At 32.0% G+C, this 1,042,152-nt stretch overlaps 10 protein-coding genes and 3 long non-coding RNA genes across 90 annotated transcripts; 7 read left to right on the forward strand and 6 right to left on the reverse strand.

The window, feature by feature from the left end:
• The first annotated feature begins 29,103 nt into the window (after positions 1 to 29,103).
• On the forward strand, positions 29,104 to 35,864 carry LOC142332551 (uncharacterized). The gene is made up of 3 exons (XR_012758324.1): positions 29,104 to 29,223; positions 32,140 to 32,169; positions 35,836 to 35,864. It is a non-coding gene; the product is annotated as an uncharacterized LOC142332551 (long non-coding RNA).
• A 29,116-nt stretch (positions 35,865 to 64,980) lies between these two features.
• On the forward strand, positions 64,981 to 103,292 carry LOC142332144 (uncharacterized). The gene is made up of 9 exons (XM_075378406.1): positions 64,981 to 65,121; positions 68,684 to 69,469; positions 80,780 to 80,896; positions 85,067 to 85,096; positions 88,879 to 88,923; positions 91,127 to 91,216; positions 93,143 to 93,305; positions 100,316 to 100,445; positions 103,037 to 103,292. The coding sequence occupies exons 1-9, from the start codon at positions 65,051 to 65,053 to the stop codon at positions 103,072 to 103,074; spliced, it is 1,470 nt and encodes a 489-aa protein (XP_075234521.1). The 5' UTR covers positions 64,981 to 65,050; the 3' UTR covers positions 103,075 to 103,292.
• A 36,344-nt stretch (positions 103,293 to 139,636) lies between these two features.
• On the forward strand, positions 139,637 to 289,641 carry LOC142332560 (uncharacterized). Of its 16 annotated transcripts, XM_075379025.1 has the most exons (44): positions 139,637 to 139,764; positions 150,711 to 150,767; positions 156,058 to 156,114; positions 167,206 to 167,340; positions 169,019 to 169,153; positions 170,834 to 170,968; positions 172,647 to 172,781; positions 174,459 to 174,593; positions 176,271 to 176,405; positions 178,084 to 178,218; positions 179,896 to 180,030; positions 181,708 to 181,842; positions 183,524 to 183,658; positions 185,339 to 185,473; positions 187,154 to 187,288; positions 188,965 to 189,099; positions 190,778 to 190,912; positions 192,590 to 192,724; positions 194,402 to 194,536; positions 196,215 to 196,349; positions 198,028 to 198,162; positions 199,842 to 199,976; positions 203,988 to 204,122; positions 214,799 to 214,843; positions 228,969 to 229,079; positions 233,723 to 233,833; positions 236,698 to 236,808; positions 239,672 to 239,782; positions 242,650 to 242,760; positions 245,625 to 245,735; positions 248,601 to 248,711; positions 251,578 to 251,688; positions 254,555 to 254,665; positions 257,532 to 257,642; positions 260,509 to 260,619; positions 263,485 to 263,595; positions 266,463 to 266,573; positions 269,440 to 269,550; positions 272,263 to 272,373; positions 275,290 to 275,400; positions 278,317 to 278,427; positions 282,231 to 282,341; positions 284,462 to 284,560; positions 289,391 to 289,641. In XM_075379025.1, the coding sequence occupies exons 1-43, from the start codon at positions 139,721 to 139,723 to the stop codon at positions 284,496 to 284,498; spliced, it is 4,938 nt and encodes a 1,645-aa protein (XP_075235140.1). In that variant the 5' UTR covers positions 139,637 to 139,720; the 3' UTR covers positions 284,499 to 284,560; positions 289,391 to 289,641. The 16 variants fall into 16 exon arrangements, with proteins under 16 accessions (XP_075235140.1, XP_075235143.1, XP_075235142.1 ...); XM_075379028.1 differs by lacking the exon at positions 272,263 to 272,373; XM_075379027.1 differs by lacking the exon at positions 233,723 to 233,833.
• Positions 289,642 to 295,173: 5,532 nt separating this feature from the next.
• Positions 295,174 to 399,366, forward strand: LOC142332632 (uncharacterized). 46 transcript variants are annotated; one of them, XM_075379190.1, is made up of 51 exons: positions 295,174 to 295,311; positions 296,686 to 296,820; positions 305,905 to 306,027; positions 311,009 to 311,119; positions 313,552 to 313,674; positions 314,542 to 314,649; positions 315,086 to 315,208; positions 317,745 to 317,867; positions 319,774 to 319,896; positions 320,872 to 320,994; positions 325,379 to 325,501; positions 326,572 to 326,682; positions 327,078 to 327,200; positions 329,046 to 329,168; positions 330,226 to 330,336; positions 330,731 to 330,853; positions 332,807 to 332,929; positions 334,764 to 334,886; positions 335,956 to 336,078; positions 341,883 to 342,005; positions 343,074 to 343,196; positions 345,179 to 345,301; positions 346,375 to 346,485; positions 346,907 to 347,029; positions 351,650 to 351,772; positions 352,868 to 352,978; positions 353,402 to 353,524; positions 355,146 to 355,268; positions 357,266 to 357,388; positions 358,486 to 358,596; positions 359,020 to 359,142; positions 361,022 to 361,144; positions 362,211 to 362,333; positions 364,286 to 364,408; positions 365,184 to 365,294; positions 365,717 to 365,839; positions 367,458 to 367,580; positions 369,555 to 369,677; positions 370,773 to 370,883; positions 371,306 to 371,428; positions 377,043 to 377,159; positions 378,226 to 378,348; positions 379,915 to 380,037; positions 382,031 to 382,153; positions 383,252 to 383,362; positions 383,770 to 383,892; positions 385,414 to 385,536; positions 386,633 to 386,743; positions 387,166 to 387,288; positions 391,360 to 391,482; positions 398,782 to 399,366. In XM_075379190.1, exons 1-51 carry the CDS (start codon positions 295,268 to 295,270, stop codon positions 398,840 to 398,842), a joined length of 6,003 nt encoding a protein of 2,000 aa, XP_075235305.1. In that variant the 5' UTR covers positions 295,174 to 295,267; the 3' UTR covers positions 398,843 to 399,366. The 46 variants fall into 46 exon arrangements, with proteins under 46 accessions (XP_075235305.1, XP_075235307.1, XP_075235309.1 ...); XM_075379192.1 differs by having other exon boundaries at positions 386,654 to 386,743; XM_075379194.1 differs by having other exon boundaries at positions 383,273 to 383,362.
• Positions 388,170 to 554,353, reverse strand: LOC142332637 (uncharacterized). Of its 11 annotated transcripts, none has more exons than XM_075379254.1 (11): positions 554,195 to 554,353; positions 545,403 to 545,555; positions 538,233 to 538,334; positions 536,231 to 536,350; positions 532,131 to 532,229; positions 529,106 to 529,204; positions 523,730 to 523,828; positions 411,569 to 411,685; positions 408,519 to 408,599; positions 404,897 to 405,013; positions 388,170 to 388,224 (listed from the first exon to the last, which is right to left on the reverse strand). In XM_075379254.1, exons 1-11 carry the CDS (start codon positions 554,236 to 554,238, stop codon positions 388,185 to 388,187), a joined length of 1,071 nt encoding a protein of 356 aa, XP_075235369.1. In that variant the 5' UTR covers positions 554,239 to 554,353; the 3' UTR covers positions 388,170 to 388,184. The 11 variants fall into 11 exon arrangements, with proteins under 11 accessions (XP_075235369.1, XP_075235372.1, XP_075235370.1 ...); XM_075379255.1 differs by lacking the exon at positions 388,170 to 388,224 and adding an exon at positions 391,439 to 391,472; XM_075379256.1 differs by lacking the exon at positions 388,170 to 388,224 and adding an exon at positions 397,920 to 397,944.
• LOC142332639 (uncharacterized) lies at positions 415,390 to 428,484 on the reverse strand. The gene is made up of 3 exons (XR_012758358.1): positions 428,398 to 428,484; positions 421,133 to 421,285; positions 415,390 to 415,478 (listed from the first exon to the last, which is right to left on the reverse strand). It is a non-coding gene; the product is annotated as an uncharacterized LOC142332639 (long non-coding RNA).
• On the forward strand, positions 433,103 to 756,192 carry LOC142332634 (uncharacterized). 6 transcript variants are annotated; one of them, XM_075379240.1, is made up of 28 exons: positions 433,105 to 433,259; positions 437,121 to 437,261; positions 443,300 to 443,422; positions 447,284 to 447,406; positions 564,821 to 564,943; positions 580,906 to 581,028; positions 582,731 to 582,841; positions 587,039 to 587,161; positions 604,311 to 604,433; positions 606,469 to 606,591; positions 610,422 to 610,544; positions 612,581 to 612,703; positions 616,533 to 616,655; positions 618,714 to 618,836; positions 622,667 to 622,789; positions 624,583 to 624,693; positions 629,399 to 629,521; positions 705,955 to 706,077; positions 710,693 to 710,797; positions 712,605 to 712,721; positions 716,524 to 716,655; positions 720,731 to 720,862; positions 727,529 to 727,630; positions 737,617 to 737,703; positions 744,324 to 744,401; positions 748,561 to 748,599; positions 752,596 to 752,731; positions 755,950 to 756,192. In XM_075379240.1, the coding sequence occupies exons 1-28, from the start codon at positions 433,216 to 433,218 to the stop codon at positions 756,103 to 756,105; spliced, it is 3,213 nt and encodes a 1,070-aa protein (XP_075235355.1). In that variant the 5' UTR covers positions 433,105 to 433,215; the 3' UTR covers positions 756,106 to 756,192. The 6 variants fall into 6 exon arrangements, with proteins under 6 accessions (XP_075235358.1, XP_075235360.1, XP_075235355.1 ...); XM_075379241.1 differs by lacking the exon at positions 712,605 to 712,721; XM_075379242.1 differs by lacking the exon at positions 437,121 to 437,261 and having other exon boundaries at positions 433,201 to 433,259.
• LOC142332638 (uncharacterized) lies at positions 665,338 to 684,683 on the reverse strand. Its single transcript, XR_012758357.1, has 3 exons — positions 684,505 to 684,683; positions 677,961 to 678,106; positions 665,338 to 665,839 (listed from the first exon to the last, which is right to left on the reverse strand). It is a non-coding gene; the product is annotated as an uncharacterized LOC142332638 (long non-coding RNA).
• A 6,986-nt stretch (positions 756,193 to 763,178) lies between the features above and the next one.
• LOC142332411 (uncharacterized) lies at positions 763,179 to 791,081 on the forward strand. 2 transcript variants are annotated; one of them, XM_075378851.1, is made up of 9 exons: positions 763,179 to 763,330; positions 766,630 to 766,716; positions 769,398 to 769,796; positions 774,780 to 774,878; positions 774,986 to 775,066; positions 779,608 to 779,685; positions 781,959 to 782,000; positions 785,556 to 785,712; positions 790,821 to 791,081. In XM_075378851.1, the coding sequence occupies exons 1-9, from the start codon at positions 763,269 to 763,271 to the stop codon at positions 790,974 to 790,976; spliced, it is 1,161 nt and encodes a 386-aa protein (XP_075234966.1). In that variant the 5' UTR covers positions 763,179 to 763,268; the 3' UTR covers positions 790,977 to 791,081. The 2 variants fall into 2 exon arrangements, with proteins under 2 accessions (XP_075234966.1, XP_075234967.1); XM_075378852.1 differs by lacking the exon at positions 774,986 to 775,066.
• A 2,385-nt stretch (positions 791,082 to 793,466) lies between these two features.
• LOC142332483 (uncharacterized) lies at positions 793,467 to 839,187 on the reverse strand. The gene is made up of 20 exons (XM_075378933.1): positions 839,022 to 839,187; positions 838,603 to 838,833; positions 837,273 to 837,521; positions 836,141 to 836,383; positions 834,770 to 835,006; positions 834,361 to 834,591; positions 833,042 to 833,290; positions 831,911 to 832,153; positions 828,816 to 829,052; positions 828,013 to 828,243; positions 822,409 to 822,630; positions 817,607 to 817,837; positions 814,177 to 814,416; positions 811,414 to 811,665; positions 810,281 to 810,520; positions 806,131 to 806,382; positions 800,309 to 800,548; positions 797,889 to 798,128; positions 796,086 to 796,213; positions 793,467 to 793,572 (listed from the first exon to the last, which is right to left on the reverse strand). The coding sequence occupies exons 1-19, from the start codon at positions 839,165 to 839,167 to the stop codon at positions 796,147 to 796,149; spliced, it is 4,281 nt and encodes a 1,426-aa protein (XP_075235048.1). The 5' UTR covers positions 839,168 to 839,187; the 3' UTR covers positions 793,467 to 793,572; positions 796,086 to 796,146.
• A 6,544-nt stretch (positions 839,188 to 845,731) lies between these two features.
• Positions 845,732 to 847,639, reverse strand: LOC142332484 (uncharacterized). Its single transcript, XM_075378934.1, has 3 exons — positions 847,474 to 847,639; positions 847,055 to 847,285; positions 845,732 to 845,984 (listed from the first exon to the last, which is right to left on the reverse strand). The coding sequence occupies exons 1-3, from the start codon at positions 847,617 to 847,619 to the stop codon at positions 845,732 to 845,734; spliced, it is 630 nt and encodes a 209-aa protein (XP_075235049.1). The 5' UTR covers positions 847,620 to 847,639.
• A 77,709-nt stretch (positions 847,640 to 925,348) lies between these two features.
• On the reverse strand, positions 925,349 to 951,185 carry LOC142332256 (uncharacterized). 2 transcript variants are annotated; one of them, XM_075378573.1, is made up of 8 exons: positions 951,080 to 951,185; positions 948,316 to 948,426; positions 943,472 to 943,618; positions 938,139 to 938,198; positions 933,547 to 933,621; positions 929,729 to 930,040; positions 926,800 to 926,931; positions 925,349 to 925,494 (listed from the first exon to the last, which is right to left on the reverse strand). In XM_075378573.1, the coding sequence occupies exons 1-7, from the start codon at positions 951,121 to 951,123 to the stop codon at positions 926,850 to 926,852; spliced, it is 831 nt and encodes a 276-aa protein (XP_075234688.1). In that variant the 5' UTR covers positions 951,124 to 951,185; the 3' UTR covers positions 925,349 to 925,494; positions 926,800 to 926,849. The 2 variants fall into 2 exon arrangements, with proteins under 2 accessions (XP_075234688.1, XP_075234689.1); XM_075378574.1 differs by lacking the exon at positions 938,139 to 938,198.
• A 17,984-nt stretch (positions 951,186 to 969,169) lies between these two features.
• LOC142332485 (nose resistant to fluoxetine protein 6-like) lies at positions 969,170 to 1,035,965 on the forward strand. The gene is made up of 16 exons (XM_075378935.1): positions 969,170 to 969,227; positions 973,159 to 973,365; positions 981,892 to 982,061; positions 985,633 to 985,841; positions 987,167 to 987,175; positions 988,029 to 988,094; positions 993,330 to 993,337; positions 995,663 to 995,856; positions 997,759 to 997,919; positions 1,009,960 to 1,010,128; positions 1,012,226 to 1,012,416; positions 1,015,163 to 1,015,295; positions 1,020,385 to 1,020,574; positions 1,030,586 to 1,030,728; positions 1,034,557 to 1,034,665; positions 1,035,799 to 1,035,965. The coding sequence occupies exons 1-16, from the start codon at positions 969,170 to 969,172 to the stop codon at positions 1,035,963 to 1,035,965; spliced, it is 2,184 nt and encodes a 727-aa protein (XP_075235050.1).
• The last annotated feature ends 6,187 nt before the right edge of the window (positions 1,035,966 to 1,042,152 follow it).

Here is a 1,042,152-nt window from a genome sequence, read left to right on the forward strand (position 1 = left end):
GCTGACTTCTAAATTTTGTTTTAGGAATACAAACGTGCATATTTTTCACACAATTAATTGTTTTACAAGGTAGTTTTACTCTTATATACATTTGTTCTTATTATTTTTTGCAAACACTATCATAATGTACGAAATATTTACGTAGGAAGGAAGTAAACATACTTTGAACTTTCCCTTTAGTTACACGTAAAACTAAATATTTTTTATTTCCAACCGTTTACAGCCATGTAGATCTTGTCCAACAGATCTTTTTATTGAAAATGTTCAATATTTGTATCGGTATATTTATTTCTGAAAGAGTATTATTCATATATTTTCAATTTACCTATAAAACGCTTAAGATTGAAATATAGAAACGTTCAACTATATTATACGTTAAGATTATGTATTTTAATGCTTATTAATAATTTTTAATTTTTACAGGGAGTTTCTACCAATAGTACAAGACCAAATAAACAAAATTCCAATTAAGCGGCCCATACTTTATCGTAAAACAAGACGTGCTGCACGTTTTCCGTATCCAAATTTCCAGGAAACAAATTCAGGAGTTCCAATCAGTGGGGACCAAGACTCACACAGTCAACCGACATCATCACAATCGAAATCTGAAAGCCTGTCTCCATCAAATGCTGTCGATTCTTCAGTAGATAAAATTGAATCGTTAGCATCCAGTGGAGGAGACTCGAGTGGAAAAGAAACAAAAGTAAAAGAAACAACCGGTAATACAGAAACGCATCCAACTTCTGAAAGTACAAATGAAACATCTAATCCATCTGCTGCAGTCGACAATCAAACACCATTAGTTGAGTCAGCTCACCGTAACTTAGAATCTAATAATATATCAGGCGATAATAATCAAAACACAAAGATTAATTCCGATTACAAATCTAATGAAAACTTAGAATTAAGCCAACCGGTATCCAAACCGCTTGAACCCATTGAGTCAGAGGCGGTAAATTCCGGTATTGTGAACAGTAATAATTCACAACCTGGTGAGATAGTAACCCAGGCAACCCAATAATAGAACCCCAATAAACCCTGCAATAGATTTCCGATGTATAGTAATCGGGGACTAGTCGAAAAGAACCAAGGCCGTAAGACTTAATCCTAAAATAGCAGTTAGTTGAATTACTAATTCCTACTATTAATAATTAAACTAAAATCTTTTCGAATATTTTCTATGAAAAATTAATTATATCGATTTTTAAAGAAATTAAAAATGTTGAAAAGGGTACATTTCGGAGAAATTTGTTACGCAAAAATGTCATACTATCAAATCTCATCAAAGAAATCGGATAAAGTAATTTTTAATATGTAATAAAATACATATTCTTACACATCCACTTCGTCGGAAGTGATCAGATACACTAAATATCAAGCAAAATCTATTCTTTAAAATTGTGAAGTTATTAAGATAGTTATAGAATTCTCATAAAAATTTTGACAAAACCCTTAATATGTAACTAGTAAATTTTAAAGAAATTACCTTTAGAACAGTTTGTAATCTCGTATCAGTTTTTAGAAGTGACTGAATAAAGAATGACCTTTCCTGTGGGAGAGTAACTAAACACCTCTGGTCAACTCTTTCGCATCCAATTCATTACTTAAATTGGCAATCGTCACTACACTCCTATACTTTTATTTTGGTGCTTTATATGATTTCATATCAGGAGGAACACGAATATATTTAAGGATATTAATAATTAATACAAAACGTTCTTTCTTTAGTATACTAACGCTATGAGTTTTCTATGCGGCGTTAAAAGACAATTCTTATAAATATAATTAAAAGATTAAAATTTTATTTAGTTTTTCATATATTAATCAGGTAAACGTTCGGAATCATTATTCTCAGAAGTTTTATTGAAAACATTACTTAAAAAAAATGTTTTATCATAAACGTTTTCATTTTAGCCATGAAAATTAACTTATCTGATATCACAGGAATAATAATACTAAATTAGATATGTATAATTAAAAATATACGTATATATACATGTTACGTTAAATTTGATTAATCTGGAGATTATGAGTAATTACTAGTGAATTTGATTAATCATCTCCATGTTGGAGAATTTAATAGATATATAGCAATTTATTAAATATACCGGTCATATTTTAAATATTAAAATAACACAACTCGACTCCAAGCAGTAATTACTGAATTTATTACTTAAATAGTCAAAACATTACCCTTAATTAGTCGAGGTTAGCGAGCGTAGGTTTTGTTGATTCCGTGTACGGACTAATCGTACTTTTTTGTTGTTGTGTTTAACCTCCGAGACCACCGTTAGGTATTGCTTCAGAGGATGAGATGAATGATTTGTAGCGTGTATGAAAATGCCTTATCTGACCGGGATTCGATCCCGGGACCTCCGGATGAAAAGCTGAGACGCTACCAATCGCGCCACAGAGGCCGGCCTATCTACATAACCTAAAAAAAAACAAAACATAACTTTCGCTCGCTTCGCTAACCTCGTTTAATTAACGTTAATTTACGAATTATATTATGTTACGGGCAATATAAGCCGATTATACATATTAACCTCACTTATGCATAATCATCGGATTAATTAAATTTACCGTAATATATATATTTATTTAAACGAAAATTTGTTAATATAAATGTTTTAAAAACGTAGAAGATGTTATTTACAGAAATAAAAAAAAATGTAGCCCAAAAAATATTTTATGTCAACAATATTATTTAAAAAAAGAATTAATACATTTCAAAAAAATTAAATAAACAAATTAAGGTAAATAATACCAAAATATCTGACAGATATTTAAGATGAATAAAATAAAATTAGCATTTTAGTGTAATTTTTAGTAGATCCACCACGATGTTACGTTAGATAAAATTCATGAAGATAACGCAAAAAAAATATTTCGTTTTTGATTATTACAAACATCGTGATAACGAAACATCATAATTAATAACGAAATAAAGTATATCTTTTGCTTTATCATCACATGAATTTTATCTAAATTGTAAATTTCTTATAAAACTTAAAAAATACAAGAAAGTTTTTAGATTCTGTATAGTAATATTTTTTTCATCTTTTTTTTTAACCAGTATTTTTAAAATATTTTATTTAATTTTATCATGTAGATTTATACGTTTATAAGATTCAAGTTGATTGTGTAAAAATAGGTTTTTTTTATTTTATGTTTTTTATAGAAGATTGATGTTATACCGATAATATTTCTCTGCTAAGTTTCGATTGAATACAATTCATACGTACATAAACACTAATATATTTATTTTAATAGGATATTTGTGATTAAATAATTATAATTTAGTGATTCACACCAGAAATTAAAACATCAATATTTGTCATTTAATATATGTCATTTAACTTTTTTTCGAAAAATAGTGTGGAAAAATATAATAATAATTATTCCAGTTAGGCATAGAGAGCAGCACTTAAGCAGCTGATGAGACACTATTTGAGTAAATATGATTATAACAAAAATTTATACTATAAATTTTTGTATCATTGGAGAGACTGATGGAGACCGTTTAACTGTAATTGGTATATTAAATATTTCATTTATCTACTCCCGTTCTTATCTGAAAATATGAGAAAACGTTTATTTAGCTTTTATTATGATTGGATAATGCTTTTTAAAACTCGGGGATGGTGTGACTTGTCACTATGACTACGACCTATAATGGTAGGGCTCCTAAAGAGGATTACATTTTCTCGTAGTAGAATATAGTCTTTAACTGGGAACAGTATGTAATACTTTTAAACTATACTAACTGATATTTGTTTTTTTTTTGGCATTACAATCATTATTTCAGATAAACCTTTTAAAAAAATATTTGGAAATCAGATATATTTTTAAAATCATTATTTCCAATAAAAAATTGCACGGTATATCGCTTAATTTGATCTACTCATGTTATTGAATAAAAAAAAAACCTTTTCTTTTGAAATACTTGAAATTATAAATTTTTTTTTGACAAGGGAATATTTATTTATTAATTATAATTATATATCATATGAATATTGTACAACTTTATGAAAATATTTAAAACATACATTTTCATTACGTTAAAAAATCCACGTTTAAAATATTTGAAGATACATTTTGAAATTACCTTAATTCAAAAGACACGTGAAACAAAATGTTTGTACAAAGTTGATTTGTCCAAATTAGAATACATATCAATCCCAAAAATAAAGTGATAAATGTTGAACACTTTTAAGTGTAATTTTTTCATAACTTTCCTAAGAAATTTGTTAACGCTTTATTTTTTTTATGAACGAAAATAAATTAAGTTTTTAAGTCATTTAGTTTACGGTTATGATATACAACAAATTAATCTTCTGTTATGAATTAGTAACCTATTAGGAATATAAGTTTGTTCGTTGTTTCGTATAAAAAACAAATGACACCACTAGATGTTTTGTGCATTGAAATTCACAACCGCTTATTCACATACCGTTATTATCATCATTAAGAAAACAATTTTTTTAAAAATATAATATTGATGAAACTGATTTTAAGAAGTCTCCATTTAAAGTCAATTTTCTCATACCCAAAATATTAGTACTTCATCTGATTCAGCAAGAGAAGTGAAATTGATAATATCGGGTTATATTTAAGCTATCTTCGTAATATTCGTAATTAGAATAAAAAAATATTCAAATGAAATTAAAAAAAAGAAAACTTTTAAACTAAATCTGCATATCCATTATTAAATCATCGTCATCAGTAGTTATTACGGGTTTACTTAAAGGTTTGCAATATCCTTAAATTATATATATATATATATATATATATATTTTAATGAGTAAACTAGAATCTTAACCAAGATGTATTGACAGAAGTTTTATATACAAATGTAATGCTCTGTGTATGACTGTATGCAATAATTATATAAAAAGTGAACGGTTTAATTTCTATCAAGATGAAGCGTTTTAGAATGGAAAACGATCTTCTGTATTTTTCATAATATAATGAATTAATAAGCACTTTTGAGAATGAAACTAAATTTTTTTTTTTGTCTAGCATCTTATGGATTAGTTACAATGTAAATATTTAAATACATTTTTATAATAAAACAATTAAATTTCTAGAAATAATTAGAAATTTTTTAATTTAAAAAAAACATTATTGAAATATTTATAATAATAATAATAATAATAATAATAAAAAAAAAAAAAATAATAATAATAATAATAATAATAATAATAATAAAATATGTTACTTTATTTAGAAATTTAAAATTATTCTTTAAAACACACATTTCGTCTTACGTTATTAATAACAGAAATAAAGAATTAATATTCAGTTTGTTTTAAAATTATTTTATTAACATTTTTATCCATCCAAAATTCTAGGTTTCTATTTCTTTGAAATAAACATTGGTTGGAAGTTTTCTTTGTTTCCAATAGATAAGATACGATATCTGCAAGAGAAGGAGCAAGATGGACACCTGAAACTGAAAGATATTGAGAAGAAACGGGATGCAATCATGTCTGACTCAACTCAAATGAGGAGGCGAGGCTCTCCGATAATAATTTTCCGACCGTCCAGCAGAACACAGAAGAGCAGCGAAAACCTCAGGAAGTGAGGTGTAGGATACCGGACCGAAGAGCGAAGGGAGGGCAGACAGCCCTCTGCAGAGCTGGCGTTCGTTCGTGCTTGCATGAATGGGCGACAGTGATGATGCACGGGGACTCTGAACACTCTGAGTTCGAAGGCACGTCCTGGGGCCGACTAATGCTTAACTGCGGTTTCCGGCCTCGGGAGGAGGGGGCTAGTGAGGTGGTGGTTTAGTCGGTAAGACGCAGGCTAGATACGCCGTAACATCTGCGGAAGCTGTTAGCGAGCCCGACCGACATTTTGTCCGTAAATGGGATTACTCTTCTAACCAGAGGAAAAAAAAGATAAGATACGATAAAGCTGTTGACTTGTTTATGTTAAGGGCACCACTTGGTTTGGTTCGACACGTATACGTGCGATCTCAATATCCTCAAAAGATATTTTCAAATAGTTTTTTTATTAAAAATTTTATTTTTTATCTATATTTTTAACATTACTTTTATATTTTCATCTGTAATTTTAATTTATTTTATTTTTTATTTTATAGCAATGTACTATAAAATTTTATTAATTTTAATTTTTTTTCAAAATATTTTGGAACATCTGATGTGTAAAATAATATGTTAAAATATTTTCTAAAGGCAAGAAACGTGTCATAAAAATTTCAAATGTGTAGCTTTCATAGAAGCTATGAAAATGGGATTTAAGTAGAAAAAAACTTGATTTTTGGAAAACAAGGAAAGACGCGATTGCATTAATTATTTATCTTGTTTTAATAATTCCCTTGTGAATATGAAGAATATTCTGGGTCTTCTTCTTAATCATAAATATCTTCTTCCCTTTTCCTAGCTATATCGGCTAGGAAAAGGGAAGTTTTTGTTTTATTTTATCAGGAAGAATTTTAAAATGTTTGTCGCTTTGGTTTACCCGATCAGAATCCAATCATTCCGTTGTATCAACATGTTTGTTCCGGGGTTTAACTTTAGCTTCCTTATCATTCTACACTTAGCATTATTATCTACATTAAAATTATTTACGTTTCATACACTCCAAATTTTAGTGTATTTATGCCCAAAATGTACTTTTAGGAATAACAGTCCACACCGAATTATTGATATTCATTAGGATTTTGTGTTTTGCGCAAACTACACTTTTCTAACAAACTATTGTTTGTTAGGAAAATGTTTCTGTCAAACAACTGAAAAAAAATTAATAAAAATATTTCGAGTTATCTGATTAACATGACACGATAACCAACTTAATTTGATACGATAACCAACGGATTTTGAAATTTAAGGTAGACTAACAATCTAAAATTCGATTTTTGGGCGGATTTTACTTGCAGTGGTGCCCTTAAAGGTATTTGTTTGCTATTTGTTGAACTGTTATCTGTTTATTTTTCATTTTAATATTTTAATGCAGTATAAAAAGATGTAAAAATTTAATATTAAATTTTGTTCACTATTGCGTCAATAATTCTTAACTTGCGGGTCTGGATGGCACGGGCAATTTATCATTGCCTTCTCGTCCGAAAAGTAGGCATTTCCGTGGACAGACTGAGCCAAACTTAATTTAATTCTCTTTCTTACTGTCTCTCGGGAATTATTTGTTACGTTCTAATTAACAATGTAACATGGTCTTTTAAACTGTTTTCAAAATTCTTATCTTTCGTTCCAAATATGCAAATGTGAACAGAGGCATTGTATTCTTTTTCAAAAATCGTATTTTTAAATCGGTATTATAGCATTGGCCTAAAATGGTCTTTCTTATTTAATTTGGGAGAAGCGTCTTGTCGTGTACTATATCGTTTAAGAACTTTTGACGTCCATTAACATTTAAACAAAGCCCACCGGGTTGGTCTAGTGGTGAACGCGTCTTCCCACATCAGCTGATTTGGAAGTAGAGATTTCAACGTCCAAGTCCTGGTAAAGTCAAACACTTTTATACGGATTCGGAAACTAGATCGTGGATACCGGTGTTCTTTGATGATTGGGTTTCAATTAACCACACATCTCAGGAACGTTCGACCTGAGACTACACTTCATTTACACTCATACAATCATCCTCATTCATTCTCTGAAGTAATACCTGAACTGTAATTCCCGGAGGCTAAACAGAAAAAAGAAAAAAAACATTTAAACAAGGAAATATTTTAAGTATAAATAAAATTCTTTTTTGGGTCGCGAAATTTGTGGCCTTACATAAATAGGTGGACAATAGTTTACAAAATAACTTCCCTGGAATATTGATTATTTCTGATATTTTAAAATTTTTACAAAAGCCTACTTAATAAAATAAAAAGTCAGATATACTGATTCATTCTGAATTTTTTTTATAATCTTGAAGTCCTTTTCATCGAATGAATCGCAAAACTATACTTGATGTTTGTTTCCAATGTATTTTTCTATGTTTTAGAATAACATGAAGAGGTCTCATATCTACACATTTTCGATACAGTTTTATGGTGTTATTCTTGATAGTCTTCTGTCAATCGAGTTTGATTTATTGGATTTCCTGCAGTAGACGCTCCGATTTTTAAAAACCCCATCCTGTTCTATAATAATTTTTGTTAGGTGTGGGGATATCTCTACCAAACCCCATTTACCCCCGCACAGGTGATAGTATCGGGCTCTCACCTAGTAAAACACCTACATCTTGCTAAATAATAAACGACCAACGCCTAATTATGCCAAAAACGTGCAAACGTCTCCTTCACGTGCAGGCTGTCTTACTATCTTATTTCCAATAGAAAGAAAACATGCTTTCACACTACGGGTTTAGGAGTCTACAAAAACATGTTATTCTTTATGACACTGCATATGTCCCAAAGTTTGTAGTGAAGATTACATTTCATTACAGTAAACTAAATCCTCGTAATAGGTTAAGGTACGTTCAAATTCACACTGCTGTAACGGGAATCAAATGCTTTATTAATGTGAAAAATTCCATCCTTTCAGTCGGATGCTAGAATTTCTGCTTGATTCTTGGTTAAATGTAGGTCACAAATGACATCATTTAATTCTGACTGATTAATTATGTTTTAATATTTGTGTATCTTAAAAATCTTCGTCTCTCCTTTGTTTATCATCTGATAAATCTGCACAACCAACAGCTTTATCTTCGACTAATTGTCATGATTTGGTGGTAGTGGAATTGAAGACTGATTACTATGAGGCACTGGTCTTACAGCAGAGAATATCAGGATGTTTAATCTGATATCCGGTCAGGTTACGACTAGATATCATCAGTATGTCTAGTTTTAGCTGTTATTCCTGATATTTTTATTTTACAGAAATCGCAGTCCGTGAAGTAATTCTTATGTTCTTTCCATCCAAACTATTGGAATTGCAAATATCATGTGATAAGACCCATTCGACAACCGGTCAAAGGCGTTATACATGAATTGCAGCAAATATGAGGAGCCCAGAACCTATCCTAATCACCTATATTTTACGTCCAAAATATAGCTCATATGATTTTTTTTATAATTGGAGTTATATTCTGCGATAGTTTTATTTCTGCTGCGAGACTTTAATTTTACCTTTCGAAAAATGTATCAGAAACTGCCTAGATGGTTAATGCAAATGCGTGACGTTCTCATCAAAAGGTTCTCTGCAGTACACTCACAAGCGAGCATTCCAAAAATTTAAACACTTTATAGACACATTAATGCAGTACATACACTGACTTTATAAGGGAAAATAAAATCAATGATTTATAGGAAAAGTAGCTGAACCGCTAAATCTTACACACACCAGAGCACGCACTTATTTGATGTACTTCCGATTTTTCTTAGTCGGCAAGATAAATTATTTATTGTTTGCAGTATTACATGTAGCATTCAATACAAGACGATATTCATATATGCTGCGCAGTAATGTATGATAAAATTACATATAAAAATGATATGACACGAATTATAGGTGTGCCATTTATTTGCAATTTTCATGCACATGTGCTTGCTGAAAAGTAGGAAGAGCAATTAGAAAAACAAGCCAACAGGGAAATTCTGACTTAATATTCGGAATCAGCATTCAAAAATACATACGTTTAAGCAAATATTTTTCCGTATAATACAATCACTGTTGACTACTGTAGGTAGCGTACCCCAGTGTAACAATTTGTAAGCATGCTGAAGAGCTGAATGGTTCGCTTAAAAAATTTCTAATAAAAGTTTAAGTTTTGTACTACTTCTTACAATAAGATAGTGAATGAAAAGTCATTTATTTCATTTTTTATAAACTAGTTTATAGCTTATGGATCATTTTATTAGTTATTAAAAATTAAGTAATAAATCGTTTTAAACGTTTTATTAATAATGTTAAATATATTTAAAGATATTTTAATAAATAATTATTTCAATTTTTATTTAAATTTTATCTGTTCAAATAAATTTTAAAGTATTTGGTAGAAATATATTTATTCAATAAAAAATATTAAAAACTAAAATAATTGTTAATTGATAAATTAGTAAAAAATACGTTCCAAGTAACAACTGGGTAACAGATTAACCAGATGTTACTTGTAACATCTGTTAAATTAATAGAAAAATTAAAATAATTTTTTATTAATAGTTAAAATAAATTATAAGTAACAGATATTACAGGTGTACATATAATTGACAATGTATACATAACGCAAAAAAATAATATTTACTATTTACATATCATTTAAAAAAAAAAAATAAATAAATAAGTACTACTTATACAAATTCAAACATAAAATCATAAATAAACATTAAACATATTACCTTAAAGATATATTATTCATCATATCTGTTTGAATTACACACATTTGAAAATTATGATTTTTTGAAAATGATTAATTATTATGAGTCACGTTTTTGAAATTAATTTATCTCAAAACATGTTTCTTGAACATCTCTGTAGAATAAATTTAAAAAAAAGAAATACAAACAACTTAAATGGAAAATTTAAATGTAGCTAAATAAAACCAAAAAGAATTATAAGTAAAAATATAATTTCTTTCTAGTAAACATTAAAAATTATTCATGTAAATATAAACAACTCATAATGATTTAGTCACAACCAAGAACCTTATTCAGTATTGAGAAAACACGATCTTTATCCCAGAAAAATCCATAAATTTTTTCTTCAAATTGAAGTAAATATTTTAAAATATACTACTACATGTATATCTGTAAAGAGAGAATTTACAAATATTAAAAGAATTATTGAAATCGAAATATTTTCTTAATAGGTGAACATTTTTATTAACCTAAAATTTTAAAAAAGATCATCAGTATGCAACTATAATATAGTTAGAAATTATAAAAAATATAAGACAACTAAAAAAAAAAAAAAAAAATTAAAAAGCTACGAAATACTAATGAAAAAATCTGTTGTGGACACAACATGACTTCCTTGAACGCCTTTTAAATTACATATACACATTTTTTACTGCACTTTATTTAAACTTATTTCTTGTGAAAGTGAGATACAATCTTCCAATTCTTTAATAAAGTGGATAGTTATACAATTGCTGAAATATTAGCTTTTATCAACATCAAATAAATTATACAATTATTAATTCAACAATCTTACCTGTAATATTAGGAAAGAGTAAAAAGTCCTTTTATTACTCGTATTACTAGATCAGCATTATTCGTAAATTCGTGAGTTGCTGATTAACAAAGGTTTCAGATTTCTGGTGTGTCGTATAAATAAAAGTTAATAATAATTCAGCTATTCCGTTTACTGAACTCCTGTATACCGGTTACAAATGTTAATTTAGACCTTACGGTGTAAAATATTCAGTTTTTATTATTGGATTATTTGGTGAATAATCAAAAATGAGAAAGAAACAATCATAGAGAAAAAAGAAAGATTACATGAAGAAATATATCTCAAAAAAAAAACGACAAGAAGTTGATATGAAAAGGATGAGAATGTTAAGAACGAGAGAGGAATAAAAATATTAAGAGATGATAGATATAACGAGGATGAAAATGTTGAAACCAAAGAAAGAATAAAAAGGAAGAAAAATGTTTCAAACCCAAAAATAAAAAAAATAAACCGGAAGAAAATATTGCAAAAAGAAATAATAAAAACATTAAGAGAAGTTGATAAATATAAAGAAAAAGAAAATGTTAAAGTAAAAAAAAAAAGAATAAAAAGATTAAAAGAAGATGATAAATATAAAGAGAGAGAGAGAATATTTGAAAACTACTAGAAAACGTGTGCAAAAATTAAAATTAGAATAATTATTTCAAACCAAAGAACGATTAAATGATTGACAGCAAAAAACAACTAATGAAATGACGTCACTTCTGACTTAGGAGAATATTATCCGACAATATCAGAAGAGTAATAAACTAAAAGAGAAGAATTTTTTGCGATTTATTAAAGACCGGGTATGTGTGCCTCAGTGTGTATGTTTTCTTGTGAGCGTCTTTTTTTCAGTCACTCTGTAGTTTTTAATATAGATAAAATTAAACAGAAAATCCAGAATAATTTACTAAAATTAAACAGAAATTAAACTAGAAAATCCAAAAATAATACTATTAAATTACAATTATACTAAATTATAATTTTCAAATAATATTAAATAATCTGGTGTTTCACGAAATCTATTACATATACGAACATGTATAATGTCTGTTAAATTACATAATCACATTTTTAGAAGTACATAAAATTTTATTTCACTAATAACTTCAGATTTTTTTTTCTTTTATTGTTATTATTGAATAATTATATAGTTTAAAACTTTTTTGCAATCACGGGTTAATAATAATTATTACTAAATCAATACATTAAAATTAAAAAAAAAGAAGGAGATTAAACTCGATTCGAACCGATGTTCCTTATGTTGTAAAATCCAAATATTTCATTAACTAAACTTTTATTTGGCTACAATTCTGGAACCAATGAATATAAGTACCACTTATGATATACATTTGAATAGCTCTCAATAAGGGCTTATTACTGCAGTTAAGAAAAAGTACAAAATCCAGATTGTTTTTGGATTTTGGCCTTTTTTGGTTTAGTCGATTGGAATCAAAAGGGGAGGTGCACAAATAGATGTTATAACAGTACTAAATCCAAAATCAAACATCCTACGGCTAATAGTTTTTGAGTTATGCGAGATACGTACATCCATAAAGTACGTACAGACGTCACGCAGAATTTAATGGAAGTTGATACAGGGATGGTCAAAGTGGATATCACAATACTTCCTTTACTTCGTACAAGGAAGTAAAAAGAAACGGAATAAAAGATGTTAAAGATCCTGAAAAAAAAAATCAGAGTGGTTTAGAACATTTATTACTTGTAAAACGATAAATAAAATAATAACCTCGACAAATCTAAAAAAAAAAAAATATATATATATCAAGTCGCAAAAAAAGTAAAATAATATAAATACAATAATCGAAATGTGAAAATGCGAGTATAAAGGGCTCAAAAAAATTTAGTTACGTATATTCAGTTTCAGATAATATTTAAATCGAATACAGTCCCTATGAAGAGGATACTATGCATGCATAGATTTTGTGTGGTCTATAAGGATTTGCTAGGGGCTGTACACGTCACATGCAACTAAATTCATCCGAATTCATCTTTACGATCACCTTTGACTTCATTCATTCACATATAACCGCAGTATGAAATCGATGATTGTAGGCCCCACGTTTGCCAAAATGATGAAAAGACAGTACCCAAATGTTACACGAATTTATAGAACAAGATTTAATACTCTTCACCCAACGGTATTTCAGTTGAGTCCACCCCAAACTCAGAATGCATTTTCCAACGATTCGTTAATCACCCTAGCAGATTCAATTGAAGCTCAGTACTGACTGCAACGGATTCCTAGGTCTCGGTGAAGGTCGGTGAGGGTAGTTCCGCCGAGGAAGTGGTACGGATCAGAATAAGTTGCGGTGTTCCACAGGGTAAAGTATGGGGCCAACATTGTGGAATATCGTTTATGACAAGCCCTGTTTGTCATGCTTCCACTGCGACAGCCATGATCGGAAATCAAGGATGCTTTAACCGAGAAATTAGCCCAATATTCCTTGTTGTAGAGGGAAAGTGTTTTATTGGGTAGTCTTGCAAGGGATAGTCTATACAACCGTGGTATTGACACTCATATGTTTATAAAAGAATTCCCCAACAACTACGGAACAAAAATCCTGAGCGGATCGTGATATTGCTTAGCTGTGGGTACGGCAAAATTCTATCCTGGTATTGTCACTCGACTCGGTAAACTCACTGTTCAAAGTGAAACTATTCCATCAATGTGCGATCGGACAGGGAAACTAAACTACTAAAGGACCAGATCCAGGCCTTGGCCTACGCTTTGTAGTACTCAATTCTAGATAAAGAGTGGTAAACATTTCTACAAATTCTAATATCGTTGTTAGTTTGACATTTTTTCCTGTTCTGTCTCATCAGAAGCAAACAATTCTTAGTCGCAGGTTAAATTTCAATCGCAAACGATAAACATGTAATGAACATTTTTTTCTGTTCTGTATAAAAAACAAAAAAAAACGTATCCTCCACGAGTCAAAAAATTTAATGATTTCTTATAACCCAACCAATGTAAAAACAGTTTGTTCTAAGAGTAAGGATATTTCAATATTTTATTAAAATTAAAGTTTAAGTATTACTTCATTATTACAAAATATGAGTAAGTAAAAATTAATTACAAATATTCCTGCTTTATAATTTTTTCCATAGTTTGTATGCAGCTTATTTTGATTGGGCGTATGTTAACTGTTATTAAAATAAAATAAAGGAACTTTAACAGAATGAAAAAAATCAGTGTATGACAAGCCCTGTCCGTTCTCCCTATGTGACCGAGAAGTTAGCTCAATATTCCTTGTTGTAGAGGGGAAAGTGTTTTATTGGGTAGACTTTTATTAAAAATAAAACAACTGTAACAGAATGAAAAACAATTAATAAAACAAAAAATAAAAAGATTTTTACCATTTAGGTATAATTTATTTAATAGGTGTAGATTTTTCAGTTACATTCTACTAAATACTTTACTTTCATTGATTTTAATATTTTTACTTCCTTGTACGAAGTAAAGGAAGTATTATGATTGCAAAACGATTTGGTTTTCAGAATTCAATGGAAATATCCATTTTGATTATCCCTGAATCCATTTTGACTAGTTTCGGCGTGACGTCTGTACGTACATATGTACGTACCTCGCATAATTCAAAAACGATCAGCCGTAGTATGATAAAATTTTGGATTTAGGACTGTTGTAACATCTAGCTGTGCACGTCCTATTTTGATTCCAATCGAATGAACCAAAAGTGTCCAAAAAAGCGCAAAATCCAAAAAAAATTGGATTTTGTACTTTTTCTTATCTGTAGTAATAACCCCTCATTGAGAGCTTTTCAATGATATAGGTGGTACTTATTTTCATTGGTTCCAGAGTTATAGCAAAATTAAATTTAATGAAATATTTTGATCTATAAAGAATCTATTTGTACATCGGTTCGAATCAGATTTCATCTCCTTTTTTATTTTTTTACATTTTTTTAAAATTAAATATATTGATTTATTAATTTATTAACCCGTGATTGTAAATAAACTTTTAGAGTAAATAATTATTCAATAATAACAATAAAACAAAAAAAGAAAAAAAATCAGAAGTTATTTGTGAAATAAGATTTTATTTACTTTTAAAAAAGAGTATATGTAATTTACATATGTGTATATATAAGAGTTGCTAACACCTGATAGTAATTTAATGTTAATTGAAAATTATAATTTAAAATCGTATTATTTTCCGAATTTGTAGTTTAATTTTGTTTAATTTTTCTGGAATTTTTGTATAATTTTATCTACTTTAAAGTTAACTACAAAGTGACTGAAAAATAGACCCTCACAAGAACAACATATACGCTGAGGCACACATGCTTGCTCTTTAATACACCGAAAAAAATTCTTATCTTTTAGTTCTTTGAATAATTGTATGATATTTGAATTATCTGATATTGTCGGACAATATTCTCCCTAAATCGGAGTTGATCATCGTTTCGTTTATTTTTTTTTTGTTGCCAATCATTTAATCGCTTTTTGGTTTGATATAATTCTTCTGATCTTAATTTGATTTTAAATTTTCTCTCGCTTTATATTCATCATCCTCTCTTAATTTTATTATTCTTTTTTTGTTTGCAACATTTTCTTCCTGTTTATTTATTTTTTGATTTGCAACGTTTATTTTAATAGTCGTACAAGGAAGTCACGTGGTTCCACATCCGATTTTTTACTTTATAATTCCCTACCGCGTTAGCTAAATTAGTATCCAAATGTTTTTAAGAAAATATTTTTTTTTTTCATTTGGTTCCGATAACCGTGAAAGCTATTGAATCAGCCATTACGAAATTTTAAATGTATCTTTCTTGTAAATTCCAGAACTTTTACTACAGAACATACCACACTAATTTACTATTACATAAATAAAAGAAACGTTAAAATAAATATCCTTGAACTTCTTTCGCTAAATTTAATGACATTGGTTATACTAATATCGACTTATTTAGGCACCTTTTATGTGATTTTCTAAATTAACTTCCATTCCTTATAACAGATAAATTTATATTATTATCGTAATATACGTAAAAACAAAGTAGTTTGATAATAAAATTAGAGGAAATGATAACTGTTTACATATATAACCAAGTTTGATTGTTTGATGAATTTCGATATCAATATCGACTTCTTCAGAACATTACTACGCGTTCAGTAAATTTAATATCCTTGTCTAATCTGATCTTTATTTTTATTTTTTTTCCACCTCCACTGGGTTGGTCCTGCAGTCAAGCATGTGGAATAACTCAACCCAAAGGAGTGTCCTCCGACTGTAACGGGCCTTCCAACCCGCCGGCAGTATGTCCGGCGCAGCAGGTAGGCCCGCCGGTTCTGGATTTTTTATTTTCTTCATGTGATTTGTAGAACTTATTCTCACGCGAGATAAGTATCACTCTGTAAATTTTTATATCCTGAACATATGTATTAACATGTCCTCAACATATGTAATTTTTTGACAACTTATGTTTTATCAAACATTTCTTAGATAAGTCTAGACAGTAGAATATTCTATTTTTTAAATGACGTCATTTAGAGTAAAAGAGATAAGAGAAGGAACAACAGCAACAGCCCAGACATAATTGCTAAAATCTATTTCAAATTTTTTAAGTTTTATACGCATATGAGTATAGCGCTAGCGAAGCTGGGACGGGAATTTTATATATTTGTAAGTTACTTTAATTATCTTGTGTTTTAATTCAATAAAAATTCATGAAAAATTCTTGAAATAATTTACATGAAGATTAGTTATTTATATTTTACGATTAATTGCGAAATCCGAGATGCTGATATTAGTTTTACTATGTTAACTTTTCCAGTTTAGCCAGTTAGTCGGGCCGTTCTTTTTTATATTCGCTAACTAGCATAAGTGTCTATTCCTGACGTGATTTATAAAATGCACTTTATTGCACCGATTAGGATAAAATCCATATTTATAGTTTATCATTAGAAAAGTTTTAGCATATCTTATTGCATGGTGTATGGAAGTAATTTGTTGAATTATAAACCCGATTACAACGTTACCAGAAATCGTTAAACCAGCTAGTCGGTAAAAGAAACAAAAATATTCCCAATATATACAACATTTGTAATAATAATATTGAGTATAAAATTATTGATGTGAGAATTACTTTCAATTTTGTTTCTAACTAAATTAATGTATAACTAAGTGATGCCTAGTGAGTAGGGGAATTATCAATAACCGGCTAAAGCACAGTAACAGTTAATGATGGATGATAATGGATTTTAAATGTATGATAAATTCCAGAATTCGAATTTGCAACTACTTAATACAAGACCGAGACAATAATAATAGATTGCCATGGAGATCAGCAGTGATGTAAATAAAAAATGTATATATATATATATTACGCTATTTAAACATGGATAGTATGAAATAAAAATGAAACATTTTCAAATGTAAAGCCCCGACGGGAAGTCTTATTCTTTAAGACTTTGGGGGTTGGCGTCCCCACGGCCTTAGCCTCTGCAGCTTTTCTTGCCACTACACACAGAGTTGCAGTACAATTTACACTATACACTTATATTATATTAAGAACACTACACAAATCACAAAATATACCCTTAATCAACTACATAACAACGTCCAACACTATTTCTTCTTACATTTACACTCGATGGTGTTGCGACACTTTACGAAACGCAACCGTAACCAAAGGTATAAACTATTGTGCTGATGGGTGGATGGCTCTACGTAGTGAGTCTCGAACGATGTCTTCTGGGGAACTGGGCAAACCCAGTTGTATTTTGCTCCCAGTTGCTAAAGTAGACCGTTATATCACCGGTACTCGTGGTAACTGTATGTCTGTCCAATAAATCTTGTTCAGTGGTTGTTGGTCCACTTGAAAAAAACAACAAAAACCCCGAGAGTTTGAAAAGTCGTCGACCAAGGTTGTCAGGCGAAGATCTATCGAACGATAAAGAAACGAGAAATGCAGCTGAAAGTACCAGATTATTTAACATCCGTTTCCTTGTCTTGAAATGTAACCAAGAACGTAAATCCTTGGCGAATGTTTTCGCATTTCTAATAAAGATGTGTGTTGTAGCAACTTTTGGCTCTCCAAAGTCCATTAAAAAACTATTGAAAAATCACTCAACATGAAGAATCCAGTACAACCCGGTGTTAGTTTTGTGCAAGCTCTTTCCAACAAATACAGAAAGAGAAAGAGTGCTCATCGTGCAAGGAACTGACCACATTGATCAAAGCTTGTCGGACCAGGTAAAAGCCTTCACTCTGTTCATAATCACCTACCTCTATAGGTAGATAATGATGAACAGAATCGGAAGCTGTTACCCGTTAGGTCTATAAGGAGGACGAAGTATTAGAGAAGCCACATAACTCTCTAAATTCCAGCAAGGGAGTGATCTTTTGCAGAGGCTTAGCGGATGTTGAAGTATTAGAGATCTTGGAAGAGTTATCACCAGTCTCTCACTTCTGTGCAGATCATAAAGAAGGAAAATGGTGTTGATGTGCCAACGTCCTGAGTTACCTTTTCTGCTCCAACTGTTCCTGAGAGAATTAGAATTGGCTACCTCTCTGTCCGTGTGAAACCATATGAACCTAACCCGAGACGCATTTTTCAGTGTCAGGGTTTTAGTTACAACAAAATTAGTTGCACTAAGGAGAATGTTTGTGCGCATTGTAGCTATACAGGATAGCGAATTCACAGAAACTGAAAAGCATATCAACTGCAAGGGTTCACATTCAGCGGGATCTCGAGAATGACCTGTTTATAAGGAGTAGCAAGCTACATTAAGAATTCTTATTGAGCAAAAAGTAACCCATCCTGTGGCTCGTCCAGAATATAAAATTTCACTCAAAATGAGGAATCCAGTACAACCCGGTGTTAGTTTTGTACAAGCTCTCCCCAATAAAGTACAAAAAGAGAACAATTGCGCATTGTGGAAGGAGCTGATCACGTTGGTGAAAGGTTTTTCGTGTCAGGTAAAAGATCTCACTTCTGCTACTGCACAGTTGGGTGCAGGTAAGAAGAAAGATATTTTTAGTAGAAAGGCCGAAAGTGGTTCAACAAAAACCACTTCAGTCACTACACCACTCAATAAAATCTCCGCTGCACCAACAACACAGCAAACTACAATGGAGTCGTCTTGAGTTTCTCAGGCTTTAAACTCACCACCACCATCTCGAGGTCTCTTTGAGGATATGCAGACAGATGTAGTGTCTGAAGAAACACATCACTTTCTAAAATTATAAACAGCAAAAAAAGAAACACAGTATAGTATTTGACAAATAATCTGCACGTAGTTCTTGTGTATAACAGGAAAACAGGAAAAGAGTATTTATGGCTACAAATATTATTAATTGGAAAGTTTGCGGTCTCCGATCTCACCGTGAGGATATTGAAATCTTAATAACGGAAGAAAATCCTTTAGTACTGTGTCTAGACACAGTACTAAACAGCAGAAGTGAGTCTAGTCACTTCCGCTCCCAGGATGATGTGTCCTTTCACGAATACATTTGTGTACAACTACCAAACTGAAGGTAGAGGACGAAAAGGTGTGGCTGGTTTCTTGAGGGAAATCAGGCTCACTCAGATATCTGACGTAGTATACGGATGCATCTTTTTGTTCCCGATGCGACCGCCAACTAACATTGTACCACATTGTTGTGGATTGTATCTGTTATGCGGCATTGCGCTGTAAGTTTAATCTCGGAGCTAACATGCGAACTATTCTAGGGTATAATAAAATATTATCTTATGTTTTACAGTTTGTTAGGACCGTCCGTTTAAATACAGAGAATGTGAATTACATTAGTGAGTTTCCACTATTCATACCAATTGCTTTAAAGCAGATAATCATTTTATAACTTGAATTGTGATGTATAATTAACATTGTTATCTTTTTTTACTACAATACATATGTCGTGTACGGACGATGATAAGGCGGAAGCGTTTTTCGCCCAGAAAAAATGAAATGTAAGGAAAATCTTGAAAAATATCTTATATAATTTTATTATAGATAAGCGTTTAAAAGAATCTTGTAGTGTTCAACCTTGAATCTGACATTTGCTGATGATCATCTAATGGTAAATAGGATAGTAAAAATCCGAATATTCTGTACAAGGAATTTTGCATCATCTACAGTGCCCAGAATAAACCTTGGAAACTTTAATGAACTATACATAGTGGACTGTTTCTGAGTCGGAACATGAAAATCGCCTAAACGATGAATTACGGTGACTACTACAAATGTAGAAGGTAGATTGGCAATTGATAATTTTTGTTTTTCAAAGAGAAGTGCCGGAGGATCAATTGAGCATGAGTGGTCGATTGTGTATCGATTGAAGTACTGAGGCAATTTGATAAACATTTTATATTTTAAATCCTTCTTGAGCTGGAAAGGGAGTTTGCCTAACCTTTATTAAGACATCAGTGACTATAGAATTATGTCTAGATTGGGATTCGAGTTTTCTTGAAATCTGATATGAATATCCTTGAGATACTAGTAGCAACGGGAAAAATATTTACCAAATCGCTTTAGCAAATACAGAAAGAAGGAAAATATTTGGAAATTTTGAGTTGTGGCTATTAAGTAGAGCAGAGAAAATAAGATGAAGTGACAAAAAAAGTGAGAAGTGAGGATGTACTAAGAGGAATAGGAGTGGAAAGGAAGAATTTGAAAACAATAAGGGAGAGGAAGGCCCTATGATATATTTTAAGAAGAGACTATACACAGCTTAGGATACTTGAAGGGAAAATAGAAAAGAAAAACGAGGGAAGGTTAGAATTGAAGTAAGATAGGAATGACAACGGACAAAAGCAAGAAAAAAGTTATTGGCAAATGAAAAGAGAAACTCAGGATCGAGAAAAGTGAAAAAAACTGTCAGCTGAAACCTGCAGCAAAACATTGCCACCAATAAGAAGAAAAGAGTGAAGGCAAGCTGTTTTTTTAGAATCAGAAGGTGAACGGGTTTAAATCTCGGTATGTTTTGAATTTTTCCTTATATTTCATTATTTGATATATATATATATATATATATATAGAGAGAGAGAGAGAGAGTTATGAGCATATTAAATTAATAAATAGAATTCATTAGTACTTTTATTTTCTCTAGTATTATTTAATTGCAAAAATAGTTTCTGTAATATTGTATATATATATATATATATATATTATGACTGGGCTGGAGTGTCCCACAGGAGATTCTGGAGTTTGGTAGAATGGTCTGACAGTCAACCAAACAACGGTATGAAAAAAAAATCATTAATAATTAATCTGTATCAAGTATATTTTAGTGTATAAATGTATGTATAAAGCTGTCATTGAATACATATAAATCATACCGTGATCAGAATTAATGATTTGTTTTATTTACATAATTCAAATTAAATAAATTGTTATGATTAGAAATAATTTTATAAGCTAATTATTGAAATATTTAAATATCATTCGAAAATAATTAATTATCATATTTTTCAATTTATATATTTTTATCCGAATCGACTATAAAAAGGGTGTATATTAAGTAATATTTAACACATAGAACTTATTTTATTATTTTTATGATTTTTGATAAGATCAACCAATATGTCATGTTATTTTCGGTTGAATTTTATTTTGTTCTTATTAACTGGATTTTGTTTGTACGTAAATTTATATTTGTTTTTGGAAAGTAATTTTATTATTATTTTTATGATACAAATCGGATTAAATATTTAAATGCTTAATTTAAATATTAATCGTATATTAGTTAATACAGTAATAAATAAATATATGCAAATTGATATATACAGGTATTAGTTAGAAGAAAACTTCTATAAAAACAAAATATTTATGTCAACAATAATTAATATATAAAAATTTAAGAAATAAGAAGGTATATAGCCAATCAGGGTTGGCTTCACTCGCCCCTTCCGTCTAGCCACTGGGTTTATTATCCTCATGCCTGTGAGAATAGTACTGATAACTAAAACAGTTATTCGGTTCAGTTTATAACAGCTATCGCTATATTGTAATTCCTTCTGAGTAACAGTTTGGTCATCACAGGACTCATAGTTCTGAAGTAAGCGTGTTACAAAATTTTAAAATATCTTTGCGGGTTCCAATCTTAAAAATAGTTTTTATAGTTGGTTACCAGTCTTTCACACGAGTAAAAGATAATTTGCACCGCAAAAACACCACAAAGAGGTAACCGTATTATGTTTCTCATTTTTAAAAAATATTTTAAATTCTTTTTGCGAACAAGATATACTAACGAATTGAATTCTATAAAATATTTACAGCATAACTTAAGTGGGAACAGCAGGCACTTGAAATTGCAGAATAAATTTAAAATACTGCAATTAGTCTCCGAATTCAATTTTACAAATTTTTTGACCGTATAAAAGTTGAATATTTGCAAAGAACATAATCTGATTATTACCGCAAGCAATTAAAACGGTGTTTATACGGTTATTGAAACGGTGAAAAGTTTTTTAACGGTAATAGTATTACGTTATATCCAGTTATAAAAGAAATTCTGTTAATTCAAACGTAGTTTTTGAGGGAAATAGTAACAGATTTACAGTAACTACAAAAATTATGTATATATGTATAATATAAATTGAACATATCTCAATTAAAACGATTAATAAAATTATTCCTTGGAAAGGAAATTATTTACTGAAGAATACGTTTAGCGTTAAAAATCATAAACTGAATTTAAAATAGTATTTGAATTTTATGTTAGCGAGGGTTTTATTGGACGAGTAATAAGAAGAATTTAGAAAAAAAAAATCTTAGTAAATAATTTTAAAAGTAAGTATAAAATATAATAAGCCCGCCGGGTTGGTCTAATAGTGAAATCGCCATCGCAAATCAGCTGATTTCGAAGTCGAAAGTTCTAAGGTTCAAATTCTAATCGAAGCAGTTAATTTTATACGAATTTGAATACTAGTTCGTGGATAACGGAGTTCTTTGCCGGTTGGGTTTTAATTAACCGCATCTCAGAAACGGTCGAGCTGTGACTGTACAAGAATGTAAATGAATACACTTCATTTACATTCATACATGTCTTTCTCCAGCTTACGGTGGTTCCGGAAAAATGTATAAAATATAAATTTTATATTACGTCTGAAAGGAGGTCTAGTATGAACTATATAGTAAATTATATGTTACAACTTTATTTATTTATTGAACATCACGGGTCCCTAGTAACTGTTGAATTAAAAAACTTTCAGTAGCTATAAATTAGAACATACAGACACAAAGAAAATAATAGTTTAATTAAGATGGTGAAATTAATTGCAATAGTTTTTTAAAATATTTTATTCTATTGAAAATTAAACCGCTCGGGAGATGTTAGGTAATTTTATAAGAATCAAAATTTTATTCGAAATGCAATCGAAGAAACAAATTCTGATTAGTAGAAATATTTCATTTAAAAAATATTCATCATCTTTCCACTATTGATAACGTAACGTATTTATTATTTTTATAACGATAAAAGTAGATTATAAAAAATTACTTTCCTCTACCGAGTAAAAACTACGAATAGATCGTTTCCCGATAGAATTATGGGTATCAATTTTTTTCTTGCGTATATCTTGTTCCTGTAAGAGGGAATAATCAGAAAGAATTTCTCTGAGAATAATGATGTTAGGGTAACATCATTATCCCAGTGTTAGGGTAACAGATAAAGGTTTCGTTTGTAAATTTATAGATCTCTTGAATTTCGATACGCTCGAAGTATTGATATTAAATTTTTAAAATTCAACAACTTAAAGTGATAGATATAAAATTAATAAATAATTTAATTAAAGGGTGTTCTTGTAAACCGCTTACAAAGGATGTAAACCTAATTTAAGGTTGTGAGCCGCTTGACAAATGTTTAATAACAGAATAAGTGATGATAATTAAAGTCGAAAACCTTAGAATATATTTTCATTAATTAAAAAACGAATCGATTTTAATGAAAATATGAATAGTTTTAAATACTAAAAAAATTATTTTTCTATTACTTTTCGAGAGCTGTGCTGCAAGAAGGTAAGTGTGATAATCAGTCAAAAAAAGGGGTGTGTGTTTCTTCCATTTCTCAACTTTTATGACAAATGGATGGACCCCCCTCAAAAAGAAAGTGTGGAGCGTAATGATTTATTTTATTTTTCCACCGTAGCCCCGGGCCGGATCCACAACAACACAAAGCACAGCCCAGGAGGTTGTCTACTCAAACGGGCCTCCCCATTCGCCGGCCGTAAGTCTAATCCGACAGGTTAGCCTGCCGGTTAGATCTGTGTAGGGCACTCATACCGGGTCTCGATCTTTTTTGCGAAGGGATGAGAGAGTCCCAGTGTCTCATCACTCGCAGGGGTAATGGTTGTACGTAGATATGTATACTTAATAACTTTTGACTGGATAAACTGTTTTTTTATAAAATCGGCACGGAGATTCGTGTGTATTTGTATATTGCTAAACGTCTAAGGTCAATATCTCAAAAGCGTGGGGTAGATAGTTTCTTTAGGGTCAATTTTCACAAAATTTTTGTAATTCCACTTTACATTAAGCTCCAGTACATGCCTACATGCTTATCTTACCTTTTTTAAACATTTTTCCCGGTGCCCGAAAATTCCCTCTTAGCCAAAAATTAAAAAAAAAATATAACTTTTAATTTATCACATATACTTAATAGAATATTTTAAAATATTTAAAGTAGTATTCAAAGTAGTAGTGCAAGTGATGGCTTGAAAAAATCGTTTGGGAATAGCCTGTGGGAGGAAGCAGATAAAAATGTAATGATATCTATTATTTTAATTGCGAAAGGTTTTTTGTTTTATTTAAAATTTTAATATTATTAAAAGCTTAGTTAACCTACATTTAATGAAAATATTACAGTAAAATTTCATCTTAACTCACCTTCACCACAAAAAAGGAAATTTTACGTAACTTTTTATTAGTTGTACATTTGTCAGTGATTTTTTTTTAGTTTTTCCATTGAAAATAGTAAACGTAAAAGTCAAGAAATTTTCTTGAAATGATTTTGCAGGTAGGGGTGCAGAAAAATAAAAAATAACGAATCTTCATTGATTTTTTAGTATATTTATTATACATATAATGATAATTTTACAGTAAAACTTCATCATAAATTACTTCCTCTAAATAAAAGAAATCATAGGTAAATTTTGTAAATTACCATTCAAATTTTTCCAGTATGTACGAATAAATAATCGATGTCAGGAAAGTATTACACCTTTTTTTCAGATTTTTCAAGGTAAGTATTAATATGAATAATAATAATATAATTATTATTATTTATTTAAGGTAATAATTAATTACGACTAATCTTTTATTCTATACAATATTTATTGATAATTGTAGCGTTATATTTTTAAATAAGTTTTCTACTCTCCGTTATTCCAAAAGATTAGAAAATATTTACCGTTATAACTATTAATTCTATGTATATTTAAACAAATGAAGATTTTTTAATTCATAAAATGTATAATTTTTTCAGTTTCACCGTAAATAGCACCAACGGGATTACACCGACTGATGATTTAAACGATCCTCAAATGAAAAGATACATGCATGACCGTGGACTAAAAAAAAGAAATGAAATTTCCGAAAACCAGGCAAGAATAAGCCAATTAGTTTTTAACGGCGCTTATGAACCACCGGTCCCTCCTAATGTAGCATTTGCTCAATTGAATAGCCCATATTTTACGGATCCACATCAACATCTAGCAAATCAAAATGTAAATTTTGGGAGAGCAAGTAGTGATCTAGAACAACCTTTACCTCATTATCATGATTACATTAAAGAAGTGCCCTTCCTTACAATGAAAATTTGGCAAAAATATCTTGCGGCTACTTTTAAAACATATGTTCACGAGGTTCCGGAAGACACGTAAGTTTACAAAACAAGTCGGTGAATATTTTTTCTAATTTTAATGTTTTTATTCACCTAATTTTTTGGGTTTTTCGTTTAACTGATTCATCTTCTCCGACTCAATGTTTCGTTTAATTATTTATTTTCCTAGAGATTTTTTTTCTTTTTCTCATTTTTGTTTATTTTTTCTTCTGATTTTATTTAATTTATTTTTAATTTTTAATTTTCATAAAATGATAGGTAAACCTCGGACCGTTTCACCGTATAGAATGATTAAGTGATGTTTTAAAACTATCATTGGTGTACTATTCTTTATTTCTTTAATGGATTTTTATCTTTTGTTTGTATGTTAAATAATTACATATTTTATATTATGAGATAGTAAAATGTAAACGTAAATGTAATGTAAAGTAAAATGTTGTTATTTTAATTAGCGTAAAGAATTTATACTCATATTATACTAGTAATATAGAATAATCCAACCAAATTTTATTTTCTTACTTATGATATAAATTTTATTCTAATATATAAAAAAACAAATAATAAACAGGGTCTAAAATACTGAGATCCCAAGTATAATAAATTGGAATTGAAAATATTATACGTAAAATTATAAATCATTAAAATATGTTTCCTTCACTTAAGAATGACGACAACAGATCTAAAAAGCGTGATTAAAGGAAGAGCAGAACTCGAAAGCGCTCACACATTAAAATTCTATAAACTATCTTAGTAAATAAAACATGTTGAAGAGTTAAACTTTCAAATATTAACTAGATATTATTCTTTAAAAAAAACTTTGATGACAAAGCCGAGTGGCCCAAAAAAAAAAATTACTTGGGGGCAATATTGTGTGGGGAGGGAGGGGGGGGCGATCGGATTTAAAAAATATCGATTTAAACATTTGTTTGTGATGACTTTATTGAACGAACATTTTTCAGTGGAAATTTTTGATTTCATCCCTTTAATGCAATAAATAAAGAAGTGTTCTTTATTTTTTTTTTGGGTAAGGGAGCAGAAAAATTAAAGAAATATCGATGTTTTAAACTTTTTTCATTTATCAGTACTTTTCCACTGTATCTCTATAAACTACCAATTCCAGGAAAGTGGAAGAGTTTGTCGTAATTTTTTTATGATAAATATATATTTATTTATCATTTAAATATGTTCTAGCCTTTTCTGTTTTCCCTTGAAAATAAAAAAAAAAAATACTGATAATTATATATTTGGCACCTACATTCGTATATTTATTAATTTTTGTGTTATTTGAGTGATATTATTGAACTAAAATAATCTCAAAATAAGAAATAATGATACGATTCTCATTATATACATTATTTCAGCCCGTTCTATTATGTGCTGCAGATAATAGAGCGGTTTCTTGTAGTATCGGTAATACATAATGCAATAGCCTATCGAAATTTGTATCGTCCTGAGTTCGACTCAGTTACAATAATCTTTTTGGTCTGTTAATAAAATATGACGTAATCATTAGGAGTATTGTAAACGTAACCCACCGGGTTGGTCTATTGGAAAACACGTCATCGCAAATCACCTAATTTCAAAGTGGAGCGTGTTAAAGTTCAAATCCTAGTGTAGGCAGTAACTATTATACGGATTTGAATACTAGATCGAGGATACCGGTTTTCTTTGGAAGTTGAGTTTCAATTAACAGCACATCTTCGGAACGGTCGACTTTTTTTTTCTTTTAGTCTCCGGAATCAACGTCAAGATTACTTCAGAGGATGGTATGTATGAGTGTAGATGATGTGTATGTAGTCTTGTACATTCTCAGGTCGACAATTTCTGAGATATATGGTTAATTGAAACCCGACCACAGAAAAACACCGGTATATACGATCTAGCATTCAATTCCGTACAAAAGTAACTGTCTCTACAACTCTCGATTTGGAAATCAGCTGATTTGCAAAAACGCGTTCACCACTAGACTAACCCGGTGGGTTAGGAATGATCGAGACTGTACAAGGCTACACTTTATTTACATTCATACTGAAGTAATACATTAAGGTGGTTCCGGTGGCTAAAGAAAACAAGTAGTGCTTTAATTTTGTGATTAGTGTAGATGATATGAGAAATTATTATTAAGAAGAAAGGAATTGAACTTATTAGTTAATAAGTAGTATAACAGTAACGGGTAAAACATAAGTTTCTCCTTAAGAAATGATAAGCGGAGCAGTTACAGAAAGGCTATTTTAGAAATTGGTCTCAGGAAGGGAACTTGGTTGTAGAACAATAGATTATCGTTTGACTCATCCATTTATTACTGAAAAAAGAATATACTATTCTTTCCTACAAAATCTTTCTCAAAAAATTTATGGATAAGTGGTAACACTACAACCTGTTGAAATAAAAATATTTACGATAAGTGTGAGGAGATAAATTTTTACGAAATCTGACAGTAACAGGTGATCCCAATTTAGTAGTAAAACTAGATGAATCCTGTTCGTAAACGCAGGACTAATGTTGTTACGATTTACACGCCATAATGAATCTACAGATCTTGTTGTTTAATAAAAGAGTGTAAAATATCATTTACGATTAAGTTTTAACAGGCACAACAATCTTCGAAGATATGTTGGCCTAATATCACGACGTAAAAATATTACTGGTTTAAAATTTTTATACATCGTTAATCACTCGATAGATTTTGTGTATCTGCAAACTGAAATCACCCTCAACTTGTAGACTAGATGAGGATTTGTATCAAACGATGGAAAAATATTAACACAGAAAACAGGAATGTGATTGACATCTATTTAACGTTACCCTAGAAGCGATATTTTAAACAGTTTATTGACAAAAATTACGGTGGTATTTTCAATATAATAATATTCAACACTGCTAATAACAGACAAATTAATAGTAATTACGAAAAGGTAGTATTAAAATACTTCATACTATTTAATCACATCATCATGAGTTTATTGTATTATAATATCTGTACAAATATTAGTAAATTAAAAATAAAACTCTATAGGTGTGCTTTTTAAGTATTCGCATTTTAGTAAAAAATTTTAAAAGTAATACTGGGACCTTTTTTTTGGTAGGGGGTTAGAATGAAAATTTCATGTGTCGTCTGTATAAATTTTTTAACAGAGTTTTAATTTTCAGAATATATGTTAAAGAAGTTTATGACGAAATAGAGAAATTAATTGATTTTACGGCAAATATTCAGGATAAAGGAATGAAAGAAGCTTTAAAAGATTTTTTTAAAGTGGCACTTTTCGTGTAAGTATAGTTTTCATCAATAAGAGTCAATGAAATGATAGCTAATCGATTAAAAATGTTTAAATTTTACTTATCCTTAGAAAGCTATTTTCAAATTTAGTTATTAAATTTATTGTATAGCTGTTAACAGTGTAACAGTTAGTTTTTTAATGATATTTATAATGGTTATTAAAGTGTTAACAAATAATAATTATAATTATTAATAAATATAAATAAATAATTACTAAATGTAATTAATGGGGTATTATTTTTCAAGCGGATACATTTCTTAACTTTCATTTTCTGAATTACTGGTTTTTTTTGTCTTCAGTAATTTGACTGGTTTGATGCTGCTGTCAAAGATTCCCTATCTAGTGCTAGTCATTTCATTTCGGTATACCCCTACATCCTACATCCCTAACAATTTTTTTTTCTTTTATTTCTTTCACTTTTACAGAATTAATAATTAATGGAGTAATCCTAATACTAATTATAATATTACTTAACTTAATTTAACATACTTAATTTAACATTGTTTTATAATACAATTTAATATTTGTTACTTAACTTAACTTAATTATACTTAATTTATATTATTTATAAAAGATGAAAGATTAGGTGTCTACAAGGGTCTTGCCCGTTTTGTGGCACCAACCCTTTTCTATTAATCATTTTAGTTAGAGTAAGGGGAAAAGTAAACGGTTTTATCTTATATAGGAGGATTAGTTTTAGTTCAATTCATAATTTACTCTGGTGGAAACTCATCTTTTCTGCAGTTAAGTATAGAGAAGATCAATCGTCGTCAAATATTTATGTCTACTAATAAACCTTTCATCCACTGCTACTCGTTAAGTTATATATGTAAAAAATCTATTACTACGTTAAGACCAATAGTATAAAGCATTATAATTAATTATATATGTAATCATAAACCATGTAATTACATGGAACGTACTTTCAGTCATCAATATTAATTAGCCATCGTCTTAGTAGCTTTAAGAAAGTGTTTAGGTTCCTGCTGGTCTTTATATGATTAGGAAGTATGTTATACAATCTGGGAGCATAACTTGAAAATAACTTCATATAACTCGTTTTATTTGCTCTGGGGACATACACATTCCTTTTACTTCTAAGTTCGTACTCGGTTATCGTACTATCTCTATGACCGCTTCTGATAAAGAAAATTTTCATTACTTTATAAACATATAAATAACGTAGCGGTAATATAGACAATTCCCTAAATATTGGCAAAGAATGATCCGTAGTTCTCTTTTTCTTTATCATTCTAACGAATCTTTTTTGGATTTTAATTATTTGTTTTTCATATTCCAAACGTTGCATGCCTGCACAATTTGTTCCTTCTACCTGTTCCTCCAATATTAAAGCGACTATTTCAAGATGCCTTAATATGTGGCCTATAAGTCTATCTCTTCTTTTAACTATATTTTTCCATAACCTTGTCTACATTAATTTACCGCAACACCTCTTCATTCGTCACTTTATCCACCCGTCTTTTCCTGACGTTTAAATTTATTTTTTGATGTAAACAAGTTATATTTTTGACTGAAGGCTCTTTTCGTCTGTGCTAATGCAATTAAACATTACAGACAGAAAAAAAATTCTGTCGTCGTAGTAATTATATTTCAACCTGTCTAATATAATAGCTATATGGCTGTTTACAAGTAATTAATCTAATATTTTGTAATATTTGTAATCTAATATTTATTACAATATTTTTCTTCTCCAGATTTTCCCATTTTTTATCGAGAAATTAAAATAAAATAAAATTTTATTGTTATTTCTTTTTAACCCTTTAAATTAATAATTTCAAAAAATTATTTTCTTACTGTGCACTCACACCAAAGGAAAAATATTTTTAAAAATGTACATCAATTTATCTCAATAGCTTTGTCGGGCATTGATTATGAATTACTCACATGTTCTTTTATGTATATCTGCGTAGAATTTCACGCTTTCGTAAAGGTTTATATTCAAAATTTGATTGGAAGTTTTAAATACCAATCAATCCATCAATATGTATATAATAATCAATCCATATTTGGTCTTTATAGTTTAATGGATATTTATTTGAAAATTTATAAATAATATTACAAGCATTTTTAAAAACTTGCCTTATACTTTTTAGACATATTTTTATACAAATTAATGTCATACATTGCATGAGTTTAATTAGTAGGTTAATTTGGATTTTCAAAACCCCCTGCATAGCCGTTTTACAGACTTTGCAATTTTTTACACCCGCACCAATAACCCCCGTACTTGCAAAAGTAATGGTGGAATATGGTATTGTCACCCGACCTTAACTGCGCCAAATTTCATCAATAGGCCATGTCAGGAAGTATGTTAAATTAAGGATGCAAGATTTGAGGACAAAGTTTTAAAAAAAATTGAAAATACATTATGAGCTAAAATAAAGCAAGTAAAAATAATTATTATTGAATTACGTATTTATTCCTTGAAAGATGGATGATATGAAAAAACTACTGGTCTAAATGTTTTCAAACTGGGGGACAAAAATGAGGAAAATTAATTTTTAGAATATTAATTTACAGTAAATGTATATATTTTTTAGATTATTTTATACCGAGCTAAAAGGTAGAAATAGTAAAAGGTAGGTTTTTGAAAATTAATTTTAACTAATATTTGGTATAGGTTTACAGAAGAATTCTAGAATTCGTATTCTTAGAATTCTAGAATTCTTCTCAAATTAAGAGACGACAAAACGTTTTTTCATTGTTTTACTTAGCTAGTTCATTTAAATTGTAATTTTTTGGGGAAAAATATAATACGGTTTGTGTAATTGGAACAGAATAAATTATAATCTACATGTGCGTGTATATGGCCGTTCACTTGAGAATATAAAAATAAAACCGTTTTTGAATACCAAATAATTAATAATTTAACCTTATTTTTCAGGTATCCAAGCATACCTGATACTACTGGATTGTAAGTAAAAGTTGCTCATTTATTTATTATATTGATTTTTTTTTTACCCCCAATGGATTGTTAGTTAGGGTGTAAGTACCTCTGTTTTCTTGACCTTTTTAAATAAATGTTGGTATTACTTTCGATTGCGTGGTAAGAGTGTGAGGGTAAATGTGATCTTTTTTTACGTTTCTGGCATGAAGATTACGAAAAAACCACTTATTTAAAATGGGATTTCCTTATATGTATATATATTTTATAAAAAATGACATAAAACTATCAAATAATTTTTTTAAAACAAATTTACTTTGTGAATTGCAAATTGAATGAAGCAGTAAGTAGTAATTCTAGTTAATACTAAATCCTAGTAAATGTTCAGTAAAAAACTAGTTAGTTAATTAAGTTTACCAACTAGTAAATTGCTCCTGCATATGCTCTTTCTTCTCCGGTTATAAATATAAATTCGCATGTAACCGATTTTGAATTCAGTCGATGCCGTTCCAGGCGAGCCAGTTTCGTGTCGCTTTTAATTTAGATGGAATAATTTTAATTTCGTTTAATTTAGTGTTCACTATTCTCCATTCATTACTTCACACGGTTTTGAGTGTCATGTAAGACGGTTTTTAACGTCTGCCACTCGAATAGGAATCATGTCTGTCTTGTGGAAAAATGTTGCCATTCTGGCAACTTTGTCTGAGTTTTCATTTACTGAGATACCAGCATGCTCTGGAATCAATACAAATCTACATCGCTCTCCGACGGACATGCTCAGTGTTCTTGTTCGGAATAGCAGTAAATGCGTTTAAAATATCGGAATATGTAAGCACTCTTCTTCCCAGAAATTTTCTACGTAGTGAAGAGCTTGCTGTATTGCATTGAACGCTACTGTGTAAACAATTGATCTATCTTGAAGTTTTCACGAAAGAGCTTCTCCTGTTGATCATCCAACACCGTATTAAGTTTCGAAACAGCAGTAAAATCTTTCATATATTTCTCAAAGGTAATGAATATTCTCGAAAATACCTGTTGATAAGTGCTGGTTTCTATTTTATTTTTCCATAAGAGAGATGTAATTTTGTGCTTATAGATGTCAAAGGCTACGGTGGTATTTTTCTTGTAGAAATTGTAAATGTATCCGGCAAAGAAATTTCTAGTTTTATTTTTAACTCGCTGTTAATATACTGTAATCTAGATACCGTATTCCGGCTGGTCTAGAATAGGTAGAGGGTGTTCATATAAAGCAGCCAAAGGATTATTTTTAATTGTTTCAATAGTTTATATGAATATGAAAGTCCCATATATTTGCTGCATATCTTAATATTAAGATCTCTCTTCTATTATGTATGGGATTGTGCCGGCTTCAGACGATAAACTAATCACTAATCGTTAAAGTTACTATTGTTATTTATTAATGTTGTTTTACCTGAAATATTTTTATTATTAAACGATTTGCTGATAAATTTAATATTATATCTCTTTATATTTGCAATGTTTTTTATAGATTCCAATTTTTGTTAATAATAATAAAATACTTGATAAATAAGAGAATACGATATAAGCAAATATAAAAATAAGTAGACTTATTAATAAGCAAATTGAATATGATATGTTGTACAATGTTTAAATTAATAGACCTTCTGAATGATTTATAATTTGATAAATTCTATTCGTTATCTTTCCATTATAGATGTAAATAATTTTAAATATGAAACTAGTAAATACATACTAAGATTTTAAAACAATTTTTTACTGTATGTTTTTAGACATACAGTTTAAAATTAAATATATTGTACTCTCAAAGCGCTACAGATAGATGAATATTCTTACCTTTTATTGAACTGTATCTGCTGTAGTTAAATAATTCAAAAAATAAATAAATATATACACAGAGTGTTTCTAAAATGGTGGGCTGGCTGTACTTTTTCGGTTTAGTAAAACTAAACAAAAAATAAACTTAGTAAAAATGGCAATTTCTTCCTCGTTCACCACCTGTCTGCCATTTTTTTATTTTTATACAAAACTTTATATCTCCAGTTCAGGTAGAGGAATCACACTAATATTTAATAATCGTCTTTGTAATAATGTTTTAAAATGATAAAAAATCTGGACTTAAATACCTTCGCAAATTACAAAATGGCGGCCATGTTTATTTTTTAATCCGTTATATATCCGTAAGTATAAGTTTTATTAAAATTTGTTATTGCTAAAATATTAAGACTTTTATTTTGAATAAAATAAAATATTATTTTTTTTAAAATCGGTTACCAAATAACCGAGTTATGGCAGAAAATGATGTATAATTTTGTGCCTGTTTTTATGTCATCCACTCTAAATTCACTGATAAACATAATTTTTGTTTCCTAACATGCGATACATGATATTAATTTGATTTTTTGTGCTGAGAATCTTTCTACCACCCACCATCTTTGAAAAATATTTTAATTTTAATTTTAATTAAAGAATATTTTTCATTTCTCAACGTATAGTTATTATTTTAAGCTCCAACATTGTATTTTGTTACTGAATCCATTTTGACTAGTTTTGGTGTGAATAATTTTTATATAAAAAAAAAAAAATGGAGAACGAACGCCATTTTTCCTAATGATACTTTTTGTTTAGTTTTCCAAGTAGAATCAGAAACGGTATAACCAGTCCACCATTTTAGAAAGATACTGTATATGATTATGTATAAAATATCTTTTGGCTGGAAATCACAAAAATTTTAATATCTCCATATCAAAATTTCATTGAAATTTTGATATGCTGTAGTAGTGTTATTAAAGTTGTGCTTGTGAAAATTTTATGAACATTAAATGGGTCGTTCTTGAGTTTCGCTTAATGTAATGTCGGAAAATTTGAGCGCGGCAACTTAGAAGTGTGGTTCGTTACGATGCTGCATGTTAGAACGTTGACGTTTCTTTATCTGCGGCATCTATTGTTACCGATGTTATTGTCGGCGTTTTCAGGTTGCATTACCGACTTTGAGGTCATATTGTCTGGGTACGTGTTTGAGAGGGTGTAAGGAACAACATAAAATAACGAATAATCAGTCTTCTTGTGTAGAACTGCACAGGTTCTTTTTATTATTAAATATTTAAAATGTCTTATAATTAAACATAATAGTAGTTGATTTTTATAACTGAAAGTACTATGTATTCTGCTTTTACCAAATGATTGTTTTATAACCAAAACAAAAGAAACAAATTTACGTGACTTTTTCTACAAAAAAATATTCGCTTTAATTTCACATTTCCCGTTCAGATTGTTTCAGAAAAGAATGGATTTTTTGATTTTAACTAATTTATAATTTATTTATTAAGATTATGTTGTTTATTATTAAGAATAATTTATAAATGGTTTCTCTGAAAGTAGTGATATTTAATAAAAATATCTTCCTGAGTTGAAGAAAATGATGTTATCGCTTTTAGGGTTGTTTTGATATTTCATCGAATTAGAATGGCGAGGTGTAAATTTTTCTCTTCTTAATGAATAAGGCAATTACATAATAAACAATCCTCTTCTCTTTTTGTAGATGTTGTAGCACGAGAGCCTTGTCATTTATTAAACTTAAACTTAAGGATTTATTTCACGTGCGTCCTACAATCGTTCGATTATGGCATAATATTATTATATGTTTTGAGCTATTCAACCGAATTATTTAACGTTTTTTTTTTTAATTTTTTCCAGCCAGGAATTTAATACCGACGTTCTACGATTAGCTGACGAAAACGAGTAAGTAGGTGAATTCTTTAACTTTTTGTTTTTAATTCTAATTTTACAATAATAATTTTTGTACCTACCCTACTCAATGTGTATGCTGAAGTATTAGTATTTACGGAATTAATTAGGAATCCGAGCAGCAGTAGCAGTTTTATGAACCTCTCAATACATTCTCCCTCACTAATGACTGGAAAAGTAAAACATATGTACCGCTCCTTAAAAAGAATCTTATCTTCGTATAAAGCTCCATTCATCGTAATTCCAAGTAAATAACTTGACTCAAGTTTTATATGTCATATTTTTATAAAATAATGTTCGAAGTGAGGGCCCTGCGCAGCGATACATTCGCTATTGTCTGAAGTCGTCGAGTGATCACAATGAGAACCAGCTGACGAAAAACATAGTTGTTTGTTAATGTAGTGGATTTATTGTTAAATTTTCAGCTTCAATTCATTGATATTGTGAGAATTTGATTCACAAACACAATCCTTCAAAAAAATCATGAAGAAAATACTCGTAAATAGTTAAATCTCGGAAACGCGGAGGCGTTTCGCCTTTTTCGCCTTTTCGCCTTCTATTCACTTTTCGTTCTTCTGTAAAAGCCGCATAAAGCTTAATGAATTATTAGATGGGTGGCAAGTTGCTCCATTCTGGAAAAAGTTGAACTTTTTCACGATCTGTTAACCGAGATCTTAGAATTCTTCGAAAATTGTAGAGTACTCTTTATTATTGACGACGGTCCGCTCAAAAAATATATGCCCCGATATACGATTACATTATACATAGATTTTCTCATCACGAAGTATACACTGTAATATGCGATGACGATTTTTAGTCATCAAATACCCGATATGGAATTAATATCCTTTAATATATGAAGCCATAACCCACCGGGTTGGTCTAGTGGTGAACGCGTCTTCCCAAATTAGCTGATTTGGAAGTCGAGAGTTCCAGCGTTCAAATCCTAGTAAAGCCAGTTATTTTTACACGGATTTGAATACTAGATCGTGGATACCGGTGTTCTTTGGTGGTTGGGTTTTCAATTAACCAAGCATCTCAAGAATGGTCGAACTGAGAATGTACAAGACTACACTTCATTTACACTCATACATCCTCATTCTCATTCATCCTCTGAAGAATTATCTAAACGGTAGTTACCGGAGGCAAGAAAGAAAGAAAGAAAGAAAGAAAGAAAGAAAGAAAGAATACATGAAGCCATACCTCTTTTTTACGAAATACAGTATCGGATATATTTTTCCATCGACAATGTTTTTGAGAAACATATCGCAATAATTATTTAATTTCGCTTTGTCTGCTCTTTTAAATTTTCTAACTGAAATTAGTCGATAGGTTTAAATCTAAATCACGAAGAATCATGAACAAAATGAATATTTGACTCCAGTTTGATCTGATTACATAAATATAAAGTTTTTTAGACTGCAGAAATTTTTTTTATTATCTACGACCTCTGGAGCCTTGAAGTAAAGTTGCATATTTCGTTTTACGTTTGAAATCCATCCCGGTATACACCATTTTCTAACCAAATTGTGAATTTTGCTCTTTGCCAAGATACTGGAATTTTGAAATTTTTTCCGCGGTTTTAGGTATTCTTGGAAGGATCCAAAATACATAATATTCTATTATAGCAACTTTTTCTTCGATCGAATTAGGTATTTTAGAAAAACGAAATTTTAATGAATGAAAATATACTCCATTGAAGTTAACTACTGAAATAATAGACGAGAACAGTAACGTATACAATTAATATTAGCGCTGTAATAGCAACATCGGTAGTAGCGTTAAAGCTAACCTCAAATAAACACAGTTCGAGCTAGTTCTATTCTTCGTTTTATGGTGCTTCCCCGGTATTAGATAATGGTTTTTTTTTTGTGCTGTATAATAATAATGTATACGCGTACGTAGTATTGAAAATTTTTGCTGCTAATTTCACTTTCTCGCTCACAGTACTTTCATTGTGACAATTCACGATGGGAGAGACGGTATATTCTTTCGAATTTTATCAAAAATAACATTAACTTCTAAATGAATTCATTCTTTCAATCATTGATTTGTGTACATTCTGGTAAAATGAATACGCAAATTTTAAAAAGTCTCCTAGGATACCTTACTAGTTTCTTACAAATTTTTAATCCTTTTTTATACCTTATTATGCACGAAAAGAATTTTTTGTTCAAAAGTCAAATATGTGTAGTCAATGGAATTGATGATATGGTAACTGTAAATATCGTATATAAAAAAACATTTGATTCAAATTAGGGGAAATTGACTCAAAGAAACGTGTTGTTGGAATGTTGTGTGAAAGTTTTTTCCAGCTTCCAACTATAAATATATTACATTAGTTTTTATAAATTTATATAAGAAAAGATTTATTTATTTTTCTAATTTATTATTATTATCCTTCGTACTTCTTTTACAGTATAGTTTATCAACCTCTTCTCGTGAATAATATCAATATAATAAATGGGAATGTAAAATTTCCAGAGGGACATCAGCATATTACTATATAGTAAGTTTTTATATATCCAATTTTAGTTTTTTTTTTAACGAAGAATGTTTTTTAAAAAACAATTCTATTTATTTTACATTAGTATATTGTACAAATTATATCCATTCTCGAAAAAACTACTTTTCTTATTTAACTACTAGTTAGCTACGCACAACAATTCCGTTTCAGTAGTTAATGATTTTGGAATTGTTTATATTCTAAATTTTATTCCTTTTATTATAATGATAATGATCGTAGTAAAGCCCGTAGAGCTTTAGGATTAATACTGCTTATTTCTAGACATTACGTATATCAGTGAAATTGTTTTATAATAGAAACATTTATCAGCTAATATCTTGAATATAAAATCAATATTGGGAAGAATGAACATGTTGGAAACACTATAATAAAATTATCCAGGATAAACAGCGATTTCATTTCAAATTTAACATATTTCATAAAGTTTATATGGAAGTTACAAGAATGTACTTAAAATTTTATTTTTCTATGGACATCTTTATAATAAATTTACAAAACGACACCGTTTGGTGTTTATCAATCACTTATTATATTGATAGTATTTTAACTACAATCTATTAAACAAACATCCCCGTTCAAAGATATACTGCTGGAGGGATATAGTTCCAAAAAAGATCTAACTGTTGACACCCGAAATAGAATTTAAACGGTAACTGTTTATGGGTTGATTTTTGTTTAGCACAGTAGCTAAAATGTAATAATATTTGTTTTTAACAAACAGTAACCTATTATATATATATATATAATCTTCTATTCTTAAACTGAGTTGTGTTTCGAAAAAAGCAAAGGTATAATACAAAGAACCTGTTGTAAAGATTAACGCATCAGAATTGTATGATGTAACCGTTCAACTGCGTTCTTGTTTATTATAAATAGAAGTAGGAAATGAATAAAAAATAAATAATATTAATTTTTATTATAATTTATACTATTATTTACTTTAATTGTATACATAATATTTACATTTTTCAGCTGTAAACCAATTAACATAGTTGCAAATGCATATAACAGTGTAATTCCTACTCCTATGATATTGAAATTTTTGAAACTTGTGGATATAAAACTTGATCAAATAGAACACCCTTTACATATTGCTAAAAAAGGTTACATCTGTAACGATGAGTACAACGACGTGGTAAGGAGATTAAATTTTTTCTATAATATTAGTAAGATTACATGAAAATTGCATCAAGTAAAATATCAATAAATCAGATCTAAAACAAAACTGATAATTTCTTACAATAATTTCCCAGGAATTATATGTCCATCAATCATCAGCGATAAAGAACATATATTATACTTATATAATATATATATATATACTTTATATTATATTTCAAGGCTTGGTTTTTTAATTATTGGTTTGCTAAGCATTTCTCCCACCACTACCCTATTCGGTCGCCTTGAAGCATAAGACCGAACGTCTGTGCCACAAACGGCTATTGAGCCACGAAACAGTTTAGCGACCAGTGTCCTAACTAGCTCCTAAAGCTAACCTAAAAGCGTGAGCGGAATAAACGTGGTACCATACACCACTCGCTTGCGTGTAAAATGGGTAGGCGCACCCCGTCAACTACTAAAACATATATGACTATCAATAATTAAATTTATTTTGTCAAAGACAGCAATTCGCTGCCACGCCTAGGCCGCTGAATGCCAGCAAGTACTGTTCACAATTAAAGCGCTTAGAGCCTTAATCTGGGGGGTAGCCAGCCATATCACTCGGTTAGCTTACTACAGCAGCAAGGTAGAAGTCTTTTTCCTTATGTAAATTACGGATGTCGGTTGAAAAAAGCAACCGAATTAGTCAGGGTTTACAGAGACAGGACCTTAAAAAGTAACTTATATCACAATCTGAATTCAATGAATCGTTTTTCTACAACGAAAAGAAAAAAAATATCAGGCAGGTTTTAGTGATTCTTTTTTACAGATAAAAAGCAATTTAAAAAAATAGTATATACAGAAAGGGTTAAAGCAGTTGTTTCCCAATGCTATATTCAAATTGATTATCGTACAAGATGTATTTTACGATGTCAATCAGATTAAAAATTTATAATAACTTTCAAAACGATAAATAGAAGAGTAAAATGTATCACTTAACAGCGTTATTTTACGTCAAACATAAAATACTGTGTTTTTCGACCCTATTTCTTTTGTATTTAAACCCTTATTTTTCTGAAAATACTCCTCTGGAACCTAATACTTTTCCCAAAATCCCAAAACCACCATCAGCGTAAAATTTTATTCATAGATTTATATATATATTTCACTTTCTTGTGGACCGATAACTGCCGTAATTTTACACCAATCACTTTAAAATTGTTTCTTAAGTTAACTCGTCCCAAAATCTGGGTCGATTTAGTTAACGGTTGTAGAAGTCCCAAAGACAATTGGGGGCGTTCAGGTGGTCTAGGAAAGCGATGACTGATTCAAAAAGAGGTTTGTCTGATTTTTTAAACTATAATTAAATGCCTACTACAATAGTATGAAAAATTAAAGGTCACCTATATTTTATGATGAAAAATGATTGTATTCAAACTATTTTAACTTTGTAACCAAAAGGCTTAGAGAGACGAATAAAAAAAGAATTAAAGCTTGAATACTCTACTTTTTGACAGTATACTTCAGATGTCAAAAATCATCAAATTAAAAAAATAAATAATCAGTGAGAAGAAAAGTTTTAAAAATCTGAAAGTTTTTCTTTGTGTTTGATCGAGTGCATGGGGTAAACGACATTAAAAGCTTAAGACTTTAGCTTTAATTTTGTTTTTTTTTATGTCTCTCTACGATTTTTCTGAACCGAAATATTCCACTTTAAAGAGAAAATGCCACTTTTACTTTTTAATGCTGCATATCTTCCGATCTAAGCAACGTATTGATACATATAAATATGGTAATTAAAGAGTTTTGATTTAGCTTTAATGACAAATTGTGAGGTCTTTAATGTAGCGTTACCGTTTTTGGTTTATGTTCATTTTGTACCAAGATACTGAAATTTTTAAAGATTAAAACTGCAAAATGCATCAACGGCTCACAGTTTAACCCAAAATCTTGTAAACTGAAAGTTTCAACTCAGAAATAGGACATGCCACGTTTAAAAACAATAACAGCAATTGCGGTTTTTAAGAGTGCATCTTAAAAACAACAGTTGCAACTATTATTTATAAAAAAAAGTAAGTTTAAAAATTTTGGGAGCGCTAGAAAATTCTTAATCCTCAAAGCGGGCGATAATATATAAATATATATATCACCTGTATATCGGGCAACATGCAACTGTCGCGTTAATTCTATAAGCAGCATTACCATTATATTTGATTTGTTATTAATCCACATGCGAACCCCACCGTAAACCAGAGTATGGTGTAATGTCTAACAACTTATATTGTTGAAAAACGTATGATTTTGAAATTGGTACGTTAACACTACTGGCTTGAAAAAAGTAAACAAAAATTTGTTTTAAACTAAAAAAATGGTAATTTGAGTACATATTGTTTTAGAATTTTAATATTGTTGTATTCATAGGACAAAGAATCTTGCTTTATGTCCTATGAATTGCAACTACACGATTAAAAAGGAATGTATGTGACATTTTATTTTGTGTGTATATTTTATATATAATTATTGAAAAATTATTGTAAAAACTTTAAAATTTAAAGTATTTGATTATTTTTTTGATTATTGTTTTTCAATTATTTTTTTTTTATAATAAAATTGATTTTTTACTCTATTCGTAAATATGTTGATACAATTTTTTTTTTATCTGGTATCTAAAGAGGCTATTCTACTGCGTTACGTCTACCACTGCTGGGGAAAAACAGTGCATTAAATCAAGTGATTTTACAAAAACGGTGTAACAGATTTCGGCCAGTATTTCATACGTCAGGCGCATTTAAAGCACCTGGGGTGGAAGAGTCAAGAGTTGTGGTCTTATTTCGAGAAATGATGCTAAACGAAGCAACTTATGGAGTAAACACTTAAGTTTACGTAAACTTAAGTTGAAGTAAATTGTGGAGTAAGCAACTTATGAAACGGGCAAACACTTCATTCTTATCACAGATACCTACAATCTTTACGATTATGGCCTTTAGCAGATGTACAATATTCATTAAATTACAGTTAGACTTAATCGTACTGTAAATACTTTGATACTAAAGCTAAAAAAAATTATTCATTGATAAAAAAATTGAAATTTTTTAAATGTTTTTATTAATAAAAAATTATAATTGATTTGTTTCGGTGACATTTTTATGCGTTTCATCCGGCGTAAATTCGAATTAAATAAAAAACACAAACCAAAAATGTGCTTAGTTTCAAAAGTTAAATACTTAGTTTTCCTTTTGTATTATTTAAATAAAAACCCTTAGTAAATTAGAAAAAATTTCTAAACTTTGTGGTAAAATTTATCACTATTCCTATCATAATGTATATGTATGTTTTAATCTTTTTTTTTTTTTTTTAGCCGCTATTTAAAACATTCGAGATAATAAAGACAATAGCTCATTTTAATAATCCTATTTCACACCTGCAATATTCAGACACTTTTGTATATTATCAAACTTATCATGCTCTTCACAGAACTATATTAACAGGTAAGTATATCCAATACTTGATATCTGTTAGAATATTAAAATATTATGTGGAAGTTTAAAAGAGAAATGGAAAGAGAAAACCTTGAATTCAAGCTGCCTTACTTTTTAAATATTTTAGTATATGTTTATTTTAAAATTACTTTTGTTTTTATTGTATTTAGCTTAAATTATCAAATGTAGCGAACTTTTACGGTACATTTCGAAAATAAAAAAAAATGCCTTCAAGAAAAATAAGATTAGCCTTTCTGATTAGTCACAGGCTGCTGATAAAATTAAAGTACCCTGGTCAACTGAAATAACTGCGTGAAGTGCGTGATTCTCGGTTAGGTGCTGACCAAAAGTGCTAACCGAAACTCTGCTGCAACAAAGTTTCAGTTAAATTCTTCACGAATTCGTACTGATGTCATTATATAGCTACCATTGTCACAAAAAAGAAAGAAGTGGACTATATTGTACAGATTTAACTATAATATACAGATTAAATACGCCGATCACAAACATATTTGCGGCAAGACAGAAGTGTGTTCGTATTGTCAAGCCCAAAAATAGAAAAGTGAACCAAAAGGAATATCTTGTGCTTCAGGAAAGGTTCACTTACCTCCAATTCAAATACCGCCGAAGGTTTTTGAAGCAATTTCGAATGGAAACTACCCAATCAAAGGGAAAGTGTCGTTGGGAAAATCCCATTAAACAACTTATTGTGTATAATATAGTCAGAATGGCAGCACAAATAAACTCTTATCGTTAGGCAGTCGAACGCTGCAGCATTTTTTGTTCTCCCAATCTCCTTGAGTTCACCAGGTACCTCTTCCAAAGAGAAACATCGAATGGGTAAACTCAGACGGATAGAGCTATTCAAAACATTAAAAACTTCTCCCTCGCCTGATTTTGCTCATCATGTCGCTGGAACGAAGTGTCAAGATGTCTAACAAACAGCTTGGCTTTCTCGATATCACTAGAAGCCCATACATTGGGAGTCCGTAAATCATTAAATGAGAGGAGGGAGCGCCTGCATATCTACGCAACTTTCCATAACGAATAATCGTTTTTTTTTTTAGAGGAGACATATTTTCAATTAATTCCCTGAAAAAATTCGTTTTTGATGTTCCTCAGCAATCCTTACCTCTAAACAGCCCTTGTTCAGGGCTGCCTTGTACTCCGGCCTCCTTTAGCATTGCCATCTCTTTCTGACCCTTCTATTGTTAGAGATCAGGTTCAACACTACCCTCACGTAGTCCCTTCCTGCTATATCAGCCGCTTTTCAATAGGGATGGGGTGCTTAGCAGCCTCTCTCATTGTTAAGTTTATGTATCTCTTGGCTTCGTCGATAGTTTAGTGGAATAGCCTAAGGCAACTACCGCTATCAAGTCTACCGCTACCCAGTCACAATAAGACAATATTCGTTTTTTTGGTGTGCAAGATAGAGAAATTTATCTTACATATAATCATTGTACTGAAGTCAAGAATTATAGGAAACCGGTCAGACGTTGAGTTGCAAATATTCTGCACTTCGGTATAAAACGATTAAATGTTCAAGCTTATATAAAAATCCAGCAAGTCGAGTAGCTCTGAGCGATCCGTAGTCCAATAAATGGATTCAAGCCCGATGAAAATATTGAACTGTAATCTCTCGCGTTCCAAATAAAACCTGAATAGAATCTACACTATCGAGCCTGTTAAAGTATTCACAAAAATTGAATCTCAACAGAGGTCGCTTGAAAAAAAGAATCTCAACAGAGGTCGCTTGAATGTGAGTTGTCCGGAAAGAATATGTATTATCCTATCTCTTATCAAAATAGTACAACACCCACATGACCCGCCCTACCATCAGGATGGATAGTCGCATACATTTTGATTCCTCAGATATACAGAAAATTTTGATCCGTAAAGTGGAATTCTTAGATGAAGACAACTCCGGTGTTTTCCGAGTAAATTAGACTTTTTTTATATTTTGTACCGGTGCGCCGGTGTAAAATACCGTTGATGTAGGTTTTAAGTAGTTCTTCATTGACAGATATTAGAAATGACTGTTGTAAGGAGTCCGATCAGATTTCCGATTTGCTTCACCAGGAATTCGATGTTAGCGGTTAGTTTTTAAGTTTATCGCAAGTCGAATCGTCACGGATGTTACCTCTTATTGGTTAAGCAAACGACCCGGAATGAATGTTGGAGCGATTATTAAATTGTTTATCCGAACTTCTATACAGATTCATCATTCTGGCCTAGTGATGGAAAATCTTCTTGTGCACGGTCAACTGACCTACCTTAAAAATCCAGGGATCTTTGAGAATAAATGTTTAGAGAAATGCTCTTTCTTTACCTATCCTTTCTCTCGAGAATCACTTTATACAGTTAAGTCAACAGCTGTTTTAACTCTTTTTTAATTTGCTGAGTGATCCGAATGGCAAAGAGCACATGTTGCTGGCGTGCTACTTCCTTCTTTTGGCAATCGATTATCCTTTGAAGCCTGCGAATTTAACCCACCTGTATGGTCTTTAGTATGACCATACTGTTGTTAGCGGTGCCAACAGTCGGTGAAGTTATGTGTTGAAATATTCCATACATCTTCTACGTATGAAGTGTTAAAGATACATGACTGACACCATTACTCCTGTAGACATATCAATCGGTTAAAAATTTTCATTAATTACATACTTTACTGGAGACGCCAGTTTTTACACAAAAGATATTCTTCTTAAAGTTATTTATGTATTACTATTAGGAAATAAGTTTATTAAAAAAAATGTTTTTCTTAATTTAATATTCTGTTTTTAATTAAAAAAACTATTTTTCCAGATTTAGCACGGATTAAAATTTGGATAAAAGATGCTTAAAAAAAGTCACTGTTTTGTATTTTTGGCATTATTAAGTCAAATTATTCAATTCACAATTTTTGTTTTGCTGAGAATCTTGTATTTAATTCAGTGAAAAAATATTATCCACTTTAATTAATTTATTTTTTTTAATATACTTAATGGAATTAATGTAACATACAATGTATTATTAAATGTAAATTATTAATGTAAATTATTAAATAAATAATTATTTTGTTGTATTTTTTCTATAAAAAATAAGTGCTTTAACAGAAAATTTTCATTATTCTTTTTTGTTTTAATTTTTTTACGCATTACAGGAAGTTTTTTTTATAGAATATTTGAATACTTAATTATGTTATAGGTATCCAATCTATATAGATTTTCAGAAATGATTTTATATTATGGTCTCAAAGCCATCCCTGCATTATTTTTAATAATTTACATAAATTATGGTTGAAAATCTAATATGTAGGATGACAAAAGACCAAGCAACACTAGTAATCGGCTCATCTTGGAAAGATTTCTTAGTTTTGCAATCGAAAACACGCGATACTTTTATTGTTATTATATTTATTTTATCTTGTTAATATATCCTGAATTTTATCGTAATTGGAAAAAATGAACATAGATAATATTGTCGTTAAATAAAAACAAATATTTTCTTTATATTTTCATATCGAAAAATTAAAAAAAAATTGATGACTTGAATTGAAGACTGTAATCAACGTAAATAAAATGCTTTATTTTAGCAAGAAATATAAGCGTATTCTTGTTTATAAAGTCAAAGGTTTGTCTGTTTGCTTGCTCTCGCATCATGCGAGAACCACTCGATCGATGCCTTTAGATTTTCAGGATAAATACAAGTTATCCAGGCAAGGTTTCTATAAAGGCGAATACTTATTATTTACCAGTATTATTCTCATAACCATGAGGGTAACGAACTCTGTGGGAATCCACAGGGCGGAGCTCTCTAGCTAGATGGAGATGACGATAGAAGCGACCTTTGGAGACCTGGGGTGGACCACGTGGTCGCGATGAGCCGCTGAGTCCGCTCCGTGTTTCTCCTGCTCCGAGACTACTCGTTCTGATTTACGTTTATAAAATACCTAAAACATAAATTCACTTTAAAATTAATTTTAAATTAATGTAAAGTACTATAACGATATATGCGTTTTTAGTTCATGAAACCTATTTTCCCATTTTCAGAATTCGCAAATGAAAATTAATTCAGTTATCAATTTAATAATTCACTTAAAAAACAAGCCAATTATTACATAGCATTTTTTATATTATTTCTAAATTGTAATAATTAAAATATTTTATTTCAATATACGTTAAATAGATTTATTATGGGAAATAATTCCCATAAATATAGAAAAAAAATTAATATGCGAAATAGTGAAAATCTAGTATATATTGATGAATAGAATTAAATATTCTATCCATCAATTAGTTAGTTTTGAATATCTGGATACGGGCATATTTGGTGTAATGGATGCGTCAACTTCTTCAATCCTGTGAATAAAATCTACCATATTAGTAGGTAGCTGAGACACATAAACAACAGCCTTTAAACAATCACAAAGGAAAAATCATTTGAAGTCTGATCGGGTAATCTTAGAGGACAGCAAACAAGCTCTCTGTCATTGGGTCCATGCTGACGGATGTAACGATCAGGGAAAATTATCAATCGATCCCGAACTAAGTTATGCCAGTATGTTTATGATACAATCTCGTTAAGGATGGTTTTAATTAGCAAAAAGTTAAATCATATTGTTTCACAGTATTACTTTATTTCTCAATTCCTTACTGTAATACAGTAAAAAAATACAATTTTCAAAGTGGTTTTTTTTTTTTTACTTTTAAGACCATAATGGATCACTTTAGTTCATTTTTTTGGGCAAGTTCTTTCTTTTCTTGCTGATTTGTTGTTTTTCAGCTTTTCTTTTTTGCCAGTTCTAATTTCTAAGGGTTTCAGATCTTCTTGCCCTTTCTTGTTCAGAGTACACCCGGCTTATTGTTTTCTTGGGTTTTGATAGGAATGTTGTTTCTTTAATTTTTAATTTCCTATAGTTTCCGGTATTCGTTTTTAGGTTTTCACGGGTTATGTCTAATTCCTCCATGTCTTTCTGTACTTCGTATAACCAGTTATATCAAATTATACCGAACCTTTTTCAAGTTTTTTGTTGATTTTCGTGACATAGTGGTAATGTCTTGGCATTCATCCTGGGGTCCCGTTTTTGAATCCCAGTCAGTCATGGCATTTATCATAAGCTGAGAATTTTAATATTCTGATGTACACACTTTTCAAAGCTTCTGTGGTGAATTAATTCATCTACAAGCAAGATACACAAGTTTTTTAACATCTGAAAAATTTACAGCAAAATGAAATTCTGCTTCAGATTTCAGAAAGAGGATAACTAACACAGTTCTGATTTGAAAGGCTTATATTTTAAACAAAAAGTTCACACTATGCGTTTAAAATTAATTTTATATCCTGGAAAGTCTGGTAATCTACATAATTACATTTATAATCCAAAGTAGGATACAGTCCATGAATCTAATAAAACTTATTATTATTATGTTATTATAATTATACCAGTCCAACCTCCGTGATGGAGTGGTAGCACCTCGGCCTATCATCCAGAGTTTCCTGGTACGGCATGGCATTTTTTGCATACCACAAAATCCATTATTATCCATTAGTAACTGTAAGTGGTTGTAGACATGTTGTTATTATTACTTATAAAAATAATATTCTAAGTATTTTAAAAAGGCATTTATCAACAAAAGTAAATTAATTGTTTTGACTGATGATAAACAGAAACTGATTTACAATCAATAATACTTTTTTCCCCACTCTTTTTCAATAATTATTCTTCCTATGTTTTCTGTCCCACCCATACAAGAAGCAACAAAAATGTATATAGGCAAGTTGTAAACCAAGTAGCAGTGGTGTCACTTTCAGGTCTCCACAAATATGCCTTAAACGTTTCTCATACTGCGTCATATGAAATACAAATTTCCTATTTTAATATGACTCCTTCATGTTAGCTATAACATAAAGTATTGAGGGATTGATTGTTGATTATATTTCAATATGAAGAAGAACGACTTTCAAGCTACGCTTTGAGGAGTCTATAAACACCCCATTCATCAGGATGGTGTTTATGTCCCAAAACATGTAGTGAAGATTCCACATCATTATAGAAAACTAAATTCTCATATTGGATTAAGAAACTTTTAAATTCATACTCCTATAGTTGAAATCAGTTGCTTTAATACTATGTTTTAAAAAATCCCAACCATTCAGTTTAGATGCAAGAATATCTGCTAAATTTTTGAATAAATTTAGGTTACAAACAGGATCGTTTAATTCTGAATGATTAATTGTTTTTTTAGAATTTGTATTTTCCAGAAGTCTGGGTCACTCCTTTGTTCATAATCTGATAAATCTGCACAACCTTCAACAACCACAGCTTCATGTTCATCTGATTCCCTTGTTGGGGTAATACTGGAATTGGAAACGACTACTGTGAGACACTTGTCTTATAGTAGCGAGAATATCAGAATATTTAACAGTATTTCTAGTCTTAGCTGTTATCCCTGATATTTTCGTTACACAGAAATCACAGTCTGTGAAGTTACTCTTCGGTTCTTTCAAAACCATTAGAATTGCAAATGTCATGTGATAAGATGCATTCAATCAAGCAGTCAGGAGTGTTACATGTTAATTGCAGGAAATATGAGAAGCCAAGAACTGGCCCTACTTTAAATCCAAAATATATCTCTTATGATTTCTTTATAATTAAAGCTATATTTCTCTTCTGAGACTTTAATGTTCACTCACCAAAAAGGTAGCAGAATCTGTCTGGATGATTAATGCACCTGCAAGAAATCTTTATTAAATAGTTCACTGCAATACAGTCACAAGCCCATGTTACATAACTTTGAACACTTTATAGATACATTAAAGCAGTATATACACTGACTGAACAGGGAAAAGTAAAATAAAAAATTTATAGGAAAAGTAGCTGCACCACTAAATGTTTAACATACCAGAGCTCGTAAATGATTAATGCATTTCACATTTTTCTTACCCACCGTGATAAATTTATTTATTGTTTAAAATATTACATCTAGCATTCAATCACCAAAACAAAATTCATATACACCCCAATGCGTGACAAAATTACATTAAATATAAAATGACACGAATCACTTGCAATGTTTTTAATAATTGTTAAATAATAATAAGAAAAACAATAATAATAATAATAGTTCAATTCAATTCAGTTTATTTCTTGCATACAAATATCACTGACAAGCAGTGATGTGACAGTAGATCTTTCTAATATATGCTAATTGAGAGATGAAAATATATAATTTTATAAATTAAATTAACAAAATAATATCTATAATTAGAGAAATCATTTTTCCTTCTTTCCTTCCTTCCTTTTTTTTAAGTTTTAAGCTCAAGTTTTTCTTTTTCCCTTTCCTTTCTTCTTTCTACCTTTTTTCCGTTTTATATAATTTTAACAAAGAAATTCACCCAAGAAAACATTGTTACATGTTATACAAAATTTCAAAATAAATGACATTAATTTAAAGACAGCTCTTTAAATCTTAATCAAGAATATACATAACATTCATACACAACAGCTTAACCTAAAACCCACCGGGTTGGTGTAATGGTGAACACATCTTTGCAAATCACCTGATTGCAAAGTAGAGAGTTCTAAGATTCAAATCCTTGTTAAGTTACTTTTATACGAATTTAAATACTAGATCATGGATTCCGGTGTTCTTTGGTGGTTGAGTTTCAATTAACCACACATCTCAGAAACGGTCAACCTTAGACTGTACAAGATTACACTTCATTTACGCTCATACATATCATCCACATTCATCCTCTGAAGTAATCCTAACGGCAGTTCCGGAGGCTAAACAGAAAAAGTAAAACCTCACATAATAAAACAACAAACAATAATGACAGCAAATACATCTAATTTGAATGAAATAGATTGTACTGTAAATATTGAAACAATAATGATAATTTTCATTTAAACATTTAATTATGCCATGTGATACGTTGAATTTTCATGTATAATACCTATTCAAACTATCAAGTTACTATTACTCTGTAATATTTTCTTTAACATTTCAGTATTATATGGGGTCTATTTTATTTTCTGTAACAGGAAATGTTCACTTTCCCTTTATAGGATGTAGAATACAATGCAATTAAAATTGTGTAGTAATTCATGAATTAATACATACGTAGGCCTAATTAAATTGATTTTGTGATACTCATTCTGTGCTGGGCTATTTTATGGTGTTGGTCCTGTGTAAATGAATATTTTAGTCTGATGTGCTAGAAAAATGTTAATCTTGTTAGCTATCACTTATTGTCTACTATTTTGGAGGGTATCCAATGTTGTATTGTGCCATTTCTTTGAATCTATTAAGATTTTAAAAGAAAATAATTATTTAATTTGGCAGCCATTTGATTTTTATTTTGGAGTGTGTATAATTCAACAGGCAATTATTTATTAATTCTGAAGTCCTATAACCAGGAAATGATTTACGATAGCTATTATATGCTTGAACCTGATATACTGCCTATTTTTTTTAATTACACCCTACATCAAGCTGTCTCCTGTATTGTATCTTAAAATAGTTTTTTCTAGATAAATCAGAATACATAGCTAAATACTGAAAATTCACAATACCTAATTGTTATTGTTAAGGGAATATTTCGAAACATTATTTTTATGATTCTACTTAACACACTCTTCAATCGTTTAAAAATGTATTCTAGAAATAAATAATAAATGCATATATCATAAACAAACAACCATTGAACAATAGAAAAATAAATAATTCTATTAGTACTACAAGCTGTATTAGGTCATTTTCCTACATTTGAATATCGCTAATCTTAACTTATTGATAAGGAATTCTTTATGAGTATTGTACTTCATATTAAAATCTAAGACAAGTTCTAAATGTATAATACTACTAACAGACAGCATTTGGCACTTACAGTTATTTTGTTGTAATAGCATTCTTTGTCATGGCAGAGCAAACTGAGATTTTCAAGGTGAATCATTTGTAGGATTTCTAAAGACTATAAGTTTAGTTTTTTGCCCAATCAATTTTATAGAGTTGTTTCAGTAATATCTTAATTCAAATCATTTTCTACTGTCTCCAAACTTTAGTGGTACTGTTATGTGTGAAGTAACTTATGCTGTCTCTGCATATTGTAATAATCTGCTTTTTATTTTTAACTGTGCCAAGTCAGTATCATTAATGGTAAACAGAATCGGTGAGATAATAGTCCCCTGAATCAAACCACATGTTCGGTTATAGTTACTGCGTGAAATATTCCCTATACTTATACACAGTTTTTTTTTATCTTTAAAATAATTAACAAAAAAAATCAAGCAGCTTACTCCTAATATCTATTTGAATTAATTTTCTAATCATAATTTACGAAGTCAAAGGCTCTTGTCAAATCATTAGCCACTGCTGTTACACACTTATTGTCATTTAAAGCCTTACTAATATCACTAGTAAGTATTTTTAATAAATCTGATGTTGATTTCTTTGGCATAAACCCAAATGCTCCTTATTAACATTATCATGTTGTAATAAATAATTCTTTAATCGATCACAAACATAGTGTTCTACTAATTTAATTAATTCAGAAATTGAACCCATCAGTCTATATAAATGCTTATCCCCTTCTTAAAAATAGGTTTGAGATTGGTTTTTTAAATCAAGTGGTATTATCCCTGAATCAAAAATTATCTTTATCAGATGAATAAGAATAGGATTTAAGTACACACTGTTAATTTTTAATTACTTTGGTCTTATATTATCAGGAGCACACAGATATCTACCATTTATCTTATTCAGAGCCACACAAAATAATTCCTCATCGACGATGTATAGTCTTAAGAAACATATTCGTACTTTCACCTATCCGATCTTTACCTTTAATCATGACTTTATTCAAATCAAAGGTTGTCCCTATCATCTGTTGATTTATTTCAACAACGCATTTTTAAAAATTGTAAATACGTATATTCTAGTACTCCCCGCACTTTTTTTCGGAATTGGAGAGAAAAAATAAGGGTGCGGGGCTTACTTGAAACATAGCCTTTAGCCAGGATAATTTATGTAAAGTAAACGTTTTCTTAGCACTACCTAAATTATCAATCGCATAGATATGGTTACATTAGGCTTTCGGTTATCGATACCGGATGCCGCTTATACAGAATACATCCTTAATAATTAACATCCTGTTCATATTATCGGTAGGAACGAAGTTACGGTATTTTTATAAAACCGATTCATTCTGTATAGGCTGCATCCGGTTCTAATGTCACTACAGTTACCCATCGTCGTCTTGTCTATTCGCCAGTCATTGTACTGTTTGTGTATGTGGACGGTTATGTGCATTTTATCTGCTTAGATTCTCTTGTAAAGTTGAATACGGTGATTTATTTTAATTACGGCATTGAAATGAGTACAAAAGGACAGCGTCTACGATCTTTTACGGTAAATGAAAAACTGCGACTGCGCGTTATAGAAGAGGCTGAAAAAATTGGAAATCGGGCGGCAGGAAGAAAATTTGACGTAGATAAAATCTTCATTCGAGACTGGCGTAAGAATAAACGACTTCTGGTGAAAGGCACTGGTAATAAAAGGGCTTTTTGTGGCTTAAAACCAAAATACACAGACATAGAAAAAAAATTGTATGACTTTGTTATGGAAAAAAGAAAAACGGTTATGCTGTCACGACAGAAATGTGTCGATCATATGCTCTTGAAATCGCTAAATCGTTGAATAAAGTTGATTTTAAAGCAAGCTGTGGATGGATAACACGATTTTTTGCACGAAATGATTTGTCAATAAGACGAAACCCGACCATTTCTCAACGACTTCCAAACGCTTATGAACAAAAAATATTACATTTTCACAAATACGTAATAAATCTTAGAAAAGATAAAGGCTATTTGCCTTCTCAAATAGGAAACGCTGATCAGATCTCCGTATATTTTGAAATGCCATTTGGCAAAACCGTAAACAAAAAAGGTGAAAAAAGTCTTGCGATTCGCGCTGGTGGTAATGAAAAAGAAAGGTGTAGTGTTATGCTTTGAGTTACTTCTGATGGATCAAAATTACCTCCGTATATTTTTTTTTTAAAGAAAAACTCTTCCTACCGTACAGGTAAATGGAGTTATTACCAGAGCACAGGAATCAGGTTGGATGGACGTAACCTTAATTTTTGATCGGATCAGATGTGTATGGCGAAAGCGATCAGGAGATTTACTTACAAAATAAATACCGGTATGCTAGTAATGTATAGTTATCGGGGGCATACGATTGATAAAGTGAAAGAAATTTTAAAAAAGGGTATAACAGACCAAGTAATAATTCCAGGCGGATTGACATCTCTATTGCAACCACTAGATGTCTACATAATAAACCGTTCAAATATGCATTAAAATAACTGTTCAGTAAATGGATTGCTGATGAAAATTTCTTTCTCACGCCTACAGGAAAAATCAAACGCCCAGATTACAACCGGATTTGTGTTTGGATAAAAGGTGGTTGGGAAGGTATTTCCACGGAATTAGTAAGGAAAAGTTTAAAAAAATGCGAAATATCTAATGAACTTGATGGTAGTGAAGACGATCACCTTTGGCAAAGTGACGTGGAGACTACCGGTAACTCTTCTACAGACATTGACAGTGACAGTGATTAATTAAAAATAAAATCCCTAACTAAAAAGTGTATTGAAATGATCCTTTTCAACATGATACTTTCTTTTTCGTTTTACTGGCCTACTGATTCTGAACTAAACTAGTACTTACGGTAATTAATTATTAATTGTATATTCGTATTTACGTATTTTTTATCATATCTGTTGCACTTTACAATACCGGTATATACTCGATTTTTTTTAAAGATTTTCAGTCCGAAAAATCGAGGTGCGGGGCTTATTTGGTGGCGCGGGGGTGACTCGAATAAATACGGCAAACTGATCTGCTATATGTTGAATCTCCATTTCCTTATCTATTTTTACATTATTTTTTATTGTATCTAAGATTGTTGGCCTTTTCTTGTTGGTAATGATTTCATTTATTAAATCCCAGCATCTCTTTGAATCCTATTCATTATCCAAGAAAAAATTGTAGTAAAAATCGAACTTTAGATAAATTATTCTTACACTTCTTTAATTTCTTCCATAAGCTATTTTTATTTTCTACTAAAAGTTTTATTTCATTATTGAACAACAGTTTATCTCTCTTGTTGATTCTTATTTTAACCTTAAAATGTTCAATTAAACTTATTATTTTATTGAACTTATTTGCGATACAGTTATAAATTCTGTGAGGATCATTAATGTCCAGAATAGGCCATAGACTTTTTTCATGCTAATAAATTTTTTAATTTCTACCTTATTCTCTATATTAACAATCTCTTTAAAATGTACAATAATACCTATCCAATAATGATCTGCTAAGTTATCCTCTACAATAAATGAATTATAACTCTTTTCCTTCAGCCTAACATTTATATAATCTATGCTTGATTAAACCAATACATTATGACAGTATTCTACTCTATTGGGCTTAATAATAGTGTTTGAAATCTCATGAGTATAAATAACACAATCTGCTAAGCCATATGAATTCGATTGACAACAAATGTTAATATCTCCTATAAAGATAACATTTTTGGAATATTTAATTTTATCTGAAGCCAAAATATCTTTAATTGTAAATTAAACTGATGTAACATTCAAATTAAGGTACCTATAACATGCCAACAATATAAAAGATTATTTTTCAAATATGATATTCAGAACCAATATTTCCACATGTAGGTGTAAAAATCTCGAAATCAATTTTAGTAATACTAAGATAAGACTTATAAAATGTTAATAAACTACCACCATTGCCTGAAGGCCTACAATAGTAAGTAATCTGAAATTCATCAATATCATCCAATTTTACTTCAGCCTGAGAGACGCTAATCACTGACAAAATAATATTAGTATTAATATTATATATTATATAATAATATTATATAATATATTATATAATATTAATATTATATATTAGTCAAATGTTTGTACATGAAATATAAAAAGATCCCAATATTTTTTTAGGCTTCTGATATTAATATCCATTACAAAACTATGATTTTTAAATTTATTTCTTCTTATGAATGTGTTGACAGTACTCCACTCAGAAAAACTTATAAAATTCCCATCACTATTGAAAATTGAATAAGATCAATTAGATCTATTAGAATTAGATCAATTTTTAAACAAATTTATATTATTTGGATTAAATAACTAACAGTTAATGTAATTTGTATGTGTCATCGATAAGACGTGGAGTTCCCCTTCATATTCCTATACAAACTTAGTAAGCAATTTTAACCGATGCTATGGCCTTACTCATATTATCTTTCTTAACCCAAATTTTACTGCCATTTAACCAAATAGATTTGTATTCATTTTTGTTTTTAAAAATTTTAGCTCTCTTTATCAGATCAGAAAAATGTGGTATTATATGGTTGTTAAAATACACTCACCGCTCCTGATACTTACTGCTCAAAAGATTTAATTTAGGTTTACATTTTAGTGACTTACAAACTACTATGTCTCTTATTGTTATGGAACCATATTAAACCAAAATCGGAGGTGTCTTCCCTTTTGATGATAATCGATGAGCTGTGATTTTCTCTCTTTTAATGGCTATTTTCACAGTACCCCAAAACTTGCAGACTATTGCTGCCACATCTTCATCCTCTGTAGGAAGAATTCTATTTATTTTTTTTTATTAATAAAAGAAACGGATTATTAGTTAATATTTAGCAGTACAAAAAAGGATTCTTTATTTAGCATGAAAGAGCCGTTGCACAAGGTTTCATCTATGACTTTCTCTTTCTACAACCAGTCCGTTGTCAATTAATTTGCAGATTTTTTAATTTATTTACTATAATTATTATTTATTTAATTTCGTTAATTAAAGAAAGGGATTTTTTATTTAGGGTAAGAAAGTCGTTTGTGTCCAGCTACCAGGCGGATCACGAGGTCCGCTCTACGTCAATAGTAACAGCTGGGCTGGAAACTAACACAAATTCACACGAACACACATAAGACTAAAGGAACAAGACCGCGTCGCTAAGCCAACTTCCTCTTATCAACAAAGCTGGCGTTAAACATTATATTTCTATTAGAAACTATTAACTTCTACATCTTTTTGTTTCTGTTTTTTCTCCTAAACCATCCTAAGGGAATACTCCAGAGGATCAATGAGGATGATATGTATGAATGTAAATGAGGTGTATCTTGTATAGTCTCAGGTTGACCATTCCTGATATGTGTGGTTAATTGAAACCCATCCACCAAAGAATACCGGTATTTACTACTTGGTACTCAAATCCTTATAAAAGTAACTTCTTTTACTAGGATTTGAATCTTAGAACTCTCAACTTCGAAATCAGTTGATTTGCGATTACGAGTTCACTACTAGACCAATCCGGTGGGTTAAATTTTATATCTACTCGCTCCTTAAACCTATTTTAAATAGAAAAATACCAAAATGTTCAGACAAAATATTCTCTTAAAATATTTCTGTTAAATTCTTAATATTGTCACAAACATGAGGATATGAATGCGTCTATGGTCCTGGGGGCACGGCTAGACGGTCCAACAAGCGAAGCGAGCCTGACTGGCTACCTTCTTGTTATATGTAGTGAATAGATATTCATTTATTTATATTTTTAAAAACAAATTGCTAAGCTCAGGATCACTTTATATTTTTAAATAAAAATTAAGAAGTTATCCATTTTGAACATTTCATTAATAGTACGAGTATAAACTCTAAAGATATCGTATCATATTTCTCACAATTCTTGTTTAAATTTTATCTGTTCAAATAAATTAAAAGTTCGAGGGTTATTTTTTTTTCAAGGTCCGATCGGTCACGAAATTAAAACCACAGCGAAAATAAAAATATTTTTATTTGTAACGAGTATATGTTTGGTTAACGAGTATGATTGGTTAAAAAACAACGAATACGATTGGTTGAAATTTCGTGCCTGATAATGATAAGAATTACTCTCACCTTATGATTGGTTAAAAAACAAAGAATACAATTGGTTGGAATTTTGTGCCCGATAATGATAAGAATAATGAGGGTTATTTTTTTTCAACGTCTGATCGGTCACGATATTAATCCACAGTGAAACAAAAAGTTTTTTATTTGTAACAAGTACTTATATAGTTACTCTATTTCTCTACATAGTCACCACTCCAATTTAGACATTTGTCGTAGCGTGGTACCAACTTTCCAATACCCTCGTCATAGAACGGAGCCGCCTGTGTTTTCAACCATGTTTCTACGCTGGTCTGTAGCTCGATATCTGAGCCAAAATGTTGTCCTCCTAGCCAGCGTTTCATGTGAGCAAAGAGGTGAAAATCGGATGCAGCCAATTTCGGGCTGTATGGTGGGTGAATAAGAATAATCGGAGAGGAATGTTGTCATCAGGCATTGTCTTTCTCCATGACAATCGTCAGCCGGACATTGCAGCTGTAACAAAGAAGCTCCTGCAGCATTTTCGTTAGGAATTGTTACCCACCATACAGCCCGGACTTGGCTCCATCCGATTTTTACCTCTTTGATCACTTGAAACGCTGGCTAGAAGGACAACATTTTGGCACAGACATCGAGTTGCAGACCAGCGTAGAAACATGGCTGAAAACGCAGGCGACTCCGTTCTATGATGAGGGTATTGGAAAGTTGGTACACGCTACGACAAATTTCTAAATCGGAGTGGCGACTATGTAGAAAAATAGCGTCACTATGTAAGTACTTGTTACAAATAAAAGATTTCTTATTTTCTCTGTGGTTTTAATTTCGTGACCGATCGGACGTTGAAATACAAATAACCCTCGTATTTCATAGGACTTCATTTAATAAAAAGTATTTAAAAAAGTAAAATAAATGTTTATTTATAAAATATTGCAAAATAAATTAAACTCTGTAATCTGCAACCGGTGAACGAATAATTGACAATTTATACATGACGAACAAAAATAATATTTACATATCATTTTTTATTAAAGAATAAACATCTAAAATAAGTACTACTTATACAAACTCATCCATTAAACATATTACCTTAAAGATTTATTATTCATCATATCTGGGTGAATTACAAAGTTGAAAATTATAATTTTACAGCGATTAATAATTATGAGTCACATTTGTTAAAATAATTAAACTCAACATCTGTTTCTTGAACATCCAGTGGAATAAATTAAAAAAATAATATAAACAAACTTATATAGAAAATTTTAATGAAGTTAAATAAAAGCAAAATGAATTATTAATAAAAATATAATTTTTTTCTAGTAAATTACAAAATTATTCGTGTAATTAATAAATAAAATTTTAACTCATGATTCACTCAAAACTTTTATTAATTTTTGAGAAAAAACGATCTTAACCCAGATTAATCCATAAATTTTTGCTTCAAATTGAAGTTAATATTTTTAAATATACTATTTCAAATATATCTTTGTAGCGAGACTATAAAAATAATAAAATAATTAATGAAAAACAATAGTTGAACAATTAATGAGATAGCTATCAATTTAAAAAGTGAGCAAGAAAGATAACTTATTAGAATATAAATACAACGGATAAATAATATAATTTAAGATTATGAAAAAATATAATAGGTAAAAAATAACTTCAAAAAAAAAAAGTATCTGGGTGGATTAGAACATTAATTAATAGTAAAAACTATTAATAAAAAAATAATTATGACAAATCTAAAAACAGAAAAGAAAATTTTTCATTTGGAAAAAAAAAATTGTATAAAACGAATAGTGTAAAGAGCTCAAAAAAAAAAATAATTTCAGCTATTTATATTCAGTTTCAGATAAGAGTTGATTATATATAAGTCTATGTTTGTGGCTAAAAATTTCCAAAATTACACAATCATCATTGAAATTTAGATATACTGTAGCAGGTTATCTGTAGTTGTGCGTGTAAAAATTTGACAAAGACTGGTTGAGCCATTCTGTAGTTACGCACAATTGAAGGTCGAAAAAAATTGAGGTTATGTTGAATGTTTAGTGATATATTTTTCTTATGCCCTTATGCATTAAATCACAGCGGTGAGGGAGTTCAACCTTGATGCTTGTGTACAGCGTATACTGGTTAATCGAATTTATGTTGTGCGTTTTACTCTGAAAGTTAGTGCCTTTCTGAGTGCGAAATAGTGAGGTTATCTAAAATAAAAATTCGGTCTTCTTGCGCAGAACTCGTGTTTTTTTATATCATATTTTTTATACTTTAATTAAAAAGTATCGATTTTTTTATTTATTTTTTTAATGAAGCAAAACCTATCGTAAAGGAACAAATATGCAAACAGATGAAGTAAATAAATATGATATTAATCACACCCACACACACACACACACACACACACACGCGCGCGCGCGCACACACACACACACGCGCGCGCGCACACACACACACACACACACACACAGGAACGGAAAGCAAGGATAGCGGGAGATATGATGTGTCTTTCGTTTTTCGAGCGAGTCATTATTTATTTAGCGAGAATATAGATTTTTGTGTTTTATTTATTGACGGAGTTGTTATCTCCGTTACGGTCTTGGTCCAGTGAGAAATTAATGACCGGGGCTGATCGTGGGAGACTACGCGCATATGAACTTCGTTCTCCCGGCGAGATTCTCCTTCAGTCCGTCTCCTGAAGTCCTTTCGTTTCTAGCGCCTTTCGGCCTAACAGAAACACACGCCCTCCTTGGGTCCTAATATTTGGAGGAAGCAATACGTTCCCCTTTTTGGAGGGAGTCGAATGAACTGGCTATGATATAATTGTAAGATTATGTTCCAGCCATATTAAAGTTACAAAATGGTTTCATATTTCATCAGAACATAAAGATAATAGATGGTTGAAACAAGTTCCGTCTCAACATCACGGACTGGAGTCCGGAACAGAGCCCAGCAGAGATGCGTCCTGAAGGGCAGCCATAGCAGAAGCGGATGAAGAGCTTCTACACAACCTCTCCTTTTTAAAACTTACAAGTAGAGTAAAATAACCCAGCAATTGCAACTCCTCCGGAGTAGGGGTCGCATTGCTCCCTTCTTATAGTTAGTGCCCCGTTGTGGCGTATTCCTGCTAGCCTATGAAGCGTTAGCACCGAAAGGACTTCAGTAGACGGTCTGAAGGGGAATTACGTCGGGAGGACAGGCTTCATAAGCCTAGCCTTCCGCGGTCGGCCCATAAAAATGGGTTCGATAACGCTGGTTCAACAACGGATTGGAATGCAACTAAATCCGTCTTAAAATCACAAAATAATAAACAAAACTTAAAAAATTAGACCCACGATATAAAATAACCCTAAAAAAAAAACAAGCCCGATTAGAATCATCCAGCAGCAAGGGACTCTGTCCAGGTTCTGCGATAAGTAGGGGGAAATAAACTCCCGCCAACTTTGCATTCCATTCCATTCCGAAACTAGTTCGTATATACATAATTACAAGATTACTACTTTATGATGTGCTTCAAATCTTTGTCCTCCACATTCATCGCATACCATTCTAGAAATGTTCAAAATGCTTTCCCCCTACTTATTTAAAATCTATTGTATCAGGTAAATAAGAGAGAAAATACTAATTTTAAAATTAATATTTTGTTAAGTAAAGTAAATAAAATTTGACCTAGACATTAAATTTTCTTTTTACTCTTTGTTTACCCCGCTCCCCAAGCCAAACCCGTAATTAAGCATAAATACAGCACCGGGGGGTGTCATCGCCTTAAACTACTTCGGCATAACTCTCGATCCCTTCGGGGTCCCCCTACCGGGACTCCGGTCTTTACGCCTTGCCTTTAATGAGGAACCAACAGAGGGATCCCCACATCGAGACTACGGTAATATTACGGGGCACCGGGACCCGGTGCCCCGTATTCCAACCACAGCAGCTCCGCTCTTACTCTGGCACATTACTCTGCAGGCCACTATCCAATCCGCACCCGGTCATCGTGTAGCAACTTATCCGCCAGAATGGATTAGCCATTTAATTTAGAGTAATGCTGCAAATTATTAGTTTTTTGAACTATTTTTATTAGTGTTATTTATTATTGTTTATGCCATTTATTCCAACATTGACTGTTTAACGTTTGTTAATGGATGTAATTCTGAAGGTAATAAAAAATAAATACGTTGCAACGGGTACCACATTTTTTTATTGCCGCGTTTTTGTGTTTTTAAAATTTGATCTCTTATAACACAAAAACGAAGGAATTTTTCAATAAACAGATTTTACTATAGTTTTTCTCGTAAACGTTACATTAAATTCAATTGGCTGCTCCAATTACACCAATTCCTTTTTATAACCATTAAATAGCGTGCCTGCCTATTCTTGACGTTATTTATATGTAACTTCTATTTATTGTGCACAATTATATATCAATCAGAATAAAATATTTACTTATAGTTTATTATTAGGAAAGTTTTATCTTATTATGTAGTGTTTAGAGATAACCTGTCGAATTACAAACTCCATAACAATGCTACAACAAATCGTTAAACTAGCCCGTAATCGGTAAACAAAATAATATAAAACTCCAATAAATACATTTGTAATAATATTGAGTATAAAATTATTAACGTGAGAATTACTTTCAATTTTTTTTCAAAGTGAATTAATATACAACTGATCATTTTAGTGGAATCTACTGGGTAGGCGGATTCATATCCGGTAAAAAATATTGAATATTTATTTATTTATTTATAATATTCATTAACTATCGACTTAAGCACAATAACAGTTAATGATGGATGATAATGAATGTGAGAAAAATATCATGCCCGAACATGATTCAAATCCGGAATCTCTAGATAAAAGATAGAAACACTACTTGTTTGGCATGAAGATCATGTAAATAAAAAATTTATATATACATAAAAAATAAAATTAATAAAAAAGATTTAACTGTATTTTTCTATGAATTATAGAATTTTACGCTATTGAAACATCGATAATAAGAAACAAATTTTATATGTAAAGAAAATTTTGAAAAATATCTTATATAACTTTGTTAGAGGAAGCATTTGATAGAATCTTGTAGTGTTCAACATGGGATCCGGTTAAAATTAAGTTATAGCGATCATTTTATTTTATCAATCACTTAATGCAAAATCGGATTGAAAAAATCCAAACATACGGAACTTGGAGCTTTGAATCATCTAGAGTGCCCACGATAAAAATGAGAAATCTCTCTCTCTATATATATATATATATATATATATTGTGGGTAAACCTTGGAAACATATATTTTACAGTTTCTGGAGTGGGAACATGAAAACCGCCTAAAAGAAGAATTAAGGCTACTACTACAAATGTAGAAGATAGATTGGGATTCAATCGTTTTTGTTTTTCAAAAACAACCGCAGAAGTATCAATTGCGTATGATTTATAGTACAAATGATTACAATCATATAAAAAGAAAATCCAGGTCGATGAGCCGCATACTGAGACATTTTATCTAAGTTATTAACTTCAGTAGTAGAGTTTTACAAGCAGAAGCTACAACTTTGAATCTCATAAACCTTTGGAATTTTTCATTATAAAAAAGATTTTACGTTGATAATACCAAAGCAGAATGACAGACGGTAGATGTTAGAGATGTTTAGATCCTGATCGATGTAGTATGAGCAGAACACGGGAATTTTAATAAAATTTTTATGTTTTACATTTTTCTTGATTTAGAAAGGCAATTCGTCTAAGCATCATCAAGACATCTGCTACTTCCGAATTCTGTCTAGATTGGGGTCCTAATTTCCTTAAAATCTGATACGAGTTTCCTTGAAATACCAGTTGCATTGAGAAAGAGATTTGCCAAATCTCTTTGTCGAAAATAGAAAGAAGGAAAATATTTTGAAAGTTTTGAGATGTGGCAATGGTGGAGAGCGGAGAAAATAAGATGAAGTGACAAAGTGAGAAATGGGGATGTACTAAGAAGAATAAGAGAGGAAAGGAAAATTTCGAAAAAAATAAGGGAAAGGAAGGCATCATGGATAGGACACATTTTCACAAAAGATTGTGCACAGTTTAGGTTATTAGAAGGGAAAGTAGAAGATGAAAACGAGGAAAGGGTACACGAAAAATAGGAATGAACGGACATAAGAAAGGAATTAATTTATTGCTTAATGTAAAGAGAAGCTCAGGATGAAGAAAAAACTGTCCGGTTAAAAACCTTTAGGAAGAAAAATCCACCAAGAAAGAAAAAGTAGGAATCATTTTTTTAGTCAGAAAGTAACAGGTTTAAACCTCGGAAAGGTTTAAATTTTTCCGCATATTTCATTATTTGATCATACGTATGTATCAAGTTACGAGCAAATCAAATTAATAAATCGAAATTAGGCAGTCAGTGGAAAAAACATTTATGTTATACAATTATTTATTTGTAAAACTATTTTCAGTAATAGATGTTTTTAGAAATACATACTAAGCAGGTTTTTGATGAAAACCATTAAACAATGACTTTCTTTTTTGCTCAGAGTTTGAAAAAAAATCATATTTTAAAATAAATCCTTTTCATGTTTTTATTGTTACTATTTTTTCTTCCTTCTTAAACAATTATATAATTCAACTTTATTTTAATTTTTTGAAAATTTTTATAGAATAATTTATAAACAATTTATTCTAAAGAATGGACTTCAATAGAATATTTTCCGCGGTTTTCTGGAGTGTATATATAGACTGGAGTGTTCAGCAGAAGACAGGAGTCCGGTAGAATGGTCTAATATTCTACTGTACAATGGTATGAAAAAAAATCATTAATTAAAGATCTATATTATATATATTTATTGCATAAATATATATATATATATAGACCCGTGATTGAATATATATATAAATCATACCGTGATGAGAATTAATGTTGTTTTTTTTTAATTTAAATTAATCGAATTAAACTCATGTGATTAGAAATAATTTTTAAATTAAATTATTGAAATATTATTCGAAAATAATTAATTATTATATCTTTAAATTTATATATTTTAATCCAAACTGATTATAAAAAGGCTGTGTGTTGAGTAATATTTAACAGATTAACAACACATAAATATTATTTTATTATTTTTATGTTTCTTGATGAGTTCATCAAATATGTCAAGTTATTGTTGCTTAAATTTTTTTATGTTCTTATTAGCTGGATTTATTTTGTACGTAAATTTATATTTATTTTTCAGAAATTAATATTGTTATTATTATTATTATTATATCAAACTGGTTAAATATTTAATTGCTTAATTTAAATATAAATCATACATAATACAATAAAATATAATGAAATGTAAATTAATATAAATAATTACTAGATAGAAGATAACTTTTATAAATACAAAATATTTATGTACAATCATAACTCATATATTAAAAATTAAGAAATATGAAGATTACCAGCCAGTCATGGTTCGATATTCTCGCCCCTCCATTGTAGCCACTGCGTTCATTATCCTCATGCTTGTGAGAATAATAATGATAAATAAAAATTGAAGCCTGTTAAATTTGTAGAAACTATCACTAATGTAATTTCTTCAGACCAATAAATTTTTCACCAAGGGCCTCAAAATTCTGAAGTTAGCGGGTTTCAGGATTCTTGGCCCCAATCTTAGAAACGGTAGTTACAGCTGGTTACCAGTCTTTCGTACGAGTAAAAAGTATTTTGCACCAAACAAACACCAGGAAGAGGTGACCGTATTTCATTTCTCATTTTATTTAATATTTTTAACTTTTTCTTTGTGAAACAATTTCTGAACAAAATATTCAAAAGAATGGACGTATAAATCATATGTAGCTTTTCTTTTTGGAGTATATGTACACATTGTTCCTAAAAGAGACTCTGGACAGCCCGCATGACTCTCCAAATGGAGACTAGCTACTTGAAGGATTTGCCGTTGTGTCTTTCTTATTGTCATCTAAAAAGTAATTTTATGTGGAAACATGAGACGCTTGAAAGTAAAGAACAAGTCTAAAGAAATTTCTGTCGTACATCATCGCACTTCAAAGATACTCTTTTAGATAATTAAATAAGATATCGAAAAAGAATTAATCTCATATACTGCAAACGGTTGGGTACGGGCAAGGAACGTAATCTGGTTATTAACCCGAGCCATTAAAAGGGCCACCACATTGAAACGGTAAAATTCTTGTAAAGGTGTTAGTCCTATGTTATTTTCAGGTATAAAAGAAATCTGTTATTTTCAACGTAGGTTTTGAGTAGAAGAGTAACTGACTCACAGAAACTACTCTATACGTATATATAAGATATACGTATCTTATTCCTTGAAATAAGGAAATTATAATTTACTGGGGAATTAAGATATTGTTTAAATCATAAATTGATTTTTTGCTAGAAATTAAATATTATTGTAGCGAGCGTTTTATTTTAATAAGAAGAATTAAGAAACAAAAAACTGTGTAAATATTTTTTGTAATAGTATCTATGTTTAAAATATCAATTTTATGCTATCAATACATAGATCTCGGCTTTCAGTAGAAAGTAAATTATTAATTTACAAATTCGTTTTGAAGCCTGTTTGGACTTACGGGTTCGAATTGTGTGGTACAGCATGCAACTTCAGTATTGACATACTTGAACTCTTCCAAACATAACACTGCGGAAAATGCTCAACATAACCTGGTATATAAGCAATAGCCTTATACGGTTGCGAACCGTTCGGCAGGAAATCTCTCTGGCCAGCCTACGGTATCAAAATCGTTTGGACCGGCACCCGAATTATCTGGCGGTCAATATGTCAGGAAACACGATCAGTAATTTTTCAAGATTGCTGAGGAACAATATTCTTGGTTTGCCTTATCGCTTCAATTAGATGACTTTATGGTCTGGCCGTACGGAGTGCACATCTAATCCATTATTAAGTCAGAAGCTGCTGGGTCTTTGGCATCTCAATATTAATTCAAATACATCTTATTTACTTATTGTTCTATGAACAGATTGTAAAGTCGCTGCGTCGTTAAATAAAAAAAAAAAAAAAATTAATACTGGTATTGTTTAATATTTAGAATAGGACTGAGTTGGTTTTAAGTTTTATATCTAAATTAAGAAACCAGTTATAAACAATTTATTACGTATGTTAACAAATAATAATACTTTAATGAAATTTCAGTAACATAAAAAATAAAGATGAAAAATTCAGTACACTGTAATCATTGATTTATGAATATATTGAATTATTTTACCATATGCCAGTTTGAAAAATTTACTTTTAAGTTTTGAATGAAATCTAAAAAATTTCGTTAAAAAAGCAGTTTAAAATGACAGGGTAAAAATGTACATCTATATATTAAAAAACATTTTGTAAAACTACAAAACAATTAGTTTTTCTGCCATTACTTGTAACTAATTTAGTTAAAAACGTTTGTATGACAGTACATGTTCGTATGTACATGAACGTACGTACCAACGCCACAGAGGCCGCCAAGTGTCTTGGCGACCTCTGTGGCGCGAGTGGTAGCGTCTGGGCCTTTCATTCGGAGGTCCCGGGTTCAGGCATGGCATTTTTACACACGCTGCAAATCATTCATCTTATCTTCTGAAGCAATAACTAAAAGGTAAGCCCAGAGGTTAGAAAAATAAAACAAGTGTTTTGGCGTGTTTGAAACTTAATTACTTTTGACTATATAATCCAATTTTGATAAACGTGGCACAGAAACCCGTGTGTATGTTGAACTGCATATTTTTAAAAGACCGGGGGTCAATATCTCAAGGAGGTGGGATAAATAGTTTCTCTGGGGACAATTTTCATTATATTTTACGAATTTAACTCCACTTTATATTAATTAAGTTCAGTACATACCTGCACGCGCACCTTAAAATTTTTAAAATATATTGCCCCAAAATTCTGCCTTCCCCAAAAATTGAATAACTTTATCTTTTTATTTATCGCAGATTTTCAACCGAATTTTTATACTATATTTCAAGGCGTAGTAGGACTGCAAGAGATTTGAAAAAAAATATTTTGGGGCAAAATTGTGGGTGGAGAACAGATTGAAGTGTAATTAAATTGATTTAAAAAAATTTTTTTTTGGTTTTTTAAACTTTTAATATTATTAAAAATTAATTTATTATATATTATGTATTTAACTTACCCCCACTCACAAAAATGAAATTTTGTGTAAATTTTTATCGTTTGTTCATTTTTCAATGGAATGTTTTTTTAAGTTTTCCCATTTTACATATAAACGTAAAAGTAAAAAAAAATTGTTTGAATGATTTTGATGTTGAGGAAGTTTAAGAGATAAAAAAAAAAACAATTTTTTAAATATTTTTGGTTTATCTAAATATATAATGATAATTTTACGATAAAATTTGTTCCCCCCTAAAAAAAAAGAAATACAGGTATTTTTTTTCATGTGTTATATAATAATAAATAATAAGTAATAAATAGTGTATAAAGTAATATTAATGTTATATAAGTAATAAATAATCAATGCTCGGAAAGTACTACACACTGTTATAAGCTTTTTAAGGCAATTAATTACAACTTTAATGTTTTATTCTTTACCATACTTACTGATAATTAGAGAGTTATATTTTCAAAGATATTTTCTATTTACCTTTACTTACTTTACTTTTTGTCAAGATAAGTGATTACTTTTTGTTTCTTTTTTTTAAAAAACATTGTTATTACGCGCGCGCGCGTGTGTATTTAAAAAATGAAGTTGTTTTTTTTTTAATTCATAAAATTTATCTTTTTTCAGTAACATCGTAAATGGCACCACCGTGGTTAATGGACCTAATAATATAATATTGCCTAATAATCAATTGGACTGTCACGCGATTGATCGTAGATTACTGCAAATGAAATCCGTGGAAGAAAACGAGGCTATTTTAACACGGGTTATTATAATCCATCACAGGTTTAATCCAATGATCATTAAAGGAGACAGAACTCAATGGGTTGTTCATAACCCACCCGTTATGAAACCAAATCAAAATCTACCAAATCAAAGTCAAAATTCTGGGACAGCAACAGGAAGTGAATTAGAACAGCAACCTATACCTCAATCTCATAATGTAATTAAAGAAGAGCCATCCACTACAATGAATAATAGTAAAAATAATCATGATGTAATTAAAGAAGAGCCATCCACTACAATGAATAATAGTAAAAATAATCATGATGTAATTAAAGAAGAGCCATCCACTACAACGATTAATAGTCATGATAATCATCATGTAATTAAAGAAGTGCCATCCACTACAATGAATAATAGTAAAAATAATCATCATGTAATTAAAGAAGTGCCATCCACTACAATGAATAATAGTAAAAATAATCATCATGTAGTTAAAGAAGTGCCATCCACTACAATGAATAATAGTCCGGATAATCATTATCTAATTAAAGAAGTGCCATCCACTATAACGAATAATTGTCCTGATTTTAATGAACTAATTAAAGAAGTTCCCTTTACAATGGATATCTGGAAAAAAGTTTTTGTAGCTTCCTTTAAATTATATATACATAATGTTCTGGAAGACAAGTAAGTTTATACAAAATACCAGTGAATATTTTTTAATTCCAATTTTTTTATTCACCTAATTTTTTGGGGTTTTTTGTTTTGCTGATTCATCTTCTTTGACTCAATGTTTCGTTTAATTATTTATTTTCCTACAAATCTTTTTTTCTTTTTACCTTTATGCTCCTAATTCACGTTTTTGTTTATTCTTTTCTTCTCATTTTATTTAATTTTCCGTTTTTATAAAATGATAGGTAACATAAACCTCGGACCGTTTCACCGTATAGAATGATTTCTGTTTTAATACTATCACGTCATTGGTGTATTGGTTTTTTGTTTCTTAAATGGATTTTTATCTTTTTTTTTGTATCTTAAAGGATTACATATTTTATGTTATGACATCTTATATATAAAATGTTGTTTTAATTAGATAATTAATTTATACTCATATTATTCTCGTAATATTGAATAATCCAACCAAATTGTATTTTATTGCATATGATAAAATTTTATTTTAATAAATGAAAAAAAAATTAATAAAAAAGGTCTTAAAATACTGAGAGCCCAAGTACAATGATTTGGAATTGAAAATAATATATGTAAACTTATAAATATTATGTGTTATGACAGATAAAAATATATATTAACTAGCGTACCCCGTCGCGACTTCGCCCAAAATATAGATATAGCTTCACTCGCAATACTTTTTTAATAGCAAACTTATTTTTTTATAAATAAAAAATATTTAATCTACAATCTTATATTTCGATTTTCATTAAATCCTGATAAAACGGTAAATAAAAATTATTTAAAAAAATACTGAATAAACGATAAACAACGAATTGTTGTCCAAAATTTAAAAGAAAACAAAAAAAGGAAGATAAGAAAATCGAACGATATTTGTTAGACCGATCCATTTTATGAATGAATTAAAATACTACATTCTAAAAGTCCAATAAAGATAAACAAAAAAATTATTACAATCCCAAAACTAGCATCCCCATCGCGGATCCGCCCAAGCTGTATGGTTACTTGCGTTTCCCGTCACGATCAGAGGGTCATGGCTCGCTTCGCTCTCCCTTACCGTTTTCTCCCGTTTCTCTTTCCCTTACTGCCCTTTCCCCTTTCTCGTCCCCATTTCACTTTTCCCCTTCCTCTTTCCTCTTTTTTATTTTTTACCTTTCCATTTCCTTTTCCCGTTTTTCCTTTTTTTCTTTTTTCTTTTTTCCATTTTCTCCTTATTCCCTTTTTACCCTCTTCCCTTTTACCTTTTTTCCCTTTCTCCTTTCTTAACCGGTTTTCGATGAATTTCGGTATAGGTTAATTCTGCCGCTAAGCAGAAATCACGGTAAAATTCTTTGTTATTTCTAATTTAAAAACATAGCCTTTTCCGGACACATGTTTATTAAGAACTGTTTTCATTATTTTAAACAGAGAAAAACAGCTGTAAAATTTAACGTCATTCTTCTTGAGCACTCAAACACCCATTCTGTCGCTTTGCGCACGCACACGATGCATTAGTATTACTTATTTGGCAGATGTAATGAATTACTTCATTTCCATGCCTTTAATCTCAACCAATTTTTTTGCATCTGAAATTTTTAATTATTTGCTTTACATAGTCTAATTTTTTAATTGCATTTTATTTATTTATTTTAAATTTAATTTAATATTATTTAATTTAATTTTAATTAAATTTATTTAATCTCCTTCCTCTTCCCCCACTTCCCTTTCCCCCTTACCACCTTTCCACCCTCTTTCTTCTTTTCTTCTTTCTTTTTCTCTTTTTCCTTTCCATTTCCTTTTCCCGTTTTTCCCTTTTGCTTTTATCCATTTTCCCCTTCTTCCCTTTTACCTTTTTCGGTTTTTCCAATTTCCCTTTTCCGATTTTTCCCTTTCACCCTTCTTCCCCGCGTATAAATCGGCCCAGTAGTTTTTTAGTCTATAGCCGACACACATATCGGAAACATTGCAATGGAATCGTAAAATATTTAACATAGCGTATGTTGATTTTATGTCCAACAGATGCGCTGTTAACAAGAAATTTAGTTTATCGATTTGAACCCTTGAAAATAAAAATTTCGTAAAATCCTTTCTTAGTGCACGCCTACATAAAGATACGAAGGTACCCTGAAAATTTCAAGTCTCTACTTATAATAGTTTTGGCTGTACGTTGATTATGAGTCAGTGAATCAGTTAGGACATTCTCTTTTATGTAAGAGATGTATGTTTTCTTCATTTAAGAATGAGGACAACACAGTGAGGATAAAATTTAAAAGCGTGATTAAAGGTATAACAGAACTGGAAAGCGTCTAGACGCTGGAAAGCGCCTAGGATTATTTAAAACCTAAAAAATATTTTAATAAAAAAAAAAAAATATGACGTCATTGAGAAAATATAATAGTGGACTGTTTTGGCAATAAAAATGTTGTGAATTTTTTTAATCCGTGTTTCTTGGTCAAAACATATACATAATATATACAAATACAGAATTGGAGTAGAGTAGGTGGCGAAGATATTGAAGAAGAACGCAATTGAGAGAACAAGGAATTTAGTAAAACTCAAAAGGAGATTTTTACAGGATAATTTAGAGGATTTGAAAATTCGGCGCGTTCAAAACTTGAAAAAGAAATTAAGGATTATGAAAAGGCCCATTATAATGGAAACCTGGGACTAAAGAGCTGTTAAGTGGTTTAAAATATTAATAGGGTACTGTTGAAAATATATACTCGTATATTCAATTTTTTTTTTTACGAAAGTTTAATATTTTAATTTCCTGGAATCAGCTCTACACCTATGCTGTAAGAAGGAAAATATGATAAGTCAAAATATGGGGTATGGTTTTTTCCCATTACTCAATTTTTTATGAAAAAGGATTCCCTAAATACAAAAAAAGTGGGAGTAATGTTCGAACGTACGTATATACGTGCATTGGCGTATTTGAATCTTAATCATTTTTGATTGAATTGATGATTTTAATGAAATTTGGCACAGAGAATCGAGTAAATTTGTTGGTAAAAATCTGGGCCGATATATTTAGCGGGATGTGGTAGAGAGTTTCTTTATGGACAATTTTCTGAACATTTTTTAAAGATACCACGCTCTATATTTATTTTAACATGTACGCATACATTGACATGCGTACATCTTTATCTGACTATTTAAAATAAAATTTTTCCCAAATTCTCCTCTTTCCAAAAAATTGAATAAAGGTATCCTTTTTATTTTGTTGCATACTTTTTAAGCGATTCTTTTTGTTTTTCTAAGCATAGTAGTAGCGTCAATGCCCCAACAAAAAATACTTCGGAGGCAATACTGGGTATGGGGGTACCATTTAGTATTAATAAATTTCGATTTATTTCTTTTTTTAGGGTAACTTTATAATGGTTGAACATTTTTCAGTGGAAGGTTTTTTTTTTTAGTTTGGTTCATTTATTACAGTAAACGCAAATAAATCAAAAGGTTTTTATGGAAGGTGATTTTGAGTGTGAAGGAGCAGAAAAAAGTTTAAAAAAATATAGATTTTTTGAACTCTTAAACATTTTTCATGTATCAATATTTTTTCATTATATATAAATAAATTACCATTACTAGGAAAGTGTAACGGTTTAACAGTTTTGGTGTTAGTTTATTTTTTTTACGATGAATGTATATTAATTGTATATTATTGATAGTATAAAATATCGCTAGTCTTTTTTTTACTGCTCACAAATAGAAAATTCTTGATAATTTTATATTCTGTTACTTACATTTGTATATTTATTATTTTTTGTGAAATTTCAGTTGCACCTTTAAACAGAAACGACTTTACATTAAGAAATAATGTTAGGATTCTCATTCCAGTTTATTTTCTCAATCCATTTTATTGTTGGCTACAGATACTAGGGCGGTTAATCGTCTTATCGGTAGTACATAATGCAATGGGTCGAAATTTGTATTGTCCGGAGTTCTACTCGATAATAAGGATTTTTTTTAGATTTGTTAGTACAGATATAACGAATTGATGCTTTAAACATGGGAAGACAAAGATCGTGTCCTCACTCTTCTGATGAACGATCTGCTTTCAGATGATACTGAGGTTGGTGAAACCTTGTATCATCGATGTGTTCGCAAAGAAGTCGTAGGTTTTCGCTCTGAGAATTTATCTTCTGAGGTTACTAAGGCGAAAGTCCGCCAGGTAATTTGTAGCCTGGCTAGGAATAAAGCCTCCAGATATGATGGTAGCACAATGTACCTCCTTGTTAGCACCTTGCTGTTGATTCTTGGCCCTTTGACTAAGGTTTGTATACGATGCTTGCAGGTGGATACTTTCCAGGGTGTTGGAAAATAGTGTGTTGAAATTGCTTTTCAAAACTGGCGACAAGGATCCCACTATAAGTTCTTCTTACAGTCCTCTGATGCTCTTGCCTGTAACAGGTATGGTTTTTGAGAAGGTCTTGTACCTTCGCATTAATTCTAGGTTGGATTCTAACCATATGATGATGGACGATCAGTACGGTTTTCGCCCTGGCAAGGACACAGAGGACGCAATACTTAGAGTAATGGATCAGGCTTTGTCCAGCGAGTGCAAATATATATACTTGGCGTGTTTCTGGACACATCCGGGGCCTTTAATAACTTGTGGTGGCTCTTTGCTTTGCTTCAACTTCAGCAGGATTGGTGCTTGCTAAATGAGATTAGAACTCTCTCGAGCTACTTCAGCAATAGAACCGTCGTCCTTCGTAACGGCGGCTCGAAAGTAGGAAAGACCCTGTTCAACGGTTGTCTACAGGGCAGTGTTCTAGGTCCACTCATCTGGGTCGTTGAGTTCGATTCTCTCATACGATTGCGGATGCCCAGTGGCTGCCGCATCGTGGCTTACGCCGACGATAGGTTGCTGCTGGACGAAAGCAACTCGCGTTCCGAGATAGAGCTCAAAGCGACACAGGCATGTAAAGATCTCAGATTGTGGAGTCTTCATCATAATATGGTTTTCAGTGCGGAGAAACTATGATGTTAATTAAAGGTCGTCTAGCCGCGACCCGTCACCCGCGGGTTGTGATGGATGGCCTTCCGATTAGGTATGTTACCTTTCAGAAGTATCTGGGTGTTATCCTTGATGAGAGGCTTAAATTCAAGGAGCACCTTCAGTTTGTTGCAAAGAAGGCCACCGATGCCTTCTTTGGTGTCCGTAGAGTCATTCATCCCGATTGGGGATTGAATTATCGTACCATGCGTATTTTTTTACAAAGGTGTTTGTGAGGACATTATGTTGTACGCTGCGCCTGTCTGGGCTCATCGTCTACAATTCTAATGTTATAGGGATATTCTTTTGGAAGCCCAGCGTCTTCTGTTGTTAACTGTTGTCGATGGCTACAGAACTGTCTCGAGAAAGCCAGTCTCTGTAATCGCCGGCATTAAATCCCTTTACATTCTAGCTACGGAACATAGCAAGCGGTACATCTCCAAGAAGGAAAGCCTTCTTACTTCAGGGCGTATGCGAGAAATTGAACACCAAAGTTTTGACTCTGGCAAGCTAGGAGGGTAGATTCTTCTGCAGGTCGATACACGCATGGTATCTTTCCAAATTTTAGAGAGCTGCGAGCAATTAGTTGGGTTTCCCCTATCGGTATACAGTTCATTTCCTTTCTGAACATGGTGCGCTTTCTTTGACGGAGCGCTCAGACGTCATTTTTGTGTCGGAACCTCCTTATGATCTTACTTCTGGAACAGGATGGCTAGTGGATACGACAACGACAGCAGCTATTGGTTTTTCGGTGTCTGGGATCCCTATAATTAGCAGTGGCAGCAGTGACGGTTTTATATGGGCTGACCTCGGTGAAATCGTGGTAATTTCTTGCTACAATTCTCCAAATGCGGGAATAGATAATTTTGTAGTATTCCTAGAAAATCTTGCAGGAGAAGTTATGAGGCATAGAGGTCGTAAAGTCTTAATCGCTGGAGACTTTAACGCCAAAAGTCCCGAATTTGCGAGAACTGTAAACAGTCTAAGAGGGCGTCACCTGAGTGAGTATGTTAATACACTAGGGCTGACGTGTATAAACGATGAAGATATGACGTTCCGTAGACGAATGTCGTGTTCGGCAATAGATTTAGCCTTTACAACGAGTACTGATATTAACGACTTCTTTGATTGGAGGATTATTAATAAAGAGAGTTTATCGGACCATCTATTTATAGCATTTGAGTCCCGATTCAGGGAAATTCGTGTAATGTCGGGAAGGCTGATCGTCTCCAAAAAAGGATGATTACGGTTTAGGGACAGAATAATCCTAAGACTTGCTGGCGATATGTCCCCCCGAAGACTTTGTGGAACAAGTTCAAGAGGAATGCGGAAAAGCGGGGGTCTTAGTTTATCCCCGAAGGCAGCAACATGCTTACTGGTGGTCGCCTGATTTGGAAAAACTACGGAAGGCAGCATGGAAAGCAAGAAGAGCCTACCAAAGATCGGGTAGGCAGAATGTTAGATTAAGGGATGCTGCGCGTGAGGTATACGTGGAAGCAAGGAATGCATATAATGCATTAATTAAAAGGGCTAAAGCCAGTTGCTGGAAGCGACTGTGTCAAGATATAGATGCTGATCCATGGGGCAGGGGTTTTAAAATTGTTACCAACAAGTTAGGGAAGAGATAACCTGCCTTAACAGACGATAAGATCCATCGTGTTGTTAAGGAATTATTTCCTCAGCAAGCGGATCCTATTCGGGAAGAGATTGTGGATAATAACTTTGAACTTCTTGACGCTAGTGAGCTATTAATGGCGGTGAAAAGACTGAAGCTACATAAGGGACTCGGGCCAGATGGCATTCCAGCCGAGATAATCAGAATATTAGCAGAGAGGATGCCTGCAGAGCTTCTTAATATCATGAATAAGATCCTGAGAGATGGTTGTATTCCAATGCAATGGAAAGAGTCCAGGTTGGCCCTTATCAAGAAACCGGGGACCGATGACTTACAAGTAGCATATAGACCTATATGCATGATCAATAACATCTGCAAACTCCTAGAGAGATTGTTGGAATTGCGGCTGAAAAATGCGATTGAAGAACATGGTGGCCTTTCTAACGCACAATTTGGTTTCCGTAAGGGGCGTTCTACGGTGGGTGCTGTTAAGACAGTTATGCGTCTGGTGGACGAAGCGGCATCGGGTACTTGGCGCACCAGGAAGATACCAATTGTGATATTGCTTGATGTGAGCAATGCTTTTAATTCGCTGAAATGGGATGCGATCCTACAAGCGTTGAGAGATAAGGATATTCCTGGATACCTAAGAAGAATTATTCAGAATTACCTGCAGGATAGGTTTGTTGTTTGTCACCAGGGTAGATCCTGCTTCCGCTTCAAAGTGACGTGTGGAGTGCCTCAAGGCTCTGTCTTGGGGCCACTCCTTTGGAATCTGGTCTATGACGGAATTCTCGGGCTGAGTTATCCTCTGGGTGTTTTCCCAGTGGCTTTTGCTGACGACCTGGCCTTGGTTGTTACTGGAAAAACTGAAGTAGAGGTATCGGAGCAGGCAAACGTAGCGATACGAATGGCAGAAGTCTGGATGTCCACTAAAGGCTTAAAACTTTCGCATGGTAAAACAAAATACGTAGTCATGACAGGTCGTAGGAGAATATCTGACATCCTTATCCGAGTAGGGGGTAATCTTGTCCAGCAATAGACTTCAGCCAAATATTTAGGGATCTGGCTTGACAAGAGGAGGAGTTTTACGGCACACGTGAATGAAATACGTAAACGAGCTGAATGCACGGCCAAAAATCTTAGCAGATTACTCGGTAATATGACAGGATCCAGAACTGCGAAGCGTAAGATTTACGCTCACGTAGTTAATTCCATCTTACTTTACGGTATACAAGTCTGAGAAAGAGCTCTGCGTGCAGACAAGAACAGAAGAGCCCTTGAAGGAATTCAACGGCGCATGGGCTTAAGAGTGATATGCGCATATTCTTCAGTCTCCACCGAGGCAGTACTCGTAATTGCAGGAGTTCCTCCGCTTAAACAACTGGCGGAGATGCGAGTGAATATAGCACGTGGACAACCTTCTAAAGAAGCATATGAATAGATGCTGCGTAATTGGCAACATCGTTGGGATGTAGCCAACACGGGACGATGGAAACATCGTTTGATATCTTTGATCCGACCATGGATAGAAAGGAAGTTCGGGGACATAAATTACTGGATAACGCAATTTTTTACAGGGCATGGGTCGTTCAGGTCCTATTTATGTGCAAGACTAAGGGTAGAACTGTCCTTACTGTGGGGCATATGATTCCCCTGAACATGTAGTATTTGAATGTAACCGTTGGACTGAAAGCAGGCAATTCTGTGTAAGACGTATAGGGCCATTATCTACGGAGAATGTGGTGGATAAAATGCTACTTAACGAGGATAACTTTAATGTGATCTCGTGGTTTATAACCGCAGTTATAAAGAAGAAAGATGAGGAAGCTCGTCAAGAAGAAACCGCTCGCTGATGACGGCTTGTCGTAGGTGGAATTTCCGTTTGTCAATATTTGAGAGAATGGGCAATATTGAGATATAGCTTTGAGTGTGGTTTACACACAAAAAAATAAATAAATAAAAAATATGTATAAAAAGGTATTAATGTACTGAAAACTTACAAGAGGAAATTGTTTGTTGTTGAGGGGAAGCTGATGATGGAGTTCTGGTTTGTAGGTTTTATCGGATAAGTGGTGAAGGAACTTATAGATTCTTAAACTTTGTGTTTCTTATATTAGAAGTTTATAAAAATTTGTTAAAAGATACTGAAAACTGTCATAAGGTAACTGTTTGTTGTTGACGGGTAATTTAAGGTGGTGCTCTTGCTCGATTGTGATGACGGACAGCCGAAGGTGGAGCTCATGCTCGTTCGTGCTTGCGTGGATGGGCAGAGAGGTGAAGAAACCTGAGGACTCCGTGGCTTAAGTTTTAAACTAATTGGTTGGGTTGGTATGATATCATATAAAAAAAAAGAGAGAGATTAAAGAATAGGGGTGACTGTTGCTGAGAGAACAAGGGTGATGGACTCTCAGTAATCAGTGTATGATGAACATCTATAAAAGAAATAAAAGAGCTAACCGGTGAACTGACCTGCCGTGCCGGACATACAGCCGGCGGGCGGGGAGGCGAGCTAGAGTAAAGGACACTCCTCTGGCGGGAGTCAAACTTGATTGTAGGTCCGTTCCAGAGGAGTGGGTGGTAATATACATAAAAAAAAAAAAAAGACTTGTGCCCGAACTGTCGATGAGTCGATGACATCACGGAACATGTCCTTTATGTCTGTCCCCGGCACGAGGCTGAGCGTACCAGAGTTGTTAACGAACTCGAGAGAGTGGATTCATTCTTTGATCTGCGGGTCAATTGGAAGTCTCGTAGAGACTGGACTATTGTGGCTGGCTTTCTCCGTTCGTCACCCTGAGCAGAGCGACTAAAGGGGTATAGTAGAGTAGTACCCCGAGTGGTTAGGGACCGCCTGGGCAGTTTGATTGGCCGGAGGTAGGCGCAGAGGCATCGAGCCACGGTTAGATAGTATTAATGGAGATTATTTTTGATTGTTTAGCTGTCGGCGGAACGGCGCACTGCCGAGGGCATGGGATATCATGCAGCCGTGAGGTGTAGCGGCATCTCGACGATGGTTGAAAGGAAGTAAATGTCACGCGGGACACTGCGATGTAGCTGAGTGGGAGTAGGAAGTCTCCCTTAGCCTCTCCCTTAAGCCTCTCTCTTATAGACCAGACCGGAGTCCGTAAATTAACCAAAGTCTGGACTATGAACTAAAGTTGAGTTCGTTAAGGGAATTAGGACTAAATTTCGTTGTTGCGAACAACATTTTTTAGCGGTATGTTGTTAAATTTACCTCAAATCTCGAGATATTTACTAGAAATTGGCTCAATAAAAGTAGAACAAGGCGTGGGGTTCGGGCTTCCGCGAACTCGGCTAGCTAGTTTAGAGGGAAACGATGCAGGACATTCAAGATGTCCTGATGAGGCCTATAACGAAGGAAAAAGCCGAGTTCATAAATCACCGATGCAAATGTCTACCGACGCATTTACATCGGTAGCATCCAACGAGGCCAGGCTTATTATTATGAGACGTAAAAAGTCAGAGGGCAAAAGACGACTCCCGTTAAAGCCCATAAGGGCTATGAACGTGGGGGGTTGGTGTGGCAACCGGAAGCGTCACAAGGCGGGTGTCTTCCCCTACGGGGTTGGAATGTAAACATGGGATTAGTGTAGGTAGTAAGGAGAAGTTGACGTTAAATAGTAAGAAGTTGATTTTAATTCGTTTAAAAGGAGTATTACAGTAACGGGTAATATATGTTTATCTTTCTCCGTAAGAAGATAAATACAAGCGGTACGGAAAAGACGATTGCAGAAATTCGTCTAAGAAAGGAAATTTGTTGCGGAATAATATATTTTCGATTGAATTACTAATTTGATCCATTTATTCTTAGAAAAAAGTATACTATACTTTCACGTAACGTTTTTCTGTAAACAGTTATGGATTACTGGTAATGTTAAAACCTATTAAAAAATATTTGCTGTAAGTTTACGGAAATAGATTTTTACAAAATCCGACAGCAAGAGGTGATCCCAACGTAATGGTAAAAGTAGATAAATCCTGTTCATAAACGTAAGATTATGTTGGTAGGATTTACACTCCGTAGAGGTGTTTTACAGCTTATGTCGCTAAATAAAAGAGAATTGATTTTAATTAGCCTAAAAACGTATATTTTCTACTTTGCTAAACACCATTTACATTTAAGAGTTAGACTAGGCACAACAATCGTAAAATATAAGTTAGCCCAATATCAAAGAGTAAAAAATACTTCTGGTATGAAATTCAGTATATCATAAATCATTTCGATAATATTGTAAATGCGCAAGCAGAAATCACCCTCACCTTGTAAAGTGGATGTGGATTTCTATCAAAAGACAAAAAAAAAACACAGTTAACAGGAATTTGACTGACATCTACATAACGTTACACAACAAGTGATCTTTTTAAACAGTTTATTGACAAATATTAAGGTGATATTTTCAATACAACAATATTAATTACAGAACAATTAATAATAACCACGATAAAATATCTCTTAATGAAAGTCATATTAATTAATCAGATCTTGTGATGTTTATATTGTTATATCCGTAAAAATATTTGTAAATTAAAAATAAAACCTCATAGGTTAGCTATTAAATTAAGAAATAGCCGTTTTGTAATAACAATATAAAACAGTATTCTTAGGACTGTTTTATTTTGATCGAGGGGTAAGAAAAAAAAAATTCATATGTATTCTATACGTACGTTTTAACACCATTTTAATTTTCAGGAGAGTGGTTAAAGAAGTTTTTGACGGATTAGAGAGAATAATTGATACTGAAGCAGGTATTAAGGATAAACAACTGAAAGAAGCTTTAATAGATTTTTTTAGAGCGGCAATTTTCATGTAAGTATAGTTTTCAACAATAACAATACAATAAAAAAATAACTAATCGATTAAAAATATTTAAATTTACGTTTCCTTTGAAAGATATTTTCAAATTCATTATGAAAAACGATTACACAGCTGTTAATCGTGTAATGGTTAGTTTTGATGTGATTTAATTCTTTATTAAAGTGTTTACAAATAATATTTATAATTATTAAATATAAATAAATAATTACTAGGTGTGTGGTCTTATTTCTCACGCGCACACATTTCTTTACTTTTATTTTCTGAATGACTAATATCATATTTTGTAAATTATTTACGGGTTATGTAATATTAAATTCTTAATAAAAGATTTAAAAAAAGTAAAATAATAAAGTAAAAAGGGAAAATAGAGTAGGATGAAGAATTTTTTTTTAATCTTTTTTAACCACACAGGGGCAACCGGTAATTTTTTCTGTTATTGCAGTAATTATATTTTAACCTGTCATATCTTATATTTATATCGCCTGATGCGTACTAGTAATTGCAGACTGTCCATTACGTTTGTACTAATTACGTTATTTTCTCTTCTCCAATTTTTCTCGCTTTTAAATGCTTCCAGCCTTTATTTCTGTTTATTTTCCTTATATTCAGGTTTCACATCCACATTAATGTGGATGTGAAAACTTTGATTTTGTTCATTTCTATTTTGATCATAGTATTTAGCAACTGTTTCTTTCTTATAAATGCTTCCTTAATTACAATACAGCCCCGTTTTAACGCAGCTCGATATTCCGCGGATACGGATATAACGCGAATTATAATCTGTCCCCCAAAAAATTCTGAATATCTGAAAAAATAAAGTAGGATGAAGAACTTTTTTTTTCAACTTTTTTAACCACACAGGGGCAACCGATAATCGCCTAGAAGACGCTGCTTCGGTCGGCCCTGAGTGACGTGGCTGTAGAAAACCCCACCCTAGTGCATGCAGTTAAAGCCGCTGCCCTGCCCATCGGGTCCCCTCCTGGTTCATTGAGATATCGTGACAACTCTATCCAGTTGCCCCGTTGTCTCTCTTCAGAAGGGCTGACCTTCTAGTCCCTATATCCTAATCAGATTCCGGGTATGCACCCCACGCATACCCCTTCCGAATCAGACCCCCACATCACATACGTTGAGGGTCCTTAATGCGTCATTGGAGCGCCCCAATCCAACTACTTTTGTATGTGGATAGACTAGAAACGCCCTTAGCAATAAAGCTATCTCCCTTATCCCTACACGTGTATCTGGACACCTCCTCCCATTGTCATTGACCTCGGAGCATATTGCTCACCGTGTTTTCTGGCGTCAGCCAGAAAGATGTAGAAGCCAGGATAAAAAACTAACTTGTTTCTATGTACGTACACATAATACTGTTTTGGCTTTTTCCATTTACCTTATTAAATGGTATTATTAAAATCAAGCAATAATAGTATTAAAAAAACTTTTATTGGTTGTTATTTTGTTTATTCTTTTAAATTGATCCCTTTTGTGATTTAAAATTTACTTCTCGAAATTACGCGGTTAGCCTACATCGGGATGTCACGTAAGTCCCCCGATAATCGCGTTATAGCGGGGTTACATTGTATTAAAGTTTCTGTTTTCACTTGGATTCCATTTATGAAATATTCCATTATATAGTACAGTTTTACTTGTTTCTTCTTCTTACTTTTATACCGACATTCGTTGGTTTATTGTTTTCTATTATTTTAACTTTGTTTTTCCTAATATAAATTTTCATTCCGTTTTTCATCATTGTTTTTAGTTTACAGAAGGGATAATTAGATAAGAAATAAACGGGTGGCATTGCGCATTAATAATAGGTGTAATCGAAACATTTTAGAAAAAGGTATTTATTAAATTTAAAAATAAAAAAGGCTATCGAATATTTTATTTCATATTTTTATTCATAATGACGTTTTTTGCACCATTATAGATAAAGAAAATTTCTCTATTATCTAATTCCTATTAATTACATTAAAAAAAATTCCTTTCTACTAAATGTTTTTTGTTACCAGTTTCACAGTAATCTTTAGTGGTAGCCTATATTGATATCCTTTATATTTATAATATAGAGTGAACATAAATTATTCAGCGAAATTTTGGGGGTTAATAAAAAATGAATATAGCAACGTAGAGCACGTTCATTTTTTCAAATATTAATGTAGAACAAACATTAGTTAAAGCAGTATCAAATATTAGTAACTAATGATCTTCATTGAATAGATTTGCGTGATTTAATGACAGTGTGATCGTCTGTTGGGCAATAGCTACCGTGTAGGAGAAAGCAGTTCTGGTTTCATTAAAGCGTATCTGTTATTACTGTTCGTGGACGTTTCGTTCAGTTTACGGCCGTGATTCTTCTAATAAAGACTCTATTAAATGTTGGTAGCAACAGTTTAAGGATGCAAGTGTAGTTCAGAAAAAGGTGCTAGCAGACCTTCCATCTCCAAGGAAGTTGTGGATTGAGTAACTTTTCAGAGAAACCCAGGTAAATCGATTCGTCATGGGAATATTGCAAGCGACATTTGTAAAGTTTCTACACGTGCGCCTAAAACTTCACGCATACATAATTCAATCGGTGCATGCGATTGAAAATAACGATAAATCACGCCGTTACAGTTTTTCCTAGGATATTCTTGATTTTAGGTAAAGTAATTTTCATAGATGAAGCTATGGGTTTGGCCACGTTAACTGTCATAGTTGTCGGATTTGGAGTAGTGAGAACTCTCATGCCGTTCCATAAACATAACGTGATAGCCGAAAATTAACTGTGCGTTATGCAATGATGTCATCTCTCTTGATTACTTTTTTGATAGCTTTTGAAAGACAAGATACAAGCAACAATGGTTGTCAACATCAATGAATCAAAAAGGAGAATCGAAGTCGTAATTTCTGAAATAAATCGAGATATACTTCTCGGTGTGGCGTGAAATTGGATATTGTCTAGGCATTTTACGCGCCACAAAATGTGCTCATGTGGAATTGTTTAAAGTTAGTAAATGTTGTAAACAATCTGTTTGAAACGACCTGTTCAACAGTAAAATATGCATATAAGTGCATTCTTTGTTATTTTTGATTAACACCTAAATTTCGTTGAATAATTTTAATCACTCTGTGTAACAAAAGCCTTTTAAAGTCTATACTCTGGTCTCTACCATTCTTCTAGCAGACCTTACATATCTTAAATCATAATTAATGTATTAACAAATCAATTAATATACCTTGAGAAAGAGGGTACATTATATATATATATATATATATATATATATATATATATATATATATATAATTTTTTTTTTATTACTCCCAAACTTACCGGTCGCCACCTTACACCCAATTCCCCAGAGATCCTTGTTCAGATCGTTACAAAGTTTCCTTAAATTAGGTCGTCATTATCCTTTTAAATCAGGAATTTGGAAAAATCTTTCCTTAGAGTTAACTCACACCGCAAGAAAAAATTGTAAAAATGTTCATCAATTTATCTTTAATGGTTTTTGCTGGGCGTTGATTATGAATCACTCATGACATGTTCTTTTATATATGTTTGCTCAGAATTTCACGCTTACGTAAAGGACTGTACTCAAAGTCGGATTCGTATTTTTAAATACCAATCAATCTATAATTGATCTTTAGAGTTATAAAGAATATTTATTTATTAAAACTGTCTGTAACCCTTTGTTTTAATTTATAAAATATCGTTATTACTAAATAACTTATTTATGCCTTAAAAGATGCACGATATCAAATAATAATGGGTCTAAATGTTCTTGAACTGTGATACAAAAATGAGGAAAAATTTATTTACAGAAGATTAATAATAAACTTATCTATTTTTTGAAATTTATTTAAGATTATTTTATACGGTGATAAAAGGCAAATAGGTAGTAAAGAGAGGGTTTTATTATTGAAGATAAATTTTGCTATCTGTTGGTTTAGGTTCACAGAAAAATGCTAAGGGTATAACTAAAGTCACGATAAAACTTTCATTATTTTCCTTAGCTGGTTCATTTTAATTGTAATTCATTATGAAAAATACGGCTAGTTTAATAGAAACAGAATAAATTATAATCCCACGTGTGCGTGTATAGGGTCGTGCACTTAAGGATAAAAAAATTCAAACGTTTCTTAATAGCAATTAATTAATTATTTACCCTTATTTTTCAGGTATCTAAACGTACCTGATACTTCAGGATTGTAAGTAACTTGCTCATTTATTTAGTACATTAATTGATTTTATTTTAACTCCGATGGCTTTTTGATAGGGTGAATGTATTTCTTTTTTACCGACGTTTTGAGGAAAATTGTCATATTACTTTCAGTTGGATGTATGAGGTTTGAGGGTCAGACTGAGCTTTGTCAACGTGTTTAGGTATGAGAAGTACAAAAATAACGCTTACTTAAAATGGGTCTTTTTCTATATATATTATTTTATCAAACATTATTACATAATGTAATATATCAAATAAATTATTTAAAAACTATTTTCAAAAAATTTACTATGTGAATTGCAAATTGAATTACTTAGTAATTTGAATTACTATCAAGTAAATAATAGTTCTTAATTCTAGTAAACACTAAACACTAGTTTATAGTTAGTAAGTGTAAGTTACTGTTCGCCCACAACGAGAATAGCGATCTAAAGAACACAGTATGAGTAAGCTACTGTTGTGCGTCTGAGAGAGACAGACATTACATAGGTGTATGTGACAGAGACCGATTGACGAAGGGGATCCTGCTTCCCTCCTAATGCCTCATACCGCAACTCTGTTCTCGTGCAGGCTAAACAGTACTATGTGAATTTCTGTTATGTGAAACATGTTTATATTGTAGATTATTCATTTATATACATAATGTTTTTCTGTTTTCCGTAGGGGGCGGAAAAAGCTCTGCTAGTCGCCGCCAGGCCCACTCTGACGGCAAGTTCAGGGCTCTCACCCGTTAAAAAACCTCCCCCACTAATCGCGCAGGGGCCGGAACTAATCCGTATGGTATGCAAACAGTCCCTGCGCGATCACCCGGGCGATCTTATTGCCGACTTGGACTAGCCCAGGCAGCGTCCCCGAGGAGCCATTGACAGACAACGACTATAGAGAGCCCCCGCCGCCCAAACTCTCGCGGCAGTCCGCCCACAACTTTCGGCAACGGCTATTCTACCTCCGATTGATTACCTTCTTCCGGCTTGCCTTCTTTTTTCATCTACTGCCTTAGATCTAAGTATGGCAGTTACCGCAGTTGCTATTCTACTCCAGGAAACCCTGTCTTTTAACATTACGCTGACGATTTTATCTGAAATTACTCGACCTTGCTCCTCCAGTACATCGGTCCTTAGCCCCTCCATCTTATACACGAGAATATTACAGGAATCAGCGGTGTCCCGCTCACCATAGTCATTGCAGGTCCCTGAATTGCTCCTGTTCATTCTATGTAAATAGTCTCGAAAGCATCCATGTCTAGAGAAGAACTAGGTGAGCTCATGACTGATGTTCCATGCTTCCTCTCCATGCAGCTCCTCACATCGCGGATGAACCTTTGTATCCATCTTCCTGTAGTTACCTCCTCCCATCCAGGCTCTGAACATCGCGTCAACAGCCGTTTTCAAAAAAACGAAAAATAAACAAAGACTTTTTTAATATTATCAAAAGTTTTATACTGTCAAATAATTAAACATAGTAGTAGTTGCTTTTTCTTACTGAAAGTTCCATGTGTTCAGGTTTTATCAGGTGATTATTTTATAATTAAAATAGAATATCATATCATAATCAAAGATTTATGTACTGTTCATTACCTTACGTAAATTTGTTTAAATGATAAGAAAAGTATTTAAAAAAATAATAATAATACACATCTCGAATTACAACACGTGATTGATTTTATTTTTTAAATTTTAAATTAAGTAGAGAGAGAATAAAACTTGTGCACAGTCCTGAGTAAGAGGATTCATTTATCGTTTCCGACCCCCTTTCTATTTTTAGTCAGAAACGCACTGATTTTCCGAGAATAACTCTTTACATACGTTTGATTAACCCCTAAACCTTAACCAAAAGTATCAATTTTCAACTTATTCAACACTGACTAATTTTATGAGCTCTTGGGATTAAATACACCACTACACAGTCAACATAATCTCAAATTTCTATCGACATTAAATTAAACGTATCCCAAAAACGACTCTTTCCATTTTCATCAAAATTTTACATGTATAACTTCAGATAAAACTACAGCATATCTAAATTTCAATTAAATTGATGAAGTAGTTTTGGAGTTTTTCCAGTTACAAAATTTTATACGTAAGTCTATATATATATCCTCGTAAAATCCCATTTTAAAGAAGTGGTATTTTCGAACTCCTAAAACCTGGAAACGTAAACAAAGTTCATTTCATCCCCTCTCTCACCATGCGTATGAAAGTAATACCGTACTTTCCTTCGAAAAATCAAAAAGACTCGTTAACTGTATCTTGACTATTATTAAAATTAATTTTTAAAACGTATCAATAGGGGTATTAATTTTTTTAATTTTTGCTTATGTATTAACTTGAATGAGTATCAAAATTTTATTAAATAATACGAAACAAAGGATGACCAGAATCGCTTTGATAATTAGGTATTTACTCGTTTTACAGAACTGCAACACTAACTGATAAAAATAAAAAAAGTTTAAATTTCTTGATCGACCAATATGTGAAATCTTAGTAGAATTGTTAATATAAAATAAAAAAAATTGATTATTTGTTTTCAATTCGAATAATATTAGATTGTTTACTCGTTTTAACAATTTTATTTATTTATTTTATATTTCGTAAAACAAAGTTTCAAGGAAACATAACAAGAAATACAAGCCATTTAAAGTTATATTTCTTACACAGTTACAAGAAATCTCAACAAAAGAGGGATCTTGAAGTAGGCTTGCAATAGAAGTGACTGTTTCTAATTAACTATTTCACTGAGCCAAATATGCTGTCATATATCACTCTGCTAAGCCCTTTAAAATAAGCTGGTAATGTTGAAAATGGCAGTGTAACAAAATAAAACAATTCTACTTGTACCGAAGCTGATTTAAATTTTTTAGGATGACTAGATAAAATTAACGATAATTAAATTTACGTTTAAAAATTTATTAATACCCGCGGTAATCCTTTTTGCTCTGTTTAACTGTCAATCTTATTAGTTAATCATAGGTGAAAGAGAGCATGAATCGCTAAAATAATGTTGGGTTTTTATCTGCGTATTTCTTGAAAAATCTAGAATAAATGAGAGAATAAGAAAACCCATAACTTCTTTCACATCTTTTGTTTTTTATTGACTTCAGTAAGGATATCATTCTTTGAGATATCTCATAGTAAAATTACACAGAATTTTTTAATTAAACTCGGCATCAGAATAACAAATAGTACAACCGGTAATAAACTTGTGACGTCCGGTACATTCGTCTCGGTAGAAATGAATTTTTGCGTCTCTTTCTACAAAAGCCAATCGCTTTAATTTATTACTCAACCGTTCAAATTTACAATTTGAATTAATAGGTTGAGAAGTTACATTGTTTCATAACAGAATGGAGCCTTTGCTTTAAACTAATTTCGAATATATTTATTAAGGCTGTGTTGCAGATGACATACCTATGATAATGGAGTTAATAATTTATACGTGATTTCGCTGAAAATACGGTTATTAAATACATAAAACAGTCTGAGTTAAAGAAACTAAAGTTTTATGACGTTGACATTTCATGGAATTAGAATGCTGATTTGTAGATTTTTTCTGGTTTTTGAATAAGGAAGTTTAGAAAATCAATTCATTTCTCTTTTTGAAGATGTTTTAGCTTAAGAGGTTTATCATTATTAAAAGTAAAATTAAGGATTTATTTCATTTGCGGTACTTACAACCGTTCGATTGTAGCATAATAGAAAATGTATTATTATATTTGTACGTTTAAATTATTCGACGATATTCTTTATTGTTTATTGAAATTTTTTCTAGCAAGGAATTTAATATCGACGTACTACAATTTGCTGACGAAAAAGAGTAAGTAGGCAACATCTTTTATTCTTTGTTTTTAAAATTAAATTTACAATAATACTTGTACCCACCCTATTTATTATATGTGCTGAACACTGGTTAAAGTGAAAAATCTGTAAAATAATTTTTAGTTATTACAATTATGCAATTAATTAGAATTCCTAGCACTGGTAACAATGTTACGAACCTCTCAATAAACTTACTCGCTGATGACTCGAAAAGTAAAACGTATGTAACGCTCAAAAACAAAAAAAAATATGTTCGTATAAAGCTCCGCTCATCGTAATTCCAAATAAACAACCCTGACGCAATTCTTATTTTTTAAATTTTTACAATGATGTTTGAAAAAAGTGCCGTGCACGGCGATTCATATTTGATATCTAGTTATCACATTAAGATCGACCTGACGCAAAAGTGGTTGTCCGTTTAGGTTATCTTGTTAAATTTTCAACTTCAATACACTGATAGTGTGGGGATTTGATTCATAGACACAATTTTTCAAATAGTTCTGAAAACTAAAAATATTCGCAACCAATCAAATCTAGCGCGAAGCATTCTAACACCACCTTCTATTGATACTTTATTTTTCTGTAAAAGCCGCATGAATCTTAATGAATTATTTGATGTGCGGCATGTTTCTCCAAGCTGGAAGAAGTTTTTTTCACGATCTGTTAATTGAAACTAGAATTCTTCAAAAATTTTATGGTATACTTCATTATTGACGGTCCGTTCAAAAAATATTGGTCCCAATATACGATTACACAGATTTTCTCTTCGTGTAGTGGATGATAAAACTTCCGGTGAAGATTTTTATTCATCCAATACTGTTGTGCAAATTGATATCCTCGAATGAGATGAAATCATGTTACATAATCATCTTACATAAGATACTTCATCGGATCTATCTGTCCATGGACAATTATTTTGAGAAGCTTACCGCAATAATTAAGATATTTTAGTTTGTTTGTTCTTTTAATTTGTTACACAGAAGTTACACGATAATTTAAAGTCCAAATCGTAAAGAATTTTAAGCAAAATGAAAATTTGACACCATTTTGTTGTCATAATTTACGTATAGATTTTTTCAGACTGCAGAAATGTTTCTTTTATTATCGATGGCCTTCGGAGCATTAACGGAAGGTCGCACATTTCGTTTTCCGTTTGTAAACTACCCCTAAGTACACCATTATTTAAGCAAATTGTGAATTCTATTCTTTGCCAGGATACTGGAATTTAGAAATTTTTCCAGGAATATTTGACGCATTTCTTGGAAGGATCCAAAATGCAAATGAGATTCTATTACAGCAATCTTTACTTTGATCGAATTAGATATTTAAAAAAACGCAATTGCAAAGAATGAAAGTATAGTCCACTGAACCAAGAACAGTTAACTGTTGAAATAATAGGCGAAAGCACTACATGACGTGTACCGCTGACAGTATCCTGTTGTGATGAACATCTATAGAACCCGTCATCCACTACGGGCCGACCTGCCTTGCCGGACGTAAAGTAGGTGGGCGGGAAAGCCCATTAGAGTTAAAGGACACTCTTCTGGGCTGAGTTATACTTAGCTGTGGGTCCGGATCAGGGAAGGGGGAAAAATAAAAAAAAAGGCGAAAGGAATAAAATATGCAATCGCTGTAGTAGCAACATCGGTAAGAGTGTTAAAGGTAACACTCAAATAACCTCAGTTCGAACCAGTTCTATTCTTCATTTTGAAGTTGCTCCCTCGGTATTAGTTAACGTATTTTTTTTTTGTTATGTAATAATTAAGTACACGTAGTATTCACATTTTTTTCTGTTCATTTCACTTCTTTGCTCGGTAATTTCATTGTGATATTTCGTGATGGATATTTGATTTCTGCAGCATGCTGGTACGCTGAATACGTGAGTTTTCAAACGTCTCCTGTGAAGCCTTACTAGGTTCTTAGAAAGTTTGAAACTTTTTCAAACCGTACGTACGAAAAACAATTTTATTCAAAAGTCAAATACGTGTAGTCAGTGGAATTTAGGATAAGTTTACTGCGAATAACATATATGAAAAATACTTTTGACAAAAAGCAATAGCTATGAAACTTGATGTATAAGTGAAAGTTTTCTCCGGCTTTCCGCAATAGTTATAAATTACGTTAATTTTTAAAAATTTATATGAGAATAGTATTTCTTATTTTTTAAAATTACTATTATTCTCTTTCCCCCTTTTTTACAGGCAAAGTTATGAAAAATATAGCATCGATACTGTCAAAATAATAAATGAGAATACAATATTTTCAAAAGAACAAAAGCATATTGTAATATAGTAAGTTTTATATATATATATATATTCTCTCTCTCTCACTCTCTCTCTCTCTGTGTGTTTGTGATTGTGTTAAGTTTAATGCATTCGTTTAAAAACTTGATCACAAATTTAGTGTGTTCAAAAATTTGTTTTTCCCTAATATAAATTTTGCTGAACTGCTAGATCAGTTTAACGGACACTGAAGAATTGAATGTTTGTGATCACAGTAATTAAAACTTTCTCTTTTACCACTAGCAATCTTCAGATATACGAATTTATAAATAAAAAATTATAATTTTCTAAGCGTTATAAAACTGAAATGTAGAGAAACAATTTTTGTCTATCGTACTCCTCAATACGTCGGGAAATAGAATATATAATAAGCAACAAAGGTTGAGATAAATGCTTATTAATATTACCTTATCTTACTAATATCTAAAAATGTTGTCAAAAAACTCCCTCTATTGGATGGGAAAATTTTTTTCCACTTTCATCTTTCGACCTCTCTTGTACCCAAATGTTTTGTAAATAACACCCTGTTATTCGCTTATTTTACTGATACAATTTAATTACCGGTAAGACTGTTTCCCTTACCGATTTATAACCTTTACTATTTCAGTAACTGTATTGGTAGTATAACTAACTTTTCTTGAAAAATTAACGTTTCTTATTTCAACTTCAAGATAGCTACGCGTAATAATTCCGTTTCATTAGTTATTGATATTGAAATTGTTTATATTCTAAATTGTATTTCTTTTATTATAGTGATAATGATCTTAGTAAAGCCCGTAGAGAATTAGGTTTAATACTGTTGATTTCTAGACATCCCCTAATTAGTTCAGTTCTATTAAGGAAACAATAGTCAGAAGATATTTAGAATAAAACAACATTATTTGGAGTAATGAACGTGATTTCACTAATGTACTAAAGTTGTACTGAATAGACAGCAGTTACGTTTCAAATTTAACATATTTTAAAAAGTTGACAAGATTGAAAAGTTGACCTGCTTAATACTTAGAAGAATGTATTTGAAATGTTATTTCACTGTAAATATCTTTATAATAAATTTACCAAACGCATTTCGATTTGTGTCTGTAACTCTCTTGTTATATTGATAGTATTTAACTACCATATATTTAACGATAATACCCGTACAAAGATGTACTTCTGGAGGGGTAAAGTTCCAGAAAATCTAACTTTTAACAGGGGAAATGAAATTTAAAATGGTACTGTTTACGGGCTTATTTATTTTTCAAACTATAGTTTTTTTTTTCTTTGAACACCCCCAAGGCAAGCGGTCCTCGCCGTTAAGCAAAACACAGTCACCTCGGAGTGTCGTGGCAGCAGTTTCTGTCCACCCTAGCTAGCCCCCTTTTGGGGCTTTCCCACTAGGGTGTCCCCGACTTCACCAGGACACACCGACATTCCGGATAGCCGCTATGCCCTTCTGCTAAGGAGCTACCCATCCTGTTCCTAATCTAACAGCTCCAGATGTAAGTTTCGCACATCCTTCACTTCGCGACCCACTCGTACCTTGAGGGTTCTTTATGCCATCATCGGGAGTCACGACCCTTCTACTCTTGAATGTGGGCGGACCCGAACACCCTAGGCAAAAAGACTACCTCCCTGGTCCAGGACGTCGCCACGCTTCGACTCTTTTCAAACTATAGTTAAAATCTAGTAACATTCGTTTAGCAAACAGAAACCTAGTTTATATACTCTTCTGTTGTTAAGCTGAGTTCGTTAGTTTCCTGTAACGGCAAAAGTATAATTAAAATACCTATTGTACAGTTTGTCCTGTCAAAATTTGATCCTGTAACCGTTCAATTGCGTTCTTGCTTTATTATAAGTGGAAGTAGGAGATAAATAAAAAATAATAGTTATTATTATTGTTATTATTTCTACTATTTTTACATCGGTTGTTTACTTCATATTTATATTTTTCAGCTGTAAACCAAAAAAGATAGATGTAAATGAAACTTTTATTAAGGTTCCTTGGTACATAGTAAGTAAATTTATGCAAGCGAATCACATAAGCCGTGAAGATGTAGCATATCCCCTACCCGTTGCCAAGAAAGGTTATTATTGTCAGGATCTGGAAAACGATGCGGTAAGTAGATTAAATGTTTTTACGTAATATTAATAAGAATTCACGACAACTGCATCATGTAAAAATCAATAAAACAAACCTTAAAACAAAACTGATAATTTCATATAGTAATTTCTCAGGAATTATACGATCATCATTGCTCACCTCTAAAGGCATAATAGTATGCTTTATAGTGGTCAAGGCATATTGAGACAGGACCTTAAAAAGTAACTTATACTACAATCTCAATTTAATTAATCGTTTGGAAACGAAGAGTTTCCAAACCTGTTTATACGAACTTTCTTGTTTATTTTCATCAATTGAATATCTGCTGTAAGTTATACATACTTTGTGAATCACTCTGTAGAACGATCAATTACCCTGTATGAAGTAGCTTAATTCAATTCCCGACACAAGGTTTAAAAAAAAATATTTATATAACCCCGTTCGGGATCTAGAGTCAGCTTATTTAAATAATTTAAATAAAATGAATTAATAATCATCATTAATTATGATAAGGTTAGTGTTTTTACATTTTGATCGTTTAAACAGTAACTGTTATTTATTATTTGACATAAATTATTAAATAGGTAAATTTCACACGCCAAGAACTTGCAGCGAATAAAAATGTAAAAGTACAGAATTTACGGAATTTTCAGTCTATAAGTACTTGTTTGTTGGAAACCGAACGTGGTAATCCTACCAAAGGTTTAATCGTCAACTTTTTGGAGTCCACATGTGAACCCAACGATAAACGAGAATATGATAAAATGTCTAACAACCTCATCGAAAAAATAGTGTAGAAAAAACGTATAATTTTGAAATCGGTACATAACTTGAAAAAAATAAAAATAATACTAGTCGATACAAAATTTGTATCGAACATGTTACACAACTTTTATCACTGTAATTTGGTGTTGAATTTTCTTGTTTTTATTTGGTGCAACATGGTTTCTGCAAAGGTTCGTAAATGTTCAAATCCGTACAATTTTTGTTATATCTGAGATAAATTTACGCCTAAATCCTACAGAAAAACTATATCTAAATTGATAAAAACAGCTTATAAATATTGTTTTGATTGTGCATTCGGGTATCAAGATAAAATCTTAGCGCTTCTTGTTACATGCATATCGACTCAGTAATTCTTACTGATCGGTTGAAGGGGAAACGACAAGCTTTAACATTTGCTGTACCGATGGTTTGGGGTGAACCTAAGGACCACTTCACCGACTGCTACATTTTATTACAAATATATTTTGATTTTTATTCAAAAATAGAAAGTTCGTAAAATTTTCAGATGTATTCTCAGCACTAAAGCCGGTACCGTACAGAAAGGAATCACCTAAACCTGTACCACTACCTAATTCAACATTGCTAGAAGAAAAATCTGAAAATGAAGCAGATGATGCAGAGGATGTTGAGGAATTTTTTTTCTGTATGTTATGAGAAATTTCCTAATTTAATTCAAGAACGTGAACTTTATAATTTAACTTTTGCGATTTAAAGTTATCAAAGCAACAAGCTTAACGTTTGGGATCTAGACTGCAGCAGTGGAATCTTTTAGCGGAAAAAACAAAAAATTCTACGATTAGAACACGAAATAAAACTCTTTCAATATATTTTACTACAAAAATTCATAGTGCGTTTATACTGATATCGATGGCTTGATGAAAGAGCTAGGAATTCAGCATATTTGTGAATAACAGTATCTTTTTATTGATTCTTTTAAAGTTAACATGAAAGTAGTTTTATACATAATAGTAACAAATAGCCACCTATTCCATTAGCTCATGCAATCGACATGAAAGTGTTATATGAAATTACGGAATCAATATTAGAAGCGATAAAATACAAAGAACATATGTGGTAATTATGCAGTGATCTGAAAGTTGTTCCGTTACTTCTTGTTTTACGAGATATTGTTGTTTTCGTTGTCTTCATAGTATAGTCATGATAGTCATGATACAAAAAGTCATTACCAAGTAAAGAGCTCGCCATTGCGGCAGAATTTTTGTCGCTGTTGAAACAAATTTAAAGCATTTATCATTAATTGAGAATGGTAAATCATACTGCCGCCACTTCACATAAAAATCGGACAATAAAAAAATTTTGAAAATGCCATGCTGACCGGGATTCAAACACGGTACTTAGCGTCTCGGCCTTTCATCCAGAAGTCTCAGGTTTGAATCTCGGTCAGGTATGTAATTTTCAGACGCTAAAAATTATTCATCTCATCCTTTGAAGCAATACTTAACGGTGGTCCCGGAGGTTAAAAAAAAGGTACGGACAAAGATGTACCAGGATTTAATCGATTAAAAATAAGTTTTCATAGTGATGGTAAGGTGAAGGAGGGTGTTTTTTTATCGGTTTATAAATGTAGAAACAGCTTAATGATTCAACTTTTAACGATTAAAAAATTGAATGTGAACTACCTGCATGGCATTCATTCAAGGACGTTATTGGTGGTAGGCAACAGAAAAGATGAAAAATATGTTTTTTATTTTAATAAGCTGTTAGAAAACTACAAATGTTTAGAATCTAGGATGTCATTAAAAATGCATTTCCTTCACTCTCACATTAACTTTTGTCGCGAAAATTTGGACTCTGTCAGTGATGAGCAAGGGGATCGTTTCCATTAGGATATTCTGACTATGAAGCATCGGTAGCAAGGAAGTTGGGATCCTGGAAGATGGGTGACTAGTATTGATTTTGTTCAGAGAAACTGATCAAATATCGAACAAGCGAAAACGTTTGTCAACATATTTTAAAAATTGATGGTAAGACAATTCCAGTGATTTAAACCCTCCTATTATTGCAAAAAACATTTTCAATGGTTTGGATTTTTAGAAACTGTTTTTTAAAAAATTATATTAATGAACATTAGTTTACTTGTGTTTAAATAAATAAAAATGTAGTTGATTTAATCGAATTGTTTCGTTCCACTTGTGCCGTCGGGTTCTGCTACCTAGCGAGGGCTAGGAGTCTCCGACAAGCTTGGTCAGGCGATCTGATCACGCGATATCCTACGTCATAATACTACAAGGAGTGGTCATTATGATGTAGCGATCTTTTATTCATTCGGCGCTCGAATTTGATCCAGAGCGGTTGTATGCACTTTTAGTCCCGATGGATATGTTCGGATGAACGCTTAGTTTATTAGTACAAGTTATATGTTTTATGTTTAATTAGACGTGTAAAGTTATGAATTAATTATTCAATTACACGTTGCCGCAATGTAAAGACGACACGTAATTAAATAACAATTCAATAAGCAACAAGGCGTTATTTCAATTCATCATCTATAAAAATACAGTTCAACCTCGCTCTAAAATCTACCAAAACGTGTTAACGGTCTTCAGGCGAGGTCGTTTGTAACTCGAATTTTAAATGAATAAACAAAAGTAATATATATTTTTTAAATATTGATTTCACAGTGATTATGCATTTATCGGTAAATAAATCGTATATATATTTTTTAACCGCTCTAGAGCACCGGTAACCACGTGGAAGACGTTACTTCGGTCGGTCCAAAGTGACGTGGATGAAGACTAGTTCCGCTTTGTGCAGATTGAAGCTGATCTTCCGATAGGGTCCCTCTTGGATCATTGAGACATCACGACATCTCTCCCCGTTGCCATGGTGACTCTCCCCAAGAGGGCTACACTTCCATTCCCTCTCAACTAGTCTGGGTCCGGATATACACCCCACGCATATCCCTTCTGAATCGCGTGCCCACTTCACAAACCTCCGTGATCCTCAATGCGTCATCCTGATCCAACCATCTGCTGGACCCGGAACGTGTTCACGGTTCGACCCCCTGGCGACAAAATCTTTTTCGCCAGTCCCCCCGAAATTTTTTTCAAATTCGCATTAGTGGAGTTTGACATCCACACAGTATAGTTTTATTAGCTCCAGTCGATCGAAGATATACGTCATTGCCCTCCAATGAGATGAGGTATAGCACCTCACTTAAATGTGTAGCAAGATTTATTTACCAACACTTCAGTATACGTACAACCAAGTCACTTAACATTACAAAACGGATGAAATACAATTATTAGATACATTAAATTTATTATTCATATTTACAGTAATACAGCCCTATTAGTAATGCTACAACACATGTAGTAATGAGTTTGCACCATAAATGGTGTATACCAACATACGTAGCACAATAGATCAATATAATAACAGTACAATGTAATGATGATACAAATAATAATAAAACATCATCAACATTAATAAACAATGCTAGGTACCTAGACCAGCCCGAACAGTAAATCCTAATTACTCGCCAAAAAGCACAATACAACTTATATGAAACATAATAATACATCATAAAAAGTTAATAAACAAGACAAAATACAATAAATGACATATTTATTACAATATATAGTGTAGGGGCCCTCGTCCCTGATTCATACGTCTGCGCCTACCCATTTCAGACTGTAAGCTTCATCTCGTCAGGATGCAACAGTACAACATTTATGCATAATATAAACAGCAACAAATTCCAATAAGCGTATGACAAAGAGTAATTATACAAAAGATCAGTAACAAAATAGACAGGATCCTTAAAACTACAACAAATCAAAGAACGCATAGATAGATATATTACCCAATCTTACACTAAACATAACAATAACGCATTTTACATGATAGAAATTTTTTTTTGTTGCGTTGTATAATTTTTGTTTTCAGCTAAAAAATGGTAATTAAATATATACTTTTTAACATTTTAATATTATTGTATTCATAACACAAAGAATTTAGCTTTATGTCCTGATAAAAGCATTTACATGATTAAAAATAAAGAAAAAATCTAAAAAAATAAATTTTATAATATTTTTCTTATATAATCACTTTAACATGTGTTGTTCCGTAAACATATAATTATAATATATATAAATTATTACTTATTAAAAATTTCCTACAGAAAACTTTAAATGCAAAGTATTTGACAACTTTTTTTTCATAATAAAATTTATTTATTTACTGTATCCATAAATATGTTACATAATTTTGAAAAATCTATTGTAATTTTTTTTCTAGCTGGGTTTTAAAAAATTATTTTCTTCTCTATTACATCTACAACTGCTGGGCGAAAACAGTGCACACAATGTGAACTGTATTTACAGAACGGTGTGACAGATTCAGACTCCGTCAAATATCTAGGAGTGTGGCTAGACAAACGAAGAGCATTCTCAGTCCAGGCCATGGAAACCGCAGCAAAAGCTGAACGACTGGTAAAGGCATTACACAGGCTGCTTAGTAACTTCTCTGATCCAAGCTCATCTCGCAGGAGGATATATACTCATTTCATACACTCAGTAGTCCTCTACGGAATCAAGGTCTGGGATACAGGCAGATCATGGAAGAGGTCCAATGGAGACTAGCCCTCTGGATCGCGTCTGCCTACTCCTCAGTCTCAACAGAGGCTGCCCTGATTGTTGCTGGACTTCCCCCTCACTATCTGTTGGCGGTGATACGGTGTGACATCATTAGGGGATGAAAAAAATAACTGCTCGGGCGGATATGATACGATACTGGCAGAGGAGGTGAGATCTTTCATCAACGGGGCGTTGTACCCACCGGTTAATGAAACAGGTTGCACCATGGATTGACCGCAAATTTGGCCAACTTATCTTGACCACATATTTAGCCAAATCTGGCTAACCCAATTCTTAACGGAGCATGGTGACTTCAGGTCTTTTCGGGAGGTCTATCACTTCCTATTACCTATATTGTGAAGACTATAAATCACCTGAACATGTTGTGTTCTGGTGTCGACGGCAGATGGTCGAAAGAGGCATCTGCGAACACCTAACTGGACCCCTCGATGTAGACATGTTTGAACCGACAATACTATCTGGAGTTGACAAATTCAGGGCTGTGTCAGAATATACAACAACGATACCTACAGCACGAAGGCAGGGAAGACAAGATAGCAAGGGGGTGATGGACAGCCTCCTGTGGATTCGTCGTTCGTCTGGGCTTGCCGGGATGGGTGGCGACGATGAGACACGGGGACTCCGTCGCCCTCGAGCTGTTAATACCGAGACCCGGCTGGGGCCCTTTGGGAGACCCGGTTAGAGGCAGGCAGCTGTTAAAAGACCAAGACCCGATGTGGGCCAAAACCCATATACTATTTTTTTTATGTTTTTTTTATAAAAAAACTTCTTTTATAAATAGTTTTTTACTCACAATGGAAGCAAGGCATCAAGACCGATTTCCGACCCCAAGGAAAGGGTTCAGGAACGACATAGTCGGGTTTGGATACCTTTCCCTAGGGGTTAGAGGCAGGCGCTGAAATGATCTGTTAGAGTGGACATTCCCCTGGGCTGTGCTATGCTTCACGGTAAATCAAGCTCAGCGGGGTAGGGAAACAAGCTAAAAAAAAAAATCACTTCATCCTTATTATTCACTACAGATCACATAAAATCTTTACGATTAAGGCATTTAGCAGATGTACCTACAGAATTACAGTTAGGCTTAATCGTACTGTAAATACTTTAATTCTTAACATTTTTTCATTAATAAAAAAATTACGAAAATTTTTTTCTTTTATTTATAAAACGATAACATAAAAAAACATTTAATGTTAAATTTTTATTCAAAAAATATAAAAATTTTCCCGAAATAAAACAATATTTCGGGATTATTTTATGTTTTTTACACAGCGCAAATTCGAGTTAAAAAAAAAAATGAATTTAGTTTCATAAGCCAGTTTTGTTGAAAAGTATTGTATTATTTAAATAAAACCTATCACTAAAATAAAATCATTTAATTGCTTCTTCTAAAATTAAACAGGAAGTCAAACAATTTCATCCTTCATTTTTACCGAAATTGGAAGTATTATTTAAATAAAAAAAATTATATTAAAATTATGAAGCATTTTATTAAATTTTAAACTAATTAGCTAAAATTAATCTTATTTTTATTACTTATTTTTCTTTTATAATCTTTTTTGTAATTTTATTTGAATATTATTATTTTATATATAATAATGCAATAATTTTTTTTTTTTTTAGCCAAGATTTAAATCATTCGAGTTAGTGAAAATAATAATTAACTTTTATGATTATAATTTATTATACCAACTTGGAGAAAAGTTTATATATTTTCAAACTTATTATAATTTTACCAGAACTAAAATTGAAGGTAAGTATATAAAAATATTTAAGCTATGTTAGAATATTAAAACATTTTGTAGAAGTTTAAGAGAGGCTAGTTATTTTACTAATTGTAACAGTTCATTTAAAATAAAATTAAAATATTTTCTATGGGTATGGGTCCCTGCCCATTGTGGCATCCTCGGGAACGAACGGGCCGATGAGGCTGCCAAGCCTCATTGCGAGCTCAGTAGAATAGATTCTGGTTGCCGAGTCCTCCCACGGCATTACACAACATCCGGAAAATGTAATCGAGAAACCTCCATCTTCGAGCAACAGAAGACACAAAGTCATCTTAACTCGGGCTAAGGATTGGACACAACAGCCTTACCCACGCTTAGCTACTTGGCTGTCCTCAGATCTGTGAGGCTTGCAAGGCCAAATGGTCCGTGTACTACCTGCTCGTTGATTGCCCAGTCTTTGGAAAAAACTTAGACCTGGGTTTGGATATGAAATTTCTATTAAACCAGAACGAACGTATAAAACGTCTGTTGCAGTTTCTCTCCTACAGTGGAATGAAGAATACGATTTAGCGATTTTTGTCGATTTATGTATTTTATTTTGTATTTATTGTTGTCACTTGTCTAAGTTTGTTATTTATCCGACAAAACTTAGACCTGGGTTTGGATATGAAATTTCTATTAAACCAGAACGAACGTATAAAACGTCTGTTGCGGTTTCTCTCCTACAGTGGAATGAAGAATACGATTTAGCGATTTTTGTCGATTTATGTATTTTATTTTGTATTTATTGTTGTCACTTGTCTAAGTTTGTTATTTATTGTTCCTATTTCTTTATTGTTTATTTTTTCTGTTTTATATAATACTTCATGGTAGTGTTATTGTAGTCGCTAATGACTCTAATCGTTGATGGGACTACAAATAAAAGCATTAAAAAAATAATAAAAAAAAAGAAATAAATATTTTCTTTTATAAATATTATGTTACACTAAAGACTAATGTTTAGTAACACTAAATATAAATTCCTTAATTTTTTCCATAACCATTTAAAAATAACATAATTATGTGGTCTAAAGATTCGAAAGGATCTTAGATTTACTTTCATTCCATGAAATTCCACTAATGCTGTCAACGATTTTATCCCTGATAAAATCGTTTCTCTGATAAATTTTGCTTCGGTTAACTTTCCTGAAAAGTAATTGGCGGAGAATAGTTCACACACGCCGTTTCTCAGTTGTTATCCGGACCGGCTTGAAGCCATTCCATATCAACGGGCTAAGTTATTTAGCTCAAGGTTAGATCAATTTAAAAAAAATAACTCGTTCTTAAAAATGAGTCACAAACAAGAAGGTATATTTTTTATTATGCAGTACTGATAATAAATATTCTTACTTCGACACTGAAATAAAATTAAAAATAAATTTCATTGAAAATAACCACTAGAAATAACTAGAAACAAATGACCGCTGGAAAATATGAAATTTTTTTCATTTCTGCTTCAAATTAATTAATATCTGATCGTTTGACTAAATAAAACCGTTGTAATGGAAAGATATTGTAATTCTTAATTCTTAATTCTTGTAGGATATTTTATTAAAAATCCATTTATCCCCTTATTAACAATAATATTTTACTAAGAAGAGGAGAAATGTAAATAACCTAATCAATTTAATAGATTTGTTTTACAACAGAATATGATTTAATTGAAACTTAATTATATCAATTGTTATAAAATTTCGAATAGAATAAATCGTAATATTCTCTTTGTAAAAACAATAGTCAGTCAATTAATTATTACTGTATCTCCCTGTCTCCTACAGCTATTTAATTGTTTTAATAAAATAATGTTAGTAAAGGTTTCTCGTAGAGTTCGTTTGATAAATTTCTCTATTCCGACTTAATATTAATTTATAATATTTACTGTAAACGCATCTCTTGCAACGGAAAGAAGATAACTGAGAAATATCACTAGAAGCGAATTCTGTTTTCTTTACGTTTCCATATCTTTCTTTCTTTTTCCCGTTTAGCCTCCGGTAATTACCGTTCACATAATACTTCAGAGAATGAATGAGGATGATATATACGAGTGTAAATGAAGATTATTAGTCTTGTACAATCTCAGTTCGACCATTCCTGAGATGTGTGGTTAATTGAAACCCGACCACCAAAGAACACCGGTATCCACGATCTAGCATTCAAATCCGTGCAAAAATAACTATCTTTACTAGAAGTCGAGACTTCAAAATCAACTGATTTGGGAAGACGCGTTCTCCACTAGACCAACCCGGTGGGTTTAATACATTTTTATATCAATAGTAGCTAAGTTTACTCTTCCATTTGAAAATGAAGTTATGTGTTGAAATATTCCATATCTTTATCTTCTACGTATGAGGTGATACAGATGACAGGGATTTACATAATTACACCTGTACACGTATGTATCGGTCCAAAAGTTTCAATACTTACATACCTTATTTGTGATGTCAGTTTTACACGGAAGATATTGTAGTTAAAGTTATTTCTTTATTACTTTTAGGTAAAAAGTTTAGTTAATAAAATATTTTTCTTCTTTCATATTCTGTATTTTATTTTAAAAAATAAATAAAATTATTTTTTTCAGATTTACACCGGATTCGAATTTTTATCAAAGATGCTTAAACATCTTTTTTTTTGTTTTTCGGTGTTATTTAAATATTCTAATAACTAGTTTTGTTTTGCTGAGAATGTTGGATTTAATCGACTGTTAATGTACAATTCATTTAGCTTTTTTTTAATTTATTTTAACGCTATTAATATAAAATATAATGTACTATTATAATTATTAAATAAATAATTTTTTTGTTGTATTTTTTTCAATAAAAAATAAGTTTTTAATTATAAAATTTTCATTCCTTTGTTATGTTGTTTTAATTTTTTTAAGCATTATAGGAAGTGTTAATATACAATTTATATATATTTAATCATTTTATTGGCATCCAATGTATATAGATCTATAAAAATGATTTTATATTATGGTTCAAAAGTCATTCCCGTATTATTTTTAATAATTTATATAAATTATGTTTAAAAATCAAATATTCAGGATGACAACAGACAATGCAACAAAACTAATCGGTTCATTTTGTGAAGATTTCTCAGTTTTACGATCGAAAACACTATATACATTTATTATTATTATTTTACTTTGTTAATATATCTCAAATTTTATCATAATCGGAAAAACTGAATATAGATAATATTGTCATTAAATAAACATATTCTTTTTCATTTCACTTCGAGAAATTAAAAAAAAAATTGATGACTTGAATAGAATATGTAAAATATGTTGAATCAACATAAAATAAAATGCCTTATTTTATCAAGATACATAAGAATCTTCTTATTCATAAAGCCGAACGTTTGCCTGTTTGTTCTGGCATCACGCGAATCACTTAATCGATGCTTTCTAATTTGCTGGTGAATTTCTGTAAAGGTGAATACTTTTATGATTATTTCTCACAACCATGAGGGTAACGAACTTTGAGGTGATCCAAAAGATAAACTTGTTAGTGATTATTAAAACACCGAAAACAGAACATAACAAGGGTGTAAAGGCCCTCGCCATTTAACTTCAAACAGAACAATCATAACAAAACATTAAGAAATACATATAAAAATTATCATATTAATAAAAAATTAAAAATAATGTTACGCAAAAATTAAAATATTCATCCATTCATTCAAATTTGTCAAGGCATATAAACGAGCTTCATTTTAATGCCTATCGCATTCCTCTCATCCTCTGAAGCAATACGGTGGTCCCGAAAGTTAAAAAAAAAAGAAAAAACAAATAGAGATTTTCCCTTAGGCCATCTCTTTTTGTTCCTCTTCTCTATCTTTCTGAAGGCCTCGATATCAAATTCTGAAGTATCTGAGGCCTCTGAGATCGATCCTTCAGTTCCTCCGGTGGAAGTCGTGGAGGATCTCCTACTGACGGAATCAGACGACACCGGCTCCTGCGGCGTGGTGAGAAGTACGTCACAGTCCAAACTGGATCCACTCACCGCTACAAGACGTTCGGGTTCCGAAATCCTTGCCCTCTCTGCTAAAGGAGGCCTCTGAGATTTTGGAGGCTCCATTTTTCTTGTTTCTAAATCTTCTTTTCTAAGATTTTCACCACTAATTTTTCACTTCCCTGCACAGGGATTTTAGTAATTTTGACTTAATAAATAATTAGCAATGTTACTATAGTTTACATGGCTTGATCAAGTGATATTATTTACTAAAATTATCACAATATTTAATTATATGTTTTTGGTCTTAAATTATTTAATACACAATCTTTGAAAGCAGACCATTCTGTAAGAAATTTTTAAAATATTTCCCCTCAGCGTGGCATTGCGCTTACCTTAAGTAATTACCGTTTATAACTTGTATTATTTTTCTTAGTATACGTATAGATTCGTCCGTTATACACATGTTCAATTCGTTGTTTATGTTTTTTTTTTTTTACATTATATTTTAAGCAACCCTAAAAAAAAATCTACAGAAGAGAGATGTGTACGAAAGTTTTTGTCAAACATTTTCCTGGATATTTGATAACATCCGATCGGGAAACAAGTTGCAATAAGCATCGCCTAATAGATTTTCATCTAAAATAAAAGGCCATAAAATACGATTACCAACGATTCCGCCCAAATGTTTACTTTATCATGCATTATTTAAAAATTTTATAAATTAAAGTTCCACTTACAAATAATTTTCAAATAAATTTCCAAGTACTTTCGGAGTTGCTACTTCATGATCAGGGATTTCTTGTAAGATGTTAATTCAAAATTCATATGTCATAAGTATAATTATATTTAAATTAAATGTTAATTTAGATAAAAATCGTAAATATAGACAGATAATAGTTGTAAACATCTTACGGACATGACGTTACAGTGTTATTGACGTATCAGTTACTTTTTATTTTTTGACGACCGAATATTATGAACGTAACAATTTTAATTTAAATATAATTATACATATGACATATAATTTTGAATTAAAGTTTTATAATAATTAAAGTTTATAAGAACTTCGAAATTTATTTGAAAACCGTTGGTAAGTGAAACTTTAATTTTTACAATTGTATTAATGCTTAGAAAATTAAAACTATTTAAAAACCCTCTGACATCCATTTGGGATTATGTTATACTATAGTATCAAAAATTCATTTACTATTTACATGGTCATTTATTATAAAAGTAGTTCATCGATAAATATTTTTTTTTTGTCTTCAGTCATTTGACTGGTTTGATGCAGCTCTCCAAGATTCCCTATCTAGCGCTAGTCGTTCCATTTCAGTATACCCTCTACATCCTACATCCCTAACAATTTGTTTTACATATTCCAAACGTGGCCTGCCTACACAATTTTTCCCTTCTACCTGTCCTTCCAATATTAAAGCGACTATTCCAGGATGCCTTAGTATGTGGCCTATAAGTATGTCTCTTCTTTTAAGTATATTTTTCCAAATGCTTCTTTCTTCATCTATTTGCCGCAATACCTCTTCATTTGTCACTTTATCCAACCATCTGATTTTTAACATTCTCCTATAGCACCGCATTTCAAAAGCTTTTAATCTTTTGCTCAGATACTCGGATTGTCCAAGTTTCACTTCCATATAAAGTGACACTCCAAATATATACTTTCAAAAATCTTTTCCTGACATTTAAATTAATTTTTGATGTAAACAAATTATATTTCTTACTGAAGGCTCGTTTTGCCTGTGCTATTCGGCATTTTATATCGCTCCTGTTTCGTCCATCTTTAGTACTTCTACTTCCCAAATAACAAAATTCTTCTACCTCCATAATCTTTTCTCCTCCTATTTTCACATTCAGCGGTCCATCTTCGTTATTTCTTCTACATTTCATTACTTTTGTTTTGTTCTTGTTTATTTTCATGCGATAGTTCTTGCGTAGGACTTCATCTATGCCGTTCATTGTTTCTTCTAAATCCTGTTTTCTCTGGGCTAGAATTACTATATCATCAGCAAATCGTAGCATCTTTATCTTTTCACCTTGTACTGTTATTCCGAATCTAAATTGTTCTTTAACATCATTAACTGCTAGTCCCATGTAAAGATTAAAAAGTAACGGAGATAGGGAACATCCTTGTCGGTCTCCCTTTCTTATTACGGCTTCTTTCTTATGTTCTTTAATTATTACTGTTGCTGTTTGGTTCCTGTACATGTTAGCAATTGTTCTTCTATCTCTGTATTTGAACCCTAATTTTTTTTAAATGTTGAAAATTTTATTCCAGTCTACGTTATCGAATGCCTTTTCTAGATCAATAAACGCCAAGTATGTTGGTTTGTTTTTCTTTAATCTTCCTTCTACTATTAATCTGAGGCCTAAAATTGCTTCCTTTGTCCCTATACTTTTCCAGAAACCAAATTGGTCTTCTCCTAACAGTTCCTCCACTCTCCTCTCAATTCTTCTGTATAGAATTCTAGTTAAGGTTTTTGATGCATGACTAGTTAAACTAATTGTTCTGTATTCTTCACATTTATCTGCCCCTGCTTTCTTTGGTATCATGACTATAACACTTTTTTTGAAGTCTGACGGAAATTCCCCTTTTTCATAAATATTATTACACACCAGTTTGTATAATCTATCAATCGCTTCCTCACCTGCACTGCCCAGTAATTCTACAGGTATTCCATCTCTTCCAGGAGCCTTTTTGCCATTTAAATCTTTTACTCTCTTAAATTCAGATCTCAGTATTGTTTCTCCCATTTAATCCTCCTCAACTTCCTCTTCTTCCTCTATAACACCATTTTCTAATTCACTTCCTCCGTAAAACTCCTCAATATATTCCACCCATCTAACCCATCTATCGACTTTACCTTTCGTATTATATATTGTTGTACCATCTTTGTTTAACAGATTATTAGATTTTAATTTATGTACCCCAAAATTTTCCTTAACTTTCTTGTATGCTCCGTCTATTTTACCAATGTTCATTTCTCTTTCCACTTCTGAACACTTTTCTTTAATCCACTCTTCTTTCGCCAGTTTGCACTTCCTGTTTATAGCATTTCTTAATTGCCGATAGTTCCTTTTACTTTCTTCATCACTATCATTCTTATATTTTCTACGTTCATCCATCAGCTGCAATATATCGTCTGAAATCCAAGGTTTTCTACCAATTCTCTTTATTCCGCCTATGTTTGCTTCTGCTGATTTAAGAATTTCCTTTTTAACATTTTCCCATTCTTCTTCTACATTTTCTACCTTATCTTTTTTACTCAGACCTCTTGCGATGTCCTCCTCAAAAATCTGCTTTACCTCCTCTTCCTCAAGCTTCTCTAAATTCCACCGATTCATCTGACACCTTTTCTTCAGGTTTTTTAACCCCAATCTACATTTCATTATCACCAAATTATGGTCGCTATCAATGTCTGCTCCAGGGTAAGTTTTGCAGTCAACGAGTTGATTTCTAAATCTTTGCTTAACCATGATATAATCTATCTGATAAATATTATTAAATAAATATTATTAATAACTGATAAATATTATTAAATTTAAAAAAAAATTGTTAAGTCTCTTTTTTTGTATTTTATTACCAAATAACAGGACACGATATTAAAATTTTCTTTTGAAAGTTTTTACTTAAGATATAGCTTAAAGTATATATATATAGCTTAGTATATTGTTTTTAAGAATTCTATTAACTGAAAAATAATAGTCCTATATCAGATAACATTTTTTCCTATCGTTGAATAATCTTATTTTGAATTCTTATTTTTTTTTAATTATTATTATTATAACGACATAGCAACTTTACTATCTGTTCAGCAAGATAATTGAGCAATAACTAAATAAGATCTATATTTGGACTAACATTACGTAGTCGCAGACCCAGCAGCTGGTGACTTGATGATAACAACGAAATGAAATAGTCTGATTATAAAGTCACCTAATTGAAACGATAAGGCATACCAAGAAAATTGGTCCTTAGAAATCTTGAAAAATCACTGATCGTGTATCCAATAAATTGACTGCCAAATAATTCGGGTGCCGATCCAAACGATTTTGATACCGTAGGCTGACCAGAGAGATTTTCTGCCGAACGGTTCGCAACTTAAGATCATTATATATGAGGCTGTTGCTTATATACCAGGGTATGTTCAGCATTTTTCGCAATGTTTTGTCTGGTAGCGTTCAAGTATGTCAGTACTGAAGCTGCATGCTGCACCCCACAATTCAAGCCCGTAAGTACATTGAGGCTTCAAAAATGATTTATAAATCAATAATTCACATTCTTCTGAAAAACGTGATCTGTGGCTTATCAGCCAGTACATGTTTTTAAACTTGAGATCCAACTGTTTCCGTTTAGATTAAATATGTTTAGATTGGTTCTTACTAAGCGTCTAAAAACAATGATGTAAAACATCTAATGATTTTGAATCCTTAGTGGAAGTTTATTTTATCCTAGTAAGGGCAGTTACTTTTATACAGATTTGAATACTAGATCACTAGATCATGGATACTCATGATTTTTGTTGGGTTTAAATTAACCAGACATCTCAGGTGGTTTAAAAGGATGCTATAAACTGATAGAGGAGGACCGCGAGGAGGACAACGGAGATGTCGGTTGAGAGCAGCGATGGGCGCCAGCCTTCGGGAGCGGGTGACGGGGGTGCCTCGGCATTGTCGTCACCAATGACTTCCGCGGGACGCGTTCCTGTTGTCTGAGCCCTGCGTAACTGTGGTATATGTATTCTGAGCTGTATATATTATTGATTGTAAATGTTGAGTGTAAATGGTGTCTGCATGTGTTATGTAGTGTATATATATATATATATATATATATATATATATCTTTGTAAATAGAGTGTGAATGAAAGGCGTAAATATTTGTATGAATGTGAGGTGTGCCCGTGACGCGCTTGGTGCTGAGGTTATGCCATCGACCGCAATTCCAGCATCTCGTTGCGTGAGGGAGTGGTTTTTTAGTGGTCCCCACTGCAGTAGGCGGTGAACCCCACACCCCCAGTATGTACGGGCTAGTGGGCGTTTGGTTGAGGCAAATTTTCCCACTTCTAACGTAAGAAAAAAAGAAAGAAAGAAAAAAGACATCTCAGGAATGGTCGACCTGAGATTGTACAAGACTACAACACTTCATTTACATTCAGACATATCATCCTCATTCGTCCTCTGAAGTAATACCTTACGGGGTTCCGAAGGTTAAACAGAAAAAGAGAACTTATGTTCTCTTATGGTGCAAGGACAACTACTTACAGTACCTGTTTCTTCATATCGTTGTACTTATTTGATTGCTTATAACTCATAAACCAAGCTATTTTTAATCGAGAAACGATTTTTCAGTACCGTTTATATTGTAAAATTTTTCGTTAAAATCTTGTATTATATATCCGATTTCCTATTTAAAAAAAAAAAAAAAAATCATTCAATTTAGCGTGTCCACAAAAATTATGACGGATAACATTATTCAAATAAGACATAAATTATCAATTTTACAACTGTATTGATTTTCACTTGTTTCTACCTTCTAGTATACCTTAATTTTTAAATATGAAATCGTTTCCGAACTTTAATATTCTGTGTGTGTGTGTGAATATACATATATATATATGTGGTGTCTAAACAATTTCGTGATCAGAATAAATTAACTTTTTTTTATCTAAATAGAAATAATTTTGTATATTAATTGTTATAATATTCAATTGGTATTCGAACATAATTAATTATTCCATTTTTTAATTTACATATTTCTATTCAATTCATTTATAAGTAGCGTATATGTTGAATAGTATTTAATGGAAAAATACATTTAAGTTTTTTTTATTATTTTTATGTTTCTTGATGACTTCACCAAAATGACATCTAAGTTAAGATTAAATCTTTTTTCGCTGATATTAGGAGGACTATCCTTGTACGTAAATTTATATTATATTTTAGAATTGATTTTATTAGTTATACGTAAACGATATGATATTTTTAACTTTTTCTTTAAATAATTAAATTCAATGTGGTTAAACATTGAATTTAATTTACACGTAAATCTTACATTAGTTAATAAAGTAATATATAATGGAATGTAAATTATTATGAGTAATGACTGAAAGAAGATAACTTTTAAGATTACAAAATATGGAACAGTATTAAAATGCGTATTAAAATTAAAAATATATTTGTGAATTTTTTTATTTTTTAATTTTTCATTGGAATTAAAAAATTAATACTAGAAAATTACGTTAGCATTAAAATCCTAAATTGTTTTTTATGTTAATACTTCAAATCCATTTTAGAGAGCATTAAAAAAAAAAAATAAAAGATTATATAAAAAAATAATTATAATTTTAGAAGTATGTATGTATAAAAAAATGAATTTGATTCTTTAAACAACGGATTCAATCTGTTTCTTTAAAAAATTTAAACGGTAGCAAAATAAACATTTTTATACAAAATTTAATAACTTGAAAATAAAGTTGAAAAATCAAGAGCATAATATTATAAAGATTTAAATTGTGTTACTACATGTAAACCAATTTTTTTTTTAATCCAAGATAAAATTTAGAAAACTATGCGAGAGGAATCATAATAATAAGCTAAAGATTTAATTATATCTTATGTATAAAAAAAACGGGATGAGAACTTATTTTCAGTACATGTTGGCATTATACTGAACGGATCTAACTGATTTTTTTTCTATTCTGCTCGGAATGAACCTCATATACATCATCAAGCATCATCGGACCCCAAACTTCAGTTTCCTCTTAGAATTCCTCAAAAATCCTAATTTACTACTTAATTGAGCAACTTTCCGCGCTTATTATGCACATGAAAATTACTTTTAAGGTCTATGGATGCTTAATGACATATCTACAGGAAATTCCGAGCAGAAAAAATTAAAATCAGCTTTATCGGTCTAGTAGAACGTCTTGACCGACTGGAAATTGATTTTTTAGTACGCTTTTTTCTGTGTTAACAAAGGAAAGAAAGAAATAAGGGGAGAGAGACGTGCTGTAAATAGAAGAAGTTTCTAGCTATTTTTTTAAAAACATGGATTACTTTATCTTAATAATATTGTAGAGGAGCAAGGGTTCATTAGAGTTTTAGCCAATGTTTTAAAATATATTAAATTATTTTGTAATAATAACGGTGCGGAACAGCAAGGGGCCACTAGTATTAATTTTATAAAAATTTGTAAAATAAAATTTGGATTCAATTGGAAATTAAACCAATTGTAAAATTATATTATTTTTTTTAACAAATATTATTATAAAAATAATTCGAAAAAACTTTCAAGCAACGTTTTCGAATCTTAATTCGATTCGTAGGCTTGCAGTACAATAAAATCCGGTAAGTTGAAAATATTCCAATGAAAAAGATATTATCAAATTACTCCTTCAGTATACAGAGAATTTCGTATAGAATAATTCATTGTAAAGATATAATGATTTTACTACATTGCAGTTGAAACCATAATCTGTAGATAATTGATAATATAAAATATTTATATATAAAACCGTAAAAATAGAGGATAAAAAAGATTTTCTCCTATTGGATAGAGATTATATATATATATATATATATATATATATATATATATATATATTTCTTTTCTCGTTTGAAGTACATATCTGCAGCCGTTACTTCTATAACTTTTTGTGCCTGTAAGAGATACTAGTCAGAGTTGACATATCTAAGAGAATAATGGTATTAATTATAAGCCATTCCCAATGATAATTATGGTTTAGATTTCACTTATAGAGTTATACTAAATTTATTTTAGTGGTTTTAACGTGCTGATATGATTGGCTCAGTCTGATACCTGTGACATGTGACAAAGGATTTCTAGTATACGTTTACGATGGAGCAGATAAAGTTACTTTTTCTGAGAGTAATGATATTAATACTGCACCCACTCCCTGTACGTAATAGAATCAAGATTATATCAGATCTAAATGTTACTTGATTTTACCCGACATTATAATTTTTCAGCATATTTTAGGGCTTATTTTTAGAGCAATTTATATTTATTAATTTTTATTTAAAAAAATTGTAATTTTTATTAATTAGACCATTTCTATATATATGTGGCAATAATCACCGAATATTTAAAAACACGGGTATATCGACCCAAAAAAGGAAGTAAAAACGAAAAAAATGGAGACAGACGTTTATTAAATTTCATACGGGCTGAATCATATTTATTCATAAAATACAGCTTCAAGTTATTAAAAAAAAATAATAATAAATTATAAACAAACAAATCGTATACATAATAATGCATAACATTGGTTATGTGTAATAAATAAATAAGATATTATCTAAATTTAATTTTTTAAATATTTCAATGAATAAAACATATTTCTATTATACTTACGCCTGGCAGTAAGATAAATAATTGATGGTCGTGATTGTATAATAATCATAATTCTTCATTTATGAGAAGATTTTTGTGGCAAAATTCATGTAAAATATTTCGTGTTGCACTCTTTAATAAAGTTTAATATTTTTTAAACATAAAATTTCAAAAATGTAATAATTTTTTAAAGTTAAAACGTAAGAAAATTTTCTAATTTTTAGCTGTTATAAACAACCCACTTTTAAAATAATAGAATCTGATCATTCAAAAAAAAATTTATTAGTATAACTAGCAGACTTGGAATAGTAATAAATCTAGCAATAGCTTAGATTTATTTATTTATTTGAGTATACATATCTATATATATATATATATATATATATATATATATATATAGATTAAATGAATAAAATTGAAAGTTTCATAAAACATAAAAAAATGAACATTACGGAAGTTCAGAAAATTTAACCTTTCCTTTTACTTTTTCTCCCTTTCCCCTTTTCCAGTTACCCCATTTATTTTCCCCCTTTCACCAATTTCCTTTTTACCCATTTTCATTTTTACCACATTCCCTTCCCATTCCCCTTTCCATATTTCCCCTTGCCCTTTCTACCCCTTTCTATCCCTTACCATTATTTCCCCATTTCTTTCCCCTGTTGCCTTTCCCCTATGTCCACCCTCTTCCTTTTCACCATTTTACCGATTTAATTTTTCTCCTTTCCCCTTTAAATTTCTTTTTACAGATTTTCGTTTTCCCCTTTTTTATTTTTTTCATATTCCCCTTCTTTCCTTTTACCTTTATCGATTTTTCCATTTTCCAATTTTTCCCTTTCTCCCTTTTTCCCCACGCGTAAATCGGTCTAGTAGGTTTTAGTAGGTATTAGTAGGTTTTAGTAGGTTTATAGCGGGCACACATATCGAAAACACTGAAATGGAATCGTAAAATATTTAGTATAGCGTGAGTTGCTTTTACGTCCAACAGACAGCTCTGTTTTTAAAAAAAAAAACATGTTCTTACCTGTCACAGGTGTGTCATCTTAGGTATATAAATAGTAGGTATACAAAAATACGCTCGTATTCGAATGCAACGTTTTGTCAAAATTTCAAAGCAATCGGTAAATAACTTTCGGAGATTTAAGATATTTGAACAAACGAACATTTACATTTTTATTTGTACAGATATTCTTTAAAGAAATCTCTAATGGAACTTTAGTCAATTATGTCCGTCTTAACAAAGTTAGAAAAATCCTTGATGTATAAAAATTATATACTTCGTAATTTTTATCTAATTGATTGTAACTTTCCTTTTAAAATGTTGTATTTTATAAAATTTGTTATGTTTGCAAATTTAAAATTGAATAAAAATCTTTTAACAACTACTATCATGAAATCATACGTTACACTCGTGTCTGTATGTGTTTTTTGTATCTGTGATACAAAATTTAGTGTTAAGATTAATCTAGTTGTCATAGTATGTTTTTTTTAATATTACTGAAAGCGAAACAGTAACCTTCTTAATTAAGAATTTAAATATCTTTACTTATGATTACAGATATATTTTTGTGTTAAAATATTTTCTGTCATTTGATGTATTTTTGATTCTGTTCGTATTTTATGTAGCATTCATCCATAAATTTCTACGTTACCTTTTCTCACTTGATTTATTGCATTGCATTTTTCACTGATATTTTTAACCGATTGTGTTTTAATAAAGTGAAGTTATATGTATAACAATTTTAGTAAACACTAGGTGTAGTTTTAAACTCTCTATGATTATTATTTTTGTTATCTATATACTATTACTTTTTTTTGTTTGGTGAGACGGAGGAACTCCATTAACGGGCGAAGTGTCGGACTCGCTAATAGGTTCCGCAAGATGTTATTAAAAGTGCGTATGTGTGCCTGCACCCTACTGACTAAACCTCCTGTCTCACCAACTTTTCTCCTGTGGCCGGATCCGAAATTAAGCATTACACTGCCCCGGGAGATACCTTAGAGCTCGGGGGATTCAGAGTCTCCGTGCATCATCACCATCGTCCATCCACGCAAGTGCGGACGCACGACAGCCTCGCAGGGAGCTTATACTGAGTATTACATTAAACAGACTGTACGCATGTTTACCATTATTTAAAAATAATACATAAAAACAATACTCAGAAAAATATTTCGTTTAACAAATCAATTCAAGAACACATTATGAAGATATTTACTAAAATATGGAGATTAATAATCAAACTAAATTTGACAAATTAATAAAATATCTTAATAATTAAAGATATTGTTTAAAATTATCTTTAATAACTAATATATAATCCAATTATACAAATAAGGTGGTTCTTTTTTAAAATGAGAATACTTAAATAATTTTCTTAGAGAAGAAAGTTAATAATAAATAATTAACTTCGAAATAATAACAAAATCTTAGAAAAATATTTTTGTTAATTAAAAACTTTAATTATTTAATTGTACTATTAGTAATTTTAAATTGGAATAGCATTTTTTTATGTTTTTAAATTATGTAAATGATATTTATACGATTATATTTTTAATAACGAATTTTCTGCCGTGCACTACGGCGTAGAGGTCACAAAAAAAATTGTATTGTTTTTTATTATTATACTTAAATGAATTTCGAATTTGTTTTTATTAATAATATTACATTATTTTTCAGTACTGTTGTAAATAGCACGTTAACGAGTGCCGGACAGACAAGTATTTCTGATACGCTTGGAGATAAGGGTAATGCTTGGACTCCGAAAGAAATAACAAATCAACAGAGGGAAAATATTTTAAATACAAACAATGTTGATCCAAATCAATCATTTTATAGAGGTAACGATAACACATGGAACCGTAGCACATCCTTTACAAATGCAAATCAAAATGTAGGAAATTTAATAGTTCAGTCAAATGAAAATCAAAATGTTGGCACAATTGCAAATAATAATCCACAACAAAATGATCTAGAAAAGGAAACTTTACCTCATTATCATGATATAATTAAAGAAGTGCCTTTTAATACAATGGGTAATTGGCAAAAATATATTGCAGCTGCCTTTAAATTATATGTACATCAAGTTTTGAAAAACAAGTAAGTTTATAAAAAAATTTATTAATGTATAAAAAAAGATTATGTTCTACTTAATTTAATTTGTTTTAATTTTTTCTTTTATTATGTACTTTTTCTTGTTGATTCATCTTCTTTAGCTTCCTGTTTATTTATTAATTTTCATCTATATCTCTTTTTTTTAACTACTCTCTTTATTTTTATTATTTTATTCCTTTCTTCTGATTTTATTATGTGTTTATCTTTATTTTTTTCTTGTTTACCAAAAATCTTAGTCAAATAAACATTACATTATTTCTCTTAATAGAATATTTTATGTTTTTAAAGCGATAGCTTCATAAATATTTCTATACTTTTGTTTTTTGATAATACATAAAACGAAGATTTACGAATTATTGATTGTTACTTGTATTTTTCATTTATATAGAAAAACAATTTATTTCTATATTTTTTATTTGGAAATCTGATTATATTATTTAGATTATGAACTTTAATCTGACATTAAAATTTAAAAATAAAGAATAAAAAAATACGTTGGAATTGAGAAAAAAACACGAAATTAAATACAACACGATCCTGTTTAAACCCAAATCAAAATAACGGGGATTGAAAGTTATTTCCAAAAATAAACTGTAATTAAATATAAAAAAAATTGTTTTTCTTTTTAGTAGGTACGTAGAAACGCATTTTAACTAAGTATACATATTTATTAATAAATTGTGCAGAATAAATAAATAAGTTAATACATTTAATTCTTTAAAATTGCACGTAGTTGTAAAAATATATGAACGCCAAGCAGTCAATAATAACTGCTGCTTTTTCAAATAATCATCTTAAATCTAAGTGTTAATTCATATACACTCAGATGCGTTGTGTTAATCCAGTAATGTTTTCTAATAAAGTAATACTATATATTATTTTACGGTATCTTAAACCGATACCGGCCACTACAGTACTGTATTTCCAGTTAGGGTACAAGAGAAAATATTTATCATAATTACAATATCGTAGTTTACAGTTCCGCAAAAAATAATGTAAAAATGAAATCCAACTATAAAAATTTAAATACTGTGCATACACAGCTACAAAATGTAAGTACATATTCAGCAGTGTATAGTTACTTCTCTATATTTCAGTTTTCTCACAATACTTTAATTCTTAACTGTAAGATTCGGAAATACTTTAATTTGTCACAATCTTAACCCAACTGGCGTTAGCTTTTTTCGTTTATCGCTTTATTTTTAAAATAAGGCGGATGTAACAATTATCAACGAATGGCCGCGTTTTAACGAGGTCGTATTGTATTTACAAAATGACGATGACAAAAAAAAATCTGTAATTTTTTTAAGATGAAATTGAAAGTAGTCAAGTGTTTATAGGTCTGGAATTTTTTCTCAACTATAAATAAAAGATTCAACAGAAAAATAATATATACGTGATATAAATCTGATAAAATCATGGTAATTTTATCTAAAATTGGTGTTGGTATTATCTTGCAGCGGATTAATACTATATTTTTTTTATTATTACAAAATATCATAAATTATACATTATATTATACAAAAAACATGAATCATTTATCATTATCGATCTCATCACACGATTGCTCATCTTGGATTGTCATCTTGGTCATCTTGATGGGAGCTGAGTTATTCCAACTATTGCCTGAACATGTCCACATGTAGCGTTGTAAAAAAGACCAACTTATTATTATTCATTTAAAATTTTTATTATTTGCTTAGTTTTACATTTTCATAATTAAACATATAATATAAAATAATTTGCAACGAAGCTCACACACACACACACACAGAGAGAGAGAGAGAGAGAGAGAGACACACACACACACACACACACACACACACACTGGACTATTGTACCTTTTAATTAAGAAGCAGTGTTAGAAAAAAATCTTATAATAAAGTGAGATTTTTTTTTGGGGAGGGTAGGAAAAAATTTACAAAAATCACGTGTACTTTACAACATATTTTTATCAACGTTTTTATTTTCAGAGGAGATGTTAAAGAAATTATGGACGAAATTGAAGAAATAATTGATATTAAAGCAGATATTGAGGATAATGAATTGAAAGAAGCTTTAATCGATTTTTTTAAAGCGGCATTTTTCACGTATGTATGAATTTTCAACCATAAAAGTGCCATGTATGTGTGTATGTAAGATGGTGCAAATGATATTCACAAATTCACGTATTTTTGAAAAGCAACTAATTTGGTATTTAATCTTATTTTTCAGATTTCCTAATATACCTGATACTTCAGGATTGTAAGTAACTGTTCATGTATTTATTAAATAAATTGTATTTGTTTTTTTTTTACACCGACGACTTTTTAAAAAAAATTTTAAACAATTTAAAAAAAATATAATTGATATATCTTTTCTTGACAGAGTGTTTTTTTTATTAAAATGTTATATAATTAAAAAAAGTATTAATTGATTTTTCTTTTTGAAAGTGCAACATGTTCTATTTTTATGAGTGATTGTTTTATAATAAAAATATTAGAGGAGTTTTCATTCGCTTGTAGAATTAGAACATTGATTGACTAAATGTCAAATTTATTAACTGATCAAAAAGGTTCAGTTAAATCTGAAATCTTATTTCGTAGAATTATTGAAATTTCAAAATAAATAAATATAATTAATAGTTTGCAACAATAATAATATTAGACTGTTATCTTTTTTTGACACGTTTCGCAACTACAAATTTTTCAAACATTTTAGAAAAGAAACTTTTTTTTATTATAACGACACAGCAACTTTACAATTTATTCAGCAAGATAATTAAATAATATGTAAATAAGATCTATATTTGAACGAACATTAAGTAGTCATAGACCCAGAGGCTGGTGACAACGATAAAAACGAAATGAAATAGAAGAGCACTCCGTACGGCCAGACCATAAAGTCATCTAATTGAAGCGATAAGGCAAACTAAGAATATTGTTACTCGGCAATCTTGAAAAATCACTGATCGTGTTATCTAACAAATTGACCGCCAGATAATTCGGGTACCGGTCCAAACGATTTTGATACCGTAGGCCGATAAGAGAGATTTCCTGCCGAACGGTTCACAACTTAAGATCATTATATATGAGGCTGTTGCTTATATACCAGGGTATGTTTAGCATTTTTCGCATAGTTTGTCTGGTAGCGTTTAAGTATGTCAATACTGAACCTGCATGCAGTTTCCCCACAATTCAAACCCGTAATTCTAAACAGGCTTCAAAACTGATTTATAAATCAATAATTCACATTCTACTGAAAAACGAAATCTATTTTCTATCAGCCATTGCAGGGTTTTAAACCTGAGATCCAACTGTTTCCGCTTATATTTGATATATTTCGCGCAAGTAAGTCGTCGGTCAAGATGAAAATCCAAATATTTACAGTCCTGAGATCTTGGAATCGCATCATTGAAGAGAGAAACAGGAGAACAGTGTTGCTTACGAAGGGTGACGTGCTTTGATTTCTTTTCGTTTATTTTTATTTTCCAACACGTGAGCCACGATTCAAGGAGAGGGATATAATTTTAAATAAAACGAGACGCAGTAACCGGATCCTCGTGGACAGCAAGAATTCCAGTATCGTCAGCAAACGTTTCAACTGTAATATCTTCCGTAATTGGTAAGTCATCCGTAAACAGAACATACAAGATGGGTCCTAGAACGCTTCCTTGAGGTACCAGGAACAAACTAAATTTGGTACCAGGTACCAAAAGAAACTAAATATGGAAAAGATAAATGATAACTAAATGCCGAATAGCACAAGCTAAACGAGCCTTCAGTAAGAAATATAAGTTGTTTACATCAAAAATTAATTTAAATGTCAGGAAAAGATTTTTGAAAGTGTATGTTTGGAGTGTCGCTTTATATGGAAGTGAAACTTGGACAATCGGAGTATCTGAGAAGAAAAGCTTAGAAGCTTTTGAAATGTGGTGCTATAGGAGAATGTTAAAAATCAGATGGGTGGATAAAGTGACAAATGAGGAGGTATTGCGGCAAATAGATGAAGAAAGAAGCATTTGGAAAAATATAGTTAAAAGAAGAGACAGACTTATAGGCCACATACTAAGGCATCCTGGAATAGTCGCTTTAATTTTGGAAGGACAGGTAGAAGGGAAAAATTGTGAAGGCAGGCCACGTTTGGAATATGTAAAACAAATTGTTAGGGATGTAGGATGTAGAGGGTATACTGAAATGAAACGACTAGCACTAGATAGGGAATCTTGGAGAGCTGCATCAAACCAGTCAAATGACTGAAGACAAAAAAAAAAAAAAATGATAACTTAGAAACAGAAATTATTAAAACTTTAATAACAATTCAACAGTAAAACCAGTTTGAATTTAATTATAAAATATATAAAACGATGAATCGATGAGGTAACCCATTATCAGCAATACCAAGCGCTGATAAACCATTATCAGTGAGTTATTTTCTTCCATATTCTGTAGGAATATGGAAGAAGATAAAATACCAGGTATCATGAAAAAATAAAAATGTTTTGATTACATTAGTACGTGGATGACTCTTTATTGGTATTTAAAAAATAAATAAATAATAAGAAATAAAAGATTCTGTGGAAGAAATGAACAAATTCTACCGTAATAATACTAAATATACGATGGAAAAATAGAAAGAAAAAACTATTAATTTTCTAGATCTAACAATAAAAAGAAATAATAATAATCTAGATTTTGAAATATAGAAAAGAAACCTTTGCAGATAATATCATAGCTTACGATTCGAATCACTCAGTGGAATATAAATTAGCGGTTTTTAAAAACATGGTATATGTACTACATAAATTACTATTAAAGAAACCAGCATATAAAAAATAATTAAATTTTATTATTCAAATAGCAAAAAATAACGGGGATAATAAAGAAATGATCTGAAAAACTATTAAAAATAGAAATAAATTAAAAGAAATTTAAACAGCAAACGATCAAGAAACCTTTAAATGGAGTAAATTAACATTTACTGGTAAAGAAATTTACACGATTAAACAATGTTTAATAAATATAATATAAAAATTGCTGTAAATACAAGTAGTACACTAAAAGTGACTTTTAATAGCCAATAAAAGGAAAAGATATGTACTCGTACAACAGTAATGGTATAAACAAAATAGAACGTAAATGCTATGAAAATTAAAATTAAGGTTTAACCAACACATGAGATTTTTCAAAAATAAAATAAAAAATTCTAATTATCCAACGCATTTAATAAAATAACGACGACATACCCTAATGAAAATGGAAGAATCAACGAAATTAATTCACAAATATGTTAAAGGAAGAAAAATGAACATTTTAGAAAATCTAGAAATCTTTAAATTATAAAGTAACCGCTTGGATAAATGAATAGCTCAATAATCAATCCTTTTCGAGCTCAGATCCGTCTTGCTCAGATTTTGAAAGTAAATTAATGCCTTAAGAGCTTCAAGAAAACGAGGCGTAATTAATAGATGATTGCTCTGAGAGTAGTTATATTTTTCTGTAGTTCTCCCTAAGTAAAGAAAATTAAAATTATCACTGTTAACATTGCACCAGTATTACATTGAATTGGCATGCTGATGTGTAACATTTTTTTACTATTGAATAAGGATATGGTAGAGAAATCACTTTATTCCAGGTTTTGAGATGCTTTTTATTATGAAATATAAAATTTAGAATTTGTTTCATGTGTAGAACCATAAAACCGTTCGACCATGGCAAAATTAATAAAAAAATATATATAAATCTATTAATTCAAATTACACGATGAAATACTTTATTTTTTAATAATCTTTTTTTCTAGCATGGAATTTAATCAAGATGTATTACGTTTAGCTGACGAAAATGAGTAAGTTCAGCAATTTATTTATTTTTTTGAATTTTTAAGATTAATTGTACAACAATAACAGATAATAATTGTTCATGAATTTTTACCCACTTCATGTAGTGTATATGCTGAAAACCGACAAAATAATATTTATAAAAAATTATTGTTACCACTGTTAATTAATCTCGATCACTGAAAACTAGATAAGTAAATAGTATAGAACCGTTCATTCAAAATAAAGATTAAAAATTTGTTTGTACTACATATATTTTGGACGGGATTTATCGGAGGCTTAACCAATTATACTCAAAAGTATAGGAAAAAATGAAGATCAAACCTCCTGAGGACTCTTCTTCTTCACATACCTCCATATTATGAAAAACGAGAAGCAAAGACAAGAAAAGGAAAGATTTAACCAATTTCTCTTCAAAATATTTTCCTAGAGATTTGTGTAATTTTCCCACCATTGGGATCATTTACAAGTATCCCTGAAGTAAAACTTTTCAAATCCTAACTTTATTCCTTTTTTTCTCTGAATAAAATAGAGTTTTAACTCCTATTTTGCACTACAGTCAAATGAGTATGTGTTTTGTCGTATTTTTTTCGTGTTCATTTATATAGATACGAGTACATGAGAAGTATAATGTATGTTTTTAATGTGTATTAGTTAGCTCTCCCATTCTGTCTCTGTAAAATAGAGTTAACATTTTCCTTATAATTAATACTTTAATTTTAATTTTAAATTACTTACTTTATAATTACATATTGTATTTTACAAAATTGAATTTCTATTTTTTATTAAAGGATGAAATAAAATATAGTTTCGAAATTTGCTCGAAGATAGTGAAATATTTTTTGGCTTTTTTGTATTATCAATCAATATTATTTTTCCATTTCCGTCTAGGGCTATAGCTAAAGAAGGAAAAGTATTATAATCGGTCCAATTTGGTCACATACGGTTTTCACTGGGCGTTTTGACACCTAAGGAACGCAAAAACCAAAACCCGGATTAAAATTTTTCGGATGTTCGTATGTAGGTGTGTGTGTTTTAATCACCTAACACCTTCATAACTATTGGACCGATTTTGACCAAAACTGGTCAGATTACTTCTATAAATGTGGCATTGATTCCATTAAATTTTCAACTTAAAAGGACAAGTGAATGAGGATGTAGAGCAAGATCACTCTCAGTATCTCAAAATTTCGCCTAATTAAGGTCATATTTTTCTTAGGCATATTTGTTAACAATTAAAAAATAATATTTGCAAAAAAAAGATTTTTTGCAAAACCGCACCTCTTCACCAAAAAATGCTCTAAATAAACTAGTGGCTAAGTGGGGTGGATATGTGGGTATACTGCGTCAATAGTATCCCTTATCACTACAAGGAGCGCTAGTGTAGCACTAACTTACTGCTGCTGTAGTCGTTTGCTACGTTCTGACTTCACAGTTGAGAGGTAGAATTAAATAAATGAATAATATTTTAAGTGTAAAAAAATATTTAAAGTTGCCGCTGGTACCGCCACACCCGCGCGAATGAAATAAGGTAAGCACGCCCGCTTTAGTTTATTATCATTGAATTAAAAAAAAAAAAAAAATAATATATTTAAATAAAATTATATTTTAAGTTAAGTTGTGATTGTAAGCCGTACTTACAGTCGGCTATTTACAGTCTACCTGTTTCATTGTCGGTACGTTTTTGTGTATTCAAACTAAAAACATTACAGTGAGTTGCAGGTCGACAGTAATTATATTTCTTCATGTGATAAGATAATATAAGTTTACGATAAATACCTTATTTGTAAGATTTTCTTAACTCAGAAAATGATTATAATAATAATAACTTAGAGTTACATATAAGATCTTCCCGTTTTTCACAATGTTTTTGGTTTAGATAATACTCATATATTTAGACATTTATAGGAGATTACATTTACTGATTTTTCTTAATTACTATTATTATTAATTTTTTAAATAATTTTTTTTTTTTTTTAACAGCCAAGTTAATAATCCAAGTAAGGTAAATTTTATAAACATCATAAGTGAGAAAATCAAATTACCAGAAGGACAGGACCATATTAACGTATTGTAAGTTTTTTATATATATAGTGTGTATTTGTATCTAAATAATTAATATTAATTTATACTTGGATATTTAATTAATAAAGGACATGTGTATATGAGTAGAGAACTGTAATATAACTATTTGAGTGAAATGATAACATACTTGTATACTAAGAAAAAAAAAAACATTTAATTAACCAGAAATGTTTAGACATATTTAAACCTAATCTTGAACTGCTACCGTATCCATTTGTTGCAGGAAGAGTTACCGTATCTGATTTGTAATCATTTTGATAACCATTTCGAATCGGTCTATCAGTAATTTTGGTAATTCTTCTGTTGTTAATAATTTTTGACTATCGTCATATCAAAATTTTCTTTTCCAGTTTTCCTATCTCTTGCATGACTTATACTATTAATCACCTGAATTTAATGTCCGAGGTTGTACCAGATGAAATTTCATGTTTTGTAATCAAGAGTGTAAAATAAGCCATTTATCCGATCCTTCCGTGTTTAACTGGATCTGCAGTTCTTATTCTTCCCAAAATAATGGAAAAAATTCAGTAATTTCAAAACCTGGTACACGTGATTTTCTTCTTATTTCACTCCATTTAGGACTTTTTGAAAAAAATATTCTAATACGTCTATATTTCAGATAAGATCTATCTCAAAATTACCCCGATTTCTGGGTAGCTTCATGAGGGGATGTTTAACATCAACATCAGTTTGCTTTATTACTATGGAAGGGATCAAAAATTAAGGTCGGATGGAGGAATTCGTTCCAATTTTGAAAAAGAATGTAATAAAATGCCTTACTAAATACTTAAGACTTACTGGGAAAATAAGGAAAACGAATAAGAATAGGGGAAAATACAACGAAGCCCATATCTGGCCATTTCGGATGACTAGTTTGCTAGCATAGGAAAAATCGATTCAAAAAGTAAAAGATGTAAAACAGGTAGATGAGTGAAAAAACCAACCGAGACCCAGCTACTGGGGCAGAGTCCGGGAATGGCATAGCCAGGCCCGGTGTCCCTGGCCTTACCGTTTAGAGGCAGAGGCAAAATGAAAATAAGGAAAAGATCCGGAACCGGTGAGCCGACTTGCCATGCCGGTAGGCGGGGAGGCTCGTTAGAGTCGCAAGGACACTCCCCTGGGCTGAGTAATACTTAATTGTTGAGCCGGCTCAGGGCAGCAAAAGGACAAACACAAAACAAAAGGTGACTGAGAGAGCAGATCTACAGATATTCTTTGAAAAATCATTAATATAATGCCCAGCATCTAAAATTGTTACAAAACTAATATTAGCACAAAATACGAGAATGTTGAAGTGGTGTCTAGTTTCAAATATATATGGGAAAAAATAAAATACAACAGTACGGATAGAGCGGCAATAAAAGAGAGAAGAAAAAAAGATCGGGTAAATTGTATTTCCTGACCAAAGATATCTACAACAAAAGAACCTATCATAAAAGCCAAAACTAGGCATAATGAAACAGTGGTGGAACCAGTATTAATACGCGGAAGTGAATCTTTACAGCTTATCAATCTAGAACCGTTAAAGAATATAAAGAGAACATCCCGAACCGTGCTAGGCTGCAAGATATATTAGAAAGACACAGAATGAAATCCAACCAAGAACTGCTTGAAGAAATAGAGGATATCGAAAAAGCGATAAGAAGTATACTGAGATTCCTAGGTCTTGTGTATAAAATGGGTGACAGAGATTAAATATAGAAATATTCATTAAACTCTGGGAACAAATGAACAACCGTGGATAACTATAATGAATTAAAAAGAAAATGTCATAACATAGGAATCCAAAATCAAGTAATGAACGGTAGAAAAATATTGAGACAAAAAAGTGAACAAAATTGAGTTTGAAACAATGACCAAGGAAATTATTACAACAAAGTGAAATGGTCGGAAGAGAGAAAGACAAACATTGGTTTAGTCCATAGTTAGTCGAACTATAAAAACAAAATGGCTCATCATCTATCACCTTCTCAGTAGAACAGGTTCTCTAGGTTTTAGAGTCCGTATTAATGATTGGATTTCAACTTGTTTGAGTTGCATAAAGTTTTCATTTGGAGGATTTGTGTATTACTTCTGACATTATTTTCTGTTACTACTAGAGCACTAAATCTAAAGCCTCTACTTTTTATCATCTTTATAGATGACACAAAGTACATAAATAATAGTTGCTTACAAATCTTTGTGGATCATATAATAATAATCTTCTATGGCAAAGTTAATAAAACATCTGATCATTTATCTAAGCGATTAAAACTTTAGTGGATAGACTTTGGTCTATAATTATCTGCTTAAGTCTTAATTATATGCTGCCTAACATTCAAAAGTCATAGAAAGTAGTATTTTCTCGAAAAACGAGGAATCTTATTTCAAATAAATGGTAAAAATACCCATAAAAAATTTTAATTCAGTTGTTAAAGATATTAGAGTGTGTTGTGTAACAGTATAACTTGAATGTCACTCTAAGTTGTATTTCTTCGATAATACTGGAAATATTTTATTAAAGCCTCTTAGAGATTGCAGTTTAATAATATTGATTTCTAGGCATCAGGTAATATTAGTACAATTCTTGTGTTATAAAAAAGCTTGTCAAGAGTTGTTTACAACATAACTTTATTTAGATTAGTGAGAGCGTATACATCACTTTATTAAAGTTATACAGAGTAAATCTCTAAACGGTTACATTTCATACTTAACATCTTTCAAAATGTCGACAAGGTTTTCGTTGAAAAATAAAGTTCTTTTTCTAAGCAGAAGAATGTATTTCACATGTTATTTTTCATAAATATCTGATTGTAAATTCAATCTACCACACCCATTCCGTTTGGTGTTTGTCATCTAGTTATTTTTTGTTGTTGTAAAAACACAGTAAATTTAGAATATATTCAGCAAGATAATCGAACAATAAGTATATAAAATCTATTTGAACTAACATTAAGTAGTCACAGACCCAGCAGCTGGTGACTTAACGATAACAATGAAATGAAATAGAAGAGCACTCCGTACAGTCAGACCATAAAGTCACCTAATTGAAACGATAAGGCAAACCAAGAATATTGTTCCTCAGCAATCTTGCATCTCAGTAAATCACTGATCGTACTATCGATAAATTGATCTCATAATAATTCGGGCGCCGATCCAAACGATTTTGATACCGTAGACTGACCAGAGAGATTTCCTGCCGAACGGTTTTCAACTAAAAATCATTATATATGAAACTATTGCTTATATACCAGGGGATGTTTAGCTTTTTTTACAGTGTTTTTGTCTGGTAGTATATCAATACTGGAATTGCATGCTGTACCCCACAATTCAAGCCCGTAAGTCCATTGAGGCTTCAAAACTGACTTATAAATCAATAATTTATTTTCTACTGAAAGCCGAGATCTATCTTCTATCAGCCATTACATGTTTTTAAACTTGAGATCCAACTGTTTCCGCTTAGAAGTGATATGTTTCGCCCAAGTAAGTCGTCGGTCAAGATTAAAACCTAAATATTTATAGTCCTGAGATGTCGGAACCGGAACATCGAAGATAGAAACAGGAGGACAGTGTTCCTTACGAAGGTGACGTGCTTTGACTTTGTTTCGTTTATCTTTATTTTCCAACATGTAAGCCAGGATTTGAGGAGAGTGATATAATCTTGAATAATACGAGACGCAGTAGCCGGACCTTCGTGGACAGTAATAATTTCAGTATCGTCAGTAAACGTTATAACTGTGGTATCTACCGTAATTGGCAAGAAGTTGTTATATTGAATATTTTCTTATCTGTTTAACAATCATGCCCGTTATAAAATGTACTTTTGAAGGGAATAGTTCTACAATGATATGTAACTGTTTTCTGGTAAAATAAAATATAAAAAGAATTTCTTTAAATCAAAACTATTTTCGGGATGATTTCTTTCTCTAATTAAAGTTGAAATCCGACAATAATCGTTTAGAAAACAAACACCCGTTTGTATAGTTTTTTAATAATCTGAATTCCTGGAGTTTGCACAACGCAAAGGTATTACACAAAGACTACTACTATATGTTTTAATGCCTCAAAAGTTTGTCTTGTAATCGATCGTTGCCTGATTTATTCTAGATCATTCAGATGCATTTTACAATAGGTGGAAGCAGGAGATGAATAAAATTTAATAATAATAATTATTCTTATTATTTCTGTTACTTTTGTTGTTTTACTTTTTTGTATTTACTTTTTTTTCAGCTGCAAACCAACTTCCTCAGTTACGGTTGAAAGTGATACTGTAATTCCTAATACTATGATTAAAAACTTTATGGATTTTAACGAAATCTTTCTTGATGAATTAGAAAAGCCTTTGCATGCTGTTAAGAAAGGTTACTATTGCCAAGATGAATACAACGATATGGTAAGTAAATTAAAGTTTTTTACATCGTGTTAATCAGATTACATGGGAATTTACGAGTATAAGGTAAAATAAACTTTCAATCATCACCACGGAAGGAGATGGGATAACGCTTGCCACTAAAGGATAAGGTTCGTATTGTTCAACATATCGTGTGATAGGACCTGTATAGGATTTTTTAAAACGAAAAGTTCAGCTGGATTAAGATTTATTTTTCTGATAAAAAGGGTTTAAACAGTTTTTATTGAGTGCGTAATTAAAATTTTTGAATAATATAATAATTGAAAATGAATACAATTAAATTTCATTTCCAAAGTCAGTTTTTTGGACAAGATTAGTTGTATATCATGTTTGTTTTTAGAAAAAATTACAGTAAAATAAAATTTCATACCTTCGTGTAAAATTAAATATGAAATAAAATAATTCCTCCCTCGATTTTTACAGAAATTATGAAGCGATTTATTAAATTTTAGTGGTAAATGGGGAACCAATTTATGAAACTAACTCCTTACAATATTTACGAGTGTTTTTAGATAAAAGTGGAAAATTTACTGACATCATCAGTAGCTGTAAGAAGGCAGAGACAACGGCTAAATCACTTAACGCAATACTAACATCAAAAAGTGCTCCAACGGCATCTAAGAGAAAGCTAGTAGTATCAACGGTGACCTCTATTTTATACGCAGCATCAGTGTGGGGAAAGCCTTACGAGTCAAAAGGAACCTATCACGTGTTAATAGTGTCCGCAGAAGAGCCCTGATAAGAGTAGTTTCTGTCTACCGACGGTTTCGTACGAAGCATTATGCGTTATTGCCTCGGTCACGCCAATCGACTTGCAAGTGCATGAAAGGGTAGACATAGCACAAGGCCTGACTAAGCAAGATGTCAGAGCAAGATTGACTATCGAATGGAAGAACAGGTGGTGAGCAAGAGGGGTGGCACAGTGGACCAACAGGAACATACTTGATTTAGAAGCGAGGAACGGAAGGAAATTTGGAGATGTGAACTATTACACGATTTTAGTGGGACACGGTAATTTTCAGGATTACCTACATAAAATTGGTAAACGAGAGTCATAGACATGTATATTTCGTGAGGAGGAAGACTCTGTGGAACACATAGTCTTCAGATGTCGACGATGGGATACACTGCGGAATAGGGCTGGAATTGATCAGTGTACTCCAGACGACCTGGTTGACTTCATATTAAACAATGATGAAGATCAATAAAGGAGAGTAGATGCATACGCTAAGGAAGTGCTAAAAAGTAAGGATCAAGAGAAGCGTAACCTGAGCTATTAACGTAGGGTAGTTAGGACAGCCCTAGAGGCGAAGGCTGGCATGCCTAGGTTTGACAATATCAACGAATTTCTGGGGACTCCGGGGATAGTAGGCTAAACACTAAGAGAAAAGACCTGGCTCCATGTTTGGCGGCAGAATTGTCCGGACACGACAGTAAAAAGGCACACAAAAGATTCCTCAAAAGAGCTGACCGGTGAGCCGACTTACCATCCGGTAGGTGGAAAGGCTCATTAGAGTAACCAGACACTCCTTCAGGTGGTGTTATATCTGCCAGTTTGGTCCGACCTGAAGGAGTAGAGGAAAAAAATGGCGGCGAGAAATGGCGACTGGACGTGCAGATTCATACCCACATTGGAGCCGTGGCTGGGAAGAGGACTTGGAGAGATTTGATATTATGTCACACAATTCCTCTCTGGTCACGGCGAATTTGGGGAATATTTCTACCGATTTGGTGGAAGAATGTTCCAGAATTGTATAATTGCGGGCTGCAGGAAATCCCCTACCATATCTTCTTTGAATGTCCTTGGTGGGATGGGGCCAAGTTAAATTTTAATCTCTAATGGGTGACACCTGAAACCGCTGTCCCGTACATACTGAAGGATTTAAGAGGATGGCTAAACATGGGGAAGCTGATTCCATGCATCCTAAAGAGGAATGAAAAGAATCACAGAGAATTGGAGGCAAACTGAAACCCGGATGGAAGACGTGGGGAGGAAGGACAGGCACCTGCTGAGCTGCTGTTCATCCGTGCTTGCACGGGTGGGCAGCAGTGAGGAGGCACAGGAACCCCTCCAATTCCCGGGTCAAAAAAAAAATTGGAAAAACGACCGAGTCCTGTGGATGGGGTGGGTTCCCGGGAAGGGTATAGCTGGGTCCGGTTACCCCAGTGTCTGAAGTTAGAAGCAGGCAAATTAAAATAAGATCTAGAACCGGCGGGCCGATCTGCCATGCCAGATCTATTGCCGGCAGGCGAGGAGACCCATTAGAGTCGCAAGTATACGCCCTTGGACTGAATCATGTTTGACGCAGGTGTATAGGGGAAAAAAAGAAAAAAGTCTGTTAATTTATTACCTATTTTGAGTTTTATTATTTTTATCCTATTGTATTTGATTATTTATTTACTCATTCTAATCGCAATCTTTTTTACTATCCTTATTTATGAGATATATGTGTTATATTAATTATATACATTCATTTTTTTAGCCAAGATTTAAAACATTCCAATTATTAAAAATAACAATTAATTTTTATAAAGAAGACACACAGGAACAATATCCAGAAACGTTTGTGTATTTTCAAACTTATCATTCGCAAAGAAGAACTATACTTAACGGTAAGTATAAAAATATTTAGGCTATGTTATATAATTAAAAACACTGTGTGGATGTTTAAAAGATTAAGAACTAGATATGTTAATCGTTGTAACAGTCTATTTAAAATAAAAATTAAATGATTTTTTTTATAAAAACGATATTTCAATATAGAAGAATTTAAAAAAAATACTTAAGAAATACTTAATTTTCTAAATATCTTTTTATATACATAATTATGTGCTAAAATAATTTTCTTTAATTTCTGAATTGTGATTTATTCTATGGTAATCTTACTACTACGTAAAGAAATATGATTTTTTCCCATGTATTCCCATAACCGCGAAAGCTAGTGAATCAACCTTTCTTTTGGCCCCTGTACCACACCAAATCAAATCTCACCAATCTCGGTACTAGATGAATTATAAAAATAAAAAATAAACTAGAAAGAAATCCTTTACTATCCTAGTAAAGGCAGTTACTTTTATACAGATTTGAATACTAGAGCGTGAATACCGGTGTTTTATGGTGGCTGGGTTTCAATTAACTACACATCTCAGAAATGGTCGAACTGAGACTGTACAAGACTGCACTTCATTTACACTCATACATATCATCCTCATTCATCCTCTGAAGTAATAACTTACGGTGATTCCGAAGCTAATAAGAAAAAAGAGAAATCTACTAAATTTAATGTCATTGATTATATCGATAGATATTTTCTATGTCGACTTTTATTGTTTATATTGATCATTGTCTATGTGAATATCGATCCATTAGAAACTTATTATTTGTAATAAAACATATTAAAGAAAAATGATAGATATTATCAATATGTGTCATTTCTATTATGCATATGGCTTGTTCGAGAATGTAATATAGCAAATTTTACTCTTTTTTTATATACGTTACGTGCAGATGAAATGGTCCATAGCTTTGTCATGCATATAAGAAGATACCGACATATGATTCACATACAAGTATAGACGTACATCTTTTTTTCTTTTTTCTTATACATATTTTCCCAACTCCTCTGGAACGGATCTACAATCAAGTTTGACTCGAACCAGAGGAGTGTCCTTTACTCTAGCTCGCCTTCCCACCCGCCGGCTGTATGTCCGGCACGGCAGGTCAGCTCACCTGTTAGCTCTTTTATTTCTTTTATAGATTTTCATCATACACTGATTACTGAGAGTCCACGACCCTTGTTCTCTCAGCAACAGCCACCCCTATTCTTTAATCTCTCTCTTTTTTTATATGATATCATACCAACCCAATCAACTAGTTTAAAGCATAAGCCACGTAGTCCTCAGGTTTCTTCACCTCTCTGCCCATCCACCCAAACACGAACGAGCATGAGCTCCACCTTCGGCTGTCCGTCATCACAATCGAGCAAGAGCACCACCTTAAATTACCCGTCAACCACAAACGGTTACCTTATGACAGTTTTCAGTTTCTTCTTGACGAGCTTCCTGATCTTTCTTCTTTATAACTGCGGTTATGAACAACGAGATCACATTAAAGCTATCCTCGTTAAGTAGCATTTTATCCACCACATTCTCCGTAGATAATAGCCCTATATGATAGACGTACATCTAGATTTAAAATATTTAACGCTTACATATATTATTTGTAAATCCAGTAAATAATTAGCCGAGTTATCTACCAAAGATATCTAGCCGAGTGAGGACCACGAAAAGCAATATTTTGCATTAATTTCTCTTTCTTCTTTACGTTTTCATTCCTGATCTTCCAATAGTTCTTCATTCTTTAGCTTTGTTTTTACCTTCTCTTTTCTGACCAGACGTTAATTTCTTTTGATTTCTTTTACCAACTCTTGGATCCCTTTTTTGAATTTTGCGTCAGTTTTCTGAACGTTGTTCTACCTTGTACTATTTCTTCAAAAATTCTCATTTCTTTACGTTGTTTGTAAACCACTAAGATCTAAGCATTTCCATTATTTTTTTGTTGTTGTGAATGTAGTTAAAGATTTTTTTTTTTGTGAATCTATTATCATTCATTTTCATAAGGTAGCTGAAAAATTTGGCTCGTCTTTTCCTTATGGAATGCAATATTTTATCAGTTTCATTGTATTCCTTCTTTTATAGATTTCATAGCGTACCTATTTCTTCTGATTTGTATTTGTTTTTACCTAGTATTATTGGTCCTTAGATATTTCTTAAGATTTTACTTTCATTTTTTCTACTAAATTTGTTTCACCTGATTTAAAACTGAAGATGTATTTTGATGCCTATAGGCTTTCTGGTTTGATTATCGTATTATAATGGTTTGTATTAATCTTGGTTTTTATTAAAATATTATTTTTGTTTCTTTGTAGTCTAGTTCAGTTTGTCCTTGCTCCAGTTCAATCAGTTTCTTTATGTAACCCATTTTTTTTGAATTTTTTCTCTAAAATACGGTTCTTCATCTATTTTATTTTTCTATAATTTGTATTTAGGGATTTGGGAGAATTTTTAACATTAGTGATGAATTTTGTCTTCTTGAAGGAACTTTTGTCCTACTTTTGCTGTGATTTCTTTTATGTCGTTTATTTCTAGTGCTGCCATTTAGATTCTCCGAAAAAAATTACAGTATTATCGGCAAAGGCCGTACAGTTAATTTTCCAATTCCTTTCAATCTTGGACCCAATTTTTTTAAGTTTACGTTAGAATTCTTTTCATCTTTTCTCATTTTCTGATTACGTTCACAACGACGTAGTTAAAAAAAAAACTGAGGATAAACCATCTGCTTCTCTTACTCCTGTTTACATTTCGGATTCTTCTGAAACTTCTATAAATCTTTCTTTCGATCTTGAATTTGTGTCTGTTTATTTATTTTATTTGTTTTGGGATCCACACCAAATTCTTCTAGGATGTTAAATAAGGAAGTTCTATAAATTTATATGCTATTTTGAAATTACAAAGACATCGTTTTTATACTATACTCTTTTAAAGTTCTGAAAACATTTTTGCACATTTTCCCTGTATTATGAATTATTTCCTTTATTTTCTATTAACGTATCCTTCCGTTTCTGAATCCCCTTGATATTATCCCAGTTGTTCGTCTACGATTGGTTCCATTCTATTTAGAACGGCTTTGGTATGACACAACTAAGACGGGAATCCATCAATATTTAATTCTATTTTATTTCCTTTTCTGTGTACTTATTGTACGCATCTCTGCAAACTTGTGAATTTTTATTAGTTGTCTATCTATATATTTATTCTAGAATCTTCTTTTAGTTGTTTTCCTAATTCTTTCCATGATTCTGTTATGATAAAGTGATCACCGAGTGCCTTATTCTTTTCTTTCTTTCTATATTCTTTCTTTCTTATTCTTATTCTTTCTAGATGATTTCGGCTATTTCTATTTCATTTTGTGGTTGGAAATTTTCGGATTGTGATTTTACATTTTCTGAAATGGAATTTTGCAAATATCTTTTTATTAAGGCCTAACTCTCAATATGATCTTTGAAGAAAAGACTGGGTGGGGGCTTAGTATTTGGTAATCTTTCCGTGAATGCTTTGTAGAAATTTCTTGTGTAGTGTTTTATCATTTACTCTTCAATTTTTTCAAGTTGATTTTTCTTATATTTCTTTCAGTTTTTCTGATAATTTTAGATATTTATTGATGGATTCTAAATCTTACATAGTTTTAGTTTGTTTTTTTTTAAGAGTAAATTTTATTATAATCTTTCATTTTATCATTCTGTAGGCCGTTTACTTCCATTTTCTTTTAATCGAAACTATTACTAAATTATGTTTTCTATTTCTTTTTAGAGGGCAGATTTTTTTATGTTATTACAGACGGTTTAATTTTCAGTTCCTTCCAACTTTTGACTTTACTGTTTGTTACTTTTTCTTTGAAATTGGAATTATTTTTTAGGTTATTTCTGAAATTTTCAAAGTCAAATCTGATTCTTTTAGTTGAGCTTTTACTAACTCTTTTATTTGGAGAAAATCATATTGTTGTATGATCGTATCCAGTTTCGATTTTGCTCTCTTTTTCACTTAGAAATTTTAGATTACTTTCTGATCTTTAAAATAAGTTGCTACATAATGGATTTGGAACTCTCCTAAATTTGGTTGGGGACATAAAAATTTTTAAATGAAATGAAATTAATTTCAGATTTAATGCTAAACATAGTTCGATTAGTCTTATCACATTTTTGTTTGTTTTTTTATGGGCTGGGAATTTTTGTACGTTTTTCTTGTGTAATTTTTCTTTGCCCATTTGTTAAAATTTAGTAAAAGTTAGATTTGGACTTTTGGTAATTTATGAATTTTGTTTTTCTAACAATTGCCGAAACTCTTTCACCTTAGGTTTCTTTTATTATCTTCCTTAATTGGAGTTTGGGCGTAGATTAATGTATAATTTTTATTTTTATATATTATTGTTGGGATAAGTTTTCGAAGAGTGAATAGATATTATTGAACGAATCTAATACTTTCTTATTAACTATAAAACCTGTTTGAAATGTGACATATTTTTCATTATTTTTTTCCCAATTTCCCCTTTGAAAATTTTATAATTTTCTGAGTCTATTTTTCTTCTCTTAAAATTGTTTCTTGGAGTGTGAGTATTAAAGTTTTTGGTCGTTAATAATTTTGATTAGTAATTTGAACTTTCCGATTTTTAACAGGAAGTTTACGTTGAATGTTCAAAAAAGATATTTGCGGTTTTTTCTTAATTTTGACGGTGGGTTTCTAGAAAAGGACTACGATTCATAGCTTTTGCACTCATTTCTTTTGCATAGTGGAATCTCATTTCGAATTATCACCTGGAATAATACTTTTTCCGAAAGTCTCCATCGTACTTATTTCTTACTTAAAATTGGTTTCGGGAAAGACGATTCTTTCCGGGGTTAAAACTAGGGTTGTGAACGTAAAAGTTTTCTCCTCTTTTCTTTATGTTGACGATTTAAAAATTCTCAACCAATCCAGGGTTACCTCCTATCCAGAAAACGCATATTCAGACCTAATCAATTGTTTCCGGAAAATATATCTACGACTGTATTTTTGGACAACAGACTAGTCCCAGTTAATAAATTTACTTTAAAAAAAATGTATTTCTTAAGATAATATTGGTATTTTATTCCGTTATTAATTAAGTTTTTTTTTCAGATTTGCCACGGCTTAAAATTTGGTTGAAAGATGGTTAAAGAAAACATCTGAGTCGGTTTTTTTCTTCACGGGGGTTGTTACTAAATTGAAATATTTCATTCATAAATATTGTTTTTGGTGGGAAAAGTGTACTTAATTAATTTGCTTTATTTCCTTTAATAGGATTAATATTAAAATATTATTTTTATTAATAAAAACATTTTGTTGTATTTTTTCCAATAAAAATAAATGCTTTAGTTTTTGTTCAGCGCTTCTGTCATTATATTTTAATTTGTTTAACAGAACATTTTTAAAGAATATATAAATGTTGAATTATTTTGTAAGTATCCAATCTGTATAGATCTACAGCACAAATTTTACATTACGATTAAACTAATATTACCGGACTACTCTTCATTATTTATATAAATTACTGTCAAAAATTTAATATGGTGGATGACACTGGAAATAGAAAGTCGATCAACAAAAATACCATGGAATTAATCATATTGTTCAATTCATTTTGTAACAATTTCTGAATTTTATGATAGAAAACACACGATATATTTACTACTGTTTATTATATTTCGAATTTTATCGAAATTGGAAAAATAAACATAGAAAATGTCAGTAATTTTTTTTCTATCTGTTAACATTTACAATAAGTACTTCATAGGGAACCTTAGCTAAATTTGATTAATGAAAATCATGTGAAGAAAGGACCCCGACGAAACCCCTCATTAAAGCATAAAAAGATTTAACACCTCATATATAGAAAAAGCACAAGTATAAGTTATCCTAGTAAAGTTCCAGTACTTAACATGGCACTAGAAATAAATTACAGGTAGTAAAGAATAAAAAAATAAAAATAAACGATGTCACCAGCATCAATATATGAAAACAACACGAACAATAAAACAAATATTCGTCGGTAAGTAGAAATAGTTATAATTTGTAGATTATCAAAGTAACGTTCAGTAAACAGTGGCAGACTCATTCCTTGATCTTATTCCTAGGTTCCTTTTCCCGGTCAAGCTTCTGGTTACTCTCTCAGGTATAGGACATGGAAACGTTTTAGTCGCCTGATGTCATCGTTGTTGTCCAATAGACTTACTGCCAGATAATTTACATGTATACTCTGTATATATACTCTGTTTATACCACGCGATAAATTTTTGAATCTGTTCGTGAATTTTTTTGAATTCTCTTGTCATTAAATAAGATAAATAAAAATCTTTATTACTTCACTTCAAGTAATTAAAAAAAAACAATGGTAAATTAAAGAATCTAATTTAACCAGAAAAAAGAAACATATATAAATACGTAAATCATAAATTCACTTTCAAAGTATTATTAACCATATATGCTAATTTAATATATACAAATTATTTTCCACTTTTCTAAATCCCCAAATAAAAATAAAAATTATACAAGTCATCACATAACATTTCTTCTAATTTGTAGATTGTATTAATTAAAATATTTTATTTCAACATACGTTAGATTGGTTTACCGTGGAAAAAACTGCAATAAATTTTGAAAAACAAATTAGTGTATGAAATAACGAAAATCAGGAATAAATTTGTAGGTAATTTATTCATTGGTATTCATTAATATGAATACCAATGAATAAAAAGATTATTTTAAAACTTCCTATGACTGTGTTATATGTGCCTAAAATTTGAAAGCAAATAACTTTTAATGTTATTAACATACTACTGATATGTGTTGTTAAATAAGCAGTTTTTTGTAATGACAACTATTATTTTCACATAACTTATAATACTCCGTAAATAAAACTTCACAGATTTGTAGATTCATAATTATTTCTTTTCCTTATTTATTAATTTATTTTTCATTCATTGAGTTGGGGAATTGTCATTAAAATTGAGGAATGTTCACCAAAATATCATTTACAAAGTACCGAGTGATTAAAATGAAATGTAAACATTCGATAGCTTATTAAAAATTTGTTTTTTAAGACTTGAGATGATTGCTTACATGATTATATAGAACAATTTTTCAAAATTTTATATATAATTGCACCGTTTTTAACATGACAGATATCAACACGGTAGTCGAATTCGTCCCAAACGTACAAGCACACGCCGGTCAACGGTAGTAACAGCATTTGTGATGCGTTGTTTTAATACATCAATATCCACAGGAAGGGGTGTTATAAAACCTTTGTCTTTGAAATAATCGGTATAATAAAAGTAGCGTTGTTTATTTTTCCAGAATTGAATGTTCCACAAATTTTAATGATAAAATAACTGTTTAACATAATAAATAATGAAAATTGAACTTGCCTGTAGCACACAAAAATTAGCTAGAGACGAACTCGTGAATGAAGGTAAATGAATACATACAGTAATCCTGGTCGTAGTCCGCAGTGGTGTATCAGAAATGCAGGGGTTAGACGTGGTTTAGAGGTTGAGCAGGACGTGGCGTCTCAAAAATGTAGCAACGAGTTTGGAGTGATTCTGCATTGATGAAAATGTAATCAGCAGCTCGAAAAGATTCGGCTTCGATAGAATTGGCAGTACGTAGTGATTGAAACACTTTCGACAGAGACGTAATATAGTGAATTTGAAGAATAACTTAACAAAGGAACGAGGCTGGACGAACATAGAAAACTGTGAAATCACGAAAACTGACGAGAAGAACTGGAGAATATTTTGACAGAGAAATACCGCAACGTTTATGAAGACGAAGAAAGTATTAACATTATACGAGCGAATGTGAACATCGAAGCCTGGTCCTCCAAGTCTGGAGGACCAGAATCCGCACAGCGTGAAAGTCAGGACTAGAAAGAACAAAGCTGGCGTGGTGAGAAGTAGGGGAGGCGAACAAAGCAATGAACAGAAGAGTGTGTGTGTGTTGACAACAAGAGTAGTGTCTAAGTGTTAGTATGAGAACGATTAGAGAAAACGTGTGGAATTCGGGAACGAAGACATAACAAAAATAATTTACAAGCAAGCAGACCACTAAAGAATTACGTAAGATTGATAAAATAAATTTCTGAATACGCAAGTTGAAGAAATGACATCAGGGCAGACAAAGAGAAATAGACTTCTAGGAACTATGACAATATTGAAATTGGTTGAAAATAAAAAACACTTAAGAATAATATTTATATATATTAAGACTAAACAACAATAAATAATGCGAAATATGATGATGCAACAGTCAGTCAAGCTGGAGCCTGAGAGAAATTATATCGAAAACAAACCCAAACAACCTATTTAAAAATACACGTAGATAAGCCTTACAAAATGCAAAAATAAAATTACCAAGCCTGTAAACTACAAGACTCGACCATAACCTTGAATTCATTGGAATAAAACGACTTTACGCAAACGGCGTAAACACCTATGCTTTCTGGATGTCTGTTGAAAATATAGATCATGTTAAATGAATAAACGTGTTCTACGTTTTATCTAAACGTAGAGCACGTTTATGATTTTTTTTTCTCAAATAAACGTTGGATAATTTTAGAATGTTTTTTGTTCTTGAAAATAGATTAAAACAATTGTCCTTGAAAAAAAAAGTTATTTTTGTTCTAAATCTTATAATAAATGAGAAATAATAATATAACTTTTTTCCTTATCACAAATTTTATAAATAATGGAAAATGTACTTAAAAATATTATGTTTCAGACTTAACTGTGATATGTATAAAAACCTTAAGAAAAAATTACGTGATCTGTATTAAATTGAATCATTAAAAAATTTATATAAATAATAACAGTTGAATTAATTATTAGTTGAATTAAGAAATAGCAATTTTAATAGAATTTATGAAAAAGATAATTTTCAATGTTTCCCTGTAATTCTGGTTTAAACAGATATGATTCCTCAATATAAAATAATTTTATATATTTCAATTACTTTGTAAGTATTACTTATTCCTATGTAAAAATTGTAATTTTAAATATGGCTTTAATGGAATTTAAATTGTTTTCTCTTCATTAATTCTTTAACTTTTGAATGTGTTTGTTAATTATTAAATAAGGTATCATCTATTTATTCTAAACGATTTTTTCTTAATGTATTTTTTAACCATCTAGCGGTCACCGTTCTCGATATACTAGCGCGAGCGAAATTCGCCCCCACAGAATTGCAGGAGCAAAATATATCATATAAAGTAATTTTTTAACAATAAACAGCAATCTTTACCGACACTATTTTCTAGGTTAATGATTTTTAATGCATATAAATTAGGTGTTGAAAATTTTCACATATGTTATCCATACTCAATAAACATATTTAAACATATTTTATATAGATTAAGAAAAAAATTAGATGAATTCATTAATGGGATATCTTTTTTCTTAATATATATAAAATTTGTTTTAAAGATTTACACATAATATTATGCAGTATAAGATTTTTGAATGTAAGTGTCACGTGCACACGTTATAATGAAAAAATATAAATTATAAACATGAAATACATTTTTGATGTACTCATTTTTTTATCTAGTATTCTAGATAAATAAACATTCACTAAATAAATTTTATGGATGTTTTTAATTTATAATTATATTAATAAATATATATATTAATAATAATAATAAAATTTAGTGAATTAACTATAAGTAGATTATTAGGAATTGTAAATGTAAAAAAATAATTTTTATTCTTTCGAATATCCTGAGTGGTGTATAAAATATATGCTTTATCTACCGCGTTGCGTGTACTATGCCTATATATATATATATATATATATATATATATATATATATATATATATATATATATATATATATATTTATAGAAGTATAATTTATTGCATTCTTTTTGGAATGTACTAATGTACTGTATTGCATGTATTTAGAATTTTAGGATGTACAATATACATAGTGCTGGTCTTCGTTAGTTCTTTAAAATGTAAGAGATGGCGTTAACTGAAATGAGATTATTTGAATAGAGTTAAAAATTATTAAGTAGGTACTTAATTAATTTAAATAAATTATTACTGCTAAAAATAATTATTTTATCAATTTAAACTAATTTTTAATTGTTAAAAATTATTTCAACTCTAAATTAGCTAAATAAAACCAACAATTTTTAAAAAGAACTATATTAAACTATTTTAAAGTACGCAGTCACACATCAGCGCCACATGTTGTATTTTGTGAGAACTAACCCATTTAAATTATATATAGCTCTAGTGTCTCGTGACGATTTTTAATTTTGAGTCAGCTCTTTTTTTTCCCATGCAAAAGTCTATCCCAAAATCTCCGCATAACTTGCCTAAAGAAGTTTTCACTTCAAAAACTCCAACATTTTTTACCAAGAATGAATCAAATCTTATAAAACATTATTTTTATAACATCAAAAAATGTAATATTTTTTCCATTATTTTAGTGACTGGTACTGCGGTTATCATACTGTTTTTTCTTCCTTTTAATTATGTAGACGTGAATTTAGATTCTACTTAAAAGTTGATTTTGATTTAAGTTACAACTTTTAATTTAGTATAAAATTAATAGTCACAATTGAAACCTAAATCTCTTTTCAATCTCATTCTAAATACGTGTCCACCTAATTAAAAAAACTACTTCTAGTATTATAATTAAACATTAGAACGAAATCTCAGGACCAATTGCTGAAACCACTGCAAAAACAACTAACAGCTTTTTGAAATAATTTTTGTAAAAATGTATTATACTAAAATTTCATTTATTTTGAATATTTTAAACTTTGAATTTTAATATTAATATCGCCGAAGGTCATTGAAAAAATCTTACGTAGCGTACCTTTTTAACCAATTTTGAATCTTCTCTCTACAAAACGCATGAATAAAATAAAATTATGTTTTATAGAAATATTAATAATTTTATTTTTTAATAATATTTAGTGGCACAGGATCATGTATTGTTTTCGATAAGTTACGTCAGCCAAAACAGATTTTTTCTGAATTATTTTATTATATACAGTAAAAGTACAAACGGGAGATCTTATCACTCAATTGTGTCCAATTTTGGAGATGAAGATTCAAAATTGATAATATCAACTTCTTCTCTATTTTCTTGTTTAGAACAGTGAACACTTCCAAAAATGTCAGTTAACTTTTATCTTATTCTGTTCATAAGTAGATAGAAAAATATTCTAAATTGGATAAAATTTAAAATATTTGTTGCTATGCTCATTGAACTTCAACGAAATCCATAATCTCTCCATCATTTCCTAGCAATTCATTACTTTATATTTCGATTTCCACAGACTATGGTTAAATAAATAAATTTGAAATGCTATGTTGTAATAATATAAAGCTTTTAATTATTTCTACTATTATAGAGTGTAGTTTATTTCAAATTATATTATGTACAAATTTCTAAGACTTTTATAATATTAAGGTGCTGTTGTATATATATATATATATATATATATATATATATATATGATCAATAAGAAGATGTAATTTTTATATTTTAATTTCCCGGTGAATGTTGTAAGGAAAACCTACATTACAGATGAAAGTATGGTGATCATGTCAAAAATAGGATATAGAATTTTTTTGAAAATATTTACGTTTTAGGGTCAATTAGTTAAATATAAAAATTAATTTTAGATAAAAAACATATGGATGTATCTATCAGCGTTCGTGTGCACGTATGTTTGTCGCTCTGCTTTTGTCCTTACAATCTCAGGATTGATATATACTGATATAGCAGAATATCTTCAAACTTTCCATTTGATAAACTTCAACAAAACTGTAAACTCATTGTCAAACGGACTTTTTCATAGAAAACTCCTAGTTTAGGAGTACTTCTAAATTAAAAAAAAAACTTCTGGTTAAATAATGATTGATCTGTTTTGTTGTGTTTTCTTATTTAACATTTTGAATTTTAAAACAAATTTAATGGTTATTAAAATTTCATATTGTAAACATCGTTGAGAAGTTTATTTGTAGATGATGTGCATAGAATTTGTATACCGTAAATTTATGTCTTTGATTCTTATCTACTGTTTTCATATAGTGATTTTGTTGTATTTAATGTCTAAATAGCGGGTCTCTTATCTTTTTGTGAATGCGCACAAGTAATCTTGTGTAATTTTTATTTCCCCAAAGAATATTGCTCGAATATTGAAGGAGAAAGTATGGCAGTATAAAAAGGGAAGGTATGAAAGTGGAAAGCAAACCATGTCAAAAAGGGAGTATCATACTTTGTTTTACAATTTTTTCCTTTTAGGGTCCAACTAGTTCATCTAGACCAAAAAGGTGTGTGTGTGTGTGTTTGCGCGAGCGTGTGCACTGCTTTTAGCCTTTTCTCAAGATTAACCAAACCGAATTTCATCAAATTTGGCTCAAAAATTACTTATAAAAACGACTTTATAATTACTTATAAATTGGGCAATGATCATATTAATTTTTTTTTTTTTTTAAGTTAAGGAGGTAGAAAAATGTTAGTGAAAACTTTATTAATGTAAATTTTTTACATACTGTGCATACGTATAAAATCCCAAAAATATTTTTTTCAAATATCAACCCCTTCAATTAATATGATTTTTACATGTACTAGCTTCCCGTCGCAGCTTCGCCCGCGCTATATGATTATTTATGATTTCCGTAGCGGTCAATTTTTTTATTTTAGGTTTATTTGTCAAGTAACCGGAGTCAGATGTAGCCAGTCACACATTCAGTAACGGTGCCACTGGCAGTGGTGGTTGAGCCGCCGAGCTGTATACCTTCGCACCCCCCCCCCCCAAAAAAAAAAAACGGAGTTAAGAAAACCCAAAACTTGTTAAATATTTATCTGAAGAATATTTTCAAACCCAAATCTACTGAATATCTCGTTTACTGCCGTAGGGATTGGGAAAATTTACAATCATTGTTCAAACATTTTCTCCTTTCAAGGTCGAATTTAAAAAAATCTAGAAATTGGTTTATTGAAATAGATATTAAACTCACCAAAAATCTGATTGATTTCTTCATTTGTTACAGAGAAATTAAAAAAATAACAGGATTTGAAAACAAAAATCAATTTTAACCTTTGAAACTAAGAATGAAACAAAAAACCGAGGAATTGGATTTAGATGTTCATAATCAATCAGTTCAAACCCAGCTCAAAAAGTGATAGACACTCACTGTTTATAATTCATTAAAGTTTGTGCTTCAACTGACAAATCTTCACTATTACATTATATATATATATATATATATATATATATATATATATATATATATATATATATATATATCTAAAACCTTCTCAGTTATGCCAAGATATACAGGTAAAATTTAGTAGCGATAGACCGGGTACTTTTTTTATTTATCCCGAACAAAAAAAAAAAACCCCTCTTTCTCTTTATATAATAGTATAGATTAGTTAATTTAATTTTATTATAATGTAATAATCAATCGATTGTTAAAACTGAATTGTAATTCAGTTAAAACCCTGTTCACAATTCATTAACGTTTTTACTTCAACCGGCACACCTTTTTACTTCATATATTTACATACATATACTTTTTACCGAGATGAAATATATCCAAAAACCTTCTTAGTTATGCCAAGAAACATAGGAAAAATTTATTAACGATAGATTCCGTAGTTTTTTTATTTATCCCGAAGAAAAGTAACCCTCTTCCTCTTTTTTAATAGTATAAATTTGTTGTTCTTTTGTTCTATCTAACTTTGGTTTAAATATTAAAATTAAAATTTAAGTTTATACTTCATATATAGAGCAATCGAGAAATGTCTAAAATATTTAAAAATTGTAAACTCCTTTAAATGCAGAAAAGTTTTTTGCTTTATTTTTGTTCTTTAAATTAGATTCGTTAAATTTATTATATGTTCTTTAAATTTATTCGTTAAATTAGAGAAAAATTGTCTTAAAAGTAGATTTGTTAACCTTAATCTGTTAATGAATATTTTAAAATTTATTCCCCTCCTCCAAAAAATATATATATATATATATATATATATATATATATATATATATGTATATATATATTCTGTGTTTGGATTTTTGGCTTTAAATCTATTAATTTTAATTATTAGCCGGGAGAGTCAAACAATACTTTACCAGATTTTTATTATGAATAAGATCAAAAATTATATTCTGTTTTTTCCTTAAAGTCAAAATAACATAAAAAATAATTGTAAATACCATTGGTTTTGTTTTAAAGTTTAATAAGTTCATCAAAATTATATTAAAAGTGATATTTCTTAAGTAAATAAAAATAAAAAAATCAATCAACACGTGGTACATTTATTAAACAAATTTGTATAACAGTCGTAGAAAATTAAATGACGTTGAAATAAAAAATGCATTTAGTAGTGAATTGTAATTCTAAACAACTATTATTAAAAAAAAACTACTCCTTTTGTTTGAAATATATTAAAATATTGCCATTATATAATTTCTTTCCCTCATTATAATCAGGTTATAATTACAATTCTATTTTAATATTTCTTTTTAATATAAAACTTATACAATTTTTGCTTCGCTAACTTAAAAAATTTAAAGTACTTAATAATAATATTTTATTAGGTATATAAATATAAAAAACTTAAAATTAACAATTTATAACGGTAAACTTATAATTCAAATGTTTTTACATTTAATTTCCAGATTTCTATGTAACTAATAACCACTCATTCTCAGAAGTTAAGTTATATTTATATTGAAAACAATAAATTTTATAACTTATTATAAAATTTATAATATTATAATAAACCTTTTACAAGTTGCCGACACGGGGGTCGGCAACTTGGCCGACCCCCGTGTCTGGGGTCGGCCAACTTGCCGCCCCACAGTAGGCGCCTGTAACCGGTGCCGATCCATGCCCGTCGTCATCGGCGGCTTCGGTGGTCTCCGATACGGAGACCAGAAGCCTTACAGGCGACGACCTTCTCTGCAAACACGATGCTGTTCGTAGAATGGAGAAGAAAAGAAAAAAAGGATGGCCGAAGGGAAAACCTAGGCTATAATATTATTTAAAATCAGCGAGTCGATAATACAATGGAACATTGTATTCGATATATTTCGGCGAGATCAACCGCCAAATGTAAGAGTTAGAGGTGGAGTAGCTATATTAACATCGACTAGAGCTACCACCGAAGCGGTTGTTCTAAACACAAACCTACAAGCGGTCGCCGTTAGAATGAAGCGTCCACTTCAGATCACTGTCTGCAGCATATACTTGCTGAATTTTGATTGGAATAAGGATGACATAGCAAGATTAATTTTTGAGCTTCCCCCACCTGTTTTACTGGTGGGTGACTTCAACGCTCATAATTCTCTTTGGGGATCGGATCGAATAGATCCCCGCGGAAGAGAACTGGAAGGGTTCCTGATGAATTCAGAACTTATTATTTTAAACGACGGATCAGGAACCTTTTTCAATGCCAGAGATGGATCGACGTCCTGTATAGATCTTGCACTTATAAGCGGATCGATAGCACCGAGGTACAGCTTCCATGTATTAGACGATCTGCATGGAAGCGATCATTTCCCGGTGCAAATTGTAACTGATGTTACAAGAACAATATATCCCATCCCTAAAAGATGGGTATTTCAAAAGGCAGACTGGACGAGCTTCACAGCTAGAACGATACTCCCTGAAACAACTGGAGTTATAGGAGACGATGTCGACGCCATAACAAATGCAATAATTGAGTCGGCATCGAGATATATTCCCAAAACATCTGGGAAACTTACGAAGAAACACGTTCCATGGTGGAACGATAAAATAAGTGAAGCTATTAAAATAAAGAAAAGAGCGTATAACGCCTTCAAGAAGCGTCCTAGCATAGAAAATCTTGTTCCCTTTAAAAAACACAGAGTGTATTCAAAAGGTCATATGATTGACTCGAAAAAACGATCCTGGCAGCAATACGTGTCATCCATCGACAGAACCACTACTGCATCAGATGTTTGGAGGAAAGTGAAGGCGATTTGTGGGCGTAAAAATTTTGCTCCCATAACTAGCCTTCAAGATGAAGATGGAATTAAGGATACTCCAAACGAAATAGCAGAGCTATTGTCCAATCACTTCGAGAAGGCCAGCAAAACGGCCAACTACGAGGAAGGTTTTCGAACCAAAAAAGAAGAACTCGAAGGTCTACTAAATTTTAGAACTGAGTATAATTACTCATATAATGTACCATTTAAAATGGAAGAATTCGTGAAAGCGTTGGAAAAAGCAGGTAACACAGCTGCTGGTCCGGATGAAATCCATTATAATATGACCAGGCAGCTGAATACCACTGCAAAACGCAGATTATTAGAACTTCATAATCAAATATTATTTGAAAAAATGATTAATAATCGACTCGTCTGGGTTTTGGAAAAAGAAAACCTGATATCACCGTATCAAGCAGGTTTTCGGCAATACCATTCTACCACTGATCAAATGATCAGCTTAGAGGACATCATGTATAACAGCTTCATTAAAAGGAAACATTGTGTCGGAGTCTTCTTTGATCTTCAGAAGGCTTTCGTTATGACCTGGTGTCGTGGTATAATGCTCCAGATACATGAATGGGGCATTCGTGGCAATCTGCCTATACTGCTCAGCAACTATATGAATGACCGTACCTTCCAAGTACGCGTCAAAAATGAATATTCATGTGAAAGAATCTTGGAAAATGGCATACCGCAGGGTTCGCCATTGAGCGGTACCTTGTTTACCATTGCCATTAATAAATTGATATTAGCCATTCCAGCAGAAATCAGCAAAAGCGTCTATGTTGACGATCTGGCAACTTTGTTTGCCAGCAACAAGACTGCTATGGTTAGGTACAAATTGCAACGAGCGATCAATGCTCTAAATGAAGTTGCAAGGAATAACGGATTCCAATTCTCACCAGAAAAAACGTGCTGTGTACACTTTTGTAGGAAGAGAATTCCTCATCAAAGTCCTGCGTTGACAATTGATGATAATCCAATACAATATAAAGACAGCGTAAGATATTTAGGACTAGTATTGGATAAATCCCTTACATGGGGATTACAATTACAGGACCTAAGTGATAGATGCAAAAGAGCTCTAAACATTATAAAATGTTTATCGAACTTAAATTGGGGCTCAGACAAAGAGACATTATTGAGATTGTATAAAGCATTGGTTCAATCTAAACTAGACTACGGATGTATCGTATATTCATCCGCTAGAAAGTCGCACTTAAGAAAGTTAGACGTAGTTCATAATAGCAGAATAAGATATGCAACAGGCGCTTTCCGCACAAGTCCGGCGGCTAGTCTGATGTCTGAAGCCGGAATAATGCCACTACATTATAGAAGAGAGATCCTTTCAGGAGAAGGAGAAGGAGAAGGAGAAGGAGAAGGAGAAGGAGAAGGAAGAAGAACATATCAGAATTTATACTGATGGTTCTAAAACCGAACATGGTGTTGGATGCTCAATATATGTAAATGGAGAAGCCCACTTTTGGAAACTGCCAGATGTGGCCAGTGTCTACACGGCAGAACTCACTGCAATTCAGCAAGCTCTTCGCTACACTGAACACTATTGCGAAGAGAGAGTGTTAATATGTTCCGATTCTTTAAGTGCACTTGTCGCAATTCGGAACAAGAACATTAAACCCACCGGATTGGTCTATTGGTTAACGCGTCTTCCCTAATCAGCTGATTTGGAAGTCCTTTTTCAATTCCTATTAATTTCCTTTTTCAATTGGAAGAATTTTCAATTCCTAGTAAAGCCAGATATTTTTACATGGATTTTAATACTAGGTCGTGGATACCGGTGTTTTTGGTGGCTGGGTTTCAATTAACCACACATCTCAGGAATGGTCGAACTGAGAATGTACAAGACTAACACTTCATTTACACTCATACATATCATCCTCATTCATCCTCTGAAGAATTATCTAAGCGGTAGTTACCGGAAGCTAAACAGGAAAAAGAAAGAAAGAAAGGAACAAGAACATTAAGTATGTCCTAATTGCAAACATCCTGTCCATTTTATACGTTCTAAAACAACGAGGACAGCGATGTGTATTTGTATGGACTCCGGGGCATGCTGGTAAGACAAGTAATGAAATCGCAGGCGAAGCTGCCAGAAAGGCAACAGTCTGCGATGATTTGGATGAATATCCTGTAAGAGTGGCAGATGTTAAAAACCGTCTAACAAACATAGTAAGAAACAAGTGGAACGCTGAATGGAGGAGTTTAAATACAAAATTGAACTCAGTAAAAACTTCTCCTTATAAATGGAAAAGCGACTTTAAGTTGACTCGCCGTGAACAAGTAGCGGTGACCAGACTTAGAATCGGTCACACGCGATTAACAAATTTATATATGTTAACCGGCGAAGTGAGACCAATGTGCGGTGTTTGTAATAAAACACTGACAATCAAGCATCTTATAGAAGAGTGTACCATATATGAGGACCTCAGAAAGAGGTTCCGTCTTAGAAATAATATTACTGCTGATCTGGATAATGGAAATGAAGAAAATTTAGTTGCATTTTTACACGCCAGTGGACTTCTTGAAAGTCTATAAAATGAAAGTTTAAAGCTGTGATAAAAGAATCTCTAAGAGGTAGTCTTATATATATATATATATATATATATATATATATATAAAGAAAAAATGGTATTGATAAGTTGAAATTTTAATTTCATGGTCTTTTGAGAACCTTATCTCAAATTTTAATATTGGGGCCCTCTACACCCCGTAAGTGTTTGTGATTGTCCTTGTCTTTTATGTCTTAATGTTTATTGTGAAGTTTGTGTTTTTAAATAAAATGTAAGGGCCCTTTACACCCTTACATATGACGATCCTGATGGAGATAATAATTTCTTTTAAAGAATGTGACGAGGGCTAATGACCATAGCAGTCGATGCCCATAAAAATAAAAAAATACAAAAAAAAACAATAAATTTTATAAGCATTGCAAGAAAAATTTAACTTGATAAATAAAAAAAAAAAATAAATAATCTTTAAGTATCTCAATAAATGGGAGTAAAGTTTTACAAATGACCTGATAAAGGTAAACCGGTCTAGTATTTTGTCCTGTAGGAAGAGCTGTCCTGTAATAGAGCTTTAAAAAATTTAGTAAACATATAATATAAAATAGATTATCTCTAATTTGATTATCTATATTACCTGATTTTTTTCGTCACGTAGATATTTATCGACGACGAAAGAAATAATTTCATTCACCTGATTTTTTCCTATTATATTTTTTTGTGTTTTTGTTTTAAATATTAATGAAATAGATTATGAACTGATAACGAGTTACATACTTCAGTGTAAAATAGAAAATTAAAATTCAGTATTTTTTTGAATGATAATGTTTTAAATATGTATTTAGTTAAAAAAACTGATAAATAATTAAATTCCATTGATTACGAAATGGTCCGCAAATTATTTAATAAAGTCGTGTGAGTCGTATTAAGGAAAGTTATATTTTATTTGCGAAAGAAAATTCATAATATTACCAACTGAAGTATAAAATAGAAATTTTGGAAAATTATTCACGGAACAAATAAATATTTGAGTGTTAATAAATTTATTAAAATAATTGGGAAATTTGAAGGAACAAATAATATGAAACGATTTTCTATAAAATATTGCCATTAAAAATTATCACTTTTTAATCTTCTTAGATGCAGCTTATGAAGAGGTGGATAAAAAATGTTATGTTTGTAAGTATATATATATGTGTGTGTGTGTGTGTGTGTGTGTGCTCGAAGGATGTATTTTTATTTATTAATGAGTAAGTAAAAGAGTAATATGACAAAGAAAGATAGCGGGAGAGAGTGAGTGAAGTGAGTAAGGAACGGAAACGTTTTCTGTAAAAATAATATAGTAAAAGGATTTTTAAAATATAATGATTTATTGTTACGTATTTCATTTCAGATTATACAATTTCTATCCAAATTATGGTGGCATTGCAAATAATGTCTATTCTCACAGGTAAGAAGTTTAGTTATCTTATTATCTAGAAGCTATTATTGTTTGAAAAAGCAATAGTAAACGGATAATAATCCTTACAAGTATATGATGTCAAAATGATCTTGGCCTTAGTAAAATATTATTAATATGACTGAAACATTCTTTTAATAAATAAATAAATATATTTATATTTTTTTGTCACATTCTGTGCTTTATATCGGCGGGCGCATAAGGTGTTAGGGGGCTGCAGTCCACATACGCATCTACACATGCGCCTCTCATCCAGCCTTTCGCTGCTGAGCGCGCAACATCCCACCATATGTTGGTGCTACATAAAGAGCATTGCAAAAAAGTGAAAATACTAAGGTAAGTTTGTAGTCTGAATTCCTATTTTCCCTCTAGATTCGAGTTTTATGACGGTTGACGTAAATCGTCGCCATGGATCTGAAATCTTTTCAAAATATAACGTTTGAAAAATTTCAAAATCCCTTTTATTCTATTTCACCTTTTTGAATTGCGTAAGAGCGAGTTAATGCCATCGGGAACCAGTGATTATTACGACGTTTTTCACCGAGGAGTGTTTCAAATAACTAATAACTATTTTTCTTGAGAGCTACAATTATGCTACTGCCAGCACATGCGCTTCCTCCGGCGAAGGAAGTGAATTGCATCCTTCTACAACTAGGGCCCCCAAGAGGAGTATTTCTGCTGGCCCGGAAGGCTTTTACTGAAAAGACGTTAGGGAATGGAATGAAGGGGAAAACTCGCAGGGAGAACAAGGCGCTCACGCGGCTTGTCTCCCAAAGTCAGCACCGGTGAATACGCAACCGGTCTAAAGGATCGGATCACCATAAAATTATTAACCGCTCGATAAAATAAAGACAAGCAGGAAGAGACTATTGCCCAGTTTCTGTGATTAGTAGGGATTTAAATAAATCTCCCGCTGTTCTTGAGTTCCGTTCCGTACAGAAAGCATTGATTTCCGGACCACCACCAAGAGAAGTAGAAGAAGGAAGAAGTCCCGTGCCCGGCCTAAAGTAGGATCTCACAGCGAATGCCAACATCCTCGCCGAAGTAGCAATTTTCTTTCTCTCTTTTTCTGTTTAGCCTCCCGAACCACCGTAAAGTATTACTTCAGCGGATGAATGAGAAACACATCTCTGAATGTAAATGAACTATAGTCTCGTACAGTCTCAGGTCAACCATTCCTGAGATGTGTAGTTTGGGGTTGAAACCCAACCACCAGAGAACACCGGTATGCAAGATCTAGTTTTCAAATCCATATAAACTACCTTTTAATAAAGGCAAAAGGCAGTAACTGCCTTTTAATAAAAGCAAATCCTAATGGATAATAATGGTGAAATCCTAATGGATTTGACCTTAGAACTCTCGATTTCGAAATCAACTGATTTCCTAAAAGACACGTTCATCACTAAACCATCCTGGTGTATTCGAAACAGTAGGCCATTTTTTTCCTGTTTAGCCTCAGGGTATCACCATCAGGTATTACTTCAGGAGATGAATGAGGATGATATGTATGAGTGTAAGTAAACTGTAGTCTTGTACAGTCTCAGGTCGACTATTTCTAAGATGTGTGGTTAATTGAAACCCAACTACCAAAGAACACCGGTATCCACGATCTAATATTCAAATCCGTATAAACGTTAACTGCCTTTACTAGGAATTGAACGTTGGAACTCTCGACTTCGAAATCAGCTGATTTGCGATGACAAGTTCACCACTACAGCAACCCGGTAGGTTTGAAGCAGCAGGCTTGCCCGACACGAAGCCCACTAGCTCCAGAAGGGATGCAGTGAAGACGGAATCGGACGAACACCGGGCAAGCACCACTGGGGCGAATCGTCTGAGTGGAGAATGACCGTCAACGATTCAACATTACAGGGTTTTGGGACTCCACTGTCTCGTTGTAATTGGGACCCAATTGCCGTTGAGAGGAAGCTCGATCCGATTCCAATGGACATGCCGCAATTCCCCGACTCTAACGCGTAGACATCGCCGGAGACCAGCGACCGGATTCATAAGTCCTCATAAACACAAACTACACAACCCCTCTTTTCAGTGCCACCTCTACAGAACCCCAAACAGTCCTATTCATTGCTACAAGGTCGTTTTTAAGGTGTCTCGTATCGTCTGAGCATTTCGGCGACATTATATAGCTTTATTGTCACCGAATATATTAATCTATTATAATAGATTAATTTATTTAATTGTAGGTTATATTACATAGATGTGCTATAAAATAATCCAATCCATAATCATTGATTAAGATTCAATTCTTAAGACTTAAATTCTTTAGAATTTCAGAATGTACTGTTTTCAACATCAAATTAACCGCTTAATTTAATTTCCAGTTAGTATCAAGACAACATTAGGGTTTAAACTTTAAAGGTAAAAACCTTTAAGGTTTTTACCTTAAAGTAATCAAAATATAGATGATGGAAAAATACAACATTAGTGACACTTATTTTACCACCTCATTTTAAAACTCTAGTGCAGAATTTTCCAATCTGGGAGTCCCGGAATTAGCCTACAACTTTACAGAAAGCATTTTGAAATCATTTTATGAAATCAATTATGAAATCATTTTATGAGATAAAGAATCATTTGTTGTAACCACTTTACTTAAATTAAAGTACAAATATAGAGAAAATAAATTGATAAGATGGTTGCGTTTGTTATTCAGTTAAGAGTTTTTCCATACGTGGATCTATGTAGAAACATAGAAAAGAAAATAGTTTTCAAATGAAAAATAAGATTCTTACATTTAGTTTATAGTGCAACCACAACCGAAAAACCTTTTTCACAGAGGTAAAATATGGTGAAAGGGATTCATATTTTCAATGCTTCTGTGACTAAATTTCAGTATTTACTTCGACGACCTAGCCAAAACATATCTAAATCTTCAGATGTTAATTGTAGTTGTAACATTTTATCGGCAGAAATTTGGATGAGTTGTTGTGAATCTCAGCTGGTAAATTCTCTAGAAGTCATTTGCTAAATTGTCTGATCGCTAACATCGGCAGCCTTGTCATCGATTTGCCTTATACTGTGTTGTTAGAAAACGGAATTTTTTTCATTCTTTTTTTCTTCTTTCACGCCTATTAAAAAGCACTAACCACATCAATTGCAGAGGAGAGTTTGAAGTTTCCTGTGATTGTACGAGGTTTGGACATGTTAGCTACTCTTAATGCTACAAGATAGGACATTTCAAGTTTATTTTTATCAGTACGGCTTGATTAATAAATAGAAGCTTGTTGATTTCTCAAAGTTTTCTTTCAAAAAATTCGACGGGTTTGATTTTACGATCCGAAAGTTTAGTTTCAAACTGTCGAATTAATTTTGATGGCTTCATGCTTTCATGGGAGAGGACTTGAAAGTAAAGAATGCATTGTGGGTTTCCATCTAATGAGGTAACACCATAATTTAAATAACTGTCATTGTACAATCATGTCTTTATACCAATAGATTCACTGGATTAAATGGCCCATTTCGTTTTTTTACAAATTTATTCATTTTGCATAAGAATTTAAAAAAAACAGTTACACTGTTTATCACACTAAAAAAAACCAAAATCTCAGTTATTATCGTTTTCAATAAAACTACGCTTTTAAAACCTTAAATAAAAGCACCAGACGCACGCTCCAAATTCGAAATTAAAATTAAATTCCTCTCTGTAATCTCATACGCCTCTTTTATACTGCGGTGACCACACTTAGAATCGGTCATACGCGATTAACAAATTTATATATGTTAACCGGCAAAGTGAGACCAATGTGCGGTGTTTGTAATAAAACACTGACAATCAAGCATCTAATAGAAGAGTGTACCATATATGAGGACCTCAGAAAGAGGTTCCGTCTTAGAAATAATATTAGTGCTGATCTGGATAATGGAAATGAAGAAAATTTAGTTGCATTTTTACACGCCAGTGGACTTCTTGAAAGTCTATAAAATGAAAGTTTAAAGCTGTGATAAAACAATCTCTAAGAGGTAGTCTTATATATATATATATATAAAGAAAAAATGGTATTGATTAGTTGAAATTTTAATTTCATGGTCTTTTGAGAACCTTATCTCAAATTTTAATATTTTGGCCCTCTACACCCCGTAAGTGTTTGTGATTGTCCTTATCTTTTATGTCTTAATGTTCATTGTGAAGTTTGTGTTTTTAAATAAAATGTAAGGGCCCTTTACACCCTTACATATGACGATCCGGATGGAGATAATAATTTCTTTTAAAAAATGTGACGAGGGCTAATGACCATAGCAGTCGATGCCCATAAAAATAAAAAAATACAAAAAAAAACAATAAATTTTATAAGCATTGCAAGAAAAATTTAACTCGATAAATAAAAAAATAAAAAATAAATAATCTTTAAGTATCTCAATAAATGGGAGTAATGTTTTACAAATGACCTGATAAAGGTAAACCACCGGTCTAGTGTTTTGTCCTGTAGGAAGAGCTGTCCTGTAATAGAGCTTTAAAAAATTTAGTAAACATATAATATAAAATAGATTATCTCTAATTTGATTATCTATATTACCTGATTCTTTTCGTCACGTAGATATTTATCGACGACGAAAGAAATAATTTCATTCACCTGATTTTTTCCTATTATATTTTTTTGTGTTTTTGTTTTAAATATTAATGAAATAGATTATGAACTGATAACGAGTTACATACTTCAGTGTAAAATAGAAAAAATAAAATTCAGTATTTTTTTTGAATGATAATGTTTTAAATATGTATTTAGTTAAAAAAACTGATAAATAATTTAATTCCATTGATTACGAAATGGTCCGTAAATTATTTAATAAAGTCGTGTGAGTCGTATTAAGGAAAGTTATATTTTATTTGCGAAAGAAAATTCATAATATTACCAACTGAAGTATAAAATAGAAATTATGGAAAATTATTCACGGAACAAATAAATATTTGAGTGTTAATAAATTTATTAAAATAATTGGGAAATTTGAAGGAACAAATAATATGTAACGATTTTCTATAAAATATTGCCATTAAAAATTATCACTTTTTAATCTTCTTAGATGCAGGTTATGAAGAGGTGGATAAAAAATGTTATGTTTGTAAGTATATATATATGTGTGTGTGTGTGCTCGAAGGATGTATTTTTATTTATTAATGAGTAAGTGAAAGAGTAATATGACAAAGAAAGATAGCGGGAGAGAGTGAGTGAAGTGAGTAAGGAACGGAAACGTTTTCTGTAAAAATAATATAGTAAAAGGATTTTTAAAATATAATGATTTATTGTTACGTATTTCATTTCAGATTATACAATTTCTATCAAAATTATGGTGGCATTGCAAATAATGTCTATTCGCACAGGTAAGAAGTTTAGTTATCTTATCTAGAAGCTATTATTGTTTGAAAAAGCAATAGTAAACGGATAATAATCCTTACAAGTAAATGATGTCAAAATGATCTTGGCCTTAGTTAAAATATTATTAATATGACTGAAACATTCTTTTAATAAATAAATAAATATATTTATATTTTTTTGTCACATTCTGTGCTTTATATCGGCGGGCGCATAAGGTGTTAGGGGGCTGCAGTCCACATACGCATCTACACATGCGCCTCTCATCCAGCCTTTCGCTGCTCAGCGCGCAACATCCCACCATATGTTGGTGCTACAAAAAGAGCATTGCAAAAAGGTGAATATACTAAGGTAAGTTTGTAGTCTGAATTCCTATTTTCCCTCTAGATTCGAGTTTTATGACGGTTGACGTAAATCGTCGCCATGGATCTGAAATCTTTTCAAAATATAACGTTTGAAAAATTTCAAAATCCCTTTTATTCTATTTCACCTTTTTGAATTGCGTAAGAGCGAGTTAATGCCATCGGGAACCAGTGATTATTACGACGTTTTTCACCGAGGAGTGTTTCAAATAACTAATAACTATTTTTCTTTTAGAGCTACAATTACGCTACTGAAAGCACATGCGCTTCCTCCGGCGAAGGAAGTGAATTGCATTCTTCTACAACTAGGGCCCCCAAGAGGAGTATTTCTGCTGGCCCGGAAGGCTTTTACTGAAAAGACGTCAGGGGATGGAATGAAGGGGAAAACTCGCAGGGAGAACAAGGCGCTCACGCGGCTTGTCTCCCAAAGTCAGCACCGGTGAATACGCAACCGGTCTAAAGGATCGGATCACCATTAAATTATTAACCGCTCGATAAAATAAAGACAAGCAGGAAGAGACTATTGCCCAGTTTCTGTGATTAGTAGGGATTTAAATAAATCTCCCGCTGTTCTTGAGTTCCGTTCCGTACAGAAAGCATTGATTTCCGGACCACCACCAAGAGAAGTAGAAGAAGGAAGAAGTCCCGTGCCCGGCCTAAAGTAGGATCTCACAGCGAATGCCAACATCCTCGCCGAAGTAGCAATTTTCTTTCTCTCTTTTTCTGTTTAGCCTCCCGAACCACCGTAAGATATTGCTTCAGCGGATGAATGAGAAACACATCTTTGAATGTAAATGAACTATAGTCTCGTACAGTCTCAGGTCAACCATTCCTGAGATGTGTAGTTTGGGGTTGAAACCCAACCACCAGAGAACACCGGTATGCAAGATCTAGTTATCAAATCCATATAAACTACCTTTTAATAAAGGCAAAAGGCAGTAACTGCCTTTTAATAAAAGCAAATCCTAATGGATAATAATGGTGAAATCCTAATGGATTTGAACCTTAGAACTCTCGATTTCGAAATCAACTGATTTGCGAAGACACGTTCATCACTACACCATCCTGGTGTATTCGAAACAGTAGGCCATTTTTTTCCTGTTTAGCCTCAGGGTATCACCATCAGGTATTACTGTAGGAGATGAATGAGGATGATATGTATGAGTGTAAGTAAACTGTAGTCTTGTACAGTCTCAGGTCGACTATTTCTAAGATGTGTGGTTAATTGAAACCCAACTACCAAAGAACACCGGTATCCACGATCTAATATTCAAATCCGTATAAACGTTAACTGCCTTTACTAGGAATTGAACGTTGGAACTCTCGACTTCGAAATCAGCTGATTTGCGATGACAAGTTCACCACTACAGCAACCCGGTAGGTTTGAAGCAGCAGGCTTGCCCGACACGAAGCCCACTAGCTCCAGAAGGGATGCAGTGAATACGGAATCGGACGAACACCGGGCAAGCACCACTGGGGCGAATTGTCTGAGTGGAGAATGACCGTCAACGATTCAACATTACAGGGTTTTGGGACTCCACTGTCATGTTGTAATTGGGACCCAATTGCCGTTGAGAGGAAGCTCGATCCGATTCCAATGGACATGCCGCAATTCCCCGACTCTAACGCGTCGACATCGCCGGAGACCAGCGACCGGATTCATAAGTCCTCATAAACACAAACTACACAACCCCTCTTTTCAGTGCCACCTCTACAGAACCCCAAACAGTCCTATTCATTGCTACAAGGTCGTTTTTAAGGTGTCTCGTATCGTCTGAGCATTTCGGCGACATTATATAGCTTTATTGTCACCGAATATATTAATCTATTATAATAGATTAATTTATTTAATTGTAGGTTATATTACATAGATGTGCCATAAAATAATCCAATCCATAATCATTGATTAAGATTCAATTCTTAAGACTTAAATTCTTTAGAATTTCAGAATGTACTGTTTTCAACATCAAATTAACCCCTTAATTTAATTTCCAGTTAGTATCAAGACAACATTAGGGTTTAAACTTTAAAGGTAAAAACCTTTAAGGTTTTTACCTTAATGTAATCAAAATATAGATGATGGAAAAATACAACATTAGTGACACTTATTTTACCACCTCATTTTAAAACTCTAGTGCAGAATTTTCCAATCTGGGAGTCCCGGAATTAGCCTACAACTTTACAGAAAGCATTTTGAAATCATTTTATGAAATCAATTATGAAATCATTTTATGAGATAAAGAATCATTTGTTGTAACCACTTTACTTAAATTAAAGTACAAATATAGAGAAAATAAATTAATAAGATGGTTGCGTTTGTTATTCAGTTAAGAGTTTTTCCATACGTGGATCTATGTAGAAACATAGAAAAGAAAATAGTTTTCAAATGAAAAATAAGATTCCTACTTTTAGTTTATAGTGCAATCACAACCGAAAAACCTTTTTCACAGAGGTAAAATATGGTGAAAGCGATTCATATTTTCAATGCTTCTGTGACTAAATTTCAGTATTTACTTCGACGACCTAGCCAAAACATATCTAAATCTTCAGATGTTAATTGTAGTTGTAACATTTTATCGGCAGAAATTTGGATGAGCTGTTGCGAATCTCAGCTGGTAAATTCTCTAGAACTCATTTGCTAAATTGTCTGATCGCTAACATCGGCAGCCTTGTCATCGATTTGCCTTATACCGTGTTGTTAGAAAACGGAATTTTTTTCATTCTTTTTTTCTTCTTTGACGCCTATTAAAAAGCACTAACCACATCAATTGCAGAACAGAGTTTGAAGTTTCCTGTGATTGTACGAGGTTTGGACATGTTAGCTACTCTTAATGCTACAAGATAGGACATTTCAAGTTTATTTTTATCAGTACGGCTTGATTAATAAATAGAAGCTTGTTGATTTCTCAAAGTTTTCTTTCAAAAAATTCGACGGGTTTGATTTTACGATCCGAAAGTTTAGTTTCAAACTGTCGAATTAATTTTGATGGCTTCATGCTTTCATGGGAGAGGACTTGAAAGTAAAGAATGCATTGTGGGTTTCCATCTAATGAGGTAACACCATAATTTAAATAACTGTCATTGTACAATCATGTCTTTATACCAATAGATTCACTGGATTAAATGGCCCATTTCGTTTTTCTACAAATTTATTCATTTTGCATAAGAATTTAAAAAAAACAGTTACACTGTTTATCACACTAAAAAAAACCAAAATCTCAGTTATTATCGTTTTCAATAAAACTACGCTTTTAAAACCTTAAATAAAAGCACCAGACGCACGCTTCAAATTCGAAATTAAAATTAAATTCTTCTCTGTAATCTCATACGCCTCTTTTATACTGCTGAAAGCACAACACGTTCAAACGTATGTATGCATGTTCGAACATGACGCTCTTACAGAGAATATTATGTAAGAAGACAAATTACAAAAAGGACGTACAAATCGAGTTGGAACCAATAAATTGTTCATGTTTGCAGACTTCATACATGCATCTTCATACCCGTCACTATAAACGCAATTAAATAAGTATAATTATTATACAACTGACCGAAAGATACACGACGCTGTAGCAGCTGTTATTGGGGCGGCAGACGGCTTCCGGGTGATGTCCATACGTCCCGCTTATGGAGAAACAAAAACGTCACGGTTATTACAACGCACCGCATAGCTAAACGTATGACGGAGGGGAGGATCAAAATCGGATGAGTTCATTGCAGGGCGGTCATCAGGAAGGATGAAAACAGATTTATCGATGCTAGGGCGTGGGGCATGTTTCGGCGACCTGTGCGAGAACCGACAGGTCACAGTTCTGTTACAACTGCGGGAGGCCGGGTCAGCGGGCTCCCGCAGTTTTATCTTTAACTTCTTTGGTTTACTGGGAGAATGAGAATGCATCCAGTGTTTGGATTGTTCTTTTGTTACTTCAGTTTCGAAATGGACCCATGTCTCGTCCGTCCCATGTGACAATTTTGATCAAAAAATCTTCTCCTTAATTTTGGTAGCGCTGGAGAAACGTTATGGAGGTGTCCATTCTCATTTTTTTGTGATGGTCGGACAGCATCTTGGAAACCCATCTCGCACACAGTTTGCGGTACTGAAGTCTCTCACTCACAATGTTGTAGAGAGCTGACCTTAAAATTTCCGGAAACGAATCACTCAATAGAGAAATTGTGAATCGACGATTTTCTCGACTTGCCTCATCCACTCGCTCAACGAGATCATCGGTTGACACTCGCTTCCTTCCCTGACCATCATGAATATCTGTACGTCCTGCTTTAAAGTTCCTGCACCATTGTCGCACTTTGCTGTCACTCACTGAAGTTTCACCTTACACATTACTTATTCGTCGATGAATTTTAGCTACATTACACCCCTCAGCCTGAAAAAATCGAATTACTTCACGCTTGGCGGAAGATTCTATTGTTGTAGACATGTTTACGAGCTAGCTGCGTGTTCAGAACTAAACGACGTGATGCGGCGTAAGGCCATACGCCGCATCTAGTATGACGAAGACGCTGCGCAACACATATACGCAAAGGTTAATCCGATTTTTGCGCGGGTTTTTATTTCGCGACCGATCGGACCTTGAAAATAAAATAACCCTCGTATAAGTTTTCTTAAAAGTTTTTTCTGTATTTTTTACCCACTTAACGAAGCTATGACAAACATAAAATACTGTATTTTTCGTCCTCCACTTTTTTGTTTTTAGCCAAGTTTTCTCCAAAATTACTTAAAATGCAGTTCTGTGATTTATCTTTATTTTAATTTTCCAGGTTAGGTCAAATATAAAACCCCTAAAAGTACCCTTTAATTTGTGTCCTAAGAATGTCTTCCTTAATTTTATGGAAGGTGTAGAAATCAGGGCGAAATCTTTCGCCAGCCGATACTGTCTAATGAAGCGTTGACAAAACTATGTTTGTATGAACTGTCTTCTTTATTTTTACTAGTAGAGCACGTCCTGAAAATTTGTTACAAACTTCATGAATCACTGTATATAATTCTATTATATTCTTAATTAAATTTTGTCTTTTTGAAATATATATAAAAAGCTAATAATCTCCGTGACTAACTGAACGTTAAACGTTTTTACATTTGCATTAAAAAAGCTGTATCATGGTTATGAATCATGCTTGTCACAATGAGTTACACAACGAGGTACCTATAGAACATACTTATAACATCTAACATGTATCTTATAATATTATAATATGTGTACATGTTAAACAGTAATATGTTATTGAAAAAGGAGTCGAATGATTGTCTATTCCCTTTCTACTAAAAATATTCTTATTATATAAAATAACAAGACATTTGGAAATACTATTTAGAAAAAAATTAATTTTTTATTGATCTAATAAACTTAAAAGTTAAGGAGAGGTGAAAAAGGGAGACGGTTTAATGGTGGATGAAATACTGGGTGCATGAGAGACTAATAGGGGAAGTGTAAAAATAATTTTTTATTCTTAATCGCAAGAACAGAAAACTTTGAATATAATTGATTCTTCCATAGATACCACATAAAAAAATATAAATTAATTATAAATCACTTGCAAAAGTGAATAAATGATTTAGTTATAAAATTTTATTACTAACAACACGTTTTTCTGTTACACTAAATAAAAAAAAAATATATATATATATATATATATATATATATATATAATAAATAATGTAATGAGAAGGTTGTAGTTGCTCATTTAAATTTTATAAATAAAATACAGTTTAAATGAGAAAATCGTACAATTTTTGAATACTTAAAACAATATTTCATTTCGTTTTAAAATCCAATGATGTTTATCACCAAATGAAATACAGAATTCTGTAGAAAAGAAAGTGTGGTTCAACGTTCCATATTAAAATGATTCGTTATCAAATAAGATTATAGTTTAATAAAAAGTTAGAATACATTTAAAACAAAAAATTAAACAATTCATGCACTACTTCATTTTTACAAAAAATATCAATTTGAATTTTGTTAATTGTTTAATTGGTTTACAAAATATACCCGCGTCTATTAAAAAATATCAAAGAGCAAGAGTATGATTTTTTTTTTTTTGTTGATTGTGGGCGAAAAACGCTTCGGCGTTATCATCGCCCGGTAGTTATTATTAAAAGTGCAATATAACTCCGAAATAAGAAGCTATACAAGGTGCAAATTAAATATTAATCATATAATAAAAATTTACTAAAACAAGCCAAGAAGGCAAAGAAAACCCAAAACTAATATCACAGACAAAGTTGATAAAACATTAAAGATAAAATAATAGAATAAAGAAAGTATAAAAACTCTGATGGGTTGTGCAAAACTCCCCACCCTGGATAGTAAAATTAAACTAAAAAATCAAATCGAAAATAAAGGTTAAAATTATTAAAAAACACTCCTTAAAACATATATAAGTCTATTAAATCCTTTACAGTAACCCAGTACTATGCAAAAAGAGAAACATTCGCTCCAAAACCCTGCCATCATTGCCCAAGACATCACGAATGCTGCTGGGTATATTAAACATGCTGCTGGTATATTATATAAACATATATGTAAGAATAAAAATAATTGACCCAAAAATACGTTGTTTTATGAAAACTAGAATATAATTAAAAAGTACTAAAAATAAATATACAATTATAAATATAATAATATATTCCCTAAGAAGAAACGATCAGGAAATTACAATTTTTCGATGTTTTTTTTTCGTTGATATTTATTGTAATAAATAATAAGTTTTAAATTAAGATAACGTTTCAGATTGCAATTTATTTTTTTGATAAAACGAGTTAATTAAAGTTTAACCTTAATAAAGTGTTAAATGTTAAATAAAGTGTTCGCAATATGGCGAAGAAGAGGAAAAAAAGATGGCCGACAGGAAAACCTAGGACATAATTTAATTTAAAATTAGCGAGTCGATAGTACAGTGGAACAACAATGGATGTTTTTCAAACATCCATGAGCTCCAACGCTTGGTACATGATGTAGACCCGATTTGTATATGTCTGCAAGAAACGCATTTCCGCCGAAATGAAAATTTTAAACTAAAAGGATTCGATATATTTCGGCGAGATCAACCGCCAAATGTAAGAGTTAGAGGTGGAGAAGCTATATTAACATCGACGAGAGCTACCACCGAAGCGGTTGTTCTAAACACAAACCTTTAAGGATACTCCAAACGAAATAGCAGAGCTATTGTCCAATCACTTCGAGAAGGCCAGCAAAACGGCCAACTACGAGGAAGGTTTTCGAACCAAAAAAGAAGAACTCGAAGGTCTACTAAATTTTAGAACTGAGTATAATTACTCATATAATGTACAATTTAAAATGGAAGAATTCGCGAAAGCGTTGGAAAAAGCAGGTAACACAGCTGCTGGTCCGGATGAAATCCATGATAATATGATCAGGCAGCTGAATACCACTGCAAATCGTAGATTATTAGAAATTTATAATCAAATATTGCGGGATGGAACGTACCCACAGCAGTGGAAAAAACCTCATGTTGTTCCAGTACCAAAGAAAAATAAAAATTTAACAGACCCCAATAGCTATCGCCCTATTTCTTTGACGTGTGCTATGGGAAAAATACTGAAAAAAATTATTAATAATCGACTCGTCTGGATTTTGGAAAGAGAAAACCTGATATCACCGTATCAAGCAGGTTTTGGGCAATACCATTCCACCACCGATCAAATGATCAACTTAGAGAATACTATATATAAAAGCTTCATTAAAAGGAAACATTGTGTCGGAGTCTTCTTTGATCTTCAGAAGGCTTTCGATATGACCTGGCGTCGTGGTATAATGCTCCAGATACATGAATGGGGCATTCGTGGCAATCTGCCTATACTGCTAAGCAACTATATGAATGACCGTACCTTCCAAGTACGCGTCAAAAATGAATATTCATGTGAAAGAATCTTGGAAAATGGCATACCACAGGCTTCGCCGTTGAGCGGTACCTTGTTTACCATTGCCATTAATAAATTGATATTAGCCATTCCAGTAGAAATCAGCAAAAGCGTCTAAGTTGATGATCTGGCAATTATGTATGCCAGCAACAAGACTGCTATGGTGAGGAAATTGCAACGAGCGATCAATGCTCTAAATGAAGTTGCAAGAAATAACGGATTCCAATTCTCACCAGAAAAAACGTGCTGTGTACACATTTGTAGGAAAGGAATTCCTCATCATAGTCCTGCATTGACAATTGATGATAATCCAATACAATATAAAGACAGCGTAATATATTTAGGACTAGTATTGGATAAATCACTTACACGGAGATTACATATACAGGACTTGAGTGATAGATGCAAAAGAGCCCTAAACATTATAAAATGTTTATCGAACATAAATTGGGGCTCAGAAAAAGAGACATTATTGAGATTGTATAAAGGATTGGTTCAATCTAAACTAGACTACGGATGTATCGTATATTCATCCGCTAGAAAGTCGCACTTAAGAAAGTTAGACGTAGTTCATAATAGCGGAATGAGATATGCATCAGGCGCATTCCGCACAAGTCCGGCGGCTAGTCTGATGTCTGAAGCCGGAATAATGCCACTGCATTATAGAAGAGAGATCCTTTTGTTAAGATATGCAGCAAATGTATGGGCTTTCCCTGCTCATATAAATAATAAATTGTTTATGAATCATCCTATGGCTGCAGTATATGAACATCGTGCTACCTATTCCAGACCAGCCGGAATTAGGTACCACGAATTAAGAAGAAAATACGAAATTGCTATACCAGACACACTAGCAATTTCTACTAGAGAAATACCGCCATGGCTCTTGCCAGCGGTAAATACAAGTTTGGATCTCTCTGAAGTAGAAATAAAAAAGAAACCAGCAGTGATCATCCAACAGAAATTTTTGGCAACCGTCAGTAGTTACGAAGAACATATCAGAATTTATACTGACGGTTCTAAAACCGAACATGGTGTTGGATGCTCAATATATGTAAATGGAGGAGCCCACTTTTGGAAACTGCCAGATGTGGCCAGTGTCTACACGGCAGGACTCACTGCAATTCAGCAAGCTCTTCGCTACACTGAACACTATTGCGAAGAGAGAGTGTTAATATGTTCCGATTCTTTAAGTGCACTTGTCGCAATTCGGAACAAGAACATTAAGGATGTCCTAATTGCAAACATCCTGTCCATTTTATACGTTCTAAAACAACGAGGACAGCGATGCGTATTTGGATGGACTCCGGGGCATGCTGGTATTACAGGTAACGAAATCGCAGTCGAAGCCACCAGAAAGGCAACAGTCTGCGATGATTTAAATGCATTTCCTGTAAGAGTGGCAGATGTTAAAAACCGTCTAACATACATAGTAAGAAACAAGTGGAATACTGAATGGAGGAGTTTAAATACAAAATTAAACTCAGTAAAAAGTTCTCCTTATAAATGGAAAAGCGACTTTAAGTTGACTCGCCGTGAACAAGTAGCGGTGACCAGACATAGAATCGGTCAGACGCGATTAGCAAATTTATATATGTTAACCGGCGAAGTAAGACCAATGTGCGGTGTTTGTAATAAAACACTGACAATCAAGCATCCAATAGAAGGGTGTACCATATATGAGGACCTCAGAAAGAGGTTCTGTCTAAAAAATGACATTACTGCTGATCCGGATAATGGAAATGAAGAAAATATACATGCATTTTTACACGCCAGTGGACGACTTAAAAGTCTATAAAATGAAAGTTTAAAGCTGTGACAAAAGAATCTCTAAGCGGTAGTTTATATATATATATAAAGAAAGAAATGATATTAATAAGTTTAATTTTAATTTTAATTTCATGGTCTTTTGAGAACCTTATCTCAAATTTTAATATTGAGGCCCTTTACACCCAGTAAGTGTTTGTGATTGTCCTTGTCTTTTATGTCTTAATGTTTATTGTGAAGTTTGTATTTTTAAATAAAATGTAAGGGCCCTTTACACCCTTACATATGACGATCCTGATGGAGATAATAATTTCTTTTAAAGAATGTGACGAGGGCTAATCACCTTAGCAGTCAATGCCCATAAAAATTCTGAAAAAAATAAATAAATAAGCGTTTCTTTGATTTAATTTTAAAAGTGGTTTTTATTTGAGTTACAACTCAAGTATTTGACTTCCACTTTCGAACTAGCAAATATGCAACTATGATAGATCAGGATCCAACGTAGGATCAGGTTGGTTAATATTCCGTACCTAGGCATTTGCTTATTGCTTTTCAGAAAAATACTTGTATAGCTATTACATAAAGTGTTTTAGATTTCTAATTGAAGAAAAATAATAAAACCACAAGAAGACAATTCATAATTAATTGAGGGAACACGTGTCTTTTATCTACACATTAGGAGACACTATGATACGTCATCTACATCAAACAAAGGTAAACTTCAAATGGTCTCTGACATGCAGCTGTGTTATTTGAAAATGCACGCTCTCCTTCTTAATTTTCTTTAGGATGAATCGTTAGATTGCAAAAACCTTTTGGGAATTTTAAAATTATGATTTTAAGTTTTGTTAATTTTCACGTGTGTTTTGTAGAAAATATAAGATATATATTTATATCTGATTACCAATAGATAAACGTACCAAAAAAAATTGAATTATCTATCGTCGTTTAATTTGTGTTCTTTAATATTCTAATATTAAAAAACCAGTAGTAAAATAAGGTTATTTTTATTTGCATCATGGTTACACCAAAACCGTAAGAGACGTAAAATACTTATTATTTTTTTACAGTAAAACAGGTATAAAGAAAATCAACGTTAACTGGTACAGACAACCTGCGGTTGATGAAATAAAAAGTAATAATTTCCAACTCAATGGAAATCGCCCGATTCAAGAATCGAGTAGCCTGAAGAATAATGATGATAAGTAAGCAAAAATATGTATTAAAAATCTTGCTTGTTGATAAATTTAAGGAATAACAAATTTTTTTGTTTTATGTTAACTTACTTTAACTTTATATTTTTATGAGTATTACATGAAATAAATTATAAAAATGGGGTTGAGGTTTCTTTTTTTGTAGTTATCAATTTTGGAAATAATTTTACTGCGTTAACGTTTCTTTCTTTTCACGCACATAATTCCTATGTTACATGGCTGATAAAGATACAATGATTTTAAATGAAATTTCTGGGAAAGTTACATTTCGAACAACACCGTGTAGAATACGTCGACTAGCATGTAGATAATTTAAACATTTTTTTTTTTTCGAAACAGTAAATTTTACATTTCTCAAAAATATTAATTTAGTATTTGAACAAAAATCAATTTTTTTTTATAGTGACGTGATAAATCGGCAAATTTAAATTTTATGAAAACAAGAAAATACACACCATTTAAAATAAAAATTAATAAATAAAATCAATATTTTAGTGTTTCTGCTTCAATGATGGAAATGAAATAAATAAAAATAAAAATGATCATTTAACTATTCTCAATAAAATGAAATCGGCTGATGAACATTGCGTAATAATGTAATAGCTTTTAATTCATTCTGAAAGTTTTACATATTACGGACGTTTGTAATGTCGTATGAACTGTGTAAGGATGGTCGATAAACATGTTTTTCTATTAGTCTTTGATAGAAACTGCATGGTACGCCATTGAAATAATTCCTTTCTTAATTACCACATTGCAATAAGGTGACTACGTGTGGAATGATAATGGTACAGGTAATGCAGTTGAATATGAAGTACGGTTTCCTAATGCAGGAAATAAATTCGAAGACGGCTTCCCTAAACTTTCGCGAACGAACTAAATGATTACACTTATATAAATAATACTATTGTTATTGCAGGGCCCAATTTATGGTAGGATATGATAGAATAATAAATTTATTTAAATCATCTCCTCTTAAGAGGAAAAAAATAACCATACGTATTTTTCAGTTTTTTAATTCTGTTTTTTGCAGACATATTGTTTTATGACAAATGTAGGAAATGATGATTAAACTGATGAAAAATTATGATCATTTATGATTTTTGTTAAGGGTGAATATTAACATTTATTTAACATTACTGCTTATTCCTCTTCAGAAAAATACTTGTATAGCTATTACAGAAAGTGTTATACATTTCTAATTGAAGAAAAATAATAAAACCACAGTAAGCCAATTCATAATTAATTGAGGAAACACGTGTCTTTTATCTAGACATTAGGAGACACTATGATACGTCATCTACATCAAACAATGTTAAACTTCAAATGGTCTCTGACATACAGCTGTGTTATTTGAAAATGCACGCTCTCCTTCGTAATTTTCTTTGGGATGAATCATTATATTGCAAAAACCTTTGGAATTTTTAAAATTATAATTTAAAGTTTTGTTAATTTTCACGTGTGTTTTGAAGAAAATATAAGATATATATTTATATCTGATTACCAAAAGATAAACGTACCAAAAAAAATTGAATTATCTATCGTCGATTACTTTGTGTTCTTTAATATTCTAGTATTAAAAAACCAGTAGTAAAATAAGGTTATTTTTATTTGTATCATGGTTACACCAAAACCGTCAGAGACGTAAAATACTTTTTTTTTTTTGCAGTAACACAGGTACAAAAAAAATCAACGTTAACTGGAACAGACAACCTGCGGTTGAAGAAATAAAAAGTAATAATTTCCAACTTAATGGAAATCGCCCGATTCAAGAATCGAGTAGCCCGAAGAATAATGATGATAAGTAAGCAAAAATATATATTAAAAATCTTGCTTGTTGATAAATTTAAGGAATAACAATTTTTTTTGTTTTATGTTGACTTACTTTTACTTTATATTTTTATGAGTATTACATGAAATAATGTATAAAAATGGGGTTGACGTTTCTTTTTTTGTAGTTATCAATTTTGGAAATAATTTTACTGCGTTAACTTTTCTTTCTTTTCACGCACATAATTCCTATGTTACATGGCTGATAAAGATACAATGATTTAAAATGAAATTTCTAGGAAAGTTACTTTTCGAACAAAACCGTGTAGAATACGTCGACTAGCATGTAGATAATTTAAACATATTTTTTTTTTCGAAACAGTAAATTTTACATTTCTCAAAAATATTAATTTAGTATTTGAACAAAAATCAATTTTTTTTTATAGTGACGTGATAAATCGGCAAATTTAAATTTTATGAAAACAAGAAAATACACACCATTTAAAATAAAAATTAATAAATAAAATCAATATTTTAGTGTTTCTGCTTCAATGATGGAAATGAAATAAATAAAAATAAAAATGATCATTTAACTATTCTCAATAAAATGAAATCGGCTGATGAACATTGCGTAATAATGTAATAGCTTTTAATTCATTCTGAAAGTTTTACATATTACGGACGTTTGTAATGTCGTATGAACTGTGTAAGGATGGTCGATAAACATGTTTTTCTATTAGTCTTTGATAGAAACTGCATGGTACGCCATTGAAATAATTCCTTTCTTAATTACCACATTGCAATAAGGTGACTACGTGTGGAATGATAATGGTACAGGTAATGCAGTTGAATATGAAGTACGGTTTCCTAATGCAGGAAATAAATTCGAAGACGGCTTCCCTAAACTTTCGCGAACGAACTAAATGATTACACTTATATAAATAATACTATTGTTATTGCAGGGCCCAATTTATGGTAGTATATGATAGAATAATAAATTTATTTAAATCATATCCTCTTAAGAGGAAAAAAATAACCATACGTATTATTCAGTGTTTTTAATTCTGTTTTTTGTAGACATATTGTTTTATGACAAATGTAGGAAATGATGATTAAACTGATGAAAAATTATGATCATTTATGATTTTTGTTAAGGGTGAATATTAAAATTTATTTAACATTACTGCTTATTCCTCTTCAGAAAAATACTTGTATAGCTATTACAGAAAGTGTTATACATTTCTAATTGAAGAAAAATAATAAAACTACAGTAATCCAATTCATAATTAATTGAGGAAACGCGTGTCTTTTATCTAGACATTAGGAGACACTATGATACGTCATCTACATCAAACAATCTTAAACTTCAAATGGTCTCTGACATACAGCTGTGTTATTTGAAAATGCACGCTCTCCTTCCTAATTTTCATTAGGATGAATCGTTATATTGCAAAAACCTTTTGGAATTTTTAAAATTATAATTTGAGGTTTTGTTAATTTTCACGTGTGTTTTGTAGAAAATATAAGATATATATTTATATCTGATTACCAAAAGATAAACGTACCAAAAAAAATTGAATTATCTATCGTCGATTACTTTGTGTTCTTTAATATTCTAGTATTAAAAAACCAGTAGTAAAATAAGGTTATTTTTATTTGTATCATGGTTACACCAAAACCGTTAGAGACGTAAAGTACTTCTTTTTTTTTGCAGTAACACAGGTACAAAAAAAATCAACGTTAACTGGAACAGACACCCTGCGGTTGAAGAAATAAAAAGTAATAATTTCCAACTTAATGGAAATCGCCCGATTCAAGAATCGAGTAGCCCGAAGAATAATGATGATAAGTAAGCAAAAATATATATTAAAAATCTTGCTTGTTGATAAATTTAAGGAATAACAATTTTTTTTGTTTAATGTTGACTTACTTTTACTTTATATTTTTATGAGTATTACATGAAATAATGTATAAAAATGGGGTTGACGTTACTTTTTTTGTAGTTATCAATTTTGGAAATAATTTTACTGCGTTAACTTTTCTTTCTTTTCACGCACATAATTCCTATGTTACATGGCTGATAAAGATACAATGATTTAAAATGAAATTTCTAGGAAAGTTACTTTTCGAACAAAACCGTGTAGAATACGTCGACTAGCATGTAGATAATTTAAACATTTTTTTTTTTTCGAAACAGTAAATTTTACATTTCTCAAAAATATTCATTTAGTATTTGAACAAAAATCAATTTTTTTTTATAGTGACGTGATAAATCGGCAAATTTAAATTTTATGAAAACAAGAAAATACACACCATTTAAAATAAAAATTAATAAATAAAATCAATATTTTAGTGTTTCTGCTTCAATGATGGAAATGAAATAAATAAAAATAAAAATGATCATTTAACCATTCTCAATAAAATGAAATCGGCTGATGAACATTGCGTAATAATGTAATAGCGTTTAATTCATTCTGTAAGTTTTACATATTACTGACATTTGTAATGTCGTATGAACTGTGTAAGGAGGGTCGATTGTCATGTCTTTCTATTAGTCTTTGATATAAACTGCATGGTACGCGATTGAAATAATTCCTTTCTTAATTACCACATTGCAATAAGGAGACTACGTGTGGAATGATAATGGTACAGGTAATGCAGTTGAATATGAAGTACGGTTTCCTAATGCAGGAAATAAATTCGAAGACGGCTTCCCTAAACTTTCGCGAACGAACTAAATGATTACACTTATATAAATAATACTATTGTTATTGCAGGGCCCAATTTATGGTAGGATATGATAGAATAATAAATTTATTTAAATCATCTCCTCTTAAGAGGAAAAAAATAACCATACGTATTTTTCAGTTTTTTAATTCTGTTTTTTGCAGACATATTGTTTTATGACAAATGTAGGAAATGATGATTAAACTGATGAAAAATTATGATCATTTATGATTTTTGTTAAGGGTGAATATTAACATTTATTTAACATTACTGCTTATTCCTCTTCAGAAAAATACTTGTATAGCTATTACAGAAAGTGTTATACATTTCTAATTGAAGAAAAATAATAAAACCACAGTAAGCCAATTCATAATTAATTGAGGAAACACGTGTCTTTTATCTAGACATTAGGAGACACTATGATACGTCATCTACATCAAACAATGTTAAACTTCAAATGGTCTCTGACATACAGCTGTGTTATTTGAAAATGCACGCTCTCCTTCGTAATTTTCTTTGGGATGAATCATTATATTGCAAAAACCTTTGGAATTTTTAAAATTATAATTTAAAGTTTTGTTAATTTTCACGTGTGTTTTGAAGAAAATATAAGATATATATTTATATCTGATTACCAAAAGATAAACGTACCAAAAAAAATTGAATTATCTATCGTCGATTACTTTGTGTTCTTTAATATTCTAGTATTAAAAAACCAGTAGTAAAATAAGGTTATTTTTATTTGTATCATGGTTACACCAAAACCGTCAGAGACGTAAAATACTTTTTTTTTTTTGCAGTAACACAGGTACAAAAAAAATCAACGTTAACTGGAACAGACAACCTGCGGTTGAAGAAATAAAAAGTAATAATTTCCAACTCAATGGAAATCGCCCGATTCAAGAATCGAGTAGCCTGAAGAATAATGATGATAAGTAAGCAAAAATATATATTAAAAATCTTGCTTGTTGATAAATTTAACGAATAACAATTTCTTTTATTTTATGTTAACTTAATTTTACTTTATATTTTTTTGAGTATTACATGAAATAAATTATAAAAATGGGGTTGAGGTTTCTTTTTTTGTAGTTATCAATTTTGGAAATTATTTTTACTGCGTTAACTTTTCATTCTTTTCACGCACATAATTCCTATGTTACATGGCTGATAAAGATACAATGATTTTAAATGAAATTTCTAGCAAAGTTACATTTCGAACAAAACCGTGTAGAATACGTCGACTAGCATGTAGATAATTTAAACAATTTTTTTTTCGAAACAGTAAATTTTACATTTCTCAAAAATATTAATTTAGTATTTGAACAAAAATCAATTTTTTTTTATAGTGACGTGATCAATCGGCAAATTTAAATTTTATGAAAACAAGAAAATACACACCATTTAAAATAAAAATTAATAAATAAAATCAATATTTTAGTGTTTCCGCTTCAATGATGGAAATGAAATAAATAAAAATAAAAATGATCATTTAACCATTCTCAATAAAATGAAATCGGCTGATGAACATTGCGTAATAATGTAATAGCGTTTAATTCATTCTGTAAGTTTTACATATTACTGACATTTGTAATGTCGTATGAACTGTGTAAGGAGGGTCGATAGTCATGTCTTTCTATTAGTCTTTGATATAAACTGCATGGTACGCGATTGAAATAATTCCTTTCTTAATTACCACATTGCAATAAGGAGACTACGTGTGGAATGATAATGGTACAGGTAATGCAGTTGAATATGAAGTACGGTTTCCTAATGCAGGAAATAAATTCGAAGACGGCTTCCCTAAACTTTCGCGAACGAACTAAATGATTACACTTATATAAATAATACTATTGTTATTGCAGGGCCCAATTTATGGTAGGATATGATAGAATAATAAATTTATTTAAATCATCTCCTCTTAAGAGGAAAAAAATAACCATACGTATTTTTCAGTTTTTTAATTCTGTTTTTTGCAGACATATTGTTTTATGACAAATGTAGGAAATGATGATTAAACTGATGAAAAATTATGATCATTTATGATTTTTGTTAAGGGTGAATATTAACATTTATTTAACATTACTGCTTATTCCTCTTCAGAAAAATACTTGTATAGCTATTACAGAAAGTGTTATACATTTCTAATTGAAGAAAAATAATAAAACCACAGTAAGCCAATTCATAATTAATTGAGGAAACACGTGTCTTTTATCTAGACATTAGGAGACACTATGATACGTCATCTACATCAAACAATGTTAAACTTCAAATGGTCTCTGACATACAGCTGTGTTATTTGAAAATGCACGCTCTCCTTCGTAATTTTCTTTGGGATGAATCATTATATTGCAAAAACCTTTGGAATTTTTAAAATTATAATTTAAAGTTTTGTTAATTTTCACGTGTGTTTTGAAGAAAATATAAGATATATATTTATATCTGATTACCAAAAGATAAACGTACCAAAAAAAATTGAATTATCTATCGTCGATTACTTTGTGTTCTTTAATATTCTAGTATTAAAAAACCAGTAGTAAAATAAGGTTATTTTTATTTGTATCATGGTTACACCAAAACCGTCAGAGACGTAAAATACTTTTTTTTTTTTGCAGTAACACAGGTACAAAAAAAATCAACGTTAACTGGAACAGACAACCTGCGGTTGAAGAAATAAAAAGTAATAATTTCCAACTTAATGGAAATCGCCCGATTCAAGAATCGAGTAGCCCGAAGAATAATGATGATAAGTAAGCAAAAATATATATTAAAAATCTTGCTTGTTGATAAATTTAAGGAATAACAATTTTTTTTGTTTTATGTTGACTTACTTTTACTTTATATTTTTATGAGTATTACATGAAATAATGTATAAAAATGGGGTTGAGGTTTCTTTTTTTGTAGTTATCAATTTTGGAAATTATTTTTACTGCGTTAACTTTTCATTCTTTTCACGCACATAATTCCTATGTTACATGGCTGATAAAGATACAATGATTTTAAATGAAATTTCTAGCAAAGTTACATTTCGAACAAAACCGTGTAGAATACGTCGACTAGCATGTAGATAATTTAAACAATTTTTTTTTCGAAACAGTAAATTTTACATTTCTCAAAAATATTAATTTAGTATTTGAACAAAAATCAATTTTTTTTTATAGTGACGTGATCAATCGGCAAATTTAAATTTTATGAAAACAAGAAAATACACACCATTTAAAATAAAAATTAATAAATAAAATCAATATTTTAGTGTTTCCGCTTCAATGATGGAAATGAAATAAATAAAAATAAAAATGATCATTTAACCATTCTCAATAAAATGAAATCGGCTGATGAACATTGCGTAATAATGTAATAGCGTTTAATTCATTCTGTAAGTTTTACATATTACTGACATTTGTAATGTCGTATGAACTGTGTAAGGAGGGTCGATAGTCATGTCTTTCTATTAGTCTTTGATATAAACTGCATGGTACGCGATTGAAATAATTCCTTTCTTAATTACCACATTGCAATAAGGAGACTACGTGTGGAATGATAATGGTACAGGTAATGCAGTTGAATATGAAGTACGGTTTCCTAATGCAGGAAATAAATTCGAAGACGGCTTCCCTAAACTTTCGCGAACGAACTAAATGATTACACTTATATAAATAATACTATTGTTATTGCAGGGCCCAATTTATGGTAGGATATGATAGAATAATAAATTTATTTAAATCATCTCCTCTTAAGAGGAAAAAAATAACCATACGTATTTTTCAGTTTTTTAATTCTGTTTTTTGCAGACATATTGTTTTATGACAAATGTAGGAAATGATGATTAAACTGATGAAAAATTATGATCATTTATGATTTTTGTTAAGGGTGAATATTAACATTTATTTAACATTACTGCTTATTCCTCTTCAGAAAAATACTTGTATAGCTATTACAGAAAGTGTTATACATTTCTAATTGAAGAAAAATAATAAAACCACAGTAAGCCAATTCATAATTAATTGAGGAAACACGTGTCTTTTATCTAGACATTAGGAGACACTATGATACGTCATCTACATCAAACAATGTTAAACTTCAAATGGTCTCTGACATACAGCTGTGTTATTTGAAAATGCACGCTCTCCTTCGTAATTTTCTTTGGGATGAATCATTATATTGCAAAAACCTTTGGAATTTTTAAAATTATAATTTAAAGTTTTGTTAATTTTCACGTGTGTTTTGAAGAAAATATAAGATATATATTTATATCTGATTACCAAAAGATAAACGTACCAAAAAAAATTGAATTATCTATCGTCGATTACTTTGTGTTCTTTAATATTCTAGTATTAAAAAACCAGTAGTAAAATAAGGTTATTTTTATTTGTATCATGGTTACACCAAAACCGTCAGAGACGTAAAATACTTTTTTTTTTTTGCAGTAACACAGGTACAAAAAAAATCAACGTTAACTGGAACAGACAACCTGCGGTTGAAGAAATAAAAAGTAATAATTTCCAACTTAATGGAAATCGCCCGATTCAAGAATCGAGTAGCCCGAAGAATAATGATGATAAGTAAGCAAAAATATATATTAAAAATCTTGCTTGTTGATAAATTTAAGGAATAACAATTTTTTTTGTTTTATGTTGACTTACTTTTACTTTATATTTTTATGAGTATTACATGAAATAATGTATAAAAATGGGGTTGACGTTTCTTTTTTTGTAGTTATCAATTTTGGAAATTATTTTACTGCGTTAACTTTTCTTTCTTTTCACGCACATAATTCCTATGTTACATGGCTGATAAAGATACAATGATTTAAAATGAAATTTCTAGGAAAGTTACTTTTCGAACAAAACCGTGTAGAATACGTCGACTAGCATGTAGATAATTTAAACATATTTTTTTTTTCGAAACAGTAAATTTTACATTTCTCAAAAATATTAATTTAGTATTTGAACAAAAATCAATTTTTTTTTATAGTGACGTGATAAATCGGCAAATTTAAATTTTATGAAAACAAGAAAATACACACCATTTAAAATAAAAATTAATAAATAAAATCAATATTTTAGTGTTTCTGCTTCAATGATGGAAATGAAATAAATAAAAATAAAAATGATCATTTAACTATTCTCAATAAAATGAAATCGGCTGATGAACATTGCGTAATAATGTAATAGCTTTTAATTCATTCTGAAAGTTTTACATATTACGGACGTTTGTAATGTCGTATGAACTGTGTAAGGATGGTCGATAAACATGTTTTTCTATTAGTCTTTGATAGAAACTGCATGGTACGCCATTGAAATAATTCCTTTCTTAATTACCACATTGCAATAAGGAGACTACGTGTGGAATGATAATGGTACAGGTAATGCAGTTGAATATGAAGTACGGTTTCCTAATGCAGGAAATAAATTCGAAGACGGCTTCCCTAAACTTTCGCGAACGAACTAAATGATTACACTTATATAAATAATACTATTGTTATTGCAGGGCCCAATTTATGGTAGGATATGATAGAATAATAAATTTATTTAAATCATCTCCTCTTAAGAGGAAAAAAATAACCATACGTATTTTTCAGTTTTTTAATTCTGTTTTTTGCAGACATATTGTTTTATGACAAATGTAGGAAATGATGATTAAACTGATGAAAAATTATGATCATTTATGATTTTTGTTAAGGGTGAATATTAACATTTATTTAACATTACTGCTTATTCCTCTTCAGAAAAATACTTGTATAGCTATTACAGAAAGTGTTATACATTTCTAATTGAAGAAAAATAATAAAACCACAGTAAGCCAATTCATAATTAATTGAGGAAACACGTGTCTTTTATCTAGACATTAGGAGACACTATGATACGTCATCTACATCAAACAATGTTAAACTTCAAATGGTCTCTGACATACAGCTGTGTTATTTGAAAATGCACGCTCTCCTTCGTAATTTTCTTTGGGATGAATCATTATATTGCAAAAACCTTTGGAATTTTTAAAATTATAATTTAAAGTTTTGTTAATTTTCACGTGTGTTTTGAAGAAAATATAAGATATATATTTATATCTGATTACCAAAAGATAAACGTACCAAAAAAAATTGAATTATCTATCGTCGATTACTTTGTGTTCTTTAATATTCTAGTATTAAAAAACCAGTAGTAAAATAAGGTTATTTTTATTTGTATCATGGTTACACCAAAACCGTCAGAGACGTAAAATACTTTTTTTTTTTTGCAGTAACACAGGTACAAAAAAAATCAACGTTAACTGGAACAGACAACCTGCGGTTGAAGAAATAAAAAGTAATAATTTCCAACTCAATGGAAATCGCCCGATTCAAGAATCGAGTAGCCTGAAGAATAATGATGATAAGTAAGCAAAAATATATATTAAAAATCTTGCTTGTTGATAAATTTAACGAATAACAATTTCTTTTATTTTATGTTAACTTAATTTTACTTTATATTTTTTTGAGTATTACATGAAATAAATTATAAAAATGGGGTTGAGGTTTCTTTTTTTGTAGTTATCAATTTTGGAAATTATTTTTACTGCGTTAACTTTTCATTCTTTTCACGCACATAATTCCTATGTTACATGGCTGATAAAGATACAATGATTTTAAATGAAATTTCTAGCAAAGTTACATTTCGAACAAAACCGTGTAGAATACGTCGACTAGCATGTAGATAATTTAAACAATTTTTTTTTCGAAACAGTAAATTTTACATTTCTCAAAAATATTAATTTAGTATTTGAACAAAAATCAATTTTTTTTTATAGTGACGTGATCAATCGGCAAATTTAAATTTTATGAAAACAAGAAAATACACACCATTTAAAATAAAAATTAATAAATAAAATCAATATTTTAGTGTTTCCGCTTCAATGATGGAAATGAAATAAATAAAAATAAAAATGATCATTTAACCATTCTCAATAAAATGAAATCGGCTGATGAACATTGCGTAATAATGTAATAGCGTTTAATTCATTCTGTAAGTTTTACATATTACTGACATTTGTAATGTCGTATGAACTGTGTAAGGAGGGTCGATAGTCATGTCTTTCTATTAGTCTTTGATATAAACTGCATGGTACGCGATTGAAATAATTCCTTTCTTAATTACCACATTGCAATAAGGAGACTACGTGTGGAATGATAATGGTACAGGTAATGCAGTTGAATATGAAGTACGGTTTCCTAATGCAGGAAATAAATTCGAAGACGGCTTCCCTAAACTTTCGCGAACGAACTAAATGATTACACTTATATAAATAATACTATTGTTATTGCAGGGCCCAATTTATGGTAGGATATGATAGAATAATAAATTTATTTAAATCATCTCCTCTTAAGAGGAAAAAAATAACCATACGTATTTTTCAGTTTTTTAATTCTGTTTTTTGCAGACATATTGTTTTATGACAAATGTAGGAAATGATGATTAAACTGATGAAAAATTATGATCATTTATGATTTTTGTTAAGGGTGAATATTAACATTTATTTAACATTACTGCTTATTCCTCTTCAGAAAAATACTTGTATAGCTATTACAGAAAGTGTTATACATTTCTAATTGAAGAAAAATAATAAAACCACAGTAAGCCAATTCATAATTAATTGAGGAAACACGTGTCTTTTATCTAGACATTAGGAGACACTATGATACGTCATCTACATCAAACAATGTTAAACTTCAAATGGTCTCTGACATACAGCTGTGTTATTTGAAAATGCACGCTCTCCTTCGTAATTTTCTTTGGGATGAATCATTATATTGCAAAAACCTTTGGAATTTTTAAAATTATAATTTAAAGTTTTGTTAATTTTCACGTGTGTTTTGAAGAAAATATAAGATATATATTTATATCTGATTACCAAAAGATAAACGTACCAAAAAAAATTGAATTATCTATCGTCGATTACTTTGTGTTCTTTAATATTCTAGTATTAAAAAACCAGTAGTAAAATAAGGTTATTTTTATTTGTATCATGGTTACACCAAAACCGTCAGAGACGTAAAATACTTTTTTTTTTTTGCAGTAACACAGGTACAAAAAAAATCAACGTTAACTGGAACAGACAACCTGCGGTTGAAGAAATAAAAAGTAATAATTTCCAACTTAATGGAAATCGCCCGATTCAAGAATCGAGTAGCCCGAAGAATAATGATGATAAGTAAGCAAAAATATATATTAAAAATCTTGCTTGTTGATAAATTTAAGGAATAACAATTTTTTTTGTTTTATGTTGACTTACTTTTACTTTATATTTTTATGAGTATTACATGAAATAATGTATAAAAATGGGGTTGAGGTTTCTTTTTTTGTAGTTATCAATTTTGGAAATTATTTTTACTGCGTTAACTTTTCATTCTTTTCACGCACATAATTCCTATGTTACATGGCTGATAAAGATACAATGATTTTAAATGAAATTTCTAGCAAAGTTACATTTCGAACAAAACCGTGTAGAATACGTCGACTAGCATGTAGATAATTTAAACAATTTTTTTTTCGAAACAGTAAATTTTACATTTCTCAAAAATATTAATTTAGTATTTGAACAAAAATCAATTTTTTTTTATAGTGACGTGATCAATCGGCAAATTTAAATTTTATGAAAACAAGAAAATACACACCATTTAAAATAAAAATTAATAAATAAAATCAATATTTTAGTGTTTCCGCTTCAATGATGGAAATGAAATAAATAAAAATAAAAATGATCATTTAACCATTCTCAATAAAATGAAATCGGCTGATGAACATTGCGTAATAATGTAATAGCGTTTAATTCATTCTGTAAGTTTTACATATTACTGACATTTGTAATGTCGTATGAACTGTGTAAGGAGGGTCGATAGTCATGTCTTTCTATTAGTCTTTGATATAAACTGCATGGTACGCGATTGAAATAATTCCTTTCTTAATTACCACATTGCAATAAGGAGACTACGTGTGGAATGATAATGGTACAGGTAATGCAGTTGAATATGAAGTACGGTTTCCTAATGCAGGAAATAAATTCGAAGACGGCTTCCCTAAACTTTCGCGAACGAACTAAATGATTACACTTATATAAATAATACTATTGTTATTGCAGGGCCCAATTTATGGTAGGATATGATAGAATAATAAATTTATTTAAATCATCTCCTCTTAAGAGGAAAAAAATAACCATACGTATTTTTCAGTTTTTTAATTCTGTTTTTTGCAGACATATTGTTTTATGACAAATGTAGGAAATGATGATTAAACTGATGAAAAATTATGATCATTTATGATTTTTGTTAAGGGTGAATATTAACATTTATTTAACATTACTGCTTATTCCTCTTCAGAAAAATACTTGTATAGCTATTACAGAAAGTGTTATACATTTCTAATTGAAGAAAAATAATAAAACCACAGTAAGCCAATTCATAATTAATTGAGGAAACACGTGTCTTTTATCTAGACATTAGGAGACACTATGATACGTCATCTACATCAAACAATGTTAAACTTCAAATGGTCTCTGACATACAGCTGTGTTATTTGAAAATGCACGCTCTCCTTCGTAATTTTCTTTGGGATGAATCATTATATTGCAAAAACCTTTGGAATTTTTAAAATTATAATTTAAAGTTTTGTTAATTTTCACGTGTGTTTTGAAGAAAATATAAGATATATATTTATATCTGATTACCAAAAGATAAACGTACCAAAAAAAATTGAATTATCTATCGTCGATTACTTTGTGTTCTTTAATATTCTAGTATTAAAAAACCAGTAGTAAAATAAGGTTATTTTTATTTGTATCATGGTTACACCAAAACCGTCAGAGACGTAAAATACTTTTTTTTTTTTGCAGTAACACAGGTACAAAAAAAATCAACGTTAACTGGAACAGACAACCTGCGGTTGAAGAAATAAAAAGTAATAATTTCCAACTTAATGGAAATCGCCCGATTCAAGAATCGAGTAGCCCGAAGAATAATGATGATAAGTAAGCAAAAATATATATTAAAAATCTTGCTTGTTGATAAATTTAAGGAATAACAATTTTTTTTGTTTTATGTTGACTTACTTTTACTTTATATTTTTATGAGTATTACATGAAATAATGTATAAAAATGGGGTTGACGTTTCTTTTTTTGTAGTTATCAATTTTGGAAATTATTTTACTGCGTTAACTTTTCTTTCTTTTCACGCACATAATTCCTATGTTACATGGCTGATAAAGATACAATGATTTAAAATGAAATTTCTAGGAAAGTTACTTTTCGAACAAAACCGTGTAGAATACGTCGACTAGCATGTAGATAATTTAAACATATTTTTTTTTTCGAAACAGTAAATTTTACATTTCTCAAAAATATTAATTTAGTATTTGAACAAAAATCAATTTTTTTTTATAGTGACGTGATAAATCGGCAAATTTAAATTTTATGAAAACAAGAAAATACACACCATTTAAAATAAAAATTAATAAATAAAATCAATATTTTAGTGTTTCTGCTTCAATGATGGAAATGAAATAAATAAAAATAAAAATGATCATTTAACTATTCTCAATAAAATGAAATCGGCTGATGAACATTGCGTAATAATGTAATAGCTTTTAATTCATTCTGAAAGTTTTACATATTACGGACGTTTGTAATGTCGTATGAACTGTGTAAGGATGGTCGATAAACATGTTTTTCTATTAGTCTTTGATAGAAACTGCATGGTACGCCATTGAAATAATTCCTTTCTTAATTACCACATTGCAATAAGGTGACTACGTGTGGAATGATAATGGTACAGGTAATGCAGTTGAATATGAAGTACGGTTTCCTAATGCAGGAAATAAATTCGAAGACGGCTTCCCTAAACTTTCGCGAACGAACTAAATGATTACACTAATATAAATAATACTATTGTTATTGCAGGGCCCAATTTATGGTAGTATATGATAGAATAATAAATTTATTTAAATCATATCCTCTTAAGAGGAAAAAAATAACCATACGTATTATTCAGTGTTTTTAATTCTGTTTTTTGTAGACATATTGTTTTATGACAAATGTAGGAAATGATGATTAAACTGATGAAAAATTATGATCATTTATGATTTTTGTTAAGGGTGAATATTAAAATTTATTTAACATTACTGCTTATTCCTCTTCAGAAAAATACTTGTATAGCTATTACAGAAAGTGTTATACATTTCTAATTGAAGAAAAATAATAAAACTACAGTAATCCAATTCATAATTATTTGAGGAAACGCGTGTCTTTTATCTAGACATTAGGAGACACTATGATACGTCATCTACATCAAACAATGTTAAACTTCAAATGGTCTCTGACATACAGCTGTGTTATTTGAAAATGCACGCTCTCCTTCCTAATTTTCTTTAGGATAAATCGTTATATTGCAAAAACCTTTTGGAATTTTTAAAATTATAATTTGAGGTTTTGTTAATTTTCACGTGTGTTTTGTAGAAAATATAAGATATATATTTATATCTGATTACCAAAAGATAAACGTACCAAAAAAAATTGAATTATCTATCGTCGATTACTTTGTGTTCTTTAATATTCTAGTATTAAAAAACCAGTAGTAAAATAAGGTTATTTTTATTTGTATCATGGTTACACCAAAATTGTAAGAGACGTAAAATACTTATTATTTTTTTGCAGTAACACAGGTGTAAAGAAAATCAACGTTAACTGGAACAGAAAACCTGCGGTTGAAGAAATAAAAAGTAATAATTTCCAACTCAATGGAAATCGCCCGATTCAAGAATCGAGTAGCCTGAAGAATAATGATGATAAGTAAGCAAAAATATATATTAAAAATCTTGCTTGTTGATAAATTTAAGGAATAACAATTTTTTTTGTTTAATGTTGACTTACTTTTACTTTATATTTTTATGAGTATTACATGAAATAATGTATAAAAATGGGGTTGACGTTTCTTTTTTTGTAGTTATCAATTTTGGAAATAATTTTACTGCGTTAACTTTTCTTTCTTTTCATGCACATAATTCCTATGTTACATGGCTGATAAAGATACAATGATTTAAAATGAAATTTCTAGGAAAGTTACTTTTCGAACAAAACCGTGTAGAATACGTCGACTAGCATGTAGATAATTTAAACATTTTTTTTTTTCGAAACAGTAAATTTTACATTTCTCAAAAATATTAATTTAGTATTTGAACAAAAATCAATTTTTTTTTATAGTGACGTGATCAATCGGCAAATTTAAATTTTATGAAAACAAGAAAATACACACCATTTAAAATAAAAATTAATAAATAAAATCAATATTTTAGTGTTTCTGCTTCAATGATGGAAATGAAATAAATAAAAATAAAAATGATCATTTAACTATTCTCAATAAAATGAAATCGGCTGATGAACATTGCGTAATAATGTAATAGCTTTTAATTCATTCTGAAAGTTTTACATATTACGGACGTTTGTAATGTCGTATGAACTGTGTAAGGATGGTCGATAAACATGTTTTTCTATTAGTCTTTGATAGAAACTGCATGGTACGCCATTGAAATAATTCCTTTCTTAATTACCACATTGCAATAAGGTGACTACGTGTGGAATGATAATGGTACAGGTAATGCAGTTGAATATGAAGTACGGTTTCCTAATGCAGGAAATAAATTCGAAGACGGCTTCCCTAAACTTTCGCGAACGAACTAAATGATTACACTAATATAAATAATACTATTGTTATTGCAGGGCCCAATTTATGGTAGTATATGATAGAATAATAAATTTATTTAAATCATATCCTCTTAAGAGGAAAAAAATAACCATACGTATTATTCAGTGTTTTTAATTCTGTTTTTTGTAGACATATTGTTTTATGACAAATGTAGGAAATGATGATTAAACTGATGAAAAATTATGATCATTTATGATTTTTGTTAAGGGTGAATATTAAAATTTATTTAACATTACTGCTTATTCCTCTTCAGAAAAATACTTGTATAGCTATTACAGAAAGTGTTATACATTTCTAATTGAAGAAAAATAATAAAACTACAGTAATCCAATTCATAATTATTTGAGGAAACGCGTGTCTTTTATCTAGACATTAGGAGACACTATGATACGTCATCTACATCAAACAATGTTAAACTTCAAATGGTCTCTGACATACAGCTGTGTTATTTGAAAATGCACGCTCTCCTTCCTAATTTTCTTTAGGATAAATCGTTATATTGCAAAAACCTTTTGGAATTTTTAAAATTATAATTTGAGGTTTTGTTAATTTTCACGTGTGTTTTGTAGAAAATATAAGATATATATTTATATCTGATTACCAAAAGATAAACGTACCAAAAAAAATTGAATTATCTATCGTCGATTACTTTGTGTTCTTTAATATTCTAGTATTAAAAAACCAGTAGTAAAATAAGGTTATTTTTATTTGTATCATGGTTACACCAAAATTGTAAGAGACGTAAAATACTTATTATTTTTTTGCAGTAACACAGGTGTAAAGAAAATCAACGTTAACTGGAACAGAAAACCTGCGGTTGAAGAAATAAAAAGTAATAATTTCCAACTCAATGGAAATCGCCCGATTCAAGAATCGAGTAGCCTGAAGAATAATGATGATAAGTAAGCAAAAATATATATTAAAAATCTTGCTTGTTGATAAATTTAAGGAATAACAATTTTTTTTGTTTAATGTTGACTTACTTTTACTTTATATTTTTATGAGTATTACATGAAATAATGTATAAAAATGGGGTTGACGTTTCTTTTTTTGTAGTTATCAATTTTGGAAATAATTTTACTGCGTTAACTTTTCTTTCTTTTCATGCACATAATTCCTATGTTACATGGCTGATAAAGATACAATGATTTAAAATGAAATTTCTAGGAAAGTTACTTTTCGAACAAAACCGTGTAGAATACGTCGACTAGCATGTAGATAATTTAAACATTTTTTTTTTTCGAAACAGTAAATTTTACATTTCTCAAAAATATTAATTTAGTATTTGAACAAAAATCAATTTTTTTTTATAGTGACGTGATCAATCGGCAAATTTAAATTTTATGAAAACAAGAAAATACACACCATTTAAAATAAAAATTAATAAATAAAATCAATATTTTAGTGTTTCTGCTTCAATGATGGAAATGAAATAAATAAAAATAAAAATGATCATTTAACCATTCTCAATAAAATGAAATCGGCTGATGAACATTGCGTAATAATGTAATAGCTTTTAATTCATTCTGAAAGTTTTACATATTACTGACATTTGTAATGTCGTATGAACTGTGTAAGGAGGGTCGATAGTCATGTCTTTCTATTAGTCTTTGATATAAACTGCATGGTACGCCATTGAAATAATTCCTTTCTTAATTACCACATTGCAATAAGGAGACTACGTGTGGAATGATAATTGTACAGGTAATGCAGTTGAATATGAAGTACGGTTTCCTAATGCAGGAAATAAATTCGAAGACGGCTTCCCTAAACTTTCGCGAACGAACTATATGATTACACTTATATAAATAATACTATTGTTATTGCAGGGCCCAATTTATGGTAGTATATGATAGAATAATAAATTTATTTAAATCATATCCTCTTAAGAGGAAAAAAATAACCATACGTATTATTCAGTGTTTTTAATTCTGTTTTTTGTAGACATATTGTTTTATGACAAATGTAGGAAATGATGATTAAACTGATGAAAAATTATGATCATTTATGATTTTTGTTAAGGGTGAATATTAAAATTTATTTAACATTACTGCTTATTCCTCTTCAGAAAAATACTTGTATAGCTATTACAGAAAGTGTTATACATTTCTAATTGAAGAAAAATAATAAAACTACAGTAATCCAATTCATAATTAATTGAGGAAACGCGTGTCTTTTATCTAGACATTAGGAGACACTATGATACGTCATCTACATCAAACAATGTTAAACTTCAAATGGTCTCTGACATACAGCTGTGTTATTTGAAAATGCACGCTCTCCTTCCTAATTTTCTTTAGGATGAATCGTTATATTGCAAAAACCTTTTGGAATTTTTAAAATTATAATTTGAGGTTTTGTTAATTTTCACGTGTGTTTTGTAGAAAATATAAGATATATATTTATATCTGATTACCAAAAGATAAACGTACCAAAAAAAATTGAATTATCTATCGTCGATTACTTTGTGTTCTTTAATATTCTAGTATTAAAAAACCAGTAGTAAAATAAGGTTATTTTTATTTGTATCATGGTTACACCAAAACCGTCAGAGACGTAAAATACTTATTATTTTTTTGCAGTAACACAGGTGTAAAGAAAATCAACGTTAACTGGAACAGACAACCTGCGGTTGAAGAAATAAAAATTAATAATTTCCAACTCAATGGAAATCGCCCGATTCAAGAATCGAGTAGCCTGAAGAATAATGATGATAAGTAAGCAAAAATATATATTAAAAATCTTGCTTGTTGATAAATTTAAGGAATAACAATTTCTTTTATTTTATGTTAACTTAATTTTACTTTATATTTTTTTGAGTATTACATGAAATAAATTATAAAAATGGGGTTGAGGTTTCTTTTTTTGTAGTTATCAATTTTGGAAATTATTTTTACTGCGTTAACTTTTCATTCTTTTCACGCACATAATTCCTATGTTACATGGCTGATAAAGATACAATGATTTTAAATGAAATTTCTAGCAAAGTTACATTTCGAACAAAACCGTGAGGAATACGTCGACTAGCATGTAGATAATTTAAACAATTTTTTTTTCGAAACAGTAAATTTTACATTTCTCAAAAATATTAATTTAGTATTTGAACAAAAATCAATTTTTTTTATAGTGACGTGATCAATCGGCAAATTTAAATTTTATGAAAACAAGAAAATACACACCATTTAAAATAAAAATTAATAAATAAAATCAATATTTTAGTGTTTCCGCTTCAATGATGGAAATGAAATAAATAAAAATAAAAATGATCATTTAACCATTCTCAATAAAATGAAATCGCCTGATGGACATTGCGTAATAATGTAATAGCGTTTAATTCATTCTGTAAGTTTTACATATTACGGACATTGGTAATGTCGTATGAACTGTGTAAGGATGGTCGATAAACATGTTTTTCTATTAGTCTTTGATAGAAACTGCATGGTACGCCATTGAAATAATTCCTTTCTTAATTACCACATTGCAATAAGGTGACTACGTGTGGAATGATAATGCTACAGGTAATGCAGTTGAATATGAAGTACGGTTTCCTAATGCAGGAAATAAATTCGAAGACGGCTTCCCTAAACTTTCGCGAACGAACTAAATGATTGCACTTATATAAATAATACTATTGTTATTGCAGGGCACAATTTATGGTAGGATATGATAGAATAATAAATTTATTTAAATCATCTCCTCTTAAGAGGAAAAAAATAACCATACGTATTTTTCAGTTTTTTAATTCTGTTTTTTGCAGACATATTGTTTTATGACAAATGTAGGAAATGATGATTAAACTGATGAAAAATTATGATCATTTATGATTTTTGTTAAGGGTGAATATTAACATTTATTTAACATTACTGCTTATTCCTCTTCAGAAAAATACTTGTATAGCTATTACAGAAAGTGTTATACATTTCTAATTGAAGAAAAATAATAAAACCACAGTAAGCCAATTCATAATTAATTGAGGAAGCATGTGTCTTTTATCTAGACATTAGGAGACACTATGATACGTCATCTACATCAAACAATGTTAAACTTCAAATGGTCTCTGACATACAGCTGTGTTATTTGAAAATGCACGCTCTCCTTCCTAATTTTCTTTAGGATGAATCATTATATTGCAAAAACCTTTGGAATTTTTAAAATTATAATTTAAAGTTTTGTTAATTTTCACGTGTGTTTTGAAGAAAATATAAGATATATATTTATATCTGATTACCAAAAGATAAACGTACCAAAAAAAATTGAATTATCTATCGTCGATTACTTTGTGTTCTTTAATATTCTAGTATTAAAAAACCAGTAGTAAAATAAGGTTATTTTTATTTGTATCATGGTTACACCAAAACCGTCAGAGACGTAAAATACTTTTTTTTTTTTGCAGTAACACAGGTACAAAAAAAATCAACGTTAACTGGAACAGACAACCTGCGGTTGAAGAAATAAAAAGTAATAATTTCCAACTTAATGGAAATCGCCCGATTCAAGAATCGAGTAGCCCGAAGAATAATGATGATAAGTAAGCAAAAATATATATTAAAAATCTTGCTTGTTGATAAATTAAGGGAATAACAATTTTTTTTGTTTAAAGTTGACTTACTTTTACTTTATATTTTTATGAGTATTACATGAAATAATGTATAAAAATGGGGTTGACGTTTCTTTTTTTGTAGTTATCAATTTTGGAAATAATTTTACTGCGTTAACTTTTCTTTCTTTTCACGCACATAATTCCTATGTTACATGGCTGATAAAGATACAATGATTTAAAATGAAATTTCTAGGAAAGTTACTTTTCGAACAAAACCGTGTAGAATACGTCGACTAGCATGTAGATAATTTAAACATTTTTTTTTTTTCGAAACAGTAAATTTTACATTTCTCAAAAATATTAATTTAGTATTTGAACAAAAATCAATTTTTTTTTATAGTGACGTGATAAATCGGCAAATTTAAATTTTATGAAAACAAGAAAATACACACCATTTAAAATAAAAATTAATAAATAAAATCAATATTTTAGTGTTTCCGCTTCAATGATGGAAATGAAATAAATAAAAATAAAAATGATCATTTAACCATTCTCAATAAAATGAAATCGCCTGATGGACATTGCGTAATAATGTAATAGCGTTTAATTCATTCTGTAAGTTTTACATATTACGGACATTGGTAATGTCGTATGAACTGTGTAAGGATGGTCGATAAACATGTTTTTCTATTAGTCTTTGATAGAAACTGCATGGTACGCCATTGAAATAATTCCTTTCTTAATTACCACATTGCAATAAGGTGACTACGTGTGGAATGATAATGCTACAGGTAATGCAGTTGAATATGAAGTACGGTTTCCTAATGCAGGAAATAAATTCGAAGACGGCTTCCCTAAACTTTCGCGAACGAACTAAATGATTGCACTTATATAAATAATACTATTGTTATTGCAGGGCACAATTTATGGTAGGATATGATAGAATAATAAATTTATTTAAATCATCTCCTCTTAAGAGGAAAAAAATAACCATACGTATTTTTCAGTTTTTTAATTCTGTTTTTTGCAGACATATTGTTTTATGACAAATGTAGGAAATGATGATTAAACTGATGAAAAATTATGATCATTTATGATTTTTGTTAAGGGTGAATATTAACATTTATTTAACATTACTGCTTATTCCTCTTCAGAAAAATACTTGTATAGCTATTACAGAAAGTGTTATACATTTCTAATTGAAGAAAAATAATAAAACCACAGTAAGCCAATTCATAATTAATTGAGGAAGCACGTGTCTTTTATCTAGACATTAGGAGACACTATGATACGTCATCTACATCAAACAATGTTAAACTTCAAATGGTCTCTGACATACAGCTGTGTTATTTGAAAATGCACGCTCTCCTTCCTAATTTTCTTTAGGATGAATCATTATATTGCAAAAACCTTTGGAATTTTTAAAATTATAATTTAAAGTTTTGTTAATTTTCACGTGTGTTTTGAAGAAAATATAAGATATATATTTATATCTGATTACCAAAAGATAAACGTACCAAAAAAAATTGAATTATCTATCGTCGATTACTTTGTGTTCTTTAATATTCTAGTATTAAAAAACCAGTAGTAAAATAAGGTTATTTTTATTTGTATCATGGTTACACCAAAACCGTCAGAGACGTAAAATACTTTTTTTTTTTTGCAGTAACACAGGTACAAAAAAAATCAACGTTAACTGGAACAGACAACCTGCGGTTGAAGAAATAAAAAGTAATAATTTCCAACTTAATGGAAATCGCCCGATTCAAGAATCGAGTAGCCCGAAGAATAATGATGATAAGTAAGCAAAAATATATATTAAAAATCTTGCTTGTTGATAAATTTAAGGAATAACAATTTTTTTTGTTTTATGTTGACTTACTTTTACTTTATATTTTTATGAGTATTACATGAAATAATGTAAAAAATGGGGTTGACGTTTCTTTTTTTGTAGTTATCAATTTTGGAAATAATTTTACTGCGTTAACTTTTCTTTCTTTTCACGCACATAATTCCTATGTTACATGGCTGATAAAGATACAATGATTTAAAATGAAATTTCTAGGAAAGTTACTTTTCGAACAAAACCGTGTAGAATACGTCGACTAGCATGTAGATAATTTAAACATTTTTTTTTTTTCGAAACAGTAAATTTTACATTTCTCAAAAATATTAATTTAGTATTTGAACAAAAATCAATTTTTTTTTATAGTGACGTGATAAATCGGCAAATTTAAATTTTATGAAAACAAGAAAATACACACCATTTAAAATAAAAATTAATAAATAAAATCAATATTTTAGTGTTTCCGCTTCAATGATGGAAATGAAATAAATAAAAATAAAAATGATCATTTAACCATTCTCAATAAAATGAAATCGCCTGATGGACATTGCGTAATAATGTAATAGCGTTTAATTCATTCTGTAAGTTTTACATATTACGGACATTGGTAATGTCGTATGAACTGTGTAAGGATGGTCGATAAACATGTTTTTCTATTAGTCTTTGATAGAAACTGCATGGTACGCCATTGAAATAATTCCTTTCTTAATTACCACATTGCAATAAGGTGACTACGTGTGGAATGATAATGCTACAGGTAATGCAGTTGAATATGAAGTACGGTTTCCTAATGCAGGAAATAAATTCGAAGACGGCTTCCCTAAACTTTCGCGAACGAACTAAATGATTGCACTTATATAAATAATACTATTGTTATTGCAGGGCACAATTTATGGTAGGATATGATAGAATAATAAATTTATTTAAATCATCTCCTCTTAAGAGGAAAAAAATAACCATACGTATTTTTCAGTTTTTTAATTCTGTTTTTTGCAGACATATTGTTTTATGACAAATGTAGGAAATGATGATTAAACTGATGAAAAATTATGATCATTTATGATTTTTGTTAAGGGTGAATATTAACATTTATTTAACATTACTGCTTATTCCTCTTCAGAAAAATACTTGTATAGCTATTACAGAAAGTGTTATACATTTCTAATTGAAGAAAAATAATAAAACCACAGTAAGCCAATTCATAATTAATTGAGGAAGCACGTGTCTTTTATCTAGACATTAGGAGACACTATGATACGTCATCTACATCAAACAATGTTAAACTTCAAATGGTCTCTGACATACAGCTGTGTTATTTGAAAATGCACGCTCTCCTTCCTAATTTTCTTTAGGATGAATCATTATATTGCAAAAACCTTTGGAATTTTTAAAATTATAATTTAAAGTTTTGTTAATTTTCACGTGTGTTTTGAAGAAAATATAAGATATATATTTATATCTGATTACCAAAAGATAAACGTACCAAAAAAAATTGAATTATCTATCGTCGATTACTTTGTGTTCTTTAATATTCTAGTATTAAAAAACCAGTAGTAAAATAAGGTTATTTTTATTTGTATCATGGTTACACCAAAACCGTCAGAGACGTAAAATACTTTTTTTTTTTTGCAGTAACACAGGTACAAAAAAAATCAACGTTAACTGGAACAGACAACCTGCGGTTGAAGAAATAAAAAGTAATAATTTCCAACTTAATGGAAATCGCCCGATTCAAGAATCGAGTAGCCCGAAGAATAATGATGATAAGTAAGCAAAAATATATATTAAAAATCTTGCTTGTTGATAAATTTAAGGAATAACAATTTTTTTTGTTTTATGTTGACTTACTTTTACTTTATATTTTTATGAGTATTACATGAAATAATGTATAAAAATGGGGTTGACGTTTCTTTTTTTGTAGTTATCAATTTTGGAAATAATTTTACTGCGTTAACTTTTCTTTCTTTTCACGCACATAATTCCTATGTTACATGGCTGATAAAGATACAATGATTTAAAATGAAATTTCTAGGAAAGTTACTTTTCGAACAAAACCGTGTAGAATACGTCGACTAGCATGTAGATAATTTAAACATTTTTTTTTTTTCGAAACAGTAAATTTTACATTTCTCAAAAATATTAATTTAGTATTTGAACAAAAATCAATTTTTTTTTATAGTGACGTGATAAATCGGCAAATTTAAATTTTATGAAAACAAGAAAATACACACCATTTAAAATAAAAATTAATAAATAAAATCAATATTTTAGTGTTTCCGCTTCAATGATGGAAATGAAATAAATAAAAATAAAAATGATCATTTAACCATTCTCAATAAAATGAAATCGCCTGATGGACATTGCGTAATAATGTAATAGCGTTTAATTCATTCTGTAAGTTTTACATATTACGTACATTGGTAATGTCATATGAACTGTGTAAGGATGGTCGATAAACATGTTTTTCTATTAGTCTTTGATAGAAACTGCATGGTACGCCATTGAAATAATTCCTTTCTTAATTACCACATTGCAATAAGGTGACTACGTGTGGAATGATAATGCTACAGGTAATGCAGTTGAATATGAAGTACGGTTTCCTAATGCAGGAAATAAATTCGAAGACGGCTTCCCTAAACTTTCGCGAACGAACTAAATGATTGCACTTATATAAATAATACTATTGTTATTGCAGGGCACAATTTATGGTAGGATATGATAGAATAATAAATTTATTTAAATCATCTCCTCTTAAGAGGAAAAAAATAACCATACGTATTTTTCAGTTTTTTAATTCTGTTTTTTGCAGACATATTGTTTTATGACAAATGTAGGAAATGATGATTAAACTGATGAAAAATTATGATCATTTATGATTTTTGTTAAGGGTGAATATTAACATTTATTTAACATTACTGCTTATTCCTCTTCAGAAAAATACTTGTATAGCTATTACAGAAAGTGTTATACATTTCTAATTGAAGAAAAATAATAAAACCACAGTAAGCCAATTCATAATTAATTGAGGAAGCACGTGTCTTTTATCTAGACATTAGGAGACACTATGATACGTCATCTACATCAAACAATGTTAAACTTCAAATGGTCTCTGACATACAGCTGTGTTATTTGAAAATGCACGCTCTCCTTCCTAATTTTCTTTAGGATGAATCATTATATTGCAAAAACCTTTGGAATTTTTAAAATTATAATTTAAAGTTTTGTTAATTTTCACGTGTGTTTTGAAGAAAATATAAGATATATATTTATATCTGATTACCAAAAGATAAACGTACCAAAAAAAATTGAATTATCTATCGTCGATTACTTTGTGTTCTTTAATATTCTAGTATTAAAAAACCAGTAGTAAAATAAGGTTATTTTTATTTGTATCATGGTTACACCAAAACCGTCAGAGACGTAAAATACTTTTTTTTTTTGCAGTAACACAGGTACAAAAAAAATCAACGTTAACTGGAACAGACAACCTGCGGTTGAAGAAATAAAAAGTAATAATTTCCAACTTAATGGAAATCGCCCGATTCAAGAATCGAGTAGCCCGAAGAATAATGATGATAAGTAAGCAAAAATATATATTAAAAATCTTGCTTGTTGATAAATTAAGGGAATAACAATTTTTTTTGTTTAAAGTTGACTTACTTTTACTTTATATTTTTATGAGTATTACATGAAATAATGTATAAAAATGGGGTTGAAGTTTCTTTTTTTGTAGTTATCAATTTTGGAAATAATTTTACTGCGTTAACTTTTCTTTCTTTTCACGCACATAATTCCTATGTTACATGGCTGATAAAGATACAATGATTTAAAATGAAATTTCTAGGAAAGTTACTTTTCGAACAAAACCGTGTAGAATACGTCGACTAGCATGTAGATAATTTAAACATTTTTTTTTTTTCGAAACAGTAAATTTTACATTTCTCAAAAATATTAATTTAGTATTTGAACAAAAATCAATTTTTTTTTATAGTGACGTGATAAATCGGCAAATTTAAATTTTATGAAAACAAGAAAATACACACCATTTAAAATCAAAATTAATAAATAAAATCAATATTTTAGTGTTTCCGCTTCAATGATGGAAATGAAATAAATAAAAATAAAAATGATCATTTAACCATTCTCAATAAAATGAAATCGCCTGATGGACATTGCGTAATAATGTAATAGCGTTTAATTCATTCTGTAAGTTTTACATATTACGGACATTGGTAATGTCGTATGAACTGTGTAAGGATGGTCGATAAACATGTTTTTCTATTAGTCTTTGATAGAAACTGCATGGTACGCCATTGAAATAATTCCTTTCTTAATTACCACATTGCAATAAGGTGACTACGTGTGGAATGATAATGCTACAGGTAATGCAGTTGAATATGAAGTACGGTTTCCTAATGCAGGAAATAAATTCGAAGACGGCTTCCCTAAACTTTCGCGAACGAACTAAATGATTGCACTTATATAAATAATACTATTGTTATTGCAGGGCACAATTTATGGTAGGATATGATAGAATAATAAATTTATTTAAATCATCTCCTCTTAAGAGGAAAAAAATAACCATACGTATTTTTCAGTTTTTTAATTCTGTTTTTTGCAGACATATTGTTTTATGACAAATGTAGGAAATGATGATTAAACTGATGAAAAATTATGATCATTTATGATTTTTGTTAAGGGTGAATATTAACATTTATTTAACATTACTGCTTATTCCTCTTCAGAAAAATACTTGTATAGCTATTACAGAAAGTGTTATACATTTCTAATTGAAGAAAAATAATAAAACCACAGTAAGCCAATTCATAATTAATTGAGGAAGCACGTGTCTTTTATCTAGACATTAGGAGACACTATGATACGTCATCTACATCAAACAATGTTAAACTTCAAATGGTCTCTGACATACAGCTGTGTTATTTGAAAATGCACGCTCTCCTTCCTAATTTTCTTTAGGATGAATCATTATATTGCAAAAACCTTTGGAATTTTTAAAATTATAATTTAAAGTTTTGTTAATTTTCACGTGTGTTTTGAAGAAAATATAAGATATATATTTATATCTGATTACCAAAAGATAAACGTACCAAAAAAAATTGAATTATCTATCGTCGATTACTTTGTGTTCTTTAATATTCTAGTATTAAAAAACCAGTAGTAAAATAAGGTTATTTTTATTTGTATCATGGTTACACCAAAACCGTCAGAGACGTAAAATACTTTTTTTTTTTTGCAGTAACACAGGTACAAAAAAAATCAACGTTAACTGGAACAGACAACCTGCGGTTGAAGAAATAAAAAGTAATAATTTCCAACTTAATGGAAATCGCCCGATTCAAGAATCGAGTAGCCCGAAGAATAATGATGATAAGTAAGCAAAAATATATATTAAAAATCTTGCTTGTTGATAAATTTAAGGAATAACAATTTTTTTTGTTTTATGTTGACTTACTTTTACTTTATATTTTTATGAGTATTACATGAAATAATGTAAAAAATGGGGTTGACGTTTCTTTTTTTGTAGTTATCAATTTTGGAAATAATTTTACTGCGTTAACTTTTCTTTCTTTTCACGCACATAATTCCTATGTTACATGGCTGATAAAGATACAATGATTTAAAATGAAATTTCTAGGAAAGTTACTTTTCGAACAAAACCGTGTAGAATACGTCGACTAGCATGTAGATAATTTAAACATTTTTTTTTTTTCGAAACAGTAAATTTTACATTTCTCAAAAATATTAATTTAGTATTTGAACAAAAATCAATTTTTTTTTATAGTGACGTGATAAATCGGCAAATTTAAATTTTATGAAAACAAGAAAATACACACCATTTAAAATAAAAATTAATAAATAAAATCAATATTTTAGTGTTTCCGCTTCAATGATGGAAATGAAATAAATAAAAATAAAAATGATCATTTAACCATTCTCAATAAAATGAAATCGCCTGATGGACATTGCGTAATAATGTAATAGCGTTTAATTCATTCTGTAAGTTTTACATATTACGGACATTGGTAATGTCGTATGAACTGTGTAAGGATGGTCGATAAACATGTTTTTCTATTAGTCTTTGATAGAAACTGCATGGTACGCCATTGAAATAATTCCTTTCTTAATTACCACATTGCAATAAGGTGACTACGTGTGGAATGATAATGCTACAGGTAATGCAGTTGAATATGAAGTACGGTTTCCTAATGCAGGAAATAAATTCGAAGACGGCTTCCCTAAACTTTCGCGAACGAACTAAATGATTACACTTATATAAATAATACTATTGTTATTGCAGGGCACAATTTATGGTAGGATATGATAGAATAATAAATTTATTTAAATCATCTCCTCTTAAGAGGAAAAAAATAACCATACGTATTTTTCAGTTTTTTAATTCTGTTTTTTGCAGACATATTGTTTTATGACAAATGTAGGAAATGATGATTAAACTGATGAAAAATTATGATCATTTATGATTTTTGTTAAGGGTGAATATTAACATTTATTTAACATTACTGCTTATTCCTCTTCAGAAAAATACTTGTATAGCTATTACAGAAAGTGTTATACATTTCTAATTGAAGAAAAATAATAAAACCACAGTAAGCCAATTCATAATTAATTGAGGAAGCACGTGTCTTTTATCTAGACATTAGGAGACACTATGATACGTCATCTACATCAAACAATGTTAAACTTCAAATGGTCTCTGACATACAGCTGTGTTATTTGAAAATGCACGCTCTCCTTCCTAATTTTCTTTAGGATGAATCATTATATTGCAAAAACCTTTGGAATTTTTAAAATTATAATTTAAAGTTTTGTTAATTTTCACGTGTGTTTTGAAGAAAATATAAGATATATATTTATATCTGATTACCAAAAGATAAACGTACCAAAAAAAATTGAATTATCTATCGTCGATTACTTTGTGTTCTTTAATATTCTAGTATTAAAAAACCAGTAGTAAAATAAGGTTATTTTTATTTGTATCATGGTTACACCAAAATTGTAAGAGACGTAAAATACTTATTATTTTTTTGCAGTAACACAGGTGTAAAGAAAATCAACGTTAACTGGAACAGACAACCTGCGGTTGAAGAAATAAAAAGTAATAATTTCCAACTCAATGGAAATCGCCCGATTCAAGAATCGAGTAGCCTGAAGAATAATGATGATAAGTAAGCAAAAATATATATTAAAAATCTTGCTTGTTGATAAATTTAAGGAATAACAATTTTTTTTGTTTAATGTTGACTTACTTTTACTTTATATTTTTATGAGTATTACATGAAATAATGTATAAAAATGGGGTTGACGTTTCTTTTTTTGTAGTTATCAATTTTGGAAATAATTTTACTGCGTTAACTTTTCTTTCTTTTCACGCACATAATTCCTATGTTACATGGCTGATAAAGATACAATGATTTAAAATGAAATTTCTAGGAAAGTTACTTTTCGAACAAAACCGTGTAGAATACGTCGACTAGCATGTAGATAATTTAAACATTTTTTTTTTTTCGAAACAGTAAATTTTACATTTCTCAAAAATATTAATTTAGTATTTGAACAAAAATCAATTTTTTTTTATAGTGACGTGATAAATCGGCAAATTTAAATTTTATGAAAACAAGAAAATACACACCATTTAAAATAAAAATTAATAAATAAAATCAATATTTTAGTGTTTCCGCTTCAATGATGGAAATGAAATAAATAAAAATAAAAATGATCATTTAACCATTCTCAATAAAATGAAATCGCCTGATGGACATTGCGTAATAATGTAATAGCGTTTAATTCATTCTGTAAGTTTTACATATTACGGACATTGGTAATGTCGTATGAACTGTGTAAGGATGGTCGATAAACATGTTTTTCTATTAGTCTTTGATAGAAACTGCATGGTACGCCATTGAAATAATTCCTTTCTTAATTACCACATTGCAATAAGGTGACTACGTGTGGAATGATAATGCTACAGGTAATGCAGTTGAATATGAAGTACGGTTTCCTAATGCAGGAAATAAATTCGAAGACGGCTTCCCTAAACTTTCGCGAACGAACTAAATGATTACACTTATATAAATAATACTATTGTTATTGCAGGGCACAATTTATGGTAGGATATGATAGAATAATAAATTTATTTAAATCATCTCCTCTTAAGAGGAAAAAAATAACCATACGTATTTTTCAGTTTTTTAATTCTGTTTTTTGCAGACATATTGTTTTATGACAAATGTAGGAAATGATGATTAAACTGATGAAAAATTATGATCATTTATGATTTTTGTTAAGGGTGAATATTAACATTTATTTAACATTACTGCTTATTCCTCTTCAGAAAAATACTTGTATAGCTATTACAGAAAGTGTTATACATTTCTAATTGAAGAAAAATAATAAAACCACAGTAAGCCAATTCATAATTAATTGAGGAAGCACGTGTCTTTTATCTAGACATTAGGAGACACTATGATACGTCATCTACATCAAACAATGTTAAACTTCAAATGGTCTCTGACATACAGCTGTGTTATTTGAAAATTCACGCTCTCCTTCCTAATTTTCTTTAGGATGAATCATTATATTGCAAAAACCTTTGGAATTTTTAAAATTATAATTTAAAGTTTTGTTAATTTTCACGTGTGTTTTGAAGAAAATATAAGATATATATTTATATCTGATTACCAAAAGATAAACGTACCAAAAAAAATTGAATTATCTATCGTCGATTACTTTGTGTTCTTTAATATTCTAGTATTAAAAAACCAGTAGTAAAATAAGGTTATTTTTATTTGTATCATGGTTACACCAAAATTGTAAGAGACGTAAAATACTTATTATTTTTTTGCAGTAACACAGGTGTAAAGAAAATCAACGTTAACTGGAACAGACAACCTGCGGTTGAAGAAATAAAAAGTAATAATTTCCAACTCAATGGAAATCGCCCGATTCAAGAATCGAGTAGCCTGAAGAATAATGATGATAAGTAAGCAAAAATATATATTAAAAATCTTGCTTGTTGATAAATTTAAGGAATAACAATTTTTTTTGTTTAATGTTGACTTACTTTTACTTTATATTTTTATGAGTATTACATGAAATAATGTATAAAAATGGGGTTGACGTTTCTTTTTTTGTAGTTATCAATTTTGGAAATAATTTTACTGCGTTAACTTTTCTTTCTTTTCACGCACATAATTCCTATGTTACATGGCTGATAAAGATACAATGATTTAAAATGAAATTTCTAGGAAAGTTACTTTTCGAACAAAACCGTGTAGAATACGTCGACTAGCATGTAGATAATTTAAACATTTTTTTTTTTCGAAACAGTAAATTTTACATTTCTCAAAAATATTAATTTAGTATTTGAACAAAAATCAATTTTTTTTTATAGTGACGTGATAAATCGGCAAATTTAAATTTTATGAAAACAAGAAAATACACACCATTTAAAATCAAAATTAATAAATAAAATCAATATTTTAGTGTTTCTGCTTCAATGATGGAAATGAAATAAATAAAAATAAAAATGATCATTTAACCATTCTCAATAAAATGAAATCGGCTGATGAACATTGCGTAATAATGAAAAAGTGTACATTTCACCATCAAATACATTTCTTACATGGCTGGTTTTAATCGAAATTTTTTATAAAAAATTCATTCCGGAGAAAACGATGTAGAAAACGTCTACTAAAACGTAGTAAACAATAAATGTTTTTTCATAAGAGTACATTTTTACATATCTAAAACACTGTTATGTCATATTTGAACAAAATTCAAATTTTTTTTTAGTGACGTGTACTATGTAGAAAACCAAATTATAAAATAACATCCGCGATTTAAAAAAAAAATAATAAAATCATTTAAATTGTGATTCTTCATCATTTATCGAAATACTATAAATAAAAATGAAAATTATTATTTCAAAGTTCGCAATAAAAAGAAATCTGCTGACGAACAAAGCGTAATAATGTAATAGTGTTTAATTCACTCTGTAATTTTTTCATATTACCTAAATTTGAGAATGTCGTATATACTGTGTATGGAGGGTCGTTATCCATGTTTTTCTAATCTTTTTTGATTGAAATTACATTAAATTTTATTTTTATTACAACATAGAAATAAGCGGACAAGGAATTATATTTTTTGTGTGGATTGGTAATGGTGCAGCATATGCAGTTGAATATGAAATACGTATTCCTATACAGGAAATCGGATTGGAAGACGGTTTCCCCGAATTTTAGTGAACGAATAAAATGATTAAATACAATAACAAATATATAAATATTGCTATTGTTGTAACAGTGCGCAGTTAATGGTAGGATGTGACACAATTAAAATAGTGTTTGAATTTAGATTCGAAACATGTTTTAATCGTCAGTAAATCTTTAATAAATATCAACATATCTGTCATCAATTAAAACTGGTAAACCTGACAACTGTATTATAGATTACTTTTCCTTGGTAAATGCAGTTATTAGAAATAATAATTTTTTGATATTCATCTGTATTTCAACTAATTTATTTATTTGAAGTAGAAGTAGTTTAATCGAGATATTTGATTGTTGTAGGATCAGGTTGGTTAATATTCCGTACGTAGACATTGGAGGAGCACTGGCATTGCGCCAAGGTTAAATTGGTGTTGTTTGTGGTTCTATTTAAAGCGCTCGATGGTGGGGGAGGCCGCGCTGCGTGGTTATGGTAACCCGTGCGACAGGGGGCGTGGCTTCAATTCCGCCGGTGGCGTTCCTGATTGGGATTGGCTAATGCTGCGCGAGATTCCATGAAGGGGTCGTTGGGGGTACGAGGTTTTTTCCTGATCCAGCTCGTACCGGATGAGGTTATGATCTCGTTTTTATGTGATTTATGTTGGTCAACAGGTTCGGGTGTAGGTCTGAATTTCTATGTTACGTAGAACATAATTATGATTCGTACGAAGTGTAGCAGTGATTTTAATTTCAACTCCTTTGTTTACTGAGGCATTCACAGTAACGATGTTTGCTGTCAAATCTTGACTAGGAGCGCGATTTGCGATTTCGCGGTTTTAACCGACTAGTTTGTAGGAATCATGTTAATTTGTATGTGAAGGTGACCGTTTGAGACCTATGTGAAGGCAAAATTGGAATTGTATTTTTACGATGCAAATATCTTCCCGAGGCATTAACATCTTTGGCATCCCGAGCAGGCTGGCTGAATACTGGGAGTTGTCATCAGATAGAGGGTCTAAAGCCGACCTCCGGTAACGTTCCTCATAGCTCGGAACGGATATATTGGTGAGGCCTATGGGGTTGGGTAGCATTCAAATTGTCTTAATCAATTGCACAAATAGTTAATTAAAATAATTAAAATTAATAATCGTATATGATTTTTGTTACGGGTAATTATGAACATTCATTTAATATTTCTACTTATTGTTAAGAAGAAAGAACGCGGCGTAGCTGTTACATAAATTGAGTTACATATGTAATTGAAAAATAAATTACAACAATAAGTCAATACATAATTATTTGAGGAAACACGTGCCTCTTATTTACTCGTTAGAAGACACTACGAAATGTCATCTTCATCAAATATTCTTAAACAACAAATGGCCGCTGACATACAGATATACGAGTACATACGTAGTTTATTGAAACTGCACGCCCACCTTGATATTTTCATTGGGATGAGTTGGTATTTTTCAGCATTCGATTGGAATTTTGTAATTCTTATTTAATTATAAGTTGGTTTTATAGTGTGTTTTGTAGAATATATAAGAAAAGGATATATCTGAATACCAAAAAAAAACACTCCGAAAGATATTGAATTATATATTTTTACTATTACTATATTCTAATACTATAAATGAAAATAAAAATTATTATTTCAACGTTCCCAATAAAATGAAATCTGCTGACGAACAATGCCTAATAATGTAATAGCGTTTAATTCATTCTGTAAGTTTTACATATTACGTACATTTGTAATGTCGTATGAACTGTGTAAGGAGGGTCGATAGCCATGTTTTTCTATTAGTCTTTGATAGAAACTGCATGGTACGCCATTGAAATAATTCCTTTCTTAATTACCACATTGCAATAAGGTGACTACGTGTGGAATGATAATGCCACAGGTAATGCAGTTGAATATGAATTACGGTTTCCTAATGCAGGAAATAAATTCGAAGACGGCTTCCCTAAACTTTCGCGAACGAATAAAATGATTACACTTATATAAATAATACTATTGTTATTGCTGGGCCCAATTTATGGTAGGATATGATAGAATAATAAATTTATTTAAATCATCTCCTCTTAAGAGGAAAAAAATTATCATACTTATATTTCAGTGTTTTTAATTCTGTTTTTTGTAGACATATTGTTTTATGACAAATGTAGGAAATGATGATTAAACTGATGAAAAATTATGATCATTTATGATTTTTGTTAAGGGTGAATATTAACATTTATTTAACATTACTGCTTATTGTTCTTCAGTAAAATACTTGTATACCTATTACAGAAAGTGTTATACATTTCTAATTGAAGAAAAATAATAAAACCACAGTAAGCCAATTCATAATTAATTGAGGAAACACGTGTCTTTTATCTAGATATTAGGAGACACTATGATATGTCATCTACAACAAACAATGTTATACTTCAAATGATCTCTGACATACAGCTGTGTTATTTGAAAATGCACGCTCTCCTTCATAATTTTCTTTAGGATGAATCGTTATATTGCAAAAACCTTTTGGAATTTTTAAAATTATAATTTAAGGTTTTGTTAATTTTCACGTGTGTTTTGTAGAAAATATAAGATATATATTTATATCTGATTACCAAAAGATAAACGTACCAAAAAAAATTGAATTATCTATCGTCGATTACTTTGTGTTCTTTAATATTCTAATATTAAAAAACCAGTAGTACAATAAGGTTATTTTTATTTGTATCATGGTTACACCAAAACCGTAAGAGACGTAAAATACTTATTATTTTTTTTGCAGTAACACAGGCAAAAAGAAAATCAAAGTTAACTGGAAAAGACAACCTGCGGTTGAAGAAATAAAAAGTAATAATTTACAACTCAATGGAAATCGCCCGATTCAAGAATCGAGTAGCCTGAAGAATAATGATGATAAGTAAGCAAAAATATATATTAAAAATCTTGCTTGTTGATAAATTTAAGGAATAACAAATTTTTTTGTTTTATTGTTAACTTTCTTTTTCTTTATATTTTTATGAGTATTACATGAAATAAATTATAAAAATGGGGTTGAGGTTTCTTTTTTTGTAGTTATCAATTTTGGAAATAATTTTACTGCGTTAACTTTTCTTTCTTTTCACGTACATAATTCCTATGTTACATGGCTGATAAAGATACAATGATTTTAAATGAAATTTCTAGGAAAGTTACATTTCGAACAAAACCGTGTAGAATACGTCGACTAGCATGTAGATAATTTAAACAATTTTTTTTTTCGAAACAGTAAATTTTACATTTCTCAAAAATATTAATTTAGTATTTGAACAAAAATCAATTTTTTTTTATAGTGACGTGATCAATCGGCAAAATTAAATTTTATGAAAACAAGAAAATACACACCATTTAACATAAAAATTAATACATAAAATCAATATTTTAGTGTTTCTGCTTCAATGATGGAAATGAAATAAATAAAAATAAAAATGATCATGCCCTGAGGTAGATATTCTCCACGTCCGGAACACAACATCTACGTTCCACGTCCAGGGCGGCAACAGCTGTACTCAAGTACATTACATATAGCTGGCTAACGGGGTTCTCAGTGTTGTTTCTCGTATATGCTTTTTTCGGTCGATTAACAGCTATAGGCCGAATTACAGGACTGGACTTTACGGCCACCTGCAGATACGACATTATTAACGATTACGGAAATGGATTAATACCGCCTTTAGAGCTGGCGATGTGGCGGCCACGGTCAAGGTTATTTGCAGGTGTAACGGTGACCTTTCGTCGTCCACATGTCCCCCGCGATGGCAAGCATGTAGTTAATGTGCCCATGTTCGGAGCATGGGAGCCCTAAAAGCTTCGGTGTGTAGGGGCCTGGAGTCAGTGCAGTGACTGCGCATCCGCTCTCTGCCAGGACATATGCCGGTTCCACCGAAGTACCGGAAAGGACCTCCAGGGTTGGTAGCCCTGGAGTGGGGGTGTACCCCGGCGGCTAGCCTTACTACGGAAGGGATTATTTGTTCATGGAAACTGAACAATTAAACGTGGCAGAGGGTTCACGCAAACACCTTCGTTTAGAACCGGCTGTTTCGCCTGAAGCGATACGCCGAAAGAGTACGGAAATTAAGAGGAGTGAGATTGAGGCTAGGAAAAGCTTGCAGAAAGCTTTTTTCAAGAGCAGCATCCCAAAACCTAAATATTTGGTTATTACGAAGGAAGAAGGTAATTTCTCGAGGGTGAGGCCTTTCCTCATCGCTCGAGAAATAAACAAATGTGCTGGAGGCCCTGTTAAAGAAAGAAGAAAAACTTTTACGGGACTTCATGTAGAGACTGTTAATGATATACAGTCTCAGAAGATTCTAGGACTGAAGAAAATTGGAGAGCTAGCTGTACGTGTTGATCCCCACGGCACGCTCTACATCTCAAGGGGTGTTGTGGTCTGTCGGGATCTTTTAAATTGTTCGGAGCAAGAGATTTTTGGAAATTATCTTTGGCAATAAAGCCAAAGATATTAGTACAGCCTCCTGAAGATAAAACACAGAAAGTTGCTCTTACTCTCAAGAAAACGGACGCCAAACCAGAATGTCAGGTCCGTCTCAGTGAGATTCTTGATGAAAAGAAAAAGGTGACTCCTACAGAGACTGTTATGGAGGCTCCAAAGCATCCAGCAACTGAGTTGGCCTCTAAACCCCAGAGGCCACAAAAAATCACACAGGGGGGGCGAGTGTCCCCCCTCCCACAGGCGGTGACCGGTGCTATTCCCGTGTCGGGGAGTGGCCAGGTTGCCGCCTCTCAATCGGCGCCTGAAACCGGCGCCGATCCATGTCCGTCGTCGTCGGCGGCTTCGGTGGTCTCCGACACGGAGACCGGAAACCTTACAGGCGAAACATTTCCGAAAAATAAATTACAACAATAAGTCAATACATAATTATTTGACGGAACACGTGCCTCTTATTTACTCGTTAGAAGACACTACGAAATGTCATCTTCATCAAATATTCTTAAACAACAAATGGCCTCTGACATACAGATATACGAGTACATACGTAGTTTATTGAAACTGCACGCCCACCTTGATATTTTCATTGGGATGAGTTGGTAGTTTTCAGTATTCGATTGGAATTTTGTAATTCTTTTTTAATTATTTGTTGGTTTTATAGTGTGTTTTGTAGAAGATATAAGAAAAAGGATATATCTGAATACCAAAAAAAAACATTCCGAAAGATATTGAATTATATATTTTTACTATTACTATATTCTAATACTATAAATGAAAATAAAAATTATTATTTCAACGTTCGCAATATAATGAAATCTGCTGAGGAACAATGCCTAATAATGTAATAGTGTTTAATTCATTCTGTAACTTTTACATATTACGTACATTTGTAATGTCGTATGAACTGTGTAAGGAGGGTCGATAGCCATGTTTTTCTATTAGTCTTTGATAGAAACTGCATGGTACGCCATTGAAATAATTCCTTTCTTAATTACCACATTGCAATAAGGTGACTACGTGTGGAATGATAATGGTACAGGTAATGCAGTTGAATATGAAGTACGGTTTCCTAATGCAGGAAATAAATTCGAAGACGGCTTCCATAAACTTTCGCGAACGAACTAAATGATTACACTTATATAAATAATACTATTGTTATTGCAAGGCCCAATTTATGGTAGGATATGATAGAATAATAAATTTATTTAAATCATCTCCTCTTAAGAGGAAAAAAATAACCATACTTATATTTCAGTGTTTTTAATTTTGTTTTTTGTAGACATATTGTTTTGTGACAAATGTAGGAAATGATCATTAAACTGATGAAAAATTATGATCATTTATGATTATTGTTAAGGGTGAATATTAAAATTTATTTAACATTACTGCTTATTGCTCTTCAGTAAAATACTTGTATAGCTATTACAGAAAGTGTCATATGTCATCTACATCAAACAATGTTAATCTTCAAATGGTCTCTGACATACAGATGTGTTATTTGAAAATGCACGCTCTCCTTCATAATTTTTGTTTAGGATGAATCGTTATATTGCAATAACCTTTTGCAATTTTTGTAATATATTTTAAAGGGTTTGTTAATTTTCACGTGTGTTTTGTAGAAATTACGTAGTCTAGAAATGCCAGTTCTGGGACAAGTTCACAAAGGTCACTGACATCACCACTTTTTTTTGCATCACGTGATAACCGCGTGATATTTGGGGGGGGGATCACGTGATATTTTTTTTTAATTTTATTTACACGTGCTTGCTGACTTTGCATTAACCTTGTTTACTAATTTGAAAGTCAGCTGATAATGCATTTGCGTCAATGCATTGTTATTTTCAAAGTTATCGCAATGATAATGATAACCGATGTATATAAATACCGCTAAAATTTTAACGGATTCATACCAAGTTTTTCTATATTGTGACTGTGTTATGTTATTCGGTATTATATTTTTATCATCATCTATCTTCATTTAATGAGGCAAGTAAAACTTATTTAAAATTAATTAAATATTTAATTTTAAAATTATAAAATAAGCTTTCAGCACTTTAAATATTAAATTATAAAATAAAAATAATAAGCTTCCAGTACTTTAAATATTTTTGTATGTTACATTATTTTTTCAGACAATATTTAAATGAAAAATAATTCTTTTCCAGTCTATGTATTTTAAATAAATTGTTATTTTACATTCCAGTTTAAAATATATAGTAATGTAATTGTTTTCTTTGCAGATTAAATTAAATTATTAATTCAAATTGATATAATAAATAGTAATATATTACATATTACAATAACTTGTTCTACATTGGATTAAATATTTTATTTGAATGGTGAGTTTATTTTAAATATTAGTTATTTAAAAATATTTTTAGTACTACTTATTTTAAATGAAAAATAATTCTGTTCCAGTCTAAATTATAAATAAATTGTTATTTTACATTCCAGTTTAAAATAAATAGTAATGTAATTGTTTTATCAGCCTTCGGGCAATCAGCCACTAAATAATACGCAGCCAATGTTAGTGTAACTTTTTACCACTTAGTTTTTTTATACTTGATAGCTGCTTACAGTTTAAAGTATTTAAGCGACCAGGTAGATTTGATAGTCTAAACAGATGATTGTGAAGAACGTCGCACCATACGTTCACGCTAAATCGATGTTGAACATTGCTTTCCACCGGTTCATGAGAATTTACTTTTGCACATATATGCTCATTGCATAAGTTGTTCACCCATCTCGTGTGAAATTTCCATCGTCGGTAATCAAAATATACTTATCGATTTGTCGATCTGTATTCTACCAGTTGGAGAACTCTAACCGAAGAGGACCGTCTCATGGATGTAGATGTAGAACTGGCTGTTTAAAAAAGGGTAAAATTTGTTTTGATTGTCTTCCAACCCACTGAATGTCAAACTTCACTCCGCTTAAAGACGTGCACCATCGTCTTTATTATGTTGAACTGCATCGACAGTAATTTTACAAATAACAGCGTCATGTTAGACAAATCGTTCGTGGTGGTAAGAATACTAGGTAGAGAACCTGTTTCCCGAAGATTGAGAAAAGTCGAGGTAATTGTATTGGAATCTGTAATATTGATATTTGGAATACGTATTTCATATTCTACTGCAGCTGATGTATTACTATTACCTAAAATGATCCGCTGTTGTTAATAAATACGGCATTACTTCAATAGCACACTGATCACGTTCAGAATAAAATTCACAAAGAACTTTTGCTTCGTCAGCACAGTTCACAATACCCGATACACTTAATGTACCTTACAGGTACAATGTGGTTTAAACATTAATAGATATTGCTAAATAATACCGATCAATTGTTATATTACTTTCAAATTTGGAGTAATTATTTTTCAAACAATTAATTTCATGTTTCATTAGTAAGAAAATTATTCAAGTTATTTTTTTTTTTACAATTGTTGTGTTATTTTCATTTTTATTTTTTTAATTTTTAACGGTAAATATTTTAGAAAAGTTTCCTCCCCGCCAAAAATTTTTTGGTTTTTATTTACTTAATGTAAACAAAAACTGTACAAAAAGAGTACGTTTTTAATATACGTACTCTTCTGACTAATGTAGTAATGCATTTCTAACTAGAATAAGAAATTTTCTTATTTTTCTTTGTTTTATTTTACAATTAAAATTTCTGCAAGTTGTGTTTTATTGTGTTGTTGTGTTTTAATATTGTCCATCAACCAGTAAAAACATAGTTTTTTCATCAACTTACTTAATTTCACCTCAAAATTCTCAAAAACTATTGCAAACATGGTTCTGAAACAACTTTCATTCTATTTTTCAGGTTATATAATATAAGAAATCACTGATAGTTTCCATAATTAGCGTTTGAAAAATTGCAGTAATACCTTATTTTTCTAGGGTTGCTGAAAGCCCAGTGAAATTATTTCAGTAGCTGTAACCAGCACGAAATATTTTTGAACGTTTGTTTACATCCTTTTCTCATTACTTTCACGAGTGGAATTGGTTATGATAGTCCCGGGAGAATGTCGTGATACATTCTGTACATTGAAAATATACAATCAAGTTGTACGTTGGAATATGTATTATAATTTGATTAGTAATTAACACATCCTTTTATTTATTCATTCATTTTTTCTCCTCTACTCTTTTTTACATAATTTCATAGCTAAGTTATATTTTCATCCAATAAAATTTCTTTTTTCAACTTGGTCGTTAATTATACGTTAAAAAGACGATTAACATTATTTAAGTTTCTAATATATCCAGTTGAAACACAATTTGTTGTTACAGATCCTTTTAAAGGTGAGAAGAAATATGTACTCTCGGTAAGAAACCTGTTTGAGAGACAGAAACATATAATTTTAATTGCATTAAATGAATAAAAAAAAAGTAAATAAATAACTTACAGGCACTGTGCTGTCTATGACAAAAGTAACGTATTAAACTAACGGTTATATATTTAAGTATTTTGTTTCAGGTTAAATGATTTCTCCAGGAGGTGACTCGCCTCAGCCGGTCACATCCTGATGGGAGACCGGGTTACTGACGGACGGGTTGTACAGCGGCTGGGGCGTGGGCGATGTGTGGCATGAAGAGCCACCGGACTAGGGGTGTGTGTCATCACGATGAGGATCTCTGAGAGTCATCAGGAGGAAGTGACGGATAGCTCACTCCGAAGCCACTGTTCGTCCGTACTTGCGCGGGTGGGTGGTGGTGATGAAGCACGAGAACTCAAACACCCTCTCGGTAGTCTCGGCGGGGCTGATCCTAATAGGGTGTTCCCGATAGAGGCACTGGCGTAAAGACCTAGTCCCGGTTTCTGGGTTGGGGCCTAGGAACGACATAGTCGGATCTGTTTACCCTACTCTGGGAGTTAGAGGCAGGCACGAAGGAAAGAACCAGCTGGTGGGCCGACCTGTCGGTTGTAGCCGGTAGGCAGGGAGGCCTGTTTGAATATATGGACAGTCCTGGGCTGTGTTATGCTTAATTGCAAAGATCCGGCCCAGGGGTGAAAGAAAAAAAAAATCCCCCAAAAAACAAGTATATTATTATTATTCGCATCAGAATAAATTTTGTTTTTATCATAAAAGCTTGGATAATGATGTTAGGAATAAGAATAACAAGACGTTATTAATTTCAAATTAATATACATTCGGTTGGAAATTTACAATATTACTTATTTTAAGAACACTACTTAAATACATTCCTAAAAATAAAAATAACTATACATAATTAATTACTCGGGGAAAAAATAAAAATATTTAATTTCCTAAATAAATTTTCGTCTACATTTTTCTTTTTTTGCATTTTTCTGATGACCACTTAACATTTGGTTCTACAACAGATACAACACAATTTAAAAATTCTGCTTTGATTATATATTTATTTTTATTTCATTTATTTTATTTCAAAATTAATAAATTTTAAATACATCCAATTTGATTGGATAAAATATACATATTTTATGCAATGAAATTATTTTGATTTATAAAAGGTTTATAAGTAAATTTAATTTATCCCTGTTCCTTTAAGAAAGTATTCAACAAATTCTACATTTTTATAAATTAATTTGATTTTTTTTTGAATTTATTTTAGCAGTAAAATTGACTTTGATAAAAAATAAATCAGTGTAGGTAGTAAAATAAAAAGGTTGGATGATGTAAGAAGGCCATCTGAAGCAAAATTATTCAAGCCACAAAAGCTTCAGTGTAAAAAACTTTCTATTTACAACAAATAAAAATTAAATAATTAAATATGAAATTAATAAAAAAAAAAGAAAAAAATCCTTTTCGGAGGAAGGGGGAGGTAGGTTTCACCGGTGCTTAGTAGGGGATAAAAAAGATTTCCACCTTAAAGTTAAGAAAAAACTTCAAATTTACTCAATACGACAATGGCTGCAAGTGAAAAAATATTTCACATGTTTAGCATATGACAAGCCCCATCTTCTTACAATTCCAGCAATATTTTGGTCGTCCATTGCCGTAAAGGGTTGATCGTATCAAAAATTGTATCAGACGAAAGTTTTAGGTAATTTTTAGAGGACTAACGACCACTTTAAACCGATTCGATACTGTGCATATTAAGAGAGGTATGATTTTTTTGTCTTCGAAACCACATTTTTTCCACTCCTTGGGTCAGTAGTTAGTGATATTAAAAAACCTTATTTAGATACGTTTTAGGCCCTTATCCAAAGAATAGTAGGAACTTTAAACGAATTCGATATTTTACTTATTAAGAAAGTTATAGCAATATTTTGTTTTTTCGAACCCCCCCCCCCACCATTGCGCGATTTTGCCCATTAATGAAGTCGAACAGAAATTTGGGTCGTTATATTTTACGTATCAATTTGAAAGTGATTGGGGCAAAATTACGGCAGTTATCGTGTCTACAAGTGAAATATATATATATTTCACTTTATAAACTTTTCTAATAAACTTTTGAACTGACGGTGGTTTTCGGGTCTGAAGGATGTGAAACGCGAAAATATTTAGAAATTTTCTGGAAGTCGAATCATGGTACCCATTACAATAGGTAGATTTTTTATGAAATCTACCAAAAAAAGCAATCTGTATTGAATGTAGCTGTTTGTTTAAGGAAACAAAGGGAATAGGAAAAAAATTAGAAGATTATGAAATGTGAAAGTAAAAGAGGATTTTGAAAATTTTCTTGGTAAAGTTGGAAATTAAGAGTTCTTAAGAGAATTAGGCTTGTTGTGAAATTTGGAGCAGAATCTTGTATAACGACGAATGAAGTTGGTTGGGACTAATAGAATCTGGTTTTGGTTGGCCTTTCGTTCATTGCACTGTTTAATTTTTTCAATACTTTGTGGCTTTTTTATTTTAATTTTTTTAATACTTTAATATTTAGTCAAGTAGTAAATTCATCTAGTTATACACAATAAAAATAGATAAAATAATATTTTTGTTGCCATCCGATGAGTGGATCTCCGCAATTACGTAACCGATTTTCTAAATTTACGTAGATTTTTTTCTTATTCTGTTTACGTAATTATAGTTTAATTAAATATCTGAAATTTTTCATTCTTTGTAATCTTACTCTAAAAAAATTAAAAAGATATTGATTCATCAAATCTGAGTCTTGAATGTAAGCCTTTAAACTTTCTCCAAAAATAATACGTTTTTGTAAATGCGGTGGAGGGCTTACATCTACCAAACACTATTAATTTGAATTAAGATTTCATTTTTTTAATTTTTTTTTTTTTTTTTGTCTTCAGTCATTTGACTGGTTTGATGCAGCTCTCCAAGATTCCCTATCTAGTGCTAGTCGTTTCATTTCAGTATACCCTCTACATCCTACATCCCCAACAATTTGTTTTACATACTCCAAATATTTTTAAATTTAAGAAACTTAATAATTTTCCATTACTCAAATCCTTAACTACATTACAAAGCCATACAGAATGATTCAACATAAATAAAATGAATGCAAAATTTTTATTGTTAGACACGAATCTGAAGCTTTTTTTGAATAAATAATTGATTAAATAGATGATTTAACGTTTTTGTAAAAAAACAATTACATTTAATGAGTTACGTGATCTGTATTAAATATTATAATAATTTATTCTCCTAAAACACTATATATAAAGAGAACGAGATTCAATTTTTTGTTACTTTAGATATTTCATAATTTCTGTAGTTTTTCAACTGATTCTAATATAACTAATTATGATTTATCAGTTAAATATAATTTTATTAATTTCAGTAGTTACGTAAGTATTATTTATCGATTTCAAATTTGTACCTTTGAGATTCGTTTACTGTATTTAAAATCTCTTATTGCTTTGGGTAATACCATAGATCCTCCATATTACTTTTATCTGGCATTCTAAATAGATCTTTATTTTGTATATTAATCATTAATCATTTTCCTTTGATTTTCTTATCTTTATTCCATTTTTATTACCAATGTTAGTTGTATAAAAATCGAATTTTTTATAAATTCATCTTAATACTTTAACCAAAATTTATATTTTAAGAAGTGTAATAATTTCATTGCGGCAATGATAAATGTTTAAAATTTATTTTATTTTATTTTTACTAGGACAGAAACATTTTAAGATATATTAAAAAATAGATAAAGGAAAAAATAATATTAAACAAATTATTTTTACAATTTTTTTTTCTTAAAGTTTTAGGGGCTACGACTGCTATGGTCATTAGCCTCTTCCACACCAATAATAAAAAGTTGATTATTATTATTGGCAATAAGAAAAACCAGGGCGAGAGATGTTCTGATTGAACTTGGGAGCGCTACGAGAGAAATAGACCTTCAATGCTGCCATGAAGGTTGTACTCTGAGAAGGTTCCGTAGTCTGCAATCTGGAACCGAGGAAGGCTCTGAAAATCCGGGATCAAGATCGCGTCACAGAGAAGGAGGTTGTGGAAGCAGCACCGGGAAGAGATCTCAGAGAAACAGGAGACTGCCGGGTTAGCGTTATCAATGCCAGGGGGCAGACTAACAATAGTAGACATTGGAGAGAAGGCTGCTGCCAGTCTACTCAGTCAATCAATGATAAAGATCGGCTGGGTGTACTGCCATATATTACCATATTAGGACTAGGATACAGGTCCCACCACGTTTTAGGTGTCAGATATGGGCATCAGGCTCGTGGATGTAAGGGCGCTCACAGGAGCCGGCTCTGCCATAAGTGAGGTATAGGGGAGCACAAAAGTTTTAAATTATTTACTGTATATTTTCTTTGCCTAATTTAGTGTAGTCTTACATTTTAAAATATTAAATTATTCCTTCATTTTTTTTTTTTCAACACCTTAGATTTGTGTTACCCATAGTTACAGTCTTTCTTGTCTGTCTAATATTTTGTACAATATTATAAAGTATCGAACGAATCAATGTAATTACGTAAGTATCAAGCGTTATTTTATCAAGGTGAGAATTTTTATTACTAGATTAAGAGAGCTGGTAAAAAGAGAGGATATATCTTTAGAGAAATCTCATTAGTAGCTAGTGTTTTTTCATTTATTTATCTCTACGTGTGAGTGAACGTTGAGTGAAAGAGGCATATTCCAGCAAGAGTGAGGTAAAAAAAATGGTGAATTATTTTTGTTTATTTTGTTCCAGATTATCTCTTTTGAATTATGGCTACAGTCTACCTATGGGCAAAACGTAAGTTTTTTCTTTCCTTAAACATGTAGTTATTTAGTTTTGCTACTCAAAATTAATCGGCATTTACCATTATAATTTTTAAACACTTAATTATAATAAGTACACCTAGATAATTCTTAATATGTACATTACGGATAAACTTAATTTGGTTGTTAAATAGTGAAATCGTTTTAACCTACTAGAGGAGAATATATCACATATAGTTTTATTTGCTGAACTTTATAATTTCGAGGAAAATGTTATTTGACGAAAATTCTATACTTCAGTGTATGGTTTATGATTCTGAATACTTACCTTAATACCTTTAAAATATCTGTAACAGTTATGTTAAAGGAGGAAGTGTAGTGATCGTGGCAAAAATGGGGTATCAGGTTATTTTGAAAATAATTACGTTTAGAACAAAAAAATAATGTAAGTGCGTATCATATATGTACGTATAAATGAACGTGTTGATTGTTTGAAGTTGAATGATTATAGACGAATATGTATTAAGTTTATGCTTTATTTATTTGATTGAATACATTTGATATTGAAACATTTTGACTGAATTTTGATAGTTTTACTTGTAATTGTAATAACGCATTGAATATATTGAGTAGTATTATGTTAATGAATTGAATAGAATAGAATGAATACGTTGAGTGTAACTGTATAACTCAATTACTACATGTTATGTCTTGTCTACAATAGAGTCAGCTAAGCGGCAGAAAAAGAATTACAATTAAAACTGCCATTACAATATTTTTGAATGTAAACAAATGTGATATGAAACTTAACATAATGCCCGCCAAAATCGGCAGATTTTAATATAAACTATTGAATATAAACTATATAATGTGATATAATGTAATGTAATATAATATAAATATGATACGATTTTGAACAAAACATAATTGACAATACAAATATTAGGTAGTATCATAACACTTAAGATATACATAAGTAATAAGTATAACAATATGAATACATATAAAAAGAACATTGAATAAAAACTTAACATTTTAATTAATTATCTGATAAGGGTAGCAGACAATTTATGTATTGGTCTACGAAATAAACCATTACATGTACGAATGTCAACAACTAAATTATCAGAACCCATGAAAGCATGAGTAGCAATTCCAGATTTCCAAAATAATGGAGAAGTATTGTCATCACAAATTAAAACTAAATCGCCCTCACACAGATTTATATTAGGAAAACGGCATTTATTGCGTTGTTGAAGGTGATGTAAATAATCTTTAGACCATCTTTTCCAAATAACTTCAATAAATTTCTGTAATAATTGCCACCTACCTAAGCGATTTTCTGGAATTTCAGAAAAGTCTGGTTCAGGAAATGAAGTAAGAGGGGAACCGATTAAAAAATGGCCAGGAGTAAGAGGTTCAGTATCTTTAGGGTCATTAGAAATAGCAAAAAGTGGGCCAGAATTAAGACATGCTTCGATTTGAGTTAAAATTGTATAAAATTCCTCGAAGGTAAGAATGGTTAGTCCAACGACACCGCGTAGATGAAATTTAACACTCTTGATTCCGCTTTCCCACAAGCTACCAAAGTGGTGCGAGGAAGGGGGAATAAATGACCATTTGAAATTTTGAGAATTTGAGAAATATTGAATAGCCGAATTGAAGTCCTTTGATTTAAATAATTGAAACAATTCATAAGAAGTGTTCCTAGCACAACGAAAGTTAGTAGCGTTATCTGAATACATTTGATTACAAATACCCCTGCGAGCAATAAATCATCTTAAGGCAGCATGAAGGATTCAGTTAAATCTGAAACAAGTTCTAAATGAATAGCCTTAGTAACTAAGCAAATAAAAAGTGCAATATAGGCCTTTGAAAGAATTTTAGATTTCTGCCCGCCATGGCGAATCATAATAGGGCCACCCATAGTCAATAGCGCAACTACAAAAGGCTCGTGAAAGGGTGATTCTAGAAGAGGGTAATTGATCAAGTTGCTGAGATTGATTGGTTATCAGCATTAAAACGAAAACATTTTAGGCATTTCCTAACTATAGAACAAATAGCTACTTTTTGCATTCACAATCCAAAATCTTTGACTAACAGAACTGTGAGTTAATTGGAGTCCAGCATGTAAAAGAAGTAAATGTTCACTGTGGATAATTAACCTTGTTATGTTTGCATGAGGATGTAGTATTAATTGATTTTTATTGAAAGACAAATTAGAATGTTCCAGTCTACCTCCTACACGAAGTAAACCTTTATAGTCTAAAAATGGATCTAGCGAACTGAGTTTACTTTGTTTCGAAATGAAACGTTGGTTATGAAGATCATTAATTTCAGATTTAAAATATGCTAACAGATTGATGAATGAAAAATTCGAGGGTGAATTTAATTCATTTAAAAATAATGCATCAAATTTTCTATTGTTAGTAGACTTATGCTTAATATTTTGAATGAATCAAACTAAGTGAAGACACGAATTAGTTTAAACAGCGATGAGTATTTCTCAGTATAATCAGTAATATTAGAGGTCAAAAGAGATACTTGAACAGTTTGACGTTTTTCAACAAGGCATTGAGGATCAACGTTTGTTTCAGTAGAATTAAAGTTAAAGTGATGATTAGTTGGCCAACAGAAAGAATCTTGCAAAAGCCAGCTTGGGCCATGCCACCATTATACAAAATTAATTAATTTTTTCCGGAAGACATCCCCAAGAGAGTATATCGGCAGGATTCGAAGATGATTCAATATGATGCCACTTAGCATTAAAAGTCAACTGTTGAATTTCTGAAACTCAATTGGCTACAAACACCTTGAATCCAATGTGACCATTGACCATGAATCCAATGGAGTGCAATCATGGAATCAGAATATAAATGAATTTCATTGATTCTTTCATTTAAAGCTAATGTAACTTGATTAAGTAAATGTGATAAGAGTAAACAAGCACAGAGTTCAAGTCTTGGAAGAGTCATTTGTTTTAAAGGGGCAACTCTTGATTTGGAACACAAATTACATGAAACTTTATCATTACAGTAAGTAATTCTAACATATATACAACATCCGAAACCCTTAAGAGATGCATCTGGAAATCCATGGAGTTGAAAGGATTTGATGCTACTATTAGTGTTTAACTTTACACATCTGTCAACATTTATAGAACTAACTAACTTAATTGATTTGTATAAAATTTGCCACTGCGATAGTAAATTATTGGGTAAAGTATCATCCCAATTGTACTTGACTAGCCAAAGGCTTTGCATAAAGTGTTTGCATAAAAATATAATGGGTCCAATAAGACCTAATGGATCATAGATACGAGAAATAATTGATAAAATATGCCTTTTAGTGAATATTTTAACTTCCTTTTGATTGACTTTGAAGTCAATCAAAAGTACTTTAAGTTATTATTCCATAATATACCTAAAGTACGTATGTTTTCATTTTTATTTAATGATATAGGTGTGTTTAATGGTACAGTATCATCAGTGGAGAAAACATTTTGACAATTGGAAAACCACTTATGAAGGGGAAAGCCATACTGTTTTAATAAGTTACATACATCAGTTTTTAACTGCTTAATTTCATGTACACTATCAGGCTCCTGAAATAAGGTCATCAACATAATCATTTAATATGGCTATGCAGGCATTAGGAAATTGATCGTTATTGTCATTGGCAACTAAACAATGAGTAGCTAAAAATGAGGCACTAGTTGTACCATAAGTTACTGTTCTTAAGGCAAAATGCTTTAAGTCTTGTTCAGGGTTTTCACGCCACAGTATTCTTTGCAAATTACTGTCCTTCTGAGTAACTAGAATCTGTTTGTACATTTTTGTGATATCAGATGTGATGACATAATTATGGACTCTAAATCTTAAAATTATTGAAAATAAGTCTTGTTGGACTGTAGGTCCTATCATTAGTGTATCATTTAGAGAGACTATTGTTGGATTTGGCTGAGCTGTCAAACACAACTCTTAGGTTGGTTGTTAAGCTTGTTTCCTTGAAAACAGCGTGATAAGGTAGATAAAAAACTTCTGACTCAGGTATCAAATCCTTTGAATTAAGTTCAGACATATGACCTAGGTTTATATATTCATTAATAAAATTAGAGTATCCCTTCTTAAAACTAGGGTCTTGAATAAGTTTACGTTCTAAAGACAAAAATCCATTTTTGGTGTTATTAAGAGAATCACCAAGTTTGATGTTCTGATTTGCGAGGTAATGTAACCATAAATCTACTCTATCCTTATTTCTAACAGTATTTTCTATGAAATTCCTTTCACATATTGAGTTATCATGAGAGGTTTGTTTGAGTAAAATAGGTTCTTCTACCTCCCAGAATTTTTCTATCTGTGATGAAAGAAGTTTATTGTCATTATGAATGAAAAAGGAAGAAACTGAATTGTTGCATAACATTTAAAGGAAGGTTTCCAGCTAATATATATCCTAGTCTTGTTTCTTGTATCAAAGGAAAATGCTGGTTACGTACAAATTTAGTAAGGTTTAGGAAGTACTGTTTACCTAAAAGGACATCAATATTTGAAGAAATGTTAAAGTTTGGGTCCGCAAGAAATAAGTTCAGGTAAATTAAGATGAGATGAACAAAATGATTCACCAGGAAGATTGTCAGTTAGATTATGTAATACAACACAACCCACCGGGTTGGTCTAGTGGTGAACGCGTCTTCCCAAATCAGCTGATTTGGAAGCCGAGAGTTCCAGCGTTCAAGTCCTAGTAAAGCCAGTTATTTTTACGCGGATTTGAATACTAGATCGTGGATACCGGTGTTCTTTGGTGGTTGGGTTTAAATTAACCACACATCTCAGGAATGGTCGAACTTAGAATGTTACAAGACTACACTTCATTTGAACTTATACATATCATCCTCATTCATCCTCTGAAGAATTATCTAAACGGTAGTTACCGGAGGCTAAACAGGAAAAAGAAAGAAAAAGGTAATACAACACAAACAATGTCTAATGTAAAGTTTTCATAGAGAGAGTATAGTTTTAACTGAACACTGTAATTTGATTGACATAAAGAGTTATTAATTGTTTAATAACTGAATTAAATAACTTGAATTATTAATTGGCTTGACTGCCTGAATCAAGCAACACTCTACATGTCTGATAATCTCCATGTTTGTCCACAGTATTGCACACAGCAGTAGACAAAACATTTTTGTTTTGCTTGTAATTTTAATGCACAATAAGTATTGTTTTCAGGCTTAGAGCTAGATTTATTAATTTCCTCTGTATGGATTAAGGAATGATGCTTTTTGGAACATGTTTTACATACATGCTTATTCATACAAATTAACATAGTGACCTGTTCGAAAACAATTAAAGCAACACTTATATTGGACTAAAAATACCTTGCGTTCATCTACTGTTAAATCAAGAAATTTTTTACATGTATATAAATAATGATCGGATTTACCCATAGTACATTAAAATTGAATAATTTTTGAATTTGCATGATAACTAACAAAATTTCTTCTGTAAATTTTATTTGTATTGTTATATTTTCCTTGACCTTTAAAGGGTTTATACTCAAGTTTAGCTGCAACATTTTCAAGTATTTGTCTTCTATTATTAAGAAACTCAACAAAGTTTTTGAAATTAGGAAAGTTTTCATTAGAAAGTCTTTCTTTCCAATTTTTGCAAGTATTTTTGTCTAAAGAACATTAACATTATGCAATTACTAGCATTTGATGCTAGTAATTGCATAACAATGAGCTCATAAGGATTTACAGGTAAATTCATTGCCTCCAATGAATTAATTTTATTAATATAATGATATAAATTATCTGCAGATTCCTTTTCAATGAAACAAATTTTTTAAATATTTTCAGTAAGATGAACAGAGATTATGTATTTATTATCATATCTTTTTTTAACGAGATTTAAGGTGACTGAATAATTTTCCCTTGTAATTGGTAAGTCTTTGATGATATTAAGGGCCTCATCCCTTAAAGATGACTAAGTAGTGTAATTTTTGAATATCGGATAGGTCATTTCTAGAATGAATTAAGTCATTAAATGTATTAAAGTAATACTGCCAGTCAAGTAAATTTCCACTAAAACATGGCAATTTAATTGGCTGTAAGAATTGCATTTGAATTGGTTTCATATCGGTAGGATCTGATTTATCAGGAGGTTTTGTAGACATTTTATCTAAAAAAGATTTTAATTTACATTCTATGTTACATAGATTATCTTCAGTTTGTATTCTGTATTCTCATCAACAGCTTCCAACTGAGACTGAATGACATCATATTTAACTTGTAATTCTAACAAATTTCTTAATTTTATTTGTAAAGAATGTGTTTCATTGTTTGTGGGGTTAAAATTATCAACAAAGGTATTGATTCGTGTGATTGATGCTTTAATTATACCAAGTTATTTGAAAAGTTCCTTGCTATTAGTCTGCTAAGTCTTACTGTTGAGTGTCTCCTGTTCAGTCATTTTGAATTAAATTACATTAAGGTAAATATTAATAATAAGAAATTAGATATAATAATAAGAATAGTAAAATTAATTAATAGGTTACGACTATGATGAATATTGATTCTCGTAGCTCCGTATAGATTGTCGTATACTCGGCGAACTAATTTAACAACGATTCCACTATTGCTTACACTTTTGTAGTTAAATTTCACTGTGTATAATGTTTGTACGCATTACAGATTTGAAATAGCTTGTATGACTATACGAATGAATGTCTATACGAATTAAGTCAATGTTGAAACTTACAGTTTAAAATTAAAACGTCGAATCCATACGTTGCTGAAGTTCAAATCCGGATAGGAGGACCAAATAAATATGTTGATTGTTTGAAGTTGAATGATTATAGACGAATATGTATTAAGTTTATGCTTTATTTATTTGATTGAATACATTTGATATTGAAACATTTTGACTGAATTTTGATAGTTTTACTTGTAATTGTAATAACGCATTGAATATATTGAGTAGTATTATGTTAATGAATTGAATAGAATAGAATGAATACGTTGAGTGTAACTGTATAACTGAATTACTACATGTTATGTCTTGTCTACAATAGAGTCAGCTAAGCGGCAGAAAAAGAATTACGACAATTAAAACTGCCATTACAATATTTTTGAATGTAAACAAATATGATATAAAACTCAACAGAACGTATTTAATGTACGTGTATTCATATATAATTATCTGTGTGTATAGTACTAATTTTGGCGTTACGAGTATATCTCAGGATTAACCAAACCGATTTACTTAAAATTTGGCTCAAATATTTTTATATATGTGGCAATGATAATATTATTATTTATTTTTTTCAAGGAGGATATCACGAATAAACCAATTTTAATTTTCATCGGCAGGATTTTAGGGAAATTTTATTAGATCATATTTGTTGCCGGCAAGAAGCAACAAATATGTTGCTTCTTGCAACAATATTTACAATAATACATATATTATTGTATATGTATATATAATAATATATACATATACAATAATTGAAAAGATTTCGGAAACATCACCTGAAACAAACTGATCCATTTACGTTTGCACGCCAGCGTAGTATTAAATACCATCAGAGACTGGAAAATCACGTCACCACTTTGCAATTAATCTACTCGATAACAGCAGGGACGTCCGACGGTTGAATCGTTTCCATGTACTTGACTTAGGGACTACTGCATGACAGTCTGAAATTTGACAAAATCTAATAGTATTGTTTTTATTTGTTTTGTGTTTTTATTTTTATTCTTTATTATTAATATTTGGTTTCTGTGGGCTATGAGGTGTTGAGATAATATTTTAAGATGTATTTATAGACTTTAAGATTACTTGCAACAATTTTTGTGAATTACTTATCTTGGGATTTCCTTAGGAATCCCCTTAACACGTGCTTTTTGTCAAGAGACTTACTTACGGCTCTACTTGGGGAAACGATTGTAATTATAATTGTTGAACAAAACAAAAACAAAAAACTGATCATCAACCGCTCTTAAAGTTGAAATACATCATTTTCTTTTTGCTCTATCTCCCTTAGGTTTCAATATTCTTTTTACATTTTTTTGAAAGTATATACTTCATATGTAGAGCAAGACCTAAAATGTGAACAAGTTTATTTTTTAATTTTCTTTTATTTAAACTTTATTTAAGAAAGGTTCTTAAAAATTAATTAAAAAAGAAAAATGCTTATTTTTAGAAAAAAATATTGAATTCACTCTGCACCTCTAAAAATATATATTCTTTTTTTTTTTGCTCTAACTCGGTTATTAATAATTTTTTTTTTAGTTTTTTCCATCATATAAAGAGCTATTGAAACTTAAGTATCTTTGGCATCGATATTATTTTCCGAACCTAATATGAAAAACAATTTTTTAACTACTTTCTTAATAGTTATACTTTATTTTTTCAATATGTTTAAACGATTTATTTTAAATTAATCTTTTTGTTAAATGAAATTGAGAGCCTTAATGTTTGAATTAGTAAAAATTTTAATTTTTTTTCAAGTCAAGCAATACTTTACCAGATTTTTATAAGAATACTGGAATTTATGATGAACCAACAAAAAGCTAATTAATGGATAAACAATCATTTATTCGTGGAAAAACTTTGGTACTTACAGAAAAACAATTAATAAAAAATAACTGATAGCTTATTGTACAGCAGAATTGTAGATATTAAAAAACGAACAAGAGGATAGACAGTCCTATTTTTCTCATTAAAAAGTAGGAAAAAATCCTTGGAGAAAGAATTATATTCAATATTATATATTTGACTGAAGAATTACTGAACCGTAGAAGTCTACAAAGAACTTGTAAGAGCTTGTACGTGGCAAAGTGAAAATTTAAATTTGTGGTGTAATAAAAATTCATGCATGACTCGGGGATCTCAACGACGGACTTCGAGATTAACGGCACAGAGATCGACAAAATTTGTGGTAGTTTAGTAAAAATTTTGAAAATTATAAATAATACAAAAAGGAAATAAGTTTATCCACATTAATCAACGCTGTGAGAAACCCTAAATTGATTCAAGTGAGAGATATTACAAAACTAAAAAATCCCTTTCGGCACGCCGGAAAGCAGAGGTAGATTTCACAGGTGCTAAGTAGGGGATAAAAAAAATTTCCACATTAAAGTTAAGAAAAACTTAAAATTTACTCAATACGACAACGGTTGCATGTAAAAAAAGTTTTACGTGTTTAGCGTACGACAAGCCCCATCTTCTTACAATAATTTGGTCATCCCTTGCCATAAGAGTTGGCCACATCAAAAATTGTTTCAGACAAACGTTTTAAATAATGTTTAGAGGACTAACGATCACTTTAAACGATACTATGCCTATTAAGGAGGTATCATTTCATTGTCTTCGAAACCTAATTTTTTCCATCCCTAGGCCAATGGTTGGTGATATGAAAAAAATTTAGCTAGGTAAGTTTTTAGGACCTTATCCAGAGAATAATAGGTACTTAAAATTAATTCAATATTTTACTTAATAAGAAAGTTATAGTGATATTTTTTTTTTCAAAAAAAGCCTCCCGTTTCCATCCCCATGGTCCGATTTTGCCCATTGTCACTTTGAAAGTGATTATTATAGTATAATTATTTTTCTGTAGCTTCATTTTTAAGTTACTTAGGGTTTCAACAATAATGCTTTACAATACACCGTAAAATTATTATTTGAACAATACGTTTTTTGGAAGGGTTACGAACGTAATAAAAGTCACCCTTTTTATGTTTTTACTTTGTAGTAAAGGATGAAGGATGAAAAACAGAAATTTGAAACTTCAGCTTGGTTCAGTTAAATGTTTTCTTGTTAATTCCTTATCTTTTCTTTACCGCTTATTACCCCAGTGTGACTCCAGCTGGTTCATTTAATGATTCCGTTTGATCCCACATTTATGTAGCAGGGTACCCGTTAAGTTTATTATTGTTTTCATCTGGACTTATCGGAACACTGCAGAAAATATATAAATATATCTTCATTATGCAATACTTACCTCTTTAATATAATGTTAATATAAGTATGGTAAGAAGATAGAAAAAGTTGTACAATATAAGAACCTGTAATGCGATCTAATAAAATCAGTGGAACACTTGACATGTCTTCAGTTAAAAACTGTTGTTAGTATGCGCATGCAAGTGTGCAAAAATATTGTTAGAGTGAAACGTGTTCCGTACCGAAAATTACGTCGTGCCTAGCTTAGAGGAATATCTCTCCGATTCCTTTTCTTATATGGTGTATGTTACTCTCCCCCATTGACTAGTCAGTAATTAGCGGAACACTTTCTTTTAAAAATCCTCAACGTCATCACCCCGAAGTTTTAAACCAAACCCGCAATAAAACTATTCATATTAGTTTTTTCGAATAAGTATTGGAATTAACTGAATATTTTTTTTTGAATATTCTTTATTATTCAAATAATAATAATAATGAACAAATAATAATAATGAAACATCATTATCTATGAATCTGTATTGTAAAAGTGATTTCTGAAATGTTTATTTGAGTGCTTGCTGTTTTCTATAATATATTACAGAATTATCTCTAGTGAAATTAAACAGTGGGTTCAAAAATTGACTGTCATGTACCTGTCATCACCTCTCATTCACCAGTACAAATATATGTAACATCAACTGAGCGTGAATTTGCAAGATACTAATTATAAGTCTACTAATGTTGTACGTTAGTAATAAGCATTTTAGTACAATAAGTATTAAAATGCTTATTACTAATGTGCAATCAAGAATAAATTAATCTGTTACTAAAAAATATTGCAATAATATTTATACAACAAAATGTAAATTAAAAAAAAGGTCGGTTATACGGATTAATATTCTCCAAGACTTTGTATTATCCTTCACTTATAGCATTGCATCATTTTATTATTACATAGTCGTGATTCCATATCACATACACCAGGCCGAAATGAAATCATCAAATACGCACTCGTGGGAATTAAATTTAGTCAAAAAATTAACCATCAGCATTTTGTTTGGTTTTCTGAAGTATATCGTCCAGTACAGGAAACAATGTTACTAAAAATGAAAGTAATGGTGAAGCAAATTCTCCACATTCGATGAATCAAAATACACTACACAGAAGGGAAAATCACCTGAAAATTGTAAACGTACTTCAGTTTACTTTTTATATTAATTATTGTAATATTGGTAAATTATAAAATATAATTAAATAAATATTTTGATTGTACACAATCATTACTGGAAAGAAAATAATGAATACTGTCAAACGGAAAAATTGATAGAACCACCATCAAAATTTTCTGCTTGAGTTGCTTAACAGTTATGCAAAAGTGTCTTTAGTAAAGATAAGATCCTAATAATAATTTTAATATCTCATACTGATAATTGGAAAAATACGTAAGTTAAAGATTCTAATTTTGGCATAATACAACGGATACATATAAATTATAGCAATAAACATAAAGAATATTCCTTTTATGAACATAAAGTGAAATATTCCTTCAAAAAAAGGGATAAAAAAACTGCCGAATAAGAATTATAAATATTTACTAAAATTAAAGTCCGCGCGATAACTTTATCAAACTATTATGACAACTTGCAGGAATATTTTTACTTCTAAGATGTATATCAACCCAATTCAAATGGTCCCGTTGCACTTTATTGTCTGTTTTTCTTTTGTTATTTTTTTTAAACACACCCCCAAGTCAACCGGTCCCCCCCCCCGGTCAGGTATAACTCGGTAGCCTCAGGGCGTGGTGGCAGCAGCCTGCCCCCTATCTTGCCCAACCGAGAAGCCACCCACTGGGGTCCTCCCTGGATGAAAAGGATGCCCCGAATCACTCTTTTCGGCAGCCAAGACCCCCGTCTTCGTTCCTATCCTGCCAGGCTACAGGCATGTATTGCGCATGCCCTTAATATGATGAATTTATTGTTGCTACGATAAAGAATTGTTGCTGCAATCGTGTTTAGAATAATAAACACCAGCGTTTAATAGTTGAAAACAAAAAAAAAATCATTTGAATTAATCGTAATCGTGTTAAATCATATTAATGAATACAAATTGGATACAAAGGAGTTTTATGTAAAATTCCTTTTAAATAAAATGGCAACAAAAAAGGAGAAGTTTAATTTGTATACATCTGCATTCCATAATCAGGTTACACATTTTATATCAATAAATATATTGTAATAAGATGGGACAGATTTTAAAATTATTTCTTAAAAAATTCATTCTACTTCTACTTTTGAATTTATTAAATTTGAGGGTAAATTGCTTCGTTACGTTATTATCTTTATCAAATATTTATTATATATTAAAACTGTGTTGTTTAAAGGTAAATAAACATGGACAATAATCATATGCGCATCCTGTAAATTAACTGTTTCGATATAAATCTCATGTATATGGTGAACAGTAAAAAGGTTTCAATCGTAGAGCCAAATTTATCTTTCGAATTTTTGGGTTTAATATATAAATTATTGACAGAATGTTTGGTTTACAAATGAAATAAACAGAAAGTAAAATAAAAACATCCCTTTTTCTTACTAAAAAAGGGTGCGATATATATCATCATAGGAACTACGATACAGGTTTGAAAAATCACACGTCACGTTGCCGGCAAACATTTGAGAAAATGTAACTAACATTTACGTTCTTGAATATGAAACTGTATCGGTTATATTAAATGGAAGCAGGTATTATATTTATTATCTTGTATAAATTTTCATTATCTTGTGCAGTTTTCCAAATACGTATATCTTCTTTTGTAAGCTACTCGAAAGAATAACAGGTTTTTTACATTTGTAAAAAGGATGGTGGTTCCAGCTCTATCTGACTTAAGATAATCTTTACATTGAACCTGAAATTTTTAAGTAATCTATTATAATAAATAATTTACAGTGAGTAATAATTTTATAACTTAAGAATAATTTGTAAAAAGGATTTTCTTTTTTTGTACATCGAAGATTTTGTAAATTAGAAAATAAGTAAATTTCATTACAATCAAGTTACAGGGAGTGTTCCTTGAAAATACCTTAATTAAATATGTTATAGACATCAACAGTAAATCAATTATAGCAAAGAATCGAAAATTACCACATAAAAGGAATAGTAGTACATAGCAAAACTAATGATGATAATCATAATAAAAACACTTTAATGACGCACAACTTAAGAATAGAGGCCTCGTGTCATGAGTAAGACAAGATTGTATACATGTACCCGTTTCAACCGTCTCACACCTTTAGGTTAACAGCTAAACAGCTTTTTAATTTACATGGATGTTAAGTGTTATTTTGAACTTAATTGTAAATCGATCAACTTCATTTCAAATTATTAAAAAAGAAATTTATTTGTAGCAAGTAATTTATTATAATAATTGTGATAAATGCAAGATAGGATTGTAACTTATACTAATATTTTTATTTATTTTTAACATTTATTTATCAATACGAATTTTATTCTGCGGCAGTTAAGGTATATTACCGCACATTCATATTGTGTAACATAATTTAAATTACACCAATTTTTAGTAAGAAAATATAAAAAAATATGTTTGTGGAACTTTTTAAATGATGTTTTCTTAATTCGAACTTGTTTTCTTAATTTTAAAAATAATGATTCAAGAATTTAAACAAAAATTTTTACCTTTTTTTTGTTTTGCGTTGGGGGAGGGAAAATCTGCGATCAGACGCACAGTGGTCCGTACCGCTGGGTGTGTGTGTGGTTTCCCGCGTAAGGCGGGAAACCCACTAAAAACCTTCCCCATCGCACATCTTAGTGGCAGAACCATCTAGTGAGGTACACATCGTCACCATGCGCGCCTACGGGTCTTCGGGTGTAGTCCTTCCTGAAGGGAAGTTAGTGATGCATCTCTCGTTTGAGAAAATCACATAACATTTTTGTTTTTTAATATAAACCTGTATTTGTTATATAAGATGGCAGCAGTATTATATGAATTATTTTGTATTGAAAAGGATAAGTCAGTTATATTGCAATAATAATATGTATAGTATAGTTTTTCATTTTTTGCATTCTTGCTGTATTCTGTAAAAAAATGAGATTTTCTACAAACATAATAATAGTAATCTGAAAAATTTAACTCGTTTTACTTTAATTATAAGTTTTCATGAATTATCTCGAATTAAACGTTTTCTTTGTGTTTTTCAGTACTAGAAATGTGTATTATAGAGATGATGAGCCCATTGATTTACTTGCAAATCTAAATAAGAACTCTGGCAATTCTCAAATTAATCAAAAATTCGGAAAGAACATAGAAGAGTAAGGAATATATCATTTATATATTTATTTTTGTTTTGTTTTCCATTTGTTTTGATAATTTATATAATATATCCAATATTTTTGCTTTACATTAGTTTCCGTATTTGAATGACGAAAAAACAAGCTAGCATATTATGTAATCATAATCGACTTTTAGAACGATCAAAATAACTCATTTAGAGGGGAAAAATTGTCAACTGGATATTTATAAGTGGAAATGGTGTTATAATAAACTTAAAAAAAAAAAATAAACGGGTGAGCGGGTGTGGTTCAGGGTTTAAAAGGGGTGAAAATGGTATTATTGCGATTCCGGGAATAATTGACGTCAAAAACATTTCTCCTTATTTAAGGCACAGAAAGGTGTACTTTCACCAAGTTTCGTCAAAATTAAATTATTTTTGCGGAAATTAAAAATAAAAAAAGAAGGTTTTTCGGATATTTCTCGGAAATTTTGAGTTTAAGTTAAAAGGTAACCTTAAAAAGAAGTTGTAGATTTTTGCATCATTTTGTTATGGAAACGTTTTTTAATTTCAACCCTCCAACCCATCACCTCTCCACCACACTAACGCTCACGCATTACTTTATTTTTATGTTTATTATAACCCATTCACCATTTTCTCATTTAAAGGTCCAAGTAACAATTTTTTTTTCTCTAAGTGAAATTTGGTATGACTATTTGTATCAACATATATTCTAAGAAGTGTGGTATTAAGAAAAGAAGTTAGTGATAAGCATTAAAAGACAGCAAATTCATCGCATAATATAAATAAATGTATATATATTATTATCATATTTCGTAACTAATAGTAATCCTCATCCGAATTCCGGTGTTATTGAATACATCAAATCACTGAATACATACGCTATCAATGGACGTTTAATTTACACGGAAAAGGAGCTATCATTCGTAAAATTTATTTCACGATTTATACTTATTTTCTGAAATTCTCTACCTAGTACAAGTAACAATAATAGGGATAAAGAAAATAATGGTGAAGCATCCTTAACTCGATCAGACGATGAAAAGAAAGACACTTCACACAAGGAAAATCCAACAAGACCGTAAGCATATCAGGAACAGAATTTGATTACCAAGAGTGAGTAAGCACTAAACCACTCAAATTACAGATACAATGAAGAAGTTAAAGACGATTGTAATAGATTCATTCCTAAAATTAACCGAAACTGCGGAAGCGCGCACACATCCGTTTCACTAAATTTGACAACAGAGTTCATGACTGAGAATGCTTCAGTTAATGAACCGGTTATAAATCAAATCAGTGCTACACACATACCAATCAAAACTATTTTTTAAGCAAAATAGAATTTCAGACCGCCATCCCATAATTCGAACATATTAAGTCAGCTAACAAGGGAAACGAACAATCATTTCGGTCCGCGGTGAAGCCTGGAAAAAACCCGGTCCAATCATGTAGTCTCGCGCGGCATTACTAAGTTACATTCAGGAACCGCCAACAGCAGGAATAATCCAACCCACCGGCCGCACGGGTAATCATACCACCGCCGGGCGGTACCCCCTTTAGTGCAACCCGTAAATCGAATAAAAATCGTTAACAATATAACCGTTGCACGATGGAAATGCGCCTACCTCCAATCAATCCAATGCCTATGACGGAACTCTAGCCTGCCGGTATTCTACGTATGTAAAATACCTCGATAATTATCGCTCAATACATTTCGCAGTTCAACGCACTCTCAGTGCCGATTTCCCCAAAAAGGACATCACGGACGACACCTGGTGTCCGTTTTAGACCGCAGCCCTTCCACTAGAGTAAATTCCTATTCCACAGGTGGGGACACACTACTAGAAACACGCTCATTCGTAATAACAAACATCTAGAATATGTGAGGGAATTTTTCACCAAAATTTCCCTGTATTAAACAGCTGAGGAAAAAATAAATAAAAACTTTGTCTATGCCAATAGCAAAAAAATTGTTCGACTTGGTATCTGCTACAAGCCCAGCATAAAGAGGTAATATGAATATAAATCAGCATTATATCCAAGATAATGCACAATAGCAACCGTATTCTATACTTACAAAAATTAAATAAAAACACGGAAAACAAATAAATTAACAACAAACCACTAGGAATGCGATAAAATTAAATTAATTAAAAACTGTCAAAAACAATAAATTGATAATAAATATCCGGATTAGCTTTTATGGAACCTACCCGAAACGGTACAATCCAACAAATAGCAAAAAAAATGCCAAAAAAACTAAAAAAAAACACATATAGCACAAAACCACTAATAAAACTCATAAAAAATTTAATGAACAAAAATCGGTAAACGAAAACCACAATCGTATGACAAAAACGGAACTCGATCAAAACGTTTTCACTCCAATAGATTTGTTTTTGTAATTTATAAAATTCTACTATACTTTTGTTTTAACGTATTAACTTTATTTAAGTAACGTAAAAAATTAGCTAGTACGTAAGGTAAAATCTCATTGATATATTTTTAATAATGGCTTTAGTACAATAGAAAAAAGATAGTGATAAGCATTAATGCACTGCAATTTAGGTTCTAAATATTAATAAATATAAATTAACTATTGTCCTACATTTATTTCACTGACACGAAACGTCCTGATCTAAATTCAATAAAACACGTGGCATTGAATTTATCAAACACGATTTTAATGGGAATTTAAACGGTATGGAAAATGAAATATCATTCTTAAAATTTAATACACGATTTATTGCTTGTTTTTTAAAAATTCGTTTCCTAGTACAAGTAACAATAATTGGGATAAAGGAAATAATGATGAAGCATCCTTAAAACGATCAGACGTTGGAGCGAAATACACATCACAGACGAAAAATCCACTATCAAAACTGTAATCATATCTCCTTTTATTGTTTTATAGTAAGTGTAAAATGGAATAATGAGAAGAAAAAAATCCATTTGCAAAACCGACCCTTTGACAATTTGTTTATATTTATTATTTATCATATCTTCAAATTGTAAAACTTTTGGGTCCTTTTTTAGAACATATTTTTTTAGAACGAATCCTTTTCTATTTCCTGAAAGCGTACAATAATAGACCACCATCCATTCCATCAGTTTTTCAACTAGAGAAAAACCGGTGAAAAATTGCCTAGATAATATCATCTCCCCTCCTGGAACAAGTAATCTCCATTGATATTTTGAGATCATGGACATTATTTTGTTTAACAATTCCTTTTTTTCTATATAAACAATTATATTACACTTATATCCTGATGGCAGACCAGTTTGAAAATTTTATCCCGCACTTACGAAGTTTTGGTAATATATTGTGAAAAAATAAGCCGTGCTCTACAAGGAATCATAAACTCATCAATTATTAATTCATACTTTGGCTATGTAACTGTTCGGAAATTAAGTAGTAATATATACGTTGCAATCTAAAAAATCCTACTAACACCATACTCATTTTTATTGTTGGTATTACTCAAGTGGTTCATGTAAACTATAACCATGGCATTAGATATGCAAGAGATTATGTCATTTCGTTGACATAAGTATCGGTCATTTATATAACGATTATTAAAGTTAATACATTCAAACATTGACTAGCGTTACGGTTACTTTAGTAAGAACAAAATTCAATGTATCGTCACATAGAAAAAACATGGTAAAAAAATGATATTCTATTTATTTAGCAGGGTCGGTTCTCACGTACTGGTTATGATTGAAACATGTTGAAAGAATTTATTTAATTAATGGTAAAAGAACAATAAGACATTGTCATTGTAGTTTTCTCCTCATTGGATTCTCCTGTACGAGAGTTAAGTGACAAACTTCAATCCCTTAAATGGTTTCGTTATAATCGCGTTGCTTTCCTGTGTTGTGAGAAGAAACTTCATCGGGAGTTGCACAGCCAGTTTTGCAGATTATCAGATTAGCAGTTGAACAGGTGGTCTGAAAGAAAATAGTAACACACGGCTAAATAGCTAATGTAATGGATTCAAAGGGATTTATGGAATTACTTTTAAATAGACTGAATATATGTTTCACAATACAAACCGTAAGTCACAAAGTAACTGTTGATACAAGCAGGCTATTTCAATGTAAGGATTTTATATCATGATGATGATAATAACCTATAGATTTCCAGCATAACCGCAATTCGACCCACTAAAATAAATTATGTTTTAATCATTTTTAATCAGTAAACGAAAACTAAAAATAATCTAAAACTAAGGAATTGTTGCAAAAAAAAATAAATAATAACAATTTTGTTCAGTAGAGAATATTAAAATAAATGTAAATAAAATAGCTTTAATTTTCCTATAATTGTTTGAAAATTTTCGTGTACTATATCTCATTCATCCAACACTCTTAGAAATAGTTGATAGGACTTTTATTGTTGCATAAAACACTTTATCTCTTATTTAAGGTGGCAGCATCATTGCATTGATTGTTATGTACTGCTAATATTATGTCTATTATGATGCAGAAATAAAATGTTAAATAGTTATTTTCATTACACGTTAATACTGTATATTTTAAAGAAATAGATATTCTAAGTTCGTATTAATTCGTTACGTGAAAATTTTTATTCGTTTAACTTAATTAGAAATTTATAATAATTTATCTACAAATTACATTTTTTCTTTCTTTTTTCAGTCAAAACACGTTTGAGTCAAACAATCGTACAAGCATAGATTCCCTTGAAAATCAAGATGGGAACGAGACCAGATATCCAATTAGATCAAAAACAGGATTGAATAAAACAGGGTAAGGAATAATTCAATTATATTTGTTTGTAATGGATAAATTTTTCGTATTTTCTTCTTTTTTTTTTTGATTTGGTCTTTTCCCTTTGTATATATCACAAGCGAACATACATCCAAGAATTATGAGAGCTCTCGTGCATTTTATCCTCTCAAACTTTCATCAGACAGCCGGGACGCTGTCAATTGTAGAGGACAAACGAGTTCCAGACCATATCGAAGGTGCAATATAAAAGCTGCCCACACAGACTGGACGGGAATGTCTTAAGCATAAATTAATCACAAGAGGGAAGACTATGATTCTTTTCGGGGCGCCGTTCCTGGAGCAAGGGTCCATAAGTATGCCTACGTGGATTGCAGTACGAACAATTATCCATCGTTGAGTAGTCCTTAAGGCGACGCTTATCAGCCACAACATTTAAGTCCTGTTCTCTAATGTAAAGAACATCGAATTTTCCCGCTTGGTGCCCTATATTTCAACATCAGTAACATCGTTCCTCTGACATTATGTTTCACCATAAGATGGAGTCGATGAGAATACATCGAAAAATATCTGACTAACTAAGAGTCTTTTTCAACCTTCGCAAGAATTCTAACCCTTAGGTAAATGCGTCAAGGTCTTTAATGGGTAATTGTACCCGCCGTGACCGTGATGCCTTCAATATTGACCAGTGTTAGTTTGCATAACATGGTAGTCACATCATCTGTGTTTTGACCATTATGTGAATGCCCTCTCACTGACCTCCCAGCGCCAGCAGATGTTCACCTTATTCTTCAACAACGGGTATCAAACCGTTCTGATAATCAGTAATGGTTGTAGCCTCATTTTCTTTTTCGTCTGGCCTCGACTCCCATTACCCCAAAACGAAGTCCCATCAAAAGAAGCTTAGTGGATATTCTCCGGTTCAGACAAGTTTTAACGTAAAACCACAATTTTCTGTGCTGCCTTCAAAAACATGCTTTAGGATTTGGTACCAAAGCTAACCTTTTAAAAGGTAACAATAAAAGTCCTATCAACTATTTCTAAGAGTGTTGGATAAATGAGATATAATACACGAAAATTTTCAAACAATTATAGGAAAATTAAAGCTATTTTATTTACATTTATTTTAATATTCTCTACTGAACAAAATTGTTATTATTTTTTTTTTTTGCAACTATTCTTTAGTTTTAGATTATTTTTAGTTTTCGTTTACCGATTGAAAATGATTAAAAGATAAATTATTTTAGTATTTTATTGCAATTGTCGAGTGTAGTTCTTCCAGGATATTACAAAACCTTTTAACTATTAACTCAAATCCCCACATTTCTAAGAAACAAAAATTGATTTCCAAGTGTGAGTAAGCACTGAACCACTCAAATTACAGACACGATGAAGAAGTCAATGACGATTGTAATAAATAAATTTTTTACTCCACGCTAACTAACAGGTCTCTCCAATCACAACCCACTCACTAACAACATGAACGGAATTCTCAACCGCAGTATGCTTCTTCTGATTGTCCACCGCCGATGTAGTAGCCGCAACTTTCTTTTCTATGATTTCCCGAAAGCTGAGCACTCAGTCTTATAATCATTACATCCTACCGTTAAATGGGGCTCAATAACACTTCCAATTAAATCAATATCGCTCACCCAACTGTATAGAAGAAGACACGCTGTTGTAATGTTACTGGTTGCTATACCACCTCCCAACGATTCAAAAATATAGATGCTATACCGATAGTCGTCTTTAGGAGATTTTCTAATTTCATTAATAATTATATAATATTGTATATATAATGATTATTAAAACTAATACGTGCAAACATAGATAAGCGATACGGTTACATTCATTGTCACAAAAATTCAGAGTATCGTCCCATCAAATTATGGTAAAATGATAAATAGACTTTATTTAACAGCCTCTGTTCTCCTGTACTGGTGGTGAAAATGGCATATTTTGAAAGAATTTACTTTTAAATGAAAGGAAATAGAGAAATCAGACCTTGCCATTTTATCCCCAGACGCTTTTCTTTACGTGAATTAAGAGAATAACATGAACCTATTACATGTTTTCCTGATTATTGCGTAGCTTTTCTGTGTTGCAAGAAGTACACTCATCGGGAGATGTGTAGACAGTTTTGTAGCTCAGCAGATTGACAGTTGATCGGTTGCTCTGACTATTAATTGTAACATTCGGCTGAATACCAAATGAAATGGATTCAAAGGAATTTACGGGATTACTTTTTACTAGACTAAATATTTGTTTCACACTTACAATATTATGTGTTGGTCACAAAGTATGTTTTGATACAAGGCAATTTCAATGTATGGATTTTATATCTTGATGTTGATAATAACCTTAAGATTTTCAGCCTCAGCGCAATTCACCAAATAAAATAATTTATGTTTTAATAATTTTTAATCAGTAAACGAAAACTAAATATAATCTAAAACTAAGGAATTGTTGCAAAAAAAAATAAATAATAACAATTTTGATCAGTAGAGAATATTAAAATAAATGTAAATAAAATCGGTTCCATTTTGCTATAATTGTTTGAAAATTTTCGTATAATATATCTCATTTACCTAAAACTCTTAGAAGTAGTTGACAGGACTTTTATTATTGCATATAATACTTTATCTGTTAGTAAAGGTGGCAGCATTATTGTATTGATTATTATGTCCTGCTAATATTATGTGTATTAAGATGCAGAAATAAAATGTTAAATAGTTATTTTCATTACACGTTAATACTGTATATTTTAAAGAAATAGATATTCTAAGTTCTTATTAATTCGTTAGGTGAAAATTTTTATTCGTTTAACTTAATTAGAAATTTATAATAATTTATCTACAAATTTAATTTTTTCTTTCTTTTTTCAGGCAAAACACGTTTGAGTCAAATAATCGTGCAGGCATAGATTCCCTTGAAAATCAAGATGGGAACGAGACCAGATATCCAATTAGATCAAAAACAGGATTGAATAAAACAGGGTAAGGAATAATTCAATTATATTTGTTTGTAATGGATAAATTTTTCGTATTTTCTTCTTTTTTTTTTTGATTTGGTCTTTTCCCTTTGTATATATCACAAGCGAACATACATCCAAGAATTATGAGAGCTCTCGTGCATTTTATCCTCTCAAACTTTCATCAGACAGCCGGGACGCTGTCAATTGTAGAGGACAAACGAGTTCCAGACCATATCGAAGGTGGAATATAAAAGCTGCCCACACAGACTGGACGGGAATGTCTTAAGCATAAATTAATCACAAGAGGGAAGACTATGATTCTTTTCGGGGCGCCGTTCCTGGAGCAAGGGTCCATAAGTATGCCTACGTGGATTGCAGTACGAACAATTATCCATCGTTGAGTAGTCCTTAAGGCGACGCTTATCAGCCACAACATTTAAGTCCTGTTCTCTAATGTAAAGAACATCGAATTTTCCCGCTTGGTGCCCTATATTTCAACATCAGTAACATCGTTCCTCTGACATTATGTTTCACCATAAGATGGAGTCGATGAGAATACATCGAAAAATATCTGACTAACTAAGAGTCTTTTTCAACCTTCGCAAGAATTCTAACCCTTAGGTAAATGCGTCAAGGTCTTTAATGGGTAATTGTACCCGCCGTGACCGTGATGCCTTCAATATTGACCAGTGTTAGTTTGCATAACATGGTAGTCACATCATCTGTGTTTTGACCATTATGTGAATGCCCTCTCACTGACCTCCCAGCGCCAGCAGATGTTCACCTTATTCTTCAACAACGGGTATCGAACCGTTCTGATAATCAGTAATGGTTGTAGCCTCATTTTCTTTTTCGTCTGGCCTCGACTCCCATTACCCCAAAACGAAGTCCCATCAAAAGAAGCTTAGTGGATATTCTCCGGTTCAGACAAGTTTTAACGTAAAACCACAATTTTCTGTGCTGCCTTCAAAAACATGCTTTAGGATTTGGTACCAAAGCTAACCTTTTAAAAGGTAACAATAAAAGTCCTATCAACTATTTCTAAGAGTGTTGGATAAATGAGATATAATACACGAAACTTTTCAAACAATTATAGGAAAATTAAAGCTATTTTATTTACATTTATTTTAATATTCTCTACTGAACAAAATTGTTATTATTTTTTTTTTGCAACTATTCTTTAGTTTTAGATTATTTTTAGTTTTCGTTTACCGATTGAAAATGATTAAAAGATAAATTATTTTAGTGTTTTATTGCAATTGTCGAGTGTAGTTCTTCCAGGATATTACAAAACCTTTTAACTATTAACTCAAATCCCCACATTTCTAAGAAACAAAAATTGATTTCCAAGTGTGAGTAAGCACTGAACCACTCAAATTACAGACACGATGAAGAAGTCAATGACGATTGTAATAAATAAATTTTTTACTCCACGCTAACTAACACGTCTCTCCAATCACAGCCCACTCACTAACAACATGAACGGAATTCTCAACCGCATTATGCTTCTTCTGATTGTCCACCGCCGACGTAGTAACCGCAACTTTCTTTTCTATGATTTCCCGAAAACTCAGCACTCAGTCTAATAATCATTACATCCTACCGTTAAATGGGGCTCAATAACACTTCCAATTAAATCAATATCGCTCACCCAACTGTATAGAAGAAGACACGCTGTTGTAATGTTACTGGTTGCTATACCACCTCCCAACGATTCAAAAATATAGATGCTATACCGATAGTCGTCTTTAGGAGATTTTCTAATTTCATTAATAATTATATAATATTGTATATATAATGATTATTAAAACTAATACGTGCAAACATAGATAAGCGATACGGTTACATTCATTGTCACAAAAATTCAGAGTATCGTCCCATCAAATTATGGTAAAATGATAAATAGACTTTATTTAACAGCCTCTGTTCTCCTGTACTGGTGGTGAAAATGGCATATTTTGAAAGAATTTACTTTTAAATGAAAGGAAATAGAGAAATCAGACCTTGCCATTTTATCCCCATACGCTTTTCTTTACGTGAATTAAGAGAATAACATGAACCTCTTACATGTTTTCCTGATTATTGCGTAGCTTTTCTGTGTTGCAAGAAGTACACTCATCGGGAGATGTGTAGCCAGTTTTGTAGCTCAGCAGATTGACAGTTGATCGGTTGCTCTGACTATTAATTGTAACATTCGGCTGAATACCAAATGAAATGGATTCAAAGGAATTTACGGGATTACTTTTTACTAGACTAAATATTTGTTTCACACTTACAATATTATGTGTTGGTCACAAAGTATGTTTTGATACAAGGCAATTTCAATGTATGGATTTTATATCTTGATGTTGATAATAACCTTAAGATTTTCAGCCTCAGCGCAATTCACCAAATAAAATAATTTATGTTTTAATAATTTTTGATCAGTAAACGAAAACTAAATATAATCTAAAACTAAGGAATTGTTGCAAAAAAAAAATAAATAATAACAATTTTGATCAGTAGAGAATATTAAAATAAATGTAAATAATATAGCTTCCATTTTGCTATAATTGTTTGAAAATTTTCGTATAATATATCTCATTTACCTAAAACTCTTAGAAATAGTTGATAGGACTTTTATTATTGCATATAATACTTTATCTGTTAGTAAAGGTGGCAGCATTATTGTATTGATTATTATGTCCTGCTAATATTATGTGTATTAAGATGCAGAAATAAAATGTTAAATAGTTATTTTCATTACACGTTAATACTGTATATTTTAAAGAAATAGATATTCTAAGTTCGTATTAATTCGTTAGGTGAAAATTTTTATTCGTTTAACTTAATTAGAAATTTATAATAATTTATCTACAAATTAAATTTTTTCTTTCTTTTTTCAGGCAAAACACGTTTGAGTTAAATAATCGTACAGGCATAGATTCCCTTGAAAATCAAGATGGGAACGAGACCAGATATCCAATTAGATCAAAAACAGGATTGAATAAAACAGGGTAAGGAATAATTCAATTATATTTGTTTGTAATGGATAAATTTTTCGTATTTTCTTCTTTTTTTTTTTTTGATTTGGTCTTTTCCCTTTGTATATATCACAAGCGAACATACATCCAAGAATTATGAGAGCTCTCGTGCATTTTATCCTCTCAAACTTTCATCAGACAGCCGGGACGCTGTCAATTGTAGAGGACAAACGAGTTCCAGACCATATCGAAGGTGGAATATAAAAGCTGCCCACACAGACTGGACGGGAATGTCTTAAGCATAAATTAATCACAAGAGGGAAGACTATGATTCTTTTCGGGGCGCCGTTCCTGGAGCAAGGGTCCATAAGTATGCCTACGTGGATTGCAGTACGAACAATTATCCATCGTTGAGTAGTCCTTAAGGCGACGCTTATCAGCCACAACATTTAAGTCCTGTTCTCTAATGTAAAGAACATCGAATTTTCCCGCTTGGTGCCCTATATTTCAACATCAGTAACATCGTTCCTCTGACATTATGTTTCATCATAAGATGGAGTCGATGAGAATACATCGAAAAATATCTGACTAACTAAGAGTCTTTTTCAACCTTCGCAAGAATTCTAACCCTTAGGTAAATGCGTCAAGGTCTTTAATGGGTAATTGTACCCGCCGTGACCGTGATGCCTTCAATATTGACCAGTGTTAGTTTGCATAACATGGTAGTCACATCATCTGTGTTTTGACCATTATGTGAATGCCCTCTCACTGACCTCCCAGCGCCAGCAGATGTTCACCTTATTCTTCAACAACGGGTATCGAACCGTTCTGATAATCAGTAATGGTTGTAGCCTCATTTTCTTTTTCGTCTGGCCTCCACTCCCATTACCCCAAAACGAAGTCCCATCAAAAGAAGCTTAGTGGCTATTCTCCGGTGCAGACATGTTTTAACGTAAAACCACAATTTTCTGTGCTGCCTTCAAAAACATGCTTTAGGATTTGGTACCAAAGCTAACCTTTTAAAAGGTAACAATAAAAGTCCTATCAACTATTTCTAAGAGTGTTGGATAAATGAGATATAATACACGAAAATTTTCAAACAATTATAGGAAAATTAAAGCTATTTTATTTACATTTATTTTAATATTCTCTACTGAACAAAATTGTTATTATTTTTTTTTTTTGCAACTATTCTTTAGTTTTAGATTATTTTTAGTTTTCGTTTACCGATTGAAAATGATTAAAAGATAAATTATTTTAGTATTTTATTGCAATTGTCGAGTGTAGTTCTTCCAGGATATTACAAAACCTTTTAACTATTAACTCAAATCCACACATTTCTAAGAAACAGAAATTGATTTCCAAGTGTGAGTAAGCACTGAACCTCTGAAATTACAGACACGATGAGCAAGTCAATGACGACTGTAATAAGTACATGTTTTACTCCACGCTAACTAACAGGTCTCTCCAATCACAGCCCACTCACTAACAACATGAACGGAATTCTCAACCGCATTATGCTTCTTCTGATTGTCCACCGCCGATGTAGTAGCCGCAACTTTCTTTTCTATGATTTCCCGAAAGCTGAGCACTCAGTCTTATAATCATTACATCCTACCGTTAAATAGGGCTCAATAACACTTCCAATTAAATCAATATCGCTCACCCCAACTGTATAGAAGAAGACACGCTGTTGTAATGTTACTGGTTGCTATACCACCTCCCAACGATTCAAAAATATAGATGCTATACCGATAGTCGTCTTTAGGAGATTTTCTAATTTCATTAATAATTATATAATATTGTATATATAATGATTATTAAAACTAATACGTGCAAACATAGATAAGCGATACGGTTACATTCATTGTCACAAAAATTCAGAGTATCGTCCCATCAAATTATGGTAAAATGATAAATAGACTTTATTTAACAGCCTCTGTTCTCCTGTACTGGTGGTGAAAATGGCATATTTTGAAAGAATTTACTTTTAAATGAAAGGAAATAGAGAAATCAGACCTTGCCATTTTATCCCCATACGCTTTTCTTTACGTGAATTAAGAGAATAACATGAACCTCTTACATGTTTTCCTGATTATTGCGTAGCTTTTCTGTGTTGCAAGAAGTACACTCATCGGGAGATGTGTAGCCAGTTTTGTAGCTCAGCAGATTGGCAGTTGATCGGTTGCTCTGACTATTAATTGTAACATTCGGCTGAATACCAAATGAAATGGATTCAAAGGAATTTACGGGATTACTTTTTACTAGACTAAATATTTGTTTCACACTTACAATATTATGTGTTGGTCACAAAGTATGTTTTGATACAAGGCAATTTCAATGTATGGATTTTATATCTTGATGTTGATAATAACCTTAAGATTTTCAGCCTCAGCGCAATTCACCAAATAAAATAATTTATGTTTTAATAATTTTTGATCAGTAAACGAAAACTAAATATAATCTAAAACTAAGGAATTGTTGCAAAAAAAAATAAATAATAACAATTTTGATCAGTAGAGAATATTAAAATAAATGTAAATAAAATAGCTTCCATTTTGCTATAATTGTTTGAAAATTTTCGTATAATATATCTCATTTACCTAAAACTCTTAGAAATAGTTGATAGGACTTTTATTATTGCATATAATACTTTATCTGTTAGTAAAGGTGGCAGCATTATTGTATTGATTATTATGTCCTGCTAATTTTATGTGTATTAAGATGCAGAAATAAAATGTTAAATAGTTATTTTCATTACACGTTAATACTGTATATTTTAAAGAAATAGATATTCTAAGTTCGTATTAATTCGTTAGGTGAAAATTTTTATTCGTTTAACTTAATTAGAAATTTATAATAATTTATCTACAAATTAAATTTTTTCTTTCTTTTTTCAGGCAAAACACGTTTGAGTTAAGTAATCGTACAGGCATAGATTCCCTTGAAAATCAAGATGGGAACGAGACCAGATATCCAATTAGATCAAAAACAGGATTGAATAAAACAGGGTAAGGAATAATTCAATTATATTTGTTTGTAATGGATAAATTTTTCGTATTTTCTTCTTTTTTTTTTTTTGATTTGGTCTTTTCCCTTTGTATATATCACAAGCGAACATACATCCAAGAATTATGAGAGCTCTCGTGCATTTTATCCTCTCCAACTTTCATCAGACAGCCGGGACCCTGTCAATTGTAGAGGACAAACGAGTTCCAGACCATATCGAAGGTGGAATATAAAATCTGCCCACACAGACTGGACGGGAATGTCTTAAGCATAAATTAATCACAAGAGGGAAGACTATGATTCTTTTCGGGGCGCCGTTCCTGGAGCAAGGGTCCATAAGTATGCCTACGTGGATTGCAGTACGAACAATTATCCATCGTTGAGTAGTCCTTAAGGCGACGCTTATCAGCCACAACATTTAAGTCCTGTTCTCTAATGTAAAGAACATCGAATTTTCCCGCTTGGTGCCCTATATTTCAACATCAGTAACATCGTTCCTCTGACATTATGTTTCACCATAAGATGGAGTCGATGAGAATACATCGAAAAATATCTGACTAACTAAGAGTCTTTTTCAACCTTCGCAAGAATTCTAACCCTTAGGTAAATGCGTCAAGGTCTTTAATGGGTAATTGTACCCGCCGTGACCGTGATGCCTTCAATATTGACCAGTGTTAGTTTGCATAACATGGTAGTCACATCATCTGTGTTTTGACCATTATGTGAATGCCCTCTCACTGACCTCCCAGCGCCAGCAGATGTTCACCTTATTCTTCAACAACGGGTATCGAACCGTTCTGATAATCAGTAATGGTTGTAGCCTCATTTTCTTTTTCGTCTGGCCTCGACTCCCATTACCCCAAAACGAAGTCCCATCAAAAGAAGCTTAGTGGATATTCTCCGGTTCAGACAAGTTTTAACGTAAAACCACAATTTTCTGTGCTGCCTTCAAAAACATGCTTTAGGATTTGGTACCAAAGCTAACCTTTTAAAAGGTAACAATAAAAGTCCTATCAACTATTTCTAAGAGTGTTGGATAAATGAGATATAATACACGAAACTTTTCAAACAATTATAGGAAAATTAAAGCTATTTTATTTACATTTATTTTAATATTCTCTACTGAACAAAATTGTTATTATTTTTTTTTTGCAACTATTCTTTAGTTTTAGATTATTTTTAGTTTTCGTTTACCGATTGAAAATGATTAAAAGATAAATTATTTTAGTGTTTTATTGCAATTGTCGAGTGTAGTTCTTCCAGGATATTACAAAACCTTTTAACTATTAACTCAAATCCCCACATTTCTAAGAAACAAAAATTGATTTCCAAGTGTGAGTAAGCACTGAACCACTCAAATTACAGACACGATGAAGAAGTCAATGACGATTGTAATAAATAAATTTTTTACTCCACGCTAACTAACACGTCTCTCCAATCACAGCCCACTCACTAACAACATGAACGGAATTCTCAACCGCATTATGCTTCTTCTGATTGTCCACCGCCGACGTAGTAACCGCAACTTTCTTTTCTATGATTTCCCGAAAACTCAGCACTCAGTCTAATAATCATTACATCCTACCGTTAAATGGGGCTCAATAACACTTCCAATTAAATCAATATCGCTCACCCAACTGTATAGAAGAAGACACGCTGTTGTAATGTTACTGGTTGCTATACCACCTCCCAACGATTCAAAAATATAGATGCTATACCGATAGTCGTCTTTAGGAGATTTTCTAATTTCATTAATAATTATATAATATTGTATATATAATGATTATTAAAACTAATACGTGCAAACATAGATAAGCGATACGGTTACATTCATTGTCACAAAAATTCAGAGTATCGTCCCATCAAATTATGGTAAAATGATAAATAGACTTTATTTAACAGCCTCTGTTCTCCTGTACTGGTGGTGAAAATGGCATATTTTGAAAGAATTTACTTTTAAATGAAAGGAAATAGAGAAATCAGACCTTGCCATTTTATCCCCATACGCTTTTCTTTACGTGAATTAAGAGAATAACATGAACCTCTTACATGTTTTCCTGATTATTGCGTAGCTTTTCTGTGTTGCAAGAAGTACACTCATCGGGAGACGTGTAGCCAGTTTTGTAGCTCAGCAGATTGACAGTTGATCGGTTGCTCTGACTATTAATTGTAACATTCGGCTGAATACCAAATGAAATGGATTCAAAGGAATTTACGGGATTACTTTTTACTAGACTAAATATTTGTTTAAAACATACAGTATTATCTGTTGGTCACAAAGTATATTTTGATACAAGGCAATTTCAATGTATGGATTTTATATCTTGATGTTGATAATAACCTTAAGATTTTCAGCCTCAGCGCAATTCACCAAATAAAATAATTTATGTTTTAATAATTTTTAATCAGTAAACGAAAACTAAATATAATCTAAAACTAAGGAATTGTTGCAAAAAAAAATAAATAATAACAATTTTGATCAGTAGAGAATATTAAAATAAATGTAAATAAAATCGGTTCCATTTTGCTATAATTGTTTGAAAATTTTCGTATAATATATCTCATTTACCTAAAACTCTTAGAAGTAGTTGACAGGACTTTTATTATTGCATATAATACTTTATCTGTTAGTAAAGGTGGCAGCATTATTGTATTGATTATTATGTCCTGCTAATATTATGTGTATTAAGATGCAGAAATAAAATGTTAAATAGTTATTTTCATTACACGTTAATACTGTATATTTTAAAGAAATAGATATTCTAAGTTCGTATTAATTCGTTAGGTGAAAATTTTTATTCGTTTAACTTAATTAGAAATTTATAATAATTTATCTACAAATTAATTTTTTTCTTTCTTTTTTCAGGCAAAACACGTTTGAGTCAAATAATCGTACAGGCATAGATTCCCTTGAAAATCAAGATGGGAACGAGACCAGATATCCAATTAGATCAAAAACAGGATTGAATAAAACAGGGTAAGGAATAATTCAATTATATTTGTTTGTAATGGATAAATTTTTCGTATTTTCTTCTTTTTTTTTTTTGATTTGGTCTTTTCCCTTTGTATATATCACAAGCGAACATACATCCAAGAATTATGAGAGCTCTCGTGCATTTTATCCTCTCAAACTTTCATCAGACAGCCGGGACGCTGTCAATTGTAGAGGACAAACGAGTTCCAGACCATATCGAAGGTGGAATATAAAAGCTGCCCACACAGACTGGACGGGAATGTCTTAAGCATAAATTAATCACAAGAGGGAAGACTATGATTCTTTTCGGGGCGCCGTTCCTGGAGCAAGGGTCCATAAGTATGCCTACGTGGATTGCAGTACGAACAATTATCCATCGTTGAGTAGTCCTTAAGGCGACGCTTATCAGCCACAACATTTAAGTCCTGTTCTCTAATGTAAAGAACATCGAATTTTCCCGCTTGGTGCCCTATATTTCAACATCAGTAACATCGTTCCTCTGACATTATGTTTCACCATAAGATGGAGTCGATGAGAATACATCGAAAAATATCTGACTAACTAAGATTCTTTTTCAACCTTCGCAAGAATTCTAACCCTTAGGTAAATGCGTCAAGGTCTTTAATGGGTAATTGTACCCGCCGTGACCGTGATGCCTTCAATATTGACCAGTGTTAGTTTGCATAACATGGTAGTCACATCATCTGTGTTTTGACCATTATGTGAATGCCCTCTCACTGACCTCCCAGCGCCAGCAGATGTTCACCTTATTCTTCAACAACGGGTATCGAACCGTTCTGATAATCAGTAATGGTTGTAGCCTCATTTTCTTTTTCGTCTGGCCTCGACTCCCATTACCCCAAAACGAAGTCCCATCAAAAGAAGCTTAGTGGATATTCTCCGGTTCAGACAAGTTTTAACGTAAAACCACAATTTTCTGTGCTGCCTTCAAAAACATGCTTTAGGATTTGGTACCAAAGCTAACCTTTTAAAAGGTAACAATAAAAGTCCTATCAACTATTTCTAAGAGTGTTGGATAAATGAGATATAATACACGAAACTTTTCAAACAATTATAGGAAAATTAAAGCTATTTTATTTACATTTATTTTAATATTCTCTACTGAACAAAATTGTTATTATTTTTTTTTTGCAACTATTCTTTAGTTTTAGATTATTTTTAGTTTTCGTTTACCGATTGAAAATGATTAAAAGATAAATTATTTTAGTGTTTTATTGCAATTGTCGAGTGTAGTTCTTCCAGGATATTACAAAACCTTTTAACTATTAACTCAAATCCCCACATTTCTAAGAAACAAAAATTGATTTCCAAGTGTGAGTAAGCACTGAACCACTCAAATTACAGACACGATGAAGAAGTCAATGACGATTGTAATAAATAAATTTTTTACTCCACGCTAACTAACACGTCTCTCCAATCACAGCCCACTCACTAACAACATGAACGGAATTCTCAACCGCATTATGCTTCTTCTGATTGTCCACCGCCGACGTAGTAACCGCAACTTTCTTTTCTATGATTTCCCGAAAACTCAGCACTCAGTCTAATAATCATTACATCCTACCGTTAAATGGGGCTCAATAACACTTCCAATTAAATCAATATCGCTCACCCAACTGTATAGAAGAAGACACGCTGTTGTAATGTTACTGGTTGCTATACCACCTCCCAACGATTCAAAAATATAGATGCTATACCGATAGTCGTCTTTAGGAGATTTTCTAATTTCATTAATAATTATATAATATTGTATATATAATGATTATTAAAACTAATACGTGCAAACATAGATAAGCGATACGGTTACATTCATTGTCACAAAAATTCAGAGTATCGTCCCATCAAATTATGGTAAAATGATAAATAGACTTTATTTAACAGCCTCTGTTCTCCTGTACTGGTGGTGAAAATGGCATATTTTGAAAGAATTTACTTTTAAATGAAAGGAAATAGAGAAATCAGACCTTGCCATTTTATCCCCATACGCTTTTCTTTACGTGAATTAAGAGAATAACATGAACCTCTTACATGTTTTCCTGATTATTGCGTAGCTTTTCTGTGTTGCAAGAAGTACACTCATCGGGAGATGTGTAGCCAGTTTTGTAGCTCAGCAGATTGACAGTTGATCGGTTGCTCTGACTATTAATTGTAACATTCGGCTGAATACCAAATGAAATGGATTCAAAGGAATTTACGGGATTACTTTTTACTAGACTAAATATTTGTTTCACACTTACAATATTATGTGTTGGTCACAAAGTATGTTTTGATACAAGGCAATTTCAATGTATGGATTTTATATCTTGATGTTGATAATAACCTTAAGATTTTCAGCCTCAGCGCAATTCACCAAATAAAATAATTTATGTTTTAATAATTTTTAATCAGTAAACGAAAACTAAATATAATCTAAAACTAAGGAATTGTTGCAAAAAAAAAAATAAATAATAACAATTTTGATCAGTAGAGAATATTAAAATAAATGTAAATAAAATCGGTTCCATTTTGCTATAATTGTTTGAAAATTTTCGTATAATATATCTCATTTACCTAAAACTCTTAGAAGTAGTTGACAGGACTTTTATTATTGCATATAATACTTTATCTGTTAGTAAAGGTGGCAGCATTATTGTATTGATTATTATGTCCTGCTAATATTATGTGTATTAAGATGCAGAAATAAAATGTTAAATAGATATTTTCATTACACGTTAATACTGTATATTTTAAAGAAATAGATATTCTAAGTTCATATTAATTCGTTAGGTGAAAATTTTTATTCGTTTAACTTAATTAGAAATTTATAATAATTTATCTACAAATTTAATTTTTTCTTTCTTTTTTCAGGCAAAACACGTTTGAGTTAAATAATCGTACAGGCATAGATTCCCTTGAAAATCAAGATGGGAACGAGACCAGATATCCAATTAGATCAAAAACAGGATTGAATAAAACAGGGTAAGGAATAATTCAATTATATTTGTTTGTAATGGATAAATTTTTCGTATTTTCTTCTTTTTTTTTTTTTGATTTGGTCTTTTCCCTTTGTATATATCACAAGCGAACATACATCCAAGAATTATGAGAGCTCTCGTGCATTTTATCCTCTCAAACTTTCATCAGACAGCCGGGACGCTGTCAATTGTAGAGGACAAACGAGTTCCAGACCATATCGAAGGTGGAATATAAAAGCTGCCCACACAGACTGGACGGGAATGTCTTAAGCATAAATTAATCACAAGAGGGAAGACTATGATTCTTTTCGGGGCGCCGTTCCTGGAGCAAGGGTCCATAAGTATGCCTACGTGGATTGCAGTACGAACAATTATCCATCGTTGAGTAGTCCTTAAGGCGACGCTTATCAGCCACAACATTTAAGTCCTGTTCTCTAATGTAAAGAACATCGAATTTTCCCGCTTGGTGCCCTATATTTCAACATCAGTAACATCGTTCCTCTGACATTATGTTTCACCATAAGATGGAGTCGATGAGAATACATCGAAAAATATCTGACTAACTAAGAGTCTTTTTCAACCTTCGCAAGAATTCTAACCCTTAGGTAAATGCGTCAAGGTCTTTAATGGGTAATTGTACCCGCCGTGACCGTGATGCCTTCAATATTGACCAGTGTTAGTTTGCATAACATGGTAGTCACATCATCTGTGTTTTGACCATTATGTGAATGCCCTCTCACTGACCTCCCAGCGCCAGCAGATGTTCACCTTATTCTTCAACAACGGGTATCGAACCGTTCTGATAATCAGTAATGGTTGTAGCCTCATTTTCTTTTTCGTCTGGCCTCGACTCCCATTACCCCAAAACGAAGTCCCATCAAAAGAAGCTTAGTGGATATTCTCCGGTTCAGACAAGTTTTAACGTAAAACCACAATTTTCTGTGCTGCCTTCAAAAACATGCTTTAGGATTTGGTACCAAAGCTAACCTTTTAAAAGGTAACAATAAAAGTCCTATCAACTATTTCTAAGAGTGTTGGATAAATGAGATATAATACACGAAACTTTTCAAACAATTATAGGAAAATTAAAGCTATTTTATTTACATTTATTTTAATATTCTCTACTGAACAAAATTGTTATTATTTTTTTTTTGCAACTATTCTTTAGTTTTAGATTATTTTTAGTTTTCGTTTACCGATTGAAAATGATTAAAAGATAAATTATTTTAGTGTTTTATTGCAATTGTCGAGTGTAGTTCTTCCAGGATATTACAAAACCTTTTAACTATTAACTCAAATCCCCACATTTCTAAGAAACAAAAATTGATTTCCAAGTGTGAGTAAGCACTGAACCACTCAAATTACAGACACGATGAAGAAGTCAATGACGATTGTAATAAATAAATTTTTTACTCCACGCTAACTAACACGTCTCTCCAATCACAGCCCACTCACTAACAACATGAACGGAATTCTCAACCGCATTATGCTTCTTCTGATTGTCCACCGCCGACGTAGTAACCGCAACTTTCTTTTCTATGATTTCCCGAAAACTCAGCACTCAGTCTAATAATCATTACATCCTACCGTTAAATGGGGCTCAATAACACTTCCAATTAAATCAATATCGCTCACCCAACTGTATAGAAGAAGACACGCTGTTGTAATGTTACTGGTTGCTATACCACCTCCCAACGATTCAAAAATATAGATGCTATACCGATAGTCGTCTTTAGGAGATTTTCTAATTTCATTAATAATTATATAATATTGTATATATAATGATTATTAAAACTAATACGTGCAAACATAGATAAGCGATACGGTTACATTCATTGTCACAAAAATTCAGAGTATCGTCCCATCAAATTATGGTAAAATGATAAATAGACTTTATTTAACAGCCTCTGTTCTCCTGTACTGGTGGTGAAAATGGCATATTTTGAAAGAATTTACTTTTAAATGAAAGGAAATAGAGAAATCAGACCTTGCCATTTTATCCCCATACGCTTTTCTTTACGTGAATTAAGAGAATAACATGAACCTCTTACATGTTTTCCTGATTATTGCGTAGCTTTTCTGTGTTGCAAGAAGTACACTCATCGGGAGATGTGTAGCCAGTTTTGTAGCTCAGCAGATTGACAGTTGATCGGTTGCTCTGACTATTAATTGTAACATTCGGCTGAATACCAAATGAAATGGATTCAAAGGAATTTACGGGATTACTTTTTACTAGACTAAATATTTGTTTCACACTTACAATATTATGTGTTGGTCACAAAGTATGTTTTGATACAAGGCAATTTCAATGTATGGATTTTATATCTTGATGTTGATAATAACCTTAAGATTTTCAGCCTCAGCGCAATTCACCAAATAAAATAATTTATGTTTTAATAATTTTTAATCAGTAAACGAAAACTAAATATAATCTAAAACTAAGGAATTGTTGCAAAAAAAAAAATAAATAATAACAATTTTGATCAGTAGAGAATATTAAAATAAATGTAAATAAAATCGGTTCCATTTTGCTATAATTGTTTGAAAATTTTCGTATAATATATCTCATTTACCTAAAACTCTTAGAAGTAGTTGACAGGACTTTTATTATTGCATATAATACTTTATCTGTTAGTAAAGGTGGCAGCATTATTGTATTGATTATTATGTCCTGCTAATATTATGTGTATTAAGATGCAGAAATAAAATGTTAAATAGATATTTTCATTACACGTTAATACTGTATATTTTAAAGAAATAGATATTCTAAGTTCGTATTAATTCGTTAGGTGAAAATTTTTATTCGTTTAACTTAATTAGAAATTTATAATAATTTATCTACAAATTTAATTTTTTCTTTCTTTTTTCAGGCAAAACACGTTTGAGTTAAATAATCGTACAGGCATAGATTCCCTTGAAAATCAAGATGGGAACGAGACCAGATATCCAATTAGATCAAAAACAGGATTGAATAAAACAGGGTAAGGAATAATTCAATTATATTTGTTTGTAATGGATAAATTTTTCGTATTTTCTTCTTTTTTTTTTTTTGATTTGGTCTTTTCCCTTTGTATATATCACAAGCGAACATACATCCAAGAATTATGAGAGCTCTCGTGCATTTTATCCTCTCAAACTTTCATCAGACAGCCGGGACGCTGTCAATTGTAGAGGACAAACGAGTTCCAGACCATATCGAAGGTGGAATATAAAAGCTGCCCACACAGACTGGACGGGAATGTCTTAAGCATAAATTAATCACAAGAGGGAAGACTATGATTCTTTTCGGGGCGCCGTTCCTGGAGCAAGGGTCCATAAGTATGCCTACGTGGATTGCAGTACGAACAATTATCCATCGTTGAGTAGTCCTTAAGGCGACGCTTATCAGCCACAACATTTAAGTCCTGTTCTCTAATGTAAAGAACATCGAATTTTCCCGCTTGGTGCCCTATATTTCAACATCAGTAACATCGTTCCTCTGACATTATGTTTCACCATAAGATGGAGTCGATGAGAATACATCGAAAAATATCTGACTAACTAAGAGTCTTTTTCAACCTTCGCAAGAATTCTAACCCTTAGGTAAATGCGTCAAGGTCTTTAATGGGTAATTGTACCCGCCGTGACCGTGATGCCTTCAATATTGACCAGTGTTAGTTTGCATAACATGGTAGTCACATCATCTGTGTTTTGACCATTATGTGAATGCCCTCTCACTGACCTCCCAGCGCCAGCAGATGTTCACCTTATTCTTCAACAACGGGTATCGAACCGTTCTGATAATCAGTAATGGTTGTAGCCTCATTTTCTTTTTCGTCTGGCCTCCACTCCCATTACCCCAAAACGAAGTCCCATCAAAAGAAGCTTAGTGGATATTCTCCGGTTCAGACAAGTTTTAACGTAAAACCACAATTTTCTGTGCTGCCTTCAAAAACATGCTTTAGGATTTGGTACCAAAGCTAACCTTTTAAAAGGTAACAATAAAAGTCCTATCAACTATTTCTAAGAGTGTTGGATAAATGAGATATAATACACGAAACTTTTCAAACAATTATAGGAAAATTAAAGCTATTTTATTTACATTTATTTTAATATTCTCTACTGAACAAAATTGTTATTATTTTTTTTTTGCAACTATTCTTTAGTTTTAGATTATTTTTAGTTTTCGTTTACCGATTGAAAATGATTAAAAGATAAATTATTTTAGTGTTTTATTGCAATTGTCGAGTGTAGTTCTTCCAGGATATTACAAAACCTTTTAACTATTAACTCAAATCCCCACATTTCTAAGAAACAAAAATTGATTTCCAAGTGTGAGTAAGCACTGAACCACTCAAATTACAGACACGATGAAGAAGTCAATGACGATTGTAATAAATAAATTTTTTACTCCACGCTAACTAACACGTCTCTCCAATCACAGCCCACTCACTAACAACATGAACGGAATTCTCAACCGCATTATGCTTCTTCTGATTGTCCACCGCCGACGTAGTAACCGCAACTTTCTTTTCTATGATTTCCCGAAAACTCAGCACTCAGTCTAATAATCATTACATCCTACCGTTAAATGGGGCTCAATAACACTTCCAATTAAATCAATATCGCTCACCCAACTGTATAGAAGAAGACACGCTGTTGTAATGTTACTGGTTGCTATACCACCTCCCAACGATTCAAAAATATAGATGCTATACCGATAGTCGTCTTTAGGAGATTTTCTAATTTCATTAATAATTATATAATATTGTATATATAATGATTATTAAAACTAATACGTGCAAACATAGATAAGCGATACGGTTACATTCATTGTCACAAAAATTCAGAGTATCGTCCCATCAAATTATGGTAAAATGATAAATAGACTTTATTTAACAGCCTCTGTTCTCCTGTACTGGTGGTGAAAATGGCATATTTTGAAAGAATTTACTTTTAAATGAAAGGAAATAGAGAAATCAGACCTTGCCATTTTATCCCCATACGCTTTTCTTTACGTGAATTAAGAGAATAACATGAACCTCTTACATGTTTTCCTGATTATTGCGTAGCTTTTCTGTGTTGCAAGAAGTACACTCATCGGGAGATGTGTAGCCAGTTTTGTAGCTCAGCAGATTGACAGTTGATCGGTTGCTCTGACTATTAATTGTAACATTCGGCTGAATACCAAATGAAATGGATTCAAAGGAATTTACGGGATTACTTTTTACTAGACTAAATATTTGTTTCACACTTACAATATTATGTGTTGGTCACAAAGTATGTTTTGATACAAGGCAATTTCAATGTATGGATTTTATATCTTGATGTTGATAATAACCTTAAGATTTTCAGCCTCAGCGCAATTCACCAAATAAAATAATTTATGTTTTAATAATTTTTAATCAGTAAACGAAAACTAAATATAATCTAAAACTAAGGAATTGTTGCAAAAAAAAAAATAAATAATAACAATTTTGATCAGTAGAGAATATTAAAATAAATGTAAATAAAATCGGTTCCATTTTGCTATAATTGTTTGAAAATTTTCGTATAATATATCTCATTTACCTAAAACTCTTAGAAGTAGTTGACAGGACTTTTATTATTGCATATAATACTTTATCTGTTAGTAAAGGTGGCAGCATTATTGTATTGATTATTATGTCCTGCTAATATTATGTGTATTAAGATGCAGAAATAAAATGTTAAATAGATATTTTCATTACACGTTAATACTGTATATTTTAAAGAAATAGATATTCTAAGTTCGTATTAATTCGTTAGGTGAAAATTTTTATTCGTTTAACTTAATTAGAAATTTATAATAATTTATCTACAAATTTAATTTTTTCTTTCTTTTTTCAGGCAAAACACGTTTGAGTTAAATAATCGTACAGGCATAGATTCCCTTGAAAATCAAGATGGGAACGAGACCAGATATCCAATTAGATCAAAAACAGGATTGAATAAAACAGGGTAAGGAATAATTCAATTATATTTGTTTGTAATGGATAAATTTTTCGTATTTTCTTCTTTTTTTTTTTTTGATTTGGTCTTTTCCCTTTGTATATATCACAAGCGAACATACATCCAAGAATTATGAGAGCTCTCGTGCATTTTATCCTCTCAAACTTTCATCAGACAGCCGGGACGCTGTCAATTGTAGAGGACAAACGAGTTCCAGACCATATCGAAGGTGGAATATAAAAGCTGCCCACACAGACTGGACGGGAATGTCTTAAGCATAAATTAATCACAAGAGGGAAGATATGATTCTTTTCGGGGCGCCGTTCCTGGAGCAAGGGTCCATAAGTATGCCTACGTGGATTGCAGTACGAACAATTATCCATCGTTGAGTAGTCCTTAAGGCGACGCTTATCAGCCACAACATTTAAGTCCTGTTCTCTAATGTAAAGAACATCGAATTTTCCCGCTTGGTGCCCTATATTTCAACATCAGTAACATCGTTCCTCTGACATTATGTTTCACCATAAGATGGAGTCGATGAGAATACATCGAAAAATATCTGACTAACTAAGAGTCTTTTTCAACCTTCGCAAGAATTCTAACCCTTAGGTAAATGCGTCAAGGTCTTTAATGGGTAATTGTACCCGCCGTGACCGTGATGCCTTCAATATTGACCAGTGTTAGTTTGCATAACATGGTAGTCACATCATCTGTGTTTTGACCATTATGTGAATGCCCTCTCACTGACCTCCCAGCGCCAGCAGATGTTCACCTTATTCTTCAACAACGGGTATCGAACCGTTCTGATAATCAGTAATGGTTGTAGCCTCATTTTCTTTTTCGTCTGGCCTCGACTCCCATTACCCCAAAACGAAGTCCCATCAAAAGAAGCTTAGTGGATATTCTCCGGTTCAGACAAGTTTTAACGTAAAACCACAATTTTCTGTGCTGCCTTCAAAAACATGCTTTAGGATTTGGTACCAAAGCTAACCTTTTAAAAGGTAACAATAAAAGTCCTATCAACTATTTCTAAGAGTGTTGGATAAATGAGATATAATACACGAAACTTTTCAAACAATTATAGGAAAATTAAAGCTATTTTATTTACATTTATTTTAATATTCTCTACTGAACAAAATTGTTATTATTTTTTTTTTGCAACTATTCTTTAGTTTTAGATTATTTTTAGTTTTCGTTTACCGATTGAAAATGATTAAAAGATAAATTATTTTAGTGTTTTATTGCAATTGTCGAGTGTAGTTCTTCCAGGATATTACAAAACCTTTTAACTATTAACTCAAATCCCCACATTTCTAAGAAACAAAAATTGATTTCCAAGTGTGAGTAAGCACTGAACCACTCAAATTACAGACACGATGAAGAAGTCAATGACGATTGTAATAAATAAATTTTTTACTCCACGCTAACTAACACGTCTCTCCAATCACAGCCCACTCACTAACAACATGAACGGAATTCTCAACCGCATTATGCTTCTTCTGATTGTCCACCGCCGACGTAGTAACCGCAACTTTCTTTTCTATGATTTCCCGAAAACTCAGCACTCAGTCTAATAATCATTACATCCTACCGTTAAATGGGGCTCAATAACACTTCCAATTAAATCAATATCGCTCACCCAACTGTATAGAAGAAGACACGCTGTTGTAATGTTACTGGTTGCTATACCACCTCCCAACGATTCAAAAATATAGATGCTATACCGATAGTCGTCTTTAGGAGATTTTCTAATTTCATTAATAATTATATAATATTGTATATATAATGATTATTAAAACTAATATGTGCAAACATAGATAAGCGATACGGTTACATTCATTGTCACAAAAATTCAGAGTATCGTCCCATCAAATTATGGTAAAATGATAAATAGACTTTATTTAACAGCCTCTGTTCTCCTGTACTGGTGGTGAAAATGGCATATTTTGAAAGAATTTACTTTTAAATGAAAGGAAATAGAGAAATCAGACCTTGCCATTTTATCCCCATACGCTTTTCTTTACGTGAATTAAGAGAATAACATGAACCTCTTACATGTTTTCCTGATTATTGCGTAGCTTTTCTGTGTTGCAAGAAGTACACTCATCGGGAGATGTGTAGCCAGTTTTGTAGCTCAGCAGATTGACAGTTGATCGGTTGCTCTGACTATTAATTGTAACATTCGGCTGAATACCAAATGAAATGGATTCAAAGGAATTTACGGGATTACTTTTTACTAGACTAAATATTTGTTTCACACTTACAATATTATGTGTTGGTCACAAAGTATGTTTTGATACAAGGCAATTTCAATGTATGGATTTTATATCTTGATGTTGATAATAACCTTAAGATTTTCAGCCTCAGCGCAATTCACCAAATAAAATAATTTATGTTTTAATAATTTTTAATCAGTAAACGAAAACTAAATATAATCTAAAACTAAGGAATTGTTGCAAAAAAAAAAAATAAATAATAACAATTTTGATCAGTAGAGAATATTAAAATAAATGTAAATAAAATCGGTTCCATTTTGCTATAATTGTTTGAAAATTTTCGTATAATATATCTCATTTACCTAAAACTCTTAGAAGTAGTTGACAGGACTTTTATTATTGCATATAATACTTTATCTGTTAGTAAAGGTGGCAGCATTATTGTATTGATTATTATGTCCTGCTAATATTATGTGTATTAAGATGCAGAAATAAAATGTTAAATAGATATTTTCATTACACGTTAATACTGTATATTTTAAAGAAATAGATATTCTAAGTTCGTATTAATTCGTTAGGTGAAAATTTTTATTCGTTTAACTTAATTAGAAATTTATAATAATTTATCTACAAATTTAATTTTTTCTTTCTTTTTTCAGGCAAAACACGTTTGAGTTAAATAATCGTACAGGCATAGATTCCCTTGAAAATCAAGATGGGAACGAGACCAGATATCCAATTAGATCAAAAACAGGATTGAATAAAACAGGGTAAGGAATAATTCAATTATATTTGTTTGTAATGGATAAATTTTTCGTATTTTCTTCTTTTTTTTTTTTTGATTTGGTCTTTTCCCTTTGTATATATCACAAGCGAACATACATCCAAGAATTATGAGAGCTCTCGTGCATTTTATCCTCTCAAACTTTCATCAGACAGCCGGGACGCTGTCAATTGTAGAGGACAAACGAGTTCCAGACCATATCGAAGGTGGAATATAAAAGCTGCCCACACAGACTGGACGGGAATGTCTTAAGCATAAATTAATCACAAGAGGGAAGACTATGATTCTTTTCGGGGCGCCGTTCCTGGAGCAAGGGTCCATAAGTATGCCTACGTGGATTGCAGTACGAACAATTATCCATCGTTGAGTAGTCCTTAAGGCGACGCTTATCAGCCACAACATTTAAGTCCTGTTCTCTAATGTAAAGAACATCGAATTTTCCCGCTTGGTGCCCTATATTTCAACATCAGTAACATCGTTCCTCTGACATTATGTTTCACCATAAGATGGAGTCGATGAGAATACATCGAAAAATATCTGACTAACTAAGAGTCTTTTTCAACCTTCGCAAGAATTCTAACCCTTAGGTAAATGCGTCAAGGTCTTTAATGGGTAATTGTACCCGCCGTGACCGTGATGCCTTCAATATTGACCAGTGTTAGTTTGCATAACATGGTAGTCACATCATCTGTGTTTTGACCATTATGTGAATGCCCTCTCACTGACCTCCCAGCGCCAGCAGATGTTCACCTTATTCTTCAACAACGGGTATCGAACCGTTCTGATAATCAGTAATGGTTGTAGCCTCATTTTCTTTTTCGTCTGGCCTCGACTCCCATTACCCCAAAACGAAGTCCCATCAAAAGAAGCTTAGTGGATATTCTCCGGTTCAGACAAGTTTTAACGTAAAACCACAATTTTCTGTGCTGCCTTCAAAAACATGCTTTAGGATTTGGTACCAAAGCTAACCTTTTAAAAGGTAACAATAAAAGTCCTATCAACTATTTCTAAGAGTGTTGGATAAATGAGATATAATACACGAAACTTTTCAAACAATTATAGGAAAATTAAAGCTATTTTATTTACATTTATTTTAATATTCTCTACTGAACAAAATTGTTATTATTTTTTTTTTGCAACTATTCTTTAGTTTTAGATTATTTTTAGTTTTCGTTTACCGATTGAAAATGATTAAAAGATAAATTATTTTAGTGTTTTATTGCAATTGTCGAGTGTAGTTCTTCCAGGATATTACAAAACCTTTTAACTATTAACTCAAATCCCCACATTTCTAAGAAACAAAAATTGATTTCCAAGTGTGAGTAAGCACTGAACCACTCAAATTACAGACACGATGAAGAAGTCAATGACGATTGTAATAAATAAATTTTTTACTCCACGCTAACTAACACGTCTCTCCAATCACAGCCCACTCACTAACAACATGAACGGAATTCTCAACCGCATTATGCTTCTTCTGATTGTCCACCGCCGACGTAGTAACCGCAACTTTCTTTTCTATGATTTCCCGAAAACTCAGCACTCAGTTTAATAATCATTACATCCTACCGTTAAATGGGGCTCAATAACACTTCCAATTAAATCAATATCGCTCACCCAACTGTATAGAAGAAGACACGCTGTTGTAATGTTACTGGTTGCTATACCACCTCCCAACGATTCAAAAATATAGATGCTATACCGATAGTCGTCTTTAGGAGATTTTCTAATTTCATTAATAATTATATAATATTGTATATATAATGATTATTAAAACTAATACGTGCAAACATAGATAAGCGATACGGTTACATTCATTGTCACAAAAATTCAGAGTATCGTCCCATCAAATTATGGTAAAATGATAAATAGACTTTATTTAACAGCCTCTGTTCTCCTGTACTGGTGGTGAAAATGGCATATTTTGAAAGAATTTACTTTTAAATGAAAGGAAATAGAGAAATCAGACCTTGCCATTTTATCCCCATACGCTTTTCTTTACGTGAATTAAGAGAATAACATGAACCTCTTACATGTTTTCCTGATTATTGCGTAGCTTTTCTGTGTTGCAAGAAGTACACTCATCGGGAGATGTGTAGCCAGTTTTGTAGCTCAGCAGATTGACAGTTGATCGGTTGCTCTGACTATTAATTGTAACATTCGGCTGAATACCAAATGAAATGGATTCAAAGGAATTTACGGGATTACTTTTTACTAGACTAAATATTTGTTTCACACTTACAATATTATGTGTTGGTCACAAAGTATGTTTTGATACAAGGCAATTTCAATGTATGGATTTTATATCTTGATGTTGATAATAACCTTAAGATTTTCAGCCTCAGCGCAATTCACCAAATAAAATAATTTATGTTTTAATAATTTTTAATCAGTAAACGAAAACTAAATATAATCTAAAACTAAGGAATTGTTGCAAAAAAAAAAATAAATAATAACAATTTTGATCAGTAGAGAATATTAAAATAAATGTAAATAAAATCGGTTCCATTTTGCTATAATTGTTTGAAAATTTTCGTATAATATATCTCATTTACCTAAAACTCTTAGAAGTAGTTGACAGGACTTTTATTATTGCATATAATACTTTATCTGTTAGTAAAGGTGGCAGCATTATTGTATTGATTATTATGTCCTGCTAATATTATGTGTATTAAGATGCAGAAATAAAATGTTAAATAGATATTTTCATTACACGTTAATACTGTATATTTTAAAGAAATAGATATTCTAAGTTCGTATTAATTCGTTAGGTGAAAATTTTTATTCGTTTAACTTAATTAGAAATTTATAATAATTTATCTACAAATTTAATTTTTTCTTTCTTTTTTCAGGCAAAACACGTTTGAGTTAAATAATCGTACAGGCATAGATTCCCTTGAAAATCAAGATGGGAACGAGACCAGATATCCAATTAGATCAAAAACAGGATTGAATAAAACAGGGTAAGGAATAATTCAATTATATTTGTTTGTAATGGATAAATTTTTCGTATTTTCTTCTTTTTTTTTTTTGATTTGGTCTTTTCCCTTTGTATATATCACAAGCGAACATACATCCAAGAATTATGAGAGCTCTCGTGCATTTTATCCTCTCAAACTTTCATCAGACAGCCGGGACGCTGTCAATTGTAGAGGACAAACGAGTTCCAGACCATATCGAAGGTGGAATATAAAAGCTGCCCACACAGACTGGACGGGAATGTCTTAAGCATAAATTAATCACAAGAGGGAAGACTATGATTCTTTTCGGGGCGCCGTTCCTGGAGCAAGGGTCCATAAGTATGCCTACGTGGATTGCAGTACGAACAATTATCCATCGTTGAGTAGTCCTTAAGGCGACGCTTATCAGCCACAACATTTAAGTCCTGTTCTCTAATGTAAAGAACATCGAATTTTCCCGCTTGGTGCCCTATATTTCAACATCAGTAACATCGTTCCTCTGACATTATGTTTCACCATAAGATGGAGTCGATGAGAATACATCGAAAAATATCTGACTAACTAAGAGTCTTTTTCAACCTTCGCAAGAATTCTAACCCTTAGGTAAATGCGTCAAGGTCTTTAATGGGTAATTGTACCCGCCGTGACCGTGATGCCTTCAATATTGACCAGTGTTAGTTTGCATAACATGGTAGTCACATCATCTGTGTTTTGACCATTATGTGAATGCCCTCTCACTGACCTCCCAGCGCCAGCAGATGTTCACCTTATTCTTCAACAACGGGTATCGAACCGTTCTGATAATCAGTAATGGTTGTAGCCTCATTTTCTTTTTCGTCTGGCCTCGACTCCCATTACCCCAAAACGAAGTCCCATCAAAAGAAGCTTAGTGGATATTCTCCGGTTCAGACAAGTTTTAACGTAAAACCACAATTTTCTGTGCTGCCTTCAAAAACATGCTTTAGGATTTGGTACCAAAGCTAACCTTTTAAAAGGTAACAATAAAAGTCCTATCAACTATTTCTAAGAGTGTTGGATAAATGAGATATAATACACGAAAATTTTCAAACAATTATAGGAAAATTAAAGCTATTTTATTTACATTTATTTTAATATTCTCTACTGAACAAAATTGTTATTATTTTTTTTTTGCAACTATTCTTTAGTTTTAGATTATTTTTAGTTTTCGTTTACCGATTGAAAATGATTAAAAGATAAATTATTTTAGTGTTTTATTGCAATTGTCGAGTGTAGTTCTTCCAGGATATTACAAAACCTTTTAACTATTAACTCAAATCCCCACATTTCTAAGAAACAAAAATTGATTTCCAAGTGTGAGTAAGCACTGAACCACTCAAATTACAGACACGATGAAGAAGTCAATGACGATTGTAATAAATAAATTTTTTACTCCACGCTAACTAACACGTCTCTCCAATCACAGCCCACTCACTAACAACATGAACGGAATTCTCAACCGCATTATGCTTCTTCTGATTGTCCACCGCCGACGTAGTAACCGCAACTTTCTTTTCTATGATTTCCCGAAAACTCAGCACTCAGTCTAATAATCATTACATCCTACCGTTAAATGGGGCTCAATAACACTTCCAATTAAATCAATATCGCTCACCCAACTGTATAGAAGAAGACACGCTGTTGTAATGTTACTGGTTGCTATACCACCTCCCAACGATTCAAAAATATAGATGCTATACCGATAGTCGTCTTTAGGAGATTTTCTAATTTCATTAATAATTATATAATATTGTATATATAATGATTATTAAAACTAATACGTGCAAACATAGATAAGCGATACGGTTACATTCATTGTCACAAAAATTCAGAGTATCGTCCCATCAAATTATGGTAAAATGATAAATAGACTTTATTTAACAGCCTCTGTTCTCCTGTACTGGTGGTGAAAATGGCATATTTTGAAAGAATTTACTTTTAAATGAAAGGAAATAGAGAAATCAGACCTTGCCATTTTATCCCCATACGCTTTTCTTTACGTGAATTAAGAGAATAACATGAACCTCTTACATGTTTTCCTGATTATTGCGTAGCTTTTCTGTGTTGCAAGAAGTACACTCATCGGGAGATGTGTAGCCAGTTTTGTAGCTCAGCAGATTGACAGTTGATCGGTTGCTCTGACTATTAATTGTAACATTCGGCTGAATACCAAATGAAATGGATTCAAAGGAATTTACGGGATTACTTTTTACTAGACTAAATATTTGTTTCACACTTACAATATTATGTGTTGGTCACAAAGTATGTTTTGATACAAGGCAATTTCAATGTATGGATTTTATATCTTGATGTTGATAATAACCTTAAGATTTTCAGCCTCAGCGCAATTCACCAAATAAAATAATTTATGTTTTAATAATTTTTAATCAGTAAACGAAAACTAAATATAATCTAAAACTAAGGAATTGTTGCAAAAAAAAAAATAAATAATAACAATTTTGATCAGTAGAGAATATTAAAATAAATGTAAATAAAATCGGTTCCATTTTGCTATAATTGTTTGAAAATTTTCGTATAATATATCTCATTTACCTAAAACTCTTAGAAGTAGTTGACAGGACTTTTATTATTGCATATAATACTTTATCTGTTAGTAAAGGTGGCAGCATTATTGTATTGATTATTATGTCCTGCTAATATTATGTGTATTAAGATGCAGAAATAAAATGTTAAATAGATATTTTCATTACACGTTAATACTGTATATTTTAAAGAAATAGATATTCTAAGTTCGTATTAATTCGTTAGGTGAAAATTTTTATTCGTTTAACTTAATTAGAAATTTATAATAATTTATCTACAAATTTAATTTTTTCTTTCTTTTTTCAGGCAAAACACGTTTGAGTTAAATAATCGTACAGGCATAGATTCCCTTGAAAATCAAGATGGGAACGAGACCAGATATCCAATTAGATCAAAAACAGGATTGAATAAAACAGGGTAAGGAATAATTCAATTATATTTGTTTGTAATGGATAAATTTTTCGTATTTTCTTCTTTTTTTTTTTTGATTTGGTCTTTTCCCTTTGTATATATCACAAGCGAACATACATCCAAGAATTATGAGAGCTCTCGTGCATTTTATCCTCTCAAACTTTCATCAGACAGCCGGGACGCTGTCAATTGTAGAGGACAAACGAGTTCCAGACCATATCGAAGGTGGAATATAAAAGCTGCCCACACAGACTGGACGGGAATGTCTTAAGCATAAATTAATCACAAGAGGGAAGACTATGATTCTTTTCGGGGCGCCGTTCCTGGAGCAAGGGTCCATAAGTATGCCTACGTGGATTGCAGTACGAACAATTATCCATCGTTGAGTAGTCCTTAAGGCGACGCTTATCAGCCACAACATTTAAGTCCTGTTCTCTAATGTAAAGAACATCGAATTTTCCCGCTTGGTGCCCTATATTTCAACATCAGTAACATCGTTCCTCTGACATTATGTTTCACCATAAGATGGAGTCGATGAGAATACATCGAAAAATATCTGACTAACTAAGAGTCTTTTTCAACCTTCGCAAGAATTCTAACCCTTAGGTAAATGCGTCAAGGTCTTTAATGGGTAATTGTACCCGCCGTGACCGTGATGCCTTCAATATTGACCAGTGTTAGTTTGCATTACATGGTAGTCACATCATCTGTGTTTTGACCATTATGTGAATGCCCTCTCACTGACCTCCCAGCGCCAGCAGATGTTCACCTTATTCTTCAACAACGGGTATCGAACCGTTCTGATAATCAGTAATGGTTGTAGCCTCATTTTCTTTTTCGTCTGGCCTCCACTCCCATTACCCCAAAACGAAGTCCCATCAAAAGTAGCTTAGTGGATATTCTCCGGTTCAGACAAGTTTTAACGTAAAACCACAATTTTCTGTGCTGCCTTCAAAAACATGCTTTAGGATTTGGTACCAAAGCTAACCTTTTAAAAGGTAACAATAAAAGTCCTATCAACTATTTCTAAGAGTGTTGGATAAATGAGATATAATACACGAAAATTTTCAAACAATTATAGGAAAATTAAAGCTATTTTATTTACATTTATTTTAATATTCTCTACTGAACAAAATTGTTATTATTTTTTTTTTTTGCAACTATTCTTTAGTTTTAGATTATTTTTAGTTTTCGTTTACCGATTGAAAATGATTAAAAGATAAATTATTTTAGTATTTTATTGCAATTGTCGAGTGTAGTTCTTCCAGGATATTACAAAACCTTTTAACTATTAACTCAAATCCCCACATTTCTAAGAAACAAAAATTGATTTCCAAGTGTGAGTAAGCACTGAACCACTCAAATTACAGACACGATGAAGAAGTCAATGACGATTGTAATAAATAAATTTTTTACTCCACGCTAACTAACACGTCTCTCCAATCACAGCCCACTCACTAACAACATGAACGGAATTCTCAACCGCATTATGCTTCTTCTGATTGTCCACCGCCGACGTAGTAACCGCAACTTTCTTTTCTATGATTTCCCGAAAACTCAGCACTCAGTTTAATAATCATTACATCCTACCGTTAAATGGGGCTCAATAACACTTCCAATTAAATCAATATCGCTCACCCAACTGTATAGAAGAAGACACGCTGTTGTAATGTTACTGGTTGCTATACCACCTCCCAACGATTCAAAAATATAGATGCTATACCGATAGTCGTCTTTAGGAGATTTTCTAATTTCATTAATAATTATATAATATTGTATATATAATGATTATTAAAACTAATACGTGCAAACATAGATAAGCGATACGGTTACATTCATTGTCACAAAAATTCAGAGTATCGTCCCATCAAATTATGGTAAAATGATAAATAGACTTTATTTAACAGCCTCTGTTCTCCTGTACTGGTGGTGAAAATGGCATATTTTGAAAGAATTTACTTTTAAATGAAAGGAAATAGAGAAATCAGACCTTGCCATTTTATCCCCATACGCTTTTCTTTACGTGAATTAAGAGAATAACATGAACCTCTTACATGTTTTCCTGATTATTGCGTAGCTTTTCTGTGTTGCAAGAAGTACACTCATCGGGAGATGTGTAGCCAGTTTTGTAGCTCAGCAGATTGACAGTTGATCGGTTGCTCTGACTATTAATTGTAACATTCGGCTGAATACCAAATGAAATGGATTCAAAGGAATTTACGGGATTACTTTTTACTAGACTAAATATTTGTTTCACACTTACAATATTATGTGTTGGTCACAAAGTATGTTTTGATACAAGGCAATTTCAATGTATGGATTTTATATCTTGATGTTGATAATAACCTTAAGATTTTCAGCCTCAGCGCAATTCACCAAATAAAATAATTTATGTTTTAATAATTTTTAATCAGTAAACGAAAACTAAATATAATCTAAAACTAAGGAATTGTTGCAAAAAAAAAAATAAATAATAACAATTTTGATCAGTAGAGAATATTAAAATAAATGTAAATAAAATCGGTTCCATTTTGCTATAATTGTTTGAAAATTTTCGTATAATATATCTCATTTACCTAAAACTCTTAGAAGTAGTTGACAGGACTTTTATTATTGCATATAATACTTTATCTGTTAGTAAAGGTGGCAGCATTATTGTATTGATTATTATGTCCTGCTAATATTATGTGTATTAAGATGCAGAAATAAAATGTTAAATAGATATTTTCATTACACGTTAATACTGTATATTTTAAAGAAATAGATATTCTAAGTTCGTATTAATTCGTTAGGTGAAAATTTTTATTCGTTTAACTTAATTAGAAATTTATAATAATTTATCTACAAATTTAATTTTTTCTTTCTTTTTTCAGGCAAAACACGTTTGAGTTAAATAATCGTACAGGCATAGATTCCCTTGAAAATCAAGATGGGAACGAGACCAGATATCCAATTAGATCAAAAACAGGATTGAATAAAACAGGGTAAGGAATAATTCAATTATATTTGTTTGTAATGGATAAATTTTTCGTATTTTCTTCTTTTTTTTTTTTTGATTTGGTCTTTTCCCTTTGTATATATCACAAGCGAACATACATCCAAGAATTATGAGAGCTCTCGTGCATTTTATCCTCTCAAACTTTCATCAGACAGCCGGGACGCTGTCAATTGTAGAGGACAAACGAGTTCCAGACCATATCGAAGGTGGAATATAAAAGCTGCCCACACAGACTGGACGGGAATGTCTTAAGCATAAATTAATCGCAAGAGGGAAGACTATGATTCTTTTCGGGGCGCCGTTCCTGGAGCAAGGGTCCATAAGTATGCCTACGTGGATTGCAGTACGAACAATTATCCATCGTTGAGTAGTCCTTAAGGCGACGCTTATCAGCCACAACATTTAAGTCCTGTTCTCTAATGTAAAGAACATCGAATTTTCCCGCTTGGTGCCCTATATTTCAACATCAGTAACATCGTTCCTCTGACATTATGTTTCACCATAAGATGGAGTCGATGAGAATACATCGAAAAATATCTGACTAACTAAGAGTCTTTTTCAACCTTCGCAAGAATTCTAACCCTTAGGTAAATGCGTCAAGGTCTTTAATGGGTAATTGTACCCGCCGTGACCGTGATGCCTTCAATATTGACCAGTGTTAGTTTGCATTACATGGTAGTCACATCATCTGTGTTTTGACCATTATGTGAATGCCCTCTCACTGACCTCCCAGCGCCAGCAGATGTTCACCTTATTCTTCAACAACGGGTATCGAACCGTTCTGATAATCAGTAATGGTTGTAGCCTGATTTTCTTTTTCGTCTGGCCTCGACTCCCATTACCCCAAAACGAAGTCCCATCAAAAGAAGCTTAGTGGATATTCTCCGGTTCAGACAAGTTTTAACGTAAAACCACAATTTTCTGTGCTGCCTTCAAAAACATGCTTTAGGATTTGGTACCAAAGCTAACCTTTTAAAAGGTAACAATAAAAGTCCTATCAACTATTTCTAAGAGTGTTGGATAAATGAGATATAATACACGAAAATTTTCAAACAATTATAGGAAAATTAAAGCTATTTTATTTACATTTATTTTAATATTCTCTACTGAACAAAATTGTTATTATTTTTTTTTTTTGCAACTATTCTTTAGTTTTAGATTATTTTTAGTTTTCGTTTACCGATTGAAAATGATTAAAAGATAAATTATTTTAGTATTTTATTGCAATTGTCGAGTGTAGTTCTTCCAGGATATTACAAAACCTTTTAACTATTAACTCAAATCCCCACATTTCTAAGAAACAAAAATTGATTTCCAAGTGTGAGTAAGCACTGAACCACTCAAATTACAGACACGATGAAGAAGTCAATGACGATTGTAATAAATAAATTTTTTACTCCACGCTAACTAACACGTCTCTCCAATCACAGCCCACTCACTAACAACATGAACGGAATTCTCAACCGCATTATGCTTCTTCTGATTGTCCACCGCCGACGTAGTAACCGCAACTTTCTTTTCTATGATTTCCCGAAAACTCAGCACTCAGTCTAATAATCATTACATCCTACCGTTAAATGGGGCTCAATAACACTTCCAATTAAATCAATATCGCTCACCCAACTGTATAGAAGAAGACACGCTGTTGTAATGTTACTGGTTGCTATACCACCTCCCAACGATTAAAAAATATAGATGCTATACCGATAGTCGTCTTTAGGAGATTTTCTAATTTCATTAATAATTATATAATATTGTATATATAATGATTATTAAAACTAATACGTGCAAACATAGATAAGCGATCCGGTTACATTCATTGTCACAAAAATTCAGAGTATCGTCCCATCAAAATATGGTAAAAAGATAAATAGACTTTATTTAACAGCCTCTGTTCTCCTGTACTGGTGGTCAAAATGGCATATTTTGAAAGAATTTACTTTAAAATGAAAGGAAATAGAGAAATCAGACCTTGCCATTTTATCCCCATACGCTTTTCTTTACGTGAATTAAGAGAATAACATGAACCTCTTACATGTTTTCCTGATTATTGCGTAGCTATTCTGTGTTGCAAGAAGTACACTCATCGGGAGATGGGTAGCCAGTTTTGTAGGTCAGCAGATTGTCAGTTGATCGGTTGCTCTGACTATTAATTGTAACATTCGGCTGAATACCAAATGAAATGGATTCAAAGGAATTTACGGGATTACTTTTTACTAGACTAAATATTTGTTTCAAACATACAGTATTATCTGTTGGTCACAAAGTATATTTTGATACAAGGCAATTTCAATGTATGGATTTTATATCTTGATGTTGATAATAACCTTAAGATTTTCAGCCTCAGCGCAATTCACCAAATAAAATAATTTATGTTTTAATAATTTTTAATCAGTAAACGAAAACTAAATATAATCTAAAACTAAGGAATTGTTGCAAAAAAAAATAAATAATAACAATTTTGATCAGTAGAGAATATTAAAATAAATGTAAATAAAATCGGTTCCATTTTGCTATAATTGTTTGAAAATTTTCGTATAATATATCTCATTTACCTAAAACTCTTAGAAGTAGTTGACAGGACTTTTATTATTGCATATAATACTTTATCTGTTAGTAAAGGTGGCAGCATTATTGTATTGATTATTATGTCGTGCTAATATTATGTGTATTAAGATGCAGAAATAAAATGTTAAATAGTTATTTTCATTACACGTTAATACTGTATATTTTAAAGAAATAGATATTCTAAGTTCGTATTAATTCGTTAGATGAAAATTTTTATTCGTTTAACTTAATTAGAAATTTATAATAATTTATCTACAAATTAAATTTTTTCTTTCTTTTTTCAGGCAAAACACGTTTGAGTCAAATAATCGTACAGGCATAGATTCCCTTGAAAATCAAGATGGGAACGAGACCAGATATCCAATTAGATCAAAAACAGGATTGAATAAAACAGGGTAAGGAATAATTCAATTATATTTGTTTGTAATGGATAAATTTTTCGTATTTTCTTCTTTTTTTTTTGATTTGGTCTTTTCCCTTTGTATATATCACAAGCGAACATATATCCAAGAATTATGAGAGCTCTCGTGCATTTTATCCTCTCAAACTTTCATCAGACAGCCGGGACGCTGTCAATTGTAGAGGACAAACGAGTTCCAGACCATATCGAAGGTGGAATATATGAGCTGCCCACACAGACTGGACGGGAATGTCTTAAGCATAAATTAATCACAAGAGAGAAGACTATGATTCTTTTCGGGGCGCCGTTCCTGGAGCAAGGGTCCATAAGTATGCCTACGTGGATTGCAGTACGAACAATTATCCATCGTTGAGTAGTCCTTAAGGCGACGCTTATCAGCCACAACATTTAAGTCCTGTTCTCTAATGTAAAGAACATCGAATTTTCCCGCTTGGTGCCCTATATTTCAACATCAGTAACATCGTTCCTCTGACATTATGTTTCACCATAAGATGGAGTCGATGAGAATACATCGAAAAATATCTGACTAACTAAGAGTCTTTTTCAACCTTCGCAAGAATTCTAACCCTTAGGTAAATGCGTCCAGGTCTTTAATGGGTAATTGTACCCGCCGTGACCGTGATGCCTTCAATATTGACCAGTGTTAGTTTGCATAACATGGTAGTCACATCATCTGTGTTTTGACCGTTATGTGAATGCCCTCTCACTGACCTCCCAGCGCCAGCAGATTTCACCTTATTCTTAAACAACGGGTATCGAACCGTTCTGATAATCAGTAATGGTTGTAGCCTCATTTTCTTTTTCGTCTGGCCTCGACTCCCATTACCCCAAAACGAAGTCCCATCAAAAGAACCTTAGTGGATATTCTCCGGTTCAGACAAGTTTTGACGTAAAACCACAGTTTTCTGTGCTGCCTTCAATAACATGCTTTAGGATTTGGTACCAAAGCTAACCTTTTAAAAGGTAACAATAAAAGTCCTATCAACTATTTCTAAGAGTGTTGGATAAATGATATATAATACACGAAAATTTTCAAACAATTATAGGAAAATTAAAGCTATTTTATTTACATTTATTTTAATATACTCTACTGAACAAAATTGTTATTATTTTTTTTTTGCAACTATTCTTTAGTTTTAGATTATTTTTAGTTTTCGTTTACCGATTGAAAATGATTAAAAGATAAATTATTTTAATATTTTATTGCAATTGTCGAGTGTAGTTCTTCCAGGATATTACAAAACCTTTTAACTATTAACTCAAATCCACACATTTCTAAGAAACAGAAATTGATTTCCAAGTGTGAGTAAGCACTGAACCACTCAAATTACAGACACGATGAAGAAGTCAATGACGATTGTAATAAATACATTTTTTATTCCACGCTAACTAACAGGTCTCTCCAATCACAGCCCACTCACTAACAACATGAACGGAATTCTCAACCGCAGTATGCTTCTTCTGATTGTCCGCCGCCGACGTAGTAACCGCAACTTTCTTTTCTATGATTTCCCGAAAGCTGAGCACTCAGTCTTATAATCATTACATCCTACCGTTAAATAGGGCTCAATAACACTTCCAATTAAATCAATATCGCTCACCCCAACTGTATAGAAGAAGACACGCTGTTGTAATGTTACTGGTTGCTATACCACCTCCCAACGATTCAAAAATATAGATGCTATACCGATAGTCGTCTTTAGGAGATTTTCTAATTTCATTAATAATTATATAATATTGTATATATAATGATTATTAAAACTAATACGTGCAAACATAGATAAGCGATACGGTTACATTCATTGTCACAAAAATTCAGAGTATCGTCCCATCAAAATATGGTAAAAAGATAAATAGACTTTATTTAACAGCCTCTGTTCTCCTGTACTGGTGGTCAAAATGGCATATTTTGAAAGAATTAACTTTTAAATGAAAGGAAATAGAGAAATCAGACCTTGCCATTTTATCCCCATACGCTTTTCTTTACGTGAATTAAGAGAATAACATGAAACTCTTACATGTTTTCCTGATTATTGCGTAGCTTTTCTGTGTTGCAAGAAGTACATTCATCGGGAGATGGGTAGCCAGTTTTGTAGGTCATCAGATTGGCAGTTGATCGGGTGCTCTGACTATCAATTGTAATTCTCGGCTGAATATCAAATGGAATGGATTCAAAGGAATTTACGGGATTACTTTTTACTAGACTAAATATTTGTTTCACACTTACAATATTATGTGTTGGTCACAAAGTATGTTTTGATACAAGGAATTTCAATGTATGGAAAAATAACAATTTTGTTCAGTAGAGAATATTAAAATAAATGTAAATAAAATAGCTTTCATTTTGCTATAATTGTTTGAAAACTTTCGTATAATATATCTCATTTACCTAAAACTCTTAGAAATAGTTGATAGGACTTTTATTATTGCATATAATACTTTATCTGTTAGTAAAGGTGGCAGCATTATTGTATTGATTATTATGTCCTGCTAATATTATGTGTATTAAGATGCAGAAATAAAATGTTAAATAGTTATTTTCATTACACGTTAACACTGCATATTTTAAACAAATACATATTCTACGTTCGTATTAATTCGTTACGTGAAAACGTTTACTCTTTTAACTTGATTATGAATTTATAATAATTTATCTAAAAATTAAATGTTTTCTTTGTTTTTTCAGTAACTACAGGTTTGATTCAAATGATAGTACAGGCAAAGATACCAGTGCAAACCACGAAGCCAACTATAATACATTTCCCATTGATCCAAAAATAGGCGTGAAAAAAACAGGGTAAGGAATAAGTCATATGAATTTGTATGTAATGGATAATTTTTTTTTTATTGGGTCTATACTATTCTCCATATTGGAATCCGACATACATCCAATAATAAAAATAGCTGCAGTATCTGCCAACGCCTCAAACTTCCACCAGACAGCCGGACGGGGTCAATTGTAGAGCGGCAAAACAGTTCCCGATCATTTCGATGGTGGAATATTTAAGCGGCCCACACAAACTTGACAGGGCTGTCTTAAGCCTAAATTAATCACAAGAGGGTACTCTATGATTCTTTTCAGGGCGCCATACCTGGAGCAAAGGTCCATGCGTATGCCTATGTGGATTGCAGTACGAACAATTATCCATCGTTGAGTGGTCTTTACCGGGATTCTTATAAGCCCCAAAAATTAGGTCCCGCTCTCTAATGTAAAGATCACCAAATATCAGCGCTTGGTTCCCTATACCTCAACATCAGTAACATCGTTCTTCGTTTCACATAATGTTTTACCATAAGATAGAGTATATGATAATACATCGAAAGTTAAAAATTACCTTTAGAAACTTGTTCATCATTCGCAACAAATCCAACTTTTAGGTAAATGCGTCAACGTCGTTAATGGGTAACTGTACCCGCCGTGACCATGTTTCCTGCAATATTGACCAATATTTGTTTGCATAACATAGTATCCACATCATCTGTGTTTTCACCAACATGTGAATGTCCTCTCACTGACATCCGAGCGCGAGCATGATGTTCACCTCAATCGCCAACAACGTGTGGCAACAACCGTTCTGATACTCAGTAAATGGTTGTTGGCACACAGTCTTTTTCGCCTGTGGCTGACTCCAAACACGAAGTCCCATCGAAAGAAGCTTAGTGGATATTCTCTGGTTCAAGAATTCATTCAACTCATGCACGTATGACCATAAATTTCGCAGAGGCTTTCAATAACAGGCTTCAGGATTTGTTGCAAACGATAACGTTTTGAAATCCAAAAAGTGTGAGACCAACATTACATCACTATATTTAGAATCGTCTGATAGGATTCGATTTTAGTGCCGCAAAAGCCAGATTCTTGGTTCGAACACTACCATAAATACAATGCCCGAAAATTTCCAGACCCTTCATGCGAATCCGTACCAACCGCAGCCTCTCTTTAACATCTATGAATCAGTCCAAAATTACGATATCTGAGCAGGGTCCACCATCTATGCTAGACTATCGGCACCGGCGTCGTTCACAAGAAATGAAGCAGCTATTATTACACGCAAGGGCTATCGATTAGAAATTATTGGAAAAGGATATCCATCATATACCTTCTCGTCCAGTATAGTTGAATGCACCATGCGAAGGAATAATCGCTAAGTATAGCCACAGTTATCCATCTGAACGGCCCCATATTCAATCACCTTCTGCGTTTTCGTGGCCAACCTCAAAGATTGTACTGGCGTCCTCGTAAAAGTCGAGTGTAGTTCTTCCAGGATGTTATAAAACCTTTTAAATATTAACTCAAACTATATATTTCTAAAGAACATTTTTTGATTTCGAAGTGTGAGTAACCACTCAAATTTCAGACACGATGAGGAAGTCAATGACGATTGTAATAAATACATTTTTTACTCCACGCAAACTAACAGGTCTCTCCAATCACAGCCCACTCACTAACAACATGAACGGAATTCTCAACTGCAGTATGCTTCTTCTGATTGTCCACCGCCGACGTAGTAATCGCAACTTTCTTTTCTATGATTTCCCGAAAGCTGAGCACTCAGTCTTATAATCATTCCATCCTACCGTTAAATGGGGCTCAATAACACATCCAATTAAATCAATATCGCTCACCCCAACTGTATAGAAGAAGACACGCTGTTGTAATGTTACTGGTTGCTATACCACCTCCCAACGATTCAAAAATATAGATGCTATACCGATAGTCGTCTTTAGGAGATTTTTTCTAATTTCATTAACAATTATATAATATTGTATATATAATGATTATTAAAACTAATACGTGCAAACATAGATAAGCGATACGGTTACATTCATTGTCACAAAAATTCAGCGTATCGTCCCATCAAAATATGGTAAAAAGATAAATAGACTTTATTTAACAGCCTCTGTTCTCCTGTACTGGTGGTCAAAATGGCATATTTTGAAAGAATTTACTTTTAAATGAAAGGAAATAGAGAAATCAGACCTTGCCATTTTATCCCCATACGCTTTTCTTTACGTGAATTAAGAGAATAACATGAACCTCTTACATGTTTTCCTGATTATTGCGTTGATTTTCTGTGTTGCAAGAAGTACATTCATCGGGAGATGGGTAGCCAGTTTTGTAGGTCATCAGATTGGCAGTTGATCGGGTGCTCTGACTATCAATTGTAATTCTCGGCTGAATATCAAATGGAATGGATTCAAAGGAATTTACGGGATTACTTTTTACTAGACTAAATATTTGTTTCACACTTACAATATTATGTGTTGGTCACAAAGTATGTTTTGATACAAGGAATTTCAATGTATGGAAAAATAACAATTTTGTTCAGTAGAGAATATTAAAATAAATGTAAATAAAATAACGTTCATTTTGCTATAATTGTTTGAAAACTTTCGTATAATATATCTCAATTACCTAAAACTCTTAGAAATAGTTGATAGGACTTTTATTATTGCATATAATACTTTATCTGTTAGTAAAGGTGGCAGCATTATTGTATTGATTATTATGTCCTGCTAATATTATGTGTATTAAGATGCAGAAATAAAATGTTAAATAGTTATTTTCATTACACGTTAACACTGCATATTTTAAACAAATACATATTCTACGTTCGTATTAATTCGTTACGTGAAAACGTTTACTCTTTTAACTTGATTATGAATTTATAATAATTTATCTAAAAATTAAATGTTTTCTTTGTTTTTTCAGTAACTACAGGTTTGATTCAAATGATAGTACAGGCAAAGATACCAGTGCAAACCACGAAGCCAACTATAATAATTTTCCCATTGATCCAAAAATAGGCGTGAAAAAAACAGGGTAAGGAATAAGTCATATGAATTTGTATGTAATGGATAATTTTTTTTTTATTGGGTCTATACTATTCTCCATATTGGAATCCGACATACCTCCAATAATAAAAATAGCTGCAGTATCTGCCAACGCCTCAAACTTCCACCAGACAGCCGGACGGGGTCAATTGTAGAGCGGCAAAACAGTTCCCGATCATTTCGATGGTGGAATATTTAAGCGGCCCTTACAAACTTGACAGGGCTGTCTTAAGCCTAAATTAATCACAAGAGGGTACTCTATGATTCTTTTCAGGGCGCCATACCTGGATCAAGGGTCCATGCGTAAGCCTATGTGGATTGCAGTACGAACAATTATCCATCGTTGAGTAGTCTTTACCGGGATTCTTATAAGCCCCAAAAATTCGGTCCCGGTCTCTAATGTAAAGATCACCAAATATCAGCGCTTGGTTCCCTATACCTAAACATCAGTAACATCGTTCTTCGTTTCACATAATGTTTTACCATAAGATGGAGTATATGATAATACATCGAAGGTTAAAAATTACCTTTAGAATCTTGTTCATCATTCGCAACAAATCCAACTTTTACGTAAATGCGTCAACGTCGTTAATGGGTAACTGTACCCGCCGTGACCATGTTTCCTGCAATATTGACCAATATTTGTTTGCATAACATAGTATCCACATCATCTGTGTTTTCACCAACATGTGAATGTCCTCTCACTGACATCCGAGCGCGAGCATGATGTTCACCTCAATCGCCAACAACGTGTGGCAACAACCGTTCTGATACTCAGTAAATGGTTGTTGGCACACAGTCTTTTTCGCCTGTGGCTGACTCCAAACACGAAGTCCCATCAAAAGAAGCTTAGTGGATATTCTCTGGTTCAAGAATTCATTCAACTCATGCACGTATGACCATAAATTTCGCAGAGGCTTTCAATAACAGGCTTCAGGATTTGTTGCAAACGATAACGTTTTGAAATCCAAAAAGTGTGAGACCAACATTACATCACTATATTTAGAATCGTCTGATAGGATTCGATTTTAGTGCCGCAAAAGCCAGATTCTTGGTTCGAACACTACCATAAATACAATGCCCGAAAATTTCCAGACCCTTCATGCGAATCCGTACCAACCGCAGCCTCTCTTTAACATCTATGAATCAGTCCAAAATTACGATATCTGAGCAGGGTCCACCATCTATGCTAGACTATCGGCACCGGCGTCGTTCACAAGAAATGAAGCAGCTATTATTACACGCAAGGGCTATCGATTAGAAATTATTGGAAAAGGATATCCATCATATACCTTCTCGTCCAGTATAGTTGAATGCACCATGCGAAGGAATAATCGCTAAGTATAGCCACAGTTATCCATCTGAACGGCCCCATATTCAATCACCTTCTGCGTTTTCGTGGCCAACCTCAAAGATTGTACTGGCGTCCTCGTAAAAGTCGAGTGTAGTTCTTCCAGGATGTTATAAAACCTTTTAAATATTAACTCAAACTATATATTTCTAAAGAACATTTTTTGATTTCGAAGTGTGAGTAACCACTCAAATTTCAGACACGATGAGGAAGTCAATGACGATTGTAATAAATACATTTTTTACTCCACGCAAACTAACAGGTCTCTCCAATCACAGCCCACTCACTAACAACATGAACGGAATTCTCAACTGCAGTATGCTTCTTCTGATTGTCCACCGCCGACGTAGTAATCGCAACTTTCTTTTCTATGATTTCCCGAAAGCTGAGCACTCAGTCTTATAATCATTCCATCCTACCGTTAAATGGGGCTCAATAACACATCCAATTAAATCAATATCGCTCACCCCAACTGTATAGAAGAAGACACGCTGTTGTAATGTTACTGGTTGCTATACCACCTCCCAACGATTCAAAAATATAGATGCTATACCGATAGTCGTCTTTAGGAGATTTTTTCTAATTTCATTAACAATTATATAATATTGTATATATAATGATTATTAAAACTAATACGTGCAAACATAGATAAGCGATACGGTTACATTCATTGTCACAAAAATTCAGCGTATCGTCCCATCAAAATATGGTAAAAAGATAAATAGACTTTATTTAACAGCCTCTGTTCTCCTGTACTGGTGGTCAAAATGGCATATTTTGAAAGAATTTACTTTTAAATGAAAGGAAATAGAGAAATCAGACCTTGCCATTTTATCCCCATACGCTTTTCTTTACGTGAATTAAGAGAATAACATGAACCTCTTACATGTTTTCCTGATTATTGCGTTGATTTTCTGTGTTGCAAGAAGTACATTCATCGGGAGATGGGTAGCCAGTTTTGTAGGTCATCAGATTGGCAGTTGATCGGGTGCTCTGACTATCAATTGTAATTCTCGGCTGAATATCAAATGGAATGGATTCAAAGGAATTTACGGGATTACTTTTTACTAGACTAAATATTTGTTTCACACTTACAATATTATGTGTTGGTCACAAAGTATGTTTTGATACAAGGAATTTCAATGTATGGAAAAATAACAATTTTGTTCAGTAGAGAATATTAAAATAAATGTAAATAAAATAGCTTTCATTTTGCTATAATTGTTTGAAAACTTTCGTATAATATATCTCAATTACCTAAAACTCTTAGAAATAGTTGATAGGACTTTTATTATTGCATATAATACTTTATCTGTTAGTAAAGGTGGCAGCATTATTGTATTGATTATTATGTCCTGCTAATATTATGTGTATTAAGATGCAGAAATAAAATGTTAAATAGTTATTTTCATTACACGTTAGCACTGCATATTTTAAACAAATACATATTCTACGTTCGTATTAATTCGTTACGTGAAAACGTTTACTCTTTTAACTTGATTATGAATTTATAATAATTTATCTAAAAATTAAATGTTTTCTTTGTTTTTTCAGTAACTACAGGTTTGATTCAAATGATAGTACAGGCAAAGATACCAGTGCAAACCACGAAGCCAACTATAATAATTTTCCCATTGATCCAAAAATAGGCGTGAAAAAAACAGGGTAAGGAATAAGTCATATGAATTTGTATGTAATGGATAATTTTTTTTTTTATTGGGTCTATACTATTCTCCATATTGGAATCCGACATACCTCCAATAATAAAAATAGCTGCAGTATCTGCCAACGCCTCAAACTTCCACCAGACAGCCGGACGGGGTCAATTGTAGAGCGGCAAAACAGTTCCCGATCATTTCGATGGTGGAATATTTAAGCGGCCCTTACAAACTTGACAGGGCTGTCTTAAGCCTAAATTAATCACAAGAGGGTACTCTATGATTCTTTTCAGGGCGCCATACCTGGATCAAGGGTCCATGCGTAAGCCTATGTGGATTGCAGTACGAACAATTATCCATCGTTGAGTAGTCTTTACCGGGATTCTTATAAGCCCCAAAAATTCGGTCCCGGTCTCTAATGTAAAGATCACCAAATATCAGCGCTTGGTTCCCTATACCTAAACATCAGTAACATCGTTCTTCGTTTCACATAATGTTTTACCATAAGATGGAGTATATGATAATACATCGAAGGTTAAAAATTACCTTTAGAATCTTGTTCATCATTCGCAACAAATCCAACTTTTACGTAAATGCGTCAACGTCGTTAATGGGTAACTGTACCCGCCGTGACCATGTTTCCTGCAATATTGACCAATATTTGTTTGCATAACATAGTATCCACATCATCTGTGTTTTCACCAACATGTGAATGTCCTCTCACTGAGATCCGAGCGCGAGCATGATGTTCACCTCAATCGCCAACAACGTGTGGCAACAACCGTTCTGATACTCAGTAAATGGTTGTTGGCACACAGTCTTTTTCGCCTGTGGCTGACTCCAAACACGAAGTCCCATCAAAAGAAGCTTAGTGGATATTCTCTGGTTCAAGAATTCATTCAACTCATGCACGTATGACCATAAATTTCGCAGAGGCTTTCAATAACAGGCTTCAGGATTTGTTGCAAACGATAACGTTTTGAAATCCAAAAAGTGTGAGACCAACATTACATCACTATATTTAGAATCGTCTGATAGGATTCGATTTTAGTGCCGCAAAAGCCAGATTCTTGGTTCGAACACTACCATAAATACAATGTCCGAAAATTTCCAGACCCTTCATGCGAATCCGTACCAACCGCAGCCTCTCTTTAACATCTATGAATCAGTCCAAAATTACGATATCTGAGCAGGGTCCACCATCTATGCTAGACTATCGGCACCGGCGTCGTTCACAAGAAATGAAGCAGCTATTATTACACGCAAGGGCTATCGATTAGAAATTATTGGAAAAGGATATCCATCATATACCTTCTTGTCTAGTATAATTGAATGCACCATGCGAAGGAATAATCGCTAAGTATAGCCACAGTTATCCATCTGAACGGCCCCATATTCAATCACCTTCTGCGTTTTCGTGGCCAACCTCAAAGATTGTACTGGCGTCCTCGTAAACGTCGATGGAATGGAATGCAAAGTTGGCAGGAGTCTATTACTCCCTACTTTATCGCAGAACCTGGACAGAGTCCGTTGCTGCTGGATCTTTCTAATCGGGCTTGTTTTTAAATGGGTTATTTTTTAATCTCGGATCTAATTTTTCAAGTTTTGTCTATTATTATTTTAGTGAATTTAAGACGGATTTAATTGCATTCCAATCCGTTGTTAAACCAGCGTTATCGAACCCATTTCATGGGCCGACCGCGGAAGGCTAGGCTTATAAAGCCTGTCCTCCCGACCTAATTCCCCTTCAGACCGTCCACTGAAGTCCTTTCGGTGCTAACTCTTTAATAGGCTAGCAGGATACGCCACAACGGGGCACTAGCTATAAGGAGGGAGCAATGTGTCCCCTTTTCCGGAGGAGTCGCAATTGCTGGGTTATTTTATCTTACTGTAAGTTTAACTTACAGATGGTGATACCTATTCGCGATCGCGGTTTTGGGGCGGCGATTTTCTGGAAAGAAGTAAACAGTAATTATTCTTTCCACGTAATTATTAACCTTCAGACACGCGTGTGTCTGAGAAGGGGTTGGGGGGACCGCGTGGCCGCAGTGAAGAAACCATTTGTTTTTCTGGTGGCTGTTGGCATCTGCAACAAAAGAAGCAGAACACACACACGAGAAAAAAAAAAAAAAAAATTTAATTTTTACTTTCCTTTCGACTGGCAGGATGGTAAACGTCGAGTGTAGTTCTTCCAGGATGTTATAAAACCTTATAAATATAAACTCAAACTATACATTTCTAAAGACTATTTATTGATTTCCAAGTGTGAGTAAGCACTGAACCACTCAAATTTCAGACACGATGAGGAAGTCAATGACGATTTTAATAAATATATTTTGTACTCCACGCTAACTAACAGGTCTCTCCAATCACAGCCCACTCACTAACAACATGAACGGAATTCTCAACCGCAGTATGCTTCTTCTGATTTTCCACCGCCGACGTAGTAATCGCAACTTTCTTTTCTATGATTTCCCGAAAGCTGAGCACTCAGTCTTATAATCATTACATCCTACCGTTAAATGGGGCTCAATAACACTTCCAATTAAATCAATATCGCTCACCCCAACTGTATAGAAGAAGACACGCTGTTGTAATGTTACTGGTTGCTATACCACCTCCCAACGATTCAAAAATATAGATGCTATACCGATAGTCGTCTTTAGGAGATTTTCTAATTTCATTAATAATTATATAATATTGTATATATAATGATTATTAAAACTAATACGTGCAAACATAGATAAGCGATCCGGTTACATTCATTGTGACAAAAATTCAGAGTATCGTCCCATCAAAATATGGTAAAAAGATAAATAGACTTTATTTTAACAGCCTCTGTTCTCCTGTACTGGTGGTCAAAATGGCATATTTTGAAAGAATTTACTTTTAAATGAAAGGAAATAGAGAAATCAGACCTTGCCATTTTATCCCCATACGCTTTTCTTTGCGTGAATTAAGAGAATAACATGAACCTCTTACATGTTTTCCTGATTATTGCGTAGCTTTTCCGTGTTGCAAGAAGTACATTCATCGGGAGATGGGTAGCTAGTTTTGTAGGTCATCAGATTGGCAGTTGATCGGGTGCTCTGACTATTAATTGTAACATTCGGCTGAATACCAAATGAAACGGATTCAAAGGAATTTACGGGATTACTTTTTACTAGACTAAATATTTGTTTCTCACTTACAATATTATGTGTTGGTCACAAAGTATGTTTTGATACAAGGCAATTTCAATGTATGGATTTTATATCTTGATGTTCATAATAACCTTAAGATTTTCAGCCTCAGCGCAATTCACCAACTAAAATAATTTATGTTTTAATCATTTAACGAATGATTAAAACAATCAGTAAACGAAAACCAAAAATAATCTAAAACTAAAGAATAGTTGCAAAAAAAAAAAAATAACAATTTTGTTCAGTAGAGAATATTAAAATAAATGTAAATAAAATAGCATTAATTTTCCTATAATTGTTTGAAAATTTTCGTGTTCTATATCTCATTCATCCAACACTCTTAGAAATAGTTGATAAGACTTTTATTGTTGCATATAACACTTTATCTCTTATTTAAGGTGGCAGCATCATTGCATTGATTGTTATGTACTCCTAACATTATGTCTATTATGATGCAGAAATAAAATGTTAAATAGTTATTTTCATTACACGTTAATACTGTATATTTTAAAGAAATAGATATTCTAAGTTCGTATTAATTCGTTACGTGAAAATTTTTATTCGTTCAACTTAATTAGAAATTTATAATAATTTATCTACAAATTACATTTTTTCTTTCTTTTTTCAGTCAAAACACGTTTGAGTCAAATAATCGTACAGGCATAGATTCCCTTGCAAATCAAGATGGGAACGAGACCAGATATCCAATTAGATCAAAAACAGGATTGAATAAAACAGGGTAAGGAATACTTCAATTATATTTGTTTGTAATGGATAAATTTTTCGTATTTTCTTCTTTTTTTTTTTTTTGATTTGGTCTTTTCCCTTTGTATATATCAGAAGCGAACATACATCCAAGAATTATGAGAGCTCTCGTGCATTTTATCCTCTCAAACATTCATCAGACAGCCGGGAATCTGTCAATTGTAGAGGATAAACGAGTTCCAGACCATATCGAAGGTGGAATATATAAGCTTCCCACACAGACTGGACGGGAATGTCTTAAGCATAAATTAATCACAAGAGGGAAGACTATGATTCTTTTCGGGGCGCCGTTCCTGGAGCAAGGGTCCATACGTATGCCTACGTGGATTGCAGTACGAACAATTATCCATCGTTGAGTAGTCCTTAACGCGACGCTTGTCAGCCCCAACGTTTAAGTCCTGTTCTCTAATGAAAATGATTAAAAGATAAATTATTTTAGTATTTTATTGCAATTGTCGAGTGTAGTTCTTCCAGGATATTACAAAACCTTTTAACTATTAACTCAAATCCACACATTTCTAAGAAACAGAAATTGATTTCCAAGTGTGAGTAAGCACTGAACCACTCAAATTACAGACACGATGAAGAAGTCAATGACGATTGTAATAAATACATTTTTTACTCCACCCCAAACTACACGTCTCTCCCGTCACAGTCAACTCACCAACAACATGAACGGATTCAACCGCAGTTGGCTTTTTCTGATCGTCCACCGCTGACGCAGTAGCCGCAATATTCTTTTTAATGATTTCCTGATGCTGGACACCCAATTGTTTAAACATTACATTACCTACCGTTAAATGGGGCTAAATGCCACTTCCAATTAAATCAATATCGCTTATCCCAACCCTATAGTAGGTGACACACTACTTGTGATGTTACTGGTTGCTATACCACCTGCCACCGATTCAAAAATGTAGATGCTATACCGAAAGTCGTTTTTAAAAGATTTTCTCAAATCATTGGCATTAGTATCGGTCAGTATATAATGGTTATTAACGGAATACATTCTAACTTTGATTAGCGATACGGTTACATTCAGTATCAACAAAATTCAGAATATTTTCACTTAAAAACCTAGTAAACAGAAAAATTTAGTTTCTTTAACACCCTCAATTCTCCCGTACTGGTCATCATAATGCAACATGTTGAAAGAATTTACTTTTTAATAAAAGGTAAGAGGACAATCAGACCCTGCAGTTTTATTTTTATTCGATTCTTCTTCACTAGAGTTAAGTGTAAAACATGAATCACGTTGAATCATGTTGAAACATGAATCATGTTTTTTTGATAATTGCGTTGCTTTTCTGTGTTTGATTAGTATCTTCATCGGCAGATGTGTAGCCAGTTTTGCAGGTCATCACTTTAGTAGTTGGACGGATGGTCTTGGGTTAATGTTATTACACTGCTAAATACCTAATGTAACAACTTAAGAGGAACGCCGTTAATTTATATAGACTGAATATTTTCCTTATAGATTCAATATTATCCGTAGGTAACAAAGAGCTTTTCATACAACCAAGCAACGTAAGGATTTTATATCTTTACGATGATAATAATCTTAAGATTTCCTCATCAGCGCAATTCACCAACTAAAATAATTTATCTTTTAATGATTTTTAATCAGTAGAATAAACAAAAATAATCGAGAGACCAATCAAACGAGGGTATATTTGAAAAATAAAATAAGAATAACAATTTTGGTCTTTAACGAAAAATAAAATGTATATAAAAAAAAATAGCTTCAAGTTTGCTATAATTGTTTGAAAATTTATGTGTAATATATCTCATTTAATGCAAACGGCTTAGAAATTGCTGATAGGACGTTTATTGATTCATGTAAAATTCTATTTGTTATAAAACGCGGCAGCATTAACCCATTGATTATTCTGTACTGCTAACATTTTGTCTATTATGATGCAGAAATAAAATGTTAAATAGTTATTTTCATTACACGTTAATACTGTATATTTTAAAGAAATAGATATTCTAAGTTCGTATTAATTCGTTACGTGAAAATTTTTATTCGTTCAACTTAATTAGAAATTTATAATAAATTATCTACGAATTAAATGTTTTGTTTGTTTTTTTCAGTCAAACCACGTTTGATCGAGACATAGCAATCGTATAGATTCCCCTGAAAATCAGGAAGAAAAGGTGAATTAATCCATATGTAGGAGTGAAACAAGCAGTGTAAGGAATATGTCATTTATTTTTGTATGTTATGGATTAGTTTTTTTTTTTTTTTTGATTGCATCTATCCTCTTCTCCATATCGGAATCGGACATACATCTAAGCATTAGAATAGCTCCAGTGGGTGCCATCGCTCCAAACTGCCACCAGACAGCCGGGAAGCGGTCTATTTTACAGCGTCAAAGGGTTACCCCCCCCCCCCATATCAATGGTGGAATATTTAAGCGGTCCACAAGACCACACGGGGCTTTCTTAACCCTAAACTAATCACAAGAGGGATGACTCTGATTCCTTTATGGCGCCTTTCCTTTAACATCGGTCCAAGTATATGCCTACGGGCTTTGCAGTACGAACAATTATGCACCGTTGAGTAGTCCTTACCGGGACGCTTTTCAGGTCCACTATTTAAGACGCGCTTCCGTATGTAAACAACGCCGAATTTCCCCGCCTTGTGCCCTATATCTCAACATCAAAACATCGTTCTTCGTCTGATCTTTTGTTTCGCCATATGACGGACTCAAGGAGAATACATCGAAAAATATCTGAGTAACTAAGATTCTTGTTTATCCTTCGCAACAAATCGACCTGTTAGGTAAAAGCGTCAACGACGTTAATGGGTAAATGTATCCGCCGTGACCATGGTGCCTTCAATATTGTCAAATATTTGTTTGCATAACAAATTAGCCACATCATCTTTGTCTTCGTTCAGTATGTGAATGTCCAGTTTTGTCCACTGGTTGCCTGCGTCCATACGAAATTTCTTGGATGCAAAGTGTTGCCACTGTTCTCCATCTGAACCGCTTTCGATTCCGGCATCACCGGCGTTTGTGTAGCCACCGTTAAATTTTCTATTGTTATATAATATATGAAATGAAACCTTTAACCCAATTATATAGCACTATCCATTTCTAAGGTATAGTCTACAATTGCCTTCTTCGTTTTAGTGGAGTATGCACTAAATTACGCAGGTTAGAGACACAGTGAAGAAGTCAACGAAGATTTGAAAGATACACTCCTTACTCCTCGCCAACGTATCTGTCTCTCTCGTCACAGCCGATCCACCAGCAACATTACCTGCCTTCCCGGTTGGACTAGCCACAGTCCACAGTTGCCGGACTAGCCACAGTTCCCGGTTGGATCCTCCACAGTCGGAGGAGTAGTCGCAATTTGCGTTTTGATGATTTTCGCGATGATGTGCACCCAATTCTATGAACATTAAAAGATATCGTTAAAGTGGGCTCAATGTCATATCCAATTAAATCAATATAGCTCATCCCAACCTTGTATGATAAGACACACAGCTTGTGATGTTAGTCGTCCCTATACCACCACCCATCGTTCCGAGCCTTGAGATGTTATACCGGTAGTCGTTTATAGTCTGGTTAGCTGAATATATCTCATATTCATCAGCCATTTCTCGGTAAGAATGCCTCTTATGAAAATTTCTAGGCAGACATTTGCATCAGCATAATACAAATAAAATTTGTTACCTTCACGTAGGCCTCAATCGGACATCATCACATACAACCTAACATGATTCCCTCAAAAATTTACCGATACTGCAGAAGCGCAGTCCAAGCGCCTACTGTAAACTTGCAAACTCTGTTTGTGTCTTCTTATACCTCACATAAGGAACAAGTTGTAACTCAAATGTGGATACACTCGTACCAATGAAATCTACGTTTTATACAAAAGAGAACGTCAGATCGACACCTCATAATTTTACCATATTAGGTCATCTAACATGGGGTATATACCTTCATTCCGGTCCGCGTAATAGTCGGGGACATAACCAATCATGGAGACAGTACCATATCGCAGCTCGACGCACTCTGTGCCGCTGTCCCCCAAAAGGACATTACGGACGATACCTGGTGTCCTACTAGACCGCCGACTTTCCACAAGTGTAATTCCCTCTTCCATAGGAGGGGGCCATACTACTAGGATCACTCTCAGTCGTAATTACAAACAACCAGTACTTGTGAGGTAATTTTTCACCAAAACTCCCCGTATCTAACAGCTTAGGGATTAATAAATAAAAACCTTTCTATGCCAATACTAGAATTGTTCGACTTGGAAACTGCTACAAGCCGGGTTTGAAGATTTCCCTTGAAATCCCTATTTTTGTCCATTCTAAAACGACGTCCATAAAATAGCATTCTTATCTTCATATTTACTTTTGATATTCTCTCTAGCTTTTTTTTAAATTTATTTCTTGGATCTTATCTTGAAATTGATCTTATTGTAATATTTTGGGCCGAATATTTTTCGTGCAATACATCATCCTATTATTTAAAGTTTACATTTTAATATTTTCTACTGTAATTCAGGATGTCTGCTACGTAGTGCGCTTCAGGAAGAATTACATTAGAATAGAGCTGGAGAAAATAAAGTACTTCCCAGAATAAATACTTTTTATTATAAGTATACTTAGTTAGGTTGTATGCCATACCTATTGTTTCAAATCTAGTTTTCCTTGCTGTGATTTTCAATGCATGCATCAACGCGTTTTCTTACATTGTATGCGACCTTTTTCAGTGTAGCAGCAGCGATACTAGATATACAGTTGTCAACATTTTGTTTAAGTTCATCAAGTGTATGCGGTTAGTTTGAGTACACATCTTTACAAAGCCACACAAATAAAAATCGAGTGGACTCAGGTCCGGTGAATGAGGAAGCCATAGGCTACGAGAAAATATTCAATTATCGAAGAGATCGCGAAGAAATTACATAATACTGTCCGCCGTGTGCACGTCGCTCCATCTTGTTGCAACCAGCGATCACGTTAATTAGCATGTAACAAAGCTATAAAATGCATGATTATTTCTTGATACCGTCCAGCTGCGATGGTCTCCGAAAAAAATATTGGCCCGTCAATTCTCCGATGAGATATACCACACCACACCCCAGTTTTTTGGGAATGTAATGCCTGCTGATGGAACACACGTGGGTTCTCTGAAGACCATATTGTGTAATTTTGACTGTTAACATACCCGCTAATTTTAAATCAAGCTTCATCGCTGAAAAATGTTTGTATAATACAGATATGTCATTTCGAATGAAACTTCTAAACCACCAACAATAATGTATTCCTTTCTCCTTAACTATTTCTTGGAATCTATGACTTATTTTAATCTGGTACGAATGTAATTTTAGAACTTTAGTAGCCTTATGAACACTTCCGTAAGATAGCTCAATTTGGTTAGAAAGCTTTCGAAGATTATTTTTCAGAGAACGAAGATGTGTTTCATTTATCGTCTGCAGACTGTCGTCAGTTAAAACACTTGGACGGCCGGTACGCTTACGGTCATGCACTACCTGTATCCCGAAAACGATTAAATAAACAACATATAGTGGATTTGTTTGGCACACTAGCAGTTGAAAAAGAATTTAAAAAAATCTTCTTCATAATTTGCGTACTATTTCGATTCGCTGTAACTCACAACAATAAATACACGTTGTTCATGCGTAAAATACATTACTACTCGGATTAAACAAACTGCTTCGTGCCACACCGACGTTTTCCCGGAGGCGTGATGTAGCTACCATACACTATTCTATTACACAAAGAATTTCCCTTATTGAAGAAAATTTCCTTAATTAATTTTATAATTAATCTTTAGTATTTTTAATTATCTCTCATAACTACAATGAAAAAAATTCTGTTTGACGACTTTACGTTCATTATATATATATATGGTAGTCTACTTTACAATATTATTATTTATTATTAAATTTAAAAAAAATTTACGTACAGAACAAAACCTTTTTCAACTAAATAATATTTTTTTTAAAAATGATGAAAGATGTATGCTTTTATTGGAATGATTCATCTCATTAATAAAATATTCAGTGGTATATGGAAAACAATTAGACAAACTACGGAAGATCAACCATCACTTCTAATGTCTTCTACTCTTTTTGAGGCTGAATTCAAAATAACCTTCCTTCTTAATAAAGAATTTTTCCTGTTTTATTTTTTATTTTTTAATGGGATATGATATTTATTTTAGTTATCGCAATAAAAATAAATAAATTTTCTTTCGTCATTAAATTTCAATATTATTTTTCATTTATTATTTTAACTAATGTAAAATGATAAAAATTGAAAAGTGTCACAAGTAAATTATTATATATTTTGATCTGAAAATCTGTAAATTTTTATGCCTCATTTATAATGAACATTATAATTTTAATTTAATATTGATGATTATATGCTTACTTATTTATACTTATTTATTTTATTTCATTAATAAAAGAGAGGAATTTAGTTAATATTTAACAGTAAAAAAAGTTATTTTTTATTTAGTGGAAGAGAGTCGTTTGTGCGCACCGACCGGCGCATCACGCAGTCCGCTTTTTTACAAATCAATTGCTCCGCTCTGCGCCAATAGCAGCAGTTAGACTGGCAACTAACAACGTCAAACGAACACGCATAATACTAAACGAACAAGACGGCATCCCCAAGCCAACTCAATGTTATCAATTTGGCTACGTTAAACATTATATTTCTATTATATTAAATTCAATATCTACTTAAACTTTAAACCTATTTTAAATATAAAAACACCAAAATGTTCAGAAACGTATTCTCTACACACTAATATTTCTTTACTTAATATATTTCCGTAAAATACTTAAATTGTCACTAAAATGAGGTTACGAACGCGTCGAAGGTCCGACAAGTAAATCAAACCTGACTTTCTAGTTCATTAAAATAAAACAAGTTACGCGTAATAATTTCTTTTTTATTTTAAGAAAAAGGTCTATTTTTGTAAATTAATTTTTACTTATTTTTTCTATATTAAATTTTGTTTTAATACTTTCCAGATGATGCCTTAACAGTTGGATATAAGTACGGATTTCATTTAAGATAATTTGTTTAATTAAATTATATATTTTATTTCAAATTTAATGAAATTAACATTTATAAATTCTTCAAATTTGTGTGCTTTATATTGTGTGTTTATCTTTGTTTTATTTATTTTATTTCACGGTTAATAAATTTTAAACTCGTATAAACAGATTATATCAATTTATTATATTTATCTTATTTAATAAAGTTATTTTCATTATATAAATGTTTTGTATGTAAATTTACGTTATTTCAACCTTTAGAAATTATTCAAAAAATTTTGTATTACAAAAGATGAATTTGAATTTTTTGGGAGTAATTCTAGCACTAATTTTGACTTAGACGATACATTTTGGTATGGTTTATTAGTATTTAAATACCCAGTCACATATTTCAAACAAAACTTTTGTCAGAGATGAAAGAGGGAATTTTAAGCAACAATTTAATTTTTTTTATTTTTTATTTTTTTTATGGCTGGTACATAGCAGGTACTATATATATGGTTGAACAATTTTTTTGTAAGTCCAATCACCTTAGATCCTCGTCACCAGATGATCCTCGTCATTAAACACCTGGTGGAAAAAAGGACCAAAAGAAAAATAGTAATTGAAAAAAAAAAGTACAAAAAGACCAAAATTCAAATTCAAATCAATTAGTCACGTCATCTGAATTTGATTGGTTGAGATGTCATTCTTCATTATTTTTTGTTCTTAGTTAATGGGTAAAACTTTAATCTTTCATACCAATCTCATTCATACAACTGAATTTTGGTCTTCCTTTAGAGATTTTACCTTCCTTACATTACAAAATTAACTTTTTATAGTTTTGTGTTTGTATTTGTTGCTGCTAATCATGTTTTTTTTCTTTTCTTTTATATTTTTGGTGGTACTATTTTTGTACTGGATTCTTTATTTGGCTCTTCTGATTTTATTTTCTCTGAATTTGAATTTTGGTCTTTTTGAACTTTTTCTTTTGAATTACTATTTTCCTTTTGGTCCTTTTTTCCACCAGGTGTTTGATGACGAGGATCATCAACCTGATCGTCAGGAGAAGTAGCAGGAATGAAGTTTCGTTGTGTTATAGGCGTTTTTTGTCCTTGAAGTGATTGTTGCTCTGTAGATAATGAACGTAATTGACCAGGACGAATGGAGTTTTCCGAATTTGAAACTGGTGCATTATATATCATCTGTTTTAAAAGTTGTAAATCAAGCATCAATTTGTTTTTGTCGCTCAGCACGTTTTGATAAAATTATTTTATATCCTTTTCAACATCCTGAGCGTCACTGTGTATTCTCTTAAAAACATCATTTTCATTTTTTCTGCAAACATGTAATAATAACACACACACACACACACACATATATATATATATATATATATATATATATGAATATTACGAAAAATGAATTTGAATATTGCTACTACTAATCTAACATCAGATTTTCAATAATCAAATGTAATATGCAATAATTTCTATGAGAGGATCATCAAATTTTATTAATAATATTTTATCATTATATATCATAATGAAAATACACTGTATGATATATTATAACCCCAACGTGTCTGTGTAGTGGTTAAATTCGTCTTCGTAATTCAGGTGATTTCAAAGTCGAGAGTTTTCAGATTCAAATCCCAATAAAGGTAATTCGTTTGGTTGAATTATATAAAATAAAAAAAATTGGTAGTATTTTAATTATTTTTATTAATTGCTTACAATAACATAAATCTCCTATTCTATCGATATTTATGACTTTAAGAAATGCGTTTGAAAAGTGTGATTAGTCAAAATATGTAATTCTGAGAAAATTTATATACATTATTAAAAGTTTTTTAGAATAATTATTTTAGCAATAAAAACCAACAAACGCTTCATTATTGGAATTAATGTTAAAAGATTTAACTAGATATTTATTCTATAAGCTGATTTTTGAAATCATGTTATGTGCTCATAACCCCCTAACCACATTTTTAAATATCTTCCTACAAATTCCATGAATTAGTGATTATTATTATTTGATTATTATCGTCAAAACGATAAAATTGATAAGGAATACATAATTATTTATTTATTAATTCTACAAGAACATGAAAAAAAATTTACGCAAAAGTTATTACATAAAACTTTTATCCAAGAAAATCACATTACAGGCTTATTCTATTTCTTTAAAATTTTATTATTAAAAACGTTATCAAATGACCTTCATACATTTTGCAATTTTATAAAAATCGATCTGTTAACATATTATATTAAAATATAATTTTTGTTTTGTTAATCTATAATGAAATACATATTTAAAATTATTTGAAATCAAACTATTATATCACCTCCAGCTCCTAGCAGCTGGGTGATATTTTGCGATTTTGTTGTTGTTCATCTATCATTGCATCTATGAATCTCCATAGGGAGGGATGGTGAACAGTCATCAACTTCTGAAATTTATTATGCCATCATTCGAAGTAGTCTTTGTTCTCTGTTGGCCACTTATTAGGAGGTCATACACGTTCCACATTTCGACAAGGAATCTTGCGTTCTCAGCTCTTCGTCAGCCTCGAGCTCGTCTTTCTCTTACATATACCCGTCGACGTATTCCACCAGACCGTCCAGATCCTCTGAAATTATTTCAACAATGAAAAATTTGTCGAGCTGCGTTAATATTTGCTATTATGCTCGAAATCCATTACGATAATTTCAGGATACTTTCTTCGCGAGTTGTACCCACAAGACGTTCGTACAGCAGTCGATACGTGTCCTCCGTTTTCCACGGAGTCAGAGCGTATACAAATGGGAAAACGTGCCCTCGGAAAATGCCGTATAATATACATAATTGCATGAATTGATGAGACGCCGTCTTAAAAATATTGTCCGCGAACATTATCGGGCTAGCAGAGAGAAGTCTCAGGTTAACCGTTGTGGTAAAAATAAGTATTCTGTTCTCATCTTCTGGTCCGGAATCGTACAAAAGTAACCTCTCTCCAGTACGAGAAACACGGTATTCATCGGAAATGTCAATTTCTTGCAATGAAGCGGGATTGGCACGTCGGCCTCTATTTTTATTTTGATTAATCTATCGTTGCAACGTATTCCTTTCAGGTAACAACAAAAGCAGTTCTTCTTCATGTACGTCTCGTAAAGTTAACCTCATAATCTGTGCTGGTGGTTGATGTTAATTTCTTTCTGCGCGGTGATTTCAATTGTTCCTTACCTTCCTTACTTACCCTTGCACACATGTGCCATGCTGATGATCGTACCGTCCTTCTGTACTTTTTTCTTCTTCTCCCCCGGACCGGATTCTGCAGTTAAGTAGTACACATCCCAGGGGAGGGTCCTTTACTCTAATGTTATGTGGAGTTATTGAAATGTAACATTCGTTTATTTTTTATTAGAATAAATTATTCTCTTCCATACGAAGAAATTAAGTGGTCTTCCCATCCTAGATAATAATATTTTAATCCCTCCCTTATTGTAATAGATCCCTCTATTCATACATAACTCATCTTATCTGTAGATAATTATATGTCTTCATAGAAGCCGATTGTTATTTCCTGTGTATTGAAACCTTTACGATGCACTTATTTAAACAAAATAAAATATTAGATAAATTAAATACTAAGGCCTCATTCAGTAAAAGATACGTAGATGACATTCTAATATGTGCACGTGAACATGATAATGATTTAATATTAAAAGAATTTAACCTACTTAATGAAAATACGTAATTTTCAAAGGAAGTAGAGATTAACAATAATATAAACGTTTTGGATTTAACAATAACTCATTTTAAAAATAAAATATCAACAAAATGATATAAAAACCAACATCTTCAGGCAGACACCTAAATTTCCTATCAACACAACCAATATCACATCAAAAATCAGTAGTCAAGAATCTTGCAAAAACAGTAATAAAATTTACAAACCCCGAAGATAAACCAGTATATATAAGAAAAACAAAAATTTACTAAGAAATAATAATTTTCCGGAAAATATCATAAATAAAATATATAAAAACACAATTCACGAACACTATAATAATATAATAATATTATAATAGCCAACCAAATATAATATATTAATAATAGCCAACCATCCGAATAAGAATGAGAATTATGTTGCATTATTATATGTCGCAGATCTGTCAGAAAAGATAAAAAAATTGCTACAAAAGGATTTTGCAATAGCCAATCAAAATGACAACAGTCGAAATAGTAACTTTTCTAAATTAAAATCGCCGATAGAAAAAATCAACAAGCTAACATAGTATACATAACAAAAGAAGCGAAATTAAAAAGTATCAATAACGCGATACCGCCAAGAATCTACGGTCTAATAAAATTACATAAAAATGTTCCTATGGGAGCTATAGTAAATTGCATGCACAAAGTCCGACGTGCAAGCTATCAAAATTTTTGGTTAAAATATTACAACAAATAATCGAAAAAAATAAATACATCAAAGATTCATGGGAATTCCACACGTTTATTAATAAGCAAATAATACCCACACACCACAAATTAATTTCTTGGATGTAATTTTATTATATACCAGCATTCCGAAAAAAATATTAATTGAAGCAATAGAAAGCAAATGGAGTGAAATTGAAAAAAATAATTAAAATTAAAAAAACAAAATTTTTAAAACGTATATATATATATATATATATATATATATATTATATTAGAACGTATATTCATAGATAATACGGATTTTAAATTAAAAAATAAATTATACGAACAACGCCATAGTTTAGCGTTGAAGTCATCTGTCACAGCCTGCTTAGCAAACCTTACTACGGAATTATTTAGAAAATAAAGTATTGCATAAATTAAATGAAAATGAAATCGAAATGATATCAAAATGATATCGCCTAGCAATGTGGGAAAGCAATGTTTTAGTTTTCAATGAAGGTAACAATGTCTGCCTTGATATTGTAACTCACAGTAGACTGAAAACAGACCTAAATCTATGTGGACTAAAAGAAAGTGTACCAAAACTAATGGTGGATAAAAATACCAGTGGAGGTTAAATAAATGGACAAACGAAACAGTGGACACTGGATTTTTGTGAACCTCGGTGTAATTGGACCTTACAGTGTTGACCAAACGTCTGCTAATCAAGTTCTTACGTATAAAAAAATATTTTTATTCACTTCGTGGTTGTAAAAAATAAACTACGAACTAATGAATAATCAATAAAAAGTAAAAGACAATCAAAGAAATAAGAATAGATTCGTATGTACACTCGTATATGTAAGCTAAAAAAATCCGTCAGTGTGACGATAGTCACATAAAATTTTAACATATTTTAATTTAAAAAACATATTTTGCGTTTTAAATAATCGATACTACTTTAGAAAAAGCAATTTATAAGATCCTTTTAATTACAATATTCCTTTAGTTTTAATACATATAGGCCAGTTAGAAAACGTTTTTATTTATTATTATTATTTTTATTTATTTTAATATTTAATCGCTCATAATTTTATTATTCTTTGTCTGTTTTCTAATAAACAAGCAAATAATAAATATTAACACCTGTGTTTTTCAGTTATATATTCAGAATTTGTTGCATCAAAAGTCATATAGAAGGATTAAACAGAAATAAAATTAATTCAAAATTTTTGTTATTAGACACGAGTCTGAAAGGTTTTTGAATGAATAATAGATTAACTGAATGACTTAACGTTTTTTATAAAGAAAACAATTTTATTTAACGAATTACGTGATCTTTATTAAATATTATAATATATTCTCCTAAAACACTACATATAAAGAAAGCATGATTAAATTTTTATTACTTTAGATTTTTAATAATTTCTGAGTATTTTTCAACCGATTCAAGTATAATTGATTATGATTTATCAGTTAAATATAATTTTATCGATTCCAGTAGTTATGTAAGTATTACTTAATGATTTAAAATTTATAATTTTGAGCATCGTGTATTTTATTTAAAATCTCTTATTGCTGTGAGATAATCGCATTGACCCTCCACATTACCTTTATCCTACATTCTAAATTAAATCTTTATTATGTATGTTAATCATTTTCCTTCGATTTTCTTATCTTTATCACATTTCTATAATCAATTTTAGTAATATAAAAATTCATCTTCATTCTTTAACCAAAATTAAAATTTTAAGTGTAATAATTTCATGAGGAATGTTATGTTTTTTAATTTATTTTATTTTTACCTGGATAGAAAATTTTTAAGATATTATTAAAAAATTAGATAAAAAAATATTAAAAATTTCTTTTATACAAATATTTTTTTTTTAAGTTTTAGCGCATCGAATGCTACGGTAATTACACACACCCCTTCCACATAAAAAAAAGTTATTATTATTGGCAATAAGGAAAACCAGGACGAGAGATGTTCTGATTGAATTCGGGAGCGCTACGAGAGACAAACAGACTTTCAATTCTGCCCTAAAGGCTAGAATTGAAGGTGCCGTAGTCTGCAATATGGAACCGCGGGAGGCCCTGGAAATCCGGGATCTAGATTGCGTCACAGAGAAGGAGGTTGTGGAAGCAGCACCGGGAAGAGATCTCAGAGATACAGGAGACTGCCGGGTTAGCGTTATCAATGCCAGGGGGCAGTGTAACAATAGTAGACATTAGAGAGAAGGCTGCTGCCAGTCTACTCAGTCAATCAATGATAAAGATCGGCTGGGTGTACTGCCATATATTACCACATTAGGCTAGGATACAGGTCCCTCTGCGTTTTAGGTATCATAGATATGGGCATCTGGCTCGTGGATGTAAGGGTGCTTACAGGAGCCGGCTCTGCCATAAGTAAAGAGTAGGGGAACAAAAAAGTTTTAAATTATTTGCCGTACATTTTCTTTACCTAAGTTAGTGTAGTCTTACATTTTAAAATATCAAATTATTCCTTCATTTTTTTTTATTTTATTAAACTCTTGTTACTTTTTCACAGGTTAGTTTTGTGTTACCCATAGTTATACGCTTTCTTGTCTGTCTAATATTTCGTACAATATTACAAATTACCGAACGTATCAATGTAATTGATACGTTCGGTAATTTGTAATGTAAGTATGAAGCGTTATTTTATCAAAGTGAGAATTTGTATTATTTGCTTAAGACATCTGGTAAAAAAAAGAGGCTATCTTTAGAGAGATCTTATTATTAGCTAGTTTTTTTTCATTTTTTCATCTCTGTGTATGTATGAATGAACGTAGAGCTAAATAAGTATATTCCAGCAAGAGTATGGTAGAAAAGATAGTTAAATATCTTTGATTAATTTCTTCCAGATTAACTCTTTTGAATTATAGCTACAATCTACCTACGACCCAAGACAAAATACAGCCAATAAAAAATCCTACACCGTCTTTACCAATAAAGGAAAATACACCATTATCAGAGAAAAAAAAGACTGATTCAACAAAGTAAGTTTTTTCTTTCCTTAAATATGTAGTTATTATTTAATTTTGTTACTAAAAAATTAATCAGCATTTACTATTATAATTTGTAAACACTTAATTATAATAAGTACACCTAGATAATTCTTAATATGTACATTACGGATAAACTTAATTTGGTTGTTAAATAGTGAAATCGTTTTAACCTACTAGAGGAGAATATATCACATATCGTTTTATTTGCTGAACTTTATCATTTCGAGGAAAATGGTATTTGACTAACATTTTATACTCATTGTGTGGTTTCTGATTCTGAATACTTACCTTAATACCTTTAACATAGCTATAAGAGCTATGTTAAAGGAGAAAGTGTAGTGATCGTGCCAAAAATCGGGTTTCAGGTTTTTTGAAAATAATTACGTTTAGAACAAAAAAAATAATGTAAGTGCGTTCCACATTATATGTACGTATAAATGAACGTATTTAATGTACGTGTATTCATATATAATTACCTATGCATATCTTATTGATTTTGGCGTTACGAGTATATCTCAGGATTAACCGAACCGATTTACTTCAAATTTGTCCAAATATTTTTATATATGTGGCAATGATTATATTATTATTTATTTTTTGTCAAGGAGGATATCACGAATAAACCAATTTTGATTTTCATCGGCAGGATTTTAGGGAAATTTTTTTTTTTTTATCTTCAGTCATTTGACTGGTTTGATGCAGCTCTCCAAGATTCCCTATCTAGTGTTAGTCGTTTCATTTCATTATACCCTCTACATCCTACATCCGTAACAATTTGTTTTACATATTCCAAACGTGGCCTCCCTAAACAATTTTTTCCTTCTACCTGTCCTTCCAATATTAAAGCGACTATTCCAGGATGCCTTAGTATGTCTATGCCTATAAGTCTGTCTCTTCTTTTAACTATATTTTTCCAAATGCTTCTTTCTTCATCTATTTGCCGCAATACCTCTTCATTTGTCACTTTATCCACCCATCTGATTTTTAACATTCTCCTATAGCACCGCATTTCAAAAGCTTCTAATCTTTTCTTCTCAGATACTCCGATCGTCCAAGATTCACTTCCATATAAAGCGACACTCCAAACACACATTCAAAAATCTTTTCCTGACATTTAAATTAATTTTTGATGTAAACAAATTATATTTCTTACTGAAAGCTTGTTTAGCTTGTGCTATTCAGCATTTTATATCGCTCCTGCTTCGTCCATCTTTAGTAATTCTACTTCCCAAATAACAAAATTCTTCTACCTCCATAATCTTTTCTCCTCATATTTTCACATTCAGTGGTCCATCTTTGTTATTTCTACTACATTTCATTACTTTTGTTTTGTTCTTGTTTATTTAATGCGATAGTTCTTGCGTAGGATTTCGTCTATGCCGTTCATTGTTTCTTTTAAATCCTTTTTAATCTCGGCTAAAATGACTATATCATCAGCAAATAGTAGCATCTTTATGTTTTCACCTTGTACTGTTACTCGGAATATAAATTGTTCTTTAACATCATTAACTGCTAGTTCCATGTAAAGATTAAAAAGTAACGGAGATAGGGAACATCCTTGTCGGACTCCCTTTCTTATTACGGCTTATTTCTTATGTTCTTCAATTGTTACTGTTGCTGTTTGGTTCCTATACATTTTAGCAATTGTTCTTCTATCTCTGTATTTGAACCCTAATTTTTTTAAAAAGCTGAACATTTTATTCTAGTCTACGTTATCGAATGCCTTTTCTAGGTCTATAAACGCCAAGTATGTTGGTTTTTTTTTCTTTAATCTTCCTTCTACTATTAATCTGAGGCCTAAATTTGCTTCCCTTGTCCCTATACTTTTCCTGAAACCAAATTGGTCTTCTCCTAACACTTCTTCCACTCTCCTCTCAATTCTTCTGAAAATTTTATAAAGGGAAATTTTATTAAAACATATTTGTTACCTACAAGTAAATATATATACATATACAATAATCGAAAAAGTTTTTCAAACATCATCTGAAACTAACTGACCCATTTACGGCTTCACGGTAGCGCATTGTTAAATACCAGCAGAGACAGGAAAATCACGTCACCACTTTGCAATTATCTACTCGATAACAGCAGGAACGTCCGACGGTTGAAACGTCTCCATGTACTCAACTCAGGGTCTACTGCATGAGAGTTTGAAATTTTACGACGCCAAATCTAATAGTATTTTTTAATATTTTTATTTTTTTGCGCTTTTATTTTTATTCTTTAAATTAATGTTTGGTTTCTGTGAGCTATGAGGTGTTGAGATTAATATTTTTAAGATTTATGACTGAACATTTTTTGTGAATTACTTATCTTGGGAGTTCCTTAGGAACTCCCATTATCACATGCTTTTTGCCAAATACTTACTGACGGCTCTACTTGGGGAAACGATTGTAATTATACTTGATTTTGTAATTAATTTTCTGTTGTAAAACAACAGAAAATAAAAAACAGATCATCAACCACTCTGAAAAATTGTAATACATCATTTTCTTTTTTCTCTATTTTCCTTAGGTTTCAATATTGTTTTTACATTTTTTTGAAAGTATATACTTCATATGTAGAGCCAGACTTAAAATGCGAAAAAGTTTTTTTTTTAATTTTCTTTTATTTATTAGTCGCTTTTTAATGTTTAAGCAAACTGGTTAACATTAATTAAAAAAGATAAAGGAATATTTTTATAAACAAATTTTTAATTTACTCTGCAGTTCTAAAAATATATTTTTTTTTTATGGTGTCAATTATTATTTAATTTTTTTTTCCTATTTTTCATCATATAAATAGCTATTGAAACTAAAGTATCTTTGGCACCGATATTTTTTTTTCAGAACATAATACGAAAAGCAATTTTTTCGCTCTTTTCTTAATGGTTATACTTAATATTTTTTAACAATTTATTTTAAATTCATGAATTTAAACAATAATTAATTAGAATTCATGAATTCTAATTAATGAATAGACAATCATTTATTGGTGAAGGATACCTACAAAAAAATTACAAAAAATGAAAGTTTAATGCTCTTGATAACAGCTTATTTGTACAGCATAATTGCAGTTTTAAGAATAAACAAGAGGTTAGACAGTCTTATGTTTCCCATGAAAAAGTAGGAAAAAATCATTGGAGAAAGAATTATTTTCAGTATTATATACTTGACTGATGAATTAATTAACCAAAGAAATTTACAAAGAAGCTTGTACTTGGCAGTGTGAAAATTTAAATTTGTGGTGTAATAAAAATTCATGCACTAAGAACCTCTGCTGTAGTGTATATCAAGAGATATTGGAGAGGAAGCGTAGCCGAAAGGCGAATTGGAATTCGCAACTTGCTCCGTGAATCGAACCCGCTAGACGCAAGGTGGTCGGCCCAGCGCTTGATGATAAGAACTTCCCTTCGTTGAGTCGTGGGGTGCCGAGGACAGTCAGCGCGGAGCCTGAATCTCTCCGTAAAACGTATGCTACGGTAGCTGGGCGTGCTAGTGAGGGCAGTGTGGACAACCTGGACAAGCTTTCATCAAATATAGTCTTCCTAATTCAACAGATTTGGAGTCTGATAGCATTGCTCACCCAGGTGCTCTCCATAATCTGTTGATGTCTAGATTTTTACGAATCGCTTCATGGAACGTTTCCGGCCTACTTTCTAGACGTGAGGAGCTAGGAGTTATGGGATTTTCAAATTCCCTGGACGTCATTTTGATATCGGAAACGCACTTTACTGACCGGAATTACCTCAGGCTTCACGGTTATTCTGTGTATGTGATGAATCACCCAGATGGGAGGGCTCATGGAGGAACCGCGATTCTGCTTCGGAGTTCTCTGCAGCAGCATCAACTTCCGGCCTTTTGCACCGACCAGATTCAGGCAATCATGGTTAAAGTTACAAACTGGTTGGGGCCTATTAGGCTGTTCGCTGTGTACTGCTCTCCACGGCATATTGTAACTTATGAGTTGTTTTTTTATTTCTTTGCCACTCTGGGTTCTAGATTTATTGCTGGAGGAGCCTGGAACGCGAAAGACCCATTGTGGGGTACCCGGTTGACTGCAGCAGGGGTAGATCGCTGAAGAGATGTGTTCAAAATCATCGTTCCGACCCAACGATGCTGAGGGCCCCGGTGATATGGATGTTAACGACTTCCTTGAGAGCCCGATGCCAATCAGTTTCACGATTAAACCAATCTCTGCAAGGGAGATACTGAAATTAGTCAACCAAGGAAGACGATTAAGGAAGGCCTCAGGCTTTGACTTAGTGACGCAAAAAGTGCTTGTCATGCTACCCCTTAAAGGCATCGAGTACATAAGGAATTTTTTTAACGCTGTTCTGCGGACGTCTTACTTCTCAGCGGAATGGAAGGTGTCACTGGTAGCGATGATTTTGAAGCCAGGGAAGCCTGAACAGGAAGTTTCTGCTTACAGAGCAATTACAGACAATGGTTCCCTAACGGGGACCATCGTCAACAACGTGCGCGCTGAGCGTCTTCGGATCTGCCGGCGTGCCCGTAATGAATATGTTCACGCCATCAAAGAAGCCAAAATCAAGTTTTGGAAAGACTCCATGCTCGAGTTGCAGCGCGATCCTTGGCAGTTCGCAAAGACGTGTTACAGGCCAAAGCCATTGCACGTGTTGTCTAGTGTCAGGTGTGGGTTAGGTGGTCGTGACCACACTGTAACATCTGTGGCGACTTACCGGGCGTTCCTGGATACTCTGTTTCCAAATGCTCCGGAGGGTGAAGCGGAAATCGGCGTTAGGGCGGGTGAAACACCGTTCCCTGACGTTCGGACCGTGGAACCCGAAGATATAGACCGAGTGGTTTCTCCAATGGCATTGAAGAAGGCACCGGGGATTGACCAACTTGACCCGGATATTTTTCACAATCTATTGTCTGTAATAAGGGAGCTACTGGGCAGACTATTCACGGGATGCCTAAGCTGGGGCTGCTTTCCGGTTTGCTGGAAGGTGGTCTTGGTGAGGGTACTCCTGAACCCTGGAAAGGATCCTGTTGAGGTCAGCAGTTATCGACCCATCAGCCTCTTGCCGGTTCTCGGCAAGTTGCTTGAAAGGGTGGTTGTGGAAAGGCTCGAGGAAAGCATCGATATGAGCTGTTTTTTAAATCGAGGCCAATATGGTTTCATTAAAGGGGTTGGCACCGAAGATTGCATCTTAAATGCTTTTGCCGAGGTGGAAAGCCGCTGACTGCAAATATGTTTTGGCTATTTTTATTGATATAGAGGCAGCATTTCCTTCCTTGTGTTGAAGTTCTGTCCAGGCCGTGGTAAGAGACTATTTGTCTAACTGTACGGCTCTGTTTAAAGATGCGCACCTAGTTGTGGAAAAGTCCGTCACCAGGGGAAGCCCGCAGGGTTCCGTTCTCGGCCCCCTACTGTGGAACCTGGTGTTTGATGGATTTCTGGGGTTGACATTCCCAGAAGGGGTCACGGCCCAGGCTTTCGCCGATGACTGTCTCCTTTTAGTTCGTGGCAATTCACGACCGCAGCTAGAAAGTAGAGCGCAGGCAGATTTGTCAACCACCAAGGGCTGGATGGACATTCAAAATTTAAAGATTATTGTGCCCAAGACGAAGTATCTGCTTCTGAAGGGTGCAGAAAAATTATCATGCAGTCGAAACCCCCATATTAAATATAAAGGCTGTGTAATCAGCCGAGTGAGGGTTCATAACTACCTAGGTGTTTTGTTTGATGATAAGTTGCTTTTTAGTAACCACATAAAGCAAGTTGCGGCGGACGCTGTCTGTGATGCACAAGCTTAGGAGGATTGCTCGGAAGGATTACGGGCTGTCGGGCCGCCAAATGTACTTGGTGTACCGAGACGTTTTCGAAAGTATGATCGCATACGCAGCGCCAGTTTGGGCGCATAGATTGGAAAGAAATAGAGCACTGCTTCAAAATTTAAGGAGTGCCCAGAGCAGAGCCATGATAGTATGCACTGGTGTATTTAAAACAACCTCCTACGAGGCTACTACTGTATTGGGAAAGGCTCTCCCAATCGATTTAGTGGTGAAAGTTCGAGCAGTCATGTGGAAGTTGCGAAGAGGTCGGGAGGCCGAGGCATTAGGGATGCGGTTTCGAGCTGGGCCAGAACCGGAGCGGAACGGTGATCACAATGCACTGGAACAAAATTTTCGTACAGTTGTCCATCTCCCGTCTGCGGAAGAGGCTATGGAGCCTCGCGATGGAGACTTGACAGCTTGAATGGCACACCACGACTAAGGGAAGATCCTTGTATAGTTTTATTCAGGATCTGGGGGGATGGTAAGCCTCGAGTTCGTTTTTAAGGGCGTCGGGTGCCCGGGTGCTCACCAACCATGTAAACCTGAACCAATATCTGTTTCGGTTTCGCCTGGTGACTGATGAGTTGTGTGTCTGCGGGGAGGTCCAGTCGAATGTGCATATGATGTTCGACTGCTCTGCTCTTGGGGGGGGGGGGGGCAGAGATCGAGCCACCCTGGTACTTAGGCGTCGGGGGGAAACTTGGCCGCTCACAAACGGCGAGTCAATGTGGCGAGAGCCGCATTGTCGGACCGTGTGGGAGTTCCTCGATGAGGTTGCTATGTTCAACCGTCATCGTTAATTTTAAGGGTTGTGTAATGTAATAATGACTCCTAAGCTCTGTTGTAGGAATCCTTCCTTGAGATAATGACTGGCCACCAGCCAAACTAGCTCCAAGCGCTGTTAAATGGTGGACAGGTACTAGCTGACATACAGCGACCGTGGTGTGGCAGCCTAAATTGCTGCCTTTTAGATATAAGAACTTCAATAGTTTTAATTGTAACAAGGGGTGCCCCTCCCCGATTTAGTATTATTGTTGACAAGTGAGCGACTGGGACACTTAAGCGAGTGCTGTACGGCACCCTGCTTAATTCGCTCACGCAAGTTTTTTTTCCCCCTTCTCCACCAGACCGGTTATCCAATTAAGTATGCTCGGTCTGGGAGAGTGTCCTTATACTGTAAGAGGTCCTTCCCGCCCACCGACTATAATTCCGGCACGGCAGGTCGGCCCCCCCGATCGGATCTTTTGTTACTTTAATTATTTGCCTGCCTCAAATCCCCAGATACGAAGCAAGGTCCAGCAAAGCTGTCCCCAGCCCACCCCAGGGACCGGGTCTCGGTCTTTCTTATGACTGCCTCAAACCTCGCAGCCGGGGAGCCAGCCCCGGCTATGCCGTTATGGACCGCAACTACGAGGCCGGGTCTCGGTTTAAACTTTATTATTCCCCATAATTCCGGTGTCCTATGCCGTTGAAGTGACAAATTGCTAGTATCCTCTTCTTCTACCTTCCTCTTCTTTCTCCTTCATGACAGTGTAGGTGAACGTTTCAAATTTCCTCCAATTTTCATCAGAAGATAGCAGAAATCGGGCGAGTTGCTCCGGCTCCACGTCCGATATTCCAGCTCGTAATCTCACATCATACCGGTTAACACATCTGAAGATGGTGTGTTCAGGCGTAACCTCGTATTCACAATACATGCATTTGGGGCTACTTCTCAAGCCAAATCGGAAGAAATACGCCTGGAAATTTCCTTGGCCCGAGAACAATTGTGTGATTTAGTATCTGGTTTGTCCGTGATTCCGATTCACCCATTGTCTTAAACTTGGAAAAAGGCGTTTGGTCCACAGGGCGCCCAGATGTTGATCCCATCTTTCCTGCCATTTATCCATTATCTGGTCCTTTGCTTGCAATTTCTCCATACCTTGGAAACGCAACCATCTTTCTAGCACCCTAAGTTCAATGGGTGGATCAGAGGCAAGAACACATGCCGCTTCATACGATATGGTACGGTATCCACTTGTTACTCTGATCAAGGCACGTCTATGAATTCCCTGAAGTCGCCTGATCTAGCAATATGTATAGCCTTATACAATATCGGTGCTGCATACAGTAATATAGACGTGCAAGCAGAAGCTATGACTCTTCTTCTGGAGGCTCTAGGAGCAGTCTTGCCAGATAATATTCCAGATAAAGCCTTTAACGACTTTTCTGCCGCACTACATCTGTCAGCTATATGCGGACTGAAGCTCAGGGATTTATCAAGGATGACTCCAAGGTACTTCGTTTGTGCAACTCGACGTATAGGATGATTGCCCACTTTCAAGTCTAAGTTTCTGATGTGCCTTTTGCCTGTTAGAGAAATGTATTCACATTTTCTACAGATAGTTTCAGGCCTTGTTCGCCCAACCAGGCGTGAATCAACTCCAGGACTCTATTGCTACTAGTCTCTATTTCGATCTCAGTTTTTGCTGCAATTAGTATAACCAAGTCTTCAGCATATGCTATAATTTCAACTCCATCTGGTAAATTCTGCCTCAAAACATCGTCAAAGGCTATTAACCACAGCAAGGGGCCCAGGACAGACCCCTGCGGTACACCACCAAAAATTTGATGTCTCAAGCTTCCCTCCAAGGTGTTAACAGTGCACCATCTGTTGTTCAGATAACCGCTAAATCGCTAAGCGGGTGCTGTACGGCACCCTGCTTAATTCGCTCACGCAAGTTAGGTAGCTCATTAGGAGCAGATAGGATCGAGGTCGCTACGCAATACCGTTTTTTAGAGGCACAGTAGCCGTTTTCTGGCACAGAACATTTAGTCTATGCTCTAGGGCGACCGAATGGGGTGGTGGTAGTAGAAATGCTAGCTAACCAATATTACCCTACTGATTACAGACCAATTAGCCTGTTACCGGTCTTATCTAAATTGTTTGAGAAGCTACTGCTTCTCAAACAATTGTATTGAAAATGTATTAAAATGCTTATTACTAATATGCAATCAAGAATAAGTTAATCTGTTACTACAAAATATTGCAATAATATTTATACAACAAAATGTAAATTAAAAAAAAAAAAAAATCGGTTATACGGATTAATATTTTCCAGTTTGAGTGCTAAATTTATAAGTATAAAGACTTTGTATTATCCTTCACTTACACCCTTGCATTACATCATTTTATTGCATTGCCGTGATTCCATATCACATAAACCAGGCCGAAATGAAATCATCAAATACACACTCGTGGGAATTAAATTTAGGTGCAAAATTAACCATCAGCATTTTGTTTGGTTTGCAGAGGTATATCGTCTAGTACAGGAAACAATGTCACTAAAAATGAAAGTAATGGTGAAGCAAATTCTCCACGAATATTTGATGAATCGAAATACATTCCACAGAAGGAAAAATCACCTGAAAAAATGTAAGCATACGTCAATTTTATTTTATATTACGTGTAATATTGGTAAATTAAAACATATAATTAAATAAATATTTTGATAGTACGCAATCATTATTGCAAACGTAAAGAAAATAATGAATACTGTCAAACGAAAAAAATTGATAGAATTTTCATCCACCAAACGTAGATGCATAAACATTATGCAAAGTGTTTTTAATAAAGTTAAGATCCCACTCATAATCGTAATATTCTATATTGACAATTGGAAAAATAGGTAACTTAAAGATCACAATTTTGACGTAATAGAACGGACACGTAAATCATAGCAATAAACATAAACAATAGTAAATGAAGCCCTGAGGTAGATAATCACCACGTCCGGAACACAACATCTACGTTCCACGTCCAGGGCGGCAACAGCTGTACCTTCGTACATTACATATAGCTGGCTAACGGGGTTCCGAGTAAATTCCTCGGTTATGCCTTGTTAAGTTTGACCTGGTTCCAACTTCACTAAACGGACTGGATTTTTGGCTACCTGCAGGAAATGGAATAACAAACGATTTTGGAAATGGATTCATACCACTCTTAGAGCTGGCGATGTGGCGGCCAGGGTCAATGTTATTGCAGGTGTAACGGAGACCCTTCCGTTGTCCACATGCCCTCTACGATGGCAAGCATGTAGAAATGGTGCCTATGAATGTCGGTGCATGAGAGCTCTGAAAGCTTCGGTGAGAAGGAGCCTGGAGTCAGTGCAGAGACTGCGCATCCGCTCTCTGCCAGGACATATGGCGGTTCCACCGGAGTACCGGATCAGACCTCCAAGGTTAGTAGCCCTGGAGTGGGGGTGTACCCCGGCGGCTAGCCTTGCTACAGAAGGGATCAATGTTCATGAATATTCCTGAACAAAATAACGTGGCAGAGGGTTCACGTAAACACCCTCGTTTAGAACCGGCCGTTTCACCTGAGGCGAAACGCCGAAAGAGTGCAGAAACCAGAAGGATTGAGATTGAGGCTAGGAAAAGCTTGCAGAAAGCTTTTTTCAAGAGCAGCATTCCAAAACCTAAGTATTTGTTTATCACTAAGGAAGAAGGTAATTTCTCGAAGGTGAGTCCTTTCCTCATCGCTCGAGAAAAAACAAATGTGCTGGAGGCCCTGTTAAAGAAATAAGAAAAACTTTCACGGGACTTCATGTAGAGACTATTAATGATATACAGTCTCAGAAGATTCCAGGACTGAAGAAAATTGGAGAACTAGCTGTACGTGTTGATCCCCACGGCACGATCAACACCTCAAGGGGTGTTGTCGTCTGTCGGGATCTTTTAAATTGTTCGGAGAAAGAGATTTAGAGGAACTGGCAGCACAAGGAGTAATAGAGTGCCGTCGATTGAACATGAGAAGGAACGGTGAGGTCTTAAACTCAGCTTCTCATGTCCTCACTTTCAACCGGCCTACTTTGCCGGAAAAGATAAGAGCACTGATTCACCATTTGGATGTGCGGGCATTTGTCCCACAGTCAATGAGGTGCTTTAAGTGCCAACGCTTTGGCCACACCGCTCTTAGATGCGAAAGACCGCAAATATGCGTGTGCGGTGAAGAGGTGCATGAGGGAGAGCCGTGTAAAGAGCCTCCTGCATGTATCAACTGTAAAGGAGCGCATTCTTGTAGATCAAGGAATTGTCCTGTCTACAAAGATGAAGTTGCTGTGCAGGAAGTAAAAACCCTGCAAAAGGTCAGCTACTTCGATGCAAAGAAGATAGATAACGCCCGTAAGCCTAGAGCAACAACAACCTAAGCACAGGCTGCGGCTGCCGCTCCTGTCCCTGCTCCAGTTGCTGTCGATGAAGGTCAACTCATCAGTAAACTTGCTCCAACCTTGGCTAATATGATCGAAAGAATTATTGACAATAAAATGAAACCTTTCAATGGTAAAGATCCTATAAAGCCAAAGATATTAGAACAGCCTCCTCCTGAAGATAAATCACCGAAAGCTGCTCCTGTTCTGAAGAAAACGGACGCCAAAGCAGAATGCCAAGGCCGACTCAGTGGATTCTTGATGACAAGGAAAAAGTGATACCTACAGAGACTGTTATGGGGGCTCCCAAGCCTCCTGTAACTGAAGTGGCCTCTAAGCTTCAGAGGCCACAAAAAAATCACACAAGGGGGGCGAGTGTCCCCTCTCCCACAGGCGGTGACCGGTGCGACCCCGTGTTGGGGAGCGGCAAGGTTGTCGCCCCGCAATCGGCCACTGTAACCGGTGCCGATCCATGCCCGTCGTCGTCGGCGGCTTCGGTGGTCTCCAATACGGAGACCAGAAGCCTTACAGGCGACGACCTTCTCTGCAAACAGGATGCTGTTCGTAGGATGGAGAAGAAAAGAAAAAAAGGATGGCCGAAAGGAAAACCCAGAAAATAATTTAATTAAAAATTAGCGAGTGGATTGTACAATGGAACATCCATGAGCTCCAACGCTTGGTACATGACGTAGACCCGATTTGTAGTTGTCTGCAAGAAACGCATTTCCGCCGAAATGAAAATTTTAAATTAAAAGGATTCGATATATTTCGGCGAGATCAACCGACAAATGTAAGAGTTACAGGTGGAGAAGCTATATTAACATCGACTAGAGCTACCACCGAAGCGGTTGTTCTAAACACAAACCTTCAAGCGGTCGCCGTTAGAATGAAGCGTCCGCTTCAGATTGAAAAGGCAGACTGGACGAGCTTCACAGCTAGAACGATACTCCCAGAAACAACTGGAGTTATCGAAGACGATGTCGACGCCATAGCAAATGCAATAATTGAGTCGGCATCGAGATATATTTCCAAAACATTTGGGAAACGTACGAAGAAACGCGTTCCATGGTGGAACGGTGAAATAAGTGAAGCTATAAAAAGAAAGAATTGGGCGTATAACGCCTTTAAGAAGCGTCCTAGTATAGAAAATCTTGTTGCCTTTAAGAAATACAGGGCGTATGCAAAACGTCTTATGATAGACTCGAAAAAACGATCCTGGCAGCTATACGTGTCATCCATTGACAAAACTACTACTGCATCAGATGTTTGGAGGAAAGTGAAGGCGATTTGTGGGCGTAATGATTTTGCTCCCATAACTAGCCTTCAAGATGAAGATGCAATAAAAGTCATTCCATATGAAATTCCACAGTTGTTATCCAATCACTTCGAAAAGGCCAGCAGAACGGCCAACTACGAAGAAGATTTACGTACTAAAAAAGAACAACTTGAAGGTCTACTAAACTTCAGAACTGAGTATAATTACTCATATAATGTACCTTTTAAAATGGAAGAATTCGCGAAAGCGTTGGAAAAATCAGGTAACACAGCTGCTGGTCTGTTACACCTGTTAATATCTTTGACCGTGGCCGCCACATCGCCAGCTCTAAAGGCGGTATTAATCCATTTCCATAATCGTTAAGAATTTCGTATCTGCAGGTGGCCGCAAAGTCCAGTCCTGTAATTCGGCCTATAGATGAAAATCGGCCGAAAAAAGCATATCCGAGAAACAACACTCGGAACCCCGTTAGCCAGCTATATGTAATGTACTTGAGTACAGTTGTTGCCACCCTGGACGTGGAACGTAGATGTTGTGTTCCGGACGTGGGGAATATCTACCTCAGGGCACGTGGATGTTAATTCTTATTTTGTATTTAGTTGTAAATCGATCGACTTTATTTAAAATTTATAAAAAAATAAATTTATTTTTAACAAGTAATTTATTGTTATAATTTTGATAAATGAAAGATAGGATGATAATTTATACTAAAATTTATATTTATTTATCAATACGAATTTTATTTTGTAACGTCGTATAAATTACACCAATTTTAATTAAGAAAAAGGAAAAAAACGTATGTTTGCGTAACTTTTTAAATGATATGTTCTTAATTTGAACTTGTTTTATTCATTATAAAAATAAATCTTTATTTTTGCGTTGGAGGAGTAAAAATCTGCTGCCAGATGTGTGGGGTTTCCTCGTAAGGCGAGGACCCACTAAAAACCCTCCCCATCAGTGTGGTGAGGCGGAACCACCTAGTGCAGTACACATCGCCACCACGCATGCCTACAGGTACTCCGGGTGTGGTCCTTCGGCAAGAGCTTCCGGCGTCCCCCCGGAGGCACCCAACGGCGACGATCCTCTTGGACCCCCGAGGGCTGGCCTTCCACCACCACTCCGGAACTGCACACTACCTTATTCTCTTCCTTCTTCTTGTAATTACACGAAAAGAACTCTTGAAGAACTCCCGAAAACCTGTCCCAACCTAGGCTCGAGCCTATCCTACCCTCCATTAACTCCTCAGGTGAAACCGCCTTATCAAAGGGTCGCTCCAAAGCCCAACTTATACATCTGAGAAAAGTATGTTCTACGTTGTCCTCGTCATCACAGTAGCGATATAAAGGTGAGCCACGCCTGCCATTGGCATGGATATAGACCTCGAACGATCCTCGAGTCGTAAACCACTGGATCATACAGAAGTGTACCTCCCCATGTCTCCTGTCGATCTAGATGTTGAGCCTCAATATCAACCTGAAGGTCCATCTAAAAATAAATAAACATAAAATTAAACAGAATAAACAGATAAAATAAACAGAAATAAAAAGACTTCATTATCTCACGAAACGAGAATGCAATATATGAAAATATATTTTGCCTTACAAACTGCCAGAGTGGTTTGTGAAGTTAGTGATATCTCTCGATGGAGAAAATACACGTAACATTTTTATTTTTTGATATAAACCTGTATCTTTTATGTAAGATGGCAGCAGTACTACATTCATTATTTTATATTGAAAAGATTAAGTCAATTATATTGCAGTAAATAATACGTAAATTTCTTTTCATTTTTGCATTCCTGCTGTATTTTTAAAAAAATAGATTTTGTACAAACATAATAATACGTAATCTGAAAAATTTAACTCATTTTACTTTAATTATAAGTTTTTCATGAATTATCTGCAATTAAATGTTTTCTTTGTGTTTTTCAGTACTAGAAATGTGTATTATAGAGATGATGAGCCAATTGATTTACTTGCAGATCTAGGAAAGAAGACTGGTAATTCTCCAGTTAGTCAAAAATTTGGAAAGAAAAGAGAAGAGTAAGGAATATATAATTTATTTATTATTTTTTTGTTTTTCATTTGTTTTGATAATTTATAAAATACAGCCAATATTTTTGCTTTACATTAGTTTCTGCATTTCAATGATAAAAAAAACGAGCTCGCATATTATGTAATCATAATTAAATTTAGATCGATCGAAATAACTCGTTTAATTGAAAAAAATTGGGAAAAAATTGTCTAGTCTTTTATTAGTGAAAATGGTAAGGGGGCTAATAATAAACGTAAAAAAATAAATGCGTGAGGGTGGTGTTGGAGAGTTGATTTGCGTAGTTGAAAAGGGTAAAAAAAGTTTAAAAAAAAATGTATTATTGCGATTTCAAGTGAAAGTTGATGAAAAAAATGTGTGGTTATTTAAGGCTCAGGAAGGTATATTTTCAACAAGTTTCGTCAACATTAAATTATTTTTGCGGAAATGAAAAATAAAAAACGAAAAAAAGATTTTTCGCATTTTTCACGGAAATTTTGAGGTTATGTTAAAAAGTGAATTCTACAAAAGTTGTAGGTTTTTGTATGATCTACAACTTTTGTGTCAGAAAAACTTTTGTATTTCAACCCCCAACATTCCGACTTCCATTCATCGCTAACGTACAAAGCTCCCACGTCAGAGACGACCCACCAACAACCTGACCAGACTTCCTAGCCACACTAAGCTTCTTCTGCTCCACCACCTTCGGCGAAGAGAGCCGCAACTTACGTTTTGATGATTTTCCGATGATGGACCACCAATTCTATTAAAAATACCTATCGGTGGAGGGGGCTCAATTTCACTTCCAATAAATTCAATATAGCTCATCCAAACCCAGGGTGGGAAGACACCCAATTGTGACGTTACCGGTCGCGCCAAACCACTCCCTCAATTCCGAGCTCGGAGTGGCTATACAGGTCGTCTTTAGACCCTCTAACTTATTACATCACACAGTCATCGACCATGCCTCGGTCGAAATTTCACCGAAGTAAATGCCTCGGCAGAAATTTGCACCAGTAAAATACAATTCAAATTTTTTGCCTTCACGTAGGCCTCAAACGAACATGTTTAATCCAATCTAACATGATTCCCTTAAACGAACCGAGACTACGGAAGCGCGGACCCTGCACCTAGTCTAAATTTGCAACACCGTTCGTGACTACACCCAATAATTCAAAAGAATTATGTCACACACAAGGGGAACGTAACTTCATATCGGTGCGCGCAGGAGCCGGGGACAAACCCCGCACCACCAATCATGGAGTCTCGCGCGGCATTACAAAATCACAATCAGGAACCGCCACCGACGGGACAAAGCCACGACTTTGGTCGCACGGGCCACCATACTTCGGCAGCGTGACCACTCCCGCCAGTGGGAGGCACAAATCAAATTCCAAACGATACCAATATAACCGTGGAACGACCCAATGCGCCTAATCCCAACCAATCCAATGCCTCTGTCGAAACCCCAGCCACCCGTAATCGTACCATGATCAAACAATTTGAATCAAAATCGGTCAATTCAATTACGTAGATCGACGCACTATCAGTGACGCTGTCCCCCAAAAGAAACTCAGGGACGACACCTGGCGTCTGCAAGATCACGGTCAGTCATAATTGCAAACAACTAAGATGTGTGATGGAATTTTTCATCAGATTTTTCCCGTATCAAAAAACCGACAGAAAAAAATAAAACATTTTCTAAGGCAACAACAGAATTGTTTCACTTAGAAACTGCTACATGCCGCACATAAGCAAGTATTATAAATATAAATCAGCTTTATAACTAAGATAAATAACCGTAGCAACCGTATGCTGCCCTTACAAATATTAAATAAAAACACGGTAAATAATTGAATAAAAAAAATAACAATAGCCAAGTAACACAAAACCCCCAAAAAACTAACAAATAGCATAAAAGTACTAACTAAACAACTAAAATTGTAAACGAACCACAAAAATCGACGAAAGGAGAATGGTATGTACAAAAACGGAGCTGAAATAAAACTCGTCGCTCTCTCAGATCATGCACAGGTAGTTCTTACGATTTGTTTATGTAATTTATAAAATTCAAGCATATATTTGTTTTATCTTAGTGACTGTATTTTATTAATGTAGAATATTAGCGAACATTAAGGTAATTTTTATTTGAGACTTTTATAATAGTGAACTTAGCAACATCATATTTTCTATCAATTGTATTATTAAGAAAAAAGTCAGTGATAAGCAATAATAAACTACAATTTCAGTGCTTAATATAAATAAATAAAGATTTATTATTATCCTACATTTATTTCATAGGTACAAACTGTCTTTCTCTGAATTCAGTAAAAAAGGGTGACATTGAATTACATCAAACACGTTATCAATAGGCATATAATTTACATGGGAAAGAAATTATCATTAATAAAATTTAACACAGGATTTATTGCATGTTTTTCAGAAATTTGTTACCTACTACAAGTGACAATTATACGGATAATGATAAAAACGGTGCATCATACTCACCACGGTCAGACGATGGAACGAAGGACACATCACACATGGCCAATCTACCAATAAGCTTGTAATATTTTGATTCATTATAATTTGATTTATTATAATAACTACAGAAATCTAAAGAAAATAAGGACGGTATGAATTGAATCATTGATGGCACAAAGGTTACCCATCAAAATTTAGATTCAGATTAGCAGCTGAAGTGGAGGTCTGACAATAACTGTTACACACGGTTGAATATCAAATGTAGTGGGTTCAGAGGAATTTACGGGATTATTTTTTACTAGAGTAGATGTTACCTTTACAGATTCAATATTATCCTTATATAACAATGAAGTCGGTGACCCAATCGGGCTATTTTCAACTTCAGGTTTTCATATCTTGATGATGATAATAAATGTATGATTTCCATCATCAGCGCACTTTGAAAATAATGTATTTTAATCATTTTTATTCAGTAAAATGAAAAGAAAAAAATCGAAAAAAGTAATGAAACGAACGTAAAAAAAAGTCGCAATAAAAAAAAGACTTTGGTCAGTAAAGAGAAGTAAAATATATATAAATATAATGCCTTAAAATTTGCTACAATTATTTGAGAATTTACGGGACGCACCTTTCGTTTTATGCAGACGCTGGACAAATTGCGGCTAGTATTTTTATTCTTGCATGTAAACCTGTATCGGTTATAGAAGGTGCAGCATTCTTCCATTGTTTATTGTGTATTAAAATGATTAAGTCCATTATCATGCAGTAATAATTAGTAGAGTAGTATTTTATTTTTCATTTTTTCCTGCTGTATAATTTGCTGAATTATTTACAAAAAATATACATTTTCTAAGATAATACTATTACGTTACGGGAAATATTTAAATCATTTACTTCAATATAAGATTTTAATATATTAACTAGATACTATTTTCATTGAATTTTTCAGTATTACAAAGATGTTTTCTAGAGATGATGGCATTGATTTCCCAGAAAATGAAGAAAAGAAGACTAGTAATTCTCCAATTAATCAAAAATCAGGAAACAAACAAGCAAAGTAAGAAATATATCATTTATATTTGCGATCTTTTTTTTTTTTAATTTATACAATTCAGCCATATATTTTATTCTATTTTGTTTTAATGACTATTATTTTACGATGAAGAAAATTAGATAGCATAATATGTACTTTGACTGTTATAGTTTTGTAATAATGAACTTAGCAGCATCATATTTTCTACAGAGTATTATTAAGAAAAAAAGTCAATAATATGCAATAATAAACTACAATTAAAGTGCTAAATATAAATAAATAGAGATTTATTTTTATCCTTCATTTATTTCATAGATACAAACTTCCTTTCTCTGAATTTAATAAAAAAGGTGACATTGAATTACGTTATCAAATACGTTATCAAAAGGCATTTAATTTATATGCAAAAAGAAATTATCATTCGTAAAATTTAATAAAAGATTTATTGTTTGTTTTTCAGAAATTTGTTACCTACTACAAGTGACAATTATACGGATAATGATAAAAAGGGTGAATCATACTCACCACAATCAGACGATAGAACGAAATACACTTCACAAAAGGACAATCCACCAACAACATTGTAAGCATATCTCCTTATATTGTTATATCTTAAATGCAAAATACGTTAATTGGAAGAAATATGAAATAAATACTTTGATTTATTATAATCATTACTGAAATCAAAAGAAAATAAGGATGATATGAATTGAATCATTGATGGCACGAAGGTTACCCATCAAAATTTTACTCTAAAGTTGTATAAACGTTATGCAATTTCTACGTATCACGTTCACTACGGATCGGTACACCTGTAAATCGAAGTGATGAATTTATAAACGTCGCTTCGGGACACTAATATGCCACTGCGTACATCGATGAAGGGAATGATTTGATTGTTTTAAATCTTTTTCACTTGTTGCCGTCTCATAATATTGATACCAGCTTCAGAGTTTTGGTTGTAGGGAATTATTATCTGTCTATTTCTGTTACAGGTATTCATTGTGACCTCTGAAAAAGTAGTAGCGTAGTAATAGGCATGTCATCAAATTAATAAAAAAATTGCTTTTTAAATCATTTATTTTTATCATATTTTAGTGAGTCTGTTTATTTATAACAATAACAAACATAGAACATCATTCTAATATAACTCGTGAAACATAATTATAGAATTAGAAAAAAATAAAATCTTGTATAAAAAGTAAATCTTAAATTTCACTATATAATTGAATTTTCCTTTGTTAGGGTAAACCGTTTCACAAATTAAATAACAGATTCTTTTTACATTTTACATTATATACATTGCATAAAATCTGAAAATATTTTTAGACGATTATTTTACAAGAACTAAATCGTAATCGAACTACTACTTACGCAAAATAAGGGTACTTCACAATTGGAGTGTAATGTAAGACCCTACTTCCGGGGCGGGATCCCTTTGGGGTTCCCCATTAGATGTGTGTCATCAAGATTGGAGGAACGGTGTTGGGATATTCATAGATTCCCTCATTAGAGGCATGTCGAATAATTAATGACCGAGTCGCATCTACTTTGTGGGGGAATGTTAATTCCTTCCGAGAAAGTTCGAGACGATGGCACTCCGTGGATTTGTGTAAATGTGTAAACGCTTAGTGATGTGTTCGGGTCCAAAGCACGGATAAACTACAAGAAAAAAAAGAAGCGAAAACAAAATTATTCAAATAAATAGTGAATCGTATAAAAGCTACAGCAAAGCATAAATATATAATTTGTTTTCAATATTGTAACATAGAATTTAATGTTGCTTATTCGTGTATATATGTTCCTAAAATAGAGAGATATACTGAGTGATTTAAAATCATAAAAACCTGGACATTTTATCTAGACACTGTGCGGACAACGTAGCAGCCGTTGTAACATCGAGTCTCCATGCTTCATCCAACATTGTTATACAATTTTTAAAACATTGTCGGAACGTTACGTTTGTGAAGTGCTCGTATTTGTCCAGATGATTTCTGTAAACGATGGAATTTTTTTCATGTTGATACAGAATTTGATACAATTTTAGAGACGGAGAAGCTGCTCAATACTGGCTCCGTGATGAGAAGTCAACTGAGAAAAAATGATTAAACGTACACCCAATACCCACTTGGAACTTACCGGTTTTGTAATAAAAATATTTTTAGAATGTATGGTTAGAAAAGAAATATGCATAAAGTAAAATAAAAACGCTTCGTATTCTCAGTAAATTTATACTAATATATTACCTTACAAACTGCTAGAATAGTTTAAGAAGGTTCTTGCCGTTCTTCTCGTGTGTTGCAAATGATTCAGAAAATGCGCTTAACGTTTTCTTTCTTTGATATATAACCTGAATCGGTTATATAAAATGACAGCCGTTTTAAATTGATTAACTTGTACTGAAAATTGTAAGTATATTACATGACAGAAATAATATATAAAATCGATTTTTTTTGCATCGCTATTGTATTGAAAAATTAATACAAATATATTTTTTTTACAAACATACTAATTTGTCAGCTGAAAAAGTTAAAACGTTTTACTTTATAAGTGTTTTCATGAATAACCCCAAGTTAAATGTTTTGTTTGTATATTTCAGTACTGGAAATTTACATGGTAAAAATGAGGATCCCAATAATGCCTCTGCAAATCAAGAAAACAAGTCTAATAATTTTCCAATTAATCAATATTTAGAGAGGAAACAACTACTATAAGGAATATACTATCTATTTTTTGTTTTTGATTATTTTAATAAATTATAAAAGACAGTTATATTTTGTTACGGTATTTTAATGGTGAAGAATACTAACACACTATGTAATCTGTCTGTGATTGTTTCTTAATACTGAACTTAGGACCAACATATCTTCCACCGGTTGTATTACTAAGAAAAAGTCAGTAAAAGCATTGATAAATTGCAATTTAAGTGCTCAATATAAATAAATGTAGATTTATTATTATCCTTCATTTATTTCGTTGCTACAAAATGTAGCAACTCTGAATAAAATAAAAGAAGTGTCTTTGGATTCAACAAATACGATTTTAATGTTCATTTTATATAAATGAAAAATGAACTATCATTCGTAAATTTTATACACGATTTATTGTTTATTTTTCAGAAATTCGTTGCCTAGTAAGAGTGACAATAATACGGATAATGAAAATAATGGTAAATCATATTCACCACGACCAGCCGATGGAGCAAATTACCCTTCACAGAAAGAAAATCCACCATCAAAATTGTAAGCATATTTCTTTTATCCATAGTGTAAAATGGTTTAATTAGAAGAAGAAAAAAAATCCATTTAACAAGCTGTCCATTTGTCGGTTTTTTATATTTATTATTTTTTATATCCTCATATTCTACAACTTTAAAATGTAACTTTTTTTAAAAGGAATCCTTTTCTATTTTCTGCAACCGCGCAACAAAAGACCAACAACGACAACATCACATTACATTACAACGACATTTTACATTATATACATTGCATCAAATCTGAAAATATTTTTATTTTCAAAAACTAAATCATAATCGAACTATTACTTAAGCAAAATAATGGTACTTTACAATAGGAGGGTAAAGTAAGACCGTAATCCCGATGCGGGATCTTTATGTGGTTCCCCTTTTGAAGCGTTGCGTCAAGACCGGACTCCCGGTGTTGGGACCTCCATGAATCCCCACATTAAAGGCACGGCGAATGAATAATTACCGAGTCCCGGCTACCTGGGTAGGGGAACGTTAGAGATACATTGATGCGATGGCATCCCCTGGAGTTGTGTATTTGTGTAAATGCTAAGTTGCATATCTGGGTCCAAAGAAATAATAAACTACAACGAGAAAAAAGAAGCAGAAAACAAAATAATTCAAATAAAATTAAATCGGATAAAAGCTAGAGCAAACCATAAATATATACTTTGTTTTCAATATTATGGCATTTTGTAATTTACAGATAAATTTAAACAAAATCAATTAAATTAGTATAGAATTTAAAATGCTTATTCGTGTATATATGTTCATAAAATACAGGAATATACTGAGTGAAGTTTAATCATAAAAATCTGAACATTTTAGTGTATTTTATTAAAACATTGTAAACAGAATTGCCGTTTATCTAGACACTGCATGTAGAACGTAGCAACTCTTTCTGATATCGAGTCTGCATGCGTCATCCCACAAACTAATGAAACGAACGTATAAAAAGTCGCAATAAAAAAAATAAACACTTTGTTCAGTCATGAAAAATTAAATATAAATAAATCTAATACCTTAAAATTTGGTACAATTGTTTGAGAATTTACGTGATGCATCTCGTTTTATGAAAAATTGCGCTTAGTATTTTTATTCTTGCATATAAACCTGTATCGGTTATAAAAGGTGCAGCATTATACCGTTGTTTATTGTATATTGAAATGATTATGTCCATTATGATGCAGCAATAACATAAATTTTTAATTTTTTCATTTTTTTACTGCTGTGTAATTTGCAGAACTTTATCTACATAAAAATAGATTTTCTAAAATCATACTTCCTTATAAGATATTAATAAATTATCTAAAAATTAAATATTTTCATTGTATTTTTTAGTACTACAATTATACATTATGGACATTATTATCCCATTGTTTACCCTGCAAATCTAGAAAAGCAGACTAGTCGTTTTCCAATTAAACAAAATTTAGGAAGGAAACAGCACAGTATACAATATATCATTTATATTTGCTTTCGCTTTGTTTTTCTAATTTACATAATTCAGCCATACTCTTTCTTTTTTTTTTCTTTTAATGACTGAATTTTAACGATTAACAAAGCATTAGATAGCATATCATGATATAGCTATTAAAAAATATATTTTAATAGTTAACTTAGCAACAACATATTATATTCTACTAATTATATTATTAAGAAAAAAATTCTGTGATAAGCAATAATGAATTACAATTTATATGCTTAATACTATAAATATGTATATAGATTTATTATTATCCTTCATTTATATCATAGGTACAAACTGTCTTTCTCTGAATTCAATAAAAAAGGAGACATTTAAATATATCAAATACGTTATCAATAAGCATTTAATATACATGGAAAAGAAAAAAATTATCATTCATAAAATTTAATACAGGATTGAAATGTTTATTTTTCAGAAATTTGTTACCTAGTACAAATGACAATTATACGGATAATGAAAAAAATGGTGCATCATACTCACCACGATCAGACGATAGAACGAAATACACTTCACAAAAGGACAGTCCACCAAATAGATTGTAAGCATATCTCCTTATATTGTTTTATCATACATGTAAAATGTGTTAATTAGAAGTAAAATGAAATAAATACTTTAATTTATTACAATCGCTACTGAAATCTAAAGAAAATGAAGGATGGTATCAATGAAATAATTCATGGCAGAAACCCGTCAATAATTAAGTCTAGAGTTGCGCAAAAGTTATGCAATTTGTAATTTTCACGTTCACCATGGAACGGCATACGTGTGAGCCGAGCAACGAATTTGTATAAGTTGCTTCGGAACATTAGTGTGCCGCTGTTCAGTTTGTTTCATAGGTGTTTAGGCACATCGATGTAGAGTATGACTATTATCTTGATTTTTTCACTGCTTTTTGTCTCATAATAATACTACAGGTTTGGTTGTGCCAGTTGAAGAGGGCTATTCGTGTCCGTTTGTTACAGGCATTCATTCTGATTTCCGAACGAGTAGTAGTGTAAGAATAGGCACGATTTCAAATTAACAAACAAATTGCTTTTAAATTAATTTTTTTTTTTTTTTTACTATATTTTAGCGAATACGTTAATTTATCGCAAAAATTAAATGGGAATGAAGTGTATACAAATATATACTATCTTACATACTTCTAAAATGATTTGAAAAGATACGTGAAGCATTTTTATTTGCATGAAAATAAACGCCTGTTAAAAAATGAGCCTCACATTTTTATTGTTAGATGTAAACTTGTACATGTTTTACATGTTTGAGTAGGATTAAATTAATTATAATCAAAAATCAGTGATAAGCATGATGGACTGCAATTTTATTGCTAAATTTAAATAAATATAAATTTATTATTAATGTTTATTTATTTTATAGCAAATAATATCATGTTCAGAATTCAGTAATAATATGGCATAGAAATCATCAATTAAACTGCCAATAGTATTGACAGAGATACACTATGAACGATTTTTCGTAAAATTAAATACGCGATTTATTGCTTTGTTTTCAGGGATCCCTTCCGTAGTACAGCGGAAAATAATACAGATAATAAAAATAATCTGAAATCCAATTCACTACCAATAATACATGTACCAAGAATCGCTTCACAGACGGAAAATCCACATACAAAATTGTAAGCATGATTTGTATATTGTTTTTTTATTGTTAAAGGGGTTGATTAGAAAAAAAAATGAAATAAATACTTTGGCTGGATACTATCACTAATAATACCAAAAAAATAGAGATTTTCATCTACTGCATTGATTGCACAAAGAGTAACCATCAAAGTTTTTAACTTGCATAAGCTTTTATTCACGTTTACTTAATACAAAATGATATGAGGATATCTACATTTGCGCAAGTGCAAAAATTTCTTAATTCAGGCTTTAGGATGGGGGTCAACTAAGAAAAAACCAGCTTCAAACGTAGAGCCTAATCCCACTTATAAATTATAGGTTTTTTTCATAAAAATACTATCAGAACATATGGTTTGTTATGATATAAACGTAAAACAAAAAAAAAATCATGTTTTCCTATTAAATGCAGCGTATACAAATATATATTATCTTACAACCTTCTAAAATGATTTTAAAAGATAAGTGAAGCATTTTTCGTTGGATGAAAATATACGCCTGTTTAAAAATGAGCCTAACAAAACTTGCATAAGCTTTATTCACGTTTACTTAATACAAAATGATATGATGGTAACTAAAAAAAAATTAGTATGGTTACAGGTTGCTAAAGTTTTATTTTTGCTATTTAAGTCAACCTATTTACATTATCCCAGTGAAATTTTTATCGGCCGATTTACCTCCTTTTTTTTGTTTTCAGTCATTTGACTGGTTTGATGCAGTTTTCAAGATTCCGTATCAAGGGGCTGTTATTTCATTTCGGTATATCCCCTACATCCTACATACCTAACAATTTGTTTTACATATTCCAAACGTTGCCTGCCTGCACAATTTTTCTCGTCTACTTTCCCATCAGTCTCAAAGCGACTATTCTAGGGTGCATAATATGTAGCCTATAAAGCTGGTTCTTCGTTTAACTATAGTTTCCAATAGGCTTTCTTCATCAATTTGCCACAACCCCTCATCATTGGTCAATTTATCTACCCACCTGATTTTTAAAACATTCTCGTATAACACCACATTTATATCATAATAAAAAAGAATGAATAAGTTAATTTAAAAATACATTGTAAAGTTACTAGTAATCATATAGTTATAGGAACAGCTGATTTACATTAGGTTTTAATATCTTTTGGCTATTGTTTTACGTGAGACATAGACTTCTCGTGATATGAGTGTTTGTGGTGCGTTACAAAAATGAGTGATACTAATTATAAGGAACGTTGGGAAACAGGTTTCGTGTTAAATTCGGTAAGCATGCTACTGAAAACTTTTCAAAATTCAAAAGGTCGTATGGATTATTAGTGACGGGCACATGTTTTCAAGATAGCCGGGGATCAGTTGCGAACGATACATGCACTGAAAGACCGTTAATGCGAAACGTGACTACAATGTTGAGCGAATCAGAGATTTGATACGGTACGACAGGCGATCAACTATCAGAATTATTGCAAAACTATTGAATTTTAACCGGATCACATCCATCACGTTTTGACAAATGAATTGGATATGGAATAAGATTGTGCAGAATTAGTCCAAAAAAACTTGAACAGAAGTTGAACAGAAAAACAACAGGGAGCAAACGTTACGCGATTCCTGGATGAATTGAAACCGATGCTGATTTTGAACAAAAATGTTATTACTGGTGATGAATCTTGAATATTTGAGTACGAGACAGAAAGAAAACACCACAGCAAGAAGTGGCACACTTCAAACTCGCCACCTTCCAAAAAAGCAAAAATGAGCCAATAAAAAATTAAAAACATGTTAATTTTTCAAAAATAACACTTTTTCAAAATCGAAAGTGCGTATGGATTATTAGTCACAAGCCCCTTTTTTCAGATAGCCTGGAATCAGTAGCGAACGATCCAAGCTCTGTGACACCTTTACCGCCAAAACGTGACTACAATGTCGTGCGAAACAGACTTGATGTGGTAGGACCGGCGATTTACCGTCCGAATGATAGCAGGACAACTGAATTTTAACCGAAACACATTCATCAAATTTTTACAAATGATATGGATATGAAAAAGGATTGTGCAAAATTAGTCCAAAAAACGTCACTGTTGAACAGAAAAAAAAAACAGGCTGCAAGTGTGTAGCGATCTTCTTGTTCACATTGATATGAAACTGATCTTGATTTTCTAAAAAAATGTTATTACTGGTGACGAATCTTGAATACTTGAGTACGACACGGAATCAAATCACCAGAGCAAGGAGTGGCACACGTCAACCTTCCACCATCCAAAAAAGCAAAAATGAGCAAATAAAAAATTAAAACCATGTTAATTTGTATCTTCTATATTATTCGTATTTTCCATAAGGATTTATTGTTATAACAAAAAATTGGTAAATACATGCACACTGTTTGGTTTTGTTTTTAATATTCTAAGATTAATGTACAATGAAAAAAAAAAAAAAAAACTGTTAAGGGGTTTATGTGTGACAGATTACTAATAACGAAGATTGCACTACTAATTTGCCAACCAAATTAAATTTTAAATAAAGGCTCTAACATGTATTAATATTATCCAATCTAAGTTCTTAAATTGAAAACAGTGGTTCGGAAATGTTTCATTAACTACATAGAAACAAAACCTCCCTTTTTCTCTATCAAACCGACCTGCCAGCATTCAAATAATTAGAAACACTAAATAGACAATTAGTTAAAGCTCAAAATGAACTTTCTTCATAAAACTTCATACACATTATGTTTCCACGAATGCGTAAAGCAGTTTTAAGTTAATTCAACTGGTTTGGTATTTGACTTGTTTTCATCTAAATTTTAACACTATTTCGATCTAATGAATATTTCAATTATAAATAATAAATTTTTTATACACTGCAATTTATGCATTCTATTCAACGTACATATATATATGCTCAGTTGATTTTTATTTATGACTTTTTTATTGATTATTTATTAAGATTTAACTCTGTATTATTTCATGTGTATAATGTTTAAAAAAAAGATAATAAAATAAAAAAAAGAAGAAGAACAAAACGTAAACATGTTACATTCACTCGGCTCCTGAAGATTCACTCGGCTCCTTTGGGATGCACTCGGCGCCTGACGATTTAGCGGCTCTTCACAGTTCACACAGCTCCTTTCGGATGCACTCGGCTTCTATCGCCATCACTCGGCTCTTTACAGTTCACTCGGCTCCACCTATACTATATAAGCCGGCTCTCCACTAGACTCAGGCAGCCTCTCGTTGAGTGTTTTTCTCCCTCGCATTGTCATCTGGCAGTCTCTCTCAGTCTCTCTGATCAGTCTCTGTCAGTGTCTCTTTCAGTCTCTCTCTGATCACAGTCTGTCTCTGACGATCAGTCTCTCTCAGCTTCTCTCTGATCACAGTCACTCTCTCGTCTAGCCTATTCTTAATCTATCATTTGAAGACTTATATTGTTCAGTCAAGATTTACACATCGTACAGTGTATACAAGTACATACATTAAATTATATATATTTTTCAACAATTTGTTAAGCTGTCTTTGTGAACATATTTAATTTTTTGTTTCGAACGTTTAATGATTTTATATGTTTTCTTGTTAAAAAGTGTATGTTTCAATTAAATCTGAAAGTATCTTTTGTTATGGTATAATACCTACGAATCTTTGTTGTGTGAACTCGGCGAACATTCTTTATGTTTAATACTTATGAAGCTATGTTGTATGTCAAAAATCCTTCAAACATTATGTTTGTGATTCTTCCCCTCTATAAAGGTATGATAAAATATTAAATTCAAAGGATTTATGTAGACATATATAAAATCCACAATTGTAAGATTGTATTTTGTGCAAGTGAATATCAAGATGTTAATGCTTTTCATTCTACAGTAATCGTCCGTTAAACTCTCTGTTATGATAATCCAGATTACATCCTGCGTAAGTGCATATCAAGATATTAATGTTTTTCATTCTAAACTAATCGTCTGTTGAACTTTCTATTATGATAGTCCAGATTACATTCTGTGCCAGTGAGTATCAAGATATCGTATTTCATTAACAAAAAACAGTAATCGTCTACTAAATAATAAGGTAATCCTCTGTTAATCAGTAAGATATTCTTATTATACTCTGTATTGTTATTATATTCTGTCTGTAAGTAAAAGAAATATTTAACGTAACAAGTTTACCTATAATTTACTTAACGATTGTTATATATAAATATCGCATAAGGAGATTTTGTGAAAAACATTTGTTTTTAACAAAGCAATTATGTAATAATGTATTTATGCATTTTTTCGTTTTTATGAATATGGTTATATAATTCTGTTTTTCATACAGCTAAAAATTAAGCCCAATTTTCTTTTGGCAAAAACGAGATATGTGTAATTTTATTTTTGTCACTTTCCCGAACAAATTTTTCTTTTTTGGTTTTCAGAGATACATTGACTAATACAACAAAAACTTTTACTGGTAATGAAGATAATAATAAATCTTACTCACCAGGATCATCTGATGAACCAAAATACAATTCACAGACAGAAAGTCCACGTGCAAACCGGTAAGCATATCTTTGCTTACTTTTTATACTATATATAATATGGGTAAACAAGAAAGTAATATTAAAAAAATTGTTTAAATCCGTACAATTAGAGATGAATGGTGAAGAAAATTACGCATACAGTCAAACATATCATATATAAATTACAAAACTGTCATCTGTCACTAATATATTATTTGTTATCGTTATTATGCCATTTTAGAATTAAAATAAACTGAATTAATTTATAATTTAAAATTGCTTATTCATGTAAATATATTATTAAAATAAAGGAAAATAATCGATAAATCAAAGTCACAAAAACCAGGAGAATTTACTATATTTTATTAAACCACTGCAAACAAACCTGCGATTTATCTGGACACTCCATGTAGAAGCTAGCAACTGTTTTTGAGATGGAGTCTGCATGCATCATTCCATACTGTTCATACAATCTTTTATAATAACAATGTCGGTACCCTTTATGATCTGTTCTTATTTATGAAGATGATTTCTTATAAACCGATCGACTTTTTTCTTGTTGATACAGGACTTCAAATTTTTGAACTGAAAAAGCTACTTAACACAGGCTTTGTAAATTATAGGTTTTTTTTCATAAAAATACTATCAGAACGTATGGTTTGTTATGAAATAAACGCAAAGTAAAATAAAAATGCTTTGTTTTGTTATTAAATGGGAATGCAATGTATACCAATATATATTGTCTTACAGCTTCTAAAATGATTTGAAATGATACGTGAAGCATTTTTAGTTGTATGAAAATAATCGCCTGTTGAAAAATGAGCCCCACATTTTTATTGTTCGATGTAAACTTGTATATGTTGTCAAAGATTGAGTAGAATCAAATTGATTATTTTGAACTTAAAAGTGTACGTCTATTACGTTGCAGTAATAATGTTGTTTATAGAATTTTCATCATGTTTTAAATACGGTCATTCCGTTCTTTTTAAAGGAATTAGATTTTTTCCAATTGTAGTATTACAATATCAAAAAAAAATAATAGATTTTGGTATTACCTTTATTTTTTCATGTATTATATTTAATTGAAATCATTTCTTTGTGATTTTCAGTACTTTACATTTGTATTATAGGGTTGATGATTCCATAAATTCCCTTAAAAATAAAGAAAAGAAGGCTAGTAATTTTCCAATAAATGAAGAATTAAGAACGACAGAATCACGGTAAGTAATATATATACATTTTTATGTTTTTCATTCGTTTTGATATTTTATAAAATATAGCACATTTTTTATTTAATTTGATCCACTGTATTTTAATGATTAATCAAAATGATATACTTCGTACTTTTTCGGTGATAGTTAATTGCACGAACATATTTTCTACCAATTGTATTTTCTAGAAAAAAAAATTCAGTGATTAGCAATTCAGGATTGCAATTTAATTGCTGAATTTATATAATTATTAATTATTTATTATTCTTCATTTATTTTATAGCAATACAATATCCTGTTTCGAATTCAATAAAAAATATGACAAGGAAATCATCAACTAAGCTGTCAATGGTATTCACAAGTTTTTGTAATATTAAATACTCGATTTTTTGCTTTGTTTTCAGGGATCCCTTGCGTAGTGCAGGTGATAATAATACGGATAATAAAAATAATGAAAAATCCAATTCACAACAAAAAATACATGAACCAAGAAGCAGTTCACAGACGGAAATTCCACCTAAGAAATTGTAAGCATGATTTCGTTAACTACATAGAAACAAAACCTCCCTTTTTCTCTATCAAACCGACCTGCCAGCATTCAAATAATTAGAAACTTTAAATAGACAATTAGTTAAAGCTCAAAATGAACTTTCTTCATAAAACTTCATACACATTATGTTTCCACGAATGCGTAAAGCAGTTTTAAGTTAATTCAACTGGTTTGGTATTTGACTTGTTTTCATCTAAATTTTAACACTATTTCGATCTAATGAATATTTCAATTATAAATAATAAATTTTTTATACACTGCAATTTATGCATTCTATTAAACGTACATATATATATGCTCAGTTGATTTTTATTTATGACTTTTTTATTGATTATTTATTAAGATTTAACTCTGTATTATTTCATGTGTATAATGTTTAAAAAAAAGATAATAAAATAAAAAAAAGAAGAAGAACAAAACGTAAACATGTTACATTCACTCGGCTCCTGATGACTCACTCGGCTCCTGAAGATTCACTCGGCTCCTTTGGGATGCACTCGGCGCCTGACGATTTAGCGGCTCTTCACAGTTCACACAGCTCCTTTCGGATGCACTCGGCTTCTATCGCCATCACTCGGCTCTTTACAGTTCACTCGGCAACACCTATACTATATAAGCCGGCTCTCCACTAGACTCAGGCAGCCTCCCGTTGAGTGTTTTTCTCCCTCGCATTGTCATCTGGCAGTCTCTCTCAGTCCCTCTGATCACAGTCTCTGACAGTGTCTCTCTCAGTCTCTCTCTGATCACAGTCTGTCTCTGACCATCAGTCTCTCTCAGCTTCTCTCTGATCACAGTCACTCTCTCGTCTAGCCTATTCTTAATCTATCATTTGAAGACTTATATTGTTCAGTCAAGATTTACACATCGTACAGTGTATACAAATACATACATTAAATTATATATATTTTTCAACAATTTGTTAAGCTGTCTTTGTGAACATATTTAATTTTTTGTTTCGAACGTTTAATGATTTTATATGTTTTCTTGTTAAAAAGTGTATGTTTCAATTAAATCTGAAAGTATCTTTTGTTATGGTATAATACCTACGAATCTTTGTTGTGTGAACTCGGCGAACATTCTTTATGTTTAATACTTATGAAGCTATGTTGTATGTCAAAAATCCTTCAAACATTATGTTTGTGATTCTTCCCCTCTATAAAGGTATGATAAAATATTAAATTCAAAGGATTTATGTAGACATATATAAAATCCACAATTGTAAGATTGTATTTTGTGCAAGTGAATATCAAGATGTTAATGCTTTTCATTCTACAGTAATCGTCCGTTAAACTCTCTGTTATGATAATCCAGATTACATCCTGCGTAAGTGCATATCAAGATATTAATGTTTTTCATTCTAAACTAATCGTCTGTTGAACTTTCTATTATGATAGTCCAGATTACATTCTGTGCCAGTGAGTATCAAGATATCGTATTTCATTAACAAAAAACAGTAATCGTCTACTAAATAATAAGGTAATCCTCTGTTAATCAGTAAGATATTCTTATTATACTCTGTATTGGTATTATATTCTGTCTGTAAGTAAAAATAATATTTAACGTAACAAGTTTACCTATAATTTACTTAACGATTGTTATATATAAATATCGCATAAGGAGATTTTGTGCAAAACATTTGTTTTTAACAAAGCAATTATGTAATAATGTATTTATGCATTTTTTCGTTTTTATGAATATGGTTATATAATTCTGTTTTTCATACAGCTAAAAATTAAGACCAATTTTCTTTTGGCAAAAACGAGCTATGTGTAATTTTATTTTTGTCACTTTCCCGAACAAATTTTTCTTTTTTGGTTTTCAGAGATACATTGTCAGATAAAATAAAAAATGCTACTGGTAATGAAGATAATAATAAATCTTACTCACCAGGATCATCTGATGAACCAAAATACAATTCACAGACAGAAAGTCCACGTGCAAACCGGTAAGCATATCTTTGTTTACTTTTTATACTATATATAATATGGGTAAACAAGAAAGTAATATTAAAAAAATTGTTTAAATCCGTACAATTAGAGATGAATGGTGAAGAAAATTACGCATACAGTCAAACATATCATATATAAATTACAAAACAGTCATCTGTCACTAATATATTATTTGTTATCGTTATTATGCCATTTTAGAATTAAAATAAACTGAATTAATTTATAATTTAAAATTGCTTATTCATGTAAATATATTATTAAAATAAAGGAAAATAATCGATAAATCAAAGTCACAAAAACCAGGAGAATTTACTATATTTTATTAAACCTCTGCAAGCAAAACTGCGATTTATCTGGACACTCCATGTAGAAGCTAGCAACTGTTTTTGAGATGGAGTCTGCATGCATCATTCCATACTGTTCATACAAACTTTAATAACAATGCCGGTACCCTTTATGATCTGGTCTTATTTATGAATATGATTTCTTATAAACCGATCGACTTTTTTCTTGTTGATACAGGACTTCAAATTTTTGAACTGAAAAAGCTACTTAACACAGGCTTTGTAAATTATAGGTTTTTTTTCATAAAAATACTATCAGAACGTATGGTTTGTTACGCAAAGTAAAATAAAAATGCTTTGTTTTGTTATTAAATGGGAATGCAATGTATACCAATATATATTGTCTTACAGCTTCTAAAATGATTTGAAATGATACGTGAAGCATTTTTAGTTGTATGAAAATAAACGCGTGTTGAAAAATGAGCCCCACATTTTTATTGTTCGATGTAAACTTGTACGTGTTGTCAAAGATTGAGTAGAATTAAATTGATTATTTTGAACTGAAAAGTGTACGTCTATTACGTTGCAGTAATAATATTGTTTATAGAATTTTCATCATGTTTTAAATACGGTCATTCCGTACTTTTTAAAGGAATTAGATTTTTTCCAATTGTAGTATTACAATATCAAAAAAAATAATAGATTTTGGTATTACCTTTATTTTTTCATGTATTATATTTAATTGAAATCATTTCTTTGTGATTTTCAGTACTTTACATTTGTATTATAGGGTTGATGATTCCATAAATTCCCTTAAAAATAAAGAAAAGAAGGCTAGTAATTTTCCAATAAATGAAGAATTAAGAACCACAGAAACACGGTAAGTAATATATATACATTTTTATGTTTTTCATTCGTTTTGATATTTTATAAAATATAGCACATTTTTTATTTAATTTGATCCACTGTATTTTAATGATTAATCAAAATAATATACTTCGTACTTTTTCGGTGATAGTTAATTGCACAAACATATTTTCTACCAATTGTATTTTCTAGAAAAAAAAATTCAGTGATTAGCAATTCAGGATTGCAATTTAATTGCTGAATTTATATAATTATAAATTATTTATTATTCTTCATTTATCTTATAGCAATACAATATCCTGTTTCGAATTCAATAAAAAATATGACAAGGAAATCATCAACTAAGCTGTCAATGGTATTCCAAGTTTTTGTAATATTAAATACTCGATTTTTTGCTTTGTTTTCAGGGATCCCTTGCGTAGTGCAGGTGATAATAATACGGATAATAAAAATAATGAAAAATCCAATTCACAACAAAAAATACATGAACCAAGAAGCAGTTCACAGACGGAAAATCCACCTAAGAAATTGTAAGCATGATTTCGTATTATGTTTTTTTATTGTTAAAGGGCTTGCTTTGAAAAAAAAATGAAATAAATACTTTGGCTGGATACTATCACTTCTAATACAAAAAATAGAGATTGTCATCTACTGAGATACGCATTGATTGCACAACTTCTAACCTTTGGAAATTTTTACTTGCTTAAGCTTTGTACACGTTTACTTAATACAAAATGATGTGATGATATCGGCCTTTTAAACATGCCATATTGGAGATTGGATATTTAACACAGTAAAGACTGTAATCCTTTCACATATATAAGCGAAACTGATGTGATATTGATTTATATTATAGAAATAGTAGTAGCTAAGAATTTCTCAAAAAAAAGTTGCACTTGTAACCAAATATTTAATAAGTATTAAAAATTGACTAAAATTAATGCGGGTAAGATAACTATATATAAAATTAATATCGGGACACGTTGCTAAAGTTTTATTATTGCTTTTTAATTCCACCCATTGACTTGATGCGGTAGGACCGGCGATTAACTGTCAGAATGATTGCAAGACAATTTAATTTTAACTGGAACACATTCATCAAATTTTTACAAATGATAGGGATATGAAATGGTTTGTGCAAAATTAGTCCAAAAAAATGTCACTGTTGAACAGAAAAAAAACAGGCTGCAAGTGTGTAGCGATCTTCTTGTTCTCATTGATATGAAACGAAAGCGAATACGTTAATTTATCGCAAAAATGAAACATAGAACGTCATAGTAACAAAACTCATAAAACATAGTTATGGAATAAGATAAAAATTAATATCATTGGAAAAAAAAATTAATAATTAATTACGCTATATAATTAAATTGTCCCATGTTGTGGTAAACTGTTTCACTCATTAATTTAACAGAATGTTGTTATTTTTTATATTATATAAAACGCATGAAATCTGTAAATATATAGTTTTTATGCACGAAGGTAATAATAAAATATTATTTCTAAAATCAAATAATAAAATTAAGCAATGAATCAAATGAAAACAAGAGAAACCACTAATATATAATTTGTTATAATTATTATGCCATTTTAGAATTTAAACAAAAAACTGAATTAATGAATAATTTAAAATTGTTTATTCGTGTAAATATATTAATAAAATATATACAGGAAAATAATCGGTGAATCAAAGCCACAAAAACCGGGACATTTTAGGATATTTTATTAAATCATTGCAAACAGAACTGCGATTTATCTGGACACTGCATGTAGAACCTAGCAACTCTTTTTGAGATGGAGTCTGCATTCTTAATCTCATACTGTTCATACAATCTTTTATAACAATACCAGTACCATTTATGATCTGCTCGTATTTATCAATATGATTTCTTAAAAACCGATGGACTTTTTTCTTGTTGATATACGACTTCGTAAAATTTTTTAAGTGCAAAAATTATTTAATACAGGCTTTGTAAATTATAGGTGTTTTTCATAAAAATACTATCAGAACGTATGGTTTGTTATGAAATAAACTCAAAGTCTAATAAAAATCATTTGATTTCATATTAAATGGGAATGAAGTGTATACAAATATATACTATCTTACATACTTCTAAAATGATTTGAAATGATACGTGAAGCATTTTTATTTGCATGAAAATAAACGCCTGTTAAAAAATGAGCCTCACATTTTTATTTTTAGATGTAAACTTGTACATGTTTTACATGTTTGAGTAGGATTAAATTAATTATAATCAAAAATCAGTGATAAGCATGATGGACTGCAATTTTATTGCTGAATTTAAATAAATATAAATTTATTATTAATCTTTATTTATTTTATAGCAAAAAAATATCATGTTAAGAATTCAGTAATAATATGGCATAGAAATCATCAATTAAACTGCCAATAGTATTAACAGAGATACACTATGAACGATTTATCGTAAAATTAAATACGCGATTTATTGCTTTGTTTTCAGGGATCCCTTCCGTAGTACAGCGGAAAATAATACAGATAATAAAAATAATCTGAAATCCAATTCACTACCAATAATACATGTACCAAGAATCGCTTCACAGACGGAAAATCCACATACAAAATTGTAAGCATGGTTTGTATATTGTTTTTTTATTGTTAAAGGGGTTGATTAGAAAAAAAATGAAATAAATACTTTGGCTGGATACTATCACTACTAATTCCAAAAAAATAGAGATTTTCATCTACTGCATTGATTGCACAAAGAGTAACCATCAAAGTTTTTAACTTGCATAAGCTTTTATTCACGTTTACTTAATACAAAATCATATGTGGATATCTACATTTTTAACGTTCCTTATTTGCGATTGGAAATTTGGCACAGTAATGACCGTAATTTTTTCACTTATATAAGGGAAACAGATACATTATCGATTAATATAATACAAATAGTAGTAGATTATAATTTCTCCAAAAATATTACACTTGAAACCAAATGTTTTAGAAGAATTTACAAATTTACTAACATTAATGCGTGTATGATAACTATATAAAAAATGAATATCGGTACACGTTGCTAAAGTTTTATTTTTCCTATTTATGTCAACACATTTACATTATTCCGGTGAAAATTTCATCGGTCCATTTACTTTTTTTTTGTTGTCAGTTATTTGGTTGATTTGGTGCAGCATTCCAAGAATCTCTATCTAGTGCCAGTCCATTTCATTCCGGTATATCCCTCACATGCTACAATCCTAACAGTTTGTTTTACATATTCCAAACTTTGCCTACCTTCACATTTTTTCCCATTTACCTTCCTTCCAGTATCAAAGTGACTATTCTAGGATGCCTTAATATGTAGCCTATAAGTATGTTTCTTCGTTTAATTATATTTTTCTTTATGCTTTCTTCATCAATTTGCCGCAACCCCTGTTCATTGGTCACTTTATCTACCCACCTGATTTTTAACGTTCTCTTATAACACCACATTTATGTTTAAAAAAAATGAATACGTTGTTTTAAATAATGTTTTTATAGAAAATATTTTTGTGTTTAATATCTCAGTTTTCATAAAAGAATCAGATATTTTGTAAATGTTTTAATGTATTGCTATACATATCAGCTAAAGTGACAACACTGTAAAGTTACTAGTAAACATATGGTTATATGAACAGCTAATTTATATAAGTAACTGTCAGAATGATTGCCGAAGAATTGAATTTTAACCGTACCACAGTCCATCAAATTTTGATAAATGTATTGGATACGAAAACATTTTGTACAAAATTATTCCAAGCAAACTTTACTGTTCATCAGACACATAACAGGGTGCAAGTGTGCAGCGATTTTTGGGTGAATTGAGACGGATACTGATTTTCAAAAAAAAATGTTATTACTGGTGACGAATCTTGAATACTTGAGTACGACACGAAAACAAAACACCAGTGCAAGGAGTGGCACACTTCAACCTACTACCATCCAAAAAAGCAAAAATGAACAAATAAAAAAAATAAAAACATGTTAATTTGTTTCTTCCATATTAATCGCATTTTCCATAAGGAGGTTATGTTATAACTTAAAGTTGGTAATTACATGTACATTGTTTTGTTTTGATTTTTAATATTTTATGATTAGTGTATAAAAAAATAAACTGATATTTGGTTTTAGTGACAGTTTGTTAATAACGAAGATTTTACTACTAGTTTGTGTACTAATTTAAATATAAAATAAAGGCTGTAATATGCGTTAATATTCTCCAATCTAAGTTCTTAAATTTAATAATAAAATAAGAATTTTGGTAATGCTTCCATAACTATCTAAAAAGAAAACCTCCCGTTTTCACTATCATACGGACCTGCCAGCATTCAAATAATTAGAAACACTCTAAATTGACATTTAGTTAAAGCTCAAAATTAACTTTCTTCATAAGACGTCATTCACATATTTTTTTTGATTTTCAGAGATACATTGACTAATACCATAAAACGTTTTACTGGTAAAGAAGATAGTAATAAATCGTATTCGCCAGGATCTTCTGATGAACCAAAATACACTGCACAGGAAGAAAATCCGCGTGCAAACCGGTAAGCATATCTCAGTTTACTTTTTACACCATATAAGTAATATGGGTAAACAAGACAGTAATATTAAATAAATAGTTAAATTCCGTACAATTAGTGATGAAAGGTAAAAAAAAATTACCCATATGGTCAAACATATCAGAGATTAATGACACAACTGTATCTGTCAGTATATTATTTATCATAATTATCACATTTTAGTATAAAAACAAAAAACCTGAATTAAAATTCTTTATTCCCAAAATATATTATTAAAATAGAGGAAAATAATCGTTGGATCAAAGCCAGAATAACCAGGGCATTTTAGTGTATTTTATTAAATCATTGCAAACGGTACTGCGATTTATCTGGGCACTAATAGTAAAACCTAGCAACTCTTTTTGAGATAGAGTTTGCATAATTCATTCCATATTGTTCATACAATCGTTTATAATAACAATGCCGGTACCCTTTATGATCTGGTCTTATTTATGAATATGATTTCTTATAAACCGATAGACTTTTTTCTTGTTGATACAGGACTTCGAATTTTTGAACTGAAAAGGCTACTTAACACAGGTTTTGTAAATAATAGGTTTTTTCATAAAAATACTATCAGAACGTATGGTTTGTTATGAAATAAACTCAAAGTCAAATAAAAATGGGAATAAAAATGGGAAAAATGGGAAAGAAGTGTATACAAATATATACTATCTCACAAACTTCTAAAATGATTTGAAAAGATAAGTGAAGCATTTTTAGTTGCATGAAAATAAACGCCTGTTAAAAAATGAGCCTAACATTTTTATTGTTAGATGTAAACTTGTACGTGTTTTACAAGTTTGAATAGAATCAGATTGATTATAATCAAAATTCAGTGATAAGCATGATGGACCGCAATTTTGTTGCTGAATTTAAATAAATATAAATTTATTATTAACCATTATTTATTTTATAGCAATATATCTTCTGCAGAATTCAATAAAAAGTACGGCATGGAAATCATCAATTAAGTTCCCAATGTTATTAGCAGAGATACAAACTGAAATATTGTTCCTTAAATTTAATATACGATCTATTGCTTTGTTTTCAGGGATCCCTTGCGTAGTACAGCGGAATATAATACAGATAATAAAAATAATGTGAAATCCAATTCACTACCAATAATACAAGTACCAAGAATCGGTACACAGACGGAAAATCCACCTACAAAATTGTAAGCATGATTTCGTTAATTGTTTTTTTATTGTTAAAGGGGTTGATTAGAAAAAAAATTAAATAAATACTTGGGCTGGATACTATCACTACTAATTCCAAAAAAATAGAGATTGTCATCTACTGAGATATGCATTGATTGCACAAAGAGTAACCATCAAAGTTTTTAACTTGAATAAGCTTTTATTCACGTTTACTTAATACAAAATGATATGAGGATTTCTACATTTTTAACGTTCCTTATTTGAGATTGGAAATTTGGCACAGTAATGACCGTAATTTTTTCACTTATATAAGGGAAACAGATACATTATCGATTAATATAATACAAATAGTAGTAGATTATAATTTCTCCAAAAATATTACACTTGAAACCAAATGTATTAGAAGAATTTACAAATTTACTAACATTAATGCGTGTATGATAACTATATAACAAATGAATATCGGTACACGTTGCTATAGTTTTATTTTTGCTATTTATGTCAACACATTTACATTATCCCGGTGAAAATTTCATCGGTCCCTTTACTTTTTTTTTTGTTGTCAGTTATTTGGTTGATTTGGTGCAGCATTCCAAGAATCCCTATCTAGTGCCAGTCCATTTCATTCCGATATATTCCTCACATGCTACAACCCTAACAGTTTGTTTTACATATTCCAAACGTTGCCTGCCTTTACAATTTTTCCCATCTACCTTCCTTCCAGTATCAAAGTGGCTATTCTAGGATGCCTTAATATGTAGCCTATAAGTATGTTTCTTCGTTTAATTATATTTTTCTTTATGCTTTCTTCATCAATTTGCCGCAACCCCTGTTCATTGGTCACTTTATCTACCCACCTGATTTTTAACGTTCTCTTATAACACCACATTTATATTTATAAAAAATGAATACGTTATTTTAAATAATGTTTTTATAGAAAATATTTTTGTGTTTAATATCTCAGTTTTCATAAAAGAATCAGGTATTTTGTAAATGTTTTAATGTATTGCTATACATATCAGCTAAAGTGGCAACACTGTAAAGTTACTAGTAAACATATGGTTATATGAACAGCTAATTTATATAAGTAACTGTCAGAATGATTGCCGAAGAATTGATTTTTAACCGTACCACAGTCCATCAAATTTTGATAAATGTATTGGATACGAAAACATTTTGTACAAAATTATTCCAAGCAAACTTCACTGTTCATCAGAAACATAACAGGGTGCAAGTGTGCAGCGATTTTTGGGTGAATTGAGACGGATACTGATTTTCTAAAAAAAAATGTTATTACTGGTGACGAATCTTGAATACTTGAGTACGACACGAAAACAAAACACCAGTGCAAGGAGTGGCACACTTCAACCTACTACCATCCAAAAAAGCAAAAATGAACAAATAAAAAAAATAAAAACATGTTAATTTGTTTCTTCCATATTAATCGCATTTTCCATAAGGAGGTTATGTTATAACTTAAAGTTGGTAATTACATGTACATTGTTTTGTTTTGATTTTTAATATTTTATGATTAGTGTACAAAAAAATAAACTGATATTTGGTTTTAGTGACAGTTTGTTAATAACCAAGATTTCAATACTAGTTTGTGTACTAATTTAAATATAAAATAAAGGCTGTAATATGCGTTAATATTCTCCAATCTATGTTCTTGGAATGGAATGCAAAGTTGGCAGGAGTCTATTACTCCCTACTTTATCGCAGAACCTGGACAGAGTCCCTTGCTGCTGGATCATTCTAATCGGGCTTGTTTTTTAAAAGGGTTATTTTTTTTTTAATCTCGGATCTAATTTTTCAAGTTTTGTCTATTATTATTTTAGTGAATTTAAGACGGATTTAATTGCATTCCAATCCGTTGTTAAACCAGCGTTATCGAACCCATTTCATGGGCCGACCGCGGAAGGCTAGGCTTATAAAGCCTGTCCTCCCGACGTAATTCCCCTTCAGACCGTCCACTGAAGTCCTTTCGGTGCTAACTCTTTAATAGGCTAGCAGGAATACGCCACAAAGGGGCACTAGCTATAAGGAGGGAGCAATGCGTCCCCTTTTCCGGAGGAGTCGCAATTGCTGGGATATTTTGTCTTACTGTAGGTTTTTTTTTTTATTTAGACCGCGTTTTTGTTTTATGCGCGACTTACCGTGTTTGACGTCTTCAAACTATATAACTCGCGAAAACTTTTCACTCGCGACCCCGGAAACGCGTCTGACGCACTATTCCGTTTATGGTTCATGCGATATGGAGGCCCCTAAGCCTGGTTTGTCGATTTTCGGCTACCGCACCGCACCATCACGGTGGTTCGTCCAGTACGGCGTGAGGCCGCTTCCTTACAACTGTCGGAGTTGGGTCCTCTCGGCAGATGTCCCGAAGATGACTGTGTTCGGACACAGCCGCTCTCCCGAACAGTCTGCGCGCCTGCGCCACCCCCACCTCGGACACGGATTGAAATCTCGCATCAGATCGGAGAGTGGCGTTCCTGACGAACCACGGAGCTCCAAAGATCGTCCGCAACGCGATGTTTTGGACGGCCTCGATCTTCTTTTGAAGCGAGGAGCTCAACACTGCCCCCCATGCCGGGTAAGCATATGTTAGAATCGGCAGTACGTACAGCCGAAAAATGAGGAGCTTAGTTGCCAGTGGGTACGGGCTGGCACTGTTCAGCACTGGGTATAGCGAGGCTCTGGCGGCCTTAGCCCTCCGGGTCGCATAATTTACATGTTCGCCGAAGGTAAGCCGCCTGTCCAACACCACCCCCAGGTACTTAACTGTTTTCTCAAAAGGGATTTTCTCCCCTGAGATTTCCAGCTCTCTGGTCGGTTTTCGTGTCTTGCATGTGAACATCACGGCCACCGATTTTTCACCGTTGACCCTGATTCTCCACATGTCGAGCCACGGTTCCACTAAGTCCAGTTGCCTTTGGAGCCTCCGGACCGCGTAATCCACATTTGCGGATTCGTAGAAATATGCCGTGTCGTCTGCGTAAAGGGCCGTTTTGACCCCTTCCGACAGCGGCATATCGTTCACGTACAAAGTGTACAAGAACGGGGAAAGTACTGCTCCTTGGGGAACCCCAGCGGCTATTTCTCTGGTAGAGGAAATCGTTTCCCCTACGCGCACGACAAAATGTCGGTCTAGCAGATATGACCGCATCAGTCTGACATAGCGGTACGGGATCGCCGATCGCGCTAGCTTATAAAGCAGCCCGCTATGCCAAACTTTGTCAAAGGCCTTGGCCACATCCAGAAAAACGGCTGCAGTCACCCGTTTCCTGTTCAGGCCTCCGACAAGGTCGTCTATTATTTTTACCAGTTGGAGGGTGGTTGAGTGACCCTCCCTGAACCCAAATTGCTCGGGCCGCACTTCTCCCTCCATGTATCGCCTCAGTTTTTCGAGAAAAATCCTCTCGAACAACTTAGACAATACCGGTAACAGGGAGATTGGCCTATAATTCCGTGGGAAAAGTAAACTTTTCCCCGGTTTGGGTAAACATACGACTTTGGCCGTTTTCCAACAATTCGGGAAATATCCAACGTACAAAATGGACGTGAATATCAACGAAATTGCTGTAATCACGGAGGCCGGTATGTTCCGGAATGCACGGGCGCTGATCCCGTCGACACCCGGGGCCTTGTCGGGGCTTGTGGCCTTAATGGCTGCGGAAACTTCCGCTTCAGTGACTTGGTCAATCTCTAGAGGGGCGTCCTCCACCTGTGAGAAATAATCTACAAGAAAGGATTCCACCTCGGTTGTGTGCTCGTCGTTCGGGGTGGGAGGGGGGTTTGGAGTGAACTGCTCCTCCAAGGTATCGGCGAATACCTCGGCCCTCTCCGCCTCCGAGTATGCAAGAAAACCTCGCTGCCTCACAACCGGATGGCGAGGCTTCTTCCCTTCTCGCAGTCTCCTGTTCAACCTGAACACCGAGGAGATGTCGTCAGAGACCGAGGCGAGGTATTCGTTCCACGAATCCTCTCGATGGCTTGTCAGCAGTTGTTTTACCCTGTCCGTTTGATTATAAAAGGCCCGCTTATCAGCGGGGGACAGGGTGATTCTATATCTCCTCCTCAGTCGTCGTTTCTCCGTTATGGCTTCGGAGATATGAGGAGGGAGGTCGTTTCGAACAACTGCTCGAGTTTTGGCCGATGAGCTGCCTGCCAGGGCCTCGGTCATTGATGACGTGACGCGCCCGACAGTGTCGTCGATTTCCTCCGGGGTGTTCAGGAGCTCAGGATTTACCGGCCTGTACTCCCGCTGGAGGGTCGCGTAGAACCTTTTCCAGTTGACTGACCTTCGGGGTATAGGCGGAGGATCTCGGCCACCCCCTGCCTGACCTAGTTCCAACAGGACAGGGGAATTGTCCGAGCTGAGGTCTTCTACCGTTTCAATCATGAATGGGAGGGTACCCCCTTCATGACTGCGATATCCAGCACGTCAGGCCTAGATCTGCCTGAGCGATGCAGGAACGTGGGCACCTCAGGGCCTGCGACGACCAAGCGGCGGGCTCTCGCCCTTTCGTACAGCAATCTGCCATTCGGATTTGTCAGAATGCTGTTCCATGACACGTGTTTGGCATTGAAGTCGCCCATGAGTATTACGGGCCCATCCCAATTTTCCAGCACGGCATCCAGATCTGCGCCGGTTACCGCGTCGTTCGGCTTGCTATAAGCCAAAACCAGCCGATACACCGTGCCCAGATGCTCCACATGCACACACGTTTGCTCCATCACGTTTGTATGAAGAACAACGCGCGTATGCATGTGGCGTCTGTGGACTAAAACCGCAGTTCCACCAGAGGTGCGAGATCCGGGTCGAACTGGCCTATCCGTCCTATATGTAAAATAGTTCCGAAGGGTCAGTTGCTTGTTTGGGTTCAAGCACGTCTCAGACAACAGTATCACGTCTATCAGTAGATCCTCGGCCAGACGGCATAGTTCCTCCGTTCGGCCTACTACTGAGTTGGCGTTCCACTGCAAGAGTCTGAGGGTGGGCCTAACCATACCTGGACAGTACAGCCATGAGGCACTCTATTAAGGACTGAATACAGTCCTTGAGAGATTTTGCCTGGAGCAGGCGTAGCAAAACCATCATGATATCTGGCAGGATATCCTTCACTGTCATCTGCGACAGGAAGTCCATGCCAGTGGTCTCCAACGGGGTAGCCGGTTTCGGATTGCCGCTGGGGGTGCCTTTTGGCGCGGCCGCCCTTTTGGTGGGGCGCGGGGCCACAGGGGCCGCGGTGTTTTTAACAGCCTGCTTGGCCTTCCCAGCCGGGGCCGGCTTTGCCTTTCCCGTCGAGGAAGGCTTGGCCTTCTTCGCGGGGGCCGGCTTTGTCGCCGCCTTTTGTTTCACCACCTTCTTGGTGGTTGCCGCCGGTTTTGGCTTGGCGGGTGTTGGGGAGGGTACCTCCCCTTTTTTCACGACCGCTTTGGCCACGGGTGCCGGCACATCCGGTTTGGGGACTGTTTTTCCCCCACCGGCAACACGGGCCCAGCTGCGGCCGTCCAAAGTCGCGGGCTTTTTAAGTCCCTTGACTTTGTTTGTCTGCTCCTTATAATAGGGGCAGCCCCTGTAATTGGCCGGATGTGGCCCCTTACAGTTGACGCATGATCTAAGTTCTTAAATTTAATAATAAAATAAGAATTTTGGTAGTGCTTCCATAACTATCTAAAAAGAAAACCTCCCGTTTTCACTATCATACGGACCTGCCAGCATTCAAATAATTAGAAACACTCTAAATTGACATTTAGTTAAAGCTCAAAATTAACTTTCTTCATAAGACGTCATTCACATATTTTTTTTGATTTTCAGAGATACATTGACTAATACCATAAAACGTTTTACTGGTAAAGAAGATAGTAATAAATCGTATTCGCCAGGATCTTCTGATGAACCAAAATACACTGCACAGGAAGAAAATCCGCGTGCAAACCGGTAAGCATATCTCAGTTTACTTTTTACACCATATAAGTAATATGGGTAAACAAGACAGTAATATTAAATAAATAGTTAAATTCCGTACAATTAGTGATGAAAGGTAAAAAAAAATTACCCATATGGTCAAACATATCAGAGATTAATGACACAACTGTATCTGTCAGTATATTATTTATCATAATTATCACATTTTAGTATAAAAACAAAAAACCTGAATTAAAATTCTTTATTCCCAAAATATATTATTAAAATAGAGGAAAATAATCGTTGGATCAAAGCCAGAATAACCAGGGCATTTTAGTGTATTTTATTAAATCATTGCAAACGGTACTGCGATTTATCTGGGCACTAATAGTAAAACCTAGCAACTCTTTTTGAGATAGAGTTTGCATAATTCATTCCATATTGTTCATACAATCGTTTATAATAACAATGCCGGTACCCTTTATGATCTGGTCTTATTTATGAATATGATTTCTTATAAACCGATCGACTATTTTGTTGTTGATACAGGACTTCGAATTTTTGAACTGAAAAGGCTACTTAACACAGGTTTTGTAAATAATAGGTTTTTTCATAAAAATACTATCAGAACGTATGGTTTGTTATGAAATAAACTCAAAGTCAAATAAAAATCCTTTGATTTCTTATTAAATGGGAAAAAAGTGTATACAAATATATACTATCTTACATACTTCTAAAATGATTTGAAAAGATACGTGAAGCATTTTTAGTTGCATGAAAATAAACGCCTGTTAAAAAATGAGCCTAACATTTTTATTGTTAGATGTAAACGTCTACGTGTTTAACAACTTTGAATAGAATCAGATTGATTATAATCAAAATTCAGTGATAAGCATGATGGACCGCAATTTTGTTACTGAATTTAAATAAATATAAATTTATTATTAACCATTATTTATTTTATAGCAATATATCTTCTTCAGAAATCAATAAAAAGTACGGCATGGAAATCATCAATTAAGTTCCCAATGTTATTAGCAGAGATACAAACTGAAATATTGTTCCTTAAATTTAATACACGATCTATTGCTTTGTTTTCAGGGATCCCTTGCGTAGTACAGCGGAATATAATACAGATAATAAAAATAATGTGAAATCCAATTCACTACCAATAATACATGTACCAAGAATCGATTCACCGACGGAAAATCCACCTACAAAATTGTAAGCATGATTTCGTATATTGTTTTTTTATTGTTAAAGAGGTTAATTAGAAAAAAATGAAATAAATACTTTGGCTGGATACTATCACTACTAATACCAAAAAAATAGAGATTGTCATCTACTGAGATATGCATTGATTGCACAAAGAGTAACCATCAAAGTTTTTAACTTGAATAAGCTTTTATTCACGTTTACTTAATACAAAATGATATGAAGATATCTACATTTTTAACGTTCCTTATTTGAGATTGGAAATTTGACACAGTAAAGACCGTAATTTTTTCACTTATATAAAGAAACAGATATCGTATCGATTTATATTATCCAAATAGTAGTAGCTAATATTTTCTCAAAAAAATTACACTTGGAACAAAATATTTTAGAAGAATTTACAAATTTTCTAACATTAATGCGTCTAAGATAGCTATATAAAAAATGAATATCGGTACACGTTGCTAAAGTTTTATTTTTGCTAAATATGCCAACCCATTTACATTACGCTGGTGAAATTTTCATCGGCCGGTTTACCTCTGTTTTTTTTTTGTTTTCAGTTATTTGACTGGTTTGCTTCAGGTTTCCAAGAATCCCTATCTATGGCCGGTCAATTTCATTTCGTTACGTCCCCTACATACTACATCCCTAAAAATTAGTTGTACGATGCTTGCTAGCACATTTTTCCCCACCTACCTTCCCAACAGAATGAAAGTGACTATTCTATGATGGCTTAATATGTAGCCCATAAGTCTCTTTCTTCCATTAATTATATTTTGCCGTATGCTTTCTTCAAAAATTTTCCGCAACCCCTTTTCATTGGTCACTTTATCCACCCACCTAATTTTTAACGTTCTCCTATAACACCACATTTATTTTATAATAAAAAAAATGAATACGTTGTTTTAAAAATATATGTTTTAAGCAATTTTTTTTGTTTTTATTATTTCAGGTTTCATAAAAGTTGAGGTATTTTGTAGATATCTTAAAGTATTGCTGTATAAATTAGCCAATGTGGCAAAGTTACTAGTAAACATATAGTTATATGAACAGCTGATTTACATTAGATAAATAATATCTTTAGTCATTTGTTGTTAGTGAGACATAGGCTTCACGTGAAACTAGTTTTGGTTGTGCGTTACACCAATGAGTGAGACTAATTATGAGCAACGTTTTGCAAATAAGTTTCTTGTTAATTCCGGTGAGAATGCCACCGAAACCTTTTAATAATTGATGAGAACGTATGGATTATTAGGCACGAGCCCAACTTTTTCAGATAGTCGGGAATCAGTTGTGAACGATATAAGGTCTGTATGACCGTTAACACAAAAACGTGACTACAATGTTGAGCAAATCAGAGACTTGATACGGTACGACCGGCGATCAACTGTCAGAATGATTGCAGTACAAATGAATTTTAACTGTATTCCAATAAATCAAATTATGACAAATGAATTGGATACGAAAAGGTTTTGTGCAAAAATTGTTCAAGAAAACTTCACTGTTGATCAGAAAAACAACAGGGTTCAAATGTACCGCGACTTCCTGGGTGAATTGAAACTTATACTGATTTTCTAAAAAAATGCTATTACTGGTGATGAATCTTCAATATATGAATACGACACAGAAACAACACACCACAACAAGAAGTGGCACATTTCAAACTCGCCACCTTCCAAAAAGGCACAAATGAGCAAATAAAAAATTAACACCATGCTAATTTGTTTCTTCGATGTTAATCGCATTTTTCATAAGGATTTATTGTTATAACATAAAATTTGTAAATCTGAGTACACTGTTTTGTTCTGTTTATTAATATTCTGAAGATTAATATACAACCAGAAATAAACTGTTTATGTGTGACAGTTTCTCCATCATACGGACCTGCCAGCAGTCAAATAATTAGAAACACTCTAAATAGGATTTAGTTGAAACTCAAAATGAACTTTCTTCTTAAAACTTCATACAATTTTATCCTTTTTGGTTTTCAGAGATACATTGTCTAATACAAAAAAAAATGTTACTGGTAATGAAGATAATAATAAATCGCATTCACCAAGATCATCTAACGAACCAAAATACACTGCACAGGAAGAACATCCACGTGCAAATCGGTAAGCATATTTCAATTTACTTTTTACACCATATATGTAATATGGGTAAACAATCAAGTAATATTAATTAAATAGTTTAATTCCGTACAATTAGTGATGAAAGGTAAAAAAAATTACGGATAGAGTCAAACATATCATATATAAATTACAAAACTGTCATCTGTCACTAATATATTATTTGTTATCATTATTATCCCGTTTTAGAATTAAACCAACAAAACTGAATTAATGTATAATTCAAACTTGTTGCTTCACAAAATATATTATTATAATAGATGATAATAATCGGTGAATCAAAGGCACAACCACCTGGATATTTTAGTATATTTTATTAAAGCACTGCAAACTTCATGTAGAACCTAGCAACTCTTTTTAAGACGGAGTCTGCATGCTTCATTCCATACTGTTCATACAATCTTTTATAACAATGCCGGTACCCTTTATGATCTGTTTGTATTTATCAAGCTGATTTCTTAAAATTCGATGGACTTTTTTCTTGTTGATACAGGACTTCATATAATTTTTGAAGGGAAAAGCTTCTAACAAAGGCTTTGAGATGGGGTCTACTGAGAAAAAACCAGCTTGAAACGTAGAGCCAATCCCGTTTGTAAATTATAGGTTTTTTCATAAAAATATTATCAGAACTTATGGTTTCTTATGAAATAAACGCAAAGTAAAATAAAAATCGTTGATTTCTTATTAAATGGGAATGCAGTGTATATAAATATATACTATCTTACAAACTTCTAAAATGATTTAGAAAGATACGTGAAGCATTTTTGGTTGCATGAAAAATGAGCGCACATATTTATTGTATGATATAATCTTGTACGTGTTGTACGAGTTTGAGTAGAATTATATTGATTATTATGAAGTGTAAAGTGTTCGTCTATTACGTTGCAGTAATAATATGTGTTATGGAATTTTCGTCACAGTTTATGCCGAATTTTTTAAAGGAAATACACTTTATACAAATATAGTATTACAATATCAAAAAAATAACAGATATTATTATTATCTTTATGTTTTTCATGTATTATGTTTAATACCAATGGTTTCTTTGTACTTTTCAGTACTTTAAATATGTGTTACAGAGTTGATGATTCCTTATATTCTCCTGAAAATAAAGAAAGGAAGTCTAGTAATTTTCCTATTAATCAAACATTAAGAACGACAGAAACACAGTAAGTAATATATATATTTTTTTGTTTTTCAATCGTCTTCATAATTTATTAAATATAGCTCATTTTTTATTTAATTTCATCTACTGAATTTTTATGATGAATCAAAATAATATACTACGTAATTTTTAGATGAAAGTTAATTGTGGACTTTGCAAGAACATATTTTCTACATATTGTATATTCCAGAAAAAAAAATTAATTGAAAATTCTGCATGATGGACTGCCGTTTATTGCTGAATCTAAATTGAAATAAATTTACTATTATCCTTCATTTATATTATTGCAATATAATGTCTTCTTCAGAATTCAATAAAAAGTACGGCATGGAAATCATCAATTAAGTTCCAAATGTTATTAGCAGAGATACAAAATGAAATATTGTTCCTTAAATTTAATACACGATCTATTGCTTTGTTTTCAGGGAACCCTTGCGTAGTACAGCAGATAATAATACTGATAATAAAAATAATGGGAAATCCGATTCAATACAAACAATACATGTACCAACAATCGATTCATGGCTGCGAAATCTACCTACAAAATTGTAAGTATTTTTTCACAATTGGTTTTTTTTTTTTACGTATAAAATCGGTCGATTAGAAAAAGTGTGATAAATAATTTGTCTGGATCAATCACCACTAATATTGAAAAAAGAGCGAATGTCATCAATTGAGATAATTATTGGTTGCACAAAGTTCATTCATCGAAATTTTCCCTAGAATTGAAGAAGATTTATTTACGTTTCTTTAATACATAATGATATGATGATATCTACATTTTTAACGTTCCATATTTATGATTGTAAATTTGGGAGAGTAAAGACCGTAATTTTTTCACTTACATAAAAGAAACATATATCATATCGATTTATATTATAGAAATAGTTGTAACTAATAATTTGCCAACCCTTTTACATTATCCTAGTGAAATTTTCATCAGCCGGTTTACCTCTATTTTTTTTTTGTTTTCAGTTATTTGATTGGTTTGATGCAGCTTGCCAAGAATCCCTATCTCTTGCCAGTCCATTTCATTTCATTCGGTACATACCCTACATCCTACATCCCTAAAAATTTGTTTTACATATTCCAACCTTCATCTGCCTCATCTACCTTCCCCCAGTATGAAAGAGAATATTCTAGGATGCCTTAATATGTAACCTTTATGTCTCTTTCTTCGATTAACTTTATTTTTCCATCTGCTTTGTTAAGCAATTTGCCGCAACCCCTCTTCATTGGTCGCTTTATCTACCCACCTGATTTTAACGTTTTCCTTTATCACTACATTTATTTTATAATAAAAAAATGAATACGTTGTTTTAAAAAAATACTTTTGAAGAAAATATTTTTGTTTTTATTATTTCAGTTTTCATAAAAGAGTCAGGTATTTTGTAGATATCTTGAAGTATTGCTATACAAATCAGCCAAACTGGCAACACTCTAAATTTACTCGTAAACATATAGTTATATGAACAGCTGATTTACATTAGGTATTAATATGTTTAGTATATTGTTGTCCGTTAGACATAGACTTCAACTAGTTTTCGTTGTGCGTTACACCAATGAGTGAGACTAATTATGACCAACGTTTTGCAAATAAGTTTCGTATTAATTTCGGTGAGAGTGCCACCGAAACCTTTTAAAAATTGATGAGAACGTATGGATTATTATAAAAAAATGTTATTACTGGTGATGAATCTTGAATATATGAATACGACACAGAAACAAAACACCACAAGCCCTGAAAGATTCGGTGTGTAGGGGCCTGGAGTCAGTGCAGAGACTGCGCATCCGCTCTCTGCCAGGACATATGCCGGTTCCACCGGAGTACCGGAATGGACCTCCAGGGTTGGTAGCCCTGGAGTGGGGGTGTACCCCGGCGGCTAGCCTTACTACAGAAGGGATTATTTGTTCAGGGAAACTGAACAATTAAACGTGACAGAGGGTTCACGCAAACACCCTCGTTTAGAACCGGCTGTTTCGCCTGAGGCGAAACGCCGAAAGAGTACGGAGATTAAGAGGATTGAGATTGAGGCTAGGAAAAGGTTGCAGAAAGCTTTTTTCAAGAGCTGCATCCCAAAACCTAAGTATTTGGTTATTTCGAAGGAAGAAGGTAATTTCTCGAGGGTGGGTCCTTTCCTCATCGCTCGAGAAATAAACAAATGTGCTGGAGGCCCTGTTAAAGAAATAAGAAAAGCTTTCGCGGGACTTCATGTAGAGACTGTTAATGATATACAGTCTCAGAACATTCTAGGAATGAAGAAAATTAGAGAATTAGCTGTACGTGTTGATCCCCACGGCACGCTCAACACCTCAAGGGGTGTTGTGGTCTGTCGGGATCTTCTTAACTGTACGGAGCAGGAAATTGTAGAAGAATTAGCGCCGCAAGGAGTATTGGAATGTCGGAGGTTGAACATGAAAAGGAATGGCGAAGTCCTTCCTTCTGCATCCCATGTTCTTACATTTAACCGGCCTACTTTACCGGAGAAGATAAGAGCGGGCATACATCGGTTGGATGTGCGGGCATTTGTCCCGCAACCAATGCGATGTTTTAAATGCAACGCTTTGGACACACCGCTGTTACGTGTGAGAGGCCGCAAATATGCGTGTGGGGTGATGCAGTTCATGAAGGAGAGCCGTGTAAGGAGCCTTCTACCTGTATAAACTGCAGAGGACAGCATTCCTGTAGATCCAGGAACTGTCCTGTTTACAAAGACGAAGTAGCTGTGCATGAAGTAAAAACCCTGCAAAAAGTCAGCTACTATGAAGCAAAAAAATATCGTAAACGCCCGCAGACCTAGAGCAACAACAACATATGCTCATGCTGCGACTGCTGTTTCTGCTCCTGCTCCAGTTGATGTTGATGGGAGTGTAATCATCAACAAACTCGCACCTACCATGGCTGGCTTAATTGAGAGGATAATCGAAAACAAAATGAAGCCTCTAAGAACTAAAGAACCTGATAAGCCAAGAATAATTGTACATCCTCCTGAAGACACATCTGTAAAAGAAAAAGTCGCTCCAACACAGAAGAAAACGGACACTAAACCTGATATCCAAGTCCGTCTTAGCGAGATTTTAGTTGAAGATAAGAAAGTGACAGCTACAGAGTCTGTTATGGTGGCTCCCAAGCCTCCTGTAACTGAAGTGGCCTCTAAGCCTCAGAGGCCACAAAAAATTTCACAGGGGGGACGAGTGTCCCCCCTTCCACTGGCGGTGACTGGTGCGCCCCCCGTGTCGGGGAGCGGCCAGGTTGCCGCCTCTCAATCGGCGCCTGAAACCGGCGCCGATCCATGTCCGTCGTCGTCGGCGGCTTCGGTGGTCTCCAATTCGGAGACCAGAAGCTTCACGGGCGACGACCGTCTCCACGAACACGATGCTGTTCGTAAGACGGAGAAAAAAAGGTTAAAAGGGTGGCCGAAAGGCAAACCCAGACGATAATATAATTTAAAATCAGCGAGTCGATAGTACAATGGAACATCAATGGATGTTTTTCAAACATCCATGAGCTCCAAAGCTTGGTACATGATGTAAACCCGATTTGTATATGGCTGCAAGAAACGCATTTCCGCCGAAATGAAAATTTTAAATTAAAAGGATTCGATATATTTCGGCGAGATCAACCGCCAAATGTAAGATTTAGAGGTGGAGTAGCCATATTATCATCGACCAGAGCTAACACCGAAGCGGTTGTTCTAAACACAAACCTGCAAGCGGTCACCGTTAGAATGAAGCGTCCGCTTCAGGTCACTCTCTGCAACATGTACATGCCGTATTTTGATTGGAATATGGATGACATAGCAAGACTAATTTCTGAGCTTCCCCCACCTGCTTTACTGGTGGGTGACTTTAATGCTCATAATTCTCTCTGGGGATCAGATCGAGTAGATCCCCGCGGAAGAGAACTGGAAGGGTTCCTGATGAATTCAGAACTTATTATTTTAAACGACGGATCAGGAACCTTTTTCAATGCCAGAGATGGATCGACGTCCTGTATAGATCTTGCACTTATAAGCGGATCGATAGCACCGAGGTACAGCTTCCATGTCATAGACGATCTGCATGGAAGCGATCATTTCCCGGTGCAAATTGTATCTGATGTTACAAGAAAAACATATTCCATCTCTAAAAGATGGTTATTTGATAAGGCAGACTGGACGAGCTTCACAGCTAGAACGATACTCCCAGAAACAAATGGAGTTATCGGAGACGATGTCGACGCCATAACAAATGCAATAATTCAGTCGGCATCGAGATATATTCCCAAAACATCTGGGAAACTTACAAAGAAACCCGTTCCATGGTGGAACGATGAAATAAGTGAAGCTATAAAAAGAAAGAAAAGGGCGTATAACGCCTTAAAGAAGCGTCCTAGTATAGAAAATCTTGTTGCCTTTAAGAAATACAAGGCGTATGCAAAACGTCTTATGATAGATTCGAAAAAACGATCCTGGCAGCAATACGTGTCATCCATCGACAAAACTACTACTGCATCAGATGTTTGGAGGAAAGTGAAGGCGATTTGTGGGCGTAATGATTTTGCTCCCGTAACTAGCCTTCAAGATGAAGATGAAATAAAAGATACTCCATATGAAATTGCAGAGCTGTTATCCAATCACTTCGAAAAGGCCAGCAAAACGGCCAACTACGAGGAAGGTTTTCGAACCAATTGGGGCCCTTTACACCCCATAAGTGTTTTGTGATTGTCCTTGTCTTTATGTCTTAAATGTTTTGTGTAGTTTGTGCTTTTAAATAAAATGTAAGGGCCCTTACACCCTTACATATGACGATCCAGATGGTGATAGTAGTATCTTTTAAAGATTGTGCGAGGGCTAATGACCTTAGCAGTCGATGCTCATAAAAATACAGAAAAAAAAAACCAAAAACACCATACTAATTTATTTCTTCGATTTTAATCGCATTTTCCATAAGGATTTATTGTTATAACATAAAATTTGTAAATCTGAGTACACTGTTTTGTTCTGTTTATTAAGATTCTTAAGATTAATGTACAACCAAAAATAAACTGTTTATGTGTGACGGTTTCTCCATCATACGGACCTGCCAGCAGTCAAATAATTAGAAACACTCTAAATAGGATTTAGTTGAAACTCAAAATGAACTTTCTTCTTAAAACTTCATACAATTTTATCCTTTTTGGTTTTCAGAGATACATTGTCTAATACAAAAAAAAATGTTACTGGTAATGAAGATAATAATAAATCGCATTCACCAAGATCATCTAACGAACCAAAATACACTGCACAGGAAGAAAATCCACGTGCAAACCGGTAAGCATATCTCAGTTTACTTTTTACACCATATATGTAATATGGGTAAACAAGAAAGTAATATTAATTAAACAGTTTAATTCCGTACATTTAGTGATGAAAGGTAAATAAAATTACGGATAGAGTCAAACATATCAGAGATTAATGACATAACTGTTATCTGTCACTAATATATTATTTGTTATCATTATTATCCCGTTTTAGAATTAAACCAACAAAACTGAATTAATGTATAATTCAAACTTGTTCCTTCGCAAAATATATTATTATAATAGAGGATAATAATCGGTGAATCAAAGGCACAACCACCTGGATATTTTAATATATTTTATAATATCACTGCAAACAGAACTGCGATTTATCTGGGCACTTCATGTAGAACCTAGCAACTCTTTTTGAGATGGAGTCTGCATGCTTCATTCCATACTGTTCATACAATCTTTTATAACAATGCCGGTACCCTTTATGATCTGTTTGTATTTATCAAGCTGATTTCTTAAAATTCGATGGACTTTTTCTTGTTGATACAGGACTTCATATAATTTTTGAAGGGAAAAGTTTCTAACAAAGGCTTTGAGATGGGGTCTACTGAGAAAAAACCAGCTTAAAACGTAGAGCCAATCCCGTTTGTAAATTATAGGTTTTTTCATAAAAATATTATCAGAACTTATGGTTTCTTATGAAATAAACGCAAAGTAAAATAAAAATCTTTGATTTCTTATTAAATGGGAATGCAGTGTATACAAATATATACTATCTTACTAACTTCTAAAATGATTTAGAAAGATACGGGAAGCATTTTGCGTTGCATGAAAAATGAGCGCACATATTTATTGTATGATATAATCTTGTACGTGTTGTACGAGTTTGAGTAGAATTATATTGATTATTATGAAGTGAAAAGTGTTGGTCTATTACGTTGTAGTAATAATATGTGGTATGGAATTTTCGTCACAGTTTATGCCGAATTTTTTAAAGGAAATACACTTTATACAAATATAGTATTACAATATCAAAAAAATAACAGATATTATTATTATCTTTATGTTTTTCATGTATTATGTTTAATACCAATGATTTCTTTGTACTTTTCAGTACTTTAAATATGTGTTACAGAGTTGATGATTCCTTATATTCTCCTGAAAATAAAGAAAGGAAGTCTAGTAATTTTCCTATTAATCAAACATTAAGAACGACAGAAACACAGTAAGTAATATATATATTTTTTTGTTTTTCAATCGTCTTGATAATTTATTAAATATAGCCCATTTTTTATTCATTTTCATCTACTGAATTTTTATGATGAATCAAAATAATATACTACGTAATTTTTAGATGATAGTTAATTGTGGACTTTGCACGAACATATTTTCTACATATTGTATTTTCAAGAAAAACAAATTTAGAGAAAATTCAGCATGAATGGACTGCCGTTTTATTGCTGAATTTAAATAGAAATAAATTTATTATTATCCTTCATTTATATTATTGCAATATAATGTCTTCTTCAGAATTCAATAAAAAGTACGGCATGGAAATCATCAATTAAGTTCCCAATGTTATTAGCAGTGATACAAAATTAAATATTGTTCCTTAAATTTAATACACGATCTATTGCTTTGTTTTCAGGGATCTCTTGCGTAGTACAGCGGAAAATAATACAGATAATAAAAATAATGTGAAATCCAATTCACTACCAATAATACATGTACCAAGAATCGGTTCACAGACGGAAAATCCACCTACAAAATTGTATGAATGATTTCGTATATTGTTTTTTTGTTGTTAAAGGGGTTGATTAGGGGTTGATTTTGTTGTTAAAGGGGTTGAATAAAAATACTATCACTAGGATATCAATATACTAATAAATAAAATGTCTGGATACTATCACTACTAATACCAAAAAAATAGAGATTGTCATCTACTGATATATGCATTGATTGCACAAAGAGTAACCATCAAAGTTTTTAACTATCATAAACTTTTATTCACGTTTACTTAATACAAAATGATATGACGATATCTACATTTTTAACGTTCCTTATTTGCGATTGGAAATTTGGCACAGTAATGACCGTAATTTTTTCACTTACATAAAGGAAACAGATATATTATCGATTAATATTATACAAATAGTAGTAGATTATAATTTCTCCAAAAATATTACACTTGAAACCAAATCTTTTAGAAGAATTTACAAATTTACTAACATTAATGCGTGTAAGATAACTATATAAAAAATGATTATCGGTACACGTTGCTTAAGTTTTATTTTTGCTATTTATATCAACACATTTACATTATCCCGGTGAAAATTTCATCGGTCCGTTTACTTTTTTTTTGTTGTCAGTTATTTGGTTGATTTGGCATTCCAAGAATCCCTATCTAGAGCCAGTCCATTTCATTCAGGTATATCCCTCACATGCTACAACCCTAACAGTTTTTTTTACATATTCCAAACGTTGCCTGCCGTCACATTTTTTCCCATCTACCTTCCTTCCAGTATCAAAGTGACTATTCTAGGATGCCTTAATATGTAGCCTATAAGTATGTTTCTTCGTTTAATTATATTTTTCTTTATGCTTTCTTCATCAATTTGCCGCAACCCCTGTTCATTGGTCACTTTATCTACCCACCTGATTTTTAACGTTCTCTTATAACACCACATTTATGTTTAAAAAAAATGAATACGTTGTTTTAAAAAAAATATTTTTATAGAAAAAATATTTTTGTGTTTAATATCTCAGTTTTCATAAAAGAATCAGGTATTTTGTAAATGTTTTAATGTATTGCTATACATATCAGCTAAAGTGGCAACACTGTAAAGTTACTAGTAAACATATGGTTATATGAACAGCTAATTTATATAAGTAACTGTCAGAATGATTGCAGAAGAATTGAATTTTAACTGTACCACAGTCCTTCAAATTTTGATAAATGTATTGGATACGAAAACATTTTGTACAAAATTATTCCAAGCAAACTTCACTGTTCATCAGAAACATAACAGGGTGCAAGTGTGCAGCGATTTTTGGGTGAATTGAGACGGATACTGATTTTCTAAAAAAAAATGTTATTACTGGTGACGAATCTTGAATACTTGAGTACGACACGAAAACAAAACACCAGTGCAAGGATTGGCACACTTCAACCTACTACCATCCAAAAAAGCAAAAATGAACAAATAAAAAAATAAAACCATGTTAATTTGTTTCTTCGATGTTAATCGCATTTTCCATAAGGAGGTTATGTAAAAGGTAAAATTGGTAATTACATGTACACTGGTTTGTTATGCTGCCATAGGTATTAACAAAGATACACTATGAACTATTTTTCGTAAAATTTAATACACGATTTATTGCTTTGTTTTCAGGGATCCCTTGCGTAGTACAGCGGAAAATAATACAGATAATAAAAGTAATGGGAAATCAAATTCACTACAAACAATACATGTACCAAGAATCAGTTCATGGCTGCAAAATCTACCTACAAAATTGTAAATATTTTTTCATAGATTGTTTTTTTTTTTTACGCATGAAATCGGTTGATAAGAAAAAGTGTAATAAATAATTTGTGTGGATCAACCACCACAAATAATGAAAAAAAAAGAGAATGTCATCAATTGAGATAAGTATTGATTGCACAAAGTTTATTCATCGAATTTTTCCCTGGACTTGCATAAGCTTTATTTACGTTTATTTAATACATAATGATTTGATGATATCTAAATTTTTAACGTTCCATATTTGAGATTGGAAATTTGGGAGAGTAAAGAGCGTAATTTTTTCACTTATATAAAGAAACAGATATCGTATCGATTTATATTATCCAAATAGTAGTAGCTAATATTTTCTCAAAAAATTACACTTGTAACCAAATATTTTAGAAGAATTTACAAATTTTCTAACATTTTTGGGTCTAAGATAACTATATAAAAAATCAATATCGGTACACGTTGCTAAAGTTTTATTTTTGCTAAATATGCCAACCCATTTACATTACCCTGGTGAAATTTTCATCGGCCGGTTTACCTCTGTTTTTTTTTTGTTTTCAGTTATTTGACTGGTTTGATACAGGTTTCCAAGAATCCCTATATATGGCCGGTCCATTTCATTTCGTTACGTCCCCTACATACTACATCCCTAAAAATTAGTTGTACGATGCCTGCTAGCACATTTTTCCCCACCTACCTTCCCACCAGAATGAAAGTGACTATTCTATGATGCCTTAATATGTAGCCCATAAGTCTCTTTCTTCCATTAATTATATTTTGCCGTATGCTTTCTTAAAAATTTTCCGCAACCCCTTTTCATTGGTCACTAATTTTTTTTTTCATTGGCCCACCTAATTTTTAACGTTCTCCTATAACACCACATTTATTTTATAATAAAAAAAATGAATACGTTGTTTTAAAAATATATTTTTTAAGCAATTTTTTTTGTTTTTATTATTTCAGGTTTCATAAAAGTTGAGGTATTTTGTAAATATCTTAAAGTATTGCTGTATAAATCAGCCAATGTGGCAAAGTTACTAGTAAACATATAGTTATATGAACAGCTGATTTACATTACATAATTAATATCTTTAGTCATTTGTTGTTAGTGAGACATAGGCTTCTCGTGAAGCTAGTTTTGGTTGTGCGTTACACCAATGAGTGAGACTATTTATGAGCAACGTTTTGCAAATAAGTTTCGTGTTAATTTCGGTGAGAATGCCACCGAAACCTTTTAAAAATTGATGAGAACGTATGGATTATTAGGCACGAGCCCAACTTTTTCAGATAGTCGGGAATCAGTGTTGAACGAAATAAGGTCTGTATGACCGTTAACGCAAAAACGTGACTACAATGTTGAGCAAATCAGAGACTTGATACGGTACGACCGGCGATCAACTGTCAGAATGATTGCTGTACAAATGAATTTTAACTGTATTCCAATAAATCAAATTATGACAAATGAATTGGATACGAAAAGGTTTTGTGAAAAAATTGTTCAAGAAAACTTCACTGTAGATCAGAAAAACAACAGGGTTCAAATGTACCGCGACTTCCTGGGTGAATTGAAACTTATACTGATTTTCTAAAAAAATGCTATTACTGGTGATGAATCTTCAATATATGAATACGACACAGAAACAACACACCACAACAAGGAGTGGCACATTTCAAACTCGCCACCTTCCAAAAAAGCAAAAATGAGCAAATAAAAAATTAACACCATGCTAATTTGTTTCTTCGATGTTAATCGCATTTTCCATAAGGATTTATTGTTATAACATAAAATTTGTAAATCTGAGTACACTGTTTTGTTCTGTTTATTAATATACTTAAGATTAATGTACAACCAAAAATAAACTGTTTATGTGTGACGGTTTCTCCATCATACGGACCTGCCAGCAGTCAAATAATTAGAAACTCTAAATAGGATTTAGTTGAAACTCAAAATGAACTTTCTTCTTAAAACTTCATACAATTTTATCCTTTTTGGTTTTCAGAGATACATTGTCTAATACAAAAAAAAATGTTACTGGTAATGAAGATAATAATAAATCGCATTCACCAAGATCATCTAACGAACCAAAATACACTGCACAGGAAGAAAATCCACGTGCAAACCGGTAAGCATATCTCAGTTTACTTTTTACACCATATATGTAATATGGGTAAACAAGAAAGTAATATTAATTAAATAGTTTAATTCCGTACATTTAGTGATGAAAGGTAAAAAAAATTACGGATAGAGTCAAACATATCAGAGATTAATGACATATCTGTTATCTGTCACTAATATATTATTTGTTATCATTATTTTCCCGTTTTAGAATTAAACCAACAAAACTGCATTAATGTATAATTCAAACTTGTTGCTTCGCAAAATATATTATTATAATAGAGGAAAATAATCGGTGAATCAAAGGCACAAACACCTGGATATTTTAGTATATTTTATTAAAGCACTGCAAACAGAACTGCGATTTATCTGGGCACTTCATGTAGAACCTAGCAACTCTTTTTGAGATGGAGTCTGCATGCTTCATTCCATACTGTTCATACAATCTTTTATAACAATGCCGGTACCCTTTATGATCTGTTTGTATTTATCAAGCTGATTTCTTAAAATTCGATGGACTTTTTTCTTGTTGATACAGGACTTCATATAATTTTTTGAAGGGAAAAGCTTCTAACAAAGGCTTTGAGATGGGGTCTACTGAGAAAAAACCAGCTTGAAACGTAGAGCCAATCCCGTTTGTAAATTATAGGTTTTTTCATAAAAATATTATCAGAACTTATGGTTTCTTATGAAATAAACGCAAAGTAAAATAAAAATCTTTGATTTCTTATTAAATGGGAATGCAGTGTATACAAATATATACTATCTTACAAACTTCTAAAATGATTTAGAAAGATACGTGAAGCATTTTGCGTTGCATGAAAAATGAGCGCACATATTTATTGTATGATATAATCTTGTACGTGTTGTACGAGTTTGAGTAGAATTATATTGATTATTATGAAGTGAAAAGTGTTCGTCTATTACGTTGTAGTAATAATATGTGTTATGGAATTATCGTCACAGTTTATGCCGAATTTTTTAAAGGAAATACACTTTATACAAATATAGTATTACAATTTCAAAAAAATAACAGACATTATTATTATCTTTATGTTTTTCATGTATTATGTTTAATACCAATGATTTCTTTGTACTTTTCAGTACTTTAAATATGTGTTACAGAGTTGATGATTCCTTATATTCTCCTGAAAATAAAGAAAGGAAGTCTAGTAATTTTCCTATTAATCAAACATTAAGAACGACAGAAACACAGTAAGTAATATATATATTTTTTTGTTTTTCAATCGTCTTGATAATTTATTAAATATAGCCCATTTTTTATTTATTTTCATCTACTGAATTTTTATGATGAATCAAAATAATATGCTACGTAATTTTTAGATGATAGTTAATTGTGGACTTTGCACGAACATATTTTCTACATATTGTATTTTCAAGAAAAAAAAATTCAGTGAAAATTCAGCATGAATGGACTGCCGTTTTATTGCTGAATTTAAATAGAAATAAATTTATTATTATCCTTCATTTATATTATTGCAATATAATGTCTTCTTCAGAATTCAATAAAAAGTACGGCATGGAAATCATCAATTAAGTTCCCAATGTTATTAGCAGAGATACAAACTGAAATATTGTTCCTTAAATTTAATACACGATCTATTGCTTTGTTTTCAGGGATCCCTTGCGTAGTACAGCGGAATATAATACAGATAATAAAAATAATGTGAAATCCAATTCACTACCAATAATACATGTACCAAGAATCGGTTCACAGACGGAAAATCCACCTACAAAATTGTAAGCATGATTTCGTGTATTGTTTTTTTACTTTTAAAGGGGTTGATTAGAAAAATAATGAAATAAATATACTATCACTAGGATATAAATACACTAATAAATAAAATGTCTGGATACTATCACTACTAATACCAAAAAAATAGAGATTGTCATCTACTGAGATATGCATTGATTGCACAAAGAGTAACCATCAAAGTTTTTAACTTGCATAAGCTTTTATTCACGTTTACTTAATACAAAATCATATGAGGATATCTACATTTTTAACGTTCCTTATTTGCGATTGGAAATTTGGCACAGTAATGACCGTAATTTTTTCACTTATATAAGGGAAACAGATATATTATCGATTAATATAATACAAATAGTAGTAGATTATAGTTTCTCCAAAAATATTACACTTGAAACCAATTCTTTTAGAAGAATTTACAAATTTACTAACATTAATGCGTGTAAGATAACTATATAAAAAATCAATATCGGTACACGTTGCTAAAGTTTTATTTTTCCTATTTATGTCAACACATTTACATTACCTGGTGAAAATTTCATCGGTCCCTTTACTTTTTTTTTTTGTTGTCAGTTATTTGGTTGATTTGGTGCAGCATTCCAAGAATCCCATCAAGTGCCAGTCCATTTCATTCCGGTATATCCCTCACATGCTACAACCCTAACAGTTTGTTTTACATATTCCAAACGTTGCCTGCCTTCACATTTTTCCCCATCTACCTTCCTTCCAGTATCAAAGTGGCTATTCTAGGATGCCTTAATATGTAGCCTATAAGTATGTTTCTTCGTTTAATTATATTTTTCTTTATGCTTTCTTCATCAATTTGTCGCAGCCCCTGTTCATTGGTCACTTTATCTACCCACCTGATTTTTAACGTTTTCTTATAACACCACATTTATGTTTAAAAAAAATGAATACGTTGTTTTAAAAAAAATATTTTTATAGAAAAAATATTTTTGTGTTTAATATCTCAGTTTTCATAAAAGAATCAGGTATTTTGTAAATGTTTTAATGTATTGGTATACATATCAGCTAAAGTGACAACACTGTAAAGTTACTAGTAAACATATGGTTATATGAACAGCTAATTTATATAAGTAACTGTCAGAATGATTGCCGAAGAATTGAATTTTAACCGTACCACAGTCCATCAAATTTTGATAAATGTATTGGATACGAAAACATTTTGTACAAAATTATTCCAAGCAACTTCACTGTTCATCAGAAACACAACAGGGTGCAACTGTGCAGCGATATTTGGGTGAATTGAGACTGATACTGATTTTCTAAAAAAAATGTTATTACTGGTGACGAATCTTGAATACTTGAGTACGACACGAAAACAAAACACCAGTGCAAGGAGTGGCACACTTCAACCTACTACCATCCAAAAAAGCAAAAATGAACAAATAAAAAAATAAAACCATGTTAATTTGTTTCTTCGATATTAATCGCATTTTCCATAAGGAGGTTATGTTATAACTTAAAGTTGGTAATTACATGTACATTGTTTTGTTTTGATTTTTAATATTTTATGATTAGTGTACAAAAAAATAAACTGATATTTGGTTTTAGTGACAGTTTGTTAATAACGAAGATTTCACTACTAGTTTGTGTACTAATTTAAATATAAAATAAAGGCTGTAATATGCGTTAATATTCTCCAATCTAAGTTCTTAAATTTAATAATAAAATAAGAATTTTGGTAATGCTTCCATAACTATCTAAAAAGAAAACCTCCCGTTTTCACTATCATACGGACCTGCCAGCATTCAAATAATTAGAAACACTCTAAATTGACATTTAGTTAAAGCTCAAAATTAACTTTCTTCATAAGACGTCATTCACATATTTTTTTTTGATTTTCAGAGATACATTGACTAATACCATAAAACGTTTTACTGGTAATGAAGATAGTAATAAATCGTATTCGCCAGGATCTTCTGATGAACCAAAATACACTTCACAGAGAGAAAATCCACGTGCAAACCGGTAAGCATATCTCAGTTTACTTTTTATACTATATATAATCTAGGTAAACAAGACAGTAATATTAAATAAATAGTTAAATTCCGTACAATTAGTGATGAAAGGTAAAAAAAAATTACCCATATGGTCAAACATATCAGAGATTAATGACACAACTGTATCTGTCAGTATATTATTTATCATAATTATCATATTTTAGTATAAAAACAAAAAACCTGAATTAAAATTCTTTATTCCCAAAATATATTATTAAAATAGAGGAAATAATCGTTGGATCAAAGCCAGAATAACCAGGGCATTTTAGTGTATTTTATTAAATCATTGCAAACAGTACTGCGATTTATCTGGGCACTAATAGTAAAACCTAGCAACTCTTTTTGAGATAGAGTTTGCATACTTCATTCCATATTGTTCATACAATCGTTTATAATAACAATGCCGGTACCCTTTATGATCTGGTCTTATTTATGAATATGATTTCTTATAAACCGATCGACTTTTTTCTTGTTGATACAGGACTTCGAATTTTTGAACTGAAAAGGCTACTTAACACAGGTTTTGTAAATAATAGGTTTTTTCATAAAAATACTATCAGAACGTATGGTTTGTTATGAAATAAACTCAAAGTCAAATAAAAATGGGAATAAAAATGGGAAAAATGGGAAAGAAGTGTATACAAATATATACTATCTTACAAACTTCTAAAATGATTTGAAAAGATACGTGAAGCATTTTTAGTTGCATGAAAATAAACGCCTGTTAAAAAATGAGCCTCACATTTTTATTGTTAGATGTAAACTTGTACGTGTTTAACAACTTTGAATAGAATCAGATTGATTATAATCAAAATTCAGTGATAAGCATGATGGACCGCAATTTTGTTGCTGAATTTAAATAAATATAAATTTATTATTAACCATTATTTATTTTATAGCAATATATCTTCTTCAGAATTCAATAAAAAGTACGGCATGGAAATCATCAATTAAGTTCCCAATGTTATTAGCAGAGATACAAACTGAAATATTGTTCCTTAAATTTAATACACAATCTATTGCTTTGTTTTCAGGGATCCCTTGCGTAGTACAGCGGAATATAATACAGATATTAAAAATTATGTGAAATCCAATTCACTACCAGTAATACATGTACCAAGAATCGGTTCACAGACGGAAAATCCACCTACAAAATTGTAAGCATGATTTCGTATATTGTTTTTTTATTGTTAAAGGGGTTGATTAGAAAAAAAATGAAATAAATACTTTGGCTGAATACTATCACTACTAATACCAAAAAAATAGAGATTGTCATCTACTGAGATATGCATTGATTGCACAAAGAGTAACCATCAAAGTTTTTAACTTGAATAAGCTTTTATTCACGTTTACTTAATACAAAATGATATGAGGATATCTACATTTTTAACGTTCCTTATTTGAGATTTGAAATTTGACACAGTAAAGACCGTAATTTTTTCACTTATATAAAGGAAACAGATATGTTTTCGATTAATATTATACAAATAGTAGTAGATTTGAAACCAAATGTTTTAGAAGAGTTTACAAATTTGCTCACATTAATGCGTCTAAGATAGCTATATAAAAAATGAATATCGGTACACGTTGCTAAAGTTTTATTTTTCCTATTTATGTCAACACATTTACATTACCTGGTGAAAATTTCATCGGTCCGTTTACTTTTTTTTTTTTGTTTTAAGTTATTTGACTGGTTTGATTCAGGTTTCCAAGAATCCTTATCTATGGCCGGTCCATTTCATTTCGTTACGTCCCCTACATACTACATCCCTAAAAATTAGTTGTACGATGCCTGCTAGCACATTTTTCCCCACCAACCTTCCCAACAGAATGAAAGTGACTATTCTATGATGCCTTAATATGTAGCCCATAAGTCTCTTTCTTCCATTAATTATATTTTGCCGTATGCTTTCTTCGCAAATTTTCCGCAACCCCTTTTCATTGGTCACTTTATCCACCCACCTAATTTCTAACGTTCTCCTACAACACCACATTTATTTTATAATAAAAAAATGAATACGTTGTTTTAAAAATATATTTTTTTAAGAAATTATTTTTGTTTTTATTATTTCAGGTTTCATAAGACTTGAGGTATTTTGTAGATATCTTAAAGTATTGCTGTATAAATCAGCCAATGTGGCAAAGTTACTAATAAACATATAGTTATATGAACAGCTGATTTACAATAGATAAATAATATCTTTAGTCATTTGTTGTACGTGTGACATAGGCTTCTCGTGAAACTAGTTTTCGTTGTGCGTTACACCAATGAGTGAGACTAATTATGAGCAACGTATTGCAAATAAGTTTCTAGTTAATTTCGGTGAGAATGCCACCGAAACCTGTTAAAAATTGATGAGAACGTATGGATTATTAGGCACGAGCCCAACTTTTTCAGATAGTCGGGAATCAGTTATGAACGATATAAGGTCTGTATGACCGTTAACACAAAAACGTGACTACAATGTTGAGCAAATCAGAGACTTGATACGGTACGACCGGCGATCAACTGTCAGAATGATTGCAGTACAATTAAATTTTAACCTTATTCCAATAAATAAAATATTGACAAATGAATTGGATACGAAAAAATTTTGTGCAAAAATTGTCCAAGAAAACTTCACTGTTGATCAGAAAACAACAGGGTGCAAATGTGCCGCGACTTCCTGGGTGAATTGAAACTTATACTGATTTTATAAAAAAATGTTATTACTGGTGATGAATCTTGAATATATGAATACGACTCAGAAACAATACACCACAACAAGGAGTGGCACATTTCAAACTCGCCACCTTCCAAAAAAGCAAAAATGAGCAAATAAAAATTATCACCATGCTAATTTGTTTCTTCGAAGTTAATCGCATTTTCCATAAGGATTTATTGTTATAACATAAAATTTGAAAATCTGAGTACACTGTTTTTCTGTTTATTAATATTCTTAAGATTAATGTACAACCAAAAATAAACTGTTTATGTGAGACGGTTTCTCCATCATACGGACCTGCCAGCAATCAAATAATTAGAAACACTCTAAATAGGATTTAGTTGAAACTCAAAATGAACTTTCTTCTTAAAACTTCATACAATTTTATCCTTTTTGGTTTTCAGAGATACATTGTCTAATACAAAAAAAAATGTTACTGGTAATGAAGATAATAATAAATCGCATTCACCAAGATCATCTAACGAACCAAAATACACTGCACAGGAAGAAAATCCACGTGCAAACCGGTAAGCATATCTCAGTTTACTTTTTACACCATATATGTAATATGGGTAAACAAGAAAGTAATATTAATTAAATAGTTTAATTCCGTACATTTAGTGATGAAAGGTAAAAACAATTACGGATAGAGTCAAACATATCAGAGATTAATGACATAACTGTTTTCTGTCACTAATATATTATTTGTTATCATTATTATCCCGTTTTAGAATTAAACCAACAAAACTGAATTAATGTATAATTCAAACTTGTTTCTTCTCAAAATATATTATTATAATAGAGGAAAATAATCGGTGAATCAAAGGCACAAACACCTGGATATTTTAGTATATTTTATTAAAGCACTGCAAACAGAACTGCGATTTATCTGGGCACTTCATGTAGAACCTAGTAACTCTTTTTGAGATGGAGTCTGCATGCTTCATTCCATACTGTTCATACAATCTTTTATAACAATGCCGGTACCCTTTATGATCTGTTTGTATTTATCAAGCTGATTTCTTAAAATTCGATGGACTTTTTTCTTGTTGATACAGGACTTCATATAATTTTTGATTATATTGAATTATATTTATTTATGAAGTGAAAAGTGTTCGTCTATTACGTTGTAGTAATATTATGTGTTATGGAATTTTCGTCACAGTTTATGCCGAATTTTTTAAAGGAAAACACTTTTTACAAATATAGTATTACAATATCAAAAAAATAACAGATATTATTATAATCTTTATGTTTTTCATGTATTATGTTTAATACCAATGATTTCTTTGTACTTTTCAGTACTTTAAATATGTGTTACAGAGGTGATGATTCCTTATATTCTCCGGAAAATAAAGAAAGGAAGTCTAGTAATTTTCCTACTAATCAAACATTAAGAACGACAGAAACACAGTAAGTAATATATATATTTTTTTGTTTTTCAATCGTCTTGATAATTTATTAAATATAGCCCATTTTTTATTTATTTTCATCAACTGAATTTTTATGATGAATCAAAATAATATACTGCGTAATTTTTAGATGATAGTTAATTGTGGAATTTGCACGAACATATTTTCTACATATTGTATTTTCAAGAAAAAAAAATTCAGTGAAAATTCAGCATGATTGACTGCCGTTTTATTGCTGAATTTAAATAGAAATAAATTTATTATTATCCTTCATTTATATTATTGCAATATAATGTCTTCTTCAGAATTCAATAAAAAGTACGCCATGGAAATCATCAATTAAGTTCCCAATGTTATTAGCAGAGATACAAAATGAAATATTGTTCCTTAAATTTAATACACGATCTATTGCTTTGTTTTCAGGGATCCCTTGCGTAGTACAGCGGAATATAATACAGATAATAAAAATAATGTGAAATCCAATTCACTACCAATAATACATGTACCAAGAATCGGTTCACAGACGGAAAATCCACCTACAAAATTGTAAGCATGATTTCGTATATTGTTTTTTTATTGTTAAAGGGGTTGATTAGGGGTTGATTTTGTTGTTAAAGGGGTTGAATAAAAATACTATCACTAGGATATAAATATACTAATAAATAAAATGTCTGGATACTATCACTACTAATACCAAAAAAATAGAGATTGTCATCTACTGATATATGCATTGATTGCACAAAGAGTAACCATCAAAGTTTTTAACTTGCATAAGCTTTTATTCACGTTTACTTAATACAAAATGATATGACGATATCTACATTTTTAACGTTCCTTATTTTCGATTGGAAATTTGGCACAGTAATGAACGTAATTTTTTCACTTATATAAAGGAAACAGATATATTATCGATTAATATTATACAAATAGTAGTAGATTATAATTTCTCCAAAAATATTACACTTGAAACCAAATCTTTTAGAAGAATTTACAAATTTACTAACATTAATGCGTGTAAGATAACTATATAAAAAATGATTATCGGTACACGTTGCTAAAGTTTTATTTTTGCTATTTATGTCAACACATTTACATTATCCCGGTGAAAATTTCATCGGTCCGTTTACTTTTTTTTTGTTGTCAGTTATTTGGTTGATTTGGTGCAGCATTCCAAGAATCTCTATCTAGTGCCAGTCCATTTCATTCCGGTATATCCCTCACATGCTACAATCCTAACAGTTTGTTTTACATATTCCAAACTTTGCCTACCTTCACATTTTTTCCCATTTACCTTCCTTCCAGTATCAAAGTGACTATTCTAGGATGCCTTAATATGTAGCCTATAAGTATGTTTCTTCGTTTAATTATATTTTTCTTTATGCTTTCTTCATCAATTTGCCGCAACCCCTGTTCATTGGTGACTTTATCTACCCACCTGATTTTTAACGTTCTCTTATAACACCACATTTATGTTTAAAAAAAATGAATACGTTGTTTTAAAAAAAATATTTTTATAGAAAAATTATTTTTGTGTTTAATATCTCAGTTTTCATAAAAGAATCAGGTATTTTGTAGATGTTTTAATGTATTGCTATACATATCAGCTGAAGTGGCAACACTGTAAAGTTACTAGTAAACATATGGTTATATGAACAGCTAATTTATATAAGTAACTGTCAGAATGATTGCAGAAGAATTGAATTTTAACTGTACCACAGTCCTTCAAATTTTGATAAATGAATTGGATACGAAAATATTTTGTACAAAATTCGTCCAAGCAAACTTCATTGTTCATCAGACACATAACAGGGTGCAAGTGTGCAGTGATTTTTGGGTGAATTTAGACTGATACTGCTTTTCTAAAAATACGTTATTACTGGTGACGAATCTTGAAAACTTGAGTAATACACGAAAAAAAACACCAGAGCAAGGATTGGCACACCATATCCATATCCAAAAAAGCAAAAATGAGCAAGTACTAAATTAAAACCATGTTAATTTGTTTCTTCGATGTTAATCGCATTTTCCATAATGAGGTTATGTAAAAGGTAAAATTGGTAATTACATGTACACTGGTTTGTTATGCTGCCATAGGTATTAACATAGATACACTATGAACTATTTTTCGTAAAATTTAATACACGATTTATTGCTTTGTTTTCAGGGATCCCTTGCGTAGTACAGCGGAAAATAATACAGATAATAAAAGTAAAGGGAAATCAAATTCACTACAAACAATACATGTACCAAGAATCAGTTCATGGCTGCAAAATCTACCTCCAAAATTGTAAATATTTTTTCATAGATTGTTTTTTTTTTTACGCATGAAATCGGTTGATAAGAAAAAGTGTAATAAATAATTTGTGTGGATCAACCACCACAAATAATGAAAAAAAAGAGAATGTCATCAATTGAGATAAGTATTGATTGCACAAAGTTTATTCATCGAATTTTTCCCTGGACTTGCATTAGCTTTATTTACGTTTATTTAATATATAATGATTTGATGATATCTAAATTTTTAACGTTCTATATTTGAGATTGGAAATTTGGGAGAGTAAAGAGCGTAATTTTTTCACTTATATAAAGAAACAGATATCGTATCGATTTATATTATCCAAATAGTAGTAGCTAATATTTTCTCAAAAAAATTACACTTGAGACCAAATATTTTAGAAGAATTTACAAATTTTCTAACATTAATGGGTCTAAGATAGCTATATAAAAAATGAATAGCGGTACACGTTGCTAAAGTTTTATTTTTGCTAAATATGCCAACCCATTTACATTACCCTGGTGAAATTTTCATCGGCCGGTTTACCTCTGTTTTTTTTTGTTTTCAGTTATTTGACTGGTTTGATTCAGGTTTCCAAGAATCCCTATCTATGGCCGGTCCATTTCATTTCGTTACGTCCCCTACATACTACATCCCTACCAATTAGTTGTACGATGCCTGCAAGCACATTTTTCCCCACCTACCTTCCCACCAGAATGAAAGTGACTATTCTATGATGCCTTAATATGTAGCCCATAAGTCTCTTCCTTCCATTAATTATATTTTGCCGTATGCTTTCTTCAAAAATTTTCCGCATCCCCTTTTCATTGGTCACTTTATCCACCCACCTAATTTTTAACGTTCTCCTATAACACCACATTTATTTTATAATAAAAAAAATGAATACGTTGTTTTAAAAATATATTTTTTAAGCAATTTTTTTTGTTTTTATTATTTCAGGTTTCATAAAAGTTGAGGTATTTTGTAGATGTCTTAAAGTATTGCTGTATAAATCAGCCAATGTGGCAAAGTTACTAGTAAACATATAGTTATATGAACAGCTGATTTACATTAGATAAATAATATCTTTAGTCATTTGTTGTACGTGAGACATAGGCTTCTCGTGAAACTAGTTTTCGTTGTGCGTTAAAACAATGAGGCAGACTAATTATGAGCAACGTTGTGCGAATAGGTTTCGTGTTAATTTCGGTGAGAATGCCACCGAAACCTTTTAAAAATTGATGACAACGGATGGATTATTAGGCACGAGCCCAACTTTTTCAGATAGTCGGGAATCAGTTGTGAACGATATAAGGTCTGTATGACCGTTAACGCAAAAACGTGACTACAATGTTGAGCGAATCATAGACTTGATACGGTACGACCGGCGATCAACAGTCAGAATGATTGCAGTACAATTAAATTTTAACCTTATTCCAATAAATCAAATATTGACAAATGAATTGGATACGAAAATATTTTGTGCAAAAATTGTCCAAGAAAACTTCACTGTTGATCAGAAAACAACACGGTGCAAATGTGCCGCGACTTCCTGGGTGAATTGAAACTTATACTGATTTTATAAAAAAATGTTATTACTGGTGATGAATCTTGAATATATGAATACGACACAGAAACAAAACACCACAACAAGGATTGGCACACTTCAAACTCGCCACCTTCCAAAAAAGCAAAAATGAGCGAATAAAAAATTAACACCATGTTAATTTGTTTCTTCGATGTTAATCGCATTTTCCATAAGGATTTATTGTTATAACATAAAATTTGTAAATCTGAGTACACTGTTTTGTTCTGTTTATTAATATACGTAAGATTAATGTACAACCAAAAATAAACTATTTATGTGTGACGGTTTCTCCATCATACGGACTTGCCAGCAGTCAAATAATTAGAAACACTCTAAATAGGATTTAGTTGAACTTTCTTCTTAAAACTTTATACAATTTTATCCTTTTTGGTTTTCAGAGATACATTGTCTAATACAAAAAAAAATGTTACTGGTAACGAAGATAATAATAAATCGCATTCACCAAGATCATCTAACGAACCAAAATACACTGCACAGGAAGAAAATCCACGTGCAAATCGGTAAGCATATCTCAGTTTACTTTTTACACCATATATGTAATATGGGTAAACAAGAAAGTAATATTAATTAAACAATTTAATTCCGTACATTTAGTGATGAAAGGTAAAAAAAATTACGGATAGAGTCAAAATATCAGAGATTAATGACATATCTGTTATCTGTCACTAATATATTATTTGTTATCATTATTATCCCGTTTTAGAATTAAACCAACAAAACTGAATTAATGTATAATTCAAACTTGTTGCTTCGCAAAATATATTATTATAATAGAGGATAATAATCGGTGAATCAAAGGCACAACCACCTGGATATTTTAGTATATTTTATTATATCACTGCAAACAGAACTGCGATTTATCTGGGCACTTCATGTAGAACCTAGCAACTCTTTTTGAGATGGAGTCTGCATGCTTCATTCCATACTGTTCATACAATCTTTTATAACAATGCCGGTACCCTTTATGATCTGTTTGTATTTATCAAGCTGATTTCTTAAAATTCGATGGACTTTTTTCTTGTTGATGCAGGACTTCATATAATTTTTGAAGGGAAAAGTTTCTAACAAAGGCTTTGAGATGGGGTCTACTGAGAAAAAACCAGCTTGAAACGTAGAGCCAATCCCGTTTGTAAATTATAGGTTTTTTCATAAAAATATTATCAGAACTTATGGTTTCTTATGAAATAAACGCAAAGTAAAATAAAAATCTTTGATTTCTTATTTAATGGGAATGCAGTGTATACAAATATATACTATCTTACAAACTTCTAAAATGATTTAGAAAGATACGTGAAGCATTTTGCGTTGCATGAAAAATGAGCGCACATATTTATTGTATGATATAATCTTGTACGTGTTGTACGAGTTTGAGTAGAATTATATTGATTATTATGAAGTGAAAAGTGTTGGTCTATTACGTTGTAGTAATAATATGTGTTATGGAAATTTCGCCACAGTTTATCCCGAATTTTTTAAAGGAAATACACTTTATACAAATATAGTATTACAATATCAAAAAAATAACAGATATTATTATTATCTTTATGTTTTTCATGTATTATGTTTAATAACAATGATTTCTTTGTACTTTTCAGTACTTTAAATATGTGTTACAGAGTTGATGATTCCTTATATTCTCCTGAAAATAAAGAAAGGAAGTCTAGTAATTTTCCTATTAATCAAACATTAAGAACGACAGAAACACAGTATGTAATATATATATTTTTTTGTTTTTCAATCGTCTTGATAATTTATTAAATATAGCCCATTTTTTATTTATTTTCATCTACTGAATTTTTATGATGAATCAAAATAATATACTACGTAATTTTTAGATGAAAGTTAATTGTGGACTTTGCATGAACATATTTTCTACATATTGTATATTCAAGAAAAAAAAATTAAGTGAAAATTCAGCATGATGGACTGCCATTTTATTTCTGAATTTAAATAGAAATAAATTTATTATTATCCTTCATTTATATTATTGCAATATAATGTCTTCTTCAGAATTCAATAAAAAGTACGGCATGGAAATCATCAATTAAGTTCCCAATGTTATTAGCAGATATACAAACTGAAATATTGTTCCTTAAATTTAATACACGATCTATTGCTTTGTTTTCAGGGATCCCTTGCGTAGTACAGCGGAATATAATACAGATAATAAAAATAATGTGAAATCCAATTCACTACCAATAATACATGTACCAAGAATCGGTTCACAGACGAAAAATCCACCTACAAAATTGTAAGCATGATTTCGTATATTGTTTTTTTATTGTTAAAGGGGTTGATTAGAAAAAAAATGAAATAAATACTTTGGCTGGATACTATAAAGATGGCTGGATATAAAGAAACAGATATCGTATCGATTTATATTATCCAAATAGTAGTAGCTAATATTTTCTCAAAAAAATTACACTTGAAACCAAATATATTAGAAGAATTTACAAATTTACTAACATTAATGGGTCTAAGATAACTACATAAAAATTGAATATCGGTACACGTTGCTAAAGTTTTATTTTTCCTATTTATGTCAACACATTTACATTACCTGGTGAAAATTTCATCGGTCCGTTTACTTTTTTTTTTTGTTGTCAGTTATTTGGTTGATTTGGTGCAGCATTCCAAGAATCCCTATCTAGTGCCAGTCCATTTCATTCCGGTATATCCCTCACATGATATAACCCTAACAGTTTGTTTTCCATATTCCAAACGTTGCCTGCCTTCACATTTTTTCCCATCTACCTTCCTTCCAGTATCAAAGTGACTATTCTAGGATGCCTTAATATGTAGCCTATAAGTATGTTTCTTTGTTTAATTATATTTTTCTTTATACTTCCTTCATCAATTTGCCGCAACCCCTGTTCATTGGTCACTTTATCAACCCACCTGATTTTTAACGTTCTCTTATAACACCACATTTATGTTTAAAAAAAATGAATACGTTATTTTAAATAATGTTTTTATAGAAAATATTTTTGTGTTTAATATCTCAGTTTTCATAAAAGAATCAGGTATTTTGTAGATGTTTTAATGTATTGCTATACATATCAGCTAAAGTGGCAACACTGTAAAGTTACTAGTAAACATATGGTTATATGAACAGCTAATTTATATAAGTAACTGTCAGAATGATTGCCGAAGAATTGATTTTTAACCGTACCACAGTCCATCAAATTTTGATAAATGTATTGGATACGAAAACATTTTGTACAAAATTATTCCAAGCAAACTTCACTGTTCATCAGAAACATAACAGGGTGCAAGTGTGCAGCGATTTTTGGGTCAATTGAGACGGATACTGATTTTCTAAAAAAAATGTTATTACTGGTGACGAATCTTGAATACTTGAGTACGACACGAAAACAAAACACCAGTGCAAGGAGTGGCACACTTCAACCTACTACCATCCAAAAAAGCAAAAATGAACAAATAAAAAAATAAAACCATGTTAATTTGTTTCTTCGATATTAATCGCATTTTCCATAAGGAGGTTATGTTATAACTTAAAGTTGGTTATTACATGTACATTGTTTTGTTTTGATTTTTAATATTTTATGTTTAGTGTACAAAAAAATAAACTGATATTTGGTTTTAGTGACAGTTTGTTAATAACGAAGATTTCAATACTAGTTTGTGTACTAATTTAAATATAAAAAAAAGGCTGTAATATGCGTTAATATTCTCCAATCTAAGTTCTTGGAATGGAATGCAAAGTTGGCAGGAGTCTATTACTCCCTACTTTATCGCAGAACCTGGACAGAGTCCCTTGCTGCTGGATCATTCTAATCGGGCTTGTTTTTTAAAAGGGTTATTTTTTTTTTAATCTCGGATCTAATTTTTCAAGTTTTGTCTATTATTATTTTAGTGAATTTAAGACGGATTTAATTGCATTCCAATCCGTTGTTAAACCAGCGTTATCGAACCCATTTCATGGGCCGACCGCGGAAGGCTAGGCTTATAAAGCCTGTCCTCCCGACGTAATTCCCCTTCAGACCGTCCACTGAAGTCCTTTCGGTGCTAACTCTTTAATAGGCTAGCAGGAATACGCCACAACGGGGCACTAGCTATAAGGAGGGAGCAATGCGTCCCCTTTTCCGGAGGAGTCGCAATTGCTGGGATATTTTGTCTTACTGTAAGTTTTTTTTTTAAATTTAGACCGCGTTTTTGTTTTATGCGCGACTTACCGTGTTTGACGTCTTCAAACTATATAACTCGCGAAAACTTTTCACTCGCGACCCCGTAAACGCGTCTGACGCACTATTCCGTTTATGGCTCATGCGATATGGAGGCCCCTAAGCCTGGTTTGTCGATTTTCGGCTACCGCACCGCACCATCACGGTGGTTCGTCCAGTACGGCGTGAGGCCGCTTCCTTACAACTGTCGGAGTTGGGTCCTCTCGGCAGATGTCCCGAAGATGACTGTGTTCGGACACAGCCGCTCTCACGAACAGTCTGCGCGCCTGCGCCACCCCCACCTCGGACACGGATTGAAATCTCGCATCAGATCGGAGAGTGGCGTTCCTGACGAACCACGGAGCTCCAAAGATCGTCCGCAACGCGATGTTTTGGACGGCCTCGATCTTCTTTTGAAGCGAGGAGCTCAACACTGCCCCCCATGCCGGGTAAGCATATGTTAGAATCGGCAGTACGTACAGCCGAAAAATGAGGAGCTTAGTTGCCAGTGGGTACGGGCTGGCACTGTTCAGCACTGGGTATAGCGAGGCTCTGGCGGCCTTAGCCCTCCGGGTCGCATAATTTACATGTTCGCCGAAGGTAAGCCGCCTGTCCAACACCACCCCCAGGTACTTAACTGTTTTCTCAAAAGGGATTTTCTCCCCTGAGATTTCCAGCTCTCTGGTCGGTTTTCGTGTCTTGCATGTGAACATCACGGCCACCGATTTTTCACCGTTGACCCTGATTCTCCACATGTCGAGCCACGGTTCCACTAAGTCCAGCTGCTTTTGGAGCCTCCGGACCGCGTAATCCACATTTGCGGATTCGTAGAAATATGCCGTGTCGTCTGCGTAAAGGGCCGTTTTGACCCCTTCCGACAGCGGCATATCGTTCACGTACAAAGTGTACAAGAACGGGGAAAGTACTGCTCCTTGGGGAACCCCAGCGGCTATTTCTCTGGTAGAGGAAATCGTTTCCCCTACGCGCACGACAAAATGTCGGTCTAGCAGATATGACCGCATCAGTCTGACATAGCGGTAAGGGATCGCCGATCGCGCTAGCTTATAAAGCAGCCCGCTATGCCAAACTTTGTCAAAGGCCTTGGGCCACATCCAGAAAAACGGCTGCAGTCACCCGTTTCCTGTTCAGGCCTCCGACAAGGTCGTCTATTATTTTTACCAGTTGGAGGGTGGTTGAGTGACCCTCCCTGAACCCAAATTGCTCGGGCCGCACTTCTCCCTCCATGTATCGCCTCAGTTTTTCGAGAAAAATCCTCTCGAACAACTTAGACAATACCGGTAACAGGGAGATTGGCCTATAATTCCGTGGGGAAAGTAAACTTTTCCCCGGTTTGGGTAAAAATACGACTTTGGCCGTTTTCCAACAATTCGGGAAATATCCAACGTACAAAATGGACGTGAATATCACCGAAATTGCTGTAATCACGGAGGCCGGTATGTTCCGGAATGCACGGGCGCTGATCCCGTCGACACCCGGGGCCTTGTCGGGGCTTGTGGCCTTAATGGCTGCGGAAACTTCCGCTTCAGTTACTTGGTCAATCTCTAGAGGGGCGTCCTCCACCTGTGAGAAATAATCTACAAGAAAGGATTCCACCTCGGTTGTGTGCTCGTCGTTCGGGGAGGGAGGGGGGTTTGGAGTGAACTGCTCCTCCAAGGTATCGGCGAATACCTCGGCCCTCTCCGCCTCCGAGTATGCAAGAAAACCTCGCTGCCTCACAACCGGATGGCGAGGCTTCTTCCCTTCTCGCAGTCTCCTGTTCAACCTGAACACCGAGGAGATGTCGTCAGAGACCGAGGCGAGGTATTCGTTCCACGAATCCTCTCGATGGCTTGTCAGCAGTTGTTTTACCCTGTCCGTTTGATTATAAAAGGCCCGCTTATCAGCGGGGGACAGGGTGATTCGATATCTCCTCCTCAGTCGTCGTTTCTCCGTTATGGCTTCGGAGATATGAGGAGGGAGGTCGTTTCGAACAACTGCTCGAGTTTTGGCCGATGAGCTGCCTGCCAGGGCCTCGGTCATTGACGACGTGACGCGCCCGACAGTGTCGTCGATTTCCTCCGGGGTGTTCAGGAGCTCAGGATTTACCGGCCTGTACTCCCGCTGGAGGGTCTCGTAGAACCTTTTCCAGTTGACTGACCTTCGGGGTATAGGCGGAGGATCTCGGCCACCCCCTGCCTGACCTAGTTCCAACAGGACAGGGGAATGGTCCGAGCTGAGGTCTTCTACCGTTTCAATCATGAATGGGAGGGTACCCCCCTTCATGACTGCGATATCCAGCACGTCAGGCCTAGATCTGCCTGAGCGATGCACGAACGTGGGCACCTCAGGGCCTACGACGACCAAGCGGCGGGCTCTCGCCCTTTCGTACAGCAATCTGCCATTCGGATTTGTCAGAATGCTGTTCCATGACACGTGTTTGGCATTGAGGTCGCCCATGAGTATCACGGGCCCATCCCAATTTTCCAGCACGGCATCCAGATCTGCGCCGGTTACCGCGTCGTTCGGCTTGCTATAAGCCGAAACCAGCCGATACACCGTGCCCAGATGCTCCACATGCACACACGTTTGCTCCATCACGTTTGTATGAAGAACAACGCGCGTATGCATGTGGCGTCTGTGGACTAAAACCGCAGTGCCACCAGAGGTGCGAGATCCGGGTCGAACTGGCCTATCCGTCCTATATGTAAAATAGTTCCGAAGGGTCAGTTGCTTGTTTGGGTTCAAGCACGTCTCAGACAACAGTATCACGTCTATCAGTAGATCCTCGGCCAGACGGCATAGTTCCTCCGTCCGGCCTACTACTGAGTTGGCGTTCCACTGCAAGAGTCTGAGGGTGGGCCTAACCATACCTGGACAGTACAGCCATGAGGCACTCTATTAAGGACTGAATACAGTCCTTGAGAGATTTTGCCTGGAGCAGGCGTGGCAACACCATCATGATATCTGGCAGGATATCCTTCACTGTCATGTGCGACAGGAAGTCCATGCCAGTGGTCTCCAACGGGGTAGCCGGTTTCGGATTGCCGCTGGGGGTGCCTTTTGGCGCGGCCGCCCTTTTGGTGGGGCGCGGGGCCACAGGGGCCGCGGTGTTTTTAACAGCCTGCTTGGCCTTCCCAGCCGGAGCAGGCTTTGCCTTTCCCGTCGAGGAAGGCTTGGCCTTCTTCGCCAAGGGGCGGCTTTGTCGCCGCCTTTTGTTTCACCACCTTCTTGGTGGTTGCCGCCGGTTTTGGCTTGGCGGGTGTTGGGGAGGGTACCTCCCCTTTTTTCACGACCGCTTTGGCCACGGGTGCCGGCACATCCGGTTTGGGGACTGTTTTTCCCCCACCGGCAACACGGGCCCAGCTGCGGCCGTCCAAAGTCGCGGGCTTTTTAAGTCCCTTGACTTTGTTTGTCTGCTCCTTATAATAGGGGCAGCCCCTGTAATTGGCCGGATGTGGCCCCTTACAGTTGACGCATGATCTAAGTTCTTAAATTTAATAATAAAATAAGAATTTTGGTAGTGCTTCCATAACTATCTAAAAAGAAGTCCTCCCGTTTTCACTATCATACGGACCTGCCAGCATTCAAATAATTAGAAACACTCTAAATTGACATTTAGTTAAAGCTCAAAATTAACTTTCTTCATAAGACGTCATTCACATATTTTTTTTTGATTTTCAGAGATACTAATACCATAAAACGTTTTACTGGTAAAGAAGATAGTAATAAATCGTATTCGCCAGGATCTTCTGATGAACCAAAATACACTTCACAGAGAGAAAATCCACGTACAAACCGGTAAGCATATCTCAGTTTACTTTTTATACTATATATAATCTAGGTAAACAAGACAGTAATATTAAATAAATAGTTAAATTCCGTACAATTAGTGATGAAAGGTAAAAAAAAATTACCCATATGGTCAAACATATCAGAGATTAATGACACAACTGTATCTGTCAGTATATTATTTATCATAATTATCCCATTTTAGTATAAAAACAAAAAACCTGAATTAAAATTCTTTATTCCCAAAATATATTGTTAAAATAGAGGAAAATAATCGTTGGATCAAAGCCAGAATAACCAGGGCATTTTAGTGTATTTTATTAAATCATTGCAAAAAGTACTGCGATTTATCTGGGCACTAATTGTAAAACCTAGCAACTCTTTTTGAGATAGAGTTTGCATACTTCATTCCATATTGTTCATACAATCGTTTATAATAACAATGCCGGTACCCTTTATGATCTGGTCTTATTTATGAATATAATTTCTTATAAACCGATCGACTTTTTTCTTGTTGATACAGGACTTCGAATTTTTGAACTGAAAAGGCTACTTAACACAGGTTTTGTAAATAATAGGTTTTTTCATAAAAATACTATCAGAACGTATGGTTTGTTATGAAATAAATTCAAAGTCAAATAAAAATCCTTTGATTTCTTATTAAATGGGAAAATAGTGTATACAAATATATACTATCTTACATACTTCTAAAATGATTTGAAAAGATACGTGAAGCATTTTTAGTTGCATGAAAATAAACGCCTGTTAAAAAATGAGCCTAACATTTTTATTGTTAGATGTAAACGTGTACGTGTTTAACAACTTTGAATAGAATCAGATTGATTATAATCAAAATTCAGTGATAAGCATGATGGACCGCAATTTTGTTGCTGAATTTAAATAAATATAAATTTATTATTAACCATTATTTATTTTATAGCAATATATCTTCTTCAGAATTCAATAAAAAGTACGGCATGGAAATCATCAATTAAGTTCCCAATGTTATTAGCAGAGATACAAACTGAAATATTGTTCCTTAAATTTAAAACACGATCTATTGCTTTGTTTTCAGGGATCCCTTGCGTAGTACAGCGGAATATAATACAGATAATAAAAATAATGTGAAATCCAATTCACTACCAATAATACATGTACCAAGAATCGATTCACCGACGGAAAATCCACCTACAAAATTGTAAGCATGATTTCGTATATTGTTTTTTTATTGTTAAAGAGGTTGATTAGAAAAAAAATGAAATAAATACTTTGGCTGGATACTATCACTACTAATACCAAAAAAATAGAGATTGTCATCTACTGAGATATGCATTGATTGCACAAAGAGTAACCATCAAAGTTTTTAACTTGAATAAGCTTTTATTCACGTTTACTTAATACAAAATGATATGAGGATATCTACATTTTTAACGTTCCTTATTTGAGATTGGAAATTTGACACAGTAAAGACCGTAATTTTTTCACTTATATAAAGGAAACAGATATGTTTTCGATTAATATTATACAAATAGTAGTAGATTATAATTTCTCCAAAAATATTACACTTGAAACCAAATGTTTTAGAAGAATTTACAAATTTTCTAACATTAATGGGTCTAAGATAACTATATAAAAAATGAATATCGGTACACGTTGCTAATGTTTTATTTTTGCTATTTATGTCAACACATTTACATTATCCCGGTGAAAATTTCATCGGTCCCTTTACTTTTTTTTTTGTTGTCAGTTATTTGGTTGATTTGGTGCAGCATTCCAAGAATCCCTATCTAGTGCCAGTCCATTTCATTCCGGTATATCCCTCACATGCTACAATCCTAACAGTTTGTTTTACATATTCCAAACGTTGCCTGCCTTCACATTTTTTCCCATCTACTTTCCTTCCAGTATCAAAGTGGCTATTCTAGGATGCCTTAATATGTAGCCTATAAGTATGTTTCTTCGTTTAATTATATTTTTTTCTTTATGCTTTCTTCATCAATTTGGCGCAACCCCTGTTCATTGGTCACTTTATCTACCCACCTGATTTTTAACGTTCTCTTATAACACCACATTTATGTTTAAAAAAAATGAATACGTTGTTTTAAATAATGTTTTTATAGAAAATATTTTTGTGTTTAATATCTCTTTTTGCATAAAAGAATCAGGTATTTTGTAGATGTTTTAATGTATTGCTATACATATCAGCTGAAGTGGCAACACTGTAAAGTTACTAGTAAACATATGGTTATATGAACACCTAATTTATATAAGTAACTGTCAGAATGATTGCCGAAGAATTGAATTTTAACTGTACCACAGTCCATCAAATTTTGATAAATGAATTGGATACCAAAATATTTTGTACAAAATTCGTCCAAGCAAACTTCATTGTTCATCAGACACATAACAGGGTGCAAGTGTGCAGCGATTTTTGGGTGAATTTAGACTGATACTGCTTTTCTAAAAATACTTTATTACTGGTGACGAATCTTGAATACTTGAGTAATACACGAAAAAAACCCCAGAGCAAGGATTGGCACACCATATCCATATCCAAAAAAGCAAAAATGAGCAAATACAAACTTAAAACCATGTTAATTTGTTTCTTCGATGTTAATCGCATTTTCCATAAGGAGGTTATGTAAAAGGTAAAATTGGTAATTACATGTACACTGGTTTGTTATGCTGCCATAGGTATTAACAAAGATACACTATGAACAATTTTTCGTAAAATTTAATACACGATTTATTGCTTTGTTTTCAGGGAACCCTTGCGTAGTACAGCGGAAAATAATACAGATAATAAAAGTAATGGGAAATCAAATTCACTACAAACAATACATGTACCAAGAATCAGTTCATGGCTGCAAAATCTACCTACAAAATTGTAAATATTTTTTCATAGATTGTTTTTTTTTTTTTTTACGCATGAAATCGGTTGATAAGAAATAGTGTAATAAATAATTTGTGTGGATCAACCACCACAAATAATGAAAAAAAAGAGAATGTCATCAATTGAGATAAGTATTGATTGCACAAAGTTTATTCATCGAATTTTTCCCTGGACTTGCATAAGCTTTATTTACGTTTATTTAATACATAATGATTTGATGATATCTAAATTTTTAACGTTCCATATTTGAGATTGGAAATTTGGGAGAGTAAAGAGCGTAATTTTTTCACTTATATAAAGAAACAGATATCGTATCGATTTATATTATCCAAATAGTAGTAGCTAATATTTTCTCAAAAAAATTACACTTGAAACCAAATATATTAGAAGAATTTACAAATTTTCTAACATTAATGGGTCTAAGATAACTACATAAAAAATGAATATCGGTACACGTTGCTAAAGTTTTATTTTTGCTATTTATGTCAACACATTTACATTACCCTGATGAAATTTTCGTCGGCCGGTTTACCTCTGTTTTTTTTTTTGTTTTCAGTTATTTGACTGGTTTGATTCAGGTTTCCAAGAATCCCTATCTATGGCCGGTCCATTTCATTTCGTTACGTCCCCTACATACTACATCCGTAAAAATTAGTTGTACGATGCCTGCTAGCACATTTTTCCCCACCTACCTTCCCACCATTATGAAAGTGACTATTCTATGATGCCTTAATATGTAGCCCATAAGTCTCTTTCTTCCATTAATTATATTTTGCCGTATGCTTTCTTCACAAATTACCCGCAACCCCTTTTCATTGGTCACTTTATCCACCCACCTAATTTTTAACGTTCTCCTATAACAGCACATTTATTTTATAATAAAAAAAATGAATACGTTGTTTTAAAAATATATTTTTTAAGAAATTATTTTTGTTTTTATTATTTCAGGTTTCATAAAAGTTGAGGTATTTTGTCGATATCTTAAAGTATTGCTGTATAAATCAGCCAATGTGGCAAAGTTACTAGTAAACATATAGTTATATGAACAGCTGATTTACAATAGATAAATAATATCTTTAGTCATTTGTTGTACGTGTGACATAGGCTTCTCGTGAAACTAGTTTTCGTTGTGCGTTACACCAATGAATGAGACTAATTCTGAGCAACGTTTTGCAAATAAGTGTCTTGTTAATTTCGGTGAGAATGCCACCGAAACCTTTTAATAATTGATGAGACCGTATGGATTATTAGGCACGAGCCCAACTTTTTCAGATAGTCGGGAATCAGTTGTGAACGATATAAGGTCTGTATGACCGTTAACACAAAAACGTGACTACAATGTTGAGCAAATCAGAGACTTGATACGGTACGACCGGCGATCAACAGTCAGAATGATTGCAGTACAAATGAATTTTAACTGTATTCCAATAAATCAAATTATGACAAATGAATTGGATACGAAAAGGTTTTGTGCAAAAATTGTTCAAGAAAACTTCACTGTTGATCAAAAAAACAACAGGGTTCAAATGTACCGCGACTTCCTGGGTGAATTGAAACTTATACTGATTTTCTAAAAAAATGCTATTACTGGTGATGAATCTTGAATAAATGAATACGACACAGAAACAACACACCACAACAAGGAGGGGCACACTTCAAACTCGCCACCTTCCAAAAAAGCAAAAATGAGCAAATAAAAAATAAACACCATGCTAATTTTTTCCTTCGATGTTAATCACATTTTCCATAAGGATTTATTGTTATAACATAAAATTTGTAAATCTGAGTACACTGTTTTGTTCTGTATATTAATATAATTAAGATTTATGTACAACCAAAAATAAACTGTTTATTTGTGACGGTTTCTCCATCATACGGACCTGCCAGCAGTCAAATAATTAGAAACACTCTAAATGGGATTTAGTTGAAACTCAAAATGAACTTTCTTCTTAAAACTTCATACAATTTTATCTTTTTTGGTTTTCAGAGATACATTGTCTAATACAAAAAAAAATGTTACTGGTAATGAAGATAATAATAAATCGCATTCACCAAGATCATCCAACGAACCAAAATACACCGCACAGGAAGAAAATCCACGTGCAAACCGGTAAGCATATCTCAGTTTACTTTTTACACCATATATGTAATATGGGTAAAGAAGAAAGTAATGTTAATTAAATAGTTTAATTCCGTACATTTAGTGATGAAAGGTAAAAAAAATTACGGATAGAGTCAAACATATCAGAGATTAATGACATAATTGTTATCTGTCACTAATATATTATTTGTTATCATTATTATCCCGTTTTAGAATTAAACCAACAAAACTGAATTAATGTATAATTCAAACTTGTTGCTTCGCAAAATATATTATTATAATAGAGGAAAATAATCGGTGAATCAAAGGCACAAACACCTGGATATTTTAGTATATTTTATTAAAGCACTGCAAACAGAACTGCGATTTATCTGGGCACTTCATGTAGAACCTAGCAACTCTTTTTGAGATGGAGTCTGCATGCTTCATTCCATACTGTTCATACAATCTTTTATAGCAATGCCGGTACCCTTTATGATCTGTTTGTATTTATCAAGCTGATTTCTTAAAATTCGATGGACTTTTTTCTTGTTGATACAAGACTTCATATAATTTTTTGAAGGGAAAAGCTTCTAACAAAGGCTTTGAGATGAGGTCTACTGAGAAAAAAACCAGCTTGAAACGTAGAGCCAAACCCGTTTGTAAATTATAGGTTTTTTCATAAAAGTATTATCAGAACTTATGGTGCCTTATGAAATAAACGCAAAGTAAAATAAAAATCTTTGATGTCTTATTAAATGGGAATGCAGTGTATACAAATATATACTATCTTACAAACTTCTAAAATGATTTAGAAAGATACGTGAAGCATTTTGCGTTGCATGAAAAATGAGCGCACATATTTATTTTATGATATAATCTTGTACGTGTTGTACGAGTTTGAGTAGAATTATATTGATTATTATGAAGTGAAAAGTGTTCGTCTATTACGTTGGAGTAATAATATGTGTTATGGAATTTTCGTCACAGTTTATGCCGAATTTTTTAAAGAAAATACACTTTATACAAATATAGTATTACAATATCAAAAAAATAACACATATTATTATTATCTTTATGTTTTTCATGTATTATGTTTAATACCAATGATTTCTTTGTACTTTTCAGTACTTTAAATATGTGTTACAGAGTTGATGATTCCTTATATTCTCCTGAAAATAAAGAAAGGAAGTCTAGTAATTTTCCTATTAATCAAACATTAAGAACGACAGAAACACAGTAAGTAATATATATATTTTCTTGTTTTTCAATCGTCTTCATAATTTATTAAATATAGCCCATTTTTTATTTATTTTCATCTACTGAATGTTTATGATGAATCAAAATAATATACTACGTAATTTTTAGATGATAGTTAATTGTGGACTTTGCACGAACATATTTTCTACATATTGTATTTTCAAGAAAAAAAAATTCAGTGAAAATTCAGCATGATGGACTGCCATTTTATTGCTGAATTTAAATAGAAATAAATTTATTATTATCCTTCATTTATATTATTCTTCAGAATTCAATAAAAAGTACGGCATGGAAATCATCAATTAAGTTCCAAATGTTATTAGCAGAGATACAAAATGAAATATTGTTCCTTAAATATAATACACGATCTATTGCTTTGTTTTCAGGGATCCCTTGCGTAGTACAGCAGATAATAATACTGATAATAAAAATAATGGGAAATCCGATTCAATACAAACAATGCATGTACCAACAATCGATTCATGGCTGCGAAATCTACCTACAAAATTGTACGTATTTTTTCACAATTTGTTTTTTTTTTACGTATAAAATCGGTTGATTAGAAAAAGTGTGATAAATAGTTTGTCTGGATCAATCACCACTAATATTGAAAAAAGAGAGACTGTCATCAATTGAGATAAGTATTGGTTGCACAAAGTTTATTCATCGAAATTTTCCCTAGAATTGAAGTAGATTTATTTACGTTTCTTTAATACATAATGATATGATGATATCTACATTTTTAACGTTCCATATTTATGATTGGAAATTTGGGAGAGTAAAGACCGTAATTTTTTCACTTACATAAAGGAAACATATATCATATCGATTTCTATTATAGAAATAGTTGTAACTAATAATTTGCCAACCCATTTACATTATCCTAGTGAAATTTTCATCAGCCGGTTTACCTCTATTTTTTTTTGTTTTCAGTTATTTGACTGATTTGATACAGCTTGCCAAGAATCCCTATCTAGTGCCAGTCCATTTAATTTCATTCGGTACATACCCTACATCCTACATCCCTAAAAATTTGTTTTACATATATTACCTTCATCTATCTCATCAACCTTCCCTCCAGTATGAAAGAGACTATTCTAGGATGCCTTAATATGTAACCTTTAAGTCTCTTTCTTCGATTAACTTTATTTTTCCATCTGCTTTGTTAACCAATTTGCCGCAACCCCTCTTCATTGGTCATTTAAAATCTACCCACCTGATTTTAACGTTTTCCTTTATCACTACATTTATTTTATAATAAAAAAATGAATACGTTGTTTTAAAAAAAATACTTTTGAAGAAAATATTTTTGTTTTTATAATTTCAGTTTTCATAAAAGAGTCAGGTATTTTGTAGATATCTTGAAGTATTGCTATACAAATCAGCCAAACTGGCAACACTGTAAATTTACTCGTAACATATACAACAGCTGATTTACATTAGGTATTAATATGTTTTGTCTATTGTTGTACGTTAGACATAGGCTTCTCGTGAAACTAGTTTTGGTTGTGCGTTACACTAATGAGTGAGACTAATTATGAGCAACGTTTTGCAAATAAGTTTCTTGTTAATTTCGGTGAGAATGCCACCGAAACCTTTTAATAATTGATGAGAACGTATGGATTATTAGGCACGAGCCCAACTTTTTCAGATAGTCGGGAATCAGTTGTGAACGATATAAGGTCTGTATGACCGTTAACGCAAAAACGTGACTACAATGTTGATAAAATCAGAGACTTGATACGGTACGACCGGCGAATTTGTTTCTTCGATGTTAATCGCATTTTCCATAAGGATTTATTGTTATAACATAAAATTTGTAAATCTGAGTACACTGTTTTGTTCTGTTTATTAATATTCTTAAGATTAATGTACAACCAAAAATAAACTGTTTATGTGTGACGGTTTCTCCATCATACGGACCTGCCAGCAGTCAAATAATTAGAAACACTCTAAATGGGATTTAGTTGAAACTCAAAATGAACTTTCTTCTTAAAACTTCATACAATTTTATCTTTTTTGGTTTTCAGAGATACATTGTCTAATACAAAAAAAAATGTTACTGGTAATGAAGATAATAATAAATCGCATTCACCAAGATCATCCAACGAACCAAAATACACTGCACAGGAAGAAAATCCACGTGCAAACCGGTAAGCATATCTCAGTTTACTTTTTACACCATATATGTAATATGGGTAAACAAGAAAGTAATATTAATTAAACAGTTTAATTCCGTACATTTAGTGATGAAAGGTAAAAAAAATTACGGATAGAGTCAAACATATCAGAGATTAATGACATAACTGTTATCTGTCACTAATATATTATTTGTTATCATTATTATCCCGTTTTAGAATTAAACCAACAAAACTGAATTAATGTATAATTCAAACTTGTTGCTTCGCAAAATATATTATTGTAATAGAGGAAAATAATCGGTGAATCAAAGGCACAACCACGTGGATATTTTAGTATATTTTATTAAAGCACTGCAAACAGAACTGCGATTTATCTGGGCACTTCATGTAGAACCTAGCAACTCTTTTTGAGATGGAGTCTGCATGCTTCATTCCATACTGTTCATACAATCTTTTATAACAATGCCGGTACCTTTTATGATCTGTTTTGTATTTATCAAGCTGATTTCTTAAAATTCGATGGACTTTTTTCTTGTTGATACAGGACTTCATATAATTTTTGAAGGGAAAAGTTTCTAACAAAGGCTTTGAGATGGGGTCTACTGAGAAAAAAACAGCTTAAAACGTAGAGCCAATCCAGTTTGTAAATTATAGGTTTTTTTCATAAAAATGTTATCAGAAGTTATGGTTTCTTATGAAATAAACGCAAAGTAAAATAAAAATCTTTGATTTCTTATTAAATGGGAATGCAGTGTATACAAATATATACTATCTTACAAACTTCTAAAATGATTTAGAAAGATACGTGAAGCATTTTGCGTTGCATGGAAAATGAGCGCACATATTTATTGCATGATATAATCTTGTACGTGTTGTACGAGTTTGAGTAGAATTATATTGATTATTATGAAGTGAAAAGTGTTCGTCTATTACGTTGTAATAATAATATGTGTTATGGAATTTTCGTCACAGTTTATGCCGAATTTTTTAAAGGAAATACACTTTATACAAATATAGTATTACAATATCAAAAAAATAACAGATATTATTATTATCTTTGTTTTTCATGTATTATGTTTAATACCAATGATTTCTTTGTACTTTTCAGTACTTTAAATGTGTGTTACAGAGTTGATGATTCCTTATATTCTCCTGAAAATAAAGAAAGGAAGTCTAGTAATTTTCCTATTAATCAAACATTAAGAACGACAGAAACACAGTAAGTAATATATATATTTTTTTGTTTTTCAATCGTCTTCATAATTTATTAAATATAGCCCATTTTTTATTTATTTTCATCTACTGAATGTTTATGATGAATCAAAATAATATACTACGTAATTTTTAGATGATAGTTAATTGTGGACTTTGCAAGAACATATTTTCTACATATTGTATTTTCAAGAAAAAAAAATTCAGTGAAAATTCAGCATGATGGACTGCCATTTTATTGCTGAATTTAAATAGAAATAAATTTATTATTATCCTTCATTTATATTATTGCAATATAATGTCTTCTTCAGAATTCAATAAAAAGTACGGCATGGAAATCATCAATTAAGTTCCAAATGTTATTAGCAGAGATACAAAATGAAATATTGTTCCTTAAATTTAATACACAATCTATTGCTTTGTTTTCAGGGATCCCTTGCGTAGTACAGCAGATAATAATACTGATAATAAAAATAATGGGAAATCCGATTCAATACAAACAATACATGTACCAAAAATCGATTCATGGCTGCGAAATCTACCTACAAAATTGTAAGTATTTTTTCACAATTGGTTTTTTTTTTTTACGTATAATATCGGTTGATTAGAAAAACTGTGATAAATAATATGTCTGGATCAATCACCACTAATATTGAAAAAAGAGAGACTGTCATCAATTGAGATAAGTATTGATTGCACAAAGTTTATTCATCGAAATTTTTCTATTAAAACTAGTTATTTTATTAAACCATTGCAAATATAACTGCGATTTATATGGGCACGTTATGTGGAACCTAGCAACCCTTTTCAAATGGAGTCTGCATGCTTCATTCCATACTGATCATACAATCTTTTATAACAATGCCGGTACGCTTTATGATCTACTCGAATTCAAGCTTCTTAACAAAGGCTGTGGGATGGAGTCTACTGAGAAAAAACCAGCTTCTAACCTAGAGCCTAATCCCACTTGTAAATGATTGGTTCTTTTTTATAAAAATATCCATCAGAATCTATGGTTTGTAATAAAATAAACGCAAAGAAAAATAAAAATGCTTTGTTTTCTATTTAAACGGGAACGCAGCGTATACAAATATATATTATCTTACAAACGTCTAAAATATTTGAAAAGATACGTGAAGCATTTTTCGTTGCATGAATTATACGCCTGTTGAAAAATGAGCCTCACATTTTATTGTACGATGTAATCTTGTTCGTGTGGTCAATGTTTAAGTAGAATTAAATTGATTATTATAAACTGAAAAGTGTACGTCTATTACGTTGCAGTAATAATATGTGTTATGGAATTTTCGTCATTATTTATGCCGTATTTTTTAAAGTAATTTGATTTTTTACAGTTATAATATCCGAAAAAAAAGGATTTTACTTTTACCTTTATTTTTTTCATGTATTATGTTTAATTAAAATGATTTCTTCGTATTTTTCATACTTTAAATTTGTATTATAGACCTGATTATTCCTTGTATTCCCCTGAAAATAAAGAAAAGAAGTCTAATAATTTTCCAATTAATCAAAATTTAAGAACACATATTTAACAGAAACACAGTAAGTAACATATATATATATATATATATATATATATATATATATATATGTTACTTATATTTTTGTTTTTCATTGGTTTTGATAATTTATAAAATATAGTCCCTTTTTTATTTTATTTTATTAACTGTATTTTAATGATGAATCAAAATAATGTACAATGTAACTTTTCTGTGATAGTTAATTGTGGACTTTGCACGAAGATATTTTCTACAAATTGTATTTCCTAGAAAAAAAAATTCAGTGATAAGCATGATGGACTGCAATTTAATTGCTGAATTTAAATAAATATAATTTTATTGTTATCCTTCATTTATTTTATAGCAATATAATATCCTGTTTAGAATTAAATAAAAAATATGGCATGGAAACCATCAACTAAGCTGCCAGTGGTATTAACAGAGATGCAAAATGAAATATTTTTCGTAAATTTTAATACACGACTTATTGCTTTGTTTTCAGGGATCCCTTGCGTAGTACAGGTGATAATAATACAGATAATAAAAATAATGAGAAATCCAATTCACTTCAAACAATACATGTACCAAGATACAGTACACAGTCGCAAAATCCACTTAAAAAGTTGTACACATATTTTCGTATATTGTTTTTTTATTGTAAAAGGAGTGGGTTAGAAAAAAAAATGAAATAAATACTTTGACTGGATGCAACCACCATTAATATTTTAAAAACAAAGAGAATGTCATCAATTGAGATATCCATTGATTGCACAAAGTTTATCCATCAAAACGTTTCTCTAGACTTGCATAAGCTTTACTTTATACAAAATGATATATTGATATCAATATTCTTAATATTCCGTTATGGAGATTCGAAAATTTGGTACGGTAAAGACCGTAATTTTATAACTTATACAAAGGATTAAAAATATTGTTATTTATCAGTGCAATTTTATGACAGGAATAAATTATTCAAATTTATTTTGTTGCCAATTATCTAATACTGTTACTCATTATTCTAAACACTATTACATCACAATACCAATAAACGTTCAAGCAACAAAGTAAATATTGGTAAACGGTAATAGAAAATTTTTTTTTGACGTTATCATATTTTCATATCAATTGGGGAATAATATCTTTTTATTATTTTATTTCAATGCTATTTTTATATTAACGTTTCTCCATCATGTTGCATCATGAAAGAATGATCGTTTTTTTTTAAATACGTTAATTATTGTTTTTGTAATAAACCTACCAAGATCAAATCCACAGAACAACATTTAAAACGCTTCGCAAATACATATGTTTTTTATATTTTTTCTTCTTTTAAATTAGTTTAATGTTAATAATATTATTCGAAATGAATGTATTGTAATACAATTTAATTGTATTACAATATAATTTGTTTCCAAAAAAAAAATTATAAATTATTTTAATAAACAAATTTTATAATTACGAGTAGTATAATAAAATACTTATAATAAATTATTATTAAATATTTAAAAATAAGAAGAGAAAATATTATAGTTGAAGAAGAATTTTGTTATTTGGGAAGTACGAGTAGAATTATTAAATATAAACTAAGCAGGAGTGATATAAAATGCGGAATTGCCCAGGTGAAACGGTCTTTCACTCAGAAATATAATTTGCTTACAACAGAAATCAATTTAAATGTCAGGAAATCATTTATTAAAATAAATAGTAAGGGGGCAAAACCAGATTTGCTTTCTGTAAAAGTAATTGTTTCAGTTTAAATTCCAACTCTATGGCGAGCAGGAAGAAAAGTATAACCAAATCTTTTCTGTAAGTTTTAGTGTTTATTTCATTAGTGAACCAAATGTTTGGTTCACTAATGAAATAAACACTAGTGAAATAAACGAAGAGTAAAATATAAACACTTTGTTTTCTCAGTAAACGAGAATTTTATACACATATATATTATCGTAATAACTGCTAGAATGTTTGGAGAAGTCACGCAGCGCAGGTCAAGTTGTCTGCAAACGTTTGAGAAATGGTCTTTAAAATTATATTCTTGAATATGAATCTCTATCGGTTATATAAACGATAGATCTAAACGTGTAGATCTGTGAAATTATAGTAAAATTATAAATAATATTATTTTCCGATCTCCGTGGCGGAGTGGTAGCTTCTCAACCTTTCATCCGGAGGTCTTTGGTTCAAATACCGATCAGGAATGGCATTTTCAATACGCTACAAAATTTCATTGTGAGCAAAATGACCGAAGCAATCGTTGCACATTTTCTCACAAAAAAAAAGAATTGTTTTTGTCTTTCTGGCATTTTGTCTGTATGGGGTAAATACTTAGATTTCCTACAAATACATTAGTAAGTTATATTATAAGTTTTACTTTAAATCGTTTGATTTCTATTTTTTCCATGAAATTATTCATATTAAAATATCTTCTCTTTATTTTTCGCCAAAAAATCTATTTTATGCATGTTTTCTTTCTAATGGTTCCTCCGCAATTTAACAAAAGAATTCTGTTAATTTTTCACTTAAAAATAATATCGGGACGATGGAAGCGAGTACATATTAACAGAATTTGAAGACATCTCGAGCTCATTAAGAAATTTCTTTATTTTCATACGTTTTTTAAATAATTGATAAAAAACGAAACTGTGATAGTTGTGGTTCTTCTTTAGTTTCTCTTTTAATAACGAGCATAAATAAATTAATAGAGGTTATCTAGAATTTACATCATACAAATGGTAAATCTATATGCACTGTTATGTTTTGGTTTTAATATTCTTAAGATTAATGTGCAATCAAAAATAAACTGTTATGGGGTTTATGTGTGACAGTTTATTAATAAAGAAGATTGAACTATTATTTTATATACTACTTTAAATTTAAAAAATAGGCTGTAATATTCATTAATATTCTCCAATCTAAGTTCTTAAATTGAAAAAAGGGGTTAAGTAATGCTTCATTAACTACATAGAAAAAAAAGTCTCGTTTCCTCTATCATACCTTCCAGCATTAAAATAATTAGAAACACTCTAAATGGGCATTTCATTGAAGCTCAAAATGAACTTCTTTCTTAAAACTTTCATACAAGTTTATCCTTTTTGGTTTTCAGAGATAAATTTTCTAATACAAAAAAAAATGTTACTGGTAATGTGGATAACGATAAATCGTATTCACCAGGATCCTCTGATGAACGAAAATACACTTCACAGAAAGAAAATCCACCTGCAAAATAGTAAGCATATCTTAGTTTACTTTTTATACTATATATAATATGGAAAATAAGAAAGTAATATTAAATAAATATTTTAATTCCGTACAATCTGTGGTGAAAGGTAAAGAAAATTACGCATACGGTCAAACATATCAGAGATTAATGGCAAAACTGTCATCCACCTACCTTAATCTCTAAATGTGCATAAACTTTACAAAAGGTATCGTAAATAACATTTTTTAAATTTATTTACCCTTCCTCCCACACCCAGACCCGCACTTTTGAATAAATCAGCCTTGGGGGGGGGGGGTTGCGATTGCCTCTAATAAATCAGGTGGTTGTACCAGGCCCGACTATGAAGAACACTCAGTTGTCAACAACTCGTTCTATTCTCTGTCATCTGCTTCAAAAAAAGACATTTTATTTTAAATACCACCGACCGGTTTTTGTCAGAGCAAGGTCACAGAAAAAATGCATCCCTCCTGGGGATATAGTTTAGGGAATAATAAAACACAAGATATAGAGAAAAGACCTCAACACCACGTCACGACACTCCAGGTATGGTGTGGTGTTTGAAAGGGGCATATAAAATAAAAGATTACTCTCAAAAAGAGCTACCGGTAGGCCGACTTGCCATGCCAGTATATAGCTGGTAGGCGGGAAGGCCTACTTGAGTATAATGCACTCCCCTGGGTGGCGTAATACCAACAAGTCGGTCCAGCCCAGGGAGCTGAGGAAAAAAAAAATATATATATTGGTATGCATGAACATCACAGGACATCAAGAAAAAAAATCTTCTTTAAATATTTCTTTCCCATTAAAGGAGAAGTAATTTAGTTATGAAAATCATTTTTACTTAGATTTATGTGCCATATGACAAAAACCAGTGCACACCTCACACAGTACAAAATATATTATGACCAATATGCCTACTCTGGACTAAAGGGGAAAAAGTAAAAAGAGTAGACAAAACCTTGAAGGTGGAGCTATTGTGGAGCACATAAAATCATTCCCACCAGTACAGTCACATTACTGCAGAGCCAAGAAAAGGATAAGTTATCAAGGCTCTCATTTAAATATATAAAAGATATGTATTACGTGCACGAGAAACAGTGTACAGATAGAAACATTGTGCCAGCTAAGAAGTCAATGTACTAAAAAGTTGGTGAGGGGGCTTGAGTGCTCAGTGATACAGATTAGCTGGACCGAAGATATAACCATATCGGAGAGGTATCTGTTGAGCGCCAGACTAAGGAATGATTCCTGTAAGAGGGCAGCAGCTCTTTCAGTAGTTAGGGGCGGGAGTCAGGATGACTTAAACTGCCATATCAACATCACTCAGTCCTCTGAGTACTGCGCAGCTGAAAGCAATGGAAAACTTCAGCTGCTTTTTTCCAAGAAAATGTGGCTCTCTGCATTTTCATATAGCAATGATGGAGGCGCCTTCCTTGGTAAAATATTCTGGAGGTAAACTAGTCCTCCGTTCGGATCTCTGGGTGGGGACTACTAAGGAAGGGGTCACCAGAAAATTAAAAAATAACATTCTACTAGTCGGAACGTGGAATGTTAGAAGTTTAAAAAAGGTTGGTAGGCTAGAAAATTTAAAAAGGGAGATGGATAGGATAAATGTGTAGGAGGAATTAGTGAGGTTCGGTGGGAAGAGGAAGGCGACTTTTGGTCAGGTGATTTTAGAATAATTAACTTAGCTTCAAATAATGGGCAGGCAGGAGTAGGTTTCATAATGAACAAGAAGATAGGGAAGAGAGTAGAGTATTTCAAAAATCATAGCGATAGAATCATTGTAATAAGGATAAAATCAAAACCTAAACCGACAACGATTGTTAACGTCTATATGCCTACAAGCGCCCATGATGATGATGAGGTAGAGTGTGTATACGAAGAGATTGATGAAGCAATTAAACACGTAAAAGGAGATGAAAATTTAATAATAGTTGGAGATTGGAATGCAAGCATTGGAAAAGGCAAGGAAGGAAATATAGTGGGTGAATACGGGCTGGGCAAAAGGAATGAAAGAGGGGACCGACTTATAGAGTTTTTCACGAAGTATAATTTAGTAATTGCCAACACCCAATTTAAAAATCATAATAGAAGAATATACAGTTGGAAAAAGCCAGGCGATACTGCAAGGTATCAGATAGATTATATGATGGTTAAGCATAGATTTAGAAATCAACTCGTTGACTGCAAAACTTACCCTGGAGCAGACATTGAAAGCGACCATAATTTGGTGATAATGAAATGTAGATAGGGGTTTAAAAACCTGAAGATAAGGTGTCAGATGAATCGGTGGAATTTAGAGAAGCTTGAGGAAGAGGAGGTAAAGAAGATTTTTGAGGAGGACATCGCAACAGGTCTGAGTAAAAAAGATAAGGTAGAAAAGGTAGAAGAAGAATGGGAGAATGTTAAAAAGGAAATTCTTAAATCAGCAGAAGCAAACTTAGGCAGAATAAAGAGAACTGGTAGAAAACCTTGGGTTTCAGACGATATATTGCAGCTGATGGATGAACGTAGAAAATATAAGAATGCTAGTGATGAAGAAAGTAAAAGGAACTATCGCCAATTAAGAAATGCTATAAAAGGAAGTGCAAACTCGCGAAAGAAGAGAGGATTAAAGAAAAGTGTTCAGAAGTGGAAAGAGAAATGAACATTGGTAAAATAGGCGGAGCATACAGGAAAGTTAAGGAAAATTTTGGGGTATATAAATTAAAATCTAATAATGTGTTAAACAAATATGGTACACCGATATATAATACGAAAGGTAAAGTCGATAGATGGGTGGATTATATTGAAGAGTTATACGGAGGAAATGAATTAGAAAATGGTGTTATAGAGGAAGAAGAGGAAGTTGAGGAGGAGGAAATGGAAGAAACAATACTGAGATCTGAATTTAAGAGAGCATTTAAAAATTTAAATGGCAGAAAGGCTCCTGGAATAGACGGAATACCTGTAGAATTACTGCGCAGTGCAGGTGAGGAAGCGATTGATATATACAAACTGGTGTGTAATATTTATGAAAAAGGGAAATTTCCGTCAGACTTCAAAAAAAGTCTTATAGTAATGATACCAAAGAAAGCAGGGCAGATAAATGTGAAGAATACAGAACAATTAGTTTAACTAGTCATGCATCAAAAATCTTAACTAGAATTCTATACAGAAGAATTGAGGGGAGAGCGGAAGAAATGTTAGGAGAAGACCAATTTGGTTTCAGGAAAAGTATTGGGACAAGGAAAGCAATTTTAGGCCTCAGATTAATAGTAGAAGGAAGATTAAAGAAAAACAAACCAACATACTTGGCCTTTATAGACCTAGAAAAGGCATTCGATAACGTAGAGTGGAATAAAATGTTCAGCATTTAAAAAAAATTAGGGTTCAAATACAGATATAGAAGAACAATTGCTAACATGTACAGGAACCAAACAGCAACAGTAATAATTGAAGAACATAAGAAAGAAGCCGTAATAAGAAAGGGAGTTCGACAAGGATGTTCCCTATCTCTGTTACTTTTTAATATTTATATGGAACTAGCAGTTAATGATGTTAAAGACAATTTAGATTCGGTGTAGCAGTACAAGGTGAAAAGATAAAGATGCTACGATTTGTTGATGATATAGTAATTCTAGCCGAGAGTAAAAAGGATTTAGAAGAAACAATGAACGGCAGAGATGAAGTCCTACGCAAGAACTATCGCATGAAAATAAACAAGAACAAAACAATAGTAATGAAATGCAGTAGAAATAATAAAGATGGACCACTGAATGTGAAAATAGGAGGAGAAAAGTTTATGGAGGTAGAAGAATTTTCTTATTTGGGAAGTAGAATTACTGAAGATGGACGAAGCAGGAGCGATATAAAATGCCAAATAGCACAAGCGAAACGAGCCTTCAGTAAGAAATATAATTTTTTTACATCAAAAATTAATTTAAATGTCAGGAAAAAATTTTTGAAAGTATATGTTTGTAGTGTCGCTTTATATTGAAGTGAAGCTTGGACAATTGGAGTATCTGAGAAGGAAAGATTAGAAGCTTTTGAAATGCGGTGCATAGGATAATATTAAAAATCAGATGGGTGGATAAAGTGACAAATGAAGAGGTATTGCGGCAAATAGATGAAGAAAGAAGCATTTGGAAAAATATAGTTAAAAAAAGAAGAGACAGACTTATAGGCTACATACTAAGGCATCCTGGAATAGTCTCTTTAATGTTGGAAGGACAGGTAGAAGGAAAAAATTGTGTAGGCAGGCCACATTTGGAATATGTAAAACAAATTGTTAGGGATGTAGGATGTAGAAGGTATACAGAAATGAAACGACTAGCACTAGATAGGGAATCTTGAAGAGCTGCATCAAATCAGTCAAATGGCTGAAGACAAAAAAAAATGTTGGATTTCGTATCCCTAACTATGACAGATGTGATCAGTGTTAGAAATTTAAACTAACATTTAAAACCCAGTATCTGAACAGTTAAAGCACGATTATGAAATTCACCAGATACTAAAATATGAAATCCAGGAGGTCAAGAATCAAGAAAAGTAATGTAAAGATCTACCTGCACTATTATTTGATTTACAGAATGTTATTTTAACTCCTCATTCAGATATTAGTTGACAGTTTTATTTAAGATAACTCAGTATGCATAAATTAACTACCTACTACACTGTAACTAAAAACGTCTATTGTGCTTTGTGGACTAAAAATATGGCAGGTTGATCAGGCAATGATAATGTCAGTACTTTTCATAAAATTCTGGATGTTGTTGCTGATAAGAGTGATTCTAGTGAATTACTTGGTCCGACTCATGTGTAATCCAGAATCGCAATTATGTTATATCTAATGCAATCTTACATTTTCAGAGAGAACACTAGAATGTATCATCATTAGCAATGAAATATTCATTACCTGGACACTCATGTGTACAAGAAGTACACAATGCACACAGCATGATAAAAAATCAATGAGAAAGAATGATTTTTATTCTCCTATAGGATTAATTAGAATTTTTAAACAGGAGGTGAGCCTTCAAAATCCATATCCTGTAATTCAGATGCAGCATAAAGATTTCAAGGCTTTTTCAAGCATTGCCAAGTTATTGAACTATAAGAACTAAGACTTCTGTTGTCAATAATTATAAGTTATTGAAACTGTATTCTCCAGTGGGATATTTGAAATTTACCAGAGTATTTCATGCAGTAATTACAAAATAACACATGACATGTGTGATCCAGAAAATGCTGCTAACATAAATTTTATTCAAACAACACAAACGAAATGTAAAGTAAACAAGGTAAAATCTACAAGTTATTTAAATGTCCTACAACTTAAACGCAAAGCACTGAAATGTGTACATGAGATTTCAAAATTAAAAAAAAAAACCATATAAAAGCTGCATTTCCTTTCACACCCCTGCAAGAGAGAAAATATTATTCATCTGTGTTACACGTTTGACTGGATGAAGCTCATCCGTAAAAGGGTGTCATTTTTTTTAAATCCATTATTATTTAAAGTTATGTTAAAAAAATTAATAACAAAATATGTTTTTATATAAGTATGCTGAATCATGTATTTTATTGTTTGTATTTGCAGTCTGTCTTCTAGTTAAGTTTTAAGTCTTTCTTTAAAATATACATTTGATGTAGTAAATTTAGTCTGTAGGTGTTGTAATTTTTATCAATGTATTTTGTGAGTTTTATGTTGTGTTATAAAAATTAAAAGTAAGGTAGCTATTTTGTTGTGACTATGTTGAAACCTGTACTTTATTTGTTGTACTTAGTCTTCCTTTAACTTTAAATGTCCAATATAGTAAATTTGTTCTGTACGTGAAGTTTTTTATGAATAACGTCATTTTTATAATGTTTTATTATGGGTTTTATGTTAACATAAAACACAATAAAACATTATAAAAGTTAAATGTTAAACCCCTTGTCTCCCGCTGGTCACTATATTAACCACTGGTAATCAATTTTTCAAATTTAAATTTCTCATGAACGATTTAACATAGAAAAAAGATTTTTATGTGGATTTAATCAGAACGCCTTGAATTATGAGAACATGCAATAACCATAACAGCCCTGTATAGTGCAGATATTTCAGAAGGGATAAACACACAGTACTTTTTTTTTACGACGTCATTGTTTAAGTCGTAGTATTTTGGTATTTTTTTGTTTTTGTTTATTTGATTCGTATATAAATTAGCGGTTTGTTATCTTTTATATAATTGCTATTCAAACGTAAGTTCAACAGAATAACGAATGAACGTGACTTTTATGAAAGGAAGCAATAATTAAATTTTTTTTTTAAACCATACTTGTTCTTTATTCAAAAGATTTTTATACATATATCAAAAGCAAAATTTTTTTTATATATATATATCAAAGTTAGATTTTATACTGGTTGAAATGGCACAAACGTACGCACTTATACTCCTTTACCTTTTCCGAAATCTCAATTTGTTTTAGAGTTACATCTTTCTGAAATATAGTGTTTTTTTTTTTTTTTATATATATCAATTTTTACCGGATATAAATAAATTTTACGTCAAACTAACCAGAAAAGTCTATAGTTAAAATAAATATATAGTTAAAAAATATATAGGTCACTGATTAAAAAAAAAAAAAAAAAAAAAAAAATAATTGTAACTTTTTTTATACCATATTTGTGCGCACGCAACATGATCAAATATTAACCAAAATTAATTTTTAATAAACAATATAAATAAATAACGCACTGTTAACATAACCTAATTTTTTCAGATTTTTTGATGAAAAACAATTAAGTAATAGCGAGATAAACAAACGTTTACTGAAATCTAGATTCGCGTGCGAAATAAAGCGGGAGGTTAAGGGTTAAAAAAATTAAAAACATTTTTGTAATTATTTATGTATATCACAAATAACTTGCATTTCATGCTCTTTCAACCTTTTGATATTGGTTAAAAAAATAAAAATAAAGTTAATTCCAGAAAGTTCTACTGGTTCTTACAACCTTAAAAATTTCGTAAATGCGAAATTTGGTTTTGACAAGTTTCTAAATGCAAAACATAATATGTCATACCTCTTAAACAGGTAGGTTATTCTAGCTGAAAATTTGGCTGAATAGATACTAAGTACACTTAAATTTTGTTACCAAAACAAGGGTGGAAATACATTCATAAACAAAAATTAATAACCAGATGAAACTTTGCGTTTTTCTCACAACTTTAGTGAGTACATATAGAACCACTTAAAAAAAAATTAACTTTACCTTGTTTGATTTCTAAGTTTTTCATGAATATATTTTAATGGAAATGTTTACTTTTTATGTTTCAGTTCTACAAAACTATTTAACCGGGATACTTTCTCTCCAATTCAACAAAAGCCCCACAAATAAAAATCGAGTGCACTCAGGTCCGGTGAATGAGGAAGCCATAGACTACGAGAAAATATCCAATCATAAAAGAGATCGCAAAGAAATAACATACTACTGTCCGCTATGTGTACAATTTCTCCGTCTTGTTGTAGCCAGCAGTCATGTTCATCAGCAAAGCAATAAAATGCATGATTATTTCTTGATATCGTTCAGCTGTGATGGTCTCCGAAAAAAAGATAGGTAATTACCCGACAAGATATACCACTCCACACCACACCCCAGTTTTTTGCGAATGTAATGGCTATACATGGAACACATTTGGGTTCTGTGAAGACGATATTCTGTAATTTTGACTGTTAACATATCCGATAATTTGAAATCAAGCTTCATCGCTAAAAAAAATTTGTCTGGCACAGATGTCATTTCGAATAAAACTTCTAAATCACCGACAGTACTGTATTTTTTTCTCTTTATATGGTTCTTGGAGCCTATAACTGATTTTATGGTATAACTTTTATATTTTATATAAAATATATTTTATATTTTTATATTTAAAAAAAAAAAAAATTTATATTTTATGGCTATAACTTTTTATAGTTCGTGGCTCCTGTAACTTATCTGGTGCGGATGTAATTTTAGAACTTTAGTAGCCTTATGAACACTTCCGTAAGATAGCCCAATCTGATTAGAAAGATTTCGAAGATATTTTTTGAAGAAAAAGATGTGTTTCATTTATCATCTGCAGACTGTCGTCAGTTCAAACAGTTGGGACGGCTGGTACGCTTACGGTCATGCACTACCTGTATCCCGAAAACGATTAAATAAACAACATATAGTGGATTAGTTTGGCACACTAGCAGCTGGAAAAGAATTAAAAAAATCGTCTTCATACCTTGCGTACTATTTTGATTTGCAGTAACTCACGACAATAAAGACACGTTCCTGCGTAAAAGACATTAATGCTCGGATTAAACAAACTGCTTGGTGCAACTTCAACTGTTGCCCGGAGGTGTGATCTAAAAATACTACCATTCTGTTACACGAAAAATTATCCTACCTACTTTTACATTTTTCAGTCATTCCTACAAAGCAAAAAAAATGTGGGTTGTCCGTCTTTACGATCACTGTGTAAACGCTTTTCAAATTAATAATAATTTTTTTCAAAATGATGAAAGATCTATGCTTCTATGTTTATATTCTTAGTAGTCATTCATCATTTCATTAATAAAATATTCAGTGGTATATGGAAAAAAATAGTTTAAACCTATTTTAAATATAAAAACTCCAAAACGTTCAGATAAATATTCTCTACATAAAAATAGTTCTTTTCTTAAAATATTTCCGTAAAATACTTAATATTGTCACTAACATGAGAATACAAACGCGTTGAGGGTCCATCGAGTGAAGCAAGCTGACTGGCTAGTTCAGTATAATGAAACAAGTTATGCGTATAATTTATTTTTTATTTTATGAAAAAGATTTATTTATTTTGTCAGTTAATTTTTATTCATTTTTTCTATATATATATATATATTTTTTAATACTTTTCAGTTGATAACGTCACAGATTGGATATAAGTATTGATTTCATTTAAGATAATTTAATTAAATCATGTATTTTATTTCAAATTTAATGAAATTAAAATTTATAAATTATTTAAAAATTTTTCTTTTTTATTATGTGTGTATTTTTATTTTATTTCTTTTACTCATGATTAGTAAATATTAAACGCATATAAAGAGATTATATTGATTTATTATATCTTATTTAATAAAAATATTTTCATTATATAAATGTTTTGTAAGTAAATTTACTTTATTTCTACCTTTAAGAAATTATTCAAGAAATTTTGTATTATAAAAGATGAATTTGAATATTTTCAGAGTAATTTCAGCACTAATTTTGACTTATATGATAAAATTTTGTATGAGTTATTAATATTTAAATACCCAATCATATACTTTAAAAAAAACATTTGTCAGAGATGAAAGAGGGAAATTTAATCAACCTTTTCTTTTTTTTTAATGACTGGAACATTCCAGGTACTATATATATGGTTGAACATTATTTTCATGTCCAAATGTAGTGAATTTTATAATGTAGAATGGTAAAATCTCTAAAGGAAGGCCGAAATTCAATTGTAAAAATGAGATTGGTATGGGAGATTAAAGTATTACCTATTAACATAAGAACAGAAAATAATGAAGAATGACATATCAACAAATCAACTTTCAGATAATGAGATATTAACAAATCGGATTTCAATTTTTTACCATACTTTTTAATTCTTTTGTTGATATTGTATAAACAAAACGATAATTGAGAAATTGTTTAGTTCATTCTCACAACTCCGTTTTACTAAATATAAATATTTAATTACACATTAAATTAAGGAAAAACGGTTGTTAAAATAATAATCTAATTAAATTACTCAATTATTTTGGTTTATTAAATTGAATAAATGATAAGTAATATATCAAAATAGCAAACTTAGGCGGAATAAAGAGAACTGGTAGAAAACATTGGGTTTCAGACGATATATAGCAGCTGATGGATGAACGTAGAAAATATAAGAATGCTAGTGATGAAGAAAGTAAAAGGAACTATCGGATATTAAGAAATGCTATAAACAGGAAGTGCAAACTGGCAAAGAAGAGTGGATTAAAGAAAAGTGTTCAGAAGTGGAAAGAGAAATGAACATTGGTAAAATAGATGGAGCATACAGGAAAGTTAAGGAAAATTTTGGGGTACATAAATTAAAATCTAATAATGTGTTAAACAAAGATGGTACACCGATATATAATACGAAAGGTAAAGTCGATAGATGGGTGGATTATATTGAAGAGTTATACGGAGGAAATGAATTAGAAAATGGTGTTATAGAGGAAGCAGAGGAAGTTGAGGAGGATGAAATGGAAGAAACAATACTGAGATCTGAATTTAAGAGAGCATTAAAAGATTTAAATGGCAGAAAGGCTCCTGGAATAGACGGAATACCTGTAGAATTACTGCGCAGTGCAGGTAAGGAAGCGATTGATAGATTACACAAACTGGTGTGTAATATTTATGAAAAAGGTGAATTTCCGTCAGACTTCAAAAAAAGTCTTATAGTAATGATACCAAAGAAAGCAGGGCAGATAAATGTGAAGAATACAGAACAATTAGTTTAACTAGTCATGCATCAAAAATCTTAACTAGAATTCTATACAGAAGAATTGAGAGGATAGTGGAGGAACTGTTAGGAGAAGACCAATTTGGTCTCAGGAAAAGTATAGGGACAAGGGAAGCAATTTTAGGCTTCAGATTAATAATAGAACGAAGATTAAAGAAAAACAAACCAACATACTTGGCCTTTATAGACCTAGAAAAGGCATTCGATAACGTAGACTGGAATAAAATGTTCAGCATTTTAAAAAAATTAGGTTTCAAATACAGAGATAGAAGAACAATTGTTAACTTGTACAGGAACCAAACAGCAACAGTAACAATTGAAGAACATAAGAAAGAAGCCGTAATAAGAAAGGGAGTCCGACAAGGATGTTCCCTATCTACGTTACTTTTTAATCTTTACATGGAACTACCAGTTAGTGATGTTAAAGAACAATTTAAATTCGGAGTAACAGTAAAAGGTGAAAAGACAAAGATGCTACGATTTGCTGATAATATAGTAATTCTACCCGAGAGTAAAAAGGATTTAGAAGAAACAATGAACGACATAGATGAAATCCTACGCAAGAACTATCGCATGAAAATAAACAAGAACAAAACAAAAGTAAGAAATGTAGTAGAAATAACAAAGATGGTCCACTGAATGTGAAAATAGGAGGAGAAAAAATTATGGAGGTAGAAGAATTTGTTATTTGGGAGGTAGAATTACTAAAATGGACGAAGCAGGAGCGATATAAAATGCCGAATAGCACAAGCTAAACGAGCCTTCAGTAAGAAATATAATTTGTTTACATCAAAAATTAATTTAAATGTCAGGAAAAGATTTTTGAAAGTATATGTTTGGAGTGTCGCTTTATACAGAAGTGAAACTTAAACGATCGGAGTATCTGAGAAGAAAAGATTAGAAGCTTTTGAAATGCGGTGCTATAGGAGAATGTTAAAAATCATACGGGTGTATAAAGTGACAAATGATGAGCTGTTGCGGCAAATTGATGAAGAAAGAAGCATTTGGAAAAATATAGTTAAAAGAAGAGGCAGACTTATAGGCCACATACTAAGGCATCCTGGAATAGTCGCTTCAATATTGGAAGGACAGGTAGAAGGGGAAAATTGTGTAGGTAAGCCACGTTTGGAATATGTAAAACAAATTTTTAGGGATGTAGGATGTAGAGGGTATACTGAAATGAAATGAAACCAGTCAAATGACTAAAGACAAAAAAAATAAAAAAAAAAGTCATACGAACTTTCATTAATTCAATAATTTGTAGTGAAATAAACCATCTTATAATTTTCACCGCACGAAATTTTCGCAATTTATTTATGCTGTTTCGTTAACGGAATCAGATCGATGATATCAGGTTATTTCTAATTAATTATTATGTTAATTCTTTCTTATGTCCCTACGTTTCTCAAAGAAAAGAAAAATATGGCATGGGATGACAAAATGTTTCTGGAATTGTAAGAAGATGGGGCTCGTCGTATGCTTAACATGCGAAACTTTTTCACATGCAACCATTGTATTGAGTAAATTTGAATATTTTCTTAACTTTAAGGTGGAAACTTTTTTATCCCCTACTCAGCACCGATGAAATCTACTTCCGCCATCTGGTGTGCCGAAATGGTTTTTTTACATTGGAAATATATTTTGAGGAGTGATAAATATTAACCATCTTATACTTTGTGTGTGTGTGTGTGTGTGTGTGTACATATATATATATATATAAAATCACACACATTGCTAACCAAATAAATTGAGATGTGTATAACATTATAAATTAACAAAAGAAAAATTATTTTCCCCTTTGTTTTTTTTGGTATAATGTGTTAATTTAATTTACTAATCACTTGGCACCGTTGGTATTAGTACAATTGCATAAATTAAAGTTCCACTTACCAACAATCTTAAAAATATATATCCGAGTACTTTCGGAACAGTTACTCCATAATCCGGGATTTCCTTAAGATGTTAATTCAAATTCAAACGAATAATCATTTTTAAATAATAATAGTTCTTGTCGGTCGACAAGAAATAAAATTAATTTGTACGTCGGAGATATATTTTTAAAACTGTTAGTAACTGGCACTTTATACAATAGTATGTTAATTGATAGATTTTTATAAAGTTAAAAAAAAAATTAAAATAAATAAAAGAAACCAGTTATGTGTGTTCCATAGATAAAATTATTATGTAACAACATTTACGTAAAGTTTATCGTTTAGAATAAAATAAGCTACATTTTTTCATGTTCTGATAGAATTAATAAATAAATAAATATGTATTCATTTACAATGTTATCTTTTTGATTTAATAATTAAATAATAACAATCACTAATCCCTGGAATTTTTAGCGAGATACTTAAAAATGTGGTCAGTAAATTTTGAGCACGTAACGTGGTTTTAAAAATTAATTTATAGAATAAATATCAAGTTAAATCTTTAAACGTTAATTCCAATAATGAAGCGTTCCTAAGTTTTCTTTCCTAAAATAACGATTAAAACACTTAATAGTTTTAGTATAATTTTTTCAGAATTATAAAATTTTTAATAATCACACGTTTCACACTGGACAGATTTATTAAAGTCATTAATTTCGATAGAAATTGAAGAAGTACATTAATTTAAGTAATTAATGGAAAAAAATTAAATAATACTAGTTACTTTACATAATTAAACGAAAACATATAATTTTTTTTTGCTTATATCATAATATCTACCGAATATAGGGGCATGATAATACGAGTAAATAAAATTAAAGAAGGCACCTATTTGAAATCCACCAGTTTCAAGAACTAAAAATATCTGTTTGATCAAAACTACTTTAGTTTTTGCTGAATTTAGTAAGTGAAATAAGATTAATTGTTACAGTTTTTAAGGTTAAGCTAAGAATTAACGGTAAAATTTCTTACATTGTTGGATCTTGTACTATCACTGGCGAAAGATCATACCTTCTACGTGATGTGGGTATGCCGTAAGTGCTTAGTGGTTCATTTACGTCGTCACTGCTGTCATACAATGGAGTTCTTCTACAATAAAAACGAAAATATTTAGTGTAAGCAGTTCACTTTTCAATTTTGAAACTCAAATTTTGATTTTTTTTTTTTTAAATACATATTCTTAATTTATTTATTGTTATAAAATATTAACATTTTCATTTTCATTGCATATCAAATAATTAATAACATACATTTTATTTATTTGCAGCAATTTGCAAAAAGTTGTATTTAAATTAATACCATAGAAAGATTCACCATTGTTATTCGATAAATTAAAGGTTTTGTTAGAATAAAAAGATTATGTATAATATGTCAACACTTTTTATATGTAACTATTTGACAAATTATGTTGATGTCTTAACATAATAAACATAATTAATCATTAAACACGATTCTGGATCATTCGGATTCTGAAAATTATAAATGAAAAAACGAAATTTTTGTTTGCTTAAAAGAATAGTGACATTTGAATTATGTACTCACCACCCTTTTCAATAAACAAAGTTTAAAATTATTATGTAGGGTTCCCAGAGGGGATGACACTGAAACTGATCTATGAGAAGTGGACATGGAAGATGCCAATAAACTCTTGCAACAAGAATGGCAAGAGAAGTGGAACGCTGATACAAATAGGGCGTGGACAAAGAAGCTTATTTCTCTCATAGGACCGTGGCTGGGAAGGAAAATCGGCGACGTGGGGTATTATCTGTCACAATTCCTCTCCGATCACAAAGAATTTGGTGCGTATTACACAGGTTTACAGAAGGGAGGTCCTAAATTGTGTGTACTGTGGTAAGGAGGACACTCCGTGCCACACCACTTTTGAATGTGCACGTTGGAATGATCTGAAAGAAAAATGTAACATATAAGGAACATACATACAAGATATAACACACAACAAAGTAAGGAAAAGATCTGTAACCGATGAGCCGACCTGCCATGCCGGACGTACGGTCTTTTTTTTTCCTAAAGTAACTCCTTCCATTTCTTGTAATTCACTTCCTTTGCTCGTATAACCTCAGCCACGAATTTCTTTATTGTCAGTCATTCCTTATTACCTCTCATCATATACTTTGTTGCAGTTTCTGGGGTAATCTCTTTTTTTTATATCTGCATTTTTTTCTTCCCAACGTTCAAAATATGTGCGGCAGGTGGTGTCCTCTTGACCGTGGTACACAAAATTTTGGAGCTCTCTTCTTTTAAATCTGTGCAAGTATACACCAATACCTCCGTATAAACATGGCAATAAACATATTGGTCTGTATGATTGTCGCTGATCTGAATTCACTTGTTTTAGGATCAAAAGAAATTTACCACTTTCCATGTTGTAGGAAAAGTCCCTGTAGTGAACGCCTTGTTGATTGCCCCCAATAGAAGCCATGGATCTGATTTGCTAACGCCTTTAATAGGATACTTGAGATCCCGTCTTGATCCCGTCTACGTTCCTTTGTCGTTAGTGTCTTTAGTCACGATTGGTGGGCCTCTGACAATACCAACCACGTCTCTGGCTCTGTATCTGAGCGTCGTAGGCAGGCCTATTACCATGTTCATGGTCATAATTTCTCTTTCACTGAATGACATCAAACTGCTAACAACCTTCATTAACTTTTCAAAATTATCCATGATTGTCAGGCCCCCTTCTGCCGCTGAATTGGTTATCTCTCTTCACCGATGGGGGGTGGGCAGCGGCTAGTAGTTGTTGGAGATACACTGGTCTCCTCCAGCTCCAATGCAGGCGCTTGTACAATAGCTCTCTTGGCCAGCTCCATCCTTTCGTCGCGGGATTCAGGGAATCCTACAACCGGCTCATCACCAGGCCGGCTTAAACAAGATATTCCCCTGGCCACCCAAGGGACCCCCACCCCGATGCCCTGCAGAAGACACTCAGTGTCGGTCACACTACGATCCGCCTCGCCGGTACTCAGCTCGAAGCTCGAACAACAACGCCTGACGCCCTGAGGTAAGGCATCCAACTTTCGCTACGCTTTATAGGCATGCTTCCTAGGCATGTCACACAAAAAAAAGAACAAAGAAATAATTAAATATTATCTTAACTTAATATAAACAAACTTAATGTAAAAAAAACTTATTTACGTATATATACAGACCTTAGCAACCCATAGCAACGCTAGGTTACTTCCAAAAATAACTTCTTAAATTGTAATAAAAAATAAAAATACAGATAAAAACTTCTAAAGAACACAACAAAATAATAACTAAACAGTTATGAAACAAAATAATAAAAGTCATACGACTGTTTGGAATGAGTTAGTGTTACATTTCAGGTCGTGTTGGATGCAAGTGGTACAAGTTATTTTTATAAGTGATAACAGGAAGCGTAAAATATTCTGTGTTAGGATCTTATTTGATTTGAAGACAATAGGTTCTTACCACAGACATAAATTACTGATGAAGGAACAACATTTATAAATTTTCAGGTTTCGTATATAGGGACTTGAGAATCCGAAGGAGACTGTAAAGCAGGTACGAGATTTAACAAAAGATTTTTGTGGGATTTTGCTAACACATATGAGAATGTTTTATTTAAATGAATAGAGACAAAAATCTTCTAATTTCTACTTAGTAAATGATTTTCGAGAGCAAAGAATCTGTCCATGAATCCATAGTGAGAGTTTCATTGATTATAATTTTTAGTGAAGTTGCCCTGTGTGTTCTGCCCAATTCTAATTTTTCAAATTATGAACAAAGGGTTAAAGTTTTGGAGGTTATCTTACAGTATGAATATAAATTTACTAATTCGTTTGTAATATTACCGTTCTCAGTGCTTATAATTCTGTAAACTATAGTACATTTTTGTGACGTTCCGTTAAGACTTGCGGCACCCAACGTGCACAAACCTTTCTGATTCCTAAGTGGTTATAAACAGTGCGATCGATGACAGTTCTTGAAACATCGGAATAAGAAGAACAAGCTCGGAAATCGTTGAGCGACGTTTTTTCTGATATCATCATCGACGCGTTTCAACAAGTCCTTGGTGATTACAGAGGGGCTCCGCCAACGTTCTTCATCGAGTACATTAATTCTGTTATTTCTAAAACATTCACACTATTTTCGGACGTTTCTTTCATTCTTTACATTATCACCGTACACAGGAACCAACTGAATGTATAAAATACATTTTTATACTTGAATGTATAAAAAACGTATGACATCACGTATTCCACAGTAGGCGGCAACATCGATTTTCCTATTCAATTGATAACGTAATAACTAACACATAATCAAAGATACGACAAAACGACAATTTACAGACAACAAGACCATTTACAGACGACAATGCAGTGTGTACATGCTAGCGTAGCGATGAAGGATATACTATAGGCTATTTTAAGAAGAGGTATTTCCCAACGGTCTTTACTTTAGCTATATACATTGTAGTAATTAGTTTCAATGATTAAAACAACTGTTTGGTCAAATCTACTTTATTTCGATTTTTCCGAATTTATTAATTGAAATAAGATGAATATTTAAAATATATAAGGTTAAGTTAAGAATTAACAGTAACATTTCTTACATTGTCGGATCTTGTATTCTCACTGGCGGACGATCATATCTTCTACTTCTGTTGTCTCTACCGTCATATAATGGAGATCTTCTGCAATAAAAAAGAAAAAAATTGAATATAAACTGAAGACGATGGATTCTTACAAGACACATTTATAATGATGAAGCAACATTTCATTTATAGAGTTTGAAGTTAAGGTTTTCGTTTATAGGGACTTGAGAATTCGATTGAGATTGGAAAGCAAGTACAACATTTACCGAAATATTTTTGTGGGCTTCTGCTAAAATATTTGTAAATGTTTTATTTAACTAAATAGAAACCAAAAGCTTATAATTTCTACTTAGTAAATGATCGAAAAGTAAGTTTACTGGTCTCTAGTAAATCCACAAGTAAAATTTAGTATCGAAACTTTAAGAATGGAACAGTAAATTCTCTGTAAATATCGTAGTACGTTCGAGAGCAATGAATCTGTCCAAGAACGCCTAATAAGAGTTTTGCTGACTGTTTTTCAGTGAAGTTGCCCTGTCAGTTCTACTCCATTCTAATTTTTCTCATTTTGAACAGATTCTTTCCTCTGGAGAGTTATTTTACAGTATGAAATAAATTTACTAACTCCTTTGTATTATTACCGTTCTCTGTGTTTATAATTCTGTAAACTGTACTACTTTTGTAAACGACAGTATAATTGCTTTCTTCTGAAACATATAATTCCAGGCTGCAAATTTACAAAGTTATTTGTTTCTGTTCGATATATAAACTTTTTATATAAAAACCTTTAAGTAAAATTTTTAGTTTTGAGTAAAATAAGCTACAATTTTTCCCTTCTTATTGAATTACAAGAATCTGTATTAATAAATAAGCTTAATAATCAATTAATCTTTCTTTTTTACGAAATCTTTTTGATTTCAATAACAGATCATTATTGAAGGTGTTAGTATGGTTAAAAATGTTGTCAATAGGTTTAGAGCGCAACATCAATTTATACAATAACATTTGTTTTCCTTTTTAGTCTCCGGGAATCACCGTCAGGTATTACTTCAGAGGATAAATGAGGATGATATGAATTTGTGTAAGTAAAGTGTAGACTTGTACAGTATCATGTCGACCATTTTTAAGATGTGTAGTTAATTGAAACCCAACTACCAAAGTACACCGGAATCCACGATATAGTATTCAAATCCGCATAAAAATAACTACAATTGCTAGGATTTTAACATTGGAACTCTCGACTTCGAAATCAGTTGATTTGCGAGGGCGCGTTCATCACAACTTCAACCCGGTGGGTAATTTATGCAATAACTACAAGTTAAATCAACTTAACATATTAATTCCAGTAATGAAGTGTTGCTTAATTTTTTCCTCCTTATAAAAGTATTTCTTAAAGTAATGATTCCAAAATACCTTTAAAAATTTTAAACTCATTTTTTCAAATTTTGAAAATATGGTTAACACACTTTTCACACCCGATACAAATTTATTGTAATAATTAATTTCGATAGTATTTGATGATGTGCATTATTTTTAGCAATACATAAAACAATTTAAATAATGCTAATATTGTTAGTTTGTTAATTATTTAACGAAAACATATAATTTTTTTTTGCTTTTGTTTCAATATCTACCAGGAGTAAGGGTATGATAATATATATAATCAATAAATGCATTAACTACGAGTGGTTATTTCTACAGTAAAGACCTTTTCATTGTAAAAATAATTTTCTGATAACTTTATGAATATTTTTCATTTCTGTTAAACTATTTAACTTTTTACTACGTTCTATATAATCGCCACATGAATTAACACATTTACCGTAGCGATAAACACACTTCAATACGTCGTATTCTTCTACCGCCAGCCCATTTAGCCACTGAATAACAGCATTTTTAATTTCATCGTTACCCGCGAATTGCTTACCACTGAAGAATTCCTCAAAATTCCCAAGCAAATGGCAATCAGAAGGAGCTAAGAGCAGACTATATGGTGGATGATCTTAAATTTGCCATCCAAATGTTCTCAGTAAAGCACTTGTAGGACTTGTAACATATCGACATGCATTATCGTGCAGCAGGACGACGCGGTCGGTCAGCCGCCCACGTCGGCAATTTTGAATGGCGCGCCGTAAATAACGTTGGGTTTCTTAGTAAGCTTCTGCATGTCTAATCGATCCACGTGGCATGAAATCAATCAGCCGTATCCCAAAACAATCCTAAAAGATTGTGGCAATCAGTTCCGTCCAAATGATTGTGGCTTGACCTTTGTCGGTCTGGTTGGTGATTGAGGATGACGGCATTCACTTAAGTACCATTTTGTCTCTGGCGTGTAACACGAAAACCATGTTTCATCGCCGGCAACAATTGAATTAAGTAACTCATCACCTTTCTGGGTAGCGCATCAAAATTTCCAAAGCAAAACCAATTCGGATATTTTGTGACGTTCCGTTAAGACGTGCGGTACCCAACGTGAACAAACCTTCCTGATGCCTAAATAGTCATAAACAATAACAGTTTACCCGTACAAGTTCTTGAAACCCCAACGAATGTTGGGGTAGCCCCTCGATGTATATTAATACTGTCATCGTGTATATTAATACTGTTATTTCTAAACCCTTCACACCCTTTTCGATCGTTTCTCTAATTCTTTATATTATGTCCATACACAGGAACCATCTGCCTATAAATTTCATCCGGCTTAAGTTTTAAATGTATAAAAAACTTATGAATGTATGTATTCCAGAGTCGGCGGCAACATCGATTTTCCTATAGAATTCATAACGTAATAATTCACACGTAATCAATGAAACTACAACGTGACAATTTACAGACAACAATGCAGTGTGTGCATTACTAGCGTGGCTATGAACGACACAGGTTATCTTACCTTTAGTACAGAAATTTCACAGAGATCTTTACTTTAGCGATATCTCTCGTATTAATCAGTAAAATATTTAAAAACAACCGGTTGGTCAAACTTTATTTCGATTTTTCCAAATTAATTAAGTGAAATATGATGAATATTTTAGAGTTTTTAGGTTAAGTTAGGAATTAATTACATTTCTTACATTGTCGGATCTTGTATTCTCACTGGCGGACTATCATATCTTCTATGTGATGTGGGTCTGTCATACATGCTTAGCGGTTCACTTTTGTGGTCTCTTTCGTCATATAATGGAGTTGTTCTGAAATAAAAAAGAAAATATTTAATATAAGTTGTTCCATTTAACATTTTTGAAACTCAGATTTTGATTCTTTTCTTAAAAATAAATATTCGTAATTTATCTTTCATTATAAGGTATAAAAATGTTCACATTCATTTCATGTCAAGTAGTAAATAAAATAAATATTATTTATTTGAGGTAGTTTGCAAAAATTTACTTTTTAATTAATACCATAGAAAGATTTACCATTGCTATTCTATAGATTAAAAGTTTACTTGGAATAAAAAGATTATTTATATAATATCACTACTTTTTTTATGTAACTATTTGAAAAAAATATACGAATGTCTTTTTGCATTAAATATAATTGATCATTAAACATGATTCTGCATCAATAAATTCGGATTCTGAAAATTAAATGTATAAAAAACAATTAGTTTGTTTGTTGAAAAGGATGGTGAGTTTTAAATTATTATGTACTCACCATCCTTTTCAAAAAACAAACTTTTAAATTATTATGTAGAGTTCCTGGAGGGGGTGACACTGAAACGGATCTATGAAGGCATGGACAAGAATGGCAACAGAAGTAAAACTAGGGCGTGAACAAAGAAACTTATTTCTGTGATAACACTGCGGCTGGGAAGGAAACATGGCGACGTGGGGTACTATCAGTCACAATTTCTTTCCGCTCAGGTAGGATTTGGTTTATACTTACACAGGTTTAGAAAAGGGTGCTCCCTAATTGTGTGTAATGCGGTCAAGAGGACACTCCCTGCCACACCTTTTTTGAATGTGCACGTTGGGATTATTTGAAAGCAAGATATAACAAGGATAAGATCCGGAACTGGCGAGCCGACTAGCCATGCCGGGCGTGCTGCCGGTAGGCGGGGAATCTCATTACAGCCAAAAGACACTCTCCTGGGCTGAGTAATACTTGATTGGTGAGTCGGCCCAGCGGAGCATGAGAACAAACATACGGGAAGAGTAGCCCTCGGGTAGAGAGAAGTTTGGCTGTCCAGGTCAATGTCTCTCAATGAAGCTGGATGGGCCCAGATGGATCGCAAGACAGGAGAGCAGTCAACTGCCACGACACTACGACACAACTGTGAATTGCATAACTGCGTTGGCCACGGGTGTTGGGGGTGTTTAACAAAGTAAAAAATGTTGGATACAACTGGTACAAGTTGTTTTTATAAGTGACAACAGGGAGCGGAAAGAATCTTTTGATAGGCTCTTAGTTGATTTGACAACGATAGGTTCTTACAACAGACATTTATTAGTGATGAAACAAAATTTCATTTACAAAGTTTCAAGTCACGATTTTCGTTTATAAGGCCTTGTGAATCCGCACCAGATTGCAAAGCAAGCACAAGATTTATTTACCAAAAACGTTTACTGGAATTATTTAAAAATATTTGCGAATGTTTTATTTAACTGAATAGAAACCAATAATTTCTACTTATTAAATGATCGAAAAGTAATATTACTGCACTGTTGTAAAATTTTGTCTGGTACACTTAAGAATGGAACGGAAAATTCTCTGTACTTATCGTAGTACGATTGAGAGCAAGATTCCATCTGTCAGAGGAATTATCTAGCTTCTGAAACATCTGAATTTGTTGATTTTGAAGGACTCTCACTTGCATGACCAAGGTCTTCTTAGAAGATGAGTTCTTTAATCTTCTTAATATATATGACTATTCTTTTCAAAATGCATTCTTATGTACTGATCACTTTTCATTATTCTCCCTACAACATCATTTTAGCTGTGTACTTACATTTTTAATGATGGTGTGTTGGTCTCTTTTGCAAAATTTTAAATTGAAAGTAAGGTATTCTCTGGCCTAAATTGAAAGTAAAATACTTTCATTTAAGAAAATAGCATTCTCCATTTCTCAACAGTTCCGGGGTTGACGGAGTGGAGCTTCTTTTTTCAGATTGCCTCTGATACTAACTGCTACTTTTCTGGTTTATGAGCATTCTTTCCATCTGTTAACAATCTTCAATGCACTGTCATGATGAATGCATTTGTCCCACTCACTGCCAAAAATTATTCATGCTAGCCTCTTTAATATTTCATTGACAGTATCAAAATCAACTATACTTATTGACAATTTGTCATAGATGTGCATGTATGCTTAGACAGAAAGTGTTTTTTGCATATTTTTATGAGATTATATTTATTATGTTAGATTGATTTCCTCTGTAAACTAAAAGAATTTAGAAAAACTAATTAAAAATAAAATATAAGAGCACAAAAATCTATAAACTATGGCACTAATAACATAATTGCAAATAAGTAATAGAAAGTCAAAGAACGCAGAACAAATTTCTAACTACACAAGAATTTCATCAAACTATTTAAATTATTCAGTGATATTTTTTACTTTTATATCTTATTGTAACTTCACTTTTCTACATCTTCTTTGATATTACATTATTTATTCTTTCATTTATCTCATTTTCTATTCTCCCTTTTCAATTTGTTCACCATGCTTTCTTTTATTTTAAGTCACACTTTTACTTTGATTTCCTTCTCTAGTGGATAAATGTTCCATTACTTTGATGTAGATATACAAGATTGATCATAAGTAAGAAACTGAATTACAGTAGTGTTTTCTATCCAAGCAGAGGTTGTACAAAATGTCAAACCTTCTGCTAAACTGCAAAATGAGTTAAAGCTAAGCTAGAAGTGGTAAAGAATCTAATTTAATGTAGAGAATATAATCTAATGTAAGGAACTCTCTGTTAAGATCTTCAAAACTTCAAAAATCTTACTGAACACATAATAGTACAGTAAATGTCCAATATTATGCATATTTTCTTATTATAGAAACATCTTCCTGGAGGTATCCCAAGATTTGAGGCTGGCAAATCACAGTTCTATGCAGAAGCAGATAGTGAATCACATGATAAGTCAGTTGACACCAGTTAAACCAGCAACAAATCAAGATACTACTGTTTATTTATGTAAATCAACATTTTCTGAAACCAGTCAATTATGTCAAGCAGCTGGCTGTAGCTTTTTTGGTAACCCACAAACAAGTAATTATTGTTCAAATTGTTACAGGCAAGTATTACAAGATCAATAGTCCTCAATTTGTAATCTTCTCATTTTATTATCAAAATAATTAGAAGTTATAATTTATGTTGATAATATTATTTTGATATATTTATTATTTTTTAATTTATCTGTTTCTTGTAATTCACTATTTGTTATTAACTAGAATAGATACAAATTCCTAATTTTGTAATATATTGAATAATTGTTGATAATTTCAAGTATCGTGTTAGTTATTTAAGAAAAATTAATAAAAATATTTATTTTATGTTGAGCTATGTATAATTTCATGGTTAATAATTTTATTATATTTATAATTCAAAGTTGACTAGTTTCGATAATACTTGATAATATATTTTATATTATTTAAATAAACATCTAATCCCAAAATTAAAATAACCGAAATTTTAATATTATTTTATATAATCACGCAAAAAATACGTAATTTTTCTCTTTTGATTTCAATAATTATGGATGGATAATGTAAATTACAACATTAACTAAAGTAATGTACTAGTTTCAAAATTTAAAACCACTTTCTTACTGAAACATTTTTATTAAGATATTCTCTTCCGAATATAAGTATACGAAGAAAGTAAATATTTAAAATTTTTATATGTTAAGTTAAAAATTAACAGTAAAATTTCTTACAGCGATGGATCTTGTACTACCGCTGTCAGATAATTTTGTATTCTATGTGATTGGGGTCTGGAGTATAAACCATCATTGTTTCTACGGTCGAATAATGGAATTCTACCCAATAAAAAAAAAACTATCAATTTTATGTTATACATTATTTTAAAATATGATTTTTTTTTTGAAAGGTAACAACTAAAATAATATATCTGTTTCAGGATTTATACGTATCAGTATATTAATTATATGTTGTTTTTCTGTAAATTAAATGAAAAATAAACTATTATATTATTTTATTGTTTTACGTATTTGTCTGCTAAGTTAAAACATTAATTCAATAATCTGTTACACAGAACTGATATAAATTGTAAATTTTTGAAACTCTAATGGGTTTGATAACCCGCAGATTATAACCAAAGATACTACAAAAGGTTCTATTAAAAAATTTTTTATTGTATGTGTTGTTAATGGAAAATGGACGCATAATTAATAAAAGTTGAAAACTTTAAAATTAGATAATGTTTATCTGAAACTTTACAGTCGTTGTAATTTGAACGGATAATCATTCAATATATCAGTATTTTAAAGAAAAATTTGTCAATGTTTCTTCTAAGTATCTAACCTGTTTTGGGATTTTTTAAATATTGTTTTACAAAACATACAATAACACGAGAGCCGATCAAAATATTTTCGGCCTGACCAATTAGATGCAAGATTTTTCCTAATTTTTTTATTTTTATTTTTCAATGTTGTCATCTTTCAGTTCGATATATTTAGATCAATAACTTACAGATATTTAATACCCTAGGTAAAATTTGTTTAAATCTTCAGAAGGAATTGTTTTCTCCGTTTTGATTCAGTTTTGACCTCGTCATTTGAAGTGAATCTTCACCTAATAAGCAGTTTCTTGTGTTTGGGTAAAGGATGTAATCGATGAGAACCAAAAACGTTAAATAAGGCGCATAGTCCGAAAAAGAAGCATAGATTTTAGGTACTTCCACTTGAGTATATATGTTTTTACACCACATGCAAAACTTACTGGTTTTGGAGAAACAAGCCGAAATGTGCTGGTAGACGTATTTTCATGCTAAAAGAGCATTTGCTATTTAGAAAGATGTGGAAATTTATTCTAAATATCACTCTTCATATGGTTAAATAGTGATTTGTTATAATTTCCGGTGATTTTCCTGTCTTTTAACAGACAGTCTATGAATATGAGAATCTGTAAAAACCGTAGTCATAACTTTAACTGCAGTTGGAACCGTTTTCGGTTTCTTTGGCAAACTTTCAGCTGCTTCCCATTGTTTGAACTGTTGTTTTCTCCAGCGTAGACGGTGAATGTGTGTTTCACTTGTTATTAAAAATGTAGAAAAAATACTCTTATTAAGGTATTTAAAGTGTAATGTTTCTAAACTGAGAACTGTTCAGTCGAATGAATTTTGTAGTTAACTTTAAACAAATACTGCCTCTAGCAGGTAGCATTTTTCATACCCAAAACACCGTATAAAATGTAGTGGCCCCGATCTATCGTATTGTTTTTAAGTGAACAATCTCGCTTAGTCTCAGTCGGCGAATATTTAATACTGAATTGTGGAATTTTGTGAGAATGTTTTCGGTCTTAGCGGTATTTTGACGTAACGGGTTTAGTTATCATTTTGATTTGAATGGATAAATAACTATATTTAAATTCAGTATCCCACTATATTTACGAAAACACAGAAGGAGAATTCTTTAAAGTACAATCTTATACTTTTTTGTATGCCCGTTGGAGTTAAATCTTTTAAAACACCGTAATTTATAATTGAATTTTTTTTTTAATTTTTGAAAATTTTCAAAACCTGTTTGCTTCACTCGATTCTCACTAATATCTTCTTAACGCACCATTCTGCAACTTAGCAACACGTCATATAAAGATTCATACTTGACAAATACCACAGTCACTTTGGCCGAATTTGTGTCAAGCCAAAATCCTTCCGTTCGATCTTGGTATATTTTAATGGACTAGTTGTCATCTGCAGTAATAATTTGGGTTGCATAACAATATTAATAAAAATACCCAGTAATAATATTAAAAATAATTTGAGATTAATAATAATTACATGTTCAATAGTTTCCATATATTTTTTTCAAGGATGTAACCGAATTACATCAGAGGTGCAGGAGTAAAATCAACGTAAATTATTTTTTATTTATTCATTAAATCAGTTCAAAATTGTATAAAAAAAAATATTGAAAGCACTTAACTTTTACAAACAGGTTCTAAAGCAACATATACGTACTATAAACTGCATGATTATTTCTTTATACCGTTCAGCTGCGATGATCTCCGAAAAAAAAGATAGGGCCGACAATTATCCGACAAGATGCACCACACCACATCACATTTTTTTTGCAAATTTTTTTTTCAACTTTTGCTGTTCATGGAAGAAATACGGGTTCCCTGAAGACCATATTTCTTTAGTTTTAACTGTTAGTATATTCGCTACGATGAAACTAAGCTTTATCGCTGTAGAAATCTTGTCTAGGACAGAAACTTCATTTCGAAACATCAAAACCACCGTCAATCCGGCATTCGTTTCCCCTTATCTGGTTCTTGGAACCGATGAATTACGTTAATCCAGTAAAAATGTAATTATAAATCTTAGTAGCTTTATGAACACTTCCGTTAGAAAGTTTTCGAAAAGACCTTTTTTGGAGAACACAGTGTTTCACTTATCCTCTGAAGACTGTCATCAGTTACACTAACGTACACTAACTGTATCCCGAAAACGATTAAATAAACGATAAATGTGAATATTTTTGGCAGATTAACATCTAAAAAAGTGTTTAAAAAATCATCTTCATACTTCGCGTACGTTTTCGTATCGCAGTAACTCACAACCCGTTGTTCCTGCGTAAAAGACATTGCTGCTCGGACTAAACAAACGGCTTGGTGTCACTCCCACTGTTGCCCGGTGGCATAATCTAGCAGTGCAACCAAACACTGCACAAAAAAAAAAATTATCCTAATTAAAACATCTTTTACAAATTTAACTGTCATTCCTACAAGGCAGAAAAAAAGTTTAGATGCGCGACTTTACGATCACCGTGTTTTATAAATAGGTAATACGTAATTTAATGTAATTATTTAATTAATTCAACAGTTAATTGTGGGTTTGACGAACACCTATGTCGTTCTTTTGAAACTTAACCCTTCAGACGTGGACGGAATATGACATACCCAGATGGCGAATTTCGAAGGTTAGTGGGGGAAGTTGTTTAACGAGTTTGGGGCTTTGACTTCCAGTAGCTTGCCGGCGGTTCAGTGATAGTGTGTGTGTTTACGTGTTGTAGTTTCTGTAATTCTTTAAAATCCGGTTCTTATTATAAATTTTTGCGGTCTGTTACACCCCAGTCCGCGCATAACGTTCAACTTATTACCGATCCATGATTCTTCATCCACATCATGCATCCAGCATACATCATGCATCATGCATCCAGCATCATGGATATTATCCATGATGCTTCAACCACAGATTACAAAATTCTAAGATGCCAGAGAACATTTTCTGCGTAAACAACTACGGTTTACAAGACGTTGTGCGAAAAACGGTTTTTGAAGAATACGAAAGCTAAACACATTTGATTCTTCAGATGAAAATATTAACAATTACGATGAAGACCGTGACTATGTTCTAACTTCAGGTTATTCTAAATTGAGTGATTTCAATAGTGATAGTGAAAAATCGAATAATGTTGCGCTAAAAATCCCAGAATTATATTTAAGAAGAAACGACTTTGAGTGGGTTTCAGAACAGCCCAATCAACCCCTAAAGGTACTTCGTCAAAATATCAAGATCTTCCTGGACTGCTTCCGTCAGCTTGTAGTATCGGTAATAACCGCTATTCCCTATCAAGTATGGAAGATTCTTATAGATGATGAACTTATTTTAAAGATAGTTGAATGGTCAAATAAAAACGTTAGACAATACAAGAAATAAAAAACACCAGCAGATATCAAATTGAATTCCGGCATCCAATTTTTTGATGAGATATCGGCATTGAAAGAAATTTTGATGAGATATCGGCATAGAAATTGTTTTATTATGTTTTGTCTACAAACCTTCATTACAAATTATAAAATCTTTATTTAGTACCAGTGTGTCAGAAAGGCCAATTTTTCGTGCAATTATTATCAGGAAAAAAGTAGGAAATTTTTATTTCTTGCCATCGTTTCGATAATCCGGATCACAGATATGAACGGAAAAAAATTGAAAAGGGGGATGCAATTTCTTCAGATTTTAAAAGCTTTGTTAATAATTGCAAAAAGCCTATTTCAATAGGAGAATTCACAACCATTGACGATATGCTAATTCCTTTCTTGGAAGATGATCATTTTTTTGAATCTGAAGGTTGATTTTCATTAAGGAATGACGGATGTAAGATAATTGTTTTTATTAACATATGTCTTGCAGGAATTGAAGTACCACGGAAACATAATTTGTAGTAGTGTTGCAAATTATTAGATATTGTTTATTGTTATTAGTATAAATAGTGCTATTTAATATTGTGAAGGCTGTTATTAATTGTGCTTGAACCATTAATTCTAACATTAATTGTTTGAATGTAATTCCTAAGATAATACGAAATAAAAAAAATGTTTCCACGGGTTTTTTTACTTCGTTTTATTAATATTGCGATTTTTCTGTTTTTTGCAACTTTTATTGGTTATTAATAAAAAACGAAGGAGAAATTTTCTCATAAAAAATGGAGTACCTAAATAAGATACCACTAAAGTATAAGTAAATAAGATGCTGCGAAGTACCAAACTAAGTATCCGAATAAAAACAACTAACTTTTAATAGAACTAGAATCTCAGTTCCTTTGACTTCAAAAATCAGCTGTTAAACAACCCTCTTAGTTTATTACTTTAGCGAATGATTATGGATATAAGTATATGAAGTGTTGTTGTCTTGAACAGTCTCACGTCGACTATTCCTGAGATGTGTGGTTAATTGAATCCCAACCACCAGAGAAGCTTAGACGAAAGTGATCATTGCGGTGTCAGCCATAATCTCAACAAGGCAGCGGTGGAGAGAGGCAGGCAGACTAGAGGACTGCGGTTGATCTGTGGCGGAGAGACCGATGCCGGGCGGCTATGGGAGGCCAGCCTTAGGGGGTGGGCGGCAAGGGCTCCTCGGAGTTGTCGTTCGCTGATGATCTCTTGGGGACGTCGCGCTGGCTATTCTAATTCGGTGACAAGAGCGCCCCGGTGATTACGAATGGGTTGTATACATACTATGTAGAATTTGTCTGTCCCCTGCGTGTCTAGAGGGGGAGGTTTTTTAGCGGGTGAGAGCCTCGCACTTGCCGTCAGATCGGGTCTGGCGGCGGCTAGCACACCTTTTTCTCCTCCTATAAAAAAAACCACCAACACCGGTTCCAAGATCTAGTATTCAAATCCTTACAAAAGTAACAAATCCCAGTAACTATCTTTACTGGGATTTGAATCTTAAAATTCTCGATTGCGAAATCAGCTGATTTCCGAAGACGAGTTCATCATCCAACCAACCCGACTGGTTAGTTGTTACAGAACTGATTTGCGACGTCGAGTTAACCATTAGACCAGCCCGGTTAGCTAAATGATACTTACCGAATTATTACAACTTACAAGGATGATTTAAACAGATAACGTTTAAATAAAGTAAAATGAGATTTTCTTTCAATTAGAGGGATGTTGATGACACATTCAAAATGCGTAATTGAGGCATATAAAAAAAAAAAACACTTACTTCGTATTCATTCTCTGATCAAAGTTTGGTGTCTTTTCCTGCCTGTAATGAAATATTGGTTGACGAATTACGGGAACTGGTCTTTAATTTTGATAATAGTTTTCTTGTGGGTACCCGTAGTTGAATGAATAAACTGATTCAAGAAAAGTTGATCTGAAATAAATTACTGAAAGTATAATCATTTTTAAAAATTTTTACCTTTAAATAATACAAGTAAACTAGTATTTAGTAATGTTTTCCTGCAAATACTTTGTTACATTCTTATCTTCCCACATTTAACTCTATTCTTGACCGGGTGGAATGCCGGTGAGGTTGGTAAGATTGTTGTTAAGCTTGCTCCTGCGACTGTTATCCGTGCGATGAACTTCACGCTGTCGTATGATTACATTCCTGAAGACTGGAAGTCTTCCCGGCTTGTTTCCATCTAGAAGCCTGCAGTTCCTGGAGATGCTTCTGCGTACCCGCCGCTATGTTTGACAAACAAATTTTTTTCAACTTATTCAAAAGGTTTATGATGGAACGACTACAATATGAGCTGGATGCTGGAGGTGGCTTGAGTGACCGATAATTTAAGTTTCTACAGGTTGGATCTACTATTAACGCAGCCGACTACGTGATTCGTTTGGCGGATAAAGCAACTTACGGAACTTGGCGTTCCAGGAATATTCCTACCGTAGTACTACTTGACGTGTAATCAGTACCCACGCCGTGTCCTCTATACTATTGTATGGAGTGCCGGAATGATGCAAGGCCTTAAATGCAGCGAGGATTCGGCGCTAGCTAGAGTGTGCAGAGGCGGATGGCGTTGAGAATCTGCGCTACCTACAGGACCGTCTCCGCTGAAGCGGCTTTCCTTGTCACTGAGACTCCACCTGTTGGGTTGCTAGCCCAGAGGAGACGTGAAATATACGCAGGAACAGACAGGCAGGCTGCATAAGATGTTCTATTGGAAAGGTGGGAGGCACGATGTAACACCGCTAAGACGGGCACTTGCTCGACGGTTGATTCTGGAAGTGAACCCTTGGATCAACAGGAGGTTTGCCGAGCTAAACTACAAACTCACGGAGTTCTTGATGGGACATGGCTGCTTCCGGAAAAACTTTTTTTGATACAGAAGAGCGGATGACAACTTGTGTCCATTCTGCGGGGAGCTGGATGACGCAGAGCATGTGGTGTTCCACTGCTATAGACGGGAGGATATACGGATAGTCTACGTTCAGTTTGGCCTCTTGACGCCTGAGAACATCATTTCAAGGAAGCTAGCGGATGAGCGGACATGGAAAATATCTCTGTCTTTTGTGCAAAATTATCCGTTGCAAGTCGTCGGTTGGCGTAGATTAGAGAAACGCTTGTATGACGGGCCAACAGGAGTCTGTACTTACGGGTTATTCATTCGGTGATGAGGCGTACGGGACTTCTTAAGGTCTACGCTTACCCGGCCCTTCTGCGGGCCCATTAATTTTCCTGTGATGACAACAGCACCAGGTCAGTCCCAGGTAATGCCTTCATGCCGGGTACCGGGCATGTTATTTGTAGGGGGTGGTTTTTTAACTAGTCCCCGGTTAGTGAGTTTTCGGCGGGAAATCTCACACACCTAGTAGTACGGGCTGCTGGCCGTCTGACAGCAGACTTTTCATTTCGCGGAAAGGAAAACAAAGTTAAAGTAAATGAAAGTATATCTTTTTTTTTTTTTTAGTTGAATGTTTTTTTTTAGTTACTATTGCAAAAAGTAGAAATAGTTGGTTATTAATATATTTTTTCGAAGAATATCAGTTTTTATTTGATATAAAGATGTAACATAATTTGAATGGAACATAAAGCAGCTTAAAAAACTTTGCTTCTTCTGAACCGTTCCGTGAAAATTATTGTTTTAAGCCATTTTAAAGCTAAAGTATTAAAGCTTATATTTTTTACATGTGTAATTTTGTAAGTAAAACTTTATCTTCAACTATTCAGAACGACGTCATCCCATGACACAATTTCTACGAAAAATTACCAAAAAAAAAAAAAACAACAGACTTTATCTTAGAAAGGATTCAATACTTAGAAACGCTGGTGATCCCAATTAAAATAACGAGTATGATTACGTATTTAAACAGTAGAGCAAAAGAAGTGGTTATTTTAATCATGTAAAATGTATGTTCGTAAACTACACATGAAATATTTTTAATTTAATTTACCACAAATTTTTGTAAATAAATAGTCATCCGTATGTCTAATCTTCTTTACTTATATAATTAAACTCCAACCATCAAAGTACTCCGGTATCCACGGTAAAGAATTCAAATCCGTATAAAAACTACTAAATTTTACTGGAATTTAACCTCACAATCTTTGACTTTGAAAAATCAGCTGATAAACTACTGATTTGCAACAAAGATTCAACCTCTACACCAGTCCCGTTGCCTAAATTTAACAGTAAATATTACCTATCAATTCAGAAAAAGGGGCGGTACGTACGAAAAGCTAAGCCAATCAATCTCACACGCATAAGCTCAACAACGGTGAACCATTAAACAGTAACTGATAATTTAGAAGTAAATTAAAATTTTTAAGATTATTAATTTCCAATGAATCTAAAATTTCAGTATCAAACATTTGTCTTAACATCAAGTACTTTTAAATTACCATTAGGAACATCATTATAATCGATTAAATTATAAGCATAATTAAAACCCTCTTTTTAATTGAAAAACAAGATTTGCGGTACCTTATACATTTTTCAAAAGATCTACCAGTCTGTCCAATATAATACTATCAAAAAAACTTTATGAAATTTGTAAACACATGATTTTTGAAGTTAATCAATTTTACTTTTGTTATTTTTGATGAATTTTTCTGGAGAATTATCGAAGTCTTTAAAGTACTTCATACTGAAGAAAGGATTGAAACTGAACTTTTTAGTCATTGGAAATAAATAAACTTAAAAATGTTAATTTACTTTTAAATGATCAGTTGCAATTAAATAGTTCGCCGTTGTTGAACTTACGAATGTGTGATGTGCCTCTTATCTTTCTATAAATAACATCCCTTTTTCTAAATTTACCAATAGTATTTACTGTTAAATTTATATGTTATATGTCAGTTTATATGTTATATGTTAGTATATGTCTATACTCTCTTTGCTCTTTGCTATTTTACTCTAATTTTGAACACTTTATCACTTTAGGTTTTTGTATTTACCTTTTTCTTTCTATGTACCTTTAACTTTACTATTCTGTTTCTAACACTTGAGAAAGGTACTAGGTACACAAAAATAACATTTTTTTTGAAAATCACAAAGTCGCGCCGGCCTCCGTGTCGCGCGTGGTAGTGTGTCGGCGAATCCGGAGGTCCCGCATTCTAATACCGGTCAGGCATGGCATTTTCACACACATTACTAATCATTCATTTCATCCTCAGAAGCAATACTTAACGATGGACCCGGAGGTTAAACAAAAAATAATTTGATTCTCAAAAAAATTTTTGAGAATCAAATAATATATCTTTAATTTCTTTAGATAATATTTAGAAATGAAAAATTCTTTAAAATAGTTTCATAGTTTGTTACGGCAGTGAAAACTTAAAGATAGGGGGAGCTTAAAAATGAAAGAAAAATAGCTTGTAAACTTCGCATTCAAATAAACTTTAGGAATTTGTTAGGTTTATTGAATACGAAATGATAATTCGCACGATTGGTGACAAACAATTTGATAATGAATCTTGTTTAAAAGATAAAGAAAAATCTGATCTATTTAAAATCCAAAAATTTACGTATTTGTTTCTAGAAGAAAACAGAGAGTAAGTTTGTTGAGAAAAAATAATGCTTTAAATAAATGAAATTATTCATAAAGGACTTATGAGAGAACAAAAGCGTATCGAAATTTAGAAATCAACGAGAAGCAACAAAACAATTAAACGAATAAATATCTAAAAAAAAAAAAATAAAAATTACCTTAATAAAAGGAAGTAATAATAAATAAAAAATTATTTTAGATAATATTTGTTATTCTATATGGTAGAAACCCCATTACAATTTTCAAACTAGTAAACCGCTTTTTTTTAAATTCTAATCTATATTTTTATATGAAGTTTGATTTTCCGTAAAAATATTTTAATAAAAACAAAAGAACTAAACATATTCATTTGTTGCTTAACGTCTAGTCTAGTAGTTAAATTGACACCGTAAATCGGTTAACAGCTGCTTTTCAAAGACGAAGGTTTTGAGGTTCGAATCCAAGTAACGGTTTTTTTGCTTTTACACGAATTTGAAAATTAAACTTGATCCCGGTGTACTTTGGTAGTTGGGATTAAAATAACCATACATTTCAGGATTGGTCGGCCAGAGTCCCTAATAGAATACATCGCATTTACGTGTCGTAGATATCATTATAATGTCATCAGGCTATGAGGACTTGCTTTGTTTTCTTAAATACTACTTCCCAAATAACAAAATTCTTCTACCTCCATAACCTTTTCTCCTCCCATTTCCACATTCAGTGGTCAATCTTTGTTATTTCTACTACATTTCATTACTTTTATTTTGTTTTTGTTTATTCTCATGCGATAGTACTTGCGTAGGACTTCATCTATGCCGTTCATTGGTTGTTCTAAATCCTTTCTACTCTCGGCTAGAATTACTATATCATCAGCAAATCGTAGCATCTTTATCTTTTCACCTTGTACTGTTACTCCGAATATAAATTGTTCTTTAACATCACTAACTGCTAGTTCCATGTAAAGATTAAAAAGTAATGGAGATAGGGAACATCCTTGTCGTACTCCCTTTCTTATTACGGCTTCTTTCTTATGTTCTTCAATTGCTACTGTTCCTCTTTCGTTCCTGTACATGTTAGCAATTGTTCTTCTATCTCTGTATTAGAACCGTAATTTTTTTTAAATGTTGAAAATTTTATTCCAGTCTACGTTATCGAATGCCTCTTCTAGGTCTAGTATGTTGGTTTGTTTTTCTTTAATCTTCCTTTTACTATTAATCTGAGGCGTAAAATTGCTTCCCATGTCCCTATACTTTTCCTGAAACCAAATCGGTCTTCTTCTAACACTTCTTTCATTTTCCTCTCAATTCTTCTGTATAGAATTCTAGTTAAGATTTTTGATGCATGACTAGTTAAACTAATTGTTCTGTATTCTTCACATTTATCTGCCTTGCTTTCTTTGGTATCATGACTATAACACTTTTTTTGAAGTCTGACGAAATTTCCCTTTTTCATAAATATTACACACCAGTTTGTATATATCAATCGCTTCCTCACCTGCACTGCGCAGTAATTCTACAGGTATTCCGTCTATTCCAGGAGCCTTTCTGCCATTTAAATCTTTTAATGCTCTCTTAAATTCAGATCTCAGTATTGTTTCTCCCATTTCATCCTCCTCAACTTCCTCTTCTTCCTCTATAACACCATTTTCTAATTCATTTCCTCCGTATAACTCTTCAATATATTCCCCCCATCTATCGACTTTACCTTTCGTATTATATATCGGTGTACCATCTTTGTTTAACACATTATTAGATTTTAATTTATGTACCACAAAATTTTCCTTAACTTTCCTGTATGCTCCGTCTATTTTACCAATCTTCATTTCTCTTTCCAATTCTGAACACTTTTCTTTAATCCACTCTTCTTTCGCCAGTTTGCACTTCCTGTTTATAGCATTTCTTAATATCCGATAGTTCCTTTTACTTTCTTCATCACCAGCATTCTTATATTTTCTACCTTCATCCATCAGCTGCAATATATAGTCTGAAACCCAAGGTTTTCTACCAGTTCTCTTTATTCCGCCTAAGTTTGCTTCTGCTGATTTATGAATTTCCTTTTTAACATTCTCCCATTCTTCTTCTACCTTTTCTACCTTATCTTTTTTACTCAGACCTCTTGCGATGTCCTCCTCAAAAATCTTCTTTACCTCCTCTTCCTCAAGCTTCTCTAAATTCCACCGATTCATCTGACACCTTTTCTTCAGGTTTTTAAACCCCCATCTACATTTCATTATCACCAAATTATGGTCGCTATCAATCTCTGCTCCAGGGTAAGTTTTGCAGTCAACGAGTTAATTTCTAAATCTTTGCTTAACCATGATGTAATCTAACTGATACCTTGCAGTATCGCCTGGCTTTTTCCAAGTGTATATTCTTTTATTATGAAAAAAATATATAATTTAAATCAAATATATATAATATAATTATTTATATACGTCTCTTAGAAGAATTCTAGAAAAAGACCGCAAACAGCCGTTTTATTTTTCGACATGCTTCTTGTCATGGAGATGCAGGACTTTAGAGTTGATGACAATATGTAAGATTTTTATCCACACGAACGACAGCATTCATCCAACCTTTAGACCAATTGCAATAGAAGCCTTCAAACGGGATTACAGAAATAATTTTTTTATAAAACCTATTGAAAGAAATAGTGAAGAAGCTGTGGTAAATGTTCTAGATTAACTTAAATTAATATTCGAATAGTAATTTACGAGTGAGCTTCAGCACGGAACGAAATTATTGCTTCTACTTTGAAAAAGTGTTGGAACAAAATTTGGCGAGAAATGAAATCTGAATCCAACACTGAGACGACTGCTGAAATAAAAACCAGTTCATTAAAACAACTTATTAATCGTTTAGAAGACTCATATGCTGTCGAAGATGGACGTAGCTGAATGGATGGACTTTGAGAATTATGTAGATCACCAGCGTCTATAGTGATGATTATGTGTTTTTTTATTAATATTTTTCAAATCCACATTCCGATATTGAAAACACAGAAGATAGTTCAGATGACGAATTCTTCAAGGAAGAGACGCAAGTGATCACTTACGCATAAGCTGTAGGTATGCTTGGAGAGCTGATGACGTATTTTGAAAATCAAAATGAAACGTCTGCCCATCAACTGCTTACCCTAAAGTGTTTACAACAAAATCAAGCAGCAAAAATCGGAGCATCATTAAAGCAAAAAACTATGAGGGAATTTTTTAATAGTAAATAGACTTTGGTGAAACTGTAAGTAAATTTGAATTTGTATTTCAATTACTATATAAGTTATTTGTTAATATGCACTAATTTGATTTTAAGTTTCAACATCTTACATTAATACTGTAGCGATTTCATCAAGCTGTAGTGTGTGAACATTATACATTTCTGGATTACCCGGACTTTCGTTGATCTGGACAATGTCCGGTCACATCTAGTCCGGTTAAACTGGGTTGTACTGTATATAAAAAAATTATTTCCAAACAAAAATAGATTTATAATGTCAACCTACTCAACTTACAAGAGTACTGGCATCAATAAAATTATATTTTTCGACGAAATGATAATCATTTCAGTAATATGCAGTGAACTATAAAATACCGTGAACTATAAAAAAAGTTAAAAAACAGTTTCTTTTATAGTGCGTTTTTACGTATATATAAATATATATATATACGTAATTAATTTATATAATAATTATAATTAATTTATATATATATATATATATACCTAATTAATTTTTAAATCTAATTCAGGTAACGTAATTGAAAACAAAAGTTGTTTTTCAATAAATTATTATTATAAACGAATGAAGAAATTAAAATCAGTATATTATTTATTTATTAATGTTTGTCATTGTAAATATGAAAATTACTTCTATTATTTTTTGCTTGTTTACTGTTTTAAAGACATAATTTTTTCTTGGTGTATTACATGAGACTACATGTATTAAAAGAGAACATGTAAATTAATATTCATTATTTTGCAATTTGTTGTAGAATGGTAAAAAGTACATTACAACAATAAAAAAATTATCGATAATAAATATGGAAAATAATAAAAAAAAGAAAAGAGAATAGTTAGAAAAATATTAGATCACGTAAAAGATAAAAACATATTTAAATTAACAATCAACAAACAAAATATATATTAAAATATAGAAAAAATAACTGACACAATGATAAATCAAAGATGTTCTTTGTTTATCTTTTACAATCATTAAAAACAAGTTAACTTAGCAAACGTTTTATTTATTTATAATATAAAAAACAGAAATAAACTGGATAAAATAACAAAGAAGAGAAAAACAGAAAAGAATAAGAACAGAAGGTAATTGGAACGTGGTTCTAAAGTGGACAAAACCGAACAAAAAAAAAGAATTTAACTTGATCTTCGTAACTGACGTATTCCGTTAAAAAAACAAAAAACAAAATGAATGCACTTTTCCAATTATTAAACCTATGAATTAGTTATTATGATAGTTTGTATTAATAATAAAAACTAAAACAGTTAGAGCTAAAAGCAAAATAAAGCAGTCAATATTTTTTTTAAGTTTGAAGTATAATAACATTGCTAATTGACTAATAAAAAGTTTTTTTCATAAACTTTATTACATCAATTTTTTCAGATTCACATTCTCTGCAGGTGTTGATAATAAAATTTACGTATTTATTAACTAAACCAGTTTTCTTTAATTTACAAAGTTATAGTTTTTTAAACCTTAAAACACGTTTTTTTCGTTACTAAAGTTTTCTACTTTACATTGCATATCATGAAACCTATGAGAGTTAGAGTATAACGGTTTGTTTTATTCGAATTTTCAGGTCTAGAAACATAAGAACCATCGAGGTTTTATCTTACATACAGAGTGTTTCTAAACTGGTGGGTTGGCTGTAATTTTTTGGATTCTACTTGTAAAACTAAACAAAAAATATCCTTAGGAAAACTGAAAATTTCTCCTTCTTTCTCCCATGTCTGCCATTTTGTTGTTTTTATTTTAAAATTTACATCTCATGTTGGGATAGACGAATCACATTAATATTAGGTAAATTTCTTGATAATAAATTTTTAAAATTAGCAAAATATAATTACTTAAATATCTTCGCAAAATTACAAAATGGCGGCAATGTTTATTTTTCCGTCAGTTATATCTCCATAAATTTTATTTTTATCAAAATTTATCTTTTGCTGAAATATTAAGCCTTTTATTTTGAACAAAATGACATTTTATTTTTTTAAATTGGTATAATAGCCGAGTTACGGCAGAATATTTATTTTGTAATGTTCTGTCTATTTTCATGTATTCCAGTTTACGTTCAATTCGATTAAGTATTAAATTGTTTTATTTCTTGTTAATTCTAGTCTTGTAAATTAGTATCAAATTAATTATTAATTTTCCCACAACAGACTAAATAATTATGACACAAAATTGCAAAATCAGTTTTTTATCGTAACTCGACAATTTGTTAACCGATTTTAAAATATGAAATGTCATTTTGTTCAAAATAAAAGGCTTATTAGTTTAGCATAAATAATAAATTTTGGGCAAAGTAATATGTAAGGAGATATAACAGATTCAAAAATAAACATGACCGCCATTTTGTTAATTTGTGAAGATATTTAAGTCCTGATTTTTTTCTAATTTTAAAACGTTATTACCAAGATACTTACCAAGATCCTAAGGATATTTTTTGTTTAGTTTTACAAGTAAAATCCGATAAAATATAGCTCAAAATTTTAGAAACACTCTGTATATTGCCTTAAAAATTTAAGTATGACCTCTTTTCATCGGTGAACTGATATCCGGGCGAAATAATTTTTCGCTACTCATTACTCGACACAAAGCGTTTTCGGACATCTGTTTGTGTGAAATTTTTCCCTTATTTCAAGCTGTAGAATTAGTTTTCATGTTATTTCCTTTTCATAGTGAACCATTCTGTAGGAAAATAATCATTTTTTTATAGGAAAATTTCCGTTTAATATAATACATAACAGGAACTTATGCATAATGTAACTTGAAATAAATTACATTCTACCATTATTCTACAAACAAATCGATTGGATGATTAAGAGGCAAAATATAAATAGAGAACTCAGTTTTAATACTGACAAATAGAATTTCTACACATGTTACAATACAAATAAAAATGCATATAAAAAGAAAGAGTACCTCATAATTCCATAAAAACATAAATTATTCCGATTCTAACCCCTATAAGTAAAGACAACCGCCTTTTGTCTTTACACCAGTTCCTCTAATTTAAGCCCTCATTAGTTTACCGGAGATTGGTCTATTAGACCATCTAAACCTAATAAACAGATTAAAGTCATCAGTTTGGTCTCTATCAGGATGCCACCGATGGAAATGCCTCGGCAGAAATTTCCATCAACTTTTTAACACATTCCTATAATTTCTCCCAACAACCATGACCACCTATCATAACTTACAACCCTCAACTATCAGAGGACAAAGTGCTCTTGATTTACTCAGGAATCAAGAAAAGTATTCAACAATTTTAACAAGCTTTTAATAAAAATATACGTATCTGCTCGGTCCGCTTTCAGAATCGAGGCAACGTCTACACCTTCCTACAACGCACGTTAATCACAAACTTCTCAATCCATTTTCATTCAGTAATAAACTTATTACAGAATTATATTCAGTAATAAACTTAAAACAGTTAATATTGGAATTAATGGTCCAAACACCGATAATAATAATAATAATAATAATGCCTAATCACTAATAACCTACAACACTACTACAAATAGTTCTCCTAGAAAAATTTAAAATTAAAATCACGTATCATAAGGTCACCTTACAATTTAAAAAGTTTTAATTAAGTGAAATTTACGATCACCCACCAAATAGTCCGGACTTAGTTTCTTCTGATTACAATTTCTTCGGGAAATTTAAAGAATTTTTGAGTGATAAACAATTCGCGGGTGGTATTGAATTTAAAAATGTTGTTAATCAATGGCGAAATGGACCGGCTTGAGAAGAATACGAGGGTATATTTAAGTTGGTTTATCGTTATGATAAATATCTTAATTCATGTGGCGATTTTATAGAGAAGTAGTACAAAGTATGGGTTTGAAGAGAAATTAAAAAATATTTATAAAGTTTTCAGAATAAACTTTTTACAGTTAAACGGTCATTACATTAGATGTAACCTCTCGTACATTTATATTTTTTTAATAAACAAAGCTGTTTCATACGGAAGTAACAGTACAGAAAATGAAGAAAACAGTTCAGTTTGAAGAACAGGTTTTTTTGGGTGATAAGGTTAAAAAAAAAACAACTGTTTAACGGATGAAAGAAAATCTTTCACCACTCCCTAACGAAGTGTTTCAGAACTGTGTTTATATGAACTTTCTTCTTTATTTTCACTAGTAGGACACGTCCTGAACATGTTGAACATGTTACATTCTTCGTGAATCAACCTGTACATCATTTTCAAAGAAATCTTATTTGTTTGTGTGCGTATGTGTGTGTGTGTGTGTGTGTGTGTGTGTGTGTGTGTGTGTGTGTATGTGTGTGTGTGTGTGTGTGTGTGTGTGTGTGTGTGTGTGTGTGTGTGTGTGTGTGTGTGTGTGTGTGTGTGTGTGTGTGTGTGTGTGTGTGTGATTATTTAACTTGAAAAACGTATTCTACGTTTGAAATAAATGACATTATTCTAGAAAAAGAAACTTACGAGAATGTTTTAATTTCAACATTAATTTATTACAAGAATACAATTAAAGGAATAATTTGTTATTATTATTTAGTATTAGTAATAATATAGGTTATTTGCATGAAATAGCTTTTTTTTTCTAGAAAACAAGTAAAGAATAAATATTAATATTAGTATTATTTAAAAAAAAAAAAATTTCTTTTAAGTATAATGCATATAATAGGATACAGAAAAAAAACAAATATAATATATTTCATATTTCTACCGCAAAGTCATACATAAATGGAATTTTTTTAATTATTAGACACAAAACTAAAGAAACTATTGAAAGAATATTAAATAAAATGTTTTTGTAAAAAACAACTCCGTATAACGATTTACGTGCAAAGTCATACATAATAATTAACGTAAAACTAATGGAAATTTTTTAATTATTAGACACGAAACTAAAGTAAATATTGAATGAATATTAAATAAAATGTTTTTTTGAAAAACAACTCCCTCTAACGATTTACGTGCTCTGTATTAAATATTGTAGTAATACATTCCCCGACGACACTATATATTTGAAAATTTTTTAATACTTGTTTATAGTCAATCGTTCCTTACATCGTATTTCTTAATCGTTAATATTTGTTTTTCGGCTGAATTAATTCAAACTGATTATGATTTTTCAGTTGAATATAATTTTATCGATTTCAGTATTAATGTAAGTATTCTATGACTTAAAATTTTCATTTTTCTTATAGTTTCACTACATTTCAAATCACTTACTACATTGGGATAATCCTATAAAATTGTCTAATGTTAGCTGCAACCTGCAGTCTAAACTAGATCTATATTATATAAGTAATTACTTTCCTTCTGTCTTCTTATCTTTTCTTCATTTATAATAATTCTATGGTATAAGGATCGGATTAAAATATGTTATATGTTATATATAGTTTGCATGATTTCCTTAGTTCATTTAAATCCTTATTCTACAAAAAATAAAGAAAATGAAATATTTAAATAAAATTATTATAATTTAATATTTTAATTAGCGTAATAATTTTTCCTGTAATGTTAATTTTACAAGAATTATTAATATTATTTTTTCCAGGATTGACATTTATAAAAAAACAGGCAATGTACTGCGTGAATTTCCCGGTTATTATTAATAAAAATTAAAAGAGTTAAACCTAAAAACAAAAACAACAAAATATATATATTTTCTAGAAAGGGTGGATATTTTTTTAAAGAAAAACTTTTCTTACAATATTTAAAAATAGATTAAGGTTAGCATAATTGCTTAAGTAAAATTTTCTTTAAATCTATCACCACCTTCAATAAAGAATAAAACAAGAAAAAAAATTCTCTGTTTTAGATCCGTGGTATATAATTAAAAAAAAATTGTAAACATTTTTTGGCAGATGTTGATATGAAGTAGAAACTTTCAAAAACGTTTTGAAAAATATTTAAACAAAAAGCATACATTTTAATATCAGGAGTTGAGAATAGATCTTTTGAAAACTTTTGTTTGATTATTTATGTAAGCATTAGTTTCACAAATTAGTTCCTCATAATACGTTTGCAGAAAATATAAATTGGGGTTTTTCACAATATTCCCCAACTCCGTAACAAATTTTGAAAAAAATTATAATAAAAATCCCTTTCGGCACGCCGGAAGGCGGAAGTAGATTTCACCGATACTAAGTAGAGGATAAAATAGGTTTCCACCTTAATGTTATGAAAAATAAATTTACTCAATACGACAATGATTGCGTATGAAAAAAAGTTTCACATGTTAAGATTACGACAAGCCCCGTCTTCTTCCAATTATAGCAATATTTTGATCACCCCTTGACGTAAGGGTTGGTCAAATCAAAAATATTTTTAGACAAAAGTTTTGGTAATGTTTAGATGACAAACAACCACTTTAAACCGATTCGATACTCTTGTCTATTAAGTGAGGTATGATTTTTTTGTCTTCGAAACCGCATTTTTTCCACCCCCTGGGCCAGTGGTTGGTGATATCAAAAAACTTAACTTAATAAATTTTAGGGCCTTATCCAAAGAATAGTAAGAAATTTAAAGGAACTCGATATTTTACTTAATAGGAAAGTTATAGCGATAATTTTTTTCGACCGAGATTTTGAGTCGTTATATTTATGTATAAATTTGAAAGTGATTTTCAGAAAAGTACGGCAGTTATTGTGTCCACAATAAAGTGAAATATATATATATATATAAATATAAGTAAACGTTTGAACTGACGGCGGTTTTGGGGTCTGAAGGAGGTGAAACGCGAAGGTATTTCGAAATTTTTCGGAAGTCGAATCATGGAACTTATTACAATAGGTAGCTTTCTTATGAAATCAATCTAATATTAATAAAAATATAATCGGTGTAACAATATTTAATATGTAGAAATATTTCAGAAAATTTGAAGAAAATCGGATAGATGAGTCCTGAGATATTAGGCTAAATTTACTGACACTTCTGTATAAATAGGGAGGGGTTCCGGGACGTATTAGACAAACTTCAGGATCAGATTTAAGACACCAAAATGAGCAAAAATATTCATATCGACAAAAGTTCTATTTTGCTTTCTTTTCCTTCTGGACGCCATTTTATAATTTTCAACAAAAAATAAATTTCTCAGGAACGGGTAAACCTAATTTAATTAAATTCGGCAAATTCAAGAGAAATGCTTTGTTCTACAAAATAAAAATTTTGAATACGTCAAAAAAATGTCAACATGGTGGCCGTATTAATTATTTAATATTCAATATATTTGTAATTATTTATTTGATCAATTTTTTACATAGTACAAAATTTATTAAACTTTTATTTTGATCAAAATGACAACTCATTTGTAAATATCCGTTGAAAAACAATCGAGATATTGCAGACAATTAACCCGCCAGTACGCTTGCGTGAAGTAATGCAAGCTGATAATTTGTTGTATGTTTTTACTTCCTCCACTAAATATAATAAAAATTATTAATAATAAATAGTAATAGCAAATACATCCCGGAACACTCTGTATATGATTTTTTAACTACATCAAATGGGTTTTCCCTAAAACGTAAATAAGTTATTTTAAAAATCGGATGTCCCATTGACAAGATCATCATACTTTTTTCACATTAGTATATCTATTCAAGTTATATTCGTCGGAAAAGAAAATTAATTAATTTTACAATTATTATTAATCGTTACTATTTAATATTTGCAGATGCAAATAATATTTTATATTTATTAGAAGTTTTTTTTTACCCTTAAGCTTAAAAAAATTGAAATTTATGTTTTAATAATTTTTGTGAAATATAAAAATACAGTACATACACATGTAAATTTTATTAAAAAAAAACAAATTTTACCTTTAAACTTTCAAATGTATTAAATTTTTTATTTCGATATATCTTCGATTAAAAAAAAAAAAAATTGTAACCTTTTAATTCAATACCAAATTGTTTTGTATATTATGTTGAAACATTCCGTCTTTGATTTTATTAACAATTTAACTACTTTAGTCATTTGTTACTATCAACACACCTATTACCTCCTACTAGTGCATTGGTTTTCTTGGCATTTCTCCCGCCACCACCCTATTCGGTCTCCCTAAAGCATAAGACCGAATGTCTGTGCCACAAACGGCTACTGAGCCTCGAACAGTTTAGCGACTGGTATCCTGACATAGCTCCTAGAGCTTATCTAACACCGTATGCGGACTAAGCGCTGTGCCACACGCCACTGGCTTACGTGTCCCAACCGCTCATTTGTTATATATTTGTGAAAATGGGTAGGCGTACCCCGTCAACTACTAAAAATATATATTACATCAATAATAAAATTTTATTTCCTCTAGAAAGGAATTCACTGCCACGCCTTGGTGTCTGAATGCCAGCAAGTAACTGCCCACCATTTTATAGTGCTTGGAGCCACAATAATTGGCCTGTGGGCAGCCGTACTCAGGGTTAGCTTCCCACGGAAATGCGATAAGAGTCTTTCCCTTAAGTAAACTACGAATGCCGTTTGAACAAAGCAACCGCATCCAGGAACTCCCACACGGTCCGACAATGCCGCTCTCGCCACATAGTGCATGTTAATTATTGTATTACTTTTATTTCTTTATCAGCTACACATTTTCTTCTAAAAAAATTAATCTTTGGTACCAGTTCGCCTGCACGTTTTCTTTCAAGATTCTGTCAAATATTTATGATCGTAATTTTTTTTTTATTTTAAACCTTTTTCATAAATCAATCTTCCCGTATGAAAAGATTTTTATTTTTTCCCCTGGGCTGAAATATGTCTAATAATTCCAACAGTTTACAAAATATTGAATTAATTAATGTGAGAATAAAATAACTATCAACCGTTATTTTATTAAGGTGGAAAATTGGAGTAACTGGTTGAGTGGTAAACAGAGTTAGGATATCTTTAAGGAGATCTCATTCGGAACTAGTCTATTCCATTAATTCACCTTGTGTATGTGTAAACGTTGTGTCAAAGAGAGGTATATTCTAGTAAGAGAATAATAAAAAAAAAGTTATTTAATTATTCATGTTTAAATACTTTCTTACAGATTGAATCTTTTCAATTATACTGATGGTTCTAATATATCTAATGATGACTACTTCTCATATAATACGAAACAAACAGCAAATCCTACATCACGAAATTCGAGTAACCAGTGGGGATTAGACACCGACACTGGTTCTGCTAAGTAAGCTTTTTATTTTATCCTTAAACGTGAAGTTATTAATTAGTTTAGTTACTCAAGATTGAACAGTAATTATAATTTATAAATAGTCAATTATATTAATTACTTTAAGCTAATTCTATCCTTAATTGTCTGTATGAGTATCGTCGTGTTGGTTGATATTAACGATATACTTAATTTTCTTATTAAATAATGATAATTCAATTTCAATTTAACATACTGCAGGAGAACAGCACATATTTATTTTATTTCCTGGTTTTAACCACTTGTTATTTTATCACTTAAGGAAAAAAAATATTAGATTAAAGTCCTATATTTTTGTGCAAAAATTTATGTCCCATAAGGTTTATAATTTAGCGTTAACCATATAATTGTTAGAAAAAATAAATACGTTTTTATATATACTATAACTCTTTGGGCAATCTGTTGTCAAAATGATATAAATGATTACATAACGACAAAATATAATAAAATATGAAGTAAAACCAAAAATGGTACTTTTGAAAGCAATACGTTAGGTGTTTTTTTTTGTTTTTTTTTTACGTACTAGGATGAACAATCTACACACAGACAACGAGCAACCCGCTCTACTGGGTGTGAGACGTTTCCCGCAGAAAGGGGGGACTCACTAAACAACCTCCCCCTACGACAAATGCCACGATACCCGCCGTAATGGCATTACTCGAGGCATGCTCTTTCGTACTGGTTACAGAGGATGGTTTCAGGAATCCCATACACATCATCAGTAGCAGCAATCCGAGGGCCCCGATCTACCACCATGTGCTGGTTGTCCCAATCTCGGCATCCTCGTGCGTTCCTGCAAAACTGCAACTGTCGGAATCTCCATAACATCTCCGTGGCTCTATTTCTTCCCTATTTATTTCATCCATGGGAGTCCGCGGCACAAACGTAAGCACCACTAATAGAGTGACAGTGCTGGAAGCCTCCCTGAATCCATTGACGCCTCTGAGTAAATGAACTCACCGCGGCAGACGACGTTAACCACATTCTCTGGCGACAGAATTTTCTGACATCTAACTGAGAGAAGGGCTCTAGGAGTCCACACATATGACCGTTACAAGTGACACAAAGGCCCTAACTATCTCCATGTGTAGGCTGTCCTTTCCCAGTCCTATCCCATATTCCCTTTCGTTCTTCCATGGCCTTTAGCACCATAACCGTCCGAAACATGTTCCAAATCGTCTCCACTGGTTTCGCTCATGCAGCTTAGCCTGCAAGACTTCCTGCGGGGGTCTTGAAAGTCACTCATTCTGGCCTATACGCCATCCACCGCGGACACTCTAAAAAGGTGTGTTCAATTGTATCCACCTGAGTGCAGTAGATGCGTTCCGCGGAAGGTCTCTTCTGAATGGCACACAGGAAATTGCCAAACGATCCATGTTCCGTAACCCGTTGGGTCGTCCAGTAATCTATCTCTCCATGCCTCCTCTCCACCCACGCCCGGACAACAGGAATCAGCTTGTGAGTCCATCTACCGGTGTAGGATTGATCCCTTCTCTCCAGGCAGTGGTTCTAAAGGTCGCCTGTCGCTTCATCCTTAGTGCTACCGTCAGCTACACTTCTCCTCTCTTGTATAAGCAACGTCAAAGTTGGCACGCCGGCCACCACCAAATCCGCTTCCAACGTGACTGTGCGATAAGCAGCAGCCACACTTGTCACCAACGTTTGTTGCAGCACATCCAGCTTCTATCGGTACCTCTTTTTTTCTTTTCTTTTTTTTTCCCCTTCATCTCTGAGCTGGACATCCAGTTAAGTATACTCGGCCCAGGGACGTGACTTTGACTCTAAGGTGGTCTTCCCACCCGCCGGTTTTACACCCAGTACGGCAGGTCAACCGCCCCGGTACAGATCTTTTGTTTGCCTGCCTCTAATTCCCACCAATGGGGGCCAAACCCGGCTATGCCGTTACCACCCCCCCCCCAACGACAGGTACCGGGTCTCGGTCTTTATGCCTTTTCACCTCTAACCGGCGTGACCAACACAGGGGGCGCAAGCACCCCCAGAACCAGCCCCGCCGGCCGGGTCTAGGTCTTTTCTTTCCCCGCGATTTCTCCCCCGGAGTCCCCGTCCCCTCATTGAAACCCGCACACCAAGGCATGCAGGCTGTCAGAGACGAGGCTGTCCACCCTTCCCTATCACCGAATACGCCCACGGTTCCCCCGTCTTGACTCCTCTTCTTTGATTCGAAGAACTGTGCTAGCAAAGTTTTTGAAACATTCCAATTTTGCTCGTTGACTAGCGCCCACTCAATAAATAAATGTTGTCTACAATAAATTGTCTATATTGTCCCCACCTCCAGCAGTCAAACACCGTGTGATTCACATCGTCCACCTCCTGGCAGTAGTCGCAATAAGGCGTATCTCATCTGCCAAATCTTTTAAGGTAGTGTCCAAAACACCCATGACCTGACATAAGTTGTGTATTATAAAAATTTACTTCACCATGTTGGCGGTCCAACCAAGCATCCAGATTGTGTATGAGCCTTCTGGTCCAGGCCGCCACATTAGCCCAATCCCACGCCTCCTTCCACCACTGTCTGGTCATTGCTTCAGCTTCAGCCCTACTGCGCCCTTCCACTCTTAGTTTCCTACTTCTGACCTGCAGGTCTATCGGCGGAACCGACGCCAAAACACACGATGCCTCATATGACAATGTTCTATAGCCAGCCACCACTCCTAGTAATGCCGTTCGATGCATACTTCTTAGCTTCTCTTTGTTCCTTTGCACTCTAATTGCCTCTGCCCAGACAGGCGCCGCGTACAGCGCTGCAGACACCACTGCAGATGTTATCAGCCTCCTTTTAGATGCCCTTGGTACTCTATGCTCTGTAAATAACCTTCTTATAGCTTTGATAGTAGGTACAACTCTCTTGCACACCTTATCGATGTGCCCACCATACTTGTGGCTCTTATCTATGGTTACTCCAAGGTATTTAGTGCTGCTGACCTCAGTTATATCCTCTCCACGGATCGCAACTCGAACGCTACGAAGTCTTCTTCTGCCCGTGAAGAGGATATACCTACTTTTGGCCGGGGACACCTCCATGCTGTTGCTAGTAAGCCATGTATCTATAAGCTGTAGAGAGCTGTTTGCCTTGTTCTCCACAGTCTTCCGCTTTGATCCAGTTCAGCTTGAATCCTAACCGCAACAAGTCTTTCAGCAGCCTTACCCATGTTAATTAGAAGACTAATAGGACGGTACTCGCAGGTACCAGGGTTTGTGCCAGGTTTTGGCAGGAATACTGTTCTAGCCTCTTTCCAACATTGGGGGAATGTGCGGTGCTGTATTCCGTGACTCAGAACGTCCGTAATCTCCCATGGGACCCTTTTTGCGAGGCCTTTGATGACCGCAGCCCGGACTCTTCTTGTTATTAAGTTTATCAATAGCAGCCATCACTTCGTCCTGTGCGAACCTGCCACGTTCGCACAGTACTACCTCCTGTCTCATCACCTCCTCCCGCGGGAAGAGCACAGACATCTGACGTGTTGCTTCCTCTCTACTCAGCACAGGTACTCTTCTCCCCAGCCGTTTCATTATGATTTGAAAGCCTCTCCCCACGGGTCAGCGTCATGCTCACCGCACCGCACAATTCCCTCCACTTTGACCTCTTGGCGTTTTTGATAAAAAAATTCAGCCTTTTCCGAGCCTCCCTATAGGCTTCCATGGCCAGTTCACGATGGGCCTCGGGTCCTGGTCTTGCCCTCAGTCGCTGAGCCGTTCGCTTGCATCGTTGTAGTGTTGTTCTTTGTTCAGCTATTTCCTGGCTCTACCAGTACACAGGGTGATGTCTATGTGTTACTTCCGGTATTTCAGAAATTTCGTGCTTAACTATTTCCTGGAAAACCTCCGGATCTAGTCTCCTGCCGTCTGATATTTTCCTTGCCGCTCGCTCGACCACAATTTCCACCTGTCTGTCGGTGAGTCTCCTTATCAGTTGCGACGCAGCAGAGGGCGCCAAACGACCTTGTATTTCCAAGGAGACCGCAAGATGGTCACTCCCTGTCTCATCTTCCAATACGCGCAGCACAACTCTGTTAGTGTCCACCCTTCCATCCATAATTGCCAGGTCCAATATGGATTCGTGGCCCCTCGCTCGATAGGTCGGGGTCTCTTCGTTTATACATGTAGTGCCGGTAGCCGCCAGGAAGTCCTCCAGGACCCTTCCTCTGGCATTCGTGGTTCCTGCCCCCACTACCATGGTCCTATAGTTAAAGTCCCCCAAAATAAGAACTCTTTTGGGGGACTGCATCACTAGTCGCTGTAACTGTATGATACTATGCTGATATACCTCTATAACTCCAAATATCTCATTCACCTAATATATTTACAATCGGCTCCTTAATTGGGACCATAGGGAAATCGTTTGATAACATTCAAATGATAAGGGGTTTTTAAGGAACTCCCATAATAAATCATACTATAACAAAAGTAATCTTAAAGATCATAAGCAAACGAATATATCTGCCAACACACTTCATAGTTCATAAAAATATTAAATAAATAAAATAAAATAAAATAATAAATAGTCGATAAAAAAATAAACATATAATCAAGCGATAGCTTGTCGAACAAATAACAAAACAACTTGTAACTATAAACAAAATAATAATAAATACATAAGTAAACAAAAATAACATCACTAGATTTGTCGATAGTAACTGCAAACATTCAATAGCCAAGACGTTTAAACCTTCGGACCACCCGAAGGTGGTTCGAAAGTTTTAACGTCTACTTAGGGCACAATATATAAATGACAACAATATAAAAATATTTTTCGTTACCGATTTTTTTTTTTTTGTCTTCTGTCATTTGACTGGTTTGATGCAGCTCTCCAAGATTCCCTATCTAGTGCTAGTCGTTTCATTTCAGTATACCCTCTACATCCTACATCCCTAACAATTTGTTTTACATATTCCAAACGTGGCCTGCCCACACAATTTTTTCCTTCTACCTGTCCTTCCAATATTAAAGCGACTATTCCAGGATGCCTTAGTATGTGGCCTATAAGTCTGTCTCTTCTTTTAACTATATTTTTCCAAATGCTTCTTTCTTCATCTATTTGCCCCAATATCTCTTCATTTGTCACTTTATCCACCCATCTGATTTTTAACATTCTCCTATAGCACCGCATTTCAAAAGCTTCTAATCTTTTCTTCTCAGATACTCCAATTGTCCAAGTTTCACTTCCATATAAAGCGACATCCCAAACATATACTTTCAAAAATCTTTTCCTGACATTTAAATTAATTTTTGATGTAAACAAATAATATTTCTTACTGAAGGCTCGTTTTGCTTGTGCTATTCGTCATTTTATATCGCTCCTGCTTCGTCCATCTTTAGTAATTCTACTTCCCAAATAACAAAATTCTTATACCTCCTTCTTGTTATTTCTACTACATTTCATTACTTTTGTTTTGTTCTTGTTTATTTTCATGCGATAGTTCTTGCGCAGGACTTCATCTATGCCGTTCATTGTTTCTTCTAAATCCTTTTTACTCTCGTCTAGAATTACTATATCTTTACCGATATATATACTTTACGGATGTTGCTGTAATAACATATTTGCCTACAGCCAAGGGAAAGTCATTGCTTGATTTCTTAACGTATAAGAAAGTCATGTGGTGTTCATATCAGATTTTTATATCAACTATGTTTTAAGATATGAGTGTTTATTTATTTTTTTTTACATTTATTTACGTTATTTTGATCTTTTTTTATTTTGAGAATAAGATAACTTATTGCAATCATTTATTCAACCAGCTGATGTTCATTTCATCAGTAGATATGCATTCAGTCATAATTGAAAAGTTCAATAAAATATATTGAAAGGTTCAATAATTTAGCTCATTGTGTAACGTATAATGGCATTCAAAATGCCAAGTAACCCTCACATTTTATAATTACACATTTTGAAAACTTTATTTTATATATCTTATGTAGCCATCATAACATATTACATTTACTTAATTATAAGATGTAAAATGGAAAATACATACTGAAAATATATTTTTTTTTTTCAGTGCTCGCGCAAGTAGAGGTGTAAACAATTCTTCTTATAATTATCCTTCTACAAAACAAGCGAATGATGCTGCAACATTAACCGAATCACCTTCAATGAGAGGTCTCAGGGGTTTAAAATTTGGGTAAGTACGTAATGTAATTGATGATACCTAAAACGTAAATATCTGCAAAAATCCAGATACCCCATTTGTTATATGATCCTCATACTTTCCCATTTAATTTATTAGCTGTTCTACATATATTCATAAGGAAAGTAAAAATTTTAATTAGAAGAGAGAAAATTAAAACAATATATATCAGACAATTTTTTAAAATAGTGTTTTTTTTTAATATTCTTCTTAAGTATTTATATTCTTTGAACTTTTAGGATCTTTCAAGTAAGTTCTGTATAAAACTTTCACTAAAAGAAAGACATGACAAACAAATTTTCAAAGATAGAAAATTATTAGTGGGTATAACCTTATTGACCTATATATTCCTGACAACCAATAAATATTAAAATGAAGATTGTAGGGAAAACTACAGAAATCATGTACTACACGATAACTTAAGGAAACCAGTTGACAATGTTTCAACAATGTACCTGCTGCCTAATTAGGTTTACTTATTGATAAAAATCAGGATATTAGTTTTCCTCAACAAATGATACGATGTTTAAGACCTGTAAATGATGGGTAAAAAGAAATGTTCATAAAATTTACTATCAGAGCACCTACATGTAAGATGAAATATTTATTATTTTCTCAAAAACTTTATTTTGAAATTGATAATAGAGAAAATATTAAAATAAAAATATTAATTATATATCTAATAGTTTAATACTAGTATTTTTTGTCTTTAAAGTAGAAAAAAATCTACTCATATTATCAGGTTCTTTTTTTGCTGTTTAACCTAATTTTTTTATCATTTTCCTTAATTTTACGAAGTAAAGGTAGTATTGTGATCGCGAAAGATTTCGATTTCCATATTTCAACGAAAATATCTCTTTTGACCATCTCTGAATCCATTTTGACTTGTTTTGGTGTGACGTATCTACGTATGTATATCGCATAACTCAAAAACGATTAGCCGTAGGATGTTGAAATTTTGAATTAAGGATTGTTGTAACATCTAGTTGTGCACCTTTTGATTATGTAGACTGGACCAAAAGTCTCCTAAAAAAGCCCAAAATCCAAACGATTTGGATATTTGAATTTTTCTTAACTGCAGTAATAAGACTTTGTTTAGAGCTTTTCAACGATATATCACGTGGTACTTATCTTCATTGGATCCGGAGTTATAGCCAAGTAAAACCTTAATTAATAAAATATTTGGATCTTTCAAGGGGAAGGAACGTCGGTTCAAAGAGATGATGTCTGAATCTCTTTTTTTGAACTTTTTTGTTTTTGAATTAAATATATTGATTTATTAATAATTATTAACCTCAAACGGTAAAAAATGTTTTACAATGATTAATAATTCAATAACAATAAAAAAATAATATTACATAATATCAGAAGTTATTATTGAAATTGATATTATGTGGTATGTACAAGATTATTATATAACACGAGTATTTTATTTTTTTATTTTTTTTTTCAATTTATTTGGATCGTTTTTTTAAATTTTAAGATTGAGGTACCATGTAATCATTTAAATATATTTTTAACAGTGCTTCATTAAGTCCTCCCGGTAACAATGAGAAACTGAATTCCTATTCTAGTCCGCAATGGGGTGATAAGGGAAAATTAAACTAACCAGCCGAAGTGAAACGTTCGACGAAAGAGTTAAATCGTAGAAACACTGGATAAGGACTTAATTTATATATTTTAACTGAATAATTTTGACGTCTAAAACTTAAATTCTTCATCACTTGTTACATACTAGAAAGCGTAAAACCGTATAATTTATTGATTGGGGTTGAATTAACCACACGTCTCAGGAATGATCGGCCTGAATCAGTACAAGTCTTCACTTCATTTACATATTATCCTAATTTTACTGCGCCTTGAGTGGGTTGCTTATTGTTTAAGAGTTGAACTGAATGCAATTTACACATTATGAAAATGCAAAAACATACTGGATTGTAATAAGGGTGAATTTTACGTTATAAGAGTGTAATAAGCTCGAAGTAATTGAGAAACAAAGGTTCAGAAAAATAAATGAGTATATGGAATATGTAATTCCATGTTAACAATTTTCTAAATTAACTAAGAATGTAAAATAAATGAATAACTTTAAAACTAGAATTCATTAACAACATGAAATACATAAATAATACTTTTATTACTAGTACATTTAGTTTTGTATACTTAATCAATAACAACTAGGTAGACATTTGCATCAGAAAAATAAAAATAAAATTTGTTGCGCTTTTTTTGGCCTCAATCTGACATCATCACATATAACGTAACATGATTCCCTAAAATTAACCGAAACTGCAGAAGCGCGCACACATCGGTTTCACTAAATTTGACAACAGAGTTGATGACTGCGAAAGCCTGAGTTAATGAACCGGTTGTAAATCAAATCAGCGCTACACTCATGCCAATCAAAACTATTTTTTAAGCAAAATAGAACTTCAGACTGCCACCCCATAATTCCAGTATATTAAGTCACCTAACAAGGGGAACGAACACTCATTCCGGTCAACGGAGAAGCCTGGCAAAAAACCCAGTCCAATCATGGAGTCTCGCACGGCATTACCAAGTTAGATTCCGGGACCGCGACCGGCAGGACTAAGCCACCCCACCAGTCGCACGGGCAACCATACCCCGGCAGCGCGGAACTCCCGCAAGTGGGAGCCTTAATTCGAATAAAAAATGTTCCCTATATAACCGTTGCAATTTGCAAACGCGCCTACCTCAAACCAGTCCAATGCCTATGCCGGAACTCTAGCCTCCCGGTATTCCACGAATATAAAATACATCGATTATTAACGCTCATCCACTATCGCAGCTCGACGCATTCTCGGTGCCGCTGACACTCAAAAGGACATCACGGACGACCCCTAGCATCTTTCTTAGACCGCAACCGTTCCACTAGAGTAAATTCCTATTCCACAGGTGGGGACACACTACTAGAACCACGCTCATTCGTAATTACAAACATCTAGAATGTATGAGGGAATTTTTCACCAAAATTTCCCTGTATGAAACAGCTGAGGAAAAAATAAATAAAAACTTTGTCTATGCCAATAACAAGAGAAGAACAAGCCCAATATAAATATAAATCAGCATAGCATTATATCCGATATAATGCACCATAGTTACCATATGTTATACTTTCAAAAATTAAATAAAAACACGGAATATAAATAAATAACAACGAACACTAAACAAACCACTAGGAAAAGGATAAAATTAAATTAATTAAAAACAGTCAAAAACAATAAATTGATAATACATATCCGGATTAGCTTTTATGGAACCTTCCCGAAACGGTACAATCCAACAAACACAAAAACAAACTGCTAAAAAAAAAATTAAAAAAAAACACAAATAGCACAAAACCACTAATAAAACTAATAAAAAATTTAATGAACAAAAATCGGTAAACGAAAAGCACAATCGTATGACAAAAACGGAACTCGAACAAAAGGTTTTCACTCTTGCAGATCCCGACACATACCCCATTCGATTTGTTTTTGTAATTTATAAAATTCAGCTATATAACTTTATTTAAGCAACGTACGAAATTATCTAGCATCTAAGGTAATTTCTCTTTGATAGTTGTTTAACAATAGCCTTAGTTATCTATCAATTATATTATTCAGAAAAAATATAGAGATAAGCATTAATGGACTGCAATTTAGGTTTATTATATTAATAAGTATAAATCAGTTATTGTTAACCATTTATATCTATGGCACAAAACGTCCTGATCTGAATTCAATAAAACACTGCATTGAATTCATCAAACACGATTTTAACGGGAATTTAATTGGTATGGAAAATTAAATATCATTCTTAAAATTTAATACACGATTTTTGCTTGTTTTTCAGAAATTCGTTGTCTACTACAAGTAACAGTAATTTGGATCAAGGATATAATAGTAAAGCATCCTTAACAGGATCAGACGATGGAGCGAAATACACTTCACAGTATGAAAATCCACAAACAAAACCGTAAGCATATCTCCTTTTATTGTTTTATCTTAAGTGTAATGGTATAATTAGAAGAAAAAATTTATTTGCAAAGCCGACCCTTTGACTATTTGGTTATATTTATTATTTATCATATCTTCAAATTCTGCAACTTTTGGGTCCTTTTTAAGAAAATATTTATTTAGAAGGAATTCTTTTCTATTTCCTAGAAGTGTACAACAATAAACCGCCATCCATTCTAACAATTTTTCAATTAGAGGAAAACACACACTTACGACTTTTTGGTAATGTTTTGGGGAAAATAAGTTGTGCTCTACAAGGAATCATAAACTGAACAGCAATAAATTCATACATTAGCTGTGTAACTGTTCGGAAATTAAATAGTCATATAAAGAGTGAATAACGTTGCATCCTAAAACATCCTACTAACACCATACTCATTTTTTTTGTTGTCATTACTCAAGTGGTTTAAAATAACAAAAATATGTGTCTGGACGTCATAATTTTTATTGAAAGTATTCCCAAATTTAAATTATTTGACCGGTACATTCATTTAACAAATATGTGATCTACGACCATGACGTGAGATTTGCAGGAGATTTTCTCATTTCATTGGCATTCGTATCGGCCATTTATATAACGATTATTAAGCTAATACATTCAAACAGTGACTAACGATACGGTTACTTTCACTACCGACAAAATTTAACGTATCGTCAAATAAAAACATGGTAAACAGATACACAGAGTTTATTTAGCACCCTCAGTTCTCACGTACTAGTCATCATATTGAAACATGTTGAATGAATTTACATTTAAATAAATGGTAAGATACCAATCAGACCTTTTCATTGTAGTTTTTTCCCCATTCGATTTTCCTTTACGAGAGTTAAGTCAAAAACATGAATCACTTTCATGTTTTCCTGATTATCGCATTGCTTTTCTGTGTTGTGAGAAGCATCTTCATAGGCAGATGCTTAGTCAGATTTGCAGGTCACCAGATTAGCAGTTGAACGGTTGGTCCGAACGTTAATTGTAACACACGGCTGAATACCTAATGTAATGAGTTCAGAGGAATTTACGGGATTACTTTTTAGTATACTGAAATATTTTTATACAGACTATTTTTATAGAGTATTTTTTTTTTTTGTAGACTGACTATATTTTTTTTACAGATACAATATAATCCGTAGGTAACAAAGAAACTGTTGATACAACCGGGCCATTTCAACGTAAGGATTTTATTTCTTGATGATGATAATAACCCTACCATTTCCATTATCAGCGCAATTCGACCGACCAAAATAATTTTTCTTTTAATCATTTTTAACCAGTAAAAAGAAAAGAAAAAAATAATCGATAAACCAATGCAACGAAGGTATAGTTACAAAATAATAAATAATAACAATTTTGGTCAGTAAAGAAAAATTAAATATATATAAATAAAATAGTTTGATGTTTGCTATAATTGTTTGAAAATTTTCATGTAATATATCTCATTTAATGCAAACGGCTTAGGAAATTGCTGAAAGGACTTTTATTGTTGCGTATAAAACTGTATCTGTTATACAAGGTGGCAGGATTATTCCATTGATTATTGTGTACTGCTAATATTATGTCTATTATTATGCAGGAATAAAATGTTAAATAGTTATTTTCATTACACGTTATTACCACATATTGTAAAATAATAGATTTTCTACATTCGTATTAATACGTTACGTGAAATTTTTTTCAAGTTTAACTTTATTATAAATTTATAATAAATTATCTACAAATTAAATTTTTATTTGTATTTTCAGACAAACCTCGTTTTATTCAAGAGTTAGTAATCGCATAGATTCCCCTGCAAATCAAGAAGTGAAAGGGAATAGATTTCCATTTAATTCAAATGTAGGAATGATACAACCTCGGTAAGAAATATGTCATTTATCTTTGCATGTTATAGATTAGTTTTTTGTTTTTTTTGATTGGATCTATCCTGTTTTCCATATCGGAATCGGTCATACAACTAAGCATTAGAATAGCTCCAGTGGGTGCCATCGCCCCAAACTGCCTCCAGACAGCCGGAAAAAAAATTTCAACATGGCAACCATATTAATATAGTACATTTAATGTTCTATACTTAATCAGTAAGTTAGTTGTCCTTAATTTTCTCCCTGTATTGAAACAATCATAAAAGAAAGTTCATTGTTTGTTTGAACAGTATAATGTCGAATTCCATATATTTTATTCAGTCGAATTTGTTTTTATAGAAATAATGATAAAGATTTAGTTCAAACAACAGCGCTCGCCTTTGATATCAGTAAAATTTCTGATTCTTTCAGGATATAAGGATTGCTGAAAAATCATGGAAAATATCCACTAACATTTAATTCTGCAAGAAATCATGGATATTCCGTGTGTTGATGATAGTTCAAAAACTTGCGCCAAGCAGGTTTAGATTATAAATAGAAACAGAGGAAATAAGCTGATCTGTTCAAAATTTTCAATCGCCAACCACTTATGTTAGTTTAAATTGAATTTATTTCCAGACGAATGATTGTTCCGAGTAAAATATCTACCGTTGAATGGAATATTCCCTCTTAATTTATCTAAATATTATTGTGAAACTGTTTGACAATCTTTTTGTTTACGACCATTATATGTTAATTTTTTTGTAACTGACACCTTGCAATTTTCACAGACTATTATGAGATAAACATTTCTGAATGATGATTATTTTACTTAATAACTATGTCTTTTTTAATGGATAAAATTAGAAAAAGGTGTCTAATTTCCATCTACATCTTATTACAAATAATTTCCACATATATTTATCCTTCTTTAGTTAGCTAGATTTGCTATTATTATATAAATCATCCTATAAATTTTGTAAATATATGGGTTTTATTATGTTAAAACGTAGAATTCTTAATCGTTCCATAATTACACGTCAATAATAAAGAGTCCTACAAAATTGGAATCTTTAGACTCTGTCCTGAAATTACCTTTAAATATATAAATACAGCCATCCAAAAAAACTATATACACTGAGTATAATTCCTATTACATAATATATAACATGAACAAGGCTATAGAAATGTGTATGAGTAAAAATTTGAAATATAAGAATTACTGTTGAAAATTAAATGTTAATTATTCCTGAAGTCCATTACGGAATGAAATAATCCTTAATGTATCATTTAAATTAGCATATCTTGTTGTTAGAGAGCTGTTCTGAATGTTCTCCTGACAAAGAAAATGGGAGAGTTATATGAAACTTTATATGTACTTATCCAAAATATTCTATTCATTTAAACCAACAATTTTCCAATATTTTTGTACCTTCACTACATGGGAATTTTATAGTTTTACAAAACAAGTAATAATCTAAACTAAGACCTCATTATCTGAAGTGTGCACTCCTCCAGCCAGTCATTTCTTCAAATTTTGGAAGAAAAAGTAATCCCTGAGTACAATCCCAATTCCAGCGAATATGGTACAAGGGAAAGCAGGCGAACCGTGTTCTAACATTTTTCAGCAACAACCCGAGTCGTAAGTTCAGATTATTTTCTTCTGTAAGCTACTATTAAAATAAAGGATAAAAAGTAACAAGTGTTACTTGTTACTTTTTAAGATCTTATAATACTAAACAGATGAAAAAAAAAACATGATTGCTTGATTGGTAAAAATTGGATTATCCTATAACGTTTCTCAACACATTATCGATATTAGAAAAGCTGTAAATGTTTAAAAATCCATGATTAAGAAAGCAAGTTCATAAAATTTACAATCAAGTAATAATTTTGTTCTTGGGTGCAAAATTTTAACTTTCACTTTGAAACTGAAAAAATAATTTAGTCTAACGAGCCATGAGTTTGATAATAATTTTAATTACAGAGAAAAAGAGAAATGAATTTTTATTCTGATATTTATAGTTACAAATATAGTAATGGATGATTTGCATGGTATTTTATTTCAATATCTAACATGCTAAATGATTATTTATTTTCAATTCTTTTCAAAATCTATAGTTTTTATTAAATATTTTTTTTTTTTGTTTTCAAAACTAAATTACATCCAGGGAAAAGTAATCTTTTTCCAATTAATTGTCTCAAATTAAAATTGAGCTTCTCCATTAGAACTATCGAAAGTTTATTCACAATAATCAGAAAAATTTATATTCTGTCAATCCTGAATAAGATGTATTTTTTCTACTCCAAAATATTAAGTGGTTTATATTTCACTTAAAAATTAACATAAGTTTAATAAGTTGTTTGGAGAATGAGCACAGTTGAAAAAGTAATACTGTTCAAACACTGGACTCAAATAATGTTTTACTTTTAATATTATGAATATTTAAGTTGCCAAAGAAAAATGGAATATACCGTTATATGGAAAGTTGTACTAAATTTAACGATTTTTGTGAAATATACTTACAAACAACAATTCTTTTCCTCCACTTTTGCAAATACTGAGTCTATGCAGATAAAAGTACTTAATAACAGATCATTGTTTCCTATAACGAGATTGAAAACTTAAAAAATGTTATACGTGTACGGAACCCTGACCAACCTGTAAATACAAAGTTTTGTGAATTTTAAAATATCATAACTGAATAATTTAAAAATAAAATTGGAAAGAAAGTGCTGTAAAAAACAAAATATTTTATTGACTTTTTGTCTCATAATTTATTTATTTATAGATAACAAACCGTATACTATAAGAAGATTATCGTAATATACCTAGACTAATGAAAACAATCGTCTAATAAAAACAATGAACTGAGTTCGTTGTTGAATTCTGTTCAACAATGACTGCCCTGAGTTCAATATCCACTATTAAATCGAATATTACCTTTACGTTTCTTGAAAGTGGGTTGACAACTATTGTATCTATAAACGTTAATCATAACCTATTACTAATTACTTAAATTACTAATTTAATTTATTGTTTTATACTTTACATTGTCAAAACATTATTCTACGCATGGTAAGCAGCCTTCTTAACAAATTACATTTACTTATTGTAAGATCTACCATGAGCAGTACAAACTCAAGATATTTACTTTTATTTGCAATGTTCCTAGTCCTAGTTTCAACAATGATAGTTACCCTCAAAGACAACGATGGGAAAATACAGAAACGTTAGACTAATCACCTAAATTAAAATTATTGAAAAACATATTATGTGCCTCCAAAAGCTGGGTAAGAAGTTCATGCGAAAAGTTTGAGTGTGTATTTAATTTAAAAATGTTTATTATTCATAATTTGTTACATACTAGACAGTATGTGTATTTTGTTGCTTTGGGTTCAATTCCTCCTCTATGAATCATGAGACCTTGCCGTTGGTGAGGGGGCTTGAGTGCTCAGGGATACAGATTAGCTGGACCGAAGGTGCAACCATATCGGAGAGGTATCTGTTGAGAGCCAGACTAAGGAATGATTCCTGAAAGAGGGCAGCAGCTCTTTCAGTAGTTGTTAGGGGCGTGAGTCAGGACGACTTAAACGGCCGTATCAACATCACTCAGTCCTCTGAGTACTGCGCAGCTGAAAGCAATGGAAAACTACAGCTGCTTTTTTTCCAAGAAAATGTGGCTCTCTGCATTTTCACATAACAATAATGGAGGCGCCTTCCTTGGTAAAATATTCCGGAGGTAAAATAGTCCCCCGTTCGGATCTCTGGGCGGGGACTACTAAGGAAGGGGTCACCAGAAAATTAAAAAATAACATTCTACGAGTCAGAGCGTGGAATGTTAGAAGCTTGAAAAAGGTTGGTAGGCTAGAAAATTTAAAAAGGGAAATGGGTAGGACAAATGTGGATATAGTAGGAATTAGTGAGATTCGGTGGGAAGAGGAAGGCGACTTTTGGTCAGGTGATTTTAGAGTAATTAACTCAGCGTCAAATAATGGGCAGGCAGGAGTAGGTTTCGTGATGAACAAGAAGATAGGGAGGAGAGTGGAGTATTTCAAAACGCATAGCGATAGAATCATTGTAATAAGGATAAAATCAAAACCTAAACCGACAACGATTGTTAATGTCTATATGCCTACAAGCGCCCATGATGATGATGAGGTAGAGTGTGTATACGAAGAGATTGAAGAAGCAATTAAACACGTAAAAGGAGATGAAAATTTAATAATAGTTGGAGATTGGAATGCAAGCATTGGAAAAGGCAAGGAAGGAAATATAGTGGGTGAATACGGGCTGGGCAAAAGGAATGAAAGAGGGGACCGACTTATAGAATTTTGCACGAAGTATAATTTAGTAATTGCCAACACCCAATTTAAAAATCATAATAGAAGAATATACACTTGGAAAAAGCCAGGCGATACTGGAAGGTATCAGATAGATTATATCATGGTTAAGCAAAGATTTAGAAATCAACTCGTTGACTGCAAAACTTACCCTGGAGCAGACATTGATAGCGACCATAATTTGGTGATAATGAAATGTAGATTGGGGTTTAAAAACCTGAAGAAAAGGTGTCAGATGAATCGGTGGAATTTAGAGAAGCTTGAGGAAGAGGAGGTAAAGAAGATTTTTGAGGAGGACATCGCAAGAGGTCTGAGTAAAAAAGATAAGGTAGAAAATGTAGAAGAAGAATGGGAGAATGTTAAAAAGGAAATTCTTAAATCAGCAGAAGCAAACCTAGGCGGAATAAAGAGAACCGGTAGAAAACCATGGGTTTCAGACGATATATTGCAGCTGATGGATAAACATAGAAAATATAAGAATGCTAGTGATGAAGAAAGTAAAAGGAACTTTTGGAAATTAAGAAATGCTACAAACAGGAAGTGCAAACTGGTGAAAGAAGAGTGGATTAAAGAAAAGTGTTCAGAAGTGGAAAGAGAAATGAACATTGGTAAAATAGATGGAGCATACAGGAAAGTTAAGGAAAATTTTGGGGTACATAAATTAAAATCTAATAATGTGTTAAACAAAGATGGTACACCAATATATAATACGAAAGGTAAAGTCGATAGATGGGTGGAATATATTGAAGAGTTATACGGAGGAAATGAATTAGAAAATGGTGTTATAGAGGAAGAAGAGGAAGTTAAAGAGGATGAAATGGGAGAAACAATACTGAGATCTGAATTTAAGAGAGCATTAAAAGATTTAAATGGCAGAAAGGCTCCTGGAATAGACGGAATACCTGTAGAATTACTGCGCAGTGCAGGTGAGGAAGCGATTGATAGATTATACAAACTGGTGTGTAATATTTATGAAAATGGGGAATTTCCATCAGACTTGAAAAAAAGTGTTATAGTTATGATACCAAAGAAAGCAGGGGCAGATAAATGTGAAGAATACAGAACAATTAGTTTAACTAGTCATGCATCAAAAATCTTAACTAGAATTTTATACAGAAGAATTGAGAGTAGATTGGAAGAAGTGTTAGGAGAAGACCAATTTGGTTTCAGGAAAAGTATAGGGACAAGGGAAGCAATTTTAGGCCTCAGATTAATGGTAGAAGGAAGATTAAAGAAAAACAAACCAACATACTTGGCGTTTATAGACCTAGAAAAGGCTTTTGATAACGTAGACTGGAATAAAATGTTCAGCATTTAAAAAAAATTAGGGTTCAAATACAGAGATAGAAGAACAATTGCTAACATGTACAGAACCAAACAGCAACAATAACAATTGAAGAACATAAGAAAGAAGCCCTAATAAGAAAGGGAGTCCGACAAGGATGTTCCCTATCTCCGTTACTTTTTAATCTTTACATGGAACTAGCAGTTAATGATGTTAAAGAACAATTTAGATTCGGAGTATCAGTACAAGGTGAAAAGATAAAGATGCTACGATTTGCTGATGATATAGTAATTCTAGCCGAAAGTAAAAAGGATTTAGAAGAAACAATGAACGGCATAGATGAAGTCCTACGCAAGAACTATCGCATGAAAATAAACAAGAACAAAAAAAAAGTAATGAAATGTAGTAGAAATAACAAAGATGGACCGCTGAATGTGAAAATAGGAGGAGAAAAGATTATGGAGGTAGAAGAATTTTGTTATTTGGGAAGTAAAATTACTAAAGATGGACGAAGCAGGAGCGATATAAAATGCCAAATAGCACAAGCTAAACGAGCCTTCAGTAAGAAATATAATTTTTTTACATCAAAAATTAATTTAAATGTCAGGAAAAGATTTTTGAAAGTGTATGTTTGGAGTGTCGCTTTATATGGAAGTGAAACTTGGACAATCGGAGTATCTGAGAAGAAAAGATTAGAAGCTTTTGAAATGTGGTGCTATAGGAGAATGTTAAAAATCAGATGGGTGGATAAAGTGACAAATGAAGAGGTATTGCGGCAAATAGATGAAGAAAGAAGCATTTGGAAAAATATAGTTAAAAGAAGAGACAGACTTATAGGCCACATACTAAGGCATCCTGGAATAGTCGCTTTAATATTGGAAGGACAGGTAGAAGGGAAAAATTGTGTAGGCAGGCCACGTTTGGAGTATGTAAAACAAATTGTTGGGGATGTAGGATGTAGAGGGTATACTGAAATGAAACGACTAGCACTAGATAGGGAATCTTGGAGAGCTGCATCAAACCAGTCAAATGACTGAAGACAAAAAAAAAAAAGGGTTCAATTATACACACGTGTCAGGAATGGTTGGCATGAGTCTGTACAAACTAAATAATGTAATTCCCTTGAGTCTGTAACTCAATTTAATTGCATATAAACAATGTTCTAGATTAATTAAGAATGTAGAAAAAATAAGTATTTTAAAAACGGGGATTCATTAGTAATAAGAATAAACTTGCTATACTTATGAGCACATTAACCTTTATGTACTCTATCAAAAAGTTGGTTGTCCATAATTTACTCCCTTTATTAGAGAAACCTAAATGGGAAATCATTTTTGAACAGTGCTCTGCCGTATTCAATATGTTTTACTTCTTTGAAATTTTTTTATAAGAGGTATTTTTTATAAGTTTTCCAGAATATTCGCTTTGTTCTGTAACTTTGTTATCCATTGTTTTTAATCAAATTTATTACCAATAGACTGACTGCTTTGAGATCAATGTCCGCTATTGAATCTTTTACAATTTCTGAAACTCGGTTGATAATTTTTGCATCTATGAACGTTAATCATAATCTGTCACAAATCTGTTAATCTGTTACTAATTACTTAAATTACTAATTTAATTTATTTTTTATAATTATTCATTTTCAAAACATTATTCTATGCACTGTACTCAACATTCATAACAAATTACATATACTTATTGTAAGATCTAAATTTGGTTAGTACATACTGAAAATACTTACATTTTTTTGCAGTGTTTCCACAAGTCCTAGTGATAGTTATAATTACTCTCCGAGACAACAGAATGGCGCAGAAACATTAAACGAATCAGCTCAAGCGAAACCTTTGCAACAAGGTTTATTCGGTTTAAAAGTTGGGTAAGAACTTCATGTAAGAAATTTTAACTGAATCATGTAGAAGTTTAATTATTTTTCTGCGTTTATTACATAGGACAAAAACCTAAAAGAAGTTCAGTTTTAATACATTGGTAACACCTAGCACTGATCTAATATTATAACTTTAATTTTTCTTACACACTTTTTTGTAATATGTATAAATTTGTAATTTAACATTAAAGCACATCATTTAAGCCATAAATGATTGAGAAATGAGGGTAAAGAAGAATAATAATCATATTTGTAATATATAATTCATGTAAAAAATAGTCTTGATTAATCCAAAATGTAAAAAAATGTATTCTTTTAAAGCTAGAATTCATCAAATTATGAATATTCTTACTACATTTATGTGCCCGTAATTTTTATATACTCTATCAATAAGTTGGTTGTTATAAATGGGTGGTTTTGTTTTCCATAAATTTAATTTATCCTGTATTTCTTCATCCCTACTTCCAATTCTTTTATCATTCCTTGTAATGTCTGTGTATCTGTAGCTACAATCTCTGGATCGATGAAAATTTGACGCAATTTATATTTCTTTCAGCTGTGCTTAATCCTTTTTGGCCATCCAATATTTCTTTCAACATTTGCTTGACACAAAGAGGGAGAACAGTGTGAACAAATGTTGTGAACAGTGTTAATGGAATAAACAGCAAGCATCCTTCTCTCGCTCCTCTGCCTAATTCCATCCAGTTTGTGAGTTTGTAATTTATTTTCACTGAAAAATTACTAACAAAAGAATTATATATGAAGCTAGAAGCTCTTTGCCTCATATATAATTCTCTGATCAGTCACTTCTCCTTCCAATCAACAAGTTTTTCATTCAGAATCTCAAATAACCTTTCCGTCTATACTCTGTCAAATACTTCATCCATCTATAAAACACAAACTCAATTCTCTTCCTCCTTCTAAGCATCTCTCCCCAAACATTCTGTTCAGTCCTACAGCTTCTCTTGTCCCTTTTCCTTTTTGAATCCAAACTGTTCTTCTATTCATATACCTTCTATACATAACTCTACATTATTTTTGCAAGTGAAAGTAGCTTAAAGTTTTATATTCTTCACATATTTCGGTTCCATTCTTTTTATTTATCAGTATCCTTATTTTATAAAAAATATTTTCTGGCTATTCTCCAATATTATAAACTGTATTGTACATTGATATTATTTCATCTACTCCTTCATCTTTTAAACATTTGAAGAGTTCATTTATATGAATTGAGTTCATTTATATTTAAAGCGAAGAGCTTGTATAATTTCAGATCTGAAATTTAGTGGGCTTCTTCTCACACAATTTCTTCTTCCACCTCAGCTTTCTATGTTTCCTTCTCCCTACACACTGATCCACTATATTCTCTTCCTATTTTTTCTTTATTTCATTTACTTGATAACGCTTTTACTATCTTTCTTCTTAATTTCTTTCATTTTAAATTTAGTTTTTCTTTTATACCATATGGTATTTTTTACCTTCTTATCCAACATGTCATACTTCCTTTTCTTTCTAATTCATAGACATCTTTTTAAATTTCATCTTTTAGCCACTTTTCCTTTGATTTACGTGTTTCTCTCGGTAATTCATCATTCAATCTCTGACAAATTGCTCTTTTGCATTTTCCTTCTTTATTTTTATATTCTCTTCTTTCTTCCATTTTTTGTGTCATTTCTTGTATTTCCTAATGTTTATTTGCTCAATTGCCTTCATAGAAACTGATTCCTTTCTCTGCAGCTTCTCTGGTAGATGATTTTATTCTTAACCACATTTCCTCTGCTGGTTCATTTTCCGTTTTACCTTTAGTAATTGCCTTTGTCAGCAGTTCACCCACTTTTACTGTCCCTATGCCCTACCTCTGTATTCCATTTCTTTATTCCTTTTCTCTATATTTTCGACTTTGTTGAATTCCTATTAATCCTATTTTAATTTCCAACATTAACAAAATATAATCACTTCCTACGTCAGCTCCTGGAATCCCATTTGCCTTCTTAATAGTATCCTGTATCTATTTTTAACCAAAAATACTCTGTCTGAAAGGGAAATCTATCTGTTGGTCTTGTTTTGCTTTTATTTCATATTCCCAATCTAAACTCGGTTAGCGTCATTTCCATCACCCATAATTATTTTACAGCAATCCTCTTCATTTTCCAATAACTACTAAATGTTATTCTGGCTCTTTTCAATATATTCATTTGTATAATCTAACCTTGCCATATGCACCTCAACTATTAAAAACTATTTTGGCAGCATTGCTACTCTTAAAAGCCATTACTAATATCAACCAGAAAATTACTTTGTGTAATATTCATGCTATACTATTTTTACAACTATTCTCTCTCCTTTCCTCCTATTTCAATTCCTGAGAAATATAAGGTATCTTCTCCACTTCTCAACTTTTCCCCCTCACATCTAAGTTTGTTTATCCCTACTGAATCCACTTTATTTATTTTAATCCCTCTCTTCAAGTTTTCTAACTTACCTGATGACAAAAATATTCCCACATTCCATGTACCTATTTTTACTGCTTTTTCTTTTCAATAACATTTTATCTGCCTTTTCCCCCAGAAATACAGATGAAAGGACATTTTACCTTTGGAATATTTAACATGAGAAGACATAGTGCTTGAAAAGTAAAACATATTACATTGCCTTTTGAATCCTAATGCCTTTGTCTTCCTATTGAAGTTTCTTTCATCTTTGGGGATAATTTCTCTTCTCCAGGGCAATACAGTCCTACAAACTTCTACCGCTCTTTTACCTCGCAATAAGGATGTTCCTACTAGTAGGCGCAGAGTTCCTTTTTCTAGGAGCGGTTCGGTCCCTTTGTTTGTTAGCTGCTTCTATATACAAACCAACTTTTATATATACCATTGTTAAGCTCTCTTTTCCATGACGAAGTAAGTTTCAGGATTTTTTCATCATGAAATCTAAGACCTAAATGGCATTTATTAGATTCTATATTACTTTTTGATATAAGTACTTATATTAAGATATACACTTAAGATACTTTAAGATATAATCTGAGTATAATATAATGCGAGTAAATACTGAAAATATTTATATATCTTTTTTGCAGTGTTCCACCAACTCCTGCTGTAAACCGTAATAGTGCTTACCCTGCTACACAACCATTGAGTCTTACGGGAACATTCAACCAATCAGCTGGAGTGAAACCTATGCAACAAGGGTTAACTGCTACTACACCTAGGTAAACAATTAATTTATAAAATATTTACTGAATTATATAAAAAATCAAAATCTTTGTTGTTTGTTACATAGGACTAAAGCCTAAAGGAGATAGGATTTCATTACATTGGTGTTTGTAACTCCTAATAGAAATCTATGGTTTTAGTATTTTTTTTAATTTTACTATGATGATTCACAAAGAATATGATGCCTTTGTCTTCCTATTGAAGTTTCTTTCATCTTTGGGGATAATTTCTCTTTTCCAGGGCAATACAGTCCTACAAACTTCTACCGCTCTTTTACCTCGCAATAAGGATGTTCCTACTAGTAGGCGCAGAGTTCCTTTTTCTAGGAGCGGTTCGGTCCCTTTGTTTGTTAGCTGCTTCTATATACAAACCAACTTTTATATATACCATTGTTAAGCTCTCTTTTCCATGACGAAGTAAGTTTCAGGATTTTTTCATCATGAAATCTAAGACCTAAATGGCATTTATTAGATTCTATATTACTTTTTGATATAAGTACTTATATTAAGATATACACTTAAGATACTTTAAGATATAATCTGAGTATAATATAATGCGAGTAAATACTGAAAATATTTATATATCTTTTTTGCAGTGTTCCACCAACTCCTGCTGTAAACCGTAATAGTGCTTACCCTGCTACACAACCATTGAGTCTTACGGGAACATTCAACCAATCAGCTGGAGTGAAACCTATGCAACAAGGGTTAACTGCTACTACACCTAGGTAAACAATTAATGTATAAAATATTTACTGAATTATATAAAAAATCAAAATCTTTGTTGTTTGTTACATAGGACTAAAGCCTAAAGGAGATAGGATTTCATTACATTGGTGTTTGTAACTCCTAATAGAAATCTATGGTTTTAGTATTTTTTTTAATTTTACTATGATGATTCACAAAGAATATGACAAACTTTCAGGTCGTCTTCCGCTGGTGAAAATAAAGAAAAAAATTGCATACACATAGCTTTGGAAATGCTTCGTTAGCAAATACTGATCGATGAAAGATTTTTCCATAATTTCTGCGCTTTCGGAAAAATTAAGCCATAATTCTTCTCACCCAAAGAAAGGGGTAAATTAGGTGGTTTTATATGAACTCAGAAGTTTAATACTGAAAATAATAGATCTCTGAACAGTATTTTTAGTTGTTATTGTGAAATCTGGAGTTAAACACAAAAAATGGGGGTAAAAAATGCTTTTATATATGGAGTAAAAAAACTTTGTTAAAAATATAATATTAATTTATTATCTTCAATTTTTTTTTCTAATTGCTTCCTTTGTGCCATGAGACGTGATACATGTTATTAATATTGCACTGAGGTGGACTATCTATCTTTGGATGGTTTCCTGAAATGTTAATCTTAGTCAAATATTTTACTCGAAATGTTTTCTGAAAAAAAATCTTTTTGCCAACCGATTATAAAAATAAATTTCTTATAAAAAAGTGAAATAAGCATAGTAATGTTTCGTGTTGTATGTGAAAGATTTCATTTACAGCTTGTAGATTGTTGACAGTCCATTAAAAAATGTTTTCTGTGCATTGTCATAAAAAAAATAATAAATGGAACCGTGCCTCATCGTTGGAGAAAATAAGTCCAAAATGTTGGCAGAATTTTTATCTAGAAATGTTTTAAACCATTAACAGTATTGAGAATTCATTTTACATAGACTGATCAATAAATGTTGAACCGCTTTCTCTTTATGCGGAATAAAACTATGCATTTTAATAACTGCTTTGTGTACAATTGCAACACCGACAGTTTTCTATCGGGACAAATTCAACTTGGAATTAATGATTACGTTTGTTAGAACCTAATATATTTTGCTGTTTATCTTTATGTTCGACTGATAGTCTACCAATTCGCTCGTAATCCCTTATCGATCCCATCCCTAAATTACTGTTATCTTACGTCAATCACAAACCGGTGCACCTGGAAACCGTGAAAAACGGATCTTTCTCTATTTGAGTGTATTCACTATACTGTCAATCGTTTAAAATGGACGATTGCATTATGGACTACAAAGAGCCGGTTCTATGACAGAACAGAACTTGACAAAATAGAACATGAAGAAACAGAAAAATCTTTACTGAGATAACGGAACAGCGAAAGAACAGAACAATGAAAGAACAAAAAAGCGAAGAAACAGAACTATTAATAAACAGATAACATCATATTTACATTCTTCTAATTTCAATTGATTAAAGAAAATACAATATTTATTTTTTGAATATTGAAGGGATAATTAGAGAAATACTTATTCATATATTATAATTAAATTTTCTAATGACATTTATTTAGGATTCTTGACACAAAATATGTGTTTAAATAAAGTAAAGAACATATAAGTAATATTGTATTATCTGTTTATCACTAAAGTAAAAGTAATTTATTTATTAATTTTATATTTATTAATTAATATTTATACCATAATGGCAGAATAGGGAAGAACAAATATCCATTATTATTTTTATTTTGTAATTTTAGTTCGTTCTTATATAAATACTAAATTAATGGTCTGATATCTAAAAATATAATCAATAGTATCATTTCAATAAATCTGATAAAGTTATTCTATAAAAAACAATATTTCCATTAACTATATAATTTAAAGTTTTACGGAATCAAAATTAAAATATCAAACACTAATTTTCATTATTTTTACTAAAGATTTAATAATTGAATGATTTTTATTATGTATTTATTATTATTTTTTTGATAAACCAATGTTGTACTTACTGAACATTTTTGCTACTAATTATTGAATTTTAAAAAATAATTCCTGACCTCTTGATGATTATTTTTCGATATCTTTTTATTATAAAGCGAAGGTCTAACCTAAAATATACAACTCTAAAGATGTGGCTAAACATAGCCGCGAAACGTCATTAAATAACATAAATAATATGGAAAAAATAAAAAATTTGTTTTTTCCTGAATTTTTTTTAAAAGAATAGAAAAAAGAGAACAGGAGTAATGAAACATTTGATTTTGTACCTATTTAATAATTAAATATAATCATAATTCATTCAGCCTCCGGTAATTACCTTTTAGATAATACATCAGAGGATGAATGAGGATGGTATGTACGAGTGTAAATGAAGTGTAGTCATTTACAGTCTCAGTTAAACTATTCCTGTGATGTGTGGTTAATTGAAACTCAATCACCAAAGAACACCGGTATCCACGATCTAGTATTCAGATCCGTGTAAAAATAACTGACTTTACTAAGACTTGTAAGCTAGAAACTCTCGACTTCCAAATCAGCTGATTTCGGAAGGTGCGTTCACCACTAGACCAACTCGATGGGTTAACATTCTAGAATGAAATAACAAAACGTTTCATTTTTAGCAGAATAATTTTTGTTATTAAAATAAATAATTTATTTTCTTTGGTCGTACTTATTGCTGACATTTGTCTATGTTACGAAGACAAAATGAAGATTTAAAAATTCAAATTGAGAATCTGTGGTGTAATTACAGGTAGTTTTTTCATTTATTGGAAAAACACATCAAATTCCACGTAATGGCTTCGTGAAATTATTAATTCGTAATCTTTCTAATAGGATTTTAAGAAAGTTACCTCTATTTAATTGCTTTATTTTTTTTTTCAAAATCCAATCAAATATTTTAAAGAATATTTTAGTGTCTGATAGTGTTTAAATTTTGAAATTTTACTTACAGTTAAGTTTTTTCACCCTATACGTTCTATAACAATTCTTTTGATGATTGTAGGAAAGAGTGTTTAAATCTCTATACTAAAACCAAAGTGTTTTTTCCCATTACTTAAATCGTAGGTATGAATAAACAATAAAATTAACAATAAACATTTTATTTCTTCCCTTAATCTGCGATTATGGTACAAAAATAAATGACTAAATACAAAATAATTAAATAAAATAATTATTTGTTATTATTTGCGATCGTTATTTTGTTTAAAAACATTTTGTGTCAACAATCCTAAATAAATTTCATTAGAAAATAAATACTCTATTTTCTTTAATCGGTTGATATTGCACTGATGTAAATATATGTTCTGTGCTGTCCGGTCATCAGACAGCCATTCTCGTCTCAAATGACCAGCCTGACTGGCCTGTCCTTTGCAGAAAACAATACTCTCAGTACACGGAATACAATCCCTCAAACATATCGTGTCTATATAGTTTTTCGAACGCACTATATTAATTAAGAATATTTTAGCTAATCTCACACCTATATTTGACTGCACACTTTACCATAACATACATGAAAACCTCAGGTTATCAATTATATACCTTCTGGATTCGAATCCCGGTCTGGATAGGTATTTATAAACATTAAATATATATATATATATATGTGTGCAAGTCTTTAGCTTATCTATTGAAGTTACAAATCAAACGATAAGTAAAATAATAATAATAGTTCAGCACAGTTACAAACTTTAGTGCCCGAATTCATATTTTAGTCGACCACATCCACGTTTTTATATGAAGTAAATGAAACAATAAAACTACATACCAAAACAATCATAAAATTACAAAATTTATCTATCGTAAACGTCAATTTTTCAGTCGTTTTCTTTCATGGAAATATGCAAACAGTTTTCTTTATATAAAGAATCTAAAACACAATCAACGTCAAGTTATTACTGTATTTTTTTTTAATAATCGACTTCACTCTTTATGTTTAAAAAAAAATAACGGGCAATTTTGCTAACAACTACTGGAACTATAATTTTATTTGAAATTTTATATCTTCTTCCTTCAAAATGAGTGGAATTTATCCAACGCTAAATGAAGAACTGATACTACTACTGCGCAAAACTCAGAGACATCTGTAGATGAGTAAGGAAACTTAACCGTTATGTTTTTGCTAAATACCTAAAAATGTAATCTTTTTTAGCTTATTTAACGAGGAAAATCATTTAGCGATGAATATTTAAATTATTTATTTTTAATTATTAAAGGAATATATTTATTAATTTTAAAACTTTCCACCCTATAATATATCTGAAATAGAATATTTTTTAAACTGAAAATGTTTCATTTTTTAAATTTACTTCATTTGCATTGATTAGCAGAAAACTGATTTTGGAATAAAATAAGCCTAACTGAAATTTGTACAATTTCTATAAATGGGAAGACAAATCTAGCAGCCAAAATATAGCATAAAATTTTTATTAATATTTTTAGAGTTTGTAGAGAGTTAGTATCTATTACTATTTCACTCTAATAATGAAGTTACCAACGCGATTGGTTATATACACTTATTTATGCTGAAAATCAAAATTTAATTAAAGTTAGAATAATTTGAGTGTTTTAAACTTGGTGATTTATTTCTTGGATGTAGCCTGGTGAAATACATTTTTGGGCCGACTTTGTGCAAAACCTTGTTCCCAATCACCTTTAAAACTAAAACAGCAAATATTTAAAAATTATTTTGCAAGGATACTATATAATATTAACAGGATATATAATTAAATACAGGTATCTCTATTTCTAACTATTCGTTACAGCGTGATATTGACTTTTCTAAAATAATCCATTTAAATTGATTGTTTTCACAAATAAAAAGTTATTTTTTAATTCAGAATTTTCGAAAATAAGATGTGTGGGTCTTTAACGCCATTTATTATTAACTTTTTAAAACATTTCAAATTTATTTATATATTAGCATCCTTGTCGCGGCTTCGACCTCGCTAAATGGTTATTTGGGTTTTCCGTCGTGGTCAGGGCATGTTTAGCCTGTATGTCTCGCTTCGCTCGCCTTTCTTGTCTAGCCACATGGCTCTGTCTCTTAGACCCCGCTGTGTTCAATAAATTCATGCTTCTAAGAATAATAATGATAATTAAAAATTAAAGCCGGTTCAATTTATAAAAAAAAATCATTGTATTTTATTTCTTCAGAGGAAGAGTTTGGTCAGTAAAGGCTTCGAAACTTTGAATAATTTAAGAATGTGGGTTTCAAAACTGTCGGCCCCCATCTTAAAATATTAGTTATAACTGGTTACCCAAAGAAAGAACGGGTAAATCTTTTTTTTACCTGCTTCTTATCGTTATTCGACAAATACCAGTAGAAAAGACCGTACTTCGTTTCTCATACTTTTTTACATTTTTTTTAAATTACTTTTGTTTTATGTTTTATAGTTAAATAACTGAAGTCAGGTACAGCCAGTGATGTCATACATAAATTAGTGGATATTTGGGTTGAGCCGCAGCACCGTACACCAACATATCCCTTAAAACATCGAAACTCAAAAACCCAAAATCAATTTTTAGATATTTATCTGAAGAGTATTTGCAACCAATAGTCTATTGACTATCTCGTTTTGTTTAGTCGAAAGTAGGGAAAATTTGAAATCACTGTACAATTTTTTTTTTACTCTTTACCCTTTTTAAGGTCCAATTTCGAAAAATCTTGAAATCGGACTTACATATTTACATGAAAATTGGATACACAAAAATCAAGTTGATATACTCATTCGTTCCCGAGAAATTAAAAAAAAAGGAACCAGCTTTCAAAAAAACTCTAAATTCATTATAACAATTTAAACACGGTATTTCAAAAAATCTAGAATTTATTTTTTAAATATTCTCAGGAAGATTACACAAACCAAAATTCAGTAGAGACCCGGAAAACTTTACACCAGCCAACCCCCATCTTCATTTGTTACAGAGAATCGGTAAATTTATTTTTACTCTATAATAACCTTTTAACCCAGAAATCAAAAAATACTTTCTTAGATACACTTACACTGTAAGAAGAACATGTATACAAATTTTATACAATTTATCTTCAACAGTTTTTGCTAGGCGTTTGTGAACCAGTCAGTCAGACAAGTTCATATATAGGCACGTATATAATCATATATATATGTATGTATGTGTTTCATACATTTTATATATGTATACGTCTCTGTGAACATTTTTGATTCAATTTGTGTAATCTATCAAATAATAACAATTTTAATAACTATCAAATAATAATAATAACAGATTATATGAATGATATAAGTATACAAACAAAATCTATGGATAACAAAAACACTTGCTAACAACAATTTTTACAAAATATATATAATTTATTACGCTGCTGTTAAAATCGGAAATTACAAATATTATATAAAACTTTGCATGCTTGTTTTTTTTTTTTTAAAGGATGAACTCTGATACATCTTTGTGTATTGCATCAATAATGCCATCATTAAAAATAAATTAAAGAAATTTCTTTTTCAATTCTCATTATTGCAGGCATATTCTGTTAATTATCACAGATCTCAAAAATAACTCTATATGACAGGATTGTGAATATCGAAAATAATGAGTATTATGTTAGTCGAACTTACGCCGTTTTAAAGGATTATGAAGAAAGAAGCTCTGCTGTTGATACTAAATTCAATTTTGAAAGGTTATTGAAAATTAATAAAACTTCAGCAATGGTGGGACGTCAAGATGAGTTACAGTAATTGTTAAATATTGCTAACGAAATTTTAATATTTTCACGATCAAAAAAAGAATCATTTTTTCTTTCCTGTTCCTCTGTTTTGTATCGCCATTAAAGCAGTACTCAAACCAGGGGGGCGGATCTTTTATTCACCTAATCCGCCTGCATCAAATCACCCAGGCAAGATAATCGGGCCCGGCTATGCCGTTCCCGAGCCCCGCCACAGTAACCGGAACTCGGTCTTGCCTCTTGCCTGCCTCAAGCCACCAGGTAGGGAAACCAAGTCCAGCTATTCCGTTCCCAGATCCCCCGTAGTAGCCGGGTCTCAGTCTTTCTCTTCCATTTTTTAAATTTGTTGTTCCTTACTCCAGTTACAAAACTCTATTTCTTTCTTTTCAAGTATTTCCGTGGCCAAACCGTCTGTAGCATTCCCTTCTACCACCCCATGTATCATATAGCTTACAGTGTTTTCGGGCGTTATCCATCCAAGGCCAGCTCTCTCTTTACATCCGATCCATCTGTCACATTCATCAAATGTATAGTAAGGTGAATCTACCAGGCCACGGTATATACAGTTGGGCATCTCTCGCTTCCCAAATCGATGTAAATATTCACAAAATTCTTCATGGCCGGGAGAGAAACTGTGCAACATAATAACTGACATCACCATGCCCTCTCACCAACCACGGATCTAATTGTAGATCATTCTTCGTGTCCATGTTCCAGTGTGTGAAACATCCCAATCCCCAAAATCCCCAAAAATGACAGGGGGGATCATTTTTGCCGTAGGAGAGTTTTATTGTCCCCTCTTATCATACCATCGTATATTCTTTATCTGTGCTGGTCTATAAGATGAATGGGAGGTACTCCTGCCAACACATTCGCCGCTGCGGTCGACACTGTTCTATATGCTGTTCTATATCGTTATCTTTAATATGGTTCTCTTTTGCAGTGAGGTCAATCGCTTCACATTCTTGTTTGCATTCCTTTTCTTGTCTAATGTACTACACCATATTAGTATAGCAAAGAAAAATTATAGCCATAGCGAGAGTTAAGTTTAGAATAAATTTTTTTTAAATATTTAGATGCATGTCAAGTTTAAAAAAAATTGAATGTTTATAGTTTTTTTCTAACTCCTCCACCAATAAACATTAAATAAGAAAAAGAACGTTTTCAAAACAAGTTTTTTAGATTTTTGGTACATAATTTTTAAAAAAAATTATTTTTTCAGACATACAGAGGAATCTGTTTTCGTAAGTAAAATTCAAGAACTCAAAGAATTGTGTCTTCAGATGGAAAACATGCCACGTCCTCCACCTCCTGATATTTCTGAACTATTTAATCCAGATAGAGTTCTTATCGCACCAGTCTCTAACAAAAAAGACCTGTAAGTCCAGTACACATTTGTAGCACTTAGGTTCTAATTTCTTTTAGCTAAATGCTTTGTAAAGTTTTGTGATATAAATATTACTAGTACAGGATTTTCTTACTTTTTTTTATTAGAAATAATTCTGGTAAGCATATAAGAATCTATTATTATAAGATGTTATTATTATTCTGGTAAGAAGTTATTAGAAGCCTAATTTGTAACTTTACTTTCAATAATATGCTTTACTTACTTTACTTTACTTTACTTACATTATAATATGCTTAAGATTTTTGAATATAAGGAAAAGAATCAAAAGTTTATAAGGTACTGTTTAATAGTTGTTGATTAAAAAAAAAAAAAAAAATACAAAATTGAGACAACTGATTATAGATTTTAAATTGTCAAATTCTGTATTTTAAGCAACATTATGTTTTATTGTGTCATTTGTAAAAAACGTTATTGAATTTTATCGTAGGATATAAGAATTACATATTATTTATATTATTTGATTTTACCAGGACCCTTTATTGATAAAAATATTAACTGAATGTGATTTACCGTTAGATAAAATCACCAATCTTTATAACATTACATACGCCTGATAGTGTTATACAGAAGTAGACGACGCGTTACACGGTTTTGAAGGTCATACAATATCCCTGGAATACATACATTCCAGGCCATTTATATTGCAAAAGACGGGAAAGAGCAAAAGTATAACACTATCTTTGATGGTTAGTCGTATGACTAACTCCAAAAAATTGGAGTATGTGTGACAACATACTCCAATGTAACATTTTTTTCTCTTTTCATTGGTGGAGTCAAAGATAGTTAATTCTATTTTTTTTTTTAATTTTATTAACCTTTGAATAAGATCAAGGTTAAATCCAAGGTTACCATGAGGTGTTCTGAGGAGCAAATTTTGTTTGAGTAAGGTTTTTTGTATTGGGCGTAGTTTACGAGAAAATCGCGTGGGGCGATTAATATGAAACACTATATATATGAAATAATTTATTCCAAATTAATGTTGATTTATTAAACATGTCTACAATGTTATTAAAAGTACAAGGATTTCGTAATTTTAATCATATAGAGAAGATATAAATATCATTAACACAAAGGAAGGAACGATTCAAGACGTAGGGTGTTTATTTAGTTTGGCCAACAGTTATACCGAGCTTTTAAAAAATATATATAGTATATGTCATCTGCTAACATGTAAATAATACATTACTATCGAACATGTACGGATTAGTAGAAACTTTTATTAACAGGAAGTTGGTGCAATGTATAAATCAAGAACTCTTCCAAAAATACCAGGGTATGAAATTTCAATTTCCCATTGTAAAGTTCTGTTGTCGGAATCTCCCATATCTGTTATGAATCCAAGATAAAATTTATAAAAATATAAAACAAGAGAATGAATGTTTATAGACAAAAAATAAAAAAAATATGTAATTCTAAAAGAAAAATAATTACAACATAAAAAGTAATTAATGAAAAATAAGTAAATTTTAATATACATTTTTGTTAATAATATGAAATAAATCTGGAAATGAAGGAAGTGTTGTACTGAAAGATAATCCGTTATTTTTACGAATCATAAAATAAGAAGACCATTAGGAAATAAGTCAAGCTTTGTTTCTTTCTAGTAAAGTTTGTCAGTTGGCTACTATGCTGTAGCTATTATAAGTCCAACTGATTATGTAATGTTTCCTAGGCGGCTAATTTATACTATCAAATATTAATTCTCTCTTCATTAAATTTAAAACCAGTTTTATATATCTAAGAAGACAAATTTTAAACCTGTAAAAATTTATCCAAAATCTAAGGGATTATCTTTTACGGGATTAAAAATTCATCTCGTAAAAGTCTAATTCACCATTCTTATCAAATTTATTTAAACAGGATAATTTTTTATCATGCTACGTTTTTATTTATTAATAATTTTTTTAAGAAGTAAAATGACAAAACTTTGATTTTTAACTGTTTAAAATTTTTTTTTTTTTTTATATATTTCTTATATTATTCATATAAAATTGAATTTTCATTATTAGGAATGAACATATTTTGTAAGTTTCTTCCAATCTTGAATCAATCAATTAGTCCTTCCATAATTATTACTATAAATATGTAATATAAAATATCTCTAACCCCCGTGGAGCTGTGTCAAGTCTTAGCTGTGTATCCGGCTCCCGTGGGGGTATAAGAAATAATCCAATCAAAAATAAAAATAAAATAATAATAATAAATAAAAATATTTCTTTCTTGACTTAGTTTTACGAATTATTTATTATTTTATATACATTTTTTTCTATGAGCTATGAATTTTTGAGTTTAACTAATGGTTTTATTTTAATTTTTTTTTGTTCTTAAGCGACGAAGATACTTCCAAATTGATTCCAAACATCAATGTAGTATTAGAAATGAACCAAAAAATGCGGGAAGTACAACCAAAATTTTTTTCTGGAGAAAAAATGTAAGTATTCCCTTTTTATTAATTGTCCAATGTTTTTATTATAAATGGGATAGGAATATTATATTGAGTATGAAATGATGTGATACTTTTGTGTGATTTATAAATAATTTGAATTTATATATCATGCCTAGTTACACCGACAAGATTTTTTCTAAACTATTTTTAAACCTTTATTTTATTATCTAGGAAGTTCATTGGTATATTTAAACCTTGGATATTAGTAATAAATGTATGATAAATATGTAGGAATTTTAATTAAAAAAATAAAAATCAAATTTTTAACAAAAAAAACCTGGTAAGTTTGAATAACTTTCCCGGTAATTTATTATAAGAATTAAAGAGTTACAGGCTAAAAACAAAAATGTAGCGTATGATTACATTTTTTAGAGGTGGAGAATAAAATTTTAAGAAATTTATTCTAAAAATAATTATTTTTTATACATTAAGCTTAAAACAACTCTTAAGCAAAGTTTTCTCAAATACTAACACAAAGCTAAAATAAGAAAAAGAAAAAAAATTTGAAAACACTTTCCTGAATTTTAGGTCCGGGGTCGAAAATTAAAAAAAAAAAAAACATTGTGGGCATTTCATGATAGCTCTATATAGGAAGTATAGATTTAAAAAAAAAAAAAATTTGAAAAATATTTAAACCGAACAGAGGTAGAGCAAAAGAACAAGAAACATATATTTCAATTTTAAGAGGTGGGGTTTGATATTTGAAATTTCTTTCTATTATTTATATATGCATTTTATGTAACAAATGTTCTATTCGTACTAAAGTTTTCTCTAAAATGTCTCTGAAGACAATAAAAACTGGTTTTTTCCCGTATTCTCCCACCCCGTAAATGAATTTTCATAAAGGAAAATAATATAATCGATGTCTCATATATATAAATAGATGAATCAAATTTAAAGAATAACGATTTGGTCAGTCCTGTACGTACTTATATATACGTAGGAACCAAAGGTTTTTGGTCTTGATGTACTAGTTGAACGCTGAAACGTAAAGATTTGCAAAAACACCCGATTCCCCCATGTTTGACGTGATCGCCATACTTACCTATTTAATTAACTATTCTAGCTATATTGCCAGGAAAGTAAAATACAAAGGCTTACTTTTATTAATCTTTGTAATACGAGTATATTGGAGATCTCTGGATGTCTTATTTAGTCATTATCAAATCAAAGATAGTGTAGATTTTTCTCTATGTCTGGATCCCACTCAATTCTGCTATTATGTAGAATTTAACAGCAGAAGATTGTTTTGAGCTAATATTATTGGCCAAATTTATAAACACTAGTCCAGTTTATATAATTCACGATCTAGTGCAGCTTTATACGCTCGGTTACTCTTAAATGAATACCCGGGTACTATTACGAGCGAATTATTTCACAATGAATTGTCTGGGATTGTGGTGAATGTCGTAGTACCATTTAACATCATAGGGTATTCTGTACTGGTAGAAATTATTGAAGATTTACAAAGAAATGTTCAGAAACTGTGTGAGGTTAGCTAAGTTAATGTTATTGTTTCACGAAAACTCCGGAACATGTGACTGCCTTATCTATAGCAGATCTAGTTATTGGAAGGGTTTATAAGTCGTACAAATATTATTGGGGACTGTGATTCATGTCCGGATTGAATATATGTAGGAATTCAAAAAAAGAAGAAAAACTGCTCGTAACTCATTCTTGAATATGAGAAAGTTTTTTGCAATTACAAACTAAATATAGATCTTAAAATGCGCATGTTAAGATTGTTTTCTTTATCTTCCTCAGTATTAGAGAAGCTACCAATCTGACTAGACTGATGATGAAACAACTGAGGTATTTCAGATGTGGTTATGTAGACGAAAGTTTCAAATACCATAGGTTGATAGAATCACAAACAAAGAGCTTTTGCATATAATCGACAAGGAAATGGAACTTTTCATCAAAATAATGTAAGAAAATTTTAATATCTTGGTCACGCTATGAGAGTGCAAGACACTGGTTATTAATTATAATTCAAGGCATAAGAATGAAGTAAAAGGAGTTTAAGAATAGGATTAACATAGTGACTTTAGAACTTGCGGGAGTAGTTTAACTGCTTATCAAGGGAACTTTTTAGTCACAGCTCTACAAAAAGTCATATTAATCACCGACTTCGAAGTCGATGGAAAGAAGATAAAGAAAGAAGATGGCACCTTAAGAAGAAGGTTATAGTGATATTATTATTGAAATACAAATTGCACTTCCTTACCAAAAATTAACGTTCCTCATGGAAAGGCAACCTCTCACCGAAGCCACTAAAATTTTACCAATTAATGACTACAAAAAATTGTATTTTAGACTTAATCGATTTCAATTGTTATTATCTTTGCTGTAATGATGTATTGCTGTATGAACTAATCTCTTTTAGTTAGTGTACAAATATCGTTATATATCTTATATAATTCTGTTCCATTTTGTGTTGCAGTCTTTATTAATACAAAGATATAGATTTAAAAAAAAAAAGATTTTTTATATTGGAGCAATATACGTATATTAAAAAAGAAAATTCAGATTTTTTATTGTTAGCAATGATAACTGTTATAAAAACGTTTCAATTTTCGATATTACTTTTAAAATTAGATATTACACTCTACAAATTCCATCTGACTTACCGGTCAACAGTAATAAATTGTGCTAGGACTGTTGCGTGAAATCACGTATGGCAATTTGTCACGGCGATTTCTAAAGGAACCGGTTACTCCAATGAGAGTTCGATCAGAATCGCCGTCCAATTCACCTCTGTCCACCGATTCTAGTATCTGAATTGATTGCTCTAACAGAACTTCAGCTTTTATCGACTGTCTTCTCTCCATTCACTGCTGTCTTTTTGGTTCTCATTCACTTTCCTTCAATCTCTAATGTCTGTTGTTCTCTTTGCACTCAAATCTAACTATTTTTTTTGAAGTGTTATGTAGTCTTTTTCTTTTATTTAAAATTTTATATAAAAATATAAAACAAATCACGATAGAAACGTGAAAATCTACGTTTACAAAATAAAATACCAATTAAGAAGTAAATCAAAAATGTAATCAAATTACCTCATTTGAAATGCAACTGACTGAACCGAACTTTTAGAATAGAGTTTTTGATGAATTAAAATATTTAAAAATTATTTAATTTATCATCTTTGATTGACTGGTATAGAATTATTTGTCTTTTTACACCAAAATGAAGTCGAAAATCGTTATGTTCAATTGGAAAGGATCTTCTTAATAGACTTTTTGAAATCAGATGACTCGGTAGGACTTCCTAAATTCAGGACTCTTAGAAGTAAAAAATTAACAAATTGTGACAATCTGTTTTGGGGTATAACCAAAAACAAATTATCCATTTGAAAATTAAGGAATATGTATGGGTGAAAATTTTTGTCAGAGACTGTTTTATGAGTTTAAACACTCAACTAAGAACAGAATCAAAATACACTTGGTGACTGATAAATTACGGATAATGTTACAGCACATGAAGGTGTAATTTAAAGAACTTTTATGTGCATAAAATTAAAGAAGCTAAAACAAACAATTCATGATTATTTCTTTGTATAGAAAAGAACTTCCTGGGTCACACTGTAGATATCTTGGTGTCACCACATTAATGAATTCATCGGGTCTAATCAGATATTCTGTTTATTCAGTAAATTCATCATGCAGTTACGGCTAATTCTAAACGAAATTTACTAGGTTTTGTCAGTTTTATCAACCCTATTCTCCATTTACCGCTGTGAATGAAGTATCACCGCTATGATTAGTAGTAGCAATACTATTACTAATACTATTATAACTTTAAAAACTTATACTAAATCAATGGAATTCACCAGAAAAAAATAAAATAGGAAAGCAGGATTCTACAAAAATCCTCTAAACTTCAAACTGAACGTTGGAAGTCAGTTTCCATTATAACAGATTTATTAATAAAAAAATGTTCGTTAATGCTATACAGCTGTACCAACATCCGCTATACAGGAATAAGATTATCGTTTGGTGTGCTGTGCCATAGTATGGAATAATAGGACATAATTTTTTTTCAAGAGGATTTTATGTTGCAGGTACAAAAATGGTGAACTGAATACTAACGAAGGAAAAAACTGTTTACCAATTTCATTAGAAGACAATTTGAAAGATAATAATGAGTGGTAAGATATATTTAAAACCAATTTAGTTCTTATCATACTATGAGGAACATTTCATTTTGTAGTTTTGAATTTTTACAATTCATATTTTAAGCAGACAACGTCTCCAAGTGTTCAAAAAATATGAAAATGTAGGGTTTTTAGTGAAAACAATTTATATGCCAGATTATTTAATATATGTATGCATCTACGTCAAGATCATCTATTCTGTTAATGCAAATGTGTATAGATGATAGCAATTATAATATTATACGCGTATGTTACATTAAAAAATCTAAATAAATGACGGTTTATAATGTCTCGTTTGTTTTTTTAAGAATTCCAATTTTTATTATTTTTTGTATAATTACTGGCGTTAGGAAAATATTTCCAGATTGTTGAATCAAATAATGTTCTGTTAAACATAATTTTTTTTTATTAAGTAAAAAAGTCTTTTACAACATTTTTCTCAATAATGAATAAATAAAAATTAATGTAATAAAAGAAAGAGGGAAAACATATTGTATATAATTTTTGTAATTTAGTTAAATTTTATAAAATTTATATTTTATATATTTTTAAATAATTTCTTAAAAAGATACTAATTATATTTAACAAAGTTATTGTTAACATTCCTAAATATTATTGTTGATAGCAATTACACTTTTATTTATACTATTTAATACCTTCACAAAATTTAAACATAAATTTTTCAATAAATTATTATTCAATATTAAACAAAATTATCACATAGATAGCTATGTTCCTTTTAAAGAACTTATAAATTTATTAAAATAGTCAACAAAGTTGTTTTCGTAAATTTACAACTTTCTTCTACAACCAAAAAGTGACTTTTTGTAATAAAGATCTGATCAAACTTCAAGTCTTATATTAATTAAAATGTATAGAACATGTTGATTTTTACATAGTGGTTTAAATTTTTTTTCTGCAAAGATTAACATGTACAGTATCAAATATAATAAAATCATAAAAAAATTATACAAATAATATGTAACGCCTAAAGTCTAAATGTAATCTAAATTAGCAATAATATAATTAATAGTACACCTACGCGTGCGCGCGCGCGCACACACACACAATATGGTCTTTACCCCACTGTTGCCTCCACTCAATCACTCCTAAGCCTTCTACTTCGCCAGCATGCAGTTTTCAAACTTCACCTCATCAATTAATTTCGTTCTTCGTCGTTTCCTTTCTCATTTTACTAATTCTACCAATGCAGTTATCAAGATTATACTCCTCTAATCTCCCTCTAACCAGTTTCCTTTTCTTTTCTGAACTGCTCTCATAAATGCTCTTTCTTCTTTATTCCTGTACTTCCTCATTCTTTACTTAATATAAATATATTTATATATTAAAAATAAGTTGATAGTGTAAGAATTTTTTTTTTCGTAACAGAATTAAGTATATTTCTCTGCAGTTAAATTATTCATTTTTTTCTGATTGGGCTTCTCTTAAATTATATTAAACGAATCTTGTACAAAGCCAAACTTTTAGTTAGGTAGCTTACATAAGAAAGCTATCTACTGTAATGGGTGCTATGATTCGACTCCAGGAAAATTTCGATATATCTTTTCGGTTTGCAACTCCCAGATCCCAAAACCACCGTCAGCTCAAAAGTTTATGTGTACATCAATATATATATATATTTACATATTTCACTTTCTTGTGGACACGATAACTACCGTAATTTGGCGCCAATCACTTTCAAAATGAAAAATAAAACATAACGACGCAAAATATCTGTCTAGTTCGTTGACGGGCAAAATCGGACCATGGGGATGGAAATGGGGGCTTTATAAAAGAAATATATATCGCCATAACTTTCTTATTAAATAAAATATAGAATTTGTTTAAAGTTCATACTATTCTTTTGATAAGAATATCAATATGTTGGTGTTGGTCATATCAATTTTTGATATGACCAACACTTAAGGCAAGGGATGACCAAAATTTTGCTTGAATTGTCGTATAAGGTGGAACTTGTCGTATGCTAAACATGTGAAACTTTTTATCATTTGCAACCATTGTCGTATTGAGTAAATTTGAAGTTTTTCTTAACTTTAAGGTGGAAATCTTTTTTATTTTCCTACTCAGAACCGATGAAATCTTCCTCCGCCTTCCAGCGTGCCGAATGAATCTGTTTTTCTTTTGTTGTAGGCTATTTTTAACATGAAGATAGTTTTTTTGACTACTTATATATTTAAGCTACTACAACCTAACAATTAGAAGCAACACCTTCCAAAACAAAAAAAAAAAAACAAAAAAAAATTATTAAGATTTTATGGCAAAAATCTCAAGAATTAAAAGATACTCATACAAGAATTACTAAAAAATTGAGGATTGAAATGTTTTTTTTTCTTTACCCATCCAAATATAAAGTTGCCAAGTCATTTGAAATATATATGATTATCAGTCTTATAAGAAAACTTTCATTGTGAAACCACAGGGAACAGTATAAACACAATTACCATTATAGAAAGCAACATCAACCAACATACATTAATAGAATAAAACTATATCAAATTATTATTATTATTATTATTATTATTATTATTATTGTGAGTATGTGTAAGGTCATACTCATTTATAAATTTTTATATATATATATTTTGCTCATAATTATTAATATCTTTTTATTATTTTGCTTCTTTAATAACTATTAACAAAAATTTAATTTCAGGAAAATTTATAAATGTTCAAATGTATTAAATAACAATCAAATTCAAAAACTATCTAATATACGAAAACAATCATTCATGTAAGTAATAATTTTATTAATTTAACCTTTTAATTACAATAGCCAGTATTATAATTATCGAATTAACAAAGCTAACAATATTGATCTGAAATTAAAAAAAATATATTTTCATCATGAGAAAAAGCTTCTCTGTAAAAATCTATATCTTACAAAAAACTTAAAAGATCGAAATAAAATAACAATAATAATAATTTTGTTATGGATATGAATATCTATTTGATTTCTAACTTGAGTTTAATTTGAGTTTCTAACTTCCTTGAGATAACTTTTATCTATACAACCTATAAAAGAGGCGACCATTAAGTAGCGAACAATTTAAATTGAAAGTTGAAATGATTTAAATTTTTGAACTAAAATTACGCTTTATATTTCGATTGTTAAGAGGGTCGACAATTATTTTTTTCCTTATTCAAATTCTAAAATCCCTAGATTATAGTTAAGCTTAATTTCCTATCGCTAAAATATAAAAAGTTAAAAATTAAAAACAGTAAAAAGAATCCCTTCTTTTTGTCTTTAAAAATTTATTCTCTTTAATGTGACATTAATGAATATAAGTTTGTGGTACACAAATTTTGAGGTAATGAAGTTTAGGGTAAATAGAAATTTTTTGCCATTATCAAAAACATAAATTGAGCCAAATCCAATGATTTTAAAACAATAACTATAATTTCCGTACATATACGTGTCTCTACGGAAATTTTTTTAATTTTTTTTGTTTTTTGATTCAGGGGTTTTTAGACTTTGACCTTTCGAAAATCCTAGAAAGACAAAATCTTTCTTTTATTTAATAGCTTGGGTTTAAACGCTAATATACCTGAACAGATACATGAGTAATCGTACTGATAAATGACCATATCATTTATCAGTTGATAACTGAATTTCCAAACACTTAATCTTATCGGTTATCTCAGTCAACGTAAAAAGTTTAGAAAATCAAAACCGTTTGTCAATTCATATGCCTTACAAACGAAAATTTGTGAATTAATAATTTTACCTTTATAATGTTTAAACTATCTATTACATGGAAGTAACATTCTTTAAATTTATATTCTTACACTTTTAAATTAATAATTAATAAATTCTAATCACGAGTTAAATAATTATCATCATTGGTAAAATAAAAATATAAATATCTAAAATAGAAATTGGTAAAATAAAATAGTTAATGAAAGTATTATAGAATAGGTTAATAAGTTTAATTATTTACGGTGTGAAATAATCGAGATTGCAATGGTAGGTGTTACAAGATGGTAAAGTAGGTATCAGAATTTATGTGAAAAAATAAGAATATTCCTTCGAATCTTCTTATTTTAATCTTCTATGAATCTTCTTGGGTATCTCTTCTGGTATTAAGACCAGAAATTACATCATTATAGCAGTTGAAATATTATTATATTATGTCATTCCGAACGTTGGCATATAGTATTAGAGACATCGATACTCAATGGATACAAGAAGAATACAAAAGCTGCAGAAATGAAATTTTTGAGAGGAGTTATGAGATATTTCTGAGTTGATCAACTTAGAAATTTCGGTATTCGAAATGAATTGGAAGTAACTAATATCCATGGCAGAATATAAAAGATACCGAGAGAAATAAAAAAATCATGTTGAAATGATGCGAAGTGGTAGAATTCCAAAACAGGAATTCTAGTGTGGGTTAACCAAAGATAAGATGAGAGAATTATCAATGCTTGAACAGGCCTAAGGCCTAAACTGTGAAATGCAGAAGAAGAAGAAGAAGAAGTTGATTTTTTTCTTTTTATTATAACGACAAATCAACTTTACAATCTGTTCAGTAAGATAATTGAAAAATAAGTAAATAACATCTATTTTAACTAACAATAAATAGTCAGATACCCAGAGGCTAGTGACTCAACGATAACAACGAAACGAAAGAAATGAAATGGAAGAGCACTTCAAACAGTTAGATCATAAAGTCAACTAATTCAAACGACCGTGATATCCAATAAATTGACCGCCAAATCATTCGGGTGCCGATCCAAACGATTTCATATCGTATGCTGACCAGAAAGATATCCTACCAAACAGTTCGCAATTTAAGACAATTATAAATGGGGCTATTGATTATGTACCAGAGTATGTGTATCATTTTTCGCAGTATTTTCCTCTGGTAGCGTTCAAATATGGAAATACTGGAATTTCACGCCGTACCCAACAACTCAAGCCCGTAAGTTCAAACAGTCTTCAAACCTGATTTATAAATCAATAATTTACTTTACCCTGAAAACCGAGATATATGTCTTATCAGCCAGTACATGTTTTTAAACTTGAAATGCAACTGTTTAGAATTGATATGTTTCGCCCAAGTAACTCGTCGGTGAAGATGAAAACCCAAATATTTACATCATTGAGCTCTAGGTATCAGAACACTGAAAATAGAAACATGAAGACAGTGTTCACTATGAAGGGTGAATGTGACGTGCTTTGATTTTATTTCGGTTATTTTTATCTTCCAACATGTAAGCCACGATTCAAGAAGAGTGATATAATCTTCAATAAAACAAAACGCAATAGACATTAAGAGTAGCATTATCTTCAGCAAACGTTGCAACTGTGGTATCTGCCGAAATTTGCAATCAGCAGTAAAAGAACATTGAGTATGGGTCCGAGAATGCTTCCTTGAAATACTCCTGATTGATTAAGGAACAAATCCCTCAAAACCTCTTCATATTTAACCTGAAAACACGTTCTAGGTAAAATTTTAGCACTACGTAGAAAACATGCGATAAAATCGTTTTTAGTTTATAGAGCAACCCTACATCCAAACTTACAAAACCCTGACTACATCGAGGAAAACCCTGAACAGTACTGTTTCTCGTATAAAACATGATTTATAACGTTATTAATCCAGTTTTCCTGCTCCAGAGCAGCATGTTGGTCCCTAAACCCAAATTCGTGAACCGAAATTTTATTGTTCACGAACTGCTTCGGTCTTCTCAGTCACCTTAGAGAACATAGGAAGCATGCTGATAGGTCTACAAGACTTTAAATTTATCAGCTCTACACCTGGTTTTGCTTTCACAATTATCTTTTAAATTTTTCATGGACCAGGAAAATGACTTATTTGGACAATAGCATTAAAAATCAATGTTACCAAGCGTATCGCATGGCGAGGTAGTGCCTGCAGAACCCGACCGGTATTCAAGTCATACTCCGGCGCCTTTTCTATCTGTATTTCATCGTTAATGATTGAAGAAACTTCGTGTACTGTAAAGCGCGTAATTGACAAGTACATTTGAAAACAAGCCAAATAGTCGGAGATTTCCCCGATCTCCTCTAGATCTGTTTCGATATCATTGGGCTGGAATACGACGGAAAATTGTTCAGCAAATAAGGTCGTCTTCTTCTGCAAACTTCTCGCCCACGTTCTGACAATGTTACGGAGAAGAGGAATAGACTGCAGGGGTCTCTTGAACGATTTTGCAGCTTTCCATAAAGTTTACCCAGAAGCCTGCCCATCAGAAATATTCTCAATGTAAGACTGAAACGAAGCGTTCCCATATGCCCGAATTAACCTTATTAGTTCTTAGCAGGCCCTGTTAAATCTTCCCTTATCAGCAGGGTAACGAGTTCTCTGCTATACGCGTCGTAATCTTCGGCTTTCTTCTATCTTTTCTCGGATGAAGACCAGATACGTATTTTGAGCAGCGGGAGCAAAATCCAAATTGGGCGTGGAGGCCCACAACGCTAATTGAACCAATGTTGTGAATTCATGTACTACTTTGGTCACGTTGGCCGGGGACTTCAAAGGCACGTTCAATCGTATATTCTCCCCCAAAAATCTTGAAAATATCTTTTGTTGGTAAATTGAGAGACTTAGCAGTAAGCGTAACGGCAACAGACATTGTAAATACAACCGGTGTATGATCCGGCAAGTCAAATTGTGGTTCAATATGCAAATAGTTCCTGGAAATACCCTTGAAAAAGAAAAAATCCAGATGACTGCGAATGGTTTAAAATGTAATTTTTCATATAAAGGTAATTTATAAAGTTATTTTATAAAATTAATTTTGTTTTTCTCTTTTTTACTTTTAGGATTAGAACTAAGGTACAAAACGAAATAGGAAAAATGAAGTGAGTTATTTTTTTTTTCTTTTTGTAATTATAAAAAAATTGAAAATTGTTTAATCAGTTTATTATCAGAGGAAATACCAATAATAAAAATAACAGACCTTTTTTTGAAAAGGTAACAAATAATATTAGCCTTATAAAAGATTAAAAAAAAATTAAATAAATCATAGAAAAAATATTAAAAGATTAATTACTAAATTACCTAAAAATTAACTAAATGCTGTTTAAAGGTGGATTTTATAATTATTATAAACATTCTGAAAGTAGGACGATCTGAAAAAAAATCAAGCTTCTTCTTAACGATTACTAACAATGGTGACAAAGTAAAATGTGGGATTTCTTAATTTGAAAACTGATGGTTCTAATAAGCTGACTAGAAATTAAATTCTTTCCTAAAATATTAATAGCGTTCATAATACTTTGTTCTAGAGTGTATATAATTTGTACTGGGGATTACATAAATTTTTCTACAGTATTACTGACAAAAATCAATCCATTGGTTACTTTTACGTCTCAAAGATAAGATTGTTAATTAAGGAGATGAGCATCATTTTTTACATAAAGTATTTTACGAGATTATTAATTTCTAGTTATCTTATAAGGAGTATTTATTTTCGAATTAGGAAATCCTAAATTTACCTTTTATCATTTTACTATTCTAAAAACACTTAAATTAACTATATACGGGGCATATCTTTAAAGTAAAGACCGCTAGAAATCTTTCTCCTTAAGGTTGGCGAACCTTTGTCGTTCATGGCCACACTAATAATGTACATACTGCATTGTTGTCTCATAAGTTGTTACGTTGTAGTATTTTTGATAACGTGTGAGTGATTACGTTGTAATAATAAAAGTGAATAGGAAAATCGATGTTGCCGCCGACTTAGAAATACGTAGAGTCATACGTTTTTAAACTATCAATACGTTAAGCCGGCTGAAATTCATAGGTGGTTGGTTGCTGTTTACAGCGATATAATGAATGAAAGAAAAGTCCAAAAATAGTGAAAGGTTTAGAAATAACAAAATTAATGTGCACAATGAAGAACTTTCGGGAAGGCCCCGATAATCACCGAGGACTTTTTGGCAGAAGAATACGATCAGGGTATACTGGAGCGTATCGTTACGATAAATGTCTTAATTCATCTGGCTCTGTCTTCTATATAATGTAGATTATATAGTATAAAGTATGAGGTTTAAGAGAAATGAAAAATGTTTATAATAATTTCACTATAAAATTTTACAATGAAATGGTTTTTGCTTTAGAGATAACCTTTCGATAAAATATATATATATATATATATTTTTTTGTTAGTGTTCAAATGTTAAATCAATTCCAATTCACCGGAACCGTATGTAAATTTTAATGCCGTAAAAGGTGACATGGAGAGAGAGGTTTCCATTTTTTACAATTTTTTTGAGAATATATATGTAAGCATATGTATACCCTCCACGTACTTATATAATAAACTTAAATAATTCTTTACGTATAAAGAGTATTGATCAAGTCCAGAACATAAAAAACAAAGAAAACACTAAAAACAAAGCAGTCTTACCAGTTGCACAAAGGATCACAACTAACTAATCAAACAATGAAACAGTGAAATAAATAAAACCAAAAAAGTAAGTGGCGAAAAGAAATATAGTATGTCAACGATGTATAAATCCGAGGGTAGCAGATTCACCTTGGAAAACTTACAGATCTAACATATGCAGTCGTCTTAAGCGCCTAACGTCCTCGCTATCGCATGACAAGGTAACTGCCAGCCAGTTCACTTGCTTCTTAAGTCTCATTCTGTATTTTGTATTGAATCGCCGTATCTCCTCTCAAACGTTTAGCAATCCAAGATAATCATGCTTTTCAGTGTTTCTTTGCAACCATAATTACATATTTAAAAAAAAAAACATTTTGAATATTACACTCCCTCTATTATTTAATACAAGAGACGGATTCATAGTCATCATTTAGTTTACTGAAATTATTGTTATTAGCAAATTATTAGTTAATATATTGTTTGAATAAAAAGTAAAAACTTTTTCCAAGTGTTCAGTAAACTCATAATTAACTTACTGTTCAGTGAATAATATGTATGTATGTATATATATATCAAACTCCTGCAGTGGTTTTCTCATATTAAAATAATAAAAACGTTCCTATAAACATGGACCAGCGATGCTTTGTTTTCTCTTAATTACACTGAAATTTGGCATGCTACTTACTAAGTTTAAGACCCCATACTGTTAGAAAAATAAACAACCTTATCTAATAATATTTTTCAAAATGGCGTAATAAAATTTATATATATATATATAATTTAATAGGCGTACAAGGAAGTCATGTGGTTTCACATCAGATTTTTAAACAACTGCAGCTAACTTCCTAGTAGATGAAAGATGAATTATAGTGGTATGTGAAAAATGCGAAGAATAACTGAATTTGGAGGGCATAGAACGAAAGGCCGAGGCTCCGAATCAGGCACTGGGTTCAGCATATTGATCCGAAAAAATTGTTAGATAAATATTTTCTCAAACCTGGAAGAGCGTTCTTATCCAAAACATATCATATTTTGTTATAAACCTGATTTAAATTTCTTAAATACTAAAATTTATTCCATATTAGAAATAAATAAACTGCAATCCAGTGGTCTAATTGTTGTTATTCATATTCCAATGGTTAACCAACACCAACAAAAATTACGACACGGTCATTTTATTTTTGACCATCTACGGATACGATTTCATTAAACGTGATTTAAGCTTTTGATACATTCAGAACTTGTATACTTGTATCTATCCTATATTATTTTTTTTACAATAAAACAAAGTTATGTTTAGAATAATAAAATTATAAAAGCCTGTAATTTTTTAAGTAATTGTGCGTTTTACATTGTTCTTTTTAGCTGTGATATAGTACCGTCTCTGGTATTTGATGATGTCGATTTTGTTTGGACCCCTGTTTTACCGACGGAAGCAGCTCCATTCAACAACATGAAATACACACAATTTTTAATGCATCAAATTTATTGGTGCATTACAGATACTTTTCCGGTAACTTCCAATGTTATTTTTACTCAGTAAATTTATTTTACAAATTGAGCACATGTAAGGGTGAGTGTATGTATGTATGTATGTGCGCGCGCGCGTGTGTGGGTGTTCGCCAAAATATTAGGAATAATTATCTTATAATTTTTGGCTATCGTAAACGTTTATTCATTCCGATTTTTACCCGAAAATATTTTGTAAATATTATTCTTAAACATTTAAAAATATGTATTTTTTTTTACTTAATCATTCTACTTTCCTAAATAAAGTGAATTAAATGAACTTTATCTGGAAACATTAAGCGGCTTAAATTCTTAGTGTCTTTTTTACTAATGCATAATAATCACGAAAATCTGTTAATAAACAAATCTTCTTAAGATAGAAAAAATTGTAAGAGTAATATTTCTATGCCAATGTTATTAAGAAAATCTTTCTTCGGAGAAATAAAATTTAGACCTTTTCTTTTTCCTGTTTAGCCTCCGGTAACCGTTTAGATAATTCTTCAGAGGATGAATGAGGATGATATGTATGAGTGTAAATGAAGTGTAGTCTTGTACATTCTCAGTTCTACCATTCCTGAGATGTGTGGTTAATTGAAACCCAACCTCCAAAGAACACCGTTATCCACGATCTAGTATTCAAATCCGTTTAAAAATATCTGGCTTTACTAGGACTTGAACGCTGTAACTCTCGACTTCCAAATCAGCTGATTTGGGAAGACGCGTTAACCACTAGACCAACCCGGTGGGTTGGTCTAGACCTAGAACTTATGAAACGATACCTTTTTTCCCCTTCTCCCCCCGACAGGATATCCATTTACGTATACGCAGTCGGAGAGACTGTCCTCCCTTCCCTACTTTAACTACGACCCCCGTCTTCTTTCTTCGTCTTCTTTAATACGGAGAATTTCCCCCGCAAACTTCTTGAACCAGTTCCGATTTTCCTGACTATACACCATCCAATTAATTAAATTGTCAGGGGTCAGTCTATTAATTAAAATTTCCCTTCATTATCAGCCCATCTGGGACATGCGAAGATGGTGTGTTCTACATTGTCGATCTCCTGACAATAAACGCATAGTGGGGTGGTGGCCCTCTTCCCAATTCTGAATAAATACTGGCCAAAACAACCATGGCCTGTCAATAGTTGCGTGCTATAGAAGTTCACGTCACCCAGTCTCTTACCAACCCATGTATTTATGTTGGGGATTAGCCTTCTCGTCCAATCCCCAACTCTTGAGTGCGCCTACGCACTCTGCCACTCTTGCTGTATTAGCTCTATGGTCTCACCTCTGGGAAGTCCCGTGGCTCTTAATGTCCTCTCTCTAATTTGCAAATCTATAGGGGGAACTTCTGTTATTATACACAACGCATAATACGACACTGTTCTGTAGCCTGCAGCCACCCTAAGCAGAACGAGACTATGAACACTTTTTAGTTTAGTTTTATTTCTCTGTGTATTTATTGCATTTCCCCATACCGGGGCCGTATACAACAAAGCCGATGTGGTGGCCGCCGTTATCAGCCTCCTGATTTCCATCTTAGTTGTGCCATGATTTGAAAAAGCTCCCTCAAGGCCTTAATGGTAGGGGTAACCCTGTTGCAAATCATATCGACATGTTTACTAAATTTTAACCTTTTGTCTTTAAGCTTTTTGTCTAGACAAAAGCTATTTTGCTTCAAAAGGTATTTTGCTTCGTTGACTTCGATGACTCTTTCTCCTCTGATGTTTATATTTATGTTTCTGATGGGTCTTCTACCAGCAAGAACCATGCAACAAGATTTCCTAAGGGAAATCTGCAACTGATTTCTTTCCAGCCACTCGTCAATTAGACATAGCGCTCGATTGGGTTTGTCCTCTACGATATCTACATTTCTATCTTCCACTAGAACCGCTATGTCGTCCGCAGAGCCGACCACTGATACCCCTTCCGGGTAATTTAATCTAAAAATCCCGTCATAGAAGACGTTCCACCCGGTAGGTCCAAGCACGGATCCCTGAGGAACGTTTCCAAACACCTGATATATACCTTTACCTTCAAGCATTTTAACTTCGATAAACCTAAGATGGAGGTAATGATTAATCTGATTAATCAGATAGTCACTTGTGTGCATATTTTGTAGGGCCTCTATTATAGCTAACCACGGTACTGTGCCGAAAGCGTTTTTGATATCGAGCATAATCATGAGGGGAATTTTCCTGACTCTCCAGGATCCACTTGTAGTTGTTAAAGCCCAGTTTTTAACTCTCTCAATAGCACTTATAGTAGAGCATCCTCTCCTAAACCCGTACTGTTCTGGGTGTAAGCATTGCCTCTTCACAATTTCTTTCCTAAGCCTGGTTTCAATAAGTTTTTCTACGACCTTCCCCATATTGTTAATTAGCGTAATTGGTCTATAACCTCCTGTTTCATTGGCTGGTCCTGGCTTGGGGAGAAAGACCGTCCTGGCTGCCTTCCAGCAGTCAGGAAAACACCTGTTTTGTAGGCCAAAGCTGGCAATATCCACCATTTCCCAGGGTATTATTTTTGCAAGACCTTTAATGATGGCAGCTTTTATGCCATAAGACCCTGGGCTTTTTTTATTCTTCAATTTGCCGATAGCCTCCATTACCTCTTGCTGAGTAAACCTGCCGCCTTCGCAACCAATCACTGATCTGTTAGGATTTTCCGCTCTGGGGAATAATGTTCTTACTAGTTGTGCCGATGTTTCATTACTCAACGTCGGCACATGCCTGCCCAGAAGTTTAGTGATGATTTTAAATGCCTTGCCCCAGGGGTCAGCATTAAGTTCATGGCACAGTTCCAGCCATTTACTTCTTTTCGCTTGCTTTATAAGAAAGTTCAATAAGAAAGTTCTTTCTGGCTTGTCTGTAGTTTTCTACAGCTAGATTGCCTTCCTCTATCATACCGTTTCTAGCTCGTAAATATTGTGCAGTTCTTTTACACCTTTGCATTATCTTCCTTTGGTCTTGTATTTCCGGTGACCACCAGTATACCAGAAGGTGTATATTGTTGTTTTGCGGTATCTTGGCCATTTCTTCCTTGATGATGTCTTGAAATATCACGGTCTATTTGTGCGCAGTTCTTGATTTTATTTGCCGCGTTTCTGATTACGCGGTGGATCTGGAAGTTGGTCAATCGGTGGTTGATGTGTATCTCTCTTGTTCCTGTAGGGTGATCTCCAATAGTGACTGAAATGGCCTTATGGTCGCTGCCGATTTCCTCATTGAGGACTACGAAATCAATTGTATTAATATTCAACCTGCCGTCAACTAAAACTAAGTCTAAGATCGATTCATGTCCTCTCGCACAGTACGTGGCAGTCCCTTCATTCATGCAGGACGCCCCGGTGGCCTCCAGTAGTTACTCAAGAATTCTTACCCTAACATTAGAGGTGGTGGCTCGAGCCAATGCAGTCCTACAGTTAAAATCTCCCAACACGACTGTTCTTTTACGGGAACCTGTTGTAAGTTGTTGTAAGCTAAGTAATTTCTGCTGAAAAAACTCCATGTCGCAATTCGGGCTGATATATAATCCGATAATTATTATATCATTTAGTTCTATGGCTAAAATGCCATCTTCTCTATGGTATAAACTATGATCCACGTTGCCTACGATTCTCCTAATGACCAAGTCCCCGTTTCTGTCGGGCAACCATCGACCCCTGGCCACCGAGTACATGTTGGGTTTCCTGGCCACCAGAAAATTGAAATTGCCTCTTGTGGCCATCTCTACCGACAGATCCACCGATAGCCTGCTCCTATTACTATTGATTAGAAATATCTTACACATGATTTTTGTTACAACTTTTATTAGCACATTGTACCGCACATACCGCACATTGTTATTTTTCCGTCCTCAAGAATTGTTGAATCCTGTAGAACCATAGCACCTAGTGTAGCCCCAGCGTAGTGGCTGCTAGGCCTCAGTACATTTAAGTCAACAAAATGACAACTGTCCTCCCTTATTTTTGGAGCATTTACTTGGGTTAGACGGTTCATCACCCATGATGACCATCGTGAAGACAGTCTGTCAATTAACTGCTCATCAGACAGATCGACATCGAGTATGTCAGACATCTCATTTCTGTACTGACCTTCTGTCTGTGTGCCTTGGGTAATCGTATCCGGAGTCTCTTCACTCAGTCTCTGTAATTCTCTGTATATGTCGCTCAGTTCGCTTTCATGTGCCTTGATAGCGGTCACGCTCGCTTTGCCGGTCCATTGTCCCAATTGTAATAATGCACTACTTAATTTATAGGTGACCTCTTGTAGTGTGAGGGGAGCCTCCTCTTCTTCTGAAGATCCGGCCCTTGCTCTTTTAGCCCCTCGTCCTTCTATTTGTTTCCATTTTGTCTTGTCCTGGCTTGTAACCCCAATATACATTCCCTCTACGTCTTCTGTCAGGCTCTCTCTCCTTCCTGTACTTCCCATCGAGGATCCAGCCACTTGAGAGGCTGTATCTTCTACAGGTAACGAGCCTCGACGTCTCATGTCCTTAATTTGGGGTCAGCGGACTATTCCGCGTTCAGCAATACCCCACACGGGGGGGTGCCCAAACAATAATTTTTGGCGGTGGTTGGAGGGGAGGTAAAATGTATCTGTTTGAATATTAGGTCAAAAAATATGGGGGAGTTAAAAATGGGGGGGCAAAAGGTCGGGAAGTTTTTGATTCGTTAAAATGTCAAGGAATTTTGGATCTATTGTCAAAACTATGGAAGATATGGAGGAAAAAAGAAAAGCCCGTGTAAAGTATGCCTATAACACTTAGAAAAATTTCTCTCTGAATACTAACTATGAAAAATTTTACAAGTCGTTGTTTACTAGTTTAGTCTGTGATGTAGCAGACAAGACACAGCTTGTCTTAACACTTAGAAAATTTTCCTTCTATATTAGTACCACGTATAACCTAAAAGTTATTAAAAAACTAATCCAAAATAGATTTTTACACATTTTGCCGAGTTGAAATAACCCAGAATGACTCCTAGTAGGTATTACACTATTATTAGGTCCTCAACAGCTCACCAAAATATCTAAAAAAACTGTAAAACTTTTCACTTAATACAAGTTTATGTCTAATATAAAAAACTATAATAACTTTTGTAGTCCATGTCCAAACCTCATAACAATTTGTACGTCAGTCCATTATCCTTACCTCGATATATTACTATGTCCAAATCCAGTGAAATTACCAAAAAACCAATCAAAAAAAGCAGTATTACACGGAGCTCTGAAAGCACGTCTGATCGCAGTGACATCTACAACTCTACTGAAACAATACCTAAAAGAATTTTAACTTACATATTGTTTTTTACGATATTTGAAGAATTCTTATTCCAGAAAGTCGTTTTAAAGCAATCACTTTGTTATTTTTAGGTCAACTGTGATATTTAAAAAAATTTATAAAACCTTTGTCAAAATTGGAATTTTCATGAATAAGGCGTTATCATGCGATTCAATGACGCATATGACAACGTTGAAGTGTTCATACTTTTAATGACTGTAATTAAGTTACAATCCTATGTATAGATATTTACATTGTTCGTATTTTACACCATCATAATGTTCATCAGAACACAAGCAAGATATTCTTAATTAGAAAAAAAATAAAATATAGTGGCATAATTTATATAAAATATTTGCTGAAAAGAAAAGAAGATTCATAGGTAACGTACGCGCATCCATTCATAGTGATTGACCACGAACTTTGAGATGCTGGAACAAATTCACTGATTCATTACAATACTAACTGCTGAGTATCTTTTATATTTTAATGTTTTACTTTGGCTTCTTTATCTTCGTACCTATTATTCGACAACTGAAATGAATTTTTGTATAACTTTTATATCAACCATCGACAAATCAACGTGATTGATGTTAACTTGAACCAGTATGTGTTTCAGTTCCGCCTGGAAGCTGATGAGCTGTGCGTCTGCGGGGAGGTCCAATCAAATCAACATATGATGTTTGACTGCCCTGCTCTTGTGTTTTGTGGGGGGGGGCAGGGACCGGGCCACCCTGGAACTTAGAAGTGAAGGGGAAAATTGGCCACTCACAAGCGGCGAGTCAATGTGGTGAGAGCCATTATCGGACCGTGTGGGAGTTCCTTGATGCGGTTCCTAGGTTCAACCGACGTCAGTAGTTTACTTAAGGGAAAGACTCCTACCGCACTGCTGTCGGAAGCTATCCTAGAGATATATGGTTGACCACCAGCCAATTAAGGCTCCAAGCGCTTTAATATGGTGGGCAGGTACTATCTTGTATTCAGCGACCTAGGTGTAGCAGCGAATTCCTGTCTAGAAGAAGTAAATTGTAATTTATGGATATCATATATATTTTTAGTATTTGACGGGTGCACCTACCCATTTTGGTAAATATATGACAAGTGAGCGGTTGGGACGCGTAAGCCGGTAGTGTACGGCAACGCGCTTAGTCCGCTCACGCTGTTAGGTAAGCTCTAGGGGCTATTTAGGACACTGATCGCTCACTGATGCTCAGTAGCAGTTTGTGGCACAGATATTCGGTCTTATGTTTTAGGGCGACCGAAGGGGGTGGTGACGAGAGAAATTTCATAAAACAAATCCTTTTTTAATCAGTAGTTTAAGAACTATCCTAATATAAATTGCACTAGTTGTGAATGAATTTGCACACATTAAAACTTTATTTGTCTTTATACTTTCACTATTTAATGATTAGATTATGTAAGTATTTCTGGAATTCTTGTGACAGCTAGCGAAACTTGATGATGTTTCAAATGTCCAACTATGTAGAAAGTCGAGAATTAAATTTTTTAGCCTCGTATAGACATGCATATTTACTGTCGACCGGTAAGTACATTTTATGCAACCATATACAACACCGTCAGCTTCGTAAGATCAAACAGCGAATCCATTCTTACATCTCCTGGTTACCGGTATATGTTTACGCAGTTGCAGGAATTCAATAGCATCTTGTTCATTCATCACGGAATTCCAGATATTTCTGTTAAACCTCAGTCATTAAATTATACAGCTTTCGTGATAAACTAACAGCTCCATCACTATGTAATCGACTGAAATGCATTTGTTACAAATATCGACGAATTGAATTTTCATCATTAAAATAAAAAAAATTACTTTCATATTATATTTTTCATTAACGGCATAATCAAATAATATTTCTATATTGTTAAAAATATATAAACTTGCTATTTAATGATACAAGCAGTAGCGCCGGTATTTGATAAAAGTAGAAAAAATTATTTCAGTAGTAGGAGAAGAAAATCCTTTCCAGAAGAACTAGCTCATGCTGCAATTTCGTGGTCAAGCAAGGGTGTTAATGATTATGCTGCCTGTCAACGTTAACAATCCTTTATTCTTGTCAAAATTCTACTTACCAAATAAGACCCCATTAATTTGCCTCCTAGTCCTTTTAGAATTACAAAAAAATATACCAATTTACGGTTCTTTTTTAATGATAAAAGATTTACTTATTTTATAATATAAAGATATCTATTTTAGAACTAATTTTAGTTTTACCATCTGATATTACTTCTTTTTTGTTGAAGGAGGGGAAACATTTTAAGACACGTAATTTTCTTTTGCGGGCCCACTTTAAAAATTGGATTCCGGGTCCACTTTACGGTATTATTATAGCACCCCATCTGTGTTGCCTCCATCCTCCACATCTACTTCTGGTCTCACGACTGAAAACTATCGGGATCTTGCGGTTTATTTTTGATTTTTTTAACCCCAACGTTGAGGCCGGGGCCTTCCCCCAAGGGTGAATGAGACGGAATTATTTACCTCTGGACTTCTTCCACTAACTTTATTCGGGTGATCTTAATCAACTTCGTGGACACTGCGTCCCACAATCGTTTTGTCTGCAGCAAAGTCCCAATGATTTTGTCTGGGATAAGCAAGCTAAATTCTGTTCTGCATTCTTCCTTATGTTCCAGGGACCGATCGAAGATGAAAACCCTAATTCTGAGATATCCTTCTCCCCACAAAAATCACATTTTTGGAAGGTCAGAACATCAGTGTGCACAAGTATCCCTAAAAACACCCTTATATATTTATTTCATCAAATATCAAGTAGACCTAACATCAAATATTTGATATCTAAATTTTGATAAACTTTATGATTTTTGTTATATCTAAGTATGGTTTTTCTTTCTTATTGATTGTAACAAAAAAATTATTAAATTCAAAAGCTGTTTTATTAATTGAAATCTTTTCATATTAAAAAAAATTAATCGTTAAAAACCATTTATAATAAATTCTTGTTTTTTGTTTGTTAATTTTACCAGGTTTATCTTATGGATAAACATATTGGTTTAACTATTGCAACGGCTGGATATATATCGGAAGATGGAAGATCTATCATCAATTTAAATTCTGGTTATTTTCCAGTTGGTATTTTACCTCCGGAATATTTTGCACTAAGCATTTTGCACTAATTGTAAACTTATTCCTATATATTGCTAATTATATAACTTGTATGAATATATAATTATAATAATAATAATTGTTATTGCTCTTATCAAGTTTGTTTATCATTTTCTTTTCCTATTGCATTTTCATATATATATTTTTACTAAAGCTATCATCACCATTGTAATACAATTAAATTTAGCGAATAAAAATATCATTGCAGATCAAAAAAGATATTAACATGTAATTTAAAATCAAGCATTCCATTACAACCATATTTACAGTTGTTAGAAGTGAACTTACATTTTGTGAATAAAAAAAAAAATTTGTTTCAGAAAAATAACCTTAGATACTTTATTAATATACCTTAAAAATTCTCTGTAAATTATAATCGTAATCCCAAGAAAAACTGATAAATAAAGGAATATGGGTAAGGATGGAATATGAATGTTATTCCTATTTAACATTTAAACCTGTAAAAATTCAAACTATCATTAAATTCACTCACAAACTAAAAAAAAATTAAGCATTTTCTAACTTTGAATATTTATGACAATTAAGCAAAGTCTGCAATTTTTTTTTTATTGTACCATTATAGCAACTTCACAATGTACTCAGTAAGAGAATTGAACAATAAGTAAATAAAATCTATTTGAACCAACATAAATAGCCACAGACCCAATAATTTTTGACTCTATAATACAGCGAAACAGAATTTTTTCTTGTCTAGAGCATAATTTATAACGTTAACAATCTTGTTTGCTTGCTCCACAGTAGCTTGTTTCTCCCTAAACAAAAATTGGTGAACCGGAATTTGATCGTTCACGAACTGTTTAATCTTTTCAAAACGAGCTTTTCAAACACTTTAGCGAGCACAGAAAGCAGGCTGATAGGCTTATAAGATGTTACATTTCTTGGGTAAAGACCCAAATCATTGTGACATTTTCCACGGACCAGGAAACTGACCAATTAGAATAATAGGTTTGAAAATTAGAATACCTGAATGTATCGCATGTCGAGATAATGCATGGATAACCGGACTGGTGATAAAATCATAACCCGGCGACTTTGTTTTATGTATTTCATTGTCAATAACAGTAATACGGAAATAGGAGTTCGGTCGTCAAAATCCAGTTCGCCATCTTGGAATTCAAGATGGCCGACCACAGCCACCTTGATTTCATGACGCCGTAGCCCGTCAGTGTTGGCAACTTGATTTACCTTCTGTTAATATTGTCAACCTGGTTATATATTTAATTTATTGAAGTAATAATTCAAAGGTTGGTAGCACTGTTGAACAGCTGTTGTGTAGCGGTCGATTTGAACTAAATAAATAATATTTGAAGTGAAAAAAAATTGGTCGGCTAGGACTCGAACCCGGTCATGACGGGACGCGACTGACTGACGCATTAAACCAATCGGTTGCAGTGGCTCCCTCATGTAATGAGTGAAAAATGTTGGACATAAGCTGTGAATCTTAACATCATATCAGTCTGTAAACTAACACACACACACACCTACCTACCTACACACAACTTTTTTTTTTCTTCCCCCTACTCTCCCCGACCGGATATCCATTTAAGTATACTCGGTCGGGAAGAGTGCCCTTCTACTCAAAGGGGGCGTCCCCCACCCACCGGCTTTACATCCGGCACGGCAGGTTGGCCCCCCCGGTTTTGGATCTTTTGTTTTATTTTTTGCCTGCCTCTAATTCCCCGCGTTAGGGCCAAGGTCCGGCGATGCCGTCCCCCAGCCCCTCCGCAGGGAACCGGGTCTCGGTCTTTACGCCTATGCCTATATTAGTCTTCTAGTCCAATCACCGACTCTTGAGCGTGACCATTCCAACTGCCATTCTTGCTCCAATTGAGCCGCTATCTCGTCTTGTGGTAGTCCCTCATATCTAAGCATCCTGCTTTTAATCTGCAGGTCTATTGGTAGAACCTCTGTTATTATGCAAAGCGCGTCATAGGACACCGTTCTGAAACTAGCGGCCACCCTTAACAGTGCAAGTCTATGCGCGCTTCTCAATTTCCCTTTATTCCGTTTAACACTAATTGTATGTCCCCAAACCGGAGCGGCGTATAATATCATTGATGTTGTTGCAGCAGTTATTAATTTCCTAGTTTCTATTTTTGTTGTTCCATGGTTCTGGAAGAGTCCTCTCAGAGCTTTGACCATTGGAGTGACCTTACTACATATCATATCGATGTGTCTGCAAAATATCAAATATTTATCGAGTATGACTCCCAGATATTTTGCCTAATTGACTTGCATAATTGGCTCTCCTCTGATATTCAAATTTATACCTCTAATAGGTCTTCTGCCGGAAAGGGCAACACAACTGGACTTCCCTGGGGCTATATGTAGTTGGCTTCTTTGTAACTTTTCCTCTATAATTCCTAATGCCAGATTGGCTTTGCGTTCTAAGATATCTACATCCCTATCCTCAACGAGGATTGCTATGTCATCAGCATAGCCAATTGCAGTAACTCCTTCAGGATAATTCAGTCTGAAGACTGCGTCATAAAAAATGTTCCACAAGGTTGGGCCCAGCACAGAACCTTGAGGAACGCCACCAAACATCTGGAAAACTCACCTTCCAAAGTTTTGATCTCAAGAAACCTTTGATGTAGATAGTGATTAACTTGATTTATTAGATATTCGCTTATTCGCATCTCATGCAATGCATCAATTATAGATGACCAGGAGACTGATCCGAACGCGTTCCTAATGTCCAGCATTATCACCTACACACACCTACACCACCCCATCACAACCTACACCCCCACCACCACCTACACATCCACCTACACCCCCACCCACCAACTACACCTCCACACACACACAGCTTGTACTGCGCCACTGGTTCTCCTGGTAACAACTAGGAGTGCTAGTGTCGCAGCCGCTATCTTGAATTTTCTCTTTTTTCCTGTGGGAATTTCTTTTTTCCCTTTTTTTGTATTGAGTGAAAAATAAAAAATAAATTATATATGGGACAGCTCGTACTACGCCACTAGTTCTCCTGATGACCACTAGGAGCGTAAGTGTCGCAGCTACCATCTTGGATTTTCCCTTTTTCCCGTGCGAATTTCCCTTTTTTTTATTAAGTGAAAAATGAATTATTATATATGTGTGTATGTGTATGAATAAAAATTTAGACGTACTCGAAGATGATCCTGGCCATCGTGGTCGTTGCAACGGGAGGCGTCACCCGCTACTCTAGGACCCAGTCGTGTCGTTCACATGGAGACGGCCGCGTCTGCGGATGTTTTCGGGTGCGTGCGTTGACGTAGCGACACCGAGTTGTTGACAGTTCGAGGTGTGGCGCGCGACTGAAGAACAGCTGACGAACATGGGCTAAAGTTGAGCTTCCTATTATGAACAGCCGTTACAGTGGTAGGCGCGAAAGCACCAAACCCTTGGCGTAATGTAATACCGGGTAGACCAAACATGTAAGTTCTTTCATTGACAACAAATGCACACCCAACGGTTTCGTTTTGTTTCGATCCATCAGTGTATACAACCGCGTCTGGTTTTATCTTGGAGAGAACACACTGAAACAATAGATGGTGTTGATTGTTTATTGTATGTCGTCAGGTCAAAATTAAAATGTATAAGGTTTATTCTCCATGGAGGATATGAGCAAGGATACATAGGAAAGAATGACGGTGTGTCAACATTTATATGCTGCAGCAGACGCCAGGTACGGACACCTACAGGTGAAGTACGACGTAGATGGTCCTCATACTTTCCTAGATTAGGATTTCTAAAGACCGAGTCAAGAGCTGGGTGGTTTGGCTGTCCTCTGAGACGAGCAAAATAAGATAATAAAAGCTGGTCTCGTCTATCACAAAGTGATGGTACACCGTCTACAAGTAAGCTTGCCACAGGACATGATCTAAACGCGCCTGTGGCAAGCCGAAGGAAAGCATGATGTACACTATCCAGCATTTTAAGCATGAATTGACGAGCTGAAGAGTAGGCAACACAACCATAATCTAAACGGGAGTGAACAAAGGAATAGTAAAAACGTACCATACATGACCTATCGGCTCCCCAGTTGGTGTTAGTAAGGACTCGCATCATATCTAGAAGTTTGGAACATTTTGTTTTCAATTCTTTTAAATGTTTGACCCAAGTAAGACGGCTATCAAAAAATAAACCTAAAAACTTGACGTAAGTAGAGATAGTAATAGTCTCTCCGTTCAGAAAAATTTGCGGAATAGAAGGGTTTCGTAGCCGAGAAAAACTACAAATTTTGTTTTTTCGGATGAAAATGTGAAACCAGTAATCCTGGACCAAGCTTCAAGGTGAGATATAGTGTTCTGCAGTAGTCTCTCTGATGTAGGTGTTGAACGGCTTGCAATGTAGATAGCAAAGTCGTCAGCAAATAGAGAACATGAGACAGGAGCCTGCACACATTTGGTAATATAGTTTATGGCTACAGAAAATAAGGTGGCACTTAATACACTACCTTGGGGCACTCCATTCTCCAAGATGACACTATCTGAGAGCGAATCATCCACACGAACACGAGCCATTCGGTGATTTAAGAATCCCCGGATAAAAGCAAGCATATTGCCCTTGATTCCCCATTCTTTGAGAGTGTTAAGAATACCACGTCGCCAGGCTGTGTCATACACCTTTTTTATATCGAAGAAGATAGCGACGAGGTGCTGCCGATTTAGGAAAGCGTTTTGTATGGCTGTTTCTAGTGACACTAAATGGTCAATAGAAGATAGTCCTTGTTGAAAACCACACTGTTCTGGAGATAGAAAGCCATGTTTCTCCAAGCACCATGTAAGTCTTCGGTTTACCATTCTTTTCATTATTTTACACAAAACGCTTGTTAATGTAATAGGGCGGTAGCTTGAGGAGTTCGTTCGAACTGGGTCTGGCGTGGTGTCCAAAAGGGCAATATTAATAAAGAACTCTCAAAAAGAGCTCACCGGTAGGCCGACCTGCCATGCCGGTATATAGCCGGTAGGTGGGGAGGCCTATTTGAGTTTAAAGACACTTACGTGTAATACCAACTGGGCGTAATACCAACAAGTCGGTCCGGCCCAGGGGAGCTGAGAGAAAAAAAAAGAAGGTTTTAGTACTGGTATAATAAATGCTTCTGACCAGCCGGGTGGAAAGACTTGTTCGGAGAATAAACTGTTGAAAATATTCAAAAGTTGTTGTAGTTCCAAATTAGGAAGGTGTAAAAGCATGGAAAGACGAATCTTGTCCGGTCCAGGGGAAGTGTCCCGTGAGTTTTTAAGTGCATGTAACAATTCTTTAAATACGAATGGAGTGTTTAATTCACCAATCGAATCACCAGTGTTTAACGATAATACTTCTATTTGTATCTTGTACCGATGAAAATCGTATTTATATGATAAGGTGAGAGACACCGAGGGGAAAGATTTTGCTAGACTATTTGCCACTTCCGAGGGTGATGAAAGGAGTTCTCCTTCATCAATAAGACCGAGAATAGATTGTTTCGGTGATCGGAAAATTGCACGAATTTTCTTCTATACAGTAGACGTGGGAGTAGTGCGTGAGATAGTGCTCACGTATTTCGTCCATGAATTCCTCTTAGCGTCCAAGAATACTCGACGGCACACCGCTCTAGCCCTGCTGTATAAATTTAGATGTTCTGTTGTAGGCCTACGATTAAATTTGCGTAGTGCCTGCCATCGATTCCTAATAGCATATTTGCAATCATCATTCCACCATGGAATGAAAGGACGTCTAGGATTACCCGATATTTGTGGGATATATCTGTTGGCATTCTCAAGTATCATGGACGTAAAAGAAGAATATTGGTCGAGGATGTTTGCTCCATCGTCATACTGAGATTGGAATGCTTTATGGTATCCGTTCCAATCTGCCTTTTCAACAATCCATCTCCGTGGCCTTCTTTTAATCTCGCAGTCTACACCGAAACCAATAATAATTGGTCTATGATCACTGCCGTGAAAGTCATCACAAACAGACCAATTAAAATGAGGGAGCACATTCGGTGAGCATATGGAGAGATCAAGGTTAGATACAGTACCAGTTGATTAGGACATGAATGTGTGTGATCCATTATTCAGTAGGCAAAGGTCAAAGTCTTTAATCTGTTTATCATATTTCCTCGAGTGGAGCAGAAGGTTGAGCCCCAGGAAATGTGATGGGCATTGAAGTCTCCTACTATTAACGACGGAGATGGTATTTGTGTGAGGAGATTTGAGACATCTAAAGCACTGAACTCAGTGTTCGGTGAGAGATACAGATTGCAGATAAGCAATTTGAAGGGAATAGAGACCTTTACTGCAATAGCAGGAATGACAGTGGTTAGTTGAATTCTTGTAGCTGACACCCCATTCTTCATGAAAATTGCTACTCCACCATTCTCCCTACTGTCTACTAGGCAGTCATATCTCTCACAGAAGTATCCTCTGAGTGTAATTTGGTCATGTTGTAGAAGGTGAGTCTCTTAGAAACACATGATTAGTGGATCATGTGTGTGCGCTAGTACTCTAATATCTTCAATGCGGGACCGAATACCTCTAACATTCCACTGAATAATGTTCATAAGTGTAAAAAAATTAAATAATTAAATTTCGGAAATTATATAAAATTTAGTTGTACGTGATTCGGTTTTTATTTTTTGTATTTTTTATTTTAAAGAACTCCGATGGCCTAGGGTCGGGTGGTTCTTCAACCATATCCTCCAGTATATGGGGTGATGGTGGAGGAGATTTATTTGAATGGGATGCTGCAGTTAACATCCCAGAGGGGGTGGTTATGTGGGTTCCCTTTACGGAGAGCTTATTAGGTGGCTTACTGCCAGCTGTGATAGTCGCTACTCGTGCCGGTACGACTTTGGGAGCAGGAACTTTCGTGTGTATCACACTGTTGGATTCACTAACTGCGATGAAAGACGTTTTATTCATCTTTGTCAGCTCTGAGATAGTGGCTGTAAGTGAAGCTACTTGATCAGAAAGCATCTGAACAAGTTTTTTAAGTTCATTGCAGGATCCGCACTGCTGATTATTAACGTTTGTAAGAGTTTGTTTCGATGTAGCGGTAGCAAAAGATACATCTGGTTTAACCAGGTTCCGTGAATTATTTTACTTTTTGTATTCTCTTCGTGCGGCCGGGAAAGATAGCTTCTGCTCCGTACAGATTTTGAGAATTGCCTTTTCTTCTTTAAAGATTGGGCAATCTCGGGAGTGGGCTGTATGTGGACTACTGCAGTTTGCGCATTTTTCACTTTCTTGCAGTTAGTGTCATTGTGACCTTCTTTAGCACATCGACCACAGATCTCAGTTTTTGTACAAGATGTTGTAGTGTGACCAAAACCTTGGCATCTGAAACATCGCCGTGGGTTGGGTATGAATGGTCGTACCCGAACCGAGAGGTAACCCACTTTAATCTTTTCTGGTGGAACAGGGAGATTGAATGTTAATATAAGAGACAGTGTCGGTTCTTTTGTTCCGTTCTACTGTTTTATAATACGTTTCACTTCAACAACATCTTGGTGGCAAATCTCGTCAACTATTTCAGTGATATCTATATCTAAATGGTCTCGACAAAAAATTACTCCCCTTCTCGTATTTAAAGTTTTCTGGCTTTCAGCACTTATATTTATACCACCCATATAACGGAGACGTAAGTTAGATCGACTCTGTACGTCGTTGAATGTTGAATGTCGACCAGAATCGATCCGTCGCGTAATTTCCTGATGTTCTTCGGGAAGCCACTTGCACCTGTTACAGTTTTGTTTATTAGGAAAGGTGAAACCTTTTGGAGGGAGCCACCTTCCTGACTATTTTGGAGAACAACGAATCGAATATTTTTAGAGTTCAAGTCTAAAGATTTGCAGTTCTCTTCGATAGGACTTTTATCCTCGTCAGACAAAGCTGATCGAGGTCTCTTCACAAGACTTAATTTGGTGGTTTTTTTCAGATGGACCACCAACCATCTTGGAATTTGATATAGGAACAGAAATTTTGGTCCCACGAGTACCGGCGAAAAATGGACCACTCCAGCAGAGCGCACGCGTACTGGAGCTAGAGCTAAGTACAACTGGGTTCGCCCTGGTGCCCAGAGGACATCGTTCGAGACTCACTACGTAGAGCCATTCACCTATCGGCACGATTTGTTCCCACCTTGGGTTACGGTTGCGTTTCGTAAGATGTCGCAACACCACCGAGTGTTAATGTAAGAAATATCAGTGTAGGATGTTGTTGTGTAATTGTATAAGTGTGTATGTTGTAATTTATGTAGTGTTCTTGGTGTAGTATATGTGTATGATGTAAAGTGTTCTGCAGCTCACTGTATAGTGGGAAGAATAGCTGCAGCGGCTAGGCCCGTGGGGACGCCAACCCCCAAAGTCTTAAAGAATAAGACTCCCCGTCGGGGTCCTGGTCGTAGTGGTCATTGCACCGGGAGCGTCACCTTTTTTTCTAGCACCCGGACGTGGCTCGTTCACGAGGAGGTGGCGGCTGCGTGCGTTGATGTAGCGACACCTAGTAGTTGACAGTTCGAAGTGTAACGCGCGACTAAAGAACAGCTGACAAACATGACCAAAGATTGTGCTGCGACACTAGCGCTCCTAGCGACCACCAGTAGAATTAGTAACGTAGTACCAGCTGGGTGTGCAGACTGACACCCTACCGACCAATCGCAACGTTGGATTCAAAGCGGTTGCGCATGCGCAGCACAGATACAAGGCCTTTGACGTTGAAGCTACGTGTCATTTTACGAGTAACCTTGAACAGTGTTAATCGTATATTTCTAAGAAACGACCATCCATACTCAGACTTTTAATAGCGTATGTAACCGGAAACGACACATCCTGTAATTCTACGAAACTTGTCGATATGTTACTGTATGCTAAATCAAACTAAACTTATCGATCGCGGTGTTTACAATTTTAATCAGATGTAGCAAGTCCTTACACGACGTTAGGAGAAATAACCTAATCCGATGCGGCTATATCAACATCCATCTTGATACTGTACCTATTTACTAGCTGAATTACTACACCACCCTGGAGGTAGCAACCGCGGCGCGTTGAGATTTCTTTTCACCTGAGTGAAATCTCTCCCCTAGAGGCCTACTATAAAGTACTCAAACTCGTTATTATATGGTTTTTTTTTAATACTTTCTGTTTTGTTTTTTATTTTATTTTTTTTCATTACATAACCTTTTTCACTATTCCCGAAAGCGGAGTGTATGTGACGATAGTATCATGTATAATGAGACAGTAGGCGGTCGTGTAGGCTGGTATATTGTTTTTAGTTTCGAAATCGAAACGTACATCTTGAAGAAGTAGCAGTACATCTTGAAGTAACAGTATCACCTTGAAGGTGATACTACTGCTATTGTGGAGCACATAAGATCATTCCCACCAGTAGAGTCACATTACTGCAGAGCCAATAAAACAAGTTATCAAGGCTCTAATTTAAAAATATAAAAGTTGTATTACCTCAACAAGAAACAGTGTACAGATAGAAACATTACCTACTTCACTGTAACTAAAAACGTCTATTGTGCTTTTTGGACTGAAAATATGGCAATAATAATATATATATATATATGTGATCAGGCAGTAATAATGTCTGTACTTTTCATAAAATTCTGGATGTTGTTGCTGATGAAAGTGTTTCTAGTGAATTACTTGGTCCGACTCATGTGTAAGCCAGAATCGCAACTATGTTATATCTAATGCAATCTTACATTTTCTGAGAGAACACTAGAATGTATCATCATTAGCAATGAAATATTCATTACCTGGACACTCATGTGTACAAGAAGTCGACAATGCATAAAGCATGATAAAAAAATCAATGAGAAAGAATGATTTTTATTCTCAGAATTTTTAAACAGGAGACCTTCAAAACCCATATCCTGTAATTCAGATGCAGCATAAAGATTTCAAGGCTTTTTCAAGCACTGCCAAGTTATTGAACTATAAGAATTAAGAATTTTGTTGTCAATAATTATAAGTTATTGAGACTGTATTTTCAACTGGGATATTTTAAATTTACCAGAGTATTTCATGCAGTAATTACAAAATAACACATGACATGTGTGAACCAGAAAATGCTGCTAACATAAATTTTATTCAAACAATACGAACTAAATGTAAATTACAAGTTATTTAAATGTCCTACAAGTTAAACGCAAAGCACTGAAATGTGTACATGAGATTTCAAAATTAAAAAAAAACCATATAAAAGCTGCATTTCCTTTCACACCCCTGCAAGAGAGAGAATATTATTCATCTGTGTTACACGTTTGACAGGATGAACTCATCCTGTTTTGACACGTTTCTAAATGCAATACATAACATGTCATACCTTTTGTAAAGGTAGGTTATTCTAGCTGAAAATTTGGCAAATAGGTACTCAGTACATTTAAATTTTGTAACCAAAACCAGGGTGGAAATACATTCATAAACAAAAAAATTATAACCAGATGAAACTTTGAAAGCGTTTTTCTCAGAACTTTCGTGAGAACAGATAGAACCATGTCAAATCAAACCACGCTAACGAATTACTAAGTTATTTAAAAAAAAATAACTTTACCTTTTTTGATTTCTACGGTTTTTATGAATATATTTTAATGGAAATGTTTACTTTTTATTTTTCAGTTCTACAAAACTATTTAACCGGTATACTTTCTCTCAAATTCAACAAAAGAGAACTGATAATTTCGCACTTTATAATAATGTCTAGAAGATAAAATCATAGCAGCAGAGATATTTGATATACATTTCTTAATATTTTGTTTAAGTCATCAAGTGTGTGTGTGAGTACACATTATCTGAAGAAAGCCCCGCAAATAAAAATCGAGTGCACTCAGGTCCGGTGAATGAGGAAGCCATATACTACGAGAAATTATCCAATCATAAAAGAGATCGCAAAGAAATTACATACTACTGTCGGCTATGTGTACAATTGCTCCGTCTTGTTGTAGCCAGCAATCATGTTCATCAGCATGTAACAAAGCTATAAAATGCATGATTATTTCTTGATATCGTTCAGCTGTGACGGTTTCCGAAAAAAGACAGGTAATTACCAGACAAGATATACCACTCCACACCACTTCAAGTTTTTTGCGAATGTAATGGCTATACATGGAACACATTTGGGTTCTGTGAAGACGATATTCTGTAATTGTGACTGTTAACATATCCGATAATTTGAAATCAAGCTTCATCGCTAAAAAAATTTTGTCTGGCACAGATGTCATTTCGAATAAAACTTCTAAATCACCGACAGTACTGTATTCCTTTCTCTTTATATGGTTCTTGGAGCCTATAACTGATTTTATGGTATAACTTTTATATTTTATATAAAATGAATTTTATATTTTTATATATATTTTTTTTTAAATATTTAAATTATAAAATATTTTTAAAAAAATATTTTTATATTTTATGGTTCGTGGAGCCTGATAAGTTATAATCTGGTGCGGATGTAATGTTAGAACTTTAGTAGCCTTATATACACTTCCGTAAGATAGCCCAATCTGATTAGAAAGCTTTCGAAGATATTTTTTGAAGAAGAAGATGTGTTTCATTTATCGTCTCCAGACTGTTGTCAGTTCCAACATTTGGGACGGCTGGTACGCTTACGGTCATGCACTACCTGTATCTCGAAAACGATTAATTAAACAAATAGTGGATTAGTTTGGCACACTAGCAGTTGGAAATGAATTTAAACAATCGCCTTCATACCTTGCGTACTATTTTGATTTGCAGTAACTCACAACAATAAAGACACGTTCCTGCGTAAAAGACATTGCTGCTCGGATTAAACAAACTGCTTGGTGCAACATCAACTGTTGCCCGGGGTTTGATCTAACAATACTACCATTCTGTCACACGAAAAATTATCCTAATTACTTTTACATTTATCTGTCATTCCTACAAAGCAAAAAAAAAATTGGGTTGTCCGACTTTACGATCACTGTGTGTGTGTGTGTGTTGTTGTATATATATATATATATATATATATATATATATATATATATATATATATATATATACAGGTTGTCCCATATAAAACGCAAAACGCAACCCAACCTTATATTGGTAGGTATTGAAATAATAAAAAGGCATGTGTAAATGTAAATGTAATTTTTATTATTGCCATCCATTACCTTACATTTAGAGTAAATGTTGGAAGTGGCCGCCATATTCTTGAATACAAGCTTCAATTCTTTTTACAGCGTTTCTTGCAACTTTCTTTCAAAGTTTGTGGCTGGATATTTAATACAGCTTGTTCAATATTGACTTTCAATCGTTCAAGTGTTCGTGGTTTGTTGCTGTAGGATTTTTCTTTGAGGTAACCACGTAGAAAAAAATCCGCCGCAGTCAAATCTGGAGATCTTGGTGGCATTTCATCATTTCATTAATAAAATATTCAGTGGTATATGGAAAAAAATAGACAAAATACGAAAATTCAAACACAAGTTCTACTGTTTTTACTCTTTATTGAGACTGTGAATTCAAAATCACGTTCCCTTAGTTGAGAATTTTAATTTTTTATTTTTTTTTCAACGGGAAATGGTATTTATTTTAGTTACCGCAATAAAAAAAATTCATTTTCTTTCGTCAATAATCATTTCATCAATATTAATTTTCTTTTATTATTGATAAAGATCGAAAAATGTCCCAAGTAATTTATTATATGATCTGAAAATCTGTAATTTTGCATGTCTCGTTTATAAAGAACATTATCATTTCATTTAATATTGATGATTATATGTGTATAATGATTTATTATTATTTCATTAATAAAAGGAAGGGATTTAGTTATTATTTAACAGTAAAAAAAGGTATTTTTTTATATTGGGAGAAAGTCGTTTGTGCGCAGCAACCCGATGCATCACACGGTCCGTTCTGCACCAATCAAGTGCTCCGCTCAGCGCCAATAGCAGCAGCTAGACTAGCAATTAACAACCTCACACGAACACACATAGTACTAAACGAACAAGACGGCGTCCCTAAGCCAACTTAATGTTATCGATATTATTAACTTTAACCATTATATTTCTATTAAAAACTATTACATTCAATATCTATCGCACTTTAAACCTATTTTAAATATAAAAACACCAAAACTTTGAGATAAATATTTTCTACATGAAGTTATGCGTAAAATTTATTTTTTATTTTATGAAAAAGATTTATTTATTTATTTTGTAAGTTAATTTTTAATTTTTTTTTTAATACTTTTCAGTTGATGACTTCACAATTTGGATATAAGTATTGATTTCATTTAAGATAAATTGTTTAACTAAATCATGTATTTTATTTCAAATTTAATGAAATTAAAATTTATAAATTCGTTAAAATTTTTATTTTTTATTATGTGTGTATTTTTACTTTATTTCTACCTTTAAGAAATTATTCAAGAAATTCTGTATTATAAAAGATGAATTTGAATACTTTCAGAGTAATTTCAGCACGAATTTTGACTTATATGATACATTTTGGTATGAGTTATTAATATTTAAATACCCAATAATATACTTTAAATAAAACTTTTGTCAGAGATGAAAGAGGGAAATTTAAGCATTCTTTTCTTTTTTTTAATAGCTGGAACATTTCAGGTACTATATATATGGTTGAACATTTATTTATACGTCCAAATGTAGTGAAGTTTTTAATGTAAGGATGGTAAAATCTCTAAACGAAGGCCAAAATTCAATTGTACGAATGAGATTAGTATGGGAGATTAAAGTATTACCCATTAACTAAGAACAGAATGTAATGAAGAATGACATCTCAACCAATTAACATTCACATGATGAGATATTAACGAATCGATTTCAATTTTTTACCATACTTTATAATAGTTTTGTTCATATTGTATAAACAAAACGATAATTGAGAAATTGTTTAGTTCATTCTCACAACTCCCTTTTACTGAATCTAAATATTTAATTACACATTAAATTAAGGAAAAACGGTTGTTAAATAATAATCTAATAGAATTACTCAATTATTTTGGTTTATTAAATTGAATAAATAGGTAATATCGTATAATAACACACATTGTTATACATAAGTAGTTTTAACTTATTAATTTTATTCTGATAATATTAAGAAAAATTTAAATAAAGGATACAAACATACATTATTAATATTAATTCATATTATTTTTTTCCCCTTTAAATGTTTGGTGAGTCGGTGTGTGGGATTTTTTAAAGTTGTGTTGTAAATAATTATGCTGTTGATGTTATATAGGAGACGTTATGGTAGTGACTGTCTTTATATGTGCTACTGCAGTTCAGTATGTTTTCGTTCGTACTGTTTATTGTGTATCTGTTTAGTTCTTGATATGTTGGTGTTAGGAGTTTTGTGTTTGTATTTGTTGCTGCTAAACATGTGTTTTTTTTTTCTTTTATATTTTTGGTAGTACTATTTTTGTACTGAATTCTTTTTTTGGCTCTTCTGATTTTATTTTCTCTGAATTTGAATTTTGGTCTTTTTGTACTTTTTCTTTTGAATTAATATTTTCCTTTTGGTCCTTTATTCCACCAGGTGTTTGATGACGAGGATCATCAACCTGATCGTCAGGAGAAGTAGTGGGAATGAAGTTTCGTTGAGTTATAGGCGTTTTTTGTCCTTGAAGTGATTGTTGCTCTGTAGATAATGAACGTAATTGACCGGGACTAATGGAGTTTTCCGAATTTGAAACTGGTGCATTATATATCATCTGTTTTAAAAGTTGTAAATCAACCATCAATTTGTTTTTGTCGCTCAGCACGTTTTGGTAAAATGATTTTATAACCTTTTCAACATCCTCAGCATCACTGTCTATTCTCTTAAAAACATCTTTTTCACTTTTTCTGCCAACATGTAATAATAACATATATATATATATGAATATTAAACAAATAAATTTGAATATTGCTACTACTAATCTAACATCAGATTTTCAATAATTAAATGTAATATGCAATAATTTTTATGAGAGTATCATCAAATTTTATTAATAATATTTTATCATTATATATTATAATTATAATACATTATATGATATATTATAATTTCGATGAGTTTGTCTAGTGGTTCAGCTCGTCATCGTAAATCAACTGATTTCAAAGTCCAGAGTTCTTAGATTCGAATCCCAATAAAGGTAGATCTTTTATTCGAATTAAAATACTAGAAAGTGGATACCAGTGTTACATGGTGATTGGGTTTCAATTAACCAAACATCTCAGGTATGGTAAACCTGAGTCTGTTGAAGACAATATTTTACACACGCGCACAAAATAGGAGCCGTACGCCTATGGAAAACTGCATGGAATATTTGAAAACTTCTGGAATATTTATTAGAAATCAATAAGTGTATATTATTACATATTATTTTTACAAAATAAAATCAAACAAAACTTTACTTTTTAAGCCGTATCAGACAATTTAGAGTAATATTATTTCACTAAATTTCATATATTTCGTTTTTTATTAATAACTTGTTTTATATTCATTACTAATGTAAAATAATATTTAAAACTATTTTTATAATATATTTTATATTTTTTTAATAATTAACTATCTTTAGTTTGTTTCTTCGGGAAAAAGAATAGATGTGCTGAATGTATTTAAGACTCACAACAATTAACTGCACTCTATTCCGTTTCATCCTGACTGACGTCAGATAATAACTGTCAACGGGTAATAATAAAATTAATATTTTTTTTTAGTGTATGAAAATATGTAATGCCTGACCGGGAATTGTATCGATAACCTCCAGATGAAATATAGATACGCTACCCTCCTCCTTTGGATAAATTTATATTAACCCTTAAACAGGTAAAAAAATTGTAACCAAAATTGTTAGTATTGATATAATATTAAATATTTCATTTCTTAGGAAAATTAACTAACGTTAGTATTATGTTAACTAATGTTATAATGTTAACTAATGTTGTATATAATGTTGTTTATTATATAAAAAACAATCTCCAAAAAACAGTCATTAATGTTGAAAATTTCACCTTGTGTTCATTTGTGAGGTAGAATTTAGCTTAGCTGTATTCCTGTTAAAAAAAATTAAAAAAACTCAAGTTATTGTAAGAAAAAAATGAGAAAGACGGATATTTCGTTCCTGATGAATAAACATTGGCAGGAACTAATTGAAATTCAGGTGAAATGAGAACTAATTTTGAAACCAATGGCCACCATAGACTATATCTGTTCATAGACATTCATTTACTTTATAAATCAAATAAAATATTACACAAGGTCTGTTTATTAAAATATCAAGTGGTAAGAAAAATGGGAAAGAACCGCTAAGCATTACAGCTATATTTAATGTTGAATATCTGAATCAAGATGGAATCAGAAATACGTTAAAGTTATCTAATCTAGAGAATTAATAGGATTGCCATCATTCACGTAGAAAAAAAGAGTTCGCCAATGTCTACATTAGATCATTTGTTAGAAAGTCTGTTTCAAAGTGAAATTTTATAGTTTGGTAATAAGAAAAGTGTCGTCTGATATAAACAATATGTAGTCAGATTAGCATTATATAGGAAGTACTGCATATTTGTAGTATGTTTCATTCGTTAAGTGTTCTGAAATAACCTTGATGATAAAATTGTTGAACTCCTTAAGACATGTGTGATGAGACATGATTTTATTCTTCTAATTAAAAAAAAAATGGAATTTACAACAATTTATGCTACTGTAAACACAAATTCATGCTTTAGATTTGCATCCTTCTACATCATGATACTCCAATATTTATCAAGCTCTTCTGTAGATTAAACATTATTCAATTTTACTCGTTTCGTTGTTGCGGATATGTATTTTCATTTTCATTTTCTTGCAGTTAATGACTGTTTTTTTTATTATTAAAAACAGTACAAGAAAGCAATCAAAAGTTAGAACAAAACATTATAATTGATACTAGCGGTACGTAGTAAAACGCCAAACCAGAAAAAACTCGCCAGAAAACAAACTATCGGGAGTATTTTAAGAAACACAAATTGTTTGTTTCTCTTTTTTTTTCATTTGTTGCACTTTGAAATTAAAACGATATTATCTCAATCCATCTACTTTTTGTTCTGAAAAGTTTTTTCCAAATCAAGTCTGAAAAAATGTAACTTTTTGTCTGACCAATTGTGGGTGTGTGCTTAAGGTTTTCCCACCACCAATCATCGCAGTAGCGAGATCGAAAATCCAGTTGAAGGAGAAGTAAGTTTGTATTACTCTTAAAAACATTTCCAATGTTATAGGAGAACGCCAGATTAAGTGTCTTTTAAGAAATCGCATTGCAACAAAAATTAATATTATCATCGCAATATGCCAATATTTTAATCCAAACAGGAACATCTCAGTAAATATTTAGGACATATATTTAATACTGAACGACTAGTGAGAGATGTCCTTGGTATAGGACAATCTGTAACAAATTATTTTAAAGCTTTCATATTTGAAATAATTAGCGTCGCCTTTGTAAAATTAATTACAGTGTAGTGAAGAATTCTGTTTCAACGCTATCGGTTACCTCTAATATCATAGTTAGTTTATAATTGTTGTCTAAAATATGCAGAATTAAAAATAATTAAAAAACTTCGTAATAATATCTTGTGAAAAGTTGTACGTGATCACAATAACGTTGTTATAGATTATAGGAATTCGACATACAAACTTTCATTAATTCAATAATTTGTAGTGAAAAAAACCATCTTATAATTTTCACCGCACGAAATTTTCGCAATTTTTTTATGCTGTTTCGTTAACGGAATCAGATCGATGACATCAGGTTATTTCTAATTAATTATTATGTTAATTCTTTCTTATGTCCCTACGTTTGTCATAGAAAAGAAAAATACGGCATGGGATGACAAAAATGTTTCTGGAATTGTAAGAAGATGGGGCTAGTCGTATGCTTAACATGCGAAAATTTTTCACATGCAACTATTGTATTGAGTAAATTTGAAGATTTTCTTAACTTTAAGGTGGAAATTTTTTTATCCCCTACTCAGCACCGGTGAAATCTACTTCCGCCATCTGGTGTGCCGAAATGGTTTTTTTTTACATTGGAAATATTTTTGAGGAGTGATAAATTTTAACCATCTTATACTTTGTGTGTGTGTGTGTGTGTGTGTGTGTGTGTGTGTGTGTGTGTGTGTGTGTGTGTGTGTGTGTGTGTGTGCGTGTGTGTGCGTGTGTGTGTATGTGTGTGTATATACATATATATATATATATAAATATAAAATCACACACATACCAAATAAATTTACCAAATAAATTAAGATGTTAACCAAATAACCAAGTTAACCAAATAAATTGAGATGTGTATAACATTATAAATTAACAAAAGAAAAATTATATTCCCATTGTTTTTTTTAGTATAATGTGTTAATTTAATTTACTAATCACTTGGCACCGTTGGTATTAGTACAATTGCATAAATTAAAGTTCCACTTACCAACAATCTTAAAAATATAAATCCGAGTACTTTCGGAACAGTTACTCCATAATCCGGGATTTCCTTAAGATGTTAATTCAAATTCAAACGAATAATCATATTAAAATCATAATAGTTCATAATAGTCGGTCGTCAAGAAATAAAATTAATTTGTACGTCGGAAATATATTTTTAAAATTGTTAGTAACTGGCACTTTATACAATAGTATGTTAATCGATAGATTTTTATAAAATTAATAAAAGTATGAAGATCATTTGATACGTTTTTAAACTAATAAAGTTAAAAAAAAAAACTTAAAAGAAATAAAAGAAAACTGTTATGTGTGTTCCATAGATAAAATTATTACGTAACAACATTTACGTAAAGTTTATCGTTTAGAATAAAATAAGCTACATTTTCTCATGTTCTTATAGAATTAATAAATATGTATTCATTTTCAATGTTATCTTTTTGATTTAATAATTAAATAATAACAATCACTAATCCCTGGAATTTTTAGCGAGATACTTAAAAATGTGGTCAGTAAATTTTGAGCACGTAACGTGGTTTTAAAAATTAATTTATAGAATAAATATCAAGTTTAATCTTTAAACATTAATTCCAATAATGAAGCGTTCCTAAGTTTTCCTTTCCTAAAATAACGATTGAATACTTTTAATAGTTTTAGATTAATTTTTTCATAATTATGAAATTGTTAATAATCACACGTTTCACACTGGACAGATTTATTAAAGTCATTAATTTCGATAGAAATTGGAGATGTATATTAATTTAAGTAATTAATGGAAAAAATTAAAATACTACTAATTACTTTACATAATTCAACGAAAACATACAATTTTTTTTTGCTTATATCATAACATCTACCGAATATAGGAGCATGATAATACGAGTAAATAAAATTAAGGCAGGCACTTTTTTGAAATCTACCAGTTTCAAGAACTAAAAATATCTGTTTGATCAAAACTACTTTCGTTTTTGCCGAATTTAGTACGTGAAATAAGATTAATTTGTTACAGTTTTTAAGGTTAAGCTATGAATTAACAGTAAAATTTCTTACACTGTTGGATCTTCTACTATCACTGGCGAACGAGCATACCTTCTACGTGATTTGGGTATGCCATCAGTGCTTAGTGGCTCATTTACGTCGTCACTGCTGTCATACAATGGATTTTTTCTACAATAAAAACGAAATTATTTAGTGTAAGCTGTTCACTTTTCACTTTTGAAACTCCGATTTTGATTATTATTTTTTTAAATACATATTCTTAATTTATTTATTATTATAAAATATTAACATTTTCATTTTCATTGCATATCAAATAATTAATAACATAAATTTTATTTATTTGCATAGTTTGCAAAATGTTGCATTTAAATTAATACCATAGAAAGATTTACCATTGTTATTCGATAGGTTAAAGGTTTCGTTAGAATAAAAAGATTATGTATAATTTGTCAACACTTTTTATATGTAACTATTTGACAAATTATGTTGATGTCTTAACATAATAAACATAATTAATCATTAAACACGCTTCTGGATCAATAAAATCGGATTATTATGTAGGATTTCCGGAGGGGGTGACATTGAAACTGATCTATGAGGAAGTGGACATGGAAGATGCCAGTAATCTCTTGCTACAAGAATGGCAAGAGAAGTGGAACGCTGATACAAATAGGGCGTGGACAAAGAAGCTTATTTCTCTCATAGGACCGTGGCTGGGAAGGAAAATCGGCGACGTGGGGTATTATCTGTCACAATTCCTCTCCGATCACAGAGAATTTGGTGCGTATTACACAGGTTTACAGAAGCGAGGTCCTAAATTGCGTGTACTGTGGTCAGGAGGACACTCCGTGCCACACCACTTTTGAATGTGCACGTTGGAAGAATATGAAAGAAAAATGTAACATACAAGGAACATACATACAAAATATAACACACATCAAAGTAAGGAAAAGATCTCAGTCCGATGAACCGACCTGCCATGCCGGACGTACTGCCGGTAGGCGGGAAGGCTCATTAGAGTCGGAAGGACACTGCTGTGGGCTGAGTAATATTTGATTGTTGAGCCGGCCCAGAGGAGCAGCAGAACAAACACAAAAAACTATCATGTAAAAAAACCGTCTTAATTCATACACGACCTTTGTTATATTATTTGCTTTCAGGTTACAATTATAAATAATGTATATTAAGAAATTTTGGTGAAGGTAAATACAACAACAATAACAATATTATTATACCATAAATATTTCGTGTAATTTGGGTTTCAATAAGCTATTCAAAAATAAAATTTTAAAAGAAAAACTGATCCATCTCAATAAATTTTTTGACTTAAAGTAGAAGAAATAAGAATAATAATTTGTAACCGCTTTCTGCTAAAGGTTTTTCGAGAGTCCTATAAGTTCATTGAAAATTTTATATAAAACAACATATTTTCTGATATGGGTATTTTACAATCAGATGCAAATCATTTCATAAAGGTAAATAAATGCTCCTAAAGTGGTATTCATTTTCTTAAATAAATGCTTTTTTTTTGAGAATCGTTTACATAGATAATCAGATTTCTTTTTACACTCCATCTTTGCCTATTTGCTTCGTAACGGTTCGGCGAGCGTTTCGGCAGCGCTTCAGAATTACGAAACCACTGCCAAAGAACATTTTTCGCTTTTATAAACAATTTGTAAAATCGTGTTTTTTTATGTAAGGGGAAAAGTACAGGGCGATCACGCATGTCATCGTAAAATTTCAATGAATTTAAAAGGCTTTACACGGAAAGTTAAAAAAATACCGCTCCTCGTTCTAGCACAGAACGTTGATCCGTCAGACGACTGTGTTTTTTTTTTTGTGTTTGGTTTTTCTCCTGATTTCGTGGGCCGCCTCAACAATCAAATATTACAGAGCCCACAGCAGTGTCCTTGCGACCCTAATGAGCCTCCCTGCACACGAACCAGCAGTATGTCTGGCATGGCAGGTCAGCTCACCGGTTTCGGATCTTTTCCTTATTCTTATCTTGCCTCTGAATCTAACCGTAAAGGCCAGGGACACTTTCGTTCCCGGGCCCTGCCTCAGCAGCTGGGTATCGATCTTTTTTTTCCTTAAATAACTCCTTCCACTTCTTGTAATCCACTTCCTTTGCTCGTATAACCTCAGCCACGAATTTCTTTATTGTCAGTCATTCCTTATTACCTCTCATTATATACTTTGTTGTAGTTTCTGGGGTTATCTCTTTTATGTTATATTTGGCTCTTTTCTTCCCAACGTTCAAAATAGGTGCGACACGGGGTGTTCTCTTGACCGCAGTACACAAAATTTGGGAGCTCTCTTCTTTTAAACCTGTATTTTTTTCCCCAAAACTTCCGTGACCGGAGAGGAATTGTTACGTGTAGTACCCCACATCACCGTGTTTCCTCCCCAGACACGGTCCTACCTCAGGAATAAGTTTCTTTGTCCAAACCCCAGTCGTAGCGGTCCCACTTTTCTTGCCATTCTTGTAGTAAGAGAAAAGAGACATCTTCCCTGTCCATGCCCTCATAGATTCGTTTCATTTGAATACCCCGTAACTGGATCGGCGGTACCCAGGCCAGGATTACCGCCGGATCCGCCGATACCGTTCTGTACGCCGCCACGATCCTCACCTAATTCATTCGTCTCTGCAGTGATGTCATCATTGTGAAGCTGGTGTAGCCGAACGGATTAAGTGATATCATCATCTTCACACTCATCCTGCTTCTTAGTGCTATACACCAGGCAGGCACTGCTTAGAACACTGTAGAAGTCACTGCTATCATCAAAATCTTTCTTTTAGCTGCTCTGGGTCCCCACTTGGCGCCCATCTATTCAGAGCGTTGAGGATCCGCTCCGCTTCACTGCGTACTTCATTGAGGTGTCGGTTGTATAACCCATTTCGTTTGAATCATACCCCGAAATATTTCACAAAGGGCATTGTTTCTAGTCTAACCCCATCGACTGTAATTTATATCTTCTATTTTTACTTCGGCCTGCCACAATCAAGAGTTGCATTTTCTGTGAAGTGAGTCATAGCCCCTTTGTCGCCAACCACATGCTTATCTATCTTATGGTCCTATTCGCTTTTTCATCCACTTCATCACATCATGTTTCACGAGCATCGCCAAATTTTCGACTTACTTAACTATTGTCATCCCTTCGGGGATCCCCAACCTCAAGACCCCCTCAAAAACTAGGATCCGCAAGAGATAGCTTAGCATAGATCATTGGGGTACACAGAAACGTATTTTTCCTCTTTCTACTGGTGTCAGCAGCTCTCTATACTGTAGGTTATTTGCTGAGGCTCTTAGGTAAGAACTCATATTCCTCCTCCGCATTTCTTCCAAGACGTGTCTCCATGGAGTACTATTGAAAGCAATGCGAACATCCAGGAAGACCATCAATGGTATATTTCTGGTCCTCCACTAATATTTATTGGAGGTACATTGGTTTCCTCCAGCTCCGCTGCAGGCGCTTGTCCAATAGCTCTCTTGGTCGAACCCCCAGCCAGCTCCATCCTTTCATCGCGGGATTCAGGGAATCCTCCAGCCGGCTCATCACCAGCCCGGCTTAAACAAGATATCCCCCTGGCCACAGGTAGTAAATCCACAAATAAAATTTGGTATCGAAATTTTTAGAATGGAACGTTAAATTCTCTGTACATATCGTAGTTCGTTCGAGAGCTACGAATCTATCCAAGAATGCCTAATAAGAGTTTCGTTGACTGTTTTTCAGTGAAGTTGCCCTGTCAGTTCTACCCCATTCTAATTTTTCTAATTTTGAACACATTCTTTCCTCTAGAGAGTTATTTCACAGTATGAAATAAATTTACTATATCCTTTGTATTATTACCGTTCTCTGTGTTTATAATTCTGTAAACTGTACTACTTTTGTAAACGAAAGTATAATTGCTTTCTTCTGAAACATAGAATGCCAGGCTGCAAATTTACAAATTTATTTGTTTCTGTTCGATATATAAACTTTTTATGTAAAAACCTTTAAGTAAAATGTTTAGTTTTGAGTAAAATAAGCTACAATTTTTCCCTTCTTATTGAATTACAGGAATCTGTATTAATAAATAATCTTAATAATCAATTAATCTTTCTTTTCTACGAAATCTTTTAGATTTCAATAACAAATCATTTTTAAAAGTGTTCGTATAGTTAAAAATGTTGCGATAGGTTTAGAGTGCAACATCAATTTATACAATAACATTTGTTTTCCTTTTTAGTCTCCGGGACTCACCGTCAGGTATTACTTCAGAGGATAAATGAGGATCATATGAATTTGTGTAAGTAAATTGTAGACTTGTACAGTATCATGTCGACAATTTTTAAATGTGTAGTTAATTGAAACTCAACTACCAAAGAACGTCGTAATCCACGATTACGACGTTCTTACTAGTAAAGTAACCTTTACTAGGGTTTGAACATTAGAACTCTCGAATTCGAAATCAGTTGATTTGCGAGGACGCGTTCAACACAAGTTCAACCCGGTGGGTAATTTATGCAATAACTACAAGTTAAATCAACTTAACATGATAATACCAGTAATGAAGTGTTGCTTAATTTTTCCTCCTTATAAAAGTATTTCTTAAAGTAATGATTCCAAAATACCTATAAAGATTTTAAACTACCTTTTTAAAATTTTGAAATTATGGTTAACACACTTTTCACACCTGATACAAATTTATTGTAATAAATAATATTTGATAGTAGTTGATGATGTACATTATTATTAGCAATACATAAAAAAAATTAAATAAAGCTGATATTGTTAGTTTGTTAATTATTTAACGAAAACATTTTTTTTTTTGCGTTTGTTTCAACATCTACCAGGAGTAAGGGAATGATAATATATATAATCAATAAAGGCAATAACTACGACTGGTTATTTCTATAGTAAAGACCTTTTCATTGTACAAATAATTTTCTGAAAACTTTATGAATAGTTTTCCTTTCTGTTAAACAATTTGCCTTTTTACTACTTTTTATATATAATCGCCACATAAATTAAGATATTTATCATAGCGATAAACCAACTAAAATACATCCTCGTCGAATTTCTCTACCGCCTGTCCATTTTGCCACGGAATAACAGCATTTTTAATTGCATCGTTACCCGCGAATTGCTTACAACTGAAGAATTCTTCAAAATTCCCAAACAAATGGTAATCAGAAGGAGCTAAGAGCAGACTATATGGTGGATGATCTTAAATTTGCCATCCAAAAGTTCTCAGTAAAGTACTTGTCGGACTTGTAACTTGTCGACATGCATTACCGTGCAGCAGGACAACGACATCGGTCAGCCGCCAACGTCGGCAATTTTAAACGGCGCGCCGTAAATAACGTAGAGTTTCACAGTAGGCTTCTGCATGTCTAGTCGTTCCACGTGGCATGGAATCAACCAGCCGTATGCCAAAACGATCCTAAAAGATTGTGGCAATCAATTTCCATCCAAATGATTGTAGCTTGACCTTTGTCGGTCTGGTTGGTGATTGAGGATAACGGCATTCACTTAACTGCCATTTTGTCTCTGGCATGTAACACGAAAACCATATTTCATCGTCGGTAACAATTGAATTAAGTAACTCATCACCTTTCTGAGTAGCGCATCAAAATTTCCAAAGCAAAACCCATTCGGATATTTTGTGACGTTCCGTTAAGACGTGCGGCACCCAACGTGCACAAACCTTCCTGATTCCTAAATAGTCATAAACAATAACAGTTTACCGGTACAAGTTCTTGAAACATCTGGAAAATGAAGGGCCAAGTCGCAAATCGTTGAGCGGCGATCTTTTCTGATTTCATCATTGGCGCGTTTCGATTAGTCCTACGTGATAATCGTGAGGCTCCCCCAACATTCTTCATTGTGTATATAATTACTGTTATTTCTAAACCCTTCACACCATTTTCGGACGTTTCTCTCATTCTTTGTATTATGACCGAACACAGGAACCATTTTCCTATAAATTTCATCCGGCTTAAGTTTTGAATGTATAAAAAACGTTAAAATCCACGTATTTCAGAGTCGGCTGCAACATCCATTTTCCTATACAATTGATAATGTAATAACTCACACGTAATCAATGATACTACAACGTGACAATTTACAGACAAAAATTCAATGTGTGCATTACTAGCGTGGTTATGAACGACAAAGGTTAGCCACCTTTAGTAGAGAAATTTCACAACATCTTTACTTTAGCGATATCTCTCGTTGTAATCAGTAAAATATTAAAAAACAACTTTTTGGTCAAACTTTACTTCGAATTACTTTATTTCCAAATTTATTTAGTGAAATAATATTAATATTTTAAATTATAAGGTTAAGTTAAGAATTAACAGTAACATTTCCTACATTGTTGATTCTTGTATTGTCCCTGGAGGACGTTGATATCTTGTATGTGATGTAGGTATGTCATAAATGCTTTCAATTTCTTCGTCTCCTTCTTCATATAATGGAGTTCTTCTGCAATAAAAAAAATTGAATATGAGCTCTTTCATTTAACATTTTTGTAGCTCAAATTTTGATTCTTTTATTAAAAATAAATATTCGTAATTTATCTTTTATTATAAGGTATACAAATTTTCACATTCATTTCATGTCAAATAGTAAATAAAATAAATATTATTTATTTGAGGTAGTTTGCAAAAAATTACTTTTTAATTAATATCGTATTTACTATTGTTATTCGATAGATTAAAAGTTTACTTGGAATCAAAAGATTATGTATATAATATCACTACATTTTTTATGTAACTATTTAACAAACTATACGAATGTCTTTACCATTAAATATAAATGATCATTAAACACGATTCTTGATCAATAAGTTCGGATTCTGAAAATTAAATGTATAAAAAACAATTAGTTTGTTTGTTGAAAAGGATGGTGAATTTTAAATTATTATGTGCTCACCATCCTTTTCAACAAACAAACTTTTAAATTATTATGTAGAGTTTCCGGAGAGGGGGGAAACTGAAATGGATTTATGAAAGCATGGACAGGAAAATGCCACTAATCTCTTGCTACAAGAATGGCAAGAGAAGTAGAACTAAGGTGTGAACAAAAAAGCTTATTTCTGGGATAAAACCGCGGCTGGGGAGGAAACATGGCGTCGTGGGGTAATATCTGTTACAATTTCTTTCCGCTCAGGTAGGATTTCGTTTATACTTACACAGGTTTAGAAAAGGTTGCTCCCAAATTGTGTGTACTGCGGTCAAGTGTACAATCCCTGCCACACCTTTTTTAAATGTGCACGTTGGAATGATTTGAAAGCAAGATATAACATACAAGGAATATACATACAAGATATAAGATACATCAAAATAAAGATAAAATCCGGAACTTGTGGGCCGACTACCCATGCCGGGCGAGCTGCCGGTAGGCGGGGAATCTCATTAGAGACAAAGGACACTACCCTGGACTGACTAATACTTGATTGTTGAGCCGGCCCAGTGGAGCATGAGAACAAAGACATGGGAAGAGTAGCCCTTGGGAAGATAGAAATGTTGGCTCATCTAGTTCAGTGTCTCTCAATGAAACTGAATGATCCCGATTGATCGCAAGATGGGGGGCAGCCAACTGCCACGACCGCGTTGGCCACGGGTGTTGGGGGTGTTTAACAAAGTAAAAAATGTTGGATACAACTGGTATAAGTAGCTTTTATAAGTGACAACAGGCAGCGGCAAGAATCATTTGATAGGCTCTTAAATGATTTGACGACGATACAACAGACATTTATTAGTGATGAAACAAAATTTCATTTACAAAGTTTCAAGTCACGATTTTCGTACATAAGGCCTTGAGAATCCGGAACAGATTGCAAAGTAGGCACAAGATTTACCAAAAGATTTTTGTGGAATTGTTTATAAATATTTGCGAACGTTTTATTTAACTGAATAGGAACCAAAATATTATAATTTCTAGTTAATAAATGATCGAAAATTAATATTACTGCACTGTAGTAAAATTTTGTTTAGGAGACTTAATAATGGGACGGAAAATTCTCTCTATACTTATCGTAGTACGATCAAGAGCAAACTATCTGTCAGGAATGCCCAGTGATAGTTTCACTGTCTATGCGTTGCAGTGAAATTGCCCTGTCAGTTCTGCGCCATTCTAAACATTCAAATTTTTAACAAATTCTTAGCTGTTAGGGTTTGTATTACAGGATGAATGTAAATTTTTTATGTCGTTTATAATATTACCGTCCTCTGTGTTTATAATTCTGTCGACTATAGTACTTTTGTAAATGAGAGTATTATCCTCTTTTGTAAATGAGAGTTTAATTCTGTCCAGAATGTAATTCTACAAATTTATTTGTTTCTGTTAAATATAAACATTATTTATGTAAAACTCTTTAGGTAAAATTTTAAGTTATGAGAAAATAAGCTATAATTTTTTGCCTTCTAATAGAATCAAAAGAAACTGTATTAATAAATAAACTTAATAATAAATTAATCTTACTTTAACGTAGCTTTTTGATATCATTAACAGATCATCGTTGAAGGATTTTGTAGGGAGGCGTCTGTATAGTTAAAAATGTTGTCAGTAGGTTTTGAGCACAAGATTCTTTTAATCATCAATTTATACATTAAGTATTTTTCCTGTATAGACTCCAGGAATCGCCGTCAGTTATTACATCAGAGGATGAATGTGGATGATATGAATAAGTGTATGTGAAGTGTAGTCTTTTATAGTCTAAGGTCGCCATTTCTGAGTTGAAACCCAACCACCAAAGAACACCGGTAGTCACGATGTAATAATCAAATCCGTATAAAAGTAGCTGCCTTTACTAGGAATTGGAACATTGGAACTCTCGACTTCGAAATCATTTGAATTGCGAAGGCGCGTTCATCACAAGTTCAACCCGGTGGGTAATTTATGCAATAACTACGACAAATTAAATCTACTTAACATATTAATTCCAGTAATGAAGCGTTTCTTAATTTTTCCTCCTTAATAACGTATTTCTTAAAGTAATGATTCAAAAATACTTTAAAAAATATTATACTAACTTATTCAGAATTATGAAATTATGGTTAGCACACTTTTCACACCGATACAAATTTATTGTAATCATTAATTTCGATAGTATTTGGTGATGTACATTATTTTTAGCATTACATAAAAAAAATTGTATGTTAATAAAAAAAAAAAAATTTACGTTTAATATTGTTAGTTTATTAATTATTTAAAGAAAACATATAATATTTTTGCATTTGTTTCAACATCTACCAGAAGTAAGGGTATGATAATGTATATAATTAATAAATGCATTAACTACGAGTGGTTATTTCTATAGTAAAGACCGTTTTATTTAAAAATAATTTTCTGAAAATTTATGAATATTTTTCTTTTCTGTTAAACAATTTACCTTTTTACTACTTTTTATATATAATCGCCACATAAATTCAGATATTTATCATAGCGATAAACCAACTTAAATACATCCTCGTCGAATTTTTCTACCACCTGTCTATTTTGCCACGAAATAACAGCATTTTTAATTGCATCGTTACCCGCAAATTGCTTACCACTGAAGAATTCCTCAAAATTCCCAAACAAATGGCAATCAGAAGGAGCTAAGAGCAGACTATATGGTGGATGATCTGAAATTTCCCAATTAAATGTTCTCAGTAAAGTAATTGTAGGACTTGTAACATGTCGACATGCATTATCGGGCAGCAGGACGACGACGTCAGTCAACCGCCAATCTCGGCAATTTTAAATGGCGCGCCGTAAATAACGTAGAGTTTCACAGTAGGCTTCTGCATGTCTAGTCGTTCCACTTGGCATGGAATCAATCAGCCGTATGCTAAAACGATCCTAAAAGATTGTGGCAAGCAATTTCCATCCAAATGATTGTGGCTTGTCCTTTGTCGGTCTGGTTGATGATTGAGGATGACGGCATTCACTTAACTGCCATCTTGTCTCTGGCGTGTAACTCGATAACCCTATTTCATCGTCAGTAACAATTGAATTAAGTAACTCATCACCTTTATGGGTAGCGCATCAAAATTTCCAAAGCAAAACCCATTCGGATATTACGTGACGTTCCGTTAAGACGTGCGGCATCTAACGTGCACAAACCTTCCTGATGCCTAAATAGTCATAAACAATAACAGTTTACCGGTTCAAGTTCTTGAAACATCTGGAAAATGAAGGGCCAGGTCGCAAATCGTTGAGCAACGATCTTTTTTGATTTCATCATTGGTACCGTTTCGATTAGTCCTCCAACATAATAGAGGGGCTCCCCCAACAGACTTAATCGTGTATATTAATACTGTTATTTCTAAACCCTTCACACCATTTTCGGACGTTTCTCACATTCATATATTATGACCGTACACAGGAACCAACTTCCTATAAATTTCACAGACATCTTTACTTTAGCGATATCTCTCGTAGTATTCAGTAAAATATTAAAAAACAACTCGTTGGTCATCCTTTATTTCGATTTTTCCAAATTAAAATTTTAGAATTTTTTAGGTTAAGTTAGGAATTAACAGTAACATTTCTTACATTGTTGGATCTTGTATTCTCTCTGGCGGACGAACATATACTCTACGTGTTGTTGGTATGTCATACATGATTTCACTTTCGTCATATAATGGAGGTTTTCTGCAATAAAAAAAATTGAATATGAGCTCTTTCATTTAACATTTTTGAAGCTCAGATTTTGATTTTTTTTGTTTAAAAATAAATATTAGTAATTTATTTAATTCGGCCGATTTTCATCAATAGGCCGACTTCAACAACACACAACACACAACACACAACTGGACTTCGCTGCCACCTGCAGATACGAAATTCTAAACGATTATTGTAATGGATTAATACTACCTTTAGAGCTGGTGATCTGGCGGCTACGGTCGAAGTTATTTGCAGGTGTAACGGAGACCTTTCGTTGTCCACATTCCCCCCGCGATGACAAGCATATAGTTAAGGTGCCCATGTTGTTCGTGGCATGAGAGTCCTGAAAGCCTCGGTGTGTAAGGGCCTGGAGTCAGTGCAGAGACTGCGCATCCGCTCTCTGCCAGGACATATGCCAGTTCCACCGAAGTACCGGAACGTACCTCCAGGGTTGGTAGCCCTGGATTGGGGGTGTACATCGGCGGCTAGCCTTATTACAGAACGGATTAACCGTTCATGAATATTGAACAACCAAACGTGGCAGAGGGTTCACGTGAACACCCTCGTCTAGAACTGGCCCGTTTCGTCTGAGGCGAAACGCCGAAAGAGTGCAGAGTCAAGAAAGATTGAGATTGGGACTAGAAAAAGCTTACACAAAGCTTTTTTTAAGAGTAGTAAACTACCGAAACCCAAATATTTGGTCATTTCCAAGGTGGTGGAAATTTCTCGAGGGTGAGTCCTTTTCTCATCGCTCGGGAGATAACCTAATGCGCTGAAGGCCCTGTAAAAGAAATAAGGAAGACCTTCACGGGACTTCATGTTGAGACTGTAAATGATACTCAGTCTCAGAAGATCCTAAGGCTTAAAAATACTGGAGAACTGGCTGTACGCGTCGATCCCCACGCTCAACACCTCAAGAGGTGTGGTCTGTCGGGATCTTCTAAATTGCTCGGAGCAAGAAATTGTTGAGGAGTTGTCATCACAAGGAGTAATAGAGTGCCGTTGATTGAACATGAGAAGGAACGGTGAGGTCTTACCCTAAGCTTCTCATGTCCTCACTTTCAACCGGCCTACTTTGCCGGAAAAGATAAGAGCAGGGATTCATCGTTTGTATGTGCGGGCATTTGTCCCACAGCCAATGAGGTGCTTTAAGTGCCAACGCTTTGGCCACACCGCTCTTAGATGTGAAAGACCGCAAATATGCGTGTGCGGTGAAGAGGTGCATGAAGGAGAGCCGTGTAAAAGAGCCTCCTACATGTATCAACTGTAAAGGAGCACATTCTTGTAGATCAAGGAACTGTCCTGTCTACAAAGATGAAGTAGCTGCGCAGGAAGTAAAAACCCAGCAAAAGGTCAGCTACTTCGATGCAAAGAAGATTGCTAATGCCCGCAGGCCTAGAGCAACGACAACCTATGCTCAGGCTGCGGCTGCTGTTCCTGCTCCTGCTCCAGTTGCTGTTGATGAGAGTGCAATCATCAACAAACTTGCACCTACCTTGGCTGGCTTAATTGAGAGGATAATTGAAAATAAAATAATGCCTCACACCACTAACGAACCTGTGAGCCAAGAATAATTGTACAGCCTCCAGAAGACACATAACCAGAACAGAAAGTCGCTCCAGTACAGAAGAAAACGGACACTAAACCTGAAATCCATGTCCGTCTTAGTGAGATCTTAGTTGATGAAATGAAAGTGACAGCTACAGAGTCTGTTATGGTGGCTCACAAGCCTCCTGTAACTGAAGTGGCCTCTAAGCCTCAGAGGCCACAAAAAATTTCACAGGGGGGACGAGTGTCCTCCCTTCCACAGGCGGTGACCGGTGCGACCCCCGTGTCTGGGGTCGGCCAAGTTGCCGCTTCACAATCGGCGCCTGTAACCGGTGCCGATCCATGCCCGTCGTCGTCGGCGGCTTCGGTGGTTTCCAATTCGGAGACCAGAAGCTTCACGGGCGACGACCGTCTCCACGAACACGATGCTGTTCGTAAGATGGAGAAAAAAAGGTTAAAAGGGTGGCCGAAAGGCAAACCCAGACGATAATATAATTTAAAATCAGCGAGTCGATAGTACAATGGAACATCAATGGATGTTTTTCAAACATCCATGAGCTCCAAAGCTTGGTACATGATGTAAACCCGATTTGTATATGGCTGCAAGAAACGCATTTCCGCCGAAATGAAAATTTTAAATTAAAAGGATTCGATATATTTCGGCGAGATCAACCGCCAAATGTAAGATTTAGAGGTGGAGTAGCCATATTATCATCGACCAGAAGCGGTTGTTCAAAACACAAACCTGCAAGCGGTCACCGTTAGAATGAAGCGTCCGCTTCAGGTCACTCTCTGCAACATGTACATGCCGTATTTTGATTGGAATATGGATGACATAGCAAGACTAATTTCTGAGCTTCCCCCACCTGCTTTACTGGTGGGTGACTTTAATGCTCATAATTCTCTCTGGGGATCAGATCGTGTAGATCCCCGCGGAAGAGAACTGGAAAGGTTCCTGATTAATTCAGAACTTATTATTTTAAACGACGTATCAGGAACCTTTTTCAATGCCAGAGATGTTTCGATGTCCTGTATTATCTTGCACTTATAAGCGGATCGATAGCACCAAGGTACAGCTTCCATGTCTTAGACGATTTGCATGGAAGCGATCACTTCCCGGTGCAAATTGTAACTGATGTTACAAGAAAAACATATCCCATCTCTAAACGATGGTTATTTGATAAGGCAGACTGGACGAGCTTCACAGCTAGAACGATACTCCCTGAAACAACTGGAGTTATCGGAGACGATGTCGACGCCGTAGCAAATGCAATAATAGAGTCGGCATCGAGATACATTCCCAAAACATCTGGGAAACTTACGAAGAAACCCGTTCCATGGTGGAACGATGAAATAAGTGAAGCTATAAAAAGAAAGAAAAGGGCGTATAACGCCTTTAAGAAGCGTCCTAGCATAGCAATTCTTGTGCTTTTAAGAAATACAGGGCGTATTCAAAACGTCTTATGATCCACAAGAGAAATACCGCCATGGCTCTTGCCAGCCGTAATTACAAGGTTCAATCTCTCTCAAGGAGAATTAAAAAAGAAACCAGCAGTGATCATCCAACAGGAATTTTTGGCAACCGTCAGTAGTTACGAAGAACATATTAGAATTTATACTGAAGGTTCTAAAACCTGGTGTTGGATGCTCAATATATGTAAATGGAGAAGCCCACTTTTGGAAACTGCCAGATGTGGCCAGTGTCTACACGGCAGAACTCACTGCAATTCAGCAAGCTCTTCGCTATACTGAACACTATTGCGAAGAGAGAGTGCTAATATGTTCCGATTCTTTAAGTGCACTTGTCGCAATTCGGAACAAGAACATTAAGGATGTCCTAATTGCAAACATCCTGTCCATTTTATACCTTCTATATCAACGAGGACAACGATGCGCATTTGTATGGACTCCAGGGCATGCTGGTATTACAGGTAATGAAATCGCAGACGAACCTGCCAGAAAAGCAACAGTCTGCGGTGATTTGGATGCATTTCCTGTAAGAGTGGCAGATGTTAAAAACCGTCAAACAAACATAGTAAAAAACAAGTGGAATGCTGAATGGAGGAGTTTAAATACAAAATTAAACTCAGTAAAAACTTCTTCATATAAATCGAATAGCGACTTTAGGTTGACCCGCCGTGAACAAGTAGCGGTGACCAGACGTAGAATCGGTCACACGCGATTAACATATTCATATTTGTTAACCGGCGAAGTAAGACCAATGTGCGGTGTTTGTAATAAAACACTGACAATCAAGCATCCAATAGAAGGGTGTACCATATATGAGGACCTCAGAAAGAGGTTCTGTCTAAAAAATGACATTACTGCTGATCCGGATAATGGAAATGAACAAAAAATAGTTGCTTTTTGCACGGCAGTGGACTTCTTAGATGTCTGTAAAAGTTTGAAAATTTCAAAGCTGTAAGACAATCTCTAAGATGGAAATTTTATATGTATGGGAGTCTCGAAGCGTGGCACGTGTAGTACCGGGAGGAGCCCTCTTGCCTAGGCCATATCCTGCCCATATAAATAATAAACTTTTCAACAACCATCCTATGGCTGCATTATACGAACGTCGTGCTACCTATTCCAGACCAGCCGGAATTAGCTACCACGAATTAAGAAGTAAATACAAAATTGCCATTCCTGATACGTTCACAATTTCTACTAGAGAAATACCGCCATGGCTCTTGCCAGCGGTAAATACAAGGTTGGATCTCTCGCAAGATTATTATATCAGCAGATATCCAGATCTGCAGATCTAGATAATGGAAATTAAGAAAATATGGTTGCATATTTACACGCCAGTGGACTTCTTAGAAATCTGTAATAGTGGAAAATTTTAAAGCTGTGTTAAAGAATCTCTAAGAGGTGGTTTCATTTAAATGTGGAAGTCTCGAAGCGTGGCACGTGTGGTAACGGGAGGTAGCCCTCTTGCCTAGGCCATTTTAGCTCACCTGCATTCAAGACCAATGAGTCGGGGTGTGTCCGATGATGGCATTGGGGATTCTCAAGGGTGGATTGAGGGCGCGAGGCTATGGGTATGCGTGGTGCATGCATGTAGCATGTGATTGAGGATGACGGCATTCACTTAACTGCCATCTTGTCTCTGGCGTGTAACTCGATAACCATATTTCATCGTCGGTAACAATTGAATTAAGTAACTCATCACCTTTCTGGGTAGCGCATCAAAATTTCCAAAGCAAAACCCATTCGGATATTTTGTGACGTTCCGTTAAGACGTGCGGCACCTAACGTGCACAAACCTTCCTGATGCCTAAATAGTCATAAACAAGAACAGTTTACCGGTACAAGTTCTTGAAACGTCTGGAAAATGAAGGGCCAGGTCGCAAATCGTTGAGCAACGATCTTTTTTGATTTCATCATTGGTACCGTTTCGATTAGTCATCCAACATAATAGAGGGGCTCCCCCAACAGACTTAATCGTGTATATTAATACTGTTATTTCTAAACCCTTCACACCATTTTCGGACGTTTCTCATATTCATATATTATGGCCGTACACAGGAACCAACTTCCTATAAATTTCACAGACATCTTTACTTTAGCGATATCTCTCGTAGTATTCAGTAAAATATTTAAAAACAACTCGTTGGTCAAACTTTATTTCGATTTTTCCAAATTAATTAAGTGAAATAAAATGAATATTTTAGAATTTTTTAGGTTAAGTTAGGAATTAACAGTAACATTTCTTACATTATTGGATCTTGTATTCTCTCTGGCGGACGAACATATACTCTACGTGTTGTTGGTATGTCATACATGATTTCTCTTTCGTCATATAATGGAGGTTTTCTGCAATAAAAAAAATTGAATATGAGCTCTTTCATTTAACATTTTTGAAGCTCAGATTTTGATTTTTTTGTTTAAAAATAAATATTAGTAATTTATTTAATTCGGCCGATTTTCATCAATAGGCCGACTTGTTTTTATAAGTGACAACAGGCAGCGGAAAGAATCATTTGATAGGCTCTTAGTTGATTTGACGACGATAGGTTCTTACAACAGATATTTATTAGTGATGAAACAAAATTTCATTTACAAAGTTCAAGTAAGGTTTTTCGTTTATAAGGCCTTGAGAATCCGCAACAGATTGCAAAGTAGGCACAAAATTTACCGAAAGATTTTTGTGGAATTGTTTAAAAATATTTGAGAACGTTTTATTTAACTGAATAGGAACCAAAATATTATAATTTCTACTTAATAAATGATCGAAAAGTAATATTACTGCACTGTAGTAAAATTTTGTTAGGAGACTTAATAAAGTGACGGAAAATTCTCTCTGTACTTATCGTAGTACGATCAAGAGCAAACTATCTGTCAGGAATGCCCAGTGATAGTTTCACTGTCTATGCGTTGCAGTGAAGTTGCCCTGTCAGTTCTGCGCCATTCTAAACTTTCAAATTTTTAACAAATTCTTAGCTCTTAGGGTTTGTATTACAGGATGAATGTAAATTTTTTATATCGTTTATAATATTACCGTCCTCTGTGTTTATAATTCTGTCGACTATAGTACTTTTGTAAATGAGAGTATAATCCTCTTTTGTAAATGAGAGTTAAATTCTGTCCAGAATGTAATTCTACAAATTTATTTGTTTCTGTTAAATATAAACATTATTTATGTAAAAATCTTTAGGCAAAATTTTAAGTTATGAGAAAATAAGCTACAATATTTTGCCTAATTGAATCAAAAGAAACTGTATTAATAAATAAACTTAAAAATGTTGTCAGTAGGTTTTGAGCACAAGATTCTTTTAATCATCAATTTATACATTAAGTATTTTTCCTCTATAGACTCCAGGAATCGCCGTCAGTTATTACATCAGAAGATGAATGTGGATGATATGAATAAGTGTAAGTGAAGTGTAGCCTTTTATAGTCTAAGGTCGCCATTTCTGAGTTGAAACCCAACCACCAAAGAACACCGGTAGTCACGATGTAATAATCAAATCCGTATAAAAGTAGCTGCCTTTACTAGGAATTGAACATTGGAACTCTCGACTTCGAAATCATTTGAATTGCGAAGGCGCGTTCATCACAAAGTTCAACCCGGTGGGTAATTTATGCAATAACTACGACAAATTAAATCTACTTAACATATTAATTCCAGTAATGAAGTGTTTCTTAATTTTTCCTCCTTAATAACGTATTTCTTAAAGTAATGATTCCAAAATACTTTAAAAAATATTATACTAACTTTTTCAGAATTATGAAATTATGGTTAGCACACTTTTCACACCGATACAAATTTATTGTAATCATTAATTTCGATAGTATTTGGTGATGTACATTATTTTTAGCATTACATAAAAAAAATTGTATGTTAATAAAAAAAAAATTTTTACGTTTAATATTGTTAGTTTATTAATTATTTAAAGAAAACATATAATATTTTTGCGTTTGTTTCAACATCTACCAGAAGTAAGGGTATGATAATGTATATAATTAATAAATGCATTAACTACGAGTGGTTATTTCCATAGTAAAGACCGTTTTATTTAAAAATAATTTTCTGAAAATTTATGAATATTTTCTTTTCTGTTAAACAATTTACCTTTTTACTACTTTTTATATATAATCGTCACATAAATTCAGATATTTATCATAGCGATAAACCAACTTAAATACATCCTCGTCGAATTTTTCTACCACCTGTCTATTTTGCCACGGAATAACAGCATTTTTAATTGCATCGTTACCCGCGAATTGCTTACCACTGAAGAATTCCTCAAAATTCCCAAACAAATGGCAATCAGAAGGAGCTAAGAGCAGACTATATGGTGGATGATCTGAAATTTCCCAATTAAATGTTCTCAGTAAAGTAATTGTAGGACTTGTAACATGTCGACATGCATTATCGGGCAGCAGGACGACGACGTCAGTCAACCGCCAATCTCGGCAATTTTAAATGGCGCACCGTAAATAACGTAGAGTTTCACAGTAGGCTTCTGCATGACTAGACGTTCCACTTGGCATGGAATCAATCAGCCGTATCCCAAAACGATCCTAAAACATTGTGGCAATCAATTTCCATGCAAATGATTGTGGCTTGTCCTTTGTCGGTCTGGTTGGTGATTGAGGATGACGGAATTCACTTAACTGCCATCTTGTCTCTGGCGTGTAACTCGATAACCATATTTCATCGTCGGTAACAATTGAATTAAGTAACTCATCACCTTTCTGGGTAGCGCATCAAAATTTCCAAAGCAAAACCCATTCGGATATTTTGTGACGTTCCGTTAAGACGTGCGGCACCTAACGTGCACAAACCTTCCTGATGCCTAAATAGTCATAAACAATAACAGCTTACCGGTAAAAGTTCTTGAAACATCTGGAAAATGAAGGGCCAGGTCGCAAATCGTTGAGCAACGATCTTTTTTGATTTCATCATTGGTACCGTTTCGATTAGTCCTCCAACATAATAGAGGGGCTCCCCCAACAGACTTAATCGTGTATATTAATACTGTTATTTCTAAACCCTTCACACCATTTTCGGACGTTTCTCATATTCATATATTATGGCCGTACACAGGAACCAACTTCCTATAAATTTCAAAGACATCTTTACTTTAGCGATATCTCTCGTAGTATTCAGTAAAATATTTAAAAACAACTCGTTGGTCAAACTTTATTTCGATTTTTCCAAATTAATTAAGTGAAATAAAATAAATATTTTAGAATTTTTTAGGTTAAGTTAGGAATTAACAGTAACATTTCTTACATTATTGGATCTTGTATTCTCTCTGGCGGACGAACATATACTCTACGTGTTGTTGGTATGTCATACATGATTTCTCTTTCGTCATATAATGGAGGTTTTCTGCAATGAAAAAAATTGAATATGAGCTCTTTCATTTAACATTTTTGAAGCTCAGATTTTGATTTTTTTGTTTAAAAATTAAATATTAGTAATTTATTTAATTCGGCCGATTTTCATCAATAGGCCGACTTGTTTTTATAAGTGACAACAGGCAGCGGAAAGAATCATTTGATAGGCTCTTAGTTGATTTGACGACGATAGGTTCTTACAACAGATATTTATTAGTGATGAAACAAAATTTCATTTACAAAGTTCAAGTAAGGTTTTTCGTTTATAAGGCCTTGAGAATCCGCAACAGATTGCAAAGTAGGCACAAAATTTACCGAAAGATTTTTGTGGAATTGTTTAAAAATATTTGCGAACGTTTTATTTAACTGAATAGGAACCAAAATATTATAATTTCTACTTAATAAATGATCGAAAAGTAATATTACTGCACTGTAGTAAAATTTTGTTAGGAGACTTAATAATGGGACGGAAAATTCTGTCTGTACTTATCGTAGTACGATCAAGAGCAAACTATCTGTCAGGAATGCCCAGTGATAGTTTCACTGTCTATGCGTTGCAGTGAAGTTGCCCTGTCAGTTCTGCGCCATTCTAAACTTTCAAATTTTTAACAAATTCTTAGTTTTTAGGGTTTGTATTACAGGATGAATGTAAATTTTTTATATCGTTTATAATATTACCGTCCTCTGTCTTTATAATTCTGTCGACTATAGTACTTTTGTAAATGAGAGTATAATCCTCTTTTGTAAATGAGAGTTTAATTCTGTCCAGAATGTAATTCTAAAAATTTATTTGTTTCTATTATATATAAACATTATTTATGTCATTTATTTATATTACATAAATACATTTATATAATAAATATTATTTATGTTATTTTAAGTTATGAGAAAATAAGCTATAATTTTTGCCTTCTAATAGAATCAAAAGAAACTGTATTAATAAATAAACTTAATAATAAATTAATCTTACTTTAACGTAGCTTTTTGATATCATTAACAGAATATCGTTGAAGGATTTTGTAGGGAGGCGTCTGTATAGTTAAAAATGTTGTCAGTAGGTTTTGAGCACAACATTCTTTTAATCATCAATTTATACAATAAGTATTTTTCCTTTATAGACTCCAGGAATCGCCGTCAGTTATTACATCAGAGGATGAATGTGGATGATATGAATAAGTGTATGTGAAATGTAGTCTTTTATAGTCTAAGGTCGCCATTTCTGAGTTGAAATCCAACCACCAAAGAACACCGGTAGTCACGATGTAATAATCAAATCCGTATAAAAGGAGCTGCCTTTACTAGGAATTGAACTTTGGAACTCTGGACTTCGAAATCAGTTGATTTGCGAAGGCGCGTTCATCACAAGTTCAACCCGGTGGGTAATTTATGCAATAACTACAACAAGTTAAATCTACTTAACATATTAATTCCAGTAATGAAGTGTTTCTTAATTTTTCCTCCTTAAAAAAGTATTTCTTAAAGTAATGATTCCAAAATACCTTGGTAGTTTGCAAAAAATTACTTTTTAATTAATACTGTAGAATGATTTACCTGTTATTCTATCGATTAAAAGTTTACTTAAAATAAAAAGATTATGTATATAATATCACTCCTTTTTTTATGTAACTATTTAACATACTATACTAATGTCTTTAACATTATATATAAATGATCATTAAACCCGATTCTGGATAAATAAATTCGGATTATGAAAATTAAATCTATAAAAAACAATTAGTTTGTTTATTGAAAAGGATGGTGAGTTTTAAATTATTATGTGCTCACCATCCTTTTCAACAAACAACGTTTTAAATTATATGTAGAGTTTCCTGAGGGGGTGACACTGAAACGGATTAATTTAGGCATGGACAGGGAAAATGCCACTAATCTTTTGCTACATGAATGACAAGAGAAGTAGAACTAAGGTGTGAGCAAAGAAGCTTATTTCTGTGATAAAACCGCGGCTGGGGAGGAAACATGGTGACGTGGGGCCACAATTTCTCTCCGCTCAGGTTGGATTAATGTATAGTTACACAGGTTTTGAAAAGGGTGCTCCCAAATTGTGTGTACTGCGGTCAAGTGGACACTCCCTGCCACACCTTTATTGAATGTGCGCGTTGGGATGATTTGAAAGCAAGATATAACGTACAAGGAATATACATACAAGATATAAGATACATCAAAATAAGGATAAAATAAAAGAACTTGCGGGCCGATTACCCATGCCGGGCGTGCTGGCGTTAGGCGGTGAATCTCATTAGAGCCAAGAGACACTCCCCTGGGCGGAGTAACACTTGATTGTTGTGCCGGCCCAGAGGAGCATGAGAACAAACACACGGGAAAAGTAGCCCTTGGGTAGAGAAAAGTGTTGGCTGTCTAGGTCAATGTCTCTCAATGAACCTGGATGGTCCCCGATTGAATCGTATGTATAACCTATTCAAATTCCTCGCAATATCTGCCTGTTGGGGTTTCTTGCTTGTCGAACCGGTGTAGGTAGGCGTGTCCTCCGTGTCCCGTCAACAACCGGGAGAGATAGAAGCCCATCATTAGACCAAATCGTTGGGTAATTTATACAATAACTACATCAAGTTAAATCTACTTAATATATTAATTCCAGTAATGAAGGGTTGCTCAAATTTTTCCTCCTTAATAAAGTTATTTCTTAAAGTAATATTTGAAAAAAAAATCTTTAATAATTTTAAATTAATTTTTCTAATTATGTAATTATTATTAACACACTTTTCAGACGGACACTAATTATTATAATCATTAATTTCGATAGTGTTTGGTGATGTACTTGTACATTATTTTAAGTATTTAATAAGATAAATTTAAATAATGCTAATATTGTTACTTTATGCAATTTTTTTTTTTTTGCATTTATTTCAGTGTCTGTCAAGAACAAGAGCAAGGTAATACACGTATATACAATTAAGAAAGGCATAAAGTAGTAATTAATCAGTTTCAATACTTAAAAACACCTGTTTGGTTAAATACACTTTATTTCGATTTTCCCGAATTTAATAAGTGAAATAAGATGAATATTTTAGATTTTTTTAGATAACTTAAAAATTAACAGTAACATTTCTTACATTGTCTTGATTGTTTGACGACGATTACGTGTACTTTTCAGGTTGTGATAGTTACAACTGGTATAAGGTTTTTATTGGTGAAAACAAGTTGCGTAAAAAATTCTGTGATTTGCTCTTAGTTGATTTGGAAGACGAAAGGTTCTTACCACGGGAATTTATTTGTGTTAAAGCAACGTTACATCTAATGGTACCGTTTCAGTTCGGGTTTTTTTTTATGGGGACTTGAGAATCCACATGATATTGTACAGCAGGAGCAAAATTTATCAAATTTTTCGACCGATTCTGCCTACAATATTTATATATTTTTTTTAAAGAAAACACAATTATAGGGCATTCTTATTTTGAAATCCTGCAGGATTGGCTTTTTCCACAAGTAAATTATGACTATAGAATTACTTTTTCCGCGAGTTGGGAGTTCCTTGCTTCTAATCAACCGATTTCGTCAATTTCTTGATGAAACATGACCTACACGCTGGATAGGGCATACAGGAGCCCAAGACTTTGCGCTACATTCTTGTCCTCCAACTTCCCCAGAAATTACGCTTTGTGGACTCTTTCTTTGGGGGAAATATGAAAAACGTTTTTATATTTCCCCATTGCCTGCTGATTTGAATGAGCTAAAAACCAGGATCACTGCTGAAGTTACGCTTATAACAGAAGAGTGTGTACAACGCGCTGCGAAATAATTCAATTATCGTCTTGATTTTATGCGTGCACCAAGTGGGAGAATGTACATTTAAACCTAGGTAAGTGAAATTTTAAACATTTGTAAATAGTTTGAAGTTTGACTTATGCACCCTTATACTAGGAAATATATCTATTTAAAATCGGGTCATTCTTTTTGTTACTCTGTATTTTAGGTGTTTATAAATTAAAATAAAGAAAACGATAAAATTCTTACATCCTTGGATTTTGTACTGTCACTGGTCGATGAGGAGGATATCTTCTGCGTGATGTTGGCATGGAATGCATGTGTGGTGGTACAATTTCGTCGGGTCTCCCATCATAAAGTGGAGTTCTACTACAATAAAAAAATAAAATATTTAACAAATACTGTCCATTTTTTTACTTTGAAAGCTCAGATTTCAATCTATTTTTGTGATAAATGTTTTTAATTTATTTTTAATTATATTGTATTAACCGTTTCACATGATAAAAAATACAATTTATATAGGTCAAATTATAAAAGTACAATCTATTAATTAAATTTTTCATTAATTTTCATTAGCTTCTGTTGTAAAGTTAAATTGAGTTACTAAGAAATCTTGATGATATACTTATAAATTTCGTTGGAAGAGGATTACTACAGATTTTAAGGATTATTATATAGCTCATCCTTATCCAGGGTATTGTATTATAAGTAATCCTTTTTGTTTATTTTATTTATTTATTACGTTATTTTATTTTTTACTTTCATTTTAATCTATTACTCAAGTTAACCTACGGTATAACCTGTAGCCTATAATATGTCATCCTAATTATGGATCAGCTGTCAGGTATTCCTGGTAACAAGAGCGAGAAAACATCCACTGGTAACGGTTTAAAAACAAGGAAGCGAGCTCCTCTTATCACGTCGTAAAAAAATCCTAAAAAAATATTACGTCGTAATTAAATAATTTTCAAGTGATGTTCGGATACTGAGACTAATATCGATATCACAGATTTGCAAACAGTTACTCTGCCATGTGAGACTGTACCGGTGCTGCGTGCAACGAAGGTGTCACGTACTTCTTAAATTATTAATTTATCTTTATCAAATCGATACTAATATCTTACGACGAAGAACTTTCAAATTGTTATAAACAATTGCGAATTATTTCAAAGGATGTTGACGTTTACAGATAGATTATTCACATAATCTGCAGAACCTTATTTCCCACACATTTACGAAAAGATGAAGGGGAATTTCGGTTGGTGATGAAGAATTTACATTGTTCGATTTCCATGAAGAAATTGATAAATTTTGACGTACAATCTGGAGCATAGTTAATGCTTGCCATTGGGTCCGGGAAAACCATTTCCAACATTTTTATCATCCTTAGGAAAAAAGGAATTGTTCAATTTGAAGTACGTTGCCTACTGTGGAGTTAGCTTCGAGAAACTTAGGAGATCGCTAGGGACAATTTAATGCGTGCGTTTTCAACAATACAGGAACACAAAAAACAACTGAATGCTAGGATACCATTGTATAAAATATGCTGATGGCTGTAGGACTATAAATTGTCCTAAGATCATAGGAATACTTTGACTTGTTATGCGCTATGCCACTCGGACTATAATGTAAAAAGTGAGCAGAGTGTAAATAACTCAAGGAAGGGTCTTAACGGATTGCATAAAGATTGGCCAAAAGACTAATTATTTGCTGCACAGCTAAGTTCTTTTAGCCATATAACATAAGGAGAGCTGATGAACAGGAAATTCTTGAATTTTTGATCATCTATTAAATTATAAATTTAATTAATTATTAACCCTAACTATAATCTATTTTTGATAAAATATTATAATAATAGAAATTCTATTATATATTTTCGGAAATAAATTATAGTGATGATTAATAATTTTATTATATTTATAATTCAAAGTTCACTAGTTTCGATAATAGTTGATAATATATTTTATATTATTTATAAAAACATCTAATCCCAAAATTAAAATAACCCAAATTTTAATATTATTTTATATAATCACGCAAAATTCTTCTCTTTTTATTTCAATAATTAGGGATGGATAATGTAAAATTAAAACATCAACTAAAGTAATGTACTAGTTTCAAAATTTAAAACCACATTCTTAGTGAAAATGTTTTTATTAAGATATTTTCTTCCGAATATAAGTATGCGAAGAAACGTAACTATTTTTAAGTTTTATATGTTAACTTAAAAATTAACAGTAACATTTTTTACAGCGATGGATCTTGTACTACCGCTGTCGGATAATCTTGTAATCTACGTGATTGGGGTCTGGAGTTTAAACCATCATCGTTTCTACGGTCGTATAATGGAATTCTACAACATTAAAAAAAAAACAATAAATTTTATATTTAACATTATTTTAAAATATGATATTTTTTTTGTAAGGTAACAACTAAAATAATATATCTGTTTCAGGATTTATACCTATCAGTGTATTAATTATATGTTGTTTTTCTGTAAATTAAATTTACAGAATTTAAAATAAAATTATATTATTAATTCAATAATCTGTTACACAGAACTGACATAAATTGTAAATTTTTGAAACTCTAATGGATTTGATAACCTGCAGATTATCACCACAGATACTCAAAAAATGGTCTATTAAACATTTTTTTATTGTATGTGTTGTTAATGAAAAGAACAAACAATTAATAAAAGTTGAATACTTTTACATTAAATAATGTTTATCTGAAACTTTACAGTCGTTAAATTTGAACGCATAATCATTCAATATATTTGTACTTTAAAGTAAAATTTGTCGATGTTTCTTCTAAGTATCTAACCTGTTTTGGGATTCTTTAAATATTGTTTTACAAAACATACAATAACACGAGAGCCGATCAAAATCTTTTCGGCCTGACCAATAAGATGCAAGATTTTTCCTAATTTTTTATTTTTATTTTTCAATGTTGTCATCTTTCAGTTCGATATATTTAGATCAAGAACTTTCAGATATTTAATACCCTAGGTAAAATTTGTTCAAATCTTCAGAAAGAATTGTTTTCTCCGTTTTGATTCAGTTTTGACCTCGTCATTTGAAGTGAATCTTCACCTAATAAGCAGTTTCTTGTGTTTGGGTAAAGGATGTAATCGATGAGAGCCCAAAACGGTAAATAAGGCGCATGTTCCGAAAAAGAAGCATAGATTTTAAGTACTTCCACTTGAGTATATATGTTTTTACACCACATGCAAAAGTTACTGGTTTTGAAGAAACAAGCCGAAATGTGCTGGTAGACATATTATCAAGAACCATTTTTTATTTTGGAAGATGTGGAAATTTATTCTGAATTTAACACTTCATATAGTTAAGTAGTGATTTGGTATAATTTCCGGCGATTTTCCTGTCTTTCAACAGACAGTCTATGAATACTAAAATCTGTAAAAACCGTAGTCCTAACTTTAACTGCAGTTGGAACCGTTTTCGGTTTCTTTGGCAAACTTTCAACTGGTCCCCATTGTTTAAACTGATTTTTTTCTTCTGCGTACTACGATCAATGTGTGTTTCTTTTGCTATTAAAGAAGTAGAAGAAATACTCTTATATGTGTATTTAAAGTGTAATGTTTAAACTGAGAAGTGTTCAGTCAAATTAATTTTGTAGTTAACTTTAAACAAATACTGCATCCATCAAGCAGGTAGTATTTTTCATAAACAAAACACCTTACAAAATGTTTGGGCCCGATCTATCGTATTGTTTTTAATGAATAATCTCGCTTAATCTAAGTCGGCGATTATTTAATACTGAATTGTGGAATTTTGTGAGAATTTTTTCGGTCGTAGCGGTATTTTGGCGTAACGGGTTTAGTTATCATTTTGATTTGAATGGATAAATAACTACATTTAAATTGAGCATCCCACTATATTTACAAAAACACAGAAGGAGAATTCTTTAAAGTAGAATCATATCCTTTTTTGTATGCCCGTTGGAGTTAAATCTTTTAAAACACAGTATTTTGTAATTGTATTTTTTTCCATTTTTGAAAATTGTCAAAACCTGTTTGCTTCACTCGATTCCCACTAATATCTTCTTAACGCACCAATCTGAAACTTAGCAACACGTTACATTAAGATTCATACTTGACAAATGCCACAGTCACTTGGCCGAATTTGTGTCAAGCCAAAATCCTTCCGTTCGGTCTTGGTATATTTTAATGGACTAGTTGTTAACTGCAGTAATAATTTGGGTTAAATAACAATATTAATAATTTACTCAATAATAATATTAATAATAATTTGAGATTAATAATAATTTCATGTTCAATAGAGTTTCCATATATTTTTTTTTTTCAAAGATGTAACCGAATTACAACAAAGGTGCAGGAGTAAAATCAACGTAAATTATTTTTTATTTTTCATTATTCATTAAATCTGTTTAAAATTGTAAAAAAAAAAAATATTGATAGCACTTATTTTTTACAAACAGGTTTTAAAGTAACATATACGTATTATTAAAAATGTTTTATATGTTAGTGTCCATACTTAAAATTTGCTATCAAGATAAAGCTACGCGATCAAAATTATGTAAACTTAACATTATCTTTACATATTTAGAACATGAATTGATTTATAATTTTGTTTCATTGAAAACCAATTTCAAGATTCATTCTAATAGATTAATGGTAAAACGTAAAGTAAATCATAGTACACAAGCTCATTTAATTATAAAGTGTAATCGTAAAGTAGCGCAACCCAAATGACAACAAATTATTTTTTGGAAAGCCGTTTTATTAATTTACAAAGTAATATTAACATTTACAGAAATATTAATTACAAGTTTATAAAAAGTGCTGGAAATGTCCACCATGATTTTCAATGCATGCATAAACGCGTTTTCTTTTATTGTATACAACCTTATTCAGGGTAGCAGCAGTGATATTTGATATACAGTCCACAATATTTTGTTTAAGTTCATTAAGTGTATGCGGTTTGTTTGAGTACACATTATCTTTTAAAAAGCTCCACCAATAAAAATCGGGAGGACTCAGGTCCGGTGAATGAGAAGGCCACATACCACAAGAAATTAACCCTGTCATTGATGAAATCGCAAAGAAATTGCATATTACTGTTCGCTTGTGTGCGAATGCTCCGTCTTTTTGTAACCAGCAATCTCGTACATCAGCGTGAAGCTAAGCTATAAACTGCATGATTATTTCTTGATACCGTTCAGCTGTGATGATCTCCGAAAAAAAAGATAAGGCCGACAATTCTCCGACGAGATACACCACACCACATCACAGATTTTTGCAATTTTTTTGCAGCTGTTGCAGTTCATGGAACAAGTATGGGTTCCCTGAAAACCATAATTTTGTAATTTTAACTGTTAGTATATTCGCTACGATGAAACCAAGCTTTATCGCTGAACAAAATCTTGTCTAGGACAGATACGTCATTTAAATGAAACTTCTAAACCACCCACAATACGGAATTCGTTTCTCCTTATCTGGTTCTAGGAACAGATGACACGTTAATCCAGTAAAAATGTAATTATAATCCTTTAGTAGCTTTATGAACACTTCCGTTAGGAAGTATTCGAAAAGACCTTTTTTGGAGAACAAAGTGTTTCACTTATTCTCTGCAGACTGTCGTCAGTTAAAACACTTGGATGGCCGTTACGCTTACAGTTACGTACACTGCCTGTATCTCGAAAATGATTAAATAAACGATAAATGTGAATATTTTTTGGCAGATTAACATCTAGAAAAGCTTTTAAAAATTCTTCTTGACACTTCGCGTACGATTTCGATTGGCAGTAACTCATAACAATAAAGACACTCTGTTCCTGCGTAAAAGACACTGCTGCTCGGACTAAAAAAATTGCTTGGTGACACTCCCACTGTTGCCCGGTGGCATAATCTAACAGTACTACCACAAACTGCACAAAAAATTATCCTAATAAAAATATCTTTTACAAATGTAACTGTCATTCCTACAAAGCAGAAATGTTTAGTTGCGCGACTTTAGATCACCGTGTTTTACAAATAGGTAATACGTAATTTAATGTAATTATTTAATTAATTCAGCAGTTAATTCTGGGTTTGACGAACACCTATGTCGTTCTTTTGAAACTTAACCCTTCAGGCGTGGACGGAATATGACATAGCCCGATGGCGAATTTCGAAGGTAAGTGGGGGAAGTTGTTTAACGAGTTTGGGGGTTTGACTTTCAGTATCTTGCCGGCGGTTCAGTGATAGTGTGTGTGCTTACGTGTTGTAGTTTCTGTAATTCCTTATAATCCGGTTCTTATTATAAATTTTTGCGGTCTGTTAAACCTCTGTCCCCGCATAACGTTCAACTTATTACCAATCCATGATTCTTCATCCACAGATTACAAAATTCTAAGATGCCAGGGAACATTTTCTTCGTAAACAACCACGGTTTTCAAGAAGTTGTGCGAAAAACGGTCTTTGAAGAATACGAAAGCTCAACTCATAGTGATTCTTTAGATGAAAATATTGACAATTACGTTGAAGATCGTGAATATAAACTAACTTCAGATTATTCTAAATTGAGTGATTTCAATAGTGATAGTGAAAAATCGAATAATAGTCCACGACGACAAAATAATGATGACTGGTCTAATCAAAATGATAATATTGCGCTAAAAATCCCAGAATTATATTTAAGAAGAGACGACTTTGAGTGGGATTCAGAACAGCCAAATCAACTCCTAAAGGAACCTCGTCAAAATATCATTCGAGATCTTCTTGAACTGCTTCCAACAGTTCGTAGTAATGGTATAACGGCTATTCTGTATCAAGTGTGGAAGATTCTTATAGATGAGGAACTTATTTTAAAGATAGTTGAATGGTCAAATAAAAACGTTAGACAATACAAGAAATAAAAACACCTGCAAATATCAAATTGAATTCCAGCATCCAATTTTTTGATGAGATATCGGCATTGATAGAAATTGTTTTATTATGTTCAGTCTACAAACCTTCATTACAAATCATAAAATCTTTATTTAGTACCAGTGTGTCAGAAAGGCCAATTTTTCGTGCAATTAATATCAGGAAAAAAACAGCAAATTTTGATTTCTTGCCATCGTTTCGATAATCCGGATCACAGATATGAACGGAAAAAAATTGAAAAGGGGGATGCAATTTCTTCAGTTTTTAAAAGGTTTGTTAATAATTGCAAAAAGTCTATTTCAATAGGAGAATTCACAACCATTGACGGTATGCTAATTCCTTTCTTGGAAGATGATCATTTCGGATATGAATGCGGAAAAAAACAGGCAAAGTATGATATCAAAGTAATTGTACTTACAGAAGCCTGCAGTGTTTATTTTTATCGCGGTTAAATATACACGAGGAAACATTGTGATCCCTTTTTGGTAAGCCAAATCAAGCTGTTCTAAAATTGTCTAAATATGTTCGTGTTATTCAACTGCTAATTCTGAGTTTGACGAATATCTATGTCGTTCTTTTGAAGCTGAAGGTGGATTTTCATTAAGGAATGATGGATATAAGATAATTGTTCTTATTAACATATGTCTTGCAGGAATTGAAGTACCACGGAAATTAACTTGTAGTAGTGTTGCAAACTATTTGATATTTTTTATCGTTATTAGTATAAATAGTGCTATTTAATATTGTTAATATTTAATTGTGTTTGAACCATTAATTCTAACAATGATTGTTTGAATGTAATTCCTAAGATAATACGAAAAAAATGTTTCTACGGGTCTGTTTACTTCCTTTTATTAATATTGCGATTTTTCTGTTTTTTTGCGACTTTGATTCGTTATTAATAGAAAACGAAGAAGAAATGGTTTCCGCTATTTTTTTTTTAGCAAAATTTTACATTAACATCATGTATCACGTGTTCACTTTCCTGTTTAACAAAAAAGGTTTGATTTAATATGGCTTATCTAAGATGGCGGACAACTACAAAAAAGCAATTTTAGAGTTATATAGATCCGCACTTTTTTTACCTCCAGTATCCTTCAGTTTTGAAATACGAAACCATTTTCATTCATTAATATTACTCGGTATACATATCCAAGGTGTTAATTGTATTATTGTTGCAACCTTTTTCATGAAATAAAAAGAAATAGTTTTAATAATGTTACGAAGATTATTATAAGTCAAAAATACAACTAAATACCAAGCCTACCTCTATCAAGGGAATGATTTTTGATCCAAAGTCATGGAATACTAACCAGCAGTTTCTATTTTAATTTTTGTAATAAGCATATTTCACACATTTATTATTTTCTAATCAAAAATGGAGTAGCTAAATGAGATACCTCTATAGTACAAGTAAATAAGATACTAAGTACTAAGTATCAGAATATAAACAACTAACTTTTAATAGGATTAGAATCTCAGTTCCTTTGACTTCAAAAATCAGCTGTTAAACAACCCTCTTTGTTTAGTAACGTATGGCTTCAGAGAATGGTTATGGACATAAGTATATGAAGTGTTGTAGTCTTGAACAGTCTTCCGTCGACTGTTCCTGAGATGTGTGGTTATTTGAATCCCAACCACCAGAGAAGCTTAGTGATCGTTGCGGGGTCAGCCATAATTAGAAAAAGGCAGCGGTGGTGAGAGGGAGGCAGACTAGAGGACTGCGGTTGATCTGATGCGGAGAGACCGATGCCGGACGGCTAAGGGAGGTCACCATTAGGGGGTTGGCTGCGAGGGCTCCTCGGTGTCGTGGTTCGCTGATGATCTCTTGGGGACGTCGGTCTGGCTATTCTAATTCGGTGACAAGGGCGCCCGGGTGATTGCGAAGGGGTTGTATACATACCATGTGGATTATGTCGGTCCCCTTCGTGACTAGAGGGGGATGTTTTTTTAGAGTGTGAGAGCCTCGCATTTGCCGTCAGAGTAGGTCTGGCGGCGGTTACCACACCTTTTTCTCCTCCTACAAAAAAAAACCACCAACGAACACGGGTTCTATGATCTAGTATTAAAATCGTTACAAAAGTATCTAATCCCAGTAACTGTCTTTACTGGGATTTGAATCTTAAAATTCTCGACTGCGAAATCAGCTGATTTGCGAAGACGACTTCATCATCCAACCAACCCGGTTGGTTAGCTGTTACGTAACTGATTTGCGACGACGAGTTAACCATTAGACCAGCCCAGTTAGCTAAATGATACTTGCCGAATTATTACAACTTACAAGGATTATTTAAACAGATAACGTTTAAATAAAGTAAAATGAAATTTTCATTCAATTAGAAGGATGTTGATGACACTTTCAAAACATATCGTTCCTTTCCTATCATCAAAGTACAATTATAATCAATTTTAAAATGTTTTTTATTTCAATTTATTATTAAATATTAAGATGTCAGTAATTTTTACAACTTATCTTACCTACAGTTAAAAACCTTTTGCGTATTTGAGGCATACAAAAAAAACACTTACTTCGAATTCATTCTCTGATCAAAATTTGGTGTCTTTTCCTGCCTGTAACGAAATATTGGTTGACGAATTACGGGAACTGGTCTTTCATTTTGATAATAGTTTCCTTGTGGGTACCCGAAGTTGGATGAATAAACTGATTCAAGAAAGGTCGATCTGAAATAAATTACTTAAAATATAATAATTTTGAATAATGTTCACCTTTAAATAATACAAGTAAACTAGTATATAGTAATGTTTTGCTGCAAGTACTTTGTTACATTATTATCTTCCCACATTTAACTCTATTCTTCATGGCATTACCAATCAAATCGTCTGGCTAAAAATGATATCTTATACTGAAAAAAATCAGTTTGATAAATACTGTTTTAGTTTACACTATTTTAATTTCTTCTATGATGTTTTTTCTAAGTTATATGTAGCAAACTGAGTAGGTTAGTGATATATGTAAAACGGGCAAATAGAAACAATTAAAAAAGTAAATACGATTTATTCATGAAATAAAAATAATTAATCTGTCCAAATTATAATTAAGTTGAAATATAGCTTACACAAATATTCAATAAAGCAGTTCTTATATAATACACTAGTAATATATCAATAGTGGTATAAATTAATTGTTGAAATAACAAAAAAAAAAAAAAAAATTACACGAGAGAGAAAAATGGATTAAACTGTTATACTTGTAATTATATCTTTGTCCATGTGTTTGAATGTGAATGTTACTTTCGTTAATATATTAACAGAAAATTCATTCGCATTTCATTTTATTCCCACGTAACTTTTTTTTAAAGATTTTGATTTCATTACGTTAACGACATTTTTATTCAAGAAAACTTGTAAAAAAGTTACCAGTTTTCTTTACATTTTAAGTGATCAAATTTTTCAACCTTGTAAAACAAATAAAAATTGCTTAAATGTGCCTAATTCAATGCTAGTAATAAACGAAGAAACGCATTTGAATAATATAATTCAAATTAAATAATAAAATGTTTAGAATAAATGAAAATAGATCATTAAGAAATTGTGAATAATTTAATTTCAGATTTCACAAATTTTCCTTCAGAATTCTGGGCGATATCAAGTTCTCTAAATTTTAAAGTTAGAAATATTGTCGTTTATTCGAATTTCTAAGACATTTTTTTGTTTTTGGAAAAATACTGAAACATTGAGTTCTTTGACAATAACCCATGGCCTCTAGCTTCAATTTTCGATGTCTTCGTAACTATAAAGTGCTAAATACGGCCTTTTGTATAACATTTTACAGCTTGAAACGTTTGACAGAGGATAAATAAATTTTGTTTTATTATTCCTAATGTGTACGTTGTAATCAGGTCAAGTTGTGAACAATTAACAATTCTTCCCGTGGCACAATCAGATGAGGAAGAATATAAATTGAGCTGTAATCTTGTAGAGACTCAAGCCGACCATTCCTGAGAAATGTGTTTAATTAATCCCCACCAAATTATACCGGTATACATGGTATAATATTCAAATCCGTATAAAAATAACTAATTTTTACTAGAATTTGAACCTCTGAAACTTCGAATTCCACAATCTGCTTTTAAACAACTGGTTAACGACAACTAACCATTAGATCAGCCGGTTAGATAAATGATATATGGTAATTGAATTTTTAGTTATAGATTTACTTTTTATAATATACTAGCAGACCCAGCAATGTTATATATATATATATATATATATATATATAACATTGAAATTTTAACACAACGTTGCATTCGAATAAGCTCGTGTTTTTGTGTAACTACTATTTATATACCTAAGATGTCTCATTTGTGACAGGTAAAAACATGCTTTTTTTGAAAAAACAGCGCTATATGTTGGACGTTAAAGCAACACACGCTATACTATATCTATATATATATATATATATATATATATAGATTGAATGAACAGAATTGAAAGTTTGATAAAACATTAACAAAATGAACATTACGGAACTTAACAAAATTTAACCTTTCCCTTTTTCCTTTTACACTTTTTCACTTTTTCCCCTTCTCAATTTCTTTTTCCCAATATAAAATTTCCCTTTCCCCGAATTCCTATTCTTTTTCCCTTATTTTCATTTTCCCTTCCTTTTCCCTGTTTACTTTATCTCCTTTCCCTTTTCCCGTTTTCCCTTTTTTTCATTTTCTCCTGTTTTTCTTTTTACCTTCTTCTCTTGTAAGTTTTCGATTTTTCCCTTTTCCGATTTTTCCTTTCTCCCTTTTTCCCCGCGCGTAAACCGATTCAGTAATTTTTTGTTTATAGTAGACAAACATATCCGGAACATTGAAATCGTAAAACATTTAATATAGCGTGTGTTGCTTTAACGTCCAACATATAGCGCTGTTTTTCAAAAAAAGCATGTTTTTACCTGTCACAGATGAGACATCTTAGGTATATAAATAGTAGTTATACAAAAACACGAGCGTATTCGAAGGCAACGTTGTGTTAAAATTTCAAAGTAATCGGGAAGAACTTTCGGAGATTTAAGATTTTAAACAAACGAACATTTATATTTTTACTTATATAGATTTATTAAAAATATTTTGTAATTATTACATTATATACTGAAATTAATAAATTGTAATAATAAGTAATAATATGATAAACAATTAAACTTTTTTTTTACCTAGAAGCTGGAAGATTATAACGGGAACAAGAATTTATAGCAGCTCGGGAAAACTGTGTAATGGAAGGCTGAAAAATCATCATAATATGATATACACCGGTTTATTATTATCAGTTTTCTGAAGTAATGAGAAAAAAAGCTACCTCAACCAAGAAGTTCGATTTTTGTAAATTGAGAAATCAGGCAAGTATAAATAAAAAGAAGTCATATATATTTGAAGATTAAAATGTCTTTGCGACCAAAGAAGAATAAACAGAATATTTAATCATTTTTCAATCATATTACAACAGAAGCACATCAAGTCCGCAAGTATTTATATACAGATTTTAGAAACGACTTTTTTTAAATGGCCGTTGCAAATTTAAAAATTTAATTTAAAGATCAATGCACCGTCGTTGTGAGAGATAACGACGATTTAAAGATCAAGATAACGTTGTGCGAGGCGGAGGTCCACAAGTCTTTCATGTCCTAAACAGTCATGAAGATTCTACAAATCAACGCGCACATGGGCCGACAGGCTGTCGATAATTGCTGGCAGGCGGATCTCCAAACTGGTGTTGATGTGGTGGCAGCTCTGAGCCGAACATGAGTGCCGTGATGGGTGATCGCTAGCGTGTCGGCGCCGATGTTGATGCCTGTCTGGGTTTTGCGGTTGCGTGCAATCCGTTAGTTAATTTGCGGAGTGCTGATGACTATTTATGAGCTTATTAGTAGGAGTTGGTTATTTTCTCTTGCTATCGCACTCCTAACACTGATCTGGACACATAAATTGACTTCATGGATTGTCTCTTCGATGACGTCACTGGGTTTCCTGGACGGCTTGTCGTGCTGAGCGACTTCAATGCCAAGCCTCCCTATTCGGCAGATCTTTATCGGAATGCATGCGTAGCCTTTGTGATTGAATTCGTCAACACCCATGACCTGATGTGTGTTAATGATGATGATACAACCTTCTGTAGGGGAGACGCAATATCTTGCATCGATTTGTTTTTGTGAGTTCTCCTCATGTGGATTCTCTGTTGTCTCATGGCGGGTCCTGGATATTGAGAGTTTAAGTGACCATTTTCCTACATTACGTAGCTGACATGGTTAGGCACCAACGACAACAACTGAAGAGAGTTTTGAGAAACTCTCTTCTGTGGCTGGTTTTGCCACAGGCTTGAAGGGTCCATGGCGGCCAGCCTCGATTAGGTCTCAACTTCGTTCGCTGTCACGGACGTTGTGACACAAGAGTGCGAAAGCTCAGGTGTCATGTTTTCTTTTGACACAACACGACGGCGCACGTACTGGTGACTGGTGTTCGCCTCAGCTAAATCTCGTCCGACGGCGGTGTTTGGTACTGCATCGGGCCTTCGAAAGAGCTATCAGGCGTGATCTTCGTGACTAGGACATGGTGACGTCGCACATAGGAAGTATCTGTCGTGCCGTCGTGACTATAAGTTTGCCATCAAACAGACGAAAAGGCAATCTTGGAGGTCGCTCTGCGAATATATTGACCGAGATGTGTGAAGAGACGGCTCAGATTGGTATGCGGCCTTTTGGACGTCGTCTCCCTTCCCACACCACCGCTCAAGTTGAGGATCTCGTTACTACTCTGTTGCCTAGGAGGCTGACACCCCCACGTACGGAAATTGCAACAATTTCCGTACGGTAATCCGCAACGGATTACCTTCCTTTCTTCGAGATACAATATTGCATCGGATGAAGCCGCGCAAAAGCAGGAGACCGGATGGAATCCCGATTGAGATTATCAAGATTGTTGTTAAGCTTGCTCCTGAGACTGTTATCCGTGCGATGAACTTCACGCTGTCGTATGATTACATTCCTGCAGATTGGAAGCCTTCCCGGCTTGTTTCCATCTAGAAGCCTGCAGTTCCTGGAGATGCTTCTGCGTACCCGCCGCTATGTTTGACAAACAAATTTTGCAACTTATTCAAAAGATTTATAATGGAGCGACTACAATGTGAGTTGGATGCTGGAGGCGGCTTGAGTGACCGATAATTTAGGTTTTGACAGGGTCGATCTAATATTAACGCAGCCGACTACGTGATGCGTTTGACGGATAAAGCAACTTACGGAACTTGGCGTTCCAGGAATATTCCTGCCGTAGTACTACTTGACGTGTAATCAGTACTCACGCCGTGTTCTCTACACTATTGTATGGAGTGCCGGTTTGATGCAAATCCTTAAATGCAGCAAGGATTCGGCGCTAGCTAGAGTGTGCAGAGGCGGATGGCGTTGAGAATCTGCGCTACGTACAGGACCGTCTCCGCTGAAGCGGCTTTCCTTATCACTGAGACTCCACCTGTTGGGTTGCTTGCTCAGAGAAGACGTGAAATATACGCAGGAACAGACAGGCAGGCTGCATAAGATGTTCTATTGGAAAGGTGGGAGGCACGATGGAACACCGCAAAGACGGGCACTTGCTCGACGGTTGATTCTGGAAGTGAACCCTTGGATCAACAGGAGGTTTGGCGAGCTAAACTACAAACTCACGGAGTTCTTGATGGGTCATGGCTGTTTCCGGCAGTACTTGTTTCGATACAGAAGAGCGGATGACAACTTGTGTCCATCATGCGGGGAGCTGGATGACGCAGAGCATGTGGTGTTCCACTGCCATAGATGGGAGGATATACGGATAGACTACGTTCAGTTTGGCCTCTTGAAACTTGAGAACATCATTTCAAGGAAGCTAGCGATGAGCGGATATGGAAAATGCCTTTTGTGAAAAATTATCCGTCGCAATGCGTCGGTTGGCATAAATTAGTGAAACTCTTGTATGCGGAGCCAACAGGAGTCTGCACTTACGGGTTGTTCATTCGGTGATGAGGCGTGCGGGACTCCTTAAGGTCTACGCTTACCCGGCCCTTCTGCGGGCCCGTTACTTTTCCTGTGATGACAACAGCACTAGGTCAGTCCCAGGTAATGCCTTCATGGCGAGTACCGGACATGTTATTTTTAGGGGGTGGTTTTTTAGCTAGTCCCCGGTTAGTGAGTGTTTGGCGGGAAATCTCACACACCTAGTAGTTCGGGCTGCTGGACGTCTGACAGCAGAGTTTTTCTCCTCCCGCAGAAAGGAAAACAAAATTAAAGTAAATGAAAGTTTATGTTTTTTTTTAGTTACTATTGCAGAAAGAATAAGTAGTTGGTTATTAATATATTTTTTTGGAAGAATATCAGTTTTATTTGATATAATGATGTAACATAATTTGAATTGAATTTGAATTTAAAAAAGTTTGCATCTTTTAACCGTTCCGTGAAAATTATTGTTTTAAGCCATTTTAAAGCTAAACTATTAAAGCTTATATTTTTTAAATGTGTAAAAAATTGTGTAAAAGTTGAAGATAAAGTTTTACATAAGTAAAACTTTATCTTCAACTAAACAGAACGACGTCATCCCAAGACACAATTTCTACGAAAAATTACCAAAAAAAAATAACAGACTTTATCTTAGAAAAAATTCAATAACGAGAAACGTTGGTAATCCCAATTAAAATAACGAGTGTGATTATGTATTGCAACAGTAGAGCAAATGAAGTGGTTATTTTAATCATAATAAATGTTTGTTCGTAAGTTACAAATGAAATATTTTTAATTTAATTTACCACAAAATCTTTGTAAATAAATAGTCATCCGTATGTCTAATCTTCTTTACTTATATAATTAAACTCCAACCATCAATGTACTCCGGTATCCACTGTAAAGAATTCAAATCCGTACAAAAACAACTAAATTTTACTGGAATTTAACCTCACAATCTTTGACTTTGAAAAATCACCTGATATGCAACGAAGATTTAACCTCTACACCAGTCCGGTTGGCTAAATTTAACAGTAAATATTACCTATCAATTCAGAAAAAGGGGCGGTAATTCAATTCAGAAAAAGCTAAGCCAATCAATCTCACACGTATAAGCTCAACAACGGTGAACCATTAAACAGTAACTGATAATTCAAAAGTAAATTAAAATTTAGAAGATTATTAATATCCAATGAATCTAAAATTTCAGTATCAAACCTTTGTCGTAACATCAAGTACTTTGAAATTACCATTAGGAAGATCATTATCACATCAGGTTAAACAAAAAAAAAAAAAAATTGTGAAAATCAAATAACATATTTCTTTATTTCTTTTGATAATTTTTAGAAATGAAAAATTCTTTAAAATAGTTTCATAATTTGTTAGGGCAGTGAAAGCTTAAAGATAGTGGGAGCTTAAAAATTAAAGAAAAATAGCTTGTGACGTCGCATTCAAATAAATTTTAGCAATTTGTTAGGTTTATTGAATACGAAATGATAATTCCCACGATTGGTCACAAAAAATTTGATAATGAATCTTGTTTAAAAGATAAAGAAAAATCTGATCTAATTAAAACCCAAAAATTAATGTATTTGTTTCTAGAAGGAAACAGAGAATAAATTTGTTGAGAAAAAATATTATTTTAAATAAATGAAATTATTCATAAAAGACTTATGAGATAACAAAAGCGTATTGAGATTTAGAAATCAACGAGAAGCAACAAAACAATTAAACGAATAAATATCCAAGAAAAAATAAAAATTACCTTAATAAAAGGAAGTAATAATAAATAAAAAAAATTTTAGATAATATTTGTTATTCTATATGGTAGAAACTCCATTACAATTTTCAAACTAGGAAACCGCTTTTTTTTTAAATTCTAATCTATATTATTTTATGAAGTTTGATTTTCGGTAAAAATATTTTAATAAAAACAAAAGAACTAAACATATTCATTTGTTGCTTAACGCCTAGTCTAGAAGGTAAATTGACACCGTAAATCGGTTAACAGCTGCTTTTCAAAGACGAAGGTTTTGAGGTTCGAATCCAAATAACCGTTATTTGCTTTTACACGAATTTGAAAATTAGTTTGGATACCAGTGTACTTTGGTGGTTGGAATTAAAATAACCATACATTTCAGGATTGGTCGACCAGAGTCCCTAATAGAATACATCGCATTTTCGTGTCGTAGATATCATTATAATGTCATCTGGCTCTGAGGAGTTGCTTTGTGTTCACTACTTGGAGAGATTGCAACGTACAAATTGCAAAAAAAATATATAATTATTTTTATTCGTCTCTTAAGTGAGAAGATTTCTAAAAGAAGACCGCAAACAGCCGTTTTATTTATCAACAATTCTTCTTGTCATGCAGATGCAGGACTTTAAGGTTGATGACAGCTTTGTAAGATTTTTATCCGCACCAACGACAGCACGCATCCAACCTTTAGACCAATTGCAATAGAAGCCTACAAACGGCATTACAGAAATAAATTACTTATAAAACCTATTGAAAGAAATAGTGAAGAAGCTGAGATAAATGTTCTAAATTAACTTAAATTAATATTCGAATAGTAATTTACGAGTATGCTTCAGCACGGAACGAAATTAATGCTTCTACTTTGACAAAGTGTTGCAACAAAATTTGGCGAGAAATGAAATCTGAATCCAACACTGAGACGACTGCTGAAATAAAAACTAGTTCATTAAAACAACTTATTAATAGTTTAGAAGACTTATATGCTTTCGAAGATGAAGACGTTGCTGAATGGATGGACTACGAGAATTATGAAGATCACCAGCGTCTATAGCGATGATTATGTGTTAACATATTCTTCAAATCCACATCCCGATATTGAAAAAACAGAAAACAGTTCAGATGGCAAATTCCTCAAGGAAGAAAGGCAAGTGATCTCTCACGGAGAAGCTGTAGATATGATGTCGTATTTTGAAAATCAAAATGAAACGTCTGCCCATCAACTGCTTACCCTAAAGTGTTTACAAAATCAAGCAACAAAAAATCCGAGCATCATTAAAGCAAAAAACTATGAAGGAATATTTTAATAGTAAATAGACATTGGTGTAACTGTAAGTAAATTTGAATTTGTATTTCAATTACTATACAAGTTATTTCTTATTATGCACTAATTTGATTTTAAGTTTCAACATCTTACATTAATACTGTAGCGATTTCATCAGCTGTAGTGTGTGAACATTATACATTTCTGCATTACCCGGACTTTCGTTGATCTGGACAACGTCCGGTCACATCTAGTCCGGTTAAACTGGGTTGTACTGTAATATAAAAAAATTATTTCCAAACAAAAATAAATTAAAAATATCAATCTACTCAACTTACAAGAGTACTGGCATCAATAAAATGATGTTTTTCGACGAAATCATTTCAGTAATATGCAGTGAACTATAAAATACCGTGAACTATAAAAAAAGTTATAAAACAGTTTCTTTTATAGTGCGTTTTAACGTATACATATATACGTGTATATATATTTTTACGTGTATATACGTAATTAATTTATATATATATATATATACATAATTAATTTTTAAATCTAATTCAGGTAACGTAATTGTAAACAGTTGTTTTTCAATAAATTATTATTATAAACGAATGAATAAATTAAAAGCTGTATATTATATACTTATTAATGTTTGTTATTGTAAATATGAAAATTATTTCTATTATTTTTTGCTTGTTTACTGTTCTAAAGACATAATTTTTTCTTGGTGTATTACATGAGGCTACGTATATTAATAGAGAACATGTAAATTAATATTCATTATTTTGCAATTTGTTGTAGAATGGTAAAAAGTACATTACAACAATAAAAAAAATTATCGATAATAAATATGGAAAATAATAAAAAAAAGAAAAGAGAATAGTTAGAAAAATATTAGATCACGTAAAAGATAGAAACATATTTAAATTAACAATCAACAAACAAAATATATATTAAAATATAAAAAAAATAACTGACACAATGATAAATCAAAGATGTTCTTTGATTATCTTTTACAATCATTAAAAACAAGTTAACTTAGCAAACTTTTTATTTATTTATAATAGAGATAACAGAAATAAACTGGATAAAATAACAAAGAAGAGAAAAAACAGAAAAGAATAAGAACTGAAGGTAATTGGAACGTGGTTCTAAAGTGGACAAAACAGAACAAAAAAAAAAAGAATTTAATTTGATCTTCGTAACTGAAGTATTATAAAAAATAAAAAATAAAACAAAATGAATACATTTATTTTTCCAATTATTAAATCTATGAATTAGTTAATATAATAGTTTTTATTAATAATAAAAACTAAAAGAAAAATAAAGCAGTCAATAATTTTGTTAGGGATTTTTTTAAGTTTGAAGTATAATAACTTTTCTAATTGACAAATAAAATTTTTTTTCTTATACTTTATAACATCAATTTTCTCAGCTTCACATTCTCTGCAGGTTTTGATAATAAAATTTACGTACTTATTAACAAAACCCATTTTATTCATTTAACAAAGTTATAGTTTTTGGAACTTTAAAACACGTTTTATTTTGTTACCGAATTTTTCTATTTTACACTGGATATCATGAAACCTATGAGAGTTAGAGTATTACGGTTTTTTTTTCGATTTTTCAGGTTTGGAAACATATGAACCATCGAGGTGTTTATATTATATACAGAGTGTTTCTAAAATGGTGGGTTGGCTGTAATTTTTCGGATTCTACTTGTAAAACTAAACAAAAAATATCCTTAGGAATACTGAAAATTTCTCCTTCGTTCTCCCCATGTCTGCCATTTTGTTGTTTTTATTTTAAAATTTATATCTCATGTTGGGATAGACGAATCACTTTAATATTAGGTAAACTTCTTGGTAATAAATTTTTAAAATTAGCAAAATATCAGGACTTAAATATCTTCGCAAAATTACAAAATGGTGGCAATGTTTATTTTTCCGTCAGTTATGTCTCCATAAATTTTAGTTTTATCAAAATGTATATATTTTGCTAAAATATTAGGCCTTTTATTTTGAACAAAATGACATTTTATTTTTTTAAATTGGTATAATAGTCGAGTTATGGCAGAATATTTATGTTGTAATTTTGGGTCTATTTTGATGAATTCCAATTTACGATCAATTCGATTAAATATTAACTTTTTTTTATTTCTTCTTAATTCTAGTCTTGTAAATTAGTATCAAATTAATTAATAATTTTCCCACAACAGACTTAATAATTATGACACAAAATTGCAAAATCAGTTTTCTATCGTAACTCGACAATTTGTTAACCGATTTAAAAAAATGAAATGTCATTTTGTTCAAAATAAAAGGCTTATTAGTTTAGCATAAATAATAAATTTTGGCCAAAGTAATATGTAAGGAGATATAACAGATTCAAAAATAAACATGGCCGCTATTTCGTAATTTGTGTAGATATTTAAGTCCTGATTTTTTCTAATTTTAAAAAGTTATTACCAAGATACTTACCAAGATCCTAAGGATATTTTTTTAAGGACGTGATTCCTCTATTCAAACATGGGATATAGATTTTTAAATAATAATAATAACAGAATGGTGGTCGGAGGAGAACGAAGGAGAAATTGCCATTTTTCCTAAGGGTATTTTTGTTTAGTTTTACAAATAAAATCCGATAAAATATAGCTCAACATTTTAGAAACACTCTGTATATTGCCTTAAATATTTAAGTATGACCTCTTTTCATCGGGGATCTGATATCCGGGAGAAATAATTTTTCGCTACTCATTACTCGACACAAAGCGTTTTCGGACATCTGTTTGTGTGAAATTTTTCCCTTATTTCAAGCTGTAGAATTAGTTTTCAAGTTATTTCATTTTCATAGTGAACCATTCTGTAGGTAAAAAATCATATTAATGTAAGAAAATTTTCGTTTAATATAATACATAACAGGAATTTATGCATAATGTAACTTGAAATAAATTGTATTCTACCATTATTCTACAAACAAATCGATTGGATGATTAAGAGGCAAAATATGAATAAAGAGAACTCAGTTTTAATACTGACAAATAGAATTTCTACAAATGTTACAATACAAATAAAAATACATATAAAAAGAAAGAGTACATCATAATTCCATAAAAACATAAATTATTCCGATTCTAACCCCTATAAGTGAAGACAACCGCCTTTTGTCGCCGCACCACTTCCTCTACTTTTAGCCCTCATTAGTTTACCGGAAATCGTCTATTGGACCATCTAAACCTAATAAACACATTACAGACGACATCAGTTTGGTCTCTGTCAGGATGCCACCGATGGAAATGCCTCGGCAGAAATTTCCATCATAATTTTAACACATTCGTATAGCTTCTTCCAACAACCATGACCACCTATCATATAACTTACAACCCTCAACTATGTAACCGTTTCTTGAAAGCGCGACCTCACGCCATCCTCTTATACTGAAGGTTTTACGCAATATGCTTTTCCATTTCTAACTTTAATCAGTCTACGCACTAAGATCCATTACTTGTCTGAGTATTTTAAACACCAAAAATACTATTCCCATAACAACAGAACAAATATTTATAGCAACAACTACAATTTTGTCTTGCAATTCAATTAACTGAATGTCCTCTTGATTTACTCAGGAATCAAGAAAGTATTCAACAATTTTAATAAGCTTCTAATAAAAATATACGTATCTGCTCTGGGCGCTTTCAGAATCGAGATCAACGTCTACACCCTCCTACAACGCAGGTTAATCACAAATTTCTCAACACATCCATTTTCATTCAGTAATAAACTTTAAGCAGTTAATGTTGGAATTAATGGTCCAAACACCGATAATAATAATAATAATAATGCCTAATCACTAATAATCTACAACACTACTACAAATAGTTCTCCTCAAAAAATTTTAAATTAAAATCACGTATCATAAGGTCACCTTACAATTTAAAAAAAGTTTTAATTAAGTGAAATTTACGATCACCCACCAAATAGTCCGGACTTAGTTTCTTCTGATTACCATTTCTTTGGGAAATTTAAAGAATTTTTGAGTGGTAAACAATTCGCGGGTGGTGGTGAATTTAAAAATGTTGTTAATCAATGGCGAAATGGACCGGCGTGAGAAGAATACGAGGGTATATTTAAGTTGGTTTATCGTTATGATAAATATCTTAATTCATGTGGCGATTTTATAGAGAAGTATTACAAGGTATGGTTTGAAGAGAAATTAAAAAAATATTTATTAATTTTTCAGAATAAATCTTTTTACAGTTAAACGGTCATTACATTAGATGTAACCTCTCGTACATTTATATTTTTTAATAAACGAAGCTGTTTCATACGAAAGTAACAGTACAGAAAATGAAGAAAACAGTTCAGTTTGAAGAAAGAACAGGATTTTTGGGTGATAAGGTTAAAAAAAAAACAACTGTTTAACGGATGAAAGAAAATCTTTCACCACTCGCTAACGAAGTGTTTCAGAACTGTTTTTATATGAACTTTCTTCTTTATTTTCACTAGTAGGACACGTCCTGAACATGTTGAACATGTTATATTCTTTGTGAATCAACCTGTACATCATTTTCAAAGAAATCTTATTTGTTTGTGTGTGTATGTATGTATGTATGTATGTATGTATGTGTGTGTGTGTGTGTGTGTGTGTGTGTGTGTGTGTGTGTGTGTGTGTGTGTGTGTGTGTGTGTGTGTGTGTGTGTGTGTGTGTGTGTGTGTGTGTGTGTGTGTGTGTGTGTGTGTGTGTGTGTGTGTGTGTGTGTGTAATTATTTAACTTGAAAAACGTATTCTACGTTTGAAATAAATGACATTATTCTAGAAAAAGAAACTTACGAGATTGTTTTAATTTCAACATTAATTTATTACAGGAATACGATTAAAGGAATAATTTTTTTTTATTATTTAGCATTAGTAATAATATGGTTTATTTGCACGAAATAACATTTGTTTTCTAGAAAACAAGTAATGAATAAATATTAATATCTGTATTTTTTTTTAAAGAAAATATTTACTTTTAATTTAAGTATAATGCGTTCAGTAGGATACAGAAAAAAACAAATATAATATATTTCATGTTTATAGCGCAAAGTCATACATAATAATTAGCATAAAACTAATGAAAATTTTTTAATTATTAGACACGAAACTAAAGAAACTATTGGGAAAGAATATTAAATAAAATGTTTTTGTGAAAAACAACTCCGTATAACGATTTACGTGCAAAGTCATACATAATAATTAACATTAAACTAATGGAAATTTTTTTATTATTAGACACGAAACTAAAGAAACTATTGAAAAAATATAAAAATAGAATGTTTTTGTGAAAAACAACTCCGTATAACGATTTACGTGCTCAGTATTAAATATTGCAATAATACATTCCCCTACGACACTATATATTAGACAATTTTTTAATACTTGTTTATAGTCAATCGTTCCTTAGGTCGTATTTTTTAACCGTTAATATTTGTTTTTCGGACGATTTTATTCAAACTGATTATGATTTTTCAGTTTAATATAATTTTATTGATTTCAGTTTTAATGTAAGTATTATTTTATGACTTAAAATTTTCATTTTTCTTATAGTTTTACTGTATTTCAAACCACTTACTACATTGGGATAATCCTATAAAATTCTCTAATGTTAGCTGCAACCTGCATTCTAAACTAGATCTATAATAATATAGATCTAGTCAAAAGAATTACTTTCCTTCTGTTTTCTTATCTTTACACCATTTATAATAATTCTATTGGTATAAGGGTCCAATAAAAATATGTTTATTATAATTTGCATAATTTCCTTAGTTAATAAAATCCTTATTCTACAAAAAAATAAAGAAAATGAAATATTTAAACAAAATTATTATAATTTAATATTTTAATTAGTGTAATAATTTTACCTGTAATGTTAATTTTACAAGAATTATTATTATTTTTTCCAGGAATGAGATATTTAAAAATTTTATTAACAAACAGGAAATGTACTGCGTGAATTTTCCTCCCGGTTATTATTAATAAAATTAAAGGGAGTTAACCTAAAAAAAAAACAAAATCATACATATTTTCTAGAAAGGGTGGATATTTTTGTTAAGAAAAACTTTTCTTAAAATATTTAAAAAAAGATTAAGGTGAGCAAAATTGCTTAAGTAAAATTTTCTTTAAATCTATCACCTCCTTCAATAAAGAGTAAAATAAAATAAAAAATTCTCCGTTTTAGATCCGTGGTCTATAATTTAAAAAAAAAAATTGTAAACATTTTTTGGTAGTTGTAGATATGAAGTAAAACTTTCAAAAACGTTTTGAAAATTATTTAAACAAAAAGCATACATTTTAATTTTAATAGTTGAGAATAGAACTTTTGAAAATTTTTGTTTGAATATTTATGTAAGCATTAGTTTCACAAATTAGTTCCCCAAATACGTTTCCAGAAAATCTAAATTGGGTTTTTTCAGAATATATTCCAACTCCGTAACAAAGTTTGAAAAAATAATAACAAAAATACGTTTAGGCAAAGTAGATTTCACCGATACTAAGTAGAGGATATCAAAGATTTCCTCCTTAATGTTATGAAAAACAAGTTTACTCAATATGACAATGGTTGCGTATGAAAAAAATTTCACATGTTTAGAATACGACAAGCCACGTCTTCTTCAAATTATAGCAATATTTTGATCATCCCTTGACGTAAGGGTTCGTCATATCACAAATTATTTCAGACAAAAGTTTTGGTAATATTTAGATGTCAAACAACCACTTTAACCGATTCCATACTCTTGTCTATTAAGTGAGGTATGATTATTTTGTCTTCGAAATCCCATTTCTTCCACCCCCTGAGCCAATGGTTGGTGATATGAAATAACTTTACTTACATAAATTTTAGGGCCTTATCCAAAGAATAGTAGAAAATTTAAACGAACTCGAAATTTTACTTAATAGGAAAGTTATAGCGATAATTGTTTTCGAATAAGCCCTCCCTTTTCACGGCAGTTATTGTGTCCAAAATAAAGTGAAATATATATATATATAAATAAATGTATATGTAAACGTTTGAACTGACGGTGGTTTTGGGGTCTGGGGGATGTAAAACGTGAACGTATTTCGAAATTTTTAAGTCGAAATACGACTAAGTCTAAGTCGATTAAGTCGAATCATGGAACCTATTACAATAGGTAGCTTTCTTATGAAATCAATCTAATATAAAAAATATATAATCAGTGTAACAATATTTAATATGTAGAAATAATTCAGAAAATTTGAAGAAAATCGGTTAGATGAGTCCTGAGATATTAGGCTAAATTTACTGTGACACATCTGTATAAATAGGGAGGGATTCCGGGACGTATTAGACAAACTTAAGGATCAGATTTAAGACACCAAAATGAGCAAAAATATTCATATCGACAAAAGTTCTATTTTGCTTTCTTTTCCTTCTGGACGCCATTTTATGATTTGCAACAAAAAATTTATTTCTCAGGAACAAGTAAACCTAATTTAATTAAATTCGGCAAATTCAAGAGAAATTCTTTGTTCTACAAACTTAAAATTTTGAATACGTCAAAAAAATGTCAACATGGCGGCCGTATTAATTATTTAATGTTCAATATATTTGTAATTATTTATTTGATCAATATTTTGCCTAGTACAAAATTTATTAAACGTTTTATTTTGATCAAAATGACAACTCATTTGTAAAAATCCGTTGAAAAACAATCGAGATATTGCAGACAATTAACCCGCCAGTACGCTTGCGCAAAGTAATGTAAGCTGATAATTTGTTGTATGTTTTTACTTCCTCCACTAAATATAATAAAAATTATTAATAATAAATAGTAATAGTAAATATATCCCGGAACACCTGATTTTTTAACTAGATCAAATGGGTTTTTCCTTAAAACGTAAATAAGATATTCTAAAAATCGGATGTCCCATTGACAAGATCATCATACTTTTTTCACATTAGTATATCTATTCAAGTTATATTCGTCGGAAAAGAAAATTAACTAATTTTACAATTATTATTAATCGTTACTATTTAATATTTAATATTTACTATTTAATATTAAATAATATGGCGGCCATATTATTTATTTAATATTCAATATCTTTGTAATTATGTGTTTGATCAATTTTTTACCTAGTACACAATTTATTAAAAATTTTATTTTGATCAAAATGACAATTCATTGGTAAAAATTCTATCTCTCCATGACTCCTCTCCTCGCACTCCCGGAAAACAGGAATCAGCTTGTGAGTCCATCTACCGGTGTAGGATTGGTCCGATTTCTACAGCCAAAGGTTCTAAAGGTCGCCTGTCGCTTCATCCTTAGTGCTACCGTCAGCTACACTTCTCCTCTCTTGTATAAGCAACTTCAAGGTTAGCACACCAGCCACCACCAAATCCGCCTCCAACGTGACTGTGCGGTAAGCAGCAGCCATCCTTGTCGCCAACTTTTGTTGTAGGACATCCAGCTTCTGTCAGTACCTCTTGATATCTAATGTCCTACTCCAAACTTGTGCAACATACAAAACTGTCAACGCGACCACGGAAGCTATCAACATATTCGTTAACGACCTACCATCTATATCGGCCATCACTCCCGCTCTTGCCGAGGCCGTCCGAGATGCTTTCATCACAATTACATCTGTATGCACGATTAATTTCCTATTCTTAGAAATAATTAATTCCACTGGAGGCCCAGCAAAGAGAATAAGAAAAACTTTCTACATTATTTACTTCGAAACGATCAACGTCATCCAATCGCACAAGATTCTTAAATAAAAGAAAATAGTGAGTTTACTTACGCAAAGATCTTCATAACACAATATCTCAAGGAGTGATACGCTTTGTCGAGATCTTCTCAATTGTTACGAGCAGGAAATTGAGGAGTTAGCACTGCAGTGAGCAATAGAGTGTCGAAAGATGAACTTGAGAAGCAATGGTGAAGTTCTACCTTCACTTTTAATCTCCTCATGACCTCACTTTTAATAGACCGACGCTACCGGAAAAATGCACGCTGGTATTGACCGTCTGGATGTGCGAACGTTTGTGCCGCAACCCATACGATACATCATTGCCGGCAACTTCGCTACAGCGCGGTACGATGTGAGAGACCGCAAATACGTTTTTAGGGAAAATTCTAATGAAGGGAAACTAAATAATAGTCCTCCTATCACCGTCAATTGCGAAGGAAAACGTTCATAAATTGATTGTCCTGTTTGCAAAGAGAAGTAACTCTTCAGGAAGATACAATTTTACAGAAGTTCAACCATTTTTACACTAATAAAATGTAAGCATCCGTAAATCTGGAGTAACAACATTGTACGGTCAGGCAGCGGATGCTTCTTCTACCGCATTTATTGTTGCTGATCAACTTTTTACTAACCTTGTTCTAACGTTAGCCACAATAATAATTAGAATAATCGACAAAGCATAATTAGAATAATCTCTCAAAGGAAGAAATGAGACCGCCTACGTTACAGTTACCAGGATAGATATTGAGTAAAATGAATGCATATCAGAACAAAACAATAAGGAAGACAAACATCAGGTAATTGTCCAGCTACGTAGTCTGACAGATGAAATTGTTAAGAAGGTTTCGGAACCCACTACAAAAGCTTTGAAGCGATGTTCTTCTAAGGTAGTCTAACAACCCAAACCACAGAAACCACGTAAAATCAAGCAAGAAGGATCTATTTCGCCTTTCCTAGGCGGCAGCTGGTGCGGCCCCTGCAATCAATATGGCTGCTGTCCCCGCCTCTGAATCGGCGCCTACATAGAGCCGTGAGTTATGCCCATTCTCGTTAGCCGCTTCCTTGGTCTCCGACTCGGTGGCTGAAAATTACACTTGCGATGACATATTTCAAGAAGATAAAGTGGTTTGGAGAATGAAAAAGAAGAGAAAAAAGGGTTGCCCAAAGGGCGAACCCCGGAATTAACTGCCTGATACATATTAGTCAATTCTTCAATGGAATATCAATGGATGTTTGTGAAACTCCAAATATCTCATTCACCATATATTTACAATCGGCTCCTTAATTGGGACCATAGGGAAATCGTTTGATAACATTCAAATGATAAGGGGTTTTTAAGGAACTCCCATAATAAATCATACTATAACAAAAGTAATCTTAAAGATCATAAGCAAACGAATGTATCTGCCAACACAATTCATAGTTCATAAAAATATAAAATAAATAAAGGAAAATAATACATAGTCGATAAAAAAATAAACATATAATCTAGCGATAGCTAATCGAACAAATAACAAAACAATTTGTAACTATAAACAAAAAAATAATCAAATACATAAGTAAACAAAAATAACATCACTAGATTTGTCGATAGTAACTACAAACAGTCATTCAATTGCTGAAACCTTAAAACCTTTCGGACCACTTTCGGGTGGTCCGAAAGATTTAACGTCTACTTAGGGCACAATATATAAATGAGAGCAATATTAAAAATATTTTTCTTTACCGATATATATACTTTTCGGATGTTGCTGTAATAACATATTTGCCTACAGCTAACGGAAAGTCATAGCTTGACTTCTTAGCGTATAAGGAAGTCATGTGGTGTTCACATCAGATTTTTATATCAACTATGTTTTAAGGTATGAGTGTTTATTTTTATTTTTTTACATTTATTTACGTTATTTTGATATTTTTTTTTATTTTGAGTTTAAGATAACTTATTGTAATCATTTATTCAACTAGCTGATGTTCATTTCATCAGTAGATATGCATTCAGTCATAATTGAAATGAAAGGTCCAATAATTTAGCTCACTGTGTAACGTAACGTTACTTGTCATTCAAAATGCCAAGTAACCCACACATTTTATAATTACACAATTTGAAAACTTTATTTTATACATCTTATGTAGCCATGATAACATATTACATTTATTTACTTATAAGAAGTAACAACGAAAGTAAATACTGAAAATATTTCCTTTTTTTTCAGTGCTCGCGCAAGTAGTGGTGTAAACAATTTTTCTTTTACTTATCCTCCTAATAAACAAGCGGGCGATGCGCCAACATTAACCGAATCACCTTCAACGAGAGGTCTCAGGGGTTTAAAATTTGGGTAAGTATGTAATGTAATTGATGATACCTAAAACGTAAATATCTGCAAAAATCCAGATACCCCATTTTTTATATGATCGTCATACTTTCCCATTTAATATTCCTGTTCTACATATATTCATAACGAAAGTAAAAATTTTAAGTAGAAGAGAGAAAATTAAAACAATATATATCAGAAAATGTTTAAAAATAGTGTTTTTTTTTTTTTATGTATTTATATTCTTTGAACTTTTAGGATCTTTCAAGTAAGTTCTGTATAAAACTTTCACTAAAAGAAAGACATGACAAACAAATTTTCAAAGATAGAAAATTATTAGTGGATATAACGTTATTGACCTATATATTGCTGACAACCAATAAATATTAAAATGAAGATTGTAGGGAAAACTACCGAAATCATGTTATACACGATAAATTAAAGAAACCAGTTGACAATCTTTTAACAATGTACCTGCTGCTTAATTAGTTTTACTTATTGATAAAAATTAGGATAATCCCGTAGTTTTCCTCAACTAATGATACGATGTTTAAAACCTGTAAATGATGGGTAAGAAGTAATGTTCATAAATTTTACTATCAGAGCACCTACATGTAAGATGAAATATTTATTATTTTCTCAAAAACATTATTTTGAAATTCATAATAAAGAAAATATTAAAATAAAAATATTAATTTAATATATCATGGTTCAATACTAGTATTTTTGTCTTTTAAAGCAGATAAAAATCTACTCACATTAGTAGATTATTTTTTTTGCTGTTTAAACTATTTATTTCCATTTTCCTTAATTTTACGAAGTAGGGAGTATTGTGATCGCGAAAAATTTCGATTTCCAGATTTCAACGGAAATATCTATTTTGACCATCTCTGAATCCATTTTGACTAGTTTTGGTGTGTCGTATCTACGTATGTATATCGCACAACTCAAAAACGATTAGGCGTAGGATGATGAAATTTTGAATTAAAGATTGTTGTACCATCTAGTTGTGTACCTTTGGGTTATATAGACTGGAACAAAAGTCTCCTAAAAAAGCCCAAAATCCAAACAATTTTGATATTTGAGTTATAGCCAAGTAAAACCTTAATTAATGAAATATTTGGATCTCACAAGAGGAAGAAATGTCGGTTCAAATCAGACTTCATCTCTTTTTTTTTTGTACGTTTTTGTTTTTAAATAAAATATATTGATTTACTAATAATTATTAACCTCAAACGGTAAAAAATGTTTTACAATAATTAATAATTCAATAACAATAAAAAAATAATATCAGAAGTTAATAGTGAAATAGATATTATGTGGTATGTACAAGATTATAATATAACACGAGTATTTTATTTTTTGTTATTTTTTTTTACATTTATTTGGATCAATTTTTTAAATTTTAAGATTGAGGTACCATGCAATCATTAAAATATATTTTTTAACAGTGCTTCATTAAGTCCTCCCGGTAACAATGAGAAACTAAATTTTTATTCCATTCCGCAATGGGGTGATAAGGGAAAATTAAACCAAGCAGCCGAAGTGAAACCTTCGACACAAGAGGTAAATCCTTGAAACACCGGATAAGGATTTTTTTTGCTACTCCCTCAGGCCGGTTATCCAATTAAGTGTGTACGCAACCCGAGGAGACCTCCCCAACCATTGGCTGTATGTCTGGCACGGTAGGTCAGCCCCACCGGGGTCAGCCAATATCCGGGGTCAATAAAGATTCAACCTAGGTCGAATCTTGTATTTTTGTTTTCTTTACATTGCCTGCCTCAAATTCTTAGGGCAGGAACCGAGTCCGGCTATGCCGTCCCAAGCCACAGCCCCGGGAACAGGGTCTCGGTCTTTTGGTGTTGCCTGCCTCGTATCCCGCAGAAGGTAGGCCAGGCCCGACTATGTCGTTCCCAACCATCATCTACAAAGCCGGGTCTCGGTCTTTACATTCCCAGTCCGATCTCTTAACGCCTACTCGCGGTCGTAGCTTTCATAAAGAAACAATACTCATGAATATCCTAGTTCTACAATTACTTCAGTCTTTATTAGTACCCCATACCTCTTTCAGTATCATTTTTCTCTTTTAAAACTAAAAAGGAGAATTTTTCAAAATTATTCCAATTTTGTCTAGAACTCAATATGAAGCTGATTAGTTCCTCGGGCGTGAGATTCTGTTTTCCCGTGCGAAACCTAAGTGTTGTCCATTTATCGCATTCAAATATTGTATGCTCACCTGTGTCATCGCTCAGCTGCACCAAAAAGGTTTAGCATACAATAAAGTTGAGGTGCATGCGGAGACTAAAACCATACGTTTAGATGATCGTGGTGCTTCACGACCAGTCATTAATATCAATATGGCTTTGAGAGTTTTTTCAGCAGATTTACATCACTCATCGACGTGTAAACCAAAATTTAAGGACTTATCTATTATTAGACCAAGATATTTAGTATGTGCCACCCTTCTTAATCTATGTTCTCCAATCCACAAGTCGAGGTCTCGAATAATTCTTCTGCCCATAATCATTATGTACTCGCATTTGACCAAAGATAATGCCAGTCCATGTTCAGTGAGCCAATCGCATACAGTTTCAAGTGCTCTATTTCCAGAGGTCTCAAGTTCTAGCTCAGTCTTGGCGTTGACCATGATAGATGTCATCAGCGTATTCGACAACCTCAGTCCCAGCTGGCATCTGCAATCGCAGTACGTCGTTGAAAGCAATTATCCACAAAAATGGCCCCAGGACTGAACCCTTGAAGGACACCACCGTGGATTAGATAATTCAGTGTACCCTCCCTCGTGTTTACCCTTGTCCATCTGTCTGAGAGACACTCAGCAATCTGTCTCCGAAGTCCAGCGCTTACATTACTTTTGTTGAGTGCTGTAATAATCGTAGCCCATCTGACAGAACCGAAAGCGTTCTTAATGTCTAGAGTTATAAATAACGGTATCTTTCTAGTCCGCCATGTTCCGCTTTTTACTTTAATAGTCCATTTAATTATTTTGTTCATGGCATCCAGGCCGGATTTTCCTTTAATAAAACGATACTGATTCTTATGCAGCCCGTCGCTGTTATTCAGTTCTTGTATTAACCTGTTTGCAATAAGTCGTTCCGCCATTTTGCCCATTCCGTTAATGAGGCAGAGCGGACGGTATCCGATCTCAGAAGAACCAGCAGTATTCTTTGGTAAAAACACCGTCCTCGAGGATTTCCAGCACTTATGAAACATCTTATTTTGGGCCTCAAAATTGTCCGCATCAGTTATCTCCCAAGGGACCCTATTAAAAAGTCCCTTGAGAATCGCGGCAGAAAAAAGAGCCCAGGACCTGAGCTCTTTTTTTCTTAAGTCTTGACACAGCCAAGGCAACTTCTTGCTGCGTGAAACGACCGGCATCGCAATTCACCAATTACAAAGGGTCCGATTCAGGTAACGGAAAAAGCCTGTTTAGATGATCTGTGATAAAATATTTCCTTCTCCGGAAGGAGTGATGATTGTCGGCTATGCAGATAACGTTGCGGTACTGGTGGAAGATAGGGAAGTGGACCGTCTTGAAATTAAGGCAAATCAGGCCTTACAACTATTAGACGAATGGTTAGATAACAACCAACTCCAAGTACCCTCAGCTAAGTCAAAATGCATTTTGCTCTCTGGTAGGAGAAGGGTCAGAGGAATAAATATAGAAATAAGGGGAGAAATTATTCGAGAAGTCAGTAACGTCAAATACTTGGGAGTATTCATATATAAGAGTCTAAAGTACGGTTATCACATAGATATGATTTGTCAAAAGGTTCCCCCTACAACTAAGGCTTTAAGAGGTCTATTTAATAACCACTGTGCACCGAAACTGGCGGTCAGAAGGTTGATCACAACGGCAATGATGTCATCTATCTTATACGCGGCACCAGTCTAGGGCACTGCAATAAATGTACAACGCAATAAACGCAAACTTAGAAGCGTGCACAGAGTAGCACTAATACGAGTTGTCTCAGGATATAAAACAATTTTTGTGTTGCGTTATGTGTCTTAGTTAAAACGCCTCCCATTGAATTACAGATAAAAGGCCGAAGCATGAGGGCGGCAGGTGTGCCAAGAGCCAAGGTAGAGGACACAGTCGTTAGCAACTGGCAAACAGCATGGTCATCCGCTCAAACAAGAGTGTGGATAGTGAGTCTTATTCCCAATCTGAAAGAATGGTTGGGTAGGGAGAAAGGCGGACTAAATTTTAACACCACTCAGTTGATGACAGAATATGGGTCGTTCGGAAATACCTTAATAGAATCGGGAAAAGGCAGACGTCAAGGTGTCCGTACTGTCAGGAAGACGACGACGCGGAACACACCGTATTCAACTGCTATAGATGGGAGGGTCTCAGACATGAAATAAGGCATAATAACCTGATACCTGACAACCTGGTTAGCTGGCTAATGCAATCTAACAACAACTAAGATTGGTTTTCCAATTTTGCGAGCACCGTCCTCAAATCTAAAGAGGAAGAGGAGAGGCATCACAGACGATAGGCGCGAAGATAGGGCAGGGAGGACAGTCCCACCTGGAAAGCCTGTATGCTTATGTATGCGGGTTCCGGTGATGGGGTGGGAACTCCTGGGGTTGCTTGAAAGGATAAAGAAAACACTGAGTCCCGGCCGGCGGTGTCGGTTCCTGGGGGCGCTTCGGTGCTTGCTGAGGCTGGCGCTGCCGGTTTGAGGCAGGCATACAAGAGTAAAGACTGAGACCCGGTTCTCTGCGTGGGCCCCGTTCACATCTCTGGGCCGTGTATACTTGAGTAGGATGTCCGGCCCAGGGATGTAGGGAAAAAAAAGAAAAAAAAGCACCGTTTCTTGCTGGTCTTGATTAGCTGAATTAATGTCCACCTAGCTTCTGTGAACTTACTCATGGCATGGTTAAAGGCATCACCTCCAACTCTGCGTAGTCTGTATTTTTTCCTACACCAATACTGTAAGGTCCGTCTCTGGTCAGCGATGTCAGTAATCCATCAGTATGCCGGCTGATGACCCATGTTGTTGTGGGGCATCCTCGTCATCTCCGCAGTTATAAGGTCCTGTAGTACGAACGGCGTACTTCCCTTCCTACCGAAAATTTGCGGGCTACCCTGTCCACTACTATTTCAACCTGCCTATTGTATAGTCTCGGCAAGACATGTATTCTCTTTTTTGCCGATCGGTCATCGTCGAAGAATAATAACGTAGCTAAGTGATCACGTCCAGTTTCGGCTTCAAGAATGCTCCAACGGAAACAGGAAAAACTCCATCTATTATCCCCCAAAGTTAGGTCAAGTACTGATCGATGAGCTCTCGCCTCATAGGTGTGAGTCCCATCATTCAGGCAAGTCAATCCTGTGGCCATCATCACATCCGCAAATATCTGTCTTCTGTTGTTATTAAAGTCACTGCCAGCGATTATTGCTTGCAATTGAAATTTTCCATTAAAATAACTCTTTTGGGCGCCTGCATGATTATACTCATTAGTTTGCCAATGTAAGTATCGTAGTCCTCGAAATCAATATTGGGACTAACGTAACCGGTTACGGAGACAAACTCAGTGAGTATAATTGACAAAATTCCTTCATCACGGAGATGCAACTGCCAAGCGTGTCTATTAGTGCAATTCATGATTGCCACATCGCCTTAAGATGTCTGCTATCCAGCCATGACTAGCAGCGACATTCCTGTTAGGCTCAGTAGTAATCACCAAGTCAGCCTCAATCTCCGTGGCAATCACCCCCTCTAGATCATGGGAGAGATAGCTCCGATTGGCATTAGATAATAGTAATCTAGGCAATGGTTTCAGATCCGCACTTCACGCCTGCGGTGCGGTGATTTCTACTGCCACAGTCCAGGCACTTCATGGTTTCTCTACATGTCACTAATGATGTGTCCCTTCTCGCCGCAGTTGAAACAGAGGGCAGACCTATCCAGTCCTTTGCAGTCTGAGTTCGTATGTCCTGTGGACCAGCATCTATGACACTTATCATTATCAGTGCGAATGTATGCCTTACAGTGGACCCAACCTATCTTAAGCCTATTAGCTACCAGCCTTATCGCAGTTCTGTGATTTGTAATTACGGTAGCATTACGGGTGTCTCCATATGCGTGCCTTAGTGACGTAACTCTAAAAGTCTCAGTCGCACCAACCACGGCAACAATTGCATCATTAATGTCTCTTTCTGTTGTGTCTGAGTCGAGATCCTTGATATGAACGACATCACGCCTTTCACCTTTGGTCCACATGTTCACTTGCAACTAAGCAGCTCTATCGCGTAACGTGGTCGTAAATTGGGCAGCACTGTCTGCCTCCTTAATACGGACATGTAACTCGTCATTCTTGCCTTTTCTAAGAGACAGGACTTCGCCGGCCTCCTCCTTAGTCACAGTATTATTGACAGTTCTGAGAAGATCGGCAAAAGATTTGCCTTGTGCCTTTACAACCACTGTTTTGCTTCCCTCAACGGCAGGCGTGGAGCGACGACTTGAAGCTGACTGTGACCGCGTTCGGCTTGTGTCAGCCCTCCTGGGGTCCACCAGAGAGACCAACATATCACTAGTCCTATGTAGATAAATCAACATCTTTTTAATTATATTTCCTGGCAGAATGTATATAGCGCCAGTTGATCTAGTGAATACTCTTCTAAGTGCTCTTAAAACGCATCCGGCAATTTGCTTGCCACCTTCAGTCGAATCATAATATATAGTAAACTTATTTCTCTGTCTAGCATCCTCGTCCAGATCTACCATCATAGAAGAGACATCGTGTGCTATCATTCCAGATTTTACTTGTTCATTCATAGCTCTCCTGACTTAGTAATATCCACGAACTGACACATGTCCTTATATCCATCAATAGGGAAGGAAACCAAGTTACATCTTCCCATGGCACATGTGGACCATCTCTGCGGCAATTTTTCAATCAATTCCTGATCAGTTAGTTCCATATTTAATATATCTGTCTGTTCAGTGGTTGATACGGCCTCAGTCTGCGTGGCCTGGGTCACCACATTCAACTGAGTTGACATCTCTGTTAAAGCCTTTAATTCCATATATATCTTTTTTAACTCCACCTCATGTTCTCCATTATATTTCGATAGACCGGGACCCATGGGCTGCTTTAAAGATATCATTACTATACCCAGCTGATAGGTGTCACTATCCAAACTATTTGGAAGAGACTCCTGTTCCTCTGAGGAACCTTGTCTCAATCGCTTCCTGCCCTTAGTTTCGTTTACTTTCTTCTTTACCACAGTTTTAGAGGTGCCAGCATTTTGAGCGGGCATTTCATCCGTTGGAAGAGAGCCTTTGCGACGCATTATTCACAGCTGGACGCTGTTGACAATTCCGTATCTAACAAGTACCCACACGATATAATAGAGGCCCCAACAAAGTTTGGGTGTGGCAGTCCGGTGGGGAGGTAAAATGTATGAGTCCAAATCTGAGGTCAAATTTTTTTTTTTTGGTGGAGGTCAGGGGGGAAGGAAGGTCTGTGGGACGGATTTCTGTCTTGGATTTATAGTTCTAGGATTTATGGATCAGGATTTATTGAGGAAAAACTATAACCCCTATTACTCGTCTCTCAGCACTTAGAATAATTTCATAATATTTTACGACTCTTATTGAAAAATATTCTAAGTGGTTGTTTACAACTTAGAATTCTGCTAGTACTGTCTATTGGACTTAGAATATTTCACTATTATGAGCTATATTATAACCTCAAAACTAGTAATTATTTCTGTAAAAAAAACTGTTTGTACTCACTAAAGGTATTCTGTTTTCACCTCTTCTTATGTCCTTACTAATTAGCAACCACAATATTTCACTAAAAACACTGTGTGCCACTAAAAAATAACTTAATTTGAAATATTTTAACTGAATAATTTTGAAGTCTAAAACTTAAATTTTTCATCACTTGTTACATACTGGAAAGCGTATAACCGTATAATTTATTGATTGGGGTTGAATTAACCACACGTCTCAGGAATGATCGGCCTGAATCAGTACAAGTCTACACTTCATTTACATATCATTCTCATTTCACTGAGCCTTGAGTGGGTTGCTTTACTGGTTTTAATAAGAGTGAATTTTCGTTATAAGAGTGTAATCTCGAAGTAATTGTGAAACAAAGGTACAGAAAAAGAAATGCAAATGCAATATGTAATTCCATGTAAACAATTTTCTAAATTAACTAAGAATATAAAATTAATGAATAACTTTAAAACTAAAATTCAATAACAACATGATATACATAAATAATACTTTAATTAAGAATGCATTTAGTTTTGTGTACTTTATCATTAAGAACTAGGCAGACATTTGCATCAGTAAAAAAAATATAAAATTTGTTGCCCTCCTGTAGGCCTCAATCTGACATTATCACGTTTAAGGTAAAATGATTCCCTGAAATTATATGAAACTGAGGCAGCGCGTACACAAAGGTTTCACTAAATTTGACAACAGAGTTGATGACTGAGAAAGCCCCAGTTAATGAACCGGTTGTAAATCAAATCAGTGCTACACACATACCAATCAACACTATTTTTTAAGCAAAATAGAACTTCAGACCGCCACCACATAATTCGAACATATTAAGTCAGCTAACAAGTGGAACGAACACTCATTCCAGTCAGCGAAGAAGCCTGGTAAAAAACCCAGTCCAATCATAAATTCTCACACCGCATTTAGAAGTTATATTTAGTGATCGCGAGCACCAGGACTAAGGACTAAGCCACCCTACCTGTCGCACGGACAACCATACCCCGGCAGCGCGAAACCCCAGCTAGTCGGAGCCGTAACTCGAATAAATATGTTAGCAATACAACCGTTGCATGAGGCAAATGCGCCTACCTCCAGCCAATGCCGGAACTCTAGCCTCCCGGTACTACACTAAGATAATATACCTCAATAAATAACGCTCAATCCATATCGCAGCTCGACGCATTCTCAGTACTGCCGTAACTCAAAAGGACATCACGGACAACACTTGGCGTCTTTCTTAGACCGCAACCCTTCCACTAGAGTAAATTCCTATTTGACAGGTGGGGACACACTATTAGGACCACGCTCATTCATAATTACAAACATCTAGAAAGTGTGAGGGAATTTTTCACCAAAGTTTCCCTGTATGAAAAGGCTGAGGAAAAAAAATAAAAACTTTATCTATGCCAATAACAACATAATTGTTCGACTTGGTATCTGCTACAAGCCCAACATAAACAGGTAATATAAATATAAATCAGCATTATATCCGATAGTGTCTGACTCGACGTCTGAGTGTTTGGTTGCTTTGTAATTGGCTCCGTACTTCGGTACTGAAACTGGTTATAGTTTTGTGAATTTAGGAGAAACTTTCGGTCCAGAGGTTTCCTGAAGCTATTGGTATTGTTTTGGTGGTTTTCGTGAGTGCGCGAGGTAGGTGTGAGAGATTTTTCTTGTGTTTTACATTTTTAATAGTGTGTAAAACTTTTTGTTTAGTTTTAATAAGGTTAAGAGTTGCTTGCTTCTACATTATTATGGATGCAGGGGTTTAATATAAATTGTTATCTCTAATTACTTAATATTATTAATAACAATAGCTTACAGTGATAAGCTATTGTGGCTTGAACAGAGTTAAATTTATTTCTTTTGTTTGCGTTATCTCTTGATAAGAGACCTATAAATATAATATTAAGCTACTTTATTATATTAAGACTGTGCGTGTTACTTACTTTGTGTATAGTAGTGAGTATATTATTTACATTTAACTGCATTTGTGTGTGTTATTAACATGCAGTGTTTTAGTATATAAATATTTTAATTTATAAGTTACTGGAATAGAAATCAAGTTTATTCTTGTTATAAATAGACTTAGTTTTATTAGTCTTGCTTCTAGTAAGTGACCCCCGTATTGGGCCCCGTCCGATTATAGTGAGTGGGGTATCAAGTTAATTGGGATTGAGTTGAGAGTTAGATTTTTAATTTTTTATAATTTTATCTGCTTTTACTGAATTGTGAGATGGCTGACAAAGGTTTTAAACCTAAAAAAACACTCGCTCGATCCCCTGTTAGGATGGAAGTATCGCAGCAGGAACAGTCTGTGAGCCAATTGGAGAGCGTGTCTCCGCAGCCTACACCTGGTGTATGGACCGTCCCGCTTCCACAAAGAGACAAGAGAAGGGAGGCCCTAGGTGATAAGCCTCAAAAACGTAAACTAGAGGAGATTGAAGCTAGCACAGATAGTGATTCTACCGAGGGACTTTGATCAGTTGATGAAAGAAGTTGGAAATTTAGTGAAATTAGTGCATGAAAGCACTAATACTAAGAAAGAAATTAAAGAATGCGCTTTTAAGATTTTTGAAGTAGCTTAAGACTTAGGAACCTCGGTGAGGGCTCTTTATGAGCTCTCACATCCGAAGCAATGTAATGAGATTCCGACTCAGACTGAATTGTCACACCAAAGTCAAGTAGTGGACATAATAGCAGATATAACATCGGACGATGATCTGATACGCCTCCTACATAGGAAATGGCCTATTGATTTATTGCAGCGTCTTGTACAACTAGAGGAATATCTACAGGAGGGTGACACGTGTCATTTTCATGACATTGTGAAAAATAAAAGCGTTCAAGAATCTATGAGGTACCAACCGAAACCAGGTGAAATAAAGCAAGATATCTCTACTATAATGTGTAGTGATACTTCTACCATTCAATTTACGCGATATACAATATTTTATGACTCATCGGAGAATGAGGAGCCATTACTCAAGACGATATTAGCTGCCATGAAAAGAGTTGTAAGTAGTTCTACAGTGCCGACTTTCGTTCTGCCTGGAGGCAAATTCGGGACAAGCTTATGCAAGATTATATTGTACTTGCTTCGTCAACAGGAGGAAAACATTAAGATTTATGTCCGACCAGGAGAAGGACTGCGTCAAGAAGTAAAACAGGTCTCAAGAACTACACCCGCAGTAACTGATAGCGGTACTGTTATTTTTAAAGCGCAGGGAAGATCCTACGCGGATTTATTACGAACTGTCAAGTCTTCGGTGTCACAAGAAGAAGGGGGTTATATTTTGTCACTAAAGAAAGGTGTAAATGATAATTTACATATTCGGGTCCAAGGTTCAACGAAAGCTGCCGAGCTGAAAACGTTATTGAAAACCAAGGCGGCGGATCTTAAAATTGATCTCAGGCCACGTGAAAGAAGGCGGACGGTGGTACATGTTAAGGATATAGCCATGGATACAACAGAAGAAGAAATAACCACTGCGTTATCGCGAGTACTCGGTGAGGACGAAGACTTTAAATTATCGTCAACAAGACAAGCTTACAGTGAAACTAAAAACGTCACCGTAATCACGAACTTCAGGGCCGCAAAAAAAATTAACGGAAAGACGGGTTCGCATCGGCTGGGTTCATTGTTGGGCGTTCATAATAGAACCGGAAGAAAGATTCTTTAGAGGTTGGTCTTACGGCCACGTCTCTGCGACCTGCAAGGGTGTACGCAACTGTACTTCGGGTGTGGAAAAGCGGGTCATCACAGAGCACGTTGTAAAGAACTGACAACGTGCATGCTATGTGGTAAGGAGGGCCACACTCCCAGGTCGGTGTACTATTGCAAAATAAGATTTCTACAAATCAATTGCAATAGGAGCCGACAGTCGTTGGCTTTATCGTGGGACACCGCTTTGACGGAGTGCTCAGACGTCATTTTTGTGTCGGAACCTCCTTATGATCTTACTTCTGGAACAGGATAGCTAGTGGATACGACAACGACGGCAGCTATTGGTTTTGCGGTGTCTGGGATCCCTATAATTAGCAGTGGCAGCAGTGACGGTTTTAAATGGGCCGACCTCGGTGAAATCGTGGTATTTTCTTGCTACAATTCTCAAAATGCGGGAATAGATAATTTTGTAGTATTCCTAGAAAATCTTGCAGGAGAAGTTATGAGGCATAGAGGTCGTAAAGTCTTAATCGCTGGAGTCTTTAACGCCAAAAGTCCCGAATTTGCGGGAACTGTAAACAGTCTAAGAGGGCGTCACCTGAGTGAGTATGTTAATACACTAGGGCTGAAGTGTATAAACGGTGAAGACGTTCCGTAGACGAATGTCGTGTTCGGCAATAGATTTAGCTTTTACAACGAGTACTGATTTTAACGACTTCTTTGATTGGAGGATTATTAATAAAGAGAGTCTATCGGACCATCTATTTATAGCATTTGAGTACCGATCCAGGGAAATTCGTGTAATGCCGGGAAGGCTGATCGTCTCAAAAAAAGGATGCTCTTACGGTTTAAGGACAGAATAATCCTAAGACTTGCTGGCGATATGTCCCCCGAAGACTTTGTGGAACAAGTTCAAGATGAATGCGGAAAAGCGGGGGTCTTATTTTATCCCCGGAGGCAGCAACATGCTTACTGGTGGTCGCCTGATTTGGAAAAACTACGGAAGGCAGCATGGAAAGCAAGAAGAGCCTACCAAAGATCGGGTAGGCAGAATGTTAAAGGAATGCTGCGCGTGAGATATACGTGGAATGCATATAATGCATCAATTAAAAGGGCTAAAGCCAGTTGCTAGAAGCGACTGTGTCAAGATATAGATGCTTATCCATGGGGCAAGGGTTTTAAAATTGTTACCAACAAGTTAGGGAAGAGATTAACAGACGACAAGGTCCACCGTGTTAAAGGAATTATTTCCTCAGCAAGCGGATCCTATTCGGGAGGAGATTGTGGATAATAACTTTGAACTTCTCGACGCTAGTGAGCTATTAATGGCGGCGAAAAGACTGAAGCTACATAAGGGACTCGGGCCAGATGGCATTCCAGCCGAGATAATCAGAATATTAGCAGAGAGGATGCCTGCAGAGCTTAATATCATGAATAAGACCCTGAGAGATGATTGTATTCCAATGCAATGGAAAGAGTCCAGGTTGGCCCTTATCAAGAAACCGGGGACCGATGACTTACAAGTAGCATATAGACCTATATGCATGATCAATAACATCTGCAAACTCCTAGAGAGATTGTTGGAATTGCGTCTGAAAAATGCGATTGGAGAACATGGTGGCCTTTCTAACGCACAATTTGGTTTCCGTAAGGGGCGTTCTACGGTGGGTGCTGTTAAGACAGTTATGCGTCTGGTGGACGAAGCGGCATCGGGTACTTGGCGCACCAGGAAGATACTAATTGTGATATTGCTTGAAGTGAGCAATGCTTTTAATTCGCTGAAATGGGATGCGATCCTACAAGCGTTGAGAGATAAGGATATTCCTGGATACTTAAGAAGAATTATCCAGAATTACTTGCAGGATAGGTTTGTCGTTTGTCACCAGGGTAGATCCTGCTTCCGCTTCAAAGTGACGTTTGAGTGCCTCAAGGCCCTGTCTTGGGGCCACTCCTTTGGAATCTGGTCTATGACGGAATTCTCGAGCCTAGTTATCCTCTGGGTGTTGTCCAGTGGCTTTTGCTGATGATCTGGCCTTGGTTGTTACTGGAAAAACTGAAGAGGTATCGGAGAAGGCAAACGCAGCGACACGAATGGCAGAAGTCTGGATGTCCACTAAAGGTGTAAAACTTTCGCATGGTAAAACAAAATACGTAGTCATGACAGGCCATAGAAGAGTATCTGGCATCCTAATCCGAGTAGGGGGTAATCTTGTCCAGCAACAGACTTCAGCCAAATACTTAGGGATCTGGCTTGTCAAGAGGAGGAGTTTTACGGTACACGTGAATGAAATACGTAAATGCGCTGAATTCATGGTCAAAAATCTTAGCAGATTACTCGGGAATATGACAGGATCCAGAACTGCGAAGCGTAAGATTTACGCTCACGTAGTTAATTCCATCTTACTTTACGGTATACAAGTCTGAGAAAGAGCTCTGCGTGCTGACAAGAACAGAAGAGCCCTTGAAGGGATACAACGGCGCATGGGCTTAAGAGTGATATGCGCATATATATTCTTCAGTCTCCACCGAGGCAGTACTCGTAATTGCAGGAGTTCCTCCGCTTAAACAACTGGCGGAGATGCGAGTGAATATAGAACGTGGACAACCTTCTAAAGAAGCATATGAAGAGATGCTGCGTAATTGGCAACATCGTTGGGATGTAGCCAACACGAGACGATGGACACACCGTTTGATACCTTTGATCCGACCATGGATAGAAAGGAAGTTCGGGGACATAAATTTCTGGATAACGCAATTTTTTACAGGGCATGCGTCGTTCAGGTCCTATTTATGTGCAAGACAAAGGGTAGATAACAGCAACTGTCATTACTGTGGGGCATGATTCCCCTGAACATGTAGTATTTGAATGTAACCGTTGGACTGAAAGCAGGCAATCCTGTGTAAGACGTATAGAGCCATTATCTACGGAGAATGTGGTGGATAAAATGCTACTTAACGAGGATAACTTTAATGTGATCTCGTCGTTCATAACCGCAGTTATAAAGAAGAAAGATGAGGAGGCTCGTCAAGAAGAAACCGCTCGCTGATGACGGCTTGTCGTAGGTGGAATTTCCGTTTGTCAATATTTGAGAGAATAAAAAGAAAAAAAAACTTACAAGAGGAAACTGCTTGTGTTGAGGGGTAGCTGATGATGTAGCTCTGGCTTGTAGGTTTTATGTAAATCGGATAAGTGGTGAAGGAACTTATAGATTCTTAAACTTTGTGTTTCTTATATTATAAGATGGCAGAGGCATATTACTTGTGCAAGATTCAAAAAAAAAAATTATAAAATTTGTTAAAAGGTACTGAAAACTGTCAAAAGGTAACTGTTTATTGTTGACGGGTAATTTAAGGTTGTGCTCTTGCTCGATTGTGATGACGGAAAGCCGAAGGTGGAGCTCATGCTCGTTTGTGCTTGCGTGGATGGGCAGAGAGGTGAAGAAACCTGTGGACTCCGTGGCTTATGTTTTAAACTAATTGGTTGGGTTGGTATGATATCATATAAAAAAAGAGAGAGATTAAAGAATAGGGGTGGCTGTTGCTGAGAGAACAAGGGTGGTGGACTCTCAGTAATCAGTGTATGATGAACATCTATAAAATAAATAAAAGAGCTAACCGGTCAGCTGATCTGCCGTGCCGGACATATAGCCGATTGGGGGGTGGTGAGGTAGAGTAAAGGACACTCCTCTGGTTCGAGTCAAACTTGATTGTAGATCCGTTCCAGAGGAGTGGGTGTAAAAAAAAAAAAAAGCATTATATCGGATATAATGCACCGTAGCTACCGTATGCTATACTTACAAAAATTAAATAAAAACACGAAAAACCAATAAATTAACAACAAACAATACACAAACAACTAGAAAAACGATAAAATAAATTGAAATTTATTCAAATTTAAAATTGATTAATTAAAAAAAGTCAAAAACAGTAAATTGATAATAATTATCCAGAATAGCTTTTCTGAAAGCTACCCTAAACGATACAATCCAGCAAATTAAAAAAAAACCGCCAAAAAACTAAGAAAGCACAAAAAATAGCACAAAACCACTAATAAAAGTCATAAAAAAGTTAATAAACGATAAAAATCGGTAAACAAAAAGCACAATCGTACGACAAAAACGATTTTTCACTCTTTCAGATCCCGACACATACCGCATTCGATTTGAATTTGTAATTTATAAAATTCAGCTACATTTTCGTTTTATCTTAGTAACTTTTAAAGTAACGTAAAAAATTATCTAGCATGTTAGGAAATTTCTCTTTGATATTTTTTTAGTAATGACCTTAGTACAAACACGTTGTCTACCAATTATATTATTATGAAAAAAGACTGAGATAAGCATTAATGGACTGCAATTTAGGTTCTTAATATTAATAAATATAATTTAGTTATTGTCAAATATTTATTTCATTGGTACAAAACGTCCTGATCTGAATTCAATAAAACACGTGGCATTGAATTCTTCAAACACGATTTTAATTGGAATTTAATTGGTATGGAAAATGAAATATCATTCTTAAAATTTAATACACGATTTTTGCTTGTTTTTCAGAAATTCGTTGTCTACTACAAGTAACAGTAATTTGGATCAAGGATATAATAGTAAAGCACCCTTAACAGGATCAAACGATGGAGCGAAATACACTTCACAGTATGAAAATCCACAAACAAAACCGTAAGCATATCTCCTTTTATTGTTTTATCTAAGTGTAAAATGGTATAATTAGAAGAAAAAAATTTATTTGCAAAGCCGACCCTTTGTTTATATTTATTAATTATCATATCTTCAAATTCTACAACTTTAGGGTCCTTTTTAAAAAATATTTTTTTTTGAAAGGATTCCGTTTCTATTTCATGAAAGCGTACAACAATAGACCGCCATCCATTCCAACAATACTTCAACTAGAGGCAAACTTGTGTAAAAATTGCCTACATAATATCACCTCCCTTCCGGAAACAAACGGTATGTAATCTCTATTGATATTTTGAGATCATGGATATTATTTTGTTTAACGTTTACTTTTATTCTATATAAACAATTATATTATACATATATCCAGATGGCAGACGCAATTTGAAAATTTTATCCCGCACTTACGAAGTTTTGGTAATATATTGTGGAAAAAAAAGTCGTGCTCTACAAGGAATCATAAACTCATCAATTATTAATTCACACATTGGCTATGTAGCTGTTCGGAAATTAAATAGTAATATATATAATAATGTTGCAATCTAAAACATCCTACTAACACCGTACTCATTTTTATTGTTGGCATTACTCTAGTACTTTAAAATAACAAAAAATATGAGTCTACACGTCACAATTTTTATTGAAAGCATTCACAAATTTAAATTATTTGACCAGTACATTCATTTAACAAATATGTGATCTATGATCATGTAGTAAGATTTTCAGGAGATTTTCTCATTTCATTGGCATTAGTATCGGCCATTTATATAACGATTATTAAAGCTAATACATTCAATCAGTGACTAGTGATACGGTTACTTTCAATATCAACAAAATTCAATGTTTCGTCACATAAAACAATGGTAAACAGATAGATAGAGTTTATTTAGCACCCTCAGTTCTCACGTACTAGTCATCATATTGAAACATGTTGAAAGAATTACATTTAAATAGATGGTAAGAGGCCAATCAGACCTTGTCATTGGAGTTTTTTCCCCATTCGATTCTCCTTTACGAGAGTTAAGTGAAAAATATGAATCACTTACATGTTTTCCTGATTATCGCAGTGCTTTTCTGTAATGTGAGAAGAATCTCCATCGGCAGATGCTTAGCCAGATTTGGAGGTCATCAGATTAGCAGTTGAACGGTTGGTCTGAACGTTAGTTCTAACACACTGCTGAATACCTAATGTAATGAGTTCAGAGGAATTTACGGGATTACTTTTTACTAGAATGAATATTAGTTTCACGCATACAATATTATCCGTAGGTAACAAATAATAAATAATAACAATTTCGGTCAGTAAAGAAAAATTAATAAATGGAAAGAAAATAGCTTCAAATTTGCTATAATTGTTTGAAAATTTTCGTGTAATATATCTCATTTAATGCAGAAGGCTTAGAAATTGCTGAAAGTACTTTTATTGTTGCATATAAAACTGTATCTGTTATAAAAGGTGGCAGCATTATTCCATTGATTATGGTGTATTGCTAATATTATGTCTATTATGATGCAGGAATAAAATGTTAAAAAAGTTATTTTCATTACACTTTATTACTGCATATTGTATGATAATAGATTTTCTACATACGTATTAATACGTTTCCTGAAAATTTTTTTCGTTTAACTTAATTGTAAATTTATAATAAATTATCTACAAATTAAATGTTTTATTTGTATTTTTCAGACAAACCTCGTTTTATTCAAGAGTTAGTAATCGCATAGATTCCCCTGCAAATCAAGAAGTGAAGGAGAATAGAAATCCATTTAATCCAAATGCAGGAATGATACAAGCACCGTAAGAAATATGTCATTTATTTTTTTATATCATGGATTTGTTCTTTTTTGATTGCATCTATCCTTTTCTCCCTATCGAAATCGGTCATACATCTATGCATTAGAATAGCTCCAGTGGGTGCCATCGCCCCAAACTACTTCCTGACAGCCGGGAAAAATATTAATTAGTTAATATTCAATGTCTGTAATATTTGTTTGATCAAATTGACTATTTTTAATTAATTTATTTTATCGTTTTACTAGTGGTTTGTTTATTGTTTGTCGTTAATTTATTTATTTTCCGTGTTTGTATTTAATTTTTGTAAGTATAGCACACGGAAGCTATGGTGCATTATATCGGATATAATGCTGATTTATATTTATATTGGGCTTGTAGCAGATACTGTGTTGAACAATTTTGTTGCTATTGGCATAGACAAAGTTTTCATTTATTTTTACCTCAGCTGTTTCATAAAGGGAAAGTTTGGTGAAAAATTCCCTCGCACATTCTAGATGTTTGTAATTATGAATGAGCGTGGTCCTACTAGTGTGTTCCCACCTGTGGAATAGGAATTTACTCTAGTGGAAGGGCTGAGGTCTATGAAAGACGCCAGGTGTCGTCCTTGTTGTCCTTTTGAGGGGCAGCGGCGCTGAGAATGCGTCGAGCTGCTATATGGGATGAACGATAATTATCGAGGTATTTTATGTTCGTGGAATACCGGGAGGCTAGGGTTCCGCTATAGGCATTCGATTGGTTGGAGGTAGGCGCATTTCCCTCGTGTAACGGTTATATCTTTGAGAAACAAAGGTACAGAAAAATAAATCCGTATGTGCAATATGTAATTCTTCGTAAACAATTTTCTAAATTAACTAAGAATGTAAAATAAATTAATAAGTTTAAAACTAGAATTCATTATAAACATGAAATACATAAATAATACTTTTATTATGAGTACATTTAATGTTCTATACTTAATCAGTAAGTTAGTTGTCCTTAATTTTCTCCCCGTATTGATACAATCATGAAACAAAGATCATTGTTTGTTTGAACTGTATAATGTCGAATTCCATATATTTTATTCAGTCGAGTTTGTTTTTATAGATATAATGATAAAGATTTAGTTCAAACAGCGCTCGCCTTTGATATCAGTAAAATTTTTGATTCTTTCAGCATATAAGTATTACTGAAAGATCATGTAAAACATCCACTAACATTTAATTCTGTAAGAAATCATGGATATTCCGTGTCTTGATAATAGTTCAATCACTTGCGCTCAGCAGCTTACATTATAAATATAGAAACAGAGAAAATAAGCTGATCTGTTCAAAATTTTCAATCGCCAACCACTTATGTTGGTTTAATTGAATTTATATCCATTCGAATGATTGTTCCGTGTAAAATATCTACTGTTGAATGGTATATTCTCTCTTAATTTATCTAAGTATTATTGTGAAACTGTTGCGACAATTTTTTTTTTGTAACTGACACCTTGCAATTTTCACAGACTATTATGAGGTATATATTTCTGACTGTTGATTATTTTACTTAACTATGTCTTTTTTAATAGATAAAATTAGAATAAGGTGTCTAATTTCCATTTATATTTATTACAAACAATTTCCACATATATTTATGCTTCTTTAGTTTGCTAGCTTTGCTATTATTATATAAATCATCCTATAAAGTTTAGTAAATATATAGGTTTAATTATGGTAACACGTCGAATTCCAATCGGTCCATAATTACACGTCAATAATAAACAGTACTACAAAATTGGAATCTTTAGACTCTGTCCTGAAATTACCTTATAAATATATAAATGCAGCCATCGTTAAAAACTATATACACTGAGTATAATTCCTATCATATAATATAACATGAACAAGGTTATAAAAATGTGTATGAGTAAAAATTTGAAATTACTGTTGAAAATTAAATGTTAATTATTCCTGAAGTCCATTACGGAATGAAATAATCCTCAATGTATTAGTAAAAATTAGCATATCTCGTTATTAGAGAGCCGTTCTGAATGTTCTCCTGACAAAGAAAACGGGAGTGTTATATGAAACCTTATATGTACTTATCCAAAATATTCTATTCATTTAAACCAACAATTTTTCAATATCTGAAGGATTGTTACGATTTGCCGAGATCTTCTAAACTGTCACGAGCTGGAAATTGGGGAGTTATCACAGCAGTGAGCAATAGAGTGTCGAAAGTTGAACATGAGAAGCAATGGTGAAGTTCTACCTTCACTTTTAATCTCCTCATGACCTCACTTTTAATAGACCGCCGCTACCGCAATAATGCACGCTGGTATTGACCGTCTGGATGTGCGAACGTTTGTGCCGCAACCAATACGATACATCATTGCCGGCATTTTGCAGTCTCTGCGGTTTACGATGTGAGAGACCGCAAACACGTTTTTAGGGAAAATTCTCATGAAAGGAAACTAAATAATAATCCTCCTGTCTCCGTCAATTGCGAAGGAAAACGTTCATTCCAATAAATAAATAGATTGTCCTGTTGGCAAAGTGAAGTAACTCTTCAGGAAGATACAATTTTACAGAAGTTGAACCATTTTTACACTAATAAAATGTATGCATCCGTAAATCTGGAGTAACAACAGAATACTATGAGGAAACGGTTCTTTTTCTACCGCATGTATTGTTGCTGATCAACATTTTACTAACCTTGTTCTAAAGTTAGCCACAATAATAAATAGAATAATCGACAAAAGAATGAAACCTTTCTCTCAAAAGGAAGCAATGAGACCGCCTACGTTACAGTTACCAGGACAGATATTGAGTAAAATGAATGCATATCAGAACAAAACAATAAGGAAGACAAACATCAGGTTAATGTCCAGTTACGTAGTCGGATAGATTAAACTTTTTAAGAAGGTTTCGGAACCCGCTACAAAAGCTTTGAAGCGATGTTCTTCTAAGGTAGTCTCACAAGCAAAACCACAGAAACCACGTAAAATCACGCAAGAAGGATCTGTTTCCCCTTTCCAAGGCGGCAGCTGGTGCAGCCCCTGCAATGAATATGGCTGCTGTCCCCGCCTCTGACTCGGCGCCTACATAGAGCGGTGAGTTATGCTCATTCTCGTTAGCCGCTTCCTTGGTCTCCGAGTCGGTGAATGAAAATTACACTTGCGATGACATACTTCAAGAAGATAAAGTGGTTTACTACCCCAAAATTACCTGCCTAATACGTATTAGTCGATTCTTCAATGGAATATCAATGGATGTTTGTGAAACTCCAAATATCTCATTCACCTAATATATTTACAAACGGCTCCTTAATTGGGACCATATTGAAATCGTTTGATAACATTTAAATGATAAGGGGTTGTTAAAGAACTCCCATAATAAATCATACTATAACAAAAGTAATCTTAAAGATCATAAGCAAACGAATGTATGCCAACACACTTCATAGTTCGTAAAAATATCTAATAAATAAAGGAAAATAATAAATAGTCGATAAAGAAATAAACATATAATCTAGCGATAGCTACTTGTAACTATAAACAAAAAATTAATAAAATACATAAGTAAACAAAAATAACATCACTAGATTTGACGATAGTAATTGCAAACAGTCATTCAATAGCCAAGACGTTAAAACCTTCCGACCACCCGAAAGTGGTCAATATATACTTACGGCACAATATATAAATGAGACCAATTTTCAAAATATTTTTCTTTACCGATATATATACTTTTCGGATGTTGCTGTAATAACATATTTGCCTACAGCCAAGGGAAAGTCATAGCTTGATTTCTTAGCGTATAAGGAAGTCAAGTGGTGTTCACATCAGATTTTTATATCAACTATGTTTTAAGATATGAGTGTTTATTTATTTTTTTTTTTACATTTATTTACGTTATTTTGATATTTTTTTTATTTTGAGATTAAGATACCTTGTTGTTATCATTAAATCAACCAGCTGATGTTAATTTCAATAGTAGATATGCATTCAATCATAATTGAAATGAAAGGTCCAATAATTTAGCTCACTGTGTAACGTATAATGGCATTCAATATTGGCATATTGAATCCCATTATACTTTAGCAACCCACACATTTTATAATTAAACATTTGAAACTTTATTTTATACATCTTATGTAGCCATGATAACTTATTACATTTACTTAATTATAAGATGTAACAAGGAAAGTACGTACTGAAAATATTTACTTTTTTTTCAGTGCTCGGGCAAGTAGTGGTGTAAACAATTTTTCTATTAATTATCCTCCTAATAAACAAGCGGACGATGCGGCAACATTAACCGAATCACCTTCAACGAAAGGACTCAGGGGTTTAAAATTTGGGTAAGTACGTAACGTAATTGTTGGTACCTAAAACGTAAATATATGCAAAAATCCAGATACCCCATTTTTTATATGATCGTCATACTTTCCCACTAAATATAGCTGTTCTACATATATTCATAAGGAAAGTAAAGATTTTAATTAGAAGACAGAAAATAAAACAATATATATCAGAAAATGTTTAAAAATAGTGTTTCTTTTTTTTTATGTATTTATATTCTTTGAACTTTTAATTTACTTTTCAAGTAAATTCTGTATAAAATTTTTACTAAAAGAAAGACATGACAAAAAATTTTCAAAGATACAAAATTATTAGTGGATATAACGTTATTGACCTATATATTGCTGACAACCAATAAATATTAAAATGAAGATTGTAGGGAAAACTACCGAAATCATGTTATACACGATAAATTAAAGAAACCAGTTGACAAACTTTTAACAATGTACCTGCTGCCTAATTAGGTTTACTTATTGATAAAATTCAGGATAATCCCGTAGTTTTCTCCAACAAATAATACGATGTTTATGACTTGTAAATGATGGGTAAAAAGTTATGTTCATAAAATTTACTATCAGAGCACCTACATGTAAAATGAAATATTTATTATTTTCTCAAAAACTTTATTTTGAAATTGATAATAGAGAAAATATTAAAATAAAAATATTAATTTTATATCTCATCGTTTAATACTAGTATTTTTTGTCTTTAAAGTAGATAAAAATCTACTCATATTATCAGGTTCTTTTTTTTGCTGTTTAACCTAATTTTTTTATAATTTTCCTTAATTTTACGAAGTAAAGGTAGTATTGTGATCGCGAAAGATTTCGATTTCCATATTTCAACGAAAATATCTCTTTTGACCATCTCTGAATCAATTTTGACTAGTATTGGTGTGTCGTATCTACGTATGTATATCGCATAACTCAAAAACGACTAGCTGTAGGAGGTTGAAATTTTGAATTAAGGATTGTTGTAACATCTAGTTGTGCACCTTTTGATTATATAGACTCGACCAATCGTCTCCTAAAAAAGCCCAAACGATTTGGATATTTTTCACTGCAGTGATACGCCCTTGTTTAGAGCTTTTCAACGATATATCATGTGGTACTTATTTTCATTGGATCCGAAGTTATAGCCAAGTAAAATCTTAATTATTAAAATATTTGGATCTTATAAGGGGAAGGAACGTCGGTTCAAATCAGACTTCATCTCTTTTTTTTGAACCTTTTTTTTAAATTAAAAATATTGATTTATTAATAATTATTAACTTAAAAACGGTAAAAAAAATGTCTTACAATAATTAATAATTCAATAACAATAAAAAAATAATATCAGAAGTTATTGAAATATATATTATGTGGTATGTACAAGATTATTATATAACTCGAGTATTTTATTTTTTGTTATGGTTTTTTCCATTTATTTGGATCGTTTTTTTTAAATTTTAAGTTTGCGGTACCATGCAATCATTTAAATATATTTTTTAACACTGCTTCATTAAGTCCCCTTGCTAACAATGATAAACTGAATTTCTATTCCATTCCGCAATGGGGTGATAAGGGAAAATTAAACCAACCAGCCCAAGTGAAACCTTCGACAAAGAAGGAAATCGTAGAAACACTGGATAAGGATTTTTTTTTCCTACACACTCAGGCCGGTTATCCAATTAAGTGTATACGCAGCCCGAGAAAGTGTCCTTTTACTCAAAGGATGCCTCCCCACCCAACGGCTGTATGTCCAGCACGGTAGGTCAGCCCCCCCGGTCGAATATTTCTTTTTGTTTTCTTTACTTTGCCTGAAATTATTCCAATTTTTTCTAGAACTCAATATGAAGCTGATTAGTTTCTCGGGTGTGAGGTTCTGTATTCCCGTGCGAAACCTAAGTGTTGTCCATTTATCGCATTCAAATATTGTATGCTCAGCTGTGTCATGGCGTTCACAGTACCAACAACGTGGAGAGCTTCCTTTGCCAAAGCGGAATAAATATTGCTCGAAATTTCGACGTCCAGACAACATCTGAGAAACATAGTAGCTGACCTCGCCATGCTTTCGTTTGACCCATTGGCTAATGTCTGAAATCAATCTTTTTGTCCACATAGCCCCCAAATATTGACTCCATCTACGCTGCCATGCCTGCATAAATACTTCAGAAGCATCACCCCGTTCCAAACCCTGAAAGTGAAGCCAGCGTTCCAAAACCTGGAGTTCTATGGGTTTTGTGGACGCCAGAACGCACGCCGTCTCATAAGGTATTGGGCGGGTCCGAACATCACCCCAAATACAGCCTGTCTATGTAGACTCCTCAATAGTTTAGCATTCTTTTGCGTGAATATGGCTCTATACCAAACAAGTGTAGCATACAATAAATGCGAGGTGCATGCGGAGACTAAAACCATACGTTTAGATTATCGTGGTGCTTCACGTCCAGTCATTAATATCAATATGGTTTTGAGAGTTTTTTCAGCAGATTTACACCTCTCAGCGACGTGTAAACCAAAGTTTAAGGACTTATCTATTATTAGGCCAAGATATTTAGTATGTGCTACACTTCTTAATCTATGTTCTCCAATCCACAAGTCGAGGTCTCGAATGTTTCTTCTGCCCGTAATCATTATGTACTCCCATTTGACCAGAGATAATGCCAGTCCATGTTCAGTGAGCCAGTCGCATACAGTTTCAAGTCCTCTATTTCCAGAGGTCTCAAATTCTAGCTCAGTCTTGGCGTTGACCATGATTGCTAAGTCATCAGCGTATGCGACAACCTCAGTCCCGGCTGGCATCTGCAATCGCAGTACATCGTCGAAAGCAATTAGCCACAAAAATGGCCCCAGGACTGATCCTTGAGGGACACCACCGTGTTTGATAATTCAGTGTACCCTCCCACGTGTTTACCCTTGTCCAACTGTCTGAGACATACTCAGCAATCTGTCTCCGAAGACCAGCGCTTACATTTCTTTTGTTGAGTGCTGTTATAATCTTAGCCCATCTGACGGAACCGAAAGCGTTCTTAATGTCTAGAGTTTTTAATAACGGTATCTTTCTGGTCCGCCATGTTCTGCTTTTTACTTTAATAGCTCATTTAATTTTTTTGTTCATGGCATCCAAGGCGGATTTTCCTTTAATAAAACCATACGGATTCTTATGCAGTCCGTCGCTGTTATTCAGTTCTTGTATTAACCTGTTTGTAATAAGTCGTACTGCCACTTTGCCCATTCCGTTAATGAGGCAGAGCGGACGGTATCCAATCTCAGAAGAACCAGCAGTATTCTTTGGTAGAAACACCGTACTCGAGGGTTTCCAGCACTTAGGAAACATATTATTTTGGGCACCAAAATTGGCCGCATCAGTTATCTCCCAAGGGATCCTTTTAAATAGTCCCTTGAGTATCATCAGGTCCTGGGCTCTTTTTTTTCTTAAGTCTTGACACAGCAAAGGCAACTTCTTGCTGCTGGAAACGACCGGCATTGCAATTCACCTATTCCAGAGGATCCGATTCAGGTACCGGAAAAAGCCTGTTTAGCTGTTCTATGATGAAATATTTCCTTATCCGAAAGGAGTAAGGATTGTCTGCTATGCAGATGACGTGGCGGTACTGGTGGAAGATATGGAAGTGGACTGTCTTGAAATGAAGGCAAATCAGGCCTTACAACTATTAGACGAATGGTTAGATAACAACCAACTCCAAGTAGCCTGAGCTAAGTCAAAATGCATTTTGCTGTCTGGTAGAAGATGGGTCAGAGGAATAAATATAGAAATTAGTGGGGAAATTGTTCGTGAAGTCAGTAACGTCAAATACTTGGGCGTATTCATAGATAAGAGTCTAAAGTACGGTTATCACATAGATATGATTTGTCAAAAGGTTCCCCCTACAACTAAGGCTCCAAGAGGTCTATTTAATAACCACTGTGCACCGAAACTGGTGGTCAGAAGGTTGATCACAACGGCAATGATGTCATCTATCTTATACGCGCCACCAGTCTGGGGCACTGCAATGAATGTACAACGCAATAAACGCAAAGTTAGGAGCGTGCACAGAGTAGCACTAATACAAATTGTCTCAGGATATAGAACAATTTCTTACGATGCGTTATGTGTCTTAGCTGAAACGCCTCCCTCTGAATTACAGATAAAATGCCGAAGCATGAGGGCCGCAGGTGTGCCAAGAGCCTAGATAGTAGACACAGTCGATAGCAACTGGCAAACCGCTTGGCTATCCGCTCAAACAGGAGAGTGGACAAGGAGACTTATTCCCAATCTGAAAGAGTTGTTGGGTAGGGAGAAAGGCGGAATAAATTTCCACACCACTCAGTTGATGACAGACATGGGTCGTTCGGGAAATACCTTAATAGAGTCGGGAAAAGGCAGACGTCAAAGTGTCCGTACTGTCAGGAAGACGACGACGCGGAACACACCGTATTCAACTGCTATAGATGGGAGGGTCTCAGACTTGAAATAAGGCATAATAACCTGATACCTGACAACCTGGTTAGCTGGCTAATGCAATCTAATAACAACTGGGATTTGTTTTCCAATTTTTCGAGCACCGTCCTCAAATCTAAAGAGGAAGAGGAGAGGCATCGCAGACGATAGCTGCGAAGATAGAGCAGGGAGGACCGTCCTACCCCGGAGGGCCCGTATGCTTAGGTATGCGGTTTCCGGCGATAGGGTGGGGACTTCTGGGGTTGCTTGAAAGGAATAAAGAAAAGATCGAGTCCCGGCCGGCGGTGTCGGTTCCTGGGGTTACTTCAGTGCTTGCTGATGATTGGGCCGCCGGTTTGAGGCAGGCATAAAAGATTAAAGACCGCGAACTGGTTCTCTGTGGGTGGTGGGGGGACGGCATAGCCGCACCTTCCCTTACGTGCGGAGGATTAGAGGCGGGAAGCAATAAGAAAAGATCCGGAACCGGGGTGGCTGATCTGCCGTGCCGGTCGTACAGCCGGTGGGTGGGGAGGGTCCCTAAGAGTCACAAGGACACATCACTGAGCCGTGTATATTTGAGTGGATGTCCGGCCCAGGGATGTAGGAAAAAATTGAAATCTCCCATTAAAATGACTCTTTTGGCCGCCTGCATAATTACACTCATTAGTTTGCCAATGTATGTCTCGTAGTCCTCGAGATCAATATTGGGACTAACGTAACCTGTTACTAAGAAAAACTCAGTGAGTATAATTGACAAAATTCCTTCATCACGGCGAAGCAACTGCCAAGCGTATCTATTACTGCAATTCATCATTGCCACATCGCCTTAAGGTGTCCGCTATCCAGCCATGACTAGCAGCGACATTCCTGTTAGGCTCAGTAGTAATCACCAAGTCAGCCTCAATCTCCGTGTCAATCACCCCCTGTAGATCATGGGAGAGATAGCTCCGATTGGCATTAGATAATAGTAATCTAGGCAATGGTTTCAGATCCGCACCTCACGCCTGCGGTGCGGTGATTTCTACTGCCACAGTCCAGGCACTTCAAAGCTTCTCTACAGTCCCTAATGATGTGTCCCTTCTCGCCGCAGTTGAAACAGAGGGCAGACCAATCCGGTCCTTTGCAGTCTGAGTTTTTATGTCCTGTAGACCAGCATCTATGACACTCATCATTATCAGTGCGAATGTATGCCCTACAGTGGACCCAACCTATCTTAAGCCTGTTAGCTACCAGCCTTATCGCAATTCTGTGATTTGTAATTACGGTAGCATTACGGGTGTCTCCATATGCCTGCCTTACTGACGTAAACCTAAAAGTCTCAGTCGTACCAACCACGGCAACAATTGCATCATTAATGTCTCTTTCTGTCGTGTCCGAATCGAGATCCTTTATATGAACGACAGCACACCTGTCGCCTTTGGTCCTCATGTCCATTTGCAACTCAGCAGCTCTATCGCGTAACGTGGTCGTCAATTTCTGTAGCACTGCCTGCCCCCTTAATACGGACCTCCAACTCGTCATTCTTGCCTTTATTAAGAGATAGGACCTCGCCGGCCTCCTCCTTAGTCACAGTATTTTTTACAGTTCTGAGAAGATCGGCAAAAGATTTGCCTTGTACCTTTACAACCACTGTTTTGCTTCCCTCAATGGGAGGCGTGGAGCGACGTCTTGAAGCTGACCGTGACCGCGTTCGGCTTGTGTCAGCCCTCCTGGGGGCCATCAGAGAGACCAACACATCACTAGTCCTATGTAGATAAATCAACATCTTTTTAATTATATTTCCTGGCAGAATGTATATAGCGCCAGTTGATCTAGTGAATACTCTTCTAAGTGCTCTTAAAACGCATCCGGCAATTTGCTTGTCGGATGCATAAAATATAGTAAACTTATTTCTCTGTCTTGCATCCTCCTCCAGATCTACCATCGTAGAAGAGATATCGTGTGCTATCATTCCAGATTTTACTTGTTCATTCATAGCTATCCTTGACTTAGTAATATCCACGAACTGATACGAGTCCTTATGTCCATCAATAGGGAAGGAAACCAAGTTACATCTTCCCATGGCCCATGTGGACCATCTCTGCGGAAATTTTTCAATCAACTCCTCATCAGTTAGTTCCATATTTAATATATCTGTCTGTTCAGTGGTCTATACGGCCTCAGTCTGCGTGGCCTGGGTCACCACATTCAATGGAGGTGACATCTCTGTTAAAGATGATATATATATTCCATATATATCCATATAATTTAATTCCATATATATCTTTTTTTACTCCACTTCATATTCTCCAATATATTTCGAGAGACCGGGACCCATATGCTGCTTTAAAGCCATCATTACTATACCCAGCAGATAGGTGATACTATCCAAATTATTTGGAATAGACTCCTCTTCCTCCAAGGCATCTTGTCTGTATCGCTTCCTGCCCTTAGTTTTTCCTTCACTTTCTTTATTACCACAGTTTTAGAGGTGCCAGCACTTTTAGCGGACATTTCTTCCGTTGGAAGAGAGTCTTTGCGACGCATGATTGACAGCTGTACTCAGTGGACAATTCCGTATTCAACAAGTACCCACACGATACAATAGGGGCCCCAGAAAATGTTGGGTGTGGTGGTCGGGAGGGAGGTAAAATGTATGTGTCTAAATCTGAGATCATAATAATTTTTTTTTTTTTTGGGGTGGTCAGTATGTATGAAGGTCTGTGGGACGGATTTATGTCCTGGATTTATAGTTCTAGGATTTATGGATCAGGATTTATTGAGGCAGTCGAGTTGTGGACTGCACGGTGTATAGACGTGTCTTTCTAGAGCTCCGCGTTTTTTGTTGTTTTCGATTGTTTTTTTTTTTGATTTTTACATTGATTTGGTGGACTCGAACTTTAAGTGGATTGGACAAGTAATACGGACTATCATTTTTGAGTTATTTGGTTACGGATTTATCAAGTTTTTTTTTTATAGTTTTTTGTTCTCATTAGTGAGATCAATATTTTCATGCTTTTTACTCGCTAAATCCCAGATATTATAGTGTGTTAAAGTGTTGGTGACGTTTATCAATAACGAAAAGACTACCAGTGTGTATAAAAAGTGAGTAAACTTATTGTACAATAACTTTTTAACAGTTTTCTGAGGTTATAATAGAGCTTAAAATTGCAAATTATTCTAAGTTATTCGACAGGCTAATACCAGGGACTTAGGAATTAATACTAGGGAATCCAAGGACTTAGGAAATTTTTCGTATATTAGTAGTTATACGAGTGAAATTTTGTTAAAAGTTCTTAAACTAGTTTTTATTAGGGAATTCTTTGTTCCTTAATAATTTCTGAACCAGGCGTCCTACATCCCTCATCCCAAGTTATAAATCCATCCCAAAAGGTTTCTTACCCCCTACCTCCCCCCTCCCATCAAATTTTGGTCTCTATTTTTGGGTTAATACATTTTACCAACCCCCCCTCAGCCCAACCGCTAAAGTTTCTTTTGGGGCTTCCATCCCGGAGTGGGTACTTGTTGGACTCGGGATCGTCCCCGTAGTCCAACACCGCTAATATGAGACGAAGAGGATCATTCCCCTTAGAGGGATCATCTCAGGGAGCTCTAGCTTACAAAAGGTTACCATTACTAAGAAAACGGAGGGTAAATGTAAAAATAGACCCCGACAGGGGTCCTCAGAAAAAGAAGGACCGCCGGAGAGCCTTAGCAATCTGGTTTACCAATTGGGGTTAACTATGGTGGCGTTGAGACAGCATATGGGACCGGGTCTCTCAAAATACATAAGTAGACATGAGCAGGAGCTCAAAGGCATATATGATGGGCTTAATGCCTTGACGCAAGTCTCGTCCCCTTTATCAGTTGTTACGCAGGCTTCTCAGACGGACCCTGTAGTTGTGGAAGATGAGATGGAGCAAATTCTTACTAAGGAGCTGACAGCTGAGCAAATAATAGATCTACTGCCCAAAAGGTGGCCCCAAATAGTTTGCGGAACAAAATTAGTTTATGATTAATGAGTTTCCTTCTGAGGTGATGGACCCTTGTACTGTTAGTGATTTAAGTAAATCAAGTTAAGGGGATGAAAAAGAAGGTATTACTACCAAATACAAAGTAGGCGACATTCGTAAAGATGTACAACCAATTCTTGGAGACTTTGACGATATTAAGAAAAGTAAATACAAAATCTACTATGATGGTAATGCTACTGAGAAGAGCAGAATGGGAGCTATATTGAGGGCTTTAAGGAAGATTATTCCTCAGGCTGGTAATTTAGTTTTTGTCGTCCCCAATAATAATATTGGAAATTATAGAAAAAAATTAATATCTTATTTGCGGAGAGACGAGGAAGTAGTGGTTAAAGTACTTACGATCCCAGTTGAAGATAAAGCTATACAGGGCAAGCCTGGACAAGCCCATATTAAAAAGTCGACACCACCGGCAGTTGACAGTCGTACTGTGGTTATCAAAGCAGCTGGAAAATCCTATTCTGATTTACTTAAAACGATGGAGTCTGCAGTAAGTAACGATCTCCTTACGTAAGGGCAGGAATGAAGAAATCCATGTGAGAATTCAGGGAGTGCAGAAAGCTGCAGGGTTTACAAGTATCCTACGAGATAAGGTGGCAGATTTGCATGTTGACCTGCGTACAAGAGCGGGAAGGCGCATAATAGTTCACATCAGGGATGTAAGAATATGACACTACTGAGACAGAAATTTTTGCTGCAATTACTGCAAGAGTAGGTACTGATGAGGACATCAAGATATTGTCAATTAGAAAAGGGTACGCCGAGACCCAAAATGTTACAGTTATCACCTCGTATAGGGCTGCCTGTAAGCTGGTGGAACAAAGGTTGAGGATTGGCTGGGTAAATTATCGGGCATATATTAGGGAATCAGAGGAAAAGTGCTTCAGATGCTGGAATACTGAACATTGTAAACATGAGTGCAAGGGCCCTGACAGAATGGATCTCTGCTTCAATTGTGGAGGGAGAGACCACAAGATTGCTGAATGACGGGAGCATAGTAGCTGCCTGGATTGTGGGAGCCAAGAACACCGCACCGGTGGCTGGAGGTGCTCAAAACACTTAAATGCTTAGGGTGATAATGGTTAACGCAAACAGAAGCACCATGTCTCATGATTTGGTTAGTGAACTGGTCATAGAGCAAAGGGCTGTTTTACTGATAATCACGAGCCGAACAAGAACGTTGTTTTGCTAGATCAGGCTGGATGGTGGATGCAAATGGTGACGTGGCAATTATGGATGTAAGTGGCAGGATAGCATGAAGATTGACGTCCAGATCTGGAGGCATGTTGGCGGTGGTGTCGTATTCAACACTAGCGGTTGATGCCTATGTGTCTCAAAACTGTGACATACATGAATTTACTAGAAGACTAGACATAATACAGGGAGTAGTAAATAACGCTAGGAAGAAAGTCATTATTCTAGGTGAGTTCAATAGTAAAGCGATTGCAGCAGGGAGCGCATACACCAATCGCAGAGGTGAGATCCTTACGGATATGATGGGGGCAGTTAGCTGCCATTGTGTAAATGATGGCACCCCTACATATGAGGCGAGAGGACACTCGTCAGTCTTGGACTTAACAATCATAGACGATAGATGGAGTAGGGAACAGTGGGACTGGCGAGTATTACTACACGATGTAACGAGTGACCATCATGCCACTATGATTACCATAAAAGGCTCAGACTATGTGGCTAGAGAGAAAATGCCCTATAGTAGTATTACAACGGAACAGATCGAGATCATAATCGATAGAACGGCCGAAAGGATTATCAACATAGAGAATCTGACACCAGTTGCCCTGACTAACGTTATATGAAAAGAAATGGGCAGAGTAGCTCACAGAAGAGCTAATAGACACGCAGTGTATTGGTGGAATATGGAGATTGAAACACTGAGGGGGCTACTACAATCGCGCAGAAGAAGGAAGCAGAGACTAAGAATGCGAGGCGGACAGGAGTACGAGAAGGCATCTCTGGCTTATAAAGAGACCAGACGGGCCTTAAACAAAGCTATTCATAAGTCTAAGAAAAAGCAATGGCACAGACTCTGCGAGGAGTTAGACGGAGACCCCTGGGGACAGGCACACAAAATAATCACTAAGCGATTTGGAAGGCATCTACCCGTATTAAATAATGAGCAGGTAGAACAACAAATTAATGAGCTATTCCTCGGTAGAGTAGAAACTGCAGGAAATGTTATAGATTGCGAACCCAGACGCTTCACGTTCTCTGAACTGCACTTGGCTGTAGCACAACTAGGTAATAGGAAGAGCCCGGGTCCAGACGGAATTCCAGCGGCACTCCTTAAAGGGCTGATAAAGAGAATTCCTTATGAAATGCTTGATGTTGACAGCCATGGATTAGAAAACAAGACATTTCCAGGAATCTGGAAGGAATCTAGGGTGGTGTTCCTACCAAAAGGCACAAATGACAATGGAGAACCTTTATAGAGACCATTGAGTCTTTTAAATACCATGGCGAAGATAGTGGAGAAGATACTCGCAGGCCGAATCTTTAAGGAACTTGAGGAAGGAATAGGCATTAGTGGAAATCAGTTTGGATTCATGAAGGGTCGTTCGACGATACAGGCGGCGACAAAGGTGATCGACTGGGCTAAGGATACTAGGAGCGGCACGTGGAGAACGAGGCGTATTCCCCTATTCATAGCTTTAGATGTAAAAAATGCATTCGGTTCTATCAAGTGGGAATTAATAAATAGGGCATTAGTGGAAAAAGGTATCAGTCCTTATTTAAGAAGGCAGATAGGGGAATACCTCTCAAATAGAGAATGCTTGGTGGACACGCAGAGTGAGTGCCTACGTTTGAATATTTATGGCGGTGTGCCACAGGGCTCTGTACTGGGACCCTTACTCTGGATACTGGCCTTCGATGGGATATTAAGACTACACTATCAGGATGGGGTACAAGTAATTGCCTATGCCGATGACCTGGCGATACTCATCAAGGGTAAAACAACTGTCGATGTACAAGAGAGTGCTAACAACACGTTACGGACGATAGATAATTGGTTAAAAGTGAGGGGCCTCCAGTTGGCAATAGAGAAAATTAAATATATTATGTTCACAGGGAAGAGGATTTTAGACCGTCCGGCCATCCAAATTGGAAACCAACAAATAACAGAGGTCGAAAAGATTAAATACCTGGGTGTGACTTATGAGAGGAATTGCCGGTTCACCCAGCATATAATAGACATATGTGCCAAAGGTGAACAGATGACTAAGAATTTGAATATAATAATGTCTTTGCAGAGAGATCCAAGACCATCTAAGCGAAGGGCGATAGCGTCCACAGTGACATCCATGATGTTATATGCAGTACCAGTGTGGTGGCACTCAGTCAGGGTTAAAAGAAATTTGAACAGACTGGTTAGTACTCATAGGAGGCTGTTGCTAAGGGTTGTTTCAGCTTACAGGACGGTCTCCTATGAGGCGTTGTGCGTGTTGTCTGGGGTGCCACCAATAAACTTAATGGCCCTAAATAGAGTCGAGAGGGCGCAAGGGCTCGAAGCAAATGAAGCAAAAGATAGACTTAGACATAGATGGCAAAATAGATGGCAGGAGGATGGACCAGCCAGACGCACGAAGGAGCTGATTCCAGATCTGGCATTATGGTTAGATAGGAAACATGGTGAGTTAAATTATCATATCACGCAGTTTTTTACAGGTCATGGCAATTTCAATGAGTACCTCCATCGTGTGTTGGAAGAAGGCCAGGTCCAGAATGTATGTACTGTGAGAGAATTGACAATGCAGAACACACATTTTTCTGCTGCGAGAAGGGGCAATTAAAAGGAGGAACCGTGGCATAATAGGTATGAGCCCAGCAGAGGTCCTACAGCACATGTTGAGGAGCGAAATAAACTGGAAGTAGTTTACGGAATTTATAGTAGCAGTATTAACAGACAAGGATATAGATGAAAGGCGACTAGGTTACTAGTGTAGAATAAAGTAGGGTGGACAGCCTCAGTGGTGAGAGACGGCACGCTGAGGTGTGTCGTTCTCAATGATCCACTGAGGACTCCAAGGGTTTAGATAGGTTCTGATGAAGAAGAAGAGTAAGAAAAGACCCGGTGCCACGTTACGGCTATTCGAGGTATGTCGTGGTTATACAAATGGGCAAACAGAAAATCACTCAAAAGAGCTGACACCGGCGAGCCGACCTGCCATGCCGGACGTTCAGCCGGTAGGCGGGGAGGCTCGATAGAGTTTACCAGACACTTCCCTGGGTGACGCAATACCAACCAGTCGGACTGGCCCAGGGGAGTAGAGTGGAAAAAAAAAAGGATTTACTGAGGAAAAACTATAAGCCCTATTAATCGTCTCTCAGGACTTAGAATAATTTCATAATATTATACGACTTTTATTGAAAAATATTCTGTTGTTGTTTACAACTTAGAATTCTGCTAGTACTCTCCTGTCTATTCGACTTGGAATATTTCACTATTATGAGCTATATTATAACCTCAAAACAAGGAATTATTTCTGTAAAAACACAGTTTGTACTCACTATAGATATTCTGTTTTCACCTCTTTTTATGTCCTTACTAATTAGCAACCACATTATTTCACTAAAAACACTGTGTGCCACTAAAAAATAACTAAAAAGTTTCCTTATTTCGCTTATTTAGCCATTTCACTAAAAACCTTAATAAAAAAGTAAGTCCTTAACCAAATCTCTTAAAAATTAACAATCGTGTCCGTTAACCATACCACATTGAGTCCCGAATATCAAAATCAGTAAATTATCCGAAAAACCAAACCAAAATTATACTAAACTTAGAGCTCAATATACACGTCTTCTCAGACAGAGTATCCACACTCGACTGGATAAGGACTTAATTTGAAATATTTTAACTGAATAATTTTGAAGTCTAAAACTTAAATTTTTCATCACTTGTTACATACTGGAAAGCGTATAACCGTATAATTTATTGATTGGGGTTGAATTAACCACACGTCTCAGGAATGATCGGCCTGAATCAGTACAAGTCTACATTTCATTTACATATCATTCTCATTTCACTGGAGCTTGAGTGGGTTGCTTTACTGGTTTTTAATAAGAGTGAATTTTACGTTATAAGAGTGTAATCTCCAAGTAATTGAGAAACAAAGGTACATAAAAAGAAATACATATATGCAATATGTAATTCCATGTAAACAATTTTCTAAATTAATTAAGAATATAAAATTAATGAACAACTTTAAAAGTAAAATTCAATAACAACATGAAATACATAAATAATGCTTTAATTAAAAATGCATTTAGTTTTGTGTACTTTATCAATAACAACTAGGCTGACATTTGCATGAGTAAAAAAAATATAAAATTTGTTGCCCTTCTGTAGGCCTCAATCTGACATCATCACATTTAAAGTAAAATGATTCCCTAAAATCATATGATACTGAGGCAGCGCGCACACACCGATTTCACTAAATTTGACAACAGAGTTGATGACTGAGAAAGCCCCAGTTAATGAACCGGTTGTAAATCAAATCAGTGCTACACACATACCAATCAACACTAGACCGCCACCACATAATTCGAATATTAAGTCACCTAACAAGGGGAACGAACACTCATTCCGGTCAGCGGTGAAGCCTGGTAAAAAACCCAGTCCAATCAAGGAGTCTCGCACGGCATTACAAAGTTACATTCCGGGACCGCCACCAGCAGGACTAAGCCACCCCACCAGTCGCACGGACAACCATACCCCGGCAGCGCGGACCCCAGCTAGTGGGAGCCGTAAATCGAATAAATATGTTAGCAATACAACCGTTGCATGAGGCAAATGCGCCTACCTCCAGCCAACCCAATGCCAATGCCGGAACTCTAGCCTCCCGGTATTCCACGAACATAAAATATCTCAATAAATAACGCTCAATCCATATCGCAGCTCGACGCTTTCTAAGTGCCGCCGTAACTCAAAAGGACATCACGGACGACAGCTGGCGTCTTTCTTAGACCGCAACCCTTCCACTAGAGTAAATTCCTATTTGACAGTTGGGGACACTCTACTAGGACCACGCTCATTTATAATTACAAACATCTAGAATGTGTGAGGGAGTTTTTCACCAAAATTTCCCTGTATGAAAAGGCTGAGGAAAAAAAATAAAAACTTTATCTATGCCAATAACAACATAATTGTTCGAGTTGGTAAATGCTACAAGCCCAACATAAACAGGAAATATAAATATAAATCATCATTATATCCGATGTAATGCACCATAGCTACCGTATGCTATACTTACAAAATAACACGGAAAATAAATAAATTAACGACAAACAATACACAAACAACTAGAAAAACGATAAAATAAATTCAAATTATTCAAATTTAAAAATTGAATTATAAAAAAGTCAAAAACATTAATTTGATAATATATATCCAGAATAGCTTTTATGAAAGCTACCTTAAACGGTACAATCCAGCAAATTCAAAAAAAACCCGCCAAAAAAAAGAAAACACAAAAAATAGCACAAAACCACTAATAAAACTCATAAAAAAGTTAATAAACGACAAAAGTCGGTAAATGAAAAGCACAATCGTACGACATTTTTCACTCTCTCAGATCCCGACACATACCGCATGCGATTTGTATTTGGAATTTATAAAATTCAGCTAAATTTTTGTTTTGTCTTAGTAACTTAATTTAAGTAACGTAAACAATTATCTAGCATGTAAAGTAATTTCTCTTTGATATTTTTTCTTATTATTTAAAAGTTGAACAGATGCAATTTACACATTACAAAAATATAAAAACATACTGGATTGTAATAAGGGTGAATTTTACGTTATAAGAGTGTAATAAGCTCGAAGTAATTGAGAAACAAAGGTACAGAAAAATAAATGCGTATATGCAATATGTAATTCCATGTAAACAATTTTCTAAATTAACTAAGAATGTAAAATAAATGAATAACTTTAAACCTTGAATTCATTAACAACATGAAATACATAAATAATACTTTAATTAAGAGTACATTTAGTTTTGTATACTTAATCAATAACAACTAGGTAGACATTTGCATCAGGAAAATAAAAATAAAATTTGTTGCGCTTTTGTTGGTCTCAATCTGACATCATCACATATAACGTAAAAAAATTAACCGAAACTGCGGAAGCGCGCACACATCGGTTTCACTAAATATGACAACAGAGTTGATGACTGCGAAAGCCTCAGTTAATGAACCGGTTGTAAAACAAAAATCAGCGCTACATTCATACCAATCAAAACTATTTTTTAAGCAAAATAGAACTTCAGACCGCCACCCCATAATTCCAATATATTAAGTCACCTAACAAGTGGAACGAACACTCATTCCGGTCAACGGAGAAGCCTGGCAAAAAACCCAGTCCAATCATGGAGTCTCGCACGGCATTACAAAGTTACATTCCGGGACCGCCACCAGCAGGAGTAAGCCACCCCACCAGTCGCACGGGCAACCATACCGGCAGCGCGGAACCCCCGCTAGTGGGGGCCGTAAATCGAATAAAACGTTTTCCCAATATAACCTTTGCAATTTGCAAATGCGCCTACCTCCAACCAGTCCAATGCCAATGCCGGAACTCTAGCCTCCCGGTATTCCACGAACATAAAGTACAACGATAATTAACGCTCAACAAGTATAGCAGTTCGACGCATTCTCAGTGCCACTGTCCCTTAAAAGTACATCACGGTCGACACCTAGCGTCTTACTTAAACCCCCAACCGTTCCACTAGAGTAAATTCCTATTCCACAGGTGGGGACACACTATTAGAACCACGCTCATTCGTAATTACAAACATCTAGAAAGTGTGAGGGAATTTTTCACCAAAATTTTCCTGTATGAAAAAACTGAGGAAAAAACAAATAAAAACTTTTTGTATGCCAATAACCAGAGAATTGTTAGACAGCCCAATATAAATATAAATCAGCATTATATCCGATATAATGCACCATAGTTACCATATGTTATACTTACAAAAATTAAATAAAAACACGGAAAATAAATAAATTAACGACAAATAATATATAAACAACTATAAAAACGATTAAAAACAGTCAAAAACAATAAATTGATAATACATATCCAGCTTTTATGGATTAGCTTTTATGGAACCTACCCAAAACGGTACAATCCAACAAATACAAAAAAAACTGCCAAAAAAAACTAAAAAAATAACAAATAGCACAAAACCACTAATAAAACTCATAAAAAATTTAATGAACAAAAATCGGTAAACGAAAAGCACAATCGTATGACAAAAACGGAACTCGAACAAAATGTGACTCTTTCAGATCCCGACACATACCCCATTCGATTAGTTTTTGTAATTTATAAAATTCATCTATACTTTTGTCATATCTTAGTAACTTTTAAAGTAACGTAAAAAATTATCTAGCATGTTAGGAAATTTCTCTTTGATATTTTTTTAGTAATGACCTTAGTACAAACACGTTGTCTACCAATTATATTATTGAGAAAAAAGACTGAGATAAGCATTAATGGACTGAAATTTAGGTTCTTAATATTAATAAATATAATTTAGTTATTGTCAAATATTTATTTCATTGGTACAAAACGTCCTGATCTGAATTCAATAAAACACGTGGCATTGAATTCTTCAAACACGATTTTAATTGGAATTTAATTGGTATGGAAAATGAAATATCATTCTTAAAATTTAATACACGATTTTTGCTTGTTTTTCAGAAATTCGTTGTCTACTACAAGTAACAGTAATTTGGATCAAGGATATAATAGTAAAGCACCCTTAACAGGATCAAACGATGGAGCGAAATACACTTCACAGTATGAAAATCCACAAACAAAACCGTAAGCATATCTCCTTTTATTGTTTTATCTAAGTGTAAAATGGTATAATTAGAAGAAAAAAATTTATTTGCAAAGCCGACCCTTTGTTTATATTTATTAATTATCATATCTTCAAATTCTGCAACTTTTGGGTCTTTTTTAAAAAATATTTTTTTAGACGGAATCCTTTTCTATTTCCTGTAAGCGTACAACAATAGACCGCCATCCATTTCAACAATTTTTCAACTAGAAGAAAACTTGTGTAATAATTGCCTACATAATATCACCTCCCTTCCTGGAACAAACTGTATGTAATCTCTATTGATATTTTGAGATCATGGACATTATTTTGTTTAACATTTACTTTTTTCTATATAAACAATTATATTATACTTATATCCAGATGGCAGACACAGTTTGAAAATGTCATCCCGCACTTACGAAGTTTTGGTAATATATTGTGGAAAAATAAACCGTGCTCTACAAGGAATCATAAACTCATCAATTATTAATTCACACTTTGGCTATGTAACTGTTCGGAAATCAAATAGTAATATATATAATAACGTTGCAATCTAAAACATCCTACTAACACCATACTCATTTTTATTGTTGGCATTACTCTAGTGCTTTAAAATAACCAAAAATATGTGTCTGCAGGAGATTTTCTCATTTCATTGGCATTAGTATCGGCCATTTATATAACGATTATTAAAGCTAATACATTTGAACAGTGACTAGCGATACGGTTACTTTCAGTATCAACAAAATTCAATGTTTCGTCACATAAAAACATGGTAAACAGATAGATAGAGTTTATTTAGCACCCTCAGTTCTCACGTACTAGTCATCATATTGAAACATGTTGAAAGAATTACATTTAAATAGAATGTAAGAGACCAATCAGACCTTGTCATTGTAGTTTTTTTCCACATTCGATTTTCCTTTACGAGAGTCAAGTGAAAAACATGAACCACTTACATGTTTTCCTGATTATTGTAATGCTTTTCTGTGTTGTGAGAAGAACCTCCATCGGCAGATGCATAGCCAGATTTAGAGGTCATCAGATTAGCAGTTGAACGGTTGGTCTGAACGTTAGTTCTAACACACTGCTGAATACCTAATGTAATGAGTTCAGAGGAATTTACGGGATTACGTTTTACTAGAATGAATATTTGCCATAATAAATCATAGTATAACAAAAGTAATCTTAAAGATCATAAGCAAACGAATGTATCTGCCAACACACTTCATAGTTCGTAAAAATATCTAATAAATAAAATAAAATAAAATAATAAATAGTCGATAAAAAAATAAACATATAATCTAGCGATAGCTAGTCGAACAAATAACAAAACAACTTGTAACTACAAACAAAAAATTAATAAAATACATAAGTAAACAAAAATAACATCACTAGATTTGTCGATAGTAACTGCAAACAGTCATTCAATAGCCAAGACGTTAAAACCTTCCGACCACCCGAAAGTGGTCAATATATACGTACGGCACAATATATAAATGAGACCAATTTTCAAAATATTTTTCTTTACCGATATATATACTTTTCGGATATTGCTGTAATGACATATTTGCCTACAGCCAAGGGAAAGTCATAGCTTGATTTCTTAGCGTATAAGGAAGTCAAGTGATGTTCACATCAGATTTTTATATCAACTATGTTTTAAGATATGAGTGTTTATTTATTTTTTTTTTTTTACATTTATTTACGTTATTTTGATATTTTTTTATTTTGAGATTAAGTACCTTGTTGTTATCACTAAATCAACCAGCTGATGTTCATTTCAACAGTAGATATGCATTCAATCATAATTGAAATGAAAGGTCCAATAATTTAGCTCACTGTGTAACGTATAATGGCATTCAATATTGGCATATTGAATACCATTATACGTTAGGAACCCACTCATTTTATAATTACACATTTGAAACTTTATTTTATACATCTTATGTAGCCATGATAACTTATTACATTTACTTAATTATAAGATATAACAAGGAAAGTACATACTGAAAATATTTACTTTTTTTTCAGTGCTCGCGCAAGTAGTGGTGTAAACAATTTTTCTATTAATTATCCTCCTAATAAACAAGCAGACGATGCGGCAACAATAACCGAATCACCTTCAACGAAAGGACTCAGGGGTTTAAAATTTGGGTAAGTACGTAATGTAATTGTTGGTACCTAAAACGTAAATATCTGCAAAAATCCAGATACCCCATTTTTTATATGATCGTCATACTTTCCCATTTAATATAGCTGTTCTAATTATATTCATAATGAAAGTAAACATTTTAATTAGAAGACAGAAAATAAAACAATATATATCAGAAAATGTTTAAAAATAGTGTTTTTTTTTTTTTTTTTAAGTATTTATATTCTTTGAACTTTTAGGATCTTTCAAGTAAGTTCTGTATAAAATTTTCACTAAAAGTTCACTAAAAGTTTTTCACTAATCCTGTTAGCTACCAGCCTTATCGCAATTCTGTGATTTGTATTTACGGTAGCATTACGGGTGTCTCCATATGCCTGCCTTACTGACGTAAACCTAAAAGTCTCAGTCGCACCAACCACGGCAACAATTGCATCATTAATGTCTCTTTCTGTCGTGTCCGAATCGAGATCCTTTATATGAACGACAGCACACCTGTCGCCTTTGGTCCTCATGTCCATTTGCAACTCAGCAGCTCTATCGCGTAACGTGGTCGGCAATTTCTGTAGCACTGTCTGCCCCCTTAATACGGACCTCCAACTCGTCACTCTTGCCTTTATTAAGAGATAGGACCTCGCCAGCCTCCTTAGTCACAGTATTTTTTACAGTTCTGAGAAGATCGGCAAAAGATTTGCCTTGTACCTTTACAACCACTGTTTTACTTCCCTCAATGGGAGGCGTGGAGCGATTTCTTGAAGCTGACCGTGACCGCGTTCGGCTTGTGTCAGCCCTCCTGGGGGCCATCAGAGAGACCAACACATCACTAGTCCTATGTAGATAAATCAACATCTTTTTAATTATATTTCCTGGCAGAATGTATATAGCGCCAGTTGATCTAGTGAATACTCTTCTAAGTGCTCTTAAAACGCATCCAGCAATTTGCTTGTCGGATGCATAAAATATAGTAAACTTATTTCTCTGTCTTGCATTCTCCTCCAGATCTACCATCGTAGAAGAGATATCGTGTGCTATCATTCCAGATTTTACTTGTTCATTCATAGCCATCCTTGACTTAGTAATATCCACGAACTGATACGAGTCCTTATGTCCATCAATAGGGAAGGAAACCAAGTTACATCTTCCCATGGCCCATGTGGACCATCTCTGCGGAAATTTTTCAATCAACTCCTCATCAGTTAGTTCCATATTTAATATATCTGTCTGTTCAGTGGTCTATACGGCCTCAGTCTGCGTGGCCAGGGTCACCACATTCAACGGAGGTGACATCTCTGTTAAAGCCTTTAATTCCATATATATCTTTTTTTACTCCACTTCATATTCTCCAACATATATTTCGAGAGACCGGGACCCATATGCTGCTTTAAAGCCATCATTATTATACCCAGCAGATAGGTGATACTATCCAAATTATTTGGAATAGACTCCTCTTCCTCCAAGGCATCTTGTCTGTATCGCTTCCTGCCCTTAGTTTTTCCTTCACTTTCTTTATTACCACAGTTTTAGAGGTGCCAGCACTTTTAGCGGACATTTCTTCCGTTGGAAGAGAGCCTTTGCGACGCATGATTGACAGCTGTACTCAGTGGACAATTCCGTATTCAACAAGTACCCACACGATACAATAGGGGCCCCAGAAAATGTTGGTTGTGGTGGTCGGGAGGGAGGTAAAATGTATGTGTCCAAATCTGAGATCATAATAATTTTTTTTTTTTTTTTGGGGTGGTCAGTATGTATGAAGGTCTGTGGGACGGATTTATAGTTCTAGGATTTATGGATCAGGATTTATTGAGGCAGTCGAGTTGTGGACTGCACGGTGTATAGACGTGTCTTTCTAGAGCTCCGCGTTTTTTGTTGTTTTCGATTGTTTTTTTTTTTGGTTTTTACATTGATTTGGTGGACTCGAACTTTAAGTGGATTGGATAAGTAATACGGACTATCATTTTTGAGTTATTTGGTTACGGATTTATCAAGTTTTTTTTTATAGTTTTTTGTTCTCATTAGTGAGATTAATATTTTTATGCTTTTTACTCGCTAAATCCCAGATATTATAGTGTGTTAAAGTGTTGGTGACGCTTATCAATAAAGAAAAGACTACCAGTGTGTATAAAAAGTGAGTTAACTTATTGTACAATAACTTTTTAACAGTTTTCTGAGGTTATAATAGAGCTTAAAATTGCAAATTATTCTAAGTTACTCGACAGGCTAATACCAGGGACTTAGGAATTAATACTAGGGAATCCAAGGACTTAGGAAATTTTTTCGTATATTAGTAGTTATACGAGTGAAATTTTGTTAAAAGTTCTTAAACTAGTTTTTATTAGGGAATTCTTTGTTCCTTAATAATTTCTGAACCACTCGTCCTACATCCCTCATCCCAAGTTATAAATCCATCCCAAAAGGTTTCCTACCCCCTACTCCTCCTCCCAACAAAATTTGGACTCTATTTTTGGGTTAATACATTTTACCAAACCCCCCTCAGCCCGACCGCTAAAGTTTCTTTTGGGGCTTCCATCCCGGAGTGGGTACTTGTTGGACTCGGGATCGTCCCCGTAGTCCAACACCGCTAATATGAGACGAAGAGGATCATTCCCCTTAGAGGGATCATCTCAGGGAGCTCTAGCTTACAAAAGGTTACCATTACTAAGAAAACGGAGGGTAAATGTAAAAATAGACCCCGACAGGGGTCCTCAGAAAAAGAAGGACCGCCGGAGAGCCTTAGCAATCTGGTTTACCAATTGGGGTTAACTATGGTGGCGTTGAGACAGCATATGGGACCGGGTCTCTCAAAATACATAAGTAGACATGAGCAGGAGCTCAAAGGCATATATGATGGGCTTAATGCCTTGACGCAAGTCTTGTCCCCTTTATCAGTTGTTACGCAGGCTTCTCAGACGGACCCTGTAGTTGTGGAAGATGAGATGGAGCAAATTCTTACTAAGGAGCTGACAGATGAGCAAATAATAGATCTACTGCCCAAAAGGTGGCCCCAAATAGTTTGCGAAACAAAATTAGTTTGATTAATGAGTATCCTTCTGAGGTGATGGACCCTTGTACTGTTAGTGATTTAAGTAAATCAAGTTAAGGGGATGAAAAAGAAGGTATTACTACCAAATACAAAGTAGGCGACATTCGTAAAGATGTACAATCAATTCTTGGAGACTGTGACGACATTAAGAAAAGTAAATACAAAATCTACTATGATGGTAATGCTAATGAGAAGAGCACAATGGGAGCCATATTGAGGGCTTTAAGGAAGATTATTCCTCAGGCTGGTAATTTAGTTTTTGTCGTCCCCAATAATAATATTGGAAATTATAGAAAAAAATTAATATCTTATTTGCGGAGAGACGAGGAAGTAGTGGTTAGTACCACTACTTCCCAAAACACCAAAATGTGACTCTTTCAGATCCCGACACATACCCCATTCGATTAGTTTTTGTAATTTATAAAATTCAGCTATACTTTTGTCATATCTTAGTAACTTTTAAAGTAACGTAAAAAATTATCTAGCATGTTAGGAAATTTCTCTTTGATATTTTTTTAGTAATGACCTTAGTACAAACACGTTGTCTACTAATTATATTATTGAGAAAAAAGACTGAGATAAGCATTAATGGACTGAAATTTAGGTACTTAATATTAATAAATATAATTTAGTTATTGTCAAATATTTATTTCATTGGTACAAAACGTCCTGATCTGAATTCAATAAAACACGTGGCATTGAATTCATAAACACGATTTTAATTGGAATTTAATTGGTATGGAAAATTAAATATTCTTAAAATTTAATACACCATTTTTGCTTGTTTTTCAGAAATTCGTTGTCTACTACAAGTAACAGTAATTTGGATCAAGGATATAATAGTAAAGCACCCTTAACAGGATCAAACGATGGAGCGAAATACACTTCACAGTATGAAAATCCACAAACAAAACCGTAAGCATATCTCCTTTTATTGTTTTATCTAAGTGTAAAATGGTATAATTAGAAGAAAAAAATTTATTTGCAAAGCCGACCCTTTGTTTATATTTATTAATTATCATATCTTCAAATTCTGCAACTTTTGGGTCTTTTTTAAAAAATATTTTTTTAGACGGAATCCTTTTCTATTTCCTGTAAGCGTACAACAATAGACCGCCATCCATTCCAACAATTTTTCAACTAGAAGAAAACTTGTGTAATAATTGCCTACATAATATCACCTCCCTTCCTGGAACAAACTGTATGTAATCTCTATTGATATTTTGAGATCATGGAAATTATTTTGTTTAACATTTACTTTTTTTCTATATAAACAATTATATTATACTTATATCCAGATGGCAGACACAGTTTGAAAATGTTATCCCGCACTTACGAAGTTTTGGTAATATATTGTGGAAAAATAAACCGTGCTCTACAAGGAATCATAAACTCATCAATTATTAATTCACACTTTGGCTATGTAACTGTTCGGAAATCAAATAGTAATATATATAATAACGTTGCACTCTAAAACATCCTACTAACACCATACTCATTTTTATTGTTGGCATTACTCTAGTGCTTTAAAATAACCAAAAATATGTGTCTGCAGGAGATTTTCTCATTTCATTGGCATTAGTATCGGCCATTTATATAACGATTATTAAAGCTAATACATTTGAACAGTGACTAGCGATACGGTTACTTTCAGTATCAACAAAATTCAATGTTTCGTCACATAAAAACATGGTAAACAGATAGATAGAGTTTATTTAGCACCCTCAGTTCTCACGTACTAGTCATCATATTGAAACATGTTGAAAGAATTACATTTAAATAGAATGTAAGAGACCAATCAGACCTTGTCATTGTAGTTTTTTTCCACATTCGATTTTCCTTTACGAGAGTCAAGTGAAAAACATGAACCACTTACATGTTTTCCTGATTATTGTAATGCTTTTCTGTGTTGTGAGAAGAACCTCCATCGGCAGATGCATAGCCAGATTTAGAGGTCATCAGATTAGCAGTTGAACGGTTGGTCTGAACGTTAGTTCTAACACACTGCTGAATACCTAATGTAATGAGTTCAGAGGAATTTACGGGATTACGTTTTACTAGAATGAATATTTGCCATAATAAATCATAGTATAACAAAAGTAATCTTAAAGATCATAAGCAAACGAATGTATCTGCCAACACACTTCATAGTTCGTAAAAATATCTAATAAATAAAATAAAATAAAATAATAAATAGTCGATAAAAAAATAAACATATAATCTAGCGATAGCTAGTCGAACAAATAACAAAACAACTTGTAACTACAAACAAAAAATTAATAAAATACATAAGTAAACAAAAATAACATCACTAGATTTGTCGATAGTAACTGCAAACAGTCATTCAATAGCCAAGACGTTAAAACCTTCCGACCACCCGAAAGTGGTCAATATATACGTACGGCACAATATATAAATGAGACCAATTTTCAAAATATTTTTCTTTACCGATATATATACTTTTCGGATATTGCTGTAATGACATATTTGCCTACAGCCAAGGGAAAGTCATAGCTTGATTTCTTAGCGTATAAGGAAGTCAAGTGATGTTCACATCAGATTTTTATATCAACTATGTTTTAAGATATGAGTGTTTATTTATTTTTTTTTTTTTACATTTATTTACGTTATTTTGATATTTTTTTATTTTGAGATTAAGTACCTTGTTGTTATCACTAAATCAACCAGCTGATGTTCATTTCAACAGTAGATATGCATTCAATCATAATTGAAATGAAAGGTCCAATAATTTAGCTCACTGTGTAACGTATAATGGCATTCAATATTGGCATATTGAATACCATTATACGTTAGGAACCCACTCATTTTATAATTACACATTTGAAACTTTATTTTATACATCTTATGTAGCCATGATAACTTATTACATTTACTTAATTATAAGATATAACAAGGAAAGTACATACTGAAAATATTTACTTTTTTTTCAGTGCTCGCGCAAGTAGTGGTGTAAACAATTTTTCTATTAATTATCCTCCTAATAAACAAGCAGACGATGCGGCAACAATAACCGAATCACCTTCAACGAAAGGACTCAGGGGTTTAAAATTTGGGTAAGTACGTAATGTAATTGTTGGTACCTAAAACGTAAATATCTGCAAAAATCCAGATACCCCATTTTTTATATGATCGTCATACTTTCCCATTTAATATAGCTGTTCTAATTATATTCATAATGAAAGTAAACATTTTAATTAGAAGACAGAAAATAAAACAATATATATCAGAAAATGTTTAAAAATAGTGTTTTTTTTTTTTTTTTAAGTATTTATATTCTTTGAACTTTTAGGATCTTTCAAGTAAGTTCTGTATAAAATTTTCACTAAAAGTTCACTAAAAGTTTTTCACTAATCCTGTTAGCTACCAGCCTTATCGCAATTCTGTGATTTGTATTTACGGTAGCATTACGGGTGTCTCCATATGCCTGCCTTACTGACGTAAACCTAAAAGTCTCAGTCGCACCAACCACGGCAACAATTGCATCATTAATGTCTCTTTCTGTCGTGTCCGAATCGAGATCCTTTATATGAACGACAGCACACCTGTCGCCTTTGGTCCTCATGTCCATTTGCAACTCAGCAGCTCTATCGCGTAACGTGGTCGGCAATTTCTGTAGCACTGTCTGCCCCCTTAATACGGACCTCCAACTCGTCACTCTTGCCTTTATTAAGAGATAGGACCTCGCCAGCCTCCTTAGTCACAGTATTTTTTACAGTTCTGAGAAGATCGGCAAAAGATTTGCCTTGTACCTTTACAACCACTGTTTTACTTCCCTCAATGGGAGGCGTGGAGCGATTTCTTGAAGCTGACCGTGACCGCGTTCGGCTTGTGTCAGCCCTCCTGGGGGCCATCAGAGAGACCAACACATCACTAGTCCTATGTAGATAAATCAACATCTTTTTAATTATATTTCCTGGCAGAATGTATATAGCGCCAGTTGATCTAGTGAATACTCTTCTAAGTGCTCTTAAAACGCATCCAGCAATTTGCTTGTCGGATGCATAAAATATAGTAAACTTATTTCTCTGTCTTGCATTCTCCTCCAGATCTACCATCGTAGAAGAGATATCGTGTGCTATCATTCCAGATTTTACTTGTTCATTCATAGCCATCCTTGACTTAGTAATATCCACGAACTGATACGAGTCCTTATGTCCATCAATAGGGAAGGAAACCAAGTTACATCTTCCCATGGCCCATGTGGACCATCTCTGCGGAAATTTTTCAATCAACTCCTCATCAGTTAGTTCCATATTTAATATATCTGTCTGTTCAGTGGTCTATACGGCCTCAGTCTGCGTGGCCAGGGTCACCACATTCAACGGAGGTGACATCTCTGTTAAAGCCTTTAATTCCATATATATCTTTTTTTACTCCACTTCATATTCTCCAACATATATTTCGAGAGACCGGGACCCATATGCTGCTTTAAAGCCATCATTATTATACCCAGCAGATAGGTGATACTATCCAAATTATTTGGAATAGACTCCTCTTCCTCCAAGGCATCTTGTCTGTATCGCTTCCTGCCCTTAGTTTTTCCTTCACTTTCTTTATTACCACAGTTTTAGAGGTGCCAGCACTTTTAGCGGACATTTCTTCCGTTGGAAGAGAGCCTTTGCGACGCATGATTGACAGCTGTACTCAGTGGACAATTCCGTATTCAACAAGTACCCACACGATACAATAGGGGCCCCAGAAAATGTTGGTTGTGGTGGTCGGGAGGGAGGTAAAATGTATGTGTCCAAATCTGAGATCATAATAATTTTTTTTTTTTTTTTGGGGTGGTCAGTATGTATGAAGGTCTGTGGGACGGATTTATAGTTCTAGGATTTATGGATCAGGATTTATTGAGGCAGTCGAGTTGTGGACTGCACGGTGTATAGACGTGTCTTTCTAGAGCTCCGCGTTTTTTGTTGTTTTCGATTGTTTTTTTTTTTGGTTTTTACATTGATTTGGTGGACTCGAACTTTAAGTGGATTGGATAAGTAATACGGACTATCATTTTTGAGTTATTTGGTTACGGATTTATCAAGTTTTTTTTTATAGTTTTTTGTTCTCATTAGTGAGATCAATATTTTTATGCTTTTTACTCGCTAAATCCCAGATATTATAGTGTGTTAAAGTGTTGGTGACGCTTATCAATAAAGAAAAGACTACCAGTGTGTATAAAAAGTGAGTTAACTTATTGTACAATAACTTTTTAACAGTTTTCTGAGGTTATAATAGAGCTTAAAATTGCAAATTATTCTAAGTTACTCGACAGGCTAATACCAGGGACTTAGGAATTAATACTAGGGAATCCAAGGACTTAGGAAATTTTTTCGTATATTAGTAGTTATACGAGTGAAATTTTGTTAAAAGTTCTTAAACTAGTTTTTATTAGGGAATTCTTTGTTCCTTAATAATTTCTGAACCACTCGTCCTACATCCCTCATCCCAAGTTATAAATCCATCCCAAAAGGTTTCCTACCCCCTACTCCTCCTCCCAACAAAATTTGGACTCTATTTTTGGGTTAATACATTTTACCAAACCCCCCTCAGCCCGACCGCTAAAGTTTCTTTTGGGGCTTCCATCCCGGAGTGGGTACTTGTTGGACTCGGGATCGTCCCCGTAGTCCAACACCGCTAATATGAGACGAAGAGGATCATTCCCCTTAGAGGGATCATCTCAGGGAGCTCTAGCTTACAAAAGGTTACCATTACTAAGAAAACGGAGGGTAAATGTAAAAATAGACCCCGACAGGGGTCCTCAGAAAAAGAAGGACCGCCGGAGAGCCTTAGCAATCTGGTTTACCAATTGGGGTTAACTATGGTGGCGTTGAGACAGCATATGGGACCGGGTCTCTCAAAATACATAAGTAGACATGAGCAGGAGCTCAAAGGCATATATGATGGGCTTAATGCCTTGACGCAAGTCTTGTCCCCTTTATCAGTTGTTACGCAGGCTTCTCAGACGGACCCTGTAGTTGTGGAAGATGAGATGGAGCAAATTCTTACTAAGGAGCTGACAGATGAGCAAATAATAGATCTACTGCCCAAAAGGTGGCCCCAAATAGTTTGCGAAACAAAATTAGTTTGATTAATGAGTATCCTTCTGAGGTGATGGACCCTTGTACTGTTAGTGATTTAAGTAAATCAAGTTAAGGGGATGAAAAAGAAGGTATTACTACCAAATACAAAGTAGGCGACATTCGTAAAGATGTACAATCAATTCTTGGAGACTGTGACGACATTAAGAAAAGTAAATACAAAATCTACTATGATGGTAATGCTAATGAGAAGAGCACAATGGGAGCCATATTGAGGGCTTTAAGGAAGATTATTCCTCAGGCTGGTAATTTAGTTTTTGTCGTCCCCAATAATAATATTGGAAATTATAGAAAAAAATTAATATCTTATTTGCGGAGAGACGAGGAAGTAGTGGTTAGTACCACTACTTCCCAAAACACCAAAATGTGACTCTTTCAGATCCCGACACATACCCCATTCGATTAGTTTTTGTAATTTATAAAATTCAGCTATACTTTTGTCATATCTTAGTAACTTTTAAAGTAACGTAAAAAATTATCTAGCATGTTAGGAAATTTCTCTTTGATATTTTTTTAGTAATGACCTTAGTACAAACACGTTGTCTACTAATTATATTATTGAGAAAAAAGACTGAGATAAGCATTAATGGACTGAAATTTAGGTACTTAATATTAATAAATATAATTTAGTTATTGTCAAATATTTATTTCATTGGTACAAAACGTCCTGATCTGAATTCAATAAAACACGTGGCATTGAATTCATAAACACGATTTTAATTGGAATTTAATTGGTATGGAAAATTAAATATTCTTAAAATTTAATACACCATTTTTGCTTGTTTTTCAGAAATTCGTTGTCTACTACAAGTAACAGTAATTTGGATCAAGGATATAATAGTAAAGCACCCTTAACAGGATCAAACGATGGAGCGAAATACACTTCACAGTATGAAAATCCACAAACAAAACCGTAAGCATATCTCCTTTTATTGTTTTATCTAAGTGTAAAATGGTATAATTAGAAGAAAAAAATTTATTTGCAAAGCCGACCCTTTATTATTTATTAATTATTATTTATTATTTATTTATTAATTATCATATCTTCAAATTCTGCAACTTTTGGGTCTTTTTTAAAAAATATTTTTTTAGACGGAATCCTTTTCTATTTCCTGTAAGCGTACAACAATAGACCGCCATCCATTCCAACAATTTTTCAACTAGAAGAAAACTTGTGTAATAATTGCCTACATAATATCACCTCCCTTCCTGGAACAAACTGTATGTAATCTCTATTGATATTTTGAGATCATGGAAATTATTTTGTTTAACATTTACTTTTTTTCTATATAAACAATTATATTATACTTATATCCAGATGGCAGACACAGTTTGAAAATGTTATCCCGCACTTACGAAGTTTTGGTAATATATTGTGGAAAAATAAACCGTGCTCTACAAGGAATCATAAACTCATCAATTATTAATTCACACTTTGGCTATGTAACTGTTCGGAAATCAAATAGTAATATATATAATAACGTTGCACTCTAAAACATCCTACTAACACCATACTCATTTTTATTGTTGGCATTACTCTAGTGCTTTAAAATAACCAAAAATATGTGTCTGCAGGAGATTTTCTCATTTCATTGGCATTAGTATCGGCCATTTATATAACGATTATTAAAGCTAATACATTTGAACAGTGACTAGCGATACGGTTACTTTCAGTATCAACAAAATTCAATGTTTCGTCACATAAAAACATGGTAAACAGATAGATAGAGTTTATTTAGCACCCTCAGTTCTCACGTACTAGTCATCATATTGAAACATGTTGAAAGAATTACATTTAAATAGAATGTAAGAGACCAATCAGACCTTGTCATTGTAGTTTTTTTCCACATTCGATTTTCCTTTACGAGAGTCAAGTGAAAAACATGAACCACTTACATGTTTTCCTGATTATTGTAATGCTTTTCTGTGTTGTGAGAAGAACCTCCATCGGCAGATGCATAGCCAGATTTAGAGGTCATCAGATTAGCAGTTGAACGGTTGGTCTGAACGTTAGTTCTAACACACTGCTGAATACCTAATGTAATGAGTTCAGAGGAATTTACGGGATTACGTTTTACTAGAATGAATATTTGCCATAATAAATCATAGTATAACAAAAGTAATCTTAAAGATCATAAGCAAACGAATGTATCTGCCAACACACTTCATAGTTCGTAAAAATATCTAATAAATAAAATAAAATAAAATAATAAATAGTCGATAAAAAAATAAACATATAATCTAGCGATAGCTAGTCGAACAAATAACAAAACAACTTGTAACTACAAACAAAAAATTAATAAAATACATAAGTAAACAAAAATAACATCACTAGATTTGTCGATAGTAACTGCAAACAGTCATTCAATAGCCAAGACGTTAAAACCTTCCGACCACCCGAAAGTGGTCAATATATACGTACGGCACAATATATAAATGAGACCAATTTTCAAAATATTTTTCTTTACCGATATATATACTTTTCGGATATTGCTGTAATGACATATTTGCCTACAGCCAAGGGAAAGTCATAGCTTGATTTCTTAGCGTATAAGGAAGTCAAGTGATGTTCACATCAGATTTTTATATCAACTATGTTTTAAGATATGAGTGTTTATTTATTTTTTTTTTTTTACATTTATTTACGTTATTTTGATATTTTTTTATTTTGAGATTAAGTACCTTGTTGTTATCACTAAATCAACCAGCTGATGTTCATTTCAACAGTAGATATGCATTCAATCATAATTGAAATGAAAGGTCCAATAATTTAGCTCACTGTGTAACGTATAATGGCATTCAATATTGGCATATTGAATACCATTATACGTTAGGAACCCACTCATTTTATAATTACACATTTGAAACTTTATTTTATACATCTTATGTAGCCATGATAACTTATTACATTTACTTAATTATAAGATATAACAAGGAAAGTACATACTGAAAATATTTACTTTTTTTTCAGTGCTCGCGCAAGTAGTGGTGTAAACAATTTTTCTATTAATTATCCTCCTAATAAACAAGCAGACGATGCGGCAACAATAACCGAATCACCTTCAACGAAAGGACTCAGGGGTTTAAAATTTGGGTAAGTACGTAATGTAATTGTTGGTACCTAAAACGTAAATATCTGCAAAAATCCAGATACCCCATTTTTTATATGATCGTCATACTTTCCCATTTAATATAGCTGTTCTAATTATATTCATAATGAAAGTAAACATTTTAATTAGAAGACAGAAAATAAAACAATATATATCAGAAAATGTTTAAAAATAGTGTTTTTTTTTTTTTTTTTAAGTATTTATATTCTTTGAACTTTTAGGATCTTTCAAGTAAGTTCTGTATAAAATTTTCACTAAAAGTTCACTAAAAGTTTTTCACTAATCCTGTTAGCTACCAGCCTTATCGCAATTCTGTGATTTGTATTTACGGTAGCATTACGGGTGTCTCCATATGCCTGCCTTACTGACGTAAACCTAAAAGTCTCAGTCGCACCAACCACGGCAACAATTGCATCATTAATGTCTCTTTCTGTCGTGTCCGAATCGAGATCCTTTATATGAACGACAGCACACCTGTCGCCTTTGGTCCTCATGTCCATTTGCAACTCAGCAGCTCTATCGCGTAACGTGGTCGGCAATTTCTGTAGCACTGTCTGCCCCCTTAATACGGACCTCCAACTCGTCACTCTTGCCTTTATTAAGAGATAGGACCTCGCCAGCCTCCTTAGTCACAGTATTTTTTACAGTTCTGAGAAGATCGGCAAAAGATTTGCCTTGTACCTTTACAACCACTGTTTTACTTCCCTCAATGGGAGGCGTGGAGCGATTTCTTGAAGCTGACCGTGACCGCGTTCGGCTTGTGTCAGCCCTCCTGGGGGCCATCAGAGAGACCAACACATCACTAGTCCTATGTAGATAAATCAACATCTTTTTAATTATATTTCCTGGCAGAATGTATATAGCGCCAGTTGATCTAGTGAATACTCTTCTAAGTGCTCTTAAAACGCATCCAGCAATTTGCTTGTCGGATGCATAAAATATAGTAAACTTATTTCTCTGTCTTGCATTCTCCTCCAGATCTACCATCGTAGAAGAGATATCGTGTGCTATCATTCCAGATTTTACTTGTTCATTCATAGCCATCCTTGACTTAGTAATATCCACGAACTGATACGAGTCCTTATGTCCATCAATAGGGAAGGAAACCAAGTTACATCTTCCCATGGCCCATGTGGACCATCTCTGCGGAAATTTTTCAATCAACTCCTCATCAGTTAGTTCCATATTTAATATATCTGTCTGTTCAGTGGTCTATACGGCCTCAGTCTGCGTGGCCAGGGTCACCACATTCAACGGAGGTGACATCTCTGTTAAAGCCTTTAATTCCATATATATCTTTTTTTACTCCACTTCATATTCTCCAACATATATTTCGAGAGACCGGGACCCATATGCTGCTTTAAAGCCATCATTATTATACCCAGCAGATAGGTGATACTATCCAAATTATTTGGAATAGACTCCTCTTCCTCCAAGGCATCTTGTCTGTATCGCTTCCTGCCCTTAGTTTTTCCTTCACTTTCTTTATTACCACAGTTTTAGAGGTGCCAGCACTTTTAGCGGACATTTCTTCCGTTGGAAGAGAGCCTTTGCGACGCATGATTGACAGCTGTACTCAGTGGACAATTCCGTATTCAACAAGTACCCACACGATACAATAGGGGCCCCAGAAAATGTTGGTTGTGGTGGTCGGGAGGGAGGTAAAATGTATGTGTCCAAATCTGAGATCATAATAATTTTTTTTTTTTTTTTGGGGTGGTCAGTATGTATGAAGGTCTGTGGGACGGATTTATAGTTCTAGGATTTATGGATCAGGATTTATTGAGGCAGTCGAGTTGTGGACTGCACGGTGTATAGACGTGTCTTTCTAGAGCTCCGCGTTTTTTGTTGTTTTCGATTGTTTTTTTTTTTGGTTTTTACATTGATTTGGTGGACTCGAACTTTAAGTGGATTGGATAAGTAATACGGACTATCATTTTTGAGTTATTTGGTTACGGATTTATCAAGTTTTTTTTTATAGTTTTTTGTTCTCATTAGTGAGATCAATATTTTTATGCTTTTTACTCGCTAAATCCCAGATATTATAGTGTGTTAAAGTGTTGGTGACGCTTATCAATAAAGAAAAGACTACCAGTGTGTATAAAAAGTGAGTTAACTTATTGTACAATAACTTTTTAACAGTTTTCTGAGGTTATAATAGAGCTTAAAATTGCAAATTATTCTAAGTTACTCGACAGGCTAATACCAGGGACTTAGGAATTAATACTAGGGAATCCAAGGACTTAGGAAATTTTTTCGTATATTAGTAGTTATACGAGTGAAATTTTGTTAAAAGTTCTTAAACTAGTTTTTATTAGGGAATTCTTTGTTCCTTAATAATTTCTGAACCACTCGTCCTACATCCCTCATCCCAAGTTATAAATCCATCCCAAAAGGTTTCCTACCCCCTACTCCTCCTCCCAACAAAATTTGGACTCTATTTTTGGGTTAATACATTTTACCAAACCCCCCTCAGCCCGACCGCTAAAGTTTCTTTTGGGGCTTCCATCCCGGAGTGGGTACTTGTTGGACTCGGGATCGTCCCCGTAGTCCAACACCGCTAATATGAGACGAAGAGGATCATTCCCCTTAGAGGGATCATCTCAGGGAGCTCTAGCTTACAAAAGGTTACCATTACTAAGAAAACGGAGGGTAAATGTAAAAATAGACCCCGACAGGGGTCCTCAGAAAAAGAAGGACCGCCGGAGAGCCTTAGCAATCTGGTTTACCAATTGGGGTTAACTATGGTGGCGTTGAGACAGCATATGGGACCGGGTCTCTCAAAATACATAAGTAGACATGAGCAGGAGCTCAAAGGCATATATGATGGGCTTAATGCCTTGACGCAAGTCTTGTCCCCTTTATCAGTTGTTACGCAGGCTTCTCAGACGGACCCTGTAGTTGTGGAAGATGAGATGGAGCAAATTCTTACTAAGGAGCTGACAGATGAGCAAATAATAGATCTACTGCCCAAAAGGTGGCCCCAAATAGTTTGCGAAACAAAATTAGTTTGATTAATGAGTATCCTTCTGAGGTGATGGACCCTTGTACTGTTAGTGATTTAAGTAAATCAAGTTAAGGGGATGAAAAAGAAGGTATTACTACCAAATACAAAGTAGGCGACATTCGTAAAGATGTACAATCAATTCTTGGAGACTGTGACGACATTAAGAAAAGTAAATACAAAATCTACTATGATGGTAATGCTAATGAGAAGAGCACAATGGGAGCCATATTGAGGGCTTTAAGGAAGATTATTCCTCAGGCTGGTAATTTAGTTTTTGTCGTCCCCAATAATAATATTGGAAATTATAGAAAAAAATTAATATCTTATTTGCGGAGAGACGAGGAAGTAGTGGTTAGTACCACTACTTCCCAAAACACCAAAATGTGACTCTTTCAGATCCCGACACATACCCCATTCGATTAGTTTTTGTAATTTATAAAATTCAGCTATACTTTTGTCATATCTTAGTAACTTTTAAAGTAACGTAAAAAATTATCTAGCATGTTAGGAAATTTCTCTTTGATATTTTTTTAGTAATGACCTTAGTACAAACACGTTGTCTACTAATTATATTATTGAGAAAAAAGACTGAGATAAGCATTAATGGACTGAAATTTAGGTACTTAATATTAATAAATATAATTTAGTTATTGTCAAATATTTATTTCATTGGTACAAAACGTCCTGATCTGAATTCAATAAAACACGTGGCATTGAATTCATAAACACGATTTTAATTGGAATTTAATTGGTATGGAAAATTAAATATTCTTAAAATTTAATACACCATTTTTGCTTGTTTTTCAGAAATTCGTTGTCTACTACAAGTAACAGTAATTTGGATCAAGGATATAATAGTAAAGCACCCTTAACAGGATCAAACGATGGAGCGAAATACACTTCACAGTATGAAAATCCACAAACAAAACCGTAAGCATATCTCCTTTTATTGTTTTATCTAAGTGTAAAATGGTATAATTAGAAGAAAAAAATTTATTTGCAAAGCCGACCCTTTGTTTATATTTATTAATTATCATATCTTCAAATTCTGCAACTTTTGGGTCTTTTTTAAAAAATATTTTTTTAGACGGAATCCTTTTCTATTTCCTGTAAGCGTACAACAATAGACCGCCATCCATTCCAACAATTTTTCAACTAGAAGAAAACTTGTGTAATAATTGCCTACATAATATCACCTCCCTTCCTGGAACAAACTGTATGTAATCTCTATTGATATTTTGAGATCATGGAAATTATTTTGTTTAACATTTACTTTTTTTCTATATAAACAATTATATTATACTTATATCCAGATGGCAGACACAGTTTGAAAATGTTATCCCGCACTTACGAAGTTTTGGTAATATATTGTGGAAAAATAAACCGTGCTCTACAAGGAATCATAAACTCATCAATTATTAATTCACACTTTGGCTATGTAACTGTTCGGAAATCAAATAGTAATATATATAATAACGTTGCACTCTAAAACATCCTACTAACACCATACTCATTTTTATTGTTGGCATTACTCTAGTGCTTTAAAATAACCAAAAATATGTGTCTGCAGGAGATTTTCTCATTTCATTGGCATTAGTATCGGCCATTTATATAACGATTATTAAAGCTAATACATTTGAACAGTGACTAGCGATACGGTTACTTTCAGTATCAACAAAATTCAATGTTTCGTCACATAAAACAATGGTAAACAGATAGATAGAGTTTATTTAGCACCCTCAGTTGTCACGTACTAGTCATCATATTGAAACATGTTGAAAGAATTACATTTAAATAGAATGTAAGAGACCAATCAGACCTTGTCATTGTAGTTTTTTCCCCATTCGGTTTTCCTTTACGAGAGTTAAGTGAAAAACATGTATCACTTACATGTTTTCCTGATTATTGTAATGCTTTTCTGTGTTGTGAGAAGAATTTTCATCGGCAGATGCTTGGCCAGATTTGGAGGTCACCAGATTAGCAGTTGAATGGTTGGTCCGAACGTTAGTTCTAACACACTGCTGAATACCTAATGTAATGAGTTCAGAGGAATTTACGGGATTACGTTTTACTAGAATGAATATTTGTTTCACACATACAATACTATCCGTAGGTAACAAAGAAGCTGTTGATACGACCGGGTTATTTCAATGTAAGGATGTTATATCTTGATGATGATAACAACCTTAAGATTTCCATCATCAGCGCAATTCGACCGACCAAAATAATTTTACTTTTAATCATTTTTTATGAGTAAAAAAAAAAAAAATATATAATCGAAAAACCAATGAAACGAAGGTATAGTTGCAAAATAATAAATAATAACAATTTTGGTCAGTAAAGAAAAATTAATAAATGGAAAGAAAATAGCTTCAAATTTGCTATAATTGTTTGAAAATTTTCGTGTAATATATCTCATTTAATGCAGACGGCTTAGAAATTGCTGAAAGTACTTTTATTATTGCATATAAAACTGTATCTGTTATAAAAGGTGGCAGCATTATTCCATTGATTATGGTGTATTGCTAATATTATGTCTATTATGATGCAGGAATAAAATGTTAAAAAAGTTATTTTCATTACACTTTATTACTGCATATTGTATGATAATAGATTTTCTACATACGTATTAATACGTTTCCTGAAAATTTTTTCTCGTTTAACTTAATTGTAAATTTATAATAAATTATCTACAAATTAAATGTTTTATTTGTATTTTTCAGACAAACCTCGTTTTATTCAAGAGTTAGTAATCGCATAGATTCCCCTGCAAATCAAGAAGTGAAGGAGAATAGAAATCCATTTAATCCAAATGCAGGAATGATACAAGCACCGTAAGAAATATGTCATTTATTTTTTTATATTATGGATTTGTTCTTTTTTAATTTGAATCTATCGTCTTCTCCCTATCGAAATCGGTTATACATCTAAGCATTAGAATAGCCCCAGTGGATGCTATCGCCCCAAACTGCCTCCAGACAACTGGGAAAAATATTAATTATTTAATATTCATTGTCTCTAATTATTTGTTTGATCAAATTGACTATTTTTAATTTATTTTATTTTATCGTTTTCCTAGTAGTTTGTTTATTGTTTGTCTTTAATTTATTTATTTTCCGTGTTTTTTTTTAAATTTTGTAAGTATAGCATACTGTAGCTATCGTGCATTATATAGGATATTAAGCTGATTTATAATTGTATTACCTGTTTATGTTGGGCTTGTAGCAGATACCAAGTTGAAACATTTTGTTGCTATTGGCATACACAAAGTTTTTATTTATTTTTTCCTCAGCTGTTTCATAAAGGGAAAGTTTGGTGAAAAATTCCCTCGCACATTCTAGATGTTTGTAATTATGAATGAGCGTGGTCCTACTAGTGTGTTCCCACCTGTGGAATAGGAATTTACTCTAGTGGAAGGGCTGAGGTCTAAGAAAGACGCCAGGTGTCGTCCTTGTTGTCCTTTTGAGGGGCAGCGGCACTGAGAATGCGTCGAGCTGCTATATGGGATGAGCGATAATTATCGAGGTATTTTATGTTCGTGGAATACCGGGAGGCTAGGGTTCCGCTATAGGTATTCGATTGGTTGGAGGTAGGCACATTTCCCTCGTGTAACGTTTATATCGGTAACGTTTTTTATTGATTTTTTGAGAAACAAAGGTACAGAAAAATAAATCCGTATGTGCAATATGTAATTCTTCGTAAACAATTTTCTAAATTAACTAAGAATGTAAAATAAATTAATAACTTTAAAATTAGAATTCATTATAAACATGAAATACATAAATAATACTTTTATTATGAGTACATTTAATGTTCTATACTTAATCAGTAAGTTAGTTGTCCTTAATTTTCTGCCCGTATTGATACAATCATAAAACAAAGATCATTGTTTGTTTGAACTGTATAATGTCGAATTCCATATATTTTATTCAGTCGATTTTGTTTTTATAGATATAATGATAAAGATTTAGTTCAAACAGCGCTCGCCTTTGATATCAGTAAAATTTTTGATTCTTTCAGCATATAAGGATTACTGAAAGATCATGGAAAACATCCACTAACATTTAATTCTGTAAGAAATCATGGATATTCCGTGTCTTGATAATAGTTCAATCACTTGCGCTCAGCAGCTTACATTATAAATATAGAAACAGAGAAAATAAGCTGATTTGTTCAAAATTTTCAATCGCCAACCACTTATGTTGGTTTAATTGAATTTATATCCATTCGAATGATTGTTCCGTGTAAAATATCTACTGTTGAATGGTATATTCTCTCTTAATTTATCTAAGTATTATTGTGAAACTGTTGCGACAATTGTTTTTTCGTAACTGACACCTTGCAATTTTCACAGACTATTATGAGATATATATTTCTGACTGATGATTATTTTACTTAATACCTATGTCTTTTTTAATAGATAAAATTAGAATAAGGTGTCTAATTTCCATTTAAATTTATTACAAACAATTTCCACATATATTTATGCTTCTTTAGTTTGCTAAATTTGCTATTATTATATAAATCATCCTATAAAGTTTAGTAAATATATAGGTTGAATTATGGTAACACGTCGAATTCTTATCCGGTCCATAATTACACGTCAATAATAAACAGTACTACAAAATTGGAATCTTTAGACTATGTCATGAAATTACCTTATAAATTTATAAATACAGCCATCGATAAAAACTTTATACACTGAGTATAATTCCTATTACATAATATAACATGAACAAGGTTATAAAAACGTGTATGAGTAAAAATTTGAAATATAAGAATTACTGTTGAAAATTTAATATTAATTATTTATTTAAGTCCATTACGGAATGAAATAATCCTCAATGTATTGTTTAAATTAGCATATCTCGTTGTTAGAGAGCCGTTCTGTATGTTCTCCTGACAAAGAAAACGGGAGAGTTATATGAAACTTTATATGTACTTATCCAAAATATTCCATTCATTTAAACCAACAATTTTCCAATATTTTTGTTCCTTCACTAAATAGGAATTCTATAGTTTTAAAAACAGGTATTAATCTAAACTAAATCCTCATTAGAAGTTTACACTCCTGCAGCCAGTCATTTCTTCATATTTTGGAAGAAAAAGTAATCGCTGAGAACAATCTCAATTCCAGCGAATATGTCACAAGGGGAAGCAGACAAACCGTGTTCTAACGTTTTGCAGCATCAATCCGAGTCGTATGTTCAGATTATTTTTTTCCACTGGTTTCGGTCATGCAGCTTAGCCTGCAAGACTTCCTGGGAGGGTCTCGAAAATCACTCATTCCGGCCTAAACGCCATCCACCGCGGAAACTATAAAAAGGAGTGTTCAATTGTATCCACCTGAGTGCAGTAGATGCGTTGCGTGGAAGGTCTCTTTTTAATAGCTAAGAGTAAATTCCCAAACGATCCACGTTCCGTAACCTGTTGGGTCGTCCAGGAATCTGTCTCTCCATGCCTCCTCATGCAATAGAGTGTCGAAAGATGAACATGAGGAGAAGCAATGGTGAAGTTCTACCTTCACTTTTAATCTCCTCATGATCGAAACATGATCATCTCCTCATGATCGAATCAGTTTTAATAGACCGACGCTATCGGAAAAATGCACGCTGGTATTGACCGTCTGGATGTGCGAACGTTTGTGCCGCAACCCATACGATACATCATTGCCGGCAACTTTGCGACAGCGCGGTACGATGTGAGAGACTACAAATACCATTTTAGGGAAAATTCTAATGAAGGGAAACTAAATAATAGTCCTCCTATCACCGTCAATTGCGAGGGAAAACGTTCATTCCAATCATAAATTGATTGTCCTGTTTGCAAAGAGAAGTCACTCTTCAGGAAGATACAATTTTACAGAAGTTCAACCATTTTTACACTAATAAAATGTAAGCGTCCGTAAATCTGGAGTAACAACAATTGTACGGTCAGGCAGCGGATGCTCCTTCTTCCGCATGTATTGTTGCTGATCAACTTTTTACTAACCTTGTTCTATCGTTAGCCACAATAATAATTAGAATCATCGACAAAAGAATGAAACCCTTCTCTCAAAAGGAAGCAATGAGACCGCCTACGTTACAGTTACCAGGACATATATTGAGTAAAATTAATGCATATCAGAACAAAACAATAAGGAAGACAAACATCAGGTAATTGTCCAGCTACGTAGTCTGACAGATGAAATTGTTAAGAAGGTTTCGGAACCCGCTACAAAAGCTTTGAAGCGATGTTCTTCTAAGGTAGTCTCACAACCAAAACCACAGAAACCACGTAAAATCACGCAAGAAGGTTCTGTTTCCCCTTTCCTAGGCGGCAGCTGGTGCAGCCCCAGCAATGAATATGGCTGCTGTCCCCACCTCTGAATCGGCGCCTACATAGAGCGGTGAGTTATGCCCATTCTCGTTAGCCGCTTCCTTAGTCTCCAACTCGGTGGCTGAAAATTACACTTGCGATGACATATTTCAAGAAGATAAAGTGGTTTGGAGAATGGAAAAGAAGAGAAAAAAGGGTTGCCCAAAGCGAACCCCGAAATTAACTGCCTAATACGTATAAGTCGATTCTTGAATGGAATATCAATGGATGTTTGTGAAACTCGAAATATCTCATTCACCTAATATATTTACAATCGGCTCCTTAATTGGGACCATAGGAAAATCGTTTGATAACATTCAAATGATAAGGGGTTTTTAAGGAACTCCCATAATAAATCATACTATAACAAAAGTAATCTTAAAGATCATAAGCAAACGAATGTATCTGCCAACACAATTCATAGTTCATAAAAATATCTAATAAATAAAATAAAATAAAATAATAAATAGTCGATAAAACAATAAACATATAATCAAGCGATAGTTAGTCGAACAAATAACAAAGCAACTTGTAACTATAAACAAAAAATTAATAAAATACATAAGTAACAAAACATAAATAAAAATAACATCACTAGATTTGTCGATATAACTACAAACAGTCATTTAATAGCCAAGACGTTAAAACCTTCGGACCACCCAAATGTGGTCAATATATACTTAGGGCAAAATATATAAATGAGACCAATTTTAAAAATATATTTCTTTACCGATATGTATATACTTTACGGATGTTGCTGTAATAAAATATTTGCCTACAGCCAAGGGAAAGTCATAGCTTGACTTCTTAGCGTATAAGGAAGTCATGTGGTGTTCACACCAGATTTTCATATCAACTATGTTTTAAGGTATCAGTGTTTATTTATTTTTTTTACTTTTATGTACGTTATTTTGATATTTTTTTATTTTGAGATTAAGATACCTTATTGTAATCATTTATTCAACCAGCTGATGTTCATTTCATGAGTAGATATGCATTCAGTCATAATTGAAATGAAAGGTCCAATAATTTCGCTCACCGTGTAACGTATAATGGCATTCAATATTGGCATATTGAATCACATTTTATTTATACATCTTATGTAGCCATGATAACATATTACAATTACTTAATTATAAGATGTAACAAGAAAAGTACATACTGAAAATATTTTTTTTTCAGAGCTCGGGCAAGTAGTGGTGTAAACAATTTTTCTTTTACTTATCCTCCTAATAAACAAGCGGACGATGCGGCAACATTAACCGAATCACCTTCAACGAAAGGACTCAGGGGTTTAAAATTTGGGTAAGTACGTAATGTAATTGTATTGACAATTATTGTATCTATAAACGTTAATCATAACCTATTACTAATTACTTAAATTACTAATTTAATTTATTGTTTTATACTTTACATTGTCAAAACATTATTCTACGCATGGTAAGCAGCCTTCTTAACAAATTACATTTACTTATTGTAAGATCTACCATGAACAGTACAAACTCAAAATATTTACTTGAGCAATGTTTGCAATGTTCCTAGTCCTTGTTTCAACAATGATAGTTTCCCTCAAAGACAACGATGGGAAAATACAGAAACGTTAGACAAATCACCTAAATTTAAATTATTGAAAAACATATTTGGTGGCTCCAAAAGCTGGGTAAGAATTTCATGCGAAAATTTTGAGTGCGTATTTAATTTAAAAATTTTTATTATTCATAATTTGTTACATACTAGACAATATGTGTATTCTGTTGCTTTGGGTTCAATTATACACACGTGTCAGGAATGGTAGGCATGAGTCTGTACAAACTAAATAATTTAATTCCCTTGAGTCTGTAACTCAATTTACTTACATATAACAATGTCCTAGCTTAATTCAGAATGTAGAAAAAAAAAAAATTTTTAAAACGGGGATTCATTAAAAATAAGAATAAACTTGCTATACTTATGAGCACATTAACCTTTATGTACTCTCTCAAAAAGTTGGTTGTCCATAATTTACTCCATTTTTAGAGAAAACTAAATGAGAAATAATTTTTGAACAGTGCAATGCCGTATTCAATACATTTTACTTCTTTGAGATTTTTTTATAACAAGTATTTTTTTAAGTTTTCCAGAATATTATTAACTTTGTTCTGAAACTTTGATATCCATTGTTTTTAATCAAATTTATTACCAATAGACTGACTGCTTCGAGATCAATATCCACTCTTGAATAGAATATTATCTTTTACAATTTCTGAAACTCGGTTGATAATTATTGCATCTATGAACCTTAATCATAATCTGTTACAAATCTGTTAATCTGTTACTAAAACCTAAATTACTAATTTAATATTGTTTTATAATTATTCATTATCAAGACATTATTCTATGCATTGTATTCAGGATTCATAATAAATTACATTTACTTATGGTAAGATCTAATTTGGTTTGTACATACTGAAAATACTTGCATTTCATTTTTGCAGTGTTTCCACAAGTCCTAGTGATAGTTATAATTACTCTCCGAGACAACAGAATGGCGCAGAAACATTAAACGAAAGAGCTCAAGCGAAACCTTTGCAACAAGGTTTATCCGGTTTAAAAGTTGGGTAAGAACTTCATGTAAGAAATTTTAACTGAATCATGTAGAAGTTTATTTTTTTTTCTGGGTTTATTACATAGGACAAAAACCTAAAAGAATTTCAGTTTTACTACTTTGGTAACTCCTAGCACTGATCTATTATTATAACTTTAACTTTTCTTGCAAACTGTATTCTAATGTGAATAAATTTGTAATTTGACATAAAAGCACATCATTTAAGCCATAAATGATTGAGAAATGAACGTAAAGAAGAATAATAATCATATTTGCAATATTAAATTCAAGTAAAAAATTGTCTTGATTAATCCAGAATGTAAAAAAATTCATTCTTTTAAAACTAGAATTCATAACATTATGAATATTCTTACTACATTTATGTGCACGTAATTTTTATATTCTTTATTAATAAGTAGGTTGTCATAAATGGGTAGTTTTGTTTCCATAAATTTATTTTATTCCATATTTCTTCATACCTACTTCTAATTCTTTTATCATTCCTTGTAATGTCTTTGTATCTGTAGCTACAATCTCTGGATCGATGAAAATTTAACACAATTTATATTTCTTCCAGCTATGCTTAATCCTTTTTTGCCATCAACATTTCTTTCAACATTTTCTTGACATAAAGAGTGAACAGTGTGAATATATGTTGTGAACAGTGTGTTAATGGAATTTGCTATTTATTCCATTAACACTGATTGCTATTGTGCATTATCTTGGATATAATGCTGATTTATATTTATATTGCCTGTTTATGTTGGGCTTGTAGCAGATACCAAGTCGAACAATTTTGTTGCAATTGGCATAGACAAAGTTTTTATTTATTTTTTCCTCAGCTGTTTCATACAGTGAAATTTTGGTGAATAATTCCCTCACACATTCTAGATGTTTGTAATTACGAATGAGCGTGGTCATTATTTAGGGAATTTATATTCAGTCGATTGATTGTTCCGCGTAAAATATCTACTGTTGAATGGAATACTCTCTCTGAATTTATCTAAATATTATTATGAAACGGTTTTTACAATCTTTTGTTTATGACCATTATACGTTAATTTTTTTTGTAACTGAAACCTTGCAATTTTCACAGAATATTATAAGATATACATTTCTGACTGATGATTATTTTACTTAATACCTATGTCTTTTATAATGAATAAAATTTGAAAGGGTGTCTAATTTCCATGTAAATATTATTGCAAGTAATTTCCACATATATTTATCCTTCTTTAGTTTGCTAGATTTGCTATTATTATATAAATCATCCTTATAAAGTTTAATAAATATAAATATAAACAGCAAGCATCCTTCTCTCACTCCTCTGCCTAATTCCATCCAGTTTGTGAGATTTTAATTTATTTTCACTGAAAAATTACTAACAAAAGAATTATATATGAAGCTAAAAGCTCTTTGCCTCATATATAATTCTCTGATCAGTCATTTCTCCTTCCAATCAACTATTTTTTCATTCAGAATCTCAAATAACCTTTCCGTCTATACTCAGTCAAACACTTCTTCCCTCTATAAAACACAAACTCAATCCTCTTCCTCCTTCTAAACATCTCACTCAAAACATTCTGTTCAGTCCTACAGCTTCTCTTGACCCTTTTTCCTTTTTGAATCCATACTGTTCTTCTATTCATATACATTCTATACATAACTCTACCAATATTTTTGCAGCATGTGAAAGTAGCTTATAGTTTTATATTCTTCACATATTTTAGTTCCATTCTTTTATTATCAGTATCCTTATTTTATAAAAATATTTTCTGGCTATTCTCGAATATTATAAATTGTTTTGCACATGGAAATTATGTCATCTAATCCTTCATCTTTTAAACATTAAAAGAGTTCATTTATATGAATTGAGTTCATTTACATTTAAAGTAAAGAGCTTGTATAGTTTCAGATCTCTTGGTTTGCTCTTCTTCTCTTACACAATTTCTTCTTCCACCTCAGCTTTCTATGTTTCCTTCTCCCTACACACTGATCCTCTATATTCTCTTCCTGTTTTTTCTTTATTTCATTTACTTGATAACGCTTTTACTATCTTTCTTCTTAATTTCTTTCATTTTAAATTTAGTTTTTCTTTTATACCATATGGTATTTTTTACCTTCTTATCCAACATTTTATACTCCTTTTTCTTTCTAATTTACATACATCTTTTTAAATTTCATCTTTTAGCCACTTTTCCTTTGATTTATGTGTTTCTCTCGGTAATTCATCATTCAATCTCTGACAAATTGCTCTGTTGCATTTTCCTTCTTTATTTTTATATTCTCTTCTTTCTTCCATTTTTTGTGTCATTTCTTGTGTTTTCTAAGGTTTATTTGCTCAATTGCCTTCATAGAAACCGATTCCTTTCTCTGCATATTCTTTGGTAGATGATTTTATTCTTAACCACATTTCCTCTGCTGGTTCATTTTCCCTTTTACCTTTAGTAATTGCCTTTGTCAGCAGTTCACCCACTTTTACTCTCCCTATGCCCTATACTCCCTCTGTATTCCATTTATTTTCCCTATATTTTCATCTTTGTTGAATTGCTATTAATCCTATTTTAATTTCCAAGATTACCAAAATATAATCACTTCCTACTTCAGCTCCTGGAATCCCATTTGCCTTAACAGTATCCTGTATCTATTTTTAACTAAAAATAATCTGTCTGAAAGTGAAATCTATCTGTTGGTCTTGTTTTCCTTTTATTTCCTATTCCCAATCCAAACTCGCTTAGCGGCATTTCCATTCCCCATAATTATTTTACAGCAATGCTCTTCATTTTCCAATACTATTAAATGTTATTGTACATATTTTCAACATATAACACTGAACAATAATTTTTGAACCGCTTTCTCTTTATACGGAATAAAACTACGCATTTTAAGAACTGCTTTGTGAACAATTGCAACACCGATCGTTTTCTATCGGGACAACTTCAACTTGGAATTCTAGGGCTGATAGTCTACCAATTCGCTCTTAATCCTTTATCGATCCCATCCCTAAATCACTGTTATCCTACGTCGATCACGAACCGGTGCACCTGGAAACCGTGAAAAACGGATCTTTCTCTATTTGAGTGTATTCACTATACTGAAAATCGTTCAAAATGGACGATTGACTTGTGAACTTCAAAGAGCCGGTTCTACGACAGAACAGAACATGAAGAAACAGAAAAACCTTTATTTAAATAACGGAACACTGAAAGAACAGATCAATGAAAGAACAAAACAGCGAAGAAACAGAACTATTAAAAAACAGATAACATCATATTTACATTCGTCTGATTTCAATTGATTAAAGACAATACAATATTTATTTTTTGAATATTGAAGGGAATAATTAGAGAAATACTTATTCATTTATTATAATTAAATTTTCTAATGACATTTATTTAGGATTCTTCACACAAGTTTTTAAATAAAGTAAAAAACATATTAGTAATATTGTATTATCTGTTTATTATTAAAGTAAAAGTAATTTACTTATTAATTTTATAATAATTAATTAATATTTATAACATAATGGCAAAATAGGAAAGAACAAATATCCATTATTATTTTTATTTTGTACTTTTAGATCGATTTTGTTTAAATACTAAATTAATGGTCATATATCTTAAAATATAATCAAGAGTATCATTTCACTAAATCTGATAAAGTTATTCTATAAAAAACAATATTTCCATTAACTATATAATTTAAGGATTTACGGAATCAAAATTAAAATATCAAACACTAACTTTCATGATTTTTACTAAAGATATAATAATTGAATGATTATTATTAGCCAATGTTGTACTTACTGTGAACATTTTTGCTACTATTTACTGAATTTTTTAAAATAATTCCTGACTTCTTGATGTTTATTTTTCGATAGCTTTTTATTATAAAGCGAAGGTCTAACGTAAAATATACAAATCTAAAGATGTAGCTAAACATATCCGCGAAACGTCATTAAATAACATAAATAAAGGGGAAAAAATAAAAATAAAAATTTTTTTCCTGAATTTTTTTTAAAAGAATAGAAAAAAAGAAAGGAGTAATGAAACATATGTTTTTGTACCTATGAATAATAAAAATATAGTATTGAAGATCGGCCATTTGGCGTAGAAATCCTGACTAAATTAAATCCTAATTAAAAAATCCTAACGTAAAACATCCTTTCTTTTTCCTGTTTAGCCTCCGGTAATTACCTTTTCGATAATACATCAGAGGATGAATGAGGATGATATGTACGACTGTAAATGAAATGTAGTCATGTACAGTCTCGGTTCGACTATTCCTGTGATGTGTGGTTAATTGAATCTCAACCACCAAAGAACACCGGTATCCACGATCTAGTATTCAGATCCGTGTAAAAATAACTGGCTTTACTAAGATTTGTAAGCTAGAAACTCTGGACTTCCAAATCAGCTGATTTCGCAAGATGCGTTCACCACTAGACCAACCCGATGGGTTAACGTAAAACATTCTAGAATGAAATAAGAAAACGTTTCATTTTTAGTAGAATAATTTTTGTTATGATAATAAATAATTTATTTTCTTTGGTCGGTCTTATTGCTGACAATTATCTATGTTACGAAGACAAAATGAAGATTTAAAAATTCAAATTTGAGATTTAAAAATTTAAATATTTTAAAGAATATTTTAGTGTCGGATAGTGTTTAAATTTTGTAATTTTACTTACAAATAAATTTTTTTACCCTATAACAATCTATAACAATTCTTTTGATGATTGTAGGTAAAAGTGTTTAAATCTCTATTCTAAAACCAAAGTGTTTTTTTCCATTACTTAAACCGTAGGTATGAATAAACAATAAAATTAATAATAAACATTTTATTTCTTCCCTTAATCTGCGATTATGGCATACAAATAAATGACTAAATACAAAATAATTAAATAAAATAATTTTTTTGTTATTATTTGCGACCGTTATTTTGTTTAAACACATTTTGTGTCAGGAATCCAAAATAAATTTCATTAGAAAATTTAATTATATTATATGAATAAATATTTCTCTAATTATTCCCTACAGTAGTCAAAAAATAACTACTGTATTTTCTTTAAAATTATATTATATGAATAAATATTTCTCTAATTATTCTCTACAGTAGTCAAAAAATAACTACTGTATTTTCTTTAATCGATTGAAATTGCACTGATGTAAATATATGTTCTGTTTTGTCAAGTTCTGTTCTGTCCGGTCACGGAAAGAATCAGACAGCCATTCTCGTCTCAAATGACCAATTTTTCAGTCGTTTTCTTTCATGGAAATATACAAACAGTTTTCTTTATACAAAGAATCTAAATTAACTATCAACATCAAGTTATTACTGTACTATTTTTTCTAATAATCGACTTGACTCTTTATGTTTTAAAAAAAAATAACGGGCAATTTTGCTAACAACTACTGGAACTATAATTTTATTTGAAATTTCACATCTTCCTTCAGTAACTGTTAAGATGTGTTTCAATAACGTTTAATTAAAGTAAGTGCATTAAATTAATTCTTGTCGTTGCTAAAACCAACAAGAAATTATCTTATTCTATTAATATTATGTATATTCTTAATGCTTTAAATTTAATAAATTTTAAGGCATTTGAATTGCTGTTTATCTACTTAAAATTTTTCCTTTTAATATTGTTGCAGGTCTCAATTTCCTATGAATGCTTACAGCACTTATCCTACGAATAATGATTCCCTCTCCAATTTAAAAAAGAGTGGAGTTTATCCAACACCAAATGAAGAGCTGAATACTACTGCGCAAAAGTCAGAGACATCTGTAGATGAGTAAGGAAATTTAATCGTTATGTTTTTGCTAAATACCTAAAAAAAAAATATAAATTTAATCTTTCTTTATTTAACGAGGAAAAATCATTTAGAGATGTCATATTTAAATTATTTATTTTTAATTATTAAAGGAACACATTTAATAATTTTAAAACGTTCCACCCTATAATATATCTGAAATAGATTTTTTATTTAAATTTAAAAATATTTCATTTTTTTAATTTTCTTAATTTGGCTTGATTAGCAGAAAACTGATTTTGGAATAAAATAAGCCTAACTGAAATTTTTACAATTTCTATAAAATGGGGAGACAAATCTCTCAGCAATAATATAGCATAAAATTTGTATAAATATTTTTAGAGTTTGTAGAGTTAGAATCTATTACTATTTAACTCTAATAATGAAGTTACCAACGCAATTGGTTATATACTCTTATTTATGTTGAAAATCAAAATTTAATTAAAGTTAGATTAATTTGAGTTTTTTATACTTGGTGGTTTATTTCTTGGATGGAGCCTGGTGAAATACATTTTTGGGCCGACTTTGTGCAAAATTTTGTTCCCAGTCACTTTTAAAACTAATACAGCAAATATTTAAAAATTGTTTAAGAGGAAAAATTATTAAGAGGATATATAATTTAATATAGGTATTTCTAACTATTCGTTCCAGCGTGATATTGACTTTTCTCAAATAATCCATTTAAGTAGATTATTTTCTCAAATAAAAAGTTTTTTTCTTTCAGATTTTTCGAAAAATGATATGAGGTTCTTTAACGCCATTTATTATTAACTTTTTAAAACATTTCAAATTTATTTATATATTAGCATCCTTGTCGCGGCTTGAAAAAAATCATTGTGTTTTCATTTCTTCAGAGCAAGAGTTTGGTCAGTAAAAGCTTTGAAACTTTGAATAATCTAAGAATGTGGGTTTCAAAACTGTCGGCCACCATCTTAAAATATTAGTTATAACTGGTTACCCGAAGAAAGAACGGTTAATCTTTTTTTTACCCACTTCTTATCGTTATCCGACAAATACCAGTAGAAAAGACCGTACTTCGTTTCTCATACTATTTATATATTTTTTTAATTACTTCTGTTTCATGTTTCATAGTTAAATAACTGGAGGCAGGTACAGCCAGTGATGTCATATATAATATAGTGGATGTAATGGTTGAGCCGCAGCACCGTACACCAATATCCCTTAAAACATCGAAACTAAAAAAACTCAAAATTAGTTTTTATATATTTTTCTGAAGAGTATTTGCAAACAATAATCTAGTGACTATCTCGTTTTGGTTAGTTGAAAGTAGGGAAAATTTGAAATAATTGTACAATTTTTTTTATTACTCTTCGCCCTTTTTAAGGTCAAATTTCAAAAAATCTTGAAATCGGACTTACATATTTACATGAAAATTAGACACACAAAAATCAAATTGATATACTGATTTGTTCCCGAGAAATTAAAATAAAATATAACCGGCTTTCAATAAAACTCAAAATTCATTTTAACAATTTAAACGCGGTATTTCAAAAAATCTAGAAATTATTTTTTAAATATTCTCAGGATGATTACACAAATCAAAATTTAGTAGATATCTTCATTTGTTACACAGAAATCGGCAAATTTATTTTTACTCTGTTATTAACTTTTAACCCAGAAATCAAAAAATACTTTCTTAGATACACTTACACTGTAACAAGAACATGTATACAAATTTTAATCAATTTATCTTCAACAGTTTTTGCTAAGTTGATATATAGGCACGAATATAATCATATATATATATGTATGTATGTATGTATGTATTTCATACATTTTAGATATATATACGTCTCTGTGATCTTTTTTGATTCAATTTGTGTAATCTATCAAATAATAACAAATTTAATAACTATCAAATAATAATAACAGATTATATGAATGATGTAAGTATACAAACAAAATCTATGGATAACAAAAACACTTGCTAAAAACAATTTTTACAAAATTCATATAATTTATTACCCTGCTGTTAAAATCGGAAATTACAAAGATTATATAAAACTTTGCATGCTTGTTTTTTGTTTTTTTTTTTTTTAAGGATGAACTCTGATACATCTTTGTGTATTGCATCAATAATGCCATCATTAAAAATAAATTAATGAAATTTCTTTTTCTCGAAAATAATTCCCATTATTACAGGCATATTCTGTTATTAATCACAGATCTCTAGAATAACTCTAAATGACAGGATTTTGAATATCGAAAATAACGAGTTTTATGTTAGCCGAACTTACGCCGTTTTAAAGGATTATGAAGAAAGAAGCTCCGCTGTTGATACTAAATTCAATTTTGAAAGGTTATTGAAAATTAATAAAACTTCAGCAATGGTGGGACGTCAAGATGAGTTACAGTAATTTTTAAATATTGCTAACGAAATTTTAATATTTTCACGATCAAAAAGAGAATCATTTTTTTCTCTCCTGTTCCTCTTGGTTGGATCGCCATTAAAGCAGTACTCAAACCAGGGGGGCGGATCTTTTATTCACCTCATTCGCCTGCCTCAAATCACCGAGGCAAGAAAATCGGGCCCGGCTATGCCGTTCCCGAGCTCCGCCAAAGTATCAGGAATGAGTTACACGGTTTTGAAGGTCATAATATCCCTGCAATACGTATATTCCAGGCCATTTATCTTGCAAAATACGGGAAAGGGCAAAAGTATAACACTATCTTTGATGGTTAGTCGTATGACTAACTCCAAAAAATTGGAGTATGTGTGACAACATACTCCAATGTAACATTTTTTGCTCTTTTCATCGGTGGAACCGAAGATAGTTAATTCTATATTTTTTTTAATTTTATTAACCTTTGAATAAGGTCAAGGTTAAAGCCAAGGTCACCATGAGGTGTTCTGAGGAGTAACTTTTGAATGAGTAATGTTTTTTGTATTGGGCGTAGTTTACGAGAAAATCGCGTGGGGCGATTAATATGAAACACTATATATATGAAATAATTTATTGCAAATTAATGTTGATTTATTAGACATCTCAACGATGTTATTTAAAAGTACAACGATATCGTAATTTTAATCAAATAGAGAAGATATAAATATCATTAACACAAAGGAAGGAACGATTCAAGACGTAGGGTGTTTGTTTAGTTTTGCCAACAGTTATACCGAGCTTTTACAAAAATATATATAGTATATGTCATCTGCTAACATATAAATAACATATTACTATCAAACATGTACGTATTAGTAGAAAATTTTATTAACAGGAAGTTGGTGCAATTTATAAATCAAGAACTCTTCCAAAAATACCAGGATATGAAATTTCAATTTCCCATTGTAAAGTTCTGTTGTCGAATCCCCCATATCTGTTATGAATCCGAGATAAAATTTATAAAGATATAAAACAAGAGAATGAATGTTTATAGACAAAAAAAAAATTATATAATTCTAAAAGAAAAATAATGACAACAAAAAAGGAATTAATGAAAAATAAGTAAATTTTAATATACATTTTTGTTAATAATATGAAATAAATCTGGAAATGAAGGAAGTGTTGTAATGAAAAATAATCCGTTATTTTTACGAATCATAAAATAATATGACCATTACGAAATAAGTCAAGCTTTGTTTCTTTGTTGTTAGATTTGTCATTTGGCTACTATGGTGTAGCTATTATAAGTCCAGCTGTTTATAAAATGTCTCCTAGACTAATTTATACTATCAAATATTTATTCTCTTTTCTTCAAATTTAAAACCAGTTTTGTATATCTAAGAGACAAATTTTAAACCTGTAAAAATTTATACAATATCTACGAGATTATCTTTTACGGGATTAAAAATTCATCTCGGAAAATTCTAATTCACCATTTTATCAAATTTACTTAAATAGGATAATTTTTTTTCATGCTACGTTTTTATTTATTTATTATTTTTTTAAGAAGTAAAATGACGAACTTCTTGCTTTTTAATTCTATTCTTAACTCTTTTCAAAATTTTTTTTATATATTTCCTAAATTATTCATATAACATTGAATTTTCTTAATTAGGAATGAACTTATTTTCTAAGTTTATTCCAATCTTGAATCAATCAATTAGAGGTCAGTTCTTCCATAATTAATACTATTAATATGCAATATAAAATATCCCTAACCCTTCTCTTGCAGTAGTGTTTTTTTTTTTTACGTTGCTGTTTTCAGAACAACAAAATATATTTTCAAAAATTAATTTTGTAATACATAAAAAAATCAATATACTCAGTTGACAGCAGTATGCTGGTGATAAGAAAATAAATAATAACTTTCAGGAATATGCCCAAGCTTCCGTAAATTTATAACCAAGCGCAGTTCGGAGAATGTGTGTCCATAAAAAAATTGGTTACTACTTAACCAATAAGACATTACATCGCTATTTTTATTAAAACCGCGACCTCCGTAAAGAAATAGTAGAGATTCAGCCGTTCATCAGAAAGGTCACAGGTTCGAGTCTCGGACAGGCATGTCATTTTTCATATTCTAAAAAATTCCATTAAATATTACCATAATTAATTATTACATAATTTAAATTTGTGTAATGAATTAATTATATACAAAAAAAAAAAACTATACATTTTTAAGTAATGAAAAAATGAAATATTTGTACATAGGGATAACACATTCGTTCAAGTCAGAAAGATATTAATTATGAATTGTAGGAAGAAATAAAGAAAGCAATTAACAAACAAGATAAAAAATAAGTGTTTTACTAAAAACTGGGATAGTAAATTTAGCTTACATAGCCTAGTGGTTAACTCGTCATCGCAAATCAGGTGATTTCAAAGTCGAGAGTTATAACGTTCAAATCCTAGTAAAAGTAACTATTTTTATAAGGATCTGAATACTAGATCGAGGATACCAGTGTTCTTTTGATGTTGGGTTTTAAATCTACCGCACGTCTCAAGAATGGTCGACTTGAGGCTGTGCAAGACTTTACTTTATTTACATTCATACATACCATTCTCATTCATCTTCAGTAGTAATACCTTATGATGGTACCGGAAGTTAAACAGAAAAAGAAAGAAAGAAGGGCTAGTTACTCTAACAAATATCATTATACAGAATTTCAGTTACAAAAAATGTACGGGAAACCTAAATATATATATATATATTCTATATTTTCATGTTTATAAAATTCATTTTTTTAGCCACTATGGATGTAAAATTGTTTTGTAAATTTTTTTTCAACACATTGTAATTATTTAGAGAAAAAGAGAAATGTTTCTTTTCTACAGCATACAGAGATCGCAATCGTTTTACTCCTACTTTTGAAATAAGTTGTCTGAATTAGAAAAGTGCTTAGATGGCATATAATCAAATAGGAAATTAGTTACACAAATTTATTTATTTTTTTGATATTGCCTTAGCATAGAAAACTACTATGCCTGACCAGGATCGAAACCCTGGACTTCCTAATGAAATCCCGGAGATCGGAAATGAATTATTTATAATGAAATTTGTAATGGTACCAAACTACTGTAAAATTTTCTGATTGCTTGATAAAAAGAGCACTACAAATTATTTATCAGCTCTTCAAGAATAAAAAAAAAAAATAAAAGTTCAATAAGGTAAAAAGAATTGTTAGTTACAGGTTTTTTATACATGATGTAGTTATGAGTTTCTGCTTCTCTTATGGATCGATCAAAGTTCAAATTCCATCAACTTTATGTACACACGTTGTGAATTAATCAGTGAAAAATAATAAATACCGCCGCCTAGAGGCACGGCGTAAAGATTGGAGTCCCAGTGCGGGGACCCTTGGGATCATCTCATTACAGGTATGGCATATCACCAAAATACCGAGCCAAGCTGCCTGTGAGAACATTAGTTCTCGACATAGCAGTTTGAGGCGAAGACACCCCCTGGAGCTGTGTCAAGGCTTAGCTGTGTATCCGGCTCCTGTGGGGGAATAAGAAATAATCCAATCAAAAATAAAAATTAAATAATAATAATAATAAATAAAAATATTTCTTTCTTGACTTAGTTTTACGAATTATTTATTATTTTATTTACATTTTTTTTCTATGAGCTCTGAATTTTTGAATTTAATTAATGGTTTTATTTTAATTTTTTTTTGTTCTTAAGCGACGAAGATACTTCCAGATTGATTCCAAACATCAATATAGTATTAGAAATGAACCAAAAAATTCGGGAAGTGCAATCAAAACGATTTACTGAAGAACGAATGTAAGTGTTCCCTTTTTATTAATTATCCAATGTTTTTATTATAGATGGGATAGGAATATGATATTAAATATGAAATGATGTGATACTTTTGTGTGATTTATAAATAATTTGAATTTATATATCATGCCTAGTTACACCGACAAGACCAATAATTTTTTCTAAACTATTTTTAAACCTTTATTTTATTATCTAGGAAGTTTATTGGTATATTTAAACCTTAGATATTATTAATAAATGTATGATGAATATGTAGGAATTTTAATTAAAAAAATAAAAATCAAATTTTTAACAAAAAAAAGTTTGAATAACTTTCGGCAATTAATTATAACAATTAAAGAGTTACAGCCTAAAAACAAAAATGTAGCGTATGATTACACAAAGTTTTTTCAAATACAAACACAAAGCTAAAATAAGAAAAAGGAAAAAAAAATTGAAAAGAATTTCCTGAATTTTAGTTCCGGGTTTGAAAATTAAAAAAAAAAAAATTGTGGGGATTTCATGATAGCTCTACATAGGAAGTATAGATTTTCAAAAAAAAATTGAAAAATGTTTAAACCGAACAGAGGTACAGCAGAAGAACAAAAAACCATATATTTCAATTTTAAGAAGTGGGGTTTGATTTTTGAAATTTCTTTCTAATATTTATATATGCATTTTATGTAAAAAGTTTTATATTCCTACTAAAGTTTTCTCTAAAATGTCTCTGAAGACAATAAAAACTGGTTTTTTCCCGTATTCTCCCAACCTCTTCATGAATTTTTATAGAGGAAATTAATATAATCAATGTCCCATATATATAAATAGTTGAATCAAATTTAAAGAATACGGATTTTTTCAGTCCTGTATGTACTTATATATACGTAGGAAGCAAAGGTTTTTGGCTTAATTTTATTAATCTTTGTAATACGAGTATATTGGAGATCTCTGGATGTCTTATTTAGTCATTATCAAATCAAAGATAGTGTCGATTTTTCTCTATGTCTCTGGATCCCACTCAATTCTGCTATTATGTAGAATTTAACAGCAGAAGATTGTTTTGAGCTAATATTATTGGCCAAATTTATAAACACTTGTCCAGTTTATATAATTCACGATCTAGTGCAGCTTTATACGCTCGGTTACTCTTAAATGAATACTCAGATACTATTACGAGCGAATTATTTCACAATGAATTGTCTGGGATTGTGGTGAATGTCGTAGTACCATTTAACATCATAGGGTATTCTGTACTGGTAGAAATTATTGAAGATTTACAAAGAAATGTTCAGAAACTGTGTGAGGTTAGCTAAGTTTATAAATTAAAAATGAATTTTAAGAAGAAAAATGTTATTGTTTCACGAAAACTCCGGAACATGTGACTGCCTTATCTATAGCAGATCTAGTTATTGGAAGGGTTTATACGTCGTACAAATATTATTGGGGACTGTGATTCATGTCCGGATTGAATATATGTAGGAATTCAAAAAAAGAAGAAAAACTGCTCGTAACTCATTCTTGAGTATGAGACAGTTTTTTGCAATTACAAACTAAATATAGATCTTAAAATGCGCATGTTAAGATTGTTTTCTTTATCTTCCTCAGTATTAGAGAAGCTACTAATCTGACTAGTCTGATGATGAAACAACTGATCTATTTCAGATGTAGTTATGTAGACGAAAGTTTCAAATACCCTAGGTTGATAGGATCACAAACGAAGAGCTTTTGCGTAGAATCGACAAGGAAATGGAACTTTTCACCAAAATAAAGTAAAAAAATTTTAATATCTTGGTCACGCTATCAGAGTGCAGGGCACTAGTTATTAATTGTAATTCAAGGCATAAGAATGAAGTAAAAGAAGTTTAAGAATAGGATTTACATCGTGACTTCAGAACTAGCGGGAGTAATTTAACTGCTTATCGAGGGAACTTTTTAGAGTCACAGCTCTACAAAAAGTCATATTAATCACCGACTTCGAAGTCGATGGAAAGAAGATGGCACCTTAAGAAGAAGGTTAGAGTGAAATTATTATTGAAATACAAATTGCACTTCCTTACCAAAAATTAACGTTCCTCATGAAAAGGCATCCTCTCACCGAAGCCACTAAAATTTTACCAATTAATGACTACAAAAAATTTTATTTTAGACTTAATCGATTTTAATTTTTTATTATCTTTACATAATTTGATAAGGATAAATTTAATTTAGTGAAATATATTTAAAATTAAATATACCTGATTTGAATTTTCAAAATAAATAATGATTTTTTAGGTAGGTTTTACATAACTGCTGATATAAAATTATCCATTTCGACCTACAACTATTGGAAGCAGTAACTGTAGCTTCACGAAGTTACGTGATTCGGTTCACTGATTAAGGAAATCATAGCTCTTTTTTTCCATTACAATTCTAATACAATTAGAAGTCCTAAAGAATTCAAAAAATTTTCTCTGATACTTTTACAAGTTCTAAAAAAGCGAGGTTCTGTTCGTAGGCCTTACTGGATGTTCAGCAGGCCTTCAAGTCTGGCTGTCTAGTCTGCAGCATAAGCGGAAATAGAGCCTACCTCAACCCTTTTACCTAGTTTTGCGGAACTACCTCCACGGGCGTTTTTCCCAGGTCTGATACAACGATGAATTTTCTCGATTCATTGACATTAGATCAGGAGTTCCACTGGGCTCCGTCTTTGGACCATCCCAACCCCCTTAGGGAAGACATCCGCCTAGTGACGTTCCGGTCGTCACAACACTCCCCCCTTCTTTCCTTGCCATGATGGTCCGTCTTTGGACCAGTCCTGAACTCAATTTTCACTATGGATCTTCAGGCTCCGGACCAAGTCACCATCACCTTCTTTGTTGATGATAAAAAGAAACGACGCCAGGCAAGGTTTACGGATGCCTGGCTCTTGACGAAGTCCCACGATTACCCCCGACGAAACTCCAATCGTTATCAGACTTGATCAACGTATGGTTAACAAAATGAAGAATAAAAGTGAATCAGAATAAGCCATTTTACGTTTTCAATGTGAATGAGTGACTATTTCCAGGTCATCCTAGACAGCATTTTCTTCCTACATTCAGGACTCTTAGAAGTCAAAAATTAACAAATTGTGACAATCTTCTTTGGGGTATAACCAAAAAAAAAAATTACCCATTTGCAAATTAAGGAATACGAATGGGAAAGAATATTTGTCAGAGACTGTTTTATGAGTTTAAACAGTCAACTAAGAACAGAATCAAAATACACTTGGTGACTGATAAATTACGGATAATGGTACAGCACATGAAGGTGTAATTTAAAAAACTTTTATGTGCAAAAGATTAAAAAAAGCTAAAGACAAAGAATTCATGATTATTTCTTTGTATAGAAAAGAACTTTCTGGGTCACACTGTAGATATCTTGGTGCCACTACATTAATGTATTCGTCAGGTCTAATCAGATATTCTGTTTATAGAGTACATTCCTCATGCAGTTACCGCTAATTCTTAACGTAATTTACTAGGTTTTATCAACCCTATTCTCTGCCCCTTCACCATTTACCGCTGTGAATGAAGTATCACCGCTATGATTAGTAGTAGCAATACTATTACTAATACTATTATAACTTTAAAAACTTATACTAAATCAATGGAATTCACCAGAAAAAAATAAAATAGGAAAGCAGGATTCTACAAAAATCCTCAAAACTTCAAACTGAACGTTGGACGAAGTCAGTTTCCATTAAAACAGTTTTATTAATAAAAAAATATTCGTTAATCCTATACAGCTGTACCAACATCCGCAATACAGGAATAAGATTACCGTTTGGTGTGCTGTGTTATCGTATGGCATAATATAACATAATTTTTTTTTAAGAGGACTTTATGTTGCAGGTACAAAAATGGTGAACTGAATACTAACGCAGGAAAAAACTGTATACCAGTTTCATTAGAAGAAAATTTGGACGATCGTAATGAGTGGTAAGTTATATTTAAAACCAATTTAGTTCTTATCTTATTACTATGTAATATGTACTATAAGTAATAGTAAGAATTACATATTCTTACTATGAGGAACATTTCATTTTGTAGTTTTTAATTTTTACAATTGATATTTTAAGCAGACAATGTCTTCAAGTGTTCAAAAAATATGAAAATGTAGGGTTTTTAGTGAAAACAATTTATATGCCAGATTATTTAATATATGTATGCATCTACGTCAAGATCATCTATTCTGTTAATGCGAATGTGTATAGATGATAGCAATTATAATATGATACGCGTATGTTACATTAAATAATCTAGATAAATGACGGTTTATAATGTCTCGTCTGTTTTTTATGAATTTCAATTTTTGTAATTTTTTGTATAATTTCTGCTGTTAAAAAAGAATTTCAAGATTGTTGAAATAAGTAATATTTTGTTAAATATAAATTTTTTTATTAAGTAAAAAAAGGTCTTTTACAACATTTTTCTCAATAATGAATAAATAAAAATTGACTTAATATAAGAAAGAGGGAAAAAATATTGTATTTAATTTTTGTAATTTAGTTAAATTTTATAAAATTTATTTTTTATATATTTTTAAATATTTTCTTAAAAAAGATACTAATTATATTTAACTTAAGTTATTATTATCATTCCTAAATATTATTGTGGATAGTAATTACACTTTTATTTATACTATTTAATACCTTATTTCTTCACAAAATTTAAACATAAATTTTTCAATAAATTATTATTCAATATTAAACAAAATTATCTCATAGATAGCTATGTTCCTTTTAAAGAAGTTATAAATTTATAAAAATAGTCAACAAAGTATATTTTTGTAAATTTACAACTTTCTTCTACAACCAAAAAGTGACTTTTTGTAATAAAGATCTCATCAAACTTCAAGTCCTAAATTAATTAAAATGCATAAAACCTGTTGATTTTTACATAGTTGGTTTAAATTGTTTTCTGCAGAGATTAACATGTACTGTATCAAATATAATAAAATCATTAAAAAATTATACAAATAATATGTAACGCCTAAAGTCTAAATGTAATCTAAATTAGCAATAATATAATTAATAGTACACCTACGCGCGCGCGCACGCACACACACACACACACACACACACACACACACACACACACAATATGATCTTTACCCCACTGGTGCCTTCACATAATTCTCTCCAAGACTTTTCCTTCGCCACCATGTAGTTTTCAAACTACACCTCATCTATTAATTTTGTTAATCTTCTTCGTCGTTTTCTTTCTCCTTTTACTAATTCTTCCCATGCAGTTATCAAGATTATACTCCTCTAATCTCCCTCTAACCAGTTTCCTTTTCTTTTGTGTGCTCCTCTCATAAATGCTCTCTCTTCTTTACTCCTGTACTTACTAATTCGTTACCTAATATAAATATATTTATATATTAAAAATAAGTTGATAGTGTTAGAAATATATTTTTTCGAAACAGAATTAAGCATATTTCTCTGCAGTTAAATTATTAATATTTTTCTGATTGGCCTTCTTTAAAATTATATTAAACGAATTTTGTTCAAAGCCAAACATTTATTTTAGGTAGATTACATAAGAAAGATATCTACTGTAATGGGTGCTATGATTCGACTCCAGGAAAAGTTCGACATATCTTTGCGTTTCACAACTCCCAGATCCCAAAACCACCGTCAGCTCAAAAGTTTATGTGTACATTAATATATATGTATATATATATATTTATTTTGGTCTGAGTAAAAAAGATAAGGTAGAAAATGCAGAAAAAGAATGGGAGAATGTTAAAAAAGAAATTCTTAAATCAGCAGAAGCAAACTTAAGCGGAATAAAGAACTGGTAGAAAAACTTGGGTTTAGATTAAAAAGTAACGGAGATAGGGAACATCCTTGTCGGACTCCCTTTCTTATTAGGGCTTCTTTCTTATGTTCTTCAATTGTTATTGTTGCTGTTTGGTTCCTGTACACGTTAGCAATTGTTCTTCTATCTCTGTATTTGAACCCTAATTTTTTTAAAACGCTGAACATTATATTCCAATCTACGTTATCGAAAGCCTTTTCTAGGTCTATAAACGCCAAGTATGTTGGTTTGTTTTTCTTTAATCTTCCTTCTACTATTAATCTGAGGCCTAAAATTGCTTCCCTTGTCCCTATACTTTTTCTGAAACCAAATTGGTCTTCTCCTAACACTTCTTCCACTCTCCTCTCAATTCTTCTGTATAAAATTCTAGTTAAGATTTTTGATGCATGACTAGTTAAACTAATTGTTCTATATTCTTTACTTTTATCTGCCCCTGCTTTCTTTGGTATCATAACTATAACACTTTTTTTGAAGTCTGATGGAAATTCCCCTTTTTCATAAATATTACACACCAGTTTGTATAATCTATCAATCGCTTCCTCACCTGCACTGCGCAGTAATTCTACAGGTATTCCGTCTATTCTAGGAGGCTTTCTGCCATTTAAATCTTTTAATGCTCTCTTAAATTCAGATCTCAGTATTGTTTCTCCCATTTCATCCTCCTCAACTTCCTCTTTTTCCTCTATAACACCATTTTCTAATTCATTTCCTCCGTATAACACTTCAATATATTCCACCCATCTATCGACTTTACCTTTCGTATTATATATTGGTGTACCATCTTTGTTTAACACATTATTAGATTTTAATTTATGTACCCCAAAATTTTCCTTAACTTTCCTGTATGCTCCGTCTATTTTACCAATGTTCATTTCTCTTTCCACTTCTGAACACTTTTCTTTAATCCACTTTTCTTTCGCCAGTTTGCACTTCCTATTTATAGCATTTCTTAATTGCCGATAGTTCCTTTTACTTTCTTCATCATTAGCATTCTTATATTTTCTACGTTCATCCATCAGCTGCAATATATCGTCTGAAACCCAAGGTTTTCTACCAGTTCTCTTTATTCCGCCTAAGTTTGCTTCTGCTGATTTAAGAATTTCCTTTTTAACATTCTCCCATTCTTCTTCAACATTTTCTACCTTATCTTTTTTCTCAGACCTCTTGCGATGTCCTCCTCAAAAATCTTCTTTACCCCCTCTTCCTCAAGCTTCTCTAAATTCCACCGATTCATCTGACAACTTTTCTTCAGGTTTTTAAACTCCAATCTACATTTCATTATCACCAAATTATGGTCGCTATCAATGTCTGCTCCAGGGTAAGTTTTGCAGTCAACGAGTTGATTTCTAAATCTTTGCTTAACCATGATATAATCTGTCTGATACCTTGCAGTATCGCCTGGCTTTTTCCAAGTGTATATTCTTCTATTATGATTTTTAAATTGGGTGTTGGCAATTACTAAATTATACTTCGTGCAAAACTCTATAAGTCGGTCCCCTCTTTCCTTTTGCTCAGCCCGTATTCACCCACTAGAAGGCTAGTTATGGGGAAAAAATTTTTACGCCCACAAATCGCCTTTACTTTCCTCCAAACATCTGACGCAGTAGTGGTTCTGTCGATGGATGACACGTATTGCTGCCAGGATCGTTTCTTCGAGTCAATCATGAGACGGTAGGACGTTTCTTGAAGGCGTTATATGCTCTATTCTTTTTTTTAATAGCTTCACTTATTTCTTCGTTCCACCATGGAACGAGTTGTTTCGTAAGTTTCCCAGATGTTTTGGGAATAAATCTCGATGCCGACTCAAGTATCGTATTTGTTATGGCGTCGACATCGTCCCTGATAACTCCAGTTGTTTCAGGGAGTATCGTTCTAGCTGTGCAGCTCGATTATAAGTGTTATAAGCGCTTATAAGTGCAAGATCTATACAGGACGTCGATCCATCTCTGGCATTGAAAAAGGTTCCTGATCCATAGTTTAAAATAATAAGTTCTGAATTCATGAGGAACCTTTCCAGTTCTCTTCCGCGGGGATCTACTCGATCCGATCCCAAGAGAGAATTATGAGCATTAAAGTCACCCACCAGTAATACAGGTGGGAGAAGCTCAGAAATTAGTCTTGCTATGTCACTCTTATTCCAATCAAAACACGGCAGCTATATGCTGCAGACAGAGATCTGAAGCGGACGCTTCATTCTAACGGCGACCGCTTGTAGGTTTGTGTTTAGAACAACCGCTTCGGTGGTAGCTCTAGTCGATGTTAATATGGCTACTCCACCTCTAACTCTTACACTTGGCGGTTGATCTCGCGGAAATATATTGAATCCTTTTAATTTAAAATTTTCATTTCGGCGGAAATGCGTTTCTTGCAGACATATACAAATCGGGTCTACATCATGTACCAAGCGTTGGAGCTCATGGATGTTTGAAAAACATCCATTGATGTTCCATTGTACAATCGACTCGCTAATTTTTAATTAAATTATTGTCTGTGTTTGCCTTTCAGCCATCCTTTTTTCTGTTCTTCTCCATTATGCGAACGGCATCAAGTTCGCGGAGAACTTCGTCGCCGGCGTAGCTTCCGGCCTCCGAATCGGAGACCACCGAAGCCGCCGATGACGACGGCCATGGATCGGCGCCGGTTTCAGGCGCCGATTGAGAGGCGGCAACCTGGCCGCTCTCCGACACGGGGGTCGCTCCGGTCACTGCCTGTGGAAGGGGAGACACTCGTCCCCCCTGTGAAACTTTTTGTGGCCTCTGAGGCTTAGAGGCCACTTCAGTTACAGGAGGCTTGGGAGCCTCCATAACAGACTCTGTAGCTGTCACTTTCTTATCTTCAACTAAAATCTCACTAAGACGGACTTGGATTTTAGGTTTAGTGTACCATCGCGGGGGGCATGTGGACAACGAAAGGTCTCCGTTACACCTGCAAATAACTTCGACCGTGGCCACTACATCGCCAGCTCTAATGGTAGTATCAACCATTTCCATAATCAGTAAGAATTTCGTATCAGCAGGTGGCCAAAAATCGGCCGAAAAAAGTATATCCGAGAAACAATACTCGGAACCCCGTTAACCAGCTATATGTAATGTACGTGAGTACAGCTGTTGCCGCCCTGGACGTGGAACGTAGATGTTGTGTTCCGGACGTGGGGATTATCTACCTAAGGGCATTATTATTATTATTATTATTTATTGTTAGAAAATAAAAAAAAATAAATTAAAAAAAATTATTATTATTATTATTATTATTATTATTATTATTATTATTATTATTATTATTATATGAGTATGTGTTCGGTCATACTCATTCATAAATTTTTATATATATTGCTCATAATTAATAATATCTTTTTATTATTTTGCTTCTTTAATAACTATTAACAAAAATTTAATTTCAGGAAAATTTATCAATGTTCAAATGTTTTAAATAACAATCAAATTCAAAAACTATCTAATATACGAAAACAATCATTCAAGTAAGTAATAATTTTATTAATCTAACCTTTTAATTACAATAGCCAGTATTAAAACGATCGAATTAACAAAGCTAACAATATTGCTCTGAAATTTAAAAAAATATATTTTCATCATGAGAAAAAGCTTCTCTTTAAAAATCTATATCTTATAAAAAACGTAAAAGAATCGAAATAAAAATAACAATAATAATAATTTTGTTATGGGCATGAATACCTATTTGATTTTTGCAAGATTACTAGTTTCTAACTTTCTTGAGATAACTTTTACCTGTACAACCTATAAAAGAGACGTCCATTAAGTCGCTAACAGTTTAAATTGGAAGTTGGAATAATTTAAAATTTTGTTCAAAATTTACGCTTTATATTTTAATTGTTAAGAGGGTCGATAATTATTTTTTTCCTTATTCAAATTCTAAAATCCCTAAATTATAGTTAAGTTTAATTTCCTATCGCTAAAATATAAAAAGTAAGAAATTCAAAATAGTAAAAAGAGCCCCTTCTTTTGGACCAAAATTTATTGTCTTTAATGTGACATTAATGACATTAATGTGAAATAATCGAAATTGCAATGGTAGATAATACAAAATGGCAAAGTAGGTATCAGAATTTATGTGAAAAAATAATAGATTTCTATGAATCTCCTTATCTTAATCTTCTACGAATTTTCTTGGGTATCTCTTCTGGTATTAGGACCAGAAATTTTATCATTACGGCAATTGAAATATTATCATATTTCATTCCGAACGTTGGCATATGGTATTGGAGACATAGATACGCAATGGATACAAACAGAATACAAAAGCTGCAGAAATGAAATGAATTTTTGAGAGGAGTTATGAGATATTTCTGACTTGATCACCTTAGAAATTTCGATATTCGACATGAATTGGGAGTAACTAATATCAATGGCAGAATATAAAAGATACCGAGAGAAATAAAAAAAAAAACATGTTGAAATGATGGGAAGTGGTAGAATTCCAAAACAGGAATTCTAGTGTGGATTAACCAAAGAAAAGATGAGAGGAGAATTAGCAATGCTTGATCAGGCCTAAGGCCTAAACTGTGAAAAGCAGAAGAAGAAGAAGATTATAATTTTTTCTTTTTATTATAACGACACATCAACTTTACAATCTGTTCAGTATGATAATTGAACAATAAGTAAATAACATCTATTTGAACTAACATTAAGTAGTCAGATACCCAGAGGCTAGTGACTCAACGATAACAACGAAACGAAAGAAATGAAATGGAAGAGCACTTCGAACAGCTAGATCATAAAGTCAACTAATTCAAACGACCATGTTATCCAATAAATTGTCCGCCAAATCATTCGGGTGCCGATCCAAACGATTTCATATCGTATGCTGACCAGAAAGATATCCTACCAAACAGTTCGCAATTTAAGACAATTATAAATGGGGCTATTGATTATGTACCAGAGTATGTGTATCATTTTTCGCAGTATTTTCCTCTGGTAGCGTTCAAATATGGAAATACTGGAATTTCACGCCGTACCCAACAACTCAAGCCCCTAAGTCCAATCAGGATTCAAACCTGATTTATAAATCACTTATTTACTTTACACTGAAAATCAAGATCTGTCTTATCAGCCCGTACATGTTTTTAAACTTTTGAATTGATATGTTTCGCCCAAGTAATTCGTTGGTCAAAATGAAAACCCAAATATTTACATCATTGAGTTATATGAATAAAAATATTGAAGATAGAAACAGAAAGACAGTGTTCCCTTTTTTTTCTTTTTTTTTCTCTCAGCTCCCCTGGGCCGGACCGACTTGTTGGTATTAAGCCGCCCAGGGGAGTGTCTTTAAAGTCAAATAGGCCTCCCCACCTACCGGCTATATACTGGCATGGCAGGTCGGCCTACCGGTTAGCTCTTTGAGAGTTCTTTATTAATATTGCCCTTTTGGACACCACGCCAGACCCAGTTCGCCACGACGCGGCGCCGGGTCCCTTCAGTATTCAGTGTGCTGTTACCTGACTGTTACCCGTGAAGTCCTTGGTGGCTCATCAGTGCCAACACACCGCAGCATGCTGGACCTCACCAGCAAGGCTGTCCACCCAGTCCTATTCTAGCCAACACCTTGTCTTCTCTCATCGGAGTATTTCTGTAGAACAACTTGTCTAACAAAACTAGCAAAATTATTCCAGTTTGACTCGCTTCTTAGCATGTAGTCTATTGTTGCCTCTGGAGTTATACCTGTGAGTGCCTTACTATGTCTAAGTGTGTCCCACCTATTGCACTCAAAAAAGGTGTGCTCAGCATCATCTATCTCGTTGCAGTAGTTGCAAATTGGCTCTTCTCTCTTGCCTATTTTGTGCAGGTAGTTATTAAAGGAACCATGTCCTGTAAAAAACTGCAATAGGTGATGATCAACCTCACCAAATCTTCTCGACAACCATGGCTTGATGTTGGGGATGAGGGTTCTCGTCCATCGACCCACAGCTTCCTGCGACCATCTTTCCTGCCAGATATTATAAACGGCATCCCTGACCTCTTGTTCTGGCTTGCCTTGTGCCCTCTCCACCCTCTTTTTTGCGATTAGGTCAATAGGAGGGTGTACCCGATAACACGCACAGGGCTGCATAGGACACTGTCCTGTATGCGGACACAACACCTAGGAGCACATACCTGTGCGTCCTCGCCAGTCTCTCTTTGTTGCGCCTGATGGCGATAGAGCGCCACCAGGCCGGAACGGCATACATAAGCGAAGACACGACGGTGGTCGCCAGTAAACGGCGCTTTGAGGCCCGAGGGGCATTCTGCGATGACATAATGATGTTTAGACTTTTTATCATCCTTTCTGCCTTGTTGCATACATTGACTATGTGCTCGGTGTATCTACCGTTTTTCTGGAGGATAACTCCTAAGTACTTGATGTTATTCGCTTCTTCTATAGCATGACCGTTGATGGAAATATTGAACGGTTCTAGCACTCTTCTACCCGTAAAGGCAATACACCGGCATTTTTCCGTAAACAATTGCAGACCCCTGGACCGCAACCACTCCTGTATAGTGTCGATGGCCGCATACACCCTCTCCCGCACCACCAAGACCGTCCTTCCCACTACGAGGACTGCAAGGTCATATGCATAAGCCAGGACCTGGACGCCGACAGGAAACTCCTTCTGAAGGAGTTCATCTATAATCACCAGCCACAACAACGGCCCCAGAACAGAGCCACTCCACCGTGCATTTGAAAATGTATTGTTTCTTCCTGTGCTTCCACCAGACATCCTCTGTTGGACAAGTAACATTCAATTTGTCTACGCAGGTACGGGCTGAGGCCCCTAACCGCAATTGCGTCATTAATGTGACCCCAACCAATAGCCCCGAACGCGGTTTTTATGTCTAGTGACAGCATCGGTGGAATTCTCCTGGTTCGCCAAGTGCCTCTCTTCACCTCCTCGGCCCATCCCGAAATTCGGCAGATAGCCTGCACGGTGGATCGCCCCCGCATAAACCCGTACTGGTTAGGACTGATTCCGGCTCCCTCTTCTAGTTCTTTTATGATGCGGCGAGCCAGCATCTTTTCTACTAGCTTCCCCATCATGTTAAGGAGGCTCAGGGGTCTATAGGTTATATCTTATTCCGAAGAGGTGCCTTTAGGTAGGAATACCACTCTGGCCTCCTTCCAGCAGTCGGGGAAGTCTCCGTTCTCCATGCCATGGCTGGCAATCTCGAGCATCTCCCAGGGAGCCTTCTGAACCAGCCCTTTTATCACTGCCGCGGGAATCTCTTTCGGGCCAGGGCTCTTTTTGTTTGCCAAACTCCTCGCCGCAAGTTGTAGCTCTTCCATGGTGAATTTTCTACTGTCCCAAGGTGTGGATCTCACGATATCAGACACTGTATGCGGGAACAACCTGGCTACCTCCCTTACAACACTGGTCTTATTGAGAATAGGCGTACGTCTCCCGAACTTTTTGGTCACAATACGATATGCCTGGCTCCAGGGATTGCTGTCAAGCTCTTCACAGATCCTGATCCAGCAATCCTTTTTAAGTCTCTTAATAGCCTTATTGAACGTTCTTCTTGCCTCGAGGTATCTATTGGCTATTTCCTGGTACCTTTCTCTGTTATTTCTAAGAATACGTTGTTTCCTTCTCCTAAGGGACTGGAGCTCTTGTCTCATTGCTTCAATTTTAGCAGTCCACCAATATACGGAGCGCCTCCTTGTATTGTTAGCTGCCATTCTGTCCATTTCCTGCTTTATTAAATTAGATAAAGCCTCAGGTGATTGTTGATGTTTATCAGACAGTCTACTTGCAGTCCTGTTGACGGTTTGCTCTATTAGACAGTGTTCCCTACGAAGGATGAACGTGACGTGCTTTGATTTTATTTCGGTTATTTTTATCTTCTAACATATAAGCCACGATTCAAGAAGAGTGATATAATCTTGAATAAAACGAGACGCAACAGACAATACGAATAGCAGGATCATCAGCAAATGTTGCAACTGTGGTATCTACCGTAATTGGCAATCAGCAGTAAAAGAATATAGAGTATGGGTCCGAGAATGCTTCCTTGAGGTACTCCTGATTAAATAAGGAACAAATCCGTCTAAACCTCCCCATATTTAACCTGAAAAGATGTTCTAGGTAACATTTTAGCACTACGTAGAAAACATGTTGTAAAATCGTTTTAGTTTATAGAGCAACCCTACATCCAAACTTACAAAATCCTGACTACATCGAGGAAAACGGTGAACAGTACTGTTTCTCGTATAGAGCATGATTTATAACGTTAACAATCCCGTTATCCTGCTGCAGAGCAGCATGTTGCTCCCTAAACCCAAATTCGTGAACCGGAATTTTATTGTTTACGAACTGTTTCAGTCTTCTCAAAAATTGCCTCTCAAGCAGCTTAGAGAACATAGAAAGCATGCGGACAGGTCTACAAGACGTTAAATTTGTCGGCTCTACACCTGGTTTTGCTATCACAATTATCTTTTAAATATTTCATGGACCAGGAGAATGACTTATTTGGACAATAGCATTAAAAATCAAAGTAACCAAGCGAATCGCATGGCGAGGTAGTGCCTGGAGAACCAGACCGGAAATCAAATCAAACTCCGGCACCTTTTCTATATGTATTTCATCGGTAATGATTGAAGAAACTTCGTGTTCTGTAAAGCGCGTAATTGACAAGTACATTTGGAAACAAGCCAAATAGTCGGAGATTTCCCCGACCTCCTATAGATCTGTTTCGATATCATTGGGCTGGAATACGACGGAAAATTTTTCAGCAAATAAGTTCGTCTTCTTCTGCAAACTTCTCGCCCACGTTCCGGCAATGTTACGGAGAAGAGGAATAGACTGCAGGGGTCTCTTGAACGATTTTGCAGCTTTCCATAAAGTGTACCTAGAAGCCTGCACATCAGAAATATTCTCAATGTAAGACTGAAACGAAGCGTTCCCATATGCCCGAATTAACCTTTTTAGTTCTTAGGAGGCCCTGTTAAATTTTCCCTTATCAGAAGGGTAACGAGTTCTCTTCTATACGCGTCGTAATCTTCGGCTTTCTTCTATCTTTTCTCGGATGAAGACCAGATACGTATTTTGAGCAGCGGGAGAAAAATCCAAATTGGGCGTGGAGGCCCACGACGCTAATTGAACCAATTTGGACAATTCGTGTACTGCATTGGTCACGTCGGCCAGTGACTTCAAAGGCACGTTCAATCGTATTTTCTTCTCCAAAAATCTTGAAAATGTATTTTGTTGGTAAATTTATTAAACAAAGTGAGAGACTTAGCAGTTAGCGTAACGGCAACAGACATTGTAAATACAACCGGTGTATGATCCGGCAAGTCAAATTGTGGTTCAATATGCAAATAGTTCCTGGTAATACCCTTGAAAAAGAAAAAATCCAGGTGACTGCGAATGATTTAGAATGTAATTTTTCATATAAAGGTAATTTATAAATTTATTTTATAAAAGTAATTTTGTTTTTCTCTTTTTTACTTTTAGGATTAGAACTAAGGCAGAAGACGAAGTAGGAAAAATATAGTAAGTGATATTTTTTTTTAGTAATTCTAAAAAATTGAAAATTGTTTAATCAGTTTATTATCAGAGAAAATACCAATAATAAAAATAACAGACCTTTTTTTGAATAGGTAACAAATAATAATAGCCATATAAAAAGATTAAATAAATTGAATAGCAGTTAAATAAATCATAGAGAAAATATTTAAAATTTAATTATTAGATTACCTAAAAATTAACTAACTGTTGTTTAAAGGTGGATTTTATAATGATTATAAACATTCTGAAAGAAATTGTAGGATGAGCTGAAAAAAAAATCAAATTTCTTCTTAACGATTACTAATAATGTTAACAAAGTAAAATGTAGGATTTCTTAATTTGAAAACTGATGCTACTAATAAGCTGACTAGAAATTAAAATTTTTCCTAAAATATTAGTAGCTTTCATAATATTTTGTTCTAGAGTTTATATAATTTGTACTGGGGATTGCATAAATTGTTCCACAGTATTACTGACAAAAATTGGTTACTTTTACGTCTCAAAGATAAGATTGTTAATTAAGAAGATGAGCATAATTTTTTACATAAAGTATTTTACGAGATTATTAATTTCTAGTTATCTTATTAGAAGTATTTATTTTCGAATTAGGAAATCCTAAATTTATCTTTTATTATTTTACCATTTAAAAAAAAACAAATTAACTATTTACGAGGGATATCTCTAAAGTAAAGACCGCTAGAAGTCTTTCTCCTTAAGGCTGGCGAACCTGTGTCGTTCATGGCGACACAAATAATGTACATTGTTGTCTGTAAGTTGTTACGTTGTAGTATCTTTGATTAAGTGTGAGTTATTTCGTTATAAAATGAATAGGAAAATCGATGTTGCCGCCGACTTAGAAATACGTAGAGTCATACGTTTTTAAACCATCAAAACGTTAAGCGGGCCGAAATTCATAGGTAGTTGGTTGCTGTATACAGTGATGTAATGAATAAAAGAAAAGTCCAAAAATGGTGAAAGGTTTAGAAATAGCAAAATTAATGTGCACGATGAAGAACTTTCGGGAAAGCCCTCGATGATCACCGAGGACTTTTGAAACGCGTTGATGATGAAATCAGAAAAAATCGTCGCTCAACGAATTCCGACCTGGTATTTCTTTTTGCTGTTGTGTTATAAGCTGTTATTGATCGCATTGTTCGTGACCATTTCGGCTTCAGGAAGGTTCATGTATTTCGGTTGCCGCTCGTCATAAAAGAACGTCACAAAAATATCCGAATGGGATCTGTTTTGGAATTTTTGATACGCTACACAGAAAAAGGTGATGAATTCCTTAATTCAGATGTTACCGACGATGAAACATAAATTCCGTATTACACGCCAGGGAGAAAACGGCAGTCAAGTGAGCGACATCATCCTCAATCACCAACCAGACCGACAAAGGTCAATAGAACCTCTCGATAAAATATATATATATATTTTTTTTTCTCAGTGTTTAACCTAAAATAGGTTCCAATTTACCGGAACCGCATGCAAATTCTAATGCCATAAAAAGTGACATGGAGAGAGAGGTTTCCATTTTTTTAATTTTTTGGAGAATATATATGTAAGCATATGTATACCCTCCACGTACTTATATAATAAACTTAAATAATTCTTTACGTATAAAGAATATTGATCAAGTCCAGAACATAAAAAACAAAAAAAAAAACTAAAAACAAATCAGTCTTACCAGTTGCACAAAGGATCACAACTAACTAATCAAACAATGAAACAGTGAAATAAATAAAACCAAAAAAGTAAGTGGCGAAAAGAAATATAGTATGTCAACGATGCATAAATCCGAGGGTAGCAGATTCACCTTGGAAAACTTACAGATCTAACATATGCAGTCGTCTTAAGCGCCTAACGTCCTCGCTATCGCATGACAAGGTAACTGCCAGCCAGTTCACTTGCTTCTTAAGTCTCATTCTGTATTTTGTATTGAATTCGTATCTCCTCTCAAACGTTTAGCAATCCAAAATAATCATGCTTTTCAGTGCTTCGTTGCAACCATAATTACATATTTAAAAAAAATCTGTTTGAAAATTACACTTCGTCTAATATTTAATACAAGAAACGGATTCATAGTCATCATTTAGTTTACTGAAATTATTGTTTATTAGCAAATTATTAGTTAATATATTGTTTGAATAAAAAGTAAAAACTTTTTCCAAGTGTTCAGTAAACACATAATTAACTTACTGTTCAGTGAATAATATGTATGTGTATGTATGTATGATACATATATATCAAACTCCTGCAGTGGTTTTCTCATATTAAAATAATAAAAACGTTCCTATAAACATGGACCAGCGATGCTTTGTTTTCTCTTAATTACACTGAAATTTGGCATGCTACTTACTAAGATTAAGACCCCATACTGTTAGTAAAATAAACAACCTTATCTAATAATATTTTTCAAAATGGCGTAATAAAATTTATATATATATATAATTTAATAGGCGTACAAGGAAGTCATGTGGTGTCCACATCAGATTTTTAAACAACTGCAGTTAACTTCCTAGTAGATGAAAAATGAATTATAGCGGTATGTGAAAAATGCGAAGAATAACTGAATTTGAAGGGCATATAACGAAAGGCCGAGGCTCCGAATCAGGCACTGGGTTCAGCATATTGTCCGAAAAAATTGTTAGATAAATATTTTCTCAAACCTGGAAGAGCATTCTTATCCAAAAAATATCATATTTTGTTATAAACCTGATTTAAATTTCTTAAATACTAAAATTTATTTCATATTAAAAATAAATACACTGCAGTCCAGTGGCTAATTGTTATTCATATTCCAATGGTTAACCAACACCAACAAAAATTACGACACGGTCATTTTATTTTTGTTCATCTACGGATACTATTTCATTAAACGAGATTTAAGCTTTTGATACATTCAGGACTTGTATCTATCCTCTAATATTTTCTACAATAAAACAAAGTTATATTTAGAATAATAAAATTACAAAAGCCTGTAATTTTTTAAGTAATTGTGCGTTTTACATTGTTCTTTTTAGCTGTGATATATTACCGTCTGTGGTATTTAATGATGTCGATTTTGTTTGGACCCCTGTTGAACCGACGGAAGCAGCTCCACTCAACCAAATGAAATACACACGATTTTTAATGCATCAAAGTTATTGTTGCTATACAGATACTTTTCCGGTAACTTCCAATGTTATTTTTACTCAGTAAATTTATTTTACAAATTGAGCACATGTAAGGGTGAGTGTATGTATATATGTTTGTGTATATGTGTGTGTGTGTGTTTGCCAAAATATTAGGAATAATTATGTATTAATTTTTGACTATAGTAACCTTTTATTCATCCCGATTTTTTCCCCGAAAATATTTCGTAAATATTATTTTTTAAACATTTAAAAATATATATATTTTTTTTACTTCATCATTCTACTTTCTTAAATAAAGTGAATTAAATGAACTTTTTCTGGAAACATTAAGCGGCTTAAATTCTTAGTGTCTTTTTTACTAATGCAAATTAATCACAAAAATCTGTTAATAAACAAATCATCTTAAGACAGAAAAAATTGTAAGAGTAATATTTCTATAGCAATGTTAATAAGAAAATCTTTCTTCGGAGAAAGAAAATTTAGACCTAGAACTTATGAAACGATATCTAAAAGAATTTTACCTTACATATTGTTTTTTTTACGGTATTTGAAAAATTCTTATTCCAGAAAGTCGTTTAAAGCAATCACTTTGTAATTTTCAAGTCAACTGTGATATTTAAAAAAAATTATAAAACCTTTATCAAAATTGGAATTTTCATGATAAGGCGTTATCATGCGATTCAATGACGCATATGACAACGTTGAAGTGTTCATACTTTTAATGACTGTAGTTAAGTTAGGACCTATGTATGGATATTTACTTTGTTACGAACTTTGAGATGTTGGAACAAATTCACTGATTCATTACAATACTAACTTCTGAGTATTTTTATATTTTAATGTTTTACTATGGCTTCTTTATCCACGATACCTATTATTCAACAACTGAAATGAATTTTTGTATAACTTTTTATAACATCAACAAATTAACATCAACCATGTTAATTTGAACCAGTATCTGTTTCGGTTCCGCCTGGTATTTGATGAGCTGTGCGTCTGCGGGGAGGTCCAATCAAATGAACAACTGATGTTTGACTGCCCTTCTCTTGGGATGGGGGGAGGGTCAGGGACTGGGCCATTCTGGAACTTTTAGTTCAAGGGGAAAATTGGCCACTCACAAGCGGCGAGTCAATGTGGCGAGAGCCGCATTGTCGGACCGTGTGGTAGTTCCTTGATGCGGTTCGTATGTTCAACCGACGTCAGTAGTTTACTTAAGGGAAAGACTCCAACCGCACTGCTCTCGGAAGCTAACCTAGAGATATATGGATGACCACCAGCCAATTAAGACTCCAAGCGCTTTAATATGGTCGGCAGGTACTTTCTGGTATTCAGCGACCTAAGTGTGGCAGCGAATTCACGTCTAGACGAAGTAAATTTAAATTTATGGATATCATATATATTTTTAGTATTTGACCGGGTGCGCCTACCCATTAAGGTAAATATATGACAAGTGAGCGGTTGAACATAAGCCGGTAGTGTATGGCACCGCTCACGTTGTTAGGTAAGCTGTAGGAGCTATTTAGGACACTGATCGCTAAACTGTTTCGATGCTCAGTAGCCGTTGTGGCACAGATATTCGGTCTTACGCTTTAGGGCGAACGAATGGTGGGGTGGCGGTCGAAATGCCGAGCAAACCAATCCCTTTTTAATCAGAAGTTTAAGAACTATCCTAATATGATATGCACTAGTTGTAAATGATTTTGCAATTGTTACTACTTATCTTTAAGAATTTACAAATAATAACATATTATGTATAGACACATACATCTGTAATGAAAATATTACATCGACTACTATATTTAGATTTATATCTAATTCGATGCGACAGCTGGCGAAACTTGATGTTTCAGATGTCCAACTATGTAGATCCCAAGAATTAAATTTTTAGCCTCGTATAGACATTCAAATTGACTGTCGACCGGTAAGTACGTTTTATGCTACCTTAAACAACACCGTCAGCTTCGTAAAGACAAATAGCGTATTCATTCTTACATCTCCTAGTTACCGGTATAAGTTTACACAGTTGCAGGAATTCAATAGCATCTTGTTCATTAATCAGGAAATTCCAAATATTTCTGTTAAACGTCGGTTGTGAAATTATACTGCTTTCTGACAGCTCCATCCCTATGTAATCGACTGAAATGCATTAGTTACAAATATCGACGAATTGAATTTTCGTCATTAAAATAAAGAAATTTACTTTAATATTAATTTTTTCATTAACGGCACAATCAAATAATATTTCTTTTTTTTTTGTCTTCAGTCATTTGACTGGTTTGATGCAGCTCTCCAAGATTCCCTATCTAGTGCTAGTCGTTTCATTTCAGTATACCCTCTACATCCTACATCCCCAACAATTTGTTTTACATACTCCAAACGTGGCCTGCCTACACAATTTTTCCCTTCTACCTGTCCTTCCAATATTAAAGCGACTATTCCAGGATGCCTTAGTATGTGGCCTATAAGTCTGTCTCTTCTTTTAACTATATTTTTCCAAACGCTTCTTTCTTCATATATTTGCCGCAATACCTCTTCATTTGTCACTTTATCCACCCATCTGATTTTTAACATTCTCCTATAGCACCACATTTCAAAAGATTCTAATCTTTTCTTCTCAGATACTCCGATTGCCCAAGTTTCACTTCCATATAAAGCGACACTCCAAACATACACTTTCAAAAATCTTTTCCTGAGATTTAAATTAATTTTTGATGTAAACAAATTATATTTCTTACTGAAGGCTCGTTTAGCTTGTGCTATTCGGCATTTTATATCGCTCCTGCTTCGTCCATCAAATTTGCTATATAATGATACAAGCAGTGGCGCCGATATTTGGTAAAAGTAGAAAAAATTATTTCAGTAGTAGGAGAAGAAAATCCTTTCCAGCATAACTGGATTAATACACGTAAGATCTAGCCATGCTGCAATTTCGTGGTCAAGCAAGGGTGTTAATGATTATGCTTCCTGTTAACGGTAAAGATCTTTGATTCTTGTCAAAATTCTAAATGGTGGAAATACTTACCAAATAAGAACCCATTAATTTGCCTCCTAGTCCTTTCTGAAGTACAAAAAAATATACCAATTCACGGTTCTTTTTTAATGATAAAAGATTTACTTATTTTATAATATACAGATATCTATTTTAGAGCTAATTTTAGTTTTACCATCTGATATTACTTCTTTTTTGTTGGAGGAAGGGAAAAAGTTTTTAGACACTGTACATCTCTTTTGAGGGCCTACCCAAATCCTTCTCACTCAAAAATATTGGATTCCGGGCCCACTTTACGGTATTATTGCAGCACCCCATCTGTATTTCCTTCATCCTCCACATCTACTTCTGGCTCATGACTCAAAACTATCGGGATCCTGCGATTTATTTTTGATTTCTTTAACCCCGTCGTTGTGGCCGGGGCCTTCCCCCAAGGGTGAATGAGAGGGTATTATTTACCTCTGGACTTCTTCCACTAACTTTATTCGGGTGATCTTAATCAACTTCGTGGACACTGCGTCCCACGATCGTTTTGTCTGCAGCAAAGCTCCAATGATTTTGTCTGGGATAAGCACGCTAAATTCTGTTCTGCATTCTTCCCTATGTTCCAGGAACCGATGGAACATGAACACCCTAATTCTGCGATATCCTTCTCCGCACAAAAATCACATTCTCAGAGGGTCTGAACTTCCGTGTGTACAAGCATCCCTAAAAACACCCTTATATATTTATTTCATCAAATATCAAGTAGACCTAACATCAAATATTTGATATCTAAATTTTGATAAACTTTATTATTTTTGTTATATATCTATATTATATCTAAGTATGGTTTTTCTTTCTTATTGATTCTAACAAAAAAAAAAAAATTAAATTCAAAAGCTGTTTTATTAACTGAAATCTTTTCATATTAAAAAAATTAATCATTAAAAAACTATTTATAATAAATTCTTGTTTTTTGTTTGTTAATTTTACCAGTTACATCTTATGGGAAAATATATTGGTTTAACTGTTGCGACGGCTGGATATATATCGGAAGATGCAAGATCTATCATCAATTTAAATTCTGGTTATTTTTCATTTGGTTTTATACCTCTGGAATATTTTGCACTTGGCAGTACCTTATTATAAACGTATTCCTATTTATTGCTAATTATATAACTTGTATGAATATGTAATTATAATTATAATAATTGTTATTGCTCTTATCAAGTTTGTGTTATCATTTTCTTTTCCTATTACATTTTCATATATATATTTTTACTAAAGTTATCATCACCATTGTAATACACTTAAATTTAGCGAATAAAGATATCATTGCAGATAAAAAAAGATATTAACATGTAATTTAACATCAAGCTTTCCATTACAACCATATTTAGAGTTTTTAGAAGTGAACTTACATTGTCTGAATAAAAAAAACATTTGTTTCAGAAAAATTACCTTAGATACTTTATTAATATACCTTAGATATTCTCTGTAAATTATAATCGTAATCCTACGATAAACTGATAAATAAAGGAATATGGCTAAGGATGGAATATGAATGTTATCCCTATGTAACATTTAAACCTGTAAAAATTCAAACTCTCATTAAATTCACTCACAAACAAAAAAAAAAAAATTAAGCTTTCTAACTTTGAATATTTATGACAATTAAGCAAAGTCAGCAATTTTTTTCTTTTATTGTACCATTATAGCAAGTTTACAATGCACTCAGTAAGAGAATTGAATAATAAGGAAATAAAATCTATTTGAACCAACATTAAGTAGCCACAGACCCAATAGTTATAGACCCAATTTTGTCGTGTCTATAGCGTATTCTATAACGTTAACAATCTTGTTTGCTTGCTCCACAATAGCGTGTTTCTCCCTAAACAAAAATTGGTGAACCGGAAATTCATCGTTCACGAACTGTTTCAATCTTTTCAAAACGAGTTTTTCAAACACTTTAGAGATCACAGAAAGATAGGCTTATAAGAAGTTAAATTTCTTGGGTAAAGGCCCAAACCAGGTAAAGACCTGGTTTTCCTATCACAATTATTTGTGAAATTTTCCACGGACCAGGAAAATTACCAATTAGAATAATAGCTTTAAAAATTAGAATATCTGAATGTATCGCATGTCGAGGTAATGCGTAGTAAACCGGACCGGTGATAAAATCATAACCCGGCGACTTTGTTGGATGTATTTCATTGTCAATAACTGAAGAGATCTCGTAGATTGTAAAATGTTTAACTGGTAAGGGTTTAGTGGGATTGGAAAGGAGGAGTCCGATATTTGGAGATTTCTCTGATTTCATCTGTATCCGTCTTGATATTATTGGGCCAGAATACGTCCGAAAAGTGTTCAGCAATTAAGTTCGCATTCTCTTGGAAATTCTCGCCCATGTTCCGTTAATTTTACGGTGAGAAGGAATAGACTGCAACTTTCCATAAGTTGTATTCAGCAGCCTGCCGCCCATCGAAAATATTCTCAGTGTAAGATTGAAATGAAGTGATCTTAAAGGTTTGAATTAACCTTTTTAGTTCTTGAGAAGCCCTGTTAATAGTCCCTTATCAGCAGGGTAACGAGTTCTCTGCCATTCGCGTCGTAATCTCCGTCATTCTTCTATCTTTTCGCTGATGAAGACCGGTTACGTATTTTGAGCTGGGAGAACAAAATCCAAATTTGGCGTGGAGGTCTACATCTCAGGGTTTATTTAATGATTCAGTGTCAAATACTAGTGTTTTCTTATTCCTTGGCAGCATGTTAGTATACTTGCAAATTAATTTGAGAGAAACTTATAATACTTAAAATTAAAGTTATTGAATAATTCCTTAAGTATTAGAGAGTAGCAGATACTTTTGTCACAAATAATACAATTAAATTAAGTAGAAGTATAATAGAAGTATTTTAATAGGGGCAAACTGGAAAAACACAACTCTCATTTACATTACCAAGTATGAATTTTAAAAAAGTTCTGAAGCATTATCATTCAAAATAATTTTATTAAAAAAATTGTAAATAAAAATAATTATAACAACAAAAAATAAAACGGTATTTATATAATCATACTTTTTCTTTGTTAAAGAGGTGGGGAATCATATTTACGGACGCCTAAGCAGTGCCGGGATCGTTAACAAGTACTGCAAGATAATATGTGTATGCAAATCTGTACACTACCAGCTAAACCGCCACCGCTCGCTCCACCCTTCAATAGAATCGCTAACGAAGCATTCCTTCTGGAAGGGCCCACTCACGCACTCATATTTCATAGTGCAATCGCATCATAATAGGAATATCAACAAAAACACATCAATAACAGAAAAACAAAAGCAAACAAGATACATCACTATACATAAAGATACAGAAAACAGATTATGAAACTACATATAAATAAAATGTCACAAATAGAAGAGAAGAAAACAAGTCTCACAACAATATTAAACATCATAAAAAAATAATTATCAAAACCAATACTGTAAGAAAATAAAACAAACACTTGAAAAGAGATATTCATTAATATTACAGGGTCAGTTCAACAAAACAACACTAAATATGCATACATAGGACAGCAGTAAAAATCTGCAGCCAAACAGCAAAACCTCACGGAATGCAGTAAATACAAAATACTACATATTACAATTAGGCCCCAAGAAACAGGGAATTAGCCCAAGAACAGAAAGACATCATAAATACATAATATACATCAAAAGCAAAATACTCAAAAATATATGTAAGAAAAAAGAACATTACATCATAATATCAGTACAGCAAACTTACATCATAAGCTAACCAGGTACACATGCATACACCTTATACTTACTACCTACGGACGCCATCAGATACGGGAGCGGAATGTCCGCGGCCTCTTCACGTCAAGGCGACCCCCATATGCACGGGAGACCCCCTAGTTGCTCACTCGTGAACCTGTCCGTCTCTGCATCATCAGACGCCACCTATTGTTTCGTGACTCCTCCCGTGCTTGGAGGTCTCTCATCATGATTTTCACATACCTAGTGATTGCCTTCCAGTTTTCTTTCTTTTCTACCATTATGTCCATCAGCTCTTCAGGCTGGAACATCACTCCCGTGACTAGTATATCAAGTCGCTCTGTCCTAGGTACTTCGTATCTCGGACAGTGGAAGAACACGTGGTATGATGGTTCCTCCTCCTAGCATACCGGGCAGTTCTGTTCATCGTACATTTCATACTTATGAAAGTATGCTCTGTTCCCCCCCCCCCCCGTGGCCCGCCATAATCTGGGTAAGGCAGTAATCCAGTGAGCCATGAGCTCTCCCTCCCCAACGCCTTACATCTCTCATCAGTCAGTGTGTCCATCTGCCAGGCAGTGTCTCAACTGTCGTTTCACAGTTCTTCACACTTGTTCTTCATCTCCTCCGTCAGTGTGCGTGTCTATCTTCTTCTGTCTGCGGGTGAGAGGGCAACAAGCTCACGTAATCTTATCCGTATTTCGATTACCATCGCAAGGATTCCCGCAAGTACTTCTATCGCATCCTTCGACACGGTCCTGTATGCTGCCGTGATTCTTAGGCAGCACCTCCTGTATAAGGACTCCATCATGCCTTTGTACTTTTAGTACTTCTTTAATCCCTCCCCACGCCTCTGCTCCGTAGAATAGCGTTAAATAAAGTACTCTTACAATTAGTTTCCTCCTTTGCTGCCTTGGGCCATGGCAGTTCGGGAGATGGGCGGCAACTAACGTAACTAACAGCCAGATCATAAAGTCACCTAATTGAAACGTTTTGGCAAACCAAGAATATTGTCTTCAGCAACCTTGAATAACCACTGATCGTGTTATCCAATATTTCTTTATGTAATTTTATATAATATAATTCAGTCTTCGTTGTAGCAGGAGAACAGTTAATTCGTTGTTCGGCAACCATTTTATCATATCGCTCTTTAAAGAGTTAGAATTTGGCTGCTTTTGTATCAGAATTTTGCGATACGATGCGTTATCTAGTACAATGACCGACCGAGGTGCAAGTAGGGAATACCCTTGTCCCCCGTAATCATTTCGTGTACTTTTCGGAATCCACCGATTTGTGATAATATCCTTTCTTAATTGACTCATACATCCGTAAATCCCGGGTTCGAATCCCGGTCAGGCATGGCATTTTTACACACGCTACAAATCATTCATCTCATCCTCTGAAGCAATACCTAACGGTAGATACAGATTTAAAAAAAAAATTACTCATACATTGTTAATGAACCCTTTATTCCTGCCGGCATGAACAATTATTAATAGGGAGCCCTACTGGTGTTTTCAGCCCTTCTGAACGTATATTGTGTCTACCCACGATTTCGATGTCGCATAACTAGTGTGAATGTAGGTTTTATCTATGTATACAATTGGTCTTCCTTCTTCAGCGAAACAGAGAATTTTATCTAAAAAATTTCATTCTTTGAATTTTAATGTCATGCCGTTATATCAGTATATTCATATACCATTATATCAGTAGAGTTGATTAAAAATAATTAAATGAAATTGTTAGAATGACGTGTTGTGTTTACAACAATTCATAAATAGCAAATTCGACATGTATGATTTTATTATTAGTTGCTATACTAAAAGAAGTAGGTTTAGATCACATCAATATATAAATTAGAATAAAACTCAACAATTACATAAGCTTTAACAAGTTTATGAAATTTGTTTTTTTATATATTACCATACCACAAAAGATATGTAGTAAATGACAATGTTTTTAGTTTTCTTGTAATTGAGGCCAATGTATGCAAAACGCTAGTACATAGGCTTTCAGTCCTGGGCCAAAATATGTGCCGGCGAGTCTAGTCCTTTTGTTGCTCTTGTTAGTTCTTCAGGGCAGTCCTTAAGTTGCTCAGCCGCATCAATAATGCGGACAATTAATTCCTCAGGAGAATGTATTTCTGTTTTCAATAGAATATTTTTCATCCATCACAGAGAGAAAACTCTGAAGTATTAAATCCGGCGATGTTGGTGTCCAGGAATGCGGGCTTACACCAACGATTCATTTCTTAGGGAAATCATGATTTAAGTGTGTAAAAATGACACAACAAAAGCGGGGAGGCGCGCCATCGTGCTGGAAAAATACTTTGCGTCTCAGTGTTAGAGGAACGTATTAGAGCAGCTGCGGCAATTCTTCTTGTAGAAAGTGCAAGTCGATCTCAGAATTTAAGCGGCCAGGTAATATGAACGGTCCAAAGACCTGATTGTGAAGAAGGCAGCACCATACATTGATGCTAAGTTGTTGAAAATAACCTTCTACCGTTTCAAGAGGATTTACTTCTAAACATGTATGCTCACTGCGTAAGTTTTTGACGACATCGCGAGTGCAATTTGCCTCATCGGTAATAAAACATACTTGTAGAGTTGTCGATTTATATTACACCATTTACAGAACTCTATGCGTAGAGGAACATCTCCTCGGTATAAATGTTGAACTGGCTTTTTACGATAAGAATAAAACTTGTTTTCTTTAAGCGTCCTCCAAACTATCAAATGCGAAACTCCGATTGGCTTAGAAAGACGTCGTTTACTGACACCTGGAATGCGCTGAATTGCATCGATAACAATTTCATCAATATTATCATTTCCTAGGACAGTTCATTCGTAGCTGGTTCGTATAATAGGTAGTGAACCTATTACCCAAAGATTGCGAAACGTCACGCTAACATTTTTAGGATCTGGAATCCTGCGAGATAGATCATATTCTACACCAGCAGCATTACCATTACCTATACACCAAAAGTAAATACCATATCAACGTATTCCTTTGTTGTACGTAAGTACGGCATTACTTTAATAGAAATTTGATCACGTTCACATTAAAACTCACAGAAAATCTTCGCTAACCATAGCACAGTTCACAGTACCCGATACACATACCTCACAAAATGATTTAAACGCCTTGCGCATTTTTCAATAGATTTTACGTATTATATTATTGCCAACTTTTAAATAAAAATAAAATATGGTATTTCTATAAGTAAACAAGTACTTTGAATAAGTACTTTTCTGACAAAAGTAGTAATTTACTCTTTGTAAATAAAATTAGAATTAAAAATTTTTTTTTTGAATTTTATTCAACTTTACTTACACCATTTTTTTCAGAATTAAATTCTATACAATTTTTTTTTTTGTTTTATCTATTCATTAACCATTTAACATTGTAATTGTATTTCAAACATAGCAAACAGAATTTCTATCCCAATTTATTGGTTTTCCCCACAGATTTCTCAAAAATACTGCAAATAATGTTCTAAACCCTATTTTATACAATTTTTTAAGTCAAATACTATAAGGTTTCACTAACATTGCTCCTAGAATAATGTCCTGTAACGTTCAGTACGACCTCATTTCACCGAGGAAGCTGAAATGTAAGCGAAATTTTTCACTAGGCGTAACTCTCGAACGAAGCATATTAGGATATATGTGGTTTATATGTATTTGTTCTGTTCCATGTTGAGCCGGTTGGTGCTGCACTCTAGCATCTATTAGTACTGTCCGGCGAGTTAATCTAATATGACCATTCTACGTTAGAATCCCGCTCAATGCGGTCGCATTTTTCATTTCATCCGAAAGGACAATTAGTGTACTCTTAGTTTCTAGTATTCTACGTAAGACTCCCGCGCAGTGCGGTCGTGTTTTCATTTCCGTCCAAGGGGACTTATAGTTTCTTGATAATGGTCAAGTCAATTACGACTAAAGTGTCATACATTCTTAAGTTTAATGTAACTATTGTAATTCAATCAAATCGTCAAGGGTAACAAGAAATTAAATATAACGATTCAAGAAGAACATAGCGTTGCTTCATTTCATCATCTTCCATCTCATCTAAAATACAGTCCACACTACCTCTAAATTCTACCATATCTCTTTATGGTCATCGCAGGCCGGATTGTTAAGTCGACGGATCTTTAACAACGAACGTTTCACGATCGTCGCCGGATAGAGGGACAGGATCATCAAGTCGCCGTATTCGCACGGTAGGATTTGCAAAGCAGGATTCACAAGGCAGGATTCGTAAGGTCAGATCATATCGCCGGCAACCACCGGGTTTGTCTAGTGGTGAACGCGTTTTCCCAAATCAGCTGATTTGGAAGCCGAGAGTTCCAGCGTTCAAGTCCTATTAAAGCCAGTTATACACGGATTAGAATACTAGATCGTGGATACCGGTGTTCTTTGGTGGTTGGGTTTCAATTAACCACACATCTCAGGAATAGTCGAACTGAGAATGTACAAGACTACACTTCATTTACATTCATACATATCATCCTCATTCATCCTCTGAAGTATTATCTAAACGGTAGTTACCGGAGGCTAAACAGGAAAAAGAGAGATCAAGTCGCCGGATCAAACGGTATTTATCATTTTATTTATAAGCAGTGTTAAATAGAATTATCTCATGTTTCAGAAACACTGTGTGAACACTAATTTCATAGAACAGTGTATTTAAAATATAGCTGTATAAAATTAAATTCGTATTTTCGAATGGGTTGTTGTAACATGCAATTACGTGCAAGACTATTACGATAGCAGGTAAATGTTGTGGACTTCAATACCGATTTTAGTAGCTTCTTTGTTAGAACTGTACGGCGTACGCATGCTAACGTTCTCAGTTCAAGTTTCGAATTGTTCGTCGACCTGAAGATAGACCGATGCCAGCTGATAAAATCGTCTCGAATACACACTCAAGCTATTTTGTTCATTCAACTTTAGTCATAGACAATAATCTAACAATATTACTTTGTGATCAACCTTATCTACTTTTACTAGTATTATTTTATAATAATTTAATTTCTTATAAATTTAATATTATTTCTGCTAATATTGTAATTCTAATAAAAATGGAATTTAAAGATTTAATTAAGAAACGGGGTATTATGAAAAACTGCACAGAAAAATTAAAAATATTCATTAACAATATTAATTCCGAATCAGGCGATTATGAGCTCTTTACTATAAAATTCAATAAAAGTAGTATATTTTGTTTACATTCTGCTTGAATCGCCCCCCACCCTTTTAAGCAGAAACTCACTAACTTATAAAAGACATTAAAAAGACTTCCCCCCACCAAAACCTTACATTCTGCTGGAATCATCCCCCAACACTTTTAAGCAGAAACTCACTAAGTTATACAATACATTAAAATAAAAAAATAATTAAAATTTCTACTTATGACGGTTACTTTGCCGGTTAACGGTGAGTAACACTTTGCCACCGTTAACATTTTCATGTATTAATAAACAATACGCAATTGTATTTGGTTTAAAATTCTCTTCAACTTCAATATTAATTTTCAAATCAATAACGCCCATTTTTATCGATTCATCCTGTCGTGAACAATCAATCAGGTACAAGGGATATTTGTTTTTATAATCTACAAACGTATATAGCGAATCGGTCAATTTATAATAAGATTGTTTAAAATCGACAAAAACTTTGTACAACATCATTCGATCGCCCTCTAAATCCTCGTATGGATAACAGTTTGAATTTTTAAATAAATTTTAACGTTGCACGAATCAAATTTCGGCGCATTCTTCGTAGCTTTATTTAATCTATCGGTTTGAAATCCTACAATAACGTATCTAGGTTTGTCCAACTATGATGATGTTTTTACATTCCAAACCATAGATTTTGTCTGTGGGACCGTATGATTCTGATAAATTTCCCAACTTCTAAACGTTATACGCAATTCGTCATTTTTTTCTCTCAATTTGGCCAATTTCAACTGATATTGACTCGAAACCTTTAAATACGGTACAAGCCATGCAACATCTGTTATTTCGAGTCTAGATTTATGATCTGAAACCGTGGCCCGTATAGCGTTTACATTATCACTAGTACGTTTCAATAACAATTGATACCGTTCTGTACGCCGCCACGATCCTCACCTAATTCATTCGTCTCTGCAGTGATGTCATCATTGTGAAGCTGGTGTAGCCGAACGGATTAAGTGATATCATCATCTTCACACTCATCCTGCTTCTTAGTGCTATACACCAGGCAGGCACTGCTTAGAACACTGTAGAAGTCACTGCTATCATCAAAATCTTTCTTTTAGCTGCTCTGGGTCCCCACTTGGCGCCCATCAGTCTATTCAGAGCGTTGACGATCCGCTCCGCTTTATTGCGTACTTCATTGAGGTGTCGGTTGTATAACCCATTTCGTTTGAATCATACCCCGAAATATTTCACAAAGGGCAGTGTTTCTACTCTAACCTCATCTACTGTAACTTTATATCTTCTATTTTTACTTCGGCCTGCCACAATCAAGAGTTGCATTTTCTGTGAAGTGAGTCATAGCCCCTTTGTCGCCAACCACATGCTTATCTATCTTATGGTCCTATTCGCCTTTTCATCCACTTCATCACATCATGCTTCACGAGCATCGCCAAATTTTCGACTTTTGTCAAACAATTGTCATCCCTTCGGGATCTCCAACCTCAAGACCCCCTCAAAAACTAGGATCCACAAGAGATAGCTTAGCACAGATCCTTGGGGTACCCAGAAACGTATTTTTCCTCCTTCTACTGGTGTCAGCAGCTCTCTATCCCGTAGGTTACTTGCAGAGGCTCTTAGGTAAGAACTTATATTCCTCCTCCGCATTTCCTCCAAGACGTTTCTTCATGGAGTACTACTGAAAGCAATGCGGACATCCAGGAGAACCATCAATGGTATATTTCTGGTCCTCCACTAATATTTGTTGGAGGTACATTGGTTTCCTCCAGCTCCACTGCAGGCGCTTGTACAATAGCTCTCTTGGCCGAAGCCTCAGCCAGCTCCATCCTTTCGTCGCGGGATTCAGGGAATCCTCAAGCCGGCTCATCACCGGCCCGGCTTAAACAAGATATCCCCCTGGCCACCCAAGGAACTCACCCCGATGCCCAGTGCCCAAGGCACTGAGTGTCGGTCACACTACAATCCGCCTCGCCGGTACTCACCTCGAAGCTCGAACAACAACGCCTGACGCCCTAAGGTAAGACATCCAACTTTCCGTACGCTTTAATACTTCTTTATAGGCATGTCACACAGAAAAATGACGATAATTAAATATTATCTTAACTTAATATAAACAAACTTAATGTGCAAAAACTTATTTCCGTATATAAACAGACCTTAGCAACCCATAGCAACGCTAGGTTACTTCCAAAAATAACTTCTTATATAAAAAAAAAAATAATAATAAAAATAAAAACCTCTAAAGAACACAACAAAATAATAACAAAACAGTTATAAAACAAAATAATAAAAGTCATACGACTGTTTGGAATGAGTTAGTGTTACATTTCAGGTCGTGTTGGATGCAAGTGGTAAAAGTTATTTTTATAAGCGATAACAGGAAGCGCAAAATATTCTGTGTTAGGCTCTTATTTGATTAGAAAACAATAGGATGAGTATCGGCATTGATAGAAATTGTTTTATTATGTTCTGTCAACAAACCTTTATGACAAATTATAAAATATTTATTTTCTACCAGTATGTCAGTAACGCCAATTTTTCGTACAATTGTTATCAGGAAAAAAGTAGGAAATTTTGATTTCTTGCCATCGTTTCGATAATCCGGATGACAGATATGAACGGAAAAAAAATGAAAAGGGGGATGCAATTTCTTCAGTTTTTAAAAGGTTTGTTAATAATGGCAAAAAGTCTATTTCAATAGGAGAATTCACAACCATTGACGATATGCTAATTCCTTTCTTGGAAGATGATCGCGTTTTGGATATACATGCCGAAAAAACTGGCAAAGTACGGTATCAAAGTAATGTTACTTACAGAAGCCTGCAATGTTTATTTTTATCACGGTTAAATTTACACAAGGAAAAGTTGTGATCCCTTTTTGGTAAGCCAAATCAAGCTGTTCTAAAATTGTCTAAACGTGTACGTGGTATTCAACAGCTAATTCTGAGTTTGACGAATATCTATGTCGTTCTTTTGAAACTGAAGGTGAATTTTCATTAAGGAATGACGGATGTAGGATAATTGTTTTTATTAACATATGTCTTGCAGGAATTGAAGTACCACGGAAACTTAATTTGTAGTAGTGTTCCAAATTATTAGATATTGTTTATTGTTATTAGTATAAAAGTGTTATGTAATATTGTGAAAGCTGTTATTAATTGTGTTTGAACCATTAATCCTAACATTAATTGTTTGAATGTAATTCCTAAGATAATACGAAATAAAAAAAATGTTTCTACGGGTCTTTTTACTTCGTTTTATTAATATTGCGATTTTTCTGTTTTTTGCAACTTTGATTGGTTATTAGTAGAAAACGAAGGAGAAATGGTTTCCGCTATTTTTTTCTAGTAAAATTTTACATTAACATCATGTATCACGTGTTCACTTTCCTGTTTAAAAAAAAGGTTTGATTTAATATGGCTTATGTAAGATGGCGGACAACTACAAAAAAGTAATTTTGTTGCTATGTAGATCCTCACTTTTTTACCCCCTAGTATCCTTCAGTTTTGAAATACGAAACCCATTTTCATTCTTTAATATTACTCCGTATACATATGCAAGGTGTTAATTGTGTTATTATTGCAACCTTTTTCATGAAATAAAAATAAATATTTTTAATAATGTAACGAAGATTTTTCTTTAAGTCAAAAATACAACTAAATACTAAGCCTACCTCTATCAAGGGATTGATTTTTGATCTAAAGTTATGGAATACAAACCAGCAGTTTCTATTATTATTTTTGTAATAAGCATATTTCACACATTTATTATTTTCTAATCAAAAATGGAGTAGCTAAATAAGATACCACTAAAGTACAAGTAAATAAGATACAAAGTACTAAGTATCCGAATAAAAACAACTAACTTTTAATAGGACTAGAATTTCAGTTCCTTTAACTTAAAAAAATCAGCTGTTAAACAACCCTCTTTGTTTAGTAACGTATTACTTTAGAAAATGATTATAGATATAAGTATATGAAGTGTTGTAGTCTTGAACTGTCTCACGTCCGAGAGAGAGACCGATGCCGGTCGACCATGGGCGGCCAGCCTTAGGCGTTGGGTGGCGGGGGCTCCTCGGAGTCGTCTTTCGCCGATGATCTCCTGGGGACGTCGCTCGGGCTATTCTAATTCGGTGACAAGAGCGCCCGGGTGATTGCGCAGGAGGTGTATACATACCATGTGGATTAGGTCTGTCCCCTGCGTGACTAGAGTGGGAGGTATTTTAGCGTGTGAGAGCCTCGCACTTGCCGTCAGAGCGGGTCTGGCGGCTGCTGGCACAGCTTTTTCCTCCTACAAAAAACAAAATATCACCAAAGAACACCGGTTCCAAGATCTAGTATTCAAATCCTTACTGAAGTAACTATCTTTACTAGGATTTGAATCTTAGAATTCTCGACTGCTAAATCAACTGATTTGCGAAGACGAGTACATCATCCAACCAACCCGGTTGGTTAGCTGTTACGTAACTGATTTGTGACGACGAGTTAACCATTAGACAGACCAGCCCGGTTTGCTAAATGATACTTGCCAAATTATTACAACTTACAAGTATGATTTAAATAGATAACGTTTAAATAATGTTCCTTTCCTAACATCAAAGTACAATTATAAACAATGTTAAAAGACTTATTATTTCAATTTATTATTAAATATTAAGATGTCAGTAATTTTTACAAGATATCTTACCTGCAGTTAAAAACCTTTTGCGTATTTGAGGCATATAAAAAAAAACACTTACTTCGTATTCATTCTCTGATCAAATTTGGTGTCGTTTCCTGCTAGTAATTTGGTTGACGAATTACGGGAACTGGTCTTTCATTTTGATAATAGTTTCCTTGTGGATACCCATAGTTGGATGAATAAATTGATTCAAGAAAGCGTGATCTGAAATAAATTACTTAAAATATAATAATATTTACCTTTAAATAATACAAGTAAACTAGTATATAGTAATGTTTTGCTGCAAGTACTTTGTTGCATTCTTATCTTCCCACATTTAACTCTATTCTTCATGGCATTACCATTCAAATCGTCTGGCTAAAAATTATATCTTATACTGATAAAAATCAGTTTGATAAATACTGTTTTAGCTTACACTAATTTAATTTCTTCTACGATGTTTTTTCTAAGTTATATGTAGCAAACTTCGTAGGTTAGTGATATATGTAAAACGGGCAAATAGAAACAATTACAAAAGTAAATACGATTTATTCATGAAATAGAAATAATTAATCTGTCCAAATTATAATTAAGTTGAAATATAGCTTACACAAATATTCAATAAAGCAGTTCTTATATAATACACTAGTAATATATAAATAGTGGTATAAATTAATTGTTGAAAAAACAAAAAAGAAAAAAATTACACGAGAGAGAAAAATGGATTAAACTGTTATACTAGTAATTATATCTTTGTCCATGTGTTTGAATGTGAATGTTACTTTCGTTATTATATTAAAAGATAATTAATATGCATTTTTTTATTCCCACGTAATTTGTTTTTAAAGATTTTGATTTCATTACGTTAACGACATTTTGTTTACATTTTATGTAATCAAATTTTTCAACCTTGTAAAACAAATAATTTTTTTTTAAATGCGCCCAATTCAATGCTAGTAATAAACGAAGAAACGTATTTGAACAATATACATTCAAATTAAATAATAAAATGTTAGAATAAATGAAAATATATCATTAAGAATTTGTGAAATTTCAGACTTCACAAATTATCCTTCAGAATTCTGGGCGATATCAAGTTCTCTAAATTTTAAAGTTATAAATATTGTCGTTTATTCGAATTTCTAAGACATTTTTTTTGTGGAAAAAACTGAAACATTGAGTTCTTTGACAATAACCCATGGCCTCTAGCTTCAATTTTTGAAGTCTTCGTAACTATAAAGTGCTAAATACGGCCTTTTGTATAACATGTTACAGCAGGAAACGTTTGACAGAGGATAAATAAATTTTGTTTTATTATTCCTAATGTGTACGTTGTAATCAGGTCAAGTTGGGAACAATAAACAATTCTTCCCGTGGCACAATCAGATGAGGAAGATATATATGACGTATAAATTGAGCTGTAATCTTGTAGAGACTCAAGCCGACCATTCCTGAGAAATGTCTTTAATTAATTTCCAGTCACCAAATTATACCGGTATACATAGTATAATACTCAAATCCGTATAAAAATAACTAATTTTTACTAGAATTAGAACCTCTGAAACTTCGAATTCCACAATCTGCTTTTAAACAACTGGTTAACGACAACTAACCATTAGATCAGCCGGTTAGATAAATGATATATGGTGATTGAATTTTGAGTTGTAGATTTACTTTTTATAATATACTAGCAGACCCAGCAATGTTATATATATATATATATATATATATATATATATATAACATTGAAATTTTAACACAACGTTGCCTTCGAATACGCTCGTGTTTTTGTGTAACTACTATTTATATACCTAAGATGTCTCATCTGTGACAGGTAAAAACATGCTTTTTTTGAAAAAACAGCGCTATATGTTGGACGTTAAAGCAACACACGCTATACTATATCTATATATATATATTGAACAGAATTGAATGAACAGAATATATATATATATATATATATATATATATATATATATATATATATTGACTGAATGAACAGAATTGAAAGTTTGATAAAACATTAACAAAATGAACATTACAGAACTTCACAAAATTTAACCTTTCCCTTTTTCCTTTTACACTTTTTCACTTTTTCCCCTTCTCAAATTCTTTTATCCAATATAAAATTTCCCTTTCCCCGAATTCCTATTTCTCTTTCCCTTATTTTAATTTCCCCTTCCTTTTCCCTGTTTACTTTATCTCCTTTCCCTTTTCCCGTTTTCCCTTTTTTCATTTTCTCCTGTTTTTCTTTTTACCTTCTTCTCTTTTAAGTTTTCGATTTTTTCCTTTTCCGATTTTTCCTTTCTCCCTTTTTCCCCGCGCGTAAACCGATTCAATAATTTTTTATTTATAGTAGACACACATATCGGAAACATTGAAATCGTAAAACATTTAATATAGCTTGTGTTGCTTTAACGTCCAACATATAGCGCTGTTTTTCAAAAAAACATGTTTTTACCTGTCACAGATGTGACATCTTAGGTATATAAATAGTAGTTATACAAAAACACAAGCGTATTCGAAGGCAACGTTGTGTTAAAATTTCAAAGTAATCGGGAAGAACTTTCGGAGATTTAAGATTTTAAACAAACGAACATTTATATTTTTACTTATATAGATTTATTAGAAATATTTTGTAATATTACATTATATATTGAAATTAATAAATGTAATAATAAGTAATAATAATGATAAACAATTAAATTTTTTTTTACCTTAAAAGTTGGAAGATTATATATATATATTATTAAAATAGTTTCATAGTTTGTTACGGCAGTGAAAACTTAAAGATAGGGGGAGCTTAAAAATGAAAGAAAAATAGCTTGTAAACTTCCCATTCAAATAAATTTTAGGAATTTGTTAGTTTTATGGAATACGAAATGACAATTCGCACGATTGGTCACAAAAAATCTGACAATGAATCTTGTTTAAAAGATAAAGAAAAATCTGATCTATTTAAAAACCAAAAATTAATATATTTGTTTCTAGAAGGAAACAGAGAGTAAATTTGTTGAGAAAAAATAATACTTTAAATAAATGAAATTATTCATAGAGGACTTATGAGAGAAGAAAAGCACATCGAGATTTAGAAATCAACGAGAAGCAACAAACCAAATAAACGAATAAATATCTAAGAAAAAAAAAAATTACCTTAATAAAAGGAAGTAATAATAAATAAAAAATTATTTTAGATAATATTTGTTATTCTATATGGTAGAAACTCCATTACAATTTTCAAACTAGTAAACCGCTTTTTTTTAAATCCTAATCTATATTTTTATATAAAGTTTGATTTTCCGTAAAAATATTTTAGTAAAAACAAAAGAACTAAACATATTCATTTGTTGCTTAACACCTAGTCTAATAGTTTAATTGATACCGAAAATCGGTTGTTTAATAGCTGCTTTTCAAAGACGAAGGTTCTGAGGTTCGAATCCAAGTAACCGTTTTTTGCTTTTACACGAATTTTAAAATTAGACTGGATACCAGTGTACTTTGGTGGTTGGAATTAAAATAACCATACGTCTCAGGATTGGTCGGCCAGAGTCTCTAAAAGAATACATCGCATTTACGTGTCGTAATTATCATTATCATGTCATCTGGCTATGAGGAGTTGCTTTTTGTTCACCACTTGGACACATTGCAATGTACAAACTGCAAAAGAATATATATATATTTGTAATAAAATTTACAAAGTTTCTCATGAAATTTCGAGGAGTTATTCTTTAAAAAGAAAAAGAAAATAAATAAATACAGCATGAATTATAACAGGATTGCTATCTATATATATATGATTATTAAGGGTAAACTATTTAAATATTGTTTTTTTGTTTATTAATGTATATCTTATATATATAAACCCACAAGATTGTTTCTCTTTCTGTCTGTTTATGTGTTAGTTCTGGTACCATGCATGAACAATCTACGGATTAATTAAAATTTTCCAGATATATTTGTTTTATCCCACTGAAGGTTTTAAGCCATATATAAAGACCCTAGATCCTTGGGGGTGAAATGAATATTCATTAAAGGAACAAAAAAAAATTATTTCATAATTATATTTCTATCACCATGGTAAGAGAAATAAGTTATGAATTTTTCATCGTGAAAAATGTGTATACTTAAATTACAATAATTACTATTATTCTGTATTTTGAAATTTGGTTTCTTTTTCAGGTTTCTATAAAGCCTTAATCATATATAATTGTAATTTATCAGTATTATTCTCACAACCATGAGGGTAACAAACACTGAGGGGATCCTGGCTAGACACTAATGGGGTGTAACGCGTATCATTAATCTTATACGTAGGCCCATATAAATATAAATAATTAAAGAAATCCTATTTTAAGTAAATGGTATTTATGTACTTCTCATACCTCAAAAAAATAAAATCCATTTTCATCCCTAAATCCCACCATGCAACCAAAAGTAATACCGTACGTTTCTTCAAAAATCCAGTAAAAATCGATACAAACAAGAAGGAAGAATACAATTGATATGATGCAGTACAATCCCGTTTAACCGAACCCCGTTCAACCGGACTTCCGGAATATCCGCACCAATATCGGGTATGGCATTTTTAATTTTTTAAATAAATATGTTATGTAATACAGTATTACTAGTAAATTAATTTGTTTTAAATATATCAAATAAAGAAATACAGTAGTAGGTCTACTGTATAACGTATCCATTTTACTGGCAGCAGTAATATTTATTAAAAATGCATACGTATTCGGTTTTAAATAACTTATGTACTACTGTTAAGTAGTTGTAATAAGGGTGACGTAATTTTAATAATCGGATGTATAGGCCTATATACTCTGTTATGCTCTATTTTAGTAAACGTTTATTTAGAAAAGCAGTATAGTACCAGTATTCATTGAACGTTGTAATCGTATGAGGGTAGTTTGCTAGAGTAGTATTCGTGGATTGAAATTTTCTGTTTTGCGCGGTGTAACTTATAAAAATGGCAACTAAACGGAAGATGGTAGTAATTTCCATGGGAGAATAACTCGATGCGCTTTTTCCTATAGATAAAGGGAATCTCTAAAACAATTTGAATGAATTAGGTGTAAGAAACGAAACCGTTTCGGACTCAAAAAAATACAAAATGGGATTGAAGATTTCTGCTCGAAAATGGTGGCTAAAGATAGTTTAGGCTACAGGGCAACTATAAGAACGGCAAAAAATAGTCAGCTAGAGAGAAGCTTTATTTACGTGGTTCAACCAAGAGAGGGTTTGAGGTTCCTATATAAGATGACATTTTAGAGTCTAAGGCTTTAATTTTAAATGACAAATTAGGTGATGATCCGTCACTCATAGCTAGTTCAGGTTGGTTAGATCGGTGGAAGGGTCGCCATGGAATACATCTCAGTGTATCAGGGGACCATGCTGCTAGCGAAAAGTATAAAACGACATTTCGAAATTTATTGCCGTCTCAGATTTTCAATGCTGATGAGACGGGATTATGCTACCTAAAAAACTTTCGCCCCAGAATTGGACTCTGTTGCTAAGGGGCATAAAGTAAGCAACGGGTGACGATTCTTTTATGCAGTAATGCGTCAGCCAAGTTGAAGCTCCCACTTCTTGTGATAGGGAATATCGACTAAACCTTCAATATTGAAGAATATTAGTAATTTTAATGCACTTCCATGCGTATACAGGTCACAAAAATCAGCATGGATGTCCTGCGAAATATTTAAAGAATGGTTTTCTTCGTTCTTCGTCTCTTAAGTGAGAAGATTTCTAAAAGAAGACCGCAAACAGCCGATTTATTTATTGACAATGCTTTTTGTCATTCAGATGCATGACTTGAGAGTTGATGACAGCTTTGTAAGATTTTTATCCGCGCGAACGACAGCACTCATCCAACCTTTAGACTAAGATGCAATAGAAGCCTTCAAACGGCATTACAGAAATAAATTACTTATAAAACCTATTGAAAGAAATAGTGAAGAAGCTAGGATAAATGTTCTACATTAACTTAAATTAATATTCGAATAGTAATTTACGAGTATGCTTCAGCACGGAACGAAATTAATGCTTCTACTTTGACAAAGTGTTGCAACAAAATTTGGCGAGAAATGAAATCTGAATCCAACACTGAGACGACTGCTGAAATAAAAACCAGTTCATTAAAACAACTTATTAATCGTTTAGAAGACTCATATGCTGTCGAAGATGGACGTAGCTGAATGGATGGACTTTGAGAATTATGTAGATCACCAGCGTCTATAGTGATGATTATGTGTTTTTTTATTAATATTTTTCAAATCCACATTCCGATATTGAAAAAAAAGAAGACAGTTCAGATGGCGAATTCCTCAAGGAAGAAACGCAATTGATCTCTCACGGAGAAGCTGTAGATATGCTTGGAAAGCTGATGTCGTATTTTGAAAATCTAAATTTAAGGTCTGCCCATCAACTGCTTACCCTAAAGTGTTTACAATATCAAGCAGCAAAAAACCGAGCATTATTAAAGAAAAAAATTATGAAGGAATTTTTTAATAGTAAATAGACATTGGTGTAACTGTAATTAAATTTGAATTTGTATTTCAATTACTATATAAGTTATTTGTTAATATGCACTAATTGGATTTTAAGTTTCAACATCTTACATTAATACTGTAGCGATTTCATCAAGCTGTAGTGTTTGAACATTATACATTTCTGGATTACCCGGACTTTCGTTGATCTGGACAACGTCCGGTCACATCTAGTCTTGTTAAACTGGGTTGTACTGTATATAAAAAAGTTATTTCCAAACAAAAATAAATTTAAAATATCAACCTACTCAACTTACAAGAGTATTGGCATCAATAAAATTATATTTTTCGACGAAATGATAATCATTTCAGTAATATGCAGTGAACTATAAAATACCGCGAACTATAAAAAAAGTTATAAAACAGTTTCTTTTATAGTGCGTTTTTACGCATATATATATATATATATATATATACGTAATTAATTTATATAATCATTATAATTAATTTAATATAATTAATTTATATACATATATACCTAATTAATTTTTAAATCTAATTCAGGTAACGTAATTGTAAACAAAAGTTGTTTTTCAATAAATTATTATTATAAACGAATGAAGAAATTAAAATCAGTATATTATTTATTTATTAATGTTTGTCATTGTAAATATGAAAATTACTTCTATTATTTTTTGCTTGTTTACTGTTCTAAAGACCTAATTTTTTCTTGGTGTATTACATGAGACTACATATATTAAAAGAGAACATGTAAATTAATATTCATTATTTTGCAATTTGTTGTAGAATGGTAAAAAGTACATTACAACATTAAAAAAAATATCGATAATAAATATGGAAAATAATAAAAAAAAGAAAAGAGAATAGTTAGAAAAATATTAGATCACGTAAAAGATAGAAACATATTTAAATTAACAATCAACAAACAAAATATATATTAAAATATAAAAAAAATAACTGACACAATGATAAATCAAAGATGTTCTTTGTTTATCTTTTACAATCATTAAAAACAAGTTAACTTAGCAAACGTTTTATTTATTTATAATATAAAAAACAGAAATAAACTGGATAAAATAACAAAGAAGAGAAAAACAGAAAAGAATAAGAACAGAAGGTAATTGGAACGTGGTAAAGTGGACAAAACCGAACAAAAAAAAAGAATTTAACTTGATCTTCGTAACTGACGTATTCCGTTAAAAAAACAAAAAACAAAATGAATACACTTTTCCAATTATTAAACCTATGAATTAGTTATTATGATAGTTTTTATTAATAATAAAAACTAAAACAGTTAGAGCTAAAAGCAAAATAAAGCAGTCAATATTTTTTTTAAGTTTGAAGTGTAATAACATTGCTAATTGACTAATAAAAAGTTTTTTTCATAAACTTTATTATATCAATTTTTTTCAGATTCACATTCTCTGCAGGTGTTGATAATAAAATTTACGTATTTATTAACTAAACCAGTTTTCTTTAATTTACAAAGTTATAGTTTTTTAAACCTTAAAACACGTTTTTTTCGTTACCGAAGTTTTCTATTTTACATTGGATATCATGAAACCTATGAGAGTTAGAGTATTACGGTTTGTTTTATTCTATTTTTCAGGTCTAGAAACATAAGAACCATCGAGGTTTTATCTTATATATAGAGTGTTTCTAAAATGGTGGGTTGGCTGGACTTTTTTGGATTCTACTTGTAAAACTAAAAAAATATCCTTAGAAAAACTGAAAATTTCTCCTTCGTTCTCCCAAAGTCTGCCATTTTGTTATTTTTATTTTTAAATGTATATCTCATGTTTGGATAGACGAATCACATTAATATTTGGTAAACTTCTTGGTAATAAATAAAAAAAAAAAAAAAATCAGGACAAATACCTTCGCAAATTAAAAAATGGCGGCAATGTTTATTTTTCTGTCAGTTATATCTTATTTTGTATGTTATAATTTTATTTTTATCTAAATTTAGCTTTTGCTAAAATATTAAGCCTTTTGTTTTGAACAAAATGACATTTTATTTTTTTAAATTGGTATAATAGCCGAGTTATGGCAGAATATTTATGTTGTAATTTTGTGTCTATTTTGATGAATTCCAATTTACAATCAATTCGATTAAATATTAACTTTTTTTTATTTCTTCTTAACTCTAGTCTTGTAAATTAGTATCAAATTAATTATTAATTTTCCCACAACAGACCTAATAATTATGACGCAAAATTGCAAAATCAGTTTTCTATCGTAACTCGACAATTTTTTAACCGATTTAAAAAAATTAAATTTCATTTTGTTCAAAATAAAATGCTTATTAGTTTAGAATATAATATACATTTTGAGAAAAGTAATATTTAAGGAGATATAACGGATTAAAAAATATACATGGCCGCCATTTCGTAATTTGTGACGATATTTAAGTCCTGATTTTTTTCTATTTTTAAAACGTTATTACCAAGATGCTTTCCAAATATCAGCAAATAGTTTGAATAGACGTGACTCCTCTATTCAAACATGAGATATAGATTTTTAAATAATAATAACAGAATGGTGGACGGAGGAGAACGAAGGAGAAATTGCCATTTTTCCTAAGGGTATTTTTGTTTAGTTTTACCAGTAAAATCCGATAAAATATAGCTCAACATTTTAGAAACACTCTGTATATTGTCTTAAACATTTAAGTATGACCTTTTTTCATCGGGGAACTGATATCCGGGCGAAATAATTTTTCACTACTCATTACTCGACACAAAGCGTTTTCGGACATCTGTTTGTGTGAAATTTTTCCCTTATTTCAAACTGTAGAATTAGTTTTCAAGTTATTTCCTTTTCATAGTAAACCATTCTGAGCTAAAAAAGCATTTTTTTTGTAGGAAAATTTTCGTTTAATATAATACATAACAGGAATTTATGCATAATGTAACTTGAAATAAATTACATTCTACCATTTTAGAGACAGTTAAAAATTTTTTAACTACATTATTTTTACCTTATTTTGTTTTTATTTTTTTACTTTATTTTTTCCTACTAATAGTGAATATTATAACAACGTAGAACTGAAACTTACTCATCTCTACAATAGTACATGAAAACTGAAACATAGAGTTAAGTAACGCAAGCAAATGATGGAGATAGAAACTATCTTTTTAACGTTTAATGAGCATAGGAATAGACATGTTAAATTGTTTTCAGTACGTAATAATTTTGGAATATATTGAAGAGTTATACAGAGGAAATGAATAAGAAATGGTGTTATAAAGGAAGAAGAGGAAGTCGAAGAGGATGAAAAGGAGAATCAATACTGAAATCTAAATTTAAGAGAGCATTAAAAGATTTGAATGGCAGAAAGGCTCCTGGAGTGGACGGAATACCTGTAGACTTACTGCACAGTGCAGGGGAGGAAGCGATTAATAGATTATACAAACTGGCGTGTAATATTTATGAAAACGGTGTAGTTCCGTCAGACTTCAAAAAGAGTGTTATAGTCATAATACCAAAGAAAGCAGGGGCAGATATACGTGAAGAATACAGAAAAATTAGCTTAACAAGGCATGCATAAAAAAATCTTATCTAGAATTCTGTACAGAAGAATTGAGAGGAGAGTGGAAGAAGTATTAGAAGACCAATTTGGTTTCAGGAAAAGCATAGGTACAAGGGAAGCAATTTTAGGGCTCAGATTAATAGTAGAAGGAAGATTAAAGAAAAACAAACCAACATACTTGGCATTTATAGACCTAGAAAAGGCAATCGATAACGTAAACTGGAATGAAATGATCAGAATTAAAAAAAAATTAGCGTTCAAATACAGAGATGGAAGAACGATTGTAACATTTACAGGAACTAAACAGCAACAGTAATAATTGAAGAACATAAGAAAGAAGCCGTAATAAGAAAGGGAGTCCGTCAAGGATGTTCCCTATCTTCGTTACTTTTTAATCTTTGCATAGAACTAGCAGTTAATGATGTTAAAGAACAATTTAGATCCGTAGTAACAGTACAAGGTAAAAAGATAAGGATGCTACGATTTGCTGATGATATAGTAATTCTAGCCGAGAGTAAAAAGGATGTAGAAGGAACAATGAACGGCATGGATGAAGTCCTACGCAAAAACTACCTCATGAAAATAAATAAGAACAAAACGAAAGTAATGAAATTTAGCAGAAATAAAGAAGATGGATCACTGAATGTAAAAATAGGAAGAGAAAACTTTACGGAGGTAGAATAATTTTGTTACTTGGGAAGTAGAATTACTAAAGATGGACGAAGAAGAGGCGATATAAAATACCGAATATCAGAGAAGAAACGAGCCTTCAGTCAGAAATATAATTTGTTTACATTAAAAATTAATTTAAACGTCAGGAAAAGATTTTTGAAAGTATATGTTTGGTGCGTAGCTTTATATGGAAGTAAAACTTGGACGATCGGAGTACCTGAGAAGAAAAGTTTAGAAGCTTTTCAAATGTGGTGCTATAGGAGAATGTTAAAAATCAAATAGGTGGATAACGTTACAAATGAAGAGATGTTGTGGCAAATCGATGCAGAAAGAAGCATTTGGAAAAATATAGCTAAAAGAAGAGAAAAACTTATAGGCCACATATTGAGGCATCCTGAAATAGTCGCTTTTATATTGGAGGTACAGGAAACAACTGTGCAGGCAGGCAACGTTTGGAATATATAAAACAAATTGTTAGAGATGAAGGATGTAGGGGGTATAACGAAATGAAACGACTAATACTAGATAGCGAATCTTGGGGAGCTGCATGAAACCAGTCAAATGACTAAAGATAAAAAAAAAAAAATAATAATTTTCGATTTCGTAATGAGCAGAGTAAGATGAATAAATATTTTTGAATGTGCATTGATCTACCAAAAAATTAAAGCAGCAATTGGATATTATCAACAAAATTGTCATCCCACTAAAACTGGATATAGATGGAGTGGACACACTAAAACTGCCATTTAAATTCATTGATAGTAACAAAATTATTACGTGCTAAACGAATTAAATTTCAAGATAATGAACCAGATTTTCATTTTAAAAAGTAAGTTGTGAAATTGTTTTATCGTTTTTTGCAACGTAGGCTCATTTTAATGAGTCTTTTTTATAATGGTTTTAAGGTTCTAAAAGTTATCATTCTACCAGAGGTGGATGCTAGATCAAATCAGTTTTCTCTGCAGACTGATGACTGCTATGAAAAGAGACCTACCCTGTACATGTTAATATGATGTAACCTCTGTTAACAAAACATGAGTCAAATATTAAAAAAAATTATAATTTTTAATTAATAAATAACTTTAATTAATGAATTTTTTATAAAATATTTGTGTATTCTTCAGGGAAAAAAATCGATTGGATGACAAAGCGGCAAAACATATTTACCGGAGATCGTCTATCGAACCCTCTAAACCTAATAAATATATTACTGACATCAGCTTGGTCTCTGTCAGGATGCCACCGCTGGAAATGCCTCGGCAGAAATTTCCATCAATATTTTAACACATTCGTATGGCTTCTTCCAACAACCATGACCACCTATCATAACTTAAAACCCTCAACTATTTAACCGTTTCTTGAAAGAGCGACCCCACGCCATCCTCTAATACTGAAGGTTTTATACTATCTGTTTTTCCATTTCTAACTTTAATCAGTCTACGCACTAAGATCCATTACTTGTCTGAGTATTTCAAACACCAAAAATACTATTCCCGTACCAACAGAACAAATATTGATAGCAACAACTACAATTTTGTCTTGCAATTCAATTAACTCAAAGTCCAATTGATTTACTCAGGAATCAAGAAAGTATTCAACAATTTTAATAAGCTTCTAATAAAAATATACGTATCTGCTCTGTCCGCTTTCAGAATAGAGGTCAAGGTCTACACCCTCCTACAACGCAGGTTAATCACAAACTTCTCAACACATCCATTTTCATTCAGTAATAAACTTTAAACAGTAAATATTGAAATTAATGGTCCAAACACAGATAATAATAATAATAACAATGCCTAACCATTAATAATCTACAACAGTACTACGAATAGTTTTCCTCGAAAAATATTAATTAAAATCACGTATCATAAGGTCATCTTCCAATTGAAAAAGAGGTTTAATTAAGTGAAATTTACGATAGTCCGGAGTTATCTTCTTCTGATTACCATTTCTTTGGAAAATTGAAAGATTTTTGAGTGGTAGATAATTCGCGGATGGTGGTGAATTTAAAAATGCTGTTAATCAATGGCGAAATGGAATGGCGGGAGAAGAATACCAGGGTATATTTAAGTTGGTTTATCGTTATGATAAATATCTTAATTCATGTGGCGATTTTATAGAGAAGTAGTACAAGGTATGGGTTTGAAGAGAAATTAAAAAAATATTTATAAAGTTTTCAGAAAAAATATTTTTACAGTTAAACGTTCATTACTTTAGATGTAACCTCTCGTACATTTATATTTTTTAATAAACAAAGCTGTTTCATACAAAAGTAACAGTACAGAAAATGAAGAAAACAGTTCAGTTTGAAGAAAGAACAGGTTTTTTTGGGTGATAAGGTTAAAAAAAAAACAACTGTTTAACGGATGAAAGAAAATCTTTCACCACTCCCTAACGAAGTGTTTCAGAACTGTGTTTATATGAACTTTCTTCTTTATTTTCACTAGTAGGACACGTTCTGAACATGTTGAATATGTTACATTCTTCGTGAGTCAACCTGTATATCATTTTCAAAGAAATCTTATTTGTGTGTGTGTTTGTTTGTGTGTGTGTGTGTATATATATATATATATATATATATATATATATATATATATATATATATATGTGTGTGTGTGTGTGTGTGTGTGTGTGTGTGTGTGTGTGTGTGTGTGTGTGTGTGTGTGTGTGTGTGTAATTATTTAACTTGAAAAACGTATTCTACGTTTGAAATAAATGACATTATTCTAGAAAAAGAAACTTACGAGATTGTTTTAATTTCAATATTAATTTATTACAGGAATACAATTAAAGGAATTTTTTTTTATTATTTAGCATTAGTAATGGTTTATTTGCACGAAATAACATTTGTTTTCTAGAAAACAAGTAATGAATAAATATTAATATTAGTATTTTTTTTAAAGAAAATATTTACTTTTAATTTAAGCATAATGCATTCAGTAGGATACAGAAAATAACAAATAATATATTTCATGTATCTTGCGCAAAGTCATACATAATAATTAACATAAAACTAATGGAAATTTTTTAATTATTAGACACGAAACTAAAGTAAATATTGAAAGAATATTAAATAAAATGTTTTTGTGAAAAACAACTCCCTCTAACGATTTACGTGCTCTGTATTAAATATTGTAATAATACATTCCCAGACGACACTATATATTTGAAAATTTTTTAATACTTGCTTATAGTCAATCGTTCCTTACGTCGTATTAATCGTTAATATTTGTTTTTCGGCTGATTTAATTCAAACTGATTATGATTTTTCAGTTGAATATAATTTTAACGATTTCAGTATTAATGTAAGTATTATTCTATGACTTAAAATTTTCTTATAGTTTTACTGTATTTCAAACCACTTACTACATTGGGATAATCCTATAAAATTGTCTAATGTTAGCTGGAACCTGCATTCAAAACTAGATCTATATTATATAAATAATTACTTTCCTTCTGTTTTCTTATCTTTACACCATTTGTAATAATTCTATTGGTATAACTGTCGGATTAAAATATGTTTATTATAGTTTGCATGATTTCCTTAGTTAATTTAAATCCTTATTCTACAAAAAGTAAAGAAAATGAAATATTTAAACAAAATTATTATAATTTAATATTTTAATTAGTGTAATAATTTTTTCCTGTAATGTTAATTTTACAAGAATTATTAATATTATTTTTTCCAGGATTGACTTTAATAAAAAAACAGGCAATGTACTGCGTGAATTTCCCGGTTATTATTAATAAAAATTAAAAGAGGTTAAACCTAAAAAAAAAAAAAAAAAAATATATTTTCTAGAAAGCGTGGATATTTTTTTAAAGAAAAACTTTTCTTAAAATATTTAAAAATAGATTAAGGTTAGCATAATGCTTAAGTAAAATTTTCTTTAAATCTATCACCACCTTCAATAAAGAGTAAAATAAGAAAAAAATTCTCCGTTTTAGATCCGGGGTCTATAATTTAAAAAGTAATTGTATACATTTTTTTGCAGCTTCAGATATGAAGTAGAAACTTTCAAAAACTTTTTGAAAATTATTTAAACAAAAAGCATACATTTTAATATCAGGAGTTGAGAATAGATCTTTTGAAAATGCTTATTTGATTATTTATGTAAGCATTATTTTCAAAATTAGTTCAAGATAGGTTTGCAGAAAATCTAAATTGGGGGTTTTCACAATATCCCCCAACTCCGAAACAAATTTTGAAAAAAATTATAATAACAATCCCTTTCGGCACGCCGGAAGGCGGAAGTAGATTTCACCGATACTAAGTAGAGGATAACAAAGATTTCCACCTTAATGTTATGAAAAACAAATTTATTCAATACGCCAATGGTTGCGTATGAAGAAAACGTTACACATGTTTAGAATACGACAAGCCCCGTCTTCTTCTCATTATAGAAATAATTTGATCATCCCTTGACGTAAGGGTTGGTCATATCCAAAATTATTTCAGACAAAATTTTTGGTAATGTTTAGATGACAAACAACTACTTTAAACCGATTCGATACAATTGTCTATTAAGTGAGGTATGCTTGTTTTTGTCTTCGAAACCCCATTTTTTCCACCCCCTGGGCCAATGGTTGGTGATATCAAAAACCTTCACTTTGATAAATTTTAGGCCCTTATCAAAAAAATAGTAGGAAATTTAAACGAATTCGATATTTTACTTAATAGGAAAGTTATAGCGATAATTGTTTTCGAAAAAACTCTTCTATTTCAACCCGATTAACGAACTCGACCGAGATTTTGGGTCGTTCTATTTGTGTATAAATTTGAAAGTGATTTTCAGAAAAGTACGGCAGTTGTGTCCACAATAAAGTGAATATATATATATATATAATATATGTATAAGTAAACTTTGAACTGGCGGCGGCTTTGGGGTCTGGGGGATATGAAACGCGAAGGTATTTCGAAATTTTTCGGATGTCGAATCATGGAACCTATTACAATAGGTAGCTTTCTTATGAAATCAATCTAATATAAATAAAAATATAATCAGTGTAACAATATTTAATATGCAGAAATATTTCAAAAAAAATTGAAGAAAACTGGTTAGATGAGTCCTGAGATATCAGGCTAAATTTACTGTGACACATTTGTATATATACGGAGGGGTTCCGGGACGTATTAGACAAACTTCAGGAACTGATTTAAGACACCAAAATGAGCAAAAATATTTCATATCGACATAAGTTCTATTTTGCTTTGTTTTCCTTCTGGACGCCATTTTATGATTTTCAACAAAACATAAATTTCTCAGGAACGGGTAAACCTCATTTAATTAAATTCGGCAAATTCAAGAGAAATGCTTTGTTCTACAAAATAAAAATTTTGAATACGTCAAAAAACATGGCGGCCGTATTCATTTTTTAATATTCATTATCTTTGTAGTTATTTGTTTCATCAAATTCTTACCTAGTAAAAAATTTATTAAACATTTTATTTTGATCAAAATGACAACTCATTTATAATAATCCGTTGAATAATAATCGAGATATTGCACACAATTAACCCGCCAGTACGCTTGCGCAAAGTAATGTAAGCTCATAATTTGTTGCCTGTTTTTACTTCCTCCACTAAATAAAAATTATTAATAATAAATAATAATAGCAAATTACTAAAAATTATTAGATTACTACCTGTTCCGAAGAAATAATTTTTTTTGTTGAAAATCACAAAATGGCGATCAGAAGAAAAACAGCAAAATAGGACTTATGTCGATATTTCGCATTTTGGTCTCCTGAATCAGTTCTTGACATTCGGTTAATACATCCCGGAACACTCTGTATATGATTTTCTTAACCACATCAAATGGGGTTTTTCCCTAAAACATAAATAAGTTATTCGAATAATCGGAGGTCCCATTGACACGATCATCATACGTTTTTCACTTTAGTATATTTATTCTAGTTATATTCGTCGGAAAATAAAATTAATTAACTTTACAATTATTATTAATCGTATTATTACTATTTAATATTTGCAGATGCAAATAATATTTTATATTCACTGGAAGTTTTTTTTTACTCTTAAGCTTAAAAAAAATAAAATTTATATTTTAATAATTTTTGTGAAATATAAAAATAAAGTAAATATCATGTAAATTAAAAAAAAAAACAAATTTTATCTTTAAACTTTCAAACGTATTAAATTTTTTATTTCGTTATTTCTTCGATTAAAAAAGAAAATAAATATTTGTAACCTTTTAATTTAATAACAAATTGTTTTGTATATTAGGTTGACATATTCCGTCTTTGGTTTTAACAATTTAACTACTTTAGTCATTTGTTACTATCAACAAACCTATTACCTTCTACATAGTGCATTGGTTTGCTTGGAATTTCTCCCATCACCACCCTATTCGGTCTCCCTAAAGCATAAGACCGAATGTCTGTGCCACAAACGGCTACTGAGCCTCGAACAATTCCTGTAAGCGACCAGTATCCTAGAGCTTACTTAACAGCGTATTCGGATTAGGCGCTATGCCACACGCCACCGGCTTACGTGTCCCAACCGCTGATTTGTTATATATTTGCTAAAATGGGTAGGCGTACCCTGTCAACTACTAAAAATATATATTACATCTATAATAAAATTTATTTAGTCTAGACAGCAATTCGCTGCCACCCGTTGGTCTTTGAATGCCAGCAAGTAACTGCCCACCATTTATATTGCTTGGAGCCATAATAATTGGCTTGTAGTCAGCCGTACTCAGGGTTAGCTTCCCACAGAAATGGGATAAGAGGCTTTCCTAGGAACTACCACACGGTCTGACAATGCCGCTCTCGCCACATAGTGCATGTTAATTATTGTATTACTTTTATTTCTTTATCAGCTACACATTTTCTTCTAAAAAACTGACTAATCTTTGGTACCAGTTCGCCTGCACGTTTTTTTTCAAAATTCTGTCAAATATTTATGATCGTAAATTTTTTTTTATTTTAAACTTTGTTGATAAATCAAACTTCCCGTATGAAAAGATTTTTATTTTTTCCCCTGGGCTGAAATATGTCTAATAATTCCAACAGTTTACAAAATATTGAATTAATTAATGTGAGAATAAAATAACTATCAACCGTTATTTTATTAAGGTGGAAAATTGGAGTAACTGGTTGAGTGGTAAACAGAGTTAGGATATCTTTAAGGAGATCTCATTCGGAACTAGTCTATTCCATTAATTCACCTTGTGTATGTGTAAACGTTGTGTCAAAGAGAGGTATATTCTAGTAAGAGGATAATAAAAAAAAAGTTATTTAATTATTCATGTTTAAATACTTTCTTACAGATTGAATCTTTTCAATTATACTGATGGTTCTAATGTATCTAATGATGACTACTATTCATATAATACGAAACAAACAGCAAATCCTACATCACGAAATTCGAGTAACCAGTGGGGATTAGACACAGACACTGGTTCTGCAAAGTAAGCTTTTTATTTTATCCTTAAACGTGAAGTTATTAATTAGTTTAGTTACTCAAGATTGAACAGTAATTATAATTTATAAATAGTCAATTATATTAATTACTTTAAGCTAATTCTATCCTTAATTGTCTGTATGAGTATCGTCGTGTTGGTTGATATTAACGATATACTTAATTTTCTTATTAAATAATGATAATTCAATTTCAATTTAACATACTGCAGGAGAACAGCACATATTTATTTTATTTCCTGGTTTTAACCACTTGTTATTTTATCACTTAAGGAAAAAAATATTAGATAAAGTCCTATATTTTTGTGCAAAAATTTATGTCCCATAAGGTTTATAATTTAGCGTTAACCATATAATTGTTAGAAAAACTAAATACGTTTTTATATATACTATAACTCTTTGGGCAATCTGTTGTCAAAATGATATAAATGATTACATAACGACAAAATAGAATAAAATATGAAGTAAAACCAAAAATGGTACTTTTGAAAGCAATACGTTAGGTGTTTTTTTTTTTTTTTTTACGTACTAGGATGAACAATCTACACACAGACAACGAGCAACCCGCTCTACTGGGTGTGAGACGTTTCCCGCAGAAAGGGGGGACTCACTAAACCCCTACGACAAATGCCACGATACCCGCCGTAATGGCATTACTCGAGGCATGCTCTTTCGTACTGGTTACAGAGGATGGTTTCAGGAATCCCATACACATCATCAGTAGCAGCAATCCCAGGGCCCCGATCTACCACCATGTGCTGGCTGTCCCAATCTCGGCATCCTCGTGCGTTCCTGCAAAACTGCAACTGTCGGAATCTCCATAACATCTCCGTGGCTCTATTTCTTCCCTATTTCCTTCATCCGTGGCAGTCTGTGGCACAAACGTGGGCACCACTAATAGAGTGACAGTGCTGGGAGCCTCCCTGAATCCATTGTCGCTGAGTAAATGAACACACCGCGGCAGACGACGTCAACCACATTCCTTGGCGACAGAATTTTCTGACATCTAACTGAGAGAAGGGCTCCAGAAGTCCCCACATATGACCGTTACAATTGACACAAGGGACACAATTGACACAACAACTATCGCCATGTGTAGGCTGTCCTTTTCCCGTCCTATTCCATATTCCCTTTCGTTCTTCCATGGGCTTTAGCTTCAGAAACGTGCGAAACATTTTCCACATCGTCACCACTGGTTTCAGTCATGCAGCTTAGCCTGCATGACTTCCTGCGGGGGTCTCGAAAGACACTCATACCGTACTAAACGCCATCCACCGCGGACACTCTAAAACGTGTGTTCAATTGTATCCACCTGAGTGCAGTAGATGCGTTCCGTGGAAGGTCTCTTCTGAATGGCACAGAGGAAATTCCCAAACGATCAATGTCCCGTAGTCGTCCAGTCATCTACCTCTCCATGTCTCCTCTCCAAAAATAATTAATTCCACTGGAGGCCCAGAAAAGAAAATACTAAAAACGTTCTACAGTATTTATGTCGAAAAGATAACGTCATCCTGTCGGACAAGATTCTTTGATAAAACAAAATTGTGAAGTTGCTTACGCAAAGATCCTCACAGCACTCTCAATATCTCAAGGAGTGTTACGCTTTATCGAGATATTCTCAATTGTTACGAGCAGGAAATTGGGGAGTTGTCACTGCAGTGAGTAATAGAGTGTCGAAAGTTGAACATGAGAAGCAATGGTGAAGACCTTCACTTTTAATGTTCTCATGTCCTCACTTTTAATAGACCGACGCTACCGGAAAAATGCACGCTGGTATTGACCGTCTGGATGTGCGAACGTTTGTGCCGCAACCCATACGATACATCATTGCCAGCAATTTCGCTACAGCGCGGTACGATGTGAGCGACCGCAAATACGTTTTTCATGAGTATGAAGGGGAACTAAATAAGAATCCTCCTGTCTCCATCAATTGCGAAGGACAACGTCATGCCAATCAATAAATTGATTGTCCTGTTTGCAAAGAGAAGTAACTCTTCAGGAAGTTACAATTATCAGGACGGTCAACTATTTTTACACTAATAAAAAGTAAGCATCTGTAAATCTGGAGTAACAACAGTATACGGTCAGGCAGCTGTTGCTCCTTCTTCCGCATGTATTGTTGCTGATCAACTTTTTACTAACCTTGTTCCAACGTTAGCCTCAACAATAAATAGATAATCGACAAAAGAACCCTTCTCTCAAAAGGAAGCAATGCGACCGCCTACGTTACAGTTACCAGGAAATATATTCAGTAAAATGAATTCATATCAGAACAAAACAATAAGAAAGAAAAACATCAGGTTAAGGTCCAGCTACGTAGTCTGACAGATGAAATTGTTAAGAAGGTTTCGGATCCCGCTACAAAAGGTTTGAAGCGATGTTCTTCTAAGGTAGTCTCACAACCAAACCCACAGAAACCACGTAAAATCACGCAAGAAGGATCTGTTTCCCCTTTCCTAGGCGGCAGCTGGTGCAGCCCCTCCAATGAATATGGCTGCTGTTTCCGCCTCTGAATCGGCGCCTATATAAAGCGGTGAGCCATGCCCATTCTCGTTAGCCGCTTCCTCATTAATGGCAATGGTCATATATTTTCAAAACTCAAACGTTTATTGTTGTTCATCTTACTTAAAAATGATTAAATGAGTATTGTACAATGGCAAATATTAAAAAAATTTATAATAAAATAAAATTAAGTAATACGTTAAAATTATTGAATAAAACATTTGCCGGCTATTCAAAATTATTTAAAAGTAAAAATACGGCGATTCATTACCAAGACCACTTCCCATAATATAAATCGCTAGCATTTCCAGTTGCAACATTTCCTATTCATATAAAACTTCAAAAATCGGAAAGAGTTTTGTACTAATTATGAGTAGGCTGTTGATCTCAGAGCTATCGCAATTCACAAATATGGAAGTATTAATGAATAATAAATCTGGATAAGTATTTAATGAATAAAACATGTTACTGATTACAATAGGTGTTAATTTTTTTAATACGAAAAAAGGTCTAAATCATGTAGGGTTTCGTTTTAGAGCAATAGCAGTTAAATATCAAACACAAAAGTGAACGATAATTTACGTCATTTTATGATCTACTTGTTCCAAATTATTAAATATATGGTATTATTGTAATTACCAAAATTTTTTATTATTTAATAAATCAAATAAGTTAAAACTATATTTAATAAACCGTTTTCTGGCTATCGTCTGATTTTTAAAAAGGGGTTGATACCACAGAACACCTTTCGGTATTTTCTGATTAAACGGAGGCCGACTATTTTCAAAAGGAAGAATGTTTTTAAAAAACTCAAACATGTATACAAAATATAGGCCTTTATTTATATCACAAAAAAATTTTCTAAATTTTCCAAACTACTTTTGGGCTTGAACAGAGTCCAAAACTTGACCATGTCGCCGAGGAGCTCGTTGAATACGTTACCACGGGTCGCCGATTGCCACATTTATTCAGATACGAATTTAAATAGTGGTGTGCTGTGCCCTATGTTTTTTGTTCCACCATTTTACCGACCCCCACATTCGTTGAATTTGACGGGTACTTAGTAAACGAACCTCAATCTAACAGTCGCAGCGCGTTGTGTAAGGATGGTCTCCGTTTAATCAGGAAATACCTACCTTTCTCATAATATGTGTTAAAAATATTTATAAATAACGGTTGAAAATTAAAAACAAAATGGAGGTTGTAAATGTCTATTCAAATTAATGAATACTTTTTAAAAAGTTAATTTACTTTCAAAATTACAACCGTAATTTGAATCTGATTGAAAATATCTGGTATTTAGTTTGACAAAACTTGTTTTTTGTTTTTTTCTGCACCTAATATATTTACAATCGGCTCCTTAATTGACACCATAAGGAAATCGTTTGATAACATTCAAATGATAAGGGGTTTTTAAGGAACTCCCATAATAAGAAAACGGATATATCTGCCAACACACTTCATAGTTCATAAAAATATCAAACAACAAATAAAATTAAATAAAATAATAAATAGTTGATAAAAAAATAATCAAATAATCAAGCGATAGGTAGTCGAACAATATTTTTACACGGACTTGAATACTAGATCGTGGATACCGGTGTTCTTTGGTGTTTGGGTTTCAATTAACCACACGTCTCAGGTATGGTCGGACTGCGAATGTACAATACTACACTTCATTCACACTCATACATATCATCCTCATTCATCCTCTGAAGTATTATCTAAACGGTAGTTACCGGAGGCTAAACAGGAAAAAGAAAGAAAAGCTAGTCGAACAAATAACAAAACAACTTGTAACTATTAACAAAAAAATAATAAAATATATAAGTAAACAAAAATAACATCACTAGATTTCTCGATAGTAACTGCAAACTGTCATTCGATAGCCAAGACGTTTAAACCTTCGAACCACCCCACTGTTATCAGTGGGGTGGTTGGAAGTTATCGTTGTTATCAGTTGGGGGACTATCTGAAGTCCCAGATAGTCATGAATCTCATCATTACGTGTGAACCACGGCGCCTTTTCCAATTGTTTTCGTTAACTTGTTTTGGAAGCGTTGTATTATATCTTATTACTATTACTTGCTATCTCCCACAACTCCACACTGTAAGTCCAGATTGGCCATAGAATAACTTTGTAAATCGAAACTCTATTGGACAAAGTGAGAGGTGAGTTTCTACTCAGCAGCCAATTCAGATCCCTATACTTCACATTCTGTTCTTTTCTTTTCATCTTCACGTGACACTTCAAAGTCAAACGCCGATCTAGGTGCAGCCCAAGGTTTGTGGGATTAAGACACCATCCATGTTCATGTTGGGACAGTCAGTCCTTCTCATGATGAATATGATGTGCTTCGATTTATCCTGATTAACTTTAATCCTCAATTTTTCTTTTGAGGCTATGCTATTTGTAACTTCCACGAGACTAGTTCAGGGTCTTCGTTAACGATAAAGATTCCAGTTTCATCGGCAAATATGGAGAAAATACAACTCTCCAGTGTTGGAAGGTCCGTAGTGAATATTGAAAACAGCACAGGACCTAGTACAGAATCCTGATAGACATCCGATTTAACGAAGAATCTCGATAAATCATCGTTACATATTATCTGAAAGATACGTCCCTCGAGATAATTTCGTAAGGCAAGTTAGTCCAGGCAAGGCGTGAGTTGAGGAAGTTTTAATTTATAGAGCAAGCTAGGCAACCTTTCTTTTCAAAGGCCTGTTGGATATCTATAAATGCCAACGAGTTGAATTTTCTTTCCTCCCGACATCCACTCTCTAGAAATAGGACAGGTGAGTCATCAAAATAGGATTTTTTTTGGTGAAGATGAACCCAAAATACGGTTTTGAAAAGTTTTTCATTATAGAGAAAAACCAGAACAAAAAAGCTAATAACAAATAGATAATTAAAAATATCATCATCGACATATCGTTCAACATCGTTTGACCAAAATATTTTTGTAGTGTTTTGAAGGCCTATTGATGTAGAAAATATCACTGCAAAAATTTTCTCACTCTTATTCTGAAGCAAGATGAAGCTAAATAAAGAAAAATTATCAAATATTTTTTTAATGCGTGAGTTACTGAAATTGGTTTTAATAATTTATAATTTTATGATCATAATAAAAAAAAGGTCAACTTTTGTAAAAACCTTATTAATTTGGTCAAACCTTCCAACAGCTTTTTCTAGTTATTGTAAAATTTAATACATCCTTTCCCACCAAAAAAAGCATTTTCCTACCAAGCATGAAGGAAATCGGTCAACGGCATCCAGAGTTATAAGAGGAAATACATCCAAATACGTACATAGCACAAAAGACAAAAATAAAGTAGTTTTTTTTGCGGGGGGGGGGGGAAATTGGGAGCATTTTAAGTAGGGTTTTTCGCAAATTATGTATAACTTATTTAAATTTATGTATTTTATTAATTTTTTAACGGCTACTTAGGTCACAATATATAAATGAGACCAATTTTAAAAATATTTTTCTTTACCGATCTATATACTTTTCCGATGTTGCTGTAATAACATATTTACCTACAGCCAAGAGAAAGGTGCTTGACTTCTTATCGTATAAGGAAGCTATGTGATGTTCACGTCACATTTTTATATTAACTATATTTTAAGAAATGAGTGTTTATTTATTTATTTTTTTTTACATTTTGATCTTTTTTTTATTCTGAGATTATGATACCTTATTGTAATCATTTAACCAACAAGCTGATGTTCATTTAATCAGTAGATACGCATTCACTAATAATTGAAATGAAAGGTTCAATAATTTAGCTCACTGTGTAACGTAACGTTAGTTGGCATTCAAAATGCCAAGTAACCCACAAATTTTATAATTATACGTTTTGAAAACTTTATTTTATATATCTTATGTAGCCATCATAACATATTACATTTACTTAATTATAAGATGTAACATGGAAAATACATACTGAAAATATTTACTTTTTTTTTCAGTGCTCGCGCAAGTAGAGGTGTAAACAATTCTTCTTATAATTATCCTTCTCCAAAACAAGCGAATGATGCGGCAACATTTAGCGATTCACCTTCAGTGAGAGGATTGAAGGGTCTAAGATTTGGGTAAGGACTTAATGTAATTGCTGGTAACTAAAACGTAAATATCTGCAATAATCCAGATACCCCATTTTTTTATATGATCGTCATACTTTCCCATTTAATATACCTGTTCTACATATATTCATAAGGAAAGTAAACATTTTAATTAGAAGAGAGAAAATAAAACAATATATATCAGAAAATGTTTAAAAATAGTGTTTTTTTTTTTGTTTTTTTAAGTATTTATATTCTTTGAACTTTTAGGATCTTTCAAGTAAGTTCTGTATAAAACTTTCACTAAAAGAAAGACATGACTACCAAATTTTCAAAGATACAAAATTATTAGTGGATATAACGTTATTGACCTATATATTGCTGACAAACAATACATATTAAAATGAAGATTGTAGGATAAACTACAGAAATCATTAACACACGATAAATTAAATAAACCAGTTATCAATGTTTTAACAATGTACCTGCTGCCTAATTAGGTTTACTTATTGATAAAAATCAGGATAATCCCGTAGTTTTCCTCAAGAAATGATACGATGTTAGAGACCTGTAAATGATGGGTAAAAAGTAAGGTTCATAGCATTTACTATCAGAGCACCTACATGTAAGCTGAAATATTTATTATTTTCTCAAAAACTTTATTTTAAACAGATAATAGAGAAAATATTAAAATAAAAATATTAATTTTATATCTCATAGTTTAATACTAGTATTTTTTGCCTTTAAAGTAGATAAAAATCTGTTCACAACTGTAAAAAATGTTTTACAATAATTAGTAATTCAATAACAATAAAAAAATAATATTAAATAATATCAGAAGTTATTAGTGAAATAGATATTATGTAGTAGGTACAAGATTATTATATAACACGAGTATTTTATTTTTTGTTATTTTTTTTACATTTATTTGGATCGTTTTTTTTAATTTACGATTGAGGTACCATGTAATCATTTAAATATTTATTTTAACAGTGCTTCATTAAGTCCTCCCGGTAACAATGAGAAACTGAATTTTTATTCTAGTCCGCAATGGGGTGATAAGCGAATATTAAACCAAAAGTGAAACCTTCGACACAAGAGTTAAATCGTAGAAACACTGGATAAGGACTTAATTTTAAATATTTTAACTGAATAATTTTGACGTTTAAACTTACATTTTTCATCACTTGTTACATACTAGAAAGCGTATAACCCCATAATTTATTGATTGGGGTTCAATTAACCACGCGTCTCAGGAATGATTGGCCTGAATCAGTACAAGTCTACACTTCATTTACATATCATCCTCATTTCACTGTGCCTTCAGTGGGTTTCTTTTTATTTAAAAGTTGAACAGATGCAATTTACACATTACGAAAATATAAAAACATACTGGATTGTAATAAGGGTGAATTTTACGTTATAAGAGTGTAATAAGCTCGAAGTAATTGAGAAACAAAGGTACAGAAAAATAAATGCGTATATGCAATATACGCATGTAAACAATTCCATGTACACAAATTTCTAAATTAACTAAGAATGTAAAATAAATGAATAACTTTAAACCTTGAATTCATTAACAACATGAAATACATAAATAATACTTTAATTAAGAGTACATTTAGTTTTGTATACTTAATCAATAACAACTAGGTAGACATTTGCATCAGTAAAATAAAAATAAAATTTGTTGCGCTTTTGATGGCCTCAATCTGACATCATCACATATAACGTAACATGATTCCCTAAAATTAACCGAAACTGCGGAAGCGCGCGCACATCGGTTTCACTAAATATGACAACAGAGTTGATGACTGCGAAAGCCTCAGTTAATGAACCGGTTGTAAAACAAAAATCAGCGCTACACTCATACCAATCAAAACTATTTTTTAAGCAAAATAGAACTTCAGACCGCCACCCCATAATTCCAATATATTAAGTCACCTAACAAGTGGAACGAACACTCATTCCGGTCAACGGAGAAGCCTGGCAAAAAACCCAGTCCAATCATGGAGTCTCGCACGGCATTACAAAGTTACATTCCGGGACCGCCACCAGCAGGACTAAGCCACCCCACCAGTCGCACGGGCAACCATACCGGCAGCGCGGAACCCCCGCTAGTGGGGGCGGTAAATCGAATAAAACGTTTTTCCAATATAACCTTTGCAATTTGCAAATGCGCCTACCTCCAACCAGTCCAATGCCAATGCCGGAACTCTAGCCTCCCGGTATTCCAGGAACATAAAGTACATCCATAATTAACGCTCAACCAGTATAGCAGCTCGACGCATTCTCAGTGCCACTGTCCCTTAAAAGTACATCACGGTCGACACCTAGCGTCTTTCTTAAACCCCCAACCGTTCCACTAGAGTAAATTCCTATTCCACAGGTGGGGACACACTATTAGAACCACGCTCATTCGTAATTACAAACATCTAGAAAGTGTGAGGGAATTTTTCACCAAAATTTCCCTGTATGAAAAAACTGAGGAAAAAATAAATAAAACTTTTTGTATGCCAATAACAAGAGAATTGTTGGACTTGATTTCTGCTACAAGCCCAATATAAATATAAATCAGCATTATATCCGATATAATGCACCATAGTTATCATATGTTATACTTACAAAAATTAAATAAACACACGGAAAATAAATAAATTAACGACAAACAATATACAAACAACTATAAAAACGATAAAATAAAATAACTTAAAAACAGTCAAAAACAATAAATTGATAATACATATCAAGATTAGCTTTTATGGAACCTACCCAAAACGGTACAATCCAACAAATACAAAAAAACTGCCAAAAAAAAAAATTAAAAAAAACACAAATAGCACAAATCACTAATAAAACTCCTAAAAAAGTTAATAAACGACAAAAGTCGGTAAATGAAAAGCACAATCGTACGACATTTTTCACTCTTTCAGATCCCGACACGTACCGCATTCGATTTGTATTTGGAATTTATAAAATTCAGCTAAATTTTTGTTTTATCTTAGTAACTTAATTTAAGTAACGAAAACAATCATCTAGCATGTAAAGTAATTTCTCTTTGATAGTCTTTTAATAATGGCCTTAGTACAAACATGTGACTACCAATTATATTATTATGAAAAAAGACAGAGATAAGCATTAGTGGACTGCAATTTAGGTTCTTAATATTAATAAATATATACTAGTTATTGTCAACCATGTATTTCATTGGTACAAAACGTCCTGATCTGAATTAAATAAAACACGTGGCATTGAATTCTTAAAACACGATTTTAATTGGAATTTAATTGGTATGGAAAATGAAATATCATTCTTACAATTTAATACACGATTTTTGCTTGTTTTTCAGAAATTCGTTGTCTACTACAAGTAACAGTAATTTGGATCAAGGATATAATAGTAAAGCATCCTTAACAGGATCAGACGAAGGAGCGAAATACACTTCACAGTATGAAAATCCACAAACAAAACCGTAAGCATATTTCCTTTTATTGTTTTATCTTAAGTATGAAATGGTATAATTAGAAGAAAAAAAATTATTTGCAAAGCCGACCCTTTAATTATTTGTTTATATTTATTAATTATCATATCTTCAAATTCTGAAAATTTTGGGTCCTTTTTTAAAAAAATATTTTTTTAGACGGAATCCTTTTCTATTTCCTGTAAGCGTACAACAATAGACCGCCATCCATTCCAACAATTTTTCAACTAGAAGAAAACTTGTGTAATAATTGCCTACATAATATCACCTCCCTTCCTGGAACAAACTGTATGTAATCTCTATTGATATTTTGAGATCATGGACATTATTTTGTTTAACATTTATATTGTTCTATATAAACAATTATATTATACTTATATCCAGATGGCAGACACAGTTTGAAAATTTTATCCCACACTTACGACTTTTTGGTAATATATTGGGGAAAAATAAACCGTGCTCTACAAGGAACCGTAAAATCATCAATTATTAATTCATACATTGGCTGTGTAACTGTTCGGAAATTAAATAGTAATATATAGAATAACGTTGCTAACTAAAACATCCTACTAACACCATACTCATTTTTATTGTTGGCATTACTCTAGTGTTTTAAAATAACAAAAAAATATTTGTCTGGACGTCATAATTTTTATTGAAAGCATTCACAAATTTAAATTACTTGACCGGTACATTCATTTAACAAATATGTGATCAATGACCATGACGTAAGATTTTCAGGAGATTTTCTCATTTCATTGGCATTAGTATCGGCCATTTATATAATGATTATTAAAGCTAATACATTCCAAAACTGACTAGAGATACGGTTACTTTCATTATCAACAAAATTTAATGTATCGTCACATAAAAACATGGTAAACAGATAAATACAGTCTAATTAGCACCCTCAGTTCTCACGTACTAGTAATCATATTGAAACATGTTGAAAGAATTACATTTAAATAGATGGTATGACCTCCTCTATGAATCATGAGACCTTGCCGTTGGTGAAGGGGCTTGAGTGCTCAGGGATACAGAGTAGCTGGACCGAAGGTGCCACTATAACGGAGAGGTATCTGTTGAGAGCCAGACTAAGGAATGATTCCTGAAAGAGGGCAGCAGCTCTTTCAGTAGTTGTTAAGGGCGTGAGTCAGAATGGCTTAACTGGCCATATCAACATCACTCAGTCCTCTGAGTACTGCGCAGCTGAAAGCAATGGAAAACTACAGCTGCTTTTTTGTCAAGAAAATGTGGCTCTCTGCATTTTCATATAGGAATGATGGAGGCGCCTTCCTTGGTAAAATATTCCGGAGGTAAACCAGTCCAGCGTTCGGATCTCCGGGTGGGGACTACTAAGGAAGGGGTTACCAGATTATTAAAAAATAACATTCTACGAGTCGGAGCGTGGAATGTTAGAAGTTTAAAAAAGGTTGGTAGGCTAGAAAATTTAAAAAGGAAAATGGATAGGAAAATGTGGACGTAGTAGGAATTAGTGAGGTTCGGAGGGAAGAGGAAGGCGACTTTTGGTCAGGTGATTTTAGATTAATTAACTCAGCTTCAAATAATAAGCAGGCAGGAGTAGGTTTTCAAAATGAACAAGAAGATAGGGAAGAAAATAGAGTATTTCAAAACGCATAGCGATAGAATTATTGTAATAAGGATAAAATCAAAATCTAAACCGACAGCGACTGTTAACGTCTATATGCCTACAAGTGCCCATGATGATGATGAGGTAGAGTGTGTATACGAAGAGATTGATGAAGCAATTAAACACGTAGAAGGAGATGAAAATTTAATAATAGTTGGAGATTGGAATGCAAGCATTGGAAAAGGCAAGGAAGAAAATATAGTGGGATTTAGTAATTGCCAACACCCCATTTAAAAATCATAATAGAAGAATATACACTTGGAAAAAGCCAGGCGATACTGCAAGGTAACAGATAGATTATATCATGGTTAAGCAAGGATTTAGAAATCAACTCGTTGACTGCAAAACTTACCATAAATTAAAATCTAATAATGTGTTAAACAGAGATGGTACACCAATATATAATACGAAAGGTGAAGTCGATAGATGGATGGAATATATTGAAGAGTTATACGGAGGAAATGAATTAGAAAATGGTGTTATAGAGGAAGAAGAGGAAGTTGAGGAGGATGAAACGGGAGAAACAATACTGAGATCTGAATTTAAGAGAGCATTAAAAGATTTAAATGGCAGAAATGCTCCTGGAATAGTCGGAATACCTGTAAAATTACTGCGCAGTGCAGGTGAGGAAGCGATTGATAGATTATACAAACTGGTGTGTAATATTTTTGAAAAAGGGGAATTTCCGTCAGACTTCAAAAAAAGTGTTATAGTAATGATACCAAAGAAAGCAGGGGCAGATAAATGTGAAGACTACAGAACAATTAGTTTAACTAGTCGTACATCAAAAATCTTAACTAGAATTCTATACAGAAGAATTGAGAGGAGATTGGAAGAAGTGTTAGGAGAAGACCAATTTGGTTTCAGGAAAAGTATAGGGACAAGGGAAGCCATTTTAGGCCTCAGATTAATAGTAGAAGGATGAATAAAGAAAAACAAACCAACATCGTTGGCGTTTATAAACCTAGAAAAGGCATTCGATAACGTAGACTGGAATAAAATGTTCAGAATTTTAAAAAAATTAGGGTTCAAATACAGAAATAGAAGAACAATTGCTAACATGTACAGGAACCAAACGGCGACAGTAATAAATGAAGAACATAAGAAAGAAGCCGTAATAAGAAAGGGAGTCCGACAAGGATGTTTCCTATCTCCGATACTTTTTAATCTTTACATGGAACTGGCAGTTAATAATGTTAAAGAACAATTTAGATTCGGAGCAACAGTACAAGGTGAAAAGATAAAGATGCTACGATTTGCTGATGATATAGTAATTCTATCCGAGAGTAAAAAGGATTTAGAAGAAACAATGAACGGCATAGATGAAGTCCTACGCAAGAACTATCGTATGAAAATAAACAAGAACAAAACAAAAGTAATGAAATGTAGTAGAAATAACAAAGATGGACCACTGAATGTAAAAAAGGAGGAGAAAAGATTATGGAGGTAGAAGAATTTTGTTATTTGGGAAGTAGAATTACTAAAGATGGACGAAGCAGGAACGATATAAAATGCCGAATAGCACAAGCGAAACGAGCCTTCAGTAAGAAATATAATTTGTTTACATCAAAAATTAATTTAAATGTCAGGAAAAGATTTTTGAAAGTATATGTTTGGAGTGTTGCTTTATATGGAGGTGAAACTTGGACGATCGAGTATCTGAGAAGAAAAGATTAGAAGCTTTTCAAATGTGGTGCTATAGGAGAATGTTAAAAATCAGATGGGTGGATAAAGTGACAAATGAAGAGGTATTGCGGCAAATAGATGAAGAAAGAACCATTTGGAAAAAATATAGTTAAAAGAAGAGACACACTTATAGCCCACATACTAAGGCATCCTGGAATAGTCGCTTTAATATTGGAAGGACAGGTAGAAGGAAAAAATTGTGTAGGCAGGCCACGTTTGGAATATGTAAAACAAATTGTTAGGGATGTAGGATGTAGAGGGTATACTGAAATGAAACGACTAGCACTAGATAGGGAATCTTGGAGAGCTGCATCAAACCAGTCAAATGACTGAAGAGAAGAAAAAAAGTAAGAGACCAATCAGACCTTGTCATTGTAGTTTTTTCCCCTTTCGATTCTCCTTTACGAGAGTTAAGTGAAAAACACGAATCACTTACATGTTTTCCTAATTATCGCAATGCTTTTCTGTGTTGTGAGAAGAATCTTCATCGGCAGATGCTTAGCCAGATTTGCAGGTCATCAGGTTAGCAGTTGAACGAGTGGTCGGAACGTTAACTGTGTAACACATGACTGAATACTTAATGTAATGGGTTCAGAGGAATTTAAATGGTTACGTTTTACTAGAATGAATATTTGTTTCACACATACAATACTATCCGTAGGTAACAAAGAAGCTGTTGATACGACCGGGTTATTTCAATGTAAGGATGTTATATCTTGATGATGATAACAACCTTAAGATTTCCATCATCAGCGCAATTCGACCGACCAAAATAATTTTTCTTTTAATCATTTTTAATCAGTAAAAAGAAAAGAAAAAAATAATCGGAAAACCAATGAAACGAAGGTATAGTTGCAAAATAATAAATAATAACAATTATGGTCAGTAAAGAAAATTAAAATATATGTAAATAAAATAGCTTCATGTTTACTATAATTGTTTGAAAATTTTAATGTAATATATCTCATTTAATACAAACGGCTTACAAGTTGCTGATAGGACTTTTATTGTTGCGTATAAAACTCTATCTGTTATACAAGGTGGCAGCACTATTCCACTGATTATTGTGTACTGCTAATATTATGTCATTATGATGCAGGAATAAAATGTTAAATAGTTATTTTCATTACACCGTATTGCTGCATATTGTAAAATAATAGATTTTCTACATACGTATTAATAGGTTTCCTGAAAATTTTTTCTCGTTTAACTTAATTATAAATTTATAATAAATTATCTACAAATTAAATGTTTATTTCTATTTTTCAGACAATCCTCGTTTTATTCAAGAGATAGTAGTCGCGTAGATTCCCCTGCAAATCAAGAGAACAATAGATTTCCATTAAATCGAACTGTAGGAATGCAACAAACACGGTAAGAAATATGTCATTTATTTTTGTATATTATGGATTAGTTTTTTTTTTTTTTTTTTTTTTTGATTGCATCTATCTCCATATCGGAATCGGTCATACATTTAAGCATTGGAATAACTCCAGTGGGTGCCATCGCCACAAACTACCTCCTGACAGCCGGGAAAAATATTAATTATTTATTATTCAATGCCTTTGTAATTATTTGTTTGATCAAATTTACTATTTTTAATTAATTTAATTTTATTGCATTCCTAGTGGCTTGTTGTTAATTTATTTGTTTTCCGTGTTTTTATTTAATTTTTGTAAGTATAGAATACGGTTGCTATTGTGCATTATCTTGGATATAATGCTGATTTATATTCATATTACCTCTTTATGCTGGGCTTGTAGCAGATACCAAGTCGAACAATTTTGTTGCTATTGGCATAGACAAAGATTTTATTTATTTTTTCCTCAGCTGTTTCATACAGGGCAATTTTGGTGAATAATTCCCTCACACATTCTAGATGTTTGTAATTACGAATGAGCGTGGTCATTATTTAGGGAATTTATATTCAGTCGATTGATTGTTCCGAATAAAATATCTACTGTTGAATGGAATATTCTCTCTGAATTTATCTAAATATTATTGTGAAACGGTTTTGACAATCTTTTGTTTATGACCATTATATGTTAATTTTTTTTGTAACTGAAACCCTGCAATTTTCCCAGAATATTATGAGATATACATTTCTGACGGATGATTATTTTACTTAATCTCTATGTCTTTTTTAATGAATAAAATTTGAAAAAGGTGTCTAATTTCCATGTAAATATTATTGCAAATAATTTCCACATATATTTATCCTTCTTTAGTTTGCTAGATTTGCTATTATTATATAAATCATCCTTATAAAAGTTTAATAAATATAAATATAAACAGCAAGCATCCTTCCCTCACTCCTCTGCCTAATTCCATCCAGTTTGTGAGATTGTAATTTACTTTCACTGAAAAATTACTAACAAAAGAATTATTTATGACGCTAAAAGTTCTTTGCCTCATATATAATTCTCTGATCAGACACTTCTCCTCCCAATCAACTATTTTTTCATTCAAAATCTCAAATAACTTTTCCCTCAATACTCTGTCAAATACTTCTTCCATCTATAAAACACAAACTCAATCCTCTTCTTCCTCATAAACATCTCACTCAAAATATTCTGTTCAGTCCTACAGCTTTTCTTCTCCCTTTTCCTTTATGAATCCAAACTGTTCTTCTATTCATATAGCATCTATACATAACTCTAGCAACATTTTTGCAGCAAGTGAAAGTAGCTTAAAGTTTTATATTCTTCACATTTTTTGGTTCCATTCTTTTTAGTTATCAGTACCCTTATTTCATAAAATTATTTTCTGGCTATTCTCCAATATTATAAATTGTACTGCACTAATTATTTCATCTACTTCTTCATCTTTTAAACATTTGAAGAGTTCATTTATATGAATTGAGTTCATTTACATTTAAAGGGAAGAGCTTGTATAGTTTCAGATCTCATAATTGGTTTGCTTTTCTTCTCTTACACAATTTCTTCTTCCACCTCAGCTTTCCATGTTTCCTTCTCCCTTCACACTGATCCTCTATATTCTCTTCCCATTTTTTCCTATTAGTAATTACTTAAATTACTAATTTAATTTATTGTTTTATACTTCACATTTTCAAAAAACATTTTTCTACGGATGGTAAGCAGCCATCTTAACAAATTATATTGACTTATTTTAATATCTACCATGAATAGTACATAATCTAAATATTTACTTTTATTTGCAGTGTTCCTAAAAATTCTAGTTATAACAATGATAGTTACTCTTCAACCCATACTGTAGGTGAAAATCCATCACCTACATTCAATATGTTGAAATCAATTTATTTGCCTGCAAATGCTAAGTAAGTACATCATGTGAAAATTCTAACTAAATTCATGTTTAATTTAAAAATTTTTATTATTCATAATTTGTTACATACTAGACAGTATGTGTATTCTGTTGCTTTGGGTTCAATTATACACACGTGTCAGGAATGGTAGGCATGAGTCTCTACAAACTAAATAATATAATTCCCTTGAGTGTGTAACTCAATTTAATTACATATAAATAATGTTCTAGATCAATTCAGAATGTAGAAAAAATAAGTATTTTAAAAACGGCGATTCATTAGAAATAAGAATAAACTTGGTATACTTATAAGCACATTAACCATTATGTACTCTCTCAATAAGTTGGTTGTCCATAATTTACTCCCTTTATTAGAGAAACCTAAATGCGAAATCATTTTTCAACAGTGCAATGCCTCTTATTCAATATGTTTTACTTCTCTGAAAGTTTTTTATGACAAGTATTTTTTTAAATTTTTCCTGAATACTTACTTTGTTATCATTGTTTTTAATCAAATTTATTACCAATAGACTGACTGCTTTGAGATCAATATCCACTCTTGAATAGAATATTATCTTTTCCAATTTCTGAAACTCGGTTGAAAATTTTTGCATCTATGAACATTAATCATAATCTGTTATTAATTACTTAAATTACTAATTTAGTTTATTGTGTATAATTATTCATTTTCAAAACATTATTCTATTCATTGTATGCAACATTCATAACAAATTATATTTACTTATTGTAAGATCTAATTTGTTTTGCACATACTGAAAATACTTACATGTTTTTTTGCAATGTTTCCACAAGTTCTAGTGATAGTTATTATAATTACTCTCCTAGAAGACAGAATGGCGCAGAAACATTAAACAAATCAGTTCAAGCGAAACCTTTGCAACAAAGTTTATCAGGTTTAAAAGTTGGGTAAAAACTTCATGTAAGAAATTTTAACTGAATCATGTAGAAGTTTAATTTTTTTTCTGCGTTTATTACATAGGACAAAAACCTAAAAGAAGTTCAGTTTTAATACATTGGTAACTCCTAGCACTGATCTATTATTATAACTTTAACTTTAATTACACACTGTATTGAAATATGTATAAATTTGTAATTTAACATTAAAGCACGTCATTTAAACCATAAATGATTGAGAAATGAAGGTAAAGAATAATAATAATCAAATTTGCAATATAAAATTCATGTAAATAATTGTCTTGATTAATCCAGAATGTAAAAAAATGCATTCCTTTAAAACTAGAATTCATAACATTATAAATATTCTTACTACATTTATGTGGTAGAATATTCTTTAGGCTATGCTTAATCCTTTTTGACCATCCAAAATTTCTTTCAACATTTGCTTGACATAAAGAGTGAACAGTATCAACATATGTTGTGAACAGTGTTAATGGAATAAACAGCAAGCATCCTTCTCTCACTCCTCTGCCTAATTCCATCCAGTTTGTGAGATTTTAATTTATTTTCACTGAAAAATTACTAACAAAAGAATTATATATGAAGCTAAAAGCTCTTTGCCTCATATATAATTCTCTGATCAGTCACTTCTCCTACCAATCAACTACTTTTTCATTCAGAATCTCAAATAACATTTCCCTCTATACTCTGTCAAATACTTCTTCCATCTATAAAACATCAACTCAATCCTCTTCCTCCTTCTAAACATCTCTCTCAAAACATTCTGATAAGTCCTACAGCTTCTCTTGTCCGTTTTCCTTTTTGAATTAAAACTGTTCTTCCCATTCATATACATAACTTTAGCAATATTTTTGCAGCATGTGAAAGGAGCTTATAGTTTTATATTCTTCACATATTTTGGTTCCATTCTTTTTATTTATCAGCATCCTAATTTTATAAAAATATTTTCTGGCTATTCTCCAATATTATAAATTGTATTGCACATGGAAATTATTTCATCTTTTAAACATCAAGAGAGTTCATTTATATGAATTGAGTTCATTTACATTTAAAGAAAAGAGCTTGTATAATTTCATATCTCATAATTGGTTTGCTTTTCTTCTCTTACACAATTTCTTCTTCCACCTCACCTTTCTATGTTTCCTTCTCCCTACACACTGATCCTCTATACTCTCTTCCTATTTTTTCTTTATTTCATTTACTTGATAACGCTTTTACTATCTTTCTACTTAATTTCTTTCATTTTAAATTTAGTTTTTCTTTTATACCATATGGTATTTTTTACCTTCTTATCCAACATGTCATACTTCCTTGTCTTTCTAATTCATATACATCTTAATATTCATCTTTTAGCCACTTTTCCTTTGATTTATGTGTTTCTCTCGGTAATTCATCATTCAATCTCTGACCAATTGCTCTGTTGCATTTTCCTTCTTTATTTTTATATTCTCTTCTTTCTTCCATTTTTTGTGTTTCGTAAGCTTTATTTGCTCAATTGCCTTCATAGAAACCGTTTCCTTTCTCTGCAGCTTCTCTGGTAGATGATTTTATTCTTACCCACATTTCCTCTGCTGGTTCATTTTCCCTTTTACTTCTAGTAATTGCCTTTGTCAGCAGTTCACCCACTTTTACTCTCCCTATGCCCTATACTCCCTCTGTATTCCATTTCTTTATTGCTTTTCCCTATATTTCCATCTTTGTTGAATTCCTATTAATCCTATTTTAATTTCCAACATTAACAAAATATAATCACTTCCTATGTCAGCTCCTTGAATCCCATTTGCCTTAACAGTATCCTTATCCATTTTTAACCAAAAATAATCTGTCTGAAAGTGAAATCTATCTGTTGGTCTTGTTTTGCTTTTATTTCCTATTCCCAATTCAAACTCGCTTAGCATCATTTCCATCCCCCATAATTATTTTACAGCAATCCTCTTGTTTTTCCAATAACTATTAAATGTTATTGTACATCTTTTCAACATATTCATCTGTATAATCTAACATTGTCATGTGCACCACAACTATTAAAAACTATTTTGGCAGCATTGCTACTCTTAAAAGCCATTACAAATATCATTTAGAAAGTTACTTTCTGTACACCTTTGCTACACTATTTTTACAGCTACTCTTTCTCCTTTCCTCCTCTTTCAATTCCTGAGAAATATAAGGTAACCTTCACTTCTCAACTTTCCCCCTCACATCTAAGTTTGTTTATCCCTACTGCATCCACTTTATTTATTCTAATCTCTCTCTTCAAGTTTTTCTGACTTACTTGATGACAAAAACATTCCCACATTCCATCTACCTATTTTAACTGCTTTTTCTTTTCAATTACATTTTATCTGCTTCTTCCCCCAGAAATCCAGTTGAGAGGACATTTTACCTTCGGAATATTTGAAAAGATAACACATCACCATGGTGCTTGAAAACGTAAAATATATTACATTGCCTTTTGAATCCTAATGACCTTGTCTTCCTATTGAAGTTTCTTTCATCTTTGGGAGTAATTTCTCTTTTCCAGTGCAATACAGTGCTCCAAACTCCTACCGCTCATTTACCCCCCAAAAAGGATGTTCCCACTAGTAGGCGCAGAGCTCCTTTTTCCGGGAGCTGTTCGGTCCCTTTATTTGGTAGTTGCTTCTATATACCAACCAACTTTAATATATACAATTGTTAAGCTCTCTTTTCCATGACGAAGTAAGTTTCAGGATTTTCCCATCATGAAATCTAAGACTTAAATGGCATTTATTAGATTCTATATTACTTTTTGATATAAGTACTTATATTAAGATATACACTTAAGATACTTTAAAATATAATCTGAGTATAATATAATGCGAGTAAATACTGAAAATATTTATATATCTTTTTTGCAGTGTTCAAACAAATCCTGCTGTAAACCGTAATAGTGCTTACCCTGCTACACAACCATTGAGTCTTACGGGAACATTCAACCAATCAGCTGGAGTGAAACCTATGCAACAAGGGTTAACTGCTACTACACCTAGGTAAACAATTAATGTATAAAATATTTACTGAATTATATAAAAAATCAAAATCTTTGTTGTTTGTTACATAGGACTAAAGACTAAAGGAAGTAGGATTTCATTACATTGGTGTTTGTAACTGCTAATAAAAATCTATGGTTTTAGTACGCTTTTATTTTACCATGATGATTCACAAAGAATATGACAAACTTTCAGGTCATCTTCTGCTGGTGAAAATAAAGAAAAAATTTGCATACACATAGCTTTGGAAATGCTTCGTTAGCAAATACTGATCGATGAAAGATTTTTCCATAATTTCTGCGCTTTCGGAAAAATTAAGCCATAATTCTTCTCACCCAAAGAAAGGGCTAAATAAGGTGGTTTTATATGAACTCAGAAGTTTAATACTGAAAATAATAGATCTCTGAACTGTATTTTTAGTTGTAACTGTAAACACAAAAAATGGGGGTAAAAAATGTTTTTATATATGAGTAAAAAAACTTTGTTAAAAGTGTAATATTAATTTATTATCTTCGATTTTTTTTAATCTAATTGCTTCCTTTGTGTCATGAGACGTGATACATGTTATTAATATTGCACTGAGGTGGACTATCTTTGGATGGTTTCCTGAAATGTTAATCTTAGTCAAATATTTTACTCGAAATCTTTTTTGGAAAAAAATTACGTCAAAATCTTTTTGCCAACCAATTTTAAAAATAAATTTCTTATAAAAAAGTGCAATAAGCATAGTAATGTTTCGTGTTGTGTATGGAAGATTTCATTTACAGCTTGCAGATTGTTGACAGTCCATTAAAAAGTGTTTTCTGTGCATTGTCATAAAAAAAGGAAATGGAACCGTGCCTCATCATTGGAGAAAAAATACTCCAAAATGTTGGCAGAATTTTTCTCTAGAAATGTTTTAAACCATTTAAAGTATTGAGAATTCATTTTACATAGACTGATCAGTAATTTTTGAACCGCTTTCTCTTTATGCGGAATAAAACTATGCATTTTAATAACTGCTTTGTGTACAATTGTAACACCGACAGTTTTCTATCGGGACAACTTAAACTTGGAATTAATGATTACGTTTGATAGAACCTAATATATTTTGCTGTTTATCTTTATCTAGGACTGATAGTCTACCAATTCGCTCATAATCCATTATCCACCCCATCCCTAAATTACTGTTATCCTACATCGATCACGAAACGGTGCACATGGTAACCGTGAAAAACGGTTCTTTCTCTATTTGAGTGTATTCACTATACTGTCAATCGTTCAAAATGGACGATTGCATTATGGACTACAAAGAGCCGGTTCTATGACAGAACAGAACTTGACAAAACAGAACTATGAAAAAACAGATAACATCATATTTAAATTCGTCTAATTTCAATTGATTAAAGATAATGCAATATTTATTTTTTTGAATATTGAAGGGAATAATTAGAGAAATACTTATTCATATATTATAATTAAATTTTCTAATGACATTTATTTAGGATTCTTCACCAAAGTTTTTAAATAAAGTAAAAAACATATTAGTAATATTGTATTATCTGTTTATTATTAAAGTAAAAGTAATTTACTTATTAATTTTATAATAATTAATTAATATTTATAACATAATGACAAAATAGGAAAGAACAAATATCCATTATTATTTTTATTTTGTACTTTTAGATCGATTTTGTTTAAATACTAAATTAATGGTCTGATATCTTAAAATATAATCAAGAGTATCATTTCACTAAATCTGATAAAGTTATTCTATAAAAAACAATATTTCCATTAACTATATAATTTAAGGTTTTACGGAATCAAAATTAAAATATCAAACACTAACTTTCATGATTTTTACTAAAGATTTAATAATTGAATGATTATTATTAGCCAATGTTGTACTTACTGTGAACATTTTTGCTACTATTTACTGAATTTTTTAAAATAATTCCTGACTTCTTGATGTTTATTTTTCGATAGCTTTTTATTATAAAGCGAAGGTCTAACCTATATACAAATCTAAAGATGTGGCTAAACATATCCGCGAAACGTCATTAAATAACATAAATAAAGGGGAGAAAATAAAAAAAAAAATTTTTTTTTCCTGAATTTTTTTTAAAAAGAATAGAAAAAAGAAAGGAGTAATGAAACATATGTTTTTGTACCTATGAATAATAAAAATATAGTATTGAAGATCGGCCATTCGGCGTAGAAATCCTGACTAAATTAAATCCTAATTAAAAAATCCTAACGTAAAACATCCTTTCTTTTTCCTGTTTAGCCTCCGGTAATTACCTTTCGATAATACATCAGAGGATGAATGAGGATGATATGTACGAGTGTAAATGAAATGTAGTCATGTACAGTCTCGGTTCGACTATTCCTGTGATGTGTGGTTAATTGAATCTCAATCACCAAAGAACACCGGTATCCACGATCTAGTATTCAGATCCGTGTAAAAATAACTGGCTTTACTAAGATTTGTAAGCTAGAAACTCTCGACTTCCAAATCAGCTGATTTCGGAAGGTGCGTTCACCAGTAGACCAACCCGATGGGTTAACGTAAAACATTCTAGAATGAAATAAGAAAACGTTCATTTTTAGTAGAATAATTTTTGTTATGAAAATAAATAATTTATTTTCTTTGGTCGAACTTATTGCTGACAATTGTCTATGTTACGAAGAAAAAATGAAGATTTAAAAATTCAAATTGAGAATCTGTGATGTAATTACAGGTAGTTTTTTCATTTATTGGAAAAACACATCAAATTCCACGTAATGGCTTCGTAGAATTATTAATTCGTAATCTTTCTAATAGGATTTTAAGAAAGTTATTTCTATTTTATTGCTTTATTTTTTTTTCAAAAACCAATAAAATATTTTAAAGAATATTTTAGTATCTGATAGTGTTTAAATTTTGAAATTTTACGTACAGTTAAGTTTTTTCACCCTATAACATTCTATAACAATTCTTTTGATGATTTTAGGTAAGAGAGTTTAAATCTCTAAATTGATTTTAAATTTATAACATAGTGTTTTTGGATTTGTAAGCAAATAGTCTATTTGTATTTATACTAAAGCCAAAGTGTTTATTCCCATTACTTAAACCGTAGGTATGAATAAACAATAAAATTAATAATACAAATTTTATTTCTTACCTTAATCAGCTATTATGGCATAAAAATTAATGACTAAATACAAAATAACTTATTTGTTATTATTTGAGATCGCTATTGCTATTTTTGCAGAAAACAATACTCTCAGCCCACGGAATACAATCCCTCAAACATATCGAGTCTATATAGTTTTTCGAACGCACTGTATTAATTAAGAATATTTTGGGTAAACTCACAATTATATTTGACTGCACACCTTACCATAACATACAAAATAACCTCAGGTTATCAATTATATACCTTCTGTATTCGAATCCCGGTCAGGATAGGTATTTTTAAACATTAAATATATTTATTTGCAAGTCTTTAGCTTATCTATTGAAGTTACAAATCTAACGATAAGTAAAATAATAATAATAGTTCAGCACAGTTACAAACTTTAGTACCCGAATACAGATTTCAGTTGACCACGTTGACCATAAGTTTTTATAGCAAGTAAATGAAACAATAAAACTACATAAGCAAAACAATCATAAAATTATAAAATTTTTCTATCGTAAACGCCAATTTTTCAGTCGTTTTCTTTCATGGAAATATGCGAACAGTTTTTCTTTACACAAAGAATCTTAAAACAACTATCAACATCAAGTTATTACTGTATTTTTTTTTTCTTATAATCGACTTCACTCTTTATGTTTAAAAAAAAAATAACGGGCAATTTTGCTAACAATTACTGTAACTATATTTTTATTTGAAATTTTACATCTTCTTCCTTCAGTAACTGTTAATATGTGTTTCAATGACGTTTAATTAAAGTAAGTGTATTAAATTAATTCTTGTCGTTGCTAAAACCGAAAAGAAATTATCTTATTCTATTAATATTATGTATATTCTTAATGCTTTAAATTTAATAAATTTTAATCTTAAAAATAAATTTTTATCTACTTAAAATTTTCCTTTTAATTTTGTTGCAGGACTCAACTTCCTACGAATGGTTACAATACCTCTCCGACGAATGATCTCCTCTCCAATTTAAAAAAGAGTGGAGTTTATCAAACATCAGAACTGATTCCTACTGCAAAAAAATTAATGACACCTATATATGAGTAAGGAACTTAACCGTTATGTTTTTGCTAAATACCTAAAATAAAAATAAAAATTTAATCTTTCTCAGCTTATTTAACGAGGAAAAATCATTTAGAGATGACATATTTAAATTATTTATTTTTAATTATTAAAGGAATACATTTAATAATTTTAAAACGTTCCACCCTATAATATAGCTGAAATAGAATATTTTTAAATTGAAAAATGTTTCATTTTTTTAATTTTCTTCATTTGCATTGATTAGCAGAAAACTGATTTTGGAGAAAAATTTAGCAGCCAAAATATAGCATAAAATGTGTATTAATATTTTTAGAGTTTGTAGAGTTAGAATCTATTACTATTTAACTCTAATAATGAAGTTACGAACGCGATTGGTCATATACTCCTATTTATGTTGAAAATCAAAATTTAATTAAAGTTAGATTAATTTGAGTGTTTTAAACTTGGGGCTTTATTTCTTGGATGGAGCCTGGTGAAATATATTTTTGGGCCGACTTTGTGCAAAACATTGCTCCCAATCACCTTTAAAACTAATACAGCAAATATTTAAAAATTATTTTGCAAGGATATGAGGATATATAATTAAATACAGGTATTTCTATTTCTAACTATTCGTTCCAGCGTGATATTGACTTTTCTAAAATAATGCATTTAAATCGGTTATTTTCTCAAATATAAGTTTTTTTTTCATTCAGATTTTTCGGAAATAAGATATGTGGTTCTTTAACACCACTGATTGTTAACTTTTTAAAACATTTCAAATTTATTTATATATTAGCATCCTTGTCACGGCTTCGCCCTCGCTAAATGGTTACTTGCGTTTTTCGTCGTGGTCAGGGGATGTTTAGCCTGTCATGGCTCGCTTCGCTCCCCTTTCTTTTCTAGCCACATGGCTCTGTCTCTTACACCCCGCTGTGTTCAATAAACTCATGATTCCAAGAATAATAATGATAATTGAAAATTAACGCCAGTTCAATTTATAAAAAAAATCATTGTATTTTAATTTCTTCAGAGAAAGAGTTTGGTCAGTAAAGGCTTCGAAACTTTGAATAATCTAAGAATGTGGGTTTCTAAACTGTCGGCCACAATCTTAAAATATTACTTATAATTGGTTACCCGGAGAAAGAACGGGTAAATCTGTTTTTACCCAATTCTTATAGAAAATTGGACACAACAAAATCAAGTTCATATACTCAATCGTTCCCGAGAAATAAAAAAAAATGTAACCGGCTTTCAAAAACTCAAAATTCATTTTAACAATTTAAACGCGGTATTTAAAAAAACTTGGAAATTATTTTTTAAATATTCTCAGGAAGATTACACAAACCAAAATTTAGTAGATATCTTATTAGATATCTACTATCTTTAGTAGACTGGTACAGAGAAATCGGTAAATTTATTTTTACTCTATTATAACCTTTTAACCCAAAAATCAAAAAATACTTTCTTAGATACAATTACACTGTAAGAACAACATGTATACAAATTATAATCAATTTATCTTCAACAGTTTTTTCTAAGTTGATATATAGGCACGTATATAATCATATATATATATATATATATATATATATATATAATCATATATATATATATAATATATATATATAATCATATATATATATGTATATATGTATTTCATACATTTTGTATATGTATACCTCTCTGTGAACTTTTTTGATTCAATTTGTGTAATCTATCAAATAATAATAATAATAACAGATTATATGAATGATATAAGTATACAAACAAAATCTATTGATAACAAAAACACTTGCTAACAACAATTTTTACAAAATTCATATAATTTATTACCCTGCTGTTAAAAACGGAAATTACAAAGATTATATAAAACTTTGCATGCTTGTTTTTTTGTTTTTTTTTTAAGGATGAACTCTGATACATCTTTGTGTATTGCATCAATAATGCCATCATTAAAAATAAATTAATGAAATTTCTTTTTCTCGAAAATAATTTCCATTATTACAGGCATATTCTGTTATTAATCACAGATCTCTAGAATAACTCTAAATGACAGGATTGTGAATATCGAAAATAATGAGTATTATGTTAGCCGAACTTACGCCGTTTTAAAGCATTATGAAGAAAGAAGTTCCGCTGTTGATACTAAATTCAATTTTAAAAGGTTATTGAAAATTAATAAAACTTCAGCAATGGTGGGACGTCAAGATGAGTTACAGTAATTTTTAAATATTGCTAACGAAATTTTAATATTTTCACTATCAAAAAGAGAATCAATTTTTCTCTCCTGTTCCTCTGGGTTGGATCGCCATTAAAGCAGTACTCAAACCAGAGTGGCGGATCTTTTATTCACCTCATCCGCCTGCATCAAATCACCGAGGTAAGATAATCGGGCCCGGCTATGCCGTTCCCGAGCCCCACCACAGTAACCGGAACTCGGTCTTGCCTCTTGCCTGCCTCAAGCCACTAGGTAGGAAAACCAAGTCCGGCTATGCCGTTCCCAGATCCCCCTAGTAGCCGGGTTTCGGTCTTTCTCTTCGTTTTTTCAAAAACATGCTCTTCCCTACTCCAGTCACAAAACTCTATTTCTTTCTTTTCAAGTATTTTCGTGGCCAAACCGTCTGTAGCATTCCCTTCTACCACCCCTTGTATCGTATAGCTTACAGTGTTTTCGGGCGTTATCCATCCAAGGCCAGCTCTCTCTTGACATCCGATCCATCTGTCAAATTCATAAAATGTATCGTAAGGTGAATCTACCAGGCCACGGTATATACAGTTGTGCATCTCTCGCTTCCCAAATCGATGCAAATATTCACAAAATTCTCCATGGCCGGGAGAGAAGCTGTGAAACATAATAACTCACATCACTATGCCCTCTCCCCAACCACAGATCTAATCGTGGTATCATTCATCGTGTGCATGTTCTAGTGTGTGAAACAACTGAAGCCCCCGTCATTCTTGCCAAAGGAAAGTTTTATTGTACTCTTATCATACCCTCGTATATTCTTTATCTGTGCTGGTCTATAAGATGAATGGGAGGTACTCCTGCCAACACATTTGCCGCTGCTGTCGACACTGTTCTATATCGTTATCTTTAATATGGTTCTCTTTTGCAGTGAGGTCAATCGCTTCACATTCTTGTTCGAAATTCTTTTCTTGTCTAATGTACTACACCATATTGGTATAGCAAACAAAGTTATAGCCATAGCTAAAGAAAAGTTTTAAATAAAATCGTTAAAAAAATATTCATATGCAGGCCAAGTTTAAAAAAATTTGTATATGTATAGTTTTTTTCTAAATCTATCACCTCCTCCAATAAACATTAAACAAGAAAAAGAACGTTTTCAAAACAACTTTTCTACTTTTTTGGTCCATAATTTAAGAAACATGTCTTTTTTAAATATGCAGAGGAATCTGTTTTCGTAAAGAAAATTCAAGAATTAAAAGAATTGTGTCTTCAGATGGAAAAAATTCCACCTCCTGATATGTCTGAACTAAAAAATCCAGATAGAGTTCTTATCGCACCAATCTCTCACAAAAAAGACCCGTAAGTCCAGTACACATTTGTAACACTTAGGTTCTTCTTTCTCTTAGCTTAAATGCTTTGTAAGGTTTTGTGATATATATAATACTAGTATAGGATTTTCTTACTTTTTTTTTGTTAGAAATAATTCTGGTAAGCATATAAGAATCTATTATTATAAGATGTTATTATTATTCTGGAAATATTTATTAGAAGCCTAAGTTGTAACTTTACTTTCAATAACAAAAAAAAATTAACTTACATTATAATATGCTTAAAATTTTTGAATCAAAGGAAAAGAATCCAAAGTTTATAAGGTACTGTTTAATAGGTGTTGATTAAAAAAAAAAAACAAAAAACAAAATTGAGACAACTGATTATAGATTTGAAATTGTTAAATTCTGTATTTTAAGCAACATTATGTTTTATTGTGTCATTTGTAAAAAACGTGATTGAATTTTATCGTAGGATTTAAGAATTACATGTTATATATATTATTTGATTTTACCAGGACCCTTTATTGATAAAAATATTAACTGAATGTGATTTACCGTTAGATAAAACCACTAATCTTTATAACATAACATACGCCTGATAGTGTTATACAGATGTAGACGACGAGTACCACGGTTTTGAAGGTCATACAATATCCCTGGAATACATATATTCCAGGCCATTTATATTGAAAAATACGGGAAAGAGCATAAGTATAACACTATCTCTGATAGTTAGTCGTATGACTAAAACCAAAAAAATTGGAGTATGTTGTCACACATACTCCAATGTAACATTTCCTGCTCTTTTCATTGGTGGAGTCAATAATAGTTAATTCTATTTTTTTTTAAATTTTATTAACCTTTGAATATGGTTAAGGTTAAATCCAAGGTCGCCATGAGGTGTTTGTATTGGGCGTAGTTTACGAGAAAATCGCGTGGGGCGATTTATATGAAACACTATATATATGAAATAATTTATTGCAAATTAATGTTGATTTATTAAACATTTCTACAATGTTATTTAAAAGTACAATGATATCGTAATTTTAATCAAATAGAGAAGATATAAATATCATATTATATCTTCTCTATTTTTTATATTTCTTATATTATTCATATAAAATTGAATTTTCTTAATTAGGAATGAACTTATTTTGTAAATTTATTCCAATCTCGAATCAATCAATTAGAGGTCAGTCCTTCCATAATTAATACTATTAATATGTAAAATAAATTATCTCTAACCCTTCTCTTGCAGTACTGTGTTTTTTTTTTTACGTTGTTATTTTATATTTAACAATGATATTACCTTATATGCAATATATTTTTAAAAATTAATTTTTTAATAGATAAAAAAGTGAGGGTGAATGTGTGTCCATAAAAATAATTGGATATTACTTAACCAATAAAATATTACATCGCTATGTTTATTAAAACCATGACCTCCGTAAAGAAATAGTAGAGATTCAGCCATTCATCAGAAAGATCACAGGTTCGAGTCTCGGTCAGGCAAGTCATTTTTCATATTCTAAAAAAATTCGATTAAATATTACCATACACATAATTTAAATTTGTGTAATGAATTAATTATATACAAAAAAAACTATACATTTTTCAGTAATTCAAAAACGAAATATCTGTACAAAGGGGTAACACGTTCGTTCAAGTCAGAAAGATATTAATTATGAATTGTAGGAAGAAATAAAGAAACCAATTAAAAAACAGGAATAAAAATAAATGTTTTACTAAAAACTGAGATAGTAAATAGCTTACGTAATCTAACGTTAACTCGTCATCGTAAATCAGCTGATTTTGAAATCGAGAGTTCTAACGTTCAAATCCTAGTAAAAGTAACTATTTTTATAAGGATCTGAATACTAGATCGAGGATACCGGTGTTCTTTTGATTTTGGGTTTTAAATCTACCGTACATCTCAAGAATGGTCGACTTGTAGCTGCGCAAGACTATACTTTATTTACATTCATACATATCCTCTGAAGTAATACCTTACGATGTTTCCGGAAGTTAAACAGAAAAAGAAAGAAAGCAGAGCTAGTTAAAATGTAACAAATGTCATTATACAAAATTTCAGTTACAAAAGATTTACGGGAAAACAAAAAAAAATATATATATATTTTTTTTTCTATATTTTCATCTTTATAAAATTCATTTTTTAGCCATTATGGATATAAAATTGTTTTGTAAATTTTTTTCAACACATTTTAATTATTGAGAGAAAAAGAGAAGTGTTTCTTTACTACAGCAAACAGAGATCGCAATCGTTTTACTCCTACATTTGAAATAAGTTGTCTGAATTAGCCAAGTGCTTAGATGGCTTATAATCAAATAGGAAATCAGTTACCCAAGTTTATTTATTTATTTTTTGGATATTGCCTTAGCATATGAAAACTACTATGCCTGACCAGGATCGAAACCGTGGACTTCCTGATGAAATCCCGAGACGTTACCGATCCATCCCGGAGATCGGCAATGAATTATTTATAATGAAATTTGTAATGCTAACAAACTACTGTAAAATTTTGTGATTGCTTGATAAAAAGAGCACAAAAAATTATTTATCAGCTCTTCAAGAATAAAAAAAAATAAATAAAAATTCAAGAAGGTAAAAAAAATTGTTAGTTACATGTTTTTATATTTATATATGATGTAGTTATGAGTTTCTGCTACTCTTATGGATCGATCAAAGTTCAAATTCCATCAACTTTATGTACACACCTTGTGAATTAATCAGTTAAAAATAATAAATACAGCCGTCTAGAGGCAAGGCGTAAAGACTGGAGTCCCAGTGTGGGGACCTCCTTGGGATCACCTCATTAATGGTATGGCATATCACCAAAATACTAAGCCCAGCTGCCTGGGGGAACATTAGTTCTCGACAAGGACAAGGGCAAGGACAAGGGTGTCTTCGCTTTGAGGCGAAGACACCCCTGGAGCTGTGTCAAGGCTAAGCTGTGTATCCGGCTCCTGTGGGGGTATAAGAAATAATCCAATCAAAAATAAAAATAAAATAATAATAATAAATAAAAATATTTCTTTCTTGACTTAGTTTTACGAATTATTTGTTATTTTATTTACATTTTTTCTATGAGCTATGAACTTTGAATTTAATTAATGGTTTTATTTTAACTTTTTTTGTACTTAAGAGACGAAGATAGTTCCAAATTGATTCCAAACGTCAATGTAGTATTAGAATTGAACCAAAAAATGCAGGAAGTACAACCAAAATATTTTACTGCAGAAAAAATGTAAGTATTCCCTTTTTATTAATTATCCAATGTTTTTATTATAGATGGGATAGGAATATTATATTGAGTATGAAATTATGTGATACGTTTGTGTGATTTATAAATAATTTGAATTTATATATCGTGCCTACTTACACCGACAAGACCAATAATTTTTTCTAAACTATTTTTAAACCTTTATTTTATTATCTAGGAAGTTTATTGGTATATTTAAACCTTGGATATTAGTAACACATGTATGATAAATATGTAGGAATTTTAATTAAAAAAATAAAAATCAAATTTTTAACAAAAAAAACCTGGTAAGTTTGAATAACTTTCCCGGTAATTTATTATAAGAATTAAAGAGTTACAGGCTAAAAACAAAAATGTAGCGTATGATTACATTTTTTAGAGGTGGGGAATAAATTTTAAAAAATTTATTCTAAAAAAAATTATTTTTTATACATTAAGCTTAAAACATCTCTTAAGCAAAGTTTTCTCAAATACTAACACAAAGCTAAAATAAGAAAAATAAAAATAAATTGAAAACACTTTCCTGAATTTTAGGTCCGGGGTCGAAAATTAAAAAAAAAAAAAATTGTGGGCATTTCATGATAGCTCTATATAGGAAGTATAGATTTTCAAAAATATTTAAATCGAACAGAGGTAGAGCTAAAGAACTAAAAACATATATTTCAATTTTAAGAGGTGGTGTTTGATTTTTGAAATTTTTTTCTAACATTTATATATGCATTTTATGTATAAAATTTTATATTCCCACTAAATGTTTCTCTGAAATGCCTCTGAAGATAATAAAGACTGGTTTTTTCCCGTATTCTCCCAACCCCTTAATGAATTTTTATAGAGGAAATTAATATAATCGATGTCCCATATATATAAATAGTTGAATTAAATTTAAAGAATACCGATTTGTTCAGTCCTGTATGTACTTATATATACGTAGGAACCAAAGGTTTTTGGTCTTGATGTACTAGTTGAACGCTAAAACGTAAAGATTTGAAAAAACACCCGATTCACCCATGTTTGACGTAATCGCCATACTTACCTATTTAATTAACTATTCTAGCTATATTGCACGGAAATGTAAAATACAAAGGCTTAATTTTTTTAATCTTTATAATACGAGTATATTGAAGATCTCTGGATGTCTAATTTAGTCTTTATTAATTCAAATATAGTGTAGATTTTTCTCTGGGTCTCTGGATTCCACTCAATTCTGCTATTATGTAGAATTTAACAGCAGAAGATTGTTTTGAGCTAATATTATTGACCAAATTTATAAACACTAGTCCAGTTTATATAATTCACGATCTAGTGCAGCTTTATACGCTCGGTTACTCTTAAATGAATACCCGGATACTATTACGAGCGAATTATTTCACAATGAATTGTCTGGGATTGTGGTGAATGTCGCAGTATCATTTAACAACATAAGGTATTCTGTACTGGTAGAATATTATTGAAGATTTACAAAGAAATGTTCAGAAACTGTGTGAGGTTTGCTAAGTTTATAAACTAAAAATGAATTTTAAGAAGAAAAATTGTATTGTTTCACAAATACTCCAGAACATGTGGCTGCTTTATCTATAGCAGATCTAGTTATTGGAAGGGTTTATAAGTCGTACAAATATTATTGGGGATTGCAATTCATGTCCGAGTTGAATATATGTAGGAATTCAAAAAACTAAGAATAACGGCTCGTAACTCTTTCTTGAATATGAGACAGTTTTTTTTTGCAATAACGTTAATGTTAATGCGCATTAAGATCTATGTTTAACTTGTTATGACTGTATGACTGTGTTTTCTTTGTCTTCCTCAGTATTAGAGACGCTACTAATCTGACTAGACAGATGATGAAACAACTGATGTATTTCAGATGTAGTTATGTAGACGAAAGTTTCAAATACCCTAGGTTGATAGAATCACAAACGAAGAGCTTTTGCGTAGAATCGACAAGGAAATGGAACTTTTCACCAAAATAAAGTAAAAAAAATTTAATATCTGGGTCATGCTATGAGAGTGCAGGACACTAGTTATTAATTATAATTCAAGGCATAAGAATGAAGTAAAAGGAGTTTAAGAATAGGATTTACATCGTGACTTCAGAACTAGCGGGAGTAATTTAACTGCTTATCGAGGGAACTTTTTAGAGTCACAGCTCTACAAAAAGTCATATTAATCACCGACTTCGAAGTTGATGGAAAGAAGATGGCACCTTAAGAAGAAGGCTATAGTGATATTATTATTGAAATACAAATTGCACTTCCTTACCAAAAATTAACGTTCCTCATGGAAAGGCAACCTCTCATCGAAGCCACTAAAATTTTACCAATTAATGACTACAAATATTTTTATTTTAGACTTGTTCGATTTTAATTTTTATTATTTTTACATAATTTGATAAGGATAAATTTATCCTGGCTGTCTAGTCTGCAGCAAAAGCGGATATGGGTCCTATCTCAACCCTTTAACCTTGTTTTGCGATACTACCTTCACGGGCGTTTTTCCCAGGTCTGATACAACGATGAATTTTCTGGATTCTTTGACATTAGATCAGGAGTACAAATACATTTGTACTGGGCTCCGTATTTGGACCATCCCAACCCTGTTAGGGAAGACGACCCGCCTAGTAACGTTCCGGTCGTCACACCACTCCCCCCCTTCGTTCCTTGCCATAATGGTCCGTCTTTGGACCAGTCCTGAACTCAATTTTCACTATGAATCTTCAGGCTCCGGACCAAGTCACCATCACCTTGTTTGTTGATGATAAAACGAAACGAATCCAGGCAAGGTTTACGGAAGCCTGGCTCTTGATGAATTTCCACGATTACCCTCAACGAAACTCCAATCGTTATCAGACTTGTTCAACGTAGGGTTAACAAAATGAAGAATAAAAGTCAATCAGAATAAGCCATTTTACGTTTGCAATGTAAAAAGGTGACTATTCCCAGGTGATCGTAGACGGCATTTTCTTCCTACATTCTGACCGCGTACGGTACCTTGGCCTCCACCTTTATTGTCGTTTGACGCAGATGTTACACGTGCCAGAAATAAGAAACCAGTTAAATACGAAGTATTTATTGGTTGTTAGGCAGGATTTCACACTTGTTCCTGCTCAACAAACCTTTAATACAATATTAAAACTGATTTGGACGTTTGGCATAGAGCTATGAGGTACGACGAGCAAGAATAACATTGAAATTGCACAGCATCTACAGGATAAGTGGCGAGATCCATTGCGAGGCCTTGTGGTTCGCACTGAACGAAGAAATTTATGGCTAACTAATATTATTAAAATAAAGATAGGGGTTAAATCAAGTGTACTTTCTAGCAAATAGTCTCACAGACAACAGCAAGCAATTCTGGCGACTGAAACGCTGTGGACTTAGGGGAATCTGAATGACTCTTGGAGCTGGATCAGAATTAAGTTTGTGATGCTGAGCCAGCATAATTTTCATATTTGTGATAAGCATCTGTCTATACCTTTATGAAAAACCTAGCTTTTTCCCATTTATCTCCATGAATTTTTTATATTACTATTTATTTATTTTCTTTTGTTGTTTAATGATGTTATAATTTAATTTTGTGCTTCATTCGAACGTTGTGAATTCTTGTATCTTCGATCTTATTCAGTGCAATTATCTTTATGTATAAGAACTTTGTATATGTATGTACGTACTTTATCATGTATTTTTTCATATCTACGTATTATTGAGGGCGGTTTTTGTAAACCCCTCATCATTTATTTTTTGTGATACGGTTTGTTTTTTGTTTCTTACATGGAACCGATTGCAAATAATCAAATTATGAGGCAAAAAAAGGACATCCTGTGGCATATTTTTTATTAATTTTGTTGTAGGTTAAAAACATGTTTATCGATAAATTTATAGTACATATTAATGTATCGATTTGTATTAAACTACATGGACATGTAACTTGGTAAATTGGTATGTGAAGAGGATATGATGCTGTAATGGGTATTGCTGTATGAACTAATCTCTTTTAGTTAGTGTACAAATATCGTTATATATCTTATATAATTCTGTTCCATTTTGTGTTGCAGTTTTTATTAATAAAAAATATGTAGATTTAAAAAAAAAAGATGATTTATATTGGAGAAAAATACGTATATTTAAAAAGAAAATTCAGATTTTTTATCGTTAGCAATGATAACTGTTATAAAAACGTATCAATTTTAAATATTACTTTTAAAATTAGATATTACACTCTACAAATTCCATCTGACTTACCGGTCAACAGTAATAAATTGTGCTAGAAGTGTGGCGTGAAATCACGTTTGGCAATTTGTCACGGCGATTTCTAAAGAAACTGGTTACTCCAACGAGAGTTCGATCAGAATCGCCGTCTCATTCACCCCTGTCCACCGATTCTAGTATCTGAATTGATTGCTCTAATAGAACTTCAGCTTTTATCGACTGTCTTCTCTCCATTCACTGCTGTCTTTTTGGTTCTCATTCACTTCCCTTCAATCTCTAATGTCTGTTCTCTTTGCACTCAAATTTAACTATTTTATTTGAAGTGTTATGTAGTCTTTTTCTTTTATTTCAAATTTTGTATAAAAATATAAAACAAATCACGATAGAAAAGAGAAAATCTATGTTTACAAAATAAAATACCAATTAAGAAGTAAATCAAAAATGTAACCAAATTACCTCATTTGAAATGCAACTGACTGAACCGAACTTTTAGAAGAGAGTGTTTGATGAATTAAAATATTTAAAAATTATTTAATTTATCATCTTGGATTAACTGACCTCCTCTATGAATCATGAGACCTTGCCATTGGTGAGGGGGCTTGAGTGCTCAGGGATACAGAGTAGCTGGACCGAAGGTGCAACCATATCGGAGAGGTATCTGTTAAGAGCCAGACTAAGGAATGATTCCTGAAAGAGGGCAGCAGCTCTTTCAGTAGTTGTTAGGGGCGTGAGTCAGGACGACTTAAACGGCCGTATCAACATCACTCAGTCCTCTGAGTACTGCGCAGCTGAAAGCATGGAAAACTACAGCTGCTTTTTTTCCAAGAAAATGTGGCTCTCTGCATTTTCACATAGCAATAATGGAGGCGCCTTCCTTGGTAAAATATTCCGGAGGTAAAGTAGTCCCCCGTTCGGATCTCCGGGAGGGGACTACTAAGGAAGGGGTCACCAGAAAATTAAAAAATAACATTCTACGAGTCGGAGCGTGGAATGTTAGAAGTTTAAAAAAGGTTGGTAGGCTAGAAAATTTAAAAAGGAAAATGGATAGGAAAATGTGGATGTAGTAGGAATTAGTGAGGTTCGGAGGGAAGAGGAAGGCGACTTTTGGTCAGGTGATTTTAGATTAATTAACTCAGCTTCAAATAATAAGCAGGCAGGAGTAGGTTTTCAAAATGAACAAGAAGATAGGGAAGAAAATAGAGTATTTCAAAACGCATAGCGATAGAATTATTGTAATAAGGATAAAATCAAAATCTAAACCGACAGCGACTGTTAACGTCTTTATGCCTACAAGTGCCCATGATGATGATGAGGTAGAGTGTGTATACGAAGAGATTGATGAAGCAATTAAACACGTAGAAGGAGATGAAAATTTAATAATAGTTGGAGATTGGAATGCAAGCATTGGAAAAGGCAAGGAAGAAAATATAGTGGGTGAATACGGGCTGGGCAAAAGGAATGAAAGAGGGGACTGACTTATAGAGTTTTGTACGAAATATAATTTAGTAATTGCCAACACCCCATTTAAAAATCATAATAGAAGAATATACACTTGGAAAAAGCCAGGCGATACTGCAAGGTATCAGATAGATTATATCATGGTTAAGCAAGGATTTAGAAATCAACTCGTTGACTGCAAAACTTACCATAAATTAAAATCTAATAATGTGTTAAACAGAGATGGTACACCAATATATAATACGAAAGGTGAAGTCGATAGATGGATGGAATATATTGAAGAGTTATACGGAGGAAATGAATTAGAAAATGGTGTTATAGAGGAAGAAGAAGAAGTTGAGGAGGGTGAAATGGGAGAAACAATACTGAGATCTGAATTTAAGAGAGCATTAAAAGATTTAAATGGCAGAAATGCTCCTGGAATAGTCGGAATACCTGTAAAATTACTGCGCAGTGCAGGTGAGGAAGCGATTGATAGATTATACAAACTGGTGTGTAATATTTTTGAAAAAGGGGAATTTCCCCTTTTAAATAAATTTCAGGGATACAGAGTAGCTGGACCGAAGGTGCCACTATAACGGAGAGGTATCTGTTGAGAGCCAGACTAAGGAATGATTCCTGAAAGAGGGCAGCAGCTCTTTCAGTAGTTGTTAAGGGCGTGAGTCAGAATGGCTTAACTGGCCATATCAACATCACTCAGTCCTCTGAGTACTGCGCAGCTGAAAGCAATGGAAAACTACAGCTGCTTTTTTGTCAAGAAAATGTGGCTCTCTGCATTTTCATATAGGAATGATGGAGGCGCCTTCCTTGGTAAAATATTCCGGAGGTAAACCAGTCCAGCGTTCGGATCTCCGGGTGGGGACTACTAAGGAAGGGGTTACCAGATTATTAAAAAATAACATTCTACGAGTCGGAGCGTGGAATGTTAGAAGCTTGAAAAAGGTTGGTAGGCTAGAAAATTTAAAAAGGGAAATGGGTAGGACAAATGTGGATATAGTAGGAATTAGTGAGGTTCGGTGGGAAGAGGAAGGCGACTTTTGGTCAGGTGATTTTAGAGTAATTAACTCAGCATCAAACAATGGGCAGGCAGGAGTAGGTTTTCATAATGAACAAGAAGATAGGGAAGAAAATAGAGTATTTCAAAACGCATAGCGATAGAATTATTGTAATAAGGATAAAATAAAAATCTAAACCGACAGCGACTGTTAACGTCTATATGCCTACAAGTGCCCATGATGATGATGAGGTAGAGTGTGTATACGAAGAGATTGATGAAGCAATTAAACACGTAAAAGGAGATGAAAATTTAATAATAGTTGGAGATTGGAATGCAAGAATTGGAAAAGGCAAGGAAGGAAATATAGTGGGTGAATACGGGCTGGGCAAAAGGAATGAAAGAGGGGACCGACTTATAGAGTTTTGCACGAAGTATAATTTGGTAATTGCAAACACCCAATTTAAAAATCATAATAGAAGAATGTACACTTGGAAAAAGCCAGGCGATACTGCAAGGTATCAGATAGATTATATCATGGTTAAGCAAAGATTTAGAAATCAACTCGTTGACTGCAAAACTTACGCTGGAGCAGACATTGATATCGACCATAATTTGGTGATAATGAAATGTAGATTGGGGTTTAAAAGCCTGAAGAAAAGGTGTCAGATGAATCGGTGGAATTTAGAGAAGCTTGAAGAACAGGAGGTAAAGAAGATTTTTGAGGAGGACATCGCAAGAGGTATGAGTAAAAAAGATAAGGTAGAAAATGTAGAAGAAGAATGGAAGAATGTTAAAAAGGAAATTCTTAAATCACCAGAAGCAAAATTAGGCAGAATAAAGAGAACTGGCAGAAAACCTTGGGTTTCAGACGATATATTGCAGCTGATGGATGAACGTAGAAAATATAAGAATGCTAGTGATGAAGAAAGTAAAAGGAACTATCGGCAATTAAGAAATGCTATAAACAGGAAGTGCAAACTGGCGAAAGAAGAGTGGATTAAAGAAAAGTGTTCAGAAGTTGAAAGAGAAATGAAGATTGGTAAAATAGACGGAGCATACAGGAAAGTTAAGGAAAATGTTGGGGTACATAAAATAAAATCTAATAATGTGTTAAAAAAAGATGGTACACCAATATATAATACGAAAGGTAAAGTTGAAAAATGGGTGGAATATATTGAAGAGTTATACGGAGGAAATGAATTAGAAAATAGTGTTATAGAGGAAGAAGAGGAAGTTGCGGAGGATGAAATGGTAGAAACAATACTGAGATCTGAATTTAAGAGAGCATTAAATGATTTAAATGGCAGAAAGGTTCCTGGAATAGACGGAATACCTGTAGAATTACTGCGCAGTGCAGGTGAGGAAGCGATTGATAGATTATACAAACTGGTGTGTAATATTTATGAAAAAGGGGAATTTCCATCTGACTTCAAAAAAAGTGTTATAGTCAGGATACCAAAGAAAGCAGGGGCAGATAAATGTGAAGCATACAGAACAATTAGTTTAACTAGTCATGCATCAAAAATCTTAACTAGAATTCTATACAGAAGAATAGAGAGGAGAGTGGAAGAAGTGTTAGGAGAAGACCAATTTGGTTTCAGGAAATGTATAAGGGCAAGGGAAGCAATTTTAGGCCTCAGATTAATAGTAGAAGGAAGATTAAAGAAAAACAAACCAACATACTTGACGTTTATAGACCTAGAAAAGGCATTCGATAACGTAGACTGGAATAAAATGTTCAGCATTTAAAAAAAATTAGGGTTCGAATACAGAGATAGAAGAACAATTGCTAACATGTACAGGAACCAAACAGCAACAGTAATAATTGAAGAACATAAGAAAGAAGCCGTAATAAGAAAGGGAGTTCACAAGGATGTTCTGTATCTCCATTACTTTTTAATCTTTACATGGAACTAGCAGTTAATGATGTTAAAGATCAATTTAGATTCGGAGTAACAGTAAAATATGAAAAGATAAAGATGCTACGATTTGCTGATGATATAGTAATTCTAGCCGAGAGTAAAAAGGATGTAGAAGAAACAATGAACGGCAATGATGAAGTGAAGAATAAAAATCAGATGGGTGGATAAAGTGACAAATGAAGAGGTATTGCGGCAAATAGATGAAGAAAGAACCATTTGGAAAAATATAATTAAAAGAAGAGACAGACTTATAGGCCACATACTAAGGCATCCTGGAATAGTCGCTTTAATATTGGAAGGACAGGTAGAAGCAAAAAATTGTTAGGCAGGCCACGTTTGGAATATGTAAAACAAATTGTTAGGGATGTAGGATGTAGAGGGTATACTGAAATGAAATGACCTGCACTAGATAGGGAATCTTGGAGAGCTGCATCAAACCAGTCAAATGACTGAAGACAAAAAAAAAAAAGATTAACTGGTATACAATTATTTGTCCTTTTACACCAAAATGAAGTTCAAAATCATTTTGTTCAATTGGAAAGGATCTTCTTACTAAACCTTTTGACATCAGATGGATGAGTGGGACTTCCCAAATTCAGGACTCTTAGAAGTAAAAATATAACAAATTGTGACAATCTCCTTTTGGGTATAACAAAAAAAAAAAAATTACCCATTTGCAAATTAAGGAATATGTATGGGTGAACATTTTTGTCAGAGACTCTTTATGAGTTTAAACATTCAACAAAGAACATAAATAAAAACGCACTTTGTGACTGATAAATTACGGATAATGGTAGAGCACATGAAGGTGTAATTTAAAGAACTATTATGTGCATAAAATTAAAAAAAGCTAAAGACAAACAATTCATGATTATTTCTTTGTATAAAAAAGAACTTTCTGCGTCATACTGTAGATATCTTGGTGCCACCATATTAATGTATTCGTCGCGTCTAATAAGATATTCTGTTTACAGAGTACATTTATCATGCAGTTACCGCTGATTCTAAACGAAATTTACTAGGTTTTGTCAGTTTTATCAACCCTATTCTCCATTTACCGCTGTGAATGAAGTTTCACCGCTATGATTAGTAGTAGCAATACTATTACTAATACTATTATAACTTTAAAAACTTATACTAAATCAATGGAATTCACCAGAAAAAAATAAAATAGAAAAGCAGGATCCTACAAAAATTCTCCAAATTTCAAACTGAACGTTGGACGAAGTCAGTTTCCATTAAAACAGATTTATTAATAAAAAATGTTCGTTAATCCTACACAGCTGTACCAACATCCGCAATACAGGAATAAGATTACCGTTTGGTGTGCTGTGTCATCGTATGGCATAATAGGACATAATTTTTTTTTAAGAGGATTTTATGTTGCAGGTACAAAAATGGTGAACTGAATAGTAAAGCAGGAAATACCTGTTTACCAGATCCATTAGAAGATGATTTGAAAGATCAAGATAGGTGGTAAGTTATATTTAAAACCAATTTATTTCTTATCATACTATGAGGAAAATTTCATTTTGTAGTTTTGAATTTTTATAATTCATATTTTAAGCTGACAATTTCTCTAAGTGTTCAAAAATATGAACATGTAGGGTTTTTAGTGAAAACAATTTATATGCCAGATTATTTAATATATGTATGCATCTATTTCAAGATCATCTATTCTGTTAATGCGAATGTGTATAGATGATAGCAATTATAATATTATACGTATATTACATTAAATAATCAAAATAAATGACGGTTTATAATGTCTCGTTTGCTTTTTATGAATTTCAATTTTTATTACTTTTTGTATAATTTTTGGTGTTAAATAAATATTTCCAGATTGTTGAAATAAGTAGTAGTCTATTAAATATAAATTTTTATATTACGTAAAAAAAGGTCTTTTACATCATTTTTCTCAATAATGATAAATAAAAATTATTGTAATATAAGAAAGAAGGAAAAAAAATATTGTATACAATTTTTTTAATATAGTTAAATTTTATAAAATTTATATTTTATATATTTTTAAATAGTTTCTTAAAATGATACTAATTATATTTAACTTAAGTTATTGTTAACATTAATATTGTTAACCTAAATATTATTATATATAACTGAATTTTTACGGGCATCGACTGCTAAGGTCATTAGCCCTCGTCACATTCTTAAAAAGAAATTATTATCTCCATCAGGATCGTCATATGTAAGGGTGTAAAGGGCCCTTACATTTTATTTAAAAACACAAACTTCACAATAAACATTAAAACATAAAAGACAAGGACAATCACAAACACTTACGGGGTGTAAAGGGCCCCAATATTAAAATTTGAGATAGGTTCTCAAAAGACCATGAAATTAAAATTAATCTTATCAATACCATATCTTTCTTTCTTTCTTCTACGAAGTCCCATTTACAGTTTGTTTAAGCACCCTCGGGGGGACCAGAACCGCCGTTGAGCAGTATATCAGTCGTGCCAGGGTGCCGTGGCAGTTGAATCCTTCTTATATCAGGCCATAGGCATGCACGGCGTACACCCATAGCCTCGCGCCCTCAATCCACCCTTGAGGGTCCCCCATGCCATCATCGGACACACCCCGACTCGCTGCTCTTGAATGCAGGTGAACCAAAATGGCCTAGGCAAGAGGGCTACCTCCCGTCACTATACGTGCCACGCTTCGAGACTCCCTTATATGTATATATAAAACTACCGCTTAGAGTATCTTTTACCACAGGTTTAAACTTCCATTTTATAGAATTTTAAGAAGGCTACTGGCGTGTAAAAATGCAACTAAATTTTCTTCATTTCCATTATCCAGATCAGCACTAATATTATTTGTAAGACGGAACCTCTTTCTTAGGTCCTCATATATGGTACACTCTTCTATTAGATGCTTGATTGTCAGTGTTTTATTACAAACACCGCACATTGGTCTCACTTCGCCGGTTAACAAATATAAACTTGTTAATCGCGTGTGACCGATTCTAAGTCTGGTCACCGCTACTTGTTCACGGCGAGTCAACTTAAAGTCGCTTTTCCATTTATAAGGAGAAGTTTTAACTGAGTTTAATTTTGTATTTAAACTCCTCCATTCAGCGTTCCACTTGTTTCTTACTATGTTTATTAGACGGTTTTTAACATCTGCCACTCTTACAGGAAATGCATCCAAGTCATCGCAGACTGTTGCATTTCTGGCAGCTTCGTCTGCGATTTCATTACCTGTAATACCAGCATGCCCTGGAGTCCATACAAATACGCATCGCTGTCCTCGTTGTTTTAGTACGTATAAAATGGACAGGATGTTTGCAATTAGGACATCCTTAATGTTCTTGTTCCGAATTGCGATGAGTGCACTTAATGAATCGGAACATATTAGCACTCTCTCTTCGCAATTGTGTTCAGTGTAGCGAAGAGCTTGCTGAATTGCAGTGAGTTCTGCCGTGTAGACACTGGCCACATCTGGCAGTATCCAAAAGTGGGCTTCTTCATTTACATATATCGAGCATCCAACACCATGTTCGGTTTTAGAACCGTCAGTATAAATTCTAATATGTTCTTCGTAAATACTGACGGTTGCTAAAAATTCCTGCTGGATGATCACTGCTGGTTTCTTTTTTATTTCTCCTTGAGAGAGATCCAAACTTGTATTTACCGCTGGCAAGAGCCATGGCGGTATTTCTCTAGTAGAAATTGCCTCTGGTATAATTGCCTCTAGTAGAAATTGTCTCTGGTATAGCAATTTCATATTTTCTTCCTAATTCGTGGTACCTAATTCCGGTTGGTCTGGAATAGGTAGCACGATGTTCATATACTGCAGCCATAGGATGATTCGTAAACAATTTATTATTTATATGAGCAGGGAAAGCCCATACATTTGCTGCATATCTTAACAAAAGGATCTCTCTTCTATAATGTAGTGGCATTATTCCGGCTTCAGACATCAGACTAGCCGCCGGACTTGTGCGGAAAGCGCCTGTTGCATATCTTATTCCGCTATTATGAACTACGTCTAACTTTCTTAAGTGCGACTTTCTAGCGGATGAATATACGATACATCCGTAGTCTAGTTTAGATTGAACCAATGCTTTATACAATCTCAATAATGTCTCTATTTCTGAGCCCCAATTTAAGTTCGATAAACATTTTATAATGTTTAGGGCTCTTTTGCATCTATCACTCAAGTCCTGTATATGTAATCCCCATGTAAGGGATTTATCCAATACTAGTCCTAAATACCTTACGCTGTCTTTATATTGTATTGGATTATCGTCAATTGTCAAAGCAGGACTTTGATGAGGAATTCTCTTCCTACAAATGTGTACACAGCACGTTTTTTCTGGTGAGAATTGGAATCCTGTATTCCTTGCAACTTCATTTAGAGCATTGATCGCTCGTTGCAATTTGTACCTCACCATAGCAGTCTTGTTGCTGGCATATACGATTGCCAGATCATCAACATAGACGCTTTTGCTGATTTCTACTGGAATGGCTAATATCAATTTATTATTGGCAATGGTAAACAAGGTACCGCTCAACGGCGAACCTTGCGGTATGCCATTTTCCAAGATTCTTTCACATGAATATTCATTGTTGACGCGTACTTGGAAGGTACGGTCATTCATGTAGTTGCTGAGCAGTATAGGCAGATTGCCACGAATGCCCCATTCATGTAACTGGAGCATTATACCATGACGCCAGGTCATATCGAAACCCTTCTGAAGATCAAAGAAGACTCCGACACAATGTTTCCTTTTAATAAAGCTGTTATATATAATGTCCTCTAAGCTGATCATTTGATCAGTAGTAGAATGGTATTGCCGAAAACCTGCTTGATACGGTGATATCAGGTTTTCTTTCCCCAAAACCCAGACGAGTCGATTATTAATCATTTTTTCCAATATTTTCCCCATAGCACACGTCAAAGAAATAGGACGGTAGCTATTGGGGTCTGTTAAATTTTTATTTTTCTTTGGTACTGGAACAACATAAGCTTTTTTCCACTGCAGCGGGTACGTTCCATCCCGCCATATTTTATTATAAAGTTCTAATAATCTACACTTTGCAGTGGTATTCAGCTGCCTGATCATATTATAGTGGATTTCATCCACACCAGCAGCTGTGTTACCTGCTTTTTCCAACGCTTTCGCGAATCCTTCCATTTTAAATAGTTCTTTATATGAGTAATTATAATCAGTTCCAAAATTTAGTAGACCTTCGTGTTCTTCTTTTTTGGTTCGAAAACCTTCCTCGTAGTTGGCCATTTTGCTGGCCTTTTCGAAATGATTGGATAACAGCTCTGCAATTTCATATGGAGTATCTTTTATTTCATCTTCATCTTGAAGGATAGTTATGGGAGCAAAATCATTACGCCCACAAATCGCCTTCACTTTCCTCCAAACATCTGATGCAGTAGTAGTTTTGTCGATGGATGACACGTATTGCTGCCAGGATCGTTTTTTGGAATCTATCATAAGACGTTTTGCATACGCCCTGTATTTCTTAAAGGCAACAAGATTTTCTACACTAGGACGCTTCTTAAAGGCGTTATACGCCCTTTTCTTTCTTTTTATAGCTTCACTTATTTCATCGTTCCACCATGGAACGGGTTTCTTTGTAAGTTTCCCAGATGTTTTGGGAATATATCTCGATGCCGACTCAATTATTGCATTTTTTATGGCGTCGACATCGTCTCCGATAACTCCAGTTGTTTCCGGGAGTATCGTTATAGCTGTGAAGCTCGTCCAGTCTGCCTTTTCAAATAACCATCTTTTACGGATGGGATATATTGTTCTTGTAACATCAGTTACAATTTCACCGGGAAATGATCGCTTCCATGCAGATCGTCTATAACATGGAAGCTGTACCTCGGTGCTATCGATCCGCTTATAAGTGCAAGATCTATACAGGACGTCGATCCATCTCTGACATTGAAAAAGGTTCCTGATCCGTCGTTTAAAATAATAAGTTCTGAATTCATCAGGAACCCTTCTAGTTCTCTTCCACGGGGATCTACTCGATCCGATCCCCAAAGAGAAATATGAGCGTTAAAGTCACCCACCAGTAAAACAGGTGGGGGAAGCTCGGAAATTAGTCTTGCTATGTCATCCTTATTCCAATCGTAATTCGGTAAGTATATGCTGCAGACAGTGACCTGGAGCGGACGCTTCATTCTAACGGCGACCGCTTGTAAGTTTGTGTTTAGAACAACCGCTTCGGTGGTAGCTCTAGTCGATGTTAATATAGCTACTCCACCTCTAACTCTTATATTTGGCGGTTGATCTCGCCGAAATATATTGAATCCTTTTAATTTAAAATTTTCATTTCGGCGGTAATGTGTCTCTTGCAGACATATACAGATTGGGTCTACATCATGTACCAAGCGTTGGAGCTCATGGATGTTTAAAAAAAACATCGATTGATGTTCCACTGTACTATCGACTCACTAATTTTTAATTAAATTATTGTCTGGGTTTTCCTTTCGGCCATCCTTTTTTTCGCTTCTTCTCCATGTTGCGAACAGCAGCATGCTCGCGGAGAAGGTCGTCGCCTGTAAGGCTTCCGGTCTCCGTGTCGGAGACCACCGAAGCCGCCGACGACGACGGACATGGATCGGCGCCGGTTTCAGGCGCCGATTGAGAGGCGGCAACCTGGCCACTCCCCGACACGGGGATAGCACCGGTCACCGCCTGATGGAGGGGGAACACTCGCCCCCCCTGTGTGATTTTTTGTGGCCTCTAAGGCTTAGAGGCCACTTCAGTTGCAGGAGGCTTGGGAGCCTCCATAACAGTCTCTGTAGGTATTTTCGTTTTCTTGTCATCAAGAATCTTACTAAGACGGACTTGGCATTCTGCTTTGGCGTCCGTATTCTTCAGAGCGAGAGCAGCTTTCGCTATTTTATCTTCGGGAGGAGGCTGTACTAATATCTTTGGCTTTATTGGATCTTTAATATTTAAAGATTTCATTTTATTGTCAATAATTCTTTTGCGTTGACAACTCCTCAACAATTTCTTGTTCCGTACAATTTAGAAGGTCCCGACAGACGACCACACCTCTTGAGGTGTTGAGCGTACAGTGGGGATCAACATGCACAGCCAGTTCTCCAATCTTTTTAAGCCCTAAAATCTTTTGAGACTGGACATCATTTACAGTCTCAACATGAAGTCCCATGAAGGTCTTCCTTATTTCTTTTACAGGGCCACCAGCGCATTTGGTTATCTCCCGAGCAATGAGAAAAGGACTCACCTTCGAAAAATTTCCATCCTCCTTGGTAATAACCAAATATTTAGGTTTTGGTGCATTATTGCTCTTGAAAAAAGCTTTTTGTAAGCTTTTTCTAGCCTCAATCTCTATCCTTTTAGTTTCCGCACTTTTTCTCCGTTTTGCCTCAGGCGAAACGGCTGGTTCTAAACGAGGGTGTTTGCGTGAACCCTCTGCCACGTTTGATTGTTCAACTTGCATGAACAATAAATCCCTTCTGTAGTAAGGCTAGCCGCCGGGGTACACCCCCACTCCAGGGCTACCAACCCTGGAGGTCCGTTCCGGTACTCCGGTGGAACCGGCATATGTCCTGGCAGAGAGCGGATGCGCAGTCTCTGCACTGACTCCAGGCCCTTACACACCGAGGCTTTCAGGGCTCCCATGCTCCGAACAACATGGGCACCTTAACTACATGCTTGCCATCGCGGGGGGCATGTGGACAACAAAAGGTCTCCGTTACACCTGCAAATAACTTCGACCGTAGCCGCCACATCGCCAGCTCTAAGTTTGGTATATGTCCACTTCCTAATCCATAAATTGTTCATATCCTGCAGGTGGCCAAAAAATCCAATCCATGAGGGGACCTGAAGGTGGAAACAGGTCAAAAGAAAAGCATATCCGAGGAATTTACTCGGAGCCCCGTTAGCCAGCTATATGTATTGTACATAAGTACGGCTGTTACCGCCCTGGACGTGGAACGTAGATGTTGTGTTCCGGACGTGGGGATTACCTACCTCAGGGTTATAAATTATTATTATTATTATTGCTCATAATTATTAATACCTTTTTTTTATTTTGCTTCTTTTAATTATTAAAAATACAAAAATTTAATTTCAGGAAAATTTATCAATGTTCAAATGTATTAAATGATAGTCAAATTCAAACACTATTTAATATACGAAAAAGATCATTCAAGTAAGTAATAATTTTATTAATTTAACTTTTTAATTACAATAGCCAGTATTATAACAATCGAATTAACAAAGCTAACAATATTGCTCTGAAATTTTAAAAAGATATTTTCATCATGAGAAAAAGCTTCTCTTTAAAAGTCTATGTCTTATAAAAAACTTAAAAGAATCGAAATATAAATAACAATAATAATAATTTTGTTATGGGCATGAATACCTATTAGATTTTTGCAAGATTACTATTTTCTAATTTTCTTGAGATAACTTTTATCTATACAACCTATAAAAGAGGCTTGCATTAAGTCGCGAACAGTTTAAATTGGAAGTTGAAATGATTTAAATTTTTGAACAAATGTTACGCTTTATATTTCGATTGTTAAGAGGGTCGATAATTATTTTTTTTCTTATTCAAATTCTAAAATCCCTAAATTACAGTTAAGCTTAATTTGCTATCGCTAAAATATAAATAGTTAGAAATTAAAAACAGCAAAAAGAGCCCCTTCTTTTTGTCTAAATTTTATTGTCTTTAATGTGAGATTAATGACTTTAATTTTAAAGTAAAACAAATTTTGAGGTATTGAAGTTTAGGGTAAATAGAAATTATTTGCTCTAAAATTAAATTATTTTAATTGAGCCAAATCCAATGATTTTAAAACACAAACTAAAATTTCCGTACGTGTGTCTACGGAAATAACGTAACTTTTTTTTGTTTTTCGATTAAGGGGTCTTTAAACTTTGACCTTTCGAAAATACTAGAAAGACAAAATATTTCGATTGCGCTATTTTCCCTTGTAAGTTATGCTGCTGCACCAGTAATAGATCTATAACCGAGAAAGTAGAAATAAAAATAGTGCGTAATATAGTGACTTTTTTTAATATCATGGGTATTAACGCTAATATTCCAGAACAGATAATTGAGTAAAATGACCATATCATTTATCAGTTGATACTGAATTTCCAAACACCTAATCTCATCGTTTATCTCAGTCAACGTAAAAAGTTTACAAAAACAAAACCGTTTGTCAATTCGTATGCCTTACAAACGAAAATCTGTGAATTAATAATTTTACCTCTATAATGTTGAAACTATCTATTACATGGAAATAACATTCTTTAAATTTATATTCTTACACTTTTAAATTAATAATTAATAAATTCTAATCACGAGTTAAATAATTATCATCATTGTTAAAATAAAAATATAAATATCTAAAATATAAATTGGTAAAATAAAATAGTTAATTAAAGTATTATAGAATAGGTTAATAAGTTTAATTATTTACGGTGTGAAATAATCGAGATTGCAATGGTAGGTGTTACAAGATGGTAAAGTAGGTATGAGAATTTATGTGAAAAAATAATAGATTTCTATGAATCTTCTTATCTTAATCTTCTACGAATTTTCTTGGGTATCTCTTCTGGTATTAGGACCAGAAATTTTATCATTACGGCAATTGAAATATTATCATATTATGGCATTCCGAACGTTGGCATATGGTATTGGAGACATAGATACGCAATGGATACAAACAGAATACAAAAGCTGCAGAAATGAAATTTTTCAGAGCAGTTATGAGATATTTCTGAGTTGATCAACTTAGAAATTTCGATATTCGAAATGAATTGGAAGTAACTAATATCCATGGCAGAATATAAAAGATACCGAGACAAATAAAAAAAATCATGTTGAAATGATGGAAAATGGTAGAATTCCAAAACAGGAATTCTAGTGTGGGTTAACCAAAGATAAGATGACAGAATTAGCAATGCTTGAACAGGCCGAAGGCCTAAACTGTGAAATGCAGAAGAAGAAGAAGACGATTTTTCTTTTTTCTTTTTATTATAACGACAAATCAGCTTTACAATCTGTTCAGTAAGATAATTGCACAATAAGTAAATAACATCAATTTGAACTAACATTAAGTAATCAGATACCCAGAAGCTAGTGACTCAACGATAACAACTAAATGAAAGAAATGAAATGGAAGAGCACTTCCAACAGCTAGATCATAAAGTCAACTAATTCAAACGACCATGTTATCCAATAAATTGTCCGCCAAATCATTCGGGTGCCGATCCAAACGATTTCATATCGTATGCTGACCAGTGAGATATCCTGCCAAACAGTTCGCAACTTAAGACAATTATAAATGGGGCTATTGATTATGTACCAGAGTATGTGTATCATTTTTCGCAGAATTTTTGTCTGGTAGCGTTCAAGTATGGCAATACTGGAATTTCACGCCGTACCCAACAACTCAAGCCCGTAAGTTCAAACAGTCTTCAAACCTGATTTATAAATCAATAATTTAGATTACACGGAAAATTGAGATCTATGTCTTATCAGCCAGTACACGTTTTTAAACTTGAAGTGCAACTGTTTCCTCTTAGTATTGATATATTTCGCCCAAGTAAGTCGTCGGTCAAGATGAAAACCCAAATATTTACATCATTGAGTTATATGAATAAGAACGTTGAAGATAGAAACAGGAAGACAGTGTTCCCTACGAAGGATGAACGTGACGTGCTTTGATTTTATTTGGTTATTTTTATCTTCTAACATGTAAGCCACGATTCAAGAAGAGTGATATAATCTTAAATAAAACGAGACGCAACAGACAATAAGAATAGCAGTATCATCAGCAAATGTTGCAACTGTGGTTTCTGTCGTAATTGGCAATCAGCAGTAAAAGAATATAGAGTATGGGTCCGAGAATGCTTCCTTGAAGTACTCCTGATTAAATAAGGAACAAATCCGTCAAAACCTCCCCATATTTAACCTGAAAAGACGTTCTAGGTAAGATTTTAGCACTACGTAGAAAACATGTTGTAAAATCGTTTGTTAATAGAGCAACCCTACATCCAAACTTACAAAATCCTGACTACATCAAGGAAAACGGTGAACACTACTGTTTCTCGTATAGAGCATGATTTATAACGTTAAAAATCCGGTTATCCTGCTCCAGAGCAGCATGTTGCTCCCTAAACCCAAATTCGTGAACCGGAATTTTATTGTTTACGAACTGTTTCAGTCTTCTCAAAAAGTGCCTTTCAAGCAGCTTAGAGAACATAGAAAGCATGCGGACAGGTCTACAAGACATTAAATTTGTCAGCTCTACACCTGGTTTTGCTGTCACAATTATCTTTTAAATTTTTCATGGACCAGGAAAATGACTAATTTGGACAATAGCATTAAAAATCAAAGTAACCAAGCGAATCGCATGGCGAGGTAGTGCCTGCAGAACCCGACCGGTAATCAAATCAAACTCCGGCGCCTTTTCTATATGTATTTCATCGTTAATGATTGAAGAAACTTCGTGTACTGTAAAGCGCGTAATTGACAAGTACATTTGGAAACAAGCCAAATAGTCGGAGATTTCCCCGATCTCCTCTAGATCTGATTCGATATCATTGGGCTGGAATACGACGGAAAATTGATCAGCATATAAGGTCGTCTTCTTCTGCAAACTTCTCGCCCACGTTCCGGTAATGTTAAGGAGAAGAGGAAAAGACTGCAGGGGTCTCTTGAACGATTTTGCAGCTTTCCATAAAGTGTACCTAGAAGCCTGCCCATCAGAAATATTCTCAATGTAAGACTGAAACGAAGCGTTCCCATATGCCCGAATTAACCTTATTAGTTCTTAGGAGGCCCTGTTAAATCTTCCCTTTTCAGCAGGGTAACGAGTTCTCTGCTATACGCGTCGTAATCTTCGACGTTCTTCTATCTTTTCTCGGATGGAGACCAGATACGTATTTTGAGCAGCGGGAGCAAAATCCAAATTTGGCGTGGAGGCCCACAACGCTAATTGAACCAATTTGGTCAATTCGTGTACTGCTTTGGTCACGTCGGCCGGTGACTTCAAAGGCACGTTCAATCGTATTTTCTTCTCCAAAAATCTTGAAAATGTATTTTGTTGGTAAATTTATTAAACAAAGTGAGAGACTTAGCAGTTAGCGTAACGGCAACAGACATTGTAAATACAACCGGTGTATGATCCGGCAAGTCAAATTGTGGTTCAATATGCAAATAGTTCCTGGAAATACCCTTGAAAAAGAAAAAATCCAGGTGACTGCGAATGATTTAGAATGTAATTTTTCATATAAAGGTAATTTATAAATTTATTTTATAAAAGTAATTTTGTTTTTCTCTTTTTTACTTTTAGGATTACAATTAAAGAAACAAACGCACAAGAAATAATGTAGTAAGTTATTTTTTTTTTCTTTTTGTAATTATAAAAAATTGAACATTTTTTAATCAGTTTATTATCAGAGAAAATACCAATAATAAAAAAAGGACCTTTATTGAAAAGGTAACAAATAATATTAGCCTTATAAAATGATTAAAAAAAATTAAATAGCAGTTAAATAAATCATAGAGAAAATATTTAAAAATTAATTATTAAATTAGCTAAAAATTAACTAACTATTGTTTAATGGTGGATTTCATAATTATTATAAACACTCTGAAAGTAACTGTAGGATGATCTGAAAAAATATCAAATTTCTTCTTAACGATTACTAATAATGTTAACAAAATAAAATGTAGGATTTCTTAATTTAGAGAGTGCAGAGGCCAGGACCGTTCAAACCTCTGCTTCAACTGTGGTAAACCCGGCCATGAAATTAAAGATTGTCAAAACCCTAGAAAGGAAAGCCATATTTCAGGTATTCGGAGGGGTGCCGCAGGGATCTGTCCTTGGCCCAACCTTATGGAATGTTTTCTATGATAAAACCTTCAGGCTGAACTACCCCGAAGGGGTATCGATAGTAGGATACGCGGATGATATCGCAATATTAGTAGAAGACAGAGATATTAATGAACTGGAGAACAAGGCAAACCAAGCGCTTAGAACAATAGATGAATGGATGGAGGATAACAAATTAGAAATAGCTCCTAATAAATCCTGTTGCCTGGTCCTCTCGGGTAGAAGACCATTAAGAAGTGTGAATCTAAATATCAGAGGACAGAGAATTGATGAAGTAAAAGAAACAAAATACTTGGGGGTACTTCTGGACAAAAGTTTAAGGTTCAGCAAGCATATTGATATGATTTGTGGGAGAGTTACTCCTGCTGTAAAGGGATTAAGAGGATTATTTCAAAACTACGGCACACCTAAAATGGTTATTCGAAGATTGATAACCGCGGCTATCACTTCGGCGGTGCTGTATGCGGCTCCCATATGGGGGGGCGGCAATGAACATACAGCGAAATAAAAAGAAGTTGAGAAGTGTCCATAGACTGGCATTGCTGCGTGTAGCTGCTAGTTACTGTACGGTATCGTATTACGCGCTGTGCGTACTGACCGGGGTCCTACCCATAGACCTTCAGATATAAGCCAGAACCCTCAGACACAGCGGTATGTCGAAAGAAGAGATGGAAGGGATTATAGAACAAGAATGGCAAGAAGAGTGGGCAGGGTCCAGAGTGGGAGAATGGACCAGACGCCTAATCCCTAATATTAAAACCTGGAATAACAATAGACTCGGAGATGTCAATTTTTACATGACACAATTACTGACGGGGCACGGCTCTTTCGGTTAATATCTTTATAGGATCGGGAAGAGAGCCACCCCGCAGTGCATCTATTGTCCAGAGAACGACGATGCCGAACATACGTTGTTCATATGTCCAAGATGGGCCGTTAACAGAGGTCATATAGTAATTAATGGTCTTACACCAGAAAATCTCATAAACTGGTTGGGGTACAACAATGAGAACTGGGAATGGTTCCGCAGGTTCGCCGGGGAGGTCCTGCGGGCCAAAGAGGATGAAGACAGAAGAATGGGAGTATAAACAGTAGGGTAGAACGGACAGTCACTCCATGGAGGGCCTGTACGCCTTGGTGTGCGGGTACCTGAGAAGGGGGTGAACTCCAGGGGAGTTTGAGTTTGGGTTAAAATAAAAGACCAAGTCCCGGTCGGCGGGGTCGTCCCTGCCGGAGCCTAGGCTCTTTGTGGGGTCGGCGCAGTCGATTAGAGGCCAACGGCGTAAAGACCGATTCCCGGTTCCCTGCTGAGGCGCTGGGGGACGGCATAGCCGGACCTTGGCTCTAAAGCGGGGGATTAGAGGCAGTCAATGTAAAACAAAAGATCCGAGACCGGGGAGGCCAACCTGCCGTGGCGGACGTATAGCCGGTGGGTGGGAGACGCCTCCTTTGAGTGTAAAACGACACTCTTCCCGACTGAATATACTTAATTGGATATCCGGTCGGGGAGAGTAGGGAAAAAAAAAAAAAAAAAAGGATTTCTTAATTTGAAAACTGATGCTTCTAATAAGCTGAATAGAAATTAAAATTTTTCCTAAAGTATTAGTAGCTTTCATAATATTTTGTTCTAGAGTTTATATAATTTGTACTGAGGATTGCATAAATTTTTCTACAGTATTACTGACAAAATCAATCCATTGGTTACTTTTACGTCTCAAAGATAAGTTTGTTAATTAAGGAGATGAGCATCATTTTTTACATAAAGTATTTTACGAGATTATTAATTTCTAGTTATCTTATTAGAAGTATTTATTTTCGAATTAGGAAATCCTAAATTTATCTTTTATTATTTTACCATTTTAAAAAAACAAATTAACTATTTACGAGGGATATCTCTAAAGTAAAGACCGCTAGAAGTCTTTCTCCTTAAGGTTGGCGAACCTGTGTCGTTCATGGCCACACAAATAATATACATACTGCATTGTTGTCTGTAAGTTGTTACGTTGTAGTATCTTTGATTAAGTGTGAGTTATTACGTTATAATGTGAATAGGAAAATCGATGTTGCCGCCGACTTAGAAATACGTAGATTCATACGTTTTTAAACCATCAAAACGTTAAGCGGGCTGAAATTCATAGGTAGTTGGTTGCTGTTTACAGTGATGTAATGAATGAAAGAAAAGTCAAAAAATGGTGAAAGGTTTAGAAATAGCAAAATTAATGTGCACGATGAAGAACTTTCGGGAAGGCCCCCGATAATTACCGAGGACTTTTTGAAACGCCACGATGATGAAATCAGAAAAAATCGTCGCTCAACGAATTCCGACGTGTTATTTCTTTTTGCTGTTGTGTTATAAGCTGTTATTGATCGCATTGTTCGTGACCATTTCGGCTTCAGGAAAGTTCATGTATTTCGGCTGCCGCTCGTCATAAAGGAACGTCACAAAAATATCCGAATGGGATCTGCTTTGGAATTTTTGATACGCTACACAGAAAAAGGTGATGAGTTCCTTAATTCAGATGTTACCGACGATGAAACATAAATTTCGTATTACACGTCAGGGAGGAAACGGCAGTCAAATGAGCGACATCATCCTCAATCACCAACCAGCCCGGAAAAGGTCAATAGAACCTCTCGATAAAATATATATATATTATTTTTTTCTCAGTGTTTAATCTAAAAAAGGTTCCAATTTACCGGAACCGCATGCAAATTCTTATGCCATAAAAAGTGACATGGAGAGAGAGGTTTCCATTTTTTACAATTTTTTGGAGAATATATATGTATACCCTCCACGTACTTATATAATAAACTTAAATAATTCTTTACGTATAAAGAATATTGATCAAGTCCAGAACATAAAAAACAAAAAAAAATCTAAAAACAAAGCAGTCTTACCGGTTGCACAAAGGATCACAACTAAATAATCAAACAATGAAACAGTGAAATAAATAAAACCAAAAAAGGAAGTGGGGAAAAGAAATATAGTATGTCAACGATGCATAAATCCGAGGGTAGCAGATTCACCTTGGAAAACTTACAGATCTAACATATGCAGTCGTCTTAAGCGCCTAACGTCCTCGCTATCGCATGACAAGGTAACTGCCAGCCAGTTCACTTGTTTCTTAAGTCTCATTCTGTATTTTGTATTGAATCGCCGTATCTCCTCTCAAACGTTTAGCAATCCAAAATAATCATGATTTTCAGTGCTTCGTTGCAACCATAATTACATATTTAAAAAAAATCAGTGGTCTAATTGTTATTCATATTCCAATGGTTAACCAACACCAAAAAAAATTACGACACGGTCAATTTATTTTTGATCATCTACGGATACGATTTCATTAAACGTGATTTAAGCTTTTGATACATTCAGGACTTGTATCTACCCTCTAATATTTTCTCTAATGAAACAAAGTTATATTTTGAATAATTAAATTATAAAAGCTTGTCATTTTTTAAGTAATTGTGCGTTTTACATTATTTTTTTAGCTGTGATATAACGGATTCCTTGGGATTTGATGATGTCGATTTTGTTTGGACCTCTGTTGTACCGAAGGAAGGACCTCCATACAACAACATGAAATACACACGATTTTTAATGCATCAAAATTGTTGGTGCTCTCCGGTAACTTCAAATGTTATTTTTACTCAGTAAATTTATTATACAAATTGAGCACATGTAGGGGTGAGTGTATGTATGTATGTGTGTTTGTGTGTGTTCGACAAAATATTATGAATAATTATCAATTAATTTTTCCGAATTTTACCCGAAAATATTTTGTGAATATTATTTTTAAACATTTAAAAATATGTATATATTTTTTACTTAATCATTCTACTTTTTGAAATAAAGTAAATTAATGAAATTTATCTGAACAGAAAATTAAGCGGCTTTAAATTCTTAGTGTCATTTTTACTAATGCAAAATTATCACGAAAATCTGTTAATAAACAAATCATCTAAAGACAGAAAAAATTGTAAGACTATAATATTTCTATACCAATGTTAATAAGAAAATCTTTCTTCGAAGAAAGAAAATTTAGACCTAGAACTTATGAAACGATACCTAAAAAAATTTTACCTTATATATTGTTTTTTTACGATATTTGAAAAATTCTTATTCCAGCAAGTCGTTTTAAAGCAATCAGTTTGTAATTTTCAAGTCAACTGTGATATTTTAAAAAATTTATAAAACCTTTGTCAAAATTAAAATTTTCATGAATAAAGCGTTATCAAGCGATTCAATGACGCATATGACAACGTTGAAGTGTTCATACTTTTAATGACTGTGTAATTAAGTTAGGACCTATGTATAGATATTTACTTTTTTCGTATTTTACATCATAATGTTCATCAGAACACAAGCAAGATATTCTTAATTAGAATAAAAATAAAATATAGCGGCACAATTTTGTATATAATATTTCCTGAAAAGAAAAGAAGATTCATAAGTAACGTACGCGCATCCATTCACAGTGATCGACCACGAACTTTGAGATGTTGGAACAAATTCACTGATTCATTACAATACTAACTCCTGAGTATCTTTTATATTTTAATATTTTACTATGGCTTCTTTATCCTCGATACCTATTATTCGACAACTGAAATGAATTTTTGTAGAACTTTTTATAACATCAATCATCAACAAATTAACATCAACCATGTTAATTTGAACCAATATCTGTTTCGGTTCCGCCTGGTAGCTGATGAGCTGTGCGTCTGCGGGGAGGTCTAATCAAATGAACAACTGATGTTTGACTGCCCTGCTCTTTTGAGGGGGGGCAGGGACCGGGCCACCCTGTAACTTAGAGGTCAAGGGGAAAATTGGCCACTCACAAGCGGCGAGTCAATGTGGCGAGAGCCGCATTGTCGTACCGTGTGAGAGTTCCTTGATGCGGTTCCTATGTTCAACCGACATATATATGTGGGTGACCATCAGCCAATTAAGGCTCCAAGCGCTTTAATATGGTGGACAAGTACTTGCTGGTATTCAGCGACCTAGGCGTGGCAGCGAATTCCTGTCTAGACGAAGTAAATTTTAATTTATGGATATCATATATATTTTTAGTATTTGACGGGGTGCGCCTACCCATTTTGGTAAATAGATGACAAGTGAGTGGTTGGGACACGTAAGCCGGTAGTGTATATTTATCTTTATACTGTCACTATCTAATGATTAGATTAGGTAAGTATTTCCGGAATTTTTTTCTATATGTATAATATCCATTATCTGATGTTGACAACACTGTGCATTTGAAAATCTGTCAAAAATTTACCTGAATAAATAGCTGATTGTCCCGGAAAAAACTGACTTAAATTTTTTTAACAAAAACCTTTTTTCAGCTTTCATGATTTTCACTTAACGACTGAGATATTAAAACCGATCCTTCTCTATTTGTATCTATACATATATATGTAAAGTATTCCGGTTTTTACATTAATCTTTCTTATAGCATCCAACCTTTTGAGCACATCTTTTCTCAAGTCTTACCTCTCAACCAATCTTAAGCAAATATTGATAAACCTACATCTTTAAGACTTTGATTTTCTTCAATGATTCTTTGATAAAATGTAGTTTTCATTACTAATAGCAACAGAAGATAACATTATTTAATCTTCTTCTACCACAAATTTAATTTAAAATTTTGGCTTCATACAATCCCATTTTGAAAGAAACGTTTTATTTGATTTTTTAGATTGATTTCTTTATTTTACGGAAATGATTTCAATTGTAATACACCCCTTTCATAACATTATAATTCTTTTATAATGTAATAAATGACATTGTATTTATATTGATGTGTTAAACTTACTGTACATTATGATACCCTAAATTCATCAAGCATGTAATAAATCAAACAATTTTGTAATAATATGCATTATATTTAACAAAACAATTACACAAAAACACTTACCAAATAAGACCCCATTAATTTGCCTCCTAGTACTTTTTGAATTATAAAAAAATATACAAATTCATGATTCTTTTTTAATGATAAAAGATTTACTTATTTTATAATATACAGATATCTATTTTAGAGCTAATTTTAGTTTTACCATCTGATATTACTTCTTTTTTGTTGGAGGAGGGGAAAAATGTTATAGACACCGTAATTCTCTTTTGCGGGCCTACCTAAAAACTTCTCACTCAAAAACATTGGATTCCGGGCCCACTTTACGGTATTATTACACCTCCCCATCTGTATTACCTCCATCCTCCAAATCTACTTCTGGTCTCACGACTCAAAAATATCGGGATCCTGCGGTTTATTATTGATTTCTTTAACCCCGATGTTGCGGCCGGGGCCTTCCCCCAAGGGTGAATCAGAGGGAATTATTTACCTCTGGACTTCTTCCACTAACTTTATTCGGGTGATCTTAATCAACTTCATTAACACTGCATCCCACGATCGTTTTTTTTCTGCAGCAAAGTCCCAATGATTTTATCTGGGATAAGCACGCTAAATTCTGTTCCCAATGTTCCGTGAACCGATCGAACATGAACACCCTAATTCTCCGATATCCTTCTCCCCACAAAAATCACATTTTCGGAAGGTCTGAACATCTGTGTGCACAAGTATCCCTAAAAAACACCCTTATATATTTATTTCATCAAATATCAAGTAGACCTAACATCAAATATTTGGTGTCTAAATTTTTATAGACTTTATTATTTTTGTTATATCTAAGTATGGTAATTAAGTATTTCTTATTGATTGTAACAAAAAAATTATTAAATTCAAAAACTGTTTTGTTAATTGAAATCTTTTCATATTAAAAAAAATTAATTTGTAAAAAAGCATTTGTAATAAATTCTTGTTTTTTGTTTGTTAATTTTAGGACTCAAGTTCCGCGGATAAAAATATGGGTTTAACTATTGCAACGGCTGGATATATATCGGAAGATGGAAGCTCTGTCGTCAGTTTAAATTCTGGTTATTTTCCATTTGGTTTTATAACTCTGGAATCTATGTCAGTTGGCGGTACCAAATTATAAACTTATTCCTATTTATTGCTAATTATATAACTTGTATGAATATATAATAATAATAATAATAATAATAATTGTTATTGCTCTTATCAAGTTTGTGTTATCATTTTCTTTTCCTATTACATTTTCATATATAATTTTTACTAAAATTATCATCACCATTGTAATACAATTAAATTTAGCGAATAAAGATATCATTGAAGTTACATTGAATAAAAAAATAATTTTTTTCAGAAAAATTACCTTAGACACCTTATTAATATACCTTAGATATTCCCTGTAAATTATAATCGTAATCCCAAGATAAACTGATAAATAAAGGAAGATGGCTAGGAATGGAATATGAATGTTATTTCTATGTAATATTTGAACCTGTAAAAATTCAAACTATCATTAAATTCACTCACAAACTAAAAAAAAATTAAGCATTTTCTAACTTTGAATATATGAGAATTAAGCAAAGTCTTCAATTTTTTTTATTGTACCATTATAGCAACTGTACAATGTAATCAGTAAGAGAATTGAACAATAAGTAAATAAAATCTATTTGAACCAACATTAACAACAAACGACTAGTTGCAGCTAAATATGCAATGGATATTATTAATCTAAAACCATGAAAAAGAAAATTCTGAAAATTTATCTAAACTCATTGATTAAATTAATTCAAATATTAATCATTGAAGAATCTGAATATTGATTATTTAGAATTTATTATAATACAGTTAATTACTCAAAATTTAAATACTTTTAGAAACTGGGAAAAAACATTGGAAAATAATGAATTTCCAAGGATAGAACAACTCATTTCTTTCTTAGAATGTAAGCGTAAACTACTTTAATCCACAGACACGATTCAATGTAATGAAAAGCCACAGCCGCCTAATGTAGGTTTTAGCGGCAAAAAATATGATTATTCAAAACCTAGTTCTATTAAAAATACATTTTATTTAAATAATTCTGTGCGCATTATGTAATAGCAACCATCCATTGTATCGATGTGATACATTTTTAAGTTATAATGTTAATGAAAGGTAACATTTTGTATTTCAGAAAAAATTTTGTCTTAATTGTGTAAGTAAACAGCATATTGTAAAAAGGTGTCAAAGCAATTGTAAGTGTAAAAATTTCTCACAAAAGCATCATACGCTAATTCATTTAGATAAAACGCTCCAAGAGCCAGCAATCTTCTAAGCCGAATCAAGCTCCTTCAGCTAATAGTTCTTATTGTACTTTAAAATTAGAATCTAACAAGTCTGTATTACTTGCAACACCTGTAGTTAACGTTAAAGATAAAAAAGTTAATTTCATCCAATCCAGAGTCTTATTTGATTGCGATTTAAATATCAGTTCTAGATATGAAGCAGTATTTCGTGAATCTTCCACCACTACCAAAACAAGAGTAGTATTTGACGGTAGTGCAAAGATATCAAACGGCCGATCACTCAATTTAATACTTGCTACAGATCCAGTAGTACAACAACATTTATTTTCGATTATAATTCGTTTTAGAACTCACAGCTATGTGCTCTCAGGCGATATTCCAAAGATATATCGACAAATTCCCACCAATCCAAACAGTTACTTATAGTTTAGCACCTTCAGATTTTCTAGCTACAAGATGTTGGATCGAAATTTCTAATCAAAATGAAGCCTTCTTTTCTCAAGCTTGCCAATCAATCAAGCAAGATTTTTATGTCGATGATTTGTTCACTGTTTGTGACAACATCGATCAGTTGAAACAATTACATAATGATGTTTCGTTATTGCACTGCAATAACTTTCACTGCATAAATGTCATTCAATTGTGTCTGGTATGTTCAACAATTCTGATTCTTTCATCAAATTAGATAAGGATGAAAATATCAAGACACTTGTATTATTTTGGAATCCTCCAGGTGATGATTTCATTTATCAGTTCAAACAAAAATATAATAATAATACTTATTACATTAAACGTTCTGTTTTATCAGTTATTTCTTCATTGTTCGATCCTTCGGGTCTACTTGCTCCTGCAATCGTTCCATTTAAAGTGTTCATCCAAGAGCTATGGTGCGCTAGCCTTCAATGGGATGAAATTCTTCCCGCTCCGCTAGCTGATAAATGGAATTTTCTCTCAACATAAATCTTAAAGTAATTTTAAGATCCCTAGGTTAGTTAAAATTAGTTTTAGTAAGTTATCAAATTGCATGGATTTAGTGATGTAAGTAGCAGCGCATGTCTTTTCATCAGATCTCTTGATAGTAATGAACAAGTTGAAACCCACTTGCTGAGTTTAAAGTCTAGAGTTGCGCCTGTCAAGCAAATCTCTATTCCAAGGCTTGAGTTGAATGCTACTCTTCTGTTATCTCGTTTATTTAATAAGATTAAATGTATTTTAGGTATAAGGTTTCATTCAATTCACTTTTGGTCGGATTCTCAAGTGGTACTTTACTGGTTGCCATCGCTTCCTAATCGATGGAAGGTATTCGTCGCAAATAGAGTTTGCGAAATTCAAGAGCTAACTAGGGAATGCCTTGGAAGCACGTTCCTTCAAGGGATAACCCCGCAGACATCCTGTCACGTGGTTGCATTCTGGATGCATTAACCTCGTTACAACTCTGGTGGAATGGTCCGTCTTTTCTGAAGGAAGAGGAGAATGCCTGGCCATCCAATTCGCTAACAATTTCTATAATTTCGCCAGATTTTTTCAAGGAAGAGAAGAAGTTTAACAAAACTAACGTGTTTTCAGCTGCTCTTCGAACTAAAGAAGCTGTAGAACTTTCACAACTATTTTCTTCGTTCGCACGAACATTCATCATATTTTCATATTGTCGTCGCTTCATTTATAATTTAAAAAAAATTAAATAATCCTATATTGTCAGATCTTTCTCCGCAAGAAACCTATTCCACGTTGGAAATACTTATCCGCCATGTCGGGCGGCGTACCTTCGGTCCATTAACTTCCTTACCTGATCCAGATTTCTCAGGCATTAATGTAAATAAGCTTACTAGGTGGTAGTTTTTGAAAGACTTCTTTCTGGAAAGCATGGTCTATCGGTGCAGCAGAGGAACAAGTGTAAAATTTCAAATAATAACGTTTGTGTTGGTAATGTAGTTATAATAAAAGAAATTAATCTTCCTCCACTGATGTGGAAATTGGAATAATTGTGAATTATATCCAGGTAATGATGGATTAAGTAGGTTATTTGATTAAAAACTAACAATACAATAATAAAAAGAACTATTAATAAATTAATTCTTCCAAATTCAGACGTTTGTGATGACCTCAGTGATTCCGAATGTAATTAACGAAATTTCTTTAACGTCATTTCATGTATTTGTTTAATTTTAAGTTATTTGCTTTAAGTCCTTTCTTTTGCCTTTGGCAACATTGTATAAAAGTAACTTTAATTTTACGTTCTTTCAAGGTTTATGTATCTATTTTTATATGTATTACTTTTCACTTTTGTATATTGTTTCATCTCATGATAATGTTGTTAAAATTATAATTTAATGAAATTATAATTGGTGGACGGTGTTTTCCATTCCATGTTGAGCGGGTTGGTGCCGCACTCTAGCATCTATTAGTGCTAGCCGGCGAGTTAATATAATATGACCATTCTACGTAAGAATCCCGCACAATACGGTCGTGTTTTTATTTCAGTCCAATGGGACTCATAGTTTCTTGATAATGGTCAGATACAATTATGACTAAAGTGTCATACATTCTTAAATTAAATGTAACTATTATAATTCAATCAAAATGTCAAGGGTGACAAGAAATTAAATATAATGATTCAAGAACATAGCGTTGCTTCATTTCATCATCAACCATCTCATCAAAAAAATACAGTCCACACTAGCTCTAAATTGTACAAGTACTTTTCCCCTTATTTTCACGAGTGGAATAGGTTAATAAATCCCCGTGAGAACTTCCTGATATAATCTATATATATATATATATATATATATTTTTTTTTTTTTTCTTAAAATGAGGTTTTAAACAGTTCGAAGCCAATTATTATAAAAACCCATTCTTATTTTTTTTTTAGCTTTTAATGTTTTTATTTATATAAAATGATGCATTTAACATTGGCACTAACGTGTATTCTATAATTATCACAGGGTTAGTGGTTGAAGAAGATATTTTACTAAATGAAACATAGAAGGTTCAATTTGTTTTTGATGAATTCAGTTTGATCGACTCAAGAAAGTTTTTTCTAATAAAACAGAATCTCATAATTATCAAACTTTGAGAAACAATATTTTTTCATTATCATTCAAACATTTGTTTGGATTAACAATGTTACATTTATCTGAGAATAATAATTTTAAGGGTTTATTTACATTTAGTGTTACATTACAGACTGCTTTGCCAACTGAATTTACCTGTAACCCACTTGTCAACTTACCGGCCGTCTCAGTTTAATAATGGAACGATTAGAAATTGTTTCAATGTACATATATTTAATTGATAAAGATAAAGTAGTACATCAAACACTAGCCACAACATATAAACTAATCGAGAGTACAGATCTCTACTCAAAATACACACCGACATTCATACACGAAAATAATAAATACAAACTATACTGAGATGTCGAAATTCATACCGATAAAACAATACCCGCTAGTACACCAGATTATCCAAACCTTCTAATCCAAAAAAGAAAAAAAAATCACCTAACTAATCGACATTGCCATTCCCAATGACATAAACATCTAAACCAAAGCCACCAAAAAGATACACAGATCTTGCAATAGAAATAATAAGGCTCTGGAAAAAAGAAAACAATCATGATACCCCTCATTATAGTAGTCATGAGCCTCACATCTCACACCCTCACACCAGATCAAGTACAGTTAGGACTCAATACACACATATGAAGAAACTTATAGAAATCAATCACACTCAAAATATCCAACATTGTCCGATCTTTATTAAAAGTAGAATCATAATAATATTGGTACTATTTGTCATAGTCAGTCGGTTTAGATTAAGTATACAAGCGCACTCGGGAAAAGAACAAAGAATTTATGGACTAACCTCCTTCTCGTTTCTGTGACTTCTATTCTTTTCAAATGGGTGGAAGAGCAAGGAAACCAAAAGAAACTAAGAAAAAGCCAGAACACAGCAGAACAAGAAAGATGCCTTGTTATAAAGTGAAATAACAAACAAAATGTTATCATTTGAAATTCTCAAATGATATAAAAAATGAAAGAAATTTCAAGAAGTTAGAAGAAGTTAGTTCTAAATACTAAATATATACTTAATGCATTTCGGGGTATAGGAAAATAAAAACACTTATAAAATATTATCTAAAACAAATTTCTTTTATATTTTTGGAAAATTCTAGACGGATAGAAATCCATTTGATTCCACAACCGAGACGCTTGACTGACACATCTATCAATCTTTGTTAAAGACGTGATAATAATAATTTTAGTCATAGCTAATATAACTTTTTAATTAAAGTTACTATTTAAAAATAATTTCACCGAAATAAAAATAAAAACGGCTGGGGTCTGTGAAGTAGCCTCCATTTTCTGCCGGTCGGTTCCTCAGGTGCTGAAGGATGATGATGGGCACAGCCGGGCGGTGTGTTTTTCAGGACCACCGCAGCGAAGTGGGCAAATTTTTCGCCACACAATTGAATATTTCAGTCGACGGGTCGGATAAAACAACTTCGTCCACCTGTTAGTGTCGATGCAGAAGGATGTCGGCAAGAAACAGCCGGTACGCCACGACGATAGTGGTAATCAAAGCGGAAGGGAAGCCTTACGCTTACCTCCTCCGCTCAGTGAAAGGAACTGTGTCGCCAGTTGAGGTCGGGTTCCTTTCCGCGCTTAAGGGGCAGGGTGAGGACCTCCACATCCGGGTGCAAGCCGACAGTGTTGCTGCTGAACGGAAAAGTTAGGATATTTTTGCAAAATTCGAGGACACTACTACGGCTTTGACGTTTTAGGACTCTGACGCGGTGTTAGGAGGGTCCACATCCTTAAAAAGGATGTGGACTCTCCTACCGCCACTAAATAAGAATGTGTACTTTTTAAGGATGTACTCATTACTCAGGATTAGTTCATTTCGGAGTTTCGGAAAATCACGGAGGAGTCAGTGTCGATCCGAGATATGTCCATGCAACCGGCTTATGGTGCGATGCAGGTCGTCACTGTGGCTGTTCCGCCCATCCTTTCGGATAAATTATTGGCTGATGGTATCAGTATTGGTCGGGGGGGCTTGTAAGGTTATGAGTCGTTTATTTGACGACCTTTGTTTTCGCTCCTGGAAGCCAGGCCACAGGGCTAATTCGTGTACCGGGCCAGATCGCAGTGGCCACTGTTTCACCTGCGGTGAGGCCGGTCATCTACGGAAGGACTGCCGGTGAGAGGCTCGGTGTCCTTCCTATTAGTTGAATGGTCATCACCTGCGACATGAAGATCGCCTGCTCAGTGCTGATGGTTGTCTTTGGAGGACAGCCTCGTCCAGGAGAGGTGGGACGCACCGGCGTCCCACCATCAATGATTGAACGGGGATTCCTTCGCTGCGCCTCTGGGGAAGGGAATGTAAGACCATAGTCCCGGTGGGGGATCTCCATGGGGGTTCTTCATTGAAGGCAGGGGATTATGACCGGAGCCCCGGTATGGGACCTCTTCAGGCGTGTCATGAACTGCAAGACGGAGTCCGGCTACCAGGGCAGGATTTTGTGTTCTGCCGAGGTATTTTGGGGCGAAGGCACCCCTCGGAGCTGAGTTACGCTTAGATGCTGTTCCGGCTCCTGAGGTGGGTGGGGAGTGGGTGTGTGGTAAATGAAGGTGAATAAAAAATAATTAAGAAACAATAATATTTTGAATATTTATTTATTACTACCTAATTGTCTCAGGATTTTTTTATGTTAATTTCTTTGCAAATTAAATTTTAAAGGAAAATGTAATATTTTTTTCGAAATATTTGCAATGATAACTTACATATTACGTTTATCAGCTAATTTTCATACGAATTTTGCGTAAAGTAAATTATAAAAAATCATTCTAAGCTACTGTTAAAAAATGTAAAATCACGATTCACTAAGTAAAGCATGTTTTCATACTTGTAATGCTTAGCCTATATACATAAATGTTACACATTTATAGAACGTATAGTTAATATTCTTCAACAATACTGTGTGTTTAATGTAAAAAATTTCAACATGAAATATTTAGTTGAAGTATACCATTTCATAATATTTTTAACAATGATTAATTTGACAAGGTAATATTTACTATTTTTTTAAATACGTATTAAATAACTTTGTTAATTGATAGGTATTCCTACAAATAGTTATTAAAATTTCACATTCTTTTCAATACATCAATAATAACTAAGAAAATAATATTAACAAATTTTGCTAGTTGTTTTGTATTATTTAGGTTTTTTCTTTTTTGTTAGTATTTTAGTTTGGAATTTATATTCCTGTTGCAATTAATTTGACAGGTGATACCATCATGAAAAGGATGTTGGCGATTAATCTTTTTTTCATGTAACACTAGTTTCTTATATATTGTTTTGTTGGTTGAGAACAAACAGTGAAAACTGTTGACATTTTTAGTGGTAAAAATTTGGATGTGACATTTCACAGGAGTCCTCTATATATATATATACATACTTAACTAAAGTAATTCACAAAGAATGTAAAAGACTTTCAAGATATATTGTACTGGTAGAAATAAAGAAATTTTGTGTAAAAATAGGTTCAAAAACGTTTCGTTAGAGAGTGTCGGCTGAAGAAAGTATCAGCTGATTTCTGCACCTTCGATAAACGTAAGGCAGACAGTAATTCTTGTAACCAAAATTAAGGGGTTAATTTATTGATTTTATATGAAATCTCACCTGAAGTTTGAAAAAAATACATTCGAACTGTATTTTCAATAACATTTTTAATAATCTGGGGTAACAGATAAAGTATTGCAATCGATAAACGCGATATTTTATGTTTGATATAAAATAGTTTTGTAAATGGATAATAAACACATAAAATTTTTAAATAAAAATCATTTCTCCGTGTACTTTATTGATATTATTTTACTCAACTTTGATTTTGAGTAAAATAATATCAATAAAGTACACGGAGACTAAATGCAAAACTAAGAATTTTGAAGTTTGTTAAACATTAAAAGTACTAAAATGTGGCTTAATTTAACTTGGGATTAATCAAAAAAACTTTTCAATGTTTTCGTTTTCTCCTTTGATTTGTTTGAAAACATCCTCAATTACATGTGACTTAATTTGCTATGGCGAATAATCATAAAACATTTGATCTACGGTAAAAGGTTTTATAGACTAGTGCAGGAATAAATGTCAATTTATGTGGTGGAGTAGTAGCGTCTGGGCCTTTCCGTTCATCCAGCCATCCCATTTCCGGCCATCCCGTTCAAGCATGGCATTTTTCATACACTAAAAAATTCCATTTTCGTATCCCATGCACAAGCTTTAAGCCGATATCATCAAGCAAAAAAAAAAATACCGTTATGGTATGCTGTGCTGAAATTATATAATATTGTAGTTTTGATGTAAAAGTACAAGTGAATATTTCAATTCAAAATTCTAAAATAAAGATGTAATTATAACTGTTAATTAAATTTTAGTTCCAAATTCTAATTGCAAAATTTTTTGCTGTATTTTGAACCCGCATTAATACTACATATGATATTTATTAAACCGTTTAATGGCAAATTTTTTTTTTTATTTCGAGAAGTTCTTTCTGATAATTATTAGTAATTTTTCGGTACAAACACAAAAAATAAATAAATTTAATTAGGACAGGCCTAAACTAGGAAGTTGTTCAGTAATTTTTATATTAGCATCTAATAAAAGTAATAGTATTTTGGTGAAGGATTTTTTAGCAGGGAAAGTTTTTTTGTTTCCCGTCATGTTCAAAAAAAAAAAAATTCTTTTCAACTCTCAGATCCGTTATCAATCAACTTTATTTTACATTTAATTACGGATTCTTCATCGTTAATAAATGTGACTGTAACTAAATAATTTCATATCTTCTTTTCATTCAGTGGCGTACATGTTTTTATACAATAATTTTACCTCTACCTCTTGAGTTTTATGCAACCTCTTTAAAAAAGAAGAAAATGTTTTATTTAGTTTTGAGGACTCCCACGCTGTATTAAAGGAATGCTTATTATTTTTAGTTACTTAGTAGCTGAGGTGTAAAAATCACCAGTCAGAACTGCTTTTTCTGGAAGTAATGATGATTAATTTACAGACTGACTCCATGATGAACAGAATGAAGAATTCTCTTGCGCGGTTGAATGATACCGACTGCATTAAGGGAAAATAGGAGTGTTGGTACGGAACCTTATATTTGGCTGAGTAGAAAAGTCAACGCGATATCACTTCACTCATTATTAAGCCTGGCATAGAATGCATGTTATTCTTAATAATAAATAAGTCACTTTAGTGATTGACTTGAGTCTCAAATATGGTCCAATTAATTTAAACTAGACTTGAAAGAATATTACAACCCGATTTGATCTGCGATATCGAAAATGTCTATGTATATTTGACAAAAAAAAATATGAAATAATCTTCTGATTATTTCATCTGATATTATTTCAATTATATCTGTTTCTAGTTGTAAAAAAAACTTAAAGGTGGTCTAGGAAATTGTAAATTGTAAAAAAACGATTTTTATATTTTTTTTACTCCGCCTATTTACGAGTAAGAATTTATTTATGTCAATGTGTGGGACGTGACCAAGAATATTGTTTTATTTTACGGTATTCATAAAGGAACGCTAACTAAAATTACCAAATATTAAAACCTTCTCAAACCTTTAGAAATTTAGCCCTGATAAATTTCACAGTTCATTTTAATTTATAATAAACACAGTGAATTTTTATGCAAATCAGATTTCTATAATGGTATTGCCGCTTCAGATATTATAAACGGTGCCACTTACAGTATTTCTAGATGAACTAAAAGATCCGTAAAGTCTTTACGATATAATGTTGCGATAAAAAAAATTGCTGTTTTTTTATAGGAAAGAAAACGGAATATCCAAAGAATAATAGTAAAGATATTCTATAAACAATGTATTCTATTAACCTATTAGTGATTTACCTGGTATCTACTCATAAAAAAAATAAAATGACCTAGTTTACATTTTTGGTTTTATCAGTTGCATTTTAACTCATAATTTTTATAATCCTTCGTACGAAGAACTTTTTTGAAGGACTCATTATTTTCTTAAAAAATATTCTAATAATTTGTTTTCTATATAACTAATTACCTTAGAAGTAATAAAGTAGTTTGCCAAAATTACATAATTAATTGGTTTTGCAGAAATCATATCTGATCCAATTACATATTATTAGTTTCGTTGAAATTATTTATTAATATTAAATATAAATTATTTTGAATGTACTAAATAATAGTATATATCATTTTGTATGGATTTTGAATATAAAACATACATCCTAATAAGTACGAATATATATTATTAAGAAATATTAATTAATTCTACAGACAGAAATTAAACTTAATTTTTTATCAAATTTTAGTTGTGATCGAACAGTACACATTCCTAGAAAGAGACATAATTTTAAAGCCAATACTTTAACAGAGTCTAAACCGATTACTTCAGAGTAGTAAGTATTCTTAACGCAACGTCAATATTTATTTTAGTCTAATATAAAGTACAAATAACTATGATTAACCAAATTAGTTATTAATAACATTGAAATAAGTTACAAAAATGTATTTCCTTGTTTTATTAATCTGTTAAACGTGACAGAAATTGATATAAGGTAATAAGAAAAATTTTTTTTTAAAGTTAAAAATTGATCAATTTTTTTTTAATAACTAAAAAGAATTTACGGGTTAAATATTATTTATATTACTTTGATACACTTTCTGAGTATGATTTATTGATTAATGATCTGATCTCTAGATTCATCTAAAAATTCAATACTGAATGAACGGATATATATTCTTATATTCCATATCTTAATGACAAGAAAAAATTGGATTAAAAAAATAAACATGTAAACATCAGAAAAGGGATGTCAGACAAATTTTAAAATTCTGTGGATTTATTGATGAAAAAAAAATTGTTTGAATAACGAACGGCGAGAATACTTCAAGTTAGTGCTAATCTACATTAATTTTTGTAAATTTTGAGTAACTTAACTTTATCTAAGTTAAAGACTAAATTTTTATGAATTATTTATAAAATATTCATTTTAGATTGAATCGTAATATTTTTTTTAAGTTACGTCACCACTTTGATCATTTAATACATGGTTTAACACACATTAAAAATGTTTTATTTAAAAAAAAAAAATTGTCAAAGGTTCATTCGTAAAAATTTATTCAACAATTCTATTAATTTATTATAAAATATAAACTGAACATTCAATTTATTATACAGAATGATTTACGAAGAATATAACAATCGATCAGGACATACTGTTCTGTTGAAAGAAAAATGTTCATGTAAACATAAGATCGGAAAGCCTCGTTAGCGACTCTGTGTAAAATTATATGAATAAAGTCCACAGAGATTAAATACAAAAGTAAAATTTTTGAAACTGATTAAAATCAAAACATTTCAAACATGATATAAGTATAAAAAAATAAGTTATATTCAAACAAAACTTAATGGCAAAATTGAAAAAAATATATAAGGAGCCTAAAAATAATTTCAGTGAACTTAGTTTTTCATTAAATTTAATACATGCCTTATCACCCAGTTAAAAAGGTCAAGTACAGAATCCTAATGTGAAAAGTAATCAAAATTTTTTCTTCCAAGGATATATTATTTTAAATTATGATCTTTCATTTTATTACTAAAATAAATGATTTAATCTTTAAAAAAAAAAAAATTAAATCAATTTTTTAAATAAATATTAATTATTAAAGTAAAAAAATATACAATATTCTGCACCTACGAGAGGTGGATCCAAAAGTAGGTTACACCCTTGCCGTGAATTGAAAGGGATATATTAATGTCTTGTGGTGGCAGTACTGGTTGCGTTATCTTCACGCTTCCCCAGCAGCAATTCTGTACAACATTCAGTACGTGTGCAGTATCGTCAATATGGCGTGTCGTCTAGAGGTTATATCCAGCATAAAAGTGCGTTCAGTAGTCGGATTTTTGTAGCGAAAAATTACAATTTTTGTGAAATTCATCGCCAAATTATTGAAGTATACGGTGAGATTGCAATGTCACACCTGATGATCACGAAATGGTACCAAACGTTCAGAAACGGAAGAACAAATGTAAGTGACAAATTGCGTGCTGGGCGTCCTTCAATTGCAAACACGACGTGTAACGCGGGCGCGTGAATGAAATGAACTTGAGTAACCGGCGCATTAAAATTAGAGAGATTGCAAGTGAACTTAACATCAGTAATGGTAGCGTGTTTGCGATTAATCACGATCACCTTCATTATCGTAAGATGAGTGCACGATGGGTGCCACATCTGTTGACCGACAACCACAAACATCAACGTTTTGCGTCTACTCTTTCTTTTCTTCAACGTTATTCCAGTACTGGTCCACAGATATTGAAACAAATCATCACAGGGGATGAGAGCTGGTTGCTTCATTACACTCCTGATACTAAACGAGCATCACATGAATAGAGACACAAAAATTCGCCGCATCCAAAAAAAGTGAAAACATCTCCAAATGTTCGAAAGGTTGTGCTGACAGTCTTTTTCGAATCAGAGGGAGTTGTTTACAGTGAATTTATGCTCCGAGGAGCAACAATCATTGCTGAATCTTAGTGTGAGATTTTATAAAAATATGCTTATTGCCATTAAAAATCGAAGACCCGGAAGATTGAGCGATGGGATCGTTTTTCTTCAAGATAACGCTATACTCCTCATTCAGCCTCATGTAACAAGCAAAAAAGACGTTACAGCAAAAATTCAAGTGGTACCTGTGGTCTCATTCACCTGACAACCCTGACCTAGCAACCTGCGACTACCACCTGTTTGGTCCTCTCAAGCGAGAGCCTTTCGTTAATGATGATTAACTTAAGGAAGCGATCCTTTAGTGGTTGAAGGGAATTGGACGAAATGTTTGTGAGAGTGGAATTGTAAAACTTGTTACAAGGTATGAAAATTGTTTACAAATACTTGGTGATTACGTCAAAAAATAGAAAAATATGTCATTTTTGTTCGATAAAAAAAAATTGTCTTATAAATATGTTTGTTTCAAAGAGTGGGTGTGACTTACTTTCTGATCTCCCTCGTACATTTTTCTTAACTGCAATATTTTTCTCAAATATTATTAATTGTTGAAATTAATTTTATAATTCCAGTCAGCAATCAACCAAGGTCGAAGAAAATAATAGTCCGACTAACAACCAAGTAATACAGGAAAAAATTACATCTCCATCTAAAACATCCGAAAAATCAGAACCAATGTCATTAAAAATGGATTCTAAATTGGTATTACCTGAAAAAAATTTACCTCTATCTCAATCGGTAGATACAAAACCACTAAATATGTTGCAACATACAACATCATTTCCGTCAGAAGATGATTCTCAAACATTAAAAAATCCATTACCAAATTCAAAAATACCATCCTCAAGACAATCAACTAACGTCAAAGGAAATTGTGGCCAGATTAATAGCCAACTATCAGAGGATAAAATCACATCTCTATCAAAAATATCTGAAACATCAGAACCAACCTCATTAACAATGGATTTTCAGTAAGTATTACCTGAAAAAAATTTATCTCTACCTCAATCAGTAAATACAAATTCACCAAAATTATTTCAAAAATCATAATTTCGGTCAGAAAATGATTTTTACACATAAAACTCACATTATCAAATAAAAAAATACCTAAACCACCAACCTCTGTATCAATTAATCCTACATTACAAAAAAAAACAGTATCGAAAGTGTTGGTCTAAAATTTCAATGAGAAAATAACACCAGTAACAAAAAATAACAGAGAAGATAGCTTTAATATAATCACATTCTTAGGACGCACTAGAATGTTTTTTCAGGATTAACTGACCAATCTTTTGACCGATCAAAAGAACCAGTTAAACTGTAGTCAATACTAGAACCACGGGTAGAAACGCTAAATTCTACTGAGACACCAACTCCAATATACAAGAAAATTAGATTCAACTGGATTAATATCATATTTACCTCCAATGACTGAAGTACCTTTAAAAAAAAGCTTGTAAGTAACTTTTGTGTAATAATATTTTATATATTTTCATTTGAAAATTTTAAAAGAAAAAATTAACGCTTATATCATAAATAGTTTAAAACTGATAAAGCTAAAAAAATTGTTTAAAACTAAATAATTTGAATTTATATATATATATATATAAAGGTGTCTGAGAAAAGTAATGAGACTGACATTTTACTTAACAAAGTTTTTATTTTTTTCAAACAACAATATTATCCCCTTCAAAGTAGTTTCCTTGGGCAGCTATACACCAGTGGAGTCGTTGTTCCCAATCCTGGTAGCAGCGCTGGAAGGCTTCAACTGGTAGGGCTTTTAACAGGTCGGTCACACTCTTTTGAATGTTCTCCAAAGTTCGAAAATGACGTTCTTTTAAGACATGTTTCAATTTCGGGAAAAGGAAAAAGCCACAAGGACTCAAATCAGCTCAATAGGGGGGTTGAGGAACCGTAGGAATGCGTTTTGAGGTCAAAAATTCGGTGATGGTAATGGCCGTGTGACACGGGAATTGGGCATTGTCATGATGAAGCATCCACTTGTCTGCAATGTCTGGTCTCACGCGAATCACACTTTTCCTGAGCCTTTCAAGAACTTTGTAAAACACTTGGTTGACAGTTTGTCCTGGAGGAACAAATTCTTTATATACGATACCCCTACTATCAAAATAGAAAATCAACATGGTTTTGATCTTTGATTTGCTTATTCGACATTTTTACGGTCGAGGAGATGACGGAGTGTGCCACTCTTTGCTTTGCCGCTTTGTTTAGGATCGTACTCAAATATCCAGGATCACACAATTGAAGAATTCTTAGTCATTGTCAATCCTCTCAAGAAGATCAACGCACACGTTTCTACGATTGTCCTCCTGTTCCGTTGTGAGGTTTTGCAGTACCAATTTCGCACAAACTTTTCGCATGTCCAAATCCTCTGTCAAAATTTGATGTACGGTGAAAGGGTTTAAATTTAACTGTTCACTCATCATCCTTATTGTTAAACGAAAGTCTGATCTCACAATAACCCTCACACGCTCAACGTTTTCGTCAGATTTTGAAGTTGAAGGTCTGCCTGAGCGTGGTTGATCTTCAACGTGTTATCGGCCTTCAAAAAATGATTTGTGCCAGCGGAAAACTTGTGTTCTTGATAAGCAATGTTCCCCGTAGGCCTGTTTCAACTATTCAAAGGTCACACTTGCGGATTTCCCAAGTTTAACACAAAACTTGATTGCACAACGTCGCTCTAAATTCCGGTGCTCCATTTTCGTAACACGCAACAAAAACACAACTTCACTGATGGCGCTGTTAACAATAATGTGTTGGCTGAACGGAGTTGAAATTCGTACTGAGCATGTGGAAGGGATGAACAAACCGGACTAGCACAGACCGGTAGACACAGCGTTGCCAGATCGCTCGCAGTGTTACCAATCTCATTACTTTTTTCACACACCTCGTGTATATATATATATATATATATATATATATATATATTAATGTATGCATGTATGTATATATAAATTTATATATAATTAAATGTTTTCTGAACCATATGTTACAAAAATCTTGATTAAAATTAATTACCATAATTTCGAATTAATTATTTTACGTTAAAATTAGAATCTTCCGTATGAAGTTCTACATGGCATTAGTATTTATTTTTTGAGGAATTTCAATGTCTTTTGTTTTCTATATATATATATATATATATATACATATATTTTCGCCGAATTGCTTTGAAGATTCGTATTTCATAATCTTGTGGTGGCCGTTTTTTGCGTTAGCTCTGAGAAGAGCTGTTGGGTCTGAAAGCTGGTCTCCGGTGAACTCGGGGAGTTGCGGCTCGTCCGTTGAATTCCGACCGAGCTTTCCCTCAGCGACAGTTTACTCCCCACTACAGCGTGGCAATGGTGGCCCCTTGAGCCCCGTAGTGTCGGGTCGGCGTCGGTCGTCCTTGGCCGAGGCGGTTCTGCCCGAGCGATTCCACGCTGGGCTGGCTCCTGTTGCTGAGTCCGCCGCGACCAGGGCGAGTAAAGGACAATGAGCTGGAGCTGGAGCGGGACGGTAGCGTCCAGCGGTACCCTCGGCAGGTCGGCCAGACCAGCTGCTCCGACGGGAAGGTTGGTATCCGCCGGAAAGTGCCACGTTGAATTGCAAATTCGCTCTCGTGTGCGCTCTTTTATTGGAGCCTGAGAGTATTGGGGCTACAGCGCCACTACTTTGGGAGAATTACACAGTGGGAGTGATACTTGTATCAGCACATCCGTATTTAGTGCGCCCCTCTCACATCGATGCCACCGTTATCACCCGCCAATATTAAATTAGGTATATATGTGGTAACCACGTATATTAGGCAAAAATGTGGTAATATGATATATATATATATATATATATATATATATATATGTAAAAAAATACTACCACCATCTTTTTGATAAAAGTAATTTTGAATTTTTATTTTTTTTAAATTTTATTTTACTATGTTTAAGAATGAATATTTTTCGTTTGAATTACTTAGTAACGTACAAATAGTAAAATACAACTTTATTTTGTTATTTCTTCCATAATTAACAGGCATATTAATATTATTAAACATTTTGTGGACCCATAACTTAACTTACATAACTTAACATAACCTAACCTTAACATAACTTAACCTTAACTTAACTTAACCTTAGAAACTCTAAAATATTCATTTTATTTCACTTATTAAATACGGAAAAATCGAAATATAATAGGATTGACGAAACAGGTGTTTTTAAGTATTGAAACTGTTTACTAGTTGATGCCTTTCTTAATTTTATATATTTTTTTTTTTGTCTTCAGTCATTTGACTGGTTTGATGCAGCTCCCCAAGATTCCCTATCTAGTGCTAGTCGTTTCATTTCAGTATACTCCCTACATACTATATCGCTAACAATTTGTTTTACATATTCCAAATGTTGCCCGCCAGCAAAATTGTTTCCTTCTACCTGTCTCTCCAATATTAAAGCGATTATTCCAAGATGCCTTAATATGTGACCTATAAGTCTGTTTCGTCTTGTAACTATATTTTTCCAAATGCTTCTTTCTTCATCGATTCGCTACACTTTATATATTATCATGCTTTTATTCCTGGTAGTTGTTGAAATAAAAGCAAAAAAAAATTATACCTTATCGTTAAATTATATAAACTACCAATATTAGAATTTTTTTTTCTATTAAGAACTTAAAATAATAGACATCACCAAATAGTATCGAAATTAATGAATATAATAAATTTGTGTCTGGTATGAAAAGTGTGTTAATCATAATTTCACAATTTTGAGAAAATTAGTTTAAAATTATTAATGGTTTTTTAGAATCATTACTTTAGGAAATACATTTTTTAAGGAGAAAAAAATTAAGTAATCCTTCATTACTGGAATTAATATGCTAAGTAAATTTATCTTGATGTAGTTAATGTATAAATTACCCACCGGGTTGGTCTAGTGGTGAATGCGTCCTCACAAATCAGCTGATTTTGAAGTCGAGATTTCCAACTTTCAAATCCTAGTAAAGGCTTTTATACGGATTTGAATGGGTATTAAACATACAAAAGTTTAAAAAAAAAAAACTTGTAAATTTTTTAGAAACTAAAGACAAAAGTAAGAATTTTGAAATGTATTAAAAACAAAACGTATTTTCTAAATCTATTTTTATTTATATATTATATATTTTTATTTTAAATCGTTTTTATTTTCACCAGTAGAACATGTTCTGAAAGTTTATTACATTCTTAGTGTATTTTCTGTATATATATACAGAAATATATATAAATAAAACAACTTGTAATTGATAAATCGCTTTTAACTATATTATTATTTTCATAAAATGGAATAAAATTCACAACTGTAGACATCTCTTAAAAATTAAAATAATAGAATGTAGGTGATTTTTTTCGGACATTCAAAATGTCCGGACGAGGCTTATAGCGAAGGCAAAAAGCTGAGTTAATAATCACCGATGTAAATGTCTACCGAAGCATTTACATCGGTGGCATCCCAAGGAAGCCAGGCTTATTAATACGAGATGTAAAAGTCAGAAGGCGATAGAGTACTCCCGTTAAAGCCCATCAGGGCTTTGAAAACGGTTGGGGGGGAGTGTGGTGACCGAAACGTCACTTGGCGGGTGTCCTCCCCTACGGGGTTGGGATGATCTTCTTATCACCTATTACATTTTTTAATAGCGTTAATAAATAAACAAAGAGTTCAATTTTATTATATAGAAAAAGATGCTGTTTGGGATGATCTTCTTATCACCTATTACATTTTTTAATAGCGTTAATAAATAAACAAAGAGTTCAATTTTATTATATAGAAAAAGATGCTGTTAATTATAATTTTTCTTTTGTAATATAATGAAAGAAATTTATTATCCTCAAATACACTACTATATTCACTTATAAATGTAAGACAAATTTCTATTTACAACAATTATTTTTATAATGTATTTTTAAAATGTAATTTTTTTTATTTAAGGTACTCTGAAATTCCTTACGGAACTGATAGTATAACAGCCGAAGTTCTTAAAATGGTATACAAAAATACAATCAATAGAAACAACCTTAGTGAACAAATGTAAGTAAAATTCTGTTACATAATAAAAGATAGTAATAAAGAAATATAATTTGTATTTCCTGAAAATTCTTTACTGATTGGTTATAATTATGTTATTAACGTTACAGGTACGTTACTGGTAAGGTTACTGGTAATCGAGGTCAATTTTGTATACCAGCAAACCTTAAGTCATCGGATGAAGAAACATTGTAAGATTATTTCCAAAATTTATATATATATATATGTTAACAAAACAAAATCTTAAAACAATATCTCTATTGGAATTAACTAATATCCCCCTCCCCCCAATATCTTGTAGAAATTTCAGTGGGAGACTATTTAACAATAGCTGAAAAACCGGGCTCTGTTGGTTTTGATCAGATAAGTAGTAAATGTTATTATAAGTGTTCAAAGTTATGAAAGCGTAAAGACTCAAGTCAATGCGCAGGGTGGGGATGGCTCAGTATACACCGATTCGTGAAACGGATGATCGGCCACACTTATACACACGCAACTATGTTTGTGTGCGTACGTGCGTATGCTCAACAGCACGCTGAATGCTCATGATCTGACCGTTTCTTTTGTTATATTTATTATTTGTTTAATCTGACTTTTTTTTGTATTTTAATTTTTTTGTTAGTATAAATTGTAAAAATATTTAATTTTTTTAGTTTTACAATTACAATTTTTCTTGCTTTTTGAAATTTCATTTATTCTTTACAATTTTTTTTTTTTTTTTTTAATTAACAGAAAGAGATAGTAAATTAGGATAGATAGAAGTGGCTCAATCCCGTCCAACATCGGTTTCGCATCATCTTTGTTCGTTGACTCTGATTCATCGGCGTTCTCATCTCTGCTTTCACTGCCACTATGATTATCATTAACGCAAACCGTAAACCCTTCAGTTTGCCGGTCGGTAACTCGCCTCCTTGGCGCGAGTGGTATCGTATCGGCCTTTCCCGGGTTCGAATCCCGGTCAGGCATGGCATTTTTCACACACGCTACAAATCATTCATCTCATCATCTGTGCAGTAATACTTAACTGCGGACCCGGAGGTTAAACGGAAAAAAAAATCGGTAACTCCAACTGTTTCATAATAATTTGTTTCTATTGTTAGTGCATGTTTGCAAAATTGCTTCCAATATCAGTTCATAAAAAGTTTCTCGGCTTTTATATCATTTACATTTTTCCGACTAGACATTTTCGTCCGCTACCTAACTTTTTATTTTCGCCCAAATCAACTCAATCGGGTAAATTTCAGGATGGTAGGGTGGCAATCTTATTACGTTGTGACCGTGATCTTGCAATATTTTATCGAAGTAGTACTCTTCACACCAGGGCTTATTAATTAGCACTAATTCGTACAGTTCTGTTTTTAATATATCTGCTGAGTACGGAATATTTCTGTCTCGAAGGCACTCTAACAGTTCCATGATTTTTACCGTTTGAATTTGGCATCTTGTGTAAATTTACGTTGCGGTACCGAGCATTATCGATTATTGAAACTGATCGAAGTGGAAGATTTGGGATTAAAATTGTTCTCTGCGATTTTTCGTAATTATCAGCATTCATGTTGTTCTGCTAATCTCTGTATTTTTTCGCCCGATGTAAAAATTAAAAGAGCATTTTGAATTTCTTCTACTTCACTGTCAGCGTGAACCTATATCAGCTTCAATCCTTTGGATACAGATGTTTTATAGGCATTATTTTAGCCGTCGGTCCAACCATAACTTTTTCCGTGTGTTGAGTGAATATAATAAGATTCATCAGAAAAAAATTATTGGTCTTCCTTCCCGTTTTTAAATGGTCATTTTCTTTAGATAATTTCCTCGTTTAATATGTATATCTTGTTTTTCTACTAAATATTTTTCCTGTTATTTTCAGTTTTCGTGTGTGTAATTTAATTACCATAGCTACTATTATTCTGTCTTTTGTAATTCAGTTTCATTTTCAGGTTTCTGTAAAGCCTGAATACATTAATTATTATTTATCAGTATTACTCTTAGAATCATGAGGATAAGGTACATTGATGGGGGTACAGGTGGTGGAGCCCTCTGGGTAGTCGGGAATTGGGTCAAAAGAGAGCTCTGTGGGTGTCCAATGCGCCGTCCCCCTGCAACACGGGAATGGCAAGCGAAGCGAGCTCTACGGCCCTGGGGTAAGCCCCGAGGAGCTCCGGAGTTGGCTCCGTGATTCACCTGGGTCGACTTGGTCCCTGAGGATCCAGGTTCTGGCCAGACGGGCTGACTAGTTATATATAACAGATGGATATTAAGAGGTAGAAACAAGTGTCGATCTACATAGTTACAAAATTATTACTTTTTGGTGTTTGAGATGTTTCTTCTCCATCTTGAATCAGCGATAATCAAACATTTTTTAAATAGGCGGGTAGAAATGCGATACATAATTTTAATATGACATCAACGAGAAAAACTGTGATGAAAACATTTTCTCGATAAATAGCTTTGTTTTACAGTAAAAGTAATCAAATTTGCAAAAATGGAAAAATCGCGGTAATGACTAAACGAGGTAAAACGTTCTATAATTATTTTTTTTATTTCGTACTACCTTTAGAATTACATTCAGTAACAAACTTTAAACGGTTAACTTCGCCAATGTTGCTGCTCCTTGCAGTTGATACAAACAAGAGGATCTCAGCACAACTCACTATAGTTCAATATCAATCACTCCTGTATATATATATATATATATATATATATATATATATATATATATATATATATATAGTCGAGGTGTACTCGAAACCAGCAAGGTAATCGTTGGTTTCAGTTTTGAATATTATTCAACTCGAACTTTCCAACTCAAAAACTCTACTTTCCAACTCAAAACGTTGCGTTTCTGTGTTCCTTCAGCAGTCCCGCTACTTCTCAATATTGTCGCCAATAATTCGCAAAAAAATAGTTAATATTCTTTCTACTTCTTTCTTTCTATATGTAAGCATTAGATATAAGCATTAGGTTTTATTATACTTGAGAATATTACAACCATATATATCTGTACAATTTTTTTTAATCAGTTTATATGATACTTCATATAAGTATTAAGCACTGAATGAAGTTTATAACATTATTGTCTAACATTTAATGTGCAAACAAATGAACTACTACTTTTAAAATTATTCAACTGACTAGCTATAACTTTTACTTTTATAAAAGAACTAATTTGCCAGAAAACAATTAAATTTTGTAATGCTTTTCAGGCTTAACGAAAAATTCTTCGATTGAAGTTCGTACTTATAGAATATTACTGTTAAATTAACCAGTTTCCTTAACATTCAGGTATTTGATCAAAACTTGTTGTACATATTTGCGTGAAGAGAGTGCAGTCGTATGTAGGTCGAACGTTTATTAATAGAGATAAGAAAGTACTAAAGAGTAAACTTTACCAATAAATCCGAATATCGCATTGTACAAATAATAATTTTTTATAGTGTTATTATCAAATATAAATTTCACTATTTACAGAAATTTCTATTGTTTTCAATATTTTAAAACCCATACGATATAACACTGACAAAGATATTACCTTAATATAGGGTGATTCACAAAGAATTTAAGAAAATTTCAAGACATGTTCAACTGATGAAAATAAAAAATTCATAGGTTCACAAACGTTTCGTTAGCGAATATAGACTGACCAAAAATTTAGCGCTGATTTCTGCACCTTTCATTAAATTAAGCCAAACTGTATTTCATGGGACCCAAGTTAAAGGGAAAATTTTGTATTTTTTTTTATGTCACCTGACTTAAAAATTGAAATACTGGAACCAGAACTGTATTATTAGTTGTTTTATCCCAATATTTCTCAAAAACTACTAAAAATAAATTTCTGTGATAATTTTTTCCGCCAATTTTTCAATCAGTTTTTGTATAAAACCACTACATTTACCCATTAATTAGGACTAAAACTTGCAAGCAAGCTTAATTTTATTGAGTGCGAAGAGTAATTGATAATTTATTCCCATAAATTGATATATGAAAATATAATTGTTTTTCATATTTTAATGTACAGTCTCCGTTTTCCCAAGATGATTAAAAAAAATTATGTTACATCACGATATTAGTGTAATGGATGTTACCTAATATTAGATCATATGACTTCTTAAAACGGAAGAAGGTCGATTACCGTGAGTGGAAGGCGGAGTAAGATGTCTACGGAAGTAGACGTGGTGGTGCGGCCCAGACCCCTGCGGAGCTGCCGTTCGTCCGTGTTCGATGGGCGTTGGCGATGAGTACGGGGACTCTCTCACCTATGTGCTGAAAAAGACAGAGTCCAGAAGGGGGTTCCCCGTGACACTGTTTGAGACTTGCTCATCAAGACCTGCTAGGATGTGACTCAGGAACAACATAGTCGGGCCTGGTTACCTCGTCACCGCTGTTAGAAGCAGGCAAGCAAAGAAGCTCCAACTGTTACGTTGATCTGCCATACCGTATGTAATGCCGGTAGGCGGGAAGATCCGTTAGAGTTTCAAGGACACTCCCCTGGGCTGAGTTGTACTTGATTGTAGGTTCGGCCCAGGAGAGTATGGAATAAAAAAAATATATGACGTCATGTCAATTCAAAAAAACGATTGTTTATACATACCGAACTTATTTGCAACAAAAATTATTTCTTTTAAAAATATTAACTAAATTAAATTTATTTTTAAATAAATGCATTTATAAAATACGAAAAAGATTAATCATGTTAACATATTAAAGCATTAGATGTCTCTTGATTTTTTTTCAGATCTATGTATATGTGTTCAGATGTTATGAATGAAACACAAGTATCAACTTTAAGATCAATGTTAAAAACCGAATTCACGTAAATATTTCATCTAACTAATTAAATAATATCTGATTTATTATCACAATAAATACGTTAACATTATTTTTTAATACATTTTATAACGATCAGAACATTATTAAAAATTTAACAATAAAATCGCTTTTCCAATTATACGTCATCATCTAAACATATTAATACATTAGTGAGAATTCAATGAACCCCTGAAAAGTGTTTACTTTGAAAAGGTTTTATTTCAATAAATTATTCACAAATCAATTAATGTATATGTTAATAAAACTTATATTTAAAAAAGCTGTCAATAACTTGCATGAATTTCTTGGCTGTTTATAAAAAAAAATTAAAAAATATAAAATATAGAACACATACTTTTTAGAGGTAGAGAATAAGAAAGATTATAAGAAAAACTTTTCAAAAAAAATTCATACGTAGATTAAAATTAACAAATTTGTTAATTTGTTAATTAATCTCTACATCTAATATTCATTTCAATACTGGCTAAAATAGGAATAATAAATTTTTCAAAGAAACTTTTTTATATTTTAGAATTGCAGGTCTGTATTTTTTTAAATTGTACTTTTTTTGATTTCCCTATATACGAAGTATAAACTTTAAAAAAAATGTTTGAAAAATGTTTACACTATTACGAATTATTTCGCTATGGAATGTCATAATCAACATCAACATGTTCAATTTATGACAGACGTACAGCATAATCCTAAAAGAGGTAACGCGATTTTGTTATTCCGTTAAGAGTAGCGTAATTTAAATACGAACGTGTATTTACCACGATCAGGTAGTCTTGGAAATGATGGTTTATGAAACTGGTGGAGAAATAAGGACGCCAATAGTTTTTGATGAGACTACAAGACCCGATTACATCTACTTTGATGAGCCGAATGTCTTTCGTAAAGGATTAAAATTGTTGGCTTCTAAAGAGCCAGTCACACCGCTCATCAAAACTGAATAAATTCTACAGTCGAAAAACTGCGAGAACTGAGAATTATAAAAGGAAACTTGCGTTCATCTCGGTATTCATTTTTACGATGCCTTTGAAGAGAGCGGATCAAGTTATGCTTTCTCAAAGATCGATGCTATTTGAAAACCTGTGAATAGTGATATCGACGTTATAGAGCATCGCATCTGTAATTTAGACATTGTTGAAGACGATGAAGGTGCTGTGAATTTGAACGACTCTATGAATCTTATCGATGAACGACGAAAAAGAGGTATCAAAAAACATATTCCTGAAAAAAATCGTGCATCAACTTGATCGAGGCCAGAATTTTCAAAAATACGCGTATTGCTTTCATAATTATAATATAACAAATGTTTGTGATGTAGGAAGCGAAAAAAGCCAGGGATTTAATTTTCACTTTGTTATTATTCATTCTGTCATTTGACGGGGAAAAGGGAAAAATCGAAAAACAGAAATAGGAAAAAATTTGAAAAGGTAAAAGGAGAGAAGGTTAAAAGGGATGAAGGGGAAAATGAAAACGAAAAAAAGGGAAAACGAGGAAAAGGAAAAACGGAAAAAGTAAACGGAAAGGAGAAAGGAGAAAATGGGTAAGGGGAAAGAGGAAGGACGAAGGGAAATAAGGGATAAAGAAATGGGAAAAGGAAAGGGAAATGAGAGAACAGGGGAAAGGTAAAATGGTGAAAGGGAATATGATAAAAAGGAAATGAGAAAAAGAAAATATGGAAAAGGGGGAAAAGGAAAGGTGGAAGGGCAATGGTAAAAGGATAAAAGGGAAAGGTTAAATTTTGTGAAGTTCCTTAATGTTCATTTTGTTAATGTTTCATCAAACTTTCAATTGTGTTCATTTAATCTATATATATATATATACCCTAATATAGCAACAACACCGAAGCATTGCCGTGTCTGCTAGTACTTAAAAAATATAATTATTAGTTTTAATAAAGCTTTTTTTTATTCTACAGTACTTTAATAATCCTGTTTAATTCGTATATATTAAGAGTGCCTAACTCGTGTCGTTTACAGAAATGTGATTAAAGTTCTGTCAATTGTTAATTTAATTTTTTTTTATCATATTTCTGTGTTTTATGAACAGAACAGAAAAAGGTAACAATGAATTCTGTTTTATGCAAATTAAAGAAAAAATTTCACTTTCTATAAGACAATTATAATTATTTTATTATGTTACATTTAATTTATTTTCGTTATTTTTCAGATTTATATATATATATATATATATATATATATATATAAATCTGTATGTATAATTTGTTTAAAATAATATATTCTAAAAAAATAATTATTTAATTTCTAGGTTGAATATGAAGAACAGTAAAAATATTTATTGGAGTGCTAAGTAAGTTATATATAAGTAATAACAAATTAAATGACAAGAATTTACAATAAGAGATCTTAAAAATGTTTTCTGATTTATCTGATATTGACTTTGCTGACTTTACATGGACTGAGCAGTTCGTAGTAAATTTATTCATTCGTTCAGCGTGTTTCTTTTTGTAGAGAAACTTTACGTTTTTATGCAAACCTCATTGAACAATAATTCGTTACAAATATTTAACATTAACAGCAACCGTTCAGATAGATTACAAGTGTTTAGAAATATCCGACTGTGAATATAATTAATATTACTCGATCGTTATTCATATTAAAACTTTTAAATATGTCGTAAAAAATACAGTAGGGTTATAAATGTGAATTCACCGTAAAATCAAAATTACTAAACTATTAAACATTAGTAAAAAATTTCAATTATTTATTTTTTCAAATATAATGACGTTTTCATTTATGGAGAATTTTCGAAAAATATTTACAAATTAATTATTTTCAGTTCGCTATTTTATGTACAGAAATATAAAGAAAAATGTATAAATATTTAATTGATTGCTTAGCTTCTAACGAATAGTTTTGTATTTTAAAGTATATCCGGCAGTAAAATTCTGTCAAATCTCACCCACTTATTACCAAAAAACTTCAAATAAAACAAAAATAAGTAATATGTAAAACATGTTCATAAAAACTAATGTTCAAATAAGCAGTTGAGTAACAAATAAAAGTAAAAAAAAAAAACCCCGAGATGTTTCATGACATCATCATTGTTATTTAACAAAGATAAACGCTTCAAAGATTGTAAAATATTTTATGTTGTAATAAATTTGTATTATAAAAAATAAAATAGTTTTACAATATTACAATATCTGAGTACATAAAACTCACACAAAATTTTATTATAATTTTTTTTTTTTTTTGTCATTTGACTGGTTTGAAGCAGCTCTCCAAGATTCCCTATCTAGTGCTAGTCGTTTCATTTCAGTATACCCTCTACATCCTACATCCCTAACAATTTGTTTTACATATTCCAAACGTGGCCTTCCTACACAATTTTTTCTTTCTACCTGTCCTTCCAATATTAAATCGACTATTCCAAGATGCCTTAGTATGTGGCCTATAAGTCTGTCTGTTCTTTTAACTATATTTTTCCAAATGCTTCTTTCTTCATCTATTTGCCGCAATACCTCTTCATTTGTCACTTTATCCACCCATCTGATTTTTAACATTCTCCTATAGCACCACATTTGAAAAGCTTCTAATCTTTTCTTCTCAGATACTCCGGTTATCCAAGTTTCACTTCCATATAAAGCGACACTCCAAACATATACTTTCAAAAATCTTTTCCTGACATTTAAATTAATTTTTGATGTAAACAAATTATATTTCTTACTGAAGGCTTGTTTCGCTTGTGCTATTCGGCATTTTATTTCGCTCCTGCTTCGTCCATCTTTAGTAATTCTACTTCCGAAATAACAAAATTCTTCTACCTCCATAATCTTTTCTCTTCCTATTTTCACATTCAGTGGTCCATCTTTGTTATTTCTACTACATTTCATTACTTTTGTTTTGTTCTTGTTTATTTTCATGCGATAGTTCTTGCGTAGGACTTCATCTATGCCGTTCATTGTTTCTTCTAAATCCTTTTTACTCTCGGCTAGAATTACTATATCATCAGCAAATCGTAGCATCCTTATCTTTTAATCTTCTACTGTTACTCCGAACCTAAATTGTTCTTTAACATCATTAACTGCTAGATCCATGTAAAGATTAAAAAGTAACGGAGATAGAGAACATCCTTGTCGGACTCCCTTTCTTATTACGGCTTCTTTCTTACGTTCTTCAATTATTACTGTTGCTGTTTCGTTCCTGTACATGTTAGCAATTGTTCTTCTATCTCTGTATTCGAACCCTAATTTTTTTTAAATGCTGAACATTTTATTCCAGTCTACGTTATCGAATGCCTTTTCTAGGTCTATAAACGCCAAGTATGTCGGTTTGTTTTTCTTTAATCTTCCTTCTACTATTAATCTGAGGCCTAAAATTGCTTCCCTTGTCTCTATAATTTTCCTCTCTCCTCTCAATTCTTCTGTATAAAATTCTAGTTAAGATTTTTGATGCATGACTAGTTAAACTAATTGTTCTGTATTCTTCGCATTTATCTGCTCCTGCTTTCTTTGGTATCATAACTATAACACGTTTTTTGAAGTCTGATGGAAATTCCCCTTTTTCAGAAATATTACACACCAGTTTGTATAATCTGTCAATCGCTTCCTCACCTGCACTGCGCAGTAATTCTACAGGTATTCCGTCTATTCCAGGAGCCTTTTTGCCATTTAAATCTTTTAATGCTCTCTTAAATTCAGATCTCAGATGCGTTTTGAAATACTCTACTCTCTTCCCTATCTTTTTGTTCATTATGAAACCTACTCCTGCCTGCCCATTATTTGAAGCTGAGTTAATTATTCTAAAATCACCTGACCAAAAGTCGCCTTCCTCTTCCCACCGAACCTCACTAATTCCTACTACATCCACATTTATCCTATCCATTTCCCTTTTTAAATTTTCTAGCCTACCACTACTAACCTACTTCTAACATTCCACGCTCCGACTCGTAGAATGTTATTTTTTAATAATCTGGTGACCCCTTCCTTAGTAGTCCCCACCCGGAGATCCGAACGCTGGACTTGTTTACCTCCGGAATATTTTACCAAGGAAGGCGCCTCCATCATTGCTATATGAAAATGCAGAGAGCCACATTTTCTTGAAAAATAAGCAGCTGTAGTTTTCCATTGCTTTCAGCCACGCAGTACTCAGAGGACTGAGTGATGTTGGTATGGCCGTTTAAGTCATTTTGACTCACGCCCCTAACAACTACTGAAAGAGCTGCTGCCCTCTTTCAGGAATCATTCCTTAGTCTGGCTCTCAACAGATACCTCTCCGATATGGTTGCACCTTCGGTCCAGCTACTCTGTATCCCTGAGCACTCAAGCCCCCTCACCAACAGCAAGGTCTCATTATTCATAGAGGAGGGTTTTTTATTCTATATAACAAAATAAACCTTTCTGGTTTTAATATTAATTTAAGAAATTTTTATACATTTTTATATATGAAAATAATTAGTATTTTTTCTTTTCCCTTTATAAAATTGAAGAAAAAAGTAAATTATTCCATATTATTAAATATGAAATTTTTTTTATGAGGGCAAGACGAATGTAATTTCCATCTTTTTAGCTTTTTTGTGAAGATTTATATCAAAATGAGACTTAAAGCAATCACTTTGTTCAAGTTTTATGACTAGACCCCTATACCCCTGGTACCTAAACACAAAACCAACTCTGAACATTTTATTATGGGATAATGTGGTACCAATGTTAATTTAACATAGCAAAGGCAAAAAAGATAATTCGGTCGTCATACGTCAACTATGTTTATTATTGTTTCATTACCAAAAAACTACTTCTTAAAAGGTGGAATAAATTTAATTAAAAAAATTTATTTTAGCTTAAATTATTAATTCGTAAAAACCATTAAAATAATTTTATAATAAAAACATTTCTTTTTTAAGGTGTTCGATATCAAACGATTTGAAAATAGATGAGGGCAATTTATACTGGCCATCTGAACTTTTACCAAGTACTATTAACACAGGAAATTATAATGAAGAAAAATACGACAGATTTTTGCTGCATAATTATTATCTGTGCTCTAGGATTGATAAATTGGTATAAAATTATAAATTTAATTAAAAATATATCTAAGGAAAACATTATCCATCATCTAAGTAAACGGATAAAACTCTCTCACTCTTTCAATCACTCTCTCTTCCTCTCTCTCTCTCTCTCTCTCTCTCTTACTGTCTCTCTCTCTCTCTATATATATACACGAGATCTAAAATTAAAGTAATGAGACTGGTTCAGAAAAACCTTTTATTTACAATTCAATTATACATGGTCTCTATTATCTTCGAAATAGTTCCCTTGGGAAGTCATGAAACGCTTCAAACGGTTTTCTCACTCTTCATGGCAATGTTGGAACTCAGAAACCGAAATATCCCTCAGATGGTCGGTTATATATTTTTTTTATGTAAAAATAGTGTCCTTTGGGATGTTTTTTTTAAAGTCAGGAACAGGAAAAAATCACAGGAACTCAAGCCAGGTGAATAAGGTGGTTGAGGAACTACAGGAATGTTTTTCTTTGCCAAAAACTCATTAAGAGTGCAGTGTGACAAGGTGCGTTGTCGTGATGCAACATCCCGTTGTCTTTGATGGCTGGTCTCACGCGGGCAAATATTTTCCACAGTCTTTCAAGAATTTCTTTTCCACAGTTCAAATTTAATTGTTCTGCAATTATTCAGACAGTTAATCGCCGGTCGTACCATTTCTATCGTCTGATTCGCTTAACATTGCGTCACTATTTGACGTCAATGGTCTTCCGGAGCGTCGGCGAATGATTCCCGGCCATCTGAAAATGCTTTAAATCACCTAAAAATTTGGGCTCGTGACAGATCGTTATCTCCATATGCCCTTTTCAATTTTGAAAAAGTTACAGTAGCATTCTCACAGAGGTTAACACAAAACTTGATTTCGCAACGTTGCTCATAATTAGTGTCACTCATTTTTGTAACGCATAACAAAAACTTGTTTCACAAGTGTTTACGTCTCACGAGGCAACAATAGATTAAAAATATTAATACATAATATAAATCAGCTGTTTATGTACCTCATATGTTTACTAGTAACTTTACAATTTTGCCACTTCGGCTGACAAAAAAAACTAGTCTCATTACTTTATTTACAGACCTCGTATATATATATATATATATATATATATATATATATATATATATATATATAAAATCATTATTGTTAACTAGCTTCTCATTTATGCAAGTTTAAGTATTTCGTTTTTTTTTGTACTGTCTAATACTGAATTAATTTTCTTGAGGCATGAAATTATAAATGCTCTCTTTTTAAATAACTTTTATCTTTACCTCTTATGAGGACAGATAAGAGGCAAAGATAAACGACTTTCTACAGACCAGTCTGTGGAAAGTCATAAACAATAATAAATAACTAAACAATCACAAAAAATAATAAATAAATAAATAACCAGTAATCTCAAAAAATCAACCATTTTGTTTACCAAATAGAAGAGGTATTTAGGCGCTTAAAACCATGCGTAAATAAGATTTAATAGATTTCACGTGAATCAGTTACCTCCTAGGTTGTTATACATCATCAAAATTCTGCATTTTGTTTCGCCACTTACTTTTGTTGGTTTTTAGATTTGTTTCACTGTTTATTTGTTTGTTTATTTATTCTTTATGCGATTGATAATACAACTTTTTGGTGTTTTCTTTGCTTTTCATGTTCTGAACTTTACCAATGTTTCTTGGACTCATCATAATATGCACTTATTTATTTTTATTATATATTTATGCATACTATTCAAGATATGTTTACATATATATGCAATTCTTTAAGGAATTTTCATTTCATTTATTTTTGAATTCTAATCTACTTTACCGGTAAATGGCAACTTATTGTAAATTAGTCACTGCGACAAAAAAAAAATAGAAGAGATGTAATGATTTAGATCTTTATTTGCCTATCGTTTTGCTTTTCACTTTGACTGTCACTTAACAAGATACTATTTTATTGAATATCCTATTCAACAGTTATTTTAATTTTAATTTTATCAATACCGTTAGTAATACCGGAAATACCAAAAAGAATATCAAGATTTTAATTCGTTATAGTATCTCTTTGATGAGGTATACAAGGCTGATTTAAGGTAAACGTTACAAGAACAGATTTAATTGCGAGCATGGCCGTACGATTGATATCTTTTCGCTTGATAATGCTACTACTAAAGATGGGAACTCCTGAGTATAAAGCCTTTCATGTTCAGCAGTATGTTAAATGTAAATCCGTAGTTTGATTTAGTTCAATATATATTCTATATAAAGTTAAACTGGGATCGTACAAGTGATAACAACATTTGTCGATGATATAATCAGTTTTAATAACCTGTTCTGTGAAAAGGGAAGAGTCCGTGACGTTAAAGAGTGTATGAAGAAATTATGAAAGTGTCAGTGAGTTTTTCCTGTACAGTCTGAAAAACTAGTTAGAAAAGCCGAAGAACTACCAATAAATAATTAGTTTTAAGAATTATAAATAAACTAATAAGAACTAGAAAGAAAATAAGTTTATATAAGAACTAAATAAGATATTTTTAAGAACTATCTTTCTTTTTCCTATTTAGCCTCCGGTAATTACGTTTCAGATAATACTTCAGAGGATGAATGAAGATGATATATATGATTGTAGTCTAGTAGAATCTCAGTTCCAACATTCCTGAGATGTGTGGTTAATTGAAACCCAACCACCAAAGAACACTGGTACCCACGATCTAGTATTCAAATCCATGTAAAAATAACTGACCTTACTAGGACTTGAACGCTGCAACTCTCGACTTCAAAATCAGCTGATTTGGGAAGACGCGTTCACAACTAGACCAACCCAGTGGGTTAGAACTAACAATGTCAACTGTGACAGTATGGAATATTTTAAGGAAACTCTCACATATGCGTATATACCATACACAGCATAAGATGTACATGCTGACTCAAAATGTTGCACTATGAATATAACAAATTTCTTAACAGTATTGTGATTAATCGACGTTTCATCTTAGTAGAAGATTTGTATTTATTTATTTTGAATAATCACCGATTTTGTATGGGAATTTGATTATTGTACTGCCTTAATTATTGTGATTTAATATAACATCATGTGAACTTATGTATTTTTACATAGCCTTTAATTATGAAAAGCGAAATTTTTGCTAGATTATACTCTGATACATCGTTAAGATTCTTTGTCGCTAGAAGAAATTAAATCACGTAGAATAAGATTTAAATTTTTCTAACTGATTTTATAAAATGATATATTAATAATTTTAAGAATATAATGGCTGAATCAAACAGTAACAGTAATAATTGAAGAACATAAGAAAGAAGCCGTAATAAGAAAGGGAGTCCGACAAGGATGTTCTCTATCCCCGTTACTTTTTAATCTTTAAATAGAACTAGCAGTTAATAATATTAAATAACAATTTAGATCCGGAGTAACAGTACAAGGTGAAAAGATAAACATGCTACGATTTGCTGATGATGTAGTAATTCTAGCTGAGAGTAAAAAGGATTTAGAAGAAACAATGAACGGCATGGATGAAGTCCTACGCAAGAACTACCGCATGTAAATAAACAAGAACAAAACGAAAGTAATGAAATGTAATAGAAATAACGAAGATGGACAACTGAATGTGAAAATAGGAGGAGAAAAGATTATGGAGGTAGAAGAATTTTGTTATTTGGGAAGTAGAACTACTAAAGATGGACGAAGCAGGAGCGATATAAAATGCCGAATAGCATAAGCGAAACGAGCCTTCAGTCAGAAATATAATTTTTTTACATCAAAAGTTAATTTAAACGTCACGAAAAGATTTGTGAAAGTGTATGTCTGGAGCGTCGCTTTATATGGAAGTGAAACTTGGACGATCGGAGTACCTGAGAAGAAAAGATTAGCAGCTTTTAAAATGTGGTGCAATAGGAGAATGTTAAAAATCAGATGGTTGGAAAAGTTACAAATGAAGAGGCGTTGCCGAAAATCGATGAAGAAAGAAGCATTTGGAAAAGTATAGTTAAAAGAAGAGACAGACTTATGTCACATATTAAGGCATCCAGGAATAGGCCCTTTAATATTGGAGGGACAGGTAGAAGGAAACAATTGTACAGGCAGGCAACGTTTGGAATATGTCAAACAAATTGTTAGGGATGTAGGATGTAGGTGGTATACCGAAATTAGACGACTAGCACTAGATAAGGGATTTTGGAGAGCTGCATCAAACCAGTCACATGACTGAAAACAAAAAAAAAAGTGGCTCTAATTTAGAATATTAAACATATGAAATCAACATACATTAGTAATTTGTTACGAAAAAATTGTTTAAAAATTGTAAGTTTCTTTAAATAAAAAAGATAAAAGACAGATAAATAATAATTAACAAAGTGAAATTTAGATATGGTTTAGTTTAGTCACTCGAAGATTAATTAATCACTTGAATTAGCATCCTAAGTTTAACATCCGGTACAAGTTTTACTTCCGGTACAATCTGTTAATATCAGAAAGTAATTTTGGTACAAATATAATGGGATTCCCCTTAAAAATTTGATATTCTTTCCCCTATTTAAGAGATGTCTTACAAATTTAAAAAAGTTTATCCAAATTGTCTTAAATCTTAAACCTTTTGCTTCAAAACTCCACTAATCTACACATTACAGAAGACAGTGATGAGAATTCGTATGGTATATATTTTTTTATTTCTATGTATCCTTTTTTATAAGGCTTAAATTAGGTTTTTTTTTTTAATCACTGATATTTTATTATGTTAATAAGTATTTCGATTGATATGGGTGTTTATAAAAAGAAGAATCACATCCGATAACATTTGATCTGTTATTGTTTAAAAAAATATTATATGTAAACAAAAAATTACATATGAGGTTAGTCATGAACGCTTTGAACATGTATTTTGAAGTTTTACCTCTTTTAATAATATCTCATATGATTATTGTTCTGTGATTTTTAAGTAACATAGCTAAATATAACCAATTTCTCTAGCTTGGAAATAATATTATATATATATATATATATATATATATATATATATATAAAAGCTGACTAGGTTTAATATATAGAATTTATAAATTAAACTAAATTTATTTAATTATCAGATCTGTATTTTATTTTTAACCCCATCTTTACAGGAATCATCAGATGACCAAAAATTGTTTATAGTAACATCAGCAACAGCAGGATATATATCAAAATTGGGCTATGTTAATGGGCTTAATTCTTCTTATTTCGCAGTTCCATTCGTTAAAGAAAAGGTATTAAAGCGATTTGAAATCTCAGACGATTAATTAGTACTAAATAACCATGGTAAAATAAAGAATTCTGTATATTGTATTATATTTAAATCAAACGTAAATTTATTTTAATTAAACAATTTCAATTCACTATGATAATATATCGATTTTTTTTTTCTATTCATGATAAAAATATGTAAAAAAATAATTTTATTAACAAATAAAAAATACCTTTAAAAAATATTATTAATTTGTTTTTTGTACGTTTGTAGATTAAAATATATATATATATATATATATGTTTAAATTGTTTGTAACAAACTTAAAAGATCTGAAATTTAATGAAATGCAAAACTGCATTTTATTTAACTATTTTGCCAAAATTGTAAAATTAAAACTTTTACTAAGTTTTACATTATTTAATTTTTTTTTTTTTTTTAATGCTTTTATTTATAGTCGCATCAACAATTATAGCCATGTAGTCCCTACTACAGTAACACTATCATGTAGTATTACATAAAACAACAAAAATCATAAAGAACAAAAATAAACAATAAGGAAATAGGAACAATAAATAACAAACATAGACAAGTGACAACAATAAATACAAAAAAAAATGTGTGTTTAAGACCGCACGTCCGAAGTGAAAACTTGTATGGGATCGCAATCGTTTCGAATTACAAGTAGCATATATTATTTACATTCAATAGCCACTTTAACCTTTGACCCCTAGAACCAATTTGACGCACAATTTGAACCGGTGTTTTCCACGATTATACCCTGTTTGTAGATGAATTTTCACGCTGAAAGAGTGGATTTACTGTAACATACTAACTTAATACGTAAAATATTTTAAGGTGAATGTTAAAAATCAGATGGGTGAATAAAGTTACAAATGAAGAGGCGTTGCGGAAAATCGATGAAGGAAGAAGCATATTATACTATTCATTCACATATGCTTATATATATTCCCGTACTATGCCTTTTTCTCTTTCATTCATATACGTTAAGAAGCGCCTAGCGTTACGTAACAGATTTTGATTGCGAGTCACTGATTTTTTTTTTCCCACGTTCCCGTGTAATTCGTATGTACAAAAAATTCTGACACAACGCGCCTAAAGAAGTTTTCACTTCAATAAAATATATTAAAATTTTTATTTACTTATCTTTCTTGTATTTTTGACAGAAATTGTAGTTCCAAGGGAATTTCAAATTCTAAAAAATTTGTAACTTTGTCCCAATTTCGTAAATTTATCCGTCTACACTGAGAAAAACAGCACAACGAAACAAACTAATTGAATTCTATTTTTAAAACTAAAATTGAGACGCAACAAGCATACCTTCACTATTTTAGAGTTTTTAAAAGCCTTTAGGAAACAATCATTCGTCATCTCGCTTTCGAAACTACGGTTGTGTAGGTAATTTTCCCCATGCTGAAAGAACGTGTTAAGCCAAGAATACATATTTGTACGTGTACAAGAAAATACCGACGGTACAGAAAAAGTAGAGTAGAATACGATACCCTCAACTTCGTTTAACTCGCACTTTATTGCGGTCCATTTTCTACGGTTTGCAACTTTATGGCATTCGAAATTCAACCGATACAGACATTAAAATCTGTCCATAATTAGCAAAGATTAGGCAAGGTCATCTGATTTCAACAGTTGACTGGAGAAGAACATGAATTTTTGCAAAGTTTGATCGTGTCTGAGGAAGCGCATTTTCATCTGACTGGGTTATCAAAAGGTTAAATTTCAAAATTTTAAACATCAAAATCGACGAGCTGTACATCAAAATGAAATATATTTTGTTAAGTGTACGGTTTGGTGCGATTTTACCTCAGCAGAAATTGTTGCAACTTTTTTCGTAGATGCAAATTATGTTGCAGTCACAATCACTGGTCTACGATGTCAAAATTATGCTGAACAATTTTGTACTCCCTTTTTTGGGAAATATATCTGAAACCTGATCTCAGAAAGATAGAGCTACATGCTATACTGCTGAAGCTACAATTAGACTTCTAATAGAAATTTATTGGGAGCGATTAATTTCGAGGAGATCAAAATTAATTGGCCGCCACGACCTCCTGATTTCACAGCTCCTGACTTTCTACGGAGATATTTAAGAGAGAAATTGTATGTTAATAAACTGTAGGATATTCAACAGTACAAAGAACATACTTGTTAAGAAATTAGGGCACTATAACCAGCGTAAATTACGGCTAACATGGAAAATTCCATCTTGCGAGTATAGTAATCTATATCGTTTAAAGGATGAGATTTTCGACGTATAATAGAAACAATTTTCTCAAAATTCAGTTTTATTAAAAATAAAAATAAATAAATAAAAAAAATAATAATTAAAAAAAATATAGTTAACTTAGACCCCGTCGTGGTTAGTGGACCTCGGGTGTATTTGGTCTTATTCGAATTTATTTCTTGAGTCTATATTCTATTAAAATTGATTTGTAAAAAAAAGCTGATTTTATTTTTTTCACAAAAAGTAATTGGGTTATTATAAATAATAAGTAAATTGTATTATGTCTGACTAATTAATATATTTTAAACATCTTATAATTTATGAAATATTATTTATTGGCATAATTTCTCCATTAACTTTATTGTTAAATATATTGTTCTATTTCATGTTTCTGTAACAATAAAAAATTATTAAATAACATTTTTTTTTTTTTTTTTTTTAATAAAAGAATTATTGAAATAATTAAAAGTTACTTATTTTATTGAAATTAATAATTTTTCTCGAAAATGCGCATAAATTTGATAAGTGTTATTCGTGAGTAATTTAATTTTTTTATTTATTTTATATAATCTGAAAATGTGTATAAACAAATATGACATTATTTACTATTATCTTAAATTATGTTTATATTGTATATAACCGTTTTACATATAAGAATGGTTAATTATTTTCATTAATTGTTGCGCATTACAGTATTACATATATAGTCACCAAGCAAAACAAACTCTTTAAAAATATGTTCTTGGTATTATTTCAAAACAAACGGATATTAGGAGGTAAAAATAAGGACGAATTTATAAAATTACTACTTTATGTTGTACTTGAAATATTTTTTGGGTATTCAGTCCTCACAGCTAATCATCCTGATGTCCCAACGCACTGAGGTACTGCAGTGCTTATTAGAAATGCGATAAAGCGTCATCACCTACCAGAGTACGGGTCAGATGACCTACAGGCGACCATGATTGAGATCCTAAACTGTCTTCAACTTTCAGACGAAAGGTGATCTATTGTCCTCCTCGCCACATGATAACAGACGGCTGAGTTTTCTTCAAGGCTAGAATCCACTTTAATTGTAGGATGTAACTTGAAGGCGAAACATCTTCTCACAATGTGAATCTCGGTTGCAACCAACTTACTGGCGGTCGGATCCAAGACTTGTTGAACATCGGTGTCACTTCAGAAATTACATTACTATACATTGAGGTTAAAAGCAGCTACGATTCAACGTCTGACCGATCCCCTGTCTTGTTTACCATTGGTACGATGATAAAGAAATGAAAATGTCTTTCCTCCATAACAACAGGACTGACCCCAGTCAGTCCTGTTGTTAGAACAGCCCACTGTTCTCAAAGCTGGATAGAGGACGAGCAGGTTGAGCCTGTACCGTTGAAATGTTTCTGTGATATCGACAGTGTAACGCATAAATGGCCTCATTCCTGCAGGAAGCTGCTTGGAGGTTGTGGCCTATTCTTAAGCACGGTCAATTATTCCTGATCATTAGTTTGGCTGCCGAGGTAGTCACACCACTATTGAGGAAGCGTATAGGCTTATTAAGGTAATCCTAAATTGCCTTGAAGAGAAGAAATACTGTTCGCCTCCTCTCTTAGATGTTCAGCAGGCCTTTGACAAGGTCTGGCTGCCTGGCTCTTACACCGGTTGAAAAAGAGCGTACCTCAACCGTATTGCTTGGTTTTGTGTAGTTACCTGACGGATATTTTCACAGGTGAAGTATAATAAGGAGTTATCTGTGTTCTTTGACATTCAGTCAGGAGTCCATCAAGGTTCAACTTTAGGACCTGTTTTATATTCTATCTTCAATGCTGACCTTCCGACATCGAACGATGTCACTACCGTTTCATTTATCGAAACACGGCTCTCCTTGTTGTCGATGTTGACCCAACACCAACTTCAAGTAAATTAAAATCTCAATTGGATCAAATCAATGGATGGCTATCTAGATGGAAGATTAACGTTAATCAAGCGAAGTCGAGTTATGTGATATTGGCAATGAGAGGAGGAGACTGCCCACGGATCCAACTCGATGGAATTTTCATACCGCATTCTTAAAGTACCTTGGTCTTCATTTCGATCGTCGTTTTCGTGGAAGATCCATATAGGGGAAAAGAGAAAAACAAATGAATATTAAGTTTAAGGAATTAACTAGAGGCTGAACAAAAGATCACGGCTTTCACTACCTAACAAACTGTTGTTGTACACGACTATCCTGAAACCGATTGCTACCTATGGGATCCAGCGTTTGCATAAATAAAGCAGCAGCAACGACGATATAACACAAGGATTCCAAAACTAGTTAATTCCAAAACTGTTTATTCGCGAAGAAATACAGCGATGCGGTATAAATTATAAACTGCGGCCAGAAAACAACGTGAATTATTTAGATATTCTCCTTCTAGACAACAGTGAAAATGGTGGGTGGCTAAAACGGCTCCATGTGTTGGAATTTGAAGACTGTATGTGATTTGAGTTGGAGCTGCATCCAACGAATTCATTATTTACCCAACAATTCATTATTTCACTTTTGTTCAATTTCAGTTACTATTCCACTGTTATTTAGTTTACTTTTATTTCAATTTTTTTATCATAGTGTTTTATCGTTTCTCTTGTTTATAAGTTCTTATGACTGTTTTTGTTTTGTGTTGAACAACGAATGGTATTGTTCTCTGACTTAATTTTATGAGTGCACGTGTATTAAATATGTTGCAAGGAATATTAACATGTAATTTTTGAGGTGGTTTCATGGATGCCTTTTTGCATGCGATTACAAAAAAAAAAAAAAAATAACAGTCAAATAATACCCGTACTACGAAAAGTAAAGATTGAATTAAATTTCCATTAATATTAATATAACCTAATAAACAGTTTTTCTTATAAATAACTGACCTATTGTTGAAAAAGCTACGAAGTATAATTAATTTATATCATTATATCCACTAATTTTATTTTATCCGGAACCATGCCCTCGTGTAACTACTAAAATGCCAGGTCTTGTAGCTTCGACCCTGTAACTCCTAGAAGTCAACATCCAACAATCCCATTAATTAAGTATGTCGAAAATATTTTAATATTTTAAATTGATTAATACTATTATTTTTAAATAATAAAAAGGAAAAAATTTATTAGATAAATTCTTAGAATCAAAATTAAGGGGTAAATTTAGTGGTTTTTATATGATATCTGACCTGAAAAATTAAAACGAAAAAATAGATCCCAGATAATAATACTTTTAGCAGTTTTCGAGAAACCTGAGGTTAATAAAAAATATCTGGATCGAAAAACACACTATTTTATGTTCGACATAAAATATTTTTTTTTAGATAAGTAATAAACAAATAAAACTTTTAAATAAAATTTGTAAAGAATTTAATTCTGAGTAATGCAGTAAGAATAAAGACTATAGAAACAAGATCTGTATCTTGTTTGTAACTAAATTCATACTTCTGTAAATATGAATTTCCAATTTTATTAAACACAAAACATATCGAAATGTGACAGATTTTAACTAGCTATTAAACAAAACAAAATTTTTAATATTACTAGAGTGAAGGCACAGAAATCAGTAAGAATCATTCGACAGCCGACATTCGTTTACGAAGCGTTCCTTAATCTATGTACGAGTATATATGAATTTTCTTCTTTATTTTCACCAGTAGAACATGTTCCGAAATTTTCTAATATTTTGTCGTACGTCACTGTGTATAACATAATTAGATAAATATATGTAAAAAAATAAATAACAGTCAAACTATTCTTACCGGTTTTTTATATCAAGGTACTAACCCGATCGTTCAAGTTAGTCCTTTCACTGTGATCTAACGGATGATGTGAGCAAGCATTTCTGGGTTGCCCGCGTGAGGAGACTATAAGGCCGGTTAGGGAAGACATGACCCCGGAAGACGTGATTTGAAATGTGTGGTCTCTTCAAGGACGGTTGGTATCGGTGTTCCAGGTGATTTTGAGAAGTTCTTTCACAGAAAATGAACGATGAAAAGAACCGATAGGGTAGTATTCTACCGGAGAGCGATGGTTGAAGGCCAGGTGGTGGATAGCGGGAGTCCACCCGGATCATTGCTGTTGGGAGCCTTCGGGGTCACCTGAAGCAGTGGCTTAAAGACAACATAGTTTTACCCGTTAACAAGAGTGATGGCGACAAATACCTGACTAGGTGGTTTCCGTCATCACGTATGGGAGGGTTTTTAGTGAGTCACCGCCATCTCGGGAAACCCCACACACCCAGCAGTACGGACTGCTGGGCGCAAAGTTTTCCTCCTCTGACGCAAAAAAAGGCAGACCTTTCATGAGTTTATTGTCTCAATCGTACTAGATATATGAGAATGATTTACTATTAGATATTAAAAAATTCAAATTATTGTAATGAGTTTATTTTATAATCCTATAAAATGCCGGTATACTCCTACTTTTACACAAATTTAGTTATATGGGTTTGCAATTAGTATTATCAAATCAGTAAGTTAGTTCTACGATTGAATATATTAAAAAAATAAATTTAAATGAATAGTTTATCGTACATAGTAAGACAACATACTAGTACATGTATAGAAAACTTAAAAAAGGAAATCCAACAAATTATATTTCGTTCGTAAATTATAATTAAGTTTAATTTACGTAAAAAAAATTTAGCGTATTTTTATAACCTAATTATTTTAATAAATATTAATTTTTTACCCTCCGTTCATTTGTTGAATTGGTGATCTGTGTCTGTTTTGTTGTTGATTATTATAATATTTATTGACATAATCCCTCACAGCTGTTATATCACTCTTTGACCATTTTATAATATCTTTTTGACCTTGGAGGCTTAGTAAGTTAACGTAATTTTCTGAAAATTCTTTTGTAAAATCAATACTTTGTAGTGTATCGATCAAATTTGATTTAATTTTATTTTCATCAGAATCTTCATCGGTTCTAAATTAAAATGAATAAATAATTTAATTTCATTTAAATAATAAATGTATTTTATATAAAACTATATTTTTCTTATAGCAATAAAAAAAAAGTTGAGATGGTTGGGAATTTAAAAAAAAATTAATTTTTGCTGTAGAACCAAGTAAACGTAATACTAGCTTATCAGATTGGCTGATATGCACTCCAAAAGCAATCAATGATTACCCTATCCGAACAATTCGACGTTGGATGCTACATATCCTGAATACTACAAAGTTAATCTTAAAGGTTACTCAAGATTAATATTTTAATAGTAATAATTTATAAAAACCACTTACCAACAACTTTTTTTTATATATGTTTTCAAGTACTTTCTAATTGTGACTGGGACGCTAAGTTGACATAATTTTTTTTAAAACATGACGACCAGTGTTGTACATTTTTACATTTTACATAACGACTTGCATACGATGAATGATTTTTAGTTGTTTTTTTTTTTTTTTTACTTTAAGAATAATATAAAAGTTTTTTGAGTTCCTGAAAATCGGTTTGGTATCCGAAAGTACTTAAACACATATAAAATAGTTATTCGTAAGTGGTTTTTATAAATTATTATTATAGTGTAATCATATCAACTGGCCATTTTTGATAAAATTATGATTAATTTGTTATCTCCCTATTTTTTTTCTACAGTTGTTAATTTAGATAATTCCAACCAATACCATATTCATTTTGTACATAAATACTATTTTTTTTTATTTTATTAAAAAAATGTTAGCCATCATCGTTTTTCCGCCAAACTGAATTTAACGGAAATACGGTCATATTACATCCCGGAAAAGATTTACGGAAACTTACATGTAAGAAAACTTGCCTCGATATGACCCTCAGTTGTGAATATATTACCCATTATATATTCTTATTGACTGAGGTTGGTTGTTTAATTATTTTCGGCACATAGATTTTTTACTAAAACTAAATAAATTGGTAAAAATAAAAACCACTTTCCTATTCTGAAATTGAAACCTTTTATATTAATTTTTTTATAGCTAAGGTTAATAAAAATATTTGTCGAAGGAAACTTAAAATATACGAAATAACAAAAATATTTTCTTCATTCTTCAGTAAAACTTAGTTTATATATTAATGATTATTAAAATATCACTAATTACAAAAGAGAATGCAAAAAAAGCTGTTCCGTTATGTAATTAATTTTTTGTAATATATTTTCAAATGAACTATTTCGATTCCATTTTATCCATTTCGTTCAGATCTGTAAACCGATTTCTAATTATCAAATTATGATTTATTTTATGAAAACATAATCCACTGAATTAATTAGTTTTATTGTACATGTGTTTGTTTTATAAATATTAATTTGTTTTGTTATTTGATTTATTAGTATCACATTGTTACCACTATCAGTCTCATGTGCGTAGAAAGTTATAATTTGGTGGTAAATGAAGTTAAACTTTGGGCTTTGTATAAATGATTTAAAATTCTGTGGGATACTTCCACAGGACGCACAATTTTTAAGATGTGGAAATTATTTTACATATGGAAATTTGCATCTGTAATAAGTGCTCTTAACTATCTAAAGTAAATATGTAAATAAATACTAAGCTGAAATTAAATTAGTAACAAAAATCGATTTCCCAACAATTGTGAGCAGGATTAATGCTTTCATTATAATAAAAAAGTAGCCTAAATTTCTTATTTTGGAAGTATATTTTCCTTCCAACCGATCTGTTTTTTCCAGTTGTTATGTCGATTTTGATCATATTTTTCTTGGTATTAATTTGATCTCTTTTAGGAAAATCGAAGGATTCTATTTTATTACTGGTGGCTGTTTAAAATGTTAAACTATCTATTAACGTGCACATCTCACTGTAAAGATATTCAGTGCAAACATTTCATTCAAAATTTTCAAATTAAACAACGTATTAATGATCATAAAAATGTTACTAAAATAAAGTTACTAAAGTGTTACTAAAATAAAACAATAAACAGATATTTACTTAATTAACTGCTGTAAACATTATTTAAATATCACTTTAAGTTGTAAAACACCTCTTCTATTTTTTACAGTCATAATATTTAATAAATAATTTCCACAAATAGGAATTTGGTGTCTGGAAAATATCAATCAATTTTTTTTTCATTGTTACGATTAGATTTATTAATAAAATTCTAATATTTACCCTTCTTTTGAAATTAGTTGTGATGCTTCATTATTTCCAGACCCTTGTATTTTATTATAAAATTTTTTAAATCTTTCTAAATAATCTCCGAAATCATTTGGATCTTTCATTGACCAATACATGTGTTCTTTTAATCCATCATTACTTAGACCATCAAAAAAATATTTAATAAATTTGTCTGAAAAATCAAATCTCTTTAGAAGATCTGATGTTGGACATTGAAAGTTAGTTCCAGCATTTCTAAATTAAATAAAAATAAATAAATCTGTTATATGGTTTATAAAATATATTATTACTAATAATACAATTCCTTTCTATCGGTATTTAATAATAATAATAATCTAATTTTTCCTTATTTTAATTAAAATAAATTGAATTTAATAGAATTCAATTTAAAATTCCAAATTTATACAATTTATTTCGTTTTATTTTTCTTTAAGATTATTTTGAGTGAAATGAAAAATTCTGACGGAAGTCGAAACATAATGCATGTAATTCGTGTAACAACTGAGATCGTTATGTACTTGGTCATTTAGTTACTGTACTAAGTATAAAAAAAAAAATAAATAATTATTTTCACCCATCACTCAGTTATACGGCTTATAAAAAATAAAATAATAAACATATCAATTTACTTGTTACGTCTATTACATACTCCAGTTATGGGATGATGTAAACTTATCAGTTAGTGGTAAGAATAGTGTATAACCAATGCAGCCTGCTGTCAAATATTTGTTTTCAGAAATGCGCTTATTATCCTTTTGTACATATTCTCTATTCCTATTCCTTGTTTTAAATTATCATTCAATATATAAATTATGAAGGGTTCGATTATATAATGTCAAATAATTTTGTTATTGTTAATGTGATATCTTGATCAATCCGAGCTGTTGCGTCAGTTGATTTTTGTTATCAACTGTAGCATCTTCATCTCATGGCGGTAAGCAATAAGACCGCAGACTTTCTGAGAAAGGACAAAAACAATCCAGTTATTTGTGATCTCTGTCAATCACACCACGTTGCCAACTACAGGCGTTGTAGAATATATAAGGAAATCGTACAGAGGAATCACGGATTAAGGGTGAGTCGTGATTGTTGTAAGAATAATATTTGGGGTTGAATCTTGTGGATCGACAATTGTCTCGCTTTGACAACTAATGCTAATTTCCCCGCTTTGGAACAAGGAACGGCTAGGAATCTTGGAGCTGATTCTCGTACTCTTCCACGATCATATACTGCGGCGGTTGGGAGTAGTTGTGAGACTAGTGTGTACTCCAATTTGTCACACAACTATCCTTAAACACAGACTTCCTGGACGAACAGATAGAGAGAATTGAGGTTACTCATTCACGTGATGGCAAAAATCTGCTGATGGCTTGATTTCTTAATAATATTACATGGAAATCAATGATCTATTTTGTTGGCGAAAAGAACTCGAATTTCTGGCGCTTACTGAATCCTTGGATGTCATCCTTATCTCGAAAATACTTCGTAAACTTAAATTACCTTCGGCTTCGCGGTATCTATGTATATATGACAACCATCCGCATGGCAGAGCACAATATGGTACTGCAGCGATGCTTTGAGGCATCATAAAATATCTGGATTCTGCACAGATCAGATTCAAGTGACCTAGGTTGAGATTCTGGACCGGTGGGGAAAATCAGATTATCTACGATGCACTGTCTTCCTTGTCATGCGTTAGCGAGTGAGTTATTTTTGGAATTCTTTGCAACTTCAGGTTCCCGATTTATCGCAGGAGGTAACTGAATGCAAACATTCTGTATGGGGCTCTCGACTTGCATTAACCGGAGAAAGAACGTTAAGGAGTTGTATTCTCAATTAACAGTTCAATGTTGCCTCAGAGTTTTGCCTACATATTGGCTTGCAGACCCAACTAAAATGCCGGACTTGGTAGAGTTGTAGGGCACTTTAGGTGTAGCATATCTATAAAACTCGGTTAAAAATATTTGCGACTCAACATCGGACTACTCGCTTGTATTACTCACCTTAAGTACGATGGTAATAAGAAAGAGAGTTACCTATCATTCGTAATAACAGGACGGACTGGGGCTCATACTGAGACGAGATTGAATAAGAGATCACTGACTGATCTGTTCCATTGTAAGGTTCTGTTCTTCATTGTAAGGATGATATTGATTATGCAACTTACTATTTGATCTCTATCATGCAAGAGGGAGTATGATGATTGTCACCTGAGAAGAAATATGAGGAGTGAGGAGGCAAGGACTATCAAGGAGAGGTGGTGGACCTAATTAATACAAAGAGGTGACTAAGAAGAAAGTGGTGATGCTACAGGATAACTGAGAATAGAGAATTCCTCATCCCTCAACAGGGCTGCACGCAGATTGAAAAGACTACTGAAGAGAAGTGTTTTCAGTTGGTTTTTTTGAAATTTCCATTATCGATCTTGGATTAAAAATCTATTCCCTTACGATTTAGCTTGTTTTTGTCAAGAAAGCTACTGGTTTATACGTAGAGTAAGTGATACCGATTTTTAAAAAATGTAGTTAATTTCCATGCACTGATTAATTATCTTGGTATTACATGATTTCTATCAAGAGAATCGAATTGATTGGGATTTAACAGCCTTTTCTTTTTTCAAAAAACTTAAAATTTGTGTAAGAACCTTCATTGAGCCATCGTATTTCAGTGTTTAGGATGAGATCGGATTCTTTATTGTCAATATCTTTTAATAGGACCTTGAAATGTTGGTGCTGCAAAGCGGCTGCACAAATAGAATTGATTACTTTTGTAACTATTTTCATAACGTGTTGAAAGGGGAAGTACTTTATTGCAAAAACTTCCCTGTGGATAATACAGTAGTAGGATATAAATTTTGGAAAATAATTATCTTTCTTGCAGGGACCAATAAATCCATTGATATTACTAACCATTGCTGGTCCACCATCAGTGGTTATCAGAGACAGCTTGTGCAAAAGTATATCTATTGACTTGGCGTATATTCTGAATGTATTATAAATATCTTCACTCTTTGTTCTACCTATCATGGACAATATTTTCAGTAGATCTTTTACAGTGAAGTTCCTGAATATCATTCTCATCGTAACTGCTAACTGTGCTGTGTCTGATACATCTGTTAATTCATCAAACTGTAAAGAGAACCAGTTAAATATTTCCTTGTCATTTTTAATTGACTTTATATGTCCGTTGTAATTGCATGTGTTCTTCTTGTTAGGGTGTTATTTGAAAATCAATTCTTGTAGGGATTTATATTTAGTCTTGTATAGTCTAGTCTATAGAGACTTGTACAGTGTTGTATAGATAGATTTTTGGACGGTGCAGTAGCTGTCTGGCCACGGATCTTCAACGCATACTGTATTCGACATGGAGACGGGCGTCGCCGGGGTGCCTGTATTGTAGTTTAGAAGACGATGCAGAACATACCTTCCTATGGTGTGCAAGATGGGCTATCCCAGAGGAAATTATGAACATTATGCTTAGCTCCATTGACGGTTGAAGTCGTTCTCGTTAGTTCCAGCAAGTACTGTCCAAGAAAATGGAAGAAGAGAAACGAAGGTAGGAAAGTGTTTAGTCCGAAAGTGGTGGTGGAGGGCAAGCCCTCGGGGGTGGGTTGCGGAGGTCCTTCAGGATCGTCGCTGCTGGGTGCCCTAGGGGGACGCTTGAAGCCGCTGCTTGAGGACGAAACAGATAGAAATAGAGACAACTGTGGGAATGATGTGTGCCTGCTTAGGTGATTCCAGTCCCATGCTGTGTGAGGGAGAGGATTTTTAGTGGGTCCCTGCTTCGGCAGGAAACCCCACATGCCCAGTAGTATGGGCTGCTGGGCGTCTGGCTGGAGATTTTTCCTCCTCCGACGTAAAAAAAAAAAACCGTCTTATATTGCTGATATAATCTCATGTTTGTTAAAAATTCCTCAAATAAAAGATCAGCATCAGTCAGAATTGCCTCTTTTATCAACTTTATATTCTAGAACGGCTTTTTCGTCTTTTGTAAGCATATTAGAAATTTTTAAGAAAAACAATGGTTGCATTTATTGATTTTACTTGTAAAATCTAGTGAAAACTGGCTGTTGTGCAAACAGGTTTAGTTTTATTTGACTTATTTTTTTCGTTCTTATTTCAGAATTAAGTGGATAACCAACACCAAAAGCAATAATTAACTGGAAATGATGTTTAACATTAAATTTCTTCTGCACTGCAACAATATTGCTGCAGAACCAACAAACATATTTATCTTTTAAATTAATATAAACAATATGTTTACTCCCAGACAGTGTAAAAATAATGGTTTAATGTCGTTTACTTGTTCCTCTCGTTTTATGGTTAAAATGAAAAATGTTAAAAATTGAAATACCGTATATAAAAATTACTAGCCTTTTATTAGCAACAGATGATGAAGTAGAACAAACGTAGTTTTCGTTATTCTGAAGCGTGTAACATAGCAGGTATGTACTATTACCATTGCTTCCCACCATTTGAATACACCTCTTATAGCTCCCTTTGTACCTCCTTCATTCCGCCGCTCAGCTATCACCCAAGCCATTATAGTTATCCCCCTCGTAACTACTTCTTTTGTCTCTTTACTTTTTTCATTTCTCCTTTACTATCAAATCACTCTTACGCCCTTACATCAAAATTAATGTTTTTTTGTAAATTTTTCAAGGACAGGCTGGCTGGAGAGCTGCTTTCGAATACACAAAACTCGTATCGCTATCAGAATGGATCCAACGAATATTCTGAATTTGATATATTTTACTCTACATCGGGATGCATATTGAAAGTATCCAAATAAAAATTATTGAACACATCCTCCAAATATTGAATTCGTATTCGACAGTTTGGTATTCCCTATGACTACCCAAAACTACTTAATTGAGCCACCTAACTGCATTACGGCGGACACGTACAAATTGGCCGACCAGCCCATTATTCCCGGTGGTATAAGATTGGAAACCTTCGGTGTAATCGCTCGGACAGTAGAAATCATTTCTCTTTAACGAACAAATGGGAAAATCGACTGCGGGGTCAAACCCTAGGCTTGGAGGTGTAAATACTGCCGACGAATAACAAACTTCGGTTCGATAGTTTACGATAGTTTATGTACGAGAGATTTCAAAGTAAGTGTACAGTAACAATTGAGCATGTGAGCGAAGAGTGTCTCACTAGGATATCCCGTTTTGTGATATAGTTCTTATCTGCGTTTAAATAAGGGAAGCTGCGTAGGGTGAGTTCATTGTGAACAGCGTATAAAAGACGTACTTCACTAATAGAAGTTGAGAGCCAGTTTCTTTTTGTTATTAAAAACAATTAATTTTATAATTAAGTTAATTATGACTTTACAATTGTTTTACTTATTATTGTAGTAAAATCACTTTTAATATTTTAAGTTTTGAAAGCTGTTTTAAAATTTACTCTAAAATCAGAACTGTACTTTCCGATTTATAACTTTTATATTTAGTAATTTAGTTAAGAATAAATTTACCCCATTTATGAGAATATTTTACGTTTACTTTTTCTATATATCGTTGTCGAACCACGATTCTTGCGACAGTACTAACAATAATAACAAAGGAACTTATTATCGGGAACGCCGAAATATTAAAATTAATAATTTTAATATTTAGTAAAGTAAATTAGTAAAGTAATTTTCACATTTATCATCACTAATCTGATAAAAGGTATACCCAAACTACTGAGATTAACCATTTAATACTTTATTACACATCCACTCAAATAATAAAATGGGATAAAATTATATTTTTTAAATGAAGAAAATTATTACTATTATTATTTTGATATAACGTTGTTTGTACTTACTCATCAATCAGTTTTACATCTGACTCAGGATAATTTTCTTTTGATTGGTGTTGCATAAAATTAGACTTAAATCCGTCAAGAGAATTTTTCATAACAGGTTCATTTTTTGATGACCAAAGTATATGTTCCTGAACACCCTTATTGCTTAGACCATTAACAAAATTGTTTATAAATATTTCTGGGAAACCAAATTTATTTAAAATATTTTTCAAGTAGTTTTCATTATTTATTTTACTAGGTACATTCACGATGCTAAAAAAAAACAAACGTAATTATAAATAATACATACATTTACATTTACGTATTTTATATATATATATATATATATATATATATATATATATATATATATATATATCAATTTTTATCATTATCGGGCACAAAATTCCAACCAATGGTATTCACGCTACGACAAATGTCTACATCGGAGTGGAGACTATGTAGAGAAATAGCGTAACTATGTAAGTACTTGTTACAAATAAAAACCCTTTTATTTTCTCAGTGGTTTTAATTTCGTGACCGATCGGATCTTGAAAAAAAAAAACCTCCTAATTCTTATCATTATAGGGCACAAAATTCCACCCAATCGTATTCATTGTATTTTAGCCAATCATAAGGTGAGAGTAACTCTTATCATTATCAGGCAAGAAATTACAACCAATCGTATTCTTTGTTTTTTAACTAATCATAAGGTGAGAGCAATTCTTATCATTATCTGGCAACAAAATTCCAACCAATCGTATTCTTTGTTTAGTAACCAAACATAAGGTGACAGGAATTCTTATCATTATCAGACACAAAATTCCAACCAATCGAATACGATGTTTTTCAACCAATCATAAGATGAGAGTAATTCTTATCATTACCGGAAACAAAATTTCAACCAATCGTATTCATTGTTTTCTACCCAATCATAAGGTGAGAGTAATTCTTATCATTATCAGACATAAACTTCCAACCAATAATATTCTTTGTTCTTTAACCAATCATAAGGTGAGAGTACGAGGGTTTTTTTTCAAAGTCCGATCGGTCACGAAATTAAAACCACAATGAAAATATTTTTTTATTTATTCGTAACAAGTACATACATAGTTACGCTATTTCTCTACATAGTCTCCACTCCGATTTAGACATTTGTCGAAGCGTGGTACCAAATTTCCAATAAGCTCGTCATAGAACGGGGCCACCTGTGTTTTCAGCCACTTTTCTACGCTGGTCGTAGAAAACGTAGTAATGTATAGGTTCGGCTCAAATTCAGGGTGAAATATATTATAAGATATGAATACCGATAACTCTGGACGTAACAGCCCACTATATTAAACATACGTATCTTTAAACCATTCATGTGAACTTTCTAGCAGTTTATCTCCTACACAATATTGAAGATATTCGGTGATTAAACCGCCAACACGTGTTGTACATGGGATATCTGAGTGACACTTAAACTCGTTCGGTATCAGACACGTCTTTAATATGCCTTAGTGAGGAACCTTGCTCCCTTAATTTTGTTTTTGTTATACTACTATTTCTTTTATCTATATCTATTGTTTAATAAGGCTGTAAATTTTATTTTGTATGTTTTTCACTAGACTATTGTGATCTCTCTTAATGCAAGTCTTTTTATTTCGAGAGAGATCATATATACGTTTAGTTTATTACATATATGTTTATTTGTGTATATACGATTTTTTAAGGGTGTTCACTGGAAAACCCTCGTCAGTCGTTTTTTATGCAATTTATTTTTGGTTTTTTAATCAGAACCGATTGTTAATACGCAATTTGTAAGACAAATATTACGGACATAGTTTGTTAAATATTTACTGTATCGTAATATACTCTATTTTTGAAAATAATTTTTTTTTTTGCGTATTAAATTTTTTTAATTTAATTAATGACTGATAAATTGCAATTTTTTCAAGTAGCATGATTTATAATATTTTGATAAATGATTTTTTAGTAAAAGAAAAAACTTTTCAAATTAAATAAAATGAATTAAATAAGATAAATTTCTAAAGAAATTTATTTGAGTTTTCATAAAATTGTAAAATAACTGTTTTCTTGAAAATAGTTTTCTCAATCGGCAGGACCATCTCATTCAACAAGCATTTCTAACAAGGAAGAGCTTCCAATGAAAAATTCTTTTGTTGAATAATTCTTCTTTACGTTTTTCTAATAATTTTAAAAATCTTTCTGTTTACTGTTAACATTTTAAAATAGAAATTATTTCAAGAAAAAATAATGTAATAAATAATAGAAAAAAAAATAACCTTACAGTTTGATAATATAAATAATTTGATATAAACCAAGCTATATAATCGAATAATAATGTCAACAAGCTTATAAGATTAGTTTTATACAATAAATTTTACTACTACTGACAAATTTTTTTTCAATATTCACTACATAATTATGAACATAGTTCTTTAGAAGAAACACTTACTGATAAAATACTGATAAAATCAGTCTGTAAAATTATGAATTATAATACACAACTAATATATATCATTGTGGAATTACCACTCCAATGACAGATTTAAAAAGGAGGAAATATACTCAATAATGTGCTTAGTGAGGTAGGCGAGGTAAACTTATGGGGTTCCCCAAGTATCTGTGCTTGAGCCGGTGCTGTTTCTTGTACTTATATTAAAGATTTATGTTGAGGCTTCTTTCGAGGGCACATGACCACATTTGCAGATGATACACCACTCCGTTATGTCATCCTTTCAGTCTGGAATTAAAGACGATATGGAGGCTGACATAAGGGTCATATGATGGTAGCTTGTGATGAACAGAATTCCATTAAATGTAAATAAGACAAATTACATGAATATCAGTTTGCAAATTATGACAAAAAATGTTGGAAGTATTAAATATCACTCGATGGGATGTCATGTGAACACTGGTTGTTCATGTGAAATTTTCACACACTACATTTGTGAAATACATTTGTGGCTTACATTGAATAATAATTATTCTGGAATGTTAAAAAAAAAACAATCTCAAAAGTGTCAAAAGCAATTTCAAAACGTGTCTCGCAGTTTTTGATACTAATCTCAAAAACAATTACGGGTTTGTATAAATAAATTTTATTATTTAAAAAAATATTGCTTTATTAGTGTTTTAAAATCCCTGTATTATGCTTTTGTAGATATAAGGTTAAAATATGGGGTATTATGTTGGGTGGAACCTATTACAATGTTTTTACATCTGCTTATATTGCTCAGAAGCTTGTAGTACATATAATATTGGGTAAAGGTAGACAACATTTCCCATTATTCCGAAGTCTTAAGGTCTTGCCACTGAATTATATGTATTTTTATAGAATAATAACGAGGTATTATAAGGCTGTAAACAGGATAAGATCCTTGGTACTTTGCGGCAAGCAGATAGAACAGTTCCTTCTAGTCCAAGAATTGAGTTATTTAAACGTTTTTATTCACATGCAGGTGCTAAAACATTTAATCGCTTACCAAGAAATTTAAATTTATGAAAGACTCTGAAACGTTCACAATTAATTTATGATTGGTTGTTATCAATTGAAGATGTGGGGCATTGTCTTAATTGACTGGCCTGTGATTCTGGATGGATCGATGTCACTAAAAGTTTCATATTATATTAATTTTTGTTTATTTTTATTATCTTTATTTTTGTTATCATTATTTTTCTTTCAATTTTGTGTAGCATTAGTTTCATTTTCAATTTTATCTCTGAATTCTTGTATTTTATTTAGGTTCTGAGTTATTTATTCTGTATGTGTATATATTATCTTGTCACTAGCTGAAACTTTAGTACTGCACGACTTGTATCTTGTAATTTATTTTGAAATCCACTTGGAAATCCACACTTGACCATTATTTAATAAATGATTAGTTCATTATTTTACTCAATTAAAAATAATGGATGGTATCCCCTAATATAGTTATTACGAAATCGGCTACCTAGTTCGACAATGTTATGTAATAATTATTTACTTTTATTATTTTACTTCTATTTTTGTTCTGTTTGGTTGTATATCTATTGAGATTATGTATTAAGAATTTATAACTATAAATAATTTTATTTTCACTTGTAATCTGTTTATTTTGTGGAAAAGAGATTATTATTATTATTATTAATATACTAAACAATATTTAAAAAAAATATATATTACCTTTCAATTTTCCTTCCATTTGATTGTGGTTGATTTTCCTGATGATAATTCATATTCAGGTTATTCAAATAATTGTATGCTCCTTTATAATCTTCATTTATGAACTTTAAAAAATCATTTTGACCCTTTTCATTTAAACAATTAATATAGTATCTAATGAATTCATTTGGATATTCAGCATCAAACAATAGCTTTGAAAGACGCATCGTTGTACTATTTGGACTTGATGTTTCTGAGTTCCTATTCAAATATAATTATTTCGTTTTATTAATAATTTACACATATAAAAAAGAGATAAGATTGTTTTACAATATTACAATCTTTCTCCCCTAATGAGATACCATCAGGTAAATTTCACAAAAGATTTACCCAAAAATTTGGAAATATTTAGCTAAGTGGTAATGCTGTTTTGTAATGGGTGCATCCAATTAGAAAGCTAGTTTTTATCCACAAAAATAAATTATAATATTTACAGGAAAACAATTTAATTTAAACATTATCTGAAATTAATTAAAAATTTTCCTTTGGGAAAAACTGAAAAACTTTTATAATAAACGTTTCTACAAGCTTACATTAAAACAACTTTGAAATTATCCTAAATAACTGGTTGACGAATAATCGTAAACCTCTGGTGGCATAATCCTAATTAGTTTTATAGGCTTTGATTTTGAATCTAACAAGACTAAAATTATTATATCATTTTGTTTATATATTTGTTACTTTATTTTGTTTCTATTTCTTTGTAATTATCATCGATAGAGATATCTTTATTTTATATAAATTTTATATTGCAACAAGCTTTGGATTATAATAATTCCGTTAATAAGACTAAAAAATTATAAACTGATTGCCACGTTTTCAATTTTGCAGCATATCTATTGAGCTAAGATTCCAGAAAAAGAAAAATTTATATATACAAATAAGTCTATTAGCAATCATTTCCTAGAGAACGACTAAAAGGTTTACTGTTTAAAACATTTCCAAATAATCTATTTATTTTAAAGAAACTAAAAGTAACCACTCATCATCCCATTAGTTAAACACTAAATTGAAGAAAATTAAAATACAAAGTAATTATAAGTTTTTTTTTTTAAAGAAATTGATTATAAAATGTAAATAAATTTTATTCTTACCCATCCACTTTGATGTTTTCATCTAAATTTGGTTGACGTTGATTTTCAATTTGTAATTCTTTCATAAAATTTTTCATAAAATCTTCAACAGATTTTTTCATAGCAGGTTGATTTAAAGTTAACCAGAGTATATTTTCGTCTACACCCTTTTTGGTTAGACCATCAATAAAATTATTTATAAATACTTCTGGTAAATTAAATTTAATTAGCGCACTTTTCAAATAATCTTCATTGTTATAATTATTCACAATACTGAAAAAAAATTATGAAATTGGTTTGTTGTTCTCTTTAACACTATTTAACATTTAAAATAATTTTCGTGTAATTTATTTAAAGTATAATATATGTAGTCTGTTATTTACAATATCCATTCCCAAAAGTTGTAGATGAGCTGAAATAAATCACAAGTCACTTCTGAAAAAATGCGGTCTTCTTAACGAATAATATCGATTCATTTTAGGTTTCGTTAGTAAAATACGGAATAAAATATGACTTGAATCCTTTATTCACTAACCAATGTACTTTTATTCATTAGAATATCAATACAGCAAGGAAAGTAATTAATTCTGTAATTGATATTTTCCTTTTTCACTTCAAAAAGTTCATAATACAATCTTTCACGTGTATCTTCTATTTTTGGAATATTGCTGTACACTTCTCGTAACTGTAAGAAACGCTGGGTTAGATAAAAAGAAGAAACAAAATAACGTGTGAAATTTGTGCAAAAGCTCCATTCATTCAACAAATTTAAATTGGTTTCGACGTTAAGTAGGATTTGCTGCAGTTTTAAATCGCTGATCATAACTTATTTTATTCCGGTAATCCTGTGATCAATCATAGATTTATAAGAACGACGTAGAATCTAAAGTTTGCCACCACGAAGGAAGTCATGTGTAAATTGCGAAGAAGCAGGGAGGCCGAGGTATTTGGGATGCGGTTTCGAGCCGAGCCTGTACCGGAGCGGAACGGTGATCTCAATGCACCGGTTCTAAATTTCGAACAGTTGCCCATCTCCTGCCTGCGGAGGGGATTTTACAGTCTCGCGCTGGAAGCGTGGCAGCAAGAATGGCACGCCACGACTAAAGGAATAAACAATGTAGCGAGAGCTGCATTGTCGGACCGTGTGGGAGTTCCTTGATGCGGTTGCTTTGTTCAACCGAATGAACAAATGAATGTATGAATTAAACATTTTTTATTGAATTAATGTATTCTACTTTAATTCAATAAAAAATGGACTACTTTTCGCAAAAAAAATATTTTAGATAATGAAATTATGGATTTTTAAATCTTACTTACTTAGTTAAAATAATGCCTTGTACTGTGAATTATCCGGGTGAGTAAATACAAGAAAAACTTCTCGCAAGTTCTTCCACAAATACTTTCATCTTAAAAGCTGCTGAACCAATTTTTACTAACTAAATCAATAAAATTAATAATATTTATTTTTTTTTTTATCTTCTTAATTAAAGAATACATAAATTTTTATTGGTGTAATTTGTATGATAATTATATACAAAGTTTATTTATTTGTTATCATTAGTTCTGTAATAAAAAATTAAAAATATCTTTCATTTATCTTGAAAAATCTTTGAGTTTATAAATGATATTTTTTCTTTTTCTTTGTTTGAAAATTTAATATATCATGAATCTTACATTGCCAAAATTCATGCATTATTATCATTTTTTCACAAGATATAAATTTATTTAACTTTTGACATCAAAGGATCAAAAGTATACATTTTTAGACTTCTTCTTCCTTCTTCCGAGAATTCATTTATTTGTTTTGATTTTTTTTTTTTTTTTATCTTCTTCAATCCAATCTTATAATGAGCTTTTTCTGTTCTACAGGTATGTTCAAATTGTACAAGAAAATTAGGCTTAATTAGACCTAATATTCTCATTTCTATTTCCACTTGTTTGATGTAACCTTGATATGTTTTTTATTTCTAAATTTTATCGAAATTTGTTTTGATCAGTCCATTCATTTTCATGCTCATCATAAGTCCATCTTAATCTTCTTTTTCTGCAATCTGTTTCTAATGTATTATTTTAATTTTGATCAGTTTTTTTATGTGATCTTAATTTTTAAGTATTTTTTCCCTTTTTAGACCTAGTATTTTTCTGAGGACTCTCCTTTCTATTTTTAATATTTTTTTCATAAGTTGTTTCTATATCATAAAGAATGACACGTTATAATTATATGACTAATTTTGGAATTGATGAATAATTTTTTTCGTTACAGATATTTTTAGTTAAAAATTCTAGTTTTCCAATTTAGTTTGTAATTAAGTATTTATCGGTTCGATTATTGTTGATTATTTCTTCTAAATATTTAAAGGTTTTACTTGTTTTTACATTTCCAAATTTGATATGAATTATTTTCTTGTCGAAATGTTTTAATATTTGCCATAATTCCAGTTTTTATTAAAAAAAAAATTTGTAAACCTCAGTTGTAATTGTAAGACCATCAGTTTTGGAATTGCATCTTCTAATCTCGCTACTAAACCTAATTCATCAGTAAATGCTAAAAATGTAACTGTAACCCACCCTTCTCTTTTGGTTTCCGATCGTATTCCTCTGTAATTCATTTAATTAAATTTTTTTAATAATTTTATCTAATACAGTATTGTGAAGGTATGGGTGATAAATTTTTTCCTCTTTTAATCTGTTGCAATCATTTACACCCGTTGTAATTGAAAAAGTTTAATTCGGCTAGAAAAAAATATTTTGTAAATTAAGTTACATATTTATTTGTCTACTTACCTTTCAATTTTTAGTCCGTTTGACTGAGGTAGATTTCGTTGATGGTAGTATGTATAATAACTATTCAAATAATCACCTGCTGCTTTAGTATCTCTAATAATAAATTTTATAAAGTCGTCTTCCCCTTTATTATTCAGGCAGTCAGTAACAAAACTCACAAATTCATTGGGATATTCTGCATTAATCATTATATTTGCTAAATTTAATTTAAAATTATTTGAGGTTGGTGCTTCTGAATTTCTACAAACAGTAAATTATTTTGACATTAATTATAACTTTCACATAAACCATATAGTAATTTCACGAAATTCTTTGATCGAATTTACATAAGTAAATTTATTATTATTATCTCTTAAGATAGAGTTTTAACTATGCTTAATCAATTTTTAATTGATAAGAAGTACGAAAAATTATTTTAAATACAGATAAAAACAAATTATTCCCTCTTGCTCTAAATAATTATTTTTAATGGTAAATTCTATGTCCTGGATTAGATATCCAAGTTTCGTAATATATATTTTTTTTATAATGAAACTGTGAATTCCGTTTGTTTACACTTTAAAAAAACGTCTGATTATTTTTCGTTGTTCATAACAACGAAATGAAAGAAATTAAATAGAAGAGCACTCCGTACAGCCAGACCATAAAGTCATCTAATAGAAAAGATAAGGCAAACCAAGAACGTTGTTCCTCAGCAATCTTGAAAAATCACTGATCGTGTTGTCCAATAATTTGACTGCAAAATAATTCGGGTACCAATGGAAACAATTTTGGTGTCGTAGGCCAGAGAGAGATTTCCTGCCGAGCGGTTCGCAACTTACGATCATTATACGCATTATTACTTAAGTATCAGGGTATGTGTAGCATTTTTCTCAGTATTTTTGTCTGGAAGCGATCAAGTATGTCAATACTGGATTGCACGCTGTACCCCACAATTCAAGTCCTTATATATCCAAAGAAGCTTCAAAACGGATTTACAAGTCAAGAATTTACTTTCTGCTGAAAGCCGAGATCTATGTCCTATCAGCCATTACATGTGTTTAAACCTGAGATCCAACTGTTTTCGCTTAGAAGTAATATGTTTCGTCCAAGTAAGTCGTCCATCAAGATGAAAACCCAAATCATTAGTCTTGATTTTTTGGAATCGGAGCATTGACGATATAAACAGGACAGTGAGCCTTACGAAGTGTGAATGTGAAATGCTTTGATTTCGTTTCATTTATGTTTATTTTCCAACTTGTAAGCCACGGTTCGAGGAGAGTGATATAATCTTGAATAAAATGAGACGCAGTAGTCGGATTTTCGTGGATAGCAGGAATTGCAGTGCAACACATTGCAACTGTGGTATCTACCGTAATTGGGAAGTCAGCCGTAAATAGAACATACAAAATGGGTCCGAGAACGCTTCATTGAGGTCCCCCTAATTGTATAAGGAAAAAATCCGTCAATACCTCCATTTTTAACCTTAAAACACCTGTATTCTACGTAGCACTACGTAGAAAACACGTAGTAAAAACGTTTTCATTTTATAGAGAAACCCTACATGCCAAACTTGGTGAAAAGCCTGACTGATATCGAGAAAAACCGCTGAACAGTACTTTTTCTCATCTAGGGAAATTTATAACGTTAAAAATCCTGTTTGTCTGCTTCACAGCAGCATGTTGCTCCCTAAACCCAAATTGATGAGCCGGAATTTGATCGTCTGGGAACTGCTTCAGTTTTCTCAAAAAGAGTTTTTCGAACACCTTAGAGAGCACAGGAAGCAGGCTGTTAGGCCTATAAGATCCGAGAAATGTCGGATCTTTACCCGGTTTTGCTATCACAATTATCTGTGAAATTTTCCGTGGGCCAGGAAAATGACCAATTCGGACAATAACATTAAAAATCAAACTAACCATGCTTATCTCACGCCGAGGTAGTGCCTAGAGAACCCGACCGGTGATCAAGTCATACCCCAGCGCCTTTAGTGGATGTATTTTTTCACAGTTAATGACTGAAGAGACCTCATGACTGAAAAGGCCTCATGTACTGTAAAGCCCGTAATCGGCAAAGACATTTGGAAAGGAGAAGCCAAATAATCGGAGATTTCTCAAATATTAAGAAGAAATTAGCAAACAAAAATAAAAATAAAGTTACTGTTTTAAAATTAATCATAAAATAAAAACTAAAGTTTTTCGTTTAAGATATTGCTGTGATTTTTAAAAATAAATTTCTTTTATTTTTCATTTTTTTACGATATTCATTTTTTTTTTCATCTAAGCATTACATACGTTAATAAATAAATAAATGTTGAAAATGTTTTTACTTCTTGTATATCTTTAATGAAATCCTTAATAAACTGGCAAAAACCTGTATAGTTCAATAATAACCAATATTGCATAATATATAAAAGAATATTGCATTACTCAGAAATATATTGAACTTTAGCAAAAAATTAAAATTGACTGTTGTAAAACATAACATAAAACAACCTCTGATAGAACTAAGAAAAATAAAAAGAACCTAATAAATTATCCTCCTAGAGTTACCAAATCGATACCTATCATTTGTTTCCATATAATCCGACGTTATGGCTTTAGCATCAAATACACTACTTGATTTGATCCGATCCAAATGGAAAATGTCAGTTCCGATCAGTTTTATAATATTCACCCCAGTTCCTTCTTTTTAGAGTAGTCACTTTTTGTGTTTATTCGTATTTTCAATTATTTATTTATTAATGTATCAAATTACTAAATTTTAAAATTAAATTCTTTTATAAATAAGTACATATACAATTTTTTAAACCAAATAGAAATTTTTGAAAGATACCGCCTAAAAAAAAACGAAACATTTTTATGTCATTCTGTAGATAATTTATAATTTAAACTTCAAGAATTAAATTTTGTGTATATTTTTTTTGTATTAACAGATTAGAACAAAAGAAAAATAAAGGAAAATTATTATAAAAACATTCAAATGACGACCAAAAAATAAATTCAAAAATCAAAAATCATAAACAAAATTATGTTAAATATTATAATAATTAGATATTTTCTCTTGAACTTTTAATGAATGTGTTATATTTTCCTGATTTTCAAATAAATGCGAATTAAAAAATTCATCAAAAAATTCCTAAGTTTAATAAATAATACGGGATATATCATGCAAAAATTTTGACGATAAATTCAACTATTCATTCATATCAGTATTGGTTAAACCAATAATAGAATGATTTATTACTTCTTAAGGGATTTCAGAATCAGGATGAAGTAACAACCACATTTAATTAGTTTAGAAATGGAAAATTAATTTATCCTCTACTATATCTAATGTATTATTTTACCTATTTATATATTAAATCTACCTTCCTATAAAATAATGCAAATAAAAAATTATACAATCCAAACTATTACGTAAAACTATATTAACTAATTAAATCTGCGCTTACCGTTTATTCAAGAATTGTCTATTTTGGTGATATTCAGGCAAAAGATGTTTCTGGTAATAAGTATTTAATATTTGAACAGAATCGTTCATATCATTTGGATATTGCGATGACCAATTCGAGTATTCTATTATACCCGTATTAGTTAAACTATTAATTAAATGATCTATTACATCTTGAGAAATTTGAGTATTTAAAAGAAAACTTTTCAATTTGGTTTCATAATCAGAAATTCTGTTAGGAAAAAAAATATAAAAGTAATTAGTATTTTCATTTTACTAACATAATAATTAAAAACTTTTTATTCTATTTTTAAAAAAGTAATTTAAAAGTATTAAACAAAAATAGAAAACCAAGAAATGTTTTTCAGAATGTTCAGGGAAAAATTCTATTCGATTTTTTTTTTACTAGGCAATAAAATTCTTTGTCACATTCTTCTATACAAGCTTCCAGGTTTTTTTATTTAACTAATTAAAAAAAAACAAAACTATACAATGAAATATTAAATTATACCCGGTCAATTGCTGAAAAAGAACCATTTAAAAAAAAATTAATTCATTACCAAGATTTTGGTAAATGGCTAAAAATTATTTTAATTAAAGGTAAATTTATTAAAATAGTAGGTACAGTAACATTCGTCAGTTTTATCTTTAATATACCAATTTTATATTAAAAAAATTCTAATTTGATATTGCACGCGCACTTCTTTGCCTTACTTATTAACATATTTCTGACAAGTTTGACTCCTACAAACGTGAAATAAATTTGTGGGACTTCTCACGTGATGAAATTATTTCCTTTACATCTGACATGTATGTGTATGTACCTATGGTTAAGGTTTAAACATTAAAATGCTAAAATTAAAAAAAAAAAAAATATATCAATTAAGGAATAACAAAGAAAATATATTTCTTTATGTTTTGATGTATTTCTAGTTATCAGGTGAATACTAATTATTTTTTTTATGTTTAACTAGCCGGACCGTATAGCCAGCAGGCTGTGTCCCTGGACGCTCGAAGCGTTCGTATCGTCATGTTTGTGACAGTCTTAAATGTGAAATATAAGTGTGTAGAGAATATTTTTCTGAACATTTGGGTGTTTTATATTTAATATAGGCTTAAGAGTGAGTAGATGTAGAATTGATTATTTTTTAATAGAAATATAATGTTTAACGTTAAACATATTGATAACAGGGAGTTGGCTGGGGACGCTGTCTTGTTCGTTTAGTCTTATGTGTGTTCGTGTGAGGTTGTAATTACCAATCCAGCTGCTGCTATTGGCGCAGAGCGGACTACGTGATGCGGCGGGGGGCTGCGCACAATTTACTCTCTCCTACTAAATAAAGATTCCTTTTTTTACTGCTAAATATGAACAAAAATCCATTTCTTTTATTAATGAAAATAAATAAATAAAATAAATGAAATTAATAAATAATAACTATAATAAATAAATAAAACAACAAATCTAAAATATAAATTAAAATAATCAATGCTTAGAAATGAAATTAATTTGTAAATTAATTGACAACGGACTGCTTTTAGCGGAAGGATTTGTGGAGGGAGCCGCGTGCAGCCGCCCAGCGCACCACCATTGGTTCGCTGTGCGCCAATTGTACCTAAAATATAAATGAGAGTACATACCACAAATAAACAAACCTATGCAGCAGAAGTTTTTATGTAGAGTGATACTCTACCAGTTTTTAAAGTAATCGAATTTAATATTATTCGGCGAAGATCTAATTCGGACTATTAATGTTCATTTTATATAATTATATATAAAAATAAAATGTGTTTTGGAAATTTTTATTGATGGATTGATTCGAGGCCTGCAGCGAAGGCAAAAGCTGAGTTAAAATTAACCAATGTAAATGTAAAAACCGATGGCATTTACATCAGTGGTAAATGCCTCGGTAAACATTTACATCGGTGGTATCCCAACAGAGGCCTGGCTTATTACTGTAAGGTATAATTAGTTGATGGTCTATAAGACGACTCCCGTTAAAGCCCATCAAGGCAAGGAACGGAGGGGTGGTGTGGTGACCGGAATCGTTACAATACGTTGTTTTCCCCTACGGGGATTGGGATGATGGATTGATTCGTATGATGCTTAGGAATTCTCCCGATAATTACTGCAGCTTTCTTGGTTCTAGACAAATCACTGATTTCTTTATTTTTATCTTTTATTCATGTAATATTTTTTTTGTCTTCAGTCACTTGACTGGTTTGATGCAGGTCTCCAAGATTCCCTAAATAGTGCCAGTCGTTTCATTTCGTCGGTGTATCTCCTACACCCTACATTCCTAACAATTTGTTTTACCATGTTCTAAATGTTGGCTACCTGCAAACATTTTCCCATCTACATGTCCCTTCAATATTAAGCGACTTTTCCAGAATGCCTTAATATGTATCGTATAAGTCAGTCTCGTTTTTAACTATATTTTTCCAAACGCTTCTTTCTTCATCGATTTGCCGCAACACCTCTTTATTTGTCACTTTATCCACCCATTTAAATTTTAACATTGTGCTATAACATCACATTTCAAAATCTTCTAACCTTTTCTTGTCAGGTGCTCCGATCGTCCAAGTTTCACTTCATGTAATTATTAATATATAATATATATACTCACACACCTAATTATACCCTAGAATAATCATTTAATTGGAACTTAACGACAAAAATGGTACTTGCTAAACATTATTAAGGATCCTTTAAGAAGACTATTAAATGGTACCGGTCAATTCTCAAATTTCTAGCTCTTTTTGCAGGAAAAATATCCCTCCTTGACTTACCTGTTTAATAATTTAAAAACTGCTACTTTATGGTATAATTTTACTTTTAAAATTAAAATTATCGATTGATCTATGACAAATGCATAATATTTTATCAGTTAATGTTATTAATAATAATAAATATAACAAAAATAATATCTGCTACTGGAAACACGGTGTAAAAAAAGTCAAGTTGATTGATGGATGAATACCTTGAATAAACTTTAATAAATAATACTAAATTAAACAAAGACATTATACTATCTGAAATTTACATCATTATTATTTCAACCTTTTTTTTTGTTTGTTTATTTGTTTTTCTGCTTCCCTGGAACGGCGCAACAATCAAGTATTACTCAGCCCAGGGGAGTGACCTTGCGACCCTAATGAGCCTCCCCACCTAACGGCAGTAAGTCTGACATGGCAGGTCGACTCTCACCGGTTCAGGATCTTTTCCTTATTTTCATTTTGCCTCTGCCTTTAAACGCTAAGGCCAGGGACACCGGGCCCTGCTATGCTGTTCCCGGGCCCTGGCCCAGCAGCCGGGTCTCGGTCTTTTTTTTTCTTCAAGTAATTCCTCCAACTTCTTGTAATCTATTTCCTTTGCTCGTATAACCTCAACCACGATTCTCTCTATTATCAGCCATTCCTCTTTACCTCGCAACATATACTTTGTTGTAGTTTCCTGGGTAATCTCTTTTCTGTTATATCTGGCATTTAGATTCTCCCAACGTGCATATTCAAAAAACGTGTGACAGGGAATGTCCTCTTGACCGCAGTACACACAATTTGGGTGCTCCCTTCTTTTAAACATGTGTTAATTAATACACACCAAATCCTGCGTGACCCGAGAAAAATTGTGACAGGTAGTACGCCACGAGGCCGTGTTTCCTCTCCAGTCACGGTTCTAGCACTCTGGAATAAGTTTCTTTGTCCACAGAATTTTTATTTCGTTATTTATTTTGTCCACAGAATTTTTATTTCATTATTTATACTGTCCACAGAATATTATTTCAACCTGAGCTTCATCTTCCATTAAAAAAAAAATACACAATATGTCATAAAATCAATTTCAAAACTGACAACCAGTTAATTAGATTCTTTAGCAGATGGAAATTTAATTGTAAGCAGTTAATATAATTACTATTTTTCCTTGAGATAGATAATTTTAATCTAATTTTATTAAATTTTATTTAGGAAAAATAAATTTTATGCTTCAGTTTTGATTGAAATATCAGCGCATTATTGTCTTTACTTAAAAGTTTCACAAAAGATTTCTTTCTTTTTCGCACACATTTGAATAACTTGAATAAAATTAAAATTCGAATCGTCTTAAGTAACAAAGAGCTGATAGTAATCAAAGTAGACGTATTAAATTAACTAACAATTTTTTCGGAAATTATTAAAAAAAAAGAACTCAAATATAAACTAGAAAGATTTCCGTTAGACTAGTAATAACCATCAAACACTTAAATGAAGTATATAATACTTGGAAATATTGGATAACCTCCGCGTTTATATGATTTACGACTTGCAATATTTTGTTCAATGGAATCTTCAACACTTTATTTTATGAATCGGGAAAAACTATAATGGAAAAAATGTATAATTCAGTGTTTAAATGCTATGATGAACGCATAACGACGAATGAATTTGAACAGTTTCTGTTATCACTATAAAAAATATAATAGTTATATTTTATTAAGGGTTTCTTTTAATACTGAGGAAATTGACGTTTAGCCTATACGGTTCTTTAATAAATCAATTTCATGGAGGTAAAATCTATCAATATAACGAAATATGATTTGAAGTAATAGAGAAAAAGTATTTTTCTTATGTTTTATCGAACAAATATTATAAACAACTTTGATTGAGAACCTTTATTTCTTAATGATTAAACCATATTACTAGAAGAAATTAGGAAAGTCCACTAGCAGGATATTTGATATATTTTTTATAATTATGTAATTGATAGATCTCAGTAAAAAAAAATATGTTTTTATGAAAGAGTGTTTTAAATAAATAATTATATATTACCTTTCATTTGCTTGTCCTGATGTTACTGGTCGATTTTCAAAATATTTATAAAAATTTCTCAAATAATCCTTTAATGCTGTAGGGTCTTCTTTAATCCATTTTGTTAAGTCATCTTTGCCTTGTTCATTGAAACAATTTAAAAAATATTCGTTAAATGCCTGTTGATCTTTCCATTCTTCTGGATATTGAGGAGAATTATTTGTAATACGTGTTTCTTGAATACTGTAATGTAAAAAAAAATTTGTTTATAATTATAACAGCTGAAAAATCAAAATGTTAGAAATTATTTGACTTTATATACAGAAAGTACCACGAAGTTCAACCGAGACTTTTCTAACCTATTCGCCTCATGAAAATATGTAAAATGTTTATATAAACGTATGTTCCAAAATGTTTCGCTTGCGAGTTATGGCTAGTGAAAGATTTCGATGGGATTTCAGCTACCCGGTGAAATGAGGTCGAACTGAAAATTTTAAGGTAGTAATTACGGGACAATATGGGTTTTAGGTGAAATATCGAATAAAACAGGTCCTAGACCTGGATCTACTGCAGTGGTTTTTGTGAAATTTGGATTAAGAACTAACAGATTAGGGTAAAAAACCGTGTTTTTTTTTACGAACAATAACTTTGTTAAATGGGTGATAAACACGTAAAACCTTTACACAAAACTTGTAGATAATTTGATTTTGAACAATGTGATCTATGATAAATTGTATAATAAAAATAAAGTTTGAAAAATTCAAATTTTATCATCGCCACCATGTTGTGGGGCCCTAACAGCTTTGACACCATTGCACGGTTCGTGGCCAGGGTTCTTCGTGGCCAGGGAAAGATCGGGAGGCTAGGGGATGAGGGACAGCCCTCTGCGGAGCTGCCGTTTGCACGAGCTTGCACGAGTGGGCGGTAGCGATGAGGCACGGGGACTCTCGAACCCCCTAGCGAAAAAGACCGAATCCCGACGGGAATGCCCCACTCGGGGTCCCCTCGGGGGAGCCTAGTTAGAGGTATTGGCATAAAGACCGAGTCCCGGCTCTCGGAGTGGGGACCCAGGGACGGCATAGCCGGGCCTGGTGGATTATATTCTAGGGGTTTGAGGCGGAGGAAAGTGAGATCCGACCTGCGGGCCGGGACGAGGAGGCCCATTAGAGTAAAGGACACTCCCCTGGGCTATATAATACTTAACTGCAGGATCTGACCCGGGAGAGAAGTAAAAAAAAAATATTTAGAAACAATATATATACTAAAGTGCATTACAAGTACCAGTTTGTAATAAATGTTCAAAAATGAGCCCACCATTTTCAGCACATTTCTATTGGTACGCTTCTGTACTGCTTTTATTGCTCTTTATTGTTTTTCAAGGCATCGTTAAGTTGCTCAGCCTTATCCATACTGCGGATAATTAATTTCTCACAAGAATATAATTTTATTATGTGTAAAATATTTTTCAATCGTTCCCAAAACACAAAAATCTAAAAAAAGTTAAATTTTTGCGTCACCAATAGACGATCTTATTGGTAAGAAATGTGGGCATCCACGATGAATCTATTTCTCAAGGAAATGATAATTTAGATCAATGGAAACAGCCCAAGAGAAGCAGATAGGCGCACCATCGTGCTGGAAATACATTGGATCTCAGGCGAAAGGATGATCTTCAAGCATCTCCGGCAATTCTTCTAGAAGAAAGAACAAGTAGACCTAAGTATTCAAGCGGCCAGGTAATGTGAACAGCTGATTGTAAAGAAGGCCTCATCATACATTGACGCTAAATCGGTGTTGAAAATTACCTTTTACAGTTTCATGAGTATTTACTTCTGCTCATTTTTTCTCATTGGGTAAATTGTTGACCCAATATCGTGTAAAATTTTCCTCATTGTTAAACAAAACATACTTGTAGATTTGTCGATTTATTCCATCAGTTGCAGAGATCCAAGTGAAGCGGACCGTATCCAGGGTGTAGCTGTTGAACTTGCCGTTTATGATAACGGTAAAACCTGTTTTGTTTAAGTGTCCTCCAAACCATCTAATCGAAAATCTGATCAGCTCAGAAAAACGTCATTAGTGATGACTAAACTGCATCGATAATAATTTCATCGATAACAGGGTCGTGTTGGATGCACGTAATGAACCTGTTTTCCGAAGATTGAGAAAATTCGCGTAAATTGTTTTGGGATCTGAAATAATGTTATTTGGAAACTTATTTCATATATTACTGCAGCAACTGTAGTATTACCAATACCCAAAGCTAAAATGAATACTATACCGGCGAATTCTGTATTGTAAATAAGTACGTCATTACTTCAATGGCAAACCTACCACGTTCAAAAACTAAAATTAACAGAAAACCTTCGCTAACGTCGACATAGTTCACAGTATCCGATATACTAAATGTATCTTACAGAATGATTTAAACACTGATACAGTATTGCGCACTGTTGATCAGCTGTTGTTATTTTACTGTCAACTTTGAAATAATAATTTTTTAATAATTTGTTGAATCTTTCATTAATAAAAAAATTATTTTTCAAGTAATTTCTGTTGATTTATAGTTTTTTTGTTTTTTTTTAATATTTACGGCAATTTTTAATAGTAAATTTTGTTTTGACACATTTTTCAAGTCACGAAAAAAGAATTTGTTTTTTCTTTAAATTAAGTAAGTAGTTTTTTGATAAACGTAGCAATGATGTGTTTATTATTAAACTTTGAATTTTTCTAATTTTTATTTGTTTCATTCAACTTATATTATACCATCTTGTTCGGAATTAAATTTCCACAAGTTTTCTTTAAAATTATTAAGTATTTATCACCCTTTTAATAAAGTTATTGTTCATCATACATAAAAATCTAATGTGGACAACACATGACTTCCTTGTACGCCTATTAAATTACAATTACATTTTCTTTTTATTTAATGAAAATTACATAAAATTTTATTTCATTACAAACTTCTGATTTTTTTATTACTAATCATTATTCATATTAAAACTTTTTTTAGAATGAGAGGTTAATTATTTTACAAATAAAACAATATTTTTAAATTAAAAAAAAGGAGATTAAGTATTATTCGAAGCCTTCCCCTAAGATCCAAATGTTTCATTAATTATAATTTTATTTGACTATAACTCTGGACCCAATGAAAATAAGTACCACTTATTATATATTGTTGAAAATCTCTCAATGACGGCTTGTTACTGCAGTTAAAAAGACATAAAATTTCAATTTGTTTGGATTTCGGGCTTTTTTGGACACTTTTGGTTCACTCGATTGCAATAAAAATGGGAGGTGCATAACTAGATGTTACAACAATCCTAAATCCAAAATTTCAATATCCTACACCTAATCGTTTTTGAATTGTGCAAGATATATAAATACGTACATACATACATCGTAAAAACGTCACCCCGAAACTAGTCAAAATGGATTCAGTGATGATCAAAATGGATATTTCCGTTGAAATCTGGAAACCCAAATTTTTCGCGTTCATATTACTTTCTTTACTTCGTACAAGAAAGAAAAAACGGGTTTTTACTCCAATTTATTGGTTTTCACTCCAGATTTCATAAGACTACTGCAAGTACTATTCTAGGAATTATATTATTCGATTTTTCAGGTCAAAACCATATTTTTTTATTTTTTTGTCTTCAGTCAGTCATTTGACTGGTTTGATGCAGCTCTCCAAGATTCACACTATATAGTGCTAGTCGTTTCATTTCAGTATACCCTCTACATCCTACATCCCTAACAATTTGTTTTACATATTCCAAACGTGGCCTGCCAACACAATTTTTCTCTTCTACCTGTCCTTCCAATATTAAAGCTACTATTCCAGGCTGCCTTAGTATGTGGCCTATAAGTCTGTCTCTTCTTTTAACTATATTATTCCAAATGCTTCTTTCTTCATCTATTTGCCGCAATACCTTTTCATTTGTCACTTTATCCACCCATCTGATTTTTAACATTCTCCTATAGCACCGCATTTCAAAAGCTTCTAATCTTTTCTTCCCAGATACTCGATCGTCCAAGTTTCACTTCCATATAAAGCGACACTGCAAACATACACTTTCAAAAATCTTTTCCTGACATTTACATTAATTTTTGATGTAAACAAATTATATTTCTTACTGAAGGCTCGTTTCGCTTGTGCTATTCGGCATTTTATATCGCTCCTGCTTCGTCCATCTTTAGTAATTCTACTTCCCAAATAACAAAATTCTTCTACCTCCATAATCTTTTCTGTTCTTATTTTCACATTCAGTGGTCCATCTTTGTTATTTCTACTACATTTCATTACTTTTGCAAAAAAACCATAAGAGATCACTAATTAAGCTCCTTAAAAAATTATTAAAATTTCACTACGACCTTATTTTACTGTTGAAGCTCAAATCCGGTCGAAATCTTTTTCTAGCCGAAAATTGCAAAGGAAATATTTTAGAACACAAGTTTGTATGAACTTTTTCTATTATTTTCACGAGTAGAATAGGTTATAAAGTCCCGGGAGAATTTCGTTGGACTTATGTGTTTTATGAGTGTGTTTATGCACACTCATAACACTGTATATGTTATGAGTGTTTTACAAACTCTGTATAAAACTGCAGGTAGCTGGAACATGCCTCATGAATCACTTGATTGACCGCAATCAAATTTTTAATCCTCTGAAATTCTATTCCATTATTTCTATTGTGAAGGCAACCAAAAATAGGAAAAAAACAGCTCTGTAACGTATTTCTCTCTTGAATTTTTTCATCAGCTATATTTATTCATATTATATTTATTTTATAATTAACAAATATTAAAATATTACTCCTTCAAAATATCCTAATTTCTAGTTTAGTATTTCCAAGTTATACACTTTGAAAATAAAGAAAAAATTGTTTAGTTAATTTCTTTAATCTTACCTTTCTATTTCTTAAACTCCACCCCAAAAATGAAACGAAATAGTTTATCTAATACCCTCAAACTTTCATCCTTCTGATTAAAAAAATATAATCATCTGCATTCTCTATCATGATGAAAAAATATAACAAACAAAATTCATAATTTTCAAGATTTGAAAATCATGTATCTTATAAATTTTTCTTGGTATCTGTTCAGTTTCATGCCTCCTTATTAATGAACAAATAAATATGTTAATCTAATTGAGTTCAACAGCTGTTTTATAATATATATTTTGTCTTTATTACACTATTATTAGTTAATTCACTTAAAAAAAAAAAGTATTTAAAGTTAATTCAGTTATGTTGCAGATGTAACTTAAATGTGAGTCTAAAAAAAAATACTTTAATATAATACTTCTTAAAATATAAATATTGTACATATATATCATAATTAACCTCAAAAATTTGAAATTAATTAATAATACAAAATGAAAATAAATTAAATGTAACTAAACCTGTTATAAACTACATATAATATAAATATAATCGATCACACTAACAAGGTATTTATTGAAATACATTAATAATCCAGCGGCATAAGTTCTAAATAATGGAAAGTGCATTTAGGCACAGTTATTCAAACAGTATTTATACAATATGAAAATAAGCCCAGAAAAAATTTGCAATCCAAACTATTAACTAAACTACATTTATTAATTAAATTTACGCTTACCCATTATTCAAGATTTGTCTGTTTTGCCAATATTCATGTAGTGGAGGATTCTTATAAAAATTATTTAATTTCAGAACAGAATCTTCCATATCATTCGGATATTCTGATGACCAATTCGAAAATTCTTTTATACCAGTTTCGGTTAAACCTTTTATTAACTGATTTGTAAATTCTTGCGGAAAATTAGAGTTCCTAAGAAAATTTCTCAAACCGGTTTCATAATTAGAATTCCTGTTGGAGAACAACAATCAAATAGTTTCGTTTTAAGAAAATTTTTGGACATATTAAAAAAATAAATATAATAATTTAATTCAAATTGTTTTAATTAATTTGCAATAACTATTTTGAATACAAAAAAAAGAATTACATATATTTATCTTAATTTAGATTAAAATTAACGTTCCTTTTCTCTTTTTTACGAATTGTTTTTATTTCCTAAAAATCTTGATGTCAATTTCAGATATATAATCTAATGTGAATTTTACAAAGAATAACTCCTAAAGCAAATAAAATTTTTGAAAACGTATTCTCACAGCATTTATAACTTTTTCTTATGACTATTCTACGTGATAAACATCTATAGTAAAAAGGAACACCGCGAAATTCAATAACCACATCATTTGACATAATATTGTATAAAGTAAAAATTAAAATTAAAATTGTAAAGTAAAATTTGTTGTATAAAGTATTTGACATAATTTTATATAAAAACTATACAGTAACAAATTGTATCACGTAAAATCATAACTAAAACAATCATATTAAATGCAAGAGTGTTATTAAAATTAATAATATTTTTATACCTTTCTCTATCTTGTCCTGTTTTATAAGGTCGATTCTGGTAATATGTGTGTAGTTTATTAAAAAAATCTTTGGCTGATGTAGTATCTTCGTTAAACCATTTTGAGAAATATTCTTTGCCTTGATTGTTCAAACATGCTCTAACATAATTTCCATAATCTTCTAGATCTTCATGTTCTTTCATTGGTACGTCTTTTAAGTTTAATTGGGAATTATTTCTTCCACGTTCCTCGGGATTTCTAACAGAAAAATATTAAAGTTTATTTGTTTTACAAATTAAACTAATAAAATTTTTTATTATCCTAAACATAAGATTACATATAATTTGACATTATAAAATAGTCACTCCCGGAATCGGCATTCTTATTCCTAAGAATACCAGTTATCTAATGTCTGATTTCTAGGAAAATAAACTGAAAATATTTATTTCCATTGCTTTTTAAAGAAAATGAAAACAACGCAAATTGTCTACACTTTAATTCCAGCTAATTGCATACAGCATTTATGTTTTAGTAACGACACGTTCATTACTTTACCAACATGGTTTTAGTAAATTTTAATAATTAAAAAAATTATTTCTGATTATTGTTGCACTGATAATTTGTTATCTAATCAATGTTACTTGTAATTTATATTCGATCAGTTTGTTGCCTGTCATCAATTTGAAGCCTTCGATAGACTTCAAATTTATGACAAAAATAATCCCCCAGCTATACTTGTAACAAAATATTAAAAACTTTATACATCAATCGGCATCAGAGGTTGTTTTTTTTTTAAAGCTAAAGAGCAAACCTGTATTTGGACAAAGAGAATAGTAGTCACATGTGATAAAATATAAGTGATCCTACCATGCTTTGGAATATCTTACTTCAGCATAGGAAGGCAAAAGCTAAATACGTGTTCCATTTCTCCCCATTTTTAATAAAAAATCAATGTTTCTTTTTTTTTAAATAGTTTTAATTTTGATTGATCTAATTCTGTTATTGATATAATGGAATAAATCAATAAATATTATATGACAAATTGAGAACTTATTTTTAAAATGAAGGACTTTTAAATGTTATTAAGAAAAACAAAATTAAATTGCCATACTCTCGTTAATAACAGAAAGTATGTCAGCTCAGATCTGCAGGGAATTTATGGAATTAGAATTTTTTGCATTTTTTTTTTGATTAAAGTAAAAATAATGCATTCTTCATTATTTTACCATCACCAAAATGCATTTAATTTTTGCCTTACCAATAATACCTTCATTCCTTTTACAACGTTTTATAATAAACTTTATTACTTATAAAAATTACCTCTTACCCGTATTTGTTCATTATTGTTCATTATTTATCAAATCATACCGAACGAAAATTTAAAAATTCCATGAAATATTTTTGTTTCATATGATTTATATTTTATAACCATATGAATGAGTGGTTAATTTAATGAAATTAGGTATTGTACTTATTCCTTCACAGAAAAATAGAGTATTTGTATACTTATAATTGATAACATTGGTTATACTGTACTTTTTATATATTCTATAATAAAAATTGAAGTAATTTATCTATTTATTTAAAAAATAAAGACTATAATTAAAAGAATTATAAATATAGATATCAAAAAATAAAATCTAATTAAAATACAAAGCTCTGCTAAATAATATGCAAAAAGAAGACAGAGGATAGGGTATTATTCGTGAAAGCCACGTCTGGATGTGAAAGCCAGCCTACGGGGTTGGGCGGCGAGGGTCCACCAGTATCATCGTGGCTGTGTGCTCCTGTGGGACGCTGAAAAAATCTCTCATGGAAGGACGACACAGGTGGCACCCATTAAAGCACGCGTGGTGACGATGATAAGCTTTTTTTTCCCTGCCGCCCGGAACCAGACCTCCAATTAAGCATGAACACGGTTCCGCAAGGTGCCTTTGCCTCTAGTCGCGAGAGGAGGGAAATGCAAGGCCCGGCTATGCCGTTACCGGCCTCCATAAACCAGCAACTGGGACTCGGTCCTTTGTGCTTCGCCTCTAACAGGGACACCCCCGAAAGGAGGGCCCCGCCGGGACTCAGTCTTTTAGCTCAGGGACCCGAGAGTCCCCGCACTTCATCACCAACTTGTACACGTGCAAGCGTGGGTAAACAGCAGCTCCGTACGGAGCTGTCCCTGACCTCCTCGCTCCTCGAAATTAAATTTTTAGTATTCCCTACACAAACCCCGTCGCAGTGTCAATAGAAATGAAATCCCGTCACAGCAATGTTTTCAATAGAAAGCCCAAATAATTCCTCCCTGAGGAGCAAAGTCTACCTCTTCCTATACTGAAGCCAATATCAGTTTTCTTGAAATAAATATTTTAATATATGTATTAAAAAAAAAGAATGTTTTTCATAACTTGGTAGTGTATTCAAAACTTCATTACTATCGTTGAAATTATAAAATAAGACAGTATGTTGAAGTAAACGTAAGTATTAAAAGGAGTAATTGACAAAAAAAGGTGCTGTTCGTAATGAGATTTCATTCATTCAGTTTTCATTCAGTTTGTGAATAAGAAAATTTAACAATGAGATTGTAAAATTGTTGGTCAAGACGTATATTTTTCTTACTAAAGAAAATGTTAAATGGCTTTGAAAATACCAGGATTCATCTTAAAATTTTCATTGTAAATAAAGAAGATTGTATCATAATTAATCGAATGACCCTTATCCTTAAACTTGCAGATAATATTTAAAGCATCTTGTAATATGTTCATATGTCCATGACATATGTCCATATCTTACAGATGATAAATCATTAATGGCTTTGCAATCACGAGGTTTCGTCTTAAGATTTTCTTTGTAAATAACGAAGTTTGTAACATTATTATACGAATGACCCTTATATTTCAAAATATAGATAATGTTACTATTATATTTAATAACAAAGCTTACAGATTTATAATTATACTATAGACACTACCGTTATAACTTACCTCCACGGCAGAACGGTAGCATCTTGTAATAATTAGTAGCTTCTAAGTTTGAATAAGCATGAATTAATATGCAACTGGACTATCAGTAACCGGACATCAGGTTTTGGTTTTTAAATACATTAATCATTAAATACTTTTTCTTACCTTTTTTTCATTGGTAATTTTTCCTGGCGATATTCTGGTAATATGTGATCTTTATAATATTTGCTAAATTTTTCAACCGAATCTTTCATGTCATCTGGATATTGTGAAGACCAATTATCGTATTCTGCCAAACCTTTATCAGTTAAACTATGAAGTAAATGATTTATAGTGTCTTGAGGTACACCAGCGGTGGACAAAAACCTTACTAATCTGCTTTCACAATCCATAACATGGTTAGGAGGACTAAAAGATAAAAAAAATCACAAATTTAATAGATAAATAAAACAATATTTAATATTCGTAATTCTTTTTATATATTTGGAAAGTAAAAATATTATTTCAAACAGAATAATGACATAAATTGTTAACTATAGAAGCACATTTGATCGATAATCTATAGGATGAGGAACAATGTTGGTTTAAAATTAAATTACACAGGATTAGTCTTACAAGTCTAACACCTATGTGTGCTTTTACACCTGGTGTAAGGATACAGAAAACCATAGTTGAAGACCATTTCAGTGACACTGGTCAAAAACCAAGTTTCCTCCACACGACTAATACATAACGCTTAACTATTAAAATCATTTATTTTAAGGATAATTCTGAATTCGACGAAATACTCTGTACAGCAGAATATTTAGACAATCTCACGATTTTAAAACAATTTTTCTTTAAATATATAAGCTTGCTAAAAAAAATGGCTTCTGCGTTGAGAAACGGTTAAGAAACTTAAATAAACAATTACGAGTTGAAAAAAAGTTGAACTTAATACCGTTTTTATGTAAAATATAGTCCATCTAGAAGAGCATAAAAATTTAATTATGTTTTAATATATTTTGTAAAAGTCGTACATGCTATTTTTAATGAATAAATATGTTGTAAATCAAAATTTTACGTAATACTCTGATGATGAAAAAGCGCTGTAAAATTGGAGATTATCCTATTTTTCTTAAAGATTATGACTGTACTTAAATTAAACCTGAGCGTGTTCAATTGTTTATCATTTTTTTTAAATAAAAATGTCTTTGTATTACATTATCATCACTGCTCGATTCTGTGAAAAAGACATACGATTTTTTTATTGCAATCCCGTAGAGATTATTTAATAATTAATTAATGTCTTTTTACCTTCCGGTTTTATCTCCCGAGATATTTGGATGTGTTTCACTTCGATTCTGATAATATTTGTTAAATCTGTCTATCAATTCTCTTGCTGAATTTTTATCTCCTTTTAACCACTTCAAAAAATCCTCTTGTCCTTGATTATTCAAACAACTAATGTAATTATCAATATGATCTTTTGGATATTCATTATCGTCTAGCAGTGTACGTGCAAAGTTGGACGCAGAAGTATTTACATCACCTTGGTTTGGAATTCTGAAAAAACAAATATCATTAATTTTATACGAATACTTATAATATAATTTTTCTTTATTTAGTTTACCGCTATTTTGTGCTTCTTACGTAAGATCAGGTTTTCTATTCATATTTATAATGATAAAAAAAAATTGTAATTGCTTTTTCGAACATACCATCGTTACACAAAAATATCGAAAAAGAAAACTTATTCGACTTTATCAAATGAAAGTATAAAATATATAAACGTAATTACCAAAATCGGTGGTTTTTCTAATTTGTAACAATGATCCGGCACAACTGACGTAATCGTAAATCTTATAATTAATAAATAATCTTAATAATAATAATGAACCCCTTCAATAATTTCAAAATGATACCATATCTTTGTGTAGTACGTCTTAAAATCACTCAAACTACAGCGACCATAGGATTATTTATATCTGAACGCGATCATTATCAATCTAATCGGAAGTAAATAAAAATCAACAGAATTTCAACTACTTAAAACGTAAATAACTGTTTACGGGGTACAAGATGAACAATAAAACACCTATCGAAAGAATAAAGACAAGTGACATTTAAATCCGTACTTAAAGACTCCCTAGAAAAAGAGTCGGTTATCAGGAATTATAAAAATGAGATCATTGAAATTTTATTATTATTTTGATGACATTTAAAAAAAGAAATTCCACATAAACAATGGATAAAACGTTCCGCTTAATTACGCATTATGTATCATAGATATGATTTGGGGAAACCAGAGTAAATGGAAAACTAGTTTTTTGTCAGAATATAAACGGCTTTATCATATTATAGAAGGGGTGCTGATAAACAATTTCAAAAAATTCGATAAAAATTTGGATTTGTTATTCAAGTTTCGAATGGACATAAAAAAAAGAAGAGTAACTAGTATTATATGGAAGAGTTTTTATAATTACGTATTTTCACATATACGTTCCATGTGAATTTTCCTTCTAAAGTAAATCGATATTTTCCAAGTATCTCAGGTTCAAAAGGTTGAAATAAATATATTAGGAAAATTTTTAACGAAATGTTCAATTTAAATTCTAAAATAAATTTATGCATACCTTTTTATCGATCGTACATTTGGCTGACCGTTTTTAGGAATGTCATCAAAATATGTTTTGAAGTTGCTAATGTAACTTTGCACAGAATCCGGGTATACATTTGACCAATTCCCGTATATTTGTTCACCATCGGGGCTCAAACTGTTCATAAAATACTTTACAAAATCTTCTGGTAAATCGAATTTTTCTAAGAAATTCTTCAGACTGGCTTTGTTAGGATCATTAATATTTCTGTAAGAAAACAAAAACAATAAATAAGATGTATTCATTTTAATATAGTAGTAATTTTTAAATATCCAATAACCTTATATAATTATTCAATCATTAACATATCTGTCAAAGTACAATAGTACACTATACATAAGATGAAAAAAAAAATTTTACAATTTACGTAAGTATACGTATTTACCTTTCTTTCCATTTTCCGTCTGGATGATTTAACTTTTCTTTCTCAAATAAAGTGAACAAATTTTCGATTTCATCATTCATTAAAGATGGATTTGTATCAAATAAATTTACCAGATCATTTTTCCCTTGATCGCTTAAAAATTGCATTAAGAAATTATTATAATCATTCGGATAATGAGAATTTTCCAAAATTTCTGGTAAACTGGTACCGCTCGTTAGTAAGTTTCTTCCTTGGATTCTGAATAAGATAATAAGAAAAAAATTAATTTCTGAATAATGAAAAATTTAGAATTTTGGTTTTATAAATATTTATATATACGGCAACCATTAATTCAACTTGTATTTATTTTCCGGGGCATCCGAGATATTAGAAATATGAACCTAGATAAATATTTAATGTTACTCAAACAACGAAAAAAATTTAAAATCCATTGCTAAAATATAACACAAGTACTGTAGCTTAGTAAGGAGTTTTACATACTGTTATATAATTTAAATACCTGTTGAATAAAACGGGTATCTCCTTTGAGAAAGGAGATTTAAAAATAACACATGTCTAATCCTCCTTGACTGAATTTGTTCGAAAATTGAATCGCCTCAAACACAGAAATCATAGTGATATATTTAATCGATTTAGATCAATTCACACTAGAGGTATTAAGTTTTAGAAATATTATTATATATTTTGGTGCCGTTAACCAATGTTTTCAATAGAACCTCCAAATTTTGTCTTCCCTGAGGAGCAAACTCCGACCTCTTCCTATACTGAAGCCAATATCAGTATTCTTGAAATAAGAATATTGATATATGTATTAAAAAAGAAGAACGTTTTTCAAAACTTGCTTGTGTATGCAAAACTTCATTACAATCGTTCAAATTATAAAATAAGACAGTATGTTGAAGAGAACAAAACTATTAAAAAGAGTAATTGACAAAAAGAACTTCCAGTTTTTAATTACTGATGACGGTTACGAGAATTAGAATATTAATCAATAGAAGTTGAAAATTTTTAGTCAAGACATATGTCCATATCTTACAGATGATAAATCATTAATTGCTTTGCAATCACGAGGTTTCGTCTTAAGATTTTCTTTGTAAATAACGAAGTTTGTAACATTATTATACGAATGACCCTTATATTTCAAAATATAGATAATGTTACTATTATATTTAATAACAAAGCTTACAGATTTATAATTATACTATAGACACTACCGTTATAACTTACCTCCACGGCAGAACGGTAGCATCTTGTAATAATTAGTAGCTTCTAAGTTTGAATAAGCATGAATTAATATGCAACTGGACTATCAGTAACCGGACATCAGGTTTTGGTTTTTAAATACATTAATCATTAAATACTTTTTCTTACCTTTTTTTCATTGGTAATTTTTCCTGGCGATATTCTGGTAATATGTGATCTTTATAATATTTGCTAAATTTTTCAACCGAATCTTTCATGTCATCTGGATATTGTGAAGACCAATTATCGTATTCTGCCAAACCTTTATCAGTTAAACTATGAAGTAAATGATTTATAGTGTCTTGAGGTACACCAGCGGTGGACAAAAACCTTACTAATCTGCTTTCACTATCCATAACTTGGTTAGGAGGACTAAAAGATAAAAAAAATCACAAATTTAATAGATAAATAAAACAATATTTAATATTCGTAATTCTTTTTATATATTTGCAAAGTAAAAATATTATTTAAAACAGAATAATGACATAAATTGTTAACTATAGAAGCACATTTGATCGATAATCTATAGGATGAGGAACAATGTTGGTTTAAAATTAAAATACACAGGTATTAGTCTTACAAGTCTAACACCTATGTGTGCTTTTACACCTGGTGCAAGGATACAGAAAACCATAGTTGAAGCCCATTTCAGTGACACTGGTCAAAAACCAAGTTTCCTCCACACGACTAATACATAACGCTTAACTATTAAAATCATTTATTTTAATGATAATTCTGTAGTCGACGAAATACTCTGTACAGAAGAATATTTAGACAATCTCACGATTTTAAAACAATTTTTCTTTAAATATATAAGCTTGCTAAAAAAAATGGCTTCTGCGTTGAGAAACGGTTAAGAAACTTAAATAAACAATTACGAGTTGAAAAAAAGTTGAACTTAATACCGTTTTTATGTAAAATATAGTCCATCTAGAAGAGCATAAAAATTTAATTATGTTTTAATATATTTTGTAAAAGTCGTACATGCTATTTTTAATGAATAAATATGTTGTAAATCAAAATTTTACGTAATACTCTGATGATGAAAAAGCGCTGTAAAATTGGAGATTATCCTATTTTTCTTAAAGATTATGACTGTACTTAAATTAAACCTGAGCGTGTTCAATTGTTTATCATTTTTTTTGAATAAAAATGTCTTTGTATTACATTATCATCACTGCTCGATTCTGTGAAAAAGACATACGATTTTTTTATTGCAATCCCGTAGAGATTATTTAATAATTAATTAATGTTTTTTTACCTTCCGGTTTTATCTCCCGATTTATTTGTATGTGTTTCACTTCGATTCTGATAATATTTGTTAAATCTGTCTATCAATTCTCTTGCTGAATTTTTATCTCCTTTTAACCACTTCAAAAAATCCTCTTGTCCTTGATTATTCAAACAACTAATGTAATTTTCAATATGTTCTTTTGGATATTCATTATCGTCTAGCAGTGTACGTGCAAAGTTGGACGCAGAAGTATTTACATCACCTTGGTTTGGAATTCTGAAAAAACAAATATCATTAATTTTATATGAATACTTATAATATAATTTTTCTTTATTTAGTTTACCGCTATTTTGTGCTTCTTACGTAAGATCAGGTTTTCTATTCATATTTATAATGATAAAAAAAAAATGTAATTGCTTTTTCGAACATACCATCGTTACACAAAAATATCGAAAAAGAAAACTTATTCGACTTTATCAAATGAAAGTATAAAATATATAAACGTAATTACCAAAATCGGCGGTTTTTCTAATTTGTAACAATGATCCGGCACAACTGACGTAATCGTAAATCTTATAATTAATAAATAATCTTAATAATAATAATGAACCCCTTCAATAATTTCAAAATGATACCATATCTTTGTGTAGTACGTCTTAAAATCACTCAAACTACAGCGACCATAGGATTATTTATATGTGAACGCGATCATTATCAATCTAATCGGAAGTAAACAAAAATCAACAGAATTTCAACTACTTAAAACGTAAATAACTGTTTACGGGGTACAAGATGAACAATAAAACACCTATCGAAAGAATAAAGACAAGTGACATTTAAATCCGTACTTAAAGACTCCCTAGAAAAAGAGTCGGTTATCAGGAATTATAAAAATGAGATCATTGAAATTTTATTATTATTTTGATGACATTTAAAAAAAGAAATTCCACATAAACAATGGATAAAACGTTCCGCTTAATTACGCATTATGTATCATAGATATGATTTGGGGAAACCAGAGTAAATGGAAAAATAGTTTTTTGTCAGAATATAAACGGCTTTATCATATTATAGAAGGGGTGCTGATAAACAATTTCAAAAAATTCATTAAAAATCCGCATTTATTATTCAAGTTTCGAAAGGGCATAAAAAAAATTGGAGTAACTAGTGTTATATGGAAGAGTTTATATAATTACGTATTTTCACATATACGTTCCATGTGAATTTTCCTTCTAAAGTACATCGATATTTTCCAAGTATCTCAGGTTCAAAAGGTAGAAAATTAATATATTTGGAAAATCTTTGACGAAATGTTCAATTAAAATTCTATTAAATAATAAAATAAATTTATGCATACCTTTTAATCGATCGTACATTTGGCTGACCGTTTTTAGGAATGTCATCAAAATATGTTTTGAAGTTGCTAATGTAACTTTGCACAGAATCCGGGTATACATTTGACCAATTCCCGTATATTTGTTCACCATCGGGGCTCAAACTGTTCATAAAATACTTTACAAAATCTTCTGGTAAATCGAATTTTTCTAAGAAATTCTTCAGACTGGCTTTGTTAGGATCATTAATATTTCTGTAAGAAAACAAAAACAATAAATAAGATGTATTCATTTTAATATAGTAGTAATTTTTAAATATCCAATAACCTTATATAATTATTCAATCATTAACATATCTGTCAAAGTACAATAGCGTACAATATTACACTATACATAAGATGAAAAAAAAAAATTTACAATTTACGTAAGTATACGTATTTACCTTTCTTTCCATTTTCCGTCTGGATGATTTAACTTTTCTTTCTCAAATAAAGTGAACAAATTTTCGATTTCATCATTCATTAAAGATGGATTTGTATCAAATAAATTTACCAGATCATTTTTCCCTTGATCGCTTAAAAATTGCATTAAGAAATTATTATAATCATTCGGATAATGAGAATTTTCCAAAATTTCTGGTAAACTGGTACCGCTCGTTAGTAAGTTTCTTCCTTGGATTCTGAATAAGATAATAAGAAAAAAATTAATTTCTGAATAATGAAAAATTTAGAATTTTGGTTTTATAAATATTTATATATACGGCAACCATTAATTCAACTTGTATTTATTTTCTGGGGCATCCGAGATATTAGAAATATGAACCTAGATAAATATTTAATGTTACTCAAACAACGAAAAAAATTAAAAATCCATTGCTAAAATATAACACAAGTACTGTAGCTTAGTAAGGAGTTTTACATACTGTTATATAATTTAAATACCCGTTGAATAAAACTTTGAGAAAGGAGATTTAAGAATTACACATGTCTAATCCTCCTTGACTGAATTTGTTCGAAAATTGAATCGCCTCAAACACAGAAATCATCGTGATATATTTAATCGATTTAGATCAATTCACACTAGAGGTATTAAGTTTTAGAAATATTATTATATATTTTGGTGCCGTTAACCAATGTTTTCAATAGAACCTCCAAATTTTGTCTTCCCTGAGGAGCAAACTCCGACCTATTCCTATACTGAAGCCAATATCAGTATTCTTGAAATAAGAATATTGATATATGTATTAAAACAGAAGAACGTTTTTCAAAACTTGCTTGTGTATGCAAAACTTCATTACAATCGTTCAAATTATAAAATAAGACAGTATGTTGAAGACAACACAACTATTAAAAAGAGTAATTGACAAAAAGAACTTCCAGTTTTTAATTACTGATGATGGTTACGAGAATTAGAATATTAATCAATAGAAGTTGAAAATTTTTAGTCAAGACATATGTCCATATCTTACAGATGATAAATCATTAATTGCTTTGCAATCACGAGGTTTTGTCTTAAGATTTTCTTTGCAAATAACGAAGTTTGTAACATTATTATACGAATGACCCTTATATTTCAAAATATAGATAATGTTACTATTATATTTAATAACAAAGCTTACAGATTTATAATTATACTATAGACACTACCGTTATAACTTACCTCCACGGCAGAACGGTAGCATCTTGTAATAATTAGTAGCTTCTAAGTTTGAATAAGCATGAATTAATATGCAACTGGACTATCAGTAACCGGACATCAGGTTTTGGTTTTTAAATACATTAATCATTAAATACTTTTTCTTACCTTTTTTTCATTGGTAATTTTTCCTGGCGATATTCTGGTAATATGTGATCTTTATAATATTTGCTAAATTTTTCAACCGAATCTTTCATGTCATCTGGATATTGTGAAGACCAATTATCGTATTCTGCCAAACCTTTATCAGTTAAACTATGAAGTAAATGATTTATAGTGTCTTGAGGTACACCAGCGGTGGACAAAAACCTTACTAATCTGCTTTCACTATCCATAACTTGGTTAGGAGGACTAAAAGATAAAAAAAATCACAAATTTAATAGATAAATAAAACAATATTTAATATTCGTAATTCTTTTTATATATTTGGAAAGTAAAACTATTATTTAAAACAGAATAATGACATAAATTGTTAACTATAGAAGCACATTTGATCGATAATCTATAGGATGAGGAACAATGTTGGTTTAAAATTAAATTACACGGGTATTAGTCTTACAAGTCTAACACCTATGTGTGCTTTTACACCTAGTGTAAGGATACAGAAAACCATAGTTGAAGCCCATTTCAGTGACACTGGTCAAAAACCAAGTTTCCTCCACACGACTAATACATAACGCTTAACTATTAAAATCATTTATTTTAAGGATAATTCTGAATTCGACGAAATACTCTGTACAGCAGAATATTTAGACAATCTCACGATTTTAAAACTATTTTTCTTTAAATATATAAGCTTGCTAAAAAAAATGGCTTCTGCGTTGAGAAACGGTTAAGAAACTTAAATAAACAATTACGAGTTGAAAAAAAGTTGAACTTGATACCGTTTTTATGTAAAATATAGTCCATCTAGAAGAGCATAAAAATTTAATTATGTTTTAATATATTTTGTAAAAGTCGTACATGCTATTTTTAATGAATAAATATGTTGTAAATCAAAATTTTACGTAATACTCTGATGATGAAAAAGCGCTGTAAAATTGGAGATTATCCTATTTTTCTTAAAGATTATGACTGTACTTAAATTAAACCTGAGCGTGTTCAATTGTTTATCATTTTTTTTAAATAAAAATGTCTTTGTATTACATTATCATCACTACTCGATTCTGTGAAAAAGACATACGATTTTTTTATTGCAATCCCGTAAAGATTATTTAATAATTAATTAATGTTTTTTTACCTTCCGGGTTTATCTCCCGATTTATTTGGATGTGTTTCACTTCGATTCTGATAATATTTGTTAAATCTGTCTATCAATTCTCTTGCTGAATTTTTATCTCCTTTTAACCACTTCAAAAAATCCTCTTGTCCTTGATTATTCAAACAACTAATGTAATTATCAATATGATCTTTTGGATATTCATTATCGTCTAGCAGTGTACGTGCAAAGTTGGACGCAGAAGTATTTACATCACCTTGGTTTGGAATTCTGAAAAAACAAATATCATTAATTTTATACGAATACTTATAATATAATTTTTCTTTATTTAGTTTACCGCTATTTTGTGCTTCTTACGTAAGATCAGGTTTTCTATTCATATTTATAATGATAAAAAAAAATTGTAATTGCTTTTTCGAACATACCATCGTTACACAAAAATATCGAAAAAGAAAACTTATTCGACTTTATCAAATGAAAGTATAAAATATATAAACGTAATTACCAAAATCGGTGGTTTTTCTAATTTGTAACAATGATCCGGCACAACTGACGTAATCGTAAATCTTATAATTAATAAATAATCTTAATAATGATAATGAACCCCTTCAATAATTTCAAAATGATACCATATCTTTGTGTAGTACGTCTTAAAATCACTCAAACTACAGCGACCATAGGATTATTTATATCTGAACGCGATCATTATCAATCTAATCGGAAGTAAATAAAAATCAACAGAATTTCAACTACTTAAAACGTAAATAACTGTTTACGGGGTACAAGATGAACAATAAAACACCTATCGAAAGAATAAAGACAAGTGACATTTAAATCCGTACTTAAAGACTCCCTAGAAAAAGAGTCGGTTATCAGGAATTATAAAAATGAGATCATTGAAATTTTATTATTATTTTGATGACATTTAAAAAAAGAAATTCCACATAAACAATGGATAAAACGTTCCGCTTAATTACGCATTATGTATCATAGATATGATTTGGGGAAACCAGAGTAAATGGAAAACTAGTTTTTTGTCAGAATATAAACGGCTTTATCATATTATAGAAGGGGTGCTGATAAACAATTTCAAAAAATTCGATAAAAATTTGGATTTGTTATTCAAGTTTCGAATGGACATAAAAAAAAGAAGAGTAACTAGTATTATATGGAAGAGTTTTTATTTTTAAACGTATTTTCACATATACGTTCCATGTGAATTTTCCTTCTAAAGTAAATCGATATTTTCCAAGTATCTCAGGTTCAAAAGGTTGAAATAAATATATTAGGAAAATCTTTAACGAAATGTTCAATTTAAATTCTAAAATAAAGTTATGCATACCTTTTTATCGATCGTACATTTGGCTGACCGTTTTTAGGCATGTCATCAAAATATGTTTTGAAGTTGCTAATGTAACTTTGCACAGAATCCGGGTATACGTTTGACCAATTCCCGTATATTTGTTCACCATCGGGGCTCAAACTGTTCATAAAATACTTTACAAAATCTTCTGGTAAATCGAATTTTTCTAAGAAATTCTTCAGACTGGCTTTGTTAGGATCATTAATATTTCTGTAAGAAAACAAAAACAATAAATAAGATGTATTCATTTTAATATAGTAGTAATTTTTAAATATCCAATAACCTTATATAATTATTCAATCATTAACATATCTGTCAAAGTGCAATAGTACACTATACATAAGATGAAAAAAAAATTTTACAATTTACGTAAGTATACGTATTTACCTTTCTTTCCATTTTCCGTCTGGATGATTTAACTTTTCTTTCTCAAATAAAGTGAACAAATTTTCGATTTCATCATTCATTAAAGATGGATTTGTATCAAATAAATTTACCAGATCATTTTTCCCTTGATCGCTTAAAAATTGCATTAAGAAATTATTATAATCATTCGGATAATGAGAATTTTCCAAAATTTCTGGTAAACTGGTACCGCTCGTTAGTAAGTTTCTTCCTTGGATTCTGAATAAGATAATAAGAAAAAAATTAATTTCTGAATAATGAAAAATTTAGAATTTTGGTTTTATAAATATTTATATATACGGCAACCATTAATCCAACTTGTATTTATTTTCCGGGGCATCCGAGATATTAGAAATATGAACCAAGATAAATATTTAATGTTACTCAAACAACGAAAAAAATTTAAAATCCATTGCTAAAATATAACACAAGTACTGTAGCTTAGTAAGGAGTTTTACATACTGTTATATAATTTAAATAACCGTTGAATAAAACTTTGAGAAAGGAGATTTAAGAATTACACATGTCTAATCCTCCTTGACTGAATTTGTTCGAAAATTGAATCGCCTCAAACACAGAAATCATAGTGATACATTTAATCGATTTAGATCAATTCACACTAGAGGTATTAAGTATTAGAAATATTATTATATATTTTGGTGCCGTTAACCAATGTTTTCAATAGAACCTCCAAATTCTGTCTTCCCTGAGGAGCAAACTCCGACCTCTTCCTATACTGAAGCCAATATCAGTATTCTTGAAATAAGAATATTGATATATGTATTAAATAAGAAGAACGTTTTTCAAAACTTGCCTGTGTATGCAAAACTTCATTACAATCGTTCAAATTATAAAATAAGACAGTATGTTGAAGAGAACAAAACTATTAAAAAGAGTAATTGACAAAAAGAACTTCCAGTTTTTAATTACTGATGACGGTTACGAGAATTAGAATATTAATCACTAGAAGTTGAAAATTTTTAGTCAAGACATATGTCCATATCTTACAGATGATAAATCATTAATGGCTTTGCAATCACGAGGTTTCGTCTTAAGATTTTCTTTGTAAATAACGAAGTTTGTAACATTATTATACGAATGACCCTTATATTTCAAAATGTAGATAATGTTACTATTATATTTAATAACAAAGCTTACAGATTTATAATTATATTATAGACACTACCGTTATAACTTACCTCCACGGCAGAACGGTAGCATCTTGTAATAATTAGTAGCTTCTAAGTTTGAATAAGCATGAATTAATATGCAACTGGACTATCAGTAACCGGACATCAGGTTTTGGTTTTTAGATACATTAATCATTAAATACTTTTTCTTACCTTTTTTTCATTGGTAATTTTTCCTGGCGATATTCTGGTAATATGTGATCTTTATAATATTTGCTAAATTTTTCAACCGAATCTTTCATGTCATCTGGATATTGTGAAGACCAATTATCGTATTCTGCCAAACCTTTATCAGTTAAACTATGAAGTAAATGATTTATAGTGTCTTGAGGTACACCAGCGGTGGACAAAAACCTTACTAATCTGCTTTCACTATCCATAACTTGGTTAGGAGGACTAAAAGATAAAAAAAATCACAAATTTAATAGATAAATAAAACAATATTTAATATTCGTAATTCTTTTTATTTATTTGGAAAGTAAAAATATTATTTAAAACAGAATAATGACATAAATTGTTAACTATAGAAGGACATTTGATCGATAATCTATAGGATGAGGAACAATGTTGGTTTAAAATTAAATTACACAGGTATTAGTCTTACAAGTCTAACACCTATGTGTGCTTTTACACCTGGTGTAAGGATACAGAAAACCATAGTTGAAGCCCATTTCAGTGACACTGGTCAAAAACCAAGTTTCCTCCACACGACTAATACATAACGCTTAACTATTAAAATCATTTATTTTAAGGATAATTCTGAATTCGATGAAATACTCTGAACAGCAGAATATTTAGACAATCTCACGATTTTAAAACAATTTTTCTTTAAATATATAAGCTTGCTAAAAAAATGGCTTCTGCGTTGAGAAACGGTTAAGAAACTTAAATAATCAATTACGAGTTGAAAAAAAGTTGAACTTGATACCGTTTTTATGTAAAATATAGTCCATCTAGAAGAGCATGAAAATTTAATTATGTTTTAATATATTTTGTAAAAGTCGTACATGCTATTTTTAATGAATAAATATGTTGTAAATCAAAATTTTACGTAATACTCTGATGATGAAAAAGCGCTGTAAAATTGGAGATTATCCTATTTTTCTTAAAGATTATGACTGTACTTAAATTAAACCTGAGCGTGTTCAATTGTTTATCATTTTTTTTTAATAAAAATGTCTTTGTATTACATTATCATCACTGCTCGATTCTGTGAAAAAGACATACGATTTTTTTATTGCAATCCCGTGAAGATTATTTAATAATTAATTAATGTTTTTTTACCTTCCGGTTTTATCTCCCGATTTATTTGGATGTGTTTCACCTCGATTCTGATAATATTTGTTAAATCTGTCTATCAATTCTCTTGCTGAATTTTTATCTCCTTTTAACCACTTCAAAAAATCCTCTTGTCCTTGATTATTCAAACAACTAATGTAATTATCAATATGATCTTTTGGATATTCATTATCGTCTAGCAGTGTACGTGCAAAGTTGGACGCAGAAGTATTTACTTCACCTTGGTTTGGAATTCTGAAAAAACAAATATCATTAATTTTATACGAATACTTATAATATAATTTTTATTTATTTAGTTTACCGCTATTTTGTGCTTCTTACGTAAGATCAGGTTTTCTATTCATATTTATAATGATAAAAAAAAATTGTAATTGCTTTTTCAAACATACCATCGTTACACAAAAATATCGAAAAAGAAAACTTATTCGACTTTATCAAATGAAAGTATAAAATATATAAACGTAATTACCAAAATCGGCGGTTTTTCTAATTTGTAACAATGATCCGGCACAACTGACGTAATCGTAAATCTTATAATTAATAAATAATCTTAATAATAATAATGAACCCCTTCAATAATTTCAAAATGATACCATATCTTTGTGTAGTACGTGTTAAAATCACTCAAACTACAGCGACCATAGGATTATTTATATGTGAACGCGATCATTATCAATTTAATCGGAAGTAAACAAAAATCAACAGAATTTCAACTACTTAAAACGTAAATAACTGTTTACGGGGTACAAGATGAACAATAAAACACCTATCGAAAGAATAAAGACAAGTGACATTTAAATCCGTACTTAAAGACTCCCTAGAAAAAGAGTCGGTTATCAGGAATTATAAAAATGAGATCATTGAAATTTTATTATTATTTTGATGACATTTAAAAAAAGAAATTCCACATAAACAATGGATAAAACGTTCCGCTTAATTACGCATTATGTATCATAGATATGATTTGGGGAAACCAGAGTAAATGGAAAACTAGTTTTTTGTCAGAATATAAACGGCTTTATCATGTTATAGAAGGGGTGCTGATAAACAATTTCAAAAAATTCGATAAAAATTTGGATTTGTTATTCAAGTTTCGAATGGACATAAAAAAAAGAAGAGTAACTAGTATTATATGGAAGAGTTTTTATAATTACCTATTTTCACATATACGTTCCATGTGAATTTTCCTTCTAAAGTAAATCGATATTTTCCAAGTATCTCAGGTTCAAAAGGTTGAAATAAATATATAAGGAAAATCTTTAACGAAATGTTCAATTTAAATTCTAAAATAAAGTTATGCATACCTTTTTATCGATCGTACATTTGGCTGACCGTTTTTAGGCATGTCATCAAAATATGTTTTGAAGTTGCTAATGTAACTTTGCACAGAATCCGGGTATACATTTGACCAATTCCCGTATATTTGTTCACCATCGGGGCTCAAACTGTTCATAAAATACTTTACAAAATCTTCTGGTAAATCGAATTTTTCTAAGAAATTCTTCAGACTGGCTTTGTTAGGATCATTAATATTTCTGTAAGAAAACAAAAACAATAAATAAGATGTATTCATTTTAATATAGTAGTAATTTTTAAATATCCAATAACCTTATATAATTATTCAATCATTAACATATCTGTCAAAGTACTATAGTGTGCAATAGTACACTATACATAAGATGAAAAAAAAAATTTTACAATTTACGTAAGTATACGTATTTACCTTTCTTTCCATTTTCCGTCTGGATGATTTAACTTTTCTTTCTCAAATAAAGTGAACAAATTTTCGATTTCATCATTCATTAAAGATGGATTTGTATCAAATAAATTTACCAGATCATTTTTCCCTTGATCGCTTAAAAATTGCATTAAGAAATTATTATAATCATTCGGATAATGAGAATTTTCCAAAATTTCTGGTAAACTGGTACCGCTCGTTAGTAAGTTTCTTCCTTGGATTCTGAATAAGATAATGAGAAAAAAATTAATTTCTGAATAATGAAAAATTTAGAATTTTGGTTTTATAAATATTTATATATACGGCAACCATTAATTCAACTTGTATTTATTTTCTGGGGCATCCGAGATATTAGAAATATGAACCTAGATAAATATTTAATGTTACTCAAACAACGAAAAAATTTAAAATCCATTGCTAAAATATAACACAAGTACTGTAGCTTAGTAAGGAGTTTTACATACTGTTATATAATTTAAATACCCGTTGAATAAAACTTTGAGAAAGGAGATTTAAAAAAAAATTACACATGTCTAATCCTCCTTGACTGAATTTGTTCGAAAATTGAATCGCCTCAAACACAGAAATCATACTGATATATTTAATCGATTTAGATCAATTCACACTAGAGGTATTAAGTTTTAGAAATATTATTATATATGTTGGTGCCGTTAACCAATGTTTTCAATAGAACCTCCAAATTTTGTCTTCCCTGAGGAGCAAACTCCGACCTCTTCCTATACTGAAGCCAATATCAGTATTCTTGAAATAAGAATATTGATATATGTATTAAAAAAGAAGAACGTTTTTCAAAACTTGCTTGTGTATGCAATACTTCATTACAATCGTTCAAATTATAATATAAGACAGTATGTTGAAGAAAACATAACTATTAAAAAGAGTAATTGACAAAAAGAACTTCCAGTTTTTAATTACTGATGACGGTTACGAGAATTAGAATATTAATCAATAGAAGTTGAAATTTTTAGTCAAGACATATGTCCATATCTTACAGATGATAAATCATTAATGGCTTTGCAATCACGAGGTTTCGTCTTAAGATTTTCTTTGTAAATAACGAAGTTTGTAACATTATTATACGAATGACCCTTATATTTCAAAATATAGATAATGTTACTATTATATTTAATAACAAAGCTTACAGATTTATAATTATACTATAGACACTACCGTTATAACTTACCTCCACGGCAGAACGGTAGCATCTTGTAATAATTAGTAGCTTCTAAGTTTGAATAAGCATGAATTAATATGCAACTGGACTATCAGTAACCGGACATCAGGTTTTGGTTTTTAAATACATTAATCATTAAATACTTTTTCTTACCTTTTTTTCATTGGTAATTTTTCCTGGCGATATTCTGGTAATATGTGATCTTTATAATATTTGCTAAATTTTTCAACCGAATCTTTCATGTCATCTGGATATTGTGAAGACCAATTATCGTATTCTGCCAAACCTTTATCAGTTAAACTATGAAGTAAATGATTTATAGTGTCTTGAGGTACACCAGCGGTGGACAAAAACCTTACTAATCTGCTTTCACTATCCATAACTTGGTTAGGAGGACTAAAAGATAAAAAAAATCACAAATTTAATAGATAAATAAAACAATATTTAATATTCGTAATTCTTTTTATATATTTGGAAAGTACAAATATTATTTAAAACAGAATAATGACATAAATTGTTAACTATAGAAGCACATTTGATCGATAATCTATAGGATGAGGAACAATGTTGGTTTAAAATTAAATTACACAGGTATTAGTCTTACAAGTCTAACACCTATGTGTGCTTTTACACCTGGTGTAAGGATACAGAAAACCATAGTTGAAGCCCATTTCAGTGACACTGGTCAAAAACCAAGTTTCCTCCACACGACTAATACATAACGCTTAACTATTAAAATCATTTATTTTAAGGATAATTCTGAATTCGACGAAATACTCTGAACAGCAGAATATTTAGACAATCTCACGATTTTAAAACAATTTTTCTTTAAATATATAAGCTTGCTAAAAAAAATGGCTTCTGCGTTGAGAAACGGTTAAGAAACTTAAATAAACAATTACGAGTTGAAAAAAAGTTGAACTTAATACCGTTTTTATGTAAAATATAGTCCATCTACAAGAGCATAAAAATTTAATTATGTTTTAATATATTTTGTAAAAGTCGTACATGCTATTTTTAATGAATAAATATGTTGTAAATCAAAATTTTACGTAATACTCTGATGATGAAAAAGCGCTGTAAAATTGGAGATTATCCTATTTTTCTTAAAGATTATGACTGTACTTAAATTAAACCTGAGCGTGTTCAATTGTTTATCATTTTTTTTTAATAAAAATGTCTTTGTATTACATTATCATCACTGCTCGATTCTGTGAAAAAGACATACGATTTTTTTATTGCAATCCCGTGAAGATTATTTAATAATTAATTAATGTTTTTTTACCTTCCGGTTTTATCTCCCGATTTATTTGGATGTGTTTCACCTCGATTCTGATAATATTTGTTAAATCTGTCTATCAATTCTCTTGCTGAATTTTTATCTCCTTTTAACCACTTCAAAAAATCCTCTTGTCCTTGATTATTCAAACAACTAATGTAATTTTCAATATGTTCTTTTGGATATTCATTATCGTCTAGCAGTGTACGTGCAAAGTTGGACGCAGAAGTATTTACATCACCTTGGTTTGGAATTCTGAAAAAACAAATATCATTAATTTTATACGAATACTTATAATATAATTTTTCTTCATTTAGTTTACCGCTATTTTGTGCTTCTTACGTAAGATCAGGTTTTCTATTCATATTTATAATGATAAAAAAAAATTGTAATTGCTTTTTCGAACATACCATCGTTACACAAAAATATCGAAAAAGAAAACTTATTCGACTTTATCAAATGAAAGTATAAAATATATAAACGTAATTACCAAAATCGGCGGTTTTTCTAATTTGTAACAATGATCCGGCACAACTGACGTAATCGTAACTCTTATAATTAATAAATAATCTTAATACTAATAATGAACCCCTTCAATAATTTCAAAATGATACCATATCTTTGTGTAGTACGTCTTAAAATCACTCAAACTACAGCGACCATAGGATTATTTATATCTGTACGCGATCGTTATCAATCTAATCGGAAGTAAACAAAAATCAACAGAATTTCAACTACTTAAAACGTAAATAACTGTTTACGGGGTACAAGATGAACAATAAAACACCTATCGAAAGAATAAAGACAAGTGACATTTAAATCCGTACTTAAAGACTCCCTAGAAAAAGAGTCGGTTATCAGGAATTATAAAAATGAGATCATTGAAATTTTATTATTATTTTGATGACATTTAAAAAAAGAAATTCCACATAAACAATGGATAAAACGTTCCGCTTAATTACGCATTATGTATCATAGATATGATTTGGGGAAACCAGAGTAAATGGAAAACTAGTTTTTTGTCAGAATATAAACGGCTTTATCATATTATAGAAGGGGTGTTGATAAACAATTTCAAAAAATTCATTAAAAATCCGCATTTATTATTCAAGTTTCGAATGGGCATAAAAAAATTGGAGTAAATAGTGTTATATGGAAGAGTTTATATAATTACGTATTTTCACATATACGTTCCATGTGAATTTTCCTTCTAAAGTACATCGATATTTTCCAAGTATCTCAGGTTCAAAAGGTAGAAAATAAATATATTCGGAAAATCTTTGACGAAATGTTCAATTAAAATTGTATTAAACAATAAAATAAATTTGTGCATACCTTTTAATCGATCGTACATTTGGCTGACCGTTTTTAGGAATGTCATCAAAATATGTTTTGAAGTTGCTAATGTAACTTTGCACAGAATCCGGGTATACATTTGACCAATTCCCGTATATTTGTTCACCATCGGGGCTCAAACTGTTCATAAAATACTTTACAAAATCTTCTGGTAAATCGAATTTTTCTAAGAAATTCTTCAGACTGGCTTTGTTAGGATCATTAATATTTCTGTAAGAAAACAAAAACAATAAATAAGATGTATTCATTTTAATATAGTAGTAATTTTTAAATATCCAATAACCTTATATAATTATTCAATCATTAACATATCTGTCAAAGTACAATAGTACACTATACATAAGATGAAAAAAAAAATTTTACAATTTACGTAAGTATACGTATTTACCTTTCTTTCCATTTTCCGTCTGGATGATTTAACTTTTCTTTCTCAAATAAAGTGAACAAATTTTCGATTTCATCATTCATTAAAGATGGATTTGTATCAAATAAATTTACCAGATCATTTTTCCCTTGATCGCTTAAAAATTGCATTAAGAAATTATTATAATCATTCGGATAATGAGAATTTTCCAAAATTTCTGGTAAACTGGTACCGCTCGTTAGTAAGTTTCTTCCTTGGATTCTGAATAAGATAATAAGAAAAAAATTAATTTCTGAATAATGAAAAATTTAGAATTTTGGTTTTATAAATATTTATATATACGGCAACCATTAATTCAACTTGTATTTATTTTCCGGTGCATCCGAGATATTAGAAATATGAACCTAGATAAATATTTAATGTTACTCAAACAACGAAAAAAATTTAAAATCCATTGCTAAAATATAACACAAGTACTGTAGCTTAGTAAGGAGTTTTACATACTGTTATATAATTTAAATACCCGTTGAATAAAACTTTGAGAAAGGAGATTTAAGAATTACACATGTCTAATCCTCCTTGACTGAATTTGTTCGAAAATTGAATCGCCTCAAACACAGAAATCATCGTGATATATTTAATCGATTTAGATCAATTCACACTAGAGGTATTAAGTTTTAGAAATATTATTATATATTTTGGTGCCGTTAACCAATGTTTTCAATAGAACCTCCAAATTTTGTCTTCCCTGAGGAGCAAACTCCGACCTCTTCCTATACTGAAGCCAATATCAGTATTCTTGAAATAAGAATATTGATATATGTATTAAAAAAGAAGAACGTTTTTCAAAACTTGCTTGTGTATGCAAAACTTCATTACAATCGTTCAAATTATAAAATAAGACAGTATGTTGAAGAGAACAAAACTATTAAAAAGAGTAATTGACAAAAAGAACTTCCAGTTTTTAATTACTGATGACGGTTACGAGAATTAGAATATTAATCAATAGAAGTTGAAAATTTTTAGTCAAGACATATGTCCATATCTTACAGATGATAAATCATTAATTGCTTTGCAATCACGAGGTTTCGTCTTAAGATTTTCTTTGTAAATAACGAAGTTTGTAACATTATTATACGAATGACCCTTATATTTCAAAATATAGATAATGTTACTATTAAATTTAATAACAAAGCTTACAGATTTATAATTATACTATAGACACTACCGTTATAACTTACCTCCACGGCAGAACGGTAGCATCTTGTAATAATTAGTAGCTTCTAAGTTCGAATAAGCATGAATTAATATGCAACTGGACTATCAGTAACCGGACATCAGGTTTTGGTTTTTAAATACATTAATCATTAAATACTTTTTCTTACCTTTTTTTCATTGGTAATTTTTCCTGGCGATATTCTGGTAATAAGTGATCTTTATAATATTTGCTAAATTTTTCAACCGAATCTTTCATGTCATCTGGATATTGTGAAGACCAATTATCGTATTCTGCCAAACCTTTATCAGTTAAACTATGAAGTAAATGATTTATAGTGTCTTGAGGTACACCAGCGGTGGACAAAAACCTTACTAATCTGCTTTCACTATCCATAACTTGGTTAGGAGGACTAAAAGATAAAAAAAATCACAAATTTAATAGATAAATAAAACAATATTTAATATTCGTAATTCTTTTTATATATTTGGAAAGTACAAATATTATTTAAAACAGAATAATGACATAAATTGTTAACTATAGAAGCACATTTGATCGATAATCTATAGGATGAGGAACAATGTTGGTTTAAAATTAAATTACACAGGTATTAGTCTTACAAGTCTAACACCTATGTGTGCTTTTACACCTGGTGTAAGGATACAGAAAACCATAGTTGAAGCCCATTTCAGTGACACTGGTCAAAAACCAAGTTTCCTCCACACGACTAATACATAACGCTTAACTATTAAAATCATTTATTTTAAGGATAATTCTGAATTCGACGAAATACTCTGAACAGCAGAATATTTAGACAATCTCACGATTTTAAAACAATTTTTCTTTAAATATATAAGCTTGCTAAAAAAAATGGCTTCTGCGTTGAGAAACGGTTAAGAAACTTAAATAAACAATTACGAGTTGAAAAAAAGTTGAACTTAATACCGTTTTTATGTAAAATATAGTCCATCTACAAGAGCATAAAAATTTAATTATGTTTTAATATATTTTGTAAAAGTCGTACATGCTATTTTTAATGAATAAATATGTTGTAAATCAAAATTTTACGTAATACTCTGATGATGAAAAAGCGCTGTAAAATTGGAGATTATCCTATTTTTCTTAAAGATTATGACTGTACTTAAATTAAACCTGAGCGTGTTCAATTGTTTATCATTTTTTTTTAATAAAAATGTCTTTGTATTACATTATCATCACTGCTCGATTCTGTGAAAAAGACATACGATTTTTTTATTGCAATCCCGTGAAGATTATTTAATAATTAATTAATGTTTTTTTACCTTCCGGTTTTATCTCCCGATTTATTTGGATGTGTTTCACCTCGATTCTGATAATATTTGTTAAATCTGTCTATCAATTCTCTTGCTGAATTTTTATCTCCTTTTAACCACTTCAAAAAATCCTCTTGTCCTTGATTATTCAAACAACTAATGTAATTTTCAATATGTTCTTTTGGATATTCATTATCGTCTAGCAGTGTACGTGCAAAGTTGGACGCAGAAGTATTTACATCACCTTGGTTTGGAATTCTGAAAAAACAAATATCATTAATTTTATACGAATACTTATAATATAATTTTTCTTCATTTAGTTTACCGCTATTTTGTGCTTCTTACGTAAGATCAGGTTTTCTATTCATATTTATAATGATAAAAAAAAATTGTAATTGCTTTTTCGAACATACCATCGTTACACAAAAATATCGAAAAAGAAAACTTATTCGACTTTATCAAATGAAAGTATAAAATATATAAACGTAATTACCAAAATCGGCGGTTTTTCTAATTTGTAACAATGATCCGGCACAACTGACGTAATCGTAACTCTTATAATTAATAAATAATCTTAATACTAATAATGAACCCCTTCAATAATTTCAAAATGATACCATATCTTTGTGTAGTACGTCTTAAAATCACTCAAACTACAGCGACCATAGGATTATTTATATCTGTACGCGATCGTTATCAATCTAATCGGAAGTAAACAAAAATCAACAGAATTTCAACTACTTAAAACGTAAATAACTGTTTACGGGGTACAAGATGAACAATAAAACACCTATCGAAAGAATAAAGACAAGTGACATTTAAATCCGTACTTAAAGACTCCCTAGAAAAAGAGTCGGTTATCAGGAATTATAAAAATGAGATCATTGAAATTTTATTATTATTTTGATGACATTTAAAAAAAGAAATTCCACATAAACAATGGATAAAACGTTCCGCTTAATTACGCATTATGTATCATAGATATGATTTGGGGAAACCAGAGTAAATGGAAAACTAGTTTTTTGTCAGAATATAAACGGCTTTATCATATTATAGAAGGGGTGTTGATAAACAATTTCAAAAAATTCATTAAAAATCCGCATTTATTATTCAAGTTTCGAATGGGCATAAAAAAATTGGAGTAAATAGTGTTATATGGAAGAGTTTATATAATTACGTATTTTCACATATACGTTCCATGTGAATTTTCCTTCTAAAGTACATCGATATTTTCCAAGTATCTCAGGTTCAAAAGGTAGAAAATAAATATATTCGGAAAATCTTTGACGAAATGTTCAATTAAAATTGTATTAAACAATAAAATAAATTTGTGCATACCTTTTAATCGATCGTACATTTGGCTGACCGTTTTTAGGAATGTCATCAAAATATGTTTTGAAGTTGCTAATGTAACTTTGCACAGAATCCGGGTATACATTTGACCAATTCCCGTATATTTGTTCACCATCGGGGCTCAAACTGTTCATAAAATACTTTACAAAATCTTCTGGTAAATCGAATTTTTCTAAGAAATTCTTCAGACTGGCTTTGTTAGGATCATTAATATTTCTGTAAGAAAACAAAAACAATAAATAAGATGTATTCATTTTAATATAGTAGTAATTTTTAAATATCCAATAACCTTATATAATTATTCAATCATTAACATATCTGTCAAAGTACAATAGTACACTATACATAAGATGAAAAAAAAAATTTTACAATTTACGTAAGTATACGTATTTACCTTTCTTTCCATTTTCCGTCTGGATGATTTAACTTTTCTTTCTCAAATAAAGTGAACAAATTTTCGATTTCATCATTCATTAAAGATGGATTTGTATCAAATAAATTTACCAGATCATTTTTCCCTTGATCGCTTAAAAATTGCATTAAGAAATTATTATAATCATTCGGATAATGAGAATTTTCCAAAATTTCTGGTAAACTGGTACCGCTCGTTAGTAAGTTTCTTCCTTGGATTCTGAATAAGATAATGAGAAAAAAATTAATTTCTGAATAATGAAAAATTTAGAATTTTGGTTTTATAAATATTTATATATACGGCAACCATTAATTCAACTTGTATTTATTTTCTGGGGCATCCGAGATATTAGAAATATGAACCTAGATAAATATTTAATGTTACTCAAACAACGAAAAAATTTAAAATCCATTGCTAAAATATAACACAAGTACTGTAGCTTAGTAAGGAGTTTTACATACTGTTATATAATTTAAATACCCGTTGAATAAAACTTTGAGAAAGGAGATTTAAAAAAAAATTACACATGTCTAATCCTCCTTGACTGAATTTGTTCGAAAATTGAATCGCCTCAAACACAGAAATCATACTGATATATTTAATCGATTTAGATCAATTCACACTAGAGGTATTAAGTTTTAGAAATATTATTATATATGTTGGTGCCGTTAACCAATGTTTTCAATAGAACCTCCAAATTTTGTCTTCCCTGAGGAGCAAACTCCGACCTCTTCCTATACTGAAGCCAATATCAGTATTCTTGAAATAAGAATATTGATATATGTATTAAAAAAGAAGAACGTTTTTCAAAACTTGCTTGTGTATGCAATACTTCATTACAATCGTTCAAATTATAATATAAGACAGTATGTTGAAGAAAACATAACTATTAAAAAGAGTAATTGACAAAAAGAACTTCCAGTTTTTAATTACTGATGACGGTTACGAGAATTAGAATATTAATCAATAGAAGTTGAAATTTTTAGTCAAGACATATGTCCATATCTTACAGATGATAAATCATTAATGGCTTTGCAATCACGAGGTTTCGTCTTAAGATTTTCTTTGTAAATAACGAAGTTTGTAACATTATTATACGAATGACCCTTATATTTCAAAATATAGATAATGTTACTATTATATTTAATAACAAAGCTTACAGATTTATAATTATACTATAGACACTACCGTTATAACTTACCTCCACGGCAGAACGGTAGCATCTTGTAATAATTAGTAGCTTCTAAGTTTGAATAAGCATGAATTAATATGCAACTGGACTATCAGTAACCGGACATCAGGTTTTGGTTTTTAAATACATTAATCATTAAATACTTTTTCTTACCTTTTTTTCATTGGTAATTTTTCCTGGCGATATTCTGGTAATATGTGATCTTTATAATATTTGCTAAATTTTTCAACCGAATCTTTCATGTCATCTGGATATTGTGAAGACCAATTATCGTATTCTGCCAAACCTTTATCAGTTAAACTATGAAGTAAATGATTTATAGTGTCTTGAGGTACACCAGCGGTGGACAAAAACCTTACTAATCTGCTTTCACTATCCATAACTTGGTTAGGAGGACTAAAAGATGAAAAAAATCACAAATTTAATAGATAAATAAAACAATATTTAATATTCGTAATTCTTTTTATATATTTGGAAAGTAAAAATATTATTTAAAACAGAATAATGACATAAATTGTTAACTATAGAAGCACATTTGATCGATAATCTATAGGATGAGGAACAATGTTGGTTTAAAATTAAATTACACAGGTATTAGTCTTACAAGTCTAACACCTATGTGTGCTTTTACACCTGGTGTAAGCATACAGAAAACCATAGTTGAAGCCCATTTCAGTGACACTGGTCAAAAACCAAGTTTCCTCCACACGACTAATACATAACGCTTAACTATTAAAATCATTTATTTTAAGGATAATTCTGAATTCGACGAAATACTCTGAACAGCAGAATATTTAGACAATCTCACGATTTTAAAACAATTTTTCTTTAAATATATAAGCTTGCTAAAAAAATGGCTTCTGCGTTGAGAAACGGTTAAGAAACTTAAATAAACAATTACGAGTTGAAAAAAAGTTGAACTTAATACCGTGTTTATGTAAAATATAGTCCATCTAGAAGAGCTTTAAAATTTAATTATGTTTTAATACATTTTGTAAAAGTCGTACTTGCTATTTTTAATGAATAAATATGTTGTAAATCAAAATTTTACGTAATACTCTGATGATGAAAAAGCGCTGTAAAATTGGAGATTATCCTATTTTTCTTAAAGATTATGACTGTACTTAAATTAAACCTGAGCGTGTTCAATTGTTTATCATTTTTTTTAAATAAAAATGTCTTTGTATTACATTATCATCACTGCTCGATTCTGTGAAAAAGACATACGATTTTTTTATTGCAATCCCGTAAAGATTATTTAATAATTAATTAATATTTGTTTACCTTCCGGTTTTATCTCCCGATTTATTTGTATGTGTTTCACTTCGATTCTGATAATATTTGTTAAATCTGTCTATCAATTCTCTTGCTGAATTTTTATCTCCTTTTAACCACTTCAAAAAATCCTCTTGTCCTTGATTATTCAAACAAGTAATGTAATTATCAATATGTTCTTTTGGATATTCATTATCGTCTAGCAGTGTACGTGCAAAGTTGGACGCAGAAGTATTTACATCACCTTTGTTTGGAATTCTGTAAAAACAAATATCATTAATTTTATATGAATACTTATAATATAATTTTTCTTTATTTAGTTTACCGCTATTTTTTGCTTCTTACGTAAGTTCAGGTTTTCTATTCATATTTATAATGATAAAAAAAAAATTGTAATAGCTTTTTCGAACATACCATCGTTACACAAAAATATCGAAAAAGAAAACTTATTCGACTTTATCAAATGAAAGTATAAAATATATAAACGTAATTACCAAAACCGGTGGTTTTTCTAATTTGTAACAATGATCCGGCACAACTGACGTAATCGTAACTCTTATAATTAATAAATAATCTTAATACTAATAATGAACCCCTTCAATAATTTCAAAATGATACCATATCTTTGTGTAGTACGTCTTAAAATCACTCAAACTACAGCGACCATAGGATTATTTATATCTGTACGCGATCGTTATCAATCTAATCGGAAGTAAACAAAAATCAACAGAATTTCAACTACTTAAAACGTAAATAACTGTTTACGGGGTACAAGATGAACAATAAAACACCTATCGAAAGAATAAAGACAAGTGACATTTAAATCCGTACTTAAAGACTCCCTAGAAAAAGAGTCGGTTATCAGGAATTATTAAAATGAGATCATTGAAATTTTATTATTATTTTGATGACATTTAAATAAAGAAATTCCACATAAACAATGGATAAAACGTTCCGCTTAATTACGCATTATGTATCATAGATATGATTTGGGGAAACCAGAGTAAATGGAAAACTAGTTTTTTGTCAGAATATAAACGGCTTTATCATATTATAGAAGGGGTGCTGATAAACAATTTCAAAAAATTCATTAAAAATCCGCATTTATTATTCAAGTTTCGAATGGGCATAAAAAAATTGGAGTAAATAGTGTTATATGGAAGAGTTTATATAATTACGTATTTTCACATATACGTTCCATGTGAATTTTCCTTCTAAAGTACATCGATATTTTCCAAGTATCTCAGGTTCAAAAGGTAGAAAATAAATATATTCGGAAAATCTTTGACGAAATGTTCAATTAAAATTGTATTAAACAATAAAATAAATTTGTGCATACCTTTTAATCGATCGTACATTTGGCTGACCGTTTTTAGGAATGTCATCAAAATATGTTTTGAAGTTGCTAATGTAACTTTGCACAGAATCCGGGTATACATTTGACCAATTCCCGTATATTTGTTCACCATCGGGGCTCAAACTGTTCATAAAATACTTTACAAAATCTTCTGGTAAATCGAATTTTTCTAAGAAATTCTTCAGACTGGCTTTGTTAGGATCATTAATATTTCTGTAAGAAAACAAAAACAATAAATAAGATGTATTCATTTTAATATAGTAGTAATTTTTAAATATCCAATAACCTTATATAATTATTCAATCATTAACATATCTGTCAAAGTACAATAGTACACTATACATAAGATGAAAAAAAAAATTTTACAATTTACGTAAGTATACGTATTTACCTTTCTTTCCATTTTCCGTCTGGATGATTTAACTTTTCTTTCTCAAATAAAGTGAACAAATTTTCGATTTCATCATTCATTAAAGATGGATTTGTATCAAATAAATTTACCAGATCATTTTTCCCTTGATCGCTTAAAAATTGCATTAAGAAATTATTATAATCATTCGGATAATGAGAATTTTCCAAAATTTCTGGTAAACTGGTACCGCTCGTTAGTAAGTTTCTTCCTTGGATTCTGAATAAGATAATAAGAAAAAAATTAATTTCTGAATAATGAAAAATTTAGAATTTTGGTTTTATAAATATTTATATATACGGCAACCATTAATTCAACTTGTATTTATTTTCCGGTGCATCCGAGATATTAGAAATATGAACCTAGATAAATATTTAATGTTACTCAAACAACGAAAAAAATTTAAAATCCATTGCTAAAATATAACACAAGTACTGTAGCTTAGTAAGGAGTTTTACATACTGTTATATAATTTAAATACCCGTTGAATAAAACTTTGAGAAAGGAGATTTAAGAATTACACATGTCTAATCCTCCTTGACTGAATTTGTTCGAAAATTGAATCGCCTCAAACACAGAAATCATCGTGATATATTTAATCGATTTAGATCAATTCACACTAGAGGTATTAAGTTTTAGAAATATTATTATATATGTTGGTGCCGTTAACCAATGTTTTCAATAGAACCTCCAAATTTTGTCTTCCCTGAGGAGCAAACTCCGACCTCTTCCTATACTGAAGCCAATATCAGTATTCTTGAAATAAGAATATTGATATATGTATTAAAAAAGAAGAACGTTTTTCAAAACTTGCTTGTGTATGCAATACTTCATTACAATCGTTCAAATTATAAAATAAGACAGTATGTTGAAGAGAACAAAACTATTAAAAAGAGTAATTGACAAAAAGAACTTCCAGTTTTTAATTACTGATGACGGTTACGAGAATTAGAATATTAATCAATAGAAGTTGAAAATTTTTAGTCAAGACATATGTCCATATCTTACAGATGATAAATCATTAATTGCTTTGCAATCACGAGGTTTCGTCTTAAGATTTTCTTTGTAAATAACGAAGTTTGTAACATTATTATACGAATGACCCTTATATTTCAAAATATAGATAATGTTACTATTAAATTTAATAACAAAGCTTACAGATTTATAATTATACTATAGACACTACCGTTATAACTTACCTCCACGGCAGAACGGTAGCATCTTGTAATAATTAGTAGCTTCTAAGTTCGAATAAGCATGAATTAATATGCAACTGGACTATCAGTAACCGGACATCAGGTTTTGGTTTTTAAATACATTAATCATTAAATACTTTTTCTTACCTTTTTTTCATTGGTAATTTTTCCTGGCGATATTCTGGTAATAAGTGATCTTTATAATATTTGCTAAATTTTTCAACCGAATCTTTCATGTCATCTGGATATTGTGAAGACCAATTATCGTATTCTGCCAAACCTTTATCAGTTAAACTATGAAGTAAATGATTTATAGTGTCTTGAGGTACACCAGCGGTGGACAAAAACCTTACTAATCTGCTTTCACTATCCATAACTTGGTTAGGAGGACTAAAAGATAAAAAAAATCACAAATTTAATAGATAAATAAAACAATATTTAATATTCGTAATTCTTTTTATATATTTGGAAAGTAAAAATATTATTTAAAACAGAATAATGACATAAATTGTTAACTATAGAAGGACATTTGATCGATAATCTATAGGATGAGGAACAATGTTGGTTTAAAATTAAATTACACAGGTATTAGTCTTACAAGTCTAACACCTATGTGTGCTTTTACACCTGGTGTAAGGATACAGAAAACCATAGTTGAAGCCCATTTCAGTGACACTGGTCAAAAACCAAGTTTCCTCCACACGACTAATACATAACGCTTAACTATTAAAATCATTTATTTTAAGGATAATTCTGAATTCGACGAAATACTCTGTACAGCAGAATATTTAGACAACCTCACGATTTTAAAACAATTTTTCTTTAAATATATAAGCTTGCTAAAAAAAATTGCTTCTGCGTTGAGAAACGGTTAAGAAACTTAAATAAACAATTACGAGTTGAAAAAAAGTTGAACTTAATACCGTTTTTATGTAAAATATAGTCCATCTACAAGAGCATAAAAATTTAATTATGTTTTAATATATTTTGTAAAAGTCGTACATGCTATTTTTAATGAATAAATATGTTGTAAATCAAAATTTTACGTAATACTCTGATGATGAAAAAGCGCTGTAAAATTGGAGATTATCCTATTTTTCTTAAAGATTATGACTGTACTTAAATTAAACCTGAGCGTGTTCAATTGTTTATCATTTTTTTTTAATAAAAATGTCTTTGTATTACATTATCATCACTGCTCGATTCTGTGAAAAAGACATACGATTTTTTTATTGCAATCCCGTGAAGATTATTTAATAATTAATTAATGTTTTTTTACCTTCCGGTTTTATCTCCCGATTTATTTGGATGTGTTTCACCTCGATTCTGATAATATTTGTTAAATCTGTCTATCAATTCTCTTGCTGAATTTTTATCTCCTTTTAACCACTTCAAAAAATCCTCTTGTCCTTGATTATTCAAACAACTAATGTAATTTTCAATATGTTCTTTTGGATATTCATTATCGTCTAGCAGTGTACGTGCAAAGTTGGACGCAGAAGTATTTACATCACCTTGGTTTGGAATTCTGAAAAAACAAATATCATTAATTTTATACGAATACTTATAATATAATTTTTCTTCATTTAGTTTACCGCTATTTTGTGCTTCTTACGTAAGATCAGGTTTTCTATTCATATTTATAATGATAAAAAAAAATTGTAATTGCTTTTTCGAACATACCATCGTTACACAAAAATATCGAAAAAGAAAACTTATTCGACTTTATCAAATGAAAGTATAAAATATATAAACGTAATTACCAAAATCGGCGGTTTTTCTAATTTGTAACAATGATCCGGCACAACTGACGTAATCGTAACTCTTATAATTAATAAATAATCTTAATACTAATAATGAACCCCTTCAATAATTTCAAAATGATACCATATCTTTGTGTAGTACTTCTTAAAATCACTCAAACTACAGCGACCATAGGATTATTTATATCTGTACGCGATCGTTATCAATCTAATCGGAAGTAAACAAAAATCAACAGAATTTCAACTACTTAAAACGTAAATAACTGTTTACGGGGTACAAGATGAACAATAAAACACCTATCGAAAGAATAAAGACAAGTGACATTTAAATCCGTACTTAAAGACTCCCTAGAAAAAGAGTCGGTTATCAGGAATTATAAAAATGAGATCATTGAAATTTTATTATTATTTTGATGACATTTAAAAAAAGAAATTCCACATAAACAATGGATAAAACGTTCCGCTTAATTACGCATTATGTATCATAGATATGATTTGGGGAAACCAGAGTAAATGGAAAACTAGTTTTTTGTCAGAATATAAACGGCTTTATCATATTATAGAAGGGGTGCTGATAAACAATTTCAAAAAATTCATTAAAAATCCGCATTTATTATTCAAGTTTCGAATGGGCATAAAAAAATTGGAGTAAATAGTGTTATATGGAAGAGTTTATATAATTACGTATTTTCACATATACGTTCCATGTGAATTTTCCTTCTAAAGTACATCGATATTTTCCAAGTATCTCAGGTTCAAAAGGTAGAAAATAAATATATTCGGAAAATCTTTGACGAAATGTTCAATTAAAATTGTATTAAACAATAAAATAAATTTGTGCATACCTTTTAATCGATCGTACATTTGGCTGACCGTTTTTAGGAATGTCATCAAAATATGTTTTGAAGTTGCTAATGTAACTTTGCACAGAATCCGGGTATACATTTGACCAATTCCCGTATATTTGTTCACCATCGGGGCTCAAACTGTTCATAAAATACTTTACAAAATCTTCTGGTAAATCGAATTTTTCTAAGAAATTCTTCAGACTGGCTTTGTTAGGATCATTAATATTTCTGTAAGAAAACAAAAACAATAAATAAGATGTATTCATTTTAATATAGTAGTAATTTTTAAATATCCAATAACCTTATATAATTATTCAATCATTAACATATCTGTCAAAGTACAATAGTACACTATACATAAGATGAAAAAAAAAATTTTACAATTTACGTAAGTATACGTATTTACCTTTCTTTCCATTTTCCGTCTGGATGATTTAACTTTTCTTTCTCAAATAAAGTGAACAAATTTTCGATTTCATCATTCATTAAAGATGGATTTGTATCAAATAAATTTACCAGATCATTTTTCCCTTGATCGCTTAAAAATTGCATTAAGAAATTATTATAATCATTCGGATAATGAGAATTTTCCAAAATTTCTGGTAAACTGGTACCGCTCGTTAGTAAGTTTCTTCCTTGGATTCTGAATAAGATAATAAGAAAAAAATTAATTTCTGAATAATGAAAAATTTAGAATTTTGGTTTTATAAATATTTATATATACGGCAACCATTAATTCAACTTGTATTTATTTTCCGGTGCATCCGAGATATTAGAAATATGAACCTAGATAAATATTTAATGTTACTCAAACAACGAAAAAAATTTAAAATCCATTGCTAAAATATAACACAAGTACTGTAGCTTAGTAAGGAGTTTTACATACTGTTATATAATTTAAATACCCGTTGAATAAAACTTTGAGAAAGGAGATTTAAGAATTACACATGTCTAATCCTCCTTGACTGAATTTGTTCGAAAATTGAATCGCCTCAAACACAGAAATCATCGTGATATATTTAATCGATTTAGATCAATTCACACTAGAGGTATTAAGTTTTAGAAATATTATTATATATGTTGGTGCCGTTAACCAATGTTTTCAATAGAACCTCCAAATTTTGTCTTCCCTGAGGAGCAAACTCCGACCTCTTCCTATACTGAAGCCAATATCAGTATTCTTGAAATAAGAATATTGATATATGTATTAAAAAAGAAGAACGTTTTTCAAAACTTGCTTGTGTATGCAATACTTCATTACAATCGTTCAAATTATAAAATAAGACAGTATGTTGAAGAGAACAAAACTATTAAAAAGAGTAATTGACAAAAAGAACTTCCAGTTTTTAATTACTGATGACGGTTACGAGAATTAGAATATTAATCAATAGAAGTTGAAAATTTTTAGTCAAGACATATGTCCATATCTTACAGATGATAAATCATTAATTGCTTTGCAATCACGAGGTTTCGTCTTAAGATTTTCTTTGTAAATAACGAAGTTTGTAACATTATTATACGAATGACCCTTATATTTCAAAATATAGATAATGTTACTATTAAATTTAATAACAAAGCTTACAGATTTATAATTATACTATAGACACTACCGTTATAACTTACCTCCACGGCAGAACGGTAGCATCTTGTAATAATTAGTAGCTTCTAAGTTCGAATAAGCATGAATTAATATGCAACTGGACTATCAGTAACCGGACATCAGGTTTTGGTTTTTAAATACATTAATCATTAAATACTTTTTCTTACCTTTTTTTCATTGGTAATTTTTCCTGGCGATATTCTGGTAATAAGTGATCTTTATAATATTTGCTAAATTTTTCAACCGAATCTTTCATGTCATCTGGATATTGTGAAGACCAATTATCGTATTCTGCCAAACCTTTATCAGTTAAACTATGAAGTAAATGATTTATAGTGTCTTGAGGTACACCAGCGGTGGACAAAAACCTTACTAATCTGCTTTCACTATCCATAACTTGGTTAGGAGGACTAAAAGATAAAAAAAATCACAAATTTAATAGATAAATAAAACAATATTTAATATTCGTAATTCTTTTTATATATTTGGAAAGTAAAAATATTATTTAAAACAGAATAATGACATAAATTGTTAACTATAGAAGGACATTTGATCGATAATCTATAGGATGAGGAACAATGTTGGTTTAAAATTAAATTACACAGGTATTAGTCTTACAAGTCTAACACCTATGTGTGCTTTTACACCTGGTGTAAGGATACAGAAAACCATAGTTGAAGCCCATTTCAGTGACACTGGTCAAAAACCAAGTTTCCTCCACACGACTAATACATAACGCTTAACTATTAAAATCATTTATTTTAAGGATAATTCTGAATTCGACGAAATACTCTGTACAGCAGAATATTTAGACAACCTCACGATTTTAAAACAATTTTTCTTTAAATATATAAGCTTGCTAAAAAAAATTGCTTCTGCGTTGAGAAACGGTTAAGAAACTTAAATAAACAATTACGAGTTGAAAAAAAGTTGAACTTAATACCGTTTTTATGTAAAATATAGTCCATCTACAAGAGCATAAAAATTTAATTATGTTTTAATATATTTTGTAAAAGTCGTACATGCTATTTTTAATGAATAAATATGTTGTAAATCAAAATTTTACGTAATACTCTGATGATGAAAAAGCGCTGTAAAATTGGAGATTATCCTATTTTTCTTAAAGATTATGACTGTACTTAAATTAAACCTGAGCGTGTTCAATTGTTTATCATTTTTTTTTAATAAAAATGTCTTTGTATTACATTATCATCACTGCTCGATTCTGTGAAAAAGACATACGATTTTTTTATTGCAATCCCGTGAAGATTATTTAATAATTAATTAATGTTTTTTTACCTTCCGGTTTTATCTCCCGATTTATTTGGATGTGTTTCACCTCGATTCTGATAATATTTGTTAAATCTGTCTATCAATTCTCTTGCTGAATTTTTATCTCCTTTTAACCACTTCAAAAAATCCTCTTGTCCTTGATTATTCAAACAACTAATGTAATTTTCAATATGTTCTTTTGGATATTCATTATCGTCTAGCAGTGTACGTGCAAAGTTGGACGCAGAAGTATTTACATCACCTTGGTTTGGAATTCTGAAAAAACAAATATCATTAATTTTATACGAATACTTATAATATAATTTTTCTTCATTTAGTTTACCGCTATTTTGTGCTTCTTACGTAAGATCAGGTTTTCTATTCATATTTATAATGATAAAAAAAAATTGTAATTGCTTTTTCGAACATACCATCGTTACACAAAAATATCGAAAAAGAAAACTTATTCGACTTTATCAAATGAAAGTATAAAATATATAAACGTAATTACCAAAATCGGCGGTTTTTCTAATTTGTAACAATGATCCGGCACAACTGACGTAATCGTAACTCTTATAATTAATAAATAATCTTAATACTAATAATGAACCCCTTCAATAATTTCAAAATGATACCATATCTTTGTGTAGTACTTCTTAAAATCACTCAAACTACAGCGACCATAGGATTATTTATATCTGTACGCGATCGTTATCAATCTAATCGGAAGTAAACAAAAATCAACAGAATTTCAACTACTTAAAACGTAAATAACTGTTTACGGGGTACAAGATGAACAATAAAACACCTATCGAAAGAATAAAGACAAGTGACATTTAAATCCGTACTTAAAGACTCCCTAGAAAAAGAGTCGGTTATCAGGAATTATAAAAATGAGATCATTGAAATTTTATTATTATTTTGATGACATTTAAAAAAAGAAATTCCACATAAACAATGGATAAAACGTTCCGCTTAATTACGCATTATGTATCATAGATATGATTTGGGGAAACCAGAGTAAATGGAAAACTAGTTTTTTGTCAGAATATAAACGGCTTTATCATATTATAGAAGGGGTGCTGATAAACAATTTCAAAAAATTCATTAAAAATCCGCATTTATTATTCAAGTTTCGAATGGGCATAAAAAAATTGGAGTAAATAGTGTTATATGGAAGAGTTTATATAATTACGTATTTTCACATATACGTTCCATGTGAATTTTCCTTCTAAAGTACATCGATATTTTCCAAGTATCTCAGGTTCAAAAGGTAGAAAATAAATATATTCGGAAAATCTTTGACGAAATGTTCAATTAAAATTGTATTAAACAATAAAATAAATTTGTGCATACCTTTTAATCGATCGTACATTTGGCTGACCGTTTTTAGGAATGTCATCAAAATATGTTTTGAAGTTGCTAATGTAACTTTGCACAGAATCCGGGTATACATTTGACCAATTCCCGTATATTTGTTCACCATCGGGGCTCAAACTGTTCATAAAATACTTTACAAAATCTTCTGGTAAATCGAATTTTTCTAAGAAATTCTTCAGACTGGCTTTGTTAGGATCATTAATATTTCTGTAAGAAAACAAAAACAATAAATAAGATGTATTCATTTTAATATAGTAGTAATTTTTAAATATCCAATAACCTTATATAATTATTCAATCATTAACATATCTGTCAAAGTACAATAGTACACTATACATAAGATGAAAAAAAAAATTTTACAATTTACGTAAGTATACGTATTTACCTTTCTTTCCATTTTCCGTCTGGATGATTTAACTTTTCTTTCTCAAATAAAGTGAACAAATTTTCGATTTCATCATTCATTAAAGATGGATTTGTATCAAATAAATTTACCAGATCATTTTTCCCTTGATCGCTTAAAAATTGCATTAAGAAATTATTATAATCATTCGGATAATGAGAATTTTCCAAAATTTCTGGTAAACTGGTACCGCTCGTTAGTAAGTTTCTTCCTTGGATTCTGAATAAGATAATAAGAAAAAAATTAATTTCTGAATAATGAAAAATTTAGAATTTTGGTTTTATAAATATTTATATATACGGCAACCATTAATTCAACTTGTATTTATTTTCCGGTGCATCCGAGATATTAGAAATATGAACCTAGATAAATATTTAATGTTACTCAAACAACGAAAAAAATTTAAAATCCATTGCTAAAATATAACACAAGTACTGTAGCTTAGTAAGGAGTTTTACATACTGTTATATAATTTAAATACCCGTTGAATAAAACTTTGAGAAAGGAGATTTAAGAATTACACATGTCTAATCCTCCTTGACTGAATTTGTTCGAAAATTGAATCGCCTCAAACACAGAAATCATCGTGATATATTTAATCGATTTAGATCAATTCACACTAGAGGTATTAAGTTTTAGAAATATTATTATATATTTTGGTGCCGTTAACCAATGTTTTCAATAGAACCTCCAAATTTTGTCTTCCCTGAGGAGCAAACTCCGACCTCTTCCTATACTGAAGCCAATATCAGTATTCTTGAAATAAGAATATTGATATATGTATTAAAAAAGAAGAACGTTTTTCAAAACTTGCTTGTGTATGCAAAACTTCATTACAATCGTTCAAATTATAAAATAAGACAGTATGTTGAAGAGAACAAAACTATTAAAAAGAGTAATTGACAAAAAGAACTTCCAGTTTTTAATTACTGATGACGGTTACGAGAATTAGAATATTAATCAATAGAAGTTGAAAATTTTTAGTCAAGACATATGTCCATATCTTACAGATGATAAATCATTAATTGCTTTGCAATCACGAGGTTTCGTCTTAAGATTTTCTTTGTAAATAACGAAGTTTGTAACATTATTATACGAATGACCCTTATATTTCAAAATATAGATAATGTTACTATTAAATTTAATAACAAAGCTTACAGATTTATAATTATACTATAGACACTACCGTTATAACTTACCTCCACGGCAGAACGGTAGCATCTTGTAATAATTAGTAGCTTCTAAGTTCGAATAAGCATGAATTAATATGCAACTGGACTATCAGTAACCGGACATCAGGTTTTGGTTTTTAAATACATTAATCATTAAATACTTTTTCTTACCTTTTTTTCATTGGTAATTTTTCCTGGCGATATTCTGGTAATAAGTGATCTTTATAATATTTGCTAAATTTTTCAACCGAATCTTTCATGTCATCTGGATATTGTGAAGACCAATTATCGTATTCTGCCAAACCTTTATCAGTTAAACTATGAAGTAAATGATTTATAGTGTCTTGAGGTACACCAGCGGTGGACAAAAACCTTACTAATCTGCTTTCACTATCCATAACTTGGTTAGGAGGACTAAAAGATGAAAAAAATCACAAATTTAATAGATAAATAAAACAATATTTAATATTCGTAATTCTTTTTATATATTTGGAAAGTAAAAATATTATTTAAAACAGAATAATGACATAAATTGTTAACTATAGAAGCACATTTGATCGATAATCTATAGGATGAGGAACAATGTTGGTTTAAAATTAAATTACACAGGTATTAGTCTTACAAGTCTAACACCTATGTGTGCTTTTACACCTGGTGTAAGGATACAGAAAACCATAGTTGAAGCCCATTTCAGTGACACTGGTCAAAAACCAAGTTTCCTCCACACGACTAATACATAACGCTTAACTATTAAAATCATTTATTTTAAGGATAATTCTGAATTCGACGAAATACTCTGAACAGCAGAATATTTAGACAATCTCACGATTTTAAAACAATTTTTCTTTAAATATATAAGCTTGCTAAAAAAAATGGCTTCTGCGTTGAGAAACGGTTAAGAAACTTAAATAAACAATTACGAGTTGAAAAAAAGTTGAACTTAATACCGTTTTTATGTAAAATATAGTCCATCTAGAAGAGCATAAAAATTTAATTATGTTTTAATATATTTTGTAAAAGTCGTACATGCTATTTTTAATGAATAAATATGTTGTAAATCAAAATTTTACGTAATACTCTGATGATGAAAAAGCGCTGTAAAATTGGAGATTATCCTATTTTTCTTAAAGATTATGACTGTACTTAAATTAAACCTGAGCGTGTTCAATTGTTTATCATTTTTTTTAAATAAAAATGTCTTTGTATTACATTATCATCACTGCTCGATTCTGTGAAAAAGACATACGATTTTTTTATTGCAATCCCGTAAAGATTATTTAATAATTAATTAATATTTGTTTACCTTCCGGTTTTATCTCCCGATTTATTTGTATGTGTTTCACTTCGATTCTGATAATATTTGTTAAATCTGTCTATCAATTCTCTTGCTGAATTTTTATCTCCTTTTAACCACTTCAAAAAATCCTCTTGTCCTTGATTATTCAAACAAGTAATGTAATTATCAATATGTTCTTTTGGATATTCATTATCGTCTAGCAGTGTACGTGCAAAGTTGGACGCAGAAGTATTTACATCACCTTTGTTTGGAATTCTGTAAAAACAAATATCATTAATTTTATATGAATACTTATAATATAATTTTTCTTTATTTAGTTTACCGCTATTTTTTGCTTCTTACGTAAGTTCAGGTTTTCTATTCATATTTATAATGATAAAAAAAAAATTGTAATTGCTTTTTCGAACATACCATCGTTACACAAAAATATCGAAAAAGAAAACTTATTCGACTTTATCAAATGAAAGTATAAAATATATAAACGTAATTACCAAAACCGGTGGTTTTTCTAATTTGTAACAATGATCCGGCACAACTGACGTAATCGTAACTCTTATAATTAATAAATAATCTTAATACTAATAATGAACCCCTTCAATAATTTCAAAATGATACCATATCTTTGTGTAGTACGTCTTAAAATCACTCAAACTACAGCGACCATAGGATTATTTATATCTGTACGCGATCGTTATCAATCTAATCGGAAGTAAACAAAAATCAACAGAATTTCAACTACTTAAAACGTAAATAACTGTTTACGGGGTACAAGATGAACAATAAAACACCTATCGAAAGAATAAAGACAAGTGACATTTAAATCCGTACTTAAAGACTCCCTAGAAAAAGAGTCGGTTATCAGGAATTATAAAAATGAGATCATTGAAATTTTATTATTATTTTGATGACATTTAAAAAAAGAAATTCCACATAAACAATGGATAAAACGTTCCGCTTAATTACGCATTATGTATCATAGATATGATTTGGGGAAACCAGAGTAAATGGAAAACTAGTTTTTTGTCAGAATATAAACGGCTTTATCATATTATAGAAGGGGTGCTGATAAACAATTTCAAAAAATTCATTAAAAATCCGCATTTATTATTCAAGTTTCGAATGGGCATAAAAAAATTGGAGTAAATAGTGTTATATGGAAGAGTTTATATAATTACGTATTTTCACATATACGTTCCATGTGAATTTTCCTTCTAAAGTACATCGATATTTTCCAAGTATCTCAGGTTCAAAAGGTAGAAAATAAATATATTCGGAAAATCTTTGACGAAATGTTCAATTAAAATTGTATTAAACAATAAAATAAATTTGTGCATACCTTTTAATCGATCGTACATTTGGCTGACCGTTTTTAGGAATGTCATCAAAATATGTTTTGAAGTTGCTAATGTAACTTTGCACAGAATCCGGGTATACATTTGACCAATTCCCGTATATTTGTTCACCATCGGGGCTCAAACTGTTCATAAAATACTTTACAAAATCTTCTGGTAAATCGAATTTTTCTAAGAAATTCTTCAGACTGGCTTTGTTAGGATCATTAATATTTCTGTAAGAAAACAAAAACAATAAATAAGATGTATTCATTTTAATATAGTAGTAATTTTTAAATATCCAATAACCTTATATAATTATTCAATCATTAACATATCTGTCAAAGTACAATAGTACACTATACATAAGATGAAAAAAAAAATTTTACAATTTACGTAAGTATACGTATTTACCTTTCTTTCCATTTTCCGTCTGGATGATTTAACTTTTCTTTCTCAAATAAAGTGAACAAATTTTCGATTTCATCATTCATTAAAGATGGATTTGTATCAAATAAATTTACCAGATCATTTTTCCCTTGATCGCTTAAAAATTGCATTAAGAAATTATTATAATCATTCGGATAATGAGAATTTTCCAAAATTTCTGGTAAACTGGTACCGCTCGTTAGTAAGTTTCTTCCTTGGATTCTGAATAAGATAATGAGAAAAAAATTAATTTCTGAATAATGAAAAATTTAGAATTTTGGTTTTATAAATATTTATATATACGGCAACCATTAATTCAACTTGTATTTATTTTCTGGGGCATCCGAGATATTAGAAATATGAACCTAGATAAATATTTAATGTTACTCAAACAACGAAAAAATTTAAAATCCATTGCTAAAATATAACACAAGTACTGTAGCTTAGTAAGGAGTTTTACATACTGTTATATAATTTAAATACCCGTTGAATAAAACTTTGAGAAAGGAGATTTAAAAAAAAATTACACATGTCTAATCCTCCTTGACTGAATTTGTTCGAAAATTGAATCGCCTCAAACACAGAAATCATACTGATATATTTAATCGATTTAGATCAATTCACACTAGAGGTATTAAGTTTTAGAAATATTATTATATATGTTGGTGCCGTTAACCAATGTTTTCAATAGAACCTCCAAATTTTGTCTTCCCTGAGGAGCAAACTCCGACCTCTTCCTATACTGAAGCCAATATCAGTATTCTTGAAATAAGAATATTGATATATGTATTAAAAAAGAAGAACGTTTTTCAAAACTTGCTTGTGTATGCAATACTTCATTACAATCGTTCAAATTATAAAATAAGACAGTATGTTGAAGAGAACAAAACTATTAAAAAGAGTAATTGACAAAAAGAACTTCCAGTTTTTAATTACTGATGACGGTTACGAGAATTAGAATATTAATCAATAGAAGTTGAAAATTTTTAGTCAAGACATATGTCCATATCTTACAGATGATAAATCATTAATTGCTTTGCAATCACGAGGTTTCGTCTTAAGATTTTCTTTGTAAATAACGAAGTTTGTAACATTATTATACGAATGACCCTTATATTTCAAAATATAGATAATGTTACTATTAAATTTAATAACAAAGCTTACAGATTTATAATTATACTATAGACACTACCGTTATAACTTACCTCCACGGCAGAACGGTAGCATCTTGTAATAATTAGTAGCTTCTAAGTTCGAATAAGCATGAATTAATATGCAACTGGACTATCAGTAACCGGACATCAGGTTTTGGTTTTTAAATACATTAATCATTAAATACTTTTTCTTACCTTTTTTTCATTGGTAATTTTTCCTGGCGATATTCTGGTAATAAGTGATCTTTATAATATTTGCTAAATTTTTCAACCGAATCTTTCATGTCATCTGGATATTGTGAAGACCAATTATCGTATTCTGCCAAACCTTTATCAGTTAAACTATGAAGTAAATGATTTATAGTGTCTTGAGGTACACCAGCGGTGGACAAAAACCTTACTAATCTGCTTTCACTATCCATAACTTGGTTAGGAGGACTAAAAGATAAAAAAAATCACAAATTTAATAGATAAATAAAACAATATTTAATATTCGTAATTCTTTTTATATATTTGGAAAGTACAAATATTATTTAAAACAGAATAATGACATAAATTGTTAACTATAGAAGCACATTTGATCGATAATCTATAGGATGAGGAACAATGTTGGTTTAAAATTAAATTACACAGGTATTAGTCTTACAAGTCTAACACCTATGTGTGCTTTTACACCTGGTGTAAGGATACAGAAAACCATAGTTGAAGCCCATTTCAGTGACACTGGTCAAAAACCAAGTTTCCTCCACACGACTAATACATAACGCTTAACTATTAAAATCATTTATTTTAAGGATAATTCTGAATTCGACGAAATACTCTGTACAGCAGAATATTTAGACAATCTCACGATTTTAAAACAATTTTTCTTTAAATATATAAGCTTGCTAAAAAAAATGGCTTCTGCGTTGAGAAACGGTTAAGAAACTTAAATAAACAATTACGAGTTGAAAAAAAGTTGAACTTAATACCGTTTTTATGTAAAATTTAGTCCATCTAGAAGAGCATAAAAATTTAATTATGTTTTAATATATTTTGTAAAAGTCGTACATGCTATTTTTAATGAATAAATATGTTGTAAATCAAAATTTTACGTAATACTCTGATGATGAAAAAGCGCTGTAAAATTGGAGATTATCCTATTTTTCTTAAAGATTATGACTGTACTTAAATTAAACCTGAGCGTGTTCAATTGTTTATCTTTTTTTTTGAATAAAAATGTCTTTGTATTACATTATCATCACTGCTCGATTCTGTGAAAAAGACATACGATTTTTTTATTGCAATCCCGTAAAGATTATTTAATAATTAATTAATATTTGTTTACCTTCCGGTTTTATCTCCCGATTTATTTGTATGTGTTTCACTTCGATTCTGATAATATTTGTTAAATCTGTCTATCAATTCTCTTGCTGAATTTTTATCTCCTTTTAACCACTTCAAAAAATCCTCTTGTCCTTGATTATTCAAACAAGTAATGTAATTATCAATATGTTCTTTTGGATATTCATTATCGTCTAGCAGTGTACGTGCAAAGTTGGACGCAGAAGTATTTACATCACCTTTGTTTGGAATTCTGTAAAAACAAATATCATTAATTTTATATGAATACTTATAATATAATTTTTCTTTATTTAGTTTACCGCTATTTTTTGCTTCTTACGTAAGTTCAGGTTTTCTATTCATATTTATAATGATAAAAAAAAAATTGTAATTGCTTTTTCGAACATACCATCGTTACACAAAAATATCGAAAAAGAAAACTTATTCGACTTTATCAAATGAAAGTATAAAATATATAAACGTAATTACCAAAACCGGTGGTTTTTCTAATTTGTAACAATGATCCGGCACAACTGACGTAATCGTAACTCTTATAATTAATAAATAATCTTAATACTAATAATGAACCCCTTCAATAATTTCAAAATGATACCATATCTTTGTGTAGTACGTCTTAAAATCACTCAAACTACAGCGACCATAGGATTATTTATATCTGTACGCGATCGTTATCAATCTAATCGGAAGTAAACAAAAATCAACAGAATTTCAACTACTTAAAACGTAAATAACTGTTTACGGGGTACAAGATGAACAATAAAACACCTATCGAAAGAATAAAGACAAGTGACATTTAAATCCGTACTTAAAGACTCCCTAGAAAAAGAGTCGGTTATCAGGAATTATAAAAATGAGATCATTGAAATTTTATTATTATTTTGATGACATTTAAAAAAAGAAATTCCACATAAACAATGGATAAAACGTTCCGCTTAATTACGCATTATGTATCATAGATATGATTTGGGGAAACCAGAGTAAATGGAAAACTAGTTTTTTGTCAGAATATAAACGGCTTTATCATATTATAGAAGGGGTGCTGATAAACAATTTCAAAAAATTCATTAAAAATCCGCATTTATTATTCAAGTTTCGAATGGGCATAAAAAAATTGGAGTAAATAGTGTTATATGGAAGAGTTTATATAATTACGTATTTTCACATATACGTTCCATGTGAATTTTCCTTCTAAAGTACATCGATATTTTCCAAGTATCTCAGGTTCAAAAGGTAGAAAATAAATATATTCGGAAAATCTTTGACGAAATGTTCAATTAAAATTGTATTAAACAATAAAATAAATTTGTGCATACCTTTTAATCGATCGTACATTTGGCTGACCGTTTTTAGGAATGTCATCAAAATATGTTTTGAAGTTGCTAATGTAACTTTGCACAGAATCCGGGTATACATTTGACCAATTCCCGTATATTTGTTCACCATCGGGGCTCAAACTGTTCATAAAATACTTTACAAAATCTTCTGGTAAATCGAATTTTTCTAAGAAATTCTTCAGACTGGCTTTGTTAGGATCATTAATATTTCTGTAAGAAAACAAAAACAATAAATAAGATGTATTCATTTTAATATAGTAGTAATTTTTAAATATCCAATAACCTTATATAATTATTCAATCATTAACATATCTGTCAAAGTACAATAGTACACTATACATAAGATGAAAAAAAAAATTTTACAATTTACGTAAGTATACGTATTTACCTTTCTTTCCATTTTCCGTCTGGATGATTTAACTTTTCTTTCTCAAATAAAGTGAACAAATTTTCGATTTCATCATTCATTAAAGATGGATTTGTATCAAATAAATTTACCAGATCATTTTTCCCTTGATCGCTTAAAAATTGCATTAAGAAATTATTATAATCATTCGGATAATGAGAATTTTCCAAAATTTCTGGTAAACTGGTACCGCTCGTTAGTAAGTTTCTTCCTTGGATTCTGAATAAGATAATAAGAAAAAAATTAATTTCTGAATAATGAAAAATTTAGAATTTTGGTTTTATAAATATTTATATATACGGCAACCATTAATTCAACTTGTATTTATTTTCCGGTGCATCCGAGATATTAGAAATATGAACCTAGATAAATATTTAATGTTACTCAAACAACGAAAAAAATTTAAAATCCATTGCTAAAATATAACACAAGTACTGTAGCTTAGTAAGGAGTTTTACATACTGTTATATAATTTAAATACCCGTTGAATAAAACTTTGAGAAAGGAGATTTAAGAATTACACATGTCTAATCCTCCTTGACTGAATTTGTTCGAAAATTGAATCGCCTCAAACACAGAAATCATCGTGATATATTTAATCGATTTAGATCAATTCACACTAGAGGTATTAAGTTTTAGAAATATTATTATATATGTTGGTGCCGTTAACCAATGTTTTCAATAGAACCTCCAAATTTTGTCTTCCCTGAGGAGCAAACTCCGACCTCTTCCTATACTGAAGCCAATATCAGTATTCTTGAAATAAGAATATTGATATATGTATTAAAAAAGAAGAACGTTTTTCAAAACTTGCTTGTGTATGCAATACTTCATTACAATCGTTCAAATTATAAAATAAGACAGTATGTTGAAGAGAACAAAACTATTAAAAAGAGTAATTGACAAAAAGAACTTCCAGTTTTTAATTACTGATGACGGTTACGAGAATTAGAATATTAATCAATAGAAGTTGAAAATTTTTAGTCAAGACATATGTCCATATCTTACAGATGATAAATCATTAATTGCTTTGCAATCACGAGGTTTCGTCTTAAGATTTTCTTTGTAAATAACGAAGTTTGTAACATTATTATACGAATGACCCTTATATTTCAAAATATAGATAATGTTACTATTAAATTTAATAACAAAGCTTACAGATTTATAATTATACTATAGACACTACCGTTATAACTTACCTCCACGGCAGAACGGTAGCATCTTGTAATAATTAGTAGCTTCTAAGTTCGAATAAGCATGAATTAATATGCAACTGGACTATCAGTAACCGGACATCAGGTTTTGGTTTTTAAATACATTAATCATTAAATACTTTTTCTTACCTTTTTTTCATTGGTAATTTTTCCTGGCGATATTCTGGTAATAAGTGATCTTTATAATATTTGCTAAATTTTTCAACCGAATCTTTCATGTCATCTGGATATTGTGAAGACCAATTATCGTATTCTGCCAAACCTTTATCAGTTAAACTATGAAGTAAATGATTTATAGTGTCTTGAGGTACACCAGCGGTGGACAAAAACCTTACTAATCTGCTTTCACTATCCATAACTTGGTTAGGAGGACTAAAAGATAAAAAAAATCACAAATTTAATAGATAAATAAAACAATATTTAATATTCGTAATTCTTTTTATATATTTGGAAAGTAAAAATATTATTTAAAACAGAATAATGACATAAATTGTTAACTATAGAAGGACATTTGATCGATAATCTATAGGATGAGGAACAATGTTGGTTTAAAATTAAATTACACAGGTATTAGTCTTACAAGTCTAACACCTATGTGTGCTTTTACACCTGGTGTAAGGATACAGAAAACCATAGTTGAAGCCCATTTCAGTGACACTGGTCAAAAACCAAGTTTCCTCCACACGACTAATACATAACGCTTAACTATTAAAATCATTTATTTTAAGGATAATTCTGAATTCGACGAAATACTCTGTACAGCAGAATATTTAGACAACCTCACGATTTTAAAACAATTTTTCTTTAAATATATAAGCTTGCTAAAAAAAATTGCTTCTGCGTTGAGAAACGGTTAAGAAACTTAAATAAACAATTACGAGTTGAAAAAAAGTTGAACTTAATACCGTTTTTATGTAAAATATAGTCCATCTACAAGAGCATAAAAATTTAATTATGTTTTAATATATTTTGTAAAAGTCGTACATGCTATTTTTAATGAATAAATATGTTGTAAATCAAAATTTTACGTAATACTCTGATGATGAAAAAGCGCTGTAAAATTGGAGATTATCCTATTTTTCTTAAAGATTATGACTGTACTTAAATTAAACCTGAGCGTGTTCAATTGTTTATCATTTTTTTTTAATAAAAATGTCTTTGTATTACATTATCATCACTGCTCGATTCTGTGAAAAAGACATACGATTTTTTTATTGCAATCCCGTGAAGATTATTTAATAATTAATTAATGTTTTTTTACCTTCCGGTTTTATCTCCCGATTTATTTGGATGTGTTTCACCTCGATTCTGATAATATTTGTTAAATCTGTCTATCAATTCTCTTGCTGAATTTTTATCTCCTTTTAACCACTTCAAAAAATCCTCTTGTCCTTGATTATTCAAACAACTAATGTAATTTTCAATATGTTCTTTTGGATATTCATTATCGTCTAGCAGTGTACGTGCAAAGTTGGACGCAGAAGTATTTACATCACCTTGGTTTGGAATTCTGAAAAAACAAATATCATTAATTTTATACGAATACTTATAATATAATTTTTCTTCATTTAGTTTACCGCTATTTTGTGCTTCTTACGTAAGATCAGGTTTTCTATTCATATTTATAATGATAAAAAAAAATTGTAATTGCTTTTTCGAACATACCATCGTTACACAAAAATATCGAAAAAGAAAACTTATTCGACTTTATCAAATGAAAGTATAAAATATATAAACGTAATTACCAAAATCGGCGGTTTTTCTAATTTGTAACAATGATCCGGCACAACTGACGTAATCGTAACTCTTATAATTAATAAATAATCTTAATACTAATAATGAACCCCTTCAATAATTTCAAAATGATACCATATCTTTGTGTAGTACTTCTTAAAATCACTCAAACTACAGCGACCATAGGATTATTTATATCTGTACGCGATCGTTATCAATCTAATCGGAAGTAAACAAAAATCAACAGAATTTCAACTACTTAAAACGTAAATAACTGTTTACGGGGTACAAGATGAACAATAAAACACCTATCGAAAGAATAAAGACAAGTGACATTTAAATCCGTACTTAAAGACTCCCTAGAAAAAGAGTCGGTTATCAGGAATTATAAAAATGAGATCATTGAAATTTTATTATTATTTTGATGACATTTAAAAAAAGAAATTCCACATAAACAATGGATAAAACGTTCCGCTTAATTACGCATTATGTATCATAGATATGATTTGGGGAAACCAGAGTAAATGGAAAACTAGTTTTTTGTCAGAATATAAACGGCTTTATCATATTATAGAAGGGGTGCTGATAAACAATTTCAAAAAATTCATTAAAAATCCGCATTTATTATTCAAGTTTCGAATGGGCATAAAAAAATTGGAGTAAATAGTGTTATATGGAAGAGTTTATATAATTACGTATTTTCACATATACGTTCCATGTGAATTTTCCTTCTAAAGTACATCGATATTTTCCAAGTATCTCAGGTTCAAAAGGTTGAAATAAATATATTAGGAAAATCTTTAACGAAATGTTCAATTTAAATTCTAAAATAAAGTTATGCATACCTTTTTATCGATCGTACATTTGGCTGACCGTTTTTAGGCATGTCATCAAAATATGTTTTGAAGTTGCTAATGTAACTTTGCACGGAATCCGGGTATACGTTTGACCAATTCCCGTATATTTGTTCACCATCGGGGCTCAAACTGTTCATAAAATACTTTACAAAATCTTCTGGTAAATCGAATTTTTCTAAGAAATTCTTCAGACTGGCTTTGTTAGGATCATTAATATTTCTGTAAGAAAACAAAAACAATAAATAAGATGTATTCATTTTAATATAGTAGTAATTTTTAAATATCCAATAACCTTATATAATTATTCAATCATTAACATATCTGTCAAAGTGCAATAGTACACTATACATAAGATGAAAAAAAAAATTTTACAATTTACGTAAGTATACGTATTTACCTTTCTTTCCATTTTCCGTCTGGATGATTTAACTTTTCTTTCTCAAATAAAGTGAACAAATTTTCGATTTCATCATTCATTAAAGATGGATTTGTATCAAATAAATTTACCAGATCATTTTTCCCTTGATCGCTTAAAAATTGCATTAAGAAATTATTATAATCATTCGGATAATGAGAATTTTCCAAAATTTCTGGTAAACTGGTACCGCTCGTTAGTAAGTTTCTTCCTTGGATTCTGAATAAGATAATAAGAAAAAAATTAATTTCTGAATAATGAAAAATTTAGAATTTTGGTTTTATAAATATTTATATATACGGCAACCATTAATTCAACTTGTATTTATTTTCTGGGGCATCCGAGATATTAGAAATATGAACCTAGATAAATATTTAATGTTACTCAAACAACGAAAAAAATTTAAAATCCATTGCTAAAATATAACACAAGTACTGTAGCTTAGTAAGGAGTTTTACATACTGTTATATAATTTAAATACCCGTTGAATAAAACTTTGAGAAAAGAGATTTAAAAAAAAATTACACATGTCTAATCCTCCTTGACTGAATTTGTTCGAAAATTGAATCGCCTCAAACACAGAAATCATAGTGATATATTTAATCGATTTAGATCAATTCACACTAGAGGTATTATGTTTTAGAAATATTATTATATATTTGGGTGCCGTTAATCAATTTTTTCAATGGAATTTTCAATTTTTGTCCTTCCTGAGAAAAAACGGCTGACCTCCTCTTGTATTGAACCCAATATCAGTGTTTTTGAAATATTTTTTTAAAATATATATATATATATTATTAAATACGAACTTTCTTCAATACTTCCTTGTGTATTCAGAGCGTCATTACAACCGTTCAAATTTTAAATCAAGAAAGTCGTTGAAGTGAACATAACAATTTAAAATAATATTTGACTAAAAAGTGTGCTTTTTTAATGAATGATGACGGTTACGAGAATTAAAATATTTATCAATAGGATTTAAATAATTTTTTAAATCTTTTAAGTTTTTTAAAATCTTCTTAAGATTTTCTTAGTAATTAAAGAAGTCTGTAACATAATTAATCGAATGACCTGTGTATTTCAATTTATAAATATTGTTACAATTATATTTTATAACTAAGCATATAAAATTATAATTGTATTAATCACACTGCCGTTATTACTTACTTACATGGCAGAGCGGTTGTCTACTAACATTTAGTTGCTTCTAGTTCAAATAACGAAAATTCCCATGGCTTGAATTCATATACAGTTTAAACAGTAACTGGACATCAGGCTATGGTTTTTAAATAAATAAATTAATATATATATATATATATTATTTTTCTTACCTTTTTTTCATTGGTAATACTTTCTGCCTATATTCAGGTAATATGTGATCCTTATAATATTTGCTAAATTTTTCAACCGAATCTTTCATGTCACCTGGGTATTCTGAAGACCAATTATTGTATTCTGCCAAACCTTCATCGGTCAAACTATGAACTAAATGATTTATAAAGTCTTGAGGTAAACCAGCGTTCGATAAAAAACTTTCTAATCTGTTTTCGCTGCCCATAATTTCGTTAGGATATCTAAAAAATGAATTATCACCCATTTTATTAAATAATAAAAATTTATTATACATAATACTTTTTTTTTACTTTCTAAAATAAAATTATTATTTAACAAAACAACAATGTTATTAATTATTAATAATTACAGTGAATTATGGATGTAATTCAGCGTCTATAATCTGAGAAATTGAGGACGTTTACAATTTAATTTCATAGGTGTTAGGTTTTTAGGATTAACATCTGTGTGTGCTCTTACATCAGGTGTAAGGCTATACAAAAGCACCATTTTTATAACATGTCTTGTGCTTCTGTGTAAAAATCCAGTTTCACTCCCAGCCAATCTAATAAATACATCTAATCTATTATAATATTTTATTTTATATGTAATTCTGAAATAAAGTTTCCTACTGTTGCTTACCATTGCACAATATTTACCATTTTCGTCTGTCAATTTCAGTGAATTTAATACTGAAATTTTTTAATTTCAAAAGGTTTCCTAAAAAATACCTTTTATTCAGAAACGTTATAAAAAGGGAAAAAAATATCTACATGATGAAAATAAATTAAATTAATAATTTTTTTATATAAGATATATATTAAAATGCATTCAAATTTAATTGTTTAAACATACTTTGTGAGAGTAATTTATAGAATTTTCATTAAATGAAAAAAATGTTATAAATCAAAACGTTATTTAATTCTCCGATGATGAAAGCACAGTTTAAAGTTGAAAGCACCCATTTTTTTTAGTTCAAGATTAAGACTGTACTCGAAATAAACCTGAGCGCTACGTTTGTATGTATTCCTTTTTAGAATTAATTTTTTTTTTTGTATAAACAAAATTAATTAATTCTATAAAAAAAACTCGAGTAATTTTTTATTTCAATCCCCTAAATTTAATTTAATGACGTAGATCTGAATCGATAATTTAAAAAAAAATTCTAATTAATTCGATAATTAAAAATTGTAATTCTTTACTTATAATATTGCTAAAAAAAATAACTTTTACTTTCAGAAACATCTTATAAAGTGAAATAAAATAATGCATGTTGAAAATAATTGACTTTAAAAGCGTTTTTATATAAGACAAAGTCTATATAAAATAGCATAAAAATTTAATTATGTTTCAATGTATTTTGTGAAAGTCGTACATAATATTTTCAATGAATACATGTGTTATAAATAAAAACTTTACGTAATTTTCTGATGATGAAAAATGCACTGTAAAATTGGTAATTATCTTTTTTTTTTCTTAAAGATTATGACTGTACTTTACATAAATCTAAGCGGGTACGTTTGTATATCTTATTTTGGTAAATTATTATAATTTTTGTTCTGTATTATCATCATGGCTCTGTTCTATGAAATACTCCTACCATTTTTTATTACAATCCCGTATAGTTGATTTAATAATTAATTAATTGTTTTTTTACCTTTTGGTTTTATCTCCTGTTTTATTTGGACGAATTTCACCTCGATTTTTAAAAAATATGTTAAATCTTTCTAATAATTCTCTTGCTGAAAACGTATCTCCTTTTAACCACTTCAAAAAATCGTCTTGTCCTTGATTATTCAAACAATTACAGTAATTATCAACAAGATCTTTTGGATATTCATAATCGACTAATAGTGTACGTTGCAAGATGGACGCAGAAGTATTTACATCGCTTTCGTCTGAAATTCTGAATAAATAAAAAAATTACTAAGATTTTATATGAATATTGATTTAATATAATTATTTTTCCGTTTTAGCTATCCAGTGTTTTGTTAGATCTAACGTAAGTTCTAGTAATGTATTCACATTTATCACTTTTAAAAAGAATGCAATTGTTTTTTGTAACTTACATTTTTAAACAACATTTACAAAATATTTATAAAGAAATATTACTTGTTTGATCCGAATGAAAGTGTAAATTTTGTATACCTAATTAGAAAAAGTCGTGGTTTTCGAATTTCTACACTGTTTCTGCGTAACTGACGTAAAAAAAAATCTTATAAATAATCTATAATCATACATCAAAATTAGGCGATTTCTTTGAGTAGTATATGTGGAAATCACTTAAATTACAACGATCATAGGTTTCTATATATTTGAACGCAAATTTTATCGACCGAACCGGAAAATAAGATAATAATCAACAGAATTTCAGCTACTTAAAACATTAATAAAATTTTACGATGTAGAAGATGAACAGCAAAGTACACACCGAAAGGAAAACGCCAATTGAGATTTAAATCCCTACTTAGATATATAGGATTCTATATATCTAAGTAGGTTAAATTTCTATTTAACCTACTGGCACAACAAAAACAAGAAATAGTCTTCAAATAGAAATTGAATCTTTTTTCTTTTTTTTTTTTTCAAAAACCAGTTAAATGAAATTTTATTCATATGAATGGTAGCGGGTTTCCGAAATAAAGGATTCAGATAAGGATGTTACAACTAAAACGTTATGGTTTTGGTTGAATAATCAAAACCATAATATTTTTAAATCGACAATGGAATAAAAAGTGCGTTTAAGTATATAATCTGTATAATTCAATCACTTATTATCATATTCTGGAAATTATTTATGGATACCAATGTTGATGAAAAATTAAATTTTAGTCACAATAGGGTTACATAAAATTATAGAAAGGCATCGTTAACAATTTCTAAAAATTATATTTATTATAGTAAACAATAATAAATTTTCGATTTTTGCCCTCAAAAAATAAAAGTAACTAAAAAAGCAAGACCTTAAATAATTACACGTATACATTTTCTTTCGGTTTGCCACAGGTCCATAATTATGAATAAAAAAAAAACATTTCCGTAAAATCTTCGACAAAAGTTTCAATTTAAATTTCACTTAAATAATAAATTGAATTTATGCTTACCTTTTAATCGATTGTAAATTAAGTTTTCTGTTTTTAATTATGTCATCGTAATATTTTTTGAAATTACTGATGTAACTTTTCACAGAATCCGGGTACACTTTTGACCAATACCCGTAAATCTGTTCACCTTCGGGGCTCAAACTGTTCATAAAATACTTTACAAAATCGTCTGGTAAATCGTATTCTTCTAGAAAATTCTTCACACTGCTTTCATTAGGATCATTAATATTTCTGAAGGAAAAAACAAACAATGAATTAGAAGAATTTTTTTTCCTAATCCCGTACTTTTTATAATCAGAGCAATATTATCTATTGTTTCAATAATGAACAAATCTGTGTAAGTGCAATGTAGAATTTTAATTATTATCATTGAACGCTTCAACACACTTATAGATATAGATAAAGAAAAATCCACTTCATAGTTTCGATATTTGCCCTAAAGAAATAGAAGTAACTAATATTCTATGAAAGAGCTTGTATATTTACATATATATATTTTCCATATGCCACAAATATTATTTGGTTTTTCTTAACAAGTGAATGTTTAATCCTTTGACCAAATCATCTACCGTACTTGGCACCACTAACTTATTTATAATGTATAAATATTATATGTTTTTACATACCTACCTTAATATTCAAGCTCCTTGCACTAGTCTAAGAGTGTGCTATAGGATATAAGAACATAGGTACACAGGACATAAGTTGTAGGTATGTAAGTACTAGCATGGATAACTATGAATCCTTGCACTAGTCTAAGAGTGTGCTATAGGATATAAGAACATAGGTACACAGGACATAAGTTGTAGGTATGTAAGTACTAGCATGGATAACTATGAATGGTACGGGTTATTAGAATAGATAACTTCCCTTATTGATAAAGTTATACATCCCCTTTAATAAACGGGATGTATAATTTTCTATATAAGAAAAAGAGACAATTTTTAAAAAACCTTTCTAGGTTATTTATTCTAATATAGTGGAAAAATAACCATACATGAAAGACGTAAGGGTTAATTTAAATAAACCAATGGATTATTTATATAGAATTCTAAGTATCTAATCTGCTTCCCGCAATTCGCCGTAGAGCGTAGAGATATGCTCGGCAGCCTGAGACATGAGCGCATGTTTCGCCCTGAAGATACGCTACCAATACCTGTTACAAGCTGAGGCACAGTGGAAGACTGTGGTAAGATTTATCTACGATAAAGATTTATATTCAATTATATGAGGAGTTCCGCAGAGAAGAATGGCGTCGGAGGGCGCCGGGGCGGACAGGTTCTCGGCTGAGTGCTTAGGGGGTCCCTCGAACGTGTGGGGTTCGCCTGGGTGCGATGTGGCCGGGGACACTCTGCTCATGCATCTGATGGTGGCCACTGGTAAGTGGTGTGACTATTTGAGATTTCTGTTATGACTGCTGCGTGGGTGTGTAACGCCTGGGTGTTGTGGATGTTAGAAGCTTTGTCCTGTTTTCTGCAGGGTTCTTGTGTGATGTCAGTGTTTGTATTTGACGTGCTGTATGTGTTGCTTCCAGGGGTGTTGTTTGATTGTTGTGTGACATTTGTTGGTTTGTTATGACTGTGTGTGTGTGGGCGATTTCCCTTTCTTCTGATGAAATGTTTTTATAAGCAGTCCCTGGAAGGAGGAAGCCGGGGTGGAGGTTTAGTCGGTAGTGGGCAGGTATACATACGCCCTTGGTTATAACTGGCGGAAACTGTTAGCGAGCCTGACAAGGCTTAGACGCTCGTAAATGGGGTTACTCCAACTCTTTAAAAAAAAAAAATGTATCGAATTTGCTTTAATAAAATACATTGAAAAATCAAAATTATTTTTTTCGCGTAATCCCTCTACTGTTACCGAATTTTGGAAAAAATAAAACCTAATAAATACGCCATACATAGAAATATTTGAGTAAAATTTGATGAAAATGGGTTGGATAAATCCTTAGAAATAAGGTCCAACGGCCGTTCTATAATTTTATAGAATATAATTTAGAGTATAATTTTCGTAATTTTGTACGTAATGTGTACCACACATTTACGTACATAAGTACGCACTTGCTAAATACAAATTTTTTGTGGTCTAAATGAACTAGTTCGAACCTAAAACGTTGTGACTTTCAGTTAACCCGATATCCCATTTTTGACATGATTAGCATACATTCCAGTTTAATATTCTATGTATCTTCGCTGTATATGTACTGTGCCTAAAATTAATGTATCAATTCAGAAAATAAAGGTAAAAATAGTATAAATAATTTTAATTCTAATAAAAATTGGAAATGTACTATAATATCTCTACATAGCGAAATGCATAGATACAGTAAAGAAAACACTATCCATTCTTAAAAGAGAACTAGCAAATAAACAAACAAAAAAAATAATTATTACATTTTACTTGAATATATGTGTATACCTTTCAATCCATTTTCCGTCAGGATGTTTTAACTTTTGGTCCTCATAGAATTTAAACAAGTTTTCGATTTCATTATTCGTTAAAGTAGGATTTATATCAAATAAATTAACCAGATCATTTTTCCCTTGATCGCTTAGACATTTCAGTATGAAATCTTTAAAATCATTCTGATAATGATATGTTTCTAAAATTTCTGGTAAACTGGTTTCAGAGCTGTTTAGTAAATTTCTTTTTGGGTTGCTAAATAAAAAAAAAAAAAAACAATAAATTAATTTTTTTGATCTGTTTAATATTCGTATCTCCCTTGTACCCCATACTTGCATCCATTAGTTTCCTATTTATTTATTTTTTTGTTGTTTTAGAAATACTAAAAAATAAAAGTGAGTAAAAAAAAATTAATCAGACACTAAAAGAGTTTAATATACCAAATAATTTTGGGTAATTATCTTAGCACTTAGCTAAGATAATTAAATTGCATTATATTGCAAGATAAAATTTACCTTCCTTTTGAGTAAAAATTTGAGATGTACGATTCATGAAGTCCGTTTGACCAAATTAAATTTCATCAATACCACAAATAGAGAAAATCGTGTCAAATTCGTCCATATCGGTTAATTCAGTTTGAAGATATTAACCAAAAAACAGTCAAACATACATATGTAGGAAACTTATATAAATACGTCGGTATTTTTTTATTATATGTTTGGATTCAGAAGGCTAAGAATGTCAAGATTTTCAAAACCTTACAAATAGAAAATTTGATCTATTCAGTATAATTTACCGAATTGCTCGGGAGTGTATATCCGGGAAATGTTAGATTTCTATATAGATTTGTATTATAGTCGAAAATGTAAAAATGTGTTATAAATATTATATTACTAATTGACGATCTCCGTGACAGCTTCTGGGCCTTTTATCTGGAGGTCCCGGTTTCGAATCACGGTCAAGCATACCATTTGACATACGATACAAAAGGTTTCATATTTTAATGCAAAGTTTCAAGCTTAAATGGTGAATTAATATTAAAAAAAAATTAGACGATATTATTCATAATTCAATTTCGGTAATTTGAACAAAATACAATGACATTTATTATCAATCTATGTTTAAATACTTAGTTGTATAATATTAGAATATCATTATTAAATACTATAAATGAAACTTTTATTTATTCTCTCCATGATTAGCCGAAAGTTAGTTATTCTGGTTCACTTCAGCGAAAATGAATGCATTTTATTAAACTGCCATCAATTCATTTTTCCATACATCAATTCATTTTTCCATCCATCTACGAACTAGTTATGTTCTACTGATGATTACTTGATGACAAAACGAAATAATGAAATGTAGTAGAAATAACGAAGATGGACCACTGAATGTAAAAATAGGAAGAGAAAAGATAATGGAGGTAGAAGAATTTTGTTGTTTAGGAAGTAAAATTACTAAACATGGACAAAGCAGGTGCGATATAAAATGTCAAATAGCACAGGCGAAACGAGCCTTCAGTCAGAAGTATAATTTGGTTACACCAAAAATTAACTTAAACGTCAGGAAAAGATTTTTGGAAGTATATGTTTGGAGCGTAGCTTTATATGGAAGTGAAACTTGGACGATCGGAGTACCTAAGAAGAAAAGATTAGAAGCTTTTGAAATGCGGTGCTATAGGAAAATGTTAAAAATATGATGAGTGGATAAAGTAACAAATGAAGAGGTTTTGCGGCAAATCGATGAAGAAAGAACTATTTGAAAAGTATAGTTAAAATAAGAGACTTATAGGCCACATATTAAGGCGTTCTGCAATAGTCGCTTTAATATTGGACGGACAGGTAGAAAGAAAAAATTTTGCAGTCAGGCAACGTTTGGAATTTGTAAAACAAACTGTTAGGGATGTAGGATGTAGGGGGTATACCAAAATGAAACGAATACCATTTGATAGGGAATCGTGGAGAGCTGCATCAAACCAGTCAAATGACTGAAGACAAAAAAAAAACTGATGATTAGTTGTACGAATATTATGTGTAATATTTTCACGAAGAGATTTTAAACCTTTCACGAACTATTACTATTTTTTGAATTAAACTTCAAAGGAACAATTAAATTTAGAAATGAATTAATTGTAAACAGACTCCTATATTAAAATGTATATTAAAGCTTTCTTAATATTTGAACATTTGTATTAGCTTTCTGTTACAATAAGGAATCTCGTACCCGTGGAATAAAAGATATAAATTTTAAACGTACTATCTTATGACAAACCTTTAGTCTCAAACAGCAATGGAATATAAAGCTTGTGTATGTATAAATATATAATTTTAATATCATAAAATTTGGAACATTTATTATTTTATTCTGCATGTCGCTCTTGTAATGTTAAAAAAATCAATTTCAGTCGCTTGAAATGAATGGTGTGTATATGCAGTATTATATTCTATTAAGCATACGTATATAAATAAATAAATGATTTTAATTTATTTGAAAAATTGATTTAAGAAATTAATTACTGATAATCATTTTTCACCTTTTAAAACAGGAGAGTATGTAGAAATGAAGACGCGTCATAATTAATGATTTCTGACATTATGTATGTTAAAGTACTTATCAATTAGTAAATTTAAATTGATGATACAAGAAACTGCTTTGCAAATATTAGGTTTTGTAAATAAAGTAGTTTATAACATTTTTAATCAAATGACCGTTATATTTCAAATTAAAAATGAAATTTTTAATTTGTGCATAAACGTATGCACATACGCGAGTATGTTTAATTATTATAAAGACATTATCGCTGAAACTTTCCTACGTGATCGAGCGGTATGATCTAGTAATATTTGGCAACTTCTTAATTCGAATAACGATCATGCTTACAAATTCATAATCCATTATCAACAGTAACTGGATATCAGCCTTTGGTTTCTAATTAATTTAATGAATAAATATCTATTCTTACCTTTGTTTCATTTGCATTATTTGCTGTTGATATTCCGGCAATATATTATCATCATAATATTTCTTAAAATTGTGAACTGAATTTTTTATATCATCCGGAAATTTTGAAGACCAATTATTGTATTCTATCAAACCTGTATCGGTTAAACTATTAATTAAATAGTTAATAAAATCTTGAGGTAAAGCAGCGTTGGACAAAAATGTTTCTAATTGTTTTTCATTATTCTTAATTTCATCAGCATATCTAAGAGAAAAACAAAATCACACAATTAATTAAGTTTAGGAAAATTATTCAAGATATATATATATATATATATATATATATATATATTTTAAATCTTTGGTAAAATAAAAATATTATCTAATAATATAATTTATATTATAAAATGTTAATTGTTTTATAGAGATATTGATGTAGTACTAAGATCTATTAGATGAGAAATAAAGTAAGATTTGATAAAACGAAACGAAGGACAAAGGAGTTGTGATTAAAATGTAACCACAAACGCTTTTAAATCAATTTGGATCTGTAATTAAAAAAGGAAGTTTTTATTTAAATATTAGTAAAACTATACCATTTTTAACCATCAGGTTTACGAGAAACTTTTTGGTAAGGCTAAACAAAAGCACCACCCGTTTTATCACATCCCAAGTGCCATTGTATAAAACTCCAGATACTCTCCACCATTAAGTAAATTTATTACCTCTATGAAATACCTTATTTCTTAGGAAAAATTCTGGAAAAGTTTTAGAAAAAATACCTATTAATTATGGATTATTCCTCATTTTTGGTAAATTTGGCTCAGGCATTAATGCTGCAATTTTTAGATTATACCTTAAGAAATAAGTTTTCTCAATCAGAAACGTCGTAAAAATTGACATAATATTATACATGTAAAAAATAATGAGACAATAAATAAAAATAAGTTTATTAAACCATATATAAAAAAAAAAAATGTAACGTATTTATGCAATTGGTTACATAAAACTCCCTGATTTTATCATCAGGGAGCTACACAAAATTCCCTGATGATAAAAACAAAGTAAAATTCTTCATTTTTTTTTGGTGAGATGTTGGCATTTTTTATTAATTTCTTTTATAATTCTACCAATTATTATGTCTGTACTTGACATAAATCTCAGCAAGTACGTGTTCATTTTTAGGAATAATATTACTTTTTTTCTATTTATAATTTTTATGAAAAACTTACGTCATTTTTTAATAAAATTTCGTAAAAATTATTTAATAAATAATTAATAATACTTTACCTTCCGTGTGTATCTTTTGTAGAATCTGGATGAATTTCACCTCGATTTAGATAATATCTGTTAAATTTCTGTAAAAACTCTGTGGAAAAATTTGGATCTCTTTTTAACCATTTCAAAAAATCTTCTTGTCCTTGATTATTCAAACAACCAGTGAAATTATCTGCAACTTCTTTAGAATATGAATAATCGTCTAGTAGAACTCGTGATAAATTAGACGCAGAAGTATTTACAAGCTTCCTGTTTGAAATTATGAAAATATTCATAGAAATTTAGTCTTATTATATATTAGGTGAATTTACTGTAAATATATATATTTGTGTGTGCTATGCATTCATGTTATTTATTTATTGTTTCTACAAAACCAATAAATAAATAAAAAAGGTAATGGAAAGAAGAAAGGAGAAAAAAGAAAAGGGGAAATGGTTGATAAGGGGAAGGTGAATGGGAAATAAGTGAAAAAGAGAATGGGAGAGGACAAGAGGAAAATAGGCGAAAGTGAATATGATAAAAATTAAAATGGGGAAAAGGAAAGAGGGAAAGGTAAATGGGGAAAGTTAGATAGGGTAAAAGGGAAAAACGAAAAGGGTAAATTTTATGAAGTTCCGTAATGTTCATATATATATATATAAGAAAATTTGAATTTATCTAAAAATTGTTTCTGAATTCAGAAATTAATTACTGATCATCATTGTTCACCTCTTAAAGCAAGAGAATATGTAGAAATGAAGGAGCATCATAATTAATAATTTCTGACCGTTATGTATATCGAAATACTTCGATTAGGAATTTAAAATTGATTATAAATAAAAATGAAAACTTGATGATATTGAAAATATTAGACTTTTTATTAAGGTTTTCTTTGTAAATAAAGAAGTTTGTAACATTTGTAATCGAATGACCGTTGTATTTCAAATTAAAGATATAATTTTAAATAAAATATCACACACACACACACACACACACACACAAACACACACAGACAAATATATTTAATTATAATAAAGAAACTAACGCTGAAGCTTAGTGACGGAGGGGTAGGATCTAGGTAATATCTGGAAACTTCTTAGTTAGAATAACGGTCATGTTTACGAATTCATATTCCATTATCAAACAGTAACCGAATGTCAGCATGTGGTTTATAATAAATTAATGAATAAATGTCTATTCTTACCTTTGTTTCATTTGCACTATTTGCTGCTGATATTCAGGCAATATATTATCATCATAATATTTTTTAAACTTGTGAACTGAATTTTTTATATCATCCGGGAATTTTGAAGACCAATTATTGTATTCTATCAAACCAGTATCGGTTAAACTATTAATTAAATATTTAATAAAATCTTGAGGTAAAGCAGCATTGGACAAAAATGTTTCCAATTGTTTTTCATTATCCTTAATTTCATTAGGACATCTAAGAAAAATAAATAAAATCACACATTTAATTAAAATTATAAAAATTATTAAAGAAGTATACATCTTTTTTTTTAAATCTTTAGTAAAATAAAAAGATTATCTAATAATATAATTATGTTATAAAATTTTAATTGTTTTATAGAGATATTGATGTAGTTTTAAGATCTATTAGATGAGAAATAAGTAAGTTTTGATAAAACGAAACGTAAGGACCAAAAAAGTTGAGATTAAAATGCTATGACAAATGTTTTTTAACCGATTTGAATTAGTAATTAAAAAAAAACAAGTTTTTTTAAATATTAGTAAAAATACACCATTTGTTATCAGCAGCTTTACAAGAATCTTCTTGGTAATGCTATAAAAAACACCACCCTGTTTAGCACATTCCTAGTATCACTGTATAAAACTCCAGATGCTCCCCACCATTTAATATATTTATCACCTAAATGATAACCTTATTTCTTAGGAAAAATTCTGGGATTCCATGAAATACCTATAGATTATATATTACTCCCCATTTTTGGTAAATTTTACAGATTTTAATGCTGCAATTTTTAGATTACGAGTTATTTCTTAAGAAATAAGGTTTTTCAACAGAAACGACGAAAAAAGTGACATAAGATTATACATGTACAAAATAATGAGACTAATGTTTATTAAACAATATATAAATGAAATATTCGATATTAAGTAGTATATAAATTTATTTATTTTTTAATGTATTTTGGCAAAGACGTACATACCTTTTTCACTGAATAAATTTGTTATAAATTACAATTTTATGAAACTACCTGATGATAAGAACAATGTAAAATTCATTTTTTTTTTTATTTTGTTTGTAAGATGTTGGACTTTCTCATCAAGTTTTTAAAAATAATTCTACCAATTATTATGCCTGTTCTTGAATAAATCTGAGCAAGTATGTGTTCATTTTTAGAACTAATAATATTTTTCTCTATTTATAATTAATAATAATTTTATAAAATTCCGTAAAAATTATTTAACATATAATACTTCACCTCTTGGTCGTATCCTTTGTTGAATTTGGATGAATTTCACCTCGATTTAGATAATATCTGTTAAACTTGTGTAAAAACTCTCTGGCAAAATCTGGATCTCCGTTTAACCATTTCAAATAATCTTCTTGTCCTTGATTTTTCAAACAACCAGTGAAATTATCTACAAGTTCTTTAGAATATGAATAATCGTCTAGTAGTATACGTGATAAATTAGACGCAGAAGTATTTACATGTCTCCTGTTTGGAATTTTGAAAATATTCATAGAAATTTAGTTTATTATATATTAGGTGTATTTATTATATATATATATATATATGTATATGTGCTACGCATTCATATTATTTATTTATTGTTTTTACAAAACTCGTTTTAATATGGAAATTTTATTTTTTAATACTCAAAAGAAAAACAGATAATCAAGTTTGTATATAAAATATTTATCAAGTGATTAACAAAGATAAGATTAATTAAAATTATAGCTTTTGGTGATACATTAGGTAAATTTTTGAAAAATTATGGACAATTTCTATAGAACTAGGAATTTTTTTTATAATTTATAAAACTACGAAAACTTAAATTTACATACGAAAAAAAAAGTTTAGATTTTTTTACATTGAATGAATTTCGAAAATTCTTTTATTACATCCCAAAGATTATTGGGACATATTCTGTTTATAACGTTTACGGGAAAGAATTAAACGTAATTTCTGAGTTATACCGGCATATGATTCAAAGTTTTCTCGACCTGCTGTTGCTGGCAAGTGTTGTGCTTCCAGCAAGATGGAACATCTACCCAATCGGCCAAACTCAGTATTCCGTTTTAAAAATTAATTTTTGGCGAACGGATAATTTTAAGAAATATTGCAATCAACTGGTTTCCTCGTTCGTCGGATTTAAGAGACCGAGAAAATTTTATCTGGGTATATCTTAAGATGAACGTTTAGCTAAATAAACCAGCGACTATCCGACAGTTAAAACACAATATTCGAAGCTCTAACTCCGAATATTTTAATCGATATAATAGTAAACTCTCTTGAGGGACCCTCAAGTTGAGGGTACCTCAACTCAAGAGAGTTGAGGGACGTAGTGTTCCCCCAATATGTTAAAAATTATTTCCATAAATTATACATTATATTCCTCATTGAATTAAATTAATATTAAAATTAACTTTTTTTAAATGTTTAGAACGTTTTTTTTTTGTAATTCCGGGACCACCGTTAGGTATTACTTCAGAGAATGAGATGAATGATTTGTACGGTTAAAAATGCCACGCCAATCCGGGATTCAAACCCGGGACCTCCATATGAAAAACCCTTTGCTTCTTTTCGTTAGTACCATCCCTTTTAAAAAATGAAAATCTGGCTGGCGCCTGAGATCTATGAAACCGTGAGGAAAATTTATGGTGGTACTAAAAGGCTCGGTGTAATCGAGATTTTTCAGCAAAGTTCTTTAGACGTTTGTCCCTGTAAAGATGTAGGCTCTTCTCGTTTCCAGATTTTTTTGGAGAAATGCTTTCTCCAGTTAATTAACTTTGTTGTATTACCTATGTAATTTTATTTTTAATAATTTAAAAATAAGCTCTTACTTTGGATTCGAATTTATATTGACATATGTTTGTTGTTCGTGATCGGGAATAATTGACACATTCAAATCCGTATAAAACTAACTGCCTTTACTAGGATTTGAACCTTAGAACGCTCGAATTTGAAATCAACTGATTTATGATGACGAGTTCACCACTAGACCAACCCAATGGGTTGAATCCGGTTACATAGGGTTGGAATTCTTTGTTTATCGTGAAAGTAATTTTATTTTGCTACCGACTTTTAACATGAATATTTAAATTTTCCGACTAACTTAACACGATTAAATTTAGTTCCTGCAACCGCATCGGATTCTCCCGGGTTACAAGACAAGTATAAAATCAATAATCTGATCAGGCGTGCCTGAAAACTTGACAACCACAGCTTTATGATCGTTACACCTTTTTTTATGAAGTTTGGCGTTCAAACTATCAAGTTTCCTTGGTATCACCGTGAATCGTGTTTGGATTCGAATACGGTTGTCGACTGGAAGAATTTCATCAGAGAAATTTGTGATTACTATATTGAATAGAACAGGCAAGAAAAAATCGGGCGGGTGGAAAATGTTATGGTCGTCAATGAGACGCTGTTCTCGAGTCACAAAACATCTTGCTGCTCGCGTCTACTCACAACATTGGCAACATCGTCATTTATCGTGAAATCAGCAAGTGATTCGTTGTGAAAGTTGTCAACAAATCGATTCAAACCCTACTGAGCCCTAACAAAAACAACATTAATGCAATCATATTGCAATCAGGTATCTGGTGTGCGTTCCAAGCCGATTGCTTCCACCATTGTATCATCGATACCATTACGTTAGTGCTCAGAGCAGTACTCACAGTCAAACTATTAAACAGTTGTACGGACTACTAAAATGGCGGAATATAAAATAGAGGGAACTGTCAAGCACTAAGTACAATCCTACTTCGTCAAATTTGTGTGGCGTCGCATGATAGGGGGACCCGTTTTAGAAAATACTGAATGCATTAAGAAAAACCAGATCGCTTTAAGTCGTCATGTATCAATCAGTATCTAAATTTTCCGTTATTTTTAATTGATGTTATTCAGTAGCACATAAATTAACAACGATTAAAAAACTTCATTCGTAAAAGACCACAATTGAATGGAACAAGTAGTGGCACAGGCGTTTGATAAAAGTATTGATAATTTTTTTTTCTTTGTTAAAATGTCAGCAGACGATATTTAGGTCATTTTAACTGATGGTTAGTTGAAATGAAATTAAAATGAAACGAATTCGTTTACTATAATCATCAATCTTCAGCTGTTTTAGTGTCAGCCAGAATAAAGGGAATATGGAAACGTTAATTGTTGTTGGGTTTTTTCTACTTCATATAATTTAAACCATTCTACTTATCTATTCATTGTTTCGAAAGAAAATATTTTACATATTATAAAGATGGTAAGTTAAAATTATTACTATTTATATTTAAATCAGAGCATATTTCCATACAAATAGAGTTTCTTATACTTAAAATGCACAATACGTCGTACAGTAACAGTAACAGAATTTATAATGTGTAAATAAAAGATGATAATATAATATTAAATGAAAGATACATCTGTCATAGAACATGATTTTAATTAAACAAAACAAAATAATTTCATAATCTAATAACCAAAACCTAATATTCTACAACAGTATAAGATTTAATTTAATGTAGGATCTATTGTAATGTAAATAACTAAATAAATAGTTGTTTTTTTGTTTTAAAATCGTTTTTGTTTTCTTATTTAATAAAATTTTGTTAAAATAAAATGTTACTTATTCAATAATAATAAAAAAAAAAAATATATATATATATATACAAAGAATCATAAATTTATCAATTTTTCGTTATCTAGTTCATAATTAAGTTTATTACTGTCATATATTTGTCAAATATTTTTAATTATTATAATATTATACATAAATCCCTTGAACTTTTTAAACTAGACCCCATTTTTAATTAGGTTAGGCGTCTACCTGTTTCGAAACTTGTTACGGTCCTTTTCTGTCGTCATTCATTTCAGTTCTTCTTTTTTACGATGTTATTTTTTAATTTCTTTGCCATCATATTTTCCTTAACCTGCAGTTTCATTCCCAAGATTCATCTTTTTAGTCCATTTCGCTTGTCTAGCAATATGATTTGCTCACTTCCAGATCCATATTTTTTAAAAATATTTTATCTCATTTTATTTAGATTATTCTTTGTAATTTATTAACATTTAATACATTTTCTTTATCCTACCATTTGAGTGTTTCCTCTTTTATTATTTATATTTTGTTTGAATGAGCAAATTTGGAAGGAATAAATGAATTTTTGAAATACACAACAACTTAATATCTTCTTTTTTCAAACTGACGTCTTAGATTTAAGGATGGTTTTAAAAGACCAATACTTCAACTATGCAATCGTGCACCTTCTTTATACTTCCTTCAACATCTTAAAAAAGATATAATAATACAATTTTTTTTAGGTGGATGACATTTTCAGTCCAGTTTTATTTACATTTTTCCAGTTTTATATCTTCTTTATTGGTCATAACATGAGTTTTTGAAGATTTAAAGTAAGACCAGCACAGTTGCCCGTTTCCGCTATATTGGTGAGCATACATTTTATTTCTTTTAGCGATTTAGCAAAATGTATTGTATCATCTGTAAATAGAAATTAGCTAAAATGTTTGCACCAATATTTCTCCCTGTTTTAACTAATTAAAAACCTTTTGCATTGCCAGATTAAAAATAACGGTGAAATTTGGTCACCTTCTTTGCTTACTTTGATAAGTTTCAAATATTTTCCTGCTTTTCCAACCTTAGAACTACACATATATATCTTTAGTTAATTTAAATAAACTTCTGGAACATCTTGGGTTTGAAGAGATCTAGATAAGAAAGAATAACTTTAAAAAAATGAAAAGCTTTTCATAATCGACAAATGGTAGAGAAAACATCTATATTTTTCAATAACTTGATTCATAACGTGAAGGTTGTCTAAAGTTGAAAATCTGCTTTTCAAGACAGTTTTTTCAACCGGTTTATGGCACCTCAGTAGGGTTGAAGGTGGCTCTGTATTAATTTCATGAGAAATTGTCTAAAACATGACTCAGTACTTTTTTGGCCGATAATTATTTACGTCTTAATAATCACCTTTTTTTAATAATACTATTGTATCAGCTGACTTCCATTGAGAAATTATATATGATATTTTCTGTCCAGCCTCCGGAACCACTGTAATGTATTACCTCAGAGGATGAATGAGGATGATATGGATGAATGTAGATGAAGTGTAGTCTTGCACAGTCTCAGGTCAATCATTCCTGAGATGCGTGGTTAATTCAAACCCAACCACCAAAGAACACCAGTATCCACGATCTAGTATTCAAATCTGTGTAAAAGTAAACTGCCATTACTACGATTTGAATCTAAGAACTCTCGACATTTTTGAAATCAGCATTTGCGATGACGAGCTAACCACTAGACCAGGCCGGTGGGCTATATTTGTTATTTTAGTGTCGTGTTAAATAACACCAGCACTGCGTATATCATAATTGAACCTGTTGCTTTAATCATCTCATTGGTAATGTTATCATTTCCTCTCATTTTGTGTTTTCAAAGCCTCGACAACGTACATATTTTAAAATACAGTACATCTATACATATGCAACTTTATTGTCTGTCGCATTGACTAAACTGCTAACAACTCTTCATAAAATTTAGTAGCTTAAAAATTGTACTTCGCCTACTGCTCACTATAAAACCCTTCTTATCTCTCATTCCAGTATTTAAATTGTTTTGCTTTTAGAATTTTTTTTATTGTCTCTTTACCGATTCATCCGTTACCACTGGTTCTTCTATGAATCAATCCTCAAATTTTTTAATATCATATCGAATATAGTAACGAGTCGGCTTACAAATTTAACTGAATCAGCATATAAGTTCTTTTGGCTTACAGGAAATTTTCTTCATTTTTTCGTTTGAAAGTTTAAAAACCTTCTTTCAAAGTTACAGGTTTTTGTAAGCTTAGGTTTTGACAAAGTAGAAATTTAGTTTTTAATTCGGTAAATCGTTATCTTTTAATATTTATGACTTAACTCATGTTCCTCATTTTTCGAGGTCTCCTGATGAATCATTCCCTTGACAATTTAATTTTTACCACCATATTTTGATTATTAAAAAAATATTATATTTCCTGACACATCCAGCTGTTTCATCCTCCGTAAAAATAACATTGACGTAAAAATAATCAATTTCCGGTTTGACTAAATAGTTAGGCGAAATCCTAGACCTATTTGCCATATTTTTTAATAGGACAAAATTTTGAGGACCAATGAGTTTTTAGTCCCCAGCCAGCATATACGACTTCTTCAAAAAAGGAGAGCGCATTTCTTCCTCCAAAAATTAGAGCCACCGGAAGGAGTAATCCTATTAGACTAAAAGACGCTAGCACTGAAAGCACTTCAGGGAACGGACTGAAGGGAAATCACACCGGGAGTACGAAGCTCATATGCGCTTTGTCTCCCACGATCAGCCCCAGTCAATTATTTCACACTGACTAAAGGACCGAAACGCAAATAACAACTCCGTCCATAAATAAAACACAAAAATTTATAACCGCCTCTAAATAAATAATTACCCGCCCGATAAACGAATAACAAATCAGCAAGTGACATTCTTCCAGGCTCTGCGATTAGTAAAGAGATAATAAACCTTCCTTTCTGTTCCCAGGTTTTAATTCAGTACAGTGTGCGATAATTACAAATACAGTTTACGATAAATGCGATCACAGTGTGGGAGAGCATTTGGACTGAGTATGCGGTTGTAACAATCGAAAGAAGAGTGCGTCACGGGTATTCCGTTTTGGGATAACTTGTTGTTTACGGGTAATTACGAAAAGTTTTTCGGTAAATTTTTTGTGAACCAGGACAAAGTGATATTATTCGTGTATAAAAGTATAAGCTAATTTTCTATTGTAAACACTAAAAGTAGATAATTTTTGTACAATGTGAATTGCAGAATTTGTGATTTTTTATTATTGTGATAATTTCTTGCAAATGTTGTATTAATTTGTATTAGCTATTATAAAAGTGAATAGTAAAATTACGGAATTGTATTTTGTTATTTATAATTGACCTAAGTAGTAGATTATAAGTTATTTAAGAGTAAATATATTTGTAAGAATTTTTACTACACTATCTCATAATATCCTTGTCAAACATGCAACAATAAATAAATAAATATATATATAGAATATTTTCTTTAAATATTTAATTTAAATAAGTTAAATAGTTATATTTTTACTTCATTAGAATTTAAAAACAGTAACAAAGATACCTTGAAAGGGAATTTCCATCGTCAAATTCCGGTTGACTGAGTTTAGATCCAACTAATACATAACGGACGGTTGTTGATGATGGTGGAGAATCATAACTTGTGATATACCCTTTTGACTGAAACTCAGGAGTTATACTCATTCTTGTATTTGAAGATCTATAATAAATTTTACTTAAGTATTTTCCTCTCTTTCTATTACATATTATTTTAGTAACTAAATTGAATATTTTAAAATAACTTAAATTTAATTTTTTTTATCATATAAATGAAAATTTGTTTTTATAAGAAATGTAATCCTCCAGAAAAATGGTAGATACACCGAGCACATAGTCAATGTATGCAACAAGGCAGAAAGGATTATAAAAAGTCTAAACATCATTATGTCATCGCAGAATGCCCCTCGGGCCTCAAAGCGCCGTTTACTGGCGACCACCGTCGTGTCTTCGCTTATGTATGCCGTTCCGGCCTGGTGGCGCTCTATCGCCATCAGGCGCAACAAAGAGAGACTGGCGAGGACGCACAGGTGTGTGCTCCTAGGTGTTGTGTGCGCATACAGGACAGTGTCCTATGCCGCCCTGTGCGTGTTATCGGGTACACCTCCTATTGACCTAATCGCAAAAAGAGGGTGGAGAGGGCACAAGGCAAGCCAGAACAAGAGGTCAGGGATGCCGTTTATAATATCTGGCAGGAAAGATGGTCGCAGGAAGCTGTGGGTCGATGGACGAGAACCCTCATCCCCAACATCAAGCCATGGTTGTCGAGAAGATTTGGTGAGGTTGATCATCACCTATCGCAGTTTTTTACAGGACATGGTTCCTTCAATAACTACCTGCACAAAATAGGCAAGAGAGAAGAGCCAATTTGCAACTACTGCAACGAGATAGATAATGCTGAGCACACCTTTTTTGAGTGCAATAGGTGGGACACACTTAGACATAGTAAGGCACTCACAGGTATAACTCCAGAGACAACAATAGACTACATGCTAAGAAGCGAGTCAAACTGGAATAATTTTGCTAGTTTTGTTAGACAAGTTGTTCTACAGAAATACTCCGATGAGAGAAGACAAGGCACAGCTACATAGCTGTAGCTGTGTTGGCTAGAATAGGACTGGGTGGACAGCCTTGCTGGTGAGGTCCAGCATGCTGCGGTGTGTTGGCACTGATGAGCCACCAAGGACTCCACGGGTAACAGTCAGGCAAGAGCACACTGAATACTGAAGGGACCCGGTACCGCGTCGCGGCGAACTGGGTCTGGCGTGGTGTATTAGTATTGCCCTTTTGGGTCCCCAAGGGGCCAATATTGATAAAGAACTCTCAAAAAGAGCTAACCGGTAGGCCGACCTGCCTTGCCGGTATATAGCCGGTAGGTGGGGAGGCCTATTTGAGTTTAAAGACAATCCCCTGGGCGGCGTAATACCAACAAGTCGGTCCGGCCCAGGGGAGCTGAGAGAAAAAAAAAAAAAATTACATTCTGTAATCTGACATAAAAAAAAAAAAAAAAAAAGAAAAGATTACAGAATGAAACAATTCTGAACTCTTTCTGTGACAAAAAAATTGCTTTGTGTAATAACAGTAGTCATAGCAGGAGCACCATCACTTGCAAGAGAAATTAGTTTTTGAAATGATAAATTATACTTATTCAGAACAATCATCATTGTGTTAAAAATATCAATCCCAGTGATTGTATCATGCATCGAGATAATTTCCAGAAGCTCTTCACTTACTTTGAAGTTCACATTACATCCGCGAATGAAAACAGCTAGCTGAGCTTTATCTTGTACGTATGTACTTCGTCAATTCCAATGAAATAAGTTTCAGATAATGGTTTTAGTTAATTACATAAATTTTCGGCTATATCATCAGTTCTGCTGGCAGTGTTATTTCTTGTTAACCTTACCTTTTTTTCATTTTTTTGGAAACAATACTTCCACTGCCTGAATCTTACATTCGCTAATAAATTCCCGTTCAGTGAATCGTTTCGACTCCGTTGCAATTAAATGCGATTTCAAATAGCTCGCTTTTATAGCAACTGTATTATCTTCAATAGTTTTGGCAAATATGCTTTGTTGTTTTTGAAGTATCAAACGTTTTTTCTGACAATTTATATTAACAAAGCTTCCCTACATATTTATCATAATTTTCTTTAAGAATCTTCTCAGTGGTTTTTAATATTATACTCTTTAAAAACCGCTATGGAGTTTCTATATATCAGTCGTAAATTTTTTTCCTTGAATACAAAAATACTGTAATTCCCAATTTTCTTGAAAAGCGCGGTGCTCATTTCCAATTGATCATTTACTACTCATACTTGTGGAGGGTTTGTGCATTGTCTTAATAAATTGTCAGTTAAACACTAAACAAAGAACAATACTTTTTTAAACCAGATGAAAATTTGTTATGTTCAAACTAGACTAGAACCCAGCATTCGTTCACTGACTGCTAACGAATAGCTTTCGACTCTACTGGCATTTCGTGACTCATTGTCATGCGCAAAGTACAGCGGTTCCAAGTTTTTTTCCTGTTTAGCCTCCAGGAATCACCGTCAGATATTACTTCAGAGGATATGATATGTACGAGTGTAAATTAGGTGTAATCTTGTACAATCTCAGGTCGACCATTTCTGAGATGTGAGGTTAATTGAATTCCAACCACCAAAGAACATCGATATCCACAATCTAGTATTCAAATCCGAGTAAAAATAACTGCTTTTTCTAGGATTTGAACGGTGGAACTCTCGACTTCGAAATCAGCTGATATGCGAAGACCCGTTTACCATTAGACCAACCCGATATTTTTAACGGTTGTAAGTTAAGAAAACGTAAACACACAGATGCGCAGAAATTCGATTGGGAGTGGCATGTGAAGTGGTGTGAACAATGCTAGTACGGTTAGGGGGGATAGTGCGATGCGTTCAAGAACTGAGTAGAAACGGGAATTCAGTTGCCTTCTTGCATTCATGTAGTATCATGTAATCGGGATTTTCCGCCAGTGATCGGTACATTACGGAACCTACTTTTTGTTTATAGTTCATTATTTTATGAAGAAAAACTACCACATAAGTAAAAAAATATATTATTAATATATATACCGATATATAATAATATATGTACAAGTATACACCTGACAACCAAGTATACTAACGAATCGGGATTTTCCGCTAGTGATCGTTACATTTCGGTGCTAAGCTAAGGGGAACAGCACACACCCACATACAAATGTCCTTTAGTAGGGTATGATTATGCAAAGTTTGTTTATGGTATATGTTTAAATTATTTATCTCCATAATACATTTTTTAACGATTGAAAATTGTGTTGAATAGAATGATAAAAATAAGGTTTCCTAATATTCCCTTAGAACAAATAGGCGTTATGAATTTTGAAAGTTTAGCTATGTATATTGATTTATCTAGAAATTATTTTAAACCACGATTCAGAAGAAAGCTTGATGTAGGTTTAAATGAAAAATAAGCAGGATCAGGTACAAGCATATAAAGATAACAAAGGTAAATCGGTCCCTGATTATAGGATACTACTATTAAAAAATTCATTACTTATTGAATTGCAGACACTCCAAAATAAAAATCAAATGGCTTCCAAATTAAAGAATTATTATTTTTTCAAATCTTAATAAATTCGAAGAAATGACACAACACAACGTTAAATATCTCCAAAGCGATAGACAATACGGTATGCTAACCTAGACCAACTTTTTGTTTCTAGCACATCAAATTATAATATTCATTTACATAGGACCAATATTATAAAATAACCCAGCACAAAATTACGAGTAGTATCAAAAAATCATTATTCCAAATGAAAGAAATATGATCAATTTAATTAGGCCTACGTACATATCAATACACGAATTGTTACACAAATATGTAGTACAGATACAGAACAAAACATAATCTCTTGGAATTTCATTAAACTAGCAAGAAAAGGGACAAAACTAATAAATCAATACAGATTATTTATATTTTCGTAATATTTAAATGCTTCCCATTAAATCGGTTTTAAAAATTCTTTTTAAATTGTGTTGTATTCTATAACGTATAAAATGGAAGTGAACATTTCAATATCAGAAAGTATAGTAGACTCCATGTGATAAATCAGCAGTTTGAGTAACAATAAATCGATATTTTGTATAAGTATTGTACGTGAAAATTCAACTTATAACATGGCATAATTAAATATTTAACTGTAAATTTTCATTATTGTTTCGATATTTATAGTACAATTATGTCATCAAAATTAGATGTATTTGTTGTTATTTAAGTTTTTGTTGTATTATTATGTTAAGCTGTTGTTTATGTGTGTTTTATTTATGTTCATGATTAACAGTAAAATGCAAAAAGTCATGACTGTATACGTATTTTAACTTTTGACTTAAATATAAGATTTTAACTCCTGATGATGGCTTGAAAAAACCGAAAGATCTCGAGGACTTAACACTTATTTGCCAATAAGATGAATATATCACATATTAATTACTTTTAATTAGTTTATTAAAATACACAAGCGGAACCATGTTCAAGAAATTTATAAAAAAAACTTATATGTATGATATTACAATATTTTATCTAATTATAGATTTTTTTATTTATTTAGATAATTATTTAGTTTCATCTCTCAATTAGCATATGCCACAAATATTTTTTGTCATAGCACTGCATGTAAGCGATATTTCTCTGCGAGAAATAAACTTAATTATTATTATTATTATTATACAAAGGTTTTGTGTAATTGTTCTGTTGCATAAACAAAGCAAATAAAAATAAAAAATTAAAAATAAATTATTACACTATAACTTCCAAATAGAATCTATTGATAACATTTTTTCTTTGTACTCGTATATTTAATTTAAGGGCCTTCCTAAATCTTTTCTTTTTCAGTTAATAGGACGTTGATTGTTATATACAAGTGATCCTTTTTTTCTTTACTTGCTAACTGAAAACAAAAAACTAGTAAATATTTCAATAGAAGTGAGAAAACAATTTAAGTTAGATTAACCTTAATAATACATATATTGCATTTTTCCTTTTTTTTAAACCATGAAACATAGTGCTCACCGTTTCGTATTCCTTTTCCAATTAAATTTTTTCTTGTGATTTGCTTATAAAAAGTACATTCAAGCGAAAAATTTTAAGGTATGAATTACCGAAAGTGGAAAAAATATTTATATTTTTATCTACTAGATAAGTTTTCTCCGGCCAGATTTTGATTAGTGGATTGTTATTCGCTTAGGCTTTCTATATAAAAAGAATCGCATTCAAAGTTACGTTAATGGATAGCTAAAATGTAAACCTTGGTTGCATATTAGTTAAGAAAATTGTCGTTTAATAAGTCGGTCAACAGTTGATGGGATGAAACAAGCAGGTATCTCATTTCATAAGTTAACTAATTAAACACCTGTATATGAGCTTCTGGTGATTGACAATAGTGTCACAAAGACCAGTGTGGGATGCTAAATCATAGGGGGTTTTTAACTGAACCATTTTGCTTTTCATCCGGATTCAGAAGCTTTACTGTATAGCTCAGCTGAGGAGTGAAATAGAACGAATGCACTATACTTGAGGAAACAATAATAATAATGACTGATTATCATGGCTTCATTGTAAAAAACTTATGGTGATAAATTGTTGGCGATCCTCACTTATTAAAATATTGAGTTTTCTGACTGTTTGCTTTTATACAAGAAAAAATTATTTTGGTATCTGTTATAATTAAATTTAAATTTTCACCAAAGCATCCTTTTTTTATAAAAGAAAAATTACAGTTTGTGAAGGAATTCCTGCCTGTAATTTTTAATTAACTGGTAAATAACGTGTAAACTATAAACCAGTAAAAATTCAATTATATAACCTTACAATGACTTTCTTACACAACAAAAAAATATTTACCTGGAAAACGACTGCATTTCACCATCGCCTCCTGATCTATGTACTATAACAACTTGCCGAGAGGTCGGGGTAGTATTTTCAAACCTAGATCCACTTTCACGATAAATACTAGCAGTATACGCGATTTCAACAGGTAATCTGCAAAACATAAACGAAATAAATTTTAAACTTATAATGAAATAACTTAACAAAAAAACAATACAATAATAATTTAAAAAAAATTCATTTTAGAAAACGATTTCCAAACTCCGGGAAGTAATTAATAGCATTCATACTAAATTAGACAAAAAATGAGCCGTAAATTTACATCCATTATATACTGAGTTTAGTTTTGTAGAAATTTATTTCTAAAATTTAAATTGATGTATTTCAATGAATCTTCGTTCAAACATAAATATTTTATTTATCTTCAAATAAAATTTATATAACTGATTTGTAATTTAAAATATCAAATTAATGGCCATGCAAATTTCACGCCAAAAATCTGACTGCTAAAAGGTAACGGAAATTAAAAAAAAAAATAAATAAATTACTTACCGAGCATCGAATGAGACTCTTTATAATGTGTGAAAATGTATTATTTTTTACCTTTAATCTTTTTTTAATATTTTTCCTAAATCTTCTCGTAAAAATGTTAATTATCAAATGGAACCTAAATATTAAAACGGGATAAAAAATGTTGATAAAAAAGAAAATTTTATTTATGCAATTCGTCTAAACAAATCATGTAATTTTGATAAATTAAATAATTTTTCCATTTCAATGAAAATAAACCTATAACGAGATCAGTCATGGTATTTATTTAACACAATAAATGTTTCAATTTGGTGAAAATATTTTATATAAATCTTATATTTAGTTATCAATAAGTTTTCGTGTATAAAAAAAATTAATTATTTAATTTGGCTGTTTGGAAAAAACTAAATAAAAATTAAAAATTACATATATACGATGAGACCTTGAGAGCCCGATGCCAATCAGCTTCCCGGTTAAACCGATCTCTGCAAGGGAGATACTGAAATTAGTTAACCAAGGAAGACGACTAAGGAAAGCCCCAGGCTTTGACTTAATGACGCATAAAATGATTGTCATGCTACCCCTCAAAGGCACAGAGTACATCAGGAATCTGTTTAACGCAGTTCTGCGGACGTCTTAATTCCCAGCGGAATGGAAGGTGTCGCAGGTGGTAATGATTTTGAAACCGGGAAAGCCTGCAGAGGAAGTTTCTTCTTACAGACCACTGTAAGAAGAAACTTCCTCTGCAGGCTTTTCCTGCCTATTATTATTATTACCGGTCTTATCTAAATTGTTTGAGGAGCTACTACTGCACAGGATTAGGCCAGTGTTGGAGAGTAAGGGGATAATTTCGGACCGTTAGTTTGGGTTTAGGTTTGGTCATTCCACAATCGAACAATCCTGTAGAGTCATCACCGGATGTCTGGAGAAGCAGAAATTTTGCTCTGCTTGGCGGAGTTCTTACACATCCAACAGACCTTTGACAAGGAATAGATATAGGTTTAAACAAATAGGCTTGCTCTACAAGTTCCTCAACTCTACTTCCTAGTCTTACAGAATTATCTTGAGGGGCGTTTTGCTCAGGTGAAATGTAATGACGAGTCTTCAAGATTCTTTGAGGTTGGATCAGGTGTCCCTCAAAGCCCTGTGTTGTACTCCATATTCGCTGCGGACATTCCGTTCTGAATGATTGCATCGTCGCCACGTTTGCTGATGACGCTGCTATCGTTACCGTCGTTACCGAAAACCCTGGCCTAGCCTTGCAGAATCTACAAATGGCGCTAGATCGTGTCTGCGTGTGGCAGAAAAAGTGGAGGATCAAGGTAAGTCGAGGCACATCACATTTTCCATGCGGAGGGGTTACTGTCCGGGTATGTACGTCGTAGGTGTTTTGATCCCGCAAACGGTGACTGTGCGGTATCTGGAACTTCATCTGGATCGGCGTTTGACCTGGAAGTGTCACGTGTGGATGAAGAGGAAACAGCTAAACGCAAAGTACAGAGAACTTCATTGGGTGCTGTGGAGGAACTCAGGCCTCACGTTATCCAACAAGATCTTAATTTATAAGGCTATTCTGCGCCCAATCTGGACGTACGGTGTAGAATTGTGGGGAACGGCTAGTACTAGTAATGTGGAAATTATACAACGATTTCAAAACAAAGTAGCGAGGATAATTGCCGAAGCGCCGTGGTTCACGCGGAATGATGAGATTCAGGGTTATCTGGAGCTTCCGTCGGTTCGTGAGATTGCACAATAGCGCAATGTAAAATACCTACAGAGGCTTGAAATTCATGTAAACCACTTTGCAATTAATCTCCTCGATAACAGCAGACACGTCTGACGGTTGAGACGTGCCCAGGTATGTACTCGACTTAGGGTCTACGTAACAGCTTGGAATCTAACACCTTCAAGTTTAGTAGTGTTGTATATAATTTCTTGTTACTTCTCTTTCTTTTTCTTTTTTTATTTGTTATTAATGTTTGTTTTGTGGACTATATGGTGCTGAAATTAATGTTTTGTGATTTATGACTGAGCTTGAAATTTCATATTGGACTTTAAGTTTACTTGCAATTACTTATTGTGTATTACTTATTTTGGGGGTTCTTAAGGACCTTCTTATCACGTGCTTCTGTCGGAAACTTACTTATGGCTCCGCAGGAGATCCGATTGTAATTGTTATTGAGGAAGAAAAAGAAGAAATTTATATGATGGAAAATATAAAATAAAAATTTTTTTTCTTATTGGAGAAAACGAAAACTGGGACAAAAATATGGTTTATGTTTTGTCATGAAACATAAATTTTTATAATGATAAATTGTATTGATGTTCCTGACATATCTCAGGAATGGTCAAGACTACATTTATATTCATACATATCATCCTCACTCATCCTCTGAAGTAATACCTTACGGTGGTTCCGGAGGCTAAACCAAAAAAGTGTTCAATATTTCAATATTGAAGTCATAGTTTTAGTAAGTATGGTATATTTTTACGTAAAATAAAATGTTTAAAATTTTACTTCAAAATTGTTAATTCAAATAGTAATCTGAAAAGCTAATATTTATATAATATGATAGTGACTTTAAAATGACTATTTTCATATAAACCAACACAATACATTGACTTACTAGAGGTCGTAACTTTTATAATGGGACTTAACGCCCTACTTTGACTTAGGGCCTTATTATTCCTTTGTTCCCGTCTTTAAATTTAATTACAAAAAAATATATACCAATTCTGAATGATGAATGCACAACTACTTTACTTAAAAAATATGTCTTAAGTAAATTAAAAAAATACTAAAAAGAAAAAAAAAAAAAATGAAAGTGTTTCTAAAATTAGGAGAGGTAAGATTTAAAACATTATACAGTCAACTGTTGTAACTAACCAATTGTGAAAAAGGAAAATATTGGAACTAATCAGGTTGAATTTTTTGAAATATAATTTATTAGTGGAACTTCATAAATTTGCACAAGTGAAAAAATGAACAATATTTTCTGCCTAATAATAATTTAATATAATTTATTTAATATATAAATCTTTCATTACTTAAATACTTAAATAAATTAGGGTATGAAATTCTACTAGATTCATAACTGATTATTTAATAATATTAATTATTATTATAAATAATTAACCTGCAGTTCTCGAGTTTCAAATGAAAGTTAGCATATGTAATATTTATTTATAATTTATAAAAAGCAATTAGTAATTCTTTGAAATATTATGCGTAAACACGAATTTAGAAAACAAGATAATATTTAATGTTTAATACAATTCGTTAATAATGTATATATTCAGATATATATACATACATACATACATACGCGTGCGCGTGCGTGTTGGAAAGAATATTTTATATGTTTAATATTAAGAATTAATACGTAACCATTCTTTAAATTTATGCAATACTGACAGGATTTTTAAAAATATTATGCAATGTTAGAAATTCATTGAAATAAAATTAAAACGTTTTCAATTTCTCTATCACTTATTTACGTTATTTTTTACGTGAAACGTCTCTAAAATCACATCGAAACATACGGGTACCAGAAAAGAAAATTGTAGCGTAACGAAAAGGTCTATTTTGTCCTGCCTTAATAACTCCCTAACTATTAGTCTCAGAGACGTAAATGCGGTGTCATTTTATAATTTATATGGTCAGCTAGCCGGTTCGACTTTGAGTTTGCGTCACTGATGAGCTGATTGGCGGGGAGGAGGCACAGCGCAGATCAGCCAAATTTGGCGCACTCGTTCATTTCCAATAAGTGTAGCGCACGACTTAGACGTGATAACGCGGCGATTCCCATGTTTGTGTTTGTTGATATAAATCGACTTATGTAGTAATAAGTGTATTTTGGACTATATTTATTGTAAAAAATTAAAGTAAACATGTAAAAAGGTATAAAAATTCAATATGTCAACCTCAACCCGCGCAAAGGTCAGCCGGAAATATAAATTACGCATATCGTTGGAAAGGGAAGGTTATGGGCCACGCACAAGTACCCCAATGTCCGGTGCCGAGCTAGCGAGACTGTTTCGGGAGCGTCGCAAAGCTGGCAAGGCGTCCTCAGTGAACGACGTCGACGGCGCGAGCACCTCTACCGCTGCTTATTATGCCTTATGTATCTTCTCATATCACACACCAACGTTGAACAAAATTGTCGTTGAATATTAGTCGAAATACATATCATGTACCATTTAGTGTCTGTTTTATGTTAAAATTAAATTAAGTACGCAGTCAATATCTCGTTTTTATTTCTATCCGATACACTAAAAGTGACTCGATAACATAAAGATCGAACAATTTATCTGTAGAGTTGCCAAATAAAGGAACTAAGATTTTCCATCGGAGACTTTCAGTTTTGTTCAAAACAGATACGATGGTGGCTCTCCCATTTAACTTTACCGATAAGTTGGTCGGTCTGTAACTCGGAGGAACTTCATCCGAGGTCTGTAACGTTTCACATAAAAACCAGCGACCGGGCGCCCCAATACAGCCCCACCCGATCTTTTTTATTTTCTTAGAAAAGTTTCAATCGATCACATATATTATATTAGATAGCAAATTTTTATATGCACCTTTATTCGGTTATAGAATAAATAAAAAAATAATTTCACGTTTATTTCATGTTTAAATTTATTATTTATTTATTTTTAAAAAAAGATTTATTTATTAGTTCATTTTTATTATAAATTTTATAAAAAATTGTTATTTTGTAAATTAACAAGTAACTTTCTTGGGAAAAAGACAACTTGTGATTTCCATCGATTTTATGAACCGAATCATTATATTATAGTTAATCACCTGAAATGAAACGTGACATATAAAAAAAATAAATACAATTCTCTCTATTAATCAACCTCTCTCCGACCCTCCCACCTACTCGCTCTTTTTCTATCTATCTATCTATCTATCTATCTATATATATATATATATACAGAGTAATTCACAAAGAACGTAACCAACTTTCGGGACCTGTTCTATTAATGAGGGTCGGCTGGCGAAAGATATCACCCTTACTTTTTCTCCTTAACTATAATTAAGCCTGACTAATTCTTAGGAACCAAATTAAGATGTAATTTAGAATCATTATAACAGTTTTTATTATTTTTCGAGAAGTTACGGTTCTTAATTGTTGTAATCAGCCGCCAACTTAGAGAATAAATTATTTCAAACAAATTTAGATAAGATAATTTTTAATTAGCTTTACAGATGTCTAATAATTTTTTTTATTTGTATTTTAATATTGTTTCTCTTTTTTTTTCTAAAATATTTAATCTTTTTGTTTTGTAATATTGAAAATTTTGTTTCATATAATGCCTAGTTAAAATCTGTCTCATTCTAACATGTTTTTTATAAATTAAAAATTCTTACGTTTTTATTTTACCTTCTGTGAAATTTATTAAAACCATTTCACCAAAATTGAATTTCTTCAAGTTTTTTAAAACTTTTATGTGATTATTACACATTTAAAAAAAGTTATTCAACGCCAAACTTAAATACTGTGTTTTCTAACCCAAACATTTCCTTTTATCAAATATTTCTCGAAAACTATTAAAAATACAGTCTGAAGCTTACTTTTTTCCGGTCTTTAGATCGTTAAAAAAATGGTTTACACGTCAATTTTGATCTTAGAATTACAGTTTCGCTTAATTACATTGAAGGCGCAGAAATTAGGGTGAAATCTTTTCCCCAGACGATAACGAAGCATTTCTGTATCTATGTTTACATAAATTTTCTTCTCTGCTTTCAACAGTAGAACACGTTCTGAAAATTCTTTCATTTTTTTCTCATCTTGTATACACACAGCGTGATCCACAAAGAAACAGATAAACTTGCAGGACATGTTCTACTGGTGAAAATAATAAAAAAGGTTCATATAAACATAATTTGGAACATCTTTGTTTTTGAGTTACGGCTAACGAATTCTTCCGGATTTCAGTTCTTCTAATGAAAAGAAGCCCTACTGTAATTTTTTGGACCTAAATTAAGGATTAATCCTAAAATTAAGGCTTCTTATTTAATTTGACCTGATAAATAAGATAAAACAGGTCCCGTAATTGAAACTCCAGTAGTTTTTATTTTAACCAACTAAATTATAAAATGTGTCGAAAAACAAGTTTTTTTTAGGTTTGTAGTAAAACAGTTTTTTTAAATAAATAAGTGCAGAAAATTTAGTTACAAAACTTGTAAAGAATTTAATTCTGAGAAAATTAATGAAACTATTGCTAATAAAAATGAAATGAAACCTTTAACAATCGTTTTTTATTGAAGCAAAACAGACATGAAATAGAAAGAAAGTCGTATTATTCTTTCTGTACCTAATAAACGTACTTTTTAAAACAAAGATGCTAATTAGAAAAAGTTATTTTTAAAAAAAATTCAAAAATTTATAAAAGAATATGTAATTCTGTATATTCAGTACACAGGTAAAACGAAATAATTATGTACGAAACTAAATTGTAATATATGTTTCTTAATAAATATTTAAACACTTTGTATGTGTGTCTGTGTGTGTATATATATATTTAATGTGTATTTCTAAACAAAGTATTCCTTGTTTCAGAAAACTTAAAATTATAATAAGGCAACAAAAGAAAACTTACAAGCCAGCTGTTAGCATAAAAATCAAAATAAATGATTCCTTCATATTAATAACAATACATATAATGAGTTAGTAATAAATTACTATAAACACGACAAGTTTATTATTGATAATAGTTTATATTATTTTCGTATATAGTAAGTTAAGTTTTCCCCTTTTATACTCTGTAATTAAAAAGATGATTTTTGTATCTCTATTACTTAGGCCTGATAATGTAAATTTAAGATTTTATTAATAATATTCTTTATCACGTAATCTAAAGTTGCATATAAATTTTATACAAAATTTAAATTAATTTTTTTTTTTTTAATAGAAGCTAATTTGTAAACAATTACCAATATATTATTTTTAAAAAAAAGCGATTGTGACCATAATTACATGTGAATATGAATTGTATATATTTGAATAAATTAAGTAAATATATAAATTTGTTGTTACTTTTTTCTACGTATAAAATTAATAATAGTTATTTATTAAAATATTAGGTCTAAATCTTATTGTAATTAAATTATAAATTATGTATTAGTACAATGAAATAATTTTTTTTTTCAGTTACTTCATTGTTTTTCCTTTTTTTCTTGCTGTACCTTTTACCTTTTTACATTAGTATGCACAAATTACATACTTTTTTGTTTCTATATATACTTGTCTTCCTTAATTTACATAGTGACGGGATTTTCCGGTGAATATAAGTAGAATAAATATATGAAAGAGGAAAGTATGGTAAATATTTTAAAAACGGGTATCAAATTGTTTTTTTTGTTTTTTTTTGTAAATTTTTAATTTTAGGATCCACTCTATCAATTAGACCATTACATCAAAAACATACGTTCGTATATATTTACCTGCGTAACTATGTAAGTATATGTGTCTTTTAGCCTTATATCTCCGGATTGACCAAACTAATCTTCTCAAATAAGGCTCAAATATTTTTCTATATACCGCACTGATCATATTAATCATCACAGTGAATCCAATCCAGTTATCAAGATTCCTGAAAACTTATTTGGTGAAAACAATGATAAAGATTAGGACCTTATGGAAGAAGACAATTTGTTTCACATGTTGAGTTACAGTCCAGTGAGCAACATCTTGTATCACAGGTAGAGCTAAATGACTCGTTATAAGATTTTAAAATTATTAAAAAATCAAGATAGAATGGAATTTCATTTTTTTTTAATATAAAAATCTCAGGCTATCAACCCTACAAAAGATTTCGCAATGTTTTGCTGAAGGAAATTGTTTCGTTTAATGAGCAAATATTGATTAATTTATGTTACAATTAGAGCAATTTTATGTGCCTGAATAGTGGCGTTAATTGATAAATGTAATCTGAGATAAGGAAGGACGAATGTCTTGTTCATTGGTTTCATTTTTATCAGCTTTTCTATTCAGATTATATTTGTTACCGTAGTAACCGGTGAGGGCGTTAATTGTGATAACTGTAATCTGAGATACGGAGGAAAACATGTCTTGGTAATTGGTCAAATTTTCATCGGCTTTGCTATTGAGATTATATTGTTACCGTATTAACCGGCGAGGGCGTTAAATAATAACCGTAATCTGAGTTACGGAAGAACACAAGTCTTGGTAATTGGTCTATTTTTTTAGTTTTCTATACAGATTATATTGTTAGCGTAGTAGCCGACGAGGGCGTTAAATGATAACTGTAATCTGACATATGAAAATGGAATGTCTTGTTCATTGGTTTAATTTTTATCAGCTTTTCTATTCATTTTATATTATTAGCGTAATAACCGAAGAGGGCGTAAAATGATAACTGTATTCTGAGATACGGAAGAGTACAAGTCTTGTTCATTGGTAATTTTTATCGGCTTTCCTATTTAGATTATATTGTTACCGTAGTAACCGGTAAGGGCGTTAAATGGTTACTGTAATCTGAGATATGAAAGAGGGTTTGTCTTGTTCATTGGTCTAATTTTTATCGGCTTTTCTATTCTGATTATATTGTTACCGTAGTATCCTGTGAGGGCGTTAAATGATAATTTAATCTGAGATACGGGAGAGGGAATGTTTTGTTTATTGGTTTAGTTTTTATTGGCTTTTCTTATCTTATTACCGTATTTATTCGAGTACCCACAGCACATTTTTTCTTGGTATTGGAGAGAAAAAATAAGCGTGCTGGGCTTACATGAAACATAGTCTTTACTGAGGATTATTTATGAAAAGTAAACGTTGGAATTCGTTTATCAATACTGGATGCCGCTTATCCAGAATACATCCTTAATTATTAACATCCCGTTCATATTAATTATACGAAAGAAGTTACGGTATTTTTATAAAACTGTTTCATTCTGTATAGGCTTCATCCGGTTCTAGTGACTTACAGTTACAGTATCAGTTACCCATCGTCGTCTTGTCTATTCGCTAAAGTTATTGTACTGTTTGTTTATGTAGACGGTTACGTGCATTTTATCTGTTTAGTTTATCTTGTAAAGTTTAATTTGGTGATTTATTTTAATTACGAATTAAAATTGGATTGGACCAAAAAAACAGCGTCTATGATCTTTTACACTAAATGAAAAACTGCGCCTTATATAAGATGAATAACTTGGAAATCTGGGGGCAGGATGAAAATTTGACGTAAATGAAAGCTCCATTCGATACTAGTGTATGAAGAAACAACTTCTGGTGATAGGCACTTGTAATAACAGGGCTTTTCCTGGTTTAAAACCAAAATATACAGACATAGAAAAAAAAATTGTATGACTTTGTTATGGATAAAAGGAAATGCGGTTATGCTGTCACGACAGAAATTTGTCGATCATATGCACGTGAAATCGCTAAACATTGAATAAAGTTGATTTTAAAGCTAACCGTGGATGGATAACACGATTTTTCACGAAATATTTGTCAATAAGACGAAAAACTACCATTTCTCAACGACTTCCAGACGCTTATGAATAAAAATTTAACATTTTCACAAATACATAATAAATCTTAGAAAAGATAAAGGCCATTTGCCTTCTGAAATAGGAAACGCTGATCAAACCCCCGTTTATTTTGAAATGCCATTTGACAAAACCGTAAACAAAAAAGGTGAAATATGTGTTAAGATTCGCACTAGTGGTAATGAAAAACAATGGTGTAGTGTTATGCTTTGCATTACTTCTGATGGATCAAAATTACTTCCGTACATTGTTTTTAAAAGAAAAACTCTTCCCACCGTTCAGGTAACTGGAGTTATTATCAGAGCACCCGAATCAGGTTGGGTGGATGAAACCTTAATTTTAGATTTTAGATCAGGTGTGTATGGCACAAGTGATCAGGAGATTTACTTAATAAAAAAAAAAAAAAAATACCGGTATGTTAGTAATGGATAGTTATGGGGGCATACGATTGATAAAGTGAAAGACATTTTAAAAAAGGGTATGTCAGACCAAGTAATAATTCCATGTGGATTGACATCTCTATTGCAACCGCTAGATGTCTCCATTAATAAATCGTTTGCATTAAAACAACTGTACAGTAAATGGATGGCTGATGAAAATTTCTTTCTCACGCCTATACGAAGAATCATACGCCCAGATTTTAACCGGTTTGTGTTTGGATAAAAGATGCTAGGGAATTTCCACGGAATTAGTAAGAATAGTTTTAAAAAATGCGGAATATCTAATGAACTTGATGGTAGTGAAGACGATCACCTTTGACAGAGAGAAGTGGAGACTACCGGTAACTCTTCTACTGACATTGTCAGTGGCAGTGATTAATTAAAAATAAAATCTCATATTAAATATTGTATTGAAATGATCCTTTTCAACATGATACTTTCTTTTCGTTTTACTGGCCTACTGATCTTTACTAAACTAGTACTTACGGTAATCAATTATTAACGTAATATTAATATTGTAATTTAAATGAACGAATTAAATGCTTTACTTTCTGAATATTTTCGTATTTACTTATTTTTTTATCATATCTGTTGCACTTTAAAATACCGGTATATACTCGATTTTTTTTCGATTTTCGGTCCGGAAAATTGAGGTGCGGGGCTTAATCGTTGGCGGGAGATACTCGAATAAATACGGTCACTTTTCACATAATTTGCTGTTTATCTTTTTTTCAAATAAAGGAAGGAAAGTAATTGGAATTATATATGAATTCAGTGTTTTATATAAGTTATCCTATCCAAAATACATAGATTTTAATTATATAATTTCAATAAGGAAAGAAGTAGAAAAATCGTAATTTCATGCATATGTTCTTACGAAAAAACAATTTGATTAATAGACATTTACTAAGCTTCTCATTATTACCAAGTAAATTGCTTGTCGTTCCGTTGGGAATATTGGTTTTTTCAGTTGATATTCGGTTTTATTTAGAAATGTAATTTTCTTCAAAAGTAAATTCAGTCCAGAAGATAAGTTTTGGATTCTTTTTTTTTGTTACTTTTCTCCTAATTAAAAACTTCTACTGTATTTGAAAAAAGAATTCTTCCGAACTGGCATGTGCTATTTGCTTATATAGGTAGTAAACATTCAGCCCACTCTCGAAAATCACATTGACGTCATATTTACAATCAAACTTTTATTTGAATATTTTTTTTATACCTATTGGTTTGGTTGGCGTTTCTCCCGCCACCACCCCATTCGATCATCGTAAAGCATAAGACCGAATGTCTGCGCCATAAACGGCAACTGATCCTCGAACAGTTTAGCGACCAGTATCCTAACATAGCTCATAGAGCTTACCTAAGAGGGTGAGCGAACTAAGTGCGGTACCACACACAACCATCTTATCTGTCCCAACTGCTCACTTGTCATATATTTGCTAAAATGGGTAGGCACACCCAGTCAGGTACTAAAAATATATATGATATCCATAATAAAATTATTTAGTCTAGGCAGCAATTCGCTGCCACTTCAAGATCGGTGAATACCAGCAAGTGCCTGTCCGTCATTTTATTATACTTAGAGCCTTAATAATTGGCTGGTGGTCAGCCATACTCAGGGTTCCCACGGCAATGCGGTAAGATTCTTTTTACCTTACGTAAACTACGGATGCCGGTTTAACAAAGCAACCGCATCTAGGAACTCGCACACGGCTCGACAATCCGCCTTTCGCAATACTGACTTGCCGCTGGAAAGTGGGCAACTTTCCCCTTGACCTTTAAGTTCCAGGGTGGCCCAGTCTCTGACCCAACTAAGAGCAGGGCAGTCAAACATCAGGTATTAATTTGACTGGGCCTGCCCTCAGACGCACAGCTCATCCGTTTCCAGGCGGAACTGAAAGAGATATTGGTTCAAGGTAGTGTGTTTGGTGAGCACCTGGGCAGCCGTTCCCTTAAAAACGAGCTCGAGGCATACCATCCCTTCAGATCCTGTATAAAATTATTCAAGGATCTTCTCTCATTTGTGGTGTCCCATTCCAGCTGACATGCTTCCATCGCGAGGCTTTGCAGCCTATTCGGCAGGCGGGAGATCGGCAACTGAACGAAATTTAGATCCGGTGCTTTGTGATCACCACTCCGCTCCTGTACTGGACCGGCTCGAAACCGCATCCAAATACCTTGACCTCACGGCCTCTTCGCAATCTCCAAAAGGCTGCCTGAACTTTCACCACTAAATCGATTGGGAGAGTCTTTCCCAGTACGGAGGTAGCCTCCTAGGAGGTGGTTTTCGAAACACTAGTGCATACAATTAAGGCTGTGTACTGGGCACTCCTTAAGTTTTGATGAAGTGCTTTATTCATATCCAACCTATGCGCCCAATCGAGTAAGAGGTCATGTTTTCGATCACACCTCGGTACACCATGTATATTTGACGGCCCGACAATCCATATTCTTTCCGAGCAGTCCTCCTTATTTTGTCCATCACTGAAACGGCATCTGCCGATAATTGTTTAATACGGTTGCTAAACAGTAACTTATAATCAAATAAAACACCTAGGTCCTTATGAGCACTAATTCGGCTGATTACTTGCCTTTATATTTAATAAAGGGGTTATGACTGTTCGATAATTTTTCTGCACCCTTGAGAAACAAAACTTAATCTTTAGCATAGAAATCATTAAATTTTGAATGTCCATCCAGTCCTCTGCGGTTGGTATGGCCGCCTGCTCCTGGTTTTCTAACTGTGGTCGTGAATTACCATGAACTAAAAGAAATACTGTCATCGGCAAAAGCCTGGGCCGCGACCCCTTTTGAAAATGTTAATCCCAGAAATCCGTCGAATACCAGGTTCCACAGCAGGAGGCCGAGAACGCAACCCTGCGGGCTTCCTCTGGTAATGGAGTTTTTCACAACTATGTGCGCATCCTTAAACAGAGCCATACGGTTAGAGAAATAGTCACGTACCACTGCCTGCAGGGCTACATGAACATTGCGGCGTTCCAACTCATAGAGAACAGAACTCCAGAACAGGGAAGGAACTGCTGCCTCTACGTCTATAAAAATAGCTAAAACATACTTACAGTCGGCGCTTTCCACCTCGGCAAGAACATTTAAGATGCAATTCTCGGTGCCCTCCCCTTTCGTGAAGCCATACTGGCCTCGATTTAAAAAACATTTCATTGCAATGCTTTCCCAGAGCCGTTCCACAACCAGCCTTTCAAGCAACTTGTAGATTTCCGGTAAGAGGCTGATGGATCAACAACTGCCGACCTCATTATAATCCTTTCTTGGTTTTATGAGCACCTTCACCAAAACCACTTTCCAACAAGTCGGGAAGCAGCCCCAGTTTAGGCACCCCGAAAACAGCCTTCCAAGCGGGTTCTCTTATGACAGGCAGCAAATAGAAAAATATATCCGGGTCAATTGGTCAATCTCCAGTGCCTTTTTCAGTGCCAGTCGAGAAACCACTCTGTCAATATGAACGGAGTCCTCAGCCCGTACGCCAGGAAAGGGAATAGTCTCCATCCAACGCCGACCCTGCTTCATCTGGAGTATCCCGGCATTCCTGGAGTTTCCAGGAACGCCTGGTAAGTCGCCACACATGTTAAAGTTTGATCACAACCATCAAACCCGTATTGAACATGGACAGCACGTGCAATGACTTTGGTCGGTAACATGATTTACTTAACTGGATGCTCTAACTCCACCTTCAACTTCTAATCCCTCCACCTGAAGGTGGAGGGCCCGACGTGTACTGCACCTTATAAATGTTGACACAACTTCTATTTTTCCAACGTATCCGTACTCATGGCGAATCAACCTTATACATTTTATGTTTGACCTTACGATATACAATAATGAATCAACACCACCTTCTGTCTTCCACCAAATCTTTCACTATATTTTCTCCAAGATTAACCGAAACGCAGTAGTATACACTGATGGATCGAAACACAAAGATACCGTTTGTTGCCAATGATAGAACTTATATATTTGGTCTACCTAGTATTACTACTTTGTTTACTGTGGAACTATATGCTATAAATAAGACTACGAGTGCCATTAACCCTAAGTATCGATTCTTATTTGCAGTAGTGTTCTCCAAGCCTTAGACAATTTTTATTCTAGACATCCTATTGACATCGAAATCTACAACGCAACCCCCGAGTTGAACCATTGCAACATAGAAGTGAGTGTCTGTTGGATTCCTAACCACATGGGAATTCCAGGTAATGAATTTGCAGATTCCGCTTCAACCTCCTTTCACCATTGATATTACTACATCTGACTTTATAAATTGTATAAAAGAATCCCTTCGACCAAAGCGGTAGGGTGACTGGACGATTACTGTTGATAACAAACTCTGGCACACTAAAGATTCTGTGTTGCCATGGGAGTCCTCATGCAGAAAAATTCGTCGTAAGGAAAGAGTCCTTAGTCGATTGCCATTAGGACATATCAGATTCACACACGATTACCTCATATCAGCAGGATAGGCACCACTATGGGTACGATGAAACTGCCGCTTGACTGTGCGCCACATACTAGTGGATTGCGTATGTTATGCGGTCTATGTGGTCTTACATCGTAAATTTAGATTGCCCAGAAATAGGCGTAAATTCTTGGGCAATGATAACGAAGTTTTGGACCGGATATGTCTATTTTTGCATCGTATTGGTCTTATACATGCGATTTGATATTGTAGCGTTATTGTATTGTGTTGGTTTTTGTATTCTGTTATCCGAAAAGAGATCTTTACACCCCTCTCAGATTTTGTTAAATACTATCTTTATGTAAATTTTATATTGCTTTTTGTTTTTATTTTTCTGTTTCTAATATAATAATTGTAAGATTCCGACTGTGATATTAGTTTATATTATTAGTAAGTTTTTAGATATTAGTAAGTTTTTAGTGATATTAGTTTTAAGTTTTATTTTAATATTTTAGTTTTTTTTATGTTAGTTCTTAATATTTCTTTTATCAGAGAAGAGACCCTTTTCACTCTTCGTAAAATTCTATTTATTTTCAGTTAATTTTTTTTTGTTATATATACGCTTATTTTAATTCTATGTTTACGGTTGTGATATTAAATTTAAAATTATTTTAAGAAAAACTTTAGTGTGATATTAGTAGTAAGTTTTTTAATTTAATTTTTTAGACTGTAGTAATTTTTTTTTTTTTTATATAAAATCTTTTTATTCCGGGCGTTATAACGCGAAAGCGTTTTTCGCCCTCCAAAAAAAAAGTATTCGTCGATGGGTAAAATGGTTTGAAACGTTCACATATCTAAGTAAAGGGAACAGTATGGCACCGCCAAAGGGTCTCCAAAAAATTTTGAGCTTGTCAGAGGTCTTACCTGCGGAGTCCTGAGAAAATAGGTAGGAAGGCCGGCCGCGAACTTCCAGTTCTGTGTATTAAAATGTGGCGTATTTTAGGGATACGCTTACATATCGTTTTCAGCCGTTACCGGCCTTCAACCCTACAAACTACGCTGTGCGTGTTGATTTCACAATCGAAATTTTCCAGCATGAAGATAACTTTCTTGATCGTATCTTTGTAAATAGTATATTAATTGTTTTTTAATTATTTTTCAATTCAAGTAAAGTTTAATTAAAAGAAGTATTTCGATACATTACATTTTTTTTTTCAATCTTTAATTAACGTGCCTTTGCGTCGTCATTTTATTTTAAATGGCAAATTTAATTTTTTTGTACTGCTCTGCCTCTCTCTCAAAGATCTATAAAACAACGTATCACATGACCGTATGTACAATTAATATTTATGAGCTATCTTTGCCACGTTCTAGCTGAAACTTCAGCTCAAGCTGAACATATAAATTGTGAGCAATACTAATAAATTTTGTTACTGAAGAAAATTTTCAGAGGAACAGTCGGGATAAATTAAATAATAAAAAAATTAAAGGAATCATAAAACCGTATCTAAATAAAATACATTGTTGGCTGCTATTTTGGAGTGGGCGATCACAATTTAATTTAAATTTATAATTTTTGTTTTCTCATTAACCTCTTTAAAATGATATCTCAAATAACCATTATTCCCATGTGAAATTTTTGAGTTGTTCCCATCCCCACCACCCAAAATCAAAAAGAGATAAATATAAAATATCTCTTTGAAATAGGCTCTGTGGTTAGAAGAAACAATGTCGCAAATCGCATCCAGTTATCTCAAGTATAAAAAAGGTTAAAGGGAGTGGAAATTACTTTTCAGCCACGCGGTATATAAATGGTTAATTTACACTATAATTCTCTCGTATAATCTGTTTTATTTTTTTATTAGTTTATTATAATTCACAAAGTTAATGTTCTTTCAGATAATTATGAATGTTAAATCGATTTCACTAAGTTTGATTATAAAATTCAGATATGTTTTTCAGGTAAATTATAGTTACCTAAAGAAAATTACAGGATTAAAAGTATTTCATGTGTATTAATCGGTACAAAAATTCCTTCAGATAAAATAAAATTACAACACTGGTTACATTTTAGATTAAATAAATTAGTGCATTCAACTTTTTTGAGCTTTTTCTACTATTTTTAATTCAAACAGTATTTTATAGTTTCTAACGCGTATGCGATGTGTAGACTGAAATGTTCAATGCTCAAGCTATTTGTCAAGTAGGATTTGTACCTTGAGCTAGGTTTAACTTTTACCAAAGTTTCAGTAGCTCTGAATAGTGCTTAAATTTCAGTTTGGGTGTTTGTTTGTAGCCCAACAATAAACGAGTAAAACCAAAAAATGATCCGGAAAATGGGTGAGAAGGGGTTAGCAGATGAAATGGTGACACACAACGGGTAAAGAATAAAACAGTTGAGTTATGCACCGATTTTCAAATTTGATTGTTAATAAAATGCGAATTAAGAAGGCTCTCGGAGCCAGGCATATTGCATTTTGTAGCAAATTTTACGGGTTTTCACAAAATTCCCTTCACTTTGCTTGATTGCCTTTCTGTTTTCGAGATATTCGCAAAAAAAACTGCAAAGGTGTGAGAAAAAAGGTTTATTTAAGACGGTGGGAAAAGGGTCGGGGAGTTTTTAAAAAAAAAATTAGATAAAAATTTACCTCTTGTTTGGAAATGTTAACCGGAAAATTTTTTTAAAAATCGTAATAAAATTGTAGATCAATATTAAAGACAAACGAATACAAGCATTTTCCTTTACATATACAGAAGATACAGCAATTACAAATAAATAAATTAATCCATCAATAAAATTTATCAATTGACCACGTTACAAACGACAACAGTATTTATTGATTTGTTTACATAAATATATTATTTAGTTATCTATATATAATATTTTTAAATATACTTCAATTTAAATCCTTCTGTTTCTAGGTTGGTGTCTGTAAAAAAAAAAAAAAACAAATAACAAAAAACAAAAAAAAAAAAAATACTAAATTTATGTTCGTAAAGATATACATGAAATAATATGTCTTATAAATCTTGCTTTCTTGTTAGATGTTGAAACGTAAGCTAAGTTGGTTTGAATATCTTGTTAGGAGTACGAATAATATAAAAAATATACACAATATAATTAAATTAAAAAAGATGGAAGGACCGTCGATTTAAAAGAAAGGATTTGAAGAAAGAATGCCTATGATAGAAAAGAACGATGGAGATGAATAAATGATGGAAATTCCGACACTAAAGAACATGGGATAAGATGAAAAGGAAGCAAGGACGTAATCTATAAGCCTATAAATTTTATGTAGATAGAGGTAAAATTTTTTTTTTGTTGTCGAACACTTGGAAAGTACAGTTCATATGGCCTAGAAAATTTGCTATGTAACTTTGTCGGAAAACACAGCCATGAATTTATTATCCATGGCAAGTTTTAATCGGTTAAAAGAGTTATGTGTCCTGAAATAGCGTGATCATTAATGCTGATGAAAATTTTTCTTACAGAGAATATTACTACTATCAGTATATAAGGAGACTTGAGATAAACCAATGAAATTAATCTAATAAAAAAAAATATTTAAAAAAAGATATTGAAAAATAACACATTAAATGATAATCATCAATTTAAAATTTTAGAAACACGATTCAAATAAATGGTTGATAACGCAATATCATAATAAATTATAATCATAGCGGCATTTTAGAATAGCGTAGGCCCAAAGAATTCCAAATATACCGAAGGAAAGTAAAATACCAGTAAAAAAAAATAATCTAAAAACCTCCAAGATAATCTTTTGTTAGAATAGACTTATAAAAATTAATTTTATAGCGGTTACAAAACCGATGGAATGATGCGGTCTTAAGTATGACTTTTCTAATTCACATTTTAATTACAAGTACCAGTATTTTCAATACAATTACCCTGACAAATTAAGAAATACAGATATTTGTATGTTGTGAATTAAGACAGATGTGTTACTTGGTATGATATTTATAGCCCAAGTATTTACACAAATAGACTAGCAATATTTCTTTTAAGTGTCTGTGTCAGGCCTTAATACAAACTTCTATATTCCAATAACTTTTGAACCAGCAGTAACTTAAATAAGTAACTTAAAAATAACTCCTACCTGTGACCAGTGACTTGATAAATAATTAAAGAATACATAATAAATAATTATATGTTTAAGAAATAAATAATAATAAAAATTGTTAAAACAATTAAAAATTTTATAAAGTTCTCTTACTTATCGGCTAGCCAACCAACCGGACCTACGGCTGGTGGTAACCCTGCTATTTAAAGATCTGGAGCTGTAGAATAACCATTTATTCTCCCTAAATTATTCAACATTTCTTGTGCAAGGGAACCAAAAGGTGACCTATAAATTAAATAATATTAATTAATAATAATTTTTCTTAATTGATTAATAATAATATAAGATGAAATAATTTAATTGCATATTACCAAATAATATTAAGATAACAAATACATAAACGCGTAAAAAATTTATACAAACAATTTAATAAATATAATTTTAAAATAATATATTATATTACGTGTTTTTCTTATTTTTCTTCCAGTTTTTCTATTCCAATTTTTACCCAAGTTGTTAAATCTAATCATTCAATGTTTTCTGTGACTAACCATCAGCAAAGCCTTGGCTAACTAAAAGTAAGACTTAAACCGATCTATATATTACGTAATAAATTACAACTATATTGACAGTTCTCAAGTTTTTAAAGTAATTCATTATTTAAAAAAAAAAAATGTATATTTATATATCAAATCAACAAAATTGATTCTCATCAATTTTGAAGAGGAGAGTGATATAATCCTGAATATAATGAGATACAATAGTTGGATTTTCGTGGACAGCAAGAATTGCAGCATCGTCAGCAAACGTTGCAACTGTGGTATCCGCCGTAATTGGCAAGTCAGCCAGCCGTAAGCTGAACATGGTCCGAGAGCGCTTCCTTGAAGTACCCCTGATTGCATAAGGAACAAATCCGTTAAAATCTCCTCATGTTTAACTTGAAAACATATGTACTCTAAGTAAGATTTTAGCACTACTTAGAAAACGTGCGGTAAAACCTTTTTCAGTTTACAGAGCAACATTACATGTAAAACTTTGTCAAAAGATTGAATGACATCGAGGAAAACCGCTGAACAGTATTTTTTCTTTTCTGGAGTATGATTTATGACGTTAACAACCTTGTTTGCCTGCTCCATCATGATTTTTCCTAAACCCAAATTGCAATCGGAATTTGATCATTACGAGCTGCTTTAGTCTTAACGGGGTGCTGTGCTATTTCATTTCTTTTATTTCGTTCTTATTATTAAGTCGCAATTCACTGGATCTGTGGTTACTTAATATTGGTTCAAATAGATCTTATTTACTTATTGTTCAATTCTCTTACTTAGATTGTAAAGTACTTATAACGTTATAATAAAACGAAAAAAATTATATATATATATATATATATATATATATATGTATTTTAACGAAAATATTCAAATATTACAACTATGCTTGGAAAGTGTTAGAAAATAAATAAATTTATATTAATTAAAATAAATTCCAACTATATTTAATTTACGACATCTGCGTGATAATTACAGCAAAAAATTACTAGCAATTCGATTTTTTGAAATCATTTCAACAATAATGGTGCTGGAAAATGAAAACTGCTTTAATACTTAAATTATTAGTAATAGCCGTGTGCTCATGGGGGCTTACGAAACCAAGGGCTCTCCCCAACGCTGAAGCATTAAAAACCAAATGTTATTTCTGTGTTTAAACGCCATTTTTTTTCAAGACAGCTATAAACGTTATTGAACAATTGAATTATATTTATATTAGTTGATTTCTGTCAACTACAGATTTCTTATTTCTTAGTGAATGGAAAAGAATTAAAAATTTCACGAAGGAGAAATTGACTTTTATCCAACAGTATGCATTATGCACGTATATATATATATACGTTGATATGATGTCCTGTTAATATTAACAGTATGTATGTATATACGTGTGTTTAAGGTTTAGTAATTTAATTATTACTTGAACTTAGAAAATCAATTTAAAATTAATCTAATTAGTTTATGAAGGAAAACTCAATTTAGGCATAAAACTCCTCTTTCAATAATACAAATATTATGAACGAAAAAATTTTCTAGAATTCAAAATATATTAGAGATATCTCCTGCACTAAAGGGAAATATTTATATTTTACTGTTCAACCAAGATTTCATAAGTAATTAGATAATAAATACCAAATACTGGATGACAAATATCGAAACAGGAACATGACCGTTAGACTATTTTCATTTCGCACACCGAACTTCGGAAAGGATCTCACGAAAGTAAAACCGCTAAATTGAGTTCTTCATCCCCTTATCATAGAGAAACCGCAACAGTCTTTTGATACATTTCTTCCAGTTGAGAAAACCCTTTACATATGAACCAAGTTTTAATTGACAACGAATAGTTCCGAAAACTAGGAGTAAGTGATTTATGGACCGTTTTACAACCCACGCCTCACAGGTTAGCTGAGTTAAGCCGAACAGATGGGCATGTGTTAGCTTTTTGTGTACAATCCTCAGCCGCGTTAGAATGACTTGAAATGTTTTGTTGTTTGGGGTAAAAGGATTCTCGAAGACCTTCTCCTGGTTTCCATGTAAGGTCGCAGGAGGACTCAACAGCTAGGAGTCCTTCCATTGAGTACGTAGTTTGACATGGACTGCCTTTGTGAAGTCGCTCTGATATTTTAAATGTAATTGAAGGTCATTTTTTGCAACTGTCTTGTCAGCCTCATCAGCTTGTATGTTCTTAAGAATGCCGTAATAGACGGGACCCATATAAATAAACTTGAGAGTATTGTTTACTCTAAAGCAGGTGTTGAATTTGGGCTCATATCGTCTGTAGTTCAGGATTTCAAGTACACTCCTAGAGCGAGTTATTATCAGGAAGCTGTCAGCACTACGGACTCAGTAACTCTCATGGGAGAGTTAATTGCGCAGTCCTATCAACAGAACAAAAAATGGTAGGTTCTAACTTCAGCTATTAAAGAAGTAGGTATATTACTGCTATTTTAAAACTGATGGATCTGAAATGTAAAAATTATCTTAAATTAAACAATACAATTTTATCAGTTTTGTTAATTAAAATTTATTTTTACCCATTAATTCTGATTATATTTTGTAGAGTTTCCTGTAATTCTGCATAAGTAGGTAATGGAGATGAGTCTAGACCAATATTTATTTCATTATCTTTCACTTCTGCATTATTGTGTAATTGCTGCAACGTTATAAATACGTCTTCCTGTTTTTCTATTTTTTTTAATATTATCCATGCAACTTTAGCTCGATCAACCGGGTGTATTGTAGTAGTGAAAAAATTTATCACTTTATCATCAACAATTTGTAAATGTCCTACTATCTTTTTCAACTGGGGTTCTAAGAAATTAAGCATAATAGTAAATTTGTTGATTCTGAAAGAAAGAAGAATTCACAAAATTATTGGTTGAAGATTTATCAGAATTATAGATTTCTTTATACCGTACAAAAAATAATTATAATAATAATAACAATGCTTTTAAAAAGAAAAAAATACAAAATACTATAAAATTTGCTTATACTTATTTTCTAACCACAGGTACCATTAAACAAACAAAAAAAAATTGAAGAATAGATTGTAATAAATATTATTAATTAAATTTCCTTGCTAATTCCATTTCGAAATTTAATACTTGCCTTAATAATTTTACAGATAAACCGTGTACCAGTCTTTTCTATATAATTATTCTAAATAACGTTTATATGTTAAAGCCTCCCTTCCAAATATCGATTTGAGAATACTATTCAACAATGAACACCTACCTAAAAAATTAAAAACATATTTTCTTAATTTTACATATAAACAAATTTATCGATGTTCCTCTCGGTTAAACTCCACGCGCATGTAAAACTGAACTCATTTTTTTGGAAAGATGATTACAACAAAAGAGAGATTGTAATCATTATCTCTGCAAGTTGGTTTTGAAATAGACTATAAATACTGTAAAACTGAGCTTCAGCCGATTTTGATGGAAATATTTATCTTCCTAAACCTGTTTCAAATATGAGTGATTACGTATACGATGTTTCATTTATTTACACATTCAGACCTCCAGATATTTTACATTCATACTCGTAACTTACCCTTAATTGTTCCTTTTACTTATTTAAATCACCATTCACAACCTTTTCCTTGAAAACAGAAGGTAACTTTAATCTTCGCATACCTAGTACCTCCAACACAAAATTATATAAAATCAACGAAAAAAATGAGAGTCGATTTTAAGTCCTATTTAAATAATTTAATTAGGTGTGGTTCTTCGTAAATACAATATGTTTGTAACCCAAATTTTCTGTACCGTTTTCATTAATTAAGAAACCTATACCATCATACTTTTCCGTATAAAGCGATCATCATCATAACGTTTATAAAAACTTACCATTATTAATCAACGATATGTAAGTTTAAATATGATTTTATTCTATATCTCTTTCAGACCAAATATCGGGACTGATACCTGTTCTTTAACGAGATCTGTAAACGATAAATGGAAAGTAACCATAACTTTTCTCCGAAACTCAAAAATAACGAAAACAACAATTCCGCAATTAATATTAATCTTTTAATATTAATAATTACTGCAGGACCGGCTCCGGTGGGGGAGAAACGGTGAGAAGGGAGTTTTAGTCGGTAGGGTGGGGGTATACATAAGCTCTTAATAACATCTAGCCGAACCCATGCGACTCCGAATCTCCCCCTTTTATGGGCTAAGTCTAAGAAATGCGATTTACGCACAATCGCATTTCTTAGACTCATCTGTAACAAAAAGTTTGAGAATAACAGACAGTTTGACGTTCCTGTTGTCAAGATTATTTGAACAGTATGCGAGTATGTTATGGTCGTCCATAAACATTTGCGCATCGGACTATGCGCAAATGTTTATAATATAAACCGGTTTCGCTATTTATTCAGACATACCACTGATTAATGTTCTAGTAATTCGATTGAGCACAGTATATATAAATCGACGATAAATTTCGATAGGAATGTACAAGTAATGCCAGTAGCCTACTTAAGAAATTGATTTTTTCCATTAGCTTCTTTCTGTTATTAAAATTTCAATGGGGTATTTTCTCCTAAATTATAGTTTTATAATTAATTCATTTGTTTAGGTAAGTAAAGAGAGAAGGTCAGCCGTTAAAAATGGGTGTAGTATTTTTCTATAAATTTTTCTGTTTTCCTTTGTTTCATTTGTACTACAGACTAAAATGGTTTGCTGCAACAACTAGACTGTTAACATTTCTGGTAAAATTTCCACGGTTCTCTTAAAAAATGAATTTTTATTAATATTATTTTATACATTTTGCAGTACAAATCAGTGCTAAGTGGGTGACACTACAGATATTATCACAATTTTCATCCTGAAAGTATCAAAGGTTTTCTTTAACAAGAGCACGAAAGGAAATTAATAATAAAAAAACAATTACAGAATGAAAAATTAGCACGATGGTTCTGAAGTTTATAGAACAAATATTCAAAAATATTTAAAAAAAAAGATTATATAGAAATTTTACTCTTATTAACTCTTATGAACTCTTATTAAGGCTGAAGCCTTAATAAGAGTAATATGAAAAAAACCAACTTGTAAATAAAAAATTAATACATATTTTAAAAATATTGTTAATATTTATATGTAGAGTAACTAACATAAAACCGAACCCATAATGGAACCGCAACCCAACACTATTTATGAAAGACTCTCACACCACTAGCGCCACTAGTGGAAATATATGTTACTACTAATTGTTGCCCTTATTTGTAAGATGGTTTCGTATCAGTGCAGTATACGTTTTGTTGCAGTGCAGTGTTGTGAGTGCAGTTGTGTTTGTGTGAAATGCCTAATTCAATCCAGGAGAGGACAGCTATAGTTGAGGCCTGTAGTCATTCTGCATCGTTTGAAGAATCACGTCAAGTACTCATAGAAAAATTTCCGAATGCCTCTTTTCAACGAAGAGTGGCATACACGATTTAGTTAAAAAATGGCGTACAACAGGATTGTTTTCAAATGCAAAACGAAATAGGCAACCTTTCGTTAGGACTCTACAAGCTATTGACGATATTGAAAGGAGAATTACTGGCAATCCAAAAAAAATCAGTACAAAAGTTATCCTAACAATCTGGTGTTTCATACACATCTGTCGTAAAATACTTCATGAATTAAAATTGAAACTACAACGCGTTACAAATGAAGGAGACAGACAAACCGAAACGACTTGATTATTGTAACTGGCTTCTCTAAAACATTTCTGGTAGACAGATAGAGTTGTCTACTTGCAATTTTTTTTCTTTGGAGCTACTTAAGGGAGAGATTTTATGCATATAATTGCCACAATACTGATGAACTGAAGGTGAAAATTCAACGAAAAATGAACGCAATTGACAACAACGATTTGCGTCAGACGACTCTCGATGTGATCAATCGAGCACAAAAGTGTATCGATGCCCAGGGTGGTCATTTTGAACATCCTTTGTAACAATAAGGTAAATAAATGCGACAGTTAAATAATGTTTTATGTTTTTCTTATTTAATTTATTCCAACCGATTCTGCAGCGGTTACTTTGTGGGTACGGTTTTATGTATCTCGCTGTATAATTAAATAGTATGGGGATTACTACACAAAGCATTATCTATGATCTCGTGGGACAGCTAACGTTTTTAGGTTAGTTTGAAATATAAAGATTATCTACATGATTTTAGTATTTTTCCTATCGTGTTTAAAGAACAAATGCTAATACAGATTTATATATTCCATAGAAAGGATATTGCAGCCTTCTTCAACTCGTACTCACAATTCAAAGATTAACAAACAATGGCTTAATGTACTAAGGATATTACTCTTACTCATAAAAAAACTTAAAACAACAATATTATATACTAACAAATTGTCGGAAGATGTTTTTATCTCCATTGGTATTGCAGCATTCGCTTCTCCATTAAGTAACTGAGTTTGTTGGCTGTAAAAATAAAACATAATTTAAAATATATAAATGAAGAAATAAATACACAATAAATAAAAAAAAACCTTTATAACAACATATATGATACCATTCAAAATTTAAGGAGAGCCCAGCGCACAGCCTTAATTTTATGCACTGGTGTTTTTAAAACAACCTCCTACGAGGCTCCCAACGTATTGGGAAAGGCTCTCCCAATCGATTTAGTAGTGAAAGTTCGGGCAGCCATGTGGAAATTGGGAAGAGGTCCGGGAAGCCGAGGTATTTGGGATGCGGTTTCGAGTCGGGCCAATATCGGAGCGGAACGGCGATCACAATGCACCGGATCTAAATTTCCTTCATTTGCCCATCTCCTTCCTGCGGAAAAGGCTGCAGAGTCTCTCGATGGATGCATGGCAGTTGGAATGGTACACCACGACTAAGGGAAGATCCTTATATAAATTTATACAGAACCTGGGGGGATGGTATGCCTCAAGCTCGTTTTTAAGGGCAACAGGTGCCCGGGTGCTCACCAACCGTGTTAATTTAAACCAGTATCTGGCAACTGATGAGCTCTGCGTCTATGGGGAGGTCCAGTTAAATGAACATCTGTTCATTCCTCTTGGAATGAACGCCCAGGGTGGCCCAGAGACCGGGCCACCCTGGAACTTAGAGGTCAAGGGAAAAATTGGACACTCACAAACGGAGAGTCAATGTGATGAGAGCCGCACTGTCGGACCGTGTAGGGTCGCTTAGTTCAACCGACATCAGTAGTTTACCTAAGGGGAAAAGACTCTTACCGCACTGCTGTGGGACGCTAACCTAGAGATATATATGGCTGATCACCAGCCAATTAATGCTCTTTAATAGCTCTTTAATATGGTGGACAGGTACTTGCTGGCATTCAGCGACCCAGGCGTGGCAGCAAATTGCTGTCTTGACAAAATTAATTTTTATTTATGGATGTCATATATATTTTTTGTAGCTGACGGGGTGCGCCTACCGATTTTAGTAAATATATCACAAGTGAGAGGTAGGGACACGTAAGCCGGTGTTGTATGGAACTGCGCTTAATCCGCTCACGGTGTTAGGTAAGCTCTAGAAACTATTTAGGATACTGGTTGCTAAACTGTTTCGAGGCTCAATAGCCGTTTGTGGCTCAGAAATTAGGTCGTATGCTTTAGGGCGACCGAATGGGGTGGTGGCCAAAAAACTGCCAAAAAACTCAATATCTTTCAAAAAAAAATATTGATACGTATTTTGACAAGATGCATAATTTTTAACTTACATTTCATCTTAGCCAAAATATAATATCTTAAAATATTGCTCAACTAAAGTAAATTTTGAGAAAATAACCCTAACATTTTGCTACAGTTATGGAATTTACATTATAGAATTTTTAAATAACAACCAATTGGAGCTCACTTCTCTCGCTTCACCATCTAACAAGAGAGTTCCGCCCGCTGGACCCCCGATGGGTTCGTTATTCTCATAGTTATGAAAATATTAAATATTTTACTTATTTCAGTAAAAAAAAAAAATAATTAGTTTTTTTACTTCATTTTATCAATGATGCCATGGCAATAAAAATATAATGAAGTAAAAGAGAATTATGTTCCGAAAATAAATCTTGTGTTAGAAAAATTATTTTCTTGTCAACCAATTGATTTAATTAAATATTGTATAATAACCTTTTCTTTCTTATTTTAGTTTTATGAGTTGAAAATTACATGGAAAAACATATGCCGAAATCTCAAAAATTAGCACATTTTTCTACTCTTTCCAAAATAGTAAAATATCATAACTTCGTTATTGTTTTATATAAAAAAATTGATTTAGGAATAATTTAAGACAAAGCTTTAAGTGTTGATTTACTTCTTTAGTTAACTTTTCAGTGGACCAATATGGCAATAAAACAAATGATTATTGTTCTAAAAGAAATAAAGATAGAAACATTTATAAAAATTTTAAATGTACATGAAACACGGAGAGTTGTTATGCAGTGTTTCGTGCACTAATTCTACATAGATTAAATATTTATATCAGTTTCTCGTCGTCTAAGTAGAAAATTATCTATGATGTATTGTATAGTGTATAGGAATTTATATAATAATTCCTTAATGAAGCTTCTTCAACTTTTTGAATATAGTCAATCACTAACAGGAAGAATTGGCGTTATCTATATTGAAGACAACAGTAGAATATTATGATTAAGTAAAAACAGATTAATTTTTATCTTAATTACTATATTCGACAAACATATGGTGTTTCAGATGTACAAGACGTATTGACAAGATGTTCTTCTTGTCAATAAATATATCATAACGTCATACGTCTATGTAAGGTGCCATAACTGTAAATGCAACAGACGACCTGAAATAAAACAAATTTACTTCTAGAAATGGCATATCAATTCATATGTATAACCAGCATTACACGCCTAGTTTTCTAACGAAAGTAATTGTTAAAAAGTTTCCCATTTTCTTATTTGCTGAACCAAATACGTGTTCTCATTTTACCTCGCACAATTTTTTTCAAATACAGAAAGTTTTAAGCCCTGCAAGTGATAATGTCACTTTCTTTTTGCAGAAATTGTAATACTGTGAGCATTATTATTCTCTAAGAAAGATACTGTGAAAATAATTCTACATGTTGTTCTAATGATTTAGAAATGACAACAAACTACTTTTTTGGAAACAAACCAATACATGCAATATGTCTTTGGGCATGACCAAAGAAGATGCGACGGCACTATTAAAAAGAATGGCAGCAGACATGGGACACGGCGAGGAATGGCGCCTGGACGCGCAGACTCATCTCCAGGTTGGAGCCGTGGCTGGGAAGGGGACATAGAGATGTTGGATATCATGTCACACAGTTCCTCTCCGGTCACGGCGAATTTGGGAAGTATTTCTACCGGTTTGGTAGAAGGATGTTCCAGAATTGCATATATTGCGGGCTGCAGAACAGCCCCTACCATACGTTCTTTGATTGTCCTCGGTGGGATAGGGCCAAGTTAAATTGTAATCTCGAATGGATGACACCTGAAACCGCTGTCCCGTTCATGTTATATGGTTTAAGGGAATGGCTAAACATGAAGAAGCTGGTTACAGATATTGTAAAGAGGAAAGAAAAGGATTGCAGAGAATGCAGAGCAGACTGAAGCCCGGGTGAAAGACTTGGGAGGGAAGGACAGTCCACTGCTGAGCTGTTGTTCATCCGTGTTTGCAGGGGTGGGCGGGAGTGATGAGGCGCGAACACTCCCCCGAACCAAAAAACCAACAAAATTTGGGGAAAATACTGAGTCCGGCGGTGAGGGCGGGGTTTCGGGAACGGTATAGCCGGGCCCGGCTGCAGATCCGGTCCACGGGTGTAGGTGGAAAAAAAATGCAACACTCCCCAATCTTTATGTGGACGACTGGTTTAATGAAGTGATAAACGTATGAAAGATTTTCATGTTTAGTTATTCGAGACTAGGCATAACCATTAAAGCCAGTTATTTTTACACGGATTTGAATACTAGATCGTGGATACCGGTGTTCTTTGGTGGTTGGGTTTCAATTAACCACACATCTCAGGAACGGTCGAACTGAGAATGTACAAGATTACACTTCATTTACACTCATACATATCATCCTCATTCATCCTCTGAAGAATTATCTAAACGGTAGTTACCGGAGGCTAAACAGGAAAAAGAGCGGCATAACCATTAAAAAAACTAAGAAAAAAACGATGAAATATTTGGAACAATTTTCTTTTAGATTTCCGACTTAAATCGGCAAAAGGTCTTTATAATCGGAGCACTGAAAAACAACTTTTCTTTCGATATTCAGAGCTACCTTGTAACGATTATTTAAATACAATAAAGGAAGACCTTGGGCAAGAAAAACCGTAAATATTTTTTAAAATGTACAACTAAATAACTTTTTCGAGTCATATTATCATCATCAGTATTGATAGATGCTATGGAAAAAACATAAACCTACAAATTTGAACAAATTTGAAAAATACTAACAGCTGTTTATCATCTATGAGCCCCAGTACATAGGTAAAATTAGTTTTAAAACATCTAAACCTTAAATTAAAATTGCTCACTCTGACATTAATATACGTTTTTTGTTAGTTTGGACAGGTAAAACTTATTTCAATAAAGCGAAAAATGAAAATGTGAAAAATGAGCAATAAAATGATACTCACGTCTCTAAATTAAATTTTAAGAGGTGGTAACATTTTACGGTCTTTCGAACGTTAAAATGATTTTATGAATTTTAAAATTCATGGATAATTATTAATTCCTTAATATTTTGAAGAATAAATATTCTGGTTTACCTTTGATAAAGTAATATTCCAAAATATTTCATTTCTGTTTACAAATATTTATTATTCAAGTGTTTAGTACATTTTTTAAAGCCATCGTATTTTTTTAGTATCTCTCATCACTCATACATGATGGCTTTCCAGATCCGAAGAATAACAAACACTGGTTTAAAGTATATACGTTTAATCTATTCGATAATAAAAAAATATTAGATACCAACCGCTGGCTGGCGCTCGGGTTATAGTATGGATGTGATTGTTGTTGATATCCAAAGCCATTACTACAAAAAAAACAAAAAGAACAGAAACAAATATTTTCAAAGAAACAATCACCAAAACGCAAATAAAAGATCCTTTACAATTAATATATGGCCGTTTAAAATGACAATTTTATATATATATATATATATAAATTGAATAGATCAACTCTAAGTACAGAATAATTTAAATAGGATAACTTACCGTATTTATTTCACAAACAAAAGTGCTTTCGCGAAATCCGTTCAAATCATTAGCTGCAAAACTTACATATATATTACAACAACCATCACAAACTTGCAATCCATGATAATATACCATTTATTCACTTATAATTTTATGTTAAAAATTAAGTTTTTGTTTTTATTTTAAAAGTTTTAATATTTAATTTTTAAATGTTATCTTTGTTTTAATCATATTTTTATATTTTAATTTTAACTTAATTGATTTTAACTGATTAATCATAATTGTAAACAATTTTTTTATATTTATGTTTTTTTATCTCTTGTTTTTATTATAATTAAAAAATTAAAAATTAATTAAATTTAATTTTTTACTAAAATTTTAAAGTTTAAAAATTGAATTTAAAGTATTTTAATAAAATTTAATTGATTTAAAAATATTTTTAACATAAAATTATAAGTGAATAAGTGGTATGTTATCATGGATTGCAGTTTGTGATGGTTTTGTAATATATGTGTAAGTGTACGCAGCTGATGATGCGAATCGAGCTCGCGAAAGCGCTTCTGTTTGTGTAATGAAATAAGATAAGTCATTCTGTTTCAGTTATTTTGTACTTAGTGTTGATCTATTAAATATAAATTAATTTGTACTGGTACAGAGAAATATGGTTATAATAAAATATTTTTAAAAAATAAGTACATATATTGTCGCCGAATGGCTTCGACGTCACGTAATTCATAACCTTGAGGTGGCCTTTAAAAGGGCCGGTTTTTTTGCGTTAGCTCTGAGAAGAGCTGTTAGGTCTGGAAGCTGGTCTCCGGCGAAGTCAGGGAGTTGCGGCTTATCCATTGAAGTTCGACCGGGCTTTTCCTCAGCGGCAGTTGATCTCCACTACAGCGTGGAAGTGGAGGCTCTCAGAATCCCGCAGTGACGGTCGTCCTTCGCCGCAGTGGCCGTGGTGGTTCTCCCCGAGCAATTCTACGCTTGGCCGACTCCTGCTGCTGAGTCCAGCGCGGCCAGGGCGATCGAAGCCCGGCGAGCTGGAGCAGGAAGGTAGCGTCCGCGTCCAGCGGCTCCCTCAGCGGGCCGGCCAGGCGTGCTGCTCGGTCGGGGATGTTGTCATCCGCCGGGAGGTCCCACGTTGAGCCGGCCTGGGAACTTCTGTCTTCTTCCAACTTGCTCTTCTTCTTGGTCTTCTCCAGGTGGTGGTGGACAATGAATTGCAAATTCACTCTCGTGCACGCTCTTTTATTGGAGCTTGGAGTGGTGGGGCTGCAGCGCCACTATGGTGGGAGATCTGCGCGGCGGTAGTGATGCTTGTATCAGCGCGTCTGTATACTGTGTGTCAGATCACATCGTTGCCACAGTGTTCGCCCGCCGATATTAAATTGGGCAAAAATATGGAAAAAATATGTATATATACAGAATGTATCACGAGATTTTCCCGGGATATTCATAGCCTATTCAACTCGTAAAAATAAAGGAAAAGTACCCATAAACATATGTCCTAAAATGCTTCGTTAGCGAGTTGCAGCTAGTGAAACACTTTTCTTGCATTTAACTTATTTTCATCAAGTAATGGTTTCATCCATCGATTATTTGACATCAATGAAACCAGTCATTTTCTTTAAAACCTTCATATGAAATATGGGAATCATTTCTGTCGTGTTTCTTGCTCTTGTTCTGCATACAATTAATATCTATATCCGTGGGGACCTAGTCCAAGTAACCGAATATTTCTTCAATTATCCTCCATTATCATGGATTTATTTAATATTTCCTTTATAGAGACTCTCTTATTTCAATATTATCCACAATTCATACAACTGGCGTTATTTCTATTGAGAACAGCAATCGAGAACTGGCAAATTTTTTTTTTATCTTCATTCATTTTTGATGCAGCTCTCCAAGATTCCCTATCTAGTGCTAGTTTTTTAATTTCAGTACATAAGTACTGAAATAAATGTAGGATGTACATCCTACATCCCTAACAATTTGTTTTACATATTCCAAACGTTGCCTGCCTGCATATGTTTTCCTTCTACCTGTCCCTCCAATATTAAAGCGACAATACCAGGATGCCTTGATATGTAGCGTATAAGTCTGTCTCTCCTTTTAACTATATTTTTCCAAACGCTTCTTTCTTCATCGATTTGCCGCAACACCTCTTCATTTGTCACTTTATCCACCCATCTGATTTTTAACAATCTCCTGTAGCACCGCATTTCTAAAGCTTTTGCTTCTCAGGCACTCCGATCGTCCAAGTTTCACTTCCACATACGCTCGAAACATATACTTTCAAATATCTTTTCCTGATGTTCAAATTAATTTTTGATGTAAGCCAGTTATATTTCTGACGGGAGGCTTTTTTCGCCTGTGCTATTCGGCATTTTATATCGCTCCTGTTTTGTCCATCTTTAATAATTCTACTTCCTAAACAACAAAATTCTTCGACCTCCATAATCTTTTCTCTTCCTATTTTTACTTTCAGTGGTTCATCTTTGTTATTTCTACTCTCGTTTCATTACTTTCGTTTTGTTCTTCTTTATTTTCATGCGGTATTTCTTGTGTAGGACTTCATCCATGCCGTTCATTGTTTCTTCTAAATATTTATTTACTCTCAGCTAGAATTACTATATCATCGGCAAATCGTAACATCTTTATCTTTTCACCTTGTACTGGTACTCCGGATCTAAATTGTTCTTTATCATCATTAACAGCTAGTTCTGTGTAAATTTTGTAAGTAACGGTATTTTGAGTAACGGTGATAACGAACATCCATGTCCCTTCCTTATTACGGCTACTTATGTTCTTCAATTATTACTTTTGTTCTTTGGTTCCTGCAAATGTTAGCAATTGTTCTTCTATCTCTGTATTTGAACTCTAAATTTTTTTAAAATACTAAACATTTTATTCTAGTTTACGTTATCTAATGCCTTTTTTAGGTCTATAAATGCCAAGTATGTTGGTTTGTTTTTCTTTAATCTTTCTTCTACTATTAATCTGCGCGCTAAAATTTCTTCCCTTGTTCAAATATTTTTCCTGAAACCAAACTGGTCTTCTCCTAACACTTTTCCACTCTTCATTCAATTCTTGTGTACAGAATTGATTGAATGTTTTTTAATGCATGACTAGTTAAGCTAATTGTTCTGTATTCTTAACATTTACATTTATTTATTTTTAGAAATATCAGATGATATAGTTCCCAGTGTGTTTTCCGGTAAGCTACATTTTCTCTCTTGAAATAAAGCAAATTTTTCCTAAAAATGACACAGTAATTCTTACGAATTACTAGAATTACAAACCCGGTTTGCTACTAAAAGTAAAATATTAAATATTTTCTCGATAATATATTCTCGCTGAACTGAATATAGTATCTCATTTAATCAGGCAATATCAACTGAAAAGAAGAGACGATGTGCCCTTTAATTAACACATTCTCTTCTTTTTGGTTACAGAAATTTCTATATAATGATGTATACACTTAACTTTAAAGAAGATTCTGTGAAAATAGTGCCAGTTGATTTTATAATGAATTTTAATTGTTAAAACCTCTTTTTTGGCACCCAGTACATGCCAAGCTCCCTAGTTCTTAAAAAGACTCGTTTAATAAAGGGATGAAAGTTTGTAAAAACTTTTTAAATAGTTATTCGAGAGTAGGCATATCCATTTAAAAAACCGGGAGAAAAATTATGATGAAATGTTGGAAAAACGGCTCTTATAATTCGAACTCTAAAAACTAAATTTTCTGTCGACATAAATATACAGCTACCCTTTTTGGGTTATTGAATTATAATAGAGAATAGCTTGCGCTTCAAATACAGTAAATATTTTAATTAAAATGTACATATAAATTACTTTTTAGATTCTGATAATGACTGTCATAATCTATACCGATTGACATTACGGAAAACGTATATAAATTCAAATATCATCTTAAAAAGTAAATGAAAAAAAAAATTAAATACTAACAGCAGTTTTTGTCTAGGCAATCCGCATTAGAAAGGTAAATTTAGGTAAACTAAATTTTGAAATCGTACTACTATAATTTATCCCAAAGAAGACAAAAAAACATGAAAATTAATCCAGTCCCAAAGATACTCACGTCTACAAATTAAGTTGGTAAAATTTTGACGTTTCCAAATGTAAACTTACACAAAAGGTATTTTTAATTTTAAAATCCATAGATTATTTTTAGAGAATGTTCTCGAAATTTAATTTCTGTATATGTACATTTTTAATTCAAGTGTTATGCATATTTTTAAAAACTATTTTTTTCAATGGTTTTCTTACGTTTAAAATCCTGTATAAGTCAAATTTAGTAATTTAAATTTGACACACTTGCCCGTTATCCAATCAAGCTGAAATTTTGCACACAACTTTGGTTCTGATGACAATATAATATGGCATATTTAATAGCATTCTAAATCCAATCTAGCAGACATTGTGTAATATTGTTCTAAATCCAGTATGGTGTAAGAAAACATATTTCATCGTTTACATACAGATAACAAATTATATGTTTCGGTAACTAAGGGTTTGTTGTGGAAACGAAATGATTTTGTTACAACAAAATGGATTTCCTGTAAACTATCGTTACTGATTTGTTACGACCAATGTAAAGTAATTGATGATATTTGAATATACACGTACGAGCGAGAGACTAAAAAGTAAAAAATAAATAAATAAAAAAATAAAACTATGGTTTTCTTCTAAAACAAAATTGCTATAAAAAGTAGGAAATAATTTTTCAGTGATTATCAGATAATCAAAATAATTTTCAACATTTATGAAAAGAAAACCATTGTGCGCTATAGATTATTACTGAGGAATTAGAATAGGTGTTCTGTGAAAATCCAGGAAGGTTTAAATGTGAACATAAATTAAAATGATTAGAAAAAGTTATTATTTTGTTTAATATTTGTCGTAATATTTTACGAGCGTAATATTTTACTGAAAAATTATTTTATATGGAATTTGCATGTTATAAAAAAATAGGTATGACAGCCCAGCCATAAGCCGTTCTTAATCCGAAGATTATCAAACATTGGTTTAATATATATACTTTATTAATTTTACTTATATTAAAGTTAATAAAATATTCGATACTGACTTTGTGTAGCCAGAGGTTTGGGGAAAACCAGGCTGATTATTATACATTCCTTGACTGGACGGTAATCCTTGATTGAACGATATTTGATGAGGCGCTAATCCTTGACTGGGCGGTAATCCTTGAATGTATGGTGAAACAGGAACAGACCTATTAAAATAATAATAAAAATGTGAATTAAAAAATTAACATAAAGGAAACGCAAGTTCCTTTATAATAAATAAATGTTACCTTTTAAAATGACTTTTTTTTGACATTGGTGTATAGTTTCTAACTTTCATTTTAACACCAAATAAATATTTTTAAAATAATATGAATAAAATATACCTTGAAAAAATAGCATTTAAAGTTAGCTACAATTGGAAAATCAAATCTATATTTTAGTATAAATAATGTAGAGTAATTTTTTTCCCTGAATTTCATTATTTACTTTCAATCAGCTTCTGCAATGAACCTATAAGTAAGTTGTACGACTGGCCATCACTTGAAAGATTACCACCCGGTGATAATTCTCAGTGATAAAAGTGATACAAAAACAATTGTATAACATAAATAATATAACATTTGATAGTACCTTTGAATGTCCAGTCAACATTTAGCTTAAAACAATAACATAAATAACAACTTTAAGTAGAACAGTATATGAAACAGTAACTTTGAAACAGCCAATAAACAATAAACGTGAGCACCAAGCCGCCAAATTGGATCATCATAACGGGCCATCAACAAGAAGAAGCACGTAGAGCCTTTTTAGCCTCCTAACGTACTCGGTGTTGTCTAGCAGAGATGATTAATATGCTTATCCAACCAGGAAACATACCTCTAAACTAGACGTCCAACTTCCTCAAACGTATGGAATGCCTACGTAAACGTGGATCTCAGCATTCCTCACGAACCACGGCGCATGGTTTATGTTCCGTAGAAGTTTCTTCTGAAACCGTTGAATGACCTCCACGTTGCTGATACTGGCCGTTCCCCCTTCGATCCCGTACGTCCATATCGGTTTCATGAAAGCCTTGTAGAGCAAAACTTTGTTGGACAAAGAAAGTTCTTGTACCCAACAACAGTACATCTGCTTAAGCTTAATTTCAAGCAACTTCCACTTCTCCCTAACATGATCCATCCACTTCAAACGGCGATGAAGGAAAATGCCCAGGTATCGTACCTTACTGAGTTAAGGTATACTGATACCGTTTAACCAAACCGCAGGGCAATTTTCCCTTCTCATTGTGAACGTCACGTGGCTGGACTTCGCCGGATTAATCTTTAGCCTACATGTGCGCAACCAAACACTGATGGCATCCATTGAAGATTGCAATTTCTCCGAGGCAGTAGCCGGTCTATCGTCAACCGTAAAGATCGCGGTGACATCCGCGTACGACGTAACCGTGACATAGTAAATTATGTGTGCCGTAAATAAAGCTTGCCATTTAAAAATTATTATTTTATAAAATTTTACAAATTTAATCAAATATTGCATTAAAACTTCTCCTTCATGTTTTAGTATACGTTTTCTCCTTTTTAAAAAATAGTACTGTTTCGAATTTTATATCTTAAGTAGGATTATATAAAAATAATTGATATAGTTTACATTTAAGACAAACTTTTAAGTATTGATTAAGTTCTAGTGTTTAATTTTCCCCCTAATCTATATGGTGGTAATAAATAAATTAGTTAGTTCTTTCCTGAACAAAAATTTGTTTTTTTATGGAAATATACATTTTACCGGCAATCCGTGTCGCGTAAATTAACAATTTCAATAAATAGAGCTTCGAAGAAAGGTTTGAGAAAAATTGAAGAATTTCCATCGAAAAATCAAATAATTTCTACGCTTTGTTAATAAAGAATTTGACATAAATTAGAATACATTAAACAGATGGGGATTTATGTTCAGCTGAACTGCTCTTTAGTAGCGTGTTGACAACAGTCTTTAAAAACAGCAATTTTTAATCTTTGTTTCTTTTTTATGATAAAACAAATAAAAATTCCAGATGTATATGAAATATGTGAGTTTTTTATACTGTATTTTGTGTAATTAAATGTGATCACATTCAACATTCAGTAAATATTTTTACCCGTCTTGCAGTTATCCAAGTATCCAAAAATCTTTTCAATTATCGCCTACTATTTATGAATTTATTTAATATTTCCTTTACAAAATCTCTTCTTTTCACCGATCAAAATCATTCACGATCTAGAACAACTGATGTTACCTCAACCGAGAATAGCAATCGAGTGTTATAAGTAAAATCCAATTTTAAAATTTTACTATAATTACTTATAATAGACAAGGACTTAATGATTGTATAAAATTACGAATCATTTTTTTAGTAATAAGAGACTAGATGCAAGGTAACACGAGAAGTGCCCGTAGAAAATTCGTCACGGTGGTGTAGGTATTCACTGCCACTATGACGAATACCTGAGGGTAATACCGTTGCCGTTTGTCGGGGGGGGGGAGGGTTTTAGCAGGTCAGGGATACGGCAGGAAACCCCCACACACCCAGCAGTACGGGCTGCTGTGCGTCTGGTTGCAGATTTTCCCTCATACATATACTTATACATACACTTAGATACAATATCCTGATTAAAATATATTGTTCATCTATTTGTTATTATTTCGATGGATCGGTATGCATTCCTCATCATCCCTAGCGATGAATAAGAAGACATCTCTTCTTAGTAGTAGCTAACTGTAAAAGGAAATCATTCATGGTATCATAGGTTTCGAATTTCTAATTCACCCGACCTCGGCACTCCATAACAGTCTGATTTTAAATTAACCCCTTTCGAGATTGTTTAAAAAATAACTACCCCATATTTTTCCGGAAGACACTTTTGAAACACATTTGAGATACCTGATATTTATTGCAATATTCATGAAAATAGGTTGTATTATCAAAACAGGAAAAGCCTTACCACCGAATCACTGGTGCTACCGCTTATCTTTTTAAACAAATCGATCGGTTTGTATCCCCCTTTTATCCCTATGGAAGTAGAAAACAACCCCTTTATGTCGATACCATATTCTTTAAATTAATATTTTTACCAGGCTTTAATTTTCCATTCCCTCTAATTACTAATGCTCTTTATTTAACGTCTATGAAATAAATCAAATTAATCTTCCGCGCATTTCCTTTACACTCACTCACACGTGCCCGCAAGCACTTTCATCTTTCTAATAAAAAATTCATTTTTCTAATACTCTTAAAAATTGAGGACCTAATGTTGAATGTTCAGTGAGGGCTTTTTCATAATAGTACCATTGCACCTCTCCCCTCCACCATATATGGTCCAAAAACCATTATTGCAGTATATTACATACGACGGTAAAGATTCTTGTTTACATTCAAATTCTTAGTATCTCTGATCGAACCACTTTCAACCCTTATTTTTCTAATCTAATCACCCTTGCGTTTATGAAAAATGAGGTTAAAAATAAATATTTTTTTCTAATGCTTGCAATATACTCGTTTGGGATAACTCGAAAAAATTTTATGTTTCTTAATATTCCAAAGAAAGGTGAATTATACTCCACGCAAGAAGGTAAGCAGAACTTCATAAAAACATTTGCTTTGCACTGGAAAAATCATTTATTAAGTATAAATAGATACCTTGATTATATCTATTCTAGAAAAATACATTTAAAGCAATGTTTTCAATTTAATCAGCTGGTAAATCTCAGCGTCATAAGATCTAGATGTTGTTTTACGTAATATACAACTTCGTAAACGTTTGTTACAATACAACTGACCCACCCATTTTGTAGAGATGCTAGCAGGTCAGGGCTCGCTTCGGCCTCCGTTTCTATCTGACCAGAGCGCTCCTTCCTCTCGACCCATAGTGTGTTCGTTATTCTCATGGTTGCGAGGATAATATTTAAAATGCCTGAAAAGCTCTCTTCCTCTAACGTTTCCCCTCGTTATTGACGTAGAATCTCCTGCTGTAGACAAATACGTCTCTGTTGGTTGCTTTATTCATTACCCTAGAATACCCAACACCTCGGGAAGAGTTTAAGTTAAAGAATTGGAAATCAGATGTGTTACAAAACGCATAGTTTATTATTTTTACGGAGTAAAACCAAATCAAAAGTTCTATTAGGTCTTGTCCAATAGGCAAACTCGTAACTTCACCTCCAAGGGCGGTAGGACTTCGATTTAAAAGTTATAACCTTTGTTGTGATAACAGGAACGTATCCTGAAAGTTTGAAAGTAATCAGTCGGGTGATTTTCGTGTGTTGCTGTTACAAACGAACAGAACCGATAGAAACATTTTCTTTTATTCATTAGAAAAAAAAGGAAATCACTTCGACACAAAACCTAACTACATTAAAAAAGGATATGATTCTTATTCACAATTCAATTAAAACAGAAATAAGAAAAGTCCTTAGCCTCATTCTCGATTTTTACTTGTTCTTTTTTTTTTTTAATTAAACAATATTGGTATACATTTTAATAACCTAAATTTACCTTTAAATTTTTACCAAATCAAAATAAAGTAGATTATGATTGTAATCGTAATCCGAACACATTTTTAAATTATTATATCTGCATTGCAGATATTAGTATTATTTGATAAAATGCATTTACAATTACGAGAGCTACGTCGTAAAGAAAATGAAGTGATTCACCGTACTTACAAAAGTTTTTGTATCTCTTAAATCCAATAAAAAGCTCTAGATCAAATCCGTTACCCGTAGAAAAGAACAGATTTATAATAAAAAAATGATAATATTAAAGTATGATTTTTTTCAGTACTTAAAACCGCATAAATCATCCGCTTTTGTGGTATCAATTATTATATCAACCACTTTAATATTACTTAAAATTAAACATTAAATTACTTACGGATTTTGAAATTGCAATCTTGGATCGTATTGAGTTGGCACTTGAAAACCTGAACCTTGTCTTGCAAATTGTAAGTTATTCATAGCTTCGATCATATTTTTAGTCGGTGATCTAAATTAAAAATAAAAATTATGAATATCGTTCATTTATAATTATGTACACTAATTACCACCTTAAATGGTGTCTAGAAAGAATTCTCTTAAAATTTACTGTTTCAACGTTACACTTCATTAGAAAATATTGACTTTAGTATGGGAATGTTATTTAATATTACAGTTAATTTAAAACAATTGTTAATATAAAAGGATTACCCGTAAACTATAATATGGATTAAAATATGCTATTATGAAAGTAAATGTATATCTAATATTACGGTGTCAGTTAACAGAAAATATTTAGGAGAGGAATACGAAAAGAATTCATACTCCATTATTAAAATGGTATGGCCATTTAAATCATGTATTTGTTGCTAATCCATACAACATAAAGGTATCAAAAAAAAAATAAATACGATGTTCTTTGAACCAGACCCTGTTGGATCAAAAAAAAACTATTTATCTATTAAAGAAGTAATCGATCCTATAACTTAAATAATGTGATTAGGAAAACCGTTAAATAATTTAATTTGTTGTGAAAAGCTGACTAAGCTTGGTAGAACCTTAGGTGTGCTATTATGATTTATTTATTAAAAAAAATGGCAATACGAAATGCAAAGATAATATTTCTAAAATATGGGATTAATTTGAGAGATTGGATTTAAATAGAAATTATAACGTAACTATATGCACGAAAAAAATTAACTAAAGACAAATCATCAAACATGGGCTGCTTATGACGAAATAATATAAAGAGTAAAAATTAAGATCTAACCTTCAATTATCAGCAAATGAAAAATGAGGAATGTAGAAATGAAAGAAAAAACAAAAGGAATCAGAAGATAAACATATGAGTATACAAATAAGGAAACAGTTCGCCAAAACATATGTCTGGAGTATTCTAACTTATGGGTCTGAAACACAGACGCTTGAGAAAGGGGAAAGAAGAAGACTGGAAGCAACGGAAATGTGGATTTGGTGGAGAATACAAAGAACAAGCTCGGTGGATGAAATGATCAAGTGTTAGCAGAAGCGAGTGAGAGGAGGTCCTTGCTAAATGTTATACGAAGAAGAAGAGCGAAATTGATAGGAGATGTAATACGACATGACCAGTTCTTAATGAATATATTTAAGGGCAAGGTTTTGGGTAAAAAATCTGGAGGTAGACCGAAAGCAACCATCTTCAATAATGTTATAGAAGAGATGGGCTTTGGTTCTAGTAATGACTTGAAGAGAGAAGAGGAGATGAGAGTGACGTGGCTAAATCGACAAGGCGTAGCCTTTTCGCTGGTAGCGTCTCGGCCTTTCTTCCGGAGGTCCCGGATTCGAATCCCGGTCAGACATGGCATTTCACACACGCTACAAATTCTAATCCTCTGAAGCAATACCTAACGGTGGTCCCTGAGGTTAAAAAAAAATTGTTTCGTAAAAAAACCATTTTAATTGTTTTTAAAGTGAAATTATTGGAAAATTTTTCAAACGTTTGGCAATTTACTATAAATGACAACGGTATTGCAATACATCCGTTTATCATATAAGCTGAAGTATTGTTTCGAGTTACAAGAAAACAGTTCCGTTGTTTGGTTTGATAGAATCTGATGTTTTATTAATTTAATATTTTATAATGTATTTATTAATATATTAAAACCATTATATAAATTTAAACTTCTTTTCCCAACAATGACAATAGTTTTTTTTTTTTTTTTTTTTTTAATTTACAATGTTGCATGTGTTCATACAGTCATAACTTTTATATTTTATAATTTTCTTACTTCTGAAAGTTATAAAATATGCGTTGAGTTTTTTTTCAATATGTGTTGTGTAATCCTTATATTATGATTGTTATTATTTAATATTATATTTGGATAAGACTAATGAAAAAAAATAATAATTCGTAATAAAACGTTTCGAAAATTACGAGCTTTAATTAAAAAATAGAAAAAAATAAGTTAATAAATGAATTCGCACCAGAGAAATTACGGAAAAATAGTTCTTTCTAATATAATGCTAAATGTGTTTGTAGTATGATACTTTATTTTTACCTAAATTTTATAATAACTTGTTTGAATTTTTTAACCAAAAATCAAAACTTCTTGGAATAACAATATTACTCGTACTTTAATATAAATAATCATAATGATGCTAAAATAAAAATCTCTTGTAATTTTAAAATTTATTATATAATCTGTTTTTATGAATAAAGAATCTATCTTCAGTGTTTTTGAACGTACGTACACAGAAACCACTTACTTTTGTGAAGACTTTAGTCAAGAAAATAAAAATTAATAAAACCATCAAAATCTGTCAATTTGATAAGAACAAGAATTAGACTTAAATAAAACGATTAAATACCAAAACATATTCAAATTAAAAATTTTCTATTTTCATAATAAGTTGAAATATTACATGTTTATTAAATACATACAGATAATTGGTTAAAAAAAGTTGTATAAAAAAGATCAATATATATAACGTAACGTAACATATATATACTGTTTAGTATTCAAATAAAAGCAACTAGCTTAAAAAAAAAAGTAAAAATAGTTCTTATATTTAAGGAAAAAGATTTAAAAAAAAAAAAAAAAATATTAATAATCTTCTCTTTATATGTTTCAATTCGTTCTTTAAAATAAAATTTCTGAATACAATAATACTACTGAAAAACTTACAACCAAATAGCAAGCAGAGAAATTAAGATTATTGAAGATGTCATATTGACAGACGTGTATCTAAATATAATTGCGTAATTGCGAATGCCAAAACATAATATTGCGATATAATGATTATCAAAACTTTATATACATCGATATTCATTATTTATTTATGTAAAATTTTAATTAAAAAATAAATTATTCTACATCACGTATTTTATTTTTAATTTAAACTCTATATATTCTTATCAACATATTTTAGTTTAATCTTGATTGTAAAACAATACTTACAATCTATAAATTTTGAAAACATTGTGACAGTGAATAAACTGAAATAATTACATTATATACAACTGAATTCAATAGAATTTTCATATTAACTATTTAAATGGTAAAACTGTTCAGTAAAAAAATAACTTTGCATAATTTAATTTTAAATTATTATCATGTTATTGGATTGAATAATGTACGAATTATATTTCGTACCATTGTTATTTAAAAAATTTTGCAGTAAAAAATTTAACTGATCTAACATTAGGAACCAAAAGTGATAAATTATTCAGTACCGTAATAATTTCGTCATACTATGTAGTAGCATATGTGCTTTGTATGTATATATTACAATCATTTGAAAATAATGTACTACATTATTATCTTAAAGAAATATTATCTCCTTGCACATATATATATATAAAATTATTTAATTACTTATTCATACTGTTCAGAATTTATTTTTTATTTTTTACAATTTTTTTACAAGAAAATAAAAAAACTGTTGCGCAATTTTGGGCAAGACCGATGTTTTTTTTTTTTTAAATTTCGTTTCCTTTTGAAAAAAATGTGTACTATTTCTAATTTAAAATAACGAATTAAAGAAATAAATAAAGTAAACGAATTAAGAAATAAATAAGAAAAAAAGTAATAAATATACTGCCAAAAATAAAATAGTACTATACATAAATATAGAAAATAAAATAATTTTAATCTTCTGTAACTAGAACATTAGTAATAAGTTAATAATTTCGATGCCATCACTATTTCGGAGTCAGAAACGCATCGATTTTCAGAGTACAACGGATTATGATTGAACATACATTTGGTTAACCAGTATACCCTACATACAAGCGTAAAGTTTCTCCTCCCTCAACACCATCACTTGCTGCATAAGTGAGTATGAAAGATATACCACTACTCAGTCAATATAAACCTTATTTAAAAAAAACATATACCCAGTTATTATGACCCTCAAACTTGGTAACTGCCTAAATACGCCGAACAATAATGCTTTTATTTGTATAATAATGTTTTATTGTATCTATACTTCCATAGATAACGCATGTAAAGAAAAGTAAACTTCCAACTTTTTTTTTTTTTATTCAAACATCCATAAGGCAACCAGTTCGGCAATTAAGCATCACTCGATCACCTCATGGTTTTGTGGCAGCAGTCTGCCCTCCTTAATGGTCCCCTGTAGAGGCATCCCACCGGGGTCTTCCTAGCGTCATCATGACACGCTGACTTTCTATTCTGGATAGCCATCCCTCAGCTGCAGAACTGTCCTTTCCGTCCATCACTTACGAAGCACCAGGTGTGCGTTTCGCACCATCATCGGGTAGCTCCTACCTCCCTCTTGCATGTGGGTGGATCAGAAAACCTTAAGCATGGAGGCAGCCTCCCTAGCCCTAGACGTCGCCACGCTTCGTTCCAGCCTTCATCATTTTAGTAGATCCCCTCATGAGAGCAATAGATCCCTTCACGACAAGAATACACAACAATCAACTTGCACCCCACACGCTGTACTCTGACTCCTTCTTCTATAGGATCACAGCAACCATTCCCGCAACCGTCTCCCATTGCTCGACACTTCGTAGTTTGTAGACTACTGTGTCCTCCGTCCTGATCCGTTCTAGGCCCGCTTGTGCCTTGATCTCGTCCCATCTGGCGCACTCATAAAATGTATGCTCCGTAGTATCTACTAGTCTACAATAGATACAATTAGGGAATTCCCTTCTCTGAAATCTGTAGAGGTAGGATCCGAATCCTCCGTGACCAGAGAGGAGCTGTCAGACGTAGTGATCAACGTTCTCATGCTTCCTCTCCAGCCATTCCTTCAGTCTTGGAATCATCCGACGGGTCCAACCTCTCGTTTTCGTGGCATCTTACCTCTTTGCCAACTACTGAAACGTTCCAACTTGCAGCATCATAACGAATAATGTTTCTGACTTAACCTGCTCAAATCTTTTCGACTATAAATCGAACTTAAGTCAGGAACCACTCGACAATTATTCACCGAATTTTCACATGCACAACTTCAGATACACTACTACATCATACTTAAATTTCAATGAAATTTATCAAGTAATTTTTGAGCCACAAAGTTTTATATGTAGGCCTATAAATAAATAAATATACAAGGAAACCACAATTTAAATGAATGGCATTTTCGAACTACTCATACCTCATAACCTAAAAAAAATTATTTTTACCCTCCGTCAGATTGTGTGAATGAATGTAATACTGTACATTTCTTCGAAAAGTGGGTAAAAACAAGCTAGTAATGTCCTTGAACTGGTTAAAGTCCTAACACTTTCGTTTATTTTAATTATCTGAAAATTATAGTTTACTAGCTCCCCATCGCAGCTTCGGCTGCGCTATTTGGTTAATTGCGCTTCCCCGTTTCGGTCAATTCTTTTATATTATGTTCTTCAGTAAAGTAACTGGAGATAGGTTGCAGTCAGTCTCACATACAAATGGCAGTGGCCGTGTTGATTGAGCCACAGCGCCGTATACCTTCGCACCACAATACTTCCTTTACTTTGTAAAAGGAGTTAAAAGCTACAAATTCAAACCGATTATTATATATTTATTATTTTTTCGAGTAACAGTTCATTAAATTAACCGATTCGATATTTTTTATTTTTTTTAAACAGGATATTTCGGTCTTTTAATTTTTTTAATTAAAAAATATATCTTAATCTATAAAGGAAGCTTCGAAGATTCAAAGGTAAGTCGATGTTTGGGCGCTAACTGCGATGGATTCCTGCTTACTTTTTCTGAGCATATTTTTCGCTTATATTTGGAATCTTATTCGCTTATATTAAAAAGCAATAAATTTTTCGAAAACTCACAAGAAGCAAAAGATAATGAAGAATATTACAATGTCTGAAGGTTTGACATCTTGGTTTTACTTGTTCAGGTTAATCTGTTTGCAATAATTTTCTTTACGCAATATATATTTTATTTATTTGGTTTCTATACAAACGTAATGTATTATTATATTATATACTAGCCCGTTAAAACATTTTTTCGCTCGCTGTTTCCGTTTAGAGTGCTCCGCCCCTAGACTCCCACTACATTCATTATCCTCATATTTGTGAAAATAATCTGATAAATAACATATAAAGTTTGTTCATCTTATAAAAAAAAAACTATCAATTATCGTAATTTCCTAGAGCAACAGACTGATCAGTACAAGATTTGAAACTTTGAGCGATCTGAAGTAGACGAGTTCCAGAATTGTCAGCCACTATCTTAAAAATAGTAATTATAGCTAGTTAACCGTATGAAGGATGGGTAAAAAAAATAATTTTGCCCCAGTTTTTTGCGTTACCCGATAAATACCACAAGAAGGTGAACGTTCCTTGATTTAGATGTCACATCACCTTTTTTATTGTAATGAATATTACATGATAAATATAAATAGGTTAGTAATAATCCTACATATAGTATTATTGTACATTGATTCAAAACCTATCACATCATTTTTACTCTGTGAAATCTGAACTGGAATTAAACCATATACGAAATTAATAAAAAGTAAAATAAATATCAGCTGGTGACTGGATTGTAACTACTTCATATATTAAGGAATAAGAAGATGGCAGTTCATTTAATTAATAAAGAAGATATAATTTGAATCTGAACAGTGACGTATAAAACCTCGTTTGTCATTTTATATGTATTATTTTTGTTTAAGTTATGTTTTCTACTCAAGTAAATTTTAAATTCTTTCAAATTTACCGAAGTAAACACAACACATTAGGTTTTAGATTTAACAGACCTTACCTTTAATAATAACCTTGATATTTACTTCTCTAGGATAAAGAACATAAGTTGACCTCTAAGCTATGTTAATTATTTCACACAAATACACTAAATTTCAAGTCTTATATAAATTGTTTTAAGCAAACAAGGAAATGCTACAACAATAGAACCAAGACAAAAATTTCTATGTAAATTCCGGAGGAAATTTTTTTCTACAGTTTAAATAGTAGAAAAAGAACTATTCGCTTTTAACAGACACAGTTACTTTTGAATCAAGTCTGATATAAGGACGATAATTGGTTTTTAATTAATCCCTATGCAAAAATATTGTTTAACTAATGGATAATATTTTTAAATAAATATAAAATTATGAACTGCTTACTATATTTTCAAGTTATTCTCTCCATCTAACGTCATTATTTAACATGTATATCCTCTCTTAAATGGGAAATTTTATTAATTTAGGGACAGTAAACATTGAGTTTCAAAATGTTTAGAAATTAACTTATAATAAAGAGAATGCTGAAGAGTTAATTCAAAGAATTAATATACTTGCGACTGCAGAAGCCAGTTTCTTATCTAATGACTTTATTAAATTACTGTACTATTGCGTATTAGTTGTATGTAATAAAAGCCGAAATATATTTGACAGATTCCCAAACAATATACTTCAATATTATTCGCTTTATTTATTTGATAGATGCTAAAATATTAGGATTAGTATGTCATCGCGTTAAGGATTTATTAATAACTTAATTTAAAAAAAATATATACTTTGAAATAGTTGCAGATATTATTGTTGGAAATAAGTGAGAAAGGTAAAAAATGGAAAAACATAACACAGGTCTATTTTTTTTTTAAATGTGAATCTAGCATATTTAGTCAAAAGTAAAAAAAAAATATGTGATTTCTTGTAATGTGTAGCGAATTAAAATTTAGTTTAGAACTGTAAGATGCCAGAAAATAGCTGTTTATTCCCCAAAGAATATAAAGGTATAAATATTATTAAAAAAACAACTAATTACTTATTTACACGACTTACTAATTTACTTTTGTATATATTTCTCGTACGGTCGACATGTTGTGTAACTTAATGCTTCATCAACATTACTTTTTTCTTTTTTTCGTAGAGGTGGGGAATCCATTTTACAGACGCCGAAGCAGTGTCGGGGTCGCTTACAGGTCCCGCTAGGTTATAGAAAGAGCGTATGTATACCTGCGCACTACCGACTAAACCTCCAGCCCTGGCTATCCACCCTCCCTGGCATAGCTAATAATGCATTCCATCAGGTAGGGGGTGATCGCCCACACACACAGTCATACGTCATATCATACTACAAGTAAACATCTTAAGTTAAAAACACAATATAGATTCTTACATGTGATCATTAAATAGTCAATACAAATTATACATAATACATGTACAAATACAGCTAACCATATACAACAGACAATGTAATACCTCAAACTAAACATTATGTAAGTACTAGAAGATAAAAACAAAAATACAGAGTATGTCACGCCAACCCACAGAAGCTGCACACAGCTGTTACTCATTTCACATATAAATTTAGTACCTACCTAAAATACCAAGCCATCCAGGCTGCCATCCATCACCTGTGCGAAGTGCCCGCAGCTTCATCGCACCAAGGCGAACCCCCACGCGCCCAGGGGGCCCCCTAGGCGCTCGGCTTAGGGCCTGTCCGCCTACGTGTCTTCTGACGACTAGCTCTTATGCAGGTCTCTCCCAGGTAATTAGGTCCCGCAGAACTGTCCTGGTATAGTCAGCGACAGCCTTCCAGTTCGTCTCCGAGTGCAATAATATATCTTGCACTTCTTCTAGTGTGAACATACCCTCTTTCAAAACGTATTAATAGATATTGTTGCATTGGCAATCTGATCCTGACGTTATGAAATTTCTACAGAAAGTCTGTGATTTAGCAGAAAGTGAACGTTATATTGAACGTGCTGCGTCTATTATTATTTATTAGGCAGTACCGGCTCGCGTATAGGCATTGTAGAACTGCAGCATCCCTTATTTCCAATTGATATTATCGATAACATTTAATATAATGAGTCCTTTTTTTCTTTAATTCTTTCTTTATCCTTGTACATTATATAATTTTAAAGCTTAATGTCCAGTAACCATCCTTCAGTTTATGAAAGAGATACAAAAATCTTTGTATGGAACTGTGCGCTTCACAGTTCTAGCGGCGTGGTGTTTTTTGCGGGCATGCGCACCTAAAAAGCTACACGTTTGGCTTCGAGGGAGAGAGAGTACTGTCGCTCCCGCAGTGCCGACTCTGGTGTGCTGGTGGAAGGTAGTTTTTTTTTTGCTCCACGTGTGTATGGAACGTTCCCTGTTCGTTCCCTCTTCTAGTTTAGTTGGTGGAAGGAATATGAAAGTGGTTTAGTTGTTTTTTCAGTAGTGACCAAAAGATGACGGAAAGCAAGGCTATTTGATTGCCAAATCTATCCAAAAACATTCTGGAAGGGCGAATGAGAAGGTAATTTTAGTAAAAACTAATTATGTATTTGTTTCTGTGTACATAAAAATTTTAATTAAGCACCGTTGGGCTATAGTGTTTTTATGCGGATCTTTTATTAGGTTATTATCTAATAATACTAAAAAATATTATCTGTATTCACATTTTAGTATTTATTCGGTTAATCCGAGTACGGTGTTTAAGCACAATGTGCTTAAACACCGTATACCATATTCTTGAAAGTGTAGAATTAGATTATTATCCTCCTTTCAGCTATTCTAATTGAGTTTTTTTTCGGTTCTTTTATTTTACAGAATACTTTAACCATGGCCTTGAAAAGGTAAAAAAAAATTTTTTTGGCAGCGCCCCCACTGATTTTAGCTACGAGCCGCTACTCTCAGTCCTAATAATATTAGAACTGACGTCATTAGAAGGAGAATAATGAATAAAACTGGCCATGACATTTTTTGCTATTAATGCTTCGCTATTGCTAAATTTGAGTGTGTGAATTAACAAATTAATAAGTTCTGTATTATATCTGAAATATTATATTACAAAAACGAAAAATAAAATTTGTCTCTCGCGACAAATAATAATAAATTGTGAAATTTTTAGCGAAATCGGTAAAGTAGTTTATGAGTTATTAGGGACACAAAAAATGAATACTGTCTTTTTTATAGATATTTCCAAATACAATATACATAAATTATTAATCACGCCAATTATTTAAACAAAAGTTGTTAACGAAAATTAAACAGAAAACCCAAATACAAACCGTCTATTCATGCATATTCTTTGGTTGTATTTAACGTTATCAGAATTTCCTTATTACTAAGCTTAATTTAAGCAGCAATAAATTTGTTGGAAAATTGTTATTAACAAACATTTTGGTATTTATGGATGAATACATCCTAATATTTCCATGTACGAGCAAATAACTATAGCTATAAGGTTTACTGAAACCTCACCATAGTCGATAGAAACAACTTCTGTTAGAGTAATTTACATCAGATTCGAAGGATTTAGTGTTACAAACCTGATGGAACTAACTTCTACTGTTAACAAATAGTAGATCACTAAACTTTATCGTATCGGTTTCTATGAACCTATAATTGCTGTATACGAATGAACAATTACTGGTTTTATCTATTTGAATTTAATTATAAAAAATTTTTGCAAGAAGACTGACTTTCGTTTTTTTTTATATAATACTTTCTGTAAAATGTTTTGAGCAAGATATATACGAAACTTAAAAATATATTTTCTGTTTATCAGAAAATCAAATTATTATTATCGTAATTTGATAAAAAGATTCAAAAACGAATATACCCTACGCACAACCAGTAAGTGTAGATTCTCTCACTACTGGACTCACTGCATAAGGGCAAATGAGAAATACAGCACTACAAAGTCAACATAATCTCAAATTCAGGCTATGTTGTCAGTTGTCCACCTTAATTTTTTTTGATGAATTTCTTTATTTACTTACAATCAGCTACTACAATTTAGCTATAATTAAGTCGTATGTCTGACCATGACTTGAAAGAGGACCACCCACTGCTAATCCTCAAGTAACACAAAAACAATCGTATAACATAACAAACAATAGTATAAGATAATATAACATTTGATAGTACCATTTAATAATTTCGATTCGAATGCCAACCAACTCATAACCTTAAAACAATGAAATAAATAAAAACTTTAAATAGAACAGGAAACGAAACAGTAACTATGAAACAACCAATAAACAATAAACGTGAGCACCAAGCCGCCAAACCGGATCATCATAACGGGCCATCAATAAACATCAAATACATGGAGCCTTTTTAGCCTCCTAACGTCCTCGCTGTTGTCTACCAGATTTAAAGCGAGATAGTTAATATGCTTATCCAACCTGGATACATATCCTCAAAACCAGACGTCCAACTTTCTCTCAAACGTATGGAATGCCTACGTAATCGAGGATTTCAACATTCCTCTTGAACCACGGCGCGTGAGTTGTGTTCCGTAAAAGCTTGTTATGAAATCACTGAATGCCCTCCACGTTGCTGTTACTGCCCGTTCCCCACACTTCAATCCCTACGGACATATTGTTTCAAGAAAGCATTGTACAGCAGAATCTTGTTGGACAAATAAAGATGTGATCTCTTACCCAATACCCAGTACATCTTCTTATGCTTAATTTCAAGCAACTTCCTCTTTTCCATAACATTATCCCTTCACGTCAAATGGCGATCACGCTAAAACCCAGGTGCCATACCGTAATACCGTACTGACTTGAGGTCAGTATCCTTTTTTTTTCTTCTTTTTTTTTCTCTCAGCTCCCTTGATATTACTTGACTTGTATGACTTGTTGGTATTACGCCACCCAGGGGAGTGTCTTTATACTCAAATAGGCCTTCCCGCCTACCAGCTATATACTGGCATGGCAGGTCGGCCTACCGGTAGCTCTTTTTGAGAGTAATCTTTTATTTTATATGCCCCTTTCAGACACCACGCCATACCTGGAGTGTCGTGACGTGGTGTCGAGGTCTTTTCTCCATATCTTGTGTTTTATTATTCTATTATTCCCTAAACTATATCCCCAGAAATCCCCAGCGGCTCATTGGAACCGACACACCTCGGCATGCCGGCCCTCCCTCCCCGCTGAGGCTGTCCTCCCTTCCCTAACCTAAATCAAAAACCCAGTCTCCTTTCGTCGATGTTTTTCTGCGATAAGATCTGTCTGGTGTAACACACTATTTTCTTCCAGTTGGGTTCCCGACTAGTCATAAAAGGTACTATAGCTTCGGGAGTCATCCCGTCGATCGCCATGTCAAATCTGAGGGCGGCCCATCTTTCACATATGAAGAAAGTATGTTCTGCATCGTCGATCTCTTCGCAATACATGCAGATTGCCTCTGTTCTCCTTCCCACTTTATTAAAGTAATTATTAAATGAGCCATGCCCGGTGAAAAATTGCGTTAAAAAGTGATCCATCTCGCCAAAACCTCTTCTTATCCATGGTTCGATCTCCGGGATGAGTTGTCTTGTCCAGCTGAGGTCAGTATCCTGACACCGTCTAATCGAACTGCAGGGCAGTCTTCTCTTATCATCGTGAATGTCATGTGGATAAACCTTTATCCTCCTTGTATGCAATCAAATGCTGATGACATCCACTGCAGATTGCAATTTCTCCGAGGCAGTAGCCGGGCTACCGTCAATCGCCAAGACCGCCGTATCATCCGCGTACGACGCAAACGTGACATTGGCTGGAGTAGGCAGGTCAGAAGTGAAGATCAGGAACAGAACCGGTCCCAGAACTGAGCCCTGCGAACCTCCGAGTTGTTATCGGAAAACGTAGATATCTCTTGATTGTAATTAACGCACAAGAAGCGACCATCTAAATAGCTGAGTAGAATTAAAACGCACACTTATGATAGGCACGATTTTGGTTTCAAAGAAAACCTGGCATCTAAAATGTGTCAAATCAAAAATTGTCAAATGTCCAAATGTGTCCTGTTAATTAGTGGATATCACACTTTCACTTTTCAACATTGGCCACAATCTGCGCAGGAAGCGTTTCTGAAAGATTTTGTATAATATCGATAGTAGTATTCGTACGTCTGTACGAATACACCTACAGCAAAGGCTTCCCAGGTTTTAAGACTATTGTTATTGGCTGTTGTCACAGGCCCACTCATCATCCATCTTCAACGGCGGGAAAGAGATTGGCGGCCGCTTCAATTTCCTCGTTACCCTCCACAAATAATGATCGTCCCTCCTTAGAGAAGATAGACTCTAAATATATTTCTTAAACGACTCATTCTTGGTGTACACGCAGTAGTATTTTCAATCTGCGGAACCATCTGTTCATTGTCGTCCTGTCCTCTGGCCTCTCGAACCGCTGCCATTCCTTCTACACGTTCTCCTTGTTCTAACCAAGTCCATAACCTCCCTGGGATAGTCCGTATCTACTTTTATTCCTTCCACCTCCAACGGAGTAGAGCGCCACGCCGCCTTCTGTACGACAGCGGTTAAGCTGCTGGTAGCTACGTCCGTGCTATGTCGAAGCTACGTTTCGATGTGGCGCTGACGTGCGCCACATCGAAACGTAGCTTTCCCTCAAACCAACTACTATACGACTCCCAGTACGTTCGAATGTTGTGAAGGAACAGTGATCCTTTTTCCTCTCAACCATCGTACTAACCGTCAGAAGAACAGGCGAGTGATCCAACGTGACGTTCTTTCCTTTTACCGAGGGACAGGAATCGAGTCCGCAGTATCAGTTACGGCTATTAATCGAAGAACTACTCCTCACATTTTCAACGATCTCATCCCTTATTAATTTCCTCCGCGACGACTTCCGTGGATCTCGGTTCGAGTAATTGAATGGGCCACGTTTTCTATTCACCTCCATATTGTTTATTAGCGTCTCGTAGCTGCCTTTCATTGAGTGGTTCCTGTGCGGTACAGCCGGAAACTGGTTCATAGCACCGCCGCGACATTTTTACTGAACACTCATACTATTATACTGCCTTCTCAAAGGTCCTCCTTGTTAGAAGGCGGGCCAAAGATCTTCTCCTTCTTTGAGGGGAGGGGATTCTATGGGAATTTTCCTTCATAGATCCTCTCGAGTGAATTAAAAAAAAAGATTTAATACAGCGATATTCGATTCATAATTCCTATTTTACCTGAGTAATAATTTTATGGGCTTATAAACTTCTTATAGGTGTTATAAAAACACCATTTAAAGATAATGTATATACACAGGCGCGCGCACACTCACACGAAACAGAATATTATAAATAAGAATGACAGGAAAATAAAACTTGGAGGAAATAACTTATTCAAATTTGTGAAGATGTTCATATCTGTAACTGATGCATGAAATTGGAAATAAGTCAGATTCTTTCTCCTTTACCGGCACTTTGAGAATTTATACTAAACACTGGTCAGGAAGTTTCTATATAGTTCTCTTCAATTTATAATATAAATCTAGAGGGAAAGTAATATTTATTGAAACAATATAAACTGAGCTATAAACCAGCCTTATTGAAACAAGTTTAACCTCGATTCTTTTTCTTTTTATATCGATGAAAATATTTCTTCCCTTCCTTTTTCATACTTTTATAATTTTTACTACGGCTATTCTAACAACACTTTTATTTATAATTTGATTTGTATATGAAATTTCGTATACATACATGTAATTAGAATTATTATTAATATTGTTATTGTTATTTATTAAATCATTTATTTTTGCAATTAATTTTCTTGATTCCCTTCATACAAAGTATGGAAATAAACTACGTTTATGTTTAATAGAAAATAATTCAACTGAAAAAGAAGAAAAACTTATAAAAAAACAAACGAAATTTTTCATTAATTTTTTTTTTTAATGATAGAGAATTTTTTATTTTAAAAAACATTAATTATAAATAAAAAGTTTTGTGATTTTTCAATTTAAGATTTTTAGTATTTTATATACGTTATATAGATTAATTAATATTATATTTTATTAGCTAAATTATATTTTTTGATATGTTTTGTTTTTAATATGCTTTGAAATTCTTTCGTTTGTATTTAGTCTTTTTGATTATTATTCATACCATTTTATTCAGAATTAAATTCTCTAGACGGTTTATTTAAAATTTTTAAATATTTGTTATTGATTTAAGTAAATTATTTACATCAAACATAAAGCAGTGTGTTTTCCGTCCTCCAATCTTTTGTATTTTATTTCATATCTTTCAAAAACTACTACAAATACAGTTCTGGTACATATTTAAAAAGATTTTTCAAGTCAGATTTCATATAAAACTATATTACATTTGCCGCTTCATTTGGGTCAGAAAAATTTATGTCTGACTTAATTTTATTACCAAAGATGCAGAAATCAATGCACAATCTTTTGCCATCGACATACGCCAACAAAGCAGTTTCCGATTCTATATTTCTATGAACTTTGTTCTTTATTTTCACCAGTAGAATATATTCTAAGATTTGTCACATTCTTCGTGAATGTATAAATCTTATTTTACAACATATTTTATAAAATATTAAAACCTTTTTACTGACTTTTCAAAGAAAGCTACGGTATTACTTCCCGTCGCACGGTGGGATTAGGGGCTAAAATTGATTTTTCTTAACGTTTTGAGGTATGAGAAGTACGAAAATAGTATTTATTGAAAATGTAACTTACTCACATATATATATATATGCAGGACATGTGTAAAACTTTTGGCTTGAAAATTTCAAAAACTACTAGATCAATTTCAATGAAATTTAGATATCCTGTAACGGTTTATCCGAATTTGTGTAAGTAAAAATTGTAAGAAGATTGGTTGAGTTATTCTTCAGTTACGCTCTATTTATTATCGACAAAAGATAACCTAACCTCAATTTGAGGTTATTTTGACTTTGTATTGATGTACTTTTCATATGTTAATCTTAGTGCTGAACGAGTTTAAACTCGATGCTGCGAGTAGGATTAAATTAAATATTATTAGTTGAATTAAATATAAGTTTAAATATATATATATATATATATATATATATATATATAATATATATTTTTTTTTTGTTGAGGTTTTTAGGGGCATCGACTACAATGGTCATTAGCCCCATCCCACTTCAAAAAAAAAGAAAAAAACAGTTCAATGATTAACATTCTTATGAATCAAAAATTTACGTTCTTCTAACTTTGAATCCAGAATATTACTTTCTAGGCTTTCCTTTCGGCCATCCTTTCTTGCACCGTTTCTCCATTCTTCTGACGGCCTCAACCTCTGATGACAGCGTATCTGAGGCCTCAGACATGGCATCGTCTTCCTCTCTTTCAGATGCCAGTGACGTTCTGCGGCTGACGTCAGGAGACAAAAACATCGTTGGTGCAGTTAGCATCGTTGCTATTGAATTCAAACTAGCAAGCGATGCACTTTCCACGGCTGATGAACTGGATTCTACCTCTACTTCAGTGGTGGGTCCAGCTGCAATAGATGCTCTCACCGAACCTGATCTTTGCGCTTTTGGAGGCTCTATTAGTACAGGTTTTATTTCATCTGCGTCTGGTTCTTTTTCAATAATAACTTACACCTCCATTTCCGTAGATTCAGATTTTCTTGTCACAATTTCTTTAAGCTTGTGACTAGACGACGGAGTGATCCGTTTCTCTTTGCTAGATAAGTCAAGATTTTTTATTCTTACTTCAGTTGGTGGCTTAGTAATCGCAGGTTTAGCTGGTGATTTAAACTGTGCTGGTGCGTCTCTCATTTCAACGGCGTCAGACGGAGAGTGAGCCTTCTCATGTTTAGTTTGTTCCATCCGATGAGTCGACTCAATCTTTGAATCAATGATTCTATTATTATTATTATTATTATTATATATTATATAATATATTATTATTATTATTATATATAAATTTTATACGTTAAAATAAGAATATTTACACTATTTTCTCAAAGTTAAAACAATGATAAAATAAATTGATAAAAAGATTTGTAAACGTAAAATTTATGCTAGATTGTGTTAAAAAACACCACTCTTCTGTTAGCTTCTTTTTTATATTAAAACAACTAACGTTATTAAATGGGAATAATCTAAATAATTTTACCAAGAGTCTTAACATGAACCTTGTTAAAAGCAAACATGTTTCAAAAATTCCCTTTGTTTCCATCCGTTTTAATAATAAGTATTAATAATTTCCGTACAGATTTCCTTATTCAATAGTTTTTTCGAAGAAATACAAACTTTTTAAACAGTTTTTTTTTTTTTAAAAAAAGTGTATTTTCAAATTTTACTATTCACCATCTGGAATATAAATTTATTATAAGTGATTAAGTGATATATGATCGTTTCGTTATATTTCCAATCGTAATATAAATATTCTATAATTGTGTTAAGGATAATATTAATATTCTATAATTGTATTTCTTAAAGGAAGTAGTATTGTGAGTTATGTGAGTTTTGATAAAATAATTGACGATTAAAAAACCTTCAACTACGTAGACCACTTGATGACATTGTTCATCATATTGACTTCACCATTACATTAAGCAATGGATTTTTATAATATGATTCATGATTTTTTTTTTTCAGGAATTATAAGAATACTATAAGAGGGATTTAATTTATGCGAATTGTTGTTCCTTAATATTTTTAAACATTGCTTTTTTTTATAAAGATGTAGGTTGTTATATTTCTGTTAGTTTTTTATATGAGTAATGGATTTTTTGTTTTAATTTTTGGTTTATTATATTTTAAATTTAATTAAAAATGTGAAATTAATAAATAAACTTAAAAAACTTTATTTTATATGTATTTATTAATACAATACTTTTTAATTTTTCTTTAGATTTTAACTTTTTTTTAAAGAAGGTGGTACATTAAGTATAAGTAGTTCTTAATTGTAAGCCCATTTAAATTTGAAAAATTTAATAAAATATGTATATATCTATTTTATTATTTAAATTGATTTTCTTCTAAAGACAGTTTTACCTTTATTCGAAAGAGAAATCCGTTTTAATTTGTTTAAATAATCGATCCAGAATAAAACTAGAAGTACAAAATAAGACCAATTTGGCATTACAGATGATAGAAAACTGGCTATGAAATAAAAATTTAGTGCTGAACATTGATAAATGCAAATTTATCACTTTCACTGGAAGAAGGATCATTGATCGGCTGGATATCAGGATCAACGGTGAACCAATAGCAGAAACTGATAAGCTGAAGTACCTAGAGGAACGATTCCTTCACAGAACAAATAAACGAAGTTTGGAACAGGGCTGACAGAATGATAAAATCTTTAAATATCATTATGACGAACCAAAGAGCGCTTAAGGGGTCAAAGAGAAGGGTCATAGCGTCTTCGGTAATATCGTCCGTGCTTTATGCGGTGCCGGTTTGGTGGATTTCAGTGCAAGTAAAGAAAAAGCTGGCACGTATGATCAGGACCCATAGAAGACTGTTGCTTGGAATGATTTCTGCATATAGGACGGTCTCCTATAAGGCTTTGTGTGTGCTCGCTGGAGTCCCACCGATTGATTTATTGGCACTTTTAAGAGTTGAAAGAGATCAGGGAGTTGGAATTCACGAATCAAGGCAGCGGCTAATGGCAAAGTGGCAGGACAGGTGGCATGAGAATGGCCCTGGAAGTAGAACAAAGAGACTCATCCCCGATATTAAAAGCTGGATATATAGGAAGTATGGGGAAGTGAATTTTCACCTGTCACAATACTTTACAGGGCATGGCAACTTTAATTTTTACTTGCACAGAAACGGTAGAAGAGCATCGACGGAATGTATGTATTGCGATCGCGAAGATGATGTTGAGCACACATTTACTGACTGCCATAAATGGAGAGAAGAATTAGTAGACATCGATCTATCATCTGATGGTAACGGCAGATTAATTAATAACATGTTGCAGTGTGAAGATGCCTGGAAGAGGGTTGATTCAGCTATTAAGAAAATATTAACGCAGAAAAATGAGGACGAGAGGAGATCGGGGTTCTGATCTTAGTATAGGGAAGGGCGGATAGCCCCAGTGGTGAGGACTGGCATGCTGAGGTGTGCCGGTTTCGATGAGCCACTGGGGACTCCAAGGATTTTCTTGATAGGAAAAATCAAAGAAAAGACCCAATCGTCACGTCAAGACAATCACGGTATGGCGTGGCGATATATATAGATGGGCATATCAATAGACTCAAAAGAACTGACCGGTGGGCCGACCTGCCATGCTGGACATACAGCCGGTAGGTGAGAAGGCCCATTTGAGTACAACAGGCACTCCCCTGGGTGGCGCAATACCAACCAGTCGGACCGGCCCAGGGGAGGAGAGTCAAAAAAAAAAAAAAACAAAAGTAGGGGATAAAAAATATTTCCACCTTAAAGTTAAGAAAAACTTCAAATTTACTCAATACAACAATGATAGTTGCATGTGAAAAAAAGTTTCACATGTTTAGCATACGACAAGTCCCATCTTCTTACAATTCCAGCAATATTTTGGTCATTCCTTGCCGTAAGAATTGGTCAAATCGAAAATAGTTTAAGATAAAAGTTTTAGGAAATGTTTAGAGGAATAACGACCACTTTAAAACGATTCGATACTGTTCCTATTAAGGAAAGTATGATTTTTATTGCCTTCAAAACAACCAATGGCACTTGGCCATTTGTTGGTGATATCAAAAAATTTTACTTAGTTAAGTTTTAGGCCCTTATCCAAAAAATAGTAGAAACTTTAAAATAATTCGATATTTTACTTAATAAGACAGTTAGTTATAGCCATATTTTGTTTTTTTCGAACAAGCCCCCATTTCCATCCCGTAAATCCGATCATGGAGATTTTGGGAGGAGATATTTTTAAGAAATAATTGACTGTGATTGGGCCAAAATTACGGCAGTTATTGTGTCGACAAGAAAGTGAAATTAATAAATATATATATATATATACATATTATAAACGTATATATAACCTTTTGAACGCAAAGATATGTTGAAATTTTCAGGAAGTCGAATCATCGTATCCATTACAGTAGGTAGCTTTCTTATAAATCTACCTAAAAGAACGTTGTTTTTAAATTTTTATGCAAAAATCCAAAAAAATAAGTCTAATGGGAGTTAATAGAATATTTTTTTTGGTTGTGTTACTTTTGGATACAAAATCTGGTTGGTTTAATAATTTATTAAATATTCATCTTTTTCTTTATTTTTTGAAGAGATCTTTCAAAAATGTTAAGAGATTTTTAATTTAGTAGAAAGAATTTAGGGAATAAAGTAAGATATTTCGGGTTTGTCTTTTTTCTTTAATTATTATTATTATTATTATAAAAATAGTAAATAAACTTTAAACTCATCGTCAGACAATTTTTTTTAAAAATTGTTTTTAAAAACAATTTTCTTTGGTAATAACAACATATGACATGTCTCTGTCGATATATAATACGGTTATCTATTAAAAATCTTCCTGTCTGACCTTTACAATACATTTATTAAATTACCAAATAATAGATGTCGATAATGTGTATAATATGTTGTATACAATTGTTTTCCATAATAAAAATTTCGTGAAAAATTCATCAAGAATTCATTGGTACCACATCAGTTTTACTATATTTCAAACTGGTTTTTTGATGGCAATCAGCCGATATAAGAATAAATTTTTATAAGTAGTATTACGATAATAAAAAACCGGAACCTTCATCGGTATTGTAATGAAATATGATAAATTTAAATATTTTTATTAGGGAAATTGAATTAAATATGCGAATATGTAATATACGTTATAGTATTCCTATTATGGTTACGCATTTATGTAAATTTCAATTCATAAATTTAATATATATATGTATATATAACTCTATTAATACTAATATGATTTAATGTCCTTAATAAAAGGTTAATTACTATTTCAAGTAGCGATTACGTGATATTGTATTTAACAAAAATGCGTGTGAATTTATTATAATAAACTAAGGTGTAAAGAATTCTCACCGTTTATCGTGTGTTTGATACTATCAATTACAGTAAATGTTATTCATTATTTAGTTTATCGTATTTTAAAAAGCAAGTTATTTCATTATTGTATTTCAAAATGTGTGTAGCTTGGTGGATTGCCGTTATACTTGCTGTCAGCTGGATTAATTATACAGGTATAATTAAATTTAATAAGTTATGTACAAAAATTAAACTAAAATTCAACATATAATTTAATCTGGTTAATAGAATTTAAAAAAAATAGTAAATAAGTTTTGTTTTTGATTGCAATAAGATAAAATATACAGAATTTTTTTATGTAGAAAATAAAATAAATTAAAAAATGTATTTAAATTTTTCTGTCGGATCATTTTATTTGTTTATCGTATCTCGTTGCAATATTTTAACATTTTACATATGCTTAAAGTGGATTAAAAAAAAGAATTTATCAATCATTTAAAATCCTTCAACTCAATTATACAATTATTTACCATTTTCATAATAAGTAACAAATTAAGATAAACCATCCAGAAATATATATATTACAGAAAATTTTATAGAAAAATGAGTTATTTATCTTTTAAAAAGTAACGTTAATAAAAAAAAATCGATAAAAAAATAAATGTTTTTCTATAATAATAAATATCAGTTTTTCACACTATTGAGGTATGTTATTAAAAAATTAAAAAAGTTTTAAAAGTCGATTACATTACATTATTTAAAACTGGAAAATTTATATAAAAAAATTTTACTTTTGTCTAAGGTAACACTAGTTTCAATTAATTACATTTGACACGTGTTTAAAAATTGTACTGTATAGTCGATTTTTAAAAGGTCCAGTATATTTTATTCAAAATATTTTATATAAATATTTATAAAACTTTCTACCAACAAAATATACATTTGAATGTATGAACATAAATATACATATCATATATATATATTGACCGAATTGATTTACTTAAATTTGGCTGAAATATTTCTACGCTATCGTATTAAATTCTAAATATAAATGAAAATTTGGAGAAAACTTTTTCCTAAAATTTATTCCCTAATATATATATATATATATATATATATATATATATATATATATATATATATTATTTTGACTATCTATAGTGACTATATATAGTTATATATATATAATATATATATATATATATATATATATATTGTTTAAGCTAATGTAAGATAGGACAAAAGAGCAAAAATATATTTCAATTATAGGAGAGAGTGGTTAATTTTCTTTTGGTTGTTTTTTTATTTGCATTATGGGTAACAAATTTGCTTAAGCAAAGTTTTCTGAAAATATAATATTCCCTTCAATAAGAAAAACGGAATTTTTCAAAACACTATTCTGCATTTTATGTCCGGGTTCTATCATTTTTAAACTTGTACACATTTCTTGATAGCTCTAATATAAAGTGTAAAATTTCAAAAATGCTTAAAATTGTTAAAACTAATGGGAAATAGAAAAAATGATTAAAAAATATATTTTAATATTAAGAGGTGGGGGGATTAACTTTTTTTTTTATTTTTTAAATATGCATTATAAGTAACAAGTTTGCTTTAATAAAATATTCTCTGAAATGCCTCTGAAGAAAATCGATATTAGTTTTTTTCACGATATCCCGCACCCTATTACAGATTTAAAAAAAAGTAATATTGTCATTGCCCCATATATAAAAAATATTTGAGCCGAGTTTGAATAAAATCGGTTTAATCACTCCTGAGACATTAGGCCAAAAGCAGTGCTACATACATCCATACGTTGGTAAATACAAATAGTTTTTTACTTTCTTGTCTAGCCGTATATCAGAACTATAACTGTAGAAGGGAAAGTTATTTAATCGATCCAATTTGGGCATAAGCGGTTTTCACCGGATCTTGACGTTTTGATACCTAAGCAACCCAAAAAAACTGAATGGAAATTTTCCGGGTGTTCGTATGTACGTGTGTGTGTTTGGTTTCACACTCTAAATCACGTGTTTATTTTCAGAACTATTGGACCGATTTTGATCAACTTGGTCAGATTACTTTTATGTACGGGGCATTTATACCATTAAATATTCAACTTAAAAGGTCAAGTGGATGAGTCTGTAGAGCAAGCTCACCCTCAAAACCTCGAGATTTTGACCAATTAAGGTCTTATTTTAAATAGACGCATTTGTTAACTATTAAAAAAATAATATTTGCAAAAAAAAGATTTGCGATATCGCACCCCCACCCAAAAGAATTCTCTAAACTACTCGCTAAATGAGTATACTCTTTTTTCTTTCTCTCTTTTTCTGTTTAACCTCTGGAACCACCATAAGATATTACTACAGAGAATGAATGAGGATAATATTTATGAATGTAAATGAAGTGTATTCTTGTACAGTCTCAGATCGATCATTCCTGATTTGTGTAGTTAACTTAATCAACCACCGAAAAACACTGGTATCCACGATCTAGTATTACTGCGTCAATAGTACCTTCTGTCACCACAAGGAGCGCCAGTGTAGCACTGACGCGCTAAATTAAGTTATATGTGTATGCGTGTGTAAGCCGTGTGACGGGATAGTCCTGCAACTGTATTGTCAGATTTTTTTTATTTAGATGATCTAGTTAGACCCTATAACGTAAAGATTTGCACAACAAAACCGATATCCAATTTTTGATATGATCACCGTAATTTACCCTTTAATAGGCCTATATCTAGCTATATTCAAAGCGAAAGTAATAATATTGAATATTTTTATATTATTCTGCATAAAAATAATTGTATTATATATATATATATATATATATATATATATATCACCCTATTTACTAGTATACTAAGAAATTTCAGCTTAAATATTTTAATTCAGCAAATGCGGTATTATAAATATTAAACACTAAAATTGCTTACTTATTTATAAAAGAACAAACTTAATTAATGTTGTTATATAATTGAAGTGTGCAAGTTATACTGTCAATTGAAATCTGTTTATTTTGATACCCTTAAGGGGAATTATTACAATGGTAACATATTAATTATTAACTACACTGTAGCAATTAATTTCCAGTAATAAATTCATGTATTGTTATTGCATGTTCGAGTGTAACATTACTATTAAATAATTTATTAAGTTGTTAAAAGTTTATTTCAAAATGTAATAACACTAACTTGATAATAGAAAGTTTAAACAATGAAACGTATTTATTATGTAATATTACTCTTTTAAAATTATTGTGCAACGTATAAATAGTAGGCGTTTATTAAAAAAAAGGAATAATATCAATAATAACAATCTCTATAAAATTGAAAGAAATAACTGTTTTCATGTATTAACATAATACTTCAGCTTACGAAAAAGGGACGTGTTTCCATTCCCATTTTTACTAAATAACCTAACCATTTAAAAAATTTTTCCACTGATTTATTTAAGGTAAACTTAGAATCTTCTTTTGTAATAAATAATATTACTTGGTCTATTTTAATGAAATAATACATTTAAATAAAACATAATTTTCTATTTAAATGTTGTTTTATAGATATTTTATTCATTTATTATCTTCACGTACTTAATTTGTTATCGCTTCATGTATTTATTTCTTTTTTAAATTAACAACTTTATTTTGTTATTTAATAATTCTTAATTCTGTGTTTTGTAATCTGCTTTGATCATAGTCTTAATTACAGATTCCTTAATAAATCTTTTCTTCCAATTTATAACAGTTCCATATTTTACTATGTTCCGTCAAAAATATAACATTTATTTTTATCACCTAAATTGCAAGAGCTTTAAAACGTCACAGCTGTTAGGAAAAGTAGTATAGTTAGTGTAAAGCATGATATTAATTTACTTGTTATATTGCGAAACAAAGATTTATAGAAACGGTTTAATGTAACTGGGAGAATATTTTTTATTTAGTTAATAAAAGTTTGTTGAACTCTCCTTTAAATTTCTTTATGAATCTAACATATTTGTATCATTCTATATGCTATTCCTCAGTCATGTTGGTGCATAATAAATAGTTTTCTGAACTATGTAGCAGACAAACAGAGAAATGTAAAAAAATGAAATTTTCAAGCATTAGTAAATTTCTAATCATTTATTTATTTTAATCTGTTCACAGATTCGTCTAATGAAGATAATTTTGAAGGACGCCTTAATCAATTACCACAAAGATTATCGGCGATTGGACAAGTATTTTGGCCAGACGGTGTACCTACGTGGTTTATGGAAATATATGCACCAATACATTCTCAACCGTCACTTTGTAGAAATCACAGTTTAATATATACTGAATTTTTAAGTAATTACACAACATGGGCCCTACAAAGTAAGTTAAACATATAATATTATAATTTAATTATTTATATTCCTTGTTGACAAATATAATACTTATGTGAACTTCCGTTGTTACAATTTATCATTCGATAATGATCTAACGTGCAATGAATTCAGTTTCGTGTGTATATATGTATATACGTACACGAACGTGCACGCGCGTACACACACACACACACACACACACAAACAGAGAGAGAGAGAGAGAGAGAGAGAGAGAGAGTAATTTAAGCTGGTTGGCAGTAAAAAAACTACACCATTTATGTAAAAAGGAAAGCCCTAATTTTAATTAATGACTTCAGATAAAAATAAATAGTATTTTTATTGCAAACAGTTGTAGTGTGGTAAGTACAATACCTGATCATAATTAACTATTAAAAGATGTTTAAAAAAAAAGATTATTTGCTTTTACATTTTTGTAAAATTGTAATATTTATAAGAAAACAATATTATTTATAATTGTTTACATTTTTTTCATCATATATTTTTTTTTTTGTAATTTTGTTTTAGAAGAACAAAAAACGTCAGCATTAAACTTTGTCATTTATGATTAATAAAATTAATTTTATTGATAAATTTAATAATTTACCAACAGAGTTTCTATTAAACTTGTTTCAATAGCTGTTTCTATTATTTTTTTTTAATGTATTTTAAATAAATTGATGGGAATATTTTTTTCGAATGTTTCGAAAATTTATTGTAAATGTCTAATATGCGTAATATGCTCCCTTTCTCATAGCTCAAATATTGTGTTGAGTTAATGAAAATCATGTTACGTTATCCGGTGTGGTAAACGTAAATATTGTTATTCTTTAAAAATAATTGACCATTCTTTTAGCAGAGATTATAAATTTCAGTCTTTTATAAGCTATAATCAATAATCCCTCCATATGAAAACTACAAATACCTGTATTCAAAAATAAACATTAAGCTTATTACTGTAAAAATATTCATGATATTATATTATTAAATGATAATATCAACTTAATTTAAATCCATATGAAATAATTACAACGAATTTTTATTACTGAAATGGTAGGACTGACGTAAAAGAAGTAAGAACTGTATAACCATAAACAAACACAAAAAAATTCCTCAATAACTGATTTTGGAATAAGATTCCAAAAATAACTGTTTTAAAATAATTTAAAAATGTACTTTTTCTGAATTTATATAATTATTCATACAATTAATTAAATATATTATTATTAATTATTATATACTTGCATCCCCCATCGCGGCTTCACCCGCGCAATATGCATATTTTTTTTTTTTTTTTGTCTTCAGTCACTTGACTGGTCATAAAGAGATTAAATATTACACACCAGTTTGTATAATCTATCAATCGCTTCCTCACCTGCACTGCGCAGTAATTCTACAGGTATTCCGTCTATTCCAGGATCCTTTCTCTCATTTAAATCTTTTAATGCTCTCTTAAATTCAGATCTCAGTATTGTTTCTCCCATTTCATCCTCCTCTTCTTCCTCTATAACACCATTTTCTAATTCATTTCCTCCGTATAACTCTTCAATATATTCCACCCATCTATCGACTTTACCTCTCGTATTATATATTGGTGTACCATCTTTGTTTAACACATTATTAGATTTTAATTTATGTACCCCAAAATTTTCCTTAACTTTCCTGTATGCTCCGTCTATTTTACCAATGTTCATTTCTCTTTCCACTTCTGAACACTTTTCTTTAATCCACTCTTCTTTCGCCAGTTTGCACTTCCTGTTTATAGCATTTCTTAATTGCCGATAGTTCCTTTTATTTTCTTCATCACTAGCATTCTTATATTTTGTACGTTCATCCATCAGCTGCAATATATCGTCTGAAACCCAAGGTTTTCTACCAGTTCTCTTTATTCCGCCTAAGTTTACTTCTGGTGATTTATGAATTTCCTTTTTAACATTCTCCCATTCTTCTTCTACATTTTCTACCTTATCTCTTTTACTCAGACCTCTTGCGATGTCCTCCTCAAAAATGCATATACAACTTCAAAAATTGTAAATAGTATTTTTTTAGTAATTATGTATGGGTTGTTATTCTCAAAGTTATCGCTATTTACAACCTACTGGAAAAATAGATTAATTTGGATGAATAAAACAGTTTAGATAAAATAAAATTGCATAAAACATGATAAAATAACAATACTATAAAACGTCAACGTAACTTATATTTCTTCGTTTATCACCTATTGATATTAAGATTATTGGTTGTGAAGATTTCTAGTTCTGGGTAAATCTACACATGATTAACCGTGGGAGAAACACTCTGAATGGAGATGCACTCCAATACGATTGAAAGTTTGGATATGCGACTTAATAATAATAGCAAAAGAAACTCTGATGGGGAAATCTGGACGTATAAATTGAATTAATAGATCTTCAGGGATCACAGGGATTAAATGAATATATATAATTCCTCCTGTCGCTGGAAAAGTAAGAATTATAGCTTCAATGAAAGCTATCGAAATATACACTTTGGATATAATATAAAAAAATTAAACCGGTGTATATGAATGCAGTTAATTATATGGTTTAAGAGGAATGTTTTAAAGTTTATGTTGGTAAATTTTATTTTTTTCCTGTTTAGCCTTCGGGAATTACCATTCAGGTATTACTTCAGAGGATGAATGAGGATAATATGTATGAATGTAAATGAAGTGTAGTCTCAGTTCGACCGTTCCTGAGACGTGTGGTTAATTGAAACCGCACCACTAAAGAACACTGGTATCCACGATCTATTATTCAAATCCGTATAAAAGTAACTGCCTTTACTAGGACTTGAACGCTCGAACTGTCGACTTCCAAATCAGCTGATTCGGGAAGACGCGCTCACCATTAAACCAACCCGGTGGGTTATGTTGGTATACCTGCTCTGGTGCTAATGTTACTGATTGACGTGTCATGGTACCAGTCTGGCAAGATGGCCGCTACTGCAGTAAAGAAATTTTTTTCTGTGCTCGAATTAACCAAAACAAACTCAGTTACTTTGGTGTAGCGATGTTTCAGAACAAAATATGGTAATTCACCACCAACAAGAAAATCAATCTACGACTGGAATAAACAGTTTCAAAACACAGGGTGTCTGTGTAAAAAGAAAAGTGCGGAAAAGCCTCCGATTTCAGAAGAACTAATCGATCGTGTTCGTATTGTGTATCAACCAAACCCAGGCAAATCGACTAGATCAGGAAGCTTAGAATTGCAAATTCCTCAAACCACTGTGTAGAAAAGTCTGCGGAAAAGTTTGAAAATGACACCTTATAAATTACAGTTAATACAAAGTTTAATGTTGACTATAAAATCTTACGTAATCATTTTGCGTGTAGTTGCAGGAACATGTTGAAAATGACGATGGCATTCTTCATCACTTAATTTTCGGTGAATTTTCGGAGGACTGAGACAAGGAGATGGACTGTCATCGCTTTTATTCAACTGTGCCCTTGAATTTATAATACGGGACTGGAAAAAATTAAATAAAGACAACGTTAATATTGGAAAAGGTATCTCATTAAATTGCCTAGGCTTTGCGAACGATTTAGCCCTACTATCCCAAAATATAGAAGAGGCCAGATACCAACAGTCAACAATGGAAAAGATTGCAGGAAAAATCGGTCTAAAAATTTCATACGAAAAAACGAAAATTATGGTGAGAGACCCACTATGCATAAGCAAAGTAAAAATAAACAATAACGACATAGAACTAGTAGAAAACTTTAAATATTTGGGAGAAAACATCACGCACAACCTCCAAGAAAATCCAAACTGGAATGAAAGAATAAATAAACTCATCAAAGCCACAATAAAAACACAAAACATCTATAACAAAAAATGCATGTCCATAAACACAAAAATAAGACATTATAACTCAGTTATCCAACCAGAAATACTTTACGGATGCGAAACCATATTTGGTCCGTACCAGACAAGGTTTACCGACAAACTGGAAAAGATTGAAAGACAGATTCTACTACGATGCATCGGGAAAAACATTAAAAAAGACGGGATTTGGAGAATTATTCCAAACGAAGAGATCATCTCGATAACAAATAAATTTATAAAGAAGAGAATTTCCTTTCTAGGACATATTTTCAGAACGGAAGAGACCAGAATTATCAGACGAATAATCGAACTTTTCTGGAACAAGAAAAGCAGACCGAACTGGTTATACGAAGTACAGAAAGACATGGAGGAATTAGACATAACCCGTGAAAAACTAAAAACGAAAACCGGAAACTATGAGAAATTAAAAAATAAAGAAACAAGATTCCTATCAAAACCCAAGAAAACAATAAGCCGGGTGTACTCTGAACAAGAAAGGGCAAGAAGATCTGAAACCCTTAGAAATTACTGACAAAAAAGAAAAGCTGAAAACAACAAATCAGCAAGAAAAGAAAGAACTTGCCAAAAAAAAAAAAAAATTAACTAAAGTGATCCATTATGGTCTTAAAAGTAATAAAAATAAAAATAAATAAATAACTAAATATATAAATTATCAATTTATTTTAGGTAAAAAGTAAACTAAAAAATAATTTAACTTAACAGAGCACCACTTTAATAAAAAGCATCAGGTGTTTTGCAAAATATTCTATCATGAAAACTGGAGTTTTCATGTAACGTAAGATATAAACAACCTACTGATGTAAGTTATATATAAAAGTAAAAAAGATATTTGTATATTATAGAGGAATAAATTTTATGAAAATATGATAAGTTCATATCATTACTTATTAAACAACTTTGTAAGCCAAGAAAATAAAATAAGAAATTTTAAAAATATATATTTTAAATTATATAAAAAAAATTTAATATTATTAATATGTAGATGAAATAATGCAATAAAAATGTTTTATGTGACATAATATGGTAAAATAGGTGTAATGTTGCTAAGAATTTTCAGCTTTTGTGTAAAGCATAAAATGTAATAGAAGCTCTAAAATTATATTTTCTATACTCGCTTTATTTATTTCTTTATATCTAGTAAATACGTACACCATTTGTACTTCTTATTAAGAAAAGTAGGATGAAAAATGAACTGTATTAGTTATACGTAGATAAGTTATAAAAACATAATAAAATTAAATTGCTCTGTGTAGACATGTTTAAGAAAGTTTTAGTAATGTATTTTCATTTATAATTCTGATAATATTACATATTTTATACAGTATAGAAAAAGTAAATATAACATTATTATTGTTTAAAACTATCTTTAATACGTAATGTCAGAAAAATATATATCTACATTCTCTTTAAAATTTTTCTGTGAATTTATAAAATCCCTCAATTAAAACGAAATACATGAAATTTAATAATATAGTATTATATTTAAATTGATATACCCAACGGAAACCAACAAACATAACCGTACGTTTAAATTTGTATTATATTTATCACATTATAAATACAAAATCATTTCTTCCTGAGGAGAGACGACTATTAAAAACAGACTTCTCTGAAAGTAATGATTCTATTTATATAACTAGTCATTTCTGTTAAGAATAAAGTGAAGATGTTACTTGTAAAACTGAATATTACTCGCTTTTCACTGAGTTTAGCATACTCGACTAGCCGGCCTCCGTAGCGCGAGTGGTAGTGTCACGGCCTTTGATCCGAAGGTCCCCGGTTCGAATCCTTCATCCTTAATGGCATTTTCACACGCTACATGTCATCCATCTCATCCTCTGAAGTTATACCTAACGGTGATCCCGGAAATATAAAAAAAAGCATACTCCGCTCATGTAGAACATAATAATAGGAAATCATGTCATATTAAATTTTACTTAATTACCTGACATGGGATGCTTATTATTCTTATGAATGGTTATACAATTTTTGGCAATTACTTTTTTTTGTTTTATCTAAAATTTTTACTTTTATGCACCTAATATATAACAAACTAATACAATTTTGTTAACAAATTTTAATAGTTCTGAACACATACGATTTTAAATAAAAAACCATTACTGAAGTTAAAATATCGACAGTAAAAACTTTTTTCTAGTATATAAAAAAATCTTTTTTTTTTTAAATCATCTTCTAAATGAATTGTTCCTCAGTTTTTTATTTTTTTTTTATTGATGGTTACTTAGAAAACTAAGAGATTTCTATACAACTTTAACAACTTAATTTTTCTTCTTTTTACTTAAATTTCATATACATATTTTGTTCTTTAGATGTTTTAATTTTTATTGTTTTTTGTAATATTTTATTGATGTTGCATTATCAGGAGTGTTAGAATAAGCGAGCGCGCACGCGTGTGTGTGTGTGAGAGAAAGACATAAAGGACAAAAATGTTCGATAAAAAAATATAACACAATGAAAGGATTACAAGATTTGTTTTGTGATCTCTCTTTCAGATATGTTGCCAGTTCTAGTATAATAATTCTTAGAAAAATAAGAGCATCTTCACTCATGAGTAAATAAAAAATTATATATATATACACATATTTTTTTTATATATAGGAGATGATTTGTAACATAAAGTAGAAACATAAATCAATGGATGATATGAAATTTAATTGAATTTATTTCCTATAAAAAATCAAATTTCAAAGGAATTATTGATCACTGAAAATTAGTACAATTTTTTTTAATAATTACAAATTTTATTTTTCTGGCATCGTAGTTCTCGAGCTGCAGACCGAGGAACTCCAAAAAAAATACGGGGGGTGTATTGTTCGTACGCATGTACGTGTGTTGGCGTATTTATAACTTTTGACTATATTAACCGATTTTGATGAAATATTTTTCCAAAGATTTTTGGATATGGGGCAATTTATTGGTAAAAATTTGGAATCAATATATCCATAAAGTGAAGTAAATAGTTTTTTTGGGTCAATTTTCTCAAAATTTTGCAAATAACCCTACTTTATATTAATCTCTGCACATGCATGAATGCTTAACATTTAAAAAAATTATACCTCAAATTTCCCACTTACCCAAAAATCGAGAAATCTATCGTTTTTACTTAAGTAATAAAACGTATTTAAATACGTTTAAATAGTATAATTGAATACTTTTTGACCGTATATTTTTATATTTTTTAATATTTTCCTAGACGTAGTATTAATAGTGCAAGCGAGCTCAAAGAAAATACTTCTTTGGGGGGCAATATTGTGGTCGAAAATCTGATCAAAATTTTAAACATAGATTTAAAAAAATTTCCAAACTTTTTTTTAGTCTATTTAAATTTTTAATATTTTTCAAGTTTAAATAGTAAACTTTTAGTAATTACAATAAAATATCAACGTAATTCACCTTCACCTAAATAAAATAAATGTTAGTTTAAAATTATTTAAACTAAAATTAATTATTAAACTAAAATTTATTTCACTTTCTTCCATTTAACATCGTAATCGTAGAAAAATAAAAATACTTTCATCGAAAGTAAATTTGATAATGGGAGAGCAGAAAAAAAATATCGATTTTCTGATTCTTTATAACGTTTTTGAGTTATTTTGGATCTAATGATAATTATATAACAAAACTTCATCATAAATTATCTCCCACCACCCTCCAAAAAAAAAAATTACTTTGGTAACTTTTCTCTTGTACACTTATTTTTCCATTATATAAGAATAAATAACCAATGCTAGAAAAATATTACAACTTTTATGTTAAGTTTTTAGGTAGTTTTAGTAATAGTACCTATTGTAATGGGTACTATGAATCGACTAACGGAAAATTTCGATATATTTTCGCGTTTAACTTCCCCCAAACACCAAAACCACCGTAAGCTCAAAAGTGTATAAATATATATTTACTTTCTTGCGGACATGATAATTGCTGTAATTTTGTGTCAATAACATTCAAATTGGTCCTAAAAATAATTCGATCCAAAATCTTGGCCGAGTTCGTTAACGACCAAAATCGGACTTGGGGTTGGAAATGGGGGGGGGGGACTTTTTCGAAAAAAACAAAATATCGCTATAACTTTCTTATTAAGTAAAATATCGAATACGTTTAAATTCTTACTGTTCTTTGGACAAGGGTCTAAAACCTATCTAAGTAAAGTTTTTTGATATTACCAACCATTGGTCCAGGAAAGGGGATGAAAAAAATTGGGTTTCGGAAACCAAAAAATCATACCTCCCTTAATAAGCACAGTATCGAATCGGTTCAAAATGATCGTTAGTCCTCTAAAAATTACCTAAAACATTTGTCTGAAAAAATTTTTGATACGACCAACCCTTACGACAAGGAATGACCAAAATGTTGCTGGAATTGTAAGATGAGGCTTGTCGTATGCTAAACATGTGAAACTTTTTTTCACATGCAACTATTATCGTTTTGAATAAATGTTTTTCTTAACTTTATCGTAGAAATCTTTTTATCCCCTACTTTTATTCTCTTTTTCTTTATTTTTATTCCCTACTTAACACCGGTTAAATTTAACTCCGCCTTCCGGCGTGCCGAAAAGGAATTTTTTAACAGGAATAGGGTAACAAATAGAATAAGTAAAAATAATATATTTATATTTTACTATAATTTATTTATTTATTTTTTTTAAGTGTTTGATTCATCAACAAAACTTCCGTCTGGTTTATTAAAAGCGCATTTTAAAGATTTGGGAAGTTATGATGAATGCCTTGAAGTTGATCAAATTGGACCTTTTCCAGTACAACATTGTTTATTAGAATTAAGAGGATTTATGAAATATCCTAAACTACCAGTTAACTTAGTAAGTATTATAATTTTTGTTATCTATAAACTATGATTTTATATTTTCAACAGTATAAAAATTTGTTTATTTTAAACAAACTTAGTAGTATTCATTTATTCGTTCGGGAAAGTGATTTAATTTAGATTGTAGACGACGAAAATAGCTAATATTTGAGCTGCTACTCTGACTATAAATGATCAAGACAGTGCTCATTACAAATTTCTTGTAGAATCACTCGATTAGAAATATATGCACAAAAAATTTAGTTTCTAGTACCGTTGTGAAAATCACAGCAACATAAAGAGATTGTTTAACAGTAAAGATAAATTTTAAAATATTCAGAAAAATATAGAGCGATTTCATAAATTCAAATTTATGTTATTGAAATTAAGCAGAATATTATTTTACAGATAGAAAAAAATCTACCAAATCTCTTTCTAAAAACAGCTGAATCATAGAAAGAATCAACCATAACGTACTAATTATGATTTGCTACTCTGAAATATCTGGCAACACGTGCGCAGCCACATACAATTCAAAATTTATACTTAAAATTTCTAACACCGCGAACAGACGCTCTCAAGCCAATAGTGATATTCATACCTTTTAATATCTTTTGAAGAAAAAAAACAGTATCAAAAAATACCCAAATTTTTATTAAATGCTAAAGTTTTAAGTCATTTCAGTTGACCTCATAATCTCTATTTATGCTGTGATTCGGGAACCTTTTCTTCAACGAAGTAATAATTTCCGTTGAACGTGTTCAACCAACTTAGCTGCGGAAGCTCAAGTCATTGATAAAAATTAAAGATAATTTCGGAAAGCAGATCTGTGCAAGAAAAAGCAACCGCTGATATTCCCAAAGTGTCGAATTATCGACTTGATCAATCCATGATTCGTTCTTGCTTTGCTGATAATGAAGTGAACGTGCTCGGAAAATAAAAAATTGATTCACAAACAATTCAACATTCACGCTGACAGGTGGGTAATGGTTTTTCTAACTTTGTTCCTACATTAAAATAAATTATCAAAAATTTTTATAATTTGGAATTTGATGTGTTTTAGATAGAGATAAAATATTTGTTTTATATTAATATAATATTTTTCTTATGTGATCTACACACCTGTTTATAGTATTATAATAATATTCAAATTCTAGATTTTTATCTTCTATTAAACATGTTCTATTTTTTTATGAGGTTTAATGTTTAAAATATACGCGAAGTATTTATATTTAAAATAAATATTATTCCATGAGAGTAAATGGTTATTGATACACAGAAAGATAAATATTTCAATACCAAACAAATCTCAGTGGCAGGGTCTCGGTCTACCATGCGAAGAATCAGAGTTCGAATCTAGGTCAGTATGGCATTATTCGTATGCTAAAAATCTGCATTCTCATATTTGTTTGTATAAGACTGTTTGGTGAAACAATTCGTCAGTCAAATCGAATTTTGTTTTATCTACTTTATCGTATAATTAATTAATAATTATAATGTTTACATCGTTATTATTATACTTTTTAATAAGTCTAAATCAAAAACAAAATTGAAAATGGTAAAAATTAAAATAAAGAAAAAAATACATGTACCTACATAAAAAACAAGTGATTATTTCAAATTAGCCATACTCTTTTTTTGTATGTTTCGTTTGAACGTGACTTGTACGCAAAACCAATTAAGTTTTAGCATAAACAACAGCTATTTTTTCTATAGTCGAGAGTTCAAGGTTCAAAACCGAGGAAAGGCAGTTAGTTTTATACGGATTTGAATAATAGATCGTGGGTACCGGTGTTCTTTGGTGGTTTGGTTTCAATTAATCACACATCTCAGGAATGGTTGACCTGAGACTGTACAAGACTACATTTCATCTACATTCATACATATCATCCTCATTCATCCTCTGAAGTAATACCTTACGGTGATTCTAGAGGCTAAACAGAAAATAAGGTACTTTTTTTATAAATGTAAAAAGAAAAAGCAATAAATAAGAAATAGTGAAATGAAAATATTGAAATTTAATATAAAGCTTAACGTTCTAGGATATTAATTCATTATTTCTATTTTTCAATACAAAAAGTTACAAAAACGGAAAACGTTATGCAGAAAAGACGTATCTTTTTCTTAAACTCCTCTTTATTTTAATCAATTTATTAAAAAATAAAATAAAGAATTTTTTTTTATGTATAAAAATACAGTTGTAACCAAAATTAGAGCCTTCTAAAACTGCAATTTCAGTGTTTAGTATTTTAATGTAAAATATTTTTAAAAAAATGTTGGACTTCTGTTAAAAAAGGAAATTGCAAGAACGTGAAAAAAATGTTTTAAAATTTCATTAGGTTTGGGTAACGGGGAAGATGTTTTACAGAACCTTTAAATTTTTCCGTCATCTTTATTGTTATAAAAGGACTTTTCAAGCAGTCTCTTTGCTTATCATAAAATTTTCATTTTGTTGGTAAATTATCCTAACCAAATACAGGTTACTGTTTATTAACGAAGAGGTCTAGATATGAACTCTCTAAAGAGTAAGGTGATGAACAGGACGGAAGGATTAACAGGATTTGATTACAGAGTGGAATAGAATAGGTTAGGTTAGAATATATAGAATAGGAAAGTTAACATTCGAGTAAGTAAGGCTAGCCAAGTATATTACCAGTTGAGTAATATACTATTAGGTAAAAGAGAAACCGGGAAAAAAATGAAAATTTACAAAATGATTTTTTCCCGGTTTTAATGTATTATACAATAAGTTTGACTTTCTTGGAAAAACATAAGAATAGGCTGATAATTGAGGAAATAAAAAATATCTGAGACGGGTACTGCTGAAAACAAAAAAATCAGGAACACTACCATAAGCAGTCATCTGAAGGAAGAGCCATTGGTACAGAAAGTTGAAAAAAGTTCTTCGGGATGGTTTGGTCATGTAATGAGAATGAACGACAAGGCCTAAATTGTGGATGGAAGCAATATCAGAGGGAGTATGTGGAAGAAGGAGGCGGCAGTGGCAGGAGAACAAACCTGGAATTCTCAGTAAGAGAGGAAAACCTTTCAGGAAAGAGAAGAATGGCAGCAGACCGAAAAGGTTACAAGAAATTGATTCGACGCCTAACGGCATAAAGGAAAACGTAAAAAAAGAAATAGATGCTTAATATTTGTATAATGTATTTTTTGTCAACAGAAAGTCAAGTACTACTTTGTAGTTAACATGATGATTAAAATACTTATTAAATACGTGGGCCTTTACTTAGATGGATAAACATATCGACGCTAGATTATCAAATATTGTATGTTCCCGATTCTCTCTTCAGTAGTATATGAAATACAAAAGATGAATTGTTCATTTTCAAAACGGTTTCAAATTTGTTACTAATCTGAAGCTATTAGATATTTTTTATAGTAAAAAAGTAATTCCTCTAAAACTCCCATTAAATTTTTTGGTGGTTAGTAAGGTGTACGATCTAAAAACAATAGATTTTTCTAATTCTTACAGAACTTAGACAAATTTTCATAAGCTTGTAAATACATAAATATAAAAGAAAAAATTAAAATTATCGTTCATTAATTAACACATTATTTATTTTTAACAGGATAAAGTTGAGACAATTGTAGGTGGAATACCTGTATTAAAACCGAACCTAGGACTTTCATTATGTTTACCATTATCATGCAATCAAGACAATTTATTACATCATTATAATAAGGTATTTAATCATCTTAATTTAACACCAATTTTGGATCGATACAGCTGTTCAAGTAATGAAAAATCAAAAATGGCAACAGCTGATTGGATTGGATTGTAAGTATTATCATGTATTATTATTATATTCACTATATACTGATTTGAAATGAGCAAAATGTATGTAATAATATTTAGAAAAATATTTTGAATTTTTTATATATATATATATATATATATTTTACATCAAATTCGTCACAAAAAAATAATTATTAAAATTACTTATAAATAAAAAATCTGTTATCTACTAACAATGTTTTATAAAACTAAGTTTACTGTAAGTTAATCTTTAATTTTTAACCTAAATAAACTGTGAATTTTATAATACAAAATAGGATAAGTATTATATCAATACAGTATGATATATAGAAATTTTACAAAAATTATGATCTAACAAAAAATGTATATATTTATTTATATAAAACCCCTACCTAATAATCAATCCCTAGACGATCTAATAAGCCCGTAATGGGCTTATTAGATCGTGGCTCTAAAATTTAAACATAAAGAATAAACTTAGCAAACGTGGATTGTTATGTTATTAATAATAATTTGGTATTATATGTTATTGGCTCCATTTTTCAACTTAAAATAAATCGAAATAACACTAAGTAAAGAATCAAACAAAATAAACAGAATTAATAAATAACTTTAAACGATAACATAAAAAAATTTTAATTAAATTATGCGTACGGATTAACCCTTTCTAGTCCTTTTTCGAATAACATAGCTTAACGTAATGAAATTCTTGTTGCAATCCAATGTCAAAATCTACTCGACATGAGAACGCAGTCGGCAATTAATTTTCTGCCGATTATCACTCGACAAGTTAATTGTACCCTATTCAATTCCGTGAATGTAACTAGTTAAGTACTGTCTCCTAAATGGCAGCTTACATGAATTCTTTGTTTTTTACATCTGTAACGTCATAATTATAACAACGAAATATGAAGTTCGCGTACATATAATGTTCATAAGTTGTTATCAGAAAATAATAATGCGTTGTAAATAATGAACATTTTTTTCTAAAGGATTAAAATATTTTTAAAATTCAATCCTTATAAATGTTTAAAAAAATTATATCGGTAAACAAATACTGTCTTTTTATTTATATCAGACAGAGCTTAGTTTATGAAGCGTTTTAATACTAGAAATATAATCTATCTATAAGAGGAATATTTAAGAAGATTTTAATATATTGTAAATCAAGATTTTAACCATCCAAAAAGCAATTCCTAAAATAATTTTACAGGATATTCGAATCATTTCTTAAATTTTCAAGAGTGTGTACAGATTACTGTAATTGCATACTAGGCAAAAGTAAATGGGGAATACAAGAAGACCTCAATTACTCAATTAAAATAGAGTATAAATGATTGTGTGAGTGTGTGTGTGTGTGTGTATGTGTGTGTGTGACCATGCTTTTATGCAAAATTTCTTTTTTGAATAAAGACAGCGTTCTCTTACAAAGACTATTGTTACAAAATAGTAATAAGAAAAAGCCATTTAGATTCTACAATATTTCTCAGTTTTTATGAATGATTATATTTTCTTTATTATGTCTATAAATTTACTGCTTAAATTTTCTTTTCTTATTGTAACGCAATTTACATGAAAAGAAACTCATCAAAAAATAATAATAAATAACCTTAAAAAAAGAATGTAATATAAGGTATGCTTTTTAAAAGTACTTTACTTTTTTTAAATAAAAAGAAGGTAAAAGAAAATTGACAAAAGATTTACAAAAAAAAACATTTAGGATATCTAAGTGCTCCTCTATTAATGATTTTACTAAAACCTACATATACACAAAGACGCAAGCACGCGCGCTCGCATAGAAAAAGACACATTCTCAAATACGTAAAATGATAAAAAATCTGACAAAAATAATTTAAATAGAAAAGAAGAAATATGACCCTTTTTATTTTAATAAATTACGTTAGGATGCGTTAACGAATTCAAACTACTTTGAAATTCAAAAGTAAATAGAAATCGTGTTTTAAAGAAGAGGATTTTTCGTAATCTACTAAATTCTTTTTAACTTGGAATATGATGAATAGAATTATGAGTAAAGAATGTTTTTTAACAAAATAAAATTTAATTCAAACCTTTTTTTTATAATAAATATTGTGTATTGCTTTATATTTTAGTTTCTACATTCTTTATGAAATGTATTTAATTTATAATTTAAAAAACTAAACTAATTTTATGTTAATTTAAAGACCCCACAAATGTAATATCTTGTAGGCCTATTAGCCTGCTTCCTGTACTCTCTAAGGTCTTTGAAAAGCTCTTTTTGAAAAGACTGAAGCTGTTCGTGGACGATCACATTCCGGCTCACCAATTTGGGTTTAGGGAGAAAAATGCTCCTGTGGAGCAGGCAAACAGGATTGCAAACGTTATAAATCATGCTCTAGACGATAAACAGTACTATCCAGCGGTTTTTCTCGATGTCAGTCAGGATTTTGACAAGGTTTGGCATGTAGGGTTGCTTTATAAACTGAAATAGGTTTTACTGCTTGTTTTCTATGTGTTTCTGAAATCTTACCTAGAATAAAGGTGCTTTCAAGTTAAACATGGAAAGGGTTTGACGGATTTGTTCCTAATAGAATCAGGGGTACCTCAGGAAGCGTTCTCGGACCCATCTTTTATGTTCTGTTTCCGGCTGACTTGCCAATTACAGCAGATACCACAGTTGCAACTTTTGCTGAAGATACTGCAATTCTCGCTGTCCACGAAAATCTGACTACTGCGTCTCGTTTTATTCAAGATCATATCATTCTCCTCGAATCGTGGCTTACATGTTGGAAAATAAAAATAAACGAAACAAAATCAAAGCACGTCACTTCGACTTTCGTAAGGAACACTCTTCTCCTGTTTCTATCTTCAATGTTACGATTCCGAGATCTCAAGACTGTAAATATTTGGGTGTTCATCTTGACCGATGACTTACTTGGGCAAAACATATCACTTCTAAGCGGAAGCAGTTGGATCTCAAGTTTAAACACATATACTGGCTGACAGGACATAGATCTCTGGTTTCAGTGGAAAGTAAATTATTGATTTATATATCCGTATTGAAGCCTGTTTGGACTTACAGGCGTGAATTCTGGGGTACAGCGTGCAATTCCAGTATTAACATAATTGAACGCTATCGAACAAAAACACTACGGAAAATGCTCAACATACCTTGACACGTAACTAATCGCCTCATATATAATGAAAGTTGCGAACCGTTCGGCAGGAAATCTCTTTGGTCAACCTACGGTATCAAAATAGTTTGGATCGGCACCCGAATTATTTGGCGTTCAATTTATTAGATAACACGATCAGTGATTTTTCAAAATTGCTGACGAACAATATTCTTGGTTTGCCTTATCGTTTCAATTAGGTGACTTTGTGGTCTGGACATACGAAGTGCTCTTCTATTTCATTGTTAAGTAACAAGCCGTTGGGCCTGCGGCAACTTAATGTTAGTTCAAGTACATCTTATTTACTTATTGTTCAATAATTATCTTGCTGAACAGATTGTAAAATTTCTGTGTAGTTATAATAAAAAAAAAAAATAAGTATTTTATTATTCTGAAAACTAATATTTAATTATTTTAATAATAATTTTTTTTTCAAACAACCTTAATGATGAAATAAAAAAATTGTATTTCATGAATATCAGTGTATACCTCAATGTAAAAAAGTGTAGTGATACGGAAAACAAAGATAACGATTAATTTCTTTACTCGTATGATATTAATACGAATGTTTGAAAATATTAAAAAATATATTTTAAATTGAAAAATTAAATACAACTCCTACAAACTAGTATCGACTTAAAAATGGGGAATTAAACAATTACATTTTTAATTTTCCGTTTAATTTGAAGTATATTTATTTAATTTTTTTAAGTATAGATTTTTAAATATTTAACTTGTATTTTATTATAATGTGGACTGACCTACATAAAAGGCTGTTCGTATGGAAAAAACATTTTCAAAGAATATAATGACGAGAACCCGTCTCAGTTTTATAAAAAAGTAAGAAAACACAAAGGTAACGTTCATATGGGGGTTGCTCTTATGAGATGATATCTCTGGACGTTTAACCGTGGTTATATTAACAAGTTTAACGTAAGGCTCTCTGGAATTTAGAGATATATTCTATTTATTTACCATATTTTTGAGAATCTATCTTACTGAATTACCGTAAATAAATATTCTGAATATCAATATGACAACGGAATTTATATACACCAATACCCTAAATCTGAAATCACTAAGCAAATAATTACAAACAAAAGTATAAAAATAAATTTCCAAATTATGGTATAATTTTTCCGTTTCCCATTTCTTTAATTCAGATGATCTTACCACAAGAAGAATTTCCTTTACAAGAAAAAAAAACATAAAATATGAATTTTCGAAATCGATGCATTTGGTTAAATTTAAGTGTTTATAATTTATTAAATAAAAAAGTACGATTGAATTGAGAGCTTTCGGCTTTTTTAATTAAGTTTTAAGTCAGTAAATCAATTTGAACTTAAGTAATACAGTATCTACTATTAAAAATGCTACTGTTCGACAACAAGCATATATGATATGGATGAAACACTACTAACCAATTTACAAAAGTTTTTCTTCACAAAAACTCCACCGTAGTGAATTAAAAATGTTTCTTCTTTTCATCCGATACGTTTTGGGTACAAATTCTTGTTCAGCTTATCAATTTTATACTCTGCTGCTATAATTGATGATATACGTGAAACTGCCACAGTAAATGAATGTATAATTAAATACAAACATTTGAGCATAAAAGAAAAATGAATATTTTTAAAAATAGCATTTGCAACTGTAAATAACTAATTCTATATTTATTTAATTTATTCAAATATATTAAGATTAAAAACACAGTATTTTATAACTTACATCATTTTTATGTCATTAGAGCTAGTATGGACTGTATTGGTATTCGGATGAAATTATGAAACCATGTTCTTCTAGGAGAGTTGAATTTATTTTTTTCACATTAGACATACTTAAAATACTGTACAAAATAAGTCACATTAGACTAAGATAATGTACGACCGCGCCGGACGGGATTCATCACTCGAATGGAAGTATGAAACCGATTCACAGGCCAGCGCTAGTAGATACTAGAACACAGCACTCAAACTAGGAATGGAACAATCAGTCTATAAAATTAAAATATATAAATTTTAAGTAAAATGTGTTTTCGCGTTGGAGTGGTAGCACCTCGGTCTTTCATCCAGGTATCCACCAATTCGAATCCAGTCAGGCATGGCATTCTTCATACTCTACAAAATTCCATTTCCATATTCTCCTGTACAAATTTCTCAAAATTTTGTGTCGGAATAAATTCATAAAGAAAAAACATTTCCATCGTTTAAAAATTAATTATTCTTTTTAGTAAATTTAAAAGATTTAAATAAACGTTAAAAAATAATTTTTTTTATTATAGAGAGTGACGTGCATATTAACGTGTTAGTTATTGTCTGCTGAAAACAAACAAAAAATTGATATATACTATTGAATAAGCGATTTACAATTTTTCTTATATTTTTTTTTTTTTTTTAATTTTATGTATAAAATAAGGAAAATTGTTCTGGCTTTAATTAATGTTTTCATAACGGCATTATAATAACTGCATTTGAACAAATAAAGGAGGTAGGAAATGCTTTCTGTTTGTTGTCGATCAATACAGACCGATGTAACCAATAAAAATTACGAATCAAATAATTTAAATTGTTTTCCAGTACACTTTAATATTGCCAGCCTCCGTGGCGCGAGTGGTAGCGTCTTGGCCTTTCATTCGGAGGTCCCGGTTTTGAATCCCGATCAGGTATGGTATATTCACATGCTATAAAAGTTATGACTCATCTCATCCTCTGAAGTAGTAACTAACAGTGATCCGTAAAATTTTATAATATTCAGTCTGACCAAATTATTAGTACTATTATTACTATAATATCATAATAACTGTCAATAAAGAAAGCAAACTTTTTTTTATAGAATATTTCTATATAAATATTGAGTAGAAGTTTTTATTTTATATCTATTTATTCTTTTTTTTTTTATTTCAGGACTTATTTCAGTACAATAATTTTTCTTGTAATATTAAGTACAATTATTGATTCATTAAGAAATGATGATAAAAACAATGGTAAGCAATGTTTTAAATACATTTTTTCTTTAAGCACTTAATAACTCATTGTATGATATATGTGAACAGAAACATTGATAAACTGTACATTTTATATATATTTATACAACACTTTTACTGACTTATTTTAAATTAATAACATTTCTACTGCAGTTACCAGAATGAAGTTTTATAACTCCATAAATTTCATATTATAATTTAGAAGTCCAATGATTTCGTTTTATAAAATTTGTCACATCAAAAGATACTTTATATATACATATTAAATCCTGTTAGATACTACAGTTAGTTCTATAGTTCAATAAATTATAATTTTTACATAATTTGGAAATTTATTACTCAACACTATATCATACATTTCTCCATGACCTGGAGTAAAATTATATATGAACCGAGAAAGACATTTATAATTTCACAACAGAAACCACAGTACACAAACCTTTGTTCATTGAAGATTAATGAACTATACAACAAAATATACAACTATGAACTGGTAAATATACAATTAATGAACTATACAACTGGTGAAGCTAATGGTAAAGAGATTTCATAAAAAATTACTCCTTAATGAGTAAAATGTTAAAAAAATAACAAAATTTTTTTAAGATAAGCCAACATAAAATGATCCTCCCATTTCAATAAACTATGAAGAAGAATCTGTGTTTCCTTTACTGATAGTTGATCTTTAAAACTTTCCATCTTTCTACACTTGAACGATGTTGAAAAAGATGGACGGAAAAACTGGATTCATATTTTTCCTGGAAAATAATAATGACCTGTCCCATTACAGTAACTGTACTTGTGCTGACATCAAATTTGAAAGAAGTGGATTGAAGTAAAGAACTAATCACTACTATCATTGTAAAGTCCAAACGTATTCTTCAAAGATGATTTTTATACAAGAATATGTGAAAAAATGATAACACAGAGAATATCTTTCACCTTTACCATCTACGGTAGAGGTAATCAGAGCCATTTAAATGTTATTATTTAACATTTAACATTTATTTAACCATTTAATATTATTTGGGAATCTGTAGGATTACAATTAAGGCTTATTCTATTTATCAGTTACAAGATTTTACTTGAAAACTGGAAATCATTTATAAACATTCTGCATTCTTTTCCTATTGACTCTATGTTATATTAATTACAGTTGATTTCTCTGAGAGTAATGATGGTTTATTTGCATGAATGCCTATAACCAAACACAGTACAAGCACTATTTGTAAGGTTGCACAATTATTTGTTGGGCTTCTTATGTTGATATGTGACAGTATGGTATAGTGAAACCCACCAGGTTGGTCTAGTGGTGAACACATCTTCCCAAATCACCTGATTTGGAAGTCAAAAGTTCCTGCGTTCAAGTCCTAGTAAAGGCAGTTACTCTTATGTGGATTTGAATACTAGATTGCGGATACCGGTGTTCTTTGGTTGTTGGGTTTCAATTAACCGCACATCTCAGGAATGGTTGAACCGAGACTGTACAAGACTACATTTCATTTACACTCACACATATCATCCTCATTCATCCTTTGACATAATACCTGATTGGTAATTACTGGAGGCTAAAAAGGAAAAAAGAAAGAAGTACGGTATAGTGAAGGATGTGATGTGAAACATTTTATAGACTTTTCTAGTCTACCAATGAGTGGTCATTATTTCAAAACATGGTTTTGCCATTTCAGGAAGTAAATGGAGACATATATCAGGTCATAGAGGTATGAGGCTTAATAAAACATAGCAATTAAGTAATTTAATTATAGATCAGTGGTAAAGTAATTATATTTTAAATAAAAATGCAATGTAAGTAATGTAATGTTAAAAGCATACATATGTTGCTAAAATTACTTTTTGTAAAGTTATTAATTAATTATAAGTTTGATAATGCAGAATGATTTAATAAGTGAATGTAAATAAAATAAAATTAAATGTTAAAAAGTTTTAATTTATAATAATAATATCAAAATCCTACTTCAATAATTAATTGAATTATAACTGAATTAACTACTGTACAAAACTATATAGAGCACAACAACTTTACAAGTACACTGCAACTAAACTGAATTCATAAGGACTAGTAAATAAGCTACATAATAAACTAGTATGACAAACTTTAATTAACTTTAGAAGTTGTTAAACTTATTTTATACACACATAAACTTTAAATTTATGATAAAAACAATTTTTTGTGATAGTTTTTATTACAATAATTAATTTATTTTACTGGTAATCATTTAAAAATTTATTAATAAACCATTGAATTACAAAGAATCTATAAATTTATTAATTAATTATTATTAATTTTAATAATATAAACATTCTAATTATGGGATAAATTAAACCTAACTATTAAATTAACTGATGTTATTCAAGTAAAATTATATTATTAAATAAATCATGTTATATTAAGTAAATAATTATAATAATAATAATAACAATAATTATTATTTTATAATTATTAATATTTATTTTATTGTTATTATTAATATTTATTTATTAATTATTATTATTATTATTATTATTCAAATTAAAAAAGAATTTTCTCTGTTAGTATATTGATCTGAAATTATATTAAAAATAAAATAAAATGAGTGTTCATTACCTACGGTTCACTTGGCGACAAACCAAGCCTATGAGGTAATTTTATAGAAGACACATAATTTTTATTATTAAAGAAACAAAATATTTTGTGAAGAAAAAATTAATCTGTCACAAAAGATATTACAAAAAATGTTTTATATTAACATTTGCTGATGTAAACATATTAACATATGTTGATGTTAACGTATGTTGTATATGATTTATATGTTAAATATATATATATATATAAGTTGGAGAATTTTTTATTTATTTTAACAGTCAGACAATGAAGGGTGAATAACAAGGTGATCAATTATTATAAATTAACCGGTTCCAAACCAAATAAAATAACAAAAGTTTTCTGAATAATCTTATCAAAAAACAATGCTTCAGGACCCCTAAGTGTCCACAGTTGCTTAACTCGTCATTGCAAATCAGCTGATTTCAAAGTCAAGAATTCTAAGGTTCAAATCCTAGTAAAGGCAGTTACTTTTATACAGATTTGTATATTAGATCAAGGATATCGGTGCCCTTTGGTGGTTGGGTTTCAATTAACCACACCTCGATCTGAGACTATACAATACTACACTTCACTTACATTCATACATATCATCCTCATTCATCCTCTGAAGTAACACCATATGGTGGTTCAGGAAGCTAAACAGAAAAAAGAGAGAAAGAGAGGTATCTACAGATAGTGAATTGATATTAGGTATATACAGACTAAAAATAATAAAGAAAATCGAGATTTAGATATGTAAATCAAATGATTAAAGATCACAAAGGAAGCAAGAGTTATTTAAAAGATTAAGACATTAATATAAGATAAAAGCGAAGTGAATTATATGAAATTAATAAAAAACAAAATAATAACCCAATCTGTCAAACCGTAGATAAGTGTAATGTTATTTTAAATACTAATATAAGATTTATTTATATTGAAATAACTCATTTATTTTTATTAATTAAATAACAACTTATATTCAAACCATATTAAGTTAAGCTGTGTTATTGCAATCAAGCTGTTTTCTTTTTATTTTGTCCCAAAAGTTTTACTTGATGCCAGAAATTATTTTACAAGCTATATTTTTCTTATTTTATAAACTTTATTCTTATTTCACTAGGTACAATATGGAAAATAATTAACTGTTTTTCTGCAAAGAGAAATTCTAGTACAATTTTAGAATGGAAAGATCCAAGACGACCTTTAGCAGTATTAAGAGGTCTTAGATATATAGCAATTTCATGGATTGTATTAGCTCATAATTATGCTATTGTTGTTGCCACACCAACCCTCAACTGGATTGATATATATGATGTAAGTACTTATTAAGTTTTTTTAACATATTAATTTAATTACATTAAATCTAATACCCAAACGATAATCATTATTAATACTGATATTCAAATCCATATTTATTTTGTTTGAACTGATTTGTAACTTTCAACATTTTTTTTTAATTATTGTAAATTTAAGCCTTCCCCATTTTATTGTATAGGCAATTAGTCAAAAAGGAAATAAATTTATAACTTCTTTGATATATATATATATATTCATTAAGAGAATATTTATATTCAATTTGTAATCAAGCAGTGCCAGTGATAAAAATACAAAATATAAAATGGCAAACTGAGATTGAGGAAGGTGTGAGACTAGAATTTAATCTGTCTCCTATTTCATTTCTACTTATATTGAGTAGTAATCAAGAAATTGAAGGAAAAATTTAAGATCAGAGTTACCAATTATATATATATATATATTTCTTGAGAAAAAAATGTTTATTTATGTTAATTTCCTTGGTTTTGTAGCAAAAATCAAAATGAGTTGGAAAAAATCTGAATGTCATAGATTCATTAATAAAACAAAAAGTCAATTTAAAATAAATAAAACAAATAATTATTTGTGAAAAATTGCAGTAACAAGAGCTATTAAATATTAATTTAGAGAATTATATTATACCTACCAGAGATTGCTGATTTTTATTATTTAAGTTGTAAAATTACAAAGGATGAACAAAGTAAAAGGCAAAGAGATAAAATACAATGGTAAGTAAGAAGAGCTTTATCACAGAAATACATTTTTCTTGTACATTAAGAATTAAATGTATATCCTTAAAAATATAGGTGGAAATAACAGTGCTTTACAACGTCAAAACATTGACACTTAAATAACCAAAGGGAAAATATGGTGTTACAAACCTTTGAAATTTAGCATTACAAGAATATTTTGGGAATTATATGGGTTGTGTTGTACAAAAAGTAGAGCTTTTTAGACAAATGTGAAAAAAAAGATGTTTATGACAGAATCCTGTAAAGAGATGAAATGACCATTTATTGGTATATCAAGGCTTAGTTAGTTTGCGAACTGAATGTCATATAGAGGGTATAAAATGTAAAAGAAGGTAAACATTTTTTTATATAAAATAAATAATTGATATCATAGAATATAATAATCGAACAAAAATCAATAGAAAACTCTAACAAGTCAAATGACGACTAAAACATAAAACATCTCTTCTATTAACCCTCATTTTTAGATTGTTTTTCTGACAAAAAAAATCTTTTCTATTAACCCTCATTTTTAGACAGATTTTCTGGCTAAAATAGAGAAAATTTAAAAACTAGGAAAACCTGTTTATCTTACTGAGTGAAACCAGGGTATAAAATGCATTATTTTGCAAAGAAAAAACCAAAATGATTTATTTCACAATCTTTCTTACAGCTTAGTTTTTCTTGCAACTGTGAAGCATATAAAGTAACTGATATTTAGTATTGCTACTTTTTTTAGAGAGTTGCATTAACAGTTAAATTATTTGGGGTAAAAAAATAAAGGTTTTTCTTATAAGACAAAATACCATCATAATTTTAGTTGCATAACATGCTGATAACCAACAATAAGTGCATCACACAGTGATGAAGTTGAAATACATTACTTCACTTCTAACTGTCCCTAGTAAGTCTGATGTGAGCTGTTAGTTATCTTAAGAATAGCATCACATTTCTCCAGATGATGTATAAATATTTATTCATAATCTGATGTAATTAAACATTAACAAATGTTTATGCAGACATAATGTTTATAAGCACATAAAGTTATACCTATAACTTGGCAAAAATACAAGTTATATATATTTTTCAAGTATTTATACACCTTTAATTACTAGATCATGGATAAAATTCTTTATAGCTATATTTTTATTACTTGCTAATTTTTTTTCAGTTGATGGAAAGTTGGGGAGGTGCTGTTTTTCAAAATGGAAAATGTGCAGTAGATTTATTTTTAATGATGGGTGGACTGTTACTTAGTTATTTATTCATGGATTCTATGAAGCACGGTAGAAAATTTAATTTAGGTTTATTCTATTTGCATCGTTTAGTCAGGTAAGTTTCACAGAATAAAATAAAATGCATGATATATTATGACATTTATTATAACTTGAACTACTTTTGATAAGACCATTGGTATTGGGGAAAATAAATATTTTTAATGAACTACTAGAAAGTAGAAATTTTCTCTTTTCCTTAAAAATATTTAACAATCCAGGTATTTTATAGTTCAAAAAATACAATGTAAAATTTAATAATTTTTAAAAGATAACTTTATTCATGTATCAAACTTTAAATTTTAGACTGAGTTTTAATTTATTGTTAAAGTTTATTATACATAACTTTAGTTAATTCACATAAATAAACTATAATTCTCTCCAAGAAATGAAAGTTCCAGAGAAATTATTTTAAATTTAACTACTGATATATTTCACAATAAAAAATAGAGCATAATAGTTTACATATAATAACTTTATAAAATGACAGAATAATACTTTAAATTTTTTTTTTTTTTTTTTTATAAAAGTCTATTAAAATTTCTCCTTGTGTAACTCATTCTTTAAAAGATTGAAGTTGTATCTTGCATTACTTGTTGTTATGCAAAAATGAATTCTTTTATTCTAATGAACAAGTACTGCATCAAAATAATCAAGGAAAAGTGACGTCATAGACATTGAATTTCAAGTAAATGAGTGATTTATAGTGGAAATTTATCTTACTCTATTGCTTTTAGGAGGGATTAAAAAGCTTAATTTTTAATAAATAGCACTTGCAGTCATTAGAGAATAGTCTCCCATAGAGAATAGGATACACTTAATATATTATAAAGATTCTGTCACCCTTAGCTTGTAATATCTAGTATGGCTTGATGCAGAGGAAAATGTTGCTCTCAAGTCAGATGTACCTTGCGTTAGTTTGCATTGTGCTGCTATCTGAGTAGGAAACAGTAGAGTTAATGTCTTTAGGTATTTGATTTGCACTAGGAGCACTGTGAATATTGTTTTACTCCATTGTATAATGCTAGCTTTTTGTGAAAAATTAATTTTGATTGGGTTTCTTGATTTTTGGTAAGAAACACATAAACAACAAAGTGAAAAAAATCATACAGTTAATTAGTTTGTATTTTCTCTATCTGACGGTATATAATAATGTTTAAAAGCCTAACCTATAAAAGGACCATGAGGCTGTTTGTAAAATAACTGCTCATGTAGTACTTTGGGCCACCTCGCAATGTTTTATCTTGGATTGACCAGGGTAAAACCATTCCATTTATGTTTAGATTAAAGTAAAAATATATGGCCTTCTAAGTTTTTGGTTTTTTGTTTAGAAAATGCCTAGAAGCAAACAGGGTAATAAAAGGAACTCAGTGAACATAATAACTCTTGAAAAAGCCGCAAACAATGGGCTGCAGAACCAAATGGATATTAGAGCATCTGCCAAGAAACACAATGTTTCAAATATTAATTTGCAAAGACATATGAATAAACATAAACTTTCCATGTATGTTGTTGTTCCGTTTGTTTATACATCCAATATTGATGCTGAAAAAATGTTTTCAAAAGAAGAAGAAATAGAGTTGGTGAAGTATTTGAAGCACGCTGTGAAGCGTCATTATGGACTTACATAATGTCTACTTATATTAAATTATGGTTATGCAAAATCCAATAACCTAAAACTCCCTGAAAGATAGAAGTTAAAACAATCACCTCGAAATTTCTGGTATCGGCTAGTTCATAAACGTTTTCCTGATTTCACATTACAGAAGCCTGAAGCTACAAGCCTTTCACAGGCCATGAGTTTCAACAAGAAAAATGTTGGAGCCTTTTTTACTAATTTAAAAACAGTAATGGACAAATATAAATTTACACCTAATATGACATAATTTGATTGAAACTGGAAATCATACAGTTCACAAGCCTCCAAATATTATATGTGAAAAAATAAAGCAACTTGGTTCACTAACATCAGCTGAAGAAGGCATCAATATCGCAATGTTTGCTGCCACAAATGCTATTGGAAACCATGTTCCTCTACTGTTACTATACCTGAGGGTAAATTTCAGGAAACACATGATCTTAGAAGCACCAACGGGCACTGTCAATGGGGCTAACCCTTGAAGGTGGTCCAATGAAATTTTGTTTGTATAATACCTCAAACAATGAATGAAGTGTGTCAGACCATTTATAAATAAACTATCTCTCCTTATTATCGATAACCACAAGACGCATTTCTCATTTGTAGAAATTTCTGCGGCCAAGGAAAATGGATTCATCATGTTGATGTTGCTTCCCCACATGTCATGTAAACTCCAACCACTCGACCGTGTTGTTTTCAGACCACACAGGTTATTTTATAATGCTGCCCTTAATTACTGGTTAATCAAGAACCCCGGAAGACCAGTCACTATATGTAATCTTGTAGGTTTGATCAATACAGTCTTCAACACAGCATTTACTACAGAACATATCAAGACTTGATTTCACATGAGTGGAATCTACCCTCTCAATGAAAATATTTTTTTACAGTAAGAATATTTATCTTCTTATGTGACAGATCAACCATTTGATGAAGATGGAAAGGGAACTCAACCCGATGCAATAGAGGACCTAGCACACTACAGAAAGACATTCTTCTCAATAAAAAAATGCTTGCAACTGTTAATGATAATGAAAAATCTCAAGGAATTATTGTATCATCAGAAGTGATTTGACCTTTCCTAAATGTTCACCAAGAAAAAGTAATAAAGGAAGAAAAATGCAAAACAAGAATATTGACAGATACCCAAGAAAAAATGAAATCGTGTAGTCAAAAGCAATGAAAGCTAAAAAAGAAGATGAAAAGATAGCTTTGAAGAAATCCTCAAAGAAAAAACTGACTGATTATGGATGATGAAGAATCTGATGATTCTGACAGAACTGACAAGCTATCAGAGGACATAAGTGATGACAATTTAGATAATTTAATTGAAGTGAATCAAAGAGACCAAATAGGAGATTTAATATTTGGAAGAAGCTTTGATCTGGAAATTGAAAATGAGGACTTTGTTTTAGTAAAAACCATAGGGAAAAAAGGAAGAAGATTATTTTATGTTGCAAGAATTGTGGAAAAATTACCTAATGAGATGTATGAAGTTCATTATTACAAAAGGGTGAATTTCAGCAATAAATTTCTTCTACACTAGGAAGATATTTATTACATTTCAAAGGAAGACAGTGAGTGTAAACTTTCTCCTCCTACTACTGGTGATACCTCCCAACATCAAAAAAGAACAAATATATTTTCCCTCACACAGTGCAAAATGAGCCAAATTTTTTATTATTTACTGAGATAAACTATGATTTTCCTGTATATTTTTCAGATAATTAAAAGACTATATATTAATCAGATAGGCTACTTTATTAATTTTCCATATAGGTCATCGAAGTTAAGTTAAAAGTTAAGTGCTTAACAGCACTTAACTTTTTAAAATAGGCAAAAACAAGATTTTAAGAAAAACCTTTTAAAAATAATTAACACAAAGATGTGTTAATAAATAAATCTGATCTGTATATTGAAATGTCATGTTTGATTTCCTCGAAAGAAAAATACTTTAATACCCATTGTTTATCATATGGACTCAAGATGCAACATGGGCCAACCCAAGGTGCATTGCATTGTTGTACCTTGGACCACCTTGCAGAACTTAAGAAAAAAAATATATTTTCGCATTAAAGTTGTTATTCAAATAGAATTTTAAAAAAAATAGTAGATTAACAATATTATTAACTATAATGTAAAATCATTAAAAATGACCACATTGTTTGAAGTAAAAGACAATAAAATGAAAAACTGACCAAAGGTTCAACACTTTTCCCTACATTAATGGACCTGTAATGAGGAAGTAGAATTCAATAATCTAAATTAAATGAAGTCATTCTGTTATCACTATACTGTAGTTTCACTGCAGTTTCACTGCATTTTCTGCAGTTCCACTGTAAAAAATTGTTTATTAAAGATAATAGATGTTAGTTGAAAAAAATATAGGAAAATATTACAGAAAAAGGAAATTGTTGAAATTTATAAATGATGGTAAAGAAAGAATGGCTAAATCAAAGCATAAAAAGATATTGGAGATAATATTATAGAATACAGGAATAACTGTAATAGTATTAAACCAAATAAAACAAATTGGAATATAGGAAAAGCAGAGAAAAATTAATTACAATCATAATTAAGCAGAGTAAATAATGATATAATTGTATGTAATTACACAGGTTTTTAACTTTTAAGAAATTAATTTTCCCTAGCAACTAAAACATGATTTCAATGCATTACACAGTCTATATCAATGAAAAGAAATATTTCATTACATTAATTTCCTCGGCCATTCATGTTTTAAACTACTTTTAAAACACATGAGGAAAAATTATAACTACAATATCAGTCCTTTAGGTCAAAATGGATATCTTACGTGAAAAGTTGTATATAAAACATCCCTTTCGGTACGCCAGAAGGTGGAGGTAGATTTTACCGGTGCTAAGTAGGGGATAAAAAGATTTCCACCTTAAAGTTAAGAAAAACTTTAAATTTACTCAGTACGACAATGTATGCATGAGAAAAAAATGTTTCACATGTTTAGCATATAAGCCCGATCTTCTTACAATTCCAGTAACATTTTACTCATCCCTTGCCGTAAGGGTTGGTCATATCAAACAGAGTTTCAGACACAAGTTTTAGGTAATGTTTAGAGGACTAACGACCACTTTAAACCGATTCGATACTGTGCCTGTTAAGGGAAGTATTATTTTTTTTGTCTTCGAAACTCTATTTTTTCCACCCTCTGGGAAAAAATGGTTGGTGATATCAAAAAACTTTATTTAGATAGGTTTTAGGCCCTTACCCAAAGAATAGCAGGAACTTTAAACTTATTCGATGTGTTACTTAATAAGAAAGTTATAGCGATTTTTTTTCGAAAAAGCCGCCATTTTCATCCCCATGGCCCGATTTTGGTCATTAACGAACTCGACCGAGATTTTGGGTCGTTATATTTTATATATTAATTAGAAGGTGATTGGCGCAAAATTACTGCAGAAATCGTGTTCACAAGAAAATGAAATATATATATATATATATATATATATATATAGAGAGAGAGAGAGAAAGAGAGACAGAGAGAGATACAGAGAGATAAATATATATATATAAAATTTTGAAAAGACAGTGATTTTGGGATCTGGGGGATGTGAAACGCGAAAGTATGTCGAAATTTTCCGGAAGTCGAACCATCGTACTCATTACAATAGGTAGGTAACTTTCTTATGAAATCTACCTAAATGCATTTGTTCGTGCTTAATAAACTATATGCAAGAGCATAAACAGTTCAACAATGAAGATAATGGGAAGCCACTTCCATACTCTTTACTACATTACCTTTCTTTATACCTAGCATAGGAATCTCGTAATTTCTTCTTTTTTTTTTAACAGAAAATGTATCTTTTTTAATGCAAAGGAACTTAGTTAATATTCAAATTTATTTGTTTATGATATGGGATTTATACAAATAAAAATCCAAGATGAAAAATTAAAGATTAAATCTAAAATGAAAAATTACGTTAAAATATATGTAACAGAAATGCCCAAGTATGAAAATTACGTAAAAAATAGAAAAAAATCAACTAACTGTACACAGTATCTATTACCCAAATTTATAAATTATGAGATTAATTTTTTATCAAGTGATAAATTTATTAACAGATAGTATTTATTTTAACATGTTAATAATTTTGCAGTATTCCCTATGATAAACAAAAAGATTTGAGAACTCTGACAAATTATTCCATTTTAGTGTACAACACTTAAATATTCAGTTTGGGAAGAAATTAAAATAAATTTTAAAACAGTTGGAAATAACTGTAGAACGATTTTATATAATAGAACTAATTTTCAACTTTTTCTTCCCTGGACGAAGTAAAGGAAAGTACGGTGATCGCGAAAAATTTCGGTTTTCAAATTTCAACGGAAATATCGATTTTGCTCATCCCTGAATCCATTATGACTAGTTTCAGCGTGACGTCTATACGTACACATGTATCTCGTATAACTGAAAAAGTCTAGCCGTAAAATGTTGAAATTTTGAATTACAGACTGTTGTAACTCCATTTGTGCACCTGTTCTTTTGATTGCAATCGACTAAACCAAAAGTGTCAAAAAAAGCCCAAAATCAAAATAAAATTGCATTTTGCACTTTTTCTTAACTGCAGTAATAAGCCCTCCTTCAGAGCTTTTCAACGATATATAATAAGTGGTACTTATTTTCATTGATTCCATAGTTATAGCCAAGTACAATTTTAATTAATGAAATATTTGGATCTTATAGGGAAAAGGCACATCGGTTCAAATCAGACTTCACCTTATTTTTTAACTTTGTTTTTAATTTAAATATATCGATTTATTAATCTCTAAAAGTAAAAAAACTTTTTTACGATAAATAGTAATTCAATAATAACAATAAAAAAATATCAGAAGTTATTTATGAAATAAAATTTTATGTTCTATTTATTAAAAAAAAAAAAAAAAAAGTGTTTATGTAATTTAATAGGCGTACAAGGAAGTTATGTGGTATCCACATCAGATTTTTCTATCAATTAGTTTCATCATTCAATTAATAAAATATTTAAAAAAATAATAAATTAAAAAAAATCATAGTATCCAAACTACTAAATAAACTAAAATTCAGATACTTTCAGCCTTTTTCAAAAGAAGCAGTGTCAAGTGAAAATTATTTTCATCAGTTAATATTTGTTAGTAAATGTTCATCTAGTTTAGGTATATTTTTAGGCAATATGTTTAATTAGTGTACTCCTTAATTTTTGTCTTTATCAACATCTGTGGTTAATTTATTGTATGATTTTGTATATTTAATTTTCTTTTTTCTGATGAGAGGGAATCCCATTTACGGACAAAGTGTCGGACTCGCAACAGATTCCGCTAGTTGTTAATAAAGTGTGTATGTATATACCTGTGTCCTACCAACTAAATCTCACCACCTCACCAACTCCCCCTCACGAGACCAGATCCGTAACCAAGCGCTACACAGCCCCACCAAGTGCCTTTGGGCAAGAGGAAATCCAGAGTCTCCGGGCATCATCATTGCCGCCCACCCGCGCAACATATAAATATAATATTTATATATATATTTTAATATATATATATATATATATTTAAATTATATGATTTTACAGTAACCTTTTTTCTTAAAAATACTGGTAGTTTTAGTTTACTATTATTATTGGTATTGGTTGATAATTATGTTCATAATTTTTTTATCATTAGATATTCTTCTTTTATATATTGTACTATTTACAAAAAATGTGTGGGTAAGTATGTTTTGTTGTATTAAGTTTTTTTGAGAATTAATCGTTTCTGATGAATGTGGGTATATTAGTATGATATTAGTCATAGTAATATGTGTAAGAAAGGTGCATATTTATTGTGTATGGGACAATGCACTGACGACGCGCGCGCGCGTGTGAGTGGCTTACTTGTAGAGAGTTTTCTGTACATTTTTTTGGGATATTGTATGTCAAAGACATTAACTGATTCATCTGGGGTTATATTCTGTAATGAAAGGCAGTTTGAGGAGCAATTTGTTGAAGGATGAGATAAATACATGCGTACTTTGTTCAGCAATTTAATACCTCCTTCAAGAACCATCCTCCTACTTTATCTGTATTTTCCTCATTTTTTTTTATAAATGTTTTTAAATTTTTACTTTGAATATTACCTTATGATGGCGTAAGAGAAATTACTTGTATTTAATATTTCTATAGACGTGTTAATAAGATTTTTGTTATTGTGTATTTAAAGTGACTTGATACTACAAAAAGATGTTAGTAAATTTTCTAGATTAAACAGAGTATATGTTAGTGTAGGAATATATAATTGGAAAATCTTAGTGTAAATTGTCCTAATACTCCTGAATATTACTTGTAAAAATGATTTAATGCATAGAATTAAGAATGTAAAAATTTACCTTTATTTGATATATTTTATTTAATATTACAGAGCGGAAAACAAAAAAATAACATAAATTACCGGAATATCATTATCCCGTAATACTGTTATATGTAACTTACAACCAGGTTAATAGTTCACATACAGTATCTCAAGAGAATATAGACAGGATTGTTCCCCAATTAAACATGATCAATAGTATTTACATAATTATTTGGGTCACTACCATTGAGAATGAATCATATCCTATGTGTGTTAGAAGTTACATTTTACGTTTTCTCTTATTAAAGGTTTTTTTTTTTGTTTTAGCTTATTTCCCTACCACCCTTGGCTGGATTCACCGTGAAGCATAGAACAGCCGAGGGGATTGTCCACTCCAACAGATCCTTTCAGTACCTGCCTCTAACCTCTAGGGAAAGATATCCAGGCCCGACTATGACGTTCCTAGGGATCGGCAACTCGGTCTTGATGCTTTGCCTCCAATGTGAGTATCCCACAAAATGGGCCCACACCGGATCTCGGTCTTTTAACAGCTGCCTGCCTCTAACTGGGTCCCCCGAGAGGACCCTAGCTGGGGCTCGGTCTTAATAACTCGAGAGTGACGGAGTCCTAGTGACTCATCGCCCCAGCCCACCTCGGCAAGCCCGGACGATCGACGACTTCACACGAGGCTGTCCATCACCCCCTCACTACCTCGTTGTTCCTCCCTTATTAAAGGTATTGTAAGTTGCTAAGTCAACTGAACTAAATAAAATGTAAATTATTTAACATTTGAATCTTTAGTTCTATTTATAAAACCATCCAAAAATTTCTTAATGGTAAAAGTAAAATTAGTAGTGATAAAATTTAGCACTGATGTTCAATTCTAATATTTACCAGGTTTTGTTTTATTAATAGAATATTAAAGATAATATTAACAACTAACATTCCTACTAAAGTAATTTTTATGCAGGAGAAAATATTCATCGATGTAGTCAGATTAAAAAGACCAGATATTCAAGTACAGAAGACCAATGGTATTTGAAGAAAATCTAGAACGTGTTAGGGAGTCTTTCCTGCAAAGTATTAAAACATTTGTTAGGAAAGCCGGCGGTGAACTAGCGTTGCCAATGATGACAATGGTGAATCTTGTAAAGAAATCCTTACATTGCGTCCATATCATTAATAGTTGTTACTGGTTTTGAAGTCTATTGAACAAGCTGTGCATGCTGATTTCACGATTGAAATGTTATAGCATAAAGATGATGACTTTCTTGGTCGAATTGTGATTAACGATAAGTTGACATTTCATCTTAAAGGAAAAGTTAACATATAATGTTCGTAACTGGGAATCAGAAAAAAAACCCGTGCGAAAGTAAATGTTTGCTGTCCGAAATCCTGATGACAAGTTTACTGGCCATTCTTTTTCGCTGAAACAAGCGTAACAGGAATGGCTTATTTGTATATGCTGCGTAGACGGGTCTCTGCTCAACTACAAATGCACCAGAGAATTCTGTTTGGCAGGAAGATAATACCCCTCTTCAATGGCATTATTCCTGACCGTTGGGGTTTTATAAAGTGTCATTATATTTGCCTCCGCTACTTACTGATCTACTGGATTTGAAGCAGAATATTGAAGTAGCTGTCTCTTCTGTTACTGTTAATACGACATGTTAACTCATATAAGGGATAAATCTTCTTATCGACTGTATGTGTGCTGCGTGGCGAAAGAGCCTCGTATTGAACACTTGTTGGAAAAAATTGCAAAATTTTCATTTCATTTGTGATTCTTTACTACAATTCAAAGTTAAGAAATATTAAAGAGCGTTGAAACCACGGTATTCTTTTTTGTACACCTAATATATAAAAGCCTATTTTGTGCTATGTTATTTTATTAAGATATTTAAACAGCAAGAAATATATATATGTTACAAACCTAGATTATTAAGGTATTTTTTAACTATGAGTTACAACCCCTGAGCCATTTTCCAAGAAGGGATTAAAATTCTATTTCTCGTCAAGGTATTTAACCTTATACCTTGTATTTAACTGATACCTTATCCTGAAAGTTAATAACAGTATTCTATTTAAATTATTTAAACTTGGTGAAGGATTCCCATACTTTTGACTCTCTTTCTCTCTCTCTCTCTCTCTCTCTCTTATATATATATATATATATATATATATATAAAACTTTAAAGTAGGTTAAAACAGTGATACGGTGCAGATGTAAATGTAGAACTATTAAAGTAATACATGACAAAAACACGGTGCTCTAACTTCTTATCAACTATAGCGCTTCAGATATCAATACCTCTTGGTAATTCAATTTCTATATTGTCTCATTCTGTTCTATGACTGCATATACAAAATCCTAGTTTCTGGACAGAATAGCTGAACAAATAAAAGCTCAAACTTTTCTCTCACGTTGGTTGCCACATTCAAATTCAGATTTCTATTCTTTAACATGTAGATTTTAGTAAAATTATGATCTACTATTATTTAAGTCAGTAAAGTATATTTTAAGAATTTTAATGTAAAATCAAAGTTTCACGGTTTAGGCGAGTCTGAATAGGAATAAAGCCTCTTAAAAGTTTTGGATATTACGTAAATCCTAAAACTATATTCGTATAAATTTAAGCATTAATTGAAATTTAATATTAAAACTTCACCAGTTGCTAAAAATATTTACGCGTATTTTGTAATTCATTAAGACTACTATTCCATTTTTTTTTTTTTAGTTTTTATTTGAAATCCTCCAAAAAAATTAATATTATTTAATTTTTATTTACCTAATTTGTACGTTGCAATCCGTTCAACTAGTGAATAATAAGCAAGCCCTCCTTAAGGCCTAAAATGATGACGATATGTATGACGTGTAAATGAGGTATAGTCTTACACAGACTCAGACCGACCATTCCTGAGACATGTGATGAATTGAAACCCAATTGCGAAAGTACACCGATATCCACTATCTAGAATTCAAATCCGTATAAGTTACTTTTCATACGATTTGAACATTATATCCTTTGACTTGGAAAATTAGATGTTAAACAACTGATTTGCGACGAGTTAATTATTAAACAAGCCCAGTTGTCTAAACTTTATTTAATTAAAAAATAATTAATTGTAATAAGCATGGCCCATCGGTATTAATATATAAATTATTTATATAATGCTTTCCACTTACCAACAATCTTTAATAGTAATCTTCGAAGGCTTTCGGATTATTAATCCATCCTCGGGAACAATGATATGTTATACATTATAATTATTTAACTCGCGTATCATTAATAATACTAAACTGAACTTTATAAAAATATAAATATAATAATTAATCGTCAAAAGGTAAAAATAAAGTTAACGTTATCCGTCATCTCAGTGTGAAGGTCTCAACTGTTATCCAGACCTACATACTGACACGACGGATAACGTCATGTCAGTATTTATTTTACCTTTTGACGATTAATTGTTATATTTATATTTTTATAAAATTCAATTTAGTATAATTAATGATATGTGAAATAAATAATTACAATGTATAACACATCATTGTTCCTGAGGAGGGATTAATAATCCGAAAGCGTTCGAAAATTACTATTAAAAATTGTTGGTAAGTGGAAACTATTTAATTTTTAGTGGAAACTATTAATTTAAATTATAACTATTTAAAAGTTTATTAAATATTTTCTTATTTTCTATTATTTCCAAAGAAATCTTATGGAAAATTTTTTTAACATTTCAATGAAGGTTTTTCGTAATGTAGGACAGTTATAATATGTAAGTCTTACTCATAAATACACATTGATTAACCAGTAAAATATCACACTTAAATTATTAATCTACGATATATGATAAAACATTCTGCTACTATTATTCCATTAAAAATTTACATTAAATTTACATTTAAATTAACGATTTACACAAATCACCTATTTACTTTCTAATTATAAGTTCCTTTAACATGTTACAATTTTAACGTTTTTCTGTATGTGTGTTTGGGCGCGCGCGCGTGTGTGTGTGTGTGTAAAGGTAAAAATAATGAGAGAGATTTTTTAAAGATAATTTTAACAATACTTTTAATGGTTAATAAATGTAATATTGTTTTGTATTTTTTGTACAGAATATTACCCACGTACGCAGCTGTAGTTTTATTAGGAATGACATTTTATCCAAAGTTTAGAAGTGGACCTTTGTGGAAAAATACAATTGAAAGACATAAAGATAACTGTTTGGATCATTGGTGGACAAATTTTTTATTTATTAACAATTATGTCCATACAGATCGTCAGGTTTGTATCCGTTTTTAATTTTTAATTTCGATTCACTTACAGTTTAAAACGACCAACTTCAAAATTAATCTTCTACCTTAAATAATTCATAATAAGCTTCATTCACAACTTTATATACTTTTATGTAATTTCAAAGAGGATTAATTTTATTGCTAGTAAGACATCTATTTTTATTTTATTACAGGTAAATAAATAAATTTATTATTTAATTAAAATATTAAACTGGATATTAAAAATAGAAGTAAAGTTAGACAAGACTATCCTATAACCGGTTTGACAATATTGGTTTCAGAAATATGGTTCCACCGAGCATTTTGCAACAGCTGAGCTATAACTTTTACAACTGGACGCATTGTATAACACAAGAAACAACTCTAATGTTATCAAGTATAATATAGTATTTAAAGTAAACCATAGTAATTTAATAACTATAATTGTTAACCAACGTTATGCAATTAAGACTCGTATTTGAAAAATTCATTCTCCGTCACTAAAAGGCATTTTAAAGAGAAGTCATAAATTCAAAACGTCTCATCTCTAGGAGTCAAAGTTAAAATATTTCATTCAGAAGCATTAGGTTTTGAATTCCGGTTAGCTTTAAAACTTTTCATATGCTAAAAATTTTCTACTCCCTATTCCCATACACAATTTTCAAGCTTATATATTAATTTATGAATTACTTCAATCTATAACAAAAAAAGAATACGATAAAACTACGTAAGAAATAAAGTTATGTAGAAATTTATCAGTTCCCTTTCAAAGTTTTTTATTTATTTTTTCTACAAGATAATATACAACAAACCTTATCAGTGCGAGAAAGTTAAAGTAACATTTAACGACATTCAAGAATAAATATATAAAATTTCTTAGAAAAGCTACTTTTTTTTTCTTCCAGGAATAAAATTATATCAAAATGAATTTTAAATTTAGTTTTGTAGGAATAAATTTTCTTCTTTATTCATAATTCACCTCTTACACAAATTCTACGACTAATTTTGTAAAAATAAAAAAACATTATGATTAATTCACTGTACCAGAACCGATTAAAATAATAATTGCAGAATAATATTCCAGATTTACAATTTACATATTTTTTCTGGCACTATGTTACAAAAATTGTACAAATTATCATTTAATTAATTAATTTTTATAAATAGAATATAAAAGAACAATTTAGATCCGAAGTAACAGTATAAGGTGAAAAGATAAAGATGCGACGATTTTCTGATGATATAGTAATTCTAGCTGAGAGTAAAAACGATTTAGAAGAGTAACAATGAACGGCATGGATGAAGTCCTACGCAAAAACTACCGCATGAAAATAAATTAAGAACAAAACGAAAGTAATGAAATGTACTAGAAATAACGAAGTTATCACTTCAGTTTTCACTTAAAGTTATTTCACTTCAGTTTTTACACTTAACGTAAAAATAGGAAGAGAAAAGATTATGGAGGTAGAAGAATTTTGTTATTTGAGAAGTAGAATTACTAAAGATGGACGAAGAAGGTGCGATATAAAATGCGGCATTTTCACAGGTAAAACGAGCTTTCAGTCAGAAATTTAAATTCCTTCCATCAAAAATTAATTTAAATGTCAGGAAAATATTTTTGAAAGTATACGTTTGGAGCGTAGCTCTATATGGAAGTGAAACTTGGACGATCGGAGTACCTGAGAAGAAAAGATTAGAAGCTTTTGAAATGCGGTGGTGATGTAAGAGAATGTTAAAAATCAGACGGATGGATAAAGTGACAAATTAAGAGGTGTTGGGGCAAATCGATGAGAAAGAAGGATTTGGAAAAATATAGTTAAAAGAAGAGACAGACTTATATGCCACATATTATGGCATCCTGGAATTGTCGCTTTAATATTGGAGGGACAGATAGAAGAAAAAATTCATTCCAAAAAACGTTTGGAATAGGTAAAACAAATTGTTAGGGATGTAGGATGTAGGGGGTATTCTGAAATCAAACGACTATCACTAGATAGAGAATCTTGGATAGCTGCATTAAACCAGTCAAATGACTGAAGACAAAAAAAAAATAGAATAATATGTATTTGTATAGATAAATCTATTTTTATATACGTTTTGCTTTCAGTGTCTTCCACACGCATGGTATTTAGCAGTGGATATGCAGCTACATTTATTATCACCAATTATTTTATTTCCACTATATAAATGGAAGAAATTTGGTAAAATCGTGTTACCATTACTAATTTTTTCATCTGTTATAATATCATTTTGTGTATCATATTTTAATGAAATACCAGCTGGAGCTGTAATCGCAAGGTAGTTTATTGATTTATATATCTAAAAATAGCTTATAAGAATATTATACTATTATGTGTTCAAAATGAATATCGTAGTTTAAAAGTTATTTAATATTTATTACGTTTTACGAACATTGATAAGTTATACATGAAATGAATAAGCAACTAAAACAGTTTTTCCAGTATTTGTTCAATGTGAGCACGATTTGTCATACGGCACACATCTAGCCGATAAGAAAGTTTATACCATACTTTAATCTGCAAGTCTGGAGTAAATGACGCGACAGCTACTTCATTCCTATATCTCAAGTCGGGTAGGTCAGCTGGTATCGGTGGCTCATACACTTGATCCTTTATAAATCCCCCCCAAAAAAATCGGAAAACAATCAAGGGATCAGAAAAACGGTCAGATCAGGAAAACGTTAAGGCCACGGAAAACAAGCAATATCATCTGATCCCCGGTGAGTTATCCAGCGGTCGGAGATAATTTCATTCAACAAATCACGTACAGCGTTATACCAGTGAGGAAGAGCACCGTCTTGTTACCAAATAAATTTCTGTGGTTCGTATTGCAGTTGACGAAAGAGGAATAATAGTAGTATATCAAGATAGTTCATTACAGACACATTTGCTTCCGCGGAAAAGAACGGCCCGTAAACTTGTCGTCGGGATACGACACAAAAAACAATCATTTTTGGGGAGTCTCGTTCAGACTACAATATTTCGTGAGGATTTTCTGATTCCCAGATACATAAAGTATGAGTGTTTCCATTAACATGAAATGTTTATTCGTCACTGAATACGACACGATGAAGAAAGTCTTCATCGTCACGGAGCATCACTTTATTTACGAACTAGCATGCAAACCATAATCAGTAAGCTTTAGAGCTTTTAACAGTTGTAAACGTTTAGGACGCAGTTGTAAGCATTTCCTTAAAACCCTCCACACAGAGTTCACTGAATTTGTTAATTCGCGTCTAGCCTAGCCTTTCCAACGGATTTTCTACGATTTTCACGAAAGACTTTCTCGTACACGTTCAAAATTGTCTTCGGACACATCAGTCGTTTTGTACTCTTCCCTTTACAAATACAGCCAGTGGTTTCAAATTGTTTATACCATCTACGAATATTATTCTCACTCGGGGGATCACAAAGTAACTCCTAACGGGACACACGTTGAACGTATATTCCGTAAGGAATACAGATTAATTACAGATTTAAATTTTACAAACTGCAGAACACAGAACGCTTTCTGTTGTGAGTGGTCGCCATCTTTGTTATTAGCGCTTTCAAGAGCAAGATACAAGAAAACAGTTTATGAGCTTGCACACAGCTAAAGCTGTATTAACTACTCTTTAATTTTATCTATAATTAATCAATGTACGTTGTAAAACTTGAGAAATATTACATAGCTTTAAAATAAATAATTTTCATAACGATTAAAAATTTTTAGCCGTTAATTTTTTTTTTTTTTTTTTTTTTTTTAATATATCCTGCTAAAAATATCTAAACTACCATAGCATATATGAAAATTTATCTATCAAACGCATCTTCTTTATTGACCTCTAGAAAAGTGCTGTAATCGGGCTCACACAGGAAACAGCTGTGGGATACTTTATGGGATAAAGTAGATCCCATAAATGGTTAATAAATTGATACAATAATATCTCGGAAAATGATTATCAGATTTTCATAAAGTATTTGTTTTTTTTTTTTTAATTTAGCATGTTAATTTTTAAAAATTTCGCTGCCATTAAATATTTTCTAAATTGTTTATTTGAGAAATATTTTCTGATAATCCGCAAAAAAAACTGTTTTTTTAGAACTCTGATTCGATGGCGTTTGTTTTAAATCGTTAAATATATAGCGATTTTTTATTTATTTTTTAATTATTATTTGTTACAGTGTTTGAAATAGATAATTTTTATCTCAAAAATTAAATTTCACTTCATTTAGCTTCATGAAGAAGAGAAATCATTTCAAATACTACTCCCGATCTCTGAGCCGGAGTGGTAGCTTCTCAACTTTCACCCGGAGATCCTGGGTTCGAATCTCGTTCAAGGATGGCATATTTCGTACGGTACAAAAGCTCATTTCCATTTCCCACACACAAGTTTCATACTAATTAGGCGAGAACATAAGCAAAAAAAATTAAAAAATTTCTGTATAAATATATACGGAATACAATGATAGCTTCATTACAAATTGTACAATAATTTTTGAGTCACCTGAGCAGATTTTTTTTTTTATATATTAAATTTATTATTACATGAAAGAAATTAATTCCACATATTAAACCAAATTCATTATTTGCATGTGTAAAATTTGGTTTCTTGAAAAAAAAATCTAGCATTATTTCACCCTCTTGTAAACAACTAACTCTTGCATGTTTACAAAAGAGGCAGATTTATACAACTTTAAATTTAAATCTCTCGGCAGATTTATACAACATAACTAGTTATTCGTATATGATTTCAATAAAGATCAAGCATGTGTTCTACCCAATCACTTCAGCAAAGCTTAAAAATCAAATCGCTACTTCAGATAATCTATATGTTATACTGAGTTTGGCTGATGATTGATGTCGGTAGGTTGCCTGACCCAATTTATTAATATGATTTGTGAAAACTTTTTTTCCAATTGAAGATTTAGTTTATCTGAAATTGGCTTAAAATAGTTTACTATATTATATTACTTATTAAATTATAGTTTACATTAGATGAATTTTTTTTTTAAACTAATTAATCTTATTCGTGTAATTATAGAGACTTAACTACAATTGAAGCATATGCAACTGAATATATAACGACACATACTAGATTTGGTGCTTGGCTAATTGGCGTTGGACTTGGATACCTATTGCATCAATTTAAGAAAACCAATACCACCTTGTCAAGGGTAAGACGATATGTTTATAGAATCTACTGCATTTAGAGTAGAGTTTCGATTATTAAATCGAAAATAACAACTGTTCAAAAAAAATATCAGTTTACTCGAAATAATTTTATTATATTTGTGCACGATTTTTTTATTTACGTATTTTTTTCTAATTACCGTTCAGTATCTCTCTATGCATTTTTTTTTTGTCTTCAGTCATTTGACTGGTTTGATGCAGCTCTCCAAGATTCCTTATCTAGTGCTAGTCGTTTCATTTCAGTATACCCTCTACATCCTACATCCCCAACAATTTGTTTTACATACTCCAAACGTGGCCTGCCTACACAATTTTTCCCTTCTACCTGTCCTTCCAATATTAAAGCGACTATTTCAGGATGCCTTAGTATGTGGCCTATAAGTCTGTCTCTTCTTTTATTTATATTTTTCCAAATGCTTCTTTCTTCATCTATTTGCCGCAATACCTCTTCATTTGTCACTTTATCCACCCATCTGATTTTTAACATTCTCCTATAGCACCGCATTTCAAAAGCTTCTAATCTTTTCTTCTCAGATACTCCGATCGTTCAAGTTTCAATTCCATATAAAGCGACGCTCCAGACATACACTTTCAAAAATCTTTTCCTGACATTTAAATTAATTTTTGATGTAAACAAATTATATTTCTTACTGAAGGCTCGTTTAGCTTGTTCTATTCGGCATTTTATATCGCTCCTGCTTCGTCCATCTTTAGTAATTCTACTTCCCAAATAACAAAATTCTGCTACCTCCATAATCTTTTCTCCTCCTATTTTCACATTCAGTGGTCCATCTTTGTTATTTCTACTACATTTCATTACTTTTGTTTTGTTCTTGTTTATTTTCATGCAATAGTTCTTGCGTAGGACTACATCTATGCCGTTCATTGTTTCTTCTAAATCCTTTTTACTCTCGGCTAGAATTACTATATCATCAGAAAATCGTAGCATCTTTATCTTTTCACTTTGTACTGTTACTCCGAATCTAAATTGTTCTTTAACATCATTAACTGCTAGTTCCATGTAAAGATTAAAAAGTAACGGAGATAGGGAACATCCTTGTCGGACTCCCTTTCTTATTAGGGCTTCTTTCTTATGTTCTTCAATTGTTATTGTTGCTGTTTGGTTCCTGTACATGTTAGCAATTGTTCTTCTATCTCTGTATTTGAACCCTAATTTTTTTAAAATGCTGAAAATTTTATTCCAATCTACGTTATCGAAAGCCTTTTCTAGGTCTATAAACGCCAAGCATGTTGGTTTGTTTTTCTTTTATCTTCCTTCTACTATTAATCTGAGGCCTAAAATTGGCCTTGTCCCTATACTTTTCCTGAAACCAAATTGGTCTTCTCCTAACACTTCTTCCACTCTCCTCTCAATTCTTCTCTATGCATTTATCGAATTATAATGAAAAAAAAAAAAAATGGCAGTTTCATGACTTTCTCGGCTACACCGGTCAAATTATACAATATCTTGCACAACTTTTTCATTGGAAAGTTTTTTCGGCTTAAGCGGAAACGTTTTTGCAATTCAAATATTAAGGATCTGACTTCTATTTTTAATAAAATAATTTTGTTTTATATAGAAGAAAAACAAACAAAAATATTTAAAAAATAAAATACAATTTTATTGAATAATGAAAAAAAAGTTTCTCATTTTAGGCAATGAATATAATACAGATGACAAAACTAGTTTTATAACCTTTTTAGTGATGATAAAAATACAATTTTATTTTCCTTTTTTTATTAAAAATTTACGTCAGTAAAACAGAAAAAAAGGATATATATATTTTTTAGAGGTGGAAGAAAAGTTTTTCTCAAAAGATTCATATATAGATTAAGCTTAAGAAATTTAAGTATAATTTTGTCTAAACCTACACCTCCTTCAATAAAAGCAAATGTAAGAAGAAAAAAAAAAATTAAACGTTTCTGCATTTTGGTCAGAAGTCTATAAATTAAAAATTAAATATAATTAAAAAAAAAATGTAGACATTTCTTTACAGCTCAATATATGAAATGTAAACTTTCAAAATACGTTTGAAAAATATTTGAAGCGAAGGGAGAAAAATAATAAAAAACATAACTTTCAGTTTTAAGATATGGGGGATTGATAATTTGAAAAACCATTTTTTTCGATAATTTTTATATTTATTGGCGATAACAAATTTAATAAAAATTTTTCTAAAATTCATCTGAAGAAAACCAAAATTGGTTTTTTCATGATATCCCTCACCCCGATCACAAACTATTAAAATATATTAATATTATTACTAACCCATATGTAGAACCCATATTTGAGCCAGATTTGAAGAAAACCAGTTCGATAAATCTTGAGATATAAAGTCAAAATCAGTGTAACTCATATACGTACACGTACCAACGTTAACACATGTTTTCTTGGTCTAGATGAACTAGTTGGAACCTAAAACATAAAGATCGCATTGACTGGAAAAAAATCCGCATCCACTGGAAAAGAATGATACGCATTTTTGATATGATCCCAATACTTTTTTTTTTTTAAGGTCACAGTGGACTTATATTAGTCAATCTGGTTCGTCTTTTTCTTTTTTTTTCTTCATGATTAATTCTCAATATTTCATTCTATCAGATCTTGCTTTTTTGAGTTCTTCTGAACAAACCCGCTTTGTTGTATTCTTTTCTTTAATTTTAAATCTGGAGTTTCTTCTTTTAGTATTTTTATATTGTCAGTTTTGTTTCGTAAATTATCTGTTCTGATTTCTAGTTCTTTCGTATCTTGTTTAATTTCGGTGATCCAGGTCGGTGTTCTGGACATTTTCCACTATTCCTCGACCGGTTTCCTGACGAGTTTGTTCGGTTCTGTTCTTATTATGTGTCGAAAGAAGGAGACTCTTTTCTTCCTATTATTTTCTTTTAACATAGCTATTTTAGCTATATTCGCCGGGAAAGTAAAAAAAAAAAAAAAAAAACATTATTCCTAGAGGTTTTTTTTTGGTGAGTGGAGGAACCCCAGTTACGAGCAGTGTCAGGCTCGCTACAGGTTCCGCCAGATATTGTTAAAGTTCGTATGTGCCTGTGCCCTACCGACTAAACCTCCTATCTCATCAACTTCCCTCCCAGGGTCGGACCTGCAATTAAGCATAACAGCGCCGGGTGATGCCTTCGAGTTCAGGGGATAAGGAGTCCCCGTACATCACCGTCGTCCATCCACACAAGCGCGGACACGCAACGGCTCCACAGGAGGCTCGCTCTCCGGTCGATTTCTTCTCCGCAATCTTGGAGGTCTTATGCCGGGTATTTATCTACATACCAGTCACTATGAGCAACCACTCTATTATTCGCTTCTGATACCAGGAGAAAATCTATTCCAGACTCCACTGCCGCCGCCCAAATCAAATCATGAGCAGCCGAACACCTGTTTGCATTCATATATAACCACCTCATTTGTTGCGCTCATACTCCCGATTATTCCCGAATATTACTAAAAGTTACACTTTTATAAAAACTGAAGTCTTTCGATTGAAAAGATTAGTTCATAGAAATTACTTTACTGCGAGAAGGAAAAGATTGTGATTGGTGGTCAGTATACTGAAAGCTGGACTGGAGAAAGAAATCTTGAGCTACAAATAACCTATCTTCTTTCCTGTTCTCGCCAATCTCTCTTACTAAAGTAATATATCCCCTCAAATTTTTCGTCGCAAAGTCAAGGATATTAAAGTATTGAATATTCACTCATTTTATAAGATAAAATTTTAAAGTATTATACTTAATTTTCTTTTATTCGTATTGTTTAAGGTTTCTTTAAAACTTATTTAAGGTATATCATTCAGTAAGACTTGGTAAATGTAGAAAAATAATTTAGCGGTTAATTTTACGAAATCAAAGTAAGTATTAACACTTCCTTAAATTGGGTGACTAATGTTCATGTATTAAATTTTTGTGGGTATTAAAATTGTTTAGTTAGATTCGTAGCTCTCACTCTTCCCTTTTAATTTTACTCAGTATTAAAAAAATATGAGCTGATAAATAATATAACCTAAAACATAAAAATTATAACACACGAAAATTGACCTTGCTTTGTCCAACAGCCTGATGCTGTAGAACATATTCCAGCTGTCTGCTATAATAAAACATCATACGTTCCGGTGCTTAAAATTTACGAGTGCACCTGTACTAATAAAAATGTTGAGATTATTGCAATAAAATCGTTCGTAAGTGTTATTCTATGTTAAACGTTTTTAACAACATAAGATTAGCTAATTTTATTTCTTCCATACAAAGTAATATCTAATATTAATTTCTATGTATTCCTATTCAAATTGAAATAAGAATATGTTTAAGAAAATTTAAAATTAATAGAAAAGTTAAATGAGATCTGAAAAACATAATTAATTATAAAAGAAGAACGTAAAAAATATTAGCGCTGTACAGCCACTGGAAAAATTGTAATAAAAATGAGTTTATTACTTAAAACTCATATATACTAGGCGGATTGAATTAATTTCAAAATACAAGAAAAAAACACCTATCTTCTCATCATGTAATTACTTGTAATTTTAGATTTAACTTAATCGATATATATAATTATTTTTTTACCATACCGTAGTAATAACGATTCATTAAAAATATGTAACTAGTAACGAATACTATTAGTTCCTGTAATGTGTTTAATGTCGTATTTCTTATTAACTAAAATTAATTTAATTTTGATGTTCGAGAAATATTTAAAAATTGCTTATAAATAACATATATAAAGAAGGAAAAACTTCATAAAAATCAAATATAAAAATTAGTATATTTTTCCCTTCATAGAGAAAGGATACACTGTCTAACATCCATAAAAAAATCAATCATTTTTAAGGAAAGAAGGAATGATTGTCAACGGTAACCTCATTGGTTATTATCTTGTCCCACTATATCAACTAACTCACCTCCTTCAATTAAACGTAAAACAAAGGAAAAAACTTTAAGTATATCCAACCATCTTAGAAAAATATACAATTTCTCTATAATGTTATAATACTATTTAAAGTACATATATTAATGGATATTATTATATATTTATTTTTATTTTTTATTTTTTATTGTTATTTATTTTAGAAAACAGTATTTATTAGTTGGTGTGTATCGCTAGTATTTTCATTATCGACGTTACTTGGAATATCATATTTTATTCGTCAAGAAAATGTATACAATAGATTAGAATCTGCATTTTACACTGGTCTACAAAGTGTTTTATGGTCATTAGGCATGGCGTGGATGATTTTTGCTTGCGAAACTGGATATGCAGGTAACATTATATATGAATTCTTTTTATTAATATTCGTAACTTTAATGTTTATTTAATAATTTATGATCTTCTTTGATTATTTATAAATGAACGATCCATTCATATTTAAAATATTTAGGGAAGAGAAATTCGTTTCAAGTACTCTTTATTATTCTTCCCGAATTTCGTTCTCATTCTAATTATTTATATTTAAAAAACAAACAAAATTTGTATTATGGAAATCCTAAATTTTTTACTCTAAATTTTGGAGTAAAGCTTAAAAGTTAATAAAATAATCTTATTAGGAGGATATGAAGAGAAATTTTTATTTTTGTTTGGTCTCATTGATTCATTTTGATATACAAACCAAAACTATCTTACCATTATAATTGTAAAAAAAATAAAATTTTGCACTATCCCAAATTTTTTAACCAGACATGAAAAAAATCAATATGTCTAAATGAAATTGAGTGTGTGCCCCTTTTTATCAATTGGTAATATCGGGTCTCGTTTTATTAAATTCATGTGCAAAAAAATTAATGTTGTTGTTTTAAATTCAGAAAATACAGTTTGAAAAAATTTTCCACAAAACTGCATATTTAAATCTCGTTTGTTTTTGTTGAATATCACAGGAAGGTATATTTTTTGAGCACTCTGGAGATTTTATACTTTTTTTTTCATTTTATTTTCTCTTTTAGAAGTCTTCTGGTTGATACAGTGATAACAGAAAATCTCTGGTTTTCTTGTGCAACGTTTTTGAACGAGTCCCTTGTATACCTGCTTCATTTTGGCCTTGTAATGAGTTCACATTGTAACTTATTACACTTGACCTAGTTTACTTGTCGACGCATGACAGTTTACCTTTAACAAACAATGCTAATTACCTAAATCTGATAGGGAAAAACCTTTTATCCAGTTGTATAGAAAACTATGTAGCAAGATTTGTCTTTAACAATACACTTAACAGTTTTAAATATTTGATAATTTATTTATTTATTTATTAATGTTTCTAAATGGGCCATCTATGAATAGACTTGCAAGGATTTATTGTGGACATTAGTTTTTTTTTATCAACTTTGACTTTTATTCAAGGATACTAAAGAATAGACCTTTTTTATACGAAAATTATAAAGACAACAAATTTATTTATTTCGATATTTTAAGTCAAATATAAACATTAATGAATATACTTTACTGTAGTCATTATAAGATATTAAAAAAAGAACGAATAAAAATTGTATTTCGCAACACTCAATGGTGTTATGCGTAATCTTGAAGCGATAACAATTAAGTTTTAGTTTACATATTGTCCACCAGATAGCTCCTTCGTTAGAGTATTGCTCAGGCCAAGCTGTTATTAGCGCGAACTTTATTTTCATGGCCACAAGAGAAAGGACAATGCAGTTACTGGTTCGCAAATATAAAATCAAAATATTCTGGAAACCAGAAGGACTTTGAAAGGACATTCATCGGATAGGCCTAAAACAAGTACCGCAAACACAGAAATAATTCGACTGTCTTACCAACGCAATCTCTAATATTCAGTTCGTAGTATTAGTCGTTGACTAAGTATTCCTAAAAGTACTAAACAGGATGTTATTCCCAAGCGATTGAAACTTTGTACCGGTTACTCCAAGAAAAATTCCGAAAAACTGGATTTTTCTTGGAATACCGGAATAAGCGAATAAAATGCACCTACTCCATGACCTAACGATAAGCCACAAAGAGTTCAATTAATAATAACCAAGAATTAATTTCTGGTGATGAAATATAATTGCAGTATATTTTATCTTTTGATGAAGCAATATTTCATGTTCATGGATTTGTGAGTAGCCATTACTGATGTGTATTTGTCTCAGAATATTCTCATGAATGGATAGAATTCGTCCACAACTCGAATTTAAGGAGTATTTTTTTCCATGAGTAGACTATTACGGGTATAGTGGTACTGGGACATATTAGAGAACGTTTTGTTTTCGCAAACTTATGATGTAGAGAGCCCAATTTTCTAAAGCCCATCCACGTTGTGCGGAATGTACAGATGTTGTGCGGAATGCGCTCAACGATAGGTTCCCAGAAGGCTGGAAAGGCAGGGAAGCTAAATTTGTCACTGTGGTCCTGATTTGAATTGATTTCTTCTTTTGGGATAACGGAAAAGATATAGTATACAAAGAAAAAAAAAGTCATTTGATCCCCTGCGCCAAAGAATAACAGCAGTCGCTGAAACGATCCCTTCAAACATAATCACCAGAGTGTGGAATAAAGTGGATGAAGTGGTTTGATGGTGCTCATATTGAGTTATATTAACAGCAGATAAAGCTTAAAGATTTTTTAATTTCATGCAGTAGAACACATAAATTTGTAATTATAAATGTAATATAGTAAATTTAATTTAAAACTGCGGAGTTTTTTCAGACACCCGGTGTAATTGTGCTCCTATAGTGTTAAAATCCGTTCAATATAATGTAAACGTATGATTAAATTTTCGTATATTAAAATATGCTATCATCCTCACCGAAAATAGACAAATTTATCTAGGTATAAGGCCTAGGTATAAGCAAAGAAGTGTAGGCGTAAAGACTGAAGTTTGATGAAATCCATTTAGTACAAGATCCGGCAGCTGATTTCTGCAGGTATCTATTTTTTTTAATGAAACTCGATTTAACTGAATGATTAATGATAATTTAATATATTATTGCCAGGTTGCCCGGCAAAATTAGCTGTAATTATCTTTAATTAAATATATTGTATTGTAATTAATTTATTTTAACGAATTGCAACTATATTTTTTTAAGTGAATTAAACGTCATTTGAAAGAAAATTATGCGAAGAATGTAAAACTAAATGGTTGCCACCCTTCAGTCAGCCGCAACCTCCAAGTTGCCAGGTGTAAACAGGTATATTATTGTTAATTATTTACGCTCATCGTGTTTTTCAAAAAAATTATATACTAAATTGAAGTTTAATTTTTTCTGTATACGATAACATATGGTTGCTTGTAAAAAAATGTTCGCAAGTATTGGCTGCTATTATTTGAAGTAATTACTTTCAATCTGGATGAGTATGAACGAGAGAAAGAGTGCACGCGCTGCTTCATGATGTAAACAAGAACGCAGTGCGACTATCGTGTACAGAAGAAATTAAATTTGAATTATTTTAAAACCACGACCAGGGTAAATAATTAACAATAACATACTTTTTTTTTTGTTATATCTTATTAAACACCCCAAGGCAACCAGCCTCCGCCCGTTAGAACATAGCATGGTCACCTTGCAGTGTCGTGGTAGCAGTCTCTGCCCCCCCTATCTGCCTCCTACCGGAGGATCTCCCGCCGGGGTCCCCACAGCCTCTTCAGAGCGAGCCAACCACCTCTGCCGGCCAGCCAACCCACTCCTTCGCTATGGGGCTGCCCTCCCCGTCACTATCCTACTTGCAGCCGGCACGCCTTCCGCGCACCGCTGCCCCCTCGCGTTCCTCTCATACCTGAGGGTCCGTAATGTCATCCTCGGGGAGCCCCGACCCCAGCATCTGGAGCCAGAACACCCTAGGCAATAAGGCTACCTCCCTGGGCCCTAATCGTCGCCACGATTCAACCCCAGCCTCCAGATTTTTTGAGGCTCTTATTTTTTTTTTTTTAATTATCTAGTGACTGCACGTCACCCATCCAGTGCGCTCTCCCAGCACTATGTTATACACAATATATATTACAATTACATTCAAAATATACAAAATAAAATACACAATATCAACACTTTACAAGATTATATCCCAATAATATCACACATTCGCAGCATACTCCTCACGCCGCCCTGTGTTCCACAAGGGCGCGCGTGGGGAGTAAAACCCATATACCTCAATCACACAATGACCATCAACTAATTCCCAAAAAAACAAACAGCAATAATAAACAACAATAAAACAAATTATGAAATACAACAATACGACACCGACTCAGTCATCCACCAGAAGCCACACCTCATAGGCGAGCACGCAACCGAGGGGGTTCCTCTTTAGCCTTCGAGTCCAAAATGGTGTGAGCCAGGTCCGCCGACTCCTGTCATCCCTGTGAGGACCTGACCATCCGCCTGACCACATCGTCGGGTGAGAACGCCGGGTGAGAACGCCGCTACCCTTCTCCTCTCGACGTCCCACCGGACACAGTCGATCCAAGTGTGTTCGACCGTGTCCACTTCGTCGCAGTACATGCACGTCGCTGATCTCCTGCGTTTAAACCTGTGCATGTAACTGCCGAAATCGCCGTGGCCCGTGAGCAGCTGGGTGAGGAAATAGTCCACCTCTCCATGCCGTTGCCCCACCCAAGCTCTCACGTCCGGGATCAGGCGCCTGGTCCACTGGCCCGCCTGACTCACTGCCCATCTCTCCTGCCACCGATCCAGGATCCGTGCCCTCGCCTCTTCCTTTGAGACCCCACCAAACCTCATACACCTTTCCTCAACTAGTAAGTCGATTGGTGGGGATCCCGCGACGACACAGATCGCGTCGTAGGAGACTGTTCGATACGCACAACATGTGCGCAGGAACAGCCTCCTATGGATCGACTCCAGCTTCCGACGATACTTCTCTACGCCCACAGCCCTGCTCCATGCTGGGGCCGCGTAGAGCAGTACGGAAGTCACCGTTGTCGCGATGACCTTCCTCTTCTTCTCCGTCGGCCCTGCAGTGTTTGCCATGAGGCGGGAGATCGCCGCTAAGAGGCGTTCACCCTTCAATACAGCCTCCTCGACGTGGGGCCTGAATGAACGATTACTGTCCATCCATACCCCGAGGTACTTCGCCTTCGGCACCCTTCTGATTTCTTCGCCGTCGATAGCCAGACGAATGTCTTGCAGTGGCCGCCTTCCGGCGAAGATGACGGCCTCCGACTTCTCTGGGGCTATCGACAGCCCGTGCGCAGCCATCCAATGGTGAACTTGTCTTAGCGCCTCATTCCCCTTCGTCTCGATCTCCCGCTCCGTCGCTGCTCTTATCAGCAGGACCAGGTCATCCTCGAAGCCAATGACCTCCACCCCCTCGGAATACTGCTGCCGCAGCACTCCATCGTATGCGATGTTCCACAATAGCGGTCCCAAAACAGAACCTTGGGGGACCCCCGCTCTCATGTGGAACATCCGCTGTCCGGCATCAGTATCAGCGTCTCCTTTTCCGGGGCCCTAGAATCCACCGCCAAGACAAACATCTCACTCGGAGTCTCAGCTGCTCCTCCGAGCAAGAAATCCACCCCAACGGAGTCCTGAAGCACGCTCCCTGCTACGACCTTCCCGTCGTTCAGCATCTTGCAGATCCTGGGGGCCCTGTCGCAAACCTTGCGCGCGAAGACTCCTTTTTTATCTCCGCGAAGGTCCAGGATCATGGCCACCGTCTTGCCAGCCTCTTCTTCCGGCAGTCCCTCCGTCATCTGGGTGAACCGGAAGCAGTCCCCGGGCCATTTCTGGGAGATCAGGTCCGGAAGCTGCTCCGTATCCACTCCCGATTCCACCTGTCCTCTGATCAGCTCCCCAGCAGTCTCCGACACCTCCATGTTGCTGTTGTTGTTGGTTGGCTCCGGCTCCGTCTGGACTCCCAAGTCCCTGGTGACCGGGATCTGCAGGCCATCCACTCTTTCCATCACCGAATCGACCTACTTGTCCAGGATCCAGACAGCCTCCTTTATTTCTCTTTTCGTGTTGGTGTTGTCCCGGACCAACGCCAACAACCTGTTGACCTAATTCCTGAGGTCAAGCAAGTCTGGGTGTGACGCCCGCGCTCCTTCCTCCGCAGAGTCGTCACTACCCCCACTTCTGACACGCTTTCTTGGCATAGTGCCCTCAAAAAACAGGAAATAGCGTTAAAGAATTGGAAGATAGTGTAAGGTAAGGAAAGAAATGCCTCTAGCAACAATAACATACCTGTTTATACCTTGCAACACGGAGTTTGCGGCTGACTGAGTCCTGGCAACCATTTATACATTCTTTACACCATTTCATTTAAAATGGCTTTTAATTCACTTATAATATATTTAATTAAAGGTAATTGCAGCTAATCTTGCTAGGCAATCTGGCAGTAATTTACTAAATTATTAATCATTCATTTAAATCAAGTTTCATTAAAAAAAAAACAGATACCTGTAGAAATCAGCTGCAAGATCTTAGACTAAGACTGATGAGATAACAAGGGAAAATATCAGCATTCTGCAGTTTAGATGCTGATTTCCATGCAAATATTTTAAAAAAAATTATTTTTTTAATTTTAAATGAAAACGCACGGAACTGCAGTTATTTCAATATAACTCTGGTACCGTTACTGCTGCTACTACTACTATTAGCGTTACTATTAGTGGTGTATGTTTCTACTCTCATCTATTGTCAGTTCTAAACTGTTAATGGTTTACTCCAATGTAGTTTTGTTCTTTGCAGTTGTGTTTTTCTAAAATCGATTATTCGTTGGAAGAAATGGTTGCTATAGTGAAAACTTATGAGCATTTAGATACTTTCAAGAAACGCTTCAAATATTCAAGAGAAAATATCTGAATGCCAGAATCCCAGTAAAGATTAACATACATAATATGGTAAAAAATGACTTACAACAGGGTCGGTTTCAAATGCTAAATAAAACAGAAATCCAGAGGCCATAGTTGATATTCACAGATGAATATCTGTCCGTCCAAAAACGTCTATACGAAAGTTATCTCAACAAAGTACGGTGAACAGTACAGATCTTGTAGTATGATTTCTCATGATTAAAATATCGTGCAACAATTGTGCCACAACTTAAGATATAAAACAAACCGAAACGTCTTTATTATTGCAGCTAGCTTCTCAAAAATATTATCGATGGATTGATAGACACGATGTTGTATTTCATGTCAAACGAGGCACCCTTTCATCTAATTTGCCACAATAATTTCTACGACACCAGGAATTGTAGTTCTTGATTGATTACTGAAAAACCTCACGAGATGTGAATGTTGATTTCACGATGAGAAAACCAGTGTATGGTGTGGTGTTTTTGTAATCGTATAACGTGATTAATATTTTTTGACCGGACTGTCAATGCAGTAATGCACCGTACAATCTTCATAGAAATTTTAAGCTCATTTAACAGATCCTAATAACAAGTACGCTTTCTTCTAACAAGACACAAAGAACAACGCCCAAACATCAAGTTATTCACTAAAACACGTTCATAAAATTTTCACAGAATAAGTTTTTTATTTTCCCTTAAATTTTTAATTTCTAGAAATGAAATTTGTTTAAATTATAATACGGAGAAATAAGTGACATATAGTATAAAGAAGGTAGGTATAAAGAAAAGTATAAGGTAAAAAATAGGTCTAGAATTTTAGATGAAATACAGAAAAAGTAAGGACAGCCATGTATATGGTTTTCATGAATGAAGATGGGGGTCACATTCGGAATGGTTGACGAAATTAAGAAATGGTTTAGTGATCGATCTTGTGGAGGGGGGCGAATCGTGTAAGGCGACCGTCGGCCTCGTGCAGTAGTTATTGAAGCGGGGGTTAAAACCAATCGCATGCACAGAATAGAGAGAGGTTCTCAGAAACAGAACAGCTATTATTACCCTGCCAACCACAGAAGGGGAAAAGGAAGAAGATAATAATAATAATAATATAGTCAATTTTCACTTAAGACTGCGAAAAATCTGAAGATAAAATTTCGTGAAAATAAGTCTTCGTATCTATCAGTACAGAGAGGTAGGCTACTTAAAAATTATTATGTTGAATTTTATAGAATGAAATCATTCCGCATACGCCAAAAATATCCCAATTTAACAATAAAATTATGACTGATGAATATTTTTAATAAAAAAATTGTTAATCTTCCACAACTTGCAACTATTAAATTCATTGTCTAATACATGACCGAAAAACAATATTTTACTTTTTTATCACGTTTTTATATTACATGTTCCACTTAATTACCATTAAAGCTAAGAAAAAAATCTAATACTAAATATACTAGGGTAAGTCTATTATTATCCGCAATTTAGTTATATTTTTTTTATGTTGGTAGTATTGTCGTGTTGCGTAGATGACGCATACGTCGTTTAATTGTTGTTATGTCTGTAGCAGGTTTGATGCTGCTAGGTTAGTTCCAGTAGCGCTGCACTGTCGTTAATCATGGTTGCTTCGCTTTCTGTTAACACCAAATTAGAGCAACGTTCAGCGAACCGTTTTTTATGGTCGGAAGGTGTATCAGGAGCCGAAATTCATCGAAGAATTTCGGTACACTAGGGGAACAGTGTGTTGCCGCAACCGAGTGTCAACAAATGTATTGAAAAATTCAAAAACGGTCGCACAAGTGTTACGCACGACGAAGGAGCCGGACGACCGTTTACCGCCACAAATGAGGAAAACATTGAGAGCGCATGTGACACGGTTTTCTTAGACAGAAGAGTAACTATCGGTGAAGCGGAACATCGTCTCCAAATTAGTCACGATTCTGCCTACGAAATCGTTCACAACAGAATTGGTTTTCATAAAGTCTGTGCAAGATGTGTCCCAAAATAACTCACACGGTCGCATAAACAAACGCGCTTGGACATCTGCCAAAAACATTTAACGAACGGGAAAAACATTTTCCCGTAACGAACGGGATATCTTCTTAGACAGAATCATCACCGGTGACGAAACACGGATCCATCATTACGAGCCGGAGAGAACGGCGGAGTATGGAATGGAAACATCCAAATTCGCCTTGCAAAACAATGTTCAAGACCCAACCGTCCGCAGGAAAACTGATACTTATGGTTTTTGGGACTTACAAGCCCAGTACTGGAAAATTATGAGGAAAGGGGCACGACAATAGACAGTGCGCGTTACAGTGAGATGCTTACTCTCAATCTGAAGCCTGCAATTGGAAGCAAATGCCGAGGACTGCTGTCGAAAGGTGTTGAGTTGTTGCACAACAATGCCCGTCCACATACTGCTGCCCACACTGCTGAAACGCTCCAGAAACTCAACTTTGAAGTTCTGGCTCGTCCTCCGTATAGTCCTGATCTTGCCCTTTCTGACTACCGTTTGTCTGGTCCACTCAAAGAGGCATTAAGGGGTCGTCGATTTACCTCGGACAAAACAGTGAAAGAAACGGTGCATTCCTGGCTCGCAGCTCAACCGAAAACCTTCTTTTATGAGGGCATCAGGAAGCTTGTGCAACGATGGACCAAGTGAGTTGAAATGCAAGGGGACTATGTTGAAAAATAATGTACATGTAAGTTTCCTATTTGTATTGCAATAAAATTTATAACTACATTGCTGATAATAATTGTCTTACCCTCGTAAATGTAAAATTTATGATTATAGGTTGGGTGGTAAATATAATCTGATTAAACGCACGTATATATTCCCAATACCATGTTTATTTGTTGAATTTCATCACAGTTGGTGTAGTCAAAAATATTATGGATTTAATTTTTTTTTTTTTCAGTTATAAAAAACATTACCATTTTATGTAAATCTATACTAGAAAGAAACTTTTTTGTTTGGGATAAACCAAAAAACTACCCTACTCATCGCTACTAAATTTTTACCCATGTTTCTTGGTATAACTGAGAAGAAGGTTTCTGGATATATTTTATCACGAAAAATGTTTAACATATAATATATATATATATATATATATATATATACTCGAGATCTGCAAATAAAGAAATGAGACTAGATTTTTTTGCCAGCCAAAGTGGCCACACTGTAAAGTTACTAATAAACATATATTTATATGAATTTTTATATTATAATTTAAAATACTTTGAAAAATATACTGTGGAATATACTTCATTTAATTTCACATTGCAACAATTAAATCAATTTTCTAGGTTATATGTTAATATTTTTGTAAAAAAAAAAAAAAAATGTTAATTTGTAACTTATGATTATTGTAATTTTTTTTTTGCAGTTATAAAGAATGTTAAACGTTGAGGTGATTTTTTAATTATAGATACATAAATAAGATCATGATAGAATACATTGATTAATGTTTTAAATGTTACCTTTCCAATTATACATTTTTATTACAGGTCCTATAAGAAGCTTTTTAGCAAGTAAATTGTTTCAACCATTAGGGAAATTGACGTTTTCCATTTACTTAATACATGGTAGTATTCAATACCTTTTACTTGGTACGATGAAAACACCGCATTATGTAGATACTATAGCTAATGTAAGTATACATTTATAATTTATCTCGTATAAAAATAATTAAACTCCAACTAATTATAAGGTTTTTTGTTACTTTAAATAGATTTTTTTAAATATGTTTTTCCGTTTTTGTTTTTGGTTTCTAATAAAATTTACAAAAAGAATTACTAAAAGTCGGAATTTCCTGTCTTATTTATTTATGTAAATTTTTAAACTTTTTTTTAAATTTATAAAAAATTCTCATACTGACATTTAGTTTTTTTTTTTTTTTTAAATGAAAAAAGAAAGTTTTTTTTAGTTTAAACCTTTGTTTTTAAAATTTTTTTGCTGTAATGAAACACTGGTAATATCTATTTTAAACTTCTTGTAAACACAATCATCACCATTTAACGTGAAAATCAAGTCGTGATATTGTACCGTCAATTAAGCTTTAAAAAAAAAAATTCTGTCGATTATACAAATAATTAATGAACACATTTTTATGTAAAATAAAAATTCAAATTAAAACAGTTTTGTGTATTTTAAAATTAGTTTTAATTGTGAGAGTAACCAATTTTAAAAAATCGCTTTCGGGACGCCGGAAGGCGGAGGTAGATTTCACTGGTGCTAAGTAGGGGGGTAAAAAAGATTTCCACCTTCAAGTTAAGAAAAACTTCAAATTTACTCAATACGACTATGGTTGCATGTGAAAAAAGGTTTACATGTTAAGCATACAATCTTCTTACAATTCCAGCAATATTTTACTCACCCCTTGCCGTAAAGGTTGGTCATATAAAAAAATTGTTGCAGAAAAAGGTTTTAAGTAATATTTAGAGGACTAACGTCCACTTTAAACAGATTCGATACTGTGCCTACTAAGAGAGGTGTGATTCCTTTTGTCTTCGAAACCCAATTTTTTTAACCCCCTTAGTCAATGGTTGATGATATCAAAAAGCTTTACGTATATAAGTTTTAGGCCTTATCCGAATAGTAGCAGGAACTTTAAACGAATTCGATATTTTACTTAATAAGAAAGTTATAGTAAAATTTTTTTTCGAACAAGTCCCCCATTTCTACCCCCATGTTCCGAATTTAACAAATTCGCCGTTAACAAATTCGACCGAGATTTTGGGACGAGTTATTTTTAAGGAATAATTTCAAAGTGATTGGCGCAAAATTACGGCAGTTATCGTGTCCACAAGAAAGTGAAATATATATATAAACTTTCGAGCTGACGGTGGTAAGATATATCGAAATTTTCCTGAAGTCGAATCATGGTACCCCTTACATTACGTTATCTTATGAATTCCACCTAAGAAATGAAGTGGCTACGAGAATTATTTTCTAAACTTAAAAAAGAAAAATATTAAAAATTTACAAAAAACTGACAGAAAATTAAAAATTTTACTAATTTTTTTTTAAACTTTATCAAAAATTCTAATCTTAAAACGTGTAAACTTTTTTAAAGAATTTTCTGTGTTGAATATCCAGGGTTTATTACGTTAGAAACTTGCAGACATTTTTGTATAGCTCTATGTATTATGTATAAAATACCAAAAAATATTTTTTTAAATATAAAAACCAAAGCAAACAAATTTAAATTTAAATTTCAAGAAGTTGTAGGTTGATTTTTGAACAACTTTTTAATTATTTAAATAGGCAATATAGTGAAAAATTTTCCCCAAGTTTTTTCTAAGTTGCCACTGAAGATAATTAAAATTGATTTTTTTGTGATATTATCCCATCGCCTGAATGAATTTTGGAAAAAAAATTATATGTTCAATGCACCATACATAAACATATTTGAGCCAAATTTGAAGAAAATCGGTTCGGTCAATCCTAATTTATAATCCAAAAAGCGGTGCTCATTGGAATATACAAACAAATATTTAGATATGTTTTTTTTGGGGTTTTTTTTGTCTAGATGAAACCAGTTGGACCCTAAAACGTAAAGTTTTGCAAAAAACGCGATACGTTATTTTTGACATGATCAAAATATTTCCCCTTTTATAAATCTTCTAGTTACATTCGCCGGAAAAGTTTAAAGTATATACAGAAAGATTTTTTTTTTTTAATTAGGTTTTATTTTGATGGAATTATATATGCCAGTAATTGAATCTGATTGTTATAAATAACAAAAGATTTTTATTTTAAAACTTCATCTATCCAGTGTCACTCAAAAGAAGTGATATGTTTTAAATAATTTTCCTCTAAAATTAATTTACGTTGAATTTTTATACATTTTATTAATTTCATTTACTACCTTTTTCCAGCATCAACTTCAAATTACCTTTCTAAAATAACTAATTTGATCAGATATTAATTTATTTTAAATTTCTCACTCGCACACGAAAGTTACTTTAATATTTGATGTTCTATTAAATTATCAGTATTAGGATATTAACTTCTTTTACTTTGAATTTTAAAATCTAATCTGGACACTACATGACTTCCTTTTACGCTTATTAAATCACTATACATATTTTTTTTAACAAAAAGTACATAAAGTTTAATTTCATTAATAACTACTGTTATTTTTTCTTTTTTTTTCTTTTTTATTATTATTATTGAATTATTATTCATCGTAATTTTTTTTTTACAATGAGAAGTTAATAATTATTAATAAATGAATATATTTAAATTAAAAAAGGAGATTGGGTCTGATTTGAACAGATGTTCCTTCCCCTTGTAAGATCCAAATATTTAATTAATTATAGTTTTATTTGACTATAACTCTGGAATTAATGAAAAAAGTACCACCTATATCGTTGGAAAACTCTCAATGAGAACTTATTACTGCTTATAAGACTTACTAGTCCAAAATCCAATTTTTTTTTATTTTGGTTTTTTTTGTACGCTTTTGGTTCAGTTTATTGAAATCAAAAGAAGAGGTGCACAATTAGATGTTACAACAGTCCTAAATCCAAAATTTCAATGTCCTACGGCTAATTGTTTTTTATTTATGCGAGACGTCACGTCGAAACAAGTCAATATGGATTCAGGTATGGTCAAAATGCATATTTCCGATGAAATTTGAAAACTGAAGTTTTTCGCGCTAAAACCCTTCCTTTCCTTCATACAAGGAAGTATAAATGAAATGATGAAATTCTTGGTTCTGATTTCTTTAATAATTTTATTTTATGATTATATTCTCTATCTAAACATTTTATTTTATCCGATAATCTGTGAACAGCTATAACTCTGGGTGCACAGATAATTACTAAAAACATATTCCCATTTTTGAAATTCTTTAAAAATATAGCGCATGCAAAGCCGCGACAGGAGTGGTACATTAAAAAAGTTTGTAAAAATCGATAATAATAATTTTTTTTTTTTTACTAAAGCTTTACGTAATTGTAATTTATAAATTTAAATTTATCTAATCTATTGCATAATCTACTTTCAGCATAAAAAAAAATATATATGATCATATAAAAAATGTTTATGTTGTCATGAATATTACATCGTATAAATTATATTACATAAAACAGAAATCCATAATGTAAAAGAAAAAAAAACACCTTTCCTAATAAAATTTGGTTTTACAAAAACATTTTAAGTAACATATTCAATGAATAGAGAAATTTAATTTTGTTAATGTATGTGTTTTCCAAAAAGGAAAAGAAATTACCGTTTCATATTTAGTATAAAATATTCTCACCTCAAACAAAAAATCGCGTGTGCCCACACACACACACACACACACACACACACACACACACACACACATACACGCTTTAATTTCACATTTCTTCTATTCTAATCCAACACTACTGTTCTCACCTAAAATACTTTTCCAAATATATAATTTTGTATGTATATATAATTTCTAAAAACAGTAATTCTGTACAATTTTTTTATTAAATTTCAGTTGATCGGATTTTCTGGTGTGATGACAGTCACTGTAGTTACTTCATATTTATTCTGTATGATATTTGAACTGCCATTTATTAATTTGGAAAAGATAATTCTAGGAACTGGTAAGTTGATGTAACTGTATATAAAAAAATTAATATTTATAAATTTATCCTAATTCTTATGTATCTGTGTGTGTGTCTCTCGTTCTCTCTCTCTCTCACTGTGTGTGAGTGTGTGTGTGTGTGTGTGTGTGTGTGTGTGTGTGTGTGTGTGTGTGTGTGTGTGTGTGTAAATATAAATATATATGTATATATAAAACGTTGCCCCACAAAGATGTATACGCTTTTGATTTAGTATCACTCAACTATTGTTCAACCGATTTAATTGAAACTTTACAGTCCTTTTAACGAAGGTTGTAGAAATGTTCTATGAAAATTTCAACCTTCTAGTATTTGTAGATAGAAAACGGTGGTTTTCAAATTAAAACATCAATTTTAGATAAACTACATTTTTTATTCATTACAAAATATGTGGTAAAAATCAATAAAATCAGATGATATATTGTTAAACAGCTATTTAAATTGAATAAAATAAGTTAATAATCTGTTATAACGTTGCTTCACTTTTTGTGTAAATATATTCTTGTTGAAATGGAATTTACAACTGAAAAAAAGTTAAATGTTGCACATGGGCCATTGCATTTGACAATCTAGCAGAATCCATACGATATTTCAAAGCTGAATTTCCTGATGTTGTTCAACCAACCAAAACGTCAATTTCTAAGTGGAAATGTTTTTTGTTGGAAACTGGCAGTATAGTTAAAAAATACAGCCGATCTACTCGAAGGAAAAGAGTAAATGGTGTGTGCTTCATTACTGTGATCTCCGTGTAAACCAAACTTAGTGAGAAACGTTCCTTTAGATATAGTTGTGCAAAACTCGACTGTTCAAAGAATAGCAAAAAGGAGTAAAGTAAATTTTTTTAAAAGCCACCAGCTTCATAAACTTTTAGAAGATAATCCAGATAGTATAGTTGAGTTTTGTTCGCGTATTATTTAGTATCATAAAGTCGATCCAGAACGTGGATCAACGTGTTGTATTCTCAGATGAATCTATATCTTAAAGGTGTGACATGTTACCATAACGGTAACTACTACAACACCGAAAACCTTCATATTCTTGAGCAGAAACAACTTAAATCAAAAGTTATTACTGTCTGTTAAGTCAACAAATAATTCCTTGTTTAAATGTTTCAGAAATGAGATATGTTTTTCAGCAAGATAGAGCCGCGCATTATTTTGCAAACCCGGTTAAACTGTTACTAAATAATCACTTTCAGGATCGTTGGATCGGTCATAGAAGTGAATTTTTGTACAGGCAACTGAGGTCACCTGACCTTACTGTCTGTGACTTTTTCCTGTGAGGTTGTTTAACATGTATAATCCCGTAGCCTTACCGCTAATGAAGAATTGAAGAGGGTCATTGATGAAGAAATTATACGAATTATTCAAGACATTTCTTTACGAATGAATACACAGGATTTATTAAACGATGTTACCAGTGTTTTGCTGTTGATGGATTTCGCTTTGAGTAAAGTATTTTCTTTGTTAATTCATATAAAAATTTCTCATAATTTCTGGAGTTTTCATTTTTTAATTCAATTTTTTTAATCATTTTACCAGCTATTATGTATGATTAAAATATGTAGTTTATCTGAAATTTATGTTTTAATTTAAAAGCTGCCATTTTGTTTCTAGAAATCCTGTACGGTTGAAATTTTCACAAAACAGTTTTAGAACCTTCGTTAAAAGGTCTGTAAAGTTTCAGTAGAATCAGTGGTGAGTTGGGTAAGTGATACAAAATCAAAACCGTATATCTTTTCATGGGACACGTTGTATATATAAAATAATAAATAAACTATTTGTTTTTATATTTATTTCTTTTTTAGGGAAACAAAAAGAAGGGAAGGAAGGAGAAACCAAGCAGACTACTATAAATAATCATAATAAAACTGTATTAAATTCAGAAATTACTAAATTTTAATTGTATTATAAATTATTATAAATATAGAATACGACTATGTAAATAATATTATTTAAAATTTTAGTTATTAAATTAAATTATTATTTTTATTAAAAAAAATATTTATATATATTAATAAACATATTACAATTTATTTATCAATTGAAATACTGCTTAGATGTTTAACCTCTTAAAGTATCCTCACTACAACTTTAATTTTACCTTTTTTTTCAGAAAAATTGAAAAATGAAAAATTACGAAATTTGTATAAATTAAAGTTTACACTTACAAACAATTTTCATTATATATCTTCTAGTACTTTTGGAGTCACCATTTCATCATCAGGGACTTCTTAGATGTATTTGAAAACTCATACATGCAACTTCTCCAAGTATAATATTTTTAATTAAAATTGTTACGTTCACAATAATCGATCGTCAAAAAATTAAAAATAATTTATACATCAAAAAGAATTTAAGATAATACTTGTAAACATCTTACAGACATGACGTTACATTTTGTTAACGTATAAATTATTTTTAATTTTTTGATGATTGATTATTGTGGACGTAACGAATTTAATTAAAAATATAATTATACATGGAGAAGCTGCGTGTATCTGGTTTGAATTACATCTTCCCTGATAATGGAGTGGTAACTCCTAAAGTAATAGTATATATATATATATTGAAAACTGTTGGTAAGTGAAACGTAATTTACACAAACTATATTATTACGAACGGCTCAAAATGCTTAGGAAATTAAATTATGAATTTACCTAAAATGTGTGTCCTACAAATAAGTAATCTTTTGAGATATCTATGGTTATTAAATTATCACTGCTAATCTAAATTTATTGCGATTATTTTATGAAAGTAAAAAAAGAATGAAGAAGAAAATTCAAAAACAAGAGCCCTTATAGGGCCCTTGTGTAAAATATTTTTACTATAAACACACACACTCACACCATTTTAGTAAAATATGACAAAACAAGAAACTTTAGAGGCATCTAACATAAATCTGACCGCTAAAGCCTCTTAAGAGTTGTAAATCCATCTTAATCGTATAAAGAAATGATAACAAAAATTGAAGATCATGCTTGTTAAGACTAAATGTAAATTATTTCGAGAACAAACAAAACAATTTGAAATTATTTTTTTTTAAATTACAAAATTATTTAAGAGTGAAAAGGGGAGAATTAAAATATATGTATACTGCCATCCCATATGTAAGAAGCATAAATAGACGAGTCGAAAAAAACTTTGAAATAAAACTACGTCATTTGTTTTAATTGGTAAACCAATAGACTGTAATCTTCTTAAAAAAAATTATTTTAATAAAAAAATTAAAAAAAAATGATATAGAACTGTAAAGAATGGTTGAAATACAAATTAATAAAAACGACTAACTGAACACTCAAATAATTAAACGATAAAGGACGGGTCGGACATGTCTTCCGGCGGTCCATGGAGTACGCAGGGAAAAGGATGGGGAAACTCCTCATCCATCTGACTCGGGCCTCACCATCATCGATGCTGGCAAGTAAGAAGCAACCCGCGGGTCCGCTCACTATTACAGTTGTGGTCAAGGAAAGGGGCGGACCTTTGCAGATCTCCGCTCGGTGAAATGAGCGGAGAAGATTCACCGAGGGAAAGTTTCACGAGGGGAAATCGGAGTCCTCTCCGTCCAGTAGAGCCAAGGGAAGGACCTTCAACTACGAGTTTGGGCGGACAGTGGTGTGGCGGACCAACTCACGAAGGATGTTACTGAAAAGCTGGAGAGTGCTACTACAGCCCTAACTGGTAGGGGCGGCAGAAGAGCTCACGTCCTGATTAAGGACGTGGATGCCCCACGTCACAGACGAATTTCTTCGGAAGATTTGCAAGACGATATATGAATTGGTCACTTTTGACGTCATATCAATGCGGCTGGCTTACGGCTACCCTCAGGTGGTTACACTGGCAGTGCCGCCCATCCTGGCGGACAAACTACTGTCTGATGGGCGAGTTCGAATTGGGTGGATGGCCTGTCGAGTGGTGCGGCGTACTTCCGACGACCTTTGCTTCAGTTGTTGGAATCCAGGCAAACAGGGCCAAGTTCTGTTCTGGCACAGACAGAAGCGGCCACTGTTTTACATACTGTAAGCTGACCATTTACACAAGGATTGCAACCAGAACCCTAGATGCTTATCCTACAAGTCACGTGGTCACGCGCCCGGGGGTCGGGGATGTAAGATGGCGCCATCAGCGTCTGGAACTGCTTTTTCATAGGAACATTATGGTATCTCTGAGGATCAGCCCCATTCGTCAGGGAGTATGAGGCCTCGATCTCCCGCTTACAATGGTAGGGTGGGGACTCCCTTGCAGTACCTTTGGGGGAAAGTAAGACCTAGTCCCGGTGGGGTATTATTTCGGGGGTTCCCCATTAGATGCAAGGGATAAAAACGAGTCCCGGTTAAGGGATCCTTTGGAGTTCACTCATTAGAGTCATGGTGCCTAAAACACTGAGTCCCGGCTATCTGGCGGGAACTTTGTTCCCGACGAGGTAGGTAGAGGCAATGGCATCTCTCGGACCCGAGTTTATGCTTAGTTGCGCGGATCCTGCTCCGGTGTGGCGGGGGGGGGGGGATAACTTTATTATTGTTTCCCTACGTTCTGTTGCACATTAGACGCAAAAATAATTTAAATATAAATTTTATTTGCTCCTGCAATTAACAGACTCACGTATTTTAAACAAGGAATGACTCTACAGAGAATAATATCAAAAACAGAGAAAATAACTCGATTATTTATAACTCCATACGAAGATTATTTCCTTGAATACCTTATTTGCAGTTGAAAGCATATGGACCATAAAAATACGAACGTGACAGTTAGAGCAAAAAATTGACCTACTGCTAAAAATCTTTATTCTAAGACTGCGAAAATGAGCTAAAATATAATTGTAAATGAAATCGTGATTAAGGATAAAAAAATGTATGTTTAATAAAACTTTTTAAAATTTATTTGCTTTCGTTTATGATCCCTGAAACCTTTTTATACAAAGACTCATTTCTGTGGAGATCGATTAAAAACAATTGATCTGCATGAAAAATAAAGAAATCCAAGTTTAAAATTTTACTTAAGTTTATTTGAAATTTATTAAAACATCGTTTTATTTTTATTAAGTGCTTTAAAGTTTCTTGCAAAATGCACCCTCACCCTTTATAATGTAAAAGAATTGAAAATAAAAAACAATTAAGAGTGAAATCCGTTTTTTGTTTGAAATAAAACTTAAATTAACACTCTGCTGGAAATTTAATCAATAAAGAGCTTTACTGCATGGTAATTAATATCAAAGGAAGGGGCTGATATTTTTTATATCTTTATAATCCCAATGTGTTTTGTAAATTTATATAGATTAATCAATTTTAAATTGATGACGAGAGGTCAGAGCTTTTTTATTTATCAATTGATAAATCTTTTGAAAATATTTATTAATAATTCTGCACATCAGCCGGAATGCGAGAAAATAAAAGCATATATATATATATATATATATATATATATATATATATATATATATATATATAGGCAGGAGAAAAACACTGAATATTTTATTTACCTCTTTTCCCATTGGATTAAAATGGTCAAAGTTTAAGAAATATTCCCAAAGGAAAGAAAAGTATCACATAAGAAAAATAAAATCCTCTAAGAAATGAAAAGCAGGTGACATCTTGTTCAGCAATAAAACGTCAACATTTTTTCTCAATAAAGTGCTCTTTTATGCATTATTATTGTGCATTTATGCATATATTCAATTTAAAATATAGTATTATGTTAGACTTTTGTAATAAAGAAAGACACATCATTATTTTTTCTATTTTTTTTTAATGTATTTTCTTCTTTTTTTGTAAATAAGAAGAATTACTGAAAGTTTTTGAAATTATAAATAGTCAGTTGTATATATTTTTTCTTTGGAAAAATTAATCTAAATATTTAAAAATTTAATTTAATTTTCAGTATTTTTTATGATTATAGCACATTTGTTTAATTGCAAATATAGACGATGTTACTTTTTTATTTTTTTTTCCGGGACCACCGTTTGGTATTGCTTCAGACGATAAGATGAATGAGAATGTGAAAATGCCATGCCTGATTCGAATACGGGATTTCCGGATGAAAGGACGGAGCGCTACCACTCGCGCAACGGAGGCCGGCTTTAATAACAACCTTTTTTTTTTTAAAAATTACCCAGTTGATTTTTAATTAAAGTACTATAATAAATTGTATTTTATAAATAATATTAAATTTAATCATAAGCGTATTTTTTATAGAGTTGAAGTATTTAAAGAGGTAGGAAAGCAAAAACTATTATATCTGGTTTTATTATTATTTTAATTAGTTTTTATGTTATGAAAGTTAATAATGTTGAAAGACCAGGTTATAGTATAATCAAATACACAAACAATAATTTAATACCATTAACTTTCAAATAATAAGGCTCAGCAATAAAATAACCATAAAATCATAAATTATTTTTTCGATATGTTCATGAAGTTATCATGAAAATATTATATTTTCAATATGTTGGTAATGAGTTATCAGAGAAAGGCAGACAGCAAAATTGGGAGAGGGGTGCGGCAAGGATGTTGCATGTCACCAGCTCTGTTCAATTGTTACCTAGAAGCGACAATTGAAAAGAGAAATAAGGATGTAAATATTGGAGGAAGGAAGATAGAGTGTGTTAAGTTCACTGATGACATAACAGTGTTGGCAGAGAGTGAGTACATGATGAATGAAATGTTGAGAAGAATAAATCAAACCTGTGAGGAGTATGGGATAAAAATAATTACAAAGAAGACAAATAGCATGATAATTAACAAATCAGCCAAAAGGGCAACGATTAGGATTGGGGGAAATAAAGCTAAGCAAGTGGCATCCTTCAAGTACCTGGGGTGCATCATTAAGGAAGATATGAAGTGTGATCAGGATTTTAAGTACGAATTGCTAGAGCAAATGAAACATTCAGCGAAATGAGGAGAGTGCTATGTAGTAAATTAGATCTCAAACTAAGCAAAAAACTTGCAAAATGTTTTGTGTGGAGTGTGGCTCTTTATGGGGCATAGACATGGATCAGGAAGGGAGAAGAGAGAAGATTGGAGGCCTTTGAAATGTGGGTTTGGAGGAAGATGGAAAAAATCAGTTGGACAGAGAGAGTTCGGAATGAGGAGGTGTTTCATAGAGTAGGAGAAGGGAGGACGATTACTGAAATAATAAAAAGAAGAAAATGCAGTTGGTTGGGACACTGGCTGAGATGTGACTACAAGCTATTGTTATGATCACCTCTGTGAATCATGAGAACTTGTTGTTGGTGAGGGGGCTTGAGTGCTCTCAGTAATACAGAGTAGCTGGACTAAAGGTGCAACCATATCAGAGTGGTATCTGTTGAGAGCCAGACTTATTAATGATTCCTGAAAGAGGGTCTAACAGCTCTTTCAGTAGCTGTTAAGGGCTTACCTATGGGTCAGGAAGAATAAAACGGCCATATCAACATCAGTGAATCTTATGAATGCTGCGCAGCTGAAATCAATTGAAAACTGCAGCTGT

The sequence above is a fragment of the Lycorma delicatula genome, chromosome 11 (genome assembly GCF_047948215.1).
Source record: "Lycorma delicatula isolate Av1 chromosome 11, ASM4794821v1, whole genome shotgun sequence".
Classification (NCBI taxonomy): Eukaryota; Metazoa; Arthropoda; class Insecta; order Hemiptera; family Fulgoridae; genus Lycorma; species Lycorma delicatula.

Coding starts and splice junctions, on each gene's coding strand:
- LOC142332632 (XM_075379190.1), top strand. CDS start 295,268: ATGATTTATCAGTTAAATATAATTTTATCGATTCCAGTAGTTAT. Junction 358,597..359,019: donor TTAAGAACGACAGAAACACA/GTAAGTAATATA, acceptor CTTTGTTTTCAG/GGATCCCTTGCGTAGTACAG. Junction 367,581..369,554: donor CAAAATCTACCTCCAAAATT/GTAAATATTTTT, acceptor TTTGGTTTTCAG/AGATACATTGTCTAATACAA.
- LOC142332560 (XM_075379025.1), top strand. CDS start 139,721: ATGATTCCTCAATATAAAATAATTTTATATATTTCAATTACTTT. Junction 196,350..198,027: donor CCGAAGAATAATGATGATAA/GTAAGCAAAAAT, acceptor ATTTTTTTGCAG/TAACACAGGTGTAAAGAAAA. Junction 282,342..284,461: donor ACAGGATTGAATAAAACAGG/GTAAGGAATACT, acceptor TGTTTTTTTCAG/TCAAACCACGTTTGATCGAG.
- LOC142332634 (XM_075379240.1), top strand. CDS start 433,216: ATGATTTTTCAGTTGAATATAATTTTATCGATTTCAGTATTAAT. Junction 712,722..716,523: donor TATTTGCCTGCAAATGCTAA/GTAAGTACATCA, acceptor TCTTTTTTGCAG/TGTTCAAACAAATCCTGCTG. Junction 744,402..748,560: donor ATACGAAAAAGATCATTCAA/GTAAGTAATAAT, acceptor TTTTACTTTTAG/GATTACAATTAAAGAAACAA.
- LOC142332256 (XM_075378573.1), bottom strand. CDS start 951,123: ATGACATCTTCAATAATCTTAATTTCTCTGCTTGCTATTTGGTT. Junction 943,619..948,315: donor AGATTGCAATTTCAAAATCC/GTAAGTAATTTA, acceptor TTATTTTAATAG/GTCTGTTCCTGTTTCACCAT. Junction 938,199..943,471: donor CAAACCTCTGGCTACACAAA/GTCAGTATCGAA, acceptor TTTTTTTTGTAG/TAATGGCTTTGGATATCAAC.
- LOC142332144 (XM_075378406.1), top strand. CDS start 65,051: ATGAGTTCATCAAATATGTCAAGTTATTGTTGCTTAAATTTTTTTATG. Junction 65,122..68,683: donor TTATTAGCTGGATTTATTTT/GTACGTAAATTT, acceptor ATCTTTTTTCAG/TAACATCGTAAATGGCACCA. Junction 100,446..103,036: donor TACCAGAACTAAAATTGAAG/GTAAGTATATAA, acceptor TATTTTTTTCAG/ATTTACACCGGATTCGAATT.
- LOC142332485 (XM_075378935.1), top strand. CDS start 969,170: ATGTGTGTAGCTTGGTGGATTGCCGTTATACTTGCTGTCAGCTGGATT. Junction 1,020,575..1,030,585: donor TTGCGAAACTGGATATGCAG/GTAACATTATAT, acceptor TTTTTATTACAG/GTCCTATAAGAAGCTTTTTA. Junction 1,030,729..1,034,556: donor ATGTAGATACTATAGCTAAT/GTAAGTATACAT, acceptor ATTAAATTTCAG/TTGATCGGATTTTCTGGTGT.
- LOC142332637 (XM_075379246.1), bottom strand. CDS start 554,238: ATGATTTCGTCGAAAAACATCATTTTATTGATGCCAGTACTCTT. Junction 545,556..554,194: donor TTATTGATGCCAGTACTCTT/GTAAGTTGAGTA, acceptor AATTTATTTCAG/ATCGACCTTTCTTGAATCAG. Junction 536,351..538,232: donor GTAGTACAAGATCCATCGCT/GTAAAAAATGTT, acceptor TTTTTATTGTAG/TAGAACTCCACTTTATGATG.
- LOC142332411 (XM_075378851.1), top strand. CDS start 763,269: ATGAAATATTTAGTTGAAGTATACCATTTCATAATATTTTTAACAATG. Junction 766,717..769,397: donor AAACCGATTACTTCAGAGTA/GTAAGTATTCTT, acceptor TTATAATTCCAG/TCAGCAATCAACCAAGGTCG. Junction 769,797..774,779: donor TCATTAACAATGGATTTTCA/GTAAGTATTACC, acceptor TTTTTATTTAAG/GTACTCTGAAATTCCTTACG.
- LOC142332484 (XM_075378934.1), bottom strand. CDS start 847,619: ATGCAATTTTTAAGCGATCAAGGGAAAAATGATCTGGTAAATTTATTT. Junction 847,286..847,473: donor GACGGAAAATGGAAAGAAAG/GTAAATACGTAT, acceptor GTTTTCTTACAG/AAATATTAATGATCCTAACA. Junction 845,985..847,054: donor AATGTACGATCGATAAAAAG/GTATGCATAACT, acceptor TTGTTTTTTCAG/AATTCCAAACCAAGGTGAAG.
- LOC142332483 (XM_075378933.1), bottom strand. CDS start 839,167: ATGCAATTTTTAAGCGATCAAGGGAAAAATGATCTGGTAAATTTATTT. Junction 814,417..817,606: donor AGACAATTCTTGAATAAACG/GTAAGCGCAGAT, acceptor TACTGTTTGTAG/AAATTCAGAAGCACCAACCT. Junction 811,666..814,176: donor AACGGACTAAAAATTGAAAG/GTAAGTAGACAA, acceptor ATTTTTTTTCAG/TATTGTGAATAATTATAACA.